The following is a 975,175-nucleotide window of genomic DNA, read 5'->3' as shown; positions in this document are numbered from 1 at the left end:
TATAGAGATTTTAACCGGGAATATTGGATGTGACATCCATCCTGTTATTGACTTGGGCAGCCAGCCAAGACCTGCAGGCTCTCGGAGGTGTCACCCGGGGCACCAGCGTTGTCTCTGAAAGCCAGCTCCAAGCATCCTTGTCCTTCCACCCGCAGGTACAACGACTACAAGTCCCAGGACGCTTCGCTCGTGGAGCCTGGGCGAGGGCGGGGCGGATCTCCGCAGTGACGTCACCGTCCCGGGGCGGACCGAGGGAGGGCGGGGCGAAGGGGCGGGGCGGGGAGGTGCCGGAGCGCGCTGGTGCTGATGCAGGATGGCTGAGCTCGCAGGAGCCCGGGAGGTCTGAGCCGGGAGAGGCTTGCTCCCTGCGCATCGCCTCGTCCGCCCGCCGCGTGGTCCTGGGCAGGTGGTCCCGGGACGCAGCGCAGGGCCAGGGCAGGGCCAGGGAAGGCAGGTGTGCAGCTGGACGGGCCAAAGGTTGATAGACTGCCCACCTGCCAGGTCTCGGAGCGGCCAGAGCTGCCCAGCCCGCCGAGTTCGCGATGACCTGCTGAGAAGCTTCGTCGGAGGCTGCGGGAGGCGGCCTCGTTGCGGGCGGTGCGGTTCTCGACCACCTCCCTAGTTGTGCGGAACCCCGTCCCCCCGCCCATCCCCGCGCCCCTTCCCTCTGCCGCCGGCAGAGATGGCGGATCCAGCCGAATGCAGCATCAAAGTGATGTGCCGGTTCCGGCCGCTCAACGAAGCTGAGATCCTCCGCGGGGACAAATTCATCCCCAAATTTAAAGGCGATGAGACCGTGGTGATCGGGGTAAGTGGCTGGGAAGTCTGGCCTCCCCTGCTGCTTCGCGCCGCAGCCCTGACGCCCCAGATCTGGCAGAGATGCTCGGGCTACCCCTTCGGACATCCCCTCGGGGCTGCCCTCTAGGGTGGACTCGACGAGAAATCCCCTCCCCCCCCGTAGTTCCCCCCTGGGCCGGTGGAGGGTCGACTGGGGACCATGGGGCGGGCCCCAGGCGGCGGGGGTCGGGGTGGGGGGCGAGGAAGTGTTCGGCGCCGCCATTGTTATTGGGGTGCGGGCCCGAGTGGGCCCATTGTTCCCCGCCCTGGCCACACCGCGTGGGTAGTGTGTTCAGGTTACCCTCAAGCCCACGTGTAACCCACAAATGATTCCAGTCATTGGTTCAATTTATCGAACACTTTGCCTCTTCTCACGAGCTTGGTGAAAGAAACAAGGTACTGGAAAAATCCTAGCCTCGGCGAGGAGCTCCCACAGCTGTGCAGAATTGGCTCCCCGCGGCGTTCCTCCTTGCTCTGCACGCGGAAGGCGGGGGATGGGGGAACGCTGGTGGCCTTGGTGTCTCCTGCTTCCTCTCAACCCAGGCTGCCCTGGCTTGGGCCTCGGTTCTGACCCTTCCGCAATAGGGCGACCCCCACTTGGTGTCCGCAGATCCTCGGGTGTGCTTCACGCTGGGTGGAGAGGAGGCTGTGCGCCCACGTCTGTGGGGCTGGGGGTCCGGAGCGCAACCAAATAGCCTCTGTGCCCAAAGAAGTTACTTTGTGTGGCTGGGGTCCCCTCCCTCTTGGTCTCCCTTCCCACGTTACCCCTCCCCCCTTCCCTCACCTCCGCAGACTTGGCTCTTTCTGCAGCGGGGCTGCTGGTGGGGGGGAGGGAATACCATTGGGTTTTAGTTCTCAAAAGAATATGTCAAATGAAATAAGCCAGCCTCCCCCAGCTCCACCGCCCTTCCCCCTCCGCTGTCCCCAGCATGTGTAGCTGATGGTGCCCTCTTTGTATGCGAGTCGCGTGGGGAGGGACCGAGTTAATGGGAGCCTCCCGATCCCTGCTGACACGTTCCTGGCAGCCTGCTCGAGGCTGCTGATGCAGCCTTCCCGGCCTCAGCATTGATTAAGTGATGTCATCCCGTTTACTGAGCATGCTCCGACTAACCCCCTCCCTCCTATTTCACCCAGTGGCTGGTGTATTTAGGTCAAGTGATTGACAAGTGACAATTTACTTAGGGTCTCTGCCCGAGTCAGCCCGGCCCTTCTTAGGCACCAGAGGCCGACATTTGCCGGCCCAAGCAGTCCCAGCATCTTCGCCAAGGTTGTGCCGCAGTCCCTGGTTAGGGACCTGAGCACTGGCAGATGCTGGCTGAACCGGAAGACAGGCGCTCTCCGCGCGAGGGGAGCAGAGGCAAGGCTCTGGCCTCGGGGCTTCATCTTGTACCTCCCTTAGGAAGGTAGCTCCTCTCGATGCCCTCTTCTCTCCTCCCAGTTTTCACAGCCATCAGAAAACCATGACCTCCAAATGCTATGGGGATGGTAGTTCACCCTGAGAGCTGACCTAAGAGGGCAGGAAAGAGGGGTTTTCTGTCTGCTTAGTGTTAAATTGAAGAAAAGATGTATGCTACAATTACTGATGAGGAAGATTCTATACTTAATGGCAGACATGGGATAGTGACATATCTATGGCCAGTACATGGGGCAGATGGGGCAGAGGTGTTGGCATACACCTCTAAGCTAGGGTCAGCCTATAGTCTGACTTGCTACTTCCTGAGCCACACTATGGTTTAGATAGAGTGGGAGTTACTGGGGACATCTAGTCCCTGCCCCTTTTCTTGTAACAATGTTTTAACAAGTAATTGTGCAGCCCTAGAACATGGTCTGATGACCCTAGTTTTTCAGAGGTTTTAAAGAAAAGCTGAAGTTGTTTCTTCCCCTTTTCCTCCTTCTTCTCCTTTTCCGTCTTCCTCTTCCTCCTCTTCCTCCATCTTCTAAGGGTGATATACCAGGACTAATGAAGTGGAGTAATAAGAAATCATCCCTTTGATCTGTGTGCAAGGCAGAGATCCTTAATCTTACAGTTATTCTTCTTTCATTTTGACACTACTATGAGTATATATTTAATTCCCATCTACATATTCATGTTATTGAGTGAATAAAGTAAAAACAAAGTCACCATATAAAAGAAGTATATTAAACAAAAGATTGTAGATGTGAATACACATGTAGCTCTTCAACTGTAAATTAACATTTATGATCATCTTACTATAATCCTTTCTTTAAAATTTTTATTTATTTATTTATCTTTGGCTGCATTGGGTCTTCGTTGCTGCACACAGGCCTTCTCTGGTTGTGGCGAGCGGGGGCTACTCTTCGTGGCGGTGCGCAGGCTTCTCATTGCGGTGGCTTCTCGTGTTGCGGAGCACGGGCTCTAGTAGTTGTGGCGCACGGGCTTAGTTGCTCCGCGGCATGTGGGATCTTCCCAGACCAGGGTTCAAACCCGTGTTCCCTGCATTGGCAGGCGGATGCTTAACCACTGCGCCACCAGGGAAGTCCCTTACTATAATCCTTTAATACAACAGAGAGTTTTCAGTTTTCTTTAAGGTAAATTTTTCTTTGAAATAAAGCATTCATATAGAAAAGTGTTTTCATAAGTGTACAGCTTGATGATTTTTTTTTTTTATAAACGCTCCCTTGTAACCACCTCTTACACTAAGAAACAGACATTTTCAGGACTGCAGAATTATCCCTAGCATCCCTCCCAGTCACTGACTCCCTCTGCCTCAGGGTAACTACTATTCTGACTTCTAATGCCATAGGTTAGTTTAGTTTAGTTTTTTTTTTAAGCTTTATCTACATAAAACCATACAGTATGTTCACTTCTGTGTGTGAGTTCTTGCGCTCAACATTACTCTCGTCAGATTCATCCATGTTGTGGTGTGTAGCTGCAGTTTGTTCATCCTCATTGTTCTGTAGTATCTCATATGAATGTACCACAATTTAGTTATCTAGTAACTGGTCGTAACTGTTTGGATAGTTTCCACTTTGGGGCTCTTATGGATGGAGCTGCTATGAACACGGTTTTACACATCTTTCAGTGAGTGCGGTACAGAACAGAAGACTGCCAGATGCTGAAGGGTGCTGGGACTTCTGTTGGCATGTGCTAGGACCCTTCCCATTCCTGATTAATAATGTGTAACTAAAGGAAGTGACAGTTCTGGCAGCCTGTATCTGACTTTGTACACCAAATAGAATGGCTCCCCAAGTCAATTCAGTAGGAACCATCCCACATGGCTCAGTTGCAGGTGGAAACTGCCTTAGGGGGGCATTCCCTTCCTTGCTTGCAGGGACAGAGATTGTGGGGATGACCAAAGAAGCCCAGAGCCATCCAGAAATGTCACCTTCACTCCCAAGAGAGATGAGTGAAGAATGAATTTCTGTGCAGTTATCTGTGAGTCCAAATTCAGAATTCCAGACATTGTATTTGTTTTTGAAACTGGGGTGATTTTATTTCCTTTAATGTCTTGTTCATTTCTTATGGAGATGTATGCTAAGCGGGAGATTTTGCAGGTGGAGTTCCTAGATTTTTCTTTTTTAAGAAATGTCCTGTCTTGGAGGGATTATCTCTACCATTCTTGCTCCACCCTGCCCTCCACCCCCGCCCCCATCCTGTGCAGAGCTTTCTTTCCCTGACTGCTCCAGCCACAGTCTCTTCCCACTATGAACTCTTGTAGCATTTATTCTGTATATGATCTCCTGATTTTTTTGCCTTAGATTATTTTTAATTTTGATCATATGTTTAATGACATTGTAAGGCATGTGTAGAGACAAGGCCCATCCATGTTTTGCTTCTGTGTACTTCCCAGGGCCTTGCCCATAGAAGGCACTTAATAAATATTTATTCATCTCTTTGTTGAGTATAGAAATCTTAACTCTGATGTATTTAACTGATTTCATGGACTTTTAATTGACTGTAGGCTGTTGGGGGTAGTTAAAAAAGAAGTTTAAAGAGATGTGCTATTCATTGGAGCAGGACTGGTAAGAGAGCATATAATACACTTAAATGTTATAAGAAAATTGGGAAAGAACCGTATCCAGCTTTGTTAAAAATTAGAAGCACTAATGATACTCGTGGTGAGCTAGAAGTGGAGGGCGGGGCTAGGGACTCCATAATTCTTCAGAGAAAAATATTGGATTTACAGCATTTCTCAGAATACTCCTCCATTAGCTGCTAAAATTCCGTGTGAGTCATCCATTACTTTGAGCTCTGCCTATTGGTTTTGATGCATCTGTATTGTTGGAACTCTGTTTCAGAGAGTTCTCAGTGAGTTTCTTTGAAATGGACTCATACCCTTCAGTTTTGGGCTTTCCTCTTGTTTGCAATCCTGGGAAAGCAGGTGCTGTTAACCATGGGTGCTTTCCCTGGGACAATGTAAGTTCTGACTTGTTGGAAAGCCAAAGCAAAATATTATCTATAAACCCTGAGCTGGCCTTCGGGTGGAAAGTGGCCTCAGGCTGCAGGAGCTTAGATTAGTTCTGGGCAGTGGATGGGCAGGGAAGGCAGGAGCCAGGACAGAGACCAAATTCCAAGCCTGAGTTATCTTTGTGGAGATTATAGGCTGAAGATGTGAAGAAATATGGCTAGAACTTTTCTTTTTGTCCATAGCAATGGTCTTTTAAAGCAAGAGTATTTTCTTTTAAAATTTATACAGAGTAAAGTCACTTTTTTTGGTATATAGTTCTATTGTAGGGGTGTGAAAAATACAGAGTTGTGTAGCTATGCTGTATTAGTTTCCTGTTGCTGCTGTAACAAATTACAACAAATTTAAAGGCTTAAAATGATACAAGTTTATTATCACACAGCTTCCATAGGTCCTGTGGACAAAGGATGTCGCCTGCCATTGATGGTGCACCCTGAGGGGAATTCAGGACATAGAAAAACAGAATACTGACCCTAGATAGTTAAGATGCATATCGAAGGAATGTTTTCCTTAGCCCAGACTCTTTCATCTTCCCATACATAGAAAAGCACTAAAATCATTAACTTGAGATGTCTGTTTGTTGTGATTAGCAGTAATCTTTTGATGTTCCACTACATAGTTTTGTTTTGTTTTTTTTTCCCCCCTGCAAAAACTCCTGTATATCCTGACTCCTCCTTTACCTCTTTGGAACAGTCCCTCAGAGCTATCTGAGAGGCTGCCATCCCGGGCTATAGTCCTCAGTAAATGTCCTAAATAAAACATATTTCTCAGTTTTTAGGTTGTGCTTTTTTTTTTCAGTCGACAATCAGAAGTCCATCAAGTCAGCTGGTTTCTCTGTTTAGAGTCTCACAAGGTCAAGAGCAAGGTGTTGGCAGGGCCATGTTCTTTTCTGGAGGGTCTGGGAGAAAATTCATTTCTTTGCTCATTCAGGTTGTTGGCAGAATTCAGTTCCTTGTGGTTGTAGGACTTAGGTCCCAATCCCCTTGCTGCCTGTCAGCCTGGGCTGTTCTTAGCTTCTAGAGGCCACTCGCAGGTCCTGGCCACATGGCCCCCTTCCTCTACCTTAGGAGCCAGCAGTGGGTTGATTCCCTCTCATGCTTCAAATTTCTCCTGCCTCTTCTTCCACGGCTTGTCTCTCTCACTGACTCCTCTGCCTCCCTCTTTCACTTTTTCAGGGCCCACTTGGTTACAGTGAGCCCAGTCAGATAATCGGGGATAATCTCCCTGATATAAGGGCAGCTGATTAGCAATCTTAATTCCATCTGCAAAGTTCCTTTTATCCTGTAACTTTCACATATTCACAGCTTCCAGGGATTAGTGTGGACATCTTTTGAGCCATTATTCTGCCTCCACATACCATACTCAAGATACAAAGCAAAAAAAAAAAAGATACAAAGAAATTTCATCACTCCAAAAAAATAAAAGTCCTCATGCCCCGCCCCACCCGTAATCAAACCTTCTCCCCTCTCTTAACCCCTGGCAACAATTTATCTGTTCTTCCTTTGTATAATTTTTGCCTTTTCCAAATTGTATATATAAAAATGGAATCATAGGGCTTCCCTGGTGGTGCAGTGGTTGGGAGTCTGCCTGCCGATGCAGGGGACACGGGTTCGTGCCCCGGTCCAGGAAGATCCCACATGCCGCGGAGCGGCTGGTCCCGTGAGCCATGGCCGCTGGGCCTGCGCGTCCCTGTGCTCCGCAACGGGAGAGGCCACAACAGTGAGAGGCCCGCGTACCGCAAAAAAAAAAAAAAAAAAAAGGAATCATAAATTTAAGTATCTTTTTGAGCTTGGGTCCTTTGAGGTTTAGGTTGTTGTTGTTGCATGTATCAATAGTTCATTCCTTTTTATTGCTTAGTGGTATTCCTTTATACAAGTTTGTCACAGTTTATCCATTCACTTGTTGAAGGACATTTGTATTGTTTCCAATCTGGCATGATTCTGAAAAAAGCTGTTATGAACCTTTGAATATAGGTTCTAGTGTGAGTATGAATTTTTTATTTCTCTTGGGTAAACACCCAGGAGTGGGATTACTACAATATATCATATTGTAACTATATGTTTAACTCTAAGAAATTGCCAGTTTTCCAAAGTGGTTGTACCATTTTGTGTTCCCACCTAAAAGCGGTAACATTTTAAGCCAGACTTTTAAAGAATGTATTCAGTCACTGTGTCTGGTGAATACTAAGAGTAGTGTTTAGTAGTGTCAAGATATATCAGCCCTTCATTCTCTTGTGCCCTAACTTCAGAGATGTTTACATGAGATGTCACATGTTTAGATGACTTAGTGGTTTCCTGTAAACCTACCCTCTGAAACCCTGGAATGAGTGAACACAGGAGAGTAGCTATAACCTGGCATGTGTCACTGGAGGCCACTCATGTTGGTGGTGAGCACACAGTCGATGCTATGTAAATGACTGGGGGGTTGGTAGAGGCAGCGGGGAGAGTCAGACAGAACCGAGTGTGGATTCACTAGCTCTCTGTGGAGCATTTTTCAAGTTGCTTAGCTTTCCTGGGCCTCAGTTTGGTCATATTTAAGGTGGAGATAATTACTTATCTCACAGGGTCGTTGGGATGAAATGAAGTGGTCAAAACAGGGTCTAGCACAGAGAAAATGCTCAATAAATGCTAATTATCTCCCACATTTCCTATTCCCCTTTTAATTTTCCTCATTTTCAGAATTAGCCTTGCCCCCCAAAATTACTGCCCTTAACTCTGGCTAGCCCCTGAAAGCCCTTCTTGCATCCCCATTTCCTAGGAACTGGTTCACCCCATTCTCCTGCTTGGAATAGCCACTCTTCCTCTTACCTGTGGAATTCCTAACCATTGGAAGGCAGAGCTCAGGTTCCATTTACTCATAGACTATATCAGCTGTTCCTGTTATCTGCAATGATCACACATAGGTGTGTGCACACGCATGCGTGTGTATATCCTCCTCATGTAAATTGCAAGCTTCTGAGAAGCAGGAGCTGTTTTTTTTTTACGTCTTTGTCCCCTTTTCTGTCATTTTCTTGTTGCTTAGTAAGTGTATCTTGATTGACAGTTCTGTCTTCCCCTTTTCCCTGCCTGGAATCAAGTCTCCCTAAATGCCAATTTCTGCATTTCCTTAAATAACTTGGGCATCACTGGGGATTTCCCTCTGCTTCCACCTGTGCTCGTCTGGCCTAAGGCCCCTGTTTGATGACAGTGTTTTGCATCCTTGGCTTTTCTCCTCCCTCCGGAATACGAAACCTCCCCCACCTTTGGGTTCTCTTTAGTACCGGCCTCAGGTTTCTCACCCGCGTCTACTTGTTACACAAGCAAAAACAAAACTACATCCTCCCCAATGGTTTCTCTTGAGTTAAAAAAAAAAAAAAAAGCTCCCTGACAGATCCAATTTCACTTGATTTCTCTCAGGTTTTCCATAGAGTCCTATTTTTGTGGCTGAGAAAGCTCCTCCCTTAACCCATTTCCTGCACATCAACCAAGTTCCTTTTAGTAGGAAGAGAGATGTTGAGTTTGTGGTTATTTGCAGATATTGCAGAGCTTGCGAGAAAATAAGAGTTTTAGATTCATCTTACTGTCCCCAGCACCAAATTTGGACGTGAGGCAGACAGCCCAGGACCATCATTTCCCAGCTCTGCGACTTCTTAGCTTTAAGAACTTGGACAAATTGCTACACCATGCTGTTTCAGTTTCCCGGCCTGTGAAATGGGGATAATAACACTCTCCACCTTGTGACAGTTACATGAGCTAATGTGTGTAGATTACCAAGTACGGTGCCTGGTTCAGAAAATGTACACTGTTGTAAGACCCACAATGGTTATTTCTCTGCACACCTGTCAGACTGACTAATCTGGGGAAAGCCTTAGACCCTTCACAGGTGCCCTGGTACCTTCAGGTTGTGTTAAAGAAAAAATTATTCTCACACTTGTAAAGATAGTAAGGAAGACTATTGTAGTAGGGGGTCTATAGTACTGCAATAGGGAAGAGAAATCAGGCTCAAGTACAAGTGGAGCAGGTTGGTGGGGGGATAGGTGGATGGACAGTCGCTAAGAGGGGACATGAAAGGTAAGGGGGATTCTTGCTGAACTGACCTAATAGGATTCCTGCTGCAGGCAGGCCAGATATCAACGTTTTAAGATACACGTATTGCAGTATCGAGGGTGATTAGATATTGACGGTGGCGGGGATTCTCTCTAAACTGCCTTAGCAGGAGTCTTGCTCAAATTGGACTCTGCAGGGACAGGCATGGAAGTCCAAGGTCAAGGCCCAGTTGAGAAGAGGGCTCAGCGGAGCCTGACTAAAGTTCGATCAAGGAGAGAGTCTTGGGACTTCCCTGGTGGTCCAGCGGTTAAGACTCCACGCTTTCACTGCAGGGTTCAGTCCCTGGTTGGGGAACTAAGATCCTGCATGCCACGTGGCACGGCCAAAAAATAGGGGAGAGAGTCTTGTTCATTTGGAACTCAGATGCTTCAGTGGGGGCATTGGAGACCTCCATCCCCCAGCCCTACCTACCTTCCTAACCTCACCCCCGACCCCATGTTACATCTGGGCTTCTGTTCCCCTAAAATATTAGGCTTCCCAATGTCTGCCCTTCGCCGCCACAGCTGCCCACATCCCACATGCCTGGGATGACCGTCCTCAAAGTGTACCTGCATGGCAACATCCACTCGCCTTTAGAATCTCATCCCATGGTGCGTTTTCTGAACACTTTTGTGACCAGCTCCTCTCCCCCTCCCCCCCGCCACCCTGGCCAAGTTAGATGCTTCTTCCCTGCACCCCTCGTACCACGCAGGACTCCTGTCAGACCTCCCCCACTACTGCATTTCATTTATTTGGGTATAAGTGTCCTTTCCCCCAATTAGACTAAACCCCTTGGAGGGCAGGAAGCGTGTGCCATTCGTTTCCATCTGCAAGTCCTGGACTAGTAGCTGGAATAGAGTGGTTGCTCGGTACAAGATGTCATTTGAAAGAAGTGAAAGAATGCCGACCCTCCTGGGCTGTCAGATGTCCAAGCCTGGGGTTATTTGCTTGGATTTTTACCTTTGACCTTTGTCTAGCTCTGGTAACTTCTTTCCTGCTTTGGATATCTTCATGGTTTTGTTGTTGTTGTCTTAAAAGAAATAGCTTTTTCAGGCGTCCTGATATATGCTCACTGAAAAGACCTCAGACCGTGCAGAAAAACATGAAGGAGAAGGTTAAAATCACTGTTAATTTTATGAACCAGAAAACATCATTGTTAACATCTTATTGTTTATTCCAGCTCTTTTCTATTCTATAGGAAACATACTTTGTTTTAAAATGAAGATATGATTTTATAAAATCTGTTTTGAAACCCAGCATTTTACTTAATGGTATACCTCGGACATCAGCATTTTTAAAGGTTGTATATAATTCCATATGTGTCTAATCAGTACTTTAACCATTTTCTACTGATGGACATTTGTTTTTCTTCTGTTTTATTTTTCAGTTATAAACAAAGGTGTGATACACATCGGTGTATGCATCTCTTTGTGCTCTTGCCCAATTTTTTGTTAGAATACGTTCCTAGAATTGGGATTGCTGGGTAAAAGGATATAGATGATTTTAAGGTATCCACAGTTTTTGAGGGGGAGCAATTTAGAGATGGTGAATTGTCTTCTGTTTTATATTCTCACTTCTTTGCCCCATAGCAGACTCCACGGGGTTGGTGCCAGTTTGTCTCATAAGACATCCCTTCATACCTCAGCTAAATTAAATTCTTACCAAGAGCATGTGCTTCGTCATGCACTGTTAACCGATAGATCCAGAACACGGCAGTGTCTTCAGATTTTTAATGTAAACCATAGGATTTTGTTGGCTGTCTCTTGTCAGTTTCAGTATCCTAAAGGATGTTGTTCCTTGGAGGTGATCAAAAGCGAAATTTGTCCCTTGAGACAGTGAGAGATAGAGGTCAAGATTGTAGTCTTAAAGAAAACTAGGATGGATGTGTCCTTTCTTCTTGGAGCTAACAGTGAATGGCCTGTGATATCTTCCAGGCAATGGTAAGATGAGAAGGGATATAATAGCCCTCCCAAAAAAGCCCTAGAAAGAGCTTTTTTTTTTTTTTTCTTTTCCTTTGATTACTAGGTACTCTTAAAAAAAACTTATATAAAATTTCAAGCATACACCAAAGTGGAAAGAATATCAAAATATACCCCCATGAATCTATCAACCAGTTTTAGCTATCATCAACAAATGGGCTAATCTTATTTTTTCTATACACTCCTAACCTTATCTCCCCAAATCACTCAATTATTTTAAAGTGAAATCTGATGTCTCACATTACTCTATCCCTAAACTTTAATAGATACCTCTACAAGATCAGGACTCTTAAAACCACAATAACATGATCACAGCTAACGTGCACAATTCCTTAATGTCAAATACCCAGACAGATTCCTCCCATTGCCTTATAAGTTTCTTCTACAGTTGGTTTGCTCAGATCAGAATACTAGGTACTATTGATTACAAGTGTGGAGGAAAAGAAATGCTCATACGTACCAACCTTGAAACAAGAGGGAGGGAGGCTTTTGCTATAGAGTCATGTGTGGCAGTAGAAACACACACAGAGCAATCAGGGCTAATCGAGATGTCCAGCGCCATCTCCCTTAACAGTAGTAATGTCCTAGTTATCCTTTTTAATAAACCAATGCCAGCATTGCAGAATCACCCACAAAAGCTATTTAAAGAGCAACATGCTTTATAGCTTCCCTCACTGCTGCATCTCCCCTTGCTTTAGTTGGCTTGCGTAAACGTCAGCAAAGCAGGACACGTCACTCATTTGTCTTCTAAGCCCAGTACCCACCCTTATAAAATCGGTACCAACTACGTTTAGAGCAGTTCTTTTAGGTGTGTCTTGGTGTGTTAGTATTTATTATCTTTTCAGTCAGTGCATACTCATCCTTGATGTGAATTGAATACTGGAAAAGAAATCCACAGAGCTGAAGGGAAAACATGCAGGTGAGCAGGTGAGAAGAGAATTCAGTGTAACACAATACTTTAAGGAAAAAGGTTTGTAGTTCTCTTTTTACGCATTTTCTCATAAAAAAAGAAACCTTGGAAGGGAGTTGAGGTTAGAGAAAAAGTGCAAATAAACACCAAATCCCACATGATCGATGCTTTAACTTCTTTGACTGCAGAGTATGGTCGTGAGAGCTGCTGATCAGTAATGTTATTTTAGGAGCATTTTGTTTGAAGAGCTTGGTCACACAATTCCGGGCTAGCAAATCTCCGGGACTCTTCCCAGGCTCTCTCACAGAGCCGTCTCCCCACTCCCAGGTCTCATTTGTTCTCAAGGGGAAACGAAGAACAGCCTGCTTCAGTTCTCTGAGGAGGTTATATCATAGTTTTTTACTGAATGAATGATCGGGTCCCTCACTCCACAGAGATTACTGATGTTCACCTGGGAACCTGGGTAGACAACGGCTCCGTCTGACATCAGGAACTTGGGGTAGCCTTGGGGGAACGGACTTCTGCTCCTCTTTCATGGCAACTCTTGCTCCATAGAGAGGAGCAAATGCCAATCTGATTGGTCAGTGTCCGAACCTCTATTGGTCCTGGTTACTGGTGGACAGGGTCCCTTGGGAGGCGGTCAGTTCCTTCCTCTATCTGGCCTCTGTGGTAAGCTGACCCCTGCAGGGTCTGGCTTCCTGGGCTGGCTCCCGGGGGCTGGCTGTTTTTCCATCTCAGCATCATCTACTGCTGAGTGGATAAGTTCGTCTGGGCCCACAGATTCGGGCCCCTGTGGGCTGGTCTTAAGGTTCAGAACAGGCTGGGCTGTGGGACGGTGGGGTGGTGAGGTGAAGAAAACAGGAAGACCACACAAGCCTCCTTGCCCAAGCCTTGGCCAATTTTGATATTGGGATAATGGGTGCTAGTGCCCTACCCAGGTGGTGCTTGGACACCTGCTGTATCCCTGTTCCTGTGTAGAGCAAACTCGCCCGCCCAGGGGGAGAAGGCGGTTGACTGTTAGGGGAGGCTTCTGGCATTCCAGGGCCCCTGGTACTAATGTCATCATGATAGCATCGAAACCATCTTCAAACTACTAATAGTTTGTTTATCTAATATTTGTGAAAGTAGACTTTTGAAGAGAAGTGTTTAGCTCTTCAGTAATAATTACTAAACAACACAACCCACTAATTATCTGCTCAAACAAGTGGGAAAAAACCCCCACCTGAAGTACTGTGTCCTAGAGTAACACTTGCTTGCTCATGTGTGTTGTTAAATTTTCCTTAATGAATATGCCTCTTGGAAAAGACTGGCTTGAGAATTTTTTTTTTTTGAAGTATAGTTGATTTACAACGTTGTGTTAATCTCTGCTGTACAGCAAAGTGATTCAGTTATACATATATAGACATTCTTTTTTATATTCTTTTCCATTATGTTTTATCACAGGATATTGAATATAGTTCCCTGTGGAGGATGTATTTTAAACAATATTTTCTGATCTAGACATTTATCTAAACAAGTTTGTAAAGGGGAAAATATACACCTATCTAATACTCACTTCCTTCGTTCTATTAAAAACAAATATAAAGAGGTAACATATAGGTTAATGTAAAACTTTAAATGAGTTCTTTATTACTATGAAAAATGTTTCCCTCTTATAAAGAGGTGTTTTTCTGCACTGTGGACCTTTTGGAGCTTCACTGTAATACTATGCTGTCCAAAATGGTAGCCACCAGCCTCATGTGACTATGAAGCACTTGCAGTGTGGTTGTCCAAACTGGGGTGTGTAGGAGATGTAAAATGTAAACTGGCTGTCAAAGGCTCTGTACCAAAAAAAAAAAAAAGGAATGTAAAAATATTAATTTATTCATTAATTCTTTTGGTATTCATTTCATGTTGAAATGATAATATTTTGGATGTATCGGGTTAAATAACATTGATGAAATAAATTCCCCCCTTTTCTTTACACTTTTTAAAATGTGACTACTAGAAAATTTAAAGTTACATGTGTGGCTTGCATTTTTGTCTGACATTGTGTATATACATACATATATACATATATATATATCTTTTTTTTCTCTTCTTATTCTTTGGTGGTGGCATGTGGGATCCTAGTTCCCTGAGGAGGGATCGAACCCCGCCCCCTGCATTGGAAGCGAGGAGTCTTAACCACTGGACTGCCAGGGAAGTCCTGGCATTATATTTCTATTGGCAATATATTTATATATGACAGTGCTGCTGTAACATTTAGATGCTAGCATTCTGATTGTTTTTGCATTTATTAATTTTGGTTCCAGTTTGGCATATTGAGGGCTTATTGTATGCTAAGGTCAGTGCTAGGCACTGTGGACTTCCTGTGATAAGTAAGACAAGATCCCTGCCATCAGTAACCGTGTATATAATTAACTCAATGGGCGGAAGCAAGTGAAAAAAAAAAAGTAGTGTGCTATGAGTGTCCGAAGAGAAGAGGAAGCACAACCTTGATGGAGTTAAAAAGAGAGAGAAAGCACATCCAGTGGTGTTCTGGGAAACCTCGGGCAGGGGGACCGTTTGATCCTTACCTCGAAGCTGGGGTAGGAATCTGCTCTGCAAATGTAAAATTTGCTTCTTTATCCTCAGTTACTTTGCAGTTCTGCATAGCCGCTTTAGAGATTTCTGTTTTAAATATGGTTGAGAAAAAGACCTCATAAGGGATGTGTGCTGTAGCTGGGCGTCACTCTCCTCTACCCCCGCCCCACCCCACCCCCCAGCCCCTCCTCCGCCGCCAGGATTGTGCTCCACCCCGCATCCTGTAATTAAGTACCAGCCATTTGCAGCGGGTTTGTGATGCGGATTTGTGATGCCTTTGCGTGGGTGACATTGAGAACACCAAAAGGTGACGGGGGCCTCGTCTTGGAAATGCCGTCCTGCCGCCACGCTCCAGCCGCAGGGGCGGCGGGCCTCGCCCTACCCTCCGCTGGGTGCTGGGTCGACCTCCCCAGCCGGCGGATTTTAATTTCCAGGCAAGGAGCGCCAGGGTGATGGCAAATTTGCTGCTTACCTTGTCTCCATTCTGTCGCTAATGCTGGGAATGATGAGACCTCTTGTCCTGAAAATACATTCCCCTTCAGCGCAGGCACCTTCTAATGAGGTCCCTCCCCGCAGCGGAACAAAAGCTCCCATTAGGAGGACGTCAGGGGGAGGCCGCGCTGCTGTGGGAAACCTAGGCAACGCCGCCTTTGTCGCTCACAGGTGCCTCTTCTTTGTCCTGGCATCTGGGGGAGAGGTCACCTTGCAGGTGAAGGCCACACAGCTTTTTGGAGAAGGAGCTGGAAACTTTTCCACCCCTACTTATGTCCCTGTGTGTGTGGGTTGGCACAGAATTGATTTTTCCTCCTTTGTAAATGGCAGAAAGGCTCATTCACATGATGGTAACATGAAAGAACAGCCACGGCAAAATCAGCCATAAACTTACCACCTTACATCATCCACGTTAATTCTTTTGTATCCTCCTTTCTCCTCTCTCGGTTGACACTTAACATCTTGGAAAATAAATGTATACCATAGATATACAATTCTGCCTTTTTTGAAAAAACCAAATCCTACTCCATAAATGATTTTCCATGTTGTATAATATCTTCATGGGTATAATTTTCACTGATGACTTAAGTGTGCTTTGGGCTGATAGATCACAGTTTGCTCGTTCAGCTCTCGTCCCCCCTTGCTGTGGGTGATGCTTTAGTGAGCATATGCATGCACGGAGCTGTTTTCTTTTGCTGAATTATTTCTAGACGATACGTTCTCCAGAAGTTGATTTACTGGACCCAATGCTATGAATATTTAAATTGATCCTATTCAGTATTATCCTGTTGCTTTCTGTAGGGGTCTACCCATCCCTATGGCCTCTGGGGGTATGTGAGTATCCCATCTGGCAGGGAATTAATTTTTAAGGCAAAGGAGATAATCATTTGAGAGGGTAATTTATAGAGCAGTGGTCTGGGATTCATGTGTCTTGGGTTTTGTTCCAGGCATTTCCTCTGATTTTATATGAATTTTAAACTAAAAGTATAACTATTCAGTGATCTGTTTTACTTTGGAATGTTGTTGACATCGGGCACTTCTGGGGTCAGGCTGGTGAATGGGGAGCCTCCTGGGCTTTAAAGACGAAGGAAGGACTTGGAAGTGTTGGTCCACCTCCCAACATTCATCAGAGGAGTTGCTCGGAGGTGGTGATCTACACTTATGTTTAACTCAAGGCCCTTCTCACATGCTCACAGATATAATTATTCATGCTGTGGCATTGGATGAACTTCAGACCTTCTCTAACCTAACAGCAGCTCACGTAGGGATACATCTTGCTGGATGACCTGGGGCACCTTGTAGGAGTCCATCCTTCCAGGAGGTATGGTGACACCATGCAAAACGCATGACTTCATGCTTCAGTGGTTCTATACATCCAGGCACCCGCATGCTCTTTAGTTCTGGGGTAGCCCACCAACCAGGCTCATCGTCCTGTGGGCATCACTGGCAAACCCAGCGCTGGGACACAAGAACCCAGGTAAGGTAAACAAAAAGAAAAGCAAGATGAATAGGAACTCGGGCCAGCCTGAAAATGAGAGGAAAAGAGTGCTGTGGGCCCCCTTCCTGGGTGTCTCTATTCTCTGATCTTACTAGAGAAGACAGGACACATTTCTTTTCTTACAAAATTGACTTTGAATACAAAATATTGCTCTCTATTGAATAGGTTTAGTCACTTTTTTGGGGTGCCTTGATTATCGTGTCAAATACCACTTATTTAAGAAACTTATTTCATTTGTGAAATTTTTACCTATTACTCTGATTAAATTTTAGGTTTTATAAAAGTGATAAATTAAGGCATACTCATGGTATAAAGCTCAAAGAACACAGAAGGAGATAAAGGGAAAAGGAAGGATGAGGTAAGAATTTTTACAGGGGAGGAAAGGTATTCAATGTGATCACTGTGTGTTCAAGGACTGGAGGAAGCCTACAAGCCACATTCAAGAGGCTTGAGGACAGAGGAGCAGCAAGGTGGTCAGATTAGAATAAACAGGAAGGAATGAGATGTAGAGGGTCTTGAAAGGGGGCTAGAGGAATTGAAACTTGGTTTGGTTGACAGGTAACTCTACTCTAGCCTGTAGCTGGCTCAGAAATACACCCACAAAACATTTCTCCTTAAATCATGTATCCCTTGGCCTCAAACAACCTTTTCAGGTTCCCACGAAGGTGGGTACTGTTGAAGTTTGCTCTTCACAGCTTTATGCCTGGTGGTACAATGCAAAACATGCATGTTCTCATCTATCCCAGACGAAGTTCAACCGTTATGGTCCCTTGATCTGTCATCTAAAAGGATTAATATATCTTGTTTAACCCCAATAGTTAGGGGATGAAGGTTTTTTTTCATGTGTGGATCACCACATTTCAAGGAATTGACACACAGCAAAGTATACATAACTGAAGCCACATTTAACATAATGTTTTTCTGATGATCTAGACATTTCCTGGAAGATTTTTGCATCGTTGGTAAGAATGGTCTAATTTGGGATATTGTATATGTCAAAGGCTCCTCATTGTACAACCGTAGTTTCATGTCTGTTGATGTCTGTTGATATTGCTTATTTTAAGGGAAGAGATGATAGAAAACAACCCTCTAAAGTGGCATAATTCTGGCAGAATTTCTTCAGCACTAAATTGCATTTCAGTAGCTGGAGCTTACTCTGGAAAGTGAGTGTGGGAGGTCAGAGAGAAAGTGCCTTCAACTTGAATGCTTGGGAGAACCATATTTAGAGAAAACTCCTGAATCTTTTAAAAGTTAAGAATAGCCTGTTTTTTAATTTCCTATTTGCCGCACCCCACCCCAAACACAACTCTAGTGTTCAGTATAAATATCAGTTGATAAGAGTGTCTCATTAGCAGAACTACAGACAATCTGTGTGTTACTGCTCTTCTCAGAGACCTTTATGAACCTGTTTGATGACCAGTAATTTTCTTCTTACACCAGTGAGGTTATACTCTTCCCTGCTTGCTTGCGAAATATTGTAATTCTAACAGAGTAGTGACAGCGTATCACAAAATCTGCTTGACTTAACAAACACGTAAATGCTTTACGTTTATTCAGCCATTTATTTTAATCCTCAGTACCACTCTATGAGGTAGCCACTATTGTCCTAACCCATCTCCTCATTTCCACAGATGAGAAATTTGGGACACAGGTTAAGTAACTTGCCTAAGGTCACACAAGAGTAAGTTGTGGATCTGGGATTCAAACCCAGGCACACTGGCCTCAGAGTCCTTGCTTTAAACTGTTTGCTATGTTGATTTTGCTATTTTGGTTCATACCAGGAATTGAGAATGTTTGGGTGCACAGCATTTTCTAAATTCGAGTTTCTCTAGGTCACTAGTTCCTTGAGTTATTCCCTGATAAAAGGGTTTGATATCAATTAAATGTAGGAAGAGTTACCCACATTCTCTGCCTCTTGGAGATCCGAGCCCCCCAGCCCCCTCAAGCAGTCCTGCCATAAATCAGCACACTTAGCTTTGTTTAACTTGGTGTTTCTGAGCTGAGGCATAAGTTTGGGACCGCTGTAGGAGAAGGTAGCTGTAAACTAGGGCTACCCTTGAAAATGGAGGATTTTTTTTCTCTCTCTTTCTTGTCTTTGCATTGATATCAAATTATATATGATGGTCAGAATCAGCTTCTCTGTTATTGCTGTGATTTCCATCTGAAAGGCTGTTTAGGGCATTCCATAGAATACAATGCCACTGTTCTCAAGGGTGTGGTATATTTGTTAGGAAGCCTTGTAAGCTAGACTTCTGAATATTTCAGTCTGCTATTAATCTATATGGATCTGTCCACAGAGAAAAGAATTATGATGCTTTTCTTATAAAAACATGTGTTCACCCTTCTCTTCTGTGTCTTAAAAGTGGAGAGATTTGTGACTGCTTCTTGGGTTTCTAAGTCCATCTGTGTTCAACCATATTACTAAACTCTCTTTTAAAAATTGTCAGTAAATTTAAAAAGATATATCATGAAGATAATTTTTTGTCATCTTCAAATAATGTCAGTTTTTTTCTTTCTTTCCCAAACATGTACTTTTAAATTCTTTTTTCTTGTCTTACTGCATTGGATAGGACCTCCTGGACAGTCTGAAATAATAAACAATAAAAGCAGGACTCCTTGTCTCGGTCTTGATCTTAAAGCAATGTTTGATGTAGGTTTTTAGTAGATGTCCATAATCAAGGTAAGGAAGTACCACCTATTCCTAGTTTGTTTTGTTTTGTTTTTAGTCATGAACGGGTCTTGAGGACCTTGATTCCTTCTTACTTGGATTGTGATAGTCTTGGAAAACAATCCCCTGCTTGCTCTTCACTTTCTCTAGTCTCTTGAATATTGTTGCTAAAATCTTTCTGAAGTTCCATCCAGAATATGTCAATTCTCTGCTCAAAACATTTAAGGACTCTCCTTTGCTTACTAAAATAAATGTGAACTCCTCAACTTGTTCCTGCTATTCAGCAAAACCCTCCACAATATGTTCCCTTCAACCTTTCTCAAACCTAACCGTACGCTGTATGCCAAACTCAGTCTGGGCTTTCACTCTTTCAGGCCTTTGTTGATGAGGTTCCCATCTCGTGGAGTCCATTCCCATCCTTCTGTCCTCCTGAACTTCTTTCTCACACTAGAAACTCACAGGAGGTATTTCTCTTGTCCTTAGTCTCTCTCTTCTTGGAATTACCCCACTTAGATGCGAGCTCCTCTCCAGGTTAGGGTTTCTATGATTGATTTTCTTTCTTTCTTTTTTTTTAAAACAGTTTTATTGAGGTATGATTGATATACATTGTTTGACTTATTTTCATACTCTCAGCATATGATTCATAATGAGTGTGTAATACACAATGGGATGTATGAATGACTAACTGAAAAAGTATTTCTTGTGGTGTTAGTGCTCATTGTTATGATTATTTTTTGTTTCATTATGCCTCTCTTCATCAGTCCTACCTGAGGACTAAACATGCCCATATGTTTCTTTTGCGGAATTCACCATAATTGGGCCAAACTGAGAACAGGCATTCCTTAGGGTGCACGATCCATTCATCCCACCGGCAACCAACTCTGTCTAGTAAGAGAGAGAGACAGACAGACAGACGCACACACACACAAGTAATGGCAATGAGACTGATAAGTGATTGAATAGTACTCAAGGTTTATTGAGCATGAAACGCCTTTAAAGTTGGGGTAAATTTTGCAAAGTGGTTCCATTTTCCAAAGGAAAAAGTTGTTTTGTATTGAATATCCAAACTCCTTTACGTTCTATTCAGTTGGCAGAGCCAAAAAGGAAAGAAATTAGAGATTCATTAAGTACAGAAAATGATTTGCTTTCAAATGATTTCCTCTTCTTCTAAAACGTAGAAGCCACACACAAAACACTCTTCTCTTGACTTGCGACTTAACTAGTCTTACAAAATTATTTTAATACGAACTGAAAACTAGCATCATAAAGAAAGAAGCATCCAGGAAATTGTAAATTGAAGACATTAATATAAATGAGCCATACTTAAAGTTCTGTCGATAGTCCTCAGCTCTGAAAGGGAAATGTCTGTAATTTACCTAAATTGGCTTGAAAGAAAAAGAAATGAGACTTCCTTCCTTGGATGTCTGTTTCCTGGCATTTTCCTAATAACCAGCCTACAGAGGGATTGAATTATTATTATAATCCCATAGCTATTATTTTCATTTCAAAAGAGTATGGGTTAATTCTAGCTGAAGCTTACCTTTCAAGTAAGTGTGTGTGTAACATATTTAATAAATCAACATGAGCCATATGGTCTGGGGATCAGAATTACTTGAGATCAACCAAGGCATTTTTCTTAAAGATGATCAGTTGTTCATCCTAGCATATTATTCGGGAAAATGGAAGCGGGGGAGGGAAGATTAAAGAAACTATGAAAGTAATTACAAGTGTTCAGTAGTTCCTTTTTACTTCTTTTAATTTTCTTGACTTTTTATTCCAAATATAAATATAATATAAATATTTCAGGACAATTGAAGAGATTCAGGGAAGTAAAATTTGTAAGGTAGAAATGCCCCCTATTCCCCCTCTCCAGAATAATTACTGTTAAATGATGGGTGTTATATTATTCCAACATCTTACTTTTATAAGTTCAATTGTAAAATATTTAACATGTATAAAAATAACAAAAATGAACTATGAGACATTCGAATAAAGTTAACACCCATGAGGTCACTGTGTACTTAATAGCATGTTACCAATGTGTGACTCTCCCGAGGTCCTAGCTGTTATCCCCTCATCCCAGAAGCAACCACTCTCCTGAATTTTGCTTTTATCATCTCCATAATATTCTTTATGGTTTTATGGCAAACACTTTTTAAAGCCCTAAATGATATATTATTTACCTTTGCTTGGCCTTCTATGTGTAAAATATTTACTACTGTGTATATTTTTCTGTGACTTGCTTTTTTCTCTTAACATTTATGTTTCAAGATAGCTACTTAAAGTCAACATGAATTCCGATGGTAGGAAAACATAGCCTGTTCAACTCCAGTTCAGTCTAGGTGATAATAGTCTGCTTGCACTGCCATCATATAATACCACAGTCTGGGTGGTTTAAACAACAGAAATTTATTTTATCACAGTCTGGAGGCTGGAAGTCCAAGATCAAGGTGCCAGCGGAGTTGGTTTCTGGGGGGATCTATCTTCCTGGTGAAGGTGACACCTTCTCACTGTGTCCTCACATGGCCTCTTCCCTGTGTGTGTACGGAAAGAGAGATCTCTGTTGTCTCTCTTCTTCTTATATGGACACGAGTCCTATTGGATTAGGGTCCCACCCTTATGACCTCATTTAACCTTAATTACCTCCTTAAAGACCCTGGTCCAAACACAGTCATATTGGACATTAGTGCTTCAACATACGAATTTTGTGGGGAACAGTTTAGTTTAGTCTGTATAGGTGGTACACACTACGGCTCTGTGACACCCCGCAGGGGGTTCAGAGATGATAAGACTCAAGCATTTCCTCTAGAGGTTATAGCCCATGGGGGGTTTCCTGGCTTTTTCCTAATAAAACGGCTAAGGTTCCCCAGAGGAGAACTCTTGGGGAGCCCTCCCAGAGAGTGACTTATGTGAGCATGAAAACTGAGCTGAGCTGAGCCTCCAAACAAGAGAATAGAGGGGCCAAGTAAGAGGCATGCCAACTTCCCCGATGGGGTGCATGATTGCAGTTTGAACCCTGAGCATTGGAAGTGGCTTCCCTGAAAGCCAGATGCTGCTGTCATAATGGGGTCGATGACTGCGTAAGAAAAAGTCTTCTGCAGCAGTCAGACCATTTTTATAGACTTCTTCCCTTTGGGAGCATCATGATACTGATGACGCTCCTGTTTTAGTTGATGACAAAGGAGAATCTTGGACACATGTTTTGGTAAGGGATTGAGAGTGCCTTGGAAGAGAGAATAAGGAGGTGATTCTCTTAGCATCATTTGTTATCTTGTCTTGCTGGAACTGTCTGGGACTCTGGGTGCGTGTTTATGGCCAGGAGAAAAGACAATAGGAACTTGAGAAGCTAAAAACTAACAGCCATTTGGGACTGAGTTATTGTTAATTCTCATTCTATGAAAGGCTGGCCTATTCTAAAATTTTGTGATGACTAGAGCAGCGGTTTTCAAGTTTTTGATCAATAGACCGTGATCCATTTTACCAGGAAATCCAGAAATACATTTGATGTTACAGCTCAGCACACAGACACAAAAGCACACATCTGAAATAATAGTTTTATGAAACAATACTATTAGTATGTGTGCTGTACTCTGACCTTTTCTATTCTACTCTATCTCCTTTTATGTTTTTAGTTGCTAGTTATGATCTGATAAATGAGATTCTGAACCAGCACATAGTAGACTAGTGTTTCCCTACTGAGGAGTTTTTTGTTTTTTTTTTTACGAGTTTACAGTCCCCAAATCAAATTCCTTGTGTTACTTTGGAAAGGCTGGAGGACATCAAAATTTTACTCTTCACCATTTTCATGTCCTGATCAGCTCAACACTCCACCTGACAGGTGTTACAAAAGTATGTGATTATTTGTGCAACAGGTATTTTTCGAGCCCCAGCTCTGGGCCAGACACTATGTGAGGAACTGGTGAAATAAATTTTCCAGACTGGTGGCATGTTTGTTAAGAGTTATAGAACGCAATTTAAAATTGCTGTTTTTAACTTAGGTTAACTCTGTGATGTCCGACCTTGGTGCCCCGTAAGTCACCATAGGCCTGCTGTCCTGGTGCTCCAGGGAGAGGTGTGGCTGGTGGGGAAAGCCTGGGGTTTGGGTCAGTAGAGATGAACTGGGCCCTGGCTTTATTTCTCTGAGGGCATCATCTCAGGCAAATCGACCAATTTAACATGTCTGCAGTGAAATGGAGATGCTGAGAAACCTGGCGGATGTGAGTGAAGAAGAACTGATCTTGTAAGTGAAAGGAGTTTGCACAATGTACTGGCAGCACCCGCTCCCAGCACCTTCTGCATGTGGCCCATCGTGTGAAGTCCCGCCTCTTCCCTAGACCTCTCTTCTTACCAGACATCCTGTCCAGTCCACATAGGAATGGAGACCTTCAGGCATCTAGGCGGTGGAAAGTCCTAGACTGAGCAGCTCTTTCCATTCAGAAGCAGCCAAAGTTTGTCAGTTCCCGTGCAGCGAGTAGGCAGGCACAAGGTCTCAGGACCCTGAAATAAGTATCTCCTGAGACAATTCCCATCCCATCTGAGGAAGGCAGAATAATGGCCCCCACAGGTGTCCATTTCCCAATCCCTGGAACCTAAATCTGTTATGTTATATGACAAGGGGGGGGAAAGGTTGCAGATGGAATTGAGGTTGCTAATCAGTTGACCTTAAGATAAGGAGGTTGTTCTGGATTTTCCCTGTGAGCCCAGTCTAACCACAAGGGTCCTTAAATGGGGAAGAAGGGTGCAGATGAGTCAGAACCAGACAGATGATGACATCTTGAGAAAGACAGGACTGGACTCAGCTGGTCATGGCTGCTTTGAAGATGGAAGGAGGGCATGAGCCAAGGAATGCGGGCGGCCTCTGAAACCTAGAAAAGACAAGAACACAGATTCTCCACCAGAGCCTCTAGGAAAGAGATGCAGCACTAAACTTCACGTTCGCCCAGTGAGGCCCACTGCAGACTTCTGACCCACAGAGCTGTTAAGATGATAAAGCTGTGTTGTTTTAAGCCACTAAATGTGTGGTAATTTGTTACAGCAGCAATAGGAAACTAATACACCATCCCATGATTATTTAATTTTTTACAAAGAAAACTTACGTATATTTGCCAGAAATGAATTAAGATGAGAAAAACAGTAATATTTGAAGGGCCCATTTTCATATTTACAACAAAATGTTCAATATTCAGAAGGAAATTTTATATGAAATGGAGATGTGTACAATCCTTGCTTCTAAAATAAAAGAATTGTTTCAGGTGCTTGCTGTACACAATATTAGTTAAATAGTATATTTTTCAGAATTCACAATTATTGACCTATATAATTCTTTTGGCAGAGAAGACTTTTTAATCTGTTTAAAAAAGATTAAGAAAAAAAAAACATTCAGTGACAAAGCATGTATAGCTATAGCCTACTGTTTCCTTTTATTTATGTTAACTAGTTGATGCTTTTTTTTTTTTTTTTTTTTTTGCGGTACGCGGGCCTCTCACCGTTGTGGCCTCTCCCGCTGCGGAGCAGAGACTCCAGACGCGCAGGCTCAGCGGCCATGGCTTACGGGCCCAGCCGCTCCGCGGCATGTGGGATCTTCCCGTACCCGGGCACGAACCCGTGTTCCCTGCATCGGCAGGCGGACTCTCAACCACTGTGCCGCCGGGGAAGCCCTAGTTGCTGCTTTTATTGTTAAAAACTCTTGGCAGTTTCAGCTTTTGGATAATAAAAAATGGAAACCAGCTGAAGTAAAGCAAATTAAAAGGGATTTCTTTTATTCTCTTAAATGAGAACATCCTAGACACGCTTGGGCTTTGCATTAAAAAAAAATGTATAATTAACACTCCACTTACCTACAGGCTCCTTAAAAGCTAGTTCAACAGATTTCCTCAGCCAGGTCTTGGAATTTCTTCTTCCTGAATTCCTTGAGGTTGGGTCTCCCCATCTCCCCTGTAGCCTCATGGACAGCTCCTGCTTTCATGGCTAAACGTAGGACTGTCCTGGGGCATTGAGGCAGCAGGATGACTTCAGATCCCATGGAGAACAAGTGGGCTCACAGCCACTTCATCCTGCCCTGCTTCAAGCTTTGCTCAAACCAATACAGAAACAATTAAGGATGGTAGCTGCCCTAGAATCTGGCTGCACGGTCAGCTTTATTGAACCATTTTTCTACTCTTCAGGTTCCTTGTTTGATTATTCCTTGGAAAGCTATTCTGCTGATTTTGTGGGTTTTCCCATTTGCCTTCTCTGCAGCTCAGTTTTCAGTATTCCCCAAAGATGTCTCTATTTTGACAATACCTTCTACTTCCCAGACCTCAAAGCAGATTGTTTTCCTGACAATTTATCTCCCCTCATTCTTAAACCCACATCATTGTGGACGCTCTGTCTGATAACCTGCCTAGATTCTCCGTTTTCTATTTAAAGTTTACAGTCCAGTGATTTAGTGATGCAGGGAATGCCTTATCTGTGCATGTTCCATGCTCAGCCCAAGAAAAGCCTCTGATTTGTTTTCGACACCTTGGAAATCAACTCTGAAATGTCCGTCATTCTTTCCATCATCAGCAAAGCAGACAGCTGACACAGAGGCCCCTCCCTGTCCGCCTGCAGAATCCTGTGAGTGGCCCTTCCCCATCACAGGGCTGACACACCGTTGCCTCTTTACAAGGTTCCTGCCTCCTCTCTGACAGTTACCTTAATTGTGAAGCGAAGTTTGCATTTAGCCATTTCCATAGCAACACTGGTCAGGGAATCGATATTTTTACTTTGTAATTACAACCTGCCTTGGGGAAAGGGTTTAACAAATATCTAGTTGGTGCTTTCTTAGTAGACACTGTAGAGGCATTGGTGACAAAGAATGGAGCTCGCGCTTACAGACCAGGGGGAGAAAAGATCATTTTAGAGGCTATGATGGTGCAGAGTTGGAGGGCAAGTACAGGTGTGGGAGCACAAGGAGGGCACCTGGTCTAGACTGGGGCAGGTGTGCGGGGCAGGGAGCTGTGTTAGAGGAGCCTTCACAGAGGGGTGAACTAGCTCATGACATTCATTTCTGGTCTCTAACAGGAACAGGATATCTTATGATCATTATGACACGCATAAAAAAGCATTGCATCATGGCAACAGAAATCAAAACTGGTGGTTTTGAGGTGGGGTTGACTAAAAAGGAACACAATGCAAATGTTCTATTATTTTGTTTTAGGTGATGATTACACAAGGGTGCATGATTGTCAGAATCAATAGTGGAATACTTCAGATCTATGCATTTATTATATGTAAATTAAAAATAAAATTTATTGCAAGAAAGCTGTCTATGTACTAATATATGGAAAGATCTTCAATATATACTAAGTGAAAAAAGCAAGGTGGACCAGTACATTTTATGACACCTGGAGGGTATAAACATGGCCATAAATTAAAAAAAAAAAATAAGCAAGGTGGAGACAGGTGTAGATCACACACCACCTTACCACCTTTTAGGGCATAAAGAGGGAAAACTAAGAATCCATGTTTGTCTGCTTCTGTATGAACAGAGAACTCAGGAAGCCAGGTGGGGAGCCGGTAGCAGTGGGTGGCCTGGGAGGTGGGGAGCAGCTGGCATCTGAGGGGATGGAGGGCAGGGTTGTGAGGGAGATTCTCACTGTATACCTTTTTTTATGCTTTTTGGTGTTGGAACCACGTAAACATTTTTCTTATTCGAAAAATTAAAAAGAAAGCACGTCGAAACGGAACTAAGGAGGTTTTAAACTGAGATATAAATGGTTTTATTTTTTTTGTCTTGAATTTTATTTTATTTATTTTTTTATACAGCAGGTTCTTATTAGTTATCCATTTTATACACATCAGTGTATACATGGCAATCCCAGTTGCCCAATTCATCCCACCCCCACCCCCACCCCCTGCTGCTTTCCCCCCTTGGTGTCCATACGTTTGTTCTCTACATCTGTGTCTCTATTTCTGCCCTACAAACCGGTTCATCTGTACCATTTTTCTAAGTTTCACATATATGCGTTAATATACGAGATTTGTTTTTCTCTTTCTGACTTACTTCACTCTGTATGACAGTCTCTAGGTCCATCCACGTCTCTACAAATGACCCAATTTCATTCCTATTTATGGCTGAGTAATATTCCATTCTATATATGTACCACTTCTTCTTTATCCGTTTGTCTGTCGATGGGCATTTAGGTTGCTTCCATGACCTGGCTATTGTAAATAGTGCTACAATAAACATTGGGGCGCATGTGTCTTTTTTAATTACGGTTTTCTCTGGCTGTATGCCCAGTAGTGGGATTGCTGGGTCATATGGTAATTCTATTTTTAGTTTTTTAAGGAACCTCCATACTGTTCTCCATAGTGGCTGTATCAATTTACATTCCCACCAACAGTGCAAGAGAGTTTCCTTTTCTCCACATCCTCTCCAGCATTAGTTGTTTGTAGATTTTCTTTTTATTTCTTTTTTTTTTGCGGTACGCGGGCTTCTTGCTGCTGTGGCCTCTCCTGTTGCGGAACACAGGCTCCGGACCCGCAGGCTCAGCGGCCATGGCTCACGGGCCCAGCCGCTTCGTGACATGTGGGATCCTCCCAGACCAGGGCATGAACCTGTGTCCCCTGCATCGGCAGGCGGACTCTCAACCACTGCACCACCAGGGAAGCCCTGTAGATTTTCTGATGATGCCCATTCTAACTGGTGTGGGGTGATACCTCATTGTAGTTTTGATTTGCATTTCTCTAATAATTAGTGATGTTGAGCAGCTTTTCATGTGCTTCTTGGCCATCTGTATGTCTTCTTTGGAGAAATGTCTATTTAGGTCTTCTGCCCATTTTTCGATTAGGTTGTCTTTTTTTAATATTGAGCTGCTTATATATTTTGGAGATTAATCCTTTGTCCATTGATTCGTTTGCAAATATTTTCTCCCATTCTGAGGGTTGTCTTTTCGACTTGTTTGTAGTTTCCTTTGCTTTGCAAAAGCTTTTTAAGTTTCATTAGGTCCCATTTGTTTATTTTTGTTTTTACTTACATTACTCTAGGAGGTGGATCAAAAAAGACTTGCTGTGTTTTATGTCAGTGTTCTTCCTATGTTTTCCTCTAAGAGTTTTATAGTGCCTGGTCTTACATTTAGGTCTCTAATCAATTTTCAGTTTATTTTGTGTATGGTGTTAGGGAGTGTTCTAATGTCATGCTTTTTCATGTAGCTGTCCAATTTTCCCAGCACCACTTATTGAAAAGACTGTCTTTTATGCATTGTAGATCTTTGCCTCCTTTGTCATAGAGTAGTTGACCATAGTTGTGTGGGTTTATCTCTGGGCTTTCTATCCTGTTCCATTGATCTATATTTCTGTTTTGTGCCAGTACTGTATTGTCTTGATTACTGTAGCTTTGTAGTATAGTCTGAAGTCAGGGAGTCTGATTCCTCCAGCTCCGGTTTTTTCCCTCAAGACTCCTTTGGCTATTGAGGGTCTTTTGTGTCTCCATACAAATTTTAAGATTTTTTGTTCTAGTTCTGTAAAAAAATGCCACTGGTAATTTGATAGGGATTGCATTGAATCTGTAGATTGCTTTGGGTAGTATAGTCATTTTCACAATATTGATTCTTCCAATCCAAGAATATGGTGTATCTCTCCATCTGTTTGTATCATGTTTAATTTCTTTCATCAGTGTCTTATAGTTTTCTGCATACAGGTCTTTTGTCTCCCTAGGTAGGTTTATTCCTAGATATTTTATTCTTTCTGTTGCAGTGGTAAATGGGAGTGTTTCCTTGATTTCGCTTTCAGATTTTTCATCATTAGTGTATAGGAATGCCAGAGATTTCTGTGCACTAATTTTGTATCCTGCAACTTTACCAAATTCATTGATTAGCTCTAGTAGTTCTCTGGTGGCATCTTTAGGTTTCTCTCTGTATAGTGTCATGTCATCTGCAAACAGCAACAGTTTTACTTCTTCTTTTCCAATTTGTATTCCTTTTAATTCTTTTTCTTCTCTGATTGCCATGGCTAGGACTTCCAAAACTGTGTTGAATAATAGTGGTGAAAGTGGACATCCTTGTCTTGTTCCTGATCTTAGAAGAAACGCTTAGTTTTTCACCATTGAGAATGATGTTTGCTGTGAGTTTGTCGTATATGGCCTTTATTATGTTGAGGTAGGTTCCCTCTCTGCCCACTTTCTGGAGAGTTTTTATCATAAATGGGTGTTGAATTTTGTCAAAAGCTTTTTCTGCATCTATTGAGGTGATCATGTGGTTTTTGTTCTTCAATTTGTTAATATGGTGTATCACATTGATTGATTTGTGTATATTGAAGAATCCTGCATCCATGGGATAAATCCCACTTGATCATGGTTTATGTTCCTTTTCATGTGTTGTTGGATTCTCTTTGCTAGTATTTTGTTGGGGATTTTTGCATCTATGTTCATCAGTGATATTGGTCTGTAATTTTTTTTTTTTTTGGTAGTAGCTTTGTCTGGTTTTGGTTATCAGGGTGATGGTGGCCTCATAGAATGTGTTTCAGAGTGTTCCTTCCTCTGCAGTTTTTTGGAAGCATTTAAGAAGGATGGGTGTTAAATGTTGGATAGAATTCGCCTGTGAAGCCATCTGGTCCTGGAGTTTTGTTTGTTGGAAGATTTTAAATCACAGTTTCAATTTCCTTACTTGAGATTGGTCTGTTCATATTTTCTATTTCTTCCTGGTTCAGTCTTGGAAGGTTATACCTTTCTAAGAATTTGTCCATTTCTTCCAGGTTGTCCATTTTATTGGCATAGAGTTGCTTGTAGTAGTCTCTTAGGATGCTTTGTATTTCTGTGGTGTGTGTTGTAACTTCTCCTTTTTCGTTTCTAATTTTATTGATTTGAGTCTTCTCCCTGTTTCTTGATGAGTCTGGCTAATGGTTTATCAATTTTGCTTATCTTTTCAAAGAACCAGCTTTTTGTTTTGTTGATCTTTGCTATTGTTTTCTTTGTTTCTATTTCATTTATTTCTGCTTTGATCTTTATGATTTCTTTCCTTCTGCTAACTTTGGGTTTTGTTTGTTCTTCTTTCTCTAGTTCCTTTAGGTGTAAGGTTAGTTTGTTTATTTGAGATTTTTCTTGTTTCTTGATGTAGGCTTGTATAGCTATAAACTTCCCTCTTAGAACTGCTTTTGCTGCATCCCATAGGTTTTGGATCATCGTGTTTTCATTGTCATTTGTCTCAGGTATTTTTTGATTTCCTCTTTGATTTCTTCAGTGATCTCTTGGTTATTTAGTAACGTATTGTTTAGCCTCCATGTGTTTGTGTTTTTTACGTTTCTTTCCCTGTAATTCATTTCTAATCTCTTAGCATTGTGGTCTGAAAACATGGTTGATATGATTTCAATTTTCTTAAATTTTCTTAAATACTGAGGCTTGATTTGTGACCCAAGATATGATCTATCCTGGAGAATGTTCTGTGTGCACTTGAGAAGAAAGTGTAATCTGCTGTTTTTGGATGGAGTGTCCTAAAAATATCAATTAAATCTATCTGGTCTATTGTGTCATTTAAAGTTTGTGTTTCCTTAGTAATTTTCTGTTTGGATGATCTGTCCATTGGTGTAAATGAGGTGTTAAAGTCCTCCACTATTATTATGTTACTGTCGATTTCCTCTTTTATAGCTGTTAGCAGTTGCCTTATGTATTAAGGTGCTCCTATGTTGGGTGCATATATATTTATAATTGTTATATCTTCTTCTTGGATTGATCCCTTGATCATTGTGTAGTGTCCTTCCTTGTCTCTTGTAACATTCTTTATTTTAAAGTCTATTTTATCTGATATGAGTATTGCTACTCCAGCTTTCTTTTGATTTCCATTTGCATGGAATATCTTTTTCCATCCCCTCACTTTCTGTCTGAATGTGGCCCTACGTCTGAAGTGGGTCTCTTGTAGACAGCATATATATGGGTCTTGTTTTTGTATGCATTCAGCAAGCCTGTGTCTTTTGGTTGGAGCATTTAATCCATTCACGTTTAAGGTAATTATCGATATGTATGTTCCTATTACCATTTTCTTAATTGTTTTGGGTTTGTTTTTGCACGTCCTTTTCTTCTTCTGTGTTTCCCAGTTAGAGAAGTTCCTTTAGCATTTGTTGTGGAACTAGTTTGGTGGTGCTGAATTCTCTTACCTTTTGCTTGTCTGTAAAGCTTTTGATTTCTCCATCGAATCTGAAGGAGATTCTTGCCTGGTAGAGTGATCTTGGCTGTAGGTTCTTCTCTTTCATCAGTTTAAATATGTCATGCCACTCCCTTCTGGGTTGCAGAGTTTCTGCTGAGAAATCAGCTGTTAAGTTTACGGGAGTTCCCTTGTATGTTATTTGTCATTTTTCCCTTGCTGCTTTCAATAATTTTTCTCTGTCCTTAATTTTTGCCAATTTGATTACTGTGTGTATCGGTGTGTTTCTCCTTGGGTTTATCCTGTATGGGACTTTCTGTGCTTTCTGGACTTGGGTGGCTATTTCCTTTCCCATGTTAGGCAAGTTTTTGACTATAATCTCTTCAAATATTTTTTTTGGGTCCTTCCTCTCTCTCTTCTTCTGGGACCCCTATAATGCAAATGTTGTTGTGTTTAATGTTATCCCAGAGGTCTCTTAGGCTGTCTTCATTTCTTTTCTTTCTTCTTTTTTTTTTTTTTGCGGTATGCGGGCCTGTCACTGTTGTGGCCTCTCCCGTTGCGGAGCACAGGCTCCGGACACGCAGGCTCAGTGGCCATGGCTCACTGGCCCAGCCGCTCTACCGCACGTGGGATCCTCCTGGGCTGGGGCATGAACCCGTGTCCCCTGCATCGGCAGGCAGACTCTCAACCACTGCGCCACCAGGGAAGCCCTTCATTTCTTTTCATTCTTTTTTCTTAATCTGTTCCACAGCAGTGAATTCCACCATTCTGTCTCCCAGGTCACTTATCTGTTCTTCTGCCTCAGTTACTCTGCTATTGATTTCTTCTAGTGTATTTTTGATTTCAGTTTTTGTATTGTTCTTCTCTGTTTGTTTGTTCTTTAATTCTTCTAGGTCTCTGTTAAACATTTCTTGCCTCTTCTTGATCTTTGCCTCCATTTTTTTCTCAAGACCCTGCATCATCTTCACTGTCATTATTCTGAATTCTTTCTCTGGAAGGTTTCCTATCTCCATTTCATTTAGTTGTTTTTCTGGGGTTTTATCTTGTTCCTTCATCTGGTACATAGCCCTCTGCCTTTTCATCTTGTCTGTCTTTCTGCGAATGTGGTTTTTGTTCCACAGGCTGCAGGATTATAGTTCTTGCTTCTGCTGTCTGCCCTCTCATGGAAGAGACTACCTAAGAGGGTTGTGCAAGCTTCCTGATGGGAGGGACTGGTGGTGTGTAGAGCTGGGTGTTGCTCTGGTGGGCAGAGCTCCGTAAAACTTTAATCCACTTGTCTGCTGATGGATGGGGCTGGGTTCCCTCCCTGTTGGTTGTTTGGTCTTAGGCGACCGAGCACTGGAGACTACAGGCTGTTTGGTGGGGCTAATGGTGGACTCTGGTAGGGCTCATGTCAAGGATTACTTCCCAGAGCTTCTGCTGTCAGTGTCCTTGTCCTCATGGTGAGCCACAGCCACCCTCTGCCTCTGCAGGAGACCCTCCAACACCAGCAGGCAGATGTGGTTCAGTCTCCTATGGGGTCACTGCTCCTTCCCCTGGGTCCCGATGCACACACTACTTTGTGTGTGTCCTCCAAGAGTGGAGTCTCTGTTTCCCCCAGTCCTGTCGAAATCCTGCAATCAAATCCTGCTAACCTTCAAAGGCTGATTCTCTAGGAATTCCTTCTCCCGTTGCCGGACCCCCAGGTTAGGAAGCCTGACATGGGTCTCGGAACCTTCACTCCACTGGGTGAACTTCTGTGGTATAAGTGTTCTCCAGTTTGTGAGTGACCCATCCAGTGTTTTTGGGATTTGATTTTATTGTGATTGCACCCCTCTTACTGTCTCATTGTGGATTCTCCTTTTGCCTTTGGATGTGGGGTATCTTTTTTGGTGAGTTCCAGTGTCTTCCTGTCGATGATCGTTCAGCAGTTGTGATTTTGGTGCTCTCGCATGAGGGAATCTGGTTTTCTTATTCTTTATAGCAGGTTATTTACCAGTTGAATGTTTTAAAGCAACTTTCTCTCAACACTGCTTTGGCAAGTAGCTGGGGCACATATGCCACCCCCACGCCAGGCACACCCGTAGCAGGCTCCTATCTGCATAGCGCTCCATCCCAGCTCTGCGCTCCCAGGAACCTCTCCCCATCAATCTCTTTGGCACTAAAGAGGAAACATTATTTGCCATCTGGATAATGGCTTATGTGAGACATGGCCTCAGTTACAGCCTTTTTTTTTACATTTACTGAGTCAGTATGCTCTACAATATTCCATTTCTACTTCGAACAAATGTAAGCAAGGTATACTTTTTAAACAAGGTTTCTGGCTTGAATTAGGTAGGGTCTGTACTTCTTGCCTCTTGTGGGGGTGCTGTGCATGGAGGTGGCGTCTTCACTGAGCTCACTGGCTCTTTCTAACAGTCAGGATTGGACCCGGACAGAACAAAAATCCTTTCCCTCTTTCCTCTCACTTCAGTGCTTCCTTTCTATATGTGGAGCCTGTGCAACACCTTCTTTGGTTGACAGGCCAGTGGAAGCGCCACTCACATTCCTGGATTCCCCCTCCTCTGGTTTGTTTCATTTCTCTGGGTCCTGAGCTTTCCTCCCACTGTTCATACAGGGGACAAGGCCCAGATGGCTGCTAACTGCCAGAATATCTTTAACAAGAACCTTGCAGTCTCTGTTCCTTCACGTTTCTTACCTTTCAAATGAAGATGCTGCTAGGTCTTCTTCTGGGAGGTTGGGGAGAATGAAAATGTTTCTGGAGTGCTTGTGTATTCCTACAAAAGCCTTATAAAAAAGAGCATCTCATATTGCTTATACCTATTATTGTTTGGATGCTCTGCACCTTTTCCCTGAAACACATACAAGATGAATTTTGTATTCTTAGCTGTTTTAAATGTAACTGTCTTATCCAAAGAACCCAAGTAAAAATAATCCTTGGACCCTGCTGAGTTTTAGTCCCATGCCTCATTCTTGGGTTGCCTGCTTATACTGTCATCCCCTAAAACTCAACACTTATGAACTGGCAGTGGAGCACTGGTTTGAGAAGAATTGTAAGGCCGTACTTGAGCTGTATTGGACTCTATGGGCAAGTGTGCTGTGATTGATTAGTGATGTCTGCTGTGGGACATGAGAAAGAAATGGGGTATAGGTCTAGGGACAGGCATACCTCCTAATATTGTGCTTTGCGATAAAGCACTTCACACCATTGCGTTTTTTGCAGATTGAAGGTTTGTGGCAACCCGGTGTCAAGCAAGTCTATCTGTGCCATTTTTCCAACAGCATTTGTCTCTGTTACATTTTGATACTTCTCCTAATATTTCAACCTTTTTCATTATTATTATATTTGTTATGGTGACCTGTGATCAGTGATCTTTGATGTTACTATTGCAAAAAGATTATGACTCATTGAAGGCTCAGTTGATGGTTAGCATTTTTAGCAATAAAGCGTTTTTTAATTAAGGTATATACATTGGCTTTTTTAGACACAATGTTACTGCACAGTTGGAAGACTTTATGGTAGCGTAAACATAACTTTTACATGCACTGAGAAACCAAAATATTCGTGTGACTCACTTAATTGTGATATTTGCTTTATTGCAGTGGTGTGGAACCCAACCTGTAGTATCTCTGAGGTACGCCTGTATTTGCCAAGCTCGCCTTAGATGGCCCTATCCTAATTTTTTTTGTATCTTATATAGTGCCTAGTGCTTTTTTACTAAGTATATGTTCAATAAATATTTGCTCATATTACTTTTTTTTTTGAGTTTGCTCTTCTAGAAACATGATCACCCAAATAAACAAGTCTACCCACGAGATCATGGCAACTGACACTGATGCTCATTCCTGCAGAGTTTAAGTAGCATAATACAAGGCACGAAGGTCTGGTTCCCGTGCCCTTCTCCCTCCTGAAATGAACCTTGGCTAAACTCCTTTGCTTCATAGTTTGAGCTCCGTGTAGTAGATGTTGGCCATCTCCTCTAAGAGCTCCTCAGCACATAATGCATACTTATTGCTGTTCATAGCAGCCCTGATGAGAACTTTAAAGTATTTCCAAGGCCTGTCATCCCCATGTAGCTTACTATTTAAAGCAGTAGTATGAATGGCTAAAGGTATTGATCAGATGTCATGTGCCCAGGTAGCATTCCAAGTATTTACATATATTAACTCATTTAATCCTCACAAAACCCTATGAAATAGTTACTCTTATTATCTTCCCAACTCGAGCTCAGAGAGGTTAAGTAACTTGCTCAAGGTCACACAGCTGCTAAGTGAAGTCAGGTTTTCAGCTTTAGGCGGTCTGACATAAACCTGTCTAATCAGTGAGGTGTGCTGAGCACTTGAGCAGGAGGCAGAGACCTGCATGTTCTTGGGAAGTTTTTTTCTCTGGGCCCTGATGTCCCCATATATAAAATGCAGGGTTGGATGGGCTGGCTAAGATCCCTCCAAGCCCTACCTTATCTGATTCTAAGTTACATATTGAAGGTATCGTTGAGCCACCCTAGTACTCACCGTGAAATCTGACCAATCTGTGGATGTGCTGGAGATTCACAGATCGAAGCAAAGACTTGAACATTATCTCAGCACACACCAGAATTATAGCGTGTCAACTGCGAGAAATTTATTTTCCCAAACAATTAGGGGACACCAGTAATTATGTTTAATTACATATTGAACAGTTTTCCTGTTGTGTCAACCCATTGTCTTAATCGTGCTTAAGAGCAGCAGGCTATTATTTTGAGGTTTATGAGGTTTAAAATCGCTTTGTGTCTGAGCATCAGGGGAGCAGAAGAGTTAAGAGCCAGGGCTCTAGAGTTATAGACACACTTGGTGCAAGTTGGATCTGCCACTTACTGGAAATCCTTGGCAAGTTCCTTAACTTCTTTAAATGTTGGTTTCCTCATATTAGTCCATTGGGACTAATAATGGCATCAGCTTCATAAGGGTGTTGTGAATATCAAAGAACATATATATGAGGTGCATGGTGCAGCATTTGGCATGTAAACCTTTCAGATGCTGGCTGTAGTATTGTTTCTTATGGATTGATTAGATGTTGATGACGGGCAGTCTCTGGACACATTCCAGCCTCCAGCGCTGATGGAGGGCCCTGTCTGGGGTGGATCTGGGCTCTAGCCTGGATGGATTGCTGCTGCTCTGCACCAGTTCTGACATTTCAGGTGTTTGCTCTCTATCTTGTTTCCATTTTATGTCTGTAATTTCATTTTCTAAGGACATGCAGAATGGAGCTAAGAAATATAGTCAGCTGTTGAAGAAGTCACACTTGTAAGTCCCCTGGAGAGAACCATGGGGGAATAAGAGCTAATCCTAGTATTGAGTAGGGGTATTATCTTGGTAGTTGATAATTTTAAACAGTACGCAGACATGGCCTTAAATGACATTGAATCCCATGGTGAGAAGTTATTTCCTTTTCATTTCTCTTTTAGTCCTTCTGATTCTGTCAATGAGAAAGCCTCAGTGTTGTGCTAGCCTTTAATCTAGAATACTTTGGAGTTTCCCTTTTAAAGAAAGGAAAGAGCAGGTCTTAGGTTTGGAGCCCTTGGGAGGGATTGGTATCTGGCTAGAATTCATTAATATGGCATTGTATTTTTTACTGCCTTTTATTTACAGCACTTAATACTAGTGTTTCACTTATAATAGTAATATGAGAGTTTCATTGAAAGTGTATTTAAGGAAAGATGACTTGATTTAAAGAAAAACGCTAAATTAAAAGTGAGTGGGTGGTACATGGCTGCAGCAAAAATTGTGATGGTAGCACGCAGATCTCTGAGTTGGGAAAAGATGGTTTAGAGAGGGAAGGGAGACAAAAACCTTATCCTAGGGAAGGCCAATGATGTGAAAGAAGAGAAGTGAGAGAAGTCAGAGGAGTGCCAAGAGAATGCAGAGCTGCAGGAGAAATCCTTTTGGAAGCAGGAGGTGGGCACGGGGGCAGACGCCGCAGAAAGGGCTCTACAGTGATGACAGAGGAGATGCAGCTGGGTTTGCTGATGGGCCCACTGAGAGGCCTTTGCTGGTGCCCGTTTAGCACAGGGACCGTCACAGACTGAGGAGTGAGTTAGAGGCAGGAAGCAGGCAGGGTTTTCTACTTTTTTCTAAGAAGCTTGGTGTGTGATGATGGCACAGAAAGTTAAGGTAGAAACAAGGTGGATGGGAGTGTTCGTTTTCGAATAGTAAAGACATGGGCATGTTCTTAGCTAATGAAGGAGGAGCCGGCAGAGACGCATGTGGGAGGGGATAGATGGAGCCAGGACCAGGGATGCGGGACGATGGGTTTACCTAGGAGAAGAGGGAGGAGAGCAAGCAGGAGCGCCTCAAGGGAAGCAGGTGGCTGTGAAAGTGGAGACCGAGGAGATCTAGTCAAATACCCACTCATTGATTTTTTGGAAACGCAGGGAGGGAGGTGCTTTCCTGCAGGAGGTCTTGGAGCTCAGGGCATGATGTTGCTAGAAAACTGAGGGCAACGTTGCAGCTGCTTTCCAGACCCATCAAAGGGGGATTAATCTAAAATCAGCCCTTTGGGGCTCTCTGGTGCCGCGTCTTGTGAGGCTTCTTGAATTCAGGGAGCTCGGTAGAGAGGCCTGGGACGTTTGTCCAACTGGGGCCTCTCAGCGGGCTCTCTTAGAGTAAAAGCGATGATTTCCTGTCGTTTGGGTCATCTGGAGATTCAGCCCATAGACTCCAGGCCGGAAGTCCCTTCCCGGTCTCAGATCTTTCCAACCTACTCAAATGCCGTTGCTGTCATTTACATCGAAAGTTTCGGCTGGCCTGGCTTTTCTTTCATTACAGCATTGCCCTCAATCCCAGATATGGAATTGATGTAGAAAGGGCATTCTGGGGTTCACCAGCGTGGAGAGTAGACCTTTCAGACAGCTCAGATGGCAACTTTTAGAACCACTATCCCCATTTGCCTTTTCCAGAGAAATGCATCAGAGACCTAGGGGGTTGGGTAAGGCCTGGCTCCTTCCCTCCAGAGAATTGCCATTCAATTAGGGAGAAGACATATATTCTCAAAAGAAAAGAAAATAACCAGAGAAAAAGACTTCTCAGCAGGTGGGATGTGAAATGGTCCTTGAAGAAAGAGTAGGATTAAGAGGAAGCATTTGTGGTTTGGCAAACAATTAGAGGGGACACCAGAGCTTGTCAGGGTCCAGCAAGACCCCACTGTCTGGACGTTCTTTATCTACTTCACCTGTCAGGCTGAGCGTGAGAGTCTTTTCTTTTACCCTCACAGGAGATGGAGAGCAGCTGTCTCAATTTGTTTAAAAACTGACCTGAATTTGCTATGATGAATCACCCTCCAAGATTTCTCTCCTCCAGACAAAATAAAGCTAGGTCCATCAGTCCAGTCTCATATTTCTAATCCCTTAGTCATTGCAAAGTCCCACCCTGGCCTTAGCAGAACAGAAGATGGGTTGAGAACACGGCCCATGTTCCATCCCACACTTACTTACTGGGCAACCTTCCCACCCTAAGCCTCAGTTTCTCTAACTGTAAATCAGGCATCCTAATATTCTGTACTCCGTGGGGCTGTCTTGGGATCCAAGGAGATGATTTCTGCTCCCCATGGTGCCTGGGTCCAGCAGCTGACAAGCAGTCTGTCTTACTACCCTTCCCAGCGTTGTGCTCACCTGTCTGGTGAGGTGCTGTTAGCCCTGCTATTATTCTGAAGGCTGCTTAAAATAGAAAAGAGTTGCTTTGTCTGAGACTTTGCTTTTTTTTTTTTTTGCGTTACGCGGGCCTCTCACTGTTGTGGCCTGTCCCGTTGCAGAGCACAGGCTCCGGACGCGTAGGCTCAGCGGCCATGGCTCACGGGCCCAGCCGCTCCGCGGCATGTGGGACCCTCCCGGACCGGGGCACGAACCCATGTCCCCTGCATCGGCAGGCGGACTCTCAACCACTGCGCCACCAGGGAAGCCCGAGACTTTGCATTTTTTAAGCTGACACATTTTTTTATTAGACGGAACTCCTACAGAATAATAAAATGGAATGAGAAGTTATCAACATAATGAGGCCAGTGTGGCACCAAAGCAGTGAAGTCCCTGAAAATATCAGCTAGATCTCCAGTATCCGTTTAACCTTACCATTCATGGAGTTTAAAGAACCTAGGAGAGAAAAATCACCTTCCTTTCCTGCTTCTTTTCCTCCCCCATCAGACCCTGGACTGTTGGTCCTTAGGAACTGTGTCCTCCTCACTATTGACCTAGCAGGTTGCCTGACACAAGAGAACATCAATAATTATATGTTAAATAAATGAAAATATTTTCTACCTAGGAAATTTTTATTTATTTATTTATTTTTAGTTTTTACTATTTATTTGGTTGCACTGGGTCTTAGTTGTGGCAGGCGGGCTCCATAGTTGCAGCTCACCAGCTCCTTAGTTGCAGCATGCATGTGGGATCTAGTTCCCTGAACAGGGATCGAACCCGGGCCCCCTGCATTGGGAGTGCGGAGTCCTATCCACTGCGCCACCAGGGAAGTCCCATACCTAGAAAATTTTGAAAAAAATGGAGGAAATGGAAGTTAAGGAGGAGAACCCAGAGTAGTTTCAGGGGTGGGTGTTATCAACTCACAGTCACTCCAGATACTCTGAAGTTTATTGTCCCTGCAGTGACGTCTCTGGATTCTGTACGTGGTGTGGTTGGAGGAGTGTGGGCGACGGGGTCAGACAGACCTGGGCTCAATTATGGATGTGCCGTGTCCCAACTGAGTGATGTTGAGGACTCTGCCCTCCCTGTCATATGGGGGGGTGTATGATAGCACCTCTTCCATGGGATCGTTGTGGGCATGAAAGATGTTGACTTGAGGTACTTGGTCCCTCGGGCTCTCTCTTCACCTTGATTTCTGGACTATGTGGATGACTCTCCCGTTGGCGTGCCTGAACCTGGAGGCTGAAGGAAGAGAGGCAATCTCTGAAGAGTGTTTTGAGATAAGGATGAGTGAAGCCTTCCTGGCCTGGTCAGCCTTGATGTCGGGCTGACTTTAAGTGATCTGAGGCCTGTGACTCTTGCATGGCGATCATCGTATCTGACTCATGGACGTTTGCAAGAGTCCATCGTGTGTGGTTCTTTGTCATCCACGTTTGCACCATGCGTCCCCACCCCCCTACCCACCCTCTTTCCATCTCCATTGCCCACTCCACCCAAGCTGCCCCCTTTCTTTGTGGACTTCTAAATGGCCTCTTAAGTGGTCTTCATGTTTCTTTTACTTCATGTTCCCTCCCCAAACACTAAGTCCCCACAGAGCATACAGAGTAATATATATATATATTTTTTGTGGTACGCGGGCCTCTCACTGTTGTGGCCTCTCCCGTTGCGGAGCACAGGCTCCGGACGCACAGGCTCAGTGGCCATGGCTCACAGGCCCAGCCGCTCCGCGGCATGTGGGATCTTCTCAGACCGGGGCACGAACCCGTGTCCCCTGCATCGGCAGGCGGACTCTCAACCACTGCGCCACCAGGGAACCCAGAGTAATATTTTTAAAAGCAGAAGCCAAGTCAGGCCATTCCTTTGCTTAAGAGTACATTACAAGGTATGATAATCTCTAGTTGCATTCATGTTACTACAAATGACATGGTTTTGTTCTTTTTTATGGCTGAGTAATATTCCATTGTATATATGTACCACATCTTCTTTATCCATTCATCTGGCAATGGACTTTTAGGTTGTTTCCATGTTTGGCTATTGTGAATAGTGCTGCTGTGAACATAGGTTTGAATTAAACCATAATGGAAAAGAATATTAAGAAAATATATATGTGTATAACTGAGTCACTTCGCTGTACAGCAGAAATTAGCACAACATTGTGAATTAACTATACTTCAATAAAAAAAATTTTAAAAAAAGAGTACATTACAAGGATGTACTACAGGGCTTTCTAGCACCAAGCTTCCGCCCGGCTCTTCCCCTATCATCTCATACCACCCTGCTCCTTGCTCTCCAAACACACCAGCCCACTTTCCAGCAAACTGAGCTCCTGCTAACTCAAGGCCGCACTGTCTTGGTTGCCTCTGTCTGGAGTACTTTGCCCCTCATCCTTCCCGTGGCTCACAAGCCTCCAAGCCTGCACTCTGACGTCACATGCTCTGAGCCGTCCTCCTGACCCTCTGTATTTCCATCACGTCAGAACACTAGCAGAAAGGATCTCTGTTATGACTTCATTGCTTATTGCCTGTCTCCTCCCACTCCATTCAAATAAAAGCCCCATAAAAGCAGGGAACTCATGTCTCATCACCACTACATTCCCAGTGTCTAGAACAGTGCCTGGCACATGAAGGAGTCTGTTAATATTTGTTGAATAAAGCAGTGAGAAGAGAAACTCTGAATCTGTAACAATATATGAAATACGTCCAGCTGTGTGGTAATATTGAGGGGAATCTGAGAGGGGCTCTCAGTGCTTGTGGGTATAAGAGAGAAAATAATGTTTCTGTGCTCCTAAGGGATGGGAATCATCTCAGATGCAGAAACATTGTTGGATTGTGTTGGTGTTTAGGTGAACTGGATCTTTGTGATTGGGAGTCTGGAATGGGGGGGAATCATGAGCTTTGAAATCCAACCCTCCTTCTTCTGCTCCTTACTAGTTGTGTGATTGTTCCTGATTGTCTCTGAACTCTGATTTTCCCACCTGTAAAATGAGACAGTAATACCAGCCTTCCAGCCTTGCTTTGGAGATTAGAGATGGTCTATGTCTGGCCCACACACCTGCTCAATAAATGGCAACTTTTATTTTGGAGTTAATTCAAGACATGGCACCTGAAATCCAATTTAATTAAGCAACTACTTAAGCACTTTTAATAATTATTATAAATATTGCCAGGAATCCAAAGACGGGTAAAGTAGAAAACATGTCCTTAAATAATTAAAAGTCTATAGAAGGGTAATATAGGTTATAACACTAATAACAAATAATGTGTACAGTACTTTGCAATTTGTAAAGTGATTTTGTATGCTTTTTGTTAGCTGGTTCTTACTGATACCGTGTGAAGCAAATATAATACAGGCTTTGTGACCCTGTGCAAGTCAGGGACCTCTCTGAACCTGACCTCGTCACTTGTAAAATGCAAGGAGTGATAGTTATATTAGAGAGTAATTGTGAGAAATCTATGTGATGACCTAGGCAAAGCACAGGGTTTGGCAGGTGAGAGTCACTGAAGTAAGTTCTCTCTCTCTCTCTCACCCTAATCTCTGACCGTGGATCCTGCTTTCTTATAACGTGGTGCTTCTGGGTGACAGTAATATGAAGTAGCTTGTGATCTGAGATCAGAGTCCTCCTGGAAGCATATGAAAGTGCTATGGAAGTTCAAAGGAGAGAGAAAGAGAGAGAGAGAGGGACGGAAAAGGAGAGATATGAAGTGTGAGAGAGAGAGCAGGCATCTGTTTGAGAGGCTCAAGAAAAGGTTTATCGTGGGAGAGATAACATTTGAATCTTAGAGAATAGGTAGTGCTTTGACAGATAACAAGGTAAAGGTATCAGGTTGTTATTCCAGTTAGAGGGAACAGTTGCAGCAGTGAGGTGGATGCAGGGAAGTTGCTGTGAGCACGTCACTGGAGTGTTGGGCAGGGAAGGACCCACCTCTGAGTTGGTCCCGCATTGTGGAAAGCATCAAACTTATGTATAGTAGGTCATCCTAGCAAGTAATTGAGTGCCATCTTTTAGGAGCAGGGCCAAAGGTAGATGGATTTGGCAAAGGATGTAGAATGCACTGGAGGGAGGCGAGACAAGCAGACCACCTAGAAGGCTCTTGCACAAGTGTAGGCAAAAAGTAATGATAGCTGAGACGCAAAGCAAGAGATAGGCTAAAGAAATGAACCACTGTTCTGTGGCAATGGTCTGGGTGACAGTGGTGAGGGAGGGCTGTGGGCAAGATGACTCTGAGCTTTTCAGTTTAGATAATTGGGGACAGGGGTAGAAAAAGGTGGTGGGGGAGAAGATGAGGATGAAGAAGGCAATGGATTCTCTCGTCAGCATCCATTGTATAGGGTATTTGGAGACATCTAGTTGGAGGTTTTAATCAAACAGTTGGTAACATGGGTGAGAGGCTCAGAGTTAGGAGGGGACTTTTGTGAGCCTTTTGCACACAACTTATGGTTGAAACTATGGAAGTGATTGAGCTCTCCCATGGGAGAGAGTACAGAAGAGGAGGGTGCAAAGGAGAAGAGAAGAGGTCCAGTGAGAGAGCTGGGGACATTCTTTTTTTTTTTTTTTTTTTTTTTTTGCGGTACGCGGGCCTCTCACTGTTGTGGCCTCTCCCGTTGCGGAGCGCAGGCTCAGCGGCCATGGCTCACGGGCCCAGCCGCTCCACGGCAGGTGGGATCTTCCCGGACCGGGCACGTTGGCAGCAAGGAGAAGTAGCAGCAGGAAGACAGGAAAGGGTACTGAGCGACAGCGTGCAGTATCTAGGGAGACAGTGGGTCAGAGTTTCTCCAGAAGCCAGGGCTGCCGCATAACTCTAAACGCTGTATAAACTTTGAGGATGTTGCAGGCTGTCAGAGGGCTTAGATTTGATTAGCAGACCATGGAGCTCTTTAAGAAAGCAGCTGAATGAGGACAAAAATTAGATAGCCGGATGTGAGGGGAAGGAGCGAGAAGTACTAGAAACAAGAGACCAACCTTCCTTCTAAGTAGTTTGATGGAGAAGGAGGGCTGAGATGGAGCAGTGGTTTGAAGGAGGACAAAAGGAAAAATAATTAACACACCAACTCCTTCCTTTTCTTGAAACGTGCTAATGAAGAGGGAGATACAGAAAGGAAACGTGGGACAAGAATGATGAACACAGCGTCCCTTCTCAAAGGAGAAGGCACCCACAAGCAGCCCTTCAGATAACTGGGTGCATATTAACCCTAGATACAGTAGTTGAGCAAAAGCTGCGTGGAGTCATAGGTTTAAACAATTCCCTGCTGACCCATCCTAGGCTGGTGGTGAAGGAGACGCGTTTACCTTTGGTACCTTCTCCTGTCGTCCTGACTCTCCCTGTTTGGCTGGGAAACTCCTCCCCTCCCTGATTGTCTACTCAGAAATGAACAGTTGGTTTATCTCGGTTCTATAAACTAATGAATCTGATGAGCTAATTGCTGCTCCTGGCAGAACACTAGAAAGCTATTTCTTTTCTTTTCTTTTTTTTTTGCGGTACGCGGTCCTCTCACCATTGTGGCCTCTCCCTTTGCGGAGCACAGGCTCCGGATGCGCAGGCCCAGCGGCCATGGCTCACGGGCCCAGCCGCTCCGCGGCGTGTGGGATCTTCCCAGACCGGGGCACGAACCCGTGTCCCCTGCATCGGCAGGCGGACTCTCAACCACTGCGCCACCAGGGAAGCCCCTAGAAAGCTATTTCTAACAGCCTTCTGGAACCATACTAGTTTCTCTTGTTGTCTGATCCGTTAATGGTTCACATGGTGGAACTTCAAGTCAGGAGGAGCGGCGTGGGCAGGCAGAAGGAAGTGTTGGGAGACTTTGCTCTTTAAATCCCAACTTGTTTGTGGTCACCCAGACCTTCCAGTGCCTTAAGTGCTGACAAATATGGTGCCCTATCCTCCAAATAAAATTTAAATTTTTTAAAAGATGCAAGCCTTCTGTGTCCACTGCACTTAAAACAGCTTTTTTTAGGCTTGCTGAATACACAATTGTGGCTGAATTCAGTAACACTGAATCTTTAAAACAACAACAAAACATTTTTTGTTGTTGTTGTTGTTGTTGTTGTTGTGTCCCAAGTACCTCATTTGCTAACTGGGTAAGTCTGCTTCCATGGGTCAAACTTCTGTTCTCCTAGATGACGATATAGTTTCATTAGATTGGGATGCATGAGCCTTATGCATCCTGAGTTCCAGCCTGTCCATTCGAGGCTTCGCTGGATGTGGAAGATCTAATGAGCTTGCATGGAGCAGCTCCCCTTTATAGTGCTAATGCTCTCTAATTCAACGGGGCTGGCGCCCTAGATGCCCACTATAACATAGCTACCCCAAACTTAACAACTGGTGCTGGTTTTGGTTAATGGAAGCCTTCTATTTTGTGGGACATTCTTTTCTGTAATGTATGGGAGTCGTTTTTTCAGTAATATGTAAAAGCAAGGTTAAAACCTTAAAAGCAAAGTTATACTGCGTTCTAAACTCAAATGTGCGGAATTCTTAGAAAATCTGTAGTTGGAGACTAACTATGTTCTTGGAGGATCAATGACAAGATGCAATATGGTGTTATGGGTAGAAGGCTTGGCTGGGAACCAGGAATTCTGGATCCCAGTCTCAGCTCAAATTGTTGCTTTGCATATGGTCATGGGAAGTTATTCTTCAGAAAGGGAAGCTAATATTCCTGCCCAGCCACCAAAATCATGTGGAAGAAATGGAGATGAGGGACCTGAATATACCATAAAAGCAAAACTGCTGTCCAATGCATGGGAAAATCACAATTATGTAAGCTGTTTCTGAAGAGTGAAAAAATTAGTAGAATATTAGTTCTATTTGTAGTGAATATTTGCAGTGCACGTTTATCAGAAGTCTCTGTGCGCCCCATACCTAGTCAAGTGCAGGTCTGGGGAAAAGTTTTTATAATTCATTTTTTAACTAAAGGGACGAGAACATGTATGTGTTAACCATGTGGCTTCCGTGTTGTTGGAGATGCCACCAGGAGTCTTGGCATCACTGGGAGAGATTTGCAGAGTGGCAGTTGGACTGGATTGCCCAGTGCCTCACGAGGAAGCTGCCACCAGGGCAGCGTGCCCCAGAAGGAAGACTCGGAGTCGTTTTTGCTCTCTTTCATTTGGCAAAATAAACCCTCCCTTCAATGAAATAGCTTTTCACCTTCTCTCCAGTGAGAAAGGTTTGATTTTTTTATTCCCCACGAATTGACTTGGCAGAAAATCAGATCTCCTGAAACAACTACAGCAGCAACTTTTATTCATTTCTCCAAGTATATAGAACATTGAGCTCACTCCAGTTTAAAGATTACCTCCTCTCATGCCCTATGTGGTCAAGACAGAAGCCACTCTTAAAGGGAAAAATTCCAGAACCGCTGTGGTCCTCATTACTATTACAACATGTTAGAGCTGGAAACAGCCAATCTTTCACTTGTCAGAGAGGAAGAGACCCAGAAAATATAGGTAAATTGTTTAAGGTCACAAAGTATGTGTGGGACGAGGTCCTAGAGTAGAATCAATTCCTCTCTCTCCTAATCTCTACGTCTTGGTAGATTAGGGTACAGAACAGCTGAAGGGCAACGGCTGGGTTCATTGTATTTTGATAAGAAATGAAAATCACATACAAATAAGAACCTTATTTTTGAAACACAGATCCCATTAATTTCTCTCACAAAAGTAACGCTTCTGTCTTCATTTTGTCCATTAGCCAGGCAATAATTTGGAATTTCTTCATTGTCACTTGGGCACTTTGCCTTCCCAGAGTGTTTTTTCGTAGCTGTCTGTGATTTTGACAGTGCTTGTGTGTCCATGCACAGGACTTTTGGCAGAAAGGAAAGAATTTGAGGCTGGTTCCCTACAGGAAGAAGGCTTACAAGATTCATGCTTGTGTGTTGCCTTTGTTCATTCTCAAGACGTGCAGAGGTTGGCATTGCCTTGGCAACTCCAGTGGGAGCCAATTGCTTCCACTGGCTTCACGGACGTCAGTTTTATTGCAGCCTCTCCTGGGAACAGCCTTGGCTTTGGCCAGAACTGGCACCAAGCTCCTTCCCTGGGGCACAGAGCCAGTGTGGGGAGGGAGATGGGAATGTCTGCGCCCAGCTCTGGCTTAGCATTTCTATCCCCGGTCACAGAGTCATCCCAGCGTAGATGGGGACAGGCAGTGGAGTGGCGAGAAGATGGAGCTGGAGGGTTCAGCTGACGGGAACAATCAGGCTGACTGGCCTTAGGGTTTCCTTGTGAGGCTACATTTGCAGATCGGTGGACCCAGGAGAGGATGTAACGGTGATGGGAAAGAGCTGGTCACTGCTGGGTACGGGATGCTTTGGCACAGGGAGGTTTCTTTCTGCTCTGGGAATTTGCAGGCCAGTTCCAGATATACGGGAAGGTAGGTAATGGGGTAAAGAGGAGTAAAGGGATGCAGAAAAAGATAGGGCAACTCCTTGACTGCTAAAATCTTGGAGGTGGGGGACGGGTATGGTCAGTAACAACTGACGTTTCTGATACTCTGGAGAGAGACAATGAGTATGGATTCCGTCCCTCCCTCCAGCACCCCAGCACCATTTCACGGCGTCCTGGCATGCCGTGGACGCCGTGCTCCACGGCGTCCACGGCATGCTCGTCTGCAGGCATTAGTCATCATCAGCAGCAGCAGAATTTTACTGAGCACCTACCCTGTGCCGCTATGTACAAGATACTCTGCTAGGTCAGGATCTTCAGGAGCCTGGAGCCCTCATTTGTGTAGGCGAGAAATTGGTAATCCTCTGGGCAGATGTGGCCCCATGGACCCAAGGCTTGGCAAGTGACCAGCACCTTTTGATGAAGAAAAAGTCACCTCTTTTTCTAGGACAGCGTCCCAAACCCACACCCTGTTAAATTTTAATAAGGATTTCAATTTCCACTCACCCACCCCCCGTCCCTGGTCTGGATATCAACCAAATGTGATGGCTCCATATTTGACAGTGATTCAACAAACCCCGAATCTCTTAGGACCTACTTACTGATTGAAAGAGCAAAACTGTCTGGGATTTTGCCTTACTTTGAACCTTCCCAGAAGCAGACACTGGAACGGATTCAAATTCAAGTTTCTTTGGGAAGTGGTTCCTGGACACACTGATGAAGAGTGGAGAAGTGAGACAGGGAAGAGAAGGAAACCAACAGAGAGCGTGTCATCATGCCAGGTTACCACCACGTGCAATGGGAGTTCCATCCCAGTGGGGAACCCTGGGAGCCAGTTTGGAATACCTGCCTCAGAGTCACTCTCCCCTCCCCTTCCACCCCTGGGTGAGGGAGCTGAAGTGTTCACCCCAACTTCTGTCAGTCACTGGTTGAAGACCACTGGGCTGGTGCTGGGGAGGTCCTTCTGGCCTGCTGCGGGTGACAGAGAGGGCTCCAGCGCCAGAAAAGCCCTCAGGCAGAGATGCAGATGCTGGAGGTCAGGCCAGTGTGCGTGGAAATGGTGAAGATTGAGGGGATATGGTCAGGACCCTGGAAGCATCTACTTTAGGTTTGCAGTTGGTATAATCACAGATGTTTCCAGGAGGGTCCAAATCTGTAATAGCAAAGCTGGTGAGTCTGCAAGTGCCTGTACCAGACACAGCTCCTCTGCTTTCCTGAACAAGCTTTATGACTGAACATGGAAATTCTATTTATTTTTAAAGAGTGTAGGAGATGGCCTTAGCACAGAGTAACTTTTACGAGGACCCCTGGAAATTAAGTGGCCCCCATGCTCTGTGGAGCAGAGCTCACGAGTCGCAGACCTGGGGGCCTAGATGCCTGGGGTGTGATTTGGCACTTGGGTGTGGTACGGGCACCGGCATGCCACGTCTCGGAGCTGGTCCATCATGAATGATTATCACTTGTTAGCATCCCTTCCTTTAAAGGGTCACTGCTGAGTAAGTTTGCAGTACAAATGCCCCGTGAAAATTGGCTCAAATTTTTCGTAACAGAATAACACTGACTTGAGCATCTTCTGTAACACCAGGCACTGCCCTAGATCCTTTACTTGCATGAGCACATCTAATCCTCACAGGAGGCCTGAATTGTGGATAATATTGACTCTGTTTTACAGATAAGGAAACTGAGCCTCAGAGAAATGGGAATTATACCCACGTGTATTTGGGTTCATTTCCACTATATTTTGGTAGGCAGCCTTCTTTGGGCAACATTAAGTATTGGCTACTGGAGTGAGGAGTACAGAAACACTGTTATAAATCCTTTTATAAGTCCCCTCCTCCTGGTCCACTGTTCTCTTTCTTAAAGCATGTGGATGTGTATAACTTATAGTTTTCATAAGATGATTCATTCCAGGCCATTTTATAAATGTTAACATAACAGCACAACAATGTGTTACAATGCCTGGCAACATCTCTGTGTCCATAACATATATTAATACAAATTTTATGATGTAAGTGTCAATTTAAAAACTTCTCCCGATATCAGCAAGAAATACCACTGCCTGCCCACTAGGATGGCTATAATAAAGAAAACAGATAATTACAAGTGTTGACAAGGATGTGGAGAAATTAGAACCCTGATATGCTGCTGGTGGGAATGTAAAATGGTATAGCCACTTTGGAAAACAATTTGTCAGTTCTTCAAAAAGTTAAACATAGAGTTACTATATCACCCAGAAATTCCACTCCTAGTTACATTACCAGGAGAAATGAAAATATATATCTACGTAAAAACTCCTACATGAATGTTCATAGCAGGACTCATAATAACCCCAAACTGGAAACAACCCAAATGTCCATCAGTTGGTGAATGGATACATGAAATGTGGTAAATGCATACAGTGGAATTTTATTCAGTCATGAAAGTGAATGAAGTGGTTCATTCTACAACATGGATGAACCTCGAAAACATTGTAAGTAAAAGAAACCTGTCACAAAAAGCTACATATCATATGATTCCAGGACAGGCAAATCTGTAAAGACAGGAAGTAGCTTAGTGGTTTCCCAGGGCAGGGGGAATTGAGAGGCTGGGGAGTGACTGCTAATGTGTACAGAGTTTTTCTTTAGGGGAATGAAAATGCTCTGGAATTAGACAGAGGTGATGGTTGCACAACCTAGTGGATGTTCTGACAACCACTGAATTGTACTTGCTTATTAAAGGGGTGAATTTCGTGGTATGCGAGCTGTATTTCAATAAACAACACAAAACAAAACTTATTCTGGCAGAATATTTGTGTCAATAAAAAAATGAGTATCAACATTAACCCAAAGGCTTCCTGCTTTTTAGTTAATGTTTTAGAAACATTCTTTCCGATTGTTTGCCAAGCCCTGGACAGTTTATGTGTTTATCTTATTTGATTTATTCTTGTGCAAACTAATATAATGTTTTACTGATGTCTTAACCTTGGACGTCTTTGGAGTCCTTCAATTCTAGACAAATCCATACACCTTTCCGGAAGGAAGCACATCTGCCTTTCTCTCTCAGAGAAAAGAGATTTGGATGTTGAACACTTAGCTCCCAAAGTGAAAAAAAACTGCCACGTAAATGTAGGCCAAGAGCCTTGGTCTGTCTTGTTCTGGAGGACAGCGCCAGGTCTGATGCTTCAGGGATGCCGATTTTAAATCGATACAAGAACACAACTTTCTAACATTTGGAGCTAGTTGAGTGTCGTGCAGGTTCCCTACTGCCTCGCAGGGCTGTGGAGATGAGAGCTGTGCATTGGGAGGGCATTGGATGGGCTGACTCTCAAGTTCCTGTTAACTCTGAGAGGCCATGATTCTCATTCTCCTGCTGTACTGCTCCAGCTCTCATAGCAAGAACTCTTTGTTGAACTAATCAATTGTATATTTGGAAATAATTTAGAATTGATGGGGAAGAAAGCAGGGGAAAAAAGTACCAGAGGCTCGTGCTTGTTTCCTTGATGTTCAGAGAGAGCAATTGATTCTAAAGCCAGAACTCTCAGAGCATGACACAGGGAGCCAGGAGGTCTGGATTCCAGGCACAGACCTGCTAGCCACCTAACTGGCTGGGTGACTTTCTGCAGGTCATCTACCCTCTCCCAATCTCATTTGTTTGTTTGTAAAACACAATGCTGGGTTTGGACCAAGGACGTTTTGGCTCTGAAAAATTTTAGAATTTTTCTTAATAACTCCTTCTTTTCATAACAAGTCTTACATCTGCCTTTTCCTTGCCTCTGGTTGGCTTTCACCTGTTTTTAATTCCTTCTGTTGCAAGGAAGCCTTGCCATGTGCATAATGCCCACCGTGTTTCTTGCCAGTCTTGTCCTTCTTTCCTGATCTTAAGCCCTTCTTTCCTCATTGGGTTCCTATCAATCCCAACTTCATGGTTAACACTGTCTCCACTTCTGTAGGCTATGGTAGGGCTCTCTGTCTTTTGTTGCCTCATTAATCGCTTTGCTTCCATCTTTCATGTTAGTCCTAACAACTGCTGTTCCATGTGTCTCCTACTTTTCCAGTAAATCATTAGCTACCTAGGAAAACAGCATGATGTAAAGGAAGAACACTTGAAATTAGAGACTTAAAGTAATTTCCCCAAAGTAATAGAGCTGGTGATGTGCCTGGGCCTTAGTTTTCCAGTTTGTGAAATGGAGATAATAATACCTACCTCATGGAGTTACTGTGAGAATTAAAAGAGATAAACTATAAAAGGATTTGGATCACAGTGGCTGGTGATGGTGTTGGTGGACAGTAGTGAGAAGGTGGTCAGCACAGGAAGAACTTGTCATATTCTGTACTTTCAGGAGTGAAGTCGCGCAAACACCTGGGATGGAGAGGTTAGTGATATTCTCAGTAATCACTTCCTCTACTCAGTGTCTGAAGATAATCCCACAGAGTGAGTTTATATCTTGTTGTGGAAATTTAAGTCTTTTTTTCCTATTTCTTTCTTAATAAAGATAGAAGAAAAATCATTTATATCATTGGCCCCCTTTGGTCACAACCCTTGGTTGGTCTCAGAGATTGTTATTAGATTACCTCTTGATTATCTCTTCTTGGGCATAATTAATTTCAGTTTCCTTAACCTCTCTCCTGGTGCCCATTTTCTAAAACTTTAAGTGGGTCTTTTGCTTTCTTCTGTCTCCCAGAGTAATATTCCTTCCAGGATGGGGAACAGTTGTTGGGTAACAGGTCAGACAGGCCATATAGTTCACAGACACTTTGCTCTCAATAACTTGATAGGAATTCTGGTGGTTTGACTTTTTTGTTTTTTAATTTTAACTATAAAAATGTAAGAACCATCTGCTGTTATTTTTTTGTACGTGATCCTGGTAAGTTATTTAGCTACACTGCTCCCATGCAATTAGCACTGCTCTGCGAGAGACTTCCATGGCAAAGCTGGGTTACCTTATTTTCAGTTGTAATGAACGTGGAGTGTGTGTCCCATCCAGATTCCTTTCATAAATTGCAGCAGGTTTGCATAACATGCAATTAGGTCTTGGCATTTATATGGCTTCTGTCTTAGCCGGTTAGATGCTTTAATAGTAGTGGTCCATTTGATTCGTTGAGAATGGGTCACGTAGTAATTTCTGTGGAGCAAACCAAATAGGGTAATGTAATAGAAAGTGATGTCAGGGTGGGGTGGGGCTGCTTTCGTTTAGCGTCACGGAAGCCCTCAAAGGAGGAGAAGTTGGAGTTGACATCCGGCAGGGGATGAAGAGACAGCCAAATGAAGATCTGTGGTGAGCCAAGTGAAGATCTGCAGTGAGAGAATTCCAAGAAGGTGGAAGCGTTAAGAGCAAAGGCTCTGAGCTGAGGAATAAGTACGGTACTGAAGGAAGTCCAGTGGGCTACGCTGTAGTAAGATGGAGGAGAATGCAGGGAGCTGAGGGTGGAGAGGGTCTAGTCTAAGTATAATAGGAGCCACTGGAGAATTTTAAGAGGGATGATACCATTTGATTTACAGTTCTAGAAAGCTCACTCTGCTAAGTGAAGATTGGATTGTTAGGAGCAAGAACGGAGGCAGGGAGACCGGTCAGGAGACTGTAGCTGTTGTCTTGATGAGAAACGATGGTGGCTTGGACTGGGGTTATGTGGTGTAGATGGTGAGAAGTGATAGAATTTGGGGTATATTTTGGATTTGGAATCTATGGGACGTGATGGATGATTTTGGCCTGAGTACTAGGTGATTGGTGGTGCAGTTCTTACTCAGACATAGAGGGCTTGATGGTTCTGTTTTGTCCAGTCAAGTTTGAGATGGCTAATGGACACCCAAGTGGAAATGTCTAGCAGGCGATTGAGTATATGAATCTGGAGCTTGGGTGAGATTTGAAGGCTGACATGTTCATTTGAATTACAGAGAGGAGGCTGAGGTCTGGGTCCAGGACACACTGTCACTCAGAAGTCTGGAAGAGACATCAGCAAAGGTCACGGGCAGAGTGGCCAGAGAGGTCTCAGAGGACCATGTGCTGAATAGGTGCCTGGAAAGGAAAGTGTCTCCAGAAGGAGTAACTGGTGACCTCATCATTCAGTTTCAAATGTTAGCACCCAGCACCCATATTAAGATGTAAACCCAAAAATTTATTCTGCAGCTGCAAATGTAGTGACAACTAGAGCAAGCTGGGCCCATGGCCTGCCCACAGAAACCCTCAGCCACAGTGGGATCAGAAGCAGGGAGACTCTTGTCTCCTGGGGGTCTTTGCTGCAGTCTCGACCAGGATTTGTGAGATTTTCATTTCTTTACCAAAACAGCAGAGAGTGATGAGTTCGTTGTTATTTTTGCTTAAATGGCCGTTGTATATACAGCTGGCACACTGGGCCACAAGTCAGTTCTTAAAAATAAAAGCCTATGACCGCCTCAGTGCATGAAAAGACACATAAAAATGCTTACATTTTTAACTAATTTATGTTCTAATCCTGACAAGATAAGTCTCATAACAAATCATTTTCTAAATTTTCTCTTTTCTCGAAGGCAGTTTCTGTTTGGGAATTAACTTCAGCTTATGGAAAATTGTTATATTATGCGTTTGTCACTTGGTAAATGTGATACTATTGAAATGAAGAGTAGAGATTTCTTGCTTTCTACGTCTTTTAAAGTGAAAGCACAGCACACTCCAACAAACATTTTAAATTAAAGGGCAAAATTGGGGACTCCTATTTTTTGTATCATATACTATAATTTAATAGGTCCTTTCCCCTGCTGTGTCAAGTGCATTTTCTCTAAAACCTAAAGCAGGATCATGCTGTACGCAAGACGGTTTATTTTGGTGATTCTCATCAAGTTTGGAGAAATGATGGATTTGTTTTAAATTAATCAAAGCTGCATTTTCTTTCCAGAAGGTTCAGCGGACGACAAATACTTAGGCAAACTCTGTAAATGTTTATTCTAACCTTTTACACTACTGACATTTAGTTGACTTTTACAAATAGATAAAGCTGCTAAGAATATGGTGGGCTGATCGTTGGCAATAGATTGCAGTGAGGAGTATAATCGTGGTCATTCAGCCCAATACTAGATTCACTGAGTGAATGAGACTTGCTGGGAACAAAACATCAGGAAATAATCCCTTTCCAGAATTTTAACAGAACGAATGGTTCTGCTGCTTTGTATAAAAACAAAATTTGATCGTACCTGAAAATTCTCCATTTTTTTCTAAAACCAAGCTGGAAGTAGCTCGTTTACCTGGTTGGCGCAATCTTGTTTTTTAAAGACGAAAGCTCGAGAGCACAGCCCTAACGCGTAGCCTCACCTGCACGTGGCTTTACCATAGACATAGAGGAGTGAAATATTAAGCCGGTCTGACAGCTGTGTGCTTCCTTTTGTGTGAAGGTTATGGGATGTAACAAGCCTTGTCCTTGGATCCCCCATGAGCGGTTATCTTTTCAAGGTGTCAGACTTGTCCTTGGGTGGTTCCCCGTGTCCAGAGCCACGTGTAGGAGGTGCAGGGTGGGAGTGAAGGAGGCTCTTGGCTCTCTCCTCTCCTCCGTTCTCTTCTCCTGCCCTCCCTTCTGCACTTGGGGAAAATGAAGGTGAAGGGGCCGGGGGAAGACCACCCCTTGCCTGGGTGGTAATTGGTGGGGGAGAGGTGCTGTGATGGGGGGTTCTCCCGGGGAAAAGGCTGTGTCTGTCCTCCCTACCTGCTTCCCCAGTGTGCAGCACCGGGCGTGGAGACGCCCAGTAACTGCTTGTTGAACGCTGAGTGGTGGAGTGCAGGGCTCTGCACCTCCGGGGTCAGTAGCACCTCAGCAGAACCTCTTCCCTTCCCTCCGGCAGTTCCCTCCTCCAATCGCACACAGCCCAGTGTCGGGCCAAATCCCCAGAGCCCACACCTGGGGAGAGCACTTGATTTATATATTTATAAATATGTTTATGTAGAGGCCCCCCTTTATCTCCAAAGCCTCCACCCAGTTAAGACACCACTTATGCATGTGAAGAAAACACTAGAGTAATCTAGGACACAGAGCAATAATATCTGGCTATTAAGAGCAGCTTCTTAAATCAGATCATGGCATCTTCCCACTGAATAAAATCCAAGTGCGTTACCTTGGCTAATTTCCTTTCCCATCTCCTCTTGTACACCCTCTAGTTCCTTGAGCACTCCAGGCCCCTTCCTGTCTGCTCCACCCTTTGCCTGGAATGTTCTTCCGCGGTTCTTCACCTTTCTGATCTTTTAAAGATCCACTTAACTGGTACTGCTTCACGGAGGTCTTCTTTGGCCTTCTCTCATCCCCTCTGTCCCTTTACGTTATTCCTAGGCATGTTGCATTTTCCTGTGTGTTTGCTTTCTTGTTCATTATAGCTGTCACATTTGATTGAATGTTCTCCAGGCAGGACTGTCTTCTGATTTGGTTAGCATCTAGTCTATGCCTGGATCAGAAGAAACTCTCAGTGACTAAATATTTGTTTAAATGCGTGAATGACGTGTCAACCTACATTTCATCAGAAAAGGTGCTTCAAGTAGGAAAAAAAAATGTTTTTCTTCTTTCTCCTTTCCGATTCTCAACATACAGTACACACACACAAACAGTATATTCTTAACATACAGTACACACACACAAACATGTCGTTCATGTTAGAAAAGTTCCCTAGTCTTGGGCTTCCCTGGTGGTGCAGTGGTTAAGAATCCGCCTACCAATGCAGGGGACATGGGTTCGAGCCCTGGTCCGGGAAGATCCCATATGCTGTGGAGCAACTAAGCGCATGTGCCACAACTACTGAGCCCGAGTGCCACAACTACTGAAGCCCGCGTGCCTAGAGCCCGTGCTCTGCAACAAGAGAAGCCACCGCAATGAGAAGCCTGTGCACTGCAACGAAGGGTAGCCCCCGCTCACCGCGCTTAGCCCGCGCACAGCAACAAAGACCCAACGCAGCCAAAAATGAAAATAAATAAATAAATTTATTTTTTAAAAAAAGAAAGAAAATTTCCCTAGTCTTGGTAAGGAACTGCCTTAAAGAGTGGGCTTGGTGACTTAGTGCCTATGGTCTGACTAGTGCCATTAGTGCCTTTTCTTCCTAAGCGTCTAATGTGCTTTGCCGTTTCCTTCTAGCAAGGAAAGCCATATGTCTTCGACAGAGTGCTGCCTCCCACCACGACCCAAGAGCAGGTTTACAACGCGTGTGCAAAGCAAATTGTCAAAGGTAAGTGCTAACTCTTCATTTCCTCGGGGCGTTTCAGAGTAATGGAAGACAGTAAGTGGTATTCGCAGCCTAGGAATCAATACCCTTTGACCATAAGCAGAGGCCTGCTAATTGGAAACACTGAATTATAGTGAGGTCTGGCCCTGATTTGCTGTGATGTCAGGCAAGTTATTTAACTCCTCAATACCTCCTTTCCAAGGAGATTTCTTTATTTCTTTTGCCACCTTTTGGGCAGAGTTATTCTGTCACCCAGAAGTTTAAAAGCAAGGTAAGCTATAGTCACGCTATTTCTGTAATGGTTCTAAAAGACTGCTGAAGGTATAGTACCTCCTCAGGAGAAAAATATCTATTCTGAGACTCCAGTTGTGTATTTTTGGTTGATTTATTTTGTGCATCTGTCTCTTCAGAAAGAAGCTTTTTTTTCTTTTTTAATTTTAAATTTTTTTATTGGGGTATAATCGATTTACAATGTTGTGTTAGTTTCAGGTGTACAGCAAAGTGAATCTGTTATACATATACCTATATCTACTCTTTTTTAGCTTCTTTTCCCATATAGGCTATTACAGAGTACTGAGTAGAGTTCTCTGTGCTATACAGTTATCTATTTATATATAGTAGTATGTATGTGTCAATAGAAATGATCCCTGAAAGTATAGTCTTCAGGAAGAAGCTTTAAATGTGGGAAATTCTTGGGCATCAAGGAATTTTCTACAGCATCCTAAGATCACATTACCTTGCTGGTTAGTGGGTTGTTCTTGCTAGTCAGCATTCCTCAATGATACTTTCATCTAACCCACTTTCAAGCATGCCACCCAGATCCTGACATTTGTTCTTCCCCATAGGTAGCCTGAAGCCTGAATCTGTGTCTTAGAGATCAATCCTATTCTCTGGGACTGGCCTTGGTCCTGAAGGATCTGTGTCAAAATAACAGCAAGGAGACAAAGCAATTTACACGTTGCTCTACCTTGCCCTTTTAAATCGGGGGCAGGGTGGAGCTTGCCTTTGGGGAGCTCACCATCTGGACAGAGCTGAGGGGCATCTTTGCCTTTCATACTTTGCTTTTCATCCTTAAATCCTTGCCTTCAAATTTGAATGCTGCAGCAATTGTGCTTTCAAATGTCTTGATGCTGCCACTTTTATAGGCAGTGCTAGATTCAAAGAGTGAAAAGTAAAACAAACAAACAAACAAAAAAACCCCAAACATCTTGTCATATTAGATCCACTTATTTTTAGAAGCTGAGCTGACTAACCTAACTACTTGAAATGCGTGAAAATCAGCCCTGGGTACATCTGTTAGATTAATTCTGACCCTGGACACCTGCGTGGGAGACACCCATCAGAATGTAATGTTCCTTGCTGAGGTGTATGGTTATTCACATTCTTGTTGCAGACAGCAATTAAATTAGACGGTGTTCACAGTAAGATTATTATAGAAAATTGAAGAGAAAAAAAATATGCCTGAATATGAGCTTTTTTTGAATTAATCGTTTGGGCCTGTATCTGGTGGTAATTTTTGTCTTCTCTCTACTTCTACTCTTTTGCTTCTCTTTCTATCTAAACATATTTGCTCTTTCTTTCTGGAATATATAGCTCTAGTTTGCTTCTAGTCAGCCCTCCTTCCCCTCTATTGTCAGACTCTTCCATATTTTTATTAAAGTAAGATTAATCACATATGAGCCAGAATTACCTTGTTTTTCTCTCCTCCTTCATTATCAGCTCTAAATAGTATTTACTATGTGCTATGCTAAGCGTTAGGGCCATTTAAACACATACCTGCCCTCTCTAAGTTGACATTGTAATTAGAGATGGATACACTCTGTTTTTTAAAAATCCTGTGATTAACAAACAATAATAATAATCTTTGAGTCTTTATTTACTAGATAAGTTTGGGTCCTTTCAGCGCTTGGAATTCTCTATAATATATGAAATGCCAGAAATGGGCAATCCCTGGGGGGTTCCTGTGGACACCCTAACTATGGATAACTTGAGGCCCAAATATATAGTGAGCCACAAAGAAAACTATTTAGAATAAAATCGGGACTTCCCTGGTGGCGCAGTGATTGGGAATCTACCTGCCAATGCAGGGGACACAGGTTCGATATCTGGTCTGGGAGGATCGAATCCCACATGCCGCGGAGCAACTGGGCCCATGTGCCACAACTGCTGCACCTGCGCTCTGGAGCCTGTGTGCCACAACTGCTGAGCCCACGTGCCACAACTACTGAAGCCCGCATGCCTGGAGCCCATGCTCTGCAGCAAGAGAGGCCACCGCAGTGAGAGGCCTGCGCGCCACAGTGAGGAATGGACCCCGCACTCTGCAGCTAGAGACAGCCCGCGTGCAGCAATGAAGACCCAACGCAGCCAATAATTAATTAATTAGTTAATTAATTAAAATAATAATAATAGAATAAAATCAGGCTCTGACATGATATAGTAAACAGACATTTCTTGGGCACCATACATATAACACGAACATACTCATTTTGTAGCAATAAAGAGTATCTTATTCTCCCTTGAAAGAAAATTATTAGGGGCATAATGAAGACCAAGTTTAACTTTTTTTAATATCCACTGAGGCTAGTGTGAGGGGAAGTGGCTGTGTATTTCTGCATCAGCAAGATAAAATGTAGGCATATAAGAAAGAACTGCTTGGAATACATTACTAGGTACAGCTGAGGCATCTGTGGCCATGACAAGCCCTATTTACATCAAGTATGGAAGGTGGTGCAGTGGAGGTCTTCTTTTTCTAGAGGCCAAGAATTGAATCAAATGACTTCTAAAGGAAGTTTAAATCGCAGTCTCTGTGATTCATGGTAATGTAGTGGACTGGTGAGCTTTCTTTTCAAGTCTATCTAAACCCTTAATGTTTTTGAGATCAGGAAGACTCCTTTTAACTGGACAGCTTTATTCTCTCTCAGTCTTTGCATTCCCTTCAACTTCACTGAGTTAAAAAAAAATATTTCGAACATTTGATTGTAGAATCCTGGCACCTCCCACGCTCCCCTTTTTATCTGGTGTGTATTTCTCAAAACATCTTCTGAAAGCGTCTGTAGAATCTCTTCCAGTTCTTCTAGAAGAGGTTATAGGGTTTGTGAGTACCAGCATGGTAAATAGAAAGGTTCCTATGGATGCCCTAGGAATTAAAAACCATGGTTACCGGACACTATTACTGAAATAAGAATAACTGCGTCCCAGCCTACAGAAGCCACCCCTGGCATTTGCCTTCCAAATTAACTGGATGTAGACCAGCCAGTGCTAGAGAAGATGGTTTCTTGTTTTCCAGTTCTAATTTCTTTAAATTGCATTCATTTAGTTGTTTCTTTCATTCATATTTTTATGAAAGTATATTAGGTATTTGCCATGTGGTAAGTACTGCTAGGGACTGGAGTCACCAAGATACATAAGACTACAAGAATCTTTGAGTATAGGGAAAGAGACAGACGCATGCACAATTATCATACACGTGGGGATTATGTGCTTTAGGATGGGTGTGTGCAAAATGCTGTGGGAGCACAGAAGAAAGTCACTACTGGTTTTGGTGGGTAGAGAGGAGGATTGGAGAATGCAGGCTTCTTGGAAAGGTTGGGTTCTGAGGAGCATAGAAAATGCAGGGTGGTACAAGCAGAAGAAATAGCAAAAGCGAAAGCATAAAGACCCAAATTATATGGGCAGCTTAGAATGGTACAGGGTGCATGGCTATGAGACCTAAAAAATTAGACTGGACCAGAATTTGATAGAAATTGAAGGGCTTTATCTTATAGGTGATGTGGACCCATTGAAGAGTCACAAGCTTAGGATATTATCAGATCTATTTTATTATTTTATTATACATGACTCTTAAGAAGAATTATATTTATTTAGCTGCTGATATCTGTCAGGCACCCTGTATGCATTTTACATATGTTATTGCATTTTAAATCTTTACAACTTTATGAGGTGTGAACATTATTATTCCCTTTGTACTAAAGAGGAAATTGAGGTGAAGTAACTTGGCCAGGTCGTTGAGGGAGTAGTGAAGCGAGGCTGGGCCTTGAACCTGAGTTCGTCTGACTTACTTGAATTTTACTGTCCTGCCCCCACTTTTCTGGTGGGCCCATAATGAGCATTTGATAATTATTTTATGAGTTGTTCCTTTTCCATCAGGCCATATGGACCACATTGCAAAAAGACAGGGGTAGGAATGGCGGTGGGGAAGGGGAGAGGGGAGAGAACGGAGAACGGAGACTGGGTTCCAGAGCTGAAGGGTGGCCCTGGCTGTCTGCCGATAGTGAGACACACTTCCATTCTGAAGACGCTGCACGCCCTCACCTGGGCACAGTGCCTGCCCTCGGACTGGTGGGGCCAGTATCCTGGTTGGCCTCTGGCATTCGGCAGAACGGCCTCTGCGTTCTCTGGGCACCGCCTGCCTGAGTAGTGTGGTTGGCTGGCAAAAGCCTTAGGATTCCAAGCCAGGGATGAGTTGCAGCCACTATTGCCAGGGGCTCTGGTGCCACGACCAGGCCAGTGTTTCACCTGGAGAGTCGATAGGAGGCCACAGCAGCCTCCTCAGGCACCCTGGTGCGTAGGTATGATTATGTCTTCCCCAGATTCTTACCTGACAATGGAACTAGCTCTTCTGCTTCAGCAAGACCTGGACTCAGAACTAATAAAACCTAGGATGGAAAGCTTGGGTCTAAAGGCTGCACCGGGTAGCAGCAAGTATTTTCAAGGACCCCGTTCCACTCCTCCCTCCAAGGGCTCTTCCCACCCGCTGTGGACTCTCTCTTTTGGGTTTGCTTGGCCGCTCGATGGACGTGTGCTGTGCTCGTGGGGCGCCGCTGGCTGTGTGGTGTGAGCTGAGGTCACATCACGCCAGACTCCATCACAAAGAAGGGTTCTGTCCAGCTGGGCTGGTTCCTGGCTCTGTGGCTGGTGTATAGAAACAGTCATTATGTTATGGCGGAGACTCTGAAACAAATGCTCTCCTCGGCCCCAGGACCTGTCCCTCAGCGTGATGGAAGTGCCTTTCTCTGTGGGCTGTTTCTGCGAGAGGCAGGCGGGTTGGTTGTGTGGCTCAGTGGCACCGAGCACAGGCCTGTTCCCTCATCTCTCTGTGCTTGGCGGGTGTCCATCTCCCCGTATCTCAGTGGTCCAGCCCCAGATGCACTTTTGTGCTGCGCCCCCCTCCCGGCCTCTCCTCTCCTCTCCTCTCATAAGCAAATACAGCCTCAACAACAAACAAACTCCCCCAGACCTGGAGTTTGGAAGAAAGTAGAGAACACTGGGTTTGAAGAGTTTTCTGTTTTCTTTTAAAATTACCTTCTGATTCGGAATCCAGTTGATAGAGGGCGGCATCAGCCCTGTTCAACCTTGAGCACCAGAGGTGGGTTCTCCAACAACAAATTAATTGTAACATGATTCTGAACACTTTAAAGGCCACACGGGGGATGGGGAAGTTAAGCTGTGACAAAGTGAGAGAGTGGCATGGACATATATACACTACCAAACGTAAAATAGATAGCTAGTGGGAAGCAGCCGCATAGCACAGGGAGATCAGCTTGGTGCTTTGTGACCACCTAGAGGGCTGGGATGGGGGGGTGGGAGGGAGGGAGGGAGATGCAAGAGGGAGGGGATATGGGAACATATGTATTTGTATAGCTGATTCACTTTGTTATACAGCAGAAACTAACACAACATTCTAAAGCAATTATACTCCAATAAAGATGTTAAAAAAAAAAGGCCACACGGAGTTTGTCCTAATGGGCTTTTCTTATGTGTTCTCTTTTTCTCAAAAAAAAAAAAAAAAAAGACTAAGAAATTGCCCGCAGTGTTGAAATAGCCGCAGCAAAGAATCAGGGATTCTCCAAGTAAGAGTCTCGTGTGCCTCTCAGCTCTCTACCCCAAACAAGCGATGCTGTCCCTGAGCTCTTGTTTGCATATATGTGCCCCAGTCCTTAACCTGAGGGAGTTTGGTGAGCGGTGACTCGCTAGGAGTTAGGAGGATTGTGCATTCTCTTAGTGAGGGTGGATTTAGAGGGGTGGACTGAGCCTGGGGGTTGTCTGCGGGGCAACATTCAGATGCCTTGGTCCCACTGCTTCCTGGCGGAGGAAGAAGCAAGTGCTGGGTTTTCTCCCATCTGCAGAGCTGGGTTCTGAGCTGAGGTTTCTTCAGCGTGGGGCAGTTGTTCAGGGCCGCCTGTATGTGCAGGCGAATGAGTAGGGTGGCCAGCGGCTGCGATGAGGAACCCAGGGAGCTGGACCCCTGGCCTTGGCTGCCGTCTTCCTGCCCCAACACCTGAGGTAAGGGGTCGTCCCAGGCTACTTCCTCCACAGGGACTTAAGATAAGAAAGAAAGCCCTTTCAGTGTGGGGGAGAGGTTTAGTCTCTAATAAACAGGAGTTTTAGCGCTGGGATTGTGGCTGAAATTCTCGTTGTCTGGAGTTGTTTGTGCCATGGATATGTAGAATTTGAAAACAACCACCAAGGGTGGAGACCACTTTCTTTGGTCCCTGAAAGCCTGTCACATTTGTGGTTGTGTAGAAGCTCTCCACTCTGGCCACCATTTTCAGACTGTAGAAATCTTTTCTCTGGGCAAGTTGGCACTTTTGAGAAAACTGAAGCTTGAACCTCCAACCCTTACACTGTAGTCTTCATGTTTTTTGCTTCCCCCGTTACCAGGGAAACCATTACCAGAAGTTGGATACGTGCGAACATTTTCTCTCTCTCAATATAGCTTGACACAAACTCTTGAGGGCTGCCAGGATTAAAAAAAACTGCCACTTAATTTTTCTTTTTTTAGCTACCCGAGGGAAAATCCTGCTTTCTTTTCTGATCCCAGTTCACACTCCAAAACCTCAGACCAGTACAATGTGCATTAAAATTTTTTTTTTAAAAGACCCAACAGGGGCTTCCCTGGTGGCGCAGTGGTTGAGAGTCCGTCTGCCGATGCAGGGGACACGGGTTTGTGCCCCGGTCCGGGAGGATCCCACATGCCGCCGAGCGGCTGGGCCCGTGAGTCATGGCTGCTGAGCCTGCGCGTCCGGAGCCTGTGCTCCGCAACGGGAGGGGCCGCAGCAGTGAGGGGCCCGCGTACCGCGCAAAAAAAAAAAAAAAAAAAAAGACCCAACAAAACAGCAGAAACTAACCAGCATCATAAAATTGAGAGAGACCAAGAAAGCAAACCAACCAACCTAATCAGGGCCTGAAATAGATGGAGCTGATTGGCTGGCTTGATTTTTCTGTAAGTGGCCTTGGAGAGGACACCCCCTTATGGGGCTCCTGTCCCCACCCCTCCGTGCTTTTAGGAATGAGGACTTCCTCCCTTTATATAGAGATGGTGGGTCAGGGAATATTAATTATGCATCATTCCGCTTTCAGTGATGTTTATGTGGATGAAGTAGGATCGAGGGAAATGAGCACTAAATATATTTTAATCACCTTTGCTGCTTTGAAAGAATTCCCACAGATAAATCGTCAGCTCATAGCAGGGTCAGTCCATCTGTCCGCACGCCTCCCCTCGTCCCTGGATGAGAGAGAGGGAAGCGGCCTGCAGCGTGGGGCACAGTCTGCTTCTTGTTTAACTAAAAGAAATTCCCGATGCTCTTGGGCCAGGGTCATCTCGCTAGCACAGTCACTGAAAAAACAGAGGCCCTAAATTCGAGTCAGGGCCCAGTTGGTTTCCGGGCTGATCGGATTGTCACCGTGTGTCTCAGCTTATAGAGTGGGACCCTGTCCCCCCAGCTGTGGAGTAGCTCTGCTCTGAAGGGGCTTAGCACGGCCTTCTCAAGACACCTCCCCAAGGAGCCTGCCGGGGCCAGGGTTTAAACCGACCCAAATCAGATCTGCAGGAGAGAAATCCTATTCTACACCTCACTCCAGACACTCAGGGCACGATAATGTTTTGGGTTTTTTTTCCCACCTCAACTGATCTCAAGAGATCAACGTGGAGAAGAAAACTCAAATACCTTTCTACTAAAAAGAAAATACACTGCTCGATACCTGTTTCGATTTTGATGTTACCAGGAGAAAGTGTGTCTGCCTCCTTCTTCATTAATATATTCTGTAGCCATGTGAGTCCATTTCTTTTTATTTTGTGGAGCAGTGGAGGCCCTCGTTCCTGCTTTTATCTCACAATTCTACTTAAAATGCACATGGAGTTGAAATACATCATTTGTGTGAAAAATGAGGTGGGCCATTTGGAAAATGCAATTTTAAAAACAGGCAACCAGCACTAGCATGTGATCAAAGTAATGAGTTAATTTTAATTTTTTTTCTTGCTCACAGATGTCCTTGAGGGTTATAATGGGACAATTTTTGCGTATGGACAGACATCATCAGGAAAAACGCACACCATGGAGGTAAGGTTGCAGCGTGCTGTTATGTCGTCTCTGAGATGACTGAACGGAAGTGGTGCTTCCAGCAAAATGCGAGGTGCATGCGGCTTTTTGACTGGGCAGTAGATGGTTAAGGGATGGTTATGTTCGTGTCACAATTTTTTGTGTCTTTGAGGAGTTTTAAAAATATTGTTGAGTAATAAAATCTCAGGAGTTCAGTATTTTAGAAAATCCTTTGTTGATAGCTCTGTCAAAATAGGAATAATAAATTCTATTTAAAATAATCATCGATAATCTAAACAGTGGTGTGAATATCCCTGTGGACTGCCGCCCCAATCTTACTGAGAAAGTCTGCTGTGAAAATCATTTAGTCTAAGAAGGGCCTCTGGGGAGGTGAGTCTCTTCTGAATAAATGAAAAATGGTAGGTCAGAGGTTGAGAGAAGTTGGCTTGTGGACCAAATGCAGCCCACAGATATATTTTTTGTTTGACCTGCACAGTGTTTTTTGTTTTTGGTTTGTTTTTAATTGCAGGCAGTGTTTAAAATGGGATGGTTTCAAATAATTCTAAGTGTCCAACTTTGGTTGAAAATGCTGAAGATCTAGCAACTCTGGGTGAAATTTCACCATAATATAAAGTGTAAGCTTCACTGGAGCAGTGCTCTTCAATGTCTTGTTCACCTTTTTACTTACATTGCTATTGTGTGGGACCATGGTGGTCACCTAGGAAGGCTTCGATAAAGTATTTGTGAAAATGATAGCCTCATGGTGGCCCTGGCTGACCCACGTTGGCGGGGCTGGGCCCCCCACGCACATTGTGAGCAAGTGTTCAGCATCCTTCCCCGCAGACTTACACACCTGGCCTCTCTGTGCTCTTGAGGGTGTGACACCAGCTCTAACTGTTAGCCCTGGAGCTCTGTGGCTCCAGTCTGTCTTCCAGATGAGGCACGCCTGCAGACAAAATTGGTCCCCTTTACCTCTTCTTTTCCTGCTTTTTGCCATGGATCGGACTCCTGTGTGGTCTTTGGGGCTGGATAATTCTTCTAAAGGCTGGGCCCACCTGACAGGTGAGGCGAGGTGAAGAGCAGTTATTATAAGAAACTACACAGAGGAAGTTTGGGGAATTCAGCTTACAAGCAGCAGGGTAAGATGAATCCTTAATCCTTCAAGCTTATGTTTTTCATTTACTGTCCCCTCTTGGGAATGTCACCGAGACGCTGCTGCAGCATCGGTTTAGCTTATGAATCATTGCTATTGAAGAAGAGATTTCAAAGGCTCGAGGCTAAAATCCTCAGGGCTCTGATGTTCTGCTCACACCGATTTCAAGTGTGGGGTGTGCCTCTGGGGATCTCATTCCTGTTGTGTTGACTCGCTTCCCCCCCATTTTGCTGGAGACAGAGTGGTTCAGAGATTGTACGGATTAAAGGAAGCACGAGGTTTATTTGCCACCTTTTCTAGATGGAGCAGGACTGTTTCCTGACACCTGAGCCTTTCCGTCTCCTCTGCATCTCACATCCTACTGCAGTACTCCTTGGAAATGGTGGTACAGGCACGGCCGTCCCCACTCTCCGGCTCTGGCCCCTCGCCTGTCTCTCCTCCTGGGCCCCAGACCCTTAACCTTCTAGGTGCTAGAAAAGCCTCAGTGGCATACATTTCCTAAGTTCCACCCACTCCGGTAACCATGGACAGAACCTTCTTCAGGGTTCATAAGGCATGAGAGAGAGAGAGAGAGAGAAAGAGAGAGAGAGAGAGATTGATGGATTGATTAAGAGATGGCTTCTCATGAGGAAATCATTCCTTAGTTCTTTGGAAAGTTACCAAACAATATACAATACAAAAAATGCCATATTTAAGATCCCCCCACATCTTACGGAAACGCCTCTATGAGTGACCTTTTAACCTTTGGGATTAATTCGTCTTTGGGAAATGCAAGGTGTTTGCTAAATGTCAGAAATTTAAACTGTAAACTATCGAAGGAGAGACCTGTCCCCAGAGTAAAACCTTAGTCTGTGTTTTGTGTGTATGGCAGGGGTAGGTGGGTGTGAGGAGATGGCAAAGAGGTATGCCAGCTCTTTTACACTACAATTGGAGAGGTCTTATTAAATGAGGGCATCGCCAGCCCTCTGTGACTCACGGCGTCAGCCACGCAACTCCTGGAGCAGTGCTGTGGGTCCAGAGGGAGCCACGGGACCTAAAGGGAATGGGATTCTGTGCGGGCCACTCTAACAGTTGCCTGAATTCTGTCTCCTTTCCATCCTTGCCAGTTTTAAAAGGTTGCTGGTAATGAGCTGCTTTTCTTTATCGTGACTTTGAAGGATCACATGCTTAGGCCCACAGGAGGAAGGAGAGGGGTGGCTGTGGGTCCTTTTCTAGCACCTTCTCACCCCCTACACGCACTTCATCTGGCTCTTTCTGTTGGGTGATTTTAGGTCGGAGAAAAGGTAGGGGATATTTTAGAGGAAAACAGAGGAAAGGAGGAACCCGAAGCTGAAATCCGGAGGCTGTAGGAGACCAGGAAACCCAAGATCCTGGAATGCAATTAAATTTTAAAAAACCCTGCAGGGCTCTCACCATCTGAAAGGAGGATTTTATGTATTCAGCATTACACATTGTGATCCTTTAAAGGCTTTTGCAAGGGGCTGTTAACTCCCTGAATGGACAGAAAGTGTCACATTTAAAAGCTGTTTTTCATTTTAATCCCCTCCATTTTGGGTCTGACATCCAGTGGTGATTCCATACCTTCTCCTGGGGGGAACAAACAGATGAGCCGACATAAAATTGGGAAGATTAGCTTCCGAAAGTGGCGCATTTCAGGCGGATTTTCAGTGCAAAGAGGAAACACTTGGCAGTGTTGGTGCCAAGCTCCATAGGACCCTTGGTGCACTGGGCCCTGGCTGGGCTCTGGCGGGCAGCGCTCAGGGGACGCTTGGAAGAGAGGTCCCTGGGTGCCGGCTGCCCGCGGAAGAGAGGGCTGGGCCTTCGTTCAGCGCGGGAGGCTGGGAAGGGCTTCTCTCGGCCCCATGCCTCACTTTGCGGCCCTCTTCTGCACACGGATTTAGATGGATGGAGACACGCAGTGTTTTTCCTTCTGCCCAAAGGGACACCTGGAGGCCCTGGAAGGGTGTGGGCTGCTCTGCTGCGAGGAGTTGCCAAGTGATTTTTAATGAGCCTGTCTGAGTGCGTTGGTGCTCTCGCGCTGACAGGCCCCCTGCTCTCCCATCTTAAGTGTTTCAGGAAACTGTCCTGCTTGGGAGGCTGAGACGGCCACTGGGGCTGGAACAAAGGGAGTCTTGTTCTGTGGCCAGTGGCCTGGGTCTGCTTTATGCTTTCACGTGTGCTCCGAGAAGGCCACCTTCAGAAGTGGGAAAAGTTTTTGAAGAGGATTATACAGGATGCAAGCATTAAGATGTCTCTTCTTTTTGCTTTCTGGGAGAAACGAGAAGACGGAGTGGGACATTCCCCTCGAGTCCATCCCTGATGCTCCAGCCGACTAAACTTGTCGTTGTTCTCTCAGTTCCTACCTTTGTTCTGTTACTCCCATCTCCTCTCCTCTGCCCACATCCTCTTTGTCCGTCCTTAATCTTACTCATCCCTCAGGATTTGGTGTCTCTCAAGGAAGCCATCCATATCACCCCAGCTGGAAGGGACTTTTCTGTTCTGAGTTTCTATAGCTCTTTGCCTCCTGACCACCTTTTATTGCCTGAGGTGACTGTTTATTGTATGTGTACATGTGCATTTCATTTGCAAAGCAGTCAGCATAGATGCAGTGAAGACCTTTCTGGAACACCTCTCTGTCTCATACACACACCACACACATCCGTCCTCACCACGCACATACCCCACACCCCTCCATGCCACACACCCACCACTCATCGATAGCCCTGCACACACATCCACATGCCACTCACACCCACACACTGCACACACCACATATACTGCAGATACACACACTACATGAACACACAGCCACAGCACACCCAAACTACATACATCACCACCACAGAAGTCAGCACTACACACACCCACATGACACACATCCACATCACACAACACACACCACACATACCACACACCCACACTATGTATGTGAACAGCACACACACACTACACACCATGTACATTAACCACACACACACACACACACACACACACAGATTGTTTGGGCAACCTCAGTTTACTGAGTATAGTCCCTCACCACTCCTGGGTTTATGAGCTAGAGCAAGCATCCCAGCCCCTAAACCTGTGGTAGACTTGGACATCCCTCTGTCACTGTGGGGATGGGGTTATTATTAGGTGTTCTCCAAATGAACGTGTGCTCCTTGTCTTGTTGGGTCTTGTTGCTCCTTGTTGGGTCTTCAGGGCAACAAAACAGGAAGTATCCAGACTCATCCTGGCTCTGCTTTGATTCTTACCCTGCCAAAGGCAAACAAGGGTTGTCGATACTTGTGTGCACCCAGAATCAATTGGAAGATAAATCGTTGAAAGGGAAAGCATCTAGGGAAACAGATTTGAGTCAGTTATAAATGATTTTTGGATTATTGATCATTCTTCTTTGGCTGTGGGCCACTGAAGAGAAGCTAAAGGATTATGATGAATTATTAAAGCGCTCTGGGTGGCAGCGTGGAGGGCACTCTTTGGACCCTCTTGAGTCAGATTGGCCCAGTGGTGTCGCATTTGACTGTGTTTTCACTGTAGGTACCATTTCTGCCAGCAAATTCTATAGTCCAGAGCAGGTGGGGTCCAATATTTGATTTGTTACATGTTTAATGATGGTCCAGGAGACCATCATAAAACATAAAACAAAAGGCCATCATAAAACAAAGCCAGTGATTTGGTTTTGTTTTCATTAGATATGTTTCCACCCCAAACCATTAATATATATGTTTTCAGACTCTTCAAGTCAAGTAAACCCCAGCAACTTCTTGAGAAAATGTATCATGAGCTGAATAATAACATTTATTGTCACTAAGTACATTATATATACTGTTTAAGTTATTATTTATTTATTTTTTTATTTGTTTTGTGATACGCGGGCCTCTCACTGTTGTGGCCTCTCCCGTTGCGGAGCACAGGCTCCGGACGCGCAGGCTCAGCGGCCATGGCTCACGGGCCTAGCTGCTCCACGGCATGTGGGATCCTCCCGGACCAGGGCACGAACCCGTGTCCCCTGCATTGGCAGGCGGACTCTCAACCACTGCGCCACCAGGGAAGCCCTGTTTAATTTAAATTCTACAGTAATTTCTATGTAGTAGATACTATACCAAGTATCATAAGCAGTGGGAGGAAATACATATGCACTGGCCACCCTGCCTTTAGGGAGTGTAGAAACACATCAAATGATTTAGGGTCCTTAGCAGATGGGGCATTCCAGAAGAGTACCTGTTTTCCGAGTAAGAGCCAGAGGCCAGATGTGTCTGAATTCGGCTTTTCTCTTGCTTTGAACAGAGTAGAAGGTCGGGAATCAGGTGCGTGAAGGAGGACTCATAATGGAAAGTGCTTTGTGGCCTGTAGTCAGTGCCAGGGTTCATGCAACTTCTTGCTTTTGGTAACTCAGATGTTGGCTCGGAAGTCATCTTGTTAGAGAAGCACCAGGCAGTGAACCTCTGAAAGAAAGAGAGGACTTCATTGAGGAAGACAAAGCAGATCTTGCAGGTATTGGGCAGATTTTGAACAAAGATGTATGCGTCAAAGTTGTAAAGGCTGTTGAGCATCCCTGGAAAACTAAAGAGCAGACTGGCTTTGCTTCCAGTTCCGTTTCTTCCTAGAGTTTTAGAACTTCTCAAAGGCATGTGTGATTCTCTGGGAAGACAGTTGCTGGCAATCCCTTTAGACGTGTGTTTGTCTGCCGACGGGTTGTTTAACCCGTGATAGAACTTTTCAGTGTTCCTTTGGTGTGGGCATGAAGAAGGCTCTCTGGGAGGTGTGCACCGAGGTCCTTGCTAAGCCTGTTGCTTGAAACACTTCTAGAAATCTTCTTTAGGAATTGCTTTCAGGTCCTATGCTGTCTCTTTTTGAAACTCTTCAGAGGTGGCAAATTCTGGATCTTGAAAATGGATTTAGTGATAGTCCAAATAACAGAAACATTCACCTATCCATCCACACCTTAGGTAAAATGAATAGAAGTGGAAAAAGGCCAGGAAAGAATAAGAGAATATTTTATAAGCAGATTTATGTATTAGAAACAGTCAAAACTTATTTGGAACAGTTTGGGCTGGGAATTACAGATTTTAAAAAGAAATCGATAAAATGGATTTTCTTGATTGGTGTGTCAAGTGCTACTGAAGATATTTCCAGAATAAGTTTCTTAGAAATTTTTGAGCAACGATGATGTGAATGAAACCGTTATCTATCAGCTCGCAAGGTGATTTCATTAAGGCAGATTAACTTGGATTTGCAGGTTCTGGTCAGTTTGTAAAATTTCCGAAACACAGCCCACATTTAGTATGTTACAGTCACACACGTAACCTCATTCTTTCTCCCTTTCCCTCCTTCCTACCCACACGCTCACCCACATACACACTGATCTGCTGCCCGCAGTGACAGCACAAGGGGATATTGGGGGCCTTCAAGGCCAGCAGGACATGCTCTCCCCTGCCTGGTTGAGTTACCCCGCTAACGGTCGGTCTGTTGGCAGGTCGGGTAGATCTCCTAGGGAGCAGGCAGTCCTGCGTGGTGCTCCCTGTTCCACAGAGTCCTGTTTAAGAAGCCCAGGTTCGGTCCCTTCTCTCCCTCTCACATGTCGCCCAGCATTCTTTAGCTCCCTGTGTTTGTCTTTTTCACTCACTAGGGGAAGCTACACGACCCTCAACTCATGGGCATCATCCCAAGGATTGCACATGACATCTTTGACCACATCTATTCCATGGACGAGAACCTGGAGTTCCACATCAAGGTAAGTGCTATTATTGGGTCCCAAGAGAAGAAACTGAGTCCCAGATCGTGTTTCTTTGCTTTTCTCTTTTATGTATACATAGAAGATTTTATCTAATTTAAATGACATCCCTGTGATCAGCAGAACCATATTTATTAGTTAATGACTCAGGCTAATACTGAGGAAATACTTAGATAAAGTCAAAGCCCTTTTTAGGATGGAATCATCTTGGTAGTTGTCTGAATTCTACCCTTTACCCTGTGGATTTCTGTAGATCTGACTGGCCTGTGTCCATGATTGGGTGAGGACAGCATTTCCCAAAGTGTGTTCCATGGAATACAATCCCTCATATTATTACTCAGTGGGCTGCAATGGAAAAGGCGTATGTGGTCAAATTAGCTGGGAAAATGCTTTGTTGAACAATGTTAAACTTACCCCAAGCTTAAATATGCTAACGTGTAATGCAGTTCTGCAAAGTGGACGTGTACTGTATTATATTTCCTATCTTATTTGACTGTGGACATACTTTACCCTCCTTGGAGGATGACAGACTAGTATCTTGAGGAGCGCTTTCTGAGAAATGTTAGGAAAGGGAATTCTTTTCCTCCTTGTTTTTGTTTTTCAAACCTACGTTCTGGCTTAAATTTGAATTGAAAGAGAGATTTCTACTCTCAACTATAGCTGTGAATTCATAACATTTGGTAGAAGGGGTATATTCATTGGAACGCCTTTGTTTGCAAGTGACTGAAAGCTACTTGTTTAAGCAAATAGAGGAAGTTGTTATAAGATACAGAATCTGACAGCAGGCATGGGGGCGGGGAGTTGTGGAGAAGTAAGAAATCCAGGCTCTGCTTTTCCTTTTTTTTTTTTAACTTAAAAAAAATTGCGATATACCATAAATTTAACCTTTTTAAAGTGTACAGTTTGATGGTTTTTAGGATATCTTCAAAATTGTACAACCATGATCACTATTTACTTCCAGAACATTTTCATTACCCCCAAAAGTAACTCCATCTCCATCACAGTCCCCACGTTTCTTAATTTCTTTAATCCCCACCCTCTTGCTTAATTTCTTTCCCTTGTTCCAGACCATCTTTCTCTTTTCTGTGTATGGGAAAGAGGGTGCATGGCAGCTCCTGCTCTACATTCCCTTATTTCCAATTCATCATTCCCCTGGGGAGGGGCCCATTGGCCCAGCCTCCAGTAGGTACCCCCTGCCCCCAGCTCCGATCAGCTGTGTCCAGGATGCACGTGGCTGATAGGGTCCCTGCCACAGTGACTGGGGACGGGGTTGACAAGAAGGTGGAGGAGAAAGGGGCAGTTAGCAGACTTGGAGGTGAGCAGATCAACCAAGAGGCTGCTCATCCTTGAAGGCTGGGACCCAGGTGCCTAGGCCCATCATTTTAGAGGTGAGAAACTGAAGTTCATGAATATAGAGCCAGATGGCCAGAGTGACATATCAAGTCCTCGGCAGAGTTGAGATTTATTGACTTAATTAATTTATTTATTTTTGGCTGCGTTGGGTCTTCGTTGCTACGCGCGGGCTGTCTCTAGTTGTGGTGAGCGGGAGCTACTCTTCGTTGGGGTGCGCGGGCTTCTCACTGCAGTGGCTTCTCTTGTTGCAGAGCACAGGCTCTAAGCGCACGGGCTTCAGTAGTTGTGGCACGCGGGCTCTAGAGCGCAGGCTCAGTAGTTGTGGCACGTGGGCTGAGTTGCTCTGTGGCATGTGGGATCTTCCCGGACCAGGGCTTGAACCCGTGTCCCCTGCATTGGCAGGCGGTTTCTTAACCACTGCGCCACCAGGGAAGCCCCAGAGTTGAGATTTAGATTCTTGATCTGACCAACCCCACATGCAGTACCTATTCCATTATATTAAATTTCCACCTCTACTTATTCCTGCTGTGTACCTTCCCCAAATTATATTTAAACAAGTCAGAAACTGTTTGCCCAATTATAAAGTACATCCGGCAAATCTTTTTCTTTATAGCTCCTTTTGTTGGCTGAAGCCAGCTTCTCCTCCTTGCTAGAGTTTTTTATATCTGAGGGTACAGACACTTGTTGCTTTGATGGGATCAAGATTTGGGAGCTTAGTGCATCTTTAAGGCTGTTTGCATTTAAATACCTTAAACCACTATAGGGCTCTTATGGGATAATCCTGGAGTAAGATGTTAAACCAATTATCGCCCTCAAAATAAGGTCTCATATTAGAATCTTATTAAGATAAAAATAGCCCCAGCATGAAGGGGAAGGAGAGGAGGAAGAACACTCACGTCTAGGGCTGAATTTTACAGTCCAGCTTCCTGTCCTGCATTTGTAGTTAGGCTGTCTTATTTCACAAATAATAATTCTAAATGAGCAGGTTCGTTATTGACTGCTTCTTATTTTGAACTGAGTAGTGACAGGCTTAATCAAGAAAAAGAGGCTTGATTAAGGCAATATTGAAAATCTCTTCCTTAAAGTGAGTCCCACAGAGGTTTTATTTATTTATTTATTTTTACATCTTTATTGGAGTTTAATTGCTTTACAATGTTGTGTTAGTTTCTGCTGTATAACAAAGTGAATCAGCTATACATATATATATATCCCCACATCCCCTCCTTCTTGAACCTCCCTCCCACCCTCCCTATCCCACCCCTCTAGGTGGTCTCAAAGCACCGAGCTGATCTCCCTGTGCTATGCGGCTGCTTCCCACTAGCTATCTATTTTACGTTTGGTAGTGCATATATGTCCATGCCACTCTCTCACTTCGTCCCAGCTTACCCTTTCCCCTGCCCTTCCCCCTGTGCTGCCCCGCCTCCCACCGCCCTGCCGTGTTCTCAGGTCCATTCTCTATGTCTGCGTCTTTATTCCTGTCCTGCCCTTAGGTTCTTCATAACCATTTTTTTTTTAAGGTTCCATATATATGTGTTAGCACACAGTATTTGTTTTTCTCTTTCTGACTTACTTCTCTCTGTATGACAATCTCTAGGTCCATCCACCTCAATACAAATAACTCAATTTCATTCCTTTTTATGGCTGAGTAATATTCCATTGTATATATGTGCCACATCTTCTTTATCCATTCATCTGTCGATGGACACTTAGGTTGCTTCCATGTCCTGGCTATTGTAAATAGTGCTGCAATGAACACTGTGGTACGTGACTCTTTGAACTATGGTTTTCTCAGGGTATATGCCCCGGGAGTGGGATTGCTGGGTTATATGGTGGCTCTATTTTTAGATTTTTAAGGAACCTCCATACTGTTCTCTATAGTGGCTGTATCAATTTACATTCCCACCAACAGTGCAAGAGGGTTCCCTTTTCTCCACACCCTCTCCAGCATTTATTGTTTGTAGATTGTTTGATGATGGCCATTCTGACCGGTCTCACAGAGGTTTTAAACATTATTTCTGAACATGCTTTCTCCTAGTGCCAAACAATGATTATTTATTTTTCTTCCATCTGGTTTTACAAAGTACTTGAGGTGACAAAAATAAAAAAATTCAACCCCCCACCCCAAAGCAGCCACTATCTGCTATGGTAAAAAGAAACTAATAAATCAGGATTCTCTTTCTACTTATATTAAATGAACAAGATTCTAATTGCCAGATTTCCTAATATCTAGTTCACAACCAGTCTTTGGATGTCATTAATTTTCTCTGTAACCTATGGAAATAAGGGCACAAGCTTAAGATCTCAAAGATAACAGAAAAGTCTTAATGAAGACCAGACAATTCTGAAATACATAGAATGGGTTGGAACCAGGGTTGAGTGGGCTGCAGAAGGGCTGGGTTAGAAATGTCTAAGGTTAGAGGCCAAGCAGACCCTAGGATTCCAGCCACAGGGAGAGGTTTCCAGAGCAGTAGGTCTTTCAAAGGTCAGGTAGTTGTATCTATGACAGAGAGGGTCAGTGACAGGGCTGTTTGACAGACATTCAAGCAGTCAGAGGTTGTTAGGGAGAGGACGCTCAGCTACAGATTCCAGGGTTTGAAGCCAGGACCCCAGGTCTCAGAGAAACGAGGCATCAGGAGGTTCCAGGCTGAGACACGGACAAAAGATAATGAACCAGGGCTGAGCTGGGTTGGGACTAGTGCTGGTTAGGGAGTGTTCACTTTCCCCTGCCTCGAGGCAGGACTGGTCCAGAGCTGGGATGTAGGGGTGAGATTTCACAGGTAGAGTTACATCCCAACTTTACAACTACTTTTCAACTTTTAAAACACCTTTTTGGCTCAATCCTCTGTTTAGATTTCAAAAAAAAAAAAAAAATCCATGAACTTGAAGGAGAGGACAGTTGATCTGGTCTGCAGAAGGCAAGTGTAGACAGTACAGAATCCTAGAGGGAATTTTGATATCATCACGTCGAATGGCTTCATTTGACAGATGGGAACATTGAGGTCTAGGGTCTTGGTTACTTGTGCATTAAATCTCCAAGGTCACGTATCCAGTTAAAGTTGTTCTCAGATATCAGCCTGAGATAAGATAAGAATCACCTGGGGAGTTTAGAAGCCGATTCCTAAATCTTATTGGAGATTCTGATTCAGGAGGATTGCAGGAGGGTTCAGGGCAATTTAAACAGACGCTATGGGAGATGCTGATATAGGCAGTGCTGGGACTGAAGTTTGAGAATAACTAATTGGAAGGCGTCCTTTCCCTCTCACAGTCTAGTTGTGTTTCATTAAATTGCATTTTGTTCAGATCCTTCCTGGACTCCCCAAAGCTGTCCACTATCACCGGCTCTCTCCCTGTTACTGTTCTGTAGTTCCAAGCAAACTGCCCTTATCCCCCTCCCCACCTTCTTCATGTGAATGTTTGGAACATGCTCCCTCCCTGGTCTGAAGCGGCTGTTAATGTCATGCCTGAGGTGAGGTCTACTGATCTTTGACAGTTACTTGCAAAGGACATGTTCTGTTCTAGCTGTTGTCATACCCAGAAGTTTGCTTGGTGCTCATCTAAGGTGAAAAGGTAGAGTTCTCCTATAAGGCTGTCTAGCACAGGATGTAAATAACACCTGACTGGAAGTGAAGGCAACTCTGATGTGGGGATGGAGAGTGGCCCATTGAGCAGGGACTTGTAGAGCAAGCTGACAAGCAGGAAATAGGAGGCCAGGGGAGTGGGCTGGGGCTCCGCCCTCTAGACTCTGAATCTTCACTTTGTAGAGCTCTTCTCACTCTTCGTGGCATAACAAAAAGCTTTTACGAGTTCTAATAATGATGTTTTTGAAATACAGGGTGGCATTTCTGTTTCAAAATCAATTTGTTTTTAATCAGGTTTCCTATTTTGAAATCTACCTGGACAAAATCAGGGACTTACTCGATGGTGAGTAACCCGAATTCTTGTCTTTTATTTGTTCTGTAACTGAAGTCCAGAAAGGTTGGCATGATGTACAGCACTTCTGCTTAAGGAATTTATAGAGATGTTCTGTTGCCTTCAGGCTATCTGCTTATTCTCAGCCAAAGCTTTAACTTGAGTCATTGCAAAGTGATTAGATTTACCTGTCTTCTGTAACAATTTCTATTTTTTCTCCAATACAGGGTCTTTAACTTTTGTTTTCTTCTTTGCATGTCATCATTATCATCTCTGTAGTATCCAAGACAAACTTGGCTGTTCATGAAGATAAAAACAGAGTCCCGTACGTAAAGGTATGAGGAAAACTTGATTGATGATGCAATTGATTTCCCTCCAGTCACTGTCATAATTATTACATAAGATGCCCAGAATATTACCTTATAAACTGCATATAGATATTTAATCATGTTCCTTATATTTAATATTCATCTGGTTAAAAAAACTGACTTTTAATTTCTTCAGTTGTTTCTATGTAAGTTTATCACAGATGTCAAATCACATGAGGTAAGAACTGGAGAACTGAACATTATTCACCTTTAAAGAGGCTTTGGTATTGAGTACGGTTGTTCATACTTTGCACTTAGGAGAAACCTGTCATAGCACTATGTCTACAACTTCAGTATCTAATTAAAGTTGGTGGCTAGATTGAAAGGCAAAGCAAGATTTCATCCATTTCTTTTTCCGTCATTGGTTTCCTTCTTTATTTTCTGTCTCCACTGCTGATGATTATGGATATGTACCTAAAGTCTGGCATTTATTTTGTGGTTTACTTCTGGGTTTCCTAGCGTTTGCTCGGACTTTTTTTTTTTTTGCGGTACGTGGGCCTCTCACTGTTGTGGCCTCTCCCGTTGCGGAGCACAGGCTCCGGACGTGCAGGCTCAGCGGCCATGGCTCACGGGCCCAGCCGCTCCGCGGCATGTGGGATCTTCCCGGACCGGGGCACGAACGCGTGTCCCCTGCATCGGCAGGCAGACTCTCAAACACTGCGCCACCAGGGAAGCCCCAGACTTCTTTTTAATGTACACTTGCAAGCCCTAGGCGAGGAGGAAAAGTTGTTGGGTCGACAGTGCAGCCTTTCTCTGGATTGGCAGCTCTAGAAGAGAAGTGGGAAAATGTTTAGCTGTTTCAAAGTCATGTTGCTTTTCAGTTTTTCCATGACCAACCTGATCTGGCTGTCTTGCAGGGGTGCACCGAGCGGTTTGTGTCAAGCCCCGAGGAGGTCATGGACGTGATAGATGAAGGCAAAGCAAACCGCCACGTGGCTGTAACGAGTAAGCCTGGGGTGGTGTTCCCTCCCCTCTAACTTAGGACACAAATGTCTGCCTACCAACCAGGTTGGGTGGGGGTAATGAGGTCCAAGTGGAATAATGCAGGGGAAGGCGGTTGTAAAGCCGTGACAGGCACTCAGAACACAGGGTTGTAAGCAATACCAGCAGGCCTGGGCAGGTCCTGGGAAACAGCGCCTCCTGCTGTCCAGGGGCCTGTTGGAAATGTCGGGTGACACTCACTGACTGGGCCCTGGTAACAGCCTAAGCCTGAAAACTGGGCTAAACAACCAACCAACCAACTAAAGGGGGAAGAAAGTAAGCTTCTAAGTTCATTTATTTTAACTATGTTATTGTTTAAAAACATCCAAACCAACAGATTCTATAGGCCAGTCACACGCATGGAAAGAAACCGTGTTAGATTTCTGCACTTTGTAAACAAGGAAAAGAAAGACATGGAGGAACGGGAGCTTGACTGTAAACTTTGTGATGCCTTGTTGGTAACAAACATAGTCAGGTCAGCTGGTTTACCTTGCGATGCCTTCCTCGGCCTGTCTCAGGGAAGCAGGTCAGGTGGTGGTTAGAGCAGCAGAGTTTCCATGAAAAGATGGGGGCTGTCTGTCTTATTCAGATGAGATGTGCACAGATGAGAGTGAGTTCATGTGAAGAGGACTTGAAAGAATGAAGGATTTCTAACTTTTTTTAAAAAATATTTATTTATTTGGCTGTGCCGGGTCTTAGTTGTGGCAGGTGAGATCTTTTAGTTGCGGCATGCAGGCTCTCAGTTGCGGCACTCAGGATCTAGTTCCCTGACCAGGGATCGAACCCAGGCCCCCTGCAATGGGAGCACGGAGTCTTAGCCACTGGACCACCAGGGAAGTCCCTGAAGGATTTCTAGCTTTGAAGAGAGAAAAATATCTGGGGAGGGCATATGGGCAATGCAGTGTTTCTTAACATATTCTTCATAATATCTTCAAGGTGCTGACATTAAGAAAGAGAGTCAGCTTGCTTTGTTTGATCTGAATGAGTAGACCACCCAGAATTGTTGAAGCTACATGGAGGCAGATTTTAACCTATCACAAGAAGAACTCTAGTCCTTAATGCTGCCCCAAGTAAAGCCTACCTGGAGAGGTAGTGAGTTACCCGCATTGTGTAGAAGAGATTCAAGCTGTGCTTGGTTGACTGGTGCTATGATCCTTTGATCCAGAACTGTAATTCTCAACTGTTTCCCTACCCCCACAAATGTATCAGATGATATTCCTATACATGGCAAGTTTCATAGGTGAGCCTAGACCTGTATACAGTGTAGGTTAAGCTCTACTTCTTTCTCTTCTGCTTATACGCATATAGGAAAGAATGTAAGACTGATACTCTTATACTAATAGCATCTCTCATTTGTAAAGAAGTTTTTCACTGTTTCTTAAGTTATTGTTAGTTATGAATTATTCATGACATACCTGACAGTCCTTCTTGGCCCCCTGGTTCAGAACTGTTGGTCCAGAACATTACTATTTTTCTTATCATTCTGGTAAGTTGTTGTTTTTTTTATTTTGTTACATTATGCATAACATAAAATTTACCATTTTAACCACTTTTAAGTGTACAATTTAGTGGCATTAAGTACATTCACAATATTTACAACCATCACCACTTCCTATTTCCAGAATTTTTTTCCCAGAATTTTTAATTATCCCAAAGTGAAACTCCATATCCATTGAATAATAACCCTCCATACTCCCTCCTCCCAACTCCTGGTAACCACCACCCTACTTCCTGTCTCAGTGAATTTGCCAACTCTAGGTACTTCATATAAGTGGAATGAAATAAGTCCTTTTGTGACGTGCATGTTTCACTCAGCATAATGTCCTCAAGATTCATCCATGTAGCATGTGTCAGAATTTCCTTCCTTTTTAAGGCTGAATAGCATTCCATTGTATGCATAGACCACATTTTGTTTTCCATTCATCCACAGATAGACATTGTGTTGCTTCTACCTTTTGGCTATTGTGAGTGATGTTGCTATGAACATGGAAGTATTTATAAATATCTGTTCAAGTTCTTGCTTTCAGTTCTTTTGGGTAAATACCCAGAAGTAGAATTGCTGGATCATACGGTAATTCTCCTTTTAATTTTTTAAGGAACAGCCATACTGTTTTCTATAGCAGGTGCACCATTTTATATTCCCACCAACAGTGTGCAAGAGTTTTAATATCTCCATATCCTTGCCAACACTTCTTATTTTCTGGGGTTTTTTTTTTCTTTTTAATCATCATCCTAATGGGTGTGAAGTGCTATCTCATTGAGATTTTGATTTGCATTTCCCTAAGGATTAGTGATGTTTAACATTTTTTCATATGCTTATTGGCCGTTTGTGCATCTTCTTTGTAGAAGTGCTATTCAAATCCTTGGCCCATTTTTTTTAAATTGGGTTGTTTGACTTTTTACTGTTGTTTATTTGTAGGAGTTCTTTATATATTCTGGATCTCAATCCCTTATCTGATATATGATGTACAAATATTTTCTATTCTGTGGGTTACCTTTTCACTGTTGATAGTGTCCTTTCACACACAAAAGTTTTTATTTTTTTTTAATTAATTTATTTTTTTTGCGGTACGCAGGCCTCTCACTGTTGTGGCCTCTCCCCTTGTGGAGCACAGGCTTCGGACGCACAGGCTCAGCGGCCATGGCTCACGGGCCCAGCCGCTCTGCGGCATGTGGGATCCTCCTGGACCGGAGCACGAACCCATGTCCCCTGCATCGGCAGGCGGACTCTCAACCACTGTGCCATCAGGGAAGCCCAAAAGTTTTTAATTTTGATGAAGTTAAATTTATCTTTTTTGTTGCTGTTGTTGCTTGTGTTTTTTTGGTGTCATATCCAAGAAATCGTTGCCAAATCTCGTGTCATGAACCTTTTCCCCTATGTTTTCTTCTAAGGTATTATAGTTTTAGTTTTTACATTTAGGTCTTTGGTCCTTTTTGAGTTAACTTTTGTATATGACTTAAAGGAAGAGTCCAACTTCGTTTTTGCACGTGGATATCCAGTTTTCAATTTGGTGAAGAGACTGTGCTTTCCCCATTGAATGGTCACTCTTGACACTCGTGTTGAAAATTATTTGACCATATTATGTGAGGGTTTATTTGTAGGCTGTCTATTTCATTGGTCTATATGTCTACCTTTATGACAATACCACACTGTTTTGATTACCATAGCTTTGTAGTAAGTTTTGAAATCAGCAAGTGTGAGACCTTAAACTCTACTCTTTTTAAGGATTGTTTTGGCTATTCAGGGACCTTTGAGATTCATCTGAATTTTAAGATGGACTTTTCTATTTCTGCAAAAAACATCATTGTGATTTTGATAGAGATGGCATTGAATCTGTTGGTAGTATGGACATCTTAATAATATTAAGTCTTTCCAAGAACAAGGATTATCTTTCCATTTATTTGTGTATTCTTTAATTTCTTTTAGCAATATTTTATAGTTTTCAGTGTATGCCTCTCACTTCCTTGGTTAAGTTTATTCCTAAGTATCTTATTCTTTTTGTTCTAATTTTAAATGGAATTGTTTTCTTAATTTCCTTTTTGGATTGTTCATTATTATATATAATGGAACTGATTTTTTTTTTTCTTTTTTTGCGGTACACGGGCCTCTCACTGTTGTGCCCTCTCCCGTTGCGGAGCACAGGCTCCGGACGCGCAGGCTCAGCAGCCATGGCTCACGGGCCCAGCCGCTCCGCGGCATGCGGGATCTTCCCGGACCAGGGCACAAACCCGTGTCCCCTGCATCGGCAGGCGGACTCTCAACCACTGCGCCACCAGGGAAGCCCAATGCAACTGATTTTTATGTATTGCATTTGTATCCTGCAACTTTGCCAAATTCACTAGTTCTAACATTTTTGTGGAATCTTTTAGGGTTTTTTCCCACATAATCTGGTTAGATAGTTTTGAGAAATAATTGCTAGTGGGGTTGAGTAAAACAGTCACTGGGGTCTCTGCCTGCCTGGTGAGCAAAGACGGGGGTCCAAGAAGATTTTTATTTTTGGTACTTGGTCCTAATGAAGCATATTTCATCTTTGAGACCTTCTATATGCCTAGCATGGGTTATAGAAGAAATGTATGTCTTGATCCTTCCTTAAGAAAGTCATAATTCTTCCTTAAGAAAGCTTATGATATCACTGATAAGGCAAGGCTTACACACATGAAGAAGATGGAATACATCAGAATGATAAAGGCTGAGGGACTTAAAATGAGGCAGGGGAGGAAGACTTGAGCTCTTCAAGGAGAGAGGTAGGCTGGATTGGGGTGTTGGAGGATGGCAGCTTTAGGCAGAGCTCAAGACTCTGTTTTCTTAAACCACTGACCACGATTTTTAGATTAATTTCTTTGCCACGTGAAAATATTTTAAATCTTTCATTTCTAGAGTGGGCGTTGTTTTGCAGGAGAAATGGTCTCAGGTGATTTTTTAAATTGAGTGGACTTACAAAAAACGGAGCTATTAGGCATGATTTGTTGTGTTTTTTATTGAGATGCTTGCTACCTAAATTTATATGTTCTTTGTAGAGCAGTAAACTGTTTTCCTTTTCAGACATGAATGAACACAGCTCTAGAAGTCACAGTATCTTCCTGATTAATATTAAACAAGAGAATGTAGAGACTGAAAAAAAACTCAGTGGGAAGCTTTATCTAGTTGATTTGGCTGGGAGCGAAAAGGTAATTGGTTCTTTATTTGTATTATCCACAGTTTCCCCGTTATTGGCTTCAGTGTGCAATGGGATAATTTGTATGTCTTTCTATTCCCTGGTTTTAAAGAGCTTTTAAAGTTTCTGATGTTGTGCTAAGATGTTATTAAATTTAACCTTCATTTCTCTGCTCTTTCTTTTCTGGTCCTGAAGTCCCCTATTCATGTCACAGGAGGTGTTTTGAATGCCAACCTGATTTATGCCTAATAGACCCTGATGATGACATGAGGCGAGTGTTGGTGTGAACTTAGCCTGGCAAAGGCAGCGGCACAAATGGTGGAGGGACGTGAACTTCTGAGAACAGGAAAGATCTCTGTGTTTTAACAGATTCAAATAGGCCAGGAAGGGGCTTTGACGCTGGAATGTGGCAGGCCTGCCTCTGCAGGTTTGTTTGCTGATAGAAGATCTGGAAAGTGGGGCTCTCCCTGCCTTCCCGGCTTCTCTCTGCAGGAGGCATGAACTGACCGTGTTCTGTGTGGGCAGCCTCACTCCCTTCAGTCTACGGGGTCTGGAGCCAGTGTTTTAGCCACAAGCCCTGACCCTTCTCTGATTTTGTGAGGATTTTCTTTTGGCATCTGTACCCTTTCCATGCTCTCCCAGGCACTGGCTGAGGCCATACTCCAGACCGAATAGGCTTCCCAGAAACTCCCCTCTGCCCTCCCAGCCTCACTTCCGTAGCACCACCGGAGGCTCCTGCTGCCACACCCCGGCTGGGGGCACTGCCCACCTCGGACAGCATCACAGAGCAAGTCTCTCTGCACAGTACCATGTGGCCTCCCTCATCTCTGATGTCGTGCTAACTGTCCCCATTAGGGGACAGTCTCCCAGACTGTCAGTCAGTCTCCTGTCAGTCAGTCTCCCAGACTGTGTCATTGATCCCCACTTACTGCTCCCACCACTGAGTTGCTGGACGCCAAGTTATGGCCACTAACATCCGTGTGAGTAATGGCTACTTGGATTGTCCTCCTGTCCGCGTTTGTTCAGCCTTGAGCAGATCACACGTATCCTCCTAGTTGGCAGTCGAAAATCGAACTGGTCCAGGCTTGTAACTTTAAACAGATGCCCACCAGAACGGGAGTAGAGAGCAGCATTGCTCACTTCCAGACCGGCCATTAGCAACTAGCATCTGCTTTGCTGCCGCACCTGTTGTATGGGTCCAGACAAAGCTCCCAGTGACCCCTTCCCTCTTCCCAAGCTTGCCCCCTTTCCCTTTAGAGCACAGAGATGAGTACGTAAGGCCTAAACGCAGCTGAAAAGTGCTTAATGCAGGCAGTTGAGAGTGGAGGCCTGCACAGTGTCAGTGGTTATTACTTATGATATTTATGAGGCATTTTAAAGTTGTGGTCCTGCACGTCATTTCCTGTGCTAACATCTGTTTTGCTTGCTCTAGATGTGTCTGCATGAATGTAGCAGTGTGATCTAGTAGAACAGAGCTCTGGGTCTTAGTCCTGTCTTTCTTAAATGGTGTTCTTCCCTTGGGTGGGCAATTTGACATCCCTGGAGCTCAAAATTTTCTTGTCTGTGAAAGGAAGGTGATTGTACTTGTCTCGCATATTTCGTGGAGCTAAGATGCTCAAGTGTGAAAGCACCTTAAACAACACCTTGTGAATAGACTATTACTATTAATACTTGCGACACAGCAGCTCTGTGATTTCTTCATCTGTAAGCAGGGGACCCACACATGATTTCCAGAGAAATCTTTGAATTTTTCTTTGGGAAAAAATCTCCCCTTGGACATGCATTCATCTCTATCGTTGGGAGTTTCTCCTTTATACAGAATTGAAATCCATCTTCGCACAGTTTAAAATCATTTCCCTGCTTTTCTTTCTTTCTTCAGAGCGCAGCCGCTCCCCGCCGTGTCGTTTGTCCAGTCAGCAGAGCTATGAATCATGTTGAGTTCCCTTTTTTCTAGCATCTGTGAACTGCTTTCTACCTAGAGCAAATGCTGTAAATAGGAAATTACCAGTAATAACACAGCCGAGGAGGAATGGTGCATGGTCCCTCTAACTGCAGAGGAAAAAAGACAAATTCACTATGTAATGTACATTTTCTTGCCTTACATGTCTTGTCGAGTATTTTTCCTTTTGGATGATTGTTCCTTTTTTTTTCTTGCTATGGGAATAAGTAGGGAAGGAGCAGAGAGTCCGGATAACCATCCCTACCACTTCTTGTCCTTTGCTTGAAGTTGGAGCTTGTAATCTACGCTTTCCCAATAGTGCATTCATTGTGGCTGGGACCGTGTTTTCTCTTAATGCTTCCTGGGCATGTAGACTGTGGTTCAGTCTCGCAGGACCCCAGCCTTTCTGTAGCGACAGCACTTTTGGAGCCTGGTGTCCCTGGACAAATGTCCCCTGGGAAGCATCCGCAGCTCTACACTTGAGGCATCTCAGGTGTTCCCCGTAAAACCTAGTTGAGAGGAAAATGACAATAAGAGAGAAGAGATACCCAGCCTCAGGTGCAAGGGAAGGTTTTATCACCATGATTCTTACTTACCTTTATTTTCCCCTGCATTCCAGGAGGATTCACGTCAGTCCCTTCCTCCCCGCTTGCCGTCCTGTGAATTGGAATTTTCTCCTCTGTGCTTTTGCTGTCCTGTGCAGCTCACTGTTTTCTCTTCTCTCTGGTAGGTCAGCAAAACTGGTGCCGAGGGAGCTGTTCTCGACGAAGCTAAAAATATCAATAAGTCTTTGTCTGCTCTTGGAAACGTGATCTCTGCCTTGGCAGAAGGGACAGTAAGTGATCCTGTCCCCATCTATTCAATGATATTATGAGAAGTCACCTTTTGAGTTCGTGTACTCTCTTTGCCACACACCCCAGAGATTCATTTGTTTTTGTTCAGAAAGGGACAGGGGGAATCCTGGCTGTGGATGCCCTGCTTGCTGGGAAATCTAACCCATTAAAATGTGTGAATGGTGATGCTAATTTCATATGACCCGGGTGGTCCCAGAATGGGCATTCTAAACTTTGGCAAAATCCAAAGACCAGGCAACAGGTTTTTATTTCACATGTTTCTAAGCCCAGCTCCCATCACTCACTGGCTTGCCTCTGTATTTTCTCTTTGAATGGGCTGTAACAGCCACTATGTTTTCTTTTCCTAAATAGAAAACACACGTGCCATACCGGGACAGCAAGATGACTCGGATTCTTCAGGACTCTCTGGGCGGGAACTGTAGAACCACCATCGTTATTTGCTGTTCTCCCTCGGTGTTCAATGAAGCTGAGACCAAGTCAACGCTAATGTTTGGACAAAGGTGGGCGTGGCCTCTCGTAACCTATGCTCTGAGCTGGGTCTTAGGTGTCAGGAGTGAGCAGCGAGGGGCTAGGGTCAGAGAGGGAACAGAGTAGGGAAGCAAGCAGGCTGTTTAGTAAATTGCATCTAGCAGGTGACCTGTAAACTTGAGACATCATTGATTGAGGCCAAAGGAACAAGTATGTTTTAAAATAATGGGTAGGAATATGCCTATCAAAGGTATGATGTTGAAAAAAACAACTCAAACTTATTATAGATGTGATTGTTGGTTATTCCGTGGAGTGTTACTTTTGTTCGTCATGCAGTTAAGTCTCTCAGGTTCACAGAATTTCAAGGGTATATAACTCGACTGGTAACTGCCAGTCTTGGTAGTATGATTAGTGGTACCACTACTACCAGTAAGTACTTCCATATTTGGGATCCATTGCAAATTTGCTTGATAGAATAACTGAAACTTAGGTGATTGTAGAGTAGTTGCATAAATATAAAAGGGTGGGGAGAAGAAATACTGATACTTACCCTGGGGGTAGGAGATGCAGCATGTATGCTGAGGAAAGGGGAGGGTGGCCACCCTCTTCTCACCTTCAAAAATGTCCGAAGGAGATTTCCTAGATGTCTGAGAATTTTACGAGGTAGGCAGCAAGGACAGTCAGTAATCCTACAACAGGGCTTCCCTGGTGGCGCAGTGGTTGAGAGTCCGCCTGCTGATGCCGGGGACACGGGTTCGGCCCCGGTCTGGGAAGATCCCACATGCCGTGGAGCGGCTGGGCCCGTGAGCAATGGCCGCTGAGCCGCGCGTCCGGAGCCTGTACTCTGCAACAGGAGAGGCCACAGCGGTGAGAGGCCCGCATAACGCAAAAAAAAAAAAAAAAAGTAATCCTACAACAACATTCATGGGTATGGATTAGTTCATTCCTTCCTTTCTTGATCTTCAGTCATGGTCTGTCAGTTCCAGGTGTTGAGCCCCATCCTCCCTGCAGGGCTGCCTCAGGTGCTAGTTCCCAGAGTGCTGGGGTGCTGTGGCTTGGGACCATCTGAGCATCTTCCATGCTCAATGGGCTGAGCCTGAACCTGAGGTTGGGAGTTGTGGATTCTACTGCTGTCATTCCCTTCAAACAATTGTGTGATCTTTAGACAAGTTACCAGTTCTCTGTGGGCTCCAGCTGCCTTATGCACGGAGCACTCCCTCCGCCTTCCTCCTGGGAGTGTGTTGTGTGGTTATGCCTGAGAAATCGTTTAGGATGCCTAGCGAAAGGCCAGATGGTGGTCGGCATTCTGAATGGGAGATTGTTACGGCTTGTTTAAACTGCATTAAACCCCACTCATTTCCTGAACCCTCAACAGAACATAGAATTACCCAGTCATGGCACCTGTGGGATGTCTAAATAAATAATAATTACACAGAATGGTTGTAGAACTAATATATCTTTTAAATTGGATTTGGGTCCTTTACTTCCTCTCAGATCACTTCCTTGATTAGCACAATGCTTAGGTCAATGGATTGCAGTAGGATAACACCTACTTTTTCTTAAGGGTCACAGAATACCTATAAACCTGTATCTGTTTATGGGAAACGTAGAGGACTGTGGGGATCATCCTGCCTGCCCCATCTCTCCTGGTTTCTTTTTCTGTTCGTTTCTTGTTTTTGCGGTACGCGGGCCTCTCACTGCTGTGGCCTCTCCCGTTGCGGATCACAGGCTCCGGATGCGCAGGCTCGGCGGCCATGGCTCACAGGCCCAGCTGCTCCGCGGCATGTGGGATCTTCCCGGACCGGGGCACGAACCCGTGTCCCCTGCATCTGCAGGCGGACCCTCAACCACTGCGCCACCAGGGAAACCCACTAGCACTTTTTTAAAGGAACTAGTGTGTGCCAGGCATGTCAAAATCCTCATAGAAATTCTGTCAGGTAGGCATCTCTCCCCTTTGTGCAGAGGATGAAATTGAGGCTTTGGCTCCAAGCCATCCTGCCCCTGAGACCACACAGCCAGTAAATAACTAAATGTGCGGGATGTTATAGGACCGAGACCATATCATTTGACCCACAGCCTCTTCCATGTGGGCTGCTTGATCAGGGACCTTGATGAGCACAGCCCTCTGGGGTCAGTTACTCCAGCTTTGAAGCTAAGCTCTGCTTCTCACCCATTTTTTTCTCTCATTTCCTTCTCTTGGAGCCTGAATCTCCTTGCCTATATGAAGAAATATAATAACACCTACTTCTGATAATTATTGGGAGGATTAAATGAGTTGCTTCAGTTTTTACGTAGCACAAGGGCTGGCACAGAATAAGGTGTCCAGTGATTGCAAGTCCCCCCTTTCCTCCATCTTTCAACAGGCTTGGGAAAGTCATGGTCATGTATGGGACTGGACTGAACGTGACATAATGTACAAGGATATGGGTGTAATATAAGTATCAGGACTGAATGAAGTAGGAGTAGAATTAAAGTTCTGGAATGAATGATTAAAGAAATCCTGCTGAAGAAGACTTAAATAGACATTTCTCCAAAGAAGATACACAGATGGCCAATAAACACATGAAAGGATGCTCAACATCACTAATCATTAGAGAAATGCAAATCAAAAGTACAGTGAGGTATCACCTCACACCGGTCAGAATGGCCATCATCAAAAAATCTACAAACAATAAATGCTAGAGAGGGTGTGGAGAAAGGGAACCCTTTTGCACTGTTGGTGGGAATGTAAACTGATACAGCCACTATGGAGAACAGATTCCTTAAAAAACTAAAAATAGAACTACCATACAACCCAGCAATCCCACTACTGGGCATATACCCTGAGAAAACCATAATTCAAAAAGAGACGTGTACCACAATGTTCACTGCAGCTCTATTTACAATAGGCAGGACATGGAAGCAACCTAAGGGTCCATCGACAGATGAATGGATCAAAAAGATGTGGCACAGGGCTTCCCTAGTGGCGCAGCGGTTGAGAGTCCGCCTGCTGATGCAGGGGACACGGGTTCGTGCCCCGGTCCGGGAAGACCCCACATGCCGCGGAGTGGCTAGGTCCGTGAGCCATGGCCGCTGAGCCTGCACGTCCGGAGCCTGTGCTCCACAACGGGAGAGGCCACAGCAGTGAGAGGCCCGCGTACCACAACAAAAAAAAAAAGAAAGAAAAAAGATGTGGCACATATATACAATAAAAGAAACGAAACTGAGTTATTTGTAGTGAGGTGGATGGACCTAGAGACTGTCATACAGACTGAAGTAAGTCAGAAAGAGAAAAATAAATACCGTATTTATGGAATCTATATATAGATATATGTAATCTAAGAAAAAAGAGAAAAGGTACTGATGAACCTAGGGGCAGCACAGGAGTAAAGACGCAGATGTAGAGAATGGACTTGAGGACACAGGGAGGGGGAAGGGTAAGCTGGGACGAAGTGAGAGAGTAGCATTGACATGTATACACTACCAAATGTAAAATAGATAGCTAGTGGGAAGCAGCCGCATAGCACAGGGAGATCAGTTCGGTGCTTTGTGACCACCTAGAGGGGTGGGATAGGGAGGGTGGGAGGGAGACGCAAGAGGGAGTGGATATGGGGATATATGTATACATATAGCTGATTCACTTTGTTATACAGCAGAAACTAATACAACATTGTAAAGCAATTATGCTCCAATAAAGATGCTAAAAAATATAAAAATAAAAAGACCCTTAGTATGCATGTTAAAAAAAAAAAGAAATCCTGCTGATAATTTAGGATTCCAGGAAATAAATAGTATGTCAATTATATTTTCAAATGAAATAGGTTGGTCTATAATCTTTAGTCAGAGTCATCTGGATACTAGGCTCCATGAAGACAAGGACTAGTTTATTACCAGCCTCTGTTGTCCCAACAAGCACCTAGGACAACTAGGACACCGTAGGTGGTCAGCAGACAAATGTTATCAAAATGAATGAACAGATGAACCTAATGCTTATTATGTAGGAATCCCTAGAACATTAGAGCGGTTGCTGAACTATGACACCATTATGTCCAGAAATTTGGTTGGGTTTCGATCTGGTTTGTTTTCCTGCCCTTAATTAGAAATGTGTGAAATTTTGTTCCCTTTCCTCCATCTTCGAGTTAGTTAATGGATTCTTCAAAGACATCTAACTTCTCTGTGGGGCCAGTACCCGCTTTATTGTTAACTACACACATTGAACCCAATTACACGCAGACATGAGTCTGAACATCAGATTAGACGTGGTATCTGATAGCTAATGAGATTAAGCACTATGAACTCAGAAAAGACTGCCGGGCATCTCCCAAATTCAGTATAACGAGTGTTCATGATATTCTTGTTGCAGGGGTGGCCAAACCTAAGGGCAGCATGAAGTTCCTTAGTTCTTGCCACGTGGTTCTTTCAAGGACACAAAGAAAGTCCATGTTTGTTGCTAGGCTATACTGTATCGATGTTCTGAATAAAACAGTAGTAGGTCCTTTGATACAGTAGAAACATGACAGAGTATACAGGTGCCTGAGGGCAGCAGAGAGTCAAAAACCGTCCTCTGTCAGGAAGCTGAACACTTCCTGCTTTAAGGGATGGGGACTCAAATTAGAGCACTTTCACCAATTTTTCTTTTTCATCTGGCTCCCAGAGTTTCATTTCTTAGTCTTTAATTAGTCTTCCAAAGTCCTTTTTTTTAAAAAAAATCCATTTATTTATTTATTTTTAGCTGTGTTGGGTCTTCGTTTCTGTGCGAGGGCTTTCTCTAGTTGCGGCAAGGGGGTCCACTCTTCATCGCAGTGCGCGGGCCTCTCACTATTGCGGCCTCTCTTGTTGCGGAGCACAGGCTCCAGATGCGCAGGCTCAGTAGTTGTGGCTCACGGGCCCAGTTGCTCCGCGGCATGTGGGATCTTCCCAGACCAGGGCTCGAACCCGTGTCCCCTGCATTGGCAGGCAGATTCTCAACCACTGCGCCACCAGGGAAGCCCCCCCCCCTTTTTTTTTTTAAATGAAGTGCTGTCAGGCATACTAAAACCTTTGGAGGAAAGGTAATGCGTTCTTTTTTTTTTTAATCTTAATAAATAAATTTATTTATTTATTTAATTGCAGCATTGGGTCTTCATCGCTGCACTCAGCTTTCTCTAGTTGTGGTCTGCGGGCTTCTCATTATAGTGGTGTCTCTTGTTGCGGAGCACGGGATCTAGGCACGTGGGCTTCAGTAGTTGTGGCACACGGGCTCAGTGGTTGTGTCTCACGGGCTGTAGAGCACAGGCTCAGTAGTCGTGGTGCACGGGATTAGTTGCTCCGCGGCATGTGGGATCTTCCCGGATCAGGGCTTGAACCTGTATCCCCTGCATCGGCAGGCGGATTCTTAACCACTGCACCACCAGGGAAGTCCCCAAAGTACTTTTATAGCACTATTCAAAAAGGTTATTTTTAAGTTTTAGAAGTGTGGAAATCACCCAGTTAACAATTATCAAATCACCCAGTCATGGAAGCCTATTTAATGTACCTTGATTTGTGATGGTAATGAGGGAAAAGTGAGTCCCCAGGGGGCAGACCAATCAGTTTAGAAAAAGCCTGAATCAGCACATTGTTGACACCAAGAGTTTGATTGATCCAGCATGAATAATTCACAGGCTTTATTTATATGTTAAATGTGAAAGGGGAATGGATAGTTTAGGAAAAGTAATATTCTTTTTCCGATATGCACTTTTTGAAAAAAACTTGTGCCATTTCATGCTCAGTTTAACGGCAGCTGGATTAGGCAGAGCCTGGGTGGTGTGTGTGCAAAATGCATGTCCCCAGAGCATAACAAGTTCCCTGCGGGACGAGAGCAAGCACTTTGGCCAAGGGAGATGCTTGGCTGCAGGTTTGACATAGGATGGAGAAAGAATCAAATCACCCCCTGTTGGAGGGCCTGTTGCCAAACACCAATAGGGTTAATTTTTGCTCTTGGAGGAGGAAACGCTGTGGATGACAGTTAGTTTAACCAGATGCCAAATCTTTACCCAAGCTGGTCATTTCTTAATGTTTCTCCAGAGATTAAAATTTTTCAAAAGACAAAATTTAAAGCTTTTAATTTCTCCTTCCCTACATCCCCGACTCATGGGCAGGGAAATGGCCTTACCGGGAAACGGAAAGGTGCTTTGCGGCAGTCATGTGTCCAGAAGAAGGTTAGGTGTTTTATATGGGAACTAGGACCCAGAGCAGATTAGAAGGTGTGATGGTTTTATGTGTTAACTTGACTAGGCTGTAGTAGCCAATTATTTAATCAAACACTAACCTAGGTCTGAAATTTTTTTGTGGATACCATCTACCATTAGTTGACTTTAAGTAAAGCACATTATCCTCCATAATAGGGGTGAGGCTCATCCAATCAGATGAAGACGTTAAGAGCAAAAACTGAGGTTTTCTGGAGAAGAAACTGCCTCAAGACTGTAGCATCGATTTCTGCCTGAGTTTCCAGTGAGACAATTTCAATAGATAGATAGATAGATAGATAGATATCCTCTCTGATATATAAGATATCAGATATATAATATCTCTCTCTCTCTCTCCCCCTCCCTCCCTCCCTCCCTCCCTCCCTCTCCCTCCCTCCCTCCCTCCCTCCTGTTGGTTCTGTTTCTCTGGAGAACCCTGACTGATAGAGAGGGATGCTGGGCTACCCTCTTCCACCCCACAAGAGATCTCAGTCTCTTTATCTCTCTCTCACGCACACCATTCGCCATGTGGAATCATGCATTACAGATTTATTCTATGCATTGAAGGTGTGGGTTTGTCTAGAGCTCCTTGTTCAAATGCCACTACTATCCTGGAGAGGGAAAGAAAATGCTGAAAACAAGAGATAGGAAGGTACCAAGAGCAAACATCTTCCTGGCTGTTCCAGGGGAGGCCGAGGTAATTTGAAGAAACTCCAACAGTATGTAGTTTCTATATCATTTAGAACTGATCTTGGCCAGAAAGTACAAATATAGGCAATTATTCAGGAAATAGGTGGGGATGGGATTTAACAGGACATAGAGTGATGTGAACCAGTGGTTCTACGACTTCCCCTCTTCAACAAGGGTTTGATTCAGGTGCCAAATAAGGTGACATCACATATGGGGGCTTAATGAAGGTGGTAGAAATGGACACGATCAGTAATCTTGGAAGCCTGGGCATGTGGTTCTGAACAAGTAAATTGCGAGTTCAGTGACAGCGGAACTGAGAGGTGCTGAGGAGGACATAACAGAACACGCGAGGACAGAGGGGTAGAGTCTTCCTCTTGCCATCCTTCAGTGGAATATGTCAGTGTATCCTTTTCTGACGTAACTGTGTTTGTATGGAGATCTAGGTGGAGTATGTACTGTGGCCTCTGCTCTCTGTCTGCTATGCTTGGTCTGCCTTCTCCAAAAATGGTTAACATTCATTAGCTTTGAGATCTTTTAAAAACCGGATCCTGGTTCCCTCCCTATGGGGAGAAGAGATATTATATCTGGTGCAGGCCTAGATCGTATTATTTAAGTGGTGCTTATCTCTCTAAAGAAAGCTGAAACAAAGAAAAACTGCAAAACAGAAACCCTGATCATTGTACCTTTAAGATTTGACTCATTCCTGCTAAGTAGGTCTTGCTATTAAGCTGTAAACCTAATATCAATTAAGGTTCTTCCCCTAAGTAGCCTTTGGTTAGGATTTTGCTCAGTGTCTGCTGTGGTCATAGCTTGTGGAACAGGCATTTATTTCTGTATACAGCTTAGGGGATCTGGTTGAAAAACCAAACTGAGGATCTCTGAAAGTGAAGACCCAAGATACTTTTGTGCTCCCTTGTGAGTGATGAGGTCACACTGGATTAATCATATGTTAGCAGAGTGAGATTGACCCATAAAGATGATGAATGAGTAGTCAGTTCATGGCTATGGTAAGGCTCCCATGGATTATTGGGTTTTTTTCCTGTATCAAGGAGGTGATGTCTCAAAACTGTGGGGCTGGGTGGTATTGCTATTGCTATATAGCTTCAGCTAGAAAAAATGATAAAACCTGCCTTAAGAGCATTTCTTAATTTCTGCTATCCCATCAATTTTATGTTTCCTTGTTAGCTACCTGAAATCCTTTTGCAAACCAGGCTGAGCAGGAAATGCTCATGGGTCCTGGCACCGTGTCCTGAGTGCCCAGGATCCATGTTTATTCACTGTGTTTGAACAGAGGGTCCAGATGTAACACTGCTTAGTGTGATTGACAGCTAGCACGTATGTGGAAAATACCAAAATAAAAGAGCAATGAGTATGAGAGCTGGAAGACACTTGGACATGCTCTGCGGTGAACCAGGCAAAAACAAAACAAAACAAAACAAAACTCATCAGACCACTAGCTAATCCACACTGGCGGCAAAATTAGATAGAACCTAATCATTAGGCCCTTTCACTCTGTAGATTTTCCTAAAGTTCCTGGTAAGAAGCAACAAGAGATTATACATGTTCATCATCCTTTTATTCTAGGTCTCTTGTGGGAGCAAGGGACCAAGACACTCTTCATTTCATTTTGCAAGGTTGGTTTCAACCTCCTAGATAGGAGAATATTTGTTCTATTAAAAAGAAATAAATCCAGGCACAGAAGTTCAGTATCTCTCTTAGTAACTCTTGTTTCTTCCACAATTTAGAAATATTTGTATCTGACTTGATTTCTTTCCACATCAATTTATTTTTCTTAACTTATTTTTGTTGAATATAGCATACATATAGTAAAATACATTTAAGTATGCAACTCAGTAAAAATTTAAATATACATGTATATTCACATGTAACCACCACCTGGCATCTTAGAAGCCTCTCTTTGAACCCTCCCAGTCAGTACCCAACTCTCAAGGGTAAGTGTCATTCTGACTTCTGTCAACTTAGATGACTGTTTGCTGTCTTTGAACTTGATACAAATAGAAACATGCAGTATTATTTTGTATCTGGCTTCTTTTATGCAACACTGTATCTGTGAAGTACACTACATTGTTAGGTGTAGGAGTAGTTTAGTTTTCATAGTTCGATAATATTTTGTTGTATGAATATGGCATGTATGTATCCATTCTACTGTTGACGGTTATTTGTATTGTTTTCAGCTTGTGGCTATTATAAATGAAGTTGCTGTGACATTCGTTGTCATGTCTTTAGGTGACCATATGTCCTCATTTCTGTCGGTTATATACCTATGAGTGGAATTGCTAGCTCACAGGATGTAAGATATTTAGTTTTAATAGATAGTACCAAAGAGTTTTCTAAAATGATTGGAATAGCTTATACTCCCTCTAGTAGCAATTGAGTATTATAGTCACTGCACATCCCCATCAACACTTGGTATTATCAGTTTAAAATTTTTTAACCATCCTGTTGGGTGTGTAGAAGTATCCTGTTGTCATTTTATTTTGCATCTCCCTGAAGGCACCCTTTGTGGGTGGTATTTATTGGCACTTCTTTTGTGAAGTTCCTATTCAGATCTTTGCCCAGTGTTTTCACCTGTTGTCTGCTTTTTTTCTGATTGATTTATAGGGATTATTCTGGATAAGTCCTTTGGCAGATATATGGATTGTTTATATCTTCTCTCACTTTGCAGCGTATGTTTTAATTCTTTTAATGGTGACTTTTAATGAAGAGAGGGTTTTAAATTTTTATGAAGTCAAATTTATCTTTTCTTTCTATTCTATTTAAGAAATTAATCTTTGCCTACCCCAAGGTCTTAAAGATACTCTCCTGTTTTCTTCTAGCAGCTCTATTGTTTTACCTTTCACGTTTATGCATATGATTCATCTGTAATAGAATTTTTTATATGTTACTGGGGGAGTTGATAAAGATCGTCACCTCCACCCCTGCCCCAGCACCGTGTACTGAAAGGACCATCCCTTCCCTCTGTGCTGTACGCGCACCTTTGTTGTAAATCAAATGGCTACATAGCTGAGCGTCTGTTTCTGGATAATCTATTCTGTTTGTATTCTAAAGTTTCTGGACTATTTAATCAGTTTCAATTACTGTGGCTTTATAATATGTTGATATTCCATCCTCTCGCTTTGTCCTTCAAAACTGTCTTTGCTATTCTCGGCCCTCTTTATTTTTATTATAAATCTTAGAATCAGGTTGTCAATTTCTACAGACACATGCAAAACTCCTGAGATTTTATCTCAGATTATTTTAAATCTGTAGAACACTTGTGGGCTAATTGATCTCGCTCCCATTCAGTGTTAGCCGATTTCTTCATGTTCTACCTTTAGGGGGTGGGGAGGCGTGATGTTTTTGCCTCATCTGGGACTGAATGGAGTCTGTCTAGGACAGCAGCAGGAGACGTGGTTTCCCACCATTGTTCTCAGTTCCAGATGGGAGTTGGGTTGTGTATCTTCCATCTGCTCCTCTGGATTGTTTCTGTACCATCTCTGCTCTGCTCTGTGCCCTGGGACAGTGACCAGTCTGGACAGCTACAATGGGCTCCCTTGCCTCTGGCTTCCAGTTAGGTTCCACCAATGGGGAGGGAACATGGGCAGGCAGTCATAAGGAGAGGAGAGAGTGAGGTCAGGGTATTCATTTCTTGACTCCTTCCCTGAAGGGTCACTTTGGGTTGGCTGTGTTCTTAGACCAAAGACTGTTACAGCTTCTACTGGGAAGCCGCCTTCTTTTTTTTAAGGGTTAAAATTTTTTTTTAATTTGTTCTCTTTTTTAAAAATTGAAGTATAGTTGATGTACAATATTATATAATTACAGGTGTACAAAACAGTGATTCACAATTTTTAAAGGTTATACTCCATTTATAGTTATTATAAAATATGGGCTGTATTCCCTGTGCTGTACAATATATCCTTGTAGCATATTTATTTTATGCATTGTGGTTTGTACCTCTTAATCCCCTACCCCTATCTTGCCCCTCCCCACTTCCCTCTCCCCACTGGTAACCACTAGTTCGTTCTCTGTATCTGTGAGTATGGACAGCCTTCTTCTTATAGCTCCCTCCCTCTGGGACCCCTTTAGCCTAAGGGTGGTAACGGCACCCCCATCACTAATGTGGGGTACCCATTATCCCTTGTTATTTCCCATCACCCTTCCCATACCTTTGTTAAGCTCTTCCCAATTTGAGTAGACTATCTCTTGCCAGGACTCAAATTACTACAGAAATGGGAGAAAAAGAATTTTCTCAACAACTTAAAAGAACTTTGAGAATGAGGTTCAGCTATATGAGGGATAACCTTGTTGGGTCCGCTCACAAAATTGGACTTGTGGCTAAACCTGTCTGAGTATAGCATAAAGGCTCTACTCTTCTCTTTCTAGTATCACTGGAAATCAAGAGACTCTTTATGATGTAAAAAGTAAGATTAGTAGCCTTGGACTTCCCTGGTGGTGCAGTGGTTAAGAATCTGCCTGCTGGGCTTCCCTGGTGGCGCAGTGGTTGAGAGTCCGCCTGCCGATGCAGGGGACACGGGTTCGTGCCCCGGTCCGGGAAGATCCCACATGCCGCGGAGCGGCTGGGCCCGTGAGCCATGGCCGCTGAGCCTGCGCGTCCGGAGCCTGTGCTCCGCAACGGGAGAGGCCACAACAGTGAGAGGCGCACGTACCGCAAAAACAAAACAAAACAAAACAAAAAACAAACAAAAAAAAGAATCTGCCTGCTAATGCAGGGGACACGGGTTCAAGCCCTGGTCCGGGAAGATCCCACACGCCGCAGAGCAACTAAGCCCATGCGCCACAACTACTGAGCCTGCGCTCTAGATCCCACAAGCCACAACTGCTGAACCTGTGTGCCACAACTACTGAAGCCCGCACACCTGGAGCCCATGCTCCACAACAAGAGAAGCCACCACAGTGAGAAGCCTGCGCACCACAACAAAGAGCAGCCCTTGCTCGCCACAACTAGAGAAAGCCCGTGTGCAGCAACAAAGACCCAACGCAGAAATGAAGGAAGGGAGGGAGGGAGGGAGGGAGGAAGGAAGGAAGAAATGTTAAAAAAAAAAAAAGATTAGTATCCTCAAAGTATGCCCTTAAATGTCCACAAGCATTTCGGCCATAGGTTATTGTTCACTTTCTTACTAACCTAAGTTGGTAATGGATGCTGCAGTGTTTGTGCTTGTATCTGAGAAACACCCACGACACTGCCTGAGGATGTTAGAAGGTGAGGTGAAAGTGTCAAATCGGCGTAGACTTTAAAGTAGCAATAAGATTGCTGTTATTTGAAAAATTAGAGTTGAAGCACTTCTGGGGACAGCAGCCTTAAGCTACAGTGAGTGAGGGAGAATTACACTGAAATGATTACATTGAAATCATTTAACTCCTCTTTTGACAGTTGGGTTATTTAGTTGTCTGCTTTAGGAATTAATTTTTGGAATGACGTCTGCAGCACTGGTGAGGACTGCTGAATTTCTTTCACTGTAATAGAAATCATGTCCAAAATGTCATTTCATGACAACAGCAATTAACCCGAATCACACATCAGATAGTGCCAGCAAATGTGACAGGACAAGAACTGGTGGGAGTTTAAAATGAAAAAGTCAATAGCAAATAAAACAGGATATCACATATTTTTAAATGAAGTTTGTACTTCTTCAGAAGTATGCAATAAGTGGAATTCTGCCATCGTCAATTTACTTTTTTTTTTTTTTTTTGTGGTACGCGGGCCTCTCACTGTTGTGGCATCTTCCGTTGCGGAGCATAGACTCCGGATGCGCAGGCTCAGCGGCCATGGCTCACGGGCCCAAACGCTCCGCGGCATGTGGGATCTTCCCGGACCGGGGCACGAACTCGTATCCCCTGCATCGGCAGGCGGACTCTCAACCACTGGGCCACCAGGGAAGCCCTACTTTTTTTTTTTTTTAAACATCTTTATTGGAGTATAATTGCCTTACAATGGTGTGTTAGTTTCTGCCTTATAACAAAGTGAATCAGTTATACATATACATATGTCCCCATACCTCTTCCCTCTTGCATCTCCCTCCATCAATTTACTTTTTAATTGGACAGATCTGCTTATGTGTTCATTTTTGTGCATAAGTCAGTGAATCATGTATTTGGTTTTCATTACTGGCTGGAGCCCCCAGTGCCTTAACTCTCACTTCTTGCTCCCTTGAGATACTGTCCAAAAATCCACTGTGGCATCACACTCCATCCCAGGCCATCCATCCTAGGAGGCCACTCCATCTCTTATACCCCAAGTGGCAAAATGGTGTCCATTAGACATGTTTGTTTGTCCCACACATCATTCTGAAGAATTGTCTTAAGCTGGGAGATACAAATAAAAATCTTAATTTCTGACTTTTCTTGAGAAAAGTGGGCCCTCCACTCGTACTTGGTGACAGTTGCCTGGGTGGTGGGGAAGGATGTGCCTGGCAGGGAGCCACGGTCTCACCTGGCCAGGCTGAGTTCATAACGTGACCCACCTGTCTCGGGTGTCATGTGTTGGCATGTGTTAAACACATCAGGGATGATTCTAGGTACCAAATGTGGGTAAGAGAAACAGCTGATTTGTCTGTGTATTTATTGGTATGAGAAACTGTAAGCTCCAAGGCCAGAGACCTTGTCTCGTTTGTCTTGGTATATCCCCAGTGTTTCATAGTTAACTGAATTGAAAGAAAGCTCTACTTGGGCAGATGAATCTGGTAGTGGTATGTAAGATGCTTAAAGGAGGATGCTGAATGTTTGAAAAACGCTATAACCATAAGTTGTTACTGAGAACATAGACCAAGGTGGTGGCAGAGGGAATAGAGAAAGACCCCAAGAGATAATTCGAATGAAAATCCTGGGACTTCCCTGGTGGCGCAGTGGTTAAGAATCTGCCTGCCAGTGCAGGGGACACGGGTTCGAGCCCTGGTCCCGGAAGATCCCACATGCCGCAGAGCAACTAAGCCCGTGCACCACAACTACTGAAGCCCGTGCACCTAGAGCCCGTGCTCCACAACAAGAGAAACCACCGCAATGAGAAGCCTGCGCACCGCAACGAAGAGTAGCCCCCACTCGCCGCAACTAGAGAAAGCCCATGCGCAGCAACAAAGACCCAACGTAACCATAAATAAATTCATTAAAAAAAAACACGAAAATCCCATGGGATCTAGAGACTGGCAGGAAGTAAAGGAGAAATAAAAACGGAAAGGTGAGTTTAGAGCCTTAGGAATAATGGTGCCATTAATACAGCTAGGAGGGTGATAGGTAAAAGTTCCAGGGTCCCTCGTGCTCCCCAAGTCCCAGTCTTCTGGCGTGAAAGGAATTTGAGGCTTAATTATATTCATGATTTAGCAAATGCTAGTAGCTATGCTCAGAATTTTTCCCTTATGTTTTTCACCCCAGGGCTAAGACCATCAAGAATACAGTCTCTGTGAACCTGGAGCTGACAGCGGAAGAATGGAAGAAGAAATATGAAAAAGAGAAAGAGAAAAACAAGACTTTGAAGAATGTTCTCCAGCATCTGGAGATGGAGCTAAACAGGTGGAGAAATGGTAAGGAAGAATGAGGCATGAACGTGTGCTTTTTTTCCCCCTACAACTGTTGGCATCCTGGGGCACTTGGGAAAGAGTGGATGATGGTGGAGCTTGGTCCTGCCTTGCAACCACCTATGTGAACAAGCAGATATTGTCTTATTCCCTAGAACTCATCCCCGCCCCACCCCATCATTTGGCTGATGTACATTCTTTTTTTTTTTTTTTTGACCCAAACTCCCCAATGTCTTTTGGAGGAAGGGTTTTTAAATGTTTTTAAATTTTTTAAAATTTATTTTTTGGCTGCGTTGGGTCTTTGTTGCTGTGCGCGGGCTTTCTCTAGTTGCAGTGAGCGGGGGCTACTCTTCGTTGTGGTGCGTGGGCTGCTCATTGTGGTGGCTTCTCTTGTTGCAGAGCACAGGCTCTAGGTGTGCATGGGCTTCAGTAGTTGTGGCTCGCGGGCTCTAGAGCGCAGGCTCAGTAGTCGTGGCGCATGGGCTTAGTTGCTCTGCGGCACGTGGGATCTTCCCGGACCAGGGCTCGAATCCGTGTCCCCTGCATTGGCAGGCGGATTCTTAACCACTGCACCACCAGGGAAGCCCCTGACATACACGCTTAGTGTGGGCAAGTGACTGTTTACGAGGTTCCCTTAATCTGTTTGCAGTGAGATGCGCCTCTGTCTATCACTGTAATTCACTCCCTGGTAGCCATATTTGAGGTTTGGAGGGCAGTGCCCAAGACTTTGGGGGCTCTGATTGCTTTTGATTAAATGAAAAATATCATTCTCTCCTATGTGAGTCTTATAATCGATTTGGGGTTAAAAGTCACCGCTGGCAAATATTTGCATTTTTATTTGCCCAATTCATCTTCATGCTCTGCTTCTTCAGAGCCAGAAATAGGGGATTCCTGAAGAAACTCTGTCCTAAAATGGAGCCTTAAAGGCTTGTTTCGTGACTCATTTTTCTTTTTCCCTGAAACATTCTCTTTGGTTCGTTCTGCTCAAAGAAAACATCTCAGAGGGCTGACATGCAGTGGTGGGTGGGTTGTGGGTGAGGTGCTGAAGAAGGGTTTCCAGATCCAGGCTCAGACAGATTATTTTAATGGTTTTTGCTTGGTGACAGAGGTTAGAAGGTAGCAGTCCCCCCCTTTTTTTTTTTTCACTGAAACAAGGCAGCTTGGTGTGTGTGTAGGGGAATAGTGGATAGTTGGAGGTTGTTCTTCAGATTCTCTGCTGCTGGGTTTGGTACTTATTTCGGGTGCTGCATCAGATCTCAGTCTTGGGTAAGTGCAAGAGCCTAGGGATGGCTGTGCAGGTTTGGCAGGTAACCTGCCTGCTTATAACTGCAGAGTTAGCAGCAGATCATCTTGTGATTATATGTTTGCCACTGTTTTTGCTAGGAAGGGTGAGGTGTCCATGAGCTACTGTTCAATTGAAAAAACAATTATGTGGGCAACCAGGATTCAAGAGAGGTTCAAGAAATGACCTAGTAGCCTAAATAACACAATTCTTTTCTTTTGGGGAGATTTTCTAGCTGCACAAGCGTTTTGAAAGCTGCTGGAATTATTGAATAATTCAGCACCTGCGGCTGGTGGATGATTCCTTGCAATTTGGCAGGAGTAGGAGAGTGGGGAGGAGTGCTTGGCAAGGCAGGGAGTGGCTGTATGAAATTTTGTTCTATTTCTGGGATTCTCTTGGGTCACTTCTCTGCTGGGCAACTGGAACATTCAGTAAAGCCTTTTGACAAGGGGAGGGGGAACTGGCCTTAGAAACACTGTGGTGTGGGCAACTAACCTTGTGTTTTTCTTTTCTTTCCTGTCCTTTGCCAAGCTCCAACCCTCCAGTTCTCCATCCCTTAGTCAGCTGTCCTCTGGGGTCTGCCCACTGCCCTGTTTGCCTAACCCACGCTCATGCCTTGCATCTCTTTTGGGTGCTGTCCCCTGCTCTCAGATTGCTCACTTGACATCATTTTAATTCTTTGTCCCACCTTGCAGATCCACTCAGAAATTTACTGTTTTCCATGCCCTATAGGGTGAGATCCTACCTAAGCCCTTAACTTACATAATTCAGGAGAACTAATGTATGGTTTCTGACACGTGATAGACTTTCATAAATGTCTGTTAAGTAAGCATGTGTTTAATGCAGTGCCGGAGGTTAAAGGGTGAGCAGTCAGGCATGGTCTCTGCCCTCACGGAGCTTACAGGCTGGTGGGGGAGATAGTCTCCAACCGCGACGAATAACCGTGTGATGCTAGTCTGTGCTGTTCATCAAGAAGGGAAAGTATAAGGTGCTAAGAGTTATTACAGCAGAGGGCCCTGAGCTTGACTCAAGTCAGCAAAGATTTCCCCCAATAAGTGACCTAGGGAATAAGATCTGAGAGAAACAGAGCAGTTAGCTGAGCAAAATAGGTGAGGGTGGAAGTGCGGGTAGGGTGGGAGGAGCCAGGTTTACAATGACCCTGACGGGGCGGGAGTGATGGCCAGTGTGGAGATCTGGGGCTGGGCGAGACGGACTGAGATGGGTGAGAGAGGGACAGGCAGGCCCGTACAGGGCTATGTAGTCCTTGTTCAGGATTTTGGTCATTATCTTGGAAGCAGTGAGAAGCCATTCAAGGTTATTCAGCTGCAGATCGTATGATGAGATTTACATTTTTGAAGATCCATTGGTTGTGTTGGAGGATGGACTGGAGGGTGTGGGAGGAGGGCTAGGACCTGGGGTGGTCTTCCAGAGATGAGATTATAGTCGTTGAATTGAGAGACAAGGCAGTGGAAAGGGAGAGAGATGGACGGACCGGAGACGTATTTAGGAGGTGAAATCAGCAGTGCTTGGTGAGGAGTAAGCCGTAGGGAGAGAGAGTGTCAAGTTTTCTAGCTTGCTGAGTTGGATGGAGGGCAGAAGTGCTCCCTGAGACAAGAAACACAGGAGGAGAACCAGAAGGGAGGCGAGGGAGGTGAGAAGGGAGTTTGAGGTGCCGATGTAACATCCAGGTGAAAATGCCAAATAAGAAGTTAGATCTGGAGCTCAGGGGAGCTGCCATGGATCTTCTGGAGGTAATTGAAGTCATAGGTAGGGGTGAGGTCCTCTATAGACTCCTGAAGAGAGGAGAGGGAAGAGAAGAGGAAGGGTCTTGAGAGACCCCTCCACTCACCCCCACCATTACCACGTAATCACTGAGTGATTAAGAGTAGGGAGATCGATGCAGCTCTCCTGTCCGGCAAGCTAACACTTTGTTTTTCTGGAAGCAAAAGTTTTCAAATGTAGAGAACCTACTGTAGTGGTATAAAAATGTCAGGCAGGAAAGGAGACAGGTGGAGGCATGGTGGAGTGGTCCTTTGACCAGGTATGAATGAAGAACTATTTTAAGGATTAACTGCACATCAACAAAACCAGGAGGCTTTCTGTCCTGTTCCGGACTAGGTGTTTAATCCTCCGGCAGCCCTTGAGGCAGGATAGGAGACTCGCCCTAGGTGACTCCACAGGGCGCTTGACTCCTGAATTCATTCTCTTTCCCTTATGGGTGCAGCCTGCGTGCCGCCCTGGTGGTTTGTGTTTAGGCCACGGAGATGAGTGTGAAAAAAAGGGACTGGAATTCCTTCCGTGGTGTCCCGTGCACCCTGATTCCTCATGGTCACGAGGGCACGGCTGGGATGTGTCAACTAGAGAGCAGGGATTTTGAAAGGTGGAGTGGAGAGAAGAGGCAGTGCCCTCCACTACAACCCAAGTGGCAGGCTATTTCCAACTTGCTTCTGAAATTTGGTACGCACCTTGGTTCTAAACGTGTGGGAGGGCAGCCGCTGAGTTCGCTGCGGTGACGGCTACGCATGGATATTCCCGGGTTACAGTCAGAACGTGATAAAGGAGCGTTGTCAGCTGTGTGCACCCTCCCTAGGGAAAGAGATTCCTTTCCTCGCACAGTGTTTATCATTTAAGAATTTGGCTGCCCCACTCCATCGGTAGGAGAGCAGGAGAGGAGGAGTGTAGCAGGGAAAAGCATGCATATGTGTGCATGCCTGTGCTTTTGCCGGTTTGCTGTTATACAGAATGAGGTAGGAATACAAAGGAGTAGGAGAGGCAAAATAATATGATGTCTCAGCGGCCAGTTGGGCCCAGGCAGATACTGTAAGTAAGTGAAGAGCGGTACGTCTGATACAGTTGGCCACAGGAGAGAGCATTCCCTGCCCAGTCATTCAAAAGCCATGAAATACTATCCTATTACATGCCTGTAGGCTGGTCCTCACCCCATCCCCACCTATATTCTTATAGCGTAATGGGCTACTTCCGATGCAAGCCTGGCGGTTTTCTCCACTGGGTGTAGTAGAACATTGATTCTCAGAACATGGCCTGGGACTCGTAGTAATGCACATACCACACCAAGGCTTAATTCATTTCTGCCACTGCCATTCAGGCAGCGTGGCCCAGGGCATGTGCGTGGGAGCTTAAGGGGGGCGTGTCACACCTTGTTTTTTTTATTTTGGTTTTTTTGCGGTACGCGGGCCTCTCCCTGTTGTGGCCTCTCCCATTGCGGAGCACAGGCTCCGGACGCGCAGGCTCGGCGGCCATGGCCCACGGGTCCAGCCGCTCCACGGCATGTGGGATCTTCCCGGACCGGGGCACGAACCCGTGTCCCTTACATCGGCAGGCCGACTCTCAACCACTGCGCCACCAGGGAAGCCCTCACACCTTGTTTTTACAAAGCAGGAGTGGGGAGAACCCTCCACTCTCCTGGCTCCATTCCCCACTGGGCCAGTGAAGGTCCTGCCAGCTTAAACAAAAAGAGAAAGCAGGGAACTACATTCAGTATCTTGTAATAACCTATAACGGATAAGAATCTGAGAAAGAATAGACGTGTATGTATAACTGAATCACTTTGGTGTATGCCTGAAACTAACACAACTTTGTAAATCAGCTATTCTTCAGTTAAAAAAAAAAAAAAAGAAGGCTATGTGTGACTCACAGAACCGAAAGAACAGCTGAGGAACTGGGCTTATAAGGGATCCCCTTATAAGGGATCTAGATCCCCTCTAGATGTGTTTCCATCCTTGTCTCGTGCGTTGGAGACCCAGAGGCCCTGGAGGGTCAGAGGATACTGCGCTGGGTGGTGTGCTTTGTCTGGGGAACGACAGGACACCCTGATGTGTTGTCTGACAAAGACTACATGCACTGGAGGAGGGTAATTCCTCACAAGGCAGTCAAGGTGCTGTTGTGAGAGTGGCTGTTGAGTGTCTGAAAAACAACACATGTCCACCACAATCTCCTAGTGACATCTTGTGGGCTAGAATCGACGGGCAGTCTTTCTGCAAATCTGGAGGCTCTGTTGGCAACTGTAGCCTCATGGAAATTTGTTCAGCCTACTTGCTTAAGGACAGATAGAGGGAGTGGGCAGCTGTCAGAAATAGGATCTTTCTTTTTTTCCAGCTCTGTTGCTTGTTGATCGGATGTACGGAAAGGATTTGAACCATCCTGTAAGTGGGGATAGATTTAGGTAGTTCAGCTTCCAGTTCACCGCTGCCCCCTCCTCCTCAATCCATCAAAAAGACTCTAGACAAGAGGATGGGGAAGGAGGGCTGAAGGCCCAGGGGCATGATGCTTAGAGAGGGGTTGAGTCCATAGTTCCCAGTCTCTGCCAGGTCAGTCATTACACATGCCCTCTTCTCTGGTACTTCTTTGAATTTTGTTCTTAAAAAAAATGATAACTTTTTACAAGGGCTTCAGTCAGAAAAAGAGGCCCTGAATATCCAGGTGTCAGAAGTGCAGGGAAATGACCTGATGAAACTGCATATCTGCAGCATCTCTTGCATAATATAATATTTTCTAACAGAGTGGATGTAGATTTACCCCATCTGCTGAAGTCCTGCAAAGAAATTATTTCATCACAATCTGAGAAGGTGTGGAAAAATCAGCAATCTCTAGAGCAGATTTGTTCTCCAGACTTAAAACATGCTAGGCCAGCAGGCTTGGTTCTCCAAGTAGCTAAATCTGTAACCTCGAGGCTGATGGGGGCTCTGTGGAACTGTGCAGCCTCCGTGGTTCGGACCCAATTTGCTTTTTTTGGCATTAAATATGTAGAAGATGCTGGCCCCCCTCTCAGACTCATGATTATTGTAGAACTTCAGAAGTTAGCATTTCGTTTGAGAGGTCTAATTTGTTAGGCCCTCTTCCTTCTTTTGAGAGCACAACGAAACACTAATAGAAATACTGATCGCTAGGAGAATCGTGTGGCCTGTTTAAGAAGAATGTAAAGAGGATGCTGAGTCCTGGGTGACCAGTTTATTAGAAAATTACTGTAGAAAGGATTAGAGAATGTCGTAAACTTCTTACAATATCTTGAGGAAATAGGGTAAAAGATGCTCTTTGAGTGCAAAATAATCCCATAAAGGAATGATTTTTTTTAAACCTCCCATTTATATAATGACATCTTGTATCCAGCTGCCCATCTGGCAACTTAAAGGTTTCCTTTTCGTTTCTTTGATATAGAAATTACCTGCCATTAGGTCTGCCACTGGGCCTGTTTAATTGGTATTAAAAGAGAGTGGCTCCTTTGCCAGATCTGGTCTGGTTTCTGGCGGAAGCCGTGAGTGACCAGCCAATCTTTGCCCTGGAGCTGCAGAGAGAAGCCAATTACCTTACTATGTTCTCCAGAGGCTGTAGGGACTCCATTTATGAAAAGGATAACTAGCTTGTTGCTACTTCATGTGTGAAATTTTAATGAATTACTGGCAGCCTAATGGTTTTCTTTCTTTCTTTTTTTTTTTTTTTTGAAAAAAACAAAACCCCCAAAAGCCTGTTTTAGCATTTTTTAACTAATAGCACTAACAAGAATTTTTGATTAGTCTGTCATTCTTGTTTATTGCGATTGATGGATTTCTACTTCTTGTGGAAATGTTATTTATGCCCTCTGGGGGGTTTTCATTTTATAATTAAAGCGCTCTGCAACCTTATAGGTATGCTCCAACTGAATGCTCCTGTGTACACACAAATCGTTTTAGTCCTTAAAGGTAATTACATCTGACAATAGGAAATTAGGAAATGCCAGAATGCTTATGTAAAAAAGGGAAATGTTTCTTGGGGGGTGGGAGGCGGAGTTTTCATTCTAAAATAGCAGATGCTTTACAATATTATAAGCTCTTTCCTTATAAATCCTCAAGGGATAAATTAAGAGAAATTTGCTTTTCATGCAAAGGAGAATAAAAATAGAGGCTAATCTTCATTTGTGATCCTTTTCTTGTTCTCCTACCTCCAGATTTTAGGGCATTATTTCTCCAGGGTTTGTTTGCAGCTGTCTTCTGTGTTACAATCAGTTATTCCATAATCACCTCATGGGGGCTTCTCCGGAGACCCTATCCACTGCATTGCAGGGAATATTCTCCATTAATGCTGTGAGATTGCCATGGAGACAGATTGCCTAGTGTCAGGTCCTTCATAGTGCTGGGAATTTACAATCCCCAGACATGTCTGTGAGCTGGACAGTGTAGTTACCAGGGACGCTTCTGGAAGTCATTTGCTCGGTCCTTTGAAGGGCAGCGGTGTTTGGGAAAACCTGTTCTTGATTCCTCTCTGGGCAGGAGCTGTGCTCTCCCCCAGACACCCTCTGCTTTTGTTCCTGTGTGTTGCTGCTTTGTTCTTCTTGGCCTGAACGGCTGCTGCAAAAAATAATACTGACTGCCTGACCTTTAGAATAAAAACTGGGATGGGCTCGCTGTTTAGATGTAGTTTTGTGGGGAACATGTTGATGCTTCGATTCAGAGACTTGTTCAAGGGAAACCAGAAAACCTGCTATAGGTTTCAAATATTGTTTTCACAATAATAAAAATAACCCAAGCTAGTGGGAAGCAGCGGCATAGCGCAGGGAGATCAGCTCAGTGCTTTGTGACCACCTAGAGGGGTGGGATAGGGAGGGTGGGAGGGAGACGCAAGAGGGAGGGGATATGGGGATATATGTGTACGTATAGCTGATTCACTTTGTTATGCAGCAGACGCTAACACAACACTGTAAAGCAATTATACTCCAATAAAGATGTTAAAAATAAATAAACCCTAAAGGCACTACTCGTATGGCTGTATTGTATTTTTGGGGGGAACTGAGCTCTAACTACCAAAGGTATTGTGAAGACCCCAGAAACACTAATCTCAGGATAAGTAAAATGATATTTTATCTGCAAAACCTAAAAAGTTGACAGTTCGTCAGGAAGAGGAGGGGATAAGAGATGGACTTTTGTGTTTTTTACATATACTAGTTTAATTAATCTTTAGAACAGTGCTGTGTTAAAGGCATTGTTATTTCTTCGCCTTTACAAAAAGCGAGAGGTTAATCAGGAAATGGCTTGATAGGTGGCTTACTGTCCCACTGACCATGTTTATGCGGTGTCTGTCGGTCACTTTCAGGTGCCTCAGAGCAGTGTTGGCTAGCTTGTTGAACCTCTCTAAACTGGGACAACTCTGGAACTTTGTAATGCTATAACTTCTCAGTGGAAGACGAAGGCAGCTTTAGGGGTAGTCAAGCCTGTGACTTTTGGTTAGAGCAGGTCACCCACTGCTAGGTTGTGGGATTCATCCCTGACTCCTGCCCACCCAGACAAACGGAAATACACACTGGGCAACTCCTTAGCTCACCCCAACCTCACTGCCTCTGTGGCCATTTGGAACCAAAGAATGCAGGGAGTATGTCCTTTTCAGATGTTTTTGTATCTTACCTCTGGACTTGGGCTGAACTGGCCTGTGGACAATATGACTATATTCTGGCTGGTTTCTGGTCTAGTGCAGTTAAGAGTTTCATCTTCGATATGCTTTAGCTGGAAGATCAATTCATACTGCCCTGGATTGCCCTGTTCACAAATTTCGGAAGCTAGGATTGAAAAATTAGAGAGAGAGAGAGTCATGATCCGAGTGGGGGAAGGACATTTACCAAAGTGTTAGTGGTGAAATTCTCTAGAGAAGGAACAGAGTTGGGAGGTGGAGGAGAAGGAGGGCGAAAGTTTTAGTATATACTCTATGGTTAAAAAAAGATATTTACATATATATTTTTATAATTTTATATATATATATATAATGTTTTGAAGCACACACACACAAATCCTTAGGAACTAGAACACGGCACTGCTTTTATAGCCCATGGACATAGCAGGCTCTAGATCATATAGATCCTTTCATTGGATGAAATCCGGTCTGCACACTAAGGTTGTTGATGATGCTTCAAACCAGGAATTGGAACTGAATGAAATAATGATTTGGTTCCGATTCAACTCAAAGGCGACTCAGATATTCTGGTTTTGTTTCAGGTCAATAATTTTAGAAAAAAGCTTAGGTACAGTGCAGTGTAGTTGAGCTTCAGAAGAAAAAAAAGGTTGGCTCAGTTTTGTATTCAGCACAGTAATCATTTATTCCAGGCTTTGCTTCAAGTTGCTGCTTCCAATGGAACTGTGATGCTGAGGTGAGATCATTGAGCGTTAATTTTATTTGACGTGGAGGCCTGTGGTACCGTTTGTGATTATCAAGTGAGATAATGGAGTCTTAAGCAGCAAAGCTAACCATCACAGTGCTTTGTTTATATTGAGATAAACGTACGCAATCAGTGTTCAGGTGGGTTTCTTGAGACTTGATATGTACTGTTCATGAAGCCATGGATTAGTTCAGTTCTTCTCTCCTTTGTTTTGGGGTGTCTTTTTTTTTTTTTTTTTCCTGTGAGAAATTCCCTCTGGCTCAGGACAGTTTTCCTGGGGAATTTCCACAGAACGCATTTTACGGGCTGAGAACTGGGTGAGGTTTGGAATGTTGCAGACACTCACTGATTGTAGCAAACTGAGTGTGAAACTGATGGTAAACATTGTGATGGAAAAGTATGTTTGGTTTTGGTTTGCTTTCCAAGAAGATATTTAAAAGACACAGTTGAGCCACATGGTTTTCATAGACTCCTTTTTATGCAGTCTGTCTTTGCAAGGTGGTTTTCTTGTTGAGGATAGCCATTGACCAGCTTGAGAACTTCACCTTTTCCCTCAATTTGCGTGGTCACGTTTGGTACTACTTCCTTCGAAGGCCCCATAAATGCTCCTCTGCAGACCGAGAAGCGGTATGCAGAGTGTCTGCATGATATTCTAGATGGGCTGCTTTTTCTTTCCTGGGATTACCTGATATCACAAGAAATGATTCTATTTGAACTCTCCAGTTGAGACAATTAATTCTGACTTCCTGGGGGAGAGAGTGGTAGTGGGACGTGTGTTGGTGCGATGTCAGTCAGAGTTCCCGGGTCCGGGGCTACCCTGACTTCCTGTTTCAGAGTGAGAGATTCTCAGAGTCTGAGGATTGGGGCCCTATGGTGTTCTATTAACAATGGCGAATTTGTTCCTTGATTTGGCTCTTTCTATTAATGAAACAGTAACCTAATTAATTGTAATTAGGATGCCTCAGAGGTCTGTTTCCCTTTGAATCAATCGCTAGAGAGAATATGAGTCTAGTAAAGCCCTAGCATATTCCTCAACAAAGAAAATTGTATGCAAAATTTCTGGGTATCGCTGCAAAGTTGGAGAGCTTGTGTGGTTGATGGAACCAGTTTACTTCAGTGATGCATCATGGGGGAGGAAGTGTTACATAGTCTCCTTCTTCCTTAGACCCATTTTGGTCAATTCACTGCGACCTTTCTTGTCAAATAGAAAGAACACAAGCTATAACTCTATGCAACAGCTCCTTATTCTGTCCTCTGTGTCTTTTTCACGGGAGTGACTATTTTTGGACCTCTTCCTGGAGGGCTGCACGCTGAATTTCTTCAATCCCTAACTCCTCTCGGCTGTGCTTTGCAGGAGAAGCTGTGCCTGAGGATGAACAGATCAGTGCTAAGGACCAGAAGTCCCTGGAGCCCTGTGATAACACCCCCGTCATAGACAACATTGTTCCTGTGGTTGCTGGCATCTCTGCAGAGGAGAAGGAGAAGTATGATGAGGAGATCTCCAGTCTCTACCGACAACTGGATGATAAGGTCTGTAGTCAGAGATTATAGACCTCACACTGGTACAAAAACTAAAAGCAGCAGGTCCTAGATTTATTGGCTGGAAGCAGCTCAAGCCCCCCAGAACTGATGTAGGGCTGCAGACTGATGTTTGTGCCCGTCTTCCTAGTATTTACCCTAGCTCTTCATTGGGCAGACTCAGGGAATTGGATTCATGTGGAATGGAAACTTGATCGGAAGAGTGGAGTGTTGACCTGGGTAGACAGAGTCTTCACCTCTAGAAATTGGATGGGGCCTCATCACTGCATGAGAGTGGAGGCTGCGTGATCTTTCTTGAATTGTCCCTTGTTTTCTTCTCTGGGCCTGTCCATCACCTCTCGGAAATTCCAGCAGTGTCCCAGCTATAGGGGCAAAGGTCGTAGCTCCCAAAACTCAGGTGTGTACTTTAATTATGTAGCTCTAAGACCCTGGAATGAGGAGCCAGTAGTAGCAGCATCAGGAAGGCTGTTTTCAGGGGCATCCTCTTGAATGAAGTAGTTTGGACATGCTGGGATGTCCAATTTCATGGCAAACTTTTGGGACTCAAAGAACCATGTCAGTGCACAAACTGGAATAAAGGAAAAGAGATCTTGGAGAACACTGTATCATTCATTCCCAAAGAAGGTCGGGTTAGGAATCCCAGAGGCAAAGGAAATTAAATTGATGTTTCACGTGATCTTGGCGTATTGCCCTTGGAATATCTAAATCCTTTCCGTGCATTTCATCAAGGTTGCCGATATTTTTAGTCTGATTTAATCTTTTCTGCTGTGGTTCAGCTCAGAGTGCTCGGGGACACCTCTGGCTTGGATGAAACATCTTTGTTATGTTAACGATGTCATTAATCTTACAGGCCTGTCTCTTCTGAGTAAAGCTCAGAGTCTGGTATCACCTTCACGAGGGAAATGTAACTGGTGCCATAAGGAAGCTGGTTCTCTTTGTGCTTACGACTCTGGGGGTTTGCATTATAACTGCCGTGTTAAACTGGGGTCACCCTACCCTTTGGGTAACATTTAATAAGATATTCACACCGTGAGAGCTGGGTTAATTACTCTTTAGGCACTAGACATGGTTACCCTTCCATTTCTACCCAGGTGTTTTATGTAAAACCTCAAACAAAGTGAGAGAAAAGGGAGATCAGTAAGTGAATAGTGTCTGTGGATTTCTCGATTTCGCCAAAGAAATGCTATTGTTTAATAGCATTTAGAATTGATGGTTCATTTTTAGTCTCCCCAAAGAATCCTGGATGCGGGGTGATAACCTGATTCCGCTCTCTAGTCTCTATGAATAGAAGCCCGCAGTGATTGGAATTGGGAACTTTACCTTGGCAGCATGAGGATTTCTCTTTGCTCTGAGGGAGACTTCAGAGTCTCGACTCCAGCTCCTGAAGTGTAGGAAGTGCCAGGCCTTGGCAGTTCTCAGTTGGTAGCTGGCAGAGCTGACCCTAGAGCCTCTGCCTCCTAATGACCAACCTAGGACATTTTCTGTTATATCATTTTCCTTTAGCGTGTGTTTTGAAAACCCTGTTAAGCACACATTTTGAGATTAGCATGTGTGGTCCATCACAGGGTGATGCTGAGAGATCTGGGAGAGGACTGAGCCCCAGAGCCTCAGCCTGGGGAGGGGGGCACCAAAGCTAGTGGTTTGACCTTCATATCTCTACCCATGGATGGCCTGATTATGACTTGTCAGCTGTCATTCTTATTTGTCCTCCTCTTAAAGGTTCTAGGAGCTATTTCATGCTTCTGATGAGGTAGGTGGTGTGATACTTTTGAGAATGCATGGGTCGGGACAGGGCACCTTCATAGATTATTAGTGGCAGGGCTGAAAGTATCTAAGTCTAGATGAAAGGCTAGCCCAGGGTGGTTAGATGACTTACATCACCTGTAGGTGGCAGAGCTGCAGTGAGATTACACATCTTCTGACTCCCAGTCCGGTGCTCATCCCATTTTGGCCTTAGCCCTTAAAATGAGGAACTTTTCAGCCCCAATGAATTTGTCTGGAATGCGGTGGGAGAAAGACTATGCGGTCTCCTCCCTGCTGCCCGCTCTGTCCCTCTGTGCTGCCCCTCCAGGGGTCTAAGGACAGGTGCTCTTCCAGGGCAGTTCTGTGTGATGGAAAAACATGCACTTTATTATTATTTTTTAATACTTATTTTTTTTTATGGAAGTATAGCTGATTTCCAGTGTAGTGCCAATCTCTGCTTACAGCAAAGTGACTCAGTTATACACATATAGACATTCTTTTTTTATATCCTTTTCCATTATGGTTTATCACAGGATATTGAATCTAGTTCCCTGTGCTATACAGTAGGACCTTGTTGTTTATCCATCCTATATATAATAGTTTACATCTGCTAATCTCAAACTTCCAGTCCTTCCCCCACCCCCGCCTTGGTAACCACAAGTCTGTTCTCTATGTCTGTGAGTCTATTTCTGTTTTGTAGATAGGTTTATCTGTGCCATATTTTAGATTCCACATACAAGTGATATCATGTGGTATTTGTCTTTCTCTTTCTGACTTACTTCACTTAGTGTGATAATCTCTAGGTGCATCCACATTGCTGCAAATGGCATTATTTCATTCCTTTTATGGCTGAGTAGTATTCCACTGCATATATACGTACCACATCTTCTTTATCCATTCATCTGTCGATGGACATTTAGGTTGTTTCCAAAAAGCATGTACTTTAGAGTCAGACCTGTGTGTTAACAATGCTGAGATGACCTGGGCCGATGACCCACCTGCTGAAGATGTTTTTCTCATCTGCAACATGGAGTTCGCATCTGTTACTTTAAAAGGTTTCGTTGGGGAGTAAAAGTTTCTAAGACATAGCAGATGCTCAATAAATATTGGTTTCTTTCTTTCTTTTCTGTCTCCTCCCTTTGTTTGCTTAAGGGAGAAGCCACATTATATATGGTGTCAGAGGGGTGGTGGTGCAGAGGTGGGCTGAAAGCAGAGGTGTAAGATAGGCAGCTCAGCACTGCCACTGTCTCTCTTATTTCCCATCACCTCTCCAGAGCTTCTGTACTGTTGGAGTTGTAAGAGAGGAATTAAGTGGAAGTAGAAGTAGAAGTTGAACCTCATTTCACTGATTACCATTGCAACAAAAACATCTTTATAATTAAAGGTGACCAGTGACCTGTTGACGGCTCCCTTATTTTATTTCAAATACCAGAATATTTTTTGAAAGGTGCCTGGAAAACCATTATATCCATAGACAGATCTTAACAGTTGGCATCAGAGTGAGCCTGTGTAAACATGTTCTAAGAGATGCACTTGAATGTATAGATATAGACTGCACAGCACATCTTACTCTGAAAGTTTTGAAAATTAAAAAAGAGTCACAGTAGACTGTGCTAATTCCTTAGAGAAGTTTCCTTAAGAAAGGGTAAGTGTAGTTTTGGAAATGTCTCTGATGTAAGTGATTCGTGTCCTTATAATGTAATCCTTGTTCTTCATCCTTCCCAGATGGGCTAAGGGCCCTTAGATTCTCACGGTACCTCAAAAATCACTGCATCGCAGCCCTTCACCTGTCAGGAGCAAGCCTGCGTCTCAGGCTTTGGAATGAACACAGTATAAGAACAAAACACCTGCACTACTGTTTTGCTTCTCTTGTGATTTATATCACTTGTAGCTGTTGCTCATACGTCCCAGGGGAAGAGATGGTAGCTCCCCCATGTTAAACTTCTTGAGTCTTCCATGTTAAGATGTTTAATATTTATGTGCGGAGGGACATAAGCACAAAATCGTTCCTGGTAAATGGCATTCTAAGTTTATAAAGTAGAAGAGAAAATATGCCCAACATATAGTCTTCTCACTATGGAAGTACCATTTTGGGGGGGAGGTTTCACTCTGATATAACTTCCCTAATTCTCCTGCCAGAAATCTGACTTGAAGTATTTTTTAGAAGCATTAAAGAATTTTAAATTGTAAAACAATTTTCAAAACTTCAGAGTAAGATGTGCTGTGCGGTCTATATCTGTACATTCAAGTGCATCTTTTAGAACATGTTTACACGGGCTTGATGCTAGCTGGTAAGATCTAGTCCGTGGATAATAGGTTTCCGAGCACTTTTCGGAAAATATTCTGGTATTTGAATTTTCTTATATATAAAATCGGTGAGTTGGTGTAAAAAGTTCAGTAGAAACAGGATCTCCCTGAGCAGAGAAGTAAGCCCCAAAGATGTTCTACACAAAGGAAAAGGAGATGCAGATCTCATAATATTGGTGTTAGCATTTTCTTGCTCCATGGAAAGCATCAAGTTGTGATTTAATCGATTTTTACATTTAATCTGATTTAAACGGATGCACAGACACGACCAAACAGGCAGGAAGATATCCCGTGGGAAACTGAGGTTCTGCCACCTAGGCCCTTGAGTTTACCCTCTTCCCTCCCCGCCCCTGGAAAAGGCAGAAAGCACAGTGCAGGTTTCTTATGGGCTGCACGTGGAAGCACCTGGGCAGCTCCTGGCACAAGGATGGACACAGCAGCACTGAACTGGATCTGACTCTGCTTGGGGTTTAGACCCCAGAAGCGTCACCACAGAGGATTTCCTCCTGTTCCTAAGGGAGAGGCACATGTGAAGCCAAGCTGTCTTTCTTCACAGGCTGTGCTTCACAATTTCGTTTGAACTCATGAAAATCTTCGTAACCAAGACCGAGTCTCGTGTGGTTAGGCCTGCTGGGTGCCTACTGCTTTCCACACTGGGTGGAGCACGTCTAAGGAGGGGAGAGGCAGAGGTGCCTGCACGGGGCCACGAGAGGCCGCAGTTCTGGCTTTTGTGGCAGCAACACCTAGTGGCAGAAGTTGAGAGTGAGAAGAGTGAACTTGCCTGTGGGGAGATCCTTTCCCACTTCCATGACAGGCCAGAAAGGAAGCAATCACGTTTCTGCACACCAGCTTCCTTGAGGTTTTTTCAGACTGGTAAGAAAATTAGCTCCTAATCAAAGGGAGCTCTGTAATGCCAAAGAGTAATTCTCTAGTAAATGTTTTCCAGTTTCTCCACGTAAGAGGTTTGAAGTGGAAATACTGGTCTCTTCTACCTATCAGATGGCAGTGTTCCCGGTCACAGATGTGTTTAACAAGATTTGGGACATGTATGTATTACAGTGCAGGTGGTTAGAAATTCACTCCCTTATTTTCTGAGCTAGGAGTTCACCGTTAACATCTTTAAGCTGGAGGGATAGCTCCAAAGTTCCTTTCGGTTCCCAAGCCCTTCATCGCCGATTTCTGGATGAGCAGGAATTGAGTTGAATGTGTAGGATATTGTATTTCCCAGAATATCCAGATGTTTCGTTGGCTGAGCAAGGTGGGCAAAGTGGTATTTTAACCAATCTCTCTTCTGCGGGGAAGCACCACACCATTTCCTTCATCTTATCAGCCAGCTTATAGCTGGCATCCTGGTATCCAACGGTCATCCGTCGAGAAACCAGGATAGCAAAAATGACATAACCAACCACAAAAAATTAAATATGGTATTTCGTTTCAGGATGATGAAATTAACCAGCAGAGCCAGCTGGCTGAAAAGCTAAAGCAACAGATGTTGGATCAGGATGAGGTAAAGAATGCAATAAAAAAATTTTTTTACACAGTTCTTTTATGACTCTGTTGTTGATGTATGTTCCAGAAATTTAACTCGCAAAGTGTTTTTTTAAAATCACTGCATCATGTGAAAATTTCTTGGAAGATTTCCTTTCAGTGCCTGCTGAAAGCTGATTTTAGGGGAATTTAGAAAATAAATGTGACTTCCTAGAACTCTAGGGTTTTGAGAGCGCATAGCTGGCTGCTACACAGTCTATGAAGGGCAGAAATAGAGGAGCTTGGAGGTCGGGCAAGGATGATCCTGCTTCCTCATACTCAGGGCCCAGCGCTCCTGGTTTGTGCCACCTCTGCCTTTCTTCGGCTTTGCAAATCAGACAGCTCAGGTCTTTGATATGCACCATGTTCTTGTGCTGTCTTGTAGGAAAAAAAATAGCCCCAAAACAAAAGTAGAAGGTAGAGGAGAGGAAAGCAAAGAAGATAGGGGTCCAAGTGCTGCGTTAGAATATATGTGATACGGTAACGAGGAGGGAAATTTTTTTCAGTCTCTTCCTGGATGGCATTCAATTCTCCAGTAAATGTCTCTATTGTATTGTGTTTTGCCAAGCACTTTACAAATAGGAACCTAAGCAAAGAACAGATAGCCAATCTATCAAACACAGATGATTCGTAATTCTCTTACTGAGGACATCTAAGTATGTTTTCTCTTTTGTGCTTTAGGGTGCTTTCTGCTTTGTTGCTAAAATGCTGTGAGTTGGATCATATGATGCAATTATAGCAAGTGGCTTAAGTTCGTGGCCCCAGTCCCAGCCCTCTCGTAGACATAACTCTCTCTCTAACGATCTTTTTCTCTTCCTCTTTGTTATCCTTCATCTCTCCAGGACAATGATTATGCCCTCTGCCCAAACACTTCCCTTGGCAGGAACCATATTTAACTGATTCCGCTTTTAACTAGAGTCTTCATTTGCTTTGTGTTTCCTGCCATCTTCCTCCCATTCTGTTGCTTTTCATCCCTAACTTGGTACAACTGCCTGTGAAAACCTTTCCTTTTTGTTACAGTTAAAACTCTTAATATTTTTTTCTCTACTATCAAGACAATATCTGTTCATTACAGGAAAATCAGAAAATACAGTAAGCACAAAAATAATGAAAGTATCCATAAGCTCAGTCATTCACTTTTAACTAGTGTTAATGTTTGGGGTATATTCTTCTATAATCCATGATGAATATTAAGAAAAATTAGTGACTGCCCTTTTATACTGTTTTGGTTGACTCTAAAATCGACCTGTTTACAATGTGAAATAATGATAATAGTAAAAAGCCATGTAAGTATTATTATAGTCCTTGGAAATTATTCCTCCTCGTCCTCTGTTCAACTTGTGGAATAGCCAGCCAGCTACAAAGTGTGGTGATTTATTTATATTTTTTTTTGCGGTACGCGGGCCTCTCACTGCTGTGGCCTCTCCCGTTGTGGAGCACAGGCTCCGGACGCGCAGGCTCAGCGGCCATGGCTCACAGGCCCAGCCGCTCCCGGGATCTTCCCGGACCGGGGCACGAACCCGTGTTCCCTGAATCGGCAGGCGGACTCTCAACCACTGTGCCACCAGGGAAGCCCTGTGTTTTTGTTTTTTGTTTTTTTTTGTGTGTGTGTGTGTGTGTGTGTGTGTGTGTGTGTGGTGATTTTTGATGTGTAATCAATTCTTGGAGTTAAGCCTATGTAGCTTTAAATAAGAAAGAAAGAAAGAAAAATTAGAAAGAAAGAGAAACAGATTTTCAAAACAATATGCTATTTTTTCATTTAGCATCTGGATATATAGTAGCATTTCTAGTTATCCTGAGCTTTTCAACTTATTTTCTTTTATCTGTTTTTTTAAAAAATTACTTTATTTTGGATAGAGCACAGAGTATAAACTCTTGAACGTTCGATTCACCAGTTCCATGCCATCTAATTTCCCCAGCTTTTAGCTTCTACAAGAAGAGACTATGAGAAGATTCAGGAGGAGCTGACACGTCTCCAGATTGAAAATGAGGCAGCCAAAGATGAGGTGAAAGAAGTTCTCCAGGCCTTGGAGGAGCTGGCTGTCAATTACGACCAGAAGTCACAGGAAGTGGAGGACAAGACCAGGGCCAATGAGCAGCTGACAGATGAGCTGGCCCAGAAAACGGTTGGAGCATTTGTGTGTAGGGGGCAGGACTTCCTCAGCAGCCAATCGTGTACTTATATTAATGTTTGCTGACAGACACTGTGTATAGCAAGGCAGTTGGCTGAGTGGTTTTTCAGTGTTAGGCATAGATGCATTCTTTGAAATCCTCCAATTATTGAAATACTTTGTGTAAGTGACTTGTCCATTTCCCCCGGAACTGCATGTCAGAACTGTTTTATATCTAGGGGATTTGTAACACCAGCAGGGACGCCTTGTAGGATAGTCAAGAGAGCACAGACTTTGGAGCCAGAAAAACCCTAGCTAAAACTTTGACTTTACAACTATTAGGCCTTAGTCGAGACATTTAAACTTGAGTATACATTTCCTTATCTGTAAAAAATGGCGATAATAACATGTTCCTTTCAGGGCGTGAGAATTAGTGACAGTTTACATAAACCACTTAGCACGGACCTGTGCATATGCTACAATCTTAGCAAATAAGTCTCAAAATATTATATTAACAGGGGAGAGTGGCTGACCTGTGGAAGGTCTGGATTTCACTCTCCTTGTTTACACCCTCCTGAATGCAGTCCATTCCTTCCCCAGAGCTTCTTATCCTCTCCTAGGACCAAGCTGTCCTGGTTTGTCTGTTGTCCTTTTCAGCCAGTGTTTCAGTCTTCACATTTCCTAATTTTCAGATTCTCCCAGCGAAAGATGCTGCAGGTTCTGCTCAGTGAGCTAGTGGCAGAGGGCCAGTGAACATTTGGTGAGGTGGCTGGTGGTGGGATGTGTCCATTTTGTCTTTTTCTACTTGGAAGATGGGTGGTGGGAAGCCGAGTGGCTGTAACTGGCTGCCCTTGGCACTTTGGCCTGGTGGCCTGGTGTCATGGGATTGTGCCCAGCCTGCTTTGTGGAAAACAGCCAGTCCGCCCAGGCAAGGGGAAGTAGCAGATGGTGCAGGAAAGCTCTGATCTGCTGACCGTAGAGCTGATAGAAAATGCTCCTTACTCCATACATTCAGCTGCACGAAGGAAGACTTTTTAATGTTTCCCAAGATGGGAACTACTGCTTCTGTGGATTTTAAAAACAAAATGAAAGAAGCAGTGGCAATGCCAAAATAAAAACAAGAACCAGAGAAACAAAGCAGAAGTCACGTAGGAAAGGAGGAGACTTAGATTTTCTCTGCTTATGGTTTTCTGTCAGATTCTTTAACTAGTCCTTGGTACTAGTTGTTTCCCAAAACAATGAAATGTTTTCCATGATACAGGTTTTATTTTCTGTCAAACCAAAGTACTGCTAGACTGGTTTAGAGTGCTATTTTTAGTCATATCATTAAAAGTCCTCTAGTAAAAATGCTCTAGTAAAAATAGCTGCATATGGAAGAATTACATGAATGTCTTTGCATTAACCTCTACAACTCCATAATTTAGGGAAATTATTTTCTTTGTTGGCTGAGTTAGTAACCAAGACACCAAAAGATGGCTGTTCTGTCGGTGTTGAGAGTTTGTTAATTAAAAATATGTACATTTGGGTAACATACATGAAGGATGGGAAAGGTGGATTTGTTCGTGTTTGGCAGTAAAATGGAGCGTCTGCTATATATTAAGAAGCCGTCTCCAGTTGAACCAGACCAATTTTGAAACGAGGTGAAGTGTTCAATTCAGCTTCACCGCGAAGATTAAAAGACTTTTTCTAGGTTGTTTTCGAGACTCACTAATGTCCCTTTGGGCCTCCCAGACCCATCTGTTTTGAAGCCAGATGGGAATTTGGAAGTGGTCCCAGGGAGCAGGTTTTGTTTGGAAGTGGAGGTGGGGATGCTTGCAGGTATGTTTAGACCCTGGAGAATGTGGACTGAAACAGAACATTTGGTAGGTAGGACGATATGATTACACAGAATAAACGTAAGGATTCCTTTTGGGCTTTATTTATTTTTAATAACTTATTTTTAATAACTTATTTAATAACTGACCTGGAAGTTGTTGTCTGATATGCAGACAAATGACATATCAGGCCAAGACAAATTCCTTTTCTTATCAGAGAATGCAGTGCTATACTATAGTCTGGATGAAAAGGGCTCTTGTGTTGAAATCACATGAAGTGATAAAAGAACGCTATCCTACATTCTGTTGTTATTCTTTGCAATGCCATGTGTGTGAAATTGATGAGTGACCCTTTTCATTTGTTGTTAAAATGTGTTTTGCAGACGACATTGACAACCACACAAAGAGAGCTGAGCCAGCTGCAGGAGCTTAGCAATCACCAGAAAAAGAGGGCTACCGAGATCCTGAATTTGCTGCTGAAGGATCTGGGGGAGATAGGAGGAATTATTGGCACCAATGATGTGAAGACTGTAAGCTAGCCTTTCTTGTATCCTCTCTACCTGCTCTTATAATGGCATGATTCTAAGCAAGCAGAGGCTGTGTTTTATTCTCCTGAGTATCCAGTGCTTAGCACAGTGTTTTGCATCTGCTACGCGCTTGATAATATTTGAATGAACGAACAAAGGGCTGATTGAATGACTAAGCAAATGATTGGTTAAGGAGGAGAGAAACATTTACCTTTCAATTATAGGAAATGTCCTCGAATCTTGGTTGGCCTTATGTAAGTTGGCTTATTCCTCAAATTTGCATACCAGTGTCACAGAGGTTTGGGACTGGATACGTTAAGCAAAAGTTCTACCCTCAGAAACGTTTCTCCTTTTCTATGAGAATCCAACAGAGTGAAAATCGCCAACCAATCAGTATGAATTAGGAGAGCTTTCAGCTGGAAGTAATAGGATTCTAACAGTGGCTTAAAAAAATAAAGCCATATTTAATTATTCACAATATGAGAAGTCTAGAATCTTGTTATTTCAGGTTGTGATCTGCATTCACCTGGGAACTTGTTTGAGCTATAGACTCTCAGGCCCACCTCAGACCTACTGAATTAGAATTTTCATTTTAACAAGATTCCCCAGGTCATTCTTATGCTTCTTGAAGTTTTAGAAGCAAAATTTGGTTTGTTGCAGTATCTCAACAATGTCGGGCATCCAGGCCTTTTCTTTATTTTGTTTCTGCTTTCCTCAGCCTATTGCCTTTGCACATCTATAGATTTTTATCTCAAGGTAGCAAGATAGCTTCTATAGCACCAATCATCCCATCCCCACACAACCACATCCAAGGCAGGATGGGCTGCAAAGGCAGCCAGCTTTCATCCAGGAGGGAACTATAATCCTAGAAATCCCAATAGACATCCCCTTATACATTATAAAGGCCGGAATTGGGTCACACGGTCACCTCAAACTTCAAGGGAAGCTGGGAAAGCAAAGAGAAATAGTATTACTATAATGGGCTTAAACTAACCATGATTAACCCCTTGGGTGGTGCAACTTGGTGTAGCAAGGATGTAAGGGAGATGGGGAGAAAGAGGGTGGTGTAACGTTGTCTGTGAGTTAGGAATAGAGAGAAAAGAGAATAAACGATGTTATCATCTGAGAACAATTAACAATTTGCCACAATATAGAGGACGTTGGGAAATAAGAAAGTGACATTGAACAAAATAGCTTGATTGAGGTATAATTGACGGAAAGTAAGCTGCACATATTTAAAGTATACAGTTTGAGAAGTTTTGACATATGTATACACTCATGAAACCATCCCCACAATAAGATAATGAGCATGTCTGCCACCTCCAGAAGTGTGTAGGGCTATTTCTGGTCTCTCTAGTCTATTTCAGTGATCTAATCTTTATGCTGTACCACACTGTTTTGATTACCATAGCTTTATATGCACTCAGCGCCTTCTGGGGAGTATCCATTGATTAAACGTGTGTGGATTTTATCCAGCCAGGGAATAGTGTTATAGTATTCAGCTTCATCACAGGTCCCTAAAACCAAATTCTTAGAGTTTAGCCCTTCAGCCTTTAAAAGGCCAAATTCTATGTCAGTCTGCTCTGTGGGAACACTCAGGTTTTGAGTTGAGTTTGTTAAATACTAGAGAAGCCTCCCCAAATTACTTTCGTTTATTGACATTTCTGGGAAACATTGAAAGTTCTCCTTCGATGGTATAACAGATCTAGGTTTAGAGTATATGGCTTCTTGTAAACCCAGTCATTCTTTCATGGAACCTGTATTGTAACTGAATATTTCATGAATCTTTGCAAATGAATCTAATTTTAGCGTAGAATTCTTAGGTACTGTAAGATTAATCCTTTCCAGTTTAGTGATTTTGTATTTGAGGATTTATTTTTAGAAGCATATATTGGTGTTGAGCTATAAACTTCTGAGGTTGGGGTGATTAAATGGCCCTTGCAATGTGAAGGTACAGTTGATTTATGGGAAGTTGGCGCCTGCTGCTGATAATGATAAAGGAAGATATTTTTATGCTAAGTTCTAAAATAGAGCTGATGAAAAATGCTAATGAAATCAAGGAGTGTCCGGGTGCTTTGGAATTTAAAAAAAAAAGAGTCCTTACCTTTGGGATATGAAGTATGATTGAGATTATTTTTTAAATACTTTCAATGTTTTTAAGTTATTTTTGGATTCCAGAAATCGGATGCCCTAGTTAATTTCATTGGTAACTAAGTTCATTGATAACTTTCACTTATATAGCATCATATTCTTAATTGTTCTGATTTTCTTTCTTACAATTATGATTTAATCATTAGGGCAACGAGAGCTAAAGGGGAGGAATTATGTGACTTTGGGCAAGTTACTTTACTTCTCTCGGTTTCATTTTCCTAATTTGTAAAATGACAAGATGAGGGGCTTCCCTGGTGGTGCAGTGGTTAAGAATCTGCCTGCCAATGCAAGGGACACGGGTTCGAGCCCTAGTCCGAGAAGATCCCACATGCTGTGGAGCCACTAAGTCTGTGTGCCACAACTTCTGAGCCTGTGCTCAAGAGCCCACAAGCCACAACTACTGAGCCCACGTGCCACAACTACTGAAGCCTGCGTGCCTAGAGCCCGTGCTCTGCAACAAGAGAAGCCACGACAATGAGAAGCCTGCGTACCGCAACGAAGTGTAGCCCGTGCACAGCAACGAAGACCCAACGCAGCCAAAAATAAAAACAAACAAATAAATAAGTAAAATTAAAAAAAAAAAAGGCAAGATGAGTCCAGATTATCTTGAAGGTTGTCAGCTCAGGAATTGCATGAGTTATGTGTATATTTCTTAGATCTATCATTGTGGGTGCAGATACTTTTCTTACTGATTATGAGTATTCAGCTGATATAATTCTTTTGATCTAAAAAACGAGATCAAGGAAATCTTTTTCGGTGATCTTGTATTTTTATTCCTAACATGTTGTTCGGTCCCCACAAGGTCCCTCCTAATAGTGCTCTGGGGTGAGAAGGAAAGATAGGTGTTGGAGTCTCCCTCAGTCCTCAGTTCCAGGATATGACGGGCCTAAACAGCAAGGAAACAGAAGAACCCATATTTCTCCAGCTCAATCACATCTGGAAACATTTTCAGAGCCCAGGCAATACTTTAAGTCAACAAAACAAGATGAGAGCAGCTGATGACAAGATGAGCCTAGTGTTGACTTTATTCAGGTTTATTAGCGAGCCTCCCCTTCCTTTCATGTTCCGATGTCACCGGTCTTTCTTTAAAACGAAGATTTCCAGATTCCTAGCCACAGGCAGAATAGCAGGTTGAGGTAGAGTGAACGAGATGGATTGGATTAGCTGCCTAATTTTCTTTCGACCTCAGGTCTGGCTGAGGTGGAGGTGAAGAAGTTCAAGCAGGTGACACAGACCCTGGGCCCCAGCTCCATCAGGGACCTGACTATGGGTGGACCAGAGACGCAGATAAAACTGCTCCAGATCCTGGGTCTGAAGTCAGTCTTCATCACCGACAGCTCCCTTTCCACCAACTTCTTCAACACAGCCTGGGGTCTGCTGGGGCTGGGGTCTGAGGTCCAGTCCCCAGCCAGAAGGGTGACTGGGGTCCCCACCCCCAGGACAGCTTGCTTCTTCAGTCCCCTCTTGCCCCTCAAGCTCTTGGAAGCAACTGTATCATACCTTAGCTCTGTACTAAACTTATAAATAAACCTGACGATTCTGAGCACTTTTTTTTTAAAAGGATTTTTTAAAGGTCTTAGAATGTGAACAGTCACCTCACTCACCTTTTACTTGACCTAGAAATGGCACCTTGCTCAGCTGCTCCGTGCTCTAGAGTCATGGGGTGGGCGTGGGGGTGACTCCTTCCATACAGGCAAGATGGAAGGAGAGGCAGCCTCTTCTGCTGGATTAGTCGTCCATACTGGATCGCACAGTCCAGTACGTACAGTGGAGTCATTGTCAGACCCAGGGGAGAGTTACGAAATAATAGCGCAGCAGCAAACTCTGATTCTTCTTTTCGAAATAACAGTATCTACTGGAATTACTGAAAACTCTGAACTAAACATGACTAAATATATGAACTCATAAGTGGTAGGAAACCTTACAGTTAAAACCATTTGTTTGGAGTATTGTTTTTTTCCATCAGGTGTGGATTCAAAATCTCCTTTTAGACCTCCTAGGACAAGTGTAGGCTTCAGAAGTTATGGTTCTGGTTTGGGGCAAGAAATATCCAGCTCTCACTTTGGAGGGAGCCCATTAGTGTACATTTTTTTCACTCTTGCCCGATTCACATGGCACCTGGGCATAGCGTACAAAGTGTCCTCATCTAAGGAGAGCCTTAGAGGAGGAGGTGTTTGTTCCCTTCTCATGATGCTCTACCTCTTGGTTCAGCAATGTTTTCCCACCAGGAGATGGTGTAGGTTGTGAATTCCACATGAAAGAGATGGATGTCCCCGTACCTTTATACAGAAAGACAATAAGCAGGCACACCTGGTCAGGCTAAAGAATGAGCTTCTCATCTCTGTTCCACGTTGGACCAGTCACAAAGGCAGAAGGACAAAACTGAACTTAAAGATGGAGGGATTTTCTCACCCGTTACCTCCATAGTATTGGATTATAAAAGGAATGTAATGAGGAGTGGTGTTGCTAGGCAAATCGTTGACAGTCAGAAATGTAACTAACTGATTAGCGAGAACCTCCACCAAAGTAAGATGGAGTCAGATATCGATGCTCGTGGATTTTCTTGCTGTTAACATAGATTCTGCATTGTGTTGACGGACACTGGAGTCATTTAACAAATACTGTTGTGGAATTTTTAGGGGAAGGTTGACACCAAATTACAGGCACTCAGCACTGTCTAGCGTATTTCCTATCTGCTACCAATTTTCCGGTTGATACACGATTCCATATTCCTAGCTCTTAAATGTTTACTGAAAAAATAGTCATACGATGAGTTAATGACGGCAATAATGACAAAAGTGGGCAGCGAACTGTGGAACATCAAAAAACCGTAGTTGGAATCATTGTCTTAGAACCAACTGAAGCCTCTGTTCACGGGCTGGGTACTGGACAGGGCTCTTGTTTTCTCCTGAGGTGCTAGGATGCCCTCTGGTGGTTAAACAAAATATTCACGCAGTTGCTTTGCTCCTGTGGTCAGTTGCCCTTCAAGACCATCTCTGCTTCTCAGCAAATGGGTTTTTATCCCAAGTAGCTTGCTGCAGTGTTTGTTTCCAGTAGAACTCTGAAAATTAGACAACAAACATGAGATGGTACAGGAATGCTGGTTGTCAGAATCTTTTCTTCTAAAGGTGGATTTACATTGTTATTCTTAGGTGATCTAGATTCCTGTGTGCTTGGAAGGGACAGTTGGGTAGAGGCAGGGAAACAGATGGGTAGTACTGAGAAGTTATGCAGGAAAATTTTCATCCAGAGATACTTTTGGTAATAGCACATTCTTAGTCATTAGATTTTTTATTTAATCGAAGACTACATAGAAAATCCTTTTTATTTCAACCCTTGCTTATGGAAACATATTCAAGCTATTAGACTGCTTGCCTCTCTGGATAGCAGATTATAGAGAACATAACTGAAATTTTGATTTGCCTTCTTATGGGGACCCAGAGTCACCGTAGGAACACTGGGCTTTGCTGCTGGTCCAGAAATGTAAGGTGTAAGACATTGAATGGAACACCTCTTCAGAGTTAGCTCTTCTTAAAATTTCAGTGTCTTTTTCTTCTGTCATCTCTTTTATCCTAAAAATCAGTTGTAATGAAAAACCTGGTTAATTGAAGATTATGTTAGTAGAGGATTTATTTATTTTTGGCTGCCTTGGGTCTTCGTTGCTGCGCGCGGGCTTTCTCTAGTTGTGGCGAACGGGGGGCTACTCTTGGTTGTGGTGCATGGGCTTCTCATCGCGGAGGCTTCTCTTTGTTGCGGAGCACGGGCTCTAGGCGCGTGGGCTTCAGTAGTTGTGGCTCGTGGGCTCTAGAGCGCAGGCTCAGTAGTTGTGGCGCACGGGCTTAGTTGCTGCGTGGCTTTTGGGATCTGCCTGGACGAGGGCTCGAACGTGTGTCCCCTGCATTGCCAGGCGGATTCTTAACGACTGCAGCACCAGGGAAGCCCCCAGTAGAGGTTTTTAATTGAAAGTTTTACCCGAGGTTCCAGAGAACTTGGGGTTAAACATATAGTACTTTTTAGAGAAAAATTCTCAGCTTGTGGTCCTCCAATTAGGGTTTCTTAACCAGAAATCCACAGACATCTTGAGTTCCCATGGACAGGTTTCAGGGCCCCCATGAACCTCTGGAAATTGTAGGCATAGTTGAGTGTGTTCCCTCCTGTGCTCAGTTGGCAGATGTGAATGGAGTCATTGAGGAGGAATTCACCATGGCCCGGCTGTACATCAGCAAGATGAAGTCGGAGGTTAAATCTCTGGTGAACCGCAGTAAACAGCTCGAGAGCGCCCAGATGGACTCCAACAGGAAGATGAACGCCAGTGAGCGGGAGCTGGCAGCCTGCCAGCTGCTCATCTCCCAGGTAGGCCACGCCTTTCTTCCTCATTTCACACCCTTGTGCTCTGGAAAATCTGCTTCCTCCGTGCTCTTTCTGGGGCCGATGGTGCATAACGGGGATAGTTGATGGACTTTGCTTTACGTAAGACTTGTCCATGGCCTCCTAGGCAATGACAGCCCAGGCTTATTTCTTAAGGCTAGGTTTAGTTGTGTGAATTACATGGATTACCTTCAGTCCCTGTTAAAGGACGTGTCTATATATCTTTATCTAGCTAAGTAGGTAGATAGGTAGGATAGATAGAGGTACGTAATGAACGGACAAGACTGGGTGGCATCTAAAACTCCTATCAGCTAAGACAACATTCTTTCGTCTTTTAACCTCTACCACAGGTCCAATTTAATATGGGACAACAGAAACTACCATCACTACTACTATTATTAATAGTAGTAGCAGTTAACCTTTTACTGAGTGCTTATAACGCACCATATACTATGTTAAGCAAGCACTTTACGTGCATTCTCTCACTTGATCTTTTTTTTTTTTTTTTTTTGCGGTACGCAGGCCTCTCACTGTTGTGGCCTCTCCTGTTGCGGAGCACAGGCTCTGGACGCGCAGGCTCAGCGGCCATGGCTCACGGGCCCAGCCGTTTTGCGGCATGTGGGATCCTCCCGGACCGGGGCACGAACCCATGTCCCCTGCATTGGCAGGCGGACTCTCAACCACTGCACCACCAGGGAAGCCCCTCTCACTTGATCTTTAAAAAATTCCTGATGGGCAGGTTTTATTTATTTATTTTGCTGTACGCGGGCCTCTCACTGCTGTGGCCTCTCCCATTGCGGAGCATAGGCTCTGGACGTGCAGGCCCAGCAGCCATGGCTCACGGGCCCAGCCGCTCCGCGGCACGCGGGATCCCCCCAGACCGGGGCACGAACCCGTGCCCCCTTCATCGGCAGGCGGACTCCCAACCACTGCACCACCAGGGAAGCCTGCAGGTTTTATTATTGTTCTTGTTTTTTAAATAAGGAAAATGAGACTTGAAAGGTTAAATATACTGTCCAAACTCATATAGCCAGTGAAAGGCGGAGCTGGGACTCAAACCAAACTGTGTGTGAACTCAAAGCCTTGAAGGAATCTTCAAGCTCCTGGGGCATATGTCATCCCCTCAATGCGTAAGGCTACTCTTCTTCCATTAGAAGGGTATTTTCATTTTAGTAAGGTGGTTTCAGAAAATAGCAGCCTCGTTTCTGACCTGCCACTGATACCTGAGCTTGGTGTTTGGGCTTGAGGCTTCTGTGAGTGGTCCAGTGTGTGCTACTCACTGCCTTAGCCCAGGTATTAAAACAGCTGAAGTCATTTGGGGTAAACAGAGACCAGTATGGAGTGGCGCATCAGACAGTGCTGAGAAACAGACAAAAGCATACTTCATCCTGTACGCTTTTAAGCATAGGGATGTGTCATCATAGAACCATCTCCTTGTCTCCTACCATAATCATCTAAGGGATGCAAATTAAACATCAAGTTTCCATTTTATAAATAACATAATAAGCAAAGATGTATTAATATTTAAGAGATTATTCAGTGCTGGTGTGTGATAGTGAAACTTACTGAGAAAAGTATAATTTGGTCAGTCCATTTGGAAAGGACTTTGGGAATCAAAAACCATAAAAATGTAAGTATACTTTGGTCCAGTAATTTCACTTATAGCATTTTTCATTGATAATGAAAATGAAAATTTTTCATTTCATATGGTATTATCATTCCCTGATTAAAATTATTAGCATTTATGTGGAAGATGTTTAGTGCAGTATTACTTTCATTTTAATTAAATAAAATAGGCAACTATCTATTGAGAGACTAATAACATAAAGTGACATGGAAGGATTTATGCAGCTCTTACAAAAAACTGATAAAAACCAGTCATTTGGAAAGTATAATTATATAAAGTTAAGTAAAAATGAAAATGCTGAGTTACAGATCTATGCTATGCCTTGCAACTTGGCAAAATATGCATTCATATAGATAAGACCAGGAATATAGGGGGAAATGGTTAATAAATTAGAGTGGTTCATGGGTGAAATTTATACTACTTTTTCTGCATTTGCTTTACTGTTTGACATTTTTATAATTTGTGAAAGTTGAGAGGAAAAACACTAAACATTAGGACATAGTACACCTCAAGTCTGATTTCCAGATCACCTGTTACACTGAGAGCATGTGCTTCCGGAGGCCCCTAATATTTGGAGGCCAAGGCAAGAGCACAGACAGAGGCCCTGCGGCCTGCAGCCCAGTGTCTCTCCTTCCATCTGGATGTACCAGCCTCCATGTCCACATCGAGTCCCTTCTGCACGTTCTGTGAACTGATGGAAGTGTGTAACTGGGTCAGCTGTAATCTATATAAATGGATGATGGGAGCTGCACTGCTGGTCCTGGGAGTGGCCTTAGGGCCATTGGAGTAAGGAGTTTCTAGTTTCCCAGACTCACTGTGGTCTAGAAGAGGATGTGGGCTCCAGGTGGGCACGCTCCCTTGGCATATGAACTTTGCTCAGTGGAGTGGGATGCAGCCAGAGGACCGCCCAAGTGGGGTGCTCTAAAGTGTAGGACCCAGGACAGTTGCCCAGATCTTAGAGTGACACTCACTCAGGGTATATGAGATCAGAGTCAAGAATATTAGGGCGGTTTTAGTTAGACAGTGCTTTCTGCATTAGCAACAAATACAGTTTTCCATTAGGTGCTATTTTGTACTCTGCTACAATTTACATAAAGCCAAAGATTCAGCCATAATTGCCTGGGGTTCAAAAGTAAGAGAAATCTTGGCTCTTTATTTTCTGACATGATCTAAGGAATCTGACAAAATATTTCCAGCTAAAATGCTGTTATCTCCTTTGTTTACACTCATCCTTGTCACCAAAAGCTATGCTTATAAAACAACTGCTCCAACAGGGTCCCATTTCCCAGAGGTTATTTTGTTAGATTAGAGCTCAGTCTCCAGAGTGTTCCTGCCTAAATATGAACCCTGTAGATCTGGAGCGGGGAGTGTTTGCATATTTCCATCTGCCTAGAAGTGACTGCTGTCCCTAGTCAGTCACGAGCTCTCATTCATTCATTCACACCATTATTATTTATTAACTCTCTATTTTCATGGAGCTAACAAGTAGGAAAAAAAAATAGATAAATCAAGCAGAAGTTAGGTGCTATAAGAAAATGTCGGGGCCTGAGTGATAAGGGTCCAGCCAGGACCATGGCTGGGAGGGTGCTGGGGAGAGCTTCCTAGGGAGAGGAAAATGTAAACGCAATGTCCCCGAGACAGGAATTGGTGCGTTTGAGAGACAGAAAAAGAATAGACATCATATTTGAGTTCCAAAGAAGAAATCCAGAGGTGCAGTTTCAAAGAACGAAGCCCTCAGCCTGGACGTTTTCCCAGTCCCTTTCTCTCCAGCACACTCTGTTTTCTGTAAGGAGGAAAAGCAGCTTGGGCTTCGGTATCTCACTTAAGAGGACACTGAGGAAGGGCACGGCCATGAGTGGGTCTGTGGGGAACGAAGCAGAGAAGCACATGGAAGAAAAAGGACAGATCCCAAACAAAGGGCAGAATATGCACCATTTGGGTGCTGAGACTCAGAAAAAGGACTCAAGAACTCCTCCTGTCTTGCGTTGTCCCATCAGACAGTCCCGGGCGAGCCAGGATGGCCACTTGCTAGTCCTTCACTGCTCCCTTTTATCTGTTCGCTTGTTTAAAGCATGAAGCCAAGATCAAATCCCTGACAGACTACATGCAGAACATGGAGCAGAAGAGGAGGCAGCTGGAAGAGTCCCAAGACTCGCTCAGTGAAGAGCTGGCCAAGCTCCGAGCCCAAGGTGAGTAACTGACCACTTTGCAGGTGTCTGACTCTCAGCCTAAATCACTCTCTGGTTGGCTGGACTCATGATGTTTAATTCTGCTCGATTAAAGCATTTCTAGGTCTACTGAAAACAATGGCATAATTGGGCGGGGGCGGGGAGGGGAGAGAAACGTCTAGAAGACTGCCCCCAGCCCATATCTGCTCCTCTTGCCATTTTCCCTCAGTCCACCCTGCTGCCCAAGTCAGAATCCTCTCCCTTCTTTACCTCCTGCGTCCAGTCTGTCCCCAAGGCCTGTCCATTCGACCTGCCAGGGGCTTCTCTGGTTCTGCTCTTCTCCGTCTTCACTGTCGCTGTCGTTAATCCTAGTTAAGAATTATGGCCACATCCATCTACCGAGGAGCTCATCTCCAGCCTGCTCTAGGCTGACCACTGTGCTGTATTCCAAAGGAGGATTCCAAAATCAAGTTCTACCTCGTGTCCAACCCCAGGCCTCTGACCCTTCCCTGGTGTCCTGTTGCTCTTAATATAAAGCCTGAACTTGCACCCATGGCTTACCTGCATCCCTCATCCTTTTTTTTTTTTTTTTTTTGCGGTACGTGGGCCTCTCACTGTTGTGGCCTCTCCCGTTGCGGAGCACAGGCTCCGGACGCGCAGGCTCAGCGGCCATGGCTCACGGGCCCAGCCGCTCCGCGGCATGTGGGATACTTCCCGGACCGGGGCACGAACCCGTGTCCCCTGCATCGGCAGGCAGACACTCAACCACTGCGCCACCAGGGAAGCCCCATCCCTCATCCTTTGAACAAGCTCTTCCTTTGCCAGGCAGTCTCCTGACCCCCTTTGTTGAGGGAAGTGCCCAACACATAGGAAGCACTCAATAAATGTGAATAAATAGAAGAGATTTGAGAGAAATGACTAGAAATGTAGAAATCAGAACAGGATTAAGAATGTAGGTGTTGTGGTGAAACGGGAACATACAGATCATATTATGAGTTGCAACGAAAACTGGTAGAGTCCCTTTGGAAAGCATTTTGAAAATACATATTAATAATTCTAACACTTCTCATACCTTTTGCTCCTCAAATCTCCTATATTCATTGCAGAATTATTTATATTAGTGAAAAAAAAAAAAGAAAGGAAGCCACCTAATTGTCCAAGAGTTAAATGAACTATGGTATGTTGTTTAAAAGAACAATTTTTTTCATCTTGGAGATGAAGGCCGTGCAGCAGTGCTTATAATGCATTAGATTAAACATCCTAATATGTAATTTCGTCTTTACTGTGGTTATAACATTTAGAAATCGATAGATGCTTATGTCCCAAGGCCTGTAAATTAATATTTGAAAGGAAATGGTTTTGATAGGATAATAGGATTGGCGATGATGCTATCCTTTTTAATGTCCTTTATTGTTGTAGAGTCATTTGCCCAGTAAATACATGTTGCTTCAAATGCCAAAGTAAATTAACGATGAAAGAGAGCACACTCACCCCCGCTTTGACCTTGTAAGGTTTTCTTTATGTCATAGGGGGTGTAAGGAACAGAATGCTCCACCCAAAACTTGACATGGAAAAGAACTTTTCCCTCTGGTAAATGGCTTCTGCAGTGGTGCCACTGAGTGGAAATGGAATCAAAGCAAGAAGAGCTGAAATGAAGTGAAACAGACTAGAGAGAATACCTAATGACTTGAATGTCACTGTCCCAAACGCTCTTGCTCCCTCCACCTCGGGCTGTGCTCAGGGAGGGCCACTGACCAAGAATAGGATGGGACTTGTCCCTCCCTCCCAGAGGTGTGCCACATAACAGCCCTGCCCCCAGTACGAGGCGTGGCCTTCCTGTTTAGTCTGGAGGGTGTCCTTTTATATTTCTGTTTTCTTTGTGCCTATCCTTAGGTTGTTTTCCTGCTCCAGATTCTTAGAGAATACCATGGGAGGTAAATTAGCTCTTTCCGAAACTCTAATAGTGGCGCGAATCCAAACACCACTAATATTAGCACAGCGCATTACCATTGACAAAGCACGTTTACGTGTGCTGCCCAGGAGTAGCTCACCAGGCCTGGCGGGGAACCAGTCCTCCGAGGCGTGAGGTGACAGCTAGGTCAGCTGCAGGGTAACCGCTCCAAGTTAGCACTTCCCCTCCAATCGCCACTGTCCCCGAGGGACTTCGATAATCTCCCAGGAGAGATCGGCCTTGATTTAAAAAGCCAGAAGTCCTCCTTCAGAGGCACGTTCCTTTATACCACGGTTGTAATTGGTTAGATAAGCTGATGTTTCACCCCATTCTTTTTTCGTTTTCTAATTTTTACTTTTGGATGTGAGTCCTGCCAGTTAAATCTTAAATCATCGTTTAAAATTCAAAACAGAAAAAATGCATGAAGTCAGCTTCCAGGATAAAGAAAAGGAACATCTGACCCGGCTGCAGGACGCTGAGGAAATGAAGGTGTGTGTGCAGCCCCTTCCAGAAGCCCAGCCCATGTTTGGACTGGATTTGCTTGATCTAGGAAAATCCAACTCCTTCGGAGATGTGTGTGGCAGGGTAGGAGGGAGGCGGGTGGGGACTGGGGCTGGGCATCAGAGCTGCTCGCAGAGTGTGGCTGGGCTTAGCAATGAGATGGAGGTGGAGGTGTCCAGGAATCCCGAGGTGTCTGTAGATAGTAGTTATGTCGTGTTGGTACATTTCTCTTCCCGTTCATGACGAGGAAGGAGAGAGCACACCTTCCAGTCACTGCATGGGGCCACGCGGCAGAACTTCTGCAGGAATGGTCGCCCGAAACAGCCCAAATTTGAGTTTTCATCTTAAACATAGAGATCTTTATTTTTGGTCACATTTTAAACAGAAAAGGAAAAGTGGGAAAGATGATTGGGAAATAAGATTTTTAGGTGGATACAATGAAATAGGAGAAAATGTGGAACTTTTGATTAGCTTTAGGCAAACCCCTGTCCTGGGTCTGCATCACTTTGGTGGAAAGGTCTCCTTTGACTATCACTGTAAATCCATGCTGTGGGCAGGGCCGGGAAATTATCTACGTTTTACGGTGAGGAAGTGCAACTCCCACAGGTTGCATGGCTTGTCTGAGGTCACCCAGGTGGTAAGAGGTCCATGCCCTCTGACTGACCTGGCAAGAGAAGCCGTGTGGCTCAGATGAGCTATAGAAGGTCAGGGGGAGACCCTTTACTCATGGAATGGGCTATTTTGCCCGTAGGGACCACTCAGTTTTATAACAGATCCTTGAGTTTTGTTATCCCTGTAAAGCACGGTGGGTTCTGAGGGCCCCGGTTTGGGGATCTGACAGCTGAGGGATATGGGGTAGGAGACAGCGAACAAGGGCTTTGTCACAGAGCCGGCTGAGAGCCAACGAGCGGCTGATACATTTCTCCCGGCCTGGGTTGCAGAAGGCGCTGGAGCAGCAGATGGAGAGCCACCGGGAAGCTCATCAGAAGCAGCTGTCCAGACTCCGAGATGAAATCGAGGAGAAGCAGAAAATCATCGATGAGATTCGGGAGTGAGTCGGCCTGGGGGCTCGTGGGGCGTTGGGGCAGACACGGCCCCTGGGCCAGCCTGGAGGTCTCTGCTTGCCCCACCCCATGGACCCTGGGCTCTGCCCTGGTGCCTCAGCGAGCTGGACGTGATGCTTCTGCGGTCTGCTCCCCAACTGGAGCCGAGCCTCCGGGGGCTCTGGTGGGCAGGTGGCAGGCGGGTCCAGCTGCCCTGCCTGGTCCCCGTGGAGCAGGGGCACGTTGGTGATTCAGCTGGGCAGACACATACCTCAGAAGGTGGGGAGGCTGTTCCTATGAGAGGATGAAAAAGACCCCCAAAGACTCTGAATTGCTTCTGATTCAGGGTTTCTGATGGGTTAAGAAATGCTCCAGAGAAGACGGTCAGCTCCCGCTGCCCCAGCCCAACACATACCTGAACACTGCACACCCCAGAGACCCCTGCTCGCAGGGGCACACGCCTTAGGGACCCGTGCTGTTGTGTGTCTGTCTGTGCTTGGGGGCATTGCAGCTGGGCTCAAGGCCATTCTCCTGTTGTAGCTGCTGCAGAGCCCCCTGCTCAGCAATTATCCCTCCCCACTCCTCTCACTTTCCCGCCTCATCAACACAAGTCCCCAGGCTGTGTTTAAATGCCCCAAATTAAAGACATAAGAAAACCAATTATATTGAAATACACTTCCACCCACTGACACCCTCCTCCCCGCCACCCCAGGTCCAGACTCAAGGTTCCCTCCTCTCTGTTTCTATAGATGAAGAAACATTTCTAGATGGGAAGCAAGATTAAATGATTTACTTAGGGTCACGCTGCTAAACAAGAATCAAACTGGAGTTGGAGTTTAATTCTCTCTCGATGTCCGTGAGATACTCACACAGCACATTTGCATTTTAAAAGCAAAGATGTAAATGATGTGACGGGGCTCTGTGCACAGTCTCCCTAGGAAAGCACTTAGCGTCGCTGCTCCCCTTCTTTTGGTCCACCCCCATGCTCCCACTTACGCTGAGCTTTCCCCTGTAAGTGTGACTCTTATTTGTTAGTTGATGAATCACCCTCAGATTGTTCAGCTGGAAGGGGAGGGGAGGGAAGGAAGGTGAGAGAGATGGAGGGTCTCTGAGTCAGTTGACAAGTGGGGCCATTTCCTTGGCCTTTGCGTTTCACATGGGTTTTCCTTCAGAGAGTGTATAATCTGCTGTCTACAGTCATGTAGGCATGGCCGTATGAAAGGTTTTATAAGGACCGGGCTGATATAAATGGTGACCAAATACCCCCAACTGGATGGTGAGTTTCGTTTTTGCAACAGCCCCTGGACTTTCTTTGTGTTTCCCCTCTCTGCCCACTGCCCCCTTTCGCCCCCAAGACTTCACAGAACAGAACTGTCCCTGTGTCCGCTAGGGATTTGGATTTAGGGGATGTTTTTGGAGCGTCAGACCAGAGAGGAAGGGAAGGTCAAAGTGGCCAAATAAGGTTCTGGGAGTGCGTAGGTACCATCTGTAGGGCAGAAAAGCAGAACTCTTACTGGGCTTTGTTTTTCTGTTTTAAAATATCGGCCCCTTTCCCATCTCATTATTTTCCCTCCCAAAGCTCTTGCGCAAGCCAACTATAAATACATTATTAAAGCCTTATGTTTCATGCCTCTTAGATGTTCCCAGAAATTTCATTTTCACTTGGGCAGGGAGGAAGCTGTGAGGTTGTTCTCTGATCCCTCCAAATCTTCCAGAATTGCCGCCTTTATTGCACAGGGCTAATGGGGTTAGAACAGAACCACGTCTTTAGCAGCATGACTCAGAATTTCAGGCTGATGTGGAATGTATTGCTTTTTCCTCTCCATTTCAGTTTGAATCAGAAACTGCAACTGGAACAGGAGAAGCTCAGTTCTGATTATAACAAGCTGAAAATAGAGGACCAAGAGAGAGAAATGAAACTGGAAAAGCTCTTGTGAGTGTGCTTTAAATATTTCCTCTGTTTTCTCTCATCCTCTCGAAGTTTTTTTTTTTTTTTTTTTGCCAACTGCACGGCACGCGGGATCTTAGTTCCCTGACCAGGGACCAGGGACCGGACCCATGCCCCCTGCAGTGGAAGCACAGAGTCTTAACCACTGGACTGCCAGGGAAGTCCCCCCACCACCCTGCAAAGTCTTAAAAAGTCTGCTTTGGTGATTCAGATACCCAAATATTCAGGTTAGGTCAGGCCAATTTAAAAACAGACCGTGGCCATTTGGGTGAGTTGGTTTGTTTTGTTGACTTATCTGCAGATGTAGATGGTATCTGTAAGAATCTCTGATGCCCCTTTGGTAGTTCACAGTTCCTTTCTGTTTTTTAGATTGCTCAATGATAAAAGAGAACAAGCCAGAGAGGACCTCAAAGGGCTGGAGGAGACAGTGGTATGTTGATGTGTTTCCCAACTCATTTTAGTCTCAGAGACCAGATTGGTTTATGATCTTTTGAATTTGTTTCTTCTAAAATTTTATTTGTGCATGCCTTTCTTGAATATCATTTTAAACATAAAACTTACTATGGAAACATGAGAGCTGTAGAATTTATTCCCCTGGTCTTAACAGAGTGAATAACCATCCATCCATCCATCCATCCATCCATCCATCCATCCATCCATCCATCCATCCTTAAGACTGTAACCATGGAGTCCTGACTGAGATTTAAACTCAAATCAGTGCCTGCAATTTTACAGCCTCTGTATGTTGTGACTTACTTCCATGCAACAATCAGTGGATATTTATTGATCACCTACTGAGGGCTGGCATGCTTTTAGGTGCTTGAGTTGCATCAGTACAAAACAGAGTTAAGATGCTGGCCCTTGTGAAGCCGTCTTTCACCTGGGGGAGACAGACAGTGAGAAATAAGGATGTAGATCATGACCTCCATTATATGGTTATAGAAAGTGCAGGGGTACTGGTTTGGGGTGGCCCCACTGGGAGGTGACATTTAAGCAGGAACTTGAAGCAGGTAAAAGAAGGAGCCATGGGGATGTCCGGGGGAGGAGCCTTCCAGGAGAGGCAACAGCCAGTGCCAAGGCCCTGAGGTCAGCCCATGGCAGGCATGTTGGGGTACAACAGGGAGGTCAATGTGTATGTGACCAAGAGAAGGGGGGAAGGCAGGAGGTAGGCACAGAGAGGTCAAGGCCAGAGGAGGTGCAGGCCAGGTAGGGCCTTGGGACCTGCAGGGTTTGGGGCAGAAGAGTGACAGATCTACTTCCCTTTGGAAGAAGGGCTCACCATCTGAGATCCTGGTTAGTTTTCTCTGTGCTTTCATTGGGTTTGTCTCCTCTGGTCAACTTCTGTCTCAGTTGCCCTGGGGGGTAGCTGCCTGGCTCCGAGGGCTCTCAAGAGCCCTTCAAAATGCCACGCAGCCTGTGTTTGAAGACAGACACCCCAAATAGTCTCAATTTGGTGAAAACACGTCGAGTCATTTCACATGACATGACAACAGAGAGAAACTGTTGTTTAGATACAGTCATGCATTTTGATTTCATTCCCACGTCCTGGGAATCTATGTGGGACTGAGCCTGAATCCAAGAACTCGGTGACCCCAGACTGGAGGCAAGTGGTTGATCAGGGCTGGACCCGAGGCTGCACTCTGGCCGCTGGGCCAGTGTTAGCTGCTCCTCAAAGCCAGGTGTGGGCTCGGGGGGCACAAGCCGTTCAGGACAGAAGTAGGATGACTGTTCACAGGAAGTTGGGCCTTTTGAGCCTGGTGGAGAAGACGGTGGACAGGGCGGCTGGAGGGGAAATGGAAATGAAGCCATGAAGTTGCTTCCTCCACATCTGTTCTCCTGGAGAAGTGGTACCCATAATCATAGATAATTATAACAATTCAGAAATATATTGCACATTAAAATGTCACTGTATTCCCACCAGCCAGAGATCAATATTTCAGTATCTTTTCTTCCTTTACACCCTCGCACTCTCTCATGCACGCTCTCACGCAGCACACACACCTTCCATGCCCACACCCAGAAGCTCACTCTTCACCCCTCTCTCTCTCACGGCCTCACCCACGCTCGGGCACAATCACTTATTCTTTCTCACACACACATCTTCACACACACTCACACCCACAGGCCCTCACATTCACATTCGCACGCCTGTGTTCATCCACTCACAAATTCTTACACACTCACCCAGCACACCCTATAACATGCTGACACACACATTCACACTCATTAGTGACCATCCACACTTCCTCACTGGCACACTCACACTTTTGCTCATTCACTCTCACACCCTCCATCATGTCCACTCACACACACTCACCCCACGTGCTGACTCTCTCCCAGACTCACAAGCTTTCTGTCTTTCACACTCACTCATGAGCATGTTCTTTTGCCCTTTTGAATGTTTTTTTGTTTTGTTTTGTTTTGGCCTCACTGAGCGACTTGTGGGATCTTAGTTCCCTGACCAGAGATCGAACCCATGCCCCCTGCAGTGGAAGCACGGAGCCCTAATCACTGGACCTCCAGGGAAGTCCACTGAATACATGTTTATTTATTTATTTATTTATTTATATTTTTGGCTGTGTTGGGTCTTCGTTGCTGCACGCAGATTTCTCTAGTTGCAGCGAGCGGGGGCCACTCCTCGCCGCAGTGCACAGGCTTCTCGTTGTGGTGCCTCTCTTGTTGTGGAGCACGGGCTCCAGGCACACAGGCTTCAGCAGTTGTGGCACACAGGCTCAAGAGTGCAGGCTCAGTAGTTGTGGCTCACAGACCTAGTTGCTCCACAGCATGTGGGATCTTCCCGGACCAGGGCTTGAACCCGTGTCCCCTGCACTGGCAGGCAGATTCTTAACCGCTGCGCCACCAGGGAAGTCCACTGAATACATTTTTAACAACACATTTTCCTCACTAGCCTCCTCCACTGGTTCTCCTTCCCCCGCCTCCCCGCCCAGCCCACTCACCTATGTTCCCACCCTCACATCCATTCTCCCCGGCCCCACTACCACACACACATGCTCACACAACACACTTGGTCCCTCACACGTGGATGGACCCACTGACACAGCCTCCCACGTTCCCTCTGCAGCCCTCACTGCCCGTCCACACACATCACGCACACACACGCTTTCAATTCCCAAACTGGAACCCCACGGTCTGTGCCATTCCAGACGTGGGTGTTTTTACTTATCCTTCCATCACATCCTCCCCAAGCTGTCAGTGTTCCTCAGGGGCAGGCCTGCTGTCCTTGGCTGACCCTTCCTGAGCCCCCCTTAGCCCTAGGCCTGCGCTGCCTCCTGGACTGTCTGGACAGGCCCGGGTGGGACCTGCCACCCAGGGGTTGTAGTCTGTGAAGCCCACTCCAGGGGGCGATGTTGGGAAAGGCCAACCAGCCAGTGGGGACGTCTCTGGGGTCCCGGGAAGCCATCTGGCTTTAATAGGACACTTTGTGTGGGCTCTGGGGCTGGACCTCTCCTGCTGCGCTGATGGGCCTTGTGTCCCCACCTCTCTGGTCACACCCTCGCTGTCCCCCGTGACAGGAAGCTGAGCCCTGGGCTTTTACACAGAGGGCAGCGTCCGTGCCAGGAAAGGCTTGTGACTGACTTCACAAGGGAAGGGAATCGGGGTGGGTGAAGGAATGCTAATGGATACGATGGAGGAAAATTGATTGCCCCAGGAGGCCAAAATGGGGTTACGCAGGCATTCATGTGCAACTTATCAACTGTTTCCAAGGCCTTGAACTGCCCCTCCTAAACTGTTTCTTGAAGTTACCTAAAAACAAACAGTAAGGAGAGAAAGTCGCCAAACTCCGGACTCTGGATTATTTGGTGCTCGGCCTGGAAGAATCGCCTGGCCCTTTGACAAGACACCCGGGTCTTCTCTTCTCATGTCCCTGCAGGGTGGTGGCGTTTTTCATGGAAAGTATTTACTGTGATTATAGTTCAATCAGTAATGAAATCCCTGAAGCGGGAGAGAGAGCTCGCAGAGCAGGGGGCCGAGGCCGAGCTCCCTCGGGCAGGGGCACAGGCAGCACAGCTACATCACTGAGAGCTCAGAGCAACCCCCCTGCACCTGCCGGCCGGTGGCTCAGCTCTGGGCACGCACCGCGTGCACGGCGTTCCTAACAGCAGGCCCGCTTGGCCTCCCGCAGAAAGTAATTTGCCTCATCTGAGGAATCAGTTGACTTCAGGTGCTTTTTATTTCAACTCAATTATGGAATTGGACCCAGTAATTTGACCTTAAATTAACATAGAACCTTTATTCAAGAAACTTATTATTTCCATGGCTTTAGAGCCTGTTTCTTCCTTTCTTCTGTGAGCTGTGTGAGCTCCATCCCTTGACGTTCTGTGTTAGGTCAATTTAGACAAACTGAAAAACAAATGTGAGTGTATTTCTCTCCTTATGGGAAAATATTTTTAAGGGAACTAGTCGTACGTCCTGTGGTAAATACACGGAGACTTAAAGGGAAGGAAATATTTCGGTTTTCTGATTTTGTTAAACAGAGGTCACCAGATTTGACTTAGACCTTTGTCTTAGCAATCTAATTCCTATGGGTTCATTAGTAGAAAAGACTCCAAAATGAAGGAAAAAAATGCTCCCAAGAAGTTAATTTCATGAAAGTCATAACAACAACCAAAGGAAGCAATAAAAGTCTAATGAAGAAATGTCTGTCAAATATGATCATCAGTACATTAATACTAGCGAATATTTATTGAATGTTTACTATGTGCCAGGAATGGTTGTAAGAGTTTCATAAGGATCATCTCACTGAAGCTTGATAACAGCAACTATGAGACAGCTACTATTTTTATCCTCATGTTACAAATAAGAAAGCTGAGGCACAGAAAGGTTAGATAAGTTGCCCAGGGTCACCCAGGTGGAAAGTCCATAAGCTCAGTGATGTAAAGCAAAGGAGCATATGGACCACGGCCAGAGGGGTGTGGAAACGTGAAAAATGTCGGTCAGTTAGGGTGGGAGAAACTGTGGCTAACTTTTCATTTAAATTTGTTAGCATTTTGTATAACATGTACACCATAAGTTAGAGGGGAAAAGGAGGCCATTCTGGTACAACACAGCCCTCCAGGAATTTTTATGAGAAAACTTTTGAATTTTTGTGGTTGAAGGGGAAAAAAGGTTCTATTTAAAACACAGCAAAGGAGCAGGCTTTGTTCTAGTTTACGCTTCATTGTTTGAGTTCCCAGTCTCTGAACCTTGGGGTGCCCGTGGGAAGATGCCAGGTGGAGGAGGATATGAGTGGTGGGCAGGTCAGAGGAAGTGGTGAGCCCCATGGCCTCGATGGTTGGCTTACAGAGCTTTATGGAGCTGTCTGGGGTTGATGGTCTGGTGCCAGCTGTGTCGTAAATTCAGCGTGTTCCCTCATTTAAGTGGCATTTTAACAATCTTCTCTTCCAGTCTCGAGAGCTACAGACTCTGCACAACCTCCGTAAACTCTTCGTCCAGGATCTGACCGCCCGGGTTAAAAAAGTGAGTTCTAGTTTGTGTGAATGGGACTGAGAAGAAAAGTTGGCCAGAACGAATCATTTTCAGTTGAAGTATCACTTGCTTAAATCGGGGCTGGTTATGCTTAAAAATTAATTACTTCATGCCAGAGAATGTGATTAAAAGAATGTGCTGGAGGGGGAAAAATACTTGGGAACATTTTTCCTTCTTAGTACAAGGAAGTTATTGGGTTGGCCAGAGAAGTTCATTAGGGTTTTTCCCGTAACATTTTATGGAAAAACCCGAGCGAACTTTTTGGGCCAACCCAATATCCTTTCAAATGAACGCATATTTATCTGGCCACAGTGTGAAAACCTCTGAGCGTTGCAGGGAAAACCCAGAGGGGTCTCATCAGACAGCGTGGCCCTGAAGCCTGGTGAACGATGTCAGGAACGTGGAAGTCAGGGGCTAGAGCCTCATCTTTGCTTGTTAAGAGGCTATGAGGGTCCAGGTCAGAGTGTACGAAGCACTTTAACATCCGGCGTCTTGTTTGCTCTCCCCAGGAGCCATCTAAGTGGTTCTTAGTGTTCTGTTTTGCAGCTGTGGAGGTGGGCTCAGAGGTTACGTGACCTCCCGAGATCACGCAGCTGGGGAGAGCCAGAGATGGGATTGTAATCCAGGTCTGTGTGACTCCAGAGTCTGAGCTGCTTTGGTCCTTGTGCCACACACAGTGACAGTGATCTTGGGAGTCACTGAACGGTGAACCCCCAGAGCAGCTAGCAGAGGTTTTGGGAGGGGGAGGGGGAGGGGGAACAGCAAGGGGGCTATGCTTTAAAGATATTTGAAAGTGATGGATGAGGGGCAGTGGGCGTGCCCAGAGGTGTGACAGGATGGACGGAAGGTGTATTTAAGAAAAGTGTGTGCATGGGGGTCTGTGTGAAGGAGCGAAGGAAAAGGGATGAAATATATTATAAAAAAAAAAGAGGAGGTGACTGATGGAGTCGGATCTGAGAAGACAGAATTGATGGTATAGGGGAATGTATTAGGCTTGGTAGATGGAAAGGGCCCACTTTCCCAGAGAGGAGACGTGGAGAAGCCAAGATGGAGACATTCGTAGGGAAATATATGACACTGGGAAGAGATGCATCTGAAGACTTTGACCTTCTCAGTTAATGTGGAGAAGAAGGTGCTCGGTGGAGAAGAAGGAAGAGAATGGGAAGCCCACAGAGACTAGAGGCGGCCCAGGCAGCTGTGGGGGATTTGCTGGGGACGAACAAAAGGATGCTGGGCAGCGTGGGAGCGTCCAGCTGAGGGTCAGAGCACGGATTTGTCGTGGCACCTGACAGCACGATTCTAGTGAGCTTGGAGGCCTGGAAATAAAAACAAGGAAAGAGGGTGGAGAATGATGGGAGGTTTCAAGGTGGCACTGGTCAGGCAGGTAGGTAGTGATCACCGTCATCAAAATAGAAATGACTGGAGGACCTGGACCAGGGAGGAGAGAGAGGCCAGAGCAGAGGTGATGGAGACAGAGACTAGAGAGGTTATGACAAGAACCAAAAACGCTCAGTCGGAGGGAGGAGGTGTTTCAAGGAGGGTGCAGAGCTTGAGATCAGACTTCCCTGACTTCACGATATAAAACTCTCTAGGAAGAGCCTATTCCTAGACCAGTGGTTCTCAAAGTGTGGCCACCTGGCTAGCAGCACTGACGTCACCTGGGAACTTGCTAGAGGTGCAAATTCTCAGACCCACCCTGGATCCACTGACTCAGAGATGAGGGTAGGGCCCAGCAATCTGAGTTTTAACAAATCCTCTTCTGGGTTTGAGAACCCCGGATTTAGATCAAAGAGACAGGTTTGAGATGCTCATATAGACATCACGTCTCAGAAAGAGAAGGGTGATGATCTCTTCTATAATGAGACAAAGCAAGCGTGCTTTGCCATTTTGGGACTCCAGGATGTGTTTCTACATGTATTTCCCAACTTATCTGGCCACTCAGTGTGGCAGTGCTGGGAGAACAGTGTTTTTATCAATCTCAAGACCTGATAAATTTCGAGAGTTGATCCAGCACAGCGCGCAGATGCCAGGACTAGTCTGAGATGGATTCATTAAGTAATTTCATGGAATTGGAAGCTGAAGGGACAAGCAGAGGCCATTGAGACTTCCCAGTGGGACCACAGACACTTTCCCACAGCTTGATGACTTGTTATCTCACTTGTGATGTTTGAAATGAAACTTGGGTCTTTGGCTTATGTTGTTTCTTTTTTTAACATCTTTATTGGAGTATAATTGCTTTACATTGTTGTGTTAGTCGCTGCTGTATAACAGAGTGAATCAGCTATACGTATACATATATCCCCATATCCCCTCCCTCTTGCATCTCCCTCCCTCCCACCCTCCCTATCCCACCCCTCTAGGTGGTCACAAAGCACGGAGCTGATCTCCCTGTGCTATGCGTCTGCTTCTCACTAGCTATTTTACATTTGGTAGTATATGTATGTCCATGCCACTCTTTCACTTCATCCCAGCTTCCCCTTCCCCGTCCCCGTGTCCTCAAGTCCATTCTCTACATCTGTGTCTTTATTCCTGTCCTGTTGGGCTTATGTTTTCACACTAGTTCTTCTTAATGAGTTTTGGAACACTTCCTTTTGAAAAGAAAAGCCTCTACCTGCGTGCAAGGGAGAGGTATATTTCACAAAGAGAGCTGAATCCCTCAAAAAAAGAGTTGAAGTTTTTTTGTCAGTTGTCCAAAGAAAGAACACTTTTGATACCGATCAAGGAAATTAATGGGGAAGAAGGTCGAGTCTAAACTTTTAGAACCACTCTTCGTTTTCACTTTCAGAATAACCTTTAGTAAGATTGGGGGTTTTCTTTCGAATGGCTCATCCACGTGATGCTGGGACTGGGGGTGGGCGGTGTGGAGGCCTGTCCCGCTGACCCCTTGGTGTTGACGCAGAGCGTAGAGCTGGACAGCGACGAGGGAGGAGGCAGTGCTGCCCAGAAGCAGAAAATTTCCTTCCTGGAGAATAACCTGGAGCAGCTCACTAAGGTCCACAAACAGGTAGGAGGGTTGCGTCATCTTCCTCCTGCTTCTCTTTCTCTCCTGGAGAGAAGCCCCGCTGGATTCAGCCCTAGTGAGGGAGGTGACTCTGATACAGAAGGTAAAAGGACAGTACATCACTAGGGAACATCAGTGCTGGAAGGGACCTGGCGCTCTTTTAGTCTTCAGTGACTTCCCTTGTATAGAAAATACCTTTTTTTTTTTTTTTAATTTTATTTTTTGGTCGTGCCGCCTGGCACGCGGGATCTTAGTTCCCCAACCAAGGATCGAACCCGCACCCCCTGCAGTGGAAACGCAGAGTCTTAACCACTGGACCACCAGGGAAGTCCTAAAATACTTTCCTGATGGAAGCCAAATATAAGGAATTGAGTGTGAGCTCTCTGGGGCTTGGGGAGCAGGGTGTTCAGTCGTGTCTTTTCATCCTGCCTCCCATCCCAGCCTCCAACCCCAGCTGGCCTCAGTGTCTCCCGTGATGCTTTTCAGGACCCTCTGTGGACCCAAAGACTCCACAGAATGCAAAGTGGATGCCAGCGAGCTGGGTCAGGCTCCCTCTTTTTATAGATGAGGAAACAGACTGGGCGAGGAAGCCACTGGCTTCATCCCACACGTGGGAGCACTGGGGCCGGAACCAGCCCCCTCTCTGCACTGTCACCCTATTTCTTGGGCATCCTCTCAGGTTCCTGCAACACCCTGGAGTTTGTCTAGAGTGACAGAGTGACAGTGTCCAAACCTACCGGTGACTTAGGCAGGTTATTTGTCTCCTTTCTGTTTAAATGCTGGAAGGTTCATGACGGTTTTCCCTAAATCCTCAAGATTTGGGATCTGATAAAAATGGTCCAACATTTTGGACCCCGTGGCCCAGGGGATGTCATTTCTCTTTGACTTGTTACATCCTCTTCAACATTACTGATGATGGCATTTTTCCCCAAAGGGAGGATGACAGATTCAACATGGTTGAAGTCATTCAAGCAAATTGTTGATGAGAAATAGAAAAGCAGAAACCACCAGGGAACTTGAAATAGAGCTCTGAAATTCATTAATTATTTTATTCATGAATTCAGTGAATATTTATTAAAAACCTACTCTCTGCCGGGCACTGGAGCTGGTGCTGGGTGCGGGGGGACACAGGAGTAAAGAAAACAGGTGTAGACCCAGCAGTAGTTCAACCTTTGTTTAGCACTTAAGATTCTCAAAACTTTTCCTGATCCATTTGGATTCCCACAGTGATCCTGTTTATGTAGCCTGTAGACTTAGAGTGGTTGAGTGACGCACACCTGGTCAGACGGCCAGGCAGTAACAGATACGGCTCTTGAGCCCATTCTTAACCCAGGGTGAGCTTGTTCCTTCTTAACTGAGCGTCTTAGGTAATGAAAGAATGAGCAGTATCCCGGAGTTACCCGTTAGCCTCTGGATATGTTGCAAAGTGGGGTCCAAACCCGGTGCTGGTGTAGACGATGTGTCCCGGCTTGGAAGGAGGCCTTCAGAGAGCTCTAGAACATGAATGCCTTTCACTGAGCGTGTCTGAACTGGCTTCACATTTCTTATCTTTCACATGCCAGTGTCCAAGTAGTCAATTTTCTCTGGCAAGTCCCCCCCTCACCCCTCAAACAAAAGAGGCAGTAAATCCCACCCACGCCTGAAAGTTTCCTACAGCTGGAAATGGCTTTTGATTCTATCGCACACCCCTCCCCGCTTTCTCGTACCCGTGAATCCTGTGTTTGGCAAATTGGAGCCTCAGGGTATGGGATTTTTTATTCCCGTTGGGCCCACCGTTTATGGTCTTACAGACCCTCCAAGACGGCCCTGGTGGGGCGCGTGGGTGGTGGTTCTAGCTGCTCTCCTGTCACCTTCTCAGCCCCCGCAGTGCGTCTGCCCAGCCCCCCCACCCCGTAACTCCCCACCTCCCCCTCCCGCCGCAGCTGGTCCGGGACAACGCAGACCTGCGCTGTGAGCTGCCCAAGCTGGAGAAGCGCCTGCGTGCCACGGCCGAGCGCGTCAAGGCACTGGAGAGCGCGCTGAAGGAGGCCAAGGAGAACGCCATGCGGGACCGCAAGCGCTACCAGCAGGAGGTGGACCGCATCAAGGAGGCTGTGCGAGCCAAGAACATGGCCAGGAGGGCCCACTCGGCCCAGATCGGTACGTGTGCCCGCACCCGGGCCCTTGACAGAAGGCGAGGGCTCCTCTGGCTGGAAGCTCTGGGCGGGGCGGCCCGGCTCCTCCCGGCGCCCAGCGTCCGTCCTGGGAGGATGGGATGGCCAGGCGTGCGCTTCCTTACACTGAGAGATTCTGGGGGACCTTGTGATCGTCAGAGCTATTGAGCTGAGCAGAGAAGGCGGCCAGCCCTGGCTGCAGGCAGAGGTGTTTGGCTGTAAACAGACAGAGGTATACTTTCTCCGGAATACCGGAATATATGGCTTGCTCAGGAAAGCCCGAAGGCCCCTTCTGTTCTGCACCCGGCGGAACCATGAAGGAGCTACGTGTAGCCAGAAGCCTCAGGGAGAGCTGCTTGCAAGCGCAGCCTTGGAAATACTCTGGAGAGAGCCAGGCCTGGCATCAGTGAGTGCGGGGTGCCTGGACATCCAGCCCCTTCAAGACCTGGATTTGGACCCATGCAAAGAATGAGAGTGTGCCTGTTGAGTCATAGTTCTTGGGATAATGCTGTGACAGTAGAAGGGATTTAAGGATGTTCTCTAGAGCGCTTTTTTCTTTTCTTTTCTTTTTTTTCTTTTTATTTTTTCAATTGAAACATCTCCAATAACATGTAATATTATTTCTCATCAGATATTGCTGTGCAGATGTTATGTAAACCAGCAACTTCACGTTTCTAGTTTTAAGATCATAACTTACATTAGTGGTTCATTGCATTTATTGGGTCTTATACCCTTGGACTATCTTACTGAAAACTGTGAACCCTCTCCCCCTAAAGTGCATCACAGACAGAGTTCTGCATCCAGTTTCAGGGAGATACTGTTGGAACCCATTGGGACCCACGGATCTGCCTCAGATAAAACTGAAAGTCCTCTGTTTCTAATTTTCCTTGATAAGAATTGAAATAATTGATACACAAGGTCTCTTTGTCCCCTAAACATTGGGTGCCTTGGATTAACTAACTGTACTAATCGGAGGGCAAACGTCCCACTTGCAGAAAGATCTGGTGATTGATAAGAATTGTAATGTCGATAAAAAGTGTGCCTCCTGGTTTTCGCACGTGACCTGGAGGTATCTTGGCCCGGCTGTTTAAGTCCTTTCTGAATGTCTCTTCTCTCTTTTCTGTCGGTTGGATACAGCCAAGCCCATCCGCCCTGGACACTACCCAGCATCGTCTCCAACGGCCGTCCACGCCATCCGAGGGGGAGGAGGCAGCTCTTCAAACTCCACTCACTACCAGAAATAAACACGAAGTGAGTCCTTAGTGTCAGGGGTGGCTTCCGTCCGGGGCAGCCCTGGGGCTCTCCCTGCTTCTGCCTGGCTCTCAGCCATGTGTGTGTGGACCTGCAGTGGAGAGGAAAGGGTGCAGCTCTACCCCAGCACAGGCCCTGGGGCTTCAGGTTATCAGGGGCCTGGATCTACCTTCAGCTCAGTCTAGGACCTCACGGTCTCCCAGGTAAGGTCACCTGGTGCCAGGGACCCTCCAGGGACGGGCAGGGTGCGGTGAATGAATCATCCGAGCTTTCTTTTGTCTGCGGGACTCCCCTCTGTAGCTGGCATCCAGAAGGGCATTACCTGTCTGTCAACTGCTTTTACCCAGAGCAGGCAGGTGTGGGTGCCTGCTTTAAGTCTCAGGAACTGGATATAAAGAAAGAACCAGATAATAGAAAGTCACTTTTTTCTTTTTTTGCGGTACGCGGGCCTCTCACTGCTGTGGCCTCTCCCGTTGCGGAGCACAGGCTCCGGACGCGCAGCCTCAGTGGCCATGGCTCACGGGCCCAGCCGCTCCGCGGCATGTGGAATCTTCCTGGACCGGGGCACGAACCCGTGTCCCCTGCATCGGCAGGCAGACATTTGACAAAGGACATTTGAGGGTGGTCTGTCAGTGACTGGTAGAAAAACTCTACAGTGACAACAGAAAGCTATAGCCTCTTAAATTTAGACTCACTGTCCTCAGCAAGTACCTTCCTTGCTGGTCTCCTAAATGACTTCCTCAAGCTCGCCTAAATGACTTCTGCAGTTCTAGCTATCGTGCCTGTGTGTTGTGTGTTCAGCAAGCAGAGAGGAGGCTGGGGAGAGGCAAAAGCAGCTCTTACAGTTGAATGAGCTTCCTTTAAGTAGCCTCTCCGGAAGTCCCATCCAGCTCTGATCCCTGCATCCCTCTGGCCAGAGTTGAAACACGCGGCCACATCTAGCTTCAAGGGAGGCTGGAGAAGGTCGTCTTTAGCTGGGCACATCACCGCCCCAAACAAGAGTAGGGTTCTGTTGCCTAGGACAAGGAGATGGAGGTTGGGTGGGCAACCAGCACTCTACTTGTTGAACACCTGATCTGCAGCGGCACTGTGCTAGACGTAATATCTACATCACCCCATCTGATGGGAGCACTGGGTTAGTGTGTGCCCTTGGCTCCCAGCAAGCTTTTAATGACTATACCGGCCCAGGGATTCCAGGGTCAGAGACTGCAGTGGACAGTCCCTCTCCTTGTGCATGCCCGTAAATGCCTATCAGACCCACGTTTTATGGAGGGTGCGTACAACCAGATGTTGGCTAGGCCTCACCCGTATATCCCCTTCTCACTCTGAAGACCGAAAATCAATAGGTCTGGTGAGACTTTGAAGACCTTCAGCGTATAGAACCACCCTCACCTGTCATGGCCGTTCTTTCTCTAACTCAAAGTGTTTTGAGTGGTTTTGATGATTTTATCTGAAATTGGAACCTCCACCACCCACCTTATCTATTCAAATGACTCCTGTAACTGCATGTTTTCCTCACAGTGTCACCAAACAAACAGGCCCCATCCAGGTGTCGGGATGGTGGTAGGGTCAAAGGGCCTGACTTTGGACGAGTGACCCAGGTCAGGTGTCAGGTCTTCCACTGCCTTCGAGTTACTTAACCTTACGGTAGGTTTCCTTGTCTGTGAAATAGGGAGAATCCTTTCCCTGGGCCACGGGCATTGATTTGAGGACTAAATGAGGTCATACTTCTGAGCTGCTTGGCACGTAACAAGTGCTCAAGAAAATGTCAGCTGTAGGAGAGGCTAGCACTGTAAGCTTGGCACACAGTAGGTGGTCCATGAATGTTGGTTTATATTCTCTTCTAATTCTCATAGTTGTTACAAAATAGTTTTTAGTCTGTAGCAATTGATCATAACCACGGCAGGGAAGGCCCATGTCTGAGTATCCTATTTGGTGCTATGACCAGATATAAGGGGTTTTAAAGATACTATCATTTATTTATCCAAAAGTTATGAACAGCAACATTGACTATTTTTATGAAAATAACTGGGCATTGGTCAGTGGAGGTTAAAAAAAGGATGATAACCAATGGAGTAGGGAATTATAATTGGAAGTGAGGGAATGCTTATTAAAAAATCAGCTTATTAAAAAAATTGGAAATATGGAATTAATCACTTAGATGAGATCTAATTAATTAATTAGCAATTAATTGCTTTTTGAGATGATCTTTCCTGCTCTTTGGATTCTCGTTCTGAAGTGTGTCTGTCCTGTAGAAATGATCTCAACTGCTGACTCTTCCCAGCCCTCCTTTTGGAGCCAGAGCGGCACATTCATACTTGGGCAGCATCTGGGTACCTTTGGGATTTCTTTCTGCTTCATTTAGGATTCAAGGAATATAGTCACAATGAGTCTTTCAGTTTATGCCCAAAGTTTCAGAGCAACCGAGGATGCCAACATACAGAAATCAAAAGAACCCAGGACAATGCCAGCTTTTATCTCATCTCATTCAAATCTGGGGGTGTGGACTGCGTTAGGAGGAGGGGCCCATCCTTTTCAACCCCCAAAGCTGGACATGGGACAGTACAGTGCAGTAAGCTGACGACACGGGATATGGGGTTGGCCAGATGTGGCCTTGGCTCTATTCCTGTGTGACATTGGGCAAATCGCTTGATTATTTTTAGCCTCAGTTTCTTCATCCGCCAAATGGGATCAGGCATTTTGTACTTGCTCTGTACTTGGTTTAACAGTAAAGAGACAAAGAAGGCTCTGTTCTTGTGTACTGACACGCTGTCGGGGGGAGATAGACAGCAAATAAAGACGGTAACTGCAAATAGTGTTAAGTGTTCTGAAGAAAATAAGAACAGGTTAATGAAATAGAGATGAGGGACACTTATTTAGAAGAGGGGGTGACATTTGAGCTGAGAACTAAATGATGAGAAATGCCAGCCCCGCAATGACATGGGCACAGACACTCGCTGGAAGGTGGGTCTAGACTGTGGCATATTTGAGGAACCACGGGAAGGCTGATAAGGCTGGAGAACAGGGGAGACCATTAAAACTAGGAATGTTGGGGAGGGAGATGGGACCAGATAAATGAGGGCTTTGAGGCCGAGGTGAGCAGTTTAGAGTGTAAGCTAGGCGTGTAGGGCCAGTGGGGACTTTGGGCATGGGAGTGCTGGAACTCAGTTCATGATTAGGAGAGGTCTGCCTGGGCTGGACTCTGGAGGAAGGAGGGGGTGGGGTGAGCGTAAGAGCAGGGTGCTCCCCTGGGGGCTATTGCGGGTGTCCACTTTGGGGGGAGTAGCATTGAGCCAGGGTGGCAGCAGCAACTGGTCAGAGTCAGCCTGTGTTGGAGAGCTGAGGGTGGAGGGGAGAGAAGGAGGGGTGGGTGGGAATCAAAGGTGATTCCTAGGCTGGGGCCCTAGCAACCAGGTCAATACTGGTACCTTTTAGCCATGACTGGGAAAACTGGGCAATGAACAGATTTTATGGAAAAACAGAGAGTTTGGTTGATTATGAGATGCCTCTTAGACAATCCAACCTAGCTCACCATCCAAGCGGGTATATTGAGTAGGCAGTGGGACCCATAAGCTCGGGAGAAAGATGAGGGCTGAGATCATAGAGAACTGTAGCCCGTAGATTGTGTTTAAGGCCATGGGGTGGAGGAGATGACCTGCAGAAAGGTGGATAGAGGCAGAGGGTGGGGAGAGTTAGGCCAGGCCTGGGGACTGGCCAATGGAAAGGTCAGAAAAAGGAGGTAGCACCAGTAAAGGGGTCTGAGGGGGCAAGAATGTGATGTTTGAGGAGGTGAAGTGGAGCCCTGCTTCCTAAGGGGAGGTCCTCAGCTGTGCCAAAGGCTGCTCAGAGCTCCAGGAGGATAACCACAGAGACTGAGGGCAGTGACGTCAGCTTCAGCACGAGGGGGAAGCATGGGCCAGAGCATGGGGGTGGGGAAATAGAGCCAGCCACTGCATGCAGCTTGAAGTTTTGTTCGAAGGAGCAGAGGAATGGAGGGATGTGGGGTTAAGCTGGGATTTGCATTTCTTTTTTAAGGTAGGAGCCATTACAGCTTATTTGTACGCTGATGGTAATGATCCAGCTGGGAAGGGAAATTGATAACTTAGGAGACAGGAGAATTACAGTAGAGAGTATTGGCTTTCTGAGAGGGGCTGTGATCCAGAACATAAGCAGAGGCAACACTGCGCCCAAGGTGACAGGAAGGCAGAGCAGAAAGTACGGCTGCTGGTGGCTGGTAGCTGGGGGTGTTGGTAGAGCCGTCCAGTAAGGTGGATCCCATCTTAGCGCTTGTTTTCTCATGCAAGTAAGAAGCCAGGTTACCAGCTGAGAGGGTGGGGGGAGACCGTGCTGCAGGCTGAAGAGAGAAGGCGTGACATAGGCCTCTCGGGCAGTGCTGAGTGCTTACTTGAGGCCCCATATTGAAAGTAGACAGCATTTAAATACGTGTTCAGCTCCCTGGTTCTGAGGGCCCTGGAGTACGGCGGTGCCAGTGGGCACTGGTTCGAATTGCCCACCAGATGGCGCCAGTGGGGCATTGCTGAAACCTGTTTTCTGACCGGCTTTGGGGCAGAATTGTGTTCTCTTCGTTTTCCTATCTGTAGACTGTTATTTCTCAAGCTTGAGTAGTAAATAGAGTACTTTTAGGGAAATAAAATTCTCACAGATTCCTGGAGTTTAAATTATAAAACAATTATAAAATATTTCAATTATTTTAATACTCAAGTATTTGCACATTAAAAACAGTGTACGCTCCCTATACTTAATGGATCTTCCATAACTATCAAGTTGAAACAAATTTAGAAAATAGATTTAAAAAGTCAAAAATCCAAATCACCAACCTTTACTAAGCTTTACTAATTTAACGAATGACAATCTTTTGCTGAAAATAAAGAGCTGTGTGCAGTGTGACTCTGGTATGCATTGCTTCTGGTCAAATTTGGCTCATGTGTCAAGACATGACAATTCTTTCACCCTCTTTCTCTGTTAAAAACCACTGCAGAGTCACAGCATGCTTTCAGGTCATTTTGTCTTCTTGTGGCTGGAACGCATCATTTTCCCATTGCCCAGCTTTAGCCTGAAGATGATGAAAGTTGTGAGGAGAAGCACCAACTCGGTGTTGGCATAAAGCAGGTGTGGTGCTGAAGTTGGTGACAGGTGGTCAGCTAGATAATCTAGAATATGCACATGTTGGGCTTCCCTGGTGCCACAGTGGTTGAGAGTTCGCGTGCCGATGCAGGGGACACAGGTTCATGCCCTGGTCCAGGAAGATCCCACATGCTGCGGGGTGGCTGGGCCCGTGAACCATGGCCGCTGGGCCTGCGCGTCCGGAGCCTGTGCTCCGCAACGGGAGAGGCCACAGCAGTGAGAGGCCCGCATAAAAAAAAAAAAAAAAAATCCTAGAATACGCACATGGTAACGCTTCAGATTTTCATGGCAAGAAAAGCATAAAATTGAAAATATTGTGAAATGAACCAAAGACTGAGGATGCCTTTCGCTTTGTTGATATAGATGAAGACTGATATTTTGAGGACTGTACTTTTATTAGAAACCATATATATCAAGTCTAGAAATCATATTCTATTTAATAAAGTTTTGATACACTTTAATAAAATATTAGGCGAAATCGCAGTGGCGGAGCTGGAAGGGACTCACTGGCCTCTTACAGTACATTTGAAGAAGCATTTTTTTTTTAACACTGTGATTTCATGTTTTGAGGCATAAAGAAAAGAGCTCTGGAGAAGCACTTCTGCAGTTCATAGCAGGGTCACCCAGGTGAACGTAACTACAGGAAGCCATCAGAGGAGCCCAGGAGTCTGTCATGACCCCTGTGTCATGATTTATGTGACATTCCGTGGGTCACTAACCGTCACTGTAGGATGGCTCTGTCTCTTTCTGGTTTTACTACCTCAGGAGCTTATCGTGACTATATTTGCTAATTGCTTTCTTCTTTTTTTAAGTTTATGTCTAAGTGTTTTCGTTTTTTTTAATTTAATTTTTATTTTATATTGGAGTAGAGTCGATTTACAATGGTTGTGTCAGGCGCACAGCAAAGTGATTCAGTTATACATATACCTATATCCATTCTTTTTCAGATTCTTTCCCATATATTAATAAAAATAAGATCTTTAACTCCTTAAATGGTGGGATGGGGCACACGCATAACAAAGATTTATGGGCTTTCACCATCCTTTCCTTTTGCTGCCATGATGTGATGGTCATCTGGGACCAAGGGTCTGAATTCCTGGACCCTGTGTTGCCTGTGTGCCTCCTGCTGTCAGGATCTTCAGCCTGTCATACTTGGCCCAGGCACTGGGAACGCACAAATGACTTTCTTTTGCAAGCAGTCTTCTCACAGTAAGCTACATCCAAACAGGGAAATTCCAAGTATGCATTAAAGACAGGAAACCCAGTATTTTCTAGCCTCGCACGTAAACCTCAGATCTCCTTCACTTTAAATGCCCCTGGCCATTTCCTCATATTCACCACTCTCAGTGGAAGCCCTAAACATAACGTCCACTTGGGCTGCTGGCTCTTCTTTCTTTGAATTGAGAAAGTTCCACCTTCTCTGAAGCCCCACCTCACCCTTCTCCCTTAACTGCTTTCCTCACCCACCCCAGGCAGAATGGAGTTTTCTCTCTAAGCTTTTGCCTGTTGGAACAACAAGGCTGTTTCTGGCTGGTCCTTGGTATATCCTTAGGTTCAGGCTGAGCTTCTCAAAATGGCATCTGCTCATTTATACTCTATTTTCTTTTCTTTTCTTTTCTTTTTTTTTTTTTTGTGGTACGCAGGCCTCTCAGTGTTGTGGCCTCTCCCGTTGTGGAGCACAGACTCCGGACGCGCAGGCTCAGCGGCCATGGCTCACGGGTCCAGCCGCTTCGCGGCATGTGGGATCTTCCCGGACCGGGGCACGAACCCGCGTCCCCTGCATCGGCAGGCGGACTCTCAACCACTGTGCCACCAGGGAAGCCCTCTGTTTGCTTTTCTGACACACTCTGTCTTTCCTTCTTTTTTCTTTTCTTTTTTATTTTAACATCTTCATTGGAGTATAGTTGCTTTACAATGGTGTATTGGTTTCTGCTGTATAACAAAGTGAATCAGCTATATGTATACATATATCTGCATATCCCCCCCCTCTTGCGTCTTTCCTTCTTATTACCCTTCTCTCTGTCCTGAATTCCTGCATCCAGCCTATCTTGCACCATTGTTGGGGTTCATCTTGACCTGTCTCCTGTTCTTGATACCCTAATCACAAATAAAAAATATAGCGGCATAAGATGCACAGGTTGACTTCTGGCCAGAGCAGAAATGGGTTCACTCCACACGTGGAGGGTGGGAGAGCTGCTGCTTTGGGATTTAGCCCTTTGAAGCCGAAAAGCTTCCTTTACAGTAGGTCGTGAAGCCACACATGTGGTCTGCATCAAAGCCACTGGGCTGTTCAACTTGCTACTGCTGTTGGAAAATCCTAGCAATTAAATGAGTAGCTAGTATGTGCATGCGGAGAGGGACCCTTTGCTACAGGCAGGGTAGCTGGATGGTTGTGGGCTCAGGATCTGGAGCTGGACTTCCTGGGGTTGAATCCCAGCTTGGACACGTCCTGGGATAATTACCTCATTTCTCTGGGCCTCAGTGTCCTCCTCTGTGAAACGTGGCCAGATAGCCCCTACTCATAGGGTGGCTGTGAAGATTAGATACATGAGTATCTTAGGGCTTAGATGAGTGCCTGGCACAGAGCCAGCTCTCAGTGATCGCTGGTGTGGTCATGATGGAGTCCAGCTTCACTCAACATGCTACACAGAGGCAGAGTGAACTGTCAAGATCTTAACAACTTGGTAGTGGTGGATCCTGGTCTAAGAGCTCTGATCTGCTCTGCAGCAGTTCTCAGGGTTCCTGACCTTGGGACCTTTGACATTCTTAAAAAGGATCAACATCAAAGAGCTTTTCTATTTCTGGGTTGTATCTATGATAGGTATTATGTTAGAAATTGAAACATTTAAAATAGTAATTCTATTAACAAATGCTATTTTTGGACTTCCCTGGTGGCGCGGTGGTTAAGAATCCGCCTGCCAACGCAGGGGACAAGGGTTCGAGCCCTGGCCCGGGAAGATCCCACATGCTGCAGAGCAACTAAGCCCATGCGCCACAACTACTGAGCCTGCGCTCTAGAGACCACGAGCCACAACTACTGAAGCCCGCGTGCCTAGAGCCCATGCTCTGCAAGAAGAGAAGCCACCACAACGAGAAGCCCGCGCACCGCAACGAAGAGTTGCCCCCGCTCGCTGCAACTAGAGAAAGCCCACGCGCAGCAATGAAGACCCAATGCAGCCAAAACTAAATTAACTAATTAATTTTAAAAAATGCCATTTTTAATGAAACATAATTATTTTACAAAACAAAAAACTTAGAATGGCACTCTTATGGTTTCACAAATCTCTTTACTATTTAGCTTGATAAACGACAACTGGATTCTCATATCTGCTGCTGCCTTCTATCTGCTGCAGTGGGTTGTTTTAGTTCAAGTATATGAAGCAAACCCAACCTCTTCCCTCCAGAAAAGGTTCTTGGCCATTTAACAGCTAAGAAAACTGTGGCATGGAGAAGTTATGATCATAGTACCTTCATCACAGGTTTGTGCTGGGAATTGAACAAGACAATGTGAAAAGAGAATGAAAAGTCATAGAAGAATGCCTGGCAAAAATCTGGCCCTGACAAATATTCTCCAGTGTTATGGTGGTTTCACGGGGACAGGCCTAAAAGGAGTAGACGAAGCAGGACCTCAGGAAGAGAGGAAAGAAATGACTGCAGACGGGCACTGGTGGGACCTGGGATGGGACTTAGAAACTGGCATTGTGAATTCAACAGGAGGGATCACAGAGGGACCCTTCATTTCCAGCGCAGTCAGCTGCTGGACCTAATTCACCTTAATGGCATGGTTCTCAGACTTATGAATTCAGAGCAAGTAAAATTGTCTCTCTACAGTAGACTGCACGAATGCCCCCGTAGGGTAAATCCACTTCTGTTCAGCAATGATATGTCCAGTACAGTTGTTAATTCTTATAATGTGGGGATTGAATTGTAGAAAGGCAAAGGAAAGATAAAACTATGTACTGTTTGGATTAAGCGTAAATCCACTGCAGGCAATTGCAAAAGCCAAGGTTGGGGGGAAAACATCTCTGACTACTTCTTGCGAAACCCACATAAAATTAGCTTCTTCCTTCAACCTTCCCCATCCCTTCTAAAGAAAGGTGATTTTATTTCCTTCTCAGTCAGTCACACATTGCCACGCTGCATTACCATCTCCAGTTGGGCAGAGGCCCAGGGACAGTCCAGTAGCGGGCCACTTGGTTTCAGTACCCTGCTTTTAGGAGAGTGAGCGGCTCCTGTAAACCATCTAAGGAGGGTCAACAGAACTGGGTTTTAAATGTTCTCGAGATGCACCAGCCTCTCTGGATGGTCAGTCTATTTGGTGGGAACAGTCAGAAATGTTTTTTCTAGGGGCTCACCCATTTACCTCTATACATTATATCCATTTTCTCCCCAGAATTTGTCAAAGGAGGTGAACTTCCAGAAGGTTGGGGGATGGATGGGAATATCCTAGTTAAATCCATTCTTGAGCCTGCTGGAAAGACTGCTTTGGCAGACATGTCTGTAAAGATATTTAACTCAGGAGGAAAAAGAAGCACCTCTAGATAATAAGGGATGTTTTCTTGGTGGAGTTTCCGTGTTTTCCTTTCAGAGCCCCTCACAAAGTCTCGGTTCTCTCTTGCGCTCCCGGAGGTGCTTAAACTAAGCAGATTGGGCCTCCTTTGTGGCCCCCTGTTTCTTCCAAACTATTAGCTAATACGTGCAGAATCTTACACGTTGGGGGAAGGGGGGATTTGAATGAAAGGCCTTCTGTGGAAATCGTGTCGCTTTGTGGTCGGCTGGAGCTGTTGAGGCTGCCCTGTTGAGTCTGTGTGCCTAGCGCTTGGCTGTCAGCATGGGTTGGCTGCGGTCATCACGTCAGGCCATAACCCTACAATTTAAGGTAGGGGCTCGCACCTCCCTGCCTCCAGGTGTGTAGGACGGCTGTCTCAGCTGACCAGGGTGAGCCATAAGTGATTCTGAGATCCTGTGCTTGGAAAAATGAACCTGGAAGGACAGTGAAATGGGCATTTCAAAGGGAGTGTGCAGAGAGCGTTCCTGAGCCTCTTGGTTTTCAGCTCAGAATGGATTTGAATGACAGCTGTGACTATGCTTTCTTAGGCTTTTCATTTCTGGTCCTAATAATAAGCACAAAATCTCACCAGAAAGTCTAAACAGTACAGAGGCTCCTCCCAAAGGCAAACCTCTCTCTCTCTCTCTCCCTCTCTCTCTGGGACTTCTAAAAATGACAGGAATATAAGGTTGCTTTACCATTTTTAATTGAGCAGCTTTGTAATTGCAAGTGATTGCACTAGTGGAGCAAGAAATGGTAGTTATCAGATGAGCTCCCTGAATATGTATTTTTTGAGTTGGGGAAAAGGTAGTATTCTTTTATTTTTATTTTTTTACATTGCTTTACAATGGTGTGTTAGTTTCTGCTTCATAACAAAGTGAATCAGTTATACGTATACATATGTTCCCATATCTCTTCCCTCTTGCGTCTCCCTCCCTCCCACCCTCCCTATCCCACCCCTCCAGGTGGTCACAAAGCACGGAGCTGATCTCCCTGTGCTGTGCGGCTGCTTCCCACTAGCTATCTACCTTACGTTTTGTAGTGTATATATGTCCATGCCTCTCTCTCACTTTGTCACAGCTTACCCTTCCCCCTCCCCATATCCTCAGGTCCATTCTCTAGTAGGTCTGTGTCTTTAGTCCCGTCTTACCCCTAGGTTCTTCATAACCATTTTTTTTTCTTAGATTTCATATATATGTGTTAGCATACGGTATTTGTTTTTCTCTTTCTGACTTACTTCACTCTGTATGACAGACTCCAGGTCCATCCACTTCACTACAAATAACTCAATTTTGTTTCTTTTTATGGCTGGCTAATATTCCATTGTATACATGTGTCACATCTTCTTTATCCATTCATCTATCAATGGACACTTAGGTTGCTTCCATGTCCTGGCTATTATAAATAGAGCTGCAATGAACATTTTGGTACATGCCTCTTTTTGAATTCTGGTTTTCTCAGGGTATATTCCCAGTAGTGGGATTGCTGGGTCGTATGGTAGTTCTATTTGTAGTTTTTTAAGGAACCTCCATACTGTTCTCCATAGTGGCTGTATCAATTTACATTCCCACCAACAGTGCAAGAGGGTTCCCTTTTCTCCACACCATCGCCAGCATTTACTGTTTGTAGACTTTTTGATGAGGCCATTCTGACTGGTGTGAGGTGATGCCTCATTGTAGTTTTGATTTGCATTTCTCTAATGATTAGTGATATTGAGCATCCTTTCATGTGTTTGTTGGCAGTCTGTATATCTTCTTTGGAGAAATGTCTATTTAGGTCTTCTGCCCATTTTTGGATTGGGTTGTTTGTTTCTTTGATATTGAGCTGCATGAAGAGGTAGTATTCTAAAAAGGAATGTGTTCTCTTTTTTTTCTACTCAATTTTTGTTCTTTATTCCTTTTTTTTCCCCTCACCCACTTTGCTTTTATCTACTTTTAAAATCCCTTTCCACACTCTGAAATTTTTCTATTATAATTTATATCCTGCTTATTTATACAAAAATATGTGAGATTGTTTACAGTATTATAACACATAAATCAGGAGAGTGAAGCCAAAAAAAAATTAGAGAGGGAGAGAGCACTGTAGGAGGAACCTGAGTCCAGGGGGTGGGCTCGGGGAGCACTGTAGCAGGAACCACAGTCAAGCACTAAATTTGGATGTAAGCCTTCTAGGGGCAAAAACAGCATGAGGTGTTGAGTTGGAGTTCTTTTCTTTATTGAGGTGTAGTTGATTTACAATATGACATTAGTTTCAGGTGTACAACATAGTTATTTAAAAATTTTCTAGATTATGCTCCATTTATTGTTCTTATAAAATATTGGCTGTATTCCCTGTGCTGTGCAATATATCCTTGTAGCTTATTTACTTTATACATGGTAGTTTGTACCTCTTATTCCCCTACCCCTGTCTTGCCCCTCTCCCCTTCCCTCCCCTGCCGTTGATAACCACTAGTTTGTTCTCTATATCCATGAGTGTGTTTCTTTTTTGTTATATTCACTAGTTTGTTTTATCTTTTTAGATTCCACATATAAGTGGTAGCATACAGTATCTGTCTTTCTCTGCCTGAATTGTCTCACTTAGCGTAATGCCCTCCAAGTCCATCCATGTTGTTGCAAGTGGCAAAATTTCATTCTTGTTTGTGGCTGAGTAGTATTCCGTTATATATCTGTATGGAGTTCTTTTTAAAATCAGAAGAGCAGGTGGGTTTTTCTTCGTGTCTGTCACATTTCCTGTGCCAGCAGTCCCCATGTGTTTCTCAAGGATGAGCCTCCACCTAGCTCTCTTGTCACCCACTCCCCACCCCAGAAGCACCATGAGCTCTGCACATGACCCACAGGCAGGATCACAGACAGACCCAGGGCTTCCAGCTGATGTGAGGAAGTTGAGCCTTTCCGTTTCTTCCTGAAAGTTGAGTTCATTAGAGTTGGTCCAAAGGCTGATAAAGGGCTGGCCTCTGAGTCGGGACTAGTCGCCTTTCATCCTGGAGACTTGACGGTGATCAGGTGAACATCTGGTGGGACGTGGAGTGAAATCATAGGGGGTGCCCTGCTGAGTAACGTCATCACACTGGGGAGGTGAAACACACCTTTCAGGACTGGGAGCCTCCTTCTTGAGAGAGCCTGGCTGAGGGGGTGTGTCTGACCTGCCTGGGTATCTTAAAGTGCTGGCAAGTGAGAAAGGATGTTTGGGTTCCCTGGAGGAATGAGAAAATGTGTTATGTTTCTCCAAACATCTATAGTTTCAATAGGCATGGCTTTGGGAAGAGACAGTTGTCAGGGCTAAATACTTAGAGCAAAAGCAGTAAATAGGAGGCTGTACTGTCCAGTAGGCTAGCCACTAGCCACATGTGACCACTGAGCACTTGAAGTGTGGCCAAGTCCACACTGAGATGTGTGGGAACTGCAGAATACACACCAGATGGCAAACACTGGGGGAAAAAAGACTGTGAACGATCTTAGTAGCAATATTGTAATGGAAAATATCTCAATCCCTACTACTTGATTACATGTTGAAATGATAATATTGAGTATATTGGGTTAAATAAAATGTATTATTAAAGTTAATCTTACCCGTTGCTTTTCACTGCTTAGTGTGGCCACTTGAACATTGAAAATTAGATGTGTGGCTCACATGGTATTTCTATGGGGACAGCTCTGGTCTAAATTATCTAAAATTAAAAGTTTTTTTTGTTTTTCTTCCTGAGGAGTGAATTTCCATTGTGTTCTCTAACCCCTGTGTTCTCTCTTTGGTTCTCTTTCAACAGATACGACTCTCCACGTAGCATGTCAAGGACTACATTAATCACCAATTCCTTTACTTTTTTTCCCTCCTACACAATTTCCATTTTCTTTTACACTTGCTCACCCCAGCCATCTGCAGTACCCCAGTTTCAGATATTTGAGCTGTGTAGAGTTTCTGTGTACAGATGTGTGCTTGGACTTTTCTCTTCCCGAGAAATCTGAAGGGGGCGATTACAGAAGATCCACTTACTCCTGGGATCTGTTGCTGTGGCCCCGGGCTCGGGGCATTGGGTGGTCCCTGGGTGGTCCTTGGAGACTCCTTCTCTGCAGCCACGTCCCAGCAAATACCATTCCCTGGAAGGGAACAACCAAGTGCCGTGGAGGCAGCAGCTTCTGCTTCGCCGCCGCAACTGTCTGGTTTCCTGTAAAATAAACACATTACTTTATATTTTTAGGGAACACAAAAGTGCTGCTATAGGGCGCAAAATTTTCATTCTGGACGCTTTTCCAATACAAATCACCCCAAAGACGCATTTTGAATATCCTGGTCGCATCTTTGGATCTGTAAAATACACCTTTTAGTATGGCATCCGTTAAAATGCAAAGCAAATTTCTTCGAGGCAGAAAAACAATCTGACAGTAGCAATGTAGAAATTGTTCACTCAGACACATCTGTGTAAATGCGAAAAGTGATAGCATTCACCTCTGAGCTGCTTGCTATTGAACCTGCAGTGACTAGTCTCGGCCAGCCCAGGTAGAACATCATTCCTTCAGAAGTGTTGAAAATGCTGCAAAGTTGGATGAGTGGAAATGCGGCTGCCCCCCTCCTTGCTTCCTCTTCCCTCATCCTACTGGAGCTTGCATCAGGGATGGCCTCTTTCTCTACGGAACCATCTTGAGCCTGGTGGGGGTATTGCTGACGAAATCCAGGATCATTCCAGCAGTTGAAAAAGGAAGCCCTAGGGGGAAAGCAATTGACATATCTTTGTGCCTGTGAATAAGTTGCCATGAATAATGTGTTACATTAACCCATCCTAGCCGACCACTTAGTTGAGTTCTCTCCTTGGCATCAAATAGATAGGTTTCCTCTTAGGCAGAATTAGAAGAAATCGGTGTGGACGGATTTTTTACATTCGGCTACTGTTTTATTCAAATACATGAATCTAGAGCTGAATCAACTCTTATTTCCAGTTGTGCATATTAAAATGATCGGATTCCAAGTAGTGAAGTTTCAGGGAAACTGACAAGGATTCAATTAAGTTAGTCTTGTGTGCTGCTACTTGTTTTGATAAATTTGAGGGTTAACTACTTGTTTTGATAAGTTTGAGGGTTAAGTCAGTGATAACCAAACCAGTCTCAGTGAAAGCACCCATCCTATGGTTGTGTCAGCCCAGGATGAGTGAGCTGGTACTGTCCCTGCTGCTGTCACCACTGGAATGAAATTTTGCCAGAAGAGACGTTGCGCTTTCTCATTGCTGGTGGGTGAAAGATAGTTCAAGTGTGTGTGTGTGTGTGTGTGTGTGTGTGTCTGTCTGTGTGTGTCTGTGCGTTTGTGTGTCTGTGGATAAAGCACTAAAGACTGAATTGACTTCTAGACTTTTCTTGTATAAAATTTCCCTAACCAAGCAAAGCTGCTTTGACTTAATTTATTTGTTAAATGTTGCACTTTGTTTATATGTGGGTTTTTGGGGGGGGGCAGCTAGTAAGTAGAGAGAAGAGGACGAATTCTACTGACGTATTTATTTAGTAAAAATGACAATTTTGCATTCATTTACGTTTTAAAAATTCTGTCTGATTTTTTTTACCTTGTTGCTAATGCTCGCCCAACATAACTGCTCCAATGCTATTTGCCGTCTGACAGAAGGATCCTTGTAGGGCAGGCTTTGCAAACCTTATCAGGTAATAACATATGCCATAGATGATAACCTTGCTGTTGAGATGTTTGCCTCTTATATTAGAAGTTAAAACCGGCCTTTGAGAGGATCGCCAAATAATAAATTGTCATACCACTGCTGTCTGTTATGCAACTGTGTAATAACTCCATAGTTGGAAATTGAACAAAGGTTAGGCATTCTTTCCTTCAGGCTCTCTTGTTAACAGATTATTTTAGATTTTTTCCGAAGTAAGTTTTCCCTGGGCACCCCTTTTCTAATTCTAAAGAAGTGTTTGGCCCTTTCATGTTTCAAAAAGAAACATTCGCTTGTAGTTCCATATTTCTTGATCTCTATAAGGGACTCACAAAATTCAGTTTCCTTTTATTCACAGAGAAAGTTGGCTTTGATGTCTCTTAAAGATAATTCTGCTAGCTGCTGATCAGCCAGTCAGTTCACCTAGCTTCAGTCTTTATAGGACCTCTAAACTAATTTTCCTACACTGTGACTGAAAGGTAGGCAGATCGTGGGAATGGATTATACGGTATATTCAAATGGATCTCTAATATTACTTTGTCTAATAAGGTAATATCAGGACCACATATTCTGTAGGCCTCTTTTGTTAAAAGCCACATTTATGCAGTTTTCACTTTTTTAGGCTATTGTTCCTTTACATTTGTACTCCAGGCGTAAAAACCACACTTGTGAATGGCTGAGCCTATGATTATACTTCCGGTTGTATGCTGCTTTTTGCTAGTGTGTGTGTGCTTCTCCTCTCTGAATCATTTTATATTTCGTGCTACTTCTTGAAAGTTTACTCTTTGATGCTAAAAGGGAATAACCAGATGATTTCTAAAAATAATGTCTCCCTGCAGGATGGTGGCTTGTTAAATTAGAGGAATGCTGTTTGCTATATCAACATGTATGGTCAGAGGCTAAAATATATTAACGCCAAGTGTGTTTTGGTCAATAACTGGAGAATTCTGTTTAAATGCATCATCTCTTCCAACGTTTTACAGTTTGCCATGTGGAATGGCAGGTAGTAGGGAGAAAAATAAGTGTGGATTAAGACTTTTAAAGGAAATAGTTTCATATGATTAAGAAAATTAGAATTCGTAGAAATACTGGGATAAGTGAAGAAATAAAAACGTCTGTCTAGAATGTAGCACCTAGAGAGTTTTTGGAAGCCCTACCTTCACATGAGGGCGTGATATTCCTATCCAAAGCCAGACTAAGCCATCAGCAGGACGCATGGGGGGATTATTACCTCTCCTTTCCTAGAGGAATAACCGAAAGCAAATAAAAATTCTTAACACTCCCCTCTTTGAAGTGTATTTTTTAAGCAAGGTGGAAAACATTTAGACTCTGGCTTTATGACACATTAGGGAAGTTGTTTGTTGGCAGGGGGCAGGAGGCGGGGGACCCGGAGGATTTCACTTATAGATTGTCTCACCCGCATATTGTGAGCAAGCTAAAGGAACCATCCCACTCTAAAATGCCTTCATTGAACAATAACAGTTTATAGACTTTTTAGAAAGTATTGAATAAGGGTCAGGGAACAGCCGAAGGCAGTACCGCTCCGTGAAGTCTGCTTACACATTTACTAATTGTCCATCAGTTTAAAATACTTTTCACCATGTGCAGATATAAGGGGGATAGGGCACTCTGTAGAATTATACATGTCTAGTTTGTAAAGTATGTCGTGTGTACTGCAGATGTATGTTCTCTGGGCTTTGTGTATCTGTACAGTAGCTTTCATTAAAACAAAATTGTGGACTAACTTGTTTTGGTGGTGTGAGGGGGAGAAGGGCCGTTTATATCAAGTAACGATGCTGTAATATAGTACATGTAACAGAAGATCTGGAGTAACCCTTCCCTGGCCCGTGGAAAATTTTGGTGATCTTCTAGGTTCTGAAATGAAGATGTATGGATATTCTGGCGGACTGCATGTTGTATAATTTGAAAAATACTAAAAGTGGAAAATAAAATTGAATTAAACTTTGGCTGGTCTGTTTTTTCTTAGAGTCATCTTAAAGGCACTCTCCTTGAAGGCCTCAATGCCATTGTGAGGACGGGCCTTTTTCTGGCCTTGAAGGAGTTCATTTCAGTGAGCAGCTGCTTGAATTCAAAGCCTGAGCAAGGTCAACCGTGACCTTTCTGTCTTTTACTTTGCTCGAATATCTGTATTTAAATTTTTCCTTCATTGAGGACCCAAGAAAACCTGACATTTGTTCCTTCAGCACTGAAAAGACAGCCGCCTATGTCAATAAGTGTCTTAACTTTTTAAAAAGTAGGATCGAGTTAAGGTGCAATAGACCAGTGTATTAGCTGAATTTCTGAATTTCTTCTTGTCCAAGAAAGGCACTTATTCTAATAATATGTTTTAGCTCATTGGCCTTCTCCAACTAATGCCTTGGACCTCTGCGTATATTGAAAGGTTATTGGCATCTTTTGAGAAGTGTTGGGGTGTTTGTATTCCTGTTTAACTTACTGATTATTGCTATTAACGTACAGGTCTGAGATCTTGTGAGAGGATGCCAGAGTGTGAAGCCGTTGGAGAATAACAAATGGCGGGACACGGGATTACTTTTATCTGCTCTCTTAGCAAGGAGACTTCCCTGCCTCAGGTCACTGAAATCCTGTGGCCACGCACGGCCTTGTGTATGTAAAACACCCTCATTCTGGTTCTTGGTTTGGTTAATGTTGCATGGGAGCCAGACAGGAGACTGCCGGCATCAATTAAAAGTGGAAAGATGGATGCCGAATAAAGATTTTATAAGTGGAGTTGAGGACACTGCAAATCATGTGCTTTTATGATGTCTTATCCATTTCCTCGAATTTGTTATTCTCCAAAGAACTTGGAAGAGGCAGTTACCAAATATCAGATTGTTAAAGGTGACTTAGGTAGTAAAACTTCAAACATCGTGGGTGAATATTTAGGCTGAAGCCTGTTTATTTAAGACGGGAAAGCAGTCTTTTGAAAGGACCTGATGACAAAGCACATTTCAGTATCACTGAGAAGTGACCCTATAGGTTCCAGGAGAAGCAGCTCTGCAGTGCAGTAGGTCTGCACTAGCACCCACTGTTCCCCGGGTTCCTGTGAGCCTTTCCCGAGGTTTCCTGTTCTATTGAGCTCTGAACGGTGCTCGGGCTACGCCTTGGAAGTACTACAGAGCTAGAGCAACTGTGGTAGAATGTGGAATGGAAGCTATAATCTGCCGAGGCAATTACCGGTGATGTGTGTATTTGCAGGTTTAATTCTAGCATTTGTGACAGGTTATATCTTGTGATTTGTCTCATGTACATGATAAATTGAACAGGAGTGGGAGGGATCTCTCGGGTGACACATCAGATGAAAATATGTGGGCTCACTTGACAAATGCATCCTGAGCCATGGGATTTTTACTTTCCCTTTGGCGTTTGGTGGTTCTTCAGCCAATCTGCAGAGAAAACACCGATTTCTGTGTGGTTAGCTGGGCTCAGAATAAAAGACTTGCAGGTAATCCCTGGGGATCTTTCCCCTTGTGATGCACCATGGATGCAAAGGCTGGACTCCTCCACCTGCTTTGCTTCCCCAGCGCTGAAGGAGGTTCTGTTTGGAGCCCCTCTCTCTGGGACCCTTCAGACCCTCGCTCCTCCACGTGACCAGACTGCAAATCATTCTCCTACGATAGCTTTTCAAAAAATTCACCTGAAAAGATACTTTACTCCTTCAGAATGTATACCCAAAATGAGAGAAATTGGCAAACTTGCTCCCGATGACGTGTACCAGCACCAGAACCTCGTAACGCTTGGAAAGCTGCAGTAGGCAGTGCATTAAGGTGAGAGACTATCCTGGCGGTGTGCCAGACACTATTACGTGCTTTACATGTATTAGTCCATCTAATCCTCCTAATAACTCCATGAGGTAGGCACCATTATCTCCACTTTAGCAGGGAGTAAACGGGCACAGAGAGGTTAGTTAACTTGCCCAAGGTCTCACAGCTGGGAGGAGAAGCCAAGATTGAAACCCGGGAAGACTGGTCCTAAGGTGTGTGCTCTCCACAGCTAGTAACACTGCTGCTCAGAACAGTGCTGCGTGTGTGTGTGTGTGTGTGTGTGTGTAGTGATAACCAGCAAGCAGCCTCAAAAATCCTTTTGTAAAGAATTCATACAAAGTGTTCTTCCTTTGCAACTTTTCTGTGTTTTCTCCTTTCATAGGAATCCGAGACCTTGTTTTTTGAATTACTTTAAGCAATCAAAAGCATCTAGGGAAGAATCATCGAAATAATAAGAGATGCCTCACAGCGGGGGGGCCTGACAACATACAACTGCAGGGCTTCTGGAGGAAGGCTGCCTGCAGGAGCGCAGTGCTTAGAATCTTTTTCGTACATAGTGGACACTTAGAAAGTGCAGCAGTCACTTGTGTCACGGGTTTCAAACTGTGTGTAGTAAGAATTTCACTTATCCATGTTGACGTTTTTTTCTCTTTAGGACACTAATTTTCTCTGCTTGCATTTTAAAATGTATAACCTATATTCCTCAGTTTCTCAAGCTAAAAATAAAGCAGGGTTTTCTTGTCCCAGCTGAGCCGGCTCTAAGGGAGAGTCTGAGGGGGCACTGGGTGGGTTCCCTTATCCCACCCAGATCTGTGTGAGGCCTCGGAGAAGACTCTCAGGGAGCTGTGCTGATAATAGCTGCCCCGTACCTAACCTCCAGCCCTGTCATAATGATTAATAGGATCTCACTTTAGTGCTTTAAGTTTTAGAAAAAGTAAACATGCCAATCATACCACACATGCATGTGCACGTCCAACTACAGAAAGGGGCAGGAACAGCACAAGTGGGGTTCGCCCTGAGCCCCCCACTTTACTGCAGACTCCCATTACCTGTGCTTCACCTGTCTGAGGATGCTTCTGATGGGCTACTGCAGGGTTGGGAGGGACAGGCTGGTAGTAGGTGTGTCTAGGTCATGGGATGCTAATTCCTTCAGCTAGTGGCAACCTGGCTGCCTGCAAGCCAGACCCCAACCAGCAGCCCAGGCGTCCTTGCTGCCCTGCAATGCCCCCTTCTGGGACATGTACACAGCGGCAAGATACCCCTGGAGCACTGGCCATCAAGCAGTGATGCTACTCAGTCATCCTAAATGGAAAGAATGATGGACTTGGGACCTGGATCTGACTCTTCTTACTTCCCATGGACCACCTGTGGGATGTGGTCAAGTTGTTTGTGTAGCATCTCAATGACCTCATCTCCATACCTGAATTACGGAGATTTGTAGCCCACTGTCCTCCACTCTTTGGTTTGCTGTTAGGATCAGATGAGAAATTGTGTGCAAGCATCTTATAAAAGTGCTACTCAAATGTAAGGGATTGTTAGGTTGAAAAATGAAATTCAACGGACTAAATCTTAAAGATTTTATTTGGCTTTATTCAGTGATTCATGAATTGGGCAGCATCCAATCTAGCAGCTAGAAAGAAGCTCCGAGGAGCTGTACAAAATGAAAGACTTGTATAGGCAGGAACAAAGAGGCAAAAAGCAGGTTGGTTATCGCAAGGTCAGTTTCGTTTAGGGAATGTCAGGGGTCTGTAAGGCAGATGACCTAACCAGCGCCTATCAGGCGATTTCCTATTGCCTGGTTTAAGATTCCATTTCTGGGAGAGCCGAACCGTAGTTCAGTCTCGTCTTGGTTTGGTGACATGGGGCTTAGCATAAGTGACTCCATTTGGGGCCTGTTGCCTTGTTTTTTTTGGTTTTTGTTTTTTGCGGTACGCGGGCCTCTCACTGTTGTGGCCTCTCCCGTTGCGGAGCACAGGCTCCGGATGCGCAGGCACAGCGGCCATGGCTCACGGGCCCAGCCGCTCCGCGGCATGTGGCATCTTCCCGGACCGGGGCACGAACCCGTGTCCCCTGCATCGGCAGGCGGACTCTCAACCACTTCGCCACCAGGGAAGCCCTGTTGCCTTGTTTTTAATAGTTATTATCAAATACTTCCCAGGAGCAGGTGTTTTTGCCTTGGACCCCAGCTATACCTTCACTTAGCATCACAGATACTTAGAGTAAGAGAGAAGGCTGTGAGGAGACCCCAGGAGTCATCTAATTCTACCAGTGAAATGGAATTTCACTGGACCTCTCCATTTAGGGTCCTCCCTCTTCCCACTGCTCCACCCTCTTCTTTGGGGGAAAGTCTGCTCTTAGGCTGTTTCATGGGGAGAGAAAATGCTCTCCCTCCTGAGAACTGCAGTGAGCAGTGTTTAGGGCTAGTTTCCACCTCTGTGCCTGGTGGCTGTTCATACTGAGGGCTCCCGCAAATGCTCCCCACTCAATGCCCTGACGCTAGTCATGAATCAAGTCTATTCAGATTCCCAATAATTACAGCTACTGCTGAGAGCCTACAGCCCAGCAGCATCTTTGTAGGAGCTTAACAAGTTCCCCAAAGTGAGCTCAGGGATGCTCAAGGAGTCATTTAGCCAAGCCGGAACACAAAAGCACACTCAGCATCTGGAAACAAGCTGTCTGCTCCCTCTGCTAGAAAGTGCCTGGGATCCGAAAGCTCCCCTCCTGCCACCACGTGCACTATAGGCAGGAACTGACTGCACAGTGCAGGCCAGGTCTGCTCTCTGTGTGTGGCCTGCTGCTTATAAACAGGAGAGGGCTGTGGCCAAGGCCTCTGCTTTATACCCACCTCCTTGCAGACCTTACACCCAGGAGAAAACCAAAATCCCCAGAGTTCAAGTAACTTGTCCGAGGTCACGTGGTTTGTTTGGGCTCTAGAGCTCCGATTCCTTTCTATTTCAGTCCTCTGCATGCCAATGCAGGGGACACGGGTTTGAGCCCTGGTCTGCGAAGATCCCACATGCCGCGGAGCACCTAACCCTGTGAGCCACAACTACTGAGGCTGTGTGCCACGACTACTGAAGCCCATGTGCCTACAGCCCATGCTCCTCAACGAGAGAAGCCACTGCAACGAGAAGCCTGCGCACCGCAATGAAAGAGCAGCCCCTGCTCGTCACAACTAGAGAAAGCCTGTGCGCAGCAACAAAGACCCAACGCAGCCAAAAATAAATAAATTTATGTAAAAAAAAAAAGTTTCTGCCATTCCCAATTTTCCCTGTGAGCTGTTGTAAATGAAGTGCCTTTTTAAAAAATTGAAGTATAGTTGATTTCCAGTGTAGTGCCCATCTCTGCTGTACAGCAAAGTGACTCAGTTATACACATATATACATTCTTTTTTTATATTCCTTTCCATTATGGTTTATCACAGGATACTGAATATAGTTGCCCCGTGCTATACATTAGGACCTTGTTGTTAGTGCCTTTTAAAGTGGATTACACTTCACTATATTGGGCCAAAAAGTTGGGCTGTTCTTGGAAGAAATACAGATCCACCACTAATAGAGTGGAAGAGAAGCCTATGAAGGACGTTGGGACACATTTGGCTCTACCCAGAGAGGTTACATGACTCCCCTCACCTCACACTTGGAGAGCCCGAGCCCAAAGCACCTCACTCTACTCAGGGTTCACTCTGCTGCACCAACCGCTGGCCCGCAAAGACGAAGCTAGTCACAACCACTCTGATGGCAGCAGACGCCTCTCTGACATGAGGTCAAGCCTGGCTTGAGGTCAGTTGTGTGGAAATGTTTTGGCACAGTCATTTGTTGTGTTTGTACTATGTACGAGGACCCTGGTGATCAAGAGTGGACTTCAGCAGTGCTTCCCTGGTAGCGCAGTGGTTGAGGGTCCGTCTGCCGATGCAGAGGACACGGGTTCGTGCCCCGGTCCGGGAAGATCCCACATGCCGCGGAGAGGCTGGGCCCGTGAGCCATGGCCGCTGAGCCTGCGTGTCCGGAGCCTGTGCTCCGCAACGGGAGAGGCCACAACAGTGAGAGGCCCGTGTACCGCAAAAAAAAAAAAAAAAAGAAAGAAAAAAAGAGTGAACTTCAGCAGCTTCTGGACCAGAGTTCCAGTAGCTCCCACTCTTCCCTGGGTTACCTGAGTGCCTCGCACGAGTTACCTAACCTGTGTGAAGCACTTGGCACCATGCCTGGCTCACGGTGATAGCCTGTCCTGCATGTGCATTATGGAATCTCTTCACCAGCGATGGATGAGGTGCTGCTCTTATTCTCCCCAGAGGCAGATGTGGTGAGGTGTGGACAGGTGAAGTGAGTTGTCCAACATCACAGAGCTAGGAAGTGGTGGAGCTGCTCCAGAGCCATGTTCTTTTTGGGTTTTTCTTCATTTTTATTTTCATTTTTTTGGCCACGCTGTGAGGCATTTGGGATCTTAGTTACCCGACCAGGGATCGAACCCGTGTCCCCTGCGTTGGGAGCATGGAGTCTTAACCACTCGACTGCCAGGGAAGTCCACAGAGCCCACGATCTTAACCAGGAAGCTAAACTCTCCCAGGGTCACACGGCTGCTGAGGAGCATAGAGAGACCGAGCTGAGATCCTGCTTTACTCCTAGACCAGAGCTTATTCCCAGGCCTAAGCAATGTACAGGAGCAGCTGACATCTCCATGTGTTGCACTCAGAGCCTGCTGCAAAAATGTGAGCATTCATCAAGATTCCCACAAAGATTTGAGCACCTGCTTTGTACTCAGCTTTGATTTTTGAGCTGGGGAGAGGTGGTAAACAAGATAAAGTCTTCATTTTCTTAGACGCAGATTATAAACCAGTGACCAACACTTTCTAAAATGATTCAGTACATTTAAGTGCTATGAAGAAAACAGAACAGGCTGCTGTGATACTACATGGCTTGGGTGGTCAGGGAAGGCCTCTGTGAATGATTGAAGGAGGCAGGCTTGCAAAGATCTGGAGAGAGTTCCAAGCAGAAGGAACAGTAAGTGCCAATGTCCTGAGGCAGATTTTGCTTGGTGTGTTCACGATACTCGAACTCTGATTTTACACACAGAATTTTCTCCACACGGGTATTTCAGTTCCTCATTGACTTAGCAAATTAAAAAGATGATAAATATGTTTGTGTTGCCTTCGAAAGTAAGAGTAAATTTGGAATAACCAAGAGCTTCTTCCTGGATTTACAAATATAGCAACAAAGGCCTTTGGGCATTTTTGTAGCCAACAACTTTGTAAGCAGACCCATGCATTTGTAGTCCATGCTTCTGTGCTCTGAAAACAAGCCAAAGAGGGCAAGCCCATCCCTGGCTGATGTGTTTTAGACAGCCAAGCAAATTCACACTGATCCACAGTCCTCGTGAGGGTAAAAGATAATACTGAGGGATAAATACGGAAAAGCTGATTTGCTGCCCATCCTCAGGGTCAAGCACAGGGCTGAGGGGGCCAGCTGCATCTTTTGATACTCTTCTTCTCAGGGAAATGGTACTGCTACAGCATGGCACCTTGGGAATTTTTCCTGCTTGCCTTGGGAGAGGTTTGCTCAACTCACTTTGGGAAGGTTATTTCAACGTTCTGCTGCATCAGGACTTTGTGAGCGGTGAACACCAAAACCCCAAAGACACACATGCATCCTTGGCTGCCCTTGGTAAGCACGGAGAGAATCTCACCAGTCAAAAAGGGAATATCCTGGATTTTGCCTGATAATTCTTGGGTTGACATTTTTGGGCATCCCTGAAACAACCACTCTTGCTGCAGCTGCTGCCTGGGCTGTTCTCGCTTCAGACTCAGTACTTGCCATGATCTGCCTAGAAAGAAGTGTTTCCCACTGTGGGCCTCACACAGTGAAATGGCATCAGACCGAAGTCCTCTGTTTCAGGGTCTAATTAGCCTGTAGCTTTAGGAAGTGGAACAAAACATCTACATTTTTGTAGGATGTCACTTGAAAGTGTTAGCTGAATAGCCTCAGCTGTTCAAATAGTAGAGCTACATACGGTGGGGTATGTGGAGGGGGATGGGCCGGGCTGAGGGGCGTGGGTACTGGAGGGAGGTATCCGTAGTCCTGGCAAGAACGGTCCAGGCTCCTTTGGGATTTAAAGGGCTAACCCAGAGGTAGCTGCGCATTTTATTTTCTTCTTGAAAGAAGCCTGTTTTGTTTGCTAAGTGCTCCTTGTGTGAAGCTGCGTTGTGGAGAGAGAAACATTTCTTTCCCTTGGTTCAGGTGGGGTGAGGGCTTCACTTGGAAGGGAGGCTCCGTGGCAGGTGCGGGCTGGAAGGTGATTCCAAGTGAACCGATCCCTAGGCCTGTTACCTCGCCTGAGAAATGAGAAGTTTGGATGAGATCGGTTTCCTAGGCTCGCCCGTCAGTGATTTGCACCTCAAGTGCTTATTCCCAAACCACTCCGCTCTCCAGAATCGGAATTCTCGGGAGCAGTGATCTGCGTGTTGGGCAGGCATCCGGTGATCTTCATTCTCAAGGATGTTTGGCCTGTGTGATCTCTCACAAGTCTGTCAGCTCTAAAACTGTTGGCTAAGTTTGGAAGGCAGTGATTCCTAACTAGTCTTGAGACCCAAGGCTTTTTGCAAATCTAAGGACAGCTGTGGATGCTCTCTTCAGGAAAAAAATGTCTGTAGGCAGAATGCGGAATCCAGTTTCAAGGTTTGTGATCCTTGATGAAGAATTCCTACTCTAAAGTCAACTCTAAAGAGAACCTAAGCACCTGGAATCGTGGATAGCACAAAGTAACTGCTCACTAAAGGTAGGTTATTCTTTTTACGTCTCCCACCTTTTTCCTATGATATACTAGTATTATCTTCATTTTTTAGATGAGGAAACTGGGGCATAGAGAGATTAACATACCTTGTAAGTGGGGAATGGATTTTAACCTAAATGATCTGATTCCAGAACCAGTGAACTTAAAATTCTGGGTTACCTAATAAAGTGGGGTGTGTAAAGTGGGGATGGGGGAGGGTGGAACGGTCGGAAAAGGCCTTTCTGAGCTCTTCCAGTTCTTAACTAACTTGCCCCTGACCCCATCATTTTCACCCTGAGGGTCTCGGTTCTTGGTTTCTACAGCCCACAACGAAAGGGGCTGGCCTCCCCTCTTCCTGTTCAGCGGGGTCCGACTCCCACGCTCTGCGATCCACTTCCCCAGCGGGCCAGGCTGTGTGGAAACAGGCCGGGCCCTGGCTTCCCGCCGCTTGCCAAGGACTAACCGTCCCAGGTGTCTCCTGTTAAGCGGTCGCCGGGGCCTCCCTTCCACCCCGCGGAGAATTCCCGAAGAGTCCGAGGCCCGGGCTGCTCGCGGCGGGCGGGGCCCACCTGTCTCGGCCCCGGCCCCTTCCCGGGCGTCCCAGGTGTCTCCTGTTAAGCGGTCGCCGGGGCCTCCCTTCCACCCCGCGGAGAATTCCCGAAGAGCCCGAGGCCCGGGCTGCTCGCGGCGGGCGGGGCCCACCTGTCTCGGCCCCGCCCCCTTCCCGGGCGTCCCAGGTGGCTCGGGGCGGGGAGGGGCCGCACCAACGCCAGCCAGCCGCCAGTGACCTGCCAGCCGGGACCGGGAGCAGGGAGCCGGCCGGACGCGCGGACAGGCCCGGCGAGCGCGGCGGAGCTGGTGAGCCGGGCGGGCACAGCGGGCGGGGGGCGGCGGTCGGCGGGTGACGGCGGGCTCCACGCCCGGGTCCTGCGGGGCCGAGCGGCTGCGGCGGGCAGTGCGGGGCTCCCCTGCCTGGCGCGTCGGGGGAGCGAGCGCGCCGGGGTCGCGGCACAGCGGAGGGGTCGGGGCCCCGTAGCTGCCCGGGGGCGAACAGCTGCGACCCTCTGCACCGGGCTGGAGCTGGGGGCGGGAGCGGGCGCGGGGACAGGGCTGGGGCTCCGTGGGTCTCTGAGCGGCCCGGACGGCGCGGAGGCGCTCTGTCCGCGGCGCTGGTGGGGAGAGGGGAGGCTGGGGGTCCCACTGCTGCGGAGAGCGCGGGGCTGCGCGGGGGGCTCAGGCCAGCGGGGGAGACCCGAGCGAGCTCCCGCCTCTCCCTCTGCGGCGCTTCCCAGGGGCCCGCTCAGGTGTCACTGCTCCTTCTTCCCGGCGCTTTACTTTTGTTGCTGGTGTTGAGTGTCCGACATACACCTGGGTTAGTTACCTGGGGCTTCCAAAAAACTGGGTATGCAAGGCTGCTCTGACTCCAGGGGCCTGCGCTTGTAAGGCTCCATCCAGGTCTGTGTGTCCTGGGGCGCTGTCGGGGGTTGGGGTGGAGGCGGAGGGTGCGCTGCATCTCCCAGGCCCTGGCCATCGGTGTGATAAAGTGGAAAAAGTCTAGAATTTAAATTCTAGTTACTAGCTGTGTGACCTTGAGCAAGTTGCTTAACTTCGCTGATTCTCAGTTTGCTCAGAGGTAAAAAGGGTATTATAATCATTACAACGGCCTGAAGTTATACGATGTTCATAAAGCCCATAGCACGTTGCTTGATGAAAGTTCTCTCCATTTTTTCCCTATGTGTTAATGTAACACTTCATGCCTTCCAGAGGTCCCCACTCCTTTCTGAACAGAAGGGAGATCCAGGAGGCTCAGAGTACCCTCCTTTAGGAGGGAAGGTGGTGGTGTGTGGTTTGGGGGGGTGGCATTTTGTCCATTCTAACTTGTTCATGGCCTGGCCTCCTCCAGGCAGTTGTACTTCCTGACACCATTCTAGAAGCCCGGTTTGAGAGGTGACAGTGCACAGGTCCTGGATATAGAAGGGATGTTATCGGCTTGCTTTCATCATTACTGACTGTATTTGTCAGAATTCTTTTCTTTGGGTTGGGTTTGGTCACTTGAAAATTGCTTTATGCAGTATAGAAATTGATTGGGTCACATAAATGAAAAGGCTGAGGGTTTAGCTTTAGGCATAGCTTGATCCAGGGGCTCACATAGGGTTGCTGGGCTTGTTCTCTCTTTTTCCCTCTGTGTTGACTGTTCTTAGTATGGAGTGATAAAAAGCAGGGCATCTCAGGCTTATCTGTTCCTTTAGAGAGGGGGGGGGATAGGAGGGATCTCTCTTCTTCCATCACCTCTATCCTTATAGCAAACGTTATTGATACACTAGACCAAAGCAGGGCCAAGCCATCTCAGTGGACAGGGAGTGGGTTTCCACCATGGCAGTGGGTACTTTGCTCAGGTGCCACTGTGATAGTCCCACCCCAGGTGCCGGGGATTGGGCAGGGACAGTTCCCAATGAGAGGTCTGACTTCTGGGCAGATAAAATAGGACCTGTTCATTGCATTATCTCTGCCTTTGCTCACCGCCGCCTAAAGGAAGTCTTCAGTAGAGTGTAGACTGCCTGGGTGCCATGTTCCATCTGTCAATTGTCAAGTCTTATCTCAGGCAAGGAAGGCATCCTGCATGTTCCTCCTTTGATTCCTTGTTTTGTTGTTTGCTTGTTGGTTGATTCATTCAGCATTTAATAAATGCCCAGCATACACCAGGGCCTCTGCCAAGGGTGAACATGTTTGCTTTTGAGAAGCTCACGGTCTAGTTGGAGAGGCAGATGTGCAGAGAACAGAGTCTGGGACTGTGTAACCGTCTGGGGACAAGCAAAGACTTCCCAAGGAAACTGTACTTGAGCTCTAAATTGGAGATAGTAGGGGATAGTAGGAGGAAAAGTTGCAGGGACTTCCCAGGCCAAGCGGTGTGGTGTGGTAGGGTACTTTCTGTTGTAAGTAACACTAGTTAGGTTACTTTACTGTCTTGCTTAGGAAGTCTAGAGGTAGGTGGTTCAAAGTGGCCACAGTTCTGGGTTGGCTTCTTGAAGATTCTCTGGGTTTTCCCTGCCCTGCCACAGGGTGACTGGAGCTCCATCACGCCTTCCCGTGATAACAGGTAGAGCAAAAAGGGAGGGAGACGGCTTGCTTCTCAGTGATTCTCTAGATAACAAAGGTCAGAATTTCTCAGAGGTTCCCTGTGTCACTGGCCAGAATGGTCATACGCCCGTGCTGAGCCAGTCACTGGCAAAGGAGGAGAGGGTGGCTGTGATTGTCGTGGCCCAGCCGTGTTCTGGAGCTGGGGGAGGGGTCACCTTCCCTGAGCACGTTGGTGCCCCTATCTGAAAATCGGAATTCTGTTAGCAAGGCAGAAAGCGAGACTGCCTTGCCTGTCGGGCGGTTAGGTAGCCGGTCACCCGTGTCTCCTGCAGGTGGTGACGGATGATGAAAGACATGGCCTTACAGGAAGCAGGAGAAGCTCAGGACTGTAGGGGAAGTGTAGGGTGTGGCTGAGGGGAGGGAAGGAGCTGAGGTTGGAGGCACAGTAGAGACAGGAAAACCCTGTGTTAGATGCCCTCTGGATATCACTAAGAAGCCTAAATCTCGGTCCCATTCCTCAAAGAGCTTACACTCAAAACCTGGGAAAGTTTTTCTGGGTCTGTCACAGTCCCATAGTAACAGCAACAGTGGCTCACTCTGTGGGGGTAACTGTGCGGGGATTAGGGTGGAGGAGTTTAGGGAGGGGCCGTGTGTAGTTTGAAGAAGCCTCACAGCTGGTTCTGCCGTGCCCCCCACTCCCCAGTGCCCCCTTCACCTTCTCCCCTGCCCCTTATTGAGAACATTTGCTCTAAATCATGTCTTTATTTCGGAGTCCTTACCTGTCTTCAAGCTAACAGGCTGGGATTTGGAGAAGATGCAGTTAGTGGTAGATCCTGGACTAGAAAACAGTTCTCCTGATGATAGTCTAGCGGGTGAATACTATATAATCGTGTTCAGTAGGGAACCAGCCTCCACTGTCTACTGCTTTTAAAGCGTTTAGCCTGTTTTCATTTGAAGTATGAAGTGAGAGCTGTCTTTTGTTTCCATTTGATGTGGTGGACATGGGTGGGCATTTGGTGTTAGATTGGGCAACCAGGATACTACTTCTCATATTCCTCCATCCTCAGTGTCTAATTAGCACAGAAATTGGCAGAAAGATCTAGTCACTAATCCTGGAAGAAAGGAGGGAGAGGATGCCAACATATCTTGTTGTTTCCCTCAACAGCCCTGCCCAGGGCTGCCCAGGCAGAGCGTGAGGGAATGAGGTAGAGAATTGCCTTGGGCAGTCATTAATTCACAAATGTTTATTGAACACCTACTGGATGGCGGACACTGCCCTGGGGTTGAAAGGAATATATAAGAACGTTAAAATCTCTGTTCTCATGGAGCTTACAGTCTACTGGAAGGGGACCTATTTATGTTTTGTCTCCTATGTCAGGTGATGAGAAGTACTATAATGAAAAATAAGGCAGGTTAAGAGAAGCCTGCTGTAGTTGGAAACAGTCTGGGCATAGTGCTAGAAATCATCAAGGTTTAGTCTGTCTCTGGTTTCCAGCAGAGAAATATGGCCTAAGCAGGTATGGTACTGGCCAAAAAAGGCGTTCCCTTGGAGGAAGAGGATCACATATTAAATAACTTGATCTTAAGGAATTTCTTTCATGTGGAATCTCTTGGTTTGTTTGTTCTACTGTCCCTCACATTGTTACCAAACATGATTTACAATGACTTACAAAACATGGTACCAGGTGATGAGAAATAAATGAAGAAATACGAGCAAAGGGAAAATAAGGGTCATTTCTTTCATCGTTTTCCAGAATTGTTTAGATTTGGTAGCAGGGGAAGAAGGAAGTATGGTGATTAAAAATGTGGTGATTCATGCTCAGGGTTCATTACTTAAAAGGTGACAGTGTAAAGTTTTGATGTCTCAGAAGTTTATAACTTATTTGGGTATGTGTGAAGAGCCAGTTTTATTTGATAGGAAAAAATAGTCTTGAGTTCAAAGAAAACTGCTAGTATTATTTCTTTAGGTCAGTACAAAGTGCACCAAAGGTTCACAGAGATCAGAAGCCTGATTCCAGAGTCAAAATAATATGGTATAAATAAAAAATTGGTGAGAAGGTGAGTTTGGACTCATAACTGCCTGGGAAAAATACATAAATTTCAAATAAAAATTTACAGCATAGATGGGTTACACAAAGGTAATTTTGATTATCTATTTTTATTGGGTTGTTTTCTTATTGTTGAGTTTTGACAGCTCTTTACATAACCTGGATATATGTCCTGTGTCAGAAATATGATTTTCAAATCAGTTCTGTCAGTCTGTGCCTTATCTTTTTATTCCCATAGCAGTGTCTCTCTCAGGGCGAAAGATTTTTAACTTTGGTAAACTAATTTATCAATCTACTTATGGATCAGAATTTTGTTGTTGTACTTAAGAATTCTTTGCCTAACTAAAAGTTTTGACATTTTTCTACATTTTCTTCGAGAAGTTTCATAGTTCTATGTTTTACACTTAGGTTTATGATTCATTTTGCGTTAATTCTTATGTAAGGTGTAAACTCTGAGTCAAGGATTTTTTTTTTTGGAATGTGGAATTCCAGTTGTTTCAGCACCATTTGTTGAGAAGACTATCCTTTCCCTGTTGATTTATCTTGACGTTTTTGTTGAAAATCAATTGGCCATAATTGTAAGGGTTTATTTTTGGATTCTCAATTTTATTCCATTGATTTAGAGGCCTACTTTATGCCAACACTACACTCTCTTGATACTGTGACTTTATAATAAATTTTGAAAGCAGGTAGTATAAATCTCCCAATTTTATTCCTTTTCAAACTCGTTATGGCTCTCCTAGTTCCTTTGCCTTTTGATATAAGTTGTAGAGTCAGCTTGTCAGTATCTGTGAAAAATTCTGCTGGGATTTTGAATGGATTGCATTGAATCTATAGATTTGTTTAGGAAGAATTGACATCTTTACAATACTGAGTATTCCAATCCATGAACACAATATGGCTTATCTCTTTAATTCTGTTTTCATTTTTCTGTCAGCATTTGTTTTCAGGGTATAGATCTTCTACATGTTTTGTTAGATTTATACTTAAGTATTTCATTATGGGGGTTGCTATTGTTGCTCGTATATAGAAATACAATTGATTTTTGTATATTGACATTGTATTCTGTTACCTTGCTAAAGTCAATTATTGTTCTAGGAGGTTTATTTATAGATTCTTCGGAATTTTCTACGTAGTCGTGTCATCTGTGAATAAAGACAGCTTTATTTCTTCCTTTCCAATGGGATGCATTTTTATTTTTTTTTAACACCTTTATTGGAGTATAATTGCTTTACAATGGTGTGTTAGTTTCTGTTTTATAATAAAGTGAATCAGCTATACATATATCCCCATATCTCTTCCCTCTTGAGTCTCCCTCCCTCCCACCCTCCCTATCCCACCCCTCTAGGTGGTCTCAAAGCACCGAGCTGATCTCCCTGTGCTATGCAGCTGCTTCCCACTAGCTATCGATTTTATATTTAGTAGTGTATATATGTCCATGCCACTCTCTCACTTTGTCCCATCTTACCCTTCCCCCACCCCCCGCCGTGTCCTCAAGTCCATTCTCTAGTAGGTTTGCATCTTTATTCCCGTCCTGTACCTAGGTTTTTCATAACCATTTTTTTTTAGATTCCATATATATGTGTTAGCATACAGTATTTGTATTTCTTTTTCTGATTTACTTCACTCTGTATGACAGACTCTAGATACATCCACCTTACTACAAATAACTCAGTTTCGTTTCTTTTTATGGCTGAGTAATATTCCATTGTATACATGTGCCACATCTTCTTTATTCATTCATCTGTTGATGGACACTTAGGTTGCTTCCATGTCCTGGCTATTGTAAATAGAGCTGCAATGAACATTGTGGTACATGACTGTTTCTGAATTCTGGTTTTCTCAGGGTATATGCCCAGTAGTGGGACTGCTGGGTCGTATGGTAGTTCTGTTTGTAGTTTTTTAAGGAACCTCCATACTGTTCTCCATAGTGGCTGTATCAATTTACATTCCCACCAGCAGTGCAAGAGGGTTCCCTTTTCTCCACACCCTCTCCAGCATTTATTGTTTGCAGCGTTTTTGATGATGGCCATTCTGACTGGTGTGAGATGATATCTCATTGTACTTTTGATTTGCATTTCTCTAATGATTAGTGATGTTAAGCATCCTTTCATGTGTTTACCTGTATATCTTCTTTGGCAATCTGTATAGCTTCTTTGGAGAAATGTCTATTTAGATCTTCTGCCCATTTTTGATTGGGTTGTTTGTTTTTTTGATATTGAGCTGCATGAGCTGCTTGTAAATTTTGGAGATTAATCCTTTGTTAGTTGCTTCACTTGCAAATATTTTCTCACATTCTGAGGGTTGTCTTTTCATCTTGTTTATGGTTTCCTTTGCTGTGCAAAAGCTTTTAAGTTTCGTTAGGTCCCATTTGTTTATTTTTGTTTTTATTTCCATTTCTCTAGGAGGTGGGTCAAAAAGGATCTTGCTGTGATTTATGTTACAGAGTGTTCTGCCTGTGTTTTCCTCTAAGAGTTTTATAGTGTCTGGTCTTACATTTAGGGCTTTAATCCATTTTGAGTTTATGTTTGTGTATGGTGTTAGGGAGTGTTCTAATTTCATTCTTTTCCATGTAGCTGTCCAGTTTTCCCAGCACCACTTATTGAAGAGGCTGTCTTTTCTCCACTGTATATTCTTGCCTCCTTTATCAAAAATAAGGTGACCATATGTGCGTGGGTTTATCTCTGGGCTTTCTATTGTGTTCCATTGATCTCTATTTCTGTTTCTGTGCCAGTACCATACTGTCTTGATTACTGTAGCTTTGTAGTTCAGCTTTGTAGTCCGAAGTCCAGGAGCCTGATTCTTCCAGCTCCGTTTTTCTTTCTCAAGATTGCTTTGGCTATTTGGGGTCTTTTGTGTTTCCATACACATTGTGAAACTTTTTGTTCTAGTTCTGTGAAAAATGCCATTGGTAGTTTGATAGGGATCGCATTGAATCTGTAGATTGCTTTGGGTAGTATAGTCATTTTCACAATGTTGATTCTTCCAATCCAAGAACATAGTATATCTCTCCATCTGTTTGTATCATCTTTAATTTCTTTCATCAGTGTCTTATAATTTTCTGCATATAGGTCATTTGTCTCCTCAGGTAGGTTTATTCCTAGGTATTTTATTCTTTTTGTTGCAATGGTAAATGGGAGTGTTTCCTTAATTTCTCTTTCAGATTTTTTCATCATTAGTGTATAGGAATGCAAGAGATTTCTATGCATTAATTTTGTATCCTGCTGCTTTACCAAATCCAGTGATAAGCTCTGGTAGTTTTCTGGTAGCGTCTTTAGGATTGTCTGTGTATAGTATCATGTCATCTGCAAACAGTGACAGGTTTACTACTTCTTTTCCAGTTTGGATTCCTTTTATTTCTTTTTCTTCACTGATTGCTGTGGCTAAAGGTTCCAAAACAATGTTGAATAATAGTGGTGAGAGTGGGCAACCTTGTCTTGTTCCTCCTGATCTTAGTGGAAATGGTTTCAGTTTTTCACCATTAAGGACGATGTTGGCTGTGGGTTTGTCATAATGGCCTTTATTATGTTGAGAAAAGTTCCCTCTATGCCTACTTTCAGGAGGGTTTTTATCATAAATAGGTGTTGTATTTTGTCAGAAGCTTTTTCTGCATCTTTTGAGATGATCATATGATTTTTATTCTTCTATTTGTTAATATGATTTAACACATCGATTTGCGTATATTGAAGAATCCTTGAATCGCTGGGATAAATCCCACTTGATCATGGTGTATGAGCCTTTTAATGTGCTGTTGGATTCTGTTTGCTAGTATTTTGTTGTGGATTTTTGCATCTGTATTCATCAGTGATACTGGCCTGTAGTCTTTGTGACATCTTTGTCTGGTTTGGGTATCAGGGTGATGGTGGCCTTGTAGAATGAGTTTGAGAGTATTCCTCCGTCTGCTATATTTTGGAAGTGTTTGAGAAGGCTAGGTGTTAGCTCTTCTCTAAATTTTTGATAGAATTTGCCTGTGAAGCCATCTGGTCCTAGGCTTTTGTTTGTTGGAAGTTTTTTTTTTTTCTTTTTTTTTTTGCAATACACGGGCCTCTCACTGCTGTGGCATCTCCCGTCACGGAGCACGGGCTCCAGACGCGCAGGCTCATCAGCGCCATGGCTCACAGGCCCAGCCGCTCCACAGCATGCGGGATCCTCCCGGACTGGGGCACGAACCTGTGTCCCCAGCACTGGCAGGCGGACTCTCAACCACTGGGCCATCAGGGAAGCCCTTGTTGGAAGATTTTTAATCACAGTTTCAATTTCAGTGCTTGTGATTGGTCTGTTTATATTTTCTGTTTCTTCCTGGTTCCGTCTTGGAAGGTTGTGCTTTTCTAAGAATTTGTCCATTTCTTCCAGGATGTCCATGTTATTGGCATATAGTTGCTTGTAGTAATCTCTCATGACCTTTGTATTTCTGCAGTGTCAGTTGTTACTTTTCCTTTTTCATTTCTAATTCTATTGATTTGAGTCTTCTCCCTCTTTTTCTTGATGAGTCTGGCTAATGGTTTATCAATTTTGTTTATCTTCTCAAAGAACCAACTTTTAGTTTTATTGATCTTTGCTACTGTTTCCTTCATTTCTTTTTCATTTATTTCTGATATGATCTTTATGATTTCTTTCCTTCTGCTAACTTTAGGGAGTGTTTGTTCTTCTTTCTTTAATTGCTTTAGGTGTAAGGTTAGGTTGTTTATTTGAGATGTTTCTTGTTTCTTAAGGTAGGATTGTATTGCTATAAACTTCCCTCTTAGAACTGCTTTTGCTGCATCCCATTGGTTTTGGATCGTCGTGTTTTCATTGTCATTTGTCTCTAGGTATTTTTTGATTTCCACTTTGATTTCTTCAGTGACCTCTTGATTATTTAGGAGTGTATTGCTTAGCCTCCATGTGTTTGTATTTTTTACAGATTTTTTTTCCTGTAATTGATATCTAGTCTCATAGCGTTGTGGTTGGAAAAGATACTTGATACTATTTCAGTTTTCTTAAATTTTCCAAGGCTTGATTTGTGACCTAAGCTATGATGTATCCTGGAGAATGTTCCATGAGCACTTGAGAAGAAAGTGTATTCTGTTGTTTTTGGATCGAATGTCCTATAAATGTCAATTGAGTGTATTTTAATGTAGCATTTAAAGCTTGTGTTTCCATATTTGTTTTTATTTTGGATGATCTGTCCATTGGTGAAAGTGGCATGTTAAAGTACCCTACTATGATTGTGTTATTGTCGATTTCCCCTTTTATGGCTGTTAGCTTTGCCTTATGTATTGAAGTGCTCCTATGTTGGGTGCATAAATATTTACAATTGTTATATCTTCTCCTTGGATTGATCCCGTGATCATTATGTAGTGTCCTTCTTTGCCTCTTGTAATAGTCTTTATTTTAAAGTCTATTTTGTCTGATATAAGAGTTGCTACTCCAGCTTTCTTTTGATTTCCATTTGCATGGAATATCTTTTTCCATCCCCTCACTTTCAGTCTGTATGTGTCCCTAGGTCTGAAGTGGGTCTCTTGTAGATAGCATATGTATGGGTCTTGTTTTTGTATCTATTCAGCCAGTCTATGTCTTTTGGTTGGATCACTTAATCCATTTACATTTAAGGTATCGATATGTATGTTCGTATTACCATTCTCTTAATTGTTTTGTGTTTGTTATTGTAGGTCTTTTCCTTCTCTTGTGTTTCCTGCCTAGAGAAGTTCCTTTAGCACTTGTTGTAAAGCTGGTTTGGTGGTGCTGAATTCTCTTAGCTTTTGCTTGTTTGTAAAGGTTTTAATTTTTCCGTCTAATCTGAATGAGATCCTTGCTGGGTAGAGTAATCTTGGTTGTAGGTTTTTCCCTTTTATCACTTTAAATATGTCCTGCCACTCCCTTCTGGCTTGCAGAGTTTCTGCTGAAAGGTCAGCTGTTAAGCTTATGGAGATTCCCTTTTATGTTATTTGTTGTTTTTCCCTTGCTGCTTTTAATATGATTTCTTTGTACTTAATTCTTGATAGTATGATTAATATGTGTCTTGGCGTATTTCTCCTTGGATTTATCCTGTATGGGACTCTCTGCACTTCTTGGATTTGATTAACTATTTCCTTTCCCCTATTAGGGAAGTTTTCAACTATTATCTCTTCAAATATTTTTTCAGTCCCTTTCTTTTTCCCTTCTTCTGGGACCCCTATAATCCGAATGTTGGTGCGTTAATGTTGTCCCAGAGGTCTCTGAGACTGTGCTGAATTCTTTTTGTTCTTTTTCCTTTATTCTGCTCTGTGGTAGTTATTTCCACTATTTTATCTTCCAGATCACTTATCCATTCTTCTGCCTCATTCTGCTATTGCTTCCTTGTAGAGAATTTTTAATTTCATTTGTTGGTCATCATTGTTTGGTTGCTCTTTAGTTCTTCTAGGTCCTTGTTAAACATTTCTTGTATTTTCTCCATTCTATTTCGAAGATTTTGGATCATCTTTACTATCATTACTCTGAATTCTTTTGCAGGTAGACTGCCTATTTCCTCCTCATTTGTTAGGTCTGGTGGGTTTTCACTTTGCTCCTTCATCTGCTGTGTGTTTCTCTGTCTTCTCATTTTGCTTAATTTACTGTCTTTGGGGCCTCCTTTTCGCAGGGTGCAGGTTCGTAGTTCCCGTTTTTTTTGGTGTCTGCCCCCAGTGGCTAAGGTTGGTTCATTGGGTTGTGTAGGCCTCCTGGTGGAGGGGCCTGGTGCCTGTGTTCTGGCGGATGAGGCTGGATCTTGTCTTTCTGGTGGGCTGGTCTGCATCTAGTGGTGTGTTTTGGGGTGTCTGTGACCTTATTATGATTTTAGGCAGCCTTTCTGCTAGTGGGTGGGGTTGTGTTTCTGTCTTGCTAGTTTTTTGGCATAGGGTGTCCAGCACTGTAGCTTGCTGGTCGTTAAGTGGAGCTGGGTCTTGGCATTGAGATGGAGATCTCTGGGAGATTTTTGCCGTTTGATATTATGTGGAGCTGGTAGGTCTCTGCTGGACCAACGTCCTGTACTCGGCTCTCCCACCTCAGAGGCACAGGCCTGACACCCGGCCATGGCACCAAGATCCTGTCATCCATACAGCTCAGAATAAAAGGGAGAAAAAAAGAAAGAAAGAAAAAAAATAGTTATTAAAATTAAAAATAATTATTAAGAATTTAAAAAATTAAAACTTAATAAAAAAAGAAAGAAAGAAGAGAGCAACCAAACCAAAAAACAAATGCACCAATGATAAGAAGTGCTAAAAACCATTCTTAAAAAAAAAAAAGGGCAGCCAGAACCCTAGGACAAATGCTAAAAGCAAGCTATACAGACAAAATTATACACATAAGCATATACATACACACTCACAAAAAGAGAAAAAGGAAAAAAATATATTTATCGTTGCTCCCAAAGTCCACCACCTCAATTTGGGATGATTTGTTGTCTCTTCAGGTATTCCACAGGTGCAGGGTATATCAAGTTGATTGTGGAGATTTAATCTGCTGCTCCTGAGGCTGCTGGGAGAAATTTCCCTTTCTCTTCATTGTTCGCACAGCTCCTGGGGTTCAGCTTGGGATTTGGCCCCGCCTCTGTGTGTAGGTCACCTGAGGGGTGTCTGTTCTTCGCTCAGACAGGACGGGGTTAAGGTAGCAGCTGATTAGGGGGCTCTGGCTCACTCAGGCCAGGGGGAGGGAGGGGTACGGAATGCAGGGCGAGCATGTGGCAGCAGAGGCCGTTGTGACGTTGCACCAGCCTGAGGCACGCCATGTGTTCTTCTGTTGTAGTTGTCCCTGGATCGCGGGACCCCGGCAGCGGCGGGCTGCACAGGCTCCCAGGAGGGGAAGTATGGATAGTGACCTGTGCTTGCACAAAGGCTTCTTGGTGGCTGCAGCAGCAGCCTTAACATCTCATACCCACCTCTGGTGTCCCCGCTGATAGCCATGGCTCGCACCCATCTCTGGAGCTCGTTTAGGTGGTGCTCTGAATCCCCTCTCTTTGCCCACCGTGAAACAAAGAGGCAAGAAAAAGTCTCTTGCTTCTTTGGCAGTTCCAGACTTTTTCCCGGACTCCTGGCTGGCTGTGGCACACTAACCCCCTTCAGGCTGTGTTCACGCAGCCAACCCCAGTCCTCTCCCTGGGGTGTGACCTCTGAAGCCAGAGCCTCAGTTCCCAACCCCCACGCGCCCTGGTGGGTGAGCAGACAAGCCTCTCGGGCTGGTGAGTGCCGGTCGGCACCGATCTTCTGTGTGGGAATCTCTCCACTTTGCCCTCTGCACCCCTGTTGCTGAGCTCTCCTATGTGACTCCACAGCTTTCCGCCTCCCCTGTCTCTGCCAGTGAAGGGGCTTCCTGGTGTGTGGAAACTTTTCCTCCTTCACAGCTCCCTCCCAGAGGTGCAGGTCCCATCCCTATTCTTTTGTCTCTATTTTTTCCTTTGCCCTACCCAGGTACATGGGGAGTTTCTTGCCCTTTGGGAGGTCTGAGGTCTTCTGCCAACATTCAGTAGGTGTTCTGTAGGAGTTGTTCCACATGTAGATATATTTCTGATGTATTTGTGGGGAGGAAGGTGATCTCCATGTCTTACTCTTCCGCCATCTTGAAGGTCTCCTGGATGCCTTTTATTTCTTTTTCTTGCCTTATTCAACTGGCTAAGAATTCTAGTACAGTTTCGAATAAGAGTGGTGAGAGACAACATCCTTGCCTTGTTTCTTATAATAGGGGAGAAATAATCTTTCACTGTGTAGTATGGTGTTAGCTGAGGTTTTGTGTAGGTGCCCCATGAGGTTAAGGAATTTCCCTGGTATTCCTAGTTTACTGAGAGTTTTTATTATGGCTGGATTTTGAATTTTGTTGAATGCTTTTTCTCCATCTATTGACAGGATGATGTGATTTTTCTTCCTATCTACTATGGTGAATTACACTGATTGATTTTCAAATGCTGAACCAGCTTTGTATTCCTGGGATAAACCCTACTTGTTTGTGATGTATTTTTGGGAGAGACTGTGTAGGATTGCTGTTATTTCTTCCTTCAGTGTTTGGTAGAATTCATTAGTGAAACCATCTAGGCCTAGAGTTTTCTTTGATGGAAGGTTTTTAAACTACAAATTTAACTTCTTTAATAGATACAGGATAATTCAGGGTACCCAGTTTTTCTTGATAAGTTTTGATAGTTTGTATCTTTCAAGGAATTGGTGTTCTTCACCTAAGTTGTCAAATTTATGGATATAGAATTGTCTTTTTTTTAACATAAACTTTTACTCTCTTTATTGGGTGTTTAGTATTATTTGAATTTGTTTTGCTGATTAACTCTTAAAATGTGTCATAATTCTGGCTTAAATCTTAGTTTAAGAAAATCACAATTTACTACTGAAGCAGTTAGTATGGAGTTGCAGTTTTTTTATTTATTTGTTTATTTGCATTTAAACTATATGGATATAGAATTGTTTGCAGTGTTCACCTATTATTCATTTTATGTCTTTGGGGTCTGTAGTGATATTCCCCCTTTCATTCCTGATATTGGTAATTTGTGTCTTCATTTGTTTTCTGTCTAGAAGTTTGTCAACTTGATTGATCTTTCAAAGATCCAGATTTTGATTTCATTAGTTTTGTCTATTTTTCTGTTTTCAATTTTATTGATTTCTGCTCTCTTATTTCCTTCCTTCACCTTGCTTTGGGTTTAATTTACACTCCTATTTTCTTAAGGGGTAAGCTTATATTACTGAGCTGAGATTTTTCTTCTATAAATTTCCCTTCAACCACTGCTTTAGCTGCATTCTACAATTTTGCTATGTGTATTTTCATCTTTCTTTATTTAAAATTAAAATATTTAAAAATTTCCCTTGAAACTTCCTCTTGACCCATGTGTTATTTCAAAGTATGTCATTTAATTTTCAAGTACTTGGGAATTTTCCAGAAGTCTTCTTGTTATTGATTTCTAGTTTAATCCTCTTATTATCCCATAATATAATTTGTATGATTTTTATTCTTTTAAATTTGTTCACATTTGTTTTATGGCCCAGAATATGGTTTATGGCGAATGTTCAGTGTTCACTTGAAAAGAATGTGTATTCTGCTTTTGTTGGGTAGAATATTCTGGAAATATTAAGTCAAGTTGCCTTATAGGGTTGTTCAGGTCTCTTGTGTCCTTATTCTCTGTCTACTTGCTTTATCACTAAGAGCGGCATGTTAGAATCTCCAACTACAGTTGTGGATTTAAAAATTTCTTCTTTCAGTTCTATCACTTTTTGATTCATGTGTTTTGACCATCTGTTCTTAAGTGGTGTTGACTGTAATAATATAATAGCTAGTTATTTTACCAGTGAAAGTGAGTTTATTCCAGAATAGCCAAAAGAATTGCAATTCAGGTATGTGAACTATGGAGGACCATAGGCAAATCCAAAGAACAAGGAAGGGGAACTTGCTTATAGGGAAAAGTGGAAAGTTGGGAGGGGCTGTGATAACCAAAGAGTCTTGTTACAGTAAGCTGGGAGTCCAGTGTGTGGAGGCTTCTCATCGGTTGAGCTGCTATAGTCTGTGGCTGGGCTGTCCTCCAGCAGAGAGAAGTTTTCTTCTCTCTGCTGGATAGTAAAGTAGGCAGCACCTTCCTGTTTGTAGTAATTGATGGTGCATGGTGGGGTGTGAGAGCTCCCCCTTCGGACCTGTTGCAACTCCAGTTTTAGCTGAGGTTTGAATTCCACAATGCATACATGCTTAGGAATATGTCCTGTTGGAAAATTGATCCTGTTCTCATTATATACTATTTCTCTTTATTCTTGTTAATATTCCTTGTTCTGGGGTCTACTTTGGGTGTTAATCATATAGTTACAACGACTTTCTTTTGCTTAGTGTTTGTATACATATCTTTTCATGTGCTTTTAATTTTAACCTATGTCTGTATATTTAAGGCAGGTTCCTTGTAGACCTCAGAGAGTTGGATCTTACCTTTTAAACCAATCTGACAATATCTGTGTTTTAATTGGTGTGTTAGACCATTCACATTTACTATGGTGTTAATATGGCTTAACTAGAAAGATGGTAGGTTTTTAATTATTTTTCTATTTGTTCCATTTTTCGCTTTGAGCATTTCTTATGATTCACTTTTATTTCTACTTCTTATTTATGCTTCTTTAACATTCTTATTGATTGCCCTAGTGTGTTTATCTATATCTATATATCTTTAATTAGAATCTACTTTCAAGTAATATTACACTGTTTCATGTGTAGACTAAGGACCTTAGAGCAATATATTCCCAATCCTTCTTTTCCATCCTTTGTGCTGTTGTTGTCATCATTTTTCTTCTACATATGCTGTAAACAAAACATTGTTACTGTTTTTGCTTTAGATCAAGGGTCAGCAAACCCTTTTTTGTGAAGTCCCGGAAAGTAAAAATTTTGCTCTGAGGCCATATATGGTCTCTACTGCACATTCTTCTTTTCTTCCTAAACAACACTTAAAAAATATACAAACCATTCTTAGCTCATAGGTCATACTAAAACAGACTGCGGGCTGGATTTGGTTTGCAGGTCATAGTTTGCTGACTCTTGCTTTAAACATGCAGTTACCTTTTATAGCAATTAAAAAAAAGAAAAAGAAGAATTGTATTTGACTTTTTCATTTCTAGCACTTTTCATTTCTTTGTGTAGATCTAAGTTTTTGTTTGGCATCATATTCCTTCTGCCTATAAAACCTCATTCAGTATTTCTTGTGGTGTAGGTCTCCTAGCAGTGAATTCTCTCAGTTTTTGTTTGCCTATTGCGGTTATTTCTCCTTCATTTTTGAAAGATAATATTCACTAGGTGTAGAATTCTGGGTTGACAATTTATTTATCTTTCAGCACTTTGAAGATGTTGCTTCATTTTCTTACATGCATGCCTTCTGACGAGGTGTCTTCTGAAATTCTTATCTTTGTTCCTTTGTACATAATGCTTCATTTTCTCCCACTGCATTTGGGATTTTGTTTTTGTCTTTGGTTCTCAGCTGCTTTAATGTGATATGCCTCTCTGTGTGTTTGCATGTGAATGTGCTTGGTATTTATCCTCCGTAGTGTTTTGGAGCTTCCTGGTTCTGTGGTTTGGTATCTGTTATTAATTTTAGAAAATTTCAGCAATTATTTCTTCAAATATTTCTTCTACCCTCTTCTCTTTCTTTTCTCCTTCTGAAATTTCAGTTACACCTAGGTTAGGACTTTTGGTGTTATTCCACAGCTATTGGACACTTTGTTTTTGTTTCATTCTTCTTTTTGTTTTTCCTTGTTTTAGTTGGGGATTTCTGTTGACCTACTTTCAGGTTCACTGATTCTTTCCTTGGATGTGTGGAAGCTACTGAAGAATGCCTGTTGAGAGCATTCTTCATGTCTATTACTGTGTGTAGCCTTTCCAGCATTTCTTACTGTTTCTGTTAAAATTATCTATTTGATCTTTCATGTTGTCCACACTTCTCTCCATTAGGGTTTTTTTTTTTTTTTTTTTTTTTTTACTGTTAATTATGGTTTAAATTCTGTGTCTGTTGGCTTCCCCATATGTGTCATATCTGAGTCTGGTTCTGTTAATGGCTGTGTCTCTTGGCAGTGTTGTTTTTTCTTGCTTTTTGTATGCTCTGTAATGTTTTGTCAAGACGTGGACATCTTGTGTAGGACATTAGAGGCTGAGATAAATCGATTTTATTCCTGGAGATGGAATGCCTTTCTATTTCTGCTAGCCCTTTAGTGTGGGGAATTGATCATTCTGGTCAGGAGTTGACTGGATTTGAGGTGTGTTGTTGGTGAGCCTATCCTCAGGGCACCACAGACTTCAGATTCCTCTAGTGACACCTTGAGTTTAGAGTTGGGGCTGGTTTGCTGAAGGGCTTTTCTCATTGTTTCAGTGTCAGCCTTCGGTCTTCCTTCTGCACTGTGGCTCAGAGTGGTCCGTCTCCATGCTCTTTCAACTCTCCCAGCAGTGTTCCATTGTTATTTGTTACTTGATGCTTGTTAGCCAGTGTCCAGGTGTATCTACCTCAGGTAAACAAGTGCTCATGTCTTGTTTCTTCCTGCAGGTGCCTGGTTCTCCTTAGATTCTGGGCTAGTTTCTTACCCTGTGACCTCAGCTGCCTGATAGATTCAAGAGAGTTATGAACTTTCAGTTTATCTGTCTTATTTGTAAGCATGGGAGTGATGTTCTTTTCGGCTCTCTACACCCTGAGCAGAATCCAAAAGCTATGATTTGATGTTTTCCAGCTCGCTCTTTTTATTACCTTCATGTAAAATCCTGGAGCTATTTTCCTTTCCTCTATGCTTTATAAAATGTCATTTTTACATTTTATACATATAAATCAGGGGTTTGCAATTCTTACCTGGGAAACAGAAAAAAATACAAGTCTTGTTTTAATTGATATATGTTGGGATCCAGGCATGGGTATCTTCTACAAGTTCCCCAGGTGATTCTGATGTATGTCTAGGTTGAGAACCCTCGGTCTAAATATGACTTATAACTTTTCCTTTCACAGAGGTGCTGTTCCAGTATAAACGACCAAATGAAATTTCAGGCTGTATACATTCACCCCTGTAACTTTGTGGAGTTGTTTCCCTCCTAATTATTCTTTCAGTGGCAGTTAAGTGCCTGTGATCTAGACCGATGTCTCATAGAATGGGGAGGAAACTTGGAGTTCTTCCTATTTAACTTTCCACTAACATAAATATCCTCCTTGACAATCTACGGCTTTGGTGCTGCTTGGGGTCTTTCAGGGGCTGGAAGCTGTCTGCCATTCACAATAATAAACCCCATTGTGAGACAGTTTCACTTGTTTGAGGTGTTTTCCTTCAATTGAATTGAAATTTGTCCTTTTATAAGCTACCAAATAATTTGTCTAATTCACAGCCTTGCAAACTGTTTTGAAAAAAATCCGTTTGCATGCCCCAGTGCACATGCCTGTGCACATACACACACACACTCATTTGCATGACAAGCATTTTATGAAACAGCACTTACTGTAAGTCTTCTACCTCTAGATTGGTTTCATGACCCACCTATGGGTGGCTTTTTGCAGTATGAAAAATGCTTATCCAGCCCATCTTCCCCTAGACAAGCTTTCAAAGCTGTCACGACAGCTCTCCTGGCTCCTCAGCGTTTTCTTGTGCCTGGGGTAATGCTGCTTCCTTTGGCTGTGGTTCAGCTTCCTCACTGCCCTGGCCAGAGTCATGCACTAGGTGGGCTTCAGTGTGTGGAGTCTTCTGCAAATGAACGGCCTAGTTCAGAGGCCAGGGCTCTGCAAGTGGCGGGTCAGTTCAGAGTAGAGGAAGGTCTCTTGTCTTTTGCTAGACATCATTTCTAGTCCTGTGGCCCACATTCAGTGGGATGTAAACTGAAGCCATCTCCTGAGGAACATTGTTGATGGCTTTTCTTTGTAATTTTTACATGTCCTTCCACTTTTTTCACATTAATAACACATTATTCTGATTAGCTACATATGCATCCTTATTTTTCAAGAGACTGTGAACTCCTTAGACGTCAAGATTATTTCCTTCTTTTTCTCCATAGTGACGAGTACAAAAAAATTTTAATTTGTTGAATTAATCTTAGAAAACTGTGTTCCCAGTCAAGAAACTTTGAACTTTGAGCACCATTGCCTTGCCCACAGTTGTGCTACCAACCTTATCTATAACTTAACAAGGGGGCAGTGGACAACCCGGGAATTTAGATGAACTTGTCACCTTGATACTCATTCACAAGACACTGTGGCCGGTGCTGGGTGAGATGCCCAGTATTTCACAGCCTATGGCCTGGTTGGGGACACATGCCACGTAGGATGAGTGTCTGTGGGTTGTGTAGTGGGTGCGCATGTGCTCTTAGAGGTCACAGATGAAAGAAAGGTCACACAACTGGTCAGGTAAGACTTGATTTTGGCCTTGAAGGTTAGCATTAGACATATGCAATGGAAGGTATTTAGGGTTGGAGAGGATTTGGAAGGAGAAGAATGCTATTTTAATAGTCTCCCAAGCTCTACAAAATCTTTGTTTTCTCTGGGAGTGGCTTGGAGCTATAGGATCTGAGAGAAACCGTAAGTAAGATACAGAGGGAAATATAATTTAAATTGTTTCTGTAGGAAGGATAGACATTAACCAAAGGTAATAGGCTCTATTTTCCTCACCCCCTTCCCCCATGTCTGAGTCTTCATGGACTCTGACTCTGACAGTTGTAGTATGGAAGTAACTTCTTATTATGGTGAGAGTTCAGCTTACCAGGGGCCACCTCAGGGCTGTTCGTTTTAGCTCTGCCTCTTTGTGGTTTCCATCACCTTTTAGAGCAGCATTCATAGCTATTGACTAATTTTTTCTACTTTCTCTCAGAGGGCTCTTAAACAGATGTATTAATAAGAAACATACATTCTCAAAGTATGTCACATCTACCACTCCTCAATATCCACTGCATCTGTGAGACAGTCTTCTGAGTATTCTTGTGAAACAGTGACACCATCAAAATATTGCATGAAAATCAGATATTGGATCATTGGTGTCATATTGAAAACATCTCATTCATTCTGGGACTATTTTGCTGTGATAGGAAAATAGGGATGGAAGTACATTATGAAAAAAAATAGGCGCTGTGTGTAGTATTTGTCCCTCAGCGAGGTATGGGGACCACAGCTCCTCAGCAACTACAAGAGTAGTTAGAACGAAGATGAGGGCCGTGAGTAATCCCCCGATGTCTTGCTCTGCAGGGTAGGTATTAGTGTTATCGAGAAAAGTACATCATACATTCCTCTTAGAATCTAGTGCCAGGGTGGTAGTTTATCTTCTGGGAAGAACTGATAAACAGTGGAAACCTGTATAAGTCTTTATATTTATTTGTGCCTTTGCAGCCAGGAAGCCTGGAGCTAAATGTAAAAATCCTCAACTATCGTGATAATTTTATTTCAAGTTGTAAGGACAAAGATTTCCTGTCTTAATATGATTTCATCTTTTTTTTTTTTTTTTTTTGCGGTACGCGGGCCTCTCACTGTTGTGGCCTCTCCCGTTGCGGAGCCCAGGCTCCGGACGCGCAGGCTCAGCGGCCATGGCTCACGGGCCCAGCCGCTCCGCAGCATGTGGGATTTTCCCGGACCGGGGCACGAACCCATGTCGCCTGCATTGGCAGGCGGACTCTCAACCACTGCGCCACCAGGGAAGCCCCTCATCTTTTTAAAAACAGTAACTCTTATTTTTTTTCGTATTACCACAGTGGTACATGTTCATTATAGAAAAGGTGGAAAATAATAGATTACCTTCCCCATCAGATATTTTCCTGCCGGACAGTAGTCGGCACCATTATGTTTTAATCGTTTTCACTTATAAGCATATGTGTGTATATATATTTTTTCTTAAAAAATGAAATGATACCTTTCACACTATGTTAAAACTTTATTTAAAAACCTTAATCTTTATAAACATTTTCCATGTCTTTAAATATTTGTGCACAGCAATATTTTTTAATGGCTAGTATAATATTCCATCATGAGGCTGTATCTTGTTAGCTTGATTCAGCCTTCTGCTCCTATAAACAACTCTGTCATGTACATTCTTGTAGCCAAGTCTCAGCACATCCATGATTATTTCCTTAGAATAGAGTTTCAAGAAGTGGCACAGTTGCTTAAAGGGCTGTAATACTTTTAAGGCTTTAGATATATATTTCCATGTTGTCCTCCATAAAGTATGAGCTGATCGCCTAAAGTTTGAGAGTGCCTCTTCCCCAAGCCTCTTGCAGTTCCAAAGTGATTATTGTTCAGAATCTCTATCAGCAGGAAGGACTTCCGGCTGTGGCCACGTGAGGAGGTTGCACATCCTCTTCCCCAGAAAGCAACTCTATATCTGGACAAAATGAGCAGAAATAAGTGTTCTATCACTCTGGAAATCCATCCATCACACAACGGTCTGTGAAGCTGCCCCTGCCCTGTGGGTGCAGAGGTGTTGTCTCAGCAGGGGAGGACCAGCCCCTTTGCTGCCCAGATCAGAGGGACTCCCTGCATTTGTGCTGGGCGATACCTGCACCCAGTGAGTGTTTTTCCAGATCCCTTCTCCCCTGTTTCAGTTTACTTTGAATCTTTAAAAAATAAAAATATTCTTCTATTATAACATTTATATTTATTACAGGAAAAGTGAGAAATAAACATAAAGAGAAGAAAATTAAAAACATCTATAAGCCCTCTTCGTGTGTATTCTATATCAACTCATTTCAATAGGACTTTCTGCAATTTCAGAAATGTTCTGTGCTGTCCAGTACAGTAGCCACTGTCTTCCTGTGTTTACTGAGCACTTGATGTGGCTAGGGTAACTGAGGTAGTGAATTCTTAATTTTGGTTAATTCTTATTAATTTAAACTTAAATATCCTCCTTGGCTAGTGGCTATAGTGTTGGGCTGCCTGGTTCTATTATTTCTGTAACATGGAGGCATGAATACATACATATATAGTTTAAAAAAACAAAAATAGGACCATACTGCCTGTTGTATTTTGTATCCTCCTTTTTCTGGTTAACAGTATATCGTAAACATAATTTTAATAGGTGACGTATTAAACTGAATGGATGTACCATAAATGGTTTAACAAAATCTCTGTTGTGCCTTCGGGCTATTCCCAATAATTTGGTATTATAAACAATATTGAAGGTAATCTTTAGAGCTAAAGTTGTGACATTATTTATTGAGGATAAATTCTTATAATTTGATTTTTCAGGTAAAATTTGATACCATTTTCCAGACCTCTCTTTCAAGTTCTGCTAGTGAACATTCTTACCAGCATGAAAATATATGAAAGTATCTCACCATTATTACTGTTAATTGTAAATTCAGGTTAACACATGTGCCATAAAATTCACCCTTTTGAAGTACACAATCCAGTGGTTTTTAGTATATTCACAAAGTTGTGCAACCATCATCACTATCTAATTCCAGAATGTTTTCATGACTCCACAAAGACATCTCATACCATTAACAATCACTCCCCGTTCCCTCCTTCCCTCATCCCCTGACAATCTCTATTCTCTACTATGTGGATTTGCCTGTTCTGGACATTTCATATAAATGGAGTCATTCAACATGCAGCCTTCTGTGCCTAGCTTTTTTAGTATAATGTTTTCAAGATTTAAGTTTCATAAATCAGTACTTCATTCCTTTTAATGGCTGAAAAATACTGTATTATATGGATATACCATATTCTGTGTCTCCATTCATCTCCATTCATCTTGATGGAGATTTGGGTTTTTTTCATTTTTTGACTATTATGAATAATGCTTCTGTGAACATCTATGTACAAGTTTTTGCGTGGACATTATATTTCCATTTCTGTTGGGTATATACCTAGGAGTGGAATTGCTGGATCATATGGTAAGTCTGTGTTTAACTTTTTGAGGAGCTGTCAAACTTTATCCAAAAGCAGCTCTGTCATTTTACATTACCACCAGCAATGTGTGAGGGTTTCAGTTCCTCCACATCCTCACTGACACCTTTTATTGTCCATCTTTTTGCTTATAGCTATCTTAGTCGGTATGAAGTAGTATCTCTTTGTGGTTTCAATTTGCATTTTTCTACTAACTAATGTTGTTGAGTATCTTTCATGTACCCATTGGCTATTTATATCTCTTCTTTGGAGAAATGTCTATTAAAATACTTTGCCAATTTTTTTTAAACATCTTTATTGGAGTATAATTGCTTTACAATGGTGTGTTAGTTTCTGCTTTACAACAAAGTGAATCAGTTATACATATACATATGTTCCCATATCTCTTCACTCTTGCGTCTTCCTCCCTCGCACCTTCCCTATCCCACCCCTCTAGGTGGTCCCAAACCACCTAGCTGATCTCCCTGTGCCATGTGGCTGCTTCCCACTAGCTATCCACCCTACGTTTGGTAGTGTATATTTGTCATGCCACTCTCTCACTTCGTCACAGCTTACCCATCTCCCCCACCACCACCATATCCTCAAGTCCATGCTGTAGTAGGTCTGTGTCTTTATTCCCGTCCTACCCCTAGGCTTTTCATGACATTTTCTTTTCTTAGATTCCGTATATATGTGTTAGCATACAGTATTTGTTTTTCTCCTTCTGACTTACTTCACTCTGTATGACAGACTCCAGGTCCATCCACCTCACTACGAATAACTCAGTTTCGTTTCTTTTTATGGCTGAGTAATATTCCGTTGTATACATGTGCCACATCTTCTTTATCCATTCATCTGTTGATGGACACTTAGGTTGCTTCCATGTCCTGGCTATTGTAAATAGAGCTGCAATGAACATTTTGGTACATGACTCTTTTTGAACTATGGTTTTCTCAGGGTATATGCCCAGTAGTAGGATTGCTGGGTCGTATGGTAGTTCTATTTGTAGTTTTTTAAGGAACCTCCATACTGTTCTCCTTAGTGGCTGTATCAATTTACATTCCCACCAACAGTGCAGGAGTGTTCCCTTTTCTCCACACCCTCTCCAGCATTTATTGTTTCTAGATTTTTTGATGATGGCCATTCTGACTGGTGTGAGATGATATCTCATTGTAGTTTTGATTTGCATTTCTCTAATAATTAATGATGTTGAGCATTCTTTCATGTGTTTGTTGGCAATCTGTATATCTTCTTTGGAGAAATGTCTATTTAGGTCTTCTTCCCATTTTTGGATTGGGTTGTTTGTTTTTTTGTTATTGAGCTGCATGACCTGCTTGTAAATTTTAGAGATTAATCCTTTGTCAGTTGCTTCATTTGCAAATATTTTACCCATTCTGAGGGTTGTCTTTTGGTCTTGTTTATGGTTTCCTTTGCTGTGAAAAAGCGTTTAAGTTTCCTTATGTCTCATTTGTTTATTTTTATTTCCATTTCTCTAGGAGGTGGGTCAAAAAGGATCTTGCTGTGATTTATGTCATAGAGTGTTCTGCCTATGTTTTCCTCTAAGAGATTGATAGTGTCTGGCCTTACATTTAGGTCTTTAATCCATTTTGAGTTTATTTTTGTGTATGGTGTTAGGGAGTGTTCTAATTTCATACTTGAACATGTACCTGTCCAGTTTTCCCAGCACCACTTTTTGAAGAGGCTGTCTTTTCTCCACTGTATATTCTTGCCTCCTTTATCAAAGATAAGGTGACCACATGTGCATGGGTTTATCTCTGGGCTTTCTATCTTGTTCCATTGATCTGTATTTCTGTTTTTGTGCCAGTACCATAATGTCTTCATTACTGCAGCTTTGTAGTATAGTCTGAAGTCAGGGAGCCTGATTCCTCCAGCTCCATTTTTCGTTCTCAAGATTGCTTTGGCTATTCAGGGTCTTTTGTGTTTCCATACACATTGTGAAATTTTTTGTTCTAGTTCTGTAAAAAATGCCAGTGGTAGTTTGATAGGAATTGCATTGAATCTGTAGATTGCTTTGGGTAGTGTAGTCATTTTCACAATGTTGATTCTTCCAATCCAAGAACATGTTATATCTCTCCATCTATTTGTATCATCTTTAATTTCTTTCATCAGTGTCTTATAATTTTCTGCATACAGGTCTTTTGTCTCCCTAGGTAGGTTTATTCCTAGGTATTTTATTCTTTTTGTTGCAATGGTAAATGGGAGTATTTTCTTAATTTCACTTTCAGATTTTTCATCATTAGTGTATAAGAATGCCAGAGATTTCTATGTATTAATTTTGTATCCTGCTACTTTACCAAATTCATTGATTAACTCTAGTAGTTTTCTGGTAGCATCTTTAGGATTGTCTGTGTATAGTATCATGTCATCTGCAAACAGTGACAGCTTTACTTCTTCTTCTCCGATTTGGTTTCCTTTTATTTCTTTTTCTTCTCTTATTGCTGTGGCTAGAACTTCCAAAACTATGTTGAATAAAAGTGGTGAGAGTGGGCAACTTTGTGTTGTTCCTGATCTTAGTGGAAGTGATTTCAGTATTTCACCATTGAGGATGATGTTGGCTATGGGTTTGTTGTATATGGCCTTTATTATGTTGAGGAAAGTTCCCTCTATGCCTACTTTCTGCAGGGTTTTTATCATAAATGGGTGTTGAATTTTGTCGAAAGCTTTCTCTGCATCTATTGAGATGATCATATGGTTTTTCTCCTTCAATTTGTTAATATGGTGTATCACGTTGATTGATTTGCATATTGAGGAATCCTTGCATTCCTGGAATAAATCCCACTTGAATAATGGTGTATGATCCTTTTAATGTGCTGTTGGATTCTGTTTGCTAGTATTTTGTTGAGGATTTTTGCATCTATGTTCATCAGTGATATTGGCCTATAGTTTTCTTTCTTTTCTTTCTTTGTGACATCTTTGTATTATCTTTGGTATCAGGGTTATGGTGGCCTCCTAGAAGGAGTTTTGGAGTGTTCCTCCCTCTGCTATATTTTGGAAGAGTTTGAGAAGGATAGGTGTTAGCTCTTCTCTAAATTTTTTTTTTTTTTTCCCGGTACACGGGCCTCTCACTGTTGTGGCCTCTCCTGTGCAGAGCACAGGCTCCGGACGCGCAGGCTCAGTGGCCATGGCTCATGGGCCTAGCCTCTCCGCAGCATGTGGGATCTTCCCAGACCGTGGCACGAATTTGTGTCCCCTGCATTGGCAGGCGGACTCTCAACCACTGCGCCACCAGGGAAGCCCTTCTCTCTATGTTTGATAGTGTTCGCCTGTGAAGCCATCTGGTCCTGGGCTTTTGTTTGTTGGAAGATTTTTAATCACAGTTTCAATTTCAGTGCTTGTGTTTGGTCTGTTCATATTTTCTGTTTCTTCCTGGTTCAGTCTCGGCAGGTTGTGCATTTCTAAGAATTTGTCCATTTCTTCCAGGTTGTGCATTTTATTGGCATATAGTTGCTTGTAGTAATCTCTCATGATCTTTTGTATTTCTGCAGTGTCAGTTGTTACTTCTGCTTTTTCATTTCTAATTCTATTGATTTGAATCTTCTCCCTTTTTTTCTTGATGAGTCTGGCTAATCATTTATCAATTTTGTTTATCTTCTCAAAGAATCAGCGTTTAGTTTTAGTGACCTTTGCTATCATTTCTTTCATTTCTTTTTCATTTATTTCTGATCTGATCTTTATGATTTCTTTTCTTCTGCTAAATTTGGGGTTTTTTTGTTCTTCTTTCTCTAATTGCTTTAGGTGCAAGGTTAGGTTGTTTATTTGAAATGTTTTCTGTTTCTTAAGGTAGGATTGTATTGCTATAAACTTCCCTCTTAGAACTGCTTTTGCTGCATCCTGTAGGTTTTGGGTCATCGTGTTTCCATTGTCATTTGTTTCTAGGTATTTTTTGATTTCCTCTTTGATTTCTTCAGTGATCACTTCGTTATTAAGTAGTGTATTGTTTAGCCTCCATGTGTTTGTATTTTTTACAGATCTTTTCCTGTAATTGATATCTAGTCTCATAGCGTTGTGTTCGGAAAAGATACTTCGTATGATTTCAATTTTCTTAAATTTACCAAGGCTAGATTTGTGACCCAAGATATGATCTATCCTGGAGAATGTTCCATGAGCACTTGAGAAAAATGTGTATTCTGTTGTTTTTGGATGGAATGTCCTATAAATATCAATTAAGTCCATCTTGTTTAATGTATCATTTAAAGCTTGTGTTTCCTTATTTATTTTCATTTTGGATGATCTGTCCATTGGTGAAAGTGGGGTGTTAAAGTACCCTACTATGATTGTGGTACTGATGATTTCCCCTTTTATGGCTGTTAGTATTTGCCATATGTATTGAGGTGCTCCTATGTAGGGTGCATAAATATTTACAATTGTTATATCTTCTCCTTGGATTGATCCCTTGATCATTATGTAGTGTCCTTCTTTGCCTCTTGTAATAGTCTTTATTTTAAAGTCTATTTTGTTTGATATGATAATTGCTACTCCAGCTTTCTTCTGATTTCCATTTGCATGAAATATCTTTTTCCGTCCCCTCACTTTCAGTTTATATGTGTCCCTAGGTCTGAAGTGGGTCTCTTGTAGACAGCATATGTATGGGTCTTGTTTTTGTATCCATTCAGCCAGTCTGTGTCTTTTGGTGGGAACATGTAATCCATTAACAGTTAAGGTAATTATCGATATGTATGTTCCTATTCCCGTTTAGTTAATTGTTTTGGGTTTGTTATTTTAGGTCTTTTCCTTCTCTTGTGTTTATTGCATAGCGAAGTTCCTTTAGCATTTGTTGTAAAGCTGGTTTGGTGGTGCTGAACTCTCTCATCTTTTGCTTGTTTGTAAAGGTTTTAATTTCTCCATCAAATCTGAATGAGATCCTTGCTGGGTAGAGTAATCTTGGTTGTAGGTTTTTTCCTTCATCACTTTAAATATGTCCTGCCACTCCCTTCTGGCCTGCAGAGTTTCTGCTGAAAGATCAGCTGTTAACCTTATGGGGATTCCCTTGTGTGTTATTTGTTGTTTTTCCCTTGCTCCTTTTAATACGTTTTCTTTGTACTTAATTTTTGATAGTGTGTTTAATATGTGTCTTGGCATGTTTCTCCTTGGATTTATCCTGTATGGGACTCTCTGCTTCCTGGACTTGATTAACTATTTCCTTTCCCAAAGTAGGGAAGGTTTCAACTATAATCTCTTCAAATATTTTCTCAGTCCCTTTCTTTTTCTCTTCTTCTTCTGGGACCCCTATAATTTGAATGTTGGTGCATTTAATGTTGTCCCAGAGGTCTCTGAGACTGTCCTCAGTTCTTTTCATTCTTTTTTCTTTATTCTGCTCTGCAGCAGTTATTTCCACTATTTTATCTTCCAGGTCACTTATCCGTTCTTCTGCCTCAGTAATTCTGCTATTGATTCCTTCTAGAGTATTTTTAAATTCATTTATTGTGTTGTTCATCATTGCTTGTTTCCTCTTTATTTCTTCTAGGTCCTTGTTAAATGTTTCTTGCATTTTATCTATTCTATTTCCAAGATTTTGGATCATCTTTACTATCATTATTCTGAATTCTTTTTCAGGTAGACTGCCTGTTTCTTCTTCACTTGCCAATTTTTAATTGGGTTATTTGTCTTTTTATTTTAGAGTTGTAAGAGTTCTTTTTATATTATGCATACAATACCCTTAACAGATACATGATTTACAAATATATTTTCTCATTCTGTAGGTTGTCTTTTCACTTCCTTGCTGGGTAGTATTCCTTGAAATAGCAAAGATTTAATTTTGATAACATCCTGTTTATGTATGTTTTCTTTTTCCAGTTGTGATTTTGGTGTCATATCTAAGAAACCAGTGCCTAATCAAAAGTCACAAAGGTTTACTTCTAAGAGTTTTATAATTTTAGCTCTTCTATTTAGATATTTGATCTATTTTGAGTTAATTTTTTAAATGGTGTGAGTCAGGGATCCAAATTTATTCTTTTGCATGTAACTATCCAGTTATCCCTGCACCATTTGTTGAAAAGAGTATTCTTTCCCCCTATTGATGTCATAGCACCCTTGTCAAAAATCAGTTGGTCATAAATATATACAATTACTTCTGTGCTCTGAATTCTAGTCAGTGAACTATATATCTATCCTTATGCCACTACCACACAATCTTGATTGTTTTTGTTTTGCAGTGGTTTTGAATTCTGGAAGTGTAAGTCTTTCAATTTTGTTCTTTTTTTTTTTTTCAAAATGACTTTGGTTATTGTAGGTCCCTTATACTTCTATACAAATTTTAGGATTAGTAGGTTAATTTCTGTAATGAATCCAATGGGAATTTTGATAGGGATTACATTGAATCTGGAGATCAATTTGAGGATTAATGCATTTTAACAGTATTGTCTTCCAGTCATGAACACAGGATGTTTTTCCAGTTATTTAGGTTTTCTTTAATTTCTTTCAATGATACTGTTATTTTTCAGTGTTCAAGTATTGCACTTCTTTTGTAGATTTATTACTGAGCATTTTATTTCTGCTGTAGTGTAAATGAAATTGTCTCAATTTTATTTTTGGATTTTTCTCTTGGTAGTGCCTAGAAATACAATTGATTCTTGTGTTTTGATTGTGTATTCTGCTACCTTGTTGAACTCATTGATTGGCTCTAATAGTTTTTTAGTGAATTCATTAGAATTTTCAATATACAAGATCATATAAAAATGGAGATAGTTTAACTTCTTTCCAACATAGATCCCTTTTATTTCTTTTTCTTGCCTAACTACCTTGGCTAGAAGTGACAGTACAATGTTGAATAGAAGTGATGAGAGCAGACATCTTTCTCTTGTTCCTGTCTAATGTTCCTGGTTAATGAGATGGCCAGTATTATTTATGCTATTTTTGTTTGTTTGTTTTTTTGTTTGTTTGTTTTGCGGTTTGCGGACCTCTCACTGCTGTGGCCTCTTCCGTAGCGGAGCACAGGCTCCGGACGCGCAGGCTCAGCGGCCATGGCTCACGGGCCCAGCCACTCTGCGGCATGTGGGATCTTCCCGGACCGGGGCATGAACCCGTGTCCTCTGCATCGGCAGGCGGACTTCCAACCACTGTGCCACCAGGGAAGCCCTATGCTATTTTTTGATGACTGTTTTTATTCTCTAAGAATCTGAGTGATGGGGCAGGAGTTGCTGCTTGATTCTTCCAAGGGAAGGAGTAATAATAGACAATCAAACAATAAAATCAAACAATAAAAATTCCCTTTGTCCTATGCATTGGAGGCTTTGTGTAATAGTTACTAGAAAAGAAACATTGTAATGGAGGAATCTATTCAGGTAACATCTAGGTACCAAGGAGTTTAACATCTTCTAATATGCAAGTGTTCATTATTTAAAAATAAAACAAATTGTCCTTACTAATTTTTCCACCCTGTCTTTCTACATTTTTGATTTCCCACTGTATGCTTCCAGGTACCATGTGGGATCACAGAGATGAATTAAACACAGGGTATGCCTTTAGGGTGCTTGTTGAAAAGTCTTTTAAGGGAGATAGGAAACAGAAGGTTTAATATTCTGGCACTCAAAGGGTAACCTGTCAGAAGGGATGGGCTTCACCCTTAGAGTTTTTGAATCTCAGTCTGCTGATGGAACATTCACTTTTTACCCCCATAGAATCAAAGAATTTTAGAACTAGAGGCTTGGAAATCCTTTTATCCGACCCCACATTTTTCATAGGAGGAGCCTCTTACCTTATTCAACAATTCCTGTTGTCTCTCATCAGCAACTCTTCTTTCTCTGAAATGTTTTATCACACACACAAACACGCACACAGACAACACACATGGACGTCCACATGGACAATATTTTCCATAGAGAGGCAATCCATGTTCAGTCCACGTCCTGGCTCCATTTGTTATGTCTGGTTGGGGTAATATAACACCAGCGCCCGTGTTCATCTTCAGTATGACTTGTCTAGGATTCCTGCTTCACCTCACCCTTGAAGACTACTCAGTGTTGTCCTTCTGATAGGTGCTTCTGACACGTGGAGCTGACAAGGACAGGGATGTTATCTGACTCCAAATCTGAGTGATCCAGAGGCTGTGGGAGGCTGCCTGCTCTGTTTAATTGTATGTTCATCTTTCTTTGTAAAGAGCATACTCCATCCATTTTAAACTTGTCGATTCGGAGGATTAACTAGGAGGCATATAAAGACATACCTGTGTGCTTATTGTAAAGTTGTCTTTCTAGAAAAGAACGAAAGTGGTATTAACAAAAACAATTAGATACATACACACCTTAAAAATGTTTACAGAGGCTTTTAAAAAATAAGTCAATTCAGAATTGTATGGAACATGTGTTTCCATTTTTACTTTGCTATTTAGAAGAAACCCTTTATTCTAGCTTTATGTATTATTTATTATTACGATTAAAATAACATCAGGTTACTTTTTATCATCCCACTTGTAAAATGGAATGCAAACCTTATGGTATTAAGCTACAAAAGGAAATGAATCGTCCCTACAAACCTTTCAAGTTTAATTAACTTTTTTTTTTTTTTCCCCGGTACGCGGGCCTCTCACTGTTGTGGCCTCTCCCGTTGCGGAGCACAGGCTCCGGGCGCGCAGCCTCAGCGGCCATGGCTCACGGGCCCAGCCGCTCCGTGGCATGTGGGATCTTCCTGGACCGGGGCATGAACCTGTGTCCCCTGCATCAGCAGGCGGACTCTCAACCACTGCGCCACCAGGGAAGCCCCAAGTTTAATTAACTTTTAAACAAATAAGAAGTTCTAGTTTCCCTTTTTCTTTTTTATTACAATGCGTTTTTTTCTTTTGATTATGTGAGGGGTGAGATAAGGATGCAAAAGTGCTTTCTGGTTCACACTGTTATGGCATATGATACATCAGCCAATTCGATCAAAAGGGAAATAGGAAAATAACTACTGTATTTGTGCCTCGTATGTGGTTTGTAAAGTCCCCTCCAGTCCCTACAATTAAATGTTGGCATCTCTCCTTGCAGGCTGCTAAAAAGAAATTAAAAAGTGGAGCAAACAGCATTTTAAAATCAAACACATATACTGTGTAGGGACAAATGCAGCAAATTGAAGAATCACAGCATTGCAGGCAATCATTTGATTCAGTGCTGCAAGAAATGCTACAGAAAGGGAACGGGCCTGGGGCAGGGGATCCTGAGAAAGTTACAAGTCATTGAAAGGCTCTGATGAGTTGCCCATGTTAGGGGGTCAGTTGGGGTGGGGAGTGGAGGGGATGGGTTGGTAAAAAGCAGAGCTTTCCCTATTGTGTGTGATAAATGCATCAGTAAAACATACTGTCACTAAGTTACTCTTTACCTCAGTCTAAGCCCTGGAGTGGGCCTGGAACTTGCTCACGGGGAGGCAGGGTGTGGAGGGCTGTTTCTACAAAAGGGGGTGGCACCGTTTAGAGGAAAGCGTGTTTGGACCGGCAGTCAGGAACTTGAGTCCTGTTCTTGGTCCTTCTGACTGTGTGACCTTGGATGAGTCACTTTACCCTCCCTGGGCTGTAGTTTCCATACTGCAAAATGCAGGCTTGGGCTAAATGCATGACTTGCAAACCAAATTCCCAAGCCTCCATCAAACCAGCTCAGAGGTTGTCCCTGTACCGACAGTTGGGGTTCCTGGCTCCTGCCTGCCGAAGGGAGCAGCCTCAGTCTCCTCTCTGGTATTTATGCTTCTGCAAGCTGTTGTTTGAACAAAGCAGTCGCTAGAAAGTGAAAATTATTAGGTGGCCTGATCTCAAAGACCTTCTGGTTCTTACATTCCAGCTGTCTATAACTCTGTCATCCCATCCAAGGGATCAGGAACACACGTTATCCCAGCCTCTCCCCGTCTTTCCCAGGAAGCACCGGGGACGAGCGTCTTTGGCATCAGAAACTGCTCATCAGTGGCCGTGAAGCTGCAGTGGGGAAAGGAACCTGCGTTTGTAGGGTTTCAGCCTCCGATTCTGGAACAGAGCATTTCACTCTCATGGGATATAGTTGCTCCTTTGCTCCAAGCTTGGGACCCAGCTATTGGAAGTGGCCTGGAAGCCGTGTAATTTTGAGGGCTGCTGTAGCCTCCATCCCGTGGCCCTAGTCAGCTTTCCACACGTGCTGTCAGGCTGCTGAGTCCTGATCCTTTACTGGGTGTCTCTGAGGTTAAGGCAGTAATGACCACCTGTCAGCTGCAAGCTGGGATTCTGAGCGCTGGGCCTCTCCCAAGAGTCACTTGCTAGTTGGTGTTAAAGAAGCTTTTGCTGCCCCATGTCAAGGTATCACTTATCTGGTGCCTGTCTTGGGAATCTTTTCCTTTCACTCCTTAATAATGTGCCTTCTTGTGCCACAGACATTCCTCCATCCCTTTTGAAATCATAGTACGTGTACTCTTGTGTTGCCAGGAGTGAACGTTTAGGGAGTAGGCCTTCAGTTTCCCTGCTGCTTGAAGCAAATATAGTGCCTTTTGTTACGTGTCCCAAGACGCCCTGGTGAACACAGATGCCTGTGAGGAGGGTTTGGCAGAGGAAACCATCATGAAAGAACTATTTTAATTGAGGTATATAGCTGGAGACCCAGAGGTGTTGAGCAGTTTAATTAATGTTGTTGAGAAATGAAGACTTGCTGTTTAAAAATGAAAATGCAGACCTCCCGTCTCCATACCCATTTCTCCGTCATGTCGTTGTTCCTTTCACCTGCTTTGTGATTTAGCAAACTTCCCTGGAATGCCCACGATGAGACCAGGCACCGTGCTGAACACGGGGCTGCCAGAGGGGAACAAGCCCAGGCCTTGCCCTCAAGGGGCGTGTGGCCGGGCTCGGGAAGGAGCTAAGCAGTGACAGCCCGAAGTGGTCCGTGCACGTTCAGGAAGGTCCCGGGAGTGGGGGACTCGGGGTGAGCAGCCACGTGTTCCTGGCTGGGGCCCGAAGTGTTCCTGCGGGAGGTACCCCAGGGGGATGACCTAGAGGTGCTCCAGAAAGGGGGAAGGGCGTTCCAGGGGGGGCGCGAGGGACTTGGTGGGTTTGGTCAAGTGTAGGAGCTCAGAGTGGCTGTTGGGTCTGACCTTGAGGGAGAGAGGAGGAGGGAGCCGGGGCCTGGAATGGATATGCAGGATCAGGCTGGGGAGAACCTGGAATACTTCACAGCTGCGCTTGTCAGTTTGGGTTTTACCCCGAGGGCGTGGGGACCCGCAGCAGAATTTGGGGCAGATTGGGAGGCATGGGAGGAGGTTTGCAAGGCGTGGGGTTGATAAGCAAGGGCTCCGGGTGCAGGTGACTGGGGTTTGAATCCTGCCTTTACCATCTTCAGCTGTGGGCAGGTTACTTAACTGTGCCTCTGTGGCCTCATCGTTAAAATAGGGATGAAAATCCTCCTTGTCTTATAGTGTTCTTGTGAGGAAAAAGTACATCCACCTAAAGCTCTTACAAAAATGAGTCCAAGATAAGCACTTATTAACATTTGGTTATCGTATTTTGGGCAAGGGGGCATGTCGTATTTTCCACGAGCAGTCTCTTAGACTGTGTATCACTTAGCTGTTGGCATAGTAACGCTGGGTAAAAAATACTCGAGAATGCAGCAGCTCAGAGCAGTGGTTCATGATCGCTTTTGCAGCTGTGGGCTGGCAGTGGGGCTCAGCTGCTCCACGCTGGGCTTAACTGAGCAGCCGAGCTTCAGGCAGTGGCCCTGGCTGGGCCCGCAGGTTGGGTTCACGTCCGCTCCACGTGTGTCCCGGCTGAGGGCAGCAGCCGTCCTGGGGCAGCTCCTGCCAAGGCCGTGGCAGAGCTGGAAGGGGTAAGAGGAAACCTGCAAGGCTTCTTCGGGCCTGGGTTCCCTCCGGCCAAAGCAAGTCACAGGCCAGCAAGCCCAGGGTCAAGGGGCCAGGGGATGATTCTGATCCCCTTTAGTGGGAGGAGCTGCAGAGTCTCTTGGTAAAGGCCATGCACACAGGGAGGGGGACGGTTGGGGCCACCAGTGAGGTGCCATGGGCTGCGCTGGCATTTGCTCCAACTGCAGCTTCTAGAGGGGAGTTTCCACGAGGGCTGGAGCCAACACTCACCTGGCCAAGCGTGAGCCCAGGGTTTGGCTTCAGTTAGTGCCCTTCCTGGTTTGTCCCAGCGCCCACCTTTAGGCTTTGCAAATGCGTGCTTTCTCCTGCTTCTCGGAGGCTTAGGGGGAGCCTGCACATTTTAGGGAAAAAGTACTGGTGTGGGTTTGACTCTTCGAAGTGGGGACGAGAACAGACTGTAATGATCCTCACTGCAAAGATGGGAGGGTAGCCGAGGTGTTGCTGCAGGAATGCTCGACAGCCTCTCGCAGAATCAACAGGCTGCAGTGTCAGTGAACGTGTCGGCAGATGTGAACTCCACGCGAAGACTTACTGTTTAAATCCAAGGATAAAATGTCTCTGCTCACGTGTATTTTTAGATGCCTTTCTCCCAGTACAGTTGAGGAATTGCATTTTTTCTGGGCTCCCTGGCATTTGCTTTCTACTCCCTGGGAACCTCTTGTGAGACGTGCCAGGCTCTCGAGTGGCCACCCCTAGGCAAGTGCTGGGAGAGAGGTGAGGGAGAGGCCGCTTGGGTGGGATTTCTTAGTAGGTAACTCTGCCTCTCATCCTCCCAGCCTCCTCGGGGCTTGGGAGTAGGATGGGGACAGTGACAGGAGGAGTTGAACACTACAGCTTTGCTTTGCCAGCACGTAAGATAATCTCTCTCCTCTTCCCTGGCCTCCTTATGCTGTATGACAAATGTATCCATTCTTCTCCAACAGAAAAGAGAGAAGCAGGGAACGGGAGGGCATTCTTTTAGGTTAGGCTTTTCTATTTTATGTACGAGACTATACCGTGAAATGAAATATCACATTTCTTAACATGCTAGTCATGTATTAGATTTAAAAATTCAGCAAGATCTCTAAAATTATGCTTAATAATTAAGCATGATATTAAATTGAGCAGTTTTTTCAGAGATGGGGAGGAAATACATCCTAGAATTTTTTTTGGTAACAAAAACAGCATCAGATATAACAAGTGAAACGTTTAGCAGTGTGACGGGCATACATAAGATGTTCAGTAAATTGTACCATTGATGGCGATGATGATGGTGCTGTCTCTGGTCGGTTTGTTGGTGGAGGGGATTGAAAGCTGAGAATACCAGGCTGAGCACTGCCATCCAGTGCCTTCGTCCAGAGGAACCTCTCTCAGCCATCCCCTCCTGCCCTGGAAAAGCAGCAGGAAGATGAACCAGAAAAGCTCAGATTCTCAAACCAAGCCGTGTATATACCTTAGAAGTTACAATTTTTTTCTTAAAGTGGTTGCTTGTAAAAGACAATTGAAAACAGTCACTCCAAGAATAGACATGCTGAAATCCAATGGTGCAATTCGATTTTGTTGAGTCAAAGAAATAGGGCTGGATAATGATGAGTCGTAGCTATGCAAATGAAAAGAAAGATCATAATGTCTTGTGCTTCAGGGTGTGAATTGATGGCAAAAATCTGTCCATATTACTTAGTAGGGGAGATGAGTTTGGATGAAAGCATTCAGTGATATATGTTCTTTTTTTCTTTAAGCATCACTTACAGCTGAGATGCTAAAATAGTTGGTCCATTGGCAGCCTTTCCTGAGTGACCACTGTGGGCAAGGCTCAGAAAGAGGTCACTGCAAGGATTGTACATGAGTCCCTCCTTCCTTCTTTCTCTAATAGTTGCAGCCTTTGCTTTCCAGGAGCTTATATCTTTATGGAAGTGGCAAGATGCAGACATTAGAAACCTAAAAAACAAGGGCAAATTTACATAGTACATACTGTCTATGGTAGGCTTCTAATAGATCTGGAGGAAAAACTCAATTGAGTGAAAATCATGGTTCTAAATCTTGACCAAATTAAACAATGAATTCTTTGACTTTTTTTTTTTCGCGGCAAGGAGTGTTATTTCCAGGTGTGTCAAGGTTAGAATAACATTGCCACCTAAGAAGCAGTCTCTCCCCATAAAATAAGCAGATAATTCAAACTGTTGGTGACTCAGCTACCATACACTTATATACCCTACGATTACATTCTCAAAGGCTTCTGCTGAATAGGAAGAACTGTTTGTGAACAGGGATTATCGCTCAGTTGACTGCTGCCCCACTGAGGATGAAATGGCGTGATGATGATTTGATTTGTTCATAATCTCTTACTGAGATTTCTTATAGAACTATTATGTATATTTGGATTTTTACTTTGAGGTTCTTGTACTTTATATTAAAAAAGTAAATTGGAATAATTTCATACCTATATATAACGTGTGCTAAATTTTCAAACTAAGGCCATGAGGAAGGATTATTTAATAGATTATTTTATAAATGGTTTGGACATAATATATCAATTTGGACGCACACCGAACATACCATGCCCCCAATCTAAACTCCAGAGAGTTGAATATTGCAAATCAAATGATAGAAACACTAGCAGAAAACATAATATTTATTAGGTCTGCATAGGAATGACAATTTTCATGACTTTAAAGCAAGAGAAGCAACCAATGAAGAAAAAATGAGCAGATTTGATAATATGAAAAATTTAAAACTTCTATGCAAATGAAGAGACAGCATACTGGGAAAATAGCATTAAATTTGTGACACAAATGATTAATATGTGTTATAACGTTAATATATAGCTCATGCAAATGTATTAGAAAAGAACTGGAGCCCTAATAGATGAATGTAAAAAATACAGTACAGTCGCTCCCATTTATTGAATATTTTTCTATGTCCACATAGATTTACAAAAAATCAGATGATACTGATTGTTCTGTACACAGAATGTTTTGTAACCAGCTTTACTCACATACCCAGACTGTTATTACTAACTAGTTTTCCAAATCACAGTTTCCAGGGCTTGCAAAGTATTTCATAGGTAAGGAAATACAGCTAAATATGACTTCACTAAGTTTTCAGTGCTGTATGTGAAGGTTACAGAAATCTAAGGTGATTTTTCTACTGTCTCTTCTACTTACGAAACCATGGTCTGCTCTTAAAATTATGGTTATGGAAAAATACATTACATTGTACTTTACAAAGAAGCACATTCGATATTTTTATCAACAATTATAGGTAGTGTTTGCCACTGAAACCTGTTTTAGCGAAAGAGGAAATATCATTTGAGAGCCCGTGCTTTTCACAACATGTCATCAGTTACCTTTAGAGGCTGTAGTAAAAGGTACACGTTAATTACCATCCCTGTGAGCATTTCTAGGGTAGTGATGACTGTAATGTTATGTTAGGGCACTTTTTCAAGCTTGTCATTCCCTTATCTTTTATAGCAGAGGAAATAAAGGCACTAGACAAATGTCTTTGAGGTCACACAAGTTAACAGCAGATAAACATTAGAACTGGCAGCTCCAGAATTCCCACTGTGTGTAATTAGTTCACTGCAGGCGGGAAATGGCAGCATGGGGGCTAAATGGCAAATGTGGCGTTTGGGGACCTAGAGGCTGGTGGGAATTCTCTGTGCTCTTGTGAATCGTTAATTAAGTTAGTTTCTTTCTGAGGTTCTCATTGCGTAGAACTTGGAGGCCTCTCAGCCAGGTACCTTATTCCTTAGGATGAAAGGAAACACTACAGTCACCCTCTAGCGCCTTGATGGGCAAGCGAGGTGGAGGATATAGGCTGTGGGCCTCAATATTTTCTTGGGCATTGCAATCTCTTCCTGAGGTTTTTTGGAGTTTGAGTGTGGTTCTGTACTTAGCTCCTGATGGGCCCCCAAGGTGGCTGGGGGGAGTGAAAGGGCAGGAACTGTTTGACTGTTTACAAGTTCACCCTCCTTCCCAGCAACTCCAGGGTCCAGAGTCACCTGATAAGCACTTGGTCAGCTCGTGGAGTGCGTGCTTGCCTTTTTTGTTTGTCTGTTTACTTTTTTTGGTCTCCTTCTGAGTGATACATATGGAGTTGGTGGACTGCCTCCTATTCGTAGGCATCTGACAGAATCATTGTAGGAAACAAGGTGGTATTTGAAAGCTACCATCAAGAGATTTCATTTGGAGAATTCTAGAGAGCACAGAGGCCGTCTGCCAAGTTGGAATCAAAGGCTGCTCCATCTGGTGCTCTAACAAGCTCATTAGATTCTGGAATCATGGTTATCTTAACTTCATTGGCCCCCGTTTAAGGACATGACTAAGTATTTAGTCACCAAGGGCTGATTGGAGAGAGAGGAATCTGCCTCTGCTTTAGAACTTTCAAAAGAAGGCGGGATGTGGAGTTCAGCTTCTCTTCTGTCCTCTCTCAAAGGAGCTTGGCAGCCTTCACGAGGATCTACTCACTTGTCCTTGCATCCATCCTGGCTACTCAAAGCGAGGTGCGCTGATTGGCAGCATCAGTATCACCTGAGAGCTCGTTAGAACTGCTCAGGTCCCATCACTGTGCTCTCACACACCCTCCAGGTGGTTCTTCCACCTCCTCAAGTTTGAGAAGCACTGGTATGTAAGGTGTCAATTGTTTGACTCTGAAAGGCGGCTTGATCAGTGGCGAAAGCTTTCTTCCTGATTATATTTTGTGTTTATACATTTATGACCCTTAATAAATACTTTAGTCCTTTGACATTTTAATAATTTAAACAGCTTTTTAAAAGGTTGTTTTTCTTTTTTTTTGCGGTACGTGGGCCTCTCACTGTTATGGCCTCTCCCGTTGCGGAGCACAGGCTCCGGACGCGCAAGCTCAGCGGCCACGGCTCACGGGCCCAGCCGCTCCGCGGCATGTGGGATCTTCCCGGACCGGGGCACGAATCGTGTCTCCTGCATCGGCAGACGGACTCTCAACCACTGCGCCACCAGGGAAGCCCTAAAAGGTTGTTTTTCATTGTAAATTACTACATTCTCATTCTAAAACTTCAGAAAATACAGAAAAGTGAAAAGTAAAGAGAAACTTACCCCTCAAGTATACTTATTCATAACATTTTAAGTGTACATTTTCTTTGTCTTTTCTGTGCATAATTTTGAAAAAGTTTATGTTTTTTCCTGATTGTAGAAATACTATATGATTCTTGTAGAAAATCAAGAAACTAGGAGAAAGCATAAAACAGAGAATGGAAACCATCCTGTATATTTAGGTTCTGGGATTTTACCTCATGTTATAAAGTGGTACTTCATAGTCTTTGGTTTTAGAGGATCCTCTCAGATAAAAACATTTGTTTTTAGTTCTTACACTACTTGAAGACCCTGTTTCTTATTTAAATTTGATACGATTTTAAAAGATTCTGGTGTAATCATCAGTGTCTCAAATATTTTGTGGTCAGAATGGAGGATTTATTATCTTTTATGTGCAGTTGAGAAATTTAATTGACTCCCCACCAGTAGGGCATATTCTATATTATGTATGAATCTGCTTTGACCAGAAACTTCCCAGAGGGTAGAAAAGACTTCACTGTTGAAGGATGCATGACAACACTTCTCTCCACTTGCCTGATAGGTCGTCTTCCGGAGGGGAAAAGAGGGACAGGTTAGATTGCTGCTCCTTAGAGAAAGTCCTTTTTTCTTAGGTCTACTGCTTAGAAACTTCCAGATGATTGGAAAACACCGCTGCAAGGAAGCAGGTTTTTGTTACCTGGGCTTTTCGTTGAGACTTGAAAAATGCAAGAGAATGAATCTTTGCCCAAATCTCTGGGTTTTTTAGGTAGTTTGAGAGAAATCTAGCATGTGATTTTGAACATCTGTAGAATGACTGGCTTCAGTGTTTGAGGCAGGTAGGGGACATCTGGTTGTGATTTTCCCTGTGACAACTTTGCCAGGCTTTGTTCTGGAATACGTCATTGCCCTCAATAATGCAGAATGCATTGCATTAAGTGAAGAATTCACTGCATTTTTTTATGTCTGTGGACTAGACTCTTTGCTCAAGTCTAGTTGTTCCAAGAGTAGTGGATGCAGTTTACCATCCAGAGGAACACAGTTCAGAAACTGAATTAACAGTATTTCCAAACTTCAAACTTTACTTGACTCTTCCAGAGAACATTAAAAAGAGATTCAATGTATATTTCTAAAAATTGTAAGTAACATCTCTAAAAGTTCTCTCCCTTCTCTCCTGCCTCACACTTCTGGTTCACCTCTCCTCAAAACTCATTTTCATTCCCCTGATCCACACCTGTTTGAAGTTCTAGTCACTTCTTCCCTTGTAGCTCTTCACTCTGTGGATCACTTTAGCCCCACTGACTTCCTTTCTTTGAAAGAAGTTCTTTTGAAAACTTCTAACCAAGGAGAATCATGAAATAAGCCAGCAACAGGAATTTGTCCATTTTGTGGGTGTGGCCTCAGCAGAACCTGATGGGGAGGGATTGTGGCTACTTAGTTATTAATAATAGCTCTTCTTGGTTTTTTTTGGTGTGTGTGTGTTACACAGGCTTCAGGTGTGCCCTGTAGTCCATGCTTGTTGCCTTGGTGACGCTGTGTGTTCTTCGGAACGGTGGAGGCACTCCAGTGAGTTGTGCAGAATTTGTTATGAGTGTTTGCTCATTGGAAAACTGAGTATGTGATGCATGAAACTGGGCTGATCAGGACTGAATGGAATTGGCAGGTAGCAGATCCGAAGGTCCCACACCCAGACACTGCTGTTGCAGATCTTGGCTGAGAGCAACTTACCAAGAAGCTGTTTGGGCAGGAAGGGCATGTGGTCTGGACATTGCATTAGCCAGCTTGGCATTTAAATTTGCCAAAGAGTTTGACGTATTGCACCATTTACAAAAATGTCCCTGTGGTAAATTTGAACGCTTCAGCCTCCTGTAATTCTGCATGTTATTCTTTTTAACCAGCTTGACATCTTTCTACAGCATCATTGCATGTCCAGTCACCTGCAGTGCTGAGCTGTGTTCCCTGTTGTGACGCCTGGTCCCAATCCTATAGAAGCTTACACTGAAAGCCACAGACTGTTCCATTTTTATTAATAGAAGCTTAGGATTTTTCCCCACGCAAATATCTTGACTTGCTGTATAATTGTTTTTCTTTTTGTGGAGGGCAGGTTGTTCTCTTTAATTATGGAGATAGAAATTCTTGGAAAAATAACCACTAGAGAGATTTGAGTAAGTGAAAATTAGGTAGATGGGTGGTCTTTCTATGACTGATAAGAAGGCGTATGTTTTGAAAGCAAGGTTCTGTTTGCTCCTGTTCCCTGCTCCCCTAGGATCTTACTTTCTTCCATCTCTCCCTGTGAACGTTAGGCTCCAGCCACACTGGCCTCCGTGCTGCCCCCCCAGAACCACGCTTTACCACAGAACCTGGCATTTGCGTCACCTTTGCCGGAAGTGCTCTTCTCCATTGATCTGCTAGCCTGGCTCCCTTACTCCCTTTAGATTGAAATATGAGCGTCTCACCAAGGACATCATTGGTCACCCATCTGTAATTTCACCCCCTCCCTTCAGCCCTTCGACAGTTCATAGCCAGCCTCCCTGTTTTGTTTTTTGTGTCCCCCCCATCTTCTCCTTAGCACTTGTCAATACCTAATACAGCATACATGTTGCTTATTTCTCTTGTTGATCTCTGTGTCTCTGTCACTTGAATAACCTTCCTGAGGGCATGGTAGGGTGTTTTCCCTCTGGCATTCAGGTGCTTAGATCAGTGTCTGGACCATCATATAAATATGATGTCATCATATAAATATGGTGTCATCATATAAAGTGCTCAATAAATAATGGCTGATAGACGGCGGGAAGGAACAGAGGTTGTGAATAACTCTTGTTGGCTTCTACCTGTCATAATTGTCCTCGCCCACGTTTCAGACAACCCGGTGTAAGCTAGCCCACTCCCTGCACAGAACAGTCTGTGATTTCGAGGTGCATCTGGAGGCTCCCTGTTCTGGCAGGCTTCCCAGTCGGTAACCATAGGAAGTAAACACTCATCGGTATTTGGTGTGTACAGACATGTCCCGTGACACTGTAAATGCCTCTCTCTCTGCATGGTCCTACTATCTCATACATTTCCAAGAAGCCAACAGGTATGAACAGATGCAGCCTGATTGATTTCTGGGAGGGTAAAGACAGAGCATATTTGCTGTGGGATAGGTAAATGGAATCTTTGGCACTGGGATTCCTTTATCGTTTGTCCACGGATAAAAAGTGTATGACTTACTTATCATTTAATCCCACACCCAGCATTAGCAGTGGTGCTAGGTGAGGGGTATGAGGAGAGGGACTTATAAAAAGTGATAAGATGGTGGGAATGTAAAACTCGGCTTGGCAGGGTCCGCCTGGGATTTTGCTGAGTCCATAGCAATACTTAACTAACTGCGCAAACATTCAAGCTAAGACTGTAACGGTTGCCTGGGGGAAAATTCTTCTGAGTCAATATTTGTTTGATCTGTTATATAGTATTTTGGCTCTGCTGTTCAAGCTTTAGCAAAGTTTCTGTAATAAATGCCATTTCCAGGGATTTGCTGTATTTACACACAAGGTCAGTCCTGGAAGAGGTAAAGGATTGGAATCACTGTCTAAACAGATGTTCTAAGGGGTCTCAAATGAATCTTTAAACGTGGAAATCCTTTGTTTCAGTCAGTTGACAAATAATTATTAAACATCTGTAGTAAGTACTCTGGGGGAAAATTCAAAAAAACAGGGTAAGATGTTTGCCCTCAATTTGCTTGTAATCTAGTTGTGGAAATGAGACTTTAAGTCTCATTTAAGACTTTAAGTATCTTGTATATGTGATACAAGATACTTATATTAAATAACAGTAATAATGGCTCTGATTTATTGGCTAACAAACAGCACCACACGGTCCTAGTACTTTCCTAAGCATGAGCTGACACGCTCTGTCCTCCCAGTTAGGCAGGCGCTGTTGGTTAGTGTGGAGTTCGCATGGAACAGACAATGCTGTGGCAGTTTGGAGAAAGGTGAGAGAGGGGAGCAGAAGAGACGTGAAGGTGAACCCTAAGGAAGAGGTCTCTCAATCCAGATCTTAAAGGCTGGGAAGCAGCAGGACCTACTGTATAGCACAGGGAACTATACTCAATATCTTGTATAACCTATAATGGAAAAGAATCTGAAAAAGAATGTGTGTGTGTGTGTGTGTATAAATAAACCACTTTGCTGTACACCTGAAACTAACACAACATTGTAAATGAACTATACTTCAATTAAAAAAAGATACAGATAAAAAATAGTTACAAATTTTGCTCTAAAAAAATATTTGGAAAGATGGCTGTGTCATGGGAAGAAGGAAAAGGGCATGATGGACATTTGGGTTTTTTCCTTGTAATACTGATACCTTCTTTCACTTTGGAAAGTTGTTTTACCCTTCCTTGACTCTCTGCCCGTGTGTTTCTGGAGAAGGGGACAATAAACAAATACAGAAGGAAAACATATGGAATGTCAGTGTGATAAGTGCTGTGAAGAAGAAGAAATACAGGAAAAGGAAAAGGTGCTGAGGTAGTGGAGGAGGGGATTTATGATTGAAAAGGGTGGTCACAGAAGGCTGATTAAGACATTTGGGTGAATATTGAAGGAGGAGAGAGAAAGAGCTATGAAGGTACCTATGGGAAGAGGCTTCTAGGCAGCGGGAACAGCAAGTGCAAAGGCCCTGAGGTGGCAACTTACCTAGTCTGTTCTAGGATCATCAAAGAGGCCAGAGAGGCAGGAGAATGGTAGCAGGTGATGTCTTTAGAGGCAATGCCTGCCCAGTTGCTGCTAGTTTTGTTGAGGGGGATGGTGGTGATGATGTAGGAGGAGCTCTTGAGAGTTTCTGAGTGAGGGGAATTGCAGTTGGGCAGCTGTACCTGCTTCCTCCAGCCCGGTGCGGCTGTAGCTTCTCGTGGGCAGAGGCACTTCGGCAGCGTCACATCCATCGCCTGGCAGGTAGGAAACCGGCGATATAGCTCAAGCCCCGGGCGAGAGCACCCGCGTGAGCCGAGCGACCCCCTCACCTCAATCCTCACGATGTTTTCTTGGCCTGCAGTTCTGTGTTTTTCCTTTGGTTTCCTGCTTGGCACCGACGTTCCTTCTGGAACAGCCACCCTGGCCTGAACTGCAGCCTCTTGGCTGGGTCCTTGGCTCCACCTGGTCCTACCCCACCAAACCCACCGCCGTGTTGCCGGGGGTCAGTGCTGGTTCTGGGCCGTATCTGTAGTTATCTGGGGCTCTGTGCTGAGTGGAGAGTTAGGAAGATGCTCTGTGCCGCTGGGGCCTCCTTTTCCCCCACCGCGATGTTTTTGGTTATCTCCCCACCACTGCGTGTCTCCTTGGATAACAGACAGGGAAACTGGAATTAGCTCGGTGGCCGCTGCTTCTTTAGACACACGTGCTGGACGGTTGCCAGAGTCCTTGGGGCAGGGCTGTGACGCGTGGATTCCCTCCAGCCTGGGTTTGCCTGTCTCTGATCCTTTCCCTTTAGTCCCTGCAGCTGATCCACTCAGTTATAAGCATAGGCTGTAGTAGAGAGGATGGAGACCTGGGGTGGGGATGGGGACCCAGACCAGGCAGTGCTAATGGAGGAGGAGGGCGGACGTGGGGATTTGAAGAAGCCTCGACAACACGGTAAGGTCTGCTCTAAGGCGACGTGGTAAAAAGCAGAACCGAAACAAGCATTTAAGGGTTTAGGGATGAATATTAATTCACAAATTGCAAACGCGACAAGCACTTTCACAGAGTCTTATAGGTGAGTCATGACCAAGTTATGTAAAGAGGAATGTGTCTGCCTTGGAGGCCCTGTGAGAGTACAGGTGGGGTTAGGTCCATATGGGTTAAGTTCAGATCAGACGGTTGAGCTAATATTTGCTCAGCCATAGGGTCACTTGTGTGAGGACACACCCATGCACACACACATACACGCACATTCTCACCCATTCCGTCATTTGGTTTCTGTTTTCAGTTGCTGTTACTTCTGTGTAGATCTAAAACACCAGTGTGAATGCTGTTAATAGGAACAATTTCAGTGCCAAGTGGCCGAGTTTTCAAAAATACAAGAGATTGAGGTACTGGAAAGTTCTCTGCAGTGAGAGCCTGACTCACTAGGGGTGCACATAGAAGCTTTTTCAAATTTTCTATGAATCAAGGCATGCTGTTGGGTCCTTCTAGTGCTGGAGAAGAGTAATGGGGTTGAAAAATGTTATTATAATAAAAATATAATATTGGCGTGATCCTAGAAGGTGGTTAAACTAAGGCATGTTCCCTGTGTGAAGAAAAATGCTAAGTAAAGTAACTTGTCTCCCCGGCCCGACCACTTACTTTCCTGGGAAATGGATTAATTTAACATTTAGTCAGCTTCCAGTATATCCTATGAAATGTTTTTAAATGTTAAAATACAATTTATTTTTTGAATAGGTAGTTGACTCACGTGATTCAATATTTAAAAACTGCAGAAGAATATTCAGTGAAAACCCTTCCTCTCCCTCGTCCAGGTTGGCTGGTTCCTTCCTCAAGGCAACCCAGGTTACCAGTTTCTGATCTATTTTCTTAATATACAGTAGAATGCGCCCCACCTGTGTTAACATTAAGGAAAAATAAGGTGGCTTTTCTCTCTTTAAGAAACTTCTATGTAATAAAACAAAGTGAGCCAATCAATCATTTATAGCTGTATTCTGGAAACTTTTGTTATAAGTCCAGTAGTTTCAAAGTTCTTAGGTATTGAAGTCTGTATATTTGCTACTCAGTTTTTTGGTCCTCAGACTAGCAGTAGTAACAAGCTCCTGGTAGCTTGTTAGAAAGTATTGATATACTCTCCGGTCCCACCCCAAACCTCCTCGATCAGAGTCAGCATTTCATGCATGCACAGGTGATGCTGAGGCATCTGAAGGTTTGAGAAGGCACTGACTGCTCTGTCTCATTTTCACAGCATTGGCCTCAGGTTCCAGAGGAAGAAAAGGTCTGTATGGAATGAAGAAAGTGAGAGATGGTCCTGAATTAGAGCTCTGCTCCTTACCTTATTCCGAGGGCTCTTGTTTGTTGCTAAAGTTACATGATGCTGATCTTTTCTTAATTTGCAACCAGAGGGTACTAGGTAAACTGTCTGTGATTCTGATTTAAAATTTAAAAAAATTTATTTCTTATTTATTTTATCATTTATTTTGATGGTTTGGCTGTGCTGCACAGCTTGTGAGATCTTAGTTCCCCAATCGGGGATTGAACCCAGGCCCTCAGCAGTGAAAGCATGGAGTCCTAACCACTGGACTTCAAGGAAATTCCCAGATTTTGATTTTTAAATTCAGAAATCTTCCTCCTTTTCTCCTTCCCTTCCTTATGAATTTTTCTTAAGCCTTTGGCACTTGGTGTTTGTTGCTTCCTTATGGGGCTGTGCTGAGCTAAGTGAATAAGTAATAAGGAAATGTTAATGGGAAAATGTAGAAATAGCCAATCAGATATAGATCAGTATTTTCTGGTTTTATGGATACATATGTTTATGGTTTTATATTACGTTTGGTGGTGTGTTTGTACAGCTTATTAAATTTCACATTTCTGAGCAATTTAGACTTAATGTATATGTTTGTGCTAACATCAGTGTGATGGAACTAAATAAATAGTTAAGGGGATTCTGAAAAAAAAGATTTAAATTTCATAAAAGTTGTCCAGCTTGTCTTGGGGAAACTTTTTTGTTTTATGTAAATGGAGGAGTAGAGAGCAGAAATTGTTGAAAACCCGATATTGGGTGAACATGTAAACTAGTGCAAATAATTTGAATTTAACAAGGAATTTGTGGAAAATTTACAAAAAGGAAATTAGATAGTAGATTATAGGACTATATTGTGTTTTTTTGATGTTGTTAAATGCTTAAAAAATGTTTCTAATCACTAAAGGTTTACCTTTTATAAAACAGGTAAGATAAATATGTGATCCACATGATTTAAAAACTAATGCGAACGGAATACTCTTTTGAGTGTGCTGTGGCAGGGTTGGAGGATGAGTGAAACGGAAACAAAAGCAAATTCATAACAAAACCCTGCCTTCTTAAAAGTGAGACACTTAAGCCTAAGAAACTGGGGCGGGTTCTACTAGTGCTGGAGAAGGAGGCCTAAGGGAGGGAAGAGGCCAGTCCAGGAGAGAAGGCTCCAGAGAAGAGTGGTTTAGGGGAGAAAGGCTGCTGAATACGGGAAAGTGAAATGTCAGGATTCAACATGGAAATGAGACCCCTTTCGCCAGTGAGACAGTGAAAACTTTAAAATTATTTGCACATTTGGGTAATAACTCACACCTGGAGTAATTCTAATGCTAGAAATCTATTTTCAAGGGAATGTCTGAAATTAAAAAAAATCTTTGGTGTAAAAATGTTCTTTAAAGTAAAATTTATAAAAATGGAAAGTGAGTTACTTTTCTAACAAGAAGGGAATAGATAAGTAAATTGTAGTACATCCATAGGATGGGTCATTTTACAGCTAAGATAATATTTATGATATGTTCTAAATTAGGTATGAAGCAGGATAAAAATAGTTTGGAAAAATGACAGGAAGGAATTTTGATGGTGGTTATGTATATGTGACGGGGTTGTTAAAAAACCATTGTGGATCTGATACATAGGCTGTAGAGTAGGGATATGTTACTTGAAAAGGTATCGGAGAAATCCTTATTCTAATTAAAAAAGAAAGGTTGAAATGGACAGAAATTTGGTTGCCTTTATTTAGTGGAGGATATTACCATGAATGTCTTAAATCTGAGGTGTTCAAGGCATTTTTGTAAGTTGCTTAGCAATGTACTGTCAAGGCTAAGATGTACTGGGGTTGGAGTTGGCTTTATAGGGAGGAGAGGGGAGGAAGGAACTCTCAGTAGGGAGAAGTAAGACATTCCTAACCTGGAATTCACATAGTTTACAGGTTTCCCCCACTGTGTATGTGAGGTATTTGTAATTTGTGGAGATGACAATCAGTGCCTCTGGCTATAGATGGCCAAGCTGCTGGCTGCCTGGAATGAACGGATGGCCACGGACGACTTAGTGACCAGTGTTGTGTTAAATGCCACAGGACGCCCTGGTAGCTCGTATCTAATTCTCGGGAAGTCCCTTGCAACTTTGAAAAGATAAGGCAAGAAATCCTACTGGGGGTGCACCCAGAGCATAAGCAGCCTCAGTGATGTCTGCAGGAAGCTCTGGAGACAGTGAAACTTACCAGCTTTCCAGCAGCCCAGGGAGGTGAGGGCTTTGGTTTTTAGCATGGTTTAAATAGCCATCTGGACATAATAGATTAACTCTGAAAAATATGTTCCCTTTGTATTTGGAAACTATTGTATTTCTATACGTTTTGATTTTTCTTAAAAACAATGTGACATGTAGTAAGAAGTGGTAACTACAATTAAAACAAAATTTCCGGGCTTCCCTGGTGGCGCAGTGGTTGAGAGTCCGCCTGCCAATGCAGGGGACACGGGTTCGTGCCCCGGTCCGGGAAGATCCCACATGCCGCAGAGCGGCTGGGCCCGTGAGCCATGGTTGCTGAGCCTGCGCATCCGGAGCCTGTGCTCCGCAACGGGAGAGGCCACAACAGTGAGAGGCCCGCGTACTGCAAAAAAAAAAAAAAAAAAAAAAAAAAATTTCCCTAGGACTGTGCTGGAGCAGCTCCTCAAAGGAGGTTTTTAAAGTGATTTGAAGGGAGTGGCTTTTAAGGTTTTTGTCCTTTTCATGAATCTTATTCTTTAAAGTTGGTGAGTTGAGTACATCCACATGAACGCATGCAATTATAATTTTGAGTTCACCTGTGCCACAGTGAAAGATCCACATTTCATTGAGAAAGAAGGTAAGTTGGAATGGCATCAAGTCCCAACAGGGTAGCTTTGGGCTAAAACTGAGTTGCTGCTCCTTGAAGCAAGTGCTGCTGCTTCAGGAAGAGCTGACGTTAAAGGGGCTGTTCTGAACTGCTTGGTCCTCAACAGCAAAGGACAGTCATGGAATTCACACAAGGATGTGACTGTCAGTGATATTAGTTTGCCTGGTAGGCTGAGACTGTCAGGTCACAGTGCCACAAGGTCAGGCCAGAGGAGGGTCCTTGAAGGCCTGAGGGCATCCCATATGTAGGGTGGTATGAATGCCTGGCACCCCTGCCTCCCCTGGGAAAGTGCCGTGATGACTGGCTGGACGGAGGCCTGTTTCCTGCCACAACCAGATCTTCCTCTGTGTTGGCTTTGCTTCCCACTCAGTTCATGAAATGCTTTACCCACATCCCCTCTGAGTATGCTGGAGGGCATATTCCTTTCTAGAAACCAATGATGTGAAACGTGGACTTGTCAGCCAAGATAATAAGTGCAGTTTCTTGAAGTTACCTGGTCCTATGAAGATTAAATCGGTGACCTTGGCTTTTTCAGGCTACCCATTGGTCCTCTTTTCAAGTTGGTGTGCACATGAAGGGGAACGCTCCTCCCACGCACTGTCCTGAGAGCAGCCCAGAGCCCAGCCTCTGGTACTGATTTCAGTGATGGTCATGGAGGTCTGGCTAATTTTAAAACTGAGAAGAACAAATAGAAAATTCTAATATAGTTGTCACTACAATTTCTCCTTTAAAGACCAGCAAATATTACAACCGTTTGTGTTACCTCTGGATTCCCATTTGAGAGCGTCACTCTCAACTCCATGAGGGCTTTTAGACAGGGCTGGTGTCTATTTTATTCACCCCTGGATCTGACTTTCAGTGTGTGGACTGGCATCCAGCATGTAGCTCGATTAATATTTCTTAATGTGTGACTTTCCATTTCATAAAATCTAACTCTTGCTATACTGTTCCACCTAATATTAAATGTAATCTAGATATTACTGACGTTTGCTGCAGTTTAGATTTTAGCCATAGCTGGCACACGCCAGAGATCAATTCATAAACCCACCCTAACAATGATTGCTTTTAGAGGTTCATTTGTATTTTCTGTGGCTGCATTTGAAGTGGACACCCTTGTGCAGGCTCTTTTCTGGACTGATGCTTTTGGAAGATGATGTAGATTAATTCTATGTTAAATTTCAGAAGTGACTCTGAACTTCTAGCTTCCCTTGAAGTCTTATTACTTATTAAAATGCCATTTGTATTCACTCCTTTTTGCTTGCCTCATTTTTAGTAGCTACGTTCTTTTTAGCAGATTCAGGCCTTTGAAAAGTAATGCATTCCCGTAGTGGGAATTACAAGTCTTGGGGCAGGTGTGCTGTTGGCTTTGATTTGTAGTGGTGGAAGCACCTTCTTTATAGACAGGGCCGCCCCAGGCCCTCCCAGACAGGAGTTAGCAGGCCTCCAGGAAAGGAGAGTTTGCCATTTCTTTAATGCTTTTACTTCTTACAGCTTTTCGCAGCATATTTTTTCCCGATCCCTGAGTTCTAATCTTGGTCAGTGGGGGCTTTGTGACTTACAGCAGTATACCTTATTTCTCTGTACTTGTTTCTTCATCTCTAAGATAAGGATAGAAGTCCTTGTTCACCAGCATTGCCAGACCTGGGCTATGTAGATGTATTAGTTTGCTCGGGCTGCCACGACAAAGCACTAGCCCAAACTGAGGGCCTTAAACAGCAGAAATGTATCTTCTCACAGTTCTGGAGGCTGAGAGTCTGAGATGGGCAGGGGTCAGTAGGTCCATGCTCCCTTGGAAGGCACTAAAGAAGAAAGTGTTCCAGGTCTCTCTCCAGCTTCTGGTACTTTCTTATGGCAGTGGGACTCCAGTCTTCACATGGGGTGTGTGTGTGTGCATGCACGTGCACCCAAATTTTTCTTCTTATAAGGACCAGTCGTGTTGGACTCGGGCCCACCCTACTCCAGTATGACCTCATCTTAACTGATCACATCTACAATCACGCTATTTCCTAATAAAGTGAATCTGAGGACTGGGGGCTAGGACTTCAGCATACAAATTTTGGGGGGACACAACTCAACCCATAATAGTAGGCAAGAAGGTCAAATAGAATTGGGAGGTTTGAAGTTACAGACTGTGCTCTTTCTCTCAAGTTCTCTGTTCTTTGCTTTTAAAGAATCTAATATATTAGGAAAAATGCCAACCTGGGACACATAGATTTGCTCTCTGATTGGGATCCTGCTTATAAAGACCAGACAGATGTTAACATGTGGAGTTTTGACCTAATGTTTTTATATCAGGGCATTAGTAACACCTAGGCCTTTTCCTGATTTCAGCTGCTCCCATGCAGAGGTGCAGGATCTGGGGCTGGTGCTGTAAACAGATGAAGACACAGTGGCCTTTGTCAGTGCGCTGCTGGGCCTTGTTTGTTTGCTGGCTTCTTTGAGATCCCAGATAGAAGATATAATAGAAGATCAAAGGCCTCTGTAATTACTGCCCCCCAGCAGTTCTTGCTAATGCCTGCAGAGTGATTTGTACAGCTATTGCAGGGACTGTGTCTAATTTCACTTTACATGTGGACTTAGGTGTTGGTTCCTAATTGCCTTCAGCTCTCACTTTCTTGAAGTGGATGATTTTAGATAACACCACCATTTCTGAGGTTGTTTCGAAAGTAGAAGTCAGAGATCTCTTGGTATAGGAATATTAAATTGTCTTCATATTTATTTATGAAAACATGTAATTGACATACAATATTATATTAGCTTCAGGTGTACAACATGATGATCCAGTATTTGTATATATTGCCAAACTGATCACCACAATAGTTAACATCTGTCCCCATACATAGTTACAGAATTTTTTCTTGTGATAAGAAACTTTTAAGATTTACTTTCAGCAACTTTCAAATATACAATATAGTATTATTAACTATAGTCACCATGCTGTACATTACATCCCCAAGACTTATTTATAACTGGAAGTTTGTACCTTTTGACTCCCTTTAACCCATTTCGCTCACCCCTACCTAAGGCAACTGCCAGTCTGTTTTCTGTATCTGTGAGCTTGCTTGTTTGTTTTTTAGATTCCACATATAAGTGAGATCATATAGTATTTGTCTTTCTGTCTGAGTTACTTTACTTAGCATAATGCCCTCAAGGTCCATCCATGTCGCCAATGGCAAGATTTCATTCTTTTTAATGGCTGAATAATATTCCATTATATATGTATGTGTGTGTGTGTGTGTGTGTATAAAATCTCACATTTTCTTTATTCAGTCATCCATCAGTGAATACATAGATTATTTTCATATCTTGGCTGTTGTTAATAATGCTGCATTTAATATGAGGGTGGGTGTAGGTATCTCTTCAAGAAGTGATTTCATTTCCTGTGGATATGAATATATACCCAGTGTGGAATTGCTGAATCATACAGTAGTTCTAGTTTTAATTTTTTGAGGAACCACCATCCTGTTTTCCACAGTGGCTGCACCAATTTCCATTTCAGTCACAGCTTTGCTGTGCACCTGAAACTATCACAACATTGTTAATTGGCTATACTCAAATACAAAATAAAAAATTTAAAAAAAAACAGTGCATAAGGGTTCCCTTTTCTCCAAATCTTCACCAACATTTGTTAAATCTTTTTTTTTTAATAACCACTCTAACAAATGTGAGGTGATATCTCATTGTGGTTGATTGTTTTCACATTTTAAATGTCTGAAGCGTAACATATAGAGAAGGTACACAAAGAAGAGTACAGTTTAATGAATTTTCATGTGCAGAGCAGACCTGTGTAACCAACGCTGATGTGAAGAAATAGAACCTCACCAGCCCCCAGAGATACTCCCTACCCATGGTGCCCCTTCCTAGTTACTACTCTCTTCAGAAGTTACCACTATCCTGAATTCTAACAGCATTAATCATTTTTGCTTGGTTTAAATTTTATTCTATAAACATATTTAAAATATATTATAAAAATTTAAAATTTTTAAATGAATAAATTATACAAATAAGTTATATATCTTCATAGTATGTACTTTTTAATGTCTGGTCTCTTTTGTTCAACATTATATGAGATTTGATCCATATTGTTGCCTGTAGTGTTGCCCATTTATTCTGTAGGGGAGGAAGAAGAATTTTCCCTCTACCCTTCTGCGTTCTTAGCTGAGACCCCTGTAATAAAAGATTAACAAGAGAAAAACAAGTTTTTTTAACATGCATACCTCATATATACATGAGTGATACCAAGGAAAAATTAGTAACTCCCCCAGGTGGCTGAGAATTCAGGATTAAAGGGCATCTTAATAGGGAAAGGGGAGAGTAAATGATTTTTAGGAAGGATGAATGGGCCCTTGAAGAACGTGTCGACTTCCGGTCTCCTCTCTTGTGATAACAGTCAGTCTTCCCCAGTTGATGAAACTCCCAGGGAGGGGATTTATGACAGTTGAGTTGTTTTTGGAAGCTCTGTCTTTAAGCATATAGGGGAGTTTGGAGGAAGCCTTTCCCCACTTTCACTGTTTTTCAAGTGCCTACAACTCAAAATAATCAATATTCCCAAGTGGCATGCTTTGGAGTGGCATGTCCTGAACTCCTGTGGTCTTATTTTGGGGGTGGTGTATTTTGCTACCCTTCCATTCCAATTGCTGAATGATATTCCAGTGTAGCCTTCCTATTGTATGAGTAAAAAGTTACTGTCTTCTGTATAGTTACCAGGTAGTTAAATACTGGAATCAGTTGCTAAATGGTTGGCCACACTTGTATTTTTGTCTGTGTTCATGTAATTTAGCTGCCGACCTCCAAGATTCGAATGCCTGCCTGACTTCCTTGATGTTTGCAGGTGGTTTTTCCCCTTTATTCTATCCACAAGGGATATTTGAAGCTTCATTTTCCCCACCCTTAATAACTGTCTGCAGTAACTTTGAGGAGGGAAACATCTGCTCTAGTCTTTAGAACTTTCTAACGCTAATGTGTGAAAAGAGTTGTGAGCAATGGCAAGTGGCCGATGAGTGATGGCCCGGGAGGAACAACTGGGTTAGGTGATATATCTTTGCTTCTCTCGCTTTGATTGCGGACGTCAGGAAGCAAGCTGTGATTTTTGATTGTGGTACATTCTTTCCATAATAAATGGTTATAGATGCCGAGACTTGCAAGAGTTTGAAGGGTGATTCGCATTAATGGTTTTTAGGAAAGAAATACTGAACCTCCTCCCACCTCCAGTATCAATTCCCATTTTTTCAAGCCAAGGTGACTTAGCCTTCTGAATGTGAATATTATTCCAAATTACTTTTTAGCCTTTGCCTACAGTGAGGGTTTCAGTCAGTCCTGGATGGTAGTACTTAATGATAACACGGTAAAGCTTGCCCGCTCCTGTAAATCCATACATTAGGACACATCAGGCACTTAGAACGGTGTCTGGTACTTAGTAAGTCCTCCAGAACCATGGCTGTCGTTGCTGTTATTGGAAATTATTTGGAACTTTTCTTGTGCCAGCAGAGGGCCCAGGCCGGCTGGACTCCGTTGTGTGGTTAATAATTACCATATGCTGTGAGGCGGCCGGAAAAGCTTGTCAGCTGAACCTGGCTGGGTTCAGCCATAATTCAGGCCTCCCTTTCTACCTCATTGCATGCAGGAAATAAGGAATTCAGGGTGTGGAACAGCCTTCTCACTGCCTGCCTGTGTGCTCCTAGCTGTGCCTCCATAAAGGAGAGCCAGCATCAGCACACAGAGCAGAGGCTCCTGCTGTCAGATGAGAAAGCCAGTGCAGAAGCCCACGTCCCTGGGCTAGAGTCTGGAGACGCCGGACCGGGTACCCAAGGACGGGAGTAGCATGGCACAGCAGGGCGTGACGGCAGAGCAGTTCTCTTACAAAAGGAAAGAGCTTCCTGTGTGCCCTGCCAGTACGCTGCACCAGCAAGCAGTATTTCGCTATATCTGCTCTTCTCTCTCTTAAGTTTCAAACATCAGAACATTTCACCCCTAAATACTTCAGGATGCATCTCCTAAAAATAAGGACATTTCCCCTTCATTACAGTAATACAGCAGTACTCCTAAGAAAATTAACAGTGGTTGTTTTTACCATCAAATAGCCAGTATTTTCAAATTTCCGTGCTTATCTGAAAAATGTCTTGTAGTGTTTTTTCAACATTAGGATTCCAGGTTCATGAATTACATTTGGTTTTGTCTTTTTTAATCCGTTTCAGCAGCCTCCACACCTCCTTTAACTTTTTGGAGAGTCTGGGCTTGTTGTCTTGGAGGATGTCCCACATTATGGGTTTCTTGATGGTTTCCGCAGGTATCATTTACTTATTCTTTAGCATGTGTATTTCCTGTAAACTAGAAGTTAGGTTTAGAAGTGTGAGTAGATTCAGGTTAGATTATCTCAGTCCACTTAGGCTGCTGTAACACAAATAGGAGAGACTGGGTGGCTTATAAACAACAAATTTATTTCTCACAGAGCTGGAGGCTGACGTCTGAGATCAGGGTGACTGTGGTTGGGTGAGGTCCCCCTTCTGGGTTGCAGATGGTCTCCTTGCACCCTCACATGGCAAAAGGGGCAAGGGAACTCTGTAGGGACTCTTTTATAAGGACACTAATCCCATTCATCAGGGGTATACCCTCATGACCTCATCATCTCCTGAGGCCTTACCTCCAAATACCATCACGCTGGCGATTAGGTCTCAACAGAGGAATTTTGGGTGCGGGGCACAGACATTTCAGCCTATAGCAACCATTTTTGCCAAAACTACTTCATAGGTGATGCTGTGAATTTCATATTACATAATGTCCTGCTGTCTCAGTATTACTGATGCAGAGCCAATGACTCCTGGGTCTTTCCACCAGAAAATTACCTTTTCCTTTGCAATTAGTAAGAATTTGTGGGCTGATTTTTGTCAGAGTGCAAATATCCTGTTTCCTAACAACTTTTCAACCAAGTTTTTGCCTTCCTTTGCTCCCTGCCTGAATCAGCTCTTACACTGGAAGTACTGAATGGAGATTCTCTGATTCTTTCATTGCTTCTGTGTTGAGCTGCTGGCATTCATCTGTAAAGAGTTTCCTCACTCACCCTTCTCTGAGTATCACCATAGATTTGTGGATTTTTTATGGCCGTTATTCTTTTTGATCCTCTGGATGACCTTCATGTTGACGGATAATAGGAAAATGAGTTAGTTGACAAGTTCTGCTTGTGTAAGAGTGATAGTGGTGTGGTTTAAAGTAGTTTCTTAACTGTAGGCAACTGGCTTAAAAGTTGGTTATGTTCAGAAGTATTTAGAATGCTCCAGCAATGGGGGTTGATTTGTGGGGGGTTAGTTCTGTTTAACAACCAGCTTCATTTGAGACAGTTTTAAAACTGTAGAACCTAAGAAAGGATTTGACTGCTATAGCAAGGAGGAGAGTGAGGAATTCATCTAGTAACTTTTATGTTAAGGTAACTTAAGCTTTTTTTTTTTCTGATTTGAAGCATTTTCCTTTATCCTACTTTTCTGTCACTAATATGGGAGAAGAATGATCAAAGACTACTGAGAGAGGACAGGAAGGTAGCCCTGTCCAGAGGGCTCATCAGTGAGGACTGGAATCTCCCCAAAGAGGAAGTTGGGCTATCGGTGCCTCTCGGTTACTGCAGGCAGCGGGAGAAAGGTCTGTTAAAAACAACTCCATCAAAATCCAAGACGTTGCCAGGAAGTTGTTCTCAGATGCAGGGCCTGGGCCTTTTGCATGCACAGGTGCACCTTCGGGGAGGTGCTCTGGTGAGGGTGGATGAAAATGAAATGTTTCCAGAATATACTCCCCCACCTCCGTACACAGAAACGCCTCTCCAGTGCTAAACAGCCTACCCGTCTGTGTGTACATTGAATAATTGTAGAAGCAGAGGAGGCAGTGTCTAGAAAATGGAGAGGAGGTATCAGTTCTCTCCCTGATAAGAAAGGCAAGGAGGGAGCTAGTTGGTTTGGGGTTTGTGGATATTGACCTTCTTTCCTCGCAGCCCTCACCTCCCCCGTCGGCTCCTTCAGACCCAGGAGGGGAAGAGGAGCCACAGGAGATGAACAGCAGTGGTGCCATGAGCTTCAGGCATCACAAAGTGATAAGTTGTTGAACATCTGGTGCTTCATCCTCTCCTCCCTTTTTCTTAGAGTGTCAGCTCTGAGCACGGCCTGCCTCCTTTCAGAACTAGGACAAGTACACTGCCTAAGGAAGGTATTGGATGAGATAGGATTGCCTTGCTTTTTATACGAGTAGATGTGTTAGTTTGGGAAGCCTGCCATCACAGTGTACCGCAGACGGGGTGGACTAAACGACCACCCAGGTTTCTTCTGAGGCCTCTCTCCTTGGCTTGTAGATGGCCGCCTTCTCCCTATGTCTTTATGTCATCTTCCCTCTGTGTCTGTGTCCAAATTTCTTCCTCTTATAAGGACACCAGTCCTACTGGATTAAGGCCTACCCTACTGACCTCATTTTAACTTAATCACCTCTTTAAAGACCCTATTTCCAAATATAGTCACATTCTGAGAGACTGGGGGTTTGGACTTCAACATATGAATATGTATATGAATTTTATATCCCGTAAAGGGAGATATAGAAACACATCCTAGTATTTGATTTGAATATTAGAAATCATCAATATATTTGTAACTTAAAGGCAAGCTTCCTGAGTGCTGCTTTAGTGTGCAACTTGTCCTTTTCCCTTCCCCCAACAAAAAGTACCAGAAATAAGAACAAGAACACAGTCATCTATAATAGAGTTTAGTGAAAAAAGTACTTAACTGATGCTTTTCTTTATTTCTGCATCTCTTACTGTGTATTCAGTTTTTTTTGTTTTTGTTTTTTTTTTTGGTGTTACGTGGGCCTCTCACTGCTGTGGCCCCTCCTGTTGCGGAGCACAGGCTCCAGACGCGCAGGCTCAGCGGCCATGGCTCACGGGCCCAGCCGCTCCGTGGCATGTGGGATCTTCCCGGACCGGGGCACGAACCCGTGTGCCCTGCATCAGCAGGCGGACTCTCAACCACTGCGCCATTCAGTTTTTAGGTGTGTAAGGAAAGGAGAAATCAGCTCTGATAGTACTCTTCAATAGTTCTAATATACTTCTCTGAGCAGATTGTATATGTGTTGTGCAGGCTCCCTGTACCTGTGGAAGCCTTGCCGAGGTCTAACTCACCCACTAAGAAGTCTTCACAGTCACATGGTGGCATCTTTTAAAATTGGGACCTAGTGCCCAAAGGAATTTCTGTAGCCTCTCGATATAGTACCACCTGCCTCAGAATCACATGTGATGCTTTTAAAAATGCTCATCTGTGGGCACTACACCATACCTAGTGCATCAGTGTCTTTGCAAACAGGGCCTAGGAATATGCATTTTTAACACATGAATTGGGAAATTATCAGGCAGATAGAATTGGGGAACTACTGTGCTGTTGGCAGGACTTGCAGAGCTGCACCACCATGAAGTGGTGACAGTCATTTTACTTCTCAGAAGCCACTGTTTATAGGGAAATAATTTAATGCTTTGGCTTCCGGCCCCTCTCATCTCCCCTCCACATTTGGTCTTCATTAGAGCAGGTTTGATATCTCCTTGTCCCCACATCCCCACTTTCTGCCTTTGGAATTATTATGTTTATTTGGTGCCAGGTGTCTCCTGGGTTCATGCTTCTCTGTGATGGTGGGTAGCTTCTAGAACCTTCCATGACATCTAGAAATCACACTAACCATGTAACACTTTCAGAGGTTTTCTTTGAAATTCTTAGGACCAAGGTTATTTGGAGACACATTTTCTATTTATTTGTTGCCTGTGTTCAGTGTGGGCTGGATTATACCATCCCAGTATATGGTTAACCTGGCAGGGTGAATAAAATATGAACAGATAAATTAATAGATGTTCTTTTGTTGAGAGTTGATCTTTTAGTTTCCAATTTTAATTATGTGAGCATGTTGTCTTTTAGGTTTGATAATTTCTTCTTTGGATCATTGATTCTTTGGAAAATTCTGATGTCCAGGAGCAAATCCCAGCCACATTGCCTTCCCTCCTGCTTCTTGGTGGTGGTCCGCATTCCCCTTTTAACAGCCTAAGGACATGATCACTATGGTCCGCTCTACCACACACGTCCCTCTAAAAAGTTTGTCTTCTAGGTGGAGGAATTTTTCTAAGCCGTAGTCCATTTTGCACAGTGCATAAAGTAATATTAATAATACATGAATTGAACATTTAATGTTTAGGACCATGTGCAGTGATTAAACGAAGTGTAGTAGAGTTGACAGTTTAGGGGATTTTCACAGTTGTCGTTAACTTTGTCAGGGCCAGCACGCTAGGATGAAGACTGTGACATTCTCCTGTTGAAGGGCAGTAGTTGCATCAAATAGACAGTCTGAGCCTTTGCGAAGAAAAGGAGAGACAGTATAGTGTGGTGGCTAGGAGCAATTTTGGAGATGAGAATTGAACAGACCTCCCACATACTTCCTGGGTGTACTTAGAGGAGCTGTTTTACTCTCAAAGGCTGTTTCCACTCTTTAAAATGGCAATAACAACAGTACCTAACATAGTGAGGATCAAAAGATACAATGCATGTAGTGTAGTGCCCAGCATATTGTAAGTCCATTTGTGTGCATTTTGAGATCCTATGAATGTTACTTTTAATATTGAGATAGTTATTTGGCATGTGGCATAACAAATGTGGGTAGAGAACATTCTAGTTTACCTTCAGTTGTATGTAAATCTATTATGAATCCAGTTTGGAGTTGGCTAATATATTTTATTACAGATTGGAAGGGGCTGATTGTCAAGCTGGGTTGAGGATGGTGAGGCTGTATCTGGATGCCATGGGAAGTGCTGGGGTGCCTGTACAGGTTCTAGAGGGAAGATTGGAGACATGCATGCCGTGGGTTTGCCAGTCCTCTAACTCATAGCTAAGCTCTTTGATCAGTAATGTTTTCTTCTGTTCCTTTTTATACTTGGTAGGAACAACTGGTTTTATAAGATAATTAAAATAGTTAAATCTGATGTTAATATTTTTCCCCTGTGATCATCCATACTATGTGTATTTATGGTTTGGATATATTATGCTTCAATGGATGTACTAGAAAATTTAAGGAACGTATCATTTTGCATAAGTAGAGGAAGTAAATTAACTTCTGCTGTTTATTAACCATTCCTATTTTTTTTGTTTGTTAGGTGGTTGGTTTTAGTTGTTGCTGTGCAGTCTTGCCTGTCCTGTAGCTTCTGAGACTTTTAAAATATGTATTTCAAATATTTAAGTGGTTTAATAAAACAATGAAAAAGTAAATCTATTTGAAAATGAAAATTGCTTAATTGTGCAGAGGCTGGGTGGGCGCGTATTTGGAACACTGTTGCTGCAGCCAGTCATGTTTATCTTTCATAGCTGGGGTAGAAATCTTAGCCCTTTGTGCTTATATCCTACCTCACTTTATTCCTCCACAAAATGCATCTAATAGTGTGTGGTAGGGATGGAGACAACCTATTCTGGGAACACAAAATCTGTGAGTCTGCATTGAAGGGCCAGGGAATTATGTGGTTCTTCTCTGCATATATTCTCATTGTTCCATTGTGATGAGGATTTTGTGTCATTATAAGATGTTGAATTAATAATAACATTGATATCCTGAAAAAAAGGACTTTATATTTCAGAGATTTATGTCCTTCAAAGGGTGAATTTGTATATCCAGCCTAAGGTACTAATATAACATAGACTCACGTGCAATTAAATAGGCTTTTTAGCAAATGGACTGATTTTCTGAGAACAGTATAATTCAGATATAATTTCCAACTTCCCAGTGGGTCATAATGACTTACATGGCAAATGAAATCAATGTGGGCTTAAGTAATATGATTAAACCAGTTTTTCTGGATCATTCCTTTTCATTTTAGACTTTTTTCCTCAAGCCAGAAGTCAGAGGTATTTACAGAATATTAGGGGTGGAAATGATCCTTATCGATATTGTTAGTGCTGCTTCATGCAGAATTTGTTCATATTAAACCAAACTTAAATTCTATATGTAAGACTTACATAGAGGAGATCAAGATGGCAGAGTAGAGGGGTGTGGAGTTCACTTCCTCTCACAAATATCTCAAAAATACATCTACATGTAGACCAATTCTCACAGAATACCTACTGAAAGCTTGCAGAAGATCTCATATGACCAGTGCTGCAAAAACATCCCCATATTACCAGTAGGATGAAGGGAAAAGGGAGAAGAGGAGGTACTGGGAGGGAAGCTGTACTCTTGGGAGGGAGCTGTGAAAGAGGAAAGGTTCCCTCACCCTGGGAACCTTCTTTACTGGCTGGGAGGTCTTCCAGCACCCAGCATAGGGAGCTTGAGAGGCTGGAGAAGGGAGTGTGGAAGCTGACCTGCAGCCTGGCAGGGTAGAGAAACACCAACACTGATGGTCCTGGCCACATCACTGCACTTCCCAGCATGAGATGCTCGCTTGCTGGTGTGTGCAGCGATGGGGAGCTGAAACTTGGGCTTCAGTGGACAGACCCAGGAAGGGGACTGGACTCAGTTTGGCAGTGCAGAGACAGTCCATTGGGCCTAGAGTGTGGCCCAGGCCGCAACTGGGGACACGTGCAGGATGAAGTATGGATCTGCTGTTGGAGTCCCATTGTCAGCGTGGGAGGGGAGAGGTGTGCGTCTGCCATAGCCTTGTTGGTGTGCTCGCAGTGGGGCATGGCTCTGGACCTGAGGGTTCTGTGAAATTCATAGGCTCACACATGTTGAAGGGGGGCTGAAATCTGGACTAATTACTGGCAATCCCAGTGCAGGTGCCGGGATGTGGCTCCCAGTGCGTTCTCACTCTGGCGGATTTGGGGACTGGGGCTGCACAGGCATGCCTAAGGCTCTTCTGATCCAACTATCTACAGGCTTGGGACGTGGCTCCTGTGGCTTTACATGCCAGTGGCTTTGTGAGTGTGTGTGTATGCTTAAGGGACCTCCTAGTCAATTACAAGAGCCTGCAAGCAGAGGTCGCCACCGAGGGTGGTGCTACCAACAGTGATCTTTGTGGGCATGCACACCAGGTGGCAGGCAGTGTCACAGAATTGCACGCCCCAGCAGACAGCTCCTGGGGAAGAACATGCAGTGGCTCCTTTCCCAGTGGGGGCCCTCCAGTCCTGCGTACCTCACACTGCAGCTTAGAATCAGATGTGGGGCTGCTACTCCAACAACTGGAGAGCAGAACCTGTCCCTGACAGGGAGACAATAACTAGAGAGCAAAGAGAAAGGCCCTGCCCAACATCCGGTGCAGGCTTTGGTCACCACAACACCAATCCATACCCCTTATCAAGGGGATAATGGCCAACACACCCTGAGGAAAGACGTGGCATGCATCCATACCCAAAACAGCCCATGCACCAAAAATATTGGACTCAAGCAGGCTATGTAGGGATGCTCCTACATAGAAACAGTCCTTCAAGGCCAGAGTAGATAACTGTTTCTCCTAAATTCATAGTCAGAGAAATAAAAGAAAAAAGAAAAAGCAGAGGAACCGCTCGCAATTACAAGAACAAGAGAAATCCTCTGAAAGAACAAGCAGTGAAACAGACCTCTCCAGTCTACCAGATCCCAAGTTCAAAAAGGAGGTAGTAAAAATACTGAAGGGATTAAGAAAGGCTATTGATAGAAATGTAGATCACTGTAATAAGGAACTAGAAACTATAAAGAGGATTCAGTCAAAATTAGACAACTCAATTGCTGAGATGAAAATTGAGCAAAAGGCAATAAATAGATAGCTAAACAATGCAGAAAAACAAATAAATGATCTGAAAGATAGAATAATGGAAATCACCCAATCAGAACAGCAGACAAAGACAGATGAAAAAAAGTGAAAGCAACATGTGAGATCTATGGGATAATATAAAGTGTTCCAATCTATGCATAATAGGGATCCCAGAAGGAGAAGAAAGGGGAATCAAAAGTATATTTGAAGAAATTATGGCTGAAAACTTATCAAACCTAAAGAAGGAAACAGATATCCAGGTACAGGAAGCACAGAGAGTCCCAAACAAGACAAACCCAAACAGACATACACCAAGACATAACTAAATGGCAAAAATTAAAGATAAAGAGAGGATTCTAAAGGCAGCAAGAAAAAAAAAACCAGTTACAAGTGAACCCCCATAAAGCTATCAGTTGATTTCTCTTCTCTACAGAAATGTTGCAGGCCAAAAGGGAGTGGCGAGATGTATTCAAAGTCTGGAAAGGGAAAAACATGCAACCTAGGATACTCTACCCAGCAAGTTTATCATTTAGAATAGAAGGAAAGATAAAGAACTTCTCAGACAAGCAATAGTAAACATATCCAAAAACAAATATTGAATGGTCTTCTCTAAATAGAAAAGAAGCAAGAATCTGTAGGAATGGGCAAATCACAGTAGGAAAGTTAAATATATAGAAGGGTTGAGGATCACTTAAATAAGTCAGTACATAGATTAAAAAACAATCAAAATTCTGTGAAAGCGATTATAATTATAATGAACAGCAAAAGGATAAATGTGAAGATGTAAAATAGGACATCAGAATCACCAAATGTGGGGGAGGAGAGTATAAACATGTAGATCTTTTAGAATGTGTTTTAGCTCATATGACTGTTAGTCTAAAGCAACTAGATATAGTTATAGGTTAACTTGCTTGAAAACCAGGGTAACCACAAATGAAAAACATTTAATAGATTGACAAAAACTAAAAAGAAAGGAACACAAGCATAATACAAAAGAAAGACATCAAACCACAAAATGAAAAACAAAAAGAAGAAAGGAACAAAGAAGTGCAAAATCAACTGGAAAACAAAGTTTAAAATGGCAATAAACCAATAAAAGGAATACCAATAATTTATTTAAATGTCATGGACTAAATGCTCTAATCAGAAGACACAGAGTGGCAGATTGGTTAGTAAAACAAGAATCTACAATATGCTGCCTACAGGAGACCCACTTTAGGGTAAAAGACACTTATAGATTAAAAGTGAGGGGATGGAAAAAGATATTTCATGCAAATGGAAATGGCAAGAAAGCAAAGGTAGCAATACTCATATCAGACAAAATACTTTAAAACAAAGACCATAAGGAAAGATAAAGAAGGATATTATATCATAATAAAAGGACCAATGCAAGAAGAGGATATCGCACTTGTTAACATATATGCACCCAACGTGGGAGCGCCTAAACACGTAAAACAAATACTGACAAACATAAAGGGAGAAATTGATGGGAAAACAATAATAGTAGGGGACTTTAATACTCCACTGACATCAATGGACAAATCTTCCAGACAGAAAATCAATAAGACAACAGAGATTCTGAATGACACAATAGAACTTAATTGATACCTACAGGACACTGCATCCTAAAAAGCCAGAATATACATTCTTTTCAAGTGCACATGGAACATTCTCCAGGATTGACCACATGCTAGGACACAAAACAATCCTCAACAAATTTAAAAGGATAGAAATTATTTCAAGCATCTTTTCTGACCACAATGGCATGAAACTAGAAATCAACCACAGAAAGAGAAATGAGAAAAAAATTATTACATGGACTAAACCACATGCTACTAAGAAACCAGTGGGTCAACAGTGAAATCAAAGAGGAAATTAAAAAGTACCTCGAGACAAATGACAATGAAAACACAGCCATACAAAATCTATGGGATGCAGCAAAAGCAGTTCTAAGAGGGAAGTTCATAGTGATACAGGCCAACAAAAAATCTCAAATAAACAACCTAACCTACCACCTAAAGAATTAGAAAAAGAAGAATAAACAAAACCTAAAGTCAGCAGAAGGGAAGAAATAATAAAGATCAGAGAGGAAATAAAAAAAATAGAGATTAAAAAAATAGAAAAAAATTAAACTAAGAGTTGGTTTTTTGAAAGGATAACCCAAATCGACAAACCTCTGGACAGGCTCACGAAGAAGAAGAGAGAGGATCTAAATAAAGTAAGAAATGAAAGAGGATAATTAACAACCTATACTACAGAAATACAAAATGCCATAAGAAAACATTATGAAAACTTATACGCCAACAAAATGGACAACCTAGAAGAAATGGACAAATTTCTAGGAATATACAGCCTGCTAAAACTGAATCAAGAAAAAACAGATAATTTGAACAGACCAATCACTAGAAGTGAAATGAAATCTGTAATTTTAAAAAAGCTCCCTGAAAACAAAAGTCCAGGACCAGATGACTTCACTGAGGAATTCTACCAAACATACAAAGAGGAACTTACACCTATCCTCTTCAAACTCTTACAAAAGACTGAAAAGGAGGGAACACTCCTGAAGTCTTTCTAGAAGCCACCATTATCCTGATACCAAACCAGACAAAGACACTACCAAAAAAGAAAATTACAGACCAATATCTTTGAGTATAGATGCAAAAATCCACAACAAAATATTAGCAAACCAAATCCAACAACACATAAAAATGATCACACACCATGATCAAGTTGGATTCATTCCAGGATCACATGAATGGTTTAATATATGCAAATCAATCAATGTGATACACCACATCAGCAAAAAAATAAATAAAAAGACAAAAACCACATGATCATCTCAATAGATGCAGAAAAATCGTTTGATAAAATTTAACATCTATTCATCATAAAAACTCTCACTAAAGTGGGTATAGAAGGAACATATCTCAACATAATAAAAGCCATTTATGATGACCCTCCCCCCCCCAGCCAACATAATACATAACAATGAAAAGCTGCAAACCTTCTTGCTAAATTCAGGAACAAGACAAGGATGCCCACTCTCACCACTTATATTCAACATAGTTTTGGAAGTCCTAGCCACAGCAATTGGACAAGAAAAAGAAATAAAAGGTATACAGATTGGAAGGGAGGAGGTAGAGTTGTCATTATATGCAGATGACATGATACTATACATAGAAAACCCTAAGGACTGCACATAAAAACCCTAAAGACTGCACATAAAACTACTAGAAATGATAACTGAATTCAGCAAGGTAGCAGGATACAAGATTAACATACAGCAATCTGTTGCATTTCTTCACACTCTAAATGAAATATCAGAACGAGAAAGCAAAAAAAAAAAAAAAAAATCCTGTTTAAAATCACATAAAAAAATACTTAGGAATAAACCTGACCAAGGAGGTGAAAGACTTACATGCTGAGAACTATAAAACATTAATAAAGGAAATTGAAGATGATTCAAAGAAATAGAAAGACATCCCATGCTCTTGGATTAGAAGAGTTAATATAGTTAAAATGGCCATACTACCCAAAGTAATCTACACATTTAATGCAATCCCTATCAAATTACCCATGACATTTTTCACAGAACTGGAACAAATAATCTTAAATTTTATATGGAACCACAAAAGACCCAGAATTGCCAAAGCAATCCTGAGGAAAAAGAACAAAGCTGGAGGCACAACCCTCCCTGACCTCAGACAATACTACAAAGCTACAGTAATCAAAACAGTTTTGTATTGGCACAAATACAGATATATGGATCAATGGAACAGAATAGAGTGCCCAGAAATATACCCACACACCTATGGTCAATTAATCTTCAACAAAGGAGGCAAGAATAGACAATGAAGAAAAGACAGTCTCTTTAGCAAGTAATGTTGGGAAAGCTGGACAGCCACATGTAAATCAATGAAGTTAGAACACTCCCTCACACCATACACAAAAATAAACTCAAAATGGCTTAAAGATTTAAATAAAAGACATGACACCATAAGACTCCTAGAAGAAAACATAGGCAAAACATTCTCTGACATAAATCGTAGCAGTGTTTTCTTAGCTCATTCTCCCAAGGCAATAGAAATAAAAGCAATAATAAACGAATGGGACCTAGTCAAATTTACAAGCTTTTGCACAGCAAAGGAAACCATCAACAAAACAAAAAAACAACCTAAGGAATGGCAGAAAATATTTGCAAATGATGTAACTGACAAGGGCTTAATTTCCAAAATATACAAACAGCTCATACAGCTCAAAAACAACAAGAAAATCCAATCAAAAAATGGGCAGATCTAAATAGACATTTCTCCAAAGAAGACATACAGATGGCCAAGAGGCACATGAAAAGATTCTCAACATCACTGATTATTAGAGAATGCAAATCAAAACTACAATGAGATATCATCTCACACTGGTCAGACTGGCCATCATCAAGAAGTCTACAAATAATAAATGCTAGAGAGGGTGTGGAGAAAAAGGAATGCTCCTACACTGTTGGTTGGAATGTATTGAATAAATAGGTGCAGCCACTATGGAGAACAGTATGGAGGTTCCTTAAAAAAAAAAACTAAAAATGGAGTTCCCATATGATCCAGCAATCCCACTACTGGGCATGTATCCAGAAAAGACAAAAACTATAATTAGAAAAGGTACATGCACCTCAATGTTCATAGTGGCACTATTTACAATAGCCAAGACATGGAAGCAACCTAAGTGTCCATCAACATGAATGGATAAAGAAGATGTGGTGTGTGTATATATATATATATACACACACACACATACACACACATACATACATACATACATACAATGGAATCTTAGCTGTAAAAAAAAAATGAAATAATGCCATTTGCAGCAACATGGATGGACCTAAAGATTATCATACTAAGTGAAGTAAGACAGAAAGACATATGATATCACTTATACGTGGAATCTAAAAAAAAATGATACAAATGAACTTATTTACAAAACAAAGAGACTCATAGACACAGAAGACGTGGTTACCAAAGGAGGGGGGGGGATATATACTGGGAGTATGGGATTAACAGGTGCACACTATCATATATAAATTAGATAAACAACAAGGATTTACTGTATAGCACAAGGAACTATGTTCAGTATCTTGTAATAACCGCTAATGGAAAAGATTCTGTAAAAGAATATATATGTATGTGTAACTGAATCACTTTGTTGTACACCAGAAACTAACACAACATTGTAAATCAACTATACTTCAATAAAAAATTTTTTTTAAAAAGGAAGTAAAGGTGTACTGTCTGTCATTCTGGGACAATCCCTGGTGGTTCCTGATGATCCCTACTCTTTAAGTGCTAGTGTCATCTCTTTAAAGATCAAGTTCAAGCATTTTTCCTTGGATTTGATATTTTGAGCTACACATGGCTAGTGAGGATTCATAATCTAGACAAGGCTGGATCTCTTTTTCTACATGTATGTTCTAACATCACATTTTCTTCATTATCCAAGACTCTTACAATTTATGATTTTCTCTTTCCCCTAGAACATTTTTACATTTCTTGCATTTATTATGAATCTGCATTTTGTTTTACTTCTTCAGCTCTTGTCTGTGAATAATTTTTTTCCCAACTTCTGATGGTTACTATTTTTTCACATTTACTCTCAGCTACACTAGTTTGGTGATCTGTTTGCTCCTTCAGTTGTGACTCTTATCACTTTGAGACTCCTTTACATCAACTTTGTCTTTCTGGTTATATTAAAACAAGAGTTTTCTGGACTTGTTTTTGCTCCTGTTGTATTCTAATGGAATATTACTTTGGTATCAAGGAGCTGATATAAAGTTGTAGAGCAATAATGGGTAATATAAACATGTATAATGAATAAGATTTCCTCTAGCAAATAAGAAAACAATTATCTACTTAACTATCTGATTTAATTATTTTTGGTCCCTGTGTGTAAATGAATAGACATAATAAATAGTACATAGGTCAAATCTTTTTTGTCTTCCATTTTAAATGCTCAAGCAAAGATTTGAATACCAGCATGCAATTTCACTAAATATATGTGAATGACGTTTGGACAAAGGAATGATTGGACTCTGGCTCCCATGAGGAAAAATTGAATAAAGCCTTGTAACTTCACTTCTGGAATGCCAGGCACATAATATAATCTGGGAGACATATTTTGTTTGTAAAGATCATAATTAGATTTGCTGAACCAACTATCCAAAAGACTGTCTGAAAAATACTCCTGAACCTCAGGCAGGAAGAAAGGAATCGTTAGGAGACTGCCACCCTGGGGTTAACCACTTAGGGAGTAAGTTTTGCATATGCTGCCTATAAGAACAGGAGAGTAATTACACATTTCGGAATTCTTAGAGAGTACTCGTTAAGTCTCAGATTCTTCTTTGAAAGTTCTTAGAGAGTACTCGTTAAGTCTCAGATTCTTCTTTGAACTCAGAATGCATAAAATTAGATTTTACTTTAAACCTAAATTATTTTAAATGAAACATTTATAGACAATAAGGACATAAGCACCATTTGCATTCCCTATTTTCATGTCTGATCCTTGCCAGTAGACAGACTGAACTTAGTTGTAATGAGGGGGCTTCAAACCACTACCGTATCGTGGTTGCTTTGTTCATTTGGCATTGCTTAGCCGCTTGTCAAAGGACTTTTAAGGAGGATGGGGATTATCAAGTAGCAACTCCAAAAATACCTACCAGGCAATGAGAAATTATTAATATCTTATGTCATTATTCTGGCTGCTGGTGTGACTTTTAATGCTCAAGATTTTTTGTTTTAGAAGATTATGATGTGACACCATAGCTGATATATTAAGATAAAGACAATAGTTGAACGGACCTTTTTCTTTTTTATGCCATCCCATATGATCCCATGCTCCCAGATAAATACAGTTGAAGGGATTTCATTCTCACAGTGAAAATTAGTGTGTGTGTGTCTAGCTGGGCTTTTCCCCCCCAAATGGGAGTATGGTTAAGCTCAGTCGTGCTGAGTGATTTGTACGTACTTGGGTTGAACAATGAAAATGGTTTACTCTTAGCTAATCTGGTTGATTATTGCTCTGTGTTTGATGTTTCAGACTTCAGATTCTGTGAGGTGGGAGAGAGGGACTGAGAGCAAAAACATGAACGGGGGCTTCCCTGGTAGCGCAGTGGTTGAGAGTCCGCCTGCCGATGCAGGGGACACGGGTTCCTGCCCCGGTCCGGGAGGATCCCACATGCCGCGGAGCGGCTGGGCCCGTGAGCCATGGCTGCTGAGCCTGCGCGTCCGGAGCCTGTGCTCCGCAACGGGAGGGGCCGCAGCGGTGAGAGGCCCGCGTACCGCAAAGTGGAAAAAAAATAAAAATAAAAAATGAACGGGGCCATGCGAGAGAGCACAAGTCAGAGCAAGGGATGTCAGGGAAGTGAAAGGGAGAAGACAGTGCGACAGTGAGGGGGTGAGAAAGTGATCAGTGGGGGGTGTCAAGAGGAGAAAGAGAGACACACACAGACACAGGGAGAGGAAGGGAGGGAAAGAGAGAAAGAGAATATGCAAAAACAAGCACCAGGGAGGGAGGGAATGGAGAGAGAGATAATGGAAGGTTGGGAGTCAAGTCTGAGAGGTCTTGTTTGTTGTGACCCTTGGTAACTTCCTGAATTCCCTCTTGGTGAGTGATTGTGGAGCAAATATAAGTTTATCGTATGCCATTTCATAAACGGAAAATCACTTGAGAGATAAGTAGCAAGCTTACCCCTATGGGTTAAATTTCTTTGGTTTCCACTAAGTCCATGCTTTCAGATCCTGAACTTGGGTCCTGAGCTGTGTTAATCATTACTTAATATTTATATGGAAATGAGGTTACCCTGTTGCAAGTCCCAGTTTCAATCAGTAAGTAATTATGAAAACTAGTCTTAAAGATGCTGTGAAAGGGCCTTGCTTTCCAGGCAGTAATTAAACCTCTCAGCTATCCTCGGGGGTTGATTTTTTTTCTTCTAGTTATTTTTTCCCCCTAAACTTAGTTTCTGCAGGTGGGAAAGGATAATGAGTTGCTGCCGAATGAGGGATTCATTAGTTTAAGTAAAGGTTTTATCAAGAGAAGGAGGGAATGAACAGGATACCTTAAAGCTGCAGAAAAGAAAAAGGATATCTGCTTTCTTCTGGCCCCAAAGAAAGAATTTTTGAAAAAGTGTGAACAGAACCTTTAAAACTCAGGTGTTTTCATAGGAGTATTTTTGAGTCAGATCCCAAAACGTGGAGCTAGATCTCCGTCTTCAGTGGGAGCCAACCAGAAATGCTTGCCAATTTCAGTTTTTGGCATTTAGTAAGCAGGTGCTCAAAAATGGCAACACATAATAATTATTATTATTATTATCAGCATCCACAGAGTGCCATGGGGGCTGAGCATTATTACAGAAGTGGAGGCTGTACGACTTGTAGACACGCTGCTCTGGTGGCACCAGGCCCCATTGCCGCCTGTTCTCTCCTCCCTCCCCGCAAAAGAGAACCTCTCCTGCTGGAAGAGCTGGGCAAAACCACTTCAGAAGTCCTTAAAATATGGAGGTTTATGGTGTAGATGCAGGCACTGTTCTTTAGCTTTACATATGTGAAAGCTGCAGTCTCAACAGGATGTTAGAAAGGAGGCTCTTCATGTGCACACCATACACAGGAACTCACAGTGGAGGGAGGTAGGGTTGCCAGGTAAAATACAGGACGCCCAGTTACACTTGAGTTTCAGGTACACAATGAATACAACATTATCCGTTGGTTATCTGAAATTCAAATTTCAGCCGCCTGTGTTTTTATTTGCTAAACTGGCAACCCAGGTTGCATCACCTCTGTTGGGGGGTGTTGGACCCTGACAACCCCAGCTGGGCAGTGATCGAGCCTGTTAATTCCCAGGGCTGTAATGTGTTCATCTGTTCTAAGATTCTTGTGCTTTCTTCCAGAAGCTAGCGTAGATTGAACTGGGAATGGTTGTAAAAGGAAGCAGGCAGAGTTTTTGGATCACACATCATCAGAGATTTATAAAAGTTAGAGTAGGCAATAAAACAAGCCTCATATAAATTAGGCTGTTTTACTGACTTTGGGAAAAGTCAATGGCTGTTGATCCATCAGTAGGAAATACAAGTGAGCTTGAATCTAAACATCAGCAGTTTTCTTGGATTATTTGGTCATTTCATCATGTACCCTACATGATTTTTAATGCATAGACGCAAGATTTATTTAATGAGGAAACAGGAGGGAGTCTAACTTTTTAAAAAAGTCGTTAAGTCAAATACTGCATTTTTGATTACTTTGAAGCAGTATCGTTTAAAGATCTTGCCAATAAAAATTGTGAGTGACTGCTTACTTGTTATAACTTTGCCTTTTGTTCGCTTTTTGAGGGTGTTAGCATAGAGTGGTGGAAAATCTTGGGAGTTAAGAGACCTAGTCTCGGTGCTCTCTCTGAATTATTTCCTTTGTGAGCAGGTACCAGTGAGTATACATTGCTGAGTTTCGTTCTGAATTCCTGAGACTTAAATTTCCTGAGGTTTCCCTAACTTTTATGTTCTCAACCTGATGTGGACCCCTGTTACTGAAAGGTGTTTTCCTTGCGTGAGTTGTATGGGACATGACCAAGGAAATTTAAAAAATAAGTTTGATTTCCTGCATTGCTTTTGTAAATTAAGCTTATCTATCATATAAGTACACGAAACTTTGAGTTCTCTCTCGATCATTGATACGTATATAGATATACATATATCTAGCTATAGATATATAGATTATTTTTTAATCGTGCTGCTTTAAGAGTGGAAAGTTTAAGACAAATGAGATGATGGGACTTTGATGCACTGCCACATCCTGCACTTTTAGAAGGTTCCCAGATGCCTTTCCCACATACTGAACTGTCACAGCAATGATCAGTGGCTTAGGATGCCTCCTGAGTTCCTGACCAGTGGCCAAAACAAGTGCTGAAGTAAATGTTTCCTGGTGTCCAGTAACCATTAATGCCCCCCATATCCGACTGGTTATGAGTTGAGATTTTGAAGGTGTACTGCCTATACTTTAGGGAAATCTATGAAGAAGCTTTGCTATTGTGGTCCATTGGACTAGGGAGGGCAAGTAAAGCCCTTCAGAGGGACAGAAGCACTTCTCTTATATCTGTTTCTTCAGAGACCAGAGTGGGTCTCTGAACTGCCTGATGACTCTCATGGGAGGATCACACCAGTGCCAGCAGGAGACAAGCCACGTTCTAAGATTCCCCCCAGGCTTCGAACCCAGTAGAACCCTAAGACTGTTAGATACCATTATCTCTGAATAATGACATGAGCTCTGGTAACTGGATGTAGCGGGGCCCATTTCAGGCTTCCCACAGTTCTCCAAAGCTCTGTGTGTGGCACCAGGGGCAATGCCTAGTCTAGGATCAAATGCCTTCTTTTATTGTGGCTGATCTTCAGGAATACAAGTCTCAAACCCACGCACTTGTAAACCTTTATTTTCCCAAAGACTGAAAGGAAAGCTAGCATTCAAGGTGAGACCCCCCCCCCCCCGCCCTGCCACCATGGCCCAGCATTAGAGCTAGACCACTTGTAAGCTTGTTAGCACAGAAGCGTGATATTTAATAGATAGGTGGTCAGGGGCTACTTCTTAGATTCATGCAGGCTGTCTAGAGCCATTCTCACCAGTGGTCCCTCTACTGTTTTAGTGCTGTTGTTCCGAATGAGGGTTTGTCCTCATTCTGTTCAGTGTGAGGAATTTCACATTTTTTCTCTAAAGAGAACCATTTATACCCGTTTGTTTCCTGTTAGGCAAAAATTGGTTACTGATGTTTGCCAGGGGCTGCTGGAGAGGGATGGGGTGTGGCGGAGTAAGTCACAGTCTAAACTGGATGATGCCGTATTTTAAAGTTACCCTGAAGTTACAGCCTCTTCTCCTTGGGGCCCACATGTGATCCCGGAGTGCTTCTCAACTTAGTGTTCCAAGCAGTCACTGCTAATCAGTTGGCTTTGATTCATGAGGTGATGCCAGCTTGCCACTTCTGTTTTAGGTGGATTATTTTCTCTGTTTCCTTCTCTAGAAATTTGTATTCAAAAGCAGCTCTTTGGGTCTTTTAAAAGCAGGTCTTAGTTTGGTGTGCCTTGGCAGAAAATAAGGGCCAGGGCTGGAGACAGCAGGGATTTTGATAGGGGTTGGGCATAGGAACCCTTGCTTTTTCCCCTTAAGTCCCTCTGCCCTGTCACCAAAGGGCAGTGGGTCCTTGGACTAGGGTAGAGGACCTCTTAGGAGACCTACCTTCAAGGAGATCAAACTGGTCAATATGTCTTCTTCTTGGACAAGTTTAATTCCTTCTCACTACCCTCTCTCATGGGGCTTTATGGACCCTTATTATTCTTATTATTATTTTGAAGGATGGGATGAAGCATTTTAAAAAACCATATATTATAAAGGACTTGAATCCAGAAAATATAAATAATCCTTAGAAATCAATAATCTTTTTTAAAAAAACTCAGTTTTTTAAATGGACAAAATATTTGAAAAGACGCTTCACCAAGAAGATGACATGAAAAATGCACAACATCATACGTCACTAGAGAAATGCAAATTAAGGTCACAATATATACTGCTACACACCTACTAGAATGGCTAAAACTAAAAAGACTGCCAATACCAGAGCTGGCAAAGATGAGAAGCCAATGGATATCTCACACATTTGCTAGTGAAAATGAAAACTGGTACAGCCACTTTACAAAACAGCTTGGAAATTTCTTATAAAGTTAAACATACACCCACCCTATGACCCAGCATTTCCACTCCTTAGATAATTACCCAAGAGAAATGAAAGTATATGTCCACATAGAGACCTATATTCAAATGTTCATGGGGGCCTTATTCATGACAGTCAGAAACTGAAAACAACTCAAATTTCCATCAACAGGTGAACAGATAAACAATTTGTGATACCATAATACTCGATGGACCCTTATTTATACTTTAAAAAGGGTGGCTTTGTGTAAACCATTGTAAAAGGCTAAATGAATCCATCTTTGAGCTTAACATTTTAGAATCTTTCTTTCAAAATGACCTCGCAGGCTGGGCTGTGAGTTACCCAGAATTTGGAGTGTAAACAACGAAGCAAATATAAATCCGCTTCCTGTCTGTGCCCGTACTAACCCAGACCCCTCTTGCCTCCTAGCTCTTTGTGGTGTTTTAGTCAGCACTCTTATTGCTTGAACCAGCGCTTGTCGGTGTTGTGATCTTGCAGAGCAGAGCTGTATCTTCAGACAAAACCCACTTGCTCAAACAATAGACCCTCTTGTCAGTTCTGTTGCTTTCAAGAATTTACCTTGGCTTGATGTTCATTAGTGTGTGCCGTTGGCAAAAGAGCCTACCTCCAAACTCGGCTAATTACTCCGCTATTCAGTAGCAGCGTGACTGAAAAGAGCCTGGCCATCTCCACAAAGGGGTGCTTCTCTGCCAGAGGCAGCCTCGAATGTAGCAGGTGGCAGGGACAGGGCTAGCACTGATGAACCCAAAGCAGAGGAAATGTGGAACTTTCTAGGGAACTGTTAGTGCCTCCTTTTTTTTTTCCAATATATTCCCCTTCCACATCCCCGTGGAAGTACTGGTGAGCCACTGCACAGCCCAAAGGCTGGAAATTAAAAGGAACTGGGATAGAGTAGGGGGAAGGGACATCAGAGAGCCCTGGAAAGTCAGCCACTGAATTATGAATTTAGTAGTAACTGGTGGCAATGCTGAGGCTTAAGTAATGCTTGGCAAACCATCAAGTATACTTGTGCCTGTTGTTCATTGCACAAGGGCACTGAGCCAGGGGGTTAAGTGGGGTCAACGTCCAACCCTTGCTCTGTCTGGCAGAAAGCCATTGTTGGCCTGGAGAAAAGGAGGCCTTTTTCCAACGCTCGCACAGACAACGTCCTCTTAACACGCCACGCACCAGCCTAGGGCTCGGCTCATCTGCTCAGGGTGGGCGCCTTTCCCTGACTTCCTTAAAGGTGCTAGATGGGCTAGTAGAAGCCTTAATACTTATCTGCAGTCCTCAGAGTAGGTCAGACCTGTATGCGAATTCTGAATCCATCCTGGCCTAGTGGCTCTCCTGAGGAGATGGACTCTCAGAGATCCTAGAGGGCAGGAACTCCATGGCACAAGATGATTTCAGGGTGCACGTGACAACACATGTAACTCTTTCAGTCCTGCTCACTAGTCAGGAAGAAGGTATCGGAGTGTTAAAAAGCACTGTCGGCAAGTGCTACAGGTGCCAGGTTAGCTACCCAGCCCCGTGAGGGCTGAACTGAGACCCAGAGACCTTCACTCATGGCTTTAGCATTGGTCATATTTACGTTTAGAATATTCTTCTATCTATGCCAAGGGATACTGGTTTTCTACTTAAAGAAGTGAAGTAACATTTAAAATATAAGTAAATATATAAAAGAAATGAATTGATTTCTTCATTATTTTAGTCAAATCCAAGTCGTCACTGGCATGGACTGAATTTAGGAAACATAGATTAAGTGTGAAGAGACAAAACGTGAGAGGGAATTATTTGTGTGTGAAGAAGAGAGGCCTTCACAGTGATACAGGTTTCTGACAATTTCTGCTAACAAGAGAGTAGAAGGAAGCATTTTTACTGTTGTTGGAGAGATTTGGGTTCAAATGTGCAACGTGTGTTTGTGTGCACTTGTTCCATAAAGGAAAGCTGAGCGATTGTAGACTGAATTTCTGAGGGTGGGACTAGAATATATGGGATAGGCTGGAGCTCTTTAGAAGTCAAGCAACTGACCCCACATTTTTATGGAGGCAAGAAAGCCAGAAAGTTCTAGAAGGGAAGCACAGCTATTAATTGATATTTGACTCAAGATCTCCCTTCCTGTGTCCGTCTCCTTCATTCTCTGTCAGTCTTTCTCACATACGAGTGCACTCATACATATACACACACCCAATCCACCAGGGATTCAAATCTGCCGTCTCCCTTGTAGGAGAATTTCCTGTAGAAGCCACAATGTAAAGTAACAGGCATGACATGGGGAACTATAAAAGCATGTTCTTAGACCTCTTCAGGTGAAAAAAACATTGAGCTCTTGGCATGAACATGGTTGAGGTGACTTCAGTAAAAGTATTGTTTTGCATCCAGTGGCACCCGTAATTTATGTTAACATAAAGAAAAAAAGTGTCCTCTGATATAATCTCAGAAAACTGCCGCCACAGGCTTTTGAAACGATTAGACTATTTCACAGAGCATTAAGCTTAACAATGTTAGTCCGTTCCTAAATGCTCTTCAAGAAAATTTTTGCAGTGAGGTCAAAATTTAGGTTGGCAAAAGAGCAACCTCGAATAGGCAGTCTCATCCTTTTTTAAAAAAACCAGCTTTTTTGAGATATGACTGACCTAAAATAAACTGCATATATTTAAAGTGTACAGTTTGCTCCATTTGACATGTATATATCATGAAACAATCACCATAATCAAGAAGATGAACACATTAATCACCCCCAAATGCTTTCCTGTGCCCCTTGGTAATCCCCACCTCGCACCCCTGCTCTGTGCACCCCCTTCACAGGCAGGGAAGTGCCTCTGTCACTGTAGATTACCTTGCACTTTCTAGAATTTTATATTAAGAGTACAGTATATACTAATTTTTATCTGGCTTCTTTCAGCATAATTATTTTGAGATTCATATACATTGTATTGCATATCATTAGTTCATTCCATTTTACTACTGAATAACATTCCATTGTATGGTTATGCCACAATCTGTTTATCCATTCACCTGTTGATGGCCCTTTGGGTTGTTTGTAGCTTTGGGCTATTACAAATAAAGCTACTGTGAACATGTGTGTACAAGTCTTTGTATGGATATATATTTTCTCTTCGTGTAAAGCTAGAAGTGCAGTGGCTGGATCACGTGGTAGTTGTATGGCTAACGAATAAACTATCACAGTGTTTTCCAAAGAGTTACACCATTTTTTGTCCTCACCAAAACGAGAGTTCTATTTCCTGTGTATGAGAGTTCCAATTCCTCTGCATCCTCATGAACACTTGGCATGTTAGCTATTTTATCTCTTTGAGGTTTAAACTTGCATTTCCTAACTAATGATATTGAGTATCCCTTGTGTACTATTTACCATTTGTATATCTTCTTTGATGAAGTGTCTGCATATTTTAAAAAATTGGGCTGTTTTCTCATTCATTTTTAAAAAAATTTTAAAATTTTATTTATTTTTTTATACAGCAGGTTCTTATTAGTCATCAGTTTTATACACATAACTGTATACATGTCAATCCCAATCGCCCAATTCATCACACCACCACCCCTACCCCCCGCCACTTTCCCCCCTTGGTGTCCATACGTTTGTTCTCTACATCTCTGTCTCAACTTCTGCTCTGCAAACCAGTTCATCTGTACCAGTTTTCTAGGTTCCACATACATGTGTTAATATACGATATTTCTTTTTCTCTTTCTGACTTACTTCACTCGGTATGACAGTCTCTAGATCCATCCACGTCTCAACAAATGACCCAATTTCATTCCTTTTTATGGCTGAGTAATATTCCACTGTATAAATGTACCACATCTTTGTTATCCATTCATCTGTCGATGGGCATTTAGGTTGCTTCCATGACCTGGCTATTGTAAATAGTGCTGCAGTGAACACTGCGGTGCATGTGTCTTATTGAATTCTGCTTTTCTCTGGGTATATGCCCAGTAGTGGGATTGCTGGATCATACGGTAATTCTATGTTTAGTTTTAAAAGGAACCTCCATACTGTTCTCCATAGTGGCTGTATCAATTTACATTACCACCAACAGTGCAATAGGGTTTCCTTTTCTCCACACCCTCTCCAGCATTTGTTGTTTGTAGATTTTCTGATGATGCCCATTCTAACTGCTGTGAGGTGATACCTCATTGTAGTTTGATTTGCATTTCTCTAATAATTAGTGATGTTGAGCAGCTTTTCATGTGCTTCTGGGCCATCTGTATATCTTCTTTGGAGAAATGTCTATTTAGGTCTTCGGCCCATTTTTGGATTGGGTTGTGTGTTTTTTTAATATTGAGCTGCATGAGCTGTTTATATATTTTGGAGATTAATACTTTGTCAGTTGCTTCACTTACAAATACTTTCTCCCATTCTGAGGGTTGTCTTTTCGTCTTGTTTATGGTTTCCTTTGCTGTGCAAAAGCTTTGAAGTTTCATTAGGTCCCATTTGTTTATTTTTGTTTTTATTTCCATTACTCTAGGAGGTGGATCAAAAAAGATCTTGCTGTGATTTATGTCAAAGAGTGTTCTTCCTATGTGTTCCTTTAAGAGTTTTATAGTGTCTGGTCTTATATTTAGGTCTCTAATCCATTTTGCGTTTATTTTTCTGTATGGTGTTAGGGAGTGTCCTAATTTCATTTTTTTACATGTAGCTGTCCAGTTTTCCCAGCACCACTCATTGAAGAGGCTGTCTTTTCTCCATTGTATATCCTTCCCTCCTTTGTCATAGATTAGTTGACCATAGGTGTGTGGGCTTATCTGTGGGCTTTCTATCTTGTTCCATTGATCTATGTTTCTGTTTTTCTGCCAGTACCATATTGTCTTGATTACTGTAGCTTTGTAGTATAGTCTGAAGTCAGGGAGCCTGATTGCTCCAGCTCCATTTTTTCCCCTCAAGACTGCTTTGGCTATTCGGGATCTTTTGTGTCTCCATACAAATTGTAAGATTTTTTGTTCCAGTTCCGTAAAAAATGCCATTGGTAATTTGATAGGGATTGCATTAAATTTGTAGATTGCTTTGGGTCATATAGTCATTTTCACAATATTCTTCCAATCCAAGAACATGGTATATCTCTCCATCTGTTGGTATCATCTTTAATTTCTTTCATCAGTGTCTTAGTTTTCTGCATACAGGTCTTTTGTCTCCCTAGGTAGGTTTATTCCTTGGTATTTTATTCTCTTTTTTGCAATGGTAAATGGGAGTGTTTCCTTAATTTCTGTTTCAGATTTTTCATCATTAGTGTATAGGAATGCAAGAGGTTTCTATGCATTAATTTTGTATCCTGCAGCTTTACCAAATTCATTGATTAGCTCTAGTAGTTTTCTGGTGGCATCTTTAGGATTCTCTATGTATAGTATCATGTTATCTGCAAGCAGTGACAGTTTTACTTCTTCTTTTCCAGTTTGTATTCCTTTTATTTCTTTTTATTCTCTGATTGCCGTGGCTAGGACTTCCAAAACTATATTGAATAATAGTGGTGAGAGTGGACATCCTTGTCTTGTTCCTGATCTTACAGGAAATGCTTTCAGTTTTTCACCATTGAGAATGGTGTTTGCTGTGGGTTTGTCATATATGGCCTTTATTATGTTGAGGTAGGTTCCCTCTATGTCCACTTTCTGGAGAGTTTTTATCAGAAATGGGTGTTGAATTTTGTCAAAAGCTTTTTCTGCATCTATTGAGATGATCATATGGTTTTTATTCTTCAATTTGTTAATATGGTGTATCACATTGATTGATTTCCGTATATTGAAGAATCGTTGCATCCCTAGGATAAATCCCACTTGATCATGGTGTATGATCCTTTTAATGTGTTGTTGGATTCTGTTTGCTAGTATTTTGTTGAGGATTTTTGCACCTATATTCATCAGTGATATGGGTCTGTAATTTTCTTTTTTTTGTAGTATCTTTGTCTCATTTTGGTATCACGGTGATGGTGGCTTCATAGAATGTGTTTGGGAGTGTTCCTTCCTCTGCAATTTTCTGGAAGAGTTTGAGAAGGATGGTTGTTAGCTCCTGTCTAAATGTTTGATAGAATTCACCTGTGAAGCCATCTGGTCCTGGGCTTCTGTTTGTTGGAAGATTTTTAATCACAGTTGCAATTTCATTAATTGTGATTGGTCTGTTCACATTTTCTATTCTTGGTTCAGTCTTGGAAGGTTATTTACCTGTCTAAGAATTTGTCCATTTCTTCCAGGTTGTCCATTTTATTGGCATAGATTTCCTCATAGTAGTCTCTTAGTATGCTTTGTATTCCTGCGGTGTCTTTTTTAACCTCTCCTTTTTCGTTTCTAATTTTATTGATTTGAGTCCTCTCCCTCTTTTTCTTGATGAGTCTGTCTAATGGTTTATCAATTTTGTTTATCTTCTCAGAGAACAAGCTTTTAGTTTTATTGATCTTTACTATTGTTTTCTTTGTTTCTATTTCATTAATTTCTGCTCTGATCTTTATGATTTCTTTCCTTCTGCTGGCTTTGGGTTTTGTTTGTTCTTCTTTCTCTAGGTCCCTTAGGTGTAAGGTTAGATTGTTTATTTGAGATTTTTCTTGTCTCTTGAGGTAGGCTTGTATAGCTAGCTATAAACTTCCCTCTTAGAACTGCTTTTGCTGCATCCCATAGGTTTTGGATCATCATATTTTCATTGTCATTTGTCTCTAGGTATTTTTTGATTACCTGTTTGATTTGTTCAGTGATCTCTTGGTTATTTAGTAGCATATTGTTTAGCCTCCATGTGTTTGTGTTTTTTACGTTTTTTTCCTGTAATTCATTTCTAATCTCATAGCGTGTGGTCAGAAAAGATGCTTGATATGATTTCAATTTTCTTAAATTTGCTGAGGCTTGATTTGTGACCCAAGGTGTGATCTATCCTGGAGAATGTTCCGTGCACACTTGAGAAGATAGTGTAATCTGCTGTTTTTGGATGGAATGTCCTAAAAATATCAATTAAATCTATCTGGTCTATTGTGTCATTTAAAGCTTCTGTTTCCTTATTTATTTTCATTTTGGATGATCTGTCCATTGGTGTAAGTGAGGTGTTAAAATACCCCACTATTATTGTGTTACTGTCTATTTCCTGTTTTGTAGCTGTTAGCAGTGCCTTATGTATTGAGGTGCTCCTATGTTGTGTGCATATATATTTATAATTGTTATATCTTCTTCTTGGATTGATCCCTTGATCATTATGTAGTGTTCTTCCTTGTCTCTTGATTTCCATTTGCATGGAATATCTTTTTCCATCCCCTCACTTTCAGTCTGAATGTGTACCTAGGTCTGAAGTGGGTCTCTTGTAGACAGCATATATATGGGTCTTTTTTTTGTATCCATTCAGCAGCCTGTGTCTTTTGGTTAGAGAATTTAATCCATTCACGTTTAAGGTAATTATTGATATGTATGTTCCTATGACCATTTTCTTAATTGTTTTGGGTTTGTTTTTTTGTAGTTCCTTTTCTTCTTTTGTGTTTCCCACTTAGAAAAGTTCCTTCAGCATTTGTTGTAGAGCTGGTTTGGTGGTGCTGAATTCTCTTAGCTTTTGCTTGTCTGTAAAGCTTTTGATTTCTCCATCGAATCTGAATGAGGTCCTTGCCGGGTAGAGTAATCTTGGTTGTAGGTTCTTCCCTTTCATCACTTAAGTATATCATGCCACTCCCTTCTGGGTTGTAGAGTTTCTGCTGAGAAATCAGCTGTCAACCCTGTGGGAGTTCCCTTGTATGTTATTTGTCATTTTTCCCTTGCTGCTTTCAATAATATTTCTTTGTCTTTAATTTTTGCCAATTTGATTACTATGTGTCTCGGTGTGTTTCTCCTTGGGTTTATCCTATATGGGACTCTCTGCACTTCCTGGACTTGCTGGCTGTTTCCTTTCCCATGTTAGGGAAGTTTTTGACTATAATCTCCTCAAATATTTCCTCGGGTCCTTTCTCTCTCTCTTCTCCTTCTGGGACCCCTGTAATGCAAATGTTGTTGTGTTTAATGTTGTCCCAGAAGTCTCTTAGGCTGTCTTCATTTCTTTTAATACTTTTTTCTTTATTCTGTTCCGCAGCAGTGAATTCCACCATTCTGTCTTCCAGGTCACTTATCTGTTCTTCTGCCTCAGTTATTCTGCTACTGATTCCTTCTAGTGTAGTTTTCATTTCAGTTATTGTATTGTTCATCTCTATTTGTTTGTTCTTTAATTCTTCTAGATCTTTGTTAAACATTCTTGCATCTTTTTGATCTTTGCCTCCATTCTTTATCCGAGGTCCTGGATCATCTTCACTATCATTTTTCTGAATTCTTTTTCTGGAAGGTTTCCTGTCTCCACTTCATTTAGTTGTTTTTTGGAGGTTTTATCTTGTTCCTTCATCTGGTACATAGCCCTCTGCCGTTTCATCTTGTCTCTCTTTCTGTCAATGTGGTTTTTGTTTCACAGGCTGCAGAATTGCAGTTCTTCTTCCTTCTGCTGTCTGCCCTCTGGTGGATGAGGCTATCTAAGAGGCTTGTCCTTTTTTTTTTTTAATTTATTTTTGCCTGCGTTGGGTCTTCGTTGCTGTGCATGGGGCGAGTGGGGGCTACTCTTCATTGCGGTGAGTGGGCTTCTCATTGCAGTGGCTTCTCTTGTTGCAGAGCATGGGCTCTAGGTGCGCGCAACTCAGCAGTTGTGGAGTGCGGGCTCAGTAGTTGTGGTTTGCGGTCTCTAGAGCTCAGGCTCAGTAGTTGTGGGACACGGGCTTAGTTGCTCTGTGGCATGTGGGATCTTCCTGGACCAGGGCTCGAACCCATCTCCCTTGAATTGGCAGGTTGATTCTTAACCACTGTGCTACCAGGGAAGCCCTCTCATTCATTTTTGAGTATTCTTACATATTTTGAATGCAAGTCCTGTGGCTTGTGTTTTTATTCTAACAATGTCTTTTGAAGAACTAAAGTTTTAAATTTTGATGAAATCCAATTTATCAATTACTTTTTTGCTTTAGGTGTCACATCTCAGAAGTCTTTGCTTAACGCAAAGTCACAATATTTTTTCCTATGTTTTCTTCTTTTATAATTTCATGTTTTATATTTTGGTCTAAGATCTATGTTGGGTTCATTTTTCTCATATGGTGCATGATATGGATCAAGAGTTCAACTTTTTGCAAATATGTATCAGTTTATTACAGTATCATTTGCTAAAAAGTCTATCCTTTTGTCCATGGAATAGACATTGAACATTTGTCAAAAATTAGTTTTTCATGTATTTGTCAATATGTCTATTTCTGAACTCTGTTTTGTTTCATTGATCTAGGTGCCTATCCTGATGTGATTACTGCAATTGTATATTAAGTCTTGAAATCAAGTAGTTGTTTTTGTTATTCTGGGTACTTTTCATTTCCATATGAACTTTAGAATCAGCCTGTCAATTTCTATGACAAGGCTGTTGGGGTTTTGATTGCATGGCATTAAATCTATAGACTGATTAATGGATAATTGCAAACTTAACAATATGTGTCTTCTGATCTGTGAACAAGGCTATAACTCTACATTTATTTAGCGTTTCTTTACTCTTTTCCAGCAGTTTTGTAGTTTTCAGTAAACAGTTCTTTCACATTTTTCTTAGACTTATTCCTCAGAGTTTTTTTTAATGGTATTGTAAATGATTTTTAAAAAGATTTCAATTTCTTATTGTTGCTAGTAACTAGAAATACAATTGATATTTGTATATTGATGTATCCTGCAAACTTACTAAAATCAGTAGTATGAGTAGCTGTTTTGAGGACTCTGTTAGGTTTTCTAAATATATAATTGTGGTATCTTCCAACAAGATGGTTTTATTCAATACTTCTGTCTAGATGCCTTTTATTTCTTTGTGTTGACTTACTCGACTGGCTGTATTCTTCTGTACAGTGTTGAACAGAATAGGTGAGAGGATACTCTATCATAGAGGAAAGAATTCAGTCTTTCACTATTAAGTACGACGTTAACTGTAGGTTTTTCATAGAAACCCTTTATTTGGTTCAAGAAGTTCCTTTCTGTTACTTGTTTGAGACTTTTTTAAAGTCAGGAATAGATGTTAGATTTTGTTAAATGATTTTGCTTTTTAAGTTTGTTAATATAGTAAATTATATTTAATTTTTTTAAGGGGGGTGAATTTACAACCAACCTTGCATCCCTGCAGTAAAATCTATGTGGTCATAATGTATTATCATTTTATATATTGTTAGATTCAATTTCCAAAAATTTTGTTTAGAATTTGTGCATCTAAGTTCATGAAGGATATCGGTTTGCAGTTTTCTTGTAATGTCTTTTTCTGCTTTTGGTGTCAGAGTAATGCTGGTTTTATGGAATGAGTTGGAAATTATTCTCTCCTTTTCAGTTTTTCTGGAAGAGTTTGTGTAGAATTTGTATTATTTCTTAATGTTTGATAGAATTCACCAATGAAGGCATCTAGGTGTTGTCTTTGTGGGAATGTTTTTAACTACAAATTCAAGTTTTTGAATAGATATAGGGCTATTCAGGTTATCAATTTCTTCCTGAGTTACTTTAGTAGTTTGTGTCTTTCAAAGATTTTTCTATTTAATCTGTGAAATTATTGCCGTAAGATTGTTCATGGTAACCCCTCATTATACTTTTAATATCTGTAGCATATGGGGACTTCCCTGTGGTCCAGTGGTAAAGAATCCACCTTCCAATGCAGGGGATGCAGGTTCCATCCCTGCTTAGGGAACTAAGATCCCAGATGCTGCGGGGCAACTAAGCTCGCGCACCTCAACTAGAGAGCCTGCATGCTGCAAACTACAGAGCCCACACACCCTGGAGACTGTGCGCCACAACTAGAGAAGAGAAAACCCGCATGGCACAACTAGGGAGAAGCCCACGCACTGCAACGAGTAGCCTGTGTGCTGCAACGAAAGATCCTGCATGCCTCAATGAAGATCCCGTGTGCTGCAACTCAGACCCGACGCAGCCAAAAAATAAAAAAATAAAATAAATAAATCTCTAAAAAAAAAATCTGTAGAATATGTTGTGATGTCAACTCTTTTCTTCCTGATATTAATAATTTGTGCCTTTTCTCTTCCTAATCAATCTGTATAGAGGATTATGAAATTTGTTATCTCAAAGACCAAGTTTTTATTTTCTCTTGTTTTTATGCTATTTAATTTCTGCTCTGTTTTTAATTCCTTTCTTCTGCTTATTTTGGGGGTTAATTTCCTCTCTTTTCTAGTTTCTGAAGATGGAAGCTTAGGTCATTGATTTGAGGCCTTTTTTTCTATTCTGGTATAGGCATTCAGTGTTATAAATTTTTTCCTAAGTAGTCTACCAACTGTGATATATTATTTTCATGTTCATCTAATTCAGAATACTTGGTAATTTTATTTGTAAGTTCTTCTTGATCCATGGTTTAGGTATAAGTGTTTAGTTTACAAATATTTGTTTAGTTTACAAATATTTGGGGATTTCCCAGAGATCTGTTACTGATTTCTAATTTAATTCCGTTGTAGTCAGAATTATGACTTGAAATATTTTAAATCTATTTAGACTTTTTTTATGGCCCAGAATATGTTCTTTCTTGGTAAATGTTCCATGAACGTGTGAAAAAGTGTGTATTCTACTTTTGATGGGTGGAGTATTCTATAATTGCCAATTAGGTCGAATTATTTGGTTGTATATCCTTACTGATTTTCTGTCTACTTGTTCTATCAATTAATGAGAGCGGAGTATTGAAATCTCCAGTTATAAGTATAGATTTGTCTATTTCCCGTTGCATTCCAGTGAGTTTTTGTTTCATATGTTATATTTTGTAGCTCTGTTAATAGGTTCATAAACATTTAGGATTGTTATGTCATCTTGACAAGTGACCACTTTATCAAGTGGCTACTTTTACTCCTGGAAATATTTCTTTGCTGTTAAATATACAGTGTTTGATGTTAATATTGTCAATCCAGTTTCCTTCTTTAAAGTAGTGCTGGCATGGTATATCTTTTCCTGTTATTTTGTCTTTAATCTATTTATGTTTTTGTATGTAAAGTGTGTTTCTTGTAAGTAGCATGTTGTTGGGTCTGTCTTTTTCATCCTCCTGACAACCTTTGACTTTAATTTAGACTACTTATATTGAATGTGATTATTGATATGAGTAAGTTTAAGTCTTTGATCTTGCTGTTTGTTTTCTAGTAGTTCCTTTGTTCCTTGTTCCCCTTTCCTTATTTTTCTGGATTCTTTTGAAGTTTTTAAAAATCATTGCATTTTAGCTACTTTGTTGGCTCATTAGCTATATCTGTTTGTTTTATTTTTAAACATTGAAAAATATTTATTTTATTTTTGACTGCATCAGGTCTTAGTTGCAACACGTGGGATCTTCACTGTGGCATAAGGGATCTTTCATTGCGGCATACGTACTTCTGTCTAGTTGTGCGCAGTCTCCAGAGGGCGTGGGCTGTGTAGTTGTGGTGCAGAGGCTCCAGAGCTTGTGGGCTCTGTAGTTGTGGCTTGCATGCTCAGTAGTTGGGGTGTGCAGGCTTAGTTGCCCCGTGGCATGTGAGATCTTAACTCCCCAACCAGGGATCAAACCCGTGTCCCGTGCATTGGAAGGCAGATTCTTAACCACTGGACCACCGGGGAAGTCCCTGTTTGTTTTATTTTAATGGTTGCTTTAGAGTTTAGTATACATCTTTAACTTAGTCTACTTTACAGTGATATTATTTCACTTCACTCACAATATAAGAATCTCACAGTAGTATACTTTCATTTCTTTTCCTCTCCTGAGCTTTTATGCTTTGTTTTGTTTTGTTTTTGTGTTACGCGGGCCTCTCACTGTTGTGGCCTCTCCCGCTGCGGAGCACAGGCTCCAGACGCGCAGGCTCAGCGGCCACGGCCCACGGGCTCAGCCTCTCTGCGGCATGTGGGATCTTCCCGGACTGGGGCACGAACCCATGTTCCCTGTATCGGCAGGCAGACTCTCAACCACTGTGCCACCAGGGAAGCCCTATGCTACTTTTTCATGCATTTTACTTATACATATGTAAGAAACCCCACAGTACATTGTTATTATTGTTTAAAACGTTATTTATTAAAGAGATTTAAATAGTAAGAAAAAATGTAGACAACAGTGCTGTATTATAATCATGAAACTTGGTAAGAGACAAGAACTTAATTATTCCAACCACTAAAAAATGATAATTATGTAATACGATAGAGGTACTAATTACTGCTACAGTGGCAATCATACTGTAGGAGTTGTTCCACATGTAGACGTATTTTTGATGTATTTGTGGGGAGGAAGGTGATCTCCACGTCTTATTCTTCTCCTATCTTCAGATGGATCAGTGTCATTCACAGTTTCCGTGCTTACAACTTTACATCCTCCAAGTCCAGCAAAAATCAATTTCAGTGGAAACCCACTGCACAATCGCTTAGGATTATTTTCTGTTGTCTGAAACTCTTCTTATGCAGGTTTTTTGTGACTGCTGCATAGAGCCTACTTCCATCTCAGCGGAAAGCCCATTCTAGACTCTCGTGTGACTCACATCACAGGCCTCTGACTTCTCCTAGAAAGCATTTAAAAAATACCCTGGGTGAGATCATCTAGGGAGTAAGTATAGATGGAGAATGCAAGAGGCCTGAAGACTGGGGTTATCCAACATTTAGATGTCAGGAAGATGACGAGCCATTAAAGGAGATCGAGAAGGAATGGCCAAAGAGGCAGGATGTTGTCTGGGAGAGTGAAGTCCTAGGAGCCATGAGAAGAAAGTGTTTCAAGAAAGAGAACACAGTATACTCTATTAATCTGTATTCAAAGTTGAGAAAAACAAAGTCCTTAGAATTGACTTTGGGATTTGGCAGTGTGGAGGACATCGGTGACTTTGATAAGTTCAGTCTTGTTGAAGCAGTGGGAATGAAAGTCTGATTGGAGGTATCTCGAGAGATTGGAGGAGAGTAAGTGGCAACCACGAGCATGGATGGTCTTTGTAATCATGTTGTAAAATGGAGCACAGGAATGGAGTGTAAGCAGATACATATGCCTGACATGATGAGATGTTTTAAAGGAGAAACATGTTTTAAAGGAGAGTTTCCTATGGTTACCTCTGAGAGATTGAGTGGACCTGGGTATAGAGGAGATAGAGAAAAATTTTGCTTTCTCCTTTATAATTCTATTACTGTTTAATATTTTCCACCCATCAGGCTTGTGTTGCTCTTATTAAGAAGCAGTCTTCACAAGGTGTATGTTAATATGTAAAAATACGTATAAAATATGGTATATATAATACAATTAGGTTAAACAGAAAACTGTGCAGAGAAAAAAACAAAAAGCATAAAGTATTAATAATATTATATAGTACAAATTGAATGAACTTTGGAATCTGGAAGTACTTGGGATTGAAATCTGCCTCCCATACAAATCGCGTAATGTCTCTCAGCCTTGATTTTCTTATTTGTAATATTTGTATAAAAATACTACCATCATCAAGAAGGAAGTTTATAGTGATAATAAACCGACCTCCAGAAAGAAAGATCTCAACCTAAGCTTACCCATAAAGGAACTAGAAAAAGAAGAACAAACAGCCCAAAGTTAGTAGAAGGATAGAAATAATAAAGATCAGAGCAGAAATAAATGAAATAGAGACTAAAGGATCATAAGGAATTACTATGAGCACTTATATGCCAATAACATGGACAGCTTAGAAGAAATGGACAAATTCCTAGAAATGTACAATCTTCCAAGACTGAATCAAAAGTAACTAGAACATATGAACAGACCAATTAACCATCAGTAATGAAATTTAATCAGTAGTAAAAAAAAAAAACTCCCAACAAACCAAAGTATAGGACCCGGCAGCTTCACAGGTGAATTCTACCAAACATAGAAAAGTGTTAACACATATCCTTCTGAAACTATTCCAAAAAAATTGCAGAGGAAGGAACATTTCCAACTCATTCTGTGAGGCCAGCATCGCCCTAATACCAAAACCAGATAATGTTGTCACAAAAAAGGGAAATTACAGGCCAATATCGCTGATGAACATAGATGAAAAAATTCTCAACAAAATATTAGCTAACAGAGTTCAACAATATGTTAGAAGGATTATACAGGCTGCCACTGCTGCCTGAGCAGCTGAACCAAATGTTTATAATTTCATTGAAGACTCAGGAGCTACATTTGGAGAGAGCAGCCAATATAGTGGAGCAGAAAGACCCGGAGCTCACCTCCTCTCACAAGCACACCAAAATCACAGCTATCTGCAGGACAACCATTGATGAAAAAGACTGGAACCTACCAGAAAAGATCTTCTACAACTAAAGACATAAAGAAGGAACCACAACCAGATGGGTAGGAGGGGAGGACTCACAATATAATCAACTCCCATACCCCCCCCCACCAGTGGGCAACCCACAAACCGGAGAATAATTCTATTGAAGCGATTTCTCCCACCAGAGTGAGAGCTCTGGGCCCCATGTAAGGCTTCTCAGCTTAGGGTTCCAGCGCTGGGAAGATGAGCTCCCAGAGCATTCAGCTTTGGAGGCCAGTAGGGCTTAATTTTAGGAGCCTCACAAAACTGGGGGAGATAAAGACTTCACTCTTAAGGGGTGCATACAAAATCTCATAAACATTGGGACCCAGGATAAAAGCAGTAATTTGTTAGCATCCTGGGCCAGGCCTACTTTGCTGGTCTTGGAGAGTCTCCTGGAGAAATGGGGGCGGGGGCAGCTGTAGCTCATTATGGGGACATAGACATTGGTGGCAGACAGATTTAGGAATATTCCGCCTCATGAACACTGCTCATGAATACCCAGGGATGCAAGGATTTTTCAATAACTGCAATTCTATCTGTGTGATATACCATATTAAAAAATGGAAGAATAAAAACCATATGATCATCTCAGTAGATGCAGAAAAAGCTTTTCATAAAATTCAACATCCATTTATGATAAAAACTCTCCAGAAAGTGGGGATAGAGGGAACAAAGCTCAACATAATAAAGGACAAATATGACAAACCCACAATGAACATCATACTCAGTGGGGAAAAGCTGAAAGCATTTCCTCTAAGATCAGGAACAATACAAAGATGCCCACTCTTGCCACTTTTATTTAACATAGTTTTGGATGTCCTAGCCACAGCAGTCAAAGAAGAATCCAAAGGAATCCAAATTGGAAAGGAAGAAGTAAAACTGTCACTGTATGCAGACGGCATGATACTATACATAGAAAATCCTAATGATGCCACCAGAAAACTACTACAGTTAATGAATGAATTCAATAAGCTTGCAGGATACAAAATACAAAATCTGTTGCATTTATATACACTAACAACAAACTATCAGAATGGTAAGTTTAGGAAACAATCCCATTTACCATCCCATCAAAAAGAATAAAATACCTAGGAATAAACCTACCTAAGGAGCCAAGGGACCTGTACTCCAAAAACGATAGTACGCTATGAAAGAAATTGAAGACCACACAAACAGATGGAAAGATATACTATGTTCTTGGATTGGAAGAATAAATATTGTTTATATGACTATACTGCCCAAGGCACTCTACAGACTCAGTGCAATCCTTATCAAATTACCAGTGGCATTTCTAACAGAACTAGAACAAAATATATTAAAATTTGTATGGAAACACAAAAGACCCTGAATAGCTAAAACAGTTTTGAGAAAGAAGAATGGAGCTGGAAGAATCACGCTCCTTGACTTTGGACTATACTACAGAGCTATAGTAATCCAAACAGTATGGTTCTGGCACAAAAACAGAAATATAGATCAATGGAACAGGATAGAGAGCCCAGAAATAAACCCATGCACCCATGGTCAATTAATCTACGACAAAGGAGGCAAGAATATACAATGAAGAAAAGACAGTCTCATCAATAAGTGGTGCTGGGAAAACTGGACAACTACATGTAAAAGAATGAAATTAGAACATTCTCTAACACCATATACAAAAATAAACTCAAAATGCATTAAAGACCTAAATATAAGACCAGATACTATAAAACTCCTAGAGGAAAACATAGGCAGAACAGTCTTTGACATAAATTGCAGCAATATTCTTTTGGGTCTGTCTCCTAAATTAAAGAGGTAAAAAGAAAAATAAATGGGACTGAACTATACTTAAAACCTTTTTCACAGCAAAGGAAACCGTAAACAAAATGAAAAGATAACCTACTGAATGGGAGAAAGTCTTTGCAAATGATGTGACTGATAAGGACTTAATTTGTAAAATATACAAACAGCTCATACAGCTCAATGTCAAAAAGCAAACAACCCAATCACAAAATGGACAAAAGACCTAAATAGACATTTCTCCAATATGACATAGAGATGGCCAAAAGTCACTTGAATAGATGCTCAACAATTTTAATTATTGAAGAAATGCAAATCAAATCACCTCATACTAGTCAGAGTGGCCATAATCAAAAAGTCTACAAATAATAAATGCTGACAAGAGTATGGAGAAAAGGGAATCCTCCTACACTGTTGGTGAGAATGTAAACTGGTGCAGCCACTATGGAAAACATTATGGAGTTTCCTTGAAAAACTAAAAATGGAGTTACCATATGATCCAGTAATTCCATTCCTGGGCATATGTCCAGAAAAGATGAAAGCTTTAGGATACATGCACCCCAGTGTTCATAGCAGCACTATTTACAGTAGCCCAGACATGGAAGCAACCTAAATGTTCATCAACAGATGAATGGATAAAGATGTGGTATATATATACCATGGCATATTACTGAGCCATAAAGAAGAATGAAATATGCCATTTGCAGCAACATGAAGGGACTTAGAGATTATCATATTAAGTGAAGTCAGAGAAAGACAAATATCATGATGTCACTTATGTGGAATCCAAAATATGATACAAATGAACTTATTTACAAAACAAATAGACTCACAGACATAGAAAACAAAGTTATGGTTACCAAAGTGGAAAGGGGTGTAGGGATAAGTTAGGAGTTTGGATACACACAACTATATATAGAATAGATAAAACAGCAAGGACCTACTGCTGTTATATATAGGATGGTTCAGTATTCCAAATCAATGTGATACCCCACATTAACAAATACAAGAATAAAAATCATATCATCTCAATAGATGCAGAAAAACTTTTGACAAATTCAACATCCATTTATGATAAAAACTGTCAACAAAGTGGGTATAAGAGGAAACCTATCTCACATAATAAAGGCCATTTATGATAGACCCACAAGTAACATCATACTGAATGGTAAAAAGCTGAAAGCATTTTCTCTAAGATCAGGAAGAAGACAAGGATACCTGCTCTCGCCACTTTTATTCAACATAGTACTGGAAGTCGTAGGTATAGCAATTAGACAAGAAAAAGAAAAGAAATACAGATTGGAAAGGAAGAAGTGAAACTGTCACTGTTTGTGGATGATATGGTACTACACATAGAAAATCCTAAAGATTCCACGAAAAAACTAATAGAAGTCATCAAAAAATTCAGTGAAGTTGCAGGATACAAAATTAATATACAGAAACATGTTGAATTTCTATACACTAACAACAAACTATTAGAGAAAGTAAGAAAGCAATTCCATTTACCATTGCATCAAAAATAATAAAATGCCCAGGAATAACTCTAAGGAAAGAAAAGACCTATACTCAGAAAACTGTAAGACACTGATGAAAGAAACTGAAGACAACACAAACAGATGGAAAGATATACTGTGTTCATGGATTGGAAAAATTAATATTGTTAAAATGACCACATTACCCAAGGCAATTTACAGATTTAATGCAATTCATATCAAAATACCAATGGCATTTTTTATAGAACTTGAACAAATAATTCTACAATTTGCATGGAAACACAAAACACCCCAAATAGCCAAAACAATCTTTAAAATGAACAAAATTGGAAATTTCACACTCTCTGATTTCAGACTATACTGCAAAGCTACAATAATCCAAACAGTATGATACTGCCACAGAAATAGACTTATAGATCAGTGGAACAGAATAGAGAGCCCAGAAATGAACCCTCATTTATATGGGCAATATATGATAAAGGCAGCAAGAATATACAATATTGAAAAGATAGCCTCTTTAATAAATTTTGTTGGGGAAACTGGACACTACATGAAAAGGAATCAAACTATACTACTTTCTTACACCGTAAACAAAAATAAACTCAAAATGGATTAACTAATATAAAGCCTGCAATCATAAAAGTTCTCAAAGAAAACATAGGTAGTACACTCTTTGACATCAGTCTTAACAATATATTTTTATACACATCTCCTTAGGCAACGGAAATAAAATCAAAGTTAAGTGAATGGGGCTACATCAAACTCAAAAGCTTTTGCACAGCGAAGGAATCTGTCAACGAAATGAAAGGCTTTCTACTGAATGAGAGAAGATTTTTGCAAATGATATATCCAATAAAGAGTTAATATACAAAATATACAAAAAACTCATACAACTCAACATCAAGAAAAAAAAAACAAACCTATTGAATCACGGGCAGACTACCTGAATAGACATTTTTCCAAAGGAGACCTACAGACGGCCAACAGGCACATGAGAAGATGCTTTCTTTTTAAAAATAAATTTATTTTTTTATTTTTGGCTGTGTTGGGTCTTCGTTTCTGTGCGTGGGCTTTCTCCTGTTGCGGTGAGTGGGGGCCACTCTTCATCACGGTGCGCGGGCCTCTTACTGTCATGGCCTCTTCTGTTGTGGAGCACAGGCTCCAGACGTGCAGGCTCAGTAGTTGTGGCTCACGGGCCTAGCCACTCCACGGCATGTGGGATCCTCCTGGACTGGGGCACGAACCCGTGTCCCCTGCACTGGCAGGCGGATTCTTAACCATTGCGCCACCAGGGAAGCCCGAGAGAAGATGCTTTTCATCACTAATCATCAGGGAAATGCAAATCAAAACCACAATGAGATATCACTTTACACCTGTTAAAATGGCTGTCATTAAAAAAACAACAAGTAACAAGTGTTGGTGAAGATATGTAGAAAAGGGAACCCTCATGCGCTGTTGGTGGGGAAATACATGATGCAGCTTCTATGGAAAACAGTATGAAGACTCCTTTACAAATTATAAATAGAACTGCATATGATCCAGCAAGTCCACTCCTGGGTATTTATCCAAAGAAAACAAAAACACTAGTTAGAGAAGATATATGCACCCCTATGTTCAGCCTTATTTACAATAGCCAAGAAATAGAAGCAACCGAAGTGTCCATTGATAGATGAATGAAGAAGTTGTGGTGTATGTATGTGTATGTGTATATATATATATGTGTGTGTATATATACACACATACACACATGTATATATATATATGTGGCGTGTGTATGTATACACACACAATGAAGTATTACTCAGCCATAAAGAGTGATATCTTGCCATTTGCAACATGGATGGACCTAGGGTTTAATGCTAAGTGAAATAAGTCAGACAGAAAAAAACAAATATTGTATGATTTGACTCGTGTAGAATCTAAAAAAGAAAACAATGAAGAAACATAACTAAACATAAACAGAGTTACAGATACATTGAACAAACAGGTAGTTGCCAGAGAGAAGGGAGGTAGGGGGAAGAGAGAAATATCTGAGATTAAGAGTTATAAAATTTGAGTTACAAAATAAATGAGTCACAGTTATGAAATGTACAATGTGGGGAATATAGTCAGTAATTATGTAACATCTTTATATGGTGACAGATGACAACTAGACTTGTCTTGGTGATCATTTTGAAATGTAGAGAAGTATCATATCACTTGTTGTGTACCAGGAACTAACCTAGTTTTGTTGGTCAATTATACTTCAAAAACAAACAAACCCATAGAAAAAGAGATCAGATTTGTGGTTACCAGAGGGAGGGGGTGGGAGGAGGGAGAACTGGATGAAGGTGGTCAAAAGGTAACAACTTGCAGTTATAAGATAAGTAGCAGGGATGTTATGTACAACATGATAAATATAATTAACGCTGCTGCATGATATGTAAGTTGAGAATAAATCCTAAGAGTTCTCTTCACAAGAAAAAAATGTATTCTATTTCTTTCATGTTGTATGTATATGAAATGATGGATATCCACTAAACTTATTGTGATAATCATTTCATGATGTAAGTTATATCATTATGCTTTACACCTTAAACTTAAGGCAGTGCTGTATGTCAATTATATCTCAATAAAACTGGAAGAAAAAAATTACTGTGGGACTTCCCTGGTGGCACAGTGGTTAAGAATCTGCCTGCCAATGCAGGGGACACGGGTTGAATCCCTGGTCTGGGAAGATCCCACATGCCTTGGAGCAGCTAAGCCCATGTGCCACAACTACTGAGCCAGTGCTCTGGAACCCTCAAGCCACAACTACTGAGCCCACATGCCACAACTACTGAAGCCTGCGTGCCCTAGAGTCTGTGCTCTGAAACAAGAGAAGCCACCGCAGTGAGAAGCCCGCGCATCACAACGCAGAGTAGCTCCTGCTTGCTGCAACTAGAGGAAATCTGCATGCAGCAACGAGACCCAACGCAGCCAAAAAAAAAAAAAAAAAAAAAATACTACAAGTGTTAGTGTGAAACTTCAATGGAATAGCGTATGTTAAGTGCCTGAAATTAGTAGGTTCTTAGTCCATTATTATTATTGCTCTTAACTTTCCATGTTTTCCAGTGTTTTAAAAGGGACAAAATATTCACATATTACTTGTGTCGTTAAAAGTTAGAACTGCTGGGAACAGACTGGAGCAACAGACCAGAGGCTTGTAGAGAAGAGGTGGTGTTTGTCCTGGTGTCATTATTTGGAGTCCCCTTTCACTTTCAGAAGTGTCCCAGTGCGGACGATAAATTATATGATCCCCGTATTTGAGGGATGTGGAACCTTTCAGTGTTTTCACAGGACTCTATAGTGCTCTTGGATGGTTTTGCATAAATATTTATATTAGGTTGGGGAGTAGGATGGTGGTCCAATGAGATTAAAAGGATATCAAGGTCAACTTCCAGATTTAAATTCTGCCATGAAGTTAAGATAAATAACATTTGGGATGGAAAGACAGACCCCCACAGTGAAGTTTTCTGTCCTGGATAGGTGGGCAGTGTAAGTATAGGCCAAGGGGAGCAATATTAAGTAAAATATGTTGTAAACTCTAAGACTCTATTCGAGTATAGAGTCCTTTCATGTGTATTGTCCCATTTGAATCTCAACATATTCTCCAGTGTTTTTGTTTTTTTTTTTTAATACATAGGGAAATAGCTAGTAACTGCCCTGGGAATAAAACTATCTCCTCATGCTCTTTACATTATAACACACATCTGGGAGTCTTCTCCACTCTTGGGGTAGGGATTTTTCTGACTAGGACAAAAAATGAGTTGAGGTGGCTTCCTGGAGTGAACTGCACGGTTACTTTTTTAGGAGACCAAGTTAGCTTTACTGCATAAGGTGTTGTTGCTACATAAGGTATTGAGAAGATGTAGAGTTTTGGACTAAAAAATGCTTGTCCATTTTCAAGATGGAATAGTAACTGCTTGACTACTGTCAGATTTGGATATGTGCCATTTTTCCCGATGTTGGAAATTTGATTCCTTTCTCTTTCCCTCAGAAAGTCCAGTAAAGCAAAGGGAAGGAAAGCTGTGGACAGAACAGTTAAAAGAGCTTCAAGGGCTTCCCTGGTGGCGCAGTGGTTGAGAGTCCGCCTGCCGATGCAGGGGACACGGGTTCGTGCCCCGGTCCGGGAGGATCCCACATGCCACGGAGCGGCTGGGCCCATGAGCCATGGCCGCTGAGCCTGAGCGTCCGGAGCCTGTGCTCCGCAACGGGAGAGGCCACAGCAGTGAGAGGCCCGTGTACCGCAAAAAAAAAAAAAAGAACTTCAAGGGGCTGACCTGATAGCATTTGAGGCTCTTGCTTAGTACTTCACTCACATACCAACTTCTAAATGAAGGATTACAGTATGGAACTTAAGAACTGAAAGAAAAAAATAACAGCTTATGGCTAATTGCTCTTTCAACTCTTTTTCTGAATATACAGTCTTTGGAGAAAAGTCTTATTATAAGTAATTCTTTTATCTTAATGCCAGGTGATATTTCATTTTGATCTAGGAATCCAGGGTTTGGCTATGTATTTCTTTTTGAAAAATGTTAGCATTTTGTGCTGCTGAATTAAGTAACTACTTAAAGAAAAACCCCAAAATAGCTCTTCCCTGCTGTCCTAAAACCATATCAAGACCCCACATAGCTGAGAGAAGGCAACTGTACCTTAAGGCTTAACACAGAAGTCATCAAGGCTGTTCTCTGTTAAAGTTCAGCTGTCAGCAGCCTGGAAATTAGGACTATAGGGAATGTTGAAATTTAAAGTTTATGTTTAACATGAAGGGAGTTCACACAGTGCTATTCTGAGGGCTAATCTTTAGTGATAGATGCAGAGAAAGGAGCCTGAAATGTTATTAGGAAAACCCAAGCCTTCCATCCTAAGTAAGCTCTGTTGACTTGCACTTTAGGTGTCAGTCAAGAACATGTCTGAAGGGACTGATCCCAGCTATTTCAAAGGGCCATCTTTTGTGTAAGGTACTTAGAGAATCATGTAGTGTTGTACTCTGTGGTATATTTTACATATACCGTAATGACCACAAATATCAGTGATGCTAATGATTTTTTTCCGCAAATTAAGCACGGACTTGTGGAAAGAAAGCTCATTTTGCTGGGAGGCAGTCCTTACTACAATGATTTAAATTATATGTTACCACTAATTAGATAAGTTGTTTAAACTGTTACTTTATTTTGCTATTTTTTTTGATGTGGACCATTTTTAAAGTCTTTATTGAATTTGTTACAATATTGCTTCTTTTTTTTTTTTTTTTAATGTTTTTGGTTTTTTGGCCACGAGGCATGTGGGATCTTAGCTCCCCGACCAGGGATTGAACCGCACCCCCTGCACTGGAAGGTGAAGTCTTAACTACTGCACCACCAGGGAAGTCCCAAGTTGTTTAAAATTTTATTGTCCCAATTTTCACATCTGTAAATGGAGCTTCTAATAACTTCTCTCTCTACTTTGTTGGGATGTTTTCATGGTCAAAAGGATGATTAGATGTCAAATCCTTTGAGAAACTAGAATTCTGATTGTGGTACAATGCTTATATCACTTATAATGGTATAACAAATAATACTCACCTATATCTAGTTCATCTTCATGAAAAAAATTCCTTTTCCTGGCTCCCCTTGCAATTCAGCAGGTCCTGTGGCTCTTTCTGGCCAATGTGTTGTAGTTGAACATGAGTCAATCCCCGGCCAGGCTATTTAATTGCTGGCATGAGATCCTTTAGGGCTCTCTTCCCCTGCTGTGGAAATTTGTTTCCACATTTAGAGTTATCTGGAATGCTAAGACAACACATGGAAAATAGTTATCCGAGAGAGGTGCCTGGACCCATAGTGGGCTTTGAGTCAGCAAGAAATAGACTTATACTGTAGACTTATACTGTATCAGATCACTGAGATTGAGGGGTTGTTTGTTATGGCAGCATAACTTAGCCTATCCAGACTGCTCTAGATGTAAAGAAGTCAAATTATTACTGTTATTAATAGTCAGAAGTCTCCCAGATATCTCCTAAGATTTACCACTAGTTTGCTGGTGTGCCATTTTCTGACAGCTTAATGGATTTGAATCTCTTCCCATTCCCCTACCCCCAAGAATCTCTTAATGCCCTTTTGAATGTAACCTGAAGGGACAAACTGTGTTGGCAGTCATAACGTACTGGCAGTTACAACACAAGAGGAGTTAAGTTCAAGAAGTAGTACTGTATCTGGCGTGTAATGGGTACTCCACAAACATTTACTGACAGTAGGAAGAGAAATTCGGTGATGTGGCTGTTACCAGTGACTCATGTGACAAAATCTAGTAGTCAGCCTTCAGCTCTCATCTTACTTGACCTCACAAGTAGGGTTGGCACACTTGATCACTTTCTTTCTTGAAATCCTTTTTGATCCTGGCTTCCTGGACACTGGAATCTTCTAGAAGGTTTTCCTCCTGTCCTAGTGGCCACTCCTTTGCTGAATCCTCTTCTTCCCTATATCTAAATACTGGAGTGCCTTTGAGGTCCGTCTTTGGACCTCTTCTCTTTTATTTGAATCTTCTCAGTCATACCTGCTTTCTGTTCCTTTGAGTGATTTCTTTTTATTGTTTTATGCATTATCTTTTCTAGAGAGAGTATTAACCCTCTGTCTGTCCTACACTGCTGATAATTTTCCTCATTTGTCATTAAATTTTACTTAGTTTTTCCATATAGGCATTTTACATATTTATGTAATCAACTAGGTCATTTTTTTGAGGCTTTTGAAGTTAGTGTGAGATTTTGGGGATTAGCTAATGATGTGTGACGTGATGATTCTTAAAATGTGAAAGTGGTGTCTGTTTTAAAGCCACTTTCCCCTGCATGGCAGGACCGTGTTGTTCATCTACATGATCGCTGGATTATGTAGCTATATGGTGAAGGGGTCATGTTATGCCAATCCGTATTCTTGCCAAGTTACCCTTGTCACTGTAATAATAATCTACGGCAGTGTAACAACGCACTCCAAAAATTAGTTACTTAAAACACCAACAATCATTTATTATCTCTCATGATTTCTGTGCTTCAGGAATTCAGAGGTGGCTTGGCTGGGCGATTCCGGGTCAGAGTTTCTCAGGACGGTGTCGTCTGATGTTGGCCAGGGCTGCAGTCATCTGAAGGCTTGACTGGTACTGGAGGATTTATGTCTAAGGTGACTCACATGGCGGACAGTTGGTGCTGGCAAATTGGTCCCTTTCCATGTGGGGCTCTCATGGGACGACTTGAGTGTCCTCACAGCACAGTGCTTGGCTTTGGCCAGAGCAAGTGATCCTAGAGACCAAGGCAGAAACTCCAATGTTTTTTATGACATAGCCTTAGGAGTCATATATCATCATTTTCACCTAATTCTACTGGTTGTATAATAAACCAGCCCTGGTTCAGAGTGTGTGTGTGTGTGTGTGTGTGTGTGTGTGTGTGTGTGTGTGTGTGTGTGTGTGTGTGTGTGTGTGTGTGTGTGTGTGTGTTGGGGGTAGGGGAGGGCACTGCTAAGGGTATGACTACCAGGAGGTGAGATCATCAGGGGCCATTGTGGAGGCTGGCTCCCACAGAACCAAAGAGCATTTTTTATTTGAGTATATACTTTTATTTATTTATTAAAAAATTTTTAAAAGTCTTTATTGAATTTGTTACAGTATTGCTTCTGTTTTATATTTTGGTTTTTTGCCCACAAGGCATGTGGGATCTTAGCTCCCTGAGCAGGGATCAAACCTGCACCCCTTGCACTGGAAGGAGAAGTCTTAACCTCTGGACCATCAGGGAAGTCCTGTACTCAAGTATATACTTTTAAACTTAGAATACTGGAATGCCAACTGATTAGTACTGGGGTTTATCCAAAGTACTGTTAACCTTACACTCAAATAGAAAAGAGATGGATGAGTTTTTGCAGACTGTTGGCTGGGATAGAGCCCTCCATACAGAAAGTGTCCGAGATTGCACTGATGTAGTACTTCTGGTATACTTTCTGGGACTGCTTTGTTATTCTTGATTTTCTACTTCCTCTATATTTCTCTGAATCCAAATATTTTGAAGAAAATAAATCAGGGGCAAGAAAATGTTTGACAGAGTAGAATAGCTGCTAATAATTAAGCAGCAACTTTTATTTATTGAGTGCCTGCTGTATGTCAGACTCTTCTTGTAAATTACATCTTATTTGGTTCTTCCAGTAGCCGTTGATGGAAGGTGATATTATCCCCATTTTAAATATGGCAAAACTGATGCTCATAGTAATTCGTCCAAGGTCATGTAGTAGGTGGTTAAGCTGAGACTTGAACCCAGGTCTCTCTCTCTGTAAAGGCTGTGGTTATTTTACTGCCTCTCACTGTGTCCATTGACATAAACACATACGTACATAAAATGTTTGGGTATGAGAGAGTTGAAAAACTCTAGAGTTGTATGTTATCTGGAAGGATTTGCCAAAGGTAAAAGATCTAGGAAAATGTAATTCCAGATACAAAAGCACTTAGGAAATGAAAAGTGCTTTATAAATGTAAGGTGGCAGTGTTATTAATATTATTCAGCTCAGAGAAATAAGAAAACGAATCATGTATAATTTTTCCATTTCTTCTTCAGTGAAATTATAGCAGAACACCTGCCCATTAATCCTTGCCCTGTTAAAACAATAACTGCCTATGCAGGTAATACATTGGAATTAATGTGTAATTAAAGAAAATTATCATCCACTCGGCTATGAAATAGGAATGGCAATATTTCAAGTTAATATATATTCTACACTGATAAATGTTTTAGATTAGGAAATTCCGTGAAAATGTATAATTTAGGAAGATATCAAATCATCAGCTTAAAATTAAAGCATAAAGAGCTTTATGCCTGTAAAAGCATTTTGTTGTAATGTTGATATGGTGTCATATTTGTCTCCAGTACAAAGACATTGTCTTTTTGACAACCACTGTTTAATGAAAATAAGCCTTGGAAATGGGGAAAGCATGTTTCTCTTGGATTTCCCCTCTTTCGACATGTTTGTTGGTGGTATGAACACATTAACAGTGAGCTGAGATGATAGTCTTCAGGGTGGGGGGTGATATGCAGCCCTCATTACAGCACCTTGGCACCCTGCCCACAGATACCAGCAGCAAGAGCCCTGACTTCATTGTGAAAGAAGTTAGAAGAATGTGAAGAAGGTCACAGCCATCAATCTGTTATCACTCTGCTAGATAGAATCTCTTTAAGGAGGAGCATGAAACATATTTTAAAACCTCCAGTGAAGGGCCCCAGATGACGATGTTCATCTTACCACTTTCTAATGAAACTGCTCAGTCTCTGAAACAGAGCTCACAAGCCCTGCACCACAAAATTTGTCTAAGAAAATGCCTTCATTTTAAATTGTCCCAGCTAGAGTCAGCATATAGAGTCACTATATACAGGGAGGCAGGTACAGGAAAGCAAAAAAAGATTTTTCAGTCCTGTTAGGTTTCATTAACTTTACATTCTTGTGAGTGGGTCAGTAGTCAATCCTACTGCAGAGGGAAAAAATGGAGACTGAAGTTAAATGTCCTGCTTAAGGCTGCTTATCGATTGGAGGGCAGGATATAGTCTGCAGGAGCCTTAATCTCCCAGAATGCACCTCTCCTATCACTGGCTATAGCCATGAGTCTCTGAATATTATGCCCTTTGTTTTATTTCTTTTGTTTTATTTTTAAGGATATTTTAGAAAAGAAATAAATAGCAATTAGAATTTGAGTCATCCAACATGGGATTTAGTTTTGTGAACTTTTATCAAATGTTTAGGTGCATGTATATTTGTTCTTACATAATTAAAATTCTAATGTATGTTCAAAATATGTTCAAATCTGTTTTACTTACTGTTATTATTTGCTACTACAAAATCTTTTAATAACTTTTTTTTTCAAGTTTTTAAAAATTTGTTTTATTTATTTATTTTTGGCTACGTTGTATCTTTGTTGCTGTGCACAGGCTTTCTCTAGTTGTGGTGAGCGGGGCTACTCTTCGTAGCGGTGTGCGGACCTCTCATTGCAGTGGCTTCTCTTGCTGCAGAGCATGGACTCTAGGTGTGTGGCTTCAGTAGTTGTGGCTCACGGGCTCTAGAGCGCAGGCTCGGTAGTTGCGGTGCGTGGGCTTAGTTGCTCTGCAGCACGTGGGATCTTCCTGGACCAGGGATCGAACCCGTGTCCCCTGCATTGGCAGGCAGATTCTTAACCAGTGTGCCACCAGGGAAGCCCCCAAATCTTAACTGTAATAATATTTCATGGTAACATCATAATCCATCATGTTCATATGTCATAATTTATTCCATTACTGTTAGACATCTAGTGTTGTTTTCAAAATTTCCTTTGCTATAGATGACAGTGTAATAAACTTTGTCTTGAATATATCTTTTTTCCCCCTAAATTATTGTTTTTCTTAAGCTGAAATTTTTACAATGGACTTAGAAGCTGAAGGCCAGTTGTACTGTTTATGTGATTATCTTCCTGATAGATGGTGAGTGCTTCTCTCATAGATGGTGTGATTTTTCTTTGCATTGTTAATTTTTGAGAGTCTAATCTGCACCTAGGAGTTCATACGGTACTGATTTGTCTGACCAAATTTGATGATTGTATCAGTAATGGTCCCAGCAGGACACACAGAATTCACCTCGTTGGTTTGAATGAAGAGAATTAGGTGAAGGGCTACCCATAGAAGTGTGTGTGAGGTGAGAGAACAAACAAGGAACTACAACAGTGGGAAGCCATGGCCAGCCCTGGACTGAAGGGACAAGGGAAGGAAATAGTGTTTTGTGAGCACTTAGAGCTGCAGTGGAGGAAGCAAACGCCTGCTGGATCTGTGGATGGATGCAGCTTCCGTCAGTGATGATGAGCTGAAGCATGTGGGGAGTGGAAGAAGACACCCCAACTTCCCTTTCCCCCCTTGCTTTAATCTCCTATCAGGGCCTCCATTGACCAAACCCAACCAGAAGTCAGCTGGCGCAGGAACCTGGGTGATGCAGTCTACAAGGGGTCTCCCTCCCAGGCCACAGAACAGCACAGATGGTAGATCTCAGGCTGGTGGAGGTGAAGGTGCAAATGACTAAAAACTAACACAAAAATGGGAAGTTTGTTTCAATGGCAATACAGGGCCTGTTTTGTAGAATCTCAAGTTTGGATGGTATTTCATATCTCTCTATAGTCTCTGAGAAAGACCTTAGATACTGCATTTCCTTTATTATGAAAACTAGGTCACAGTGAGAGAGCAGCGGACTCAGAAAGGGCACTCAGCACTGGTGAGAACAAGTCACATGTCTGCTGGGCTGTGTATTTGCTTCTTGGCAATCTTTGTAGTTATCTTATGTCAGCTCTGATTTTATCCTATGTCCTAGCTGTTCCACATCGCCTCTAGCTCCTAACCTCACTCCACAGGGTTCTGATCCAAGTATGTTCTTAGTTTCAAGGACACATTAAGAGCAGATTATTTGTAAGAGCCTGGTCACAGCATTCCACAGGGCAGTTTCTCACATTGGGAGGTGAGTCTGAGCATTTGTGGACTTTGGTGCTTTGTGATTCTTCTTTAGGAATTTTTAAATGTTGCTTTCATTTGGATGGCAGTAAAAATTTAATCTAGACATATTCTGGATCTTTGGATAACTGTCTTATAACCGAGCACTGTGACATGATTTGTGTCTGTACCTGCATTTAGGTTTGTGGTTTGTGTTCAAATTAGTGTCAAGTCAAACCAGTTTAAATGTGGAGGGTTCTTAAGAAAGATCAGAGTAGAATTAATTTGATGCCAAAGCAGTATTTACTTTTAAAGACCAAATGCTGACAAAGCAGGCTGATGAAGAAAGAGTTCACAGTAGTTCCAATAGGGAAAGTGGTGGGAGATTCCAGTCCTTCCATTGAATGTGGAAGTAAATGCTTGCTGATCTCAAAAGGGCCCCATGCCATAGCAATCAGTGACCAGTACCATATGTCTTCATTTGGGCAGCAATGTGGTTTCAGCAGAACATCCTGTAGCATGTTTTATTCATGTTATTTGGATGCTATTGGTTTTATTTATTTATTTTTATTGAAGTGTAGTTGATTTACAATGTTGTGTTAGTTCCTGGTGTACAGCAAAGTAATTCAGATATGTATATATATATTATTATTTTTCATATTCTTTTCCATTATAGTTTATTACAAGATACTGAATATAGTTCCCTGTGCTATACAGTAGGTCTTTGTTGTTTGTCTATTTTATGTATAGTAGTGTGTGTCTGTTAATCCCAAACTCCTGATTTATCCCTACCACCCTCCTTTCCCCTTTGGTAACCATAAGTTTGTTTTCTATGTCTGTGAGTCTCTCTGTTTTGTAAATAAGTTCATTTATATCATTGTTTTAGATTCCACGTATAAGCGTTCTCGTATATGTCTTTGCCTGACTTGCTTCGCTTAGTATGATAATCTCTGGGTCCATCCATGTTGCTGCAGATGGCATTATTTCATTCTTTTTTATGGCTGAGTAATATTCCAACATCTATATCACATCTTTCTCCATCTGTCAACGGGCATTTAGGTAGCTTCCTTGTCTTGGCTATTGTAAATAGTGCTTGGGTGCTATTGCTTTTATAGTTCGGATTGTATTTAATTACACACGTGCTTTGGTTTGTATAGGTTAAGAGTGATACATCTAAGGATTTTGTACCTGATTTTATTTTGGTTGTTTACTAAAAAACACACTAAAAACAATCGTTAACACTGGGGGATTTGAGGAAACACTTTTCTTTAAAAAGAGGGCAGTTGTTCATGTTTCTGCTGTAACCAAGTAGCATGGTGAAATCTTGTAAATATATGCTGACTGATTTTCTAAGTATTGATTTCATTGGTTGAAAATATTAAAGAATATCTCTTTAATTCCTCACTGTGCTGCCACTTCAATAATGTGGGGTTTGAATGCAGCACTTTTTGGGGGATACCAGTACATAGTCCTCTCTGGGGCTGGGAGAAATACCTTGTAATTTCAGTGACAGTATTTTCACTGGGCGTTGTCTTCTCTGTGTGCGTAGCGGATGATTTATATTAGCACTCAAGGCAACTACATGCGAGTGGGAAAACCAGGAAATGGTATGTTTGGTATTAAGTGCATAGGTCTGTCCTTTAGGCAGGGGTTATAAAACACATTGTGTAACTGAGGGATCATATGATACCATGAACAGGTGTGTGTGCTGGAGTAGCCCGCTAGTCTCAGCTAGGCAACACCTTTTGTCCTTTTCAACTCTCGGGAGTAGAATCACTTCTCATGCTTCTGAAGTTGTGGTAACCGGGCAGTTATTAACTACTGTCACCACTCACTAATTCTTCTAATGGAGTTCATCAGAGAGAGAGATAATCTGAATAATAGATAGGTCATAAATAATTTGGAACTGGCATTGAAATGAGTCCTGCAGTTTCTTCCTTGTCTATTGACCTTTCTCCTGTTTGCTCTAGGAGTATGTGAAAGGGAACCTGCATTCTACAAGTTAGAGTTCCACTTACAGTGCTGTTTCCTCCCCAGTTGTCTTCCCACCACCTCCTTCTCCCCATTCAAACCCCAATGCCCAAGTTATCAAGAAAAGTGATGAAAAAATGACCGCAGGAAGCTTCCTTGGGTCATTTTCCTGGAGGCCAACCCTAATACTGAAGAAGACCTGGACTCAGTAACCAAGTTGCAAGGAAGGCTTTGAAGAAGGAAGGTCTTTTTAAATTTTTTTTTGAAGAAGGAAGGTCTTGGCGATGATTTTTATTTTCCCGTGAGGAAAGTTGATGGGGGTTGATGATGAGGTCAGACTGCATCTAACAGAAACATTCCAGGAGGAAATTGGGCTTTCCCAGTCAAACAAAGTTTTCATTTCATATCTTCTTGGCCACCCCATACCTCTTAATTGGCAAGACCCAGAAACTCAAAGGCATCCTCACCTACCAGTCCATGCAGTGACTTTACAAAGCACTAATCTCCAAGCCTGTTTGCTAAAGTCAAACAATGCCTAGCCCCAACAAAGCCCTCCTCAAACATAGCCACACCTAGCCTGCAAGTTAGGATAAGTAGATTACTTTCTAGACACAGCTGAAAGTTTGGCTGCCAAAACTCTGCCTTTCATTCTCCTCCAAGCCTTTTCTTTGCTCAGGGCTCTTCCTCCTGTCTCAGGGAACCCACCCAGAATCCCATTCTGTCAGGAAATGCATCAGATCTGGTGGTCTCGTCCACGCCCCCTTCTGGCCTGGATTACAGCTAGGGAGGGCGGGTCTGGGGTGGGAGGGAAAGTGGTGAGTCCAGGTGCAGTTCAGGTGGATTAGGGTTATGCTGCCATTTCCCCCACTGAGAATGGAGTTAATTGGTATCATGACCTGTTCTCCAAAGGACATAGCGCCTTGGAGTATTGTAACTTATCAGCCTCTCTCTTTTTTTTTTTTGAGATATAATTGACATATAACACTATATTAGTTTCAAGTGTACAACATAATGATTGGATATTTGTATATATTGTGAAATGATCACAGTAAGTCTAGTTAACACCTGTCCCCATACATAGTTATAAATTTTTTTTCCCCTGTGATGAGAACTTTTAAGGTCTACTCTGTCAGCAACTTACAGTTATGCAATATGGTATTGTTAACTGTAGTCACCATACTGTACATGACATTCCCAGGACTTATTTGTTTTATAACTGGAAGTTTGTACCTTTTAACCACCTTCATGCAATTCCGCCATCCCCTCACCCTGCACCTCTGGTAACCACCAATCTGCTCTCTGTATCTGTGAGTTTGGTTTCCCACCCCCCACCCCACATATAAGTGAGATCATGTGGTATTTGTCTTTCTCTTTTCGACTCATTTCACTTAGCATAATGCTCTCAAGATCCATCCATGTCATCACAAATGGCAGGATTTCCTTCTTTTTTTATGGCCGAATAATATTCCATTGTATATATATATACACCACAATTTCTTTTTTCATTTGTCCACTGATAGACACATAGGTTGCTCCCATGTCTTGGCTATTGTAAATAATGCTGCAATGGACATAGGGATGCATATTTTTTTTGAGTTAGTTTTTTCATTTTCTTCAGATAAACACTACCCAAAAGTGGAATTGCTAGATCAAGTGGTAGTTCTGTTTTTATCCTCTTACAAATTATATGCTATTGTTGTGTAATACTTTAGTTCTGACTTCTTTTACTGCCACAAGATATACTTTAGTTTTATCATTATTTTACAGAGACAGTTAAAAATACCTGAATAAAATTACCTACATATTTACCAACTTTTCTGCTCATCATCTCTTGCATTTCAGCTATTCCTCTGGGTTCATTTTCTTCTTCCCCAAAGAACATCCTTTAGACATTTCTTTAGTGAAGTTATGTTGATAGTAAAGTCTCTCAGTTTTTATTTATAAGAAAATGTATTTATTTCATTCTCATTCTTAAACAATAGCTTCACTGTGTCTTCTAGTTATTTTCTCCTAGCACTTGGAAGATAACTTCTGTCCTCTGACTTCAGTTGTCACTATTTAGCGACCTGCTTTCAGTCTAATTGTTGACTTTTTTGTGTGTGGCTGTTTTTTATAATATTGTTATTGTCTTTGGCACTCTACACTATTACTTCAGTTATCTAGATGTGGAATATTTTTTACTCCATATCTTATGACATGAAATATTTTATATATAGAATTATTCTGTATCTAAGAATGCTAAATATTTGGTAATAGAGGGTATAATTCTGTTGTTTATTGTTTCTAGCAACTCTTATTTATGTTGCTTTGTGTTTTGCGTTGTGTTTTGAGGGGTTTTTTTGAGAGCTTATATTTTGATTAAATTTAATTTATAATAGTATTAAGGGCTTAAATTGAGAGCTTTTCTCCAGAGAAGATGTGCATTGCTAGTGTCCTGGAACTTGGGGACAGGACTGACCTGGTACTACATTAGCAACCTTCAAGGGTTCCAGCTTAATGCATGAGCCTCAGGTTCAGCTACCCCATCATGTGAATGACGCAGAGTTCAGCCTCTGATGCCAGAGACTGAGCAGCATCTGCTCCCAGGGCAGCCTTGACTGATATATGTGCTTGCCACTTACGGTTTTGAATTTCTCTTAAATTTCTTCCTCCTTCCTCCCTCTCTCCCTTTTCTTTTTACTCCCTTCGAATATTTTCTCTACATTTATTTCATGGTCAAGGTGCATTATAAAGTTTGCTTTTTCCATTTATCTAGGATCTTGTTATATTGTAGCAGGAAGGCCTCTCAAAATATGGGCTAGCCAGAGATAAACTCACGCATGTATGGTCACCTTATCCTTGAAAAAGGAGGCAAGAATATACAGTGGAGAAAAGACAGCCTCTTCCATAAGTGGTGCTGGGAAAACTGGACAGCTACATGTAAAAGAATGAAATTAGAACACTTCCTAACACCATACACAAAGATAAACTCAAAATGGATCAAAGACCTAAATGTGAGGCCAGACACTATAAAACTCTCAGAGGAAAACACAGGCAGAACACTCTATGACATAAATCACAGCAAGATCCTTTTTGACCCACCTCCTAGAGAAATGGAAATAAAAACAAAAATAAACAAATGGGACCTAATGAAACTTCAAAGCTTTTGCACAGCAAAGGAAACCATAAACAAGACGAAAAGACAACCCTCAGAATGGGAGAAAATATTTGCAAGTGAAGCAACTGACAAAGGATTAATCTCCAAAATATACAAGCAGCTCATGCAGCTCAATATCAAAAAAACAAACAACCTAATCCAAAAATGGGCAGAAGACCTAAACAGACATTTCTCCAAAGAAGATATACAGATTGCCAACAAACACATGAAAGGATGCTCAACATCACTAATCATTAGAGAAATGCAAATCAAAAACATAATGAGGTATCACCCTACACTGGTCAGAATGGCCATCATCAAAAAATATACAAACATGTGACAAAGCGAGAGAGGCATGGACATATATACACTACCAAATGTAAGGTAGATAGCTAGTGGGAAGCAGCCGCATAGCACAGGGAGATCAGCTCGGTGCTTTGTGACCGCCTGGAAGGGTGGGATAGGGCAGGTGGGAGGGAGGGAGAGGCAAGAGGGAAGAGATATGGGAACATATGTATATGTATAACTGATTCACTTTGTTATAAAGCAGAAACTAACACACCAATGTAAAGCAATTATACTCTAATAAAGAAGTAAAAAAAAAAAACCAATAAATGCTGTAGAGGATGTGGAGAAAAGGGAACCCTCTTGCACTGTTGGTGGGAATGTAAATTGATACAGCCACTATGGAGAACAGTATGAAGGTTCCTTAAAAAACTAAAAAGAGAACTACCATATGACCCAGCAATCCCACTACTGGGCATATACCCTGAGAAAACCATAATTCAGAAAGGGACATGTACCACAGTGTTCATTGCAGCACTATTTACAATAGCCAGGACATGGAAGCCAGGACATAGGTGACCATCGACAGATGAATGGATAAAGAAGACGTGGCACATATATATACAATGGAATATTACTCAGAAACAAAACAAAGAACAAAGAAACAAAATTGAACTATTTGTAGTGAGGTGGATGGACCTAGAGTCTGTCATACAGAGTGAAGTAAGTCAGAAAGGGAAAAACAAATACCGTATGCTAACACATATATATGGAATCTAAAAAAAAAATGATTCTGATGAACCTAGGGGCAGGACAGGAATAAAGATGCAGAGGTAGAGAATGGACTTGAGGACACGGGGAGGGGAAGGGTAAGCTGGGATGAAGTGAAAGCGTAGCATTGACACATATACACTACCAAATGTAAAATAGATAGCTAGTGGGAAGCCACCGCATAGCACAGGGAGATCAGCTTGGTGCTTTGTGACCACCTAGTGGCGTGGGATAGGGAGAGTGGGAGGGAGACGCAAGAGGGAGGGGATATGGGGATATATGTATACATATAACTGATTCACTTTGTTATACGGCAGAAACTAACACACCATTGTAAAGCAATTATACTCCAATACAGATGTTAAAAAATATATATGGGCTAGAAGTAGAAAATTTGTCCAGTCTCTTCAGAGGATGCCCCAGTTCCTTGTCTCCTCTCAGTTACAGCTAACATGTGCCTAAGTATAGGCTGAGCCACGGAACTACTTTTGGTTTATGAGGTATAATGGTGCCCTAATCACCTAGTGTTTCACACACTAACTTATGATCTTTTTTACTGTACCGATTACCCTGAGGTCATTGGTCGGGGTGTGTCTTCAAAATACAGTACTGCATAGGCAAATGACTATTTTTTTAAGAAAAAAGTAATACCTTTTATTTGGGTATTTAATTCCTTTAAGAGATATATGTTCATCTAACATATGCATTCAATTAATTTGTTAATTTAAAAGAAAAAGACGTAACCCATTTTCCAAGTGGCTCTTTCCACTTGGATATGATACTACCATCATTTGCTTCTTGCAGTGAGGTTTGTATCTTATTTTTCTTTTCTTTTTAAATTTTTATTTTTTATTGAAGTATAGTTGATTTACAATGTTGTGTTAGTTTCTGGTGTACAGCAAAGTGATTCAGATGTAGATGTAGATACAGATATATAGCTATAGATATATTTCAGGTATTTATATATATATTTTTTTCAGATTCTTTTCCATTATAGATTGTTACATGATATTGAATATAGTTCCCTGTGCTATGCAGTAGGACCTTGTAGGCCCTACAAGCTCCTAATTGATCCCACGCTCCAAATTTATCCCTCCCTCCTCTTTCCCTTTTGGTAACCACAAGTTTGTTTTTTATATCTGTGAGTATTGTTGCTGTTTTGTAAGTAAGCCTTTTTGTATTGTTCTGTTAAATTCCACCTATAAGTGATACTTATGATATTTGTCTTTCTCTGTCTGACTTCAGTTAGTGTGATAATATCTAGGTCCATCCATGTTGCTGCAAATGGCATTATTTCATTCTTTTTTATGGCAGAATAATATTCCATTGTATATGCATATATACCACATTTTCCTTATCCATTCATCTGTCGATGGACACTTAGGTGCCTTCCATGTTTGGGCTATTGTAAATAGTGCTGCTATGACCATCAGGGTGCATGTATCTTTTCGAATTAGTTTTCTCCAGATATATGCCCAGGAGTGGGATGGCTGGATCATATGATAACTTTATTGTTAGCTTTTTAAGGAACCTCCATACTGTTCTCCATAGTGGCTGCACCAGTTTACATTCCTACCAACAGTGGAGAAAAGTTCCTTTTTTCCACACCCTCTCCAGCATTTATTATTTGTAGACTTTTTAAAAATTGAAGTATAGTTGATTTACTAATTTACACTAATAGCGTTTTGCTAATTTCTGCAGTACAGCACAGTGACTCAGTTATACACATATATACATTCTTTTTTTATATTCTTTTCCATTATGTTTTATCCCAGGAGATTGGATTTAGTTCCCTGTGCTATACAGTAGGATCCTGTTGTTTATCCATTCTAAATGTAATAGTTTGCGCCTACTAACCTCAGACTCCCAGTCCATCCCCCCACCTTGGCAACCACAAGTCAGTTCTTTTTTTTTTTTTTTTTTTTTTTCGGTACGCGGGCCTCTCACTGCTGTGGCCTCTCCCGTTGCAGAGCACAGGCTCCGGATGCCCAGGCTCAGCGGCCATGGCTCATGGGCCCAGCCGCTCCGCGGCATGTGGGATCTTCCCGGACCGGGGCACGAACCTGTGTCCCCTGCATCGGCAGACGGACTCTCAACCACTGCGCCACCAGGGAAGCCCCCACAAGTCAGTTCCTTATGTCTGTGAGTCTGTTTCTGTTTTGTAGATAGGTTCATTCATGCCATATTTTAGATTCCACATATAAGTGATATTATAGGGTGTTTGTCTTTCTCTTCCTGACTTACTTCACTTAGTATGATAACTCTCTAGTTGCATCCATATTGCTGCAAATGGCGTTATTTCATTTTTTTAATGGCTGAGTAGCATTGCATTGTATTCATGTACCACACCTTCTTTATCTATTCATCTGTCGATGGGAATTTAGGCTGTTTCCATGTCTTGGCTATTGTGAGTAGTGCCAGGTGTTCAATAATATGAACATAGGGGTGCATGTATCTCTTTGAATTATAGTTTTGTCTGGTTATGTGCCCAGGAGTGGGATTACTGGATCATATGGTAGTTCTTTTTTAGTTTTCTGAGTAACCTCCATACTGTTTTCCACAGTGGCTGCACCAACTTACATCCACACCTTCTCCAGCATTTCCTATTTGTAGACTCTTTGATGATGGCCATTCTGACTGGTGTGAGGTGACACCTCATTGTTGTTTTGATTTGCATTTCTCTAATAATTAGTGATGTTGAGCATTTTTCATGTGCCTATTGGCCAACTGTATGTCTTCTTTGGAGAAATGTCTGTTTAGGTCTTTTGCCCATTTTCTGACTGGGTTGCTTATTTTTTCATTATTGAGTTGTATGAGCTATTTATATATTTTGGAAACTTATCCCTTGTTGGTCACATCGTTTGCAAATATTTTCTCCCATTGCGTAGGTTGTCTTTTCATTTTCTTTACGTTTCCTTTGCAGTGCAAAAGCTTATAAGTTTGTTTAGGTCCCAGTTACATTTTTTTTTTTGTATTTATTTCTTTTGCCTTGGGAGACTGACCTAAGAAAATATTGCTATGATTTATGTCAGAGAATGTTTTGCCTATGTTCTCTTCCAGGAGTTTTATGGTGTCATTTCTTATACTTGAGTCTGTAAGCCATTTTGAGTTTATTTTTGTGTATGGTGTGAGGGAGTGTTCTAACTTCATTGATTTACATATGGCTGTCCAGCTTTCCCAACACCATTTGCTGAAGAGACAGCCTTTTCTTCATTGTCTATTCTTGCCTCCTTTGTTGAAGATTAATTGACTGTAGGTGTGTGAGTATATTTCTGGGCTCTCTATTCTGTTCCATTGATCCATATGTCTGTATTTGTGCCAATACCACACTGTTTTGACTAGTGTAGGTTTGTAGTATTGTCTGAGGTCAGGGAGGGTTATGCCTCCAAGCTTTGTTCTTTTTCCTCAGGATTGCTTTGGCAGTTCTGGGTCTTTTTCGGTTCCATATAAAGTTTAAGATTATTTGTTCTAGTTCTGTGAAAAATGTCATGGTTAATTTGATAGGGATTTCATTAAATCTGTAGATTGCTTTGAGTAGCATGGCCATTTTGATTTGCACATGTTGAACCATCCTTGTGACCCTTACTCCCTTGCCCCACATTTTGTGATTTTCATATTCTATTTTACACCTTTGTATTTATCCTTTTGCTGTCAACTGTAGATATAGTCATTTTTACAAACTTTTTTGATTAAAAAAAATCTATGTACTGGTTTATTGAAGTGATCTACAATTCTTTTATATTTTTGCTTTTCCTTTTGTGTTTGTCTTTTCTATAGATTCTTGCTTTTCTCTTTAGGGAAGACCTTTCAATATTTCTTTTAGGATAGGTTTACTGTTGCTGTATTCTTTTAGTTTTCACTTGTTTGAGAAATTTTTTATCTGTCCTATTTTAAATGATAATCTTGCAGGGTAGAGTATCCTAGGTTGTAGGTTTTTCCCTTTCAGGGCTTTGAATATATCTTGCCACTCCCTTCTGGCCTGCAATGTTTCTGTAGAGAATTTAGCTGATAACCTTATGGGGGTTCACTTGTAACTATTTTTTTTTCTTGCTGCCTTTAGAATCCTGTCTTTAACTTTTGCCATTTAGTTATAATACGTCTTGGTGTAGGTCTGTTTGGGTTAATCTTGTTTGGGACCCTCTGTGCTTCCTGTACCTGGATACCTGTCTCCTTCTTTAGTTTTGAGACGTTTTCAGCCATAACTTCTTCACATATATTTCTGATCCCCTTTTCTCTTTCTTCTCCTTCTGGAATCCCTATTATGCATAGACTAGAATGCTTTATATTATCCCAGAGTTCTTGTATATTGCTTTCATTTTTTAAAATTAGTTTTTCTCTCTGCTCTTCTGATTGGGTGATTTCCATTATTCTGTCTTCCAGATCACTTATTCATGCTTCTGCAGTATTTAGTTGGCTGTTTATTGCCTTTAGCTTGGTTTTCATCTCGGCAATTGAGTTGTCTAATATTGATTAGCTCCTCTTTACAGTTTCTAATTCCTTGTTACAGTGACCCGTGTTTCTGTTGATAGCGTTTCTTAATTTTTTCAGTATTTTTATTACCTCCTTTTTGAATTCGAGGTCTAGTAGAGTGGAGAGGTCTGTTTCTTTATTTTTTCTTTCAGGGAATTCTCTTGTTCTTTGAATTGGGAGTGGTTCCTGTGCTTTTTCATTTTTCTTATATTTCTCTGGCTCTATGAGTTTAGGAAAAATAGTTATCTACTTTGGGTTTGAAGGGCTGTTTTTATGTGGGAATGTCCCTGTGTTACCTGCTTGAGTCCAGTATTTTTGGTGCATGGGCTGTTTTTGGTATGGATGCTTGCCCTGTCTTTCCTCAGGGTGTGCTGGCTGTTATCCCCTTGATAAGGGGGTGTGATTGGTGTTGTGGTGACCAGAACCTGACAGGATGTTGAGTGGGACCTCCTCTTTGTTCTTTGGTTGTCACTGCCCTGTTGGGGGCAGGGTCTGCTCCCCAGTTTTTGGAATAGAAGCCCCCAGATCTGGTACTAAGCTGTGGTTTGAGGTAGGCAGGAGTGGAGTGCTTCCGTTAGGAAAGGAGCAACTGAGTATTCCCACTCAGGAGCTGTCCCCTGGGACAGCTCTGTGGTGTCACCCATTGTGCACACTCACAAAGTACGCTGTGGTTGGCACTGCCCTCGACGCTGTCTCAGCCATCAGAATGGCGGCAGTTGGCCTGATGTCCCTCAGACACTATGCTCACAAAGCCATGGGCACAAATCTGCCAAAGTCCAGCACCCGGACCTGCCGTGGTCGCCGCCCGGACCCTCTGTGGAAGCACTGAGGATCAGTCCAGACTCCAGCCCTGCCTCTGCATGCCTGAGCCCAGAAAGCCTGCTGTTGCTGAACCTGCTCCAGGCACGGGAGGGCCGATGATCCGCTTGGATGTCCAGCAGGTTCTGCACTCACAAAGCTGCTGGTGACGTACATCTGCAGACGTCGTGCAGCTGCTGGGCATCGGCTCCGATTTCAGCCCCACCTCTGCATGTGGTCGATCTGTTAGTGTGTGCGTGCTCCCAGAGCTCGTATAGGCAGAGCCGTGTGTGGTGTGAGCACACCGAGAATGAGGCTGCTATGGTGGGGCAATGCCCCTCTTTCATGCGTGCGTTGACAATGGGGCTCCTTTGGTGGCCCTCGGCTCCATCCTGCGCCCACCCTTAGTTCCAGCCCGGACCACACTCCAGGTCCTTTGGGTTGTCTCCATGCATCCAAACTGAGTCCTTTCTCTGGGTCTGTCTGCTGAAGCCTGAGCTTCAGCATCCAGCTGCCAGGCCACATCAGCAGGTGTATGTCTCTGCTGGTAAGTGCAGCAAGGGAGCCAGGACTGTCTGTGGTGGTCTCTCTCCGTTCTGCCTGCCGCAAGCCAGCTGGTGCACTCTCCTCCGAGCCTCTGAAGCTCCCTATCTGTTGCGGCTGATATCCCAGCTGGTGAAGAGGGTTCCCAGTGTGAGGGAACCTTTCCTCCTTCACAACTCCTTCCCACAGGCGCAGGTCCCAGCCCAATTCCTCCTTTTTAATCCCTTTCATTCTACCTGGTTACGTAGAGATCTTTCTTGCAGCTTTGGTTGCATGAGATCTTATGGCAGCGTTCAGTAGGTACTCTGTGAGAACTGTTCAAGATGTAGATGTAATTTGGATGTATTTGTGGGAAGAGGTGAGTTCCATATCCTTCTCTTCTGCCATCTGGATCTCCCAGGCAGTTTATTTTTCTTTTTATACCTGGCTACATTTACCATGTGATAAACTTTTCTGGAATTGAATTACATTTTCCAGATGACTTGACAGAGATCTGGGTAGGTATGACATTTAGGGATGTACCTTCAAATAGCATTGGAAATCTGAAAGGTGAGTCTTAATTAGCAGAGCAAGTTATTCGGTTCACCTTATAGATCCAAATCATGGACTTCAGGGATATTTTCTGAAAACTGATTCCTTATTCTGGTTATCATCATTGGTACCGCATCTCCCTTCCTGTTATTGTTGAGCAGCTGCTGTAATTACATGAGTCTCCCAGGATGGAGAGTGGAGGTAGAAATGGATTTTATTCAGTGTTTATCAAGGCATTCTTTAGTGTCTTGCGTCATCTGGATGGAGACCTTTGAAAGAAATAGGTAAGATACTCAGTGTTTCCAGTGAACAGTGGTAAGAGGGTCTTTGCATGTGAAACATTTCCTAAATTTTCTCATTTCAAAATAAGTCAGAAACAGAGCCATTTGTACTAACAAAATAGCAATAGGATGTGTTGTAGAAAGTTAAGGATCTGTTCATGCTCAGATGCTATGGACGTGCCAGTGAAGGACACATCACTTGCCTTTTATTTTCTCTTGAGATGGCTTGACTTTCAATGTTGCTTAGTTTTCTAATCCCCTTCATTGTATACCAGAAGAAAATCTGATGAGAATTATATAGGCCACCTGCCTGAACCTCACAAATGAGAGGAAGGGAGAACTCACCTGGGGAATCTCATCTCTTTTCTGATGAAAAATGACTAATTTGTGATTGGTTGAAATGTAATGCTGAGTAAATAGCAAAGGGCATATGGGATTCTAGGGTCTATTGCATGCTTCCTGAAACTCAGCATATACCCTTCAAACACATGGAAGCCTCTTGGTTATCTGCTGGGGACATGCAAGACAAGAATGACCAAAATCCGTATGTTTAAGAAGGTTCTTGAAAAAGCCATCTCCTCTGGACTTCTAAGACACTAATAAGAAAAGAAAAAAAAAATCTAAGAGTTGTAGCATGTGAAATTACTTAGAGCATGAATGACTTTCTAAGCTTGAGAATATATAAAAAATAGCAAGCAGGGTGTTTTATGGGAGCGTGTCCTGAAGGAATCAGGATAGGTGCCAGACCTGGGCTACCCTCTGCATATACGTCTACTTTGTACTTCTTTTAGGGAACCAACTCTCAGACTCTCTATCTGAAGTGTTCTCTGTGGGGTGGATGCAGTTAACTCCTTCATATAGAGCTATAAATCACTAATAAATTCCATGGGTTTCCTCCTCCTGGTTTTTAACTGGAGCTAATATTTCAATCAAGGGAATGCAGCTCCAATTGTGTGAGAGCCTGTGTATCCACTGGGTGGGGATTACCTTTTGAAGGAGAAATGGGGAGTATGAAGTGCTTTATAGAGTTGCAAGGCTTTTCCTGTGACGTTGGCAGCTTCTGCAGCTGGCAGTGCTCATGATGAAATAGGTGAGACTCATGGTAGACTTCATCCAGGTTTTCTGATGGAGCTTTGCATCTCCAGAGCAGAGAACCTGTAGAATACTTCTCTGCAGCCTTCGTTTCTAATTCAATTCCTGGTGCAGGGTAGGAGCTCTATAAATATTGATTCTTAAATGAATGTCAGCTCGGGACCTACCAGGGGCTAGGGTATCTGGGAGGGAGGAAGAAAGAGGTATTCAGACAGGTACCCGACTCGGAGGGCTAGCATGCTGAATACCAACACTGTATTTGCTCCTTGCTCTGTTCCCTCCTTGCTCGCTCTTTTGCCGTGGTCCCAGTCCTTCTTGACGTGGTTTTTCCTTTTGTGAACAAAGTGGCTTTTTGTTCTGGTTTGTTTTTTACTCCCCTGGAATTCTGCTTCTGCTCCTGCCCCATCCCAGGCCGTCACCTTTGATCTAGGAGCCTGGGTGCTGTGGGCCTTGTGCACAGATATAGTGAACGCATCCCCCTCTTCTCTGTATTCCTTTGAAAAGCCTGTTGGACCAGGACCCCGAACAGAAACGCTTCTCCCTCCACATTTGAAGACAAGCCTTGCCTTTCTCTGCTTTGGGTTTACCTAAGACATAGCCAGGAACTTTGCTCCATCTGTGAGACTCCTGCTGGAGACTTAGTTTGTGCCGCTCTGCTGATCTTTTCTCCAGCTCCTGCTTCTAAAATGGCAAATTTCCTGATGTATTGTATTTGTATTGTTCTGGGGGGGAGAAAACCTTTAAATACCTTTTTAAGGCGAGGAGAAGGAGGAAAAGCCAACTGTTTTTAGAAGAATTTTTATTGGAGTGTAGTTGCTTTACAATGTTGTGTTAGTTTCTCCTGCAGCAGAGTGAATCAGCTATACGTATACACGTATCCCCTCTTTTGGGGATTTCCTTCCCAAGTGTTGTAATTTGGACATCAGAATGGTTTGGCTTGTGTCCTGTAGCCATTCCATAAGGAGTCTTTATTTAGGCAAACATCCATGGAGTGGTTATTCAAGGAGGGATGAAAGTTATTCATCCATCCTAGGTGCCTGGCAAGTTCTTTTTTACACCTGGAGGTAATACGTTCAAGGTGCTTGCTCAAAAACCAAAGGTTTGAGACTTCCCTGGTGGCGCAGCGGTTAAGAATCCGCCTGCCAGTGCAGGGGACACAGGTTCGAGCCCTGGTCCGGGAAGATCCCACATGCCGTGGAGCAAGTAAGCCTGCGCACCACAACTACTGAGACAGCGCTCTAGAGTCCATGCTCTGTAACAAGAGAAGCCACTGCAATGAGAAGCCCGCACACCGCAAGTAGAGAAAGCCCGTGCACAGCAATAAAGACCCAACACAGCCAAAAAATAAATAAATACCTTTATTAAAAAAAAAAAAACCCGAAGGTTTCCACCTTGTGAAAAAGGGAGGGTGGCCTGGTCCCACTGAGGTACAGCAGGACTGCATTAAGTGACTGTCCGTGATTGGGGGAAGGAGTGTTGCTTGTCTTCTTCCCTATTCCTGCCACTGCTGAAAATTTGCATCCACTCCATCTACAATTCCCTGGATTTTTCTGCCTGGGGACAAGAGGACACTGTATGAATTCTGGGTCTTTCTTGCACCTGGTTTGTGGCTGGGAAAGGTTATTGAGCCTAAGGACCTCTTTAAGATCTGTCCCCTGCCAAAAGCCTCCTACTTACTTTACAAGCCTTTTATCCTGAATGTCTACAACATCAGTCATAATGATACCGTTCCATGTTCATTTGCTTAGATATGCCACACTTCTGCTTGCCTTTGGCAACCCTCCTGGACTAGGCTGCTTTTGTTAATCACACGGATGTTGTGAGTATTGTGTTCACAGGTGGATGTAGAGAAGATATTTTGATTGAACTCCAGATTCTCACCACACGAGCTACTCATGCTTAGCAAAAAAGATATTAAACAGTTGTGATCTGGAGTTTCATTAATCTCGGGGATTAAGCTGCTTGCACTTCGGTTACATACTGTGGTTTCTATATCTTCCCCTGATCACATCGACTTTTTCTGAAAGAAATTTTGATGCTAAGCTGTGTTCTGTAATGTTGCAATGTAGAGGTAGTTGTTGATCTTAATCTGAGGTGCTGAATTCATTTCATCTCACGTGCTTTTATGTTAGAGCTTCCTTAATGTTGTCAACAGGAATGCACTTCAGAGGGCTCTGTCCTCATCTTGTGCTTCTGTTCACTGAAGATAAGCATAAATGGCTTTTTTTAAATTGAAGTATAGTTGATTTACAATCAGTGTTGTGTTAGTTTCTGGTGTACAGCAAAGTGATTTAGTTTTTTATATTTATATGCAGTATATACACATATATATTTCATATTCTTTTCCATTATGGTTTATTACAGGATATTGAATATAGTTCCCTGTGCTATACAGTAAGATGTTGTTTATCTATTTTATTTAATTACTTAATTTATTTAAAAGCAGTTTATTTATTTATTGTTTTGGCTGTGTTGGGTCTTCAATGCTGCACACGGGCTTTCTCTAGTTGCAGCGAGTGGGGGCTACTCTTCCTTGCGGTGCACGGGCTTCTCATTGCCGTGGCTTCTCTTGTTGAGGAGCATGGGCTCTAGGCGCACGGGCTTCAGTAGTTGTGGCTTGCAGGCTCTAGAGCGCAGGCTCAGTAGTTGTGGTGCACGAGCTTAGTTGCTCCGTGGCATGTGGGATCTTCCCAGACCAGGGCTCAAACCCATGTCCCCTGCATTGGCAGGTGGATTCTTAACCACTGTGCCACCAGGGAATTCCCTATCTATCTTATATATAGTAGTCTGTATCTGGTAATCCCAAACTCCTCATCTATCTCTCCCCATCCTTTCCTCTTTGGTAACCATAGTTTGTTTCCTATGTCTGTGAGTCTGTTTCTGTTTTGTAAATATGTTCATTTGTATCATATTTTAGATTCTACATATAAGTGATATCATATGATATTTGTTTTTCTCTTCCTTACTTCACTTAGTATGATAATCTCTGGGTCCCTCCACATTGCTGCAAATGGCATTATTTCATTCTTTTTTAGGGCTGAGTAATATTCCACTGTATATATATATATGTGTGTGTGTGTTTACACACACACACACATACATTCTTTATCCATTCATCTGTTGATGGACATTTATGTTGCTTTCATGTCTGGGCTATTGTACATAGTGCTGCTATGAACATTAGTATGTATGTATCTTTTCAAATTAGAGTTTTCTCTGGATATATGCCCAGGAGTGGGATTGTTGGATCATATGGCAACTCTAGTTTTAGTTTTTTGAAGAACTTCCATACTGTTCTCCATAGTGGCTGTATCAATTTACATTCCCACCAACAGTGCAGGAGGGTTCCCTTTTCTCCACACCCTCTCCAGCATTTATTGTTTGTAGATTTTTTGATGATGGCCATTCTGATTGAAGGTGATACCTCATTGTAGTTTTGATTTGCATTTCTCTAATAAGTAGTGAAGTTGAGCATCTTTTCATCTGTTATTGGCCATCTGTTATGTCTTCTTTGGAGAAAGGTCTATTTAAGCCTTCTGCCCATTTTTTCAGTTTTTGACTGGGTTGGTTTCTTTTGTTTTGTTTTTGTTATTGAGCTGTATGAACTGTTTGTATATTTTGGAAATTAAGCCTTTGTCAGTCACATCATTTGCGAATATCAATATTTTCTCCCATTCTGTAGGTTGTCTTTTCATTTTGTTGATGGTTTCCTTCGCCGTGCAAAAACTTATAAGTTTGATTAGGTCCCATTTGTTTATTTTTTACTTTTATTTCTATTGCCTTGGGAGACTGACCTAAGAAAACATTGCTATGATTTATGTCAGAATGTTTTGCCTATGTTCTCTTCTAGGAGTTTTATGGTGTTTTGTCTTATATTTAACTTTTTAAGCCATTTTGAGTTTATTTTTGTGTATAGTGTGAGGGAGTATTCTAATTTCATTGACTTACATATGGCAAGCTGCAATTTCTTATTTTGTTTTCCTATCAGTTATCAGTGGGTCTAAACAACTCCCTTAGTTGTGCTGCCAGGACTAAGTGAGAAAAGATGAGAAAGAGGGAGGGAAAAAAAAGACAGACTGATAAAGTATGAGATTAAGAAGGGAGAGGGGAAAGATAGCAGCATTTTGGAAAGGTGATGTAGGACACTAATCACTTGAGGGCTGTCAGTCTCCTGCATAGTAGTTTATGAGCCGAGGATTAGAAAGGGCCCATCTGCAGGCCCCAAAAGAAAGTGTGTGTGGGGGCCATGTGGCTGGTCAGTGCCACTTCTCTTCTCCCTAAGTTTGATGGTCCAAGGATAGGAGAGTTGTCAGGGCTGAGGGAAACAGAGAGCTGGGGATTCCTGAGTCTTAAGTCTGTCTCTTAAGTGACTTGAAGAGTCACACAGAAAATTGTCCAACATAAGACAAAGGACATCTGACTAGTAAAGTCTTTGGGTATAAGTAAAAGCTAAAAACAGAAAGAAAGGCCAGAAAGAATTGATGATGAAAATAATTCTTTCAAAGAGAGAAACATCTCAGAAAAATCCACAGAACCGGAGAATCCTAGAGTGACAGCACTCCCAGGTGTCATTTTAGCTTCATCTGTGTGCTTTGTAGGTAGGGAAACCGAGGCCAGGAGAGGAAGTGACATGCCCCAAGCTACACAGTAAGTGGCTGAGCAAAGCTGTGTATCACAGGGTCCTTTCCATACTGTTAGGCTGCCTTGTCTAGAAAGGGAATCATGGGCTATCAGCCATGCTGCATAGAATCAAATAAAACAGGATAGCCGAGAGTTTGATTCATTGCATCAAGAGAAGAGCCATGTCTGAAATGGATTTCATCTTTTTGAGGTCTTGTCCTTTTCCAGACTGAGCCAGACTCCCTGGGGGCAGCAAATAAAAGCAACATTCTAGATGGAGTCCAGGCTGCCTGGTACAGACTTACACTCAAAAGGTCGATGTGGAAACGGACTCACCTTCCATGTACCATGATTTGATTTCCGTTGGGGCAAGGGGAAAGGAAATTGGGAAAGGTACGTAGGTGAAGAACAAGTAGATGTGATTCTGTGTGTCCTTTCTCCAGGGAAAAGGGATCAGATGCAGCTTGAGTTTCTCAATTCCTGGTGGCTCCAGTGGGTGCCGGGCAGAGCCCCACATTTTGGCAGCCTCTTCTGCAGATGGAAATGAACTCATTGGCAGCTACACACCGAGAATGAGAAAGGCTTCAAAACTCTTTTGGAGCTACTTAGTGAGGAGAGTTGCTGTTGAAGACGAGGATGGCTTATTTCCATCTTACAGGTGTGCATTTTGTTAAATGCACTTGGCCCTGCCCCATTAAATGAGCCTTTCGCTCTCGGTAGCTTGTTGAAAGAATTGCTAGGGCTCTGCTTCATTGCTTCTTGGCAGGCAGGTTAGTAGAACACTTTGGTAGCAAATGTCAAGACAGAATACTGAGGCTTAGAATTATGGCCTGCTTAAACCTCCTTAGCTTCTGTGGGCTGTTACTTTTGTTTATTTACTTACTCTTAAATTTTTTTCCTATGGTATGTCCCCTGTAGTGACAGAACCAAGAGCAACTGTGGATCAGTTTACTGCTTATTTAGTTATATTTTATGATTCTCTTTTTATTGGTTTCTAGATCTCCTGTGATTTAAGTGACTCACTTACTTCTGTGCATATCTGGGTTGCTTCCTCTTTAGCTAAACTCAGTAAGACTTTAAGGGGTTTACAGACCCATATTTGGGAAGATGAATATTTTGGCTAGAGAGATTCTGAAGTGCGAAGTAGCCATGGTACTCGTGGTCCTCTGGGGCTGTGCAGTCAATGTAACGAGGTTCATGAATGCTGCACAGTATCATTGACAGTCAATGGTGTTAGTACACTTTTTGCCCCCTTTTGATTTAAGATGTTGGAAAGGGAGTCACTGTAACCAGTCTAAACATGTTTCATTTCAAGGACAGAACTAGACATTTTCATTGATTGCTCTTCCCTTTGAGAACATTTTTGGGAGCCCTGCGGAGTGGGCAGGTTTCAAAGGTGTCAGAACCACTGAGTCAAAATACATTTAATTGTTGGTCGATATGGTATAGTTCTATATGTATCGCTGCAAGATTATCAGAACTTATTGGGGCATTTGTTCTAATAGGCTTTGAGGGCTTCCCTGGTGGCGCAGTGGTTGAGAGTCCGCCTGCTGATGTAGGGGACGTGGGTTCGTGCCCCGGTCCGGGAGGATCCCACATGCTGCGGAGCGGCTGGGCCCGTAAGCCATGGCCACTGAGCCTGCACGTCCAGAGCCTGTGCTCCACAATGGGAGAGGCCACAACAGTGAGAGGCCCGCGTATCGCAAAAAAAAAAAAAAAAAAAAAGGCTTTGACTTTTTGTAGGGTGCTGCTCTTTGCTAGAATAAAGGAAAAGAGGAGGTTGGGGAATTGTCCTTTCTACCTTCACTGTGCCTTGGTTTTCAGTATTGAGATGCATGGATGGAATGTGAAGGAGCTAAATGATTTTTAAAAACATAGTTTATTTATTCAACAAGTATTTATTGAATTGCCTGCTTGGTGCCAGGAGTTGGAGATACAGTAGTGAACTTTTTCTAGGGCATATGTTATATTGAGGAAGGAGGGAAAACAAACAAGTATGTCTCTGGTGATAAGTGCTATGCAACAATAGGGAGAGGGAAAGAGAGAAGAGAGAAAAGAAAAGAGAAAAAAGAAAAATAGTAAAGGAATAAGAAAACAGAAGAGGAAAGGAAAAGCAAGCAGGGGAGGGGGCTAGGGCATGCTGGGGTGCTATTTTAAAGAAGCGTAGTCAGGAAAGACCTCTCTGATAAGGGGACTTTGGGCAGAGATCTATCTGAAGGAAGGGAGGAAGCAGCTGAATGCCAGCCGTGGAATGATCTGGGCCGAGAGGTGGAGTCCACCCCTCCCTGCCACACTTCCCGGAAGGCACAACTTACTTCCCTTGCTGTTTTGGATTCATAAGACAGATATTATCATTTTTACCATAGGTTTATGAAGCAGTTACTATAAAATGAGAGTTATGGATATAAAGTATTTGTTATGGTAGTTGTTGTTGTTAAGCATTATCTATTACATGGTATTCTGACTTTTTACAAAGTCACAAGAAAGACTCCAGCCCACCAAACTCTTTATTGCTTCTGAGGTATTTGTAGGCATAGAAAACCATTCCTTTGGGGATGGGAATGCTACATAAATGTAGAATTGTTTTACTGCCCCAGCAGTTCAGATCACTGGAGAGTGTTCTCCTCTGAAATAAAAGCAGGTTTGCTTAGGGATAGATTTGAATCAATGACAGAACTTGAAATGATGCCAGCAACCCCATTCTCTCACAGTGTATGATGTGGCAGAGGGGAAAGTTGGAGGAGGAGGAGGCAAAGGAATGCATTGGCTTTGCATTAGCCAGACCTGGAAGTAAGCCAGAATCCATCTAGAAACCATATAGTCAGTCTGTGTTGTCAATCACTGTCTACCAGCCCAGAGCTACTGGATCAGGGCCTTTGGGGTTGGCATGCTGGAGTAAACAGTGAAGCAGACAAGGCTAAGAATGTGCTTAATTAGTAAGGGTATACCTTCATATTTTTAAACCAAAGTTACTTGGGAATCATGGAAAATATTCATGGCAAGAATGAACTCTTCAAAGCAGATTACTCCCAGTTAGGTCTGGTTTTCCCAGGGACCTTGTAATACCCTGGTGTCAGCTGTGTTTTGTAAATCTTGAGGGTTCCATAATCCAAAAAAAGTCATGTACCACGATGTTCATTGCAGCACTATTTACAATAGTCAGGACATGGAAGCAACCTAAGTGTCCATCGACAGATGAATGGGTAAAGAAGATGTGGCACATATATACAATGGAATATTACTCAGCCATAAAAAGAAACGAAATTGAGTTATTGTAGTGAGGTGGATGGACCTAGAGTCTGTCATACAGAGTGAAGTAAGTCAGAAAGAGAAAAACAAATACCGTATGCTAACATATATATATGGAATCTAAAAAAAAAAAATGGTTCTGATGAACCTAGGGGCAGGACAGGAATAAAGACACAGATGTAGAGAATGGACTTAAGGACACAGGGAGGGGGAAGGGTAAGCTGGGACGAAGTGAAAGCGTAGCATTGACATATATACACTACCAAATGTAAAATAGATAGCTAGTGGGAAGCAGCTGCATAGCACAGAGAGATCAGCTTGGTGCTTTGTGACCACCTAGAGGGGTGGGATAGGGAGGATGGGAGGGAGACACAAGAGGGAGGGGGTATGGGGATATATGTATGCATATAGCTGATTCACTTTGTTATACAGCAGCAGAAACTAACACAACATTGTAGAGCAATTATACTCCAATAAAAATGTTAAAAAAAGGATATTTAATCAGTTTTATGTGTATGTTTACATATGCATATGTATGAATAAATAAATATGCATTTTCCCAGTCTCTCTCTGTGAAGGTTTAAAATATTTTAAAAGACAGAGTTAGAGGGACTTCCCTGGTGGTCCAGTGGCTAAGACCCCGTGCTCCCAATGCAAGGGTCCTGGGTTTGATCCCTGGTCAGGGAACTAGATCCCACATGCAGCAACTAAAGATTCCGTGTGCTACAACTAAACAGTAGATCCCGCATGTGGCAACGAAGATCCTGTTTGCCGCAACTAAGACCCGGTGCAGCCAAAGGAAAAAAAAAAAAGAATTAGAAACATCAGAAAGCAAATGAGAGATAATTTACCAAGAACCAGAGGTGATATGTTATATCACTTTTGGGGGCACTTTTCCTTGATTCTCCCTGCTCACCCCTCCAACCCCTCAGGCTGGGTGAGATGCCCTTCCTCTGAGCTCTCAGAGTATCCTATGTGTATCTCAGTCACAGAAGTGGCTTCTTCTTAATTCAGTATCTGTCTATGGGTTTCTGAAAACCTGACTGTGTCCTTGAGCTCAGAATCATCAGCCCTTTGCTTGGTGCTTGACGTGTAATAGGGGCACCGTGTATGTTTCTTGAATAGATGATGAATAAAGGAGTTACTAAGATTTATATCTGGTTTGAACTTCTTGGTAGCCAAAGCAAGAAGAAAAATATATTGATTACCCAGTTCTCATAGGCATATAAGAGTAAACAGAGCATTATTTTTACATTATTTTTTTTCTTGGTGCTAAGTTCCTGAAAGTATCTGATGAAACATGATATAAAGATAGGATAGTAAGGGCTTCCCTGGTGGTGCAGTGGTTGAGAGTCCGTCTGCTGATGCAGGGGACACGGGTTCGTGCCCTGGTCCGGGAAGATCCCACATGCCGCGGAGCGGCTGTGCCCGTGAGCCATAGCCGCTGAGCCTGTGCGTCCGGAGCCTGTGCTCCGCAACGGGAGAGGCCGCAACAGTGAGAGGCCCGCGTACCGCAAAAAAAGTTTTGAGAAATGTTATTTTCAATAATTGGTCAGCTACTCTTGCCCTGGACTAAATGAAAGAATTACTTGGATAGAGCCTGGCAGCTGGAGGCCAACTCTAGCACCTGGAGAATCTGGGTCTTCCTTAGCTTCCTAGCAGATTACCTGTTAGAGCCTCACTTTCCCAGATGGCAGTGGGTCCATGAGACAGCTTATTTTATGCCACTGGATTTTATTTTCATGATTGCCACTATCTGATAGATATCTACTGAGATTTTATTGTGCTCTCAGGCGTAGGCATTAAGTGGAGTATATGAATTAAGGGAAAACATCCAAGAGAAAACAAATGGTGAGGATGCTGCAGTTTATTTAGGACTTCAGCACACCCTCACCTATACCCTAACAGGTGTGGGTTCTTCAAATTCTGCAGAAAAATTTGCCCTTGCTGACTTGTAGGCTTTATGAGAAAAAGATTATTTTTTGGAAACAAATGTGGATATCAGAATACAGGTGAGAATAAGCTAATGGGTACCTGCTTAATTAAAAAATATTTTTAGGGCTTCCCTGGTGGCACAGTGGTTGAGAGTCCGCCTGCCAATGCAGGGGACACGGGTTCGTGCCCTGGTCCGTGAAGATCCCACATGCCGCGGAGCAGCTGGGCCCGTGAGCCATGGCCGCTGAGCCTGCGCGTCTGGAACGTGTGCTCCGCAACGGGAGAGGCCACAACAGTGAGAGGCCCCCGTACAGAAAAAAAAAAAAAAATTTTAAATCGGCTTCTTTGATGAAGACAGAATAGTGCCAAGAAGTACAAAGATACAGTTGCTGAAGGAAAGAAGGTTTTTTTGGTGAGGTATGGGCTGAGACAGGAGAGAGAGGACAATTAAAAATCCTTTGATTCAGCAACATAATTATTATTTGAATGTCTTTAAAGGGTGTATTTTCTTTTAAGTTGGATAATCAATTAGTGGAGAAAGACATTGAGTGGTTAAGGGTTTTGTATCTCAAGACAGTCAGAGGCGAAAGGACCAGAAACAGATATTTATTGAGCATCTACTTTTTTTCCAGGCAGCTATAAAGAGTTTTTAGATATTTTTCCTTTCCTCTGAACTCTTGTGGTAATTCTGTTAGTCAAAGAAGGGGAAACTGGATTGTCGACGTTAAGTAAATTGTTGAGATTGTGCAGTTAGTGTATACATCAAAGCCAGGGCTGAAAGCCACTTAAGTGTTTTCCAAAACTCACCCTGGTGTTAATTTTTTATTTTAAACCTGCTCCAGTGGCTTTCCATTTGCATGTAAGGGACCCACAGGGGCTTCAGAGCTTTACAAGGGCTTTGTTCAAGAGCACATCTGGCATTATCTGTAATACAAAAATGTCTTACAGATATATGTATGTCTATATTTCAAGAATGTGTAGCCATTTTGAGATTCCAATTAATGTATTTGAAAGCATTATGTCTAGAATATAAATTCAGCAAGACCAGAGACTTTTTGGTATATTTTCTGTGATGTAACAAAGTGTCTAGAACCGCATTGGCATAGCAGATTGCTCAGTAGATATTTGTGCACACCAAGAATGAAAGTCATTATAGTTCTTTAAATAAGCCATGCTTTAATTCTATTGATAGAAATTTAGACTGTTTCCACTTTTTTCTTTTATAAACAATACTTATACAGGCTGCAACTATGTTCTTATACATACATCTTTGCACTTTATAAAGAAATATCCTATTATTTCATTGCAATAGATTCCTGGAAATGGAATTGCTGGGTGAAAGGAATACATATTTTAGATTTTGTTTTGTTTTTTTTTTTTTTTGGCGGTACGCGGGCCTCTCACTGTTGTGGCCTCTCCCGTTGCGGAGCACAGGCTCCGGAAGCGCAGGCTCTGCGGCCATGGCTCATGGGCCCTGCCGCTCCGCGGCATGCGGGATCTTCCCCGACCGGGGCACGAACACGTGTCCCCTGCATCGGCAGGTGGACTCTCAACCACTGCGCCACCAGGGAAGCCCTATATTTTAGATTTTGATACAACCTTCCTGCGAGCAGTTTGGCACAATTTATCAATGACATTAACTCTAATCGCATGTGAGATTGTGTGTTTCACCTCAATCCGGCTGACACGAATTTTCAGGCTTTTTGCTCTCTTAAACTATCATTAAATTCCAAAATTTGGTAGGCTTACTGCTTCCTCTAAGTTTCTATTTATCCTTCTTAGAAGCTAGGACAGTATAGTGTGGCTTCTTTCCTCCTGTGTTGAGAGAGTATATGTGATGATATTATTCAATGAAGTTTTTTTTTTAACCCAAGTTATGTTCTCTTTCCTACTCTCTGCACCCCTATTTGAATATATGGATTCTCTCTTGTCATTGGTAACTATGTGCCTAAAGAGGAAAAAAAAGTCTAGAATTGGTTGTATATCATTAGCAAGTGGATTGGACCACTTGGTGAGAAACCATGGATGCATTTCTAGACCAGATTTAACCGCTGTGGGAATGATCGGTCATTGGGAATGTGGGGTCTCTTGTTCTGGCCCAGCCAGCAATGTAAATGCATGAGAGTCTATAGTATGTTCCTGTTGGCTGTTAAGGATGCAGAGAAGCAGCTGCAAAGACCTTGATCTTTGCCCCATAAGCAGGTGTGGATGGGAAAATCCATGTGTGACCAACAGGTCTTTCTGTTACCAACCAGGGTTCTTGGCTTCCTTAATCAATAGAAATTGATCAGAGGCCAGGCAGGAAATTCAGGCAAGGCTTTATTGGGGCCCCTGCTGCAGCAGGGGGAATGAGAACAAACAACAGTTTGCTTGCTCGCTCCCCCAAGGGGGACGAGCTGGTTCCTTATATGGGGTGAGAGTAGGGGTGTGTCTGGGGGTGGGGCCAGACGAGTGGGTTAGGTGGTCTGCCCACCCCTTTGGTGGTGGTGTGTGCAGGGGGCATGTGCAGTACCCTGCTTTTGCTCCTGGCTGTTCAGAAGTGGCAGTTGGGTTTTTTTTGGTCTTTTTGTATCTTGTGACATAATTTGCCCCAACTGCTCATGCACGCAGTTATTTTTAGTCCCTTACAGTTTCTTCGTATTTTCGTTGCTCAAGGATATGTTTGTCCAGGTGCAAGCACTGCAGCAAAGGGTCCCTGGTCCCAGCCTGTCTCATTGCCTAGCAAGGAACGTAAAAGGCACTGACTTATTGCTGGTCTTTGCTTTGCACAGGTTTTCAGCAGAGGATTGTAAAGACCTCAGAAGCATGTGCCCGGCATTCTCCAAAACAAAGTTAGCAGTCTGTATCTTCTGAAGTAATTAGTGTTCTGTCTTATTCACACAAGAAAACTGTGTAAACAAGTATAGGGTTGACCCTTGAACAACCTGGGTTTGAACTGCATGACTTCACTTATAGGAGAATTTCTTTCAGTAGTAAATAACACAATACTACGTGATCTGTTGTTGGTTGAATCCGCGGTTGGTTGAACCTGTGGCTGCAGAATCATGGACACAGAGGACCAACTATGAGTTACGTGCAGATTTTCGACTGTACAGAGGGTCGGCACCCCTAACCTCCTTTTTCCTCTTTTTGCATAGGATACCAGGAAGTTCAGAACCAAAGGTAAATTCTAATAACCCATTCATCATTGCTTCAGTAAAAACATACATGGAGCTCCTATTCCTTGTCAAGTACCGTGAAAGTACTGGTGGGTTCAGGTTGCTGCTCGGGAAGGAATGGTTTCTTGCCTCCTTGAGCCCCGTGCTTTGGATGCTTGCTCTGGAAGGGGAGAGCCCAGCTTTTCCCATGGAACATAACCCGTCTCCACTAAGCTTATTAGCACTAGAAAGGAGGTGGCTCATTTTCCTCTCAGGTAGAGACAAAGGCTGCTCTTGTCCCAGGTGAAGGGCCTTTGGTGACTTGATTAGCACACAGCCTGGCCTGTGCTGATTTTCAGATGGAGACTATCAGATATAATCTGCCGCCTCATTAGGCTGACACTGTTCCTGCCCCCTCTTGTAATAATGTCACTGGAGCACTTAGTAATCTAGGTAAGTGCTGTAAGCATACACTGCAGAGGTAACCCAGGGTCAGTGGTGACAGATGCTTGAAAAAGCAGTTGTTTTCTCATTCCTGGCTCTGGTTAAAATATAACAGGGCAAGAGGTCTAATAATCATGCAGATTTAAATATTAGAGGAGCAGCATTTGAGGCAATATAACTTTTTATCTCTGATTCAAACTTGCAGGTTTTCAAGATTGAGGGGACAGTGCAATAAATTGGCTGATTGCCATGGGCTTACAGAAGGGTTCATTTATGTTAGAGAAGAGAAGGCAGAGAGGGGCCCTTAAGTGTTTGAAGATATGTACAAAATGGACAATATTTACGAACTCTTCTTTTCCAGTGAAAACAGGAGGTTATGTCTTATTAATGATTCAAGGAGTAATTAGGTTAGACTATAAGAAGAACTTGCTGGCTAGAGACTGGAAAAGCCCATGGGTGGGGGAGTGGAATAGGCTCCCACCTTTTATACATACATGTGTGTGTGTGTGTGTGTGTGTGTGTGTGTGTGTGTGTGTGTGTAGTCTTTTAATAGTAGGCACTTATTTTCTTTATTGGAAATGGATTCCAGAAACAGTTGGGCGGATGCTAGGCTGTGCACTAACTCACAAAGGTATATAACCTGCCCCCAGAGAACCATGCAGACGTGGCAGGAACTGGACAGATCATTCTATATTTAGTGGGTTACAAGGATGCAGTGGGGGAAGGGCTGGGGACCGTGGAGCATTTGGCTCGATGCCAACTGATACCATCTTCTCTGTGGGTCAGACCTGGGAAACTAGAGCGATGGGTGAGCTTGGGACTCAATGCTTCCCAGGATGTGGGGCTCCCTTAAAGAACCAAAATGGGGGAGGGATGCCTTCAAAGCAGAACTGTCTGGAAGCATCAAAGTGGAGAGACTACTTTCTGTCCCTGTGATTCTCTGACATAGGATAGCACAATTTCTTTGGTAAGTGAAGCCCAGAGAAGGTAAATGGGAGAAGTCCAATAGAGAGCTGAATTTGATAGGGGTCCAGGGTGTCCCTCCAGGGGATGGGCAGATGAATCCTTGATCCTCAGGGACTTAGCTAGATCTGATATACCTGCCGGGTCATGAGGGCTGAGGTCCCTCCGAGATGCTTAGATTCAAATAACTTCATTGAACTTATCCTAGCTTTTAGAATGCTTCTGTATAGTATTGGGATTTTATTCCTCATACTGTTTGAAAGGGTCTTCCCTAACTTTTACAGTTGGATGACCAAGAAAATAAATGCTGATTCTGAACGTGTAACGTGTTAGCTTGGTGAATTTCAACAAAATCCAGCATTGAGGTACAAGTTCGTTCTCCCTTATTGAGTCTGCTCTTTCTCTAGAGAGAACTTTTCTCCATTTGCCCTATCTTTGAAGATTGGCTAGGCTAAAAGACTAGAAAAAGCTGCAGTGTGAAAAAATAAACTTACGTTAGATGGGGTTTGGCCAAAACGTAAAGCTATGCTAGAAATCTTCCATCTGCAAATTTTATTTATATCCCATACGTAAATTAAATATTATGTACGTACCTTGTACTACTAGGTACTGATGGACAGCAGTAAACACTGCCCCCATGGGGCTTACCTTCTAGTGCGGGAAGCAAACAAATAAGCAGTGAAAATCATGTTAGGTAGTGATAAGTGATGGGAAAAGAGATAAGGGTAAGGAGAGCTGAGTGGGTCCTTGGAGTAAGTCATGTGACTGCCTGAGAGAGTGGGAGCGCTGCTGTGGTGGTGGCGCTGGAACCATTCCAGGAAACAGGAACAGCACCTGCCAAGGTCTTGAGGTAGGGCTAGAATTTGCTTGGTATGTCCTTTGGGAGTAGGGAGAGGAGAGAGATCAGAGAGGTAGCCAGGATTCATCAAGCTGGTTTGCCATGAAAGGAAGCAGTCTTCCATTTGTTTGCACTGTTCTTGCCCTGCAGTTTTTGACTGAACACGCTTCCACGTACCAGTCAGGTAATGAACCTCTTGAAAACCTTGTTGAACATGTTTGCTGGCTTAATTGCACAGACACGTTAGCCCTGACAGTTCATCAATAAAGGAATTTAAAGGGAATGTGCAAAGGAGTTTGGAATGTCTGCAGTTTGTTAGGCTTATCACTAGAGACTTCATTTTATTTAGATACTGTATTTTAAATGAACGAATAAAATGACAAGGCTTTTTGCCTGTTTATTATTTCAGTAGTAATACACGAACATGGTAAAAATGCAGATAATTTCCTTTAGTTAAAATAAGGCTTCCCTGTCTCCCAGTTCTTAGAGAAGCAACCACCGTTAGCAGATTCTGTTAGCAGGGTATGTTCCTAGAATGAAAATAAATACCCTTTTCCTCTATAAAAAATGAATGGTCATGGCTATACGCATTGTTTCACATCTTAAAGATCTTGGAGCTCTTCAATATCATAAATGTGGCATTGTCTCATTCTTGGTGCTATTCAGTTACCTTAGAAGACCACAGTTTAATCATTCCCACATTGATGGACATTAAGGTTTTTGTATCTTTTGCTGTAACAGTCAATACTGTGATGAAAATCCTTGTACACTCTTGGCTTTGCACATTTCTAAGTGTATCTGTAGCAAAAATTCCAGGAAAGCATTGTTAGACAAGGGGGAAATGTGTATTTTAAGTTTCGATAGATTTGCCAAATTATAACAATTTACGCTCCCACCTTGGCCAGGAGTCCATGCTCTCCCACATCCTAACCAACCACCTTGTATTACCCTTCTTCTGTGTTTGCAACGTAGGCAAAAAATGCTGTTTATTGTATTTTTATTTCTCTTAGAATGAAGTTGAATTCAGAGATAAACAATATTGTATTTTGGTCAAGGGGGTATTATGTGTGTGACTATGATCCTTTGAAGTATGTGGGGACTTCTTGGAAACTGAGTACCTGGATAATTTTATAAATGGTCCCATGTGCTGGAAAAAAATAAAGAATGTGAATTCTGTTTGTTGGGAGCAGGGTTTTAAGAGTATTTTTGTATTAATCTCGCTGGTTAAATTGTTCACATTTTCTGTAGCCCTACTGGTTTTCTCCTGCATCTGTTCTCAGATCACTTCTTTCAGAAGAGAACATCTCCCACTCTGGATTTTTCCATTTGTCCTTATAGTTGTCAGCTTTCACTTGACATTTTTGTAGACGATTATTGTTTAGGAACATTATAGTTATTTCTTCTTGGTGCACTGCACACATGAATTGTTCCTTTTTGTCTCTGATATTAATATTGCTACACCAGCTTCTCTTTTTAGGTGGTGTTTGGTATATCTTTCATTTTCTGTATTCTTTCTACATTTCTATCATTTTGTTCTGTTCTAGAAATGTCACTTGAAAACTGTATAAATGAATCAGATTTGTAAACCCATTCAGCATTTTTTTTTGTTTTTTTAATGCACAAATTATTAATAATTTCCAACCATTCAGCATTTTGTATTCTAATAAATGAAGTTCATATGTTCATACTTTTTGAATTACTGATATATTTGAATTTATTTCTGGTATGTTATTTTGTGTTATGTAAAGCCTTTTAAAAATATTTATTTATTTATTTATTTATTTGGTTGCCCTGGGTCTTAGTTGCGGCTGGCGGGCTCCTTAGTTGCAGCTCTCAGGCTCTTAGTTATGGAGCGCCAGGTCCTTAGTTGCAGTACGTGGGCTCCTTAGTTGCAGCAGGCGGACTCCTTATTTGTGGCTCAAGGGCTCCTTAGTTGTGGCTCACTAGCTTCTTAGTTGTGGCATGTGAACTCTTAGTTGCTGCATGCATGTGGGATCTAGTTCCCTGACCAGGGATCCAACCTGGGCTGCCTGCTGTAAAACCTTTTTTTTCTATTAAAAAATAGTTCCTGTCTTCTGTTGGATTAATCAAATTTTCTTTTTCTTTTTTTTAATATTTATTTGGCTGCGACGGGTCTTAGTTGTGGCACGCTGGATCTTCGTTGCTGTGTGTAGGATCTTTAGTTGTGGCATGCGGGATCTAGTTCCCTGCAGGGGGCCTGGGCCTGATCGAACCCGGGCCCCCTGCATTGGGAGTGTGGAGTCTTAACCACTGGACCACCAGGGAAGTCCCTAATCAAATTTTCTCTTATTGTTCCTTTTCCCCTTTGCCTAATTGGAAGCTGATTTAGTTTTCTAAGGCTGCTGGAACAAAGTGCCACCTGCTAGGTGGCTCAAAACCACAGAAATGTATTCTCTCACAGCTCTGGAGGCTAGAAGTCTGAAGTCAAGGTGTCTGCAAGGCCATGCTCCTCTGAAACCTGTAGGGGAATCTCTCCTTGCATCATCTTAGCGTCTGGTGGTTGCTGACAGTATTTGGCATTCCTTGGTTGGCCCTTACATCACTCTAACCCCTGCCATCCTGATCACACAATCTTCCAAAGGTCTCTGTGGGGTTTCTGCTCTTAGCTTTATTATTTCCTTCTGTCTGCTTGCTTTGGGTTTATATTACTCTACTTTTTCTAGGTTCTTGAGGTGGGAGCTAGATTATTGCTTTGAGACATTGCTTTTTTAATGTTTGCATTTAGTAGTTTAAATTTCCCTCTCAACACTACTTTAACTGTGTTCCACTTATTTTGACCTATTGTATTTTCATTTTCATTCAGTTAAATATATTTTAAAATTTCCTTTAAGACTTTGGCTTTGACCCATTTAGAAGTGTAGTTTCCAAGTGTTTGGAGTTTTACCTGTTACCCTTCTGTTACTAATTTCTAGTTGATTCATTGTGGCTGGAGAATATACTCTGGCTGATATAAATTCTTTTAAAATTGTGGAGGTTGGTTTTATAGCCCATGATGTCTCTTTTGGTCAGTGTTCCATGGGCATTTGGAAAGAATGTGTTTCTGTTTGGGGCTGGAGTGTTGCATAAATATCTATTAGGTTCTGTTGGTTGATGGTATTTTTGTCGTATATTCTTCTATAACCTTGCTGATATTCTGTCTAGTTGTTCTATTAATTGTCGAGAGAGGGCAATGCATTTCTTAAAGTCTTTCTTCTCAGAATGCATCCTTCCTCTTTGAAGACCAAAATATTTTCTGAATTCATAAGGAGCATTAAATTACCTGACCAGTGAATCAATAGACCATGGTGGTTATGTGACCCGATTGTCCCTTCCTTGTATCCTTAACTCTTTCTTTAAAATAAATAATATATTTTGTTTTAAATTTTAATTTTTTAATTGAAGTATAGTTGAGTTATAATATTGTATTAGTTTCAGGTATACAGCAAAGTGATTCAGTTATGTGTGTGTGTGTATATACACACACACACACACACACACACACATACGTATATTTAGATTATTTTCCATTATATATTAAGTATAGTTCCCTGTGCTATACAGTAAATCCTTTTTGCTTACCTGTTTTATGTATGGTAGTTTATATTGATATATGTTAATCCCATACTTCTGTTTTATCCCTCTCTCCCTCCCTCCCTTTTCCCTTTGGTAACCGTAAGTTTGTTTTCTATGTCTGTGAGTCTGTTTCTATTTTGTATATATAGATTCATTTTTATTATTTTTTAGATTCCACATAAAAGTGATCATATAATATTTGTCTTTCTCTGTATGACTTCACCAAGTATAATATTCTCTAGGTCTATCCATGTTGCTGCAGATGGCAATATTTCATTTTGTATGGCTGAGTAATATTCCATTGTATGTATACATATAGATAGATAGGTAGATAGATACATAGGTAGATAGATAGATATCTATATATATATATCACATCTTCTTAAGCCAGTTCTCTGTTGATGGGCACATAGGTTACTTCCATGTCTTGGCTATTGTAAATAGTGCTGCTATGAACATTGAGGTGTATGTATCTTGCCAAATTAGCGTTTTTGTCTTTTTTGGGATATATGCCCAGGAGTGGGATTGTTGGATCATATGGTAACTCTATTATTTAAGGAACCTCCATACTGTTCTCCATAGTGGCTGCATCAATTTACATTCCTACTATTATTACCATCTTACATTAGTGTGGCATATTTGTCACAATTAATGATTCAGTAATGACAAATTATAATTAACTAAAGTCCACATTTATTCACATTTCCTTAGTTTTGACCTAATGTCTTTTCTCTGTTCTAGGGGCCCATCTAGGATATCCCATTACATTTACAGACTATCCTTTATTTTTTTGTATTCATGAATCAATTTATTTTCCAGCAAAGTTTGTTAATTGGTAGCTTTCTCTCTTATGAGACAAGAATATTAACATACTTTAATTCCCCTTTGTTTTTGCACCCCGGCTTCTTGGCTAGTGTTATGTAAATTTTGGTTCCAACTTTTTTTAGGACTATAAATGCCAATGAGTTTATAATCATGGCAAAGACATTCAATGAGAAATGGCTGTTCTTGGTTTTCCTGTGCTGAGGACATCGGTGAAAACCATAGGTCTGCACAACCAAGTTTTGGCTATCCAGTTGATGATTTTAGAAATTTGTCATCTGAAATTGCAGAATGATATTTTTCTCAAATCACTCCACCTTCACCCCAAAAGAATGGCAAAGAAAATTAACCGTGGGTGGCAAAAACTTGTTTTCAATCTCAGTGGTTTCTAGACCCAGATATCTCCATCCAGTTGTCTCTCTTTTGGGGAAGCATAAAGACAGAATCATCATGAGATGCAGTAAAGAACACTGGCAGAGTTAAGTTGTTTTTAAAATTGCAATTATAACTAATTACATGCTAGGATGTGAACAGCTGCACAAGAATATTTAACAGATTTCTGGGAGTCATCCCCACTTTTGATATGCCTTTTGAAAAGCCTAGCTTATGGGAGTACATAGTGAGTGGTTATTTTATCTTTTCCGTAAGACAGTGAAAAACCAAACCTGAAAATTAGCAAGAAATGGGTTCTGTTTTTTGCTACGTGAGCTGCTCGTTGTTGGTTGCTTCAGCCGGTGGACAACCACAATACATGGCCTAGGTGCCTGAGCGTGGTCAGTGGGCACTGCTAGGTGAGATGAGATCAGTTCAAATTGGACAATGAGGGAAGTCTTCGTGGAGGTGCCCTCTGAGCTCAGTTTTGAAAGATGAGCAGGATCCTTTCATTCAACATGCATATATTAAGCTTCAACTGTGTACCCATCACTGTGTTAGAACTCGGACCCCAGGGTGAAACAAGTTATGACTTTTGCCTCTGGGGAGCTCATAGCGGGCTGGGGAGTGGGGACGGACTGATTGATTCATCACTGGTTACAGTCTCGTGCAGGGGATGGCAAACAGGCCAAAGCCAGCCTGTCACCTGTTTTTGTATGACCCATGAGCTGACAGTGCTTTTTTTTTTTTCCCTTTGCGTTACGCGGGCCTCCCACTGCTGTGACCCCTCCCGTTGCGGAGCACAGGCTCCGGACGCGCAGGCTCAGTGGCCATGGCTCACGGGCCCAGTCGCTCCGCGGCATGTGGGATCTTCCTGGACCGGGGCACGAACCCGTGTCCCCTGCATCGGCAGGCGGACTCTCAACCACTGCGCCACCAGGGAAGCCCAACTGACAGTGCTTTTTACAAAGTAAAGAGGAAGCAGGGAATGGGTATGGGGTTTCCCAGCACTGCTTCTTTGGACATTTCTAGCCAAAGTGGAGCCCATACCTGACCCTTTAGACAAAGGCCTAATGTTTTATAGGTTAGATTCATAGCATACCCAAGGGGCTACAGAAACAGAGGAGGGACAGCTGAATATGACTGGGGAGACCAGAGAAGTCACCCCCAGAAGAGGAGATACTATGGGAACAAACTTCTGATTCCACTTGCTGTGCCTCCACATACCAGCTTTCACGTTGTCCATCCTTGATTTTTTCTTTTAAGATTTAGTTCTTCATCTGCTCCTTATAAAACATGGCTTTGGTTGTTACACTTCTCATCGTCCACTGATTGTGTTCCCTATAGGTGGGGCTTCAGGGGTTCTGAGGACCCCATAAACTGATGCACATGTGCATTTTTCTGGGAAAAGGACACATGGCTTTCATCACATGCTCTAAGAGGTCCACGGTTTTAAAGTGGGTTTCTTTAAACTAAAATCAGGACTGCTGATGGTGGGTTCTGACCAGTGCAGAATTACGCAGAGGGATTATGAGTTCCCTTCTGTTAGTCCAGGACAAGATCCTCATAGCCTTGTGCACTTAGAAGACATTTAGTGAGTGGCTCCTCTCAGAGTTCTCTGTGCTTGGGTTACGGGAGCAGTTTCTTTAGGGACATCGGGGGATATCAGAGGATATCAGCCTGGATGCTCAAGAGAATGGGGTCTGAGAGCAGGACTGAGAGGCCAACAATTTATTTGGAAGCTGGGAGCCCAGGGTGATGAAGGGAAGGAAGAGGAGACACGGAATGAAGAGGAGACTGATGCCTTTCAGCAGCCGTGAGTGGCCACATCCGGCCCTCAGCAACGTACCCTTGGTTCCGCACTTCTCCAGCAGTGTTGCAAGGAGGGGGCCACACCTTGCAACGGTCCCTAGGAGACAGGAAGGAGGGATTTATGTGGCAGCCGCACTTGCGTCTTCTTGTCCTGTCAGTAAAACTTTATCCCACGAGGCCCTAACTCTACCTCCCTTCAAGGTGGCCTCCCCTAGCCCGCAGGGACCGCTCAGGGAGCTGGGTCCCATGGTCCCTAAGGTGGGAGCCTGGTCAATCCAAAAGCAGAGGGGCGACCCAGTGGAAGTGGGGATGACCATCAAAAGAAAAAGAAATTAGAAAAGTGTGTTAAGGAATCAGAAGGTGCAGAAGGTTTGTTCCTGTCAATAGGAGACAGACCTCTGAAGGAACAACAGGTGTCAGGTGGGGGCAGAGGAAACACCTGACCAAAGGTGGACATGGGGAGAATAGGGAGGAGAGAACAGTCCCCCTGAGACTGTGTATTCACCCTTCCTTCTTTGTATCCATCCGATACTTATGCAGCCTCTGTTCTGTGCCAGTGGTGATATAATGGGTAAACAAAACCAGGCATGGCCTTGTCTCTCATGGGGCTTAAATCCAACGTGGGAGACAGATATAAAGCACATCATCATACTAGCAAATGTAAAATTGCAGCTGTGTGAAGTGCTCCCAGTAGACTGCACTGAGAGCCTTTGTTAGATGGAGTTAAACACAGTGAGAGTGGTCAGATAAGGCTTTCCAGGCCAAGTGGCTCATGACCTGAAATAGAAAGGAGTGGTGGGAGTTAAGGGCAAGAGGAAGAGAGGGGAAAGCTCTCTAGGTTGGAGGACACCACGTCCAAAGGCTCTGTGGTAGGATGGAGCCCCGCACAAATGAATGTCAGAAACAAAGCCCATGTGACCAGAGCAGCTAGAGCACGCGGACAGCAGGTAGGTGTAAGGGGCCAGGCCTGGTTAAATGAGTTTCACCTTTTCCTGGGAAGCAATAGAAGACACTTGGAGGAATTTAAGTAGAGAACTGTTATAATCAGGTTAGAGGTAACTTGGAAGGCTCAGGCTAGAAGACACCCAGATACTGAAGATGCTCTCAGCTTCAGACTTTCGTGCCAGAACTGTGGCTGTTGGATCCCTTCCTGGAAAACCCCAAATATGAACAACCCCAAGGATATATGAAGGAAAAGCAACTCCAGGAAAATCCCTGCAGCAACAAACAAAAGGCATTGGAGACTTCGGGGCTGGCAGCTGTGGGAGACCCTCCTCATACTTACTTGCTGGCCCTAGGAACATTTTTTAAATGTTGTGGAGCTTTTTCCAGACTATTATCTTTTCAAATTTCCTAGAAAATGTGTCAAGGCATGAAACTCAAGGTGCCTGCATGGAAAGTTCCAGAACTGAACCTAGAATACAGGCCTCCTCCTGAGGTTCCATCCCACAAGTGCGGTGCTGGGTGCCGGTCAGGCAAAGGGCCCTCCACACAGTCCTGGGCCAGGACTCTACGTAGGAGGGTGCCCAGTTCCAGGCCCTCAGTGTCTGCGCGGGGGCATTGACTCAAGTTCTCCTGGAGCCTTACTGTGCCCAAGGCCCCAATATCCACTGGGCTTCCAGGGACTTCGTAGATAGTTGTATGGCCCATAACTCTGCACATTTAAAACAAAACACAAAAGAAAGCAGGAACCCCACAGTGAAGCTATTTGAGAAAGAACTTTTATTGACCCAGCTACCAGGTTACTTCTGGCTTGCGATAAACAGAATAATCCAACTCATTAACCCAGGAGAAAGTGTTTCTGAAGGGCAGGCTTTTTGTATCTTGAAAAGCTTTAAGAGGGATTTAAATGTATTCTCATTTGGCAGGAATTTATGTATTGTGATTACCTCCAGTCAGAGTAAATTGTCTGATGTGATTTCAAGAAGTCTTGGGTTTGGGTAGAGCAGGCCTGGCTGATTACAAATTTATTCATATCAGCCAACGTGTGTGTGTGTGTGTGTGTGTGTGTGTGTGTGTGTGTGTGTATTTTTCAAATCAGAGATGGTTGTAGTCTTGTGTTCTAAGCTGTGGGTCGTTTTGATTCTTCCTTTTTTTCAGAATATTTCAAGATAACTGCAAGAACAGACCTCTCTTGACCCATTTATCTATGTAATTTTAATGCAGAAGAAATAATAAGGGAATATCTAGACACAAAAATCCAAGTCTTCGTATTCCCTGGTATGCTCGGCATTTTTCCTTTCTAAACTGGCTGGCTGCGTGTGAGAAGTTGATTTGACATGTCAAATCTTGGATATTCCTTGTAAAAGCTTTTACTTTTGCGTAGTAATTCTAAACTGTGTTACATCTTCCCAGGGAAAAGAAATGCAGGACTTCGTGGTTGGATTTGAACAAATTGGAGGAATTTAGAAAGAGTCATAAAAGTGATTAAGGGCTGGAGGGAGTGACTGAAAAGACATTAAAGGAGTGAAATGCATGTCTTGGCCAAACTACAGATGTGGGAGCAGCAGAGGGCAGAACACATGGAGGATGGTGAAATGTTGGGAAAGGAAAAGGGGCTGTTTCAAGGCTCTTTACCTCTTTTGGGGTCATGGACCCTTTTGCGAATCCAGTAATAGCTCAGAACCTCCCTCAGAAGAACTCCCGAGCTCACACATGCTTGGTGTGTCTGTTTCTTGCTCTTGTTCTTGGCTCTAGACATGTGGAGTTACCAAATGAGTCTGGAATTGCCAGAGCGTTTAATTTTTTTCAAGACAAATACAGATTTTTATGTTTTTTATGTGAATTTTTCCATATAAAGAAACTGTACTGACCAAATTAAATAGCATTCTGGGCCATTGTAGCCTCTAGGTTGCCACAACATCTTCATCTTCCTTATTGTCTCTGAGTTCCTTGTATTTGTTTGTCCATTTGGTTGGCTCCAGTTTTTCACGTAGGGAGGCTTTCCCCAAAGTTCTGGTCATCCTTGGCTGTAAGTGGGTGGGGCTCTCCTGTAGGTGATGGATGGTGAGTATATATGGGTGTTTCTCTGGGGCACTTAGTTTTTCCAGAAGATTGTCCAGTCTCCCAAGAGGGTGAGGAGAAAGGTGGGGTATGAAGGGGGGACAAGGGAGGGAGAAGGTCTGTGGTTCTATACCTGGATGCTGCTGTTGTAGGAGCAGGCGTTTGAGTATGCGGATTACTGCTAATCCGCTAGTTGTCAGTTTTACACTTCATCCTACTGCTCCACTGTGCCTGATGCCTTTGAAGCCAGAGAATCCTCTTCTTAATTTTTTCCAAAGGATGAAGCCTTGGTTTTTTGTAGGGTTAGATGCCTTGCTGTGCAGAGCTGGGGAGAGGCTCTGGAGGTCTAAGTTAGTCTGACTGCTTTTAAATAGTCTCTGTTTTCAACCTAAGATCCACCCCTGCCCTTTTGCTACCTGCTCTTCAGGTGCTGAGCCTCTCAGGGATTCTACAGAACAAGTTAGTTTGTTTCTTGTTGGTATCCTACTTGGCAGGCTGTTGGCAGGGCAAAGAATAGCAAAAGCTAAATTAGTTACCATTTGTCCTTCTATTTTCCAAAATCTCTCTTCTGCAGTTAGCTGCTTCTTTACTAAAGTAAAGAAACATTTAATCATTTTAACCAACAATCTTTTTTAGTGGGGATTTGGGAAGGGAAAGACAGAAACGTGTATTACAGTCTGCCATTAAAAAAAAAATTGAAGCGTAGTTGATTTACAATATTGTGTTTAAGGCGTACAGCAAAGTGATTCAGTTATTTTTTTCAGATTATATTCCATTATAGGTTATTACATGATATTGACTATAGTTCCCTGTGCTATACAGTAAATCTTTGTTGCTTATCTAGTTTATGTAGAGTAGTTTGTATCTGTTAATTCCATACTCCTAATTTCCCTCCCTCTCCCCTTTGGTGACCATAAATTTGTTTTTTATGTCTGTGAGTCTGTTTCTGTTTTGTATATAGATTCATTTGTGTTATTTTTAGAATCCACATATAAGTGATAATTGCATAATATTTGTGTTTCTCTGTATGACTTACTTCACTTAAGTATAATATTCTCTACATCCATGCATGTTGCTACAAATGGAAATATTTTATTCTTTTTTTAATAGCTGAGGAATATTCCATTGTATATATGTATATATATAAACACCACATCTTCTGAAGCCAGTTGCCTCTTGGTGGGCACTTGGGTTGTTTCCAAGTCTTGGCTATTGTAGATAGTGCTGCTATGAATGTTGCAGTGCATATATCTTTTCGAATTAGAATTTTCAGTTTTTCCAGATATGTACCCAGGAATGGGATTGCTGGACCTTGTGGTAGCTTTATTTTTAGGTCTTTAAGGAACCTCCATAAAGTTTCCATAGTGGCTGCATCAATTTACATTCCCACCGACATCACAAGGGTTCTCTTTTCTCCACATCTTTGACAACACTTATTTGTTGTCTTTTTTGATGATAGCCATTCTGACTGGTGTGAGGTGATAGCTCACTGTGGTTTAGATTTGCGTTTCTCTAATAATTAGCAATGTTGAGCATCTTCTCATGTGCTGGTTGGCCATCTGTGTGTCGTCTTTGAAAAAATGTCTATTGAGGTCTCTGCCCATTTTTTGATTGGATTGTTTGTTTTCTTGATATTTAGTTGTATGAGCTGTTTGAATATCTTGGATATTAACCCCTTGTCGGTCACATCATTTGCAAATATTTTCTCCCATTCTGTAGGTTGTCTTTTCGTTTTGTTGATGATTTCTTTTGCTGTGCAAAAGCTTATAAGTTTGATTAGGTCCCATTTACTTATTTTTGCTTTTATTTCTCTTGCCTTGGGAGGATGACCTAAGAAAACATTGCTATGATTTATGTCAGAATGTTTTGCCTATGTTCTCTTCTAGGAGTTTTATGGTATCATGTCTTATATTTAAGTCTTTAAGCCATTTTGAGTTTATTTTTGTGTATTGTGTGAGGGAGTGTTCTAACTTCACTGATTTACATGCAGCTGTCCAGCTTTCCCAACACTACTTGCTGAAGAGACTGTCTTTTCTCCATTGTGTATTCTTGCCTCCTTTGTCAAAGATTAATTGACCATAGGTGTATCATTTATTTCTGGGCTCTCTATTCTTTTCCATTGATCTATATGTCTGTTTTTGTGCCAATACCATGCTGTTTTGCTTACTGTAGCTTTGTAGTATTGTCTGGAGTCTGGAAGGGTTATGCCTCCAGCTTTGTTTTATTTCCCTTTGGATTGCTTTGGCAATTCTGGGTCTTTGTGGTTGCATGTAAATTTTAGGATTAGTTGTTCTAGTTCCGTGAAAAATGTCATGGGTGTTTTGATAGGGATTGCATTAGATCTATAGATTGCTTTGGGTAGTATGACCATTTTAACATTTCTTCTTCTAATCTAAGAGCATGGGATATCTTTTTAGTGGGGATCTGGGAAGGGAAGCACAGGAATTTGTATTATCAGTCTGCCATTTTTAACAGGATGTCTTCCTGCTTCCTGATCCAATTCCATCTTACTTCCTTTAGCCTTGTATTTTCTCACCTTTGAAAGGTCATTGATCCTCCAGTTTAATGATCTCTCTCTGGCCTCATCTTCAGTCTCACACTCAGATTACTGTGGATTCTTGGATCCTTCCTGTGGCTTCCTGATCCCAGCTACCCTTCTCCTACTTCTGGCCACCACTCTGTGTCGTGAGTTAGCTCTCCTTCATCTGCTCTCCCCTAAATATATGCATCCCCCAAGGACCTGCCCAAGGCTCTCTTCTGAAACAAACATAGCCATTTCCATATGCACAGCTGTTACCTTTAAGTAGGGACTCCTGGGTCTGCATCCTGAGCCCTGACCTTCTCTCTTGACCTAGTCTAGCAAGTATAAATGCCTGTTGAAGATACTTGGAGAGAAGTCCTGCTGAGACCTCACATTCACATGTCTAAAACCAAGTCAGTTTTATCTCCCATAGCCTGTTCTTCCTCCTGTGTTTTTCATTTCTGTTAATGGTGTCACTGTCCTCCATTTACTTCAGATCCTCAGGGCCATTTCTCAGCTACTACTTTTTCTCACCCCAGAATCTAATCAAAGTTCTATTGCTTTTATCCTCACAGGGCCTCAGAACCTGTCTTTGTCTTTCGTTTCCATTTCCACTGCCCTTGCTGAGGACTGTATCGCCTCTTGCTTGAATTATTGCAAAACCTTCTTACTGCTGTTCCTACCTGTATTTCATCTTCCCTCCAATTCATCTTCTATACCAGTGACTCCCAAATGCAGATCTAGTAACATCAAAGTGAACTGTGATTTTAAAAACTCAGTGTTTCTGGATATCTCCACTCAGTGATTATGGTTAATTAGGTCTGGGTGGGATGCAGGCCTCTGAACTTTTAAAGATGCTTCACAGTGAGTAAAGCAAATTTAGAACGATGTTTACTCAATGTATCATTTATGTAATTTTAGGACAAAAGCAATGCTATATAGTTTTTATGAGTCTGTACATATATCTGTATACATTTGACTCTTGAACAATGCAGGGGTAGGGGTGTCTACCCTGTGCACAGCCAAAAATCCGCTTAACTTATAGTCAGCCCTCAGTATATGCAGTTCCTTCATATACAGGATTCCTCCATATCTGTGGTTCTGCATCTTCAGATAACCAACCGTAATCATGTAATACTGTAGTGTTTACTACTGGAAAAAAATCCACCTATAAGTGGACCTTCGCAGTTCGAACCAAACCCATGTTGAAGGGTCAGCTGTATAAATGTGGACAAGAAGGATACTCATCGAAGAGAAGTGTTTATTTCTGAGGAAGAGAACAAAGGGGAGCTCACTCAAGGGAGAGGTATGGTTTATTTCTCTTAAAAAATTCTAAAGCCAAAATGGCAAAATGTTGACATGATTTTATTGTGAATGGAGAATTGTTGTATTGTTTTCTGTACTTTTCTGTCTACAGGAAGCGGTTTTGAAACTCTCTAGATGATTCTGATGCCTACCTAGGTTTAGGTTCTGCAGAAAATGCACCCATGACCACATCACACCTGTCTGAAAGGCTCCCAGGACTCCCATCTCCTGCAGAGTCAATTTCAAGGTCCTTGGCATGGCCTTTGAGATGCTGGCCTACCTTTTATCCTTGCCTTTCATTCTCGCCATCTATTCAGTGCGCCAGAAAACTCGGCTCTTCGTGGAGCCTGGAAAATGTCTTTTGCTTTCACTTGGCTCTGTGTCTTTTGCTTGTAGATGCTGTTTTTAAAAATTTATTTATTTGTTTATTTATTTATGGCTGTGTTGGGTCTTCGTTGCTGTATGCAGGCTTTCTCTAGTTGCAGCGAGCAGAGGCTACTCTTCGTTGCGGTGCGCTGGCTTCTAATTGCGGTGGCTTCTCTTGTTGCGGAACACGGGCTCTAGGCTCACCCGCTTCAGTAGTTGTGGCGCATGGGCTTAGTTGCTCTGTGGCATGTGGGACCTTCCTGGACAGGGGCTCGAACCTGTGTCCCCTGCATTGGCAGGCGGATTCTTAACTACTGCGCCACCAGGGAAGTCCCTGTTTTTTCTGTATTGAATTCTCTTCCCTGACTCCCCACCTTTTGCTCATCAAAATACTGTCTGTCCTTCAAGATCTGTTTTAAGTTCTACCTTCTCTAGGAAACTTTCCCCCTTTTCAAAAGCTTTTTCTGTGCTTCCTGCAGGATTTCATTTATACTTTTATGGTACTTATAATGTGGGTCGTTGTTATTCACCTTTGTCCTATCCCATCCTCCCCTGTCCTCAAATGTAAACTGCCTGAAGGCAAGGGCTGTGTTATTCACTTACTCAATATATATTTTATTGATCATATGTTTCTGAGCACATGTTATATGTAAGGTATTGTGCTAAATTATGGGGGAGAGGTATGTGAGTAAAGCAGAGTTCCATTCAGATTCTCTCATGAAGTTTATGACACGTGTGGAAGTCTCCAAGTGGAGGAGAGAACAAGGATGCCTTATCAGTCTGGCAGGCTGTGACATTTTAAATGAAGGGGGAATCCAATGTGCTTGGTGAAGTTGGACAAAGACTTATGGATAAGTTGTCTTTTGAGCTGGGCTCTTCTGTGTAAGATATTAACAGGAGACATAGTCAAGATAGAGGCTTGTTGAAGTGATGGATAAATCCCAGGCAGAGGGACCTCAAGTCTCAGAGGCCTTTTCTACCGTTTTTTTTTTTTTTTTTCTTTTGCGTTACGCAGGCCTCTCACTGTTGTGGCCTCTCCCGCTGCGGAGCACAGGCTCCGGACGCGCAGGCTCAGCGGCCATGGCTCACGGGCCCAGCCACTCTGCGGCATGTGGGATCTTCCCAGACCGGGGCACGAACCCGTGTCCCCTGCATCGGCAGGTGGACTCTCAACCACTGCGCCACCAGGGAAGCCCGTAGAGGCCTTTTTTAAGAATAGTCAATAATTTACTTTAACCAAAGCCTGAACCAAATGGAGGGGAACAGTGGAAAATGAGGCTGGGAGAAGGGTTTGGGACTCTTTCTAGTGGACCCAGATGCTAGGCTATAAAGAGATGGGGCTTCATTTGGTTAGATGCCACTGAAAGTTTGTGGGCAGGGTTGTGGCATCATTGGGCTTTGTTTAAGGCAGCAACACCTGGCTTGGTCAGTAAAAGAAGCTGGCAGAGCAGGTAGGAAGAAGTAACGATCTGGTCCAAGACAGGTGATTCAAGCTGGGACCAGGGAGGGTCAGGCAGCAGACATGGAAGAGAGAGGTCAGGCGTGAGCAGTTCTGTAGGGTAGAATTGATTTTCTCTACTTTCTGACTGTGGATTATGGATTGGTATTGGGGAGCAGGTGGGTGAGAGTCCTTGAAGGTGACTCAAGGAATTTAGCCTCGAGTCAGGAATTTAACCCTGACCAGGAAGTGGTTCCATTAATAAGAAGAAGAGCATTGGGAAGAGGATGCGGTTTTGTGGTAAAGATGACGTGTCTGGTTTTGGACATTGTGGTAGATTGAATAGTATCTCCCAAGCTAGATATATTTAAGTCCTAATCCCTAGTGCCTGTGAATGTGACCTTATTTGGAAATAGGGGCTTTGTAAATGTAATTAAGGATCTAGGGATGAGTTCCTCTTGGGTTTAGGGTGGGCCTTAGATGCAATGACTGGTGGTCTTATAAGAGAGAGGAGAGGGAGATTTGACACAGAGACACAAGGGGAAGGGCATGTGAAGGTAGAGGCAGAGATATATTACCTGAGCTTATAAACCTATCTGAGGAGGTTCTGCCCTTAATCAGCAATAGAGAAAACCTTTACTCCAGGCTTTTGTCAGAGACCACAGCCTCAGACAGTTGTAGCCCAGTTCCCATCCAGCTGTTTGTTGGGAGAATTAATATTATTTCTGGGAACTATCTCAGAGGATATGGAGTCCATTAACTCCTCCAGCAATTCTAGTTTTTCTCCTTAGCTCAAGCCAGATGATCAGATGGCTGTCTGCTTGGACTCCCTTTTGGTTTTGCCACGTCAGTACGGTGAATTGTGCTTTGGTCTCCTCTCTTGCATTGAGGGATGCAATAGGAAGCATTAAAGGAGACCCCCTACTGTATATACCTAGAGGCCCTATTAATTGATTACTTTGCTTCCCCAACCCCCCAGTGTGGATGATAAAAGATACTTTATAAGAATTTACCCAAGGAAGGGAAGGTTAACACCTTGGGAGAAATTCCTCAATGATGAGAAAAACTAACACTCTGGAGGTATGTACGCTGTATTTTCTCTTAGAATCAATGTGATTATCTTGTACCTGTTTTCTTCTTTGCTTTGGCCACTAGGATGCTCAGGACCTAATATATGAACCACCCCAAGTAATAGTTTAGTACTTTACAAAAATATGTTTCTGTGGACTAACTTTTCCTCATGCTCTTCAAGCCTCTTTTTATGTTGTCTTCTTAATATAGTGAACTTATTTTATAAGTCATTTCATCCTTTGTTGACATTAGATGGTTTCTTGGGGTTCTGCAGAGAACCGTGACCAACAGGAGGATGTGTGTGTGTGTAGAGAAGAAAAGAGAGAGAAATATTGATTGATTGATTGATTTTTAAGGAATTGACTCACATGACTGTGGAGAGCAGGACAGGCCAGCAGACTGAAGACCCAGGGAAGAGTTGATGTCACAGTCTTGAGTCCACAGGCTGTCTAGAGGCAGAATTCCTTCTTCCTTGTGGGACCTAAGGCTTTTCTCTTAAGGCCTCAACTGATTGGATGAGGCCCTCCCACGTTATGGAAGGTAATCTGCTTTACTAAAAGCCCACTGATTTAATTTTGATTAAAGTATAGGCTATGTACAATATTATATAAGTTACAGTTGTACAATATAGTGAGTCACAGTTTTTAAAGGTTATACTCCATTTATAGTTACTATAAAATATTGGCTATATTCCCTGTGTGGTACAGTATATCCTTGTAGCTTATTTTATATGTAATAGTTTGTACCTCTTAATTCCCTACCCCTATATTGCCCCTCCCTACTTCCTTCTCCCCACTGATAACCACTAGTTCTCTATATCTGTGAGTCTGTTTCTTTTTGTTGTACTCACTAGTTTGTTTTAGATTTCAAATAAATGACATCATAAAGTATTTGTCTTTCTCTGTCTGACTTATTTCACTTAGTATAATACCCTCCAAGTTATCCATGTTGTTGTAAATGGCAAATTTTTATTCTTTTTTATGGCTGAGTAGTATTCTGTTGTGTGTGTGTGTGTGTGTGTGCGCGCACGTGCGCACGCACTCGCACGCATTTGTGTGTATACCACATCTTCTTTATCTGTCCATCTGTTGATGGACACTTAGGTTGATTCCATATCCTGGCAATTGTAAATAATGCTGCAATGAACATGGTGGTGCGTATGTCTTTTTGAATTATTGTTTTGGTTTTTATTGGATATATACCCAGGAGTGGAATTGGTGGGTCATATGGTAGTTTTAAGTTTTTTGATTAGCCTGTATACTGTTTTCCACAGTGGCTGCACCAGTTTACACTCCTACGAACAGTACAGGAGAGTTCTCTTTTTTCCGTATCCTCACCAGCATTTGTTATTTGTGTTCTTTTTGACGAATCATTCTGATAGGCATGAGGTGATAGCTCACTGTGGTTTTGATTTGCATTTCTCCCAATGCTTAGTGATGTTGAGCATCTTTTCAAGTGCCTGTTGGCCTTCTCCATGTCCTCTTTGGGAAAATGTCTATTCGGTTTTTCTGACGACTTTTTAATCAGGTTGTTAGTTTTTTGATGTTGCGTTATATTAGCTGTTTATATATTTTTTGATATTAACCCTTTACCAATCATATCATTTGCAAATATTGCCTCCCATTCAGTAGGTTGTCTTTTCATTTGGTCAGTGGTTTCCTTTGCTGTATAAAAGATTTTAATTAGGTCCCATTTGTTTATCTTTGCTTTTATTTCCTTTGCTTTAGGAGACAGAGCCAAAAAATATTGCTACAATTTATGTCAAAAAGTGTTCTGCCTATGTTTTCCTCTAGGATTTTTATGGTTTCTGGTCTTACATTTAGGTGTTTGATCCATTTTAAGTTTATTTTTGTATATGGTGCTGGAGAATGCTGTCCAGTTCCCAGCACCACTTACTGAAGAGACTGTCTTTTTTCAACTCTATATTCTTGCCTCCTTTGTTGTAGATTAATTGACCACAAGTGCCTGTGTTTATTTCTGGGCTCTCTTTTCTGTTTCATCGATCTATGTGTCTGTTTTTGTGTCATTACCATACTGTTTTGATTACTGTATCTTTGTAGTATGGGTGAAGTCATGGAGCATGATTCTTCCAGCTCTGTTCTTCTTTCTCCAGATTGTTTTGGCTATTCGGGGTCTTTTATGTTTCCATACAGATTTAAAATTATTGTTCTCATTCTGTGAAAAATGCCATTGGTATTTTGATAGGGATTGCACTGAATCTGTAGATTGCCTTGGGTAATGTGGTCATTTGAATATTAATTCTTCCAATCCAAGAACATGGTGTATCTTTCCATCTGTGTGATCTTCAGTTTCTTTTATCAATGTCATATAGTTTTTGGAGTACAGGTCTTTTGCCTCCTTAGGTAGGTTTATTCCTAGGTTTTTTTTTTTTTTTGATGGAGTGGTAAATGGGATTGTTTCCTTAATTTCTCTTTCTGATCTTAGTTGTTAATGTATAGAAATGCACCAGATTTCTGTATGTTAATTTTGTATCCTTCAACTTTACTGAATTCATTGATGAGCTCTAGTGGTTTTCTGGTGACATCTTTAGGATTTTCTACATATAGTATCATGTCATCTGCAAATTTTGACAGTTTTACCTCTTCCTTTCTAATTTGGATTCCTTTTATTTCTTTTCTTCTCTGATTGCTGTGGCTAGGACTTCCAATACTGTGTTGAATAAAAGTGGCCAGCATGGGCATCCTTGTCTTGTTCCTAACCTTAGAGGGAATGCTTTCAGCTTTTCATCATTGCGTATGATGTTACCTGTGAGTTGTCCTATATGGCCTTTATTATGTTGAACTATGTTCCCTCTATGCCCACTTCCTGGAGGGTTTTTTTTTTTTAAAACCATTCAAATGGATGTTGAATTTTGTCAAAAGCTTTTTCTCCATCTTTTGAGATGATCACATGGTTTTTATTCTTTAGTTTGTTAATGTGTATCATGTTGATTTGCAGATATTGAAAAAATCCTTGCATCCCTGGGATAAATCCCACTTGATCATGGTGTATGATCCTTTAAATATATTATTGGATTTGGTTTGCTAGTATTCTGTTGAGGATTTTTTTTTTTTTTTTTTGCAGTATGCAGGCCTCTCACTGTTGTGGCCTCTCCCGTTGTGGAGCACAGGCTCTGGACGCGCAGGCTCAGCGGTCATGGCTCACGGGCCCAGCCACTCCGTGGCATGTAGGATCTTCCCGGACCGGGGCACGAACCCGTGTCCCCTGCATCGGCAGGCAGGCTCTCAACCACTGCGCCACCAGGGAAGCCCTGTTGAGGATTTTTTGCATCTGCATTCATCAGTGATTTTGACCTGTAATTTTCTTTTTTTGTGGTGTCTTTGTCTGGTTTCAATATCAGAATGATAGTGGTCTCATAGAAAGGGTTTGGGAGTGTTCCTTCCTCTGCAATTTTTTGGAGTAGTTTCAGAAGGGTGGACATTAACTCTTCTCTAAATGTCTGGTAGAATTTGCCTGTGAAGCCGTCTGATCCTGGACTTTTGTTTGTTGGGAGTTTTAAAATTACTGATTCAATTTCATTAATGGCAATTCATCTGTTCATATTTTCTATTTATTCCTGGTTCAGTCTTGGGAGATTGTACCTTTCTAAGATTTTGTTCATTTTTTCTAGGTTTTCCATTTTACTGGCATGTAGTTGTTCATAGTAGTCTCTTATGATCCTTTGTATTTCTGTGATGTCAGTTGTAACTTCTCCTTTTTCATTTCTGATTTTATTGATTTGGGCACTCTCTTATTCTTGATGAGTCTGGCTAAAGGTTTATCAATTTTGTTTATCTTTTCAAAGAACCAGGTTTTAGTTTCATTGATCCTTTCTTCCTTTTTTTTTTTGGTCTATATTTCTGTTCTGATCTTTATGATTTCTTTCCTCCTACTAACTTTGGGTTTTGTTTGTTCTTCTTTCTGTAGTTGCTTTAGGTGTAGGGTTAGTTTATTTATTTGAGATTTTTCTTGTTTCCTGAGGTAAGCTTGTATCATTATAAACTTCCCTCTTAGAACTGCTTTTGCTGCATCCCATAGGTTTTGGATCATCTTGTTTTTATTTTCATTTGTCTGTATTTATTTTTCTATTTCCTTTTTGATTTCTTCCATGATCCATGGGTTGCTAGTAGCATATTGTTTAGCCTGTGTGGGCTTGTATTTTTTGTAGTTTTATTCTTGAGGATGCTTTCTAGCCTCATAGCATTGTGGTCAGAAAAGATGCTTGATATGATTTCAGTTTTCTTAAAATTACCTAAGCTTGTTTCGTGGCCTAACATGTGATCTATCCTGGAGAATATTCAATGTGCTCCTGAAAAGAATGTGTATTGTACTGCTTTTGGATAGAATGCTCTATATATGTATTAAGTCCATTGGTCTAATGTGCTGTTTCAGGCCAGTTTTTTTTTTTTTTTTTTTTTTGATTTTCTGTCTGAGTGATCTGTCCGTTGATGTAAGTGGAGTGTTAAAGATCCCTACTATTATTGTGTTACTGTTGGTTTCTCCCTTTATTCCCTTAATATTTGCTTTATCCATTTAGGTGCTTTTATGTTGGGTACTTATATATTTAAAATTGTTAGATCTTCTTCTTGGATTGATCCCTTGGTCATTATGTAGTGTCCTTTTTTGTCTCTTATAACAGTCTTTATTTTAAGGTCTATTTTGTCTGATATAAGTATTGCTACCTGAGCTTTCTTTTGATTTCCATTTGCATGGGATATTTTTTTCCATCCTCTTACTTTGTGTCTGTATATATTGTTAACTCTGAATTGAGTCTCTTGTAGGCAGCATAAATATGAGTCCTGTTTTTGTATCCATTCAGCCAGTCTGTGTCTTTTGGTTGGAGTAATTAGCCCAATTACATTTAAGGTAATTATTGATATGTGTGTTTTTATTGCCATTTTGTTAATTGTTTTAGATTTGTTTCTGTAGGTCTTTTTTCCCCCCTTCCTTCTTCTTTTATTCTCTTGATTTTATGACTATCTTTAGTGTTAAATTTGGATTCCTTTTTTCTTTTTGTATGTGCACCTACTACAGATTTTTGGGATGTGGTTACTATGAGGTTTTTGTATAGCAGTCTATATATATATGTGATTGTTGTGAGTTATTGATCTCTTGATTTCAAATGCATTTTAAAAACCCTGTGTTTATACTCTCCTTCCCTCATGATTACTGTTTTTGATAGAATATTTTACATCTAATTGTTTTGCGTATGCCTTTACTGGTTATTGTGGTTATAGATGATTTTACTACTTTTGTCTTTTAACCTCCCTACTAGCTTTGGGTGTGGATGATTTTCTACCTTTACTGTATGTTTACCTTAACTGATGAGCTTTTTCATTTTGTAGTTTTCATGTTTCTAGTTGTGGCCTTTTCTTTTTCACTTACAGAAGGTCCTTTAACATTTCTTGTAAATCTGGTTTGGTGGTGCTGAACTCTTTAAGCTTTTACTTGTCTGTAAAGCTTTTGATTCTCTCCACCAAATCTGGTTGAGAGTCTTGCTGTGTAGAGTAGTCTTAGTTATAGGTTATTCCCTTTCATCACTTTAAATATATCATCCTAGTTCCTTCTGGCCTGCAGAGTTTCTGCAGAGAAGTCAGCTGATAGTGTTATGGGTGTTCCCTTTGTAATTTGTTGCTTTTCCCTTGCTGCTTTTAATATTCTCTCTTTTTCTTTAATTTTTGCCATTTTAATTACAGTGTGTCTTAGTATGTTCCTCTTTGGGTTAATCCTGTATGGGACTCTCTGTGCTTTCTGCACTTGGGTGACTGTTTCCTTTCCCAAGTTAGGGAAGTTTTCAGCTATTATGTCTTCAGATATGTTCTCAGCCCCTTTCTCTCTGTCTTCTTCTGGGACCCCTATAATGCAAATATCAGTGTGCTTGATGTTGTCCTAATAGTCTCTTAAATGGTCCTCATTTCTTTTCATTCTTTTGTCTGTTCAGTCTCAGAGATGTCTACTACTCTGCCTTTCAGCTCACTGATCCATTCCTCTGTATCATTTAGTCTACTGTTGATTGCTTCTAGTGTATTTTTCATCTGTTATTGTATTCTTCATCTCTGTTGGGTGGTTCTTTATATTTTCTATCTCTTTGTTTAAGCTTTCTAACTTCTCACTCTGTGCGTCCATTCTCCTCCCGAGTTCTTTGATCATCTTTACAATCACTACCCTGAACTCATGCTTGGGTTGTTTGCCTGTCTCCACTTCACTTAGCTCTTCTTCTGGGGCTTTATCTTGTTCCCTCATCTGGAGCATGTTCCTCTGTCACCTCATTTTGCCTAAGTTGCTGTTTGTATTTTTATATATCTCTTAGGTTAGTTATGTTTCCTGACCTTGAAGAAGTGGCCTTTTGTAGGAGATGTCCTATGCATCCCAGAAGCATACTCCACTCTTGTCACCCAGGCTGTATGCTCTAGGAGTCCCCCATATGAGGGCTGCATGAGTTCTTCGGTTGTAGTGGGCTGACTCTGTGGGCAGTCTGGTAGGCTTGGTTGGCCCCTGGCCCAGACACTTGCCATGCCCTGCCTTGTGCAGAGGCTGTTGGCTTCTGGTTGGCTGGACTAGGTCATGAGGCGGATGACTGTGGAACTGGGGGTTGGGGGGACCCTGGGGCTAGTGCTGGCTTACTGGTGGGCGAAGTCAGTGTCCAGAAGACTCTGGTGCTCTTGCTTGCCCACTGTTGGGTAAAGCCCAGTCCTGGGGTTAGTGCTGGACTACTGGCTGGTAGAGCCAGGTTCTGGAATCTGGTTGCAGAGCCAGGGATCCCAGAGCTGGTGTCACATTGCTGGGGGGGTGGGAGGGGGGTGCAGTTCCTGACACAGTTGCATACGGAGTCCAGAGTGTTCTGAAGCTTGTTTTGGCCTGCTAGTGGGCAGGGCCATGGCCCATCTGGTCCCAGGGCAGGGTCTGGCCTACTGGTGGACAAGCTGAGTCTGCAGGCTGTGGGATTGTGTGGGATTGTGTTTTCTTGCATTTGGTGTCTGCCCCCTGGTGGATGAGGCTGGTCCAGAGGCTAGAGCCAGCTTCCTGGAGAGTGGGGCCAGGGCCCAGTGGATTCTGGGGCTGGTGCCTGCTCACTGGTGGGTGGAGCTGGGTCCTGGGCCCTCTGGTGGTCAGGGCTATGTCCAGAGACAGCTGTGGGCTCAGGGAGTCTTACGGCAGCCTGTCTGCTGATGGGTGGGTCTGCATCCCCACCCAGTTAGTTGCTTGGCCTGAGGCATCCCAGCACTGGTGCCTAGAGGCTGTTGAGTCAGGGAGGGCTGGGACCTGGGAATAATAAGCTATAGGGAGGATTCCAAAATGGTGCCCACCAGCACCAGTGTCCATGTGGTAGAAGTGAAACCATGCACTTCAGATTGGGACTTGAACTCATGTGCCAGGACTTGAACCCAGCCTAAACCCAGATTGGGACTTGAACCCACATGGCCAGGACTCAAACCTGGCCAAAACCCTGACTGGGACTCAAACCCATGCAGCTGGGACTTGAACCCACTTGGCTGGGTCTTGAACCCACTTGGCTGGGACTTGAACCTGGCCAAAACCCACAGTCTCCCAACTGAGATCACACACCTGGTTTCAGGACTTAGTGAAGCTCAGGTTCTTGATGTCTCACTGCAGAAAGAATTCAGTGAGAGACAAAGTAATAGGTAAGAAGTGGATTTATTTAGAGAGAAACACACTCCACAGACAGAGTGTGGGCCATCTCAGAAGGTGAGAAAGGCACCAGGGTATGGGGTTGTCAGTTTTTATAGTGGTGGGTAATTTCATAGGCTAATGAGTGGGAGGAGTATTCCAGCTATTTCAGGAAGGGGCAGAGATTTCCAGGAACCGCCCACTCTTTGATCCTTATGGTCGGCCTTAGAACTGTCATGGCGCCTGTGGGTGTGTCATTTAGCTTGCTGATGTGTTACAATGAGCGTATACTGAGGCTCAAGGTCTAGTGGAAGTGACTTGTCCATCATCTTGGACCCATTTGGTTCTAATCCGTTTATGTCATGTCCTTGGGCTATGTCATTCTTTCAAAGGTTGTGCCCTGCCCCCTTCCCTCCTGTTTCACCTCCTTACCCATCTCCTTATGACTCCTTCTTTGTTTCTTTAGTTGTAGAAGAGCTTTTCTGGTAGGTTCTGATGTTTTTCATTGATGGTTGTTCTGCAGATAGTTGTGATTTTGGTGTGCTCGCAAGAGGAGGTGAGTTCAGTGTCTTTCGACTCAGCCATCTTGGCTGGTCTCCCTCCTTTAAATGTTAATCATATCTAAAAAACACCTTCACAGCAATACGGAGACTGGTGTTTGACATCATAGCCCAGCCAAGTTGGTTAAACAGATAAAATTAACCATCACAGATAGGGATATAAATATATCATAGAATTTCCTTAAAATTTGGCGTAATTGTTATTTGTCTTTTATACTCTCTTATTTGAGTGCATGTAGAAAAATATTCTGACTCCCTCCCATGTCATCTAGGTTCAAGTCTCATGTCATTATTTCGTCAGCTGCCAGGGCTTTCTTCCAAAGCAGCATTGGTTAAATGGCACAGAGTCTTCATTGTGTATGGACGTGTGAATGCTCTGACCTGCCAACATACCCTGATACATGTCGGTGTTATACGGAGTTCTGCTAGCTCCTTGGTAAACAGCCGTTTTTGTGGAGGGACTTGATGAAGTGTATGATTTCACCAATTATTAGCATTTCCAATTAGCCGGGGCCCAGGTGTGTGTGAATAAAACCTTAGCTCACCCTCTCTGTGGCTTTAACAGCCCCACCTAACTTGATTCCAGGGCTTTCATGCGTTTGATATTGTTCAATTGATTATATTGCTGCTATTCTATTCTGAAAAGTCTTCAGACATCCAGGGACCTGCCTTTTGTTAGGAAACATTCCAGTTGTTCAGGAATGTAATTCATCCTCAGGGGTGGATCTTATTATCTCTTTATCTTTGGGAGGCTGGTTACTTTGTTTGGGTGCAGACCTCTTCACTGTTGGAGAGAGGAGCCTGACAACCTCGCTTGCTCTCTTAAGGTAAGAATCAAGTGATGCTGGACAACCGTCGGCTTCTTGTTTGGGAGCACTGGGTTAGGTCAGGATCCTCATGGACTCCTGAATATCTTGGGCCTCTGTCTTTGTCCATCTCCTCAGCGGTTTGCCAGGTTTTCTTTTCCATCCTCATCCTTTGCTTCTCACTGCTGTCCTGGGATTCAGAAGCCTGGTTTTGGCTTAAGTTAATTATATTTCTGATGAACCCAAGGAGGGAGTGCCCATGCCTAGGGAGTGGTTAGTGGTGAGACTTCTCTGCTTCCCACATGATGGACTAATTTGGTCAATTAAAAGAGACCCTTCCAGAGTAACTGTCCCAGGGATGGGGGTGGGAACATGTGGGGGGTAGGAGCAATCCTCAAAAGTGTTCACATCAAGTGAAATACATTGCTAACTCTACTTACTAAGGGTACTCGCTGGCTATTCTTGAGCATTTGTAATTATAGCACATTTATATGTTCAGGATTAGAAGATATTTCCTGATCCAAAACAGGATGAGGGTGTTTCCCCAACCAAGAAAAGGTGGCAGCATCCACGTGAGCATGTTTAAAGTTGTGTGTTTTACTGACGATTGCTCTTTACCTCATTCATTTGGCCCTTTTGGTTTTAGGTGTGGCGCTTAATATACAGGCCAACCAGTATCGATTGTTAGGCCTGTCTCCATTCTCTTAGTGGAAAAAGCTGAACCTGACGTCTGGTTTTCTGAGGTCAGGCTGCCGAGGCCAAGGAATATCTTCTTGAGGCTTCAGGGACCTGAGCCTGGCCCGCTAAGTAGTCATCTGCCTGGTTGGGCTGTCAGCTCCCAGCCCAGAGGCCCTCTGCCTTGCAACCAGACTTCCCACCTTGCATCCGATGGGTGAGGGAGGCATCCTCCAAAGGGAGTTGTCTGAGATTGTGAACTGATGGGCCAGGGCCATGTGTACCTTCCTGTTTCTTGTCTAAAGGGCATATTGAATTATTAGTGCTCGTGTTTGTTAATGATAATTATATGTTTCGAGTACAAAGTAAAATTCTGTCGAATATCTACTAAGATGCTTTACTCCTTGCCTTTTTAAAAGAATGACATGGTACTACCCTAATTAAGTTCAAGAAGACAAGTAGGAATCTGCATATCATCATCACTGTTTGCCCCCGGGCATACTGGGTGGTGTGCAAGCTGTTACTTGAACTTAAGAGTCTGCTATTAATCTGAAGAATATGGAGATCAGAGAAGTGATGGTCCAGCAATGAGACAAACAGAGACTATTGGATTATCTCCCAAAGCAAGAAAACTTAGAAAACTTAATTTCTTTTCAGTCACAGGTTCCACACAGTGTTAGGAACATTATAATAATGGTTGTGATAATCATAATAATGATTATAATGGCAATAAAAAGTAACTCTAATATTAACTATCTCTATCACTACCATCACGACAGCTAACATTTGTTGGCTCCTACTTTCTACCAGGCCCTAGGCTAAGCATTTGATTTGCATTCTCTCCATCTGCACAGTATTCCTGTGAGGAAGGTCCTATTAACATCTACTTTTTACAGTTGAGGGAAGTGGGATTTAAAGAGATAAGTGGCCCAAAGTTAGACAGCCAAGCCCCAAAGAACAGGATGTAACCCTCCGGACAGCACAGAACGGGGTCCAGCCTCACTGCAGCTTTGACCCGCCTGCAGGTGTTGTGGCCGGCACTCCTCTCGGCTTTCACACTTGCCCCTGCTCACCTGCCCTTTGCCCTCTGACCTCCACCTACCGTTGACATGTTGTGTCTTCTGCACTGAGGTAGCCAAAACATTCAAAAATATATAAATAGTTCAAGATTGTTAAAGAATATTCAGCCTATAGGGAACAGCAGAAAGAATGAGGAATAAAAATCACCCAGTTTTGATGAACTGGGAGATTGGGATTGACATATATACACTACTATGTATAAAATAGATAACTAATAAGAGTCTGCTCTATTACAAAAAAGTAAATAAAATAAAATTTGGAAAAAAACCCACCCAGTTTTAAAAGATCCCCACTCTATAGTCACAAACATGTTAGTGTGTTTTGCTATGGCTTTTCCTCTTGTGAATAGTTTGTTCACATAGTTATTCTGTATTTAAGTTTTGAATTTTAAGTTTAACATAAGTATTTTCTTGTGCCTTTGTTCTCATAAGCCTATTTTAATGGCTGCTGAGCCCTCTATTAAGTGCATATGGTTAGAGGGCTCTTAAGTCTAGGCCACGGGAAGTTGTTTCTTTGAGTTGCTCGCATGTGACAGGTGCAGGCCCTCCTCACCACATTGATAGCTCATTTCTGTCTGCTGACAGTAGGGCTGGAATTGTGGGGTGTCTGTGCCCCCTCACATTGTAAATACCTTGTATCTTGAAAAGGGTCTCTATGGGGTTTGGCAGGAGTCCTGCTGGCCTATAGCTCAAGACACCCAGATTAGGCTCTGCATTGAAACTAGCTGCAAGTCCTTTGGGTAAATTACTTCATCTTAGCGTCTTCATCTGTGGACCACTTACATCTAGTCAGTGCTGTAACTGCACGAAATCAGGAGTTTTCTGAACGCTCTTGATTTATAACCCAGTCAGCTCCAATTGCTGCGGCAATTCTGGTAGGGCTCAGCTGGGTTATGCTGAGTTGCTTCGAGCAGGAAATTTTGTTTTCCGAGATGACCAGACCTGTGGGCTCTTAGAAGGTGAAATGTCTTAGCTCCTTCAGTTTAATTCTTGCCGTTCCCACTTCTGTGCCCCAACCCTGCCAACTTTTTCCCCAGGCCTACACACCCACAGAATAGATAGTACAAAGTCTGTGCTCAACAAATAGAGGTCGAGCAAATGAATATATGTCTGTACAAATGCTATCAGTCTTTGTTTAAGAATCTTTAGCCCAATGGCTGCCTGACTTTATCAAATTAATGAGTAAGATTGTTTCGTTTAGATGTGATGGTTTTATTTGTAATAAGTAGGGACTTAAGCTTACAGAGTCTCTCAGAGCATCTTTCAGAACAGTTTCCCTACAAAGTTGATTGTCTGTGCTTCCCTCATGTTACAGAAGAAAGAACAATGATTTGTGCGACTTTGTATTTTTTCCCCTGTATTGTAGGGTGAGATAGATTTTTGTTTAGATCACAGCAAAATCATAGCCTAGAATGTAATCATTCTCTCATTTTGACCAGCAGGAAAAATAAGGGCATTTGGGGCTTCCTGCTTTCCTTAGAGCCGCATGTCTGGACCCATGGGGATTACATGGTTTGTTTCGACAGGCTCCCCCTGATTCTCACCTGGAGATACTAACCTTGAATTGGTTTGCTCATGCCTTGAAGGCATCTATCCACATCATCATACAATAGCCAAGACTCCTGGAATAAAGCTGCTTCCAGGGAAGCCGCATCTTGCCATTTCTGGCCCTATATTCTATCACAGACTAAAAGGAACAGAAGTTTGAGTTCCTACCACCCTCCACGAAAAGACCTAATTTGGTGTCTACCTTGGTGCAGAAAGCTTGCCTTCATCTCCCCAGGTATGATCATTAATTGGCCTTAGCTTTTCCCAAGCTAATGTGCTGACTGCAGTGGCCTCACTGGCCTCACGTGGGTGGGATGAGAGCTTGGAAGCACCATGTGGTGGTTGGTAAATCTGCTGACAAATAGACAAGTGGCATGGCTTCATGTGTCTGTTTGTGTTTGAAATGTCATTGATAATAAAGCCTCGTTTGTTTAGGCCTTTGTATCTGTCATCTATGGCATAGTAATAAACCACCCCAAACTCAGTGGCTTAAAACAACCACCATTTTATTTGCTCATGATTCTGTGGGCCAGCAAGTTGGGCTGGGCTCAGCTGGGTGGTGGGTCTGCTAGTCTCCCCTGGGGTCACTCATGCCACATACTCAGCTGGTGCCGGGAGGGGGTCGATGTGGGGGCCTCAGCTGGGATGATTCATCTCTGTCATGTGGTCTTATCCTCCAGCAGGCTAGCTCAGGCTCCTTCACATGACGGAAGTGTCTGGTAAGAGGGTAAGCACTGAAGCCGCACATTCTTTTGGTCAAAGAAAGTCATAGGGCCAGCCCAGAGTCAAGGGGAAGGTGTTGAAAATAGACTCTACCCCTTCGTGGGAATCGCTGCAAAGAATTCATGGCCATTTAAATGTTATCTAGGCTCTTCATTTTGATATGAAAGCATTCTGAAATTAAAATTATTTTATTTGACTTTAAATCATCCTGGAGTAGGGATGGTGTCTTCAGCCCATCTGAGAGGAGAGACATCTGGAAAACAGAGGTCTTCTGTAACATACCCAAGAGTATAACAACAAAGATAATGATAATAACAGCAAACATTAATATTGTTATTACTATATGCCAAGCACTGTTTTAAGTCCTTTACATATTATAACGCATTTGGTCATTAGAGAATCTTAAGAGTGGGTATTACTTTATCCCCATTTTATAGGCAAGAAAACTGAGGCACAGAGATGTTAACTTCCCCCAATGTCATAAGGCTACTAAGTGGCAGAACTGTGATTTTACCCCAGGTGGTCTGGTTCCAGAGAACCTCTCAAGTTAATGGAAACTAAACCTTCCTGACTCTTAGAATTCTTTCTTGGACCATGTAGTTTTTCTGGAGACAGGGGGATTGGCTATTTGGAGAGGGGCACTAGGTCTTTCTGGGTTTACCCATCTGGCCAGAAATGGGTCTAGTCACATTGTAGGAGACCCTAATTGGAGATAATAAAGACACTAGACCCCATGGAACAGAGAGTAATTCTCCTGGTGTGTATGTGTGAGGTGTCTGGTCACGGTGTCACTCTGCTCTGTTGCTGGGAAAGTGATTGAAGGATGAGAATATTTAATAATGTCCTTGTTAGCTTTTTGGATACCCTCTTGTTCTTAGATTCAGGTAATCAGAAAGCCTCAGCTCCAAAGAAAAGAACGTTGTGTTTATTTAGCTTTTTGTTTAAGGACTACCCCAGGGAGAGGGTGGGTTAACAACCTTTTTTTATACAGTTTTTGTCCATCTCCAGGTGGTACCAGGTGGTTTATCTAAGGAGAATGACACCTTTTGCTGAATTTCTAAGACCGTCCTCGCAGCCATGGATTAAGTGGTCCGCAGCACCCGTATCTTAGTAATGGGGCTGCAGCCTCCTCGGTGTGAGAGGTGTAGGTGTGGGCCAGGTTTTAGAGCCAGGATTAGACTTGAGTCTCAAAGGGGTCATTTCTCACTTTGCGTTGAGCACTAGAATGGGGGCGAGACCACCAGTCTAAGACTTCAGAGCAGTCATTTCAGCCTTCTAGCATCTCCTCTTCATCAAATCCCATTGCTGTCTCTTGACTCCACAACCAGCCTCCTCCTTCTGATGTCCTCCTGTTCCTCCTACATTGACTCAGGTTAGCATCAGTGACCGTTCCCACTCCTGAGAGGTATTTGCTACATCTTCTGCACACATGAGAACCTGCCTGTTCACCCTAATGGACTCGAGGAGAATCTGAGTGGGAAGCCAGGCAATCTGGATGTGCACAGCCCACCAGAGCGGGAAGGACATGGGGTCGGACTGGAGAGACCTGCGCTGCTGGCTGCCCCTCCTCTTCCAGCACCTCTCACCTTCCCACCCCAAAAACTCCTTGATTGTCAAGTTCAGAATCCTAGGGATGCCTTCCCCATAGTAGTGGAACCTCTGTTACCTTTATAATCTTTTCCTTCAGCTAATCTGGGAGAGTTTATAATCCTGTTTTGCATTAAGTGTTTTTCCCTTTTGGAAGCTTACATCCCTTTTTTGTTATTCAAACTAGCTGAGACAGTTGATGCCCTAGCACAGAAATGAAACCCTGACAGGCAGGTCTCTACAGGAGAGATTCTCCAAACAGTGCCTGACTGTCAGAGATTGCAGCCGAATAGCTCAGCCTACCTTTACGACAGCACATGGAATGAGAGGACAGAACACAGGCAGGAAGCTGCTTTTGTTTCTGAGGCCTTTGGGGCTGTTCTTTCCTGACTATAAACCTAATTGCTTCCTGGGTGGATCTGTCCAACAGAGCGGTATTCCTTTAGCTCCCTCCTGTCTGGTCAGTCTGGACTACCAAAGCCTGCACCTTTGTCAGTGGGCTGGTGGAGTAACATTGGATGCCTGTGGCTCTTGCTGACGTTGCCTGTTTTGGGGACTGGCGGTACCCAGGAGAAGGATGTGAGCATGTGTGTGAGGGGAGGCAGGTGAGAGGCAGCTGGGCCGCCTGGCACCGTGATGAGCAGGACGAGACAGTGCGCTTAGCAAACCAGGGTCCGTCGCGGTGCTCTTGAGTGCGCGCAGAAGTCCTCATCCTCCAGAAGGGGAGGTTATTCACCTTATACCCATAGAAGACACTTCAGGTGTGGTACTTCCTTGAATTTACTGCAGCTCTGACTCACCCTGGGATTGCCAGGTTTCATCATTCCCCTTTCTGGTTGGTTTTATGACCAGTGTTGTACGAAGGTAACCCCTGAAAGTTTGTGTAAGCCCCTCCTTTTTTTTTTTTTTTTTTCCTAGCAGTGAAGATGATTGCTCAACAGTAAACACAGAAAGGGAGTTAAAAGAAAAAACTTTGCTCTAGGCTGGCTCTTGGCAGGAAAGCTGAGCTGGGAAAGGCAGTTTCTGAGTAGTTAGGATGCGTATTTATACACCCCACGGTCATGGGCTCCTTAGCAACTTTCTTTTTTTTTCTCTCTCTTAATGGTAATTTAAATCTTTTTTTTAACATCTTTATTGGGGTATAACTGCTTTACAATGGTGTGTTTGTTTCTGCTTTATAACAAAGTGAATCAGTTATACATATACGTATGTTCCCATATCTCTTCCCTCCTGCGTCTCCCTCCCTCCCACCCTCCCTATCCCACCCCTCCAGGCGGTCACAAAGCACTGAGCTGATATCCCTGTGTTGAGCAACTTTCTTACCATCCTCAGTGGCTCTTTCTTGAAAGGTGGTTATCAGTAATCCAACCAAAGGGCAGCATTTCAAATTTAACCTTAAGTGGCTCTTGAAATTTCATCTTCAGGAAGTCTTTCTATAATAGAGTTGAAAACTTCCTCTGGGTCTGCACGTAACAAACCAGTGCCCGATTCTGTTCTCACCACAGTCGCTTTCCATATTTAACCCGGGAACGTTGAGTCCTGTCTACTTAATAGCTGTGTTTCTCCCGTCCGTGCTAGGATAAAAAGGGCAAAGCTGGTTACTCTGGGATGGCAGATCTGTGCTAACCACCCCAGGTAGTGCCACCAGATGGATGTTGAATAAATGTGTTTGGACAGTGATGTCACCTGAAGCACACACTCCGATCCCAGGGCCCTAGCTTCTCTTTTGCATTTAAACTTCAGGTATGCTTTGATCAAGTACGTGGTCAAGCCTTTTCACTTAAGTTTACTTTGGAGCCTCAGCAATGTATCCAATCAGATTGTTGCCAAAATCACATACGGTATAAACCTATTTGGCTTTTATCCAACAGAACTCTAATATGAGGCAGTAATGTAGGTGGTTACTTGGCCATCTATTAAATTATTTTCTATATATTTTTAGTAGCACCTCATTAGTAATTAAACTATATTTCAGAATTTTAATTGAAATGTATTTGACATAGAACTGTAAATTTAAGGTGTACAACATGCTGATTTGATACATTTATATATTGTAACATGATTGCCATTGTAGCTATAGCACCTCTATCATGTCACAAAATTATCAACCCTTTTTAGTGGTTGGAATAATTAAGATCTAGTCTCTTAGCAAGTTTGATGATTATAATACAGTATTGTTATCTTTATTCACTATACTGTGCTTATTTGTCTACTAGTTTCAAGTAAACCATATTTTAACGTATCTCCCCCCAAAGGGTAAATTCGAGTAAAGCAATACGGAAAATAGTGGGGAGATTGAGATTAATTAGGAAATGAGAATCCCTAATGCATTCACGGATTTTCTTCTGAGATTGGTTATAACTCTGAAAGGGAAAGGTTTTCAGTTTTCCAGTCTTTAAAATGAACTGTCATGTTAGAGGCTTTTGCCCTGACTTGTCTGCATGTGTTTACCCTATTAGAATAAGACATTGGGGGCTTCCCTGGTGGCGCAGTGGTTGAGAGTCCACCTGCCGATGCAGGGGGCGCGGGTTCGTGCCACGGTCCGGGAAGATCCCACATGCCGCGGAGCAGCTGGGCCCGTGAGCCGTGGCCGCAGGGCCTGCGCGTCCGGAGCCTGTGCTCTGCAACGGGAGAGGCCACAGCAGTGAGAGGCCTGCATATCGCAAAAAAAACCACCAACAAACAAACCAAAAAAGACATTGGGTTAGTTTTATATACAGGATTCCCAAAATAGCCAAGGCAGTGACCACAAGCAGAGAGCCAGGTAGCGTTCCTATAGAATTTCTCTCCACTAAGGTTACAAATGTTCTTACTGCCATTTCTCCCCTGTCTCCTCCATCCCTGTGTTCACCAGAGGCCTAATGGATAATTCTGTGGACAGCTTTCCTTGAATTGTGAGCTGAAATACAGGCTTTAAATATAGAGTTTTAAGATGTTAGGGAGGAAAGTGACATTGATTTATTTGTTCTGTTCTCAGCCAGCCTGAGAAACCTGTCCCGTCAGGTAATCAACAACTGCTTTTATCCTAACTGGTGACTTCAAGAGAGGGATTACTCATCCCATCATTACCATTCCCCCTGAGTCATCCCGGCTGGTTCCTGTTGGTTTCAACCGAATAAGAATCTTCAGGCCGTGGACGCTAAGGCCAAGGCACCTGTTTAGTAATATGAATTACAGAAACACGCCTTGGACACGGAGCCATGGCTCATTCTGGAAAGATACTGTATAGATTCAGGTCTTTAACTATGTGTCTCTTTGAGGAATTGTGTTGTCTGGTATGGTCTAAGTGGCCATCTTTGTGGTCAGCGTAGAATGATCGTATGAGCAACCAGACCCCCCAGCCTGCCTGGTGATGCTCTAAAGGGCAAAGATACGGCTATGAAAATGAATGGTGATTTGGGAGCACCTCGAGCCTGTACCTTCTCAGAAGTGCTGCAGGTTGACCACTGAGTATTCAGTGGGGATCTTAGTAAAGCCCCTTGAAGGCCTTGTCCTTGTGATGGTGCTAAGAGATATAGGTACACTGAAGGGAAGCTGGTTTCCATTTTACTACCTGTCCCTTGTCATGCCACTGTCCTCAGTACTATTCTTGGGTCCTGTTGTATGTGATTTGGATGACAAATCTGAGAGTAAATTGTCTCGGTTTACATGTAATTGTAGAGATCAGTATTGATTGGCACGTGTGTTTAGTTCCAGTTCATTCCAAAGTTCAGTTTATTTCCAAGTCCTTAATTTTTATGTTCATCACAGACCTAGAGAAACTTAGTTTTGAGGGGGAGCTGTCTTTTAAGACTTAGTTGAGGTATCACATGTTCATGGGAGAGCTTGACACGTGGAAAAGAAAAAGGCAAATGCTGGATGCAAGTTTGTGGGTTAGTTGAAAATCCTGCCTCTTTCACAGATTCTTAACTAATCCTTCCTGGGTTTAAATAAAATCAGCAGTTGCTTTTACAACAGCGATTCTGTCACCTTTCTCTATCTTCAGGAACTTGAAATATATCACTAAACAACATCAGAATTAATCCAAGGCCCCCTAGACTGTAGACTGAGCTGCTTGGGGCAGGAACCTTGCCTTCTTCATCTTAAATTCCTAGGACTGAGAAAAATAAGGACTGAAAAAAAAATGCCTGTTTTATAAGCAGGTATATATGAACTAGTAACCATGGAAATAAGACACATTGCGATCCTGAAGCCCCAGTGGTTTGATGGCATTCCCTGTAGGGTCAGCGTTGGATAGAAACCTGGGTGCAGGAGGGGAGCAGCTACTCTGGGACTCTTGGACGGGCCTGCAAGGAAGGCATTAATGTAGGCCCCGTGGCAGGTTGGCTTTTACCGTTGCCCATGATTCCTGTGTTGAAGTAGGAGGGCTCAGCCCACACAAATGCTGAGGAAACAAAACCAACTCTTTTATTACCCTCTCCAACATTTATAGCCAAGCCCTATTCAGTGTCCTTATCCTGGAGCCCTTCGGACAGTCATTTCAATGGTTTATTTTCTTTTCACAACCAAAAAACAAATAAAATATTTTATCACCTTTTGGGTAGACTTGATGTCTTTCTCTTCATTTCATCACGTTCTGGGTCTATAAAATTCCCCTTACCTTTCAGTTTTTATAATGCAGGGATAGGAATTCTGTTTTCCTCCTTCTTTATGTAAAGATTTTTTTTTTTCAGTCTGAGCATTGTTGTTTTTTTTTGGTCCTATATCCCCAGCCTGTTGTTGCTGTTGTATGTGGTGTGAGGTGCAGGGGAATAGGGAGAGGAGGACTGAAGGCCATGTGTTTGCAGGGACACATGGATGGCAGGGAGAGGTTTTGAATAAGAAGAGATATTTTTTTCAGTGCCGTTCTCCACTATGGGAACATTGGAGCCTTTGGCGGTGAAGAAGTGGTTGTGCTGGCTTAGGAGGAAAATACTCCTGAGATTTTCTCTGTGGTTTCTTTCCCAGGATCCACAATAAAAACTGATGAACCCACAGCACTGTGATTACCCCTCTCCATTCTGAATTGTATGTCTTCACCCCCAGCTTCCTGCTTTAGAGCTCACATAGGCTCAGTGTTTTTTCTGCTCTTTGTCTTTTTTTTTTTTGCTCATTTCTGCCTCATTTTCCATATGCCTCCTTCTATTAAGGTGTCAACTGCAGGACACTCACTCAGCCCAGTCATCGTGAGCCACAGAAGCTACTCGGACACCTGTGTGCATTTAGCAGGACAAAGCTATTCTCAGGTGATTGTCAGCCGAGTTGATGCAGTATGAGATTGTGTCAGGGTCAGTGGTGCAACTCAGTGATCTGAGATGTCTGTCTTCTGCCCCTCTGGTCCCTTCACCATCAGCTTTAGTGAAGACCATAGAATTGAAAGGGCGTTGGAGGTCTTTTCCCTTAAGGATCCTGATCTCCAAGTACAGAAGTGCATTCGACAGCATCCCCATTGATGGCTGCTCCTCCGTCCTCTACTTGAATAATTCCATCGGCAGGGTGCTCCTCACTCTTAGGCAGCCCATTCCCTTGTCAGGCATTGCAAAACTTGACCCCAAATGGGTCTACCTGCATCTTTTATGAAGTTGCCTTCTGAAGTAACTTTCTCTTCTCCAATGATTTGAAAAGTTATTAGTCAAGGATTAACTCTCAGTCTCCCCCTCCCTCCACCAAAGTTTTCATTTCTCTGGGCAAACAAGTGTAGCTCTCTCAAACACTATAATTTAGGCAGAATTTTTAGACCTCTCACCATCCTGGATATCTGGTTCTGCAGGCCTCCTAATTAGAAGTGGTTGTTGTGTTCCAGAGGTGACTGAGACGCCTGAAGAGGAATTTTGCTTGACCCAGACGTTTTGGTCTAAAGATGAGGCTCTGTTGCGCTAGCTTCTTTAGGCAGCAGAAATATATATATATATATATATAAAATTGTGTCTGTATGTATGTATATATATAGATGACATGGTGTTTTTAATTACTGTAAAATTCATATAAAATACTTTCTGTCTAGTAAGGTTTTGGTAATTCTGTGCCTGTGCTGTTGAAAATCTGAACCAAAATACATAACTTTATATTTAGCATCTTGTATGATTCAGCTTGATGCTCTAATCTGTCAAGTCTTTTTTTCTCTTATGAATCATAGTAGCTGTCTTTCTTGGCTCCATGCCTTCAGTAGGTTTCATAGGAAATCTTCTTATCTTCATTCAAGTAGTTGATAAAAATTTTAAATGGCATAAATAAAGACAGAATTCTGCAGCATCCTACTAGAATGTTTAGAGTTGAGGCTCATCTATTAAAAAATATTACTTGGATAAGGAAACACAAGCTTTAAATGATACATTAAACAAGATGGACTTAATTAATGTTTATAGGACATTCCATCCAAAAATAACAGAATACACTTTCTTCTCAAGTGCTCATGGAACATTCTCCAGGATACATCATATCTTGGGTCACAAATCAAGCCTTGGTAAATTTAAGAAAATTGAAATTGTATCAAGTATCTTTTCTGACCACAATGCTATGAGATTGGATATCAATTACAGGAAAAAATCTGTAAAAAAATACAAACACATGGAGGCTAAACAATACACTACTAAATAACCAAAAGATCACTGAAGAAATCAAAGAGAAAATCAAAAATTACCTAGAAACAAGTGACAGTGAAAACAGAATGACCCAAAACCTGCGGGATGAAGCAAAAGCAGTTCTAAGAGGGAACTTTACAGCAATATAATCCTACCTCAAGAAACAAGAAATATCTCAAATAAACAACCTAACCTTACAACTAAAGCAATTAGAGAAAGAAGAACAAAAAAACCCCAAAGTTAGAAGAAAGAAAGAAATCATAAAGATCAGGTCAGAAATAAATGAAAAAGAAATGAAGGAAACAATAGCAAAGATCATTAAAACTAAAAGCTGGTTCTTTGAGAAAATAAACAAAATTGATAAACCATTAGCCAGACTCATCAAGAAAAAAAGGGAGAAGACTCAAATCAATAGAATTAGAAATGAAAAAGGAGAAGTGACAACTGGCACTGCAGAAATACAAAGGATTATGAGAGATTACTACAAGCAACTGTATGCCAATAAAATGGACAACCTGGAAGAAATGGACAAATTCTTAGAAAAGCATAACCTTCCGAGACTGAACCAGGAAGAAATAGAAAATATAAGCAGACCATTCACAAGCACTGAAATTGAAACTGTGATTAAAAATCTTCCAACAAACAAAAGCCCAGGACCAGATGGCTTCAGAGGCAAATTCTATCACACATTTAGAGAAGAGCTAACACCTATCCTTCTCAAACTCTTCCAAAATGTAGCAGAGGGAGGAACAGTCCCAAACTCATTCTATGAGGCCACCATCACCCTGATACCAAAACCAGACAGAGATGTCACAAAGAAGGAAAACTACAGGCCAATATCACTGATGAACATAGATCCAAAGATCCTCAACAAAATACTAGCAAACAGAATCCAACAGCACATTAAAAGGACCATATATCATGGTCAAATGGGGTTTATCCCAGGAATGCAAGTATTCTTCTATATATGAAAATCAATCAGTGTGATAAACCATATTAACAAATTGAAGGAGAAAAACCATATGATCATCTCAATAGATGCAGAGAAAGCTTTTGACGAAATTCAACACCCATTTATGATAAAAAACCCTCCAGGAAGCAGGCAGAGAGGGAACTTCCTTCAACATAATAAAGGCCATATATGACAAACCCACAGGCAACATCGTGCTCAACGGTGAAAAACTGAAAGCATTTCCACTAAGATCAGGAACAAGACGAGGTTGCCCACTCTCACTGCTATTACTCAACATAGTTTTGGAAGTTTTAGCCACAGCAATCAGAGAAGAAAAAGAAATAAAAGGAATCCAAATTGGAAAAGAGGAAGTAAAACTGTCACTGTTTGCAGATGACATGATACTATACATAGAGAATCCTAAAGATGCTACTAGAAAACTACTAGAGCTAATCAATGAATTTGGTAAAGTAGCAGGATACAAAATTAATGCACAGAAATCTCTTGCATTCCTATACATTAATGATGAAAAATCTGAAAGAGAAATTATGGAAACACTCCCATTTACCACTGCAACGAAAAGAATAAAATACCTAGGAATAAACCTACCTAGGGAGACAAAAGACCTGTATGCAGAAAATTATAAGACACTGATGAAAGAAATTAAAGATGATACAAACAGATGGAGAGATATGTCATGTTCTTGGATTGGAAGAATAAACATTGTGAAAATGACTATACTACCCAAAGCAATCTACAGATTCAATGCAATCCCTATCAAACTACCAATGGCATTTTTCACAGAACTAGAACAAAAAATTTCACAATGTGTATGGAAACACAAAAGACCCCAAATAGCTAAAGCAATCTTGAGAAAGAAAAACAGAGCTGGAGGAATCAGGCTCCCTGACTTCAGACTATACTACAAAGCTACAGTGATCAAGACATTATGTTACTGGCACAAAAACAGAAATAGAGATCAATGGAACATGATAGAAAGCCCAGAGATAAACCCACACACATATGGTCACCTTATGTTTGATAAAGGAGGCAAGAATATACAGTGGAGAAAAGACAGTCTCTTCAATAAGTGGTGCTGGGAAAACTGGACAGCTACATGCAAAAGAATGAAATTAGAACACTCCCTAACACCATACACAAAAATAAACTAAAATGGGTTAAAGACCTAAATGTAAGGCCAGACACTATAAAACTCTTAGAGGAGAACACTCTATGACATAAATCACAGCAAGATCCTTTTTTTTTTCTAAACATCTTTATTGGAGTATAATTGCTATACTATGGTGTGTTAGTTTCTGCTTTATAACAAAGTGGATCAGCTATACATACACATACATCCCCATATCTCTTCCCTCTTGCGACTTCCTCCCACCGTCCCTATCTCACCCCTCTAGGTCATCACAAAGCACCGAGCTGATCTCCCTGTGCTATTCAGCTGCAAGATCCTTTTTGACCCACCTCCTAGAGAAATGGAAATAAAAACAAAAATAAACAAATGGGACCTAATGAAACTTGAAAGCTTTTGCACAGTAAAGGAAACCATAAACAAGATGAAAAGACAACCCTCAGAATGGGAGAAAATATTTGCAAATGAAGCAACTGACAAAGGATTAATCTGCAAAATATACAAGCAGCTCATGCACCTCAGTATCAAAAAAACAAACAACTCAATCCAAAATGGGCAGAAGACCTAAACAGACATTTCTCCAAAGAAGATATACAGATTGCCAACAAACACATGAAAGAATGCTCAACATCACTAATCATTAGAGAAATGCAAATCAAAACTACAGTGAGGTATCACCTCACACCGGTCAGAATGGCCATCATCAAAAAATCTACAAACAATAAATTCTGGAGAGGGTGTGGAGAAAAGGGAACCCATTTGCACTGTTGGTGGGAATGTAAATTGACACAGCCACTATGGAGAACAGTATGGAGGTTCATTTTAAAACTAAACATAGAATTACCGTATGATCCAGCAATCCCATTACTGGGCATATACCCTGAGAAAACCATAATTCAAAAAGAATCAAGTACCACAATGTTCATTGCAGCTCTATTTACAATAGCCAGGACACGGAACCAACCTAAGTGTCCATTGACAGATGAATGGATAAAGGAGACGTGACACATATGTACAATGGAATATTACTCAGCCATAAAAAGAAACGAAATTGAGGTATTTGTAGTGAGGTGGATGGACCTAGAGTCTGTCATACAGAGTGAAGTAAGTCAGAACGAGAAAAAGAAATACCATACGTTAACACATATATGGAATCTAAAAAAAAAAAAAAAAAAAGGTTCTGAAGAACCTAGGGGCAGGACAGGAATAAAGACGCAGACGTAGAGAATGGACTTGAGTACACGGGCAAGGGGAAGGGTAAGCTGGGATGAAGTGAGAGAGTGGCATGGACGTATGTACACTACCAAATGTAAAATAGATAGCTAGCGGGAAGCAGCTGCATAGCACAGGGAGATCAGCTCGGTGCTTTGTGACCACCTAGAGAGGTGGGAGGGAGGCGTAAGAGGGAGGAGATATGGGGATATATGTATACATAGAGCTGATTCACTTTGTTGTACAGCAGCACCTAACACAACATTGTAGAGCAATTATACTCCAATAAAGATGTTCCAAAAAATGATTTGGCAGCTTGTGATTTGCTCTTGTTCCCACAAGGATAAAAGATTTTATGTACTGACTTGCCAAAATTCAAGTCATGTCTGGAATTTTACTGATTTCATAGCCTGGTAACCATATCATGAAAGAAGAGAGATTTGTTTGGCTATATTTTACGTTAGATTACCATCCTAGATCTTACTAATCACTTTTTTCTTTTCGACTTGTTCACAAACCAACTGTTTACTAATCTGCACCTTCATTTATTCAGCTTCAAAGAGATGTTTATTTGTGAATCTTCAGTGTCTAGTATTGCCCTCAGTCTATGGGACATGGTTCTTGCCTTCAAAACGTTTATAGTCCAGTGAAGAAAGAGATATATAGTTATAGTACTCTGTTGGTAATATACACATGTGTGTATGGTATTTATATTACTTGTATAAGAAAGATGGAGTTTTATAAACACAGTACAGTAAATAACACTTAGTAAAGGTATGTTTAAGAGAGCTGACCCTGCCTGGTTGTGAGATAATGGACAAGTACGATTTGAGCTGGGACTGCAGAATAAGGAGTTGATGATTAGTTTTGGAAAGGAGGGAAGGCATTCAAAGAAAGGAATAAGGCCTCCAAGGATAAGTGGCCTGTGCCTAGATTCCAGACTCTGGCCTGCCTAGGCCCTTCTGCCTGCCACTGTGACCTCCAGACTCCCGACCTGTGCCTTGCACTTGGTCATGTTAACTACTGGGTTTTTTTGCTCTTTCCTTAACTATTTGACTTACAGACTTCTAAATGAAGTCTGTGTTTTTGATGAGGCATTCAGGATAATCAATAATCAGATGACTACAGACAGTTGACAGGACATGTCTCATAGCCACCTACATCCTAGTATGACAGCCACCCCATAGATACTATGGAAAGCAGTGGTGTTATGACCCTAAAAGATGTCACATGCAATCATATAGACTGACAGACTTTAAAATTAGGGTAGCACCTATGTTTTAAACCAGTAATTCCACTGAAAAGAGACCTTCTCCCATGCACACACCCACTATCCTCATGCCTCAGGACACCCAACCACCTTTACTTTGAAATATCTCATCTCCTTTCATCCTTAGTTGAATTGTTTGAGAAGATTTGAAGTGGATCAATTCAGCTGTGTTTGCATTTTCTAGAGCATGAAAAATGGTGTTTCAGCACTTCCCTGGTGGCACAGTGGCTAAGAATCTGCCTGCCAACGCAGGGGACACGGTTTTGAGCCCTGGTCCGGGAAGATCCCACATGCTGCGGAGCAACTAAGCCCACAACTACTGAAGCCCGGATGCTCTAGGGCCCGCGTGCTGCAACTGCTGAAGACCGCGCGCCTAGAGCCCGTGCTCCACAAGAGAAGCAACTGCAAGGAGAAGCCCACGCACCGCAAGGAAGAGTAGCCCCTGCTCGCTGCGACTGGAGAAAACCCGTGTGCAGCAATGAAGACCCAACTCAGCCAAAAAAAAAAAAAAAAAAAAAAGGGTGTTTCAGTGATTACACGTGGCAATTGAGGAACCAATTGTACAGCCCAGTAGTTTAGATTGCAGGTGGAATTGGCAGCATCGGTAGTTAGAGAAACTGCCCCCAAGCACAGGAGCTGAATAAATTCAGTTCATGCTGCACAGAGAGAAAAAACTTGAAACACCACAGTGGTGTTTTCTTCAAATGCATTTCCAATCATTCCTCATTTGCTAAGGAAGAGCTTTTATTTTTCCATGTTGGACCTCTGTTTCGATCAGACATGTAGCCAGTTGGCTAAGATAGCAATTCGAAAAGCTGGCTGGGATTCTGTTTTTAGTGTCCTGGCAGGAACGAGATGTTTGTTATAATTGGGAGCCTTAGCTGTTCTTCCATGTGACCATTTCCTCCTGATTCTTACTCCCCTTCACCTTGTTTCTCTGGGAGCCCGTAGTGTTGCTTTTTATATAGAAGAGGGACATAAATGACCAAGGGCCGTGAGACAGCTCATGAACTGCTTTTTGGCTTAGAAGGCAGACGTCTTGAGGGTCAACAGCAGGAAGCTTTGCCGTGAGGTCTGCAGGGGTTTGGGAGAGCAGGCTAATGCTCTGTGAACAAATCTCATGCCTGTGGGGCACTTTGTTACTTCCCTGCAACGACCTGCTCCAGCAGGTGGTACTCAAAGCCTGCTTACAGGACTGATAGTGGTTTAGCTAAATCTGCTGCCCGAACGAGACAGCTCACACAGGGTCAACTTCTTACACTACCTGGCCCTGTTCCTTTGCTACAATCGAAAGTTACAAAACCTGAAAGGGGACTAACATTTATTGAGTACTTACTGTATGCCAGGCGTTGTGAAACATACTTTATAGTTATTTCACTGAATTCTCACCGTTTCTTATTTACTTCTCACCACGGTCCTGAAATTGATATTTTACTGTCCTGACTTATAGATGAGGAAACTGAGACTCAAAGAAGTTAAGCAACTTGCTCAAGTTAATCATTTCCTGGCAGTGATGATCAGAGCCTGAGTTCAGGATCTAAACAAGGTTTCACGGACTCCAATTAAATCCAGGACACTAAACCTTGAGAAAAACTTGTGTTCTGAGGGCGGCTAGAGATGTAAATACTCAGGCTGAGGAGCAACTGAGCTTCCAGCACAGCTTTTTTATATAGAATGTGACATATAGACAATGACATATTCTTTCTTTTATTGCCATCCAGTAATGTCAGAGCTTTATTGAAATTGTAAGATATTATAACGACAGAATCTTGTCACTGCTGTGATCTAGAGGTCAGTGTAAAAGTAACTCAGTTTTCTATCACTCTACCCTCTCCCACCCTTCCCAAATGAATCCAAATAGTGCAAGCTGGATGTCCTGTCCTTTTAGCCCGTGACAAACAAAAGAAGTGACTGAAACTATGCAGAAGCTATGCCCTGTTCACAGAGCAGAGTCTGTCAAAATTAAAGAGCTCTGAATTTCCAACAACTTCAGACAGACACTGGCAGCTGACTCACCATGCTTTTCAAATTTTGTTTTCCTTTAAACTTGAGAAATGCCTTTAATGCTTTCCTCCTGATAAGAATGCTTTGCAGACATGATCTTCTAAGCCAAACAACTGTTTTATGAGGCCTTGCAAGCCTGTTGATTGTATTCATTCTCTTTCTCGACAAATGGTGTATCCCTGCACTTACTCTAGCCAGTAGGTCTTGTCGATAAATCTGCCAAAGGCCAGGCCGGTCTGCACAAAGCGTGTTTTACACCTTCCCCAACGGGATGAAAGGCAACTTTTCAGAGCTCGGTAGGGCGGAAATTCCTTATCTTATCGAGCTCAAGAATAAAAGTGTACATCTATCAGTTTTCATTCTCGCCTGCCTACTACAGTGGTCAGGAGCTTACTTATTGTTCCTTCATTAGCCAACTTGTAAATACCCAAGTTCAGGGGTGAGGAAGGAAAGTTCCAGCTGTACTCTGTGATCTCAGAGTCACTGACTAGTGGCAGGCAAGAGAGAGAAGTGCATCCTGGGAGGCCTGCTTTCCTTTCCCACAACGATGCTTAAGTGCCATTGTTCAGGAATAATCAGAAGGGAAGTTTGTGCATCCAGTTACCAGATAGGGGATCAGAGAGCCTCAATTTCTCTTGACATAGTTATGGGTCTTCTATGGGGATTAGAAAGCTCTGCAATCATGCAGATGACTTTCAAAGGCAACGTGAGGTATTTTACTGCTCAAACCAAGCCCAGCTGTCTCAGTAACCCAGCGGCTAGCTGACAGTGCCAATGCTGTTGTAAAATCGGGACCACAGAGAGCTGGGTAACCTATTTTAAGGAGATTTTATATTTCTGACAGGGGTGATTAAAAGACAAGCTCTATTGCTCAGATCAGCACATAGACCACAGACATAACTCTTCCCCCCAGATTTCTAACTGAGATATATTTCTGTTTGCAGTGTTGGTGAGTGCTGGAGAGGTCATTTTGATTTGTTATTTTGTAAACTGGGCATTCTGAATATGGAGGAGTTAGTTCACAGAGAGCTGCCATTAATTCGTAACTTACAGTCCCTTTTGGAAATGTCTCTTGCCACTAGTGTCATTGCAAGCAAAGTCACAGTCCCCTCAGAATCCTTCATCCTGAAATGGTCACGTCCAGTCCTGCCAGGGGAGAGCTCAGCTTGCGCTGTTGGTTTGTATATCATCTGTATTCACTCCAGTTTTCCTAAATTTACAGTCAGTAGCCTAGTTAGTTTAGGAGATTTTTTTAGTTAGACAAGATAACTCACAAAACTGGTAAGGAATCTTTCAACCTAACTTAAAATGGAAACAGCTGTATCTTCAGTAGAAATTCTCTGTAACATTCTATCACTTTTGTTTATTTTTCTTGACAATGAGGAAAGGAAATACCAGAATTGAAAGTCTGCCCCTTAGTAACTGGCAAGAAGGTGGGTTCTGGTCTGCCTAACTTTTCTCTGGGTAGATTTAATCAGTGTTTGCTGTCAAAGAAGAGAAATGTTTAGCTTTGGCAAAGACACTTCTCTGTCTCGATAAACACGGTTAAGGTGACAGTAGGCCCTGTGTGAAAAAATTGAGGGGAATACTTTTTTATGATTGGAGTACCAAAAGACAGATTTACTAGGGGCTCTGCTGGGCTTTTCTCCCTAAACTTCCTGATTCAGCGGGTGATGCAGGAGCAGGTACAATGTTATATGCTGTTACACAAGTGAAACCAACAGATTGAATGATTCCCTGCTTCTGGGTCATAATTCTTTGGTAACAGCGAGAATCTCAAACCTGCAGTACTCCTTCATCTTCCCCAGGGCACACACATTTCTTTTCGTAAGGTGGGGTTTTGTTTTGTTTTGCCTTAGTCTCCAAAAGGACTATAATGAGGAAAAAAAGAAATAAGCAAGTGTTGAAATATGAATGAGTGAGAGGAAAGCATTAACCAGAGCCTCTGCTCATTAGAAGCTCCCTAAGTTTTATGTGTTGGCAGGAGGCTTCACATGGAAACAAGCTCAAGTGGGCACCACTCCTGCTGTTCTGAGGCCCAGCCTGGCTGAGCGTGTGTTCAGGGGCTGTATGACATTCCCTGCCACCTCTGTTGCTCAGCTTAGGGAGTCAGCTTAGGCCACAGGCACAGTAAAGGGCCTGTAGGGATCCTGGCCTTCAACGGATGTTAAATGATTTTTGTTTTCTGAGCTCTCCGTTGCCCAATCCCTCCACCAGCCACTCCTAGCTTTATTGAGGTAAAATTGACAAAATTGTGTATCAAATTGACAAAATTGTGTTAAGGTGTATAGCATGTGATTTGATATGCATATACAATGTGAAATGATTACCACAATTAAGTTAATTAACACCTCCATTACCTCACATAGTTACCGTTTTTTTTTTAATGGTGAAAACACTTAAAATTTGCTTTCTTAGATAATGTCAAGTATGCAATACAGTATTATTAACTGTAGTCACCATGCTGACCATTAGATCCCCAGAGCTTATTCATCTTATAACTAAAAGTTTGTGTCCTTTGACCAGCACCTCCCATTTCTTCCACCCCCAGCCCCTGGCAACCACCATTCTACTCTCTGGTTTATGATTTTGACTTTTTTTAGAGCCCACTTTTAAGTGATAGTAATACACTGTTTGTCTTTCTTTGTCTGGCTCATTTCACTTAGCACAACAGCTTCATCCATGTTGTCACAAATGGCAGGATTTTCTTCTTTTTTTTAATGTCTGAATAATATTCCTCACACATGTACCAAGAAAACATATACCACATTTAGAAAGAATTCATTCATCTGTTGACGGACACTTAGATTGTTTTCGTATCTTGGCTATTGTGAATAATGCTGCAGTGAACATTGGGGTGCAGACTTGTCTTAGGGATACTGATTTTATTTCCTTTGAATATATACCCAGAAGTAAGATTGCTGCATCATATGGGAGTTCTATTGTTACTTTTTGAGGAACCTCCATACTGTTTTCCATAGTAGTTGCACCAGTTTACATTCCCACCAACAGTGGACAGGGTTCCTTTTTCTTCACATCCTCACCAACACTTTTTATCTCTTTTTGATTGATAGCCATTCAAACAGGTGTGAGGTGATATCTCATTGTAGTTTTGATTTGCATTTCCTTGATGATTAGTGTTACTTAACATCTTTTCATGTACCTGTTGACCATTTGTATGTCTTCTTTGGAAAAATGTCTATTTGGGTCCTTTGTCCATTTTATTTATCTATCTATATATCTATCTATTTATTTATTGGCTGTGTCGGGTCTTTGTTGCTGCGCGCGGGCTTTCTCTAGTTGCGGTGAGCGGGGGCTATTCCTCGTTGTGGTGTGTGGGCTTCTCATTGCAGTGGCTTCTCTTGTTGCGGACCACGGGCTCCAGGCACACAGACTTCAGTAGTTGTGGCTCATGGGCTCTAGAGCGCAGGCTCAGTAGTTGCGGTGCATGGGCCCAGTTGCTCTGCGACATGTGGGATCTTCCTGGGCCAGGGATCGAACCCGTGTCCCCTACGTTGGCAGGCAGATTCTTAACCACTGCGCCATCAGGGAAGCCCCCACTTTGTCCATTTTTAAATTGGATTATTTGTTTTTTTGCTATTGAGTTGTATATGTTCCTTATATATTTTAGATATTAATCCCATATCAGATATTGGTTTGCAAATATTTTCTCCTATTCCGTAGGTTGCCTTTTCATTTTGTTGATTGTTTCCCTTGCTGTACAAAAGCCTTTTTAGTTCCCAATTTAAAGTAGTTGTAAATGCCTCTCAAGTGGCCTCACTTACCCTGTGACCGTGGACCAGGCCCTGTACCTCTCTGTCCTGCTTCCTCATATGTCTGTGGCTAGGATTGGACTAGATCAGTGGCTTTTCAGATGTTTTAAGCTATGGAACTCTTTACCCAAAGGAAATTTTGTGAAATATCCTAATACAAGCAGTTTTATAAAATCAGACCTCTTCTCCTTTAAGTGTGGGCGAGGGATCCAGAATACCTCCCACCCCACTCGAATCCCCTTCCTCTGTTGGAACTCCAACAGCTTGTTGTCAGTTCAGCCTGATAGCAAGCTGGCTGGTTGTCAGGAAGTCAAACCAAAGCCTGAAAATGCAGGTGATTTTGCCTTTGTCAACCCTGAATCCTGGAGACAGCGTATTTTACAGTTTTAAGTCAACCAACCTAAAATGGCTTAATCCATCATAAATTTCTAAGCACTAATGATCCTTCTTTTATATGCCCTGTTCTTGTAACCAGAGTATTTTTTAAAGCTTTGCTGTTGTTCCAGTGATATGCAAATGCATTGGGTGATGAATTCTGTAAAGCATACCCACATCGACACTTCAGAACTATGCCAGGCGCTCCTGGCTTCCAGAAACTCAGACTCTTTGCTCCACCCCCACCCCTCTAACCCCACTGCTGCTGGAATACCATATCACCTTTCTTATTGATTGTGTCGCTCTCCTGGCAAAAACTCGTCTCATTGCTTGAAAGATCAAAACTCAACTCCTGACTTTGTCTGCAAGTTCCATGATTATTTAATTTTTCTGTCAAACCCTATTTCCCACTTCCTTCTAACACACATCCCACTTCAGGAAGTCATTCCCTCCCAGTTCTCTGCCTCCAAGCCCATGGTCATGCTCTTTGCCCATTTCTGTCTCTTCCTTTCCCATGAAGACCCCATCCTTTTTGTTGCCTCCCAGTACCCTTTACAGCTCACCCTTCACATCCTTTCATGCTCCCTCTTCATCTTCCATGGTACTTAGCAAGGAGGCAGCGTGATGTGGCAGCAATATTACAGAACAGGGAGACAACGCTAGTACTACTGCCCTCAAATTCTGCCACTTATTTGCAAGGTGCCCTTGGCTGCCTTTGACCTCACAGTTTCCTCATCTGTAAAATGAGGTTAATAATACAGTATCTCCCTTGCCTACCTCACCATGTGGTCGTAAGAATCACGAGAACTATTGTATGTGAATGCACTCTATTATCACTTACTGTACCCTAAAGCACTTGTTTTAATTATTAATCCTACTCTGCCCTATACTCACTGCAGTCATTTCATGTGTGATATCTAGTCTCACTAGTTCTTTAGGTCAAAGATTTTTCATATATTTAAAGTGTAACTGCAATACAACTCTGCAGTGGTCATCACAGTGCCGACCACACAGCAGGTACTTCATGTGGATTTAATAGAATTTTGATCTCTGATATTTCCCAAGAACCTACCGTTTTGGTTGTGCTGCAGTGGTGGTTGGTTGTTTAATTATCAGATAGGTACTTGAATTTCTGGCATTTTCCCAAAGCAAGATTGAAATTCTAAGGATATAAAATGGATGTGGGAGACCTTAGAAGCAGGGTAAATAAGTTGTTTGGGTGAGTTATTCTCTTGAAAATGAACTAAAGACAGAACTCAGTTCTTGGATCAGTCGTCATGAGTCTGGTAGTCAATCCTCACTGTAGCCTTGTACAACTCTGTGGATGTTATAGTTCCCTGTGCTATGCAGTAGGTCCTTGTTGGTTATGTATTTTATATAAGTAGTATGTATATGTTAATCCCAAACTCCTAATTTATCCCTCCCCTACCCCCTTTCCCCTTTGGTAACCGTAAGTTTGTTTTCTATGTCTGTGAGTCTATTTCTGTTTTGTAGATAAGTTCATCTGTATCATTCTTTTAGATTCCACATATAAGTGACATCATATGAAAAACAAACAAACAAAAAAACCACCAAGGGCTTCCCGGGTGGCGCAGTGGTTGGGAGTCCGCCTGCCGATGCAGGGGACACGGGTTTGTGCCCCGGTCCGGGAGGATCCCACATGCCGCGGAGCGGCTGGGCTCGTGAGCCACGGCCGCTGAGCCTGCGCTTCCGGAGCCTGTGCTCCGCAGCGGGAGGGGCCGCAGCAGTGAGAGGCCCGCGTACCGGGAAAAAAAAAAAAAAAACCACCAAAAGACTCTCTGGATGCTCACATTGGACAGGGAGAAAGTCCCAGTAAGTGAGGATGCCACCCAGACTATCAGAACTACACCAGGTTTCACTGAGAAGGCTGCTTCAGTCTGAAATAGCAGAAGACCCTTTGCTGGCTTCAGCTGATGACACATTTTGGCAGTCCACATGAATTTGCTTCCAACTTTCTCCTAGTCGAAATAGGAAATAGTTTCTTGTATTATGTCCATTGTAAGGGTCAGTGCTCTTAGTGCCTCAGTAAGGGGAAGGCAAATACTTCATGTAAGTGAAAGTTTATTTTAAATCACACAGAAATATACCATTTTTAAAAAGATATCTAAAATAAGGTGAACCTTCAGGAAAATAAGGTGAACCTGTTGTGATGGACTCTCCTTCGGGTGGCAGGGGCATGCTGGGTACCTCTTACTACCCCGGAGGTTTAATTTGCAATGAGTAAGCTGGCAATCAGTAAAACTTGATTTTCCCCCCTCCAAGCTTGACGTGTCTAGTGTACCTTCTGCTTCTGGAAGAATTGAACTTTGTTGGAAGGGTGAAATTTCTGAACCAAGAATGGGGACATGGGAGCTATGAAGTTTGCTAAAAATCATCAGTGTACCAGACTACCCAATCCCTAGTTCAGGCTACAGGGCCTCAACGTGATCCTGGTCAGTGCTACAGATCTAAGTGTGTCTGCCCCCATGCATTTATTCTGGTGATTGTCATCTGTGGAAAGTCTCAGCCAGCATGCTTCTTTCTCCTTTTTAAGAAAAAAATTTGTTTCTTGAGACATTTCTTGTATTTAGCCAAACTAAATGTGTATAAGTTTGTTCTTTGCAGATTTGCTTATTTCTAGGCGCCTCCCTACATGATTTCAGCATAAATAATACCCTTCCCTACCTACGACAAGCTACAGGAGTCACTAGCGTTTTAGAAAAGTAAATGGAGCAGAGTTAGTAACACTCCACAATCCAGTGTATCTAGAGCAACTTTCACGTATTTGCCATTTGTACATGGACTGCCTTCATCACTGTATTCAAACTGTAGGGCATGGACCATGTCTTACTTAAATTTTTATTTCTAGTTCCTCATATAGTACATAGTAGATGTTCAAGAATGCTTATTAAATGAAAAAGAGGTATATGTGTGTGTGTGTGTATGTATGCATTTTCCAATTTAAAAGTTTATTACTGGGCTTCCCTGGTGGCGCAGTGGTTGGGAGTCCGCTTGCCGATGCAGGGGACGCGGGTTCGTGCCCCGGTCGAGGAAGATCCTGCATGCCGTGGAGCGGCTGGGCCCGTGAGCCATGGCCGCGGAGCCTGCGCATCCGGAGCCTGTGCCCTGCAAAGGGAGAGGCCACAGCGGTGAGAGACCCGCGTACCGCAAAAAAAAAAAAAAAAAGTTTATTACTACTTAGCTAGAAAAAAACGCCAGAGGTAAATTTGGATGGATGGTGCCGAACATGACATTTCTAATGCAGTGCTTGAAAAAATCACCCCCACAAAAGGAAGCCAAATCCATGGACTACATGGTGTGGCTATGCGGCAGCTGCAGGACGTTGGCAAGTCTTCTTGGATGTGTCCTGCAGGACCCAGTGAGCCCAGACCCAGAGGAATTCTAGTGACAGTGCTCTGTCAACTCTCCTTCATGAACTACCATTGCCAAAAGGTACACAGAGTTAAATAAAAGCCTAAGCAGGGCTGGCAGTATTTTAATGTACAACCACCTCATAGGCCTCAGTAAGGTATTAAGTTCCTAAGGTTCTGGAATTTTCCTTGAAGGATTTCATAACCACATCAGGCTTGTTAGAGTATTGACTATTGCTACTGCTGCTGTTTTCCCAGTGGAAGCTCCTGATTTGATGTCCATTTGATACTTTTCTTCTGTACTTCAACCTCTCTTTCTTATACAGACTTGCAACCTTTAACTGTTTTGAGTTAATGGGGAGAAATCAGCTAATCTTTGCTGTAAAATATGTACTAAGAACTAGCCATGTCTTTTCAACGTTTTATATATATACATATATATATGTATATATATACTTTTTCCGATTCTTTTCCATTATAGGTCATTACAAGATATTGAATATAGTCCCCTGTGCTATATGGTAGGTCCTTGTTGTTTATCTATTTTACACAGTATCTGTTAATCCCAAATACCCGATTTATCTCTCCCACCCCTTTCCCCCTTGACAACCCTGTTTGTTTTCTATGTCTGTCAGTCTGTTTCTGTTCTATAATTCACTTAATTTGTATCATTTTTTTTAGATTCCACATATAAATCATATCATATAATTGTCTTTCTCTTTCTGGCTTACTTAGTATGATGATCTCTAGGTCCATCCATGTTGCTGCAAATAGCATTATTTCATTCTTTTTTAGGGCTGAGAAATATTCCATTGTGTATATCTCCCACACCTTCTTTATCCATTCATCTGTCAACAGACACTTTGGTTGCTTCCATGTCTTGGCTATTGTAAATAGTATTGCTAAGAATATTGGGTGCATGTACCTTTTCAAATGACAGTTTTCGTCTTTTCCAGATATATGCCCAGGAGTGGGATTGCTGGATCATGTGGTAGCTCTATTTTTAGTTCTTTAAGGAAAACATCCTCCTTTAAGTGTTATATGTGATATGCATATCCCCTATGCACGTATTTTATTATTAAATCCATTGTCCCATTAAGTGCTCTTTAAAAGAAAATGTGACTGTACTTTTCTATCTCCTTTCTTCATCCCACAATATTCAGCAAACATTTGGGCCCCTGCTCTGTACCAGTCCCATTGCTGGAGATGAAAGACTACTGTGCCTTCAGGGGCCTTGAATATGATGAGAGAGGGAAACAGACCCCTGCCTGTGTGCACACCTTCTTCTTCCCATTGAAGAATCTGACATCTGATGAATGGTTGCTGCTGGGCCATTCAGGGATTAAAGGCAAGGTTTATCAGTGGAACGAATAAAGAAATCATTGAGGAGAATAATTGTTCAAGTTTGGGGCTTCAGACTGTAATCTCACATTACCTGGAAAAATAGCAGCAGTGATTGCCATCGGCTGACACACCGCCCACCGACAGGGAGGGGGTGCTCTAGGCTGGCCGGGCCTCCTGCCAGCCGAGCCAGGAAAGTAGCCCTGATTAGAGCAACTAGAGCAACTCCCTGAGCCGGTTCATAATTTGCTTAATCACACTTACTTCACTGAACTATGGTTTTGGCTTTAGGGGGTTTTAGGGGAAAAAATGCAACGTTTGGGGAAAGGGAAAGGAAGCAGTTAGAAAGAATTCAAATTGATCCTCCTCCCTAGTCAGTTTGGGGTTGGCAGAAAGGAAAGCAAATGACATCAGTGACAGGTGTAAATATAAGGAAGCCGATTTGGACAGTGAGTCCTTTGAGTCTTGTTTGGGTGAGAATTATTGCGATCACAAAAGGAAGCAGCTGGTAAGTTCTGGAAAGCTTTTTAATGTAAGCCCAGAGTTTGAATAATGCACTAAATGGAGTGTAGTGCATATATTTAAATATTTATGTACAAATGGCTGTCGTTTTTTAGCCTGCTCTGCCCTGGTCCCATGACTTGATACAATTGCTTTGAAATGATCATTTTGTAGATGCTAGAAAGGCATTGTACAGAAGATGAGAATCACAGCAAACCAAACAAAGAAAACGCAGAAGAGACCACTCTAAACCAAATATGTCCATCATAGCCAACTATATTTAAGAAGTTTCGAAGGCAGTTTAGCGTAGGGATTAAGATGGAGGAGTTTGGAACTGGACCTACATTTTAATCCTATCAGTGATTTACTAGCTTTGTAGCCTTGGGTAAGTTACTTATCCTGTCTTTAAATTTCAAATTCTTCATCCTTAAAGAGGGGATAGAAATCGTACCACCTCACAGGGGTGCTGTGAGAATTAAATGAATTAATGGTGTTCGGTGCCTGACACGCATAAACCCTCAAAAAATGTTATCTTAAAAAAGGACGGTGTCGTATGTGAGGGCTCATGCAGGAAACCATTAGCAAAGCATGGGGAAGTCAGAACTCTGAGAGCAGCAACTTTGTTTTAGGGACTGAAGCTTTGGCAGTGAACGAAACGATGCCTGGCACGTGGTAGGTGCTCCGTAAATACTGACTGAATAACTGAAAAAATGGGTGTCATGCATTTAGGGTGTATAAACTGGATTAGTCTATGAAATTGTACATTTTAAATGTGGAAAGTATAAGGAAAGAAATAACGGGTGAAAATTTTGTGTGTGGCAGAGGTGTATATTTCAAACTTTTAGCCAGGAAAATGTTCATCCTGTCATTTCCTGTCAGGGGCACAGGGTTTGATTCCCTTTTCTTCCCTAAGATCAAATGATCTGGGGGTGCTGTTTGTAACGATCTGGATGGGGTCCTCCTGGCTGCAGCATTCCCAGCTCCTGTCCTGTCCTGCTTGCGTGATGTTCAGAAGAGACACTGTAGGGGAGAGACAAGCACACGTTTAAACGACTGATTAAAAACATTCTTTTCTCCTATTTGCTTCCAAATCATGACAATTTAACGTCCCCTTGTGATGGAAAAGAGAAGCTTGGGGGTGCCAGATGCCGGAGTCTAACTGCATTTCTGTTCTCCCATTTGTAAACCGGCCCCACCTGGGGTCTCTTCTGAACTCCCCAGGGAAGCCGTGGGCTGGTGGGTTCTGCCCTTGTCTGTGTACAGCGCCTTCCTCTGCTCCCTGTGTTCCAGGCCTAGAACAAACAGAGGGTGGGGAAAGGGACTGACATTCTCTGCCTAACCCTCGCCTGCAGTCATTTCTCAGACGTGATGAACAAATACTGCCTTTGAAGGAAGATGTACAAATTTGCCCAAGAAGGGAATGCAGTTCTGGGACCTCATGGCTACAGGATTGTGTAAATCACTCAACACTAGTAAAGTTGAAGTTATGAAAGTAAATAATTTCCATTTGTACCAGAGCTAATTACTCTAAGGAAAATGGTGACAGAAGATGTATTCTGTAACTTCTCAGGCAGCCCTGGAAGTCTGACTCCAAAGACAGAGTTTTCAACATACTCAACTCTAAGATGTTACATGTGGGCAGCTAATACTGATTTAGTTTGTGCTGTCTTCAGACATTATTCTAAGTGATTGTGACATATTCACTCACTCCCTTGAGGTCGTTATTGTTTATTATCTTTTACAATGAGGAAACTGAGGCACAGGGAGGTTAAGTGACTTGCCCAATGTTAGCACTAACTCTTAGCACTTGATTCAACATGTAAGGAAACTGAAATGCTGAGAAATAGCCCATGTGTGGCAAAATATTCAGCTCGTCACTCAGCTAAATAGCAATTTCCCCCCTTACTCTATGTGCACAAGGAACCATTGCATCCTTTCCTGTGGAAGTGGGTTATAGCTCTTACCTATGAAGCCTGCATGCTAGGGGCAAAGAGAAAGGCTTCCCAGGCCACTTCCTCTTGTCTGCTCAAAAGCTTGAAATCTGGGATTTCAGAACCTCAAATGGAGTCCTGGGAGATGAACTGTTTGTCATATTTCAAAGAGCCTACAGGAAATTGCTCATTTAGGGGCAGTAAAACAGTGTGGGCTAATGTGTATAAAAACTTTTTTGCGTGTGTTTGTCAAATTATATATATCATGTTAATGTAATAGTTTATTTTGTGTGGGTCAGACACTTTTCATGGCACTTGTGCCTTTTGCTTTTCATCTTAAAAATGGGTAACTAATTATCTTCTACATAGAGTTTAGAGAAATCCTTCTAAATGTGGAATCTGGGGTCTGGACCTTAGGGATGAAAAAATTAGCACCTATTGACCTGCCGTGAGAGAGGGATGTGTTACTAATAGTCAACAATCACAGTGTACTCAAATGGATAGAACACCCCTATCCTGCAGGAAGGCAGTGCTTCCTGGCTGTTATCTTCCTTACCTGAATTCTTAATCCACTGTTGTATTGCAGAGAGCTGGTGACTATGTTCTTACTAAGCTCTCAGGGGCTTTACCAATGGAATTTGCAAAATGTAATTAGGATGGTGAATCGTCTGGGACTCCCATCCCTACCACCAAAAGATACATTTCAAAGCCAAATAAAAATGCTATTTTATATCATCTACTCTTTGGATTTTCCAAGCCCCTGGTCCATTTAGAGAGAACTGTTGAGCTTTAGCTAGATAGTAGGTGCTTAACCATAAACTATAGAGCCAATCAAGCTCTTTTAACTTTTGAATAAGTTATGCATTCATACGGATCAAAAATCAAAACAATGAAATGAGGTATATTCTGAGAAGTTTCCTTCCCACTTCTGTCCCCTTATAGTGTATTATTTACCCCTGTCCCTCCACCTACAGGTCATCACTTTTATTAGTTTCCTGTATACTGTTCCTGAGTGTATTTATGCATATAAGTAAATACATATAGTATCTTTTCCTTCCTTAACACAAAGACATGATATTCATATATTTATAGCTATTTCCATTTATATATATAATATATATAATATAAATATGTATATATAATATACATATGTATATTATATATATATATATATATATACACACACACACACACATATGTCCTAGGACTTTTTTCACAGCAGAATATAGGGAGCATCCTCATTTTTTTTTTTTGGTCTTGCCACACAGCATGCGGGATCTTAGTTCCCCGACCAGGGATCGAACCTGTGCCCCCTGCAGTGAAAATGCGGAGTCTTAACCACTGGACCACTAGGGAAATTCCGTTTTTTTAATGGCTGCATCAGATTCCGTTGTGTATATGTAGATGTGTATATATATGTGTGTACACACACACACACATACTCTTTTGATGGACACTTGGGATTTTCCAATCATTTGCTATTGTAAACAGTGCTGCAGTGACTGTCATGGCAATATATTATTTTGCATGAAAGCAGACCATCTGTAGAAAAAATTCCCAGAAGTGAGATTTTGGGTCAAGGGTAAATACATTTGAAATTTTAATAATGTTACCAAATTGCTCTTTGGAGTCACATTCCCGCCAGCAATATATGAAAATGACTGATTTCCCATGGCCTCCTCAAAAGAATATTAGAAAACATTTTTATCTATCAGACTAGTCAAAATCTGGAATTTATGAAGTATACTTTTAATTTACATTTCTCCTGTTTGAAAAGATGCTCAACTTTTCTCATGTTGTTTAAAGGCCATTTTGTTCATTTTTCTATGAAATGTCTATTAATGTTCTTTGTTACTTTTTCTGTTGGGTTACTGATAATTTTCTTACCGATTTTTACTAGCTCTTTCCATATTAGCGAGATTATCCATTGTTTTGTCTGTGACATGAGTTGAAAATATTTCCCCCAGTTTATTTGTTTTTTTTTACTTTGCTTATAATTTTTTTTTTTTTTTGGCATACAGAAGGTATTGTTGTTTGATGTAATTGAATTAATCAAACTTTAATTTTATACTTTCTGGGTCTTTTTTTTTTTTTTTTTGTGGTACACAGGCCTCCCAGTGTTGTGGCCTCTCCCGTTGTGGAGCACAGGCTCCGGACGCGCAGGCTCAGCGGCCGTGGCTCATGGGCCCAGGTGCTCTGCGGCATGTGGGATCTTCCCGGACCGGGTCACGAACCCATGTCCCCTGCATCGGCAGGCGGACTCTCAACCACTACGCCACCAGGGAAGCCCTTTCTGGGTTTTTAATCATAGTCAGAATGGCCCTTCCCCACTCCTAGGAAGTCACTCATATTTTCTTGTGTTTTTTTTTTCTTTTTTAATTTATTTTGTTGAAGTATAGTTGATTTACAATGTTGTGTTAATTTCTGCTGTACAGCAAAGTGATTCAGTTATACATATATATACATTCTTTTTCATATTCTTTTCCATTATGGGTTTATCATCACAGGATATTGAATATAGTTCCCTGTGCTATACAGTAGGACCTTGTTTTTTTTTTTTTCAATTTCATTTTTGGCTGCGTTGGGTCTTTGTTGCTGCACACGGGCTTTCTCTAGTTGCGGCGAGCGGGGACTACTCTTCATTGCGGTGCACGGGCTTCTCATCGCGGTGGCTTTTCTTGTTGCGGAGCACGGTCTCTAGGCATGCAGGCTTCAGTAGTTGTGGCTTACGGGCTCTAGAGTGCAGGCTCAGTAGTTGTGGCACGGGAATTTTCTCGTATTTTTAAGAACCCATTTTATTACAGAAAATTTTAAGCATACACAAATTAGAAAATAGTATAATAAACCTCAATTACATGTCATCCAGCTTCAACAATTAGGGGTATTTTGCCAATCTTGTTTTATCTTATCCTCCCATCCATTTTGAGAATATTTGAAGCAAACCCTAGACATTATATTTTCTTTATAAGTATATCAATATATATCAATAACATGTAAGAACTTTTTAGAACATAACTTCTATAACATTATTATACCAATAATTCCTTAAGATTATCCAATACTATTCTGTGTTCACATTTTCTTTTCTGGAACTTTTATGGCTTTGTTTTCTATGTGTATAGTATGAGGTGTGTACTAACCTTATATTTTTCCTGGCTACCCAGTTGTCCCAACTCAGCTTCTTGAAGTGTATTCTTACCTTACTGGTTTGAGATGCCACCTTTACCGTATAACAAATTCCCATGTGTATTTGAGTCTATTTCCAGACCTTCTATTGTTCCATTTGTCTGTCTACTCAAATGTTACTACTATACTGTTTTATTTACTGTGGCATTAGAGAATGTTTTAATGTCTTTCAGGACTAGTCATTCCCTAAATGAAATAGTAAGTCATCTACTCCAATTTATGCTATTCAAAAATGGCAGAAAATTATAGTTTATAGTCCAGCCTCGTCAGATCTGGTGATTTAGAAATCAGCAAGGAGTGGGAGTAGAATGTGTGAGCATACATGTGGTCCCTAAGGAAAGTAAGAGTAATAACACTATAGGAAAGTAAATAGTAATAACATAAAAGTTTGAAACCTGGGGCAGGTCCTCATCTGGAGGTGGGAGGAGAAAGCAGAACCAGCAAAGGATAAAGGACATAGTTTTGGTGGTTGAAGCGTGCTTCTCCCTTGGAAGTAGCCAATCCTGGTTCTCTTTGGCTAAGTCAGAAAGGCCTACAGTAGAGAAAGTTGCAGGGCTGGCTGTGTACCTGCCCTAGGGAACCAATCAGAGACGCAAATCATGTTGCAGAGCCGAGAGGGCCCAGATGAAGTGTGTGGAGGCGCTGTGCCATCACTGTGCTCCGGGCAGTTCACAGGCCTGGGCAGCCAATAACCCTGAACTCCAGGGCTGCCTGGGTGCTGGTTTGTGCCTCTGAAGATGCGAGAGTGAACCTTACGAGGCCTTTCCCAGGCAAAGGATGAAGCTGTATTATTCTGAGCCCTCTTTCCAGGAGACAGTATTAGTTCTAGCTAACAAGATACCTTTACTGGAAAAGGTCTGAGAGAGAGGACTTCTGGTACGAGTTATCGTGGGAGAGACGTCTAAAGTATTTAGCAGGGGCAAATCATAATACCTTTTATCCTTTTGAAATGCATGTGTCTGCTGGGACTCTGCGCCTTCACAAAAGCCCAGAGAATGATAAGGTGGTCAAAGCAGGGTGTGTGTGTGTGTGTGTGTGTGTGTGTGTGTGTGTGTGTGTGTGTGTGTGTGTGTGTGTGTGTGTGTGTGTGTGTGTGTGTGTGTGTGTGTGTGTGTGTGTGTGTGTGTGTGTGTGTGTGTGTGTGTGTGTGTGTGTGTGTGTGTGTGTGTGTGTGTGTGTGTGTGTGTGTGTGTGTGTGTGTGTGTGTGTGTGTGTGTGTGTGTGTGTGTGTGTGTGTGTGTAGGCCTGGATCCGGAGCAGGTGGAGACTGAACGGGGATGACTACAGAATGACTTCATCCCCGGCAGACACCCTTAATAGCCCATGGCACAGCTCCTAACCTCCTCATCCCCATTTCCTCCTTATAACCTGCAGGTGAACACACCTGCTTACCTCACGGGGATGTGGGGAAGATTAATTAGTTTCAGATGGGAAAGTTCTTGGCTGCTGAGTCATGCGGTGTAGTGAGCGTGCTAATTTGAGGCTGCACAGCCAGGAGTTGCCTGCTGCCCAAATGCAGGCCGCAAAGGGTAAATGGAAATTGGTCGTCATCAGAGTCAGGGGAGTGGACTTTGCAGACTGAATGGGTGAAGTCAGCCTTGTTTGGGCATATTCAACGATTCCTTACTCAGTGTCTACCCTGTGCAAGTGGTAACGGGCAGCCATGATGGGGGCAGGAGGAGTGATGGCCCTGAGGTGCAGGCATTGCTGGGGCGGCTGTTAGTCCCAGTGGAAGACCGTGGCCTAGAATTGTGATTCTGGGGACGAGAAGTCATCTTTGCCATCAACGATGTGAGCTGGGCGTCAGTTGTAGTCGGCTCCACATTCCGGCGTACTCTGAATAATAAGGGTGATCAGCGCTCCCTCAGTCCCCTCACTTTCCAGATGCCAACCTTACCAAATCCCTAAGCTAGTCTTCTCTCCTAGGTGTTTGCAGTGAAAAGAATCTTTGTGTTCATTAACAAAAGGGGAAGAGAAAAGAGACCCCTCTTTTGGCCTCTTTGTCTTCTGTTGTTGCATGCTGCTGCTTTACAAAGTACGTTTAAGGTGTGTTTTATTTTAAGCACAAGGTAAAAGGGACTATTTCAGGCATTATCACAGAACACTTTCTATGCAATAAGGGGTTTTATGGTCTGGAAATTGGTACAGAATATGGATGAGATCTCAATGTACATTTCAAGCTGAACTCTTTCTTTTTTTTTTTCTTTCAGGTGTCCTTGAGTGAGGGTAGCAGGGAGTGAAAGAGGAGGAGAAAAGAAAATTAAGAAAGGTGAGTATGAGTAAATCTGGAAGGTGAAGTGAAGGGCTTCTCTGGGCAAATGAGGCTGCTAAGACCATTATCCCAATAGGAAGGTTTGGGACTGTGGAAGGTGAGAGGTAACCAGAGAATAATCAGAGGCAGTTCAGGAAAAGGTCCTTAATTTAAGTGACAAGCCCATTGTCATGTAAAAATAGTGTTGTTTCTTGAAATACAAGATTTTAAGAAAGGAGAATAGGGCAAAGCACCATTGTGTTAATATGAAATTCTGGTTTTCAGTGAATTTATTTTTATTTTATTAAAAAAATTATACAATTTTTAAAGGTTACTTTGCATTTATAGTTATTACAAAATATTGGCTATATTTCCTGTGTTGTACAATACATCCTTGAGCCTATTTTATTTATTTATTAAAAATTTACCATTTTATTTATTATTTTTTTAAATTAATTTATTTTTTGGCTGCATGGGGTCTTCGTTGCTGCATGTGGGCTTTCTCTAGTTGCAGCAAGCGGGGGCTACTCTTGGTTGCAGTGCACAGGTTTCTCATTGTGGTGGCTTCTCTGTTGTAGAACATGGGCTCTAGGCACACGAGCTTTAGTAGTTGTGGCACATGGGCTCAGTAGTTGTGGCTCACGGGCTCTAGAGCACAGGCTCAGTAGTTGTGGCACATGGGCTTAGTTGCTCTGCGGCATGTGGGATCTTCCCGGGCCAGGGCTCAAACCCATGTCCCCTTCATTGGCAGGCAGATTCTTAACCACTGCACCACCAGTCTCTTGAGCCTATTTTAAACACAAGAGTTTGTACCTTCCACTCCTCCACCCCTATATTGCCCCTCCCATCCAACCCCCACTGGTAACCACTAGGTTGTTCTCTACATCTGTGAGTCTGCTTCTTTTTTGTTACATTCACTAGTATATTTTTTAGACTCCACATATAAATGATATCATGCAGTATTGCTTTCTTTTTCTGACATATTTCACTTAGCATGATGCCCTCCAAGTCCATCCATGTTGCTAAAAATGGCAAAATTTCATTCTTTTTTATGGCTGAGTAGTATTCCACTGTATATCTGTACCACTTTTTCTTTATCTGTTCATCTGCTGATGGACACTTAGATTGCTTCAATATCTTGGCAATTGTAAATAATGCTGATGTGAACACTGGGGTGTGTGCATCTTACTGAATTAGTGTTTTTGTTTTTTTCTGATATATACCCAGGAGTGGAATTGTGGGTCATACGGTAGCTCTATTTTTAGCTTTTGAGAAACCTTAATACTCTTTTCCACAGTGGCTGCACCAATTTACATTCCCACCGACAGTGTACAAGGGTTCCTTTTTCTCCATATCCTTGCCAACATTTGTTATTTGGGTTCTTATTGGTGATAGTCATTTTGACAGATGTGAGATGACATCTAATTGTAGTTTCTATATGCATTTCTCTAATAATTAGCAATGTGGAGCTTCTTTTCATGTGCCTATTGGCCATCTGCATGTCCTCTTTGGAAGAATGTCTGTCGAGTTCTTCTCATTTTTTAATCAGGTTGTTTATTTTTTGATATTGAGTTCTGTGATCTATTCATAAATGTTGGATATTAATCGCTTATCAATCATATCATTTGCAAATATTTTCTCCCATTCAATATGTTGTCTTTTCATTTTGTCAGTTGTTCCTTTGCTGTGCAAACTCTTTTAAGTTTAATTAGGTTCCATTTGTTTATTTTTGCTTTTATCTCCTTTAATTTAGGAGACAGATCCAAAAAAATATCGCTGCGATTTATATCAAAGACTCTTCTGCCTAAGTTTTCCTCTAAGAGTTTTATCGTTTTGGTCTTACTTTTAGGTCTTTAATCCAGTTTGAGTTTATTTTTATATATGGTATGAGGGAATGTTCTAATTTCATTGTTTTACATGTAGCTGTCCAGTTTTCCCAGCACCACTTACTGAAGAAACTGTCTTTTCTCCATTGTATATTTTTGCCACCTTTATCGTAGTTTGACTATAAGTGTGTGGGTTTATTTCTGGGTTTTCTATCCTGTTCTGATCTATGTGTCTGTTTTTGTGCCAATATCACACTATTTTGATTACTGTAGCTTTGTAGTATAGCCTGAAGTCAAGGAGTGTGATTCCTCCAGCTCTGTTCTTCTTTCTCAAGATTGTGCTATTCAGGGTCTTTTGTGTTTCCATACAAATTGTAAATTTTTTTGTTCTAGTTCTGTGAAAAATGCCATTGGTAGTTTGATAGGGATTGCCTTGGGTAGTATGATCATTTTAACAGTGTTGATTCTTCCAATCCAAGAACATGGTGTATCTCTCCACCTGTTTGTATCATCTTTAATTTCTTTCATCAGTGTCTTATAGTTTTCCACATACAGGTCTTCTGTCTCCCTAGGTAGGTTTATTCCTAGGTATTTTATTCTTTTTGTTGCAGTGGTAAATGGGAGTGTTTCCTTAATTTCTCTTTTCAGATTTTTCATCATTAGTGAATACGAATGCAAGAGATTTCTGTGCATTAATGTTGTATCCTGCTACTTTACCAAATTCATTGATTAGCTCTAGTAGTTTTCTGGTAGCATCTTTAGGATTCTCTATAGTATCATGTTATCTGCAAACAGTGACAGCTTTACTTCGTCTTTTCCAATTTGGATTCCTTTTATTTCTTTTTCTTCTCTGATTGCTGTGGCTAAAACTTCCAAAACTATGTTGAATAATAGTGGTGAGATTGGACAACCTTGTCTTGTTCCTGATCTTACTGGAAATGCTTTCAGTTTTTCACTATTGAGAATGATGTTGGCTGTGGGTTTGTCATATATGGCCTTTATTATGTTGAGGTTAAGTTCCCTCTATGCCTACTTTTTGGAGGGTTTTTATCATAAATGGGTGTTGAATTTTGTCAAAAGCTTTTTCTGCATCTATTGAGATGATCATATGGTTTTTCTCCTTCAATTTGTTAATATGGTGTATCACATTGATTGATTTGCATATGTTGAAGAATCCTTGCATCCCTGAGGTAAACCCCACTTGATCATGGTGTATGATCCTTTTAATGTGCTGTTAGATTCTGTTTGCTAGTATTTTGTTGAGGATTTTTGCATCTATGTTCAGCAGTGATATTGGCCTGTAGTTTTCTTTCTTTGTGACATCTTTGTCTGGTTTTGGTATCAGGGTGATGGTGGCCTCGCAGAATGAGTTTGGAAGTGTTCCCCCCTCTGCTAATTTGATAATTTGACAAGGATTGCATTGAGTCTGTAGAGTGCCTTGAGCAGTATAGTCATATAAACAGTATTTATTCTTCCAATAAAGAACATGGTATATATCTTTCTACCTGTTTGTGTAGTCTTCAATTTATTTCATCAGTGCCTTACAGTTTTCAGAGTACAGGTCTTTTTGCCTCCTTAGGTATATTTATTCCCAGGTATTTTATTCTTTCTGATGCTATGGTAAATGGGATTGTTTCCTTAATTTCCCTTTCAATATGGATACTTCAGTATTAATGTAGAGAAATTCAGATTTCTGTATATTAATTTTGTATCCTGCAACATTATTGAATTCATTAATGAGCTCTAGTAGTTTTCTGGTAGTGTCTTCAGGATTTTCTATGTATAGTGTCATGTCATCTGCAAACAGTGACAGTTTTAAGTCTTCCTTTCTAACTTGGTTACTTTGTTTTTCTTCATTGATTCCTGTGGCTAGGACTTACAAAACTATGTTGAATAAAAGTGGTGAGAGTGGGCATCCTTGTCTTGTTCCTGATCTTAGAGGAAATGCTTTCAGCTTTTCACTGTTGAGTATGATTTTATCTGTGGGTTTGCCTTTATTATGTTGAGGTAGGTTCCCTCTGTGTCCACTTTCTGAAGAGTTTTTATTATAAATGGATGTTGAATTTTATAGCTTTTTCTACATCTTTTGAGATGATTGTATGGCTTTTGAAGAACAAATTCTTCAATTTGTTAATGTGGTGTATCACACTAATTGATTTGCAGTTATTGAAAATCCCTTGCATCCCTGGGATAAATCCCACTTGATCATGGTGTATGATCCTTTTAATGCATTGTTGTATTTGGTTTGCTCGTATTTTATTGAGGATTTTTGTGTGTTCGTCAGTGATACTGGCCTGTAATTTTTTTTTTGGGGGGGGATCTCTTTTTGGTTTTGGTGATGGTGGCCTCATAGAATGAGTTCAGAAGTGTTCCTTCCTCTGCAGTTTTTTGGAATAGTTTCAGAAGGGTAAGCATTAATTCTTCTCTAAATGTTTGGCGAAATTCACCTGTGAAGTCATCTGGTCCTGGACTTTTGTTTGTTGAGGTTTTTAAATTACTGATTCAGTTTCATTACTGGTAATTGGTCTTTTCATATTTTCTATTCCTGGTTCAGTTTTGGGAGATTGTACCTTTCCAAGAATTTGTCCATTTCTTCTAGGTTGTCCATTTTATTGGCATATAGTAGTCTGTAATAGTCTCTTACGATTTTTTGTATTTCTATGGTGTCAGCTGTAATGTCTCCTTTTTCATTTCTGATTTTATTGATTTGGGCCCTCTTCATTTTTTCTTGATGAGTCTGGCTGAAGGTTTATCAATTTTGTTTATCTTTTCAAAGAACCAGCTCATTGATTTTTTTTTTTTTTTTGGTCTCTATTTCATTGACTTCTGCTCTGATCTTTATGATTTCTTTCCTTCTAATAACTTTGGGTTTTGTTCATTCTTCTTTTTCTAGTTCCTTTAGATGTAAGGTTAGGGTATTTATGAGATTTTTCTTGTTCTCTGAGGTATGCTTGTATTGCTATAAACTTCCTTCTTAGAACCTTTTGCTGTGTCCCATGGGTATTTGATTGTTGTGTTTTCATTTTCTTTTGCCTCTAGGTATGTTTTGATTTCCTCTTTGATTTCTTCAATGATCCATTGGTTGTTTAGTAGCATATTGTTTAACCTCCATGTGTTTGTGTTTTCTGCAGTTTTTTTCTTGTAGTTGATTTCTAATCTCGTAACATTGTGGTCAAAAAGGTGCGTGATTTGACTTCAGTTTTCTTAAATCTACCAATGCTTGTTTTGTGGCCTAGCATGTGATCTATCCTGGATCCTGTTCAATGTGCTCCTGAAAAGAATGTATATTCTGCTGCTTTCAGATGGAATGCTCTCTATATATCAAGTAATTCCATTTAGTCTAATGTGGTTTTTAAGGCCTGTGTTTCCTTACTGATTTTCTGTCTCGGTGATCTGTCCATTGATATAAGTAGGGTGTTAAAGTCCCCTACCGTATTGTATCATTGTTGATTTCTCCTTTTATGTCTGTTAATATTTGCCTTAAATATTTAGGTGCTTCTGTGTTGGGTGCATATATATATTTACAATTGTTATATCTTCTGGGATTGATCCTTTGATCATTATGTAGTGTGTTGCTTTGTCTCTTGTAACAGTCTTTATTTTAAAGTCTATTTTGCCTGATACATGTATTGCTACTCTGGCTTTCCTTGATTTCCATTTGTATGGAATACTTTTTTCCAACCCCTCATTTTCCGTCTATATGTGTCTCTAGATCTGAAATGAGTCTCTCTAGGCAGCATATATATGAGTCTTGTTTTTGTATCCATTCAGCCACTCTATGTCTTTTGGTTGGAGTATTTAACCTGACTACATTTAAGGTAATTATCGATATGTATGTTCTTATTGCCCTTTTGTTAATTGTTTTGTATTTGTCTTTATAGGTCTTTTCCCCCCTTTCTTCTTTTTTTATTCTCCTGTGATTTGATGACTATATTTAGTGTTAAGTTTGGATTCCTTTTCCTTTCTTGTATGTATATCTATTATGGATGTTTGGTTTGTGGTTATCATGAGGTTTTTCTATAGCAGTCTCTCTCTATATATATATATTGTTTTAAGTTGCCGATCTCTTAATTTCAAATGCATTTTTAAAACTCTGCATTTGTACTCTGCAGGCCCTCATGATTACTGGCTGCTGGTTAGCAGGGCCTGGTCACGAGGAGGCTGGCTGCAGAACCCCAGGGGTCCTATGGCTAGTTTTGGCTCACCAATGGCCAGAGTCAGGGTCCTGAAGACTCCACAGCTGTTGGCCACCCACTGGTGGGTGAGGCCAGGTCCTGGAGTTAGTGCTGGACCACTGGTAGACAGAGCTGTTTCCTGTAGTCTGGCTGCAGGGCCCAGGGATCTCAGATCTCATTTCAGATTGTTTGGGGGGTGGTGTTCCTGACACAGTTGGGTACGGGGTCTGTGGTGTCCTGAAGTTTGCATTGGCCTGCTCGTGGACAGGGCCAGGACCTGGGCCCAGCTGTTCCCAGGTTAAGATCTGGCCTGCTGCGAGCAGGAGCCGCAGGCTGTGGGATTGTAGTTTTCTCGCTTCTGGTGTCTGCCCCCTGGTGGATGAGGCTGGTCTAGAGGCTTTTGCAGGCTTCCTGGAGAGAAGGGCCAGTGCCTGCCCACCGGGGGGCGGAGCTGTGTCTTGGCCCTTTGGTAGGCAGGGCTGTATCTAGGGTGTTTTTAGAGGCAGCTGTGAGCTCAGGAAATCTTAAGGCAGCCTGTCATCTGTTGATGGATAGGGATGTGTCTCTGTCCAGTTAGTTGTTTGGCCTGCGGCATCCCAGTACTGGTGCCTAAAGGCTGTTGGGTGGGGCCAGGTCTTGAGCCAAGATGGCAGCTGCCATCAGCAGTGTTCATGGGTAGAATGTTCCCCAGTATGGCTGCCACCATTGTCTATGTCCCCTGCGTGAGCCGCAGCCATCCCTCACCTCTCCAGGAGACTCTCCCAGACAAGCAGGTAGGTCTGGCCCAGGGTCCTATCAAATTACTGCTTTTGCCTTGGGTCCTGGTATGTGTGAGATTTTGGGTAGGCCCTTTAAGAATGAAATCTCTATTTCCCTGAGTTCTGTGAGGCTCCCAAAATTAACCCCTTGGCCTTCAAAGCCGAATGCTCTAGGGTATCATCTTTCTGATGCAGGACCCCCCCAGGCTGGGGAGCCTGACAGGGGGCCTAGAAGTCTCATGCCTGTGGAAGAGCCTCTGCAATATAATTCTCCAGTTTGTGGGTCGCCCACCCTGGGGTATGGAATTTGATTATATCTTGAGTTTGCCTTTGCTACTTGTCTTGTGGTTCCTTCTTTATGCCTTTAGTTGGAGAAGATCTTTTCTGGTAGCTTCTAGTCTTTTTTTTTATGGGTGGTTGTTCTGCAGAGGTTGTTTTGGTGTGCTCATGAGAGGAGGTGAGCTCAGGGTCTTTCTACTCCCCCATCTTGGCCCCTCTCCTCTGTGAATTTATTTAAATAAACTTACATCTCTGTGTAGATATGTGTTAGGTTCTATGATGCTGCAAGAGTGCAGCCTTGAATACACTAAAGCTTCCGTGGGCTTCAGTGCTATGTTCAATGTGTTCATTTTTCTCAGCTCTTTTATTGAGGTTCAGGAATCTTGCCCCCCACCCTTCTCCTTATTTAGTGATGTTCTTCAGTGATGGTAGCAGCAGAAAAAGCTGCATTTTGGTGGGCTTGTAATATTTGCATGGGATTATAGAATAATTTTCAGCTGGATTTTTCTTGTTGATATTCTCATTTGCTTTTTAAAGACTTCAGTCTCACCTTGATTGGTTTGTAGCATAAATCCAATTGTTGGTTTTTTATGACATAAGAGTAACAACTGTTCTTATGCTCTTCTGGTAAAGTCATTGCAGCTGTTCGTATTAATACCTGCTGTAACAGCAAGTCCTGATGCTCTGGTTCAGTCTGGCTCTTTTCCTGGTGTTTTGAGACTGGATTCAAGGCTTAGTCAGGGTCCTGGCAGGAATGAGATGGCATATTCAGACTGGTGTTACTTAAGAGAATGAATAAGGGGCTGTTTACAGTGGTGTGGGTTCACCTAGTCTTCATAGCTGGCAACAGAGAGAAGCCATTTAGTAACTTCCCCAGTCTCACTCTCTGCCCACCCTCTGATCTGCCAGTTTCTGCCATTGGCCAAACGAAGCTGAAAGCCGGTGGAAAAGGGAGCTGTGTGCCTGGTCTTCATAGCTTGGCTTCCCAGGGCACAGAGCAGGGTGCACAAGGTTGGAGGGTGGGGCTACAGGAGCAAGAGGTGAAAGCCCAGCAGGGTTCACCTCCTTTCACCCTTTTAGGATAGCTTGGGAAGATCGTGTGGTCATAGCATATTTAAGGCCTAACCTAGTGTGTGCTGAACCACATGTGAATAGGCCATCAGTGGGCAGAACTTCAGTTGTTGAAAATAGAGTTCTCACAATCTTCACATCGTTCACCTAAAATCGAAGTGAACAGTGAACATGGAAATGGAAATGGAAATTCTGTTGGTGGAAAAGATAGAAAAGCTTTACTTTTTTTTTTTTTTTTTTTTTAAAGGTAAGGCCTGCAAGTGTGTGAGTCCTTTAGAGACCTTTAGCCCATCTCAAGGCAAGGATTGGAGCTGCCGTGCCCACCCCAGTGCTCAGCAAGGAGGGCAGTCTTGTGTCCCCAAATGAACCCCATGCTTTTTTCAGGGTGGGGACTATTCCATGGGGTGGAGTGGACACAAAGTTTTCATGAGGGAGAAATACTGAAATTGGGCCTTTAAAGAGTGAGAAATACAAGGTAATGACACATGTGAGAGCACAGAGACTTGCTTTCTCGAGCACACGTCATGAGAACTGCCTTTTCTTTATGAGCGTAGACAAAGAATACAGATTTATCAGAAAGAAGATAAATGAAAATGTTCCACTGAGGCCTAAATATTGTGCCCACATATATTCTAGAGTAGTTTTCTTAAAATCTGTCTCCAGAGGAGTTTTACATTCTTCTCTCATATATGCTCAGATAATCATAGTATTTGAGAGCTGAAAATATGTGTATTGAATTTCAGTCTTAAATCTCGCCAGATACAGCGTAATCGTAACGATACTGGCTGGTATGTTATTCACTGAGAAACCATAAATCTCTATTTTTAGCTTTTAAATTTATTTAATAATTTGAAAAAGCAGCAATGGGTAGGGACTTATTCCTTGTCCTTTAATTCCCACAACTCTCTGCAAAATAGATATTTAATATCTCTATTTTACTGATAGGAAACTGAACCTCAGAGCTGTACAGGGATCAGCCAGAAGTAATAGATCCAACTAGTGACAGGATCAGAATTTGCTCCCATGCCTGAGTGCCCCGTCCATTCTCCCCCCATTATACTAGGCAGCGTTTACACTTGACTTTACCCTTGTGGGACTGTGAACCATTGCTTAAGCGTCGTTTTTCATGTTGCAATGGAAACACTATTTAATGCACATACTTTTTCAGTTTCCTCTGGGAATATAAAATTATGCACATATATATCTTTATATATGTACATTTCCTTCTGCTCCAAGTGGTAATAGTGACAATTTATAGAGCAGATGACATGCTGTAACTTTGTTATATATGTAGAATGCAGAAATTTTTTTATTAGGATTGCTTTTATAAGCTTGTCAGCTTCCAGAGAGTTCTTTGAATAATCTGTTCTGGATTTTGTGACTGTGCAAAGAAGTCAGCACGATAATCTTTTGCCATTGCGTGTAGTCTATTGTTGGTTTTCAAGTGCCCTTCTGTTTCAGAATGATAGCCATGAACGTGTTCTTGTATAATACATTTTTAGATATAGAATCAGGAATAATTTGAGCTAGTGTTATAAACAGTGGTCAGTGACATAAAGCCTCAGCACAGAAGAAGGACAGGACGAATGCATAGTAAGAGTTCTGCATCCTAAAGCTCTCCCAAATGACAGATAACGGTGCAGGTGCTGAAAGCATTGGACGTGATTGGTAATACAGTCTCTTAACAGAGTTCTAGGGATTCTTTATCACCTGGCACATAGTGCTTAAGCAGTGAATTCATTCAATAAGATACGTGTATTCGTGTGTATATGCAGATGCACATACACATACGTAAACACACACACACACACATATCCAGATGAACTTGTCATCTAAGATTTCTGCTTTGGTACAGATATTCCATCATATTAGAATATATACAGAGAGATTCAAATGAGAGACACATCTGTGTGTATACACTCTAGTTTTATGGTCATTTTTCTACCTCAGCTGAGACTAAATGAAGTCAGAAGTGCTAGCCGTCACCTGCACGTCTAGTGACCTTGAAAGCTATTTTCTCAGTTGAGTTCTATCTTCACGCATGAGTGCTATTTTCACACGAGTGCCATGTGTTTGAGAATGCATCTTTGGGGTGGTTCTCCTCCACTCAACAATTATAGAATAATGGATCCTTAGCCAGCTGTCGGACATTTCAGCCTAGATTTCTATTATGTGAACTTTGATTGGTTATTAAAAGAAATGAGTTCAGTACAGCAAGCAAGGATAGGGAACATAAAAACGATGTCTTCCGTGCCCAGCCTCTGTTGCCACTCAGTTTATATCCTTGCAGTTCTGCTGGTAGAATCACCCATTAACAGCACCAACACCTGTGTGCCTGCAGCTCTCCCGCAGAACTTCTGTCCAGTTATTGTATCTTCCTCTCAAATTTAAAAATACCCCTCTCACACAGAAAAGAAAATAATCTCTCTCATTTGCCTGCCTGGCAGTGGAAATATCTTTGTAAAATTACCTCTTAATATTATGCCTTTGGCTTTTTTAAAGAAACGGCCAAATGAGAGATGCATCTGGAGCTCTTCAAAACAAATTTCGGGCATTATCCATGTGTTGTTTGCTGCTCTCTGTATAAACACGCATAGGGACCACTAATTTGAGAATTAAGGATCAGGGGGAGTTTTCTTTTTACAAATAATGAGAATGTTAATGAGAATGTGTGTTCCATGTGTGTCTCTCTTGGCTCCTGGGAAGTACAGAGCAAAGCGTGACATACAGCAGAGGAACACCATTCATAGAAGGGCTTAGGATCTTTATTTTCCTCTCATCCAATATGGTTTTGACTCCATATTTTGAGAGGTTTAATGCATAAATGACTTGGCATCAGCCTCCTAAAAATCATTTATGGAAGCAAACTGGGTAAAAATTATTCCACCTATGTGAAGGATACTCTCAAATATAATCAATTAACATAGTTTTATTAGATTCCTACCATTTGTCCACATAGTTCAATACAACATGACAAACCAATCTTGATTCTTTTTAAAAGGAGTCCTGTTTCTAACTCCTAAACATCTAATCTTGTTCACATGGAGTTCTTACCTTCTTATTCTTCTGTGTCATGACAGCCTTCTCAAAAAGATGTAAAATTGTATCTTTGACAAAAATGCAGGACTTCCCTGGTGGCGCAGTGGTTAAGAATCCGCCTGCCAATGCAGGGGACACGGGTTTGAGCCCTGGTCCAGGAAGATCCCACATGCCGTGGAGCAACTAAGTCCATGTGCCACAACGACCGAGCCTGCACTCTAGAGCCCGCAAGCCACAACTACTGGGCCCGCATGCCACAACTACTGAAACCCACACGCCTAGAGCCCGTGCTCTGCAACAAGAGAAGCCACCGCAGTAAGAAGCCTGTGCACCGCACGAAGAGTAGCCGCCGCTCGTGCAACTAGAGGAAGCCCGCGCGCAGCAACGAAGACCCAACGCAGCCCAAAATAAGTAAATAAAATAAATTTATTTTTTTTTTGCGGTACGCGGGCCTCTCACCGTTGTGGCCTCTCCCGTTGCGGAGCACCAGCTCGGGACACACAGGCTCAGCGGCCATGGCTCACGGGCCCAGCCGCTCCGCGGCATGTGGGATTTTCCCGGACCGGGGCACGAACCTGCGTCCCCTGCATCGGCAAGCGGACTCTCAACCACTGCGCCACCAGGGAAGCCCTAAATTTATTTTTTTTAAATGCAGCTGAAAAGCTATTACTTTGGAAGTGTCTTTTAGCTTTTTCTTAAAATTTGAATCACGTTTAAAAAGATGTCTTTAAAATTGATGAGACTATTTCTTCACCCAAATTACACACTTATGGGCCCTGTATTAATTCACAATTGATTTGCATAATGAAGTTATTTTAATAATAGCACTGTTTTAGACATTATCTTGTATCACAGTTGCATGTAGTGGGAAAAACTCCCATCTTTAGCACTGCAAAATGCACAGCTTTATGTTTAGAAATGAGATACTCAGTTCTGTGAGTCTTTGATCCTGTGCTTTATGAGATTTTTTTTTTAAGTTTTACTTTAAAAGAGTATAGCAGAAATCTGAAATATTATGATATTGTATTACATTTATGACTTTTTATGGCATAACTAAAGTCTTCATTAATATCCTTCCCCTAAAATCATAGAATATTAGAAGTGAAAGGAACCTTGGCAGTCATTCATTCCAACTTCTCACTTGGTTGCGATAGAGAGAACTTCTGAATCTTCTTAAGAAATGAGTGCAGAGAACTCAACACAGTTTACTAGATTTGGTCCAGCTGGTGTGGAATGGAATTGGACAGTTATATCCCTTGATCTGATCTCTATTCTCCTGCTAATGTTACCTGAAAAAGCCTGGGGGGAGGGAGGGAAGGGAGAGAACATGTCTTCAACATCTCTAAGTAAAATGTACATTACCTATGTAATTGCACTCAATCCACACAGTTTAGAAATGTTACCTACACGACTCTAAGCCTCGCTTGTCTTAGTGGCAAACGGGGACAATATTTCTTAACTCTGCGGTTGCCTGATTACTAAATGTAGAACCAGAATTTTATCCTAGGTCTACTTGACTCAAAAGTCCATTGTTTTCCCCCCTCAAAGATGACTGTATTAACTCTTGACAGTCACAGCTCACTAGTGGTTCACGTTGACTTTTGGGCTCCAATAACGTGTGACAGCACAGGGACTGTGTCTCTCTTATTCAGTGTTGTATACTAAGTGCTCAGCACAGTACTAGTATGAATGCATGACTTATGATCATGCTGCTTTCAAGATGTGGACAAGCAGGACTGAGAGGTTGAATCATGATTCTATTTTTCCCTACTGAATGTTATTATGCAAGAGTAGATAGAATCCATGGTACTCCACGGAGATTTTTGTATTTTCAGATGAACATGATGGATGGAGCATAAGCTAAATTCTCTCTTGTATTTTGCTTCAGGCACATAGAAATGCTAAATTCAATATCTTTAAAATTAATATTTAAACTTAGCGGGGAAAAGAAACTCTTCATGTACCGGAGCAGAGAATCTGTCAGAGAAGGTAACAGCTGAGCCGCAGGAGCTGGGCTCTCAGTGCCCAGGCGAGGTTCCCCTCAAGGAAGAGAGCTGGAGCAGAGTCTCAGCTTAGATCCCGTGATGCTCTTCCCAAATTTAATGAGAAGCAGAGTATCTCCATTGGCCAACCTCTCCTAATAGCCAGAAGCAAGTAGTACCACCCTTGGAATGGATGGTAAAGGTTTCCGTCAGATTTCTCCTTTTCAGAGGAGTGTTTTCATCTTTTCCACTGTTTCTGAGTAAAATTCCAGCACTCATGTTGAATTTCCTCTTTGCCTTCTATTCTTTTTACAGGGGAGCCAGGCCTATTAGGTTGTCATTAAAGCGTCTTACTGTGGGATAAGTGATGCTTGCAGGAAGGTGTGAATGCGAGTGTTGATAGGCATGTTGGACTTAGGAGAGCTGCTCCCCTTAAATTATGTACTTCATTTGTTTTATTGGCAGTGCAGGTTGGCCTGGTGCTTGCTGACTCATGATTAGCAATTGTGCAGGAAGTGCCAGTATGTACCACCTCTGCTTGGCCTCTTCTGTTTCACGTCTCCTTTTGATTCCATCATTTCTTTATCATCTTTGGATGCTCTGGCAGCTCCTTACTGCCCACAGCCTTTGTCTTACTTGCTAAGAAAGGTGCTCCTTATATAGGTCATAGCTAATGATGTTGGTTCTATTCCCAGACGTACTCATTGACTATCTACCATGTGCTGAGAGTATGGGCCTAGGGAATATAAAAAGTAATGTAGTCCTCTTCCTACCTCAAAAGAGTTTGAGGTCAAGGATGTGTCACGTCCTCAGGCCCGCACGTTCCCCAAGGAAGCTTAAAAATGCCACATATAGGAGGAGATGATGGCCATGGCTCAGCCCTGGGAAATAGTCATGCTTGTGGACCAAGGGCCACGTAGGTCCTTGACTCCGGGCAGTAGCGGGCCATTCTCACTTGGGGTTTCCTAAATTTACGAATCTGGCTACCTGCTGTTCCCTGGAATGCCTGAGAGTTGCCTACCCCTGTTGTATCCCTACCAATGCACCTTGCAAAAATCCCTTCCCTCTCGGCAAAGCAGCACACTGCATTCTGGAACAAAAATTAATGTACCTTCCGAAGAGAGGACTCATAAAATAAAGACCAGCACCACGGGTGAGGGGTTTCTGACAAGGTCTACTCTCTGGGAAAGATGGATGATGGTAATGCGCTGTGTCTGGGGAGGAACGTTTTGAGGTACCCTTGAGTTTGAGAAGTGTGGCCCAGATACCTAACATGGATGTGGAGCTTTCTAAGAAAACATCTAAGTTACAGGAGGCCAAATCGTAACGGCCATATTCTGAGTCAGCAAGCAGCTGTTCTTATTAACCATTATGTAGGTCTCAGATTCCTTTGAGAGACTCAACCCAGGGGGAAAATATGTATGGACACAATTTTGCAAATAACCTTAAGAAGCTCACAGGTCCCCTCTCCCCCATATGAAGAGCTCTGCTCTATGTGATGGTCCTAGAGAAAGTACCAGAATGGTTTAGTCTAGCTTGTATTGAAGATTTTTTTTCCTTCTGGGGCAGAATACAAGCTCTGCTATAACCTTGTTCTGCTAGAAAGATTGCAACAAGAGCCTACTCAGCAAAGTTTCAGCAGATAATTTTTAGTTCAGAGTCTCCGTGAAATGATTCCAAATGTAAAACAATTTTCAGATACTATAGTCATTTGCTTTTTCATTATCCTAACGTCTTTTCGTTGTGAAAAAATAAAGCAGTCATGTTAACACAAACCTATATACTGAAAGACAGAGATAAATATAGGTGCTTGGGAGAAAAGCAGTATGTAGTGATAGATTATAAAGCATGCTCTGGAAAATGTGACATACTGTTATTTAGTGCTGTCTTCATTTGACAGGTAAAACCTTTGCAGTTTTGGAGGATTTTGATAGAATAAGGCTATGCTGTTTTAACTAAAAATGGAAATGAAAATACATCTAGTCTATATGGAAGCAATATTCTTGTGGTATGTTTTTCACTATTTTCATCTTCTGTGCTAGAACAAGCTGTGCGGACATGTTTTGAGGGGATGCTGTTTCAGGCCATGCAAGGATCTTGGCATGTACTGCCCCTGAACCCCCCCTGTCCTGTTATATAATAGTAATGAGACCATCCTCCCTACAGTGCTCTTTCCAGGAAAGGAGAAACCAAAACACAAGTCTAATTCTTGGGTTTGTTGTTCATTCAGTCGTTTTTTAAGTCTTCTGTCATCCATTCAGAAGAAGCTTTGTGGTGTATCTGAGCTCTGTATTCCTCCTGGAAGAAAGGAATGCACTCTTACTTGCCTTCCTTTCTTCCACGAGCTAGAAATAAGGCTAGGTGTTTGGGACCACTTACTACTCTCCAAAGCTTTCTTGAGAGTATTTTTCAAAACTAGATAATGTAAATTCGAACAGTTTCTTGACTTTGCAGGACCTGAAATCCTTGCCACGGCTTGCCAAGTGCGTGTGTGGCCTGACCCCACTGGCTTGGCTTTGTCTCTTTCCCCCTTTCTCATGCTCTCATCACGCTGGCTGCTTTCTGAGTTCCCCCGACGAGGCACACTTCTTCCCAACTGAGGACCTTGGTTTCTTTTCCCTTGATTCTTTGCTTGGACGCTTTCTTCTCAACATTTAATTCACCTGTGCACATGTCACCTACTCAGATGTACCGGGCCCACCATATATATAAAGCAGGTCCTGCTATTCACTAACATATCACCTTATTTTTCCTCCACAGAGTTTATGACGATCAGAAAGTATGGTCTTTTCCATATTTACTGGCTGTCTTCTCCCTCTAAAATGCAGATTGCTTGAGAGCAAAGACCTTGTTGGGGATCTAGTGGTAAAAACATCTGTTATGTACGAGGTGTCAATAATGGTATGTTGAATGAATGAATGGGCTTTTGTCTCACTGAGATTATGTGAGGAAAATCAGGCGTTCTGAATTGTGATCCCAAAGTATTTGGGGATTTGTTCATCATGATAAATGCTTACGTAAGAATTAGCAAAATGCCAAGCACGTAGCAAATTAGTTCAAGTGCTTTATATGTATTAACTAATTTAATTCCTATAACCCTATGAGGTACATATTATTGTTATTACTCCCATTTTATAGATGCAAAAATTGTGATACAGGGAAGTTAAGGAACTTGCACGAAGCTACACAGATTGTAGGTCTGAAGGCAGGTACATGAGCCAATGAATGCTCTTTACCAGCGAACAGAGAGTGCTTGATAAATACAGCTTTGACCTTGTGCCCAGCACTGGCTGAGTGCTTTGTATGCATGGTGTCACTCAGTCCTCAGCTCCACACTATGAAATAGGGACTGTCATTATGCCTGTTCTGCAGATGGGGAAGCTGAGGTTTGGAAAGCTTAAGCAACTTGTCTCAATTTCCATAGTCGCTTAGTGATGCAAAAGGGACTTGAATGTAGATAATGAATGCTGTGATCTCAGGCATCCTCTCCACGTTACAAGAGCACTTGTGGGTGGCTCTTGGAACACAGTCATTTTCAGGCTTGTGAGAGAGGGATTAGTCTCCCTCATTCAAAAGGTCTCCACTGGTGTCAAGAAGGGGTATCAGTTACTTGGCTACAGATTCATAACGAATACGGAACAGTCCAACTCAGAGAAATGAATAGGGAAGCAGAATTTGTGTCAGTATAACCACTGGTCTGTAAGGAATTATAGAGTTGGTTAAGTGTTCATTTCTTCAGAAAGAGCATAACAGTAGGATTTAGAAACTTGATAACTGTGAAAGGTCAATTTTCGTTTCTAAAATGAACAAGGACAGAATTAGAAATATATTGGTGTATCACTAGGTCCGATTCCGTACTGAGCTGAAATGCAGTGTACAAAGTTTAGCACTACTGTTTTGTGAAACTTACCAGGCTTTTCACCCTGAGTCCTTCCTTAGGGACTCAGTTCTCTCAGTAGCAAAATCATCTGTAGGGATGATATGATGTCGTGGGTACATTCTGTCTGATTTTCAGCTCATTCTCTATAGGTAGGCATTATTAACCACCCATACGAAACCAGTATACCCACAACACAAGAGGGGGGGGCATAAAATCCCTAGAACTTATGCATTCTTACCCTGGCTTCAAAGAAAGTATCCATGTGAAGGATTATGGTTGCATTTGTGGACATCAAACTTTTTTTCTTTGGAAGACTCCCTAAACCCCCTGAGACCTATTGATTCAGCAAGAAGAAAACAGGTTCAGCATGCATATATATATATATATATATATATATATATATATATATATATATATATATATAAAACAATTTATATATTTATTTTTGGCCACGCCTAGTTCCCCAACCAGGGATCAAACCCATGCCCCCTGCAGTGGAAGCATGGAATCTGAGCCACTGGACTGCCAGGGGAGTCCCTAGCCAATATATATATATATTTTTTTTGCGGTACGCGGGCCCCCCCACTGCCGTGGCCCCTCCCGCCGTGGAGCACAGGCTCCGGACGCGCAGGCCCAGCGGCCATGGCTCACGGGCCCAGCCGCCCCGCAGCATGCGGGACCCTCCTGGACCGGGGCACGAACCCACGCCCCCCACATCGGCAGGCGGACTCCCAACCACTGCGCCACCAGGGAAGCCCCTAGCCAATATTTTTGAACCCTAAGATAGCATTTTCACAGAACTTGTATTACAGGTGCTCTTATGCAAGCAGTTCTATGTGATCCTACCTGAGCCTCTAACTTGATGCTCACAATTACCCAAATGTGTGGGCAGGGCGGGTGTTATTAAGCCACCTTACAGATGAAGAAATGGAGGTTAATAGAGTTTAAAGAGCTTGCCCACGGTCAGGCCACTAATAATAGCAGAGCTAGCACCTGAACCAAAGTCTTTGGACTCCAAGTTACTTACTTTTTCTACTGGCTCACACCTCCCCCTTCTCAAAGAGAACCTGCTGGTGGTGATGTTCCAGGTTCCGAGCATGTCTCCTGAAGATTTCCTTACTAGCAGGTCTGCTGCTAGAGGGTGGAACCTGTGGGGCTTAACATGGAACACCTTACTCAGTGCTGTGTGCACATCTGTTGTTTCACTGGGTTTTGGCCCTGCTGTCTTTAAGTGGCCGAAAGTGATGAACAGTATCTGTGGGCCAGGACTAACGTTATATGTATGGTTTTCAAACAACTGTTATTCTGTTTCCTTGAGAACCACCTGGCTGCTTCTCCTTGCTCCCGAAGTGACGGAAACAGGTGGGGACGGCATTTCATGGTTACCCTTATTTCTCTTCTCAGTGTCTGTGTGTTCTGGGATCCAGCAGAGACTTTGTTTCTCAAACTGGTTGCCCTTTTACTCAGTGTCCTTCCTGCTGCTCCAACTTTTATTGTTTCTTCCAAGTTTTGAAAGAGTTGCAAAATTCATCAACCATAGGTATTTAACTCAGGGGATGGAATTTCAGACAGGTGGTTCTGTAACTTCAGCTGAGCATGCCTCTGAACCGACCTGTGGTTGTTCAAAGATCAGGTGGTTCAGCACGAAGTAAGCCAGCCCACTGAGGCAGCAGTGGAAGGGGGCGCAGCCAGGCCAGGACTGCTGCTTGATCTCCAGGAACCCAGGCCACTGGGCGTCCTGCAGAGTGCAGAGGCCTGCCCAGTAAAAGGCAGCAACTGCTCAACTTTCATCTGATGGGGAAGAATGCAGTTTACTCACAGGTGCTGGCCCTACAGAACAAGTAGATTGTTGAATATATTTGAATAATCAAGCTTTCCAAACAAGCAAAACGTACTCCTAGTGATGTATAAAATGCAAATAAACTCAACCAGTCTCTTTTCGCTGCAGGTGTATGAGTTTTGGACTTTTCCACACCCAGGGTCAGAATGCCGCTCCTCTGTCATGCCCTCACTGTAGCTGTGGTCCAGACCTTTATCTTCTCAGAAAACCGGGCATTTGCCAAGAACATCAACTTCTATAACGTGCGGCCTCCTCTTGACCGTAAGTAGTGGTTGTCACCATCACTGGTGATGGGGGGGGTGGGGTCAGAGTAACTGTTTGAAGTCCCTGCTTCCCTATAGTAACTTTGCCTTTTCCGGAACGTTTGGTTTATACCCAGCGTAAATCAGAAAGTCTTCACTACTTCCATGAGTAAGGGTAACACATGGTGACAGAAATGTTCTCAATTTCTTTAAAATGGTTTGGCTTCCTGCTGAAGTCTCAAAAGGGTTCTTGTTTAAAATAATCTTCTGAACACTGTCCATAAGAATGGCTCAGCAGGAGAAATTCAGTGTTCTTTGTTGATCTCTTCCTTGGAGAAGGATATTGACTGTAGGAAGCTTCTGCATAAATTATATATACTTTCAAATGGCCATTAACAATTTTGAAAACAGATTAGCATGTTTGAAATTTGGAGGGGAGTACTATTTAGATTTTCATTAATATTATGCACAGTCACTATATATACATATATAAAATATATATATATTTAGTAATTCCAAGAATCTATTCTAAGGTCATTAGCCATTTGAAGAGAAAATGCATTTAAAAAGACTTTTAATGAAGCATGAACATATATATATAATCTCACCTCCTTTCTCTCCAGACAAGTAAAACTTCTCTGATATACTTTACAGAGGATTTGTTATAGATGAAAATTGTTTCGTGGAAATGTGAATGCCAGTGGTTCCCACATCTGTAAGAGTATCAGAATCGCAATAAAAGCGTTTAAAACTACATATTCCTGGGTCCCTTCTCCCGAGATTCAGTAGTCAGGAGGGTGGTATGCAGAATATTGTTTTTCCCTTTTCCCCCTCTTCTTTTTAGAAAAGTTCTCCTGATGCTGTTGATACACAGCCAGGTTTGGGAACCACTGTCTTTATACTCCTAAAGGAGGACTACTCATACTCCATACTCCTGTATGATTACCATTCTGCATTTTGTGTTTTGTTTTTAAGGACATTCAGTCATTAGTAGGTGTCTGTGTACGCACGTATATACTACACAACCATATACATAATAGCCCACACACATCTTGAACTATCATTTATTACAAATTTCTAAATTGATAGTGATCATATACTGATAGCTTAATGGCATAGCATAGACATACTTTTCATAAAATCTACATTACTGACAAATTTGTAACCTTTTATAAGAAAAAATTATTAAAGAGAAAAAAGTAATATCTGATTACTACAGAAAATTCCAAAGAGACAGGAAATGTGTAGAAGAAAACAGAATTTATTCATAATCCCAAGATTCAGAGGGAGCTCTTCTTTCCATTTTTGAATACAGCTGACCCTTGAACAACGCGGGTTTGAACTGCCTGGGTCCACTTACATGTGGATTTTTTCCCCATTGTCCATACTCTAGTACTACATGGTCTGCAGAGGGCCATATGCAGGGCCGACTATAAATTACATGAGGATTTTCAACTGCATGGCAGGTTGGCGCCCCTGACCTCCACGTTGTTCAAGGGTCAACTGTGTTTCCTTCTACTGTTCTTGCTCTGTATGTGTATTTAACTTCGTGACAGAGATCACACAAATTTAATTTTGCAGTAGCTTTTATTTGTTTACATTGTGTTTTGAATATTTTTCCATGACTTTGAAAGTATTTTAATGTCTTACATTAAAAATGTTTTTACTCACACTATGTGAGTAAACTATTTCCCCAAGCTTTATACTGGCCCCCCACGAGTGCACGCACACACACTCTCACAAGCAGGCTAAATGTTAACGCTTCATTGAAAATCTTTTTAAATGAAGTTTCCTCTTCAGTTGGCGAATGACCTTAGAATAGATGCTTAGAATTACTAAATCAAAAAGGTTGTGCCAGTTTATACATTAACTATTTACCTACCAGCATTGAGTTTTAGTATTTTTTAAACTGTGCTGAATTGATAGGTGAAAATGGATTTCATTATTTCATTATTTATTTACTTACCTAATTCACTTTTATGCATAGGCAAAACTGAAATGTATTGCAAGAACTACTTTCATGTCCTCTGAACTTCAGCTTTTGATATTTTGCTCTTGTTTTATGCACTGCTTTCTAATTATCATCCCAACTTAGGGATGGTTTGGGTTACCTTGATCTGTGTCTGTTTCATTCTCCAAAAATAGGAGAACTGAAAGTTTCATACAGGGCTTTATACTCTGGCCTATAGAGAAATGTCAAATTTATTGTACTTTTGACTTCTCACCCAACAAAATAACAAGATACAAGGCAGGAAAAAGAAAGCATAAAGGAAAAAAAGAACATACTAGTTGTTCTCAATCCAGACTGCTGGCGGCTCATAATTCCTCCTTTCAGTAACACTCCTGCCTGAGAACAAGGGCCTGAGAATTACTATCATCCTTCTATTAAATGTTACATTCCTGCAAGAGGTCTAATGTTGGGATAACTGACATATATCAAATGAGATTATTTGTTTGAAGTTAAGTGTAGCTGTAATGCAAGTACATATGGATGGAAACCAACCTGGTTTTTGATGTGCCAGGGACTCTACTAGATATTTTTCTTGCAACCTGCTGTTTAATCTTTATCTCTGCAAGTCATGGGGATCTTCACTGTCACTATTATTGTAAATACTATTATTTCTTAGAGGTTAAAAAATCATACAACTAATTAGTGAGAAGCACAGAATTCAAGCTTAGGTTAATGTGACTCCAGTTCTTTTCAGGGCCGATACTATATCAAAGTATTGGTCCCAATATTGCCACCGTCTTTGCCTGTCCACTCAACCCTCACTTATCCCCAAGTTATAAATTATAATAGAACAATACCATGGATATTTAAAAGTGGCTCATAGAATCATTTGCATTACTCTGTAGTAGATATTCATAGATGAAATATTCAAAGAAAAGGGAATAAAGAAAATTCCCCAACGTGTGGCAGTTAAGCCCAGCTCCATAGAAACAGAAATTGTAAGGATAATGACTTGTAACTTTCATTTGATCTAGTGAAAGTTGCTAACTTTATGCCATATTTGATGTTTGAAAAAAATTTTTAACCATACTGTTTCCCTTTCCATTTTTTTTTTTTTTAAAGCGACACCATTTCCAAACAGCTTCAAGTGTTTTACCTGTGAAAATGCAGGGGATAATTATAACTGCAATCGATGGGCAGAAGACAAATGGTGCCCACAAAGTAAGTGTGCTGAGTTTGGAACTCTTTGGTGATCAGACCTCATTTAGATCTCTCTTAACTGGCCCTGAGCAGAGGCATCTTATGTGATGAGATTAGCAAACCAGCAGGCCGATGATGTTCTATAGAAATCAGAGATTTTTTTGACGAGACTATCCAGACATCAGACTACTCTGAGAGTACATGGAAACTGATGCATAGCCTCAATTTGTAGTTGTATGGGCTTTGAGGAAGAATTTCTTAATATTTACCAGGGAGAACAAATAGACCACAGTGTTGACTAGGGCATTCTAAGAATGTCAGAAATGCTTGATGATACTGCTAGAAAAGTCCTACTTACTGGCTAAGGCAAAGGAAGGTTTTTGTACTCTTGAGATACACTGATGCTTGAGAAACTCATTCATTTATTCAACGAACATTTGAGCATCTTTTTAGTTCGTTTAGTTCCCTGGTAGATCCCCAGTGCCTAATCCAGTGCCTAGACCATATTAGGTGCTCAGTAAATATTGACAGAATGAAGGGATGCCTTTGACTAGGTAGTCAGGAAATCTTCTCTGAGGAATATACATTTGAACTGAGAACCGAATGACCAAAACGAGTCAGCTGCGTGGACATCTGCAGGAAGAGCATGCCAGGAAGAGGGAACAGCAGGTGCAAAGGCAAGATTTGGCTTCCTCTGTGAACAGGACTGGGATGTGCAGCATCTTATTTGTTCTGATAAGAAGTTTGGATTTCATTGTAAATGTGATGGGAAGGGAGTAGGGTGTTTAAGCCGTGGAGTACAAGATGCTAGGTGTGTTCTAAAATATTTCTCTGGCTGCTGAGTGCAGAATGGATGGTTGGGCACAAGAGAAGAAGGGGACACCAAATGGGGTCTTTCATTGTTTTGGGGCAGGAGAAGATGATGACTTGGACTAAACTTGGAGGTAAAGCAGACAGGGTGTGCTGATGGATGAGCTGTAATTGAAAAGCTCTACTTAGAATAAGGAGATCAGGCTATTTGGATTATAGGATGCACTGTTTTTTTAGGTTTTCAGATGTAAAAAGCCAACAAAAACAAAACTCTTCCCAGACTTAGAGATTACCAGTTTGGGTCTACTATTACCTTGAATCTTTTGGAAATTTCTGTATCACATTATGGCAGTGGAATAGCCTTACCTCTTCCAGATGATGCCAAACTGTAGAACCAAGAAATAGTATATACACTGGAGACCTCTCCTGGGCCTGAGAATCTCACACTGTAAATTAGCACAGATGGCTGTGACATTTACATGGACAGTATTTTTCATTATTTCTTTCCAAGAATAATTATCAAAATATTTTTTTCTTGCGGTTATTTTACAGTTCTGCAGAGTGGTTGACTGAACTGTGCTTGTGAGCGCATGTATGCTTTTGGGGATTTGTTTCTACATTTTTCACAGACATGAATTTCAATGTTTCTGAGGCTGGCAGATGCCTCTCTTTAACTAGCTTGTGTCAGAGGGTGGGTATCATTCTTTAACCATTTGCTTTAAATTCTCCCAAGAACTGGATGGGAAGGGTTCGGAACAGTGGTCGATTGGGGCATTGATGTCCAGCCTCTTTATGGACACTGTCTGGCACTTTTCTTATCCTCATCTTTATGGCTGGCATTATTCTTTTGGATTTTACCAAATGCTGTTCCTACTAGGTCTGTGCACGTTCCAATTTGTCTCTCATTAATCGAAGCCACTTTTAATGGGAACATGCATGGAAATTTCTGGGTTTTAGAATTTCATCTCTGTTGAAACATGGGAGCAAAAGGGGGATGCTGCAGCTTTTCGCCAACAAGAAAATGTCAGGGAAAGCCTGACTCACAGAGAGATGGACTCGGAATGCCCCCCGCATTCCAGCGTGCGTAACAGTACATTCTTGATTGTACACCAGCCAAGCCCCCAAAATACTAACCATCTGGAATTCTGAGGCTGTAATTGCTCACTTTTCACCTTGTCATTATTGAGGGGGTGATAGTCAACCATTTCTTGGGGCACACAGGCCTGTGGCTATTCTTTGTCATCTCAGGTTTCCTTTTCACTTTATAGCTCTGCTTCTGTGGTCTGCCAGGGTTGTTAAAAGAGGTTCTCTAGGTAACAGGATATGACAAGAATGACATTTCTTATTTTATTTACCCCGGCGTTTAACTCTGACTTTGTAGGGCTGCTTTAGCATGTGTGACGGTCTCTAGGAACACAGGCAGCTACCAGTTCTCAATTCTTCTTTGTCTGGAGTACAAATGAGAATGCCTTCCAGAACATGTAGTGGTTCCCTGTCCTTCAGAGTCCCAGTCAGCTGCTCTTGTAGAGCGCTCTGCTCACGCCCAGTTCAACGCTGCGTGTACTAAGAGGCACGATAGTGTGCTGGTGAAGAGCACAAACCCTGGAAAACTGCCTACGTCAGCGTCTTACCTTCCACTTGACACTTTCTTAGGAAATGAGCAGACCTATTTTTTTGCAGTTATACTCCTTTATTGGAGTATAATTGCTTCACAATAGTTTATGCATACATATGTCCCCATATCCCCTACTTCTTGGACCTATGGTTTTGATGAAAAGCTTGTCCAATTTTTTCTCAGCTTTACCTGGCACCAAAGAATAAGTGCCCATTTATATTCATTTTAAAAATAGACATGTGCTTCAGATGCTAATGCCTGTTCAGCAATACCGCCTAGAAACGTAAGGATCATCCTGAATTTTAGTCATTTCTGAAGTGACTGTTGAAAGGTTGCTTTTTACATTGCAAAAAAAATAAGTTGCTTTTTTCTGCCTAGATACACAGTACTGTTTGACAGTACATCACTTTACCAGTCATGGAAGGAGTACATCGATCACCAAAAAGTGTGCCTCCACAAGTGAATGTCATTTTGTTGGCTGCCACCACAGCCGAGATTCTGAACACACGGTAAGGAGCATATGTGTGTGTAGTTATCGTCCTGTGGTTTCTTGATGGTGACGGCTGGTTGTATATAGAGAGTCAGGAAGGATAGATAATGTCAAACATACGTATACTTTGAGAGACTCCCTTACACTGATACAATGGAGATGAAAGAAGAAGCCTTTCTGTCCATCAAACAATAATATTACTAAAAACAAATGATAATTCTCAGATTCCAGAGCTAGACCCCAGGGTCTAGACCTTGGACTTTGGGTGAATTGTCTGAAGTCAACACTGGAAGCCCCAAAAGCAAACAATCCATGCACGAGAGGATGACCAACACTACACAGCCCAGCTTACATATTTTGTTTATGGCTAGAAATCACCAAGAGCACTGCACCGAGAAGGTGGAAACAGACGAGGAGGTGAGAATCTGAGAGGTTAACCCCAGCTTATTAAAATGAGCAATAGAGGGCTTCCCTGGTGGCACAGCGGCTGGGGGTCCACCTGCCGATGCAGGGGACACGGGTTCGTGCCCCGGTCCGGGAAGATCCCACATGCCACAGAGCGGCTGGGCCCGTGAGCCATGGCCGCTGAGCCTGCGCGTCCGGAGCCTGTGCTCTGCAGCGGGAGAGGCCACAACAGTGAGAGGCCTGCGTACCACAAAAAAAAAAAAAAATGAGCGATAGATACATTTTAGATGAATCTATCTCTTCAGTTTTCTCATTCTACCATTCTAAATGAGCATTTTACTCTTTTACATGCCTGGAATCCTGAAATGGTTGAGAAAAAATTACTTGAAGGTATGTTAATTTCATGAGATCTTCAAATTCAATTTAGCCTATACATAAAGAAAATGGTCCTGACACCAGTGGCTTTCTAAAAAAATTTAGTTTGGTATGCTTGATTTAAAGTGTTGTGTTCATTTCTGCTGTACACCAAAATGACTCAGTTATATATTCTTTTTCATATTCTTTTCCATTATGGTTTATCACAGGATATTGAATACAGTTCCCTGTGCTATGCAGTAGGACCTTGTTGGTTATCCATCCTATATGTAACAGTTTGCATCTGCTGACCCCAAACTCCCAATCCTTCCCTCCCCACCTTGGCAACCACAAGTTGTTTCTCTACGTCTGTGAGTCTGTTTGTTTCATAGATAAGTTCAGTTGCTGACACCATTGGCTTTTAGCTCCAGCTACAAAGGAGAATCTGCTGGTTAGCTTTTGTGGGCTTTGGTGTCGGGTGGGCATCCCAGACCAATTGAAGCAACTTCCGAGTGAGATCCTGGGCCTCAGGGATTTTTGTTTTTTTGAAGTTCCCCAAGGTGATTGTGATGTGCAGCCAGGATTGAGAACCACTGAGGTAGATACTTTATCTTACCTGGCCATCCTGGAAGCCATTTGATATAGACACTTTATCCTGAAAGCCTCTGTGAATGTCCAGATTTATCAGGTTGAGCCGTTGTATCCGATATCATGACAGGGAGTGCTTCCCTTGAGAACACCTTGTGCCGTGAGGGAGCATGCCGCTGTAAAGATAGGAATCAGTGTTTGTTAGTACAGACAACAAGAGTGATAATTATCCCCTAACAAGTAGTACTGAGAAAGAAAATCAATGACCAATCCAAAAGGTTCCTAGCTTTTATTTTTGTTTCAGTGTTTCTGCTTACAAACCTTCAGAAGAGTTGTTGACTCAGTTAAGCAGTCTTATTCAGTTTGCCTTTCTCATGCTTGAGTTGGTGCAGGTATCACACTTAAAATGAAAAGACTCTCAAGATGGTTTTTACTTTGAGGTAAGTGGGGGGAAGGGTGCCCAAGGGCCTGGATGACTCACAGACTAAAAGCCAACTCAATTCTGTCCTCAGGTCTTTAACCTCCTAAATGTTTGCACTTCAGTTACTGTCTCACTGCAACCACTTAAGAGACCCCAAGCCAGAACTGCCCAGCCAGGCCCTTCCTGAATTCCCACCTCAAAGAAACGTTTCCACTTAGAAAAATTACAGTATGAAAACTTGGAGAAAAGATGGCATAGTAGAAGGACATGAGCTTATCTTCCCTTACGAAACACCAAAATCACAGATGACCGCGGAACAACCATCGACAAGAAAAACGCTGAAACCTACCAAAAAAGAGATTCTACATCCAAAGACAAAGAGCCCCAAGGAGATGGTAGAAGGGGTGCAACTGTGATAAAATCAAATCCCAAACCAGCCCAGTGGGCAACCCACGAACTGGAAAATAATTCTGTCACAGAAGTTCACCCACAGGAGTGAAAGTTCTGAGCCCCACATCAAGCTCCCCAGCTTGGGGGTCTGGCAATGGGAGGAGGAGCCCCCAGAGAATCTGGCTTTGAGGCCACTGGGGTTTGTCACAGGAGCTCCACAGGACGGGAGGAAACAAACTCCACTCTTAGAGGGCACACACAGGGTCTTGTGTGACTAGGACCCAGGGAGAAAAGCAGGGACCTCATAAGAGTCTGGGCCAGACCTACCTGCTGGTATTGGAGGGTCTCCTGTGAAGGCGGGGTGTGGCTCACTGCAGGGACAAAGACACTGGCAGTGGTAGTTCTGGGAAGTTCTCATTGGCATGAGCCCTCTGGGAGCCCGCCATTTTCTCACCAAGACCTGGCCCCACCCAACAGCCTGTAGGCTCCTGTGCTGGGACACCTTGTTTGCCGGCCAAACAAACAATGGGGTGGGAACACAGCCCCACCCATCAACAGACAGGCTGCTTAAAGTCTTCCTGAGCACACAGCTACTAGCTAAATATACCTCCTGACACGGCCCTGCCCACCAGAGGGTCATGACCCAGCTCCACCCACCAGTGGGCAGGAACCAGTCCCTCCCACCAAAAAGCCTCCTTAAGCCCCTGGACCAACCTCCTTTGATATACACAGATCAATCAGTGTGGTACACCACATCAACAAATTGAAGAATCAAAATCATATGGTCATCTCAATAGATGCAGAAAAAGCTTTTGACAAAATTCACCACCCATTTATGATAAAAACTCTCCAGAAAGTGGGCATAGAGGGAACCAATCTAATCAAGGCCATAAACTGAAAGCATTTCCTCTAAGATCAGGAACAAGACAAGGATGTCTACTCTCACCACTATTATTCAACATAGTTTTGGAAGTCCTAGCCATGGCAATCAGAGAAGAAAAAGAAATAAAAGGAATCCAAATTGAAAAAGAAGTAAAACTGTTACTGTTTGCAGATGACATGATACTATAAATAGAAAACCCTAAAGATGCTACCAGAAAACAACCAGAGCTCATCAATGAATTTGGTAAAGTCGTAGGATACAGAAATCTCTTGCATTCCTATATGCTAACAATGAAAGATCAGAAAGAGAAATCAAAGAAATAATCCCAATTACCACTGCATCAAAAAGAACAAAATACCTAGGAATAAACCTACCTAAGGAGACAAAAGACCTGTACTCAGAAAACTATGATGCTGATGAAAGACATCAAAGGTGACACAAACAAATGGAGAGATATACCATATTCTTGAAATGGAAGAATCAATGTTGTCAAAATGACTATACTACCCAAAGCAATCTACAGATTCAATGCAATCTCTATCAAATTACCAGTGGCATTTTTCAGAGAACTAAAACAAAAAGTTTTAAAATTTATATGGAGAAACAAAAGACCCCAAATAGCCAAAGCAATCCTGAGAAAGAAAAACTGAGTTGGAGGAATCAGGCTCCCTGACTTCAGACTGTACCACTTACAAAGAGCTACAGTAACCAAAACAGTATGGTACTGGCACAAAAACAGAAATATAGATCCATGGAACAGGATAGAAAGCCCAGAGAAAACAGAATAGAAATAGAAAACCCACACACCTATGGTCAATTAATCTATGACAAACAAGGCAAGACTATACAATGGAGAAAAGACAGTCTCTTCAATAAATGGTGCTGGGAAAACTGGACAGCTACATGTAAAAGAATGAAATTAGACACTCCCTAACACCATACACAAAAATAAACTCAAAATGGTTTAAAGACCTAAATGTAAGGCCTGATACTCTAAAACTCTTAGAGGAAAACATAGGCAGAACACTCTGGCATAAATCGCAGCAATATCTTTTTTGATCCGTCTCCTAGAATAATGGAAATAAAACAAGCAAACAAAACAAAAAAGGACCTAATTAAACTCAAGAGCTTTTGCACAGCAAAGGAAACCATAAACAAAACGAAAAGACAACCCACAGAATGGGAGAAAATATTTGCAAATGAAGCAACCAACAAGGGATTAATCTTCAAAATATACAAGCAGCTCATGCAGCTCAATATCAAAAAAACAAACAACCCAATCCAAAAATGGGCAGAAGACCTAAATAGACATTTCTCCAAAGAAGACATACAGATGGGACTTCCGGGAAGATGGCAGAAGAGTAAGACGCGGAGATCACCTTCCTCCCCACAGATACACCAGAAATACATCTACGCGTGGAACAACTCCTACGGAGCACCTACTGAACGCTGGCAGAAGACCTCAGACCTCCCAAAAGGCAAGCAACCCCCCACGTACCTGGTTAGGGCAAAAGAAAAAAATAAACAGAGACAAAAGGATAGGGACGGGTCCTGCACCAGCGGGAGGGAGCTGTGAAGGAGGAAAAGTGTCCACACACTAGGAAGCCCCTTCGCGGGCGGAGACTGCGGGTGGCGGAGTGGGGGAGCCGCGGAGGAGAGCACAGCAACAGGGGTGCGGAGGGCAAAGCAGAGAGATTCCAGCGCAGAGGATTGGGGCCGACTGGCACTCACCAGCCGAGAGGCTTGTCTGCTCGCCCGCCGGGGCAGGCGGGGCTGGGAGCTGAGCCTCCGGCTTCAGTCGGAGCGCAGGGAGAGGACTGGGGCTGGCGGCGTGAACACAGCCTGCAGGGCGTTAGTGCACCGCGACTAGCCAGGAAGGAGTCCGGGGAAAAGTCTGGACCTGCCAAAGAGGCAAGAGACTTTTTCTTCCCTCTTTGTTTCCTGGTGCACGAGGAGAGGGGATTAAGAACGCTGCTTAAGAGAGCTCCAGAGACGGGCGCGAGCCGCGGCTAAAAGTGCGGAGCCCAGAGACAGACATGAGACGCTAAGGCCGCTGCTGCCGCCACCAAGAAGCCTGTGTGCGAACACAGGTCACTATCCACACCCCCTTCCGGGGAGCCTGTGCAGCCCGCCAGGGTCCCGGGATCCAGGGACAACTCCCCTGGGAGAGCCTCAGGCTAGCAATGTCACGCCGGCCTCTGCCGACGCTGGCCCGCCCCACACTCCGTGACCCTCCCTACCCACGGCCTGAGTGAGCCAGAGCCTCCGAATCAGCAGCTCCTTTAACCCCGTCCTGTCTGAGCAAAGAACAGACGCCCTCCAGCAACCTACACGCACAGGCGGGGCCAAATCCAAAGCTGAGCCCCTGGGAGCTGTGAGAACAAATAAGAGAAAGGGAAATCTCTCCAAGCAGCCTCAGAAGCAGCGGATTAAAGCTCCACAATCAACTTGATGTACCCTGCATCTGTGGAATACATGAATAGACAACGAATCATCCCAAATTAAGGAGCAGTGTGGATGAAAGGCTCTTGGTGCTGCAGCCAGGAGTTAGTGCTGTGCCTCTGAGGTGGGAGAGCCAACTTCAGGACACTGGTCCACAAGAGACCTTCCAGCTGCACATAATATCAAACAGCAGAAATTTCCGAGAGATCTCCATCTCAACGCCAGCACCCAATTCACTCAACGACCAGCAAGCTACAGTGCTGGACATCCTAAGCCAAACAACTAGCAAGACAGGAACACAACCCCACCCATTAGCAGAGAGGCTGCCCAAAATCATAATAAGTCTACAGACACCCCAAAACACACCACCAGACGTGGATCTGCCCACCAGAAAGACAAGATCCAGCCTCATCCACCAGAACACAGGCACTAGTACCCTCCACCAGGAAGCCTACACAACCCACTGAACCAACCTTAGCCACTGGGGACAGACACAAAAAACAACAGGAACTACAAACCTTCAGCCTGCAAAAAGGAGAACCCAAACACAGTAAGATAAGCAAAATGAAAAGACAGAAAAACACACAGCAGATGAAGGAGCAAGATAAAAACCCACCAGACCTAACAAATGAAGAGGAATAGGCAGTCTACCTGAAAAAGAATTCAGAATAATGATAGTAAAGATGATCCAAAATCTTGGAAATAGAATAGACAAAATGCAAGAATCAGTTAACAAGGACCTAGAAGAACTAAAGATGAAACAATGATGAACAACACAATAAATGAAAAATACTCTAGATGGGATCAATAGCAGAATAACTGAGGCAGAAGAACGGATAAGTGACCTGGAAGATAAAATAGTGGAAATAACTACTGCAGAGCAGAATAAAGAAAAAAGAATGAAAAGAACTGAGGACAGTCTCAGAGACCTCTGGGACAACATTAAATGCACCAACATTCGAATTATAGGGGTTCCAGAAGAAGAAGAGAAAAAGAAAGGGACTGAGAAAATATTTGAAGAGATTATAGTTGAAAACTTCCCTAATATGGGAAAGGAAATATTTAATCAAGTCCAGGAAGCACAGAGAGTCCCATACAGGATAAATCCAAGGAGAAATACGCCAAGACACATATTAATCAAACTGTCAAAAATTAAATACAAAGAAAACATATTAAAAGCAGCAAGGGAAAAACAACAAATAACACACAAGGGAATCCCCATAAGGTTAACAGCTGATCTTTCAGCAGAAACTCTGCAAGCCAGAAGGGAGTGGCAGGACATATTGAAAGTGTTGAAGGAGAAAAACCTGCAACCAAGATTACTCTACCCAGCAAGAATCTCATTCAGATTTGATGGAGAAATTAAAACCTTTACAGACAAGCAAAGCTGAGAGAGTTCAGCACCACCAAACCAGCTCTACAACAACCGCTAAAGGAACTTCTCTAGGCAAGAAACACAAAACAAGGAAGACCTACAATAACGAACCCAAAACAATTAAAATGGGAATGGGAACACACATATCGATAATTACTTTAAATGTAAATGGACTAAATGCTCCCACCAAAAGACACAGATTGGCTGAATGGATACAAAAACAAGACCCATATATATGCTGTCTACAAGAGACCCACTTCAGACCTAGAGACACATACAGACTGAAAGTAAGGGGATGGAAAAAGGTATTTCATGCAAATGGAAACCAAAAGAAAGCTGGAGTAGCAATTCTCATATCAGACAAAATAGACTTTAAAATAAGGACTATTAAAAGAGACAAAGAAGGACACTACATAATGATCAAGGGATCGATCCAAGAAGAAGATATAACAATTGTAAATATTTATGCACCCAACATAGGAGCACCTCAATACATAAGGCAAATACTAACAGCCATAAAAGGGGAAATCGACAGTAACACATTCATAGTAGGGGACTTCAACACCCCACTTTCACCAATGGACAGATCATCCAAAATGAAAATAAATAAGGAAACACAAGCTTTAAATAATACATTAAACGAGATGGACTTAATTGATATTTATAGGACATTCCATCCAAAAACAACAGAATACACATTTTTCTCAAGTGCTCATGGAACATTCTCCAGGATAGATCATATCTTGGGTCACAAATCAAGCCTTGGTAAATTTAAGAAAATTGAAATTGTATCAAGTATCTTTTCCGACCACAACGCTATGAGACTAGATATCAATTACAGGAAAAGATCTGTAAAAAATACAAACACATGGAGGCTAAACAATACACTACTTAATAACAAAGTGATCACTGAAGAAATCAAAGAGGAGATCAAAAAATACCTAGAAACAAATGACAATGGAGACACGATGACTCAAAATCTATGGGATGCAGCAAAAGCGTTCTAAGAGGGAAGATTATAGCAATACAATCCTACCTTAAGAAACAGGAAACTAAACAACCTAACCTTGCACCTAAAGCAATTAGAGAAAGAAGAACAAAAAACCCCCAAAGTTAGCAGAAGGAAAGAAATCATAAAAATCAGATCAGAAATAAATGAAAAAGAAATGAAGGAAATGATAGCAAAGATCAATAAAACTAAAAGCTGGTTCTTTGAAAGGATAAACAAAATTGATAAACCATTAGCCAGACTCATCAAGGAAAAAAGGGAGAAGACTCAAATCAATAGAATTAGAAATGAAAAAGGAGAAGTAACAACTGGCACTGCAGAAATACAAAAGATCATGAGAGATTACTACAAGCAACTCTATGCCAATAAAATGGACAACCTGGAAGAAATGGACAAATTCTTAGAAAGGCACAACCTGCCAAGACTGAATCAGGAAGAAATAGAAAATATGAACAGACCAATCACAAGCACTGAAATTGAAACTGTGATTAAAAATCTTCCAACAAGCAAAAGCCCAGGACCAGATGGCTTCACAGGCGAATTCTATCAAACATTTAGAGAAGAGCTATCACCTATCCTTCTCAAACTCTTCCAAAATATAGCAGAGGGAGGAACACTCCCCAACTCATTCTACGAGGCCACCATCACCCTGATACCAAAACCAGACAAGGATGTCACAAAGAAAGAAAACTACAGGCCAATATCACTGATGAACATAGATGCAAAAATCCTCAACAAAATACTAGCAAACAGAATCCAACACCACCTTAAAAGGATCATACACCATGATCAAGTGGGGTTTATTCCAGGAATGCAAGGATTCTTCAATATACGCAAATCAATCAACGTGATACACCATATTAACAAATTGAAGGAGAAAAACCATATGATCATCTCAATAGATGCAGAGAAAGCTTTTGACAAAATTCAACACCCATTTATGATAAAAACCCTGCAGAAAGTAGGCATAGAGGGAACTTTCCTCAACATAATAAAGGCCATATATGACAAACCCACAGCCAACATCGTCCTCAATGGTGAAAAACTGAAAGCATTTCCACTAAGATCAGGAACAAGACAAGGTTGCCCACTCTCACCACTCTTATTCAACATAGTTTTGGAAGTTCTAGCCACAGCAATCAGAGAAGAAAAGGAAATAAAAGGAATCCAAATCGGAAAAGAAGAAGTAAAGCTGTCACTCTTTGCAGATGACATGATACTATACATACAAAATCCTAAAGATGCTACCAGAAAACTACTAGAGCTAATCAATGAATTTGATAAAGTAGCAGGATACAAAATTAATGCACAGAAATCTCTGGCATTCCTATACACTAAGAATGAAAAATCTGAAAGTGAAATCAAGAAAACACTTCCATTTACCATTGCAACAAAAAGAATAAAATACCTAGGAATAAACCTACCTAAGGAGACAAAAGACCTGTATGCAGAAAATTATAAGACACTGATGAAAGAAATTAAAGATGATACAAATAGATGGAGAGATATACCATGTTCTTGGATTGGAAGAATCAACGTTGTGAAAATGACTCTACTACCCAAAGCAATCTACAGATTCAATGCAATCCCTTTCAAACTACGAATGGCATTTTTCACAGAACTAGAAAAAAAAATTTCACAATTTGTATGGAAACACAAAAGACCCCGAATAGCCAAAGCAATCTTGAGAACGAAAAACAGAGCTGGAGGAATCAGGCTTCCTGACTTCAGACTATACTACAAAGCTACAGTAATCAAGACAGTATGGTACTGGCACAAAAACAGAAAGATAGATCAATGGAACAGGATAGAAAGTCCAGAGATAAACCCACGCACATATGGTCACCTTATCTTTGATGAAGGAGGCAGGAATGTACAGTGGAAAAAGGACAGCCTCTTCAATAAGTGGTGCTGGGAAAACTGGACAGCTACATGTAAAAGTATGAGATTAGATCACTCCCTAACACCATACACAAAAATAAGCTCAAAATGGATTAAAGACCTAAATGTAAGGCCAGAAACTATCAAACTCTTAGAGGAAAACATAGGCAAGACACTCTATGACATAAATCACAGCAAGGTCCTTTTTGACCCACCTCCTAGAGAAATGGAAATAAAAACAAAAGTAAACCAATGGGACCTAATGAAACTTCAAAGCTTTTGCACAGCAAAGGAAACCATAAACAAGACCAAAAGACAACCCTCAGAATGGGAGAAAATATTTGCAAATGAAGCAACTGACAAAGGATTAATCTCCAAAATTTATAAGCAGCTCATGCAGCTTAATAACAACAAAACAAACAACCCAATCCAAAAATGGGCAGAAGACCTAAATAGACATTTCTCCAAAGAAGATATACAGAGTGCCAACAAACACATGAAAGAATGCTCAACATCACTAATCATTAATCAAAACTACAATGAGATATCATCTCACACCAGTCAGAATGGCCATCATCAAAAGATCTAGAAACAATAAATGCTGGAGAGGGTGTGGAGAAAAGGGAACCCTCTTACACTGTTGGTGGGAATGTAAATTGATACAGCCACTGTGGAGAACAGTATGGAGGTTCCTTAAAAAACTACAAATAGAACTACCATATGACCCAGCAATCCCACTATTGGGCATATACCCTGAGAAAACCATAATTCAAAAAGAGTCATGTACCAAAATGTTCATTGCAGCTCTATTTACAATAGCCCAGAGATGGAAACAACCTACATGTCCATCATCGGATGAATGGATAAAGAAGATGTGGCACATATATACAATGGAATATTACTCAGCCATAAAAAGAAACGAAATTGAGCTATTTGTAATGAGGTGGATAGACCTAGAGTCTGTCATACAGAGTGAAGTAAGTCAGAAAGAGAGAGACAAATACCATATGCTAACACATATATATGGAATTTAAGAAAAAAAAAATGTCATGAAAAACCTAGGGGTGAAACAGGAATAAAGACACAGACTTACTAGAGAATGGACTGGAGGCTATGGGGAGGGGGAAGGGTAAACGGTGACAAAGCAAGAGAGAGGCATGGACATATATACACTACCAAATGTAAGGTAGATAGCTAGTGGGAAGCAGCTGCATAGCACAGGGAGATCAGCTCGGTGCTTTGTGACCGCCTGGAGGGGTGGGATAGGGAGGGTGGGAGGGAGGGAGATGCAAGCGGGAAGAGATATGGGAACATATGTATATATATAACTGATTCATTTTGTTGTGAAGCTGAAACTGACATACCATTGTAAAGCAATTATACTCCAATAAAGATGTTTAAAAAAAATAAAAAATAAAAAAATAAAATTAAAAAAAAAGAAGACATACAGATGGCCTAGAGGCACATGAAAAGGCTCAACACCACTAATTATTAGAGAAATGCAAATCAAAACTATAACGAGATATCACCTCACATGTTAGAATGGCCATCATCAAAAAGTCTACAAACAATAAATGCTGGAGAAGGTGTGGAGAAAACAGGAACCTCCTACACTGTTGGTGGGAATGTAAATTGGTACAGCTGCTATGGAGAACAGTATGGAGGTTCCTTAAAAAACTAAAAATAGAACTACCATATGACCCAGCAATCCCACTCCTGGGCATATAACCTACAATAGCCAAGACATGGAAGTAACCTAAATGTCCATTGAGAGATGAATGGATAAAGAAGATGTGGTACATATATACAATGGAATATTACTCAGCCGTTAAAAGAATGAAATAATGCCATTTGCAGCAACACGGATGACCTGGAGATTGTCTTTCTCTTTCTGACTTAGTATGATAAATATATGATATCACTTATATGCTGAATCTTTAAAAAAAGAGATGATACAAATGAACTTATTTACAAAACAGAAACAGACTCACAGACTTTGAAAACAAACTTATGGTTACCAAAGGGGAAAGGTGGGGGAGAGGGATAAATTGGGAGTTTGGGGTTGATATTTACACGCTACTATATTTTAAATAGATAACCAGCAGGGATAAACTGGGAGTTTGGGGTTGATATTTACACGCCACTATATTTTAAATAGATAAACAGCAAGGACCTACTGTATAGCACAGGGAACTCTGCTCAATATTCTGCAATAACTTATATGGGAAAATAATTTGAAAAAGAATAGATACATGTCTAACTGTTTAGGTGCTGGACACCTGAAACTAACACATCAACTATATACTCCAATATAAAATAAAAATACTTATAAAGAAAACTTACCTATTAACTATTCTTCAGAAATATTCTTAATGGCTACATAATATTAAAATGTGTTTGTACTATAATTTGTTTATCTAATTCCGTATTAAAAATACTAGGCAGCTTTTAATATTTCTCTATTCTAAAAAAAGCCCCACATAATCTTTGTGACTTTGGTGCATATTACTGGATTGATTTATATAAATAATCTTGAAGCTCTTGATAAAGATTGCCAAATTACTCCCCAGAAAAACTGAAGCAATTATATTCCCAGTAGCAGTGTTTGAGAATATCAAAATTACTACAACGTCATGGACCCAGGCTCATGTACATTTTGGAAATCTTTGTCAATTTGATAGGAAAAAGGTACATTTTCAAATTCATAATGTTTATTAAGTCTCAAACATTTAAAAAATAAGACAGCATTTTTCTCTTGTATGCCATTATATTTTAGAAAAATTTTAAATTGAAATAAAAATTTATATACTCATAAAAGATAAAAAAATAATTCTGTCCTCAGAGCTGAAGAAGGCTTTTGTTTTTCTTCATTTGACCCTTCCCTCTTCTTCCCTTTATTCACTTGCTCTTTCCTTCTCCTCTTCCTTTGGTAACAGGAGTGTAGGTCTTGCTGTGAAGGGATGATCTGCAATGTTGAGTTACCCACCAACCACACGAATGCGGTCTTTGCTGTGATGCATGCTCAGAGGACGTCTGGCAGCCGTGCCCCTGCGCTCCACCTACCAGTGCTGGCCTGGGCCTTCATGCTGCTGTTGATGTGATACCACCATTCCTGGGCGAGGCAGAGACCAGCCCTCTAAAGCACAAGCCAACAACTGTGTAAACAGTGAACTTTGGAGTGAAGACCCATCTTGCACTTGGTGAAGAATGCTCATCGGACCCCAAAGCAGAAGCCAGGTGCTTAGCTGAAATGCTCCTGCACAAGGCCACTGAGGAAGGGGACTTGGCAGGGACTGAGGGATGTTGTGGATTTTATATTTCTTGATCAAAGGGGCTGCATTTAGTCACTTCTGCAAGGAGAGTCTTGCCAGCATCTACTACGGGCAGGTTCAGTAGCCTGTATTGTCCCCACCTGACCAGGCCTGGAGCAGAAAGGACTCCTTGACTGATCAACTCCTTCAGGGGCTGCTGGATCAGACCCTCTCTTTTCTGTGATTAGCTCAGAGCATCTCTATGAAATATAACCCTTCTCCAATAAGAAAGCAATTTCCCCGCCAACGGTGTAGTCAATGAGAAGGGCAACTACAAGAAGAAAACTTCCAGTGGAACTAATATGAAACCCATTTGCTATTGTGGGGGGAAATAAAACTTTTAAATTATACAATGTAAAATGCATGCTTATGTGTTTCTTGGCCAGTGTGGCGATCTCAGATGAAACATTAACCAGTGTCATAAGGGAGGCTAATCGAAGTTATGTGTCCATGCACCACAGGTGATATATTCTAGCTTAAAGTATAAAATTCTATGCCATTGTGACATAGTTTTTTCTTTTGGGTGAAGGACCCTTCTTAGGATGCTAAATGCAAAATTAGTGAGTTGAGAAGGTGAGGAAACCTCCCTGATCAAGGAAGATGATACCTTATCATGTAATGGACTCTCAAAAGTAGCAGCTTAAAGACAGAGAAACTGGCACTAGTGTCCCTCTCCCAGTCAACTTGTCTCTGAATGTCAGGGCCACTAAGAGAACCTTTCTAAACACATGCTAAAATGTTTGGTCCCCTTGTCTTCTCTTTCCTTCTTATAACACAGTCCCAGAATTTCAGATGAACAACTTCTGTTTCTAGAATTCTAATTTCCTGCCTTTACACTTTGGGGTGACCTTTAAACACTCTGCCCTTGTATGTATAGTGAGGAGCTAATGAAGTGTTTGTTTTTTTTTAATTGAGCATCTACCATTAGAATCCTGAGTGCTCCGTAGAATCCACTAATGATGCTGTCCTTGCATGAGCCACGTGGGCTCATCTATGATGGGGGTTGGCAAACTGTGGGCCATGGGACAAATACATCTCACCGCTCTCAGTCTGCCGTAGCAAATAGGCTGTTGACCAGGTGGCTTAAACTAAAACATGTCATCCTCACAGTTCTGGAGGCTGCGAAATGCAAGATCAAGGTGCCAGCAGATCTACTGTCTGGGGAGAGCTCTCTTCCAGGTTTGCAGACTGTGGTTTTCTCATATCCTCTCAGGGCAGAGTGCAGAGAGTGAGCATAAGGGTGCTAATGGCGTTCATGAGGCTCCACTTGCATGACCTAGCCAGCTCCCAGAGGCCCCACATCCAAATACCACCACATCTGGGATTTAGGCTCCAACACACGAATTTGGGGGAGACAGAGGCTCACTCTCTAGCAACTACCTATTTCTGTGAACACAGTTTTGTTGGAACACAGCCGTGCCTATTCGTTTACCTATTGTCTACAAGCTTCTTTCCTGCTACAACACCGAGGATGAGTAGATGCAGCAGAGAGCATCTGGCCTACGAAATCTAAAAGATTTACTCTTTTGCCTTCTACAGGAAAAGTGTGCCGACCCCTAACCTCTGAAATGGCAGAAGTGCATTGGGAGAAAGCTGCTTGCTTTACCGGGACCGTGGTGCTCATGGGGGTTCCTCAGCCTCTGCAGCGGTTTTTGCCAGCTCACTTTCCTTAGATGCATCCATGCATGTTTCTTCGTTTTGATTGATTGTTCCACTCCTTTGATTCAGCCTCTCAGTAGTTACGTGCTGTTGGAAGGTGCCGAGCCGTCTGTTTCTTCTCATCCTTGACACACTGGGAGAGTCTCTTCCTAAGGCTCTTTAGCTTCCAGTACAACAGGGAGGAAGCAGACATCGTTACCTCTCCGTCTCTGGCTGAAACCCCAGACTCACCTGGAAGCATCCGTTTTGAAGCCTGATGTAGATTTATCCTGCCTTTCACTCAGCACCTTGAAGTATTTGAGTTTTTATCGCTTATGCTTGTTTGAAATTAATTATATATGGCTTCAGTTGGAACATTTTAATAGCATCTTTGGTGGGTGTATTTTTATTCGTCTGTGTAGTTGACGAATTGGTTAAAAAACCATTAGCAGCCAGTATTGTTTTCTGATTTTGTTTCTGCTTTCTAGATGAATGATCTTTCCTTTTTTTTTTCTTTCTTGAGGAAACATCTTAATTTTCTCTTCTTCACCCCACACGTTTTGTTTTCACGGATTGCCCTCCTTACCTTACCACCGCTCCACTGAGCATTTAAGATAGGGCTATGCTGAGCAAAAGAGAGAACACACAGAGGAAACAAACGCCTGCAAAGGCAGCTGAGTGAGTAGGGGGGCCAGATTTACAAATATTTAAGAGCATGGGATGCCCCATTAAATTGGAATTTCAGATAAACAACAATTTTTTAATATAAGTTATTCATGAACTCATAAGTGTGGCTCATCTACGGCAATGTTTTCAAGTCCCTGTAATCAGAACCTTCTGGGTAACTTCAAAACAATACAAATTCCCAGGGCATCCTGGAGACACTGACTCAGTAGATCTGGGATGGGAGCCCAAGCCTCACCCCAATAATTAAATGTGAAAGAAAAAGCTCCCAGATGATCATGACGCTCAGCCGGGTGTGTTACCCTTGACCTGAGAGGTTTATTCCTTTTTCTGAAGCCCAGTCTTTGGCCACATAATAGAAGTGCTAATGAATAATAAACATGCTCACAAGTAACCTGGGTTGGAGCTGGGGTTCTCATTGTGGTCTCCGGACCAGCAGTGTCAGCATCACCTGGGAACTTGTTAGAAATGCAAAGGCTCAGCCTCCATTCTAGGCCCATGGAATCAGAAATTCTGAGGGTTCAATCTGTGTTTTAACAAAGTGTCCAGGTGCTTCTGATGCACACGCAAGTTCAAGAACCACTGGACCAGAGAAGTGCTTCCTAAATGTCTTCTGTAAACGGGTCCTTGGTGGCTGCATGAAAATCACTCAGGGAACTTATATTTAAAAAAAAAAAAAACATGAAAATCAGACTCCCAGGCCCCAAATCCAGAAAGTCAGCTTCTTTTTGTTGGGGCTGAGTCAGAAAATCTGTATTTTTATAAATTCCTCAAGTGATTCTGATACATAGCCATTTGGGGAGCCACTAAACTAGAGAATGAGAGATGGAGGTGACTTACGGACCGGAAGGCCCAAACTTTCAACACCTGACCTTGAAAGCCCTCTGCATTATAAATGGACTCTGTGTGATGTCTCCAATGTAACTGTTTTAAAACTAGAATCCAAAAATCTAATTAGAGTCCATTGCATGGATTTTTTTAGTCCATTGAATAGTGACTTAGAATGGCCAAGTGTTCCAGACCTCAGATTCATTTTATTTGCTCCTAATGAGCAAGATGATGAAAAGTACTTTGTCAAAATGTCCATTGAAAACTGGAGTAGTGAGGGCATGAGGGTATGTAGGTTTGTTCTTGTAAAAGAGACAAGGGGATTAGCTATGAATATGAGGAGTGTGTGAGGGAATGACCTGTCAAAGGTCCATTTTGAATAGATCTACATTCTAGAATAAACTGAGTTCCCATCCATCACTTTCTGAAAAAGAAAAAAAAAAAAAAAAAGGTACAGAACACATCTTTTCCTTGCTGTGTCTAAACCCTCCCCAAATCCAACTCTGAGTGAAGTTAGCAGCCAGAAATTACAGGTATTGTTTTCCATACAGTCTGCATTCTGCTGTGTCAGTCACTGTGTAAAATACATCTCATAAGAAAAGGGAAGGAGGTGGGTCAGTTTCCCTTTCTCACTGGGAGAAAACTTATAAAGCTGTGCAAAGCGTGAAATAAGCAGTATGAACCGGCACGGACTTAGGAACTGGGAAATATCTCACGTGTAAGAAATTACTAACTCTAATGCACGATTTTTGTGACGTCAATTGCCATGTTAGGAACTTTGCTCTGACCTTTGGATCTTGGACATTTTACTTTTCACCTAGATCTTGGTCACTGACTCTTTGATTTGTGGAGGGTTTCACTGTGATGCTGGATATGTCAGGGGACAGAGCATGCCAGAGGACAAAGGTGAATAGTGGATGTACAAAGGTGAAAGTTGTAGAAACTGGAGAGAAAATGGCTGTCGTAATTTCAGTCTGCCTTTAGGCATAGCTCCACGGCTGTGCACCCGAAACAGTCTAGCATCTTCCTATCACACCTCCCACTTCTCCTTTGGCCTTCATAGTTCTGTCTCCTCCCCCATCCCCCTCCCTCATTGCCTTGGCCTCTTTTATCAGATGCTGAGGCTAGGAGCTGAGCTATCTAGGGTATAATCCAGAATGTGAGTTACTCAAGAGTGTAGGCTGTGAAAAATAGGGTTTTCACAGCTCAATCCCAAGAATACTATTCAAGGAGTCCGGGAACCTGCATGTTGAACAAGCATCTATCTGGTCATGAATCTGGTGATTCTGATACTGGTAGTCTTAGGGCATCATCCTTACAAACAATAATGCAGGGCCTCAGTATAAGGCTGTAGAGGCTTTACTGAGAGCATCCACCATGCAACTCCTAAACCGCCATATCTGGACTTTTTTGGTCTATGAGAATTGGTCCCAGTGAAGGGGCTAGGAGCAACTGGAGGACACCGTGGCTTGGCAGAGCTGCCCTGTTGGGGATGGTCCTGGGAGGCCTGGACAAGTGGGACCTGCAGGAAACCTGTACCTCTTCTAGCCAAGCAGGATGTCCAGGGTTCTGACCACTGACTAGACTCCCTGCAAGTCATGGCTGTGTCCGCAGCAGGAGCAACACGAAGCCAAGGGCAATGGAGCCTGTCCACAGAGGCTAAGCAGAGACGAAAGACCAGATCCAACTCAAATATTCTCTAAAGGAGGATAAGCAACAGGGGGCAAGCAGGTCCTGGAGACAGACTCTGTCTAGGAGAGTACCTTTTAGAGAGTGATGTATCCATCCGGATGACTTCAACTACAAATAACAGAGAGGCCCAATCAAATTGGCATAAATAAATATGTGGCTCACACAACTAGAAGTCCAGAGGGAGAGTGTTCTTTTGGCTCCAGCTCCCCCATGTCCTCTGGTAAGGAGGTGGCACAGCTATCCCATATGTCCCAGCCAACATCCGGGGAAGAGACAGAGGGATACTACTGGCCACATGCCAGGAAGTGAAAGTCTTCACCCAGGCTCCCGGCAAATCACAAAGGAAGCCAAGGAAGATGTGGTTACGCATGGCTTAGTACAGCTGAAGGGAGATCTCTGTCCCCTGAGGCATGTGTGGTACATGGCAGAGGGCAGATAGCTGAGCAAAACAGGAATTAAAGAGGAGGAAGGAAGAAATGGATCTGGGAGGGCAGCCAGAAACGTCTGCTCCAGATTCCCACAGTCTGAGGACACGTCAGGAGGCAGTTGTTAAGGTGGCTGAGAAAGTGCTCATGTGTTAGAGAGAAGCCAGCCAAGCCGTCTGAAGCTGTACGGACTTGCCCTAACCCCACAGCTAGTTGGTAGCAGACCCAGACAGAGAAACTCTGCTGCCTACTGCAATTTCCATCAAGTTCTCTTTTGATTAATGTAGGTTGTACATCTGCACGGAGTGGAGAGAGTATTCAGCACTTCCCAAGCTATTCTGCAAGAGAAGCTTTTCTGTCTCGAGTATCTGAGTTCCACAGAACACACTCTGTTAAGCCAACACCACTTTGCAAATGTAGAGAAATATCGGGGGGAAAACTGCAGCACTCGGGGGATGGGGATGGAGCTGACCCCTAAAATAAGTGGTATATCCTAGGTGGTTGGTGAACACATGCTAAGTGCACAAACCTTGACTCCTTCAGAAATACTCACTGCTCCAAGAGCTCGGGCTCCATTCTATATAGACTTGTGTCCATTATCTGTAGGTGAGCAAAGGCAGAAAACTAAGACACTGCCTTAAAAATGGGCAAAATGCTTAAAAAAAAATTCTTTTCTCATGTTGTTGACCTATCAGTGTCCTGAACTAATTTTGATCCCACTCATGGCATTTCTGTCTAGCTCCGAAGGGCCCACTACTCCTTAGGACTCAACTGTAAATCAATCTGGAAGGCACTGTTTTCTGAGGATTATGTATTCCTCTCTTTCCATATGCCCTTTGAAGAATTATCTGAAGTAGTCACTTGTTATTTTAAATATTTTTAGATTATGAAATTAATCTTTAGTCAGAGATGGGTCCTGAATACTAAGTACTTATCCTTATTTTAACTAATGAATTTAGACCAGAATTTACTAATAGACTGAAGACGCCTTTTTGTCAGAGATGTGGACATACTCTCAAGGAAAGTCTTTATCTCATCTAACAAAAGAAAATGAAGATAGGATCTTCCAGGTTGGTGAACGCATGGAGGCTCAGAGAGGGCAAGGGAGTTCACACCCCTTCCCACAGCCTTGCCTAAGCATCTTTTACCATAAACCACTTTCCACTGGCCACAAAGCTCTACCCATGTGTCAACAGTGGTGTCCATCCACTATGATGCCTTAACTTGCACCTCTGGCCACTTGCTCAGGTGAAGGGAGGAGACAAGATGGTGGAGTAGAAGGACTTGAGCTCACCTCCTCTCATGAAAACACCAAAGTCACAACTCCTGAACAACCATCGACAAAAAAGACGGTAACCTACGAAAAAAGATATTCTACATCCAAAGACAAAGAAGAAGCCACAAAGAGATGGTAGGAGAGGTGCTTTCACAATATAATCAAATCCCATACCTGCCAGGAAGGTGACCCACAGGCTGGAAAATAATTATACCACAGAGGTTCTCTCACAGGAGTAGGAGTTCTGAGCCCCAAATCAGGCTCCCCAGCCTGAGGGTGTGGTATTGGGAGGAGGAGCCCCCAGAACATTTGGCTTTGAAGGGCAGCAGGGTTTGAGTGCAGGAGCTCCACAGGATGGGGTAAACAGACTCCACTCTTGGAGGGGGCACATGAGATTTCATGTGCACTGGGACCAGGGCAAAGCAGTGACTCCATAGGAGCCTGGAACAGACAGACATGTGGGTCTTGGAGGGTCTCTGGGGGAGAAAGGGTTGGCTGTAGTTCACTGTGTGGGCGAGGACACTGGTGGCAGAGGCCCCAATGAATGTTCATCAGTGTGAGCTCTCCTGGAGTTCACCAATGTGGCACCAAGACCCGGCCCCACCTAACAGCCTGCAGGCTCCAGTGCTGGAATGCCTCAGGCCAAACAACCAACAGGGTGGGATACAGCCCGACCCATGAGCAGACAGGCTGCCTAAAGTCATCCTGAGCACACAGCTACTTCTAAACACACCCCTTGACACGGCCCTGTCCACCAGAGGGACAGGACCCAGCTCCACCCATCAGGAGGCAGGCGCCAGTCTCTCCCACCATGAAGCCTTCACAAGCCCCTGGACCAACTTCACCCACGAAGGGGCAGACACCAGACTACAAACCTGCAGCCTGAGAAACAGAGATCACAAACACAGAAAGCTAGATAAAATGGGACAGCAAAGAAATATATTCCAGATAAAGGAACAAGATAAAATCCCAGAAGAACAACTAAGTGAAGTGGAGATAGGCAATCTGCCTGAAAAAGAATTTAGAGTAATGATAGTAAAGATGATCCAAGATCTTGTAAAAAGAATGGAAACATAGATCAAGGAGATTCAAGAAACGTTAAACAAAGACCCAAAAGAATTAAAGAACAAACAGAGATGAACAATACAATAACTGAAATGAAAAACACACTAGAAGGAATCAACAGCAGAATAAGTGAGGCAGAAGAATGAATAAGTGAGCTGGAAGACAGACTGGTGGAAATCACTGCTGCAGAACAGAATAAAGAAAAATGAATGAAAAGAAATGAGGACAGTCTAAGACATCCCTGGGAGAACATTAAATGCACCAACATTTGCGTGGAGAAGGAGGAGAGAGAGAAAGGGCCTGAGAAAACATTTGAAGAGATAATAGCTGAAAACTTCCCTAACATGGGAAAGGAAACACTCAAGTCCAGGAAGCACAGAGAGTCCCATGCAGGATAAACCCAAGGAGAAAGACACCAAGACACATATTAATCAAACTGACAAAAATTAAGACAAAAAATATTAAAAAGCACAAGGGAAAAGCAACAAATAACATACAACAGAATCCCCATACAGTTATCAGTTGATTTCTCAGCAGAAACTCTGCAAGCCAGATGGGAGTGGCATGATATATTTAAAGTGATGAAAGGGAAAAACCTACAACCAAGAATACTTTACCCAGCAAGGCTCTCGTTCACATTTGATGGAGAAATCAAAAGCTTTACAGACAAGCGAAAGCTAAGAGAATTCAGCACCACCAAACCAGCTTTGAAACAAATGCTAAAGGAATTTCTCTAGGCAGAAAAGAAAAGGATGCAACTAGAAACAAGAAAACTACAAATGAGAAAGCTCACCAGTAAAGGCAAACATAAAGGTAGGAAATCATCCACAAACAAATATATCAAAACTAGAAATTGTTGAGGAGAGTACAAATGCAGGATATTAGAAATGCATCTGAAATTGAGAGACCAGCAACTTAAAACAATCGTGTATATAGGTATAGACTTCTATATCAAAACCTCATGGTAACCACAAACCAAAATTCTACAATAAATACACATGCAAAAAAGAAAAAGCAATCCAAACACAACTCTAAAGATAGTCATCAAATCACAAGAGAACAAAAGAGAAAGGGAAGAAAAATGACCTACAAAAACAAATCCTAACAATTAACAAAATGGCAGTAAGAACATACATATCAATAATTATCTTAAATGTAAATGCTCCAACCAAAAGACACAAACTGGCTGAATGGATACAAAAACAAGACTTGTATATATGCTATCTACAAGAGACCCACTTCAGATCTAGGAACACATACAGACTAAAAGTGAAGGGATGGAAAAAGGTACTCCATGCAAATGGAAATCAAAAGAAAGCTGGAGTAGCAATGCTCATATCAGACGAAATAGACTTCAAAATAAAGACTGTTACAAGAGACAAAGATGGACACTACCTCATAATGGATCAACCCAAGAAGAAGATGTAACAATTATAAATATATATGCACCCTACATAGGACCACTTCAATACGTAAGGCAAATGCTAGTAACCATAAAAGGAGATATTGACAGTAACACTAAAATAGTAGGGGATTTTAGCACCCCACTTACATCAATGGATAGATCATCCAGACAGAAGATCAATAAGGAAACACAGGCCTTAAGTGACACATTAGACCAGATGGACTTAATTGATATTTATAGAGCATTCCATCTGGAAGCAGCAAAATACACATTCTTTCAAGTGCACGTGGAACATTCTCCAGGGTAGATCATATGCTGGGCCACAAAGCAAACCTCGGGAAATTTAAGAACACTGAAATCATATCAAGCATCATTTCCGACCACAATGCTAGGAGATTAGAAATCAAGTACAAGAAAAAAACTGTAAAAAACACAAACTCGTGGAGGCTAAACAATATGTTACTATGTTACTAAACAACCAATCACCAAAGAAATCAAAGAGAAAATCAAAAAATACCTAGAGAGAGAACTTCAAGATGGCAGGAGAGTAAGATGCAGAGATCACCTTCCTCCCCACAAATACATCAGAAATACATCTACATGTGGAACAACTCCTAAAGAACACCTACTGAACGCTGGCAGAAGACCTCAGAGTTCCCAAAAGGCAAGAAACTCCCCACGTACCTGGCTAGGGCAAAAGAAAAAACAGAGACAAAAGAATAGGGACAGGACCTGCACCTTAGGGAGGGAGCTGTGAAGGAGGAAAGGTTTCCACACACTAGGAAGCCCCTTCACTGGAGGAGACAGGGGATTGGCAGGGGGGAAGCTTTAGAGCCATAGAGGGGCGCAGCAACAGGGGTGCAGAAGGCAAAGCACAGAGATTCCCACACAGAGAATTGGTGCCAACGAGCACTCACCAGCATGAGAGGCTTGTCTGCTCGCCCAGTGGGGTGGGTGGGGATGGAAACTGAGGCTCCAGCTTTGGAGGTGAGACCCCAAGAAGAGAACTGGGGTTGGCTGTGTGAACACAGCCTGAAGGGGGCTAGTTTGCCACAGCTAGCTGGGAGGGAGTCTGGGAAAAAGTCTGGAACTGCCTAAGAGGCAAGAGACCACAGTTTCAGGGTGTGTGAGGTGAGGGGATTCAGAGCACTGCCTAAACGAGCTCCAGAGATGAGCACGAGCCGTGGCTATCAGTGCAGAAACCAGAGACGGGCATGAAAAACTAAGGCTGCTGCTGCAGCCACCAAGAAGCCTGTGTGCAAGCACAGGTCACTAACCACACCTCCCCTCACAGGAGCCTGTGCAGCCCACCACTGCCAGGGTCCCATGATCCAGGGACAACTTCCCCGGGAGAACACACAGCACGCTTCAGGCAGTTGCAATGTCACGCCGGCCTCTGCCACCACAGGCTTGCCCTGGATTCCGTACCCCTCCCTCCCCTCCACCTGAGTGAGCCAGAGCCCCCTAATCAGCTGCTCCTTTAACCCTGTCCTGTCTGGGCAGGGAACAGACACCCTCAGGTGACCTACACACAGAGGCAGGGCCAAATCCAAAGCTGAGCCCCAGGAGCTGTGCGAACAAAGAAAAGGAAATTCCTCCCAGCAGCCTCAGGAGCAGCGGATAAATCTCCACAATCAACTTGATGTACCCTGCATCTGTGGAATACCTGAACAGACAATGAATCCCAGAATTGAAGTGGTGGACTTTCGGAGCAACTGTAGACTTAGGGTGTGCTTTCTGCAAGTAATTTGTTTCTGGTTTTATGTTTATCTTAGTTTAGTATTTAGAGTTTATTATCACTGGAGATTTGTTTGTTGACTGGGTTGCTCACTTCCTTTTTTTTAAATATATATATATATATTTTTTTTTCTTTTTCAATTTTACTGAGTGTGTACATGTATGCTTCCTTGTGTGAGTTAGTCTGTATAGCTTTGCTTCTACCATTTGACCTTGGGTTCTGTCTGTCCGTATTTTTTTGTTTGTTTTGTTTTTAGTATAGTTTTTAGTGCTTGTTATCATTGGTGGATATGTATTTTGGTTTGGTTGCTCTCTTCTTTCTTTATTATTTTTATTACTTTCTAATTTTTTTACTTCTAATAATTTTTTTATTTTAATAACTTTATTTTTCTTTCTTTCTTTTTTTCTCCATTTTCTTCTGAGCTGTGTGGCTGACAGGGTCTTGGTGCTCCAGCCGGGTATCAGGCATGTGCCTCTGAGGTGGGAGAGCCGAGTTCAGCACACTCTTCCACCAGAAACCTCCCAGCTCCATGTAATATCGAACAGCGAAAACTCTCTCAGAGATCTCCAGCTCAGTGCTAAGACCCAGCTCCACTCAACGACCAGCAAGCTACAGTGCTAGACACCCTTGCCAAACAACCAGAAAGACATGAACACAACCCCACCCATTAGCAGAGAGTCTGCCTAAAATCATAATAAGGTCACACACCCCAAAACATTACCAGACGCAGTCCTGCTCACCAGAAAGACAAGATCCAGGCTCATCCACCAGAACACAGGCACCAGTCCCCTCCACAAGGAAGCCTACACAACCCACTGAACCAAACTTAGCCACTGGGAGCAGACACCAAAAACAACGGGAACTACGAACCTTAAGCCTGCAAAACGGAGACCCCAAACACAGTAAGTTAAGAAAAATGAGAGGACAGAAAAACACACAGAAGATGAAGGAGCAAGGTAAAAACCCACCAGACCAAACTAATGAAGAGGAAATAGGCAGTCTACCTGAAAAAGAATTCAGAGTAATGATAGTAAAGATGATCCAAAATCTTCGAAATAGAATGGAGAAAATACAAGAAACGTTTAACAAGGACGTAGAAGACCTAAAGAGCAAACAAACAATGATGAACAACACAATAAATGAAATTAAAAATTCTCTAGAAGGAATCAATAGCAGAATAAATGATGCAGAAGAATGGATAAGTGACCTGGAAGATAAAATAGTGGAAATAACTACTGCAGAGCAGAATAAAGAGAAGAGAATGAAAATAACTGAGGACACTCTCAGAGACCTCTGGGACAACATTATATGCACCAACATTCGAATTATAGGGGTCCCAAAAGAAGAAGAGAAAAAGAAAGGGAATGAGAAAATATTTGAAGAGATTATAGTTGAAAACTTCCCTAAACTGGAAAAGGAAATAGTCAATCAAGGAAGCACAGAGAGTCCCCTACAATATTAAATACATATTTAATACATATATTATTAATCAAACTATCATATATTATTATATTATATTATAATAATACAATATAATAATATTATTAATACATATATTAATCAAACTATCAAAAATTAAATACAAAAAAGTATTAAAAGCAGCAAGGGAAAAACAACAAATAACATACAAGGGAATCCCCATAAGGTTAACAGCTGACCTTTCAGCAGAAACTCTGCAAGCCAGAAGGGAGTGGCAGGACATATTTAAAGTGATGAAAGGGAAAAACCTAAAACGAAGATTACTCTACGCAGCATAGATCTCATTCAGATTCAACAAAGAAATTAAAAGCTTTACAGACAAGCAAAAGTTAAGAGAATTCAGCACCACCAAACGAGCTTTAAAACAAATGCTAAAGGAATTTCTCTAGGCAGGAAACACAAGAGAAGGAAAAGACCTACAATAACAAACCCAAAACAATTAAGAAAATGGTAATAGGAACGTACATATCGATAACTACCTCAAATGTAAATGGATTAAATGCTCCAACCAAAAGACACAGACTGGCTGAGTGGATACAAAAACAAGACCCGTATATATGCTGTCTACAAGAGACCCACTTCAGACCTACGGACACGTACAGACTGAAAGTGAGGGGATGGAAAAGGATATTCCGTGCAAATGGAAACCAAAAGAAAGCTAGAGTAGCAATTCTCATATTAAACAAAATAGACTTTAAAATAAAGACTATTACAAGAGACAAAGAAGGACGCTCAATGATCAAGGGATCCATCCAAAAAGAAGACATAACAACTGTAAATATTTATGCAGCCAACATAGGAGCACCTCAATACATAAGGCAAATGCTAACAGCCATAAAAGGGGAAATCGACAGTAACACAATTATAGTAGGAGATATTAAGACCCCTCTTTCACCAATGGACAGATCATCCAAAATGAAAATAAATAAGGAAACACAAGCTTTCAATGACATATTAAACAAGATGGACTTAATTGCTATTTGTAGGACATTCCATCCAAAAACAACAGAATACACTTTCTTCTCTAGCGCTCATGAAACGTTCTCCAGGACAGATCACATCTTGAGTTAAAAAACAAGACTTGGTAAATTTAAGATAACTGAAATTGTATCAAGTATCTTTTCTGACCACAACGCTATCAGACTAGATATCAATTACAGAAAATATCTGTAAAAAATACAAACACATGGAGGCTAAAGAATACACTACTAAATAACCAAGAGATCACTGAAGAAATCAAAGAGGAAATCAAAACTTACCTACAAACAAGTGACAATGAAAACAGAACAACCTATGGAATTCAGCAAAAGCAGTACTAAGATGGAAGTTTACAGCAATACAATCCTACCTCAAGAAACAAGAAACAGGGCTTCCCTGGTGGTGCAGTGGTTGAGAGTCCACCTGTCAATGCAGGGGTCACTGGTTCGTGCCCCAGTCCAGGAAGATCCCACATGCTGTGGAGTGGCTGGGCCCATGAGCCATGGCTGCTGAGCCTGCGCATCCAGAGCCTGTGCTCCGGAATGGGAGAGGCCACAACAGTGAGAGGCCCACGTACCGCAAAATAAATAAATAAATAAATAAATAAAATTTTAAAAAGAAAGAAAAAAAAGAAACAAGAAACATCTCAAGAAACAACCTAGCCATACACCTAAAGCTATTAGAGAAAGAAGAACAAAAAAACCCCCAAAGTTAGCAGAAGGAAAGAAATCATAAAGATCAGATCAGAAATAAATGAAAAAGAAATGAAGGAAAAAATAGCATGGGCTTCCCTAGTGGCGTAGTGGTTGGGAGTCCGCCTGCCGATGCAGGGGACACGGGTTCGTGCCCCGGTCTGGGAAGATCCCACGTGCCGCGGAGCGGCTGGACCCGTGAGCCATGGCCACTGAGCCTGCGCGTCCGGAGCCTGTGCTCCGCAATGGGAGAGGCCACAGTAGTGAGAGGCCCGCGTAACGCAAAAAAAAAAAAAAAAAAGCAAAGATCAATAAAACTAAAAGCTGGTTCTTTGAGAATATAAACAAAATTGATAAACCATTAGCCCGAATCCTCAAGGAAAAAGGGAGAACACTCAAATCAACAGAATTAGAAATGCAAAAGGAGAAGTAAAACTGACACTGCAGAGGATCATGAGATATTACTACAAAGGATCATGAGAGATTACTACAAGCAACTCTATGCCAATAAAATGGACAACCTGGAATAAATGGACAAATTCTTAGAAAAGCACAACCTTCCGAGACTGAACCAAGAAGAAATAGAAAATATAAACAGACCAATCGCAAGCACTGAAATGGAAACTGTGATTAAAATCTTCCAACAAATGCATGCCCAGGACCAGATGGCTTCACAGGAGAATTCTATCAAACAATTAGAGAAGAGCTAAAACCTATCCTTCTGAAACTATTCCAAAATATAGCAGAGGGAGGAACACTCCAAAACTCATTCTATGAGCCCACCATCACCCTGATATGAAAACCAAATAAAGATGTAAAAAAGAAAGAACACTACAGGTCAATATCACTGATGAACACAGACGCAAAAATCCTCAACAAAATACTAGCAAATGAAATCCAACAGCACATTAAAAGGATCATACACCATGATCAAGTGGGGTGTATCCCAGGAATGCAAGGATTGTTCAATATACGCAAACCAATCAATGTGATACACCATATTAGCAAACTGAAGGAGAAAAACCATATGATCACCTCAATAGATGCAGAGAAAGCTTTTGACAAAGTTCAACACCCGTTTATGATAAAAACCCTCCAGAAAGTAGGCATAGAGGGAACTTACCTCAACATAATAAAGGCCATATATGACAAAAACAGAGCACACATCATTCTCAATGGTGAAAAACAGAAACCATTTCCTCAGATCAGGAACAAGTCAAGGTTATCTACTCTCACCACTATTATTCAACGTAGTTTTGGAAGTTTTAGCCACAGCAATCAGAGAAGGAAAAGAAATAAAAGGAATCCAAATAGGAAAAGAAGAAGTAAAGCTGTCACTGTTTGCAGATGACATGATATTATACATAGAGTATCGTAAAGATGCTACCAGAAAACGACTAGAGCTAATCAATGAATTTGATAAAGTAGCAGGATGCAAAATTAATGCACAGAAATCTCTTGCATTCCTACACTAATGATGAATAATCTGAAAGAGAAATTAAGGAAACACTTCCATTTACCACTGCAACAAAAAGAATAAAATACCTAGGAATAAACCTACCTAAGGAGACAAAAGACCTATATGCAGAAAACTATAAGACACTGATGAAAGAAATTAAGGATGATACAGATGGAGAGAAATACCATGTTCTTGGATTGGAAGAATCAACACTGTGAAAATGACTATACTACCCAAAGGAATCTACAGATTCAGTGCAATCCCTATCAAACTACCAACGGCACTTTTCACAGAACTAGAAAAAAAATTTCACAATGTGTATGGAAACACAAAAGACCCCAAATAGCCAAAGCAATCTTGAGAAAGAAAAATGGAGCTGGAGGAATCAGACTCCCTGACTTCAGACTATACTACAAAGCTACAGTAATCAAGACAGTATAGTACTGGCCCAAAAACAGAAATATAGATCAATGGAACAGGATAGATAACCAGAGATAAACCCATGTACATATGGTCACCTTATTTTTGATATAGGAGGCAAGAATATACAATGGAGAAAAGACAGCCTCTTCAGTAAGTGGTGCTGGGAAAATTGGACAGCTACATGTAAAAGAATGAAATTAGAACCCTCCCTAACACCATACACAAAAATAAACTCAAAATGACCCAAATGTAAGGCCAGACACTATCAAACTCTTAGAGGAAAACATAGGCAGAACACACTGTGACATAAATCACAGCAAGATCCTTTTTGACCCACCTCCTAGAGAATTGGAAATAAAAACAAAAATAAACAAATGGTACCTAATGAAACTTAAAATCTTTTGCACAGCAAAGGAAACCATAAACAAGACGAAAAGACAACCCTCAGAATTGGAGGAAAATATTTGCAAGTGAAGCAACTGACAAAGGATTAATCTCCAAAATTTACAAGCAGCTCATGCAGCTCAATATCAAAAAAACAAACAACCCAATCCAAAATGGGCAGAAGACATTTCTCCAAAGAACATATACAGACTGCCAACAAACACATGAAAGAATGCTCAACAGCACTAATCATTAGAGAAATGCAAATCAAACTACAATGAGGTATTACCTCACACCAGTCAGAATGGCCATCATCAAAAAATCTACAGGGCTTCCCTGGTGGCACAGTGGTTGAGAGTCTGCCTGCCAATGCAGGGGACACGGGTTCGTTCCCTGGTCCGGGAAGATCCCACATGCCACGGAGTGGCTGGGCCCGTGAGCCATGGCCACTGAGCCTGCGTGTCCGGAGCGTGTGCTCTGCAACGGGAGAGGCCACAACTGTGACAGGCCCATGTACCGCAAAAAAAAAATCTACAAACAATAAATGCTGGAAAGGGTATGGAGAAAAGGGAACCCTCTTGCACTGTTAGTGGGAATGTAAATTGATACAGCCACTATGGAGAACAGTATGGAGGTTCCTTAAAAAACTAAAATAGACTACTATACAACCCAGCAATCCCACTACTGGGCATATACCCAGAGAAAACCATAATTCAAAAAGTCATGTATCACAATGTTCATTGCAGCTCTATTTACAATAGTCAGGACATGGAAGCAACTGGAGTGTCCATCAACAGATGAATGGATAAAGATGTGGCACATATATAGAATGGAATATTACTCAGCCATAAAAAGAAACAAAGTTGAGTTATTTGTAGTGAGGTGGATGGACCTAGAGTCTGTCGTCTTACAGAGTGAAGTAAGTCAGAAAGAGAAAAATAAACACCATATGCTAACACATATGTATGGAATTAAAAAAAAAAAAGGTCATGAAGAACCTTGGGGCAGGACAGGAATAAAGCCGCAGTTGTAGAGGATGGACTTGAGGACACAGGTAGGGGGAAGGGTAAGCTGGGACAAAGTGAGAGAGTGACTTGGACATACATACACTACCAAATGTAAAACTGATAGCTAGTGGGAAGCAGTCACATAGCACAGGGAGATCAGCTCAGTGCTTTGTGACCACCTATAGGGGTGGGATAGGAAGGGTGGGAGGGAGGGAGACGCAAAAGCAAAGAGATATGGGGATATATGTATAGGTATATCTGATTCACTTTGTTATAAAGCAGAAACTAACACACCATTGTAAAGCACTTTTACTCCAATAAAGATGTTAAAAAAAAATAGGAGGGATCTGCTCTGTACTACATAAAGTGCAGCTTTTCCATTTAATGGATTGTTCGGCTAATTTTCTTTTAGGCAAATAAGCAAATTAATTTATACAAGCTATTAATACCAATTATTAATGCTTTTCATTTTGTTGGTTTCAGCAATCTCTGCATGACACATACACTGAAACAAAATGGAAATTGATTTCACGAAGTTTGGCAACACTGCAGTGTTTTGTAACCTTTGCCACAACGCTTATTTGAAAGGCTGGGTTTAATTATCCTTTTTTTTTCTTTTTGCCTGCATCTCAAGATGCTGATAGGTAACATTCCATTGCACTTGACAGTTAAAAGAAAATTCATCACAGTTTTCCCACAATGCCCTTGATGCTTGTCACATAAGGAGACTTTAATATGCCCACCAGAAAAGCATTAGCCCAGCTTATCTGCATCTTAGTTTTTATATGCTGGGTGGGGGTGGGGGGAGGGGAGAAATTCAGCTTACAAGGCAGGGAAGGAAGCAGGCCTCCTGGGCAGAACAGAACCTGATTTGGCCTGTTCTAAGACTGGAACTACAGGCCCACTGGGGTTCAAGACCCTTGTAAAGCAAAGGAGCCTGGATCTTCTCTCTTCTGCATTGCCTTTACCATGACTTCCCAATTACACCTCTTTTTGATGTCTTCTCTTTTTATGCCTCCTAAGAACTGGCTCCCTGACCCTCTCTCTGTCGTGTAGCTTCTGCTTATTCAGGCATTTGAATCCTTCCTGGCTCTGGCTCCTTGGGCTCATGTCACTTCTCTGCCTCATGACGTTTCTGCATTCACTCCCGCTGCACGGTCTGAGCTGCTCAGCACTTCCTTGCTTTGGAAGTCATTTCCACTCCAGGCCTTTTTCCAACCCCTGGTCCAGGGAGTGTGGTCCAACAAGTGGAGAGGACCTGACTCTCCCCTCCGCAAGGCAGCCACACAGGGCACCTTCTAAGTGGTGATGAGCCAGCTAGGTACTATAATTGATCAGGACCCTAAATAATAAGGTAGGACACACCTTTGAGGGTCCTTTTAAAGGTAAATGTGACAATATAGAGGCATCTTCCTCTCATGATCTCTCTTCCTTCCTCAACATCAAATCTATTCCTTCAGCATTTGAATTTCAATTAATAAGGCCATGACTGCCCAGCTATCACATTTTCAGGGGCTTAAAATTTTGAAGAGAAGTACATTCTGTGTTCCAATGTTCCGGGCAGTTAGAGCTATGTTTATAAAAGGATAAAATCCACAGTGACACAATGAAGGTGATAGAGGTGACAGCCCAGAACGCCTGCTTTTCCTATGGGCTTGACCCTCTCATTACTTGCTCTGAGTTTTCAAATCAACACGTAGTCATGCAGCAGAGAAAGAGGCTGCAAGTCCAGGGCTACTCTGACTGGGATAGGGAATTAGAACGTATGAGATTATTTATACACATAGCATTTAATTAAATTTCATGAAGGTGAAATCCATCTGGAATGCATTCAAGCTGTAACTCACTGCATGTTTGCTGGTGTTGCTGGTGTGGTAATTGATGTAACATTCATCAGTCTCTCCAAGTAACCACACTCAATCAGGAGGTAGACGTGGTCCCACTTTGGGAGACTTATGACCTAAATATCTTAAATGCAGCTTTTCCAATTTCCTGCTGATCTTGCTGGTCTGTCTGACAGACCAGAGGCCAGACTGATAAGGTTTGCTTCAAGAAAGAACATTTAAGTTAGGAATAAACAAGGTAGCTTTATTTGGTCAATATTCAATTAGACCTTTCAGTCTTTATCCTGAATACTTAGATGGTGGGGTTGCATTTCCTTATTATGCTCCAGGAGGATTTTATTTTCCTGGGGGGAGAATTGCTGAGAAATGTCTGTCACTGTAAGATAACCAGATTTTTGAAAAACAAGCCACAGGGATAAAGATGTTTAGTAAAATGATAGAAATAATGAAAACTAGAACCTGATTAAAAATGTGATTTCTCGCTTCTGCCTGGCCCTGTGGCTTATGCTTCAGTAAAGCCTCCGTAGAGGTCCCGAGAACAGCCTGGGTTCTAGAAGCCACGTCTGCACCAGAAACAATGTAAGCAGTGTTTCTCATTTCTAGGGGGCATGATCTCTTTCTACCCGCCCCCCCCCATATTACAAGGTCTCCATGTCACTAAACACTGGGCATGCCTGACTAGGCTCTCTCCCCTCATTCTGCCTGTCCCCACCCCTCATACTGGATGAGGGTCCTCCCTGCCCTTTGGATTTGCCAGTGGGTAGGGGGGAGGTGGCAGTTCAAGTGGAGGTCTCCCATAATACCAGTTTTCTGGATCATTTGATTTATTTAAGTACCTACAATGCCAAGGGCCCTGGGCATTCATCCAACCAACTGCTTATGTTTCCATAAATAATGTCAGCTCTGGGACTCAACTGAATTAGGCTAAGGGCTGGCTAAAGGGTTGTCTCTCCTGTTCCCTGAAGGTCAAGAGATTTTGAATATCAGTGTATAAGAGCTGGTTTCAGGAAAGTACTCCAAGTTCAAATTTTCAGAAACATTGTCTCATTCAATATTCAAATTTCCATGCATTTCAATAATCTATGTGTAAGGTTTGTGTTGGTTGTTGTGGAGAAAGGAGCTCTAGAAACTGATGTGGAGAATCAGAATTTAATATCCACTAGTTAACCCTAACAGATTTATATTAAAAGGCAAAGTCCAACAAGCTGATGTCAAAATGGCAGTAAAGAATTCACAGATTGATGAATTGTGTCTTCAAATGCCAAGGTCAAGGAGAAATTCAAGTAGATGTTTGAAAATTCAAATTCCTTAATATTTGCTCCTAGACCCTAATGATTAATATAAACACATCATACTAGTTTAAATGAACAAATCATTAACCTGAGTCTTTGCAGTGAACCAGCACTGTAATCAATATATGATATTTGTTTTTCCTGCCAAATAATTAGGAGATGAGAAGTGTCTGGACACTATTTGCAGTGGATACTCAAGAGAGAGCGAGCAGTCACTTCTAGCTGGTCTGCTACAGAGGGGATCTCTTGGGTAAGATGACGCCCGTATCACCATGCAGAACAAATAGATATAACTGCATGTAACCAAAGACATCCATGAAATGCTCAGCATACCCACTTTGAGGAGACTTGGGGACAACAATCAAAGAGCAATTTTAGGGCTTCCCTGGTGGCGCAGTGGTTGAGAGTCCGCCTGCCGATGCAGGGGACACGGGTTCGTGCCCCGGTCCGGGAAGATCCCACATGCCGCGGAGCGGCTGGGCCCGTGAGCCATGGCTGCTGAGCCTGCGCGTCCCTGTGCTCCGCAACGGGAGAGGCCACAACAGTGAGAGGCCCGCATACCGCAAAAAAAAAAGAGCAATTTTAGTTGTTCTTAAAAACTTCCCCAAAATGCCATTTTCTGTAGGAGCTAGTTCTCCAAGTCCTTCTGCTCTATTACACACACACCCCAACCCCATGATGAGCTCCCTTCTGCTTTCCTACTGCCTGCCCCTCTTCACACCATTCAGTACTTAGAGGGCAGAGCACGGCCTCCCCTACATGAATCCTCTCCCTTAATCCTCCGTAGCTGAGCCCATACTGCCAAATTGGAACAAAACTTCATTGCAGGTTAGGTGATTTTGGAGCGGAAGTACACTGCACAACAACTGACGCGGCTGCCCAGGGTTGCTCCATGGGGCCTGCCTTCCTGTGCAGGCAGCAAGCTCACCACCATCAGCCATTCCCTGCCTTGCCCACAACATCTGTAGCCACCACACCTCCACCGGGCATCTTAAATGCTTTAGCTATTGGAGGATCCCTGGTACAGAGAAAGGCAGGCGTTTCTTTCCCCTTGTGGTTTAGTCTGTCTCCCAGGCCTGCATTCCTGCCTGCCCCAGAAGCTGCCTCATCTCAGGATGACTGAATAGGAATGTCCACTTCATTCAAGAGACCCCACCCCTGACTCTTATGGTACCTTATGGTCCACTAAGCTAAAAAATAATTATATAAAAAATAGTGTTAGCTAAGACTTAAAAACCAAGAATACATTGATATGGGGGCATAGTTTGACAGACGTAGTTCATTTGGGGGAGTGGTAGAGACAGGAAGATGCAAAAATTAGGGGAGAAGGAAGGGATGATCATTATGTTTGGAGCTTTTTATTGTCTTTCAGCGCTGAGTCTCAGGATATTTCTCCACTCTGGCAACAGCCAGTCGATGAAGAAGGCAGTCCTGCTAGATTGTGTGGTGTTCAAACACTGTGTCACCAGCCTGAATGGGATTTGTTGAGGCTTTTTTTTAATTTTATTTATTTTTGGCTGTGTTGGGTCTTCACTGCTGCACGCAGGCTTTCTCTAGTTGCTGTGAGCAGGGCCTACTCTACATTGAGGTGTGCGGGCTTCTCATTGCAATGGCTTCTCTTGTTGCAGAGCATGGGCTCTAGGGCACACAGGCTTCAGTAGTTGTGGCATGTGGGCTCAGTAGTTGTGGCTCACGGACTCTAGAGTGCAGGCTCAGTAGTTGTGGTGCACGGGCTTCGTTGCTCCGCAGCATGTGGGATCTTCCCAGACCAGGCATGGAACCCGTGTCTCCTGCATTGGCAGTCAGATTCTTAACCACTGCACCACCAGGGAAGTCCCTGTTGAGTTTTTGTGTGGAAAGGAATTTGCCTTAGTTGTGTCGTGTCCCTTCCTGGATGTTTGGTATTGGTGTTGCCTTGCACAGCACTGGGTGGAGTTGTCATGCAACTTTGTGCGTGTGGTGGGTAATCCCTCTGTGAACTCTTGGCAGGCTTACACTGTGAGGTCCTCTTTACTCCGCATTATGCTAAAAGCTAAGTGGATGTCTTTTTATGAAGTAGGTACCACTTTTCATTGGCTACAATAGCTGTCACCAGCTACTGTCACTTTGCTTTTACCCAATAAACTGAGCATGCTGCTTCTAAGAAAGAAAATGTGATAGCTTAAATGGACATGTTTGGGTACCTCATTAATCAACAAATATTTAAGAATCTGAAAAGAATCAGGATATGGAAGGTGCCAGAAATATAAACACATTCCCTGTCCCCAGAGAGCTGAGACTAGTGGAGAGTCACATGTGCGAAGTGATTTAACAGATACATCCCTCTTTGCAGTTTGTAACTGTTATCATTGTTTTCCCAAAAGCAGACCCTAAAAACAGGATTTGGGCGTGAGTCACATTCTCTCTGTCTCGCTTTAAATCTTATTACTTTATGCACTGTCCAAAATGGAATACTGCTTAGAAAAATTCCTCCACCTAGAAGACAAACTTTTTAGAGGGACGTGTGTGGTAGAGCTGACCATAGTGGTCATGTCCTTAGGCTGTTAAAAGGGGAATGGGGACCACCACCAAGAAGCAGGAGGGAAGGCAATGTGGCTGGGATTTGCTCCTGGACATCAGAATTTTCCAAAGAATCCATGATCCAAAGAAGAAATTATCAAACCTAAAAGACAACATGCTCACATAACTAAAATTGGAAACTAAAAGATCAACTCTCAACAAAAGAACATCTATTAATTTATCTGTTCATATTTTATTCACCCTGCCAGGTTAACCATATACTGGGATGGTATAATCCAGCCCACACTGAACACAGGCAACAAATAATTAGAAAATGTGTCTCCAAATAACCTTGGTCCTAAGAATTTCAAAGAAAACCTCTGAAAGTGTTACATGGTTAGTGTGATTTCTGGATGTCATGGAAGGTTCTAGAAGCTACCCACCATCACAGAGAAGCATGAACCCAGGAGACACCTGGCACCAAATAAACATAATAATTCCAAAGGCAGAAAGTGCGGACGTGGGGACAAGGAGATATCAAACCTGTTCTAATGAAGACCAAATGTGGAGGGGAGATGAGAGGGGCCGGAAGACAAAGCGTTAAATTATTTGCCTACAAACAGTGGCTTCTGAGAGGTGAAATGACTGTCAACACTTCATGGCGGTGCAGATTTGCAAGTCCTGCCAACAGCACAGTAGTTCTCCAATTCTATCTGCCTGAGAATTTCCTGATGCATGTGTTTAAAATGAATATTCCGGGCTTCCCTGGTGGCGCAGTGGTTGAGAGTCCGCCTGCCGATGCAGGGGATACGGGTTCGTGCCCCAGTCTGGGAAGATCCCACATGACTCAGAGCGGCTGTGCCCGTGAGCCATGGCTGCTGAGCCTGCGCGTCCGGAGCCTGTGCTCCGCAACGGGAGAGGCCACAACAGTGAGAGGCCCGTGTACCACAAAAAAAAAAAAAAAAAAAAAAAAAAAGGCTTAAAATGAATATTCCTAGGCCCTATTTCCAAAGATACTGATGCACTAGATATGGTGTAGTGCCCACGGATGAGCATTTTTAAAAGCCCCACACGTGATTTTTTCCCCTGTTCTTAGTTTTATTTATTTAACATCTTTATTGGAGTATAATTGCTTTACAATGTGCTAGTTTCTGCTGTATAACAAAGTGAATCAGCTATATGTATACCTATATCCCCATATCCCCTCCCTCTTGTGTCTCCCTGCCACCCTCCCTATCCCACTCCTCTAGGTGGTCACAAAGCACCGAGCTGATCTTCCTGTGCTATGTGGCTACTTCCCACTAGCTACCTATTTTACATTTGGTAGTGTTTATATGTCAATGCTACTCTCTCACTTTGTCCCAGCTTACCCTTCCCCCTCCCCGTGTCCTCAAGTCCATTCTCTACGTCTGCGTTTTTATTCCTGTCCTGCCTCTAGGTTCATCAGAACCATTTTTTCTTAGATTCTATATATATGTGTTAGCATATGGTAGTTGTTTTTCTCTTTCTGACTTACTTCACTCTGTATGACAGACTCTAGGTCCATCCACCTCACCACAAATAACTCAATTTCGTTTCTTTTCGTGGCTGAGTAATACTCCATTGTATATATGTGCCACACCTTCTTTATCCATTCATCTGTTGATGGACACTTAGGTTGCTTCCATGTCCTGGCTATTGTAAATAGTGCTGCAATGAACACTGCACCACATGTGATTCTGATGCAGGTGGTACCAGATAGAGAGGCTACAGAATTTCCTTTGGGCACTAGTTCCCAATTCTGACAGCTGCCCCCAAGTGACTGCAAGAACTTGTTAGTGGGTAAGCAAGACACTGGCAAGGCTTCCACAGGTACAGGGGACCTGCACAACAAATATACAATCTGCTCAGAGAAGTACATTAGAACTATTGAAGAGTACTATCTATCGTAACTGATTTCTCCTTTCCTTCCACACCTAAAAATTAAATACAGAGTAGGAGATGCAGAAACAAAGGAAAGGACCACTTAAGTACTTTTTTCCACTAAACTCAATTATTATTGATGACTGCCGGTATTTTTTGTTGGGGGAAGGGAAAAAGACAAGTTGCACATCAAAGCAGCACTCAGAAGCTTGCTTTTAAGTTACAAATATATTGATGATTTCTAATATTCAAATCAAATACTAGGATGTGTTTCTATATCTCCCTTCATGGGATATAAAATTCATATACATATTCATATGTTGAAGTCCAAACCCCCAGTCTCTCAGAATGTGACTATATTTGGAAACAGGGTCTTTAAAGAGGTAATTAAGTTAAAATGAGGTCAGTAGGGTAGGCCTTAATCCAGTAGGACTGGTGTCCTTATAAGAGGAAGAAATTTGGACACAGACACAGAGGGAAGATGACATAAAGACATAGGGAGAAGGCGGCCATCTACAAGCCAAGGAGAGAGGCCTCAGAAGAAACCTGGGTGGTCGTTTAGTCCACCCCGTCTGCGGTACACTGTGATGGCAGGCTTCCCAAACTAACACATCTACTCGTATAAAAAGCAAGGCAATCCTATCTCATCCAATACCTTCCTTAGGCAGTGTACTTGTCCTAGTTCTGAAAGGAGGCAGGCCGTGCTCAGAGTTGACACTCTAAGAAAAAGGGAGGAGAGAACGAAGCACCAGATGTTTAACAGCTTATCACTTTGTGCTGCCTGAAGCTCACGGCACCACTGCTGTTCATCTCCTGTGGCTCCTCTTCCCCTCCTGGGTCTGAAGGAGCCGACGGGGGAGGTGAGGGCTGCGAGGAAAGAAGGTCAATATCCACAAACCCCAAACCAACTAGCTCCCTCCTTGCCTTTCTTATCAGGGAGAGAACTGACACCTCCTCTCCATTTTCTAGATGTCGCCTCCTCTGCTTCTACAATTATTAAATGTACACACAGACGGGTAGGCTGTTTAGCACTGGAGAGGCGTTTCTGTGTACGGAGGTGGGGGAGTATATTCTGGAAACATTTCATTTTCATCCACCCTCACCAGAGCACCTCCCCGAAGGTGCACCTGTGCATGCAAAAGGCCCAGGCCCTCCATCTGAGAACAACTTCCTGGCAACGTCTTGGATTTTGATGGAGTTGTTTTTAACGGACCTTTCTCCCACTGCCTGCAGTAACCGAGAGGCACCGATAGCTCAACTTCCTCTTTGGGGAGATTCCAGTCCTCACTGATGAGCCCTCTGGACAGGGCTACCTTCCTGTCCTCTCTCATTAGTCTTTGATCATTCTTCCATATTAATGATAGAAAATTTAGAGAAAGGATAATGCTTCAAATCAGAAGAAAAGCTTAAGTTACCTTAGCACAAAAGTTACTAGATGAATTCCTCACTCTCCTCCTTGCTATAGCAATACTCAGCATCAAATCCTTTCTTAGGTTTTACAGTTTTATAACTGCCAGAAACAAAGCTGGTTCTTACAAAGATCTAACCCCTCACACATCCATCCCCATCGTGGAGCATTCTAAATACTTCTGAACATAACCAACTTTTAAGCCAGTTGCCTATAGTGAAGGAACTACTTTAAATCACACCACTATCACTCTTATACAATCAACTAATCAACTAAAAAACTCAGTTTCCTATTATCTTTCAACAAGAAGGTCATCCAGAGGATCAGAAAGAATAATGGCCATTAAAAATCCACAAATCTATAGTGATACTCAGAATAGGGTGAGTGAGGAAACTCTTTACAGATGAATGCCAGCAGCTCAACACAGAAGCAATGAAAGAATCAGAGAATCTCCATTCAGTACTTCCAGTGTAAGAGCTGATTCAGGCGGGGAGCAAAGGAAGGCAAAATTTGGTTGAAAAGTTGTTTGAAAACAGGATATTTGCACTTTGCCAAAAATCACTCCACAAATTCTTACTAATTGCAAAGGAAAAGGTAATTTTCTGGTGGAAAGACCCAGGAGTCATTGGCTCTGCATCAGTAATACTGAGACAGCAGGACATTATGTAATATGAAATTCACAGCATCAGCTATGAAGTAGTTTTGGTAAAAATGGTTGCTATAGGCTGAAATGTCTGTGCCCCGCACCCAAAATTCCTCTGTTGAGACCTAATCCCCAGCGTGATGGTATTTGGAGGTAAGGCCTCAGGAGATGCTTAGGTCATGAGGGTATACCCCTGATGAATGGGATTAGTGTCCTTATAAAAGAGACCCTACAGAGTTCCCTTGCCCCTTTTGCCATGTGAGGGTACAAGGAGACCATCTGCAACCCAGAAGGGAGCCCTCACCCAGCCACAGAGTCACCCTGATCTCAGACTTGCAGCATCCGGCTCTGTGAGAAATAAATTTGTTGTCTACAGTATTTTTGTTACAGCAGCCTAAGTGGACTGAGATAATCTAACCTGAATCTACTCACACTTCTAAACCCAACTTCCAGTTTACAGGAAATACACACGCTAAAGAATAAGTAAGTGATACCTGCGGAAACCATCAAGAAACCCATAATGTGGGACATCCTCCAAGACAACAAGCCTAGACGCTCCAAAAAGTTACAGGAGGTATGGAGGCTGTTAAAATGGACAAAAAAAGACAAAACCAAATGCAACTTATGAATGTCGATTAGATCCTAAAATTGCAAAAACACTACAAGACATTTTTCAGATAAGCACGGAAATTTGAAAATACTGGCTATTTGATGGTAAAAACAACCACTGTTAATTTTCTTAGGGGTACTGCTGTATTACTGTAATGAAGGGGAAATGTCCTTATTGTTAGGAGATGCATCCTGAAGTATTTAGGGGTGAAATGTTCTGATGTTTGAAACTTAAGAGAGAGAAGAGCAGATATAGCAAAATAGTGCTTGCTGGTGCAGCGTACTGGCAGGGCACACAGGAAGCTCTTTCCTTTTGTAAGAGAACTGCTCTGCCGTCACGCCCTACTGTGCCATGCTACTCCCGTTCATGGGTACTTGGTCCGGCTTCTCCAGACTCTAGCCCAGGGACGTGGGCTTCTGCACTGGCTTTCTCATCTGACAGCAGGAGCCTCTGCTCTGTGTGCTGATGCTGGCTTTCCTTTATGGAGGCACAGCTAGGAGCACACAGGCAGGCAGTGAGAAGGCTGTTCCACACCCTGAATTCCTTATTTCCTGCACGCAATGAGGTAGAAAGGGAGGCCTGAATTATGGCTGAACCCAGCCAGGTTCAGCTGACAAGCTTTTCCGGCCGCCTCACAGCATATGGTAATTATTAACCACACAACGGAGTCCAGCCGGCCTGGGCCCTCTGCTGGCACAAGAAAAGTTCCAAATAATTTCCAATAACAGCAACGACAGCCATGGTTCTGGAGGACTTACTAAGTACCAGACACCGTTCTAAGTGCCTGATGTGTCCTAATGTATGGATTTACAGGAGCGGGCAAGCTTTACCGTATTATCATTAAGCACTACCATCCAGGACTGACTGAAACCCTCACTGCAGGCAAAGGCTAAAAAGTAATTTGGAATAATATTCACATTCAGAAGGCTAAGTCACCTTGGCTTGAAAAAATGGGAATTGATACTGGAGGTGGGAGGAGGTTCAGTATTTCTTTCCTAAAAACCATTAATGCAGGACTTCCTGGTGGCGCAGTGGTTAAGAATCCACCTGCCAATACAGGGGACACGGGTTCGAGCCCTGGTCCGGGAAGATCCCACGTGCCGTGGAGCAACTAAGCCCGTGCACCACAACTACTGAGCCTGCAAGCCACAACTACTGAAGCCCGCGCACCTAGAGCCCATGCTCCACAACAAGAGAAGCCACCACAATGAGAAGCCCGCACACCACAATGAAGAGTAGCCCCAGATCGCTGCAACTAGAGAAAGCCCATGCGCAGCAATGAAGACCCAACACAGCCAAAAATAAATAAATAAACAAAAATAAATTTTTAATGAAAAATAAATAAAATAAAAACCATTAATGCAAATCAGCCCTCAAACTCTTGCAAGTCTCAGCATCTATAACCATTTATTATGGAAAGAACGTACCACAATCAAAAATCACAGCTTGCTTCCTGACGTCCGCAATCAAAGCAAGAGAAGCAAAGATATATCACCTAACCCAGTTGTTCCTCCCGGGCCATCACTCATCGGCCACTTGCCTTTGCTCACAACTCTTTTCACACGTTAGCGTTAGAAAGTTCTAAAGACTAGAGCAGATGTTTCCCTCCTCAGAGTTACTGCAGACAGTTATTAAGGGTGGGGAAAAAGAAGCTTCAAATATCCCTTGGGGATAAAATAAAGGGGAAAAAACACCTGCAAACATCAAGGAAGTCAGGTAGGCATTTGAATCTTGGAGGTCAGCAGCTGAATTACATGAACATGGACAAAAAAAGAAGTGTCATCAACCATTTAGCAACTGACTCCAGTATTTAACTACCTGGTAACTATCCAGAAGACAGTAACTTTTTACTCATACAATAGGAAGGCTACACTGGAATATCATACAGCGATTGGAATGGAAGGGTAGCAGAATACGCCACGCCAAAATAGGCCCACAGGAGTTCAGGACATGCCACCCCAAAGCATGCCACTTGGGAATATTGATTATTCTGAGCTGTAGGCACTTGAAAAACAGCAAATGCAGGGAGAGGCTTCCTCCAAACTCCCCTATCTCCCTAAAGACAGAGCTTCCAAAAACAACGCATCTGTCATAAATCCCCTCCCTGGGAGTTTCATCGACTGGGGAAAACTGACTGTTATCACAAGAGAGCAGAACAGAAGTCAACACAAACTTTGTCACAAACTCTCATACCTCCCATCTATTCAAGGGCCCATTCATCCTTCCTAAAAATCACTTACTCTCCCCTAAGAGGCCTATACCCACTTCCCCTTTCTCTATTCAGATGGTCTTCAATCCTGAATTCTCAGCCACCTGGAGGAGTTACTAATTTTCCCCTGGTATTGTAACAAAGTGGGGTCTGGCTGCTCCCCACTCAAAAGGCATTAAAGAGGCAAGGTTGACGGCAAGGAAAGTTTGCTTTATTTTGGATGCCGGCAACTGGTGGGGGGAGGGGCGGGGGCGACTCCCCCCTCCCCCACCTCCCGATAATCCCTGGGCAAGAGCTTTATAGACGCAGGGAGGGGGCTACATGCAGAAACAGCACAGTTAGCTCTGACAGTCATCTTAAAATTAGTCGTGCAGCGGTCTGACTAGCACCATCTTGATTGTTTTAAGTACAGTTAATCTTCAGTGCCAGGGTCGGTTTGTTCCCATTTCCTTGAGGCCAGTTCTCAGAATTGTGGCAGTTTATGTCATGGCTACAGTCTGGTCATCACATAGTTAACTTCTTCCACCTGGTGGGGTTTCAGTGTCTACCAGACAGCTCACAGGATAGGGCTCAGAAGATTATCTATAGCCCATGAAGAGGAACTAAAGGTCCTTGACTATGCTTATTGACTGAACCATTATTATTTAGTCTTGTTGGACTGTTTCCTTTTGTTTCTGCATGTTCTCACTTCTCTGATTGATATGGCTCAGAAGATTATCTATAGCCCATGAAGAGGAACTAAACGTCCTTGACTACGCTTATTGACTGAACTATTATTATTTAGTCTTGTTGGACTGTTTCCTTTTGTTTCTGCATTTTCTCACTTCTCTGATTAAACTTATTCTTTGGCTAAAGTTTTTCCACAGACAAAAGGCAGGCAGAGGACATGGGGGGGTCCCGCTCCGTTTCAGTATCACCCATGTAAACTGAGATTTGCGTGTTAACTTGTTTTTCTCGTTAGTCTTTTATTACAAGCGTCTCAGCTAAGAACTTAGAAGGGTAGAGGGAAAATTCTTCCTCCCTTACAGAAAAAATGTGCATCACTACAGGCAACAATATGGATGAAATCTCATATAATGTTGAACAAAAGGAGCCAGACACTAAACAGTACATACAATCACTTTGTATATTTGTATAATTTACTCATTTATATTTTTTTAATTTTTAAAATATTTTAAATGTGTATACAGAATAAAATTCAAACAAGGCAAAAATGATTAATGCTATTAGAATTCAGAATAGTGGTTACTTTTGAAGAGAGTAGTAACTAGGAAGGGGCACCATGGGTAGGGAGTGTCTCTGGGGGCTGGTGAGGTTCTATTTCTTTATGTGGGTGCTGATTATACAGGTCTTCTCTGCACATGAAAATTCATTGAACTGTATACTCTTCTGTGTGTACTTTCCATATGTATGTTACACTTCAAAAATTTAACTAAAAACGTGTGAAAACAATCAAAGCCACAATGAGATATCACCTCACATCCGTTAGAGTGGCTACTATAAAAAAAATGAGATTAACAAGTGTTGGTGAAGATCTGGAGAAAAGGGAACCCTCGTTCACTGTTGGTTGTAATGGAAATTGGTGCAGCCACTATGGAAAACAGGATGGAGGTTCCTCAAAAAATTAAAAATAGAACTACTATATGATTCAGCAATTCCAGTCTGGGTATATATTCATATCCACAGGGAATTAAATAGCTATCTCCAAGAGATACCTATACCCCCCCCCATGTTAAATGCAGCATTATTAACAATGGCCGAGATACAAAAATAACCTGTGTTCATTGACGGATGAATGGAAAAAGAAAATGTGGGATTATATATATATAAAATCTATATACATATATATAGATTTAGATATACACACACACACATATATATAATGGAATATTATTCAGCCATTAAAAAGAATGAAATATTGCTGTTTGCAACATGGATGGACCTTGAGGATATTATGCTTAGTGAAGTAAGTCAGAGAAAGACAAATATTATATGATCTCATGTATACGTGGAATCTAAAAAACAAGCAAGCTCACAGATACAGAAAACAGATTGGTGGTTGCCAGAGGCAGGGGTGAGACAGGCTGGGACCTGGGACCCTCTGCTTCAGTGCTTGCACCTGCACAAAATACACAGAAACTCTAAGGGACTAAAAATAGCTGTGTGCATGTGCAGTTGGGGTAAATTAGGAACAAAAAATACAAAAAAGACCAAAACCCCACTGCCACTTCTGAGGACCTGAGAGCAAAAGCAGGGTACTGCGCATGCCCCCTGCACACAGCACCACCAAGGAGGTGAGCAGAACACCTAAGCCACCCCTCTGGACTGACCCGTGAACCCGTCCCTGCCCTCACGCCAGCTAAGGAACCAGCTCGCCTGCCCCCTTCGGGGAGGGAGCAAGGGAACCTGCGACTTGTTCTCGCTCCCCGCTTCTGCAGCAGGAGCCCCAATAAAGCCTTGCCTGAATTTCCTGTCTGGCCTCTCATTGATTTCTATTGATTAAGGAAGGCCAAGAACCCTGGTTGTTAACAGACTTTGTGGCGCCCAACATGAGGCAGTTTGCCCCTTCTTGGGAGAGGATCTGGGCACCCCAAGGACCACTGAATGCAGCTTCCCCATGGGTGACAAGTGGCCACCCGAACCTCTTGTTTCAGTGTCACCACATTTGCTAAGTCTGCCTTCCTGGCCCCTGGGGGCCTCAGTACCCTCATTCAGACAACAGTTTCCCCCTCCCCTTTGTCCCTTTCCCTCTCCTGATATCTACTTCTCCTTTGTCCTCTCCTACTTCTCTGTCCTATCCTTCCGAGAGAGTGGACGTCGGGCAGCTACAGCATCATTCCTCTCAGCCTGTGAGGACATACTCCCTCTGGCTGGCAATGGCTCACCTTGATGGGTGAAGCAGAGGTGGGAGAGGCTCACCTTGCACCATGCAGGTCTTGGTCCAGTGGGTTCTCCCTGATGGGAGATTTACGAGTGATAGGTTTAAACTTCATATCTTGTAGTGGCTGAAAGTCTGGATTGTCCCAGTATTCTCACCCTTATTTTCCTGCTGTCTCTTTTTTCAGTCTTTTCTGTCCCTCCTCCCTTTACCTCTCCCTTGATTTTTATGCCTTTTCCCAACCCCCTTACCCTGAAAACCTCGTTTGTGTCTTTAAGTTTCTGCCATTGGTACATGTTGAGTAAAAGGATCTTTGTCTTATGCAGTTTTGTCTGTCCAACTGCTGCTACAAGTCTCTGCCAAAATTGTGGGCACAGTGGAGCATTTAAGCCTTAGAAATACAAACACAGCTCACATTGCCTGAGACTCCAGCCTTGGGTTACTTAGTGGGATTTTAAAGAAGAAAAAAAAAAAAAGGATCTTGCATTTCTCTCCTCTGCCTTTGTAATGTAACTATTCTGCCTGGGCTTTCAGGAACTATCTGATCCATCTGTAGTCCCCCAGAGTGAGGAAAAAAAAAGAGGCCTTGTTAAACTCAGGCAGGAAAACTATGAGATCTCTGGTTCTGTCTGTCTTTATGTAAAAATCAGCTTGTAAACGACCTGTATTTAATTGGCTTAAATTGAGCACTTATATACATTCTTGGAAATATAAAAGAAACTCACCAGAATACATTTCAGGTTCATGTGATCCCGGAAGTACTCAGTATTGAATATCTGGTATTAAAGCCAGCTTAAGCTTGTGGGTTTAACTAATACAGACCTGTCTTTAGAGTCATCAACATAAAGTATAAGATTTTTATTGTACCTAGGGTTACTGAAAGTCAGTAAGTGCATATTGTTTGTTACGAAATTTGTCAATGAGGAAAATAACCTGATATTAAACTTTTATGTAAATGTAAAAGAGCTTTTTGGTAAACTCTATAGGAATAATTATGTTTTGGAAATATGCATATAAAATAGTCTCTCCAGATTTTGGTAACTTGAAGCTAAACTAAGTTAAATGATGGAAGTTTGTTGAACAGCTAGGTCATTTCCAAATAAAATAGCTAGACATCAGTTACTAAACAGAGAAACTAAAGGTATATAGAACTGTTAATGAATATGTTTGGTGCCACCCTGAGATGTTCTCTACCAATAAGACAGTTTATGGTTGCTTAAGGAAAGTAGGATGTGTGTTTTCAGTAAAGAAGGTATGAGAAATGGAATTGCATTCTATTAAGGGAAAAGAAAGTAGGTTTGTCTTAGGTTGTTTCTGGATGGAAAAAATGAGGGACAAGTTAATATGGATATAGAAAGTGATGGAAGGTTTGTGCATGGTTGGGATTGGCTAGGTTTAGATTGAATTTAATTAAGAAAAATGAAATGTTGTTGAAAGTAAGCTGGTACAAGACTCAATTTGGTGCTCTCTCTCTCTCTCTAAGAGGACAAAATTCTTCTGGAATGCTGCTTTTGATAACAATCATGTGACTTTCTGTGCCTTTAAGTGATCTGTATTTACTTTTGAAATCTTTTTCTCACCTTAGCTCAAGGAATAAGTGTTGTTTCACAGCGACCTATGATCCTATCTGAGTAGGTGTTTTAAAACTCTTTGAAATTTTTGACAGACTTCCCAAATGTCAAATTCTAATTAAAGTTCTTTTGACCTCCAGCTAACTGTGGGCCCCTGGAGCATCCCAAAGACAGACCCTAAACTAATTAGGTTCATTTGGTATGTTAAATTACATGGGAAGCATTGTCGAATGAGTACTAAATCTTCTTAGGTTGTGTGGTATGGGTAAATGTTATTAATATAAATATTCTAGAACTTATATGGAATTCCTAAAAATCTGATACGCTCTGATAAAATGTTACCAGTCATAATTATAGTTATTATAACCAGGATTCTTTGTCAATTGCATTGTGATCAGATATTTAACTCTGCCTTTAAGTCTAGTCATTCACAGACAGTTAAGCTGATGCTTTGCAAAAATGCCTCACCTTCAAGAAGATTCATAGAAAGAGCTTTTGACAAGTACAGGTTTCTGGTAACTTCTATATCATACCACTAAACTGGGTAAATCTGATGGGCTTATAAAACTAATAATTACATGGGATTGAGTAAACTGATGGATATGTTATAATTTTTCAGTTTTGTTCATCTCCAACCTCACTCTATTTCCAGGAATCCCCAATAATTTTTTTGCCTCCTGTCCCTTGGGTCTTGAACCCCATGCTGCCTTCCATAATGCCCAACTCCAACTTCTCCAAGGGTTCCTCTTTACATCTATTGGACCCCCTTTACTCCAAGAGTTGGCAGCCTATACACTGCTACAGACAGCCTACTGTGCTGGCCACTGCCCAGAAACCCGTATTATAAATTTTGTAGATGCTCAATCGTGAGGAATACAACCCAGCATAGGAAAATTTATTATAAGACATAAGCCTTACAGACAACAGATCCCCATCAAGGAGAGTCCTGGCAGTGCACCGACAATGGTTCAAACATCCCTCCCCCCGCCCCCACCACCCAGTGACCCCTTGCGCAAGGGACTGGGTCAACCAGAGATGTCTGGTTCGTCAATGGGAGAGTAGAGGACGCTCTAAACCCCATTAGGTTTGAAGGGAATGTGGAGGACACTCTGACCCTTCAGGTTAAAGCCTCCTAAATGTTTCTGGGATCCTGGGTTCCATTTCTAGGAGAGCGCTCTTGTTCTTGGTTCCAGGTTGCTCAACATGTGAGGATCCCCTTCTAAGCCAGAAGAAACACCTCTGGCGTATATCCTTAAAAATAGGAAATTTTAAAAAATAGATGGGCTGAAAAAGGAAAAACTTTACTGGAACACTGTATGGCCTTTATGCAAGTTGGGGGAATGGAGAAAAATGGCCTGAAAATGGATCTCTAAATTATAATACTATCTTGCAAATGGCTCTTTACTGTTGCAAGACGAGAAAATGGACTGAGATTCCCTATGTTCAAGCTTTCATGGTCCTTTACCAAAATCCCGCCCTATGGGGCCTTAGTAATCAAAGGCCTGGGGAATCAGAAAACACTCCCAACATCTTAGACAATCCCCTTCTAACCTTTGCCAACTCTCAGGGGGGAAACCAAGCCTTCCCTGCTTTTCTGGTGCCACCTACCTTTCCAGAGCCACCTACTTCTCCAGATCCCTCTGACTGATCCCAAACTCTGACTCCCTAGGTCCCTTTATATCTTCCGTTACCCCAGGAGGGAGAGACTAGTCCCCCCAGGGTAACCAGTAGGGAAACTTCCTATCACCCAGGATCAGGGAAAATATGCCCTCTTACGGAAGTGGCAAGTGGCAAAGGGACAGAGTATATGTGCCCTTCTCTTTAACCGATTTAGCCCAATGCAAACAGAGACTGGGCCAATTTTCTGAAGACAGTATAAGTTTGCTGAAGGGTTTCAGGCCTTAACTCTGGCCTTTGATTTAACTTGGAAGGATGTCCAAATGATCCCATCTACCTGCTGTACTCTTGAGGAAAACAGAATTTGGGCAGCTGCCCAGGGGCATGGCAACCAGCCTGCTAGGGACAAACCAGAACATTCTGTTATGGGTGGAGACGCAGTCTCAAATCAGGAGCCCCACTGGGATTATAATTCCCCAAAGGAACCACGTGATCCAATGTGTATTAGAAGGAATGAGAAAGTATATCAAGAAGCCAGTTAACTATAAAAGGGTTAAAGGAGTGACCCAAGAAGAAAAAGAAAATCTAGTCCTCTTTAAAGGATGGCTTGTGGAGGCTTTTAGAAAATTTGCTAACATGGACCCATCCCCTCCCAAGGTTCAATCCCTGCTGGGACAACATTTTATCAGCCAGTCCACCCTTGATATTAGGCAGAAACTCCAAAAGTTACAATTAGGCCCACAGACCCCTATGCCCCAAGTCCTAGAGGTGGCCTTTGGGGTATTCAATAATCGAGATCAAGCTGAGGAGGAAGAGAGGCCTAATGTGAAAACAGGCAGGCCAGGGCTCACGCTAAACTGATGGCCATTGCTGTCAGCCATGCCTTGCAACCGCAGGACAACGCAAGGGGGACAAGAAGGTTTAACCATCTATCTGCAGGTAAAACCAGCAAGGGGGAATGCTTCAAATGCAAGTCAACTAGTGACTGGGCCCATGAATGCCAGAGAGAGCCCCCTGGTCCATGCCCAGTCTGCAAATGAACAGGTCACTGGAAGTGGAACAGTCCCCAGCCCCAAAGGGGAAGGGGAGCCCCTGCTCCTGAGATGGCCATGCTAGACGACTGAGGTGGCCCAGGGATTCTCTTCATGAGATGTCTATCTCCATCAAGGAGCCCTGGGTGGTCCTTGATGTGGTATATAAGAAAATCATTTTTTTAAACTGTTACAGAAGCCAGTTACTCTGTTCTGATCTCTCATGCTGGGCCTCTTTCTTTCAAAAGCTGTACAGTGACTGGTGTCGGCGGAAAGCCTCGCACCCGTTACTTCACTGGACCTCTCACTTGCCAATGTGAACAGCATTTGATCTCACATGTCTTTTTAGTTGTGCCTGAGTGTCCTATCCCACTACTGGTGAGAGACCTTCTGGGCTCCCTCAGGGCTATATTACGATTAGGAGGCCCCAAGCAGCCCCTTTTCCTGACTCTAAGACAAATCAGCTGAAAGAACAAGGGCTTATTCCCAGCCATATTCTACACACAGCAAACCCTGCAGTTTGGGACAAGAGAATCCCTGGGAAGGCTATAAATGCCCAACCTGTGAAAATTAGCCTTAAGCCAGAAGCCACTTACTCTAACAAGAGACAATACCCCATAAAGTTAAAAACAAAAAAGGGTTTATAACCCCTCATGGATAAATTCTTAATACATGGCCTCTCGGTGCCCTGCAATACCCCTATTCTGCCAGTTGCTAAGCCAAGTGGGAAATATCAAATGGTACAAGACCTTAGAGCAGTAAATGTTACAGTGGTCCCTATACAGCCCCTTGTGGCCAATCCTTAGAATATAGTCCAGGTTCCTGGAGATGCCAAATGGTTTACTGTGCTTGACCTCAAGGATGCCTTCTTTTGCGTCCCAGTTCATCCCTCATCTCAGCATCTGTTTGCCCTCAAGTGAACTAACCCCTACTTGGGTCAAATGCAACACTATACCTGGACAATATTGCCTCAGGGGTTTCAGGACAGCCCACACTTGTTCACCCAGGCCCTAGGAAGAGAACTAAGGGAAATACACCTAAAAGAAGGGACTATTCTACAGTATGCAGATGATATATTAATATGTAGCCCCATCATGGAGGTCTCAGATCAAAATACCATTGAAGTCCTTAATTTCCTTGGAGCTCGGGGTTACAGAGTCTCTCAGAAAAAGGCACAAATCTCAAAGCAACAAGTTAAATATCTGGGATATATTATAAACCGTGGAAGTAGACAGTTATCTCCAGATAGAAAACAAGCTATATTAGGCCTAAGTGCCCCAAAGACAAAGAAACATCTTTGAATTTGGATTCCAGGATTCGGGCTAATGGCTAAGTCCCTACATGAAGCCACTAAAGGACTAGATATAGAATCATTACTTTGGACTGGGGAACAAGAAAAGGCTTTTAATAATATCAAACAGGCCCTCACCAGAGTTCCTGCTCTGGGTATCCCCAGATTAAAAAAGCCATTCATCTTGTACGTAGCTGAAAAGCAGGGGACAGCTCTGGGGGTCCTTATACAGAAGCTAAGAGCAGTTCCTCGGCCCACAGGCTATTTTTCCAAACAACTAAATTCCATGGCCCAAGGTTGGCCCGGCTGCCTCTGGAAAAAGGTGGAAAAAGCTAACAAGTTTAACTTTGGACAGTCACTGCAAGTTCAGATCCTTTATCAAGTACAGGGGATTCTGGACATTAAAGCCACCACTGGCTAACTGGAGACCCCCTTACTAAATACCAGGCTTTACTCCTTGACTCCCCAGAGGTAACCCTGAAAACATGCCAAACGCTTATTCCAGCTACACTGATGCCTGCTGAAAGCCCAAAACTAACACATTCCTGCCTCAAAACCCTTGCCCAGGTTTATGCCTGTAGGCCTGATCTAAGAGACCAGGCCACAGAAAACCCTGAGGAGGAATGGTTTACTGACAACAGCAGTTTACAATTAACCACCAAGCCTCACTATTCAGTATGCGTGGGGAAACTGAAAACTGGTTCTCTAGTTTGTTCTCTTGGATCCCACAAGGTGTAAAAAACTTTCTGGCGGGAGGTTTTCATTTTCTTATAACCCTTCTCTTTTCAGTCATACTGATTCATCTTATATTTCATCTAGTGCTCTGCTGTCTTCCCTTCTGCTGTAAATCTGTGACTAAGACTTTTTGGTCCAAGAAAGAGACCTGGGACCAACAGGACCAGACCTTCCATTTTAAAAATAGAGAAACATGCTAAACTTTAACCCCGAGATTAACAAAGTATACACTCAAGCAGAATGGCTTCACAATTTTGCCTGGGGCAATATTGCCTCCACTGTTCCTTCCCTTTTCTAGGCCCTTTAAGTGGCTATTGTTGTTCTTTTTGGCCCTTGTTTGTTTAACCTTTTGGTTAAGTTTGTGTCTTCGAGGCTCCAACAGTTTCAACTGAGGCTCATGATGGCTCATGGAATTCAACCCATTCCACAGGAAGATGGCCCAGGTCCCCACAGATCCTTGGAACGGTCAGCTAGGGACTTCTACAGGGGGTGGGCGAAATGGGTAAAGGAGGCCAAAAGGTACAAACTTCCAGTTATACGGTAAGTCATGCGGCTGTAATGTACAGCATGGTGACTATAGTTAAAAATACTGTACAGTCCATTTGAAAGTTGCTAAAGGAGAAAATCTTAAAGGTTCTCATCACAAGAAGAATTCTGTAACTATGTATGGGGACAGATGTTAACTATTGTGGTGATCAGTTTGGCAATATATACAAATACTGGATCATCATGTTGTACACCTGAAGCTAATATAATATTGCATGTCAATTACATGTTTTCATAAATAAATATGAAGACAATTTAATATTCCTATACCAAGAGATCTCTGACTTCTACTTTTGAAACAACCTCAGAAATGGTGGTGTTATCTAAAATCATCCACTTCAAGAAAGTGAGAGCTGAAGGCAATTAGGAACCAACACCTAAGTCCACATGTAAAGTGAAATTAGACACAGTCCCTGCAATAGCTGTACAAATCACTCTGCAGGCATTAGCAAGAACTGCTGGGGGGCAGTAATTACAGAGGCCTTTGATCTTCTATTATATCTTCTATCTGGGATCTCAAAGAAGCCAGCAAACAAACAAGGCCCAGCAGTGCACTGACAAAGGCAACTGCATCTTCATCTGTTTACAGCACCAGCCCCAATCCTGCACCTCTGCATGGGAGCAGCTGAAATCAGAAAGGGCCTACGTGTTACTAATGTCCTGATATAAAAACATGATTCAGTCAAAACTCCACATAAGTTAACTTCTGTCTGGTCCTTATGAGAAGGATCCCAATCAGAGAGCAAATCTATGTGTCCCAGGCTGGTATTTTTCCTAATATATTAGATTCTTTAAAAGCAAGAAAGAACAGAGAACTTGAGAGAAATAGCACAGTCTGTAACTTCAAACCTCCCAATTCTATTTGACCTTCTTGCCTACTGTTATAGGTTGAATTGTGTCCCCCGAAAATTCATATGCTGAAGTCCTAGCCCCCAGTCCTCAGAATGAGACCTTATTTGGAAATAGCGTAGATGTGACCAGTTAAGATGAGGTCATACTGGAGTAGGGTGGGCCCGAGTCCAACACGACTGGTCCTTATAAAAAGAACTTGGGTTCACGTGTGCGCGCGCGCACACACACACACACACACACACACACACACACACACACACACCCATGTGAAGACTGGAGTCCCACTGCCATAAGAACGTACCAGAAGCTGGAGAGAGACCTGGAACACTTTCTTCCTTAGTGCCTTCCAAGGGAGCATGGACCTACTGACCCCTGCCCATCTCAGACTCTCAGCCTCCAGAACTGTGAGAAGATACATTTCTGCTGTTTAAGGCCCTCAGTTTGGGCTAGTGCTTTGTCGTGGCAGCCCTAGCAAACTAATACATCTACATAGCCCAGGTCTGGCAATGCTGGTGAACAAGGACTTCTATCCTTATCTTAGAGATGAAGAAACAAGTACAGAGAAATAAGGTATACTGCTGTAAGTCACAAAGCCCCCACTGACCAAGATTAGAACTCAGGGATCAAGAAAAAACATGCTGCGAAAAGCTGTAAGAAGTAAAAGCATTAAAGAAATGGCAAACTCTCCTTTCCTGGAGGCCTGCTAACTCCTGTCTGGGAGGGCCTGGGGCGGCCCTGTCTACAGAGAAAGGTACCCAATGTATGTCCCTGACGGTGCCTCCACCCCTACAAGTCTAAGCCAACAGCACACCTGCCCCAAGACTTGTAATTCCCACTACAGGAATGCATTACTTTTCAAAGGCCTGACTCTGCTAAAAAGAATGTAGTTACTGAAAATGAGGCAAGAAAAAGGAGAATGTGAATAGAAATGGCATTTTAATAAGTAATAAGACTTCAAGGGAAGCTAGAAGTTCAGAGTCACTTCTGAAATTTAACATAGAATTAATCTACATCATCTTCCAAGAGTGTTGTCAGTCCAGCAAAGAAATTGCACAATGGTGTCCATTTCAAATGAAGCCACAGAAAATACAAATGAACCTCTAAAAGCAATCAGTGTTAGGGTGGGTTTTATGAATTGATCCCTGGTGTGTGCCAGCTATGGCTAAAATCCAAACTACAGTAAACGTCAGTAATATCTAGATTACATTTAATATTGGCTGGAACAATATGGGTAGAGTTAGATTTTATGAAATGGAAGCCACACATTTCAAAAATATTAATTGAGCACCTGCTACATGCTGGATGCCAAATCACACTGCAAGTCAGACCTAGGGGTGAATAAAATAGACACCAGCCCTGTCTAAAAGCCCTCATGGAGTTTAGAGTGAAGCTCTCAAATGGGAATCCAGAGGTAACACAAACGGTTGTAACATTTGCTGATCTTTAAAGGAGAAATTGTAGTGACAGCTATCTTAGAATTTTCTATTTGTTCTTCTCAGTTTTAAAATTGGCCAGACCTCCATGACTATCACTGAAATCAGTACCAGAGGCTGGGCTCTGGGCTGCTCTCAGGACAGTGCGTGGGAGGAGCGTTCCCCTTCGTGTGCGCACCAACTTGAAAAGAGGACCAATGGGTAGCCTGAAAAAGCCAAGGTCACCGATTTAATCTTCATAGGACCAGGTAACTTCAAGAAACTGCACTTATTATCTTGGCTGACAAGTCCACCTTTCACATCATTGGTTTCTAGAAAGGAATATGCCCTCCAGCATACTCAGAGGGGATGTGGGTAAAGCATTTCATGAACTGAGAGGGAAGCAAAGCCAACACAGAGGAAGATCTGGTTGTGGCAGGAAACAGGCCTCCGTCCGGTCATCACGGCACTTTCCCAGGGGAGGCAGGGGTGCCAGGAGCATTCACACCACCCTACATATGGGATGCCCTCAGGCCTTCAAAGACCCTCCTCTGGCCTGACCTCGTGGCACTGTGACCTGACAGTCTCAGCCTACCAGGCAAACTAATATCACTGACAGTCACATCCTTGTGTGAATTCCATGACTGTCCTTTGCTGTTGAGGACCAAGCAGTTCAGAACAGCCCCTTTAACGTCAGCTCCTCCTGAAGCAGCAGCACTTGCTTCAAGGAGCAGCAACTCAGTTTTAGCCCAAGGCTACCCTGTTGGGACTTGATGCCATTCCAACTTACCTTCTTTCTCAATGAAATCGAGTCACCTTCAGCCAAATGACAAATTGAAAGCTAGATGCCAGTGTGATTAACTTCAGGTCTTACATTATTAAATTTGCATTTTATCCACTAAAACGACACCCAGCACTTTGAGGATAGAGGCTAACACACTGTGCTAATGGTGCTAATCTTTCACAGTGGCACAGGTGAGCTCAAAAATGGAGCAGTATAACTGCATGTGTTCATATGGATGTGCTCAACTCACTGACTTTAAAGAATAAGATACATGAAAAGGACTAAAATCTTAAAAGCCACTCCCTTCAAATCACTTTAAAAACCTCCTTTCAGAAGCTGCTTCATCACAGTCCTAGGGAAATTTTTTTTTTAATTATAGGTACCATTTCTTACTACATGTCACATTGTCCTTAAGAAAAATCGAAATGTATAGAAATACAATAGTTTCCTAATAGGGAACATATTTTTCAGAGTTAATCTATTATGTCCAGATGGCTATTTAAACCAAGCCAGAACCCAAAGCCCTCACCTCCCTGGGCTGCTGCAAAGCTGGTAAGTTTCACTGTCTCCAGAGCTTCCTGCAGACATCACTGAGGCTGCTTACGCTCTGGCAAGGATTTCTTGCCTATCTTTTCAAAGTTGCAAGGGACGTCCTAGAATTTAAAATGAGCTGCCAGGGAGTCCTGTGGCATCTAACAGGACACTGGTCACTAAGACATCCACAGCTGTCGTCCATTACAGGCATCCAACAGCTTGGCCATCTACAGCCAGAGGCCCTGGTTGTCATCTCCACAAATTACAAATGCCTCATGTACATGGTGGAGGGAGCCTACAAACTATGTGAATTCTAGATTAGGAATGTTTTACTTCTCCCCACTAAGAGTTCCTTTCTCCCCTCCCCTCCCTGTATAGCCAACTCCAACCCCTGTACATCTTAGCCTTGACAGTACATTGCTAAGCAACTTACAAAAATGCCTTGAACACCTCAGATTTAAACCATTCATGATAATATCCTCCACTAAATAAAGGCAACCAAATTTCTGTCCATTTCGACTTTTGGTCTTTTTTTTTTTTTTTAAATTAGAGTAAGGTTTTCTCTGCTACTTTTTCAGGTAATATATCCTCACTATACAGCCTATTTATTAGATCCAGAATGTTTATTTTTTTAAAAAAAAAAAATCACACTCTCTCTCTTTTGCCTCCTTTGGCCCCCTGACTCCTGCCCAGGTGGCACACAGCCCCTTCAGCCCTGCGCCTACTGCACCCCTCAGATGGTCTGGGCAGGGGGACCAAGAGCCGGGGCCCCAGGAGGAAGCCGGTGGCCTGCACAGAGGAGGTGCCTGTGCCTGGTGGAACATAAACAGCCCAGGAGATACTAAGGTGTACCCAGGAGAGGCAGAGATGGCAAGTAACAGCCCTTGACCTTAAATAGTTCTCAGCCTGGATCTGGGAGAACACTCTGGAGAATCAGAAACAGCCCTGGACACAAAGCAAAGAGGAGGCACTGCTCAATATCCAGGGCAGGCTCTGGTCACACCACCAATCAAACCCCCTATCAATGGGATAACGGCAAAAGCCTCTGGACCAACATCACCCACCAGGGGGCAGACACCAAAACGAAGAGGAACTACGAGTCTACAGCCTCCAGAGAGGAAACCACAAACACAGAAAGTTTGACAAAATGAGACGACAAAGAAATATGCTGCAGATGAAAGAGCAATATAAAAACAATTAAATGAAGAGGAGAAAGGCAATCTACCTGAAAAAGAATTCAGAGTAATGCTAATAAAGATGATCCAAGATCTCAGGAAAAAATGGAGGCACAGATTGAGAAGATACAAGAAATGTTTAACAAAGAACTAGAAGAACAAAAGAACAAACAGAGATGAACAATACTATAACTGAAATGAAAAATATACTAGACTGAATCAGTAGCAGAACAACTGAGGTGGAAGAATGGATAAGTGACTTGGAAGACAGAATGGTAGAAATCTCTGCCACAGAAAAGAGTAAAGAAAAAAGAATGAAAGGAAATAAAGACAGTCTCAGAGACCTCTGGGACAACATTAAGTGCACCAACATTCGAATTATAGGGGTCCCAGAAGAAGAAAAAGAGAAAAGGCCTGAGAAAATATTTGAAGAGATTATAGTCAAAAACTTCCCTAACATGGGGAAGGAACAAGTCACCCAAGTCAAGGAAGTACAGAGAGTCCCATATGGGATAAACCAAAGCACGAACATGCTGAGGCACACATTAATCAAACTAACAAAAATTAAATACAAAGAGAAAATATTTAAAAAAAAAACAAGGGGAAGCAACAAATAAAATACAAGGGAATCCTCATCAGGTTATCAGTTGATTTTTCAGCAGAAGCTCTGCAAGCCAGAAGGGAATGGCATGATACATTTAAAGTGATGAAAGGGAAAAACCTACAACCAAGATTACTCTACCCAGCAAGGATCTCATTCAGATTTGCAGAAATCAAAAGTTTCTCCAACAAGCAAAAGCTAAGAGAATTCAGCGCCACCAAACCAACTTTACAACAAATGTTAAAGGAACTTCTCTAGGCGAGAAACACAGAAGAAGAGAACAAAAGAGGAAGGGAAGAAAGAAGATCTACAGAACAAACCCCAAACAATTAAGAAAATGGCAATAGGAACATACATATCAATAATTATCTTAAATGTAAATGGATTAAATGCTCCAACCAAAGACAGACTGGCTGAATGGATACAGAAACAAGACCTGTGTATATGCTGTCTACAAGAGACCCACTTCAGACCTAGGGACACATACAGACTGAAAGTGTGGGGATGGAAAAAGATATTCCATGCAAATGGAAATCAAAAGAAAGCTGGAGTAGCAATACTCATATCAGACAAAATAGACTTTAAAGACTGTGACAAGAGGCAAGGAAGGACACTACATAATGATCAAGGGATCAATCCAAGAAGAAGATATAACAATTGTAAACATATATGCACCCAACACAGGAGCACCTCAAAACATAAGGCAAATGCTAACAGCCATAAAAGGGGAAATCGACAGTAATGTAATAAGAGTGGGGGAACTTAACATCTCACTTACACTAATAGATCATCCAGACAGAAAATTAATAAGGAAACGCAAGCCTTAAATGCTGCTTTCAGATGGAATGTCTTATAAGACCAGATAGACTTAATTGATATTTATAGGACATTCTATCCGAAAGCAGCAGAATACACATTCTTCTTAAGTGCACAAGGAACGTTCTCCAGGATAGATCACATTTTGGGTCACAAATTGAACCTTGGTAAATTTAAGAATATTGAAATCATTACAAGCATCTTTTCCAACCACAATGCTATGAGATTAGAAATCAATTACAGGAAAAAAACCTAAAAAAACACAAACACATGGAGGCTAAACAATATATTACTAAATAACCAATGGATCACTGAAGAAATCAAAGAGCAAATCAAAAAATACCTAGAGACAAATGACAACAACAAAAAAACAGCTATCCAAAACCTGTGGGAAGCAGCAAAAGCACTTCTAAGAGGGAAGTTTACAGCAATACAATCTTACCTCAAGAAACAAGAAAAGTCTTGAATAAACAACCTAACCTTACAACCAAAGCAACTAGAGAAAGAGCAAACAAAACCCAAAGTTAATAGAAGGAAAGAAATCATAAAGATAAGACCAGAAATAAATGAAATAGAGACAACGAAAACAATAGAAAAGATCAATGAAACTAAAAGCTGGTTCTCTGAGAAGATAAAATTGATAAACCTTTAGCCAGACTCATCAAGAAAAAAGGGAAAGGACTCAAATCAATACAATTAGAAATGAAAAAGGAGAAGTTACAATGGACACCACAGAAATACAAAGGATCATAAGAGACTACTACAAGCAAGTCTATGCCAATAAAATGGACAACCTAGAAGAAATGGACAAATTCTTAGAGAGGTACAGCCTTCCAAGACTGAACTAGGAAGAAATAAAAAATACGAACAGACCAATCACAAGTACTGAAATTGAAACTGTGATTAAAAATCTTTCAACAAACAAAATTCCAGGACCGGATGCCTTCACAGTCAAATTCTATCAAACATTTAGAGAAGAGTTAACACCCACTCTTCCGAAACTCTTCCAAAAAACTGCAGAGGAAGGAACACTCCCAAGCTCATCCTACAAGACCACCATCACCCTCATACCAAAACCAGACAAGGATATCACACTAAAAAGAAAATTACAGGCCAATAACACTGATGAACATAGACACAAAAATCCACAACAAAATACTAGTGAACAGAATCCAACAACACATTAAAAGGATCATACACCATGATCAAGTGGGATTTATCCCAGGGATGCAAGCATTTTTCAATATCTGCAAATCAATCAGTGTTATATACCACGTCAACAAACTGAAGAATAAAAACCACATGATCATCTCAATATATGCAGAAAAAGCTTTTGACAAAATTCAACACAAATTTATGATAAAAAGTCTCCAGAAAGTTGGCACAGAGGGAACCTACTTCAACATAATCAAGGCTATATGTGACAAACCCACAGCTAACATCATACTCAACAGTGAAAAGCTGAAAGCATGTTCTCTAAGATCAGGAACAAGAAAAGGATGGCCACTCTCGCCACTTTTATTCAACATAGTTTTGGAAGTCTCAGCCACAGCAATCAGAGAAGAAACAGAAATAAAAGGAATCCAAATTGAAAAAGAAGTAGTAAATCTGTCACTGTTTGCAGATGACATGATACTATATATAGAAAACCCTAAAGATGCTACCAGAAAACTACTAGAGCTCATCAATGAATTAGGTAAAGTTGCAGGATACAAAATTAATACACAGAAATCTCTTGCATTCCTATATACTAACAACAAAAGATCAGAAGGAGAAATCAAGGAAACAATCCCATTTACCACTGCATCAAAAAGAACAAAATACCTAGGAATAAATCTACCTAAGGAGGCAAAAGACCTGTACTCAGAAAACTATAAGATACTGATGAAGGAAATCAAAGATGACACAAACAGATGGAGAGATATACCATGTTCTTGGATTGGAAGAATCACTATTGTGAAAATGACTATACTACCCAAAGCAATCTACAGAGTCAATGCAATCCCTATCAAATTACCAATGGCATTTTTCACAGAACTAGAACAAAAAATTTCACAATTTGTATGGAAACCCAAAAGACCCCAAATAGCCAAAGCAATCTTGAGAAAGAAAAACAGAGCTGGAGGGCTTCCCTGGTGGCGTGGTGGTTAAGAATCAGCCTGGGGCTTCCCTGGTGGCGAGTGGCGAGTGGTTGAGAGTCTGCCTGCCGATGCAGTGGACACGGGTTCGTGCCCCGGTCTGGGAAGATCCCACATGCCGCGGAGCGGCTGGGCCCGTGAGCCATGGCCACTGAGCCTGCGTGTCCGGAGCCTGTGCTCCGCAACGGGAGAGGCCACAACAGTGAGAGGCCCGCGTACCACAAAAAAAAAAAAAGAATCAGCCTGCCAATGCAGTGGACATGGGTTTGATCCCTGGTCCAGGAAGATCCCACATGCCGTGGAGCAACTAAGCCGGTGCGCCACAGCTACTGAGCCTACGCTCTACAGCCCATGAGCCACAACTACTGAGCCCATGTAGCACAATTACTGAAGCCCGTGTGCCTAGAGCCCACGCTCCACAACAAGAGAAGCCACCACAATGGTAAGCCCGTGCACCGCAACAGAGTAGCCCTCGCTCACTGCAACTAGAGAAAGCCTGCGTGTAGCAATGAAGACCCAATACAGCCAAAAATAAAATAAATAAGTTTATTTTAAAAAAAAGAAAAAGAAAAACTGAGCTGGAGGAATCAGACTCCCTGACTTCAGACTATATTACAAAGCTACAGTAATCAAAACAGTATGGTACTGCACAAAAAAAAACCGAGAAATATAGATCAGTGGAACAGGATAGAAAGTCCAGAGATAAACCCACACACCTGTGGTCACCTAATCTATGACAAAGGAGGCAAGAATATACAATGGAGAAAAGACAGTCTCTTCAATAAATGGTGCTAGGAAAACTGGACAGCTACATGTAAAAGAATGAAATTAGAACACTCCCTAACACCATAAAAAAAAAACCTCAAAATGAATTAAAGACCTAAATGTAAGGCCAGATACTATAAAACTCTTAGAGGAAAACATAGGCAGAACACTCCTTGACATAAATTGCAGCAAGATCTTTTTCAATCCACCTCCTAGAGTAATGAAAATAAAAATAAACAAATTGGGCCTAATGTAACTCAAAAGCTTTTGCATAGCAAAGTAAACCATAAACAAAATGAAAAGACAACCTTCAGAATGGGAGAAAATATTTGCAAACGAAGCAACCAACAAGGGATTAATCTCCAAAATATACAAAGAGCTCATGCAGCCCAATATTAAAAAAAAAAAAACCCAATCAAAAAATGGGAAGATCTTGATAGATATTTATCCAAAGAAGACATAAAGATGGCTAAAAAGCACATGAAAAGATGCTCAACATCACTAATTATCAGAGAAATGTAAATCAAAATTACAATGAGGTATCACCTCACGCCAGTCAGAATGGCCATCATCAAAAAAGTCTACAAACACTAAATGCTGGAGAGGGTGTGGAGAAAAGGGAACCCTCCTACGCTGCTGGTGGGAATGTAAACTGGTACAGCCACTATGGAGAACAGTATGGAGGTTCCTTAAAAAACTAACAATAGAGCTACCATATGATCCAGCAATCCCACTCCTAGGCCTATATCCGGAGAAAACCATAATTCAAAAAGACACATGCACCCCCATGTTCATTGCAGCACTGTTTACAATAGCCAGGACATGGAAGCAACCTAAATGCCCATCAACAGACGAATGGATAAAGAAGATGTGGTACATATATACAGTGGAATATTACTCAGCCACAAAAAAGAATGAAATAATGCCATTTGCAATGACATGGGTGGACCTAGAGATTGTCATAGAGTGAAGTCAGACACAGAAAGACAAATATCATATGATGTCACTTATATGTACAATCTAAAAAAAGGGTAAAAATAAACTTATCTATAAAACAAATAGAGTTACAGATGTAGAAAACGAACTATGGTTACCAAGGAGTAAGGGAAGGGAGGGATAAACTAGAAGATTGGGACTGACATATACACACTACTATATATAAAACAGATAACTAATAAGGACCTACTGTATAGCACAGGGGACTCTACTCAATACTCTGTAATGACCTATATGGGAAAAGAATCTGAAAAAGAGTGGGTATAGGTATACGTATAACTGATTCACTTTGCTGTACAGCAGAAACTAACACAACGTTGTAAAGCAACTATACTCCAAAAAAAATTTAAAAACCCATCACATATACAACAACCACCATCAAAATTCCTTCCATCATTTTTCCAAACTATTTTTATCCTGCTTCATACCTAATTTAAAACATATCATAAGTATTATTTTAGCTGTAAAATGACCCATCCTATGGATGTACTACAATTTACTTATCTATTCCCTTCTTGTTAGAAAGCTCACTTTCCATTTTTATTATAAATTTCACTTTAAAGAACATTTTTATGCCAAAGATTTTTTTTAATTTCAGACATTCCCTTGAAAATAGATTTCTAGCATTAGAATTACTCCAGGTGTGAGTAATTACCCAAATGTGCAAATAATTTTAAAGTTTTCACTGTCCCACTGGCGAAAGGGGTCTCGTTTCCATGTTGAATCCTGACATTTCACTTTCCCGTATTCAGCAGCCTTTCTTCCCTAAACCACTCTTCTCTGGAGCCTTCTCTCCTGGACTGGCCTCTTCCCTCCCTTAGGCCTCCTTCTCCAGCACTAGTAGAACCCGCCCCAGTTTCTTAGGCTTAAATGTCTCACTTTTAAGAAGGCAAGGTTTTGTTATGAATTTGCTTTTGCTTCTGTTTCACTCATCCTCCAACCCTGCCACAGCACACTCAAAAGAGTATTCCATTCGCATTAGTTTTTAAATCATGTGGATCACATATTTATCTGACCTGTTTTATAGAAGGTGAACTCTTTAGTGATTAGAAACATTTTTTAAGCATTTAACAACATCAAAAAACCCACAATATAGTCCTATAATCTACTATCTAATTTCCTTTTTGTAAATTTTCCACAAGTTCCTTGTTAAATTCAAATTATTTGCACTAGTTTACATGTTCGCCCAACATCGGGCTTTCAATAATTTCTGCCCTCTACTCCTCCAATTACACAAAACAAAAAAGTTTCCTTCTTTCTTTCCTCCAAGACAAGTTAGACAACTTTTAAGAAATTTAAATCTTTTTTTCAGAATTCCATTAACTATTTAGTTCCAGCACACTGAGATTAGCACAAACATATACATTAAGTCTAAATTGCTCAGAAAGGTGAAAATTAACACAATGTACAAACACACTGCAAAACATAATATAAAACCACAATCATAAACATATGTATCCATCAAACCAGAAGCTGTCAATCTATATCTGGTTGGCTGTTCCTACATTTTCCCATTAACACTTGCTTATTACTTATTTCACTTAGCTCAGCACAGCCCCACAAGGAAGCAACAAACACCAAGTGCCAAAGGTTTAAGAACAATTCATAAGGAAGGGAAGGAGAAAAGTTGGAAGACTTCTGAATTTAAAAATCAAAATCACAAAAAGTTTACACAGTACCTTCATCTGCTTGCAAATTAAGAAAAAATCAGCATCATATAACTTTAGTAACAAAACAGAGCCCGTGGAATAAGGTGAGGCGCAGAGCTCTACCTCAGACCATCTCTCCTTTCCTTCATTCTCTATGGACCTCCACTTACTCTGCCACCTGAGGCCAATGCTGTGAAAATGAGACACAGCGGCGGCCAGAGATTCTGCTTTCTAACAAGCTCCCAGGAGCTTGTTACTGCTGCTAGTTTGAGGACCGAAAACCTGAGTATCAAATATAGACTTCAGCATCTAAGAGCTTTGTAATTACTGGATTTATAGCAAAAGTTTCCAAATTACAGTATCAATGATTGGCTCACTTTCTTTTATTAAATAGAAGTTCCTCAAAGAGAGAAAAGCCACCTTGTTTTTCCTTAATATTAACACAGGTGGGGCCGCATTCTATTGTATTTAACAAAATAGATCAGAAACTGGTAAGGTGGGTTGCCTTGAGGAAGGAACCAGCCAACTTGGAGGAGGGAGAGGAGGAAGAGTTTTCACTGAATATTCTTTTGCAGCTTTTAATGTTGAATCACGTGAGTCAATTATTCAGAAAATAAACTTTATTTTAAAATTTTAAACCATTTCATAGGATATTCTGGAAGCTGACTAAATGTTAAATTAATCCATTTCCCAGGAAAGTAAGTGGTCGGGCCAGGGAGACAAGTTACTTTACTTAGCATTTTTCTTCACACAGGGAACATGCCTTGGTTAACCACCTCCTAGGATCACGCCAATATTATATTTTCATTATGATAATATTTTCAACCCCATTACTCTTCTCCAGCACCAGAAGGACCCAATAGCATGTCTTGATTCACAGGAAATACGAAAAAGCTTCTATGTGCACCTCTAGTGAGTCAGGTTCTCACTGCAGAGAACTTTCCAATACCTCAACCTCTTGTCTGTATTTTTCAAAACTGGGCCCCTTGGCACTGAAATTGTTCCTATTAACAGCATTCATGTTGGTGTTTTAGATCTACACAGAAGTAACAGCAACTGAAAACAGAAACCAAATGACGGAATGGGTGAGAATGTGCGTGTATGTGTGTGTGCATGGGTGTCCTCACACAAGTGACCCTATGGCTGAGCAAATATTAGTTCAACCGTCTGATCTGAACTTAATCCATATGGACCTAACCCCACCTGTACCCTCACAGGGTCTCCAAGGCAGACACATTCTTCTTTACATAATTTGGTCATGACTCACCTATAAGACTCTGAAAGTGCTTGTCGCGTTTGCAATTTGTGAATTAATATTCATCCCTAAACCCTTAAATGCTTGTTTCGGTTCTGCTTTTTACCATGTCGCCTTAGAGCAGACCTTACCGTGTTGTCGAGGCTTCTTCAAATCCCCACGTCCGCCATTCGCACTGCCTGGTCTGGGTCCCCATCCCCACCCCAGGTCTCCATCCTCTCTGCTACAGCCTATGCTTATAACTGAGTGGATCAGCTGCAGGGACTAAAGGGAAAGGATCAGAGACAGGCAAACCCAGGCTGGAGGGAATCCACGCGTCACAGCCCTGCCCCAAGGACTCTGGCAACCGTCCAGCACGTGTGTCTAAAGAAGCAGCGGCCACCGAGCTAATTCCAGTTTCCCTGTCTGTTATCCAAGGAGACACGCAGTGGTGGGGAGATAACCAAAAACATCGCGGTGGGGGAAAAGGAGGCCCCAGCGGCACAGAGCATCTTCCTAACTCTCCACTCAGCACAGAGCCCCAGATAACTACAGATACGGCCCAGAACCAGCACTGACCCCCGGCAACACGGCGGTGGGTTTGGCGGGGTAGGACCAGGTGGAGCCAAGGACCCAGCCAAGAGGCTGCAGTTCAGGCCAGGGTGGCTGTTCCAGAAGGAACGTCGGTGCCAAGCAGGAAACCAAAGGAAAAACGCAGAACTGCAGGCCAAGAAAACATCGTGAGGATTGAGGTGAGGGGGTCGCTCGGCTCACGCGGGTGCTCTCGCCCGGGGCTTGAGCTATATCGCCGGTTTCCTACCTGCCAGGCGATGGATGTGACGCTGCCGAAGTGCCTCTGCCCACGAGAAGCTACAGCCGCACCGGGCTGGAGGAAGCAGGTACAGCTGCCCAACTGCAACTCCCCTCACTCAGAAACTCTCAAGAGCTCCTCCTACATCATCACCACCATCCCCCTCAACAAAACTAGCAGCAACTGGGCAGGCATTGCCTCTAAAGACATCACCTGCTACCATTCTCCTGCCTCTCTGGCCTCTTTGATGATCCTAGAACAGACTAGGTAAGTTGCCACCTCAGGGCCTTTGCACTTGCTGTTCCCGCTGCCTAGGAGCCTCTTCCCATAGGTACCTTCATAGCTCTTTCTCCTCCTTCAATATTCACCCAATTGTCTTAATCAGCCTTCCGTGACCACCCTTTTCAATCATAAATCCGCTCCTCCACCACCTCAGCATCCTTTCCTTTTCCTGTATTTCTTCTTCTTCACAACACTTATCACACTGACATTCCATGTTTTCCTTCTGTATTTGTTTATTGTCCCCTTCACCAAAAGCACATGTGCTGAGAGTCAAAGAAGGGTAAAACAACCTTCCAAAGTGAAAGAAGGTATCAGTATTACAAGGAAAAAACCAAATGCCCATCATGCCCTTTTCCTTCTTCCCATGACACAGCCATCTGCTTCCCAATATTTTTTTAGAGCAAAATTTGTAACTATTTTTATCTGTATCTTTTTTTAATTGAAGTATATTTAATTTACAATGTTGTGTTAGTTTCAGGTGTACAGCAAAGTGGTTTATTTATACAAACACACACATATACATTCTTTTTCAGATTCTTTTCCATTATAGGTTATACAAGATACTGAGTATAGTTCCCTGTGCTATACAGTAGGTCCTGCTGCTTCCCAGCCTTTAAGATCTGGATTGAGAGACCTCTTCCTTAGGGTTCACCTTCACGTCTCTTCTGCTCCCCTCTCTCACCTTTCTCCAAACTGCCACAGCATTGTCTGTTCCATGCGAACTCCACACTAACCAACAGCGCCTGCCTAACTGGGAGGACAGAGCGTGTCAGCTCATGCTTAGGAAAGTACTAGGACTGTGTGGTGCTGTTTATTAGCCAATAAATCAGAGCCATTATTACTGTTATTTAGTATAAGTATCTCGTATGACATATATTGATTAAAGTTTCATTTCCACAGCTAGATTATAAGCGAATTGAGGGCAAACATCTTACCCTGTATTTGTGAATTTTCCCCCAGAGTACTTACTACAGATGTTTAATAATTATTTGTCAACTGATTGAAACAAAGGATTTCCATGTTTAAAGATTCATTTGCGACCCCTCAGAACCTCTGTTTAGACAGTGATTCCAATCCTTTACCTCTTCCAGGACTGACCTTGTGTGTAAATACAGCAAATCCCTGGAAATGGCATTTATTACAGAAACTTTGCTAAAGCTTGAACAGCAGAGCCAAAATACTATATAACAGATCAAACAAATATTGACTCAGAAGAATTTTCCCCCAGGCAACCGTTACAGTCTTAGCTTGAATGTTTGCGCAGTTAGTTAAGTACTGCTATGGACTCTGCAAAATCCCAGGCGGACCCTGCCAGGCCGAGTTTGACATTCCCAGCATCTTATCACTTTTTATAAGTCCCTCTCCTCATACCCCTCACCTAGCACCACTGCTAATGCTGGGTGTGGGATTAAATGATAAGTCAGTCATACACTTTTTATCCGTGGACAAACGATAAAGGAATCCCAGTGCCAAAGATTCCATTTACCTATCCCACAGCAAATATGCTCTGTCTTTACCCTCCCAGAAATCAATCAGGCTGCATCTGTTCATACCTGTTGGCTTCTTGGAAATGTATGAGATAGTAGGACCATGCAGAGAGAGAGGCATTTACAGTGTCACGGGACATGTCTGTACACACCAAATACCGATGAGTGTTTACTTCCTATGGTTACCAACTGTGAAGGCTGCCAGAACAGGGAGCCTCCAGATGCACCTCGAAATCACAGACTGTTCTGTGCAGGGAGTGGGCTAGCTTACACCGGGTTGTCTGAAACGTGGGCGAGGACAATTATGACAGGTAGAAGCCAACAAGAGTTATTCACAACCTCTCGGTTCTAATTCAAGAGAACAAATTGCCCTCTACAAAAAGAAAACAGAAAAATTACACAGCAAGCCAAGATATTTGCCTGGGGAAAAATCCTAAGCTTCTATTAGTAAAAATAGAACAGTCTGTGGCTTTCAGCGTAATCTTCTATAAGATTGGGACCAGGCGTCACAACAGGGAACACAGCTCAGCACCACGGGTGACTGGACATGCAATGATGCTGTAGAAAGATGTCAAGCTGGTTAAAAAGAATAACATGCAGAATTACAGGAGGCTGAAGCGTTCAAATTTACCACAGGGACATTTCTGTAAATGGTGCAATACGTCAAACTCTGGCAAATTTAAATGCCAAGCTGCCTAATGCAATGTCCAGACCACATGCCCTTCCTGCCCAAACAGCTTCTTGGTAAGTTGCTCTCAGCCAAGATCTGCAACAGCAGTGTCTGGGTGTGGGACCTTCGGATCTGCTACCTGCCAATTCCATTCAGTCCTGATCAGCCCAGTTTCATGCATCACATACTCAGTTTTCCAATGAGCAAACACTCATAACAAATTCTGCACAACTCACTGGAGTGCCTCCACCGTTCTGAAGAACACACAGCGTCACCAAGGCAACAAGCATGGACTACAGGGCACACCTGAAGCCTGTGTAACACACACACACCAAAGAAAACCAAGAAGAGCTATTATTAATAACTAAGTAGCCACAATCCCTCCCCATCAGGTTCTGCTGAGGCCACACCCACTGCCCCACCCACAAATTGGACAAATTCCCATCGCTGACTCTCCCTAGTTGGAAGTTATCAAAAGAAAACTAAAAGAAGTCAGTGGGGCTAAAGTGATCCATAGAGTGAAGAACTACAGGGGAGGAAGTGCCTAGAACTTCAGAAAGGTGTGGATCAGAAGAGTGAAAATGAGTTTTGAGGAGAGGTGAAGCAGAAGTGTGAGGCAGGAGAGAAGGGAGAGAACTTTTAGAGATGGTACTTACAATTTTTAGAAATATACATTGAATCTCTTTTTAATGTTCTCTGGAAGAGTCAAGTAAAGTTTGAAGTTTGGAAATACTGTTAATTCAGTTTCTGAACTGTGTTCCTCTGGATGGTGAACTGCATCCACTACTCTTGGAACAACTAGACTTGAGCAAAGAATCTAGTCCACAGACATAAAAAAATGCAGTGAATTCTTCACTTAACGCAATGCATTCTGCATTATTGAGGGCAATGACGTATTCCAGAACAAAGCCTGGCAAAGTTGTCACAGGGAAAATCACAACCAGATGTCCCCTACCTGCCTCAAACACTGAAGCCAGTCATTCTACAGATGTTCAAAATCACATGCTAGATTTCTCTCAAACTACCTAAAAAACCCAGAGATTTGGGCAAAGATTCATTCTCTTGCATTTTTCCAGTCTCAGACAAGAGCCCAGGTAACAAAAACCTGCTTCCTTGCAGTGGTGTTCTCCAATCATCTGGAAGTTTCTAAGCAGTAGACCTAAGAAAAAAGGACTTTCTCTAGGGAGCAGCAATCTAACCTGTCCCTCTTTTCCCCTCCGGAAGACGACCTATCAGGCAAGTGGAGAGAAGTGTTGTCATGCATCCTTCAACAGTGGTTGTCATGCATCCTTCTACCCTCTGGGAAGTTTCTGGTCAAAGAAGATTCATATGTAATATAGAATGTGCCCTACTGGTGAGGAGTCAATTAAATTTCTCAGCTGCACATAAAAGATACTAAATTTTCCATTCTGACCACAAAATAAAATATTTGAGACACTGATGATTACACCAGAATCTTTTAAAATCATATCTAATTTAAATAAGAAAAGGACATTTAAGTAGTATAAGAACTAAAACCAAAGGAAAGATGCAAAGACTATGAAGCACTTTATAACACTAGGTAAAATCCCCAAACCTAAATATACAGGATGGTTTCCGTTCTCTGTTTTATGCTTTCTCCTAGTTTCTTGATTTTCTACAAGAGTCATGTATTATGTCTACAATCAGGAAAAAACGTAAAGTTTTTCAAAATTATGCACAGAAAAGACAGAAAGAAAATGTACCTTTAAAATGTTATGAATAAGTATACTTGGGGGGGTAAGTTGCTCTTTACTTTTCACTTTTCTGTATTTTCTGAAGCTTTTAGAACGAGAATGTAGTAATTTACAATGAAAAACAACCTTTTAAAAAGCTGTTTAAATTATTAAAACGTCAAAGTATTTATTAAGGGTCATAAATGTATAAACACAAAATATAATCAGGAAGAAAGCTTTCGCCACTGATCAAGCCGCCTTTCAGAGTCAAACAATTGACACCTTACATACCAGTGCTTCTCAAACTGGAGGAGGTGGAAGAACCACCTGGAGGGTGTGTGAGAGCACAGTGATGGGACCTGAGCAGTTCTAACGAGCTCTCAGGTGATACTGATGCTGCCAATCAGCGCACCTCGCTTTGAGTAGCCAGGATGGATGCAAGGACAAGTGAGTAGATCCTCGTGAAGGCTGCCAAGCTCCTTTGAGAGAGGACAGAAGAGAAGCTGAACTCCACATCCCGCCTTCTTTTGAAAGTTCTAAAGCAGAGGCAGATTCCTCTCTCTCCAATCAGCCCTTGGTGACTAAATACTTAGTCATGTCCTTAAACGGGGGCCAATGAAGTTAAGATAACCATGATTCCAGAATCTAATGAGCTTGTTAGAGCACCAGATGGAGCAGCCTTTGATTCCAACTTGGCAGACGGCCTCTGTGCTCTCTAGAATTCTCCAAATGAAATCTCTTGATGGTAGCTTTCAAATACCACCTTGTTTCCTACAATGATTCTGTCAGATGCCTACGAATAGGAGGCAGTCCACCAACTCCATATGTATCACTCAGAAGGAGACCAAAAAAAGTAAACAGACAAACAAAAAAGGCAAGCACGCACTCCACGAGCTGACCAAGTGCTTATCAGGTGACTCTGGACCCTGGAGTTGCTGGGAAGGAGGGTGAACTTGTAAACAGTCAAACAGTTCCTGCCCTTTCACTCCCCCCAGCCACCTTGGGGGCCCATCAGGAGCTAAGTACAGAACCACACTCAAACTCCAAAAAACCTCAGGAAGAGATTGCAATGCCCAAGAAAATATTGAGGCCCACAGCCTATATCCTCCACCTCGCTTGCCCATCAAGGCGCTAGAGGGTGACTGTAGTGTTTCCTTTCATCCTAAGGAATAAGGTACCTGGCTGAGAGGCCTCCAAGTTCTACGCAATGAGAACCTCAGAAAGAAACTAACTTAATTAACGATTCACAAGAGCACAGAGAATTCCCACCAGCCTCTAGGTCCCCAAACGCCACATTTGCCATTTAGCCCCCATGCTGCCATTTCCCACCTGCAGTGAACTAATTACACACAGTGGGAATTCTGGAGCTGCCAGTTCTAATGTTTATCTGCTGTTAACTTGTGTGACCTCAAAGACATTTGTCTAGTGCCTTTATTTCCTCTGCTATAAAAGCAAGATACGGGAATGACATGCTTGAAAAAGTGCCCTAACATTACAGTCATCACTACCCTAGAAATGCTCACAGGGATGGTAATTAACGTGTTCCTTTTACTAAAGCCTCTAAAGATAACTGATGACATGTTGTGAAAAGCACGGGCTCTCAAATGATATTTCCTCTTTCGCTAAAACAGGTTTCAGTGGCAAACGCTACCTATAAAATTGTTGATAAAAACAATATTGAATGTGCTTCTTTGTAAAGTACAATGTGATGTATTTTTCCATTACCATAATTTTAACAGCAGACCATGGTTTCATAAGTAGAAGAGATTATAGAAAAATCACCTTAAATTAGATTTCTGTAACCTTCACATACAGCACTGAAAACTTAGTGAAATAAAATTGAGCTGTACTTCTTCGCCAGTGAAATACTTTGCAACCCCTGGAAGCCATGATTTAGAAGACTAGTTAGTAACACAGTCTGGGCATGTGAGAAAAGCTGGTTACAAAATATTCTGTGTACAAAACGATCAGTATCATCTGATTTTTTGTAAATCTATTTGGGCATAGAAAAATATTTAATAAATGGGAGCGATTATCATTTACATTTATCTATTAGGGCCCCAGTTCTTTTCTTATACATTTGAATGAGCTATATATTAAGGTTATAACACATATCATTTATGTGTCACAAATTTAATGCAAATTTTCTCAGTATGCCTCTTCATTAGTATAGAAGATTTCAATTTTAATATATTCAAATCTACTCATTTTTTCTTCCCTGGTTGCTTCTTTTGCTTTGAAGCCATGAAAATTGTCATTCCTATGCAGACCTAATAAATATTATATTTTCTGCTAGCGTTTCTATTATTTGATTTGCAATATTCAACTCTCTGGAGTTTAGATTTGGGGCATGGTATATTTGGTGTGGGTCCAAATTGATATCTTATTATGTCCAAACCATTTATTAAATAATCTATTAAATAATCCTTCCTCATTGCTTTATTTTAAAAATTTAGCACATTTGATTTATATATAGTTAGGAAACTATTCCAATTTACTTTTTTTAATATAAAGTACAAGAACCTCAAAGTAAAAATCCAAATATACATATTAGTTTTATTAGAAATCTCAGCTAGAGATTATCAGCAAATCAAATCATCATCACACCACTTCAACTTCAATGGGGCAGCAGTCAACTAAGTGATAATTCCTGTTCAAATCAGTTCTTCCCATTCAGTAGAAGGCTTTGAGAATGTAATTGTAGGGTATATAAGTGTATGGTAGCTGAGTCACCAACTGTTTGAATTCTCTGCTTATTTTACGGGAAGGACTACTTCTTAGGTGGCAATATTATTCTAACCTTGACACACCTGGAAATAACACTCCTTGCCCTAAAAAAAAAAAAAAAAAGAAGTCAAAGAATTCATTGTTTAATTTGGTCAAGATTTAGAACCATGATTTTCACTCAACTGAGTTTTTCCTCCAGATCTATTAGAAGCCTACCATAGATAGTATGTACTATGTAAATTTGCCCTTGTTTTTTAGGTTTCTAATGTCTGCATCTTGCCACTCCCATAAAGATATAAGCTCCTGGAAAGCAAAGGCTGCGTCTATTAGAGAAAGAAGGAAGGAGGGACTCATGTACAATCCTTGCAGTGACCTCTTTCTGAGCCTTGCCCACAGTGGTCACTCAGGAAAGGCTGCCAATGGATGAACTATTTTAGCATCTCAGCCATAAGTGATGCTTAAAGAAAAAAAAAAAAAGAACATATATCACTGAATGCTTTTATCTGAATTCATCCCCCCTACTAAGTAACATGGATAGATTTATGCCATCAATTCACACCCTGAAGCACAAGACATGATCTTTCTTTTTTTTACGTCTTCAACTTTATATTTATGTATGTATGTATGTATGTATGTATGTATGGCTGCGTTGGGTCTTGGTTGCTGCACGCAGGCTTTCCCTAGTTGTGGCGAGCAGGGGCCACTCTTCGTTACAGTGCGCAGGCTTCTCGCTGCAGTGGCTTCTCTTGTAGCACAGCATGGGCTCTAGGCGCTTGGGCTTCTGTAGTTGCAGCGCGTGGGCTCAGTAGTTGTGGTGCACAGGCTTAGTTTCTTTGCAGCATATGGGATCTTCCCGGAGCAGGGATCGGACCTGTGTCCTGTGCATTGGCAGGTGGATTCTTAACCACTGCGCCACCAGGGAAGTCCTATGATCTTTCTTTTCATTTGCATAGCTATGACTCAACATTTTCTAGCCCTATGTTTTTTTTTTTTTGACTCAGAATAGAATTGCACCATTAGGGTTTCAGCACGTCTATTCTTGGAGTGACTATTTTGAATTGTGTCTTTTACAAGTAAGGAAAAATATTTTTTAACTTCTTAGGTATCTACATGGCTTGGTTTGAGAATCTGAGCTTTTCTGGTTCATTTTCCTGCTGCTTTTCCAGGTCAGGAGGGGATGGCTGAGAGAGGTTCCTCTGGACAAAGGCACTGGATGGCAGTGCTCAGCCTGGTATTCTCTGCTTTTAATCCCCTCCACCAACAAACGGACCAGAGAGAGCACCATCATCATCACCATCAATGGTACAATTTACTGAGCATCTTATGTATGCCCGTCACACTGCTAAACGTTTCACTTGTTATATCTGATGCTGTTTTTGTTACCCAAAAAATTCTAGGATGTATTTCCTCCCCATCTCTGAAAAAATTGCTCAATTTAATATCATGCTTAATTATTAAGCGTAATTTTAGAGATCTTGCTGAATTTTTTAATCTAATACATGACTAGCATGTTAAGAAATGTGATATTTCATTTCACGGTATAGTCTCGTACATAAAATAGAAAAGCCTAACCTAAAAGAATGCCCTCCCGTTCCCTGCTTCTCTCTTTTCTGTTGGAGAAGAATGGATACATTTGTCATGCAGCATAAGGAGGCCAGGGAAGAGGAGAGAGATTATCTTACGTGCTGGCAAAGCAAAGCCGTTGTGTTTGTCTCCTCCCGGCACTGTACCCATCCTACTCCCAAGCCCCGAGGAGGCTGGGAAGACGAGAGGCAGAGTTACGTACTAAGAAATCCCACCCAAGCTGCCTCTCCCTCACCTCTCTCCCAGCACTTGCCTAGGGGTGGCCACTCGAGAGCCTGGCACGTCTCACAAGAGGTTCCCAGGGAGTAGAAAGCAAATGCCAGGGAGCCCAGAAAAAAATGCAATTCCTCAACTGTACTGGGAGAAAAGCATCTAAAAATACACGTGAGCAGAGACATTTTATCCTTGGATTTAAACAGTAAGTCTTCGCGTGGAGTTCACATCTGCCGACACGTTCACTGACACTGCAGCCTGTTGAGTTTGTGAGAGGCTGTCGAGCATTCCTGCAGCAACACCTCGGCTACTCTCCCATCTTTGCAGTGGGGATCATTAGAGTCTGTTCCCGTCCCCACTTCAAAGAGTCAAACCCACACCAGTACTTTTTCCCCTAAAATGTGCAGGCTCCCCCTAAGCCTCCGAGAAGCAGGAGAAAGCACGCATTTGCAAAGCCTAAAGGTGGGCGCTGGGACAAACCAGGAAGGGCACTAACTGAAGCCAGACCCTGGGCTCACGCTTGGCCAGGTGAGTGTTGGCTCCAGCCCTCGTGGAAACTCCCCTCTAGAAGCTGCAGTTGGAGCAAATGCCAGCGCAGCCCATGGTACCTCACTGGTGGCCCCAAACCGTCCCCCTCCCTGTGTGCATGGCCTTTACCAAGAGACTCTGCAGCTCCTCCCACTAAAGGGGAACAGAATCATCCCCTGGCCCCTTGACCCCGGGCTTGCTGGCCTGTGACTTGCTTTGGCCAGAGGGAACCCAGGCCCGAAGAAGCCTTGCAGGTTTCCTCTTACCCCTTCCAGCTCTGCCACGGCCTTGGCAGGAGCTGCCCCGGGACAGCTGCTGCCCTCAGCCTGGACCCACGTGGAGCGGACGTGAACCCAACCCGCGGGCCCAGCCAGGGCCACTGCCTGAAGCTCGGCTGCTCAGTTAAGCCCAGCGTGGAGCAGCCAAGCCCCACTGCCAGCCCACAGCTGCAAAAGCGATCATGAACCACTGCTCTGAGCTGCTGCATTTTCGAGCATTTTTTGCCAGCGTTATTATGCCAACAGCTAAGTGATACACAGTCTAAGAGACTGCTCGTGGAAGATACGACATGCCCCCTTGCCCAAAATACGATAACCAAATTTTAATAAGTGCTTATTTTGGACTCATTTTTGTAAGAGCTTCAGGTGGACGTATTTTTTCCTCACAAGAACACTATAAGACAAGGAGGATTTTCATCCCTATTTTAAAGATGAGGCAACAGAGGCACAGTTAAGTAAACTGCCCACAGCTGGAAGATGGTAAAGGCAGGATTCAAACCCCGTTCACCTGCACCCGGAGCCCCTGCTTATCAACCCCATGTCCAGCAGCCTTGCAAACCTCCTCCCATGCCTCCCAATCTGCCCCAAATTCTGCTGCGGGTCCCACGCCCTCGGGGTAAAACCCAAACTGACAAGCGCAGCTGTGAAGTTTTCCAGGTCCTCCCCAGCCTGATCCTGCATATCCAGGCCAGGCCCCCGCTCCCTCCTCCTCTCCCTCAAGGTCAGGCCTTGAGCTCAACAGCCACTCTGAGCTCCTACACTTGACCAAACCCACCAAGTCCCTCGCGCCCCCCCTGGAACGCCCTTCCCCCTTTCTGGAGCACCTCTAGGTCATCGCCCTGGGGTACCTCCTGCAGGAACACTTCTGGCCCCAGCGAGGAACACGTGGCTGCTCACCCCGAGTCCCCCACTCCCGGGACCTTCCTGAACGTGCACGGACCACTTCGGGCTGTCACTGCTTAGCTCCTTCCCGAGCCCGGCCACACGCCCCTTGAGGGCAAGGCCTGGGCTTGTTCCCCTCTGGCAGCCCCGTGTTCAGCACGGTGCCTGGTCTCATCGTGGGCATTCCAGGGAAGTTTGCTAAATCACAAAGCAGGTGAAAGGAACAACGACATGATGGAGAAATGGATATGGAGACGGGAGGTCTGCATTTTCATTTTTAAACAGCAAGTCTTCATTTCTCATCAACATTAATTAAACTGCTCAACATCCCTGGGTCTCCAGCTATATATTCCTCAATTAAAATAGGTCTTTCATGATGGTTGCCTCTGCCAAACCTTCCTCGCAGGCGTCTGTGTTCACCAGGGCGTCTTGGGACACGTAACAAAAGGCACTATATTTGCTTCAAGCAGCAGGGAAACTGAAGGCCTACTCCCTAAACGTTCACTCCTGGCAACACAAGAGTACACGTACTATGATTTCAAAAGGGATGGAGGAACGTCTGTGGCACAAGAAGGCACATTATTAAGGAGTGAAAGGAAAAGATTCCCAAGACAGGCACCAGATAAGTGATACCTTGACATGGGGCAGCAAAAGCTTCTTTAACACCAACTAGCAAGTGACTCTTGGGAGAGGCCCAGCGCTCAGAATCCCAGCTTGCAGCTGACAGGTGGTCATTACTGCCTTAACCTCAGAGACACCCAGTAAAGGTTCAGGACTCAGCAGCCTGACAGCACATGTGGAAAGCTGACTAGGGCCACGGGATGGAGGCTACAGCAGCCCTCAAAATTACACGGCTTCCAGGCCACTTCCAATAGCTGGGCCCCAAGCTTGGAGCAAAGGGGCAACTATATCCCATGACAGTGAAATGCTCTGTTCCAGAATCGGAGGCTGAAACCCTACAAACGCAGGTTCCTTTCCCCACTGCAGCTTCACGGCCACTGATGAGCAGTTTCTGATGCCAAAGACGCTCGTCCCCGGTGCTTCCTGGGAAAGATGGGGAGAGGCTGGGATAACGTGTGTTCCTGATCCCTTGGATGGGATGACAGAGTTATAGACAGATGGAATGTAAGAACCAGAAGGTCTTTGAGATCAGGCCACCTAATAATTTTCACTTTCTAGTGACTGCTTTGTTCAAACAACAGCTTGCAGAAGCATAAATACCAGAGAGGAGACTGAGGCTGCTCCCTTCGGCAGGCAGGAGCCAGGAACCCCAGTTGTCCGTACAGGGACAACCTCTGAGCTGGCTTGATGGAGGCTTGGGAATTTGGTTTGCAAATCATGCATTTAGCCCAAGCCTGCATTTTGCAGTATGGAAACCACTGCCCAGGGAAGGTAAGGTGACTCATCCAAGGTCACACAGTCAGAAGGACCAAGAACAGGACTCAAGTTCCTGACTGCCGGTTCAAACACGCTTTCCTCTAAACGGTGCCACCCCCTTTTGTAGAAACAGCCCTCCACACCCTGCCTCCCCGTGAGCAAGTTCCAGGCCCACCCCAGGGCTTAGACTGAGGTAAAGAGTAACTTAGTGACTCTGATGCATTTTACTGATGCATTTATCACACACAATAGGGAAAGCTCTGCTTTTTACCAACCCATCCCCTCCACTCCCCACCCCAACTGACCCCCAACATGGGCAACTCATCAGAGCCTTTCAATGACTTGGAACTTTCTCAGGATCCCCTGCCCCAGGCCCATTCCCTTTCTGTAGCATTTCTTGCAGCACTGAATCAAATGCCTGCAATGCTGTGATTCTTCAATTTGCTGCGTTTGTCCCTACACAGTATATGTGTTTGATTTTAAAATGCTGTTTGCTCCACTTTTTAATTTCATTTTAGAAGCCTGCAAGGAGAGATGCCAACATTTAATCGTAGGGACTGGAGGGGACTTTACAAACTGCTTACGAGGCACAAACAGAGCAGTTATCTTCCTATTTCCCTTTTGATCGAATTGGCTGCTGTATCATATGCCGTAACAGTGTGAACCAGAAAGCACTTTTGCATCCTTATCTCACCCTTGACATAATCAAAAGAAAAAACACATTGTAATAAAAAAGAAAAATGGAAACTAGAACTTCATATTTGTTTAAAAGTTAATTAAACTTGAAAGGTTTGTAGGGACGATTCATTTCCTTTAGTAGCTTAATACCATAAGGTTCACATTCCATTTTACTGGTGGAATGATAAAAAGTAACCTGATGTTATTTTAATCATAATAATAAATGATATATAATAAAGCTAGAATAAAGAGGTTCTTTTAAAACACATGTTCCACACAATTCTGAATTGACTTATTAAAAAAAGGCTCTGTAAACATTTTCAAGGTGTGAACCTGTTTAATTGCTTCTGTTAATACTACTTTCATTCCTTCCTAGAAAGATGACTTTACAGTAAGCACACAGGTATGTCTTTATATGCCTCCTAGTTAATCCTCTGAATTGACAAGTTTAAAATGGATGGAGTATGCTCTTTATAAAGAAAGTTGAACATACAATTAAACAGAACAGGCAGCCTCCCACAGCCTCTGGGTCACTCAGATTTGGAGTCAGATAACATCCCTGTCCTTGTCAGCTCCACGTCAGAAGCACCTATCAGAAGGATGATGCTGAGTAGTCTTTGAGGTAAAGCAGGAATCTTAGACAAGTCATACTGAAGATGAACACGGGCGCTGGTGTTATATTACCCCAACCAGACACAACAAATGGAGCCAGGATGTGGACTGAACATGGATTGCCTCTCTATGGAAAATACTGTACATGTGTACGTCCATGTGTGTTGTCTGTGTGTGTATGTGTTTGTGAGGTAAACCATTTCAGAGAAAGAAGAGTTGCTGATGAGAGACAGCAGGAATTACTGAATAAGGTAAGAAGTCCTCCTGCTGAAAAATGTGGATAAAAAGATTTCCAAGCCTCCAATTCTAAAATTCTTTGATTCTGTGGAGTAGAAGTGAATGTTCCATCAGCAAACTGAGATCCCCAAATTCCAAGGGTTTAGCTCACCTCTTCTGACCGGTTACCCTTTGATGGGAACCACTTGCCAGAATATTAAACTTCCTGTTTCCTGTCTCCCCCAAAAGCCTTCTCCACAAGCACCCTGAAGACATGGCCTGTATTTAATTCATCTTTGTGATCCCAGCATAGTACCTGAAGCATGTAGGGGAAAGTCCAATAAATACGTTGAAAGACAGAACGGAAAAATTAGTAGGGACAATTTAAGTTTTATTTTTAAATAATGAACGCTTACATATCAGATGCTAATCAAAATCCTTGGTACCTAGATGTTACATGAATAGATTCCTCAACTAAAATACTTCTTTTCTAGTAACTACTATGCCAAGCTTCCCAATACATAGCACAAAGGGGATTTTTATTGTTTGATTTTATTGTTTGATTGTCTATTATTCCTCCTTCCCTTGGAAGAACCAAGCAGCAACTCCTTCCCTATCTCTCAGATTCTCAGAGTATAAAAACAATCATTGAAAAATAGAATAATCCTGGCCATCTCTTTAATCAGGAACATTAGACAGGAACAAGACAATGATGTCTGCTCTCATCACTTCTATTCAATATTGTACTGTCACTTCTAGCCAAGGCAATTAGGCAAGAAAAAAAAAGTATCATATTGGAAAGAGAGAAGTTAAACTATCTCCATTTTTAGATGATCTTGTATACAGAAAATCCTAATGAATTCAGTAAAAAACTATTAGAATCAATCAATGAGTTCAGCAAGGTTTCAGGATATGCCATCAAAACACAAGAATCAATTGTATTTCTATGTACTACAAACAGACAATCCAAGAATGAAATTGAGACAATTTCATTTACACTGCCTCTGAAATAATAAAATGCTCAGCAATAAATTTAATTAAAAAAGTGCAAGACTTGGACACTGAAAACTATCAAACATCACTGAAAGAAATTAAAGAAGACCTAAATAACTGGAAAAACATCCTGTGTTCATGACTTGAAGACAATATTGTTAAAATGCAATAATCCTCAAATTGATCTCCAGATTCAATGTAATCCTTATCAAAATCCCCGCTGGCTTTTTTTCAAAAATTAACGAACTAGTCCTAAAATTTGCATGGACATATAAGAGACCCAGAATAGCCAAAGCAATCTTGGGAAAAAAAAAAGAACAAAGTTGGAAGACTTACACTCCAGAATTCAAAACTACTACAAAATAAAAACAATCAAGATTGTGTGGTAGTGGCATAAGGACAGATATATAGATCAATGGAATAGAATTCAGAGTACAGAAGTAATTGTATATCTTTTTGGTCAAGTGATTTTTGACAAAGGTGCTATGACAATCAATGGCAGAAAGAATACTCTTTTCAACAAATGGTGCCAGGACAACTGGACAGTTACATGCAAAAGAATAAACTTGGATCCCTAACTCACACCATATACAAAAATTAACTCAAAATAGATCAAATATCTAAATAGAAGAGCTAAACCTATACCCTTAGAAGTAAACCTTTGTAATTTTGGATTAGGCACTAGTTTCTTAGATATGACCCAAAAAGCACAACTTAAAAAAGAAAAAAATTAGATAAACAGGATGTTATCAAAATTAAAACTTTCATGTTTCAAAGGATATTAGCAAGGAAGTTAAAAGACAACCTATAGAATGAGAGAAAATATTTATAAATCATATATTGGATAAGGGTCTAGTACCCAGAATATATAAAGAACTCTTATAAATAAAATAAGACACATAACCCAATTAAAAATTGGCAAGGGATCTAAATAAACGTTTCTCCAAAGAAGATATACAAACGGCCAATAAGCACATGAAAGATAATCAATATCTTTAGTTAGCAGAAAATGTAAATACAAACCACAAAGAGCTACTACTTCATACCCACTAAGATGACTATAAGCAAAAAGATGGACAATAAAAAGTGTCAGTGAGGGGCTTCCCTGGTGGCGCAGTGGTTGAGAGTCCGCCTGCCGATGCAGGGGACGCGGGTTCATGTCCCGGTCCGGGAAGATCACGCATGTCGCGGAGCGGCTAGGCCCGTGAGCCATGGCTGCTGAGCCTGCACGTCCGGTGCCTGTGCTCCACAACAGGAGAGGCCACAGCAGTGAGAGGCTCGCGTACCACAAAAAAAAAAAAAAAGTGCCAGTGAGGATGTAGAGAAACTGGAACCCTCACACATTGCTGGTGGGAATGTAAAACTGCACAGCTGCTTTGGATATAGTTTGGAAGTTCCTCAAAAAGTTAAACATAGACTTGCCATATGATCCAGCAATTCCACCCCTAGGTATATACCCCAAAGAAATGAAAACATATGTCCACACAAAAATTTATACATGTATGTTCATAGAAGCATTATTTGTAATAGTCAAAAAGTGCAAATAACCCAAATTTCCATCAAGATGAATAGATATACAGAATATGGTATATCCATATAATAAGGATACTTTTCAGCCATAAAAAGGAATGAAGTACTGGTTTCTGAACCTTAAATCTTGAAAACATTATGCTGAAGAAGCTAGACACAAAAGGCTGCATATTGAATGATTCCATTTATATGAAATGTCCAGAACAGGCAAATCCATACACTAGGGAGCAGATTAGCGATCGTCAGGGGATGAGGGAAGGAGGAAATGGGGAGTGACTGTCAGTGGTATGAAATGTCTTTGTAGAGTCATGAAAACATTCTGGAATTAGTGATGATGGTTGCACAACTTTGTGAACATACTAAGAACCACTGGATTGTACACTTTAAAAGGGTGAATTTTATGGCACATGTATTTATCTCAATTAATTAACAGTAATAATGGTGAGATACTTTCATATATTTTCATGCTGGTAAGAATGGTCACTAGCAGAACTTGAAAGAGAGGTCTGGAAAATGGTATCAAATTTTACCTGATAAATCAAATTATAAGAATTTACCCTCTATAAATAATGTCACAACTTTAGCTCTAAAGATTATCTTCAATGTTGTTTATAATAGCAAATTATTGGGAATAGCCTGAAGGCACAACAGAGATTTTGTTAAACCATTTATGGTACATCCATTCAGTTTAATACGTCACCTATTAAAATTATGTTTACGATATACTGTTAACCAGAAAAAGGAGGATACAAAATACAATAGGCAGTATGATCCTATTTTTGTTTTTTTAAACTATATATGTATGTATTCATGCCTCCATGTTACAGAAATAATAGAACCAGGCAGCCCAACACTATAGCCACTAGCCAAGGAGGATATTTAAATTTAAATTAATAAGAATTAACCAAAATTAAGAATTCCGTTCCTCAGTTACCCTAGCCACATCAAGTGCTCAGTAAACACAGGAAGACAGTGGCTACTGTACTGGACAGCACAGAACATTCCCATCATGGTGAAAGTTCTACTGAAATGGGCTGATATAGAAGAACACACACTAAGAGGGCTTATCGGTGTTTTTAATTTTCTTCTCTTTATGTTTATTTTCCACTTTTTCTGTAATAAATATAAAAGAATATTTTTATTTTTTAAAGATTCAAAGTAAACTGAAACAGGGGAGAAGGGATCTGGAAAAACACTCACTGGGTGCAGGCATTGCCCAGCACAAATGCAGGGAGTCCCTCTGATCTGGGCAGCAAAGAGGCTGGTCCTCCCCTGCTGAGACAACACCTCTGCACCCACAGGGCAGGGGCAGCTTCACAGACCGTTGTGTGATGGATGGATTTCCAGAGTGATAGAACACTTATTTCTGCTCATTTTGTCCAGATATAGAGTTGCTTTCTGGGGAAGAGGATGTGCAACCTCCTCACGTGGCCACAGCCGGAAGTCCTTCCTGCTGATAGAGATTCTGAACAATAATCACTTTGGAACTGCAAGAGGCTTGGGGAAGAGGCACTCTCAAACTTTAGGCGATCAGCTCATACTTTCTGGAGGACAACATGGAAATATATATCTAAAGTCTTAAAAGTATTACAGCCCTTTAAGCAACTGTGTCACTTCTTGAAACTCTATTCTAAGGAAATAATCGAGGATGTGCTCGGAGATTTAGCTACAAGAATGTACATGACAGAGTTGTTTACAGGGGCAGAAGGCTGAATTCAAGCTAAAAGTACAAGATATGGCCTCATGGTGGAATATTATACTAGCCATTAAAAAATAATGCTGTGCAGGAATATTTAATGACATGGAAAATGTTTATAAAGGTTAAGGGTTTTTTTTTTTAAGTTTTAATACAGTGTGACAAGTACCAAGAAAAAATATATACACACATATCCTTAGAAGAAGTGAAAATGATTAAAACATAAACAGTGTCACCTACTATGTGGCAGGAAAATATCTGATGCAGGAGGTAATCTATTATTTTCCACCTTTTCTATAATGAACATGTATCACTGTGGTAATAAGAAAAAAATAAAAGTTACTGTTTTTAAAAAAATGAAATCATATTGATTTAAGACAGGAAATCTCTGTCCTTAGAACTAGAAACAAAATTATCATGATAGTTGAGGATTTTTACAGTTGGCTCCAGGCTTCCTGGCTGCAAAGGCAAAAAGAAATATAAAGACTTATACAGGTTTCCACTGTTTGATTTATCAGTTCTTCCCAGAAGATAAACTACCATCCTGGCACTAGATTCTAAGAGAAATGTATGATGTACTTTTCTCAATAACACTAATACCTACCCTGTAGAGCAAGACATCGGGGGAACACTCACAGCCCTTATCTTTGTTCTAACTACTCTTGTAGCTGCTTAAGAGCTGTGGTCCCCATATCTCACTGAGGGACGAATACCACACACACAGTGCCTGGTATTTTTTTCATAATGTACTTCCATTCCTATTTTCCTACCATAGCAAAACAGCCCCCAGATGAATGGGATGGTTTCAGTAAGACACCAATGATACAATATCGGATTTTTATGCAATATTTTGATGGTGTCACTGTTTCACAAGAATACTCAGAAGACTGTCTCACAGATGCAGTGGATCTTGAGGAGTGGTAGACGTGACATACTTTGAGAATGTACGTTTCTTAATAATACATCTTTTAAGAGCCCTCTAAGAAGAGAAAGTAGAAATTCTAAATAATACATCTTTTAAGAGCCCTCTAAGAAAAGAAAGTAGAAAAAATTAAGTCAATGGCTATGAATGGTTCCTCTAAAAGTTGATGGAAGCCACAAAGAGGCAGAGGTAAACTAACAGCCCTGAGGTGGTCCCTGGCAAGCTGAACCCTCACCATGACAAGAAGTCACTTCCAAACTAAATCTGTCAGAGTCAGAGTCCCTGAAGAGTCAGACATTGGGGACGGGGGTGAGGAAAACTGAGCCTATTACCTTCGGTTAATGTCTATCCTTCCTACAGAAACAATTTAAATTACATTTCCCTCTGTATCTTACCTACAGTTTCTCTCAGATCCAAGCCACTCCTAGAGAGAGCAAAGACTTTGTAGAACTTGGGAGACTATTAAAATAGCATTCTTCTCCTTCCAAGTCCTCTCCACCCCTAAATACCTTCCATTCCTTAAGTCTGATGCTTATCTTCAAGGCCGAAATCAAGTCTTTCCTGACAAGCTGTGTGACCTTTGTTTCATCTGTGACCTCTAAGAACACATTCCCACTACACAACTCACTGATGCTCATCTTGCATGCATGTGTCCCCAACCAGGCTGTAGGCTGTGAAATATTGGGCATCTCACCCAGCACCGGCCACAGTGTCTTGTGCATGAGTACCAAAGTGAAAGTTCATCTAAATTCCCAGGTTGTCCACTGCCCCCTTGGTAAGTTATAGGTAAGGTTGGTAGCACAACTGTTAGCAAAGCAACGGTGATAAAAGTCCAAAGTTTCTTGACTGGGAACACATTTTCTAAGGTTAGTTTAACAAATTAAATTTTTTGTGCTGCTCACAATGGAGAAAAAGAAGGAAATATTCTTCTTGACATCTAAGGAGTTCAGTCTCTTGGAAACTGAAGATGCATATGTAGCTAATTAGAATAGCATGTTATTAATATGAAAAATGTGAGAGGACACATAAAAACTGCAAAGAAAAGCCATCAACTATGTTCCTCAGGAGATGGCTTCAGTTTACATCCCACTGAATTTGGGCCACAGGACTAGAAATGATGTCTAGCAAAAGACAAGAGACCTTCCTCTACTCTGAACTGACCTGCCACTTGCAGAGCCCTGGCCTCTGAACTAGGCCGTTCATTTGCAGAAGACTCCACACACTGAAGCCCACCTAGTGCATGACTCTGGCCAGGGCAGTGAGGAAGCTGAACCACAGCCAAAGGAAGCAGCATTACACCAGGCACAAGAAAACTCTGAGGAGCCAGGAGAGCTGTCGTGACAGCTTTGAAAGCTTGTCAAGTGGAAGATGGGCTGGATAAGCATTTTTCATACTGCAAAAAGCCACCCATAGGTGGGTCATGAAACCAATCTAGAGGTAGAAGACTTACAGTAAGTGCTGTTTCATAAAATGCTTGTCATGCAAATGAATGTGTGTGTGTATGTGCACAGGCATGTGCACTGGGGCATGCAAACGGATTTTTTTTCAAAACAGTTTGCAAGGCTGTGAATTAGACAAATTATTTGGTAGCTTATAGAAGGACAAACTTCAATTCAATAGAAGGAAAATACCTCAAACAAATGAAACTGTCTCACAATGGGGTTTATTACTGTGAATGGCAGACAGCTTCCAGCCCCTGAAAGACCCCAAGCAGTATCAAAGCCTTAGATTGTCAAGGAGGATATTCATGTTAGTGGAAAGTTAAATAGGAAGAACTCCAAGTTTCCTCCCCATTCTATGAGACATCGGTCTAAATCACAGGCACTTAACTGCCACTGAAAGAATAATTAGGAGGGAAACAACTCCACAAAGTTACAGGGGTGAATGTATACAGCCTGAAATTTCATTTGGTCATTTATACTGCAACAGCACCTCTGTGAAAGGAAAAGTTATAAGTGATACTTAGACTAAGGGTTCTCAATCTAGGGATACATCAGAATCATCTGGGGAGCTTGTAAAAGATGCCCATGCCTGGATCCCAACATATTATCAATTAAAACACTGGGGCCCAACACTTGTATTTTATTTCTGTTTCCCAGGTAAGAATTGCAAACCCCTGATTTATATGTGTAAAATGTAAAAAATGACATTTTATAAAGCTGAGAGGGAAGGAAAATAGCTCCAGGATTTTACATGAATAAAAAGAAAGAGCTGGAAAACATCAAATCATGGCTTTTGAATTCTGCTCAGGGTGTAGAGAGCTGAAAAGAGCATCACTCCCATGCTTACAAATAAAAAGTCAGATCAACTACAAGTTCATAGCTTTCTTGAATCCATTAGACAGCTGAGGTCTCAGTGGAACAAACTAGCCCAGAATCTGAGGAGAACCAGGAACCTGCAGGAAGAAACAAGACATGAGCACTTGTTTTCCTGAGGTAGATGCACCTGGACACTGGCTAACAAGCATCAAGTAACAAATAACAATGGAACACTGCTGGGAGAGTTGAAAGAGCATGGAGACCGACCACTGTGAGCCACAGCGCAGAAGGAAGACCGAAGGCTGACACTGAAACAATGAGAAAAGCCCTTCAGCAAACCAGCCCCAACTCTAAACTCAAGGTGTCACTAGAGGAATCTGAAGTCTGTGGTGCCCTGAGGATAGGCTCACCAACAACACACCTCAAATCCAGTCAACTCCTGACCAGAATGATCAATTCCCCACACTAAAGGGCTAGCAGAAATAGAAAGGCATTCCATCTCCAGGAATAAAATCGATTTATCTCAGCCTCTAATGGCCTGCACAAGAGGTCCACATCTTGACAAAACATTACAGAGCATACAAAAAGCAAGAAAAAACAACACTGCCAAGAGACACAGCCATTAACAGAACCAGACTCAGATATGACACATATGGGGAAGCTAACAGACACAGAATTTAAAATAACCGTAATTAATGGTAAAAGTCCCTAATAGAAAGGGTGGGCAACATGAAAGATCAAATGCATATTTTTAAACAGATAGAAACTATAAGAAAGAATCAAATGGAAATGCTGGAAAGGCTAAACACAATAACAGAAATGAAGAATGCTCTCAACAGGCATTCTTCTGTAGATGTGACACATCCAAGGAAAGAATCAGTGAATTGAAAATAGGTCAACAGAAATCCCCAACTAAAATAAGGAGAAACAAAAAGAGGAATGAAGCAAAACCAAAGTGTCCAACAGCCGTGGAATAATACCAAAAGTCCTAACCTAGGTGTAGTTGAAATTTCAGAAGGAGAAAAGAGAATAGGGCAAAAGAAACGTTTGAACTGCTGAGAATTTTCTAAAATTAATAACAGATACCAAACCACAGAACCAAAAACTCAAGAATGCTAGAGGATAAAAACTAAGCATGTGCAGGCATGTGCACATGTGAGCATGTGCGTGCGCGTGCACACACACACACACAGAGGCATATCAGAGGCTGCAAATCAAAGACAAAAAGAAAATCTTGGGGGGCTGTGGCCCGGCTGCAGGAAGAGGAGGCCGCCTAGGCATCAGTGCTGTGCACTCAGCTGCAATGAGCTCGGCACCAGGGCTCCGTGGGGCTCGCGGTGCAGATGAGCAAAACATGACAAACAGATGCCTTCCCTATGAGAAGGGTAAAAACGCAACCGAAATGCAAAAAAAGATTTGTGCAGTGTATGGAGAAGGTGCTGTGACTGATCAAACGTGTCAAAAGTGGTTTGCAAAACTTCACGCTGGAGACTGCTCACTGAACGATGCTCCATGGTCAGGTAGACCAGCTGAAGTTGAGAGCGATCAAATCAAGACATTAACTGAGGACAATCAACATTATACCACGCAGGAGATAGCTGACATACTCAAAATATCCAAATAAAGTGCTGAATATCATCTACACCAACTTGGTTATGTTAATCACTTTGACGTTTGGGTTCCACATAAGTGAAAAAAAACCCTTCTTGACCATATTTCCACATGTGATTCTTTACGTAATGAAAACATTCCATTTTTAAAACAAATTGTGATGGGAGATGAAAAGTGCATACTGTACAATAATGTGGAACAGAAGAGATTGTGGGGCAAGCAAAAGGAACCGCCAATAACCACACCAAAGGCCGGTCTTCATCCAAAGAAGGTGATGTTGTGTATATGGTGGGATTGGAAGGGAGTCCTCTATTATGAGCTCCTTCTGGAAAATGAAACGATTCATTCCAACAAGTATTGCTCCCAATTAGACCAACTGAAAGCAGCACTCGATGAAAAGTGTCCGGAATTAGTCAACAGAAAACGCATAATCTTGCATCAGGATAATGCAAGACTGCATGTTTCTTTGATGACCAGGCAAAAACTGTTACAGCTGGGCTGGGAAGTTCTGATTCGTCCGCCGTATTCACCAGACATTGCACCTTCGGATTTCCATTTATTTCGGTCTTTACAAAATTCTCTTAATGGAAAAAATTTCAATTTCCTGGAAGACTGTAAAAGGCACCTGGAACAGTTCTTTGCTCAAAAAGATAAAAAGTTTTGGGAAGATGGAATTGAAGTAGCCTGAAAAATGGCAGAAGGTAATGGAACAAAATGGTGAATACGTTGTTCAATAAAGTTCTTGGTGAAAATGGAAAATGTGTCTTTTTACTTAAATACCAAAAGAACTTTTTGGCCAACCCAATATTTCAGGACTTTCCTTGCCAGTATGGCTGGGAGGCTTTCCTGGGGCACACCAGCGGTCTGTCTGCCTGGAAGAGGAGGAGGATGCAGCAGACCTCTATCTACTCTATATGTTGACCTTGGGCTTGGAGGAGCTCATTATTTAATATGGCTTAAGTGATTGTTTTTTAAACTTTTCATAAACAGAGAAGTGTTTGATACGGCAGAAACGTACAAAAGGGACCACAAGAGGAGAGGAATTGCTTTAATCTTCAATCATGAGAGGATCTTCTGGCACTTAACCCTGCCAGACAGGCAGGGCACCAGCACCGACAGAGACAATCTTAAGCCCAGGTTTTCAGATCTAGGATTTGAAGTGAAATGCTTTGATGATCTTAAAGCAGAAGAACTACTGCTCAAAATTCATGAGGTATCAACTGCTAGCCACGCAGACGCCAATTACTTTTTGTGTGTTTTCCGGAGTCATGGTGAAGGCAACCACATCTATGCATATGATGCCAAAATTGAAATTCAGACACTGACTGGCTTGTTCAAAGGAGACAAGTGTCAGAGCCTGGTTGGAAGACTCAAGATATTTAACATTCAGGCATGTCGGGGAAACCAGCGCGATGTGCCAGTCATCCCTTTGGATGTAGTGGATCATCAGACAGACAAGCTGGACGTCAACCTAACCAGGTGGATTCAACCTCAGTTTATACACTTCCTGCTGGAGCAGACTTTGTCGTGTGTTACTTTGTGGCAGAAGGTTATTATTTTCATCGGGAAACTGTGACTGGCTCATGATACATTCAAGATTTATGCGAGAGATGCTGGGAAAATTCAACTCCTCCTTAGAATTCACAGAACTCCTCACGCTGGTGAACAGGCAAGTTTCTCAGTGCCTAGTGGATATCTGCAGAGACCCAAGTGCAATTGGAAAGAAGCAGGTGCCCTGCTTTGCCTCAATGCTAACTAAAAAGCTGCATTTCTTTCCAAAATCTAAATGATAGGTGCTATTTTGTTTTATGTATCTGTATTTTTATATAAAGAAGTATCACTAAATACTTAAATTGAAGCAATTTAAATGGTACAGCAATTTTAAATGTTTAAATGAGAGAACTTAAAAAAATAGTTCATAGTGGACATGGTGAAGGGGTTTTATATACGTAGAAATGAAATCCTCAGGAAATTCCTATAAATAAAAATCCACAAGCATTTGTAATACTTGACTTTTGTAGTAAATTGCAAGGTTATTCAAAATATCTGACTGATTTAACTTGTATTTTGTGACATTTTATAAAACTTTATAATGTTTTTAAAAGTTTTTGAAAGCTAAAAAAAAAGAAAGAAAGTCTCAAACCCAGTGGGAAAAAATGAAATATTAAATACAAAGGAACTAAGATAAAAATTTCAGAAGACACCTTGTCAGAAGGCACGCAAGTAAGACAATGAAGCAACATCTTCGAAGTACTGAAAGAAATAAACTGTCAACACAGAATTCTGCACTTAGTGAAAATATCCTTCAGAAATGAAGGAGAAATAACTGCAATAGGCAAACAAAAACTGAAAGAATTCATTACCAAAAGACCTACACTACAAGAAATACTAGATGAGGTTTTATAGTCAGAAGGAATATGATGCCAGACAGAAATCTGGATCTACACAAATGAAAAGTGTTAGAAATGGAACAAATGAATGTCAAATATAATTCTTCTTTTTCTGATATTTAATTGCTATAAAAGGTAACTGAATGTTTAAAGAAAATCAGCAAACTATGGCCTGCAAACCAAATGCAGCCCGCAGTCTGTTTCTGTATGACCTGTGAGCTAAGGATGGTTTTTATATTTTTAAAGTGTTGTTTCAGAAAAAAAATAATATGCAGCAGAGACCATATGTGGCCTGAGAGCAAACTATTTACTTTCTGGGCCTCTACAAAAAAAAGGTTTGCTGATCCTTGGTCTAAAACAAAAACAGTAACAATATTTTGTTTACAGCATATGTAGGAAAAAAAATAACAATAACACAAAGGATGGAAGAGAAGGGTTGGAAATATACTGCTGAAAGTTCCTTAGACTACACATGAAACGGTGTAATATTACTTGAAAGTAGACTCTGATTAATTAAAGATATATAGATATAAATAAACACTCTAGGGGAATCACTAAAAATGTTAAAGAAGCATAAATAAGAAGTGGACATAAAAGGGAATCAAGAAATGCTCAGGTAATAGGGAAAAATGGAACAGAGAGAAAATAACTAGCAAGATGGTAGCTTTTAATTAAGCCATATTAACACCACAGTAAATGTGAATGGTCTAATACACCAGTTAAAAGACAGATATTGTTAGATTGATTTAAAAAGTAAGACCCGCACATCCCTCGTGGTGCAGTGGTTGAGAGTCTGCCTGCCGAGGCAGGGGACACGGGTTCGTGCCCCAGCCCGGGAAGGTCCCACATGCCGCAGAGCAGCTGGGCCCGTGAGCCATGGCCACTGAGCCTGCGCGTCTGGAGCCTGTGCTCCGCAACAGGAGAGGCCACAACAGTGAGAGGCCCACGTACCGCAAAAAAAAAAAAAAAAAAAAGTAAGACCCAACTATCTGAGGTTTACAAGGAATGTGCCTTAAATATACAGACACAGACAGGTTAAAATGAAAAGAATAGGAAAAGATATGGCTGCAAACACTAAGCAAAAGAAAGCTGGAGTAGCTATATTATTAACACCCAAAGTAGACCCCAGAACAAGGAATATTAACCAGGATAAAGAGGAATATTATATAATGAGAACAGGATCAATTTTCCAAGAGGACATAACAATCCTAAATGTGTATGCACTGTGGAATTAAAAGCCTCCGCTAAAATTGGAGTTGGGATGGCCTGTAGGGGGAGCTCTCAGGGCCCACCATGCACCGTCTATTACTCCAAACAGGAAGGTATTGCTGCTGCTTCTCTCTGCGGGAAGGCAGTCCAGCCAATCAGACACTGTAGCAGCCCAACCAATGAGAAGCCTCCATACACTGGACTCCCAGTTTCCTGCAACAGGTCTCTTTGGTTATTACAGCTCCTTCCAAGTTTTGCTTTTCCCTATAAAAGTAAGTTCCCCTTCCTTGTTTTTGGATTTGCCTATGGTATACCATAGTTCACATATCCTGAATTGCAATTCCTTTGGCTATTCCAGAAAAAACTTGCTTTCACTGGTAAAATAACTAGCTATTATACTATTAAAGTTGCACTTCAGAACAAATGGTCAAAATACATGAATCAAAAAGTGACAGAACTGAAACAAGAAATTTTAAAATCGACAATTGTAGTTGGAGATTCTATTCTAACATGCCTCTCTGTTATTGATAAAACAAGTAGATAGATAATGAATAAGGACACAGGAGACCTGAACAAACCTATCAGGCAACTTCACCTAATATTTCCAGAACATTCTACCCAACAATAGCAGAATACACATTCTTTTCAAGTGCACACTGAACATTGACCAAGATATTCTGGGCCATAAAATAAATGTGAACAAATTTAAAAGAATAAAAATCATGCAAATTATATTATGGGATGGTGCTTCCCTTGTGGCAGTGGTTAAGAATCTGCCTGCCAATGCAAGGGACATGGGTTCGAGCCCTGACCTGGGAAGATCCCACATGCCGCGGAGCAACTAAGCCAGTGCACCACAACTACTAAGGCTGACGTCTAGAGCCTGCAAGCCACAACTACTGAGCCCACATGCCACAACTACTGAAGCCTGTGCACCTAGAGCCGGTGCTCCGCAACGAGAAGCCACGACAATGAGAAGCTTGCGCACCACAACGAAGAGTAGCCCCGCTCATCACAACTAGAGAAAGCCCACATACAGACACGAAGACCCAACACAGCCAAAAATAAATAAATAAATAAATAAAAATTATATTATGGGACAATAAGAGAATTAAACTAGAAACTGATAACAAGAAAACTTCTGGAAAATTCCCAAGTATTTGAAAAGTAAATGACATATTTTGAAATAACACATGGGTCAAGAGGAAGTCTCAAGGGAAATTTTAAATATTTTAATTTTAAATAAATAAAAATGAATATGCACATATCAAAATTGTTGAATGCAGGCTAAAGCGGTGGTTAAAGGGAAATGTATAGCACTAAATGCTTATATTAAAACAGAAGAAAAATCTCAGATCAGTAATATAAGCTTACCCCTTAAGAAAATAGGAGCATATTAAACCCAAAGCAAGGTGAAGGAAATAAAAAGGGCATAAATCAATAAAATTGAAAACAGAAAAACAAAAAATTAATGAAATCAAAATCTGGATCTGTGAAAGATTAATAAAGTTGCTGAACTTCTAGACAGACTAAGAAAATGATTGAAGACACAAATTACCAATATCAGGAATGAAAGGGGGAACATCACTACAGACCCCAAAGACATTAAATGAATAATAGAACACCACAAACAATTCTATATCCATAAATTTGACAACTTAGGTGAAGAAGACCCATTCCTTGAAATATATAAACAATTAAAACTTATCAAGAAAAACTGGATAACCTGAATTGTTCTGTATCTATTAAAGAAGTTAAATTTGTAGTTTAAAAACCTTCCATCAGAGAAAACTCTAGGCCTAGATGGTTTCACTAATGAATTCTACCAAATACTGAAGGAGGAAAAAATAGCAATCTTACACAGTCTCTTCCAAAAATACATTACAACCAAGTAGGGTTTATCCCAGGAATACAAAGCTGGTTCAACATCTGAAAATCAATCAATGTCATTCACCATAGTAAATATGAATAAATCACATGACCCTGTCAATAGACAGAGAAAAAGTATACAACAAAATTCAAAATCCATTCATAATAAAAACTCTCAGTAAACTAGGGATACAAGTGAAATTCCTTAACCTCATGGGGCACCTATAAAAATTCTCAGCTAACATACTTCATAGTGAAAGATTACTTCTCCCCTATTATGAGAAACAAGGCAAGGATGTTCTCTCTCACCACTCCTTTTAAACACTGTACTACAAGACTTAGCCAGTAGACTAAGGCAAGTAAAAGAAATAAAAGGCGTCCAGATTAGAAGGGAAAAAATAAAACTGTCATTATTCACAGATAACATGACTGTCTGTGTAGAAAATCCCCAAAAATCTATAAATAAACCTCCTAGAATAAGCGACTTCAGAGAGGTAATAGAATACAATATCAAAATACAAAAATCAATTGTATTTCTTTATATTAGCAACAAGAGGAACCCCCAAATGAAATACTAAAGTATAAATCTAACAAAACATGTGGAAGGTCTATATCCTGAAAAGTACCAAATGCTGATAAAAAAATAAAAACAGAAATAATAAAGTGATAAACAATATTGTGTTAATGGACTGGAATACTCAATATTGTAAAGATATCACTTCTTCCTAAATGAATCTATAGATTCAATGCAAGCCCATTCAAAATCCCAGCAGGACTCTTTGCAGATATTGACAAGCTGACTCTACAACCTATATGAAAAGGCCAAGGAACTAGGAGAGCCGTAACAATTTTGAAAAGAAATAAACTTGGAGGATTTATACTACCTATTTTCAAAATTTATTATAAAGTCACAGCATCAAGCCAGTGTAGTGTTGGCACAAAGTAGGCTTACAGATCAATGGAATAAAATTGAGAATCCAGAAATAAATGCTTACAATTATGGCCAACTGATTATCTACAAAAATGTCCATACAATTCTAGGGAAAGCACAGTCTTTTCAACAAATGGTGCTGGAAAAACTGGAATTCCACATGCAAAAAAAAAAAAAAAATCTTGACTAATAGTTTACACCTTATATAAAACTTAACCCAAAATGGATCATAAACCTAAGTGTAAAACATAGAACTATGAAACTTCTAGAAGAAAATGTAGAAAAGTTTCAAGACTTGTAGTTTGACAAAGAATCTTAGATACAACAACAAAAGTCTAATCCATAGAAAAATTGATACATTGGTTTACTAAAGCTAAAAAACTTTTGCCCTGAGAAAGACACTGCTATGGGAATAAAAAGATAAGGCACAGACTGAGAGAATTTATTTAAAAATCACATTCTGACACAGGACATATATCCAGATTATGTAAAGAACTCTCAAAACTCAACAATAAGAAAAGAAAACAAGCCAATAAAAACAGGTCATCAAAATTACCTCTGCATAACACTTGTATGCTGTAAATTTTAATTTGAATTTGTATATTTTCCCAGCCAGTTATAAGTCCAAACTTAAATTCTCACCAATTTTTATTTATACCATATTATTTGACCCTGAAATTAGGCTTTCGATCTCTGTTAACATTTAATGCACTTCATACTGACCTTAAAAATACTATTAAATTTCTTTGAACTCAGGAGATAATTTTCATATACATCTTTAGTATAGACACTATTTTTTCCTATCAAATAAAATTGACTCTTTACACACAGACCCAAAAAAGTGATAACTTTCTGAGGCATCAAAAATTTATTTTGTCACCTTTTTTTTTTTTTTTTTTTGCGGTACATGGGCCTCTCACTGTTGTGGCCTCTCCCGTTGCAGAGCACAGGCTCCAGACGCACAGGCTCAGTGGCCATGGCTCACAGGCCCAGCCGCTCTGCAGCATGTGGGATCTTCCTGGACCAGGCCACGAACCTGTGTCCCCTGCATCGGCAGGCGGACTCTCAACCACTGCGGCACCAGGGAAGCCCTATTTTGTCATCTTTTAAATAATGAAGCCTGAGCATGAATCACCACATTTTTTATCACCATACTTCCTTCTTCCCCTGCTACCAAACCTAAACAATTCTGGAAAACAATGATGAAAGAAATGAACTTTATTTTCCCTTTGCTTGTATTTCTTCATTTATTTCTCATCACTTGGTACTATGTTTTATAACTCATTGTAAATCATGTCTGGGAACTATGCGAAGTATAACAAAGAGATTCTGCATGAAAGAAATCCTTTAAGATCAAGTTATTCAATACATAATCCCGTTCCTCCAAATGAACGTCTTTATTTGCCCAATACCATACCAACTCTGGCCATATTTCTCTGCTGGAAAACGGAGAGAGACTAAACTTTGATGATTTGTAGTACTATATCCAGCTTGTTTCAAACTACTGCAGTCTTCACTTAACCTACCTTATTTTTCATTATAGTACTTCTCATCACCTGACACAGGAGACAAAACAAATATGTCTCCTTCCAGGAAAGTGTAAGCTCAGAGAACAGACTTTGTCTTTCTTATATACTCTTTTTATTCCCAGAGCAGTGTCTGCACCCAGTAGGTGTTCAATAAATATTTGTGAATGAATGACTGCCCAATGCATCTCTCTACCTCATTCCCTCACACTCTGCCAGTGATCCTGGGCAGCCCTCGGCAGGACTGCTGATGGAAACAACAAAATATGCTGCCCTACACTCCCTCCTTTCTTCCAGGATTAGTGACTAGATCTTTCTGCCAATTTCTGTGCTAAGTAGGTACTGAGGACAGTGGATCATAAGAAGTAGCATCCTGCTTGTCAATCTAACTCCAAATGCCCACCAATGTCCACCATGTCAAATGGAAACAAAAAGCAGCTTGCACTTCATACTTCAAATGAAAACAGGCTAAATGCTTTAAAAGCAGCAGACAGTCGAAAACCACATTCACAGAAAGACAGACAAAATGAAAAAGAAGAGGAATATGTACCAGATGAAGGAACAAGATAAAACCCCAGAAAAACAACTAAATGAAGTGGAGATAGGCAACCTTCCAGAAAAAGAATTCATGATAATGATAGTGAAGATGATCCAGGACCTTGGAAAAAGAATGGAGGCAAAGAGTGAGAAGATTCAAGAAATGTTTAACAAAACCTAAAAGAATTAAAGAACAAACACCTAGAAGAATTAAAGAACAAACAAACAGAGATGAACAATACAATAACTGAAATGAAAAAACACTAGAAGGAATCAACAGCAGAATAACTGAGGCAGAAGAACAGATAAGTGACCTGGAAGACAGAATGGTGGAATTCACTGCTGCAGAATACAATAAAGAAAAAAAGAATGAAAAGAAATGAAGACGGCCTAAGAGACCTCTGGGACAACATTAAACACAACAACATTTGCATTATAGAGGTCCCATAAGAAGAAAAGAGAGAGAAAGGACCCAAGAAAATATTTAAAGAGATTATAGCCGAAAACTTCCCTAACATTGGAAAGGAAATAGCCACCCAAGTCCAGGAACCACAGAGAGTCCCAGGCAGGATAAATCCAAGGCGAAACATGCAGAGACACATAGTAATCAAATTGACAAAAATCAAAGACAAAAAAAAATATTAAAAGCAACAAGGGATAAACGACAAATAACACACAAGGGAACTCCCATAAGGTTAACAGCTGATTTATTAGCAGAAACACTACAATCCACAAGGAAGTGGCACGATATATTTAAAGTGATGAAAGGGAAGAACCTACAACCAAGATTACTCTACACGACAAGGATCTCATTCAGATTCAATGGAGAAATCAAAAGCTTTACAGACAAGCAAAAGCTAAGAGAATTCAGCACCACCAAACCAGCTCTACAACAAATGCTAAAGGAACTTCTCTAAGTGGGAAACACAAGAGAAGAAAAGGACCTACAAAAACAAACCCAAAACAATTAAGAAAATGGTAATAGGAACATACATATCGATAACTACCTTAAATGTGAACGGATTAAATGCTCCAACCAAAAGACACAGGCTCGCTGAATGGATAAAAAATAAGACCCATATATATGCTGCCCACAAGAGACCTACTTCAGACCTAGGGACACATACAGACTGAAAGTGAGGGTATGGAAAAAGATATTCCATGCAAATGGAAATCAAAAGAAACCTGGAGTAGCAATACTCATAACAGAAAAATAGACCTTTAAATAAAGAATGTTACAAGGGACAAGGAAGGACACTACATAAAGATAAAGGGATCAATGCAAAAAGAAGATATAAAAATTATAAATATATATGCACCCAACATAGGAGCACCTCAATACATGAGGCAAATGTTAACAGCTCTAAAAGAGGAAGTCGACAGTAACACAATAATAGTGGGGGACTTTAACACGTCACTTACACCAATGGACAAATCATTCAGACAGAAAATTAGTGAGGAAACACAAGCTTTAAATGACACAATGGGCCAGATACATTTAATTGATATTTATAGGACATTCCAACCGAAAACATCAGATTACACTTTCTTCTCAAATGCACACGGAACATCCTGCAGGATAGAACATATCTAGGGTCACAAATCAAGCCTCAGTAAACTTAAGAAAATTGAAATTATATCAAGTATCTTTTCTGACCACAATGCTATGAAATTAGAAATAAACGACAGGGGGAAAAACGTAAAAAACACAAACAAATGGAGGCTAAAAAATACGTTACTAAATAACCAAGAGATCACTGAAGAAATCAGAGAGGAAATAAAAAATTACCTAGAGACAAATGACAACAAAACACAATGATCCAAAACCTATGGGATGCAACAAAAGCAGTTCTAAGAGGGAAGTTTATAGCAATATAATCCTACCTCAAGAAACAAGAAAACTCTCAAATAAACAACCTAACTTTACACCTAAAGGAACTAGAGAAAGAAGAACAAACAAAATCCAAAGTTAGTAGAAGGAAAGAGATCATAAAGATCAGACCAGAAATAAATGAAATAGAAACAAAACTATAGCAAAGATCAATAAAACTAAACAGCTGGTTCTTTGAGAAGATACACAAAACTGATAAACCTTTAGCCAGACTCATCAAGAAAAAGAGGGAGAGGATTCAAATCAATAAAATTAGAAATGAAAAAGGAGAAGTTACAGTAGACACGGCAGAAATACAAAGCATTGTAAGAGACTACTACAAGCAACTCTATGCCAATAAAATGGACAACCTGGAAGAAATGGACAAATTCTTAGAAAAGCACAACCTTCTGAGACTGAACCAGGAAGAAATGGAAAATATGAACAGACTAATCACAAGTAATGAAATTGAAACTGTGATTAAAAATCTTCCAACAAACAAAAGTCCAGGACCAGATGGCTTCACAGGTGAATTCTATGAAACATTTAGGGAAGAGCTAAAACCCATCCTTCTCAAACTCTTGCAAAATTTGCAGAAGAAGGAACATTCCCAAACTCATTCTATGAGGCCACCATCACCCTGATACCAAAACCAGACAAAGATACTACAGAAAAAGAAAATTACAGACCAATATCACTGATGAACATCGATGAAAAAATCCTCAACAAAATACTAGCAAACAGAATCCAACAACACATTAAAAGGATCATACACCATGATTAAGTGGGATTTATCCCAGGGATGCAAGGATTCTTCAATATATGCAAATCAATCAGTGTGATACACCATATTAACAAAGTGAAGAATAAAAACCATAGGATCATCTCAATAGATGAAGAAAAAGCTTTTGACAAAATTCAACACCCATTTACGATAAAAACTCTCCAGAAAGTGGGCATAGAGGGAACCTACCTCAACATAATAAAGGCCATATATGACAAACCCACAGCAAACGTCATTCTCAATAGTGAAAAACTGAAAGCATTTCCTCTAAGATCAGGAACAAGACAAGGATGTCCACTCTCGCCACTATTATTCAATACAGTTTTGGAAGTCCTAGGCATGGCAATCAGAGAAGAAAAAGAAATAAAAGGAATAGAAATTGGAAAAGAAGAAGTAAAACTGTTACTGTTTGCACATGACATGACACTATACATAGCTAATCCTAAAGAAGCCACCAGAAAACTACTAGAGCTAATCAATGAATTTGGTAAAGTTTCAGGATACAAAATTAATGCACAGACATCTCTTACATTCCTATATACTAACAACGGAAGATCAGAAAGAAAAATTAAGGAAGCATTCCCATACACCACTGCAACAAAAAGAATTAAAAATACCTAGGAATAAACCTACCTAAGGAAGTAAAAGACCTGTACTCAGAAAACTATAAAACACTGATGAAAGACATCAAAGATGACACAAACAGATTAAGAGATATACCACGTTCTTGAATTGGAAGAATCAATATTGTGAAAATGACTATACTACCCAAAGCAATCCACAGATTCAGTGCAATCCCTACCAAATTACCAGTGGCATTTTTTACAGAGCTAGAACAAAAATATCTTAAAATTTGTATGGAGACACAAGACAGTGAATAGCCAAAGCAATCTTGAGGGGAAAATATGGAGCTGGAGGAAGCAGATTCCCTGACTTCAGACTATACTACAATCTACAGTAATCAAGAAAATATGGTACTGGCACAAAAACAGAAATATAGATCAATGGAACAGGATAGAAAGCCCAGAGATAAACCCACACATCTATGGTCAACTAATCTATGACAAAGGAGGCAAGGATATACAATGGAGAAAAGACAGTCTCTTCAATAAGTGGTGCTGGGAAAACTGGACAGCTACATGGAAAAGAATGAAATTAGAACACTCCCTAACACCATACACAAAAATAAACTCAAAATGGGTTAAAGACCTAAACGTAAGACTGGATACCATAAAACTCTTAGAGGAAAACATAGGCAGAACACTCTTTGACATAAATCACAGCAAGATCTTTTTTCACCCACCTCCCAGAGTAATGGAAACAAAAACAAAAATAAACAAATGGGACCTAATGAAACTTAAAAGCTTTTGCACAAGGAAGGAAACTATAAAGATGAATCGAAAATCCTCAGAATGGGAGAAAATATTTGCAAACAAATCAACAAAGGATTAATCTCCAAAATACATAAACAGCTCATGCAGCTCAATATTAAACAACCCAATCAAAAAATGGGCAGACCTAACTAGACATTTCTCCAAAGAAGACATACAGATGGCCAAGAAGCACATGAAAAGCTGCTCAACATCACTAATTATTAGAGAAATGCAGATCAAAACTACAATGAGGTATCACCTCACACCAGTTGGAATGGGCATCAACAGAAAATCTACAAACAACAAATGCTGGAGAGGGTGTGGAGAAAAGGGAACCCTCTTGCACTGCTTGTGGGAATGTAAATTGATACAGCCACTATGGAGAACAGTATAGAGGTTCCTTAAAAACTAAAAATAGAATTACCGTATGATCCAGCAATCCCACTACTGCACATATACCCAGAGAAAACCATAATTCAAAAAGACACATGCACCCCAATGTTCATTGCTGCACTATTTACAATAGCCAGGTCATGGGAGCAACCTAAATGCCATTAGCAGACAAATGGTTAAAGAAGATGTGGTACACTGGAATATTACTCAGCCACGAAACGGAATGAAATTGGGTCATTTGTACAGACATGGCTGGACGTAGAGACTGTCATACAGAGTGAAGTAAGTGAGAAAGAGAAAAACAAATATCATATATAATGCATATATGTGGAATCTAGAAAAATGGTACAGATGAACCAGTTTGCAAGGCAGAAATCAAGACACAGATGTAGAGAACAAATGTATGGACACCAAGGGGGGGAAGCGAGGGTGGATGGGTGGGATGAACTGGGAGATTGGGATCGACATATATACACTAATATGTATAAAATATATAGCTAATAAGAACCTGCTGTACAAAAAATAAATAAATAAAAATTTTTTAAAATGCTGTTTATGGGCTTCCCTGGTGGCGCAGTGGTTGAGAGTCTGCCGCCGATGCAGGGGGCGCGGGTTCGTGCCCCGGTCTGGGAGGATCCCACATGCCACGGAGCGGCTGGTCCCGTGAGCCATGGCCGCTGAGCCTGTGCGTCTGGAGCCTGTGCTCCGCAACGGGAGAGGCCACAATAGTGACAGGCCCGCGTACCGCAAATGATAAAAAATTTTAAAAAATGCTGTTTAAAAAAAAGAAAAGCAGTAGACAGTGGAGGCTGGTTCCCTACTGAACACGATTATATAGTATTCACCCGCTAGACTATCATCAGGAGAACTGTTTTCTAGTCCAGGATCTACCACTAACTGCATCTTCTCCAAGTCCCAGCCTGTTAGCTTGAAGACAGGTAAGGGCGCCGAAACAAAGACATGATTTAGAACAAATGTTCTCAATAAGGGGCAGGGGAGAAGGTGAAGGGGGCACTGGGGATGGGAGGCACAGCAGAACCAGCTGTGAGGCTTCTTCAAACTGCACACGGCCCCTCCCTAAACTCCTCCACCCTAATCCCCCGCAGTTACCCCCACAGAGTGAGCCACTGTTGCTGTTACTATGGGACTGTGACAGACCCAGAAAAACTTTCCCAGGTTTTGAGTGTAAGCTCTTTGAGGAATGGGACCGAGATTTAGGCTTCTTAGTGATATCCAGAGGGCATCTAACACAGGGTTTTCCTGTCTCTACTGCGCCTCCAACCTCAGCTCCTTCCCTCCCCTCAGCCACACCCTACCCTTCCCCTACCATCCTGAGCTTCTCCTGCTTCCTGTAAGGCCATGTCTTTCATCATCTGTCACCACCTGCAGGAGACACGGGTGACCGGCTACCTAACCGCCCGACAGGCAAGGCAGTCTCGCTTTCTGCCTTGCTAACAGAATTCCGATTTTCACATAGGGGCACCAACGTGCTCAGGGAAGGTGACCCCTCCCCCAGCTCCAGAACACGGCTGGGCCACGACAATCACAGCCACCCTCTCCTCCTTTGCCAGTGACTGGCTCAGCACGGGCATATGACCATTCTGGCCAGTGACACAGGGAACCTCTGAGAAATTCTGACCTTTGTTATCTAGAGAATCACTGAGAAGCCGTCTCCCTCCCTTTTTGCTCTACATGTTATCACGTGAAGGTGTAATGGAGCTCCAGTCACCCTGTGGCAGGGCAGGGAAAACCCAGAGAATCTTCAAGAAGCCAACCCAGAACTGTGGCCACTTTGAACCACCTACCTCTAGACTTCTTAAGCAAGACAGTAAAGTAACCTAACTAGTGTTACTTACAACAGAAAGTACCCTACCACACCACACCGCTTGGCCTGGGAAGTCCCTGCAACTTTTCCTCCTACTATCCCCTACTATCTCCAATTTAGAGCTCAAGTACAGTTTCCTTGGGAAGTCTTTGCTTGTCCCCAGACCGTTACACAGTCCCAGACTCTGTTCTCTGCACATCTGCCTCTCCAACTAGACCGTGAGCTTCTCAAAAGCAAACATGTTCACCCTTGGCAGAGGCCCTGGTGTATGCTGGGCATTTATTAAATGCTGAATGAATGAATCAACCAACAAGCAAACAACAAAACAAGGAATCAAAGAAGGAACATGCAGGATGCCTTCCTTGCCTGGGATAAGACTTGACAATTGACAGATGGAACATGGCACCCAGGCAGTCTACACTCTACTAAAGACTTCCTTTAGGTGGCGGTGAGCAAAGGCAGAGACAACGCAATGAACAGGTCCTATTTTATCTGCCCAGAAGTCAGACCTCTCATTGGGAACTGTCCCTGCCCAATCCCCGGCACCTGGGGTGGGAGTGACTATCACAGTGGCACCTGAGCAAAGTACCCACTGCTATGGTGGAAACCCACTCCCTGTCCACTGAGATGGCTTGGCCCTGCTTTGGTCTAGTGTATCAATAACGTTTGCTATAAGGATGGAGGTGACGGAAGAAAAGAGAGACATCCTCCTATGCCCCCTCTCTCTAAAGGAACAGATAAGCCTGAGATGCCAGTGCTTTTTATCACTCCATACTAAGAACAGTCAACATAGAGGGAAAAAGAGAGAACAAGCCCGGCAACCCTATGTGAGCCCCTGGATCAAGCTATGCCTAAAGCTAAACCCTCAGCCTTTTCATTTATGTGACCCAATCAATTTCTATACTGCATAAAGCAATTTTCAAGTGACCAAACCCAACCCAAAGAAAAGAATTCTGACAAATACAGTCAGTAATGATGAAAGCAAGCCGATAACATCCCTTCTATATTCAGGACCTGTGCACTGTCACCTCTCAAACCGGGCTTCTAGAATGGTGTCAGGAAGTACAACTGCCTGGAGGAGGCCAGGCCATGAACAAGTTAGAATGGACAAAATGCCACCCCCCCAAACCACACACCACCACCTTCCCTCCTAAAGGAGGGTACTCTGAGCCTCCTGGATCTCCCTTCTGTTCAGAAAGGAGTGGGGACCTCTGGAAGGCATGAAGTGTTACATTAACACATAGGGAAAAAATGGAGAGAACTTTCATCAAGCAACGTGCTATGGGCTTTATGAACATCGTATAACTTCAGGCCGTTGTAATGATTATAATAACCTTTTTACCTTTGAGCAAACTGAGAATCAGCGAAGTTAAGCAACTTGCTCAAGGTCACACAGCTAGTAACTAGAATTTAAATTCTAGACTTTTTCCACTTTATCACACCGATGGCCAGGGCCTGGGAGATGCAGCGCACCCTCCGCCTCCAACCCCCGACAGCGCCCCAGGACACACAGACCTGGATGGAGCCTTACAAGCGCAAGCCCCTGGAGTCAGAGCAGCCTTGCATACCCAGTTTTTTGGAAGCCCCAGGTAACTAACCCAGGTGTATGTCGGACACTCAACACCAGCAACAAAAGTAAAGCGCCGGGCAGAGGGAGCAGCTGCACCTGAGCCGGCCCCTGGGAAGCGCCGCAGAGGGAAAGGCGGGAGCTCGCTCGGGTCTCCCCCGCTGGCCTGAGCCCCCCGCGCTGCTCCGCGCTCTCCGCAGCAGTGGGACCCCCAGCCTCCCCTCTCCCCACCAGCGCCGCGGACAGAGCGCCTCCGCGCCGCCCAGAGACCCACGGAGCCCCAGCCCTGTCCCCGCGCCCGCCCCCGCCCCCAGCTCCAGCCCGGGGCAGAGGGTCGCAGCTGTTCGCCCCCAGGCAGCTACGGGACCCCGACCCCTCCGCTGTGCCGCGACCCCGGCGCGCTCGCTCCCCCGACGCGCCAGGCAGGGGAGCCCCGCACTGCCCGCCGCAGCCGCTCGGCCCCGCAGGACCCGGGCGCGGAGCCCGCCGTCCCCCGCCGTCCCCCGCCGACCGCCGCCCCCCGCCCGCTGTGCCCGCCCGGCTCACCAGCTCCGCCGCGCTCGCCGGGCCTGTTCGCGCGTCCGGCCGGCTCCCTGCTCCCGGTCCCGGTCCCAGCTAGCAGCTCACTGGCGGCTGGCTGGCGTTGGTGCGGCCCCTCCCCGCCCCGAGCCACCTGGGATGCCCGGGAAGGGGCGTGACAGGGCCAAGTTAGGTGGGCCCCGCCCGCAGCGAGCAGCCCGGGCCTCGGGCTCTTCGGGAATTCTCCGCGGGGTGGAAGGGAGGCTCCGGCGGCCGCTTAACAGGAGACACCTGGGACGGTTAGTCCTTGGCAAGCGGCGGGAAGCCAGGGCCCGGCCTGTTTCCACACAGCCTGGCCCGCTGGGGAAGTGGATCGCAGAGCGTGGGAGTCGAACCCCGCTGAGCAGGAAGAGGGGAGGCCAGCCCCTTTCGTTGTGGGCTGTAGAAACCGAGAACCGAGACCCTCAGGGTGAAAATGATGGGGTCAGGGGCAAGTTAGTTCAGAACTGGAAGAGCTCAGAAAGGCCTTTTCCGACCATTCCACCCTCCCCCATCCCCACTTCACACACCCCTCACATGATTCTCCCCCTTTTTAAAATAATGGCTTTAAACTATAAATAAGGTCATTTCAGATAGTGATGTCCTCCCCACTTCTAGACTGTAAGCCCCAGGCGGGGCAGGAACCTCTCCTGTCCATGTTCAATCACCGGAGGTGAACAGAGCCAGGACAGTTAATACCTGATGAACAAATGAGGTGTGACCTAGTCCTTTGAGTCCAGCCTCCTGCTGGACCCCCCAGGCCAGAGTCTGCTCCAGCAAAACTTTGTCAAAGAGCCTAGAGTCAGGGTGCCTGGCTTCCAGGCCACCCCTCCTCTCTGTACTGCTTACTTCCCCTCCGAATGGCAGGCAAGAAGCTGGCTTGTAGGAGGTCTACTCATCCAGGGCACCTTTGGAAGCTGTGTAGCGAATCTTTAACTTCTTAAGATGTCACAGGCAGAGGAACTCCGATGTATAATGCTGTCCTGCCAGGCTTGCATTGCACAGACAGAGCCCAGACTTTGGGTGACTGACCCAACATCCCACAGCTGATAGCAGAGCTGAGTCTGGGGCCCTGGAGGGCTGCTGGGACCTATGGCTGGGAAGTTTTCAACTTCTGCAGAAATGGGGCTTGGGTTTGGTCTGAGTTCTCTAGTCCATGGCCTTTCCAGGCCTCTCAGAGGTCAGGTGTGACCTGAGCCATTAGCATTTACTGAGGCCCTGACCCTTTCAAAAACAAAGATGTGTCAGAATAGGATAGGAAGAATGTGGAATATTTTTTAAAGTGTTCCATTGAACAAATGAATGGTCTTAACACACACACACGCACAGATGATGTGTGATGCTGCTACTCACATGTTAATTTCAAGACTCATTAAAGAAATCCATTCCAAGCCCAGTACAGGAAACACTGTACAACTTTAAAGTTGCATGGAGACCATTCCTTCCTGGAACTATTTCAGTACATTCCAGTGACTGCACATTGAACCTCAGAAGCCACACCTGGAGGCTGTCTGTTAAGGTGAAGTCACGGCCAAGTGGCCGGCCCACCCCTCCCCCCAACAATAGGCTCAACACTCTCAAGGCCTGGACCCCATTCCCCTTCATCAGTGAGTCCTGCACAGATGGGTGCTTAAGATGTGGTGTTGCCTGGCTGACCACGTCACACTGGGCAAGGCCAACCTGGAAAAAAATCACAGAGGTTGCCCCACCTAGGTGTGCCCTCCTCCAGCTGCACTCCGTCTATGGTGGTGTGGAGGCTGGTGTCCGGGGTGGAGCTGTGAAGAAGCCTGCCCTTGGGACAGCTTCTTGCACCAGCAGGTGAGGCTGAGCTCAGGAGCCCCTCTGGGTCTCACCCACGTGGGACCATTGGTTGTTCAACGGTGTTTACTCCCACCCAGCCCTTCTTGTGTGTCGGTTCAGTCTCTCTCTCTCTCTCTCCTATCGGGGGAGGAGAGCTTGTCCCAGGAAGCACTTCAGGGAGTGGGGAAGTAGGACAGGGAAGGGAGCAAACCCCTTAGGAGAACACAAATGAGCAGGTTACCTATGGACAACTGAGGCTTAATCCCCCTGGGGCCGTGTGAGAAACCTCAGCAACATCTCCTTGAGGGGTGAGGAAGCTGAGGCATTTATCCACCGATCCCTGGTACAGACATGCAGCCCCTCTGGGCTGCCCTGTGCATTGACTGAAAAACTCGTGCTCCTTCCAGAGAGAGCTGCCTGGTGCTTCGTTGTGCAGGAATTGTCTGCATGTGACCTCTGGGCGTGGAACAGCATTTCATTACTTTTAACGTTAAATGTCATGGTTTCTCCCTCCATCTATCACAAATAGTTTTATTCTTCTCTCCCTCCTGCTTCCCCTCCCGGGATTTCTCCAAGAACTTCAACAGTGTTCACTCTGCCCAGGAATCTAGAACGAATTTGATCATCTCCTCTTGACAGAAATCCAGGCAACCTCAGTCCACAAACAGTCCTCTTATTTTGGGAGTAGTTGTCACCGCCTTTATGCTGTTGAATCACTGACGATCAGGCCACCCGGCGCCATGCCAGCCATTGCTGGAAGCTCCACAGTGATGTGTCAATGGGCACGACACTGAAGTCCCATAACCTGGGCCTGGGGTGATATGTGTCCACTAGAGAAGGGAGTTTTGGTGATCTAGGTCCTGGGTTAGAGACGAGAAGTCTTCAGCTGTTTTGCTCATTTAATGTCATTCTGAGCTTCCCCAGAACTGGGTTCCTAAAGTTACCAGCTCTTCTGGGTTTTAAGTACACACATTCCCCCAGGCATTCCTATGGTGCCACAGCAGGTAGATGGGTCTGAGGAGTTTCCAGTCTTGGCTACACACTACAGCTAGAATGAGTCGTCCTTCCCCCACCTCCATATTTCAGCCCTTGAGGTCAGAGGTGACCTTTTTTTTTTCATTCCAAAGGCTGGACATTCTTTTCCTGCCCCAGCGTGAATGACATGATTGTAAAGCTAAGCCTCCATCTTCTCACAGGGCTCTACAGCTCCAAGAGATGCACCGAAGAAGAGGTAGGACTTAAGTAAACTCCTACCCAAGACTAACTCTTTCTGACCCTTCTGCATGGAACACTTTCCGTTTACTCAGTCAAGTTCCAAGACTATGAGAGAGCCAAGGAGTTAAGGGTGAGGGTGAGGATGTGGTAGTAAATGAGGATAGAGACGTATGAATTGAGATAACCCCTTTGGAGATTAAATAAAGAGAAAGTTGGAAAGAAAGCTGCAAAGACAGAAGAAAAGGCAGAGACACAGAAGAAAAGAACAAAAAGAGGAAGTACATCTCCTTTTGTAAATCTTTACTGTAATGAGAAAAACGGCTTATATTGACAAAGGAAATACATGAATCAGTGCCAAGTACTGTGGCTGCAGACAGCCATGCAGGGAAGTGCTCAGTGATCATAGGTACATCATGGGCCACAGGAAGTGTATTACCATTGCTACTGTTGAGAAATCTAGCTGTATCATTTTTGGAGGCAAAATCTAGATGTTGTCCTTTAAGATTTCTGCTACCGCAATGACTATATATTGAATATACTGCCAATTCACCATATTTTTTTCTTTTTAAAGTATATGTTTGTATACCAATTTCCTCTTCCTTGAACTGAGATACAATTTATCCACTCCTGTTTTCCATTGAAGTAACTGGAAAAGGTGATAGTACATGCAGCCATACGAAGTAGCAGCCAAGAGAAGAGGATTGAACCAGAAACTTCCAGTGCTGCAGCTAGTGCCAACTGTGATATCCCTGTTTTATTTGTCGCCCTAGAGTGAATTGTTACAACATGCCAAGAAATGCTATGCTCAGTTTAGTGTTGGTAGACGCTGTTATGAACCGAATGTTCCTCTTGCCCCCCCCATTCATATGTTGAGCTATCAACCCCCAATGTGATGGTATTAGAAGGTGGGGACTTTGGGAGGTGATTAGATCATGAGGGTGGAGTCCTCATGAAAGGAATTAGTGCCCTTATAAAAGGGACTCCAGAGAACTCTCTTGCTCTCTTTCTGCCATGTAAGGATACAGCGAGAAGTTGGCAGCCTGTAAGCCAGAAGAGGGCCATCACCATACTGGCACCCTTATCTCAGATTTCCAGGCTTCAGAACTGTGAGAAATAAATTTCTGTTGTTCATACACTGCCCAGTCTCTTGCATTTTGTTGTATATAGCAGCCCGAACTAACTCAGACAGAGACCAACTATCAAATGTCTCAATATTTCTATGAATGCTGCAGGAACTTCTACAACCTTTTGGTCTAGTCAACTCCTTGGCACATTATGGCAAGCCAGTAAATTCTCTTCCTTTTCTTTGTCCTAGAAACATTAAGACTCTCTTTTTCAGGGCACTGCTATTCAAAACTTAATTTTAAGAGTGGGTCTGATCATTTTTCTTACTCATGTCATTATGTTAACTCTTACTTTTCATGAGAAACAGATGGAGAAAATAAACTATTATCCTCTCTTAGATTCTGGATTCAAGAGGTTACAGCTTTTATTTCCTTACCAGACTACATTATTTGTCCTCTTTTGACTGTCTACATCCATTCACTCAACAAATCCTTCTTGAGTACCTACTATATGTCAGACACTGAGGGTGTAACAACTCAACCAACACTGAGGGTGTTGGTCTTTGTAACAACAGGTCCCACCCTAAGAGCAGCAGGAAAGACCAAAAAAGAATACAGGTACCAAAATACAAATTTCCAAAAAGTCAGAGTACATGGAAGGGGCACCTATCATATTATAAATGTGACTGGCTTCACCTTTAGAGGGTCCTTTTCAACGAATGTGTAACGAAGATGTTTTAAAATTTGAAGCCATGCTGTAGTTTGCTTGTTTAGCTTGCAAGCATGAAGGAGTCTGGGCTGCTTGCTTAAGGAGCTATGCTGGACCACTTGAGTTCAAGTTCTAACATACACGCTCCTCTTTAATATTACTTCAGCTGGCCCATAACATGAAGAGAACAGAAAGTTTCTTCAGACTACATTTATAAACTACATTTGAGTGTGATAATCTCATTTCAAAAGGGCCTCTGGGTACATGTTGCTGCTTTGTTCCTGAACAAACTCAGATGCATGCCAATTGATTAAAATAGTTCTATGACTAATTTCCCCTTTAAATTGAAAACAAAATCTCCATCTGTACATTTATTAAATTTATTATGTTGACTTGGTTTAGGGATAGTTGAGGAACTTCAAAGCTAGATATATGACATGCATTTAAAAAAAAAATCTTTGGGCAGATTTGATATTGCCATTGAGGTAGAGTTCATCATCAGCTTGCCCAAGCCTGTGTCAGAGACCTTCAGAAGAATGGCTCATAGTTTTCACAAATCATTTTGCTGCCAGAATGCTTTTGAGCTGGAAGGAGCTAAATATTCGGGTCCACAGCTTTAGAACTAAGTTCTCACCCTCTAAGGGACCTTCAAAACTTGTTCTACCACCCTGTTTCATCCCTGTTTATTTCTGATCCTTCCAAAAGTCTGACTCTCTTTCCCAAGTATCTGTCATCACCTGGACTCTTTTCTACATACTGCTTGATACATCTCCTAATTTCTCTCTTCTCTCCAAAGTCCTTCCTCTGTACCTAGTTTACCTTTGGGTTTGTAAAATTTCTCACCTTCCCAAGCCCTATTATCAATCTTATACCCTAGCGTCTTAATCCCTCAATCTCCTTAACCACAAACTCCTCTCATATTCATATCCTAAATGTTTGCTGTTTTTTTTTTTTACTAGAAACTGTACCAAATTAAAATTCTCAGTTTTAAACATCCTATCCTTTGATCACTCCCAACTCTACACAGGCTCACTGATGCTTCTACCCTCACTGCCACAGATCTTCAAACTCATCATGACCTTCACTTAAGTGATCCCAACACTTTCTCACAAGTTCCTTTGTGTCTTTACTTTGCTCTCTATCCATCTTTTCGTTCATCACTATACTGTGTAACAAGTGCACTCAAATCTGTGCCCTCTCTCTACCTCTGTCACACCTGTCTGCAAAACTTCCTATTATCTTCATCCATGTCATCTCATCTTGGGAGAAAATCACAAAAACAGTCTTCATATAACAAACCCTGCTCATTTCCCTAATAAAGAAACTTTCCTACTTTTGAACATAACAGCTTACTACCATTTTCTGTCTCCTTAAGCCTCTCTTACTTTCCAGTTGACAACATGCTTCATATTTCACTGAGAAATCAAAAGCTGTTGAACGGAGTTCTGAAATCTCCTCACGATAGAATCTAAAAGTTGATCTTCATCTGAACCTGTCTTCTTCCTCCCCTTCATTGTGGATTTGTTAACAGTAAATCTCTCATCTTTTTCACTAGGTCCCATTTCCCTTCTCTTCTGCACCTTCCATCTCTCTTTCTATACTATAAAATTTTTGAAAAATCTAGAACTAAAAAATACAATAACTGAAATGAAAAATTCACTGGGTGGATTTAATAGCAGATTGAAGATGGTAGAATAGAGAGTCAGTGAACTTGAAGATCAATAAAAAAATATCCAATCTGGAGAACATAGAGAAAAAAGATTGAGGAGAGGTGAACATAGCCTTGGGGGCCTATCAAATGGTCTTGTATATGTGTAATTGGAGTCTAAGAAAAAGAAGAGTATGTGGCAGACAAATATTTGAAGAAATACTGGCCTAACTTTCCCAAATTGATTTAAAAAAATCAACTTAGATATTCAAGAAACTCAGTGATCCCCAAGCAGTATAAACACAAAAAAACCACACCTAGGCACATCATGGTCAAACTGCTGAAATCCAAAGATAAAGGAATAATCCTGAAAGCAGCCAGAGAAAGATGCCACATTACAGAGGAGAATGATGCTACAAATGATGGCTGGACTTCCTATCAAAAACAATGGAAACCAAAAGACAATGACAAAAAACAAGGCAACGAAGACCAAATGACACCTTGAAAGTGAGAGAAAAAGCAAATGTCTCTGCGCTGTATTTTCTATATACTGAATTTTTTTTAAAAATGAGGGTGGAATAAAGACATTTTCAGATAAATGAAGGGTAACAGAATATTTAGCCAGCAGAATTATATTGTAAGAGAAACTAAATGCTTCAGGTTGGAGAGAAATGAAACCATGAGGAAATTTGGATCTATAGAAAGGGAATGAGAACTACAAAACATGGTAAATGTGTAAATATAAATGAATATGGTTTTTCCCTTCTAAGGACATCTGACTCTTTAAAACAAAAATGATAACATTTTAAGGTGGAGTTTATGATGAATGTAGAAGGAAAAGATGGGACGACAATGGCACAAAAGAATAGGGGACAGGGGCTTCCCTGGTGGCGCAGTGGTTGAGAGTCCGCCTGCCGATGCAGGGGATGCGGGTTCGTGCCCCGGTCCGGGAAGATCCCACGTGCCGCGGAGCGGCTGGGCCCGTGAGCCATGGCCACTGGGCCTGCGCGTCCGGAGCCTGTGCTCCGCAGCGGGAGAGCCCACAACAGTGAGAGGCCCACGTACTGCAAAAAAAAAAAAAAAAGAATAGGGGGCAGGCAAAACAAAAGTATAGCATTACAAAGTTTTACATTTGTGAGTGGGAAGTAGGAAGTGTGAAGTAGGAAATACAAGGAAAAATTGAAGTTTGAGAGGTGAAATGTGAAATGATACAATACTAATTCTAATGAAAATGAAGATTGACAAGCCATGTTGTAAGCTGTCTCCTAGATGGTTGGATCTGTTTCCAAAGCTTTGAAAGTCATCTCTATGTTGGTACATCCCAAATTTCTAACTCTACTTCAGATCTCTCCTGTAGAATCTAGAATCATATTTCCAGTTGTGTATTTGACCTAGTATATGGCTCAATGGCATTTCAAACATCAACAAACCAAAATAGAATTTTTTTTTTTTTAATACTTCTTTCTTTCGGCTGCGCCAGGTCTTAGTTGTGGCACATGGGATCTCTGTTGCGGCATGCGGGATCTTTTACTTGCAGCATGTGGGCTTCTTAGTTTTGGCATGCATGCGGGATCTAGTTCTCTGACCAGGGATCGAACCCGGGCCCCCTGCATTGGGAGCGCAGAGTTTTACCCACTGGGCCACAAGGGAAGTCCCAGAAATGGAATTCTTGATTTACTCCCTTTCCTCCAATCCACTCCTTCCTTCTTCAGTCTTTTCTATCTCAGTAAATGATACCACCATCCACCCAGCTCCAACCAGGAAGGTGGGGTCATTGTGGTTTCCTCACATCAGTAAGCCTTGTTTCTACTTCTAAAATATATTTCCACCACCACACCAATCTAGGGCAATCCACATCTAAGCTTCTCCCTAGTCACCCCACTTCTGGTCAAGCACTCATAGTGCGAATGATCTTTTAAAATTGTCAACCGAGGCTTAACACACCTTTGCTTAAATCACTTCAGTGACTCCCCGTGACCCCAGGAATAAAATCCATGCTTCTACCACAGCCTGAATGGCCCCTGCTTCCCTCTCCTGTTACTTACTGCACTCCAGCCACTCTGCCCTGCTTCTGTTTCTCACTCCCAGGGCTGGGGCCAATGTCAGGTGAATAACTCACAAAACATAAAAAATTTAAAGATAGGATCATTACCAGTGTTATGCCCAGCTATACTGGAGCTTGAGGCAAAAAGAAAAGTCAATGATACTGAACATGCCTATATTTAAAAGACTGGTATTTTGTTCATCACAGATGGGTCTTTGCATTAATTTTGATTTTGAAAATATTGCATTAAAGCATTATTTTTCTGAGTTTTTTGGCACCCCCTTGAACTCTGCCACCTAGATGAATGCCTCCTCCTAATTCCTACCCTGCTCAAACCAGCAGGGTCATTCCTGCTTCATGATCTTTGCTCATTCTTTTCCCTTCGCATGGAATCTACCATCCACCAGATCACTGCACGGATGGTTCCTTCTTTTCCTTATGTCTCGGCCTAAATGACACTTCCTTAGGGAAGGTGATCATCCTATCTTAATCCCACCTGGTACCTCTTTATTCTTGGATAGCACTCTTTTTTTTCTTTTAAGGGGTTTTCACAGCAATAATCATTTGGTTTCCTTATCTGTTCACCTGTCTATTATCTGTCTTTCCTACTTATATACACTCCCTATGAGGTAAGGGGTCTAGCATTACGCTCAGATCATAGAAGCCATTCAACACACCCTTTTAAATACACACTTTTAGGGCTTCCCTGGTGGCGCAGTGGTTGAGAGTCCACCTGCGAACACGGGTTCGTGCCCCGGTCCGGGAAGATCCCACATGCTGCGGAGCGGCTGGGCCCGTGAGCCATGGCCGCTGAGCCTGCACGTCCGGAGCCTGTGCTCCGCAACGGGAGAGGCCACAACAGTGAGAGGCCCGCGTACCGCAAAAACAAACAAACAAAAAACACATTTTTAAGGTAAATTAATGAATAGGCTGAACCTGTATTGAATAATGTTCTACCCTTCCCTTCCTGGCCGTTGCTTTTTCCTCTATTGTGATCTCCCTGTGTAGCCTATAAAAGAATGAGATCTTCACAAAACAAATACCCTTGGAGTTTTCTCTAAAAACAAAACAAAACAAAACACAAAAAAGTTACATGGAAACCAAGCCAAAATACAATAGTTGGGGGAAGATGGGTGATGATCCTCTTAGGTCTGCCTCCGATTTTTATTGGTTCAGGATTTATGAATTAGTAATTATTTCCATGATTGCACAAAGGCTTATAGTTAGAACTGCTGAATCCAATTAACTGCTGAGGCTATTCGATATATTCAGTGATTTTTTTTTTTTAAGTTAACCATAGGAAGGAACTCTTATTAAAATTTCAATATATAGAACCTGGCTTCTAGGTTTTCCCTTTATGTTTCTAAGATAATAAATCTACCAGTGGTTCATTCATTCATTCATTATTGAATGCCTACTGTATTGCAGGCAGTGCTCTCAGGGCTGGGCCAACAGCAATGAATAAGTCAAAGCCTTTGCTTTATGGAATTTATCTTCTGGCGCAGGGAGACCCTGAGCAATCCAGGAAGAGATACTGCTAGGAAGGAAACTACAGCAACACAGGGAAATGAAGAGTGATGGAATGGGCGTGAGTGATCGAGGGGAAGAACTTTAGGGACAGGGGTCAGCAAAGGCCTCTTTGAGGATGTGCCATTTGTGCAGAGGCCATTGAGGTATTTTGCCTTGAAGGCTTTGTCTTATATTTTATTCCAGTTAGTCATGGGTTGGATTCTCTGGCAGAAGACGCTGAAACAGACTTTGGGATGCATGATGTTAATTAGGGATCAACACCCGTGGAAAGAAGGGAGGGGGGAACAGGATTGGACAGAGGAGGCTACTGAAGTGTCATGCCTTGCCTAACCTGTGTCATTGCACAGGCCTTCTTAAAACAGCATTTCCTTCCTATAGCTTTATTCATCTAAAAGTTCAAATAATCAATACACTGTTAAGTGAATCACTGAATAAATATTTAATAAGTGTCAACTAAGTACTCAGCACTCTGGTAGGACTGAAGAGGAAGGAGAAACACATGTCCTGCCCTCCTGTCCGGAGTGACAGACATGCACGTGAATAATTTCAAATTAATGTGGAAATTGTATTTAAAAGGGGCTCTTGCAGTGCACCAGAAGGCACCGTTAAATGATTCACCTGGGAGTACATTTTACAGCTAACCAACCCGGCAGGCTCATTGGTATGCAGGCTTCCTCAAAAATCAAGTATTCTACTGGAACACTATTAAAGTTATATTTTGTAAGAGGCAGAAAGTTGATAAACCCTGCCCTCAGAATCTCCCAGATCTAGAACATCTCTTCCACACTTTATCATTCAGGACTCTGGGGCTTCAGATTAGTTTAGTTTGGGGAACATTTGAACAGATAATGAATAAATAAAACTTTCAGGTTAGAGACTAGGTCCTGTATTATTTTTCCACTTAAGCTCTCATAGTTACAGCTGCACACAATGCATAGATACATAATTTCCCTACCCTAAGACATGTCTCTGGAGCAATACGCAGATGCTTGGAAGGTATTTATATGTTGCAACACAGTGTACATAATCTATTCGTATTCAACTAATGTCTAAAAGGTCTGTTAAACAGGACCAGAGGCAGCTCTTTCCAACTTAAAATAAATCTAGAAATTCTAAAGAAATGAAGAAGGTGAAATAAGTTGAGTAAAAATAAACCTACTGAAGGGAACTGCATAAATTTGCATTTAGAAAAATCTAGAAGCTTTATTTTAGAAAGAGAATATATCAGCAATACAATACAATTATTGTGACTATTAGTTTTCTGTGCATTTATTTTTCTTTATGCAAATAAATACTCATTGAAGAGTTCTAGGAATACTTGAAAAATAAAAATGTAAGTACTACTCCTAACTTACACCCAGAGTAACTACTCCTGTCTTACAATATTACTTCTATGTATATTTTTCCATTTAATTTTTAAAAGTTGAGCATCTTTTTAAGTCAATACATAACGTAGAGGTGAAAAGAGAACTCAAGTTCTAGAACAGAAGTGTCACAAAAAAGCAGAGAAACTATTTCAGCACTGTGAGTTTGAAGGGCGACTTGGCTGCGAAGGTCTTATATTAAATTTTGGCACTGCTGGCTCAAGCCACCCCAGCCTGTTTCAGTCATTAATCCTACAGAGGAGACTTGATTTCCACCCCGGAGAAGACAGTGTGAACTCGTGTATTGAGAACAACTGGACTTATTTAGGGGGTTTTGTTTTCAATACAAGAGTGTGGAGACAGTTCAGGAACAAAAACCTCATTATTGGAGTTGCTTTATTTTCTAATCCCTTCCTCCTCAGGGGCCTTCCTGAGCTAGGCATGCCTTTACTGAGAACCCCGTTGAGCTAACCACTGCCTGGGAAGCTTGAGGCAGATCATCCACAGTTTGATGAAATTTGTCCTCAGCCTAAAATAATACTCCCGTTTGCCAAGCAATACACAATTGTAGGCTAGATAAATGGGGCATGTTTAAAAGCACACATGCAGAACATGTTTCTGTGGCTTTTTGAGACCATTGTTGAAGAAGAAAAATTTTACCTCCAAGTCTGTTTGTCAACCTTCTAATATGCTTGGACAGGATCCGAAGACTGCATTTTACTTCTGCGCCTTTCCTAAGATGACATGTTTTGATATGAGAGCTTTGCACACAGAACTGCAATGCACAGACGTGGTGACATCAGGGTTCAATCTGAGACTTAGCAGGAGACTGTGACAAGTTCACTTTGCAAGGTGCCGGATGAAGTTCCTTTTGTCAGACAGGTACAAAACTGCTTCGTCTTTCCTCATTGGAAATGATTTAAGTCCAAAAATGACTTTTCCTGGAAAGCACTTTTCTAATATCTTGCCTATGTCATCACTTCTTTTTTTGTTGAATGAAAAAAGTCTGCCATAGAGGGGAATCACTAAAATGTCAGAATTGCCCTTGTTCATTACATGGGGGAATAGAATGTTTTTTAATGTTTAAGTTGATAGTTTTGAGTTTGTTTTTGAACAATTCAATGTGGACCAAAACAATAATGAAATACTAAAGATCTGGTTAAAAATAGACTAGATTGATTAGAGTACATACACTATCATTTGAGAAGAATATTCATAAGAGTACCAATCCTCCTTGATAAATTGTCACAGGAGCCAAAGTCTAAAATATAGTTGGGTCTCTATTTCTTGGGCACATTATACATTCATGGAAAGGGAGGTGCTTCCCTAACACATTCTAAAAACTGAGTAGAACCTATCACTTTAGAATAATGGGGCTATAATTATGCTAAAACCCAGAACCTTGTCTGATTTCCATTGGTTTCTACTTAATTATGGGTTTTCAATATGGGTTTTCAATATGGGTACAAATCCTCCTTGATAAATTGTCACAGGAGCCAAAGTCTAAAATATAGTTGGGTCTCTATTTCTTGGGCATATTATACATTCATGGAAAGGGAAGTGCTTCCCCAACACATTCTAAAAACTGAGTAGAACCTCTCACTTTAGAATAATGGGGTTATAATTATGGTAAAACCCAGAACCTTGTCTGATTTCCATTGGTTTCTACTTAATTATGGGTTTTCAATATTTCACAAGCTGAGAGCATCAGCAGTTGACATGTAGGTTAATTTCCTGTCCCCAGGGATGTTGGAAAGATAATTCTGGAAGAGGGGAGGTTGGGTCTGATTCTCCCTGAGTGACCCGCATGATCCCCTGAAACATGACATACAAGCACATACGTCCTACAACCATGTTCATAAGCCCATTTGTTGCAGCAGCTTAAGTCAGGCATCAGACTTAGGCAAACGTAAAAAAAATTTCTTTACCCCACTCTTCACTGTCAGTTATTCCAGATAGAAATCAAGATTTAATCATAGAAATATAATAAGGATTTAAAAGTATTTTTTCATGCTGAGTGTCAAAGCCTTGGTTTTTGGACCTTAGCCATCATACTCTATATAAAGTCAAAATCTGACAGGTGAGTATTTACCCTTTGGTTGTGAACATACTGAACTTGAACTAAGTCAGCACCGTCAGCATTTACAGTTTTTGAGGCATGTTACATGTGTGTTCCCACCATAAGAAACAAAGCCTTGGAACAGAATATTAGTTTTGTGTTTTCTGATGAGTCAGATACCATCAAAAAAGGATGACAAAGGTTTTGATTGCACATCTGTTTGACTGCTTGCCAACCTTCTGAATAACCTTTCAGGACTTTGAGGCATTTTTGTTTAAAGGTACATCAAATGATTTTTTAAATGGCATGGTTAGAGATTGTATAAGAGGCAATACTTCACTGTTATGACTTGGAGAATGAAGCTAGAATAAAGTCTCAAGGTATTTATTCTAGAATTCTCAACTTTGAGAGTATAAATGCCATTCAACCCGACACTCAGACTGAAATATATCTCCCGGCATCAGCATCCTTGCCGCAGGTAGATGTTCCTGCTTTGAGCTGTGGAACGCCCACTCACTGAAAGACCGACTGTGAGCTCATCCCAAGCGTAGGGCACTGCTCTATGCACTTTGAGAATACTAACTCAAATGGGACGATAGAAAGGTTTTTGTCTGATAATGGGGTTTGTGAGGATTTAAGTCTGGAGGAAAGACGGTTACTAGCATGACAGCTCTACCTCCTTCTGCAGCTGTGTTCTCAGAAAAGCAGGTCTCCTCCATTTAGAGGAAATTTAGTTTTATTGTCATGGACCTGGATTGATGGTAGATACAGTTTGTTGCCTACTCAACAGCTAACCCACCTTCTTCCTTATTAACCGAAGCCTGTATGGGCATCAGTGTGCTCAGGGAAGGGGAGCCCCTTCCAAACTCCCTGGGCTTCTGGGAAATGCTTTTGTCTCTAATAAGTAAGGTGAGCACATATCTCACTTTTCTGAGATAGTGCTGGTTTATGTGTATTGTCCTGGTAAAATTACTAATAATACTTTCTTTCACTTGAAAAATATTCTAATTCAAGTGATAAACTCTATGGTTTTCCTGTGAATATGAGAGAAATCACTGCTCTACCTTCCGTTCTGTCTCTGGCAATGTAAAATGAGAGCATGATGCTTGGGGCTGAGGCAGCCATTTTATGCCTAGGAGGATAAGAGCCAAGAGAGAATCAGAGAATCAGATCCAGAACCAATTGAGTCTGGAACTGTAGTGTCTCTGGATTTGATAGTAAAAGTGAAGGTTTGTTTTTCTTAAGACACATAGGGGAGCATTCTGTTACTTGCAAGGAAGGGTATGGAGGAAGGGAGAAACAGGGATGAGGACTTTCCATGGAAAGGATTTTGAATCGCTCTGGGTGAGATTTCTGAGTTATATTTAGTATTATTTTCTCCATCCCTCTTTAGAAATTCTGGAAATTACATTTGTAATTTGAGAGGCAATGGTAGAAAATAGAAGAATCACGGTCCCCTGCTCAATGAAGAAGTTTGGAAATTGAAAAGGAGTAACATTTTCTCACACCCTATGGTGGACCCCTCTTGGGACCAGTGGAAATTGGTGGCAATATGTCTAGGGATAAAGGTTCTCACTTGACACAATTGAACCACCACCACCCCTGCCCCAGTTATCACCCCCTAGCTCTGGGGACTTGACAATTTGACTTTTACATCACCAAATTAGCTATGTTCAGAATTTACATTTTCTTTGTAGATATTCTTCAGAGGAAGACATTTGGTTGAAAAACTATGAAAACTGCTATTAATTATTTTAAAAATGTATAGAATAGAGAGAACATATTTCCATTTACTTATTTAAAATCACTTTAGGAAAATGATGACTGAAACAGAAAAATTCCATATGGCTTTGATTGAAAAATGACTCATTATCTAGCTAACCTATGTTCATGCAAATCAAACTAAAACCCATTTAAAAAGACTGTTCTTGTATTAATACCAAATGCAAAATTGTTCAGGCATCCTCCAGTATATAGATCGATAAATGTCTATTACACCTTAGAAAGCAAAGCTACTGACTCCCAAGGAAGAAGCATACAGGGAGAGGACTAACAGGTATAGAGTCTCTAGCACTATGCCCAGCATGTAGTTCAGTGGGGCATTTCCTTTCTTACTCTCCTCTTCACTGTGTTATTAGATAATGATGTAGTTCTGACGGGTTTCGGCTTAGTGAGAGCTGGATACTCATAGGATAGTTTTCTTTGCTTTAGACAATGCAATCTTCTTAATTTTGACTCTTAAAGAGAACAAGGTTCTTTTAATTTCTGCTTCTCTGGAAGTCCACAGAAGATGCTGCACTTATGGTCAGTTGAAGAGTAGTGGGTCAGTCCTTAGGTATTGATTTGTCTGAATGAGTTCAACATCCTTAAACATCTGTAGTGATCTGCAGGAACTAAAGAATTAGTCTTCCCAGCGCAATTTCCTATCTCCCCTATGTTGGGTCCATCTTGGGCTTACCTCTGTGGCAGGACAGACGTTGTAGTTGACAGCCCACTCCATGTAAGACTACATAGAGTGAAGAGACTGTCTAACCCTTGACACTTCACTAACAGTACATAAAAGTGTTCATTTCCCTGTACACTTGTAAAAAAAATGGATATTGCTTTTTTGCATCTAAATGGCAAAGATTCTAAAAAACTAATCTCTCATCAATGTTTTAGTTACCTCTTCAGTTACTGCAGAGGGTGTATTTTTGTATTTCTTTTCATTTTTTTGAATTGCCTGTTCTGTCTTCTCACTTTCTACCAGAGTATATTTTCTTTTTAGTTTGAATTTCTTTGCATAAGCAAAATTTTGTATGTGTTCATAAGACTGTGGTCCTAAGCTGGGCTTAGGCTTGGGGGAGTAATGTCAGCATCACCCCACACCTGGGGAAAGGGGAAAAGGAAGCCCAGATATTAATATTTTGAAAAAGGAAGATATTCTGATACCCCCAGCAAATTAATTAATTAGCTAGTAGTGAATCAATTCACCCATTTGTTATTCCACCAATATGTATTGAGCACCTACCACTCTAGGCACTGTTCTGGGAGCTAGAGGACAGCTGCAGTGAGATGACACATCGCCTGCAGCCTACACTGCAGTGGAGAAAGTACATGCAACCCGCAAATATCCAAGTGATAGGTGCTATGTCCAGTATAGATGAGCACCACGAAGAAAAATACAGCAGAGAAAGAGGATACAGTGGGACAGCGGTGGGGATAGTTTAGAGACTATGCCCTTAGCCTCACCATGAACATTATCTTTGCCTTTTGGACAAAGGATAAAGAATTGTCATTCCCTCTTTCCTTCCCTCCTTCCCTCCACCCTTTGCAACTGCAGTTAGGACAGATACATCAGACTCAGTGAGGAGAGCTGGGGTTACTTTTTCTCTTTCTTCATGGAAAAGCTTAAGCCTGATAAGTATTTTATTATCACTTCCAAGGAGATAGTTCAACCCTGTTGAAATTGGCTTATACTTGCATTGAACAAATATCTTTCCGCTGTCATCAGCCTTCTTTCTTCGTTGCTCAGTTCCCAAAGGTGCCTGAGATTTGCACTGAGTAGGATGTTATCTCAGAGCTTTTGCATTAACATACTCAGCAAACGAGACTTTTCTTGGCCTGGCTCATCTCCGTTTTTTTTTTTTTTTTTTGCAGTACGTGGGCCTCTCACTGTTGTGGCCTCTCCCGTTGCAGAGCATAGGCTCCGGACGCTCAGGCTCAGCGGCCATGGCTCACGGGCCCAGCCGCTCCGCGGCATGTGGGATCTTCCCAGACCGGGGCACGAACCCATGTCCCCTGCATCGGCAGGTGGACTCTCAACCACTGCGCCACCAGGGAAGTCCTTGCAGCTCATCTTAAACTCAGGTTTTTAAAATTTGCTCTTCCTCATTTGAGCCTGTTTTCAAGGAGCAATCTTAGACCGATACTTTCATAGTGACCCTCACTTATCTTACCTGTGAAGTTCAAAGCTGCCAGTGCAGCGGGCTCTGTTCATCTGTATTTATATACATTAGCATAATGTCCTCCTTGACCATGTGGTTCCTCACTTTTTCTCTGGAAGTTTAAGCACTACTTTCTTGAGATTGCTGGAGAGTGGATCTAGGCATTTGTCATAGTACTTTAATATCAAAGTACAATCCATACTATTAACATTAAAAATGTGGGCTTCCCTGGTGGCGCAATGGTTGAGAGTCTGCCTGCCAGTGCAGGGGATGCGGGTTCGTGCCCCGGTCTGGGAGGATCCCACATGCTGCAGAGTGGCTGGGCCCATGAGCCATGGCCACTGAGCCTGTGCGTCCGGAGCCTGTGCTCCGCGGCGGGAGAGGCCACAACAGTGAGAGGCCCACGTAATGAAAAAACAAAAAAAAGTGCCTGGCACACTAATCCCATTGTCTCCTAACTTGAGAATAAAGGATGAGGAAAAAAATAAAGTAAAAAAAAAAAATTAAAGATACCTAATCCTCCTGCCTATAGATTTGGTTACCAGCAATATCTTCAGAGCAACAGGATCACAGCAACCTGCAGCAATAAAGTCAGATAAGAAGGGAGATTCTTTTCTGTTCTTTTCTTTTCTTTGCACCAAAACTTTGAGCCAAGTATTTTTTTCAACCACTCTTTAAATTGTTACTGTTTGCTTTCAAACCTTGATTACCAATGCTAATGGCGGTGGATAACTTAAGAGCATTCCTAATCCAAAAATAACTTAAATTTCACTTTGAAAGGCATTGTGGTGTTTTCATTTTAATATAGGATAATTAAGATTCATAATATTTCACACAGTGTGGTGTATCTAGTTAGATTATTTAAGGAAGTTACATATGCTGAAGGGGCAGCAGTGATGTGCCAGCAGTGTAGACAGCATCAAGCATACCTGAATTCACAGCTAGGTTCTACCAGTGAGAGACAGGTTATCTCAGCCTGGTTGTTAAACTTGGAATGGTGACAGTACTCACCTCCCGGGATATCTGAAGGGATTAAAAGAGATAAAAGCATGTAATCATTGATCAGGGTCCTCAGTACATGGTAAGATCCCAATGTTAGTTGTTGCTGTTGTCATTATTCAGATAAGTGTCAACTACTGCATATATGACTTTTCAAAAGGTTATAGATTAGACTTCATGTCAAATTCCTTTTAAAAAAACATTATTATAGTCTTTGCAAAATGTGTTATCAAGGATAAGAAAACCAGACTAATGCCAGGAAATGTCAACTAAAAATTACATAAGTACTTCTCCAGATCACCAAGGCTAAATGTGGGGTTATGTAGGAGTTGATGCTGAGCTCATACATTTTTAATTGTTTTATAATTGTGTTGAAGGCAGGAATACACACTGATGTTGTCAACTTTACAAAGAGAATCAAGAAATTCTTGGGATCTCTAGTAGATTTATTTCAGAAAGCGAATGGAAGGCTCTGTGAGTGTTCCAACAATGAGGTAGACAGATGACCTTCAGTGTGACAAATACAAATAATGCATTTCTCAGTAACAGATACAAAAGGTGAGCTAACAGCTTGGGATACAGGTCAGCCAGGCTGGCAATTTTCATCTTCCTGAAAGCTTCCAAAAATGCCCAGGAGGCTGCGCATGCAAAGGAAGGGTGCTCAGACAATGCAGAGCTAACCCACTTCCTGTAGCATCACTGCAAATTGAAACTTTCAGAAAGACTTAATGAACAGATCCACCAGAGGGCAGACAGCAGAAGCAAGAAGAACTACAGTCCTGCAGCCTGTGGAACAAAAACCACATTCACAGAAACATCGACAAGATGAAAAGGCAGAGGGCTATGTACCAGATGAAGGAACAAGATAAAACTCCAGAAAAACAGCTAAATGAAATGGAGATAGGCAATCTTCCAGAAAAAGAATTCAGAATAATGATAGTGAAGATGATCCAGGACCTCGGAAAAAGAATGGAGGCAAAGATCAAGCAGATGCAAGAAATGTTTAACAAAGATCTAGAAGAATTAAAGAACAAACAAACAGAGATGAACAATACAATAACTGAAATGTAAAATACACTAGAAGGAATCAATAGCAGAATAACTGAGGCAGAAGAATGGAGAAGTGACCTGGAAGACAGAATGGTGGAATCCACTGCTGCAGAATACAATAAAGAAAAAAGAATGAAAAGAAATGAAGACAGCCAAAGAGACCTCTGGGACGATGTTAAATGCAACAACATTTACATTATAGGGGTCCCAGAAGGAGAAGAGAGAGAGAAAGGACCTGAGAAAATATTTGAAGAGATTATAGCCGAAAACTTCCCTAACGTGGGAAAGGAAATAGCCACCCAAGTCCAGGAAGCACAGAGAGTCCCACACAGGATAAACCCAAGGAGAAACACACCAAGACATATAGTAATCAAATTGGCAAAAATTAAAGACAAAGAAAAATTACTGAAAGCAGCAAGGGAAAAACGACAAATAACATACAAGGGAAACTCCCATAAGGTTAACAGCTGATTTCTCAGCAGAAACTCTACAAGCCAGAAGGGAGTGGAATGATATACTTAAAGTGATGAAAGGGAAGAACCTACAACCAAGATTACTCTACCCATCAAGGATCTCATTCACATTTCACGGAGAAATTAAAACCTTTACAGACAAGCAAAAGCTAAGAGAATTCAGCACCACCAAACCAGCTCTACAACAAATGCTAAAGGAACTTTTCTAAATGGAAAACACAAGAGAAGAAAAGGACGTGCAAAAACAAACCCAAAACAATTAAGAAAATGGTAATAGGAACATACAAATCGATAATTACCTTAAATGTGAATGGATTAAATGCTCCAACCAAAAGACACAGGCTTGCTGAATGGATACAAAAACAAGACACATATATATGCTGTCTGCAAGAGACCCACTTCAGAACTACGGACACATACAGACTGAAAGTGAGGGGATGGAAAAAGATATTCCTTGCAAATGGAAATCAAAAGAAAGCTGGAGTAGCAATACTCATATCAGATAAAATAGACTTTAAAATAAAGAATGTTGCAAGAGACAAGGAAGGACACTACATAATGATCAAGGGATCAATCCAAGAAAAAGATATAACAATTATAAATATATATGCCCCCAACATAGGAGGAGCACCTCAATACATAAAGCAACTGCTAACAGCTATAAAAGAGGAAATAGACAGTAACACAATAATAGTGGGGCACTTTAATACCTCACTTGCACCAATGGACAGATCATCCAAACAGAAAATTACTAAGGAAACACAAGCTTTAAATGACACAATAGACCAGATAGATTTGATAGATATTTTAAGACATCCCATCCCCAAACAGCAGATTACACTTTCTTCTCAAGTGCGCACGGAACATTCTCCAGTATAGATCACATCTTGGGTCATAAATCAAGCCTCAGTACATTTTAGAAAATTGAAATCATATCAAGCATCTTTTCTGACCACAATGCTATGAGATTAGAAATAAATTACAGGGAAAAAACATAAAAAACACAAACACATGGAGGCTAAACAATACGTTACTAAATAACCAAGAGATCACTGAAGAAATCAAAGAGGAAATCAAAAAATACCTAGAGATAAATGACAATGAAAACACGATGATCCAAAACCTATGGGATGCAGCAAAAGCAGTTCTAAGAGGGAAGTTTATAGCTATACAAGCCTACCTCAAGAAACAAGAAAAATCTCAAATAAACAATCTAACCTTACACCTAAAGGAACTAGAGAGAGAAGAACAAACAAAACCCAAAGTTAGCAGAAGGAAAGAAATCATAAAGATCAGAGCAGAAATAAATGAAATAGAAACAAAGAAAACAAGAGCAAAGATCAATAAAACTAAAAGCTGGTTCTTTGAGAAGATAAACAAAATTGATTAACCATTAGCCAGACTCATCAAGAAAAAGAGGGAGAGGACTCAGATCAATAAAATTAGAAATGAAAAGTAGAAGTTATAACAAACACTGCAGAAATACAAAGCATCCTAAGAGACTACTACAAACAACTCTATGCCAATAAAATGGAGAATGTGGAAGAAATGGACAAATTCTTAGAAAGGTAGAACCTTCCAAGACTGAACCAGGAAGAAATAGGAAATATGAACAGACCAATCACAAGTAAAGAAATTGAAACTGTGATTAAAAATCTTCCAACAAACAGAAGTCCAGTACCAGATGCCTTCACGGGTGAATTTATCAAACATTTAGAGAAGAGCTAACACCCATCCTTCTCAAACTCTTCCAAAAAATTGCAGAGGAAGGAAAACTCCCAAACTCATTCTATGAGGCCACCATCACCCTGATACCAAAACCAGACAAAGATACTACAAAAAAAGAAAATTACAGACCAATATCACTGATGAACATCGATGAAAAAATCCTCAACAAAATACGAGCAAACAGAATCCAACAACACATTAAAGGATCATAAACCATGATCAAGTGGGATTTATCCCCAAGATGCAAGGATTCTTCAATATATGCAAATCAATCAGTGTGATACACCATATTAACAAATTGAAGAATAAAAACCATAGGATCATCTCAATAGATGAAGAAAAAGCTTTTGACAAAATTTAACACCCAGTTAAGATAAAAACTCTCCAGAAAGTGGGCACAGAGGGAACATACTTCAACATAATAAAGGCCATATATGACAAACCCACAGCAAACACCATTCTAAATGGTGAAAAACTGAAAGCATTTCCTCTAAGATCAGGAAGAAGACAAGGATGTCCACTCTCACCACTATTATTCAACATAGTTTTGGAAGTCCTAGCCACGGCAATCAGAGAAGAAAAAGAAGTAAAAGGAATACAAATTGGAAAAGAGGAAGTAAAATTTTCACTGTTTGCAGATGACATGATACTACACATAGAGAATCCTAAAGATGCCACCAGAAAACTACTAGAGCTAATCAATGAATTTGGTAAAGTTGCAGGATACAAAATTAATGCACTGAAATCTCTTACATTCCTATACACTAATGATGAAAAATCTGAAAGAGAAATTAAGGAAACACTCCCATTTACCACTGCAACAAAAAGAATAAAATACCTAGGAATAAACCTACCTAGGGAGAAAAAAGACCTGTATGCAGAAAACTATAAGACACTGATGAAAGAAATTAAAGATGATACCAACAGATGGAGAGATATACCATGTTCTTGGATTGGAAGAATCAATATTGTGAAAATGAGTACTACCCAAATCAATCTACAGATTCAATGCAATCCTTATCAAATTACCAATGGCATTTTTTACAGAACTAGAACAAAAAAATCTTAAAATTTGTATGGAGACACAAAAGACTCCAAATAGCCAAAGCAGTCTTGAAGGAAAAAAACGGAGCTGGAGGAATCAGACTCCCTGACTTCAGACTATACTACAAAGCTACAGTAATCAAGACATTATGGTACTGGCACAAAAACAGAAATATAGATCAATGGAACAGGATAGAAAGCCCAGAGATAAACCCACGCACCCATGGTCAACTAATCTCTGACAAAGGAGGCAAGGATATACAATGGAGGAAAGACAGTCTCTTCAAGAAGTGGTGCTGGGAAAACTGGACAGATACATGGAAAAGAATGAAATTAGAACACTCCCTAACACCATACACAAAAATAAACTCAAAATGGATTCGAGACCTAAATGTAAGACCGGACACTATAAAACTCTTAGAGGAAAACATAGGCAGAACACTCTTTGACATAAATCACAGCAAGATATTTTTTGACCCACCTCTTAGAGTACGGAAGTAAAAACAAAAATAAATAAATGCGACCTAATGAAACTTAAAAGCTTTTGCACAGCAAAGGAAACCATAAACAAGATGAAAAGACAACCCTCAGAATGGGAGAAAATGTTGCAAATGAAACAATGGAGAAAGGATTAATCTCCAAAATATATAAACAGCTCATGCAGCTCGCTATTAAAAAAACAAACAGCCCAATTCAAAATGGGCAGAAGACCTAAATAGACATTTCTCCATAGAAGACATACAGATGGCCAGAAGCACATGAAAAGCTGCTCAACATCACTAATTATTAGAGAAATGCAAATCAAAACTACAATGAGGTATCAGTTCACACCAGTTAGAATGGGCATCATCAGAAAATCTACAAACAACAAATGATGGAGAGGGTGTGGAGTAAGGGGGACCCTCTTGCACTGTTGGTGGGAATGTAAATTGATACAGCCACTATGGAGAACAGTATGGAGGTTCCTTAAGGAACTAAAAATAGAATTACCATATGACCCAGCAATCCCACTACTGGGCATATACTCAGAGAAAACCATAATTCAAGAAGACTCATGCACCCCAGTGTTCATTGCAGCACTATTTACAATAGCCAGGACATGGTAGCCACCTAAATGCCCATTGACAGACGAATGGGTAAAGAAGATGTGGTACATATATGCAAAGTAATATTTCTCAGCCATAAAAAGGAATGAAATTGGGTCATTTGTAGTGACTTGGATGCATCTAGAGACTGTCATACAGAGTGAAGTAAGTCAGAAAGAGAAAAAAAAATCGTATATTAAGGCATAGATGTGGAACCTAGAAAATGGTACAGATGAACCGGTTTGCAGGACAGAAATTGAGACACAGATGTAGAGAACAAACATATGGACACCAAGGGGGGAAAGCGGTGGTGGTGGTGGGGGGTGGTGGTGGGATGAATTGGGAGATTGGGATTGACATGTACACACTGATGTGTATAAAATGGATGACTAATAAGAAAATAAATAAATAAACATTAAAAAAAAAAAGTCTTAATGAACGCAGACCAGGTTCAAAGAAGGCTGCTAAAATGCTCAGGAAGCCAGAAGGTCATGTATTAAAAAGGAACTCCAAATCTGAGGTTCTACCAACAGAGACTAAACCTTAGAAGTGTTGAACCTGGAAATATGAATATGAAGAAAGTATACCAAACACATTGACAAAATTATAAAATATGAAAGTGGACTTACTGATTAAATTTTGGCATACTAGCATGGGTGGGATACCCCTCGAGGCTTGAAATAGATCATTTAATACATAGAAGGCAATGTTTTTCATAGCAATAATGAATATATAGAACTTGTTAAATCAAATAAATAAAAATAATCAACTTCAAGAAGGTAATAATGGATTATTAGATTAAAGCATCAGAGCAGGTTATTTGGACAAAAGAAAGAAGTTTAACTTAATGATGACAGTACAGATAACAACTTTAACGCATGTCTCTTGGTTTCATTATAAGGAAGTTATACTGAATTGTCCATCAATCTGATCTAGTAAGGCAATTTGTCCATTTTTTTGTATTAGTCAATTTGGTAAAAATCTATTTTAATAAAATTTAAAATTAAAGTACATATGCATATAGAAAAGTGAACAAATCAAAGTGACAGTTGGATGAATTAGTACAAAGCTAACACACTCACTAACTACCTCCTAAGTCAAGAAATAGAACTTTATGGGACTTACCTCGTGGCACAGTGGTTAAGAATCCACCTGCCAATGTAGGGGACACGGGTTTGATCCCTGGTCTGGGAAGATGCCGCGGAGCAATTAAGTCCGTGCACCACAACTACTGAGCCTGCTCTCTAGAGCCCGTGAGTCACAACTACTGAGCCCACATGCCACAACTACTGAAGCCCGGGTGCCTAGAGCCCACACTCTGCAATAAGAGAAGCCACCGCAATGAGAAGCCTGGTGCACCGCAACAAAGAGTAGCCTCCGCTTGCCCGCGCGCAGAAACAAAGACCCAACGCAGCCAAAAATTAATTTAAAAATTAATTAATTAATTTTAAAAAAAGAAAGAAAACATTATGAGCATCCCAGAAGCCCCAGTGCACACTTTCCCACTCACTAACCCCTTCCTCCTCCGCAAAGGTGATCACTCTCAAAACCTTCAGCATCATAGATTAGGCCAGCCTGTTTTTGAGCTTTTTAAAACAGCAATCATAAGGCACATATTGTTGTTTTCTATCTGGCTTCTTGACGTTATGCTTGTGAGATTCATTCATACTGTTGCGTGCAGTGGTAGTGTATTCATTTTCTTTGCTGATTATTATTCATTTATTTGAATATACCACAATTTAATTATCCATTTCAATTATGGACCTTTGGGTTGTTTCTACTTTGGGGCTGTTATGAACGAAGCTGCTATTGCTATTTTGTACGTGCACATATGCATGACTGTCTGTTGAGCATTTACCTAGGAATGGAATTGCTGGGGCATGGGTTATGCCTGTAAAAGTCAAATACTGGAAACACAGGAAAATTGCACAAGCCTCCTTCCCCACAACAACTCCTTGTTTTCTACATGTTGGAAAGTGTAGCTTTTCTGCCAAATGAGCCAACTGTTGCTCCCAGGTCAATCCTAAGAAGAAAAACACGTTTTGAAGCTGCTGGGTGTTGTGGCTTGTTGAGCAGTTTCAGACCCTTGGAATTTATTAACTCTGTGGAGTGCTTGCTGCTTTCATGCCCCTTGCCTTCCTCAGATCACAGGATTTGCTTTCATACTTGGATAAACCTACTTCTCATTAGCAGCTTAAGAAATGTTTTCTATGCATCCAGAATTTGTAATGTCGAGAAGTGGACTTCAATACTTTTTTCTTTGCCAACAGATACTGCCATCTAATGAAGGATGAATTTCAAGTACCCGAGACTTGAGGTGGGGTTGGCTGCCACACTGCTTTATTAATGCTAGATGATCAGACATCTGTAAATAGTACATACTGTACCCTGCACCCAGTCAAGGGTTTATAGTAGGAGGTATGGGTGCCATCTTGTCACTGACTGAATGTGTCAATAACAGAAGTGCTGCTTTTTAAATTTAACATCCTTAAAAACGGACTGAGTTGGCACCTCCAGTTGGGTATATCTGACTCCTGCAAGGTTGATATGACTTGAGCACTCCACAGAGAGTTCATTTAGCCTTCACATTGTGAGTGTTTAAGATATAGAAATGCATTGCCAAATTTAATCTTACATCTGTGATTTCTGAGCATGTGTGAAGTGCTTTATATGTATTATCTCATTCAATTTTCCAAGCAATCCTATGAGTTAGATACTACTAGTCTCTCTTCTCTTAGATGGGACAATGGAGACTTGTAGAGGTTAGATACCCTTCCCAATGATAAGTAAGTGGCATCAGTTGGTGGCAGAATCAGAACTCAAACCCAGGTTTTACGGACTGCTGCTGAAATTGTGAACCACTTTATGTACCGTCTCCCTGCTCTTGGTTCCCTACTGGACGGTTTTGGTTTTTCACCTGTGATAAATCTCGTCTTGCTTCTTGGTTAAAAACTTGGCAGAATTTAGGTCTCTCTCTCCCAGGACCGTCACTTACCACACTCATCATTTCTGTCTTCCTTAGGGCATTGCCTCAGAACTCTCTCAGCCAAAAAGGTTGACAACCCTTCTGTTCCCAATTCCGTCAGATTATAGTTTGGCAATTCTGTGCAAGGGCATATTCTGTTCATCAGTTTGTCTCTAAAGGCTTCTGTTTATTGGCTGATATTTTAAGACTAGGGCCTCTTGAGGAATGATGCCACAAACTATAGCATGTTAATATTTGACATAACAGAGATATTTTCATAATTCCTCTTAATACCTGAGAATGGGGTATGATGTTAAGTGGAAAAAACAGAACATAAAGTAGCAGACAACAGCTAATTCCAATATAGAGTTATATGCCTGCACATTAATAAAGATTAGAAGATAATTTTCACAAGGCTGGTATTAAGTATTATATTCTTTGTTGTGTGCTGTGTTGCTTAAGTCAATAGAACTAGTAAATAATAGATTGACTTGGAAAAGTGATGTAACAATAATTGAAGGTGAATATAACCAAGGATCATAAGTGAGAATTAGACTAAATACCTTTTTTCTGGATCACACTTTACAGTTTTTAAATGTATTTGCATTTATTTTCCTATTTGAGCCTCATAACACACTAGGAAATAAGAAACAGGGATTATCTGTCTCATTTTATAGACAGAGCATCTGAGGCTCAGAGAAGCTGTTTGACTTGCCCTAGGTCATCAGTGATGGGACAAAGATTCATGCCCAGAATTCCTGACTCCAGGTTAAATTTCCTCTCATCATATCACATTGCTTTCTTTCACCAGAGGGCAGAGCTACCAGCATTAGCTACACAGCAGTAAGTCCATTTATCATGTGATGTCCATTAAAATCTAAAATCGACGTTTCTGAACCACATCTTCAAAGTCATCTTCATCTAAGAAATTCTGGTCAGTTTCACACCTCTAAACTAAGTGAACGATATCCCAACTCAATAAATTATATAAGTTGTGGAGATAAAAAGATATAATGTGACCTGAATCCAATCTTCCTTAATCCATCCTTTTGGGCAATAAAAATAGGATCTCAAGTATACGGTAGGTTTCACCTTTATTTAAAAAAAATTGTTTTAAAGTTTTCTAATTGCAGTAAAATACACATAACATTTATCATCTTAATAATTTTTAAGTGTTCAGTTCAGTAGTGTTAAGTACATTTACCTTACTGTGCAATTAATCTCCAGAACTCTTTTCATTTTGCAAAACTGAAAATCTATATCCATTAAACAACAATCTCCAGTCTCCCCTCTCCCAGCCTCTAGCGACCACCATTGTACTTTCTGTCTCTATGAATCTGGCTATTCTAGGTACCTCATATAAGTGGAATCATAGGGTATTTGTCTTTTGGGGACTGGTTATTTCACTTAGCCTAATGTCCTTAAAACTCACCCACTTGTGGGCTTCCCTGGTGGTGCAGTGGTTGAGAGTCAGCCTGCCGATGCAGGGGACACGGGTTCGTGCCCCGGTCCAGGAAGATCCCACATGCCGTGGAACAGCTGGGCCCGTGAGCCATGGCCGCTGAGCCTGCGCGTCCGGAGCCTGTGCTCCGCAACGGGAGAGGCCACAACAGTGAGAGGCCCACGTACCGCAAAAAAACAAAAACAAAACAAAACAAAAAAACTCATCCACTGTAACATGTGTCAGAATTTCCTTCTTTCTTAAGGCTGAGTAGTATTCCATTGTTTGTATGTACCACATTTTGTTTATCCATTTGTCTCCTGATGGACACTTGGGTTGCTTCCACTTTTTTGCTATTGTGACTACTGCTGTTATGAGTATGGGTGTACAAATATCTCTTTGAGACCCTGCTTTCAATTCTTTTGGGTATATACCCAGAAGTGGAATTACTGGATCATACGGTAATTCTATTTTCAATTTTTTGAGGATCCACCGCACACTTTTTCATAGAGTTTGCACCATTTTACAGTCCTACCAGCAGTGTACAAGGGTTCTAATTTCTCCACCTCCTCACCAGTACTTGGTATGTTCTGTTTTTTGGCTTTTGTTTGTTTTTTTTCTCTTTACAGTAACCATCCTAACGGGGGTGAAATGGTATCCCATGGTTTTGATTTGCTTTTCCCTGATAATTAGTGAAGTCTTTTCATGTGTTTTTTGGCCTTCGGAGAAGTGTATTACTCAAGTCCTTTGCCCATTTTTAATTGGGTTTTGTTGTTGATGTTGTTGCTGAGTTATAGGAGTTTTTTGTGTTTTTTTTTTTTTTTTGCGGTACACGGGCCTCTCACTGCTGTGGCCTCTCCCAATGCGGAGCACAGGCTCCGGACGCGCAGGCTCAGCGGCCATGGCTCACGGGCCCAGCTGCTCCGCGGCATGTGGGATCCTCCCGGACCGGGGCATGAACCCGTGTCCCCTGCATCGGCAGGCGGACTCCCAACCACTGCGCCACCAGGGAAGCCCCGATATAGGAGTTCTTTATATATTCTGGACATAGCTCCTTATCAAATATATGATTTGGAACTATCTTCTCCCATTGGGTTGGTTGCCTTTTCACTCTGTTGTGTCCTTTGATGTACAAAGTTTTAAATTTTGATGTAGTCACATTCTTCTTAATCAGTTTTAGACTTGTGGGCCCTTTGAGAAATCAACGAAATAAACAGACTGTCTCCCAAGGAAAACACAACATATGTATGCATTCAAATGAAGTTTCATGTAGCATCTCATGAGGTTTTGATTCCCTGGCATCCATCTGGGAAGCTCCAGGGAAGCTTTTGTCACTTGACTGCTCAGTTTATGATGACTGGGCTGGGATTAGGGACAGGTGCTGGGTGCTGGGGAGACAGCTCCTATTCCGTGATTTGAATCCTGACCTGCTAGTCCCTTCTATTTCCTCTAGTGGAGGAAAATTAGATCTGCAGTTCCTGCAGTGACAGGCATTTAACTAGACTGGCAGAATGGAAGGTGCGCATTTGTGTAGGTGGTGGCTGAAATGCATGTGCACGTGTGGCGTGGGGATGTTAGGAGCGGGGGTAGACAGGAGTAGTGCTGCCTTTTAGAAAGGTGGTTGCTCCTAAGGAGATGTATCAGTCAAGGTCCATCCAGAAAAATGGAAACTACTGTGAGCATTTAAAACGGAGGGAGTTTTGTTTTGTTTTGTTTTATTGGGGTATAGTTGTTTTACAATGTTGTGTTAGTTTCTACTGTACAGCAAAGTGGAGTTCCCTGTGCTATACAGCAGGTTCTCATTAGTTATCTATTTCATACATGTTAGTTAGTGTATATATGTCAATCCCAATCTCCCAATTCATCCCACCAGCCCCCATCCCCCCTTGGTGTCCATACATTTGTTCTCCATGTCTGTGTCTCCATTTCTGCCTTGCAAACAGGTTCATCTGTACCATTTTTCTAGATTCCACAAATATGCGTTAATATATGATATTTGTTTTTCTCTTTCTGACTTACTTCACTCTGTATGACAGCCTCTAGGTCCATCCACATCTCTACAAATGACCCAATTTTGTTCCTTTTTTATGGCTGAGTAATATTCCAGTGTATATGTATGTACCACATCTTCTTTATCCATTCGTCTGTTCATGGGCATTTAGGTTGCTTCCATGTCCTGGCTATTGTAAATAGTGCTGCAGTGAACATTGGGGTGTGTCTTTTTGAGTTATGGTTTTCTCTGGGTATATGCCCAGAAAACAGAGGGAGTTTAATTCAGGGAACTGGTTTCCCTGGAGATGGAAGAGGCTGAAAAAACAACCGAGGAACAGATTGTCAACTCAGAGTCCTGTCTAAAGCAGAAAAGTAGGGGGAAAATAGTCCAGAGCAGGAAGGAAAGAGGAGAGACACACTGGCTTCGTCCTTCCTCCAGTCAGTGTCTCCCAATGGCTGAACCCAGCCAGAAGCCAACTGATCTGGGAAACAGAGCAGAGTGGGTGGGGGAAGGGCAGGGAATCAATCTAAGACAAACAGGCCCAGGAGGGCAAGGTATACTTGGGACACCTGTGCTGTGGGGCAGTCTAACAATCCTCTTTTGCTTTATTTGGAAAATCTCTGCTGTTTTTGTGCATGTCATCCACTAGGCTTGGCAGTGCCCCTTGAAATCTGCTGACTCAGCTTCATGAATTAGGCCGCTATCAGTTGGAAGGGATATGGCTGTCCTAAGGTTTGTCCAAGGCTGTGAAAATTTGGGACTAGGGTAGGTAGTGTGGATGGAAGACATAGGAGGAGGGAGCAGCCCAGTGGCCAAACATGGCTTTGGCTGAACAAGCAGTCAGGTAATTTACGGAAACAAGCTTGGCTTGTTGGTTAGGGAAGGTCAAGAACAGGGTGCCTTGTGGCAATGTATCCAAGGACGGCAGAGTGGGAATTTTAATATGTCATTTTGAAATGTTTCTTCTTCTGCACACAATGAAGACAAGACTTATTTTTCATTTTACATCCTTACGTGTACATTTCCTTCCATATATGGCCCTTAAATAGACTGAGCCCCAATGACTTACAGAAAAACACTACAAAAATCATTATACTTCTAGAAGATTACAGAAGTGGGAGTGGACAGAAGTGATATGAAGGGAAACAGAAGAGAAAGAGAAAATAGAAAAAAAAAAAGCTGAGGGAGAGAGCAACGTATAAGAGAAAGGGGATGAGATAGACAGTGAGAGAGTCGAGGCATTCCATAGAATAAAAACGAGAGCTAGTTTTCCCTCTGCTGCTAGCCATGTCTTATGAGTAAAAACTTACAGTGATCAGTGTTTCAGTAGAATCAAAACACATCTTTTTGTTGTAGTGACACCTCCCCAGCACAAGGATATTTGGGATCTTACATTTAGACTTTCAGTCCTTTTTTTTTCCCACCAGGAAGTTATCATTCTTTTTACGTGACTGCCCCAAACTCCCTTTAAGTATAAAATTAAGCACTGAAGAGAAATCTGACATCAGTTACATATTACATGGGAATTTTTATTTATTTACTTCCTTTTTCTTCAATAAAATCTCTTTTCCCTCTAGTTGGGCAGTTCTATTTTCTGTTTGTTCTGTGGTAATAGGAGGGAAATCTTGAACTATGTTCTCTTGAGCAGAAAAAGTGACTTCCATCTTGGGGTGTGAGCTGAAATTGGCCTTTTCACCCCAGCGTAGAAACACAGGCCTTAAGGTTTAACTCTGGGAGTTAAACATCCTTTCTGGGGAATCCTGGTGGGAGTAGCAGTTTAGGGCTATTTCCCACCCACTGCTGTGCGGGTTACATTTGAACCAGTAAAAAAGAAATTCCAAGAGCACAGTTTGACTGCTGTTTCCACACTACTTACTTGAGGGTCTTCTCCTCTCAATCCCATTGGCTAATCTTGGTGAACATTTGCTGAAACTTCCCTTAAAGAATGAGCTGATCGAAGTCTCCTTGGTCTGTTCTCCTGCAAGGAGATTTTTGGAGAGACAAGGTGAGGGACACTCAACCACAAATGTAACCTTTGAGCCTGACTCTTACCTCTTGATTTAATCTTTGTGGGAGGAGAGTGGGAGTAGGAAGACTCTGGTGGCCTGAAAATGACAAAGCACTGAGAGCCACCGGGAGATCGCTACTGTGGCAATGGCTCTGACTGTGTGCTTAGCAGCACATGTCGGATTAGCAGGTTCCAATGGTTTGTATGAGGCCTGGGCTTTCTGCAGAGGAGCCCCTGCTTAGAGAACAGCTGAAGTTCGCCTCCAGGATCCGAGAGCAAGCTTGTTTAGGTTAAGGTTTCAAAGCACTGGCTTTTATTACATTTTAATGATCAGAGTCATATTTTATTCACGGAGCTCAAGCTAAGCACCCTGCAGTTAGTAAAACACAAGGTTTCTAGTTTACATTCAGGCCAGCCTATGGAAAAGTTTGAAATAGAAGGGAAATGTTGGGATTGAGTATCCTTATTAAAAAGAAACATAAAGGATTTGCTGAACACTGATGATAAAATATGTAGGGTAACATACTTATAAAGACTTCAACAGTTTTTGTTGAATATTTCATAAGGTACATCTCATTTGCTAGACACCTAACCTCTCATGAACTTGTAAATATTTTCAGACCTTCACAATATATCAAAACCTCTGGTAGAAATAGAACTCTCCCTGGAATTTCTCTCCAACTGTGAAAGTTTTAGAACAGGCTGTATTTTACCTTTTCCTTTTTGAAAGAGAGAGAGAGAGAGAGAGAGAAGCATTTTGTTGTGTTCCATTCCTACATATAATGTGGGGAAGATTGAGGGAGATTCTAGTTCATTTTGTAGGAAAGAATGAAGAAGAATTTAATTTCCTCTTTACTCTGCTGCTAGATGCAAGTAATGATAGAGGGTGATTATCCTTTTAAATCCTGGTAATTTAGAGTATGTTTGAGGCACTTTCAAAGTGACCTCTGTATTTTGGGGGAGATTAGGACAAGATCCATGGAGGGTGAGACTCAGATGTATAATTGGCATCTGGTTGTGAAAGATTTACCTGTAAATCCACCTTGAACTCTCTGCCCAAAAGACAAAGCCCTAAGTGTGGCCAGTGCTCATTGTTTTCTTTCTTTTTTACTTTTTGCAGCTCTTCTTAAGGATCAAAGGACACCTCTGGAAGGAGACCCACAGGTGAATGGTGATAACAGCTGCTCAACATCAATTCAGCAGCATCGATTCAGCACCACGATCTGCCTCAAATAAGGGTCCAAGTCCTGTGTATTTAGCATGTTCCCTATAACTACAGAGTGAATAAATGAATGAGGAGAGAAGAGCTTATGAATAAAATACTTCCTAATAGCAGATAATCCAAAAGCCATTTTTCTTGGACATTGCAAAGAATTACCCTGTTTTTTTCTGTTATAGATTTACTTCCTTAATTACATTTTGCTTGGGTTAATACTGAAATTCATGTTTTTTAGTGCTTTCACATAAATTATGGGAATTTACAAGCTTAGAGGGAGCTGAATAGCAAGGAGACATCAAGAGTAAACTAAAGGGCTTCCCGGGTGGCGCAGTGGTTGAGAGTCCGCCTGCTGATGCAGGGGAAATGGGTTCGTGCCCCGGTCCGGGAAGATCCCACATGCCGCGGAGCGGCTGGGCCCGTGAGCCATGGCCGCTGAGCCTGCGCGTCCGGAGCCTGTGCTCCGCAATGGGAGAGGCCTGTGTACCACAAAAAAAAAAAAAAAAAAAAAAAAAAGATGCTTAACTGCCAATTGGAGCTTCTGACTGACAAGACATAATCAGTGCTATAAAAAACTGATATAATTCCAGCTGTTTGGCATATTAATACTTACTTTCCTTTAGCCTTTAAAAACTATGACTTATCTTAGCTCAAAGATCCTCATTATTACCTAGTGTATTACATAACCATATTTAAAGACCCCAGTTCAGCTGCCAGTTTGTATTTCTCTAGGGCATAATGTTGGACAGAAAAGGGTATAGCAATAAGTAATTCAACTATTTTATTTAAAGATACAAAACTTGGGCTTCCCTGGTGGCGCAGTGGTTGGGAATCCGCCTGCCGATGCAGGGGACACGGGTTCGTGCCCCAGTCCGGGAGGATCCCACATGCCGCGGAGCGGCTGGGCCCGTGAGCCATGGCCGCTGAGCCTGCCCTCCGCAAGGGGAGAGGCCACAACAGTGAGAGGCCTGCGTACCGCAAAAAAAAAAAAAAAAAAGATACAGAACTTGAGGCCCAGAGGGGTCATGTGACTTCTAACGTTAGAGGCGAGGTTAGGACTACGATCAGATCTTCTAATGCCAGTACAATTGTCCCTTGGTATCTGCAGGGGATTGGTTCCAGGAGTCCTCTCGAATGCCAGAAGTCCATTATATAGAATGGCATAGTACAATGAAAACAGTTGACTCTTCGTATCCATGAGTTTCACATCCATGGATATGGAGGGCCAACTGTACTATACTTTTCCCCATGTACCACGTGAATGTCCACATAAAAGGAAACTAAATCATCCTTTGATGTTTTAGTGCATTTTTATTCAGAAGGTTGAGAATTAAGGTTCTTTGCCCATAGTAAAGATACTAGCCAACAATGACTGAGTAGTTCCTATGTTAAGTGCTTTATATGTATAATCTCATTAAACATTAATAGTGATTTTGTAAGGTAGGTACTATCATTATCTCTATTTTACAGCTGGGAAAGTCAGGCTCAGAGAGTTTAAGAACTCAGGTTTTAAATTGTGAGCCGAGATTCCCAATGAGGCAGCCATGACTCTAGACCAGCCCAGGTTCTCCTCTTTGACCCCTCCATGGAACTGCCTCCACCACCTGATCCCTGCACGAAAGAGATGGAAGACAATGTTTGGCGTCTATGGCTGCTTACCTCAGGAACTTTGGACAATTATGTAAATAAAGGCAGAGTCATGTATTCCAGGCTGGAAATACCAAGAAACTTTGATTTATTCCCTGTCCATAGGCTGCATTCTTAGCCCAAGCTGCTTGTCTTGTGAGGGTAGTCATGGCTTAATGGAAGCCCAGTGACAAGATGGCTCCATCAGTGAAACTCCTTCATTACCCCTGCACATTCAACTGACAAATTTAACCATTCAGGAAGCAAGAAGGGGGACTAGAGAGACCATAAGATTACACAAATAGCAGTCATAAAGCCTATGGCCCTGCATCTCTTTATTTAGGAGAATCCATCTAATACTTTACTCTTGCAGGCACATTTCCTTCATTAATTGCTTTTGCATGTTCTTTGTCCATTTTTCACTTGAGTGATTCTTAAATTGGTTGCAGGAACTCTTTATATACTAAGCCTATTAATCCCTGGGTTGTCATAAACGTACAGCTATTTTTCTATCTGTTGATTGCTTTATAATTTTATTCATTCTTTACACATGAAATCGTTATAGTTTTATGTAGTGAAATCAATCAATCTTTTTATTTATTATTTCTTCTTTGAGTATGCTAGAAGGTACACTCCCATCCTAAGAATATATTAATATTCACACATATTTTTTTCTATTGTTTTTATAGTATCTCTTTTGTACTTTTAAAACTTTAATCAAATTGGAATTGCTTTTGGTGTTTGGTATAAAATGGAAAGACTTCCCTATTTTTCCCAAATTTTTAGTCTTTTAATCCACCCATTTGGTGACTAACCCACCCCTTCTCTATTTATTTGAAATATTCTAATTTCTGATTTATACAACAACTTCTGCAATTTCTATGGTGTTTCAGCAATACATTTCTTCATTAGTGTTATACTAGTTTCAATTATTGTTGGGTATACACTTGATTTACTTATTTATGCAATACTGGACTAGGTTTCTAGTTTCTCTGTCCTCAGCCAATTACAAGAAGCAACCTCGGGCTTCCCTGGTAGTGCAGTGGTTGAGAGTCTGCCTGCCAATGCAGGGGACACGGGTTCGTGCCCTGGTCCGGGAAGATCCCACATGCTGCGGAGCGGCTGGGCCCATGAGCCGTGGTTGCTGAGCCTGCGCGTCCGGAGCCTGTGCTCAGCAACGGGAGAGGCCACGACAGTGAGAGGCCCATGTACCACACAAAAAAAAAAAAAAAAAAGAAGCAACCTCAAGGCTCTTAAAGGGAGCATGAGCACGTCAAGAAATGATTGTGATCAGCCTGACTAAAAGGTGGGAGGCAGAAAACACTACAAAGTAGTCTTGAAGATTCAATCAAAGTTATTTGGGATTACTTAATGTAAGTCAAAACTCTTTAAAGATCTTAAACACCTCTGAGACTTTAACTAAGTGATTTATATTCATGAAGAACTCAGGTTATAAAAAATATTCATGGGAGTTCCCTGGTGGCCTAGTAGTTAGGTCTCTGTGCTTTCAATGCTGCAGCCCAGGTTCAGTCCCTGGTCAGGGAACTAAGATACCGCAAGCTGTGCAGCATCGCCAAAAAAAAAAATTATTTTTTTTCACATATTCACACACTTAGAACCACTCTCTTGGACTAAACTGGGTCAGAGTGAAGAATGGAGAAAACTCAGACCCTGCTCTGCCAACTGCATTTTATGTAATAGATTTCAGTCCTTACTTATGATCAGCACAAAATATAGAAGACGTAAACTGGAATCAAAATTTAAATCAGCTCACAATATAGTTGCATCCATTATTTGGCAAGTGTGTATTCTTCTCTTTGGAAAACTGCTTGTGAGAACATTCATATTTTGTAAAGATAACACTACAGGGCTCCCCTGGTGGCGCAGTGGTTGAGAGTCTGCCTGCCGATGCCAGGGACACGGGTTCGTGTCCTGGTTCGGGAGGATCCCACATGCCGCGGAGCGGCTGGGCCCGTGAGCCATGGCCGCTGAGCCTGCGCGTCCGGAGCCTGTGCTCCGCAACGGGAGAGGCCACAACAGTGAGAGGCCCACGTAACGCAAAAAAAAAACCCCAAAACAAACAAACAAACAAAAACACAACATAAAAAAAAAGATAACACTACAGAATGCATAACTACCTAAATAAACCATGTTATTTTAACCTAGGGTACAAATGGACAGCTGGAAGCCTGGAAGAAATAACTCAGCTTTGACATGCCCATAACAACTAATACTACCTTTTCTAAAAATTCTTCCCTCGTCTCTCTCCCATCAATGCAAGGTCTAAGGATAAGTATAAGTAGCAACACCTGGTAGAGCTTGAGATGTTCTTACTCACAGTTGTGCACTTTTTCATTTATCTGAGCAGAAATCTTGTAATAGCACTGAGAGAACAGTGGGCTACAATGTTCATGTGGAAGAGGAAGAGGCCATGGACAGTTTTAGAGTTCTATTTTATTTTATTTTAATTTTTTTGTTTCTTTTTAGTTTCATGTTTCTTTTAGTTTTGACTAGATGTATGATCCATCTCAGATTAATGTATACATATGGTATGAGTTAGGGATCCATGTTTACGTTTTTCCACATAAATATCTACTTCCAGCAGCATTTATTGAAACTATTTCAATTTCCTGATTGAATTATTTTGGTTCCTGTGTAAAAATTGATTGTTAATGTGAGGGGCTGTTTCTGGATCTCTCTCTAGAACTCCAGACTCAGATATCCAAATGCCTTACTTGACGGTGCCACTTGGATATCTAATAGACATGTCAAGCTCATATCCCCAAACTGAATTCCTTCTTCCCCTTCAAACCTGTTCTACATGTGGCCTTCGCCATCTCACTTTGTCATAATTCCATTCTTCTAATTATTCAGGCCAAAGATCTTGGCGTTACGGTGGATACTCTCTCTTGCACCTTATATTTCCAAAGTATGTAAGTCTACTTTCAAAAAACTCCAGAATCTCTGGGGCTTCCCTGGTGGCGCAGTGTCGACAGTCCGCCTGCTGATGCAGGGGACACGGGTTCATGCCCCGGTCCGGGAAGATCCCACATGCCGCTGAGTGGCTGGGCCCGTGAGCCATGGCCGCTGAGCCTGCGCTCCGCAACGGGAGAGGCCACAACAGTGTGAGGCCCGCATACCGCAAAACAAAACAAAACAAAACAAAACTCCAGAATCTGACCACTTCTGTAGCCACCATCATGACAATACTGATCTCTGCTCCCACCCTTGCCCCTAGAGCCTACTTCCAAACAGCTGGAGTTTCAAGAACTTTTGAAAACTTAAGTCAAATCACTTCTCTGCTCAAAACATTCCAAGGACTTTCCCTTTGCACAGGAGAAAAGCCAAGGACCTGAAAATGGTCTCTCTCCATATCCTCCAAACCCTTCCTGGCCTCATCTCCTACCAGTCCCTTCTACTCTAACTCATCAACAGCCTCCCAGGCCCCAGTGCTTGATGGCCCATGGGTCCTACCTCAGGATCTTAACAGCTGCTGTTTCCTTTGCCTGGAATGCTTTTTCCCCATAATTCTTCATGGTTTCCTCCCTCATTTCCTTCATCTCTTTGATCAAATTGCACCTTACCAGTGAGGTTTCACCTGACTATTAATTTAAAATCGTATTCCTCCCCAGCACTTATCACCTTTTAATATCTTATATAAACTTTATTTTCTTTGTTTATTGCCTGAATATAGCTCCAACTAGAATGTAAACTCTATGAGAGCAGGAATTTTTGTCTGTGTCCTACTGTTTATTCAGCATCCTGGAACACAGTAGACACCCAATGGATATTTGCTAAATGGACAAATTAATTCCTTCCCACCAGGGGTTGCAAGGTGTTTTGGGGTATGGAAATAAAGACTCAGACTGAAACAAATTTTCTATTAATCTTGAGATTCTTAGTCTGTCAGAATCCCTTTTGGGTCTAATTTCTAAAAACTAAAATAGTAACAGAAAATCCAGGGATTAAAGTGAAAGTACAACATCCTTCCTTCGGAGCCCCCTGTGCTCTTTTCCTAGAACAGAACTTGTCTCCGTTTAAGGAAGTGTAAGACAGAAACGTACTGAACACATTTCAGAAATATTTTCAACTAAAACGATCAAAAATTTAAAGGTTTAATACAGAATTATGCTTTAGTTACTTGCAAAATGCATCACATTTCCAAACAATGCTGCAAAACAAGGAGTTATGATTTGCATTGTCAATATGGTTATATAGCTGCTGGATGCCAGGCCATATGCTTAGGACTTTGCATGTATTATTTAATTCTCACACTAATACTGTAAGACTCTGGTACTAAAAGTACATACAGTTTAGAGTTGAGGAACTTGAAACTTAAAGAGGTTAATATGACTGCTGCCCATATATTTCCTCAGGATCATCACATTGAAAATAAGCTTTCACTGAATTCTCAGTGCCCATTACACAGTCAAGGGGCTCTTCAAACATCCTGTCCCACTAGAATGTGGCCAAATTCTAAGTCTATTGTTAAGTCTATTGTTAAGTCTCTTGTTAGGGATTTTGTATTTGCTGCCAAATTTCTGACCCCAACTCCCCTCTACCAGAGAAAATATTGTGTAATAATATGAATAGCAACTCCAGTATTACCTTGCTACCGTCCAACTACTCCAAAAGGAAAATCCCCTGGGCACTCTGAAGGCCATAGGAAGATTAATTTTCACCCACAGATCTCCAGACTCGCACACAGTTGGAAAGGATGCATGAGTTTCAAGTAAGAGAGAGAGAGAGAAAAAAAATCCAGACATCTTTCTAGTCCAGGTGTGCTATCTTTAGGATTTATAAGAATGGCTCCTCCCCATACCCTCGACCACAAATGCACATAAGCAAAGGGATAAGTTGCACTTGATCTTCGAAACAGTTCCAGGAGTTACAAGAAAGATGCTGGGCATTGTGAGATTAAGCAAATGTGCCCTCTGTGAAAGGAGAAGGGAATCTCAGGTTTGGGTGCTCTTGAAAGCTGCTGAACCACCCCCGGGAGCTTCAATGCCTTGATGCTCTAGTTGGCACCCTGATAATACCTTTTTCTCATGTTCACCGGTTTTAGTTACTTTGCCTACCACTACAGGTAGGCCTGTCTTTGGAATCTGTAAATGTGCGTCCACACATTTCTGTGAGGAGAACAGAAACCCATCCATTTGGTTCATGACTTTCAATGATCTCCAGTTTCTTCCCAAAGTTCCAGAAATGGGCTCATGCTCTGCTTTCCCAGACCCAGTTTCTCCCTGACCCTTACGCCAGAAACTGTAACACTGGTTTTACTCTTTCCATCAGTTTCTTCCTTTCTTCCCATTGCTTTCCACTCTTCGTCCCTCCTAGGTTAGTTGCTGAAATTCGGTTCCTGTGGCAGCACAGTTTCCGTGACTTTTCCCGGGTCTTCTTCAGGTTACCTGGTGTCTGCTTGGCCCTTAGTTTCTGGCTGTTCACTGGGAGGTCATTCCATCACACACATTCAGTTATGAAACATGAGTAGGGTGTGGAGAAGGTGCCAGATCAAGGCATCCACGTAATCATGGCACAGAGATGGGACTCAGGCTCTGCAGCGCAGGCTGCAGCTCACATGGAGCCCAAAGAAATAACTGTCCTGATGGGAGCAATGGGTTTGTACTGCAGAATAGTGAGAAAGGACTCCAATGGGGACAGGGCTTGATTTTAGAGAGCCTCAGCAGTTAGACGGAGCAATTTTATATTTGACGAAATGGGCGGAACCGTTGGAAATGCTCGTGCACTGGGGTAAAAGGATGAAAGCAAAGCTTTAAGAAGATTAGTCTGGGTCTTCCCTGGTGGCGCAGTCGTTGGGAGTCCACCTGCCGATGCAGGGGACACGGGTTCGTGCCCCGGCCCGGGAGGATCCCACATGCCGCGGAGCAGCTGGGCCCGTGAGCCATGGCCGCTGGGCCTGCGCGTCCGGAGCCTGTGCTCCGCAGCGGGAGAGGCCACAACAGCGAGAGTCCCGCGTACCGCAAAAAAAAAAAAAAAAAGAACGTTAGTCTGGCTATTACGGTATGTTGGATGAATTGGAGGCAGAGAGACCGCATTTAGGAAGGTTTCAGAGCAACAAAAGAATGAAAAGCCACAGACCACGCTTATCAGAATGGACAGTAAGAGGCAAAACCAAGGAATTCTTTGAAGGAAGAACAAACAAGAGATTGGTGACAGACAGCATTTATATTCACAAAGCTAAACAGCTGGGAGAGGAGGGAGACACGTAGTTGAAAACACAGATATTCCCGATGACATATTCAGTTCTTGTGTTAGATGAGCCACACATCCACATTTAAAAATGTTCTTTGTTTTCTGATACTTGATGGCTATTTTGTAGACTCAAACATGCCATGTACGCTCAGGGTCAATAATACTCAAAAACAAGCTAATAAATTTTGACTAGATTCAAGAGCTAGTTAGTGTGATACTAAATCGTAAGGATAGTTTCGATAGAGCCCTAAATAAACTTTAGGAATTAAAGATTAAAAAGGATTTTATAATGTCTTTCTATCATGAGTACTCCTGGAATGACCTGCTTGCCCCCACTCACCTGGGAATAATATACAGGGGACCATGAACAAAAAATGTGAATTTTATATATTTATTCTTCTGGCCAGGAGAGATAGTGGGTTGGTAGGTCCTGTTCTTCTGTTTCTTGGAAGAGCAGAATTTGTCTAGAGACAGAATGATGTACTGTATTGTAGACAAAAGAGCTATTTTGAAGCCAAGCTGACTCGGGCACTAGTTTCATCTCTGCTATTTAGCATCTGTGTAATTTGGGCAAAGAGACTTCACCTGTGAGTTGCCCGATTTCTTATTTGCAAAACAGGGATAACAGTACATAACTCATGAGGCTGCTTGCAACACTTCAATGAGGTAACATGGTATTAATGACAGCCGCGTGGAAGGTACTCAGGAAATGCTAGTTCCCTTCCTTAAAAACTTTAAGAAAGGTTCATTTGCTTAGCTAAGCCCTAGACAGGTTATTTTGATGAAACCTTAGGGGACTAGTGCAGAATTTATTGGGGGTTGGAAAAAAATGTATGTGTAACCAACACTACCTCTTATCGAATTACTCCAGGGCATTGCCTCTAGTAGACAAGCAAGGCCAGAGACAGAGACGGTGTGCACAGTCATCCTTGACTCCTAAAGAAAAGTGAGAAACTAAGCAAGGAAGTCAATCCAAGCCATCAAGTATAATTCCATCCCAAGTTTGAGCAGATTTATTTCCATTTTTGAAGGAAAGTAATTGTATCAGTGAATAGATAGAAGGGTCAACAACACAAAGATGAAGAAAGGACCAAATCATGGTAATGGGGCAATAAATTCAGTGCATCTGAGGAAGGCAAAAATGAAAATATAAAAATCAACACAAGTAATATGTCTGACTTTGTTTTTGGAGGCAGATGTTACTGTGGCTTAGATGGCAAATCCTCATTCACAAAGTGAATGATTGTGTCTTAGGCTGCATAGGAAATGCTGATTTAGTATTTGGGAGATTTTTATTAAGAAATTCAATCTAAGTTTGGTGGAAAACAAGGACGAGTGATTAATAATCAAACTGAAGGATGAAAAAGGGACAATGCAAGTTTGAATAAAGGAAGAAAAATGAGGCAGAAACTTATTTAAGGAAGCCAGGCTAAATTATGTCCTTCAAGCCTGCATAAGCAGCTCCAAACAAGAATAGCAATTAGTGAGGTAATAGCCTAGGATTTAGAAAACCAATAACTTTTCTTCTGTGTGTATTATGGGTGTAGACATACTGACACAATATAAAATTATTAGTTGTTAAAACTGAAGGAGTTTTACCTTAAAACGAGGACAAACATAAGCCAAATAGCTCATATATATCATTTAATTTGTTCATGAATCCAGCTTAAAAGAAAGGAAAAAATACATAAAAGGAGCAGTGTAAAGAGATTTCAGAGGGAACAATTATTTGAAGACATTTTAGACTAAGATGAGAATCTCTGACTTCATGCAGACCAAGGGAGGGAGCCAATATCACCGTTTGAGAACGGCAAATGAGGGCCAAGGAATGGAACAGAATGAGTTTTGAAGACAGTTTTACTGAAAACCGTCCAATTATGTGCTTCTTGAGAGCTGCCATCATGCCTCTTTAGTACGCATTAGTAATGTGTTTGGGGTACTCATCTGGTGCTTTTTGAATTATCCTAATTCCAGAAATTGAAACCTGAAAGAAGATGGTATGGATTTAAAGGAATTCCACTTCTCTATTGTTTGAATATAATGCTTATTATGATGCCAGCTACAAAATTAAGCCAAGTCTTAGGAACTCAACTCTTTGATATTCTAGAGCCTTGCCCCATGCTACTGGTATATTTTTCTTTCTACTTTTTGTCCACTTGAGATTGAAAATTGATTCAGAGGACCATTACGTAGATAAATACCTATGGATTTGTCCACCAATACAGTGCCCTATCTGTGACAAGTTTTATTATTTAGAATTTAAATGTGCAATCAGTGGGGGAAAAGATCTAGAAAATACTAAGGAGCTAGTCACAAATGGACTTAGTGCATATTGAGTGAATGGCTGTCAATATCTCCCTCAGCAACGCCATGGGAAGGGCACTGAGCCACAGGCACACACGCCAACCTCGGGACCTTCACACTCTCCTCTCAACTGCCACTGAGCCTGCTTCTGATGTTGGGTGGGCTGAACCGCAGACAGGAAGTAGTGGGGAGCCAGGGGTAAGCCCCTCTCAGGTAATGGAGAATTGACTGGAGAAATCAGAGGCCATTTCTAGCTCCCAAAGTTTATGGATATTAACCTAGTTTGAGAGCAAACCCTCCAAAGAACTTAGCTGAAATCATCTCATAAATCTTTTCAGATAAGTTAGGAAACCAGGTCTGAAGAGGTTTCACGATGAATGATAAAACACGGGCGGCTGCGTGGCATGCCCCCGAGGAAAGCAAGAGAGGGATGTGGAATGAGAGTCAAACTCTGTCTGCACTTAAAGGGCAACATGACAACCCCCCCACAAACTCCTGCAGCTGTTGTTTTAATGGCTTATTTATGGTGTTACAGAGCCAGTCATGTTTACTCTGTCCCACAGTTAGTTATTATACACAGGGACTCAGTGAATGAATTCTTCCCAGTGAAGAAACAAACTTCCTTGCTATAATGCGGTAGTAGTTTTGCCTACTACCCCGTTACTGAAACCAATCATTATTTTCTGGGACTGCTGAAATTATTTAGGAATCCCCTGTCCCTGGGCAGATAGACCCGAAGTTTTCAGCTGACCTTCACAGCTTCTGCCATTAGGGCAGTAAATCTCCCTTGAGGGCAGACAGCACTTGGGTAATTTTAGAGAGGGCAAAGGAGCAGAATTATAGGTTGTCTGGGAAGGGTTGAAAGATTAGACCTCTAGAGGGAAAAACTAAAATGAATCATCTCAAAGGGCAACTACTACTTAGGGTCAAAGTTTAAATGTCTGTAACCAGTGTTTTAGTTTGACTTGCTGCTGGGATAATTAATGCTCTCAGTTCTTGGAATAATTGAAAATAAAGCATTACATTTAGAACAGCTGAATTCATTTCAGAAAATAAAAAGGACGTTCATTAAGAAAAAGAAACAAACCTACAGTCACTGAGCACATGAATACATGAAGACAAATACTAATGACTTACTTTTCTGAAATGAGTAATTTCCTTTATTTTAAACTATAAAAGGATATGATGGATTTCTTTAGAACAAGAATGGTGGAATATTAGGGTAGGTCCTCCACTTCTTTTCTTTAAATGCTTCTCTCTTCATGTAACTTAATTTGTATACATGTTAAAGCTTTGATTTCAAGAGCCACAGAAGATCTTGAAAGGAATCAGAGGCTTCTGATCCTACTCTCTAGGGATCGGGTTGCAGACCCTGAGCCTGAGGCAACATACCTCGAATGTTTGTCATGCGCTGTCTACTGCACACGTGGCTTAACCAACAAGGTAGTGCCTTTTTTTTTTAAAATAGTCACTTGCATTCATCAATGCAGTGGTTTTTTTGTTGTTTTTGGCTGTGCGGCATTCGGGGTCTCAGGGATCTGACCAGGGATTGAACCTGTGCCCCTTGCATTGGAAGTGCAGAGTCTTAACCGCCGGACCACCAGGGACGCCCCAAGGTAGTGCCTTAAAGTCACCTTTGTCCTTAGCAGCAAGTAGGCTAGCACTGCATGTTTAATAATCTAGATAGATTTTAAATATTTCTAGTTTTTATAAAATTAATACAATGCCTGATAATTGGTGAGCAAGAATATAAAATATTTTGCTGTATCAGAAAAAAACCCTTAAATCCTAGTCTTATCTATTATAGTCTGATTGAGTTAATTAGTCCCAACATATACCGGGAAATAGATTTAACATAAATGTTTGGGAATGGGAAACTTTAAAAATTCAAGTTTTCCAGATATTCCTAATTCTCTAAGTATTTGTAGTCAATTTGATAACGTATAAATAAAAAGTGTGAAGTAGAAATCCACGACATAGGAAGGCATTTGTAAGTCACAAAGAGACTTGCAAACATTATTTTCAGGTGTCGGCTGAGAATCAGTTTAACTGAACAGTGAGCGTCTTTGTGGGTGACAGACTAACCCAGACGTCTCTGATGACAAGGATGTGCCACTGCACCTGGGACAGTTGGCTCTCTCCGTTCTCTGATTTGGGGCAAGTAATTCTTCAACTCTGCCTCAGTTTCCGCATTGTCCAACTTCTCAGAATAGCTATGCCTTTCAAATGTCCTATGGGAAAGTGCAGTGAAAATGAAACCTCTCATTTTTATGGCTGCTATTGCTTCTTCTAAACCAGATTAGCAGAGGGAATGAGTGGCTTTGGTCATGGTCAAGCTAGCTGCCTCTGGCTATGTCAACCTTGGCTTCTAATGAGATCCCTCTGGACCCCAAGAAGGAGCCTGGATGTCTGGTCTGTCACTATCAAGACCTGGCAGATGGAATCAGAAGCAATTATGCAGATAAAGCTAAACTCCTCCTCTGCAAAAAAACCCCAACAAACAAAAACACCCTTCATTCCTGGCAGCTAATTTCATCAGATATCTGGAGAGGAAATATTACGAAAAAAATTTTTTCTCTATTATTGCCATGTCACCTCAGTTCTCTGCTTTTCTTATTTTTACACTTTCCATGAAAATAAGCTCTTGCATCTCCATCTTCTAGGGCTAGTAGCCAAAGTAGAGTTTTATGGATGCCACAGAGCAGAGCTGTCTATTTCCTTGCGTGAAGACCCATCTCTGGGGAAAGGCTTGGCCCACACAGTGACCCAAACCAGCTTTAATGAAATAGCCAGACGATGACAATGATCTCAGTCCTTCCACAGGCTTAAATCATTGCTTGATTGTGTCCAGCTGGCAGTAGTAAAATTTTGTTGACTGGGGCTCCACGTGTGTTTCTTTTTTTTTCTTCCACGGGTGTTTCTTGATCCATCCTTCACCTTTCTTCATCTTGTTATTTTAATAACCTTCCAAAGAGCGTTGTACCTTCCACGAATCTAACAGATCTCCAGCTCTGAGTGACTTGATCAGCTTGTAGGTTATGTTTGTGTGCGGCTTGCAGAGTTCAGCTCTCTATGTTCATTAGAGCTAACTGTACACAGACACCTTCTGTGTGTGGTGCCTGAAGCCCCACGCCAGGCCTGGCATGGTATTTACATCCTTTGGTAACACGATTATTGAGGATTAAGAAGTATAAGTAAAATGACAGTCCATGACAATCAGTTCATCAACAACACTGAAGGAAGCGTGCTTTCTTAAAGGCATAGAACTGTGTGCCAAGCACCTGATGCTTAGAGATTTGCTGGAATGGATAAACCCTCTCTCTTCCCAGAGTGGCGGGTAATGTCATTTGGCTGAAAGTCGGTCTTTAATTATGGTGAGACTGCTTAGTGCACCCTGATGGTCTTACTGCTTGCTCTTTCCCATTAATTCTGAAGTTGTAACCCAAGTCCAGAGCTGTTTTGGTGTGACCCTGAGGTTACTTGAGTTTCGCATTTGTTTAAGTCAATAATTGTGATCAGTAATTTCCCTCTGGAACCCTTGGAGTATGGCAATTACATGAAATCTGCTTGGCTCGGTCATGCATGCCCAGAGTTAGAAATGAGTGCATAAGGCATTTGGAATGATAATTCCCAAGATATGCCTGAGCCCCTCAATAGCTCTGTGTTCCCTCTCTGGCTCATCAATATTCCTATTGTCAGTTTTAATTGCACAAGCTCAAGGAGATAAGGAAAATGGAGGGTATATTCTTTTAAGCCACAGAGAAGAGATGGTTTCTATTCTCTACCACTAAGCTGAAACCATATATTTGCTCCAAGTATAAAAGCTAACGCTTGGGGCAATATTTTCTTGTTTGACTTCTTTTTTTTTTGGCTGAAAAAGTATATTGATATTTCTAAAGTAAACTGTGCTGTAACTAGCGAGGAGACAGGCTGGGTTGGGAAAATGAATTAAATAAAGTGTATGTCTGAGTACCCATTTAGAAGAGTATTCACAGTCTCAACAGCTCTTAAAGGAAGGCAGTACATAATCAATAATGATGTACTGTTTGGTTTTCTAAAAACCAAAACTTCTGGGTAGCAAATGCAGAGTTCTCTGAGAAATCAATGGACGTTAATTTCACAGAACCACAAGTCACATTTATAACAAGTGGAGAGAAATAAAAATCCTGACACATCAACTTCATAATAATTAGGTAAGTATTTAATTAGGCAGCCTATTTTGCAGCCTTGTAGACATTCTAGAAGGTCTCATGTCCTAGAATACAAATAGTACTACAGAGTTTTATGATGACTAAACCACAAACTGATGTTATAACCTCAAATAATTTAAGAAATGACAAAACATGATAAAGTGGATCAAATAGGCAATAAAATAGAAAGGCTCCAAATCTGCTAAAAATAAAACTGTCAAATTTCACCATGCAACTTCATAACTATTAGACACTGAGCAAATCCCTTAACATCCCCGAGCTTCAGTTCCTTCATCTATGAAACAGAGATTCCCATACTTTACTCAGGTCAGAGGGTTACCGTGGAGACAAATGAAATATTTATGACAGTGTATTTAAAAACCATAATACGCAGTACAAATGGTATTCTAACAATATTTAACATCACGTGGCAAAAGTTCTTTAAGGATTGTAACCTTTGCTATTACTGTAAAGAGCTCACTAGCACCCTGGTCATGGTCACATTTTTAATTTTCTTCATAGATATTTATGCCTATAATTTGGATCAATGGTCTACAGTAGGATATTAGTGACTAATGATCTAAATAGCCTAGCTTCTCATAAATGTGGATAACAGAAAGAGTTAATTCAATAAGCTGTCCTACACATATATTCTTTCTGAAAATGAATCAAAATGGAAAACTATTAAAATAGCCAATGTGGCTAGAACTCAAAGAGGCACAATAGAAAGATCAGTGCATAGAGAAGGTAGTAAAGAGGATAATGATGCCTTTCTTGCTCTGTCAACTTGCTGTGTGATATCTTCTAAATCCCTTCTGATTCCCAGCTGCCTGTGAAGCTTGATGAAGACAAGGATAACAGCTATGAAGTACTCTTTAGGAAAAATTTATTAGAGAGGGGGCGAAGGCGAAAAAGTCAGCCAGGATGGGTTCCTGTAAAGTTGAGCCTTGGCCTCACGACTACTGCCCTTGGTGGAGGGGTTAGGGAGGCCTGAGAAGGGGCAGCTGTGAGCCCTTAGCGGGTGACATTGCCAGTGGCCTGGGTGACGAGCACCAGCCAGCAAAGGGCTCCTAGGTGACACACCAAACAGCATCTACCACAACTGCCATACACTTTCTTACAAAAAGCTATTCTCTAACAGAAGTCAGGTAAATGTGTATTACAAACAAATTCTCTTGAAAGTTACCTTCTGCTCTTTCTGTCTCATCTTAGTCAAGCCACTTTGGACTTTGCCTTAGAACCTGGTAAGTGGGCTTATCTTCTCACACATATCCAGCCCATGGCCGTTTCAGTAACAATACCATCTTGCCGTACAGGGTCTACCCTGCAAGGAAAATGTGAAGTTGATTAAAATGGCTTTGACAACTAAGATATTGCTTCTCCTTTTTCATGTTACCTTCCCACTACCCATTTTCCATAAGTATCCAATTTACTCTCTGATTGACTGTCTAGGGCCAGCAGGGTGAAAAGCTGTCATCAAAACTAGGTATTAAGGGGGCTTCCCTGGTGGTGCAGTGGTTGAGAGTCCGCCTGCTGATGCAGGGGACGCGGGTTCGTGTCCCGGTCTGGGAGGATCCCACATGCCGCAGAGCAGCTGGGCCCGTGAGCCATGGCCACTGAGCCTGCGCGTCCGGAGCCTGTGCTCTGCAGCGGGAGAGGCCACAGCAGTGAGAGGCCCGCGCATACCGCAAAAACAAACAAACAAACAAAAAAAACCTAGGTATTAGGCATTTAATTATGTAAATTTCAGACCAAAAATACGTAACTAATAGTGAAGCAAAACTCAGAGTGCCTTTATCAAAGAGCCCTTCCCTCCCTAAAAAATTTCCAGAAATATATATTTCAGAAGCCAAATAACTTTCGTTTGGGACATGCCACACAGTTTATCTTCATCTGAGAATGTTGTAATAAACATTTTGTAGTTTTCTGATTTCTGTTTATTGCCTGCCCTCCACTTGACTATAAATACTGCAGGTGTAGTTGTCTTTCCTGTTCACCACCGTATCACCAACACCCAGCCCAGTGCCTGGTTCATCACAGCGCTGAACAATTATTTGCTGAAAAAAAATTATGACCCTTAGTCTATTGCAGCTTTAAAAATTCCTGGAGTAGTGAACCCTGTTTAAATGCATTAATTCAGTGTCTCTTAAATGAATTTATGCACAGACCTACTCTTCTCCCCCAACCCCCATCTGGAATATATTTTGAGAAATACTACCTTAAAGCAAGAAAAACAATTCAATAGAGGTTGGGATGTGACCTTGGTCTAGGTGGTGATTGTGCTGGTCATTCACCTTCTGCCCTTCCCCAAATCCGTTCTCCACATTCTTCTACGCTGACCTTACAGGCTCCATCATCTGGGCTTTAACGACCTCTGGTTTCTGGTTGGATTTGGCCAATGTGAGGCAATGCAAGAGATGAAAGGGTAGGGGGAGGGAGGAATTTCTTTCCTTCTCCCCCTGCTCCCACTGCAGTTCTGTCTGTGGCTGCATCCCTCCATAACAATTGCGTCTCCCCAGGAGAACCCCTTCCATTCTCTAAGCCCATCCAGGCTCCCGGTAACACGTTCCCTTCCTCCTCCCATCTCAGTTCTCAGGGAGGTAATGACTTCCTCAGGTGCTAGCCTTGGGATCCTCAACTTTGCCTGTAAGTTTCCTTAATTATACCCCAACTTCCCTAAAGAATCCTTCTGTTATAGTCTCTCCAGATGCCACCATGCCTTCTGTTTCCTGGGGCCCCTGACTATACAGTGATGGCTTCTTCCGTCTGGAATGGACTGCCAAGGGGAAATCGAACACCTTCCTGGCAGAGTTAGAGCTTCACATTGTGGTTTTGTTATTTTGATTGAAGTTTTACGAATTCCCAGAATTTCATCCATATCCGTACAGGTTAGCACAAAAATAAACCCCAGAACCAAAGTAAAGTACTCTTATGAGTTATTCATCTTTCTGGTTCCCAGCTGGGAGGTGAACTATGTATTAGATGGTTTTAATCTATTCCTCACACAGATTCTGAACTTCAAAGAAAATAGGAACTTATTCCTTGGGGCCATCACTCCTCATTTCTAATATAGTTCAGGACACTGTATGCACTCATTGCACATTCATTCAACTCATGTATTCATTTAGATGATGGCCACAGCTGCTGAGAGTAGATGAAGTGGGGGCATTATCCATTAGCTTCAGACTCAAGGGTAACATCTGGCAGCACTGTGGACAAAGGGAAAGAGGGGCACATTTGTGAAAAGAAGGTACCAAATCCCCAGGTGTAATGTTTAGCATCTTTTTATGTGACACAAAGATGGGACTAATATACTCACTTTTTATTATGACAGACGGCAATAATTAGGATCTGTCTAGTGGTGGTAGAATAATGCAAGTGCTCTTTGGGTCTATGAGCATATGCTCTGTAGGTAGGGGTGATGATGTCACTGCACGAACGGTTGCTTTTCGAACTAGCTTTAATAGGTATATTCGCCTTAGAAATCAATGGACTCAGAAAATCAAATAATGTTGCAAAATAAAGTTCCCTAAGATGTGTGGAGAGAAAACTTCCCATTCTGATGAATGGGCTATAGAAACCCATGCCTTGTGGAGGTCCCCACTGGCCATCATGAGCAGTAGGAGGAGGTTATGATTAGGGGACAACTAGTCACAGACGTGTCCCTTCAAACAAGTCCCTAAGGCTGGTCAGGTAGCAACCTGCTATTTAGCATCTCAGGAAGCCTCCAGCAGCGTTAATACAAACACAGTCAATTACAGCTGGTCTTTTCCATCAAAGAGTTTGTGAGGCGTAAACTCAATATAACCACTGTTTCTGTTTTGATCTCGTTTGCTCCTTAGCCCATTTCTTCTTGGCATAGTTTCCATTACCTTGGAGATTATTTTACAGGATAAAATGGTTGCTTTCTAGTTTTGTGGGTCCTTGATATGGGTTATGTGCTTCCCTTCTGTGGAACTGGTTTGTAGGATTTCAGGCTAAACCTGTTTGGGCAGCTAAACTTGTGATGAAAATAATAATAACCCAGTTCTCCTATTCTTGCTTATAAGTATTTATTTTAATAATCATTTGTTTGTATGCTTATCTCCTTCTCAAAGTATTAGTTCCCTGAGAGCCTGTCTCTTTAGTCTTTATGTTGTCTTAGGAGCTGACTCTTCCCAGGACGACTAAGGGTGGAAACAACCCATCCCCCCAGGGAAAGACCAACCCTGGCTTTTTATCTCCACCAGAAAAATGATATCAGAATCTACAGGTATATTCCCCAAAGTCTGAGTTACTCAGTCTTAACACCATGTGTAGGACATCAACAGTTTAGTATAATAGCTATAATAGCTTTATTTTATTCCAAGTAGGTTACCTAATATTTCTTATCCTCCCTTACATATACCAAGCACTGTGCTAGGTTAATTACCTACTCTATTAAGGAAGAAGAAGTAGATTGATGTGGCTGAGAGTATTTAAGTAGAGAAACTTCAAAATATATTAAAAACTGCCAGGGAAAGTCGAATTTCAGCAACAAGCATTTGGGGTGTATAGGTGGGATTTGACTAGTTGGGAGTGAGATACACATTTTAGGAGCTAATTCAATAGCATGAATAGCAAAGGCTGGAGTAAAGTGATATTGGAAGGTAGGAGACCAGTTGAGAGAAACTTGCAATAGGCCAGAGAAGGTATGACATCACATAACATGGGCCTCACTAGGATGAGGCCATGTGGACTGGAGAAGAATGTTCAGATATGAGCCTGTCAAAGATATGCATTAGGGAAGAGGGAGAAATCAAGGAAGACCCCAAGGTTTCCTAGCTGATGGTAGAGGGGGTGGGGAGATAGCAGATGACAGAGAAAGAATGGACAGTCTGGAAAGTGGAAGAAATGACCAGCTTGCTCTACCACATCCCTCTTCCTCTTCCTGAAAACCCTCACAGCTAGGAGCTTCTGAAACCTAATACCAAGTTCAGTTTTTGAGGATTCAATTCACTAAGGGAGGAAGTGTTGAACCAGATTCTAAGCCTCCCTGAGCTCCTGCCTCTTTTATTCTTCATGAATCATAATATTTACTAGAAGGGGAACTGTACTTTCTACTTCCCATTCCAATTTGCTATCCTCATGGAGAATCTTATTTTTGCAACACCATTAGACATTCTAAATTTGTAATTTCCCAACTCCCATCAGCATAAGTGATAGTTTTAATGTTTCTTAAATACAGTGTTTGGGCATTTAATTATATTATGCAAAATTAGTAAACAGCTATTTCAAGACAGGGCTGATTAAACGGAATCTGCAAGGTATGGTATTTATTAGTATTGTATTTTCAGAACCAAGTGATATAGTATCCTAGCTCTTGAAGTTGAAAGATGAGTGGTGCCTAGAAAATGATTTAACAGTGATGATGGCTGGTGTTTAATGAAATAGTTGTTGTGATGACTTCTTGTAGAACTGATTAGACCCCCGAGGGGCTGGCTGAGAGAGAGAGACACGTGCACTCTCCTTTTTTCCTTTCCATCACTCACATAGCCCCATGGACGCTCCTCACGCATTCTAGTATTTTTGCTCTTTTTCACATTGCTAGATGTCCTGTCAGCTAAAAGAGTTGCTGACCAGGGAGAATCCCAGCACTGCAGATGCTGTAGATGAAGATGGCTGTAGAAAAGGGACCGAGGGATTGTGGAGGGAAGATGATGGACGGAAATGTTGAAAATAAAATACATCTTTATGCTGGTACTTCAGCTAAAGCCGTGGTGTCTTTTTAGCGTTCACCCTTCTGTCATGTGATGGGGTGCCTACAGAGTCCCATGCCTACCGTGCTGCTGTTAATTTCTTCAGGTTTCTTTGTAAAAATAAGGTGTCCGTGGCAATATATTCTAAAATCTTTCTCATCCTCTGCATCTCTCTCCCTATTTGTATGCCTTTTCTTATTTTTAAGGAATTCAGAGTGAAAATATATTCGTTACTGGATGGTTTCTGGTCTATGAAATCTGCCTTCATTCCAGATATTTATCTGTAACAGGATTCCACAGCCAGGCTGTTGTTTCAGAGACTGACTGGTGAGGTAGCAGTTTGAGGCCTGATTTAAGACTTTTGGTAAGATTTCACCAGACCATGTCTCAAGATCATCACCAGAGACTTTCTTTCTGTCTGTGGCCACCTGGATGGTACGTGCAAAACACTATACTAGTTTGATCATATATAAATCCCACTGGTAGCCTGCTTCAGGGAAAGTGGCTGCTCTTGGCCTATCTGCCTTTTCCAGAACTCCTATGAATATCTTAAAATATGGATATCATGCATAGAAATGTACTTTTTAGGACGTAATAGAGGATAAATTAAAAATCTGTGAGTTTCATATGCATGACTTTTCTCCTGGTATCTCAAATTCCAGTCTGTGAATAGCTTCCCTTCCTCCCTTGGGCCTGAAGCGGGTGATGCTGTCTTGGGCTGAATATCCCAGGGCTTCAGCTCTGGGAATCATTTCTATACCTCCCGGAAACCATGGGGATCGACCTAGTCTATGGTATATTTTCAACTGTGTGGTTGGGTCTTTGGTTATTTTGGAATCAATACATTTGTCCCTTTTTCTGCTCTTTGTCATCCCTTTTCTTTTTTGCCCCTAGGGTTTTTCCTTCTCTCTAGTTGTTCCTCTGTACCATTTGTGTCTGCACATCTGTGTATCATCTCCATTTCCTACTGGTAAAGGCTTTTGGTTAAATTCTCAGCTATTTATATGCTCTTCGCTGAAAAAGACGTTACTTTTTGTCATTTCTGCATCTTTTCCTTTCAGGAGCTAGCTGCCCTGCCCCTATTTGGTGGCGCTGTCTGACCACCTGGTCTCACCTCCTCTGGTACCCAGCTCTGGTTGGTCCAGCCCTTTAGTCTGCACCTGATTCACTCAGGTATGGGCATGTAACCTAAGTCAAGCCAGTCATAGTTCTTCCCAGGATTTTTGTGAGATCTTGCAGGGAAGTGGCCCATTTTCATGCTTTCTTTGGGATAGTTAACTGTAGGGAGAGTAAAGCTTAGGACTGGCAAGTATTACCTTTGTTACATCAGGGGGGAGTCTCTCTCAGAATGAAGCCAACACAGAGAAAAGCAAAGCCAAGAGAGAGAGGGCTGCATTGAGTCCTTGACATGGTTGAGCCCCAGGCTCCCAGCCACTCCTTCTCAGGTACATGGGCCAATAAGTTCCCTTTTCTGCGTAAGCTACTTTGAGTTTCTGTCCCAGCACCTAAAAGATTTCTGACTAAACCACAAACACGAAATGCCAGTTATAAGTCAAGAAATGTCACCTTAAACAAGAGAAGGTCTCACTAGCCTACGACTAGAAATATAATTTCACATATATTTAGTACCGAATTGTGAATGAAAGGGACTAAATTCTTTCTTACCCTCCAGAAGGTGGGGACCACAAGCCCAGGTGTCCCTAGTTATACCCGGTCCTGCTGAGTGCTTTTCACCAGTGCTCAGAAACAGGTCGCTCAAAGGGGTCCCTAGCATTTTTGTTCATCATCATGCTGCCGCATCACTTTTTTGTAAAGCCCCAAGGTTCTGTCCCCCTCAGGTCACTGCATCAAACACCAGTCTGGCCCTTGTGAGGCAGAATGGAGGCTGCTCTTCCCTTTACCGTTCCTTTTCAAGACTGAGAGAAGGTCCTTCTCTTGATCTGGACACCACAACCGTGAGCAGAGCCTACCTTACCCGTGTGTGGGTTGGCTGTCCTCATAGCCCACAGGCCCAGCGTGGAGAGGCCAGGCCACTCCGAGTTCTCTAGGTGTGTCCAGCCCTCAGAGCCAAGACCCAGGGAAAGCATGCAATTTCTAGTTCCTCCAGTCTAAGGCCTGCCTCTCCAAGCCTTATTTCCTGTTCCAGAAGCAACTTAGATCGTTGACAGAGGCAATGCCTTCTCCATGTGGGGAAAGCCTCCGCCACGCACAAGAGCATGGTGTTGCTCACTGGCCCCGGTGGGCTAATGACTCAGAACGTACCGACCAACACCAGCGCCTGCAGCCTTCAGTGACACCTTGTGTGGGACAGCGCCAGTCCAGTCCAGTCCTGTTGAATTGTTCCCTTCAGTGCCTTTCTCCTAGTAAGAGGTGGAGATCACCCCTTAACATATACTATAGTCTTCATGCTGCCAACTTAAGACACACTCCTGAACACTGCCTGGAATCGAGTTTGAAGAAAAAGAAAAAGGGGGTAGTGTAGAGAGTAAAGGGAATGTGTGTCGGGATGTAAGTATGGTCGTCAAAGAAGGGGTATCTAAACAGGGGACGTCAGAGCTGGTTCCTGAGGGAGTAGAAGGAGCCAGGAAGAGAAAACATTATGTTCCCAGAAGTGCAAGAGACTCAAGATTTTCAAAAAGGTGAAGGGAAGCCGTGTACAGTGGGAGAGAGAGAGAATGGTAGGGAGGTAGGCAGGAGTCACACCATGCAAACAGTTTACAGATGTTTGAATTTTATGCTAAATGCAATGAGAAGCCACTGAAGAGTTCTACATGGGTCAGATACTTAATCAGATTCATGTATTTAAAAGACTAGTTTGGTTTCTGTAGGGAGAATGGATAAGAGGAGGCAACATGGTAAAGAAGGGAACCCAGTGAAAAGGCTTTTGCAGTGGCTCAAGTCAAAGATGATGGTGGCTTGGCCAGGGTGGTGAAATAGAGATGGAGAGATGGAGACCAATTTGAGATATTTTGCAGGTAAAAGAGACATTTTATTGATTATTTGTTGTAGGGGGTATGGGAAAGTGGCATCAAGAATGATTCCTAAGTCTCCGGATTACACCATTGGATGAATGGTGGTACCATTTACTAAGAGGGAGAAGACCAGGGGAGGAAAAGTTTTTGAAAAGAGGGGGTAGGAATCAAAAGTTCAGTTTTAAGGACAATTTTGAGATACAAGAGATTCACATGGAGACATCATATAGGTTGGTGAACAGACCAGAGTGCATTTCAGAGCCTGGAGATTATTTGGGAAACCTCAGCATGTTGGTGATAGTTAAGCCATGCAATGGGATGAGATCACCTGAGGACAAGGCCCTGGATTAAGCCTTAGGAACTCCAATAATTGATGGTGAGGTAAAGGAAGAGAAGTTGGCAAAACAGACTATGGAGAAGCTGCTAAGGAGGAAAACCTGGAGAACACAGGATCCGAAAGGCCAGCAAAAGAATACCTTCAGATGAAGGACAGCTTAGCTGTGAGAGCTAGAAGAAGAGCTCAGAGAAGTGAGCACTGGGTTTTGCCCCACGCAGGTGATGGGTGGCCTTGCCAAGGTTCTTTTTGGTGGAATAGAAGAGACAGAAGTCAGATTGGTTGAGGAGTGAATGGGAGAGGAGGAAGTCGAGACAGCAAAGGTGGAGAATTAATTCAGGGACTTTGTAAAGGGAAGTAGGGAAAAGGGAATAGTCACTGGAAAAAAAAGTGGGGCCTGAAGTGTTTTTATTTTTTATTTTCTTAGATAGGAAGTACTAGACAGTATTTACTGATAGGAATTAAGGAATTAGGGGAAAAGTAAATAAGGACTCAGGAGATTGAGAACGACAAAGGGAATGAAGTTCTAAGAAGGGATAAAGTCAATAGTAGTGCTTTTCAAATGTTGGTGTATGTGGGCCTGTAAATCCCCCCAGGAAGCTTGTGAAATGGCAGATCCTGATTCAGCGGGTCTGGCGGGGTGGGGGGAGGTGAGCGTGGAGGGATGAGATTTTGCATTTCTAACAGTTTCCCAGGTGATACTGATGATGCTGGTCCAAAGACCACTTTGAGTAGCAAAGGTGGAGCAAAAAGGGATATGCTTTTAAATGAAAAAATGGAGAAGAGAAAAGAGGGCATACAAGCCATCTCCGAGAGGGGAAAAGTAAGCCCTAAAGAAATGTAGTTAAATTTCTGGGCAGAGTTGAGGGCCCATTTGAGGTTTGCAAGTATGAACCTGATGTGAAACCAGTCTACAACATTTCGTAGCTTGGCTGCCCACAAGGAGAGGGAGACGGTTGCATTTCTCTATTGTTGGGGTTTTGCCAATTGAGTATGAGAGTGGGAGTAGGGGTTAGAGAGGAAGGTCTTTTCCAAACTGATTGTAAGGATGATCATGGAATCTAAGCTGGACAAGAATGGAAGGGGACTTACTGTTCCTGCCAAATGTATGTCAGTTGTGATGGCAACATTAATCTCTTGAAGAGACATGTCAAGGTCATTCTGGAAAACAAAATACTGGCTCATTATACAAGCACATGCTATTGTCTTAAAAAACACTGATTTTAATTGAGAAATGAGAGGTATCAAATTGCTATGGACTTTCTGTGATTCCTGTGTATTAGCTAAGAATGTGTTTGGCTGTAAGAAGAGATGACTCAACGAGTAGTAGCCTAAAGAGCATCTAACATAACAAGAAAGGTAGAGGTAGAACCATTGTTCTTTTTAACTGCTCAGCAATGCCATTTTGGATCCAATTTCTTTGTAGCCTTTTTGTCCTCATAGTTATTTCCACCTACTTACAAGATGGCTGCTGCTGCTCTAGACAGCCCTTCCACATTCATATCAGGAAGAAAGGAGGAGACGATGATGGCAACTGCAATTGTCCCTTTTTATCAGAAATGCAAAATCTTTCCCAGAAACCCCTTAGCAGATTTCCACTTACATTGTATTGGCTAGAATCTCATCACATGTCCATTATGCAAGGGAAGTGGGTAAAATGAGTATTTAGCTTTCCTACTTTCCATGATAGAGGTTGACAAGGGATAAAGGTGTTGGGAATGGGTGTTGGTTCAGCCCACCTATATCATCTGTCTCATTGAGAGCTGGCTGGAGACCTTATCTAAGTATCTCTGCTTTAGAGCAGTCAGTCCACCAGTAATATCTTATTATGTTAAATGTACTGTGCTCAGTAATAAAGAACTGTCTTCTCTTACACTTGGTTCTCCTTCTAGTCTTAGATGGCATGAAGGTCTGTGTCTGAGCAGGAATATGGAATATACTGCTCCAATAACAGAGACCTGTTATTCTCTGGGCCTGCAATAACTCTTAACTGGCTCATATTCCCAAGATAATTCAGTGGTTGTTTAGGGGAAAGAAAATAAAGAATGACAATGTTCAATAAATGTTTGCCAAATTAAGAAAGATGGAAGAGTATGAATTACAGAGGCCCCAAAGATCTATCTACTGAAATATAACTCTGTCATCATTCCTTTCCAGATAACGGACTGTATATTTATTTGAACTAAAATTCAAATGTTATATATGTTAATTTATAAGTCCCAGGCTTCACACAGTGATGGTTGTACATGTATCACATCTGTAGTGATAGCTCGATTCTTGATGCTCCAAAGCCCCTGCCTGCCTAATCGGCAAGATATCTGATCTCGTCCCACAACCCTCTCTCCCCTCGTGTCCCCAGATGTCATTAGCCTTTCCCATGTATACATTGTCCACAGTCCTTTACTGAGTTCCAAAAAGGAGACAGATAGACTTTGAAAGCTCTAGGAGCAGAAACTTCTCTGTTGCAGCATAGATAATAAACCCCAAAGACAGTGCACATAAAGCAAATATGCCTAAAGCACAGATTCAGGAGCCAGATTGCCTGGGTTCTAATCTCAGCTCTGCCACTTGTTAGATATGGGACCTCGGCCAATTACTTAATCTCTATGTGCCTCAGTTTCCCCATCTGTAAATTGTAAATAATGATCATATCTTTCCTAGAGTGTTGTTTCGATGACTGAATGACTAAATACATATAAAGAGCTTAGAGCCGTGCCTGGCACTAAATAAATACTATAGAAGTGTTTGCTATTATTATTATTACCACTACTACTACTGCTACTAATACTACTGTCCTTATTTATATTTTTAATAACCAGCTAGTGCCTCGCACCTTGCACACTAGAGACATTCAATAAATATCTGTTGAGATGTGTTTTGAAGGAAGGAAGATGAGGGCAGTTAGATGGTGGGTGATAAGACTTGTGGTATCTATTAAAAGTGATGCGAATTTTTAGCTCAAGAAAGCAGAAAGAATAAGAAGCTGTACATGACTGCCTTAGAGAGAATATCTTCTTGCCCTCTAACTTAGATGTCAGCCCTCTGTATTCAAAAAAATGAAATCCTGTGTTGCCACTTCCTGGATTATTAAAACCCCCTAGAATGGCGACTTTCATGCCTCCAACCCCACACCTGTTTGGAAGCTCGTATGTGCTGCTCCCGAGGAGAGAGACCCACTGTCAGCTGTTTTATATACTGTGGTTTCATTGCTTCAAAAGGTTTTTTTTTAAAAAAAGTCACTGCACTAGATGAATCAAGAAAAGAGCATATGCAGCTGCTTTCCAGGGTTTCTTGTTTGGCTGACCCAGACCCAGCACCTCATGCATTTCCTGGTGGGTCTGAGTAGAGCTCTGTGTGAATTGCCCTCTGAATCAAAAACCAAGCAAATAACATGCTTGTTTAAAGACCTTTCTTCCTGCCCTCTCTTCGCTTTTTATTCCTTATTGTCCTTTTGTGCACCAGTTATGCTATACATTTTCTTTTTATGTTTTTATGGCTGCTGGGGTTGCTTTCAGAAGGATATCCTAAGATGGCAGAGAAATTAATGCATCAAGGGATTTCAAGCAGGAAAATCCATCTGACCTGGCGACAGTTGGTAAGCATTAGAGGAAATCTCACTTACTGGAGAACCATAAGTTCTGCAATTTCATTTCGGCTTACTTTGCTGCCCTTCCCAAAGCTCCGGGTTCAAAGAGAAGAGGAGAAAGTGACTTCACTGAATTTGGTCAGAGAGAGAACTTTGAAGCCCACAGCAAAGCTGTCCAGAGCAAAGGAACTGTAAGAAAAATATCTCGTTGTTGGTCCAAATCCGACTTCCTGATGCCCTGTTGCATTTTAATGAAAACTTGAAGCCATGTCCCCGACTTTCTTTCCAGCTGATGGATGGGGACTATTGCTTCTGAAGAAGGCACACATTCTTTCTGCCTTTTTCTCCTTCTAGCTGCTTTATTGCATGCTTTAGGTCAACCACTTATTGTTTTGTGATGAAGGCTGCACACCAGCTCATCTCGGAGTGGTTTGTGTTCTTCCACAGGGGCAGGGCCGAGGAAGAATGTCTTTTTCAAGAGAGGAAAAGTGGAATTTGTCAGTGATGCACACCAGATAGGAAGGGAAGGAAGGAGACTCTGGTTATTCACAAAAGGATTCTAAGACGCTGAAAAGTGAGCCCGACAGATTCAGTCAGCAGCTGAGGTCATCTGCCTGCAATTCAGTGATCTGGACTCTAATCACAGAGCTGATAGGACCAGGGGCCTGTGTGGGGCTGTGCACTTTTCTGTGCTTTGAAGGTCATGACAGACACTAAGGGTTTCATCAGGCAGAGTGAGGAAGACTCTCTCAGGAAGACCTTTGACCTGAGTCTTGTTCTTTTTTTTGCGGTACGCGGTCCTCTCACTGTTGTGGCTTCTCACGTTGTGGAGCACAGGTTCCGGACGTGCAGGCTCAGCGTCCATGGCTCACGGGCCCAGCCGCTCCATGGCATGTGGGATCTTCCCGGACCGGGGCACAAACCCGTGTCCCCTGCATTGGCAGGCGAACTCTCAACCGCTGTGCCACCAGGGAAGCCCCTGAGTCTTGTTCTTTGTGTGGTTAGTCTTCCACCTGCCCCAAATTTAACTCTTCCATACAGACCTGTGAAATGGTTCTATCCTTCTTAAGCGAATCAATCCAATTTAAGAACTCAAATTAGAACTAAAGCAATTCCATTTCTATGCCAAAGTCCATTTTAGCGTTGCTGTCCTGTGATGTCACCATCTCTCTGGGGGTATTGCACTTTCCTGACCAGTGTTTTCTAAAAGGGACTTTTTTTTTTTAACATCTTTACTGAAGTATAATTGACTTACAATGTTGTGCTAGTTTCCACCGTACAACAAAGTAAATCAGCTATACATATACATATATCCCCATATCTCCTCCCTCTTGCGCCTCCCTCCCACCCTCCCTATCCCACCCCTCTAGGTGGTCACAAAGCACCGAGCTGATCTCCCTGTGCTATGCTGCTGCTTCCAACTAGCTATCTATTTTACATTTGGTAGTGTATGTATATCAATACTACTTTCTCACTTCGTCTAAAAGGGACTTTTAAAAGAAAAAAAAAGATTTCACAACAAATACTCTAATATTTTGCAGTACCTCTAAGGCTATATCTAATTTTGAGGGGAAAAACCCTAAGAAGTAAAGCAATTTTGTTTATTTTTGATGTGTGGTTTAAACCTAAGAGTCAAGTAATTATTGATTGTATAACTGTGTAGCTATTAGGTACATATGCCTACTTTAGTTATTACGGTATGCCAAAGAGTTTCAATACTTTTTGTTCATAAGATGTTTAAAATTTAGGTAGGGAAACAAAATAATCTCAAATAGCAATTAGTGAGAAGACAATGTGATAATTAATTGTATTTTAAACTGACAAGGTAAAGTGCTAAAGAATCAAGTATAGAGAACAGAGTTGGGTAGGATGAGATGTTAATTGCATAGGATGGATTAAAAAGGCAAAAGCAGTTACAGAGGGACGACCATGGTACCGCTTGCTAGGGAACTGAGGAGAAAGCAGCTTTTAAAAAATCTCGTTCTTCGAAATAGGGTCATTTGTAGAGACGTGGATGGACCCTAGAGGCTGTCATACAGAGTGAAGTAAGCCAGAAAAAGAGAAACAAATACCGTATATTAATGCATATATGTGGAATCTAGAAAAATGGTACAGATGTACCTGTTTGCAAGACAGAAATGAGACACAGATGTAGAGAACAAAAGTATGGAACCAAGCTTGGAAAGGGAGGTGGGGTGGGATGAACTGGGAGATTGGGATTGACATATATATACTAATGTGTATAAAACAGATATCTAATGAGTTCCCTGATGCTGTACAACACAGGGAACTCCACTTCACTGTACAGTAGAAACTAACACAACATTGTAAAACAACTATACCCCAATTAAAAACAAAATCTTGTTCTTGGTTGTATTGCATTGCTCTGCAGGTAGTTTATTATTCTTGATGTCAGATCTATTAGTTACCTTAATGTCTGGAAGAAAAGGAATATACCAATACTTCTGTAATGTGTTAGGTGGAATCTGAATGTTCCTGGGAAGGTTTACCGTGGGAAAAGAGGTGCAAATTTAAGCTTTTACAAGATTGCTTTTATCCCACTGACTAAACTCCTTCTCCTCTCTTACAAATGTTTCCTAGCTTTTCCTAAAATGTCTCACAATGTTCATGAGGACTAGTGTCAGGGGGCTTTAAAAAAAAAAGTAGATTTCTGTTACATGATTTCACTTACCATCAACCATGTTACCACTGTAAGTGGCATAAAGCTGGGCCCGTCATCTCCCACGCTCAAAGTTCCGGGATGTATCAACACTTCCTTTTGAGCAATAAGGCTGCTTCTCCAGCTGTTTTGCCCTCTATTCATTAGGGAAACTGAAAAAACAAAGAGCAATATGAGTAACACGGTTAAAGGAGAATGGGGCAGCCCGTTGGAAGAGTTCTCATTAGTTAATGCTATCAACAAGACCCCCAAGGTCTTAGCTCTTACACTAGTCTTTTCGTAGACTCTGTCTCGTCTCATTCCCTCTGGCACCTATTCCATCAGGGGCTTCATGGTAAGCTTGGGCTTACTGTTAAGGACCTGATAAAGGGATTTCTGTAAAATTCACACTTGATCTTACATTTCCAATTTGTGAAGTGGATGGGAACAAAATTGCTTAGATGCTGTTTTTCATCTGAAACTGGTAAAGCACAAGCAGATTATTTGATGGGGTACCAGGGATCACCAGCTTTCTTTGGACCACACTATGAGAAACACTGTGCTAGGTCCATCAAGGGCATGGGCTACGTTGCCTGAAAAAGAATCAGATGGGGACTCGACGTTCTATATAAGTGGAAGAAGGAAGAAGCCTGAACCTGGAGTGTGGCTGGTTTTTCCTGAAGCTGGGCAGAGGCAGGAGGTGGCTGCCATGGAGTATTCTAGAGGTGGCAGAACCTCAGATGGGAGTGACTCTGTGCCTGTGGAACTAGAAACCAAGCGGCTTAAACATGGGGGTCCCAGAAGAGGTTTCCCTGGCTGAGTTTGGTGAGAGTGTGAAGGATCGTTTGAGGGACTGTCAGCAGTACTAGTTGTTTTTTATGTCCTTAAAGGTTTGTGAAATAAGGAAAAACTCCATCCCAATTGGGTTATCCTCCATTTTCCTGGATGACACATACCTGGGGTTCTTGTAAGATCCAAGAGTGGTGATGAAGCCCTGCTAAACAAATTTCTCATTAACCATGGTGAAGGAGTGTTGGAAGCAGCTTTAATTTTATTTAGAAAAATTAAGAAATATAAATGCTATTGCATTCCAGATGCCATGGGGTAATTAAGATCGGTTACAAGTCTTCAACAGAAGATCACTAAAAAAAGATCTGTTTCTGTTGGGATATAGATTTCTCTGATCTTGTTTGAGAACTGGCTTCACAGGCAAAGCAAATTTAACAAGCAAAAGTGCATACCAATTAGGAATTACTAAAGCCACACTCCCATTTGGTAAAATGAAAAAAGAAAAACCTTAACTAAACTTGGATATAGTGGAATTCATCACTATTTCCAAGCAAAGGTGACAAGCAATACTGAATGCTTCTCTGGAATTTCAGTCACTAAATACGGGGTATTTTAAAGACCTTCAGTGGCCGTGAGCACTCTTGTGAATTTCTCATTCACATCATATCAAGTATATTAAAATGAACTGATAACCACATTTAATGAAATACATATAGAAATGTAAGAGTTGACTTGCAGTCACAGGTTCCCATGTTGCATTTTTAAAGATAAAAACATTAGTTTTAACTTTGTGATTTTCTTTTTAATATTTGGAACCAATCAATTTTCCCCCATACCTCTAATATTTCCACAGATCCTTGGAAATTTTGAAGGCCCCACAAGATCAAACCTATGGTGCCTAATAGATTAAAGCACCTGTACAGATGGAGAGCTAGTGGTCAGATGTATGCTTTCTGTGGTAATTGACCTGTCGTGTTCCTCATAAAAACAGCAGTTTAAAAGGGGCAATGGCCTTAAGCCAGTGTCAGATTCTATCACTTAACATGGCACAGCAATCCTTTCCTTTCCAGGTGAACTGCAAACGTATTTCATTTCAGTGGAAGGAATGTGTCTATAAGGAGGTTGAAAAAAAGTTTTTCTAATGATACAAATAAATTGAACCAGTGGCTGTTTTTCATGGCTTCCAAATGCAAAGGCATTATGATTTGATCAGGTATATTTTATAAGAATATGAAATTTCTCCTTTTTAATGAGCAGGTTTGGGGTAGCTTGAAACAGTGGAATATTGGCAAGAATACTGGACACAGGGAGAGAAAGATGAACTTGGTTTTACTTCTCGCACTAAGGAATTGTGTGAGCTTCACTGCATCTCTTGGCCCGTGCAGGCCTCAGTTACTTCCCTCGTGTAGTGAATGATTTGGAGTGAACAGGTACTGTATTTTCTAGACTTCGATTATTTACAAAGCACTTTCATGATTTTTGCCATATTCATGTGATATCGGGCCAATAATTTTATAATACTTTCATCTGTATAAACTCCACTCTTCACTTTAACAAGTATTTGAGGAGACGTCTGCTTTTGGTCAAGATGAAATAACAGGGAGCAGATTTACCCTCCCACCTGAAACAACTAAATACACGAACAAAATATACAAAGCAAGAATTTTCAAGACGTTAGGCATCAGGCAATGAAGGCAGTGTTACCCCAGAGAGAAGAAACAAATGTGGTGAACTCTACAATTGCCCTAGCTTATTGCCTAGAGTTTCCAGATCTTTCTAAACAATAAGCTGGGGCAATTGTAGGGTTCACTTCATTTGTTTCCAGTTGTGGTACAGGGAAAGGGAATCCCGGCAGAGCCTCGCAGTTTCCCTGGGTTGAGGAAATGGGAGTCAGTGGAAGCCAGGGTGCTGGAGAGTGAACAGCTATACAGAGAGAAAACTCTAGATCTGAAGAAGGTGTCTCTCCAGTATTCAGCTGAGTATTGATCATGCATGCAGGTGAGGAAACTATCAAGTCTGGGGAGAGAACCATCTGAAGGTATTAGAGGGAACAATCAGCAGGGATCATAAAGGGCAGGAAATAGTGCCTATTCTCACCGCGTAGATCTCGTAATTCACAGGGCATCAGGTATACAGAAGGGTATTGCCTCAACAGTGGGGAAAGTTAGTCCTAGACTAAACTCTACTCTGGTCTCATCTAACAAAGCTTAAAAGGAAGACCTGAGAGGATCATTCTGTTTCCAGGTAACCCAACTGCATCCCAGAACAAAGTTCAAGAATATTTATTTAAAAAGAAATTACGGCCAAACCAAAAAAAGTAAAATTGCAATTTATGGTACCCAGTCAAAAATTACCAGGAATGCAAAGAAGCATAATGAAGAGAAAAAAATCGATCAATCAAAACCAATCCAGAACTGACACAATTATAGAATTTGTTCACAAGGATATTAAATCAGTTATTATAACCATATTTCATACGTTCAAAATGCTAGAGGAAAAACTAAAGATTGTAAGTAGAGAAGTGAAACATGAAAAAGATGCAAATTGAACTCCTAGAGATGAAAACTACAGTGGCTGAGGTGAGAAGTGTACTGGGAAGGATTAATGTCATATTGGACATTATAGAAGAAAAGACTAATGAACCTGAAGACAAAGCCACTCTGAATGAAACATAGAGGGGGAAAAAAGGATTAAAGTAGTGAACGGAGCTTCAGGGGGCTGTGGGAACACTTTAAGCTGTCTAGCAATTATAGTCCCTGAAGGGCAGGGGAGGAGACAAAGAAATATTTGAAGGGATAATGGACGAGAATTTTCCAAATTTTGTGAAAACTATAAAGCCACAAATGCAAGGAGCTCAAAGAATCAGAAGCACAAGAAACAGAAACAGAACTACTCTAAGGCACATAATAATCAAAATGGTCAAAACCAGTGATAAAGATAAAATCTTAGAAACAGCCAGGGAATAAAGACACTTTACATACAGAGGATCAAGGATAAGATGACAATGAATTTCTCATGGGAAAAATTCAAGTGAGGAGACAGAGGAGAAATATACTTAAAGTGCTAAAAGAAAAACCGTCTACTTAGAATTCTGTATATGACAAAAATATCTTTCAAAAAATAGTTTTCTTTCAGACATACAAAGATGGGAAAGAATTCATCACCAATAGAACCACAGTACAAAAAATATTACAGGATGTCTTTTAGACAGAAGGAAAATGATATTAGGTAGAACTATAGATCTACACAAAGGAATGAAGAGCACCGAAAATGGTAGCTACATGGGTTAAGTATATAATGTTTTTTTCTTATTATTTATATATTTTTAATGAATAATTGACTCAACAAAAATAGCATAATGTGGGGTTTTTAATACAGGTAAAAGTACAATATATAACAACAATAGCCCAAAGCCTGGGAGGGGAAAAACATAAAACTGCTTTTGTTAAGGTTCTTATATGTAAAATAGTACTATATCGATTCAAGGTGGACTTTGATAGTGAAAGATGGACGCTATGACCCCTAAAGAAACCTTCAAAAAACGAAACAAGGGACTATATCTAAATAAGCGAAGAGGGAAGATAAAATGGGATCATAACCAATAATCTGAGAGAAGGCAGAAAAGAAGAAAAAGAGGAAAAAGGGACAAATAGAAAGCAAACAGCGAGTTTATAGATTTTAAACCTAACCATATCAATAATCAACTTAAATAAAAATAAACATCCCAATTAAAAGGTAGAGATGATCAGACTGGATAAAACAAACAAGACCCAAATATATGCTGTCTGTAAGAAAACCACTTTAAAGATAAAGACACTAATGGGTTAGAAGTAAAAGGGTGAACAAAGATATGCCATATTAATTATAAGAAATCTGGACGGGCTGTATTAATATGAGACAAAGTAGGTATCACAACAGAGAATATTATCAGGGATTTTTTAGAAGTCCATTTCATACTGATAAAAGGGTCAATTCAACAAGAGGCTATATCCACTCTAAACATTTATATACCTAATAACAAAGCTTCAGAACACATGAAGCCAAAACTGATAGAACCACAAGGAGAAATAGAAAAACCCACAATTGTGGTTGCAGATTTCACCATCCTTCTCTCAATAATTGATAGATCAAGCGGGTAGAAAATCAGTCAGAAAACTTGAACACCAGTCCCAACCCAAATGACCTGACTGACGTTTACAGAACATTCCACCCATCTACAGCCAAATACACATTCTTCTCAAGGGCACACAGAACATTTGCCAACAGAGATTATATTCTGGGTATAATGCAAACCTCAATAAATTAAAAAGGATTCAAGGCACACACTGTATTCTCTGACCGCAAAGGAATTAAAATAGAAATCAAAACCAGGTATCGATAACCCTGGTATTGTCTGGATAGCCAGACAATCTCCAAATATTTGGAAACTAAGTAACATGCTTCTTTGTTATCCATGGATCAAAGAAGAAGTCAAAACGGAAATTACAAAGTATTTTGAACTGAATGAGAATGAACACAACATATCAGAATTTGTACAATTCCACTAAGGCAGGACTTAAGAGGAACTTTATAGCACTAAACCCCTATATGAGAATAGAAGAAAGATCTCAAATCAACAACTTCAGCTTCTACCTAAGAAACTAGAAAAGGAAGATGGAATTAAACCCAAACTAAGCAGAAGGAAGGATTGGGCTTTTTTCTGGCTACGGTTAGCTGTGTGACCTGGGCCAGCATTGTTCTTTCTGGTCCTGCCTGGTTTCATCACTTGACAAATAAGGACTGTAAACAATATCAGTGTTCACCAAATGCTGGGTCCGCCGCATAGGAATCATAAGGGAGCCTGTTAGAAACACTAATTTCTAAGCCCTGACCCAGATCTAGGGAATCAAAATTTCTGGGTAGGGCCTGAGAACCTGTGCGTTTTAAACACAGAAGTGATAGAAATGTCTGGAGTGGTAGGACCAGCGTCCTTCTCCTTGGTGGCATTCAGTTCAGTGACATGACTTCTGAGGGGATGCCAGCCAGGAAGGCTCAGCCCTAGACAGGAGGCTCTCAGCTTCAGCGTGATCCCTGCCCCGTAACTCAAGTAGCCAAGTCATCATGGGGAACATAAGGGCCTGGACAATGAGAATGTTAGCAATGACCGGGATGGACTAACGGTAGAGCGCTTCCATTCATCTTATAACGTTACAGAAGTCTCAGCTTCCGTGGTATTCAGTAGGTGAAGGAGTCTGATTATGATCAAGGTCGGATTCCCAGTCCTTCTAGCTTAGGGTATGATTTAATGTTTCATTTTCATTTTATTTGTGCCTATTTCTGTTCCATAATTTATTTCTTTAAGCATCAGTGCCTTTATCTCTTTGAACAACCTCAACAAATTTATGCTGACATCTTTTCAGACGATTCTCTAAGATGCTTTTCATTTGGAGTGAACTATTCTTCCAAGTCTCTTGTTTCTTGGCTGTCCTGCGAGAAGTTAGCCTTTCTTCCTGTGTTTTGGAATTTTGGTTTGCAGGCTAATTTTGAGTATTCCCTCGAAACTTTTCCCTTCCTGCCAGGTTGACTGCCTAGCCCAGTCCTCCTATTCCTAAACCAGAACCAGGTTTTACAGTTGAGCGTAGGATGTACTGCCCCTAGGGGCCATCGAGGGGTATGGCCGATCCATTTACAGAGTGGGTAGTTGGCTCAGTTCCTGAGAGTAACACATTGCCTTTGCGCCTTGTCTCCCCAGGCTTACAGTTCTTCATCTGAAGCCATAGTCCCAGTAGAGTGAAAACACTGTCTACCTCTGGCATCTAACAGGAAGCCTGGCTCTGCTCCAACTCTCATTCACATTTAGAACTCCTTGTCCCACAGGGATCAAGCTCCCAGTCACTGGTGCCTACTTCCAGAGCCCAGACAACCCACAGTTTGTGTTTTCCCTTTGTGTCTGGTCCATGAGATCTTATCTTATACCAGAGCCTGGTTGGGTCTTCCTGGTTTCTTCCCTGCCTCCCTCCCTTCCTTCTTCTTTCTTTCTCTCTCTTTCTCTGTCTCTTTCTTCCTGCCTTTTAAGTATTTCATCTGTCATTGCTATGCGTTCAGAGTAGGAAGGTGAACTCACTGCCTCTTGATCATTATAAAAATCTGAATTAATTCATTTGAAAATGGTAAAGAAATGATATTTTTTCCAACCCCAAGTCTCTGGGGTAAGATCCACACCCCCTATCGTGATTGACTCCTGCTTACTCTTCCACTTGACACAACCTGAGCATTTAAATCTTCTGTTAATGCTTGTGGTATGTTATACAAGTTGGTACTTATTGATTTGTTAGAAATGGTATGTGTGTGCATGTCCTGTTCTCCAACATAATCTGCTAACCGCCTAACAGCAGAGACCATGATTTATCATTAAAGTATTAACCAAATGACACATTTTCTGATAGCCACACACAGAAAACCTCAATAAATACCAATTACCAGATTGATTTACCCCACCCATCTCAAATTTCCTTAGTTCCTCCATCGACTGCATCATGACACAACAAAAATACTTATATATCCCCAAATAATGTTGAAATACAAAAATGGACAGCTATATTCAATATATCAATACAAATATGTACACATTTGATATTTTCAGTTTTTTCTTTTCTTGCTATGTGCTTTGAGAGTTAGTGTCCCCTGATCTTTCAACCTGGAAACCTTGCATAGTTGTCTACTATCCATTTTCCAGTGAGACGGAGACAGAAAAATTACCAGTGAGATGGAGAGAGAAAAGGGCCTCCACCCCTGCCCATCAGGAAATCAGCTACCTGTGACCAGAGAGTGAGTACATTCTTTCTCCAGGTGTTAACCCACCCCAGCTAGTTAAGAGCCTGCAGGGCTTCTACTTTGGGGAGATAAAGAGGCAGACTGTGTGGGCTCCCTTCACCTCCCCCATAGAGCCATTTGTTCCTGGGGATACACCCCCTCCAGGAATCCTTCAATGCTCTTCAAACCATGGGCATGCACAATGTACCTGACCTTGTTCAAAGGCAGGGGCTGCACTGCCCCAGGCAAAGAGTAAAGAAATACAGAAAATTACATCTTTCCTTGTCTCTTTCACTCTGTTGTAAAAGGAAAGACTCTTGTGTCTGTTGACCAAAACACTTATTAGTTCTCCCTTTTTTTCTATCCACCCTGTAATGCACACCATCAGCTGTTAATGATTCAGCAATAGGAATCTTCACTTTGATAAGATGCAGCCAGTGGGAAAAAAACCGCAAAACTTTGTATCCTCTACACTTAGATCATTCATTTACCTGTGGGAAGAACGCTCTTTATGCCCCTTCATTGAATCAGGCATGGAGTTTGTGTGAAACATGTTTTATCCTGTAGAAAGGCTCTTTGGAGAGTGGCATTTACTCAAAGGAAACAAATGCCTGCAGGGTGTTCTTACCGAGGCGGGGGGTGGCTGGTGACAAGGTGTGACATCTGCAGAAGAAATATAGTCAAGCACTTGAGCCACCCCGTAGTTCCCAGTAGACAGAGGGCTCACTCACAAAACAACAGTAGAAATTTGGCTTATGTTCGAAAGGCTATTTACTCAGAACTCTACCCACGTGATGCTACTGGCATTTTAACTATAAAATAGGGAAAGGGACGTGAAATCTGTGTGAGACCACGGCTGCCAACACACACTCCTGCACACATGGGCGATCCCTGGCTTAGAGCAGCAAAGACTATAAATCCATGATAAGACGTGTGTTCATGTATCTGCATGAGAAAATGAGGGATACTTAACAAAAATGTAATTTGCTAAGTACGTGGAAGGTTATCCTTATACTCTAGGTTTCCTTTCAAGTTTTAGTTTGGGCTTTTAAAGACAAACTAGAAAGTTACTACATTCCTAAATCCCTGTAAAACAGACTTAAAACTGAGTGGCAGATTTTAAAGACACTTGTGGGTTAAGGGTGGAACACTGGGAGATGTTTTAATGTTTTTTTTTCAAGGGAGTACTCAAAGGTGAAATATATTAACGCGTGTGAGAGTAGTCATAGAAAAGCGTACTTACTGTTGAATATGTTTGCCAGAAGATTTAGATTCTAAAAAGAGAAGACCTGAAAGGCAGGGTGCCAGTGCTCCTTGACTTGGGAAAAACCAGGGACTTGGAAGAGTTCAGTGGAGCCCACCACCTGACCTCCTACAATGGGGAGTGTTATGGGTTGAATTGCGCCCCCCAAAAGAAACGTTGAAGTCTTGACCCCCGAAGTCCCAGAATGTGACTTTATTTGGAATAGAGTCTTTGTAGTTAGTTACAATGAGGTCATACTGAGCTAGGGTGGACCTTAATCCAGTGACTGGTGTCTCGTCCTCTAAGAAAGAAAACGGAGGATTTAGAAGACACACAGGGAGAACGCTTTGTAATGATGGAGGCAGAGGTCAGAGTGACACACCTACAAGCCAAGGACTGGCAAGGATTGCTGGAGGTACCAGAAGCCACGAGAGAGGCATGGGACACACTCTCTTTCAGGGCCTCCAGAAGGATGCCCTTGATCTTGGACTGCTACCCTCCAGGACTGTGAGAGACTACATTTCTGTTATTTTAAGCCACTCAATTTGTGATACTTTGTTATGGAAACCCTGGGAAACCTACACAGGGTTAACCTGTGTAGATACCATCCATTTTTTGGTTGTTTCCACTGGGAGAGTAAATTCAGTCCCCGCTATTCCATCTTAGCTGGAAGCACAGATCTACTAATGATTTTTTGATGAGTTTTTTAATGTCTTGTTATGGATACCTTCTGCATGGGCACATTATGTGAAGAAGTAAGTTTGGTGTTTAATCCCTCAAGCATACCTTCTGAGACTTCCCAGTTTCCTCTGTTAACACTTTCATATTTCACATTTATATGTTAGATTATTTGATCAATGACTTTGTCCCTCACTAGACTGAAAGCTCAATGAGACATGGCACCAATGTTTTTGTTTTGCTCATCACTGTCTTTTCAGCTTCTAGTATGTACCTTTTGTTGAATAAATGTTTGGTAAAAGAATGAATTTTCTGTCTGCAAAATGCATTGCTATTCTTTTAACACAGCATTCCAGGGAACTTCAACACTTCCTGATTTGATTATTCTATGTACTTTCACACTGTCTGTCCTAGGACACCCCTACATTTGCCCAATCTACCCGTTATGGAGAATGTTGGCAAAGGGGCACTTCTGTGTTAGACTTGCAAGATTGTGCCCTATGCCTTCCCCCAAAGAGGAAGGACTGGCTGCTGGCATCCCAGGAGCCTTTAAAATTCAAGAGTCTCCCAAGGCTGGACAGCCAGACCCTGCACAGAGGGCACTGGGCAGAGATGTGGTCCTAGAGAACTACATGATCTTATTGGAGAATCCTGTTTTCTTTTGGAAGTAAACTCGTTGGGAGAAAGAGGAAGAAGATAGCTATATAACATGCACCGTGTAGTTAGTACTAGATATGGACTATTCACTGGTGACTCTTCAAAAGACCACCAGAAACACTTATAAATCAAGCAAAGCTAAATTTATTAGCTCTACTGCAATATGGACAACATCTCCTGGACCGTCTCAGTAGAGACTCTGAATCAGAAAATTAGGGAAGGATATGAGAGACTGAATGTACAAATGCACAAATGGCCGGACCACATATAGCAATAGAGCTCTGACCCACAGCCTCGGTGATAGCCAGCCCAGGAAGCCAAACCACAACCTCTGCAGCAATTGGCCTAAAATGGTCAAGACTGGTCAATGACTGACAGTTCCCCTAATTTTGCTCCCTCCCCCCTCAACTCAGGACTAAGCAGAGAAAGTCAAATATGCCTTCTAATTACCCTACCTCCAGCCTCTCCATGACAACAATTTCCAATTAGAGCATACCAGAAGTTGTCCTTTTTGTTTTTTTAATTATAAAGCTTTACCACTCTTCTGCTTGGGTTTAGTCTCTACCAAATGCAAGTGAGGGTGGCTTAAATCTCTTGCTATAGTAAACGCTGAATAAATAGCCCCTGTTCTCATCTGGATTCCCTTCATTCATTCCCATAGGTATTTATGAAGTTTTTAGAGCCTGAGCTGGGATTTTTAGGCAAGTCTTGAAAAGTAGGGACTAGTTGGAATGGGCAGAGTCTATGACATAACACTTTGGAAGGCACAGCTAGGAGAGAGTCTGGAAGTACTCACTTGAGAAGTTAGCCTTATGTGAGCAGTTTAATAGGCTCACAGTTTTTTTTCCAGAAGCAGGTATTCCCTGGAGCAAAGAGCTAGGATATTTTTGTTTGGTCCCAGGAATATTTAACATAGGTAGAACAAAGTATGCCTGGTTCAAGAATTGGTTAATACAAGGACAGGGAATTATGTTGGTTCCAGTTCTTGGGGTTGATGAGGAAAGAAAATTCATTTTTAAGTCCATCCTTGATTTTTTTCTTTTCTTACTCAACCTAGACAACAAGGTCAGTCACTTGAATAATGCCCTCACTAGCACAAACAACTTCCTTAGCTACTGTCCTATTGTGCTAACCCACAAGGTGCTAAACCTGAATTAATCCTACACTGTGTGATGAAATTGTTTTTCATCTCTTGTTCCAACAGCAATCTGTTGGTGGTGGCTAGGAGGAACAGTGAACTCAGAAGGGTGCTGAGGCCATGTGAGGTCTCAGAAGGAACAAGCACGTGTCTGCTATGTGCACAAGTGGAGAGTGGAGAGAGTTTAAACTTGTATGTCTCAAAAATGTATACCTCTACTGAGCTTTGGGCCCACATATCCAACTACCCCCTGGGGAACCTTATCTGGATAGTCTACAACCGTGCCAATCTGCACAAATTATAATTGCTCTCCTTCACCAAAGGTTTGCTGATCGATCCATCAGATTGGCCCCATGATCCTTGTTGGCACAGTGTTCCAGGCAGCCGTTACCACCACTCAGGTTAACACGCAATTCAAGATAAACCCTCTGTGATCTGGCTAAGGAAATTTGCTCTGATTGTGGAGTTATAGGCATCAACAATGGGGATGAGAGAAGAAGTTGATGAAATGATGGAAACCCAACCTCTTGAAATTTTATCTCATTTTTTCTTGCCCCTGAGTGCAGAAGATCAGAAGCAAAAATTCAACCAGTACTAGATTATCTCAGGTACAGTGATAGACACTGGGGAAAAGAAAGGTAATGAAACTTTTAGACCTTTTTGGATTCATTCTTTACAATATCCTATTTAGCTTACGTATACCTGCCCATCTCTCACAACTTCCTCTCAACCTCCAATATTTTAATTGTCAGATGGTAATTAGGAGACAACCTTATTTATGGGAAGAATTACAATGTCAATTCTATGTAAGGTGGTATCTGTGTTTATGCAAAAATTGCTCCCTGATAGAAACAGATATAAAACTGATTGATGTCTTAAAGCAACTGAGGGGTCTTTGCTGGCAGCTAAAATTACTGTTTCCTAGTAGAAAAACTGGTGGAGAAAATTGAGTTCTTATAATAAATTCCATAACTGCTTAACTGTAAATGATTTTTAAAAGTCACTTGACTGTGCAAACTGGTTAGAAGTATTTAAATGATATTTCAAAAGCTTAATGTCAACCATCAGTGTCCAATAAATGAAAATTACTTTTAGTGATACATCTGGAAATATGATGGTTTTTTGAGCCAAAATCTCTCAAGCTTTGCATAAAATCTGTATTTTAATTTCCACTGTGTGCCTGTTATATAAACTTCTGATATTTGTTATAGAGAAAAAGAAGATAAACTAGATACTACTTGGAATATTGAAAAATGAGTAGAATGTTAAGATATGCTAAATTTATTGTTCGCTCATCAAGAGAAAGAAAGTGAATTTATTTAGGGAAACAATTTTACTTAAAGAAAGGGCAATATTTTAATAAGTAGAAAGGGGAAGGGAACATATTTTGAAATAGGAGCAGCATCACTGGAATGAAAAATGTAATGTGACAAAGTAGCTACCTTGAAGGAGAAAACACTCATTTTTGTTACAGTCCTGTAAAATCCCAACTTTATCTTCATTCTTATCTGTTCATTCATTTAACTATTATTTATTGAGTACCCACTCTGTACTGGCATTGTGTAAGCCATTGGTGACATTTCAGTCAATAAGATAGTCATAGTTTCTTCTTTCACAGAGAGTGTTTAGTGGAATTTTCATTAATGATTAATTCATACACTCATTATATTAGGTAAAATGAAGTTTAGCTCTGTGTGACAGGAAACTTGAATTAACAATGGTTTAAACAATTGCGTCATCTAAATATAGATCATCCAGGGACTTCCCTGGTGGCACAGTGGTTAAGAATCCGCCTGCCAATGCAGGGGACACGGGTTTGAGCCCTGGTCCGGGAAGATCGCACATGCCGTGGAGCAACTAAACCTGTGCGTCACAACTACTGAGCCCGCGCACCTAGAGCCTGTTTTCCACAACAAGAGAAGCCACCATAATGAGAAGCCTGCGCACCGCAATGAAGACCTAATGCAGCCAAAAATAAATAAATTAAATAAATTAAAAAAATAAATATAGATCATCCAGACCTCAAATTGCGGGTCCATCATCATAATAAACCTCAAGCCTTTTTATCTTGCTGCTCTGCCATTCCTAACCAGCATAGGCATTTAGATTTTGAGTCTGTTTTCTTTCATTTAGCATAGTGCATTGGGATATAGAACGTTGTTCGTATCAACAGCCCATTCCTTTTCATTATTGAGTAGTATTCCATTCTATGGAAATACTACATTTTGTTTATCTGTTTCCCAGTTGAGGGACTTTGGAGTTGTTTCAAGATTTTAGTGACTAGATTGCTATAAATATTTGTTTAGAGGTTTTTGTGTGAATATAGGCCTATCATTTCACTTTGGTAAATATCTAGGAGTGGAAAATTGGGCCATATGGATGTGTATACTGAACTTTGTAATAGCTATGAAACTATTTTTAGAGTGGCAGTACATTGTGCATTCCCAACAGCAATATACAAGAGTTCCAGTTGCTCTGCATCCTCATCAGAATTTGGTATCATCAGGGTTTTTTTTAACCATTATATTAAGTGTATAGCAGTATCTCATTGTGGTTTTAATTAGCATTTCATTAATGACTAGTGATACTGAGCGTCTTCTCCTGTGCTGCTGTCATCTGTATATCTTTTTTGGTAAAATGTATGTTCAAATCTTTTGTCCGTTGAAGAAATTTGATTGGTTGTTTTCTTCTTGTTGAGTTTTGAGAGTTCTTTATATATATTGGCTACAAGTCCTGTGTCAGATATATGATTTGCAAATATTTTCTCTGTCTTTTCATTCTGCCAACAGTTTTGTTTGCAGAGCCAATGTTTTTAATTTTGATAAAGTCTAATTTATTTATTCTTTTATGGATTGTGCTTATCTTAAAATTGTATATTTATATGTTAAAAGCCAAATTTATAAAAAACCAAAAGAATAAATTCCTCCTGGCACCAACAGATTATCTACAAATAGTACATTAGCTATGTCTCCTAAATGTGACATCGAACAAGAAGAAATTAGATAATTTATGCTGGAAGAACTAGATTACAGTTATGAAAGATGACATAAGGATCTCACAATATCAATTTTTAAAACACAGAACTAAAGACTTTTAGATTCTGTACCTTTGTAGTATGTAAATACATGAAATAAAATGTTTCATGGGGGCTTCAAACACCCATTCATTTATTAATCCATTTATTTCTTTAAAAATTTTTACTGAGCACCTACAATGAGCCAGACACTGTGTCCTGGATGATGGTACACAGATGAATATGAACAGAGATAGAACTTTGGACAAATAAATAAACAGGTTATAACACAATGTGGTAAGAACTATAGTTGGCATTTGTTCAAAGTAAACCATGCTTCTTTTTGCACAGGTGGTGGTTTCATCACACACATCTCAGTTTACAATTATTTTTCTGTGTGACGGGCCTTAATGTTTGTCTCTCTCATGGTCTATTCCAGGAGTATAAATACAATTTATGTTTTCTTCATAGTGGCTGGCACATAATACGAGCTGGATAAACAATTGTTGAATAAATAAAGTGCTTGCTATTGAAGTATAGAGAGGAAGAGTTGCTAACTCTGCTCCTGGGATCGCATTAAAAAAGGTGACTTTTGAAGTGAGTCTTGAAGCAGAGGTAGGAACTTGCTGGTGGGGGTGGGGTGAGGCTGGGGAGGAAGAGAAGGGCAGCAGGGCAGCACTGTACAGTCTTAGCCATGGGCATGTGAAGTCACACAACCCCTGTGGGAAGGACAAAAGGTCCCAGGAGGGTAGAATCATCCTATGTAGGGAAGTGTGGGGAGCAGCAGATGAAGCCGAAATGGAAGGCAGGGGTCAGGATGGGAAGGAAAGGCCTTGTCAACCAGGATAGGTTTGAACTTCATAGCGATGGAGTTGGGGAGACTGAAGGATTTTAAGCTTTTAAGTGACATGAGCAGTAGAGCAGTAAAGACTATGGCTGAAGCCTGGATAAGAGATGATAAGGGTGTGGCAGTGGCAGCAGAGATGTTGAGGAGAGACAGACCTGAAAGCTATTCCAGGAGACCAAATTTATGGGACTTGGTGATTGATAAGATATGAAGGGTAAAGTAGGAAGAGAATTTAAAGTTTTAGCTCTTCTGATGCCTGCAGAGTATCGTATGTAGGGAGTTAACATATTATTTTTTTCCTGATTAATAAGTATTACATGTTCTTTAGAAAATATAGGAAAGCATAAAGAAGAAAAAAAAATCAGCTCTTATCTCAGCGCACAGAAATAACCACTGCTGATATTCTGAGTGCCTATCCTATCATTCTTCTAAAATAGATCCTAAGGATTCTATCTCCACAAGAAATCCACGGTCTCATGAACAACATTAATATATTGAATTTAATTTTGAACCCAAATGTTAAGTTTTGACTATACTGTGAGCTGAGTCAATTTTTTAAAAAAATCAAGTGAATTAGGTACATGGGTGGGAACTTCCAAAGAAAGAATTTCTTCCCTGGAAACTAAATAAGGGGCAGCGATGACACCCAGGACATGCCCTCATTCGTACCAGATTCTCAGAGGTTACCTGCCCAGTCACTGAGGGACATTTCCAGGTTCCGTTTCATTAATTCATGTTCAATTCATTCAATGTGCTGATCCCTGCAGGAAGGCAGCTCTGCAGTGATCAACTCCCGTGTCCAAATGTTTGGAGTGCTAATTATTTTTGCCCACTTGAACCTAGAGCTTGTGTGAACCTGTGCACATAAACTAAGTAAGAGAAAAACTTTCTGAGGTCCAGGAGCTGTGAATCAAAAACGCATTATTTGAGACCCTTCCAGATAGAGGAAATGGGAGGGAAGTTTAAAAAAAAAAAAGAAAAGGATATTTTTATGTTGAGAGGAGCGGGGAGGAGCAGAGTCAGGAAGATTCAGAGGATGTCTGCCTGAAAAGAAGCTCGAACAATAGAAAAGCTAAGGAGGAGAGAAAGGGGGCTCAACGATGGACAAATGTATCCACTGGGGCGGGCCGTCCTAGCGAAGGTAGCCTGCAGGCCAGGTACCAAGCGGAGGTGCTGCAGCTGGGGGCGAGGTCCCGGCTCCCGGACGGAACCCTTCCTCCCGACCTTCCCGGGGACCTTCCCTCGTCACGCCCGCCCCCGCCCCGGTCCTCGCCTGCCCTCAGCGGTGCTCAGAGGGTAGGCGGTTCCGCTTCCACTCTGAGGCTCTGGATTGAAAAGTCCCCGAGAGTCAAGTATGATTTACAACAGGAAAGAGAAAAATCAATACCTGCAGAGAGGTTTGGGGATGGGGGGTGGCGGTTACTTGAGGCAAACGTTTGGCAGAGGGTGGGAGAATTCTGCCTTGGGCTTTTCCCACCAAGCCTACAACCCGACTCCCACTTCTTCACGAGGATCTGCCATCACCAACCCCGGCTCTCTCCCCAACTCCGTCGCCCGCCCCGCGGCGTGCGTCTTCTATTGCAAACGTCAGGTGGTCTAGGTTTGCCCTGAGTAAGGAGCTCGACGTGCTTTTCAGCTGTGGTTCTTAGGTGCCGGGGGTTTCGCACGGCCCTGGGGGTGGCGGGGAGTAGGCTTTGGCTGGGGCCATTTCACACGGCCAGGCTTTCCCTCACTCAGCTACTGGCCAGGGTGAAGCGAGCGGCGCAGGGGGTCGCTCACAGGAAAGGGGCAGTGCAACCTGAGCAAACATTGCTAGTTTTGAACGCTCACCGCGAACGGGCTTCAAGGGCAGGTCTCATATCCTCCCGGTTCCGTCCGCGGAACTCGGCAGACTCACTCTGCCGGCCGAAGCGCGGAGCCGGGCACCCCAGCTGCGCCGAGCCAGCAGCTCCGGCCCGCCTGAGTTTGGACACTGGGCGCTCAGGCAGACTCTCCCGGAGTTGGGTCGCGCGCTCCGGACCAATGAGCGTGCCCCGCGGAGGGCTCGGCTCCCCCCCGCGCGCGCTGATTGGTCCCGCGGCCGGCTAGGCCGGGCAGGCCAGTAGCGGCTGCGGGAGGCGGCGAGGGCCCGGCGCGAGTGGGAGTGGCGCGCGCCCCCCGCCGCCCTGTCCCTCCCCGCCGCGTTCCCTCCTTCTTTTCCTCCCTCCCTCGCTCGCTCGCTCGTTCCCTCCTCGCACTCCCCGGCTCCGGCCGCGCGCTGGCGGGGCTCCGCATTGCACACTCCGGGGGCGCCGCAGTGTTCGTGGGATGGAGCAGCGGGCTGCCGCTGGCGGCCGGAATCCGCGTGCAGCCCGGGTGAGTAGAGGCGGGCTTCCCGGGAGAGCACAAAAGGAAACGGGGCTCCTGCCAGCGGCCCGAGCTTATGCGGGGCCTGGGCCAACCACGGAGTGGGCTGAGTCCCTGGAACTACCGAGTGCTAGGACAGTCTTTCCCCCCACAGCCCCTGGCCAGCAGAGCTGGTGTCTTCGCTTCTGCATCCCTCTCCGGTGTTTTGCCCCCGAGTGGGCAGTCCGCACTGCGCGCAGCCTGGGCAGGTCCGGAGGGGCGTGTGTGCGTGTGTGTAGTGCTGGTGCTCTGGGGGTGGGATGGAAATGTCAGGAGCTGCCAAGTTCACCGCTGGAGGAATCTTTCCCAAGAGTAATTCAGCACCTTCCCAGGGCCAGGCATGCGTCCACCAGGAACTCCAGCCGGAGGGAGAACCGGGGAGGCGGAGTGGCAGCGCCCCACATGTTGCTGCGGGGCGGGCGGGGGGTGGCGGTGGGCGGCGGCCATGGCCCGGCTGCGCCCACCCAGAACCAATGCGGTGGGGCGGTGAGCTGGGGCGCTTCCAGCCGTCGCGCTAACGGGCAAGGCCCTCCGACTGCCCACTATGGGGGTTCGGCGAGGTGGCGTCCACCCACTGAGCCAGAGCTTCGCCTGGGCTTGACTTGGCGACCCGCTTTTCTCTACATTAAAAGCAGTTCCATTGATTACATTTGGTTAAACATTCTATTTTAGCCTAAAGCTCTCTATCGGTCGGTCTATCTGACTCGCTCTGACCCCCGCCGCGATCTCACCAGCTCCACTCCCCCAACCCCTGCCTCGACCCTATTCCTCACAGTGAGGTTCAAAACTTGATGTTTGAGCATGATTTGTATCCGGCGTGGTCCCTGGCATCTCAGATATCACAATCATTTGCCGTTTCCTAGGGGAGTCCAAGGACTTGTTGTAATTTGGGGGGTGGGGGTGGGGCGGGACATTGAGGAGGCAGCAACTCTTTGGTAGGGAGCTAGTTGGTAGAATAGCGTTGACCTACCAGAGCCATATGACAAAAAGAATGTTAAGCTTCTCCCTCTGGTAACTCACCCAAGGTGTGACCTCCAAAATTCAGTTTTCTTTGTGGGAGGCTAGGGAGTTTAGATTCTCCAGGGGAAAGGTTATTTCTTGTTAAATTGACTTACAGTGACATATGCTCTGTTCTGCTCTTCACTGGCCAGCCATTGCAGATGCCTTGATATTATTAGGGCAATTCCCTTAAAGCCATTACGTTTTCTTACTCGAAGTAGCTCTTTGAAATTTTAGATCTGCACCCTATTTCTCTAGAAGACGTTAATGGTTACTGTATATGTGCTCATGTGTACCAAGTTTGCCAAAGATATTTGTGCAATCGTCCATGAAATGGCTTAATACACATTTATGGTAAACCCATTTAAATGTAAAACATCTATCTGCTTTCAATTTTACTTTCCTCCTTGACCAAAGGCACTAGACTGAAACAGGACTTAAAAGAGGCTTCCTTGTTTAAAAAGAGGTTTTACAGAACTCTAGTCCTGAGAGCAAACAGTACGCTTTTGAGCTTGTAGGCACACAAAGGCTGTTAAAAACTGTAAATTCGTTTTTTGGGGTTAAAAATATCAGAAATGCTTCCAGACCAAAAAGGGTAGCTACAATGCATAGGTCTACATTTTGAAGCTGTTGACAGTCTTTATAAGATGAATGTTTATAGCACAGAATGCATAAACGGGACTGATTATAGCAAATAATGCCAAGTAAAAAACCATACTTTGCATCATATGTACGGTTTACATGGCACACTGGAATCTACTATTAAAGTATCTGTGAGGAAGTCACCCTGATTTTACAGGTGGAACAGCTGAGGCTCTCAGAAGTTGAGTGACTTTTCCAAGGTGAATAGCAGAGTTCAAGTCAAGTTTTTTTCCCAAGTTCTTCCCTCCCTTGCTCCCTCCCTCCCTTTCTTCATGCTGGGCTTCCTTCTTTCCTAGTTCTAATTTCTGTACCTCTTTTTACTATTCAGCGCATAGCTTCCGGACCATTATGTACCATTCCCAAAAGGCTTTGCTCTCTGCAAAGTACCACATAGCTCCCTGTAAGGTGAGGGCTGATAAACATTTAAGGAGAAAGCTAATAATGGATTTTAAGGAACAATCCTTTTCCAAGGGGCATATTATTTTTATTAATGAGTTGTTAAATATACAAGTAATCAAAACCCTGAAGAATGATGGCCTTATGGTAGTGCTTCAGAAAAATCAAGTGACTAATAGTGGCATAGATGTTTGAGAAATACGTAAGTCTCCCACTCTATAAGCAGAAACTCCTCATAAGTTCAATAGACAATTACAGTGAAGCCCTAATAAATGATTATTTCATTAGTGTCATTTGAATTTTAAAAAGAGTTGACAAAACAGATTACTTAAATAAACCCAGAGCCACTCTGGAAAAAAAAAAAAACCTCACTCATCAAAAGTCCTGAAATCCTCGCTAACTAGTTTACAAATGCAACAGAAAACATTGATTAAAGAGAAATCATGTTTTCACTTGCATAGCTAGCAATAAGGGGCTTACAGCTATCTGTCTATCTGATTATTTATTAAAAACCCATCATTTACACATCTTTTCTTGGAAAACTATTGCTCATGATCTTTATTTATGACACATTGCATAATATTTTTTAAGATGAGTAGAATTAATTTTGTTTGGATTAATGTAGGTAGAAATATTTGAAGGGTCAGTTTATTAAATTAAGCCCCTGAAGGGTGACAGATCCCAAGCACACTGAAAATGAGATGGCCAAAAATGAATGTGGAAAAATTCTTGCAGTGGAGTCCCAAAATAATAATGAAAGACTCTTACATACTGTGAAAGGAGAATTGTGGAAATACTTGGCTTACATTGTACCAAACAGATACTCAGAGATAAAAAGAGAACACAGTATAAATGAATTCTTTGCTTCTGCTTTTGCTGAGTAACATTCTTATACCCAGGCTTTCCCAGGCAGTAAACACACTGGAGGTAATAGATCAAGAGATGGCAAGTGCTCAGGATATTCCAGACCCAATCAACAGACTAGATACTAAATCACCAAGATGGCCATCACTCAAGCGTGTTGAACCTTAGTGTGTAAATGACAGCTCTCTGGGGCATTGGCTGGCGGCCTCGCGGGGCTTTTGTCAGGGGAGGAGTTTCAGGGGGGACCCTGCAGCCATCAGGCCAGATCCATGTCCCTATAGATCAGTATTCAAAGTGAACACAGATTACAGTTAGTACAACTTATTTTGGAGAAAGGGGGAATAATGTATTAGAGTTTAAGGAGGAAATATATTTGTGGCTAAAGTGTTGCCCAAAATATGATATTTTTAAACTTTCAGAAAGCCTGACTGGATTTCAAATCCTGGTTCTTCCCTATTCATGAATTTTTTTTTTGGCCAAGAAACAAGAAACAGAGAGTGGAGATAGACACTTCTCTGAATGGACAAATAAGCTCTTCCAGGAACTAGTTTGTGGATGGTTTTATTTAAACTTTTATAAATGTCTGTAGATGGTATGTAGTTCTTATGGGTAAGTGAAAACTACACTGATAAAGTTGAATCATAGGAATAACTAAAAAGACAGCCTAAATGGGAAGAAAAATAATAGAAGATTAAAGTCAAAATGGAAGATTGAAGATAAGTGTATTTGGGAAAAGCAATTTGGGAAAAGCAAAAGTGTATTTGGGAAAAAAGTGTAATTGGGAAAAGTGTATTTGGGAAAAGCACATTTATAGGAGATGGTTTTGGATTCCATTCCCATCAGAGGTCAGTATAGCTGGATAATATTCTCTCAGCTTTCTTAAAAAAAAAGTGTGTCCACCAAGTTAAAGTTAATGTTAAGAAAAGGATATAAAATTCTATATTAGTGTGATACCATTAAAAGTGTGTAGTTGAGTTAGTTTGTATAAATCTTCTTTCCATATCTGTTCATCTATCTATTATAGAAGGAAATGCATCAGTACATTAATAGTGACTATCTCTGGGTATTATGGGATTGCAAATGTTTTTATTATCTTTCTTTACTTCAGTATTTTCCAAATTTTCTTCAATGAACATGTATTGCTCTTAGAAGAAAAAGTATTATGGAAATAATATATAGTGTTGTAACCTCAGATTTCAAATAGTCTTACTATAACAAAGGCTCATTTGATTGTCATTTCTATGTCTTCTGTAAATCTGCATTTGAAAAATTTGCCTGTTTTTTCCCCCTGAATTCCCTATATATGAAAGGCAGCATGTTTAAATAATTTTTTTTTTTTGTATTTGATACTAAGGAAAAGTGTGGCTGAATATGAGCACTGTGCTTTCCTTAGACAGTGAGAACTGGGAAATCAAAAGTCGTTCTGTTTTTGCTATAACTATCAGAATATGAAGAACCAAGTTAATGGAAGCTGGTATGTCTTGTAACAACTCCATAGACAAAGGATCCCATAAGGGATGTGCCCAGTTTCCAGAGCCATGGCCCTCAGAGAAGCCCCAAGTATGATGTCCCCATCAGATAATTTTAGTTTTCTCTCAGTCTACCAATTAGGGGTAGGGGTCATAGTTATAACTAGTGGCTAGCTAGCATAACTAGTAGCCTAATTGACATTTTTACCCTTATGAGGTTGCTGCAAAGGAAGAGCTATACAGATACTGGAAGTCAAATTCTCATGCACACAGTTATAAATACAGTGAACTTGGATTATTTTTCCTGAAAATATAGAACTAGAACACATCTGTTGATATTTGAAAGCAAGGGGGTTCAGACAGGAAGTAATAAGCTCAAAGACTGTAATACCCTTATCTCCTGTCATGCATCCCACTTGCCCATCCTTACTCTCTCTTTTGCCAAGAGGAGCTACAGGCTAAAATTAAAAATAGATTCCAAAAAACATTCAGGTGTATGCATGAATCATTACCACATCATGGATTGTTAGGCAAAACAGAAGTACTGGGCGTGAAATCTTCATCTTTTTGTAGAAGCCATAGATATAAGAATTCTTAAAGCCAAGATTGTCCTATCTCTGACATTTTTTTAAAAAAATCATGATTGTTACTTGAGTTATCAAAACAAGTATCTCTAAGCATTCTAAATGATTACATAACAATACAGTTAATGTGTTTGGGTGGTAGGATTTTGGATAAACATTTTCAAAAATATATTTCTTAATATTTTATGCCCTAAAACGCAGGATAAGTAAAGATTGCATTATTCTCATCCCATTTTCCCCCCTTTTCAAGAAGTACCCCCTTCCTTCAAATCAAGAAGTATCAGATTTGCAGTATATAAACTAGCAAATGTACACATTATTTGTTTCCATCAAGACATCTAGAAATACTAGTTTCTTTATACCATTAAAGCAATTTAGATAATATATACACTTACTTGCACTTATAGTAATAGCATTTATTACTCTGCTTTTTATTTGTATGGCTTTTCATCTGCAGGACTCTACCTGCTTATGAGGGATTCTGCGACTCTTCCATTGGCAGAGAGGGCAGTGTAGAGCAATGTTAGAGGCCTGGAATTTCCCATGTTGTAATTCTGGCCCTGCCAGTTGCCAACGCTGTGACCTTAGGCAAGTTATTTAGTTTCCTCCAGTTTAACTGGTGACCATTAACTAGCTGACTGACCTTTAGCAAGTTAGGCACCCAGTGTCTGGGCTTCATCTGCTTCAACTATAAAATCAAGGGGTTGCACTAATTAAACTTTAAATTCCTAGGTGAGGAGGAACCAACCTATATTTTTTGACATTTAAAACTACCCAGTAATGCTGATCTAATAAAATGGTTTTGAGCAACTAGAAGTGTGGCGTAATGTTGGTATTTAGAACAAACTAAGTTAAGAAGACAGAGTTCTTGGAGATCTATGATAAAAAATTTAAAGTATCTAGCATATCTCCCTGGAATTTGTTCTTTTCTTGCTATGTAGATCTTGCCTGTTCTTTCGACTTGATTATCCATGCGGAATACATTTAATTTCTTAGAACTTTTTATCTTAAAGATAAAAAAGTTGACTTTCAAGTGTTCTAAAAATGTTAACTCTTAAAAATACTGACTTTAATAGAAGTAATATTCTGAATTTATGTAAGATCTTTCTGTACAAGATCAAAGGAATGGTATTAAGAAGTACATGGTTTTTCTTTTATGTATAACTTCATAGAAGGATTTCCCTTTATGGAATTTTTAAAATTCATATTCCCAGTCACCCAACCGAATGAATGCACAGAAACTTTTGTAGCAATTCTGACTTGTTCTTGGTCAGTGTGTCCTTAGTCAGGAGTGTCCTTTTATCCAGTATTTCCCAACTGACAATTCTTTTTAAACCTTCAAGGCCTAGTTCAAATGCAGTCTCCCCAAAGAAGCGTTTTCTCCTCATTTACATCAGTGTACATTTTCCTCTTTTACGTATACCTGTATTTTGTACTAACTTACTGTTTTTTACATTCTAGCTTATTTACATCATGTCTTATTTCTCTTGAATGCTGGCATGAGTATATTGTCTTGCACAGAGTAAGCCTTCAAAGAATATGTTGAATAGACTTACTACTTTCATAGAGAAAAAGCTGTAAGGGTTGGGGGTGGGCTGGGGGGTAGGGGAGGGGAGGGGGATCTCAGAAGATTGATTTAGATGGAAGGGATAGGTTTGGGTTTTGTAGTTTATGACAATTGCCATCTAAGTTTAGTCTCTGGATGTCCACCAGGAACAAATAAATATCACAAGCTGTGACTGTTCTCCTCAGAGACACTTCGCTGCTTTTGTTTCCTAGGAGTACCCTCTAGATATTGAGGGTCTTTACTGAATAGACTCTAAGCCATCAATCACCATGACCTAGGACTTGGGCAAGTTAGATGTGCCGTCTTCCCACCTGGAAATAAAAAGCTGGCTGTTTCACACTTTCATACTAAGCTGTACTGTGCTTTTTAGAAGTATATAGATAATTTCTGCTAAACCAAAAACAACAGAAAGGTTCAAGGAAGAAAATAATCATTTCTCTTCCCATCACCCAGATTTAATTATTCGTATGTAATTTCTTACTACCTTAGTTGCATTCTTTTTCTCTAGGTTACATGGTGGCTACCTAGCTATATGTATATAGCATATGTTCAATGTGTTTGATCTTTATCCTTAATAGCATAAAATAGAAGACAATATATCAAACTTGCCATATATAGGTAAAGATATACAAAGTCCTTCTTGGCTGTTGAAAACTCTTTGCATGAGTTTTCAACACACAGTTCGGGCTGATGCTTTTTAAACAGAGAGCTAGACAAGGCTAGATCTGTTTAGTCTCTAATAGCCAGGATTCTTCTTCCTGTTCCATTGTCATAGGTTGGAATCACAGCCAGCTGACTTAAAATGTTGTTTTGGGGGCGCCAGGTGAGATGTGGCTGGATCAGCATCAACTCCACCCAGTTCTGAGAAATAACTCAGAGTTCATTTTCTCCTGTTACCCATAGTGTTATTCTTTGGGAGAGCCAAACCAGGCAAGTAAAAATCAACAGGATGCAACAGATATTTTTCCCATCAAAGCTATTTGGAGGCTCAACTTTCTAAATGAAAGGCAATACATATCATATAATGGAATAGCAATTTAAAGAGAGGTACTGTTTGTAATGGTACTTTCTTCTCAGCTTGGGAACTACGTCAGAGAGACCTTTGCTAGAAGGGGTAATTTTCAGCTAGGCCAAGCAAATTCAAGAAATGTTGAATGCTGTCGCACCCAGAAGACATTTCAGGCAAGTGGGTAAACTCATTTCCTACAGTTTCTGGGAGGTTTTGACCTTGCAGGAGGGTTTCATATCTCTCCTGGAACAGTGTCCTGAATAAGGTTGAACATGGGAAATGGAAAGAAGAAAAAGAGTACAGAAAAGAAGGATCTGGAGGACTTACAATAAGGAAAGGATCACCTGCTTTATAACTGATTGAAGAAAACTTTCCAGTCCTATCTGATTCCGCTCTTAATCTGGGGAAGCCCTAAAATATACAGAAATAAATTTGAGGAGAGCCACAAAGCTCTGTCTGCCTTAAGTTATCTGCTGTGTTCCTGCTGCAGCCTCCATTAGGGCCACTCGGGTGCTGAGTCATAGTCTCAACTGTAGAGTCTAAAAGATTACTGTTAAAAGGCTTTCCTCAGGGGAAGCACGTGCTGGCTGATGAATGGATCCAAGCTGGTTAACAACTGCGTATTGGTCACGTAGGCAAGTAAAAGTTGAGGGACTCTAAGTCTCCAAGGGGACCGAGACAGAGACACAGAAGAGGCAACGATTTTGTGGTGAGACATGGGTGGAAACGAAAGATGTTGGGATCTTTGCTTATTTCCCACTTTTAATCTAAACTCTCATCAGGCTATTTGCTGAATTATCAACCACCAGTTCCTTAGCGGATTTTGGCCAAGCCAGTTAACTTCTTTGAACGTCTGTTTCCTCATTTGTAAAATGACTGTACACGATCAGCCCTTCTAGAGCAGGATCTGCAGGAAGAGACACTGGTTCCTTGGGATGCTGAGGGAAATAAAAGTCCAATGGTCAAAAGTGTTTGGGAAACAATGGGTTAAATGCTTTTCAATTGCAAGACTTTTCAGAACTTTTAGGAAGTGAATGATCATTCTAAATACCTGAAAGGTGGTATACTCTTTGGGGAAAACCAAACCTGTTTGACAATGGAACCCATTTTGAAGGTGCATCTTTTGGGTCGGTGTTCTGTGCAACACCAAATATTGGACTAGCTTTGTCTGAGGTCCTTCTGGGTTTTAAATTCTGTGAATCTACAGTTACATAGTATGTCTCTCTTCCTGTTTCTTTTCTAGCTAGCCCCTTGCCTCTTATCTTGAAGAGTTTTTATGTTGTATAAACCTTGTGATCAAAAATGTACTCTGGAGCTTCCCTGGTGGCGCAGTGGTTGAGAATCTGCCTGCCAATGCAGGGGACACGGGTTCGAGCCCTGGTCTGGGAAGATCCCACGTGCCGCGGAGCAACTAGGCCCGTGAGCCACAACTACTGAGCCTGCGCGTCTGGAGCCTGTGCTCCGCAACAAGAGAGGCCTCGACAGTGAGAGGCCCGCGCACTGCGATGCAGAGTGGCCCCCGCTCACGCAACTAGAGAAAGCCCTCGCACAGAAACGAAGACCCAACCCAGCCAAAAATAAATAAATTAATTAAAAAAAAGAATGTACTCTGTTAGAAAATCCCTGCGTCTACTTTAAGAAGACACTAGGAGAGTGCAAACTTGCAAGCTATGCACTTTCCCTTAACCTTTGTATTTTAGACTACATAAAGTCACAGAGAGTCAAAACAGAAATAATGAATTCCCCAAATACACACACACACACACCCTAACAAAAATATTGAAGCGTTTATTAATAGACGGGATAATATTTCATAAAGGAACAATTTATAAAAGACTGTTCATTCTGACAGAGGCATTTCTGAGCAAAGCAGTGCAATTAACCACAGAGCTGTAGCATAAATATGAAAAGATGAATACTGAACGTATACAAAATGTGGACTGTTCTTCCCTTCATCGTCAGGATTACAGAAGGCGTTTATCACACATCGCCTCACCGACACCAATCTAGTTGGCTCCTGCCAGATTCACCCTTTGCTGGATGAGGAGCTCGTAAAAGTGGGAGTGTTTTGTGGAGGGAGTGGCAGCGGAAGTTCAGAGCACAGCGTGGCTGGGTCTGGATTCTGCCGCCTCTTGCTGAAATAGCTCCCCTTTCAGAGGTTGTTGGGGATTGGCGGGAAATAGGGCGTAACTCTGGGTTAGAGAGAATAAGTATTCACGATGCCTATTTTTCATACTGTCATCATTGTACTTTGTGACTTCTCTGCAGTTAGAATAATCTAAATCTCTCCAGGTAACCTATAGCAGACAACTTTCAGTGGGCTATGAGTTCAGTTTTCTTGATATGTTTTTAAAGAGATAATTGTTTAGATAATGTTAGGATACAAAAGCCAAAATATGATAATAATTTCCCTTTTACAATTAAATTAAATTTACATGTTATACTATTTCTAAAGTTTGGTTGTCTGTCCTCCACCCTTGTTTAAAATTTTTAAGAATCTTTGTCAAATGTTCTGTTATTTGAATTCAGGCTTATCTCTGATGAAACATCAATATTCCTATTTAGTTTTTCTTGTCTTGTTAAAATAGTTGGAATTAGTTGTACGCATTTAATTATATTTTTATACTCTAAATTGAGTTTTGAAATTTGGTGAACAATTTGTAACTATTTTTTTCCCAAGTGATAATATACATATTATCATATTGGCTTGATTCATAAGACTTTCCTCACCTCCTTGCACTGTCTCCACAAGGATTCCAAGCTGCGCTGTGCCTAGATTTTTGAATTCAGCTTTCTTATTTTTAGAGGCTGCCTTTTCTCTTCCCTTAAACATACGAACAGAGCTTTTAGTTCATTGCGCGTTGCAAGCCCTGGCACAGACTAGATGCTCAGCAGATATCTGATGAGCAGACATTCTCCCTAGTCCATCAGTGTTTGCTGAATAAATTAACAGATTAGTTAACGAGCAGTGCTTCCTGTTAATTGTCACCACTGTTATTCCAGTAACGTAACCATTACCTACCATACAAGGCTGTTTTCTTAACAATTAAAAGTAAATTTTTTATAACCCACCAACGTGATGCTAATTAATGTTTAATGTTCATTTTCCTTCTTCGAAAGGTACTCAGATAAAAGAATTCTACTCAGAAAGTTTTGCACAGATTTCACAAAACCGAACAGATGTAGTTGGTTCTGTACCACAGAAGCTCAATGAACTTTGGAGGAGACCCGAGTCTTCTCACATAGGAAAGAGATGCTCTCTGTGGGACTGAACCCAAGTGCCTTAAAACCCCTAAGTAGGCTTTGTTTTGGCGTGTTACAGCATTCCCCCTTTGGAATGTTCAGTCAGTTTAGGGATGCTGATTTCCGTAAAGCTTTCAGCATAAACTTCATCTTATGTGAAAAAGAATTTGGTTTGCATTTGGTCTGTACTTGATTGTTGATGCTTTATAGGCTGTACTCTGGATGTGTAGAAAGATTGTCTTCCTAGCCATTTTTTAGACTTCTTGACTAGTAAGTCTCCTTTGTTAAAGATTAGTTGTTTGAGAAAGGAAACAGACTCCCAGATACAGAGAACAAACAAATAGTGGTTATCAGTGGGGAGAGGGAATGGGGGAGGGGAAAGACAGGGGTAGGGGACTGAGGTACAAACTATTATGTATAAAATAAATAAGCTACAAGGTTATATTGCTCAACACAGGGCCTATAGCTAGTATTTTATAATAACTATAAATGCAGTATAACCTTTAAAAATTGTGAATCACCACGTTGTACACCTGTACCATATAATATTGTACATCAGCTATAGCTCAATAAAGAAAAGAGATGATAGGGTATATATCCTCTTTTGAAACAGGAGGGGGAAAGTCTCCTCCTTTCTCTGTTGCTTTCCTCCAATATCCGTAATTTCCTACCAATTTGTCTAGGGCTTCACCAGCATCACCACTTGGCAAAGTGAAGTTGATTTATGAAAAGCACTTGCTTATTTTATTTTATTATTATTTTTAAATTTTTATTATTATTTTTTTTGCGGTACGCGGGCCGCTCACTGCCGCGGCCTCTCCCGTTGCGGAGCACAGGCTCCGGACGTGCAGGCTCAGCGGCCATAGCTCACGGGCCCAGCCACTCCGCGGCATGTGGGATCCTCCTGGACCAGGGCACGAACCCGTGTCCCCTGCATCGGCAGGCGGACTCTCAACCACTGCGCCTCCAGGGAAGCCCAAGCACTTGCTTATTTTAATAATCAAGCTAATGACAAAAGAACTCAAATGACTTGTTTGGGGGCTTGGCATTGAAGTTGATTTTATTTGCTGTAATCTACCCAACAAATGACAGTACTAAGGTTTCCTTTCCCATCTTTTTTGGGCAGGTGTTTGTGTCATTTTTTTGGCAGCACTGAAGAAACTGTCTCTTACTGAGCTTTAAGTTTGAATAGCTTTGAAATCTTGAAAAAATAGTTATATCTTTTAATACTGCATCAACACTGTCTACATTTAACATGTCCCAAAATTTGAATGACTGAATATTTTATACTTGCCAGTGCAAACACAGCAATAATTAAGCAACAAGTTCTTCTTTTCTGGGCCCTACCCAAAGATATAAAAAGAAAGGGTAAGGCATGGGAACTGTCCTCATAGAACTTGGAATGGCTTCTCTCTGTGTCTGTCTTGAAATATTTGAGAACGAACTCATGCCAATCACAGTTCAAGGTGGAAACACAATAGTGAATGAAATAATAAGTAAAAGTCTTTGGGGCTAAAGCAGTAAATAAGACTTACAAAAATCCCTGTCCTCATAGAGCTTACATTCTAGAGGGGTAGGGGCAGAAGATAAGGACATAAATAAGAAAATATGTGGTATGCCAGGTGGTGATAAGTGCTATGGAGAAACTAAAGTGGGGAAGAGGGAGAGGGAATGTCAGAGGTGAGGGAGAGGGAATGTCAGAGGTGAGTGGGAGGCAGTTGGCAACTTTAAATATAGTGGTCATGGAGACCCCGCTGTGAAGGTGTCACGTGAGCGCCTAGACCAGATAAGAGAGAGAGCCTTGGGGACCTCTGCAGGAAGAGCCTTCCAGGCAGAAATGCAAAGGTGCTACAGTGGCATCATGAAGTCACTGGCTCTCAAAACAGCAAGGAGACCAGTGATGGGAGTGGAATAAGCTGGGGGGAGAGTAGTAAAAGGTCAGAGACATAAGGCGGCAGCCCTTCCATCCTGCAGAGCCTTTAGAAGTTATCTGGGAGATGTTTCCTCCTTCCCTCCCTCTTCCTTCCCCCCTTCCTTTCCCTCTTCCTTCCTTCCTCCCTCCCTCTCTTTCTCTCTCTCTTTCTCTCCTTTCTTTCTTTCTTCCTTCCTTCCTTCCTTCCTTCCTTCCTTCCTTCCTTCCTTCCTTCCTTCGGACTGAGTGAGTTGGGGAGCCATTGGCAGAATTTGCACCAAGGAATGACCTGATTAAATGTATGATTTAAAAGATCACTGGCTACTCTAAGAATCAATAATAGGAGGGAGGGGGCAAGGCTGAAGGAGGCTACTGCAGTAATCCAGAGGATACTGGCTTAGACCCAGGTGGTTGCAGTAGAGGTGGTATAAAGGGGCATTCTTTGTCTGTTTGGAAAGAGTGGAGGAGACAGGATTTACTGAAGGGTAGGATGTGGGGCATAAGTGAGAAAGCAGAGTCCAAGATGGTTCCAAGGTTTGGGACCAGATAACTGAAAGGGTGGGACTCTCATGTATTGAGATGGGAAGGCTGAGGAGGAACAGGTTTGGAAGAGGGTTCGATCAGCTTGGGACACCTTACATTTGAGATGCCTATCAGGCTTCCACATGCAGACAGGGAGTCAGTGGTTGAGGGTATGACTGTGAGTTCAGGGGAGAGATCTGGGCTGAAGATATAATTGGGGGACTTCACTATGTCTGCAAAAGCCATGAAACGGGAGCTGATCCATCAGCGTGAGGAGATCAGATTGGCCTGTCAGAGCAGAGTGCGCACAAGTAAGTGGCAGTTGTAGGGTCCTTTATTTTTTGCTACAGCTGTTTGAGAGGAGTTAGGAATGTGTGGGCCAGAAGAGTTGAAACAGCTTTCATGGAGAGTGTGAGAATAGAACTGGTCCTTGCAGATGGATAATATTTGGAGGGGTAGAAATAACGAGGAGAGGACATTTGGTTAAAAGGTATGAGAATTAAACACACCACAGCCCCTTAGCAGGAAGGTAGTAAGGGAAAACATACCAAGATCACGGTAGAATTTTCTCGCTTGCGGAAGGGATGGGACTTTAGTCTCTGTTCAGTCTATTTCCCAGGATCACGATATGCAAATGATAGAGTTTTGAGTCCCATTAAAATCTTGAGTGTTTCGCGACACTTGAGCAACAGCTTCTCCCCCTTATCCTTGCAGCTTGTGCTGCCTTATATTTTGTAGTAACTTGAAACTGACGTGGGGAATTTTAAGTACATCTCTTATCAAAACAGATGTTTCATAGACTATCGGGAGGCCAGCTCGTCTTTCAGAAAGCAGCTTGGAATTTGAATTTAGTTCCTCTCCTAATTTTATGTCCTCCAGAGTCACTGTGTGGGAAATTTAAAATTTATTAGCAACTTTCTCTTGTTCTTGGATCTTAGAGAGATGGCAGTTTCAGTAAACCTGAAAAAATTGTATGCTGTGTTACCTAGAGGCAGATTATTGAACAACTTCACTTGCCTGGTGATAAATCTAAGGCACGTAAGTATTTTAACGCTTTCATTGGAACTTTGGGGTCATATTTTATAAAGGAAAAAAAAAGCCTCTGCCTTCTTTTTTGATGCAAAATGATAATAAAAACGAACTTCATAAAACAATACAAAGGATGCCAACTTCAGAACAAATGATTAGAAAAATTTTGCCTCTTGTTCCCTCTCCCTCTACTTTTTACTAGAATCTAGATGAGGTTCAAGTCTCTCATTTTTATTCTGGGTAAAAGTTTCTCATGGAGTTGGGAAAGCTGAGGACTTCAACAGAACTCCCTGAAGTAAGAGCAAGTTGTGTATTTCTTTGTTCATTTTAGTTAAAGAATGCCTTTAAAACAATGTCTTGTTAGTGGTTTGGCATAACGTTGTGTGACATTTCTGTATCCACGCTTCTTCTTTGGGTTTCAGGGAGGTACAGAGCACAGCTCCAGCAGGCTGTGACAGTTTATGAGGCCCCCTAGGTGTTGACTGGAGAGCAGCATCAGTGAGCAGCCCAGTGGACCCTCGAGCACTGTCCAGTAGAATGTTCTAGTCTCCCTCATGGTGACAGAAATAGTCTGTGTCTGCACTGGCCAATATGGAAGCATTAGCCACATGTGGCTACTGAGTTACTGAAATGTGGCTGGTGCAGCTGAGAAACTGAATTTTAAATTTTATTTAATTTTAATTTACTTAAGTTTAAGTGGCCACATGTGGCTAGTGTCTGCTGACTTGGACAGCACAGCCAAGCTGACGGCTGGTCTTGGGCTTGCTGGAGCATGGAGTGGGCAGATGCTCACGCTGTCCTTGCTGGGTCCTCTCCACCACCCTGGTGAGTGTCCACAAGCATATCTTTCTCATCTATACACAGCCCACAGAGTTGCTTCTAGTGACTGGAGACAGGACAGGACTTTGTGAAATACCTCCTCCCTGTCTTTCATGGGAGTGGGGAGAAGGAATATAGAAAGGCAGAGTGATGTTGGAAGAGATGAGGTCACTGTTATGATCTTAAAGACCTTTGATATTAAAAAGTATATTAAGAATAGTCTATTAAAATCATTGAATATTTTATAACTGATTATGAAAGAGAATTATCCTGGGGAGTAGATTTTAGAGGTAACACTGTGAGATAATCTCACTAGTGTTTTGAAAGTAGGGATTCTGTGAGTGACCCACTTTCTTTCCTTGAGGAGGGTTGCTCATTTATGAGTACTCTTAAGGTTTTTTTTCATTTTTTATTAAATTTTTTTTTTCAGTTTAGGAAATCATTTTAATAATTCTTCTTTTATCAATATTATACCTTTGTGAATAAGACTTACAGAATATATATATATTTTTAACTTATTTCTTTAAAAAAATTTTTATTGGAATATTGCTTTTTTTTTTTTTTTTTTTCTTGCGGTACACGGGCCTCTCACTGTTGTGGCCTCTTCCGTTGCGGAGCACAGGCTCCGGACGCGCAGGCTCAGTGGCCATGGCTCGCGGGCCCAGCCGCTCCGCGGCATGTGGGATCTTCCCGGACCAGGGCACGAACCCACGTCCCCTGCATTGGCAGGCGGACTCTCAACCACTGCGCCACCAGGGAAGCCCCTATTGGAATATTGTTGATTTAAAATGTTGTGTTAGTTTCTCCTGTACAGCAAAGTCAATCAGTTATACATATATCCACTATTTTAAGATTCTATTCGCATACAGATCATTACAGAGTATTGAGTAGCGTTCCCTGTGCTATACAGTAGGTCCTTATTAATTATCTATTTTATATACAGTAGTGTGTATATGTCAATCCCAATCTCCCAATTTATCCCTCCCCCCACTTCCCCTCTGGTAACCATAAGTTTGTTTTCTATATCTGTAACTCTATTTCTGTTTTGTAAATAAGTTCATTTGTACCATTATTTTTATATTCCACATAGAGCAATATATACACCATTGGTATTTATGCGAAAACACATAGCAGGCCTTCAATAATCCACTCTTGAATAACACCATTGGTATCAATACCATTGATAAATACCAACGGTGTGTGTATTGCTCTGGGTGGGGATTATTAAGGAGAGGGATACAGAGCACAGGATGTTAAAATGACTAAGGTAGGGCCACTGTAGGGCAAGAAGAAGGGTCGAGTATGTGACCAGGACCCCAGTGGGCCCAGCCTCAGAACTCTCAGTTGGGATGTTGGTGTTATGAAGTGTAGTGCATTAAAATTATACTCCTGGGTCCCGATGGGTGGTAGATGGGAGAGAGGAAGGAAGGCTTTTGCCTCTCAATGATCAGTTTTCACCTCGGAAGAATTCCACATACTAGCAATTTACCGCTGCAGCGAGGAGCTGTCCCCGCTGAATTTGTGGAGAAAGGTTTTTAAAAAGATTTGTTGATGGGTATTTCTGTGGTTATTCTGTTACTCTCACTCTTAAAACCAAATGGAGCCTATGTGCCAGGGGCTAGGCTTCACTTGCCATCTAAATGATGAGGAAAAAAATGTGTACACAGGGACTTCCCTGGTGGCACAGTGGTTAAGAATCCGCCTGCCAACGCAGGGGACACGGGTTCGAGCCCTGGTCCGGGAAGATCCCACATGCCGCAGAGCAACTAAGCCCGTGCTCCACAACTACTGAGCCTGTACTCTAGAGCCTGTGAGCCACAACTACTGAAGCCCGTGCGCCTAGAGCCCGTGCTCCACAACAAGAGAAGCCACCGCAATGAGAAGCCCGTGCACCACAACTAAAGCTTGCATGCAGCAACAGACCCAATGCAGCCAAAAATAAATAAATAAATGTGTACACGGATGAAGAAAGCTAACAATGAAACACGCTGTGAGATGGATCCCCAATGCCTGGTCAGACAGTGAATGCGTATCCCCCCCGTACTTGTCCTCAAAGACATAAGGGGCCGTCGGGTGGAAGAGGTACTACGCTTCCCCTCTGGGGCTCCAGAAGACAAAATTGGTGGTTATTTTCTAATTAAATAAATGGTTTTTGAAGGCCTGTTTGTGCAGAGCTCTCTGGTGAGGGAGAATGATTTAGGACAGGACGGCTTAGCAGAAGATGAAGATGTGACAGTGGCTGCCAGTTGTGGGGAGATTCATTTCAATCGAGAGAAGAGAAAGCTTCAGGAAATAGAAGAGACAGCTATGAGGGGATTAGCCCCCTTTGCTGCAGGTGTCCCCAGAGAGACTTCCTGGACTCGTGGGGACTCGTGCTTGTAGAGCAGGGGTCAACAAACTACTGACCTTGGGCCAAATCCTCTCCCTGCCTCTTTTTATAAATAGAGTTTTATCAGAATCCAGCCATGCTGGTTTAAGCGTGCAAGGCTGCTTTCACACTGCAACGGTAGAGGTGAGTAGTGACAAGACCACACGACCTACAAAGCCTAAATTATTTACTATCTGCCCCTATATAGAAAAAGTTTGAGGGCCCTAAAGAGGATCAGATGCAGTGATATGTAAAATCCTTCTTAATTTTCCGAATGTAAGGGATTCAGACAAGAAACAAGCCTGTGGGAAGTGTGGAGAAGGGTTCCTGTGAGAGACGGACCTTGAAGGAAATTCTTCCTGGTCCTGGCAGAGAAGGCCATTCCATATGACCACTTGGGCAGATCTCCAGGGGAGTAAGTCAGTGTACCTGGGATGCTTCCAACAGTCTCATTCCAACATCCACCCATTCATTTGTTCGTTCATTCATTTTGCCTCTAGCACGTTGTTGGCTGGTGTAGACAGTAATCTAAACCATTTCTCTGCTTGCTCTTGGTAAAGTAAGCACAAACTCTGGCATGAGCTGTTGGCATTTCGATAAGAACTTTGCCAGTATGGAAATGCTCATTAAGGTCAATGTTTATAATCGAGTTTTATGGAGTTATTTTATTTTAAGTATAATAGTCTCACCTAGACATAACTTAGAATTTATTCACGTGTTTGGCTGAATCGTAAGATGTAAGAAATGGTTGTTCCAAAATGAAAAGCTCACTGTATTGGCAGGAGATGCAGCTCGTGGTGTTAAGGATAGGATGCACATTACTATTCATGCCTTTTTAATTGATAAGCCTTTAAGGCTTCTGGAAGCCTTTAAAAGTTGTTTTGTCAACATTAGACCAGCTGCTGTGTAATTATGGTAGCTCTTCTTGCAGTTAAATTCTTTTAGTAACGTGTTCAATCTGCTGATGCCAAAGTGCTTTGAACCTGTGATATATACTATAGAGAGCTTTTGTTTTTTACTTACAGATGGTTGTGCCGTTTTCTGGGCAACTGTAGAATTTTCACAGAAATTTTAAAGATGAATTACTTCAAATGGGAGGCAAATGAATTTGAGCATCAGGTTACTCCTCCCCCTATAAAACTTGTTCATGTGACTTGAGTTTTGAAATTGACTCATAACAACCTAAATATGCTCATTAAAAAAAAAAAATCTGCTCCTTGAAACGTTTTAAGGGCTCTTTTCACTGACTCTCCAGCTTGCAAATCAAAACTTTCTGGCACCAGTCAGATGATGGTAAAAGCAGGGGAGCCTGTGACAAAGATCGTTGCTTAAGGAGGAACCCGGCGCGGTGGTTCTGCCCTCTGTGCAGGGGACTGAAGCTTCACTCAGAAAACCTTTAGCAGTGTGTTTTGCTATTTTTAAAAGGAGTTCTATCCCAAAGTCTGGCACGAGAAGGTATAACTAGGTAGGGACTGGTGTCAGAAAGATGCAAACAGAAGATCCTATGCTTCTTTCCTCCTGGTCCCCTGTCCTCCCCACATGCTTTGTGCACCATATCTATGGACAGATCACACTGGTGCTTAAGGCAGGTAAGAGGTGGGGTGGTGATGCTGGTGGCCATGGAGGTTGCTCCTGTTAGCTCAGGCCACTTAGGTCACTTCTTCCCTATGGCATTTTAAGAGAATAAGGCAAAGCCTTTTAAAATAGAGGTGCAGAGCCTCAGCACCTGGAGGAACAAGAGACTTAGATGGAGCCACAGCTGGCTCTCTCTGGCTCCTTGGTCCCCTCTGTGTTAAGGAATGCATCTATGTTGGTGGAAAGTTGTGAAGTGAGTCCCTCAACCACCTGTGCTCACCCTTCCTCTCCACTTTGTGGTATAAGGGGTCTGGGAGAGAAATTGACCCTTTACTGTATGAAAAAGCCAGTCTGTTTCAAGTTTAAATAGATGTTCAGAAGTGTTAATAATTTGCAAAATCTGGAGAAGCAGCTCTCCTGGACAGTATTGCCTTTTATAATGGTAGAGTCTGCTAAAAACTGTCTCTTCCGCTTACTCACTCAGGAAGTGAAGATTTGTTTGCCTTGGGAGCTCTTGAGCCCTGAGAACTGACAGATTTGGGAGGTTTGAGGACCCATGGACAGTTAGCTGTCAGGTATTTGTGTGTTTTGAAGTAGCTGTTGAGACACTGTGCTAAAGAGAACTAGAATTTGTTTAATTAAAAGTTGCCTAAGTTAATTATATTTTTCCTGTGGGACAAAACTCATTCCTGGTAAATGGCTTCATCTTTTCAAAGTAATACTGAATGTTAGTTCAGAGTGTTTTTAATATTTCAGGCTGGTAGAATAGGCTGCCCAGATGTGACCAAGAAAACTAGCATGAGTCTCAGTGTTCTATATCTAAATATCAAGACTTGTTAATATCATTATGCATTTTTTGTGACATTACTTTTTGCTAAGGTACATAGTTTACATTGATATGATAGGAATTAAATCTGCCTTCAAGTGTCTATTCTAATTGCTTGCATGAGACCTGGTCTAATCAATCTTATCACATCAACATGTTCTATGCTTTCACCTATAATGCTTATCACATTAGCATTTTATATGCTTTCTCAAAGTCTTGCATATAGTTTTAGAAAATTATAAACTTTTTTTTTTTTTTTTTTTTTTTTTGCGGTAGGCGGGCCTCTCACTGTTGTGGCCTCTCCTGCTGCGGAGCACAGGCTCCGGACACGCAGGCCCAGCGGCCATGGCTCACGGGCCTAGCCACTCCGCAGCATGTGGGATCTTCCCAGACCGGGGCATGAACCTGTGTCCCCTGCATCGGCAGGCGTACCCTCAACCACTGCGCCACCAGGGAAGCCCGAAAATTATAAACTTTTGAAATTGCTCTGAGGGCTGCAAAGTTGTTCTTGTTACTCCTCCACAGTAATCTCACATTATCTCTCGATTGCACTGAATCAGGGAGAGCAGATGTTGGCTTTAACTTCTGGTGCTAAGACATAATAGGCATAAACCTACATGCATATATATATGTACATAACATACATACACATGAGTAATCAGTTCCTAAAGAACCCCACAATCAACAAGACAAAGGACTTGTGCACGCTCAGATGGCTGTAGGGTCGTGGAGATCTTTCCTTCTCAAGCTACTCATCCCTCTGAGTCTCCTATTATAGTCAAAGGTACTCAGGCATAAAATCTTTTTATTATTTTTATCAAGTATTTAGATTCTTGTTTATAAGCAGCAAAAACCAACTCAAATTAATTTAGGAAAATTTATTTTTCAAGGATTATCTCGTATGTGGAGGAGAATGGATCTTTTTCTTACCCCTAACTTACTCTTCTTGGACTCTGTAATGATTCACCTCTGCACTCTGGGTCTGTGTGCTTGAGTAAGAGTACATTTTTATGTTGTTGGACTCTGCCACCCCTCCCTTACATGAATAAATGGAGAATAATTGAAGGAAGAGTCAGACAGTGAAACTGCTGGTAGACCAAGGCTATAGCTGGGTCTCACCCGCAGGAACTTGAATGTATCCAATACTCTCTCCCCATCTCTTGATTTCTCTCACCTCGTTGGTTTCATTCTTTCTTACTGCAGCCCAGGTGTAGAGAAGGTGACTGCAAATGCTCCTGAGATACACACATCCCATATTTTATGCCACTATGTGGGACTGACTCATGCTCTTCTGTTCCCAGAATCAATAATCCTGAAGAATAGAGCTGATTGGCCCAGCCTGGGACAGATGTCAACTTAGACCAATCAGCTGTGGCTGCGGGTAGGCCCACACTGTACAATACTTGTCATTGGGCTCCTTTCCTATGTATTGGTAAAAGGAGAATCAATGAAGCTTGAAACATATGAGATGTTTTCCTTGCCCACATGTGGGCACATCACCTTTTTCTTACCAACCATGACTACTGGCCTCTTCCAGATGCCTACTTTTTCCTGTCACTTCTACTTTGCCTGCCATTGCTTTTCATGGTTGGTGAAGAACCTGGGACAAGACATAGTGTGGACAGAAGGAGAGTTCCTGGGTTAGTGATTGAGAGCAGGTCTCTTCTGGTCTTTTCCCTTGAGCCCCAGTGATGCTCCTCTTCCTTTTCAGAATGCAGAGAGAAGTGACAGCTTGGGAGAAGGCAGATGAAAAGGTCAAATGATGAAGCTCACAGTCTGCTTTTGGCCCAGGAGATAATACCCTTTTCTAAAGGCTAAATGTTTTCCTAGGATGAATAGATCAGTCATGAGTCCAAAATTTCATGACTACCTTAGATTTTTTTTTTTTTCCCCCGGTATGCGGGCCTCTCACTGTTGTGGCCTCTGCAGTTGGGGAGCACAGGCTCCGGACGCACAGGCTCAGCGGCCACGGCTCACGGGCCCAGCCGCTCCGCAGCATGTGGGATCTTCCCGGACCGGGGCACGAACTCGTGTCCCCTGCATCAGCAGGTGGACTCTCAACCATTGCGCCACCAGGGAAGCCCCTTAGGAGATATTTGATTCTTTTTGTATGTATAACATATGTATAATAGTTGGAGAAAAATGTACTTTGGGTTTTGACTTATTTCCTAATTTGTTTTCATTACCCAAATTCATTTGCACATATTTTTTAGGCTAAGAAAGTTTTCCAAACCCATTTAACGTGTAACTTTTCAAAAATTTACTGGGATCCTCTGTGTGTTCACTTAAATAGAAGTCATTCTTTTGTTTCCCCAAAGATAATGGTGCTAACTCACTTACGTTCTGCTTCTGACAGCCATTTGGCAGTAATGCATCCCCAAAGGAATTGCAGTGGATTTCTAAATCTTGTGTTTTCAGTTGCTGCCTAGTTATCCCACCCTGATTGGCATTTAACCATTGAATTGGATTTTTCTCCTACTGAAGAGAGCTTTATGTGCTTTAACTTCAAGTGCCTAGATCACAGTCTGATGTTTGCATTATAATTGACACTGAGTAAGCAATTTTTGCTGGAAAAGGCCTTATCTCCTAAGATTGAGGGAGGATTTAGACACATTTCCCTGACACTCTTTTTCAGGGTTCATTTGAGTGTGCTTCGGGGTGGCTCTGTAGGCGAACACATTAATAACAATCTCACCCAGCACACGTTAGCATGCTTATTAATTTATTTCTGCCATCAGCGGTGATCATATTCCCTGAGAGGTGTTTCTCAGGGCTTGTTGACTGATATGGCCATAAATATATCCCTGAAGAGTAAAGCTGTAGCTGTTTCAGCACACATGGAACAAAAATAAATGTCCCGGGCTTCCCTGGTGGCGCAGTGGTTGGGAGTCCGCCTGCTGATGCAGGGGACATGGGTTCGTGTCCCGGTCTGGGAGGATCCCACACGCCGCGGAGCGGCTGGGCCCGTGAGCCATGGCCGCTGAGCCTGTGCATCCGGAGCCTGTGCTCCGCAATGGGAGAGGCCACAGCGGTGAGAGGCCCGTGTACCGCAAAAAAAATAAAATAAATGTCCCACTGTTTTAGTATTACAAATTATAATCCTATTGCGGCATGAAATTTAAGATGGTGATAGTTTAATTTCTACTCTTTTTTTAACATAATGGCAGAATAAATAGAATTTAAAAATTTTAATCAAATAAGTTTTGCCGACCATATTGTGTGCGTGGTTCATTCTTTGCCCCTTAAGTCATGGAATATTTTATATTTCAAAAACAGCACTACCTTTGGACATTCTTACCTTTAATTATTGATAGTCAATAAACAAAAATTGTTCTCTGGACCTATAAATGGATTTTGAGGAAAAGAATATATCTTTGCCTTAGAGAGACTGAATAATGAACTTGATGTTTCTTCTATCACCATGTTCATTCATTCAGTCAACAAATATCAATTGGGTACCTGCCTGTTCTACCTCTGGAAACTTAAAACTAGGGAGATATGGATCTATAAGAAACTTCCAATAAAGAGTTATAGACATCATGATAGAAGGTGCCATGGGACACAAAGGAGGGAGCAGTCAGTTGAGATCAGGGAAGCCTTAACTAGAAGATGACAGCTGAAGGGGGCCATCTGCCCTGGAGAGGACAAGAAGGAAGAAGGAAGACTGTGAACTAAAACACAGGCATAAAGCAGAAGGCAGCATGGTCAACTGGAGGAGGTCATGTGTGTTTGAATATGATTAGGATGAAGGGCATGTGTAGCTAGATATGGGACACAAAAAAGGTAGGATAGAGGCCTAACCAGATATAACCAGGATATATATGTTTTTTTATATATTTTATATATATATAAAATATATGTATCTTAGTTGGACACACACGTGTATACATATATACACATATACGCATGTACGTGCATACATGCATATACATGTATACACATATGTAGGAACATACGTGTGTGTATCCAGTTATGGAATATTGATTTTATTTTAGGTATTAGTATTTTTCAGTCTTTTGTTATCTGTTCCTAAGCTTAAGAGGAGTATAAATATTCCTGTCATTCTACCTGGGGAAGTGTAAGAATCTTGGGAGGTAGAGGAAAAGGGTTATCTTCTGTCGTTTTTCTCCTCCTTTTGTCTCCCAGGCTTTAATCACACCAGCCTGTTCAATATTCCCAACTTTTTAATGCACTTTCCCGGGATGCCCTTGACCGCAAGTTTAAGCAAGTATCAATGCCCAGTTCTATGCCTGCATCACTCTCGTCATGAGGCCCTCTCTTCCTTTCTTGGTTGAGATACATGGATCCATCTTCTGTTACCCCAGAGCACTTTGTTTATACTTTTCCAATAGCCCTGAGTGGTGTCTGATGTGCACTAGAATTTATTTTCTTTTTTAAAAATATGTCTGTTTTATTCAATAGTCTGTGGACTCCTTGAGCTCAGCAGTTGTATCAGATTCATTCTTGTATCCCTGACATCTGTGGTAGACTAAATAGTGGTCCCTCCATAATGTCCACACCCTAATCCCTGGAACCTGTGAGTGTTACCTTACATGGCAAAAGGGATTTTGTAAATGTGATTAAGCTAAGGATCCTGAGATGAGGTGATTATCCTGCTGGGCCCACTGTAATCATGGGTCCTTATTAGAAGGAAGCAGATGGCTCGGGGCAGAGAATGTCATGTGATGAGGGAAGCGGGGCGGGGGGGGGGGGGGGGAGGAGATAATCAGTAGAAGCAGAAGTTGGAATGATGTGCTTTGAAGACGGAAGGAGCCACCAGCCAAGGAATGCAGGTGGCCCCTAGAAGCTAGAAAAAGCAAGGAAATAGAATCTCCCTTAGAGCCTCCAGAAAGAATGCAGCTCTGCTGACACTTGATTTTAGCCCAGTAAGACCTATTTCAGACTTTGGACCTCCAGAACGAAGAGATAATAAACTTGTGTCATTTTTAAGCAGCTAAGCATGTGGTAATTTGTTACAGCAGCAATAGGAAACTAATACAGCACATAACACACACCTAATATGCAGAAGGACTCAGTATATTTGCATCTTTTTTTTTAAAGATTTTTTTTGATGTGGACCATTTTTAAAGTCTTTATTGAATTTGTTACAATATTGCTTGTTTTATGTCTTGGTTTTTTGGCCGTGAGGCATTTGGGATCTTAGCTCCCCAACCAGTGATGGAACCTGCAACCCCTGCATTGGAAGGTGACGTCTTAACCACTGGACCACCAGAGAAGTCCCAGTATATTTGCATCTTATCTTGATTAAGCAGAGAATCTGATCCTCATAATTATGGTAGCTAATATTTACTGAACCTTTTGCTATGTGACAGTCACTGTGCTCAGCCCTTTATACGTGACCCTCATAATTACTCTGAGGCTGCAGGCTCTTATTATCCCCACTTGGCAGATGAGGAAACTAATGCACAGCATGTTTTAATAATTGGTCCCAAATCACACTGCCCACAGGTGATGGCACTGGGACCTGAAGCAAGCAGTCTTGCTTCTTGGTCTCGGTCCCACACCTCGCTATCCCACACCTCACTTACTCATAGCACCAGATTTACATGTGCTCCCCTAGTGTGATGGGGCATGGCGAGAGGAAAGCTGCAGGAGCTCCATTTGAGTATTGATGCCTTCCCTCATCAATTGCCTCTGTAAATTGGGCAAGTCAGCTAACCCAGATCTCTGTGCCTGTCTTTGCCAAATCTTTCTGCTTGCCTTATGGGATTAATGTGAGGATTGAACGATGAGTTACGTGTGAAAGTGCTTTGAGACGTATCAAGCACTACACGTATGCTGTTTATCATTATATATTTGGTTGCTTGCATATCGTCCACATTACTGTGGACCAGAGCTACGTGGCTCATGAGCTATGACGTCTGACTCATTTGGTAAGCAGGTGCTTAATCTACTCGATAAACGCATTTGATAAAAGTGCCCTTTTGCCCTCTAGGTTATCATTCTTATATTTGGGATCATTGACACTAAAAACCAGAGAGCTCACAATTTAGTCTCCGGCATAGAACTTCATTTTTTTTTCTTTTTAAAATGAATCCTTCTTATTGCTCTGAGGGAATATTTGTAACGTGTAGCCGGCAGGAAGGGAGGGCTGATGGAAGGCTTGCAGTGATTTCAGCAGCTTTTCAGTGGGGTTCTTCGGGATAAGGGAACAATGAATCCCTTGAGGATGCTTGTCATTTGTGGGGGAGAGTCCTAGGCTGGGAATGAGCTGCAAATCCTGGGCAGTCCTGACTCGAGAAGATTGGAAGTTTAAAAAGAAAGCCAGTGAGGTGGAGGTGATTCTTTCTCCCTATCCTGCCTTCACCTGCAAGGTTACGTTTCTTTATGATGCTTTAATTGCTCATTGTCTGCCATTTGATTTTTTTTTTTTTTTGCCATTTGATCTTGAGATTAGTTAAGATCACCAGGATAATGGAAGGCTAAGATATGACCTGACCAGACCTGAACTGACTGTCAGGTTCTCAACTTTTTGAAATATTGATGAGCTGCAGGATGGCTGATTTGTGTTGAGATGACACCTGGCCAAAATATAGCACCTTGTTATGATTTATTGCTTCTTTTGTTTACCCACCCATAACATAAGGTCTGCAGAGCACAAGTGTTTAATGCATGTTCAAGGCAAGTCCAGCTATCCTGAATGGGGTAATATCCCAACATAAAATGGTACTGTGATAGGCATCCTTATGTGTACATTTTTGTTCCTCTATTTGATTATTTCCTTGGTGTGGGTTCTTAGACATAGAATTAGTCAACCAAGGGGATGAACTTTAAAACAAAAGCAGGGGCTTCCCTGGTGGCGCAGTGGTTGAGAATCTGCCTGCTAATGCATGGGACACGGGTTCGAGCCCTGGTCTGGGAGGATCCCACATGCCGCGGAGCAACTAGGCTCATGAGCCACAACTACTGAGCCTGTGCGTCTGGAGCCTGTGCTCCGCAACAAGAGAGACCGCAATAGTGAGAGGCCCGTGCACGGCGATGAAGAGTGGCCCCCGCTTGCCACAACTAGAGAAAGCCCTCGCACAGAAACGAAGACCCAACACAGCAAAAATAAATAAATTAATTAATAAACTCCTACCCCAACATCTTCAAAACAAAACAAAACCAAAATTAAAACCAAACAAAATGAAAAAAAAAAATTGGTACATATTAACAGATTGCTTTCTTTAAAGATTGTATTAATTTACATTCCCACTAGTAGTGTATGAGAATGCTTATCTCACTGCAAGCTTGCCAGTGCTCACTTATTCAATAAATATTTATAGAGTTCTCACAGTCTTCAGGTTCAGACATTTTTGAAAAGTTTTCAAAAGTGCCCCAGGTGATTCAAAGTGTAGCTAGCTGAGAACCGCTGGTTTGGTTGATGGAAGAAAAATAAGAAAGGAGATTTTCTCTCATCACTTCTCTGTGGTCTGAATGTCTCTCCCTATCCCCTTAAAATAGAATAGATCAGTTTTGTTAGGTCCTTTCTGTTTTGTTTTGTTTTATTTATATAGGGCACCCTATCCCTACAAGCAGCCGTTTCACACTCAGTCTAACATCATCTTGAAGCAATAATCCATAGCAGTGTCAACTATGGGCTTAGTAATATAATCCTCTGCTCACACGGCGCTTTCCAATGTTCAAATAGTTCTGTCGAGTGGTGTTACCTTTCAACTGAATAGGATCTTCTTGTTTGTAAAGTGCGTCACTAACATGATCTCATTTAATCGTTGCAATTACCTTGTGAATCTGGCGTTTTCATTCTCTTTACAGAAAAGAGGAAAGACCACAATTAATAATTAACTTTTCTCTAAGGTCACACAAGTACTAATCATGCGTTAGGAGCTGACTCAATGCAGATCTTCTGACTTCAAGCTCAGAGTTTCTCATGCTGTGTCATAACCTGCCGTTGGGATTTCTCTAGTTCTGCTCTGTTTTATTACAGGATCCGGTTATTAGATTGTCTTAGGTTACTTTATTTAGTGTCTGCAGGTTTTACTGAGCTTTCCTTTGCTCATTTTCTTCCCTATATGCTCATCTACAATTCTAAGTATCCAGAGTAGTTTCTCAACTTCTTTTTTCATTATTTCTCCCTCCCAAAGGGGAGAAAATTAATTTAAATTCTTTCTAATGAGAGAAATTAAATACTAAGGAATAAGATCTCGTCAAGCAGGATTGAGCTTTGGAGGGCCACCACCTATTGTTATATGTAAGATGTTTTTTGCCTCCCAAAGACCAATTTTCATCTTCTTGGGGGCTCAAAAATGCTGTTAAAGGACAAACTAATTTAGATGACTACAGGTGGGCTGTAGGACTTACAGATGGAATTGGCATATGTGTGTAGTTAGTGGGGCTCATATGAAACTGACATTACTCTTTACCAAAGCCTGTTTAGAAAGCTACAAACCAACTAATCACTTAAAAGGCAGCAGTGCTTTAATGTGAATTGCTAATTATTTAAATATGCATTCCATGTGATCAAATCACCTAGCATATCAAACTTGTCTTGGTTTTCCAGATGCTGTGTAGGTCATATAGATTATGTCTTCCTTTTCCACCCACTGCCTACTTTTTTTTTGAAATCTCACATACTTTTATTCATATTGGTTAAAACTTGGCAACAGCCAGCATGTTCATCAAAAGATGAAATGGTAAGCAAATATGGCATATCCACTCAATGGAATACTACTCAGCAATAAAAATGAATACACTAATGATACAAGCAACATAACGGATTAATGTCAAAATCATTGTGTTAAGGAAAAGAAGCCAGACACAAAAGAGGAAACAATGGAATGATTGAGAAAGGAGAAATTAGAAAATGAGGCCATGAATGAGGAAACATAGAAACGATTGAAATGTTTTACATCTTAAATGTGATTGAGATTGTACAAATGTGTACATGGTTTAGAATTCCTTTACTTGTACATTTTAAATGGTTGCAGTTCACTATAGGTAGATTATATTGCAGAAAGTTATTTAAAGTGATATATCAAATTTAATATTGCTGATTTGAGGCTCCTACATAGCTGTTCAATAATCTGAGTGCTGGGGCTTCCCTGGTGGCGCAGCGGTTGAGAGTCCGCCTGCCGATGCAGGGGACACGGGTTCGTGCCCCGGTCTGAGAAGATCCCACATGCCGCGGAGCGGCTGGGCCCGTGAGCCATGGCCGCTGAGCCTGCGCGTCCGGAGCCTGTGCTCCGCAATGGGAGAGGCCACAGCGGTGAGAGGCCCGCGTACCACAGAAAAAAAAAAAATAATAATAATCTGAGTGTTGACTTTAGATGCAAATAATTTGTTATCTCTTAGTTTTTAAAAAATATTTAATAAACTGGAAAGCCATGTCTTCAGTATTTTATTCTAAGTCCACACTTCTCAAATGTGAATGCAGTCATATTCTAGAATATCAGTGGTACGGCACCCACTGCCTACTTTTTTATGAGCTTCGTATGGGCTCTTGTCTACCTGTTGCCACAGCTCTGGCGCAACTTTTAGATTTATTAGTTTCTGATTTGAGGCAGTTACATATGTTTCCATTTATAATTTTCAGAAATAAATACTGGCGTGTTCTGAGACAGGAAAACACTGCATTGGTAGATAAGGGCCCTCTCTTGCTGGGCTTGACTGTCTGCCACCAGCTCTGACATCCTCTGACCCTTGGCATGGAAAGAATGTAAGTGGGAATCAAGGGCCCCAGGTAGCTTCTGTTTGTTTTTGTAAGAGATCCAGATCTAAGGGGTTTGAGAAGATGCCAGATTTTATAAACACAGAGCCAAAGAAAAGAACAAGGATGGCAGGGAGGGGCCAGGCATTGGGGAGGTGTACTTGCAGGGAGTAGAGCTTGGCGGAAAATGAGCTTTCATTCATTTCTATGGGCAGAATTTTTAAGATGAACATGCTAGTTTCTTTATTGAAGTCAAACAAGATTTTAAGTCATTTATCAGGGTTCATAGAGTGCTTATATATAGAAGGCAGAATAAAAGTAAATGAACCATGAATGCTAACATGCATCTAACAAATTTAATAAGATTTAAAAGTTAAATAAACCAATGGAGGTTGCAGTTTCCTCCAAAGCCCCATTACAAGTTTTAACCTGGGTTACCTTTTTTTTTTTTTTCCCTTTTCTTTCCCCTCTCTTCATTTTACACAATGTCTTGTGTGGCTTCTTTAGCCTCAAGTTTTAGAACACGAAAGCTTGTTTTTAGAGGGAATTTCGTTTTTAGTTATGATGCTGAACAACGGGCTCGTGTGCCCACGGGGTGTAACCAAACTCTGATAGTGGATGTCTGTGGCAAAGTAAGGGTTTATTTGTAGGGTGCCAATCAAGGGAGTGGTAGACAAGCCTCAGATCCACTCCATCTTGGTGTCTGAGTTAGGAATATTTTAAAAGGGAGGAACAAAGAAACTGGGATTAGTTACATCTTGTGACATTTCTGTGACAATTCTTTATTGCGGCTTCGAGAGTCAGGATGTCTCCGGTTTACGAATCTCTGGCCAGGTGGTCCATGGCTCAGGGGTCTGTGAACTCATCTTGCCCCGGAGAAACAACCTGCGTTTGTACATTGAGGGTGATAGCAACAACAGCAATTTTAGTACGTTAACGATGTTATCGATAACAGCAGTCTTAGTCATCTGACTCCTAGCGTTAACACAGGATTGAGGTAACAGGGGACAAGAAAGTGGTTGAGATCCTAGCTTAGGTGGGCTTACTGTCAATTTCCACAGCAGTCACTGCTCAAGAACATAGCCGAGGGTGTCTGGCCCTGCCTGGGACTTTCCCTCCCACCCATGGCTTCATTTACCAGAGGATCTGGAAGGGTTTTCCATGCATCTTAAGCCAGGCTATTTGAAATTTACTGGCACAGTGGTTCAAGGGAGATTTATGTAGAGAAAGGAAGAGAAAGTAGACTTATATGTTATTACAAATTCTAAAGGAATAGATTTTTTTTTTTCCTATAAGAAGCACTCTGGTTTAATTCATCAACAGGAGGATGGGATGATGGAGATTTTATCCACATGACTTTCTTATCCTTTGCTTCCCCCACCCTCGCAACACTTCAGACTGAAGAGTGAGCCATTCTTTTTCTCTTTCATGCTTAGGAAACAAAACTGTGGTTGGTGGTAATTCCTTCAGGGTATCAGTCACCAACATTTTTTGTATGCCTTGCATACGTCAGGAATCATGCCATCGAAACACATGCCTGCCACTTAGCCAGCATCAGCAGGCCTCACCAGCTGATACACTTAGCACATGTTTAACTGAGGTACCAAAGGGTGCAGAGGTACGAGACTCTAGTAGCGGAGATGCTTGGTAAGACTTGTTTTGTCAATTCTTCCAGACTTTGGTAAGTCTTCAAAATACTCCCAGTCAATCCTAATTTAGGTTTAGGATTTCTCTTCTTGATCCTGGGGAGGGGTATTTGACCATCAGCAAAAACAAGTCCCTGGGACTCTGCTTCCCTCTCAAAGGCTTCAGAAATTCCCAACCCTGGGGAGGTGTCTCTTTGGATTTCAGGTCTCAGGAGAGGTTGATACATTCCAGGAGCTTGACTTCCTTGGGCTTTTTATTGGAATTGACCCTTATTCTGGACAGAGGACAAATCAGGGACTGTGCCTTGAAAATAGAGATTTAATAGCCTTGCTCCAGGGTAAAGTTATAATGGGGAATGGGTGCTGGTGAGGCTTTATCTAGCTTTAAGCTGCCCCACCCCAGTTCATCCTCGTTAATTCCTAATACTTGTAACACAGCTCTCCTGGTAAGACCTTAAGCCTGATAAAGTCTCACTCCACTATTAAGATTGTAACTGTACACTTTGCTCATGCTGTCATATTTCTGTCAGTCTGAAGTCTCTGTTTACATCAAAAGAGTACTCTGACTGCATTTGCCTAGAAGATTAGTTATCCAGATTGGCTCAAAGCCCATGAGTAGAAGTATTAATCCCTGTGTTGTCTTAAATACCTAGGGACAATTCACGGGGACAGCTCAACCTGGAGTGCTGTGTGGATTTCATTCTCACTTGTTAATTAACAAGATCTTTTGGGGACTTGAGGCGCTGGAGCTGAACACCTGACTTTAGGTGACTCTGGGATGTTATCGTCTTAAAGCTGGTCTCATCATTAACATGCAGGAGCATTTGAAGAGTTTGATATAGTTTAGAAAAAATTCATCTCTGTAAGCCAATTTATATGATGTTCAAGGACAAGCAAAACGAATCCATTGTAATAAAGGCCAGAATAGTGGTTACCTCTGGAAAGAGTGGGGACAGGGCAGAGGATGAGCTATCTGGAGTATAGGACATGTTCTGTATCTTGCTGTGTGTGGGAGTTACATGGGGACATACATATATACAAATTCATAGAGCTATACATCAGTGAAAAAGAAAAAGTATTCTCATCTGAGAGTTTATGCCATCAATCTCCAAGCTCATAGACTTTGTTAAAGATTCTCAGTGTATGGGACTTCCCTGGTGGCTAGTGGTTAAGACTCCATTCTCCCAATGCAGGGGGCCCGGGTTCGATCTCTCAATGAACTAGATCCCACATGCATGCTGCAACTAAGAGTTTGCATGCCACAACTAAGGAGCCAGTCAGCCACAACTAAGTAGCCTGCCTGCTGCAACCAAGACCTGGCACAACCAAATACATAAATAAAATAAATATTAAAAAAAATTCTCAATGTAAGCCTTTGGAAGGTTTTAAGATTGTGTTGGGAGTAATGTGATGAGATTCGTACTTTGAAGAGCTCTCTCTGGTTGTTGCTGGAGAAAGGATGGGGTGAAAGAGTGAAAGCAGTGACAGTGACTTGGGAGACTGGTGCGATGAGCCAGCAAGAGACAGTGGACACTTGGATTAGACGGTGGTGGGGAGAGAAGGGGATGGAGAGACAGGTGGGGTGCGGGAGCGTTGAGGATGACTCCCAAGACCCCAGAATGTGAGTATGGATGGAGAGGCCGTTGCCTAGAGATCAAGAATTCAGCTGGAGACAGGTTAAGTTTCAGATGCCCGTGAGCCAGCCTTAGAGATGACAAGTAGGTAATTAAGTAAATGAGTCTGGAGCCAGTAAATAGGTCTGGGCTGAAGTTATAAATTCATGAGTGGCTGGTGGGGTATTTAAAGCAATGGGAATGCCTGAGATCACTTTGGGCAAATGCATAGAGTTGGAAGAAAAGAGATTCCAAGACTCTGCCCTGGCAAATTGCCGCATTTAGAGGTCAGGTAGGGGAGGAGTCGGAAACCAAGGCTAAAACGGCATGCAAGAGAGGTAGAAGGGCAGCAAGGAGACTGCGCGATGCCCTAGGAGGGAAGAGTGCCGCTGGAAGCAGGGAGTGGTCAACTGTGGTGGACGCTGTTGAAAGTCAGGTAAGTGGTGGATTGAAATCCTCAGTTGGATTTGGCAGCATTGAGGCCATGGTCATATCAGCAAGAATGGCTTACGTGGAGGGGTGGTGGTAGAAGCCACCACAAAGACAGATTTGTTTCTTCCCTGCAGGACATTTATCGCATTAGCTGTGTATTCAAAATATCCATACTTTATGTAACATTTAATTGTGTAACAACATTTAAATTACAAGTTTAATTCTAGAGCACAATGTAAAAGGGATTAATTGGGGTCCCAGTTTCTTAGTTGTTTTAGTCAAAGAAATTGAATTCAGAAAATGCTGTGGGAAATTATTTGGGAGTCCATATATTTACTCGGTAGAATTTTTGAAGAGATTATTTTCACGGTCTATTCCTGGCCTCCACATAGAAAGGAACTGCATGATACTCGAGTCATGCTGCCTTAGAGGACAGTCTTGAGTGAGGTTTCTTGGGACATTTAGAGTTTCTCCAGCTGATATTCAGGCTAAGTATCCCTCTAGGCTAAAATGACCAGCATTTTTCTTAAACTTATTACAGAAATCCTGATAAAGAAAAGAAACCAGGACAGTCAGTACTCATGCCACATTATTTCAAAAGTCAAAATAGACTGTTTTGTTGACTTAAATACATAAGCTTAGCAAAAAGAAAAAACAAAACAAAAATGGAAAAAATGTCTCAAAATTGTGCCCAGGTCTTCAGTATAGGAAGTATTTTGTGAATATGATGCATCGTATTGCTTTGGTCAATAACTTTGAAAAGTACAGAGGAGAAGTGTGACGCTTACATCCTGGAGGGTTGTGGTGACACAGGCCTTGAACTTGAGTGTTCCCCAATTCTGGGAATGAAGGCAACAATTTGAGTATTACCTAGAGCCCGGAAAGTTGTGACTGCCCAAGGGATATTAAATGTTGAATAATATTACATTGAATAGAAAACCTGCCCCTGACAATCTCCTTTGTCTTGCTTCCTTTCTGAGTCTCAGGCTCTTAAGAGAAATGATCTGTAATAAATTTCATATTCTTATGCCACTTAGGAGGTTCTGCTGAGAATTGCAAGGTCAAAACTATAGTGAGGTTCTTTATACACATATCAATGGGGAGAGCCTTGGCGTCCTGTTCAATGGGACAGTGGCACATATTAGGCTTTTACTATAGGTGGTTCATATTTTTAGGATGAAATTTGATTTTACAGCATAGTCATATTTATAAAATATTATATATATATATATAATTTTTTTGTGTCTGTCTCCCTCCTCTCCACTCCCCACTGTTTTTGCACCCATCTCCTTTCCATATACACACGTATACCATTTTTATTTTGGGATCCATTACTCCTTCCACATCCCTTATTGCTGCCAAAACCACGTGGGCTGAAGGCTGGGCTGGATGGACAGACACCTCCCCCTACCCTTCTTTGTGTGGTTGGAAAACTTTTCTGTTTTTTTGGTGTTTTTTTTTTTTCTGAATAAAAAAGATTCTACTAACTAAAAGAAGAAAAATTGTACATATATATAAAATTATATGTTATATAATTATAGTATATAAAAATTAGATATATATGTTTTTTCTTTTTCACATGTGCTGGGATGACCAAGGTGAGAAAGTAATGAGGAGATTCATTGATTCTGGAACTTTACCAGGGTTTCAGGGGAGGTTGGATGTCCAGCTTGGTCCAGGTGAACTTGAGTCTTCAAGAATCTAGAGAGACTTGGGGGAGTATCTATAACCCATTGAAAGAGCTGGTTCACAGATCTCAGGGTTTACTTTAGATTAGGATGCACATCTTTCTTCGATGGAGGTGGGGTATGTGTGGATTTATTTTGGAGGTGGCCAAAACGGGATTTGCCTTGATTGCTTGAGAATTTTTCATTAGCGTGAAAGAACCTTGTAAGTAAGTACTCATGTGTGTGGTGCTGTGATTTTTGACGTACAGGTGGTATCAGACGAAATTGTTCCGAGACTTGGTGAGGCTGAGTCGCGGAGCTCTTGGAGGTAGCTGTGGGTGTGAATGGGGAGAAACCTGAGTGAGAGGTTTCTTCTCCGAAGGCTAGTTGATAATGAGGATGATGCCTGCTGGTTTGGATCACGTGCTAAAGATGTGGTCCTGCTCTCCGTCTTGGCATGATCAAAGTAAAGCCCAGAAAATGTATGTGTGCTCTATGACCCTGGGGTCCCAACGGTCTCAAACGAGATTTAGAATGTACCTTTTCTACATAGAGTCAGGAAAACGGAGGTCTCCTGCTGTTTGCTCTAGGTATACTCTTATTTTCCTCCTTTTTCACCATGCTTTCTTGCTGACCCTCTGCTACAGTTGATACCAAGACATTTGAAAGTCCTTCCCACGAGCCAGGAAGGGATCATTTTGTTATTATTATTGCTGTTGTTATTATTACTATTACTATTATTGCAGAGAGGAGAGGAATTGGATTTGACAGGTAGAGGGGGGACCCCAACAAGAGAATGTGGCTGGATGCAGGGAAGCCCTAGGCTGAGATGTGAGAGAGTTATACAGGACATTACTAATGAGAACAATGCCATAAATATGCAAAGCATAGAGAATTGGACATCTGGTTCCAAAAACGCTACCACTGCAAAATTACAATTGCAACATTTTCTTAGTACATAAGCCAAGAGTTATTGTAGCCGGAGAGGAGGCAGCTGAACTGGAGATAGTGAACACACCTAAAGGAACCGTGGCCCAGGATGGAGCTGCACAAACACAAAAGGGCCGCCTGCTGGCATGGAAAGCACCTCGGGGCTGAAACAACAGAAGCTGACGTTGAAGTGTCTGCCTGGGATGTGTGGTTTGCACTGGCTCTGTTTTGAAGGCCTTGGGAAAACAGCCCTACAGATAAACTCTCCAGGTTTGCCATCCAAAACCGACACAAAAGAAAAGCCCTCTCTAACTTGGCAATATTGAAGAGCTTCCTGGCTGCTAACTCACAGTATGCAGTCTCTTTGTATGTTCTGAATTTCATCTGAATACTATTAATACAAATAGAGATAGTGGGGGTTCACTGCCCTCCCTAACACACAGACCCTGGTACTTTTTTCTTCATTGCCTCTGGACTCTTCTGCTTAGCAGGTCGGGCCCTTCTAATCTGGAAAACCCATGGAGGAATGTTTAAAGGACCAAGACTTGAGTCAGGTGAACCTGAACCCTCATCTGTAAAAAGCTACTGTAATAACTCCTTGGCAGGGATGTTATGAAAATTAATTTAATTTACTAATTAAGTTAATTGAATGTAATTGTATTATTTAAACGTAATGTAAAAATGTATTATCATTAGATGCCTGCGTATGTAAAAGGTTTAATCATAGTATGTTACTAGGTGCTCACCATGTCCTACCCACGGTCCTACCGGCTTTGTACACAGTATCTCATTTGGGATAAGCAACTTCATCCAAAATCACAGAGCTCATAAGGAGCAGAACTGAGATTTGAAATCCTTAGAACTGACAGCAGAGCCGCTGTGTAACCACTGCTACTCTCCCCTCATTTGGAATCTGATTTGATAGACGTAGTACTGACTAAATTCATCTAGTTAAATATAGAGCAGTCCAAAGCTTATGTGTTCTTCTCTCTTGGTTTTATTTAAGCTGTCCATGGTGCAGTATCCAGACACTGTGCCTTCCCATCTCCTTTGTCACATGGTGTCAGGAGATGGCATTAAATCAGATTTCTACTGTACATGGTTATGCATATAATGAGCCAGCCACTTCGGGATTCCACTGTTCTTAACTGGGTTTCAGACCACTGCTGCTGAGAAACTTGATGGCCCCTGGTTCAGAACTTTGTCTAACAAGAAAGATGAAGAGTCTATTCTACGTTGAATCAGGCAAGTGGTTTTTCTGTAGCAAAGTAGATGACTTACTTACTTTCTTCCCTCTCTTCCTTTTTTGGAAAATATGCTGAATCATGTGATCCCTTGGGTCTGGGTGCAAGGAGACTACGCAGGAATCTGCCTGCTTTGCTTAATGACCTGAGAAAACCACAATTGCTGAACAAATCCCCTGTGTACACTGTGGCACTGTGTACAGGAGCTGCTTTATCAGACTTTAAGGGATGCTGCACGAGTCAAGGGCACTTCTCCCAGACGTGGGCTCTAACCTTTTGAAGGCACAGTGGCTCTCCCAGGCCCAGCAATATGAGTGTAGAAAAGCAAAGAAAAGGAAACTATGTTAGGGCCCCTCTGGTCCTTTCAGTCTTCACATCATCATCTTTGTTTGCTGGCTTTGTCCTTATTTTTGCCCTGGAACCTCCCTTGGCCTCTGTATTCACTCATCATACACACACTAAGTGTCCCCATGGGCCAGGCCCTGGGCCAGGCCCTGGGGATCCAGTAAGACACAGTTCATATCTACATTTTGTCTCTTCTCTTTTCTAGGCACCTTCTAAAGCTGGTGATGCCTCGTTGTACTCATTCTTGGGAATGACTCTCCTAGCTATGTCTGATTCATAGTAAGAATCAAGGGAGCTTATTTGAGCAAACTTTTAATAATAGTACTCGTCCTGTCATTTCATAAATTGTTTTTAAGTGGTCACTTGAGCAGCAAGTGCAAATACCCTGGGGCAGGAGCTTGTTGGCAAGTTTGAGAAATAGCAAGTGGCGGAGCCATCAGGTGAGAGTGGTAGGAAGTGAGATCAGAAAGGTAACGGGGGCTGGATTACATTGTGTCTCAAAGGCCTGTCTAATATCTCTGAATGAGAGTCACAGGATGGAAGACATTAACTGATGTGTCTTTTAAAAGAATCACTGCCTGCTGTGCTGGGAAGAGACTGTGGAGGGGCCAATGGTGGAAGCAGGGAGACCAGGTGGGAGGCTATTGCTGCATGCCAGATAAGAGGTGATGAAGTCAGGGGAGGGGTGAGAAGAGGTCAGAATCTGGATATATTTTGAGGATTTGCGGATGGATAAGGTGTGAGGGTGGGACCAAGAGTGGAGTGAAGGATTTTGCATGCATTTTGGCCTGAATGACTGGATGGATGGAGTTGTCATTAACAGGTGTTGGGCACCCTGAGAGTGTAGCAAATGCCTGGAGACAGATCAGTGGTTCTGTGTTAGACATTTTAAGTTTTCTATGTACATTAGACCTCCAGGAGGAAATGTTGAGTAGACAGCTGGATACAGAAGTATGCAGCTCAGTGGAGAGATCTGGGCTGAAAATATTTAGTTTTAAGTCATGAGCCTATAAATGGTGTCTGGAAGAGATCACCAAGGGACAAGAGAGTATTAGAAAAGAAGAGAAGAGGTTTAATGGCTGACCTTTGGGACACTCAGTATCCTGAGTCTGGGACATGAGGAGGAAACAACAAAGGAAAGTGAGCAACCGTTGAAAAAGAAAGAAAGAAAACCAGGACAAAGAGGTGTCCCAGCAGCCCAGTGAAGATGGGTTATGAGGAAGATGTGATAAGTTGTGTCAAATGCTGAGAATTGGTCAAGTAAGATGACAACTGAAAATTGACTGTTGGATGCAGCACCCTGGAGGTCACTGGTGGCCTTGATGGGACCTGTGTTGGTGGAACGATGGGGCAAATGCTTCTCTGGAGGGAGCTGAAAACAGAATGGAAGGAAAGGAGCTAGAGACAAGGATAAATGAGGACGCTTGAAGAGTTTTGCTGCAAAAGAAAGAAAATAATATGTTGGTAGTTCACAGGGGAACTGGAGTCGAGAGGGCTCTGTTTTGTTGTTTTACCTTTTTTTTATCATGTTAACCATTTTTGTGTGTAGTCCAGGGGCATTACATTCACAGTGTGCAAGCATCACCACCATCTTTCTTCCCCATAGCTCTTTTCATCTTGTAAAACTGAAACTCTATACTCATTAAACTATCACTCCCCACTCCCCTCTCCTCACAGCCCCTGGCAAAAACTTCTGCTTGCTGCCTCTATGATTTAGACTACTGTAAGTATCTCACATATGTGGAATCACACAATATATGTCTTTTTGTGACGGGCTTATTTCACTTAGCAGAATGTCCTCAGAGTTCACCCATGTTATGAATCAACTTATATAGGCTAAATAATATCCCATTCTATGTATATACCACATTTTGCTTATCCATTCATCTGTTGACAGACACTTGGGTTACTTCCACGTTTTAGCTAATGTGAGTAATGCTGCTGTGAGCATGGGTGTACAAATATCTCTTCAAGACCCAGCTTTCAATTCTTTTGAGTATATATATTCAGAAGTGAAATTGGTGAATCATACGGTGATTCTATTTTTAATTTTTCAAAGAACCGCCCTACTCTTCTCCATAGCAGTTTTACCACTTTACCTTCCTACCAACAGTGCACAAGAGTTCCAATTTTACCTTGTTTTTTAATTGAAGTATAGTTGATTTCCAGTGTAGTGCCAATCTCTGCTGTACAGCAAAGTGACTCAGTTATACACATATATACATTCTTTTTTTATATTCTTTTCCATTATGGTTTATCACAGGATACTGAATATAGTTCCCTATGCTATACATTAGGACCTTGTTGTTTATCCATTCTAAATGTAATAGTTTGCATCTACCAACCCCAAACTCCCAGTCCATCCCTCTCCCTCCCCCCTGTTTTTGGTTTTAGATGCATAAAACAGCAGAAGGTTAGTTTGCTGCTAGTACTGATCTGGTGGAGAGCAAACAATTAATGATATAGAGGGGAGAATTGCTAAAGTGTCGATGCTGGGTAGATGGGAAGAGATAAGATCTACTGGAGAGGGTGGCCTGTTTTAGGAACAGGGATATTTCGTCCCTGTAGCAGGAGGGAGGCTAAGTGTTGGGTCATAGATTCTGGCGGTGGGTAGAGGTGGTGGCAAGAGCATGGGGAAGCTCTTTCCTGATTTCTTCAGATATCTCGGTGAAGTGAGAAACCAGGTCACCAACAGAGAGTGACACCAGGATAGAGAATGGTAGATGTTTGAAGAGAAAGAGAAGGAAGGTGTAACGTTGTCATCCAGGAGAATAAGAGCAGGAATGGACTAAGGTCTAATACTGCTGACTAATTTCTAATGCTGGTGGTGGTTTTTGTCAGTGTTAATGCACATTTGACAGTGCTGTTCCTTTTACCAAGTGTTTTCTCATATGCTGATCGTCCCAACAACCCTGTGGATGGCAGAGAGAGTTGGGTGTGCTAAAATCAGATGCTTAAAGTCAAAGTGTGGGACTCAGTCCACATCTCCTGAATGCAGTCTGGAATTCTTTTCCTCTATTAAGCTTCTCTTTTTTAACGTGTTAATTAGTGATGATTTCCAGGCATGCAAGTACTTTACAGGATCTGTGTTTATCCTTCTGTGTTGTATTGCTCTGAATAGTCCTAGAGAGAAAAGATTAAATAGCCTTTGTCCATTACTATTAAGGGTTGAGTTTCATTATCTTCAGCCATAGTCCAACATGTAGCAAGTTTCATGGTGAGAAAATCCTTGCAGAACTTAAAAGTGAAATCTACTAAACTTAATAGGAAAAACATAACCTTGTTAATGGAAATGCTGGTTGCTTTCCAGATCATAAACACGTTTTTAGAAATACTTTCGTTAACATGGGAAGTTATAATTTCCTTAAGTGCAAAATATTGTTGTAAATAGGAATGAAGTATGAAATGATTCTTCTTACTCTGCAGTCATATCTCAATACGACGCTAATTGTGCCATATGCCTAAGTAATCCTAGGGTAAAATAGCTCTCATTTTCCCTTAGGTCTGGTTAGAATTTCTAAGGTAGAATCTATTATTTTCCTGTTGTATTAGAAGTGGTTTAATCGATTTCGACATCTATCATACACTCCTCAAAATGCCGACTCTTTTTTTTTTTTTTTTTGCGGTACGCGGGCCTCTCACTGTTGTGGCCTCTCCCATTGCGGAGCACAGGCTCCAGACGCGCAGTCTCAGCGGCCATGGCTCACGGGCCCAGCCGCTCCGCGGCATGTGGGATCTTCCCGGACCAGGGCACGAACCCACGTCCCCTGCATCGGCAGGCGGACTCTCAACCACTGCGCCACCAGGGAAGCCCAAAATGCCGACTCTTTAAACATACGCTGCCTTCTGAATATTTGCTCCACCTTCTTTTCACCCTCTTTTAGACCTGGGTCTGCAGCACCAAATCATATTTGTGAAACTCACAATGACATCAGTCAGCATCTCAGTTCGGTATTACTATGCCGTAAATTACTGGAGTTTCTAAATCTTTCAACGGCTTGATTCAAATGTTGTGTAAGATTTAGTTAGTGGCAGAACAAGTTAACTATGAACAAATATTAGTCACACATAAAAACTGTGTATTGAGTTGAAATCATTTCAGATGTCTACAGAAGAGTAGCAAATGCTCAAATTGATAGCCTGATATAATGCTGTTACTTTGTTAATTTAAGAGAAAGTTATGAGAATATTGTGGACCGACTTCCTCCGGAATTCTTTCAGAGAGACTAGGTTTTTAAATTTTGTTAGTGCTTTACATATTGATTTTGCCTGGATAACAAGGCAGTAATAGGCTTTTAGTTAAAGAGAGTCTGTTAGCAAGAGAGTCTTCGATGATCTTTTAAAATATTCTCCAAGGAAAATAAGAATAAAAAACTTTGAATGTTAATATCTGGTTTATAAATGAGTGCCTTTTGGGGTATTTTTTATTGTGGTAAAAATACATAACACCAACCATTTTCAGGTGTACAATGCAGTGGCATTAACTATATCCACAGCATTGTGCAACCATTACTACTATTCTACTACCAAAACTTTTTCGTTATCCCAAGCCCAGTTAGTGTTTTTTAAATTACATGAAAATATTAAATGTTTTCTGTCCCAGCTGACTCACCTTGAATAATGTCTCAAGTTTTAATAGGTCAGTCAATGTGTTTCGGGTCAAAAACTATCCAGTATGAGTGCTCATTTGTAGTAAGCTCATTTCTTACTAGGCTGGGCTTAGCCACATCTTTGGCCTCGGTGATTATTGTTAAAATTCAGGTAATGTGATTGCTTTCATGAGGCTCCCCTTAATCCTTTTATCAAAGTACCACAAAATTAAACAAGACATCTGTTAGTTTAACATCAAAGAGATTTGACAGTCATGTGTGTTGCCACATGTACAGTCCAAAGATTAAACTCAGTTCAGTTTAAAGGGACCCCAAATAACAGATGACCAAAGGAAGCAGTACATGGAAACTCAAATGAGAGAAACATTTATCTTACTCAGTCATTATGAGTCAAAGCCTTCCATGAACTGTGTAAATACCATGGAAAGGAATCAGTCTGGTAAATTATAATGAACTCAGTCTACTTGGAGCAAATGTGTAACTTCTCAGTTTAAACCACTGATGCATTTGCTTTTAGGTAACAGGGGTGATGATTTTCTAGAAACTGATGACATAGACCAGTAGATAATAAAACTGAGTTGTGCTTACTATGACCCCACTTCTTTCTCCACTTTTGAAACAGGTATCCATCCTTAAAGCACCCAAATTAGATGCTATTTCTTTTGTGAATCCTTCCCCAACTCCCATAGACAGTCATCGAATATTCTTTTTTTTTTTTTTTTGGTATGCGGGCTTCTCACTGTTGTGGCCTCTCCTGTTGCGGAGCACAGGCTCCAGACACGCAGGCTCAGCGGCCATGGCTCACGGGCCCAGCTGCTCTGCAGCATGTGAGATCTTCCCGGACCGGGACACGAACCCATGTCCCCTGCATCGGCAGGCGGACTCTCAACCACTGCACCACCAGGGAAGCCCCATCGAATATTCTTTATGGTCTAATAGTACTCTGCAAAAAATCCATGTTGGAGCAAACATCCCATTAAATTCTCATTTCCTCTATACTATGAGCTTCTTAGGGTTAGGGACTATATGTTATTCCTAGTTGTATTCCCTCCACAGTTCCTAGCACACGATGAAGCCCGTTAAATATTTGTTGACTCAATGTGTGAACTAATCAATCTAAGCTTCCATGCTGGAGTTTTCATTTTTGACATTGCCTCAATTATAAGATGTTTATATTTTATTTACTAAGGCAATTGGCAAAATATATATAGGATTCCATTTTGCGTGTTGACATAGAATTGTGACATAAACTGAAGACAAAATATTCTGATCACAAACTCCTGGACATTTGCCCATGACCATAGAAAATTCAAAATGGCATCCTCTATAGAAATTTTGAGATGACTGTGTTTGTTTGTCATGAGAATTGAGAAGGCACTAGCCAGGGACGTATCTCCTTCAGGTCCTCTCTGGCAGAGTACGAAATCGCCACCATTTGCTTTGTTCCTGTGTAAAGGCCCAGCACTGGTCCCAGTCACGGGCACTGTCAGGGAAACATTCCACATGACATGGTTCTTGCCATAGTTGGGTGTCAGTGTGAGCCTTGCAACTGGCATCGCAGAAGAAATTGTAGCACAAAGGGAACAGCCTGTCTTGAGGTGTCACCGTGGCTCTCTGTGACCAGGCAGTGGGGCTTCCCTCACTCCTGACGAGGCTCTGTCCAGGTGCAAGTACAGCATCCCTCTACCTTCCTGTGGCTTCATGGGACCCATCCTCTCATTTTCTCTCTCTGTCCTTTGCTTCTCTCTTGATCCCTCTTTTGCCTGAAGGTGAGCTCCTGAAGTTCTAGGTGGCAGAGTGTGAATAAGTGAGGATGAATATTCATAAGTGCCTTGTTTCAGTCACTGTGCACAAACTCAGCCCACCAATCTCCCAGGCCCTCTCTGTGGGCAGCATTCAGAGCAGAAGCATCTGAAAGGCATGTTGCTTTTCCTAAGCCCCCAAGAGGACAAACCCAGCAAGGACATATTGGATTTATCTGAGTTTAACAGTATTAGTCAGAGATAAGCCCTGTTGTGCAGAAGAAATGGGGCATTTGGATAACTAGCAACAGAGTCCTAATATCTGTCATGTCTGCATAGGGCTACCTTGGTGAGCCTTTTGTTAAGAATTCAGGGATATAACTGGTCTTCTCAACCAGGCAATTGGGGAAATTTATTTTCTTGGTCTGAAATGACCAGAGAATTCAGTGAAAGCAATTAGACTGGTTCTTTACATATACTAAAATTTTTCTTTTCCCATGATTATCAACCAGAGAAATCAAGCCTTGTTTGTTTGTGCTCTTTCCAGAACAGAAGAGCTATGGGAAAGGAGAGGGAGAAAGGGTTGATTTTTCTCTGGCACTTGAAAAAAATACAGATATATACAGAGGGGGTGAGGGGAGAGGGAGAGAAGGAACAGGAGAACCACCTGCTTTGGAGAGTGGCATGGGGTTGGGCTCCCTTTCCAGGTGTTGGACAGTTAAGGCAGCACATGGATCTAGAACGTCGCCCCTGTTCCCCAAACCGCTGTTCCCCCAGTGTGGCTCAATGAATACATCTTGGCAAAAAATCAAGAATTTTCCCCCAAACCTGTAATTAACCATTATAATCGCCTATATTTTCCAAAATGAAAATGTCCTTAAAACCTAAGCCATCTATTTTAACCTTCTGAATCTTCTGTAAAAAGATAAATAGCATGTGGGGGAAGTTACCCCTTCTGGAAGAATGAAGACAAACCTGAACTTAGTTATAATTACAAGGGAAGGCAAGTCTTCAGAACAGTAATGGCAGGGTAGGAGGTTTTGCTTCCTGTTGCACTTAGATTTAGAGTGTCTTTGTTTCCATTACAGCTGCTTAGGAATTACCCCCTCTTTGTAAGATGATTTTCAGATTTCTCATCTACCCTGTGTTTTAAGTTTTAAGAATGCTTATTGACATGGAGGGTCCAGATTTCCTGCTTCTCACTGATCTCATCCTCTTGCTTTCAGCTGCGAGAAACTCTTCTCCAAAACAAGCCCGATTGCAGCACGTAGGCTTCGGCAGTGAGTGTGGAAACGGGTCCTTTATTATCAGACTCAGAGGTGGGACCCAGATGCCTGCTTCCCAGGTGGAAACTGCGGACTTTGCTTACAGACACATTCCAACCTGAAGATAGGAAGGAGGTGGTTAGTGCGGGAGGGTACTGGCATCGAAGAACCGCTCCTTCTCTTTTAGCAAAGAGCTATGACTCAGAAAGTAGACATTTTAGAACAAATCTGAAGACTCATGGAATTTCTTTCTTTTTTTTTTTTGCGGTACGCGGGCGTCTCATCGCTGTGGCCTCTCCCGCCGCGGAGCACAGGCTCCGGACGCGCAGGCCCAGCGGCCATGGCCCACGGGGCCCAGCCGCTCCGCGGCACGCGGGATCCTCCCGGACCGCGGCACGAATCCGCGTCCCCTGCATCGGCAGGCGGACCCCCAACCGCTGCGTCACCAGGGAAGCCCTCATGGAATCTCTGAAAAGGGAGGGGAGGGATGTAAGGGGCACTGTGGTCAGCACCGAGAGGGGGGTTCTGCTAGACCCAAGCTAACCTCCCCTCCCTGTATGGCCACTTGCCGCCAAGCTGCAGATGGCTGTGTGCAGTCCTCATGACATTAGCTACCTATTGCATATAAACAATGAAATAAATTGAGAACATAGGAAGATGTGTTTTATCAAGATTCCGAGTGTCTCCCAGTCACCTTTGCATGAAGTGCACAAAATCAGGGCTTATCCACCAGCCGTCCTGCTTCCCAGTTCTGAAGACATAGCGCTCTGCCTGCAGCCCCTCATAACCGCAGGACCCTGTGTTTCTGGAAAGGCTAAGGACTGTGTGGTAATGGGTGAGAACAAATGAAAAAGTCTCAGTGCCCCCAGCATGACAGTGACAGTCCCTCCAGCCACGTTGAGGTGCTCTTCCAGAAAGCCAACTACTTCTTTAGTTTGAGACTCTCTATTTTTGTATTAACTCTCAGTTCCTATATGAACATTTGAACAAAATGTTTCTTCGAAATGAGTAGAATCAAGGGCAGATACTGGGATTGAGTGTGGATAGTAGGAGAGGGTAGAAAATGTTTTCATACTTCTAATTCTGTGAATTTACTCCTCCTCAGGCTTCTCTCTCAGGCCAAATCATTTTGAGTAATCGAGGTCCTTGGTTGGGTTGCAGCTGGAAGGAAGGAAACTAGCATCTGATTCCATTCCCTTTTGCACCTTTGCCCTTTATTCAAATATTACTAACCATTGTTAAGTTTATTTCATTGATTCATTCTTTCATGTATTTAATAAATGTTCACATAAGATTTATTACATGGGAGGCACTGTGTCAGATTTTGGTGATGCAAAGGTAGATAAGAGAGGTCGCAGGTGGAGGAACTCCTGGTGGTTGTGGAGGTGGCCTGCTGACTGGCTACAGCACTGCTCACTCTGAGAGTGGCGTTAAGGAAGCTGGGATGAAGTGAGCAACTCAACAGGAAAAGATGGGAAGAGTTCTCAAGGGGGAACCTGCTTGGGCTGAGATGGAAGGATGAACATCCATTGGGCAGTTAATGAGGATGAGACACTCCCAGCAAGGAGAACAGGACAGACAATGGTAGGTAGATGAGAGGATGTAGAGGGAGCCATGAGTGTAAATAAAGGAATAAATTGAGAAAATGGGAAGACATCTTTCATCAAGACTGGGAGCATCTTCCAGGTCATCTCTGCATGTAGTGCACAAAACCAAGGCTCATCCATCAATCACCCTTGACCTATGGAAGGTGGGGTCTAGATTGCAGACGGCCCTGGTGCTACACTAAGGAGTTTGGATTCCTTCTAGGTATTTGATAGGGAGCATTGAAGGATTTGGAGTGGGAAATCACACATCCATATTTTCATCTTGGAAAGTGTTCAGTTATAGATGACTGAACCTAACTTAAATTACCTATGCCAAAATAGGATTTTTTTTTTTTCTCATCTAAGTAGGTCTGAGGTACCTGGCTTCAGGTACAGTGGAATCTAGGGGTTAAAGTGGTATCCTCAGGACACTCTCTGTCTCTCTGTACTTCCCACAAATCTCTGTGTCATTCTTCCTCTTGATTCTCTTTCAGCACCTCCTGTATATGAATTGCCTTGGTTCTTGGGAGACCTTCTTCACATGTTAACAAAGGTGGCCACTGACTTCTTCAGATATGTATATTAGCAGTATAGGAGAAAGAGCTTTGGGGCAGGAGTGCTGGTTGGCTGGGAGTTTCTGGTTCGCTTTGGTTGATCACATGCCCATTCCTGAACCAATCTTTGTGGTTAAGGGGATAGGTATTTTATCTAGGTCTGGGTCCGATGCCACCCTTCTACAGGTGTTGGGAGGATTAAACCTGTAAATCCCTAAACTACTTGGGATGGGCTTTCTACCTGCCATAGGGTCCTGTTAGTTACAAAAAAGGCAATGGGTTGGTGGTGGGGAGGAGTAGAAAAAATTCTACCTACCACATTCCACTATAGTATAGAGGAAGGATGGAGGGAAAACAGGGAAAAGAATAAAATTGAAATGCTCTCTTTCTTCTAAATGTTCCTAAGGAACAACTTAAATTTTATTTAAGTAGTTAAATGTGTTGAACTACCTTTATTTTTTTCTAAAGCTGATATGCAAAGACAAAGGGATTAAAAGTTTGAGTGAATTTCTATGAAATAGAGGATAGGGCGAATTGATACTTGTAGTGAACCAGATACACAAAGCTATAGGATTAACCTGGTGCAGCTTCCTGAAGTGTTCATTTCACATGAATTCAGAAAACAGATGCATATATTATGGAGTAGAATGTAATTGACACTTAAAAAAATAAAACGTGAGGCATCAAGTAGATTTCTACTTGCTACCTTGAGCTGGATCTCAAACCCTCTAAGGGAAGGTATTTGCTCTCCTCTACAGTTGGGGGTAGTTAAGAGGAGAAGGTTGAGAAGTACTGGGCTCCATCTTCCTGAATCAAGGAAATTCACACGCAGTGAAGTCCTCATGCAAAAGTGATGTGTCAAAAGAACCTATCTGGGAATTGGTTGGGAACTGGTTAATGCCCATGGAATATTCACAGCTCAACAGCAGGGGTGAGGGGGTCAGGAGGTGGGGTAGTCAAGGGTATGATGGGAGGTGGAAGAGAGGGAAAGTCAAGTGATTCTTGCCCGAATGCTTGTGCTTCTTTTTATAAGATGATTAGCTACATTTGAAATCTGTTCTTCACATACAGTCGTCCCTTGGTATCCACAGGAGTATTGGTTCCAGGACGCCCACAGATACCGAAATCTGCGGATTCTCAAGTCCCTTTAACGAAGTACTGAAGTGTGGTCAGCCCTCTGTATCTGTAGAGGTAGAACCTGGGGATGCAGAATGCTGACTGTAGTTTTAGCTTCACAGAAGTCAAATACTTTTTCTCCTGCTCTGTGTTGTTACTTTATGAGACGCTCAGCTAGACCTGTTTTCAATAACATTCAAGTTAATGGTACTGTGACTTACATTACAAGGAAGATTAAAAATTCTCAACAGCTTGGTGAATTTAACCCTTCCTAATGGTAGGCATATGATCCTTCTTCTTTCCTGGAAGGACTGGGAAAGTGCCAGAAAGTTCCTTGCCCAACAGAATGGGTTAGTACTGTTCTGCACCCTTTGTTACCCTTTACAGTAACAGTGTAGGACTTAAATGTCAGTTATACCATGATTTTAGCGGGAGGGGAGAGTGGCTGGGAGGTAAAACATACCCTAAGCCTTGGCTTTTAAAGACTTACGAAATTGTAGTTGCTTTGTGACATATGATTGATCATTTGTCTTCATTTCCATTCTGATAACAGTCTCTCTAACCTTTTCCTGGGAAGCTCTTTCATGGCAGAAACACTGTCCTGCATATGCCTGAGAGAGATGGGGCCACTTATATGCGGTGGGGGACAAAGGGGGTACCCCTGTCTCTTTGAATTGATTCGCTAATGTTTTCCTGGGTTTATGGAAACAACACCTGAAGAAGTTAACATTTTAAGACATAAAAACGTTACAGCCACAGCTAGGCATAATCCTGGCTTCAGGGAGAATGCCCAAGTAAGAGGATGAGAACCAAATTAAAGAAATATGAAAATTAGAAACAGAGAAGCCAAAATGGCCCTGTGCATTAATGAATGGCCTGAGGGAACATCATCTGTGCCTGTCTGCCTCTTGGCTTACAAACTGAATCCAGGCACATTTTCATCACAATGACTGCATTTGAATAGCAGCGAAGGTCACCCAGATTAAGGGTTTTGACCTGTCATTGCAATGGGACTTCAGCTTGGTGTCTTTATTTTTGGTCTATAAAGTCTTTTTTTTTAATTAATTAATTAATTTTTGGCTGTGTGGGGTCTTCGTTTCTGTGTGAGGGCTTTCTCTAGTTGCGTGAGCGGGGGCCACTCTTCATCGCCCTGCACGGGCCTCTCACTATCGCAGCCTCTCGTTGCGGGGCACAGGCTCCAGACGTGCAGGTTCAGTAGCTGTGGCTCACGGGCCCAGTTGCTCCGCGGCATGTGGGATCTTCCCAGACCAGGGCCGGAACCCATGTCCCCTGCATCGGCAGGCAGATTCTCAACCACTGCGCCACCAGGGAAGCCCTAGAAAGTCTTTTGTTCAATGCAAAGTTGATCTCTCCTTGCGCCAGGCCTAGACTGGAGGTGGACCAACTTCATGTTTCCAATTAGTCCCTCTGTCTGCTCCCAACTGCCTCTGTCCTGTTAGCACAGGAACCCCGGGCTCTCCCTTTGAGGCTACAGTGCAGGGGGTACACCCCACTGCTGAACTGGGGCATCTGTGTGGCTAGCTCGGTTGTTGCTCCGTCGCTCTCTTGGGATCACACTGGCAGACCCCCTTGCCCATCCCTGGCTCTTGACCAGTTAGCATTTTACCTCCTAGGATTATTCCTGAACGGAATAACATATGTGTAAACACTCTGAAAAGCATTATAAGCTTCTTATTAATTAAATGCAGTTGATTATAATTATTATTTTGCTTTGAGTTCCTTGTCAGAAGATATGCCATTCGGGTAGTTCACTCATATTTTGGACCTTGAATAATTTTTTAAATGCTCTATGCTGAAAATCTGAACGACGCTATGGCCAGTTTTGAAAATCTTTAGCCTTGCAGCTCTACTGCACCCTCTTACTTCATCTCTACTTTGAATAATCTCTTGTCTGTTCTCTGGGGAAGTGGAGGATACCCTCATCCTCAGGGGAGACCTGCACACATGTGGTAGCTATGAAGCTACGTGCTGGCTGCTTCTGACTGGTTTAGGAAATCCAGGGAGGCCTCGCTTGTCCTCTGTTCCTATCCTCTTCTCATCCAGCTCTTCTGGTGGTTCCATTTCATTGCAGATTTTCATGTTGGCTCATTCCTACATTGCTTTAGTGGCACTCTGCCCTACTTAGAGACAACCTGCTTTTTTGACTGTCTGGAAAATTCCTTGGGACATTGCTACTTGGAATTGTTGCAGCCATGCCCACCCTCCACCCCCCCACCCCCACCCAGCTATGTAGACCCTGTCCCTACTGCTTGACCCCAGACCTCAGGGTACATATCCTAGTTTATGCTTTAAATCTCAGTACGTGAGGTCTTATGATAGCTGATTCTGTGTTCTAAGAACTGTGCATCGTTCGTGTCCAGCATGAAGTATCACAGTCCATTAAGTCAGTAGACAGTAATTGAATGGAAATATTGCTAGATGTAGTTTATAGATGATGAATAGGTTGTGATGTGATGTAGTGAGTATAATTGGATTTAAACGTGAACCCTTGTTTGGAGATACTCATCGATAATATAACCTTTCTTTGTTGAGCACATACACTGTGTTGGACAATGCTCAAGCTGCTTTGTGTGTATTTCCTCTAATATTCACAACAAGCCTTTATGGTGAGCATCAGTATCCCCATTTTACAGATGAAATATTTGAGGCCCTTGCCCAAGGTGAGTGGCAGAATCAGCGTCACTGTGCAGGTGTGTCTGACTTCAGAGTCAAAGCTTTTCATTACGCTAGGCTGCTATGTATTTACAAAGAAGAATCCTGGAGTGATCATTAGTAACCCACTCTCAGCAGGAGAAAACACTTTCGAGCATTCTCTTGAACGTGGCACAGTATCTGTTCATTCAGTGAATGCTTGGTTGATTCTTTCTTGCTATGTGCCAGGCACTGAAATGGACTTTGGAGTTTTAAAGGTGAATAAAACTCAGGCCTTGCCCCTGAGAATCTCACAGTCTAGTGGGGGAACCTCTCGTTCAGTGTCACTGAATTAGTGTCTGGTGTCTGGTATAGAAAGTTCTTAAAATCATCTTTGAGCTTTCTCTTATTTCAAACCTTTGGTTTTTTTTTTTAATGATTATGGAGAGAAGTGCTTGCCCTAAGGTTACTTGACTTACAGGCTGGCATAGACTATTATAAATCTTGGTATGTTTGTGTGGGGCTTTTTTTTAAAAAAATAATTTTTCTACTGGAGTTGTTACTGGCTTTTTGCATTGAAGTCAGATTCCACAAAAGAAGCTAAGATCCAGGTACATTATTTTATTTGATCCTTATAAGGGCAGATATTTGATTCCTGTTTCACAGACGTGACTCTCAGAGGCTGCTCAAGTGTGTATGATGGGCTGGATGTGACCCTATGTTTTCTGCCCATGACACACCACCTTTTCAGTGGGAGGAAGAGGTGTTGCTGGTAAAGGAAGCTTTCTGAATGAAGAGAAGGTAGATCAAATAGAAGGAAATGTTACAAATATCCTGACTTATTTGTGGGGAAGTTGAGAATTAGAGATATGCCTTTACCAGTATACCTGGAATCACAGAACTGAGTAGAGGGAAACCATAGAGGGAGGGTGTCAGCTCTGGCCACCATAACACACTGGGGGGCTAAAGCAACAGATGTTTATTTCTCAAAGTTGTTGAGGCTGGGAAGTCCACGATCAAGATGCCAGCTGATATGGTTCTTGGTGAGGGCCCTTTTCCTAGCTTGTAGGTGGCCACCTTCTTTCTGTGTCCTCACATGGGAGGGAGAGGATGGCAAGCTCTGTGGTGTCCCTTACAAGGACACTAATCCCATCAGAGGGCTCCACCCTCATGACTTCATCTAAACCTAATCTCCTCCCAAAGGCCCCATCTCTACACACTCTCACACGACGGGTGAGGGCTTCAACACCTGAATTTGGGGAATACTGTTCAGTCCATAGCAGTGTGTGTGATGGCGGAGACATAGAACTTACAGAGGAAGAGCTCACTGTAGGCCAGTCAGGGCGTGGTGTATGCATGTGTAAATGTGGGCATAAGAGGCACGGTCACCGTGGTTGTAGAAAACAATTTCTCCGTGGTCGTTTGGACTGAAAGTAAGAGGAGGGTGAAATTTGTGACCCCTAGGCATATTCCAGCCTTTCAACATCTCGCAGATGCACGCAGTGATTATCAATCCCTCCCCCACCGACCCCGAGGAAAAGGGAAGCTGTGATTGCATAGTAGTGAGTGTTATTCCCATTTATATAAGCAGGACACTGCCATAAAGAGGCATTATGTCATTTTTTTGACACAGTACAAAGGTCTTAAATATGTATCCTTTTGAAATCCTTTAGGTCTGGATCTAACCCACCCTGGGAAAGTTTCCTGGCAATTGGAAGGATATTGCTTTATGTGGGACCCCACTAGAAAAATAGTCCTTGCACATCGGCTCAGGGTATGTGATGAAAAGTGTGTGGTTTCTTTTGATATACCCACCTGATTCAGGTAGAGCCTCGCATAAGTCTTTTCTTACTTCCAAAGTTAGGATGATTCAGCGGTAACTATAAAAGCCTCTTTTTATGGTAATTATAATCAGAATTCTGAATACCTTTATGCATCTATAGCTTTTCAGTTTTACACTTAAATAGATGCCATCAGAAGTATTTTGAGGGCCAATTTATCTTGGAGAGTTTCCATTTAAAACCCATTCTTGTGTTTCTAGCGTTTTCAGCAGCAAAACAAGTCAGTCTGGTCATAAATGCTTATGGCAAGTGGATGAATTCAAAGGTCTTCACTGTGAAGATAGTGTTATTTTGTCTTCACAACTACAGAAGCATACATTTTCAAAATAAATAACCTCAGACTTGCTCTTTCAGGATATTAGAAGGTGCTAATATCCAGTTTATGAAGAATCAAGGCTCATGAAGTTAACGGGCATGGGCGATAGAGGGTGGGCAGGGCAGCCTTATCAGGAAGGGGTTGAGACAAGTGTCTGGCTCCCACTGTGTGGGCAGCTGGCAGGCTGCAGACCCAGGACTGTGTTAGGGAGCTGCCTTTTTGGACACGGCATTACTTGAACATCAGAAGGTATTATGCACGCATCTGAGGAAGATGAAGGGATCTGGGTTGCAGTGTACCGTGAGAGAAGATACTAGCTTTCCCCAGCTAGAAAGACTGGTTACATTTTAAAAAGTATTTTAACCACAGGGATTTCTAAGTTCTCCTGGAATCTATTACCATCTATTAGCTCCTGGAGCTTTGAAGCAGGACTGCTAGAGACATGGCAGTAGCAGGGTGATTTGCTTTCCCTTGTGGTGGGGTTTGAATACCAGGGTGCCAAATGAGACTGGAAAGACTTCTCCAGACCTGATGATGGAGGTAGGGAGTTATTACACAAAGCCTGCTTACAAATCAGGTTGCTTGACGGTCTCGAATAAAAAGTGCAGTACTCAGCTTACACTGTCACGTTTCCATCAGGATGACAAGAGTACTTAAGACCTTCTGTTTGGAAAGTCAGAACCAATGTTTTTCTTCAGCTCTTAAATCACAGTGATGTCATCTCTTCTCAGAGTACAGTTGTGTTGAGGAGATGAGCCCATACTTCTTTTCCTCTTCGTGAAGGTGGTTTTAGAGCCGTTAGTGATTCTATGAGCTTCCCTTCACTCTGGGTCCCTGAGGTTATACTTTTGCCACAACTAGACCTCTAAACTCCCAGAAATAGTGGTAATAGGAGCGATCATTATTCCAGGTGTCAGTCCTGTGCTATGGGCATTCACTCTCCACCTTGTTAAACTTCACAAAAAAGAATATGAAGACCCTCTGACCTGGCATCCATTTAAAATATAGTATTTTAAAACTAAATTTATATCCATACATTTGTATTTTATAATTTTGAACCCTGTTTTTGATCATGAAATTTATTTTTTTCCTGACTATATAAAGTAAAAAAATCATCTGAAATTCATGCCTCTGTGATAAACACAGATAACATTTTAGGTCCCATCCTTTCATCTCTCTCTCTCTCTCTCCAAACACACTGGTGTGGGTGTGTGAGTGTGCATGTGCGTGCACACTAATAATTCTTCACAAATTAGATCACATAACAGTCGTATTCATTGTGGAAACCTTTTCAAAATTCCATTGTTTGTTCCTTCCCTCCCTTCGTATCCAGAGCTCCCCGACTCCTCCACCGTCAAGCAGTGTTTATGTATCTCTACATTTCTCTGTGAATGTTTATATATTTATGTTTTGTCTGTTCCAAGAGGCATCCTCCAAAGCAGTGTTGTTCCTGTGCTCAGGATGCGTGATCCACAATTCTAAATGGTGGACAAGACGTTCCAAAAACAGGGGGATTATTGTAACATATATTCTCTGAATCTTCCTTTTCTTGCTGAGCGGTACATCAAGGACTTCCCTTCTTGAGAATGCACACAGCTAACTCACTCTTCAGTGTCTTCATAATGAAATGTGGGCTGCACCACTTTTTCCTTTCTTCTATATGCATAGTCAGCTGTGTATGTGCCAGTTTTATCAATGAGCTGTTCTCTCCACAGTAGATCACGATATTCACTTTGTCATGTAGAAGCTTCTGTTCTATGAATACTGCCATTGACCAAGTGGGGTTTCCTCTAGAAATGATACTGGGATTCATTTCTGGGCTCTTCAGTCTGTTCTGTTGTTTATTCCCCTGCCATGTTTTGATTCTAATGGATTTAAGTCTGGTATGGCCCTCCCCTCACTATTCTTTTTCACAGATTTCTTGCAAAGTTTTGGATATTTAATCTTGCCAGAACATTTATTATATCCACTTTAAAAATGGGGGATTCTAATTTGCATTGTGTTAAATGTATGTATGAACTTTGAATTTATATGCTTATTTCTAAATTTTCTTTTCATTTTAATGCTATTATGTTTAAAATTTTTTCCATTGCAAATATGGAGAAAAGCTCTGAACTTTTCCAGGCACCAGAACAAACTTCTTCATTGATTCCAGTAGTTTTCATTTTAAAACTGGGGTTGGAATTTCTAGGTATATCATTAGCAAAAAGAGAGAATTTTATCTCCCCATATACCCTATTTATATTCACTATTTTCTTCTCCTCAGCTCACTGTTGAATTGCAATAATAGCAGGTATCCTATCTTATTCCTGGCGTTTGATTGTTTGGAATGATGTTTGTAACTGATTTTCGATAAACAGATATTTTCACATTCAAGAGGTTTCTCTCGATTTATATTTACTTGAAGATTTATTAAAAATGGCCATTGAATTTTACTGAATGTTTTTTAGAACCTATTGATGTAACCCATTCACTTTTCCTCCATGCATTTGTTGTTATCGTGAATGATGTCAGTGGATTTGCTGGTGTGGAAACTTGATCATTGGCAATATTCACTTCATCTACTTTTGCATTTACTTGCTAATATTTTATTTAGAATTTTTGCAAATATTTATAGGTGGAATTGCTCTGTAGTTTTATTGTACTACTTTGATCAGTTTTGGTTTTAAGGCTAAACCAGTTTTATAAAATGGATTTAGGAACTTTATGTTTCTATAGCCATGAATAATTTAAATAATATTTCTATTCTTTGTGAGTTATATGGAACTCACTCTAAAATTATCTGTTTCTGCTCTCTTTTTTAATGGTAGGAATTTAACCACTTTCCCAATCTCTCCAATGGTAATTGGTCTGTTTGATTTTGTACGTGCGTCAGTTTTGTTAATTTATATCTTGTAGAAATTCATACCAAGAACTTTAGAATGCATTGACTTCTCTCTCTTCCTCCTGCCTCCAGTCTGCTCCTTCCCAATTCCTACATTTTCTTTCACTCTTGACAATTACTATACCCTTGTAGTTTGTCTCTTGTTTTGGAAATCTTCAACATTTAATCTACATGCTCTCAGTCTTGGTACCCATAGTATCTTAGATTTCACAAGGTATTCGCAGGATGCACTTTTCACCACTGTTTTTTCTCCTTTCCCATTTCCTCTATCTTGAGGTCTCTTCTTTGATGCATTTGTTGTTGCATTAGAGTCTTTCTCAATATTTTTTGCATATGAAGAACGTGGTTTATATTTATTGGAGTAGAGTTGATTTACAGGGTTGTGTTAGTTTCTGGTGTAGAGCAAAGTGATTCAGTTATATATATACATATACTTTTTCATATTCTTTTCCATTATGGTTTATTACGGGATATTGAATATAGTTCCCTGAGGTTTATTTATTTTGAATTGTTGCATTTCTTCAAGGATTTCCTTGCTTGCTGGATAACCTTGAGAAAGTTATTTAATTTCTCTGGTCCTCCTCTCCTTATCTGTGAGATGGGGATACTAATAACAGTTACCGCATATGAATATTGTGAGATGAAATGAGTTGGTGTAAGCATTCTGATTATCTGTTGCTGTATAATGAGCTACCCCAAAACAACAATGTAAACAACAGTTTGTTATTATCTTTCATGTTTCTCTGGGTTGGTTGGGCTTAGCTGGGCAGCTCTTATTTGGGGGCTTTCATGTAGTTGGACTCAAGATACCGGCAGGGGCTGGAATGGTCTGAAGGTTCAGCCAGGCTGGATGTCCCAGATGGCTTTTTCACTCATGTCTCAGTTTCCATCCTATAACCTCTGTCTCTATCAGAGAAGCCTGGGTTCCTTACATGGGAACTTAGGGCTCCAGAAGGCAGAAAGCTGACAGTCTTCATAATATCTTGCCTTAGAATTGGTACAATGACACTTCTACCAGATTCTATGAGATGGAAGACTAGACTCCACGTTGAGTTGGAGGAGTATCTTGAACGGAGGGGGAGGGAAGGAATTAATGGCAGCCACCTATGCAAACAAACTATGACAATAAGTGAAATGCTTACAACTGTACAAGTGCTGTATAAGTATTAACAATGATACTATTATTGTTGTTATTAAATTACCTTCAATATTTCCTTTTACTATTAGAGTTGCGTATCTTCTATGGGTACAAAATTCTGGGAATGTGATTCTTCTTTTCTCAACAGTGTGCAGATGAAGTCTGATGCCAGTATAATTCTTTTCTTTTATAGGTAACTTGTTTTTGTCTAGACGATTTTTCATCTTGAAATCAGAAATAAGAAAGCTGTTACTAGTTTTTAAGAGACTTTTGGGGGTTCTAGAAAATACAAGACAAGAAAAGAAAGGAGTAAATATTGAAGAAGAAAAGATAAAATTTCCTCTTTGAGCTGATAGTTATTTTTAGAAAACCCAGGAGACTGTATTAAGAAAAAAACTAACTAGAATTAAGAAGGGAATATGAAGAATTATTATAAAATAAAGAAAAGCAATAGCTTTTCTCTGTTCTAGGAAGTACCAGAGTTTGCATTGATATGTCTTTTATAATTATTTCTAACTTGGAGCTGGACAGGCTCTTTCAACCTGCCAGCTGAAGTCTATTTGTAAAGTAGGGAAAATTTCCTCTATTACTTCTTCAGTTTTTGCCTCTCCCCCATCTGCTCCTTTATCTCTGAATATTCTTGTTATTAGTGTGACTATGCTATGCCAACTGCCTTTTCTTGGGAAGATTTGCCATTTTATTATTAGGCTCTAATTTTCCTATTTTGGAAGATTGTCCTTTATTTTGTGATACAATGGGGATGGCAGAAGGTGGCTGTGTGTGTGTGTGTGTGTGTGTGTGTGAGAGAGAGAGAGAGAGAGAGAGAGAGAGAGAGACTTCATAGTTCTCTTTCTGGAGGATGAGAGGAACAAATCTTGTTTAAACCCTGGGATTATGTATTCATGCGAACTTTTTTACAGGAAACTGCAAATGTTACTGGCCATTGTAATCTTGTTATTTTATTAGCTCTTGATTAAACATCACATTTAAACTTTCTGGTAACACAGTTTTTAATCGTGTTTGCCACTTAATTGTAACAGAATTTTTAAAAAGTGTCAGGGCAGCCTTCATTTCATGTTTTGAAAAAACTGAAGGATTCAGAGTTTGCTTTTGGATGTTAGCGTTTGCTCTAAGATTTGGAGTTTTTCCCAGAATATAAATAAGTAAATAGTAAAATAAGTAGATAGTAATGCATAGTAGCACTGTCTACGTGTATGAGATGAGTTCCTGTTTCCATACACCTGGATGCATTTTCACTCCAGGACCTTAACTCAACTGGGATTTACTTTTCTCAATACCAAGGAGACTGGAAGTAGGTAGTCCAGGGCCGAGGTGACAGCTCCAAGCGACCAGACTTGTTCTATTTTTCTACTCCTCATGCCCCCTAGAATGACGGCCCCACCTCTGGGCTTCTTGTCTGTATTTTAGGCAGCAAGAAGAGTGATGGGCAAAGAAGGAAAAGCAAAAGCCAATTGTGAGCCAATGGCTTTCCTAGAAGCCCTACTGTGACTTGCACTCATATCTCATTAGGCAGGAATGTGTCACATGGTCACCCTAGCTGTAAGGAATTCTAGGAAGTGTATTTTGAATCAGGCTGGACGCCACGCTGAACAAAATTGAATTTCTATTCGTAACACAGAAGGAGTGATTGGATTTTGGATATGCACCCAGCAGCCTAGCCAGGATCCTTCACCATCCCCTCTGTCTTTATTCCAGCTGTTTCCCGTTCATCCATGGGGTTTTGTCTGTGCTTTCTTCTCCAGGCAGCCCCCTGGGAGCCCCAGGAGGGGTGAGGTGGCCATTCTTTGAGTGTTGATGTTGCCCTTTAGCTATTCAGTTAAGATAACACCTAACTTACCCAATATCATCTGGAACTACTTTTCTATGAGTGCCTCTTCATTATACATCAGAGTAGGTTTTGTGTCCAACTTTTACTCCCAGCTCCTAAAACAGGGCTTGGCATACAGTAGGTACTTAAAGTTTCTTGAACAGAACTTATGACAAGAAGTTAAACTTACTGAAATTCATGGATCTCAGAGTCCTCTTAGCTTTTTAAAAATTCTTTTTTTCCCTCTTTTTGAAGTACAACATGTACATTTATAAATGCATCTGTTGAGTATGTTTGTATATGTTTTTAATCTTGTTAAACACACTGGTTGTTGGCGCCAGCATGTGCGGGTATTTGTGTGTTTGTGTATGTGTGATCTGTGTCTGGGTGCAGTTATTAAGTACACCAGTTATCTCCTGTGGCACCAAGTGCTTTGTCAACCAGGATCGAAGTAGGGGTCTGAGACGGTGGTCTCAGACAGGATTCCAGTGCCGTGAGGAAGGTGTAACTCACCCCCCAGGGATGTTGGAAGACAAATGAGGTTGTTTATCTGAAAAGTATTTTGAACTCTTACCTCTCCAGGAGAAAGGTCCTATGTTAATTCCTAGTACAGTTAAGCCTCCATTCTCCATGTCAATGAGAAAACAAAAAAAGAGCACAGATTGTCTAAAGGTCATTGATTCTTGATTTTGGAATTGAATTATAATATACTTTTGGATGTTGGCAGGAGACCAGGCTTCTGCATGGGCAAAATGAAGCTTTTGTTAATGTGAGTCAGTATTTCGTGAATTTGCATTATCAGCCCCTGTCTGGTCAGCCGTATCAGAGTCAGGTGATGTGGAATACATTTGTATTAAGAAGGGCCAAGGCATGTGTAATACATTTATATCTATGGCTATTCTCAAGTTCATCTTTGTTTTCTGATTAGGTCATAAGAAACCATATATTTGGGCCTCGGTAGCTTTTTTTTTTATAAATGTCTCTCTCTGGTGCTTTTTGTTTTTAAATTTATTTTATGTATTTATTTATTTTTGGCTGTGTTGGGCCTTCGTTTCTGTGCGAGGTCTTTCTCTAGTTGCGGCAAGTGGGGGCCACTCTTCATCACGGTGCGCGGACCCCTCACTATCGCGGCCTCTCTTGTTGCGGGGCACAGGCTCCAGACGCGCAGGCTCAGTAACTGTGGCTCACGGGCCCAGTTGCTCCGCGGCATGTGGGATCCTCCCAGACCAGGGCTCGAACCTGTGTCCCCTGCATTGGCAGGCAGATTCTCAACCACTGCGCCACCAGGGAAGCCCCTCAGTAACTTTAAAAATGCTTTCACTGGGTTACATTTCAAAGTTTTCCTGAAATACTTACGTAAAGAGTATCTCCAGGTCGTCCGTAGAACTACCGATGAAGTCATTGACCATTAAAGATTAATGAATGAATGGCTGGCCTAAAACCCCAGTGTTACAAATTGTGGTCCCCAAACAGCAGCATCAGCATCACCTAGAACCAGTTAAAAATGTGGAGTCTCTAGGGCTTCCCTGGTGGTGCAGTGGTTGAGAGTCCGCCTGCCAATGCAGGGGACATGGGTTCGTGCCCCGGTCCGGGAGGATCCCACATGCCGTGGAGCAGCTGGGCCCGTGAGCCATGGCCACTGAGCCTGCGCGTCCAGAGCCTGTGCTCCGCAGCGGGAGAGACCACAACAGTGAGAGGCCCGCGTACCGCAAAAAAAAAAATAAATGTGGAGTCTCAGGCCCCACCCCAGACCTACTCAATCATAAACTCTGAGGCTGGGGCCCAACAATCTGTGCTTGAAAAGCCGTCTGGGTGAATCTGATGCAGGGTCAAATTTGAGAGCTGAAGGCCATAAAATCAAGATGTTGTCAAAGTGTCTTGCATCATGTCTCTTAGAATTCACCACCAGGTGAAAAAGTCACCTTTCATATATAGGCAGGAAATCTTTTCCCAGACGAGGAGAATAATATCACCCATTCTGTTTCCATTTTTGCCTTTTACTTTGGGAAACTTGGAGCTGTGCTAGTTGCTCAATCATAGTCAATACATTTGTCTGGGCTTTTTATTTCCCTTTCCTTTCCATGAATTTTACTTGCTTCTTTTATTTAAGTATCTTACTATGAGTCTGTTATGATAGGCCTTCCCAAATCCATTTTGCTAGTAAGTAGGTTGGCAGTGTGGGGAGGTTATAATTTGAAATAAATTGACTCACTCAGTGATTGATAGTAGAGGTATTTGACTAAGAAATGTACTAGATAGTAAGGGAAGCTAACATGGAATTAAACATATCTTGCAGAAAGCACCGTGCATGCGCTTGAATACTTACTTATACATGGTAAGAAAATGTAAACAGTATAGAAAGATATAAAATGAAATTGGCTGAAAACAATGCACAACGTGAGAGTTGTGAGTTAAGTTTTATTTGTGACCAAATCAGGACTATAGCCTGGGAGACAGCCTCTCAGACAGCTCTGAGGAGCAGCTTTGAAGAGGTAGAGGGGGAGGTCAGTATATGTATGACTTCAGTGAAGAGGGTACATGTGAAATCAAGTACATATTTTGGCAGAAAGTTGCTGCTAGTCATGACGAGCAGATGTCTCCGTTAATGATTTTCGTGCTTTTTTAGATATGAGAAGATGCAAGAAATTGGGCTCACAAAATCTTCTTCTGAAAATATCTAACTTATTGAAGTCCTGTTCTGCCAGTTTTTCCCAGAGCACAGAGCGCCTCATTCCTGATCTCCACCCTGAACTCCTTTCAGGGTGTGTTGAAAGTCAGTGACTGCAGTGGTTAGTGATTTCATTCTTGTAGAACCAGACAACGAGAGAAGTTTTAGTTGGCAAAAGTGAAAACTTCCCTCACTCCTCCAGTGAAGGCTGTCTCCTCAAAGATAATCATTAACAATCTCTTGCGTATCTTTTTAGAAAATGAAGTTTATCTTTTTTAGAAAATAAAGTTTATAGGGCCCACATGTATATGTATTTATGCACTTTCCTTTTAAGAAACACAAAAAGCACTAAAAGTTCTGGTCACCAGTTATAATGTGTCTGCAGAGGGTGGGTGTTTCCCCACACCAGCAAGCAGTGCTCTGACACCAGCAGGGTGTCCTATGATTTAACTCAATTCTGACACTGTGTACCTGGAGATAGCGTCAGATCCCACACGTTAAGGGCTCAGCCCTACAGGACTGTCCCCCCTCCAACAAGCACCTTAGACGCCAATCTCAAGTCAAGGTTGTTACCTGTGCTTCTGACTGGCTATAGACTGGAGACTCCAACCACTTCCTCTTTGAGTTTAAATAATTTGCTTGAGTGGCTCACAGAATTCAAAGAAACATCTTACTTACCAGAATACCGGTTTATTATATAAGTTTATAACTCAGGAACAGCAAGATGGAAGATATGCTTAGGGCAGGGAATGGGGAAAGGGCACGGAGCTTCCATGCCACCTCCAGGCCCACCACTCTCCCAGCACCAAACCTGAAGCTCTGTGAACTCACCCTTTTAATTTTTTCCAGAAACTACTTGCTTAAACATGATTTACTGATCCATTGGCCATTGCAAGTGATTCAACCTTCAGCCCTTTTACCTTCCCCAGAAGTTGAGGGAGTCCCAACCCTCCAATCACATGGTTAGTTCTCTTGGCAACCAGCCCCCATCCCTAGATGTGACAGCCTACCTCATTACCATAACAAAAGACACTTTTTATCACTGCTTCACTTAGGAAGTTTCAAGGGTTTAAGGAGCTTTGTGCGGAAATGGGGGATGAAGACCAAATATATATTTCTTACTATAAATTACAATATCACAAGGACCTTAGTGTACATTCTCATCTGCATCTTGCTTTTTTTTTTTCTTCATAATATATCATATGGATCCTCTCTCTTTTTAAAAGCTACACAATATTCCTTTGTAAGGTTGCACTTTAATTTATAAACCTACCTCCTATTACTAGATATTTAGGGTATCATGAACATCCTCACCTATAATATCTTGGCACACTTTTGAAATATATCTGCCAGGTGGATTGTTGGAAATGGGATTTTGGGGTTGAAGAGTATGCACATTTAAAAAATTGATAGATACTGCTTAATTACCTTCCAAAAAAGAGTAACTAATTTACTTCTCAAATGAGATTGTCTCTTTGCCCACATACTCACTAACATAGGGTATTATCAAACAGATATTTTTGCCAGTTTTATAGTGACCAATTTATATTTCTTTGAATCACTGTTTTGATTCACCTTTGTTAACTCTGATAAGATTAGTCATTCTAAAAAAGATATATTCGCTAATTTTCTTTTTTGGGGACTGCTGTTAGGGATGATGTTTATCCATGTTTTTCATGACTTAATCCTAAAGTTTCCATACCTGGATTTCTTTGGTTTTTTAAATACAGCTTTTCTAGTTCTACCCTAGACTCCCTGAGTCTGTTTCTCTAACAGTATACTTTTTTCTAATAGTATACTGTGTGAATACAGTGTCCAGGAGAAGTCTTGCACACAGGCAGTGTCTCTGCTCTCTTTCCCAGTTAATAGGAAATAAGTATTCCATATTTCGTTGTGGGCACCATTATACTTGGGAGCCAAAATACTTTGTCAACTTTCTCCTTTTTTTAAGCTAAAAACTTATATGTAAAAAGTCATCTCATACTGCTTAGCTGGGTCCTCCAGATATCCCCCAGCACTCAGTAATCCTGAACCTAACATCCTTGTCACACAGCCTTTTCTTGCCCCTGCGGGACTGGGGTAGGGGAAGGAGGAGGTCAAGTGTGTGAGTTTCTGGATACATTTTCTACCTTCCTACTTATCACAACATTATGCAAGAAAACAGATGAAGAGCAAAACCAGCTCCAATTTTATCATGTGTAAAGGAAAATGAAACTTGGTTAGCAAAAAAAAAAAAAAAAAAAGAGTTAGAAAAAAGAATATCATCTTTCTGCGTTGTTACAGACTTACCAAATCAGTTTCTATGGCTCAGATTCTTCTAGTCCTGCTTATTTTATTCTCCTTTCCCACCTCATCTCTTTGAGATTTGTACTTTCCATGTGTTCTTGAAATCAGTTACCAGTTAATCTATTCCCTGGCATTAGGGCTTCCTCTGGGAGTTTACCAATTGATTGGCCTTTTAATCCGGTTGTTAAAATTCTCCCAATACTCACTGGCATGGAGCAGTTTCAATTTGTGTGTGTTAAAGGATTGGCCAGGGTCATTAGGAAAGTGAAGTTCACACAGCTGCTTTGTGTGACTGGAATGGTACCAGGAAACTGATTTGCAGTGTGATCGTGGGCTTGTGGGAGAAGGGAAGAGGTGTTTGGAACAACTGCCAAGTCCACTATAATTCTGGGCCCCGTCCGTGCGCCACACCTTACAGCATAGTGAGAACACACTTCACACCAGGTTAGTGCAGATGTGCATGAGTTAGGGACAGGGCCAAGCAAGGGCCAGTTGTTTATATTATATAGATGGGCCTTCAGCAACCAGAGACTATGGCCAAATTTTCCTAGAAAGAGCTGGTGTTGTATTTGTGTATCTTTACAAATTTACATCGCTAGCATTAGGACTTCATAAGCAGTGGAACTTTGATACAGTAGATGTTCAGTTAAGAAAATTGTATTATATTTTTTGTTTTCTTCTCCCAAATTGATTTGTGTTTTTGGCCACTGTTCCAAAAAAGAAATCTGAGAGTGTGGGAATGAGGTACAATTTTGATGTGATTTTTATTTAAAAACTTACTAAATATGTATTAATATTTTAAAAATGCTCACTATCCGTATTTCCTAAATCCACATTTACTTTCTACAATTTTATAATGAAAAGATTTCTCATTCATTAAAATATTTCAAATAGCCAGGTAATGGTTTAACGTATTTTTTGAATTTTTTTTGTTTTATTTTTGTTTAAAATATGTCAGTTTTCTTTGAGAAATCGAGATGTTCACCTTAAAATAAAGATACACAACTGAAAAAGAAAGATGTTTGCCTTTATTAGGGAATAAATGTGTTAATAAAATCTACTTATCCTCAAATAATATACCATTGTATTTTTACGTTTCTGTCTTTCCTACTTAATTATGATTTTCTTGAAGATAAGGGCTGACTCTCCTTCGAATCTGAACCTCTATGCTTAGCACAGGGCTTGGCCCATGCTTGGCCACAGCTGAAATGACCTCAGTAAATATTTTTTGAACCAAACAATGAATTAGTTGCCTGTTTGGTGAGGTTAATACAGTCTGCAGTAGCGTGGGGTTATGAAACACCCCATGCAGGCAGAGGAAAACAAAGGTTCCTGGGAAGTGCTTAACTCATCACTTTGTGACATAATTCCAGGGAAGGGAAACCCTCAGCATTATTCCTGGCCCACCCAGTGCAAGCCAGGGTCCTTTCATTTCCTTTATTCCCTATGTCTAAGAGTTTATTCTAAGAAAATAATGGGGAATAGACCATGTGATGTAGTGGCAAGGATGCTACTCACAACATTAATTAGAAAACAAAAATTTGGAAGCCTCTAAAATGGGTAATAATGGAGGATTGAAAGAGGGGACGTAGCCTCTTAAAATTACCTACATTTTGATCCATAAGGATAAGATTTTGCACATGAAGCAAACTGAGTTAGAGACCAAATGTCAACGTATAATAGAAACATTTCCTTCCTCTAATTCTCTCAGGACTTGCGCCGTCTTTCACATCTCCATCCACACTCTTGCCATTGATGTTAGTAACTTAGAAAGAAACCAGCGGATTCAGAGAAGGCTTGGGGGAAATGGCAAAGTGAGTCTCCTGGAGCCCCTGGTTTCCACATTTACTTCTGTCTCTTCACCCTCCTCATTCTGTGCCCAGCGTTCCCAGGTTTCCTTTATCCTTCTTAAAGCTGCAATGACCAGTTTCTTCTAAAATGACACAGTCTTAGTATGTCCAGGATACATGCAGCAAGCCAGCCTCCTCTCAAAGGCAATTCTTCTGTTCGCTCTAACTTCTAAATTACTGATGGGTCCTTGAAGCATGGCATATGAAGCCAGACTGCATGCATTCCAATGTCCACTCCCATACTTTCTACCCAGGTGACTATGGAGCAATTGACTTATCTTCCTAAGTTTCCTCATCTGTAAAAATTGGGATTAAAAAAATACCCCATAAAGTAATTGACATCTTGTCACATAATAAGCTAACATTTTCAGCCATCATCTAAAAAATGAGGTAGAGTGATTTCTTGTGGCACTCCTGAAAATATGACCCTTAGGTCTATGTCATTTCCTTTTTATCCCCTTTGACCCCTGTACCAATGATAAGGCCAAGAGTGCCTCCGTAGAAGCAGCTGTGCCATATTTTCTGATTTGATGTAATTAACACTGTTGTGTTGGTACTTAGCTGGGTAATCATTGTTCTACTTCACCCTAGCCCTAATTGGTTCAGAGATCACAACTTCAGTGACTGGTTTTCATTTATTTATCACTAATTTAGAACTCCACTTTCCAGTAGTGTAGCCACGGTCCACATGTCGCTATTTAGTTTAAATAACAATTAAATACAATGAAATTCACTTCCTCAGTCACACATTTCAGTTGCTCCATAGGCACATGTGGCTAGTGGCTCCCGAACTGGGCAACCCCAATGTAGAACATTTCCAGCATTGCAGGAAGTCGTATTGGACAGTGTGACTTAGACCCTCGATTTTGCTTGTGCACATAGAATCGTTGTAGCATTTAGCATCACTACTTATTAGACTCCTTTGCACAAACAGCCTGGCTAGAAACTTCAGATCCGTATAATCATGAAAACAGGAATTGGAGCAACCTGTCATCTCATATCAAATCCCAGGCCTTTTAAGATCTTTGATCGAGTTCCTTTGCTTCTTGTAGGATAAGAAGCAAGGATTCTTATATAGGATAAGAAGCAATATCCTATATCCTATATATGATATCATATATCAATATATGCTTGGTTTTGTTTCTCCACCCATATGAAAGACCTGGCCGGGTACAATGCAACTGCATAGATGGTATGGTTTTGATATTGGAAGCATGTTATCCTCACTTTACAGAGTGAAATCAGGATGAATGTATTACTACCCTTCCTCTTTATTCTCAGCTGTGTTACTTTTTGCCTTATTCTCAGCCCTGCTTTCTTTCTATGAATCACATCAGAACGAGTGACTAGAAAATCAGAGAAGATGGAAAATTTGCCACCTCCAAAGTCAAGTCAAGTCTTTGCCTCACAAGCATAGTCACTCACAGTGGAAATGTCAGGGTGCGGGTCCCGACGAGTTGAAGGCGGGTGTGTCAGTGCAGACGAGAGACTGAACTGCAGGGCAGTTTTCTTGCTCAAGTTCCCATGGTTCTTTGCGGCAGAGCCAGGGTTTGAGCTCAAGTCTGCAGTGTGCAAAAGCCATTCTCTTTCCATCACTCCATGCCACCTCTGAAAATGTTGGCATATTTGTTTCCTTTCTCAAACACTCACCCATCTTTCTGGCTCCCTTTAGAGGAATGGTTGTGAGTACGTTTGTCTCAGGAGAGGCCTCGAGGCATTTTCTGTTTTGTTGTCGTAAAAACAAAGTGTGCTAAGTCCGAAAGGTGGCGTGCACTTCACCCTGGAACGTTTCAAGGGCAACGTGGGACAATCACTTCATGAAGAGGATGAAAACCACTTTCGGGAAGTGATTACCAAAGAACCCAAGAGAAGCCTGCCATGTTTGGAGTCAGAGCAGTGAAGAAACCAGGTGGGAAGCTGTGGTCATTTTACAAGTCACAGCCTGCCCACTTCTCTGATCCTGAGTACTCTGAACAGCCAGGAAGGAATGACAGAGGGGACCTAGCAGAATAAATTACACGGGTTACGTTGGACTGCTTCATAGATCCGTAATTGAGTGCTGCGGGGAACTTTGCAGCATGCTTTGCGGGTGCCCATGGATGAAGGGAACATATTTGGAGGCTGTTTCCTTCTACCAGCAACTTGCAGAAGCATGATAAAGTTTCCCAAACGTTGCTGCAAATTAGAATCACCTGGAGGGTTTTTAAAATCTCGATACCAAAGTCACACCTCATAAGTGACATCCCAGTGGGTGGGAGCCAGCATCAGTAGTTTGTAAGGATCCCGGGTGATTCTAAAATGCAGCGAATTTGGAAACCTTTTTTGACCACCCCTTTCTCTCTCTTTTACCCTCTCTCCTTTTATCTCCTTTTATCCTTTTATCCTTTCTCCTGCTCTTCCTGTCTCCATGTATTCACCTTAACTGTTGATCCCAGAGGAGGGCCAGCGCCTGTCTTCCGGGGAGGAGGACCAGTCAAGCCCTTTGCCCCACCCAGAACAAAGCCCAGAGGACACCAAGTCAAGATGGTCTTTGGTGGCCCCTTCCTTCCAGCAGGAGATGCTGTCCCCGACTTGGTGTCCTTCTAGCTCTCACTGAAGTTTGCCCGAACACACTCTCTTCTGGGCCTGGCTCTGCCTTCATCACCCCACCCCTGGTGTGTAAGTGCCTCCTAGGTCAAGGCTTCCCAGAGAGGTGTCTGCTTGTCTCTAGGCGTCTGCAGCTGAGTCCTCGGGCACCTGCCAGTTCTGAAGAAGATTTTAAAATGTATGTCCTTATTTCTTGGTGCTCCTGTTTTCTCATCTGGAAAATGGGGCAGTAGTAATGCCTAGTTCATAGTGTTGTGGGGAATACAGACAGCACTTAGTGCCTCACACGTGTTGGGTGGAACTATGTGAAATTGCCACCTTCGTAGGGCAGAATGATCAAACAGTGGCAATTCCATAATGTGCAACCCTGTGGTAAATGTTCAATAAATGTTATGTCATTTTCCCTTTTATTTAATTATTGTATTTAATTTGAATGTGGTTTTATTTATATTTGGCAATTTTTGTTTAGCTTTAAAGCTATGACATGGGCTTTAAAGGAACTTAACCCTAGTTTTCTATCTGTGTATATCTGAGTAGCAGTATAATTATTATAATAAGGGTTAATTAGTTGACAGTGGGGGTAGGAAAGGTTCTGTCTGTGAGCCTGTTTTCTCTTTAAAGGAGAAAGCAGTTTTCAAATTTGAGAAATCCTGCCCTAGACCTTCCCCTGCCTGCCTCATGTAATTCACCTGCCCTCTGTTTTTATTGTCATGGCAGGGTGCTGACCTTAGTCTGGGATCAGCTAGAAAATCTGACAAGCAACTTGGGCTTTCGATTTCTCCTGATAGAACACGACATTGCATAGGCTCATTTTTGAAGACCTTTCACATCTCCTTTCTAGACTGGAGAGAAGACAGTTCCGAACCAGTGTCTAGACCCAAATGAGTAACCGGATGCTTCGCTAGGCCACTAGACACTGATTTGGAGAATTATATTAGCCGGCAGGCATGCGCTAGGTATGATTCAAAGTGCTTTATGTGTATTATCTCCTTTAGTCCTCCTAAGAGCCCTATGACATAGGCAGTATGATTTCCCCCATTTTGCAGATGAGGAAACTGAGGTACAGAGAGGAGTTTAAGAAACCTGCCCACAATCAGTCAGCTATCAGGAGCAGAGTCAAAATTCTAACCTGGGCTGGCTCCAGAACCTGTGCCCTTAGGAACTGCTCCACAGTCATCCAGGCATTATCTGTTTGTCCTCAAAACAATCCTAGGTGGGAGGTAGAGGGGTCTGGGGTCTTCCTGGCTCTGGAGCTGGCACTAACACCCTCTCTACTCTATTGCCCAGTGCCCGGTCAGCCCTGCGTGCCACTGCTGGCTGTGGCCGTGTGGCTCCCCTTAGAGTGGCCTCCTTTCCAGCCCCAGTGCCTCTGCCCCTGCTTTTGGGTGATAAGATGTTGTTTCTCTGACCCTTCTTAAAGTAGTTAAAAAGCACGTGTTAATTCTCTTGACTTTAATTGCCCCATCGCCTTAGAGGCGCCCTAGCATTCTTTTTCCCATGGAGTGGTTCTAGGAGGTTTGCCCACACGCAGTGCTGCAGGACCGGCCAAGAGGGACGGAGTTACTTGGTTGGTGGCTTTCTCCAGCTCTAATACCGCTTCCCCAATTTTGAGAAGGCCTGCCTTTGGGAATGTGCTGGGTTTACCTCTTTTCCTTTTTGTCCTTTCCCTGAGAGTAGAATGACAGACAGCACGTATTTTTATTTATTAACCTGACTCCCCGCAGGAAAAAAAGCAAGACTATTAGGAGTGGGAAAAGTTGTTTTTTTGTATTACTCTGGCCAGGGGTGGCTGGTCCAGAGTTTTTAGGGGGGACCTCTCCTTAAGAAAAAGAGTATGTGAATTAGAATCCTGACATCAGGAAAGGGTCTTGGCAGAGGCCCATGCAATCAGGGACCCCTGAGGCTTACCCTTCACTACATGATAAATTCACCTCTGGCTAAGACACTTGGGAATTTTAACATCTTTTGTTTTCTCCAATCCCTCTTATTTCCAGTGTCCTATTACTAGTATACTTGAATGATTGTTCGTATGAACCTAGAGGTTAAGTGTATCTTTATAAAATGAAATGGGTCATCCCTATGTCCATTTCTTCCTTTCTTCCTTTTTCCAGTTAAGCTGCTTTGTTGGTAGGAAGGAATATGGACCTCTGATTGGGTTTCACTGATAATGTCTTGTGATCTCCTCCCCAAAGGGCCTGTGTAGGGTTGGCGCAGTCATTGTGTTAGCTGGCTCCTCTACTTGGCACCTTACAGACAAGTGGCCTTGGTTGTAAGGACAGAAGGTCAACATCTTACCATGATCACGCTTGACTAAGTGACTCAAAGATGCATCATCTCTCTTTTTAAAGAGATTTTTAAGAATTTGCAGTAACGATTTTACTAATAGAGTTGGAGAATTTGTGTGTTAAGCTGGAGCTATTAACAAGTATTGGGTTGGCCAAAAAGTTCATTTGGGTTTTTCCGTAACGTCTTATAGAAAAATCCGAACGAACTTTCTGGCCAACCCAATCTAACAGAAAATGTTATCTATACCCACCTAGATGGAGGATAATGAATGAATGAATGAGTTAACAAGTGAAATAGAAAACAAGGGGGACAATTGAGGAACAGAAATAGGAAGACATTAAAAAGGAATAGGGGAGAGGAATCTTACTCTCACGTGGCTGAATTCAGTGTCAGCAGTCAGGGAGCAGGGTCTGTCTAGATACCTCCATTTCCTTATCCAAAAGAAGCTACTCAGTAAGAAGGGAATTCATTTAGATACAAAAACAAAAACAGTTTCTATTATCAAGGACAATTTTATTTTATTAATAACTCCTACATCTTTTTCTGCCTGAATGAATACTATATAAAATCTTATTAGAGTCTGTTTTGCTACAATAGTAGACTACTTTAGTAGCTATTATTTATGGAGACTTATAAATGAAGACGGTGTGTGACAAAGGAAGAATGCCTACCTCACTGACATAGAGTTAGGGGGTCATTTGATACATTCCTGTGCCTTTAAACCCAGGTTGAGGAAATCCTTCCTTCCTCAAAATGACTGTGCTAATTTGTTGTGTTCTTGAAAAGTCAAGTTATAGTTTACACTGTGAGTTTTAGCAGACCCCAGTACCCTTTCACAAAAATGAAATTGATGATCTTTGAGCAATCTGGAGAGAGACATACTGTGTGTAGCTCAAGGTACTGGTTGATCAGAAACTTGGAGGATGAATGCATGGATAGATTTGCTTTTAAAAAACATATTACTTATTAAATGAGAAACATTGGTTAAGATTTAGTACATGTCTTCCTCGACTGACTATGGGGTTAGGTCCTAAAAAACCTATCATAAGTTGAAATATCCTAAGTCAAAAATGCATTTAATACACCTAACCTACGGAACATAATAGCCGAGCCCAGCCTACCTTAAACAGAACACTTGCATTAGCCTACAGTTGGGCAAAATCATCTAACACAAAGCTTATTTTATAATAAAGTGTTGAATGTTTCATGCAGTTTTTTGGAATACTGTACTTAAAGTGGAAAACAGTATGGTTGTTTGGATACAGAATGGCTGTAAGTGTATCGGTTGTTTGACGGCATGGCTGATGGGAGCTACGGCTGCTGCCTAGAATCAGGAGGGAGGATGGTACCGCGTATCACTAGCCCTGTCAATCAGAAGCCTGGGAGAAGATCAAAATTCAAAATTGAAATACAGTTTCTACTGAATGCTTACCGCTTTTGCACCATTGTAAAGTGGAAAAATTGTTAAGTTGAACCATTGTAAACTGGGGACTGTCTATAATTAGCTACAAAGAACCCAGTGATTTGAAAAAAATATAGCCATAGGGTTTTTACTTAAGCCATTGTTTCAATGTTGGCTGTTTGATTTTTTTTTTCCTTTTTTCATTTTTCCCACAAGAAGAAAGAGCACAGGCTGGCTTTCCTACACTGTAAGAAATCCCGAAGGGGCTCACCACACCTATCAAACTAGCAGTTACACAGTCTTCTTAAACTTGAGTTATTCATGGCTAAATGGAAACAATCTTCAAGGCCATTTTGACAAAAACTTGATTAGGATTCTTGGAATCCTGGGAAAAACCCTGTTCCATGCAAGACAGTAAATAAGATTTAAGATGGGTTGGTTCTTCTGAATCTTGGGTGAGAATCAAGATAAGTCTGAGTCATTGTTAATGGTTGATGGTGGGCCGTATTCTTAATATTCTCCAACCGCTTCACAACAGCCACAAGGGCAGTTGGTTTAGCCTTTGAGAGGAGGAGGAAAATCGTTTGAAGAGGAAGAGCAATGTTTTGTAGGCTGCAGTGGGAGGGAGAGGCATTTTGGTGACCTCCTGTCCCCAGGATCCATGGGGCTTGGAAGGATGAGCACCCTCCGCCACAGAAGTCCAAGAGGAAGTGGCATTTTCTCTGTGAGCCAGGCTTTAGTCCATGCATAAAGCAATGGAAGGAATAGTTCATGAAGAGGTTAGAGATGTGGGGTCATTTGCTTACATCTGGCTTTCAGAGAACATGATAAGAGGAGGCAGGAGAGGCAGACATCACCTAATGTGGGTGAGTGTGTCAGTGGCCAAAGGTAACTGGGAGGAGTGATATGAAGAATTAATAGGCCTCAAGGTCTCAAAAAGAATCTTCACACCAGGTCTCTAAAACCGAAACAAAGTGACCCCAAACACCATGCAATGGTCCCTGCCAGTAAAACTTGGTTCAAACACTGTAGAACTTCCCCATGGATTCACAGCAGGCAATGTCAGCTTTATAACCGATTATTACTGAAGTTTTGGAAACACTCTAAATTAGCAGGGGAAACATGAACGCACCACTGCAAATATGGAGAAGACTGCCTCTGTACAGTATCAAGATAACTCTTTTTTGGTCAAGAGGTGGAAGGCATATGCCCAGTAATCCAAATGTTGGATTTGGAACTGGGTTATTTTGAACCCAAGAGCAAATGTGTTTGCAATTTAATCCACTTATAACTATCATATTGTTTCTGAGTACATTTTGAACTTTCACATTTTTGGAAGGTTCCTAAGATGAAATTCCTAGGAAACAATAAATTGAAAACACGGCGTTTTTAAACATAGAGAAACATTTAATAAAAGACACGAAAGCAAAAATTTCTCCAAACCGCTACTCCCTTCCAAGTAAAAAAAAAAAATGGCAGGCTGTAGCTGAAATGTACCCAGTGTCCCATTCCTGCCTGGAGAGTTCTTTGACTTTATCCCCTTATGGCTGTTTGCACTTCAAAATGCCTTCTCGTCAGTTCTCTAGAACCTTCAAATTGATAGAGGAAGCAAACAAGCATACAGTCAACAAGCAGAAGAGAGTTAATGCAACATCTTTTAGAAATGTGAACATACTGCCAGGCATACTCAGCCAGCAACATTTATCCTTCAGGAATTGAAGCATTTTTGATGCATTTGACCTTTAAATCACATTGGGGCAAAATAGAAAGGTAGCTTTCCCCTATAACTCAAGCCCTTGCCAAGAGGTTCCTGAAAAAGAAATACACACTTTTTTACAGCACTGATTTTTATGCAAATAGATCCTCAATTTAAATTGGGAATATGTAAAAATCTATCACCCTGTAGGTTATGGAAATGAAACATCAGTGTCTATGAAGTCTAAAAGAGATAATCTCTGCTTGCTTTTCTATTATTGACAATTTTTAAAAACCAACTCTAACCTTTTAGTTGATAGGCCTTAAAGATATATTATTGTAAAGTGCATAATTGTTACAAAGGAAAATACAACCTGGTGTCTGGACCCTTTTGGAAGACTCTTGAATTGGTCAGGGCTCCTGATTTCAAGGGACAGAAAGCCACTTCAAACTAGTTTGGACAAAAGGGGTATTTATTGGATGGAGACTGAAGCTTCTAAGGGAAGAGTTAAAAATCGGCTAAAAAGGCAAGGGTTGCATGTAGCTTGGGCTTTTCTCTGCATCTCTCCTCTCTGTCTCTGTTGGCCTGCAAGCTTCATTTTCATCTTCTCCTTCCACATGGGGAGGAACAGGACATACACATGTTTCTGAGTTTTACTTCTTGGGGGCTTCTGTTTCAGAGAGGGCTGATTGTCTTTTCCCAATTCTGGCTTGAAAAATACCAGGAAGAACTCTGATGGGCTTGGCTCGGATCAGATGTCCAACCCTGGCCCAAATGACAGTGGCCTGTAGGATGGACCATGTGAGAACAAGGTGCTTCCCAATAGCAACACATGACGTATGTCAATAGAAGAACCATTCCCATACGAAGGGGAAAGTATAGGCCAAAACTGATTCCATATGCCCACTTGACCTGTATTTTCATTGTTTAAACCTTATATTTTGATTTGAACATTGTAATGGAGTGATATTCCATTTCTACAGAAGCAAATCATGTCAATAGGTAACCTCTCCACCTTCTGGCATTTGCAGAAATGTCCACGTGAACTACTGTTAGCTTTATTTTTCACTTCCAGGCTAATGAGGTTACTTAGAAGTCTGTGTTGTTTGTTGTAGTGGACATCTGTGTGATTCTGCTAGCCCATCATCCAGTTTTTCTTCTTCAGCTGATAACACCTAAATTTTCCTTTGGGAAACCAATGTCTCCTATATTCTCAAACCATGCGATTTCCATGAAGTTGACACTGTGTGCTTGTCTCAATGATGTGCTAGTGGCCCAGCCCTGGCCAATTGGAATGCCACACTCCCCTGGCCAGTTATGCTCCAAGGATGGACCTCCCTCCTTTTTAAGGCTTTCCCTGGAACAGTTTGGAAAGGGCCTCGCTGGGAATGCTTCTGAAGCTACTGTTGGCCACAGTTTGAGAAGACCTGAATGAGAACAAAGGCAAGAGATGGGATAAAGCAGAGTTGAGGGATGGAAATGCCTGATAACAGGGTTGAAGTCCAGCTGTCTAAGCTGGACAGTCAAGTGAAACAGTAAAATTCTTCCCCCTACCCCCTTCCCCTCAGCTTTGGTTATAGCTTGTTTGATTTGGATTTCTGTACCTTGCAACCAATGTGAAAAGTGAATTATCTTCATGAGCAGAACTGTGTAGTTCCTAATTAAATCTCCTGCTCCAGTTCCTTATGTTCCAGATAAGGCAAACCACAAAACCTAGTGGCATAAAGCAGTAACCGTTATTTCATTTATCTCATGGTTTCTGTGGGTCAGGAATATGGGAAGGGCTTGGCTAGGGAGTTCTTACTTGGAGTCTCCATGCCGTGGCAACCAGACAGTGGCTGGAGCTGGGATAGAGGGGAGGGGAGGGGGCTGGAGCAGCTGGCAGCCAGCAGGGCAGCTGTCTCTCCTCCTGAACTCTCAATAGCTCTGTTGGACTACTTGAGCTTCCTCACAGCATGGCATTCAGAGCACTCAGACTGCTAACCTGGCTTCTGCATGAGTGTTCCAGAGCTCTGGGTGTAAATTGAATCACTTTCTATGACCCAGCTTTGAAAGTCACACAGTGTCATTTTCACCACAAGCTGGTCAACTGAATCAAGGGAAGAAGATGTGGACCCCACCTCTTAATGGTGACACGTCAATGAATTTGCAGACGTGTTTTAAAACCACCACATGTTATGAGCAATCCCCAAACTGTGAGAAGGGTAGGGTACTGTGGTCAAAATGATATATTTCAGTAGACTTAGTTTTGTGACATCATGCTTTTAGTTTATACTTTTGGGAGCTGGATTAACTTTTTCAAGTCATTAAGGCACAAAGTGTAGTCTATATATATTGAAAATTAAATTAAATAAATCATGATCTTTCAGGCTTTAGGATTCCATTTTGTTCTTGTATTAAGGCATTTCCAATTTTAATGTGAGTAGCGCTGAAAGACATTTAGATTGGGATTAGTTCTCTACTTCACAATTGCTTATATATTGACTTACTATCGAGGCATTGTCATTTAGTACTTGGTACCTTAGTCAATGTAACTTCCAGAAGTGCTTCACTGCCTTCCAGTGACCAGTTTCAGGAGTTGGGAGTAATCTCTTTTTTATGGATTCTATATGAAATAGCCATTACAATGTAGATTTGTAAAACTTGACCTGTGTTATGGTTCTATCACTTTGCCTCTCTGACTAGAGTTAGAAATCCTCCTTTATACTATCTAGTATAGAGTTAGAAATCTGACTAGAGTTAGAAATCCTCCTTTATACTATCTAGTACCATGGAGTAAAAATCAGAATGCAACTCTTTTCAACTTTCTCCCAAGTGGAGGAAGTCTAATAGATCTTGAACTATTTTTTTTTTCTTTCTGTTTCAGAGTGTAGCAAGTAATCTATTGGAATAAAACCAGCAGTTGAGTTAACTCATGCAAAGGTAATTTAGAGCACAAATTAAATCTGTCAGAGTGGTATTAGATTTGCAAAAGCTCATAAATAACAAATGAAAGGTCACAAAGCTGTGAAAATGAGAGTGTACTTCATAAGAGAGCTGTAGTCAGGGACGAATCCTCAGCGCATATTCAAATAGCAGAGCACACGGTGGAAGCACAACATCTTTTCTAAATGTCTAGAACATTCCAAAGACACAGTGGACTCCAGGGAAAAACATCAAAGTCCTAGAAAAGACCCTTCAAATCAGTCCAACATGGTATTTGTGGGGTTTAGGGATTAAAGCTCCATCAACTACTGAGAACCTGTATAGAAAAAACACATCCCCATCAGCAGAGCCCATATTTCAGTAGCAGTTAGACTAATTGTGAATGCATGTCACTCATCTTTCACTTTTCAGTTCCTAGAAAACACTAATACAATGAGTGGTGCTTCATGATTTACTGCAGGAATGTAAGCAGTTGGGTGATATTAATAAATAGTCCGGCCCATCCTGTTTTCTCATGGAAAAGAGCAGTGGGAAAATAGCTCTGGCTACTTAGTAGACAAGTAGACAAGTTCTTTTACTGTGCATTTTATGCAGATCTTTTTTTGTGTGTTGTGTTGTGTTGGGCTTGACTTGTATAAGGGAATTATTTATACAAGCAATGTGTGGGCTTCATCAAAATTAAAAACTTTTGTGTATCAAAATACATCCTCAAGAAAGTGAAAAGTCAACACAGGGAAAGGGAGAAAACGGTTGCAAATCATACATCTGAAAAGAGTCCAGAGTCCAGCATATAGAAAGAACTCTTACAACTCAACAATAAAAATATAATAATTCAATTTAAGAAATGAACAGGGGCTTCCCTGGTGGCGCAGTGGTTGAGAGTCCGCCTGCCGATGCAGGGGACACGGGTTCGTGTCCCGGTCCGGGAAGATCCCACGTGCCGTGGAGTGGCTGGGCCCGTGAGTCATGGCCGCTGAGCCTGTGCGTCCGGAGCCTGTGCTCCGCAACGGGAGAGGCCACAACAGTGAGAGGCCCACACACCGCAAAAAAAAAAACAAAAAAAATACACAGTGCACTTCACATTCACTAGGATGGTGCTATAATAAAAATTGTTTTTTAATGAAAGTAAGTGTTGATAAGGATGTGGAGAAATTTTGCTGATGGGAATATAAAATGGTACAGTGGAAAATTGTTTGGCAGTTCTGCAAAAAGTTAAATACAGTTACCATAAGACCCAGCAATTCCACTGTTAGGTATATACCCAAGAAAAATGAAAACATATGTCCACACAAAAAATGTACATGAATTTTAAAAGCAGCATTATTCACAATAGCCAAAAAGTGGAAACCACCCAGATGCCTATCAGCTGATGAGTGGTATATCCATACAGTGAAACATTATTCAGCCATAAAGAAGAATGATGTACGAATTCACATTACAGCATGGATGAACCTTGAAAACATTATACTAAGTGAAAGAAGCCAGACATGAAAGACTATATGTTGTATGATTCCTTTTACACAAAATGTTCCCGATAGGCAAATCCATAGCAACAGAAAGTAGCTTAGTGGTTGCCAGGAGTGGGGAGAGGAGGGAATTGGGGCTGACTGCTAATGGGTGCAAAATTTCTTTTTGGGGTGATGGAAATGTTCTAGACTAGGTGATGGTTGCACAATATTATGGACATACAAAAAGTCCTCACTGAATTGTATTATTTTTAAATGATGAATGTTATGTGAATTTTATCTCAATAAAAAATTTTAAAATAAAAATAACAGATCCTTAAAGAAAAAAAAAGTGTGTTTACTAGGATTAATAGCACATGCACTAGAGATAAACCTCGAGTGTTATCTCAGATTCCTGTGACTGGTACCTTCTTTCTCTTTCTTGGTCAGTGGTCCATCCACACGGGGTTGACCTTCCACTCTGGCTGCTGAAATACAGGTGAGTGGGTTCTTCGTGGAGTGGACCTTGATCAATGGGAGACAAGAGACAGGAAGACATAAATTCTCCCTCCCTTCTCGCTCCGTGGGCCGCACTGAGTGCAGCTGTTCCTTGGAATCCTCTATCTCTCTGTGGCTTGTTGTGAAGTGGTGAGCTGCATAGTAACCTAGGATCACATTGCTTTATATTTCCTAGCTTCATTTTACCTCTGTCTGTCTGTCTGTCTTTCCCTCCTTCTCTCTCTCCCTCTCCCTTTCCTTCTTTCTCTTTTTTCTTTACCCTCGTTGTCCTGGGCTTGCTCTTCCCGTATAAAGTCTTAGCACCTTTAGTCCTTGCACAGATTCTGCTGTAAGAGCACCTGGCCTATGGCACTTGGTGAAGGGTGTGGCAAAAGAGGGAAGGAGGGAACATTCTATCAAATATGGACTCTGTTATTTTAGAAGAGACATGGGCATTTTTAAGGCTATATTCATTGGCTTTGGGTGAAAAGCTGACTTCTGTTTGTGCATAAAAAGTGAAATTACTCTGTCAAATCACTTTGTGAAAAGAACGATTTTTTCCAAAAACTGTTTCCCTCTCTATAAAAGTAATACATGCTCATCAAAAATTTTTGAGCATGCAAATTGAGCAAAAAGAAAAACATCAAAATTACCTGAAATCCCACATCATTTTGGTCTTTGTCCTTTCAGTCCTTTTTCTAATCATAAACAAGCCTAGAATACATACATTTTTTTGCTAAAGAAAGAACAATTTCATGAGTAAAATGTGTTGGTATGACAAAGTGTCAACTACTTTAAGAATTTGAAAACTCTGCATTAAACACATAAAATTCATGGTTAAAAAGTAGTTGAACCCTCCAAGTTTGAAAACTTTCTCTAAACGAATCCGGCCTAAAGAATCAAGCTTGCCAAGTAGAGGTGAATCTCTTTTAATGAATGAAATGGTTGTTTTAACTTCCTCCATGATACTTCACTGTGTGTAGGACCTGTGAGCACGCTTGGAGATGTGGGCCTTGGCAGGGGTACAAGGTGTGCTCATGACCTGTGCTCCTTCCACATCTTTTACACAAGTAAAATCTAACTAAGGCAGCTGTGGTAGAGATCATGGGGGTGGAACATAGGCCTTGTAAATACAGGGAGGGTGTAGAAGACCAGCACCCACGTGTTTGCTTCCTTGACAGGGATGGCAAGAAATCCCTGGGTCTGTGTGAGCCTCAGCATATTAAAATGCTGGTGGCATTTAGGCCTCTCCCCACTGGCTTTGTCCCTGCCTGGCTGGCCATGGGACCAAAGGTGGGGTAGAGGAGACATATGGATTGTGATTTGTCATACTTAGTAGTTTGGGGCATTGTCATATTTTTCTGATTTAAGGAAAGTGTGCTTGTGTTGAACCAAAGTTAATTGTACCATGTTTACTTTCACTTAGAAAACTATACTGACTGATTTTGAACAAAACAATAGTAGTAGAAATATTGGGAAATACTGTTAATACGTGGCATTTACTGTGTGACAGACACTGTTCTTAGTGTTTTACATGTTAATTTATTTAATTCTCATAGCACATTTTTTTAAAGCTGTATTTTTTCATTGAAGTATAGTTGATATACAATGTTGTCTTAATTTCTGCTATACAACAAAGTGATTCATATATATATATATATATATATAAAAACATTCATTTTTAAAAGATTCTTTTCCATTATGGTTTATCATAGGCTATTGAATATAGTTCTCTGTGCTATACAGTAGGACCTTGTTATTTATCCATTCTATATATAATAGCTTACATCTGCTAACCTCAACTTCGCACTCCATCCCTCCCCCAACCCCCTGTCCTTTGGCAAACACAAGTCTGTTCTCTGTGTCCAACTCATAGTACATTTTAAGGTAGGTAGTATTATCCTCATTTCGCAGATGAGGAAACTGGGGAACAGAATGGTTAAGTAACTGGCTTAAGGTTGCACAGCAAGAAAGTATTGGAGTAAGGTTTCAAATCCAGGCATCTAGCCCCTCCCCTCTGTATGTCACTCACACATAGTCAACACAAGCTGTAAAATGAAGGCTCTTGGATGGGTAGCCATGCCACAGAGGTTGCAGTAAGGTTCATTTCAGATGACACTAAGTAATACATAATGCTTATGCAAAGACTGTGCAGAGGGAGACTTTTAAATTAATAACTGGAAGGAATACTGTGGTTGAGAAATGCTTTAATGGAAACGAGACACTTGCAATGTTTGGTATGTGTTGACATTAAGTTTCACATTAAAAAGAACTTAGGTTGGCAACTAGTTGATATTTAATGTTAAATTATTCAAAATAAAACCAGAAACCTTTCCTCACCATTCCTCTCGAACTGAGCCCAGATTGTGAGGACACAGGTGTTGGTGCAATTCATTCAGGGGTCCAGGGGCCTCTGTGCAAATCTGTCCCTCAGGTACAGCTTCACCCGACCTGATGGAGGTACACAGAAGAACTATTGCGTTCGCTTAAGATTAGATAATGTTTGTGCCTGTCACTCATAGAGGGAAAGAGATCCTTGATATTTGTTTTCTCATCACATTATTTAACCAAGTGCCTAGCACAGTGCCTGGCAGTCACATTTATGAAGTGAACGAGCAGCTCCTTCCCTTTCTGATTGCAAACCTGCTTGGGGGAACCAAATTGCAAACAGAAGAGGGCGTAGTGAGCATGAAATTGGCAAGCTGGCATCATCAAGCTGTTACAGGGTGATAAGAGTTCTCTATTTTCTAACAATTTGTCTAGTTGAAAAAAGTAAAGAACACACCAATCCATCTGGAGTTAATTTGAGTGTATCGTGCATTGTTTGGTGTCAGTTAATCTTTTCACAATTTTTAATAAAGTTATCTTACTATTATTTAATATTTTCCTGTTCTGTAATTTAAAAAAAATAGCTTTTATCATGAAATAGCTCTATGTCTGAGCTCCTTGGAGTGTTTCATTTTCTGAATTCATTTTTATACTTTCTATCATCCTGTTTTGAATAATATTACTCTGTACTGTGCTCTGGTATCTGATTAGTCTGATATTGATTTTCTCTATTGATTTTGATTTCTAATATATTTACTCTTGGTCTGTTTGTTTTGACAGCAAAATTTTAGGATTATCTTATGCTGTTTTTAAAATGTCATTGAATATTTGTATTAAAATTTTGTAAACAAAATGTCTAAATTATGTTTTTTTAACCAGTTTAAAATAAAGTGAATATCTAACTTGATCCCTTGCATGGGTGCTAGAATGATGGTATTCGGAAAATAGAACATGAGGAACAGACTCTATAGAAAAGCAATAAAATGGCAAGCAAACAACGCATATAAATTAAGATATATATCTACATTCTAAGTAAGCTGGATAATTCAACCCTAGTAAAATTTTATTGCTCTCAGTTTTAATTGAAAAGGGAAGAGTCCAAATAAAGGATAGAATGATGATTGCTTAGTGTTACAGTGACACCTTGATCTCATTTCTTCAGGTTTTGTTCATATACCTTGACTCAGTCTTTGGAAGAACATAGTATCACCATTAAATGTGGCCTCAGTGGCCAGACTGCCTGGGTTAAAATCAACTCCTCTATGTATTTGCTGGACTTCAGTTTACTCACAATGGGATGATAACAGTGCCTACCTCATAGGGTTATGAGGAGAATTACCTGATATATATATATATATATATATATATGAACTTCAACAGTACACAGCCAATAATGTTAGTTATGTTGAGGAGATTTTGAGCTATAAAGACACATCTTGGTTCACGAGAGGCCAATTTACCTACATATCCTTTTTTTTTTCTTTTTTTTTCCAAATCGGAAAGTCTAGCCTGTACAGCCTGACCCAGTAAGGCTGCACTCTCATGCCTGGCGTTCGCTGGTATCAAGGAAATGCTTCTGAGCTTCTGCACCTGACTTATTTATTGTTGCATTCTGGCAGCCAACCCCTTTCCTCCTGGCAAAAATAGCTGGGTTTCATTAAAATTCAATCTTTCCTGATACCATCTCTGCTGGATGTTAGAGGGCACTGCTAGCAGTGGAGCTTTAGCAACCTAATTAAGAATGGATTTGGGGTGAAATTTTCTAAGTACTCTAAAATTACAGTCTGTAAAGTTTCTCTCCATGTCTACCCACTTCCTCGTGCCCTGGGCTCCCTGTTTCTCGCCAGCTCATCCCGCCATCACAGGAGCTGGGCCGAGTCTCCGTGGCTTTCCCGAGTTGGACACTGACATGACTCTGGCTTCGTATTTCAGGTGCAAGTCCTCTTCCGCCGTCCCGAGTCCCCGCTCCCGGGCCCCCTGGATGAGTGACGCCTTGGTCTGCCATGGAAGCTGGCCCTGCCCTGGCCTGGCTCCTGCTTCTGAGTCTGCTGGCTGATTGTCTGAAAGCTGCTCAGTCCCGAGACTTCACCGTCAAAGACATAATCTACCTCCACCCTTCAAGTAAGACTCCGTTCTCTTCACTGCAGAAATGTCACTTGACTCCCAATAAGATTTGAAAGTTGAAAAATGGCCGGCAGGAGGCAGCCTTCCGCTCAGGCGAAACCTGGTGATTTAATTGCGGGGGGGGGGGGTGCGCATGCGACAGAAACATGCGTTGTGTTTTACCCTCCCCTTTTTACAGGGTGTTTGTATTTGAAGGTAAATGATTAGGCTTGTTTTCTCTGTTCCCTGTACCCTCGGTCGCTCTGATTCTAAACACCCTTTCCTCTGAGTCTGCCAGCCCTCGGTCAGTTATCAAAGTCAACCGCCAAGTCCCAGGAGGAAGGTGTTTGTAAAAGATCAGGCCTTTATAAGCAAGATAATAGCTGGCCTTCCTGTCTGTGCATCTAATTCTCAGTTTCAGCATAATTGCCTCCCGCCACTTCCTGTTCCCTATCCCTTTCAGTTTCCTGTGTTTAAGAATTATCTTGGGAGTGTATAATGATGTGTGTCCCAGGTTCCTTCTCTGGAGTGTCTGACTGCATCTATCTGGGTGGTCCCCATGGATTTTTGCTTTCAGCAAGAAATTCAGGTGCTTCCGCTGTTGCCGATATTCTAAGGATCACACTTCGGGAAACACAGCAGCTTTCCTTCTCTACTGGTCACCATCTCTGTATTTATCTCATCTCTTTTACTTTTGCTTGACTCTCTGCTGGAATGCCCCTGAGCTGGGTATGTAGTGCGAGGGCTGACCTTTAGCATTCGCCCCGAGGTGCATTACTCTTTTGAAATGTTCTGTTCGCCAAACATTTTTGAGCCTCTACTGTGTGTCAAGCATTGTGATCGGCGTGAAAAATGTAAAGGCAAATCAACCATAGTCCTTGCTTTTGAGGATCTTGCAATCTACAAGGTGGAGGCAGCCACCTGGACTCCTTCAATGCCACATGGTTAGAATATGTAACGTCTCCGTGTTCTGGTTGAATGAGAGGTGGTCCAAGGAGTGCACAGGGGCTTGGAGTCCACCTGACCTCGGGTTAGGACCTCCCTCAGCTGCTTCATAGCCTTCTGACTTGAAATAAGTTCCCTAACTTTGTGAAGATTAAATAAAAGAACGCATACAAAGCACTTAGCACTGTGAGCCATAGGAAATGCTCAATAAATGTTAGGGGAATCTTTAAAGTGTTGATTTCTACATTTCCAACTTGGTTAAAATGATACATACCCTATAGCATTGTTTTGTGGACTAGAAATAATATCTGTAAAATGCTAGCACATACATAACAGGCAATCAGATGCCTGTTACTTATGATGTTGTGCTAGTTGGCTCAGACAGTAAACTGAGGATGCTGAAGGTACATCACTAATTTTTTAAATCCAGATATACTTTTTTTTTTAAACATCTTTATTGGGGTATAATTGCTTTACAATGGTGTGTTAGTTTCTGCTTTATAATAAAGTGAATCAGTTATACATATACATATGTTCCCATATCTCTTCCCTCTTGCGTCTCCCTCCCCCCCACCCTCCCAGATATACTTTTAACCGGCAGCCAATAGTTTCTTTAGACTTATAGCTGTTGTACGCTCTCACCAGTACAGGCTGGTGCCTACTGGTTAGTTGTATGGAAAGCTTATCTAGCTGCTTGTTTTTGCAGGGCAGTTTATTTTAGTAACATTCATGAAAAGAAGGTGCTTTGATAGTTTCTCTGTTTCCTAAGATTGCATTTTGTTCTTTTCTCCAAACAACCATGCTTTTTTATTACAGTTGATGAACAAAAACCTAGGTTTCAGTCTCTCGGGTTTGATTGCCAGGACTTTCAGCTTCTGCGGAATTCTTTGTCCGCTTCAGTGACAGACTCAGAAGTCACTGGGCCTCAAAACAGACCCACGCCTGGCCTTCTCTGAGGCTGTGATTGTACACGCAGGGTGGAAAGGAAAATTAAGGGGGGTGGATTTAAGTGACCAAGAACAAAACAAACACACTCTGCTTGTGCCTCAGGGGTATGGTTGGTCAGTGCTGGCGGGCGTTGAGTGGACCTCTATTTGGAAAGTCCATTTCAGAATGGGATCTTTGAAGGATGAGCTCTGCCAGGCTGGAGGGGCAATCACCTGTGCTCTTTAGAAATTGATGGAAAAGTTCCATTCCTGTGACCTATGTTGATTAAATGGAGCCATGGCCTGGTTAAAGAGAGCTCACTGTAAACAAAGAATTGATGGAGTATTCTGATGTGATTTTGGAATATAGAGAAGGGTAGAAGCAGCTGTTCCTAAACTATGTTGTATGTAGTTGGTTCACCAGCAAGTCTGGGCTGAGTTCTCTTTCAGAGTCTCCATAACTGGTCACAAGGAATATAAGTTCTTGCAGGATTCAAGTTCCTGTCCATGGTTCCTACTTGGCCATAACTTTGTTTATTCTGACCGCTTTAAAGCAGAGTTAACTTCACATTTCTCTGCACTATTTCAGAAGTTTTTGGTGCTGTTTGCTTGTTTTTACACTTTGATTTTTTAAACGGTCATGGTTGTCTGCCCTTAAGCAGCACCCAGTAGACTGTGTTTAGATGAAGCGATCTCTCCACAAATAAGCAGGTTTCTGTAGAACACAGACCACAAAAAATATATGAAGGAAGCATGGGATTATTTTGATTTTGAATTATTAATATAATTGCCTCACTTTGTAGATGGAGACACAAACAGCTTTCCTGGGGTCGGCGAGTGAGCCAGATTCCATTAATATTAGATACTGCTCAGAACCTGCCCAAGGAGAAACGCGGTGACGCTGGAGATGTGAGAAGATACAGAAGTTTTCCACACCAGACAAACATAAACTCATTTCTCCTGGGCCCCGAACGGCCCTCAGAGATAGCAAGTGGGATGAGATTGGAACCCGGGTTGGGAAAGTTCAGCCTCCCATGACTAATCTCCTTTGCTCTCTGGTTCCCTAACCTTTGAAGTTTCTAAGCCTTTAAAAGAAATAAACTTTATGGCTTTCAAACTTGAGGCACTATCCTCAGTAACATTCTTTTCTATCATGTGTATGGGTTTTTTTTTCTTTTTCATGTGAAAAATGATGAATTTCTTCCTAGCCCATGATTAAAATACCAAAGCCTAATAAAAACCTTTGAAGCAGGAGTTTGTATTAAGAGACATGAAGCTACTTATTTGGCTGTTAGACCTCGTACAAGATAGCAGAATTTAACATCCTAAGTGACTTCAACATGTTCTTGGCCTCCTTTTCATTCCTTGTAATAGAAATCTTTCCTGGAAAGTTCAGTTTTCCTCTGGTTGCATATTCTGAGTCTTTCCTTAATTATGTGGACCAAAGAGCCTATCTCTCTACAGGGGGCTTGTTTAAGCCAGCGAAGTTTTCCCATAATTCTACACTACATTAAGTCTTAGGGAGTGAGGGGACTTTCTAGAAAGGTACCAGGAAATGCACGTCTATCAGAAATATGTTCATGGTATTAAAATTATACTGACAATATGTTGTTGCCTAGTGGACTGAGAAGATCAATTTATTAGATTTCTAGAAATTTTGTATTTGCATCCAGTTTCCAAAAACAGTGGAAATTAATTTGGTAAGAATGAAAAAGAAGAAAGTTTGGATGCATTACACATCAGCGTACAGTTCAAAACAAGATTCTCTTCTCACTACGGTTTTGGTAACTGAAGGCCTTTGTCCTGGCAAAAGTTCCAAGGGATGGAAACAAAGACGAAATCTTTTCCGATGCCTTACAAATGAATTATGGTCGGTTGAACCATGGCTGACCAGGGGAGTTAATGGACAGATTATATTACAGGAAGTAACTGGGCACTTTGGCTTTTCTTTTTTTCTTTACAATAACCTTCTCTTGAGGGACCAAGGACTTATGCCCTGAAATACTTATGCCCTGGAATACTAAGCTTATTAACTCTGTGATCAGGAGCCAAATTAGATTCATTCGCAGCTGGGGCCACAACGATTTGAAACCCTACTTGCTCTGTAATGCTTTGAAGTAACAGAGAAGAAAACTGCACATCTCTTAGAAACCTCTTTCCGTCCTTTTGAAAAAAACCTTCTTTATCAGATTCAGTATCAGTTAGCAAGTTACTGGAGATAGTTGTTCATCTGAAGACCTTGTTTATTAGCTAAATATTTCCAGAGGGGGGAATTGGACCATTTCTTGGTATTGTGCTGTAATTATCGACTGAAAGCTGAGTCTGTTTTCAGAGATTTGTCACTGAAAAGGGTTTGATTATTCACTGATCAGTACTACCTGCCAAGGTGTAAATACAAGTTCCTATGAGCAAATATTAGACTGTCATTGTTGAGAATGCAACAGATATGAAGTTGTGGACTTAAAAATAAAACTCACTGGAAAGGAGATCATTTGGTTAATTGGCAATGATACATGCTGATAAACACATTCAGAGATAAATGATTTTTAACAGAGCTTCATTTTGCTACCATAGTGTTTTAGCTCATATTCCTGTTTTAATTTTGACACACTTTGAGTTAATTTCAGAGTCCAGGCCTACTTGTATAAGAAATGGCAGTATTTAATTTAATATGTCACTAGTCTTGCAAAAGATAATTTTGAAGAGTCTATTAATCCAAATTTGGGAACACTACAACTTATTAGTGCTAGGCTTTCAATACGTTTATTCTTGGAACAGCTGGATCGTCAGTCTTCATTCAAAGTTCTTAATTTATCTCTTTGATGGGAAAGTTTCCAGGAATAGCTAATCCAACATTCCAGCTAAAAGTTTTACTGGCTGCAGTGACAGACAGATAAAATTGGATACTCTAGTGAATTAATCACACAAGCTGAAGTATTATGGTTGGCTTGCCGTCATAAACCTTAGTGAATACGATCGTTTTTTGAGAAATGCTGTTCTTTGACAAATTATATACATCTTTTCTTCAAAATTCCTGCTTTAATAATTCTACTTCAAATCTTACAAACTATTTTAAAGTTCTGTCTTTTACACTTATTTATATATTAAATAATTTAAAGTGGATAGTGAAACTGTTTTTAATGTATCCAATCAGGATAATTTCCTAAAATATTTTGTATGGTTTTTAATAATGGTATTTATAAAAATAATCTAATTAAAATCTCCATAAGAGTATTGAATGCCTTTGGAACATGAGAACCTATTTATTTATTTATTTATTTATTTTGGTTGGGTGCAGCATACGGGATCTTAGTTCCCCAACCAGGGATCATACCTGTGCCGCCTGCATTGGAAGCGTGGCGTCTTAACCACTGAACCACCAGAGAAGTCCGAGAACCTATTTATTTTAAATTCTTCAGGCATGTACTTACCTAAACTAGAATCTTTAACTCGAGTATAACCCACCTATCTAGGCAGTGAAGACATAAAAATTTTCTATGTGTAGTTTTACAAAATAGTTGATTTCTGTTTATTATAATTACATGATAGAGCATGTTTAACCAGAGCAAGTTTTCCTCATTGGGAATGCAGTCGTTGGATGGCTATGCCTAGGCTGCTTTCCATCCCTCATTTTTAAGAGGATCCTTGCTCTCAGCATCATTCTGTTTATGAACTTGAGTAACCAGCCACTTGGAGGAACATAGAACTCTCAAATGGGCCCATTAAAAGTTTCAGTTACCTGTATTTTTTAGACAGTTTATGACTTTTGATCATGTTAGGTTATTGGGTATTGTCAGGGTCAGCTCTGTGAAATATTACAAGCAAATGCGAGGATGGGCAGTTATTCTAAGCAAGGTGAAAATCAAAGTTATATCTGGCCCATAATTCTGGCCTTAAGCTGCTGCCCCCTCCTTCATTTATTTTTGATAACATACTTCATTGGTTCCATGTGGGCAAAGTAATTTACCCTGAGATGATTATTTCCGCCAGTGGGACATGCAGGCTCAGCCATCTGCGAGGGAGAACAGTTGGCTCCTGCAGATGAAGTGTTTGCATGTTTGCAGCTTTCAAAGAGGCCAGGTAGTTTTACAGATTAACACACACACAAACACACACACACACACACACACACAAGTTCTGTCTGTGAAAGGCGAAACTCTAAGCAACAAAGTAAGCAAATGATTAAAACTAAGCACCAAGTGAAAGTACATCAGGGAAAAGGACAGAGATGGCCTGGCCAGATGTTCCTTTTGGATCCTGGTCCTTAATTACCAAGGAGACCCTGGTATGCTGGGCACTCTCCAGAACCTGACTCCCGTGGATGCATCCCGCCTGAACACAAATGCAAGGCAAAGAATGCAAGTACCTGGAGGGCAATCCCTTCAGAAGGCAGGAAGAGGCAGCTCAGGAGTGGGGAATGGAGGGGAAAGATAGGAGCAGCTTCCTGGAACATCCCCATGTGCCCTCAGCACTCTGCCCCGAGACATTGGCCGTGGGCCCCCGGGGTCCCTTAGGAGGTTCACCTCTGCACAGGCAGCATGTATCTTAGCAATGAAGACTCTTAGCTGGTATTTGCTATCCCCTGAGACTCTTAACCATATCAGGTCCAACCAGATAAAATTATACGATTGAACCAAAGAAATTTTATAGGTAAGAAATGATCAAGCATCAAGAAATTTTTAATGATTGAACCTAATATTTATATTTATTTACACGATGATATGTCTACAGAAGTTGACACATAAAAGTAAATCATAGGAAATCCAGAGTGCCTTTTTTTAATTGACATTTTTATTGAGATTATTGTAGATTCATCCGCAGTTGTAAGAAGTAATATACAGAGATTCCATATGTACTTTACCCAGTTTCCCCCAATGGTAACATTTTTTAAAACTGTGGAATAATATCACAACCAGGTTATTGACGCTGATACATTAGTCTACCGGTCTTATTCAGACTTCCCCCGTTTTACTTGTGTTCATTTGTGTGTGATTCTGTGTGTGTGTGTATGTGTGTGTATTTAGTTCTACATAATTTTATCCCCCCGTTTTACTTGTGTTCATTTGTGTGTGATTCTGTGTGTGTGTGTGTGTATTTAGTTCTACATAATTTTATCACATGTAGGTTTGTGTATCCATCACCAAATCTAGACCCTAAACGGTTTCAATAGCACAAGGATTCCTCCTGTTGGCCTCACACCCATGTCCCTCTGACTCTCCCCCCACTATCTGGCAACTGCAACCCCTGGCAACCCCTAATACTTCCTCCATTTAAAAAATTTTCTCATTTAAAAAATGTCACACAAATGGAATCATACAGTATATAACCTTTTGGGATTGACTTCTTTCACTCAGGACAACTTCCTGGAAATTCATCCAGGTTGTTAAATGTATTAATAATTCATTTTTATTGCTGACTAGTGTTCCATGGTATGGATGTACCATGGTTTGTTTAACCTTCACCCATTGAAGGACATCTGGGTTGTTTCCAGTTTGGGGATGTTACAGATACAGTTGCTATAAACATTTGTGTACAGATTTTTGTGTGAATGTAGGTTTTCATTTCTCAGGGATAAATGCCCAAGAGTGCAGCTGCAGAGTCATATGACAGTTGCATGTTTAGTTTTTTAAGAAATTGCCAGGCTATTTTGAGAATCCTTTTTAAAAAATAAAAGCGTCTTACTTCACCATGCAGGATTCTGTGCTCAGTCTAAAAACTTAATCTTCTCTCTTGATTTTTTTTTTTTGTAGCCACACCATATCCTGGTGGATTTAAGTGTTTCACCTGTGAAAAGGCAGCGGACAATTATGAGTGCAACCGATGGGCTCCAGACATCTACTGCCCTCGAGGTAAACTCTCAGTAGACACACTGGGCTGCCCAGAGCTGTCCACGAGTGAATGGCCTGTTGACTATGATGCCTGTATAGAGAGAGGCATGCTTGCAATCTCAACCACTTCTCTTGCCTAAGGCTATTAGTAGATCTTTTATGCCACATCAGTACCTTATCATCAAACATTGTCAGAGACATAAACTGGTCCATAGACTTGTCCCCTTTCTTATGAAGCATCGTTGGAGCTCCAAAAGAGGTGAGTGAGACTTCTCACCCCCAGGCCCGACAAATGCCACATAAGAAGAGAACAGCCAGCCTGTAATCCACTCTTCGAAGCATTAGTCATTGCCTAGTAACTTCCTTTAAGTAAAAATATGAGTTGCTGTTCATATAAAGATCCCATTTATTACATATCTTGCCAGAGGCTTCTATCCCGAGACTGCATGAAAGCTAGAATTCTCAATGTCATCATCGCACAAATAAAAACCCTGAGCTTTTTAAACTATTAAGTTCTCTTTGAGGGATGAGATGAATGCCCGATCAAAGCATGAAATTTTGACCCAAAGGCCCATTTCAAAATGAAATAGATGCTTCATATTCATGTTCAGATCTCTTTTATCCTATTGAGTAAAAAAGATGGTTATATTTGGATATGGAGTCACTGTTAATTGGCTGTTTTGTGTTTGAAGGAAAGTCGATTCATTTGATGGGGAGGTGATAGGATGGGATATTTTATTGACAAATGTTTGAGCATGTAGTTAGATGGGCTTCGCTGCTGATCTAATTCAGTTGTTAAAATGACTGAACACAGCAACACCAATCTGTTATTTTTCAATGTAACACAAGAGCTCTTCTACTCACCCCAGCAGAAGGCACTCTGTTTCCCCTGGAGGACTGAACATCAGGAGAGCATGGAAACCGCAATGAAGGACAGGTGTCAGCTACCTAATCCGGTGCTATTTATTTAACCCATGAGTCTCCACCCAGACTGCCCAGGAGAAATACCTGTGGGTCTTTTCAAAACCACCTGGACCTGCGTCCTGCCTAGACCAGTGGTTCTCAAACTTCGGCATGACCATCATTCCCTGGAGGGCTTATTTAAATACAGATCTCTGCCCCTAGTTCTGCCTTCCCCCTCCTTCCTATAGGTCTGAGATGGGGCCTGAGAACTTGCATTTCTAAAGCATTCCACAGTGATGCAGATACTGCTGGTCCAGAGACCAGGCATTAAGAACCACAGCTCTAGACCAACTGAGCCTACGTCTCTGAGGTTAGGGCCCTGCACCAGTGTGTTTAAACAGCCCAGGTGATTCTAGTGAACAGTCAGGGACAGAAACCACTGGGAGCTCCTCTCCCCACTCATAGAAAGCAAAATGCACTGTTGTCATTTCTAGGTTCTTCTTATTTACTTTGAGGAGCAGAGAAGGTTGGTAGGGTCCCAAAAGACCACAGGGAAGAGAAGAATGTGGAGACACTGACGATCGGCTTATTCACAAGCTAGGTGTCCAGCCATCCAGGTAATCAAAGAGAAGTTCCGGGCTTCCCTGGTGGAGCAGTGGTTGAGAGTCCACCTGCCGATGCAGGGGACACGGGTTTGTGCCCCGGTCCGGGAAGATACCACATGCCGCGGAGCGGCTGGGCCCGTGAGCCACGGCCGCTGAGCCTGCGCGTCCGGAGCCTGTGCTCCGCAACGGGAGAGGCCACAACAGTGAGAGGCCCGCGTACCGCAAAAAAAAAAAAAAAAAAGAGAAGTTCCGTCCGCGTTGCTTTCTGCAATCACGCACTCACTCCGGACCAGCGGTGTTTTCTAACATTACCACTACAGGGTGAACGTTTGGGCGGGTTGCTGACGGACCTGATTAAACCACTGCTTCTCAAACTTGGCGGCACGTTGAAATCACAGGTGAAAACACCGATGCCTGGACTCATTCCCAGAGATTCATGTTTAAATGGTATGGGTGCAGACGGGCATTTGAATTTTTGAAAGCTCCCCCCGGGTGGTTCGAATATGCAGCAAAATTTGAGAACCACTGTAAACAGTGACTCCGGACAAAAACAGGATAATCTGCTTGTGTAGCCAATAACCTTTGGGCTGGTTCCTGGTAGGACAAAGCTGCCAGATGAGCTTTTGAAGCTGTTGCCACTGGTTAGAGCTACTGTACAGGAAACGTGACAGCGCTTCTCTCCGTGTTGCCCTGGCAGAGATGATACAAAGGAAAAGGAGGTTTTGTGAACTGGTGCTCTCTTGGGCCTTGGGCTGTATTTCACAGAGGCCCAGTTTCAAGTCTGAAGGTGTACAAGTCTACCTCTGTCACAAGGGGAAAACAGAGACCGTGACACTCTGCTTGAATTCTTCTCTGGAAATGAGGAAGTTCCACCTTGATGTGTTCTTTCGAGGTCAAAGTCTATCCTTCTGAAGTACAGACACCTGGAAGTATCTCAGGTCTTTACACAATTTCTCCTTCTCCCCTTTTTTATCTTTTTGTCCTGACATTTATAGGAATAAATGGAAAGTGATGCCTTGAGATTCTTGCCATAGAAGCACCGTGCCAAACCCTTTGGGGGATTATGCGGTGAAAGATAGGAATCAAGTTTCTTCTTTCAAGGACCTGGCAGTTTAGCTGGGAGATAAGATCTGAACATATCAAATGTCAAAAATAGCAGGACAAAGGCATGTGCCAGAGGAAACATGGCATTAAATGCTTGGGAGTTTAAGGGAAGAATTGCAGTTTTGGGGGGTGAGGCGGCCAGTGACAGCATCCCGGGCTGGAGAGATGGCAGCAGCCCGACAGGTGGGCAAGGCGGGTGGCAGAGTGAAGGGAGCATATCTTCCAGGAAGTCACTCAGAGCAGAGGCATGGAGTGTACCCATGTGGGCTCAGTGGACAGGGGGAGACCTGAACTGGGTGTAGTAGAATATGCTGGGGAATAATAGGAGCAGGACGGGGGATCCAGGCTATTTTTGTGGGGCCTTGAACGTCAGGTAAGGAGCGAGGACTAGCGCTGTAGACTGAGAAGACATAATTCCTTCTTGTCCAGCCACGTTTGCCACGAACCATCAACATTTCCTCTGGGTTCTCTCCAGATTTTTTTTAGCAATGAAAATAATGCTATTATTATCAGATTAAACTATAAAATGTGTCTACTGAAAACTACTGAGTAAACCTACATTTTTTTTTTTTCTTCTGTTTATTATTAGTTTGTTTGAAGCAGCCGTAGGACTACCAACAGGCTTGGTAAGGGCAGCTCAGTAACTGCTGTGGAAAGATGTCCTGACTTTCTGGGACGTTCCTCGTTTTCTGTTGGTTTATTTTGTGATCTATTTAACGAGGTTTTAGTTATTACACGATGTGAAAACAACTGGTGGAAAGTGAAAAAAACCATTTCGTGTAAATATTGAATTTTATCTCTGTGGAATAAGCTTGCATCCCAAATACTTAGGAGATTGATTGAATTTCAAGTTCCCTGTCACTCTGACTTTTGAAATGTGTGTTATGTAAGTACTTCCTCCTCCATTACATTGTTATTGACTTTGGTGCCTACAGATTCACGGGACCGTACTCCCTCCCGGAAGTGAGAATTTAAGATGCCCCCCAATAATGGACTGCCGTTGTTCACCTCCTCAACTTCCATTTAGTCTTCGGCCCCTTCCTTTGCGATAACCTTAATTTCATCAACTGCTCATTATAAAACAATGCAATTTTCTTGCCGCTGTGAACCAGAATGGTAAAGGATCTTGAAATCATATTCTGTGAGGGACCAGTTGAAAGAATTGGTGAAGGCAAATGAGAGTTGAATGTCCCATGTTCAGGTCCACATGGTTTTTGCCTGTGACTTTTCTCTGTGTTGAGTGATTAAAAGCTCCTTGAGAGAGGGACTGTGTAAGTGTTTATTAAGAGTCTGTAGAATTAAATGTCAAGTCAAAAACGTGCAGTTTTTTAAAAGGCTTGTTCTGTGGAGGATACCAAAGCCGCTAAGGACTTTATGTTCCTGCTTAATTATGAAGTGCAGATGCCTCCCTCAAAGGCAGAATCTTCACTGGAAATTATTGCTGGTATAAAGTCAGACCAAGAGAAATCTTGAGATAGAGGGACGCGTATCCTTTTAGTTCCAGCTTCTATGCTGTTCACTGTTTTTCTGCGAAAGTAAAGAAAAATCTGACCATGTCCCTTGGTGGCTCTTTCTATATTTGTTATGTGGTATAAGCAGGGAATATACATGTAATCCCCAGTTCAACTGAAGACAAGCCCCGCAGTTACAGACTTTCAGGAAAGACTTCTTTATGTCGACTATTTTCAGCCCAAGCCCAGGCTGAGACAGACAGCGTTTTCATTGACTTTACTTAAGGGTGGATTTTTTTCTCTTTTAGGCAATGTTACACATAGGATATAGCCCTTCAGGGTTTCTGCCATTATACAGGGGTCTCTACACCCCATGAGGACCCAAGGCCTTGCATCTTCTTATCGTTTATCTATTAACCTTCCCCTCTCCCACCAGGGTAAAGAAGTCAGTACCTTCCTCAGTGTTGGCCCCTGGGATTTCCCTTACTTTCTGGAGAGTTCATTTGTACGTTTACAAAAGGTATTGGTTATACATTATCCAACACTTCTGCCTGCTGTGTAATGAGGTAGTGTTCAAGCGACCTATCTTGTCATATTGCTAAATGGAAATCTTAGACTTCCTCCTTTTTTATAAAGCAAAAAATTTTTAATTAAAGTTTAAAATGCATTCTGGAAAGTCCACAGATCATAAGTGCACAGCTTGTTGAATTTCCCCAGCCGGAACATGCAGTGTATCTGCCACTCATGTTAAGTCGTAGAACCCCAGAAGGCCACCGGGGTCCACCAGGCTTTACACCCCACCTCCCAAAGGTAATGCAACTGTGACTGCCATGCAGATTTCTATAAATGGAACCACACAGAATGTCCTCCTTTCTTTCCCACATTCTATATGTCAAATTCATCAGTGTTTTTTTGAGTCGCAAAGTCATTCTTTCTCCCATAAAGAATGAAAGATCATTTTATGAATATACTAAAATCCATCCATTCTGTTGATAGGCATTTGGGTTGCTTCCATGCACAGCAGTCTTGTACATGTCTTTTGGTGCGGGGATATATGCATTTCTGCCAGGTCTATCCCAGGTCCCACACCCCGGACAGGCGGTACTCATGCTTTGCCTTTACTGGCTTTTTTTTTTTTTTTTTTTTTTGCGGTACGCGGGCCTCTCACTGTTGCAGCCTCTCCTGTTGCAGAGCACGGGCTCTGGACGCACAGGCTCAGCGGCCATGGCTCACGGGCCCAGCCGCTCTGCAGCATGTAGGATCTTCCCAGACCGGGGCACGAACCTGTGTCCCCTGCATCGGCAGGCGGACTCTCAACCACTGCACCACCAGGGAAGCCCTCTTTACTGGATTTTGCCTAACAGTTTCCAGAGTTGCTCTACCAACTTGCAGCCTCCCCAGCAGTGCCTGAGAGTGCTGGTTGCTGCACAAGCTTGCCAACACGTAGTATGGACAGAAGCAATAAAAGCTAGAAGTAGATGGAACGACGCTTTTAAAGCACTGAACGCATATAACTGCCAACGTAGAATTCTATACCTAGCCGGTCAGCTCCCCTCCTCTTCCCCACTTCCCTTGTCTCCTGGCTTCCCTGCTCACTCTGCCTTCCTGTTTGCGACTCCCAATTCCCGCTAGACCGACAAAGGTTCTGCTTAGCTTCTCGGCCCCTCAGCAGGGCTTTCTGCCTGTCTTCTCAGCCTCTTCATGTGTGCAACTTCTGATCAGCAAGTGCCTCGAGGGCAGAACAGGTACAGGGTGTTGGGCTCAGCTTACTGTGTTGCTGGTTTTGCTGGTATCTTGTTCGTCAAATCCTGTCTGCCTTGGTAGCTCACCTATGCTTTCATAAGATTTTTGTTGCTATTTTCATTTTATCCTACCATTTCTCGGTTCTTCTCAAGTAGCATTGGAATTCTCAGAATCACTCTTCAGTTAGAATTTTTCCAGCAACTTTTTAAACAAAAGATCTTCTGTCAGCATAAGCAAGATTGTTTTTGTACCCTGAGAGCATCTGACCTACTCTAATTCAGTGTTTTTGACTAAGTATTTTCTGTTAACACAGTTGCCTCACATAGGAAGCATCCATTTGATGCTTTTGCCTGTTGCTTTGATTTTAACTACCGTCCACCATAAAGTCCTGTCTATCCTCACTAGCTTTGCACCCTTTTCCAGCCACCTCCTTAGCCTTTGTCTGGAAATAAAAACATTGCTTTCTGAGTTTCAGTGATATGCTTTAAAAGAGAGATTCCTCAAGTGAGCCTGTCACCTGTCCTTAAGAGCTGTGGATGGTGTTTTTAAAAAAGAGAGAAGTATCTGTTTGGTGGTTTCTTCAAGAGATGCTGACTGCAGGGTAAAGGGGAGCAGTTATGAGTCAATCTGGTTGATAAGTATTTATTTTTAATTTCTGCCTTGAGAAATTTCTTACTTGGGAAAGAAAAGAAAAAGCTAGGAACTACTAGTCACTCAGTATTATGGGAGATTTGTCCATTTTGTTAAATCTACTTCTAGGCCGTTCATCCTCATTGCTGTGTGAGTATATGCCATAACTTATTTATTTATTCTACCATTGGGCATTTTTATAGTTTCCAAGGGTTTTTTTTTTTGTATAGAGAATTATTCTATGAACATTCTAGTACTTATCACTTTTGTTGGCTATATATGTAAGGGTGGAATTGCTGATTCCTAGAATATGCACAGGTTTAGATATAGTAGATCCTGGCAAATAATTTTCCAAAGCAGTTATACTGTGTGAAAGTTGCACAACTGATTGAAATATAATATTATTTCACTTTCAAATTTGAAGAGATCACTCAAACTACAGAAATGGAAGAGGTGTTATAGATATCATAGAACTAAGTTAAAATGTTTTGATTTGGTTCAATCTTGAGTTGTAGAAGTCAGGTACATGTATTCTTCCCACCCATCCATCTCTATTCTTAATACATTAAGCACCTGCTATATTGTGCAAGGTCCTGTGCTGTATTTGGGGAGGAGGTTTGGTAGGGAAATGCAGACATGAACAAGACTGGACTTTATTCTCAAGAAGATTATAATCTTGAACAGTACATCTTAACTGGGAGTGATTTTGCCCCTCAGGGGACATTTACTAATATATGGAAACATTTTTGGTTGCCACAGTTGGGGCTGCTACTGGCATCTAGTGAGAAGAGGCCATAGATCCTGCTAAATATCCTACATTGTACAGGTCAGTCCCCCAAAACAGAACTAGCTAGCTCAAAGTGTCAGAAGTGCTGAGGATTTTTGGAAAGACAGAGCAGATGGATTTTTCTATTCTTCCTTCTAAGTACAACTAAATTCCTAAATATTATATATATGAAAAAAAAAAAGACTCTGAAAGATGGAGAGAAAAAAGCAGACTAGCAAGACCCAAGGAGGTGAGTTCTCTGGGTTTTCTTTTTGTCCCATATTTTCCAGACTTGGAGATGAAGAAGCTGGCAACCTGGAAATGCCACAAGTACCAAAAAAATAAATTCCAACGAAAGTTAGTCCTCCGTAGCCGAAGGACCAAGAAGTGGGTAGCCCAGAAAGACAGAAATCTTCTAGACAATAATCACTCTACTCCAGCCAAATACCACAGAGAAAAAAATTATAGGTCCCTCCCCGCAAGCTAACAAAGTCTTACACTTCCACACTCAACAGGCTGTGATGAGACACACCATCCTCTTCTGAGATGCTGTCAGAAAAAAGTGAATAGGAGAAACTTTTATCCCCCCTAGGTGGTAATGAGGCCTCCCCCATAGTGTCAGTAGAGACCAGGTCTGGGGCCTGGACTTCTGTCCTCATCCAGCAATAATGACATTGTTATCCCCCTCCCTGTTGGGGTTGTGTCAGAGGAGGCCTAGTGAAGAGTCAGGACTCCACTAGTGCCAAGTGGTAATGAGGCCACACACACACATCAGTAGAGTGGCATCAGTTGAGGCCATGTGGGGATCATTAACAAGGCAGTCCTACCACTCTCAGCCAGCAAGGTATCATAGGAGGCCTAGTGAGGAGCTGGAAATCCCACTTCCATCGAGAAATAATTAGGAGAGCCCTCTCAGCTGTGAAAGGAGACAGAGTAGGGAACCTGGACTTGACTGCTACCTAGCAGTAATGAGGCAGCAGCCCCCCTTCCCCTACTGGGACTGTATCAGAGGACGTTAGCTAAAACAGAAGGTTTAAATAAGATCCAGATGACTATACTACCCAAAGCAATCTACAGATTCAGTGCAATCCCTATCAAACTACCAATGGCATTTTTCACAGAACTAGAACAAAAAATTTCACAATTTGTATGGAAACACAAAAGACCCCGAATAGCCAAAGCAATCTTGAAAAAGAAAAACAAAGCTCGAGGAATCAGACTCCCTGACTTCAGACTATATGACAAAGCTACATTAATCAAGACAGTATGGTACTGGCACAAAAATAGATATATAGGTAAATGGAACAGGATAGAAAGCCCAGAGATAAACCCATGCAAATATGGTCCCCTATCTTTGACAAAAGGAGGCAAGAATATACAATGGAGAAAAGACAGCCTCTTCAATAAGTGGTGCTGGGAAAACTGGACAGCTACATATAAAAAAATGAAATTAGAACACTCCCTAACACCGTACACAAAAGTAAACTTAATATGGATTAAAGACCTAAATGTAAGCTCAGACACTATAAAACTCTTAGAGGAAAACATAGGCAGAATACTCTATGACATAAATCACAGCAAGATCCTTTTTGACCCACCTCCTAGAGAAATGGAAATAAAAACAAAAATAAACAAATGGGACCTAATGAAACTTAACAGCTTTTGCACAGCAAAGGAAACCTAAACAAGACGAAAAGACAACCCTCAGAATGGGAGAAAATATTTGCAAACGAAGCAACTGACAAAGGATTAATCTCCAAATAATACAAGCAGCTCATGCAGCTCAATATCAAAAAAAACACAACCCAATCCAAAAATGGGCAAAAGACCTAAATAGACATTTCTCCAAAGAAGATATACAGATTGCCAACAAACACATGAAAGGATGCTCAACATCACTAATCATTAGAGAAATGAAAATCAAAACTACAATGAGGTATCACCCCACAAGGGTCAAAATGACCATCATCAAAAGGTCTACAAATGATAAATGCTATAGAGGGTGTGGAGGAAAGGGAGCCCTCTTGCACTGTTGGTGGGAATGTAAATTGATACAGCCACTATGGAGAACAGTTTGGAGGTTCCTTAAAATACTAAAAATAGAGCTACCATATGACCCAGCAATCCCACTACTGGGCATATACCCTGAGAAAACCATAATTCAAAATGAGTCATGTACCACAATGTTCATTGCAGCTCTGTTTACAATAGCCAGGACATGGAAGCAACCTAAGTGTCCATCGACAGATGAATGGATGAAGAAGATGTGGAACATATATACAATGGGATATTACTCAGCCATAAAAAGGAATGAAATTGAGTTATTTGTAGTGAGGTGGATGGACCTAGAGACTGTTATACAAAGTGAAGTAAGTCAGAAATAGAAAAACAAATACCGTATGCTAACACATATACATGGAATCTAAAAAAAAAAAAAAAATGGTTCTGAAGAACCTAGAGGCAGGACAGGAATGAAAACACAGACATAGAGAGTGGACTTGAGGACATGGGGAAGGGGAAGGGTAAGCTGGGATGAAGTGAGAGAGTGGCATGGACGTATATACACTACCAAATGTAAAATAGGTAGCTAGTGGGAAGCAGCCTCATAGCACAGGGAGATCAGCTTGGTGCTCTGTGACCAACGAGAGGGGTGGGATAGGGAGGGTAGGAGGGAGTCACAAGAGGGAGGGGATATGGGGATATAAGTATATATATAGCTGATTCACTTTGTTATACAGCAGAAACTAACACAACAATGTAAAGCAATTATACTCCAATAAAGGTGTTAAAAAAAAAAAGATCCAGAATGTCATAACATAATACCAAAATGTCCAGGTTTCAATAAAAAAATCACTTGTTGTACCAGGAAGATCTCAAACAGAATGAAAAATTACAATTAATAGATACCAACAATGAGATAACTACAAAGATGTTAGAATTACCTAACAAATTTTTAAAACAACCATAATAAAAATGTTTCAATGAATAATTATAAACAAACTTGAAACAAATGAGAAATAAAGTCTAAGCAAGGAAATAGAAAATATAAAGAAGAACCAGATGGAAAGTTCAGAACTGTAAATACTGTAACTGAAGTTAACACTGAGTGGATGGGTTCAACAGTAGAGTGGAAGAGAGAGGAAAGAATCAGTGAACTGGAAGGTAGAACAATAGAAATTACCACTTCTGAACACCAGAGAGAAAATAGATTAAAAAATTTAAACAAAAACAAAAACAGAGCCTCAGCGATCTGTGGGAGTATAACAAAAGATTTAACACTGTGTCACTGGAGTCTCAGAAGAACAGAAAAAGTGCAGAGCTGAAAAAAGTACTCAAAGAACTTATGGATGAAACCTTCTAAATTTGGTAAAAGATGAAATCCTGCAGATTCAAGAAGGTGGGTGAACCCCAAAGAGGATAAAACTAAAGAAATCTACACAAAGACAGACACAGAAAGGAAATGATGAAAGAAGGAAACTTGGAGCAGCAGAAAGGAAGAAAAAACATGGTAAGCAAAAATATGTCTTTGACAATACGATTGTCTGTTTTCTCTTGAGTTTTCTAAATTATGTTTGATGGTTGAAGCAAAAATTGTAATGCTAATGTGGTTCTAAATGTATGTAGGGGATTGCTGAAGACAATTATATTACAAACAAGAGAGGGTAATAAGACATGAACAGAGGTGAGATTGCTATACTTCACTCGAACTGATGAAATGATGCCAGCAGACTCTGATAAGTTATGCATATAATTTAATACCTGAGCAATCATGAAAAAACACACACACAAAAGAAAAACTATACAAAGAGATACACCCCAAAACCCTATAGATAACTCAAAATGGAATTCTAGAAAATGTTCAAGTAACCCACAGGAATGCCGGAAAAAGAAAATAGACAAAAAACAAACAACCCAAAATAGAACAAACAGAAAATTAAAATTAAAATGGCAGAATTAAGTGCTACATGTAAATAATTACATTAAATGTAAAAGGAAAAGGAATGGATTGGCAGAATACTAAAACACATGACCCAACTATATGCTATCTGCAAGAAACTCTGTGTGTGTGTATGTGTGTGAATTTCATAAAAATTGTATTCTCCGATAGTTGATTAAGCTCTCTTACCCAGTTCTGATTTTAGTTGAATGCCAGTGAGTCTCACGGTAAATGACTTTTGTTTCACAGCCTCTGGGAATTCCATGCAGTTGTGGAATATGAGATATAGAGGCTGAAAGTAAACTGGTAGAAATTCAAATCCATCTTTTATCTTTTAGATAAAAGTCTTTGAAATCCTTTTAGTGTGAAGTTATCAGCAGGCTTGATTCTCATATAACCTCATTACTAACTCACGGATTATTCAAAATGCAGGGCAAGCAGGGCTCTGGGGCTGAAACTCAGTTTTTATCAATCCTACCACCAGTGATAAGCCACATGTGGTCCACCTAGTTCTGCTTGGGAAATTCTGCCTGCTTCCCCGTCCTCTCACCCCGCCTTGGAGATCACAATACAAATTCAAGGCTTTCGTAAGTTATCCACTAAAGAAAGCTGCTCAACCTTGAGCATTTCCAAAACTTATTGAACCACAGAACCCTTTTCCACATTAACATTTCACAACTCACCTCGGGGTTTTGCGAGGTAAGAATGGATATTTTCAAGTGATTGCTGCTTCAGATCTGAGGTCTTTACTGCTGCAAGTAATGGGGTACTCTCAATATATCTTTGTTGTATGGATTGGACGTGGTGAAGTGTAAGAAAAAATTCTTATCCAGTCTCATCACTGATCACCATTTTCGCCCCGGAATGGCAAGAATTGGCTTACTAGGTATTGGGCTTTTGCATATCATCTTGAAAAAAACAAAAACAGGTTCATCAATTGTTTCTACTTTCACATAATGGAATAAGCTTCCAGTTCGTAAATTAAAAGAGAGTTTGTTATGGACATAAAAGTATGAACAAAAAGTGGTTCTATCATGTTCACCAATTGTTATTTTAAGGCTTATCCTTAAAACAAGATAATTCAATACTTGAGGGACAAACCTAATTTCCAAAACTGAAACCATGAAATGATTTACTTGTTCCATAAACGTATGATCTTATCTGCTCAGATTTACACTCGGAGCAATAAAACCTCTGGCAGCTGCTCCAGCTGCGGGAAGAGGAGACAGGAGATAAGAACGTGGCTTTCTTGAATGTCTGAAGTGGGAGTGGGGCTAAGAAAGGCGTGCCTAGCATGGCCATTAACCCAAGTCTGATACTAAAGAAGTAAACCAGTCCTCTCTGAAAGATGTGGTAAAGCTCTCAGGGCACTGGCCTCCAGTTGTTAAACCCCGCTAAAGTCTTAAAAAATAAATAAATAAATCATGCCATCTCCTCTTCATCAGAAAAACAACCACTCCAATTTTGAAATATTTTCGAGCTTTGGGAGAATCATTGCCAGGTGCAAAACTTTCAGGTTTTCTTGTGAGCTCATAGGGTGACCTTACTTTTACCCCACTCCAAAGAGCCCCCAGGATCTTAAGCAAGCTAGGAACTGCCCTCACCTGATCCCAAGTGATGAAATTCTGGTCGGGGGGCAGTGTGGAGACAGCGTTTGGGGGAGGGCATTGACACAGACTCAGTTCAGGTACACATACCAATGTTGGGCGAGTCTTCGCCCTTAGCGAGACTCAGGCCACTCAGGTTCTGTCAGGTGGGGATGTCTAGGAAGAATATTAAAACCCCTGATTTTCATGACTCCCAAGATGTGTCTGTGTGGTCTGTATTAGCTCATTCTCAGGGCCGAAAATCCCTGAGCTTTCTTCTCTTGATGTTAGTACTTTGGTGAGGGGAATTTTTATTGCCTAATAAATAATATCATAGAAGGTCATAATTCCATATTAGCCACGAAATATCCAAAAGGTATAAAGCATGAAAAGTTCAGTCCAAGATATGGATGAAAAACACCTCAATGACATTTCTTAAGAATTATTCTTTTTGGGCTTCCCTGGTGCCGCAGTGGTTGAGAGTCCGCCTGCCGATGCAGGGGACACGGGTTCGTGCCCCGGTCCGGGAAGATCCCACATGCCATGGAGCGGCTGGGCCTGTGAGCCATGGCCGCTGAGCCTGCGCGTCCGGAGCCTGTGCTCCGCAACGGGAGAGGCCACAACAGTGAGAGGCCCGCGTACCGCAAAAAAAAAAAAAAAAAGAATTATTCTTTTTCTTGTTTTCAATCTAAAAGTGGAGCAGGAACTTTCTCCTAAATCCCAGACTTAGAAAGCTGATACCACCTGGAGGCCTTAAAGAATTACACTGACAAAACCATTTTTCTTTAAATTGCAAGTTAAGAAATTCTCCATAGAATTTTGGAAGATATCTCAAGTTTTCAGACTCCTAAGCTTAGAGGGACTCTAGAAACTCACTTCATGGTCTTCGTCTGCCTTTTTGGAAAGATACTGAAATCACGCTGGGGAGAGATGGTGAGACTCCTCAATCTGGAATACCTTTCTTGTTGGGTTAGTTTTCTCCTGTCATGAATTGTAGGATCCAGCTATGCTCATAGGCAAGAAGTTCTCTTTTGGATAAAGTTATTTTCTCCAGATACAATGAATCTATTTTTAATCATTCTGTCTTACTTGGAAATAGCTGTTTCCCAGTCGTGTGTGTGAGCACACACACACACTTGGACACACACACACACACACACACACACACACACCAGTCTCCCCTATAGTCTTTTCTCAATTTGAAGATCTTTGTTACCTGCCTTACTTTTTTTCTTTTAACCTTGTGTTCTTTGAATGTTTTCACCCCTTCGTCTTCCTGAAAATTACTATGACTCTCACATCCTCAATCATCGCTCCAAACCTCTCCTCCCTAAAAAATAAAAATCAACACAGTGGCAAAATTTGTTGGAAGGCTAAGAGTAATACCACGGGGTCTTGGTTTATGGAGATTTTATGGGCAGAGAGACCAGTATTCTTCAGAAGGCCTCCTTTCTACCACGGTGAAGTGGATCTCTCCAAGGAGATCTTTGGGACCAGATATCAACTTAACACAGTATATGTTCCAGATGCTGTTAGAGCCTAGTGTCGACACACCTGTTTCCCTTTCAAGCAGATTGGGCTAACATTTGTCGTCTCAATTAAAACAAATTTTCTCTGTTGACAGAGACTAGATACTGCTACACTCAGCACACCATGGAAGTCACAGGAAACAGCATCTCTGTCACCAAGCGCTGCGTTCCGCTGGAAGACTGCTTGTCCACTGGCTGCAGAGACTCCGAGCATGAAGGCCACAAGGTCTGGCAACAAAGCAAGTGACAGGACAGCATAGTCAGGCTTCCTCCTCTGCAGACGCCCACCAGGGTTCACGAGCCAATCCTTACTCCCTGACGTAGGCTGGCTTTTGACTGTCTTTATACCGTTATGACAAGATGCTTCCTTTCCTGTTGGCGCTAAAAGAATAAAAATTTATACTAGGGCACAGGATAACTGGTATAAATTATGTAAACACAAGACCAAGAGGGTATTGGAATTACTGTAAGCCCTTTCTTCACTCAGAAGAAAGTAATAAAGTTACCAAAAGGGACAGGAGCAAGGGGCCAGTTATGCCCTCATGGTAGAGCATTGCAGATGTACTAACAGTTCAGTCAGCTGAAGATAGCCAAGGCAATTTAGCTTTGATAACTTTCTGTAAAGCGGGGTTCATATCTCTATTGGGATGCTGATTTGGGGAGGGTATCCATTGGCTCCTGAGTCATTTGAGCAGGTGACAAGAGGACCATCTCCTTGTGGGATGACTCCCTCTGGTGCCTGGTCAGAAGCACTCAGTGTAAAACAAACTTAGAAGGCAGCCTTGCCTTCTATGGAGAAGGAGAATATAGAGACTCAGAGGAAGGCAGCCTGACTCATGGTTGGAGTGGGGGATGCTCCTGACTCTCTCGCCCGTCGTTCCGAGCTGGCTGCACCTGTGATCTTGTATATCAGCCCTTGACCTTTTTTTGGAGGCTGCCCACTTCTCCCCATCAGGCTGCCTTCCTGGTGGTTGGGGGCAACTCCCACTCTTACTGTTAGTAGGGGCTTCTTTCTCTTAAGAAGACACCCAATTTTCAAGTAACTTGTCGAAAACACAAAGAATTAATTTTTTTTCAGTTTTACTGAGAAATAATTGTCATACAGAATAAGTGAAATATGAAAGGTAATCCCAAGGGTTTTACTTGACCTCCCCCCTCCCCCAGGCTAAGCTTGGCTCTCAGGTTATAGTGGCTACTTTAGCAAAGTGGAAGCTATAGATCAGAGAAGTGATGTCATGTGCTCAGGCGATACAGCTAGTAACAGAGACAGAATCCAGAGTCACTTCTGACCTCTAGTTTCTCTCCTCAACATTATAATGTCGTCTTAGCCCATGTCAACTGTGACCAAACTCAGACCTCTGCAGGATAATGACTGTATAGGATATTAAGCATCATAGAGTTTTTAGAACGTTACTGTGCCTATGAATCACTTGGGGATCTTGTTCAAATGCACATTCTAAATTCCTCACTTTGGTGCAAGTTTTGAGATTCTGCATTTCTAATAAATTCCCAGTTGAAGCTGAAGCTACCGTACTTTGTGTAGCCAAGGCCCAAAATAATTTCTGTCTATAACCCTTTGGGGTTTATTTTTTCTTATGATGCGTGAGGAAAGCAGTATAAAGCAGGAGTAATTGCGTAAATGAAAACCCTTCAAACTTTAACTCACCCACTGGAATGGAGCTAATTATGCAGACAATTCTAACGAAAGTAAATACTTAAGTTTAAATTCACTGCGTTGTAGCCACTTCACTTTCACTGTGAAAACTTGGCAAATGAACGTTTACCATGAGAGTGTCTCTGAGAAAGGTAAGTATTACAATTCCCATTTCATAGATGGAAGAGCTGAGACCTAGGAAGACTGTAAAACTGTGTAATAACCACATGGTAGGATGTCAAAAACAGAATGCACATTCCTAGAATTTAGCCTGGGGGACAGGGGTTTATTGTGATAAACCAGGTGAAATTTCATCCCACCCCCTTAAATGCAGGGTTGGTGTCTCCTTCGTATAACAGGTAACTCTCATTTGAGTTTTGCTGTGAGGGAGACAATTCCTTCAAAAATCTCTGGCCCCCTCCCAGACCTGCCAGCTTCTCATCACCCTTCTTTTTCTCTTCCTTTCTTTCAGGTCTGCACTTCCTGTTGTGAAGGAAATATCTGTAACTTGCCGCTCCCCCGAAATGAAAGTGATGCCACATTTACCACGACGTCACCCATAAATCAGACATATGGGCACCGCGGCTGCATGTCCGTGATAGTGTCCTGCTTGTGGGTGTGGTTGGGACTCACGTTATAGCAGCTCAAAGGCACCGTGTGTCGTAACGATCCATGGGGACGTGGAGGGTCCATAGTCATGCATGAGGCATTGGCCTGACAGTAGTCACACATGTGAAACCATAACACTCACGGATGTCTTCACGGCCAGGCACTTCCACTTACCACGGGGAACAAGCATTGCTCCAATGTAGTCATTTCAAGTCCAAGACCTCATCAAAGCAGCCTGCCCCCAAAACAGTCCCTGGGTTCTATACCATAAACCTTTGTTTCCCCTCCAAAAAATAGCTCTGCATTTACTGAGATTTGGGGCTTTTAGTTTGGAATACGTGCGCGAGCCACAGGAGGTCCTGCAGCCCTCTGAGATGTTAGGCATATGTTATATGGACACGTGTAGATCTGTGTTCTTCAGCGGAAAGGTCAATGACCCCTGGTTTGAGTGGTCCAGTCATGAATTCATTTATAGCTTTAGAGTTTTAAAACTTTGATTCCCAAATGAATGGACTATTTCCTTGGAGAGTCTGACCAAGTCCCTAGAAAACTAGTAAGCAGTTTGTCCAATTTAATTGTCCCAGTACTCTTCTCCCAATGGCGGGACTCATGGGACATAAAAAAAAAAAAAGCAATCATAAAAGGTTTTTTGTATGGGAGGAGAGGTGGCTGGAGAAGAATTTTCCCAACTTAATGGAACTAGCACCCATAAGGTGACTGTTTATCCCTTCATATAATTGGTGAGATTGGCCTTGATTTGGCACCTAACTGTGCTCCATGAAATCCTGGATGCTACCTGGACCAATAGGTATCCAAAGAGGCTGACAGCAGTATGGGGCTATTTCCTCCAGCCATGAGGTTCTATTCAGGCATAGCTAATTGAGACAGAGAGAGGATTTCAAAACGAAAGGCAGATGTGCGGGGTTGATCCGAGTTCGTTGTGAGGGCGCAGTAAGTGTCTCTGCCAAACCTTTCATCTGCAGTTTACAGTGCCCCAGAGCCTTCTTTGTTCTCCCTCTTCCAGATCCCCAGTGACTTCAGGGAGAAGGCTCTGCATTAAGTTGTCTCAAGATTGATAGGAAAAGAAGATGTAATATCCTAGGATGAGAAGTAGGTGGACCACTGGAGTGATGGTGAGACTAGTAAAGAGACCCAGTAAGATGTTTTTATTTTTTTCAGATGATTGCTTTTGAAGTAAATGGTAAAACTTTCACCATCCTTCCTATATTTTTGGCACCTCCAATTTTTTCTTCTTCCTTATAAATCATTTATACAATATTTATTTTTGTATGGCATAACTAGAGACTAAAATATATTGTAAAAGATTCTTTATTCTGAACAAAACGATCGAATTAGAATACATATTTTTCAACAGTGGTAGAGCTTGTAATATATGTTTGTTGAAAGTTATCTATAATACTTGCACCAGTGTTGAAAAAACTTAATTTATGTTGTGAGTAGGAGTAACGTGTTGGCCTCAAGGTTTTTGCTCGTGGTTTTCTCAGTGGTATTGTCCCAGAAGTATTCGGGTGGTGACCATCACTGGTATGAGTTTCTCTGCAGGGTTAGGGGGTGTATTTCCATGAACTTCGGTGGAGTCGTTGCTGATCAGGAGGCCAGTGTTGTCAGGGTCCATCTGCCCTGCAGAGGAAAATGTCTCAGGCTCATAAAATGAGCCCCCCTCAGGGACCCAATGTGAACTGACGGCAGAAACTCTGAAACAAAATCATCTAAATTGCATCAAAAAACCTTAATTCAGAGTTTGGTAGGTTTATCAGTATGTTGCCTACAACTGGGGCAGGGGACGTAGAGGGAGAGAGAAAGCAAGACATTTACTAAGCGCCTCTTATGTGCCAGACGCCACAGTAAGCACTTTACATGAGTCGGGTCATGTAATCCCTGCAAGAACCCTGTAAGGAACGTTACTAGTATTTACACGTTACAGATGAAGGTACTGAGGCTCTAAGAAGTAACATGAAGCCTTTCCTTCCAGTTTAGGTTATATGGGATGAGGTGGGATGGAAGAGGAAGGGAAGGTGGAATTGCCACCCCTAGGAAGACTTCCAGGCCTGACATCGTGGGAATTTGTCCATTTTATCATGTGGAGTTTGTCTAGTCCTGCTTCTATAGGATGCCATTTGTGTGTGTCCCCAGACAATGTTTTCTCTTTGGGGGGGGGGGTGTGGGTATGGCTTCCTCATTCATTCCTTTTGCTGTCAAAGAGGAGGCAGGTTGATCTTCCATCTGAAGATGCCATAAGACAATGACAATTTGATGTATATACCTACAAATACATTTTTGTGCATGGGTCACTCTCCATTGACACCTTCCAAGTACTGCATGTGATTAAAATAAGAGATAAAGTCCAAATCTTGGTTCTTAATGAGAAGGCACCACTCCAAAGCCTCCCTGGTGGTGTGTAGGGACCAGATCCACAATGGTGCAGACTCATCTGCCACCCAGGGGGGTCACTGCAAATTCCACACAGATGTGGCTGCATGCACCCCATGTACCTGTCAGAATGGCTGGTGTTTCATTCTCTTCAAAGAAAGTGGTTTGCTCACCATTCCCAGCCTCAAGGAGCCAAGGAAGGGCCATTCATGTGGAAGGCCCAGGACTAGTCATCCATCTGACTTTTCTACCGCATTAAGCCTTCCATTAAATCCCACGGTTGGTGACAGCTTGAAGTGCAAAGAGCCGCGATGTGTATATCAACCTGTGTGCCATTTATTTATTTTTAGACTCCCCACAGCGTTCATGTCAATATGGGATTAATGCCTAAATTTTGTAAATATTGTACATTTTGTAAATCAATGAATAAAGGTTTTAAGTGTATCTCACGGGGCTCCTCCCTGCAAATGCACATGCTAGTCAGTGATTAAGGCATCCCGGTTATGTACAAGGCATTGATTGGGTTTAGTGTCAAAGGGAACTTCCTTCCAGGAGCTCACCTTTTCATTGTATAGACAAGAAATACATGCATGAAAAGACACAAGACAATTCGCCCATGCCAAATGATTCATGCAGACAGTAAGTGCTGCAGAAAATCAAAGAAGGAAAGATTACCAGACATTTTGATCAGATCTGCACTTTCCCTAGAACATTTTCTTTGTTAAATCAGGAAATATAAAAAGGGGTGTGTGTGTGTATCTATATATTTAAGTACTATCCCATTAGCAATTTATTTTCAAATTTTATTCTATTCTTGGGATCAATTACGTTAGTGCTGATACAATAGAAAACACTTTCGCTTGATGGTTTCTTCTGCCACAGGAAACAAATATTTGACAAGCATAAATGTTATTTTCATCTATGCAGCAAATTTATTGCATTTTTCTTAGTAAAACGATAGACATTGAAAATGACCTTGAAAAACTCCAGCTCATTTATGATTCTTGGTTATTCTTCAACACTTTTTATGTTGACATTTCCAGGGAAATGCATGTTTTCCCCACAGTTAGAGGTTTTCTATTAGGCTATGGATGGGTGCTGTGGCTGCTGCTTGTTAAAATGTCCTGCCCACATGAACATAGCTCTTATTACTAGCCTCTGTGAATAGCTCTGTGTGTTTACCTGCAGTAAACAGCACTGCAGGTCTACTGTGCTTTTATAGAAATCTGACTTTTGAAAACATAGATTTACATGGTAACCCAATTTGGGGGTTCAAAAAGGATCCTTTGCATTACAAAGGTATTTAATATTCCTTTCCTAACACATTTGTAAGGTTTTATTTGCAAACAACATTTAGGGCATTTCAGGTATGTAAAGCCAGATGTGGTACCTTGGCTGCATTATTGTAACTTTTATCTGAAATACCAAAAGCGCTTTCCAAATAATTTTTTTAATAGATCTTTATTGGAGTATAGTTGCTTCACAATACTGTGGTAGTTCCTGTTGCACAACAAAGCGAATCAGCTATATGCATACACATCTCCTCATACCCACTACCTTTTGAGCCTCCCTCCCACCCTCCCTATCCCACCCCTCTAGTTCATCGCAAAGCACCGAGCTGATCTCCCTGTGCTATGCTGCTGCTTCCCACTAGCTGACTATTTTACACTCGGTAGTGCATATGTGTCCGTGCTACTCTCACTTTGCCCCAGCTTTCTCCTCCCACCCCGTGTCCTCAAGAGCATTCTCTATGTCTTCCTCTTTATTCCTGCCCTGCAACTAGGTTCATCAGTACCATTTTTTTTTCTTTTTCATTTTAGATTCCATATATATGCGTTAGTATATGGCATTTGTTTTTCTTTCTGACTTACTTCACTCTGTATGACAGACTCTAGGTCCATCCACCTCACTACAAATAACTCAATTTCGTTTCTTTTTATGGCTGAGTAATATTCCATTGTATATATGTGCCACATCTTCTTTATCCATTCATCTGTCGATGGACATTTAGGTTGGTTCTATGTCCTGGCTATTGTAAATAGTGCTGGAATGAACATTGTAGTACATGTCTCTTTTTGAATTACGTTTTTTTCAGGGTGAATGCCCAGTAGTGGGATTGCTGGGTTATATGGTAGTTCTATTTTTAGTATTTTAAGGAACCTCCATACTGTTTTCTATAGTGGTTGTATCAATTTACTTTCCCACCAACAGTGCAGGAGGGTTCCCTTTTCACCACACCCTTTGTAGCACTTATTGTTTGTAAATGTTTTGATGATGGCCGTTCTGACTGGCATGAGGTGATACCTCATTGTCATTTTGATTTGCATTTCTCTAATAATTAGTGACGTTGAGCATCTTTTCATGTGCCTCTTGGCCATCTGTATGTATTTCTTGGTGAAATGTCTATTTAGGTCTTCTGCCCATTTTTTAACTGGATTGTTTGTTTTTTGATATTGAGCTCCATGAGCTGTTTGTGTATTTTGGAGATTAATCCTTTGTTTGTTGTTTCATTTGCAAATATTTTCTCCCATTTTGAGGGTTATCTTTTTGTCTTGTTTATGGTTTCCTTTGCTGTGCAAAAGCTTTTAAGTTTAATTAAGTCCCATTAGTTTATTTTTGTTTTGGTTTCTGTTACTCTAGGAGGTGGGTCAAAAAAGATCTTGCTGTGGTTTATGTCAAAGAGTGTTTTTCCTGTGTTTTCCTCTAAGAGTTTCATAGTGTCTGGTCTTATATGTAAGTCTTAATCCATTTGGAGTTTCTTTCTGTAAGCTGTTAGGTAGTGTTGTAATTTCATTCTTTTACACGTAGCTGTCCAGTTTTCCCAGCACCATTTATTGAAGAGGCTGTCTTTTCTCCATTGTGTGTTCTTGACTCCTTTGACGTAAATTAGGTTTCCACACGTGCCTGGGTTTATCTCTGGGCATTCTGTCCTGTACCATTGATCTATATTTCTGTTTTTGTGCCAGTATCATACTCTCTTGATTACTGTAGCTTTGTGGTATAGTTTGAAGTCGGGGAGGCTGATTCCTCCAACTCCGTTTTTCTTTCTCAAGATTGCTTTGGCTACTCAGGGTCTTTTGAGTCTCCATACGAATTGTAAAATTTTTTGTGCTAATTCTGTGAAGAATGCATTGATAGTTTGATAGGGATTGCATTGAATCTGTAGATTGCTTTGGGTGGTATAGTTATTTTCACAGTATTGATTCTTCCAATCCAAGAACATGGTCTGTCTCTCCATCTGTTTATGTCATCTTTGATTTCTTTTATCAGTGTTTTATAGTTTTCTGAGTACAAGACTTCCACCTCCTTAGGCAGGTTTATTCCTACATATTTTATTCTTTTTGTTGTGATGGTAAATGGGAGTGTTTCCTTAATTTGTCTTTCTGATTTTTCGTTATTGGTGCATAGGAATGCCAGAGATTTCTGTGCATTAATTTTGTATCCTGAAACCTTACCAAATTCATTGATTAGTTCTAGTAGTTTTCTGGTGGCAACTTTAGGATTTTCTATGTATAGTATCATGTTGTCGGCAAACAGTGACAGTTTTACTTCTTCTTTTCCAATTTGTATTTCCTTTATTTCTTTTTATTCTCTGATTGCTGTGGGTAGGACTTCCAAAATGGTGCTGAATAAGAGTGGCAAGACTGGACATCCTTGTCTTGTTCCTGATCTTTGTGGAAATACTTTCAGTTTTTCACCATTGAGTATGGTGCTTACTGTGGGTTTCTGATATATGGCCTTTATTATGTTGAGGTCGGTTCCCTCTATGTCCATTTTCTGGAGAGTTTTTATCATAAACGAGTGTTGAATTTTGTCAAAAGCTTTTTCTGCATCTATTCAGATGATCATATGGTTTTTATTCCTTAATTTGTTGATGTGGCATATCACATTGATTGATTTGCATACACTGAAGAATGCTTGCATCCCTGGGATAAATCCCACTTGATCATGGTGTATGATCCTTTTAATGTGCTGTTGGATTCTGTTTGCTAGTATTTTGTTCAGGATTTTTGCATGAATGTTCATCAGTGATATTGGTCTATAATTTTCTTCTTTTGTGATATCTTTTTCTGGTTTTGATATCAGGGTGATGGTGGCTTCGTAGAATGAATTTGGGAGTGTTTCTCCCTCTGCAATTTTTTGGAAGAGTTTGAGAAGGATTGGTGTTAGCTCTTCTTTAAATGTTTGATAGAATTCACCTGTGAAGTCATCTGGTCCTGGACTTTTGTTTGTTGGAAGATTTTAAATTACAGTTTCAATTTAATTACTTGTGATAGGTCTGTTTGTATTTTCTAATTCTTCCTGGTTCAGTCTTGGAAAATTGCACCTTTCCAAGAATTTGTCCATTTTCGTGGTTGTCCATTTTATTGGCATATAGTTGTTTGTAGTAGTCTCTTATAATCCTTTGTATTTCTGCAGTGTCAGTTGTGATTTCTCCTTTTTCATTGCTAGTTCTATTAATTTGCATCCTCTCCCTTTTTTTCTTGGTGAGTCTGGCTAAGGGTTTATCAATTTTGTTTATCTTCTCGAAGAACCAGGTTTTAGTTTTATTGATCTTTGCTATTGTTTTCTCCATTTCTATTTCATTTATTTCTGCTCCGATCTTTATGATTTCTTTCCTTCTACTGACTTTGGGTTTTCTTTGTTCTTCTTTCTCTAGTTGTTTTAAGTGTAGGGTTAGATTGTTTATTTGAGATTTTTTTTGTTTCTTGAGGTGAGATTGAATTGCTATAATCTTCCCTCTTAGAACTGCTTTTGCTGCATCCCATAGGTTTGGGGTCGTTGTGTTTTCATTGTCATTTGTTTCTATGTATTTTTCTATTTCTCCTTTGATTTCTTCAGTGATCTCTTGGTTATTTAGTAGCCCAGTGTTTAGCCTCCATATATTTGTGTTTTTTACAGTTTTTCTTCCTTTAATTGATTTCCAGTCTCATAGCATTGTGGTCAGAAAAGATGCTTGATATGATTTCAATTTTCTTAAGTTTTCTGAGGCTTGATTTGTGACCCAAGATGTGATCTATCCTGGAGAATGTGCTGTGTGCACTTGAGGAGAAATTGTATTCTGCCATTTTTGGGTGGAATATTCTATAAATATCAATTACATCTATCTGGTCTATTGTGTCATTTAAAGTTTGTGTTTCCTTATTTATTTTCTGTTTGGATGATCTGTCCGTTGGTGTAAGTAGGGTGGTAAAGTCCCCTACTATATTATTGTGTTACTGTCGATTTCTCCTTTCATGGTCATTGGCATTTGCCTTATGTATTGAGGTGCTCCAATGTTGGGTGCATAAACATTTATAATTGTTATATCTTCTTCTTGGATTGATCCTTTGATCATTATGTAGTGTCCCTCCTTATCTCTTGTACACATCTTTATTTTAAAGTCGATTTTATCTGATACGAGCATTGCTACTCCAGCTTTCTTTTGATTTCCGTTTGCCTGGAATATCTTTTTCCATCTCTTCACTTTCAGTCTGTATGTGTCCCTAGGTCTGAAGTGGGTCCCTTGTAGACAGCATATATATGGGTCTTGTTTTTGTATCCATTCAACCAGTCTGTGTCTTTTGGTTGGGGCATTTAATCCATTTACATTCAAGGTTATTATCGATATGTACGTTCCTATTACCATTTTCTTAATTGTTTTGGGTTTGTTTTTGTGTGTCTTTTTCTTCTCTTGTGTTTCCTGCCTGGAGAAGTTTCTTTAGCATTTGTTGTAAAGCTAGTTTGGTGGTGCTGAATTCTCTTAGGTTTTGCTTGTGTGAAAAGCGTTTGACTTCTCCATCAAATCTGAATGAGATCCTTTCTGGGTAGAGTAATCTTGGTTGTACGTTTTTCTCTTTCATCACTTTAAGTATATCCTGCCACTCCTTTCTGGCCTGCAGAGTTTCTGCTGAAAAATCAGCTGGATTCCTTTGTATGTTATTTTTTGTTTTTCCCTTGCTGCTTTTAATATTTTTTCTTTGAATTTAATTTTTGTTAGTTTGATTAATAAGTGTCTTGGTGTGTTTTTCCTAGGGTTTATCCGGTATTGGACTTTCTGTGCTTCCTGGACTTGGGTGACTCTTTCCTTTCCCATGTTAGGGAAGTTTTCAACTATAATGGCTTCAAATATTTTTTCAGACCCTTTCTTTTTCTTTTCTTCTTCTGGGACCCCTATAATTTGAATGTTGGTGCATTTAGTGTTGTCCCAGAGGTCTCTGTGCTTATCTTCAATTCTTTTCATTCTTTTTCCTTTCTTATGCTCCTTGGCAGTTATTTCCACCATTTTGTCTTCCAGTTTACTTATTTATTCTTCTGCCTCATTTATTCTGTTGTTGATTCCATCTAGTGTATTTTTCATTTCAGTTATTGTGTTGTTCATCTCTGTGTATTTGTTCTTTAGTTCTTCTAGATCTTTGTTAAACGTTTCTTGTATTTTCTCAGTCCGTGCCTCCATTTTATTTCTGAGATTCTGGATCATCTTTACTATCATTACTCTGAATTCTTTTTCAGGTGGATTGCCTATTTCCTCTTCATTTATTTGGTCTTATAAGTTTTTACATTGCTCCTTCAACTCTGACATTTTTTTTTGCTGTCTCTTTTTTATTTTATTTTTTTATTTTATGAGTGAGGTTTTGTTTCTGTCTTACTGGTTGTTTGGCTTGAGGCTTCCAACACTGGAGTTTGTAAGCTATTGGGTAGAGCTGGGTCTTGGTGCTGAGATGAGGGACTCCATGAGACCTCACTCCGATGAATATTCCCTGGGGTCTGAGGTTCTCTGTTAGTCCAGTGGTTTGGACTCGGAGCTCCCACCGCAGGAGTTTCAGCCCAACCCCCAGCTCATGAACCAAGATCCCGCAAGCTGCGTGGGGCAGCAAAAAAAAAAAAAAAGAGAGAGAACAATAACAAAGTAAAAACATTAGACTAGGAAAGTAACAGATATGTTAGAAATAATATAAAAATTAAAATGTAGATGAATCAACAACCAGAAGGTACCTCAGTGTCACAACAGTAATAAAAGGAGGGAAAAGAAAAAGAAAAAAAGAAAAAAAAAAGGGGGGGAAAGGCCTTGTCTGTGGAGCGGGACCTAAGCAAGGGTGAGGTTTGGGCAGTTGGTGGGGCCTATATTTAGGGCCCAAAGGGCTGGAAAATGCCCTGGAGCTGTGGGGGGTGGGGCTTAGGCTCAAGGAACAGAAGGGGCCCAGGCGTGCCCCCTACCCCTGGTCTCAGAGGGCAGGGGACCTCCCGTGGGAGACCAGCAGGCTCCCCAGGACTGAGTGGGTGGGGCAAATGCCCTCCGCTCCTCTCTCGCTCCTCCAGATGGCTCCTCCCACCTGCCTCTCCTCATCTCCGTGGTCTCCCTCCTATGCCCCCAGGACCCACACAACCTGGATGGGGCTTTGGAGGGAGGGTACTGGCATGGGAGCTCAGCAGCCTCCCTGGCCCTAGTGGGCCAGGCGATCGCCCTCTGCTCCTCTACCACTCCTCCTGGAGGGCCCCTCCCACCTGTCTCTCCTGTTCTCCCCGACCTCAGGGACACCAATCCTGGCTGGCCTCCACTTCTCCTCCCTCCTCAGTCCCTCTGCATCCTACCGGTTCACTTTTGGTTTCCTCCCGTCTCCTTGGGTGTCAGAGACTGCCATCAGTGGCCAGCAGGCGCCCTAGTTTTGGGGAGACGCTAAGTCCACGGCTTCCCACACCACCATCTTGACTCCCCACAAATGTTTTTAATTAAATTACCTTTAACTTACATACTAGGAATGAAATATGTGAAAACTCTGAGCCTCTGTTATCAATCCACATTGTAACTGGGAGAACTTGACCTTAAAAGATTCAGCCAATTTTCTAAGCTTGAATAGCAGCTTGGGAGCAGGGCTAAAGCATGAATATTAGGCAGCATGACTTTGGCCTGGCATGTTCTCCACTGGAATCTGCTGGAAAACAGGTCTCTGAATTTTTTGAACATATACATTTCTAACCTATAGTTTGGCGTTACAAAACCAGCGTGGATTTCCAAAGTGTCTTTCAAATTAAGCCTTCATTTTCAGCAGTTACTCTCTGTAGCTCGCGTTAGAATCATGGCTTTTCCCATTAGCAAATTACTATTGTCTTGCTCTTTCCTTTGGCAAATTTTAATCCACTGCAGTTGTTTAAATTGGGTGGGGCATGTTGGGTGGGGTTGGCAGAATCTCTATGTAGCTGTATTATAAGCTGACTAGAGACCTAAAATCCAGAAGCTGAGAAATGATTTCTGAGGGAGCCTCTTTGCTATTCTCTTAATAGCAACCCTTGATTCTTATACATTAGTTTATTGTCAAAGCACTTTCAACATATAGTTGCTTCAGTTGGTCAACATGACCCCACTTACAACTTTCACAGCTAAAGCTTTGGAGTGCTTAAGGGAGATCCCACTGGTAGTTTATACCACAAGGACTTTGATTCCTGATCCAGGACTCTTTGTTCCACACACACTTGTCACCAGGATGACGTGCGTGATAGCCCTACCCTTCTCTGGCACTTTTACTGAAAAGCCATTTCTCAGGTCACAAAGTTAGAGGAGACTAGGAACTTAGAAAACATCTAGTCCACACCCTTTATTTTATACAGAAGGGAAAAAGAACCCAAGCTATTTGTCTCTGAGAAAGCCACATTGCTTGCATTAAAGAAAAGATAAAACTCACGAAATGTCCCTTCTTTGATGTTCAAAGTAATTAAGACATGGGTAATGGAAAACAGTTTTTAGGGGTCTCCTCTTCCTTCACTCAACTGTGGGATGGGCAGTACCACAAGAATCACCAGCCTAGGCAAGGGCAGAGCGTAAACTTGGAGAGGGCAAACTTTAGCCGAAAAAAGCAAGCTAGCCTGATGGAGACATAGATTGTTCATTCTAACTTGAGAAGAAAAATATTCAGTGGAAATAATCATTTTCAGAATCATGGCCTTAAAAAGCAGGATTATTTGCCTAAATTAGAGAAAAATCAGTTATTCAGAAATGGTTTTCTCAGGGTTTACGGCACATCCAGTGTCAAAACTCAGCCTCAAAAGCCACATTCAGACCTGGAATTCAGGCCTCCACTGAAGTCCTCCTGTGGAGGTGACAGGATCATTTTGTCAAAGTGGGGAAGTGTGTGTGAAAAGCAGCTCTGTTGAGGATAGGCAAAACAAAAAAATATCATCAGAAATAGCCATGATGCAAAAGGAAGGGCTAAAAATAAGTCATACTCTCAACACATCCATTCATCTTTGAGAAGAATTCAAAATCGACTTACTGTCTGACCCCTATTTTCTCTACAGAGGAGCATGACTGTTGGGGGCACAGGGAGTCTGCACCCAGAGCCTCAGCCTTTCCCACATCCCGTCTGCCTTGTCCCTGGTGTTCATGAGGCCATGGCTGCTGGGCCAGCTTCCTGGCTGTCCACAGGCTTGGCTTTGCCTCAACCCCAGCCTCTCCCAGCAATACCACAGGACTGGGTGAGCAATAAGGGGCCACATCACACGGTGGCATGTGAAGATGAGTTGTTTGAGGACAGGGGTCACGCTTGAGGTGCTTGGCATTGAGGTGTCTGGGTGAAAAGGTGCAGAGAGAACACATTTGGGCTCACTCGTGACTCCTGCAGCCTGGCTTGGCCCGGGCACAGGTCAGAAGTGGGCATATCTCTACTTCTAAAGTCTTTCTAAAAGCTCAAAGGATTGGGCCCATCCCTGACTTTAATATCGTATTTAATTAACTAATGACCCTGTGTGTGCTTTGCCAGTGACCTAAATACCAAGTGTACTGTGTAGAGACACACCCTCCTCCATGCAAGACAGCCAAGATCAACATGAAATGTGCAATCAGACCTCCCAAGAGCTGTCTGTCAAAGTTGGGTAGTCTAAAGAACTGAAAGGTCTATTGGGAGTATTAAAAGTCTGGGAGAAGAGCATAGCTGGTGTGTTTAGGCCAGGCTAGGGTTGAACATATTGAGATCAGCCAACATGAGCATCTAGTCCAACTACTCGCCCACCACTACCTTCATTTTCTAGGAAGGGGACAGTGAGGTCCTCTCTGTGCACCCACCTCAGGAGCTCCAAACCATCCTGGAGGACTCCTAGGAATCTGATTTGCGCTAGGGTCCCTAGGTCCCCTGTTCAGAGGTCCTAGCCACTGAACAAATAGGGTAGACAAATATTGCCTCAAATTCTCAGAAGATGGACTCACCCTTTGGTACACAGAGGTGAACATTTGACTTAGCTGGGAAATGCTTCTTTAGAGCATGAGCGTGGACACTTCCGCTTTCATATTTTCAGCCTGGTACTTGGGGCACTTTATTCTTGGTACTAACCCAAAGGGAATGATAAAGTGGAAAGAACAGAGCAAAGTCTGGAAGGCTCAAGAGAGCAGGTTGCATGAAAGATTGCAGATCGCTGCAGATGATAAAACTTTTCCAATGTTGTGAGTGGTGGGGAGGCATCAGTGAGAGAGCAGCTGAGGACACACTGCCCACCTCCCCACCAACCAGAACAGCCACAGAGACCTCGGCAGGGCAGGTAAGGGTAGATGGGCAGTTGGAGTTCCTGTAAACGAGCTAGGCAAGGACGTAAGGCCCAAATTACTGAGATTCATGCACATTTCACGAAAGGAAAAGAGCAAGAGCCTGTTCAAATGTACGCAAGAATTAAATCTCTCAGACCTGGTGGAAGCAGGAATCCCTGGTAGTACTTGAAGGAAGAGAGTGGAGTTGAGGGAAGCAAATGCTCCTGCCCTAATTCTGAGACTTGAGGCTTGATATTCTGAAGCCCAATCCCAGTGCACCCACATCTCCCAGAACCCCAGAGCGGTGGGTCTCAATGCCAACTACACGTTAGAATCACCCGGAAGCTTTCTGAAAATAAGCTTCATGTGGAGCGATTCTAATGTTTAATAGTTGGGCTGGGGTCCTTCTGCTCCAGATGACTCTAATGGGCCGGCCATTAGCTAACAGACATGAATGGCTAAACATCCATCAGGGATGACCAATAATAATGACAGAAGCAGTGTTAGTGAAGACCAGTCCAGAAAAAGAAGTCGTGACTGGTCCATTTCAGGTTATAGTCATTTACAGCTAATTACCAACTTCTCCCAAGATGGACCTCATACGTTTCTTAAAATTCAATGTCATTTGATGTTCACCCCTCCCTACCAGTTAACTCTTTTCACTCACCAAACACCTGCTCATGTTTCATGTTTTAGATTAAATGCATCCCTGGGGAGTCTCCTCTCACCTCTAATGTAAAGTGGAGCCCTCTTTCTACTGACTGCTAGAGAACTAAACTTCTCCCTTATGACACTTTACTCACTTATAATTATTTAATTAGCTATTATTATGATTCTCCACTATACTGTAAACTCCATGAAAATGGGTAATATCTCCTTTTTATTCTCAGCTCCTTTCCAAGTATCTGGTACACAGGACACAGAAGAGACAGATATTAATTTACCAGATCAAACTGATACACCAGGACCTTGCCTATATAGTATTCCCTGTGGATGTTATGCCTCCAAAAAAGCCTGATCTTGGCCAAGTTCATGCATAAAAGTTGGAGGGTTATCTTCCACTAGCTGATCCTGTCCAGTGATGCCAACCTAGCTCAGAAGGAAGAAGTAATTCATTTAAACTGAGTTATTGAGCCACAGATCTAAGAAGTAGGGCAGGAGGTCTAGAGATGTTTATTTCCATCTAGGGCGAAGATCTTGACTAGAAGTCCTTGCCTTACGTGGACCAGCCTGTAGAGCCGCCCTCAGCCCTCAGCTTCCTCCAACACTGTGCTTTATCTGTGTCTTGGAACTTGGAACTTGCAGGCACTCTGGGTTGGAGAACTTTACAAAGTATTTACGCTCCTCAAACCTCCAACTTTCTGCTCATCCTCCATGGGTGGCGCTCCTCCTCCTTTACAAGGAAAAGAAAAATAAGCAATAGAGAACACCTCAACTTACTGCCACCAAACCATGCACCTCATTCCATCCACATTGATGCTCTCTGTCCCTCCCATGTGACGTGGACAGGGTTAATCCTGCCTTCTGTGCACAGGATCCTCAAGGACCTCACTGTATAGACCACTCCCCAGCCCCCATCTTCTGCTTCTTCCACTGTCCTGTATCTCTCCCATTCCCATTCAATATCATAAAAGCAAAACAAAGCAGAATCGATTTGAACCCTACTTCTACCCCCAGCTACCCCCGTTCTTTTTACTATGCCCCACAAGCCAAACATCTTGAAAGATGGCGATGTTCGTTGCCCTCATTTCCTCACCACCCACTCACTCCTCACTGCACCCCCATATGTCTTCTGAGCCCACAGTGAATCCACTGAGTCCACTAATGAAGGACAAGCGATTCAGCCCAGTGTCACGTCTCAGTCCTCTCATCCCTTAACTTCTCAGCATCGTTTCAGCACTTCGACTGCTCCCTCCATGTTGAATCACTTCCTCAGTTCATTTTATGGATGAGGTCATGGATACACAGAGAAGTTATGTGACTTACCCCAAGTCACACAGCATGTTGGTGGCAGCACTAGGACTCACCCCTCACCCCCTTGCCTCTAAGCTCAGTGCCCCTTCCTGCTGCAACCCAGCCCCTTTCAGGGTTAAGGTGATCAGGTGGATGGTGGAGGTGGGAAATGGACACCAGGCAAAAAAGAGTGCAGCTGTTAGAGCAAAGGGTGGGGGACAGGAGAGAAGGAAAGAAGAAAGGGCAAAAAAGGAGGCCAAGGACTCAGGCGGCGGAAACCAAAAAGAGTTTATACCAAAGGCATATGATTTACTGCAAAAGAGCACATCCTACCTTAATTTCTAAGATACTGCTTGTTACTAGTATTCCAATAGTATTAACTAATGTTCTAAAAATGAAAAGCAACCACTGAAGTCATGTATTTCTGTTTTTTGTTTAAGATGTGCACCTATGATAATAGGAAGTAAGGATGGCGTGTTGAATTCTCAGCAGCATATACATGTTTGGTATTGAGAAGGTTATTTTGATACACAGAATGTTCCTATGTGTGCTGAATAAAACGATGTACTGATTCTACTAAGATTAAATGGATACTGCTCATTTCACGTTTCCAATGTTTATAGAGCACTTGTATTATTATTCCTAGTCAGTTTCTGTTTCCTTCAGAAAAATCACCCCTGCCAAGCACCATGTTTCCGTGAAGTTTGGCTTGTTTCCTCTCTCTCTTTGTAACTATGAAACTCTTGTGTTGCTCCTATACAATAAGATGGCCACAGGCAGGCTCTAGGCTATACCCACATTCAAGGAATATTTAATGAAAGGCTTTCTATTTTCCTGGAGAGACCATTGCAGGTCCCTAACGGCAAAATCAATAGGAAAAAATATTACTCTAATTTGGGAAATTCTAGTTTCTCCAGCCACTGATAAGACAGAAATAATCTGCTCAGTTCAAACAGTGGTTCAAGCAGTGGTGATTTGCAACCAGGCTAGAAATGTGTTAAAGATCTGCCTAGGAAATTAGGGGGGACACCGGAGCTGGTTCTGGACTCAGAAAATTCTGAATCTTTGAGATGAATTAAAAAAAAAAAACCCAAACCAAGAGGCTTCTTGTCAACTTGTGTACCAGAAAGAGAATATTTGCTACAACTAGCGTTGCAGAAGAAAAGAGGCCAACCTATAGCGAAGTTCCCTCTCACCTTCTACAGCGCACTTGCTGTGGGTAGCAGAGAGGAGTCTGAATGGTGCCTGCTGTTGCGTAGGGACATAACTTTAATTTATTCTAATTTTTAAATTCACCATTGGTCATCTTTTAGTAGGTTATGACGTGGTAACAAACAACCCTAAAATCTTAGTGGCTTCAAAAACATAGGGGTTTTGTTTCATTTTGTTTCTCTCCTTGCTCACATTATACATCAGCTGCAAGTGGGCTCCATGGATCTTCTTTATTCTGGAATTCAGGCTGAAAGGTCAGCCTGTTTCTGCAACATGCTGTTCCCTTGGTAGCAGGAAAGGTGAGCGAGCCGGCTGGAGGAAAGACCAGTGCCTCTTAGACCTTTCTTCTGGGACTGGCACCTTTTTACCTCCACTCACATTTCATTGGCCAAAGCACGTCTCCTGCCCAAACTGCTGCCCACAGGGGAGGCAGTGCACTCCCCACCGGGGCTCTGAGCCACGGGACGGGGGCCGACCGAGTGTGGGCAGGGGCGGTAAGCACTCAGGAAGGACTGCAAAACCCACTACACGGTCTCAGACTCAGCTGTTTGTCTGGGTCCCGGAAACACTGTGTTCCTCAAAAATCAGACTGGAGTTCATGCCTTTTGACATGTTCTGACCAGTAGCTCTCAAGCCAAGGGCATCAATATTAAGTTGCAATTTTAAAACTAGAAATGGGTTAAGGTCAGTCTTGCCAGGAGTGTGGGCGTGTGGTTTTCCTCAGCCATATTTTCCCCATTACTTATAGTGAATGGGTCTGATGTGGTTCCTACGTTTTCCAAATTTGGACAAGATGGCAAAAATAGGAAAATGTCTATAGGATGTTTTCTGTAGTACTGAGGCTTGGCTTTTTTATGTGGGAAAATGTTACATGGGGGATTTTGAGTGGAAACTATAAAAGAAAAATCCAATTTTGAATGATTTCTGAGCCAACTTTCCCTACTTGTGTGTTTAGATAAAACAAAGAGGAAAGGCAAGCCTGACAATCAGCTGCTTTTTAAAAATTGAGTCTACTTTTTCTTTTCCATGAAGATCAGCTTCAGACATTAATGATTCTGAAATGCAAATCCAGCTCCAGGCAAAAGATGTTCAGTAGATGGTTTGCCTTGAATATTTCCTGCTGGCATCTTCAGGCGTCAGTACCCTCGTCCTGCCCTCTGCCAGCAGAGAGCCCACTACAGTACCCTGTCTGGACCCAGAATCTACAAAATTCAGCAAAAATGTAGGAAGTATGTACTCAGGGCTGGGAACCGTGCCAGCCACAGCTTTCCACACAGCCCCTCCCTAAAGAGCCAGCGATGTCAGAGGGGAGACAAACAAGTAAATGGGAAGTTATCCTAGAGTGCTAACCACAGCAAGGTGGGAACACACAGCTTGTCAAGTGCAAAGGAGGGGAGTATAACTCACTTGTGCAAGATAGGAAAAGGGTTCTTGAGAGCAGGATCTGTAAACTGAGAAATGAGGGATGAGGTGGAGACAGCCAGGTAATGGGCGGGGGAGGGGGAAGCGGAAATTCGTTCTGGGGCTCCGGCAGCAGGCGGAGTGAAATGGTGAAGCATTCCTCCCTCTGCTAGAACACTCCCTAACACCATACACAAAAATAAACTCAAAATGGCTTAAAGACCTAAATGTAAGACCAGACACTATAAAACTCTTAGAGGAAAACATAGGCAGAACACTCTATGACATAAATCACAGCAAGATCCTTTTTGATCCACCTCCTAGAGAAATGGAAATAAAAACAAAAATAAACAAATGGGACCTAATGAAACTTGAAAGCTTTTGCACAGCAAAGGAAATCATAAACAAGACGAAAAGACAACCCTCAGAATGGGAGAAAATATTTGCAAACGAAGCAACTGACAAAGGATTAATCTCCAAAATATACAAGCAGCTCATGCAGCTCAATATCAAAAAAGAAAACAACCCAATCCAAAAATGGGAAGACCTAAATAGACATTTCTCCAAAGGAGACATACAGATGGCCAACAAACACATGAAAGGATGCTCAACATCACTAATCATTAGAGAAATGCAAATCAAAACTACAATGAAGTATCACCTCACACCAGTCAGAATGGCCATCATCAAAAAATCTACAAACAATAAATGCTGGAGAGGGTCTGGAGAAAAGGGAACCCTCTTGCACTGTTAGGAATGTAAATTGATACAGCCACTATGGAGAACAGTATGGAGGGTCCTTAAAAAACTAAAAATAGAACTACCATACGACCCAGCAATCCCACTCCTGGGCATATACCCTGAGAAAACCGTAATTCAAAAAGAGTCATGTACCAGAATGTTCATTGCAGCTCTATTTACAATAGCCAGGACATGGAAACGACCTAAGTGTCCATCGACAGATGAAATGGATAAAGAAGATATGGCACATATATACAATGGAATACTACCCAGCCATAAAAAGAAACGAAATTGAGTTATTTGTAGTGAGGTGGATGGACCTAGAGACTGTCATGCAGAGTGAAGTAAGTCAGAAAGAGAAAAACAAATACCGTATGCTAACACATATATTTGGAATCTAAAAAAAAAGGTTCTGAAGAACCTAGAGGCAGGACAGGAATAAAGACGCAAACATACAGAATGGACTTGAGGACACGGGGAGGGGGAAGGGTAAGCTGGGACGCAGTGAGAGAGTGGCATGGACATATATACACTACCAAACGTAAAATAGATAGCTAGTGGGAAGCAGCCGCATGGCACAGGGAGGTCAGCTCGGTGCTTTGTGACCACCTAGAGGGGTGGGAGGGAGGGAGACCCAAGAGGGAAGAGATATGGTAACATATGTATATGTATAACTGATTCACTTTGTTATAAAGCAGAAACTAACACACCATTGGAAAGCAATTATACTCCAATAAAGATGTTAAAAAAATAAAAAATAAAAGTTTTTAAAAAATGGTGAAGCGCCTTTAGTTCGCTCGCCGCAGCATGGTCTCCGCCCACCACAGGTCTGTGCTGAGCTTTTGCGCTGCTTGAGGGATCTTAGTTCCCTGACCAGGGATGAACCCCGGCCCCCAGCAGCGGAAGCGCAAAGTCCTAACCACTGGACCACCAGGGAAGTCCCTGTGCTGAACTTTTTATATTGGTGAATGAGTCCCTGTCATAGTCTCTAAAAAACCCATCTCAGCTCTAGTTTTAGTGTTTTGTAAAAAACACTTGTAAACTTTCAAAATTTATTTTTATCTTGAAAAAATAATTTAACCAAAAAGTTCTTTTGGAAAAGATAAGAAGATACCCATTCAGCTACCACCCAGAATTAACAAATATTATGTCACATTTTATCTGATCTTTTAAGAAATAAACTATTATCAATAAAGTTGAAGTCTCCTATAAACCTTTCCCTGGTCACATTTCTCTTTATTTCTCTCTTCAGAGTTAACTGCTATCATGAATTTTGTGATCCTACTCCTTGTTTTTATATGTTTTCTAAATATAGATTAATAAACGACATACATAGATTGTTTTATGTGTATGTAAGTTTTATGTAAATGATTTACTGGACTATAAATAATCTTTTGCAACTTGAATGTTTCTCAACATTATGTTTTCAAGATTACTTCTATACAAATGAAGTCCATCATGTAAATATACCAAAATTAATTTGGTCATAACACTGCTACAAGCATATAGGTTGGCTTTGATTTTTTGCTCTTACTAGGAGGATTGCAGTAAAAGCCTTTGTATGAGGTTTATTTATCTATTTATTCATGTTTACACATTTCACTAAGGTATTACCTGGAAATGCAGATGCCGGGTCATTGAAAACATATGTTTTAAATTTTGCTAGACATTAATATCTCTTACAATAAATTATCAGTCTCTAGTTATTTTCTTCTTAAAGTCTTGGTGAGGATACTTTCTCTTGATACTCAGTGATTGTTTAAAGTCCCATGTTAATTTAATTTAACTTGCAAATTCTGTTTAATTTGCAGATTCTCAAGTGAGGGAAGATCTTTGCAGATATACTCTGTTAAATGATTGGATACGTTCCTCCTCACCCCCCTTCCCTCTGGTTTTCTCGAATTCATTTCTCATATCTGCAGATCCAACACTCTCTCCTCTTCACACTCAATCTGGATGACTTCACTTGTTTTTTCACGGAAAAAAATAGAAATAATTAGAAGAGGACAACTTGGTAAACCATCTCCAGTTTTACTAACGTCCCACTGTTTGTATATTCTACCTGCCTTTACTCTAGTCACACAGGGAAGATACCCCTGCTGGTGCCTCCACTTGGAACCAAGATTCCAGCCCTTGTCATGTCTTCCGGTCCATTTTTCCTCCAGTTTTCTCCTTATCTGTTATAGCAAGGGTCAGCACACTTTTCCTGCAAAGGGCCAAATAGTAGGTATTTTAGGCTTTATGGGTCTAATGATATTTGTCACTGTGTTCCAACTGAAACTTTATGAAGGTGGGCAGAAGTCCAATCAGGCTGGCCACAACAGCTTATCCATTCCTGTCTTATATCATCAATACATTCCCCAGCTCAACTGAAGTTTATCCCCCCAGCATTCAGTGGTGGTGCTGTAATGCCACCCATCTTAACAAATGCTCTTCCTACTATGAAACTTGTCCTCATTTCTCCTCTGACTTAAAATGCAATGAGAATCTGCATAGTAAAAAGGAAAGTGCATTTTTAATTTTGTTCATCTCACTAAAGCTTTCCCCTAACCTTCACATTGGCTTCCTACCTCATTTTCAACTCTTTCCTCAGGAGGATGTCACCTCCTCAGGCCTTTTTAGACCCCACCTCCACTTTCTAATTCAGATTTAATTTTCTTCATAGCACTTGATGTCGAGTAGCAACATTTGTTTATTATTTATTTTATTTCCCACTTTGCAGGTGAGCTCCTTGAGGGCCAGTTGTTTACCCAGTGCTGAGAACAGTCTGGCATATAGTATCTACTCAGTAAACGTTGGCTGAGTGAATGAATGATTTTGCCCTTGAAGGATGGAAGGATTCTATGCATAGCTCCAAGACCAGTTCCTCATACCCCACACATTTCCATCCAGTGTGGCTCAGCTGGACTGTGGCAAGGTGTTCTGTCACCCTGAACATCCGGAATACATGAAACCCTACCACTCCCAGCAGGCAATGCTCTTATTGCCCTTAACCATTCATACCCTGCCAACATCACCATCATTCAATACGAGCCCTTTCTCCCTCCCACCACCTTTGTGGTATGGAGACAGTTCCCCGTATCTCTGGCTGACTCAGCCTTTACCTACTGGGCCAGGGACAACAGGGAGGGCGGTAGAAGGGTTGCCAGGTTTGCTCTCTTTCTAGAGGTGAAGAATTAGAAGACCACAAAACGTGTTTCTCAATCCAATTCCACCATCCTCGTAGTTCATGGAAATTCCTCCTAGATTTTGGCAATAGCTTGACTATCAGTACTAGCTCTGGCCAGTGTAAAAAATTTACATCTATTTCTGGGTTTTCTGAGATTTTACTGGAAAGTTGGGAGAGAATTGCATTGGAAGGGTCTTCAGACCACATTCTGTTGTCAAAGGGAACTTCCTCTCTCCCTTTATTTTAAAACGCGTCGCCCCAGCCAATGAATATATTTTTGCCTTCCTCCCCAGCCCTCTCATATCTGGAAACTAGAATGCAAAGGTAATGATTCATTAGGCAGAGTTTGTAATTTTCATTAAAGTGTTTGTTTACTCATTTCTTGAAAGCTACTTTCAGAAGTTTGAGGTTTACACTAAAAGGAAGTTAGTTCTGAAGCTCATTTTTTATGCTTCTAGATTTGAACTGAACACACATGGTGAGAATGTGAAGTGACAGGCGGCCCCTTCTGGGGAGACAGGCTGTGTTTCTGCCTGTTTGTCCTTCCTCACCCCTACCCCCAGCTATGAATATAGCAGCTCTGTCCTATAAATATATATGACGAGCAGAGACACGGCTGTTCCAGGGCTCAAGACGGAGGGTTTCTCCAGCCACGGATGCATTTCTGCAGCTGGGGGACCCAGCTGAGGGCGGGGGCAGCTCATTCGAGGGGAACAAGTTCTCCTGCTGTAATGGGTTTGGAATGTAGACGTGGGATCTGTCAAAGGAGCTTCTCTGTTCTCCATGCTGACAGCTTGTGCTCGTTCCATGACACGTGCGCTGCAGAAACATGACCTGGAACTGATGTGTCCTGGCAGAAACAAGCTGGGAGCTTTCAGCCTCTTTCTGTCTGCCTTTCTCTCTCCTCCTGGATGGCACTGAACTGTTGAAGGGGTGGAGGGGGCATGTAACTGTCAGAAGAGGGTTCCCAGCCCCACCATCAAAGCCCGCTCCATAGCCCACTAAACCCACATGGAGGCCGTTCCCTGATTCTTCGAAGATGATGCTGTCATCTGCATGTGGGAATTTACTAAACATCCTAAAAACTCTGGGATAGGATACCTGCAAAATAGCGACTGAAAGAATGGAAAAAACAAAACCAACTTTGTAGACACAAGCAAATGTGACCACTAAGTTAACAAGAAAGTAATACAGATATATCCAATTAATCTTGATGTTGGAAGATTGAGTCTATTATGATCAGACTCGATTGCCTATCTAATGAAATCCAACTCTTTCTGCACAGCTTTAAGTTTTCTTTCGGGGAGTGAGGAGGAATGTAATTTAGCTTTTGAAAATCCTACCCAGGTCATCAAGCATTATAGTCATCAATTCACTCAGCAAATATTTAAAGAGTATTTACTCTGTATTAGGCACTGGGGACGCAATGGTGTAGAAGAAAAGATGATTCCCAAGGGGGCTTGTCTTTATCAGAGGCAGAGACTGATAAAAACAGGTACAGAAATAAAGTATCTGATAGGTATATGAAGTATAAGTATATAAGTATATGAAGGAATCCAGTGAGGGGCTGAGAAAGAGAATATGAATGAGGGGAAAGAACGTCTTAAGTGGACGTGGACATTTAAGGTGAAATTCAAAGGATGCAAATGAGATAGTCCTTTGAGGAGAGTCAGGTGAGGAATGGGGAAGAGCATCCAGGTAAAAGGAAGAGTATATTCAGAGGTCCTGCCATAGGAAAGAGCATGCTTTATTTCAAGGAACTGACAGAAAACCAGTGTGGCAGAAGTTTGGAAGGGTGAGAGGGGTTAAGGGGGCTGGAAAGACAACCAAGGGCAGAATCCCTTTTACATAAAGTGAGCTGTTAAACCCTCTGTGCTCTCATGGATTTTGCATTCATGTTGCTATGGCAAATATTTGATTCTGCTTTTTGATTATAGTTAATTATTTAAAATTCAGTCCTGTTTACTTGATTGTGAAGTCCTTGGGGTCAAAACCATGTCTGATTCTGACATGACCATTTCTATGAATCCTACAGCACCCAGTACCTAGTACCTTGCAAATTTGTAAAGCAGGAGAAAATAATAGTGGCTCACAGGGTTGTTGTGAGGATTAAATGAGATAATACATTGAAATAATGATGGTATAACTAACATTTATTTTACCTTGTTTTACCGTTGAAGTAACTGGCTTAAGGTCACACAAATAGTAACTGGTATAGCCAGGACACAAGCCAAGCCCCACGTGCTTAGCCACCATGTTATTCTGTCTTAGTTAACTGCTCTACCCGTAGGAAGCGCTCAGTAATTTGTGACTATTATTATCACTTAACAAAAGGGTGATGGATCAAAACCGAACGAATGATTTGGCAGAAACTGTAGATTATCTGTAAAAGCCTTTGTATCTAGGGATAATTCTATTCATCATTCTGCTATTAGTTTGCTATTTAATCTGCTGTTTTCTTTTTCTGTATGAGTGGCTGTGACTATGTGATTAAAAATCACCAGATCAGGAAAATGAATTTACTGTCTTCGGTAGACGTAAAACCACATCAAATTAACTGCAAGACTAATTCAACTACGCACAAGTTAGATATTAAGATAGATGAAAAGAATCCAATTTGACCAAAAAATGATCTTGAGACTGCATAGAGCAAACTAATTTTCTTCCTTTGTGCAATTCAGTTCAATTCAAACCTTCAAATATACAGTGCAAGGCACCGCAGAGGACAACAAGAAAAATAAGCACCATCCCTTGTTGCCAAGGAGTTTGTAATCAAGTGTGAGTATCTTGGGGTTGGGGGTGGAGGGAATAAGGTGTCTATACAAACAGCCCTAACATAAGATTTGTTTCATGAGGTTTCAATGAATCCTGAGATTCCCAGGAGGAATGGATTCTTTCTCCAATGAGGAAATTATGGAGAGGAGGAAAGTTGTTGAAAGACTGGAGATGGGCAAGTGTGATTCTGGTTCTCAAAATGAAGAAGATGAGGCATTTTCCTCACTACAGTTTCGTGGAAATTTTATGATTCTAAGTAAGATTCTAGGATTACTTATTAATAGGATGGTAGGGAGAGCTTATACACAGGAGGAATCTGGTGATTACTACATATCATTGAAGAGGTCATGTCAAATGAATCTTTTTTTTTTCCCCAGGGTGTCATGGTTATTAAATTGGTACAAGTGAGAAATGTGATACATATAGAGCAGCTGAATTTCAGGATAGCCCTGGAGACAAAACAGAAGAGAAATGAGGTACATTTAAATTGATGAATTGAACAATTGTATTCAAAGGATGCTGATTCATAGATAAATGTTACCCTGAAGGACACTCTTTAGTGTCTTTTCATGTCTCTAACTTTAACACTGTTTGATTCATATTTAACCAGAAACTTGGATAAAGATATAGAAGACACATTCATTAATCTGCAGATGAACTGGAGCTGGGAAGGATGGCAAACAAACATTGAAATCAAGATCTAGAAAGATCTTCATTAGGTTGAAATGATAGCTCAGATATACTAAGATAAAGCTCAGTAGTTTTGATCTTGATCCAAAAAGTCAACAGCACATGAAAAAGATTGTAGAGATGTGACTTAGCAGCAGTAAAACAAGCTTCTAGTTTTAATTAGTTGACTGTGATGGGTCAACGGTGTTACATGATCCCTGAAACCATCACTACCATCTCCACCACCACCACTGCTGCCTCAACCACTGCCACCACCATCATCACCACCACTGTCTCAACCACTGTCACCACTGTCAGCATCACCATCATTACAACAACAGCTTAATGAGGTCTTAGGCTGCATTCACGGAAAGACTGTGTCTTGGAGGTGGGGGGAGGGTAGTTCCTCCAATCACATCACACCTAGATCAATGTGTACAGTGTGGTGTGCCACATGCACAGCCTGAAGAATGTTCAGGGGAGGGCAATGAAATGGGAGATGAAACCCCAAAATGTGTTATGTTCAGAAGATGTAAAGGCCCTGGACTGGTTAGCCTGGAGTAGAGATGACAGAGCGAGAAGGTGATAAAAGTTTCTAAATGGTCCAAGAACTGTCATATGGAAAAACAATTTAACTTCTTTTGTAGAACTTCAAAAGCCAAAACGAGAACCAGTAACATCAATTATAGGAATACGGACTTCCGTTTATTAAAAAATGGTCCCATAGCTGAAGTTGTTTAAAAATGGAAAGCATGGCTCCTGCTACAGTGTTTCCTAATGCCAGGTGCTCAAGTACAGGCTGATCACTCTTTGGGGGCTTGGGCTAGGGTTCAAGCAGCTGACAGGTAGTTTGAGTTTGGCAATTTTAATTCCTAACCTAACCTCACTGAGCATGGTGGGAATCTAGGGGCTCGGAGGGGAGACTGCTGAGGGAATCTCCTAATTGGATGGTGGGGCCATCAGATGAGGCAGCTGAAGAAAAGCAGTGGGATGATAATCTGGAGGTGGGTGTAAGGAATCTGCTGAGCCCGGCTGCGGGCCTGGAGGTGGGAGGAATGGAGAAGTAGAGACATCCCCACAGTTTATGGGGGATAAAGAGAAAGGCATGTTTTAGTAGAAGATATATATGGACAAAAGTTTGATCACACAGGAGACTGTTGACAATAGAATGGAGGTTCAGGAAGTAGCGGAGGGAGGGTGGAGGGATCTGCAGTGTGGGTGTTGTGGACCGTTTGAGGGTCCTGGAGCAGGTGGAGCGCCTGAGACAGTAATCAGACAGAATGAGAATTAAGAAAGCAGGGGTTGACCAAAGACATAGAAAACAAACTATGGTTACCAAAGGGGAAAGGGGTGAGGGGAGGGATAAATTAGAAGTTTGGGATTAACCTATACACACTATTATATATAAAATAGACAACAAACAAGGACCTACTATATATAAAATAGAAAACCAACAAGGTTCCCTGGGTGTAGCACAGGGAACTCTACTCAATATTCTCTATAAGGGAATAGAATGTGAAAAAGAATATATATGTATAAACTGAATCACTTTGCTGTACACCTGAAGCTAACACAACATTGTAAATCAACTATACTTCAATTTTAAAAAGTTATAATTCTGAAGGAGGAATGGGGAGCTATTGTTTAATGGGTACAAAGTTTCAGTTTTGCAAGATGGAAAGAGTTCTAGCAGTGAATAGTAGTGATGGTTGCATAACAATATAAATGTACTCAACGCCACTGAACTGGACACTTAAAATGATTACGATGCTAAATTTGATGTTACGTATATTTCACCACAATTTTAAAAATAAAAAATATAAAATAATTCCTAAAACAACAAAAAAGGAAAGAAAGGAGGGGTTGGGAGGCCAGTTTGAGTACCATGTAGGCGAGAAGAGGAGTGTTGAGAGAAGGACTCAATTAACAGGGATGTTTCTAGGACCCGGTCCTCCTTGCTCCCTGACTCTCACCCCTTCCCCTCCCCATCCCCTATCCCGCCACCTCCTCCCCTCTGTTTCTGTGTACCAGGACGGTGGGGCTCACTTTGCATCAGTTTGCACAGCGCTCTGAACTCTTGTGCTGTGTAAATCCTGGAACAGAAAGCTGGCTTCAGAGGCCTCCCTTCCCTCTCTTACAGCAGCGGTCCCCAACCTTTTCTGGCACCAGGGACTGGTTTCATGGAAGACAATTTTTCCACGGACGGGGGCGGGGGATGGTTTTGGGATGATTCAAGCGCATTATATTTACTGTGCACTTTATTTCTATTACTATTACATTGTAATATATAATGAAAGAATTATAGAACTCACCATAATGCTGACAAGAGGCGGAGCTCGGGCAGTAATGCGAGCGATGGGGGGCGGCTGTAAACACAGATGAAGCTTTGCTCGCTCACCTGCCGCTCATCTCCTGCTGTTCAGCCCGGTTCCTAACGGGCCACGGACGGGTACCGGTCCGTGGCCCGGGGGTTGGGGACCCCTGTCTTGCAGGATTCACATGTGCTCTTCGGTGGTAACTTGCCATTCCCAGAAGGTTGATTCCCATTTGGCCATCTCCACCTGACCCCTTCCCATTCGACTTCAAACATACATGGTCTCCACCATTGTAAATGCTGGACCTAAGGAAAATTTCTGTGCCTGAAGCATAGGTTCTGAAATAAAAACTCACAAGTAAACAGGAATATATATTTTTTCAAATCATGAGAAATTCTATCTTAGTAATAGCTGGCTTTAGTAGCAAGTAGGAGATATTTTTATACCATCTGTCTCAGAAGGGTCTCTAAACATTTTAACATACATGTGATCTTCAAAATTCCTTGTGCAGTGTGTGACTGCAAAATAGCTGAAGGCATGCTAGAAGCCACCAGAAGATGGCATGTAAAGAGAAGTTGAATTTTCTTCTCACATGTGATGGGGGAGTTCAGTTCTTCTTAGCCACAGGGCAGCATTTGCCTTCTCTGCTAAAGAGCCATCTTTGCTCGTCATAGAATCTGAAATAAGATTACTTCGTGTACAACCCGTAATGTAGTTATCTGAGGCTTTCATACATTTTCTTTAAAATACTATTTTTGCAGATTGTCCCCAGCATTCTTACGGCTTCAAACTGTCTAATTTAAAAGTACAGAAAGATTGTAGGAAGACCTTTTGTCATTTTAATTTTCTTCAAAAGCTGTTTACATGCATATTTCACAAGGGTATTCTGTTGTATGTGCTGGGCAGGCAGGGATCACTATAACTGCTTGGCTGTTAGGAAAAAAACATTTTTCCTAATGTCACTTTGCCTCAGGCAGAGCAGGGACAGTACAAAAAATTACCCTGTCTCTCTTCCATCCATGCTCTTTTCGCTGAAAGAAAATCATTTTCTCCTCTGTGTCCCAGACTATGGAACACTAATAGTTGCAGACTGTATGTAGTCTGCCCATCACTATACCCACTGCCTGACCTGGTGCTTGGCACTTAGTAGGCCTTGAGAAATCTTGATTTATGTTGAGGGAATCCTAGTAGATCAGGTTCTACAGAGGAGCTTTTCTGATTAATCAAGAAACTGTTTTCATTATTAGATTTGTATGAAAACTAGAGTCCTCATGAGACTTAAATGTGAGAGAGAGAAAATTGATCCTCTTACTTATGTGGAGTCAGAGAGGCCTGACTTGGAACAAACCTAATAAATACCATCCCACCGAAAGTGGCTTTGTTGGCTGTTACTGTGAATCATCTTGTGACTGCTAGGGAACCCGAAGCTGCACATGTAGAAAGAGCCTAATAAGATGGATAACAGGGAAGGAGAAAATCTGATTAGACAGACAACCCTGCCTAATCAGAAAATAACCACATAGGCTGAACACAAACGTGCTGTTCTCAGCTGATTGCTGCTGGAAGCTGCTTCCCCAGGAGCTTTTTTTTTTTTTTTTAACTTACTCTCCATCCATTTTCTTTCTCTCCCATTTTCTCTCTCCCTCAATATCCTGGTCTTAGGTTTCTAACAAAGTTGGCCTGTGATAACTGTGATTTTGTTACAAGATGCAAAGGCGTTCCTGGCTGTGTGCAGGGCTAAACAAGACATCTGTGTAAATATGTTTGGATTTGTAATCTCATCTCACTCCCCAGCCTACAGCCTTTGATAGGATTAGCTGTAAGACTAGTGCCCAGGTAAATTTGCAATGACTAAAGCCCGTGTGAGCCCCCGATGGGTTAATCAGACCATTATAATCAGGTCTGCAAGCCTTAGAGCTGTGCTCTTTGGAGAGCACGGTGGGAGAACGTTCTCTTTGTGCAGAAGCCGTAGAATAACCTGAGGTGAACTCCATGTCTTTCATCACTGCGTCATTTTCTGAAATAAACTATGTGCAAAGTGACCCAGAAAAGCTGGGAAACAAGCTGAGCCGTGGGTTAGACCATGGCCAGGGATGGGGAAGTGTTGTGTCTGGTAGTGGTAATGACCAGGGTTCTTGGCCTTCCCCAATCAATAGAAATTGATCAGAGGCCAGACAAGAAATTCAGGCAAGATTTTATTGGGACCCCTGCTGCAGCAGTGGGGAGCGAGAACAAACACCATGTTCCCCTGCTTGCTCGCTCCGTGAGGGTGGCATGAGCTTGTTCCTTATATGGGGTGAGGGCAGGGGTTTGTCCAGGGGTTGCGCCAGAGGGGTGTCTTAGGTGTTTTGCCCACCCCTTAGGTGATCCAAACTGGAAGCAACCGAAGTGCCCCGTAACAGGTGAATGCATAGCCGTATAATGGAATACTACTCAGCACTAAAAAAAAGAATTAACTACTGGTACATATAATAACGTGGATGAATTTGCATACACTCTGCTACGCAAAAGAAACCAGACAAATGATTCCATTTGCAAGCATACCTCGTTTTATTCACTTTGCTTTGTTATGCTTTGCAGATATCGCATTTTTTACAAATTGAAGATCTGTGGCAACCCTGTGCCAAGCAAGTCTATTGGCACCATTTTTCTAACAGCATTTGCTCACTTCGTGTCTTTGTGACATTTTGGTAATTCTTGCAATATTTCAAACTTTTTTATTATTGTTATATTTATTGTGGTGACAGTGATCTTTGATGTTACTACTGCCACTTGCTGAAGGCTCAGATGATGATTAACATTTTTTAGCAATAAAGTCTTTTTTAACTAAGGAATGTACATTTCATTTTAGACATAATGCTGTTGCACACTTAAAAGACTATAGTATAAATTAAATGCCACTTTTGTAAGTAGTGGGAAACCAAAAAATTCGTGAGGCGTTTTATTGCAATGTTTGCTTTATTGAGGTGGTCTGGAGCGAAACCCGCATTATCTTCAAAGTCTGCCTGTATACAATGTTCTAGAACCGGTAAAAATAATTTATGGCACTATCTATCAGAATGGATAAATTATTTAAAAAGCTAGAACTCTGATGGGAGTGCAAAATGGAACAGTTACTTTGTAAAATATTTTGACAGTTTCTTATAAAGTTAAATACTTCCCACACAACCCGGCAATCCCACTCCTTTTTACCCAAGGGCAATGAAACCCTGCTCACACAAAATTCTGCACATGAATGTTTAGAGTGGCTTTTTCCATAGTAGCCCAAAGCTGAAAACAACCCAAACATCCCTTACTGGGAAATAAATAAGCAAACTGTGATATACCAACATAACGGGATATGATTCAGCAATAAAAAAGGTATAGATTGCTGATACATGCAACAGAGTGAGTGAGGTTTACATGCTTTATCTTAATGAAAGAAACCACACCCAAAAGGTTACGTATGTGCTCTAGGTTCCCATTTATATGATATTCTAGAGAAAACAGATGAATGGCTGCAAGAGGCTGAGGGTTTGGGGGTCGGGGGGCTGGTTACAAAGACTATGGGGGAAATTTTTAGAGAGACGAAAATGCTCTGTATCTTGAACGTTGTGATGGTGGTTCCATGACTCTGTTTATCAAAACTCACAGAATTGTGGACTTGACTTTCTGGGTGTGTCTCCTTCAGCAGAAGCTGTATACATCATAGAAGCCATGAGAGAAACAGCCTGGTGGGGAGAAGATCGATGAATTAGAATCAGGGAAATATCCACCAAGAGAATTAGCCAGCAGCCGCCATATCAAATGCCTTCCCATCTCTTAAAACCTCTGACTCTGAGGACTGGCAGTATTAAGAAGCAGTGTCCTTTTCTCTCCAAGAATTCTACTGCATGACTTGGCAGCCTGGGCATCTGCTTATTAGATTAAGGAAATCATCCCTCTTTGCTGAGAGAGACCTGATTCTAAGGGAGATAATTCCTTTTACATGTCAGGTTAGACTAAGTTGAGGGAAGAAATAGAAATTCAATGAAATTCAGTGGCTCACTACAATAGAAGTTAGCTAGAGCTCATCCGGGTGGCCCCTCTGAACCAGAAGGGAGGCCATAAAATGAAGTTGAGGTGTGTTCTCCCCAGTAAAAGGGGGGAGATGCAGTTTGGTGGCCAGCTAGCAGTCTTCTTCACACTCTGAAACCATCCAAAATAAAAAAAATGACTCCTTTAGCTGCTTTGCTTATCAAGGATTTGACTTAAATCTGGCTAGCTATTCACAACTCTACTATTTTTATCAGTGCTTTTTTTTTTTTTCAGTATGCGGGTCTCTCACTGTTGTGGCCTCTCCCGTTGCGGAGCACAGGCTCCGGACACGCAGGCTCAGCGGCCATGGCTCACGGGCCCAGTCGCTCCTCGGCATGTGGGATCTTCCCGGACCGGGGCACGAACCCGTGTCCCCTGCATCGGCAGGCGGACTCTCAACCACTGCGCCACCAGGGAAGCCCTATCAGTGCTTTTGATAGAAGGATAAAGGATGGGGGCTAAGAAGGTGAAAAACTGTAAGAGCAGGTTCAATAGCGAAGGATCTTATACTTACGGCCTTCAGTGAGGCTGATGAATTATTTGTGGGCTTAATGATGACGTAGCTCTCTTTCTTCTCTATGATCATAGATCATTGATAGGGGTTGAAAAATTATTGGTAAGGCAAAATTTTTATTTGATGCAACACTAAATAGGCAAATAAGGAACTGTTAGGTTTAGCTGCCTTTGAGTTGATTTGAACTTAGATGGCAGAATAGGATGAAATCTTCCAGACAGTAAGATGCTAATTGGTGAGATCTTTTTAGGCTTTGCACAAGGTTTTTTAAAATATCAAATGCATTTCAGTTTGATCGAGGGGAAGGGAGTGGCACTGGGGAAAATTATCCAAAGGAGTGATACTGACAGACCTAAACACACAGGCATTAATTTGGAGTAATTCTAATAAGTGTAGTGACAATATAAAGTAAACAGGTACAGTTGCAACAAAAGACCAACAAAATGTAGGCCGTCATTAGCATGAGCAGTGGAAACAAAACATAGAGTAGTACCTTATCTTTGCATCAAAATATAGAAGTCTACACCAGTGGAAGGTGCTGGCTGCCAACAATCATTGAGAAAAATGATGCTACTTGGGACGCATAGCTAAGGACCAGTAGGTAAGCAAGGAGAGAAAGCATCTAGGATATACATGTGAAGGTAAACTACAACAAAAGAAAATACAACTTTTTAGTCATTATGAGAAAGCGCTCAATAAATATTTATTATATAAATGCGTACATGAATCAAGCCCTATAGGGCACAGAACACAGATTTATTAACCAAATACTGGAAGTAAGGATCAAAGAGATAAATTTAGCACACTCACAAAAAAGGAAGAAGTACTTTACACAATAGTAAATCTCTTTCCTTAAGGAGCAGATCATGAAAAACTTAGTGGGACTGGGTATAAATAAACCCATGTATAATATAGCACTAATGGTTATTAAGGGAAGCAAGGGGTGTTGGAGACTTTTGAGACTGCTGCTAAAATGTAATTAAGCAGGGGAAAATTCTCCAAACCATGCCTTTCTACAAATTGTCCCTCGAGGTCCCCATCAGAAAGAGGATGATGGGATGAGTGGCCCGTGTGTCCACTATGCTTGTTCCTTTATAAAAACAAGCATTTAAAGTAAAACCGGACTCAAAGACGAGCAATTGCTTCTCTCAGCATTCCTGGGTTGGGCGGCCTGCTCTGAGATGCCGAGGAGGGTCCTGTGATTGATGACCTCCGAGCTAAAAAGACATCTATGATAATGGAGGGGTGGGGCCAGTCAGGAATTGTCTGTGTGCCCATTTGTGTCACAAGACAGTCCCAGGAATAATCGTGATGGAAATTCTCCAGCCTGGGGGCTGGGGGTAGGGTGGTGATTAATGCTCAGAAGATTGAGAGTAAGTGCACTGGCTATTTTTGGTTGCTATGTCTCTCTGGAGGAGAGGGCTGAGCGGGGAAGGAAGCAGAAGGTGGAGAAAAGGGGAGCAGAAGGCAGCAGGAACCCCCCAATGACACTGAGATTTTGTGCCAGAGAGCAGGCCCCTTGGGACAAAGTGTGGCAGTTTCCTACAAGCAGAAAAATGCACATGAGTCCCCCAGAGCCCACATACCCGATCCGGAGGATCACAGACAGAGGAGGTCTGCATGGCATCCTGGAAGGGCCGGGGTGGGATTGTGAGGATAAAAGAGTCAACCTGCCTATCTGCACAGCTCTGGCGACATCCTTTCAAATCTGGTCTCCTTTCTGAGATTTCCTCTTTGATCTCTCAGTTGAAAAGTCTGGTCGCCACAATGCACAAATCCCCAGTGCTGGGATATTGTGTGATGCATCCAAGTTCCTCTTTAGGGCACCTTGTCTCAGGACAAAGGTGTCAGCAGTGACCACCAGCAGGCTGACCCCTGGGTCTTCCTGACGTGAGTGAAGCTGTATCGCTTGGACATAAGTATCAGCTGGATGCTATATCGTGTGGACAAATGTGCTTTTCCTCTCCCCGTTCTGGGACTTATTTCTGTTTGCTCTCTGCCTTTGTCTTCGTGCACCTGTGTCTCCTTTTCCCTCCCTCCCCTCTGCCTGCCCTCCCTCGATTGCTCGTTCACGCAGGACATTTTTCAGTCTACAAAATGTAGCAACATTTATTACCCCTGGGTGACTCTGCAGACAATCAAGAAAGTGCATTTCAGCATGATGAAGTGTCATGAACAATGAATGTATAGCAAAATAAATTACTCTATAAATGAAGAGAAACATCTCACTAATGCAGAGTGCAGGAATATCTGAAGGTAACAATTTACTTCAATTAGCAGTGATTTAAAAAAAAAAACCCATGCATCAAAACCAGATATTTATAAAGGGTTTCAGACTTGTAGAGGGCAATTATTTAGCCAGTGGGTTTGTTGAGAGGGAGGTGGGCTGCCATCACTGAAGTTCTGCTTCATCCTTTGTGTCAGGTAGCCTTCTGTGACCCCAGGCCTGGGTTGATGCCCTCGAGTTCTCATTACCCAGGTGCATAACTTTATCTTGCACTTGGCACATTGTCTGGGGATTGCTGTCTCATGCACGTGCCCCTCTGGCTAGATTGCAGGCATCTGTATCCTGGGCACCTAGTACAGGGCCCCTAACATGGTGGATGGTTAATACATGTTTGAGAAATGAATAAATGAATAATTGATACTGACTCCAAAGTCAGTTTTACACCCCACATGATAGCAGGGTGTAAAACCCTGTGTGTGGCTTCATGCCTCCTTGTGACCTGAGCCATGCAGGCTGGACCAAGTGACCTGCAGGATCAACTACCCATTATGGATTGCCTTTAGATAGACTCTAGGTCAACCTTGCGTAGGGTGGGTCTCAGCAGCAAACTTTACCATGAATTCGTGCACCGTCATTGTTGCCCTGGGTCACCTTCAAGCCTTTGCTTAAATATCACTCTCTCCTTGAGGCTCCCTCTGATGACTTTATTTACAGCTGCACATACCCCAGCCCACACCAGGATCCTGATTCCTCTTACCCTGTTCTCCACTTTCTTCTATAGCTCTTATCTCCTTCTAATGTATTATGTAATTTATTTATTCATTTTGTTTACTATTTATTGTTAGTCTTTCCCATTAGAATGTGCCCCACATGTGCCTGGCACACAGTAGGTATTCAATAAATATGTGCTGAATGAATGAATGAATACTACCATGTGACACTGGCCAGGAGACATAAACTACAGCCTAAAGCAATGGTTTTTTGTGTGTGTCCTTTGGAAACTAGAGTTCCCACTGAGATGTTTCTGGCTGAGGGAAGCTGAAAGGGAGGCTAAGTGTGTAGGGTTTAGGGGATCTGCCCTTTGTGCAACCACTTATCTGTTTTATATAGTGAAGTTTTATAAAATATTTCTTTTGAGAAAGGAGTTCTACTGCTTTAAGAAAACATGTTTGATTCCACTCTTTACCTCCCAGGAAAAAGCTGAGATCTGAGATTTTTCATCTGCTTGCTCTGGGCCGAGCCGGGGGGATATATGTCACCTACTAGCTCAGGCTGCCATCTCTATTTTCCCCAGGCAGCTAGACTGTGCTGTACCCATCAGAGCTGTAGTACTGGCAAGACAGAAGCCAGTCCTCGGGGGAGCCCTCTTGGAAAAGCTGGGGTGCTAGGTGCATGTACCAACACCTTCCTTTCCCTAGGTGAAGGTGTAATATAAACACACAATGGAATACTATTCAGCCTTTAAAGAAAAAACATGGAAATTCTGCAATATGTGACAATATGGATTAACCTTGGGGACCTTGTGCTAAATGAAATAAGGCAGTCACAAAAGACAAATACTGCATGATTCCACTTATATGAGGCAGCAAAAAATAGTCAAACTCAGAATCAAAGAGTGGAATGGTGGTTGCCAGGGGCCAGGGGAGGGAGAAGTAGGGAGGTACTAATCAATGGGTGTAGAGTTTTAGTTAAGCAAGATGAAAAAATTCTGGAGGTTAGCTATACAACATCATACGTAGTTAGCAATGCTGGATTATACACTTAAACATTTCTTAAGAGGGTAGATCTCATGTTACGTGTTCCTATCACAATAAAATGTTTTTTAAAAAGGAACCATGTTTGAAACCCACTGATTTGTAGCAAAACGTACCTCTTTCTGTGTTTAAACAAAAATACACCCTGGAGGATCTTTATTACCTCTACCCTGAACTCTATGTAAAGTAGAATGAGTTCTTATTTATTGTTTATCAAGGTCTACCGCAGGTTTTCTAAGCTTTTTCTACTCAAAATGTGTGGGTCCCTAGGCCAGCAGCAACAGTGTTGCACGGGAGCTTGTTAGAAATTCAGAACCTCAGGCTTCACCTCAGACCTACTGAGTCAGTATCTGCATTTTTTTTTCTTTTTTTCTTTTTTTGTGGTACGTGGGCCTCTCACTGTTGTGGCCTCTCCCGTTGCGGAGCACAGGCTCCGGACGCGCAGGCTCAGCGGCCATGGCTCACGGGCCCAGCCGCTCCGCGGCATGTGGGATCTTCCCGGACCGGGGCACGAACCCGTGTCCCCTGCATCGGCAGGCGGACTCTCAACCACTGCGCCACCAGGGAAGCCCCAATATCTGCATTTTAACTAGATCCCCAGGAGATTCTAAGCCATCTCTAAGGGCTGTGTTTCCAATGCTGCAATTTCTTACACTTCTTAGAGTGATGTGAGTGCAGTGGGCAGCTAGGTTTTCCTTGTGCTGACTGCTGACAACGTTGGGTAGACAGAGCAGGTTAAGAGGTGGGAAGCACGGTATGTGGACACCCCGCAGTTGAGATAATTAGACTTGAGCAGCTGACTGCATGCCCAGGACTGGCTTGTTTGTCTAGAGAATAGAGTGAGAGCACGAGTAATTGAAATATACCATATTCCCTGAACTTCATTTCAGCCAGTACTTTCAGCCTCTTCCTGTAATACATCTTCTGCCATTGCTGCTAGCAAAGAGGTAAAGTGAGTGGAATTACGTTTCAGCTCCTTTCTCTGCTCCTTTGCCAAGTGGAATTACTAACAAGGGATGGCATAGCTTGAAAATGGGCAAAACAACAACAAAAGGCGGAGGGAGGAGTAAAAGAGGAAGAGAAGCAGAGGGCCTATACAATCCAAAAACATGATAACCAAGCTATAACCTCTGAAAAAGTAAGGTCTGACTGCAATTAATTTGAAAAGCACACACAACCTAAAAGTCAAACTTTGTTAATTATGCTTGGAAATAGGAGTTTAGTGAGGCAGCTTAGATTTTACCCACAGTATATTTTTAAGCTGTATGCAGTCAAGCAGAAATATACTATTTCTTGAGCAATTGCAAGAGATCCTATAAACAGCTTTCAGTTCTATTTTATCTTCTTTGTAACTTAGGGTTGTGGTTCCTGATGAATGATTTGCGTCATCTTCCTATACGGTTTTGATCATATCATTCAGCAGCACTGTAGGAGGGCACTTATGTGGTTTAGCTCTGAAACCACCCATTAAGAGATGAATAAAAAGTCAACAACATTATCCACATCATTAGGTTATGTAATAAAAAGTGATTAAATACAGCTAGCTTTCAAATGCGTGTAAAATAGATCTCGTTGAAAGTATAAATTTTTATAATGTTTATGTTCTGCTTGGATTGAATTACCTTAAATAACAGAAAATAGCCATCCTACCTCACTGATAACCATCAACACTGAAGTCATTATTAGATTATGAAAATTTTACCAAAACTGTTGGGCAATGCTGTAATTTACATTGCCAGTGTTGTTGCACAGCTCATTGGATAACCACTCACCCGGCCCCGCCCCGAAACTGACCAGTTACATCTTCAGCCAACAGGAGTTAGAGCATGAGCTTTTAGGCTGCTGGAGATGGGAGTGGGATGTATGAAAGAGGGAAAGATACACTTATTATTTAAGAAATACATATGTTTTTGTGTTACTGAAAGATTTGGTGAGTCAGATGTGGATGTTTTCCCTCTGATTTCAGGCACTACCAGAAATGATGGGGAATTCCCACACTTGTTTCCACATTCCTGGCCTTCTTTGGATGGAGGTTCTGGTGAGGGAGGACCCAGGGGACTATGGGTTTGAAACTACACCTCTCAAATACTCTCCAGGTGGTTGAGTCATGTCTTGTTACTGAAGCTACTTAGAAGGTCACCAAGTCTCAGTTCCCTAATCAGCATCAGGAACTCCTCTGAACATTCACAAGCCATGTTCAACAATAGTCAGCATTGGTCACACCTCCTCCCTCAAAGGTTGTGTCCAGATTTGGGTTTTGTAATGTCATCTATTTATGGTACATTGTCATGTGGAATTATATCAAATTTTTACATCTTTGAAACATTCTGCTTCCTTGGTTTTCATGATAGAGGATTATCCTGGTGTTCCTTCTGTTTTTCTCACCAGACCTCTCCTTCTCTTACAGGGGCTCAGTCTGCTCAATCTGAGCATGAAACGTTGATGTTCTTCAAGTTCATCGTGGTCTTCGGTCTGTAGTCTCAGACTGGTTCTGTTAGCTTCTTACTCTATTCTCTCTCCCTTATCAACCTCATTCACTCCCTGCGTTCAATGACCGTCTACATGATAATGACTCCCAGGTTATCATCTTCAGCTCAGAGCTATCTATTGGGCAGCAGTCTTATGCATACAACTTTCTTCTCAATAGCTCTGCTTGGATTTTGATGAACACCACTTCTCCCCTCACAGTGGATTTCTCTTCTATCCCATTCAAAGGCACCACCATCTAAAGAAAGTAAGCCAGAAAATAAGTCATATTCCTGGACACCTGTCTCTCCCTCACCAGAGACATTCAATCATCACCCACTTGTCATTTCATTTCTGAAACCTCTCTCAAGTCTCTCCACCTACACAATCGCCATCGTAGTCCAAGTTTTCATCTCCCACCAGGATTATTTTGATTGAACCCTCTCCAAACCATTCCTCACACTACAGCTGGAGTGATCTTTTAAAAATGCAAATCTAATCATGACTTTTCCTGTTTAAGACCTTCATTTTGTTCTTTAGCTTAAGGATCAAGCATCCTCAACCCCGCCTATGAGATTTATAGAAACTCACCTCTGATGACACCCCCAGTCTCGTCTTTCCTGTCGTTTACCTCTGGGCTGTGCCACACTGGCCTTCTATTTCAGCTCTTCACATTGTTTCAGGCTCCTTCTTTCTTCAGGCCTTTTTCCAAATAGTTTTTCTTTCTGGAATTCTGTTCTCTCCCTTGCTGCTTTCCCATAGCATTTATCAAGATTTTATCTTGGACGTGATCACTTTTCTTCACTTTTTCACTCAGAGCATTCAACCACTCCCAGGGTTTTAGTAGTCATTTCTGTGTAGAGAATACCCAAATACACCTCTTTTAAAGCTGTGAACGAGCATTTACAATAATGGATATTTACACCTAAATGTTTTAACTTCACTATGTCCCAAACTCGTCTTCTCCCCAGAGCTGCTCCCTTTCATGTCCTCTATATCCTGGTAATGGTATTACCTGTCTTAAAGTCACTCAATTTTTAAAATAACATCTTTAGCGAGATATAATTCACATACCATAAAAGCTACCCTTTTAAAGCATGTAATTAAGTGGTTTTTAGTATATTCACAGAGTTGTGCAATCTTCACTTCTATCTAATTTTGCAACAATTTCATCACCCCCAAAAGAAACTCTAAACCGATTAATAGACTCTCCTCACCCTTCCCTCCTCCAGGCCCTGGAAACCATTAACTGACTTTCTGTCTCTATGGAATTATCTATTCTAGACACTTCAAATGAATAGAATCATACAATATGTAGCTTTTTGGCCTGGCTTCTTTCATTTAGCATATGTTTTCAAGGTTCATTCATGTCGTAGCATGAATTAATGCTTCATTCTTTTTTTACAGCTGATTAATATTCCATTATATAGATATAACATATTTCTTTATCCATTCATCAGGTGATGGATATTTGAATTGTTTCCACTTTAGGCTGTACTGAATGATGCTGCTGTAAACACTCCTGTACAGATTTTTGTGTGGACATGCTTTTCCAATTCTTTTGATTATTTTCCTAAGAGTGGAATTGCTGGGTCTTTCAAAACTTCTCCTTTCCCCGTTGCTCCTTATTATAGTTCTTCCTGCATCAAATTAATAAGATTAATAGCCAAAATAAAGTCCAATTCTGTCACTTCAGTGGTCAAAAATCCCTCAGCGACTTCCTAATGCCCTCCATAGTGTGGTCCTTGCCTAATATTTTGGTCTGAATTCCAACTACTCTACTGTAAAGTTGACTTATTTGTAAAGTCTTTCCTGAACAATCCTGACCCCCCCACCCCAATTAAAACCATATGGACTCTACAAATCCTTTCCTACGACCTCTATAAGCACATCCATTTGTACTTAGATATAAGTCCCAGAACAACCAAGGGGAGAAGAAGGGGTGGGATGAACTGGGAGATTGGGACTGACATAGATACACTACTATGTATAAAATAGATAACTAATGAGAACTTACTGTCTAGCACAGGGAACACTACTCAGTGCTCTGTGGTGACTTAAATGGGAAGGAAATCTAAAAAAGAGTGGATATACGTATATGTATGACTGATTTACTTTGCTGAATGGCAAAAACTAACACAACATTGTAAAGCAACTATACTCTTCTAAAAATTAATTTTTAAAAACTCCCAGAACACTGTGCAAGTGCTAGAACAATGCACATAGTAGATACTCAAGAAATGTGTATTGCATGAATAAAAAAAGTATTATGTATAAATATTTGTTTTCATATCTCTTCCTCATGTGTTCATTGAATTTATTCAACACCACCTATCAGGCAGTAAACCTCATGAGGGAAAAGGACTATATTTCAAACATCCTTGAATCTTCAGCTGGTAACATGCTACTTGGCCTATATACTGTTTTCAATAAATAATTGTTGAATGGCTGAATCAATCACTCAGTCAAAACCAAATTACTATTCTCCAGTCTGTGGACATGCTTTGAATTTCCCCACTGCTTTGTCTTGGAGGGCATAGTTTCTTCTGTCTGGAGCATCATCTCTCTCTTCTAAAAGACTCATGTCAAATAATACTTCATCTGTTATACCTCTTTCGTCCCTTAGTCCAGTAAGAAATAATCTCACTACACCCTTATAGCACTTTATTTGTAACCATCTCATGGAAAATCCTATCCTGCCTTCCTCCCATTTCAGCTCATGGTACCATTAAGCCAAAATCTGGAATAGCCTTTGATTCCTCTCCTTTCTTTAGCCACACGTCAACCTATCAGCAAGTTCTACTGATTATGACTCCAAAGAAGAGCCTGAATTCCTCCATCTTTCTTTAGCACCTTGGCTATCACCCTTGTCCAAGTTGCCGTCATCTCTTCCCTCAATTCCTGCAACGACCTTGCAACTGGTCTCTTTACTTTCACTCTTGTGTCTCTACAAGACTGAATTTATATATTCATATTATTACATTTATGTTAAATTTAAGCATTTAAGAATATACATTGGCTTCCTCTTGAACTTAGATTAAATCCATAGTCCTATGCTTGGGTAGGATCGCTAGGCTGGACCCGATCCTCTCCAGGGTCTCGTGTCCTCCCTGTCTCTCCCTGGCTCCATCTGCCAGTGCCATCAGCCTGGAATACTGGGTGGGAGTTGTATTTTACTTCCCATTTTGCTAAAAACTGTGTAACTCGGGACGTGTCACTTGACTTCTGGGACTCAGTGAACTATCTCTAAAATGAAGGGAGTGGACTAGATGCTTGTAAAGGGTCCCTTTAATTTCATTATCTTCAGAGTTCCTGAAGTCACTTGTCTCTACAGCCAGGATGGGTTATTAGTAGGAATCATTTTTAATACTGCTAGACAACAAAAAATACATGTTTGTAATGCTCTAATACAGTTGTATGCTGTAACAATTTATTATGCTCAAACAAATATATCTTCTGAGACCTGGAAGATGAAAGTGAGTGCTTCATAAAGTATACAAGTGTCTGAATTATTTTTCTTTCTTTTTAATAAATGGGGATTTCAGACAGTCCCTTAACTGACTGCTGCTGGTTCATACATGCCGTGTTGATTTATTTTGTTGACATATTTCTTTACCAGAAAAAGTTTAAAGTTTTTTCTTTTATTAAACATTTTTTTTGTTGTTGGGAGGTGTGCTGTTTCCCTATTGTTGTTGTAACAAAGTACCACAAACCTGGTGGCTTAAAACAATACAAGTTTATTCTATTTCTGGAGGATGGAATGGATGTCACCATTTAGGGTGGCGGTTTCTACACGGGGCCTATGGAACTCTGAAGTTCCTCTGCTAAGGAGGCTCTGTGCAGGATTATGAGGGGATAGAAGAAGCTTCAACACTCTCCCACTGCTCAACCAAGGCTTAATAGAAGAATTATATTTTATCTGTTTATGCTCCTATGTAAGTATGCAAATAAAAGTTTTCAAGGCTAAACTGATTACAAGCTGGAGGCAAAAGGAAGCTATAGGAGGATTTTGAGTAAGACAAAATCAGGTGCATTTTAGAAAAGTCATTCTGAATCCAGACTAGAGTATTAGTCTCCAAGTTGGCTTGGCTGTTGCCAACTGGCACCAAACGCCTAGTCTCTTCGAAGGCTGTGAGATGGATTTCCCTTTAACTGCCTTCTCAGTAGTTATGCATTAGTTTCTGATGAGAGAAACTTGTGGAGATTTAACGGGCAAAGGTGAAGCACAAGCCATTATACTCGGCAGCTGCAGCGGTCATGGGGGTGGTCCCACAGAGTTTCCTGGGACCTTTGCAGGAGCTCCCATTTCCCAGTCCACTTTTGTTGGACTGTTGCTTCTCAGACTTCTGCAAACTCCAGCTTTTCTGCTTCAAGTTGAAGCGGTGACTTTCTCTAATCCCCGGACTACCCACCCTTGCAGGCCGACCTTCACTTCCTAGCTTCTCCCTCCTTCAGGTAAGTCGAAATTCTCATGTTAAACCCCTAGTCCTGTAATTGTTGTAGCGTCTCTTATCCTGACAGACCCAGACTGATACGTGATTATTCCTGTGTACCAAATAATCCATTGCATGGGGAAGATCATTTTAGAACTTCTATTTATATTTGTTGTAATCTTTCCTCATCATGCCATTTTATGACATCCATAAAGGGGAAAGAATAAGTAGACACCTTATAAATAAATCAATGTACGTGTATTGAGGTGTGTGCTCAATTTTTTCCCTCATAGTGGTGTGAAGTCTTAAAAGTTTGAGAATATTGGGAAAGAAAATGGTCTTGGGAGAGAATGTTCAGTCAGGAGGCTATTTCAGTAGTCCAGAGAACTGATAAGGATCTGAAGTGAGGCAGTGGCAGGGGCAGTCGTGATTTAAGTGGTATTTAGAATGTAAAATAAATAGGAAGCACTAACTAGTAGATCCCTAGTTACTAGTCAAAGAGGAAAAGAGAAGCCCGCTTCAAAGATGACTGTTAGGTTTGCAGCTTAGGTCCTTCCTTTCACAAAGCAAGAGCTATCGGTTGGTTGGTTGGTTGGTTTGCTTTTCCTCTCACCCTGCTCAACAATTTAGAAACACATCCACCTACCAAAACCAAGTAGGATTCACCTCAGGAATGTGAAGAATGATGTACTAATAAGAAAACTGTCCCCAAAACATATCGCATAAAAGCTCTAAGAAAAAGCATGATTGTGGTAGATTCAGCTAGCCATCCACCCAATTTTGTTTTCTATTCCACTGTATAGTGCTGTTACTAGGAAATGGTGCCCAGATGGGACTATGTGACTAGTTCGTGCCAAAGGAATGTGGGTGGTGGCAATGTGTGCCACCTCTGGGCCAAAGCTGTTTAAGAAGCTGGCAGGCATCCTTCACAATTTCTTCCCCTTCCATCAGCATCATTTAGGCAATGGCAAGGCCCTAGGAGCTAACGCAGCCACAGATGGAAGGAATCTGTGTCCCTGAATTACCTTATGGAGGAGAGCCACCTGCCTTAGTGTTATATGACTGAGAAATAAGGCTTCCTTTAAATACTACAAGGATTATTATAGAAGCCCCAAAGCATGAAATAAGAATAAATAATAATTGCTGATACAAACCTTTAGAAACCAGATTAGTTACAAGCTTTCTTAATGTGGGGTGCATGTGTAGAATAAATTTGGTTGGAAAAAAATATATTTTTATTTTCACTAACATTCAACTGAAATTTAGCATTTCTTTTCATTATGAATATAGGCAACAAATTGTTATCAGCAGCTCCCTTGGCTTGGCACCAATAGAAAACACAGATCTTTTCCTATCACATTATAGTTGTTGCAGATATCTCATAAAACTATTTATAGTTATCACTCATTCAAAATTACAGTATCTGTTAGACCTGCTGCTAGATCTTATAATTTAAAGCATTAATAAAAAGCACATGTACTCTATCACAAGTTAAAAAGTATTTTGATAAATGTATTTCAAAATAATTGATTTTAATTTTTTGGCCGCTCTGTGCAGCTTGTGGGATCTTAGCTCCCTGACCGAGGATTGAACCCGGGTCCACGGCAGTAAAAGCATCGAGTCCTAACCACTGGACTGCCAGGGAACTCCCAATCGATTTTTAACAATATATGTATTATATGTATTTAAAAACATTATCCTGGAGAGGAACCCATGGCATGAAAAAAGGGTAAGAATCCCTGAAATATATATCCTCAGTGTAGCAATGAATATCTAATTTAAAACAACAGGGCTGCTGCTTCCAAGTGTTATATTTCTAGTTTGAATACTACCTAAGATATGATAAAAAATATAGACAGAATTATAACATGTTAAGAAAAAAATCTCATAGTAATCTTAAGCATCAGAATATTATTATATAATGTAATAATATAAGGAATAAAACAAAGCTGTGCACGTTTGCATATGTGTGGACATACACATGTAAAGGTCTGTAATCTTTTTATTGAGGGCAACCAGAGCCATGTAGACCAGTTAGATTACTTTTAGGATGTTTCTTTCTGATTCATTCCTATGATCATTTTATAAATAGCAAAATTCGTGTTAAGGTATTTACAAAATTTTTAATCTTCATTAAACCGTATAAGCAGGTGCTTATATTGAATAATACATGACATATATGAGTAAAGATATTTCACTTTATTCATGAGTCATGCTGGGGATTGCAATATTGAGAATTTTAATTTCAGCTAAATTTTATTAGTCAGCCTAAAAATAGTGCTCTTTTTCTAAAACCAAAGCCTTCTTGAACTTTAAGTTTCCAAAGGCAGTAGAACATACTCTGAACCTCCTGCCATATAATCTTGTACCATCAAGTCTTCCCATTTATGACTTCTAAGTACCTAAAAATAATCACTTTTAAAAATCACTTTAAATCGTATTTAAATCACTTCCTCATAATCAAGAGCGCTTGCTTTCAGTAAACTATTCAATAGCTATTTCCAAAAGTGAGAAGCTTGACCAATGATTTTCACAAGATAATGCAGTGTAAAAAATTGGGACTTTCACATGAAAAAGACTTGAGTTTGGGTTCCTACTCCATTACTTAAAAACTTTGTGACCTTAAATATTTATTTTTTTCTGAGTTTCAATTTCCTCCTTGTGAATAGAAGATACCATCACTTACCCCATACTGTTTTTGTGCATATTAAATAAGATACTTATGTAAATTTCAACAGATTAATATCTGTGCAAAAAAAAAATTGTTAATTCTAATCCCTTACTGATTTGTGAATAGAATTATCACAATAGATGTGACCAAACAGTTTGACCTTTACAGTGACTTAACAAAATCTCTGCATAGGAAACTTTTTGCGCCAGGGTAGAACTTTTTAAAACTTGGCTCTGCAAAAACGCAGCATCTGTTACTATAAATATTGATACTTTAAACATCTCTATTTTTTTTCTCACAATGTGTGTATGTATGCATGTATCTTTCTAAATTTTGAGATGGAATTCTGTTGGATCCAGTGTTTGCATGTTGGGTTTTGAGGTACTGCCCCCCCAACTAAAGGAAAACCATTTAAAATGCCAGTAAAAAGTTTCTGGCAGATGTCTCTGGGCATGTAACAACAGATTAAATCTAAAGCAGTGGATTCCATGATTACCTAAGTTAACACACTATCTATGTATTAACAGCTAGTGGGAGTATTCCTTTTATTTGCTTTGGATGTTATGAATTGTTTGTGATGGTTTTATTTTTCCTTCTCCAGTTGTGGTTAGATTAAGTACTAGAGTGTTAAGCACACCTCCTTTTGAAGTGGTTTTATACGTTTAGGGAAATTCATTTTTGGGGTAATTTTTATTGTTTAGATGTTTACAAAATTTGTACACAGAGATCAGATAATAATAGCAGCTAAAAGTTACTGACCTCTTCCATAGGAACTGTTAACAAACAACTTGCATATGTCATTTCCCCTAAACCAGGCCATCTTCCCATTGGATGGGTGTTATCAGAGACAGAAAGTAACTTGTCCAAGATTGGAAAACTTGTAAGTGGCAGAACTAAGATCCAAACTCAGGTGTCTTCCAAAGCCTGTCATTTAATAGCCACAATGCTATAAAGCTCTTTGATTTTCTAATGAGTGTCTAGATATCTGAACTCAATGATATTTCATGGCATGTTGTAACGCTGAGAATTTCAGAAGCCCAAAACAGGTTGGAACTTTTAAAATGAGCATGAAAATATTATAAGCCACTTGATTTCCTAGAAACAAATAGAAATGAATGTAATACATGATCAAATATCAAATTGTTAGAAAACATGAGAGAATAAAAGATAAGCAGAACATCACTCCTTAGAGCTCTGGTGAGGAAGTCTGTCAGCATTATTTCCAATGAGGCTGAAAATCTTTGTCTTGATCCCACTTCCAGCTGCATCCCCTCCCCTGGAAAGTCAGCAGGTTAAATTCTAATCTCAAATTCAGTAATGGAATGTTTTGAATATTCAAGTTAGTTGAGTAGAGTACACATAGCATTCAATACTGACTATTCTCTGAATTCTAGATTCCCACCTCCAAGTACCTGCTAGGTATTCCCATTTGGATATTCACCATTATTTCACCTTCAATGTGTCTAGATTTAACACGGCCAGCTATAACCCACAAACTAGTACTTATGAATGAAATCATCAGGACAGGTATTAGACTCTGGGGCCCAGTTGCTTGTGTTCCTGTCCTGGCTGTCACTCATTATTTGTGTGACTGAATACATCATCCAAGCTCTCTTTGCTTCAAGCTTCCCATCTGTGCAGTGAAAATAATAATATTTATTTCATGGGGTTGTTATGAAGATTAAATGAATTGTTACATGTGAAGCACTTAGACAAGTTCTGGGCACATACTAAGCACCATGGAAAAGTTGGTGGTTACTACTATTCTTATTCTTCATCATACAGGTTGAAAACTAGTCTTTTGTTTGGATTGCTAGATGTGGGAAGGATGTGGAAGCAAGGCCAAGGGAGCAGTTAGCCACCAACTCCTTTTGGTTCTTCTTTTGGAATATTTATCCCATTTCAACAGCCACCATCTTAATTTAGGTCTTCTCCATCACAGTAGTAGTCTTCTTGCTGCCAGTTACTTCTCTCCTACAATTTATGCCCTATACTACCAGAAGATCTATCTTTTTATACATTGATTTAACAGAATTATTCTCTTACTTAAAAACTTTCAATGTTTAATGCTATAGCATATAGTGCAAATTCCTCATTCTGGGGCAGAAAATCCCTTCAATCCAGTTCCAACCTATTTTTCTAGCCTCATCTCTCTCCCTTGCATGTCAAGAAAGCTCTAGGCAAACCAGTCCATTCAGTGATATTCCTAGGGCCTGAATATCCTCTTCTCACTCTTCAAATCCTACCTGCACTCTTGGGTCAGCTCAAATTTTGTCTTCTCCAAAGACTCTAGACATGCCATAAGCTCTATGACTTGGAGCAGGCATAAAGGGCATCAGAATAAAAAGGCAAATTTTACTAATTCAGAGTGTACATATATGGGGGATGATGCAGTAAAAAGCAAAGAGAAGTTTGGGGTTTGAGAAATATTCAATGGACTATAAAATTTTAAAACTATTCAGTTATTTTCATATTTATATAATGATACAAGCAATGACTGAAATGACTAGCAAAGGGCTTGCTGTAACCTATTTTAATAAATGGATCTTGTGCATAATTGAATGCTTGAAATCACTGTTCAAGATCAAATTAACAGCCCTCACCCCCTCCCTTGTCCATTCTGCTATAATGGGAGTTACACTCCTAAGAAATCTTGCATACTCAAAAAGAAAGAAAGAAAGAAAAAGTCAATGGAAAAAACAGGAGTTTCAGATTCATAACATTGTTGAGCAAGGAATTTCAACAATGAAAGTGCTTTCTTATAGCCATAGATGTATGTTTATAAAACATAAACACTACTGAGAAAATTCAGTATTTTATTATATTAAAGGTATTGGACTTTCTCAACGAATTCTAGCACCATCGATAGTCAAAACTTTTTACCATGCCTAGCATCTCTGACATGACAAATGAAGCAGAACTGTTCAAATAAAACAGGAGTACCTTAACAGTTTCCTCTTTGAGAATGGGGCAGGTTCCTAATTAAGACTGCATTACAAATAGATGATCATGTAATGCAAATTGATATTATAAAAGCCCATACTGTACTTGAATATTTTTTTCATAGAAAAGAAAATATTAATTTGAGAACTACCTGGCCGAATTATCAGAAATTGCCAATTAGAGAAGTAGTTCCAAAGACTAAAGACCCAGGAAATCTGGATTCTAAGGTGACCTTGGTCAAATCACTTAAGATTCTAAAGACTTGAGTTTTCTCATCTAAAAATAAAAGGCAGGAGAGATGGTTTCAAACACCCCAAACACACCAATATTTCTATGCCTTTTTCTTTTCTTACCTATACGGCTATAAATTATTTATGTAAGCTTCTATTACTCACTTACCATGACCTTAAAGTTCAGTGAATGTGTCTATTCCCACATACCTTACCTTTCAAAGAACTACAATATAAATTCTTAATATTAAAATAATTATAAATTTTGCATTTTCTTTTATGATTCAAAAGACATTTTAGACTTTGAATGCCCTGTTCCAAAGACTGCATAGTAACATAAAAAAACTCAATAGGTTCATTTTCTTACACTTATTTTTCACAGTATTTTATATTTTTAATGACTCTAAAATCATAGCACATTACTATACTTCCCAAACCTAATAGTTTACCCTTGTTAACTCTTTGCTTTCCTAATATTTCAGACACGGTCCCTATTACTGGAGACAGGAGGCATCAAATAATTGCTTACCAAATGGAAATTAATTTGAAATCCGAGCCCCTATCAGATCTTTTGGCTAAACCCAGAATCCCCTGACTACTGCAGGATTTCTTGGTTGCCTTGATGGTAAGGATAAATTGACCACCTCCCACTAGGTCTCATGCTGCACCTTTCTTTTCCTATTAGTAGCTAGGAGTCCTTCTCCCCATCTTTTTTTTCTGATTCAAGCCACTAGATTGCACTGTGACAAACTGATACTTTTATAAGAACTCACAATTTAAAAAATGAAAAAAAATCATGTTTATAACAATCAAACAATTTGACTTACTGCACTGGAGATTCTGTTTCTATTTTAAAGATAATCCATTATTTGGTTAGTTTCACAGACCAAATAATGGCATCTGGGTAATAGCATTAGGAAAAAAAAAAAAAAAAAACCAAGGCCAACAGATGAAGTGATTAGCAATGTACAGGAACCTCTCTTTCTAAACAGAATAGTTTAAATTTCAAACTGGCAGAAATGATAAGGTAGAATATTCTTCTTTACAATATCAGCAGCCCCAAATTCTACAAAACTAGAAATCCCAAATTTGAGGAATTCTAGGTAATTAGATGGTGACACCTATTGGCCAAATGTATCACTGCAAACCTATCATTTTAAACATCTATCAGCAGAGAGTTGAATAAATTTGGTGAAGTCCCAGGGATAAAATTAGGGGTTACTATCCATTTGAGATATTCACATTGTGGACACATTTTAACATAATATTTTCAATTAGATAAATGTACCTCACATATATTTTGCTCTTAGAAGTTGTTTTGTTCACAGGGTATGTGTGTGTGTGTGTATGTATGTATATAAAAGGACACTTATTATAACATTAGCTTACTCTGCACTATGAAATGGAGAGGCACAGTGGAAAGGCCAACAGCTAAAGGCAATCCTGGACATCCAACCGCTCCTTCTGCTGGCTGAAACCAAACCATCCAGTACCAACAATAGAGATCTACCATCAGAAATGACTGTAAAGTAATGAGATTGATTTTTACATATAACTTGTGAAATTTATTGATCTCAGTGCTTTTCAGTTATCCTTAATATTAATGATAATGTCAGAAAAGTGGCTATATTAAGCTTCTACGGAGTCTTTAACTTGCCACTGAAAATAAATCTAATTTTAAACTGAAAAATAGGAGTAATCACACAACTAGGGCACCTGCCGGCCACTGGTGGGGGACTCTGACACCCAAGGAGATGGGAGGAACCCCAAAGTGAACCGGTAGGATACAGGGGGACTGAGGAGGGAGGAGAAGTGGAGGCCAGCCAGTATTGGCGCCCCTGAGGCTGGGGAGATCAGGAGAGGCAGGTGGGAGGGACTCTCTGGGAAGAGCGGGAGAGGAGCAGAGGGCGATCGCCTGGCCCACTAGGGCCGGGGAGCCTGCTGAGCTCCCAAGCCAGTACCACCCCCCGCAAAGACCCTCCAGGTCACGTGGGTCCTTGGGGGCATAGGAAGGAGGCCGAGGCAAGAACAGGAGAGGCAGGTGGGAGGGCCCTCCAGGAGGAGCAGGAGAGGAGCAGAGGGCATTTGCTCCTCCCACTCAGGCCCCGGAGAGACTGCTGAGCTCCCAGGCGGATCCCCTGCTCCAAAGCCCCCTCCGGACTGTGTGGGTCCCTGGGGGCGTAGGAGGGAGGCTGGGGAGATCAGGAGAGACAGGTGAGAGGGGCCCTCCCAGACTGGAGGAGTAGGAGAGGAGAGGAGGGCATTTGCCCCATGCACTCAAGCCCAGGAAGCCTGCTGGGCTCCCAGGTGAGGTCCTCTGCCCTCTGAGACCAGGGGTGGGGGCACGCCTGGGCCCCTCTGTTCCTTGAACCTAAGCCCCATCCCTCCAAAGCGCCCAGGGCCTTTTCCAGCCTTGTGGGTCCTGAGCATAGGTCCCGGCCACCACCCAAACCTCACCCTTGCTTAGGCCCCCCTCTCCACAGCCAAGGCCTTTTACCCCCCCGCCCCCCTTTTTTTTTTCTTTTTCCTCATCCTCTTTTTTACTATTGTGGTACTGATGTACATTCTGGTGGTTGATTCATCTATAGTTTTATTTTTATATTCTTTTTAACATATCTGTTAGTTTCCTAGTCTAATTTTATTTTTCACATTGTTATTGTTCACTCTTTTTTTTTTTTTTTTTTTGCCACCCCACAAGGCTTGCAGGATCTCGGTTCATGAGCTGGGGGTAGGGCTGAAGCTCCTGTGGTGGGAGCTCTGAGTCCAAACTGGACTAACAGAGAACCTCAGACTCCAAGGCATATTCATCAGAGTGAGGTCTCACAGAGGTCCTTATCTCAGCACCAAGTCCCAGCTCTACACAATAGCCTACAAACTCCAGTGTTAGAAGGCTCAGGCCAAACAACCAGTAAGACAGGAACACAATCCCACTCATAAAAAAAAAAAAAAAAGAAGAAGAAAGAGATGGCAAAAAAAATATTTCACTGGGACCTCCCTGGTAGCGCAGTGCTTAAGAATCAGCCTGCCAGTGAAGGGGACACGGGTTCGATCTCTGGTCTGGGATGATGCCGCGGAGCAACTAAGCCCATGTGCCACAACTGCTTAGCCTGTGCTCTAGAGCCCATGAGCCCACGTGCCTAGAGTCCGTGCTCTAACAAGAGAAGCCACTGCAATGGGAAGCCTGCGCACCGCAGTGAAGAGCAGCCCCCGCTCACCGCAACTAGAGAAAGCCACGCGCAGCAACAAAGACCCAACGCAGCCAAAAATAAATAAATAAATAAACTAAAAAAAAAATTTAAAAATTAAAAAAAAAATTTCACAGATGAAGAGGCAAGGTAAAAACCTACAACACCAAATAAATGAAGAGGAAATAGGCAACCTACCTGAAAAAGAATTCAGTGTAATGATAGTAAAGATGATTGAGACTCTCGGAAACAGAATGGAGGCACAGATTGAGAAAATACAAAAAATGTTTAACAAAGATCTAGAAGAACTAAAGAACAAACAAACAGAGATGAACGACACAATAACTGAAATGAAAAATACACTAGATGGAATCAATAACAGAATAACTGAAGCAGAAGAACGGAAAAGCGAACTGGAAGACAGAATGGTGCAAATACTGCCAAGAGGCAGAATAAAGAGAAAAGAATAAAAATAATTGAAGACAATCTCAGAGACCTCTGGGACAACACTAAATGCACCAACATTCAAATTATAGGAGTCCCAGAAGAAGAGAAAAAGAAAGGGTCTGAGAAAATATTTGAAGAGATTATAGTCAAAAACTTCCCTAACATGGGAAAGGAAATAGTCACCCAAGTCCAGGAAGTACAGAGAGTCCCATACAGGATAAAACCTAAGAAAAACACACCAAGACACATATTAATCAAACTAACAAAAATTAAATTCAGGGGGCTACCCTGGTGGTGCAGTGGTTGAGAGTCCGCCTGCCGATGCAGGGCACACGGGTTTGTGCCCCGGTCCGGGAAGATCCCACATGCCGCAGAGCAGCTGGGCCCGTAAGCCATGGCCGCTGAGCCTGCGTGTCCGGAGCCTGTGCTCCGCAACGGAAGAGGCCACAACAGTGACAGGCCCGCGTACCACAAAAAAAAAAAAAAAAAAAAATTCAAAGAAAAAATACTAAAAGCAGCAAGGGAAAAACAAAAATAACATACAAAGGAATCCCTATAAGGTTATCAGCTGATTTTTCAGCAGAAACTCTGCAGGCCAGAAGGGAGTGCAGGATATACTTAAAGTGATGAAAGAGAAAAACCTATAACTAAGATTACTCTACCCAGCAAGGATCTCATTCAGATTCGATGCAGAAGTCAAAAGCTTTTCAGACAAGCAAAAGCTAAAAGAATTCAGCACCACCAAACTAGCTTTACAACAAATGCTAAGGAAACTTCTCTAGGCAGGAAACACTAGAGAAGGAAAAGACACACAAAAACAAACCCAAAACAATTAAGAAAATGGTAATAGGAACATACAAATCGATAATTACCTTAAATGTGAATGGATTAAATGCTCCAACCAAAAGACACAGACTAGTTGAATGGATACAAAAACAAGACCCATATATATGCTGTCTACAAGAGACCCACTTCAGACCTAGGGACACATACAGACTGAGAGTGAAGCGATGGAAAAAGATATTCCAGGGAAATGGAAATCAAAAGAAAGCTGGAGTAGCAATACTCGTATCAGATAAAATCGACTTTAAATTAAAGACGGGTACAAGAGATAAGGAGGGACACTACATAATGATCAAAGGATCAATCCAAGAGGAAGACATAACAATTATAATTGTTTATGCACCCAACATTGGAGCACCTCAATACATAAGGCAAATGCTAATGACCATGAAAGGAGAAATCGACAGTAACACAATAATAGTAGGGGACTTTATAACCCCACTTACACCAATCGACAGATCATCCAAACAGAAAATAAATAAGGAAACACAAGCTTTAAATGACACAAAAGACCAGATAGATTTAATTGATATTTATAGAACATTCCACCCAAAAATGGCAGAATGCAATTTCTCCTCAAGTGCACACGGAACATTCTCCAGTATAGATCACACCTTGGGTCACAAATTAAGCCTCAGAAAATTTAAGAAGATTGAAATCCTATGAAGCTTCTTTTCTGACCACACGCTATGAAATTGGAAATCAGTTACAGGAAAAAAACTGTAAAAAACACAAACACTTGGAGGCTGAACAGTGCGCTAATAAATAACCAAGAGATCACTGAAGAAATCAAAGAAGAAATAAAAAATACATAGAAACAAATGACAACGAAAACACGACGACCCAAAACCTACGGGATGTAGCCAAAGCAGTTCTAAGAGGGAAGTTTAAGCAATTCAGTCTCATCTCAAGAAACAAGAAAAATCTCAAATAAATAATCTAACCCTATACTTAAAACAATAAGAGAAAGAAGAATAAAGAAAACCCAAAGTCAGTAGAAGGAAAGAAATCATAAAGATCAGAGCAGAAATAAATGAAATAGAAGTGATAAAAACAATAGCAAAGATCAATAAAACTAAAATCTGGTTCTTTGAGAAGATAAACAAAATTGATAAACCCTTAGCCAGACTCATCAAGAAAAAAAGGGAGAAGACTCAAATCAATAAAATTAGAAATGAAAAAGGAGAAATCACAACTGACACTGCAGAAATACAAAGGATTATAAGCGACTACTACAAACAACTATATGCCAATAAAATGGACAACCATGAAGAAATGGACAAATTCTTAGAAAGGTACAATTTTCCAGGACTGAACCAGGAAGAATTAGAAAATATAAACAGATCAATCACAAGCACTGAAAATGAAACTGTGATTAAAAATCTTCTAACAAACAAAAGTCCAGGACCAGATGGCTTCACAGGCGAATTCTATCAAACATTTAGAGAAGAGCTAACACTGATTCTTCTCAAACTCTTCCAAAAAATTGCAGAGGGAGAAACACTACGAAATTCATTCTATGAAGCCACTGTTACCCTGATACCAAAACCAGAAAAAGATATCACAAAAAAAGAAAATTATAAACCAATATCACTGATGAACATAGATGCAAAAATCCTGAACAAAATACTAGCAAACAGAATCCAACAGCACATTAAAAGGATCATGCACCATGATCAAGTGGGATTTATCCCAGGAATGCAAGGATTCTTCAATATACGCAAATCAATCAATGTGATACACCACATCAACAAATTAAGGAATAAAATTTATGATAAAAACTCTCCAGAAAATGGGCATAGAGGGAATCTACCAATGGCATTCTTCACAGAATTAGAACAAAAAATTTTACAATTCATATGGAAACATAAAAGGCCCTGAATAGCCAAGGCCATCTTGTGAAAGAAAAATGGAGTTAGAGGAAACAGGCTCCTTGACTTCAAACTATACCACAAAGCTACAGTAATCAAGACAGTATTGTACTGGCACAAAAACAGGAATACAGATCAATGGTACAGAATAGAATGCCCAGAGATAAACCTCCACACACATGGGCACCTAATTTATGACAAAGGAGGCAAGAAAATACAATGGAGAAAAGACAGCCTCTTCAATAAGTGGTGCTGGGAAAACTGGACAGCTACGTGTAAAAGAATGAAATTACAACACTACCTAACACCATACACAAAAGTAAACTCCAGATGGATTAAAGACTTAAATGTAAGACCAGACACTATAAAACCCTTAGAGGGAAACATAGGAAAAACACTCTTTGACATAAACCACAGCAAGATCTTTTTTGACCCACCTCCTAGAGTAACGGAAACCAAAACAAAAATAAACTAATGGGACTTAATTAAACTTAAAAGCTTTTGCACAGCAAAGGAAACCATAAACGAGACAAAAAGATACCAAGACAAAAAGATAACCCTCAGAATGGGAGAAAATATTTGCAAATGAAACAACAAAGAATTAATCTCCAAAATACACAAACAGCTCATGGAGCTCAGTACCAAAAAAACAATCAAGTTAAAAAATGGGTGGAAGACCTAAATAGATATTTCACCAACGAAGACATACAGATGTCCAAGAGGCACATGAAAAGATGCTCAACATCACTAATCATTAGAGAAATGCAAATCAAAACTACAATGAGGTATTGCCTCACGACGGTCAGAATGGTGATTATCAAAAAATCTAGAAACAGTAAATGCTGGAAAAGGTGTGGTGAAAAGGGAACCCTCCTGCATTGTTGGTAGGAATGTTAAGTTGATACAACCAGCATGGAAAACAGTATGGAGGTTCCTTAAAATACTAAAAATAGAACTACCATATGACCCAGCAATCCCACTACTGAGCATATATCCTGAGAAAACCATAACTCAAAGAGAGACATGTACCACAATGTTCACTGCAGCATTATTTACAATAGCCAGGACATGGAACCAACCTAAACGTCCATTGACAGATGAATAGATAAAGAAGGTGTGGCACATATATACAATGGAATATTACTCAGCCATAAAAAGAAATGAAATTGAGTTATTTGTAGTGAGGAGGATGGACCTAGAGTCTGTCATATAAAGTGAAGTAAGTCAGAAAGAGAAAAACAAACACCATATGCTAACATATATATATGAAATCTAAAATAATAATTAAAAAAGGTACTGATGAACCTAGTTGCCGGGCAGGAATAAAGAAGTAGACATAGAGAATGGACTTGAGGACATGGGGTGGGAGGGGGAAGCTGGGGTGAAGTGAGAATAGCATTGACATATATATATATACTATAGAATGTAAAATAGTTGGCTGATTGGAAGCAGCAGCATAGCACAGGGAGATCGGCTTGGTGGTTTGCGATGACCTAGAGGGGTGGGATAGGGAGGATGGGAGGGAGGCTCAAGAAGGAGGGGATATGCGGACATGTGTATGCATATGGCTGATTCACTTTGTTGTGCAACAGAAACTAACAGTATTGTGAGGCAATTATACTCCAATAAATATCTATTTAAAAAAACCAAAAAACCCCAAAAAACAGAAAAACAAAACAAATAAAAATAGGAGTAATTTGAGAAGCAGGCCAGGAGTTCTAATAGTATATTGCATCTTTTTTACTTTATTACCAGTCTAATTTGCTTGGAGGAACTTGTATTAACTGTTATAAACAAAACTTCCAAAACAAAATCCATAAAGCTTTCCATAGTATCAATTATAATATTAGTTCTATCTCCATAGTAGATTCCTTGACCAACTCTTAGGTTTTTCCCAGTATGCTAAAATGATTTTTGCCACCTGGAGACATAATTGTCTTGAATCAATGTAGAGCTTTGGGCTTATTTGCATAAAAGTACACTGTGTGTTGATCTACATTTGATTCTAAGGGAACTATAAATAGCAATCTAAAAGCCAAGCGCTCATCCATTTGAGATTAACTGCCTCTTCCAGGTCACTAATTCATACCCCAGTGTCCCAGGCAAGTTAATTTATTTCCCATGAGTGACCGCTTGACTCTGCAAAGGTATTTTAATGCGCACAGCTTAATACAAGACAAATCTTATTACTATAACTTATTTACACTGCAATAAACATAGTTTCCCCTTCTCTTTCCCAGCTTGTTTACTCAGTGTCAGAACTAAGTCTTCCTTTTGACCCTACTGGTGATTTAACTCAGTTTGAAGTTTTCCAAATCCAGTAATTTACAGTTAAGATTGTGTGACATTAGAGATGGAATTCATATTATTTAAAATAACTTTAAATGTAAATGAAGTCTCATGCTCTGTAAGCAAATTACAAATGGATCTCAATCCTTCTGTTATCAAACAGGACTGTGGAGAATAAAATTCTTCCAGAAAATATTGTTGATTTGAATGTTAAGGATCTATTTTAGTCACAGTTTTAAAATGAATAAGAGAAATAAGTAGCAATCAATGAAGAGTACTGTTAACGTTCTAAGGTAAAAAACTGAAATTAAAAAATGATGACCAGTCATGGAGGTTTAACCCTGAAAGTGCTAATTTTTCAGGGTGCTCAAAGCTTGTACCCTTTTCAACTTTAGTAGGTATTTGTATGTTTAAAAAATTTAGTTTGTAATTCTATTAAAGTCCCTCTACTATCTCACCATTAAAAGTAACTATTGTTTGACAGCAATGTTGTCATTCACATAGAGTAAAACTAGAGGATACTCAGATAAATGTGAATTTCAGAAAAAAAGCAGGTAACTTTTTAGTATAAATATGTACCATGCAATATTGGGGAGGTGGGCAGTATATTCATTAAATACACTTCCAATTGCACGGAAATTGTAAAACAGATTGAGTTAATCTGAAACTAATTGGAGGATCTCTCGATACAAGGTTTTTCAATGAAAATGGACACAAAGTTCCAGTTTGACCCCATCAAATCTGCATTACTGTTCTGAGCCTTCATTAAATTAGTCAGCATCTATTTTACAACATCTATTACAGAACATCTGTGTGCAACGCACTGTGCAGAAGCATTCTTCCAGTAACAAAACTGGACCTTTGGCGGGCACTTTTTCATGAAGTTTGTGACAAGGATGGCATTTTACTATTCAGAAACTATTGAAAATTCAATTTACAGCAGAATGGCCTAGACTATGAGTACAAAACAGTGTTTAAAAAGCTTAATACCTATTTTTGTAACATTAAATTGCTATTCATTTTAAATATAGGAATATTGCTCCTTTAGACTAGAATGTGTTAGAAGTTGTAACTTAAATATAATCTTACACAAAACAGAATTAGCGATTAGAGCCTCTATTTTTACATAGGACAATAAAATCAAAGCAGAATATAGCATTGCAACTTTATCTGTTTAGTCTGTTTTACTTTTAAGGAAGCAAATTTAATGACTATGGCATTTCATGTAAATATACTATAGTAAAATTGTAAATATGACAGAAATTAAACATTTCATGAAATAATCAAATATGATGAAACAACTGTTAGATCAATTAATAATTAGAGAAAATCTACAAGGATGACTCAGTGTTAGGAACTCCTAAAAGAGAATGATTAACTATCCAAGGATTAAGATGTTCTTGGAAAACTCTCTAAGCTCTTTGCAAAATTGATCATGTTATAAAAAATATAAAGTGTCTAATACAATAGTATAAGAAAGGTTAAATGGTTGAAAATGTGATTCTTTGTTTAATCTAGAAATTAATGTACAGTTGAAATTATACCTAAATATTTAAAAAGAAACCCCATAATTTTGTTTCAACATTTCTCAGGGTTAACTATAAATTTTAATTCCTTTCTTTAAAAGTGGATTCAATTTTCAGGGTCTTTTTATGGTACCACTTTGAATAGGTTTTACCAGTACTTTATGAGTGGATTTGGTTGTATTTTTAAAAACTTTTTATTTAAGTATAATACGCATACAAAAAAGTGCACGTAACTGTACAACTCAAGTTTGTACAATTAAATTACCCATGCAGTCAGCACCCAAATTAAAAACACAAAGAATATTACCAACCCCCACAACAGAAGTCCCCTGTTTCTTCCTTCCTGTCACTACCCTTCCCCTCACCCTGACTTCTAGCAGCAGTTTTGCTTTTGTACTTCATATTACTGGGATTATACAGTATATACTCTTTGGCGTCTGGCTTCTTTCACACATTATTAGTGTCATCACTTTGTTGCAAGTAGTCATAAAACATTCATTTTCATTATTGTATAGCATTTCACTATGTGAATATGCCACAATTAATATATCCATTCCAGTGCTGTTGGGCATTTGAGCAGTATCCTATGTATAGTGCTGGTATAGACTTTAGTGAGTGCATGACTTTGGGGGAACAGACGTGTGCATTTCTGTTGGATCTATATCTCAGAGTGGAATTGCTAGGTCCTAGGTGTAGGGTATGTTAAGCTTTAGAACTACCAAACAGTTTTTTCAAGTGTTCATACTATTACATTTTCCATCAATAATAGTTGTAGTTGCTCTACATCTCTACCACTTGGTATCTTCCTTTTCATTTTAGCCATTCTGGGGACATGTAGTGGTGTGGTATTGTGGGTTTAATTTGCATTTCTGATGATTAATGAAGCAGAGCACCTTTTCATGTTTATTCATCATTCGGATAGCTTTTTTTGTGAACATTTAAGTCTTTTATTTTTCTGTTGGTTTATTGCTGACTGATTTCAGGAGTTCTTTATATATATTTTGGAAACAAGTCCTTTGTTGGATATAAATCTGGATTGTTGGATATATATATATCTTCAATTCTATTGGTTGCCTTCTCCTTCATAATGTCTTTTGATGAATTAAAAAGTTCTTAATTCTAATATTCTATAATCAATTTTCTCCCCTTGTATGGTTAGTGTTGTGTCCTGTTTTAAAAAAATCCTTGCCTACTCCAAGGTGACATATTTTTTCCCCCTAAAAGTTTCATTTAATCTTGCAGATTTGCAACACATTTGGAAGTAATTTTTGTGTATGGTGTAACATAAAAGCAAAAATACATTCTTTTCCTATGTGACTATCCAGTTGACCCAGCAATATTAATTGAAAAGATCACTTTTCTTACTGCACTGCAGTGTTACCTTTGTCATAAATCAAGTGACCACTCGTGCAGGTCTGTTTCTTGGACTTCTTTTTCTCTTCATTGGTCAGTTTGTCTATCCTTGTGTCAATATCGCTTTGTCTTAATGACGATAGCTTTATAGTAGCAAGATGGTTTTAAGTGATTATAACTTCCAATAATATGACTGGAAGGCAAATGCTCAAAGCCTGAATTTGAATCTTCTGGATAATGAAGTTATAGCTTACATATATCCTGTTGACACAAAGAAGGGAGGGCAAAGAAAACTTATGAAACAATTGAAAACATCCTGGGTAGTAAAGAGATGAGAATGAAGATTATTACTGGGTGTGCTGCAATGCTTATTAGGGAACTGGATGCCTACTTTCCAGGTACAGGAGGAAAAAAGACAATAAAAAATACAAAAGAATTATGTACAAGTAGCAAGTGCAAAATGGTGTGGTGTAAACCAGGTGCTATACAAATGAAAGGAAAAGAAAGATCAGTGAGGGATGGAGTAGTTAGGAAAGGCTTCATAGAGAAAGAACCCTTGAATTTATTTGAGCCTGATAAGGTCACTCTTAATGCAGAACATTAGAGATTTCATTTTTGTTTCCTGTATCTCCTTAGTGCATTAAATCAGTTATCATATCCTGCCCTTATTTCTTTAGATGCCTCTTTAACCTCTGAGTTTCAAAACCAACTAATGGTTTTAATCCTGACTGTACATCTGAATCATCTGGGAAACTTTTAAAAAATAATGATGCCCAAGGCTCTTCACACTAATAAAACAATCTGTGAGAGTGGAGGCCAAATTATCAATGTGTTTCAATGCACTCCCACTTGATTCAAATGTACAGCTGAAGTTGAGGACTGCTGAGTTAGAAGGTATATTCAATCAGTGGTTTTCAACTGGTGATATGATACTGTGAGATAACATACAGGACACTTGGTTAAATTTTTTCAGATAAACATTTGGCTTCCCAGGGGAAATTTGGCAATTTTTGGAGATATTTTTTTGTCATGACCAGGGGTTGCTGCATCTAGAGGATGGAGGCCAAGGATGCTGCTCAACATCCTATAATGTACATGACATCCTCGAGAACAAAGAATTATCTAGTTCAAAATGTCAACAGCACTGAGGTAGATAAATTCTGCTTTGGAGCAACAAGAGAACCAATCATAAGAAGAAGAAATAGAGTTGGAACTAAAAGCAGAATTTTGTTCAAATGTAAGGATTATACTGATGTTACAAGTGACAGAAGCCCAAGAAAGAAATGAGTTTTATTTACTTATTTATAATGAGGGCAATTTCTTCCTTTCTTCCCTCTTTTCTTTCCTTCTTTATGGCTGTGTTGGGTCTTTGTTGCTGTGCATGGGCTTTGTCTAGTTTCAGTGAGCGGGGGCTACTCTTCAACATGGTGCGCAGGCTTCTCACTGCGGTGGCTTCTTGTTGTGCAGCAGGGGCTCTAGGCACGCGGCTTTAGTAGTTGCGGTGCGTGGGCTCAGCAGTTGCGGTGCACGGGCTCAGTAGCTGTGGCGCACAGGCTTAGTTGATCCGCGGCACGTGGGACCTTCCTGGACCAGGGATTGAACCCGTGTCCCCGGCGTGGGCAGGCAAATTCTTAACCACTGCGCCACCAGGGAAGTCGAAGAAATTAGTTTTAATCTTGAAGTCAGAGAATTACTGTGTGAAGTGTAGGATCTATAACTGAATTTTTAGATACGTTTCAGTAAAATTTCAAAGAAATTCAGAGCATGTAGAGTTCAATGGAATGAACTCAGAAGTTTATTTATGAAATGTGGCAGCACTATTAATCTGAAACTTAAATTCTGCAACTCTGATATTTTTAAGCACTTTATAAACTTGTTGATAATGACTATGCACTGGGTCTTAATACTAGCTGTGTGACCTGATGTATGTTCTTGTTTCCCATTTTGTCTATTGTAAAAAGAGGGAGGTGGGTCAGATGATCTGAAAGACCCCTTCTAGCATTTATCTTCTATACAATAATTCCTAAGTTCTTGTCAAAATACAAATTTTACAACAAAAAGGTGTTTTTCAATGATAGGTCTAAAATTAATTTCAATGGCTCAGGCTTACTTTAAAAGGTAGCAAATTTATGTTTAAGATAATTTTACCAATTCTTTCTTAATGGGGTCCTAATCAAATGAATATGATGAAACTGATAACTGCAATGTTTTCTTACTGCAGTACATAATAGTTAACTATCTTCTACTACTATTAGTAAGCAACCCTTGGATTATATATCCCAAACCTAAATCTGGCCATTCCTACTTTTCAAGGAAAAAAAAATTTAACTGGCACTTACTGCTTCTCATACTTTTTGTTTCTGCAAATCCTGTTAGAAAGCGAGATGATAAAAGGAGTCCCAACATTGTGTAGCCTACCCCTCACATAATATAGTATGTAACCATAGCCACCTATAAGGAGGAAGTATCCTTTTCAACCAGTAGATGGCACTTCAGAATTGTTAAAGCAAATGGTGAAATTTCAAGGAACATGGCTCAAAGAATGGTGCAAAGTAGGAAAGGCCTGAATAAGCAATATGCATACAAGAAATGAGTGGACCACATAATTCTTTTTTTGTGGGAACTGTCCTTTGCATTGTAGGATGTTTAGTAGCATCTCTGGCCTGTAACTACTAGATGCCTATAGCACTCTCCCACCCCAAGTTGTAACAATCAAAAAATATCTCCACATTGCTACATTTCCTCTGAGGGGCAAAAGTGTCCCAATTCACTGAGAAGGCAAATGCTATGCAAACAGGTGATCTATAATTATGCACAGTAAGGGTGAATCTCACATTGCTGAGTGAAAGAAGCCAGAGTGAACCTAGTATATATGATTTCATATATGTAAAGCATCAAAACACACAAAACCAACTTATACTGTAGGAATTCAGGATAGTGGTTGTTTGTGGGAGGGGCAAGGGGAGGAAGTGCCTGAAAGGGAGTCGGATGAGCCTCTGAGGTACCAGTAATGTTCTGTCTTGATCTGGGTGCTCCTTACATAGATGAAAATTTATCGAGCATATATACTCCAAAACAATTTTTTTCAAAATGTTTTGGGGGCTTCCCTGGTGGCACAGTGGTTGAGAGTCCGCCTGCCGATGCAGGGGACACGGGTTCGTGCCCCGGTCCGGAAAGATCCCACATGCCGTGGAGCGGCTGGGCCCGTGAGCCATGGCCGCTGAGCCTGCGCGTCCGGAGCCTGTGCTCCGCAACGGGAGAGGCCACAACAGTGAGAGCCCCGCGTACCACCAAAAAAAAAAAAAAATGTTTTGGAAGTCAAGACTTCATCTTTTTCATAATGAATGAAAACACTGTAGCTCTTATTCTTTGAATCATAAGCAACACTCATTATCAAACTATCGATACATGTTAAACAAACAGTATTAAATGAAGTTGTAAACTAAATTAAAAAGCTGGTCATCTCCATGTGATCATTTGAAAAACAGGCAGTTAATTTTAAAAATACAGAAAAATCCATTTCAATTAATTCATTTGGTAGAAGTTACTTGTTCTCCTGAGATTTATCTATATTCCTAATGACAAAAGACAAATCAAAGATGAGTCTAAGTTTAAAATGCTGTAAAAACAACTCTGTCCCACATGAGACATTTCTGTAAACTACTGCAGTTTCCATCTATTGCTAAATTTGGAGAAATATGACTTAGCAGCTGAAGCATAGTTTTGTCTGAGAATAAACTACATTTATCTGTCTCAACCCAGGAGTTAAGAATTATTTTTCACTATGTATAAAGTTGAGATTCATATTCTTTTATATGTAAAGTTTTAGTATTACCCTTATTCTTCTTTTCCTGTACATACATTATTTCAAAGTAATACTCAGATGGCACCAGGACATCTAACAAGTAATATAGTAAAAAGAAAATTAAAAAAAAGTTAAATCTACACTGAATCCAGATTTCTCAACTGCATTTATTAAAAAAAAAACCAAAAACGAAAAAACAAACTTTAAGAAGATTAATATTGTAGTTTCTTAGGAATCTTTAAGAATTATATTTTAAAAATACTGCAATGAAAAAACACATGTCATAACCAAATGTATGATTTATTTTTGGAGAAAAATAATTAAAACTGAGGTTTTTCCAATTAAGAGGAGAAATAACAATATGAGATCATACCCTGGTTACATGTTAGTTATCACATTCTATACAATGTGGATGTGCTCAAGATGTATTTCATGATATTATGAATGAACATTTGAAATTTAAAAATCACAAACCGCTTGCCAATATTGTAAATTCATAAATGTTCAAATAAATACCTACAAGGAATTAAATTTTGAAAACTGAAGCCTTTGACAGTGTACAGATCATCCCAAATGTTACAAATAGCAGAGCAAATAAGTTGACATTACTGCTAGTTTCCACTTAATTTCTTCATAATATGGCTCTCTGGTGTTGCATTAGTGAAGATACTTCCTACAACCACATGGGTACCCCAGAGACTGTGGCGAATCACTTTACAGCAACCAAGATCATCAACAGAGAATCCTAAATGTCGATAGCGTTCATCTGTCTCAAAAAGAGTGTTGTTTGTATATGGTCCAAAAAACTGGAGGAAATAAAACAAGTCATATTTTCATTAGCTAGAAAGATAATGAAGTAATAATTTTTATGCAAATACGAACACGTATCTATATAAATACTCTGAATATTTAAAAAATCAAATAAGAAATAAAAAGGTCACATGGAACACCTAACTGTCCTAATACCTCCTCTCCCCTCAATACCTGTGCATTCTGGAAATGAGAAATGAATGATCTAGCAGACTGCATATTACCTAGAACCAAATGCATAATATTATATGACCTTTAGAGACGAAATAAGAATTAGGCAATCATCTATGGTTCACTTTTGTAATTTTTAAGATAAGAAAACTATCAGAGTAAGTTTTTCATTTCTAGTACTCACTAAATCTTGACTTTGAAAAGAAACAGTATATATTCCTATTTTAAGATTGAAAAAATTACTATTTGTAGTTAAAAGATATATACAGAATTTAAAATATGACCACAATAGTGGTTCAGTTATTTTCTTTAAAGTATAGCTTTACAAATGTTAATTTCCAAAAAGTTACTTTTCTAAATATTTCTTTACCATCTATATTCTTAATTCTAAAAATAAGTGTGTGTTTCTTCCTTAATGAAACTATTGGATACTAAGTTTTAACTAATGAACAGTAAACACACTAATTCAATGTAATTCAAACAATATCTATTAATGAGGATGGAAAATAAATTTTAAAATTATTTTTAATGAAAAAAATTTAAAGTGATGGAGAAGCTTAACTATGAGTGCCAGAGGTCCCTCAAAGTTGTGAATTCAACAGACTCTTGGTACCTATTGTGAATTCAACAGACTCTTGGTACCTATTTTTATACCTCTTTGCATAAAATTGTGAGGTTTTCAAAGTCTTAAATGGTCTACTTTTACCAAGGTTATAATTATAAACAATTTTATAATAAAAATAATTCCTACTTCAAATTATATAATGTGGCTTTCAAAATGTATTTAATTACTCACTGCCAAACCAGATGATGGGTCAATAAAGTCAGCCCAATAGCCTTCAGCTCGAAGGGCGTAGCAAATTTCTTTAGCACCGCTGATGAACTGCATAGAAAAAGGCACAAATAATATGCTCAAAGCAGCAGCACAGAGTGTTTTATTTCTCAATAAATTTTTAAGATAAATATTTTTTGCTTCAGATAGAGAATACAATAATATTAATAAACAATTAAAACTAATGATAAATTAAGACTGTAAAGTCCTAAGATTATTTTCACCAGTCCAAAAGATTAATGGTTCATATAATATTTTTTCTTTTAAAAAGTCTAAATTGTATATTTTTTTCTTCTAAATTATTTCCTATTTTAGGAACTATTTCTAATCACTTCTGTGCTATTAACTCCCAAATTTGTCATGGATTATAACCTACAGTTGCTATTTTGTATCATTACAGAGGTATTAGAAATAAGGTAAGAAAGGGAAAACAAAATATTCATAATGAAAAGATATGGACCATTCATTAATTTGAATGAAAGTTGGTTAAAAACATGTATTTGTTTGTGTGTCCTTCAAAAACACATCTACCCACTCACATAGTCATGAAATATTTCTGAAAAGGCACATAAAAATAGTAAGATAAATGGATAGATTGGGTACAGGGCTGGACCACATACTTCCTTTTCACTATACACCTCTCTATCTTTTGTATTATGTATAAACATTATAGACCACGTGCATGTATTAAAATCTTGGTCTTACCATCCTAATTCCTACAATGTCTTTATTAGCTTTATCAGAAGTCTAAGCAGTGAAAAAGACTAGAAGCAAATACTAGAATCAGATTAGAATGTTAAAAAAAAAAAAAAAAGACAGACCATAAGTGTTTAAAGACAAGGGCACAGTTTCACTCACAGCTATAACAAAGTAACAGTTATCAAACTTGCCACTTGCTGAAAAATATAAAACTGACCAAAATATATGAGGCAACTGTTTTTAGACACTGAACAATAGGCAGACAAAACAGCAGCGGAGAAGGGAAACAAATAAGGTGATCCCCATATATGCTCCAGGCTTCTGTCTGGGGACACTCTCTTGTTGCAGGGCAAAGAAGTGGAGCCCAAGCAAAGTGATAGTGTCACTGAGCTGAGGGGGTAGAAAGCAAGAGTTCTGAACTGTTGAAGCATCTGGAATTTCTGGTGTAGGGTAATGGAGCAGAGGGAGATGCACAAATGGGCTTCCCATGTGGTCCGCGGAGCAATTTGCCCTGGTTCAGTAGCCAAGGGTTGAGCTGCGCAGATACAAGGTGAGACTCCTCAAGGTCCAGCAGAGAGTGCCAGCTGCGGGGCTGAGAGCTGAATGGTGATATCAGGGGTCACGCACTACAGGGTAACGTGAATTTCTGGTCCACCTAGAGTGATGAGACCTCACTGAGCATCTCTGGCACTAACCTGAGATGCTCAGAAGTCCAAGCCTTGATAGCCCGAGGGCCAAACCTGGCTGGCTGCCTGCCTGTTTGTGTAAATACAGTTTTGCCGGAATGTAGCCATGCCTGTTCATTTATATATGGTCTGTGGTTGCTTTAACAATACATGGTAGAATTGAGTAGTTGAGAACCTATCACCTACAAAACCTAAAAATTTACCATCTGGCTCTTTACAGAAAAAGTTTGCTGATCCCTGCTATAGAGATATACAACTTTAACCTATTTTCTCCAAATACAGGCATATCTCATTTTTTTGGGCTTCACTTTATTGCACTTCGCAGGTAAGTTTTTTACAAATTGAAGGTTTGTGGCAACCCTGTGTCCAGAAAGCCTATTGGCAACATTTTTCCAATAGCATTTGCTCACGTCACGTGTCTGTTTGGCATTTCGGTAATTCTCTCAATATTTCAAACTTTTTCATCTATTATTATATTTGTTATGATGATCTGTAGTCTGTGATCTTTATTGATGTTTTACTACTATGACTCACTGAAGGTTCAGATGATGGTTAGCATTTTTTAGCAATAAAGTATTTTTAAATTACGGTATGTACTTTTTTTTAGACATAATGCTTTTGCACACTTAGACTACAGTACAGTATAAACATAACTTTTATATGCACTGGGAAACCAAAAAATCTGTGTGACTCACTTTATTGCGATATTTGCTTTATTATGGTGGCCTGGAACCTAACCTGCAATACTTCCAAGGCATGCCTGTACTTTCTTGTAAACTAACGAAAAACATTTAGATAATACTGTGCTCTATAGGTTATTTTCATACTTAATATTTACACTTACTGCTGTATTTCATTAATTCTCATAATTCTTAAAAATAGGAAAACTGAGTATGGTTTAGGAAAGTCATTAGAATTATGTATCAATTTAATAAAAGATGTACCATACACAAAAACTACAAGGTGAACAAAACGATGCATTTAAATGTTTGCAAAGGTTAACTAAAAGAATCCCAAATGATCACAAAAAGAACCAGTTTAAGTATTTTTCTTAAAGATTTCTGCTTGGGACTTGCCTGGCAGCGCAGTGGTTAAGAATCCGTCTGCTAGTACAGGGAACATGGGTTCGATCCCTGGTCTGGGAAGATCCCACATGTGGACCAACTAAGCCTGTGTGTCACAACTACTGAGCCTGCACTGGGAGCCCGCGAGCTACAACTACTGAAGCCAGCACACCTAGAGCCCGTGCTCTGCAACAAGAGAAGCCACCGCAATGAGAAGCCTGCGCACCGCAACAAAGAGTAGCCCGCGCTCGCCACAACTAGGGAAAGCCCGTGTGCAGCAACGGGGACCCAACGTAGCCAAAAATAAATTAATTAATTAAAAAAAAAAAAGATTTCTGCTCATCAATAGCAAACACTGACATCTGCTGGTAAAAAACTGAAATAAAGTAAACCACAACATATAATATCTACTTGGACAGTAAGCTATGTGTGGTTCTAAAATAACCACTAACATGTCTAAAATAAAAAATGTTTTTTCATAAAAAAATAAAATAGCTTTAGTCATTATAAAGTTTAAAATGCACATGATAAAGCGTGTTGCCATTTCAAAGGCTGGAAATTTTTTTTTTTAATTTATTTTATTTTTTGGCTGCATTGGGTCTTTGTTGCTGACTTACATCTATACGGGAGTCAGTATCAAATGAGGCTCAGAATCTTGAATGGTTCAAAAAGTAGGACTTATTAATACAATGCACATATCAGAGCAAACTCTCTAGTGTCTAAATGGTAGTATACATTTACTAATCATTGTCAATATATAAATAGAAAATGTTTATTGAGTTATTATGTATTTAAATTTCACTTCTCCAAATTCAGATCTTTTAAAGATCAGAGAGAATGCCTTATGCCTCTCTGTAATTTCTTTGTTAGCTAGCATATATAACTTGCTCATGATTATTAATTACCACATGGAATTTATTAGTAAAGTTATATGTGGGACATTTAAGTATGAAGTCATTACCATAAAATACTCTATTGAGTATGTAAATAATATTTTTATAAATGAAGAGAACCATACATCCAACCCTAAAGAAAATACAAAATAATTCCAAATATTATCCTGTATGTAAATTACTAAAGAGAATTTTTTCAACTATAGTTAGCTAAGGTGTCCAAGTGAGCTAATCCCAACATGTCATACAGGCAAAGGAATATTCCTTTCTATCTTGTAGAGAAAGAAATTGATATAACTGAACATCAAGCTCTTAGATAAATAATTATATAATTTTTAAATATAAGACTTTAAGTTACTACTTCTCATTTCTCAGGTTGGTAAAAATGAAAAGTAATGCTAATATCCAGGGTAAAGGTGAGAGCATATATACTAGGACAGTCTTTTTGGCGGGCAAATTGGCAGTATCTTTCAAAACTTAAAATGAATATACCCTCCGATTTCCCTATTTAGGAATATGTAAGTATGTACAAAAAATATATGTACAAATATATTCACTGCCTGTAATAGCCTAAGTTTGATTTTCAACTTATAAATGACTAAAAATTTTTTTAAATAATTTAAAAAATTTACGGTTTGCCCATGCAATGTAATATTACACAGATTTTTACAAAGAATGAAATAAAATCTATGCGTAATGTTATGGAAAGGTGTCAAAACATATCTTCTAAGTTAAAAGCAAAGGATGGGAAAAAAATGTGGGTATATACATTATATTATTATTGTACTGTACACTGTTATTGTTTACCCCTTTAAGAAGGCTGAGGTATTTTCACTTTTTACTTGACATGCTTGAGAGAGAGAGAGAGAGAAAGAGACATGGAGGGGGAGAGAGGATCAGAGAGAAGGAGAGAGATGGGTATGAAGAGTTAATTTTACATTTTTGTTGTTTACTATATTCCCAAATTTCCTAAAACATAAATTTAAAAAAAACTGAGGAAGTACTGGACAGAATCTAAGTTTTTCAAAGACACTAAAAAAAAAAATTGTGGTATTTTTATTCTCAGAAAACATGTAAGTTTTTTAGTACTGGAATACATTAGCAGAGAATTAGTAAAGGCTAGAAAAAATAGCCATCATTTTAAAACACTGGTTCATTGGTATTTAAATAAGATCATAAAATTAAATTGTCAGCAGCTGAAAGAATTACCTTTTCTAAGAGCATTTCTCTTTCAGTTTCTACCTCCTCACTCCAAACAGTCATATCATTCTTAGTTTTCTGTGTTACAGTCAGAATCATTAGTTTGTTGGTGGCTACTTCTGGAAACAGTGATTCAAAATCTGTAAGTGAAATAAGAATAAAACTCCAGAAAAAAATAAATTTTTTAAAAAAAGAAACAGTTCATAAAATACTTTAGAAAAATGATGATTAAGTTAAATTATTATGGTACCAAGTTAGGTTTATAAATGCATATTAGTTTTGAAAAGGATGAAATGCATTTAGTTTTGGTTTACTTCTGCTCTTTTTGGATGAACGAAAATATATTGCCAACAATTCTGAAGAGTAAGTTGGGTTACATGTTCTTGGTCTTGTAATTTAAAAAAAAGTTTATTATTAAGATTTTTCTCAGTAGTACTAATGTATTAGCTCATGGAAATTATGGCTGTAATAATCACCCAGGAGTGGGATGACTTTAGGAAAAGATTTAGGAAAAAAGTTATTAAAAATTCTACTATTCCTATCTAATGGCAGCATGAGGTCAGATGTCAGGGGACACTTGAAAGCCTTATCTTGGCCAGGCAATCATCATTTCCAGCTAGACATATTAAAATACTAAGTTATAAAGCATTACGATTCCAATGGAGTACATTATTCAACACATTAAAAAATTAGTGACATTATCTAACACACACTAGTGTAAATATGAATAAAGCACAACATACCTCTTCGCAGCAATTCTGGACATGTTTGGATTGCACACTCTACTTTGGCACTTTCAAAGTAAGTTTCCGCACTGTTAATTTCTTGCTCAACAGGTACATCATTACCCTAAGGCGGAATAAGAAATATAAGTAAACAAAATCTGGAGTTCAAATAAAATATCTTGCCTGTTATAAACCTGTTTTCCCTAGAAAGTTTTTTCAGTAATCCTAACCTAGCTGGTGATGGGGTAATAGGCAGTGTTTTCTTACATACTCAAACTTTTCTCTATGATGAATGTAATATTTGAAAATTTAAAAAAAATGTTGAATTAAAAAAAGGAACATATAAATACCCTGATATTCTAAGACTTAATATGAATAGACGTTGGCTAAAAAACTAACTAAAATGCGCCATGATTGTGTCTTACAATGTTACCTCTTCTGATATTCTGTTATATCTAATTATCCTTCCTTTTGTTGTACAATCTGTAAAATGAGGATAAGAACACTAACTTACAAAGCAACATGATTAAACATATAGCTTCTCCAACAGGAAGTGCTTAGAGGCTTTTATTCAACAGAAATTTACAGGGTGCCTATTATACACTAGACATTATAAACAGGAACAGGCACTACAATGGTAAAAAATCCAGTCTTCACTCTTAGGTATATAAGAGTTAGTAGAAGAAAAATGCATGAACAAATAAATGCAATCCGTATCAGAAATGCTATATAGTTATAACGGAAGTCTTCTGGAGGTATAGATGGGGAAGAAACTTGCTTTGCTGGCAGAAATCAGGAAAAGGTTGAAATCACGTTTGAGTTACATATTAATTAACATGTGTGTCTGACAGATAAAGAATAGACAGACTATAGGTTAAGAATTCAGGAGGAAAAAAACAGTCCAGCAAGAGATAATAACGTGCAAAGGCATACAATGGTCAAAGGGAATGGTGTAATTTTAAAAAAATGAAAATATGCTGTGATTGGAGAACGGAAGGAGTAGGAAGTAGTGGGAAGTAAGGTGAGAAAGATAAGGGATCAAAATTGTGGAAAGCCATTTATGCCACATTATGAAATTTTGAAAAAGCAATGAGGAATATCAACATGCGATATAAAAAGCTAATGACAGTATTACTGTAGAGGATGTATGGCAACGAGGAAGAGCAGGTGACAGACCAGTAACAGCCAAAAATTACTGATCACTTAGTGTAATAAGTATTTTACATACATTTTCACATTTAATCCTCATAGCAACTTTGTAGGCCAGGGATTATTATTATCCTCATTTTACATATAAAGAAACAGAGGCTCAGAAAGGTGAAGTAACTTTTTCAAGGTCACAAAATTAAGTAAATGGCTGAGTTAATCTCTGAATACAGATTTATCCTATCTCCACAGTCCATCATACTATAATGCCTATAAAAATTGAGGTAAGATAAGGAGGCGCTGAACTTTGGCAGTATTAGTGAGAATTGAAGGTACACAAATTATTTAAGAGCTACTTTCAGAGATAGAAGCAATGTAATTCTGTCACTATTTACAGGGGTATGATGAAAAGAGGAGTCAAGGTTGGCACTATAATTTTTATTTTTGGGACAGTGGGAGGATGACTAAGTCACTTATACTACTGACAACATGGGAATAAGGACAAGTTTTGAGAGAAAAAGGACTAATTCAGTACTAGACGTGTAAAATCTTGGGACTTCTGAGACATCCAGATAAAGATGTTTGGCACGCAGATAGTAATATAGAACCAGAAATGTCAGAAACAGAAATAAGAAGGTAGGAAATATGAATACACAGCCTGTGGAGAAAGCCAAGGACTTAAGTGACCGGGGAGCAAGTCAAATGAGAAAATGAAGATCAGAGACATTTGGGAAATATCATGTAACTGGTAGACAGAGGAGGAGTCAAAAAGACTGAGAAGGAATATCTGAGATAAAAAGTCAGGGGAGGTCAACTGTGTCCCAGTGTTAGGTTATCTGATATCACCCATAATTTGAGGGGTTGCTGCTTTTAATAATATGGCTTTGATCAAAATCTCAACCTGAAGCTATATAGAAATATGAAAAATGATAAGGATCGGGGTTTGAAAGAAACTCTGAAATGCATGTAACTTTCCATTTGAGTGAGCAATGAGCAATACTAGTTTTAAAATGCATTTAAAAATTCATATGCGATACCAGTTTAAAAAACTCATTAAAAAAAACCCTCAGGAATTGTTTTTACAAAAGCTATTTAAAAATCCTCCTCTTCAGTCTACTGTATCCAGAGTTTCAGAGATCTCAAAATTTTCTTTTTAAATGGCTAGAGGAATATAAAACTAGTCGGAATTTGGTCCATATATAAATTACAATTACCATTAATAAAAGTGAAAAACAGGGAATATAAATTTCCAGTTATAGAATTAAGTTATTTATATTTGAAATAAACATTTAGTAAAAAAATATATTTTTGAAGAATTATTTAATTACCTAAAAGAGACTGCAATGTAGTTAGGTGAAAAAAATTATATAGCAAACGCTATGTACAGGACAATGCCAAGCTTTTAAAAGCTATATATGTTGTTTCTGTTTATACTGGATTTAAATAGATTTTTTTTTTACTTTTTCAATGAAAGTAATATGTTCAGTTATCAGAAATTAATACAGCATTAATAATTAGAAAAACAGAATGACCTTAACAACTTACCTGAAATTCATTCACATATTGTGCCATAACAAACTCATGTCTTTCGCTCGATAAAGGTTCTGCTAGAACATCAGGTAAAGTTTTATGAACCTGGCTTTTCTTCTGTGATGTGGTCCCATTGAGGTGACAATCAAAACCTATGTTCCCAGGAAGCTGGAATCTCTGATCCTGAGGTCCAAATGGTCCCATAGTTTCATCGGGCCAAACTGTTCGAGAGCCTAAAGAGGAACGACAAAATGAATCATTTTCTCCTTACTAGTTAAGTACATTGGTAGACTGAAAGAATGTTCTTCTTCCAATTAGGTATTTTTTTTTAGCTAACCAATAGTTGTTTGAAGTTTGCTTTCCTGTGTAAATATAAATTAGTTTGTTTCATGTTATTCCAAAAGACTAATCAAAGCAACCAGCTGTCAGCTCATAGGTAATTCCATTACTAGGGAAAGAATTCAATAAAGTACTGTAAATGTAATTCTTTTTTTTTTTTGGCCATGCTGTGCGGCTTGTGGGATCTCAGTTCTCTGACAAGGGACTGAACCTGGGCCATGGCAGTGAAAGCCCGGAATCCTAACCACTAGGATTACCAGGGAACTCCCACACTATGTAATTCTTGACAGTCATTAAAAAGAATATGGTAAATCTTTACTGATAGTGAACGAAGTCCAGTACATATTACATTAAAAGAAAAAGCTAAGTCAAAGAACAGCATATATGACATTTATTTTTCATCCTTTTATTTGTGTTTTTAAATACAGTAAAAAAAACATCTGTAAGGAAAGACATCAGACTTAATGGTGGCTACCCTTGGGGAGGGGCATTCAACTGCTGTTACCTGGTGGCACAAAACATTAATGGACTGGAAAAAAATCTTGTACGAACCAATGTGACATAATGCCCTGTTTACCAGCTACATGAGTTAATATGGATTTAATACTTACAGAAGAATAGACCACATTTTTATTCCTGTAAAACTTAAAAAAATCCTGACATGTGAAAAATTCAAAAAGATCCAGAAAAGAATAAATTAGAAAATCAAATGAAGAAATACTCAGAGTAGGAATTTTGTTTAGAGAAAGGAAGGGACAACTGCTGCAGACTTTAGCTGGCAATAAAAATATTTATAAATTTATAAAACTTATAAAAAATTTATAAAAAAAAATTTATAAAAAAAAATTTATAAAAAAAAATTTATAAACTCTGCCAGAACTGAGTGACTAAAAACGACCATGTCAATATGGCTGCCCCCATATCGCTCTTCCATACCTATGACAGACATCACCCATCAACTGCAGAACATTTCCCTGCTGAACACAGACACTGTCACATGATTCTCAACCTAAACACTCTAGCCCAGTATGTCTCAAACTTTTAATTATTTAAGAATCATCTAAGATCTTCTCAAAATGCAGATTCTGATTTACTAGGTCTGCAGTGGGGCTAAAAATTCTTCGTTTCTAAACAGTCCCAGATGATGCTGATGCTATGCCATGCTATGCTATGCTGGTCTGCAGATCACACTGAGTAACAAGGCTCTCGACAGCCACTAATGATTGACTGGAGTCAGTTCACAAACTTAAACTTACCAGCTATTTTGAAGAACATGGGTTCTACAGATTATTCAGATCTGTTTCTTTAAATAAATATCCCATATCAACAGTGAATTTGAGCATATTTTCAAATGTTTACCAGTCATTTAGGTTTTCTCCTACAGAAATAGCCTGTTCAAATCCATTTTTGAAATTTGTTTGGTTTTCTACTGGGTTTTCTTTCTCCTATTGATCTACAAAAATTCTTTATATAGTTGTCCCTAGTTATTCACAGGGGACTGCTCCCTGGACCCCCACAGATACCAAAATCTGCATATGCTCAAGTCCCTTATATAAAAGGGCATATCTCTACTGACCTTTGAACAACTGAGGGGTTAGCTGTTCAAACCCTGCATGCAGTCAAAAATCTGAGTATAATTTATAGGCAGTTCTCTGTATAGTCGGTTCCACATCCTCAGATTCAATGAACCGAGAATTGTACCGTACTTATTTAGTTTTGAAAAAAATCTGCGTATAAAGTGGACCTGAGCAGCTCAAAACCATGTTGTCCAAGAGTCAACTGCACGCACATATACTGTAACCTTCGTACATCACATCCTCCTGTATACTTTAAATCATCTCTAGATTACCTATAATATCAAAAACAATGTAAATGATATGGTGTGTGGCAAATTAAAGTTTTGCGTTTTGGAACTTTCTGGAATTTTTTTCCTCAAATATTTTTAATCCTTGGTTGGTTGAATGTGAGGATGAAGAACCCATGGATAAGGAGGGTTGGCTGTATATTCACAATGCAAACCCTTTACATATTCTGAGTGACAAATCTTTCATTTATGATAGATGTATATTTAGCCTTCAGATTATGAAAATTGAGGAGTAATCAGAGATGGAGTTAGAAAACTGGACCAAGAAAACCAGGGGAGGCTTTGCATGCCCAAGTGAACTTATATTACACTGTAAGTAATGTGTTGCATGAAAAAGGATTCCATGGGCAATTCCTTTAGAATACATCAGGTAAAGTTTCTAAGAGCGCTCCCTGAATATTTTAGTGTGTATTATAAACCTCTACGATAGGACTATGGTATAAAGCATTTCTCCAAGTTAACTAATCACAGAGCTTAAAAAAATTTTTTTTTCATCCTTGAACAATGATTCATAGCTTGGGAATAGTTTAGGAACTGCTACTGAAAGCAGTGGGAGATAATCGAGGCTTATGAAGGAAGTGACATGATTTAAAGTATTTTAGAATGATTGATAGTGGTGCACAAGATGGATAAGAAAAAGCAGACTTTGATTTAATAAACACTCAAAGTGACAGCTACATTTAAGAAATTCAGCAAAGAATCAAGAAGTAGTAACATAGTTTAATAGGATCAAAAGAAGATTTGTTTCAGGGAGGACTGTGTGCTCAAAGATCATTAGAAAAACACTAAAGTTCAAGAAAATAAGTTTTAGAAACCAATATTCAATCTTCTTTTAAAAAATATTGTAACTTTCTGGTATAAATATTTAGGCAAGAGCTCTGATTTTATTTTCAGTGGGATAAACTCAACTTTAGAAAATCAGTAAAACCTCAAGAAGAAATACAGTAAGTCCCCTACACACGCATGAGTTCCATTCCGAGAGTGTGTTCATAAGTCCAATAAAGTTAGCCTAGGTACTCAACTAACATAATCGGCTAGCATATAGTACTGTACTGTAATAGGTTTATAATACTTTTCACACAAGTAATACATAGAAAACAAACACAAAAAATAAAGACCTTTAAATCTTACAGTAGAGTACCTTGAAAAGTACAGTAGTCCAGTACAACAGCTGGTGTACAGGGCTGGCATTGGGTGAACAGGCAAGAAGAGTTACTGACTGGACGAGGGAGAGGAGGTGGGAGATGACAGAGCGGAAGGATCATCAGCAAGGAGATGGAGGGCAAACTGCAATTTCACTGATGCCTGACGTGGATGGCACAGGCTCTGCTTCCTTGCTGGACTCAATTCTATCTACCCTCTTGAAAAAACAATCCAGTGATGTCTGGGTAGTAGGTCTTTTTTTCTCATCATAGATGACATGGTAGCAGTGGATTGCATTCTGAATGGCTGCTGCAACCTCTGTGTACTGTTCTACATTTTGGTCCTGTGCCTCAAAAACTAACAGTGCCTCCTCAAATAAAGAAAAACCCCTTGCATCATGAATCTCTTCAGTTCTTCAGTTACTTCTTCTTCCTCTTGTCTCTTTTCGTCCTCTCTTGCCCTCCAACTCCATCAGGTCTTCATTAGTAAGCTCCTCATGGTGCACAGCAAGGATTTCAATGAAGTTGTCCTCTTGCAGATCTAGCTCCAGCTTCTCGCTGAGGGTCACTAAGTTGCTGAAGACCTCTTTGGACTCCTCATCCATCTTTCAAATCCACGAAAATTGTGTACAAACTGCAGGCAAAGGTTCTTCCAAACCCCATTCATGGGTACGGCCGTAACCTCATGCCAAGCAAAGTCAATGTTTTTTATGGCCTCGTGGATGTTACAGTCCTTCCAAATTGTCACAAGGTTGTTCCTGATTCGTCACTTGCCTTTACTGCCTGATGAAAACTGTGACGTAAATAATATTTCTTGAAAGTTGCTATAACTCCCTGGTTCATAGGTTGGATGAGAGATGTAGTATTCGGTGGCAGATGCACTACTTTGATGTTGGGATGAAAGTCGTCCATGAATGGGGGGTGGCCCAGAGCACTGCTGAGCAGCAAAAGAATGTAGAATGGGATGTCCTTCTCCAAGCAATACTTCTCTACCTCTGGCTTAAAGTGGTGGAAAGACCAGTCCTGGAAAATGGCCTGTGTGACCCAGGTTTTGGGGTTACTCTCCCACACAACAGGAAGAGAGCCCTTGGCTATGTTTTTAAGGGCTCCTGGGTTCCCTGAGTGATAAACTAAGAGAGCCTTCAGCTTCATATCGCCGGAAAGAAGCATTGCCACCAAACAACAGAGGTAGCCTATCCTTTGCTGCTTTACAGCCTGGCATCAACTTTTCCCCCTTACTGATGTAACTTTTCCTCTGGCATCCTCTTCCAGTACAGTCCTGTCTCATCCACATCAAAAACCTGCTCAGGTGAATACGCACCTTCATCAATAATTTCTCGAAGCATTTCAGGAAATTCCCGGTCAGCTACCATATCTGCACTTGCTGCCTTGACACTTACTTTTACATTGTGAAGGTTGGCTCTAGCCTTGAACTGATGAAACCAGCCATGGTTGGCATTAAAAGATGTGCCCTCTGATTCTTTGCCGTGTTTCAAGTCTTCATAAAGGCTTTTAGCTTTCTCTTGAATCAGCATTAAGCTGAGTGGGACTTGACGCTGATGCTGACCCTGCACCCACATACTAAGAAGTTTCTCCAACTCCTTCATCACTTTTCCACGCTTCTTCGATATCATTGTCAACATCATCGGCACAGCAGACTTCATGTGTTCCATGACCTTGTCCTTGTTCTTTAGAATCATGCTGACGGTTGAACGATGCATGTTATAAGAATGAGCAACGTCTACCTTCTTTTCGCCTCATTCCACTCTCTCAATTATTTTCACTTTTGTTTCCATTGTTATTGCTTGGCGCTTCTTAGCAATACCAGCTATACGCTGCTTTTACGCTTGCTTCCGGACATCCTGGGCTTGAAATAAAGATACTGTACTACTGTACTCTATACAGTACCATAAAGTACACAAAAGCACCACCACTTGTAGAGAATGCACACACGTGACAATGTACACCAGACACGTGAACTAACTTGCGTGACTGGTCACGCGAACTCGTGTTCACATCTCTGAAAGTTCACAACTTGAAGGTTTGTATGTAGGGGACTTACTGTATTACAGGAAACACAACTCAGAAGGTTATGAAACAATTATAAGTAAAGCAATAATAACTTTTACATACAGATATCTGGAGGTGCAGTGGCCACATGAGACTCATCAGAACCTGAAGATCCTGCAGTTGAAAAGGCTCTGGGATTGACAACCCTTTTAACTAAAGAGCAAAATCCTGGGAGATAGGAAACCAGTCTGGCTCTGTTACAGAGCACCTAAGAAGGACACAAAAATCAAAATTATTCTGGATATAAATGCTATACTAACACAGACAATCTCTGGCAAATCCTCACATTGCAATATATCTTTTAAAACCAATGTTTATTCTACTATTATTGAGCAGCTACCATAGGATAAGCATCATGTACATTTATAATTTTAGAAGTAAATACAAATATTTAAAAAACAAGTAATAAGTTACTTTGGGTAAAAATATATGGCTTTCCCAAGGCCAGAATTAAGAGTGCCATACAGAAAGAATGGGAACCTCTAAAAGTTGCCCTATTTAGTGATGACACTAAAAAGGTAACACAACTGATAAGATTCTGTTCTCAAAATAAAGAACTTTCAAAACCTCTCCTAGAAACAAAACCTATTTACTTTCTAACTCTTCTCTTCTTTTACTGCTGTAAATTGTACTAATTATCTACCATACCATCTTTACTCTTTCTTTAATGGCAATGTCCACTTTCCTCCGTTTTAGCACACAACTTTGTGATACATTTTCTGCTCTTATGTTCATTCCCTAGACTCTGAGGTCAGTTACAATGGATGAATGTGTAAACATCTTTCACGTATAAACTTTCATCAAAATACTTAAGTCAGAATAATCTAATGCAGGGGTTGGCAAACTATAGCTGAATATAGCCTTCTGTCTGTTTTGGTGAATAAAGTTTTATTGCCATACCCATTTATGTATGGTCTGTGGCTGCTTTCATGTCATAATGGCAGAGTGAAGTAGCTTCACAGAGACTCTACGGCCTACAAAGCCTAAAATATTTGCTATCTGGCTCTTTATATTAAAAAAAGAAATCGCTGACTCTTAGATTAGTGGAAAACATGTAAGAACAAATACTATATCATCTGTGAAATGCTATCAAAAGATCTGAATAATTAAGAGACCCTTGAGGACATAGGCAAAAAGTTTCATGGAGGATATACTTAGTTGTGAAGAAATAGAAATTTGCTGGGGAAAGGGCATTTCAATGAGTGACTATCAGGAACAAAGGGATGGAGTCATAAAGGATGTACTCAGAAGAGTGACAAGTTCACTGAAGGTGGATATAAGGTAGTGCAGTAAAAAACAAGCTTGAAAGTTAACTTGTGGGCAACTTTAAAAGGCTTTATACTTGACACAGACAGGAAAGGGCCTGTTATATCAAGATAATAAATCAGAATTTTAACCTGTAGGCAGGGAGGAAAAGAGTAAACTGATAAAAATAAAGGATGTTTTAAGGAATGTACCACTAAGGGCAGTGTAGAGAATGGAGTGGGATTAGAGAGCTGGTATGAAAAATAGTTACCAGGATGTTGAAATAGTCTAGATACTGTAGAATCACTCTTTTTCCCTTTCACATAGTATTCTGAAATCCAGCCCTGTGTTCCTTCTGACTTTCTCATCCTAAGTACAAGAATACATCCTAACTGGTCGTTCTACTTCTCTGACATAATTTCTTACTCATTTTATCCCTCCTTCTCTTACTCCACTCTTTAGTCACATAAAAATATCTACCCAAGTCTTCCCATATTTCTCTGCCTTCTTTATTCTGCCACAAGATTTCTTCTGCTAAAAGGTCCTTTTCCCTCTCCTCCTAGGCCTGACAAATTCCAACTCTTTCTACAAGATCTGGATAGACAGAACCTCCTTTATATGTCTTCAAAATGCAAGATCTGTCTCCAGAGCATTCTGCCCACCTGAAAATTTAAGCATCTTCCCTTGGGTGTGCACCCAACCTGCTCAGAGACAAAAATGGTAATTCTCAGTGGTACAAGAAATTTGAATTGTATATCAACATTGAGCAATTGTGATATTTCACACAAAAGATCCAGACTTTCAGCTGTTCTTACAAACTCCAAAGATCTGGCAGTGCTGGATTCACATTCCCAAATGACATTAGTTGGCAACACATCACTGTAGCTAAGGAAAGGCTGCTCCCTTTATATCAGAAATGAGTATTTCAGTTTGTACAAGTCCCCACCAAGGCTTCTTAATTGACCTGTTCAGCCTCTGAAGCATAGACATACCTGACCCATGCTATGTATGCAAACTAAATTGTTGAAGACATACATATCTATCTTCATGTTTCATTAGTAACATCCATTCAGCACTTAAAATGCACATAAACGAACACAAATTTTTAAACATATATTTGAATATTGTTTTATGTAAACTTCTAACAATAAAAGTATCCTTCAAAATACCTACTGGATTAATTTATTCATTCAAATCAAAATAAAGCCAGGTCAAATATTAGCATACTACTCTAACTGGTATCTTTCCTTTGAGAGTAGCACATGCTCCTTTTACAACATTCCCTTCCTATGATTATGGCTAGGTATAAATTCACCTTAACACACGGGATACACTAGTGGTCTACGTTTACGACTTGGCCTTATAGTCTTACCATTAGGCTATTACTTAATATATCATATTTGACTACAGGAATACTCTCCTGGCTAACTGTTGCCATATTAGTCTTCCTAACACACAGCTCTAATTAAATCACCAAAATTTAAAGAATAAAGTCCAAATTACTGGGTTTGGCATTCAAGACTCTCTATTACATGATTCCAAATCCACAATCCAACCTTCTCACTTATCTCTTTCACACATTTTACATTCAGGAAGTCAGAACTGACTTCCTGATTTTTGAAAGGGGGGGTGTCTTTGAATATACCTCCTGCTCTGCCCAACCAAACCTCAGATTATCTAATCCCACCCATCTTTCAAACCTCAAATGCTTCTCTGATTAAGTGAACACAAACCCCTACTTTTCCCTCTCCACAAAGCTCTGAATCTGCACTGTACCTTTGTGTAGGTTTTAAAATTAGTTTCTACTCTTATTGTAATTGTTTTAAAATATGTCTTGTGTTCCCTATGGCAGGATGCGTCTGAGTAATCGCTGTACTGTTACAGTGAATAAATCTCTATGGCCTGTGAGAATAATATCTCTTGCGCCCATTTTGTAGTATTTGGAAGGTGACTTCTTATACTGAAACGGCTACAAAAACCTTCAGTTTACCTAACCAAAGAAACAGAAAACGGCTTAAAAATAATTCTAAATATTTACTGAAATAATGTCTTTTAAAACTACTGAAAGGGTGCTGGCACTGAATTTATTTCTAAAAACGAATTTATAGAAATAAATAGACGTGTATTGAGAAATATGTTGCGTTCAAACTACCCGCAAAGCATATCAACCTAATTCACACCCCTTGCTTCCCTTGCCATTTCCGGTACACTAATTACGAGAAACATTATGCCATCAATGCCATTATCATTAAACCCGTCCTTCCTAACGAGTTCCCAAACTATTTTATTACTATACTGCTTCTTAAGAGACTAATTTACTCACATTGGCCATTTCTGGCGGGAAGGGCAGGCGAAAAATATCTTCCCTTTTGTAAAGTTATTCCTGGGAAAGGACAAAACAAACAAGCCGGTGACGGATTAAGCTCTAACAACAGATCACTGGGGTAACGTCCACCACCAGCCTACTGTGTGTCCCTCCACCGAGACAGGACCAAAGTCCAAGCTCTCCCCGAACCCCAAAATTCGCCCGCCGCCCCTACAGGGCACAGCTCGCTGCCCACAGGAGGGCGTGAGGCTCTCAGCACGCCCGGTTCGAGTCCGCGAATGGGACTCGACTCCGACTAGATCGGGGTGGCCAATGAGGAGCTCCACCGGGATGGAGTCCTGAGGCTCGAAGTAGGTATTTTAACACCAGTCAGGGCTGCCCGACGACAGAAGCAAAGGTGCCAGCAGAGATGAAGGATGAGCAAGCGAAAAGGATCCTAAAGACAGAATGCCAGGACGACTGGCGACAGCGATAGGGACCCTGTGGGAATAGAGGAAACACCGAGGGCTGCAGCCCGAAGATGGGCGAATTTGGAGGGGCTAACGCGGGCGGAAACCATACGTACCAGTCTACGCCGCCGCCTCCAGGTGTTGGAGACCCGGACTCTTCCCGTCTTCAAAATGGCGGCGCGACGGCAGAGCCGGTAGCGCCGAAGCTGGCAGTGCCCAGACTGAAGGAGTTGCTTCTGAGCACATCGATGGGAAGGATCGTCGAGCCGATGATGCGCACGCGCACAGGAGGCCCACGTAGAGCCGCCCTTCCATTGGATAGTCCCCCGCCGCGACGTGGGCGGAGATAAAGTGACGCGCGGATGACCTGGGAGCCTGGAGGCTTGAGCTCTGGAGCTGGGTTTAGGCAGCCGTTTAATTTCGTGCATTAACTCACTGAACTGAGGTATTTGAAAACCTCCTCTCTCCCTAAGACTTTCTTATTGCCTCCAAGAGGTAAAGTTTTCTGTTCATTGTGTGTGGTTTTTTTTATTTTTCAAGAAATCACTGTTTTTGAGAATAGGGCACTTAACGTTTTTCTTTATGTACCAGGCCTTTAAAATAGGAGCAATAAATATATATCCCCTTATTTATAAAGAGTATATAGGGCTTCCCTGGTGGCGCAGTGGTTGAGAGTCCGCCTGCCAATGCAGGGGACACGGGTTCATTGCCTGGTCCGGGAAGATCCCACATGCCGCGGAGCGGCTAGGCCTGTGAGCCATGGCCGCTGAGCCTGCGCGTCCGGAGCCTGTGCTCCGCAACGGGAGAGGCCGCAACAGTGAGAGGCCCGCGTAAAGCAAAAAAAAAAAAAAAAAAAAAGTAAAGAGTATATAATTTTTATTTGTCAGTTACGTTTAAAGACAATTAACTGAAGTCCATACTTTACTCATACTGATATATTTAGTTGGGTCATGTTGGGCAAGTTAGTCTCTTTAGTTTCCTCACTTCTAAAATGGGAATAAATGGATAAAGAAGATGTGGCACATGTATACAAAGGAATATTACTCAGCCATAAAAAGAAACGAAATAGAGTTGTTTGTAGTGAGGTGGATGGACCTAGAGTCTGTCATACAGAGTGAAGTAAGTCAGAAAGAGAAAAACAAATACCGTATGCTAACACATATATATGGAATCTAAAAAAAAAATGGTTCTGATGAACCTAGGAGCAGGACAGGAATAAAGACAGACATAGAGAATGGACTTGAGGACACGGGGAGGGGGAAGGGGAAGCAGGGACGAAGTGAGAGAGTAGCATTGACATATATACACTACCAAATGTAAAATAGATAGCTAGTGGGAAGGAGCCGTATAGCACACGGAGATCAGCTCGGTGCTTTGTGACCAGCTAGAGGGGTGGGATAGGGAGGGTGGGAGGGAGACTCAAGAGGGAGGAGATATGGGGACATATGTATACATATAGCTGATTCACTTTGTTATACAGCAGATGCTAACACAGCATTGTAAAGCGATTATACTCCAATAAAGATGTTAAAAAATAATAAAACGGGAATAATAATAGTGGCCAACTCATAGTTTGTGAAGATTAAATCAGTTGGTATGTAGCTAACACATATAGCACCACACGTGCGCACGCACAGCTCATGGCTTGGGAGTCACAGAGGCTTCTGAGTGTTGAAGTTACTTACAATTTGTTATTTCTTCATGACTCATAATTTCTCCTTCAAAGCGGCTTACTTGTCTAGGTTATATAACAAGATTACTGGTTGAATGATGATCCTAAGCTTTTTGAGCCTGGGAGCCATATGTTATACATCTTTGCCAGGATAGAAAGTCATCTGTCAGGTAGAGGTAGGAGATAAGAGGAGTCAGTGATAGGCAGAATGGCAGGAGGCTGTCAGGAGTAACTTCATAGCGGAGGTGATGCTTGATCAGTGTTTTGAAAGATGAGTAGTTGTTTGCCTGAATGCCAAGAAAAGGCATTATAGGGGTGAGGGCATTTCAGTCAAAGGAAGCAGTTGGGACAGAGATACAGAATCCAAAACGCTATGGGCAGTTGGGGAGATCCCCAAATAGTCAAGGGATTCAGTTGGAAGTAGGGGCCAAATCATAGTCAGCCTGCAGTGCAGTACTAAGGTGGATGTAACCCTGGAAGCAACGAGAAGCAACTGGGCAGATTTAAGCAGTCATGGCATTATCAGATTTGTGTCTTGGGAAGATTCTTGGGTTTCAGTATAGAGGATAGGTTGGAAGGATGTGGAATTGGAACCACTGGATCAAGTGGTTAGGGGACTATTGCTGTGTCCATGAGAAAGAACATGCGAGCCTGAATTAAGGGCGGGGGGGAGTTGAGGAATTGATACTGCATAGCTATCCATTGGTTGCAGATGAGGAAAAGGACGAGTTGAAGATAACTCCTAAATTTTCGACTTAGAATACTTGGTGAATGGAGTTGCTTTTTCTGAGATTTGGAATCCAGTAATATTAATTTGTGGAATGTATGCTATGTGATGGCACCTGTATAGGGATTTTCCCATTATTTATTTTAATTCTCATAACAATCCAGAAACTGGATGTATTATTATCCTCATGTTAATATGAAGAAATTAAAGCACATAGCTTATGTATATTTATGAAGCTTCCAGGGCTAGATTTAAATCTATGTCTGTTAGGTTTAAGAATAGTGTTTTCTTTCCCATAGGTGTTGTCTCCTAGGAGTAAAACAGGTTTTAGGGGAAAGATAATGAATTTGATTTGGGATGTTTGAATTTTAAGATGCCTGAGGGGCATTTGAAAGCAGGCCTGTTGCTCAGGAAAGTGATTTATGCTGGAGACAGAGATTTGAGGTCATTGACATATGAGTAACAGTTAAGGCCATAGGAACCCCTTAACCTGGAACTCAACAATGGGCTTTTAGGGAGGAAGGTCTGTGAGACTCCTGAAAATGTATGCAAATTTTTGTGTATTTGTAAGCAGATCCATTCTTCCCTCCCTAGGGAGAGTGCACATAGCTTCTTCAGATTCTTAAAGGAGTTCATGACTCTGAAAAGATCAAGAACTACTAGTGTAGAGTATAAAAGAAAAAGAGCAAAAGTCAGAAGAGTAGGCAATATTAATTAAAGGGATAACAGAAGAAGAAAAAACTAGCAATGGAGACTGACAAATTTCAGTCAGAGGGTAAAAGGAAATCAGGAGAGAGTATTCTAGGCATGAAGAAGATAACTGCTCAGTTTTACTGGATGCTACAAAAAGGTGTTATTGAGGACCAAAACCAATCCATTGTATTTGATAACTAGGGCAATGGTGACTTTGCCAGAGGAGTTTCGGTGGAGTGGGGGTGGGAGGATGAAATTTTGATAACTGTGGATTCGAAGGATGAAACACAGCCTCTTAAGGGAAGAGATTTCACCTGTTTTTTCACTGTATTCCTGGGACTTCACTGTATTCCCGCCACAGCGAGGTGATCAATAGTATTTATTGAAGGTTGAACAGATGAAGAAGTGGTGACCATTAATAACCAGGTACCATTAGTAACAGCTGCTTTTTCTTCTGTTTCCAGGCTCCATCCTTCAATAGCACTTATCCACCCAACAACCGGGCTGGGGGAGCAGTAGTGTCTCTATGGCATAAACGAAGAAACTGTGACTCAGAGAGGCTGAGTAAACTCCTTGATGCTGTACAACTACATACAGTGATGAATGTGAGATTCAGACTTGGATTTGTCTGGCTCCAAAATCTCTGTTCCTTCCATGACAATAAAACAAAGGAGAAGAAGAGTGAGAGGTGAGTATGTGCCTCTCAACTGTTATTAAATTTTCCCTTATCTATTCGCCTTCTTCCTTTCACTCTCTCTTGCGTTGTTCTTATTCTTCATAGACAAAGCAGTGCCTTCACAGAACTATAAAGATTGATCAAAGTACCAGATTTTGAGATTATTCAGAGGCCAATATGTAATCCTTGGGACTTTCATTCTCATCTCACTCTCACAGCTGCCTGCATTAATACTCTCTGATAAACACATGGTTTCCTTTTTATTCTGGAAAACATCGATTCTCAATAACAAAGGATGCATATTTAAGCAAACCGAGGAATATATAGTCATCACTGAATGCTCAACTTGGAAAGACTATTGTATTGCAGCTAGCTCTTTCTGTAAAGAGAGTAGGATTATAAAACCAAAAGAGACAAGAAGGAATATTTTCTGCTCAACCAAGCATATCTAAAGCATATTAGAAGTTCGGAGACAATATTCTGTGTTATTTTTTTAAAAAAAAGGTTGCATGGAACTATTACCTGGTTGTAAGAAAATAGCATGTAAAAAGGGATAATGTTATGAGTAAAAAGGGTATGGAGAAAAGAAAAGATGTGTGAACACTTGGTTTTTATTCTTTGACTTGGTCACAGAACTCAGCCATTGAGAACACATCTTTTTAAGTTGCCTGCATCAGTGCTGTGATAGCTCTTTAGTGTTTGATACATTAAGGCAGGTATATGTTTTGGCCTTTTCTAAAAACTCAAGATTTTCCTGGAAACCCCTTGTATGTTCTAGCCATCCATTGCTAGGTAGCAATATGTGGATGTTACAGAGAAATGTTACAGAGTGAATGTTATTTGTCTCTAGGACATAATGGAGGAGGAGGAGCCTGTGATTTAATATTTTGGTTTTTAGTTTGAATGTGATTCATACAGTGTGTCACGGGACTGTAATTGTGATATTAGATATAGCAGTTGCCTATCTGCTCTTCTTTCTGTCTTTCTCCTTGTTGTTACGATGAAGACAATGATATTGCCTCCCTCACAGATATATGAAGGTAATCCATGTAAAGAATTTAACGCAGTGCGTGGCACTCGGCAAGTATGCAGTAAATGTTAGCTGATATCGCCTTCCTCCTCATCAGCTGCATTATTGTCATCATCACTGAACTCCTCTGAACTCCATTCTCATAGGGAAGTGGTAATGTGGTAAGGAGCTTTGGTTCCCTTATATATGCACAAGGCTTATCAGAGGTGATAATACTGCCACGACCTTCCTATCTCTTTGGTACTGGGACATTGTTTGGTCTAGAAAGGAACAGGCATGGGTTTAGGTGGGACTCCCCTCAGGATGTTGGCCTGCTTTGTTTTGAGCTACTTTACCTTGAGGTGATTATGCATGTATTTTATTTTATTTATTTATTTTTTAAATTTTATTTTAAGGGGTAAGGGTGTAGGGGACATTTCATTGCTTAGTCCAAGGGGCCCTTCTTTTTTTTAAAAAAAATTTTATTTATATTTATTTTTGGCTGTGCTGGGTCTTCGTTTCTGTGCGAGGGCTTTCTCTAGTTGTGGCAAGCGGGGGCCACTCTTCATCGCAGTGCACGGGCCTCTCACTATCGTGGCCTCTCTTTTTGCGGAGCACAGTCTCCAGACATGCAGGCTCAGTAGTTGTGGCTCACGGGCCCAGTTGCTCCGTGGCATGTGGGATCTTCCCAGACCAGGGCTTGTAACCCATGTCTCCTGCATTGGCAGGCAGATTCTCAACCAGTGTGCCACCAGGGAAGCCCATGATTATGCCTGTATTTTAGAACTTAAAGCATGTAGACAGAGCAGAGAACAAGGATGAGGAGAAGATTTAAGCAAAAACTGATTAACCACTGAGTGAGAAGCATCTATAAGTCATATTTGGTAAACTTAGGATTCAGGCTGTGGTGATCTGGCTCCATAAAGAAGTGGAAATACTTAGACTTGAAAGGAGGGTATAAAGCTACCTGGGAGCATGTTAAAAATGCAAAATCTCTGGCTCCAATCCAAAACTACTGCCCCAGAATCTGTATTTTAAAAAAATCCATAGTGATTCATATGTACAATTAAATTCTCTTGAATGAGATTGACTAGGAAGTGGAAGAGAGATGGTAGCATTGGGCCTTGCATAATGCAAATCGCCCCATATATATAGAATCAGAATATGTAAGGGGTGCTTCCCTGGTGGTGCAGTGGTTGAGAATCTGCCTGCCAATGCAGGGGACACGGGTTCGAGGCCTGGTCTGGGAAGATCCCACATGCCACGGAGCAACTGGGCCCGTGAGCCACAACTACTGAGCCTGCATGTCTGGAGCCTGTGCTCCGCAAAAAGAGAGGCCACGACACTGAGAGGCCTGCGCACCGCAATGAAGAGTGGCCCCTGCTCGCCGCAACTGGAGAAAGCGCTCGCACAGAAACGAAGACCCAACACAGCCAAAAAAAAAAGAATATGTAACGGGCTAAGGAAGCTGCATTTTAAGAAACCTTTCAGGGAATTTTTATGAACACTAGAGTTCGAGGACCCCAAGTAAAAGATAAAAACTGTCCTGGGGAGGAGTGCAATATACACTATGAACAGTAGATGTCACTACTGTACAATTTGAAAATGACATCGTTAGCAGCCAAAAGAATTATTACAAGAACATTCTCTAAATTTGCAATGTAAAGATCTAGGGAAAATGAACTCTAATTTAAACAGAGTTGGATTTTCCTGTGATTTTATTAAAGATCTTTAGGACATACGAACAGCTTACAAAGAGTGATTGGAGATTTAGAAATTTGGGGTACATGTAAATAAACCTATTCTAAGGAATAATGTCTCAGTGTACTTGGGGAAATAAAGTGAATGTTTTGTGGTTTAAAAAACCAAACTGGATTCCACAGTCAAAGTATACAAGGCACTCAATGACTCTTAGAATATCTTTTCCTGGCCTTATATCACAATGTTAGTTTTACACTGGGTTTGCCAGATATTTAATTTTCACCTGCAGCTCAGGGATTGAAGCCTTGTGTGCTGTCCCTGTAAACATTGTCTTTATCTGTAGACACTGCAACATGCTGGGGGACTTGGATTCAAGTTCTGGCTTTTCTGTAAAGCTCCATGTGGATCACCACGACAATTTCTTAACGTCTGTGAGCCTTGAAACAGGCATAAAAAATGTCCACATAAGGGGTATCATGAGGAGGACCCAGATAATAAATGTGAAATAATTTTGAAGTGTTAAATAAATGCAAAGTATTATTTGAATGCTTATAGTGTTGGACCTTTGTTTTGATATTGGTCTTTGAAACCTCACCAAAGTACCCTTTCCATAAAAATGACTCTGGTTCTGCTAAGAGCCTGGTTATTTTCCCCAACTACATCTTTTGTTCCGCATGTAAGTTTGACTGATAAAATGTAGGATACTCAGTTACATTTGAGTTTCAGATAAACAATGCATAATTTTTTAGTGTAAGTATGGGTTAGATATTGCATGGCAATCTGGCAAATCTAACTCAAAGGCAAACTAAGGAAGCTGTTCCATGTTTCTATTTCTGTACCCGAAGGTCATCTAATTGATCAAATCTTCTATTCTACCTTGTATGGAAAAAGTCTGGCTCAAAAAATGTAGGTCTAAAAATGCTTTTGGAGAGTTATTGCTAACTGAAAGCTCACATCTTCAAAAATGTTTATACTTCCTGTCTGGAAATGGCTTGCTTGGGCTTATACACTAAAGACTGCTTGGAGGGAAATAGGGCCACTTAATTAATCCTTGGAATTATTTTTCATTTCTGTTATAGTCTGTTATTCTTTTGATTTTTGATTATTCATTAACATGTCTTTCTCTCTCCCACTGTGTGGTTGTGGGACTAGAAGGAGGGAAAGCGTGAATCTCCAAAATGAAAGCCACTCAAATGTTGGTGTATAAAAAATTCTGATGCATTTCTGGCACAGCCCTCTCTTCCCAATTATATTTCATGCAGCAAATTATGCTATTAAAGTGTATAGACTATACATAGAGAGTCCACATCCCAATAACGGACAAGAGTAAGGAGAAGGAATGGTGGGAGTGAGGTATATGCTAAGTGTTGAGAAAGAGTTATCCTGGGGAACAATTTGCAATTTCAAAATACTTGAGGATAATACACAAAATGGGGGTTAACAAAATAAAATAAATCCAGAATTACACTTTCATGGGTATGCCCTGAAGTAGAATGAGGAATAACCCTAGGAATCCTGATGTACTGAACTGCCAAGTCTAACAGGAAGCCCTTGGAGGGTAACTGCAGAAAAATGGCACCTTTTGGCTCAGCTAATGTTAACATTAGCCTATGGACACTAGGTGGCAATATATGGCAATGTGAGGATTTTCGAATTTGTGGTGGGATGCTGAATTAGCGGGGGAAGAGCTGTGAGATGAGCTTTGGTTTCCTGCTGTTAATACAGAGCCCTTCAATTTACGGTAGAATGTTCCTTCAGCTGTGATCTTATGAAACTTAAATAGGGCAGGGATCGGGTCGGATCCACCTCTAGTGTTTTCCTTCCTTTTATTTTCTTCCATTTTAAGACTGGTTACTTCACACTTCTGCAAAGTACTTAGTCTCATCGGGCATCCAAACTTGATACCTATGTCTAAATTTAGATACAGAGATGACAAAGCTGTTTAATTGGAGAGGTATTAACAGGAGAGGAGAGCGACATTGCACTGAGGTGATTTGAGCCACCAATGAGGGTTCCTGGGCTGTGTGTTCCTGTCACTAAGAACATTTGCTAATCTGCTGACAAATTGCAATGGGAATATCTCCTGGACATGCTGAAAGCCCAGTGCCCTGTCATTTGAGTAGAGTAGGCTCTTCACCAGCCCACGGGAGTATCAATGATTAGCTTACGCTTTGGCATAAGGTTCCCGTTTTCTTTACGGTTTGATGATGTTGGTGGCATCAGTGATGCATGTTTGTTAATTGCTTAAAGAAGCTTTTGTCTTTAAAAAAATCTATAAAAGCTTAGATCAGGTAAGCTTTTCTCTATTTTAATTTGTATTGATATTTCTGAGTTCCAAGGAAATTACATGCATATCAGATGACCATTGAAACCTTTTTATCCATTGTTTTGGGAATTTCCTCCTGTATTTATGCCCTTTCTCCTGCCTAAGTAAAACAGAAGGGTTTAGTTAGGATTTGGGGATGAAATTTACAAAGCCTATATTCTCAACGAAAATTTGGGATTTAAGTTAATTTTCATGTACCAATTTGTATCCCTCTTGCCCCCTTTACATGGTCAGTTTTGTCTTCAGCTATCTTCTAGCATTACCTATGGTTAGCTAAGCAAACTATACTTATTCCTACCTGAGTCTTTGTCATCCTGTTAATACCTGCTGGTATGCCCCTTCTCCCTCCTTTTCAGTATTCAGCTCCAAGGCGTCTCCTTTAAGAAGTTATTTCTGGGTAATTCATACTAATCTGCTTTCCTGAACTCATATAATATTACTAAGGTTAGCTCATGATTATAACCTAGGCTCAGTTGCTTTCTGATTGGTTTACACATGCACATGTGCACACACACACACACACACACACACAGCTAACTAGATTACAAGCTTTTTGAAGGTGAGGACTGCACCCCAGTGCCATCTAGCAGTATGGTATGTATTGAATATACATACCCAATAGATATCCATCTTTTATCTGTCTCTGATCCCAAAGCCTGAAACATAGTAGGTGTTCAATAAATGTTTGTTGAAAGAGCTGAAAAATTGATTTAAACTACTCTGCTGAAGTACTAGATCTCTGATAATATTAGATTGTGACATCTGTTGTGAAAAACTTAGTAATCATCAGTGTAGACCTTACAAGAGCTAGTTCAAGCCTTATCTCCTCCATGAGAAATTTCCAAGGCCAGCACAATCCTGATTTCTCCTCCTTATTCTAAAGTACTAAATTATCTTATCTCCCTTCATCATATCTATGTTGGGCAAGTGCCTAAGGTTCATATCTGTAGTGTAGGGTTAATACTGGTGTCTACCTGTTACGGTTGTGATGATTAAATGATTTAATATATATAGAGTACTTAGAACTTTTCCTGGTATATAATAAGTGATTGATTGGTATTGTTTATTATTGTTACTGATATAAGATTGTTCTTTGTTTTATGTACTTAGAACTTGTCCTACCAATTAGATTATAAACTTTCAGGGGCAGGCATCTTCATTTTAATATCTTAGAGAATATAATTATGTCCCTTTTTCATTCCAAGTATTGGTATTTAGTGTCTTTTTTCTTTTCCTTGTTAGTCTGACTAGAGGTTTATCAATTTCGTTGACTTTTCTCCTAGTAATAGTTTTTGGTTTCATTGTTTTTGTACAGGTTTTCTGTTTTCAATACCACTGATTTCTGCTCTTTATTATTTTCTTTCCCCTGCTTACTTTGGGTTTAGTTTTTCATTCTTTTTCTAGTTTCTTATGGTAGAAGCTTAGATAATTGATTTGAGAACTTTCTTGTTTTCTAATATAAGCATTTGCTATAATTTCCCCTCTAAACCCTGCTTCAGCTGCATTCCTTAAACTTTGATATGTTTTTATTTTTATTCAGTTAAAATTTTTTCTATTTTTCCTTATTTCTTCTTTATTCATGAGTTATTTAGAAGTGTGTTGTTTAATTTTCAAATACTTGGGGATTTCCCATACTATATCTCCTGATGATTTCTAGTTTAACTCTTTGGTAGACATAGAACATACTTTAACTGTTTTCAGTTCTCCTAAATTTATTGAGACATTTTATGGTCCTGAATATGATCTGATTTGCTGAATATGCAGCAGTGTGTGCTTGGAAAGTTTGTGCATTCTGCTGTTGTTGACTATAGTGTTTTATAAATGTTATTTAGGTCAAGTTAGTTGATAGCCTTGTTCAAATTTTCTGTGTCCTTCAGACTTTCTGAATCCTTATTCTATTAATTTCTGAAAGAGAGGTGTCAGTCTCCAAGTATAACTAAGATTTGCTTGTCTCCTTTCAGATTTACATTTTGTAGTTTAAAATTGTTAGTAGGTATGTAAACATTTAGGACTGGTATGTCTTCTTGATGAGTTAACCTCTCTATTGTTATGGAATGTCCTTCTTTATTCATGGTAATATTTCTTGTTCTGAACTATTTTTTTGTCTCGTATTAATATTGCCACTCAAATTTTCTTTTGATTTGTGTTAGCATGTTATATATTTTTCCATTCTTCTACTTTTAAGCTACCTATGCCTTTATATTTAATGAGGCTTGCAGTCATTTTTGGAGGGGTTCGATATGGCAATCTCTGCTTTTTAATTGGAATGTTTAAACTATTTATATTTAATGTCATTATTCATATGGTTGGATTTAAATCTACCTTCTTGCTGTTTGCTTTCTATTTTTCCCACCTGTTCTTTGTTCCTTTTTCCTGTTGCCCTTCCTTTTATTGAGATTAATTGACTATTTTTTATGGTTACATTTTATTTACATTGTTGGATTGTACCTCCTTCTTTTGTTTTTTATTAGTTTCTCTTGGGTTGACAATATGTACATTCAACTTATCACAGTCTGCCTTCAAATGATATTGTACCTTTTCACATGTAATATAAAAACCTTACAACAGTATACTTCCATCTCTTTATCCTTTGTGCTAGCATTGTCATATATTTTACATCCACAAATGCTGTAAATCCCAAACTATAATGTTATCAATTGTTCTTTAAACAGTCAATTATATTGTGAAGATAGTATAAAAGTGAGAAATTTATCTTTTACATTCCTCCACATATTTATCATTTCTGGCTTTTTTCTATCTTTTGTGAAGATTTCACTTTTTATCTTGTGTTATTTTAGGGCTGCCTAGGAAACTTCCTCTAATATTTTTGGAGTGCTGCTCTACTGGTGATGAAGTCTCTTAGTTTTGTTCATCCAGAAATGTGTATTTAGTCATTGTTTTTGAAAGGTATTTTCCCTTGGGAAAGAGCTGTAGGTATACAGTGTTTTGTTTTTTCTTCTAATACATTTGGCTTCCATAGTTTCTGATGAAGAGTCTGCTGTTATTCTTTTTTTATTGCCCTGTAGGTGATGTGTCAGTGTATCTTGTTTTTACTGGATAAATTTAAGATTTTCTTTTTATCATTAGTTTTCAGCAATTTGATTACATTGTGTCTTGACATACAATACCCTTCTGAGGATTCTACTTGATGCTCTGTGTATATGTGTGTGTGTGTGTGTGTGTGTGTGTGTGTGTGTGTGTATTACAGTTTGGCTTGAGGGGAGACAAACTATTTCTAGTCCTCTGTGACTCACAGTGGTTTTTCTGACTCCTCCTTTCTTGTGGTTCTTTCTCTAGCCTTGGACCATTTCCTCTCATGCATGCACTGATAAGTAGCCAAAGTCTCAAGTGGATCCCACGGCAGATCTCTGGAGTTCTTTCTTTGTGCAGCTACTTTCTCTGTAGTGCTATGTTCCACAAATTCTAACTTTCTTGGTTTACCTGCATTCTGATCTCTGCTTCTTCAATGCAGGAAGACTGCTTGACTCTGTGTTGTTGCCTTAAAACTGCCCCCAGGAAGTGATCTGGTGAATGTTGAGGTTCCACTGTGTGTTTTCTAGCTCTCAGGTCTCTTCTCTTATGTCTGTAAGCCATTGTTTCCTATATTTTGTCTGATTTTCTAGTTGTTTTTAACACAGGGGGTGATTGTGGTGCTAAATCCATCCTTTTTTTACTCCATTTTGGCTTGAAGACAAAGTGTCTCTGGATATACTGATGGAGCTGGAAGGTGAGTCTTACTTCTTGACACACTGCTATTAAAGACCAAATGAACACCCCAGAATTTATGATAGAAGAGAATAGCCAGCAAATTACTGATCAGACCAGAGCATGTATGAGTAGTCTAGTAATTCTCAAGCAATGATAAATAAAAGAATCACAAAGATCCTCTGAATTAGATTGTTCTTTAAACTGTACATCAACTGTGGTGGAACAATGGCATGAAATGTGGAGTCCTTTTCTTCTATGATCTCTGCAAAGTCTTAGACTTTTAAAATGTATTGCTTCCCTTATTTTAGATGGAATGCCTGTAGTTCAAGCAGGTCATTACCTTTCTATCTGGCAGAGAGTTGGCAGGAAGGGCCACCAAGTAGATCTAATATACCAACTGCCTTAATAATGTGTGCATAGGTATAGGTAAATGAAAAGCAACTTTAGTTTTCTGACTTCACATTAGACAATTATATGTTTAACTTCCTAATAGATAAACAATTTATTGCCTTTCAATTCCTCTTGCTTAAAAACAACTCCTCCTGGAATTTTGCTTTTGTATGTTGTTGTAGCCTTGGCATAAATCCCCAGTGATTCAGTGTAAAACTTTGTATCTAAATCTCCCTGAAAGAGAGTACAGCATTTTTATGAGCATAGTAGTACCACTCAAAATCATGTAAATGTACACACGCGTGAATATGTATATATAGCTTTAAAACTCTATAAAGGATTATACTTTTAACATTTTTTTGATTTGTCTTTTAAAATGTCATGAATTTTCAAATAAAACTCTCTATTATTGTTCAGTTAGAGATATTTTTCTAGGGAATAATATGTAAATTCTTTGCTTCTTCAGAAGTTGTTATGGTTTCCCAATGTTATATGGAATAATATATTGGGAGAATTTTTCTGTTTTGTGGCAGCTTTTACTATCTTTAAAAAATGGTTCAAATCCCAAGTCACAATATCTTAGTGTCAAATAATATTAAAAATGTTCTGCAAAAGAAAAATAATAGAAGAATTTTCTCATATTGGCCAATTGCAGATTTTAACCATGATTCTTTTTTTTTTTTTTAACATCTTTATTGGGGTATAATTGCTTTACAATGGTGTGTTTGTTTCTGCTTTATAACAAAGTGAATCAGTTATACATATACATATGTTCCCATATCTCTTCCCTCTTGCGTCTCCCTCCCTCCCACCCTCCCTATCCCACCCCTCCAGGTGGTCACAAAGCACCGAGCCGATATCCTTGTGCCATGCGGCTGCTTCCCACTAGCTATCTACCTTAAGTTTGGTAGTGTGTACATGTCCATGACTCTTTCTCGCCCTGTCACAGCTAACCCTTCCCCCTCCCCATATCCTTAAGTCCGTTCTCCAGTAGGTCTGTGTCTTTATTCCTGTCTTACCCCTAGGTTCTTCATGACATTTTTTTTTCTTCTTAAATTCCATATATATGTGTTAGCATACGGTATTTGTCTTTTTCTTTCTGACTTACTTCACTCTGTATGGCAGACTCTAGGTCTATCCACCTCATTACAAATAGCTCAATTTCGTTTCTTTTTATGGCTGAGTAATATTCCATTGTATATATGTGCCACATCTTCTTTATCCATTCATCCGATGATGGGCACTTAGGTTGTTTCCATCTCCGGGCTATTGTAAATAGAGCTGCAATGAACATTTTGGTACATGACTCTTTTTGAATTTTGTTAACCATGATTCTTAATAAATTTCTCTTTGACATGAATTTCTAAATACCAATCTGACTTTCTAAATCAAAGGAGTTGTTAAAACCAAATGATCCAATTACAGGTTTATTTAAAAAATGAATAAATAAAGCTTTCTAGCTTTCTAGCTGCTTAAAATGCTATTGCTCTTTTTACAGAATGTCAAAAAAGTAATCAGTCTTCCTTTGATTAGGCTTATACCTTATCTTTCTCTCAAACTTTTCTTTTTAACATCTTTATTGGAATATAATTGCTTTACAATGTTATGTTAGTTTCTGCTGTATAACAAAGTGAATCAGCTATGTGTATACATATATCCCCATATCCCCTCTCTCTTGTGCCTCCCACCCATGCTCCCTATCCCACCCCTCTAGGTGGTCACAAAGCACCGAGCTGATCTCCCTGTGCTATGCAGCTGCTTCCCACCAGCTATTTTACATTTGGTAGTGTATATATGTCAGTGCTACTCTCTCACTTTGTCCCAGTTTCCCCTTCCCCTTCCCCGTGTCCTCAAGTTCACTCTCTATGTCTGCGTCTTTATTCCTGTCCTGCCCCTAGGTTCTTCAGAACCATTTTCTTTTGTTTTTTAGATTCCAAATATATGTGTTAGCATACGGTATTTGTTTCTCTCTTTCTGACTTACTTCTTCACTCTGTATGACAGACTCTAGGTCCATCTACCTCACTACAAATAACTCAATTTTGTTTCTTTTTATGGCTGAGTAATATTCCATTGTATATGTGTGCCACATCTTCTTTATCCATTCATCTGTCAATGGACACGTAGGTTGTTTCCATGTCCTGGCTATTGTAAACAGTGCTGCAGTGAACATTGTGGTACATGTCTCTTTTTGAATTATGGTTTTCTCAGGGTATGTGCCCAGTAGTGGGATTGCTGGGTCATATGGTAGTTCTATTTTTAGTTTTTTAAGGAACCTCCATACAGTTCTCCATAGTGGCTATATCAACTTACATTCCCACCAACATTGCAAGAGCGTTTCGTTTTCTCCACACCCTCTCTGGCATTTATTGTTTGTAGATTATTTGATGATGGCCATTCGGACCGGTGTGAGGGGATACCTCATTGTAGTTTTGATTTGCATTTCTCTAATGATTAGTGATGTTGAGCATGCTTTCATGTGTTTGTTGGCAATCTGTATGTCTTCTTTGGAGAAATGTCTATTTAGTTCTTCTGCCCATTTTTGGATTGGGTTGTTGTTTTTGTTTTTGATATTGAGCTGCATGAGCTGCTTGTATATTTTGGAGATTAATCCTTTGTCAGTTGCTTCATTTGCAAATATTTTCTGCCATTCTGAGGGCTGTCTTTTTGTCTTGTTTAGGTTTCCTTTGCTGTGCAAAAGCTTTTAAGTTTCATTAGGTCCCATTTGTTAATTTTTATTTCCATTTCTCTAGGTGGTGGGTCAAAAAGGATCTTGCTGTGATTTATGTCATAGAGTATTCTGCCTATGTTTTCCTCTAAGAGTTTTATAGTGTCTGCCCTTACATTTAGGTCTTTAATCCATTTTGAGTTTATTTTTGTGTATGGTGTTAGGAAGTGTTCTAATTTCATTCTTTTACATGTAGCTGTCCAGTTTTCCCAGCACCATTTATTGAAGAGGCTGTCTTTTCTCCATTATATATTCTTGCCTCCTTTATCAAAGATAAGGTGACCATATGTGTGCTGGTTTATCTCTGGGCTTTCTATCCTGTTCCATTGATCTATATTTCTTTTTGCCAGCCTCATACTGTCTTGATTACTGTAGCTTTGTAGTATAGTCTGAAGTCAGGGAGCCTGATTCCTCCAGCTCCATTTTTCTTTCTCAAGATCGCTTTGGCTATTTGGGGTCTTCTGTGTTTCCATGCAAATTGTGAAATTTTTTGTTCTAGTTCTGTGAAAAATGCCATTGGTAGTTTGATAGGGCTTGCATTGAATCTGTAGATTGCTTTGGGTAGTATAGTCATTTTCACAATGTTGGTTTTTCTAATCCAAGAACATGATATATCTCTCCATGTGTTTGTATAATCTTTAATTTTTTTTGTCAGGGTCTTATAGTTTTTGGCATATAGGTCCTTTGTCTCCCTAAGTAGGTTTATTCTTAGGTATTTTATTCTTCTTGTTGCAGTGGTAAATGGGAGTGTTTCCTTTATTTCTCTTTCATATTTTTCGTCTAGTGTATAGGAATGCAAGAGATTTCTGTGCATTAATTTTGTATCCTGCTACTTTACCAAATTCATTGATTAGCCATAGACGTTTTCTGGTAGCATCTTTAGGATTTTCTGTATATAGTATCATGTTATCTGCAAACAGTTACAATTTTACTTCTTTTCTGATTTGGATTCCTTTTATTTCTTTTTCTTCTCTTGTTGCCGTGGCTAAAACTTCCAAAACTATGTTGAATAATAGTGCTGCGAGTGGGCAACCTTGTCTTGTTCCTGATCTTAGGGGAAATGGTTTCAGTTTTTGACCACTGAGAATAATGCTGGCTGTGGGTTTGTCATATATGGCCTTTATTATGTTGAGGTAGCTTCCCTCTATGCCTGCTTTCTGGAGGGTTTTTATCATAAATGGGTGTTGAATTTTCTTGAAAGCTTTTTCTGCATCTACTGAGATTATCATATGGTTTTATCCTTCAGTTTGTTAATATGGTGTATCACATTGATTGATTTGAGTATATTGAAGATCTTTGCATTTGTGGGATAAACCCCACTTAATCATGGTGTATGATCCTTTTAATGTACTGTTGGATTCTGTTTGCTAGTATTTTGTTCAGGATTTTTGCATCTATGTTCATCAGTGATATTCGCCTGTAGTTTTTTTTCTTTTTGACATCTTTGTGTGGTTTTGGTATCAGGGTGATGGTGACCTCGTAGAATGAGTTTGGGAATGTTCCTCCCTCTGCTATATTTTTTAAGAGTTTTAGAAGGATAGGTGTTAGCTCTTCTCTAAATGTTTGATAGAATTCGCCTCTGAAGCCATCTGGTCCTGGGCTTTTGTTTGTTGGAAGATTTTTAATGACAGTCTCAATTTCAGTGCTTGTGATCGGACTCTTTATATTTTCTATTTCTTCCTGGTTCTGTTCAGAAGGTTGTGCTTTTCTAAGAATGTGTCCATTTCTTCCAGGTTGTCCATTTTATTGGCATAGAGCTGCTTCTAGTAATATCTCATGATCCTTTGTATTTCTACAGTATCAGTTGTTGCTTCTCCTTTTTCATTTCTAATTCTGTTGATTTGAGTCTTCTCTCTTTTTTTCTTGATGAGTCTGGCTAATGGTTTATCAGTTTTGTTTATCTTCTCAAAGAACCAGCTTTTAGTTTTATTGATCTTTGAGATAGTTTCGGTCATTTCTTTTTCATTTATTTCTGATCTGATCTTTATGATTCCTTTCCTTCTGCTAACTTTTTTTTTTGTTCTTCTTCTCTAATTGCTTTAGGGGTAAGGTTAAGTTATTTATTTGAGATGTTTCTTGTTTCTTGAGCTAAGATTGTATTGCTGTAAACTTCCCTCTTAGAACTGCTTTGGCTGCATCCCATAGGTTTTGGGTCATCGTGTTTTCATTGTCATTTGTTTCTAGGTATTTTTTGATTTCCTCTTTGATTTCTTCAGTGATCTCTTGGTTATATAGTAGTGTATTGTTTAGCCTCCATGTGTTTGTATTTCTAACAGTTTTTTTTCCTGTAATTGATAGGTAGTCTCATAGGGTTGTGGTCAGAAAAGATACTTGATGTGATTTCAATATTCTTAACTTTACCAAGGCTTGATTTGTGACCCAAGATATGATCTATTTGGGGAATGATCCGTGAGCATTTGAGAAGAATGTGTATTCCGTTGTTTTTGGATTCAATGTCATATAAATATCAATTAAGTCCATCTAATCTAATGTGTCATTTAAAGCTTGTGTTTCCTTTTTTATTTTCATTTTGGATACTTTGTCCATTGGTGAAAGTGGGGTGTTAAAGTCTCCTACTATTATTGTATTACTGTCAGTTTCCCCTTTTATGACTGTTAACATTTGCCTTATGTATTGAGGTGCTCCTATGTTGGGTGCATACATATTTACAAATGTTATATGTTCTTCTTGGATTCATCCCTTGATCATTATGTAATGTCCTTCTTTGTCTGTTGTAATAGTCTTTATTTTAAAGTCTATTTTGTCTGATATAAGAATTGCTACACCAGCTTTCTTTTGATTTGCATTACATGGAATATCTTTTTCCATCCCTTCACTTTAAGTCTATGTTTTCCTAGGTCTGAAGTGAGTCTCTTGTAGACAGCATATATATGGATATTGTTTTTGTATCCAATCAGCCAGTCTATGTCTTTTGGTTGGAACATTTAATCCATTTACATTTAAGGTAATTATCAATATGTATGTTCCTATCACCATTTTCCTAATTGTTTTCGGTTTGTTTTTGTAGGTCTTTTCCTTCTCTTGTGTTTCTTGCCTAGAGAAGTTCTTTTAACATTTGCTGTAAAGCTGGTTTGGTGGTGTTGAATTCTCTTAACTTTTGCTTGTCTATAAAGGTTTTAATTTCTCCATCAGATCTGAATGAGATCCTTGCTTGGGAGAGTAATCATTGTTGTAGGTTTTTACCTTTCATCACTTTAAATATGCCCTGCCACTCCCTTCTGGCTTGCAGAGTTTCTGCTGAAAGATCAGCTGTTAACTTTATGGGGATTCCATTGTATGTTATTTGTTCCTTTTCCCTTCCTTCTTTTAATATTTTTTATTTGTATTTAATTTTTGATAGTTTGATTCATATGTGTCTTGGCGTGTTTCTCCTTGGATTTATCTGTATGGGACTCTGTGCCTCCTGGACTTGATCGACTATTTCCTTTCCCATGTTAAGGAAGTTTTCAAGTATAATCTCTTCAAATATTTTCTCAGACCCTTTCTTTTTCTCTTCTTCTTCTGGGACCACTATTATTAAAATGTTTGTGCGTTTAATGTTGTCCCAGAGGTGTCTGAGAGTGTCCTCAATTCTTTTCATTCTTTTTTTCTTTATTCTGCTCTGTGGCAGTGATTTCCACTATTTTATCTTCCAGGTCATTTATCTGTTCTTCTACCTCAGTTATTTTGCTATGGATTCCTTGTAGAGAATTTTTAATTTCATTTACTGTGTTGTTCATCACTGTTTGTTTGCTCTTTAGTTCTTCTACGTCCTTATTAAATGTTTCTTGTATTTTCTCCATTCTGTTTCCAAGATTTTGTGTCATCTTTACTATCATTACTCTGAATTCTTTTTCAGTAGACTGCCTATTTCTTCTTCATTTGTTTGGTCTGGTGGGTTTTTACCTTGCTCCTTCATCTGCTGTGTATTTCTCTGTCTTCTCATTTTGCTTAACTTAGTGTGTTTGGGGTCTCCTCTTTGCAGGCTGCACGTTCATATTTTCCGTTGTTTTTGGTGTCTGCCCCCAGTGGGTGAGGTTGGTTCAGTGGATTGTGTAGGCTTCCTGGTGGAGGGAACTGGTGACTGTCTTCGGGTAGGTAGGGCTGGATCTTGTCTTTCTGGTGGGCAGGGCTGCATCCAGTAGTGTGTTTTGGGTTGTCTGTGAACTTAGTATGACTTTAGGCAGCCTCTCTGCTAATGGGTGGGTTTGTGCTCCTGTCTTGTTAATCGTTTGGTATGGGGCGTCGAGGACTGGAGCTTGCTGGCTGTTGGATGGAGCTGGGTCTTAGTGTTGAGATGGAGATCTCTGGGAGAGCTCTTGCCAATTGATATTATGTGGGCCTGGGAGGTCTCTGGTGGCCCAGTGTCCTGGACTTGGCTCTCCCACCTCGGAGGCTCAGACCTGACACCTGGCCAGAGCATCAAGACCCTGCCAACTGCACAGCTTGGAAGAAAAGGAAGAAAAAAAAGGAAAAGCAAAAAAACCCCCAGAAAAACGAACAGATAGAATCTGAAACCAAATGGTAAAAGTAAAAGTAATCAGACACAATCACCCAAACATACACACACACACTCATAAAAAGGAAAAAAAAAAACAACCCCCCAAAAAACCAACAGTCAGAACCCTAGGACAAATGGTAAAAACAAACCTAAACAGACAAAATCACACAAAGGATCATACACATACACACTGACAAAATGAGAAAAAAGGAAAAAAAAATTTAAAAAAAATTTAAAAAAGAAGAGAGCAACCAAACTAATGAACAAATCTACCATTGATAACAAGCACTAAAAACTAAACTAAGATAAACATAAAAACCAGAAACAAATTGATGCAGAAAAGAAACCCCAAGTCTACAGTTGCTCCCAAAGTCCACCACCTCAGTTTTGGGAACATTTATTGTCTATTCAGGTATTCCACAGATGCAGGGTACATCAAGTTGATTGTGGGGATTTAATCCACTGCTCCTGAGGCTCCTGGGAGAGATTTCCCTTTCTCTTCTTTGTTTGCACAGCTCCTGGGGTTCAGCTTTGGATTTGGCCCCACCTCTGCATGTAGGCCACCCTCAGGCATCTGTTCCCTGCCTAGACAGGAGGGGGTTAAAGGATCAGCTGTTTAGGGCTCTCTTGCTCACTCAGGCCAGGGAGAGGCAAGGGTACGGTAGTCATAATTCGAATGCAGGGCGAGCCTGAGGTGGCAGAGGCCGATGTGACATTGCAACAGCCTGAGGCGTGCCGTGTGTTCTCCCAGGGAAGTTATCCCTGAATATCAGGACCCTGGTAGTGGTGGGCTGCACAGGCTCCTGGTGGGGGTGTGACCTGTGCTTGCACACAGGATTCTTGGTGGCAGTGGCGGCAGTGTTAGCGTTTCATGACAGTCTCTGTGGTCTGAGCTGACAGCCACAGCTCATGCCTGTCTCTGGAGTTCGCTTAGGTGGTGCTCTGCCTTCTGTAGGCACACAGAGCAGGAATCCCTTCTCCTCACACACCCGGAAACAATGTTCTCTTGCCTCTTCGGCAGGTCCAGACTTTTTCTTGGACTCCCTCCTGGCTAGCTGTGGTGCACTAGCCCCCTTCAGGCTGTGTTCACGCAGCCATCCCCAGTCCTCTCCCTGCAGTCTGACTCCTGAAGCCCGAGCCTCAGCTCCCAGCCCCCACCCGCCCTGGCGGGTGAGCACATAAGTGTCTCAGGTTGGTGAGTGCTGGTCAGTACCAATCCTTTGTGCGGGAACCTCTCCGTTTTGCCCTCTGCACCCCTGTTGCTGTGCTCTCCTCCCTGGCTCCGAAGCTTCCCCCCCCATTCACCGCCCCCCGCCCCCAGTCCCCGCCAGTGAAGGGGCTTCCTAGTGTGTGGAAACTTTTCCTTCTTCACAGCTCCCTCCTAGAGGTGCAGGTCCCATCCCTATTCTTTTGTCTGTTTCTTTTTTCTTTTGCCCTACCCAGGTATGTGGGGATTTTCTTGCCTTTTTGGAAGTCTGAGGTTTTCTGCCAGCGTTCAGTAGGTGTTCTGTAGGAGCTGTTCCACATGTAGATGTACTTTTGATGTATTTGTGGTCAGGAAGGTGATCTCCACGTCTTACTCCTCTGCTATCTTGAAGGTCTCCAAGACTTTTCACTTATAAGGGAAAGAAGTTAGAAATCTAAGGCAGTGAGAGGTAACAGCTAAGGATTTCCAAAGGATTTAATGATAGAAAAACAGGAATAACTCAGATAGCCATTGCACTCAGAATTCTAGTGTGTGGGCTGTGCTCCTATAGTCTTACCATGGTCCTGATGATTAAAGTGTTGGATTCTGGGCTTGCACATAGGGAAAGTTTGAAGATGCAAATGTGTTTGATAATGCTCATAAATAGAAAGAACAGTGAGATTTTCAATAGCTTTCATACTGACTTATTTCTCTTTATTTTACTTGACCATCCACCAGAAAACATGGTCAGATGATATCTTTTAGTTATATTTAAAGCTTATGTTTTCTTATGTATTATAATTCTTCTGTGAAGAGAATACCATAAGCAGAATTGCAAAAGGTATTTCTAAATTTTAACATGTACCTTCAAAATATTTTCTTCAATCCATAACTACTTCTGAGGAAACTTTTACATAAAGTTAAGGTCAAACATTTTCATTTTGCCTGTCAGTATATAATTCCTCTTTAAATAAACAACTAGCTAATGATTTACCGTAAAATGTTTTCATTAGCATCTATTATATACTCAACATTGTGCTGCAGCTGTTGGAACACAGAGAAAGTATGAGCACTTACAAAGTCAAGGGAAAGAGATATTTAAGTGGAAAATATTTTTAGCATTATGTTTTGACTTAACACTCTGGAGGATGAAGACTTAATGCTTTTCAGCTACTTGCCTTGACCATACTTAGTCCACTTCTGGTCCTCCCCACCTCCCAACATGACTGTTGCTTATTTTTTTATTTTTTTTTTGTGGTACGCAGGCCTCTCACTGTTGTGGCCTCTCCCGTTGCGGAGCACAGGCTCCGGACGTGCAGGCCCAGTGCCACGGCCCACGGGCCCAGCTGCTCCACGGCATGTGGGATCCTCCCAGACTGGGGCACGATCCCGCGTCCCCTGCATCGGCAGGAGGACTCTCAACCACTGTGCCACCAGGGAAGCCCGACTGTTGCTTATTATTGCTCATGGATGAGCTAAGTAGTGTACCACGATCACTTTCCTTTTCTTGAACAACATTTTGTTTTCCCTGAAATCTGGTTTTATTGTTTTTATTCTTTTAGTTTTCTATGATTTTATCTCTATCTTAGACCAAACTCTCCCCCAGTTGTGGGAATATCATCTCAAAACTTTCAGGCCTGTTGGGGTTCTATCAGATTCATCTTCTTGAGTAAATCTCTCCTGATACCTTTCACCTGCTCCAGTCTTAGACCCGTTGCTCTCTAGCTCTGTAGCACAGCTGTGATCCTGGGATTTTCCTTCATGAGCCTTGTCTTTCCTATATTATATCCCTTGTTTTCTATCTTTCTCTTTTTTAGTTCACTCTCTTTTATTGGAGGAACACATCTTCCAGTATCTTCTTGAGAAGGCTTAAATACCAAATAAAATTTGATATTTTTGATAAACAAATGGGACTTAATTAAACTTAAAAGCTTTTGCATAGCAAAGGAAATCATAAACAAAATAAAATGACAACCTACAGAATGGTAGAACATATTTGCAATGATGCAACCAGCAAAGGATTACTTTCCAAAATATACAAACAGCTCATACAGCTTAATATAAAAACAAACAAACAACCTAATCAAAAAGTGGGCAGAAGACCTAAATAGGCATTTCTTCAAAGAAGACATACAGATGGCCAAAAAGCACATGAAAAGATGCTCAATATCACCAACTATTAGAGAAATGCAAATCAAAACTGCAATGAGGGGGACTTCCTTGGTAGTCCAGTGGCTAAGACTCCATGTTCCCAATGAAAGGGGCCCAGGTTTGATCCCTGGTCAGGGAACTAGATCCCACATGCTGCAACCAAGATTTCACATGCTGCAACTAAAGATCCCACATGCTGCAACTAAAGATTCTGCATGCCACAACTAAAGGTTCCGCATGCCACAACTAAAAGATCTCACATGCTGCAATTAAAGATCCCGCATGCTGCAACTAAAGATCCTGTATGCTGCAACTAAAAGATCCCACACGCTGCAACGAAGATCCCCACACAACAATGAAGATCCCTCATTCTGCAACTAAGACCCAGTGCAGCCAAATAAATAAATTAAATAAATAAATATTAAAAAAAAATACAATGAGCTATCACCTCACACTGGTCAGAATGGCCATCATTAAAAAGTCTACAACAGGGCTTCCCTGGTGGCACAGTGGTTGAGAGTCCGCCTGCCGATGCAGGGGACACGGGTTCGTGCCCCGGTCCGGGAGGATCCCACATGCCGTGGAGCGGCTGGGCCCGTGAGCCATGGCCGCTGAGCCTGCGCGTCCGGAGCCTGTGCTGCGCAACGGGAGAGGCCACAACAGTGAGAGGCCTGCGTACTGCAAAAGAAAAAAAAAAAGTCTACAACTAACCCCATTCATGAGGGTCCATACTCATAACCTAATCACCTCCCCAAAGCCCCACCTCCTAATACATCACACTGGGGATTAGGATTCCAACATATGAATTTTGAGGGGACACAAACATTCAAACCATAACACCTGTCCTGAGAAGTGACACTCCCATGGCTATTGTTTCTAACTAAATTGTGTGAACACTGTGTACTGGAACAATCTCAGGGTGTTTGGTAGAAAAGGCAGGTTTCCTGAGGCCCCACCTTATACCAATTAAAGCAGAATCTTTGGTTGTGAGGCTCAGAAAATCATGTTTTACTCTATTTTCATGTTGGGATGATCAGTATAGTCTGAAAATTGGTATACCCAGACTATCCAGGGACAAGAGTAAAACCCCAGGTCCTATTATCACCCCCCTCCATCACACACATACACAGAAACATATACTAATGTCTATCCTCCCTCAGTGTATTACTCAGGGTTCTCCAGAGAAACAAAACCAATAGGATGTGTGTATAGAGACAGAGAGGAAGAGAAAAACAGAGAGATTTATTTTAAGGAGTTGGCTCGTGCAATTGTAGGGGCTGGCAAGTCCAAAATCTGCAGGATAAGCCAGGAGGCTGGAGACTGAGGGAAGGGGAAAAAAAAAAGTCTACAGATAATAAATGCTGGAGAGGAAAAAGGAACTCTCTTATACTGTTGGTGGGAATGTAAATTGGTGCAGCCTCTGGAAAACAGTATGGGGGTTCCTTAAAAAACTAAAAATAGAACTACCATATGATTCAGCCATCCCACTCTTGGGTATATATCCAGAGAAAAGTCTAATTCAAAAAGATACATGCACCCCAATGTTCATAGCAGCATTATTTACAGTAACCAAGACATGGAAGCAAACTGAATGTCCATTGACAGATGAATGGATAAAGAAGATATGGCATATATATACACAATGGAATATTAGTCATAAACAAGAATGAAATAATGCCATTTGCAGCAACATGGATGGACCCAGAGATTATCATACTAAGTGAAATAAGCCAGACAGAGAAAGACAAATATCATATGATATCACTTATATGTAGAATCTAAAAAATGATACAAATGAACTTATTTACCAAACATAAATAGCCTTGCAGACATAGAAAACAAACTTATGGTTACCAAAGGGGAAAGATGGGGAGGGATAAATTGGGAGTTTGGGATTAAAATTTATAGACTACTAAATATGAAATAGATAAACAACACGGACCTACTGTATAGCACAGAGAACTATATTCAATATCTTCTAATAACCTATAATGGAAAAGAATCTGAAAACGAAGATATATATATATATCTGAATCACTTTGCTGTACACCTGAAACACTACATTATAAGTCAACTATACTTCAATTAAAAAATAACTTTTTTGATATTTTTGTACCTCTAAAAATGCTCTTATTCTACTTCGCATATGATTGTTAGTTTTTTACTACATATAGAATTCTAGGTTGCAAATAATTTCCCCTCAAAATTTTGAAGACAGATTTCCACCATCCTGTGATTTCAGTGTTGGAAATTGAAAATATCTCTTTAATTGTGATTCTTGAAACTTTGTATGAAATTCCTTTCTCCTCCCTTTCTGGTCCCGTATTAGATTGTCTGTTTTTTTCCTCCCATGTTCTGAAATTTCACAGTGATGGTGTTTGGTGTGTGACCTGATTTCATTCATTATGGTTAGCACTCACTGGGCCCTTTTAATCTAGAAACTCATGCCCTTCAACTCTGGAAAATTTTCTTGACTTTTTATATGATGATTTTCTCCTCTCCATTTTTCTTTTTTATCTTTTTATGAGTGCCTATTAATCAGATGTTTGACCCCTTGTATTGTTCTTCTAATTTTATTATTTTTCTTTCCTATTTTCCATATTTTTCTTTTTGTCTGAGTTTTGGAATATATCCTCGATCTTTCTTCCAACCCTTTATTAAGTTTCATTATGAATGACTATTTATATAAGTTAAGAAAATTACAAATTTTAAAAAGCTGCCAAATTCTATAAATGCAATTTTTTTGCCATTTTCCAATAATGTATATTGGTAGTTTGAAATAATAGACTAAATTAATGAAGATCATAAAGATAAGTATATTGTTTTATTGACATTGCTTGTGAAATCCAGTGGTCACTTTATTTTCTTCTTACTCTGTTGCCCAGCAGCATTTGACATAATTGACCATTCCCTAATTCCTGAAACACTTTCTTCTCTCAACCTCAATGACCTTATGTTGTTCTTTCTTTTACTTCACTGGTCGATCCTGCTCAGTATCTTTTGCTGTCTTTTCCTTCTCTGTTAAGTTTCTAGAAAATACAGTGCCCCAGCAATTTAATCCTGGACCTCCTTCTCTTTTATTACTAACTCCTTGGGGGATTTTTAAATTTAAGAGCAGCTTTATTGAGCTATAATCCACATACCATGAAGTTCACCCTCCTAAACTGTAAAATTCAGTGTTTATTGTGTATACGCAAAGTTGTGCAACCATCACTATCTAATTTTAGAACATTTTCATCACCCCCAAAACAAACCACCTACCATTAGCAGTCACTCCCCATTACTCCTTCTACTGCAACCCCTGGCAGCTACTAATGTACTTTTTCTCTCTATGAGTTTGCCTATTCTGGACACTTGAAGTAAATTAATCACATAATATAGTCTCTTTGTGTCTGCTCTTTCACTTAGCTTAATATTTTCAGGGTGGATTTGTGTTGTAGCATGTATTAGTATTTGTTTCTTTTTATAGTCAAATAATATTCAATTTTATGGATATATATTTTGTGTATCCATTAATCAGTTGATAGACATTTGTGTTGTTTGCACATTTTAGCTATTATGAATAGTGCTGCTATAAGTATTTATGTGAAAGTTTTTGTATATTTTTGTTTCTATTGGGTGTATACCTATCAGTGGAATTGCTGGGTCGTGTGGTTACTCTATGTTTAACTTTTTGAGGAACTGCCAAACTATTTTCTAAAGTAGCTGCACCATTTTATGTGCCCATCAGCAATGTGTGAGGGTTCAAATTTATCCATAGCTTTACCAATACTTGTTATTATCTGTATTTTTTGCTATAGCCATCCTACTAGCTGTGAAGAGGTATCTTATTGTGTTTTTTTTTTTTTTTTTTTTTTTTTTTTGCGGTACACGGGCCTCTCACTGTTGTGGCCTCTCCCGTTGCAGAGCACAGGCTCCAGACGCACAGGCTCAGCGGCCATGGCTCACGGGCCCAGCCGCTCCGCGGCATGTGGGATCTTCCCGGACCGGGGAACGAACCCGTGTCCCCTGCATCGGCAGGCGGACTCTCAACCACTGCGCCACCGGGGAAGCCTGTCTTATTGTGGTTTTGATATACATTTCCCTAATGAATAATCATATCAGGCATCTTTTTATATACTTATTGGCCATTTGCATATCTTCTTTGGAAAAATGTTTATTCAAATCCTTTTCCCATTGCTTTATTTGTCTTTTTATTGTTGAGTTGTAAGTGTTCTTCATGTGTTCTGGATATAAATCTCTTAAGAGATGTATGATGTGCAATTTTTTTTTTCACTTCTGGAATTGTCTTTTCACTTTCTTGATGGTGTCCTTTGATGTATAAAAGTTTTTTTTTAAATTGAAGTGTAGTTGATTTACAGTGTTTTGGGGGTACAGCAAAGTGATTCAGTTGTACATGCATATATATATGTATATATTCTTTTTCAGGTTCTTTTCCTTGTAAGTTATTACAAGATATTGAATATAGTTCCCTGTGTTATATAGTATAGGTCCTTGTTGTTTATTTTATATGTATGTACAAAAGTTTTAATTCTGATGATCTGCCGTTATTTATTTATTTATGTCACTTGTGCTTTTGATGTCAAATCTGAGAAACCATTTTCTGATCCAAGGTCATGAAGATTACCTGTTATGTTCTCTTCTAAGAGTTGTTTAGTTGTAGCTCTTACATTTAGGTTGCTGATCCATTTTGAGTTAATTTTTGTATATGGTGTGTATAGGGTTCATTCTTGTGCATCAGGATATACAGTTCCAGCACTATTTGTTGAAAAGGCTACTCTTTTCTTCATTGACTTGTCTTGATCTATGAAGTTTTAATTATGCTATCACTTTTAATTCCAAGAGCTTTGTTTTAGTTTCTGAATGTTCCTATATAGTAGTATCCTGTTCTTATTTTTCTCTAATTTTTCTTAGGATATCAGTGTTAGTTTTTTTTGTTTTTTTAAGTCTCTCTCTGCAGAGACTTTATCCTCATTGTAGAATCTCTCAGCGTGACATCAGCAATATAGTGGAATAGAACCTACTGTATCCCCCCTCAGCAACACTAATTTGACAGCCATCCATAGACAGAAGTACCTTTGTGGGAACTTTGGGATCCAAGCACAGGCCAGGAGCAGTCCTGCCCTCCCGCAGGAGACCCGCTAGTCATACCCGTTGGAGCCCTGGAGGCAGGCCCACCAATCTCAGTTTGTTAGTAGATCCTAAGACAGCTGTGTAACTTGGCTTTAGGCCCTGTCAGCCTCAGACTGGGAGCAGTTCAGCCTATCCACAGACCAGGTGGAATACATGCCTTTCCCTAACCCAAGGCTGGACCGTCCACCTCGGTCTGACTGCAGATCCTGAAACAACCCTGTAACTTGGCTCCAGCCCCACTCAGCTGTAGGCTGGGAGCTGTCCTATGCATCCAAGTACCCATCTGGAGACATGCTTGTCAATTCCACCAAGGCTGGCCCACCAACTTTACTCAGACTACAGATCTTGGAGGAGTCCTTTTGCCTGGCTTCAACCACTACAAGCTATGATCTGGGAGTGGTCCTCCCTCTCAGGGACACAGAAGGAGACTTGCCCATCCATGCCCCTGTAGGGAGACCTGCTGACATTGGTGTACGAATCCTGAGTGACCCTGTGACTCAGCTCTATCCCCACCCAACTATGTTCAGGGAGTTCTTCCCACTCGGAGACCTGGCAGGAGACATGCCTGTCAGATCCACTGACCTTGGCCATCGTGGAGCCTGAAGTGGTCCTGTGACTCAGCTCAGTCCCCTCTCAGCAGCAATCCAGGAACAGTCCTGTCCACCCAGGGACTGGGTGAAAGACACACTCCTCATGTCCCTGAGGTCAGGCCCATTGACCTCTGTCAGACTGCAGATATTGAAGCAGCCCTCTAACCTTGCTCCAGCCCTGCTCTCCTATGGTCCTGGATAGTCTTGCCCACACAGGAACCCAGCAGCAAGCATGCTCATTGATGCCCCTGGAGGTAAGCCTGCAGTCCTGAGTTCCAACTCTGGATCCTGAAGCAGTCCTGCATCTTGATTTTAGCCTCGCTTAGCTATAGTCCAGGGCCAATTCTGGGAGACCTTTCAGGGACTCAATGGGAGCCAAACCAGTCTGTGCACCTGGTAAGAAGCCTGCCATCTGTGGATCCAGCTGCAGACCCTGAAGTGGACCCTTGTCCTGGTACTAGCTCTAATGACCATGGTCCTGTAAACAGTCTTGTCCACTCAGGGACCAAACAGGACCTGTGTCCACGTGAGTCCCTGGTAACAGGTCCGACAACCATGGATCCCACTGTAGACCTAGCAGCAGTAATGTGATCTGGCTCGAACCCCACTGAACTGCAATTCTAGAGGCAATACAATCAGCCCAGGGACCCAACAGAAGAAGGTCTTTACTTGCTAAAACAAGTTTGTAAAGACTGGAAGAGGGTTTGCACCTTCCAATGCATAGACACTAACACTAGGCTACATGGATCATGAAGAATCAGGCAAACATGATACCACCAAAGGAAACTAGTAAAACTCCAGTAACCGATCCCAAAGAAATGGAAATCTATAAATTGTCTGACAAAGAATTAAAAATAATCATTTTAAAGAAGCTTAATGATATGTAAGAGAACACAGATAGACAAATAAAATCAGGAAAACAACGAAACAGCAGATTTGAGCAACATTATAGACCAAATGGAGCTAACAGACATTTGTAGAACATTTCATCCAACAGCAGCAGAATATACATTCTCCTTAAGCATACATGGAACATTCTCCAGGATATTTCATGTTAGCTTACAAAACGAGTCTTAACAAATTTAATAAGATTGAAATCATAATAAGTACTTTTTCTGACCACAGTGGAATAAAACTAGAAATCAACAGCAGATAGAAAACTGGAAAATTCACAAATACATGGAAATTAAACAACATACTCCTGAACCACCGCCAAAGGGTCAAAGAAAAAAAAATCAAAAGGGAAATTAGAAAATATCTTGAGACAAATGAAAATACAGCACACCAAAGCCTATGGGATGCAGCAAAATCAATACTAAGGGAAATTATTAGCGATGAATGCCTACATTAAAGAAAGAAAGATCTCAAATAAACAACTTAACTTTACATCTCAAGGAACTAGAAAAAAAAGAACAAACTAATCCCAAAGTTAGCAGAAAGAAGGAAATAATAAAGACTCAAGCAGAAATAAATAGAAGAGAGAATAGAAAAACAATAGAAAAATTAATGAAAATAAGAGTTTTTTTTTTTTAAAGAGAAACAAAATTGACAAAGTTTAGAGTAAGAAAAAAAGAGAGAAGACTCAAGTAAAATCAGAAATGAAAGAGCAGACATTACAACTGATGCCACAGAAATAAAAAAATCTTAGGAAACTATTGTGAACACCAAAAAATTGGACAACCTAAAAGAAATGGATAAATTCCTGGAAACATACATCTTACCAAGACTGAATCATGAAGAAATAGAAAGTCTGAACAGATCAATAATGAGTATGGAGATGGAAACAATAGTCAAAAACCTCCCCAAAGAGAAAAGCTTAGGACCTGGTGGCTTCACTGGTGAATTCTACCAAACATTTAAAGAAGAATTTATGCCAGTCCTTCTCAACCTCTTTCAGAAATTGAAGAGAAGGGAACACTAAACTTATTTTATGAGACCAGCATTACTTTGCTACCAAAGTCTGATAAAGGCATCATTAGAAAACTAGAGGCCTATACTCCTAATGAATATATTCAGTAAATGTAAAAATCCTCAACAAAATACTATAACAATGAATTCAAAAGCAAATTAAAAGTTTGAACCTCATGATCAAGTGGAATTTATCCCTGGGATGGAAGGATATTTCAACGTACTAAAATCAATTACTGTGATACACAGTGCTAACAGAATAAAGGGTAAAAGTCACATGATCATCTCAATAGATGCAGAAAATGTGTTTGACCAAGTTTAACACCTCTTCATGTTAAAAACTCTCAATGAACAAGGAATAGAAGGAAATTACCTCAACATAATAGAGGCCATATATGAAAAGCCCACAGCTAACATCATATTCAATAGCGAAAAGCTGAAAGTTTTTCCTCTAAGACTAGGAACAAAGCAAGGGTGCCCACTCTCACCACTTCTATTCAACAAAGTATGGAAGTCATAGCAAGAGCAATCAGGTAAGAAAAATAAACGGCATCTAAATTAGGAAGGAACAAATTAAATTGTCCCTGTTTGCAAGTGACATGATCTTACATACCTAGAAAACTCTATAAAGACTCCATTAGAAAAAGTGTTAGAACTGATAAACACATTCAGTAAAGAGTCAGGAAACAAAATCAACATATAAAGATAGTTGCATTTCTATACACTAACAACAAACTATCTGAAAAGGAAATTAGGAAAACAATCCCTTTGCAATAGCAACAAAAAAGAATAAAATACTTAGGGATAAACCTAACTAGGGAGGTGAAAGACTTGTACACTGACTGCTATAAAACATTGATGAAAGAAATTTAAAAAGACACAAACAAATGGAAAGCTCATGATTATGATTTGGAGGACTTAGTATTGCTAAAATTTCATGCTACCCAAAGCAATCTACAGATTTAATGTGAATCCTTATCAAGATCCTAATGGCATTTTTGTATATATATATATAAAACAATTTTAAAATCCATATGGAATCACTTAGAACCCTGAATAGCCAAATCAATCTTGAGGAAGAAGAACAAAGCTGGAGGCATCACACTTCCTGATTTCAAAATATAATACCAAGTTCCACTAATTAAAAACAGTATGGTACTCCCATAAAGATCAGTGGAACAGAGTAGAGAGCCCAGAAATTAATCCATATATGTTCAACTAATTTTCGACGATGGTACCAAGTATACACACTGAGGAAAGGACAGTCTCTTCAACAAACGATACTGGCAAAGCTGGATATTCATATGCAAAAGAATGAAATTGGACCCTTGTCTTACACCGTACATAAAAATAAACTCAAAATGGATTAAAGACTTAAAAGTAGGACCTGAAACTGTAAAACTAGAAGAAAATATAAGGGAAAAGCTTCACGACATTGGCTTTGGCAATGATTTTTTTTGGACGTGACACCAAAAACACAGACAACAAAAGCAAAAATAGACAAGTGGAACTACAAAAATCTAAAAAGTTTTTGCACAGCAAAGGGTACAATCAATAGAGTGAATAGATAATCTATGGGATGGGAGAAAGTATTTGCAGACCATATATCAGGTAAGGGATTAATTTCCAAAATATGTAAGGAACTCCTACAACTCAATAGCAAAAACAAAACAAAACAAAAACCAATGCTGGAAGAGTGGTTCCCTGAGATTGAGAGCAGGGCAGGGCAGGGCAGAGCACAAACTGGGAGGAAATGGGCACATATATAAGGTTTTGAACACTGAGATTGTGTGAAATAATTTATTCTCTCCATCCCTCTGACATGTTCTGTAACACACGTGCTCAGTATCTAGCATTTTCAGCCTGTGTGTGTACATGTGTTTGGGTATGAGTATCTTATATCTTTGTTAGGTTTGTGTCCCAGTCATGAGAACAGTGCAAGGTGGATCATTTTAAGATTGTACGTAAAATGACAGCTAACACTCCTGTTCTCAGTGGGCACTTAACATTTACGTGATGCCAAAACATCTGGTCTTGTCCATCATTCCAGGCAAGAAGTTAGTCCAGTTGATTGCTTGGCGTCAGGTACGGAAAGCAGCTGGCTGGTTAACTGGAGTTTTGATGATGGCTGAATTGGCTGGATGTTGGTGTCATGTAGACTGATGTTATGACTGGATACAGGGGTGGAACAGAGCCAAGTTACAGGGAAAAGCAATAACAAATAAATGTTTGTGTGGAATTTCATTGGAAAAGATAATTGTTTCTAAGACTGACTCTCAGAAACAGTGAGACCTGATACTGTTTATCTCTGGTGTCCCTCCATTCCCATTTTAGCTCCTTGCACTCAGGTGTCTCCCACTGTGTACCCAATATCCTCAGGCTGCCCATGGTCATTCACCCCTAAGGCACACTCCTGGGATGTATCTCTCTTGGCAGGACCTCCAGCTTCTCAAATTTTTTAGCCTTTTTGTCCCTCTCTCCTTTTACCCTTCTCATCAAATCTCATTTGTCCTGTGTTTCAGAGATCTGCTCTCTGTTGAAGAGTCAACTGGTCTCAGAATCTGGAGGACATTATGCATAGTGAAAATAAGCCAGACACAGAATGATAAATCCTGTATAATCTCACTTATATATGGAATAAAAAAAAATCCAACTCATAGAAGCAGGAAATAGAATGATGGTTGACAGAAGCTGGGGAGTGGGGAAAATGGGAAGATGTTGGTCAGATGGCCATTTTATAACAAACTTTCTGTTATAAGATGAATAAGTTCTGGGGATCTAATGTACAGCATGATGACTATAGTTAATGATACTGTACTGCATAATTGAAATTTGCCGAGAGTAGGTCTTAAGTGTTCTCACTACACACACACACACACACACACACACACACAAATAGTAAGTATGTGAGGTTGTGGATGTGTTAATTAGCTTGATTGTGGTAATTTCATAATGTTTATGTGTATCAAATCATCATATTGTGTACCTTAAAATGTATACAATTTTTATTTGTCAATTACATCTCAGTAAAGCTGGGAAAAAAGGAATCTAATTTTTCATGAAGATATTTGTAGATGTTATTGTGTTTATATATATATATATATATTTTTTTAGAAGATGTTGGGGGTAGGAGTTTATTAATTTATTTATTTTTGTTGTGTTGGGTCTTCGTTTCTGTGCGAGGGCTTTCTCTAGTTGTGGCAAGTGGGGGCCACTCTTCATTGCGGTGTGCAGGCCTCTCACTATCGCGGCCTCTCTTGCTGCAGAGCACAGGCTCCAGACATGCAGGTTCAGTAGTTGTGGCTCATGGGCCCAGTTGCTCTGCGGCATGTGGAATCCTCCCAGACCAGGGCTCGAACCCGTGTCCCCTGCATTAGCAGGCAGATTCTCAACCACTGTGCCACCAGGGAAGCCCTATTGTGTTAATATTTATTACTTCATTCTTACATATGTGGATGTGGTCTCAAGTGAGACTGAAATTCAGGCATATCTGGCAAGTTTTATCTTGTGTTTGCCAGAACCACATTACATGAACACTGAGGAATATCTTGGGAGAAGAAGGAGACAGGCTGGATGAGCTCTCAGTAAAGAGCCTTGGCTGTCAGAGGTGGGCTGGTCAGCATGCATTATGGGTTTAGTCACCTAGAACTGTCCCCCAGGCCTACTGGAAGCATATGTGAGCTCTGTGGAAAGCACAGAGACTCTAAGGTTTTCAGGAAGTTAGAGAGGGAGGAAACAGAGAGACAGAGAGAAAGAGAAAAAAATTATATAAGTCCCCTGGGATCAAAACGGACATGAGTTGTTCTTTGCTGTGACAGTCCCTGGCATAGATTTGGTTTCTGGATGGCTCTGTTAGGGAGTGAGATACTTGCAGGAATGGGGGCTGAACCCAACCAAGGTCACTGCAGGAGCCAGGGGCAATAGGACTGTTTAAAGAACAGGTCTGGGATGACCTATGCAGACCAGAAACATTGGAAAGGAGTTTTCGGGTGGTGGGTTGGAGCAGTGGGGATGGGGTTGCTGAAGGCCTAAGGGCCTGTCTGTAGCAAGTGGATATACAAACCTGGAACATTTAAATTATTCTTTTAAATAGAACTTCATGGGACTTCCCTGGTGGCGCAGTGGTTAAGAATCTGCCTGCCAGTGCAGGGGACACGGGTTAGATCCCACATGCTGCGGAGCAGCTAAGCCTGTGCACCACAACTACTGAGCCTACACTCTAGAGCCCTCAAGCCACAACTACTGAGCCTGCGTGCCACAACTACCGAAGCCCGCGTGCCTAGAGCCTGTGCTCCGCAACAAGAGAAGCCACCACAATGAGAAGCCTGTGCACTGCAACGAAGTGGTTCTATTAAAAAATAGAACTTCATTTTTAAGCCATGTTAAGGTGTGAGAAAATTCAGGTTATGTCTGTAACATACTTGCCTTCTACCAGAGCCTTTGAATGCTTTGAGTCCCATAAGTAGATTGATAGTGGCAATTTTAGATCATACCGATGGTAAAATGGTGAAGGAAAAATACTTTTAGGCAATCCTTTAAGTATTCTTCAAATAATATTTAATAAATTTTCTTCTTATCCTGCTTGTTTTATTTGTTAGCTTAAGACATGAGGACTTGAAATATCACTGTGCAATTATTGACTGAGGCTTGGCTGCTGCTGGGAAGAAAAGGGTGTTGAAATCCTTATACTTATGAAGCCTAAGTGCTCTTTCTTTATTAACTCACAACTAGCAATATTACAACAGGAATTATTTTAGTTTATCCAAATGATTAAGGTAAAACTTCAATTAAATAATGGGTTTGCTGGTAACTATTCACTTAAGGAAAATGTACCCAGTGCCTACTATGTATCATACACTCTGCTGGGCTCAGGGTAAACTGGTGAATTCAGTAGATCTAAAATCTAGTGAAGGTAAATCATGCTTAACTTCCCTTGTTGTCTAGCTGAAATACCAACTGAAAAATATAAGACATTTTGACCAAACTATGCCATATTTATAAACGCCCCAAAAAATTATCCTTAAGAAGGATTATACGTTGTATTATCAGCAAGTATGTTCCTGCTCCCAAGATCTGGATATGGGGGGTATATATCAATGTTTAGTGTGTGTGCGTGTGTGTGTAGTATTATTTATATCTGTATCTACCAGAACCTTATGTGGCTAAAGAAAGATTTCAGAAATGCAAACATCAAATATATAGGTTTCATCTGTAGAAAAAAATTCCAGCTTTCATTTAAATTACCAAAATTGCAGTCAGCTGCTGGGAGAAAAATAAAGGCAAAGATCCTGTTTACAAGGCATCTAGAGTTCAGCCATCAGATGGTTTTGGTTAAGATATATTTTCTCTTTATGCTGATGTTTCTGTAAGACATTTTCTATAAGTTGGTGATTCCCCAAATGTCATGTGTCTTCCTCATTCTTGTGCTTTTATGGTAACTTCATAGTGATACTGCTGATTTTTAACAGTCTTTACTGAAAAGTTGTTTCTCTGCAGCTCTTCTGTCCATGTGTAGAATTGCATTCTATAATGGGCAAAATTCTGATTTTTTTTTTTGGTGTGTGGTTTTCCCATTGCTTCTCAGGGGCTCTTTCTGCCCTTCTCTTACTTCTGCCAGCAAGGAGCTGGTATTGCATATTTACCCTACTAAGTTATTAAGTACTTAAGCTTATAATGGACTTGCCCTCTCTACCTTGTCTATGCTTTCCTGGAAGGAGAGTGCATTAGAATGTTTACTCATTGAAGCTACCCTGCCATGCCTACAGTAACTGGGTGATAAATCCCCCCATGCCAAGGTTAATATTCTGCTCAATGGGAAGTGTGCTATTTGGATGAGGTTGGTCCCACCACATCAAAGGTGGGGAGTCAAGTTGTCTGTTTGCAAAAGGGTCGCGGCATTCCCACGTATATGTGCCAGCACTTGGAGACAGAAGCTGGCCTCGATGAGCTGCAGTGCACTCCCCATGCCTCTTGAGCTTGAACATCCAGTGGCAGTCTTTTTGGCCAACTCCTCCCACAGAGGTACGTTTGTGTGTTTGCTTTGACAATGAATTAAACCCACTGCCCTCATTGTCTAAAAATAAGAATCTCTAGGCCCTTGTTGCCATAAGGAACCCAGCTGACCCATCTGTGAGTTATTTTTTGCATATACCCTCTATTAAAAAAATATTTTCTACCTAGAGGTAAAGCTACTCCAAATATTCAGACTCATTTATGTTTTGGATGTGGAAACAAATTTCTCTGTGTGAGTACCATTGTTTGTCCACTGTATATTTAGTTGCTTTTAATCATCCTCTCTGAAGCTGAAAGTGATCATTCTGGATCAGAGCTGAAGATGTACCTGCCCCCTTTTCAGTTGGAAAAAATACAATTGAATTATGGGAGAGTGCAAAAGAAACCTCCTGCTCACAATTCTTCTTGGCTCCTTTCCTTGGGTGGAGAGGTTGGGGAGAGAGGGAAAAAAAGACACCAAAAACAAACATCTTGGGCTATCCCTCTAACTTCTTTCCCTGGAGTCACTGAAATAAATTTGTTTGTTCATGAAAGAAAACCATACTCATCTATAAAAATCCTGTTTGTCCTATTTCTCTTATTTTTCTTTAATTACAAAACGTATTAGATGGAAAATATGTATATTCTTTTTCTTACATAGTTTGTGATTAATTCAAAGAAAACTGTGCAAAGCATTATGTTCTAGCTTGTAACCTTGTGCAGAATTCAGTATCATATGGTCTTCAGGATGCAGCGTGTAAATGTTTTACAATCACCACTTCTCTGTTTTGGCTTTCATCTCCGACAGCAGGTATTTTTTCTTAGACTTGAATTTGGTTAACAAGTAGAATGCTAACTCTTAACAAGTATTTTTTGCTACAAGTGTTTTCTAGTATTTGTAATTAAATGCTTTATTTACGTAGTGCTTTATAAAACTTTAAGTCTTAGCTCCGTATACAGTAAGTGTTAAAACAGGTGCCACTGTCTCCATTTTGCAGATGGCGAATTGAAGGCCAGAAAGTATTCATGACTTGTTTTAGATTACACATTAGGTTACTGGCAGAGTCAAGATGAGAAGTCTTGCTTTGCACAAAGTTTGGCTGACTCGACCAAGTATGTCAGAGGGTAGGCCCTGGACTTTGGTTCAAAGTTGCCCAAAGTACAACTGCCCTCTCTCTTCTGCCTCTTCATGAAGACAGGAGTCTGGTCTAACTTGTTCACAATTTCAGCCCTAACAACTTGCATAGTACCTGGAACGAAATAGTTATTCAGTACATGTTTGTGAATGAATGAATAATTGAATGGATGAAGTACAGAAAGATGCTGAAGGTCTACTTTGAATAAGAATACAATGTACCTCCTGTCCCCTCCCCCATGTTGCTCTCATTATGCCTAGCAACAGTTTGTAATTTGAAACAATGGCGTTTGACAGTGACCTACTATTGAAGCACTTCATATGGTTGTGAGGCAAAAGTAATTCCATTTAAAACCCTATTTCTTGACTTTGTTACCCTGGAAAATGAATCTTCCTGGGTCTTGATATCCATCTAGAACTTGGCTGTAATCTGAGAATGATTTGTGATCTGATTCTCTGCATTTGGGGTCTGCTTTAGAGGGCTGGGAGTATATCTTTATTACATTGTTTCCAGTTTCACACACTGTGAGTCTTCTCAGAGTTAGATTCTTCCCCTGAAAAAGCTACCCCTGGGAAGATGCTGGGCACTTTTGGATATTACTTTTTAGGCCCCCCAGGGAACCAGTTAGTGGACATGTACTATCACACTCAAATCCCTGCTCAGCTGTGGTATGTGCCTTTGGCAAGACAGCCCATTCACAAAAGCTGCACTCTGTCACAAGGTTTTTGTCTGGAGTTTTCCCAATTCCAATCCCATGTCTTTGGATGGGATGTCCGAAGATCCCATGTCTCAGGCAGGAGATCTGTTTTGGAGGTTTTACTGATGATTAGTATGTGCTTGAAGGAGGGGAAGCAGCCAAGGTCATGGTCTGCTAGCCCGTGAGGTACCATGGAAACAAGTAGATACTGGATTATTATTTCCATCATTTCATTCTCCCACTCTGAATGTGGTAGATACTGTGATAAATAAGACCTCTTGAAGAAGGGAGGACCGTTATCCTCTTTTCCCCTACCTCACCTTTCTACCCTATAAAACTTTTGCAGACTCAAGCCAAACTTGTTGGCTGAGAGCCCGCTGGGATTCCTCATCATGTGGCAGGGTGTGGTAGCATTTTTATGATAGAAAGTGTTTCTTTTGGTAAGAAACCCAGATGCATAAAATATAAGTCAAGGGTTGGGAATTAACACCTACTTGCCATTCTGGCAGCATTGGGTCCTTTTTTTGCTATTGGTTTTGGCTGCTATTCCCAGGAAAATGATGGGCAGGTTCTTAATTCTTAGAGTATATTTTTGTTAACTCTGTCAACTTATGGTGTCGTGGGGCCCTAAGAGACTGTCAGTCTGGTGGGCTCCACTGGTGCCATTTCTGTGTGGGGTATGTGACTGTAAACACCATGACAAATTAATACAGATAGAATAATGAGTTTCTCTTATCCCCATGCCGGACCTTCAGAGCAAACATATACATTCTTTGAGATATTTGAGAGCCATATACAAGTTCTATGTAGAGGTTATTGTTTTGAATAAAGATTTAAATTTTACCCTTACATGGACAGTCCCCCCTGGAGTATGCACATATTGCAGGAAAACAATCTCCAAGTGGGTTGGGTCCTAAGTATTGATTTTGGAATGATGCACGTATTTTCCTTTATAAAGAATGTTATAAGTAATGTTTGAGATCCTAGTACTAGCCCACTTAAAAATCTACAGGGGAGGGCTTCCCTGGTGGCGCAGTGGTTGAGAGTCCGCTTGCCGAAGCAGGGGACACGGGTTCGTGCCTCGGGTCCGGGAAGCTCCCACATGCCGCGGAGCGGCTGGGCCCGTGAGCCTGTGCGTCCGGAGCCTGTGCTCCGCAGCGGGAGAGGCCACAACGCGTACCAAAAAAAAAAAAAAAAAAATCTACGGGGGAGTAGGAATACATTGCGTACTTTTAATTAAAAACAATAGGCAAAACACAGTTTTAATACTAGCAATTAGGCAGAATAGAGGAACATCACAATTGAAGAAGAAATAGCTTCTGCTTTTCTCAGAAAGCAGGTGCTTACGGCTTGGTTAGGAGCAGGAGAGCCGAAGCCTCCAGGTGTCCTAGAGTGGCTTTGGAAACATGCAAGGGTTTAAGAGTTGGAGGCCAGTTTTTTTTTTCCTTTTTATTCTGTTAAGTCTGCCACCTTTATAGTAAAAAACTGGACTTATTAGAAAAAAACACCTAAAGCAACGTTATTTTTTTCTCGCTGTCTCTTTAACAAATTCTGTTGAATAGCTTTTCCCCCATTTCTTAGATGAGAGTTTGAGCAGAACTCATAGCTTTTTTTTTTTTTTTTTAACGGTACGCGTGCCTCTCACTGCTGTGGCCTCTCCCGTTGCGGAGCACAGGCTCCGGACGCACAGGCTTGGCTGCCATGGCTCACGGGCCTAGCTGCTCCGCGGCATGTGGGATCTTCCCGGCCCGGGGCACGAACCCGTGTCCCCTGCATCAGCAGGCGGACTCTCAACCATTGTGCCACCAGGGGAGCCCGGAACTCATAGCTTTTAAGTTACTCTCGGAAAATTAATAGTCTTCCGGTAAGTCTAAAGCTTCAAAGAGTACAGTTTATTATAATAATATGAACCTCCTGTCTTCTTTAAATTTTCTCCTGTCCCTTGGAGCTGACCAAGGTCTGGAAGTCTGGAAAGAGGGAGGGAGAGAGGAAGGGGGTTGGGGAGGGGAGTGTGTGTGTGTGTGGTTACTGGCCCCTCCAGAACTGGAGCAGGATGAATGAGGAGAGGTCTTAACTGTTGCTATTCAGATTTGACTTCATAGATGTTCAGAGCTGACTCATTCATGGAGTGTTTTAGAGTGATCCCCCTCTGGAACTCTCAACTACAGTTCTAATTCCTGTGAGTTAAGGGATGCTTCACTCATGTGATTTTGACCCTGTGTTCTCTGTTCCTGGACTTCTGGTGGCTGCCCATCTCTTGAGTCACCTTGTTCTTCCAGGCAGGTTTTTCAAGATGGCTATAGGTTTGCCCCCTCCTGTGTGACATCTGGTCTACAGAAAACTTGGGTCTTCTTTTTCTCTCTGCATTGCTCCTTCATTCCAGTCTGGCCACAGCCTCTTACGCCAGCACTTAAATTCCCTTTAACTCTGAGAGATACTTATCGAACTCTCCAAGTATCCACTTGAATTTGCTCTCACTTGACTTAAAGCAAAGAAGTTGTCTTTCTCCCTTGGGAGAAAGACATATAACCCTCCAAAGGATTCTTCTCCAATTCTTCCAATTCAAAAATTTTTATTGGTTGGAGATGCTGGCAGAAGTAGTTTTGTAGTTCTTAGCAATTCTGCACTAGGCTCTTCTTACCTCATTATTATATAATAACTTTGGAGTCTTGGCCAAAGCTTGTATGGAAAGAATCCCATTTATCATTCTGTTGAATGTCTAATTTTACTTTAATACATAGTTTTCTTGTACTTTGCTATATAGGTATTAATAATAGTGCTCTAATCAGCCACAGTTCAAGTTCTTTATGCTCACAAGTAATATTATAAGATAAATGGAAAGAAAGAAATTGGTAAAAAACATACTCTTTTCTCTGAGGTAAATCTGGCAGACATATATGACAGGGAAATGCAAATGGCAAAAAAATGCTAAAAACATAGACTAGTATGATCTTGAGGGTAGAAAGATGATGGTGGGGAGGGGAAGTTTCTAGTAAGAGGCACTGTCAAAGGAGGACAGCTTGGTGCTTGTTTAGGGTGGCCCCTGAAGGGGAAGGAAGGAGCAGACATGATGGGCAACTAAATACGGCACTTCCCATCCATCTACTGCCAACCTGGAAAATATCTATATTCCTAGAGAAAATTATTCCTCAATCACCTGATTCTTGTCTCCTTGTGCCAATACATCTCATGACCCATTCTTTTCCATTAACCTATCATATACTCAGGCTACCTCCAATGTTATCCAGGAAAATCAGTTATTCTAAAACTATTTACAAAGCACCTGTTAAAGGCAAGGCACTGTGCTTGGTGGGTTGAAGTTATATGTTATGATGTATCTTATTCTCAAGGATGTTTCAGTTGAGGTAAGTGATAAAAGACATGATCATATGAAAGATTACATAGAATCATAGATCTGTTAGTGTTATAACGTTATTTAGTGTGTGCTTGTTATAGGTAAGAAAACTGAGACCCAGAGTGGTTAAGTGGCTTTAGAGTCATCTAGTTAAATAATGGCAGAGGTAGAGCCAGAGCCCAGTTCTCGCTACTTCTACTCAGTGCTGCTTCTACTACAGTTTCTCACATCTCTTAAAAAATACAGCACCTTGATATACCATTACAAAGTATCTGGACAGTTAGTCTGATTAAAAAAAAAATTATGTGCTGCAGCCAGTTCTCATCACTTCTCAAGAGCTGATTGTGGGCACCTTTCCAACTCCAAATTTTGAAATTGGTCATGGTAGGAGAACTTACCCCATAGAAATTGGCAAACAATACAAATGAAGCATCCTGCTCTTTTCCAGGGAGAGCCAGTTATTAAACATTTACCAGTGCACTCCTGCTTATAAATAATAAATGTGATAACTTCTTCATGAAGGGGTTGTCATACGAATGGATTTTATGGAGACATGGGATTTCAATAGAGAGAAAATGAGGGAGGCTCTTTGAGAGTGGAATTACGGAGTGAATAGTTTCCTGGGACAGCGAACAGAATAGTTTGGTTGGGTGGGGGAAATGTTGGATGGGAGTTCCAATGCACATGCCTGCAGAGACCAGGCTGAATACATGAAGGTTTAAATCAGGATGGGGTTATGAATAATAGGGGATGTTGGAATCTATGGTAAAGTGGAAAGTAAAGTGGCCTAAATGTATGAAAAAAAAAATCTTGCTGTATTCTACCTACTTGGAATTTCCTATAAGGAACCAACAGAGTAAACCTAGAAAGCAGTGTGAGTCAGTATGGCCCTGAGAAGGGACTATCATTTGCGTTCTTTAAATAGCACTGGTTTTCTCGACATAATGAAGGCAAAGTTGACCATCTTAACTTATTTCCCTCTTCCTTCTTACCTTGTTTCCATGTCCTCACTTGGAAATGTCTGGAAATTATTATTTTTTGTTTGCGTGCTTAAAAAATTATTCAATCAGTATTTTCCTTCATTAGTGTAGATAGTGTAGGATTGAGTTTTTGTTAGTAAAAACCATTCTCAGCTTTATCATCGTATTTCAAGGATAATGATACCCCAAAGAGATAAAGATTCAGGTATATTTCCAAAACATGTTCATTCATATTATCTAGTTTTCTGATGAAAAGAATCCTACTATACCAAACAGAAAGTTTATATATTTTAGGGAAGAATCTAGAAACGTATTATTTAATTGATTTTCTTTTCAGAATGTCTCCAGGTTAACTTCACATAGGCTTTTAAACATGTTTCTTTTTTACACTAATCTGTAAGGATAACTCCACATTGATCAGCAAGTCATTTTTTCTAAAGTGAGAATTGCCCCCTTCAGAGATATCTTTATTCCCATACGTCAAATCCATGGGGGTTTATTAAAAATGGAAGATCAGCAGAATAATTATCATGACTCCTAAGGAAAAGTTTTTCTGTATAAAAAAAATCATAATTCTTACATGAAAAAGTCTAAAAAATTCTTAAAATTCCCTAAGTGTAATCATATCTCCAAGAAGCCCAACAAAAAACTATTGAATGGCTCTTTGCAAGTGTTTCACAAGCCCCTCTGATGATAATAACATTCCTTGTGTCTGAGAAGGACCCCACTGATGTTTGCTGCCAGTAGTACACATCATCTCTTGTGTCAGAGATGGATTTGACTGAGCTTCCCCCCTCACCCCCCAACTCCCATGATAAGCTGGTCAGGAATGGAGCAGGGGTGGGGTAGAGATAGATTGTGGCATTCAGACACTGGAAAATAAGTGACAATCTAACTGTGAGAATCTCATCTATGACTTGAACCTCCTTAGCACAGATGGGCTAATTGACAGAACTTATAAGAGGAGTTTCAGCTCCTGGCTTGCTTGTCACTGTAACTCTGCCAGGGATGTGAGAGGAAAGAAGGTGCTTAATACATGTTTGCTGAGGAAGTCAGGAAAGGAGTGGGAAGGTGTTGCAGGCTTTCCCACGATTTTAGGTCTGCTTCCACCTAGACTCTGGGCCTCAGCCCCCATGGCCCCAGGCTTCTCTCAGTATCTCCACTGCAGAGCAGGACAGCACTCAACAGATTCTCTGCAGCAGGCCAGGAAAATTCAGGAAATGCTATGCCAGTGAGCCAAGTTACACCAAAGGACTTCTGGAGGCTACAGATATCTGAATTTCCCTCAGAGAGGAAAGATCAGGTCTCAGGGCGAGTTCCAAAATGGATTCCCCTTTCAGGGGCTCTGAAAAGTATGACTGGAAGTGTCTTGGGAAGTACCATATGCTCTACACAGTAGCCAGGCAGATTAAAAAAATATGTACCCAGAGGCCCAAGTGTGCCCATAGAGCCAGGAAAAGGACTTATAGCACCATGAGTTTCTTACTAGGAATGCACCAAAATAAAATTGTCTGGACTGAGATGTGTACCACGCCCACAAAGCCAAAATTCCAGCTTTATTTTGGGTGGCCAGCATTTCCATCCCACAAAAATGTCAGCCTTTTGCTTCTTCTTCTCAGATTCCTTTCGTGTAATATTTTTACTCCTGGTATTTACCCTGTTGTAAGACGTGACTTGGTGTTAGCTCTCGTTCTTCTGGTTTGACTTGGTGCTTGGTGCCCTGAAGCACGCACCGTCAGTGCCCCCTTCCTCCAGTCCTCCTGATCATTCATTGGGCTCCTTCTGGCTTCTATCTCCCAGTATTTGCATCTCAGTGTCTGATTTCTTTTTCCCCAGCACTACAGAAAACTGCCACGCCTATGATCCATGATCAGTAGGCCAAAAATGCCAGGGAATGAACAATCCCTGGAGCAGTCCTCAGCTAATGGTCTTAGGAATTGGGGTGTAAATACCTTAGCTCCTTTGCCCCTTGGTTGCCATAATTTGAAGGTGTATGTTTTGCACTGGCTCCCAGAGTTTCCTGAGTGAGATTAAGCTCACTTAATTGGATTGATAAGGCATCCTTCTTTGTTTCTTTTCCTTACTTTCATACCATTATTCCCAGTATTTCCCAAAAAAGCTATTTGCACTCAAATCCTTGTTTCAGGGTATTTTCCTGGGAAAACACAAACTTAGGCATCCCTCTAATGTTAGGGGGCTCTATCTCTACCTCTTTACCATTTCTGTCATTTTAAAATCTCTCTCCAAACCACATAAGTTCTATTTCTACGGAAGGATGGGCAGTGGTTCAGAGATTTAAAAACTTAAGTTATATAAATATGAAAATAATTTATACTCATGCTAGATATTCCATGATTTTGAATCATTCCAGGAAATCAAAAGAAAGGATTTAAGAAAATCAAACTCTAAGGGATACCAAAGGGATACCAAGGGATACCAAAGGGTACCAATAATTATTTTAGGAGTGATAATAGCAAAGCATTTATTGAACATTTAATGTGCTGGTGATGATGCTAAACCATATATACATATGGTGTACATACCCACACACAAACACACACACATAGCTTAGATTTATCTACATAATAAACCAATGAGGTAGGTTTAATTATTCTCTTTTTACTGATGATGAGTATAAGTGGGGTTAAGTAATTTGCCCCACATCAATCAGTTCATAAGGGAAAAATCCAAATTCAAAAGTAAGGTCTTACTTTTACCGAAGTTTATTCTCGTAACTGCTGTACTATCATCCTTAGAAGTTTTCTTTGAAGTTGATGGGAGCTATATCATCAGTCCTGTGACTGATTCAGAAGTGGAATTGATAAAAATCAACATTTTATAATAATACAATTATAGTCTTTCTTAAAAAGGATTGGGTTGGATGTAAATTATGGGAAAAGTTAAGATTTTTTAATTCCTGTAAGAGACTACTTACATTAATCATTTTATAGCATTATTGGTAATATGCATTAAGTAAAGCTAGAAAAATGGGTCAAAGTTTTAGACATATTTCTTCTGGGGCATTTTGCTATTAGTCTAAAAAGATTATAGCAGATCAGTATCTCTAAATCACATTTCAACTTGAGGCTCAAATTTGATGATCCTGGGAAAGCTGAAATTCAGTGCTCCTTTTTGAGATTAAGCTATGGCTGCAAGTAATTTGCAGAAAACTGACATTCCTGATAGACTTGGAAAAAAAAAAGAAAAAACAAATTGGATCATTCTATCAGGCTTTTCCAGGGTTTAGAAATCTTAATTTAATGTGAACTTGGAGATGAGGTAAGATAGGAATAGAAAGAGAAGGTGGAAAAGAGAAGGAATTGACCGGGAACAATGCATCAGTTGCTTACAGTGGTCTTCCATCAGAATTCAAAGGTCCCTAACTTCCATTTACTAAGTCCTCTTACTTTTGGCTGTACTCTAACTAATAGTTTTAAATTATTGTAATATTATACTACATTCTAGATTGTTGACGATTGAGTGAGAGTATATCCAATCTGTCTGGCTGAACCAGTTAATTAAAATATTTTCTCTCTGTTAATATACAGGGTGTTATCAAGTGGAATAAGTATTTGACCTTTCAGTGTGATCATATGGTATGTGTGCTAAATAGGGTTATCTTCAGGTGCAGGCATCAGAAACCCTGAGTTAAAATCCATTAGGATTGAAGGTAGGTGGCTGCTAGTGTTCAGTGGTACAGGAATGTGAGTGTCTGTGATTCCTGATTGCAAGTAGCAATTGTGGCTTACCAAGTTTATGCTCAGGGCAGAAAGAAGAGGGAATGGATGAAAAAAGCATTTCCAGAACTCCCATGTAAACTTTTCTTATGTCTCATTAGCTATAACTGAGTTCTGGTGGCAACCTTTAGTTGCAATGGAGACCATAAAAAGTGAGTATTTAGTTTTTTCACCTGTATGGTAGAAGGTGAAAGGAAGAGGGGGTTGGGAATGGTTATAGAATTAGCCAACCAAGAGTTCCCATGTAATGCCATTGTGTAAGTGGGATCATTAAACATTAAGTATAAGAAAACAAATTTCATTAGGACATACCAAGAAGGACTTACTAACCTGCCCAGAGGTTAGATGGGCTGGGCTAGTAGGTAATGCATTCTCTATCATTGCATGTATTTAAACATTTAGTGAATGAACATTTGACCAATCTCCCGTGGAGATTTAAGCATTAGATGGATAAGTGGTTGAACTAGCTATCTTTTAACGTTGCCATCACATCCTCAAGACTTGATACTCTGTAAGCACTACAGTTTCTTGCAATCTGAAAATTTTCTCTTTGTAGCTCACTCTCCTGTTATGTCCACTGGTACAAATCTGCTTTTACTTTTATCTTAACATTAATATCCAACAATGAGATTTTTAGATAGTCTCTATAAAGAAAATATCTTTATCCCCAACTGTGTTTATATCTTAAAAAAACTCATCTTCTTCCCCCCGGGAGATGTTGACAGAATTAATATCAGAAGAGTTTTTTTTTTAATGGATGTGGTTTTTAATTTGATGCATTTTAAAACTTCAAAGGCTTTACTAAAGCTCTCACATGTTGTCCTTAAGATGCACGGTAGGAATGTCAATTTCTATGGCAATCTTGAAGCACTTCTCTTGTTTTTTGTTTGTTTCCCTTTGAAGTATAAATTTACGAAACTAATCTCTCTTTGGGTTTGAGTCTATGTTCATGAAAGACAGCAACTGTTTGAAGAGAAAATCACATAAATAGTGAGCTGAAATTTTAAATTGGATAATATTGAAAGTTTTGCATTTTTGCTGAATACAGACCAAATTAAAATGTTTCTTATTCCTAGGGAACATTATATAGAATAAGACTGATTTCTGCTTTGATGAAAGGCTAAACCAAAGATGTTAGAAAAATGCAGGAATTCATAGTATATTCAGCACTGAATTATATTTGTTACTTCCTAGAATCAGATGAATGTTTTCAAATATACCCTGTAAGTCTCAAGACAGAGAACTTTGCTATTATTATTCTCTTTTTTAACAGATGGCATCGGGAAAGACCAATTAAACAAGAGGGTGGAGAATGCAAGATAAACCTAAAAAGAGAAAAAAAACCTCCCAACTTTGATTTGTTAAAAAAATCCAAATGGAATCAAAATTGAGATGTGTTCTTCCTCTCCTGTCAGGTGTGATTAAAACAATTATTAATACTCAGTGTTGGTGAGGGTATGGGGAAACAGGCCCTCTCATTTATTTCTGGTGGGAATGTTAATTGGCCCAAGTGGTTTAGAAAGTAATTTTTGTGATATCTGCAAAAAAGCCCCCAAAATGTAATAATGTTCAGCTCAGAAATCCCACCTCTAGGAATTTTTTCATCTGAAATCCTTATATAAGTTGCAGAGTATAAGCCAAGGAATAGTACTGTAGTGTTGTTTGTAATAATGAAAAATTATATATAACCTAAATAAATAGCCACTGATACGGTGGTGGTTGAGGAAACTATGGCACATTCATAGAGTAGCAAACTATGTAGATTAAAAAATAAAGTACTGAGAAGGATATGTCTATGATATATCCCTTTTGATTTTTTAAAAACTATATAGTTGTATACATTTTATAGAATGTTTTAAAGGATGTATCATTATTATTTAATAGTCACAGTTTGGGGGAAGAGTTTAGCATGATTTTGTGGAACAATGTTTTAAAAGTTGAACTTGTTTCAAGGACCATCTATATAGTGAACTCTCAATTGTTTCCTTCATGTTAGGTCTCTTAAAAAGCCATTCGTATTGTCCTAAGAACAGCGGTTTTACAGTCAGGATGTGGGGAGAAAGAACTGCCTGAGAAATTAGTTTAAAAACATCAATTGGAAATTAATTTACTTTCACAGGCTATTTTTAATTTTGGCAAGTAGACTAAATTCAGTGCTTTGGTTTGTCTATCTGGAAAATGGGAAGCTTAAAAATGAACTAAGAATAATACTAAATGTTTCTGTACCTAAATGATGAGCAGTCCTTAGTTATCTCTTCATTTCCTTCTTTGTGAGATTTTTTTAACATGGGTATCTTTAAAGATTGCATAATTCTAAGTTCACTGTGTTTGCATTATTAAATCCATTGAATGATTTCTTGTTATTAAATTTCTTGTTATTAGAAGCTGTTGTGTTGGAGAGAAATAATTTTTTCCCATTTTGAACATCCTGTCACAGCTATAGAATGCACTTCCTTAGTGAAGGGTAGGCAAATTATACAGAACAATTTTCTTAATACAGCTTATTTTTTTGTGTCTTTATCAGCTCTCTCTGTCTCTTGCATGCTCTCTGTTATTCGGCAGCCTCCTATTTCCTCCACACAAATGGCTCGTCTTAGGCCTGTACTTCCTTTGGACTCAGTGATATTTAATAAAGCCCTTGCTATACATTCTAGATCAGAAGGACATTGCTATTTTCTTATGTTGAGCTGTTTTCTTATGATTCTTGCTTTTCTATTCAATGGTGAAACTAGTGGCACCAAGTGGTGATTGGTGAACTTTTTTTTTTATGCTATACCTTTTCATCTCTTATTATATCTCTTAGTTTCCTTAAGAAAAAGAAATTTTTATAGGCCACAGATACAGTGGTAACCCATTTTAAAAATACCTCTGATGTCTGAGTAGGTGGTCAGACATCATGCACACGTTACATTACATACATATTGAAAGCTGAGTGAGAATAAATCACAATAAAGTACTAGGAAGAAATCTGCTTTTCTAATTTCTTATATTTCAGGATGTTTAGGAAAAAAAGCACTGTGACATTTGCACAACACATATATCAGTGCATGGGCTATTATGTGTCATTCCTGTTTATTATGCTTGGTAGAGCTCCAGGTTGAGGAAGTCACCTCTAGGCAAGAACAGCATTAGAATATTTCTGGTTCAGCACTTGGTATCACTTGGCATGACACAAAGCTATTAATGCAGGTGTTTAAAGGACTTCCCAAGCTCTTGGAAGGTCAAGGTCAGTGCCATTTAAACATGATTAATGGTCATTAATTATTTTTATATATCTTTTATATTCTTGTCAACTCTAGAGTAAGGTAATAAACAATTTTAAACAAGCCTGTAAGAAACAGCGAATTCAAATTAATTAACTTAACAAGACAGTTCAGGATCAATGAGAATGAAAATCTCTAGAAAGACTCTTTGAGCATCTAGATCAAAGCTGTCCAGTAGAAGTAAACCACATATATAATTTAAAGTTTTCCAGTCACCACACTAAAACATAAAAGGAAACAGTTGGCACTAATTTTAAGAATATATTTTATTTTACTCAATATAATAAAAATATTACCATTTCAGCACATAATCAATTTAAAAAATTATTGAGATTCAAAATTCTCCTTTTGTACTAAATCTCTGAAACCTGGTGTGTATTTTACACTTACAGCACATCTCAAGTTCAGACTAGTCATATTTCAGGTGCTCAATAGCCATATGTGTCTAGAGGCTACCATGTTGGATAGTGCAGGTCTAGATTTTTAGAGCTGAAGCTAAAGCACTAGTTTATTTTTATTTTATCTTAGCTAGTATGTTATTATAATTAGAGTAATTAATAAATATTTAGAATGACAACCAAGTCTAAGGACATACAGTGAACCATCCCTTAATCTTTATAAAGAAACTGTAATGGATACATTGCTGATTCATTGCCAAGGGATAAAGAAAAATACAAGCTGCTAGTGTGTTCTATTATGCAACAAATAAAACTCTAACCCACAAATCTAAAGGGAAAAGTAAAACTAATGAGCTTTGGTTGGAATGAAACCAGTGGCAGAATCAGTTTGACCACACAAGCATTTCCGGTAGTCTCTTGGGGAGATGGATTTAAGGGCCACACTGTGGGCCTGAGGGCAAGATGCCAAAGGGGAAAGACCAAGATCTTCCAATGTCAGTTTTTTACGTTGCCCATCTGTTAGTTTCTTAATGAAGCTTGGTGAATTGACAAGCAGACTGCCTGGTGGGATGTACAGTAGGGCTGTTACGGTATCATATTCCAGTTAATAGTAGGAATATCTTGCATTTATGCAATATTTGATTTTTTCAAAGGCCATTTTTTTTATTCTTCCACAAATTTTTAAATCAGGTTTTACTAACTATGGCATACCAAGCAAACTAAGGCCAAAAGTTTCATTTCAGCAAATGATTATTGAGTGATTAATAAGCAAAGAATTATGTTGGCCTTCAAGAGGTCACAGTGTTACTTGAGAACTTAGATGTGCAAGGCCTCACATATCTAAATCTTGAAAATAACCATTGGAATCATTTGATTTCAAGGTAGTATGTTCAGATCTGCTCCAGGCAAATGCCCAAATCTTGCTGTTTTAGCCAAGTCTATCTGCTTCTTTATCCTGGTGAACTGGATTGGACCATGCAGGATCCTCAAGGAATTCTTCCCTCAGACTAAAGTAGAGCCAACTAAGCCACTGTCTTTATTCTTCTTATGGGTTTCTGTTAGCTTTCCCACTCAGCTTTCCAAGGAGGACATAAAAGATAAAGAGTTACTTTTACTCTCTTCATTCCCCACCCAGAGATTTTTACTTGCTCCTCAGTACTCTTGGACACATGCTTGAGCTCTACTTGCTGGATGTGAAATTGTCTATACATGAGTGAGGTTGATGGTGACGATGGTGGTGGAAAAGGGGGTGAGATCTTGAAATCCCCCTGGGTGCCAGCATGAGATGGGGAAGAGTATGTAACTAAAACATTCCCAGTCTTGTATCTTTCTTCTTTTAAGTTCATTCAAGTCTAGTGAAGCAGAGATATTTCTACCTCTTTCAAGAGAGATGAGTGGACATTTCTGTGAGATCCTTACTCCAGTCCTTGGAGTTACTCCTATTTACTTTGAACCAATATGATTGGCATTTTTACACATTTGGCTGTTTGTAAGAGTCATTTTTATTTTCCCCAGAAACTACTGAAATGTGTCATGTAATTACTTTCATTACCAGTAAATTCATTCTAAAGTCATATTATACAAATGACCAATAATTCAATTCTTATCTTATTTACCCTTTCAATTGTGCCTAGCTACTGTTGAACCAAATTTACAAGCATGGACTACATATATATATATATATATTTTTTTTTTGGCCATGCCTTGTGTCATGTGGGATCTTAGTTCTCCGACCAGGGATTGAACCTGCACCCCCTGCAGTGGAAGTCTTAACCACAGGACCACGATGGAAGTCTTTTTTATTGAAGTATAGTTGACCTACAGTGTTGTTAGGACTACATAGTTTGCATCAGAGTTATAACAAAAGTTTTACTAAATAATACAGTATTAGTAGTGTGAAAATGCCTGAAATTTGCTTTGCTTTGGCTTTTAAAAACACCTCATATCAGGGCCTCACCTCAGAAATTAATCAGAATCTATGAGAAGTGGGACCTAGGCATGGTCTTTTTCAAAAGCTCTAGAAGTTCTAACGTGTAGCCAGGATTGAGAATCTACTAGGGTCGTATTGTACTAGGATGGTGTTTTCCCACTTGCGACCAATTAAATGTTAGTTTTCAATGTGAAGACAGGATCAGTATTTTCTTTTTTGACATCTTTATTGGAGTATAATTGCTTTACAATGGTATGTTAGTTTCTGCTTTATAACAAAGTGAATCAGCTATACATATATCTCCATATCTCCTCCCTCTTGCATCTCCCTCCCACCCTCCCTATCCCACCCCTCTAGGTGGTCACAAATCACCGAGCTGAGGATCAGTATTTTTGAAAATCTCTCAAGGTTGATCCAGTGGGTAGCCAATTTGGAGAATCATTGCATCAGGGCCCCAATGTTAGAGACTGAAAAAGCATAAATGGCAAGAGATGAAAGAATTGGCCTCCAAAACTCAGAATATTCCGTTTCATTTTTTGGGCTTTTCTCTTACTTGATCTATGCTTCTTTTGGTGTTGATTTTTAATCTCTTCCCTGGTTTCCATGTCTGGACTCAGACACAAGTGTATTCTGTACTATAACACACCTATAGATCTGGGCCAGCCCCACACAATCCCTTGAAACCCCAGGTTAGACCAGCCTTTGTTTCCACTGGTCTCCCACAGACCTGGCGGGGGGAGATTATACCATTATTATCTGTGATTATTATCCATGATCTTGTGACTTCCACAACAGTTTATTCTTGGTGAGCTCATGTTGGACAGCAGAGTCCCAATTTGCTTTGATTAGGACTTGATTCACAATTACAACTGACTCTCAGTTTGAAAGGAAATCAGACACTATTAGATGAGCCACTGGCAGTTCAAGATCAACATGCCCTCAACTGTATAAGTGGCACTCCTCATCCTATGTTCCTTATCTTAGAGGGTGGCACCACTATCCAACCTTATGCCTAAGTCTAAACCTATCAGTTTCATCCTTATATTACAAAATTTGTTTGTAACAGGACATTGAGTATACATGCTAAAACTGAAAACGAATTCACTTCTCTTGATGGTTAGAAAACCATCAGATTCAGTCAGTGTCCAAATTCAATTAATTATATCTCTTAAATTTGTTTCATCCTCTTTTCTCCATTCTGACTATCACTGACTCAGTTCAAGCCACCATATCGGCTAATGCATTAAATTCTGTACCTGTCTGCCAATCTCTAGTCTCATTCTGTGTGCCCATTCCTCTTCTCTCCCCCAGTCCATCAGACTCACTTCTGCCAAATTGGCCAGTCCCAAATTAAAGTGTGATCATATTAATTTCCCTACTCAAATTCTTTTAATGACTCACAAGTAAAATTCATATGTGGCATGAAAAGCAATCATGATATTGTCGCTGTTTTCTTCTGTTTTATTCCTGCTACTGTCCTTCTTTACACTCCAGAAATGCTGAGCTAGTTGGTGGCTCCCTGAACAGGCTGCATTCTCTCCTCTTCCACGTGGTAACCTATTCCCATTAGTCCGCCTGTCACACTGCTCATCCTTCAGGTCGTAGCTCAGCCTCTTCTCTCTGAAGCCTTTCAGCAGCCTGGGGCGGCTCCTTTATTGCTTCCACCATCATTCTTTAGAACATCCTGCCTTAAGACATTTTCTTCATTCTAACTGCTAATTACGTACGTCTCTAACCTCACTAGACTCTATGCTTCTTGAGGGTATGGAAGAATGAGGCTTTGAACTATGTTTGGACTTCAATCTTTAGATGAACTCATTAACTCATTACATAATTTGAGTCTGTCAATAGAAAACTAGTGTTGTAACTAATAACAGAATCTCCACAGTACATTTGGTACTGAATTAAATTAACACAAGGTTAGTGAGGTCATTATGAGTGATAAATCTAAGTTCCTATGACAAATACATTTCATGACTTAAGTTTCACCATTGTATTACCATTCTTAATTCTTTAACAGTGAAAAGATCTTGTAACTAAATGAGTATGCACATTTTAATCTGAAAAGTGCTCCCCTGTTTCAGCATATGACCTAACCCATGGTCACATAGTCATCCATTTCAAAGTGTACTTGATAGTATCTGAAAGCCTCTTGACCCATGTGTTAATTCATTTATTTAACACATTTTTATTGAATATGGAAAATGTGTAGAACAATTATGCTAAGGGCAAAGGATATAGAGATGAAAAAAACACAGCTTTTCCCTTGTGGGATTAGAAAGTATAGGTTTTATATATGTTTATTTTAACCCTCATAACAGTCCTGAGGAGCAAATATTACCATCTCCATCTTATAAATGAGGACATTCCACAATGATATTTATCTTCTTGAAAGTAGCTTAAAATACTGGTGTTTTTCTAAATATAAAACATATAAGCCTCATTGTTTTGGTGATCTACTTGTGGTTTACAACTGTGTTTCTTAAACTTTAATGTACGTACAAATCACCCCAGAATCTTGTTAAAATATAGATTTTGGTTTAGTAGGTCTGGGGTGGGATCCCAGATTCTGCATATCTAGCAAACTCTGAAATGCCATGCAGTTAATTAGTCTATGAACCATACTTTGAACAGCAAAGTTTAGAACATCATGTGTAGAATTCCACTGTGTCAAACATTATTCCTTTATTTATTGAGTCTTTTGTTTTGAAGATGCAGTCACCATTGCCTCTTAAAGTTTGTTTAAAAACGAGAATGGAGTATTAAGTTCTCACATCGTCGATCTTCCTTAGCCTTCTGGGCCTAGTCAGCATATGCATCCATCGTGAATCCTCTCCAACTATTCTACCTCACAACCATATGTTCCCATTCCAAGTTCTACTTTTATCACTTTTTATGGTGGGAATCTCTGTATTAGGAATAAACAGGAGAATTTCAGGAAAGGATTCTGATCTAACTACAGGCTCCCTTCCAGCCTTTTTCAGTGAAGGCAAACAGTAAGAGTTTTGCATACCCAGTGGAAGTATATCTATACAAAAATACTCAAACTTTGTTACGTCTTTTCTGATAAATCTTATAATCCCCAAGCCAGAATGTTTCTTAAAATAACTGTTGTCCTGGAAGAATCCTATAGAATGAAACTGCTCCCAATGGTGGCAGTCAAGGATAGTGAGTCTGAGCCTGGGCTCTGGAGAAGAATGACTGGGTCCATGGTTTACTCTCTGAATGGACTTGGAGAGTTCACTTAAATATCCCAAGCCTTTTTTCCATCATCAGCAATGGTTATGATAATAGTTCTTATGAGGATGAAATTAGATAACTCGGATAAAGCACTTAGCATTTAGCAAAAACTCAGTAAATTTTAACTTTTATTACTTCATTTTTCTCTTGACTCACTTCCAGAAATAAAATTCTAGAAGAGTATAGGTGCTGCAATGCAGATTGATTTGCTTAATTGTTAGAGTTCGTTAAAAGAGGTTATTTGGAAAAAATGCTTAATATTTTGGAGCTAGGATCTGATTTGTGGCTATATATGTATTTTCTTTTTCAATTTTGGTATCTGTTTTTAATATGAGTCATTGCGGTTTGGCTATACTTTTCCCTCATGAACAGTTATTTAATTATGGTCACAGAACCAACTTTATTGCATTCTGACTTTCGGAATATTTTAGGATTTGATTTTCTCACTGGGGAGAAGATTGTGAACTATTTAACTGCTTTCTTTTTGAGCTTCCCATCCACAGATAGGTGCAGTTAATAAACTAGGAATACACTAGCATGAAGGGGCTAGAATAATGACATGATGTTTAAGAAACTAGCAGTAATACTTGGTAGTATTTTATACTTTTCTTCTGAATAGATTTGGAGTGTCTTATGCTATACTTGGAAGCTTAATAAATAACCACCTCAAGAAATTTATATCTTTTCAGCATATATATTTTTTCTTGGACCCAAGATTACATATATAGCACTTCAGTTAAACCCTATTCTCTTTATGTGCATACTTAGACATTGAAGCATAGACCATTTATTCTTATGGGTCAAGACCCTGTAAAAATTAATGAGATGTGTCAGAATAGTGCCGTTGGGGATGACAAAACTGGTGATGCTATTCCAGGTGGAAGACAAGGCAGGCTTTACCAGTGGTGGGGCATTACCTTCCTGGTTCAGTAGGAAAAGCTTCTCAGTTCTGGAGAGCTCTTGTTATGTATGAGCTATTCGTAAGAACAAACTCAGTACATTTTAAACTATAAGCTGGAATAGATAATGATAAAAGATTATGTTAAAAATATTTTTACACCCTTTCTACATTGTTTTAAGCCCCTTTGCTAGGTGGATTCTACTTTTAGGAGTATCAAACTACAAAATTTAAATATAGAGAATGAGTGATTTGATTTACCAAAGGAGTTTTGTTCACTGAAATATTTTATGTAGGAATCTTTTCAATCAAGGCTCACAGAATGAAGTGCTTACAGGGATCAGGTGGAATCTATAAAAGAGTAAAGTGGGCTGGATGGAGATCTAGAGAGTTCAATCCACTGGCTAGAACTAGTTTCTTAAATTCATTCACCCAGGTCTTTAGCTGGTGTGGTAAAAATAACAATGGGCTTAGAGCCTGCAAACATGAGTTTTCTTCTGGGGTTCTCCGCTTATTGGTTCTATAACCTTGGACATCAGTATCTTTACCAACAAAACAGGGGCTTGAAATGAATAATCTCTAAGGTGAGTTCCAGCTTCGAGTGGTGCAAGTTTGTGGATACCAGTCACTCTAGCCCTTCGTCCCATAAAGTTCTAAGTCATTCAGAGGAGTCACAAGGAGCCAAATGGACAGAAGTCTCCTGTAAAGGCTAGATTGGACAGCACTGAAGGGCTTTCTACCTCTCTCTCCTAATAAAGGTCTTAAGAACCCCAACCCCTTCCTCCCTTTACCTCCCCAAAAAACAGGCTAAGGGTGATAAGGGAGGAGGCCCTACATGGAGACTGTAAGTACAAATTCTGTAAAAGTTGAATAGAGGCAGGTAGAAGAAAAAGCCAGAAAAAATGAAACTACGCTATGCTTGGAGAAAGATCTTTTATTTGTAACCTTATCCAGAAGTGGAATATCAGTCACCCAATACATGTTGGGCTCCCATTAGGCTCTTAAATTAGACATGATGGGGGGGCGATATTTTCCAATATTAAATGGAAACATTTCAACCCTCTCCCCCCATTCACACACACATACTAGTCAGGATTCTTAGCTGCATAAAATAGAATCTAGTCTACCTAGTGTAAGGACAAATCATTTAAGTGTGAAGATAGCTTAAAGAATTGTTGGGAAGGATGAATCAGCTTCCAAGAATAATTTCAAAAGCCCCAGGCTGCTGAGCAAACTGCATCCCTTCTTGGTTAGGAAGTTCTCACCAGCCTGGCTGCCTGCTTCAGAACTTTACCACTTCTGGTAATTTAGCATCAACAAATGGCCAAATCAGAGAGCTACTTCAACAACTGCCAGCTCCAGAACATGCTTTCTTTGCCACGGTTCCTGCCAGCCTTGCCCTCGACCTCTTTCCCCATAGAGCTCAGCGTGAAACAAAGTGTGTGCCAGTGCATTCGATGGGCAGAACCTAGATCTCACCCAGAACCCTAGCTACAAGGGAGTCTGGGAAATGTAGATTTTAGTTTTTGAACACCTAATGTTGTTAGAAGGCAGTTGGAATGGGTTGCGTGAGTCGTCCATCATCCAGTAAATCATGTTGTCTTACAGCCTTCTGCCTCAGAAGCATACAAGAAACAACACCACAGACAGGTCGGGAAGGAGCTGGTACTTGATGTGTTTAGCAAAGCAGTAGGCTGAAAGCCAGCCTTAGAGGTTCTCTAAAATTTGAGCATATAAAGAACCAAGACAAGAAGACATATGATACAGTTTCTCTGAAAGTCTGGAGAAGATTAAAGTCTATTAAATCGTGGCCAAAATCCTTGCTGCCCAATAAGGAAGGCGGTTACATTGGAAAGATGAGGAGAGAGAAGGAGTGAGACAGAGAGAGGTAGAGGAAGGCAGATGTCCAAATTCTTATTTTTTTCCTCTACCATTAGAACCATCCAGGTAAATAAGAGGAAGCCTAAGGATATAAGGGGTCTTTTGCCCCCCTTCTTGATTAGGAATCTGGCTTTCAGTTCCCTGGAAGGCTCCTCTATCACCCACTACACTCAGTGGGGCAGCATGGACGAACAGAGTGACTGCTGGAGTTAAGCATTTCTAAGACGCTGAGTTTCTGAGACCCTGAGTGGAAAGGATATGGAATGCAGGTGAGTTGAATATCAGCAGACATGCCACATTGACCAGGGTTATATGGATGAGTGACCCTTCAGCAGAGCTGAAGGCTGACAACCCAGTTTATGGTGGAAAATGTGGAGACATTCAGAAGGGTCCAGATCAGATAGGCCCTCCTCTACTAGTTCTTCCCCAACCACCTCCTCCTCCCGCATCATCACCTGGCACTTCAAGGAGAACTAATTTCTCTCTCTGTCAGGTTTCCATAGCCCATTGCGCATACTTCTGTAACGCTACCTCATGATATTGTGAGTATTTGTTTGCATATCTATCTTTTTCACTAGATAGTGAACTCTCCAAGAGATGAGGCTTTTAATATCTGTATCTCTAGTTCTCTGCATATTTCCTTTCAGTAGGGGCTCAATTAACATGTTTTAATGCATTAAGACATATTCTTTATCCTATCTGTAGTTATACTTAGCCTAAATGTGACACAATTCAGATTGGGTAAGATTTTCAGGGCAGGATATGAAATGTGATTATGAACCTTGTAATATGGGTATGGAATCTTGTAATACAGGTACAGAACCAGGAAATAAGAGTGTAGAAGGGGAAAGAATAGGAATTTGGAGGGGCAAGAAAAAATAAAAAGAGAAGAACTAAATATCTGGAGGAGGTGTGACCTTTTTCTTCTTTTCTAGCTACCTCAAACATTTTAAAAAGTGAGAAATGAAATTATCTTTCTTGTTTTTATTTTAAATTATGTAAATTATATAATTAATATATAAATGCATTCTAATTGTACAATTTAAACCCTATGCAAAAAAGCTAAGTCCTTTTTGGTCTCTGTGGTAGGCTGAGTAACAGCCTCCCCAGAGATGTCCATGTTCTGATCCTGGGGCCCATGGATAGTCACCTTTCATGGTAAAAGGAACTTGGTTGAAGATTTTGGGATGGGGAGATAATCCTGGGTTATCCAGATGGGCCCAAGGTAATGACAAGAGTCCTTATGGGAGAGAGGCAGGAGGATCAAAGTCAGTAATAGATGTGATGATAGAAGCAAGAGGTTGGATTGATTCAAGGACGGGGCCACAAGCCCAGGAATGCAGGTGGCCTCTAGAAGCTGAAAAAGGCAAGGAAATAGTTTCTCCCCTCAGAGCCCCCGGAAGGAACCAGCCCTTCCAACACCTTGACTTTAGTCCAGTGAGACTGATTTTGGACTTCTGACCTCTAGAATTGTAAGATATAAATTCACATTTTTCTTTTTCTTTTTTCTTAAAGCCATTATGTTTGTGGTACTTTGTTACAGTGGCAATAGAAAATGAATCTAGCCTCTTAATCTCACTCTCTATACCAGAGGTAGCCAATGTTATCAATATGATGTGTATCCTTCCAGACCTTCTTTTACATATGTATCAATATATATGTAACTGTGCATGTGTAAATAGCATGGGTTTGAGTGCTATTAAAATTTTACTGAGTATATTATTCTGCAGTTTGCTTTTTTTACTTATCAATGTGTCTTGGAACTCTTTTTTATCAGTATGGATTAATGTATACCGATTCCCTTTTTTCAACTACTCTCTGATTTTTCCATTCTATGTCTTTCATAGTTTATATTACCATTCCACTAAATTATTTTATACACTAAAATGTTGAAATTTACCTTTCTGGCATATAAAGGGGAAACATAGCTGGTTGAAAAGCATAGTCAAGTTCTTGCTTCAGGATATTAAAAAACACTCAAATTTTACTATATGTGATCATCATTGGAAATACTTTATTTCTCCCAAGTAAATTATTATAGCTGAATGTGCCTTGGAGAAAGTGATGTTAACAAATCCTGTCTGGTCCAATATTCTTATTTGTGATTTTTTTCTTTCTAAGTCTCAGAGTTTTGTGAACAACTGTGTGTTTAGTTCTTAGATAGATTATAGCTTTAACAGATTAAAAAATGATAGCGAAAAATAATCCCACCTTGCAAAGCAGTCTTTTTTGATGCAGACTTGTCAGAGCAGTTTACAACACATAATGAGGTCTCACAGCCTGGTGAGACATGCAAAGCAGGTTAAAAAACTGCCAATACTGTATAGTGACTTTAATACTGAGGATGGTAAATATGTGGAAGAAGAAATCCATTTGCTGCCATTCTGTTTAAATGTCTGGAAATATGTAGTTATCAGAGCACCAATAAATGTCTCCTGTAAGTCAAGTTCTTCTTTAAAAAAAAAAAGCACTACGGTTTTATTGAATCTCTTTGGAAACTAAACGCAGTTTGCTACCCAAGACCTGTTCAAAGCACTTGCTGTCAATCAGTAGAAAAGATTTGGCTACCACCTCGGTGTTAAATATAAATGTAGTCTAAAGGTTTAATGGATTAAAACTGTGCTATTTAATTTGAAATGGAATTTCTCACCCTCCTAGCTTAGGTAGTTAGGATTCTGTGGGTTTGCTTTTCATTCCAGCCTGGTTTATAGGTCTAATAAAGAAAAGGCAGCTGTGGGTTCAGAACGCAAGTGTATCGAATTGAGGAGACAGCTCTCCTTTTGGTGGAAGGAGAGGGGACAAAGCACCCTATTAACTCCAACTTGTTAAAATTTACTAAGTCTCTAGTTCATTAGCCTTTCCCCCCCACCCTTTACCTTTTATCAAAAGAGTAGATAAAAGGTAAGCAGCAACAATAAGAGACATTATATGCAGAGGTGAACACAATATGACAAGGTCTTTTTTAAATAACAAACAGTGTAAGCTCTCTAGGAGGTAGACAGTATGAAGTGCAACAAAAACTGTAATTATGCTCTCAGCAGGAAACCTGTATTTAGAGTGACAGTAGAGTGTCTCTAAAAACCTGTTAGGTTAAGGCTGCTGGTCTTAATTATATGTATTAAGAGTTTGTATCTTCACTCTTTTCTTTTTAAGATTCAAAGAAGAAACCTAATTATAACTTAGACTCTAGTAAATGGGCCATATTTAAACAATGAGCATTTGGCAATCTCATCATGCACCATGATGTGTCCTACTGGTGCAGCTGCTATGCAAGCCAAAGTGGCCCCCCCAAATAATTTGTTTTTGCTGCCTCCATGACAGAGGAAAAACAAACAAAAGCCAAACAAGGGAAATAATGAAATTATGCTTTTTTTTCAGTCAATGACACCCAAGCCTTCTGGAGGGGGCGATCATTCCTTGGGTAGATTCTTACTTATAGAATTACAGGTTGTTTGTGAGTTGTTACCATGTAAATATTTTAGCTAGATCATGGTTGGATAAATCTTCTTGGTTTGATTTTTGCCTCTGTCTTGGTCCCAGAGGCCCTAGAAGGTTACAACTGCTTCTAGTTGACTTCTGTTAAATTGTATGAGGCTCAAAAGTTTAGGTTCTGCCTGGCGTGCAGCAGAAGGTGTGACAGCTGAACAACACACTTCTGAGTTACAGGGACTGGTCCTGCTGTATTCATCATAAGATGGCCCCCAAACAGGTATCTGACTACATTTGACTTTTCCGTATATGATTTACACTTCACTTAGTATATTCCACACCAGTTTCCCAGGTGCTTGTTCTTCCACATAATACTTGCTGAACTTCAAGAAAGAAAGAGCTTAATTATTTGGTTAGGATTAGATTATAATCATATGAATAGATATATGAATATGGGGATTGTGAGCTACTGTTGTTGGGATCACTTGTCATTAAGATACACTTTATAATTTTGTTCACATTACAAAGTTATGGGGTGAACTGAACAAAATTAATTTTTTGAGTTTAATGGCAAAAGTCATGCTGATATGACTGAGCTAATAAATCAAGCTGTATGGAAGTGAACTTACTGTTTTTGATCCTCTTCTTCTCTGTGGCTCTAATTCCTTGAATTTCTCATGGGTTCTATGGTCCAAACAATTTTAAGTGGTCTGCACAAAATAATGATGACTGAATGATTTGATCATGCATCATTTGTTTCTCTTTATGGTCTCAGGCAGAAAAGGAACTCAGAGCTAATATATTTTCTTCTCTTTGGAATGTATAATCTAACTAAATTGAATTTCTATCATCTGCCCTCAAATAACTACCACAGAAAAATTAGAGTGGTTCTAAATGGATTTAAATAAATGCTGAAAAATTTGGAAACCATTTGCGTATTTATTGGCAGCCCTGTTGAAGTTTGTATCTTGGGCAGCCCAACTTTCAATTTTATTGAAATACTGATTTACTTTTCATTATTGTTAGATTGAAGAAAGCAGTCACTGGGTCTAAAGTTAATAATAGTTTTATGTAAAGTCTCACGGATTTTTATAGTGATAGGGATCTGTAGTATGAATAATGGCATTTCTCTAATTAAGCAGCAATTGAATTAAAACAATAAAAATCAAGGGTGAACTATTTATTAATTTTGAGGTTTTTAGCACAATTTGGATTATACTTCATAGAGTTTTTGTTATTTCTGTGTTGAATAATTTATTAAAGTAATGAGTAACATGAATCACTGGGACAGTTTTCTATATTTTATCAAAATAAATTATTGGTTGAAAAATGGAGCAAGGTTTAGAGAGGAGGTATGAATATTAGTGAATGTCACTAAGAACAAGCATTAGGTAGTGAGCAATAATCTTTCCTATGCTCCATCCCTCAAGTGTGATCAGTTCAAGCAAAACCCAGTTCGAGTATCATTAGATGACCAGTGGACATGATAGTAGAGATGGTAGCAAAAATACAAGACAACAGGGTCCCACTGCATTAAACACGACTTTTTGAAATGTCACTAAAAGGAGTTAGAATCTTTGAGCAAATAGTAGCCACACAAAGTAGTAACTTATCTTAATTATTCCAAAATTGGGCCATGAAATTGTGAAAGTAAATCTTCAAGTCTGGATAGCAGATTTCCCCCTTTTTATATAAATGAAATGGTAGAAAACATAGTATTTGGAAAAGGTAAATAAACAATTTGCATGGTAGTATCAAGGATATTTTAGAAGTGAAATTCAATGCATTTGTTTTCTACTTCCTATGTATATCCATTGTGTTTTTTTCTTTTTTTAATTAATTTTTATTGGAGTAGAGTTGCTTCACAATGTTGTGTTAGTTTCTACTGTACAGCAAAGTGAATCAGCTATATGTATACATATGACCCCTCTTTTTAGGATTTCCTTCCCATTTAGGTCACCACAGAGCACTGAGTAGAGTTCCCTGTGCTATACAGTAGGTTCTTGTTAGTTATCTATTTTGTACATATTATCAATAGTGTATATAGGTCAATCCCAGTCTCCTAATTCATCCCACACCCCTTTCCCCCTTGGTCCATACATTTGTTCTCTACATTTGTGTCTTTATTTCTGCTTTGCAAATAAGATCATCTATACCATTTTTCTAGATTCCGCATGTATGCGTTAATATACAATATTTGTTTTTCTCTTTCTGACTTCACTCCGTATGACAGTCTCTAGGTCCATCCACATCTCTACCACCCTATATACATATATATATATATATATATTTTTTAACATCTTTATCGGAGTATAATTGCTTTACAATGTTTTGTTAGTTTCTGCTGTATAAAAAAGTGACTCAGCTATACGTATACATATATCCCCATATCCCCTCCCTCTTGAGTCTCCCTCCCACCCTCCCTATCCCACCCCTCTAGGTGGTCACAAAGCACCGAGCTGATCTCTCTGTGCTATGCGGCTGCTTCCCACTAGCTATCTATTTTATATTTGATAGTGTATATCTGTCCAGGCCACTCTCTCATTTCGCCCCAGCTTACCCTTCCCCCTCCCCGTGTCCTCAAGTCCATTCTCTATGTCTGCGTTTTTATTCCTGTCCTGCCCCTAGGTTCTTCAGAACCATTTTTTTCTTTTAAATTCCATATATATGTGTTAGCATACAGTATTTGTTTTTCTCTTTCCTACTTACTTCACTCTGTATGACAGACTCTAGGTCCATCCACCTCACTACAAATAACTCAGTTTCATTTCTTTTTATGGCTGAGTAATATTCCATTGTATATATGTGCCATATCTTCTTTATCCATTCATCTGTCGATGGACACTTAGTTTGCTTCCATGTCCTGGCTATTGTAAATAGTGCTGCAATGAACATTGTGGTACATTACTATTTTGAATTACGGTTTTCTCAGGGTATATGCCCAGTAGTGGGATTGCTGTGTCGTATGGTAGTTCTATTTTTCGTTTTTTAAGGAATCTCCATACTGTTCTCCATAGTAGCTGTATCAATTTACATTCCCAACAGTGCAAGAGGGTTCCCTTTTCTCCACACCCTTTCCAGCATTTATTGTTTGTAGAATTTTTGATCATGGACATTCTGACTGGTGTGAGGGGATACTTCATTGTAGTTTTGATTTGCATTTTTCTAATGATTAGTGATGTTGAGCATCCTTTCATGTGTTTTTTGACAGTCTGTATATCTTCTCCGGAGAAATGCCCATTTAGATCTTCTGCCCATTTCTGGATTGAGTCGTTTGTTTTTTTGATATTGAGCTGCATAAGCTGCTTTTATATTTTGGAGATTAATCCTTTGTCAGTTGCTTCATTTGCAAATAGTTCCTCCCATTCTGAGGGTTGTCTTTTCATCTTGTTTATGGTTTCCTTTGCTGTGCAGAAGCTTTTAAGCTTCATTAGTTCCCATTTGTTAATTTTTCTTTTTATTTCCATTTCTCTAGGTGGTGGGTCAAAAAGGATCTTGCTGTGATTTATGTCATAGAGTGTTCTGCCTATGTTTTCCTCTAAGAGTTTTATAGTGTCTGGCCTTACATTTAGGTCTTTAATCCATGTTGAGTTTATTTTTGTGTATGGTGTTAGGGAGTGTTCTAATTTCATTCTTTTACATGTAGCTCTTCAGTTTCCCCAGCAACACTTATTGAAGAGGCTGGCTTTTCTCCATTGTATATCCTTGCCTGCATTATCAAAGATAAGGTGGCCATATGTGCATGGGTTTAACTCTGGGCTCTCTATCCTGTTCCATTGACCTCTATATTTCTGTTTTTGTGCCAGTACCATACTGTCTTGATTATGGTAGCTTTGTAGTATAGTCTGAAATCAGGGAGCCTGATTCTTCCAGCTCCATTTTTCTTTCTCAAGATCGCTTTGGCTGTTTGGGGTCTTCTGTGTTTCCATGCAAATTGTGAAATTTTTTGTTCTAGTTCTGTGAAAAATGCCATTGGTAGTTTGATAGGGATTGCATTGAATCTGTAGATGGCTTTGGGTAGTGTAGTCATTTTCACAATGTTATTTTTTCCATTCCAAGAACATGGTGTATCTCTCCATCTGTTTATATCATCTTTACTTTCTTTCATCAGTGTCTTATAGTTTTCTGCATACAGGTCTTTTGTCTCCTTAGACAGGTTTATTCCTAGGTATTTTATTCATTTTGTTGCAGTGGTAAGTGGGAATGTTTCCTTAATTACTGTTTCATATTTTTCACCATTAGTGTATAGGAATGCAAGAGATTTCCGTGCATTAATGTTGTATCCTGGTACTTTACCAAATTCATTGATTAGTTCTAGTAGTTTTCTGGTAGCATCTTTAGGATTCTCTATGTATAGTATCACGTCATCTGCAAACAATGATAGTTTTACTTCCTCTTTTCCGATTTGGATTCCTTTCATTTCTTTATCTTCTCTGACTACTGTGGTTAGGACTTCCAAAACTATGTTGAATAATAGCTGTGAGAGTGGGTAACCTTGTCTTGTTCCTGATCTTAGTGGAAACGGTTTCAGTTTTTCACCATTGAGAACGATGTTGGCTGTGGATTTTTCATATATGGCCTTTACTATGTTGAGGTAGGTTCCCTCTATGCCTACTTTCTGGAGGGTTTTTATCATAAATGGGTGTTGAATTTTGTCGAAAGCTTTTTCTGCATCTACTGAGATGATCATATGGTTTTTCTCCTTCAATTTATTAATATGGTTTATCACATCGGTTGATTTGCATATACTGAAGAATCCTTGCATGCCTGAGCTAAACCTCACTAGATCATAGTGTATGATCCTTTTAATATGCTCTTGGATTCTGTTTGCTAGTATTTTGTTGAGGATTTTTGCATCTATGTTCATCAGTACTATTTGCCTATAGTTTTTTTTCTTTGTGACATCTTCGTCTAGTTTTGGTATCAGGGTGATGGTGGCCTCATAGAGTGAGTTTGGGAGTGTTCCTCCCTCTGCTATATTTTGGAAGAGTTTGAGAAGGATAGGTGTTAGCTCTTCTCTAAATGTTTGATAGAATTCGCCTCTGAAGCCATCTGGTCCTGGGCGTGCGTTTGTTGGAAGATTTTTTTTTTTTTTTTTTTTGCGGTACGAGGGCCTCTCACTGTTGTGGCCTCTCCCGTTGTGTCACAGGCTCCAGACGCACAGGCTGAGTGGCCATGGCTCACGGGCCTAGCTGCTCCATGGCATGTGGGATCTTCCTGGACCGGGGCACGAACCCGTGTCCTCTGCATCGGCAGGTGGACTCTCAACCACTGCACCACCAGGGAAGCCCTGTTGGAAGATTTTTAATCACAGTTTCCATTTCAGTGCTTGTGATTGGTCTGTTTATATTTTCTATTTCTTCCTGGTTCACTCTTGGAAGGTTGTGCTTTTCCAAGAGCTTGTCCATTTCTTCCATGTTGTCCATTTTATTGGCATGTAGTTGCTTGTAGTAATCTCTCATGATCCTTTGTATTTTTGCAGTGTCAGTTGTTACTTGTCCTTTTTCATTTCTAATTCTATTGATTTGAGTCTTCTCCCTTTTTTTCTTGATGAGTCTGGCTAATGGTTTATCAATTTTGTTTACCTTCTCAAAGAGCCAGCTTTTAGTTTTATTGGTCTTTGATATTATTTTCCTTCATTTATTTTTCATTTATTTCTGATCTGACTTTCATGATTTGTTCCTTCTGCTAACTTTTGGGTTTTTTGTTTTTCTTTCTCTAATTTCTTTAGGTGTAAGTTTAGGTTGTTTATTTGAGTTGTTTCTTGTTTCTTGAGGTAAGATTGTATTGGTATAAACTTCCCTCTTAGAACTGCTTTTGCTGCATCCCATAGGTTTTGGGTCATTGTGTTTTCATTGTCATTTGTTTCTAGGTATTTTTTGATTTCCTCTTTTATTTATTCAGTGATCTCTTGGTTATTTAGTAGCATATTGTTTAGCCTCCATGTGTTTGTATTTTTTATAGTTTTTTTCCTGTAATTGATATCTAGTCTCATAGCGTTGTTGTCAGAAAAGATACTTGATACAATTTCAATTCTCTTAAGTTTACTAAGCCTTGATTTGTGACCCAAGATATAATGTATCCTGGAGAATGTTCCATGAGCACTTAAGAAGAAAGTGTATTCTGTTGTTTTGGGATGGAATATCCTATAAATATCAATTAAGTCCATCTTGTTTAATGTGTCATCTAAAGCTTGTGTTTCCTTATTTATTTTCATTTTGGATGCTCTATGCATTGGTGAAAGTGGTGTGTTAAAGTCCCCTACTATTATTGTGTTACTGTCAATTTCCCCTTTTATGGCTGTTTGCATTTGCCTTATGTATTGAGGTGCTCCTAAGTTGGGTGCATAAATATTTACAATTATTATATGTTCTTCTTGGATTGGTCCCTTGATCATTATGTAGTGTCCTTTGTCTCTTGTAACAGCCTTTATTTTAAAGTCTATTTTGTCTGATATGAGTATTGCTACTCCAGCTTTCTTTTGATTTCCATTGGCATGGAATATCTTTTTCCATCACCTCACTTTCAGTCTGTATGTGTCCCTAGGTGTGAGGTGGGTCTCTTGTAGACAGCATATATATGGGTGTTGTTTTTGTATCCATTCAGCCAGTCTATGTCTTTTGGTTGGAGCATTTAATCCATTTACATATAAAGGTAATTATCGATATGTATGTTCCTATTACCATTTTCCTAAGAGTTTTGGGTTTAGTTTTGTAGGTCTTTTCCCTCTCTTGTGTTTCCTGCCTAGAGAAGTTCCTTTAGCATCTGTTGTAAAGCTGGTTTGGTGGTGCTGAATTTTCCTAGCTTTTGCTTGTCTGTAAAGGTTTTAATTTCTCTGTCAAATCTGAATGAGATCCTTGCTCTGTAGAGTAATCTTGGTGGTAGGTTTTTCCCTTTCATCACTTTAAATATGTCCTGCCAGTCCCTTCTGGCTTGCAGAGTTTCTGCTGAAAGATCAGTTGTTAACCTCATGGGGATTCCCTTGTATGTTATTTGTTGCTTTTCCCTTGCTGCTTTTAATATTTTTTCTTTGTATTTAATTTTTTTTTTTTTTTCTTTGCGGTACGTGGGCCTCTCACTGTTGTGGTCTCTCCCATTGTGGAGCACAGGCTCCGGATGTGCAGGCTCAGTGGCCATGGCTCATGGGCCTAGCTGCTCCGCGGCCTGTGGGATCTTCCCGGACCGGGGCACGAACTCGTGTCCCCTGCATTGGCAGGCGGACTCTCAACCACTGTGCCATGAAGGAAGCCCTGTATTTAATTTTTGATAGTTTGATAAATATGTGTCTTGGCATGTTTCTCCTTGGATTTATCCTGTATGGGATTCTCTGTGCTTCCTGGACTTGATTGACTATTTCCTTTCCCATATTAAGGAAGTTTTCAACTATAATCTCTTCAAATATTTTCTTAGTCCCTTTCTTTTTCTCTTCTTCCTGGACCCCTATAATTCGAACGTTGGTATGTTTAATGTTGTCCCAGAGGTCTCTGAGACTGTCCTAAATTCTTTTCATTCTTTTTTTTTTATTCTGCTTTGCAGTAGTTATTTCTGCTGTTTTGTCTTCCAGGTCACTTATCCGTTCTTCTGCCTCAGTTATTCTGCTCCTTCTAGAGAATTTTTAACTTCATTTCTTGTGTTGTTCATCATTGTTTCTTTGCTCTTTAGTTCTTCTAGGTCCTTGTTAAATGTTTCTTGTGTTTTTTTTTTCCATTCTATTTCCAAGGTTTTAGATCATCTTTACTATTATTATTATGATTTCTTTTTCAGGTAGACTGCCTATTTCCTCGTTATTTGTTTGGTCTGGTAGGTTTTTACCTTGCTCCTTCATCTGCCTAGTATTTCTCTGTCTTCTCATTATGCTTAATTACTGTGTTTAGGGTCTCCTTTTTGCAGGCTGCAGGTTCATAGTTCCCATTGTTTCTGGTGTCTGCCCCCAGTGGGTAAAGTTGGTTCAGTGGGTTGTGTAGGCTTCCTGGTGGGGGGAATGGTGCCTGTGTTCTGGTGGATGAGGCTGGGTCTTGTCTTTCTGGTGGGCAGGACCATGTCTGGTGGTGTGTTTTGGGGTGTCTGGGAACTTATTATGATTTTAGGCAGCCTCTCTGCTAATGGGTGGGGTTGTGTTCCCGTCTTGCTAGTTGTTTGGCATGGGATGTCCAGCACTGAAGCTTGCTGGTCATTTAGTGGAGCTGGGTCTTAGCATTGAGACGGAGATCTCTGGGAGAGCTCTTGCTGACTGATATTACGTGGGACCGGGAGGTCTCTGGTGGTCCAACGTCCTGAACTTGGCCCTCCCACCTCAGAGACTCAGGCCTGACACCCGGTTGGAGCACCAAGACCGTTTTAGCCACACGGCTCAGAATAAAAGGGAGAAAAAAAGAAAGAAGGAAAAAATATAATAAAATAAAAAAGGTATTAAAATAAAAAATATTAAAAGAAAAAAATTAAAATGTAAAAAAAAGAAAGAGAGCAACCAAACCAATGAACAAATCCACCAATGATAACAAGCACTAAAAACTATACTAAGATAAACATAAAAATCAGAAACTTGTCAGTTGCATATTGCAAACCCCAAGTGTACAGTTACTCCCAAAGTCCACCACCTCAATTTTGGGATGATTCGTTGTCTATTCAGATATTCCACAGATGCAGCGTACATCAACTTGATTGTGGAGATTTAATCCTGTGCTCCTGAGGCTGCATGGAGTAGTTTCCCTTTCTCTTCTTCATACAGCTCCTAGAGTTCAGCTTTGGATTTGGCCCCACCTCTGCATGTAGGCCACCCTCTGGTGTCTGTTGTTCACCCAGAGAGGAGGGGGTTAAAGGAGCGGCTGATTAGGGGGCTCTGGCTCACTCAGGCTGGGGAGAGGGAGGAGTACGGAATGCGGGACAAGCCTGTGGTGGCAGAGGGCAGTGTGAGGTGGCAACAGTCTGAGGCATGCCGTGTGTTCTCCCAGGGAAGTTGTCCCTGGATCACGGGACCCTGGCAGTGGCAGGCTGCATAGTCTCCCAGGAGGGGAGGTGTATATAGTGACCTGTGCTTGCACACAGGATTCTTGGTGGCTGCAGCAGCAGCCTTAGAGTTTCATGCCCGTCTCTGGCTTCTGCGCTGATAGCCGCAGCTCACGCCTGTCTCTGGAGCTCATTTAAGCGGTGCTCTGAATCTCCTCTCCTCGTGCACCCCAAAACAATGGTCTCTTGACTCTTAGGCAGGTCCAGCCTTTTTCCCGGACTCCCTCCCGGCTAGCCGTGGTGCACTAGCCCCCTTCAGGCTGTGTTCACGCAGCCAACCCCAGTCCTCTCCCTGGGATCCGACCTCCTACGCCTGAGCCTCAGCTCCCAGCCCCCACCTGCCCCAGTGGGTGAGCAGACAAGTGTCTCAGGTTGGTGAGTGCCGGTCAGCACTGATCCTCTGTGCAGGAATCTCTCCACTTTGCTCTCTGCACCCCTGTTGCTGTGCTCTCCTCCGTTGGCTCTGAAGCTTCCCCCACCACACCCCCTGTTTCCACCAGTGCAAGGGCTTCCTAGTGTGTGGAAACTTTTCCTCCTTCACAGCTCCCTCCCAGAGGTCCAGGTCCTGTCCCTATTCTTTTGTCTCTGTTTTGTTTTTTTCTTTTGCCCTGCCCAGTTACATGTGGATTTTCTTGCCTTTTGGGAAGTCTGTCATCTTCTGCCAGCTTTCAGTAGGTGTTCTGTAGTTGTTCCACATGTAGATGCATTTTTGATGTATTTGTGGGGAGGATGGTGATCTCCACTTCTTATTCCTCTGCCATCTTAAAGATATATCAGTGTATATCAATGTATATCAGTGTATATCCACTCTTGAAGGAGCTGAATGACGAGCCATTCTGTGCTGTCTTAAAGAATATGTTACTATATATTTTCAGAGTTAAAAGGAAACCTGAATGACTGTCTTATCAATTTCCCATCCTTCAAGTAGAGTCACATATAAGTTAGTTCATACCAGTGAGATATTACCCAATTTTGAACTTTCTCTAGCAAAAGCCTTCCTTCTCAATACCCAACTTCTAGTGAATCTAGCAAACCTCACAGTGAGGAAAACCTTCATAAATAACTTCCCTTTCAATCAGGTCCATTTTTTGCTTCTGTCCTGTACAGAGGACAGCTGGTCCAAATGTGTTTGAGATTCTTGACTTTCTTTTGACCATTTTAACATCTACATTGATTTTGGAGATTTTGTTTTATTCTCCTTTTTTCTTCCTTTTTGTCAAAAGCATTTTGTCATCTGGCTTTTTTATTTTTCTTTAAGTTAAATACATTAATCTTGGTTGGAGAATATTAGGACAGCATTTGAGATAAGTTGAGACCCCCTAGGATGTTTTATATTTGACCTTGGGATTCATTGCTTTATGTGTAGTAATATTTTGAGTTCTTGAAAGTTGCCAGTGATACCTATATCTTACTCTTTTCTTAGTCACATTACTTGATCTTCCCTAATATTTCTCGTAACTACATAACATGTATATAGTTATGATAGTTTTATACATGCTAACCATGTAAGCAGAATATGTATTATCAATATGTATTATCTAAAAATAGATATTTTTCCCTAAAGAACTGTCTGAACTAAATATATTTACAGATTTATAATTCAAGTGATTAAAGGTAGGGATATTGATCTTTAATATGTAAATAGGTTATATTTTACAACAGCAAATAATCAGCAAATTTTAATTTTGTCTATTTTTTATTCAGTTTTAGAATGTAAATGATGCCAAGGAATTTAATCTTAAAATATTGTAATTCATATAGTTGAGGAAAAATATTTTTATGTTGTATAAGGGAATCAAATTTTTATTTTTATTATTTTTATAAATTCATTTTTTATTTTATTTTTTGCTGCATTGGGTCTTTGTTGCTGCGTGCGAGCTTTCTCTAGTTGCAGCGAGTGGGGGCTACTCTTCATTGTAGTGCACAGGCTTCTCATTGCGGTGGCTTCTCTTGTTGTGGAGCACGGGCTCTAGGCATGTGGGCTTCAGTAGTTGTGGTGCGTGGGCTCAGTAGTTGTGGCTCGCAGGCTCTAGAGCGCAGGCTCAGTAGTTGTGGTGCACGGGCTTAGTTGCTCCGTGACATGTGGGATCTTCCCAAACCAGGGCTCGAACCCGTGTCCCCTGCATTAGCAGGCAGATTCTTAACCACTGCACCACCAGGGAAGCCTGGAATCAAACTTTTTAAAAAAATTATTATACTGTGTCCCACATCTAATAGGATTTTGTTTATTTTATTATTATTTTTTAGAAGGGCATAACATTTTGCCATAAAATGGAATTGTTTGGACTGGTTCTTTGGTTTAGAATGATAGGTAATACTGTTTCTCTCTCTCTCTCTTTTTTTTCTCTCTTTACTGTGAGAAGCTGTATCTGATGTTTTATCTGTTTTATCTTGCTATAAAAAGATTCAGTCCATCCAATTAGTTAATTTTTTGAAGCTGACATTATGGCAGCCCATTCATTTGAGTCTCACCCTATAGCTTAAGCAATCAATTCAGTTTGCATGGAAAGGGCATAAGGACAGAGAAGGTTGTGAAAATTCTCACTGAAGGAAGAATAGTGAAGCTGGAATCATCATTTGTCCTGATTTATCTCAGTTTCCTTTAATATGGGAATATTAATGCCCTCTTTCTCTGTTCACTCCAAAATTATGTTTTAAGCTTAAATCCAAATCTAGATTTAGGATTATTTTTTAGTTTTGAAGAGCAGGTCGGCATTTTCCATCTCAGACATCATGTTTATTAGAAATCTAGGCTGTGCCACTTGAGTAGAGGAATTTCTTAACTCCAAAATTTATGAGACTTCTGTCTTTTAGGAGAAAAATATGGGATTTTCTTTCCTTAAAGCATGTTTTTATTGGGACAGCCTGTTTGCCGTTGCAGCTTAAAACTGATCCCCAAAGAGTAAAACCTCAATGAATCATTGGGTTGCTTGCCTTGGAGCAAGGCCAGGAGCAGTACATTTTCAAGATAAACAGTGTTCGGGCTGAAAGAATGGCACAGATTTCTCAGGTGGAGTGTTCTCACTCCCCTTCCGACATGTACTATATTACAGTGTCTTACAGATAAGCCTTGAGGGAAAGCCAGCCTGAAATAACTTTATTTCATGATAGTTATTTCCTGGATATTTTAACCAAGTTTTCTTGAATAGTCCAGAGAACATGGCTTTGAATTCATTGACACTCACTGGTTGATGCCTGTTTTTATGTTCATCTCCACATTTTAATGAAGCAGGGCCCCTGATACCTGTTTTGTTCATTGCTGTATCCTGACTCCTAGCACAGAGCCTTGCCCAGACCAGGTGCTCGGCACACATTGACTGAATGCATGTTGAATGAATGAATTCAGGTTCACATCAATTGAAATTTGATTATAAACATAAGTCTAGGATGCTGTAAATGCAGCCAAATTATACCAGACTGGAACTTCTGGTCTTTATAATTGGCCATGTTTATGCCTTCTAAATAACCATACTATGGTAGTTATGAGTTGACTCATTCTTGTTTATTCGTCCCTTCATTCATCCAAAAGATATTTATTACCTTGTCCGTGGTTGGCATTTTGCTAGCAATTAAGATATAGCAATGAGATATATCAGGCCTCTTGGATATATCAAGATGCATGAGGCATTTGCCCGCTGTCCTTGGTCTTGCCATTCTGTATTTGGTTTGTTTAAGGTAAGCACAAAAATATTTACAAAATAAGGTCAATAAGGGAGAGACTGAAATGGTCAGAGTAGGGAGAAATCATGCATTGCTAAGGGATAGAAGAGGTTTACTGAAGAAGCTAGGACTCAAGGATACATAGGATTTCAGAAGGTAAAATTGGTGACAGAGAGCTTCCCAGTGCTGTATGAGTAGTGTGCATGAGTGTGTGAGTGTGTGTGTGTGTACATTTGAACATTTCACTGGAGAGAAGAGGAGTGGGGCAGAAAAAGAGAAGTATGTTCCAAGACAAATAATTGTTTTACCTATGTTAGCACTCTCTCTTACTCTATTCCTATATCTGAGGAGATTGGAGACCCCTGGGGTTAGTGCTTTTGTCTTTGTATTCTCCATGATCCTTTGTCAGTATATGCTCATGGTCAGGTTTCTGGAACTTACAGTGGCTTGTTTGGATTGAGAGTGCCGCTGACTGGTATAATAATGCATTGTTTGGGAGACCAAGATTAGAGACATTTAGTTGCTTCTGCTTGCTCATCTCACCAAAATCAACTATTAATCACAACCTAGTTCAGTTTTTCTAAGTAAGAGTATTACACCTGGGGATTATTTGTAGACATTTTCTTAGAGTACAAAAGTATCCTTTAAAGCATTGAGCAGATTTTAACAGAAGATAATGCTTGTGATTTTAAAGTTAATACAGTAACAAGCAAACATCATACATTCCCTGAACTTTCATATGAATAAAGTTTAATTTATTTGCTCATTTTATTCTTTCAAATCAATTTTACTAATGTGTATTCATGGAATCTTGTTGACATTTTCTTTATTATCCAAAACTATACCTTGTTTTCATGCTAAAGTGTTCTCCCCATATTCAGGGACCGATGTGTACAATGAGTTGTTCTAGATCAGGCATTTATAAAAAGATGATGTGTGTACTTGGTGTAGTCCATATATCCTGTGGAATTATATGAAATCCTACATGCACACAGTCAGTCCTCATTATTCATGGATTCTGTATATGAAAATTTGCCTACTTAATAAAATTTTTTGTAACCTCCAAATCAATACTCATAGTGCTTCTGTAGTCGTTAGCAGACATGCACAGAGCAGCAGAAATTTGAAGTTGCCCAACATACACTCCCAGCTAAGGTCCATCAAGGCAACCCTTACCTTCCTGTTTCAGTGCTCAGACTGTAAACGTGCCTTTTTCATAGTCTGTTTGGTGCCATGTTTTTCATAATTTTGTGCTTTCTATGGGTGATTTTCCTGTTTGAAATGACCCCCAAGCATACTGCTAAAGTGTTGTCTCGTGTTTCCAAGAGCAAGAAGGCTGTGCTGTGCCTTATGGAGAAAATATATGTGCCAGATAAGCTTCATTCTGGCATGAGTTATGGTGCTCTGACTGTGGGTTCAATGTTAATGAATCAACAGTATATATTAAATAAGGTGTCTTTAAACAGAAACACACATAAAACAAAGTTATGTATTGATTGGTTGATGAAAATGTTGTGTCCAGACGCTCACAGGAACCTAACCCTGCGTTCCCCCTAGTGATGGTTTAGTATTCGCTAATTCAGTGTTCCTGGTGACTGTATAGAACGTAACTCCAGTGAATAACAAGAATTGAGGTGCACATGTCTTTCTGAGGCGAGAGACCGTAATACTCATCAGATTCTCCACGGGGACTGTGGCTCCCTCGAAGCCTAAGAACCCTTGTTTCTCTTTGGGAGTTCTTCCCATTCTGGTATTCTCGGACTACTAGGCCTGCTATGTAGAAACTGGAGCTAGTGTGCTGGTACTGAAGTGTTAAAGAAAGAGAGCAACACAGAGATCCGGAAACTAGAGATCCACATCTCCACGTCTCCACTGACTGAGTAATCTCACCATTACTGACTTTTGCAGTCAGCTGGAGCTGGTTTGAATCCTAATTTTTCAGCTTACTAGCTTTGTGATCCTTGGCAAAAATGTTTAACCTCTTTGAGTTTTCTTCTATGTCAAGTAGACACAATAATACCTACCTTGGAAGGTTATTTTAAAGATTAAATTAGAGGATGAGTTTAAAGAACCATGTAAAGTCCCTGGGAATAGTCAAAACCATTATTATAAATGTCATTATGGTACAGTATACACTTAATAGATCATTGTTAGTTTCTCTCTTTTTCTGCTTCCCACTTGGGAATAGCATGAGATCCATTTTCTAATAACTGGATGAATTAAATTAACTCTGGAATTGCCTCTTTCTCGCAGGCAATAACTAGTGGAGAAAGCAGGACGTGCTCTCAGGGCTCTGGTTTTCTTCCTGCTGATTTCTCTGGTCCGGAGGGCCAGTGATGATGGATGACTGGAGCTCTGGGTGGCACTGATGGGGAGCACTGTTTTGGTTACAAGGGGGATAACCATCCCCAACTCCTGACCAAGAATGGAGGGCTCATGCTTCAGTGCTCTCCCAGGTGCCTGTCTCCCAAAGGGAAGATGGGGTGACTGTAGCAGTTCAGAGGCCTGTGAATGACACTCAGATGCCCTCTTCACATCCACCTGAAGGGGACTCTTAGGATTTCACTTTCCTAATTTGAGAACCTGAAACCCCATTTCTCCTTAAGAATGTCTTAGGCTAATTATTTCCCATAGCATTTCAGAATTCCCCTGACATCTTAAATATGTAAGACAACGTAAGTATGATGACACATCATTGAAGAATGAGGTTTTCTACATTAATGGGTTTTCCAGGTGAAACTGGTCCCTTGCTGTGTTTTGCTTTAATAATTTCATAGAACTGGTCATAAGTTGTATTATACACTTTTTTGACATCTTATATGTGTTTAAATAAAGTGGATAATTTAAACTTTTCTTGATTACTTATGAGTGAACTGCTGTACTATGTTATAGAACATAGCAACTCCCTCAGAGCCTGCTAAAGCAAGTAGATGAATTGTCCACATATATTAATAACCTTAGTTTGCTTACTTTGAGTTTTTTTTAAATGTTGTTGGATTTTTGTTACTAGGTGACATAAGTTGGTGAGGAATGCCAACGTAGTTCACATTCTTGAATGAGTTATGGTAAAAATGATAAAGTAAGTTCTGATTATTTGCATATCAACACAATCCCAACCATTTGCATCCATATTTGTTTAATAAATATATGGACATTATCATATTTATTAATATAAAGTACTGTAGCATTATAGTAATACATTTGATATTTATATTTAATGTATTAATATAACATATTTGAATGGATTAAAATATACACAGGACTTTAATATATATTTTTCCCTCATTCCTGTGAATTCTTGCTCCGCATAAGCCAATGAAATAGGCCTAGGATATTTTGTGGCCCGGGATGAAGCTGGTTACTGAGGAGTTTGAAACCTCAAGATAGCCCCACAATATTACTATGAATTGGATGCGTTAGTCATAAATATGTTTCCTCAGAGTGCAGTGTTTATATACCATTTCCTGTCTAGTTCTAGGCCTCTGAAGTTGACCCTTAGGCGCCACCATTTTCTGTCTAGAGGTAACATTATACCCAAGGGCTCACAGAATGACCTCACTCCTTTTAGGTCTGGCAAAATTAACCTTTTGTCTGCAATATAATCTCACTCAATTAAAAACAAACAACAATGGCCAGAATATAAATAAAAACAACAGCAGGCTTTACTCTCCAGTGTGTCTCTTTTGCCCTGGATGGAAATGACCCAACTCAAAGCCCCTGTGCTGATTTACTTACTTTGGTGCTAGCTGAGTGATGCTGGACCTGGCAGGCAAACTTTCAGTTTCTCTCTGTCCGTAACAGCCAAAATGGCCGTCTCTGCATAATTTGAAAACTACAGTCAGTGAAATACAGACAAAGAAATGTGGTTGCTGTGAAATAAAATGACTATCACAAAGGGAGAGATCAAATGTGAGAGAAGGTGCATTTAATGTAAAAAACACAACTGGGTGTCATTCTATTTCAAAGCAACCTAAGTGGAGAGTACAAATATAATGCATGATAATGAGGGTGCCCAATTTTGAAAGTGGTTTTTAAAATGCTGCCGCAGAATGCTATCTAGAGTCTCTTAGGAAAAAGCAAAATCTCATCAGGGACCTTTTCAAGAATCATTTTCTCCTGTTTTAAATGATCTCACGTGAACTGGCTATTAGTCGACTTGGCATAACACTCTATTATTCATTATTTTGACTGCTTGCGAAAGGAACAAAAGGCCTGTTATTAGTAATTTGCCAATTGTTGGGAGACTTAATCTAGGTACTTACAGAGCTCTTTGCCTCATGCTTATTTTGTTGTATGAGGTTGTATGATCTGAGGGTATTCACGGCCCCCTCGTGCTCAACTCATGTAATCCCTTCTCAAGTGATTAGTGTGGAAGAAATGATTGACTCTGAATACCAGGCCTCTGAGCATATTGAAGAAGCCTTTTCTCCTCACGCAGGAGATTCTGGCTTTGGGGGTAAAGAAGGCTTTTCCCTTTATTTGTGTACAGATTTCTTTCTTCTTCTAAGGGTACAATGAAGATGATTGCATTACTAACAAGGTCATTTGTGACCCACTGAGCACCTCACTGCTTGCTGGATGTGCTGTGTCATATATGGTCCATGCTATGGTATTACTTTTCAGAAGTCCCCAGATTTCCCTCTAAGGGATTGTAGTCCTATAGGGCAAGTACAGTGCAAGTGACCTAAGAGATAAGTTGCTACATGGGTGCAGAGGAGGAAGAAATCTCTTTCACAAGGCAACAGGACAGGTTCCATGAAAGAAATGCCATGTGCAAAGATGATGAGTATAATTTCAATATGCGGAAATTGTAAGGGACTTTAGGATGGGGTTTATAGATAACATAAAGAATGTGAGTAAAGTAGCAGAAGAATAGAACATATTTCTCCAGAAGCCTGGCTATCAGAAGCAACCTGATACAGAGTGTTCTAAAAGGATTTTAATTGCTCCTTTTTATGATCATGCATATTGCCATGGTTCATGTGATGGCGGGGCTTGTGGTCTGGGAACTGTTTGATAGCATCATGTTGACTGATGAATTCTTATAGGTCTTATGCAATGACTTTGATCTTAATGTACTACCACAGTAATGTCACAGCCGTATTTCATGGTACATGCTAGCTGTGATTGTGCTTGGCCATTTGTCTGATACATAACAACCTTTCTGAAGCTCTGAATCATGATTATGCATATACTTATTTACATACAGTTTATAATGAAAATAAAAAAATGATAGACTACATACAGAATATTTGGGTCTGAATCAAATCTTTTATTTTAATTCATGTTATTTTGGAGTTAAGATTTCTATATTCTAGAAGTAGCTTTATTTTTGAACAGATTGGAGATAAAAAAAAGTATTCCAGTGTGAAAAAGTACAGGCTGAGTTGAAAAAGAAAACGACACAAAAAAACCCAGAAAGTTATCCTTTGGGACTATATTAGAGAATATTTGTAGGGAAATACAGTAGGTATTTGGGTATCAGGATCAGATTAAATTTGCAATGAAAAATAAAACATAAAAAATTAACTTCAGAAAGGGAAGTTTATACAGAATATATAAGAAACAGCATGTATTGTCTTTCAGCTATCTTTCCTCTGGACTTGAATGTTTTCAAGACTAGCTTGTAGAATGAAATGAGTTTTATGAAGAATTTGAACAACTCAGCCTTTTTAAGGATACAAATTTGAGTTTAAGTGATCTGCTTTTCTCTTTTTTGGAGAGAGGGCGTGCAGGAGTAGGGGAGGGAGAGGAGGATGGATGGAGGGACTGAGGACCTGGTTTGTTACTATCTAATATGGAGCTTCCATTTTGGGCAGTTTCATGCCAATCCCCATCTCTCTTTCCAGCTCTCTGGCTTTGGGCAAGTTTCTTAAATTCCCTACAACTCTATTTCCTCATCTGCAAAATGGAGATAAAATGCCCGTGTGTTAGGGTTGTTGTGACATATTATTACAAATGTAATAATGTACATAAAGTACGTAACTCTGTGTCCAGTATATATTACCCACTCACTCTAGGTATTTATCACATACCCTTTTTGAGCAAGACACTTTGATTTATACCTCTTACTTAATCCTCATAATAGTCCTGTGAATATTATTGACTCTCAATTTACAGATTAAAATTTTGAAACTTAAGGGACTAAAGTGGTTTTTACAAGTTTAAACAAACCTAAGGGTAATAGCCAGGAGTTCAACTTAGATCTGACAGTTTCAAGCCTGCAAAAGCACCATTGCATTAAATTCAATCATTCCCTCCCCCTCTCTCTCTCCTCTCCTCTCCATTCCCTTTCCTTCTCTCTGTAGTTCTGATTTCTCCAAGTAGAGTCTTTAAAAAAACAATGTTCCTCATGATAACACGCAAATTATATGGAATGAAACAATATTTTCATTCCAGTAAGTTGAAATAAATATGATGACATCATTGTATCTCCAAACACCATTAATTCCCTTCAAAAATATATCCCATTCTTTATTTTTTTATACTCAAGTAATGCATACTAATTGTAGAGACGTTAGGAAATATAAATAAAAAATAAATACTCAATATCCAAAGACAATCATAGATAACATTTTAGTGCGTGTCTTCAATTCATACCTATCCATATACTATTTTTCCCTCTTATAACAGTATCATATTAGAGTTTGATTTATAATGGACTGTTTTTACTTAATGATCATTCAGAACTATCTTTCCAAATTGGTAAATGTACGTCTGTGTAATCATGTCTATCAGCTACATAGCATTCCATCGTATAAAGGTACCTGTTTAAATAATCCTTGTTATTGGATACTTTTTTTTTTTCCGGTTTTCTACTTTTATAAGCTGTAGACTTGCATATACATTTTTGTGCTATTGGCCAATTATATCCTTAGGATAATTCCCTAGAAGTGGGACTTATGGGTTGGTGTTTATACCCTTCTCTGGCTCTTAATGTATATTGCCAAATTCCTTCCCTTAAAGAAAGGATCAAATTATACTCCTCCTAGCAATGTATGAGAATGACCATTTTACACGCCCACACTAATGGTTATCAGGCCTTTTAATCTTTGAGAACTCCATTAGGCAAAAAAATAATGTGACTTTATTGCTTTTCTTTGCATTCCAGTGTCTATCCATTCTATAATAATCACATTTCTAAGACTACTATCTAAACAAAATGTAAATTCATTAGGTCAAAGACAAAATCTCTATATACTTAAATATTTATATCTGACATCTTTCTAAAGTAGAATAAATCCCTAAAGAGGCATTTGAGACACTACTTGGCAGAAAACCATGGATTAACAGTATACAACCTTATTAAGAACATCCTTGAATTTTATTTTAAACCTCAAGCTCATTGTTCTTAGAGCTCATTTGCTAAAGTAATCTCCTCCTGAAAATGACAAACCAACCCTCCACTAGGAAGAATCTCAAATGAGAGGAAAGAAGGTTATGGAAGGTAAGCCTTGACATCACCTGACTTTTGTGACCAGGTGGGACTTCAGTCTCCTTCAGTCTTTGTCCCTCTGTGGTCAGTGCCAGAGTGGCCAGGGGTATAATGCCGATGTCTCCTCAGGCCTCAGTGGGAAAAAGGGAAAACTATGCAAAATATGCTTGATAGTTTTGTTTTGGGGAATACTGAACAGAATTGATAGACTGACCCTTCATGAATGTGTGTCCCCATTCAAAAAAAAGAAAGAGAAAACTTACTAAACAATACATAGCTACTGCTTTGTTTTAAACAAAATTCTTATATTGCCCCACAAAGAAGACACTGGAGTAGTATTGTCTTTCCATATACTCTACATCAGTTTGCCAAATGATTATTTATGCTGTGCAGTTGGGTTACACCATTTACACACACACACGTACACACACACTCACATCTTACTAGGTGCTGAAAAATAATGGCCAGCTACCACTAAGAAGATAATGTCTTTAGGGTCCTTAAACAATTAACCTCAATTTGGAAACTGAGCAAGTCTAAGCTATGTTTTGCTAAACATGATTTTTCCACTTAATTTTACCCTTCCTCCATATTATTTAAACCATCATGTAATTTCAAATTTCATACCAAAAATTAATTTATAGTTGAATCAGCAGCACTTTATTTATTAAGAAGCACATATCATTTAAAGAGGCTTCCTTAGAATAGGAAGTTCCATTTAGCTAAATCTAAGGAAACAAAGAGAGTCAACTCTTTGTTTGATTATAGCCTGGGATCTCATATTATCCAAGCGCATTCCTTGACCAGACACATTTAATGATTGGTCAAACCAGGTTCAAGAGAAACGTACTGCTCTGTTATTAAAAGGAAACTTAATGATTGCATCTCCATTGGGAACATTATAAAATCCATAATAACGTTTACTTTGTGCACTGACCACAGAGTACTTGATCTTGGCATTCCATGGTGCTTCTCATACTTCAAAGGTTGAAAGCACAGTGAAATTTCAGTCAGCAACCTTTGGTTCCATTTCCTGGGAATGAGATAGCTTAAGTCTGTGAATTACTCAAAAAGAATCAAAATGTGAGTGCAATGATAGATGTTGGTGTTTTTTGGGGTTTTTTTTTCCAACGTATATAAAAAGGCACCTTTTCCAAATGCCCCATGTTTGTGTTCAAAATGAGCTAGAGGAACTCTACAGTATATTCACTGTGAAGGAATCAAGAATTATAAAACACTTAGAATTTATGAAGGAACAAAATATCACAAAACTGTAGAGTGATACCCCAGATTCACTGAATAATCTGAGAAAGGAATGGAAGGAATAATATGAGCTAACACTTATATTGTGCTTGTTATGTGCTAGATACTGTTTTTAGTGCTTAGTAGGTATTAATTCTTTCAACCCTCCAGATAGCCCTGTGAGATATTTTATTTGTCCAAGAGATCAGTAAGACACAGAGAGGTTAAATATCTTGCCAGATATCACAGAGCTGGTAAATGGCAGGACTGTAATATGAATTTTCTTCTGATTTAAGGTGGTACGTCTAGATGGCCAGGTGAAAACCGAGCACTGCTGAGAAGCCCCGAGGAAAAGTGCAGCCTCCACACGAAGTTTTATTATTGGCTTCTGGGGAAGTGGTAAGTTTGCAAATATCATCACACATTTAAATGCTTTAAGAACTAATGTGACAGCTTGACATTTGGGGAAGAAACTGTGCTGGTTTCTAAGGTCTGAGTCTACCACTAAATATCTGGGGAATCTGGGTTAAAACATGTCATTTTCTGGGGCTCAGTTTCTTCTGTGTAAAGCAAAAGGGATGGGTGATGTGCAAAAAGAGATTCTACAGTTCTTTTATGAGATAGGCGCTTAAGCACATTGTGGTCTGGTGGGGAAATCTTTCTGTCCACAGAGACCTCACAGAGGACACAACAGTAGTGTTCTCTGCCATGAAGTGAATTCAGTGAAAGGACTTGATCGTATTCTGAGATACTTCATGGTCTTTGCCCTCTCTAAATTCTTCACCTATGAAACAGGTTAAAGCAGTAAGGATAGTGGTAATTGTAGGTTCAGAACACAGTGGAGCAAACCCTTCTTGTTTCTCTTGGGGATAAGCTTCAGTGATGGGGTATTGATACTGGCAACAGACACATATTCTTATCTGAAATGCAGATCAAAAGATTCCACCCTTGAGAGCATTCCCTGACAATGGCCTTTCCAGCAGCATGAATCTGCCAATAGAGGCCAGTAGTTAATTTCAATCAACCGGCTTTGCTGGTATTGCTGCTCCCATTTTAGATTTACAAAGCCATTCTTGATGAAGACAATAAAAGCCCCCTTTTCCTCTTGTGCTGCGTTATGCTCTGACACTTTATCAAAGCACACAGACAGAGGGTTGTTCTTAACCATATATAAAATGGAGCAAGCTCACAAATCATGCTTTGATATTGCACTGTGGAAACACCAAGGTTAAAAGGTAAATCTGTGGTGAAACAGTATTGATTAATTGATGTAAGAAAGGTCAGGCTGATCTCTATCTTGCTTGAAAGACTAGTTCTACATGGCAGGTCTGTTGAAATGGTTCCTATGTAAAAAGATTAAAAAAAAAAAGGAAACCTAATGCAAAGACAATGGGGAAATCTCATCAAACAATCACTCAGGAAGTTAAAGCACTAAAACAGGAACTGGAAGGTGGATGTTATTTAGATTTCTGTGTATTTTGAATAGGCTTTCTTGGAAGTACCTTCACCAGTGAAGCAATTGTAGGAGAAGTAAAGGCAGTGATGTAAAGTCTTAGCCCTGCCCCAAGAAGACCAGAAAAGGGGGCTTCATACTCCTCTTTCCAACAAGGCTGAAATCTGCTGAAGCAGAGGCCTAACTGGTCTGACCTTCAGGTCCTGCCCAGGTTAAAGACTGTTGCATAGTGTTTCTCACAAGAAGGCTTCCGTATCGTATCTCCAGGGTCTGGTGGGAAGAGGAAGAGGAAGAGGGAATTATCCCCTCCATACCTTGAGATGCACAGACAGCTAAGAAGAGCTTGCCCAACACACTTCTGGCCCAAGAGAGAGAATGAGGTTTCAGATTCGGAGAAAACAAAGAAACAAAGGAGGAAGGACTAGTGGCTGGGGGGAGAAAGAAAAATATAGGGACCACGAGGACAGGATGCCAATCCTGAATTACAGCACCGTTGAATGAAAAGAAGGGCCAGGGGATGGTAGTGGGAGGGGTTGGAAATGGGAATGAATGCTGGAAGTTTTGTCTCATTATGCTCGAATCTGAAAAGACCTTCAGTAAGTGTCTGAACCTGAATAGGCTGGCCTATGATGTAGTCTTAAGCAAACCCAGAAGCCTCAGAGGCTCACTATAAATTTATTTTTGGCCCTGGATGATACTCCTGCCTCTTACAGCTATGGCATTTGGAACATGTAGCCTTACCACAGCAATGAGGAGATGCCTGAGATTTTTTTTCCAGTGTTATTGAAAAATAATTGACCTACATCACTATATAAGTTTAAGGCATACAGCATGATGATTTGATTTACATATATTGTGAAATGATGACCACAGTAGGTTCAGCTAACATCCATCTTCACATGAAATGTTTTGAAGGACAAATCTGGAAGTAGATTACATCATCTTTCTTATATCCTACTGTCCTGGATACAGTCACAAAACCTTCAGCTAACTGCAAGGGAGACTGGGAAATATGCCATAAAATGTTACTTGTCTAGGTTTACCTTAGAACACCAAGGATTTAGGTTTTCATAAAGAAAAGTTTCCAAAGACTGCATTGTTAAATATTGGAAGGAGCTACCATGGGATGTTTAGAGAACTTTATTGCTGTTCTCTAAGATACTCAAGGTAGGAGATCGGACTCATTTTTCTATAAGTTCTATTCTTTATACAATTTTATGCTTCTATAACTATATAGGCTTTTTGTTTGCAAGGGAAAACATGAAAAGTAAGCTAGATATTTGGAATTATTTTCTTATCAAACTGATTTAATTATCCATGGCTACTTCCTACAAGTAAGTAGGGAAATTTTATGTTAAGAAAGCAGAGACACACACACAAAAAAATGGAATCAGAAATTAAATGTGTTTTATTCACAGTTTTACCCATTTTGTGGCTTAAGGCCAGCATTTTTAATAATAAACAGTTAAAGACATAAATCATAATTTGATACAAATCCATATGTAAAATATAAGATCTAACCTTAGCATCATAGTCACTGGAATTCTGATAGTCTGTATGTGACACATTTTGCATTTTTGTGTTATTTGCTTCAATATATGTTAATAGATGGTAATTATATGCTTTTCATTTGGACAGCCCTTATCCAAAAACGATTTAATATTCGCACATCTAATGGGTCGTGCACAGCTATTGATCATTTGGATCAGAGTTCAGTTTGAACTGCTGCTGGTTAGATTAGAAATTGTAATCATGGTAAAAGATAAATTACAAGGTCTCTGAAGATCAGTTCTGTTTTCAGATTAGATGTACTTTTAGATATGAAACATCAAATGGGGAGATTAGAGAAGGTCTGTGATGGTGTCATTTTGTGGGTTTTCTAAGGAATATATCCAGAGATCCGTGGTACCCTTTCCCCCACTGTATCAGGAATGTGAAATTTATAGGGAATGACATTTTATTACAATAAAGATGGTGAAAAAATTCATAAATTATTTGTGAATTAGAAAAGGATGCTTATTTATGTTTTGTAAATATAAATTTGGTATAATAAATCAAATGCTCTACAATCAAAGTTATGCAATTTTTAATATAGAGAGATTTGGTTTGGATTAGAGGAATCTAAATGAAGATTAATTTAGATGAAGCAAACCTCTGGTGACTTCAATATTAAAAGGATTTTATCTGTGCTTTAAAATATTATTTTTGTCTAATTATAAAAGAAATACATTCTCATTGTAGAAAATTTGGAAAATTCAGAAAACTCTATTCAAGAAAACAAAGAACATTCACATTCATAAACCCAAATGTGTTGCTATTAACATCTTGAAACATCTCGTTCCAATCCTTTTCTTTGAAATTTTTTATGAAATATTTCAAACATACACAAATATAGAAAATGATATAACAAAGCCACACACACACCTACCACCTAGATTTAAATATGTTACCTTTTTGCTATATTTACTTCAGATATCTCTTACTGATAAATACATATATTATAGATACGGATAGAGATACTCCACTTCGTTCTCCTCCCTCCTTTTTCCAGACTTAACTATTATTGTGACATTTCCATTTTGTAATTTTGCTATTATCATCCATAAACAATATATAAAATTGTTTTTACATTTAAAAAGTATATGTCTTAGCAGCAGCAGAAGCATCATGGTGAACACTTATGAAGTACTTACTGTCTTTCAGGCACTGTCCTGAGGCATAGTACACGAACTAACTGTAGAAGGTGGGTGCTATTATTATCATCCTCATTTTATAAACAAGGACACTGAGTTACAGAGAGGTTAATTAACTTGCTCAAGGTCATACCCCTACTCTTTTCTAACTTGCTTTTTTATGCAACACTGTGTTTTTAGATTTATCCGTGTTGATACATATGACCCTAGTTCATTTATTGTAACTGCTGTATAGTATTCTATTATATGAATGTCACAGTTGATTCCCCTACTGATAGAACTTTGAAAATCCTTTATGTATCCCTTATGCATATCTGTGAGAGTTTCTTTAGGGGAGTTACATAGAAGTTGAATTACTAGGTTATAAATAATGTACTTTTTAGATTCTATATAATTATAGAAAAATTTATATATTGATCTTATAGCCATCTCATTGCTTTGCTAAACTTTGTTATTAATTCTAGTTATCTGTGTTTTTTCTATGCTGGCAGTTATATTTTCTGTGAATAGTGACAGTTTTTTCCTTCTGTTTCAATTTTACATATTTTCTTCTCTTTCCTTCTTCCTCCCCTCCCCTCCCCTCCCCTCCCCTCCCTCCCTTCCTTCCTTCCTTCCTTCCTTCCTTCCTTCTTTCCTTCCTTCTTTCCTTCCTTCCTTCCTTCCTTCCTTCCTTCCTTCCTTCCTTCCTTCCTTCCTTCCTTCCTTCCTTCCTTCCTTCCTTCCTTCCTTCCTTCCTTCCTCTCTGTCTCTGTCTCTCTTTTCTTTCTTCTCTTACTAGACCAAGGCACCTAGTTCAATGTGGAGGAGGGGTGGTGACAGAGATAATAGTTGTCTGTTTCCTAATTTTAAAGAGAATGCCTTATTAAGTGTGTGTTTGTTGCTGGCTTGCAGTAAGTACTCCTTAGATTGAGGAAGCTTCCTCTGTTTTTAGCTTGTTAAGAGATTGGTTAGATTTTATTGAATGCTTCTCTGTGCCGTTTGAGAGGATTATATGGTTTTTCTCTTTTAATCTCTTAATGTGGAAATAATATTAGTACAATTTCTAAATTTTAATAATCTATGTATTCCTAGAACAATATTTAGTCATGATATATTACTTGTCATGACATTGTTGATATTGTTTTCTAACATTCCATTTAGGGTTTTTACATCTGTATTAAAAATAAGATTTGTCTATGATTTTCCTTCTATGAATTATCTTATACATTGTTGATATCAAGGTTTTTAGCTTTATAAAATGGGTTGGAACTTTGTTATTTTTAAAAAATTTCTTCGGAACAGTGTGCGTAATGTTAAAATTATATGTCCCTTTAAGTTGTGGTAGAACTTGCCTATAAAACTGTTAGGGTAAGGTTTTGGGGGAGTTAATAGTGGAAATTTTTAATTACTGATTCTATTTGTTAAATGGTTATAAAGTTATTAAGTTTTTCTATTTATTATTGAGTTTACCATGGTAAGTTATATAGTTTTCTAGTTAATTTGCTATTTTGTCTCAGTTTTCCAATTTATTGGCAGGAAATTTTTCATAGCATCCCCTTTTTGATTTGAAAAAGCTTTACCATCCTTTTCTTCCCTTTTTATCCCTGACGTTGATATGTCTTTTTTCTTTTATTCTTAATTAATTTTGCCAAAGGATTGTCTGTATTTTTTATTCTTAGATATGGCAATCCTCTAAGAACCTCTTTGTAGGATTAAAAAACCTCTTTAGATATGGTGAACAGAGGCTTGACTTAAGCCTCCAAAAGAGTCATAGCTGCTGTCCATTCACATTACTGAGGAAGTTCACAAACCCAGAGCCCTTAGAGTGAAGGAGGGGCTTCATACTACAAACATCTCAGGGTGGCAGATCTCCCAATCCACATACCCTCTGCAGTGTGACCTCCCCCATCTAGGGGACGCTCCCCCATCAAGAAATGGAGTTTATTTCTTGGTTCCCTTGAACCTGGGTGGGCTCTGTGAATGCTTTAACCAATAGAATATGCTAGAAGTGTCCTTGTGCCAGTTCTAGGTATACCTTTTAACTAGCCTAGCAGCTTCTTTCTGGCTTCTTGGAAGCTAGTGAAGGGGTGAGAAATGTGACTATCCTAAGACCACCATACTATGAAAACTAAAAAACAGAAAGAGAGAGGAAGACCAAGGAGTACTAAGGTGCCAGGCCTGTGAATGAAAAGCCATAGTGGATGTCCAACCCAGTCAAGCTTTTAGATGACTCCAGCCCTAGCTCTATCTGACTACAAAGCATGGTAGACTCTAAGCAAGAACTACCCATTGGAGACCATTCAATTATAGAAATGTGAGCAATAATAATTATGTGTTCTTTTAAATTTCTTAATTTAGGGGTTGTTTGTTACACAGCCATGGATACCTGGAATAAGTATCAATTGTGAGAATCTTCTCTCTCAGCCTTCCATCAAAAAATCTCCCATCTTTAACAGGATAACTATGCATATGATAAATAGAGATACACAAATCGTTAAGAGATTAACGTTAAGAGATTATCAGCTCCGAGGTAATACTGTTCTCCAAAGGACCCAGAATGCCACTGTGGTACCCTTCTCAAAGTTGGACCATATGGACATTGGGTGATAAATGGAGTGTCCACCTCACAGTGGGCCCCTTGAGTCTGAAATTATCCCATACATATTTTCTGAGTTTCTTTTGTATCAGAGTCAATATGTATTGTTTAAAGCTGATAAATCAACTAATAGATGTAAATATATTACCTAGTGCTATAAAAGTGTCTTATTTAAAGGTGTAAAGAATGTAATAACTAAGATCAAAGGGAAAAGAGGGCGGCTGCAAGGAAATAGAATGATAGGAATTTCTTCATCATTTACAACAGGAAGTAAATAATAATTAAAGAAATAGAAGATTAAGCCAGTTATATGTTGTTAGATTAAGAATAAGAGCTAATATTCACATAGTGCTTACCAGGCTCTGTTATAACTGCCTTGTGAAAATTAACTCATTTAATCTTTACAACAGTCCTTTGATGGAGGTATTATTACTTGTCCTCATTTTATAGATGAGGAAACAGTCAGAGAAAGGTTAAATATAATTAGCCCAAAGTCACATAGAAAGGATACAAATAGTTGTAATGGTAGCCACTACAAGAAGCCAAAACAAACTACAAATCTCAAATCAGGTTGTTGGTTTCTGGGTGCAATAATTCTGGCAGTCAGACAGTTTCGTCTGGAGACTCTTGAGTCTGCATAGTCTCCAGCCTTACTCTTCCTTTCCTGATAATTTGAAGCCAACATCCGAGACGTAACACACAGATTACTGTTCATTTCTTATGGGAGAGGGCATGTGTCTCTGCATTTTCAGACTGCTCCATGTTGTAGGATGGAGAATTCGTTAGGGCTGAAGAGCGGGAGTCCTGATGTCCATTTTGGAAGAGGAGACTGGAGAAATAACTCCTTTGGTGTGGGGGGCAGCAAAATAAAGCAATGGTGATATCAGACTATGTTGAATTTGTAGCCACACATCCATCACCGCCCTGTGGGGAATTTTTCTCTTTCCTCCTAGAGTTTTAAAAAAAAACTTCATAGTTAGAGTGAAGTAAATTCTTTGATCCCTGTCCCTGACATTAAAACAGTAAAAAATAATATGCTCAGGTGCTAATCCATGAGTTGATCTTTTAGATGTCTCTCTAATTGAAGTAAGAAGGATATTAACCCTGGGAAAAGTGTCATGGGCAGCAAAACATTCTTGGCTTTGCAGCTCAGAGGATGAGTTGTACCAATCATAGCTTTTTTTTTTTCTCAATATTGTTTAATGTAATGGAAGCCAAAGGAACCTACCAACTCAGTGTGCTTTTTCAACACATTAACTCAGCCAGTAGAATTAATTTCAAGTTCATATCTGCATGGATCATTTACAGTGTTAATTTGTGAGTTTGCACCGTGACTGATTTTTTTTTTCCTTTTTTTGCATAACAGGTGTTGGTCACAAAGTGAGTTAATTAATTTTGCCAATTAATTGTTGCTATACTTCTCTTTCTCTTTTTTTTGTTTTCTAAAGCAATGGCTGTTTTTTGTCATCACTTGTTGGACTAGATCAGGTGCTCCTCTGTGGTTTTTTAAACACCTCTGTGCACACAGCTACTTTGGCAAGTCAGGAATCAAACTGACAGCCTGTTGGAAAGGCATATCCTGTCAAAAGTCTAAAGAGACACAGAGTGACAGTTCCCAGGCTCAACTGCAAGGCCTGCCTCTCAGTCTTCTTTGGCTGGCTAGGAGCTTGGCTGATGCAGGGCTCCAGTGCCAGATAGCAGAGGGCCTGAAGTAACAAAAAACAAGGCCCAGCGAGGTAATTGGGACTGACAGCACATTTACTTATCCCACAGGCATCTCTGCAAGCTGCAGCCACATTTAATACAGCCTATGAGAGTCTGAGCACACGCACACTTTTTGCTCTCTCCCTGCTACTTTCATTATTCTTATTTTGTATTTGTGGTATAGGTTTCTTTTTTTTTTTTTTTTTTTTTGTGCGGTATGCAGGCCTCTCACTGCTGTGGCCTCTCCCGTTGTGGAGCACAGGCTCCAGACACGCAGGCCCAGCGGCCATGGCTCACGGGCCCAGCCGCTCCGCGGCACGTGGGATCCTCCCGGACCGGGGCACGAACCCGCGTCGCCCGCATCGGCAAGCGGACTCCCAACCACTGCGCCACCAGGGAAGCCCGGTATAGGTTTCTTAATCCACTCTTTCTCTAGATTATCTAATGTAATCTGAAGAGTGGTATGGAAATTTTTTTCCCTCTTGTGTTATAACTCATCATGAACCATCAAGGCAGGAAACACACCTAGAAATCCAAATGCAGTTAGATCTGAAGAAGTGAAAGTCCTACTGTGTATCTTTGGGGATCATTCACAATCCATGTTTTCAGCTGCTGTTATTGGTGTACCTGCTGCTAAATGAGAAGGGCAGACTTGAAACTTTGGTTCAGGTTCTTCAAACTTTGGAGTTAACTGGGGACTTATAATCTACTCAAAGGTGAAGATATCAGATCTCAAAAATAAAGGGCAAGAATGATCTTTCAGAGGAAGTGGTCTGGATAAAGAACAGTGCTATTTATACCAGTAGTAGCAAGTAGGTCACACAGGATTGACTCTCCATATACTCCCCCCAAACCCTTCTCTGTGGAGGTAGTTTAGAATTCAGTAAATTTCCAGAAAGACAGATGTATTAGTCCATTCTGGCTGCTGTAACAAAATACCACAGGCTGGGTAACTTATAAGCAACAGAAATTTATTTCTCACTTTGCTGGTGGCTGGGAAGTCCAAGATCAAGGCTTTGGCAGATTCGGTGTCTGGTGAGAGCCTGCTTCTTTAGACAGCTGCCTTTTTTTTTAAAATTTATTTATTTATTTTTATTTATTTTTGGCTGTGTTGGGTCTTCGTTTCTGCGCGAGGGCCTTCCCTAGTTGTGGTGAGCAGGGGCCACTCTTCATCGCGGTGCGCGGGCTTCTCACTGTCGCGGCCTCTCTTGTTGTGGAGCACAGGCTCCAGATGTGCAGGCTCAGTAGTTGTGGCTCACGGGCCCAGTTGCCCCGTGGCATGTGAGATCTTCCCGGACCAGGGCTCAACCCGTGTCCCCTGCATTGGCAGGCGGATTCCCAACCACTGCGCCACCAGGGAAGCCCCAGACAGCTGTCTTTTTAATGTAACCTCACATGGGAGAGAGGGGAAGGATCTCTCTGGGGTTTCTTTTATAAGGATACTAATTTCATCCATTAAGGCTCTGCCTAATACCTAATACCATCACTTTGTGGGTTAGGATTTCAGCATATAAATTATGGGGTGACGTAAACGTTCAGCCCATTGCAACAGGTTTCCTGGATCACCCAGATTTGTTTTGGTAAGTTAAGGCTTATTTTTACCCATCAAAATATATGATGAATCAGAATCCAGGACTGGGTCTTAAACAGAAATATGGAGCCCCAGGAATGTTGGAATCTGATGTTTTTAAAAGGAGAGTAGCCTAGAGTAGTGGGAGTCACAGATTCCTAGTTCTGTTGAGGACAAAATTAATGCCAGAAAAAATAAGCTATCTGCCACAAACATGGCTGCTGACCTTTAGAATGGTGAAGGAAAGTTTGGGGAATCTACTTGGCATTTAGATGCCTATGCCAAAAGAGGGCCATCTAGACTTTTTCTTGCCTGAATCTGGAACTCTTGTAGCAATTTATTCAACAGCCATTTCCTTTACTTCTTCCTTGCCACAGTAAGTTTATTTGGTTTAGTAACCAGGTGGCTGTGGCCAGTAGGAGAGTCTGAGCCCTTTCCAGTTCTCAGGGAGTGAATCTTGATAAGTCTAAATTTTGTCATGGTAAGTCCAGCCACCTTGACGGTGATTAGCTTCAGAATGAGACGTGCAATGTAATTCTGGCCACTGAGGATACTTCAGTTGATAGCGCTTGAGAGAAAGATTTTTTTGATCCTTAGAATAGATGCAAAAGAAAGTTCAGTTGCTTATTGTCTCTGGTTGAAGCTGGGTGAGGAGGTGACACTGGATCTTCTGAATCTATCCTATAATTTTGAGAGGAGCTAGCCAAAGGACCAGGCAGCATGTTCAAGATGGCATAGGGCACAAACAGAAAGAAGCCGTTACCTTGTGGATTTCACTGAAGAGCCAAATAACCAGCTCCTTAACCGCTCTGCCTCCCAGCCTATTGTGACAGCAGATAAAAAATTTTTTGACTTTTACTGGGATTTTCTTTATCTTTTGATACAGTATCATTGTAGATAAGTTTTATGTTCCATTGTTAGAATCAAATCAGAAACCTACACATGTAATCACTGGTCTGTTGTCTTGCTAATTAATCCTCTGGATACTGGTCTAGAGATATTCACTCATTTATGGATTCATTTAGTAAACGGTTATTGAGCCTTTGCCCTGGACCAAGCACTGGGGATGAAGCCACGGACCAAATCAATATTGTTCCTACTTTCATGGAATTTATAATAGAGCAGGAAGTAGAGATGCTGAATGCGTATAGTTAGAACAAAATTGTAGATTCAATGATGCCTTTACCTGAAGATCAGCATCTACCTTTGCAGGATGTATGTATGCTTAGTCACATCTGGAGGCCATGACAACCTGGTCTCCCTGTGATCAGCCTGCAGTGGTTATGGGGCTTCACAGATAGAGCTGCAGGATTATAAGGGGAGACTGGCCAGCAGGCACTCTGTGCTGTACACTTTTTCCTAGACATTTTAGTAAGTCACATCATGTTCCATCTTTGCCCTTTAGATTGGTTCATTGGTAGTAAAAAATGAAAATTAGAATATATTAATATAAGCATATAAATGTAGTTCCCGGTAAATAGTATGGAAGTACATTACTCCTATTTAGTATTTGGGAGAGATGGTGAGCCAGATTTTAAGGAGGTGGTATCCTTCACTAGTCAGACTTTTCTTTCTGAGATTTTCCCACTCATGGTCTCTTTTCTTTCATTCTGCAAATATTTATTCTTTACTTTGCCCTGGGGATGCAGTGAATAAATCAATGAATAAACATTGATTTCATTTCATCCTTGAAGAGCTTTGTTGTAAGTTTAGAGTACAGGCTTGGGAGACAAGCAGCAGGTCTTGAACACTGGCTGTGCCACTTATTAATTGTGAGGCCTTCAGTAAGTTGCGAGATCTGTTTGACTTCAGACCCTTTGTATACAAAATTGTCAATAATTATAGTACCCATCACATAGGCATTTATGGGGATTAAATGAGATAATGCAGGTAAATCATCTGGTTGAGTGTCTGACACAGGGTATTGTTCAGTAAATCATAACCACACTCAGAGATTAGGCATATGCATAAGCAACTCTAACACAAGCTAGAAAGCAGTAAGGCCATAAGAGCTAGAGGGAAAATGCTGCATGAACTCAGAGGAAGGAGTCTCTGGGAAGAGGAAAGGGAGCCACTTCAAGGAGGGGGTGCCATTTGACCTGCGTTAACTCAGTGCTGCCTTAAAATTTGGCCTGAAATTTCCCTCTGTTTTAATTAACCTTCAGTTAGGGTGCACTCTAGCTTTTCCAGGGGCAGACTCCATCTCAGTGAGCGCCGGATAACTTTCCTTTATTCTCTGATAGTATGACTGACTCCAAGCGGTTACTCCCTGAAAGCAGGAGCAGAGACAGGAATAAGACAGGGCAGTCCATTCCCACTGCTAGAAAAATATCACTTATTTGTCTCAGAGATTGCTCTACCGATAGTGCCAGAACGAAATCCTGTGATTTCAAAGAGCTGTATGACATTAAACAGATATTTTTGTTTTCCTGACCTTAATTCACTGCTATTTAAAAAGAGGCAGTTGGACTTCACAATCTACAGAGGAGATCCAGTGGTGAGGGCTGAATTGGATACGGTTCATAACGTACTCAGCACAGTGCTTTGAATAGAGGGGACACTCAAAAGGCATCATTTAAATATTTATAATCATAGATCCTGTAAGTCTTACTTATTAGTTTGCTGTTGCTGCTATAACAAATTACCATAAACTTAGTGGCCTTAAACAACTCGAATTTAACATCCTGCATTTCTGAAGATCAGAAGTCCAACATGGGTCTCACCAGGCTGAAATCACTGTGTTGACAGGCTGCTGTGTTCCTTTCTGGAGATTCTAGAGGTGGATCTGTTTTCTGCTCATTCAAGTTATTGGCAGGATTCAGTCCCTTGTGGTTGTGGGAGTGAAATCCCTTTGTCCTGTTGGCTGTCAGTTGAGGGCTGTTCACAGCTTCCAGATGCCACCCGTATTGCTTGACTCTTGGCTCCCTTCCTGTGTCTTCAAAGCCAGCAGTGGTGGGTTGAGTCCTTCCCCTGCTGGGAATCTCTCTTCCTTCTGTCTCATCTTCAACTCAGCCTAGAAAAGTTCTCTGTTTATGAGTACTGATGAGATTAGATTGGAACCACCCAGGTAATCCAGGATATTCTATCTCAAGGTGTGTACTCTTAATGATACTTACAAGGTCCCTTGGTCACAAAGGTAACATTCACAGGTTTTGAGTGATTAGGGAGTGGATATCTTTGTGGGGGGGCATTATTCTGGCTCCCACACTTATCTTTCATATTCAGGAAAATACGTTATAATCAGGCCTTTTAATTTTTTATCTTAGAGTTCTTATTCTCTGATTCATTTTCTATCCCCAACTCATCCAACATTTCAACAGATCTCTGTTTCCATGAAGCAGTCTTGAGAGCCACTCCTTTTTTCATGCATGAATACTTTCTTTATTGTAATTTTTTCTCTCCTCTCCCTTCAAACCAATGATTTTCATACTTACCCAATCTGTTATTACAACCATCATTTTCATATCTGTTATGTTTAGCTTTTGTCCCTACTTTTCTATCAATTGACTTTGTTACCATCCAAATTTTCTCTCTTTTCGTCAGTGTATGGCTTCTGCATCCTGGGTTCTTAGAGACAATGATTACTTTAAGGCTTTAGAGAAGTGGGTTGAAAGGAAGAAGAGAAATGCAAAAATTGGGGAAAATTTCTGTTTTCCAGCAATATATTTTATTACTGAAATTTTCATTTTTATTAGATTTTTAATTTTAAAATTAATACCTGGGACTTCCCTGGTGGCGCAGTGGTTAAGAATCTGCCTGCCAATGCAGGGGACACGGGTTTGAGCCCTGGTCCGGGAAGATCCCACGTGCCACAGAGCAACTAAGCCCGTGTGCCACAACTACTGAAGCCCACACACTCCCAGAGCCTGTGCTCCTCAACAAGAGAAGCCACTGCAATGAGAAGCCTGCGCACCACAACAAAGAGTAGCTCCCGCTCTCTGAAACTAGAGGAAGCCCGCGTGCAGCAACGTAGACCCAACACAGCCAAAAATAAATTAAAAAATTAAAAAAAACACCTGTTCATTCTAACAGTTGATACAATATTAAATGTATAATGAAATAGGTAATAACTAGGCCTTAACCCTAGTAATCCCATGCCTGGTTAATGAAAGTTAACAGGTTGTGTATCCCATGTATCTTTCCATCCCTTTCTCCATGCTTATATTACATATACAAATAAATAGAAACTTTTCATTTTCATTTGCTATAATGGGTTGAATTGTATCCCTTCAAAATCCATATGTTGAGGTCCTAACCCATAGTACCTCAGAATGTGATCTTATTTGGAAATAGAGTCATTGCAGATGTAATTAGTTAAGATGAGGTCATTAGAGAGGGCCCTAATTCAATATGACTGGTGTCCTTATAAAAAGGGAAAATTTGAACACAGAAACATGCATACAGGGAGAATGCCACGTGAAGGTCAAGGCAGAGAGTAAGGTGATACTTCTACAAGCCAAGGAGCACCAAAGATTGCCAGGAAAGAACCAGAAGCTAGGGAAGAGGCCTAGAACAGATTTTCTCTCACACAGTTCACAGAAGGAACCAACCCTGCCAATACCTTGGTCTTGGACTTCCAGTCTCCAGAGCAATGAGACAATACATTTCTGTTGTTTAAGCTACTCTGTTTGTAATACTTGGTTACAGCAGCCCTAGCAAACTAATACATCTGCTTTATGAATGTGGGCTCATATTTTACAAGTAATTTCGTGTTGTGCTTTGTTCACTTAACAACACATCATGAACATCTCTTTAGGTGGCATATTTTAAAACAAGGGTATTTTCATACCCTCTGGACAGGAATGTCGAATGGGCCCGGAGTTGCTCAAGGCTCCTTTTCTCAATCAGGATTGGATCTGGTAAGCAGTATAAGTCATGGAATAGTTTCCTTTGTGGGAAGTGGACCAACCTGGGTGCTGGCATAGCAGGTGGGGACTCAGAGTAGCCCCTTACAATCTAACTCCTGCAGTCCCCTCATGCACCAGCACAGAACTGGACTCAAAAAGGAAAAAAAAAATTCCCTCATACTCGTTATGCATATGTGATACCACAACATAAGCACTGGCTGAACAGATAGGTCCCTGTTAAATTTTTAGGGAAAACAATATCAAACAAATAACGAAACACATGTGAAGACTTAAGTAGCTTTGATACTCTAGGAATTCCTCTGACTTTTTGCTACTTCAAGTAAAACCAACCCACCATGCTGAGAATGCAGGACTCCACTGGTGAAGATGCAGTAGTCTCTTTAGCTGAGGGATTCTTAACCTGGGGGAATTAAAACCTCATGTAAGTAAGTGGCTGAGGAATTTATCCTTATGTATGTTTTTAAGATGAGTGCGGGTGTGCAGGGAGTGGAGCGAGGATGGTTTGTATTCCCAGGGGAAACGGTAATGTCTATAGCCAGTTTCTACTAACCATAATTTCCATGGTGTCTAAATAATGATCAAATTTTGAGTGAATTCTAGGCCACAGCAAATAGAACACTGCTCCCAGGGCATTTTATATGCCTTCTAGGGCCAGCCTTCCAGAAATTTTAAAAGTGTGTATGGCAAGTAGCATGCCAGGAATTCTCTACATATTCATGCCATTCTTGGAGTGATTTATCCATGAAATGAAGCAGCAATGGAAAGCTAGGCAGATATTGCTTCCTTTTAAGGTCACTGGTTCATAGCAAAGCACACTGTGTATGGAGATTGAAATAGGAGGGTTTATTTAGGGAGAAGACATTATGCTTATTTTGCTAATCTATCAGGTAATATTTTGTTTTGCCCAAAAATGGTAGGAATTTTGTCCTACTGAGTTGTCAGCAAAATATGAGAATATCTAAGAATATTCTCACCTTGAGTTATATTTCTTAAGTTGATGTTTAATTATTTTGACATTTCTGTTTCCATTTCAGCTTTAAATTTATTTTATCTTTCAGACTTTTCTAAATCCCAAGTATAGCTTTAGGCCATAATAATCATTTAATTAACAGAATGGGCTCATTACTGGTCAATGTTTTGTTTAAGATATTAAAGGATATCTTTTAAATAGTAGCATAACAGCTCCTGTGATAATACATACTTGGCCACATGAGCAGAATAAAATGAAATTAGATGATTATATTTAATTAAATCAAGCTATAGGCCCACACCAAACAAACAAAACGTGATAACTTTATTTCTCTATTTTAATTTCCTTGGCGTCTTGTATGTGGGAGATAATTTATTATATGGGGCCTTCAGACTGATGCTTGTGGCTTCTGAACCATAGTTCTGGTTTCCTATAGGGAAAGGGAGAAGGGTGATTACCTTTTAAGGAGAATAGTGCCAAGGGGCTAAGAGAGCACAGGTGCATCTATGCCTGAGCCAAACTAAATCTTTTTCAGCCTGAAGATTTTCAAAATCTGGGTTTATGTTGATTTTCTTTTGTATATCATCAACCTATAACCATGGGAAAACAAAAGATGCATAATAATTCGTGCAGTGGTAGTCCTTATTTGTCTCCAAAATTATATAACTGTATAATTTTTACTTCTTAGCTCACTTAGCCTATGGAGATGTTATTTCACGAACAGTGCTAAGGAAATTTAAGAGAAATTTTGGCATAAGGACAATTACAAGGAACCAGTTCAACTATTTTGCATGGTGCTTAGAATTTGAGAGTGGCACATGAGCCACAAATGCAACTTTGGGTTGATTAAAAATTTGCCAAACCCTGAAAGAAAAGAAAATTCTTTCCATAGATAACTATAGATACGAAGGCACGTATATGAGTGCAATGGTGTGAAAGAAACTTTTAAGGAAAGGAATTCTATTTTGCCTTAGAAGATAATGAGAGAACCCAGTGGTATAAATCTGTAGTCAGAAAATTTGAGACTGTCACATTATTCATCTTTCCATTTCCCAGAATATTTTATTCTCTTTACTTATTCCTTAAAAGTAGAATGAGGATGAAATAGGGGCAAGTGCCAAGGAAGAGAGATACTTGGATTTCATCTTTTCCAATATTACTTATAATATTCTCTGCTTTCTGCTTTATACTAAAATAATTAATTATAAAAAATAATATTTGGGAGAATGTAACATCCCAGTAAATAATAGCTTTCTCTTCCTAATCCATGAATATTAGTTAATATAAGCTAATGGCTATACAATATATATAAAATATATAATGGAAGTTTATTTTTCTTTTGTTTCATAGTCTGGTATGGTTCAACATGGGGCTCTGCTCCATGTGGTCACTCAGGAAACCAGACTCTTTCCCTTGTGTGGCTCCACTATATTCTAGGACCTTGTTGTCCTCTGCATTCAGCTACACATGTGGGGAAAGGAAGAGAATGTGGAGAAAGCATATCCACTCTCAACTGCATTGCCCCAGTGGTGATGCATGTCACTTCTACCTACATTTCATTGTCTGGAATCAGTCCAGTGATGCTGTCTAACTACAGGGGGGCTGGGAAATATAGTCTGGTGGTGGAGCCAGAAGAAGAAGAAGAGAACTCTCTGCCATAATATGCAATAATTTTCAAATAAATATAAGGAAATAAGATAGGTTCGATGCTAAAAGCAGTATAAAACATATTAATATTTACATTCGTATAGTGCTTATTGTCATGCATACCAAGTTTCTTTGTACCATAGATTCATTCATTTATTTACACAACAAATGTTTATTGAGTGCCTACTATGTGCCACTTTGCTAGACACTTCGTAGTATGGTGGTGAGCCAGATAGCCATAGTCCCTGAATTTATCAAGTTATCAGTTTAGTGGTAGAGACATATATGCTAATTAATGTTTCATTTCAAAATATCCAGAGGCAATTTTGCAGTACTTCTGGGTAGTACAATGCCACATAAAGAATGTTTATTGTTTCCTTTCAAGTCTGTCTTCGTCATGTCTCATAATAATTTCTTAGTTATTTAATTAATATGCGTTTATCTGTCAGGTATAATAATTTTCAGAGTATCTAGTGAATCCTAGTATCTATTCCCTAGAGATGGTTAGTGGAAATGGAGGGCTGTCTTTATTCAGATTTGGGTTTGAACCAATTCTATCATTTTATAACCCTTGATAAGTGTTTTTAAATGAAAATCCTTTTATTCCATTCCTTTTGTACTTTTACCATGAAGATATTTTTTAAAAATTCCTATTTTTAAATAGGAATTCTCGAGGCAGAACTACCTCGAGAGGTGAGCAGCTTGAATTGCTGGAACAGCCTAGTAGGAGTTCTGGCGGAGAGGTGGTGAGAACAGAGTCTGTCTGGGAATGGGCTGACTAGCCTCTCACCCCAGGACAGGCTCTCAGAAACCTCAGGTTGCTGACTCTGCCCCGGACACAACCAGCCACAACCCCCTTAGGTAAGATCTTCTCAAGGAATGCCCCAGCATGAGAAGGGATTCAGTGCATTTTTCCACAGCCTTTGATTATACTACATTTCACTGATTACACTATCAGAACAGGGAAGGCTATATTAGGCCAGTTAGAAACACAAGTTCGGGAATGTCCTAGTGGTTCAAGTATCTGGTGCCTTTTATTTTTGGAGGCACACAGATACGAAAAGGCGTCCTTATGTAACTATGCCATGTGAGAAAGATTGCAGTTTCTCACAGACTCTTCCTGAATGTGTCCTGGCTCCCCAGGGCTGAGAGGGTTGGGGATGGCAGTGGGGGCAGCTGTAATCTTGAGTTCAAGATTAATTGAAGAGCCACTGGTCTCATTTGAGGCTACTTGATCTCCCTGGAGGCCCCAGCAGCCTGGGGGCGAAATTGAAATCTATGGAGATTGCTAGAGAATGTTCTCTCCAGGACCAAAAAAGAATCTAAATTTACAGTAATTCTTTCAGAAGAAAAATAATCCCAAGGGCCTTTGATCTTTCCCTGTGTACAATTGTAACCCCTATGAAATTTAAAAAAATCTTGACTATTAAGAATTCAGTGACCCCAGACTTTGCTGATGTTCACAGCTGACACTGAGTTCAAGCAAAATAACCAAACCTTAGAAAAAAGAAGGCACAAATGACCTCAGCATGGAGCTGACCCCCCTTTTTCCAGAAAAGAAGCCAGAAATGATTGAAACTCTAGTCTAACTATTAACATTTCATTATGAGCTTTCCTCTCTGACATATGGGAAATATCATTTATGAGTAGATGCCAGTCCATAAGGAATGAAACAGACTGTCTGTGGAATATTAAAGGGATAAGACTATGTCTGGTATTAATTGACATATTTTTGAGATACATCTCAGCTCCAGAGAAATAATTTCTTTCTGTAGCTTCTAGAATTGCAGTCACTTTTATTATGCTATGGGTATATGGGTACACACACACACACACACACACACACACTATTTATTTAAGTTATGGAAATGGAAAATTCAGTATTTGGGTGTTTGAAAGGTGCTTCCGGTGAAAAAGTTAAATTTCTTAGATATTTCTTAGGTAATTTGGGGAAAATCAATCACATGACAAATTGTTTCATACAGCTTGCCAACTTGCAACTACTTCTGTCAGAAATTAAATGATAAAACTTTTCAATTGGAATTTTTGTCTTGCTGAAAAGGATTCCCCATTTTCTATTTGTGGACAGCAGCCCTTTTTCAAATCTAAAGTAAAATTCAGAATAAAGCCCTTCTGAGGGTGAAGAGACTAAATATTATTTGGCATAAATATAGTTGCTGTTCTTGTTCAAACATAGAATATTAAAACAAATATTTGTCCAATATTTCTGGGCCCCTAAAGTTGTGAGTTTTTCTCAGGCTATAGATTATCACCATCATCAGCAGCAATTGGGGCATAAAGGAGAAAAAAATAGAGGGGGGCAAACAGATGGTTTGTTATTTTTTGTGTTAACTTTTTCTTTAGCAGAGTTGACTACTCTTTGACTTCTTGAGTGATTTCTCTTTTTTGGAGGCACACATTACATGATTCTAATCTTAGTTAGAAATTTTATTACTTAAGATAGTTTTTAGGAATTTGTTTGCTGTAACCATTCTTCTTAGTAGATGAGTACTGTACATGGTTCTTTAGAAGATACTTCATAGAAAAATAATTCTCATATGTTCTATGGTGTATGATGTATGTATGTGAAGTGTGTGTGTGTATTGCATGTGTGTGCAGTTTCCATGGGCTAAACCCAGAAGTGGAACATATAATTTTTATTTACTCATGTTTAATGTCTGCCAGGGGGATGACCAAATCTTCTAAATTATGAACTCTTGTCTGTAAGTTAAAAACATTTGTCAAAGATTGTAGAGCTTTTTATCGAATGCTCCAATATGTAGGCTTTTTGCTTAGCTGATTAGTCATCTGAAAATCTAGTCAGGAAGGTCATCTATCATAATCTCTGTGGGTGGGCCTGAATATGAGACTTGTCCTTCCATCTGGCACTCTCTTGCCCCCAGATTCAGGTAGGGTTATCCATTTTCAACAAGCTTCTTGAAGGAGGCAGTGGAGTAGGGTCTGGATTTAGAGCTGAAAACTTGGTTTTGAGCATTGCATCAACATTTTTATTATTTGTATATTTTAAAAAGCATATTTACTTTTTGTCATTTAATAGCTTCTAATCTTTTTTCTTTTAACCTTTTTTTTTTTTTTCTTTTGCGGTACACGGGCCTCTCACCGTTGTGGCCTCTCCCGTTGCGGAGCACAGGCTCCGAACGCGCAGGCTCAGCAACCATGGCTCACAGGCCCAGCCGCTCCGCGGCATGTGGGATCCTCCTGGACCGGGGCACGAACCCGTGTCCCCTGCATCGGCAGGCGGACTCTCAACCACTGTGCCACCAGGGAAGCCCTTCTAATCTTTTTATAAATCATGGATAATGATAACCTACTGTACACAGTTTTATCAGGAGTAAATAAAAAAAGGGGCAAACTACTTTCTTATAAAGTTCTCAAGGGATGCTAGGTGTTACTTTTTGTTTCAGAATTTAAAATCACATGTTCCACTTGCCCTGTTCTTCAGTTCCTTTTTATCCAGTGAACAGAGATATTGAATCTCTACTAAGTGTCAGATCCTGGGCAGGTACTAGGGTGGGGTGATCACACCTGGAGGTCCTACCTGGAGCTAATAGCTCAATGGGAAATCTGACTTTAAAGAAATACATTAACAACTGTGTAATCATGCCTGGTGATAAAAGCTGAGGTGGAAGAGTACTCATTTCTAGAAGAAAGTATAATGGAGATTGAATTTGGATTATAGGTCAGGCAGGGCCTGCTTGAAGAATTGACAGCCACTTGATGTTGGATTTTAAGGAAAAGCTGTGTAGGTGAAGAGGGGGTCAATATGTCTTCTCAGCAGGGAGTAGCTGTAGGGCTGGAGTAGGGCTGTTACTCTGGGGTGGGAAACAAGGCAAGTGTGCTGAAGGAGTTGAGTGATGGCCAGTGTGACTGGAGGGTAGAGAACTGGGGATGAGGGTGGGATGAATGATGGAGGATAAGGCTGGAAAGGCAGGCATGGGCTACACCTTATAAAGATTTGTGTTTTATTGCGAATTTGGTTGGATGCCATTAAAGTGTTTGGAGCAGGCGAGTGGCATGAGTTGATTTATGTTTTAAAGAGTGTAGACCCAAAGTAATAAGCCATATCATGAGCCATGCCTTTAATAACTCTTGATGACTTATAAAAATATACTCATCATAAACATTCAAACAATTTACAAAAGTACATAAAGGCAAAATTCATTGTAGTCACACTAATTGGCTCAATCAGTTCCCTATTATGACTTTTAGCTGTTTCTGATTTTTTGCTAACATACTGAAGTGGTGGGCGCCCCTGTACGTAGATATATTTCATATATGTGATTATCTCATTAAAGCAAATGTTGAAAAGGAAAAATGCTGGATTAAAGAATTTGTACATTTTATATTTTCATGTATATTGCCAGTCATTTAGAATTCACTTTAGAGAATCATGAAGAAGAATCAGAATTTTTTTTTTTTCTAAATGAATAGCCAGTTGTCTTATTCACTGCAAAAATAGGCTGGGATTTTAAAGCAACACAAACACTAATTTTACTCTTTGCAAACTTAAGGCTGGTTTCTCTCATTCCTTTGTTTTATCTGTGTACATGTCAGTTTCTCTTACTGGACCGTAAACTCCTTTTAGTGATAGAAATGGTTGTATTGGGCCACAGAAGCTTCTGTTCCAGCTGGGCTGTTTACTAGCTGCAGGACCAAAGACAATGGACTATTACAGTAACTGTAATTTGGCTTTAAAATTCTCTAGTGTGGATGATAATATGTGTGAGTGAGTGAGTGTAAATTAGTTTTAATTCATGCCTAGTTAATATTTGAAGTAACTTAATCCAGAGTACACATCAGAAGGCTGCTTAGTTAGCATTTGAAAGACTCTAATCAGGACTTCACTTTCTGAAGGCCATGGGTATAAACCTTCAACTACTGCTATCTCAATCTACACTAGAGGGTTTTCAATGAACAAGAACTGCTGGAAATTTTATTTCATTGGTGAAACATGTAGTGTGCCAGATATGTGGGTTAGTTGGGAAACTTGTGTAGACCCTTGGCATCTCCACCCTTGCTGCACAATTAGAGGCACTGTGGCTCCAAATATCTTCTGTGTCTTCTGTTCAAACCTGGTGCACCTGATCCAAACAGAAACTCAGCTGAATTCTGCTTCTGTGTGATTGTGTCACCACTTGCCCCATGTGGCTGTTTCTTTGGTGGGTGTAAGTTGCATGGAGCTGGGACAGGACCAAGCTTCCAAGGATAGGTTTATATTGCTGAATTTGGCCTGAGATTTGCTTTCTTTGTACCATACAGTACCCTGGAACAAGACTATGCGGGAGAAGCCCTGCTGTCTTCCAGATACCCACCAAAGGGAATTTGCTAGATGTGCGGGCCAGTTCACATCACTAGGAAGCCTCGGAAGTCACTTTTTCCCCCCTCTTTTTACAAAAATGTTCAGCCAAGGGGCTTTCAGTGATTCCTCCTAACTGCTGGGTCCCCTTGAGCAGCCTCTGGGCTGAACTGAGGTTGGTCACAAACTTTCCCCGTGCCCATACCTTTCTCAAGATAAAAAGCTCATACCCCAAATAGTGGCAGATAGTGCAAATATTACTACAGGTTTTCATGGGGAGATGATACTGTCAAATTACAGGCAAAACTTAAGAAAACCTCCCTTTAGATTCTTTGTTCTCTCTCCCCAGTCTCATCTCTCCTCCCCCACCTTCCGGTTTTCCATGTACTGTTTCTTTTCTTTCCATTTCCCCACTTTTATAAAGCCTCTAGAATCTCATTTGCTTATAGTCCACACCCTTGCAGCAAAACAAAATTTTTGCTTATCTATGCTGCTGGCACTACTGAGGTCTCCGAGTTATACACAAGGAGGGCTGGATCCATTCCCTTTATAAACCCTCCAGCAAGAAGTCTCCAGCAAGAAGGATGGTGCATTCCTCACTCAGGGCATGTTTTCCCCAGAATCCTGCTTCATGGCTGCTTGGCCCTCCACGATGCACTCATGTTGCCTCTATCCATCTTAGGGTAGCTAATGTCTTTTAAACAATGTTGAAACAGAATAAGGCAAATACTGCAGGGGTGTGTCCCAGGGAAAGGAAGTGTTCCCCAGAGCACATTGAGTCTGCATTCCATTTCCTTCAGAGTGGTGTCAGCAAACAATACCGAGTGTGAAAAAGACATTTTGGACCATGTTTACAGGGCCCTTGGATGCACTTCTCGTTTTAGAGGTATGAGCTTAAGTGTTGTTAAAATCTTACGATTAGCACATGGAGGCCATGGTGCTTCAGGCCTGCCCTAGTGTAGGTCTGTAAGGAAATGACCCAGCTTTGAATCTTCTCTCCTTGAAAACTGTGTGATGTGCTTTCAACACTTAACCCCCCAAGCCTCAAACACTCACTATTCACAGAAAGATCTTATGCTTCTCATTAAGTGCTTTAAGGTTTGCACTTTGATTGTAAGTGCTACCTTTCTTGACCACTTCGGTTATTTTTGATCCTCTTAATCCTGTAAGGTGGATAGTATGTAATATGGAAAGGGAATATGGTCTAATGGTTAAGGGAAAAGGGTAATAGTCCTTATTCTGTTACTAGCCAGCTCTGTACCTTTTGGTAATTATAAACTTCTCTAGATCTTAGTTGCTCATCTGGTAAATGGGTATAATAACAACACTTACCTTATAGCATGTTAGTGAAATACAAATGAGATAACGTACATAAATTGTCTGGTATGTAGTTTAATAAATATTAGTTATCATCCTCCCCATCTTCCAAGATATAGAGTTTGAAAGTGGGGCAGCTGGGATTCAAACCCAGACTTAACCTTCCAAGCTTCTGAATGATCATGTTTTATAACAAAGATAACAGGTAACCAGAGTTAACATTCTATATTGAGCTCTAAAAGTACTTGCTAGAGGGACTTCCCTGTCGGTCCAGTGGTTAAAGACTTTGCCTTCTAATGCGGGGGGTGCAGGTTCGATCGCTGGTTGGGGAGATAAGATCCCACGTGCCGCATGGCCAAAAAACAAAACATGAAACAGAAGCAATATTGTAACAAGTTCAATAAAGACTTTAAAAATGGTCCACATCAAAAAAAAAAATCTTAAAGAAAAAATACTTGCTAGGAACTATTCTAAGCACTATACATATTAACCTCTCTTATAGTCATGCCAACCCTATGGGATTGGTACAGTTATTACCATTATCCACATTTGAAGATGGAGAAACTGAGAGGTTAAGTGACTTGCTCAAGATTCCTGGTGACAGTAGTGAGCCTGCCATCTGACCCAAGAGTGCAGGCTCGTAACCACTATGCAGTGCTCTCAATCACTGTGTGCACATGACCTGACATTATTTTTCAGAAGTCCTTCCTAAGTATTTATGGCCTCAGTCAGTGTATTGAGGGTTCCAGTGCCTGAGCCAAGTAAGCACACCTGCAAAGCTGGCTGGGAGGGTGCGCCCGAGTTCTATTAGCAAACAGAACGAATTTATCCTCCTATTGCAAGAAGGAATGCTGGGAAATTCATGGAACATAAGTTCAGTCCAGAGGTGGTGACTGTCAGGGAAAGACAATTTTGAGTAAAGTTACTGAGTCAAGTAACCAGATTGCTCCCTGACTCAGCTGCTTCATGGCTGATGCCTGACTGGAGGCCATAAAAAACAATGATATTAATAGTTTTTATTTATCACAGCTCCATATGAATTATCTATCATGACAATCATTTGAAGTAGGTATTATGTTAATATCCATTTTTCAGATGAGAAATCTGAGGTACAAAAAACTTTAAAAATGTGCCTATGACCATCACAATGCTGGTAATGATGAAGTGATGGTATAAATCTCAACACACAGACTCCAGGGCCTACCCCACTTCTGTGGATATGACTTTGTCACAGTGAAGCCACACGGACTGGCAGGAGGCATTGGAGCAGCCATGCCACGAGGGATGCTGCTTGTCCTAGCACGGGCCCCAGGGAATTTTCTGAGAGAAAATTCCCTGGAGGTTGGGAAGATTTGTATACTCTGAGGTCTTATCAGTAAGAGAAGTAACTAAATAGGGCTGAATAAAGTGATCCTGTTGGTCCTCTTCTGTCCCAAGAAGGTGTGGCTTGAGGAAACTCTCGGAGAACAATTGAGTCAGAGGCTCTGCAAGAAAGGTCACTGTTGTCTTCCTTGAGAAGGCCATGCCATTAGTAAATGAAGCACTTTAAAGAAGTGTTTTGTAATTGGTTTTGTAATTTGCTCTAGTTTGAGTGAAAACAGTTTTCTGAGAATAGAAGAGTCATAATGGAGGTTCTGATATCTTTTGTAAGTGGGAAATGGTAATAATTGAGTGATGTGGCTGGATGGTTATGTTTCTTTTCTCTGGGTCTTCATTCTGACTTAAGTGAGGGTTGTTTTTAATTATTAAGATAATGCCAGACCAAGTGGGCTAGCCCTAGCATGGTCCTTAATAATTCTATCAGAAAAACTTGGAATCATTTGCTCCTTGTGATTTCACGTCAAATAAACCTTTACCCACAGGTGTTTTAAATAATATAGTTTAGCTCCAAGACCTACATATAGTGTTTTCTTTATGCTAAATTAGTTTGCTTAATAAAGGCCTCCAAGATAGGTAAAGTGAAAAGCATTGCTCCCAAGAATCAAACCAACACAGCCGTTTAAAACCTAATAAAAGTGTATTTGGCTAAGAGAATGAATAGGATCTCATTATTCCAGTGAAAGTATAGTTTGTGTTTTATTTCACTTAGCTCTGCCTTTCTATGAGTCATAAATAAGAAATGCCAAGTAATAAATACAGTATACAAAATGCGTTTTAATAATCCTAAAGTGTTTCATTACTGTGGCTATAATCTGGAAATGTAAATTATGGCTGATACTCTAGCCCTCATTTATCGACTTTAGAGGTTCTGGTTTTGCTGCTAAAATACTATAGGATCATGCTAACTGTTTACAGAATAAATTAACTTAGTATGGCTAAATGGAATTTCCCTTTTGAATATCTAAAAGATAATATCGAAATCTTCAAGGAATATATCATGATATCTAATGTTGTATGGTTTTGAATTTTTTTTTTTTGAAAATGAAAACAATCTGTACTTCAAGGTATTAAATTGTAAATTTACCCAAGAGAAACCAAACAGCTGTTTTCAATAATGCAGGTAAATTCCAGTCATGGGAAAATCTCTGTGACTGCCTGAGCTGTTGGAAAAGTCTTGTGCATTCAACAGGCCATGGGACTAACAGAAAAACCCCTTATACAACCTGTACCCAACCCATTGTTCTTGTTTTGTTTTGTTTTCTGTTCTGCATATTTACCTTCAATTCCAATGAGTCTGGAATTTAGGATATTTAGTGCTCCGGGAATAAACAATATAGCCCTGTGTGTTTGTACTACTGCCTTGCTGTTGATCTGCAATGCCCTTTCTAAAACTCCATGCAGCCATCCCCTCCTTCAAGTCCCAGACCAAAGGCCACCTTTTCCATGAAGTACTTTAGCTCAGTGGTTGACCCCTTCTCTGAAAGTCCTTTCTAAGTGGTTTACTTATATTTACATGTAACAGACATTACATCAATCTTTATTTTTGATTTATGAAATTTTATTTTTGATTTATGATTTATTTTTGATTTATCACACAATTCTGATCTTTCAAACTAGACTGTAATTTCTGTGAGGGCAAGGATCTTAAACTTATATACGTGTCCCAAATTGCTTAGCAAGTGCTTTATGTGCACTTGGGATTCAATGAATATTTGAATAAATTAACATTGAATATATAAATGAGTGGGTTTCTAACAAACTGGTCTAGTCCAGTAGATCATTTGTTCACACCTGAGCAGCTTCTTGTTTTGCTGCTATAAATGACCTAGGTTTCTGCCAGCTGTTAATGGAGTTAAATTAACATGAGAAATGGATTGTTGTACTTTTGAAAGGACATCATATAATTTTCTTGGAATTTGCTTAATAATGTTTGTGCCTTATGTTTTCAGTATATGTTTCACTCCTATCATTAAAAAGGTTATGAATGTATGCGTATGTGTATTTTTTTTCCAAGGCCAGATTAGTAACTTTTATTATTCCTCATCCTCGTCCCACAGTACTCTGCTTTAACCCAAGAGGACTAGAGCCTCATTTTCCCTCTTACTGGGAAAAAAGTGGGGATGACTTTAAATCCATAGCTACATCCTCGGATCATGGTGGCCAATGCTTTTTCTAATAATACTGTCCTTCTCTCCTAGAATGCTCTTCATGATCCACATTGATCCAAGTCTACCATTTTATCTATGAACCAGCTCAAAAGTTACCACTGCCTAAATGCCTTACCTGACCAGTTCAACTCCAGCCTGTTTACCTGTTTACACAAAGTTCCTTCACTATTTATGTGTGATGTGTACTCTATTATTTCAACATTCAAAAGTTTACTTATTCATTCAGCAAATATTTACTACATTGAAGCCCAGTGTTATGCAATGCAAAGTTGCAAAGATGCCTCAGACACATCATGTCTTCAAGAAATGTATAGTATTTAGAAGGAAAGCATACACATATCTGGTAGTATTAGTGAGTACCACAGGTAGTAGTAATAAGTACCACAAAAAAGGGACAGACAGAATAATACAGGAGCTCAGAGGAAAGAGAATCTATTTTAAGCTGAGGCTTCTTGGATTAGGTTGCCGTTTGAATGGGGCCTTAATGGGAAGATAGCATTTGAACACCTGTTAACTTATTGCTTTGTGCTATTTCCATTGTAGACTACATAGCATATCTACATGAATAGTATCGGCTTTTTCCTCACTGAAGACTTCAGTGAGGAATCAGCAAGGCTTTGCAGTGCTCTCAAAGAAAATATACTCCACAGAGCATGTATGAGAAATGAAGATTATACCTGCAGTCACATAGGGAAGAAGAAGGTGGGTTTTACATCACACATTCAAAGAGCATCTTTTTTTTTTTTTTCCTTTGCGGTACGCGGGCCTCTCACTGCTGTGGCCTCTCCCATTGCGGAGCACAGGCTCCGGACGCGCAGGCTCAGTGGCCATGGCCCACGGGCCCAGCCGCCCCGCGGCACGTGGGATCCTCCCGGTCTGGGGCACGAACCCGCGCCCCCCGCATCAGCAGGTGGACCCCCAACCACCGCGCCACCAGGGAAGCCCCCAAAGAGCATCTTTTAACCCCTCCACTCCCCTACTCCATTTATCTGTTTCCCCTGTCTCTCTCCTTAGCCTGGAGATGGGAGGTCCGTTCTCCGAAAGTGCTCCCCTCTGATGTGAGAGCTTTGCCAGCTCTAGCCTCCCACCCTTGCATCTGCTGAGTGGTTTTCCCTGCTGCTTTCCCCTGTCTCCCCTTCTCATGAAGCACTGTTGATCTCCTTTGAATGCTCCCACCCACTACTTAATGCTAAACAAAGGCCATTATTATAAGGACAGGATTTTACTGCTCTCAGTGTTTATCAACATACACCCTCCTCCAAGTTCAATGAGGCATTATAAATGACAAAATTTTTCATACTATAATTACTTTATGTGCCTGTTCCATCTCTCAGTTGCATTCTAACTCCCTCAGGGGTGGGCCACATCTTCTAATTCTTTGCCCTCTCTTCCTTCGTTCCTGCACCTGGTATGGTGCTGTCTGCACCGTAGGCTGAGCAGGAGAAGCAAAGGTTCTTCCCTCACCAGGCAGGGCCCTGGGCTCAGGCACCACCCTGCCAAGTGAAGCAGAAGCTGCAACTAAGTGGTATTTCTGCCACTGACATAATAGCTGAGGCCTCAGTCCCCAGGAGTAGGGTTTGCTTCTGTTGACACAAGAGACCGTTGGAAGCAGCAGCTTTTTCTGGCATCTCGGAGAGTGGAACAAGGCTTGAGTGTGATGTGACCCTCTGCATCCCCTGGGAATTATCATGAAGGGACTAAAGACTAAGGAAAGTGAGATAAGGACACATTCTTCTCTGTCCCTACGGTGTCATCCAGTGTTAGCCACAGCTAACATTTATTATGGCAATTTGATCCTGCCAGATCCAAAAAGAAAGCATTGTGACAAATCTTATTCATTAATTCCAGTGGTCCACGCGGACACGTGGCATGCAAATAGTTCCACCATCACTGTCAAAATTTATTTCTATATGTTATATTTTATAGACATAATAAATGTACATATGGTTTGTTTCCCTCTTTATGGTCTAATTGCTATAAATAGCCTGGAGCTCTTTTAACTGTATTGAACCATCATGTATTACAAGATTGTTTATTCCTGTCTTCTGAAGAAACACATGGAATTAAAAAAATTCTGGAAGTGAGAGTCCAGCATTTGATGAAATGAATACTGTAAATATATACTAGGCACAACATTAGCAACATATAAAAAACATATATCTTGGACTCTAGCCACATAGGGAAGAGAAAATGTTTACCAGTTGATGATTACTCCTGGATTAAAACGTATTTGAATGTTAAGGACGAAATTAAAACCATTGAAACTAGTTTTACCACACAGCGGTAGAGGAAACTATAGGAAATACTCTTTAAAAACTGTTTATTTTTACAGTTTTTTAAGAATACAGATATGGGAGGGCCAAGGGCAGCTCTAGACCTTTAGCTCCCAGCAACAAACAAACAAACAAACAAAAGAAAAGTGAGCAAGGGGACAGTGGTTTGAGGGTAGAAGTATTTAGGAGTCTAGTTTTTCACAAAACAAGCAAAAACAAAACGAAAAACCCTACTCCTGGGGAATGAGGCCTCAGCTATTATGTCAGTTAGTTAAAAATCTGACTGAGCTGTGTGTCAGGCACATCTTAGATGCACAACAGTGCAATACGGAGCCAAAGGGTTCTCAGTGGTCATAGAGCATAAGGGCCACCAAACACTAGACATATGATTCACAAAGCTAATTCTTGGCAAAGTGACAGCTAATATTTATGCCTTCCAGCTATTAACCTGGTGCTCTTTTGGTCCTTGTTCTCTGATATCCATTTGAGCATTTCTGGTATCCAGAAGCCATTTTTAAAATGATCATTTTTGGAATAAAAGTTGTGACTTTTGGAAAGTTTTGCTTCATTGTTAGTAAATTTTACCTGCCTATGAGAACTCAAGTATTGTCTTTCTGCCTGTAAAAGAACTATACTATGTTTTCTCCCTCTTTTATACAATTAGCATTCAGATATTTGTGTTGAAAGCAATGACAGGATTGAGGTATCATTAGGTAGACTTTGGCTTTGGGGATTCAGAAATATCCAGATTCAGTCGGCGCTCCTCCTGTGTGTGGAGTCTCTGAGGAGATAAACATACAGGGAGAGAGAACAGAGAACTACTTTATTATTAGCTTGGCTTTTTGCCAAAATGCTATTGAAAGCCCTAATAATTTGGTCCAAAGGCCTAATGGGAACTTCATTGTCTCTCAAGCCCTAAATCCAAATCCTACAACTGGTGAACCAGAGGTGGAGGAGATGAGGGCACCAGAGTGTAAAAAGGGAGGAGAATTGGCGTGGGGCAGTGCTAGGGAGCAATGGCGCTGTTTTTGTTTTTTTTTTACCACTCAGACTGCTCTGGAAATACTGTGTTGCTAAGTTGTGTTATGTCGCTGTCTTTACTCCTTCTCTTTCCTCTTCCTGGAACGCACTCCTCACCTCTCTTTACCTGCCCAATGTGGGCATGTTCTTTAAGACCATGCTCAGGCATCATCTCTACTGAGAATTCTCCCCTGAACACTTGGACTGAAGTAACCGTTCTGTCTCCATCCTCAGTATTAGGCTTTTTGTACTAAAAGTTCAGAAATTTGTATATTATATGAAATTTATCTACTTTTATGTTTGTAGATATACTTTCAGTTTCTTGAAAGCAGGGACCATATTTTATGCATCTGTATCTAGCATGGTATTTGGCACCCAGGAAGACTTTAATAAATATTTAAAGGACCTAGTTGGTAAGTGAGATAAGCAATGAAAATACTCAAATTTGCAGTTTCTAATACCTTTTCCACATACTATTGTCAAGTTGGCTCCCATAAATTTATGGACTCTAAATGTAGATTTTTATATTTACTCTCCTCTTATTTTATCATTCAAGATTTTAAAAAAGAATTCTGTCATTATTCCTCCAGTTATGATCTAAGCAAGTTGAGAAGACATGCCTTCTTGACTTGATATAAGCTGTTGCTATAGAAATATTGATTAGTACAGGGTCAGGAAAAGATAGAGGCTAGTTATTTCTATGGGGGTCTTTCCTTATGTTAGTGTGACTCTATTTATGAACACTCTCTGCATCCACCTTTCTGTACTATCTCCTCATTCACATTTACAATTTCATTTATAAGGATTCCATTCATTCTTTTATTAATTCATTCAATAACCATTTATTAAACACCTACTAAGTGCCAGGCACTATTCTAGGACCTATGGCTACAGCAAGGAGCAAAAACAAGTCACTGCTTTCATGGGGTTATATTCTAGGAGCAGGGAGATAATAATGTGTTTATTAAATAAGAAAAATTAAGCAAGATAATTAGAATAAGAAAGGAGGGAGAGGTGGAAACCTGCTCTTTTATATGGCAGTCAGGGAAAACTTCTTTTAAGTAAAGATGTGAAGGAGATGAGGAACCAGCCATCTGAATCTCTCCAGGAAGCATTTTCTGCATAAGGGCCGTGGGAAGGTAGTGTGTTGGTGTATTCAGGGACTCACAAAGAGGCTTGAAAGTTTGTAAAAATCCAGACAAACCATATCTAGGGTCTTCTTCATTTTTCACTTAGCAACTTTATCAAAGAAGAAATAAAATGAGTGGTTGGTGTGTGCTTATGGAGCCGATGCTGGCTCTCTCGGCTTTCTCTGGGGCTCTCCTTGTAGCTGGTGACTCTGCCATCTATCACCTAGTCCCCAGGCTGAAAGATTCAGCCTCAGTCCATCCCTTCTGGTGATCTCTTCCATCCAATAGTTGCAAAACTGGCCATGAAGCCTTCCATCTGTCCCCGGTTATGACTCTTGTAGCAGCAGCTTTTTTCATTTCTCATGTGGGGCACCACAGTAATTTCCTAACCAGTCCTCTACTTCGTGATAGAGTGGCTCATCTAAAATGAAGTCTGACTGTTTCACTTTTCTGCTGGAAACCCCTCAGTTGTTCCCCACTGTGGACAGGACACAGTGCAAGTTCCTTTTGCATTTCCTTCCAGGATGTCATCCAGCCTCGTGGCTGATCCCACCTGTATTGGGCTTGTCACATTCAGAACACTGAACAGCTTGTCACTCCCGGTACCTGCTACCTTTTTTTGTCCCCCACCTCCATGTCTTTCCTTAATGTTGTCCTTTGACTGGTATGTCATCTCAGTTGCCGTGAGAATTAAATGAGATAATTCATGTAGAGCACGTGGGAGAGAGCTGGCACATCATCCATGCTCAGCGGTTGTTGGCTCTGAGGGAGTATTGCTCAGTGGTTAAAGGGGAAGATCCTGAAGCCCAAACTACCTGCGTTTAGAATGTTATAGAAGCCACAACATCCTTGTCTGAGTTTCCTCTTCTGTCAAAAGGAGATAATCGTAGTGCCTACCTCATAGATTGCTATGAAGATTAAATGCAAAATGCTTAGAGTCATGCTCCAGAACAGTAAGTTCTCAATAGTATGTATTAGTTACTATTATGGTTAATCTTTGAGATTTGCATCAGGTATTGACTCCTCTACCTGTCTCTTTTTAAGCTGAATTATTGTTGGCTCTTCTTCATTACTTACATAGCACCAACTTCTTTCATGCATTTATTCCTTCACTCACCCTATAAACCTTTTCAGAGCTCCTATCAGAAGTCATGGCTCCTCAGAGAAGAGGAAACACAAATAAGACTAACTTCAAGGAAATCCCGGTCTAGCGGAGAAGACTAACCCACTGATGTGATACAAGCAATGTGACAAGTGCAGTGATGGAATGCATGCCCAGAAATGTAAACAATAACAAGACCTGATCATTACAAATGGGCACCAAAATTCCCACCCCTGCTTTATTGTGCTTGTCTTCTAGTCTGACAGTGGGAATTAAGGAAAGGTCCTTCATTTTCTGTTTGGGTGTACTTTTCCAAGCAACCCTTTTAGATTTTGACTCTCCTTTTAGTTTTACCAGTGGTCTTCACCTTTCCTTTCCTCATCAGGTTCATGCTATGTACTGAGGGGTCACAAACTCTACTATGTATGGGGGCCAGTAATGTACTGTAAATGAGGGAAGCAGGTGTGGTGGGGACAGAGGGGCATGTTTATGCAAGGTGTACAAGGACAAGCAGTTGAACTCCTTTCAGCTAGCTGTTATCATGAGGAAAGACAGACAAATTATCCAATATTTTAAAATAACCCAGAAGTCCAGATTTTAGGTGAAAGCTCCTAGTTCTTAAAATGAATTTCATTCATTAAAACAAAACCAAAAGCACTATATGGGTCAAACAAAACAAGTTTATGAGCTGGGAATTGTCTTTAGGGTTTCAAGTTGGTAAGTTCAGATGAATATTTTCTTTTTCCTCCCAATTTTTATTATGAAAAATTTCAAACCTACAAAAACAGTTGAAAGACTTGTACAATGAACATGCATTATACAAGTACCTATTGATATATCTATATTCAACAACTGTCCACATTTAAATCTTTTTCTCTCTTCCTCCAAGACCTTTCTTGGGTATCAGTTTTTAATGAACCATTTGAAATGCGTTGCAGACATTCTGACACTTCACACCTAAGTAGTTCAGAATACATCTCTCAACAATAAGAAGTTCTTTTACTTAATGACAGTATATTAACATTAACATTAATTTGATTATACACTTTGTGTGTAATTCTTATAGCGAATGCTTACTTAACATGCACAATGGTCTTTCTCCTCAACTGACGTGTTTCCTTGAACCAGGTGTACCCTTCTATTGCCACTAAGGTAAAAACCTCATTCCTCCTAATTTATGGGGAAGTAATATCTATTTGAGTCTTGACGTCATGATCTACCTCTATTTTTTTTTTCCTCTTCCCAATTGTTTCCTCCAGAGAATCACTAGCTTCCTTGTCCATGATTAGTTTTTCTTTTAGTGACCTTTCCTTTCTTCCATAGTACTTGTTTTTACTATTTTATCTGAACTTGTTTTCTCCGTGTTCTTTTCAGATTTCACTGTAAAGCTTCTTGAACAGGTCCATTAAAATATTTTGCTTGTTTATGTGCTTGGTTTTTCTTTGTTTAAATGTCAACATCTTAAGGAAAGAAATACAACTTAGATGAATGTTTCCAAGGATGCATGTAAAGAGAAAACTCTTGGCTAATTTCATTGTGTCAGTACTGATTAGAGTGAGAATATTTGAGAAGGTCTAAATGGCCATAAAAACGTTACTATCAGTGAACAAATGGAAATGTATCCATTTCAGAAGAGGAGGCTTGACTCATTACTTGCACATCCCCACATGTATTAGATGAAGTGCCTAAATAATGTCTTTCCCCGAACTGTTATAATTGTATGTCTATTGGTGCTTGAATAACAGGCTCTTCAGTTAGATTATAGAAGAATGCCTATGTTACCAGAAAGGGCCTTGCTCATTGGGTTGTTATGCTGTGGACCACATATAGAGAGAGCTGAACGAAAAAGAATTAGAAGTTGACTGGTATCAGATAATGCTTATGAAAGCACTGGTACTATATCTAACACATGGCAAGCATTCCATAACTGTTAGTTTCTTCAGCTCCCAAAAGAAGTTTTTTTTTATTGCTTTGACAATGCAATAATAATTAATATTCATAATGAAGACTGAGGAGCTGCCTGATCCTTCTGAATCATTAAAAAAGCTTTAGTTATATTTTGTTATGTGTATTATATTGTAATTTTTGAAGACTAGAAATACTTGTTTAGGGAATTTTCGAATGTGTATTACTTTCACTATGTGATTCATAAAAATGTGCTTTTCCCCATCCTGTATGGTCAGTATCCTCATTATCATCATCATCATCATCATCATAGCTTTTATGATGTGGTGTTTTACAGTTCTCAAAGAACTGGCCTGTATAAATATCTCATTTAATATTCATACTATCCTTTCAAGGTAAACAGGAGGAGTGAATTCTCTGAGACTTCATTTTCTTTCTAGTAAAATGGAAATATGCATACTTATGTGCATATTAAGGTAAACGGCAAGTGGCACCTGCCAGCCCTTTGATGGTCAGTTCTTATAGTACTGGTTGCATTAGTTTCCTGTAACTACTGTAACAAATTACCATAGACCAGGTGACTCAAAATAACAGAAATGTATTCTCTCATAGTTCTGGAAGCCAGAAGTCTGAAATCATGGTATTGGTAGGTGTGCTTCTTCCAGAAGCTCTAAGGGAGATTCTGTTCCTTGCCTCTTCCAGTGTCTGGTGGTTTTCGGCATTCCTTGATTTATGGCTGCATCACTCCAATCTCTGCCTCTGTGGTCGCACTGCTTCCTCCTCTTCTATCTGCATCCTCTGTGTGTCTCTTATAAGAACAATTGCCATTGGATTTGGCCCATCCAAATAATCCAGGATGGTCTCCTCATCTGGAGAGCCTTAACTTAGTTATATCTGCAAAGACCTTTTTTCCAAATAAGATTACATTCACAGCTTCCAGGGATGAGGACGTGGACATATATATTGGGGGTCCATTTTTCAGCCCGTCATACAGGTGTTAGAGAATTAGCATTGAGATTATGTGCTTAACAGATCTCTGACTCATAATCTGCACTCAGCAAATTTTGGGTTCTTCTCTTTAGCAATCCCTCTCCACTTCACAACTGTGGCCCTTAATTTTTCTGACTTTATGTTTGTTCAGCTTTCTTGGTATGTATAAGTGATTTTCCAGGGTCACAAGTCAATGGAATGAGATCCTTGTTTTAATTTTTAGTCCAGTGTTCTTTCTAATAACCATACTATTTTTTTAAATCTTTTAAAAAAATTTATTTATTTTATTTTTGGCTGTGTTGGGTCTTCATTGCTGCATGTGAGCTTTCTCTAGTTGCGGTGGGAAGGGGCTATTCTTCGTTGGGGTGTGTGGGCTTCATTGTGGTGGCTCCTCTTGTTGCGAAGCACGGGCTCTAGGTACGTGGGCTTCAGTAGTTGTGCCATGTGGGCTCAGTAGTTGTGGCACACAGGCTTAGTTTCTCTGTGGCATGTGGGATTTTCCCAGACCAGGGATTGAACCTGTGTCCCCTGCCTTAGCAGGCAGATTCTTTTTTTTTTTTAAAATAAATTTATTTATTTATTTATTTATGGCTGTGTTAGGTCTTCGTTGCTGCACGTGGGCTTTTTCTAGTTGTGGCAAATGGGGGCTGCTCTTTGTTGAGGTGTGCGGGCTTCTCATTGCAGTGGCTTCTCTTGTTGCGGAGCATAGGCTCTAGGTGCGTGGACTTCAGTAGTTGTGGCACGTGGGCTCAGTAGTCGTGGCTCGCGGGCTCTAGAGCTCAGGCTCAGTAGTTGTGGTGTGTGGGCTTAGTTGCTCCAAGGCATGTGGAATCTTCCCGGACCAGGGCTCAAACCTGTGTCCCCTGCATTGGCAGGCAGTTTCTTAACCACTGCGCCATCAGGGAAGGCCCTCTAATAACCATACTGTTAACACAATTTACTCTAAAAAACAAAATGGGACTCAACAATAAGAAAACAATAAACCCGTTCAAAAAACGGGCCAGAGACCTTAACAAACACCTCACCAAAGAAAATATACAGATGGCAAATGAGCATATGAAGAGATCTTCCACATCATATGTCATCAGAGAAATGCCAGTTTAAACAAGAGTGAGCTGTCACTGCATACCAATCAGAATGGCCAAAATCTGGAATACTGACAGCATCAATGCTGATGAGGATGTGGAGCAATAGAAACTCTCACACATTGCTGGTGGGAATGCAAAATGATACAACCACTTTGGAAGACAGTTTGGTGGTTTCTTACAAAATTAAACATATTTTTGCCATACAATCCAGCAATTATGTTCCTTGGTATTTACCAAAAGGAGTTGAAAACTTGTGTCCACCCAGAAACCTGCACACAGATATTTAGAGTAGCTTTACTCATAATTGACCAAACCCTGAAGCAACCCAGATGTCCTTCAGTAGGTGAATGTATAAATAGACTGTGGTACATCCAGATAATGGAATATTATTCAGCATTAAAAAGAATTGAACTATCAAGTCATGAAAAGATGTGAAAGAACCTTAAATGCATATTATTACATAAAAGAGGCCAATCTGAAAAGGCTACGTACTGTATGATTCAAACTATATGATATTCTGGAAAAGCAAAACAGTGGAGACAATAGAAAAGATCAGTGGTTGACAGGGGTTGGGGGAGGAGGGAGATGAAGAGGTAGATCATAGAGGATTTTTAGGACAGTGAAAATACTCTACATAATATTATAATGGTGGATACATGTCATTATACATTTGCCCAAACCTACAGAATGTACAACGCCAAGAGTAAACCATAATGTAAACTAGGGACTGGGGTGATTATGTTATGTCAGTGTAGGTTCAGCCTTGGTAAAAACTGTACCACTCTGGTGATTGAGGTTGGTAAGTGGGGGAGGCTATGCATGTGTGGATGCAGGGGGTATGTGTGAAATCTCTGCACCTTCCTCCCAATTTTGTTGTAAATCTAAAACTTCTCTAAAAAAATAAAGTCTTCTTTAAAAAGGGACATTGTATATATACAGAAAGTAATATTTCTTATCGGGATTGTGTATGTGGCTATCCATGTTTGCCTATGGAAACAGTGAACAACTGGATGGGTGCAAGGTTATTGGCTAAGAGTAGCCAGAATGCTTGGGTTCAAGTCTCAGTTTTCTCACTTACTAGAATGGGACCTTGGACCATTTATTTTACCTCTCCATCTCTCGGTTTTCTCATCCATAAAATGGGAATAATAATAATAATAGCAACAGACTTCTGATTCTTAAATGAGGTATACACAAAAGTGGTTAGAATAGTGTCTGGTTTGGGGAAACATAAGTGCTAACTTATATTATTATTTTATCATGATTACTATTATTATTATTATTGTTCTTGTTATATAACTATGTAATAGGAAATAAGCTGGTCTTTGAAAGTAAGGTTTTCTATGACTTGGTGCGGACCTTGCAAGGTAGCCTTTTAAGGGAGGATGATTCACTTTAGGAAAAATTAAGAAACTGAAGAAACAAAGCCAGTGAGGGCTAAAAAAGGAATTCTGGGAATAAAAAATGGTACTTCATGTTTTTTTAAAGAGCTTAGTAACTGAGCTTGTTTTTACTGCTAAATAATAAACTGTCAAATTTAGCAACTGGCTGCTTGCCTTGATCAAGGATTTGGAAAAACGGGGGAAAGACAGCTGGTTGTTAAATAAAACTATTAACAAATGGTTTATTTTTCTCTTACATACACACATATGTGCTTATTACCTGACAGAAGCTCTGAGGTGATCCCCCTTCTTTTGATTCAGTGTAGAAATCAAACCAAAATGCTAGTATAATGGAGAGGGAAAGGATATCTGTTCCCCAATGGTGCTAAAATGGAAGGAGTAATAAGGCCACAGAATTCAAAGAATCTGAAGCATTTAGCAGACCTAGGACCTGGTGAGAGGCTAATTCAGGATTTCCTTGCAGGGGGACCTTGTGTAACAGGAGTTATTTCATTGGCAAGATTCATATTCATCTGAAGCCTGTTCAGAGGGCAGCTTGGAAACATGGGCAGCCAGGCTGTAAGGAAGCTTCCAGGGCATAGAAGGGATTCGCATTGCTCTGTGTGCTCTTGGAAAGTTTTGTGACTCCAGACTCTTGGCTGGGTTAGATAACTTGCCCACAGACCCACAGACAGCCAGGCCCATACTCTGCTCTCTTCTGAAAGCCAAAAAAGCTCTGAAAACAGGAAGTTTTTTCATAATTCATTTGGGAGTAGAACCTGACCTTAACTGACATGGGGTCATTGACCGTCTTTACTTAGTGAGTGCATTAGTTTGCAAGGGCTGCCGTAACAAGGTACCATAGGATTTATTTATTTATTTATTTATTTATTTAATTTATTTATTTTTTTGCGGTACGCGGGCCTCTCACTGTTGTGGCCTCTCCCGTTGCGGAGCACAGGCTCTGGACGCGCAGGCTCAGCGGCCATAGCTCACGGGCCCAGCCGCTCCGCGGCATGTGGGATCTTCCCGGACCGGGGCACGAACCCGTGTCCCCTGCATTGGCAGGCGGACTCTCAACCACTGCACCACCAGGGAAGCCCACCATAGGCTTTAACAACAGAAAAATTTTTCCTCACAATTCTAGAGGTTGGAAATCCAAGGTCAAGGTGTTGGAAGGGTTGGTTTCTTCTGAGGCCTCTCTTCTTGGCTAATGGATGGCTGTCTTTTCTGTGTCTTCACATGATCTTCCCTCTGTGCCTTTTTGTGTCCTAATTTCCTCTTCTTATAAGGACACTAGTCATATGGGATTAGGACCCACCCTAATGACCACATTTTAGCTTAATTATCTCTCTAAAGACTCATCTCCAAATAGTCATATTCTGAAGTACTGGGGGTTAGAACTTAAAGATATGAATTTTGATGGGACAGAAACATTCAGCCCATAATAGTATGAATATTAATGTGTCTCTTGAAGAGATATTACTATGTTTGATTATGGGGTGCTGACCTCACTGGGGGTGTGATGTTTTATGTTATATGTGCTCTATCACCTTCTAACATGCCCTGAATTCGGAACTTCAAAACACAGTTCGCCACAAAGGTTTCAGAAGAGGGGTGTGGACCTATAATAGTTGTAGCTGATGTTCCAACCAAGGCCGGGTTTCTGCTCTTTGCCACAGGGCTAGGCCATAAAATGAGGGGATGAAGTCACCGGTCTCCAAGGTCCTCCCAACCTCTATAATTTCATTGAATTTATGACAATAAGAAGAGGTGGTTTTTAAATAAATCTTCTCTCTGAAAAATTCCTAGCATGTTTCAAGACCACTTCTTCTACTTGTGCCTGTCCCATTGGGTGATTCTTAAGGCAGGGCTGTATCATGTGGCCATAGAAACAGGCTTGGCTCTTTAGGTGGGGACTCTTCTGGAGTCCTGAGTGTCTGGAACATCTAGAAGTACGGGGTTGCGAAGTGGTGGCCTTTCTTGCTTTGTGAGGAGGGGTGTGACTGGAGGAGGGCCAGAATGTGGTCTCCTTGAACGTAGAACAAATGTAGACAGCTGGACAGGGCTTCATTTTAGGGGTTGAATGAGGAAGACAAAAGCTAAGAAATCTCACTGGACAAGAAATAGGCTGATTTGTAAAGCTTATGGGGTATGGAGTCCTGGTTTCCCCCTTTTCGTTCTTGCTGATGGAGAGCTCCTTGCTCTTGAGCAGCAGTCCTCAGGAGATATGAGGGGCAAAAATTCCCTGCTGTTTCCAAGTCAACAGAGAATTCAAAATAATACATAAAAAGCTCTTAGCATTCATTTTAGCAAACTTTGAAAAGCCGGTTAATGCCATGTGAGGTCTGAAGTTTTTAGATTTTTGAGTGAAAAAGCTTTGCCTTTTAAAATAGTAATTGCTGATAACAGGGTATTAGACTTTTAAAGTATGTTTTGATACCAAATATTTTATTAAAAATAAAATCCAAGAAGGAATACCTAAGAGAATGGTGCTGACTTGTGTTTGATGTCTTATAGCAAACTGAGATAAAAGACATGTTTCCCCCAGTTTTTAAAGGATTTCTGTTTTGCAAGAGTTCTGCTGGCTTTGTTATGTTAGGAATTTTTAGGTACTCCCCAAACACATGGTCAGATAGCTTACAGGAGGGTCACATGTAAAGGACTTTGAGTCTTGGAATAAAATTTAGTGCTATCCAGACTGATGTCTTGCTTTCTCTGGGTTTGAGTTTCCCTAGTCGTTGGGCATCACCTAGCAATTGAAAACAAGATGACCAGATCTCCAGAATCAAGGCTAAAATCCATGGAGGGTCAGAGGAAATAAACTTATCTGGTTTCAAGAGTAGGCATGTCCACTTGAGCTGGATGAAAACCATGAATAGAGCGTCAAAGTTTGTTTTGAATGATTTGTTGTGGATGATGACCAGAGCTTGACTGAGGTTAGTTTACTTGGAACCAGCCCACAAGCAATGTAAAGGGTGTGTGTGTGATTGAGGACATAAGTGAGTGTATAGTCCCCTTAGTTGCTCCTGAAGATACTCTTAAGAAATGGTCAGTTCAGAGGAATCTGCCATGTGAGCAAAGCCCAGAACCAAGAGTTAGCTGCAGCATATACTACATTAGCTCTCAAGAATCTACCCTGTTTCTAGTAAGGAAACTCTTGCTGGGCCACACTTCTGTACTCTATTTCACAGAGTCACCAATCCAGCAATGGACCTAGTCACCACACCTTTGTGGTCAGGCCAGTTCTCCATGCTTCTTCTTTGATATGGCAGCACCATGACAGGCCGAGATGAAGCAAACCTTTGGCAAGTGTGAATCATGTTCAAAGATGACCTCAGGTATCCTCAGGCCTCCATGTCTGACCTCATGGATGCCTCCAGCAAATACCTGCCCTTCCAAGTTCTGCTGTGTTTAGAGCTGAGTTTGATTCATTCCTTTAGGGTAACCAAATTCAGACATTTACAGAAGGGCAGTGGCTCATGGAGCTTCTTTCCTGCTTTCCTGCTGTCCCTTTTCACACCACACTGTGTCTGATGTTGGATTGATTCACCCATGTACCAAGGAGGGCACTTATTGGACTGTAGGCCTTTATACCAGTCTGCCTCTTACCCCAGGGGAGTTTAAATTCTCTACTCAGTGACTCCAGAGGTAGCATTCTGCATCCTTGTGGGTGGAGCCAAAGTCTGTGATACTGAACAGCTACAATGCAATTAAGCAAACAAGATATACATATGAAAACTAACATTAGAGTGCCTTGTGGAATAAATAGAAGACACATGAGTGGCAGACAATAAATGATAGGAGGTTTCAGAGGGGAAGAGAGAGTGGAGAGCTGGAGTTGCCAAGGGGACACTTTGGAAGTGCCAGGTTCTGAAGTGAGTATTGAAAATGAGTAGGAAGGAAGCCCAAGTCAGGGAAGGAGCTCCTTTTGATGGACAGAACAGCATGGACCAAGGTGGGAAGTTGAACTGAATAGTGCTTCCTGGAGACCTGTCATTGATCAGTCAGACTGTGAAAGTCTATTCTGTAGTCAGTCCCCCTTCAGACACAGTGAGATGCTATTGGTTTACCTTCTGAAGTATTTTCAAGCAGTTTTCCTTCTCCAAAATTCTTATAATCAGAAACATACCATCAGCAGATCTGGGCCATAACTACCTCCTCTGGTCTCTGGATCAGTCAAAATTCTTGCCTGCAAAGCAGAATGGACCCCACTGACTCTTGTGTTGTTTGCACAACTTCTGCTATAGCCTCTGATCCACGCTGTGCCCTGAGAGGTGCCTTTGGAAAGCAGCCATCCTGGGGGGAGGGGTGCCTGACCCCCACCTCAGAGAGCCCTGAGGGAGGGAGTGGGGGAGAGGGAAATTTACTCTAATTTCATTCTTTCATACAGCATTCTTTATATGCAATAACTTTTTCTATGACATAGCTTATTTGCCCTAAAGAGCACATTTTTTTAGTTATCTAAGTGGGTAATGGATTTATTTGAAGGAATTGGTAGTTCAGAGTGATAAATACAGTAACACTTTTTCTGATTTCCCCAGCGTCTAATTGTGTGGGGGCAGCGATGTCTGTTTGTGAAGAATAACTTTGTAGTTTCCCTTGGGAAGAAATGCATCCCCAAAGGGGCCAATTCAATTAAGCTATATTATCATTTTAAAGTTAGAGTAAACATCTTTGGCTTCTGTGTCCTAAAAAGCTTCTTTCAAGTGCACCATATATCTAAATAGCCTCTTGAATTTACTGTTTATTCAGCTGAAAATCAAAATGTTATTGGCAGCTGAATAAACTCAAAATTAATGAAACATGATATTTCCTTATTGATGGAAGTATAATTGGAGTATGTACCACGGCCCTCATACTTAAAGGGATGTTATAGAAAATGCTCCAGATCACATGTACAGAGAACATGGAAAGTTTCCTGTACGGTCAAAAATCCTGGTCACAGTGTATATCTAGACACTTTAAAAGAGTTACTCACTATGTTTTCAGTTGTTTCCCAGTGTCCTCTGGAGCTTTGCCTCTGACGTAACTACGCAGTTAGTGTTCGTGCCTGAGCTGTCTTGGTGAAGCAAAGGTCAGTGTTTAGTGTGGGAGCTTCTGCTGGGACAATTCAGCAGCCAACTGGGTATATCCTTCTGAGCTGTATTAGAGGAGGGGCGGGGCAATGTTCCCTTGGATTAGTTTGGATACCAAGAGCTGGTATACCTCAAGGACCAGCTCTTGGTATCCAAAGGAATGAGGAATTTTCCCATGCCCATTACCCATATTTCTAAGGAGGTTGAAGTACAGACTTGACCCTGTGTGCACTTACCTCCCCCAGTATCATGTGTTCAGAAACAGTGTCTGGTCACCAGCTTTTGTGCTTTGGGCCTCAGTGGCCTCCCTATCCAGAGTGGACCTCAATGCTAAGAATTCCAGCAACACTCTTGCTGTCAGCCTTGATCTCTGTGACCCACAGACCCTCTGCCATTCCCACCACCTACAAAGGACAGTGGGAAACAGCAGCACACACATCTAATAGTCCTGCCTTCTCACTTTGGGTTTTTGCCCTTCTTGTTCACAGGCTGCTGGTAAGCCACAGAGTAAGTCACAAAACTGACCTCAGAGCTTTAAATGAAATATATGTAGCTCTTCTGCCGTGGAGCCTTCCACACTGCTTGACAGTGCCTTTGCCCTCTCTCTTTAGTTCCCTCTCATATGCTGCTGAGTCCTGATTCTAAGCTGTCTCAACTTTCTGCATGTTCTCTGAGCCTGGCCTTCATCCTCTGACTCTAGAGGTATCTCAAGCCTACTTTACTGTTGTGAGTGAGGCAAGCATCTCTTCAGTATTTCTCTGCATCTTCACCCACTTTCCATTGTTGTCTTCTAATCTCAGGGAAAGAGGCATCCTTCTGCTTTGTCACTGGTCTCCTTGATCTCATGGCCTCCTGCTTCCCCTGGGATCTTGTCTTGCTGGTTATTCCCTTTATATTTTACTTCAGTATGTTCTTCAGAGATATCTCCAGACATCTCCCTCCATTTGACAAAAATGCTTAAGTTGCCATCAAGGAAAAACAAACACACAAACTGAAAAAACAAGTAGTCAAAATAACAACCCCCCACCCCCACCCAGGACCCCTTGACCGTGATACCACCTCTTCACTTTTCTTTGCTGACAAACATCTTAATTTGCATCTGCCATCTTCACCTCCTTGGAACTCACACACTTCTTGGAGTCTGGCTTCCGACCTCAATACTAGGCTCAAACTGTTCTCTTCTTGGTCACCAACATCTCATAGTCTGTAACTCAAAAGACTTCATCTTAGTTCTTAACATCTTGACTCTCTCTGCAGTATGAGGCTTCTTGGCCATTCACACGGAGACGGGCTGAATGTTTGTGTCCTTCCAAAACCCAAATGTTGAAGCCCTAATCCCCAGTTTTATAGTATTTGGACACAGAGCCTTTGGGAGATAATTAGGTCATGAAGGTGGAGCCCTCATGAATGGGATTAGTGCCCTCAAGAAAAGACATGAGAAAGATGATCTCTCCTTCCAACATGTGAGAATACAGCAAGAAGGCAGCCATCTGCAAACTAGGAAGAGAGCCCTCCCCAAGAACTCAACCATACCAGCACCCTGATCTTAGACTTCCAGCCTCTAGAAATGGGAGAAAGACTGTTTGTTCTTTAAGCCACCTAGTCTATAGCATTTTGTTATAGCAACCCAAACAGACTAGGACACACACCTCAAAACTTCAGTTGAACTTTGTGATGCTGAGTGCTTCTATGCTCCTCTGATTCTTTATTACTGCTTTTAAGACTTGCCCTTTGGTCCTCTTCCTTCTTTCTAAATGAAGATGCTCCTTTTTCTTATTTCTCATTTCTCTCCCTAACTATAGTCTTTCTCTAAGTGATTGCATCTGCTCACATGAATTAAAATAGCACTTCTTAGAAAATACCTCCAGACCCTAAATCACAGCAGTGACCTGTCTTAGACTTGCATTTTCAGTTGTTTGCTGCATATTTTCACCTGAAAGATGACCCATTGATTCAAACTCAAACTCAAGGTGATCAAAACTGAACTATTTTTCCTCTTTATTACTACTTTATTATTTTTTATTTTTAAATAAATTTATATATTTATTTTATTTATGTATTTTTGGCTGCATTGAGTCTGTTGCTGCATGTGGGCTTTCTCTAGTTTCAGTGAGCGGGGGTGACTCTTGGTTGTGGTGAGCGGGCTTCTCATTGTGGTGGCCTCTCTTGCTGCGGAGCATGGGCTCTAGGTGTGCGGGCTTCAGTAGTTGCAGTGTGTGGGCTCAGTAGTTGTGGCTCTCGGGCTCTAGAGCACAGGCTCAGTAGTTGTGGCACACAGGCTTAGTTGCTCCGTGGCATGTGGGATCTTCCCGGACTAGGGATCGAACCCATGTCCCCTGCATTGGCAGGTGGATTCTTAACCACTGTGCCACCAGGAAGCCCCTTACTACTACTTTAGTTCATTCTTGCTTCACCAATTATGAAGAATACAATACCTTCCTAACTGGTTGCTCTAATTTTCAGTTCTCCTTTTCATAATTTATACATGTGTGGATAAATTTAGTAATGACAGATTATTTTTCAAACTTTGGCCCCGTTTAAAAACTTTCAGTAGCAGCTATTGCCTACTGAATTAAACCTAGCCAGAACCTTGCCTTTAAGTCACTCTACAGTGTGGATACACCACACCTTTTCAGACTTATTCTTCTAAAACACTCTACAAATTTCCCATGCTGCAGATAAAACTAACTCATGGTTTCATGAATATGCTTTATGCATTCTCGTCTCCATTTCAATAAACTGACATGCAAAAATGGTAAATAATAGATTACTTTAAAAATGAATACTAGTGAATTCACCCTAATGAGTTGAATTCATGAACCCAGAGACGACATCTATCCCTAAACTGTCTCTGAATATAGCTAAGAAAAAAGTTGAGTGGGGAGGTATATATCTGTTATTATAAGTTCTTTGTCTTTGATCACTACCATTTAAAAAAAATATATGTCTTCTCTCCCAAAGAAGACTGTAAGTTCCTTGTGGACATCACATGACTTATTCTTCTTTACATCATCTAAAATATGAAGAACACATAATAAATATTCCACATCTATTTGTTGAAGGGATATATGGATGGTTAAAAGATCGATACCATCCTTCAGGATAAAATAACTATTATTTATCATGCAGGCCTGGTTTCCCATTCCCAAATGAAAGCTTTATGGTAAACATCTGAAATCCTAGACAAATGGAAATTAAGCTGCTCCCAAATTTATCTGGAGATTACAAGGCACTTTGTGATGCTTTTCCCATTTTATCTCCCAGCTTAATTTTCATCTGGAAAGCAATGCTCCATGAATGGCTCTAGCAAGTTGCAGATGCCAGCTGGGGGAATTTTGCCATTTATAGCATAAGCCATTAAGCTTTTCCACAAACTTTCCAGGGTTTTTTTGAGGCTGGTGATAACTGCAAGGGTGATACACATTCTCTATGCCAAAAGGTGTGAATTAATGAGGTAGAGGAAATGTTTATCTCTTGCAAGTGACCAGGGAAGGTTTGCCAAATCTCTTCAGGTTGTCTTTTCTCTTGGCATTTTCTTGGAAAGAGTACATCCTGGTAGTGAGAATTGCATGTGATTAAAGAGACCTTTATGAACTGATGCAGACGTTACATGGCCATAATTAGGGGTTTGGGGGATACTGGAAGTTGACATAGTCTTTGAGACACATCCAGAATATATAGGAAAATGTGATTAATGAACAATGTACAACCTCTAAACTAGGTCTGCACATCCAATGCAAAGTCGTATGGTATGTGTGTGCATGTGTGGTTATCTATATGTGAAATGGTAATTAAAATGCTGAAAATAAGGAAACATTCTAGAGAAAAGTCTATCCTAGTAAAAACTGACAAAGATTGATATCTTTAAAGTAAAATTCCTGGGTAACTGAGGATGTGAACATCACTCTGGGTGCTTTTTACCTAGTTATCTACATAACTAGATAATAGACTCTGCTTGGGGTCCACATAAAGATTTCCTTATGCTTACTCTGTTTTCAACTCAGCACATTTATGGCAAAGTGGAAATACTTTTTGCCCTTATTTCCTAGGCTGAATAATCCCTTATTCAGTTCAGCAAATTGACCTCTGGCCTAAAAGGCAAGTGGAACTCTTTAGGTAGTTTTGTTTTGTGGTCTGTATGGTCCCACTACTCCCAGGTAGCTAGAACACACTCTTTTATCCACTTTGGGACTTGATTTTGCTTTTATCTGCTTTTTTTTGCCCAGTGTCAGATCTTCCCTTATCCCACCCTTTACTGTTCCTGTTCTTTCTTCTGCTTCCTTTGTTTTCAACTGTACCATTCTAGATGCCTGGAAGTTAATGTGGCTTGTTAAATATTCTCTGCACAGAGCCTGGAGAAAAGTGCTATATATGTCAGGCAAATAATGATAAGGAATCAAATTCCGCTCTGTGCTTTTGCCTCTTTCTGGTAATAAGTTATGTTATAATGCACTAAATGATCAACTGGCAGCCTGGTGGGGTGAATGCACTTCTCTGAGTGCCTCATGAACACCCTGGGAGTGACTTAGGTATGGGGAAGAATAAAAACCAATAATACATGTCAGCTCTTATCCACTTGAGAATTCATGTCCTGAGAAATTTCAGTGGAAAAATCTAATTTCTCATCCACAATAGTGTTTGATTTGCATTCAGAGAGGGATACTTTTTGGTCTGGCTGCTTAGGGAAGGAGTTCAGAGCTCAGAGCTTAAGTTTTCTTCATTTCTCATTTATAGTGAATGCTCACCAACTTCATGACACTGCCTGGAAGGAGAGCTGAATCAAAAGTAAAACCAGTCTGGCTGGTACCTCTGAGAGCTTCTGTAGCCCCAAATCACCAAAAGTGTCCCTTAACTGGAACCCAGCTAAGGAGTCCCCTCAAATAGCTAATATCGTGATCTTCCAACCTATGTATATAAAAAAGCCCATTGCCTGTCGTTAGAGAATGACAGCTATAAATGATAGCATTGATAATCCCAAAGAGATGTAAAGTACACTTTCTTCCCATAAATTGTTTACAAATTTTGTTGAAAAATATTGTGCTCATTTAAAAACAGTGTCACAGTCTATAACAAATTTCAGGGATTAAGCACAGAGAAAGACTAGGGAAAGTAAGATCTGCATGGGCTGCAGCTATCAGAGGGAAACCCCATGGGGGTGGTAGACTTGAGCTTGGCCTTGAAATAAAGAATTGCTGTAGCTATACTGGGCCGGTGGGGTGTAGTGGAAAGAGGAGAGATTTGGGGAAGAATTTGGCCTGGTTTGAATTCTGCTTGGCTACTTACTGGCTGTGTGACCTCAGACTGGTTGCTAAACCTGTCTGCATCTCAGTTTTCTTCTGAGAAAATTGCTGCAGAGTTGCCTAACAGGTGCTGTGTAAGTCATAGATGTAACTGGGTGGAAGACCATGGAAGAGAGCCTGTTAGGCAACTGAAAGAGTGGAGCAAAGGTGTGGGGCACAGGGAAGTGAGGCTACTGATTGGCTAGTGTAAAAGGTAACCTGGAGAGGAGTACAAAATAAGGTTAGATTATGGGAGAAAATGGAGAATGTAGGTTATACGTTCTTGAGTTTTTCTAGTTGACCAGAATTCAGTTAACCGGAGCACGCAGTTCTCTTGGTATGAGGGAATTTTTTTTTTTTTTTTGCGGTACGCGGGCCTCTCACTGTTGTGGCTTCTCCCGTTGCAGAGCATAGGCTCCGGACGCGCAAGCTCCGGACGCACAGGCTCAGCGGCCATGGCTCACAGGCCCAGCCACTCCGCGGCATGTGGGATCTTCCCGGACTGGGGCACGAACCCATGTCCCGTGCATCGGCAGGCAGACTCCCAACTGCTGTGCCACCAGGGAAGCCCGGTGTGAGGGAATTTATCGATGAATTGGCATGTTCCTGATTGTGCTTCAGCTTTGATGGTCTTCTGAGTCCTGTGTGTGCTCCTATTATGCTGCATTTCATCTGCTTTTCCCACGACTGTCTCCCACTCTAGATCCGTGTGTTTCTTGAAGAGGGCACAGACTGTGCCTGTTTTATACACTGTTGTATTTGAGCACTTAGCATAGGACCTGGTTATTTATTAAGCACAGAGTAGGTGCTTAATGAATATGGATGGATGAGAAGAAGGAAGGAAAGAAGAAAGAAAAAGTGAAGGGAGAGAAATAGGGAGACAAAGAAGAGATAACTAATCAAGAAGCTGGAAGTGAGGAGATTCTGGTAGATGAGGACAATTACTTTGAAAGCTGGTTGGTAAACAGGGAGTGAGAACTGACCTTTTGCAGTTTCCCGACTTTGGGTTTTATTTTGAATGGTCCAGGAATTTAACTTTCAGATGCCTAATTGATTCAGAGTCACTCTGCAACTACAGACAGAAATGCATTTTCCTTAAAAGCCCTGCTCCTCTCTTTTCTGCAGCCATTTTCAATTGCTTAAGTGCAACTGCAAAAAGAAGGGAAGTCAACAATTCAAATAGTCATTTCTTGAAAAAAGCAAGCAACCAGGGAGGACCTCTTTCAGAAATAATTGTTTTACTACACCCCCACCCATCAATTATCCTATTTATTAATGATTCTAAAATGTACTTTTTTTCATATTTTAACATCTCTGAAATCAGGATGCATTTTATAACCCATGGTATATTATAGTTATAAATGGCTGTGGTTTTCTTTTCTTGGTCATAAATAGAATAGTCGTGCATCTTTTAATCAGTATCTAAGATAAAATGAAGAAACTGAGACCTCAGCTAATTTAGGAGTTTTCTGAATGTTGCCCTGTAACTTGATAACAGAGTTAGGATGAGAACCCCAATCTTCCTTCTCCCCATGTGTGGTGGCTCTGTGCTCCTGATTATGCTCCCGTATATCTCTTAATAATCTCACATGTAAAAATTACATATATCAATACATCATGGTAAAATCGCTTTTCTCTCTCAGCTACAATAAGCCAACTCCATTCCAGGATTGGGAAACGATCACTTAGGAAACCCTAAGAGTAAGAGTTTCTAATGATCAGTGTGGGATGCAGGAGCATTCACTGTTGATCTGAGTTCTGTGAAAGGTAAGCAGAAGATGTTTGCCACCAAATTGATTCAAAGAGACTCAGTTCCACCCCTGTGAATGGAGGGGATGCAGCAGGGACACCATGGCAACGAGCATTTCCATCATTGTTCTCCTGCCTCTTCTCAGCCCTGAGGGCCTGTATAATGAGACCTTGACTCGCCTGGACTGGATCCAATTGTAATGTATTTTATTGTTCAGTGACTGTTTGGATTTTAATGCCATCTGTCCTGGGTGGCCTTGCCTGACAATCTGGAAGCCTGAGGGAAGTCAGTCTCTTTGTATTATGCATGATTTGAGGGTCCCACAGTCAGTCATCCCTGCTCCAAATGATGAATGGGCAGATACAAGTCTCTGTAGGGAAGATTCGGAACCCTGAGGTTTTGGTCATGCTGTTCACTGAGAGTATCTTGCTGCAGAACACTCAGTTACATTTAGCTGTTTCCTGCATGTATATGTTGTCTTGGTCTCACAAAGAATAGTTTATTTCTCATTCTAGAATTTTCCACACTCAAAGAACACTGGCTCTCGTGTACTTGTCATTTTCTCTCTGTGGCACTTTGTGGAATTTACTATCTTAAATATGTTGGATGAGGTTAAAAAAAAAATCCTAGAATTTGCCTGGAATTGGTCATTAGGTGGTTGAGATATTTCCATGGAGCTCTATACAACTCTTGGCCCATGGGGCCGTGAAAATATCACAATAGTTGTTTCTATATGTTACACTATGAGAGAAATCTATGAATCTTTCTCTCTGACTGTATTTTCACCACTGGAATTCTTTAATTCTCTGGAGAATTTAGTAATTCTCCCAGGATTAGATTTACGGTTCTATAAGAATTAAAGAGGCCTCAGAGTGAAACCTACCTTATCAGCACCTGGATCTTGGACTTCCCAACCTCCAGAACTGTGAGAAATAAATTTCTGTTTTTTAGCCAAAAAAAAAGAATTAAATTATCCATTAAGCAATCAACTAGTTTCAAAAGGAAAAAAAAAAAAAGGCAAGTTGAATTAGGAGTAGGATTTAGAGACATTTAAATAAATAACATAAAATGTTGAGACAAAATAAATGAATAAAATATTGAGACCTAAGCCAATGATAAAAAACTTCTGATCATTCATTATGGCTGTCATCACCTGCACATGTTTACTGAGTATTCACTTCTCCTAAATAATTATAATAGCTAACATTTGAACATATGCTAGAGGTAAGTTTTGTGAATTAATTCTCTTGAGTCAGAATTTAGAGAACCTGAGTAACTGAGTATATGGGCATAGAAATTATAGTAAATTCCCATTGAATTATTTTTTTCTTTCTAGGTTTGATTCCCACCTCCCTTCTCCTCCCACCATCCCCCCCAGAAATCTCTTATCAAATTCTCTCCTCATTAGAATGGAAGGAATGACGTTTTGACAGGATTCTGTTTCTCTGATCATGGTCCAGAGATTGATAGAAGACTCAAGTTGGGTCTATCAGAGTCCCTTCCTTAGGAAATTTGGAATTGGGATTTAAAAATACAGTCTTTTTTGGGTGGCTGCACCTGCAACATGTAAACTAGGTGCCTGCTGGCCACCTTGTTTTCCCTTGTGGTTATCTGAAGGAGAGAGAGAGAGAGAGCTGGAGATGAATAAAAGGTGTATGTTAACGGGAGCAGAGATGAGGGGTGGAAGGCCTTTCTGATGAGGCCCTGTCCTGAAGCACACAGCTTACTTCCTGTCCTTGTAGCCTCACAGTGACTTCCATCTTGTTTTCTCTTATTCAATTATGAGTGGATTTCTGTTATCAGTAACCAGAAAGTCCAAAGTATCATAAGGATAGATGTTTAATGTGAATTGATATCATAAGACTGTTTGATACAATAACCCGAGTCCGAACTCAGTTTTGAATTTTGCTCTAAGCATTATAGTTTAGAAAAGCTTTGAGGAGTAGGTGGGCTGCTTCATTAAATGAAGAAAAAGGACTTCTAAACGTACTTTCTGTATTTATCCTACTTTTAATATTTTGGATTCTCCACTTTAAAACTTTTACTGAGCACCCACTGCTTGAAAACCATTGGAGGGAGCAATAAAAAAAAGATCCTTTGTGCTCATACACTCCTTGTCCTTGAGGATCACGTAATCTAGTTGAGAGAGAAAAATGCATAGAGGAAAAATTCTTAAGTATACTACCAAAGCATCAACTGTATCAATACAAATTAAACAGAGCAAACTAATTGCATAAATGCCGAGGGGTGACAGAGTAAGGAGCAGGTTCAAGGGAATGATCTCTAAGGTCTGTTTCAGCTACAAAATGCCATGAGGTTGCATATGACTGATAATTACATAAGGCAGCACTTAGCAGTAACCCTCAGCCTTGGGGAGCTTGAAGAAATCAGGCCAAAGACAAGCCAAGATCTGAATAAAACTTGAATATTGGGAGTGCACGCTGTTCTGGGTTCCAGCAGACAAGGGGACTCCTGATAGGGATTTGGAACTTCCTGTCTCTGCCTGAGAGAGAGGAAGGCAAGAGAGGAAAGACAGCATGTCCTTTTCACGAAGCTTTGACTGGGAGAGAAAGGGGAGGCCTTTCACATCACACTCTCTTTATGATTTTATGACTGTTTCCTAGGTTTGCCAAGACAGGGTTCATCTGCTGGCCTTCTAGATATTTCAATTTGAGTTTTAAGTCAGCATATGTACATATTTTAATTATCTTATTTCCTGTCCTTCATTTAGAGTAGTCCTTCTGAAGATCCTTGTTTTAAACAAATACTATATAGAGAGATTCCTTGACACTGTGTATTAAGAGATTTTGATGTGAGCTATAGCAGCATAAACAACTACATTTTGGGCATTATCAGACTCAATGATTATGAGATGCTTATTTACCATTTTTGCTCCCTTGTGAGCTCCTTGGCCACAAGGAACATAGCCATTAAGAGTAAAATCTTGTTCTTCCCTGTTTTTAGCACAGTGGCTGACACCACATGAGCACTTTATAGAAGCAGAATAGCTGAGTAGTTAGGAGTGTGGACTCTGAAGTCAGAGATTTGGTTTTTAAGTATTGACTCTATGAACTTGGATATGGACCTTTGAGCAGGTGAATGTCACTGTCCGTTAAATGGGGTAATAATAGTATGTACCTTATGTGGTTATTAGGTGTAAAAATGATAAAATAAAGCACTTAGCACAGCGCCTGGCATGTAGTAAGCGCTTGATAAATGGTTGCTGTTTATTTTATATAGTAATGTCTGCTTATTTAATAAACAGATGAATACATGAATGGTTTGATAGCATTCCATGAGAGAGAGGTCTTACAATAAGTACTTTGACCCAGAAGAAGATATTGAAATAATCAGAAAATTATAAAAACCTCACTGTAATGAAAGGATACAAGATTGGTTTCATCCTCTATCCCACAGAAGATCACATTTTCACCAGTGTTATTAGAAAGGATGGGAAGAGGGCTCCACATCATGAATTCATTTAGGTTTGTATGTAGCTGGGAACACGGGCATGCCTACGGGCATATGGGTTACAATGTGGAGCTGGATCTTATGGCTGCTGGAAGCATCCCTGAAGCCTAGAGATATCCCCAGTTCTCCTCTGGATGTAGTGACAAGCAGATCTGTGGATACAAGATGGTACTGGCAGAGGCTGAGCTGTCAAGCAAATAATGATAAGTCTTTTGTCATTTAAACCCTCATTCATTTGGAGGGTGGGGGAGGGAGAATTGCCTTTTGTGCTAAAGCTGCAATGCCAAGGCAGTATATGAGCCAGAATCTGTGGATCTTATCACTAAACTTCCTTAGCTCTTGCAACATAAAGTGAGGACCTTCTTTGATAGTGGAACTCTCTTTTTTTACAGCTTCATTTGCAGCAGCAATGGAACTAAGATTAAATTCCATCTCTGAGGCCAAGAAAAGATAATTGAATAAAAGAGACTATCAGAACAGCTATTTAGCTGCAGATAGTCAAACTCACCATAATAGTAGGGGGTAAAGGAAACCAGAAAGAAGTTTGGTTAATCTATTAGTTTGCTAGGGCTGCCTTAACAAAGTAACACAAAGCAGGTGGCTTAAAGCAACAGAGACTTATCATTTCACAGTTCTGAAAGCTCGGAGCCTGAAATCAAGGTGTCTGAGAACAAGGAGAAACGAGGTGGCTCATGCTCAAAAGACGTGAATTCCCTGACGGTTTCAAGGAAGCTTTGTCACAGGTGTTAACATTATCAATCCTCAGGCTCCAGTAGGTCTGGGGGCTACTTGCTCATGGTCATCAAGTAGTTAACTTCTTCCATTTGGTGGGAGTTTCAGCTTCTGTAAAACAACTCAGGAATTGTGCATCAGATTCTGTTATCTAGGTACTCGTTGGGGGGCGGGGGGTGGCGATGAAGTACTGACGCAGAACTAAGATTCTGTGACTGCCATATGACTGATTTGCTGTTTAAATTCTTACCAGTTCTCTGGGCTCAACTGCTAGATTTGTCACTATATGTTCACATCTTTTCAGTCATTAATTCTTGAGCCAGGCTTTTGTGACTCTGGGGAGGCCTGGGAGACTACAGCGTTTCTACAAAGAAGAGGTAAGCAGAGGACATGGGGCGGGGGAGGGGTCTGTCCCAGGAAGGCCCCATAGGGTCCTGCTCAGTTATGCTCTCTGTGTCCAAATTTCCCCTTTTTATATGAATACTAGTCATATTGGATCAGGACCCACCCTCATGCCCTCGTATTAAATTGGTTACCTCTGTAAAGACCCTCTTTCTAAATAAAGTCACATTCCGTGGTACTTTCTATGGTTAGTACATTCTGTGGTTAGGACTTCAACATATCTTTTGGGGGGACATAATTCAACCCATAACAGTTCATAAAACAAAGCTTACGTCTTCACATGTTTTGAAGGGGTCATGCTAACTGCATTAAGTACATTTTATTTAAGCTCAGGAATTTTTCTAAGTGTTGCAGAATGACCAACTATAAAAGAGGTCAGCTTGAACTCTGGAATACTAGGATGTGAGGGAAAGAAATGTCCTCAGCAAAGAAACACAAGTGTTTGCCTTAACAGCAGGGAGGACAGGAAGGATATTGCTAACAAGTGAGTTAGCCTTTCTTCGGGGCCTTGATGCCAGCACCAAGGGACCATTTGCAAGCTCCACAGCTGCTCTGACCACACAGACCGCCTTCCAGAATCAGGCTGTGGGGAGCGGCTGGGCTTCTCTGTGAGGGCAGCTGGGCCCTGCTGGACTCTGCCCCAGGATCGCCCACCACTTCACATTTCATTCTTTTCCAGGATGGTGGATGCTGAGGGTCTTCTGTCCCTGTCCGAGGATCATTTTATATGCAAATATACCACTCTCATAGGATGGTTGGGAGAGTAGCATGAGCTACTGCATGTAAAGCCATTAGTACAGGCTCTCCCAAATAGAAATGCTCAGCAACGATTTGAGGTGAATTTTTAAATATAATCAACTATGAGAATAATCAAATTAGATTGAATTTCAAAAGTCAAAGAATTGTTTTTAGTCAACACTTAGGAAAAATGATCAAAACAATGGTGTTTAAGAATGGCTGTTTAGGGTAGGCTAAGGGATCTTATATCCCAAGTAGATTCATATCTTTTGAAAACTAGAAATCATTGCATAACTATGACTCATTGCCTGTGTTGCAAATATGAAAACTTGCAAAATGAATGTAAGGAGGGGGTTTAAGGAAACAGGTGTTGATTGATATTCATTGAATTTTAAAACTGAAAGTCACCATTATTGATTTCATTAAGTACAGTAAACTTAATGAGGAGGAAAACAGTACTTTCCATTTTATAAAGAAATGTGGAAAGTGGAAGTTTCTCAGAAACAAAAGTTAAAATCAGAATGATTTATTCTTAGCTACTATGTTAAAATTGGTTTTCATACCATGCTTTCTGTATTTCGGTTTTTTAAGGCTTTATGGATTAAGGGTTTTTTTGTTTGTTTTGTTTTCAGGTAGAAAGTGTCGAATCTTTAGCACTATTTAGAGACAACTATAATTTTGTAATATTTGAACTAATATATATGGATTTAATTTATTTAAAATGCTGACTTACCTCCATATAGATTGTTAAAAAAATGTCAGTAAGATAACAGGAAATGAGAAATGAAGACAAAAATGAGAACAAGAAAGGTAAATACATAGGGAATGGGCTCAGGGAAATTCTCTCATTTTAAGCTTCCTGGATAAATGCTCTACAGTTTCCTGGCCCCAGGGAATGTGCTTTTATCTCTGCAGTTCTATGTTTTCTGTCATTTGACTTATCATTTGTTCAGTAGATTATAAAGCATTGTTTCCTTGGTCTACAGCACTGAGGCTCTTGCCTTCCCCCCACCCTAGGAATTCTGCCTATAAATCACTGCATACAGTCCCTCTGAGCTGGAGGCTAACTTCATGTCTATAGTTGCCTGATCTTTTATCAGAGGATGGAAACCTCAGTAACATGTCCTCCTGCTCTTCAAAGAACCAAGTTGAGGTAAAAATTTTAACTCCTCAGACCATAACTAAAGAAAGAGTTCTTTGCTCTCTCTAGCTACTGTCAGTGTCAGTGCTGCTTATCAACAAATGTGTACTTGGCAGTGGAAGGACGGAGGTTTGGATTATGCACCGAGGGCTATTGCAAGGCAGTGTAAATGTGGGGCCTCTTGGTAGTTGAAGTCTTTAAAGCCAATTGTAACATCCTTTGTCTTTGCCCCTTCTCCTGGAATCCCTGTCCTAAACTCACTTTCAGTTCTTCCTCCTGTTACACTCTAAGTTCCAGTCAACATAGCAGACCACGATTCCTCTGTCATGCCTTGGCTTACAGTGTTGACCATTACAGTGGGCTTCTCAAGCCTAAGGCTTTGTCGTGTCAGCTTTGCACTTAAGGTGTGCACCTGCAGCTTGGGGGACAGCCTAGTACCAGTGTCTCAGTGAGAGGAATAACTGAGGTTGCTGAACTAGTTACACAAATCTTATTTTTGCCTCTTGTTGACTCTTCATTTATTTTGAGGCAGCCCTGCCCCTGGGTGAAAACTTAGGCAGTCTCTTGATGTTTCTGGTCACTCTTGGTGACCAGGCATAAAACACATACTCAGATAAGTAAGTATAATATCCAATCTCATATAATTATCAAAACTTCCAACTTGATTTTAAGTTGAGGTGACTCTTTTTTCTCCAGTTTTGGGATTGTGCAGGTTGTAGGTGGAAAGTCTATGATTGAGGAAGCGTGGAGTGTTCAGCTGGTTTTCTAAACTCTCCTCTTCTTCCCCCTCTGTATTCCTGTGTAGTTTGGGAGGTGCAGGAGGTGAGAAGGAAGAGGGAGCACTGTTTACCAGTGCGCACTTCTGTGCAGGGTGTCCGTGTTCCATGGGCTTGGCAGGTGTTGAAAGTGGACCCTGATTCTTAGGGGTTCCCTGAAGGCTCTTCACAACCCCTCCCCCACCAGCCACTAAGCATCTCTTGCCTGCGGCTCTGAGGGAGGCTTGATGGATCTCTTCTCAGGCTGGACTCTAGCTCCTTCATCAGGCACTTAGTGGTAGCGCCAGAATTTTTATGTTACATTCTTCCCTTACGTTCTTTCATACCTTTCTTCCTTTTATTTACATATTATATAAATGGAATTAGAAAAAAAATATTCAGCATAAACTATAGGAAAATAAGTCAGATCTTGGGCACTGTCCAGAAAGTTTCTTAGTACGTTTATTTCTCTTGAGTTCTCATAGAAACAGATGGTGTCATTGCCCTAAAGACTCTAGACTCAAGTATGTGGAAAGTACATATTGCATCACCAGTGACTCTTGCAGCGCTTTTGATTCTATTAAGTTAATGTGGATTAAAGCACAGGCATCTCAATCAATTGTGCCATTTAAGGCAGTTGAAATCTTTAACTACAAAAAACAAGCAAACAAACATGAACCAGTATCCATATGAACATAGTCTTTAGTAGCTCTTAGTGATGATCAGCCCGTGAGTGAGGTGTCATCAATTCCATCTGATAGACAATGAAATCAGATTCAGACAAGCTAATGACTTGGGTGAGGTCACCAAGCAATATTGTGGGACAGAACCAGAATGCACAATCAGGTCTTTCAGATTTGAAATTCCATAGCATTTATACTATACCCTGCAGTGTCCTGAAATATACTAAAATAATAGAAGCCTTTAAGATTGTCAAATCTGGTCAATAATTCCAAACATTCAGGTAAATATACAGAGGGAGGGGGCTAAAAACACCTTTGAGTGGGAGACGGATGTGATTGTGGCTGTATGAAGGTCACCAATTCATTGCACTTGGCTGAGTAGCTATAGGAGGACCATTCTTTGGTCAAAGAGCTGGGATACCTGCTTAAACCTCTAATGAAGCTCTCGTTAACTTTCTGCAGGCAAAAGTAGAGAACAGGGTATGTGAACTGGCATTGTCATTGGGAAGCTTTAAGAAAATAATGTCAGTAATGTGTTGGGTGTAGAAGGAGATAGATGTAGCCAGTAAGAACGTCCTTTTGGGGAATTTTCAAAATAAAATAAAACAGGAAAAAATGTTCAAAGAGAGGTTGGTCTCTCTCTATATATTTTGTATTTTAGATTTTTATAAGACTTAACTATGTTTATAGGCAGGGGAAGAAGGCACCTAAGTTTTTTTTTTTTTTTTTGCTGCGCCACATGGCTTCTGGGATCCTAGTTCCCTGACAAGAGATTGAATCCAGGCCCAAGGCAGTGAAAGCACCAAGTCCTAACCACTGGACGACCAGGGAATTCCCACCTATGATGTATTTAGCTAGGAAGGAAGATCATGACATGAACTTGTCATAGCCTAGAGGCTATTGGATACAGATGACAGGGCTGGCCATGAATATAAAAGACAAATACTTTTTTGAATCATGGGTAGAAAGGCAAGCAAGTGAGAGAAATAGGGTGAGATGAAGAAGTTGAAAATTTAAAGTTTTCTGTATAATTAAGGTGACCACAAAATTTATCATCTAAACCGTCACTTTGAGAGTGACAGGGGTGCCCTCTGGAAGAGATGTCACGGTAACAAGCACACGCCAAGGCTAAAGGAGATGTATGGCCATCCTCTGAGGGCTTCAATCTTGTTATTAAAATTAATGCATCTCCCTTTCTTTTTGTTCCCCAAACATCCCTTACTCTATGACATTTACCTCCTGCCTGTTTGGTGTTTATTCTTCTATTTATTCGTTAAAAATATTTTTCGGGCTTCCCTGGTGGCGCAGTGGTTGAGAGTCCGCCTGCCGATGCAGGGGACACGGGTTCGTGCCCCGGTCCGGGAAGATCCCACATGCCGCGGAGCGGCTGGGCCCGTGAGCCATGGCTGCAGAGGCTGCGCGTCCGGAGCCTGTGCTCCGCAACGGGAGAGGCCACGACAGTGAGAGGCCCGCGTACCGCAAAAAATATATATATATTTTTCAAAAACTTTTTATATACCACACAATATTCATAGCACCCAGCAAAAAATTTTTTTGATCACATACCCTATTAGACTTTTTAAACATGGATCTTCAATAAAAATAAATTTATTTGTTCATTAATTACATATACATGCCACTGAATTAATATATCATGTCCATTTACTCCAAAAGAGAAGAGTTTACGGTTGAGGTAATGATGTAACACACAATATTTAAAAACTGTATATTCATTAATGACAAAATCATTTTGTTCCACATGAAGTACTAAACTTATTAGTACTAAACCTTATTAATACAAATATTTTATACTAAATATTACAACCTATTACAAACATTCTGTTATTTTTGAAATTATTTATTTAAACTTTGAAACAGTTATTCACAAATTGGCTTCTAAGTAGACATACTTGGTTTTAATAATATGCATAACTAGAAAAAACATCCTCAAAAGCACAGTATATGCAAAAATGTAACATACTCTAAGGCAGTATTTATAATGTTAGATATCAATCCATACCTCAAATAGGCTTGATAATTTTTTTTTTGGCCTGACTTTGAGTCAGAACCTATTGTGTCATCACAATGTAAGTGACTTATCCAGACCCTATAAAGGATAGCACATTATAATACAGTAAAAGCTAATGAATGAGTGAGGAGGCCACGGTCATCCCACTGTCATCTTCCACAGCCCCTCTTCCCTCGGATACTTGGTGAACCGTGTATGGTATGTCGCTACTTGATCTGGACTAAAATGGTCCTACTGACAAGCATAAGTGCAAAAGAAATAGGAATAGGAATTTTAATGTCTTTCCTAGCAGGGTGACTTGCTCATACTTGGGGGTACAGGCATGGACTTTGATGTCATATTGACCTTGATTCAAATTTTTGCACTAACACTTAGAAGTTATGCGATCTTGGACAAGTTACTTTTATCCCTCTGCAACTATTTGCTGTAAAATGGTGATAGTAATACTTGACTCAGGTTTGTTTGTTGTCTGAGAATCAACTAAAACAGTGGCCATGAAAGAAATCCAGCCAAGAACCTAATAAAAGGCAGGTGCTTGTTGACCCCTAGGCTGCCTCTCTCCCTCTCTGCTTTTCTTCTCCATCTTGCTTTCTGGCCCCAAATGATCACTCCACCTCCCATGCTTTGCTCTTATGTTTGAAAAATGAAAGAAAACAAGAAATTTAGTATATATATGTGTGTGTGTGTGTTTGTGTATGTGTGTGTGTATGTGTATATATATATATATATTTTAACGTCTTTATTAAGTATAAGTGCTTTACAATGGTGTGTTAGTTTCTGCTTCAGAACAAAGTGAATCAGCTATACATATATTCCCACATCTCCTCCCTCTTGAGTCTCCCTTTCACCCTCCCTATCCCACTCCTCTAGGTGGTCACAAAGCACTGAGCTGATCTCCCTGTGCTTTGTGGCTGCTTCCCACTAGCTATCTATACTACATTTGGTAATGTTTTTATGTCCATGCCACTCTCTCACTTCGTCCCAGCTTACCCTTCCCCCTCCCCGTGTCCTCAAGTCCACTCTCTACGTCTGTGTATTTATTCCTGTCCTGCCCCTACGTTCTTCAGAACCATTTTTTTTTTAGATTCCATATATATGTGTTAGTATACAGTATTTGTTTTTTCTTTCTGACTTACTTCACTCTGTATGACAGACACCTCACTACAAATAACTCAATTTTTCTTTTTATGGCTGAGTAATATTCCATTGCATATGTGTGCCACATCTTCTTTATCTCTTCATCTGTTGATGGACACTTAGGTTGCATCCATGTCCTGGCTATTGTAAATAGAGCTGCAATGAAAATTGTGTTACATGACTCTTTTTGAATTATGGTTTTCTCAGGGTATTTGCCCAGTAGTGGGATTGCTGGGTCATATGGTAGTTCTATTTGTAGTTTCTTAAGGAAGCTCCATACTGTTCTCCATAGTGGCTGTATCAATTTACATTCCCACCAACAGTGCAAGAGGGTTCCCTTTTCTCCACACCCTCCCCAGCATTTATTGTTTGTAGATTTTTGGATGATGGGCATTCTGACCAGTGTAGGGTGATACCTCATTATGTTTTTCATTTGCGTTTCTCTAACGATTAGTGATGTTGAGCATTCTTTCATGTGTTTGCTGGCAATCTGTATATTTTCTTTGGAGGAATGTCTATTTAGGTCTTCTGCCCATTTTTGTTTTTTTGCAGTACTCGGGCCTCTCACTGTTGTGGCCTCTCCCGTGTGGAGCACAGGCTCTGGACGCGCAGGCTCAGTGGCCATGGCTCACGGGCCCAGCCGCCCTGCGGCATGCGGGATCCTCCCAGACCAGGGCACGAGCCTGCGTCCCCTGCATCAGCAGGAGGACTCTCAACCATTGCGCCACCAGGGAAGCCCTTCTGCCCATTTTTGGATTGGGTTGCTTGTTTTTTTGATATTGAGCTGCATGAGCTGCTTGTAAATTTTGGAGATTAACCCTTTGTTAGTTGCTTCATTTGCAAATATTTTCTCCCATTCTGACAGTTTTCTTTTCATCTTGTTTATGGTTTCCTTTGGTGTGCAAAAGCTTTTAAGTTTCATTAGGTCCCATTTGTTTATTTTTCTTTTTATTTCCATTTCTCTAGGAAGTGGGTCAAAAAGGATCCTGCTGTGATTTATGTCATAGAGTGTTCTGCCTATATTTTCCTCTAAGGATTTTATAGTGTCTGGCCTTACATTTAGGTCTTTAATCCATTTTGAGTTTATTTTTGTGTATGGTGTTAGGAGGTATTCTAATTTCATTCTCTTACGTGTAGCTCTTCAGTTTTCCCAGCACCACTTATTGAAGAGGCTGTCTTTTCTCCATTGTGTATTCTTACCTCCATTATCAAAAATAAGGTGACCATATGTGCATGGGCTTATCTCTGGGCATTCTATCCTGTTCCATTGATCTATATTTCTGTTTCTGTGCCAGTACCAAACTGTCTTGATTACTGTAGCTTTGTAGTGTAGTCTGAAGTCCGGGAGCCTGATTTCTCCAGCTCCATTTTTCTTTCTCAAGATTGCTTTGGCTGTTTGGGGTCTTTTGTGTTTCCATACAAATTGTGAAATTTTTGGTCTAGTTCTGTGAAAAATGCCATTGATAGTTTGATAGGGATTGCATTGAACCTGGGGATTGCTTTGCGTAGTGTAGTCATTTTCACAATGTTGATTCTTCCAATCGAAGGACATGGTATATCTCTCCATCTGTTTGTATCATCTTTAGTGTCTTTCATCAGTGTCTTATAGTTTTCTGCATACAGGTCTTTTGTCTCCTTAGGTAGGTTTATTCCTAGGTATTTTATTCTTTTTGTTGCAGAATGGTACATGAGCATGTTTCCTTAATTTCTCTTTCAGATTTTTCATCATTAGTATATAGGAATGCCAGAGATTTCTGTGCATTAATTTTGTATCCTGCTACTTTACCAGATTCATTGATTGGCTCTTGTAGTTTTCTGGTAGCATCTTTAGGATTCTCTATGTATAGTATTATGTCATCTGCATGTCAAAGCAAGTGACAGCTTTACTTCTTTTCTGATTTGGATTCCTTTTATTTCTTTTTCTTCTTGGATTGCTGTGGCTAGGACTTCCAAAACTATGTTGAATAATAGTGGTGAGAGTGGACAACCTTGTCTTGTTCCTGATCTTAGAAGAAATGGTGAGTACGATGTTGACTGTGGGTTTGTCATATATGGTTTTTTGGTTTTTTTTTTTTTTGCGGTACGCGGGCCTCTCACGTTGCAGAGCACAGGCTCCAGACGCGCAGGCTCAGCGACCATGGCTCACGGGCCCAGCCACTCTGCGGCATGTGGGATCATCCCGGACTGGGGCACGAACCTGCGTCCCCTGCATTGGCAGGCGGACTTTTAACCACTGCGCCACCAGGGAAGCCCCATATATGGCTTTTATTATCTTGAGATAGGTTCCCTCTTAGCCTATTTTCTGGAGGGTTTTTATCATAAATGGGTGTTGAATTTTGTCAAAAGCTTTCTCCACATCTATTGAGATGATCATATGGTTTTTATTCCTTAATTTATTAATGTGGTGTATCACATTATTGATTTGCATATATTGAAGAATTCTTGCATTCCTGGGATAAACCCCACTTGATCATGGTGTATGATCCTTTTAATGTGCTGTTGGATTCTGTTTGGTAGTATTTTGTTGAGGATTTTTGCATCTATGTTAATCAGTGATATTGGCCTGTAGTTTTCTTTCTTTGTGACATCTTCGTCTGGTTTTGGTATCAGGGTGATGGTTGCCTTGTAGAATGAGTTAGGGAGTGTTCCTCCCTCTGCTATATTTTGGAAGAGTTTGAGAAGGATAGGTGTTAGCTCTTTTCTAAATTATTGATAGAATTTGCCTGTGAAGCCATCTGGTCCTGGACTTTTGTTTGTTGGAAGATATTTAATCACAGTCTCAATTTCAGTGCTTGTGATTGGTGTGTTTATATTTTCTATTTCTTCCTGGTTCAGTCTCAGAAGGTTGTGCTTTTCTAAGAATTTGTCCATTTCTTCCAGGTTGTCCTTTTTTTGGTTGTTTTTTTAAGATACTGTTGTGGCCTCTCCCGTTGCGGAGCACAGGCTCCAGACGCACAGGCCCCGGATGCACAGGCTCGGCGGCCATGGCTCACAGGCCCAGCCGCTCCGCTTCCCAGACCGGGGCACGAACCCACGTCCCCTGCATCGGCAGGTGGACTCTCATCCACTGTGCCACCAGGGAAGCCCCACAACAGATGTATTATACAATTTAGTAGAAATAATTATTTTAATTAGCAATTATAGATCCATCTCGCTTTCTTGGGCTTATATATTTATGTCCAGGAGGCTAGGGCAGGGACAAGTTGGAAATGTGTTTACCACAATGTACCCAGTATCCCTACTACATTCTGATACCTAAGCCTTTGTAATAGGATCAGCTCACCTTCACCTTTTCCCTTAGCGTAAGCTTCCTACAAGTAGACTTTTCAGCCTCCATCCAGAAAACCTTTGGGCCGTCAGATTATCTTGCTATACCCAGATGTGCCTGAGCCCTAGAAGGGAGTGCGGCTTGAGTTCTGGTTCCAAGGGGTTTCTTGATGTCATGGTGAGAAACTTCGGTGAATACTGTTCCTCCATGTCACCAGAAAGCAACAGCATCAACTTCATTCTCATTCTGAGCTTCATCCTTGTCATAATTATAACCATCATCAACCTAACAGCTACTGTTTAAGTGCTTCTGACCAGCCGGATGCTGTACACAGCACTATTTAACTAGGTGGAGCATGATTTACTTTCTGACATAAGACTTGCTTGGGCAGACCTGAAACGCAGCAGGTGAACAGAGCCCAAGTCCAGGATGAGTTTCTACCATGTCAGGTAGCCTCAGACTTTACTAAAACCTACCATACTAGTGAGAGGAGGTATGAAGTGAGGAACGAGAGGCATAGACCATAGGGGTGTAGACTGGAGAAGCTGTAACATAACTTGTATACATTTGAGCCACCAAAAGCATTTAAGAGAGGAGACTAAAAGTGTAGTTTTGGGGCTTCCCTGGTGGCACAGTGGTTGAGAGTCCGCCTGCCGATGCAGGGGACACGGGTTCGTGCCCCGGTCCGGGAAGATCCCACATGCCGCGGAGCGGCTGCGGTCGTGAGCCATGGCCGCTGAGCCTGCGCGTCCGGAGTCTGTGCTCCACAACGGGAGAGGCCACAACAGTGAGAGGCCCGCGTACCGCAAAAAAAAAAAAAAAAAAATGTAGTTTTGGCGCCGAATGATGAAGCCTTCAGTTTCACTATTATTTTCACAAATTTATTCTACATAATTCATTTAAAGGGCAAAAGTAACTTATTTTTGCTGCATTGTACATGTTAATGAAATGCCCTGGAAGCATCAGCATCTCCTTATCTTTCCCTCCCTTGGAAAAAGCAATATAAAATGAACACCCTGACATTGAAATGAGTAATTAATATGCAGCTTATTTAGTCAAGTATGAATCAGCATTTCGATGATGTCTTGTGAGGATAGGATTATAATTGGCAGGATTTCTGCCTTAAAGTTGATAATTCTGAATTCTAGAAAGAGCAAATGCATTACCTAGTACTGTGAACTTGTCTTATAAAGCATACAGCCTTCCAAGGGACAAATAAAACTTATAAAAGAGACAAATTAATAAAAACTAATTAAATATATACTAGCTTTGAAATATTTAGGTCATTATAAATTTGTGGCAACTCTTGAATTATTCAAAACAATAATTTTAAAAAGCCAACTTAGGAATTCTCTTCTGTGATATGCTATAAGATTAGTGGATTCTTCAGGATTCACCCACCATTTTCTCATTGACCTCACAATAATTATAATTCAAAGTGCTGGTTGACTTTTCTAGTTACCTGATTTGTTAGGACTTCTGCAGTTCTTAGAGAAAGCTCATTCAGCCACACCTAGTTTGGAATCCATGTCTCTTTCATGAACATAGCTTGTTCTCACCCTTGGAAACAAATTTAATTTTTGAGCCATTTATGGTCCCTCACTCTAACATGCCTTCCTCTCATTTACCCATCAAATCATTTACCTCTTTGTTTAGAAACTCTGCTCCAACTTCCGCAAAGTTCTTCCTGATTAATCCTCTGTGACCCTAATGTCTGCTAGGAAGGATTTAGCAAGTGTGTTTTTTGGAACACAATGCTTCTGTGATGCTCTGGGTAAAAGGTTTCATAAATAAAGAACTGACGGAAATGTTGCTTCTGTTATCGCTTTCTGGGAGACTTGCAGCACGTTTTAAAAGTTCTGCTGTAAGAAGCTTATCTTGATTAACTTATTTGATCACACATTTATATCCCTAGGAGCTGTTGTTCTGTAGAATGGGCTCTAGGATACATCTGGTAATAAATTGGTATTAGGATTAAGTTTGCTGATATCATTTTCAGAGTATTTAGACATTTCTCCCCAACTTGATATAAAGTGCTTCAGTTGTGTTGTCCCATCTCCCCAAGCACCCACATGTACACTGCTGCAAGTGGGCTTTTAATTCACATGGACTGAATGAAAAATAGAAAGTTCTTGTGACAGATCTGAAAATTGCCATTCCTATCTGGATTTGAAAAGACTCCTCCTATCTTTATTAATATGATCTGGTGACTGCACGTTATGCTGACCCTGTCTGTCCCTTCTTTAATTCTCTAGTCGCCACCTTAGTTACAAATGCTGCTAAGCATGCTCAACTTCAAAGGCTTGTCATGGGCCTTTTATTTTTGCTCTTCTTGCTACAGCCTGGCCTTTCCCGGGTGTGCAAGTCACAGCTGGTAGTGATAGGGACCAGACGATACCCCAGCAACACATGAAAGGTTTTCACCAGGATGTGGTTTGATGGTTTTGCTTGGGTATTTCGTTGTTGTTATTTTTTCCTTTGGAATGTGAGTTGTGGCTAAGAATTATTTCCCTGATTACATTTTTGCTATCTCTCTGCATTTGGAGAGTTGAAAAATATACAGAGACATAAATAACATGCTTATGAACTACCTCAAGCTAACTAATAGGCTCTTGTAGGGTGACTTTTAGCTGTGACCTTTTGTCTATTCAATGCTTTTATGATGTCCAAAGTATCATGCTGACATCTTGGTCATACCACTTTTACCAAGGCATCATTATTCTAGATCTTTAAAAAACGTAAATGTTTATAGACATAATTCAGTGAACATTACAGGAAAAATGCCCACCCTCACACTGGTGTTCGCATCATAATGTGGTGGAGTGTGCATGAGTTTATGGGCAGTGCACTGTGCACCATTCATAGGCTGTTAATATTTAAAATATTTATTGTGTTTTTCTCATTGTAGAATTGTTGAATGGTCATTGTAGAGAATTTGAACAATATAGAAAAGGACAAGGAAGAAACTAAAAATCATCCATAATCTCACCATCGTATACATCTCACTCTTCATTTCACAGCTGTGGAAAAGCAATGGTGTATCTAAAACTGACACTCAAGTCGTTAATTTCAGCATCATAACTAGACAGTCTGCCTGTTAGTAATATTTGCCAGACTCAGAACCTGGTAACGATTTCATACTCAGTGGTCCTAAACCTTGCAGCTATCTAGTCCTGAGATGTCTATTTTTTTTTCTTTCTGTATTTGTACTTTCTTTAGGTTATCTTCACCAGTCCCTGGACTTAGAACTATGTATCTCTCCAACCCTGGCCACTCCCTGGAATCTTAACTCATGGACCAAACTGCCATCTTAGCATCTCCATTTAGATGTCTAACAGGCTCTCAAACTTAACAAGGCCAAAGCTGAAACCCTGAAGTTCCTCTCTCCAGATTTTTTCCCAGGCAGTTTTCCACATCTTAATAAGGAGCATCACATCCACCCAGGGACTCAGGTCAGAGTCTGAGAAGTTGTTTCTGATTTCTCTCCTTCCCCCTCCCTTTCCCCTCATATAGAAAGAGAAAGATGTGGGGTAATGCCAGATTTCTCTGGGCCAGGCCATTATTGAAGAATGTAATTTATAGGGGTCAGTTCTCCCCCTGCTAGAAGGAAATGGAATCCTGTCAACTCCCATGCTGGGGGTAGGCATGACTTTGGCATAACAAATGTATTCCATATTGGAAGAAAGGCAGAACCCTTATGGATGACCCAGCAATATGTAGCAGACTTCAACAACTGCTGTTTTTGGCAGCAAAAATCAACCCCATGGGCTGAAATTTTCAAGTGGGGGCCTTCAGAGTAGCTGCCAATAAAGAGTGTTCAGCAAGCTGAGCAAAAAGCAAAGTTCCCCGTGAGCCAAGAAACTAGAGAACCTGGGTCAAAAGAGGTCAGAACCCAGAACAGTGGGTTGTCTTCTCGGGGTGATAGGTTAATCCATTTCCCTTCTTCTTCCACAGGAAACTTGCTGGAATAAGCTGTTGGGTGGGGGCGGCAGGGGAGGCGGCTGAGAAAAAAGTGGGAAGACGGGAAGGTAGGGAGACACTGGCGCAGTGCTCTTCTGGGGGACAGTTGCTCTGGGAGGAACACTTTGTGTTGTGCAGACTGCCCTGCACACTGCGGGACATGAACATCTCTTATCTTGAATGCTGGAAGTAAATGAGAGTAAAGGCCAGAAGTGTCTATTAGTCATTGTGATAACTGAAAATGTCTCTACATAGTTCTGTGGATCTGGAGCAGTCCCAGCTTCCTTGGAGTCTCTTGAGAGTCTCTTGGAGTCTCTTTTCTTAGGAAGGAAAGAAATCTTAAGAGAGATTTGAAGGAAAGATATGTGTGTGTGTTTGTGCATTTGTGTGTATGTGTATGAGAGAGATTGATTGATTGATTGATTGATTGATTGGTGAGAGAGCGATTTTTCCCATCTGGGGTGGTCAGACTTAGGATGTGGAGACTCTTGGGATCAAGAGCAACCTCTGCTTCAGGATCCTCAGGGATCCTAAGACAGGGCAGGGTGTCCATCACCAGGGTCCTAGGGGAGAACTCCTCCATCCTCAGCTGTCAGGGAGTTCTGGGGTCCAGCCAAGATTAGATTTGTTTTGTCATATGCATCTAAAATCCTGTTGGAGTAGGATTCTGTTACAAACACTTAAATAGCCAGAGTGTGTGACACACAGGAACATCTGTGATGTCATTTTCTCTGTGATGCATTCCACCGGCCTGAGTAATGCTACCTAAATAACATATGTTCTAGCTCTCTGCAGCCAGTGCTTGGGACTAGGAATCACTTTGCTGATCACACTCATGTGGAAAGATGGGTACAAGGGATAATCTTAGACAGCTTAGACTCAAACCTGTCGTGAATATTTAATTTTATAAACACACCAACATGCAGCATCCCCTTAGGCTGGTTACTTTACTTCTCTGAACCTCAATTTTCCTATCTGTAAAACAGGGCTATTGATACTTACTTTAAAATGCTGTAGGAAAGAATGGATAAAATAATTATGTAAATTATCTAGTACAGATTTTGTCTGTACTAGATAACTAGCCAGACTATCTAACTAGCCAGATAGTCCTGGAGTAAAGAAACCACTTTTGACCTTATATAGTTTTATAAAACTTTATCTTCTTCAGGTACTTTCCAGCCTTCCTCTTGACCTTCCCATGATTTTGCACAGCCACCACTAGACAACTCAGAAGAATGACTCTTACCCTTATCCAGGTAGATTACACATCACACTACAATTTAACCTGGAGCATCAGGCAATATGGGGACGTGAGCGGGAGAAGGGGTTCTGTAATTTTTATAGAGCCGAAGAAAGGAGGCAGTATACATGTTAATCTGGGCATCAGATGCCAATTTTGTTCTAACAAATTGGTGGAAACAAAGAGGAAGGGAAAAAAAATTGCACTCTGAACTGATTTGGGCAGCACCAGCCTCTATACTCCTCATTGCATGATTAAGCATTTGTGTGCTGTCCTGTAACCTAACCTTGCTGCCAGATACCTTTAAATATCTGTGAAAAACTCAAATAATTGGAGAGATTCCTTAGGAGGCATGCAGAAGTTACAGAAGTCAAGGATGTCAGTAACAATATAAACATTAAGATGATAAAAATGAGGTTGGGATACATGTAGTCAGATGTCAAAATGGAACCGGCTGTTAATTGTGCTTCCTTTTGCTGCTCTTCTCTCTTTCCCGTGTCCTTTCTTATTTAGACAGTCTCATCTCTTTCCCCCAACCCGTCTCTTTGGTTTCTTTATCTTCTTCCAGAAACACAGCCCCTATACTCCCCCTACCCCCAGATATATCTTGAACACTACTAATATCCCCATATCACAGAATGGGTATTGAAAAGTATCTTTATAATAAAATTCATATAGAACATGAAGCTAAAAAAATAATTACAAGAAATACTGAAGCAAAAAATGTACTAAGGTCCCAATGTTCTCACTTACCAATTAACCCAGACAAAGGCACACTTTCCAAAACTGCCTTCATTTCATGTAAAAGTGCCAAAATTAATGAACTATTCAACTAATCTACCTCAGCTGGAGTCTCAAAAATATGGTACCTAGGTCTTAGCAGAAGTACTTTTTCTTTTTAATAAAGCAGAAAAACTGGGAAATGAGCCAATGGCTTCTGCCTCTCCTCCGATATCTTCTGTCTTGGCCCCGAGGTTAAATATACTCATTGCAGACACAGGCACAGACATAGATGACCTCATAGGGGCTGAAAAAGAAATTAGAAACAGCAAGGGAGGCAAAAAAATAAACAATGGATCATTGCTGAGATTTGTGTCATATTTGAGCAAAGTAATAATAGCTGAGCATTAATTGGATACTCATCATATATGTGTGAGCCCCTGTGCTGAGTGCTTTTCAGGCATTATTTATCTATTTCTCATGCAGCTCTAAAAGGTAGGTAATGATGATAATAGCAAACATCCAAGTGGCGTGTATTATGTGTTACGTAGAGTTCTAAGCACTTTGTAAATGTCAACTCATGAGATCTTTGTAACAATCATGTGAGATAAGTACTGTTAGCATTACTGTTTTACATATAAAGAAATTGAGGCACAGAGAATTTCAGCAACGTGTCCAAGATCATAGTTAATAAGTAGTGGACCTAGAATTTTAACCTAGGAAGAGTTGGTATCAAATAGTGCAGGGACCACTAAGTGATAGTATTATTAGCCTAATTTCTCTGAGGTTAAAAGGATGATTGGCATTTTATACCCAAAGTTTTTGTATACTTGGTACCCAAAATTTATGTCTTCTGAGTTGCCAAGATTAATATTGTTGAAGAGAGAGGAAAGAGCAAGGTGACCCCAACTAGGGCAGGAATGGGGGGTAATATGTGGAGAAGATGGGTGAAGATGTGCCTTGTGAAGGCAAAGAAGGTGACAGAAAACCAGGAAACATGCATCCTATTTAAGGACGCACACTCTAGCTGATTTTAGGTGGAAAATGCACTTTGTATGGCTTGACAGTGTCTTCAGCCTTGGTCCCTGAGAGATTGCTTGGTAGCTGCACTGTGTCCAAATAGCCTCATCTTTTATCTAGACTGGATACCTAAGTGCTGCTCTTGTCTTTCTAGCATTCTTTCTCCACCTAACAGCCAAGAGGGAGCTTTTAAAAGTGTAAATCAAATTATGAGGCTTCCCTGTTGGAAATCATCCAAAACCTTCCATCCCACTTGGAATAAAATGCTGACTCCTCACCTTGGGGTTCAGGGCCCTATATGACCCACCCTTTGCCTAGCTAGGTGGGACATTTTAGTCTTGAAAAGGGTGTTACAAAATGGGTATACATTACTTGGCTAAAATGTTTTCTTTAATTTAATATTATGCACTATGCAACATGATGGGGAAATTTGCATTCATATGCTTAGTAGTTTTCAAAGATTTAACTGAAAAAAAAATCACAGTTTTTTTCTCAGATAGTTATTTAATTCCAATGTGTGCCCCGTGTACTGCCCCATAACTAGAAAGCTCATAGTTGTAAAATCATAACTTGGTTTCAATGTACTAAGCCAAAAATACATTTCAAGTCCTTCCTTGAAAAGCAGTGATGCACCCTGCATATTAAATATCTTTCAGAGTAGCCTCTGAAGAAATGTGAAGGGAATCAGAATATGCCACCCCCAAATTTGCCACTTTGGCATAGGAATTCTTTTGAGCCAAAGGCAATTGAGAATCAACAGATCAGAAAGAGTTCTCTGCTTTCCTTTTATTTACCTAAAATGAAGGCATAAATTTCCCTTTGAGGAAGGAACTCCCCTTCCCTCCCTCCCCCACCCAAGTACCAGGGAGAGAAGAGCAGACTCATCCCGGAAGATTGGGAATTAACACCAAGAGAAGTTTGCAGAAACAGACCTTACTAGTATAGAGCTTCTCTTCCATTAATTCCCCCATATATTTCCTAGTTACTTCCTCACAATGTATTGACCCCTGAAGCCCAAATAAGGGTCTAAGCTGTGAGTCTAACTGCGTCTTTGATTTTCTGTGAGCTCCATGCATGTAAATATTAATGAAAGTTGTGTACCTTTTCTCCTGTTAATTTGAGGGGCCCCAATCACTACCTAAGAAGGTAAAGGAAAAGTTTTTCTTTCCCAGCAAATGCATTTATAATTGTAACATCCAAACATTCATTTTTAAATGAAACCAAGAGACATGTGGTATCACACTACAAAGGAAGTGCTGGACTATAGTCAGAGCTAACAAAGGAGTGTCAGAAAAACTTAACCTTTCATTCACATCCACGGCATAACTGGAGGAGTTTTCAGAGAAGTAGTTAGAGCTGTTGATGAACTTCGGATCCTTTCCCCTTCCTCTAAAAAGAGGTAAGGAGTGGGAGTACATGAGTACTTCCTTCTTTCTCTCCATTCAAGAGAGATTTAAAGGTGTCAAATAAAAGCGAATTCAGACTTAAGTAGGGAGAGACCTTATTTGGAAATTTTTGCAATAGGGAGAATGTTCTGACCTCAGGATGTGTGAGGGTCTCAAAATTCAATAGAAAAAGGATCTTCTTTTATAGGGGTTAGTAAACAGGACTAGCAGGAACTCTATGGGGAGCAGGGCAAGTGGTGAGGGTAAGCAAATAGCATGATCAGGGAAGTTTAACAGGAAATGTTTCTCTATGTGATTAGCTGATTCTCAGAATGATGCTGTTAGGGGAGTGTTTTGCTTTAGTGCTTGCTCAGACTTGAGGGCAAGCCAGAGTTTAGGGGCATATAGAGAAGAGAGAAACCTGACCAAAGTCTGGTCAAGCCATAGTTTAGTGGGTAAGTGATGGGCAATTGCAAGCCCTTTGTCAAAAGGAATCATTAGAAGAGCTTAATGCATTTTGGCAGAGAGACTGTGGACTGGGCTCTGCTTTCTGTGAGAAATAGGTAAAGTGAGAGGCTGGCTTCATTGTCCTACACTTTGGAAAATAACCGCACTTACAGACTTAGTTGGGAGAAATGTGTGAGTTTTCCCTCGGCTTATTGCAAAAGAAGTCTTAACTCCGAGGACCATCAGGAAGAGCAAATGGACTTCGGTCGAGAGAAGCTGATGGTATTGCTGGATTCTTAAAGTTTGAAACAGAAGGGTAGAAATGTGTTAGTCTTTAGCAAAGGAATAGCAGGTTGGAGATCCTCAGAGATTGGGGTTTACAAAGAGCTCATAAAGGAACTTCATAGAGAACAAATTAGTTTTCAACACTTACCAAGTTCAGAAAGCTCAGATGCCAGATCAATACAACAATACCAATTAGGTATGCACTTCGCTGTGCCCCTTTGCGTTCCTTCTACTCCTCTTTTTCTCTAGATGTCATAAATCAGTGAGCATAATGTATAAGGAAGAGGAGAAACCTGGCTACTGAAAGGTTTTAAATTAAAATTGACTCCAAAGAACCAAACAGGGAAGGCAATGGCTTGGAGCAAGGAAGGCATGTATTCCAAAGTTCGGGAATATTCAACCCGCAAGGTAGATTACCTAACTGTGTAAATGTTACTTATATAAAAGTGCTATCAAACTAAAGGATAAATTTCAACATGTGTGCAGCATTTCTATTTAATAAAAGTTTGTAATTTGTTTTTAAAAGTTTATTAGCAGTGAGGTGGATGGAGCTTGAGTCTGTCATACAGAGTGAAGCAAGTCAGAAAGAGAAAAACAAATACCGTATGCTAACACATGTATATGGAGTCTTAAAAAAAAAAAAAGGTACTGTTGAACCTAGTGGCAGGGCAGGAGTAAAGCTGTACACATAGAGAATGGACTTGAGGACATGGGGTCGGGGAGGGGCAAGCTGGGGTGAAGTGAGAGTGGCGTGGACATATATACACTACCGAATGTAAAATAGGTAGCTAGTGGGAAGCAGCAGCATAGCCCAAGGAGATCAGCTCGGTGCTTTGTGTCCACCTAGAGGGGTGGGATAGGGAGGGTGGGAGGGAAGCTGAAGAAGGAGGGGATACGGGGATATATGTATACATATGGCTGATTCACTTTGTTGTACAACAGAAACTAACACAGCATTGTGAAGCAATTATACTCCAATGAAGAGGTATTTAAAAAAAAAGTCATTGTCAAAAATATTGTGTCCTTTAATCACTTCTAAGGCCTTGCCACCTGTTTATCTCCCTATACTATAATGGAGACAATGATTTCCCTTTTGTTTGGAGAATATTTTTGTTAACAGTTGGTTAATAAATAGTTCAGACTGTTTAGAAAACTGTTGAGAAGTGTGGAAGCCAAAGCAATCAAATGGCTGTGTCATCTGTTAGGATCCTCAAACCTTTTTGAATGCCTTTGGCTGGAGTCCCAATTAACAGAGTATGATGACTAATCGCATCAATTCTCTTTCCGCCACACCAAGTACTCCTAGGATTGCATCTCATAGAAGCTTCCTGTAGCTCCTGTCTACAATATTTTGAAGTCTCAATATTGATTTCTTCCTGAGGGGTTCCCTTGAGATATCGTACTTACCTCATCCAATGCCAACACCCAGCTCACTTGAGGACAATCGATGATCTATTCTGGTCCTGATCAAATTGCTTGGTGTTTCTGTGATTATGCAGCCTCCCGCACTGGGAGCAATCAGGCAGAGAATTATCAGGACATTGACAGATTAGCCTCATCAGTTACCTGCTGTGACCGCCAGCATTCTGTATGTTAATAAGGAAAAAATAGCCTGCTGATTGTCATTTAAATTACATGAGGATATATTTGTCTTTTGGAACTCCAAGACATTTAAATGTGATGTAAGATCAAAATTCATTAAAGAAAAAGAAGAGATGTTCCAGCAAACATTGCCCAAGAGGCTGACTATAACACTTGCACAGTGGAGAAGAAAAATACATTTTGTGCTTAATCATTTTCAATATGGAACACAATTTAATCCAATCAGTATTTATTGAGCACTTACTATGGGCAAAACACTGTTAGGCCCTGCAGAAAAGAAAAAAAAGAGAAGTGTGGACCACAAATCTCAAGAGTCAATCATTGAAATCAACATGAAAATAAACATAGTCCAAGGCAGACTGTAACATAGGATGCAAAAAAACCCCACAGAACGTCCAACCTGAAAAGACCACATTATGCTGGAGCAATTAGGAAAGTTCTTGTGGAGAGGGAAAATATCTGAGTGAGTAAGCTTTTTAGAAGATAAAAATTGGAAGAAAGGAATTACAAGTAGAAATACGTGCAACACAAAGGCATGAGAATAGGTGTGGCAGATGCTTGAAGGTGCTCCTATCACATCCTACCGGAACATACTTTTCCAGCACACACTGTGGCCTCTCACTGCCAGTTCTGAAAGTCTCCTGAGAGCTTTCTTTGGCCATGGGGCATGGTTGGTGAGTGTGCAGGGCAGGCCAGAAGGACCTGGCTGGGGGTGGGAATGTCCTAAAAAAAAGGGAGATGCAACTTTGAGCTTGGTGTGTAAGATGGTTGCAGTTTAGGTGAAAGCTGCAGATGACATTTGTGAAGCAAAGAGCAACATGACCAAAGGTGGAAGAAAGAATAAGAAAGATTTGTGTAGGTGACAGTGCGCATATTGGGTCGGCAGGAGCAGGAATCATTGAAAGTAGATTTGGAAAAGGGAAATGGACTCAGATCTGGTAGGGCTTTCTGACAGGGGGAGGCAATGTCCTCCAAACATTGTTCCAAGCTATCTACCGTCTTCTCACTTATACGATGCAGCGGAATCCCAACCAGTCTCCTGGAATCCATTTGTACTACTTACAACAGGGGAAGTGATATTATAAAAAAATTACTGAACTAAGCATGTCACTTCCCTGCTAAAACCCCTTCCTAGCTTTGCTTTGCTATTAGGAGAAAGACAAAACCTTTAAGATGGCCTATGAGGCTCCTGAGATCAGGTTTCTGCCGACCTCCACAGCTCCATCTCACCCCTTCACACTCTATTCAGCTCTCCCCCTTTCACACTCTTCCCTCATGCTCTTTGTTCAGCCACACTGGCCTTGATTCAGTTCCTCATATCAACCAGAAGCCTTGGCTTTTGTTATTTCCTCTGCCCAGAAGGCTCTTCCCCTTCACTTCTCTGACCTAATTAACCAATCTCTATCTTCCATACTGCAGCTCACATAAGACCTTCTAGGGGAAGCTTTCGCTTACTTCCTACACGAAATCCCCTGTTATATGCTCACAAAAAACCCTGTGTCTTTCTCTCATAAGTCAGAATCTCAGTCTGTGGTTACCTGTTTATTTATTTGACTATTTTAATTCCATCCTCTCCTACTGGACTGTGAGCACCCAGAGGGAAAAAACACGTCTCTGATCACCATTATATCTTCTGAACTTAGCACAGTGCCTGCCAGAGTTAACAAAGATCTCTTGGATGAATGCATGGTTGAATAAATGGGTTAGTGAATGAATAATAAAAAATCTATTAAAATTTTTGACCATTTGATATCTACTTTCTCATTATTATCAAGCTTGAGAAATGTTAGTTGCTTGTTTTATTTAAGAGCTTCCTATGTCTTTCTTCAGCCAGTTAGCTTATTTTTAGAACTAATATTCATGAGTTGAAAAACCAATTGTACAGCTACCCTTATCTTTTATTCCTGAGTCTTGCTTGTTTTAAAAACGAAGAGAGAAAAGTAAACACTCCAATTTTGTGGTTCAGTTCACATTTCAGTTTTTCTCTTCTCTGTTTTATTCTGAACTTTGTAAATGGTTTGAAAAACCAAGCTTTTGCATTTATATTGCTCTTTTCATCTACAGATTTATAAGAGCTTTAAAAACATGTATTAATACTTACAGTAGCATTCCAAACTACAAAAATTTAGCCACATTAAAGCTCCTTTAAGATATAGATGCTGTTAACAGGTTCACAGTATGGCAGCAACAATTTCAAGTACAAATTGGGGTTTTGATTAAACCCTCTAAATTGACTAATGGTGAATTCCTCCTAGAGGCACCCAGCATTCTAAATCCAACAATAATGATGTCTCCTCAAAGAATACATGGATTTAGAAAGCTCTAGTTTGAAAACTCAAGGATTTGAAACATTTGCAAATAAAACAGGGCAGGATAACATTTACTCTTCTATTTCTAACTTCTTGAGAAGTGTTATTGCATTTTTAGCCCTACATTTTTTCCTAATATATACAAATAAAACTATAAATTTTCCTACAAGCACAGGTTTTTGTTATACCCTGTGAATTTTGATATGCCATATTTCAGTTATTTTTCACTTCAAAACATTTTCTAATTTCCATTGGAACTTCTTTCTTTGACCCATGGATTCTTTACAAATATATTGCTTAGTTTCCAAACATTTGGCCATTTTCTAGTTACCTTTTTATGTTATTATTGATTTCAGTTTTAATTCTACTGTGATAAGAGAACATTCTCTGTATGATTTCAGTCCTTTGCAGTTTAAGACTAGCTGCATGGTCTATATGTATATTTTTGTAAATGTTCTGTGGGCATTAAAATGAATGTTCTTAAAAGTGTGTATTATTATACATATGTCAATTAGATAAAGTTTATTAGTTGTGTTATTCAGATATTTTATATCCTTCCTAATTTATTTTAGTCTATTTTAACAATTACTGAGAAATGCTTACTAAAATCTCCAACCATACTTGTGAATTTGCCAAATTTTATTAATTCTGCCAGTTTTTACTTAACGTATTTTGTTACGCTATTGGTGCATACACCTTAAGAATTATATCTTCTGGGAAGGTTGGCACTTTCAACATCATATATTCTCTCTATCACCTTTCTTTAGCCTCTCTTTTCTTGTGATTTTAACATAGCTACATTAGGGTTTCTTTTTTGGTGGGAAAGTAATTTTATGTGGTTTTTTATTTCCATCCTTTTACTTTCAACTTGTCTCCTTATATTAAATGTATTTCTTCTAAGCAACATATAGTTTTTTGTTATCTGTTCTTATAGTCTTTGCCTTTTAATTAGAATATGTGCTTCATTTACATTTAATGTATTTGTTGATATATTTGAGTTTTCTCTTTGTCACACCTAATATTCATTCCTGGTTTCTCCTTTCTAGTTATCTTTTGGGTCAATGTAGTATTTTCCCATTTCTTTATCTCTGTTGCCTTGTTAACACATTCTTTCATCATTCATTTAGTGGTGACATTAGGGATTATAATATGCATCCTTAACTTTTGTTAGCATCATCTGTAATTTAGTCATTTTAAACTTCCTGACAGTGTAAAAAATATTAAAACACTTGAACTCCATTTAAGTCCTTCCTTCTTTTTATGCTATTCTAATTTACATTTCAATTGTACATATATAGTTTAGGTATAACATGTCATTTTTACTGTATTATAAAATTAATATTTACTTAGATTTTCCTCAAGTATTTACCCTTTTCAGTGTCTTTGTTTCCTTCTATTCCATGTCTCCAACTGAGATATCTTTTTTCTTACTTAAAGGACCTTCCTTAGTATTTCTTTTACTGTAGGTCTTTTGGTGGTAGAAAATATTTTTTGATAGAAAATATATTTATTTTGCCTTTACTTTTTTCTGTGCATTTTAAAAGATTTTTATTTGGAAATAATTATAAATTCATGAGAAGTTACCAAAATAGCATAGAGAGGTGCCATGTAATCTTTATCCAGTTTCCTCCAGTGGTTACATTTTGCATAATTGTGATAGACAGAATTTTAGTGATGTCTCCTCAAGATTCCCATCTCCTGATTATTCAAACACTACTCCAGGTACTGCTGTGAAGGAAATATGCAGATGTCATAAAGTTTATGGATCTTAAAATAAGGACATTAATCCTAGATTGTCAACGTGGGCATAATCTAATCACTTGAGCCCTTGAAAGCAGAGGAATTTCTCCAATTGGAATCAGAGAGATGTGGTGGAAGAGGAAAATAGAGGATAAATGAAGCAGAGGGAGAAGTCAGAGAGATTCAGAGAGTGAGAAGCATGTCACCTGCCACTGCTGGCTTTGAAGATGAAGAAAGGGATCCATGAGCCAAGAAATGAAGGCAACCTCTGGAAATTAAGAATGACCCCAGCCAGCAGGGAAGCAGAGGTTTTTGTCTTACATCCACAAGGAACTGAATTCTTCCAATAACCTGATTGAGCTTGGAAGTGGATTTAACCCAGAACCTCTCGAAGGAGTGCAACCCTGCCAGCACCTTGATTTTGGCTCCATGAAACCAGGAACAAAGAATCAGCTGAGCCACACTGTGCCCAGACTTGTGACCCAGAACTGTGAGATAATAAATTTTCATTGCTTAAGGCTACTACATTTAGGGAATTTGTTACTGAAACAATAAACAAGTACGATATCTATTGTACAGAATTAAATCTAGGAAATTGATATTTCTGTGCGTGTAGTTCTGTGACATTTTATCACATATGTAGATTCATGGAACCACCAGTGCAATAAAGATACAGAACTATTCCATCACTACAAAGATCTTCCTCATGTTACTCCTTTATAGTCACATCACACCCCCTTCCCCCATCCCTTCCTAATCCTTGGCAACTACTAATATGTTCCTCACCTCTATAGTTTTTTAAGTTTTGATAATTTGCCATTGTTGTTGTTTTCTCCAGTCTATTTCTCTTTGTTGTTCAGATTGGAGAACTTCTATCGTCTTATTTTCAAGTTCACTGATTGTTTCTCTGTCATTTCCATTCTGCTATTGAGCTCATCTAGTACATTTTTCAGTTTGATTTTGATTCTTCTTAACATCTTCTATTTCTTTGCAGAGGCTTTCTATTTCTTTGCCAAGGTGTTATATTTTTTCATTTGTTTCAAGGATGTTTGTAATTACTTACTGAAGCATTTTTATGGTGGCTGCTTTGGGAAGAGGGGGTGGGATGAATTAGGAAATTGGGATTGACATATATACATTACTATATATAAAACATAACTAATGAGAACCTACTGTATAGCACAGGGAACTCTACTCAATGCTCTGTGATGACCTAAATGGGAAGGAAATCTGAAAAACGGGATATATGTATATGTATAACTGATTCACTTTGCTATACAGCAGAAACTAACACAACATTGTAAAGCAACTATACTCCAATAAAAATTAATTAAAAAAAAATCCTGGTCAGATAATTCCAGCATCTGTGTCCTCTTGGTGTTGGTGTCTGTTGATTGCAGTTTCTCATTGAAATTGAGATTTTTCAGGTTCTTGTTATGCCAAATGATTTTTAAGTATACCTGTACCTTTTGGGTATTGTGTTGTGAGACTCTGGATCTTAGCTAAATCTTCTGTATTTTAGCTGGCCTCCTTTAACACTCGGCTGGTGGGGAGAGGAGAATGCCACCTTGTTTCTATCAGGTGGGAGTGGGAGTCCAGTTCCCCATTCAACCTCTTTTGACCCTCTGTCAGGGGAAGGGTTCCTTGTTATTAGAGGGCAGGGTTGGAAGTTCTGACTCTTCACTTTATTACTGCTTACCATTGGCTTCCACTGACACTGACACTGACACTGTGGAGGGGTGGGGGATACCAGAGGGAGAGTTGGCCTCATTACAAGTGGGCGGTAGTAGAATTCCTGATTCTCTACTAGGCTTCCTTTGACACCAGCCCATTGGGAAGGGTACCTCATTAGTGATTGGTGTGGGCAAAGTGCAGATCCTACACCCCACCCATGGTTTCTGTTGATACCACAATTGGAAGGGAGCTTGTTACCAGTTGGTGGGAATGAAAAGCCCTGCTTACGACTTGGCCTTCTCAGAGATCAGAGTGATGGCAGTTGGAGTCACTCCTAGTTACAGCCATATGAGGTGAAAGTCTAGGCTCCCCAGTTAGCCTGTGTTGGTGGGATGGGTTTGGGATTCAGGTTTTCTTGTGGTCTTTGGTTTGAGTAGGGTGATTATTGTATAAAAGTTTTCTGGATCCACCAGAGGGCAGACAGCGAAGGAAGAACTACAGTTCTGCAGCCTGTGGAATGACAATTCCACATTCACAGAAAGATAGACAAAATGAAAAGGCAGAAGACTATGTACCAGATGAAGGAACAAGATAAAACCCCAGAAAAACAACTAAATGAAGTGGAGATAGGCAACCTTCCAGAAAAAGAATTCAAATAATGATAGTGAAGTTGATCCAGGACCTTGGAGAAAGAATGGAGGCAAATATCGAGAAGATGCAAGAAATGTTTAACAAAGACCTAGAAGAATTAAAGAACAAACACCTAGGGAGAGGACCTTCAAGATGGCAGAGGAGTAAGACATGGAGACCACTGTCCTCCCCACAAATACATCAAAAATACATCTACATGTGGAACAACTCCTACAGAACACCTACTGAATGCTGGCAGAAGACCTCAGACTTCCCAAAAGGTAAGCAACTTCCCACGTACCTGAGTAGGGTAAAATAAAGAAGAAAAAACAGACAAAAGAATAGAGATGGGACCTGCATCTCAGGGAGGGAGCTGTGAAGAAGGAAGTTTCCACACACTAGAAAGCCCCTTCACTGGCAGAGATGGGGAGAGGGCAGGGGGGAAGCTTTGGAGCCACGGAGGAGAGCACAGCAACAGGGGTGCAGAGAGCAAAGTGGAGAGATTCCCATACAGAGGATCGGTGCCGACCAGCACTCACCACCCTGAGAGGCTTGTCTGCTCACGCACTGGGGCGGGTGGGGGCTAGGAGCTGAGTCTCGGGCTTTGGAGGTCAGATCCCAGGGAGATGACTGGGGTTGGCTGCGTGAACACAGCCTGAAGGGGGCTAGTGCACCACAACTAGCCGGAAGGGAGTCGGGGAAAAAGTCTGGAACTGCCTAAGAGTCAAGAGACCATTGTTTTGGGGTGCACGAGGAGAGGAGATTCAGAGCCCCCCAAATGAGCTCCAGAGATGGGCACGAGCTGCAGTTATCAGCGCAGAAGCCAGAGACAGGCATGAAACACGAAGGCTGCTGCTGCAGCCACCAAGAATCCTGTGTGCAAGCGCAGGTCACTATCCACACCTCCCCTCCTGGGAGCCTGTGCAGCCTGCCATGGCCACGATCCCATGATCCAGAGACAACTTCCCTGGGAGAACACACAGCGTGCCTCAGGCTGTTGCAACATCACACTGGCCTCAGCTGCCACAGGCTTGTCCTGCATTCTGTACTCCTCCCTCTCCCCAGCCTGAGTGAGCCAGAGCCCCCGAAGCAGCTGCTCCTTTAACCCCCTCCTGTCTGGGCAAACAACAGACACCAGAGGGTGACCTGCATGCAGAGGCAGGGCCAAATCCAAAGCTGAACCCCAGGAGCTATATGAACAAAGAAGAGAAAGGGAAATTCCTCCCAGCAACCTCAGGAACAGCAGATTAAATCTCCACAGTCAACATGATATACCCGGCATCTGTGGACTACGTGAACAGACAACAAATCATCCCAAAATTGAGGTGGTGGACTTTGGGAACAACTGTAGACTTGGGGTTTGCTGTTGGCGACTGACAAGTTTCTGATTTTTATGTTTATCTTAGTTTAGTTTTTAGCACTTGTTATCATTGGTGGATTTGTTTATTGGTTTGGTTGCTCTCTTCTTTTTCTTTATTTTTATTACTTTTTAAATATTTTTATTTTAATAATTAAAATTTTTTTTAATTTTAATAGCTTTATTTTATTTTTCTTTCTTTCGTTTTTTTTCTTCCCTTTTCTTGTGAGCCGTGTGGCTGACAGTGTCTTGGTGCTCCGACCGGCTATCAGGCCTGAGCTTCTGAGGTGGGAGAGCCGAGTTCAGGACATTGAACCACCAGAGACCTCCCGGCCCCATGTAATATCAATTGGCGAGAGTGCTCCCAGAGAGCTCTGTCTCAACGCTAAGACCTAGCTCCACTCAACGACCAGCAAGCTCCAGTGCTGGACACCCCATGCCAAACAACCAGCAAGACAGGAACACAACCCCACCCATTAGCAGAGAGGCTGTCTAAAATCATAATAAGTTCACAGACAGCCCAAAACACACCACTGGATGTGGTCCAGCCCAACAGAAAGGCAAGATCCAGCCTCATCCACTGCACCAGACCCCTCCACCAGGAAGCCTACACAACCCACTGAACTAACCTTAGCCATTGGGGGCAAACACCAAACACAATGGGAACTACAAACCTGCAGCCTGCAAAAAGGAGACCCCAAACACAGTAAGTTAAGCAAAATGAGAAGACAGAGAAATATGCAGCAGATGAAGGATCAAGGTAAAAACCCACCAGACCAAACAAATGAAGAGGAAATAGGCAGTCTACCTGAAAAAGAGTTCAGAGTAATGATAGTAAAGGTGATGCAAAATCTTGGAAATAGAATGGAGAAAATACAAGAAACGTTTAACAAGGACCTAGAAGAACTAAAGAGCAAACAAACAATGATGAGCAACACAATAAATGAAATTAAAAATGCTCTAGACGTACTCAATAGCAGAATAACTGAGGTAGAAGAACGGGTAAGTGACTTGGAAGATAAAAGAGTGTAAATGACTACTGCAGAGCAGAATAAAGAAAAAAGAATGAAAAGAATTGAGGACACTCTCAGAAACCTCTGGGACAACATTAAATGCACCAACATTCGAATTATAAGGGTCCCAGAAGAAGAAGAGAAAAAGAAAGGGACTGAGAAAATATTTGAAGAGATTATAGTTGAAAACTTCCCTAATATGGGAAAGGAAATAGTCAAGTCCAGGAAGCACAGAGAGTCCAATACAGGATAAATCCAAGGAGAAACATGCCAAGATACATAGCAATCAAACTATCAAAAATTAAATACAAAGAAAAAATATAGAAAGCAGCAAGGGAAAAACAACAAATAACATACAAGGGAATCCCCATAAGGTTAACAGCTGATCTTTCAGCAGAAACTCTGCAAGCCAGAAGGGAATGGCAGGACATATTTAAAGTTATGGAAGGGAAAAACCTACAACCAAGATTACTCTACAGAGCAAGGATCTCATTCAGATCCAACAGAGGAATTAAACCTTTACAGACAAGCAAAAGCTAGGAGAATTCAACACCATGAAACCAGCCATACAACAAATGCTAAAGGAACTTCCCTAGGCAGAAAACACAAGAGAAGGAAAAGACCTACAAAAACAATTAGGAAAATGGTAATAGTAACACACATTTCGATAACTACCTTAAATGTAAATGGATTAAATGCTCCAACCAAAAGATATAGACTGGCTGAATGGCTACAAAAATAAGACCCATATATATGCTGTCTACAAGAGCCCCACTTCAGACCTCTAGGGACACATACAGACTGAAAGTGAGGGGATGGAAAAAGATATTCCATGCCAATGGAAATCAAAAGAAAGCTGGAGTAGCAATTCTCATATCAGACAAAATAGACTTTAAAATAAAGATGATTACAAGAGACAAAGAAGGACACTACTTAATGATCAAGGGATCAATCCAAGAAGAAGATATAACAATTGTAAATATTTATGTACCCAACATAGGAGCACCTCAATACATAAGGCAAATGCTAACAGCCAAAAAAGAGAAATCGACAATAACACAATAATAGTATGGAATATTAACATCCTACTTTCACCAATGGACAGATCAACCAAAATGAAAATAAATAAGGAAACACAAGCTTTAAATGGAACATTAAACAAGATGGATTTAATTGATATTTATAGGATATACCATCCAAAAACAACAGAATACACTTTCTTCTCAAATGCTCATGGAACATTCCCCAGGATAGATCATATCTTGGGTCACAAATCAAGCCTGGGTAAATTTAAGATAATTGAAATCATATAATTGGATAAAGATGATGTGGTACATATATACAATGGAATATTACTCAGACATGAAAAGTAATGAAATTGAGTCATTTGCAGAGACGTGGATAGATCTACAGACTGTCATACAGAGTGAAGTAAGTCAGAAAGAGAAAAACAAATGTTGTATATTAACGCATATATGTAGAATCTAGAAAAATGGTACAGATGAACTGGTTTGCAGGGCAGAAATAGAGACACAGATGTAGAGAACAAATGTATGGACACCAAGGGGGGAAAGCATGAGGGGGGTGGGATGAATTGGGAGATTGGGATTGACATATATACAGTAATATGTATAAAATAGGTAACTAAGAAGAACCTGCTGTATAAAAAATAAATAAAATTAAATTTAAAAAAATTCTGTATTGCTAGTCATTTCCTGGTCATTTTGCCAGAAAGAACAGGATTTTCTTGAGACTTTGTTTCCTGTGCCCATTGGTGTTCTAGGTTGCCTCTTTAGATTGTTCATTTGTATTTTTCCCCCTGAAATAGTTACTGATTCAGATCTTGAATGTTTGTAACACAGATTGCCAGAAATGGAAGATAAAAAGCTTTATACCATTTCATTATGGAAAGCTAGGACAAAGATTTTCAAAGTTAGAACTATCTTAGTTATCTCAAAGCTGAAGTTTTACTAGGATCAAATGCTTCTATTTTACATTCATAGTGGATAAAATCTTTCTCTTTGAAAGCCACAGGTCATTAAGATGTGTTCATGTTAAATATTTGTTCACTTAACACTTTCTATCATTTAAACACGTAATACTATATAAAGCAAAATAGCAGTTTTCTTGATATATATCAGAAATCATGAGGGGAATAAAGCAATCTGGCAACAAAAACCTTCTTAGTCAGTATTTAGAGGCAAATAAAATTCTATTCTTTTTTCATTTAATGTTTATAAAAGTATTCTAGTATCCTATAAGTGACAATGGAGAACATACGAGGGCAGAAAGATATGGCATATCTTTCTGCATAAAGATCCTTTGGGCCAAATATTCTCAAGTATGGATTGCATGTTTTTCAGGTATTTGTTTGTAGTTGCTTTTCAGGTAGGGAAAGTTCTGGAATAGGTACATAATCTCAGCATTTTCCAAATAAGCAGGTAATCCAGGATTTGTTCAAACAAGAGACAGCTCATAATTACCTCAGAGATTGTTACTCTTTGAAGTAGGAAAAAAGGCAGTAGATGCCAGATTCAGCCATTAAGTGCCCTTCTCCTCTTAACATTCTCCTAGTGTTATCCCCATATAGGGTCACAGTTGTCTGTAAAAAATGTTGTTAAATTTTTACAGATTTGTGATTAGATGTGTGGGCTTTGGAATCGGACAGAACTTGTTTTAAAACTGAGCTCTGCCACGTAGTAGATACTTGACTTGAACAACTTCTTTAGCCTTTCAAAACTTATTTCTTCATCTAAAATAGACAATACATGTTGTAATAATTAGAGTATGAAAGTGTTACACTTAGCACACGATGTGATCTGCGCACTTTAACTTTTTATTTATGATTATAAGGAAAGAAAGAGAAACAACTATCTCATTTAGAGCATATCTTTCTTTGAAACCTCATAAATATCAAGTTAAAGAAAATGACCCTTCAGAATGGTGTCTGGGGATTTTTACTGACAGTGAGCCTTCTGCCCTGGGAGACTCCTACGTTAGCACTATGCCTCTGAGCACCATGCACTTTGAGTTGGTGTAGCACATGATTCTGAAAAGATAAAAAAAAGGACAGATGGCAAGAATGTAGACAACCTTGAATGGCAGATAGGAACCTTATCCATCTGACAAATTTTAATGCAGTGCATAGTGTGGTGGTTAAAAATGTGGAAGCGGGAGACAGACTACCTGAGTTTGAATCCCCCCACCAATAGCCAGCTGTAAAACTTCAGATTTTTACTTCACCTCTTTGTATCCCACTTTCAAGTTATACAAAATAGTGACTGTAATAGAATCTCTTACAGTTGTGATATAAAAATATTAGTGGATATAAAGTATGTAGAACATTGAATGGTATTTAGTAAGCATTCAATTAATATTAGTTACTCTTTGACCACAAGGAATAGCACAGTACAGCAAGGCTTACTCTGTTCTATTCCTGCCAGGTAATTTATTTAAGTTTTAACTAGGGGAGAGATGAAAGAATGAGATTTACTACAGTCTTTATATTTTGTGCTATGTAAAGATAGTTTTTTCATACTTGCTACTTGGTAGTATCTTTGATAGAGAACAGGAGGAACATGCCTTCTAATGTCCCAATGGTAAAGAAAAGTTTTATACTTGGATGTCATCCCTGTCAATTATTTTGGTTTTCTTAACCAAAGAAGCTATAACCTCATGGGGAGAGTGGGCTGAATATACGTAGAGTTGACTGTGGATGCACCTGTTTCGTTCACCCCTTTAAGATGGGAGGTGGGGTTGGTGTTAAGTGCTGCCTCGTATTTTTAATAGTGTGAGGAAAGAGGCCTTCCTAGAAGAAGACTGAGAAACTAATGTGTGAACATCTGATTATTACTTAATATCTTTAGTGAAAAATGAATGACCATTTCTAACTGTAACTGCGTCTTTGCGTTCTGGGTCTTTTATTCCTTGCCTTTTGAAAGAACTGTTCATCCATGTGGAGTCTGGCAAGGAGAAGATATTTCTCCCTTACTTTTGGATAAAAAAATCCACATAAAACAACATTCTGGTAGCTTTACACAACAAATATTTTCGCTACATCTGTATTTTTACCTATTCTTATTGGTATGTGAATAGACTCTAAAGAGAACACTCAAGTTTTAGACTTGTTTTTTCCCAAGTTGAATATAATTGCATTAAAAAACCAACTTTACTGAGGTGTACTTTTCATACAAATAAATATACCTTTTGATATGTGAAGTTCAATGGGTTTTAACAAATGTATACACTTTTATAACTACCACCACAATCTATCTAAATATCTAAAACGTCTCTATCAACCCCCCCAAATTTCCTATTTTGCAATTAATAGCCACCCTGTCCTCCCAACACCTAGTCCCAGGCAGCCATTGATCTCTTTCAATACAGATCTGGGTTTTTTCTTTGCTAAAATTTTATGTAAATGATAGCTCATTTGTACTCTTTTGTGTCTGGCTTATTTCACTCAGTATACCAATTTAATGGTACAAATCAGTAGTTTATGCTCCCCCTCCCTCTCTGTGTGTTTTTTTTTTTTTTTTTTTTTGCTACATAGTATTCCATTATGTGAATGTACTATAATGTGTTTATCCATTTACCTGTTGAAGTATGGGTTGTTTTCAGATTGGAGATATTTTGAATAAAGCCACTATGAACATTTGTTTATAAATCCTTTTGCTCTTGCATTTTTCCCACTGACATTTACATAAATTTTATTATGTGGATGAAACACTTCAAAGAAATGCAAGAAGAGATATACATGATATAGTTACAACTTCCTTGCTTTCATTATTTAAAACATTTTTCTCTGTTTCTGAAGATGGTGTAATGTTATCCTTTAGGTATCGGTAATGTGGCAGTATGCAGTTTGTTGGGTAGTTACTGTGTTATCAGTGACCCAGGACACATGGGAATGGCTAAGTATTTTGGGGTTGTTTCTGCTTCTTTTTTACACTTCTCTCTCCTCTGTGACATGGTTGGTAATGTCATGCCTGAGAGGAGATGGGTGTGTGGAGGGTATTCAGTACTTCCTTGAAGATTTTAATATTTTTCACCAGGAGATTTTCTCCTCCTCTTCTGTTCCGTATTCAGCTTTAGTTTTTTTTACAAGCTCTATTCCCTGACCCACCCCCCCACCCCCCTGCCAAGAAGACCCAGCTTTATCACAGTAGAGTCACACATTTCAAGCCTTCCTTGATTTTACCTGCACCTGTGAAATACGTGAGGTCAGCCTATAGTCCACATAAGAAATGACTTAATTCCAAGAATCAGGATGAATGATTTACTTGCTCTCCAGATTATGGTAAAAGTCCAATCTTTCTCACACCGTGGTTTCCATTCATTTAATTCCTTTGTGCTTTTACAATCACTTGAATTCTTTATTTTAGGTTCTGACTATCATGAATATCACCCTGAAATGCCTTCCTACTAAGTAATCCAGACCTCAGATACAGCAGTGTTCTTAGAAACTGCTCGAAGCTCCAATAATATAAAGCCTGAGAATCTAAGACCAGTAGATTCAGCAGCATCCAGACCTTCAACCCCGCTTGTTGTGAAAGACTCAGTGTTCAGAGGAGAAGTGTATCCCAGTGAGGTAGTAATTACTGAGCTCAACAGCCTATTGTTAAGATATTAAAATAAGGCCAAATAAGATATCTGTCTAAGCAAACTGCCTCTTAAAAATAGTGACTCATAGGCTAATTGATGTGAGAATCAAATAAATATTATGGAACTCCGTTTGGGGGAAGGAATTCTTTTGGATTTAAGTTTCATTTAATGGAATTCATTGAACCTCTTCAAAAATTTCCATAAATTGTCCAATAAAAAGCATGAAGTCTTGAAAGAGTTTAAATCACCTATTAAAAGGGGATGATGAAACTCTTTCTCTTTCTCTCCCACCACATGAGAGGAGGAATATAGTGCTGTAAATTCCCCTGTAATTTTAGTTATGGGGACCTGGGTTTGGAGGAGAATGTCTAGTTAAAGAGCACAAGCTGGCACAGAGCTGCCCAAAGCATACAAGGAGGTGGGCTTTTAAGAGATCTTACCAGGGAACAGTTGAATGGAGGGACTCTGATGCATTAAACAAATCAGTCCCAGAGTAAATGTTTATTCAGTCAGCCTGTGGTTTTGTTTTCCTCACAACATGGTATTGGTCTGGTGAGTTCTTTTTTTCTAATATGCTCTCCAGGTTTTATTTTTAAGCAACTTATAGGTTGCTGTCTGCTATATATAGGCATATTAGAAGGGTTTCTACCTAACAATTAGGCAATCCTGATGACTTTTGTCACTGCAACTAGATTCCTCCCAATGAGGTTGAGAGAGGATTAGAGGAAGCCTTACTTAACATGAGGCAGAACATGCAGAGTATTTGGCATCACAGAACAGAATTTGAATTTCTTCTCTGCTGCATCCGGAGGTGTAGAGGTGTATTTTTGATTAAAGTGTTAGCATTTTGATTCTCTGCTTTCTCTTTACTTAGAGGAATGTTGTGTCATTAAAAGAAATAATGTATGCAAAGAGCCAGGTACATAGTAAGTGCTCAAAAAAGTTTACTTCTGCCACTCTATTTTTTAAAAGGCTATTTTCTAGCTTTCTCCTCCTTGAAAATTGCTGCTTTCTAGATTGAATGTGCCTCTAGGTAATTGCCAGAGGCAAATTCTTTTTGTAAAAAGCTAATATTATTATAGGTCTATTATTTTTACAATTTTTATATGCAGTGCACAACCCTTAATTAAAACAAGTCTTTTGAAGTGATAAGACAATAAGAAATAAATATAGAAAAAAAATTAGACAATAGGAAAAGACCCTCAAGGCCTCAAATATTGGAGCAATCAGACATAGCAATTAAAACAACTATGCTTGGGACTTCCCTGGTGGTCCAGTGATTAAGAGTCCACGTTCCAGTGCAGGGGAGGTGGGTTCTATCTCTGGTAAGGGAACTAAGATCCCACATGCCACGAGACAGCTAAGCCTGCGCTCTGCAACTACTGAGCCTGTGCTCCACAACTAGAGAGAAGCCTGCACACCACAACAAAAAGATCCCGTGTGCCGCAACTAAGGCCCGATGCAGCCAAAAATAAATAAACAAACAAATACATAAATATTTTTTTTTAAAAAGCATCCTTAATGTATTCAAGGAGGTAGAAGACCAGATTGAGGATTTTGGAAGAGTCTAGTAACTCTTAAAACTCCAAGAGGTTATAAAATTGAAAGATAAAATATTTGAAATTGAGAGCTCAACATGAGAGAGTAAAAGCAGATTAGATACAGCTGAAGAAAAAAAATAGTAACTGGAGGATAGACCAGAATAAAATATCTAGAATGAAACCCAGAGAAGCAAAAGAATGTGGGAAATAGAAGAGAGGGGAAAAGACATAGAGTAGACAGTAAGAAGGTCTCACATGCATGTAACTGGAATCCTAGAAAAAGAGAGGGAATAATGCAGAAGCAATATTTGAAGTAATGCCTGAGAATTTTCTAAAACAAATTAAAGACATCAAGCCTTAGTTTGAAGTTCTACATATTATATCCCTAGGCAGTATCTGGTTTCCTGAATGGCCATCAAGGTGTCAGATAACTAGTGCTGGAGAATTAGCTGCTCATGAGTAGAACTTAGAACAGTAAGAAGTGGAAAGTATCTAGGAAGGTAAATTCCCCCTCTGTTCTTTCTTCCCTTGAATACTCCTAGGTGTGGTTCGTTCTGGCAACCCCTATACAGAAGTTATAATGCCAGAAAGTTAACTCAGCTACTGAGCAGCCTATCATGTCTCTTGGTAGCTTGATGAAATATGGTAACATATTTCATTGCATTCCTTGTATATTTTCTTGCCTCATTTCCCCTTTTCCATATTCATACCACCCTGGGGCTGTACTTCTCAAAGTAAAGCATACATTTTCTAAACACAGTGTTCATAGAAAAATACCAGTTATAAAGGAATCTATATTGTATGGTTCCATTTATGTAACACTCAGATACAGGTAAAACTAAATTATAATGTTAGAATTCAGGATAGTGATTACTTTTGAGGAGGAAGAAAGTATAAAGACAAGAGGTATGGGCCATTAGGGGAACTTTCTGTGGTGCCTACAGATTCCTGTTTCTTTGGCCAGAATAGTACGTGCATTAGTGTTTATTTCATGAAATTTATTGAGCTGTACATTTATCTTTGCGTTCCTTTCTATATATGTATTATAATTCACAATAAAAAGTTTAAATGCCACACTGAAAATAGTTTTAGGTGTCTTTCAAAATACACAAATGATCATTTTTGTTTCCTTGTAGTCTCCATATTTTACTTTCTTTTTGCTTGTAATTTTAATGTAAAAGCAAAGGAAGCAACAACAGACATCTTTGTTAAGGCTACTGATCAATGATTTATATAGATTATTTCTAATTGTCACAGTTTTCCTTCAGATTAGTGTTATCACCATTTCATAAGTGAAGACAGTGAGGCTCAGGAAAAGTTAAGTGATTTCCTCAGAGCATTCTACAATACAAGGTGGGATCTTGAGAAGGTTATGGAAAAGTGAAAATGCAAATATACACCTAAGTGAGCCAGAAAGCAACAGTAATATGTTCCTCCAGTTCACTATTTATGCCCTGTTGCCTAAATGCACAATATTTTAAAAATAAAGTATGTGTATTTTTTATCTCTAGAAGTTCAATTTGGATCTGTTTAAAAAAAATGTTTTCCGTGTCTCCATAATCTCAAGCTTTCCTCTGCCTTCTTGAACATGTGGAATGCAGTTATAATAAATGTTTTACCCCTAACTACTAATTCTGTGTTTTGTGTCGTTGCTTTGTCAGTTTCAGTTGATTGGTCTTTCTCCTCATTGTGGGTGCTTGTTTTCCTGCTTCTTTTCATGCCTGCTAGTTTCTTTTACTGGAAGTCACACATTGTGTTTTCTTTTGGGAACTAGATATTTTTGTATTCCTACAAATAACCTTGAACTTTGTTCTGCAACACAGATAAGTTATTGGGAAACATTTGATCCTTTCAAGACATTTGATCCTTGCTTTTAAGCTTTGTTAGGCAGGACCAAAGTAGCCTTTAATTGAAGTGTAATTTGTGCAACAACTAAAGCAAAACTCTTCTGAGTCTTCTACCATGGATTATGAGGTTTTCCTGCTCTGGTGGGAGTACAAGCTAGACTGCAAACAAATCTCATCCCTGCATGTACTTCCGTGATTTACCCCCTTCTGATTCTGGGTGGTTCTTTCCTTGGCCATAGATACTTTCCTCACATACATGCACTGATCAATACTTAATTCAAGATTTAAGAGGCACCCTCTCCAGATATCTGGAGCTCTCTCTCTGTGTAGCATTTTCTTTTCCAGTACTCTTCTCTGTACTGTAAGTCATAGTGTCTTAGTCTCTCTGGACTCCCAACTCTGTCTTCTCAACTAAGGGAGACTGTTTGGGTCTCCTCTCCCTCCACTGCAGCCTAGAAAATCTTTCCAGGCAGTAAGTTAGAGTAGTTGTAGGGCTCACTTCTTATGTCTCCCCTTTCTCGGGGATAATGGTTTTGTGCAGCCTGAGGTCCGGTGTCTGAAAACCGTTGTTTATATAGTTTGTTGTTTCTTTTGTTGTTTGCTTTTTTAAATTTGTTTCAGGCTGGCACATAAAGCCAGTCCCTGTTATTCCATTTTGACTAAAAGCAGATATCAAATGTGTTTATTTTGATTTTACCTTTTTCTGTGTTCTACAAGTGAAATAAATATGTGTCTTGTTACACTAATTGGGAATTATCTCTCCACCTATTAACTAATGGCAAGTATTCTAAGTGAAGTTGTAGTACTTTGTAGGTATGGAAGTCTTCAGGCAATTGATCTGTAACACACATTTTCTATATTAAAAGCAGATATTCCTATTTTATTTCCCCCTCATCAGCCCCTCCATAATATTCACGTATTGCTGTTGGGCAATTACACAAAACTTGAGCCTCATTTGATTCTTAGTGAACCCTATGATCCCTCTAAACTATTATTACACAAGTCCAGACTCTAGCCATAAAATAAGCAAAATTTACAAAATGTTTTATAAAGAAAGCTAATGTTTATTCAACAGCTATTATCTCTTAGGGACTGCACCAGGAGCTCTTACATATATTATCTATTGAAATTTCATGACAAACCTATTAGGCAGCATTATCCTTATTTTATTATCACTGATATTCATGCCAAATCCCCAAATAGATAATAAATACTCCAAATACAGCAGTTATTAGTTCAATTCTTAGTGTCTAGTTAGTGCTAAATAAACAGATTATGAGTAAGCCTTCCCATACCTTGATTTTTGATATTTAGTGATATCAAAATTACCTCAAGGAGAATCTGAGATAAAAATCATAAGGTTAAATTTTGTTTGTTTGTTTGTTTGTTGTTTTTTGTTTTTTTTTTTGCGGTACGTGGGCCTCTCACTGTTGTGGCCTCTCCCGTTGTGGAGCACAGGCTCCGGACGCGCAGACTCAGCGGCCATGGCTCACAGGCCCAGCCGCTCCGCGGCATGTGGGATCCTCCCGGACCGGGGCACGAAGCCGTGTCCCGTGCATCGGCAGGCAGACTCTGAACCACTGTGCCACCAGGGAAGCCCCATAAGGTTAAATTTTAGTGTGCATTCATGCTATGCTATTTGGATTCTATTTACATGATTCCCTGATGCTGCTTGGCAGGATAGTTAGTTCCAGGAAAGAGTTAATCCTTCAAGACAGAGTTTATTCTCTCAACCTTTTTTTTTTCCTTTTCACTGCAGAAACAGGCCTATTAATCATCATTTTGAATCAAGGCTATGCAAGGTTAAGGAGGTCCAACTTGCAAACTGATGAAGTTTGGCAAACTCAGTCCAAATTTCCAGGACAGCATTTAAGCACAGCACACCTGCCCGTACCTTCACCTGAACTCATACTTTGTCAAGTGCACTTTCTCAAACTTTGCAGGGTTGAGGGCCAAAGCTGTGATGCCTTCAAACCCAAAACAGGCCTCCTTGTGTGTGGAATTCCCTGCATGCAGACTTACAGGTATTACAACATAGACACAGGTTGTCCTTGAATGAGGCTGATAAATGAGCCCATGTTTCCTTTTTTGTTTCTCTTCCCCTGGCTTCACTTGCTTTCCACCCCGTCCTTCTGTGTGCAGTGTTTTTTCCTGCTTTTTGCCTACCATAGCTCTTAGTTCAGCTGGGTTATAGCAAGTGGAGGTGGATTCATTATGGAGAAAAACCTAGCCTCTGTTTGTTTGTTACCTAGTTAATAAATCACCTTTACCAGAGGCCGCATTGACTGAGTCAAAATAAAGAGAACATTACTTAAGGAGGCCAAGAGACAGGATAAAATCTTTCCCACTTCCCACTTTACCAAAGTAGCTGCCAGCTGTACTCTTTCTACATGGAAGGCCAGTGTTCGTCTTATTTGCAGCCTCTAAAGTGTGATCTAATATCTCACAGGCATTTCCTTTCTGGATTGTATTTTTAAATTAATTAGCATTAATTGTGGACTTATTATGTGCTTGGCATTGAGTAAGAAGTTTCACAAGTTTCTTTATATCTCACTAGGCCTCGAAGGCAACTTCGTGAAGTAAGTATTTTAATCCTCACTTTACATATAAGAAAACTGACAGTCAAAGAGGTTAAGTGACTGTTGAAGTCCTCCCTGTAAGCTGCAGAGCTAAGGCTCTAACCTCCATCTGATTCTTTCCACTACACACAGTTTGGGAGCAAAAGTAATTAATATGAAGATTCATAGGCCATGTGCATTAAGCTGCCCACCTATTCTCAGCAGGTTTATTGTAAGATCATTATATTTATAAAGCACAGGATCATACATGCAATTTGCAATCAGATACCTACAGGGGTCAAACTGCTTAGTTCATAGTGCTTTGATCTTAGCCAAGGAAAGGTCTTTCCTGAATCCATGGAGCAGATTGTGAGGCGTTGGAGGGAAATAAGGAGACAGAGGTGATACTAATAAGCTTTAAAAACTAAATAGTTGGAGAGAATATTTGGGGATGCAGCACAAAGCTTTATTACAGTAAAAGTGTAGTTTGACTTAGGTAAAAATACTACAACGGGATGACTTCATGGTTGTTCATGAATGCTTTCAGCTTCCTTGTTTTTGCTGCCTGAAGAAATATTGGTGCCATTTTAACGTTCTCAAGTTCCACTTGCCTTTTTATATTCACTGTTTTGGGAGTTGATGTTTGATAGAGATAAAGATAAGATAAAGAGAAGAGGGAAACGTTGTATATATTTGGAAGGGTTTTAGTGATTTAATCTGTATAGTAGTGTATCACTCAAGGAAATTTCTGTCTCGATACCTGTAAGCAAAATGTTTTAGGAAAATGTTAGATTTACTGAGGAGGCCATGTTATATTTTTCTTAAGTTGAGTTAGGAAGGTAGAGAGACCAACAAGTATTTTTCCCTTCTTTATCTTGTCCAGAAACTTATAGAAGTAATATGTTATAAAATACTTCAAATAAATCAAAGGTATATCTTATGAAGAGGATGTCACCCCACCTTCCTATCCCTTTCTCTTCTGTCAGCCTCACTCCCTTCCCCAGAGTTCACCTTTGTTAACAGTGCATGACATTCCAGGCACCATTTTTCCTAGCAACTCACAAACAACACCCCCCCACCCAACACACACACACCTGGCACAGTATATGTCATTCAGTCAGACCTCATGATTCATTAGCAAGGCATCAACAGTGTTGATTCATTCATATCTTTTACTGTAAAATCTAATTAACCATCTCCCTCGCAGAGAACACTGGTGAGTCTTGATGATAAAGACTCCTGAGAGACTCAGAAAATTCAGGCCAGGATTATTTGGTCCACTTGCTTTTCTGATGTATCAGATGTGTTAACAGGTCACTGTATCTTATTCAATTGTGTCACTTGTTCTGTCCCTACATTTTTGGTTTTAGCGATTTTCAAGCCCCTTGTTGCTGCTGCCCATTGTTGATCGGGAGAATTAAAAGTGTAGTTGTACATATCGTGGCTTATTGTGTTTGTTTTTGTAGAGAGAAGGATCCAAAAGGTAAATCTGTCTTCTGGCTATTTTCCACCAGTGTGGACCATTTCTAGAAAGTGGCTGTGATGAAAGTTACCAGCTCAGGCGCTGTTGCCAGCCCATCCACTCTCTAGCTTCATGACCCAATTTCTTCCTTTGTTTATGCTGCAAACCTTACAGTCATCCCTGTCTTCTCTCTTCTCACACTCCACACCCTATACGTCTGGAAATCCTTTTGTCTCTACTTTTCAGATGTAAACCTACGGTTTGACCACTTCTTACCACCACCATGGTTGCCACTCTAATCAGAAGCTCCATCATCTTTTGCCTGAGTTTCTAACTAGTTTTCCTGCTTCTCCCTTAACTCTCCTACTGCCTATTCTCAGCCCAGCCCCAGAGTGACCCTTAAATCTCCTACTCCTTGGACTAGACGCATCAGCAGAACCTGAGAGCTTATTAGGAATACAGAATTTTCAGACCCTGCTCCAGACCTTCTGAATAAGAATTTGCATCTTAACAGAATCCTCAGGTATCATGACTATCTGTGGTGGAAGATGATTAAAAAAAGCAAGCAACCAACCAAAAAAAAAAAACAAAAAAATATTTGTATCCATCATGGACCAAAACTTTTGTAAAATGTGAAAAAAAAATTACCAAAAAGTAAAATTTAAAAACATGAAAAATAGATATAGAAACGTAAGCCCTAATTTTGCATTATTTGACTCAGTACACCTAAAATTCCTCTGTCAAACTGCTACAAAAGTTTCTAAATACTTACCCCCCATGTCTGCACTAAGGATTTTGCAGACCAGTTCACGGACTGGCATCTGCCAAAGGACCACTCTTCCCTCTCAGCTCCAGCCACTCTGCTCTCCTTCACGTTCCCAGACATCACCTGAGTGCTCGGGGCCTGAGCTCTGGAGGTTCCCTCTGCTGGAGCCCTTTTTCCTAATTACCCACCCGGCTAAATCCATCACCTCTTCAAGTCTTTGCTCAATTGCCATCTTCTCATGGCCTTTTAACCTGCTCTACTTACTGCTGGAAATGTTCTTACGCTTCTCCTATCTCTTTGTCCTTAGTCTTTGTATAAATGTCAGTGACTCAATTTCTTCATCTATTAAGGAAGAATAACAATAAAACCAACAATGTAGGGCTGTTGGGAGGATTACATAGAAGTACACTTGCAAAGAACTTAGAGTAGTACCTAATACATATTAGTATTATAAAGTGTTAAGTATTGTTAATAATTAGTATAACTTAAATATATAGACAAAGGACTGCTAGCTATGGTTACCTCTGGGAAGGGGAGGAGGATTGATGGTGGGATGTAAAAGATTTTCCATTTTTCACTCAATACAGTTCTACCTAACTTAAAATTTTTACAATGGATATTTGTTACTTTAACAGTTAATGAAACACGATACAAAGGATGAAAGGAAAGCTTTTTCTTGTTGGTCTACTTCTATCCTATTTCCCAAAGGGACATACATTTGAAATTAAATTGTCATAATCATCAGAACAGCATTAATAATAATGAGTTTATGCAGTATTTACACTATGATGCTTGGCCGTGTGCCAGGTGCTTTACATTCATTATCTCATTTACTGTTTTCATGATAGATTTCATTTATTTTTATTATTTTTATGGTAAATATTTTGCCAGTTATCAGTTTATTGCCTATCAGCTCCAAATTCACTCTTCAATACCTGCTCTGTAATGATGGATGGAGCTCCTTTAAGCATTTCTGCTTTAGAACGAGCTCATATGAGGTTAAGGGTTCTTAGCAGAGGGTGACAGAGGGACAGTGCAGGAGAAAGGGGCACCCCTGTGTTTCCAGCCGTTGCACAGTGGGTCACTGGTGTGGGTGTGAGGACATCTGGTGGTGGTCTGTCTAGCCATGTGTTCAGAATGCACTGTTCCTTGGTGGTCTCGCAGTGCAGCCCTGGTGTGGCCAGTGGTCACCTTCACATGGTCTTTTCAATACGGACATCCTGCTCTGCAGTCCTCTTGCCCATCCCAGTGCCCCGATTCTCTTGGCTCACGCACCACCCTCAAGTTTGTCTCTTGCCACTTTCCCAACAGGGACACCTCATGCTCAGGCCTCCTCCCCCACAGGTGCTCCACTCTTAACTTGTGCCCACATGCTGGCCACCAGCTGTGGCTCACGAACCTGCTTGGGCTCCAGAGGGCTGCTTCCTGCTTGCTCAGGAGTGCAGACCAGCTCTGGCCTCGCAAACCAGTCCACTTCTTTGCCATCCAGTGGGTTCAGCTATACCTTCTCTAATGATGTCATCAAAACCCAGCCTTGGGGAGAACCTCAGCCTTCGGGAGAGGGTCCTCTTCCAAGATTGTCTTTCCTTGCATAATGTCCCTCAGATCTAGGGTACCATATAAAGTTTTATTATATTTTATAGTGACTCTTTTATATAGTGTAACCATCCTTCTTATTAAACTTTCCTGTTTAAATCACTGTGTGGCTTCTATCTCTTGATTAGATATAAACTGTGGCAAGTATATTATTTTTAAAATTTTTACATCTTTAAAATTTTTAATCTTTTTTACTCTATTACACCCTACATGAAGTAAAGTGGATGAGTCTTAAGTCTATACCTCAATGAATTTACACACACACACAACTGTACCCAGGTCAAAATATAGAACATTCTGTTTACCCGGAAAGGCTTTCTCTTAGCCCTTTCTAGTCCATACAGTGCTCTCCCCACAAAGGTAACCAATACTCTGATTGCTATCACAATAGCTTAGTTTTTCTTATTCTTGAGAATAAGAAAATACCTTAAATATGTATACTTCGTGATTCATTCATGATTGAATCATATTGTATACATAGTTTTATGTTTGCCTTCTTTCTCTCAACATGTCTTTGTTTTCTGTTTGTTTCTTCTGTCTCTTATTCCTCTGTTTCTCTTTTATTGCCTTCCTAGAAGCTCCATAAACATTTTGGGGGCTTCGTTTATAGTGTTTTTAAGTATATCACGTTGTATAGCTTTCTTAGTAGTTTATCTAGGTATTATAGTATACATACGTAACTTAAAGCAGTCAACGGGTATCGGTGTTGTATCACTTCAAGTGAAGTGTAGAAATGTTACTTCCATTTAATTCCCTTTGTTTCTCTAATTTTTAAAAAGTTTTTCTCTATATGTCAAGCACCCCGTCGAATGGTGTTATAATTTTTACTTCAATCATCAAATATAATTTACTAAATTCATGAGGATACTCTATTATATTTGTTATTATATTTATACCTCTATTTTTACCTGTTCCAAAGTTCTTCTTTCTTTCCCGAAGTGCCAAGCCTTCTTTAATCATTTAGTTTGTGTTTAGAGAACTTCCATTAACAATTCTTCAAGGGTAGATTTACTAGTGATAAATTCTCTTAGTTTTTCTTCACATAAGAATGTCTTCAGTTCTCTTTAATCCCTGAAGGGTATTTTTACCAGATATAAAATTCATGATTGACAATTCTTGAAAAAATATGTGCCACTTTCTTCTGGCTTAATGGTTTCCAGTGAGAAATCATTTATTCAAATTGCTGTTCTTTTACAAGTCATGTGTCACTTAAAAATTTCTTTGTCTTTAGTTTTCAGAAGTTTAATGATGATATGTCTCAGAATGAATCCCTTTGGGTTTCTCCTACCTGAGGTTTTCTCAGCCTTTTTAAATCTATAAGTTTATGTCTTTTCCAAATTTGGGGCGTTTTCTGTCATTATTTTATTTGAATACTTTTTTTCAATTCCATTCTCTCTCTTTTCTCTTTCTGGGACTCCGATGATATGAATGTTAGGGTTTTTGTTATTATCCCATAAGTCCCCAATACATTGTTATTTTACTTTCAGTTTATTTTCTCACTGTTGTTCAGGTTGGGTAAATTTTATTGATCTGTCCTCAAGTTCACTGATTCTATCATCTGTCATCTGTACTCTACTATTGAGTGCATCCAGCAAGTTAAAAAAAAATCAGTGACTATATTTTATAGTTCTATAATTTTCATTTGGTTCTTTTTTGTAACTGCTTTTTGAGATATTTTTATGTTGGTGGCTTTAAAAGCCTTATCAGATAATCCCAATGTCTGGTTCATTTCATCTTGTCATCTGTTGGTTGTCTTTTCTTATTCTGGTTGTGATTTTTCTGGTTTTTGGGGTAATAGTGATATTCGAGTATCCTGGATATTTTGGATATTATATTATAAAACTCTGGATTCTGTTTCATCTTTTTTAGCATGAATTCTCCTGTTGAGGTGAAGCACAAGGGCTGGGTGGGTATGTATATTCAACTTATCACTGTGCAAATGTGGGGCACTGATTCACACTGCTTTGTGCCAAATGGGTGGGGTGGAAGTTCAGTTCCTCCCTTGGGTCCCCTGACACCTTACCTGAGCATGTGGGGCATTAGCTCAGACTGAGTTTTTCCCCTGATAGGGCCCAGCTGACACCAGGGGACTAGTGCCACCTTCTTCCCATCACCTCTTTCCACCTCTTGATGTCAGCTCTCTGTTGGGCCCCACTGACAGTGGAGTGGGGATATGAAGAAGAGTGATGATGAGACTCACTTCTCATTAAATCTAGACCCCACTGATGCTACCTGGGCAGGGCAATCAAAGCATCCTCTGCTTTTGTTGGGCAGGAGATGAAGATCAACTCCCCATAGAGCTATGCAGACACTAACCTGGCAGGGGAATCAGAATTTTGCCTGCTTTAGACAGGTGGGTGGTGGAAGAATCCCTCCCTGATTGGCCCTGCTGGCACCACTGGGTGGGGAGATTGAAGTACCATTGTCTGATGTCCCTGTGCAGGGGGTGAGAGCGGTGAAGTGGTGGAGGACATGGGGGTTAAAGATCAGCTCCCTTCTTGGTCCAACTGAAATTTTGGAAGTGTGTGTGGAGGGGTGGATTTTCTTTTGGTGTTTGGTTTGAGTAGGGTACATATTGCCAAAAATGTTTTCTGTTCTGTTAGGCCATCCTTTTCCTGGTATTTTGACTAGGAGGAATAGGCTTTTCCTGGGAATTTTCTGTGTGTGGTGGGGGTCTATACTTGTTAGCAGTTCTGGGTTAGAGGCTTCAGGGAACCCACCTCAAGTCCCAGGATCCCCACACATTCTGCTTTTTTCTTCTCACCTTCAGAGCCCATGTACAGTTGTCTTTTGTGTTATGTGGATGGTAAGAGATTGGATCAAGGACTGAAGAAGCTAATTTATCTTGGGCCAAACTGGAAGTCACCAACTGTATCTTTTGAAGAGCCTACCTTTTAAAAATTTATGAGATCCAAGTTACCATTTCCTTTTTCTTTCATGGGTCATGATCTTAAACTAAATAAAATGTTAGCTGTTGATTTTTCGTAAATGCTCTATGTCACGTTTAGGAAGTTCATTTCTATTCCTCGTTTATTGGGAGTTTTTTATTAGTCATGTGTGTTGAATTTTGTCAAGTGTTTTTCTACATCTGTTGAGATGATGATTTTTTTTTTGTTAGTTTGTTAATCTGCTGAAGTACTTTGATTAATTTTTGCATTTTAAACTAACTTTGTATTTCTAGCCCAAACCCCACTTAGTCATGATGCATTATACTTTTTAGATTTGTTGGATTAAATTTCTAAAATTTTATTTAGAATTTTTGCATGCATTTTCATTAGGGATATTGGTTCTACAGTTTATTTTTTCTTATTATTTCTTTGTCAGGTTTTGATATTAGTGTTTTAGTATTACTTAGTTACTTACTATTATTTAGTATTACTTGGTTATATATTTGCCAACTTTTCTAGACTTTCTTAGTGCCCACAAACCTCATTTCTATTTCTTGTTTCAGCAGGTCTTCTTTTGATACATTCCCACCTTGCCAACAATAATTATAGACTCTGATGGTTAGTAATTAACTTCAAGGTCAAGAATAAATTAGTATACCTTTGAATTACAATCTTTTGATTTATGGTGGCCCCAAAATGAAGGTAATTAAATGTTACAGCATTAAACTGTGATCATATCTTTAAGGATAAATATTCAAGTAGTTCACTTAAATAAAAAACTTGAAATAAAAAAACTAAAACTTTTTTTACTGAAGTATAGTTGATATACAATGTTGTGTTAGTTTCAGGAATACAGCAAAGTGATTCAGTTATATATGTGTGTGTGTGTGTATATATATCTATATATATATATTCTTTTTCAGATTCTTTTCCTTTATAGGTTACTACAAAATATTGAGTATAAAAAATAAAAAATTTATAGGAAATCTTCTACCTATCATTTCTACACCAATTTTTTAAAAGTTTTTTTCCCCTAGTGGAGCACTTTAGTGATCATGAAGAATGCAAACATGGTACATACTTAAACTTGTTCCTATTTTTTCCCCAGCTGGTTGAACTTTCCTAAATGATTGTAAACCAGTTATGCAAAGTAGTGGTAATTAATTTGCATCTTTAAGCAAGTGAAAGCTTTTTATAAAGGATGGTTGTTAAATGTTTAGTTTCTCTAAGGAGGATGGAAAAAGAGAAAATAAGTCCTTATTATTAGAAGAAATATGGGGTTTGAAGAAAAAAAGAATGCAAATAATGAGTCTTTGACCCTGGCTCTGGCATCATGAGATTCTGCTATCTCTTTCTCTTGGACTATTTTCACATAATGCAATTCCTTAAATGCAGTAACGCCTTAAATTTGGTATTTAAATCAGGCAATTGCTAGAAACTAATTTTTATTAAAAAAAAAACTAGGTATAAGATTATCTGATAAATAGAACATGAATCTTCCATATGTTTCAAATTTTTAACTTGTTTTCCTTGTCTCATAAAAAGATTAACGCGAATTTTAAAACTTTTAGGTAATTTTAATAGTATTAATGTTTTCAGGGCTACTCTTTTCTGATACAACTTTATTTGAAATGTTTCCATCTTTCAAGAACTGTGTTTTCCATCTCCATTCTATGCCTTGAAATGTGTCAGATATTTAGTAGGATCTCAAATGCAAGGTTAAGTGACAGTAAAATATAACCTGAATGAGAGCATTATCACAAAATAAGCTACAATTGAAACTTTGCACTCTATGGACTTTCTCAAGTATTTTAATAGTAAGGCTGAGAGGAGGAACTTTTCTTTCAGGAAAAGGAACAGGACCTTCCCTGTTCCTTCCATCTGCTAACTCTTGGTGTTCTCTCAGACTGGATTTTCAAGATAACTGAGGCTTGAGAGCTTTCTGTTTTTCAAGAGTTGTTCAAAATTTTGTGCTTACCAATTAAATTCTTTGTTTTCAAATTATTTTTGGATCTTTAGTAAGTGTATTTGCTGTCTCTTTGTGGTATTTGAGCAGAGGATAAGGTGTTATATGTGCTATCTTTATCAAATATACAGTTTAATCTTTGTAATAACTCTGCATGTTATCCATACATAACTTTTTTTTTTTTTAATAGAGGATGAAGTTCCAGCTTGGAGGGATTAAGTGTTATATTGAAGATCACACAGCTAATCAATAGAGAGTGTGTACTAAATTCTAGGTATACTTGAACTCACAACCCATGATCTTGTCTTGAACTACAGTCAGGATGGCCTAGTGTCCATTTAGAAGAATGTTCAGCAGAGGTGGACATCATGCTCTGAACAGTGCAGATTCATACAACATTTAAGACACTGTGAGGGCGTATTTAGAAACCCTTTGCAGCATTATCTAAAGTGATAAATGTTCAACCATTGGAAGATAAATAAGTGACTATGAAATGAATGAGTGTCATTTTTCTGCTTCTGTGAGTTACCACATCTGCTTGTCAGAGCTTCAGTGATATAAGTGAAATCTCAGCTTTCTTTTTGCAAATTTTTTTCTTTTGCAAATTAAAATACCATAAATTCTATTAACCTTAAAATTCCATAAAAACCAATATTCTCATTTTTCTACATGAAAAGACAGTAAAATTAGAATGGAATTAGAATATTCTGAAATCTTTGGAAAAGAGTAAAAGCTACCCCAAATATCATCTACCACCTAAAAATCCATTTTTTGGCTGAAAGTATAGCTGTATGCCTAACATTAATGGATAGAATTTTGTATTTCTTATACTTAAAGAAGATTGTATTTTATATTCTTTATTAAAAGAAAACCCTACTGTTTTTATTTAATTATTAGAAAGATTGATTTTTGTTATTCATCATCTTATAGAAAAATGGGATTGTAGAGATGATTGGTGGAATCGTCAAGATAATTACAATTTATCTTCTATATGCGTATTATAGGGGAGGGAAAAATTTTTCTCTACGCTTTTTTGTTCTCTGGCTGTTGTAATAATCAAATTAACATAGGACAGGTTAACAGGAGAAAAACAAATTTAGTTACATATAAGTCAAGCAGTTGAGGCTTATATGTCGTTCTGAGCTCAGGAAAACGGGCAGGAGTCTGGGACTTCAAAGAGGAGAAAGGCAATTCACAGGAAGATGGGAAGAGCAAATGTTTGGTGAGCAGACGGTAGCCATGTTGTGCAGAGACAGTGGACACAGAGAGGAATTTGACCTCCAGGCCCAGCTGAGCTCCCCCCAGCTTACCACACCTACCCCATAGTCTTTGTAGTTATCTCTGGTGATAGTTCTCTTCCTGGACCAGGCCGTCTATCTAAATTCTTTTAGGCAGTTAAGGGAGAGGCAAAAGTTTTTCTTGAATCTGCTGGGTCTTGATTGCCTTCAGCTCAAAATAGTCCACATGCAAAGTGACACATTTTGGGGAGACTTGTTCTGACTCCTTTCACGGTCTTCATTCCCTAAAGGGTCTCATTAGCCTTTACATTTAGCAGGCAGTCACAAAACTGTTTAATATGAGCATGAACACTGGTTCTCAATAAATGCCGTAAAAGCATCACATAGTGTAGCAGACTCTGTGGATGTCTCTCTCAGCACCTGGGGGAGCCCTTTGAAGGCTGCTGTGGTTGCTGATGATAATGACTTACCCTGAAATCCTTTGGGAACCTGGAGTCACCTCATCCAAAGGGGACCTGAGTTCCATGGGCATTTCTTGAATAGTAGGGGTACCAAATACCCACTGCCTTGCCTCCAGGAGGGAGATAGCAGCCTGGTGTGATCTTACCAAGTCAGAGTAAGGCTAGGTACACCAGAAATCAATTCCTTGCTTAGCTTCTCTGCTTTCTCATCTTGCTTCTGTCTCTTCTACTGGTCTCTCCTGAGAGCACTCCCTTAAAAAATAACTCACAGAAAAATCCTGGTCAGAATCAGTTGTTTAGGGAACTAGACCTAAGACATGTGGCAGTTTAACCCACAGGATTATCTCCCTTGCCTATATTTCAAGAGTTGCCTGGGTTCAGTTTTGAAATAGATGCCTGTATAGCCATTAAGATTGCTACTTGTGTTATTTGATTCTATTTTCCCCTTTTTCTTTGCTCTTCTTTACTGGTGGAAGAATACTGGGGTTATGTATTATAAATACGACAAAGAATTTCATAAGCTGTTGAATTTGTAAAGAAAATGTTCATATTATTGGTATTTTTGAGGAAATTCCTAAAAGAGCATGTCATATAGCCAAGTCACAGTTAATGGTAATCACCTTCTTTCTTCCTGTATGTTTTAGAAATAATTTTATAATCACTTCTCTGTTCCAGATTTTATTGTCTCTCGCCCATTTCTCCTGCTGACACCTTCTCACTGTTTTATGTGTTTGTCATTTTACCAGACTGGAAATACAATAGATATGAAACAGAAGCTGATTTTTACCCCCATCTGATGTGGACACCATTAATTTATGAAGAAACTGTTTTGCTTTTCCTTAAAAAAACAAAAAAGACAAACAGCTGGTTTGATGGAAAATCTGCCCTAATCTCCAGAGAACAGTGAGTTCAGACATGATATAAATTGACAGAGGGTGAAAAAATAATCTTCAGGAAGATAACTTAGTGCAGCTAGGATGGGCAGGACAGGATGGCATTTGCCAGACAGAGGAGAACACAGTGTATGTGGTCACACAGTGCACTTGGAAAAGGTGACATTGGGAAATGATAATAATCAGCTTACCAGTGTTTACAGTACTGAAAGAGTGCTAAAAAATGTAGAAATGAAGTTTTAAACACGTGACATGTAAAGGAGATTCCTCTGCTTAGAATCCTTTTAAGATGATTGTTCTATCAGTTGATATTTTCCTAAATACCAGTAGAGGCCTCCAGACACTTCACTAAGTAAACGAACATACCATCCACACACAGGGGAGCCCATGATACCCATTGTGTCCACCGACATGGAGAGAAATCAAATGGAATCTTCGAGGAAGATGATTTCAGTGAGAATCAGCTGTAATTAGAGGAGCTGCTGACCTTTGTTGTATAACTTGCCCAAAGGTCCAGTTACAAAAGAAAACTATTCTGTCTAGAATAGAAGGAGGTCATGGTATGTGTAATTATTATTCTTTCAGATTGCTTTAACTAATTGTCACAATGTGGGCATTTCTCTGTTAATAATCTATTATGTTGTCAGTAAGGCAATTCTCTCAAGCTACCTAATTCACCCAGTATTCTTAGAATCAAAACACTATAGTTGGAGAGGAATGGAAACAAGGTAATTCTCAGATCCCCAACCTGAGTTATTTGGCAAGTACCACTCTTCTGTCTCAAGTTTTCAACTGAGCATAGTCCTAAAAGAGGAAAAAGGAAAAGTTTGTTAAAGAATCACTACCCATGAAAGCTTCACAGTAAATATAACTAACTCATAAAGAGCCTACTAATGACAGTCTGAAGCACCTCTTCTATTTGGAAGTATATGTGCATTTATATGTGTGGTTGCAACTAACCACCAAGGTCTACATGACCATTATTGATTAACTGCATGCCCCCCCCCCCCAATTTTAATGAATAATCACAATTAGAAGTACTCTAACGCCCTAGGATATCTACTTCTGAGATAAATCTCCATCAGATTCTCCGTGTCACTGATAAAATCCACTCAGCCCCAAACCTTTATTAACAGCTTTAAGCAACTCCAGTAGCTTCTTTATATATTAGACACTTCTCTGACTGTACCTTTAGCTGACAGTATAAATACATTCATTTTGCTGTCACATCAATTGATTTTAGCTAATTAGGAGCATTTGGGGGCCTTAATCTGATAAGGAAGTGTGAATGCGTTTTCTCTCCCACAGCGGGTGTGTTATTTGCTGGGGTATTAGGGGAGTGTGAATCAGGCACATTTCCTCTGTCAGGCTGATGGTTTTTAAACAACATTCACCGCACGGAAACTAAAACGGTCAGAGCAGAAGCTGGGTGTTGGCCATTGGTGTGATTTGTCAGATTAGGTTAGTTACCTCTGGAATGGGAATCTGACAGAGGTGAACATGTGTATGCCCAAGAAGCACCAAATCTGACCTTTCCTTTGGCAAATGTTCCTCACAGTAGAGATCTCCCTCTCATTTCAGAACCTCTCTGGAGGAGGCTGTCTCTCTTCAGTCACTGTCATTCTGTCCCAGCCCTACAGCATCCAGTTTGGTGTTCATCCTGGCCCTTCTTAATTTTAAAGCCAAAGGCACAGGTTTTGAAAATTCACTGGCCCTGAAGTATTTGCAGAAAATCTTTTGAACAGTTTGGATCCTGGGATTTCTTTGTTTAGTCTCTTTTGCTGAAGGCAAAGCCGGGCTGGCTGTCTGCAGGTCAGCCAGGAGCAGTGAAGCAAAGGGAAACAAACAACAGAACAGCTGAGATTCCTGCTAGGAGCTTGTTTATAGATGGAGCTCATACAGTGTCTTTTGTTTATTTGTGAGGCTTTACTAGGGAACGCATAAAAAGGAACTTGAAATAAGTAACCATTTAGGAAAGAAGGAAAAGGGATGTCTGACAACAATATTTTCAATTTTGAGGCTGGAAGAAATGCTCATTTATGTAATGTGAATTTTTCTGCAAAGATACAGTTGCTCTCTAAGGCATGTGCTTTGTGTTCCCTTTGTTTGTTTCTCTTGTAGCTTTATGCTAATCATTTACACAGTTGTCTCCCATCCTGCTTGTGATCAATTCATAAATAATAGGAGCAAATAAAATAATCTCTTAATGTCCTCCAGTAATAACCATTTGATTCTGCAGATCAAACCTTGAATGTTAGTCTCATTACCAAAGACCAGTTGAATTGTTAAAACCTTCATTGGAAATACCTGCCGTTCTCTGCTGTTTATAGCTATCTTTGAGTCATAGACTATATGTGCCTAAAATAGGATGGAGGGATGAACCCCCTAACAGAGTGCCTGACTCTCTGAAAGAAGTCTTGGTAAAGTGGAAAAAATACGATATTTGGAGACTCCGTCCATCTGTTGGTTATAAACTTGTTCACTTGGTCTTTGTGACTTAGTTGTCTTCTTTGTAAAATGCAGATAATAATGCCTATCTTCTAGCATATTTATAGTATTAAACGTTTTTTTTTCTTCTGTCATCCTAGTGTTTATCCTGATCCTTTTTACTTTTAAAACAAAAGTCACAACCATTTAACAATAGTTGGCATATAATAAGTATGTTTTTGTTTTTGTGACTATTATCTGCTGTCCCCCATTAATATAAGCTCCGTGAGGATGTGGTATGTGTGTCATTCACCACTGTGTCCCCAGCTCCTGGCATGTGGCAGACATTCAATAAACATTTGTTGTACAGCTCAGTGAAATATCAGCTATTGTGTCACCTAATGTTAATATTATTCTTATTTTTGTAGTTAAAATTTACTAGCTAAAATCCAAGATAAACACAAATTATATAAAAAGCAGTATTTATATTTGTATTTGAAGTAAGGCTGAAAATGAATTATGTAAGCTTTCATCTCAAGAACACAGGAAAAGAACAAATCAAAACCAAAGAAAGGAAAAGAAGGAACTTCTAAAAATAAGATTAGGAATCAATGAAAAAGGAAACAAACATAAAATAGAGAAAATCAACAAACCAAATTTGATTTATTGAAAATACTAATAAAAGTGATAAACCTTTAACGAAACTGACCCAGAGAAAAGAGAGAAAAAAAATACGACCAGTGTCAGAGATTAGAAAGGTGGTTGAGGCCTTCCCTGGTGGCACAGTGGTTGAGAGTCCGCCTGCCGATGCAGGGGACACGGGTTCGTGCCCCGGTCTGGGAAGATCCCACATGCTGCGGAGCGGCTGGGCCCCTGAGCCATGGCCGCTGAGCCTGCGCGTCCGGAGCCTGTGCTCTGCAACGGGAGAGGCCACAACAGTGAGATGCCCGTGTACAGCAAAAAAAAAAAAGAAAGGTGGTTGATAATATAGATAATAAAAACATTTAGAAAGGCAATATTGAGAAGACTTTAGGCATCTACCTTGTAGAAGAAATGGGAAAATCTTATGAAAAACAACTTACTAAAAGTGATACAGTCTAAATGATCATATATGTTTTGAGGACATTGAGTATATTGTTACTAAAACTTCCCAAAGAAAACTCCAAGACCAAATGGCTTCCTCATAAATGCTTCTTAATATTTATAATAAGAGTGAGCTTGCAAAAACTGTTCCAGAGTATAGAGGAAGAGGAACATTTCTTAACATATTTTATGAAGCCACCACAACCTTGATATCAAAATCTGATCAGGACACTACAAAAAAGAAAAATTAGTGACCAAACATACACGTGAATGTCCCTAAAAATTAGGAAAAATAATACAGATTACTTTTTGTATTATCCATAAATCCATGGCACACACTACCTATCTATCTATCATCTATCTATCCCATTTTTAATGGGGCTTATTGTAGTGATTTAAGAGTGGGTTAACATTGAGATATCAGTCAGTGTGACAATTACGTTCATAGCAGCACTCTTTTTAAAAGTTATATACTAGAAACAACCCATTAATAGGAGAGTGGGTATGTAGACTGTGGTATGTTTATAAAATGAAACATTATACAGCTATGAGAATAAATGAAAATAAATAGATGAATATCACAAAAAGTAGTATTGATCCAAAGAAGCAAGACAAAGTATTCTAAGTCAGATAGTGGTTAAGCTTGGGTGGAAGTAATAGCGGAGGCAGGAATGAGGTTGGAAGTTTTTTCTTGATGTGGGTGATAGTTACTGAGATATGTTCAGCAGTAAAAATTCGTCACCATATTCAGGTATGATTCGTGCACCTTTCTGGATGAATATTTGTACTTCAAAAAGGAGTTCAGATGAAACACAAAAGTAACAGTGTAATAATATAACCCAACACTTGACCTACAAGCTCAGCGTTTATGTTTATGTATGTGGCTGCAAACTCCCACCGTGACCACTGTAGTGTTAAACAAATATTGTTTAGTAGAAAGTAAGGGGAAAGATTAGATAAATAAATACAATAAGAACTAAGTTGTTTAGTATGGACAGCAGGTGCTCATATAAATGTGTACATAGATGAGTTTGTGATTTGCATATGGTTTTTTTTTAACTTATTTTTTTCTCTTAAGGATTTACATTGTAATCATTCTTCAGTGCTACTAAGTAAAAATATATATCATTTTTGATGTCCAAAGAGCATTTTATTACATAGCTATATTAAAATTCATTTTAAAAAACACCTTCACCTGAACATTTTAGGTGGCTTTCAAATTACTGCCATTCTAAACAGTGCCTACATGGAGTCCCTTTGCAATGACTGGAGTGCTCAGCTTCTGGCAACTGTCATATACTTTCCATTCTACAATCACTCACTGCCAAGTCCACACAATTAACATGGCAGTGAGAAATGCCCTCCCAATGCATCTGAGGATCTTAATCATTCCACTCTTCTTTCCCAAAATGGTATCTCATAAGCTTGTTTTAAAATGATGCTCCTAGAGACCATTCCTGTTCAGAGATCTTAGGTCTAGGTAAAGAAACAATTCAAGATTTGTTTCTTAAACTCTGCTGTATTCGCAGAGGAGACTGGGACATTATGGAGCAATTGTTCTAAAACTTTCCAGTAATTAATATTTTGCACGTTTTTTAACCTAAAAATGAGGTGCTCATTTTGTGAGCATGTTTTAAATTCCTAGTGATGCCTCAACTTTCCAGGTTTTATTCTCGTAGGACCAAATTCTGGTTAAAAGAAAAAGAAAGAAATAAACAAGAAATAGAAGAAAAGCTCTGAAAACATTGTGGTTCCTCATTTTTCTTGACACTGTATTTCCACCCAAGTGAATGCACATTATACTTTCAAGGTCGTAAATAGATGTTCATAATTTATTAATCTATAGTTCAAAAACAAGGGTAAAACATGTTTCTGTGCCACTGTTTATTTAAATTACAGTAAAAAAGTGTGATTCTGATTTCACTGCAGTGAGATTATTGACGAAGGAAAACAAAATAGCCCTTCTTCACATGAGATGCAGCATCTACATTGTTGAACCCAACTGACTCTTTGCAATAGCTAAGAGAGAGAAGAGATAAATCCATTGAGAGAGTTGCATAAAGCAAACCTGGCCAGAGACTCAAACCCTGTAAAACTTGATTTGAGTCAAGCAGGGAAGGAAATTTCCTCCTCGGGATACAAGGTAGATGGCATATCTTTCCTTTAAAATGTTTAGGTCAGATAAGCCAATTCATAACACTGGGCAGTGTCACTTTCTTAGGAAAATAAGTCTTGGGGAATGACTGATTTTGTTGTATTTTGATAAATAAACTTACAGGGGTCTTGCATCCATTTCTTTCTCTTTAATCTGTCATTTTTACTGTGGTTTATAACCAATCCAGTCTGCTTGGAGGCCTAAGTAAAAATTCATAAAAGCAAAATGACTAGAGTGGAGAAGTATGCCATCATGTATTTTTATTTTTCTGTGCCTTTGAGAAAAGTTCTTAATGACTTTGTTCTCTAATACCAAGGTAGCTTTGAGTAGCCATCATTTGCGGATAATTTGCTCTGATATCCTTGTTCACTGACCTGAGACATTTGCTAAAGAGTGTTTTTTGGGTTTTTTTTTTCCCTCCCTTTAAAATTTTTGATCACATTAGGCTTTCCACAAGAGACATAGAGCTGCTTCAAAATCCAAATCCAAAGAAAGGTGACAACATAGTAGGGTAAATGCACTAATTGTTCTTCCAATAAAATCTGTAAAAAAAAATTTAAATGAACATCTGTTTGAAGAATAGAGCTATTAAAAGGAATGTTCTGTACAAACAGTATGCCATGAAGAATCCTTGTACAATAATGCTGTGAAATTATTTAATTAACTCATAAAAGAGGGAATCTAGTAAAGGAAATGTATGCAGTGCACTCTGGAGATATTTGACAGTCTTCAAGAACAGATGTGATTATGATTATAATTATTTTAGTAAATTGAGCCATAATTTCTTTTTCTGTTGTAAAATAAGGTAAAGTATATTATGAATCTTAAGTAGAAAAAAAACCTTAAGCATAAGTAATTCATTCAAATCCTGACTTCTGTTGTAGCTGCAGCACTGCTATCATTTCTTTTTTTTCAGTGAGGTGTGCGTTTGTTAAGTACAACTGGGAAGATTAAGTATTCAGCATGGAATTAGGGTAGATTTTATGTGTACTTCGTGGAAATTGGCTTAAATATTTTGTAGATATGACTTTCACCATATATTTATATGTCCATAAAAAATATGCTTTTATCTCTAGGAAGTGTCAATTACTTGTAAGATCATGGTGTGTAGTGGGTATGGAGTAATTCTATTTTATTACCAGAGAAACTCAATCAGAGACCCTAAGGTATTGAACATGAATGCTACAACAGTATTTTGTATGTGTGAGGTCAAGCAGTTTGACTTGAAGTGGATTCACTGACCAGACATTATACATCAGGTTTGTTAAATATTACTATGCAAATGTATTAGATCTATTCTCCTCTATTATTTTTCATCCTTCTCTATTTTGGAAACTGCATATTTTTATATTCATAACTTTAGTTAGTAATTACAGGAATGTTACATTTTCTGTGTATTGCCTTTATCACTCTTATTAACTAAAATTACTGCTAGATGGAAATTAATCAGACACATTAGCATGCTTATTCATGAAACCTAGATTATAGTAAACCCCAAGATGAAGACTCATGAAACAATTACTTACTTAATCATTATTAAAAATGGGAACATTGCTCAGATATCTGACAATAACTGCAGTAAACTTTGGAAGTAGACATATGAATGTGTTTTTCTTGACTGCTCTTTCATGAAAGCAAGATTATTATCACCTGCTGGGAGTTTTGCTTTCATATTCAGCATTTTCCCAAGGGAAAGAAAAAGTCTCTTCTTACTAGGAAAAGAGAAAATCTAATTTCTCCAATAGACTTCTTTCTTTGAAACTTAAGCTATTCTGACTCTGACTTTTCAAAATTTAAAATGTGTGTGAAGTGTTCATAGGTCAAGGCTGTATATGTTTATTATAAGCATAATACTTTTACTACTTTATAATAATAAACACCATATTCGAAGTATACATATTCACTTAAGGTATTTCTTAAAATGAATTAAGAATATTTAATTTAAGTAAAACATGTATTAGAAAGCAAAAGGTACTACAAGGCTAATATTGAAAATCCATAATCTTCTCCACATGTCATTGCAACGGGCTTCCCCGAGCCTCGGAACAACCATATTCAGTCATTCCTGCTTTTAGGTCTTTTGGTGATTGCCTTAATGTTGGACTGCTTTTCTTATTTCCCAACTTTAGACATTAGCAGTTTTCTGCTATAATAGCTGAAGATTTTATTCACACTACTTCTCACAACCTACCCTCTCCAACTAAAAAAGTTGTGGATTAATAACTTTATTAGCTACTTTTGAAAATCTAAATATTATATTAAAAATATCAATTTCCTGGGCTTCCCTGGTGGTGCAGTGGTTGAGAGTCCGCCTGCCAATGCAGGGGACGCGGCTTCGTGCCGCGGTCCGGGAAGATCCCGCATGCCGCGGAGCGGCTGGGCCCGTGAGCCATGGCCGCTGAGCCTGCGCTCCGCAACGGGAGAGGCCACAGCAGTGAGAGGCCCGCGTACTGCAAAAAAAAAAAAAAACCAAAAAAAACCCAAATCAATTTCCTGTTCTATCAAATTCAGATACCATCTCTCTCTTTTTTTAAAAAAATAGATCTTTATTGGAGTATAATTGCTTCACAATACCATGTTAGTTTCTGTCGTACAACAAAGCGAATCAGCCATATGCATACACATGTCCCCATATCCCCTCCCTCTTGAGCCTCCCTCCCATCCTCCCTATCCCACCCCTCTAGGTCATCGCAAAGCAGCGAGTCTATCTCCCTGTGCTATGCTGCTGCTTCCCACCAGCCAACTATTTTACATTCGGTAGTGTATATATGTCGATGCTACTCTCACTTCACCCCAGCTTCACCCTCCCACCCCATGTCATCAAGTTCATTCTCTATGTCTACCTCTTTGTTCCTGCCCTGCAACTAGGTGCATCAGTACCTTTTTTTTTTTTTTTTTTTTTTTAGATTCCATATATATGCCTTAGCATACGATATTTGCTTTTCTCTTTCTGACTTGCTTCACTCTGTATGACAGACTCTAGGTCCATGCACCTCTCTACAAATAACTCAATTTTGTTTCTTTTTATGGCTCAGTAATATGCCATTGTATATATGTGCCACAACTTCTTTATCCATTCATCTGTCGGACATTTAGGTTGGTTCCATGTCCTCGCTATTGTAAATAGTGCTGCAATGAACGTTGTGGTACATTACTATTTTGAATTACGGTTTTCTCAGGGTATATGCCCAGTAGTGGGATTGCTGTGTCATATGGTAGTTCTATTTTTAGTTTTTTAAGGAACCTCCGTACTGTTTTCCATAGTGGTTGTATCAATTTACATTCCCACCAACAGTGCAGGAGGGTTCCCTTTTCACCACACCCTTTCCAGCATTTATTGTTTCTAGCTTTTTTGATAATGGCCATTCTGATCAGCATGAGGTGATAGCTCATTGTAGTTTTGATTTGCATTTCTCTAATAATTAGTGATGTTGAGCATCTTTTCATGTGCCTCTAGGCCATCTGTGTATCTTCCTTGGTAAAATGTCTGTTTAGGTTTTCTGCCCATTTTTTAACTGGATTTTTTTTTTTAATATTGAGCTCCATGAGCTGTTTGTATATTTTAGAGATTAATCCTTTGTCTGTTGTTTAATTTGCAAATACTTTCTCCCATTCTGAGGGTTGTCTTTTTGTCTTGTTTATGGTTTCCTTTGCTGTGCAAAAGCTTTTAAGTTTAATTAAGTCCCATTTGTTTATTTTTGTTTTGTTTTCATTTCTGTTACTCTAGGAGGTGGGTCAAAAAAGATCTTGCTGTGGTTTACATCAAAGAGTGTTTTTCCTATGTTTTCCTCTAAAAGTTTTATAGCGTCTCATCTTACATTTAGGGCTTTAATCCATTTTGAGTTTATTTTTGTGTATGTTGCTAGGGAGTGTTCTAATTTCATTCTTTTACATGTCCGGTTTTCCCAGCATCACTTATTGAAGAGGCTGTCTTTTCTCCATTGTATGTTCTTGCCTCCTTTGTTATAAATTAGCTGCCATATGTGCGTGGGTTTATCTCTGGGCATTCTATCCTGTACTATTGATCTATATTTCTGTTTTTGTGCCAGTACCATACTGTCTTGATTGCTGTAGCTTTGTGGTATAGTTTGAAGTCAGGGAGCCTGATTCATCCAACTCTGTTTTTTTCTTTCTCAAGATTGCTTTGGCTATTCGGGGGTCTTTTGTGTTTCCATACGAATTGTAAGATTTTTTTGTTCTAATTCTGTGAAGAATGCCATTGGTAGTTTGATAGGGATTGCATTGAATCTGTAGATTGCTTTGGGTAGTATAGTATTTTCACAATATTGATTCTTCCAGTCCAAGAACAGGTATGTTTCTCCATCTATTTATGTCATCTTTGATTTCTTTCATCAGTGTTTTATAGTTTTCTGGGTACAAGTCTTTTGCCTCCTTAGGCAGATTCATTCCTAAGTATTTTATTCTTTTTGTTGAAATGGTAAATGGGAGTGTTTCCTTAATTCTCTTTCTGACTTTTCATTGTTGGTGTATAGGAATGCCAGAGTTTTCTGTGTATTAATTTTGTATACTACGACCTTACCAAATTCACTGATTAGTTCTAGTAGTTTTCTGGTGGCATCTTTAGGATTTTCTATGTATGGTATCATGTCATTGGCAAACAGTGGCAGTTTTACTTCTTCTTTTCCAATTTGTATTCCTTTTATTTCTCTTTCTTCTCTGATTGCTGTGGCTAGGACTTCTAAAACTATGTTGTATAAGAGTGGCAAGAGTGGACATCCTTGTCTTGTTCCTGATCTTAGTGGAAATGCTTTCAGTTTTTCACCATTGAGTATGATGCTTGTTGTGGGCTTGTCATATATGACCTTTATTATTTTGAGGTAGGTTCCCTCTATGCCCATTTTCTGGAGAGTTTTTATCATAAATCGGTGTTGAATTTTGTCAAAAGCTTTTTCTGCATCTCTTCAGATGATCATATGGTTTTTATTACTTAATTTGTTAATGTGGTATATCACATAGATTGATTTGCATATATTGAAGACTCCTTGCATCCCTGGGATAAATCCCACTTGGTCATGGTGTATGATCCTTTTAATGTGCTGTTGGATTCTGTTTGCTAGTATTTTGTTCAGAATTTTTGCATCTATGTTCATCAGTGTTATTGGGTTATAATTTTCTTTTTTTGTGACATCTTTTTCTGGTTGTGGTATCAGGGTGATGGTCACTTCACAGAATGAATTTGGTAGTGTTTCTCCCTCTGCAATTTTTTGGAAGAGTTTGAGAAGGATCAATGTTAACTCTTCTCTAAATGTTTGATAGAGTTTGCCTGTGAAGCTCTCTGGTCCTGGACTTTTGTTTGTTTGAAGATTTTTAATTATGGTTTCAATTTCATTAGTTGTGTTAGCTCTGTTTATATTTTCTAATTCTTCCTGGTTCTGTCCTGGAAAATTGTACCTTTCTAAGAATTTGTCCATTTCTTTGTGGTTGTCCATTTTATTGGCATATAGTTGTTTGTAGTACTCTCTTGTAATCCTTTGAATTTCTGCAGTGTCAGTTGTGATTTCTCCTTTTACATTTCTAATTTTATTGATTTGTGTCCTCTCCCTTTTTTTCTTGATGAGTCTGGCTAAGGACTTACCAATTTTGTTTATCTTCTCAAAGAACCAGCTTTTAGCTTTATTGATCTTTGCTATTGTTTTCTTCGTTTCTATTTCATTTATTTCTGCTCTGATCTTTATGATTTCTTTCCTTCTACTGACTTTGGGTTTTCTTTGTTCTTCTTTCTCTAGTTGTTTTAAGTGTAAGGTTAGATTTTTTATTTGAGATTTTTCTTGTTTCTTGAGGTGAGATTGAATTGCTATAAACTTCCCTCTTAGATCTGATTTTGCTGTGTCCCATGTGTTTTTGGGTCTTCATGTTTTCGTTGTCATTTGTTTCTATGTATTTTTTAATTTCTTCTTTGATATCTTCAGTGATCTCTTGGTTACTTAGTAGTTCACTGTTTGCCTCCATGTATTTGTGTTTTTTACACTTTTTTGCCTGTAATTGATTTCCAGTCTCATAGCGTTGTGGTCAGAAAAGATGCTTGATACAATTTCAATTTTCTTAAATTTTCCAAGGCTTGATTTGTGATCCAAGATGTGATCTATCCTGGAGAATGTTCCATGTGCACTTGAGATGAAAGTGTATTCTGTCACTTTTGGGTGGAATTTTGTATAAATATCAATTAGATCTCTCTGGTCTATTGTGTCATTTAAAGCTTGTGTTTCCTTATTTATTTTCTGTTTTGATGATCTGTCCATTGGTGTAAGTGGGGTATTAATGTCCCATACTATTATTGTGTTACTGTCGATTTCTCCCTTCATGGTTGTTAGCATTTGCCTTATGTATTGAGGTGCTCCTATGTTGGATGCATAAACATTTACAATTGTTATATCTTCTTCTTGGATTGATCCTTTGATCGTTATGTAGTGTCCCTCCTTACCTCTTGTAACAGTCTTTATTTTAAAGTCTATTTTATCAGATATGAGTATTGCTACTCCAGCTTTCTTGTGATTTCCATTTGCATGGAATATCTTTTTCCATCCCTTCACTTTCAGTCTGTATGTGTCCCTGGGTCTGAAGTGGGTCTCTTGTAGACAGCATATATATGGGTCTTGTTTTGTGTCCATTCAGCCAGTCTCTGTCTTTTTGTTGGGGCATTTACATTCAAGGTTATTATCAATATGTATGTTCCTGTTACCATTTTCTTAATTGCTCTGCGTTTGTTTTTGTGGATCTTTTTCTTCTCTTGTGTTTCCCCCTTAGAGAAGTTTCTTTAGCATTTGTTGTAAAGCTAGTTTGGTGGTGCTGAATTCTCTTAGCTTTTGCTTGTCTGAAAAGCTTTTGACTTCTCCATCGAATCTGAATGAGATCCTTGCTGAGTAATCTTGGTGGTAGGTTTTTCTCTTTCATCACTTTAAGTATATCCTGCCACTCCCTTCTGGCCTGCAGAGTTTCCACTGGAAAATCAGCTGATAACCTTATGGGGATTCCTTTGTATGTTATTTTTTGTTTTTCCCTTGCTGCTTTTATTATTTTTTCTTTGAATTTAATTTTTGTTAGTTTGATTAATATGTGTCTTGGTGTGTTTTTCCTAGGGTTTATCCTGTGTGGAACTCTCTATGCTTCCTGAACTTGAGTGACTCTTTCATTTCCCATGTTAGGGAAGTTTTCCACTACAATCTCTTCAAATATTTTCTCAGACCCTTTCCTTTTCTCTTCTTCTTCTGGGACCCATGTAATTCGAATGTTGGTGCATTCAGTGTCGTCTCAGAGGTCTCTTAGATTGTCTTCAATTCTTTTCATTCTTTTTTCTTTATTCTTCTCCTCAGCAGTTAT

At 41.2% G+C, this 975,175-nt stretch overlaps 4 protein-coding genes, 1 long non-coding RNA gene and 1 pseudogene across 6 annotated transcripts; 4 read left to right on the top strand and 2 right to left on the bottom strand.

Annotated features, from left to right (window-relative positions):
- Nucleotides 1–270: 270 nt before the first annotated feature.
- Nucleotides 271–166,776, top strand: KIF5C (kinesin family member 5C). The gene is made up of 26 exons (XM_030852814.2): nt 271–808; nt 56,609–56,699; nt 64,962–65,035; nt 71,797–71,901; nt 77,127–77,175; nt 77,443–77,498; nt 78,389–78,476; nt 83,056–83,180; nt 85,837–85,941; nt 86,312–86,460; nt 100,690–100,838; nt 111,606–111,781; nt 117,279–117,347; nt 119,287–119,493; nt 121,676–121,822; nt 128,135–128,323; nt 132,037–132,154; nt 134,497–134,573; nt 135,527–135,636; nt 137,460–137,561; nt 137,946–138,006; nt 142,983–143,054; nt 145,963–146,067; nt 147,987–148,203; nt 149,355–149,468; nt 162,926–166,776. The coding sequence occupies exons 1-25, from the start codon at nt 683–685 to the stop codon at nt 149,459–149,461; spliced, it is 2,874 nt and encodes a 957-aa protein (XP_030708674.2). The 5' UTR covers nt 271–682; the 3' UTR covers nt 149,462–149,468; nt 162,926–166,776.
- A 9,325-nt stretch (nt 166,777–176,101) lies between these two features.
- LYPD6B (LY6/PLAUR domain containing 6B) lies at nt 176,102–409,199 on the top strand. Its single transcript, XM_030852812.2, has 6 exons — nt 176,102–176,214; nt 370,621–370,679; nt 389,620–389,772; nt 392,827–392,925; nt 395,708–395,838; nt 408,504–409,199. Exons 3-6 carry the CDS (start codon nt 389,658–389,660, stop codon nt 408,666–408,668), a joined length of 510 nt encoding a protein of 169 aa, XP_030708672.1. The 5' UTR covers nt 176,102–176,214; nt 370,621–370,679; nt 389,620–389,657; the 3' UTR covers nt 408,669–409,199.
- LOC115851071 (uncharacterized) lies at nt 363,559–501,324 on the bottom strand. The gene is made up of 3 exons (XR_009564472.1): nt 500,953–501,324; nt 397,195–397,342; nt 363,559–364,313 (listed from the first exon to the last, which is right to left on the bottom strand). It is a non-coding gene; the product is annotated as an uncharacterized lncRNA (long non-coding RNA).
- Nucleotides 483,825–485,922, top strand: LOC115851070 (caspase-6-like; annotated as a pseudogene).
- A 79,995-nt stretch (nt 501,325–581,319) lies between the features above and the next one.
- On the top strand, nt 581,320–691,458 carry LYPD6 (LY6/PLAUR domain containing 6). Of its 2 annotated transcripts, XM_060301501.1 has the most exons (6): nt 581,334–581,438; nt 659,963–660,011; nt 664,271–664,459; nt 672,063–672,161; nt 686,490–686,620; nt 688,521–691,458. In XM_060301501.1, exons 3-6 carry the CDS (start codon nt 664,342–664,344, stop codon nt 688,686–688,688), a joined length of 516 nt encoding a protein of 171 aa, XP_060157484.1. In that variant the 5' UTR covers nt 581,334–581,438; nt 659,963–660,011; nt 664,271–664,341; the 3' UTR covers nt 688,689–691,458. The 2 variants fall into 2 exon arrangements, with proteins under 2 accessions (XP_030708669.1, XP_060157484.1); XM_030852809.2 differs by lacking the exon at nt 659,963–660,011 and having other exon boundaries at nt 581,320–581,438.
- A 61,077-nt stretch (nt 691,459–752,535) lies between these two features.
- On the bottom strand, nt 752,536–771,793 carry MMADHC (metabolism of cobalamin associated D). The gene is made up of 8 exons (XM_030852808.3): nt 771,696–771,793; nt 771,128–771,187; nt 767,623–767,767; nt 762,160–762,377; nt 759,487–759,592; nt 758,753–758,883; nt 754,166–754,252; nt 752,536–753,194 (listed from the first exon to the last, which is right to left on the bottom strand). Exons 2-8 carry the CDS (start codon nt 771,134–771,136, stop codon nt 753,000–753,002), a joined length of 891 nt encoding a protein of 296 aa, XP_030708668.1. The 5' UTR covers nt 771,137–771,187; nt 771,696–771,793; the 3' UTR covers nt 752,536–752,999.
- Between the last annotated feature and the right edge of the window lie 203,382 nt (nt 771,794–975,175).

The sequence above is a fragment of the Globicephala melas genome, chromosome 7 (assembly GCF_963455315.2).
Source record: "Globicephala melas chromosome 7, mGloMel1.2, whole genome shotgun sequence".
Classification (NCBI taxonomy): Eukaryota; Metazoa; Chordata; class Mammalia; order Artiodactyla; family Delphinidae; genus Globicephala; species Globicephala melas.
This window is presented reverse-complemented; position numbering and strand designations above follow the sequence as displayed.

What these genes read in the sequence shown, in the direction of transcription:
- KIF5C (XM_030852814.2), top strand. Translation starts at nt 683, where the DNA reads ATGGCGGATCCAGCCGAATGCAGCATCAAAGTGATGTGCCGGTTCCGG. An exon ending in CTGCCTTGGCAGAAGGGACA is followed by an intron (nt 85,942 to 86,311) that starts GTAAGTGATCCT and finishes TTTCCTAAATAG; the next exon opens with AAAACACACGTGCCATACCG. An exon ending in GGCCCACTCGGCCCAGATCG is followed by an intron (nt 148,204 to 149,354) that starts GTACGTGTGCCC and finishes GGTTGGATACAG; the next exon opens with CCAAGCCCATCCGCCCTGGA.
- LYPD6B (XM_030852812.2), top strand. Translation starts at nt 389,658, where the DNA reads ATGCCGCTCCTCTGTCATGCCCTCACTGTAGCTGTGGTCCAGACCTTT. An exon ending in AGACAAATGGTGCCCACAAA is followed by an intron (nt 392,926 to 395,707) that starts GTAAGTGTGCTG and finishes TTTTCTGCCTAG; the next exon opens with ATACACAGTACTGTTTGACA. An exon ending in GCCGAGATTCTGAACACACG is followed by an intron (nt 395,839 to 408,503) that starts GTAAGGAGCATA and finishes CTTTGGTAACAG; the next exon opens with GAGTGTAGGTCTTGCTGTGA.
- LYPD6 (XM_030852809.2), top strand. Translation starts at nt 664,342, where the DNA reads ATGGAAGCTGGCCCTGCCCTGGCCTGGCTCCTGCTTCTGAGTCTGCTG. An exon ending in AATCTACCTCCACCCTTCAA is followed by an intron (nt 664,460 to 672,062) that starts GTAAGACTCCGT and finishes TTTTTTTTGTAG; the next exon opens with CCACACCATATCCTGGTGGA. An exon ending in CCGAGCATGAAGGCCACAAG is followed by an intron (nt 686,621 to 688,520) that starts GTCTGGCAACAA and finishes CCTTTCTTTCAG; the next exon opens with GTCTGCACTTCCTGTTGTGA.
- MMADHC (XM_030852808.3), bottom strand. An exon ending in GAGAAATGCTCTTAGAAAAG is followed by an intron (nt 754,253 to 758,752) that starts GTAATTCTTTCA and finishes TTTTCTATGCAG; the next exon opens with TTCATCAGCGGTGCTAAAGA. An exon ending in ACCCATCATCTGGTTTGGCA is followed by an intron (nt 753,195 to 754,165) that starts GTGAGTAATTAA and finishes TATTTCCTCCAG; the next exon opens with TTTTTTGGACCATATACAAA.